The 1,141,614-nt window shown below is 34.6% G+C and overlaps 49 protein-coding genes, 8 long non-coding RNA genes and 3 other non-coding genes across 111 annotated transcripts; 31 read left to right on the top strand and 29 right to left on the bottom strand.

Moving 5' to 3' along the window:
• Positions 1-47,925: 47,925 nt before the first annotated feature.
• Positions 47,926-48,751, top strand: LOC132699823 (uncharacterized). The gene is made up of 2 exons (XM_060666741.1): positions 47,926-48,092; positions 48,170-48,751. Exons 1-2 carry the CDS (start codon positions 48,069-48,071, stop codon positions 48,632-48,634), a joined length of 489 nt encoding a protein of 162 aa, XP_060522724.1. The 5' UTR covers positions 47,926-48,068; the 3' UTR covers positions 48,635-48,751.
• A 120-nt stretch (positions 48,752-48,871) lies between these two features.
• LOC132699821 (ras-related protein Rab-28-like) lies at positions 48,872-54,361 on the top strand. Of its 2 annotated transcripts, none has more exons than XM_060666738.1 (7): positions 48,872-48,990; positions 49,845-49,981; positions 50,337-50,522; positions 51,220-51,349; positions 51,435-51,538; positions 51,594-51,853; positions 54,226-54,361. In XM_060666738.1, exons 2-6 carry the CDS (start codon positions 49,895-49,897, stop codon positions 51,780-51,782), a joined length of 696 nt encoding a protein of 231 aa, XP_060522721.1. In that variant the 5' UTR covers positions 48,872-48,990; positions 49,845-49,894; the 3' UTR covers positions 51,783-51,853; positions 54,226-54,361. The 2 variants fall into 2 exon arrangements, with proteins under 2 accessions (XP_060522721.1, XP_060522722.1); XM_060666739.1 differs by having other exon boundaries at positions 54,167-54,304.
• Positions 48,987-49,907, bottom strand: LOC132699822 (oxytocin-neurophysin 1-like). Its single transcript, XM_060666740.1, has 4 exons — positions 49,783-49,907; positions 49,496-49,729; positions 49,174-49,381; positions 48,987-49,121 (listed from the first exon to the last, which is right to left on the bottom strand). The coding sequence occupies exons 2-4, from the start codon at positions 49,709-49,711 to the stop codon at positions 49,012-49,014; spliced, it is 534 nt and encodes a 177-aa protein (XP_060522723.1). The 5' UTR covers positions 49,712-49,729; positions 49,783-49,907; the 3' UTR covers positions 48,987-49,011.
• LOC132699819 (carboxypeptidase M) lies at positions 51,864-64,956 on the bottom strand. Of its 14 annotated transcripts, none has more exons than XM_060666729.1 (12): positions 64,478-64,822; positions 60,230-60,654; positions 60,076-60,169; positions 59,708-59,891; positions 59,378-59,585; positions 59,181-59,314; positions 58,763-59,087; positions 56,378-56,407; positions 56,174-56,313; positions 55,790-56,122; positions 54,479-54,571; positions 51,864-52,239 (listed from the first exon to the last, which is right to left on the bottom strand). In XM_060666729.1, exons 4-12 carry the CDS (start codon positions 59,882-59,884, stop codon positions 52,093-52,095), a joined length of 1,587 nt encoding a protein of 528 aa, XP_060522712.1. In that variant the 5' UTR covers positions 59,885-59,891; positions 60,076-60,169; positions 60,230-60,654; positions 64,478-64,822; the 3' UTR covers positions 51,864-52,092. The 14 variants fall into 14 exon arrangements, with proteins under 14 accessions (XP_060522712.1, XP_060522711.1, XP_060522709.1 ...); XM_060666728.1 differs by having other exon boundaries at positions 59,708-60,054; positions 60,110-60,169; XM_060666726.1 differs by having other exon boundaries at positions 59,708-60,169; positions 60,230-60,311; positions 60,528-60,654.
• Positions 64,957-65,119: 163 nt separating this feature from the next.
• On the top strand, positions 65,120-70,953 carry LOC132699820 (septin-2). The gene is made up of 6 exons (XM_060666737.1): positions 65,120-65,282; positions 66,280-66,532; positions 69,153-69,658; positions 70,398-70,551; positions 70,608-70,686; positions 70,740-70,953. The coding sequence occupies exons 1-6, from the start codon at positions 65,273-65,275 to the stop codon at positions 70,830-70,832; spliced, it is 1,095 nt and encodes a 364-aa protein (XP_060522720.1). The 5' UTR covers positions 65,120-65,272; the 3' UTR covers positions 70,833-70,953.
• Positions 70,954-71,074: 121 nt separating this feature from the next.
• Positions 71,075-73,394, bottom strand: LOC132699824 (eukaryotic translation initiation factor 4E-binding protein). Its single transcript, XM_060666742.1, has 2 exons — positions 73,096-73,394; positions 71,075-71,549 (listed from the first exon to the last, which is right to left on the bottom strand). The coding sequence occupies exons 1-2, from the start codon at positions 73,235-73,237 to the stop codon at positions 71,311-71,313; spliced, it is 381 nt and encodes a 126-aa protein (XP_060522725.1). The 5' UTR covers positions 73,238-73,394; the 3' UTR covers positions 71,075-71,310.
• Positions 73,395-74,919: 1,525 nt separating this feature from the next.
• LOC132699393 (survival of motor neuron-related-splicing factor 30) lies at positions 74,920-76,329 on the top strand. Its single transcript, XM_060666066.1, has one exon. The coding sequence runs from the start codon at positions 75,480-75,482 to the stop codon at positions 76,215-76,217; it is 738 nt and encodes a 245-aa protein (XP_060522049.1). The 5' UTR covers positions 74,920-75,479; the 3' UTR covers positions 76,218-76,329.
• A 111-nt stretch (positions 76,330-76,440) lies between these two features.
• Positions 76,441-80,584, top strand: LOC132699392 (ankyrin repeat domain-containing protein 13D). 5 transcript variants are annotated; one of them, XM_060666061.1, is made up of 10 exons: positions 76,441-76,738; positions 76,792-76,927; positions 77,014-77,184; positions 77,245-77,388; positions 77,439-77,513; positions 77,773-78,179; positions 78,901-79,180; positions 79,463-79,624; positions 79,787-79,967; positions 80,128-80,584. In XM_060666061.1, exons 1-10 carry the CDS (start codon positions 76,640-76,642, stop codon positions 80,342-80,344), a joined length of 1,872 nt encoding a protein of 623 aa, XP_060522044.1. In that variant the 5' UTR covers positions 76,441-76,639; the 3' UTR covers positions 80,345-80,584. The 5 variants fall into 5 exon arrangements, with proteins under 5 accessions (XP_060522044.1, XP_060522043.1, XP_060522047.1 ...); XM_060666060.1 differs by having other exon boundaries at positions 79,463-79,630; XM_060666064.1 differs by having other exon boundaries at positions 79,463-79,630; positions 80,086-80,268.
• Positions 80,575-82,038, bottom strand: LOC132699394 (protein lin-37 homolog). The gene is made up of 5 exons (XM_060666067.1): positions 81,581-82,038; positions 81,351-81,524; positions 81,138-81,297; positions 80,711-80,859; positions 80,575-80,650 (listed from the first exon to the last, which is right to left on the bottom strand). Exons 1-5 carry the CDS (start codon positions 81,763-81,765, stop codon positions 80,629-80,631), a joined length of 690 nt encoding a protein of 229 aa, XP_060522050.1. The 5' UTR covers positions 81,766-82,038; the 3' UTR covers positions 80,575-80,628.
• A 321-nt stretch (positions 82,039-82,359) lies between these two features.
• LOC132698974 (tRNA (uracil-5-)-methyltransferase homolog A) lies at positions 82,360-87,796 on the top strand. The gene is made up of 9 exons (XM_060665326.1): positions 82,360-82,830; positions 82,888-83,058; positions 83,775-84,094; positions 84,263-84,419; positions 84,464-84,711; positions 84,767-84,998; positions 86,190-86,379; positions 86,439-86,867; positions 86,927-87,796. The coding sequence occupies exons 1-8, from the start codon at positions 82,699-82,701 to the stop codon at positions 86,696-86,698; spliced, it is 1,710 nt and encodes a 569-aa protein (XP_060521309.1). The 5' UTR covers positions 82,360-82,698; the 3' UTR covers positions 86,699-86,867; positions 86,927-87,796.
• A 102-nt stretch (positions 87,797-87,898) lies between these two features.
• Positions 87,899-91,861, bottom strand: LOC132698973 (protein HID1). The gene is made up of 12 exons (XM_060665324.1): positions 91,648-91,861; positions 91,354-91,567; positions 91,148-91,299; positions 90,454-90,507; positions 90,198-90,397; positions 89,937-90,150; positions 89,577-89,865; positions 89,296-89,526; positions 88,873-89,234; positions 88,624-88,821; positions 88,408-88,571; positions 87,899-88,358 (listed from the first exon to the last, which is right to left on the bottom strand). Exons 1-12 carry the CDS (start codon positions 91,711-91,713, stop codon positions 88,136-88,138), a joined length of 2,367 nt encoding a protein of 788 aa, XP_060521307.1. The 5' UTR covers positions 91,714-91,861; the 3' UTR covers positions 87,899-88,135.
• A 92-nt stretch (positions 91,862-91,953) lies between these two features.
• On the top strand, positions 91,954-93,441 carry LOC132698978 (uncharacterized). Of its 3 annotated transcripts, XM_060665335.1 has the most exons (4): positions 91,954-92,069; positions 92,124-92,528; positions 93,011-93,181; positions 93,235-93,441. In XM_060665335.1, exons 2-4 carry the CDS (start codon positions 92,226-92,228, stop codon positions 93,424-93,426), a joined length of 666 nt encoding a protein of 221 aa, XP_060521318.1. In that variant the 5' UTR covers positions 91,954-92,069; positions 92,124-92,225; the 3' UTR covers positions 93,427-93,441. The 3 variants fall into 3 exon arrangements, with proteins under 3 accessions (XP_060521318.1, XP_060521317.1, XP_060521316.1); XM_060665334.1 differs by lacking the exon at positions 91,954-92,069 and having other exon boundaries at positions 92,091-92,528; positions 93,244-93,441; XM_060665333.1 differs by lacking the exon at positions 91,954-92,069 and having other exon boundaries at positions 92,091-92,528.
• A 199-nt stretch (positions 93,442-93,640) lies between these two features.
• Positions 93,641-95,670, top strand: LOC132698977 (SPRY domain-containing SOCS box protein 3). 2 transcript variants are annotated; one of them, XM_060665331.1, is made up of 4 exons: positions 93,641-93,777; positions 94,326-94,572; positions 94,627-95,083; positions 95,135-95,670. In XM_060665331.1, exons 1-4 carry the CDS (start codon positions 93,668-93,670, stop codon positions 95,242-95,244), a joined length of 924 nt encoding a protein of 307 aa, XP_060521314.1. In that variant the 5' UTR covers positions 93,641-93,667; the 3' UTR covers positions 95,245-95,670. The 2 variants fall into 2 exon arrangements, with proteins under 2 accessions (XP_060521314.1, XP_060521315.1); XM_060665332.1 differs by lacking the exon at positions 93,641-93,777 and having other exon boundaries at positions 94,190-94,572; positions 95,135-95,659.
• Positions 95,671-96,379: 709 nt separating this feature from the next.
• On the top strand, positions 96,380-100,164 carry LOC132698975 (serine hydroxymethyltransferase). 4 transcript variants are annotated; one of them, XM_060665327.1, is made up of 10 exons: positions 96,380-96,519; positions 96,568-96,683; positions 96,784-96,898; positions 97,176-97,402; positions 97,580-97,725; positions 97,787-97,917; positions 97,967-98,162; positions 98,217-98,402; positions 98,474-98,779; positions 98,836-99,884. In XM_060665327.1, exons 3-10 carry the CDS (start codon positions 96,839-96,841, stop codon positions 99,069-99,071), a joined length of 1,488 nt encoding a protein of 495 aa, XP_060521310.1. In that variant the 5' UTR covers positions 96,380-96,519; positions 96,568-96,683; positions 96,784-96,838; the 3' UTR covers positions 99,072-99,884. The 4 variants fall into 4 exon arrangements, 3 of the variants coding, with proteins under 3 accessions (XP_060521310.1, XP_060521311.1, XP_060521312.1); XR_009618455.1 differs by adding an exon at positions 100,097-100,164 and having other exon boundaries at positions 96,397-96,683; positions 98,836-100,010; XM_060665328.1 differs by having other exon boundaries at positions 96,501-96,519; positions 96,574-96,683.
• Positions 100,165-100,539: 375 nt separating this feature from the next.
• Positions 100,540-139,251, bottom strand: LOC132698971 (myosin heavy chain, non-muscle). Of its 3 annotated transcripts, none has more exons than XM_060665322.1 (11): positions 138,668-139,251; positions 113,970-114,126; positions 113,684-113,808; positions 111,930-111,944; positions 108,566-108,658; positions 108,349-108,511; positions 104,759-107,551; positions 104,547-104,703; positions 102,837-104,424; positions 102,474-102,766; positions 100,540-101,519 (listed from the first exon to the last, which is right to left on the bottom strand). In XM_060665322.1, the coding sequence occupies exons 1-11, from the start codon at positions 139,019-139,021 to the stop codon at positions 101,378-101,380; spliced, it is 5,880 nt and encodes a 1,959-aa protein (XP_060521305.1). In that variant the 5' UTR covers positions 139,022-139,251; the 3' UTR covers positions 100,540-101,377. The 3 variants fall into 3 exon arrangements, with proteins under 3 accessions (XP_060521305.1, XP_060521304.1, XP_060521306.1); XM_060665321.1 differs by lacking the exon at positions 111,930-111,944 and adding an exon at positions 110,112-110,141; XM_060665323.1 differs by lacking the exon at positions 111,930-111,944.
• A 1,929-nt stretch (positions 139,252-141,180) lies between these two features.
• LOC132698962 (protein CLEC16A homolog) lies at positions 141,181-147,259 on the bottom strand. Of its 2 annotated transcripts, XM_060665309.1 has the most exons (16): positions 147,141-147,259; positions 146,716-147,094; positions 146,519-146,658; positions 146,318-146,466; positions 146,038-146,267; positions 145,755-145,981; positions 145,526-145,696; positions 145,167-145,466; positions 144,962-145,112; positions 144,725-144,907; positions 143,827-143,953; positions 143,617-143,767; positions 142,659-142,770; positions 142,407-142,608; positions 141,764-142,013; positions 141,181-141,706 (listed from the first exon to the last, which is right to left on the bottom strand). In XM_060665309.1, the coding sequence occupies exons 2-16, from the start codon at positions 146,925-146,927 to the stop codon at positions 141,297-141,299; spliced, it is 3,015 nt and encodes a 1,004-aa protein (XP_060521292.1). In that variant the 5' UTR covers positions 146,928-147,094; positions 147,141-147,259; the 3' UTR covers positions 141,181-141,296. The 2 variants fall into 2 exon arrangements, with proteins under 2 accessions (XP_060521292.1, XP_060521293.1); XM_060665310.1 differs by lacking the exon at positions 147,141-147,259 and having other exon boundaries at positions 143,629-143,767; positions 146,716-147,079.
• A 624-nt stretch (positions 147,260-147,883) lies between these two features.
• On the bottom strand, positions 147,884-149,491 carry LOC132698964 (tRNA (cytosine(38)-C(5))-methyltransferase). Its single transcript, XM_060665312.1, has 3 exons — positions 149,194-149,491; positions 148,672-149,144; positions 147,884-148,614 (listed from the first exon to the last, which is right to left on the bottom strand). The coding sequence occupies exons 1-3, from the start codon at positions 149,246-149,248 to the stop codon at positions 148,087-148,089; spliced, it is 1,056 nt and encodes a 351-aa protein (XP_060521295.1). The 5' UTR covers positions 149,249-149,491; the 3' UTR covers positions 147,884-148,086.
• A 558-nt stretch (positions 149,492-150,049) lies between these two features.
• On the bottom strand, positions 150,050-151,040 carry LOC132698965 (transcription factor MafK-like). Its single transcript, XM_060665314.1, has 2 exons — positions 150,760-151,040; positions 150,050-150,662 (listed from the first exon to the last, which is right to left on the bottom strand). The coding sequence occupies exons 1-2, from the start codon at positions 150,793-150,795 to the stop codon at positions 150,297-150,299; spliced, it is 402 nt and encodes a 133-aa protein (XP_060521297.1). The 5' UTR covers positions 150,796-151,040; the 3' UTR covers positions 150,050-150,296.
• A 511-nt stretch (positions 151,041-151,551) lies between these two features.
• Positions 151,552-152,137, top strand: LOC132698966 (transcription factor MafK-like). Its single transcript, XM_060665315.1, has 2 exons — positions 151,552-151,713; positions 151,766-152,137. Exons 1-2 carry the CDS (start codon positions 151,678-151,680, stop codon positions 152,129-152,131), a joined length of 402 nt encoding a protein of 133 aa, XP_060521298.1. The 5' UTR covers positions 151,552-151,677; the 3' UTR covers positions 152,132-152,137.
• Positions 152,138-152,491: 354 nt separating this feature from the next.
• On the bottom strand, positions 152,492-157,313 carry LOC132698963 (ATP-dependent DNA/RNA helicase DHX36-like). The gene is made up of 9 exons (XM_060665311.1): positions 156,896-157,313; positions 156,479-156,845; positions 156,237-156,426; positions 155,955-156,144; positions 155,650-155,903; positions 155,505-155,592; positions 155,209-155,383; positions 152,728-154,000; positions 152,492-152,622 (listed from the first exon to the last, which is right to left on the bottom strand). Exons 1-9 carry the CDS (start codon positions 157,121-157,123, stop codon positions 152,550-152,552), a joined length of 2,838 nt encoding a protein of 945 aa, XP_060521294.1. The 5' UTR covers positions 157,124-157,313; the 3' UTR covers positions 152,492-152,549.
• An 81-nt stretch (positions 157,314-157,394) lies between these two features.
• LOC132698976 (gustatory and odorant receptor 22-like) lies at positions 157,395-162,988 on the top strand. Its single transcript, XM_060665330.1, has 9 exons — positions 157,395-157,665; positions 157,791-158,603; positions 159,228-159,540; positions 160,924-161,162; positions 161,544-161,693; positions 161,743-161,952; positions 162,004-162,093; positions 162,290-162,424; positions 162,475-162,988. The coding sequence occupies exons 2-8, from the start codon at positions 158,388-158,390 to the stop codon at positions 162,362-162,364; spliced, it is 1,293 nt and encodes a 430-aa protein (XP_060521313.1). The 5' UTR covers positions 157,395-157,665; positions 157,791-158,387; the 3' UTR covers positions 162,365-162,424; positions 162,475-162,988.
• Positions 162,989-163,364: 376 nt separating this feature from the next.
• LOC132699026 (beta-1,4-galactosyltransferase galt-1) lies at positions 163,365-181,956 on the bottom strand. 5 transcript variants are annotated; one of them, XR_009618463.1, is made up of 10 exons: positions 181,816-181,956; positions 178,306-178,549; positions 174,834-174,965; positions 173,297-173,379; positions 173,065-173,239; positions 171,704-171,934; positions 168,676-168,983; positions 167,706-167,962; positions 164,598-164,907; positions 163,365-164,262 (listed from the first exon to the last, which is right to left on the bottom strand). XR_009618463.1 is itself a non-coding variant. In XM_060665471.1 (9 exons), the coding sequence occupies exons 2-9, from the start codon at positions 178,537-178,539 to the stop codon at positions 164,654-164,656; spliced, it is 1,674 nt and encodes a 557-aa protein (XP_060521454.1). In that variant the 5' UTR covers positions 178,540-178,549; positions 181,816-181,956; the 3' UTR covers positions 163,365-164,653. The 5 variants fall into 5 exon arrangements, 1 of the variants encoding a protein (XP_060521454.1); XR_009618465.1 differs by having other exon boundaries at positions 163,365-164,248; XR_009618464.1 differs by lacking the exon at positions 181,816-181,956 and adding an exon at positions 180,263-180,401.
• On the top strand, positions 180,337-190,507 carry LOC132699027 (uncharacterized). 3 transcript variants are annotated; one of them, XM_060665473.1, is made up of 10 exons: positions 180,337-180,466; positions 182,074-182,238; positions 183,758-183,811; positions 183,864-184,306; positions 185,289-185,485; positions 187,445-187,612; positions 187,670-187,867; positions 189,147-189,420; positions 189,471-189,734; positions 190,335-190,507. In XM_060665473.1, the coding sequence occupies exons 4-10, from the start codon at positions 184,075-184,077 to the stop codon at positions 190,427-190,429; spliced, it is 1,428 nt and encodes a 475-aa protein (XP_060521456.1). In that variant the 5' UTR covers positions 180,337-180,466; positions 182,074-182,238; positions 183,758-183,811; positions 183,864-184,074; the 3' UTR covers positions 190,430-190,507. The 3 variants fall into 3 exon arrangements, with proteins under 3 accessions (XP_060521456.1, XP_060521458.1, XP_060521457.1); XM_060665474.1 differs by lacking the exons at positions 180,337-180,466; positions 183,758-183,811 and having other exon boundaries at positions 182,227-182,238; positions 184,026-184,306; XM_060665475.1 differs by lacking the exons at positions 180,337-180,466; positions 183,758-183,811; positions 183,864-184,306 and having other exon boundaries at positions 182,126-182,238.
• A 1,279-nt stretch (positions 190,508-191,786) lies between these two features.
• Positions 191,787-196,344, top strand: LOC132699025 (neutral alpha-glucosidase C-like). Its single transcript, XM_060665470.1, has 15 exons — positions 191,787-191,864; positions 192,132-192,260; positions 192,316-192,540; positions 192,594-192,747; positions 192,804-193,021; positions 193,087-193,276; positions 193,454-193,643; positions 193,695-194,077; positions 194,691-194,948; positions 195,000-195,246; positions 195,305-195,465; positions 195,516-195,626; positions 195,712-195,827; positions 195,883-195,962; positions 196,016-196,344. Coding segments are annotated over exons 1-15 (2,580 nt in total). The 5' UTR covers positions 191,787-191,862; the 3' UTR covers positions 196,132-196,344.
• A 3,147-nt stretch (positions 196,345-199,491) lies between these two features.
• Positions 199,492-201,067, top strand: LOC132699399 (uncharacterized). The gene is made up of 6 exons (XR_009618505.1): positions 199,492-199,737; positions 199,795-200,031; positions 200,084-200,250; positions 200,305-200,415; positions 200,472-200,594; positions 200,976-201,067. It is a non-coding gene; the product is annotated as an uncharacterized LOC132699399 (long non-coding RNA).
• LOC132699398 (C-type lectin 37Da-like) lies at positions 201,017-202,502 on the bottom strand. The gene is made up of 4 exons (XM_060666070.1): positions 202,399-202,502; positions 202,252-202,319; positions 201,973-202,090; positions 201,017-201,441 (listed from the first exon to the last, which is right to left on the bottom strand). The coding sequence occupies exons 1-4, from the start codon at positions 202,430-202,432 to the stop codon at positions 201,167-201,169; spliced, it is 495 nt and encodes a 164-aa protein (XP_060522053.1). The 5' UTR covers positions 202,433-202,502; the 3' UTR covers positions 201,017-201,166.
• A 2,359-nt stretch (positions 202,503-204,861) lies between these two features.
• On the top strand, positions 204,862-206,514 carry LOC132699829 (UPF0193 protein EVG1 homolog). Its single transcript, XM_060666748.1, has 4 exons — positions 204,862-205,043; positions 205,873-206,081; positions 206,133-206,283; positions 206,341-206,514. Exons 1-4 carry the CDS (start codon positions 204,950-204,952, stop codon positions 206,475-206,477), a joined length of 591 nt encoding a protein of 196 aa, XP_060522731.1. The 5' UTR covers positions 204,862-204,949; the 3' UTR covers positions 206,478-206,514.
• A 2,541-nt stretch (positions 206,515-209,055) lies between these two features.
• Positions 209,056-215,016, top strand: LOC132699580 (protein toll-like). The gene is made up of 5 exons (XM_060666374.1): positions 209,056-209,393; positions 210,627-212,022; positions 212,088-212,621; positions 213,148-213,315; positions 214,047-215,016. Exons 2-5 carry the CDS (start codon positions 210,646-210,648, stop codon positions 214,854-214,856), a joined length of 2,889 nt encoding a protein of 962 aa, XP_060522357.1. The 5' UTR covers positions 209,056-209,393; positions 210,627-210,645; the 3' UTR covers positions 214,857-215,016.
• A 413-nt stretch (positions 215,017-215,429) lies between these two features.
• Positions 215,430-216,563, bottom strand: LOC132699553 (C-type lectin 37Db-like). Its single transcript, XM_060666342.1, has 4 exons — positions 216,386-216,563; positions 216,271-216,323; positions 216,102-216,219; positions 215,430-216,050 (listed from the first exon to the last, which is right to left on the bottom strand). Exons 1-4 carry the CDS (start codon positions 216,447-216,449, stop codon positions 215,791-215,793), a joined length of 495 nt encoding a protein of 164 aa, XP_060522325.1. The 5' UTR covers positions 216,450-216,563; the 3' UTR covers positions 215,430-215,790.
• Positions 216,564-219,356: 2,793 nt separating this feature from the next.
• LOC132699948 (uncharacterized) lies at positions 219,357-314,079 on the bottom strand. Its single transcript, XM_060666947.1, has 9 exons — positions 313,794-314,079; positions 279,029-279,201; positions 274,611-274,741; positions 255,528-255,728; positions 250,566-250,710; positions 227,247-227,439; positions 221,596-221,815; positions 220,067-221,541; positions 219,357-220,009 (listed from the first exon to the last, which is right to left on the bottom strand). Coding segments are annotated over exons 1-9 (2,823 nt in total). The 5' UTR covers positions 313,796-314,079; the 3' UTR covers positions 219,357-219,726.
• Positions 314,080-327,731: 13,652 nt separating this feature from the next.
• On the bottom strand, positions 327,732-337,044 carry LOC132699964 (glyoxylate reductase/hydroxypyruvate reductase-like). The gene is made up of 7 exons (XM_060666977.1): positions 336,894-337,044; positions 336,031-336,163; positions 334,840-334,961; positions 334,590-334,779; positions 334,363-334,535; positions 328,288-328,578; positions 327,732-328,230 (listed from the first exon to the last, which is right to left on the bottom strand). The coding sequence occupies exons 1-7, from the start codon at positions 336,898-336,900 to the stop codon at positions 328,109-328,111; spliced, it is 1,038 nt and encodes a 345-aa protein (XP_060522960.1). The 5' UTR covers positions 336,901-337,044; the 3' UTR covers positions 327,732-328,108.
• Positions 335,142-335,870, top strand: LOC132699965 (uncharacterized). Its single transcript, XR_009618583.1, has 2 exons — positions 335,142-335,304; positions 335,388-335,870. It is a non-coding gene; the product is annotated as an uncharacterized LOC132699965 (long non-coding RNA).
• A 735-nt stretch (positions 337,045-337,779) lies between the features above and the next one.
• LOC132699438 (glyoxylate reductase/hydroxypyruvate reductase-like) lies at positions 337,780-341,104 on the bottom strand. Its single transcript, XM_060666144.1, has 6 exons — positions 340,833-341,104; positions 340,651-340,772; positions 338,833-339,022; positions 338,591-338,763; positions 338,056-338,346; positions 337,780-337,945 (listed from the first exon to the last, which is right to left on the bottom strand). Exons 1-6 carry the CDS (start codon positions 340,901-340,903, stop codon positions 337,824-337,826), a joined length of 969 nt encoding a protein of 322 aa, XP_060522127.1. The 5' UTR covers positions 340,904-341,104; the 3' UTR covers positions 337,780-337,823.
• A 13,079-nt stretch (positions 341,105-354,183) lies between these two features.
• Positions 354,184-357,663, bottom strand: LOC132699388 (transcription factor atoh8). 2 transcript variants are annotated; one of them, XM_060666056.1, is made up of 2 exons: positions 357,342-357,663; positions 354,184-355,355 (listed from the first exon to the last, which is right to left on the bottom strand). In XM_060666056.1, exons 1-2 carry the CDS (start codon positions 357,373-357,375, stop codon positions 354,415-354,417), a joined length of 975 nt encoding a protein of 324 aa, XP_060522039.1. In that variant the 5' UTR covers positions 357,376-357,663; the 3' UTR covers positions 354,184-354,414. The 2 variants fall into 2 exon arrangements, with proteins under 2 accessions (XP_060522039.1, XP_060522040.1); XM_060666057.1 differs by lacking the exon at positions 357,342-357,663 and adding an exon at positions 355,840-355,975.
• Positions 357,664-408,619: 50,956 nt separating this feature from the next.
• On the top strand, positions 408,620-426,458 carry LOC132699377 (PAN2-PAN3 deadenylation complex catalytic subunit PAN2). Its single transcript, XM_060666041.1, has 20 exons — positions 408,620-408,838; positions 408,896-409,054; positions 409,166-409,335; positions 409,395-409,515; positions 409,568-409,764; positions 409,815-410,038; positions 410,182-410,455; positions 411,080-411,176; positions 411,601-411,834; positions 411,888-412,136; positions 417,240-417,405; positions 417,456-417,751; positions 419,572-419,681; positions 419,743-419,974; positions 421,064-421,248; positions 421,405-421,552; positions 421,607-421,830; positions 421,885-422,106; positions 424,338-424,447; positions 424,508-426,458. The coding sequence occupies exons 1-20, from the start codon at positions 408,818-408,820 to the stop codon at positions 424,672-424,674; spliced, it is 3,606 nt and encodes a 1,201-aa protein (XP_060522024.1). The 5' UTR covers positions 408,620-408,817; the 3' UTR covers positions 424,675-426,458.
• A 1,875-nt stretch (positions 426,459-428,333) lies between these two features.
• Positions 428,334-564,763, bottom strand: LOC132699381 (protein split ends). Of its 4 annotated transcripts, none has more exons than XM_060666046.1 (18): positions 564,364-564,763; positions 489,292-489,609; positions 459,607-459,975; positions 453,386-453,556; positions 452,038-452,395; positions 449,338-450,011; positions 444,143-444,434; positions 443,834-444,076; positions 443,370-443,736; positions 441,389-441,988; positions 431,531-439,974; positions 431,393-431,467; positions 431,150-431,283; positions 430,977-431,095; positions 430,443-430,921; positions 430,182-430,382; positions 429,887-430,048; positions 428,334-429,798 (listed from the first exon to the last, which is right to left on the bottom strand). In XM_060666046.1, exons 1-18 carry the CDS (start codon positions 564,444-564,446, stop codon positions 429,670-429,672), a joined length of 13,218 nt encoding a protein of 4,405 aa, XP_060522029.1. In that variant the 5' UTR covers positions 564,447-564,763; the 3' UTR covers positions 428,334-429,669. The 4 variants fall into 4 exon arrangements, with proteins under 4 accessions (XP_060522029.1, XP_060522030.1, XP_060522031.1 ...); XM_060666047.1 differs by having other exon boundaries at positions 443,840-444,076; XM_060666048.1 differs by having other exon boundaries at positions 443,834-444,055.
• On the top strand, positions 480,198-482,211 carry LOC132699384 (uncharacterized). The gene is made up of 3 exons (XR_009618503.1): positions 480,198-480,477; positions 480,883-481,015; positions 481,073-482,211. It is a non-coding gene; the product is annotated as an uncharacterized LOC132699384 (long non-coding RNA).
• On the bottom strand, positions 496,452-499,400 carry LOC132699382 (uncharacterized). Its single transcript, XR_009618501.1, has 3 exons — positions 499,352-499,400; positions 499,193-499,271; positions 496,452-497,184 (listed from the first exon to the last, which is right to left on the bottom strand). It is a non-coding gene; the product is annotated as an uncharacterized LOC132699382 (long non-coding RNA).
• On the top strand, positions 505,247-506,458 carry LOC132699383 (uncharacterized). Its single transcript, XR_009618502.1, has 3 exons — positions 505,247-505,519; positions 505,894-505,980; positions 506,038-506,458. It is a non-coding gene; the product is annotated as an uncharacterized LOC132699383 (long non-coding RNA).
• Positions 564,764-566,781: 2,018 nt separating the features above from the next.
• Positions 566,782-566,973, top strand: LOC132700224 (U2 spliceosomal RNA). The gene has a single exon (XR_009618611.1). It is a non-coding gene; the product is annotated as a U2 spliceosomal RNA (small nuclear RNA).
• Positions 566,974-567,679: 706 nt separating this feature from the next.
• Positions 567,680-941,305, bottom strand: LOC132699106 (rap1 GTPase-activating protein 1). 7 transcript variants are annotated; one of them, XM_060665596.1, is made up of 14 exons: positions 941,186-941,305; positions 940,475-940,721; positions 937,729-937,818; positions 937,579-937,668; positions 727,390-727,615; positions 589,500-589,886; positions 576,200-576,421; positions 575,255-575,512; positions 573,883-574,103; positions 571,444-571,657; positions 570,918-571,136; positions 570,074-570,305; positions 569,851-570,020; positions 567,680-569,622 (listed from the first exon to the last, which is right to left on the bottom strand). In XM_060665596.1, the coding sequence occupies exons 2-14, from the start codon at positions 940,705-940,707 to the stop codon at positions 569,512-569,514; spliced, it is 2,673 nt and encodes an 890-aa protein (XP_060521579.1). In that variant the 5' UTR covers positions 940,708-940,721; positions 941,186-941,305; the 3' UTR covers positions 567,680-569,511. The 7 variants fall into 7 exon arrangements, with proteins under 7 accessions (XP_060521579.1, XP_060521580.1, XP_060521582.1 ...); XM_060665597.1 differs by lacking the exons at positions 937,579-937,668; positions 937,729-937,818; positions 940,475-940,721; positions 941,186-941,305 and adding an exon at positions 912,575-912,729; XM_060665599.1 differs by lacking the exons at positions 937,579-937,668; positions 937,729-937,818; positions 940,475-940,721; positions 941,186-941,305 and adding an exon at positions 871,448-871,794.
• Positions 591,689-593,014, top strand: LOC132699454 (protein mono-ADP-ribosyltransferase PARP11-like). The gene is made up of 2 exons (XM_060666171.1): positions 591,689-591,785; positions 591,842-593,014. The coding sequence occupies exon 2, from the start codon at positions 591,857-591,859 to the stop codon at positions 592,565-592,567; it is 711 nt and encodes a 236-aa protein (XP_060522154.1). The 5' UTR covers positions 591,689-591,785; positions 591,842-591,856; the 3' UTR covers positions 592,568-593,014.
• On the bottom strand, positions 593,032-593,902 carry LOC132699453 (protein mono-ADP-ribosyltransferase PARP12-like). Its single transcript, XM_060666170.1, has one exon. It carries the CDS (start codon positions 593,876-593,878, stop codon positions 593,105-593,107), a length of 774 nt encoding a protein of 257 aa, XP_060522153.1. The 5' UTR covers positions 593,879-593,902; the 3' UTR covers positions 593,032-593,104.
• Positions 742,059-745,954, top strand: LOC132699607 (uncharacterized). Of its 2 annotated transcripts, XM_060666420.1 has the most exons (4): positions 742,059-742,302; positions 742,362-742,513; positions 744,722-744,969; positions 745,026-745,954. In XM_060666420.1, exons 1-4 carry the CDS (start codon positions 742,110-742,112, stop codon positions 745,228-745,230), a joined length of 798 nt encoding a protein of 265 aa, XP_060522403.1. In that variant the 5' UTR covers positions 742,059-742,109; the 3' UTR covers positions 745,231-745,954. The 2 variants fall into 2 exon arrangements, with proteins under 2 accessions (XP_060522403.1, XP_060522402.1); XM_060666419.1 differs by lacking the exons at positions 742,059-742,302; positions 742,362-742,513 and adding an exon at positions 743,395-743,847.
• On the top strand, positions 754,950-755,771 carry LOC132700054 (uncharacterized). The gene is made up of 3 exons (XR_009618594.1): positions 754,950-755,048; positions 755,112-755,538; positions 755,605-755,771. It is a non-coding gene; the product is annotated as an uncharacterized LOC132700054 (long non-coding RNA).
• On the top strand, positions 760,732-762,467 carry LOC132699571 (uncharacterized). The gene is made up of 3 exons (XR_009618520.1): positions 760,732-760,806; positions 761,550-761,619; positions 762,359-762,467. It is a non-coding gene; the product is annotated as an uncharacterized LOC132699571 (long non-coding RNA).
• LOC132700019 (uncharacterized) lies at positions 906,011-906,717 on the bottom strand. Its single transcript, XM_060667071.1, has 2 exons — positions 906,395-906,717; positions 906,011-906,346 (listed from the first exon to the last, which is right to left on the bottom strand). Exons 1-2 carry the CDS (start codon positions 906,556-906,558, stop codon positions 906,130-906,132), a joined length of 381 nt encoding a protein of 126 aa, XP_060523054.1. The 5' UTR covers positions 906,559-906,717; the 3' UTR covers positions 906,011-906,129.
• On the top strand, positions 917,053-937,316 carry LOC132699557 (uncharacterized). The gene is made up of 3 exons (XM_060666347.1): positions 917,053-917,118; positions 917,944-918,237; positions 935,809-937,316. Exons 1-3 carry the CDS (start codon positions 917,053-917,055, stop codon positions 936,004-936,006), a joined length of 558 nt encoding a protein of 185 aa, XP_060522330.1. The 3' UTR covers positions 936,007-937,316.
• An 828-nt stretch (positions 941,306-942,133) lies between the features above and the next one.
• Positions 942,134-942,240, bottom strand: LOC132700225 (U6 spliceosomal RNA). The gene has a single exon (XR_009618612.1). It is a non-coding gene; the product is annotated as a U6 spliceosomal RNA (small nuclear RNA).
• Positions 942,241-942,465: 225 nt separating this feature from the next.
• On the top strand, positions 942,466-944,398 carry LOC132700189 (cytochrome c). Its single transcript, XM_060667368.1, has 3 exons — positions 942,466-942,622; positions 943,166-943,366; positions 943,917-944,398. The coding sequence occupies exons 2-3, from the start codon at positions 943,186-943,188 to the stop codon at positions 944,060-944,062; spliced, it is 327 nt and encodes a 108-aa protein (XP_060523351.1). The 5' UTR covers positions 942,466-942,622; positions 943,166-943,185; the 3' UTR covers positions 944,063-944,398.
• A 124-nt stretch (positions 944,399-944,522) lies between these two features.
• Positions 944,523-953,066, bottom strand: LOC132700186 (DNA-directed RNA polymerase I subunit RPA2). 4 transcript variants are annotated; one of them, XM_060667362.1, is made up of 15 exons: positions 952,919-953,066; positions 952,529-952,858; positions 952,242-952,481; positions 952,014-952,186; positions 951,660-951,952; positions 951,315-951,606; positions 950,987-951,264; positions 950,661-950,927; positions 948,631-948,917; positions 948,212-948,565; positions 948,056-948,155; positions 945,964-946,146; positions 945,787-945,914; positions 945,567-945,731; positions 944,523-945,518 (listed from the first exon to the last, which is right to left on the bottom strand). In XM_060667362.1, exons 1-15 carry the CDS (start codon positions 953,006-953,008, stop codon positions 945,300-945,302), a joined length of 3,399 nt encoding a protein of 1,132 aa, XP_060523345.1. In that variant the 5' UTR covers positions 953,009-953,066; the 3' UTR covers positions 944,523-945,299. The 4 variants fall into 4 exon arrangements, with proteins under 4 accessions (XP_060523345.1, XP_060523346.1, XP_060523348.1 ...); XM_060667363.1 differs by having other exon boundaries at positions 952,529-952,869; positions 952,919-953,064; XM_060667365.1 differs by having other exon boundaries at positions 952,529-952,715; positions 952,906-953,056.
• LOC132700188 (UMP-CMP kinase) lies at positions 949,305-950,495 on the top strand. The gene has a single exon (XM_060667367.1). It carries the CDS (start codon positions 949,477-949,479, stop codon positions 950,104-950,106), a length of 630 nt encoding a protein of 209 aa, XP_060523350.1. The 5' UTR covers positions 949,305-949,476; the 3' UTR covers positions 950,107-950,495.
• Positions 953,067-953,617: 551 nt separating the features above from the next.
• LOC132700187 (death-associated protein kinase 1-like) lies at positions 953,618-965,084 on the top strand. Its single transcript, XM_060667366.1, has 15 exons — positions 953,618-953,768; positions 953,846-954,050; positions 954,218-954,350; positions 954,406-954,560; positions 955,777-956,075; positions 956,128-956,246; positions 956,739-956,949; positions 958,501-958,742; positions 958,791-958,982; positions 959,032-959,232; positions 960,887-961,069; positions 961,133-961,357; positions 961,411-961,615; positions 961,667-961,900; positions 963,286-965,084. The coding sequence occupies exons 2-15, from the start codon at positions 953,947-953,949 to the stop codon at positions 963,393-963,395; spliced, it is 2,613 nt and encodes an 870-aa protein (XP_060523349.1). The 5' UTR covers positions 953,618-953,768; positions 953,846-953,946; the 3' UTR covers positions 963,396-965,084.
• A 91,726-nt stretch (positions 965,085-1,056,810) lies between these two features.
• Positions 1,056,811-1,105,730, top strand: LOC132699188 (suppressor of cytokine signaling 2-like). Of its 2 annotated transcripts, XM_060665763.1 has the most exons (6): positions 1,056,811-1,057,028; positions 1,076,994-1,077,034; positions 1,100,883-1,101,095; positions 1,101,821-1,102,012; positions 1,102,604-1,102,817; positions 1,103,153-1,105,730. In XM_060665763.1, exons 3-6 carry the CDS (start codon positions 1,100,919-1,100,921, stop codon positions 1,103,389-1,103,391), a joined length of 822 nt encoding a protein of 273 aa, XP_060521746.1. In that variant the 5' UTR covers positions 1,056,811-1,057,028; positions 1,076,994-1,077,034; positions 1,100,883-1,100,918; the 3' UTR covers positions 1,103,392-1,105,730. The 2 variants fall into 2 exon arrangements, with proteins under 2 accessions (XP_060521746.1, XP_060521745.1); XM_060665762.1 differs by lacking the exons at positions 1,056,811-1,057,028; positions 1,076,994-1,077,034 and adding an exon at positions 1,097,092-1,097,377.
• On the bottom strand, positions 1,064,588-1,066,833 carry LOC132699701 (uncharacterized). Of its 2 annotated transcripts, XR_009618538.1 has the most exons (4): positions 1,066,309-1,066,833; positions 1,065,294-1,066,246; positions 1,065,059-1,065,234; positions 1,064,588-1,064,993 (listed from the first exon to the last, which is right to left on the bottom strand). It is a non-coding gene; the product is annotated as an uncharacterized LOC132699701 (long non-coding RNA). The 2 variants fall into 2 exon arrangements; XR_009618537.1 differs by having other exon boundaries at positions 1,065,059-1,066,246.
• A 260-nt stretch (positions 1,105,731-1,105,990) lies between the features above and the next one.
• Positions 1,105,991-1,108,801, bottom strand: LOC132699186 (intraflagellar transport protein 56). Of its 2 annotated transcripts, XM_060665760.1 has the most exons (10): positions 1,108,562-1,108,801; positions 1,108,358-1,108,501; positions 1,108,144-1,108,312; positions 1,107,858-1,108,089; positions 1,107,679-1,107,808; positions 1,107,479-1,107,625; positions 1,107,253-1,107,432; positions 1,107,030-1,107,198; positions 1,106,601-1,106,953; positions 1,105,991-1,106,191 (listed from the first exon to the last, which is right to left on the bottom strand). In XM_060665760.1, exons 1-10 carry the CDS (start codon positions 1,108,562-1,108,564, stop codon positions 1,106,051-1,106,053), a joined length of 1,668 nt encoding a protein of 555 aa, XP_060521743.1. In that variant the 5' UTR covers positions 1,108,565-1,108,801; the 3' UTR covers positions 1,105,991-1,106,050. The 2 variants fall into 2 exon arrangements, with proteins under 2 accessions (XP_060521743.1, XP_060521744.1); XM_060665761.1 differs by having other exon boundaries at positions 1,108,144-1,108,501; positions 1,108,593-1,108,800.
• A 2,213-nt stretch (positions 1,108,802-1,111,014) lies between these two features.
• LOC132699926 (cytosolic Fe-S cluster assembly factor Nubp2 homolog) lies at positions 1,111,015-1,112,176 on the top strand. Its single transcript, XM_060666918.1, has 4 exons — positions 1,111,015-1,111,297; positions 1,111,346-1,111,434; positions 1,111,483-1,111,836; positions 1,111,900-1,112,176. Exons 1-4 carry the CDS (start codon positions 1,111,190-1,111,192, stop codon positions 1,112,111-1,112,113), a joined length of 765 nt encoding a protein of 254 aa, XP_060522901.1. The 5' UTR covers positions 1,111,015-1,111,189; the 3' UTR covers positions 1,112,114-1,112,176.
• A 59-nt stretch (positions 1,112,177-1,112,235) lies between these two features.
• On the bottom strand, positions 1,112,236-1,115,030 carry LOC132699925 (actin-like). 2 transcript variants are annotated; one of them, XM_060666917.1, is made up of 4 exons: positions 1,114,769-1,115,030; positions 1,113,548-1,113,973; positions 1,112,680-1,112,943; positions 1,112,236-1,112,627 (listed from the first exon to the last, which is right to left on the bottom strand). In XM_060666917.1, the coding sequence occupies exons 2-4, from the start codon at positions 1,113,960-1,113,962 to the stop codon at positions 1,112,236-1,112,238; spliced, it is 1,071 nt and encodes a 356-aa protein (XP_060522900.1). In that variant the 5' UTR covers positions 1,113,963-1,113,973; positions 1,114,769-1,115,030. The 2 variants fall into 2 exon arrangements, with proteins under 2 accessions (XP_060522900.1, XP_060522899.1); XM_060666916.1 differs by lacking the exon at positions 1,114,769-1,115,030 and adding an exon at positions 1,114,657-1,114,762.
• A 1,601-nt stretch (positions 1,115,031-1,116,631) lies between these two features.
• Positions 1,116,632-1,116,823, bottom strand: LOC132700222 (U2 spliceosomal RNA). The gene has a single exon (XR_009618610.1). It is a non-coding gene; the product is annotated as a U2 spliceosomal RNA (small nuclear RNA).
• Positions 1,116,824-1,118,581: 1,758 nt separating this feature from the next.
• On the bottom strand, positions 1,118,582-1,120,696 carry LOC132699255 (actin-5C). The gene is made up of 2 exons (XM_060665883.1): positions 1,120,539-1,120,696; positions 1,118,582-1,120,054 (listed from the first exon to the last, which is right to left on the bottom strand). Exon 2 carries the CDS (start codon positions 1,120,036-1,120,038, stop codon positions 1,118,908-1,118,910), a length of 1,131 nt encoding a protein of 376 aa, XP_060521866.1. The 5' UTR covers positions 1,120,039-1,120,054; positions 1,120,539-1,120,696; the 3' UTR covers positions 1,118,582-1,118,907.
• Positions 1,120,697-1,141,614: the final 20,918 nt, after the last annotated feature.

Raw genomic sequence — 1,141,614 nt, 5'->3', positions numbered from 1 at the left:
CCGCGTATACCGTTAATTAAAGGGTAAGTCGTGGAAAAGCGGCCGGCATCGCGGGACGACGTCGTAAAACCGTCAAATTGGGATTTTTCCATTCGTTAAGGACGTAAACTTTCAGCGAAATTTAAAGGTTTCCTGGCAGGTACCCAAACGGAATCGACAAAATTGCGTTTCGCCAATCTTGTTAATGTTTCTCGACGGTCCTGTTACTCGGCTACTCCGAGCTCATCCAAATTAAGGACTCCGATGGCCGCTCGCATTTCCAGGACCCTCATCGTACTAAAAACTAACCAAAACTAACGTCATCTTCACTGTTTCTATAAACTTTTCCGGTTTTTAGTGAGCCAACTCAACCAGGCTTGGTTCCACCGCTTTCGAGTAAACTAAACATTGTTTCCGGTAATATATTAATTCTATGATCTGCTGGAAAAGGAAATTGAACTTACGTGACTCTTAACAAAACAGCTTTGCGCGTACGACTGTGTGCAATATAAATCTCGACGGAAAATATTGCGGACCTCCAGATAAAATCTGAGTTATATCCCGGGGTCTAACTATAACTAATACCTAATTAAGAGCGTTAGTATGGACGGTGGCGGGTAGAAGCCCGCGGGCCGCTTTTTGCCCCGCTCTCTGCCCCCGCCCCCCCGGCCCACGGGAATACTTGATTAATACCCTTCGGTAAGCTGTGTCTCGGGCTCGCCGGACCCCGAGACCACTTTTTGTTTAAGATAAACGAACCGGACGAATGTATTTTGGAGCGAATAATACGGTTTACGGCACGAGGATCGGGGGTGGGGGGGACTGCCCAGGCACGGCGAGGGGTCAATGTAAGGGGACTCGCCACTAATCGAACGAAGTGGGAAAGCCTCTGTCATTTTCGGTTTCAGTTTTTTTTTTCTATTCGTTTCTCTGGAAAATTTAAAGTTTTATTTCAGACCTCTAATCAGTACAATACATACTGACAACAAGACCTTAACATAAATTTATGTACACAGATAACGAAAATTATAATTTCCCCTCTGTTACTCAAGTGTCTTTAAACTAATACTTCCATTGTCTTTATTTGACTTAATTACACATTAATCAGTTGATTATGTCCGGTTCGGGTTCGGTTCGGAGAGATGGATCACTCTCATTATCAAATATAAACGGATTAATGGTCAGGTTGTCACCCACATTTAGAAAAACACGTAAGTACCTTTTGAAGTTAAGAGTCACAATCTCTTTTTCACCGGCAATTGTCTGCATATCAATTCTAAAGACGAACTTTAAAATTTATTGAAAACAGGTTCAAATTGGGTATAAAAAATGAGATAAACACCTAAAAAATGTCAATTTTAAAAAACTGGTAAATTATAAGTATAATTATAGTGTAAGGGACGGCCGACTCGTTTTTGCCCTGTCCGAACCAAAAGTTTTTACCGTTTGGATTTTTTTACCCTCCAGGGGCGGTGAGGGGCAGTGCCATGTTTCCCGCATACCAATCGCATCCCCATATTTGGCTTTTACCGTGTTAGGTGAATATATAGATACGAGCCGCTTAACATCTATCAAATAGGACGCCCCTACCAGTTTCCCCAGTCGAATACTAAGCATTCTCGGGTTTAGGGCAAATTTAGCTCAGACATTTACATTCTCGGTTAGGAGAAGGTTTGTTATATTTAGGTCTGGCCGTTAAAGTTTCGCCAATGCGTGGTCTTGTTTTTCATATCACCGAAAATTAAATTCGCTTTCGGTCGTTGAAACCGCTTAGACATACTACTTACGTGCAACTAATAACATTTCTATCGGCAAATTCAAAGCACATATTGAAAAAGTTTTTTTTCCACAAATAATGAAAATCTGTGTCATTGAAACTTGCGTGAAACTGATAAAATATTTTCACAAATATTTAGAGAATATTTGGGGTTCATCGAAGACAAATTACGCTTATCAGCAAGTTCATATTTTCTTGAAATGACAATACATAAAAAATTGATTGTGTTACGACGCTTATAAACGTTCTAATAAAGCTAACCAATAACTAATATTTTTTTTGCGGAATGAAAATCATGTTTTTAAATAAGCCTTATCCCAGACATTTGGCAACAGTAAACTGGGTCACCGCAGGCTATAAATAATGACTGATTTCATTCCTGCTGGTCATCATCTTGCCCTGTTTTCTTGTATATTTTAATTAATGGCCTGGTAGTTTAAAGTCAAAGGAGAAGGGCAAAAAATTTACGTACCAGGTTTGTATAGTCCATAACATATTCCCATTAGAGGGAACGGAATATTTTACTAGACAATTCATTTCATCGTTACATGCATTAAAACACTTTGCAGGTACGCATGTTAAAATAATTTGTTTTGCCCGCACCGCTGTCGAACAATATTGTTTACCGCTACGTTGTTAATAATTTTAGTTGCGAATTTGCGTTTAATAATTCACCTTTCACGTTGAATAATTTTTTCGCGGAACCCGCAAAATTCGTTGTGTGCTTTTCCGGTTTTAATCGATGCTCGAAAAAATGCGCTAGCAATTTGTAATGTTCCACTAAACTGTATATTCAAAAAACGTTTTTATTAACCTTCACAAAGCTTTACGTTGAAATATCCCCAGTCGCCTTCAGGTAAATACTTCTGCAAGATTTTGACACCAACAATCTACCACAATTTTGACTTCGGTATTCCGAAAACGCACACACGCCGGACAATACCTCAACTTATACAGTTGAAAAGGTAAAAAAGATAAATAAACTTTAATAACTTAAAAACCACCCCAAACTCCAAGAGAAGAACTTAACATTTGGATAAAATTCGTTTTCTGATGCAAGAAAACTTTTATAGTTTTCAGTTTTGGCGAAACTGCCTAAATTTTATGAACTGTTAAAATTCACAATTTTTTTTTATCAAAAACAGATTGAAACATACAAACGTAACATTAATTACCGCATCGTTATTAAATACATAGGTCTACAGTGATTTTGATGTTTAAAAGCTGTTTGCTTATTTGTATAATTTTTTTCCAAAAACGCCATATTTTAGCTCTATCATCACGTCATTTTTTTATAGCTATATCTCAAAAATGTTAGTTTATTAATATACATACCTATGATGTAAATATGTTTGTTTCATGTCAGGCATTATTTTTAAATTAATTGATGTTTATGAAATTAAATGTGATTTGGCAACACTGGATAATATTAAATTTTTCTGCAAAGCAGCAGAGTTGCGCAGAAGCGTCAATACATATGCATTTTGGTTGAATTGGTCATAGTGCTACTGTGTTCGCGGCTATTGTTTTCGTTGTTGCGTATTTCTAGTAATCTGGAACGTATAAATATAGGAAGAAAACATTGTGTGAACAATCCAAATAACTTTTGTGATAGTTATGTCGTAGTAAAGCAAAGAGAAACCTTAACTTCTTTAGTCGGACTCAAATAGAATGGTCCGCTAGAACAAGCTTTACACCTGATGGCAAAAATGTATTAAGAGATAGCTCAGTGAACCTAAAAAAAGTTTTACTGCCTCATCTTCATATCAAACTTGGATTGATGAAGCAGTTTGTTAAAGCCCTAGCCAAAAATGCAGTGTTTGAAATATTTGTGCCATATCCGAGGTCAAAGTAAAGGAAGGTATTTTTGTTCAGCCGCAAATAAAAACATTATGCAAAGATAAATAATTTCAAAACACAATGACCAATGTCGAGAAAAACGAGTGGGTTTCATTTAAAGAAGTAATTGGGAACTCGACGAAACCCACGAAAGTATTGTTCAAAATATGTTACAATATTTTCATCGTCTAGATTGTAATATGAGTTTGAATGTGCATTACCTGTTTTCACACTTGAACTATTTTCCTGAAAAGCTTAGATCAGTTAGCGCAGAACAGGTTTCAACAGGACATTAGGAAAATAGAACAACGAGGAAGCATAACGACGATTTCATTCAAAAAAAGGCTTTTTTTCACTTTTTTTTAAAACTAAAAATCAATTTTCAAAATAAAAATATCTGCCAAAAAGTTTAATTTTAATTTGTTTTAATGTGTTATTATATAAAAAAAATGGGATACGCACGAGGGAAATTTTCCGCCAGCAGTCAATTTATAAATCCAATCTCGTAAGCAAAACAAGCCTCAATCTGATTATCAAGCGGTGAGTGTCGTATTAGTGCAAATTATGGGAGAATGAAAATTTATATTGCGCTTTAACGGATGGATTCAAAATTCATCTTTCAGATGCAAGAGCATTGTGTTTGTGTTTGCGCAAAAGCAAATACAGCTGCCTATCAAAGGCGGAGATGTCCCCGCAAAGCAGCTTCTAATCCGGATTCCGATAAAAATGTAAAGTCACCTTAAATGGACAATATTCAGTCCGGGCACGACCGAGAAGCCACTTATAGTGCAGCACGCCGCCGCCTGAGGGTGGATATTGGAAAAATCGAGTGACTCGTGTCTGCCATAACCGAGTTTCCTCAACCTCGCAATCACTACCGGCAAGCGGATAAGTCTCCTAGCGGTGGTTTCGTTGTTACCACGCTTTCCACCGCCCTTGAAAGTTTTCAGCGCTCCATAAAATATGGAGTGGGGGAAAAGAGACACTCGAAATTGACTCGAGAAGCATAAGATCTTCATAAGATCTTCATCGCTTGAATTCGGTTATCAAGTGATGGGTTTCACAACCCTACGAATAATGAAGGAATGTTTTTTTTTTACTTTTTATAAAACTTCTGGATGCCTTCTGCGTCGGTTTTTGTTGAGTCGAACTAGCTAACATTTCGGTAATCATCCTGTTTTGCTTTTTCAGAGCTTGACTGAAACTAGCTCGCATTTTACTCTGTACCTTTTTCGTTGGTAGAAGAATTGGTTATATGCAAGAATTTTAGTTTTTTCGAATAAAATTTTACGTCCGGTAGTAGTCTTAAGGCTATTTCATGTTCCATGACCCTAGTTGATATTTTTCGTCCGATGTCTCCAATGTATTCTTTGCCGCATATGAATGGAATGCTGTAAATTTCTGGCATCTCAAATGGAATGTTATGTTGTATTTGACAGATCGAAGATGTTGAGAGATTTTTGGACAAATGGTAAATCTGGTTTTGACCGATATTTCTTTAAAACTTTTGATATGTGGTCAATGATGTTTTGAATATAAGAAAGGACAACATGTGTGGGATTGCTTTCGTTTTCATTGCTATTGGAAGCTGTGGTGAAGTGTATTTTGTGATGGAACGCTTAATATCTTTAATGTGGAAATTATTAGAGAGAAGAGCAGAGGTAAGGTGTTTTAATTCTGAGTTCAATGACTCGCGCTGAGATAGGTTTACGGCTCTGTAAACAAGAGAGTTGATAACCGATCATTTTTGGGTCGGATAGTGATGTGACAATGCATTAAGGTATCGGTCTGTGTGCGTAGGTTTTCTGTAAACACAATGGCCTAATGTTAGGTCTGATTTTCTATTGATAAGAATATCTAAGAATGAGAGGTTGTTATTAGTTTCTATTTCAACCATGACGTCAAATAACAAAAGTATCATCGACGTAGCGTTTCCATTATTTTGGTTTTAGATGGAGAGCTTTCTTCTCAAAGACTTCCTTCCATAAATATATTCGCGATGACTGGTGATAGTGGAGAACCCATAGCTGTTCCCGACGTTTGTTCAAAAATTTGACGGCTATAAGAAAAATATGTTGCAGACAAGCATTTTTCGATTAAGGTAAGAATATTTGGTTCCAGATTCTCAGAATTTAATATATCTGAAATGATGTTGAGAGTTTCAGAAATAATAACTGTGGTAAAGAGGGATTCTACGTCGAAACTAACCAGAATATCTTGTGTATCTAATATTGTTCAATGAATGTGAAAGGAATTAAGTACGAAACTGCCAGTTTTCCCTGTAAAGGGTTTTAATAACGAAGTTAGATATTTTGCTAAACAATATGCTGGAGAACCAATGGTGCTGACAATAGGTCGAAGGGGAAATCCTGGCTTGTGAATCTTTGAGAGTCCTTAGAGACGAGGAATTTAAGGGTCATGAGGGGTGACAGGTTTTTTTACAAAATCTGATAAAAAAAAAGCCTTAAAGATAGATTTAAGGTTGCATTCCATAGATGACGTAGGATCTTTTTTAAGTTGACGATATGATCTATCTGAAAAAATATCTTGAATCTTTTCCTTATCGGCTTTTATTATTACGATGTCGGAATTACATTTTAGAGATTTTGTTTTATAGTTTTATAAAAAGTATAAGAGTGTGGAAGTTCCTTTGAAAAATATGAAGGAAAATTGTTTTCTTAATCACTCACAGAAACTCTCTAACAGTTGGGGTATATATAGGGTGTTCCATCAACTATCTGGTATTGGACGACTGCAAATAGAGTGATACAAAAAAGTTAATTTTTATCTCGGAAACCGACCAGTTCTACATTTTTAGTCAATAACAGTGAACTGGATAAAAAAACTATAAATCGTGCTGCCAAAGTTTTTTAAAAAATCGGTCAAAAGCTGATATTAAAGTCTTTTTTAATTCTCCATGTAACTTGGAAAAAGCTCTTATCGAGGGGTACTCGCGCGCAAAAAGTGTTTTAAAATTTACCTCTGTAAAAGTTCGAAAGTTTAAAGCAATTCCGCGTTTCTAATCGCTAACGGACGAGATAAAAGGGCCGTTACGCCGATAATAAAAACCTTTTTTTAACGATTCCCCTAGAACTTTATTGTTTTTACTTCAGAATCAACCTCTAGTGAGGCAGAATCGGTTAATATGGCCAAACAATTATATAATTTTATCAATTTTATTTAACTAACCAGCTATAAAGCAATAATGGACAGAAGATTGAAAATAGTGGAATCTTATCATGATGTACTGTACTGTACGTCCTCGAGTACAAGACCTTTTAGGGTAGGGTGTGCTAGTATAGTGAACCCAAAGGTCAACAAAAGAGAGGGGCGCCCTGTAGTCTGGTCATCGGCGAGATTCAATTTTCCGCCACGACGACAATTTAATTATTAAAAAGAGGAGACCGAAGAGGGGCAGCGGGGGGCGGTCGATCGACAACACTGTGTACCTAATGGGCCAATTGAAAGTTTGCGAAATCGTAAAACTCAAACTCTGCGCGTCGCTTTTTGAGGGGCGTCTGTTTAATATTAATAGGGCCTAATTGTTGATAAATTATTCAGCCAGACTGTTAAGCACTTATCCTAAAGCACGGCGAGTTTTAAATCGAATTTATCTTTGAAGTGGCGTGTAGATTTTTATGCAAATTTTACGTCGACTTCACGGAGAACGACGTTGAAACAACTCAGTGCGGTTTTAGTCGATTAAAGTGGGGTAGCACCGAGGGAGCTATAGGACAATGCTAATAGAGTTGTGTCGACGGTTTTAGAAAACAAATTATGAGGCAAATATTTAATATTATAAGTTGAAAGAAGTAAGTGAATGTACCCAAAAAAAAACTTTTTTAAGCCACCCCTAATATAAATGAAATTTGTTTGCAAATAACGACGCGAGGTCGTACGTGACGTGGGGGTCGTCGATACGTGAGGGGATGGGGCCAGGGTCGCTCGCAACAAGAATTCGTTAGGAGCACCGCTTCAGAAAAAATAATTTATCAATAGAGGAAATCGTTTCCCGACTTCCAATACTTTACTGGATCCAATTAATACATTTGTCAAAAAGATTTGCTAAGATAAACTAATACGTTAGTTTATCTACAAAATAGTTTGCCAAATCAGAAATATGTTATGGTTTTGAAAATGATTTGGGCAACAAAACCATACTTTTAATATAATCAAATAGTTCGAACAAATCTATTATTTGTCCAAATAGATCGTACAGTTTAAATAAATAAGGATTTTCCCCGGATAACAATTGTATTAATGAACTCAAAGACGCATTCATTTAATTAAAATAATGCAATAAAATTGTCCGTCTTTCCTTTTCTTGAATGGACAAAAGACGTGTTTTGAAACAAATAATTTATTTCGATTAAATTAAATTTCTGCTCATTTTAACTGACCTGTTTATTTCAATGTTCTGTATATTTCCAGTTGTCTAGCTGTTGTGCGTTTCAGACTTCACCCTTCCTCTGCAATTTAGAAATGTCGAAAAGTTGTAAATGCACAATATAATTATCATTAACATTTCAATAATAATAGGATGATGGCTAATTATTACTTATATTCTATATAGAAAAACTTCTACACTATATAGCATTCGCAAAAAATACCCTTACAGATTCCCTGTTGTAGACTAAAAGTAAAGACGCTTATAGAGCTGCAGCTATTTGTTTCAGTTTCAGTTTCAGAAACTTTGTAAAAACTAACCAAAAATACACGACCATGAATAATATCATATAGAAAGGGATATTCGTGCATTATAAAAGTATATAATATGTATATAATAATTTATGGCATTATCTGTCAATTTATGGCATTATTTGTATAAAGGAAAGGAAACACATTCGACTGAATGACAAAGGAGGCGAACTGCTCAGGATTCAAGAGTAGCGTCTCTATTTAGCATTTTGAATTGTTGGTTTTATTTGTTGCCAAAGGAAAATGTTTATTAAATTTAACAATTTTTATGTCGTTACTTGTCTAGATTAAGACTGCTAGGTATATTAAACAACCCCTAGCAGACCGGGGTTGAACCAACCAACATATACAAAAAAAGGTTTATTTTAAACAAACTGTTTCTACTAAATTTATTTTACTCTATGAACAAATCTTTCGTTCCGTGTACAGGGGTGACAATTTTTTTTTATACGTCGCACAAATTCTAACCCAAATTATGTTTTATTCCGTCAAAAGTTTTACGCTAGGTCATTTTTATGTCCCTCCATTTTTATGACAGCCGGCGGCGCGGAGTGGGGGGTTGACGGAAAGTTTTAGCCGCGGCCGCAACTTCGAAACTTCCTACCGCGGCAATTTGGCAACTCTTTTAATATATAATTCTAATAGTTTCGGGAGAAATGGACCGGTTCTACCGAAGTTTTTATTGGACTATCGGATTGCGATTGTAAAACTCGACTTGCCCGGCCAAGTTTTAAATCATTTCGAAGACTCGGTGTCGTCACGAAATATTGCCGCGGATTTTTTAAAAATTGGTTCCCAAACATGCATGTCGAATATGAACGGAAAGTTTATTTAATTTATTATTGAATTTAAAATATAAAATTTAATTTTCCAGTACATTATATCCTGAAGATATTATACCCCAAACATCGAAAGTCCTAGTCGACATAAACAAACAAAACATGAATGAAAGCTGGTGTGACGTCACTGTAGGTGTAAGTTACTTACACAGAAAATCAACAATGAAAACACAAATCATTTACTTGTCCATATTTTTTTAAACTGAAGGAAGAGATTTTATTTCTCTTAATATAAATTTGTTTCATTGAAGGAATTAGTTGTTTGTATTCATTTATATTATCAGAATATTATGGTGTTAGATATATTTTATTTTTTCATAGACAAGCAACAACTTTGTGATTTTAAATAGAACCCCCGTACATTAAGGAATTTCTAACATTTCTGACATATTATGTAATATCCTATAACTAATTCTTACTGACACATTTTTTTAACTTTATGTCAAAAGTTTCGTTGGCAGCTATTTCTCTATATATTGGTTTTTTGATTTTCTTGTAGCAGGGATCGACTTTGGTAGTCTGTCTTGATAAGTTTAAATTAAATAAATAGAGGGTTCAAAAAGTAACTCAAACAAAACTTAACGGCTATTTCTATAACTTTGTAGTATTTTCATATAATGACCTTAAAAAAACTCCACCTCGTCCATATATATCAAAGATCGTAAACTTGAAAAATGTTTATCAGGAGCTAGGTAGCAACTAGATATCTAAAATTTGTTCGATGGTGTAATGCAAAAGTGAAGTTGGTCGAAATGCGTGACCCCATCGCGTGACTGCTAATCCAAACACGAGCAAACATCCCCAAGAATGGCGTGACCGTCCTGTCAGGAGGGGGCTGAGGCACTTAGCAATCGAATTTGCTTGCCGCTCATTCCTAAAAGTCCATTTCGAAGCAATAACGCCACGAGAGGCGGCGGGACAAATAAATAACTCCTTTCGAAACGAAAATACGGACTCACCTATGGTGCCGCCCTCGGGGCAATCAATTTCTCATTAGCCCAAGTGTCAGAGACGGTTTATTTTACCTCGGAGCGTGTATAACGGTATAGCGATGAAAAATTAAACGCCAATATTTACAACGCGGCCATGTTTGTTTCGTTGGCGGCCGGCAGTTCGGCAAATTGCCGAAGAACACCTACCGACGCACGCCATGTTACGTGTCTGATTATCGTGGGAGGGTGGTGGCGGTGGGGCTTTTTTCTTTGCAGACGCATCGACTGAAGCGGAACGGTCAGGAGCGCATTTTTTTCGTAAATTGATAAAAAATGGGAAACTGTGATGTCCGATAGACCCACCTCCATCACTGGATAGAAACGATAAATTCGATTTCCTAACCTCAAATAATCTATACGATTAGTGATCAACTCCATATTCTAACTCCAGGCAATTTCAATACCTCGAACGATGGAAACGATGCAATTTGGCTTTCCAATTAGTGGTCCAAACGAAAAAATGTCTTTAAAATATAACAATATTATTCGAAAAATTTGTGTTGGAGTTAAAATTGGGTATTTACCGTAGCATTGATGAAAAAACTTGCGACCATTTAAAAACTAACTTAAAAAACAAATCGCTCTTGAAGAACTATTAGTTTTTTTCTCTCCTCCCCCAATAAAAGACCACTCGAGTCGCGACCGCTCGCATTACGTATTCTACCCCCTTTTTTCATTCCACAACCCAAAGAGGAGAAGAATTTGTCGTCCCCCGCGATGGATGAAACACAAATCCCACACGCAACGCGCAGATATGCAAAACGATAAAAGCACTTGCCGGGCTTGTGCCCCTAAGCCGTGATTATACGACGTCCTATCTGAGAGGAAATCCTTGTAACGCATTGAAATCTGCGGCTAAAATGACAACCCGTGGGATTTCCACCATTACGGCAGTATTACCGTACGTTGTTTGCTACGTCAATACCGCGGGTGGGGGTGCTGCGGCGTTGCATTCGATTTTACTGGATCTGACCTGCTGCTACTTCACTCGCCGAGGCAAATCTGATTGTTGGACGTTAAGAAAAAGCCCGATATCGATGGCATACCTAATATCTAATTAAATATATATTAATTACTTATTGAAGAACAACAAATATAGTTTTCCATATTTTTTCCATAGCAAGTACATATGTTACAAGGGTTCTGAAACAATCGAAGTCTCAGCTATTACTAAACTGTTCGAGGTTATTCTCCGAGCAAAATTTGAACACTTTTACATGATCGCACGTCAATCGTCAAAGCAACTATCCATACCGTTTCTACCTCAAACGTATTTCAACTTAAATGAAATTTAACAAAAAACTGTCAGCCGTCCAATTAACCAAAAACCGCCCCACAGGATCGGTTAAATATTAATTTAAATAAACGCGGAAAAACGATTTTCGATAAAAACGGAATTAAAGCCTCAATTAGTTACAATACCGTTCGAATTTTAATCCTGTCGCCCCCACATCCGCGCGCTTGTGTGGATGGGCCGCTTTAATTCCCTCGAAAATCAAAGCACACTAGGCATTAACAATACGCGATTAACTAAGCAAAGTTTATAATTGACTATTGAGCGGACAATCCAAATAAATATTCATACGGACCCGGCACTGTTTTAAATGTCCATTTGCGAGGGACTTTTGGGAGGAGGGTCGAGTTGACGTATTAAAAATATCTGACCATTTGCAGATCGAAATTAATGGGAGACGACGCGACAAAACCCGTTGATGTTCGAAATTCTTTTGTTTAGTTTTTTGACTCGCCGAATCATTGTTCGATCTCTTATTTTCAAAGCCATCATCATCATCATTAATTAACCAACTTCCAACTAATTTTGGAACTAAGTTGGAAGTAGGAAAGACGGGACTATCAATTATTTAATTGATTAAAAATTAATTTATATAATCAATAGGTAAATTTCTATTCATTCTTCTGCCATACGATCGGTGTGTTCATTTCATTTTACCTTTCGATCCAACACCCAGCCATTGCACCTGCAGCAAAGATGTGAAGAAAAACAGACAATCATGTCTACGTGCTCTAGGAAGAAGAGTAAATTAATTATTTCAATTAAATTTCTGAATGATTTCAAACAACTCCATAAGAAAACAACAAATCTATCCATCAATTGGAATGTTTCGTCGAACGTCGAAACGGATGCATAATAAAAACGTATTCAGCGGGGAACAGCGCGTCATAACTCTCAGCGGGGGCGGTGGGCTTCGAGCACGCGAAAATTGAGTGCCGGCGAGCTTTTCGATTCCGCCGTCCGCGGGAGTTTTACAATTGTATATTAAGTCGTAAATATAAATGGCAATAAAGCAGGGTGCGCGAAAGGCAAATAAACGGTCGATCTGTATGCTGGGTCAGTTATTCGTTGTCATCTGGCGCGACTGAAATAAATGTCCGCTCTGTTATTGTTTCGCCGCCGACAGCGCCGAGCAAATATTTAATAAACACGGTCACAGTTTAATGCCGATTCAGATTCTGAACGCGCGGCACCATGCAAACTACGCGGAAACGATGACTTGTTAATCGAAAATCTCGCTGCGCAGCACTTTATTCACTGAACTCCATTTTCTGATCTACCTATACGATTCTCAGCCGACATTCTTCACACGACAGCCACCAATCATTAATGAAGAAGATAAGCAGAAGATTCTTTCGAGATCAGGATGAAATTATGTTTGACAGTTCCAATATCTTGTATGGATAGATATAAGAAAGTGACCAGTTGCTTTTGAATGGGATTATCCATTAACATACAATGTTACAAGATTATTACCTAAAGTTTCGGAATTTAAATTCAGGTAAAATTGTGGTCCGTAATAGAAAATAATTTTATACCTACCTCTGTTTAATATCCTTTGGTTTGGTATACTACTTAGTTTAAGTTTATTAGTAATCATCCTTATTTCGTGTGTATTTCTATGGCGTGTGTTGAATCGTGTGCGAATTATGCAAATATGTGCGAGTTTAGTGTATCTCAGGAGATGCTCCCTCCCAAATGTAGAAAACACTATTCTATTGAGACTAAGGAAGTTATAAACAATGATTATTTGACTCTCATTGAACGTGATGCCAGCAAGCAAGCATCTTTAGAAAAAACGGCCGCATTGACGAACATTATCAACTGTATGAAAAATTGCGAATAATCCCATTTCAGCGAGGAAAAAAAGAAGCGATACTGACATTTCCTCGAGTATAGATGAAAGTGATCAAGATATAATACGGCATAAAATTTACCAGTTATACGAGGAACAAAGCGTGCCTACATTAGATATCTTAATTGGGAGGCTTGAAAAAGATGAAACCGGTGTTAAATGTATGTTATGGAAGTCTATTCAACACATGGGTTTTAGATTTAAAAAAATTGACAAAAGGCAAATTTTGATGGAATCTTGTAGAATTCGTAAATTGCGACTGGAATATCTAGAAAAAATTAGGATTTACAGAGAACAACAAAGGCCAATTATTTACCTGCATGAAACATGGTTCGACACTTATGATATCCCGGAAAAGGGTTGACTCAACTGAAAAGTTGAGTCAAGGCGCCATCAAAAAGAGGTAAAAGAATAACTATTTTGCATACTGGCTCTAAAGATTGTTGAATTCCAAATGGACTTTCTCTGTCTGTGAAAAATATTAAAGATTCTTCTCTGGATTACCATGAAGACACCACCGTTCATTTATTTGAAAGTTGCTTTAAAAACAAACTAGTTCCAAAGATTCCTCCTAATAGCGTCATTGTAATAGACAATGCAAGTTATCACAGTAGACAGTTGACTAAAATCACTTCCTCATGTGACACAAAAGCAACAATCCAAAATATATATAATAACGACATTTATTTTCACGAAGATTATACCAAAAAGCAATTTTGTGATAATTATGCAAAAAATCGAGGGCATACAGTTTTAAGGCTTGCACCTTACCACTGTATATTTAATCCCATTGAACATGTTTGGCACCAACTGAAATCTTCCATTCGTCGTAACAATGTTTTTCCCCGTGTTAACTCCAATGTTCTCAAACTTATAGAAACCGAAGTTTTTAACATCCCTCCACAAAGTTGGGCAAATTCTGTTAAACATATAAAAAAGCAGAACAATCGATATACATATTGCAAATAATATAGAACAAATAATAATTAGAACAGGCGATGATACCGATAGTGATACTGATATATTATGTGAATAATTTTAAGTAATTTAAGTAGGTAATAAAAATAATTTGTAATTTTATTTTAGCTTTAAACATAAATACATGCATAAATAAATAAATATTGCTTAGTATCTTTCCTAACAAAACCCCAAATAATTAAATTCTAAGCAAAGTACGGACCTGTTCGGTCCTATTTTATTCTTACAGCTTGCCCGGGTCTTTTCTTAATTCGTATCAGTTAGTCACTTTCTTATATCTATGAACAGACTTTACATACGTACGACTGTATGAAAATGTATGTGTACTCAATCTATATATTTTTATTTCCTTACTTACGTTTACTTCCATTGTACTTTATAGATTGAGTTATGCCAGACACAACATGTAGAAAATGAGCAATTTTCTGCTTGAATAAGCTGATGACGACGTTCAGTAGTCTTGTTCGCGATCACTGTGTGTTTAGAACTGCCTTGAGAATTGAAATCATTATTGTGATATCCGATTTTTTTATTTTCATTTATACTTTGCTCTTCTTCCTAAATGAAGAATTTAGATGAGTCCCAATAACTGTTATCTATTTGTCAAAATCATGCCGATAAATTGAGAGAAGGGGGTTGAAATGCAAATCGACGTTGACATTTTCGAATATGAGGGTGCACCCGATGATCTGATATGAATCGATAGGGAACGAAATCTAAAATAGGACTAGTATTAAAGTCAATCAATTAGAAATTTTCACTATGTTACCATCTTCCATTATACAAAAGCCCTGGTTGTTTATATTTATTATTGTCTTAAACAGGTCAACTTCGGTTCAAACTGAAGAGGCTCACACTTCTGTATTTATTAAACGCACTCCTCCACAAAACTTCCCCCTCTCTTCGACAGATGCGGGTTAACCCGAACATAGCTGAATACGATTTATACTGCGCATGCGAACCCCGAAGATTTTCCGAGAGAAACCCGATTGGGAACGCATGCGCCGACCCGAACACAAACGAACATTAACTAAAATTCAAATTTTCCCGCCAAAAGTGGCTTATAACCTTCACTACTATACTACTCACGGGTCAGTAGTTGACACATGTTTTCTCGAATATCGGAATGAGCCTCTCTTTAACTATCTCTGCACGACTTTGTTGCTGCAGTAGATAATATTTCAACTCAACAGAGTGGTTTAAAGAAAGAGATAGATGAGACAATGTAGAGAGAGAAGAGGTTTAATAAGAGAGAGATTTAAAACAGAAATGTTTAAAAAGAGAATAATACTTATTTCGGAAGAAAACCGAGTCCACAAGTGATGCTGGTATGCGCTACGTCACTGAAGTTTATTTAGAGGAACTTACTTCCTATACAATGAATGTTGTCGACGTAGACGTTTAAATAAAGGAAACTCGCGCCATGCCTGGCATATTTTCGCAAATTGACAAAATAAATACATGTTTGCACAACACCATTTAGAAAGTTAAGAAGTTAAATCTCACCCAATACGTTTACGAGACAAAAGAAACCAATTCGCAAGAAAGGCAACTTTAAGTTAAACGTTTTTACGGCTTTTCCGGAACACAATGCAAAAACCGCGGAAACGTTTGCAAAAGTCTCAACGGATCCCTCATTCTTATCTCTCGTTCCTCCGCCCTGCCCCCTCAGCGGAATTTCGGAACCGATAAACGCTAGTGGTCCGTTTCTCTTTTTTTTTGCATTCTATACGAGTCGCGACGGCGACCGACGGCCCCCTTCCCACCCGAACCGGAATTTTCTACTCGCCGGCTTTAAATTCCCCATAAGAGGTTTAATTGAATAACCGCGGCAGCGGGGCTTTTGAAGTTTTGTATATTAAGTAGTTCTGCTCTTCGGGCCCCCGGAATAGTTTGAACCAAACAAACTTTTACTTAACTCGTGGGAGCGGCACACGGGAGTGGCGCTGACCTCTTCGGCAGCGCAAAAAACCTGTATATACAGTGTGTTAAACAAGTGCGCTGCCACACTTTATGCACACAGGTCCAAAAATGCATATTTTCAAAATACAGAGTGTTAAAATTGTCTAAAAAATTAGTTTTTCATTTTATAACTTTTTTATCACTTTCGATATTTTTATCAAATTTGGTGTACATCTTTTAATTATTGAGAGGCGGTTTTTGACACAAAAGCTTTATTTTTATTTTTACCAGTGGCGTCCGTACGGAGTTTGGATTGGATATTTTTAAACAAAAAATGACACGCCACTGGTTTCAATTTTTTTCAATTCTCCATTCAAATTTTCAATTCAAATTCAATTCAATTTGGAGCAAATTTAGTGCATGAACTTGCTTTCGTACGACGCAGGGGTTTCGCTTAAAAAATAATAAATACAAAAAATTAACTACTAACAGGAAGACGTCTAAATAATATTAAATAACTGTAAAGATTCCTCACTTTGGATTGGTGGTGTGTACACTAATGTTTTTAAGTGTCCCCAGAGAAAGAAATCTATTGGATTTAAATCAGGTGGCCAAAAATGTGGTTCAGCACGCCCAATGCAGCGATCAGTATAATTTTCATCTAAATACTAACGTGCTACTAAATTAAAGTGCGATGGAGCTCCGTCATGCAGAAACCACATACAACGTCTTTGCTCTAGCGGGAAATCCTCCAAAAGTTCAGGTAATACACGTACAATAAATTGTCTGTACTGCTCACCAGTAAGTCTGCCAGGCAGAAAGTGAGGCCCGCTAAGGAAATCCCCTATAACTCTAATCCAAACATTTACCGAAAATTGCTCTTGAAAATGGTTTTCAATTACGGCTTGAGGATTATTATCGGCCCACACATGATTGTTATGGAAAGTTATTATTGAGTACCGAGAAAAACATACCTCGTCTGTAAACAACAATTGGATTTTACACTAACTTATTTTGTGTAAATCTACACAAAGCCACTCTTAGTAGAAAATCCTTTTTCAAAAGGGCTTGGACTCGTTGATATGGGTGAAACTGCTGATCTTGCCATACTAATACTTGGGTAACGTTTAATTCGATTGCAATTTTTCTCATGCTTACCGTTCTTACTGTTCTTGGTCTCCCTATAAGAGCAGTAGACCTGTTGAAACTACCCGTTTCACCAAGTCTGGAGTGAATATTAACTAAAAGTTGTCTGTTAGCTAGCGGACAGTTAGGATATCTTTCTTGATACATCCGTCGTGCGGCTCGAGCATTATCATAAGCCATTCCATACACGAAGTGCATCTGCCATTTCACGGTTTGTGAATGGAACCATTTTCACCAAAACAAACAAATAATTTTTAAACAAACTTTCAAAAACCAGCAATAATTTGTTAAATAAACAACAGCAAGCAAACCAAGTGCAATTTTAGTTAGAAATGTGACAACTGTCATTTTACTGTTATAAACAAATGAATTACTGTCGCTTAGCAAAGCCCACTTTGCAACTTTAATTTAATTAAATTGCAGTTTGTTTCTTAAATTTTCCTATTAAATTGCTGGTTTAATTAAAAACAAATACATTTAAAAATGATGATGTAGTAGCAAGTTTTAATAAATAAAAAAAAAGCTAAAAAGGACCGCGTGAATGCTAATTGGAAATCATAAGTGTCGTCGCAAAACAAGTACGGGAAATAAAAAAGACATGACCGTGAAAAAAGAATCACTAGATTATTACAAATTATACTTATCTCTTTTTGTGGGCACTAGTTATAGCATTACACGTGCCAACTTTCAAATAGACTTTACATAAAAATTAACATTGCAAAATGGCATTTGGGTTATATTAGATGCATTTAAATGGTTCCTTATTTTTTTTAAGCGAAAACCGTGCGTCGTTTGAAAGCAAGTTTATGCACCAAATTTTCTCCAAATTGAATGGAAATTTTGAAAATAATTTTTGTTTTCAGAAAAAACAGTGACGTGCCATTTTTTTCTTTAAAAATATTCACTTCAAACCCCGTACGGACGCCACTGGTGCAAATAAAAATAAAGCTTTTTTTGTCAAAAACCGCCTCTCAATAATTAAAAGATGTTCATCAAATTTGATAAAAATATCGAAAGTGATATAAAAGTTATGAAAGGCAAAACATTTTTTTTAGAAAATTTTAACACCCTGTACCTTGAAAAATATGCATTTTTGGACCTATGTTTATATGAATTTGTCGTCTTAGAATCACGCAAGGAGTCGTTTCCTAAAGTTTGCCAGCGTACTTTTTGAACACCCAGTATATAAACCTGTCTACCCTAAGGTGTAAGCTTGGATAATATCTACAAGTCGTATACAAATTTCCTACATCTTCTCTTATCTAGTGCCATTTTAGCTGCTTCCATTATCCTCTTTCTCTTAGCATATTCGCTATGTTCTGATCGCATGTTAGTTGCAGTATTCGGCTGGATTTTCTCACTTCCCAGCTCAGTTTTGTTGGTCTCTTATTGTCCATTCTTTTTAGGTGTCCATACCAGCGTAGATGGCATTTCTCAATATGTTTCACAACTGGTTGTACTTCCAATCTCTCTTTAATCGCGTCATTTCGGATTCTGTCTCTCCTTGTGATACCTTGGACCTTTCGTAGGTACTTCATCCTCCATGCTTTGAATACTATTTTTTGCCTTTTGTATCAGTACCCAGCTTCACATCCCAATGTTAAAATCGGGAAGAATATTGTCTTGTATGGAGTTATTTTGGTTTTGGTTGATATGTCCCTCTTTCCTCGCATTTAGTACTGTTTGATGCTACCCACCCTTTGCCACTTATTTAGGTTCTTCTTAAGTTCATTTCTTGCAAATACAACCACATCATCTGCAAACGCACACTCTCGTACCCAAATGGTTGCAGATATTCGACTAAGAATCCGGATATACTGGTTCTTGTTTTTGTTTTTATTACATCGTCTTTAACTATGTTAAATAGTAGCGTACTCAAAACTCGTCCCTGCTCAACGCCCTCGTTTACTACGAAGTATGCTGATTACATGTTGTCGGTTCCGACGCAATTTTTGGTGTTCTTTTTATGACTGAAATTAGTCTTCCTTCAATCAAACTCCTTCCCGCATAATTTGGAATTTTATCCAGGTCTGGATAGATCTTGCTGTTTTGCAACTTTTTAATAATTTGCTTGATACTGAAGATGTAGTCGTGTATGCTTCTTCCTTTCCTGAATCCGTTTTGTGGTTTCAGGAATTTAGAAAGTTTTTCTTCTAAGACTTGCTCATAAACTTTTGATGGTATGTTCACATTTTTCTAATTATTGGCACAATGACCCCTATTTTCCAATCCTCGGGCACCCTTCCCCTTGCTACGCTAGGTCGCATATTTTTGTTAGGACTCGACATCCCACTTCAGAAATATTTTTCAGCATCTCCCCCGTGATTTCATCGTGTCCAGTAGCTTTCCCTTTTTTAGCTTACTTAGAGCGCCTTTTATATCTTCCACCCTTATGGAGTCATTCATGCTCGTATCGCAAGTGCCCAATTTCATCAACTTATTCATAGCCGTTATTCAATAAACTTTGGAAATATGATTTCCACCTGTCAATTATATAGTTGTCGTTATGTCTTTTATTTGTTTTATAGTTCCAGGCTTATCTTTCGTCCTCAAAAAAGACCCTTAAAATTCGCTTTTTTACTTATTTTACCTACTTAAAATCCTTATATTAATATAGGACAATTTTTTACGATTTGCTACTTTTTATACTTCTTAATAAGATTCTTCTTCATAATATTATGAAATAAGTATCCTTATTTAGAGTTAATGAACTCGAATAAGTATATACTTTGAAAGTATACTAAAGAAATAAAAATTTCTGTTAACTTAAGTCACTTATTTATAATTTCTAGGGAAATATTTTAAGTACAGATATATTTAAAAACAATAGCTTTATAATATACTTAACCAAAAAATAATTTTTAATTTAAAAAGTTCGTGTTATATTTTTTTAGTAGATTTTTAATTTAGAAAATAAAACCACAACAATAAACGTTAGTTGTAGAATGTCAGGTTATGTGTCGGTTACGGGCTGATTATCGAGAACTAGGTTAGGAAATCGGGAGACGTTAATGATGTTCGCGCGACTGTGTTTCGAGCGATATTTTGTCCCCCCCGTCCCACTCGAAACTTAATTAACAAATTCCCCAAGATGGAGCGGGAGGAGAAGACTAGTCTACGACGACGATATCCTTTGTATGAAAATTCGCAACGAGCTATGAAAAGGACCGGCAAACTTATAATTTAATTAGTTACGGGCTAATTAATTAGGTTGCCGAGATTTTGTCTTTGTGTGGCGAAACGGGACACGGCGACGATGCGGGAGGGGGGGCTATAAATTTCGAGTAGTGTTTAATTCCATCTCTGCCGGTACCCCACGACGCCGATCGTCCTAGACATGATAGTACAATAGTACAGTGTGTCTGGAGGTTGACACGCCCACCTCACAAGGAAGCCAGGTGTAAAGTTCGTTCCGAACCGCCAAGTTAAACAAACGAATAGCGGAATTTGCGAATTGAAAGATCAAATTTTTTCTATATAGAGCCATATACTAAAAAGTACGGAAAAAACTGGCGAAATTTGGAGGACGTGACCGGAGATACTTTAAAAGGGAACAACATTTTGGGACACACTTAGATAAAAATTCTTATTTACCTAGCTTGACTTTTTCCTTAATGTTCCGAACGAACAAAAATTTAGACATTGGAACCCAAAAAAAAATTCCTTCAAATCGATCGTGGAATTGGGCCGTTACGGCCTCGCCGCCGCCGCCGCCCCCGGGAATGACCTGCGATGGCTCGCCGCGGTATTCCCCGCACATAGTTGGGGAAATTGAAATTCTATACGTTCCAGTAATGGAAACTGCAGTTAACAAGTGCAGAGAACAAATATACAACAAATAACGGAGATGTCCGAGATATTTTTCTGACGGTTTTCTCCGATTATTCCTCGAAAATGTCCGTACAGTATTTTCGAGCTAAGTTTAGTCGCCGTGAAGACTGGAAATTTACGAAAAAATACGAAATTCAATTTCGTTTAAAGAAAAACTATATTTTTACACGTTGTTCAATAAATAGATTACAATAACAATAACTTCAGGGTGAAACAGATCAAGAAACTTCAAATTTTGTAAAAATTGTGTGAGCCTTTAGTAGTTGCAGCAAATCGGCGTGAGAAACCCCAAAACGCCTGCTGTATATTTTTTTCTAGGTTAAGGCAATGTGACAGAACCTCTCACACAATAAATAAACTTGGTTGGCTCTGGGTGAAAAACATATACAAATTTCAATTATCACCCACAAATTACTGTTTACCTCTTAGATTGCATTTTACGCAATTGCAATATTTTTTTTCACTCTACGTTATGGGTCAGTCTTAGTTTTGTTTTTACAATCCAAATAAAAATTATAATGATATCGAATATTAATCAATTAAAATTCTGCGTGCTCGTTTTTTTTCTTTTTCTCTTTTCTCTTTTTCCTTCTTGAATTGATTAATTGTATGTTTGATTTTTTTATCCCCGGGTTATATTTTATTATAATAATCTTTTGTGTACGTACTTGGTTAGGTGTAAGTAGTCGTAAGCGTAGTCTTCGCCATTTGCTATTTTGCAATAAAGGGGAGACTATTATTATTAATGTTTAAAAATACCTAAATTTATTTTAAATTCTACAGGTTTGTCTAAAAATCCATTACAGTAAGAAAATAAATATTGATAAAATAAATACATGAAGTAATTAGTAAGTTTATACTAAAAAAGGTTCAAAACAGTAAAAAAATGTTGTTTTAAAAATCAATAATATAAAATTAGATAAAAGAATTACAAGGTTCCTACAATACTTTTTACAAAACTTCTGGGTTCCGCTTGCTTCGGTTTTTGCTGAGTCGAACTTGCTGACGTTTCAACATAATCTCTAGCAAAATATCTAGCGAGATATTCAGCTAGTTTCGACGTAGAATCCCTCTTTACTAAAGTTCCTATTCCTGAAACTCTCAACATCATTTCAGATATATTAAAATCCGAGAATCTGGAACCAAACCTTCTCACCTTAATGGAAAAATGCTTGTCTGGAATATATTGTTCTTATAACGGTCGAATTTTGAAACAAACGTCGGGAACAGCTATAGATTCTCCATTATCATCAGTCATCGCGAATATATTTATAGAAGCATTTGAGAAGAAAGCTCTCGACACCTTTCATCTAAAACCAAAATTATGGAAGCCCTGCGTCGATGATACTTTTGTTATTTGGCCTCATGGTCAAGAAACCCTAGTATATTTTCTTAAACATTTAATCTTTATACACCCTAACATACGTTTTACCATTGAGTTCCATTCTTAGATATTCTTTTCAATAGAAAATCAGACCTAACATTGGGTCATTGTGATTACAGAAAACCTACGCGACCTATGCGGCCCAAAGATCATCGGTTATCAACTCTCTTGTTTACAGAGCCGTAAAGCCCCAGTCACAGAACCCAGAATTACCTCTGCTCTTGTCTCTAAATTTTCCACATTAAAGATATTAAGCATTCGATCAAAAAATACACTTCACCACAACCTTCCAATAGCAGTGAGGCCGAAAGTAATCCTACACATGCCACTGTGGTCCTGTATTACATTCTAAAGAAGTATAACTTCAAAACCAGATTTACCACTGGTCGAAAAAGAATACATTGGAGAAACCAGAAGCAAAATATCAACTAGGCTCAAAGAACACGAAAGAGCCTTACGACTAAGACAAAAAAAAGAATTCTTCTACCGAGGAACAATGCGAGAGCCTACAGAAATCTATAAACAACCTAACAATCTTAACCGGGTCTCTACCTGTCACCAATATGGGAATCAATCATCCGAGACGGTGTTTAGACCCCTCATTTAGCTCCGCCCCCCTCAAACAAAATATAAGCAGGTACAGAGTAAAATGCGAGTCAGTTTCACTCAAGCTCTAAGAAGCCAACAGGATGATTGTCGAAACGTCAGCAAGTTCCACTCAGCAAAATCCGAGGCAGGAGGAATCCAGAAGTTTTGTAAAAAGTATTACAGTAGCCTGTGGAAGTTTCTTTGAAAAATTAAGGTTCCTACAAAAAAAAGGTTGGAAAATTTCAACTAGAAAAACAATTAAATTAGCATATACTCATTGACAGTAAGAAATAATAGATAAAAGAATTTCCAAATTCACACTAAAAAATGGTAAAAAAATTAAGACAAATTTCGGTTAAGGAAGGCATTTAAAAACTAAGAAGATAAAAAATTACAAAGTTTAGAGTAAAAAGTGATATTTAGTCCATCAATAAAAAAATTACCATAATAAATAATAAAACAAATTCGTTTAAAAAGTGAGAATTAAATGATCACACTATACGATGTGTTGACACCAAATAATAGAAGTAAAAGGCATTAATAAAAAAGTTGTGAAAATATCAAATTCAAAAGTCATTCACACCAAGACTCAATAGATAAAAATTCCAAAATTAAAACGGTTTCGAAAATCGGTGACGTGAAAAAAAAGACACCAACTTTTTGCCGTATTCTCGGGGTCCGGCTTCCCCGGAAAACCGGAATATCCTGAACGGGACACAGGATCGAGGCAACGCGCTTCAAATCTCATACAACTCGCAAACCGCTTGCAAAGTAGAAATTTCGACGGCAAATATTTACCTGCACTTAGCCCCCTGTGCGCGATGTTTACCCGGGATTACGTCTGCGTCTGCCCTTATTCGCGTCTGTACATTCACGCAGGTGAATTTCTGATTAGCGTGCGACTTGAAATAGCGACACGCTGCGATTTGTTTGCTCGAATAACAACCGGAAGAAAATCGATCGGTTATTTTTCGTGGAAAACTCTCGCGCTCGAACCAGCTCTATCCGTGAACGCTTTGAACGTCGCTAAAATTAACTCGATACTAAAAATTTGAATTTGAGGAGCGTCAAAAAAAAGTCGATTTTGTTTTTATTTTTTCAATAATTTTTTTGAACGTGTACCTAGAACATTCGTTTGCATGGGGAAATTGGTTGCTAAAATATTATTACCCAGCTAATCAATTTATTTTTATTTTATTTATTAATTGCTGAAAGTAAAAAGTTAATATCAACACAAAGAATGACTGGAGATGATTAGGACAAAATTTCTATTTTGTCTATTCTCTGTCCCTGTCCTGACGACGAGAGCTCTGCATTCCGACCTTCTGATACATTATATTCGCGTGTGTTCGCTCCCTCCCCTAGGCACTGCACTCTTCAGGAAGTACAGTACAATATCTCTTTCATAGCGAGTTTGGATACTTCGTCGAGCTCCTAGTACTCAGTGATATGCGGCAGGTTAGAAGATAAATTGAAGTTTCCTCCTCTTATAAACACAACCTACATGTGGTGTCGTCACCCATCCCCATGACATGAAGGTGCGTTCTAGATGGCAGTGTCCTATTAGAATTGTTACCAGCGGTCGTAATCGCGCGCAACTGAGACTCGCACAGGTATACTGAGACCAGAAATGTAGTGCTTTTACAACCGACCCAATGATTAACTTTGCCTACTATTTATTACTCCAAAACCGCAGTCCCTTATAGAATACCCTACCGAGCAGACCCTTACCCGTAAAAAAATTAGCACAAAGTAACAATTTATTATATTCTATTTCATCACATTTCTGCATAGTATCATTATTAATATATAAAATATTAAATATAATAATAATAAAGTATCAGTCACAATGGCTACTGTCGTCACCTTGACGTTCATTAATTGTTCAACGACTCTTTGGCACTACTAATGTTTAAGTCTGTCAGTACTTTTTATGAAGTTCTTCTAGGGTTAAAATAACTTTATAAGCGTCATAGATTAATTAGAAATTAGAAGCGTGTTGCTCTTTAAACACTCGTGAAGTACCAGCAACTTCTCTCACTTTCCTCTTGACTATCCTAACAATTTTTCTTACGTAACTTTGGTGGTCACTTGTTTTTATTGCTGCTCCTACATCCCCTTCTGAATTTCATTAAAAAATTGTAAACATCCAAAGCAATGTGTTTAACATCCGAAGACAAATGAATCTGTTTTTTTTATTTGCTGAGGTAGTTCGTCTTCTAAATTGTCATTAAGTTCGGCTACCATTTCCACTTCATCTTCAAATTCTGCTTTGTTTTCCATGTCTTCTTCTAACAGTTCAACATCTGCTTCATCCCACATTTTAAAGTGTTGTAGAAGACACAAAAATACAAGAAGAAGAATGTTGTTAATCGACGGGCACACAAGACAAAAATGAGTATTTTCAAACTTACCTGTAAGATAGAGTACAGGTACTTACCCCCTACCCTTTGAACTATCCAGTAATAACAGCCTCAAAGCTCGAGAATCAGGTACATAAATGCGTACTTACTGGAAGGATCACCGTCAAATTCCTCCGCAATATATACGAACATATTGTAATTTAGAATAAACTCTTAAGAACGATATCAAGTGATGTTAAAATAAACTTTTCAACTTATTCAAAAATACCCCGCAGCATTTATGCTTATTCAAATTTAAAACGGTCCATTTATGTTTCAAATAAAAATTTCAAGATTCTACAAATATTCGTCACGGTCCATCTCAGGTAAGACTTACGGTCCTGGGAATGTCTGCGGCTAAGATACTGTAAAATACTTACTTGGGGCTGCTCGACTGTCCCTGCAAATATGTTTGCCGAAGTACCCTCTGTTGAGGTCTCGTCGCATAAATCTCTGCTTGACATACACTGGGGTAGATCCCTAGAAGCACAGATATGTGTAATGTGTATTTGATATCCAGAAGAAGTCTTAAGTTATTGTCCTTAACCCAATTGTCGAACACACTGCCAAAATCTACAACAAAATTTGTTTCAACAAAACTCGTGTTTCCAAAGTACGCTTTGAAAATTATTAAACATAAACAAAAATTAATTGGCAAAACAGTAGATTTTATTGTGGTAAAACAACAAGGTAAGTTTTAAACTTGTTTTAATAGTCTTTAATTCTATTTAAATTTTTGTACCTCGAATCGTTCATACATTAGGGAGTCGTGTTATACCAATTCTATGGAGTTTTAATTCACAGTGGAAGGCGAAGTATAATCGTTTTGAAGCAATTTCTTCGACAATTGTTATAAAGAAGTTTATTAAAATTTACTATCTCCAGTAGCTCCTATTTTAAAGTAAGCCAATGAATGATGTCATTTTTTCCAACAAATTCAGATATACCAACCATTTTCAAGAACGAATTTTGCGAACAACTGCCGGAAAGTAACTAATGCTTTTTGCTGGGGACCCTTGATAACGATCATAGATACTATGCCTATGGAGTGTTTCACTTCAATACTGATTTACAACCCCCTGGCATTAACAAACAGAGCATAACAAAAGTACCGGTTGCTCTATACAGTTTGGTCCGTTTAATACCTTATATCGAAATCTACGAGGGTTTCAAAAAAAAATACAAAAGTTGTTTCTATTAAAATAAGCTAAATAACATAAACATCGTCTCGGATGACTGATTCGCATATTAAAATAAATAAAAACTAAAAGTGTGTCACATTTGATAAAGACACGGTGTTGTCGAAACAATTGTCATGTCAAAATATATAATTTCGTGAAAATCTGAACTTTTAGTTCTTATTTATTTTGATAAATGGATTTTCATCAATTGGAAAAAAAATGAAGATTATTTTAATACAAATAACAACTGTAGGTTTGGAGATAAGGTATAGACCCGTCTTTTATTTTTCCCTCAGCTAAACTACTTAGCATAATTTTCGTAGGTCAGTCAACTCAAAACCATTATTAGTCATTTTGATTTAAAAATTGCACGTGGTTAACAATACAAATTTAAAAACAGTCTATCGGTGGGATGAGTGGGTTTATGGGGTTGGAGTATGATTCGACCCCTTTCGATGACGAATACGCGGTAGTCGGCGGTCATGTAAATGCCGTGCAGTTGAATGCGCGACATATTTTATGCGACAAGGATACGGTCGTTTGTCAGGTGGCCATGTTGAAACGACTGTATGTGACAGTTGTTTCGGCCCGTTTGAAATAACACGAGCAGCACGCAGAAAATATGTGGTGTCGATTTGGCAATGTGCGCGCGGCTGATAAAACCCGTTTCATACGTTCGAAAAACATGCGTAATAGATCCCAGGCGAAAAAACCTAGCGACTTTGGTTTGATTTTCGTCAAGATGGAGCCCTATCGTCAAGATTTTTCGACGCCACGTCGTCTTTTTCTACAGAACAACCAGCCTGCTATAACAACCGTTTGGAGCTGTTTTTCTCGAATACTGGACTTCGACTATCGTGACGAGAATTTTTGCAATTCGTCCCTTGACCCTAAGGTTCGCCTGTTTAATTATACGATGTCGTTTCGATAATGCCCTGTATATTCCGGTTCCTCACGGTTGACCGAACGTGGGATTTTTTTTACAAAAACTCAAAAGTTTTAGATACACGAAAAAAATAATTCGAACCTTTTGATGTCTCTCGTTTACCGTCCCTTATAGAGGGCTAATCCTTCTAGCATCGAAATGGAGGTATTGGAGATGACGAAGTACCTGGGGCGCCGCCATTTTTCACGGCCGACAAAGTGTCCGCCGCGTCGCCTTCATTAGTCCCTAATCAACAAAAACCGGATTGAATTTAATGGAGGCGAACAATTATAACAATAGTGGTAACGGGGACAGTCGTAATGGATGTTGTCGAGCCGGCGGGGGTGGCGAGGGGCGTCGGTGACGAACACGGTTTTGCTTTTCGGTCAGGCAGGAAACCGAAAGACGCGGGCGAAGCATTCGAAAAGAATTTATTTGTTTTGTCATCGCTAGGCAAGGACGTTTATGCGGGTTGCATATTTATCCGTGAAAAAAGAACGTATTATTTCGGAAGACAGAAAGAAGACGTTTGCTCATTACTACGAAGAAAAATTAAAATGTTTAATTTTAAAAATTCGTCATGTGGTACTAAATATGGACAATATTTTGATTTTGTATTCCAAATTTCTATTACACGCTTTGAATCTTGAATACAGACGTAGCTTTGTTGCGCATCTGTATTACAATATACGCCACTAAGCCCTGGATTCATCATTAGTCGTGTTCGCGAAAAAAATATTTTTTAACAGTAATCCTTACGTGCTTCGCAAGAGACAAACTTCCGCCATATCCAGATCCAGTATTTTTCTAATTCTCAAATTGTTAGATGTACCCGTACTTATGACAGTGTTGGAAACGAATTTCCTAATCTTAACATATTTGCTCTAAGCACTTAGGGCTTTAAACGACATTTAATATTGTATTCATCCTTATAATGTATACAAATCTGAGTTCTGTTTTTCCTTGCAACATATAACTTGAACAGGTCCACTTTTAACTTTTCAAAGAACATTCCACAGGTAATACTTTTTATAAAAACTTCTGGATTCGAACTAGCTAATCTTTCGCCAATCATCCTGTTGGTTTCTTCAGAGCTTGACTGAAACTGGCTCACATTTTACTCTGTATCTGCTTATACGAGGGCAGCGCCAAAATTTCCCGGCCTGAATATGAAACAAATAAAGTAGGGTAACATTTTTTTATTATTTTTCAATATAATCCCCCTTATCTTCAATACACTTATTACATCTCTTTATTAACAACTCAATCCCTTTAAAAAATATATTCTTTTGGTTTGTCTGCAAAATGAGCTAAAACAGCCTCTTTTAACTCAACTTCGTCGTTAAACCGCCGTCCACGTAAGTCGTTTTTCAAATATCCAAACAAATAATAGTCGCTGGGGGCCATATCTGGACTATAGGGAGGATGATCTATCTGTTGGAACCCACACTCTCAAATGGCAGCTTGTGCAACACCACCAGTATGGACAGGTGCATTATCGTGCAAAAGACGCACGCCTGTGGTCAGTTTTCCTCGACGTTTTACATGTGTGCAGCCTCGCAATTTATGTAATAATATTGTGTAATATTTACCATTGATAGTGGTATTAGTTTCTTTAAAATCTATCAAAAGAATTCCTTCACAATCCCAAAAGATCACGACCATCACCTTTTTTGTTGACTGGCAGACTCTGAATTTTCTTGGAGGTGCTTCACCCTTACGACGCCACTCCATTGATTCTTTTCTCGATTTGGGGTCATAATAGAGAATATAGTTTCATCTCCCGTCACAATAGTTTCTATCACAGGCTTCGGTTCCGACCCACAGAGTTCCAAAAAAGACCGCGCACACTCGACACGCCGTTGTTTTTGAATAGCTGAAAGGTTTTTAGGAACCCACCTTGCACTAATCTTATGCATACCTAATGTAATGTATCAGAAAGCTTAGTAATTTCTGAGATTTCCTTGACCTTTAAACGTCGATCACTCAATACCACCTCTTCCACAACCGCAACAATATCTTCCGTTATGACCTCCACTGGTCGACCAGTTCTTGAATCATCTTCAAGGGACTCCTGTTCCATTCAAAAACGTTTTGTCTATTCTTTCACTACAGAATACGAAGGAGAACTTTGACCGTACACACCATCCCGCCTTTCTTTAATAATTTTAGGTGCTAACCCTTGTTTTGTCAAAAACTTTATGACTGCTCTATACTCAATTTGCGTTATTTACGCCATTTTTTCCGACACGTCTTGTTTAAAATGCTGTCAATAAAAAACTATTTGACGCATGACTTCATTTTTTTTTTTCGCAGCCTACTAAGATATATATTTAAGAGAAGACAAAGTTTTATCGTGATACTAACGCTCCATCTATGTTGGCGTTGGGAGCTAAATAACATAAATATCGTCTCAGGTCTTTACCTGTCACCAATATGGGAATCCGAGAAGGTGTTTATGCATTTAACTCCGCCCCCCCCCCCCTCAAACAATGTAAAAGCAGGTACAGAGTAAAGTTCGATTCAACAAAAACCGACCCAGGCGGAATCCAGAGGGTTTATAAAAATTATAAAAAGGTCCACTTTTCTTTGAGATATTCCTTGTATTGCATAGCCGGGTATGTCTGTTGGTTAGACAACTTTCATTCGTCTTTGATTTTACTTAAAAACATGACCGTCTAAAATTAAATTTCACATTCTTGACACAAAATAACCATAAATTTTAGACACTTTGCATAAGATGCTAAAAATTTCAGAGGTGCGGCATTCATCAATTGCTAGGCTCTAACAATAATTTGAATGAAAAAAGAAAACACCCACTGAGAAGATAAGCAATACAACGTATGCTGGATTTTCGGAAAAGTTGAAGATTTTTAAAAAACCATAAGGTGTAAGGGTTTATTTTGATTCAACTCTTGAATTTAAACTTGATGATACAAAGCAAAAAAAAATATATATGGGATATTTCATTTAAAAAAAAACACCACGATATTACTTTTCATGTTTTTGCGACACCCTTCATAAGAAGAAAGTATTTGAAAATGTAGCTTTAATAAAAAATACTTTTTTAAAATCAAATACTTTAGAAATAATTTCATATAATATAAAAGGCACGCCGTTGCCATATCCTTATTTGGAGGGTAGAGGGACCAAAAAGGTCGAACACATTTCGTCTACCAAGAAAGCCTCCTCGCCTCTCCGCGACCAAAGCACCCGAAGTTTTTAATTTAACTTTTCGCCATTTACCCCCGGCTTCCCGGGAGCTGTGGGGACTGCCCTTAATTCCGAGAGAATTCTCATCAATCCGAAAGTCCTTTGTCCATTCGGTGTAGTGCCTTTGACGTCGGCGGTCGAACGCATAAGATCCAAACTTCGGGGTGGGCGCAGATAGAATAGACTCGCAAGTTCGGCAAGTATTCCCCATTGAAGTGCGATGAGCAACATGTTAATTAACCTGCAAAGCGGTCGCCAAACTTTCGCTGAACTTTGAGTCTTTGAGTCAATCGGAGAAATTGGAACCTTTTAAAATATACGATCGGGGTGAAATTCGGCCATAAATTCCACCGATCTTGTCGATATGTATTTGCAAGGGTTGGTTTTTCGTGAACTTTGAAGTAGGAAAGAAAGAACATTACTTAAAAGCAGGTCACTGTCTTGAGCAGTATGGCATTTTTATTAAAAAGTTAAATTTTTAAAATTTAGTCACCAATTCAAAGTTAGAGTGCTTAGTAAAAATTTGAAATGTATTTTTTTTAATTTTCTTTGTTCATAAAGAATTCGAAGCACTATTTTGAAATAAGTTTGTAAATCTTGACGTGAGAGTAAAAGAAGCTGTCAAAAATAAGCAACAATGGATCTCCTGAAATGCTGCCTGAATAACTCTTACTTCCGGGCAAATCAGTTGTATAGTCAAGACTTCAGCCACTAGTTGTCAGCATTTACAAGGAATCGTTCTATCGCCATTCTTAATATGGAATCCCTACAATGAAGAACTACAAAATTTACTCTGGATGTTCTAGTCTACAAAGGCGATAACCGCATATTGACTTCAGAATACCGGAAACTGACGCAGTGGACAATACCTCCTTTTTCGTATAGCTAGCTGAACATCAGAAAACATCGCATCGTTATAACCCTGATGGGCCGAGCTCTAATCTTATGTAGTTCAGAACAGTCGCAACAGCCTGTAGACAATGTTCTACAAAGATGCAGGAACCCGACAGGACGAGTGGAAACTGCAGAAAAAATGGGGATAGATTTTTAACAGATGAAATAGCAAAATAGAACAATATTTCAAATTGGATTTTTACTTTTTAATAAATAATGAAAGACTCTGACGGTGCCATCGGCTCAACCATTCGTCCCATCCCCCTCTCTGCAGCCAAAATAACAGATCTCAGGGGCGTAGCATTGTTTTCCTTGTGTTGTTTTCGTTGCGCGTTTTAATTCAGTATCTTGGAAGCGGCTTGAACCACCGCCCCCCCGGCTTGAGCGCCTGCCCGAGTCGATCTTTGAACTATGTACCCAACTAACCAGAATCAACAGAGGCGACTGCGAGTTTAAATATTTGCGTAGTATCGTAATAGAGACAGACGCCTTAATTAGCGTAGATATGATATCGTAGGAAAACTTGGGCAAACTCTGCTTAGAAATTACGACCGCCTCTTGCCCCCTACCTCGTCTTGCACACACACCGAATTGATTAATATTTACTAATTCACTTCCCGCAGTCGTCGCGGGTTAGGGAGTTCATCGGAGTTCGCCAGAAGTTACGCGGTAGTTGACGACCCATCGGGCGAACCGCCCAGATGGCCGTCAAAGATTTAAAACGCGCTGCGTCGGTCGTGACGTCAGAAAGTACGACTCGACGTTCAAGATGCGTCCGTCCAATTAATTAAATTCATTAACAGACTTATAATTAACAAAAACAAATAATTAAAACAAGTTTAAATTAAAAATTAAATTAAATCATAATTAAGGAAAAGCCTTTGGACGTCCATATGCCCCTTTGTTCGACTCAAGCAAAACCTAACCCCACCTTCGACGCGTCCCCTATGCGTCGCGGGGGTGATTTTAATTTTAGCGCCCCCTTTTCCTACTTCGCCTCGTATACCGTAGTCATCGCGAGAGACGACGACATAATCGACCCCCCCGCAGGGGGGATATCCACCAAGGCGACGGGAGGGGAACGAGTCGCCATTTTTCACCCGGCACGATTTTATCAACATCACGTCCGGGTTAAGCGCGTGTTTTTCGTTTATTAAAAGCGGCGTGGCCACGCTTGTAACCGCCATCCCGTCGTCATTTTTCACCCCGCCCCCGCCGCCCCCGGCGGGCGGCGGGATCGTGATTTGCGGCGCGGCCTCAGCGCGTAATTAAGCAATAAGTCAGAACCGCGTGACGGGCGGCACTGCTTAATTGAGGCTATCTAAGGAGGCCATTAATTAAAACCCGGGTTTGTTTGGTGCGTGGGGGTGGGATGATCTCTCTAACGTTTCATATCTCCGAAAGGAGTGCGCGCATTTCTCATTTTCGTGAGGTAAAAGTTTTGTGACTCGGAACCGTCGAATAGTCCTGAGAGTAATAAAGTAGTCAAATTAATGCTCAAAATGGAAAACCGAAATCATTTGCACTTTTACGTTTTTGTTGTGTATTCGCACTGGCTGCAAATCCTTCAGAAAAAAAGATCACGACGTAAGTGCACAAGATATCCGCAAAACTGTTTCCATAGAAACTTTCCGACGTAATACTTTTTGTACACCCTTTATTTGGATAATATAAACTATATAAAACATGGCACTCGAAGTAGACATAGCTATACAGTTGAGTTTTACTTTTTCTAACGGTTGGAAACAAAAACGAAATCTTACTTGCGTATAGTAACCAATTGACTGCGCCGTTTATCTCCGAGCGCACGTCACACGTGAACGCGAAGCGTCTGGAGTCGAATTGTCTTGCCTTCCACTCCTTCGCCGTACATTTTTAAAATATTGTTATCGGAGAGCTTCGAAAAAACGAGAGGCCCTTTTTTTAGTTCCATTAACCGAACTCGCGTTATTCCTCCGACTTAATCCAGTCCTCCATTACCAATTCAATTAGTGCCCCTCCCCGCGCGCCGGTAATCCTCCGGTCCGACGGGAAGTGGAATTAACAAGAAACTAATTCTCGAATCTTTAAAAGTATTACATTGTGCCGCCGTATATAAACGATCTTGTTACAAAGTTCGCCAAAGGCCCTTTAAAGATATTGATCCAGGGTTTGGCCGTTTTTTTAAGGCCTCAGGCGGCGTATGAACTGTGACAAGTTGCACATTCTTGAAAGTATGTTGTGTTATTATCCAAAACATTTTTTTCTGATTACTTATCCTGGTGGTGGATAAATCGGTACGGGTCCGGTGACTTGTAATAAATGTGTGCAATAGTACCTAGATATGTACCCCCAAGTACTTGACGCATCCGCTTTCAGAAAGAGGTACGCCATCAATCGAAATGTTAAGGTTACGCTCCACTTTTCTTTTCCTGATTAAAATGACCATATTCACCTTGCCAGGATTGACAGCTAACTTGCTGTCCCGGCTCCATTGTGAGAATCTTGCCAAGCCCCTGCATCCTTCCCACGTCCGTCCCCTGTGTCATTTTCACTAAGTCGTCTACATATGCCTCGTTCACCACTAGGCACCACAGGAAAGGGGACACGACCCCACCCTGTGGACAGCCCCGTGATGAGCCGATGGAGACCTGCTCCCCACCCAGTCTTACGTCAACCCTCCGGTCGGTTAGCATGGAGCGAATCAATTTTACAATGGCCGTCCCACTCCAGTACGCTCCACCGCCTGCAGATCGAATACAGGGCCGTATTATTGAAGGCCCCTTCAATATCAGCGAACACACACACCGACAGCCGTCCCGAGCCCATACCCTCCTCCAAACTGGAAATCAGATTGTGAAGAGCCGAGCCCACAGACCCGCCGCTTCGGTACGCGTGCTGAGCTGGCTCTAAAGGGGCTTCCAGCTCCACCCAGTCCTTCAGATACCGGTCCACAAGTTTCTCCAGGAACATATAAGATCAAGGACCAGGTCGGCCTTTGGAGCTCTGTGGGCATGCCATAGAGCGGTAAGGCGCACTTGGGGCCTGGGGCCAAAGATTATGCAGTGAATCTACGGTACCATGGTGGTGCCTATGCTCACGTATGGTTCAGTGGCATGGTGGCCGGAGACAAAAAGAGCAGGAGCAAGGCTAGTTCTTGACAAACTGCAGAGATTGGCTTGCCTTTGCATAACGGGCGCCATGAGGACGGCACTGGTGGGTTTGCCCTCTCTGGCGGATCGGGTGCGGATGGAGGCGGCCAAGACGGCTGTCAGGCTAGCGAGCTGCGGGCTCTGGAGAGAGGGAACCTTCAATCGGGGCCCGTACGACATTTTAGAGGGCTGGCCCGGAGATCGCGGTGTCATGGGCATGCTGAGTGACGTCATGATCCCCGAGATGACCTTCTTTGACAAATGGACCTTTCTCTTTCCATCAAGGGAAGAGTGGAGAGAGGGCAGAGTTGGCTCCTGGGATGGACTTGTCTGGTACACGGACGGGTCCAGAATGGGAGATTTGGTCTGAGCTGGAGAGTACTGCTAGACAACGGGATCGGGCTTTTCGGTCCCTCAGGGTCAGTACTGCTCTGTATTTCAGGAGGAAATTTGATATTGATGGCGGCCAGAGAGGTGCTTCGGCTCAACTACGGAAGCAGGAGAGTATTCTTCTGCTCCGATAGTAGGGCTGCACTTATGGCGCTGAAGTCAGTGCGCACGCGCTCCTTGTTGATAAAGGAGTGCAAATGGGTACTGAGGAAAGTGGCCGAGGAGAGGAATGTCATGTTGGTCTGGGTCCCGGGTCACACCGAGATCCGAGGCAATGAGGCAGCGGACGCCTTAACCAGGGCTCCTCGCATAGGCATATGGGACAAGAGCCCCGCTTGGGGATCGCCCCGTTTGCGAGGCGGGAGCTCTCGAAGCCTGGGTGAGAGAACGGGCCGCGGTGGGCTGGAGAGTTGCTCCAGGAATGAAGCAGGCGAGGCTTATGATGGATGGGTTCGCCCACCCTCGGACCAGAGAGCTGCTTAGACTGACCAGAAGGGAGTGTAGAGCACTAACAGGGGCCTACACAGGACATTGCAGGCTTAGTAGGCATCTTTGCTTGCTAGGCATTGCAGACAACGCGGAGTGCATGTGGTGCATGGAAGGGGAGGAGACCCCGTATCATCTGCTCACCGAGTGCCCTGCTTTGTCATGGGCAAGATTTGGAATCTTCGGAACGGCCCTGATCGATCCGGACTTAGTATTGGGCTAAAGCAGTTGCTGACCGTCTATAGGAGGAGCGGCACTCTGGACGCCTTCTAGAGCGATCTGGGGGCACAACGGGCCCGTCTGGTGGCCTAAGTGCTTGGACGCCCGCAATTATTCTATGCATGAGTTTTTTTTCTTTTATACTCAATATAAAACTTCTATTACACATATTCAATAAAAGTAGCTACAATTTAAAACGATATTTGTTTTAGTTGCCTATAATATAAGATTGTTTCTTAAACAATTGGATTAAAAATTCAAGAATGCGAATAATATCACGCATTTTCTTCTCTTGGTCGCTTTGGTCATAAGTTTTTTTAAGCAGTCGTTAAAACTAAGAACCAACCCTCCACATGACTTATTTATAGATTTTTTTGAAAGAAGTAGAAGAACGTTATACCGTTTCTGATATAAAAATAAACCACGGATTTAAACAGCATTATATTTAACCTCGCTTTTATTTTTTAGTTCAAAATTTTCACGGCTTCTGGTTCTGGTAAGTCCCCTGTAGGAACACTCTTACACTTGCAAAAATAGAACTCCTGGCAATATCCTTCACTCTTAAGGGCAAAATTACTTTATGTGAATTTAAACCAAAATAAAATCGTTCGGGTAAGTGAAAATTAATTGTATTAGTTAAACTTATTAAATTCAATCCGATTTATTCGTATTTCGCATTATAACTCGTAACTGTAACTTTTCTAATTATAATCATCACGATTTTGCTATTCGCTGTTATATTATTTAATTATACGCGATACGTTTTATTTTCTCTTACAATTGCGTCAAAGCTTTGTTTCGTGTATAAATTAATATTTTATCAAATTAACTTTTTTTAATTAAATTAAATTCGAATTACGAAACGGCGAAAAAAAAAGCTCGATTCGCATTCCAATAAATAACGCGCTCCATCCGCCCCCGCGCGGCCGTCCCCATCCGACCCTCCCGAATAAAGTTTGCTTTCGGTGACCGCGGGGTCGCAATGCCATCCGCCCCCTTTTCGTCAGTTTGCTGTTATTTATTCGGCGCTTTTCGATATACTACGAGTCCCGACTTAATGAATTATTTACGGCTCGGACGTGGTCCGGTCGTCTCACTAAAATAAATGGGGGACACGGAGAAAAAAATATCGTCGAATGCCAAAAAATAAATTTTTTTACTAACCGAATCGGAAACGCGCTTGCCTAAAAGTTCTGTATTACCATTCTTCAATTATTCTTCAGAATTAATTATCCAATTAATAAATTATTTTCAATTTTGAATAATTAATTGTTATTAATTGTCAATCAATAGTAATTAATTAATTAGTTAATTACAGGAATAGTTTACTACTCTAGCTGTTACGTTTTGTTTCCTAACCATTTCATTATTATTTACTTACTTTTCTCCACTTTCCTGTTATTAATTAAAATTAATAACAGTTACTCATAATTAATTATAATTCATCGTAATTATTAGTAATTAATCTCAATTCTTTGTAATTAGTACTAATTAATTACAATTATTTAATTACACATAATTGATTATTTCTAAATGATTAATTATTTATAATTATTTAGTTAGATATAAGTGAATAATCGGTTTTAATTAATTAATTGTAATTATTTCATGTAAATTATTTTTTACCAATAATAAATCAGTTAAAAACTTCAGTATTTAATTAAGTATAATTGTAATATTATTTTTGAAACTGCTTTCTCATTCGTTCGTTCGGCATCGCATTTCCAAACCGAGTCGAGACTAACGAACTTTTTTTTGCGCACAATTTGTTGTTTTTGTGAGCGACACAATCCGTACATTCAAAAAGCATCGTGGAAATGGAAAACAGTTTAAAACTTTGTCCGCGGCGTTAATTCATTCGGTACGTTCGCCCTGCTGTTTGAAACTAAACAGCTAAATTACGTCGTTTTTAACGCGAAGTTTTATTTAAAATGGACGCAGGGTCGACGTCGCGCGACGGTTGACGAATTATCGATTGTTTGTTTTCTTCGGGACAGCCGCGTACTGGTAGTATAAAGGAAACGCATACTTTAATATGCATTTTCCGATCAGTAGCCATTTTTTATCGTTTAAATTTTTTGCCCCTTAACTGCTGCGCCGCGTCACAACTTTCCGCCAAAATCGCGTGTCATTCGGTCGGTTAATGTACTTTAAAAACTACCCGTGCTAAAATTTGAATTGCAAAAGCGCGCTGGCCCACGACGCCCCGCCCCCGCCCCCGGCCAGGATTTCACTTCGAAACTTTTTAGTCCCGGCGAAAGCTGCGAGCGGATAAGTGTGATTAAAATGCGCCCCAGAGAATTAACCCCCACCCCCCTCCGGCGACCAGGTTTTACGAGTCCGATCCGGATTGTCTTTCGGCATCAACGTCCCTCTTCCTAAAACCTCGAAACATACCTGGAGTTGCTTTTACAGGGTGTAATACAAAAATTTTAATAATATATTTATCAGCCAATAATAAATCTGATTTTTCATACATCAAACTTAGACCACAAGCACCTTTGATTTGCTTAGTTTTGGTTAGTTTAGTTAGTTTAGTTATTTTAATTAATTTCGGTCTTTTTGTATCTTAGCTTCGTCTTGAAGAAAAAAATTACAAATTTGTTTTCATTTCTCAAAATTTTAAAAAATATTTTCATTAAACTTGCGGTCAAAGGAGACTTTATTTATTATAGCTAAAAGGTTTTTCAGTAATTAATTAAAAATATAAAAAAACAATATACCCACGATTTCCACTGCGCCTCGCTGTCACGGACCCGTCCGCCATCTTGATGACGCCTCCGCGTTTACCCATTCTCATGAACATTTCAGTCGGTAATCGAAGAAAGAAAAAAACGCAACTCGAGTGTTTTCGTTTATTCGCGTTCCCCCGTCCCCCGGGGCCCCCTTTCAATTACGGCGCCTACAAAAGTATTCGCAGTTTTCATTTCGCTGTCAATTGAACAAATGGAAAATCGCGAATTTTCTTTACGTCCGCGGGACGTCCCGGAATCCGGGCCGGTCGTCTTTCTTCTCCTGGAATTCTTTTTTTTTTCACGTCCTCCCCCGATCGAGCGCCGGCGGCGAAAGGAGGGAGTCGATATTATTGGTACTGTTTCCTTTTTCTATTAATTATAATCGCAATTAAAAGAAAAAACGTTTGGATGACTTTTTTTTTTCTATGTTGTTCAACCATCAACATATGCGATTTCTGCTTGACCGTTTTTTTTACTTTTCGTCTTTTTTACGCTAAGATTTGTTCGCCATAGGCCAAGTTTTAGTTTTTAATTCGGCAAGCGGTTTGCATTTATGTTTCAAGAGGCACCCTCGTTTAAAATATATTCGGGTCACAAGTACCCCCCCCCCCCAAACATCATCCTTTACCAAAAAATAACGACACGCCATTGAAAGATGGTTCTCGGGGCCTCGATCGGGATGTACAACCGCTCGTCGAAAATAATGATGTCTTCTTCCCTTTTAACTTCGTCGTTTCGCGGCTCTCTCGCTGCGGAGAACGTTCGTCTTTTCGAAATTGCGGTAACGAAATTGAAAGGACCCTTGTCTTCGGAGAGCAGAGCGCGCAGAGACGGCACTTGGTTGACTGAACCGCGGATACATATATCACAGATTATAGAATGACTGGACGCAATCATTGCGTTTAGGAATATTAAACTGGATCAACTCTCGTATCGAATAAAAATCGAAAATTTTTAGTTAACGGTGACTTTCGTTTGTCGAGAATGTTTTAACGAATGACGCTGACAAATCGTCAATAAGTGTGGATGCAACCTTTTTACGGCAATATTTTCTCGAAATATGCCTAGATCGCATTAAATGTTCTGAGAAAAGGACTTGAGTGTGTAAAAATATTTAGAAATAAAATGGCGCCTGCGTTAGTGTGTGAAATGTTGAGGCATGCGCGGAAATTCATTTTCTCCTCTACGGCCTGCGACGCATCAATTTTTACCCTAGTTGCCTCTATATACGTCACCAAAGAGGTCCTTTACAGTTCGGCTACTTAACGCACGCCTAACTAGATCCAGGCTCAAAATGTGTCACAAAATATGTTTTTCTACTCCCGTCTGTAAAATACCTAATTACACACCGATCTAGCGTGCGGGAAGCGTCACTTTACCACGCGAGTTTCGTTTCCCACGGATCCGAGCCACAATTTTGACGTTAATTCTCACAGTTAAGTCAGTGAATGTATATAGTATGTATTGTATGCAACACGTTCGGTAAACTTTTTAAGTTACTGGTTTATTAAACACTCGCTCCGCTAGTGTCAAATAAACTTGTGCGTTAAATGCAATTTTTCTACTCCCGTCTGTAAAATACCTAATTACACACCGATCTAGCGTGCGGGAAGCGTCACTTTACCACGCGAGTTTCGTTTCCCACGGATCCGAGCCACAATTTTGACGTTAATTCTCACAGTTAAGTCAGTGAATGTATATAGTATGTACAGTATGCAACACGTTCGGTAAACTTTTTAAGTTACTGGTTTATTAAACACTCGCTCCGCTAGTGTCAAATAAACTCGTGCGTTAAATGCAATTTTTCTACTCCCGTCTGTAAAATACCTAATTACACACCGATCTAGCGTGCGGGAAGCATCACTTTACCACGCCAGTTTCGTTTTCCCAAGAATCCGAGCCACTTCGGACATTTCCGGGATTTTACCGCACGGATTTGGAAGCAATCGGATGTTTTCGGAGATATTTCCCACGCTTTAAATTTTGACATTTGTCAATTCTGACCGTCATACCAGCGAATGTATTCCTGTTGTTTTGCTAAAATGCACCCAAAAACTAACGTAGAAAAATTATAGTATGCAACTCATTCGGTAAACTTTTTAAATCACTCGTTTATTAAACACTTGCTCCGCTCGTGCCAAAAAAACTGAGACAAATGCCGTTTACCGCACTTGTTGCATTATACACTATTCAAATTTTTTGGCTTAAATGAAATGAGGGAGGGTTGTCGGTCAGTGCCTGTATCTCTAATCCCTATGATTAGTTGTATCTTTCATTTCGTTGCATTTCTGGTTATATATCACACAAATAATTCTAACCCCGCACCTGACACCCAATGAACGATATTGTTTTCAGGTACACTGAACGTACCAGCAGACGCGGCTATACTGCACCATTATCGGATTTATCGGATTTACGAGTTTGGGGGCGACGACTGCGCTCCGCTCGTGTCAAATAAACTCGTGAGTCAAATGCCGTTTACCGCACTTGTTGCATCATATACTATTATAGAATGTGTTGCACACTATACATTTTCTACGACAGTTAATTTTTGGATCATTTTTGCAAAACAACACCAATACATTCACTAATATGACGGTCAGAATTGACAAACGTCAAAATTCAAGTCGTGTGGTAAAATCTCCGAAAACATCCGATTGCTCCCAAACTCGTGCGGTAATATCCCGGATATGTCCGAAAGGGCTCGAATCCGTGGGACAAGAAACTAACGTGGTAAAGTGACGCTTTTCACACGCTAGATTGATGTATAATTAGGCATTTTACAGAAGGGAGTAGAAAATATATCATGCAACAAGTGCAGTAAGCGGCACTTGATTCACGAGTTTATTTGGGACAAGCGGAGCGAGTGCTTAATAAACGATTGAGATAAAGAGTTTACCAAGCGCGTTGCATACTATACCTTTTCTACGGCCGTAACGAAAAAATCACAAGTTAACAAATTAAAAATAATACCAAATTACTATTGTTATCTCTTTTTACCTGTTTATATGTCATATAAACTACGGAATAAATACAATTTTAAAACATTATGTTGTGTATTTAACTTTTACAATTGATCATTAAGTTACAAAATTTAAATAAAAAGACTGTAATTAGAAGAAAAATCATCATTCATACGAAAGGTATGTAATATTTTTGTGGGGAAACTTAAATTATAAATGTCGCTTTACTTACCGACTAGTCCACTAGATTTTAATTTTAGCTTATAACAGGTAGTATTTAAATTGTGTGATATATTGCATTGCATTTTTCTATGTATTAATTTTTGGGTGCATTTTTGCAAAACAACACCAATACATTGACTGACATGACTGTCAGAACTAACAAACGTCAAAATTCAGGGCGCGGGAAATATCTCCGAATACTGACATAACCGTCAGGGTTTGGGGCCAATCGGCTTGAACTTTGACGTTTGTCACTTCTGACGGTTATGCCAGTGAATGTATTCGTATTGTTTTGTAAAATTGTACCCAAAAACTAATGGTCGTAGAAAAAGTATAGTATGCAACACGTTTGATAAACTTTCTAAGTCACTCGTGTATTAAACACTTGCTCCGCTCGTGCTAAATAAATCCAAATGCCAAATTGGGGAATAAATCAAGAGCGCGAGTTATTCTTCGAAATTAAATATGGCGAGTTCAGGTCAGGTAACCGAGCTGATTATTTTTTGAAAAAAGTAGCCCAAGCCGCGTTTTTAACTAAAAACCTACCCGAAGGCCGACTACTAGAATATCTCGTAAAACATTTTTCAGCCGATATACAAAGAGGGATATTTATTGCGGGTTTGAAAACAATAGATGAAGTCGAATGCTATTTTAGGAAATTAGATGATACGTTTGACGGAAAAAGGTCGCGTAGATCATGGGAAAATGTTAGAAATGTTAGTTTTAATAATTATCAAAGTCGAAATTCACCACCGAGTAGACAGGAAAATCAAAATACGAGTAATCCGCGAGATTCTAAAAATGATAATGCGAGAGGGGACGGTAGCGGAAACCGAAATGTTCGATTTTTAACTAGGTCCGAGGGGCTTTGAGTGACGGGGGTGAAAGTGACTCCCCAGAGGAACAAGAAATATTGTCTCCAATAATTGAAACTTTGATATTTGACCAGAAAATAGACGTATTAGTTGATTCAGGTAGTCAGTGTTGTGCCATATCTGAATCTTTCTTTAAAAAGTTACAGGGGGTAATAAAAATTTACCAGTATTACCAATCTCTAATATGAACATTTCTGCTGCTTTTGGAGGGAAAAGTATTAAGGTAAAAGTTCAGGTTTTACTTCCAGTTGAAATTGTAAAAGAAAAATTTGACATTTCTTGTATAGTAGTGCCTACGTTAAATCAGGATTTAATCTTAGGTACAGATTGGATGAGGGCGGAGAAGGTCAAAGTAGACTTTGACCGAATGCTGATTTGCATTGGTACTCGAACAATGCAAATACCAATTAAATTTGAAAAACAAAGTAAAAATCAGATTCATCTTGACTCATTGCAGGATAAGAAAAAGAAACGACATTGTTATACAGATTTGGAACTAAGAGACGTAGCAAACAAATCAGACGTATTTGATCAAGAACATAAAGATAAATTATATTTACTATTAAGCAAATTTAGTCAAATTTTCTCTGAAACGCCCGGACTAACAACGAAATGTGAACACGAAATAAAAATGCGCGACTCCACGTCATTTTTTAAAGCTTCTTACCCATTTCCATTGGCGCACCGCGCTGAGGCCAAACATCAAATTGATGAAATGGTAGAAATGGGTATTATAGAACAGGGACAAACAGAATATGTATCGCCTTTAACAGTTGTGATAAAAAAGGACAAATCTATTCGGATATGTTTAGACCCTCGATTTTTAAACAGTAAAATGGAAAAATTTCATATTCTCCCGCCGCGAATGGACGAATTGTTGTCACGTTTTCAAAGTGGGCTATTTTTGTCGACTTTGGATATGACGGCTTCTTATTGGCAAATACCAATTGGTAAGGAACCTCTGTGTTTTACCGGATTTTTATTTAATAATCAAACATACTATTTTAATATTTTGCCTTTTGGTCTATAGACTTCGGTGGCAAGTTTTTTACGGGGTTTGTCCAAATTACTCGGACCCGAAGTGTTATCTTTTACTCTTGTTTATGTTGATGACATGTTAATATTTTCACCAGATGCTGAAACTCATTTAAAACACTTATCTGTTATTTTTGAGAAATTTTACGACTCTAATTTGACAATTAAGTTGCGAAAATCCGCATTCGCTAAATCTAAAACTGAATTTGTCGGACATATAATTTCGCCTCATGGTATAGAAATAAATCCCAATCGAATAGAAGCTATTAAAAATTTTCCAAAGCCGCGAAATATTCGCGAACTTAGGGGTTTGCTCGGGTTAGTAAACTATGATCGTAGGTTTTGTGAAAATTTTGCCGATTTAACAGTTCCGCTTGTAAAATTGTTACGCAAAAACACTCAATGGGCTTGGAGTAATGAACAAGATGCCGTGTTTGAGTTAATCAAGGATAAATATTTAAACATTACTATGGCAAATCATCCCGATTTCAAAAAAGCATTTTATATACAAGCGGATAGTTCGGGGAAACCTATCGGAGCTTGCTTATATCAGATGTCGGATTCCAAGGAGCGTTTAGTTGTTGCGTATCATAGCAAAACTTTGAAGGGTCCGCAGTTAAATTATACGGTTACAGAAAAAGAAGCCTATGCGATTGTAGATGCTTTAAGAATGTGCCGCGTTTTTGAAGTAGGGCGGTCATTGTTTATAGTGACCGACCACAAAGCTTTATCTTATATTATGCATTGTTCACTAAAAACATCTCGTATTAGACGTTGGGCCATGTATATGCAAGAATTTGATTTTCAAATAGTTTATTGCAAGGGTTCTGAGAATGTGGGAGCGGATAGTTTGTCGCGAGTCCCAATTGCCAAAAAAAGAGGGCTCGTAAGGCAAGATTGTGCTCTATCAGTTAACATATTTATGTTAAATTTAACACGAGAATTTAAACTAATTAAGGACGATTTTAAAACTTTGCGATCAGATCAAATGAAGGATCCCGCCTTATTTAAGATTATAGAGGGTCTAAATGGTAATAATTCTGACAATGAGCGTTTTCATCAGCGGTATAAACTGCATCATAATTTACTTTTCAAGAAAGGTAATGAATTTAATCCTGGTTATAAATTATGCGTACCAAAGAGTCAAATCCTTAGTCTGATTAAGCAGCAGCATGCAGATATTGGACATTTTGGTTATAAAAAGACATTTGCGCACATGCAGTGCACCTTTTATTGGAAAAAAATGCTTAAACATATTCGGCAAGTGATAGCCTGTTGTGAACTCTGTCAGAAAGCTAAAGTTTCAAAAAAACTAGTAGGAGAATTTAACTCGATTAGTACTGAAAAGCCCGGGGATTTGGCCTCTTTAGATCTTATGGGACCGTTGCCGCCATCTCGTTTTCGTGCCACCCAGTTGTTGGTTATAGTTGATAATTTTTCACGCTATTCTAAGGCTTTAAGAAAAGCCTCTGCGCAGGCTATTGTGACTAAACTCGAGAACAAATATTTTACTGAAGTACAAAAGCCGAAAATGTTATTAAGTGATAACGGAACACAATTTCATTCACAAGTTTATAAATCTTGTCTTGGTCGGAATCAAGTGAAGCAAATATTTACCTCGGTATATTTTCCACAGGGAAACGCTACAGAGCGAGTCAATAAAGAAATTGGCGGTCTTCTTCGCACATTTTGTTTTGCTAAACATACTAAATGGGCTGCTGTATTGGGCAACGTAGAACATTGTATAAATAATGTGCTCCACGAAGCCACCGGTTTCACACCTAGTTTCCTCTTTAACGGTAGACACGAACCTAATAATATAATGAGTATTTTAGATTTCCCGTTTTCCAATGAAAACCCGTGCAATGATTTGACTCAGTTTTGGATATTAGCCAAGGAACGCTTACTTTCCAAAAGGAGACGCAAGGAATTAGCTTTCAATAAAAGAAAAAAATCTGTTGTGTTTAATCAAGGGGATTTAGTCTTAGTTCGAACCCACGCTCAGTCGTCAGCTGAGAATGCAGAAATTAAAAAGTTTTTCCTATTATACGAAGGTCCGTACAAGGCGTTTGAAAGGAAGGGGTCAAATTCTTATTTATTGATAGACGATGTCGGACAATATTTGGGTCCGCATAATATCATAAATTTAAAGAAATTTAAACCCATGCCTGAAGCAAATTTGCTTCATTAGCCACTTATAATTTAACGATAATAATAATCATAATTTATTTTCTTTGTTTGGACACTGTCATTTATTTTAATTGCTAGAACGGTATTAAAACTCTAGCATCTGTTAAACCATATGTATAGTTTTAATAGGGGGGAATGCGGTGCGCGATTAAGAGTGAAGTGCGGCAACAAGGCATATTTGCAATCCCCTATTAAAAAGTCGGTTCGTGTAGGGTGGGGAGACGGGCGGAAGACGGAGTTCCTGGGGATAAAGAAAGTCCCGTGGTTATTATTGTTTCTTTAGAAATTTGTAGTGTTACGTTCAGTAAAACTTTGGTAGTTTTCAAATTTGGCCCTTATTTACCGCCGTAGAACCCACGACACACTCTCGGAGCTCCGAGAGCATCTCAAGCTGCAAGCTTTATCGCATGCTTCTTGGAATGACGTCTTCATGGCAGCGTTTTCAAGAATTAAGTACCTTAGGTTCAAGCTGGTGGATATGACCGTCACCTGCACAAAGGCATACGAAGCACAATATCACATAATTCAATGTTTAAAAATAAAACCGCGAAATTTTAATATTTCAATAAAATGTCGAACCGGCAAAAGCCGTATTCTCGACGGTCACTCGCGAGTTCTACGTGCGTGCTTTCGTATTCGATAAATAAAACACGACATCGCGCAAAGCCGGGATAAAAGTTGCCGCTGCCCGCTGCATTTTTGAAGTTATTCCGCAATAAAACGAGAGCAAACTTCTATTTTCACTTTGCACACCACAGAGAGACGAAGTTTGGCGAGTTTTATGTACTTCATCGAGATTTTCTTCGCTCGCGTGTCGTTTCGCCGCACTGTAAACTCCGCCGCGGAATACAAATCGCCGCGTCGCCGATCGACTACCCCTCGATTGATGTGCAAAATAGAATTTTAGAATTTGATACAGTGAAAACGTCTTTCCAAAACGGGTAAGTTTAGTCTTCTTAATTGCTGTTAAGTCGTCGTAATTCGTTCATCCGTGCTTCGATTATGCAACCGCTGAAACATCAACGCGAGAACGAATGTTGTAATTAATTTAGTTAGGCGCGTGTCACGCAGGATGCCTCGCGATTTGCGTTTCGAGTAAAAGTAAACAGAGGCACGCAACCGGTTCGAGTCTCTATTTGACATTAAAAACGATCGAGTCGTCTGGCGAGTGATTGACTGAAACTGTTAGCATGCTATTATCCGATTAGCGTCAAAAATACACGCGGACCCCAACGTTTGTCGATATACCCATCGGATTGTGCCGTCGAAAAGGCGCATTGATTGTAATCCCTCTTGATTGGCTTTAATTGACTGCTTTATAACGAGGGATCGTACGTGTACACCGACGGCCGAGCATTCGGGTGACGTCATCGAAATTTCAAATTGCCGCTTGTAGAGCGGCTAATCCGTCGAAAAGTAATATATCCGAAATTTCCCTTCCGATATATAATCCTGGGTTAATGACCAAGCTTTAAAACAGTCGGGGTATTATTCGCTGGGGGATGGGTCTGTATTTGGTCATTTAACGCGGATTAAAATTTACGCAAAACCGCGGGCTAGCAGAATAAACTCGAACCGCATAACATTTACTTTATGGGAAGGATTATCGGTAGAGGCCGGGATATTGCGTACTATATCGCTGCCTCTCGTATTAGCAACCAAACGGTTGCTTATTTTATCCACACGATCAATAATGAATTCAACAATTATTACTAAGCTAGTCGATAAAACGGAAAGGTCTCTTTACCTTGTTTCGTCGTTAATTCAAATAAAATAGACTACCGAGACGCAGATGTCGCCCACACAACAATTCTAAGCTTAGAATAAAGTTTTGACTACGTCCTGGCAAATGGCCCGTTTTTATCGCCAAAGGAAGAAGAGTAGAAATACAATATTGATTATTTTTCTATGGAAATGAACTTCTCCCGTCCTCGTCTGCTTCGACATCTGGCCTATCGGGCGTCTTGTTTCAACAAGGCTCCGAATTAGGTTAGGCGTGTAACGTTGTGACAGTTAGGCGATAAAATTACGACTGTCGTTTGAGGCTGTGATGTGACTGTTGTGATAGCGCATGATATGATATAAACAAACAAACAGTTCCGAAAATGAGGTCGGATGAGTGCTTCGAGGTATTTGTATTTTTATTTTTGCTGCGGAGGTTAACCTCAGCTCATCCGTTTTGTGCTCAACAAATGATTTGTTTCAGGCGTCACCGCCGTGTCAAAGCCAGCTAGATTCGGCATTACACGAGCTTGGTATGTTGGCTTCGTCTACCAATTCTCGTCGCGAATACCTCAATGAAGTCAAGACCAGTAACTACCTAAATATGCTCACGATAAATACAAGATACGTCAGTAATGTATCGATTGGTTTTCGTGTCAGGCCGACGGTTCCGCACGCAAGATTTATACCCTACAAAGTACCTCATAGGGAACGGCACCGGACGAAGTCAGAGAATAACGATAGCGACGCGACGTCGACGCTGGCACAGGTTATAGTGGATGAGTGCATTAGTGAATCGTTTGCTGAGGTTACTCAGCTGAAGAAAGCGAAATCCTTAGAGAGTCTGGTCGCCGCCAATGAAACAGATGCGAATGGTGTCCGTTTCGGTAGTCACATTGAACTCGATAAAGTGTCGGACAGTATACAGAACCTCAAAGTGGCGGAGTGATTTTTTAAGAGTAGAAGTTAAGCGTGTCTGATTTCGTTCTAATTAAAGTAGTCTCGCTCTAATTTATTCCTAAAAATGTGTGAAAAACTATTTGGAAATATAAAGTTTCGAAGATTGTCCCCCTTCCTCCACTAGCGCTTCCTAGATTATTTTTTCATGTGAATTTTAAAAAGAAGAATTGGTTAAGGGCAAATCGACGAAGGCTTTGAAAATGACGATCGTCAGGGTCGCCAACAGCAAAATTAAAACACGAGGTTATGTTTGTATTCCAGAGTTTTATTGTCTTGGAGACATTTTTACGCTAATCGGGTAAAAATCCATAGTCTGGTGGTGGTGTCTGGGCGCGACGATGTCCGGTGAGTAAAAGCGCTGGCAGTCTAAACCACAGCTTCGTTCATGTAAAAACCGTATAAGTCCAATGCGTTGGCGTCCAAAAGAATGCGTTTATCCTCGACGAGCGAACACTGCTTGTCGATGTGGCACGATTCTGCGAAAGAAAAATTGTTACATGCGTCCCGCTGTTTAAAAGACCGCGTCACCTTGACTGCAGCATACACCGTCGGTGGCGCAACGCCCCGTGTTTTTCCTACAATTAGCAAAACCTGCGACGCACGGCTCTTTCTCATGAAACTGCCCCTCTCTTTGGCACTTCAGCGATTCCGGGGTGCCTATGAGGCAACCGAACGGGCCGCAACACACCATCGGACCGAAGCACTTGCCCGCGTTATTCGGTCCGCATGATACGCACTGTAATGACCAAAATCACACAACTGGGCACAGAACAGCAACACGTAAATTGAGCGGCCCGCCATCTGTCAGGTAACACCCGAGTTGGCGGCACGTTTTGAAGCGAGTACTTACCGACTTAAAGCCCTCCGCTAGGTCGAATTTCCCGCTGCGTTTGCCGCCCTTGTTGCAGTTGGTAATCAGGCAACCGTTCACTAAAACGTCGCTCAATACGAGCATAAAAATACAGGCCCGCGTTTTAGGGAAACTTTCACGATCGTTGCGAACCATCCTCGACGTTTCTCGGTGAAAACGAATCGCCGGAGTGTCGTATATGGCACCCGAGTGCATTCTATATATACGTGGAGCCTGCAAACATTTTGCATATGCATCATTGCATCCGCCATGAATTTTAAACGCACCGCGGCTTATTCTTCTAAAATCCCTTCGGGGCGGATCCGATTTAAAGCAGCACGCTTTTCAGATGGTAATTCGTCCGCGACTTACGGCTGGGATACACTCTAGAGAGTGGGAATGTCTGATTCAGACGACGAGGGCGTCTGCGAAAGGGCGGATAATCGGATTAAGATCGTCGTGCTTGGCGAACCGAACGTCGGCAAGGTAGGGAACTCGAAATATGGGCCAAAACGTTTCCCTATAATAGACTCTTTAACCACGAATACTGACCAAATTCAATTTTCTGCGACTGAGGCTACCCAACGTGCATCAATCGTTTATTAAGTAGTGCGCAGATATCACAACCATTTTTCTGAACACAATTGCTTTAAACTATTTTCTATAATTGCATAAAACTAAGTTTTACTGTACGAATAGCGTTGGCGATATTTTATAACGATCATTCAAAATTTTAATTAATTGCTCTGCTACCAAGCTCGGTTCTGTGGTCCGTGAGTACACTTAGGAAATGTTAACATTTCTAATCTTACGTGTTTGATTGATTTTTGTTCTGTTGCAGACGTGTATAATTCGCAAGTACTGCTACGACGAGTTCTCGCGGCACTACGCCCCGACAGCGGGTGCCGACTTTTACATAAAACGGGTCGAATTGCCCGGCAAAGGTGAGATCACCGTGCAAATTACGGACACCGGTGGGGCCGAGCAAAACACCAAGATGCTCGAGCATTACCTCTTCAAAGCGGACGTAAGTCCTACAGAGTTGCGCGCGCGAAATTTTTGGCGATTAAAAGTTTCTCGCTCGCCGTGTACGAACCACAGATAAAACTAATAAAAAGTAGAGTTGTAAATTTGTGAGATTCACAAGAAAACTGACTACGCTACTTCATAACCGATCTACAACGGGTGTTTCAGAATGCAAAGACCATAAAAAATATGGACACACTGTACATGTGCATATATAAATATGCAATTTACACGCATAATTGAGCAAAAAAGTGATTGGATTTAAATTATTTAAAAAGGAGATAATTAGAAGAAAAGAAATTTAAACAAATCAAATTATTGGAGTCCTGCAATATGACAAACTAAACGGTGCATATAGAAACCGCAGTATCAAACAAAACAATAATATTAAAATAGTTATTTTGCTTTAAACTTGCAAGTTTTTAGTTTTTGTGTCAATTGAGACACAGAATACTAGTAATCTGTGATTCGGATCAATAACTACCCGTTTCAATTATCTCAGTTGGTAGAGATAAAGACGGAAACGCAAACATAAGTCGAAACTCAATTTGTTCAAATTTGGGAAATTCCAAGTTGCGCTACAGGCACAGTATAATGGAACGCCGATTATTTAAATTTAATCTGACCCTCTCTTTTTATTAGTTTTCTCTATGGTGCAAACCTATGCCCGACAAGATTTCCGCGGGGTTTGTTTTCAGATCGTCTTATTTGTTTACGACATCACCATTTGCTCGAGCTTCGACTCGCTAGCGACCTGGCTGAAAACGAGTGTTGCAATTTTAAACGCCGGCGAAAGGCGGGTCGTCATGTCCGTTTTCGGAAACAAATGTAAGCGTCGCCATCTATCGTGGCCGCCGTGAACGATCGGTCTTGGTTTTGGTACCATCGCGTTAGATGGCAGTGTCTGTTTTAGGCGATTTGGAACACAAGCGAGGCGTGCGACTGGACAAGACGAATAGTTTCATGTACGAGAACCGACTGAGCAACTACTTCCTGTCTGCGAAAACGGGGGAAAATGTGAGCGACAATCTAGAAAAGCCCAGCAAGGTTGAATTTTCCCGTTGGTTTATAGGTAAACGCGTGCTTCGTCGAGCTGCTGTCGAAGTTTTTCGGCGTGCCGATGACGTCGCTCGAAATGGAGAAACAAATGTCAGTGGTCAAGGCTGAGCTGGTTTCGAATTCTGCTCCTCCAGCTTCGAAACATCGAAACAAACCGGCCGGAACTCGAATCGGTCAAGATTCGGCGTGTTTGATTCAATAAAAAACATATTCGCCTGTACTTAAATGTCGGAGTTGTCGGATCGCGCGACAGGCGACAATGAAATAAAAAACGTAAGCTTTCGATCACTTTTTATTGTGAAAACAAACAAATAAATAAAGTATTCTATGACTAAAAAATCGTATAAAAATAAAAGGGATATAAATAGTAAATTTGCTCGATTTCCTGAGAAAGGGAACTAAAACTCGAGGATTTTTTTTATTGCCGAGGGGGATTGTCGTCAATTTTTTTCCGAATTTGATCTACGTGGCAAGACTTGCGATTAAGTGTATTTCGGTTAGACATTCCGCCGTTAACCAAAATAGTTAAATACGTTAGATATTCCGCTACTGATTGACGAAAATATATTACTCTCTTGGGGGACGGGTCTAGTAGCGTGGTAGTGGGGTCGACTGAACGTCGATTGCTGCTGCGGTCGGTAGTAATTGCCATCTTTTCTCTAAGGAAAAAAAGCAGCGCTCTTACAACTTGACGATTTTTTCATAAGTTCGACAACGTGGCACGGTATCCTAGTCAACCATGGTCTGTGGTTTATGCAACATACCTTTAAGCGTCAGTTTGAATCAAATTGAAATAACACGTGAACGTCAAAAAAGCTTTTTTGTTGCATGAATCTAGACAGGGTCTAAAATCGGGGCAACGGAACAACTCGAAAATCTGGTACCACGTCAAATTCTCGTTCCTAACGATTAAATGACTCGATACTCCTCCTTCTTCGTTTACCAAACAATAACACTCAAAAACTACCCTAAAGTAATTAGATATCCTCCAAACTCTAACATTAAAAGTTTTAACTCAGCTCAAGATGGTTTAAATGATTTATATTCAAGCTGGGGCATTTAATACAGATAATAAATGTATTTAAATGAACCCCGCATGTTTAGTTGATATTAAAGGAATTTGTTCTATTCATAATCCCCATTCTTGAAATAGTTCCCCAGGTTAGCGTGTAGCGGCTCTGTTTTCATGTTTCCAAGTTTTTATATTTAGTTTACACTTAACTAGTGTTATGCCAATCGTTCATTTTACCGAGGACGGAATCAATCAGTGACTTATTTCGAAAAGGACCGAATCATTTCAATACTTTTTGTTGCCAACATAAGCGGCAACAGTCACCGAATTCGAATAGTACGAACGACCGATTCAGATTCATTTAAATTTTAATTATTGTTGTGTCTATATTTTCTGTTTGCTGTTTTAGTTAGTATAATATTTAGCTGTATTCTGCTTTTTATTGCATCATGATTTTATCAAAATAGGTGCTACTTATTGGGTTGTACCAGTAATACATTAATTTGTTTAAATTAAATGCCTGTGTGGAAATAGATATTTCATTCAATATTCAATTCAACACATAAGCAAATCTACTAATCGATGTCGCAACTCAATATTACAGAATAATTATAACAATACCCTCATTCCTTTTCCGTGGCCTGTCTCAGTGATGCATTTCAATCTTAAACCATTCAAATCAATCGTATTCCGCAAGGCGAATTCGATTTGTTTTGGTACGGTAGGGCGATCGTTCGTCTTGTATTTGGTGACTTCAGACCGGTCAGGGCGGCAGCGAGAGTGAACAATGTGATCGAATCGATACTAACATGCGGGATTCGGTCGTTCGATCCTATGAAGTGACCAATCAATCGCGTTTGACACAACTCTACACTTAACCTTAATAATGATTGGTCGACGAGGAACCACTGCACGTTTGTTTCAGCCCGGTTCCAAAAAAGTTAGAAATTGGTTGAAAAATTATGTCCTTTGGAAAAAATTTTGTTTGGTACACCTTTCAATTAAATTGTTAGAGGCGTAGTGTGTATAGTTTTGTGAATTGGTGCTTGTTTTGTGTGGATCTCTATGGATTTGTATAATGTATTGCTCGGCTTCCGGATATCTGATGGGATCGGATATCCCGCAGGAGCCTTTAGATGAATCGGTCGTCATTTTATGACAAATTATTTAGAAGTTTATTCTACTATATGAGTATGTTAACAAACCTGAAGGATGATGGAATAGTTCAGACCCTTCTATACGAGGGCATCCTTTAGGAATTTTGAAATATATTTACCAATATTTGAAGGCTTGCCAAATTGCCTGACTTGCAAGGCCAAACAAAATAGTAAGTAAAAAAAAACTTAGTATTCTTTTACCTATAATGTTCAATAGCTAGAGTCAGTGAGGGTAATGAACGACAGAAAGTTTTTTTTTTGGGGAATTTTCAAATTTTCTTTTCAACTTACGTACTCGTGGCGGACCAAGTGCTCACACAGACCATGGAAATTAGCAGCACACGCAAAACTATGGCGTGCGATCGAATCGCGGGCGCCACGTTGCCAAACGTATAGTATAGTGTATCTTGTTTTCAGTGTGTTGATTATGCGGGACAGTTTTCAAAGATGAGGGAAAAAGCGGTCGGTATTTACAGCTGTTGCGCGCGATGGCGGACGGCCCGACGGTGTACAACTACTCTTTGGGAAAATTAAGGGCGTCCTTGCTGGGCGGTAGTCCGTCCAAAGCCAGGACCGGCTTCGGCGGCGACGTTGCCAGAGGCTCGAAGTGCTGCCAGGACTGTAACGGGAATATTTACATACGGCGGAGGTCCATCACCGAAGAAATAGCGTTAAGTGTCGCCCCTTTATGTATTTACAACCCCCTCACCCCCTCACGTTTCGATTTACCTTGGCCGCGTGAAGAGTGACGTTGAGCAGGGTGGGGTGCTGCTCGACCACCATAAACTCCACCTCCCTTGGCACGTAACCGTCTGCATACACCTGAAACCAACATAAGCCCATTTTTGTTCTTGCAACAAATGTTTTTTGATGACTTTAAAAAAAAATCGTATCCCTAACAAAAAAAAATATCAAAAACAAATATTTCTAGCAATTTTTCTTCTAGAATACTTTAAGAAGCAACAATACAAATACATATTACAAAAACACCAAAAGAACAAACCTTTCTATACATACATATACATACTTTTTTACTATTTTTGCTAAAGAAAACTATAAAAAATACAGAAATGTTTAGATAAAAAGTTAGATATTTTTATTTATTTATTTATTTAAATTAAAAATACATATTAAATAACAAAATAAATAAGAACTAAAAGTTCAGATTTTCATGACAATTGTTTCGACAACACCCTGTGTTTATCAAATGTAATATTTACAAACTACCTGCTACTATATTTTCGGAAAAATGACCATAAAACCTTAATTAATGTTGTGAGAATTTAAGTTCAATAAAGGAGAGGTATTTAAATCTAATTGATCGTTAAGCAATACATTTGAATGTCTCATTTTGTTAATCTCCATGGCGTCCAATAAATTTAATTTTCTACTTTTTGTGGCTGTATGTAAAATATCAAAATTGTCGTCAAAAATGTGTTTTTCTGTGTTTAAGTGTGTAGCATAATTAGAATCTAGACTATTGTTTTTAAACGCTCTTTTATGTGCGTTTCTTGAAGAATCTACCTGTTTGTCCAATATAAATTTTAGGACAAGATCCGCATTTCAACCTGTAGACACCTGATTTTTGGGCTTTTGGACATTTCGTTTTATTTCTTTTTTAAATATTTTCCTATTGTCTTGTTAGTTCTGAAAGCTATTTTTAAACCACATTTTGACAGATGTTTTGAAACTTTCACTAGGTTCTCCTATGTATGTAATTGTTTTAAATTGTTCGTGTTCTGTATTAGGTTTCGGATAAATAGAGTTTACTGTTGTCTGTATTTCTTTTTATTTATAATTTTATCTATAATGGACGGATTGTAGCCGTTGTTCAGTGCAATTTATTTAATGATATTAAGTTCTTTATTGTAATTTTCTGTTGAGAGTGGTGTATTAAGAAGTCTGTGTATAAAAGAGTTAAATGCATAATAACAAGTTAATGAAAATACGTTGCATTTAAAAAGGTTGTTATTGTTATTTTTTGCTTAGTTATTGTTGCTTTTATAAAATTTTATTTTTTATTACTAAAAAAAAATTCACCTCGAGTCTATAGACGCCGGGCAGCAGGATGCGCCAAAACTCGCCGTACTTGGTTGTCTGGAAACCGACGTCTCGACCTTTTACTTTCAGCGACGCCTTCTCGACGGGATTGCCGCCCTCATCGGCTACAAATCCGTGCACGCCCCTGTGCGCCTCCGCCAGATACTTGATCAAGGCCGCCTTGTTGTCCTCCCAGTATTTGGGCAGCTCGTGCGCGGGCGGGAACTTACAACAGGACACTTCCAAGGTCACCTCCATGCACCCGTACCACACGTAGTTATAATCTTGCATGCCCCCCGTCAGGGGGTACCATTCGGCCCCGTTCGTTATGCCCTATAGATTTTTTTTTGAGTGGAGGAGACGGGCGGAAAAGCGTGATCTCACCCTCTTAAACGAAGTCTGCGATGATTTGCACGACACCCCGCGACTCATCTTGGCGTGGTTGGTCGAATACGTCAGAGCGAGATGTTTGAAGACGTCATCGTCCGGGGTCAGGGACGGACTCGACGCGTACGAAGTAAACACTGAAACAGACGAGCAACGCAACCACGTAAATTGACGATTTACAATCGCCGCTGCGCTACTCACGGGCGCAAAGGACCGACGACGCGCACACTCCTTGCGAGCCCGAAAAATCGGAAGACAAATAAGTCAAAGTGATGTTAAACCGGTCGTTAAAGCGAAGTACAGGGTTATTCACTGTGAGTGTCCTATTAAACGTTTATGAAGAATGACTTACGGTAAAAACCTGAAATGTTGGTTACTTATGTAAGTGAATATGAGCTAGGTATGTAAAATATTTTAAGCCATGCGGTGTTGCCAGATATACTCGTAACGTATATCAACATTATTTTTTTAAATTGAACACCCTGTATATAATGTTTGCATTCTGGTCCCATATTTTATATTGGTACGCTAATGAACAATTATTTTGCCATCTAAAAGTACCAAACTATCCAAACTATATCTATTTTCACCGGTTTTCGGGTTATAAGCAGCATTTCATCTGGGTAGTAGGCTCTAGCCGGCTATGGTGACGTTTCCAGTAAAAAAATATCTGACAAGTTTAGATGCATTCGGATTAGTGCATTTTCATAGTTAAAAGTTGCACTTATTTGAGAAAGGAAGAAATTTTGAATTAGTTTTACATTTATGGTGAGTGTCAAAGAATTGTTTCAAGAACGTGCAGAAGATTTAATGAACAATATCCGCATTTGCCACCGATGTATGAGAAAAAGTTTAAACGAATTGAAGAAAATTTTCGAAATCTACCAACCTATTGCTCAGGAGAAAATAAAACCAACGTTTTAGCATATTTTCACGCACTTCCAAATGCATCTATTTCCAGCGCTAAATATTATTTAGGCATATCTTATTCGTCCATTCAACGGATACTGACGAAACATAATATGCACAATTACAAAATAATTACATTACAATCTCTTCTCCCTCGTGATAGAATATCGAGATTTTTTGAAAAGAATTATTTGGACCGACGAGTCAAAATTTTCGCGGAAGGGTATTCTTAATAGAACGAATAATCATTTTTGGTCATCAGAAAATCCAAAATTTCTACGAGAAAATCGATTTCAACATACATTTAGTTTCAAAGTATTTTGTTTGATGATGGACGATAAAATAGATTTTTGTAGCAGTCACAGATTTTTTAGTTAATTTGCCATTAGCGTTACATCACCAACCAACCAACTTGATAGAGCTGCGGCTCATCGCACAAATAGAGTAAGTCAAGAACTTATAATCATATTTCAAAACCGATGGATAAGGCGTCTAGGTCCATGGAATTGGCCACCACGTTCGTCAGATATTACACAGGTTGAAAAAAAATTGTCTAAAACCCCAGTTGGAACAATAGAAGTTTCTCAACACGAAATCCAAACGAAATTCAAAGGGCAACAGTTTCCAATGTTATGAAGTTATGGATGTCTTAGAGCAAATATCTTGTTGTATGTAATTAAAACAATTCAAAACCGTTTATTAGTCTTTAACATTAGTCTGGTGTATAACAGTTTCTATGAATATTAAACTTTTGTTGTCATATGTCTTTCCTTCCAGTTTCACTGTTAGAATTACTCCTTTGAACACGCTAATATCGGAACATTAAGCTTATTTATGTAAAAGACAAACTTGTTTACGAAAAACCGCCGGCCAGAGCCTACTACCCAGATGAAATGTGGTTACTTTAATTCGCTTTAATTGCAATATTTTGGTTTTTTTGCTTATATGGAAACCCAGTGAAAATAGCTTTTAGACGGCAAATTATTTGCTCACGTAGCATGGATTTTTATATCTTGTGAATTGGGCCTTATGAACGCCCTGTACGCGATAAGTTAATTCTGATACTATATTATGATAAAGCAATTTAATAGGGAGCCGCAACCAAAAATTCAAGTGTTTAAACTGTACGGGTTGCGAAAATAAATATTATTTTATATCGAGTTGTTTGTTGCCAATTTGTTAGAAAGTATATTTTATCTCCGAAAATGTTTCAGATAGACATGTTACATAAAAAAGTTCCAGAATGTTTCGCAGAATACAAAAATGTAATAATATATAGGGTGGTCCATTTAAAAAACGAAAGTTGATATACGTTACGAGTATATCTGGCAACACCCCATGGCCAAAAATATTCTACATAAGTAGCTCATATTCGCAGCGAACATTTCAGGTTTTTACCGTAAGTTATTATCCATAAACGTCTAATAGGACACTCACCATGAATAACCCTGTATACCAAAATTTAGCACCGCCGCCAATAAAACTATTGGATTGTTGACATTTGACACCGATCGTTGACGTTAGGGGATTGGATAGTCACTAAGCATATTCTATCGACTGTGCTCCGTGCTAAGTAAGTACAGACTATAATGTGCTAGTGATCTATGCCCTGTCGGTAGTAAACACAGACTGTGTTATACTGCTTGTAGCGGTTTTAATAGTGGCGAGACGACTCACGCGAATTCGGAGTGTTGTCGAAAGGATAGCTGGCGACGAGGGCGCCGCCGTGCAAACTTCCCGATAACACGAACTGTATCTTGGACACCCACTCCTTAACGGCTTCCGTTTCCGGCTGGGTCCTCTTATTATTCTGCTTGAAGTAGTCCGGAAAGTTGCGGTTCAGGTCGAAACCGCGCGCGTTGTACCTTCCCTGGCCGCCGTCGCAAGCGCCCTCTTTCGACACTTCGTAACCATCCGGATTCATCGAAGGCATTATATGGATCCTAGTGTTGTCCAACAGCCACCGTATGTACGGATCAGTGCTGTAACTTGTCACCAGGTACTGGAAACGTGAATGTTAATAACGAGTCACCAATAAATTTCCTTATTTATTTATATATTATATATTTAAATATTTAAAATAAAGAGCCCTTACGTGAACGAGCTGGAGCAGCAGCTCGCGACTGACCGCCTCGTTGCCGTGGATATTGCCGATATACTTGACGTCCGGTTTTCCGATCATGTGCTCGTAAGGAGAGGCGGACACCACCATTACCCACAGGTCCCTACCTGAAAGCAACCCCCTCCACGTTACACATTACCTCTATAAGGGCTTTCCGGGAAGAAACGCACCCTGCACCGACTTTCCTATGGAGTAGAGCGCGGTCAACGACGGGAACCGCGCGGTCGTCTGCCTCAAGAACCTCGTCATACGGTCGAAATCGTGGTACCTATATTCTATGGTGTACGGTTCGGCGTATTGCTGATCCAGGTTCGGACTGGCGGCTAACCCAGGATAATGACGCTGCTCGGCGTCGAAAGTGCCGCCTTCCGGCGACACCTACAATAGGCGAATTACAATTTCTGCGAGTTGCGAAAACTGGATAGTGGAAAATATTGGCGGGCGGTGTTGCCGCTTCTCGAGAAAATTCCTCAAAAATAGTGAGCGGATCTAGTACCCACCTGAAATTGTTTGCCAACAACGTCGCCGTCGAGACTCTGGCCGGGGAACGCGACACTGTCGTCTCCAACGCTTATCTTGGACGAGATTTGCGCCTCCCGGTCTCTGCCGAGGAGGTCGTCGGCCAGTGCCGTCGCGAAGAACAACGGAAGAAGACATCGTATCACAGTGGTGTACATTTTATTGCTATGATGAATAAATTATGATAGGTCCAATTATACAGGATGTTGCGGACTTAATCAACAATACAGCATAGTCCTACAGTTTTTGAAAAAACACTATTTTCGAAAACTTCAGCTAAGTAGGGTCAACCGGGGTAATTGTAAACAGGGGCAACTGTAAACGCTACCTAAAACGGGTTTAAATTTACCGCCAAACTGCAACGCTGCTACTACTACTAGTACTTAAGGAATCACGTTGTTTTGACGAGTTTGTTTGGATCGATGCATGTACTTCTCAAACCACTGCAAAAATTTCGTTTTTTTGTTTAGCACAAGTGTTAAAAGTGTATGTAAATGAATTACCATCAAAGTAAGTGGAACTTTCAGGATTATTAAGGCTTTGTTTTCTCCTTATTTACTGGTTTCAAATATTCCATTTTTATTACTAAAACAATTGAAGAGTGTTTATATTTGCCCCAGATATTTTGCAATATGGGGCAAAAGTAAAACATCATTTTGGGGAAAATGTAAACACGCTTTTTATTTTTTTTAAATATTTCAATTGCTTCGAAAATATGTGCGCAAGATAAATGTGCCAGCATATACAAAAGAAGACCTCATTAATGCTGTGACAGATGTTCAGAACCACAACAAAACTTACCTATTGCAGTAATTTTCCAATTCCAGGCCGCAAATCAGCACTATCTGCCCAGAACGAAAAACCAAAAAACAAAAATCAATCACTGTACCATCAAAGACAGTGGAAAGGCCAAAGAGACTGAAGAAGCCTGGAAAAAATGAAGATATGAAAAAGAAGAGGCAGAGAGTTCCTCAAGTGACGATGATTCAATTGAATCCTTTAAACGTGGTTCAGTGAGCCCCTGGGAAGAAGATTTCAACAAAAACGAAGAAGTTATCACTCTGAAGAGCACTCTTGTTGTTCTTGTCAAATTCACAGATGGTAAAAGAAATACGACTATACATAGATACTTGCGTTCTGTAGAAGATAGTGACATTGAAGTAGTAGCTCTCAAATCTATTGACGGAACATACCAACATTTCGCCTTCAATCAAAGTTATGTTACTTTTGTTTCGCAAGAGCAAATATTGCGAGTTCTACCTGTTCTCATAATTAAAATTAAAGACGAGAGAATATTTTATCATTTTGAAAATAAAGTGCCTTGTTAGTGAAATACTCTGTTATTTGTTGTTCAACAATTTGTTTTCTTTAACTAATGTGTTGCTATAAATTATGTAATGAATTAGACCTGCGTTTTCAAAAGTAAACGTCAAATAAACTATTCGAAGTGGAGTTTTTGTACAGTAACTTTGGGGTAAATGAAAACACTCGCCAAAATTAACAAAAAATTATCTACTAGCTTATAAGGTTAATGTTTACATATACTCCTAAAGAAAATGCATTTTCTTGAACCTGTTTCGTGATATATTTTTACTTTTGCTGAGAGTGGCCGGTGTAAAGGTAAAAATTGACAGATAATTTTTGTAATTTTTTAAAAGTAGTCTTGTCTAACAAGTGATGAACTAGAAACCCGTTTTTTTTTCTCGGAAAAAATTTGTTAACAAAGAAGAATGTGGAAATAATTTCAAATTTCCAAGATGGTCGAGAAGAGAAATAAACGTCATCTTAAACTTTTAAGGTGATGTTTCTCTGAAATCCACTTAAAAATTACCAACAAAAAAATGGTCTTGAACACCTTAAAAAAAGCATTTGTCACTCCACGAAATACAACTTATCTGTGACACGCATAACGCTTAGTGATGCCGATGGAGCGCACCTTGTGATAACGGAAGAATTGCAAATTCTTAAAAAATTAAATGCTTTTTTTTTTAAATAAAAATTTTTCAAAAAATGGCTAGTGATAAACCGAATGCATAAATGTTATTCCCAGCCTAAAACATCGAACAAAAGACACGATTTCATCCGGCTTTTATTATACTTAATTTGTCTTTTTCCAAATTTCGTTCATTTATAATTTTCTAATTTTTAAATCGTAGAGGTATTCTTGGTTGTGAGCGCGAATATCTTGAAAATTTGGTAAAATGTGTTTTTTAAGGCGAGTCTCCGTAGCGAATAGTTTCCGATCTGACATGCATCACTTCGCATTCTTGTCGGGCCACCCTGTAGAGCGTATTGCTACTCATAACTACGAAAACTGGTTTATATATGACACTCGTTGAGACTCGCCCCGTATACGGTTTTCTAACGGTCAGTCTGGCCCGCGACGGCCGAACTGTGTCAACGCGGGCGACCGCAAGTTACCCCCACACGCAGAAGCGAAACTCGTTTGTTTTTAAAGGAAACTCAATAAATCTTACGGCAACGATCCCTAAATCACAAAAAAAATTACAATCTCCTCACCGAAATTGAATCAAACAATCCGGGAAAACCCACACGTCGACAACGGCCGACTACGTCGCTGCCTGAAACGCGTGCACATCCGTGAGTAAACGGCGACGAGAGAGACGCAGGGCGAAATAAATGCAGTTTTCACGTCGTCGTTCGCGCGCGAAAGTGTGAAACGCAAAGCGGAAACAGGGCCGTTCCGGTCGAAAAAGACCCGACCCCCACCCGCTTGGCGCGCGAAACAATGCGACGATCCGTTATCGACCGCGGTTTTACCGAATCAAAGTAGGCCGCGAAAAATGCGGCGACGACCGAAAACAAATCGGCACAATTTCAAGTTCGTCGCGCGCTGCGACAGACAACCTGCGATCTTGACAACACCGACTGCAACCGAGGAACGCGTCGGAATAAATTTTCGCACCTGCCCGCCGCTACGCTTCCTACTGTACCGTCCCGTACGTCAGACGAACCTGCGCGTCGGAGGACGGTCTTTTGAATCAAACTTGTGGCGACCATATATCAAAGAATATAATATGCAATAGAAAACAAAATGGTCCTACCGTGCTGCCAACGTGATTATGATATTTAAGAAAAAGGAATTTTGTTAATAAGTTTTACGTAATATACGTAATAAAATAACTAGAATTTTCAACAGTTATGGTCTGTTCATAGATATAAGAAAGTGACCAATTGCTTTTGAATGGGATTATCCAAGGGTGATCATTAACATAAAATGCAACAAGATTATTACCTAAAGTTTCGGAATTTAAATTCAGGTAAAATTGTGGTCCGTAATAGAAAATAATTTTATACCTACCTGTGTTTAATATTCTTTGGTTTGGTATACTACTTAGTTTACGTTTATTTGTAATCATTCTTATTTAGTGTGTAATACAGCGCGTGTTGAATGGTGTGCGAATTATGCAAAATATGTGCGAGTTTAGTGTATTTCAGGAGATAATCCCGCCCAAATGTAGAAAACTATTCTATTGAGACTAAGGAAGTTATAAGCAATGTTTATTTGACTCTCATGAGTGAATGATGAATAATCCCATTTCAGCGAGAAAAAAAAGAAGCGATGCTGACATTTTCTCGAGTGTAGATGAAAGTGATCAAGATATAATACGGCGTAAAATTTACTAGTTATACGAGGAACAAAGCGTGCCTACATTAGGAGTCTTGAAAAAGATGAAACCGGTGTTATATGTGGCAGAACTACCTTATGGAAGTGTATTCAACTCATGGGTTTTAGATTTAAAAGAATTGACAAAAGTTAAGTTTTAATAGAATCTTTTAGAATTCGGAAATTGTGACTGGAATATCTAGGAAAAATAGGATTTACAGAGAACAACAAAAGCCAATTATTTACTTGGATGAAACCTGGTTCGACACTTATAATACCTCGGAAAAGGGTTGGGTTGTCTGCGAAAAATATTAAAGATTCTTCTCTGGATTACCAAAAAGACACCAGCGCTGATTTATTTGAAAGTTGGTTTAAAACAAACGAGTTTCAAGCATTCCTCCTAATAGCGTCATTGTAATGGACAATGGAATATAAACTGTGACAGGGGACAAGGGCAGAATACGCTTAGGGTCATCCAAATAAAACAATCTATAGTATATTATGCAACAAGTGCGGTAAACGGCATTTGACTCACAAGTTTATTTGATACGAGCGGAGCGAGTGTTTAATAAACGAGTAAGTTAAAAAGTTTATCGAACGTGCATACTATACTTTTTCTACGACCGTTAGTATTTGGGTACATTGTCGCAAAACAACACGAATACATTCACTGTTAGAATTGACAAACGTCAAAATTCAAAGCGTGGGAAATATCTCCGAAAACATCCGATTGCTCCCAAATCCGTGCGGTAAAATCCGGAAATGTCCGAAGTAGCTCGGAATCATGGGAAACGAAAGTGACGTGGTAAAGTGACGCATCCCGCACACTAGATCGATGGGTAATTAGGTATTTTATAGACGGGAGTAGAAAAAATATTTTAACCAACTTATTGTCATTTAAACAATCCGCTATATATGGTTGCGATAACCGACTGTAGCGAAATCTAAAATAAATTGGCTCTTCTCCAATTTAACATAAACATCCACCAACCCACCAGACATTAATGCCACACGTCACTTGATTTCAAAAGTGAATATGTATTATATTAGTTATTCTAAACAAGTTCTGTTTTTTTTTTATTTACCTTCATAAAAAAAGAAAATCTGAAACCACAGTACTTACCTCTACTCGAAATTATAATGTTGACTTAGTTAAAAATGCAGTTATTTTAACGATTTTTTTTTAGTTTGCACACCTTGAAGTCACGTTTTCAACTAACAGTCTCACCTCCCGACACGGACATGATTCCCTCGTATTTTACCATCATTACGGCAAGTTATCCATGATTTCAATAAAAAAAAGAACCCACATTTTCTACCAGCCCTTTCGTCGCAACGCGCATGCGCGTTCCATGTTGTTTTGGTTGCCCACATTTGAAGTTGCGATATAGTTTTTCTGTGAAAATTTCTTTGACCATTCCAACGCAAATCTTTATTCAAAAACAAATAATCACACGGATCCTTGGAATGATTCTATGGGTCAAGGTTTCTTACATTATTTACCTTTGCAGATTAATTTTATAAATGGGTATTACATTCTCTCCAGTGTGCGATAAAACCACGAATATTTTACAATCGATTCGAAGTCCCGAAAAAATTCCATTTCCGATGACGACTAGAAAAACGGGAACCAACGTTGCAGTGCGGATCACGGACGTCGGCAACCAGCCGTACGCGCCGTATCAAAACAGTCGATACCGTATAACAACACCGCGCCCGCTGTAAATCCCGCTCATATTGATCGCGACGGTTCCATGTAACGCACTGCTGTTTGGTCGCGAATACGCGCAAGAGTGGGCAACGCGTGCGTTTAGAAGTAGCAGTTTGTTATGGTCTAGGTGGCCGTGATAGTGACGCGGGATGCAGCAGGATTAGAACGGAAGATTTGCTAGCTGTCTTGCGAATTCACAGGATTGCCATGACGTCAGGTAGGGGATTTGCCCTGTTATTGTTTGACGGTGATGTAAACGGAGGGCGCCATAGATGCTCGTTATAATTATACGGCACCGAACTCATCACGCGTGGAAAACTTATTAGATCAGTCAGGAAACGGGCAATTATTTAGGAAATTATCCGGAAACCGGTATAATTATATTCACCAGGATGAGTACACACGAGAGAGACGTGCCTGGTGACTTGTTAATATATTTTTCTGGCTCGCCTTGTACCGAAACATCAATTAGCGCGGTTTTAAAGTTTATATTAATTAGGCAGCGGTTTAATTAACGTGGCGTTTTTGGGAGCGGCTTATCCATATTTATATTCACGATCGAGAATTTAAAAAAAAAACGTGACGTTTACGCACACGCGTCGTTTCGACCGAGGCCTACTACCCCCGATTCTCGACCGATCGCGTAAACAAACCAAGCGTATTATCCGTGGCACTTAATCGTCGCATGTTTCGAAGAAGAATTGGCCGTCAACGTTACGTCACCCTCGACAGTTACGGCTAATTTTATTCTATTTGTATACGTTAACGTGCCTTATCTCAGTGAGTGCGAATCAAGGACGGCCTCGAGGAATGTTAATTGGCCCAAACGAGATGCGAACAAAACCAGGATACCGACGTTTAGTGCCCTGCGCGGTGCGCTACGAATTCCACCGTTCGACAATTAAGTTTACGTTAAAATTTTTGTATTCGCATCAGATTATGATTAAGCTGGATGTTTCCTTTCAAGCAAAACTATGCCAAAAATTTCAGCTCCAAACAGAACATTTTATTCAAGTTGTTTTAAACAAAAAATCACTACTCAGGCGACCACGACGCGTCGAGGTCATAAGCTTCGGGTAACTGGACCATTAAAAATCTAAAATGGCGTAGTCAATATCAGTTCCCCGTTTATATATATACGAGCACGTGCGCCGACTATATTTACGTACTATATAGGGTGTGCCAAACTTAACATTTTCAAAAATTCTGCGCAGACAGAGACAGGGACTATATCGGGTTTGCGACGTTGCCGGATCAGGTGCACCGCAAGTCCGTCAAGCGCGGTTTCGAGTTCACGCTGATGGTGGTCGGCGAGTCCGGCCTCGGTAAATCGACGATGATAAACAGCCTGTTCCTCGAAGACTTGTACAAGAACCGGAAATTGCCGGACGTCAGCGAGCGGCTACACAAAACCACGACGATCGAGAAAAAGACCATGGAAATCGAAGAGAGGGGAGTGAGAGTACGGTAAGGGTCCCGCCACGCCACTCATACAAAACAAGGACATCAAAAAAGTATCGAAAAAAATTGCACCCTTGTGATTTCGTATCTCAAAATACTTTAGCTATGTTTCTTTATCTTTGTTTATGGTTCTATTTTGCCCATGGGGAAAATCATAGCCAACTGAGACTAGTTAACAAAAGTAAGAAAAGGGAGAAGTACTATTAAGGATTAAAAAAGTAAATAAATTGGCAACGAATTCTTCTCTTCAGGAGTGCTTAGAACAAAACTATACCAATTTTTATAGTGTTTCAATGCAGGGTGTTTAAAACATCGTTTGCGCCGCGCTTATCGTTGTAAAATCCTTAATTACGGTTTGATTTTGATTTTTTTTTGTTAGATCTCTCAAAAACGCACTAAAAGCTTATGTTTCTTTCTATATCAACCTAAAGTCATGGCCCAACTGGGACTATTTTTGGATGTCAAATATCTAGAAATGCTATTTCTTTAAGAATAATGTGTAAACTAATTCTTATTCAGGACGACGTAAATCCTAACTATACTAATTTCTATGAAGTTCGAATAGAGGGTGCTCGGAATATAGCTGGCGCGTCACTTGAGTATTACTTCTGTAGAATGTTTGTTTATGGCTCAATTTGGATAGTTCTAACTAACAGTTTTTATAAAAATATATGATTAGAGAAGATTAGATATGAACTAAGCAAACTTTACAACGATGTCTTTTTTTAATTAAAAAGGATTTTTAATTCTCATCTAATAATGAAAATAACAGACATATCAAAATTGATTGACGTCGGCATACTGTTTGCTTTGTAAAACCAAGTGTGCCATAGAATGTCAAATTCACTCGCTAGTTTATATTTTATTTTTGTTTACTTTATACCTTTCGAATACTAAGACTTATTAATGCTGTTGTTTTAAGATGATACCAACAAATAAATGTAATTAAAATTTATAAGATCTTAAAATTACATACAAAATTATCTTTATTTACAAGGTTTACAATTTTTTTTTCAGCATTAAAAACTTTGGTCATTGGTCTAGTTACTTTTAGGTAGTCCTAAACAGAAATCTCCAAAAGTACTTATCGATTTTCCGAATTATTAAAATTGAGCCATAAACAAACATTCTACAGGAGTAATGCTTAAGCTAGGCGCCCGCTATAATTCGAGCACCCTGTATTCGAACATCATGGAAATTGTTTGTGGTTGTTAAGTTTTATGTAGTACTGAATAAGAATTCGTTGACAGTTTATTCTTAAAGAAATCCCTAACAACCCTTCTCGATATTTGACATCAAAAATTAGTCCCAGTTAGCCCTGACTTTAGGTTGATGTAATAATGCGTTTTTCAGGGATCTATCCAACAAAAAGAATGTTCAACGATGTACTTAAGCGGGTCGCCAATTTCAAACAGCCTGTATTGAAACATTATAGAAATAAGAATAAGAATTCGTTCCCAATTTACTTTTTAAAAAATCCCTAATAGTACTGCTCTTTTCTCTATCTTTTGTTACATAGTCTCAGTAGACCATGACTTTGAATTTAAGCAATAAGCAAAACAAGGTATTATTGCATTTTTGAAAGAGCTATCCAACAAAAAAAATCAAAATCCAACCATAAACAAAGATTTTACAAGGGTGTACCCAGAAAGATAATTGAACGCCAAATAATTATTTAACCTCAGTACTATATAACTCTCTCAGCATCTATGGATTAGTTAGCCTATGCAGGTATTTTATTACCTAAACTCTTTTTTGGCAATGCTCTGTAACACAGGTGACAATACTTGCAACTTTTTTCATTTCCTCTTGCTCATTGTCAATGAGTCTTGTCTTGTCATATCATAAACATGAAATATAATCCTTTATTGATAACTACTTTTTCTCTTCTTTCTTGCTTTAGATCGTCTACCCCAAACATCTGGGAGAAATAGTCAGCTTAATATCGTAAATTTAGGTGCCATTGTGAAATTTTTCATATGTTAACATAATTTCAAAAAACCGTATAACAATTTCAATTATAAACCTTATAAACCTTAAATATTTTGCAAGCCCTTGAAACTTAAATTTTAAAATGCTCGCGCTCTGAAAACATTTCGAACACTCGGAGCGCGGGCATTGAAAATGTCAAGTGAGATCTTGGCGAAACGTCTGCAGGATTCCAGTCGGATGATATCCCGGAATATATTGTCATCAAATTTTTCCATCCGTGAATCAATACGCGAATATATATATATATATATATATATATATATATATATATATATATATATATATATATATATATATATATATATATATATATATATATATATATATATATATATATATATATATATATATATAAAGCATAGTATGCAACACTGGCAAACTTTTTAAGTCACTCATTTATTAAACACTCGCTCCGCTTGTGGCAAATAAACTGGTGATTCAAATGCCGTTTACCACACTTATTGCATAATATACTATAATGTTACAATTTACTGAACTGTTGAAAAAATGAGCCGTTAATATTTGTTAGCACTCCATAATTTCCAAAACTAAATATTTTTACCTAAAATTCAACAGATAAATTTTTATGCAATTTTCTCTCCCACGTCGGCACAAATCCATCGGGATTTCGTAGATTGACGGTGATCGATACTCCGGGTTTCGGGGACGCCGTCAACTGCGAGGACAGCTGGAAGGTGTGCACAAACTACATCGACGAACAATTCCGGCAATACTTTACGGACGAAAGCGGCCTGAATCGGCGAAACATCCAAGACAACCGGGTGCACTGCTGCCTCTACTTCTTGCCACCGTGGGGCCATAGCTTACGCCAGACTGATCTCGAGCTGATGAAGCGACTTCACCGCAAGGTCAACATCGTGCTGGTGATAGCGAAGGCGGATTGTCTCACCTCGGCCGAAGTCGACAAGCTCAAACGGAACATACTGCGCGACATCAAAGAAAACGACATCCAGATGTACGAATTTCCCGAATGCGATAGCGACGAGGATGAAGACTTCAAGCAGCAGGACAGAGAACTGAAGGCGAGCGTGCCGTTCGCGGTAGTCGGCAGCAACACAATCCTCGAAGTCGCCGGCAGAAAGATACGCGGCAGGCAGTACCCTTGGGGGGTCGTCGATGGTAAATGTTTACTCTTATTTTCATTGCGACTGGACGCATAGAATTAATACTCCTAGAAGGCTGGTAGAGAGAAAAACCTTCCACGAAAAATGGGTTGGGATGATATTACTTTGTTGCCAGATAAAGGAAAAGTCCAATTTTATGTAAATTTTAAATACATAAGAACAATGTATAATAGCAACACACTTTTTTGAGTAACCGTCTACATCAGAAATATAATTTTTATATGTTTTTTAGAAAGCTAGACAGTTTTCAGTTAATTATTTTTTTTGGTTGACAGTTCTGACCTAGAACTTTTTATATTTATTACCTTCGCAACTATTGGCAGCATCGCTGTCAGCTGAAACTTAGGCGCCGTGGCCATTTTTGTTTTGTCTCCTATAGATTTCCGTCGGTGGGTTTCCTTTAGCGATTTGAAATTTGAGTGATACTTGTGAAGATGCCTTGCATTAGACGTTATGCCTTTTGTAACTATAAATTCGATCCAAAAATCCTCATATAACGATGCACAGGTAAGTTGGTTTGATAATGCACAAGCACATGCGCAATAATCTCGTAACCTCACAGTTTCTTTCTAAGATATGGATGCTCTGTCTCCCTTTCTTCATGTACTTATGTACTCTTTTAGACCAGCGTTCTAGGAGTATTAGTTCTTTTTCTAGTCGTATGCCTAACTGAAACTATATTATTTCTCTATTAATTTCGATCGACTGATAATTGGTTTGGCCCCTGTCCGTAGTCGAGAACCCGAAGCACAGCGACTTCATCAAGTTGAGGACGATGCTGATATCGACACACATGCAGGACCTAAAGGACGTAACAGAGGACGTCCATTACGAGAATTTTCGCGCGCAGTGCATCTCGCAGATATCGCAACACGCTAGGGAGAGGGGGTAAGTGCGATTTCCATGTTATTTATTGAATGTAATTTGTATGGGTGGACGTGCAGGAAGCTGAAGCGGGATTCGGCACCCTACGAGTCGGACATCTCCGAGACTGACAGGCTGCTACTGCAAAAGGACGAGGAGGTAAGTGGGTGGGCATGGAAGGTGTGCGTGGTTATTACACGTGCCAGTTTTAGATCCGTAGGATGCAGGAGATGCTAAATCAGATGCAGGAGAAACTCAAGGTGACCGCTCAAGACAAGAAACACGAAAGTATTATCGACGTTTAGGGCACGGTGGTGGGACGAATATCCGTATAAAACCAAAGATTTTTTGTATGACAAAGTTACATGTTTTTTTTATATAATTCTAGGTGATATTTGTAAGGTTTATTTATTACGTTATTAAAATATATATTAAGAACGCTTGCTTTTTTTATATCAATCGACGAGCGCTACCTAGTGCGAAACGTATTTGACCCAGTCAATTATGTGCGACTTACACCCCTTTCAATTGAATTTTGAAAAAAAACTCGATCGTTATAAAACGCATTTTTGTATTAAAAGTAAGTAATAACACAAAACTTAACAAAAGGCACAAGTTATTACCCGAAAAAATAGTCTGGGCCCTGCGCTGCAGTCCAATTTCATTAAAATTACGGGTAAAGGAATATGAACGCCGCGTCCCCCATCTATATGCGAAATGTCCGACTTCGCTTTCGAGCTTAAAAGCGAGCGCAACAGGTGGCGCCACAACTGGGGCGGTATACTAAAGGTCCATTTGGAACTGATGATCGTCGTCGTCTTTGCTGCCCTTCCTCGGATTGGTATTGGAGTTTCGCCTCCTCGACACGTATTTGTTTTTGTTATTCGATTGGTTTTGTTTTTTCGGAGGGCTGCCGGAATTCCTCAGTAGCGCTTCCGGAATGTCAAATTTTGGCGGCGTCTTGGAGATCGGCGAGTTGCGGAGGTTCATGAGGAAGTTCCTCTCGTACACTATCTTGGTACCTTTGAAATGGAAACGGTTTTTTTTTAATGGCAACAATGGAAACGTTCATCTTTAAAAGTATTGACCTACTTATCGCCTATTTACATCAGCCGTAAACACTATCACATAGCCGGGTGGATAAAAATAACCGCGTTATCGTTTGCGTCTTGTCCGTCGCCAAAACGCGGCATAGAGATTAACAAAACCGGCGTATATACTTTGTAACCGCACGTCGACAAGCCGTTGTATACACGATCCCTTACTTATTGTTCTTTTTTTATTTTTTTTCCAAACAAAACTCGATTTAATCTTACCACATCTGGTGAACGGTTTGGAATTAATTCTGATGTAAATGATACCACGCATGCTTTCCCATAAATCAAGCTGTCAAATTGGAGACCGCGTTTTAATGTAAATGCAATAACGTCGTTGACGCAGACAAAACACTAGATAAAAACCGCAATCGACGAAAACAACGCGGCGAGGTATCACCTTGGTACGTACTCATTATCGGCGCAAATTGCATAAACTTAAAACTTTTTTTCTCTTGCAACGAATTGCGCACAAAAATACAACCTGCTTTTTGCGAATGTTTAAGTATTTATTTATAAATAACGGAATGCCCTGTCAATTCAAACTACGTTACGCCCGGTCCAACGAATGCATAATTCAACAGTTGGCACGGTTATAAGGGAAGCGTCTATTGCTCCGAAACTTCCCGAGTTCTTTGGATTTTTTTTTTTGCTCAGGGACGTGCTTATGATTTTGCCACTCGTTTTCGATAGTTTACTTACCGTACCTACCTTCGATAGTTTACTTACGAAAATCGCGGTTAATCGCCGAAAAACAAGTGAATAAAAGTTTCGACTCGACGTCAACTGTTTATAAAATTAAAGGCCAACGATTATACAATACGTGTGCTATACATAAATCGAGCATGAATTTTTTCTCGATCATGTCTGCAATATGCGTAATTCTAGGCGGGTATTTTTCTGGCATATGTGCAACATGTAAATGCATAACATAAAATAAAAATACATAATATTTTTGATTTTACCACAGACCACCAACCAGCCCAGAAACCCAAAGGCGCCGTGATCCTTTTCCATAAACACGAATTTTGATTTTCTAGCCCTTTTTTCCATTGATGTGATTGACATTTTTATATATTTTTTTAACTAAAAGAGGTATTCGTTCGTCTTAGGTGCAACGTTATCGAACCTCTTAAAAATCTGGCGAAAATGACACATTTTACGACAAGGCATGTCTTATCGCGAAAAAAAAAAAATAAAAAAACGAGTCAAGGCCGCAAACCTGCGCGATAAGTAAACAAATCTAGCGTGCAAAGGATTTTTTTCCAGATAACTGTCTAATCGAAAACGTATCTAAATGTTTATTTTGTAGTCGTATGAATTAGAAAATATAAACAAAAACTGCTCAGTTTCTAGCTCGTTGGCATTTAACCAAAGAAACGGTGAAGAATTCAAGATTGGCTGGGAGCACAAATACCTCCTTATTTTTAAAAAATAAAGCGGCAAAGAGGGATCGGTATCGTTAAATATTTACCTCCTGGAGTTGTGGAGAAAAGTGTGCCCCCTGGGGTGGACGAATAATGATTCGGCATCTCAGAAGGGTCGTTCACTAGCACTCGTTTAATGGGGATGGCTTTCGTATCGGCCACCTGTCTGGCCATGGGAGATGCGGACATTACTTCTACCTGGCAAAATAGACCAATATTGATTTTGTAGCTCGAAAACGATTAGAGCAAGTAATGCCGGTTTTTTATTTGTTCGTCCGCTTTCCGCTTCTTCTCGCAGCTCTTGTCTCACTAAAGAGCAGACAACTGTTACTAAAGTTTATTTGTTTCCGTGTCTCATTTTTCAAGCAAACGACTGCGTAGATTCCAACTCGGCGACGTTGCCACGTTGTCCGATCTTAAACCCCTATCGCGCGAGCTTTTTGAAATGCACAGTTTTATTAAAATCACCTGGCATTCGTCGATTGCATATAGCCTTGTTTTTTCGTACTTAAAATTAAGATCGTAAGTGAACTTGGCCAGAAACTAAGACAAAAGTCTGGCAACGATAAAAAAAAAAACTTGAGAAGGTCCATTCAACATGCATATGCGCGAAATTTAATTGTCAGAACATCAATAAGTTTCGATGCGGCATTTTTACGGCAAGTGTGTGGACATCGCTGTTTAGAAATAAATGCACCAAGAACAGGTTATTGGCTGAAATCTAGAGACATGCGCGGAAAATCATTACCTTCTCTAAGAAAATATTAATGGCTGATAAAGAACCTTTCGTAAAAATTCAGTAGTCAAGTTCACCGGCGAGCCAAATGCTTCTGAAGGGAAAACCACAAAGGCACCGGCCACGAACACTCGAACGCGGTCGAAATATTTATCCGAATAAAGAGAGAGGTTAAAATACAAGTGTAAACAAGGCTCAGATAGCAAATTAACTTATAAAATGCGGTTAAATTATTTTACTTTGGTTAATTATCTATATGGGTTGATTCCACTATACAGTGTACTTACAAACAAAATAAAATTAACAGTTTACAAAATAAAGTAGAGGTTATTGGACATGATATAAAGAACAACAATTTACTCTATTATTTAAGGTAAAAAAGACTTACAATTTCTATTAAACATACTACAATGAGGGTGTAGGAGGGGGTAGGTGTGTGGCACCTAAGGGATTTTTATTTGACAATTCCGCCTTTTAAAATAAGTATTTTTAAGTAATGGCGCTGTTCTTTTCCAAAATTTTAATGCAATTTCAATTTTTGCATAATTTTTATACTGACAATTACTTAAATAACTTTTACTATTTGATTGTTGGGTATGCTGGGTATAGTTAATTTTTTTAAATCAATAATTTTAGCTGTGAGTACAATGCGGCACACATTCTTATTAACCTTTCATGATTCGTGATAATCGCCGTATGCAATTTTCTGAGTAAAACGTACCTATATACAATTTTACTATGACCGCAATGATTTATTTAAAATAATTGAGAACCTTTAAACAAACACATTTATGATAGGCTTTTTGATTAATTAAAATGCAACTGAATCTTTTATGCTGATTATTCTCTATTGATGAAAATTCTTTTTTAACGGAAACGCTTTGTCGGCCTCCCTCCCGCGCTGCCCCGAACGAGCACCGAACGCCCCGATACGATTTGGACAAATACGCCCTTCTCCTTCTGAACTCCTTTCGAAATGCGCGGCAACGTCGCGCTTGTAAAAATATTCGACCACGTTTCTTGCGTATATAAAGCTCCGATAAATTGTGCGAATTTAAAATTCAAATGGGCGTCGCTAACATGACATAATCGGCAAATTGCTTTCATTGAGACTGGACGGTACTCTCAAAGTTCAATCATTGGATCCTCGACAGTGACACCTTACAAAAGAAAAACTTGTGGTCCGTTATGAAGACATTGGCAACAGCGATTTGTAAAAACGATGAGAAAATGTATTTCAATAAATGTTGCTAATACTTGTGGATATACCCAGTTGGCCTTTTAAAGTTGAAAAAAAAAATGTAGTTGCAAGGATTAACAATGCGTATTTCTGTATGAGTTAGATGTGACAAGGCGAGCAAAAGGCCAAGTAATAATTTTAACCACGTCTTTGCCAACAGGTACACATGAGGTTTAACTACAAAAACATATAAAAAGAATAAAAAATTGATATCGGCCATCAAATATACATTATAAACTAAACACAGAATTCTCGTTCTATGCAACTAACCTAACCGTTGCTAATTGTTCAGTGGATAAAAATGTCATAGATTTCAATATACGTGAACGGGGAGAGGAAAACAAAGCAAGATTTCAGGGGAAAAATTGCACGCAAATCGAATCCCCGACCGTTTTGAGAATAAATAGTAAAACGGAAAACCGTTTTAAGGTAATCAATTTTTTTATATTATAAAAATGAGTGACGAATTACAAAACTATCAGCTCCAACTGCAGCAGGTAGAAGCAGCTTTGTTGACGGATCCGCATAACGAGGAGCTGAAAAAGTTAAAGGTCGATCTCGAGGAAGTTATAGAGCTCACGTTAGACCTAAAACACAAAGCCGAAGAGGCCGCAAACCTTCCTGAATATACGGACCCCGTTGGCGTGGTCGAAGATGACGAAATTACCAAGTCCTTACTCGCTGTTGAACAATTCGTCGCGAGAAACAAAACAAAACGAATGTGGCGGGTTGGCGATATATGCATGGCCAAATGGAGCGAGAATGGCCAATATTATGAGGCCAAAATTGACGTTATCAATCCAGATGGACAGGTGAACATTACTTTCGAGAACTACAAAAATCGAGGAGTCACGACGCTCGACGAGCTGAAAGAGTTTACCGGACAGAAGAGGACGCTTAGCGAGGCGGAGAAAATCAAAAAATCAAAAGTAAACAAGGAATATTTAAAGAAGAAGAAACTGAAAAAACAGCAAAGGTTTCAGGAGTTGGAGGAAGAGCGCGAGTGCGAGAAGAAAAAGTGGTTGGCATTTGCAAATAAGGCATCCAAGGCTAAAAAGAGCGGTCTCAACATGAAGAGCATATTCGCATCACCCGATTCGGTCAATGGTCGAGTCGGGATTGGTACTTGTGGAATCAGTGGAAAACCGATGACCGAGTTTACCACCGCAGAAAAGTGGAGGAAGGGGGTGTAAATATTTAGTTTAGAATTTATTAAACGAATTCTCATTTTTTTTGCATGGCATTTTTACAGAAAACGCTATGTAAGGGAAAAAGTCTGTAAACAATAAATTTATTTTTAACCTGCTTTAGAAATTCATTTGCCAACAACTACAAAATAATAAACAGTGAACTGCCTGGGGTGGAGCGGTGACGTCACAGTTACCATCTGTTATGTTCTGTGTTCGGAAAACGCCAATCCGCGAACATTGCCTGACGTGTGGAAGAGTGGGGATATCCGCGACGTCACTCGAAAGAAATATGGTGAGCGCGAGATAGCGAAGCTGTCAGTCGCGGTTGATTTTCGTCGATTTCGCCGTCACTATTTGCGATAAAAACGCGCGGCGCGATGATTTGATTCGCCGTAAGTTCGAGGCGACGGCCGGTACACGCGAAAATGGTCTCCGAGGAATTTATCAAATCCGAATACCCCTTACATTGGCTGGTGTGGCACAACGAATACAAACTGTTAGAAAAGGCTCTGGCCACGAAGGAGGTAACCCACGGGTACGGCATTAGGGTACGCGGCGCCACGTACTTTTGTTCCAGCACGACAAGGAGAAAAATGACAACCGGGGCAGGACACCACTTATGTTGGCGGTCACATTGGGCCACCTTGAATCCACACGCACCCTGTTAAATGCCGAAGCTAACGTCAATTGCGAAAATAACGACGGCTGGAACGGTAAGCGCATTACTTCAGGGCGTAACGCTATACTTTTAAGCCAATTAAAGACATTCTAAAGCAGCGGGTTGTTTTTCTGTGTTAAGTGGTTCAGGAGGCGGTTGCCACTGGTGATCCCGAATTGGTACACATCGTTTTGGAACGTAGAGACTTACAGCGGTACACGAACCGTATGGCCGGGATACCGGGTCTCCTGCAGAAGCTGAAGGAAGCGCCTGATTTTTATGTTGAAATGAAATGGGAGTTTACGAGTTGGGGCAAGTAATGCGCCCGTTTGCAATAAGGCGTATTTAGTAATGGCTGGTGTTATAAACTAGTGCCCCTCGTGCCTCGCATGTGCCCCAGCGACACCTACAAGGTTTACAAGCAAGGCTCCAATGTGCGGATTGACACCACCCTGCTTGGTTTTGATCACACAAGCTGGCAACGCGGCAACCGCAGCTACGTCTTCCAGGGGCAAAGTAAGGGACGGGCCACCCGTGGCGGGCGTTTTATTTAAATCGTATTTAAGGTTATTTGCAGTTTTGCCCGGCCTTAAGGGGGTACAAAAGCTATGTCTACCGACTGATATCCTCAGGCAATGGCGGTAACTCTCTCTTGTAGAGCCGCTAGAATTGCTTTTGGGGATTTTTTGTGCGTAAAAGTAAAGAGAATGGCCTCCCCGAATCTCAAAGTCAAGTTGTTTTTGAGGTTTTGCATTAAAAAAATAATGACCGCTTATGGTGTATGTTTCATAATCTTCAAATGAATGATCTGCGCTTTCTAACCTCAAAATCGAAATTGCTTTTGTGGTTTTTTGCGTTAAAAAAGAAACAAACTGACCGCATTTTTTTCAAACCTCAAAGATGATGGCGCGACAATGATGGAGATTGACCACGATCTACGTCAGGTGTACTGTGAGGAGATGCGGAGCAGCGACGAAACTTTAGGCGTGCTACTGCCAAACGAGGAGACAGTGTCGCAGCGCTTGACCACGCCCATCATTACGACGTACGTGGATACTGACAAAATCAGTTTCGAGCGGAACAAAGCCGGCATTTGGGGCTGGCGGTCAGACAAGAACGAGAATGTCAACGGGCACGACTGCAAAGTGTTCAGCGCGACCAATGTCGAACTGGTGACGAAAACTAGAACGGAACATTTGACAGAGACCGACAAGGCGCGAAGCAGACACAGCAAGACGCCCCTGCAGAATTTCCTCGGGATCGCGGAGGTGGGCGAGAGCGCTGGGAGCGCTGGCCTCGCGCAGAACGTAAGTGACGCTCACGTCAAGACGTTTCAACTACTTTATGGCTCTTAGGCAAGATTAAATCTTTATTTAATAAACTTTTTATGTGAAAGGGCTCGAAATGAAGTTGAGTCGTTTTAACTACTTTGACGTAAGGCTTATCCACCACTTTGAATCCATATTGGTGTGTACGTTTACACTACTATGCGGTTAGGAGGGTTGGGTTGTTTGGAGGAATAATTAGTGCAATTCGCAACTTGTTTTTCGTCTTCCTTTAAATAAATCAAACGACAACAGTCATCTGAACTACTGACGTAACCAGTCTATTCAATGGATTTGTATTAAAACAAAATAGATGGCTTATCTTTTAAAAATATAAGCAAAAATTAAATAAAAAATTTAGTTTGATCAATAGTCATTGAAGTGATTTTGAAGTTGCTAATTGTCTACAAAATAAATTCGGGATTTCAACTACTCGCGCGAGCGTCCTCCCTTCAAACCCATATTTAATTAATTAAACTTCCGTTATTGAAGCAGTTATAAATTATCAGTAAAGCGATATTTTCTTGATTAAATATTCAATGACAAAAACACCATTCAAATGTTAAAATTTGGTAAAGATTCGCGCCAGTCATTTGAAGTATTTTTAATTTATCAAGTTTGACGACGACCAGACGAAGTAGGAAGAAAAGAGCCCGCGAATAATTGTTTATTTAACGTCCCGCATATTCCTGTTGCGTCACAGGAGGAGTACACTAGCAGCACGAACCCGAGCAACATCACGCCCGAGGAGTACTTCGATGGCGACTTCGACCTCGGCAATCGAGACATTGGCCGGCCTAAGGAGACGAGCGTCAAAATACAGAAATTCAAAGCGAATCTGTGGCTCTGCGAAGACTACCCGCTGTCCCTGCCCGAGCAGATCCTCCCCATCGTCGATCTGATGGCCATATCCAGCTCCCACTTCGCCAAGTTGAAGGATTTTATCCAGATGCAGCTGCCGTCGGGCTTTCCCGTTAAAATCGGTGAGATGTTATTTGAACACGGGCCAGTTTCATATAAAATAATTCGTCAATTATTTTTATATGAGGCTATAAAGTCATACATGTACAATAATTAACATAAAAATTATTTGTCAAAGTCTTAGTTTTATATGAGTCCAAGTACAAAATTATGTTTATATGTGGTAGTTATTTCAATTATGGATAATACTACAGTTATGGTTGTACAAAAAAAATATAAAAAAGTAAAAGGACATATAGGAGACTTCGACTTTGAACTGCATCCTTATTATGACGTATTTGCAGAAATACCGCTCTTTCACGTGCTAAACGCGCGTATCACGTTCGGTAACATCTTCGCGACGGACGGCCCCGTACCGAAGGTGTCCACTGTACAGGAGGAGGACAGGCTTGCGTGCGTGCTCGACGACTCGCTGTTCCTTCGTCCCGCCCACTACACTCAGATTGGTAATGGTAATGTGCGCCATCATCTTTTTGTTTTTTCTCGCCAATCTCGCGGGTCATTTGAACTACGCGCCGTTCTGTTTCTTTTCCGTTTCCGCCCTCCATATTTCACTCACCCGACGATGGCGCGGCTTTTGTATAAAAAAAAAATTATTTCCCGCATAGGTGTCGACGCGCGCCGTCAGTTTAGCATGGAGGAGGAGGACGACTTACTGCAGTTCGCTATCCAGCAAAGTCTCGTCGACTCGGGCACTGAACGTGAGGAGGTAGACATCTGGGAGGCGCTCCGCGCTCAAAGACCATCGAGACCGGACACGCCCAATACAGAGGAGCGCGAACTGCAAAGGTCAGTTAAGGGGTGGCCCTAGCCGATTTTCATTTGTTTCGCGTGTCTCTCCGCAGGACCTAACCGTCCTACCCAGTAACGTAATTTCCCTTTACCTCGTGAAAGCTTTCGGTTTTAGTCGGTAGAGCGGTAGAATTAGCTTGTGTCCCACCGCTTGTAGAGCGATCCAGGCCAGTCTAGAGCAATACCAGGGCCCGCCTCCTGCGGCCACCAACGTCGACCCCGACATCGACTATGATCTTCAAATGGCGCTCGAAGTGTCTGAGCGCGAGCGGGAGCTGGAGGAGCGCCGGCGCAAGGAACGTGAAGAGGAAATGATGCGAGACGAGGAGAAGATGCTCGAACGCGCCCTCGAGCTCTCATTGACGGAAAAATAGGCGCAGAGAAAAGAGTGATAATTCGCATTTTAATTTTCTTCCGCCCTAGAAGCCTCTGCGTGCGGCTTTTGTCTCGCGGCTACGCCTACGCGCTCGGTCGTGGGCGCGAATACTTCGATATATTCATTCGATTCGTTTCCCCTTATTATATATTTTATTTACGAAAATTGTGATTAACCTTGTTTTTCTATATAAGGATTACATCGACTTAAAATGAAAAAAAATAAATATTTAAATGTGCCAGTTGTGGTTTTATTGAAAAAAATCATTGCGCTATACCACAATTAATCGAGATTTTCCTGGGCCCTGAAATATAATCAGAGAAACTTAAGAAGAAAAAAAAAGGATCGGAAAACCCGCCCTTACTTGTTGTAAATGGACTGCAACACAGAAAAACTATGTGCATAACGTTCGTCATTTTCCTGCGCGGCCTCGAACCATTTCCGTTTGACCTTGACCCAGCGCTGCAGGTGGCCCTTCATAAGAACGTCTTTGTCGATGGGCGGGCTCTCGTCCTACAACAAGGGTCTCTCTTTTATCTGGAAATATTTAAATTAAATACAAAACTCCTTTTAAACAACGCGCTTCCCGGACTATTTTGGGCCAATCTTTATACAATTACTGTAAAAGTACCTGTCCTGTATTTTCAAAACACCCTGTAGGTCGCGGTTAGATTATTAGTAAAATTTGCAAAACCAACCAACTGAGCAATCATATATAATTATTGAGTATTGTCCCTTAAAAGGAATGTCAGTCCATTTTCCTCAGATCAGGCGAGACATCCTGTACATACATAATTGAGATCGACACGTTCCTTGATCTGTTCTTGTTCAGGCAAGGGCGATGGGATTCGCGCCTGAAAAGGCCGAGATGGCGGGGGAAGACGTGACACGTCGACGGCGTCACCGTTCCACGTGGCGGCGCCGTCGGGTTCCGGTGACGACACGCGACGCCTTAAAATGAATCAAAAGTTGCAAGGGTTCGCCAACCTGTCGGCATCATTTACTTAATAATTGGTTGCGGGTTCTTGGGTTGGTTCTCCATCCACGCCCGGCACAATGGGTACAGCGGGGTATCCTCCTCGAACCTCGCCAAGTCGACGCTGCGGTCATATAACTTCATGACGTAGGTGTGGTGGTAAGGAACAGGAACTGGTTCCACTTTTTTCTTTTTGGTTTCGCTGCCGGCAGATAAAACATCAAAACTAATGACTAGGCTAACACTCACTTTACCTACGTCTTGGGTTTAGCCTTGGCATCTTCGGAGGAGTCGCTGTCGTCGGAAGATGTTTGATCGCGGAGCTGTTTCAGCACCCCTTGCAATCTGCCCTTGGCCATTAAGTAATCGTTGGCGCCAACGTTCTCCTCTTTTATTTCAATTTTTACAGGCGACGAGCTTGATAGCTTTCGTTTTTTCGTCATGGTTTAGAATGTTTTCCACATCAAAACAATAATCCGAACGACCTAACCTCCCCAGCGACCAAAAACCACGGTATATTCAATTCAATGATGCGTTTCACAGATAGCTGTTGAGCAAGACTACTATGATACCAAGGTTTTTTTTTTAATTATGCGCTTAATTGGGTTCATCACAAATTAGGATATTCACCCATTTTCCAGTATCCGCCAAGGAAAATTGATCGATAACAATTTTTTCACGCACACAACACCCAAGGTTCCCGCTGGGAAACGAACCAACAACCTCCGTTAAGTTCGAGTTGGCAGGTCAGCGCCATACCAACCGAGCCATCCTCGCTCCCTAACCACGGTATATTCAAATTCAATTCAATGATGCGTTTCACAAAAACTGTTGGGCAACCACGGTATATCTTCTTGTTCTTCTCTTTGCTTTCGATAAACAGTTGGGCAAGACTAATAGCCCTTCGCCCATTACCGACGTCCGTCAAGGATTTTTTTTTGGTCACAGACCAACGGTTAACAAAAAAGCTATATAATATAGAACTTTGATAACAAAAATCGGCATCCCCCGCTACCCCCGCGGACCAAACGGGTCCATCCGGCCGCCATACCGGCGTGAGCGGTCAAAACAGCGGGGCCGGCAGTACTTAAATACTTAAAACGATCACCAAACACTTTCGAAAAAGAAAAAAGGTAGATATCAAGGTTTTTGGGACGAATACAACGGATTCCGCTAGGAACGAGCGGAGGTTAAATCTAAAAATACTCCTAATAGAAGTAAAAAGAAGAACAGAATATGTTGTGAAAAGTAATTGGCGAGTGCCTGTATCCTTAGTTAAATTGGAAACTTGCTTAATGCAACAAAAATATGACTTAACCTCACTTTCTCCTGTGTGTTTGTAATTAATTTCGATTTAAATTCCGATTTATTTAACGATGGCCGAGACGGCGGCGAGCCAGGAACCCAAGAAAGAGGCCGACCCGTACGCATATTTGAGCAGGGGTGAATTTTCCTCTGAGAACTTCAAGATCGAGATTAAAAATTTACCGAAATTTTACGGGATGAGCGTAATACTGCGTGAATGTTTACGGCTGTGCCTATCGCTAACCGCTTTCCGCTTCCAGGAATTCCGAAAATTGCTTAATGAGAAACTGAAGTTAAACTCGAATAAAATCAAATTGCCAAGGCGAAACAGCCCCTACGCTTTCGTATGCTTCCGCAACGAGGAAGATAGAGACCGCGCCTTGAACGTGGTGTCCGAGCTCAAATGGAAAGGAAAACAGCTGCAAGCGACTGTAATTACGTACTTTCCATTTTTTTGCTTATTTTATTAGATAATCTAGTGGGTCTACTAGGGTAAAAAATGAGCTGCGGATGGCTATGATATTTCCAAAGAGATGGGAATGATCTTCCGTGCATGTCTTTACCCACCAATCTGCCCTTTACTTATTCCTTCTAAACAAAGGATATTCACACACTTAGCTCTTTTTTGCCTGAAGATCTAAGGGAATCTGGACATATTTTATGAAAATACTGCTGTGGAAAATGCCATCCAACTGATTGTCATTGACCATATTGGTTATTGAATGCCATGAGGTCATTGTTTAACGAGATTTTAAATCTCGTGTATGCCCATGCTGAATTGACCTTCTCAATTTTTTCTTAGTGGCATAATGCTGATCATACATTACCTTATACGCATGTGCAAGATTTAAAATCGACAGATCTTCAATATGTTTGGATGCGGCATAGGGTAGTATTTTCTCAAAATATGCCTAGATCTCTTAAAAATGTTCTAGGAAAATGAGTTAAGTGTATGACAATCGCTGTTTCAAAAGAAAATGACAAAGTGCGGGTTGGTGAGTGAAATATAGAGGCATTCGCGGAAAATTATTTACCTTCTCTATGAAAATAGGAATGTCTATATAGGTCCTCTATTATCAGCATAGACGGGGCCTCTATATCTCTAGTATTCTCTAGTATCTTTGCCTAACAGACTTATAAATTATAGAAAGCAAAACCAAGTGCAGATCCTCTAGTGAAAAAGCGCAATGAGGATTTTGACAATCGTGATGAGTCAAAACGTATAAAGTTGGACAATATAACAGTGGAGGAAAGGATCAAGCTATCCACTATCCCTCTGGCAGATACGACTTACAAAGAGCAGTTGGCGATCAAACAGGCTGAGATTAAGGACGTTTTGAGCAAACTCGGGAACAATCTAGCCCGTCAAAACCCCGAACTCAGGGAATGGATAGACAGTCAAAAGATTAAACATGAAGGTTTGCCGTGCGAATTATTAGACATCAAGTTTTCTGACGTCATCGACGGGTGAGTTTCGAGAGTTTTTTTTCGCTATTAGATTTTTTGAAGTTATATAAGCAAAATAGCGAAATGTATATGAAATGTAAATTTTTATTATTTCAAGATATTAAGAGTCGCTGAGTTTGTGAAATTTCTAAATTCAATTTTTAAAAAATTATTAAATGTCCTTTATAGTTACAGGAACAAGTGCGAGTTCACAGTAGGCGTGGACGAAGATACAAAACTCGCCACCGTCGGTTTTCGCGTCGGCGCCTATGTGAACGGCGTCACGGGTGTTGGTCCCGTGGCCCATCTGAGGCACATCCCGGACGCAATGAAAATCGCCGTCAAAGTGAGCTTGGGTTTCCATTCTTTACTTGTCAAATTCCCATTTAGGCGTTTCAAGATTTCGTGCGGGGCTCCGCCCTCGACGTGTTCAATCCCGAGTTTCAGACGGGACACTTTCGGCAATTATGCGCTCGGACCGCCCCCAATCAGCTGATGCTCGTAGTCGGCGTTCACCCCCAAGACTTACCATTAGCTCGCATCCAGGAATTTCAACGGGAATTGGTCGAGTATTTCCTGACGGGAGGAGGTAAGGAGGCCCGAGTCACGTCGCTCTACTACCAGGAGATTGTCAAAAAGTGAGAGGTTGCGGGAACTTTTTTTTTTCTCGTAAATACCAGATATTCATTCCAGGAACGCAGGAGAAACTCCCGCCCCCGCCACTCATCTGTGGGGTACCACCCACGTGACCGAGTCAGTGCTTGGGCTCAGGTTCAACATTTCGCCTGAGGCTTTTTTCCAGGTCAACACGGGGGCGGCGGAGGTACTGTACGGCGCCGCCCTCGACTTGGCATCCCCCACCAAAGACTCTACGGTCTTAGACGTGTGCTGCGGCACCGGGACTATAGGATTGTGTTTCTCCCAGGTAGGTATAACCTCACCCTGAATACAAGATAGACTCCGCTATTCATTCAAAAAACTCGTCAATATGTTGTTGCAACATGTCTAAATGTCTAAGCGGTGATAAACCAAAATTCAGAAAATTTGAAGTCGGTTTTTTACACACTTTACAGTTGCTTACAATATTTATGGCCTTACAAGTATTCCAGAATAAGATTAAAACACGCTAAAACCACTGCAAAACATAAAGTCAAACCAAATGCAAAATTTCGTTTTATTAAAACGCGGCGACAGCGTGTTCTATGATATGCCAAATGCCGTAAAAGCTTGTCGGATATACGGTATTAACTTCTTACTCAGAAGAGCTCTAAAAAGTAGGGAGCTCTCATTTTTAATCAACTGCACCTGTAATGGCAAATTGTTAGTGGGAGTTCTATACCTTTAAATCTTTGAAATTAACTTGTAAATAAGGCAACACTCGCACACTGCGTATTCATTTAATAACAATAATAATATTCAATAATAACAATCACCAATTACATTAATTCTACATACAAATTAACTGTATATATTAATTATTTCTGTTATTACATAAACGCTGATTTCGAAACTGACGAGTGGGAGATATTGATGTTCGGTACTCGCAATATACTAACTTAACGTTTACATTTGATTGGATTTTTAATTACATTACGTTATTATTTATATATTTATTATTATTTATATAATTATAACACACATTATCAAACGTTAACAATTATCAACAATATTTTTTTGGCGGAAATATGGTCTCTTAGGATACTGTATGTTTGCCCAGTAACTTTGTTTAAACAATTAAAGCTTGTTTTCTTAATTTGAAAGCTATGCCCTTTTTTTATTATTTGCTCGCTTATTCCAAATTACCGCACTTGTTGCATAATATACTATTCTTTCAGGAAAGTTGTTACATTTACAGTCTAGGTCTGAATATTGGTAGGTAGAGATTTTCTCGATAAAGCGAAGGTAACAAAATGTGTATTGTTTGTATTTAAGAACAATAAACTATGGTCCAGCCATTGCTTTAATCTTTTCAAGGCTAATTCCGCCAGTATTGATTGCAAACACAAGTTTTTAGTGGGTGGACATTTTTATCACAAAAACAGACAGACAGAGAGAATCAAGCGATTACGATAGCAATAACTTGGCTCGGCGTTGCCAATAATGTCGGTCGTTTCAGCGTTGCCAGCGCGTGCTCGGCATCGAGGTCGTTCCGGGGGCTGTCGCAGACGCGAACGAAAATGCTCGTCTCAACGGTATCGAAAACGCCGAGTTTTTCGCAGGCAAGGCCGAGGACTTGCTCGGTTCCGTGTGTTTCAAAGCAGAAGGGGACGTCACGGCGGTAGTCGACCCGCCCAGGGCCGGACTACGTGAGTTTCTCACCCGTCTCTAGTCGAATCCTGGTAAGTCAACGCGACGGTTTTTTCAGATCAGAAAGCGGTACTGCAAATCCGCAAAATTGGAAAGATCGACAAGCTGATTTATGTGTCGTGCAATCCACACCTGGCGATGAAGAATTTCACGGACTTGGGACGACCCGAATCCAAGTCGCTACACGGGGAACCGCTCGTTCCCGTCAGGGCCGTCGCCGTGGACCTTTTCCCCCACACGAAACACTGCGAGCTAGTTGTCCGCTTCGAGCGTTGGGATCGCGTCCGGGACGGCTTGAAGGGGCGGGAAAATCCGTAATCGCGTCACACCGTCCGAATAAATCAGGTTTTTAACGTGCTGCGTTTTTGTACGGTTTTATACTTCAGAGACCCTCAACTCTCCTATCGATTTCAGTTTATTGGGAAAATCGCAACTCGGACGGTAGCCGTTTCAACTACTGGCCAGCGCCATATCAATTCGTGCTTCAGTAAGTTCCGTATTTTATTTTGCTATATATTTCCAGTTTAGCGAAAAAATGCCTTGCAGATCCTGGGGTTGGAACTACTTACCCGCGCATTTCAAATGAATTCAATCGGTCCCAGTGTTTTAAACAAATAACCGCTGGTACATTAGAACTACCATGATCCGGGACCCTTTAAATATTTTCAATTTAACTAGGAAATGTTCCTCAAACCATGGACGTCTGAACTATTCGCCCGCGCAATATCGCTTCGTGCTTCAGTAAATTCCTCATTTTATCCTGTTTGCTAAGGTTCCCAATAGGGTCGAACGGTTCACGGTTGACTTAACCCTTTTGGGATGCGAAATGGTAAAAAAGCGAACACGAAAGGCAAACGACCCACTGTGAAGACTGACCGCAGGCTCTCCTGCCGTCGGTTCCGGACGGGGCCCCGTTTATTGCACTCGCGTGTGAAACTCGCGGATTTGCGGAATCGACTCTGTTTCTGGCGCCGGACCACGCGGAAGTGTCTTTTTGAATCTCAATGTCAAAAACGTCTTATTTTTCCTGTGCGGTTGCGCACAAGCCATCACATGGGTTACGCGGGATTGAAAGACTGGGTGAACGCGCAAATTTAAATTACCGATCCCAAAAGGGCTCTAACCCGACTTTGTGAGTTGAAAGGGTTATTGAAAATAGAAACAATGGATTCTGAACATTGTTATATATTTTTAATTTGGTGAGAAAATGCCCCGCCCGCGAATTTCAATTCAATTCAGTCAGCACCATTATCTTGAATAAACGCTGGTACATTTGAACTACCATGATTCGAGACGAATATCTTTTCATGCATCGGTAAATGTGTTATTTTTTCACTTTAAATATTTTTAATTTAACGAGAAAACGCCCCTCAAACCATGGGCTTTTGAACTATCCGCCCTCGCGCATTGCCGGATTTGTTTTAAGCGTCACCAATGCTGAAATTCGTGTTCCACTCTGGGACCGCTGGATTGTTCGCCGAGAAATAAAATTGTCAAGACTTAACGTTATTTATTTTGACGAGTCGACAATAAATATTATTCTTTTACAAATGCAAATTAAAATCGTTCGTTTGATTATGGTCTGTTATGGGAATGTTAAACGTAAAAACGTGATTGGTGGCGACTATTAGCCTAAGAATAAGTTAACGAAAACGACATTTAAAGCGACAAAATCGCACGCCCTTCCTTGAAGTCCGCCGAGCGGCACCCCGAGACTCCGCTGTTCAAAATTCAAAAGCGGCATGGCAACGGAAACTAGACCCGCTGTATTTCAAACAGCTTGACGTCTGTGTCATACCAAATCGGCGGTTCCATGTTGCGGAGGTAAATGACACCCCACATATACGTTCTGAACCAGGTGGTCGTGCCCGAGTTCGCCTGGTACTTCCTGATGAGGATGGGGTGCGGCACAGGCAGCAACCCTACCAGGGTGCCGTGCTGGAGAAACTTTAGGATCTCACTCTCGTCCGTCAGTCCCCTGCCACATAACATCCGTTCACTCCGTCAGAGAAAACAAATATACTCACTTGTCGATGCATATTTTCTCCACCTGAGGCACTAGGACCTGGAGCAGTCTCATGATCGTCTGCAGTGGCAGTTTGCTCTTCCACGAATGAACCCACTCGCCCGTCGGCACCCACTGCCCGTTGTGGCTCTCCCGGCTGTTGCCGCTGACCCTCAGGCTGTTCCTCTGCAAAAAACATCCGCGTAACAACACCGCTCCCTCGCGTCGACTTACCTACCGTCGCGACCGATCGCGTAAACGCCGAACCCTCCGGGCTCTGCTCCGGATCCGACGCAGACGCTTTGGGCTCCGTTGTTTTGGTTGGCGTGGTTGCCACGCCGTTGGTCAACGGCACCTGATCCAACTGCTGGTACGTCGGGTGCGCGGACTCGCGTTCCGTCATCTGTGCGATCTGCGGCGTATCCGGCAACGTGGCCTAAAACAGCAACGTCTTGTCTAAAGCTTTGACGCCCCGCCGACGTCAGACCTTTAACGTGCCGGGCTCGGCCGGCAGCGCCGGGTGTGACCCCTCCATCGCCGCTTCCGGCGCGTTAGTCTCGTCTTGCAGCTTCTTCGCTTTTTTGTTGATCGACTTTGCTATGGTGCCATAGTCGCTGGGCAGGTTCGCGAGGCCGTGAAAAACGTGCCGCTTCCTGATGATGGTGTACACAAGGTTCGAGTTGCCGTCGAACTGGTACTGGATGATGTTGTTGAAGATTTCGAGGAGAAAAAATACGAGGTGGTGGTTCTGGGGCGCGGAAAACAGAAACCAAGGTGTGCTGAACGCCTCGAGCAGGTGCAAAAGTTTGGTGCTCGCGACCATCGACAGCGTTTTCAGGTAAGGCGACACTGCAACGCGCGCGCGCGCAGAAAATAGTTCAAACATTAGGGCTTGAAAAATATGCTTTACCGTTGACGAGGATGGTGAGGAGGCAGTCGAACAACGGCTGTAGTCGTTGGTGACCTGTCGTGATAATCTTGTGAAACACTATGATCAAGAGATCGGCGTGGGTGCCCGTGAATACAGGTATGTCCATCGGGATGGTCGCGGTGTACGGCTTGTTGAGACGCACGCCGAAGTTGCGCTCGCCTGAGAGCAGCAGTAGTATGAAGACGCCGATGTGCATCAGACCTACGCGGGCTGAAACGGGACCGGTAGGTCGAACGTACCGCGGGTTCTCGTCGACTTACACTGATCCGCTCGCGAGTCGTTGAGGTGGTAAAGGATCGGCACGAGCACCTCAAGAACGTCGCTGCTCTTCAGCACAAAGTAAAGGAACTTTTTATTGTAGTCGCACATCTTCCAGAAAAAAAACAGCAATTCCTGGTGAAAGTGCACCTTCTTGGTCGAGTTGGGCAGGTATGTCTGAACGAGGGGATTGTTAAGCAGTCGCGTCACCCCATTCAGGATGAACTGGAAGTCTTCGTCGCGGTGAATCCGCGACAGGTAGTTGATGAACAGGTTGTCGGGTATCGAAGTCTAAAAGAGACAGGGTTTTTTCACGACGCCAGTGATGGTAATGTGACAGAGATGTAGAGAGATAGACTCACGTCATCGGTTTCCGCGGGGGTAGACGACCCAGTGTCGTGGTCAAGCGTGACAATTAAGATCTGGAGGGCGGCCTCGACGAGCGGCTCCAAGGAATCGTTGAACAACAAGTGGTTGTAGGGCACCCCAAGACCCACCGGGTCATACGCGCAGACTGTGTTTAGCAACGATGTAAACATGGGCAAAGCGTGCCTGTTCTCGGACGACGTAAGGTGCCTAGAAATCTCGGTAGAGGGCGCGCGTGAAGTGGATGTCATACTTACATGATCCACCGGTTGGGACTCTGCGATATGTCGGCGGGCGGTTGGTACATGGTCTCGCTGAAACACGTCAGCAGCAGCTTCAATAACTCGGTGCGGTTTGCGTCGAACGGTGGGCTCCGGGGCGGGGAGTGAGCGAACCCCACCCCTGCCTCCCATATGTACTCGCAACTGTCAATGACGGCCAAATCTTCCGCTTTGTCCTGTGGGATGGACGGGGTTTTAAGGCAGGCGTGACGACTGTTTGTCGCTTACTTACTGGTCCACTTTTTTTGCCCGCTATTACGGTGAAGTCGGGACAGAATAGGAGATCCTGCAACCCAATTTACCTTTAAGATAATTTGAACATTATGGATATCAAAGGCAAAATTACTCCGAAAAAGGAGCAAGTTTAAACATAAAAGGAAAATCAGATGCAAAAAGAAAAAAAATAAGAGCAAACAAAAATTCTAAAGAAAATGTTGCTATACAGTTAACAACAAATTATGTCTTCCGCTTAGTTCAGTTGATAAAATAAAATGTTATATTTTCTTTTTAGAATAAACCAATATCTATTTAGAAATAGCTCTTACTTAAGTAAAAGCAAGCTTTCAAATTAGGCCTGTAAAGTAATTTTTTTGAAAAAATGCATGCAAATGTTTTTGACCCTTAATTTTCTAAAATAATAAAACAACTTTATAGTAATAATGGACAAATAGAAAAAATATATACACTAAGTCTGTTCATGTCTCTCTCATTTTCAGACTTAAAATTTGTTTTCCACATTCAACATTCAACTTTATTTTCCAAAATTTTAATTCATTTTTGTAATACTACCATGTAATTTAACAATTATTTATTTTTTTGTATTTGCATTAAAGAATTATTTAACCAGGTCTGCTTTGAGTAAAAAAGTCCTGGTTGAGTTATTTTGTGGCTGTCTGAACAATCCTCTCTGAGGTTGTAATACATACACAAACGGCATTTAGTAAAGAATGGGCCAACGGCACAGATTGATCTTCGTCTTCATTTTGACTAGGCAGCGCGGACCAAAAGAATCCTTTCCACTCTGAATCTTCAAAAATATATGGCAATATTCGCGTCAAAAGCCTTGTGCAATTCAACACTAAAACATCAAATGAGTAATTCGCCTTGCAAACGAGAAAACCGTCCGAGGCACCTATTTGTTGTTCGCGATGTGTCCTACAGCTACTATCGACAGCTTGGACCAATTTCTCAACGCCCTTGTAGCACAGGGTGGCCAAGTTTGCGGGAGCATCTTCCCTTAACTGTCTAATTTCCTGCGCTGGTATTAGTGTAAATATATCCTGCACGTTCGACACGTTCTCGCTCCAAAACTGCTCCCAAAATGTGTCATCGCTTGCGTCTACGGGCTTGAAAAAAAAAAAGAGCCTTAATACATTGGCATACGTTTGTGCCGATATTTAAAAGGCAATGTTCGATAACGCCCCACCTCAGATTTTGATATCAATTGGACCACCGCTTTGCGGAAATTTAGCTTCGTGTCCACGTTTCCCATCTTTTTCCTGGGAAAATGTAAACGATTTGTTGATAAACTTCTAAACGTCACGCAACGTCAATGAGCTTAACGTCAGAGCGAAAGCTGACGCAAAGTAACCGACCATTCTTGTATTCTTCGCGTTAACTCTTCTTCTTCGTCGCGTGTGAATGGCCATCCGATCGATACGAAGAAGATTACTGATTACTATCTACGGCGTCGGTCAGTGGCACTAAAAATGTGGTTCATAATAAACGAATCAAAACATTGAACGGCAAAGTGCGCCCTTAACAAGTCGGAGAAAAGAATCGCGATGTCAGGTAGCATCTTAACGCACAACGGACCAACGGCGCCAATATAAACACCAGTGCGGAACGGTGTGTAACACGCCTTGCCTAATGCATTTTTGGATCAACAAAAGTAGTCAGCAGGGCTGGAGACAGGGCCACATTTGCGCCCTCCGACGTCCCATACCCCCCGCAGTGGTCGCGGCTTACTATAAAAGGCACCACCAGGGCACCAGGGGTCGCCCGATGGTAACCCCAGTCAGACGGTTCCAATCTCTCGATAGTGTCGTCAATAACGGTTTACGCCATGGCGGCAGGCCCCAACAATACCATCACCCGATTAGATCTTCCGGAAACCACGTGCAGCCGATGCACTATAATTTCAATGCAACGACGCCGGTGCAACACTCTGAGAGGTCTACTGAAGGGCAGGTTGATCCACTAGAGGACATTGGAGAGCTCCCGATGATATCCAAATGTAAATGTCTGGTGTATATGTTTTTCGTCTTGATAGTCATGGTAGCAGTAACCAATTATTTTGTTTATGGGGTGAGTAGTATGACCATATAGCTACTATAGATATAGAGGCCCTGACCGGATAAGTAGACCTCACTCTGGCTTTTCTAAGTAGAAACCAGCTTTAAATCTTATAAATTAACTTGTACATAAGGCAAAACTTACCCTTGTAAATGTACACATATTGTTTTCCTTACAATTCTGACAGGAAACGCAGCAACTTTTCCAGTGGGAGGGTATTTTTCTCTCAAAAACACAAAAAAGGTAAGAAGTAAATCACCAAACACCGAAAATGAAAACATAAAAATAAATCAATTTTCCAGAAAAATTACGACATTGTTTCAATTCAGTCAGTTGGGGAGTGATGCATGTGCGAAAGATCATTCCCAACTGTACAAAAATATCATAGCCACCTGTGGCGAGTCAATATTTACTATAGTAGGGCCACTATATTATCTAATAGCTATATGGGTATGGCCCACCAATTAGGAGTGGCTGACATTTTTTGGTTTCAGTACCCTTTTGTCATGGGGCAAATTACTTTCATGGTAGTGTCGTCTGTATCTGGCATATTGCTGTTAATTGCGGGCAGCTATTTCTTTGTATTTAAAGACTTGTGGGAAATAAGACGGGAGTCACGCCTTCGCAGGCAGCAACTGACCAATAACACGGAACAAAACCAGCAGGTACCTTGATTCTTCTTGACTCAAATGTCCTATTCACACGTTCGGTGTCATAGCTCTTTCAGCCCCAAGTAGTGGTAGAAGAGCCTCCGCCTCCGCCGCTGCAAGACTCTACAGAAGACCCGTCGGAAATACCCCCGCCTCCTTATCACATAGCTATACTTTTGTCTCCGCAGAGCGATCTAGACACGATCGATATTATCCAAGATCAGTCGCCTCCCCCGTCCTACGAGAAAGCCGTCACCTGAGTAAGGTAATAGATGGCGTTATTCCATTTCGGTTTCTTTAATGGCGAGGAGGTTTTCATTTGACCAATAAATTTTCTTCTTCTTTTGCCTTTCGGGAACCATCTCTCAGGATTTTTAGTTTAGGTTAAGTTACGCTCTCGCTGCGATCTGGGTGAGCGACCGTCGTTACTGTTTCGGTTATGTAAATAGGTTTAATGTACAGAGCTTTAGCGGACGACGACCTCGGAAGACTGTTTGATACATGCCAAAGATTATTTTTAATTGTTTCCTTCGGATATTTCTATATTTTTACAAGTTTTTTATCCATACTATTATAAACATATGCACAAATTGTGAATGCTTTAATACGACGTAAGTATTTGTTCGAAGTATTGTGTAACCTTTACAGAGTAAGATTTCTCTTATATTGTATTCTTATATATAAGACGAATATAAAGGAAAAGACCCAACAGCGGTTTTTCCAATCAATTCTTGATGTACCAAAAATAGCGTTGGCCAAATATCTCGTTTATATTTTAATAAAGCGAAGATTATAGCTTACTTAAGGCAGTTTGGACGTGAATTCTACCAAGATTACGTTTTTCTTGTGTTAGTCTCGACAATCAGCTTATTAAAAACACACTTTTTGAAAAATCTTATTATATTGTCTGTGTAACGTTTTAAATATACTCGAATGTAAACTTTACGGAGTTTTATTTTTAACGTGACTTTTGAACTATCGTCCCAATACTGTAATTACAAAGAAACTATCAGAGGTATTGACGCCAATTAACAAGCGCCAGAAACTAACCTCACTTTAATGAAAACCGGAGAAAACATTTCTTAAGTTTCGCAATGTCGGGCGAATTCGATAAACTGTATATAAACGACCGTGTCAATTGCGATGTAACGGATTCCAGTTCGTCACATAAGAAATTCAAGTCGAGAAGTAACCGTCGCGATCCAGAACCGATTTTCGACTGGCGCTGGTACTACCAGGAGGAGGATGCCTCAAACATTAGGCTTTCGCTAAATCGCAACGAAATTGTGTTTCATCCAATATATAGCTCGGGCACGGCTGCAATACGCGGGGATACCATCTTGAAGCAAAATATGCACCACTTTTGGGAAATTAAAATACTGACTCGTATGTACGGCACCGACGTGGTTAGCAACCTTGGGCCCTCTTTGAATTTCTTTATGTTTCCGGTCTGGTTTTAGATGTTGGGCGTGGGTACTGAACAAGCAAACTTAACCAATGGTAAGTTTAAGTTTTGCAGCTTGCTGGGTTTGGACAAGCACTCCTGGGGATATTCTTACCATGGATATATCCAGCACAACAAGCTTAAACGCCAATATAGCCGTAAATTCGATAAGGATAGGATAATAGGGATGCATCTCGATATGTGCAAAGGCACTTTAGAATACTACTTGGATAGGAGACCACTAGGCATTGCTTTCCGTGATCTTAAAGGTCTTGATTTGTATCCGATGGTAAGCTCCACGGCTGCCAAATCGGCGGTCCGTACCAACTGCTGCATTACGCAAAAGCTCACTCTACAATTGCTGTGTTTGCAAACTGTGATGCAACATGCCAACTTATATAAACAGTATCGCAAAACGCCAGGGCTCATGAATTTGTTCAGCAAGAGGTATTTCTGGTTGGCGCCGAAGCAAGGTGAATTCATTGAATTGGTGTACAGAGGAAAGTTACTGTTTGAATTTTCAGAAAAAAATGAACAAACTGAACTGGCCAGGCTAGAGGAAGAGGTTACTTTATCTTTGGTACACAGGGGACCATTGTTGATGGTGAAACGTCGTGGAAGGCATTGTTCCTAAAGTTCTATTGCCCGTGTTTTAGTACGGTTGTGTAATTTTTTATTTTTTGTGTTGTTATTTAAGAACTAAATTTTCATTTTCCCATCCTGGTATTTTATTGATGTTGTGATACTGGTTCATATATCGCCTCAGAATACAACCTTGGATATCGCGAATAATTAACGATGTTCACTGTATATTTTAAAGAAACAAATCTACAGGTGGGTCTAGAAAACATATATATGTGAGGTTGCCTATTGGGCGGGTACAAAAGTAGCATTGGGATTTAAGACTCGTCGTTTCGAAATGCTTCATTTAACCTTGACAGTAGAAAACTGAGCGTGTCATATCGCTCTATTAGTCACAATTACGTAAACAGCAGTTTTTGAATAAAACAAGAAAACAATAGTGATATAATAAATTAGAAAATGTTCACAAATTCTAAACAGCAGTCATCAGATAGGTCTAAAAACACTTTAATCCTTAAAATAAGCAAACTAAATTTCAAGCTTTCAATTGTATTAAGAAAATAGAAGTATTTTTTATTTTTTTTCTATACTTTCTATTTGGTCAGGCAAAACGGCCATCTTACAAACATATTGCAAAGTTTGTATTAATCAAAATCCTTAAGATACCTTCTTAATGGTAACGACATTTTTTTTTGAGGAAATCGAAGCAACCTCCGGCAATTCCACTTGGCAAACCTAATGTCTAGGACGTTGCCGAGCCATCCCTCGGTCCCAATAAGTCAGGTTCTTTTTTTTTATTCTTTTTTAAATTTAGGGCTAAAATTACCAGAATCATTCAGCCAAATAAGTTTGGAAGTGATATTGTTTTTTTTATACAATTTACAGAGCGTTGGGCACGTTTACCGGGATATTTTGCAAATTGCCGTTATCCATTGCGGTTTTTAGATTTTTCCTCATCAAATAATACTTTTATTATAAATTTTGACTTTTATTTTAAGTCTCCATCGGCAATGAAACGTTACATTCACCGTTGCACCAAGTTGATTTAAGAGTTACCAATAGTTACCAAACTTGGACGGAATACATCACATCACAAACCTTTAAGACCGTTTGTGGGAAGCATCCTCTCCGGTTTGCATTCTAGAAACAAATTCATAGAATTAATATTTTTTATCCATGATCATTGATCACTAGCTTTAAGGTCATGGTAATATGAGATAAATGTATTGTTTTGCGCACAAGTGTTGCACAATTCCCTTGTTAAAATTCATTTTCTCCAAAAAATATTCGATATTACAAAATGGAAGTGAATGGTTTTTCATGTCTGGTAATTAAAATTTCGCACATGAGGCACAATACTTTTCTAAATTTATAGGCCCAGTGCATATTGATGTTTGTGTCACACTGGGTCATACAAACCACTGCGTTAAGATTTTGATAAACGTCAGACCCCACCGGCGAATTTGAGATAAATTTGTTGTGGCCAAGAAGGTCAGTTTATTTTCGATAACATTAATTTTCGTATCTAAGTTTAAATAACTCTTATTTAGCAGATTACATATTTGAATTTCTTAAAAATCCATTTTATCAGTTTTAGGATCCAATGTTGGGCGAGAGCTGTGGTTACGAATGTTTTTTGAACCAAAATGGTTTCGCGCGTTCTCACCTTGCTGCCCGCATATAGTAGACACTTATTGCTGGAGGGGGTAGGTAAAACTTTGATACACCTACTGAGTACAAATTGAACTTGTTTGATTGGTTTCGAAAATTATCTACTTGAATGACTAGTTATTGCTTCATTTTATTTTAACATAGCTTGTGAAATCTGTTTTTGACCTGTTGTATGTATTTGTAAAGGGTTATCAACAATATTTTTGTTGTGTATAAATTTATTAAAACGTACCGCTATACGTTTATTTCGCGTCACTTAAGTTATTATCTCAAGTACCGTTCTTCTAAAATCTTGCTTTATTTTTTCTGCAGAAACAAAATTTAGTAATTGTGCACTCCTTAAGAATGAGTTCAAAGTTGCTCAGCGAAAATGTTTGGGATTCAGATCCAGAACTGTTTAAAATTATCGGGAAGGAAAAACAGAGACAATGTAGAGGTCTAGAAATGATTGCATCTGAGAATTTTACCTCTTTGGCAGTATTACAATGTCTAAGTTCCTGTTTGCACAATAAGTATGCCGAAGGCCTTCCTGGGGATAGGTATGATTTTATTTTATTTTTTTATAGAATTTATTTTCTAACAAACCCAAAAATCTACTAAAGCCTTCTTAAACAGCTTAACTGCAACTTAACCTGTTGCTTGGTGCATGCTTGTGTGAGGAACAAAAGCAACTAAATTTTGATATTTTGTTTTTAAACAAATATATTTTTAAAAAGGTATTATGGAGGAAATCAGTTTATAGATCAAATAGAACGTCTCGCTCAAAAGCGGACATTAGAAACTTACAGACTCGACCCCGAAGAATGGGGAGTTAATGTTCAACCATATTCGGGGTCTCCAGCCAATTTTGCAGTTTATACAGGTAAACGGGTTTGTTTTTGTATTATTAATTTCTAAGAATTTTGGTATACTGATGATTGTAGGTATTGTCGAACCTCATGGACGAATCATGGGTTTGGATTTACCTGACGGCGGTCACTTAACTCACGGGTTCTTTACACCGACTAAAAAAATTTCGGCAACTTCAATATTCTTTGAATCGATGCCTTATAAGGTATATATTTATTTGATTTAGTAACCTTTTCCCAATTACTATTCGTTAGGTTCATCCAGAGACAGGTCTTATTGACTATGACATGCTACTAAAAACCGCTCGTCTCTTCAAACCAAAAATTATTATCGCCGGAGTGAGCTGTTACTCTAGAGCCCTGGATTATAAAAAGTTCAAAGAAATCTGCAACGAGGTGGGCGCCTATTTAATGTCCGATATGGCACACATTTCTGGATTAGTTGCTGCGGGTATTCCGATTATCATCGAGACAATTTTTCGCAATTAACTATAAATAATCTCAGGCGTTACTGCGAATCCCTTCGAGTACAGTGACATAGTGACAACCACTACACATAAAAGCTTAAGAGGACCCAGGGCTGGAGTTATCTTCTTCAGAAAAGGTGTCAAATCCGTAAACGCCAAAGGCGAGAAAATCCTTTATGATTTCGAGAATAGAATAAATGAAGCAGTTTTCCCTGGTCTACAAGGTAATATTTTCTCGTGCTGTTGAAAAAAATACAAAATGTGTCATAACAATTCTTTGAATTTCATTTAACAGGTGGGCCTCACGAAAATACAATAGCAGCAATAGCTACCACAATGAAACAAGCCAATACCCCGGAATTCAAGCAATATGCGCAAAATATATTAAACAACGCTAAAAGATTGAGCGATGGTTTGCAGAAGAAGGGATATAAGGTGGTAACAGGCGGTACTGATTTGCATTTGCTTTTACTGGACGTGCGGTCAGCTGGTCTCACAGGGGCGAAGGCTGAATACATTCTAGAAGAGATTTCTATCGCTTGCAACAAAAATACAGTGCCCGGAGATAAAAGCGCAAAGAGTCCATCCGGTATCAGGTTAGGTATGCGGTTTTTTCCTTTTGTCCATCAGCTCTCAATATTGATGAAACATTTGTAGGTACACCGGCTTTAACCACTCGGGGCTTAGTAGAAAAAGATATAGATGTGGTGGTTGATTTTATCGATTCCGGTCTTAAATTGGGCAAGGAGATCGGCGAAAAATCCGGCCCAAAATTGGTTGATTTTAAGGCTGCAGTTCACAGTGAAGAGTTCAATGGAAGGGTTGCTTGCCTGCGGGAGGAAGTGGAAAATTTCAGCGCGAAGTTCCCCTTGCCCGGTTATGAAACTTACTAAACTCTAAGATAAAAGGATGTTTTGTCATGGTTTACATATAAAATAGCGTGGCTGTTGGCTATCTAAATGTTTTCGGTCGATTTTTTATACAAATAAATGTACACCATTTCAGGTACTTTTTAATTTTAATATACGCCGCCAGTGAGCTTTTATACTTTTAACGGGCCCTACCCTTCTACTCCGTGTAGGCGTATCTATCGCCGGTTATATGAGCAGAAATGTACAGGTAGCTAGTTAATAATAATAACAGGTCTTTATTTATATATCTATAATCAAAGAAGTAAGACAGTGTAAGATAGGAGGGAGGAGATCTAACAAAGTTAGTCACCACCCTGAGAGAAGAGATTTTATGAATTAATCTACATTAATCAGACTGTAACACTGTGAAAGAGAGGTTGTAAAAATACATTTATACACATTTTAATAAACAAAAAACTCGAACACTTTTTTTATAGTTAGTCACTTTAATGGATTGGAGGTGCTGCATGGAAATACAGAAATAAGCACAGTAAAAAGGAAAAAAAAGCATTAATTGGAGAGTAGAATAGTTTTAAGATGCTTTCTAAAATCGGAAGCGGTCGAGCAGCACTTGAGGTAATCTGGAATGAAGTTGAAATATTTAGTGACGTTATAACTGAAAGAACGCTGATAAAGGGCAGTACGGTACCGTGGGACAGTGTACAGAGAATTATGATAGTTTTCAGCGCTGATGAATATCGGATCCCTTGACACGTTTTTCAAAGATACTTTGGCTGTTCGCACTGCGCAATTTTAAAGACTAGTGTACATAAGTGGAGAAAGAATCTTTGATTTAATTTAAGCCATCCGGATTCGCGATAATACGGTGAAATGTGATGAAATTTCCTGGCAACTGTTTTGCAGCTTCTGTAGTCTTATCTGATTTTTGTTGAAGAGGGCAGGCCAGTATACCACATTACAGTAAGTTAAAAGGGAAAGAATAAGGGAGCCGCATAAACTTTGTTTGATTTCTGTATACAAAATATCATTCAATATATAGTTTTTAGTTTCCCATAACTTCTGAAGTAACCGAGGACACGTGCTATTCGAAACGAAGTTTGCTATTAAAAAACACACCCAAATTCTGGAAGGAATTGTTAATCCATCATTAATCCATGGAAGCAAATCGTTTTCGGAAGAACTACGTAATTTCCGGTTTACTTTCCATAATTGAAGAGCACAGCTACAAAGTACATTTTCTTTATATGATTAATATTAATATTAAGAGATTCGTCCTGGTCCCAATTTTAGATATTTTTTTTTGAACACTTAAATTTATCCTGCGTTTTTAGATTTAATATGGGCATCTTCGAAGCCATCATTCAGCAAAATTTTCTCAAAACTTGCTGATCTCATTAAATCTTTACGAAAATAACGAGTCAAGCGTTGAGATCGCTGCCATTCTATACAATATAGACAATATTAAATTCTAGCCTATGTGAAATGAAAAATCGCAATCGGCTTAAGTAGATTTATTAAACTCGTTAAATTATATAATTATGCCAGCCCTGACCCCAATACTCTAAGACAATATATAGTTTCTTGTTTAAATATATACAAAATGCAAAAATTTTATTCGTTTTATTGTACAAAAACATGCATCATATCAAAACCGGTGACAGCCTAAACTGTGTAGATGTCTTTACAAAAAATATATTCTACAAAATATGTATCAAAATGTTAATTTAAAACATTAAATTCTAATTATTATTATTGTTAGCAGCATTTGCTTATTTAGGTTTGGATCAAGATGGTCTAACGGTAATGAAAATGACTTTAAAATGCTTTTCAAAATTCTAGACCTAGTACTGGTAAAGTTAAGTTTTAAAAATACACCGAGCTAGGTAAATCAACATCATCTTGAGCAGATAGGCACATTCTTGTAAGCCAAACTCTCAGTGTATTTTTCCTTTAATGAGCTTTTATAAGGTTGACGATGTTCCGTTTTAATTGCATATATAGAGTTACCATATCATATACAAATCCAATGCAAGTTAAATACCAGCAATACAAAAAAAAAGCATTAGTTATTTCGAAATAATTGTCGTTTTTTAAAAAACCCAAATCAAGCTCAATCTGTGAAATAAATAACTTTTTTACAAGCAAATTCAGACTTAATAAATAACTGAATATTCCGTAAGACACTGGCTAAGTACTAGACAATCTAACATTATGTACAAAAGCGCATCTGTATCCTAATACGATTGTTAATTTGATAAAAAAAAAAACATGACTTTAATAGCTCAGTGAAAAACGACCCGATTGCGAATATTTTTTTCTGATAATTTCTAATTCGGAGCGTCGTCGCCATCCATTGCCTCGTCTTGAGTTGTGGAATCGTCTCCGGAACCGTTCCCGCTCGTTTGAATGGAACCTCTCTTCGCTGAACTCAAACGGGATGACGACAGACCCATAGAACCCGCACCTCGCCTATTAAAGTATCCGTAAAAGTGCTAAATTTAAAATCGAGTTTGCCACCTTCCAAAACGAAAATAGAATTAGCCAATCAAACTCACGGATAGTTGCAAACAACTCAAGCATTTGCACAGCATCAAATACTTTCGACGAAACTCATCAGCTCTGGTTATTATTGGTTAATGCATAACAATTGTTACGTATCTTGGTTAGCTTGAATATTGAACGCAACAAAACCATTTTAAAGAATAAAAGGAAGCACGGCTGCCCTACTGTTACAAAAAAAAATTGACAGAAGAGTTATGTGAGTCTTACTTAGAATGAATGTGCGCTTTACAAACTAAAAGGAAACCTAAAACGTGACTGAACCTCAAACTACACATGCACAAGTCGAGTCTTGGAGGAACTACCGGCATATATCTTTTGGACAAGAAAACTGAGGAACATGGGAATATAAACATCAATTTAAGGTTCTGAAAGAGTAGTTTCTGCTGCATGTAGAAGTGCTTCTCATCAATATAGAAAGTGAGTCTTTTTCCAGAATATTTTTAATTATGGCATAATTTAAATAAGGAGGGGCGATAGAAGAAAAACATTGAAAATTGCCGTCTTTGCGACTTTGTTGTTAGTAATTTAACTTCGTCATGGGGAAAAGTCACTTGATTGACGCTTTACCGTAAAAGTTAGATATGTTACAACAAAATATACAGATTTGGTAGTAGCGTCTCAAAGGCGACAGATCCATTTACATATTATTAAACAGCCGATAATTAGTAACGCAAGTGTATTTTTTTTTTTGAAAAATTGCAGCCAATTAAAACATTATTAAGCTTGATCACTCTTTAACATACCGAATTTTGATTTTATAATGACGGATTGATTTAATGAAATTCACTTTATCGAACTGTAAAATAAATATATTGAAGTTGCTAGGAAATTTTCTTGAATGTGATGGTGGCAGTCAGTTACCTCAATTTGCTCTTTAAATTATTGATTTCTCTCGTCATGCTCTCGTGGGATTCGAGCATGTCTTCGCACTCCCTCTGTGCTTTACGCTTTTGCGCTTTCTCCCTGGTCACTTCCTCTTCAGCTTCGTCTAACTGCCTCTTGAGCGCCTTCACCCTCGAATTACCCTTTTCTACCTGTTCTTTGTATTGATCGGCGTGGCGACGTTCGTCTTCCAATTGCATGACCAATTCTTTTATTTTTTTGTCCAGCTTGCGACCCATCTTCTGCTGCGCCAACCTTTCTTTGGCCTCAACCTGTAAATTTTATTAAGTATGGTTAATCTGATTAAAAGGAAGATTCCCGCAACACAATAAATTCATTTACCTCTAACTGCTCTTCGAGATTACTGATCTTGCTCTCCAAAGCAGCAATTGTAGCCTTTGTTTTGGTCCTTTGAGCTGTCTCCAGTTCCGTCAATTTCGCCTTCAGTTCTTTGTTTTGCCTCTCGAGCAATAGCCTGTTTGATTCAATCTTCTGATTAGCCGACCTCTCATTTGATAAATCTGTGGTGAGCTGCTCAATGCTCAACTGGGCTTTCCTGGCACGGTCTTGCAACATTTCGTTTGTACTCTGTTCCTCTTCAATTTCTTCCTCTAGGGTAGCTATTCTTGCTTCTAAGCGGCGTTTTTCATCAATAAGTAGAGAACCTTTATTGTTGCTAGAATTAATTTCTTCTAATAGTTCATCCCTTTCAGCTTCTGCCGCCCTTCTCGCCCGCTCTGAACTCGATAAATCTTCAGTTAGTTGTAGAACCTCTGCCTCCAAAGTCTTGACCTTTCTCTCGGCCTCTTTACTATTCGCAGCCAACTCATCTCTGGCAGCCCTAGCCTCTTCCGCGTCCCTAATCGCTTCTTTACATTGCTGCTGAGATTTCTTTAGTTGCTTCAACGCATCTTCCTTTACCTTATACTGTAACTCAATTTGACTTTCCAACTCCTTTATGTCCCCTTCAAGTTTCTTTTTTGAACTTACTGCTGCAGCTCTTTGCTTTCGCTCTTCATCTAGTTCTGCCTCCAAGTCCCTAAGTTGTTTAACAATGCCTCGGCGCTTCTCTTCAGCTTGTTCCTCTTTAGCTTGTATGTCTCTTTCAAATTGAGCCCTCAGGGCTTGCATGTTCACCTCCAACCTAAGTTTGGCATCTTCAGTAAGTTGCAATTCATCCTCTAGTTCCTCATTCTGAGTCTTAAGCTCTGCCAGTTGGGATTCAAGAGATCTTTTGGCTTTTTCAAGTTCGTGAACATTTTTGTCCGCCGTGCCTTGGTTATTGACTAATTCATCAAGTTCTCCCTGAAGTTGCCTTCTAACTCTTTCTAACTCATCAATTTTAACATTAGAATCATCCAGTTCACGTTTAAGAGAAAGCACCAATGTTTCCTTATCCCTGGCTTCCTTTTCCACGGCATCTTTTTCCAATGCTAGCTTTTCGCTAATGCTTTTTTCTTCGGCTAAGATTTTGTCAAAATTTTTCTGCTTCTTTTCTAATTCAGACACCTTTTGTCTCTGAGTCTCCAAATCAATATTGGCATCTTCAAGCTCTGCGGCAATCTTCTTTTTACTTCTTTCTAGTTTGTCGTTGGCAACTGTCAGTTCATCCACCTGCCTTTGTAGAGCTTCTAAATCTTTGGCCAATTTCTTTTTGCTTTCTTCCAATATGGCGGCCTGTTCTGCTTCATCTTCTGCTTTCTTTTTGGCTTCCGCCAATTGGGTAACCATAGTGGCCATTTGCTTTTCCAGATTTTTCTTTGCTTCTTCTTCTTCCTCAATTTGTTCATGCAGAGCTTCCTTATCCGACTCGAGCTGTCGGAGTTTTGAACTTAATGCCAATTTTTGTCTAGTCTCTTCCTCCAATGCTGCTTGGGTCTCTGAGAACTGAGACTCAATGGTGGCCTGACTCTTCTGAGCAGCTGATGCCCTAAAATTGAAAAAATGGAACTGCACAAGCGCATAGCGGTTATATTAACAAACTTCACAAAATTATATAAAATATATTTTCAAACAACAAACATTATACACTCACATATAGAAATTTCGTACCTTAATTCAGCTTCTTCAAGTTGTTGCATAACATTTTCAACTTCCTGTTGAAGTTTAATTGTTTTCTCTTGAAGCTCAACCCTTGATCGATCGACTTCAGCTAATTTGGACTGAACTTCAGCGAGTTGACTCTCAGCTTGTTTTCTCCTTCTTTCCCCTATAAAATTCAAGTGAAACCTAAGTCTGCCGCAATTTTCACCTTAATATGTTACCTTCCTGCCTACTGGCGCCCACACTCCTCAATTCCGTTGTCAAATCTGCATTTTCTGCCTCTAAAGTTTGTTTGGCTTTTTCAAAGGCAGCTTTCTGCTTCTTAATATTTTCCAACTGCTCGTTAAGACTGGCTAACTCTTGGGAATGCTTATGGCGCATATCGGCTTGTGAGGCTTCATGCAAAGCTGTCTCCTCTTCAAGACTTTTCTTAAGAGTGGCCAACTCCTGCTCTCTCTTGGATCTTAGCTCTTGTTGAGCCGCTGTTGTATCTAACGAGTCCAATAATTCATTTTTCAGAGCTTCTAGTTCTTCGTTCAAATCGCGTTTCATTTTCTCTGCTTTACTTCTTGCTACCTTTTCCGCTTCCAAATCTTCCTGTAGCTCGGTTAGTTGACTTTCTAGTTCTCTAAGCGCCTTCTGGGCTTGAGCTTTTTGGGCGCTCTCATCGTCCACTTTTACCATAGCTTGCGCAAGTTCTTCTTCCCTCTTGCCTAACTGTAACTGCAGCTCTTCAATTTGCGTGCGTTTCTCCTGAAGCTGTTCTTTTAGATCGTTGACTTCGGTTTCCACTTTACGCTTAGTTCGATCTGATTCCTGTCTCTGTTGGTGATCTTTCAAAAGACGTTCTTCTAATTCGGCAATGGTTGATTCGTGCTTTGTCTTTAATTTTGACAAGTGTTTGGCTTTTTCTTCTTCTTCGGCTAAAGCTTGACTTAAGTCATTACTTCTCTCTTCCAACAGTTTCTTTTCTTTGAGCAGTTTCTGATTCGTGTCGTCTGAAAGGGCCAGATCCTCTTCTAACTTTTTGATTTTCGCGTCGCATTGGACTTTTTCTAATTGGAGTTTCTGTCGGGCAGCCTCTTCCTCTTCCAATTGTTCCTCCAAATCCTGAATGGTAAGCTGTAGTTTTTTCTTATCGTTGGATAAAGTGGAAACTCGTTCTTCCTCTTCCTCAATCCTGGCTTCTAAATCGTGTAAAATTTCTTCCAATTCCAATTTTCTAGCAGTCAATCTGGCTCTCATTTCTTCCGCCTCAGCGCACAATTCAACTTCCGCCTGCAACTGTTCTTGAAGTACAGCCTTTTCGTCTTGAGCTTTCTGGTATTTGGACTCAAATTCTTGTACCGCCTTTATGTGTACTTCAAGCTTGTCTTTAACTTGCTTGAGTTCATCTTCCTTTTGCATCAATTTCTCTTCTTGTTTGGTCACCTCCAAAAGGGGTTTCACTTTCGTGTACAATCTCCACCACTGCCAATTGCGCAACTTGAGATACGCCGAACAATTTCTCTGGATAATGCGGATCGCGTTAAGCTGTTGCACTCGTTTTTGGTAGTTTCGTCTGGACAGGAATCCTCTGCAAAAGGCTTGGAAATTGACAATCAGGTCGGTAATTTTGTAATCCCTTTCTTCCTCTAGATGAGCCAAAACGCCGGCCCTAAAGAATATCTTAGATTGGCCTATGCGATACAAGTTTGAGTCTAGTTCCAAGCTCTTGATCATCGTTTCACAAGCTTTTTTACCATCCATGAACCCTTTGTTAATTACGTTGGGTGTGAGAAGTTCATACCGCTGCCTGAATTCTTGGAATGGAATTCGATTGGGAAACCCTTGTCTGCAAATACGGATCCCTTCAAGGACGCCATTGCACCTTAGCTGATCCAACACCAAAGGTGCGTCGATCTTTCCAGCGCGTTTTTCATGATTAGGGATAATACAACGAACGAAGTTGGGATTAGTGTTACGCAGTGTTACCATCAAGTTGGCCAACTGCTCTTTATACAAATAGGAAACCGTTCGGAACATTCCTTTCGCGCGGCCCAAGTTTTCCGCATCTTTCCAGATGTGGACGACGAACGGATCGGTGGAAGCTTGCAGAAGGGATACGACGTTTTCATTTTGGGGGTCCATGTTCTTCATGAGCCACTGGGTGGCGCAATAATCTACTTTTCCGGCGTAATGGATGATAGAGAAATCTGCGGCGCCTCTAAAATCGCTCTTTCTAAACTTTGCATGCATGGAATGTGCATTGATTAGTTTTTCGACAAAGGTCTTATCGGTGGCTTTGGGGAAGAGACATTCTTCGTCCAGAAGGGCCATAATACCCATGGGCTTATCGATTAAATCAATCGTGGGTTGTAAATCGAGACCGAAATCTATAAATTTCCACTCGATACCTTCCCTTTGATATTCTTCCTGCTCGAGAATGAACATGGTGTGATTGAACAGTTGTTGAAGTTTTTCGTTTGTGTAGTTGATGCAGAGCTGCTCAAACGAGTTCAAGTCAAAAATTTCGAAACCGGCAATATCGAGAATACCGATGAAGCTGGCGCCTTGGCGTTTCGTACGACCCAACGACCTGTTAATTCTGTTCACCAACCACTTGAACATGCGTTCGTAGCAAGCTTTGGACACCGCCTCCACCGCAAATTCGACCTGCTCTTTCGTCTGACTTTTCGTTACAAAATCGCGACCGACTTTGATCCTGGGCTTTAAGAAGGCGCGGGTCATGTCGGTAACGGACAAACCCAAGAGGTGGGCGATCTTCTGCGCGACCGTGTTCTCGGGCAACGTCGCCTGGTCGGAGTTGCGATCCTGCTTGAATTGCATCTTACCGAACAGCATTACCGCGGAAACTACCCTGAAAATGGCACTGAAATCTTCCTGAGTCATACCCATGATGTTCATGCTCTTGACTGTGGCTTGGAATTCGGCGGCGTCGTCAACGCCGGGTACCAAGTGATTGTCGTCGCGGTAAAAATTGTAGGAACCGGGCTCTTCGAGGATGAATTCCTCTGCGAGTTAAAAGAAAAGTATGAAATAGTACCAGTTCTCCAAATTTCGATTTACTTTATTGTTTTTAACGTGCGCTTTGTTATATTATTATGAAGGCGCTGAGAGGCCACCAAAAATTAAATACAGCTTTTAGTTTAATAAGGAATAAGTCAGAAACTGTTTCTGACTTGTTATCCAGAAATTCTGACTTATTCCTCAAAAATTTGTCCAGAAAAGGAACTCGAAAAACCGGACGTCAAAATTTACAATTATTTCCTTCCCATAACGTACGGCTATAACAATTATATGGAAGATACAAAGCTGCTATTTGGTATTACTGTTTTTTTTATACTTGAGAAATGGTGTAGTTTCTTAGCTAAGACGAAAAATTGGCGATTGTAAAAATTTGCCATATGTTTATTATTTACAAAACTTGCTAACGTTTCGCCAATCATCATGTTGACTTCTTCAGAGCTTGGCTGAAACTGGCTCGCATTTTACTCTGGGCCTGTTTATTTGAGGGGGGCGGAGCTAAATGAGGAGCATAAACATCGTCTCAGATAACTGATTCCCATATTGGTGAACGGTAAAGATCGCGGTTGAGATTGTATGGTTGCTTCTATTTCGTTGGCAGCAGAATTGATTCTATGCACGAATTTTAGTATTTATAGAATAAAATTTTATGTCCGCTTTCGTGATTGTATTCGGCAACTGCCGATAAGTTTATTTGTCTTAGTCTTTAGACAGGTACAGAGTACAATTCAGTTTCACTAGCTCAGGATGATTGCGAAACGTTACGGGAATGGAGGAAACCTACTTTTTTGTTCGGGAGATGCGCCGGCCAGGAGCTGATAAAAAATGTGGAAGGTCCTCTCGAACTTGGCTTGTCTTATGGCACGTGACTTTTCTAATAGGTAAGTTTCTATGTTGGCACCCGCTATGTAGCCGGAAGCGTCAAAGTTAATCCTAATGAACTTGCCCTAAAAAAAAACACCGTCGAGAGTGCGGGACAATGCGACGGGAGGGCGACTTACGAATCTCGACGAGTTGTCGTTTTTGATGGTTTTTGCGTTACCGAACGCCTCGAGAATCGGATTGGCTTGCAGGAGTTGCTGCTCGAGACCGCCCTGTACAAAATGCAGCCACATAAAAAAACCACACACATAAAAAAGATTATATTAAACACATGTGGTGTTGGCGATCTTGTATACGGAACGCGATTGCTTCGAATCGCGTCGGGTGGTTAAAACTCAAAGCAACAAAACACCATGGGGATTAAGGTGCCGGCGAATTTTCTGTCTCTGTCTCAAATCATCTGGTCACAAAATTTCACGATTTCACAAGCCGGCGTGAATTCAAATCACAAAACCATAAAGTTTTTTTGCATAATATGCGACCCACAATTTATTATTGTGTTGTTACTTTTTGCTACAGTGTTTAAAACATAAATTTCAAAATTTCATAGAACGTTTAAATTGTAACTTTTGATCAATTAAAAACATTTTCGTGGAAACTGGTATGTGTTGCATATTTTCCCGTTTCAACGAGTTGACAATTGTTTTTAAATATCTTAAATAATTCGGTTAAAAATTCTCTTATATTTTTTTGTATGTAAGTTTTGGTTTTCGGGGCAGTTAAAATAAAAAATAATCACCAATTTTTGTTTTTAAATTCCGAGTCCACATTTGCTGTTTCTGTTTGACCGGTATCTGGAAAATACTTTCAATATTCAGTGGTTTTTGTGGAGCCCGCTAAATATGGTTAATTATAAACCCCGTTTCACCATTGTAAAATGTATAGGAAGTAGGTAGAATAATCTTCTTTTTCCTAAAGGACAAAATATTTCATTGGTAACATAAAACATATTCACAAATAATTTTAAGATGGCCTCTAGACGGCGTTACTCCCAAGATAAAACTAACGCACTTTTGGGTAATATCAGTTACAAGTTAGAAGCATTTGCGGTATCTCTGTTAATAAGAGTGGGGGAAGCTAGTAACCCATTAAGAGTGCGGAATGTGTCATTTTAAGACGTCAGTTTCATTGGATATTTCTGGTACTTTAGTCACCGGTTTGGAAGCGATTTTGAGGGTCTCCTCATCGTCATGTATGTACCCACAGTGTCGTAGAAAATGTATAATGGGCAACACGTTAATAAACTTCTTCATTCACTCATTTATTAAGCACTCGCTTCGCTCGCACGAAATCAAACTCGTGACTAAAATGGCGTTTTAAAAACTTATTGTCAATACTATTCAAGTGACTGCTCCCACTTTTATTACTTAATCTCTTACCCTAATTAAATAAGTTTGGGACCGTTTTAAAAGTTTTTAAGTTACACACATAATTTCATACTTTTTTAATTAATTGGATATGTACTTTTTTATATCTTTACAGTTGTATCAAAATAAGCGTATTTTTTCACGAGTTCGTCTTATTTTGTTTTGGCAAATCTCGGACTACCAGTGCGCATTGAAATACCAAATATAGGCACAGAGGAAATGAGAACTGACAGAAAATTCAGACAATCTAGAACACAACGCTAGTAAAGACACTCGACAAACACGATTGATTACGTACCGAGAACTCTCTGGTAGGGCTCTGTATGGTCTAAGACCGCATGTAAAAACAAACAACGCTAGCATAAATGACTGAGCATCGAGCTTACAATACTAAAAAAAACGAAGTGCATAGGACGGAATAAATCGGAATCTTAACCAATAAAATTCACTAAAAAAAACGAAGTGCATAGGACGGAATAAATCGGAATCTTAACCAATAAAATTCATATTTTCTCCACACATGCACGATCGTTTGTCGTGAACACTATCCCTGGCGATCTGGCGACTTAATTTTTTATCCCAACAAGGTCTTCAATTTGAGGGCCGTCAATCACAATCACATCGAATTGAACGCCTGCGAAACCGAAGAGAAAGTTTCTAATGAAATTCGATTTATGGCCAAGTTCACGTGTAACAAATTATCTCGCCATGTGTGGATAAAAATACGCTCCAACATTTATATTCTTCTGAAATTAACGATTTGACACCGCACTATAAATTTAAAAACAAAATCTATTTACAACAAATGGGACAATCGAATGGCACAGATTCCAATAGAATTCGCACTGTGTACAGTCCGTTAAGGAAATATTCATTGAATTCGTGATTGTAATTAATCCTATATATTAGCTATACCTGTAGACAGGTCTGGATGTTGCAATTTCTGTATTATGTCAGCCTTAATAGTAGTGTTTGCCAAACTAGGCGAATAGTGTTTCCTATCTTTTGATCTAGTCGGGACATTTCATTTGATTTAGAATACTGTATTAGTATTTCCATACTTCCTTATTATAATTTAATTATTTACTTTTTTAAATTCATTTATTGCCAAATATGATATATGTATAGGTCACATTTAAATTTAAAAGCAAACAAGAAGAAGAAAGCATACATATTAACATGTTGGAACATGCACAGGCCGTATGTATATAATAATATAATTTATTAACTCTTAATAATTCATGTTTACACGCTATCAGCAGTAATACATGTCAAGTCGAATTTTTCAAAAAAAAAAAGAGCAAAAAAAATAAACGTACATTGAAGGTAATATGTAAACAAATCGACCAACGACTTAGCTTAGTGAATTTAAGATTTTATTATGATTTTTATGTTTTATATATACTTGATTAGCAAGCGTTTATGTAATAACAAATAGATACAGGTTGTGGTTCTAAGTATAAAAAAAAAAACAAAAATATTATTAAATAAATTGACAATTTTCACATTAGATCGTTCCAGTGTGCGGTGGGCCATACTTTATACACGCAATGTATGGTAGTTTTAATAAGGGACGAAACGTATAAAAAAAACGACCCGATTCAGAATTGCAAATGGGACAACAAAATAATTGAAAACCTTCGGCGCGGTGTTTTATGGTAATCGTCATTATTATAAATTATGTAGTTAATTTAATTCATAGACGCCCACACGTCCGGCAAATTGCCGCATGAAACCGGCGTATTGCTTTCCTATTTTACTCTAGTGCCCTTTAACGTACTCTGCCGACTTTAAATGGTCGTACCGCGCGAATTGCATGATATCATGTTTTTGTTTTATGTTGGCAGACATGCTTGCCGAATGCAAATCGAATGATCGCGAGGTGCAGCTCAGTGGCGTCGCTACTCCTTATCATTTTTTCACACGTTGCTAACCTTTTCTAGTATCTACGCCACTGGTGCAACACTCCCATAAAATACTAACTATGTACACAACATTGGTCAACCAGATACCGAAATTTCCTAAACTATTTATCCAACTTCTCGCCATACCACACCAAAACAAAGCACTAGAAAATAGTATAACTATAAAAAAAACAGTGTAAAAAGCTACTTACGATTAGATCTTTTTGCTGTGCACCACCCAAAATGAAACCATGCAAAGAAAAAAAATTGAAATAAATATTATTATACAAAACCCGCGTGCTTAAAAAAGCAAAAATAAAACAATGAACCATGTATTCTAAAATGGGTATTACAATATAGTTTCATTTATTGTTTTATTTTACGGGGACAGTGCTGACATTGTAGGTAATTAATTTAATCCAGATTTAACCACATGGGACCTTACACCTGCGTTCGTATTTAATCCCAAATCCAAAATATTTAAATAATCTTATCCTCAGCCTTGGTATATACCGCAACCCTTCCGCTTTTTGACGTTTAACAAGCTAATATTAATATTTACATAAGAAGAAAAAATAAACGGGGTATTTTTCAACAGTTTGTATATGGAACGATGGCCCGAATGAAAACTAAAGAAGGCTACGAAACAAACGTCAAGAAACATTAGAAATAATATACACCAGCTAAACATAGGCGATATGTATTGTACAATGTTATTCACACAAACTGGCCATTATTTTTGTTTATTAATTCGACTCTATCAGAGTTAACTCTGTGCTTTATTAAGATGTCGGCGGCAACATTTTAAATAGGATACCTTGCTTAGTTAATATGAGTGGCAAGTACGAAGTAACATTATCGTTGTTGAATAGAGCTCATGGTACCAATTACGTCTTGGTAGCAAATTTTTAATGAACGGTTTGCGTGAATAATCCACCGGAATGCTTCTCGAATAACATTTATAATTATTCGTTCCTTAGCAATTAGCGACTATTAAGATTTATTCCTAAAAATGAAAATAAACATCTGCATGCTCACCTTTGGTCAAATTATAGCAAAACGTAGATTCGAAAATTTGCAATGTGTTATATTGGTCTGATAAAATTCATTTGTATAAAAAAGAAATTGTGAAGAAAAGTTTTAGTGGTGTGCGCTCATATAACGCGATATATTTTTCAAAAATCGTTAATTTAATTTGAACAACAAGTGGGCATTTGGTTTGCAGCGAAATAGTGGAAAACTGGTAATAAAAATTGATGGTTTTATTTTCAATTTAGCAAACAATGGATCAATGGCTAATGGCGATTTCAATTAAAAAGGAAAACAAAAACCAATTAAGTAAACACTTGTCCCAGACAACGTATGTTTTCGTTCTTATCGTAGCGTTTCTAAGTTTATCGCTGATAAGGTCTCGGCGAATTGCTACGACATCGAATTTAATATCAAATACTAGCATGATGAATCATACAGGAAAACCGAGAAGTTTGGTTGGTAACAGTTGCTATTGACATAATTATGACCTGTTTATTGTGTTTAGTATTTTCCTTAATAGGAAGTTTTCATTGATAAAGTGCGACGGATACTGTCGGTCAGTACTATTTGACATTTTGACCCTATAGAAGTTATTGGACTATAACCGAACATGAAGTTTTGGTATTACAAATAACAGACGAACAGTATATGATTTACCAGTCAATTCATATGCAAACTTTTTAGCGAAATGTTTCATTTAATTTTATTTCTAGTTGAAGCCATTTACGAATTCGAGATTAAAATTAACAAAGTAATGCAATAATGTAATCATTTTTATTATTTTACGACAAAAGTAAAGAAAAATTTGATTTGCTGACGAGGAACAACAAACTTGTGCACACTACTTGAGCTTTAGCATAAAAAATGCTCTTATTTATGCTCGTTCGTGTGGTCTGCACGCGGCATAAGGTGAAAACGAAATTAAAGTACGTACCGCTCCTGATCCCTTAGGTGATTTAGAAGCGGCCACATAGGCTAAATACTGAATAACTTTTTTGGTGTTCTCGGTTTTTCCGGCACCAGATTCGCCGGTACAAAGTATGGACTGGTCTTCTCTCTCTGAAAAAGAAAAAGCAAAATAATCCACCACTTTTTCAAACCTACCAAGATCAAAATGTTTGCCAGAATAATTTTTTTGCATACACGTTTACGTAAAATTTCCTAGAAATTACGCTGCAGACAGACCGCGTCATTTTAAGGAAATAAATTATTTTATCTACCTTGTAACATAGACCGGTAGGCAGTATCGGTAATGGCGAACACGTGCGGCGGTACTTCGTGCCTCTTGATCCCTTTGTACCTTTCCATGATTTTTTCCGTGTAAATGGGCAGCTTTTTGTAGGGGTTAACGACCACGCAGAACAGTCCGGAATAAGTCTGCATGAAACATACACGTTAGTTATCATTTATATACGGTAATAAGAAGATCTGAGGAGACGAAGACGAAAAACTTACGCGCATTTTAGAGTATTCATATTCGGCATTTCTTGTTTAACTCAAATGAATGGAAATTTTCCACGTGGACCGATGGACTCTAACTGCTTTTGAGTAATGCCAAAGAAAACATTTTCGTACAATCTGTATAAATGAAACATAGACATTCGTTATTTCTGTAGCACAATAAAAAAGAAAACATTATACTATTTACAAAACTTCTGGATTCCTCCTGCGTCGAACTTGCTGACGTTTCGCCAATCATCCTGTTGGCTTCTTCAGAGCTTGACTGAAACTGAAAGTTTGGAAGGATGATTGGCGAAACGTTAGCAAGTTCGACTCAGCAAAAACCTACGCAAGAGGAATCCAGAAGTTTTGTAAAAAATATTACAGTAGTCTGTGGAAGTTTCTTTGAAAAATTAAAAAACATTATAGTATCAACGTACGGTTAAACGTTCAAGACAACCGTCTCCAAATTTTACCCTAGCGTTACTACTGGCCGACGGAGATATCTAACGAAATAAGCAAGTTGTACGCCCTAGGCCCTAAGCATTCACCTGATATTCATTAATGAAGAACTTTCTGTTAGATCCTCTCAATTACAAGATCACCTGAAAACTTTGATAAATCTGGACCTCGCTAACTCTCGTCTTTCAACTGCCTACGACTAGGATTGTCTAAGTGTACAAATTTGGACAAATTGGATTTAAACAGGTTGCTGTATATTCGACAATCTGTACGAACATCTGACAAACCAAACAACCGAGTCAAATCAAAAAATTTCGTTATGGCGATTTGGTTTGTTTAGTTAGATAGCCTATCTTCAAAATTTATGGTGTTTGACCTCATTATCTCAAAACTATTCAAATTTTGTATGACCCTAATCCATTTTTTTGCAAGAAAACCAAACACATTATAAAAACAAAAAGCCTGGTTAAGTTACCCAGGCAAAACGTTGACCAGCCCGTTAAAGGCTGTTAGTGATGGTTAAGTTCAGCTGATTTCAAGGTGAACCAAGCGTTAACCAACATTTTAACGCTACGGATTTTACTAGGTTAGGCGCTTTTGTTGTGTATGAATAGTTTGCAAGTATATTTTTATAGTTCACTATCGGTAAATGAGATTTCATCCGGAATATCTACCACTTTTTTTTGGTCAAATTTAATATTCGTTCGTTCAAATACGGTTCGCGCGGAATGTTTGTTTTAATTAAATGCGTTCCCATTACGGTTATGTTTACCATTTCAGCATAGTCTGGATTGCGTTTGTTTTATTAAAACCAGTACGGTCGAGCTTTTGCCATATTTAGAACCATCAACATTTACGGTATAACGTATCGCGAATACGCCGTCGAATCGTTTACGTAACTAACTCGCGTTACGTTTGCGAGGTTACGCAAAAAAAAAAGAAATCATTTTTCTTAAATCGAACAAAATCGACCGACGTTCAATCACAGCAACGCAGATGCGTAGGTATTATGAAAGCGAATTTTAACCGCAGCTCATTTTGCAGCGAGGCTGCGAATATTATTGACGCAGATTTGATGTGTTCATAATACCACAGATAAAGTAACGTATCAAAGTTGCGACAGCAATTGGCTAAATAAAATAATAAACGCCAGTAAAAATGTAATAACTATTGATTGGCTGATGACAATTTCTCTCACTATACACAACTATATTTGTAGATCCTCTCTTAAACTGTATTCAGCATGCCTTTGTCAAACATATCTATCTAATCATAGTATATTTACTTCCTTTCGTAATAATGCCTTTTTTATAAACTATCACTTAAATTAAATTAGATGAATTACCTGTTTTATGCAGCAAAAGAATATCATATGGAATTATAAAATCGTGATACGTGTTTTATTTTGTGGTCAATTGGTATAAAATATTGTTTACTAGATATGTGGGATATTGTCAACATGTCAAGAGAGCATTAAACTTTCAAAAATTGTGTTGCTGTGTAGATTCGTGTATACAATGTTTTATCCTAAACAAAAATCTCATAGCTGTGTGAGATGTGTAAATTTTATCGTCAAAAAATATCCGATAGCTATACCCATGAGGGAAAGGGAAAACGATTTTTAATTTTATATTTTTTAAGCACAGGCGGTTAAGAAGGTGGCAAAAATAATTGTTGTTGGGTTGGGTTGCCGTATAATATGTATAAAAAGACCCGTGTTATTTTTTTTCAACTCCCTACTCCGCAATACACAATTACGCACTGGTTAGGCTTGCGCAAAGTGTCAAATTAAGACTTCAGTTTCTTTAAACACTGTCGCAAGTCACTTGGGCATTTCCGGTATTTTAATTAGCGATCAAAAGTTTTGGGTAGATTTTAAGCACTTTTGCAAGTGCCCAAAACTAATGGTCGTAGAAAAAGTATGTAATACATTTATCAAATTTGATCATAATTTGTTAATATGCTATTAAATATATGTTCTGAAAGGTTTCGGGACACCATCATCAACCTAAAAGAGAGCATTACTATTATAGGACATTCCTATTTTTGATTTTCAAAAGATACAATATATCTAATAAACTGCAGAAAAATATCCATTTTCATGTTTTTAACATCTTCCTCCAATTTCCATTCCTTTATTCCAGGAGAGCCTTTCTCTTTTCTTCCTGCTGGACGCTTTTCAATGAGCCCAACGATTGTCCAGCATTCTGAGTAAATACATAATTGAACCATTTTTCCAAACCATCTGTTACATTCTGCATAAACTTCATCGCTAGAGATTTTTTGAATTCCAGAGGTTTTTGCCTATCTTTTCTCAATGAGTTAGTGTTTTAACCTCGCAGCATAGCACAGAACCGGTTCTACCAGTAGTTGTCCAAGTCTCTTTTCCACTATATCGTAATTGGACAATTTTTTTTTGCATTAGATATTCAAGAGGATATTCTTACTGCTTACCATTCATTATCAATATCTGATGCGTTAAATTTTTCCGCAATATATTTCATTATTTAAATCATATAAATAATTTATAAATATATAGAAATATAAATTAATACCAATATTTTTTAGTTCTTTATCAGTTAGACTTGAGAGATTTTAGTTTCTATGCATAATACGACACATGTCTTTACTATTCATTGAGTAGGAGAGGTCCTGCTTGCAATTGGATTTGTTTGCTAAAAGGGAGTATTATTTTGAACAATACAACGTCCTGAACATTTTGTTTGCTACATAATAATACGAACAAATGTTTAATCTCGTTCGTTAAGATGGTGCTGAGAACTAATTTCATGTTAAAGTTGTAGAAATTACATTCCAACTGATTAATTAATTTTCCGGATACTCGAAACGCGTTTGTCAACAAACCTCGTTACAAATAACTTAACCATGTTCATAGTGCTTTATTTATCGTAATTAAAGTAACCCAATTGATTATGAGTTAACAAGGCGGCGAGCCGTACAGTGATGGTAATAATCGGGGGCAGGGGTCAATTTTATTCATAACAGGCGAATTCTTTAACTTTTAAAATGTCGGACAATTCAAAGAGCACCGACTGCTTTGATATGGGAATGCCGCATGTAATCTTGTTTGCAAATTAACACCAAACGATTTTACAGAGCGTCGAATAAAACATTTTTTCGTAGTTCTGTTCTTTAGTCTAGGGTGTTTGATGTGTTTTCCCAAAATAAGTTGTTTCTGCTTTGTACAGAATGAAAACCAAATTTCGCAATCTACCGTGTGAATTTAGAAATTTTACTACAAATACTGGTAAAAACTAGGAAAAAAAGGTGAAACATGTCGAAATAATAACCCTTAAGGACCTCAAATTAGTCATTAATTCATGTTTGGAAGGATGGCCGTTTCCATAAATAAACTTTATTACTACTATAAAATTCGCCGTTTAACTGTAATGGTAATTTACGATTGCGTACTGATTAGATTTATTTATGTATTGTATAGCCTAAATTAGTTTAATTGGCAAATATCTCAATTTAAGTGTCCGCTCGTTTAAAACGGTACAAAACAGTACGACCGAAATGGCGGTGGATACTGCGTTTTTGCGGCCGTGATAGTGGCATTGACAAAAAGCAAAACATTGCCCGTATCTATTCTCAGAGCATAAAAGATTTAGCAATCCATCAATTACCTATTTATACAACACCCAGGAATAGAAACGTTGATTACCAATGATTCTGTTTAAATCGCGATGTAAATCAGGATGTACTGACGCCATTTTAGAGCGAATACTTCAGAAAAATATTTCAAAAAACAATAGAAGGTTTTAGTTTAATAGTTAATTTTTTTAAAATCAGCTCTTTAAAGTGAGTAAAGTGGTTTTGGTCAAAAATTCATTTAATTTTTATTAGTTTTAACAAATATGATTACAAAAATATTTTTGTATTGAACAAGGGCAGGTACGGACGAGAAAATAACACACCGTTTTTCATTGACAGGTAGTATTTTTTATGAAAAATGCAACCTAACTTCAAATGTGTGTGTGAATTTTAAATAAAATAACCTGTATTTTATTGAGATAATAAAAAACGAGTTGTTAGATACGTATCGATACGGGGCGTTGCATTTAAAATTCACGCATAACTTTTTTTTTTATATTTTGTCACAAGCGCATAATTTTGTAGGCACGCTTGTATGCAAAAACCGAAATCTCATGTCATGATATAATGGTTGAAAATTCATGACGGATGTTTTTTGCCAAATTTTATAAAAAGCAATGTTTCATGTATTTTTTTAATTAGTTTTTGTTTTCTGATGTTATCCTTAAAGGGATAGTATTTTGCATTTTTTTGTAATGGTTATTAAAAAAATATATTTAAAAAATAAATTGAACAGGGTTGTATATCAACGAAGACGTCAGCAGCTGCCACAGCTATCGTTATTATGTTACTTTTTATTTCTATTCTAATTTTATCTAGAGAAATATATTTTTTAAAATACGAACCTGATTTTTTTATATTCATTGCACAAAAATATCGTCTTTGAGATACCTAAAGGAAAAAATGGAGAAAAGTAACCGATTTCTAGATATTCTTGTATGTTCAAAACACATCAAGCTGTAAAAAGCTCTAAAATGGATAAGCCATTTTCGTAACTTTAACCATTGCCGAAACATTAATACTTCTAATAGGCTGTCGAGTTTGGGAACCCTATAGAATTTCACAAACATAACGTTCTTACATACCACAATTGTTAATATTTATGATATTTTTAGCAAACAGAAAAAAAGTTCAATGCAGGTATCCCGCTTCGGTATTCCGAGTCCCAATTTCTCATGAACGTGATATGTCAATCTCTACACGGGGGGGCCGACTAATGTGACATCGTGTTGCGCAATCGACACATATGGGGAATAAGACCCGGCGACAGACAAGGCATGAAGAAATCGTTAAATCCTTTACGTTAAATCTGAAAACAGCCGTCCGCCGCGTTTACCGAGTGACTCACCTTCAACGTTGGGTACGTGCTCGTTAATGTAATGTAAAAGATCTGTTGGCTCGCGGCATATTTTTAAACCTTATATGGAAAACGCTGGATTACCGGGCCAGGGACTTTTATTCTACTCTACCCACTTTTTTGTCGATGCCATCACATGCCGTTTATCGGATTTTATGGTCAAAAATGAGGACACGAGATGATCATCTGCCTTAGCCGGTTATAATGTGACAACACCCCATCCCTTATCATCACGAAACAGGAAAAAATGTGAAGTTTGTATATTTACAATATTACATACAAGATTTTTTTGATTCGACATGATCCTGTTGAGTGGTGCCACGTTTTCTACAGGGACCTAAACGTTTTCATTATGAATACAAAAAATCAAAACCAACATCAAAATCCGAAAAATATAAAATAAATTTAAAAAAATCTTACAATTTAAAAGCCAGTTTATTGATTCTCAATCGTTTTTAGATGGGGTTTTAAGTACGTGCTTATTTCCAAACCGGTAATTCAAACCAAAAATACCAAAACAGAGTGTCTTAATTGTTTCAGCCGGTCGTTGACCACCGTGAGTAATAAGGGAAAGCAACCCAACGGATGGCCGAGAATTAGTCATCTGCATAGTAGCATCTCGATGTGTTTGAATATTTTGTACGTTTCACAGTTTGTTGATCGACAAAATATTTATACATTTATAAAACATTTAAGAAAATTCACCATTACTGTTATGTTCGTTTTAATTACTAAGTAATGCTGTTTCTTCGATCTTTTCATCCTTTGATAACTACTTATAACTATAATCATCTTCATTCGTATGGTCCCAACCGCGATTCTTGAAGCTTAAGTCGAAATATAAAAGCAAACGATAAAATAGTTGGAAAATGATTCATTGACAATTCTGAATTGTATGTGAAACAAAGGAATTAACAGCGATTAGCAAAGACTATCGCAATATACTCGATAGCAGAAAAGTCAGCATTTAATCCGTTACGAAACCATTGTTTAAACATTGCCAAAAACGACATCCTAGTGAATCACGCGTTCGCATGCCGTGGCCTTGATAAAAGTTTTATACATGTTTAAAGCTTTGCGTTTTTTAATTTTGGAAAAATTGAAAAGTATGTTAGGCAGGTCAAAAGCAAGCAGTAGTTTACGCAAAAGTCAATACAGTTTTCAACTGCAATTGCTAAATGGACATTCTTCTTTCTGCATCGTCGCCGTAAGTTGAGTTCCCTAGCATTATTCTTGATTGAGAGTTATGGGACTCTCTACGTGGCAGCAGAGATTAAAGGTACCAAGACAAATGTTTGCATAAGTTCCAGAAACAGTTACAGCTTACTCGTCGACATCCCGATCAACAGACATTCTATTAGACATAATATTTGAATTATCAATATTACCTATAGGTTTCAGATTGATCAAAGAATCTTTGTTACTGGCATTTGACGTCACCATGTCGCGTTGACCAGGTGACGTCAGTGTAATTGCATACGCATTCGGTAAACTTGCAAAATCGCGAGAATAAAGCACGAAGTAACCATCTAATTTTTACTAGTTTAACCAGTGTCACTTGTTGCAAAATTGTATAAATGTTTATTTGTATAATTGATTAATTTTTAAGGAATAGGTTTCTATTAATTTTGGGCGGACAGCAACCTGTACACGAAAATTTCTGGGGTTAAAGGCAGATGGCGCTAGCGACGTCACCGTCGCACCGCCTCGTTCCGATAATTACGTCCGGCGCATCAGCTGTAGACATAAACAATTCAATTATTCACATAAACGAAAAAAAAAGCAATAAACGTTTTCAGCACGCGTCACGCACCGAGAAAGAAATTGAAAAGTGGCGTTCACACTGCAACTCGACCGCATCCGAATCGAATTAAATGAGAGGCAATCTTAATGGCGGACGTTGCCTCGCGTCGGTCCTTCACTGTAGCCTTTTCTTTGTCGCTCGTCAATTACCAATTTATAAATCGAAAATTCACACAAAAGTTTGTTAATAATGAGGGGTGGTTGTTGTTACCACTTTAAAAAAAGTTGCAACCTTGCCAACATGGAAATGCATTGCCACTAATAACTCACATCTTATCAAGCGTAAAGCGCAAAAATAAAACACTCTGTACATATGTAAAACGCATTTAATTAGTTCATTCGCAATACCAACATAATTGATAGTTTTGTAGAAGTACGCCACTGTACAATAATATTAATTGATATATGTTTTAGTTCGATACCCGGCATTTTTGTTTCTTGAACTTCTTAATTTTGGATTTTATCGAGATTAAAAATGAAAATGTCTGATGGCAAGTCACCGAGAATGAGAGACTAAAAATAATGGTAACCCCTAAATAAGATTTATTCGGAGAAGTCACTATAATTAAATATTTTCATGAAAGGAAATGTGTCAAATAATTAACTTCTTCAATATTGATGTTTAGGAAAAGCCGATAAAGAAAATTTTCGACTCCCTAGTCTAAAATACCCCATGCAAGGAACAACAGTGCGGTATCTTTTTTCGGAGCAATCGGATGTTTTTTAGATTTTAGCCATATTTTGACGTTTGTCAGTTCTGATAGTCACGTCACATATCACGAAGTAAATGGATTCGTGTTGTTTTGCAAAAATATAGCCAAAAACGAATGGTTGTAGAAGCAGTACAACATAAACTTCTTTAGTTACTCGTTTATTATAGCATCTAAAATAATTAAAAATAAAACACAAATTTTTATGGGATACGAATATATTGATCGGTGCATAATTGTTAAAAATGTCTTTTTTTCTTGTGTTTATGATCATTCAGCTAAAATTTTCATTATAAATAAAAACATTTTTTGTTTATTGGATTTTTTAGAAATTAGAACCAAAAATTGAAAAAAAACCTGCGCTTTGAAGAACTCATGCATTTTCAACTAATGTATATAGTAGTTGCAGAAAATCGTTTAGGGATCCGCCCGCTTTAAAAAATGACCACAAGGTGTGCGTGATTTTTTACATTTCGAAGCAGAACTTGCGTTATTCAAATTTTTTGAAGTGCAACTCGGCTTATCGCCATCGAATGGCAAGTGGTTCACCCAAGGGTTCACCATTTATAAAAGCGTCGAAAATGTGAAAATTTATAAACGACCGATGGTTTCAGATTCGCTCGCGTTATGACTGTCGGCATTTTACCGCCCGTGGCGTGTATACATAAACGCAATTACACAACAATTAAACGGGTGGCATTTTAACAAAAAAAAAAACTGGGACGCGCAACCACAATAAACAAAAATGCTTTGCGCGCGGCCATAAATTAACGTCATTTGTTGTGACAATTTCTCCAACGTTACGAACGGTTCGGACCCACATCGCCTTTATTTATCGTTAACGATATTTAAATGAGACCGTATGCGTCTCTTGGCGGTACCGTATTATATAGTACGTTCGGAGCTAGGGCGGGGCCTCGTTAATTACAGCGGATCGTGGGCGCAAGACAACATTGAAATGTTAAAACATTCAAAGATTCAGATCGCACTGTATTACATTTGATGTAATGCACATTTGATAAACGGCGACCGAGTGCTTAATAAACGAAAACCTTAAAGTGACGCGAACTTCAGAACTGGCAAACCTCAAAACATCGTGTTTAAAATCGGCCAAAAACATCCGATCGCTCCCAAACCCGTTGGTAAATAATAAAGTTGAGGTCTTAAACTGACACTTCCTTTACTATTTTTACTATTTTATTAATTATTTTTAATGTTATGTGTTTATTTAAAAAAAATCTATCTCTATTCGAATTCGAAAAAACGTTTCATATGCCATGCTAGTAAAACCTGATCAAAAAATTAAAACCATGACCGGTCTCATGGGTAAGTGATAATATGACGTCATCATGGATTTGTTGCATTGAACTTCATCGACAAAAGTTATGTAGAAAAATTTTATTCCTCGTACAATATTGTACTGGGATGAGCAAAAATACACACGACGTCCTTAAATAAATTAATTAAATTATTAAATTAAATTAAATTAAATAACAACTGTAGAGTGTTACCTGTCACTATTTAATAATAATAATATGTATTTTATAATAAATTATTACGCGTTTGTGATGTCCCACTTACCTATAATACCTATATACGTTACTTAACACTTCGGGGAATCCCAATAAAAATATCTACTCCGTTTAGTACTCTCGCACAAAATAAATAAATAAATATAAATTTCATTGTTTCATTCCACAACCCTACGCTTTTTAGAGATGTTGGCGATGTTAACAGTATCTGGGAATATCGCGTGTTTATTAACTGGGTGGTGATACTTAAGTTGTGAATCCTTAGAGGAATTTATAAAGAAAAGTCAATATCGACATACATTGTAAACCTTTTAATTTTTAAGCTACAGAGTGTCAAAATCTTAAGAAAAAAACTTACTTATCATAATTTTCTTATCACTATAGCCATTTTTATGGAATGTACGGCATTTAAACAGAATAATTTTGAAGACAAAAATGGTTGAAACCTCCAAAGCACATTGAAACTGCTAAAAACTTTAGCTTAAAAATTAGGAGGTTTGCGCCATATGTCGGCATTAACTTTTCTCCCTAAAATCGCCAAACAAACGCACGCATTGGTTGGATACATTTTTTTTTAATTGTGACTATTTGGACCGTTTATTTATTGTTGTCAAAATGGACTCGCCTTTATTGGTTTAACCCTAATTGTATTCGATTTGTAATCGAATATGCACGTTACGCAATAGACGTGAAACAGATGGCAGTTGTTATCCGCGCCATTTGCCGCTTTTCACGCGTCTTCTTCCGTCGTCTATGGTTTAACGCGAGGTGGCATTGTGACACCGCGAGTCGAAGGAAACGAAATAAGAAATAGTTTTTTTTTGCGATTGGTAATCAATTCAATCAAATGAATGAACACAGTAGTGAAGGTTTGTATCGGCTCACTGCGAACCCCGTTAAAATTTATTGTCTTTTTATATACCCCGCGACCTCTAGTAATGGTAGCCCATATGACGTTAAATTTCGATTTATGTCAATATGCCGGTTGTTGTTCAATCGATTTTTACGCAACGCGCTCGTTAACGGTAAAACTGACTCGACGCATGAAAGAGATCATCTACACGGTGGTACCGCAAGCACAAAATCTGTTAACAGAATTGGTTACCTTCCACTTAATCCCCGCAAGTACTAGTGGGTGACGTCACTCGGCTATGCCTCAGTTTCCAAAGCGCATATCAACGATATTTTTTCAATTTGTTTTAATGCGTATAGAGCTGTTTTTCATTTCTTGTTTACGTAGTAGCAATTTTAATAGATTTATAAAAGAAAACAAAATACAGGTTTTATTTTGTTGCCAGTTTTTATATACGAGCCCTAACAACTAATTGTTCGGACGTTATACAAAATACTAAGAAGACATATTTATACTTATTTTAAATTGATTTTTTTTGCCTTTTGGATTGAAAAATGAAATCACGCACTTATTTTTATACCAAACAGTGCTATCGTAATGAATTATTTTTTTATTTCACATAAATTACATAACAAAATATCAAAAACATACCGAATTTGCTGACAAATATTCGGACGCATTTAAATCTTTTACTTTAAATCGAACATTAATTAGAAGTAACATCACCTTTCGCGGCAATAACAGCTTTTATGCGTTTTGGCATGGAATCTACCAAAGTCTTGCAATATTCGGGGGTGAGTGTTCCAAATTTCGGTGGTTTTTGCCTTTAACGCTGGAATTGTACGCTGACGATTGTTACGAAAAGTCTTTTTCAATAATATTCCCACGATAAAATTTTCATATGGTCCCCAAACCACTTTTTAGTTGTTTTCGCAGTATATATATAAAATTTTCATTTCCAAAAGTTCGTTCTATTGATGGAATCAACCTTCTTGATAAAATTTGTTGGTATTTTTCTGCATTTACAGTACCATCAATGAACTCGTAGTTGCCAATCCCTTTACCACTCATACACCCCCCTATCATAACACCCTGGGGAAATCACCCTTTTTGGAAAATCGCCTACACACACATCAAATTTTGATTCGTCGCTGAAGATAACGTTACTCCACGTTTCCGTTGTCCAGGATATTTTAGATTTTGCCCAATTTTTTTTTCACACGCATTTGGAATATCGTCTGGACTACAAAAAACCATTTTTCTTATGTCAATAACAGTGTATTTTTTAGCATATGTTAAACTTTGTTTCAATAAAGTTTCTATTTTCAGATTTCAGATTTACCCCAAAACGGCTTTGGAAATTGTAAACATGACAAATAACAGCGACAATCCTATCAATCCAATGGCGACTAGGAACTTCCCGTACCTCTTATCCATTTCTTGGTGCTTGGGTGCTTTGTTTATGGATCTTGACAGACGTTGTTTTGATCGGCCGGAAAAATTAATTTTACCTCTCACAATTAAGCTTAAAGTTTAAAATCCTGCTTTTTCCAAATTGTTACCCTCCCGATACCCCCTTCCAAATATTCCGAATTAAATTAAAAAATTATCGGAAACTATTTAGATGGTTTTGAGTCCCTCGTAAAATTTTTAAATATTTTCTTTGACCAAGTTGTTACCATAACCGCTTTCGATGCGCCCTCTAATGAACAGTATAAAAATCGACTTAAAAAATAATAAAAAACGCACATTGTTAGCCCACGATTATTAGTCTTATAGATAAAGATGGATATATATATACATAGCGTGGTATTTGACACTCAAGCGATAAAAGTAGCAAAATAAAAATTAATTATTTGTTTTTAATTTAGCCTTCAATGATGACAAAAGTTTGATGTGTTTGTTGTTTGATGTTATTAATTAATCTTATCAAAAAGTTGACATTTCATAATCGGCCAAAAGTTGTTAGCGAATTACGAAATATTTTGTGATGAATACGTTCACGCAGGGTAAGGAAATATTACATATTGGGGCAAAGGTGTGGAACGAAATATAAATTTAATAGATAGATATTTTTTAATACCTAGTTTTTTTCCTTTGGTGCTTATACATTTTCAACGCGAATAACTTTTATTATCATTTAATTTATTTTTGATATTTTTGAAGGGGGAGATTTCTAATTGTGATTACTATCTGTACTTGTACATTTGCCAAAAACCAAATTGACAAAAAAGAAAACAAATATCGAAGAACCTGAGTTACACAAAAATGGAAAAAATAAAAGGCGCAAATTCCTTGAAGTCAAAGGAATTTTGAGAATGACACTCTGCTAAAGTCGTTTTAAGTTTAATAATTCTGTAACAGTTTCATAATAATGATTTTAGCAAAACATTTTTTTTTGTATTTTCTCAATAGAATCGAATTTTGTTTTGTATGTTGTTTTCATTTTTCATTTTTTATTCACATTGAATTCCTCAGATTTCTTTACTTTTATTTCATTCTTACAATATAGAACCCAGCACATTTTTCTACTTTTTAGGCCCTGTACATCTCTAACATTTCTCCGCTTCCATTAAATAAGAGTATTTTCTTAAACGTAATGCCACGTATCAAACTGGACCATCCTGTATGTCGGCGGCAATACAGACAAGGTCGTTGGAATTATTTATCGATGAACGTCGACCAGATTGGAATGCGTTGTTGGTGAATACGGGTACGGTTTTTACCGAGAAAAAGTGCCGTTTTCTCGATTAAATTCGTTTAATTGGTCAAGACATGTTTCGATGTAATTCGAGAAATCTCATAACACCACATTTTAGCATTCACATTTGTGAGCGAAGTACCATTATGTACTTGAGAAGTGCCTACGGATTTTAGTAAGTATTGGTTTGTTTTGTGTTCATCAATTTTTGTCCACTCTTCCACTATTATTTCCAAGAATGTTTTAATCGCCACGCAAGCAAAGATTTCTCATTGACAAAAAAGGGTTGGGAGTATTTTATACTGAAATGGTTCTATACTGCATACATTTATAATCCGGCGGCGATCTATAAATACAGCGTAACTAAAACAGATGAACGACACCTACGGATATTAAAAAATCGTTAAAAATAACACCGAAAACTTTTATTTTTACTGGTGACTTATAGTCCGGGAGCCCTGGACCTTTTTTCAAAGTGATAAGCAACAAGCTAATTCTTTGGAAATCGTTTCATTTCATCAAGACGCCCAACCTTTTCCTCTACGAAAATTGTTGTATCAAGTAGCTAACTATACACGCAGGTATAAAATTATGTCAATTTAGTTACCATACCAAAATGATGAGCAACGGTTTAGTTTTTTAGCTAAATCTATATATTGAAATATATAATTTGAAATTAAATTTGACCTACAAGCAAATAGGTTTGGTATAGGGTGCTACCCCCTCAAAATTGTATCTATTATTTATTTATAAAAAGTGATGGGCAATATGCTAATTTTTTTACTGTAGCTTGCTAATAATTTTTATAAACAAATGATCACATTGTCCTACAAATAAACTGGTAGGATTTTTCAGTTTTCACTTTAAAGTTGTTGACCCCACGATAATAAGTTATTCATCAGCAACTGTAGGACAACAAAATTAAATGAAACCTTATGACATTTTCTGTCTAAATCAATTAATGTCCTACATAAAAATAGGTAGATTTCGCTAGTCCGACAAAAAATAGGTTGCAAGTTCGACTCTTGAACATTATTCCTGTTTAACATCCAAATTACGGTCTAACCTATAAATTTAGTTGAGCGATTAACTTTCTTTTTGTTTTAAAATGTTCCTACAGCCATTATCTATGATGCTGTTTTACACAAATGAGTTTAATTAAGTTGTTTCATTATTATTTGTAATTTAAGAAATCAACTTTTTTTTCATTTTTTTTTCACGACAGTGGATCGATAAACTTTTGAAAAAATAAGTGGGTGACTATATGGGTGAAGTGAAAGAGGAGAGGGTAAATAAATCAATTTTTTTTTCTGTTGACTTTAATCGATAACAAATAATGCGGTACACCCATTCATTATAATATAAGTAATAAGTAAGTGGAAATGGTAAATAAAATTGGCTTAGATTAATTTTGTTGTTAACATGAAATATTTACAGAATTTTATCGTCTCTCTTTTTTCACGAAAATTAGGTTTATCACGGTGTATATTACAAAGAAAACACTCCAAGATCACTTTCACAATTAAATGTTATAAAATAAAATTAATTAACACGTGTTGACAAGCCAAGTAAACAAAACTTTTTAATGCACAATGTATGTTGTATGCGTGTGCTGGATACGACGTTGCTATGTTACGCGCATGCGCGTTGATGCGAATATATACCGCCCATTTGATATAAGTATGTGTATGTATACATATACACGTTATTCGAATATACACGTATGTACATGTAACCACGTTTAAGTTAGGGGCAATTTTCTAAATTTTCCAAGGAAGGACTGAAAAAACCATTTTAATTGTAGGACAAATGTTGGCTTAGATTATTTATCTGATTATCTCAAAACTTAGTTATAAACTAAGCTGTTGCTGATCACTTTTACATAATAATCAATTTGACATGATTTGATACCTGCTCATTCTTTCAGCTACCTGTTTTGCAACTTTTCGCAAAATAATAGCTGGGCGTCTTATTAAAACGAATCCACTCACAAAAATCTAGACGGTTGCGGATGGTTTTTAAAAATAGCTTTGTACAACAACTTTAAAGTGTGGAATGTGTAAAAAATCCTACCAGTTTATTTGTAGGACAATGTGATCATTTCTTTATAAAAATTATTAGCAAGCTACAGTAAAAAATTTAGCATGTTGCTCATCACTTTTTATAAATAAATAATAGATACAACTTTGAGGGGGTGGTCACCCTGTAAAAAACCTATTTGTTTGTGGGCCAAATTTAATTTCAAATTATATATTTCAATATCTATAGATTTAGCTAAAAACTAAACTGTTGCTGATCATTTTGGTATGACAACTAGATTGACATAATTTTATACCTGCGTGTATATTTAGCTACCTGATACAACAATTTTCGTAGAGGAAAAGGTTGGGCGTCTTGATGAAATGAAACGATTTCCAAAGAATTAGCTTGTTGCTTATCACTTGGAAAAAAGGTCCAGGGCTCCCGGACTATTAGCAATTTCGATAGTCAAATGCCGATAACAATCGCGCAGATCTGATCTGGATGTTCCGCAAGGCACTGTAACGGGTCCACTTTTTTTTATTACCTGATATGTTGAAGATATTTTTAAATAATTAAATAATTTATAACTAATCGATTAATAATTAATTGGGTCACAACCTAAACATATACAGATAGTTCATAACTATTTTTGAATAACCCTGGTGATAATAAAACAATAAAATTCTCACTGGAACCTAGAATTCAAGCACAATCATTTTTGATATTTTTGATTAAAAAACAATTACAATTAACGAATTCTTAATTGCACTCTTTCTTAGACCTCATTCGTTAGTCGACTAATCAAAACTATAACTAGCATTGATGCTCTAATTTCTCTCGAAACACCTCCGTCGGCTATATTAATTAATCAACAGACAAATGGTCATACCAAGAAATGATGAATAAGGCGACGTTTTTTCGAAACCCCGAGATTTTATTGGTTAATTAATCCAATCGTCGATAATTCCTCGACGACACGTTGGCTATACCTACCGTTTCCCCCAATGCCTGGAAGTCTAGACTCTAGACACTATTCATATTCCGGGAAACTGCCTGATAATGGCGGACGTTGTATTTAAAGCGGCCAATCGACATCCTTGAGTAAGAAGTCCGACGCGCTTCGCCATTTTGTCTACGTTTTTAAGCAAGAAAAATATTTGAAGAATATTTGCGCATGTTTTCTTACTTTATAACTATGCCTTCAACATTGCCCAGACAATACTGAACATATTATTCCATTATTATTACTTCTGCTATAATCCCGATAGATTAGGTCGACGACATAAAAAATGAATACGTCGCTTTCAGCCATGAGCAGTAAAATGACAACCAAACTGATCAACGCTCTTCTACTACTACTCTATCAGTGGGTTCGCATATTGAAGGTATCAAAAATTTTACTAACAAATTTTGATCTGTTGGAAGAAGATCTGTATGTTTTTAAATAAAGATTGATATTTAAGAAAATTCCAATGTTTTATTAAAGAATCTGATCAGGTGAATATTACTTATTGTATAATTAATTTGTTTTTCTGTAGAAAAAAATCTAAAAATGTTACAAACTTGACACCCCTATTTCGAGATATGTATATTTTGGTTCAATTAATTATTCAAACTTAGTTTTAAAAAATCAACTACCTTTTTGTGGAATCTTCTCTGATTATAACATCAGGGTATTATTTTCAACAATATTTTAATTAAAAAAATCTATTTTCCAATTTTTTATCTACATTTATTGTTAACATTATATTTGAACCGTCAAAGTAAGAAATAGTTACACTCACAATAATAATAAAAAGACTTTATTATAACACATCAGAACCACATATCACAAAAGGCTAGCAAAACAAAAGAAAAACATTTAGGATTAAGTAGTTTCTATAAGGAAAATGTCTAATGGATAAAATTTGCTTCACAAATGAGTATTGCAAAAATATTTTTGTTTTTTTTTTTAAAACGGTGGCGTAACTACCATTTTCTTTTCTCTGAACTGAATATTCAACAAGTAGGTTAATTTTTAATGAAAGAACCTCCTGAACATAATAACATTCCAATGAAATCGATGGAGTATAACCGAATGTGACGATAAAAAAAAAGCACTCACGGGCAAATTTCAAAATTCTATTCAACGAGTGAGTAAGAGCGGTTGTTAATAATAAGTATTCAATTTGTGACGCAGCGAACCGTACAAGAATGTTGTTAAAGTGATAACCAGGTGAGGGGGGGGGGGGCAATCGAATTAACACGAAATCGATTCCAGACGTGCGAAACTTCCACGACATGGCGATGACACACCACGACACAACGCACCGTCAGAAAAGTTGCTTGCGTTAAATATGACACAAGACTACATAGGTAACAAACGAAAGAGGTTCAAATTTCTTAAAAACAAGAAAGATTTAGGTTTACTCTAACGGGTCAATAAAAACACAGAAATCTTTTCACCCTATATGCCGACGTTTCAGCCCCTCCAAACCCATACTACCACACTACTCCAAAAATAGTAGATACACATATACGTTATACAAAATAAAAAATTACAGTCGTAATAAGGAAGAAAAATAATGATCTTCCGCGGATGTCCCAAAATTTCACATAAACATTTAAATGGTCCTGGGCAAATTCTGAGAAAAAAGACTGTTACAAAAATGTCACAAGTAAGATGAAAAAGATAGTGAACGGTTCTTCTTCTAATATTTTTTTTTCATACACACAAATAGTTTAAAATCACCTGCCCAAATATTAAATCAGCTTTTGCATTCGTTTGTCTGTCTGTAGGTTAACAACTATTTGTTGTTCTTATCTATGGTTTATGTAACTTTTATTTTTTATATAATTTGAGTTCTCAATTATTTTATTTTTCATTGTAATTTAATTTTATTAAGTCATTCGGGTCGTTCCGACTAATCAAATTACATACAGGCCAATAAGGATCCCAACAAATAATCGGTCAAACAAATATAAACAAAAATGGTTAATTTGTCAACTATTAAATGTTTACACTGGTGTATTAGGTACTTAGCTCACATCCCCAGTAATTAACAGCATTGTAACTCATGGGCGGAGATTTCTAAAGAAATCAGAACGGGGTTTTTGAACTTCCTCTCGAATCAGTACACGAAATGATCCTATTGGAATTTGAAAATTTAACGCATCGAGTCGGAAATTCCGAAAAACAAAATTGTGCTAAATATCCGAAATGACGAACACATTGTTCCAGAAACGTAAACACAGTACAGGATGTTATTGCTTAAAGCTTTATACGGTCGACATTTTAACGTGATTCTCGGAAAATTGGCGAAAGCCTTCGGGCTTTCAAACATACCAACGGCTTTAACATTCCTTTCGCAAATATTTGTATTGCAAACAAAGTACGATGACTCGTATCGATATGCTAAGCCAATATTCAATATTAAAAAAAAAAAAGATATCTGATACCCAATCTCAATAGAATCAACCTTTCAACATTGGGAAAACTGCACCAAAATCGAACGTGTATGGCGGATCTTCAGGTAGAAATAAAACAACAAGTTCAAGGCTGTGCAAATTAAGGTGTGGAACGCGACGGTTTCGGATATTTTTTTCTTCAGTGATGCTTTATAAAATTGTCATAACTTTTGGTGCCGTCCCATTGCCCATGAAGGCGTACTTATTTATACAATTTATAATTACGTGGCACTGAGTATCATGTTTACATTTCCTCCTTGAGAATGAGATCGAGCTTTAGGTTTGCTTTCAGGGGCCTTCCGTTTTATAGTCTCAAAGACAAGGTAGCTCAAAGCTCAAGTTCCGTTAATTATTCCTTGTGAAGCATCCCCTATTTGTTAATATACATTTTCCTTTCTTCTGCTGAAACTAAGAGCAGAATGCTCTATAAGCACCTTAAATGCCTTAAAAAGCAGGCTTAACCTTAGGTCATTCCGCCTAAAAACTAACCCGCAATTTCCGTAATTAATTCCTTAGTTTTCAGAGCAGTATCACAAGTATATGAAGCTGAACCTCTCAGCTAACAATTAACAACACCTTACCTCCCTTCTTCTTTGAAATAATTTCTACTACGAGGATTAATAATTATACTTCGTTACAACTGATCACACAAAATAACCTGGAAACTGACCCCCACTTTGCCACCGCAGTACGTACAAACTGCGACCGATCAAATATCAAAAATGCTCAAAGAGCTTCAGAACCAGATTCTCTACTTACAAATGTAGTAGTATATTGTAGAAGAAAGGCGTCGAAAAATATCAACCCAACTAATAGAACACCGCAGAGATGAGTCAGATTTCTGTATTTTTCTTTCTAAAGCATTTTTCTATAGTAAAATACGAGAATATTTATTAACTATATGTTTTACAAAAAAGTAATGCAATGTCTTGAATATAAAACAAACAGATGTTGGATTTGGCTTTGTCTTTAAATTCAACAATAGTGTAGAAACAGTGAACTTTAAATTTATCTTTAAAAGATGTCACCAAAGACTACTGTCGACAGACATTTTCAATTTAAGGCAAGGTTTTCATAAATTACTGCCAAATCTGATCTTATAATAATTAATTATCAGAATTTTTAGAAATATACGCACGATTTTTGTGAATATGGAGCAGCTGTTGATACAACCAAACGTAATCGGATAAACCATGGCTGACAGCAATAGTTCTTATTGCTTGATTGCTTAATCTGTGATCGCTGACCACACCAAGTGGTTTAGATGAACTTCCATTCGTAATAGCTTTATTACTCCAAATCGTCAAGTGCTGGATCTTATTAAGATTAAGTTTTGTTCAATATTCAAGTGTACACCAGCCGTATTCAAATTCAATTTGTTCAACACCCAAGCAATATAAAGTGCGACACATATTCTCACCAATTTGGGAAGCAGTCATCCATTAGGGTGTGTACAGAGCATTTGCAGATTGCGACAGCGCTATAAAGAAGCCAAAAAACAGTGTGGGGATTTTTTTTAAAGACCTACAATCAAATGAAGAGTGAGGTAGTAAGGTAGATATTTTACATTACAAAATATTCATTCAAATCTCCACAGAAGTCTGATACTAGTATCAGTCTGAATAGAGGGTTCCTTAAAGCTGTAATGAAAACAAATTGATGTGATAAGCAAAAAGGAAGATATGAAAACTTTTATTGAGATCAATACGTTTCAAGGGACTATTACAGGATATGCAGCACAAAAGAAACTCGAGTCAATATCCAAGGCAATGTCAGGCTAGAAAAACTGCACACCGTTCAGGTTGGAACAACCAAATGAAAAATCAAAAACGCAGCCCGGAAATGCGCTCTGCTAATAACCATGGAAAAACTGATACCCTGTACATACAGGAAACGATAGAACAAAGAAACGAAGCTAAAACGTCACCGTGACGAACAAAAACCATCGAATAAGACGCGTGTCCGACTCTTTGTTCTTGCATCTTGTGAATGACGACGATACCATGGAACGTATTCCCGAAGATCGGCAACAATGCGCCTGGACATCGGAAGGCTGAGGTCGCGGGGGCGCGAGGTCACCGACCCAAACCGACGGGTATCAAAAAAATCCGGTCCCCACAGGTCAAGATCTCGAAAAAAGAAACTCCAAGGCCTGACCCTGCTTTCAGATTGTTTACGCGCCGAATGTATTTTTACTTATTGCAATTGGTCGTATTCGTGCAGTTATAATACGACCAAATATATAGTGCATTTATTGCGTTGACGTTTTAAGAATTTTACAGTACCTTAACCGTAGACCTTCGCAGGACTGTGGTAAAATCAATCCCAACAGATGTTTTTATTCTGCATTAAGTAGGTCTGCGGGGTATTTTCGAATAAGTACAAGGTGATATGTATCGTTCTTAAGAGTTTAATCTAAACTGCAATATGTTCGTATATATTACCGAAGTTTTTGATTGTGATCCTTCCAGTAAGTACATATTTACGTACCTGATTCTCGAGCTTTGACCCTGGATAGTTCAAAGGGTAAGGTACCTGTACTCTATTTATCTCGCAGGTAAGTTTGAAAAAAATCATTTTTGCCTTGTGTGCCTGTCGATTAACAACATTCTTCTTCTTCTACTTTTGTGTCTTCTACATAGTTCTTCGATTTGTAAACAACACCAGTCTTTTTTAAGAATATAGACTATATTCGCAGGAGATAAAGATGCGTCATAAGAATACAGATAAATATTTATTAGGATCTTACAATAAAACATATTTTAAAGGTTCCTGTTTTTTAACACTTTAAAATGTGAAGACCGAAAATGGAAAACAAGGCAGAATTTGAAGACGAAATGGAGATGGTAGTCGAACTTAATAACAATTTAGAAGATGAACTACCTCAAATAAAAAAACGGATCCCTTTGTCTTCGGATGCTAAACAAATTGTTTTGAATGTTTACAATTTTATAAGAAATTCAGAAGGGGAAGTAGGAGTAGCAATAAGAACTATATAGAAATGTAATGAAATGAAACGTAATAAATTGTTACTTGTTTGGCGTAAAAGATTGAAAAGATACTTATATCCCGCGTGTTAGTGTAGGTAGATCATTTTCTAGGACGGTCCTGGAATGGTTACGGCATCGGTTGCAAAAGCACTATATTTCTGGTCGAAGTACAGCAGTCCAATATCGGCAGTTGCGATTTTTGGTTCTTAGTGCACAATTTTCTCGTTAAACTGAAATGCATGAAGTTTACATATTATGCAACTGCTTTATGCGGGATTTAATTGAACACGTCGATTATATCTTTGTAAAGAAAGAGCAATTGCACAGATATGATTATGTGAAATTTGGATATTTATTAATACAGATATAAAAAAATAATTAAATTTACGAAAACGCGGTCGTAATATGGCAAAAGAAAATTCAGAGAATTTTTTATAGGGGTACGTATTCCGGATACTTTTGGTTTTCGCAATTCACCTAAAAAGTCAAATAATACTGTTAGGGTTGTGGAATTGAGCGGTCAATTGACCGAAATAAGTTTAAAAAACAATAAAATTATATTTATTTATATTGTGAGTTATAGGTAAATTGAACATCACAAACGCATAATAATATATTATAACATACAAATTATTATTAATTGAATGATGATAGATAATACTCTACACTTGATGTTTAAAAATTTTGTTCGAATTTGACTAGTCAACTAAGAAGCGTACTTAACGCTGTACTTATAAGATAACTATACCATTTTTTTATGTTCCCAAAATTTATAGAAATGCTCCCGCATCACTGACCTAAATCTACTAATAGGTAAGATAAAAAGGCGTGAACGCTAGTACAGCGGAAAAGATACCTGAATCATTAAATACATAAACCCATAATATTAATAACTTATACCGCGATGGGTGCTCGTGTACTTATACTTTGCATATAAAGATGCTTCAAGTAGTACTTTCCGTTTCGAAGAACCTCGAGCCAAGACGTACTTTAATTTGCATTGAATGCGGAACCGTGTCCAAATTTGAACATTTGCATAGAGCTTTTTATATGGCAGGGTCTGTCAAAAACTAAAAGAAAGCAGTCTTAGTCGTTACGAAAAAACAATTTCATATTTTTGATTCACAAAATTGAGAATTTTGTAATACCAACCCATTCGAATGTTTAAAACGAGAAAAGATATCGTGTACGCTACTGAAAAATAAAACGCTTTGAGGGTTTTACCTGACGCCCAATGGAACCACGCATTCCTTACATTTTAACGCATGAAACGAAAACATTCATTTTGCTCGTTTACTAATAAAAAAAATCGCTTCAATAAATCACCAACGATAACCAATCGCGTCCGTTTCGACCACATATTCATAAAGAGGAAAAATTAATTACGTCAAAAACTAATTTTAACTAAAATTCTTATTGTCATGGAACACTTCCATTGGGTGTTTATACAGTACTCGTTTATATTCCACCGCGCTCCTGGTGTCGTCCGTAAAACGACTAGTACTGTACAAAGTGACAGACTGTAAAATTCTATTTTGGGATTTCAGAGATCTATATAGTTTTGTCTATGCGAAATACCGACGCGGTCATTTCAAAGCAACAGAACCAACGGAAATCGCACCAGGTGCTTGGGGCCATTTGTTATTCAAATTTCCAAAATAACATAGAGGTGCCGGCACGTCGACAAATTACGACATGATCCGAATTTGTTAAACCTAAAATTCTAAAAGAAATCATTTTTCGGCGACGGTTTTGGATAAACCCAAGTTAACTTAAATCTGTTTTGCAGCGCTTGTATACTTTAAAATAATAACTTCAAATATTCAACATGGCAAGAACGAAAGCGGTGACATTTCGCATTTCTTGCTTACTAATTATAATAACAGTCTGTTGTCATTGCAATGTTGTTTAATTATTAATTATAATTGCAAATTGTGCAGAGTACATTTATTGTTCATACTTCTCTTGAAAATAGTCTTAAAAAATTCCCGAATACTCTCTGGTACAAATATTATGTATTTTGTTGATGTACACCTAATAAGACCATCAAAATTTTTCTTGACAGTATAATAATGCCCAATCAGAAAATCAATACACTCTACCAACTATGACAGAATTCGACGTTTTTGTAAACAAACGAAATCGTTATTTGTGGAAATACGCGATTTTTATCTTATCAGCTAACAACATTTCCCGACATTAACCATTAATATCTATAAATAACTATGAACATTAATATAGTGGGAACGAGGTAGCAAGTGTTAAAACAAAATATGGCAACAGCTTCACGATATTGAAGACAGAACATCTAACCTCAATATTTTGTATTTTGGACACTGTTTTTCACATTTTTATTTTTTTCACCTATAACAATACCACTTTTGATAATTTATTTAAATTAAAAATATAAGCATTCACAAACGCAGCAGATGCTGAAATTTAATCCCTTTTGTTATCAGTTCAAACCATAATGCGAAGCCATTTACTACTTCCTAACATCTTAATTACCCGGTTTAGGAACATAATTATTACTAAGGTAATTACACTAAACGAGTTAAAATTTCATAACCGAAGTGAATTCTTTAGGAAAAATTAAAGTCAGTTTAAATTTCATGAAAATCATTGGTCCTGTTATTTCCTAGAATCGCTCATTCTGTTTTCTGTTCTTCATCTGTTCGGCAAAATATTTGCGCTAAGCTCAAGTTTTTTCGGTGTAAATATCGAGATTTCCAAATATTTTTTGTCTTTTGATACCTTAAAAACAGAAAAAATTGATTGATTGATGAATTGATTGGTTTTCTGAATTTTTACGCAAACGTGAAGCGTATATTTGGCATGACTCCTTCCGAGGAACAGGTTCCAAAACAAAAGGACTTAATAGTTGTTACACGCGTGCGGTGCCGGTCACCGATTATTTTCGTCTTCGTCTCCACTAACCATTTGAAAATGCAAACAAGAATTGATTCGAAGGTTATACTGTACTCACGTAAATCAGGCCTGAATAATATCTGTCCTTAAGGTTGTGCAGAACACATGCCTCATTGAGGCACGTCAGTTCTGCCATATCCTCCACCTTGTCGAACTTTGGCGGGTTCATTTTTTGGATGTCGTCTCGGACTACCGTTGCCCTTTTACCGGTTTCCTGAATTTCCACCTCGACCTCGTCGCCTTTTTCGCCTTTGATGCTCGCGGCGACAAAACCCTGAGTCTCGTGGGGTACCCACACGAGCCTCTTTTGAGTCCATTCTGCTTGGGTGGCAGGATCATTGTAATTATTCCTGTCCACACACAAATATTTCAGTTCAGGATCGTAACGATCCTTTGCATCCGCGTCGGCCATGGTTCAAGAGGAATGTAAAAACAAAAAAATCGCCACTCTCTCGCACTAGACGAAGTCGACTGTTCTGCAGACTGACGCGCCAAATGTCACCGTATTGGGTAAACGAGCATCGGAGAGCACTAGATCGGAAATAATTCTGAGAAATAACGCGATTTTTGTGTTGGGATTTTGTAGATTTGTCGCGAGACAATTGTAAGTAAACGCAACCGGTTTCCGTCGTGTGCTGTTGCGGTCTGTGAAATGTCAGTAGCGAAGTTGTTAACCGTCGCTCGGCCGCGCCCGATCATTACCGGCTGAGTCAATGTGCGAGGTTGTCACGTTCAATTTATGTTTTGAAATTTTGCAAACAATTAAAGGTTTTTTTGAGGGAGTTGTAATAGAACCATTTAAAACAAATTTACAATAATAGTTTAACCTATGTTCCAGTTTTTTTCAAATTCAGTTAGGAAGAACAACTATCCTTTGGAAGTATTTATATTGAGAATAAAATAGTAAAAACTGATCACCGCGGCAATGCCGCTTGTACATATTTTGCCCATAAAGATTGGTCCATGGACAATGGCGCCAATAATTCCTTAAATTAAAAAGGCCCATGATGTCTAAACAGCATTCTCCTTCTCCGAGTACAATATTATAAGTTTTAGTTTTCTATTAATAATTTTGTGAGAGGAGAGATTGAAATGAGTAAAACAAAACAATGTTAATTTTAATTTCCAAAATCAGTTAATTTAACGGTTTCCAATATCATGATAAATCCGTTAAGAGCTATGTATGTATATCATGCTGTGTCTATACCGATGTGGTGACGAATCGCAATGATGTCACTTTTGCACCTGTTTTTTTGATGTGGTAGGAGAGCATTATTGAAATTTAGTTGACTGTCGTTTTGATTAAATATTTTCTTGCTGTTTTGTTAATTTAATTCACATAAATTGCAATCTTTATATTTTCAAATATAGTTGAATGGGTTCTAGTTGGTCAGAGCTATTCGCAATTCGCGAAGAATTTCTGTCGCGATAAATTGCAATACACTTTTTACATCATGAAATTCTCTGGCGTACATTTTGTTAAGTCTGACAAATGCTTTTAAAAAGATGAATATATATTATATTGTTTTAATATCTTTACGAGAACAGCAGAATAACCGTTGCATATGAAATATACGAAAAAAGTTAAAACCGAAATTTACGGATATTACTCTGTACGTAAACTTACGTTATATCCGCTTTTGAAGATTGTTTCCCTTTAGACGCAAACGCATTTTTGTTTAAGGGTTTCCCTATTAGAGTAATTTTCTGATCATTTCCAAAGTTCTTTTCCAAACTCTTCAAGATTTTCGCGACACTTATTTTTGATTTGCTATCGGACATCATTCACTGTCATTTTGTTGCGTCTAAGATTACGATATAACAATGCACAAAAATCGTAATTTTTGAAATCCTGAAAATTGCGGGGTCGGTGAAATTTTTCACTGCTGCATTTTTTCCAATTTAAAAACCAGAAAACTAAAAAATGTTTGTGCGCTGTTTAAGAAAACAATGGCGAAAAGTACTTTGCGACATTTAACCTGACATTTTACTTGCCGCCTATATAGTCAAACTTAACCAGTACTTAGATCAAATTTTTTAAAATATGTTGCCCAAGTAACCCCTCTGTATCTTTACCATTTCGTTACTTACTGAAAAGCTAATATTTTTAAATACATACATATACGAGGCCAGGTCAAACACTTAATCACATTAAAAATATATATTTTGTTTTAATCACGGCCTTTTTCAAAAAGTGGTTAAAGAGCTATTTTAAAAAACAATCAAAAATTCTCATTTTTGTTCATTTACCTCATTTTTAATTAAGTAAAAAGGATATGAACAATCTGTTAACAGTAAATACCAAAAGCTTGGCAGGCTTGTCGATTTATGATTACTTGGAAAATTTCTGTGGGCCCGCAATCTTGCTATTTTGGATTTCTTGATAAAGTTTTATGCAAAATTAGGTACAAAAACACACAAAATGATTTGATGATGATTTCGGAAAGCAACAAAAAATAAAATGAAAAAGTGTGATAAAAAATAGAGGTTATCATTAAGTACAAAACTTCTCTCTAAATTAACGGATCCCGCGAAGTTTTTACACAATAATAACACAAATTAAAATCGTCAATTTATTTATAACTGAGTACGATTCTCCGGTTTACTTACAAAATTATTCAACAAAGTGCCAAAGCTGCTAGCTGAATAAAAAAAATAATTTTACTATAATTTGCAAAAAACAACAGTTACGCTGTCTCAATATTTGCTATCTTTTCGTCCCGCTTCACGGCTCCTATAAACGACGTCTCTTCGGATATCACAGAAGCATCAGAAGTTATCGATTCAGTTTTAGATACGATTTCATTACTTGAGCCCGCAACATTTGCATTCGATGAGGTTGAAGGTTCACTTTCGGACCTGTTCTGGGGCCGTGGCAGGATACTTACTTTCGGTGCCATATCTATAATCAACCCCCGCCCTTTCTTCATCAACTCCAAAGGTATTTCTTCGGATCTTGGTCTGGGCATACGAGGCGAACCCTCTCGAGATTTGACACGATTTGCTGAACTGTCGCGAGATTTGGTTTCTCTTTTTATGTTGCTTGTCGATTGCGCGTTTTGCTTTTTCAAAGCCGATAATCGATTGGGGCTTTCACCTACAATAATCGACAGATGTTTCTTTCAGTGTTTGAACCCATTTGAACCTATTTTACCTTCTCTGTGTCTTCTGGTCTCATCAGCTTTATGTATTACACCAGGTGAGTTTTCTCTTTTAGGTGCTGCGAAACCGGGTACTCTATTGACACCAAATAAAGGTCTATTCTCGCGGATACCCCTTCCCGTTATTCGGGAAGCATATAAACCTTGACCTGTATAAGCTGGACTGGGAGGGCCAGACTGACCCGGAATTTCCAACAAGCGGGCGATGTGCTGCATCTTCTTCTGCCTGGCTTTTATTCGACCCTGACCAAATAAATAAAGGCTTTTAATAAATAAATCCATTTTTAAAAAATAGAACATTCTATATATTTTCAACTATTCTCTCTTCTCATATTTGACTTCGGTAACCAAAAAATTTGCATACAATTTTAAAAAATATCTTCAATATTCAATTTGCCATGTTACAAAATTAATCTAAATGCAACGGTGAGTTGAAAAATACAATAATACAAACAGCATTTTATATGAAATATCAAAGGCTTTTTGAGGAAGCGGCAACCTCGCACTGCTGTACATGCGAGCGTCATTTCACATCAAAGTTGCGACATTGCCACTTGTTCGAGAATGAAGAGGGCCCTTCAATATTTTGCCACCACCTACTAATTAAAGAACCACTTATTTTTTAAGAGGATGTACCTTGGTTAATCTCTGTTTGGCGGCCATACACCTGATGTTATCGTCAAAAAGAAACTTTGCACTGAGCAACGGTATCCTATTAGTGGTCGCACCTGAGATTGGCCTATGAATGGTAATGTGTAAACATCGAGAATCGTCTTTGTCGCCGGTTACTTCAATGTCTTGAAGAAATCCAACCAATTTCGCCACACCCCAACCTAACCTATAATTTTCGCATTTTTAATTTTGGAGCTTTGATTTAATACAACAAACCTTTTGTTGTCGGGTTCTACCAAAATAAGCTGCATTACGTCAATAACTAAAAACCGCCTCAATTTTGTCCCATCTTTATACAGGACAGTGCACGCAATTAAATCTGAGTTGTCTGAAAAAAAGAGGTGGTTTCATGATCAGTTCTTTTCCGTCAAGTTGCCTGTGAATAAGACAATCGCCAGTCTAAATTTGCGCAAGCAACTACCTCTGCAAATTATAATTACTGTATACTACTTTAAAAGTTTCTGAAAATGGCCACAGACTTTTCAGTGACAATGGGCTTATTTCCTTTAAGAATTATTTGTAATTTAAAATTTTTAAAACTCACGCAACCTGCGACGTCATAATACACTAGAGATAAATATAAAATCGAAACACAGGCAAATGTTTCATAAATATTTAGATTTATTAAAGAGTAAATGAGATAAGTCATAAGTGATATGTAGTAGCGCAAGTATATATTCAAGTGAGAAAACACCGGGAATAAAAATGTAAGTCACATCTCATAGAGACTTGTTTGTAGAACTTCTATTAATATAACGAATTGGTGTCTTGTTCTTTGAGATTTATTTAAATTTAGAATTATTTATGAGCACAGATGTCCTGTATTTTACCTATATATAGAAATCTACTTATTCAAAGGGCTAAAGTTCATTTTGCCTTTAGTGACATGTGATGACAGATTTAGTAAATGAGTGGACTGACCAAGTTTCTTGCAAAACCCATCATCTAAAAGGATATTAATAAATACATTATTTTTCTCACTGCCGAATAGCCTAATGTTAGGAAACACAAAATCCAAAAAGCACTGCAGCTATCTCGAATCAGCTTTTGGACGTGGTGTTTGTCCTGCATTTACTCTTTTTAGGCACACAACACAATAACACACATACAAGACAGCGAGATGTGGTCATCAAAAGCATAGGAGATTGTGTTATTCACAAGGCTTGAGACACACAACGAGATATACTCAGGTCCAGGGCTTGATCGATCTGCACACAGCTTTGAGGATTCGTTAATGGCAGTTGTGTTTCTGGTTCGCTGTTTAGTACCAACACTGTACTGCGCATCAGAAAAAACAGGCGGATTGCTCTTCTAGCTTTCTCACTCTGAAACAAGAAACTATTTACTCAATCGCGATTTGCAAAAGTCAATATGCGTCAACTACCTCTCCACAGGGTAGCCTTTTGATAAAATCAATACCAGTCATTGGAGTTCCAGTAGGAGGTAAAAGAATGGCGCTGTCCATACATAACCATTCTACATTTAACAACCCGCGCGACATATCACAGTATCTGAAAAATCGTCATTGGGGGTAATGAACTGAGTACTACCCTAAAATTGATAACTAAAGCTACACTGAAGGAATCAGTTTTGAGCTAAATGATTTTCTTATAAAGAAAATTTGCAAAAATACTCCTGAAATAAGCCTAAAACTAACCTAAACTTCTGTATTTACCATTTTTACATATTGTACAGAGTGCGAGATGTATTTGAGAAAAAAAACAGAGACACGTTTTAATTGCAGAAGGAAAGTATTATACAGGGTGGTCCATAAGAACATTACGATATTTAAATAGTCAAGATAATAGTATTTTTATTTTTTCTCAAAAATCGCAATCGTAAATAACAAAAAGAAGAGGTTAAAAAAGCTATTATCAGAAAAAATTCAAACAATAGCCTGCCACTCGATTTAAAAACATTGAATTTCTGTAAAAACGCAACAATTTATTCACTTATTAGAGGTAGGACGTACCAAGGCAGTAGCGCAATGAAAAAACAACTCAATTTCTTGTTGGTAAATACTTGGTGCCTTCTTTACATATAAACTTTTATTCTTTTCTTGATACAAATAACCACATCCTCAAAATATTGATCTATTAAATAATTTATAATTTTATAGTATTTACATCGGTTTTCTAGACAATTGATTTTGTAAAATTCAAAATTGTGTTTATAAGTAAGGAAATGTTTATACCTAGTATATCTGCAACTTAAAGCATTTACAAATCTGCTTTGATCAATGGATTTAAAAATTATTTGAGTGGGTGACTGAATATACTCACTCATGTTCAAACATATCTAAAAATATTTCTTCACTTTTATAAAAATTTCTTAGCAGTGCCATACTTTGGGACTTAGCAGTCTCTATTGACAACTTGTGTTGGTCAATTAAAATATTTTTGCCATCATACAGCACAATTTGCATAAGCACCTTTAAAGCAAGTTCTAGGGTCACCAACCTTACCCTAAAATACAGATTTGAAAAATTGAAGAATATAAGCCTTGTTTAGGTTACTTACCTGCATGTCGGTTGACAAGATAAACTTATTATATACAGCAGTTTCTCAACAAGGAATGTATTGTAGCAATATCTTACTTCTTTAGATATAGATTTTGAAATAAATAACTTTTTTGGCCTCAAAATATATTCTATAATATCAGATGTTACTCCTATAAATGTTGTTTTTAACTTAAATTTAACTTTATATGAAATGAAAGACAAACCCTTATTGTTTGCCATAGCGTACAATAAACATAATGCAAATAATGCTGTATAATCGTTTTCCAAACAATCTAGTGAGTTATAAATTGTTTCCAAGAAAGGCTTTTCCATTACCCCAGTGTCGTTTAGCGAGGTACTTGCTAATCTTTGCTTTTCTTCATCTGTAATGTTCTTTTGATCTTCTATCAGATTTTCGCTAGAACTGGAGCTTTCTCTAGAACTTACAGCAATCACAGAATCATTTAAACTTTCGTCTAGAGCTTTCTTTTCATTTTCATAATGTTCCAGTAATTTGGCAACTCCTAAAAGGACAAATCAAATGAATTGTTCATAAACAATAAAAACATTTCCAAATTGAAACCTTTTTCAAATATATTTTTGTCCGTTTTTAAAATAATCCAGGCCAGTGTCTGCACCAAAGGTGCATGGGATATGATCAGAAAAACTTGAGACAGTAGAAACAATGATACCACACAAGACACTTTTCCATTAGCAGGATCATTCATTTTGGGTGAGTCATTTATTAATGATCCTAAAAAAATTTCAATTTAGTTGTATCAATTTTGCTATATAAATTATTTATAATGAACCTTTCTGTAAAATTTTTATTACACTTTGATCCCCGCTTTCTGAATATGTTGGCCTTCTATATGAGAGCAAGGAATAAATATACAGTGGCAATAGCAACTTGTGAAGCAAATGATCTGTTAAAACGTGATTTAAATCAGTTATGTTAAGACAAAGTATATCATTTAGATAATGTAGATGATCAAGGTGTTCTGCAACCAAATCAGCAAGCCGGTTTTGAGACTGGTGACTGAAAATCGCAAATACAGCATAACACGTAACAATATTATATGTTTCTAAATTTACTCAGCATCATTTCTCACACAAGTGTCTAGTTCCTGGATATGTTTCCCAATAAACCAAACTATATTAGAAAAATAAGGAGCAGCAGTTCGATCTCTTATAAAGGCTAACATGCTTGCATCATCTACTTTGTAGACATTCAGTGTTAAGGTTCTTACAGCTATTCTAACCATCGATTCTGGATGATTAAAGAATTTTATTGCTTCAGTATACAATGGAAAGTCATTTGTGTGCTAAAATAATTTGACATATAGATGCCATAACTAAGTAAAATAATACTTACTTCATTATAAAAAAAATGAATTGTATGGGCATTGAGTTTTAAACTAAGTGTTTTTAAAAATGAGATGTAATAGGCCATAACTTCTTCGTCAGAGAAGTCAAATTTGTGTACGATTATTGAATTCACATGATTGTTTGAGAGAAGGTAATCTAAAAAATGTCTAAATGTTAAACTAAATTAATATGCACTTATAACACTTACACAATGAAGTTTCATTACGTATATTTTCAAACAAAATATTTAAAGTCTGTAGCAACTGAACACATACATAGTTCGAGCCTCCGCTTCTTTGCCTCATAATTCGTAAGAAAAATGATAACATATTTTTTTCAAGGAAGAAACTATAATGAAAACGAAAAAAATTAATTTAAGACCAGTATAACTAATAACTTGCTTACTCAAATACAGAAGAATCATTTTGGTCACCCCAAATTAAAATCTCAGCAATAGATCGTAAAGTTTCCACTAACAATCCTCTGTTATGTTCAGATACAGTTTGATTTCTTGAAAGAACATTATATAAATATTTTAAATGCTCCAAGGAATGGGGGTTTTTCGGACGACCCCATCCACCACCAAACCAACTTCTGCTTCGAAACATTTCGTGCATTTAAACAAAAATTATATCACATAATATACACTAAATCCTTGAGTGGCTTAATAGCACTAACATCTCGCAATAGACAATATGTTAATTTGCTTCTCTTAGCGTTAAAAAAAAACACTCATTTATTTACTTTATAACAGCAATTATTAATATATCAAACGACCTAAAAACTGAAATTTTTATTTTCTAAGCAAGTACTTTTCTTCGTGTTATTACTCTTGGACATGAATTTGACGGCTTAACTTCCTCTTGCAGAATATGATAGAAGTAAAAAAGAAGAATCAAAGTTTTCTAAATTAGCCCAAGATTTGATTCTGTCGTGAGCATTGCACATGGCGGTTTAACCTCCCTTGTAATTGTCCCCAAAATTTTGAAATTGGTTTCCACTGAGCGGATTTAGTGTGTTTTCGTGCTTAGTGATGTTTTAAAGTTGTAATCGTTGTCGGTTCCGCTGTTTTTTCCTGTTCACGCCGGTATAGAGGCCAAATCGGCCCAGATGTTCCGCGGCGGAAGACGTTTTTTGTTATCGGTGAAAGAACCCCTTTTTTTGTTGAAATTCCATTTTGTGTATGTTAATCAACCTGGAGGATGATGTACTGGTCCAGACCCTTCTCGTAGAAAGGCATCCTTTAGGATTTTTGAATTATGTTCACAGTTGTCGTAAGCTGGCCGAATGACCTAACTCTTGGGACCGAGGATGCCTCGGTTGGTAAGGCGTTAGACATGCTAACTCGACTTGCCGGAGGATGTGGGTTGGATTTCTACCGGATGCCTTGGAAGTTGTAATCGTTAAAAATTTGTTTATAAGCTATAACTTGGTTCTAAGTTGGCCGAATTGGCTTATGAAGCAGTGGCCAAATAAAGTGTAATTAAAAAAAAATGCCAACTTGAACTGTAGGATGTTGGCTCAAAAGTTTAAAACCTGGTTGTAGGCTGGCTGAATCGCCATATAAAGCAGTGGCGTAATTAAAAAAACTGATTATTTTCCCTTTTTAAATATGGTCCTGCAACTCCAATTTGTCCACTTCCCAAAAAAACTTAGGATTCTATGGTCCAGATTTAGTCTGGCCCGGAAATATTTCCGACAAATACATTCCAATTGGTACTTAGGAACGAAATTCGTTTTTACCTACTATTCCAATTAATTATTTGTTAAAAGTACTTACGGACTATGGTTGGTTATTCTGTTATTGATTTTAATACAATGAAATGTTAAAAACAAAGTATATAAAACTTTTATTAACTTGGAAACAACTTTAATGTTTATACTATTTCCTAATACTTTATACTGTTGTCTGATATTAATGTCAGTGGGAAAATTAAATGTTTCTGGAAAACACATGAGCCTACAAATTTCTCTAGGGGTAAAAAATCTCAAGTTTAAGTTTTCAGAGAGGAGGAGAAACACGTCAGAATCTTGACTGCATTCCTGTAGGATTTCTAAACTTTTTTTTGCCTCACTCTCGTCACACTCAGAAAGAACACTACCACATCCTTTAATATATCGGCCATATGATTTGGTAAAACAACAAGTATGTCTTGAACTTCTATAGCAAACATCTAAAGTTTTTACATTTTTCTTTAAAAGAGTTAAAGGTACAGAAAATTCGTTAACATTGACAACTTCCTCTAGAATATTTGCTACCTCAAAACATTGGACTTCCTCGCAAGGTAATGGAAAATTGTGTAGCTAAAATATAATTTTAAAAGAATTAAATTTATATACCTATAGGTTGAATCAACATACCAAAAGGCCTGTTTCAAAATTAAATTTATCAGGCGTTTTTTTGGCTAAGCAATAATATCTCGGACGAGAATTTGGTACACCTATTTGGGTAGGGTTTATAAGAAACTCCTGGTAAATGAATTCACATTTGACCAAACTATTAATGAAATGTGTCCTCATTTTTGATTCTTCAAATCCTTTAACATTTTCCATGAGGATCATTTTAATATTTAGATCGGGTAATAAATCTAATATATGCTGAAAAGAATCTGTTCTTGGATCTTTGATGTCATTTTTTAAGCCATTTCTTGTAAATGGTTGACAAGGAGGCGACATCAATATTGTATCCACATCAAGTTTGTTGATTTTTTCTGCGGTTAAGCTTTCAATGTTAGAATTTATCACAAGAGTATCAGGAAAATTATGTTTGTAAACCGCATTTGCAATGTTATTTATTTCTACCGCGGCTTTTATTATCCCAGGTACTCCACTTTCTAAAAACCATGAGACAATTCAGAACATAAAATTATTAGAATTACTTACCATTCAAAGCAAAGTGCATGCCACCAATTCCGCTGTATAACTCTAAAACTTTCATTATTACAAAAATAGCAAGTAGCTTTTAGGATGATTATTATGTCATGAATCTGGCGATCTTGATTTCAAATAAAGATTTTAATTTTAAGTAGAAAAGTTTATATAAAAATGTTTACTAAAATCCTAAAGTTTCTTTTTTAATTCAGTTTCATTAATACTTCAACATTTTACCGATATTGCTAAAATTTGGCAGTAATGTATAGTAACAAGCTAATAGGTTCCCTTCATCACATGTAATGATTAAGTCGAGTGGCGTATGGGATGACTTTCAAGAACCACTGCCAGAGAACACAAGTGAAGTGTGACGTAATACGTCCCATCAATCCAAATAGTTGGTATTAGTTACAAGAAATATGCCTTTCGCGAGAAATGTATCGCATTAGCAGGCGGAACTGACCGAGAACCATAATTGCAGTTTGAACATTGATCAAAAGCTTCTTTAAAAATTCCCATAATCAAAACCACCTTTTTCTGCAGTATCAACTAATTTTTGTTGAACATGTGTTCACAAAATGTGTTACAAACTTTGTTAGCTTGTAATATATCTTTTTTTTTCTTATTTGAAATTGTGTCACATTGCATGATGTACTTTTTTAATAAGAAACCTATTTGCCTCAAGCCTAGTGGATTTTATGGGACTATTTTTTGCGCACTATAATTCCTCGATGTATTCTTTATGAATTTATGTTAAAGTTGGTACTTGGGGTCTTACAAGTTTACTAAACTTTATAATAAACGTTAAAGTTATTTCTGGACCAAAAATGGGCAAATCCAAATTTTTAATGAAATTTATTGTTTAGACGAAATTTAATATTATTTATTAAAAAAAAACATATTTAATTAATTTATTATACAGCAAACTTATATAATATAGACATCATTATAATAGATAGTTCCACAACTCCAGTTGGTTATAACCAAATTGCCAATTCTTTATCTACTCATATCAATGACACCAGTTATAACAGACTGGAGTTCAACAAGTGATAACTGTTATTTAAAATTATTACTAAGGTGAAAAAGAAAAAACAACAACTTCCTAACTAACATCACAAATGTTCCAATTCTGGAGGAATAGATATTTTATTCCTCAAAGCAAATTGCTTTAGAGCATCATATTGACTTCTGATGTTATTCATTTCTTCCCTCATTTGGGGAAGTTCATCTTGCATGACTTCTAAGTCCTTCCATTCCTGTGATTTTTCTACTTCCAACTCATCTTTTTGTTCTATTCGCTTTATCCTACATGATGCAGCATAACCTCTGTTCTTTAAAGTTCTTCGCCTTTGTTTCATGCGAACAATGTCATCTTTTGTAAGCCCCTTTAACTTTAAATGTCTGTTAAGGTCTCTAACGGAAATTGACACTAAATCGTCATCTGATATGTCTAATATTGGTGGAGGAGATAGAGGAGCCTGAAAATGAAAGTAGCATATCAGAGCACACTGATATCAAAAATACTCGAAAAAATTTTAATACAAAAAGATAAAATTTTATAATGTTAAAACTTACGAATCTCTTCTCTGATTTTTTTGGTTGTGATGTCATTCTAGTTTTCCAGATAAATTATTCTTTCTACTACGAACAGTGGTTCTTCAAATTGAAAATATGAAACTTTATTGTGAAAATCTCTTGCTAATAAATGTTCAATTATATGGGCAATAATTAAAAGTGAACGGAATGTTTTGACGTCTGTTTAATACAAAAATCTAGAAGTACAAATGTTACATACTACCCAAGTAACCCACAGACCTCACTAATAAAGTATTTTGTGTCTGTCACAGAATACTAATGTTGTTGCCTACGTAAATATTCTCGGTAAACATTACCAGCGCGTCGATACAAGTACGTTCTAGAGACACTTCTCTAAATAACAAATAGAAAATTCAACTTCACAAAGATGACAATGGAAATTATTTTGTTTGTAATTCAGTCAAAATGTTAAACCAATATAAAAATTAAATACTGAACTTTAATAATGGTAATGTTAAGTTTATGAAATGCCTTGAAAACAAGCAAAGCAAGCAGTTTCGATATTTACGCAAAAAAAATTATGATCTTATCATGTAAGACGCCGTTAAGACCGTCCTTAAAATTTTTGCTACATATACATATATCCAATAACAAATACAATATACCAGATATCTATTAACAGATCTTAAATCGGAAATACAAGCAAATCATATGAACTTTTTATCTGTTTTTGAGAACAAGTTACAAATCTATATCAGTATTCCGAGGTCCATGTCAACGATGGGCGAGTGTTTTTCATTTGTTTGTCTATCATTCGATGCATTTGTAGAAGAAAAATTTTCCATGGCATTGATTGGGACTGTATTTCTTAAATTTTTTAATTTACCTCAATGACTTGCAATACTTTGATAGGCTCGAAAAGTGCTTCGCATTTGAGGAAAAGGTACTGATTAAACGATGACACCTGAGCAAAGGAAAGCTGAAAGGAAGCCCGTGAGTGCTTCTTATTTATTATATTTAACTATGCTAGAATCATTTATTGTAGGCCCCACTGTCGCCTCCACCTATTATAGATATTTCTGATGATGAGTTGGTATCCATATCTGTCAGAGATTTAAATAGGCAGTTAAAATTGAGAGGCCTCACGCGGGAGGAAATTGTTCGCATGAAGCAGAGACGACGAACATTAAAAAACAGAGGTTATGCGGCATCCTGTAGGATAAAGCGTATAGAACAAAAGGACGAATTAGAAGTAGAAAAAACTCAAGAATGGCGTGACATGGAAATTATGCAGGAAGAGCTAGGCAAAATGAGAGAGGAAATGATCAATATTGGAAATCGATATGATGCATTAAAACAATTTGCCAAGAATAATAAGATCGCTATTCCTCCAGAATTAGAACACCTTTGATTTCAATCTTTAAATTAGCTTTGATAGGTTTCTTTTAAAGGTTGGTTATAGAACTCAAGGTCGTTATAAGTTTGCAAGTTTTCTAAAAGAATTTTCCAAACTATGAACACGAGAATGTGTGCACGGTGATCTTGGTTTCCTTGAAGTGGCAGTGAAAAGTCTATCTGCCATGAATTTCAGTTCATTTTCTTAGTGTAAGTAACAAGGTTGCCATTGAGATTAATGATAGTTTGGATTATTTTTGACCGTTTGCCAAATGTAGCTTTTTTAGAAAAGCTATAAAGTGAAATCAAGATCTCCAAGTTATTTTAAAGCAAATACCATATTTATTTATAAGTTTTTAAAAATAAAAACTGAACATACTAGATAAGTTTCATTGCCAATCTGGTTTACATCCGAAGAGAAAGCAAAGTGGTAATTAATTACTGTCATCAAAATCGCTGAGGTCCAAATGATCCATATCTTGACTAGTGATTAGTTCAATTATAGCACTGGAAATAAAAGAAATTAATTAAATAAAAAAAAAACTATTGCCTTAAGCTATCCTTCAGAGTAATTGATAATTGATAATTCCCCTACTATTCTATATAAAGTACCTTAAAATTTTATTATCTGAAGTGTTCTGATCCCAATTGATCGGTCCTGGATGTGTAACCATAAAGTTCAAAATTTCGTTCAGTCTTTCTCGCATTAGTTTTACGACGTTGGCAGTGCTTTTTGAACATTTAAATCGGATCTTTTTACTAATGACCACAAAATGATGATGATTGTCAATTCCTTCATGAAAATCATCTCCAAAAAATGCCAAAGGCCATGAATGAACTAATGTTGCGTCATGAACTTGTATTCCTTGTGTCATCAGTCTTGTATGGTAGACTCCTAGTTTGCTCTCAAAATGTGTTTCTTTACTGAGGATAGATTTCGGGTGAAACTTCATCGGTTCATGCATGACGCTGCGCAGTAAATAATGTTTTTTTATAATGAATATGTTTGGGTACAACCCCGCGCAAATTATGGCCTTTACAAGGCTCAAGTTTTGGCTATTACGATTGTGACTCGCAGCTCGTGGACTATGGTTCTCAATAAAGTTCATATCGCATAACATATCGGCAAACTGCTGCCTCATGCTTTTGATTAAACTTAGTGTGTTTTCGCTAAGATAATATTTCCGGCAAAATGCGTAGCCATTAGTTGACTCTTCGTATCCGCGAACGGCAAAGTGCATCAATAAGTGATCGCTTTTGCAACCATCTGCTAATTCTAGCTTAGCATGATCCGCCGAAGTGCTATCCATACTTAATTGGAATGCATCTTTGAATCCCAAAGAAGCGGCCACTGACAAAATTGGGTCGAGGCAGCTAAACAGAGATCCGAGAATCAGCATTTTCGCTGGCTGGGCTCCTACCGGTAATCTAGACATGTGGTAACCTAGCGGTGTCAGGTTTTCATTAGTATCTAAAGCGCCCAAACGATGTAGGAGTGTTACGGACATATGTACAGATTTTTTGTCGGGTGGGTCCATTAGATTTGCCAAAAACGACTCCGCTTCCCCGAGTTGAAGTAATTTGAGCTGCAAAACGACATCTTCAAGTCGTTCGCGTAAAACTTCCGGCTGCATAAACTTATCTAGAATCTCATACCGTGCTCGAATTAGCAAATGATAGCAAACGCCGGGTTTCACGCGACCCGCGCGACCCCTACGTTGATTGGCATTCGCCTGAGACACCAAATGAGGTTTTAGAGATTCGCAACCCATTTCCAAGTCTAATGTTTTATATTTGATAAAACCGCAGTTTATTACGGTAGTAACATCGTCGATGGTAATCGAAGTTTCCGCTATATTCGTGGAAATTATTATTTTGCGTTTTCCTAAAAGTAAAAGTTTCGCATTGGTTTGTTTATCTCTCTCTCAGTCGGGCAGTTAAGTAGCTGTAAAAATTGCTTATTTAAAGTTCATCTTAAAACATGCAATGATGACAATAACGAGGCTAGATTCTTGCTCTGGGGCAGCGAATGATGCCACAGGAGGTGGGCCGCAGCAGTTTTGGTACTTAGTGTCTGTCAGTAGTTGGTTTGTTTATTTTATTAAGAGATGCAGATGCAGCATACCTGCAAAGTATGTTTATTTTTTGAACGAAGCTCTCTGAATTAGTGAGTTAAAAATACTTTATGCCGCTTTGTGAAAATAAACTAAAGTTGCATAATTTGAAGACCAAATGTATGCTTATTAGTTCAGCATTATTTTTTTTTATGAACAAAAAACTTTTTCTGCATTGTTTTAAAAAATTGTCAAATAGCATTAAGAACGCACCCAATTTGGAACTTTTAAACTTACGCTTGTTATTATACTTAACCACAATAAAAAAAATTATATGGCAAACATTGTGCTCTTTTTTGATTTTTATCGTTTTCTTTTAAATTTTTACCTTTATAGTATTTGTTTCAATAGTTATATCTCTTAAAGTGTGTTTGTCTTGCCTGACTTCCCATGTGATTTTCAATTAGAGTACATTAACTTAAAAATATCTTACATTGGTCAAATAGATTTGCTTTTGAAGTTTACAATAATTAACCACAAGAAAAAATATTGCGTTACGAAGTTAAGGAAGGTGGAAAATGAATAATAATAAAAGAGTCAAATATAAAATCTAATGGTGTGAAGATATAAATAATGTATTTTACAAATCAAAGAGAAAATCAAATGCAAAATAAGACAGTATAAACATACTTTTGTTTGTTGTCATGTATATATGATCTCCATAGCAGTCGAAAAATATCATGATCTATTTTTGAATGCCTACATTTTTTGAAAAAAGAAGAAGAGCGTTACAAAAATGGAACAACTTGAGTAAATTCTTCCACATAGTCTAATATTTTGCTAGAGACAAAGCTCTTGTAACTTCATCACATATTTGAATGTTTATACCTTGCATGATCACAGAACACAAGGTTCAATCAATTTATTCTCATATTTTTTCACTAAAAATTTAATTTTATGAACACAAGAGAACATATCTGTGAGATCAACGTCAATGTTTAAAATAAGACAAAAATTGTTTTCACATTATTTGACAAACCTTTAGGAGCAGGATTGAAGATTTGCCTCTGATCAATACTTGACAGTTGTGAATGTATGGGAATTATAATGAATGAATGAGGCGGAAATTTGCCAGAGTTCCTGGCCATTTTGCATAAATCTTGGATGTCGCTAAAACCGGGGACAAATACCAGAATGGCCCCATCATCTTTGTCCTACGATATAAAAATAAATTATTCTGAAGAATCATGAATTACAAAAAATTGTACTCATTATTTTTATTAATTGAGTCTATATTATGTGCACTTTCTGCAAGGAAAATTTGCATTATCTTACCTTTAAGCAAATATGTTCAAGCAAACTGTATATTAAATGCATATTTAAACTTTCACTTTGCGGCTTCAATAGCTCATTTATAACAAACCTTAAAAATGGCTAAATAGTATATACTACATAGTGTAAGATTATGTCAAAAACTTACATTCCATATTTGTTTTCTGCCTTCAGTTGCCTAATGTATGGCTCAATGTACTCAGTCCTTGATTTTTCAAAATCCTGATCTTTACGAAATATTTTTTTTGCTGATTTTTGAAAGGAAAATTTGGTCATTTGTAATACATCTTCCAAAAAGTATTCTTTGACTGGGTAAGTGAATCCAGGGATATTGAGATGAGGGGCGTTGCCATAATATTTTGAAAATGCCTCTGAATTTATAGTAGCGCTCATTAAAATGACCTTAAAATTGGGTTCTTTCAAATTGCAAAAAAATTGTGAACAATTCTTTACCTTTAAATCTTTTCTATATTTGATAACATCCCTTAATACTGTAATTAAAAAGTCAGATATAACATCCCTTTCATGGATTTCATCAAGAACAAGATGTGAGACTTGTTGTAAAGTAGGATCACTCTCCATGTATTTCAAGAGGATACCCGTAGTACAGAATAGAATTGATGCTTTTTGTCTAGGAAGATGCCTAGAAGGTATCCATGAATTATATACTGAACTATGTATGCATGTTCCCATTCTGTGTAGGACATTATTAATTTATAACAGAACATTTCTTACTTTTCTAATCTAATTTGGTAACCCACAGACTGTCCAAGAGATTCTGCCCTTTCTGATGCCACTCTTTCAGCTACAGATATGGCACTAATCCTACGAGGTTGGGTACAGATTACTTTACATAATGAACCCCGTTTTTTTTCAACCCAATCATCTAATATGAATTGTGCTACCTGAGTGGTTTTTCCACAACCTTCAAGACAAAAATGACGTGCTGCTAAAAGAAAGTTAACTATAGTTGTTACCTGTCTCTCCACTTATAACGACAACTTGATTTTGATTAATTAAATCTACAATTTTAGTCTTCATTTTCATAGCTGGTAGATTATGCCTAAACTTTAACATTTCAGTATAATTTGGGTCATTTTTCTTTTTCACAAATTCATCATAGTATAACGTGTCTAGCTGTTCATCATTGTCTCGAAGTTCTTGAGTATACCTTTTTAGTTTATCATAGATGTTGCCATTTATATGATTCAAAAAATTGTGTTCAAACTCTAAACCTTTAAGATCATTATAGAAATTGTCAATTTCTGTAGAAGTTGAAGCTGTTTCATCTAAGTATTGCAAAATCTTCTGCTTTTTTGTTTCTGAAAGTTGGATTGTTCCCAGCTGCAAGTCCACAGAAGAAATTACAGTAAAAAGTATATTTAAACTATCACTATTTGTCTATCCAACGATGCTTGTCGCTTGGCCCGCATTTCTTTATCCCTCTCAGTTGAATTGCCGTATCGACGGGCTTTGTTTCTAGCTGCGTACCAAAGGCCAATTGCTTTTCCTCGTAACTCCGGCGGTGGACGTTCTTTAAAACGCTTGCGGAAACCCGTACTCTCTTGTTCTCTGTCGTACATACCCCATTTATTGCTGTTACCTGCTGTAGACCTTTTCATATTTATTACTAAGAAGTGAATATAATCTTTGAAAAAGAATTGTTTGTACACTTCCAGCAACGTTAGGTTAAATGCTTTATTATATTTAGGAACATAATCATAAAAATATTTTAAAAATAATTTCAACTAGTCAACAAATTTTGCAGAATATTAAGGTTAGCTAAAATTTCTGTACAATCACAGACGCCTAAATGACATCATGACTGACAATTGCCACAGTTGAGCCAAATATTTACATAAGAAGTAGAAATTGCTTACAGAATACCAAAATGGTAGCCTGTGGGTAGGTTAATTTTGTTGCAGGTTTACAGTGAATCGAAGAAATGATGAGGCTGGATTTTTTCTAGCTATTTAAGTCTAATATGAAGAGAACTTCGCTTCGGCATTGTAATAAAAATTTGCATTCTCATATTTTTTTTTTAGTTTTTATAAGTGGTAATGGGTCAAACCTCTCAAACTAATAATTATTAAATACATTTGTATTGTATTGCAATATTGTAGTTTATAGTTTGGGACATTAAATATTTGAGGACACTAAATCGGTAGGTTAACAAAATTTGAGTTTCGATAGGCTGTCTTCAAAGTTTGAGTCCTCTTTATAACTGCACTGAAGTACATTTTTAAATATTATTTTCTCATTTGATAATTTGCCTAATTTTTTCTTCAGTTTTTTCATTATTAGCGAGCTAAATGGCCCGTGTAAGTACCAAAAACTTGGAGGCACACAGGAATCGGAGTGAGATTACGGACGTCGCTTTTCAGGAAAACGGGTCAAATATTCGATATCTATCGCCAGCAGTCGAAAAGAGAAACCGTGCAGCACGGAAATATAGAGCCGTTATATAATTTTGTTGTAGTGTGTATAGTAAACAGTAGGGCGTAAGAAGTTAGCGACCTTGTTAGTTATATTGGTCAAAATAAATTTCCAGTTTCGTGGAATGATGATGAGTGATTAATTTCATTGTCGCCTTTGACGAACTAGAACCATTTTTGTCGATTTAAACACGCAACAATACTATAAAGTTTTTGAGCTAGGGTGAAAGCGGTGTAATTATTGCGACATTGGTAAATGGCTGCTGAAAATTGCATACATCTTTAAAAAATTGATATTTTTACACGAGTTCCCCAATGTTTGATCAGCTATTATCTTATAATTGATAAACTAAAGATCGATTCCTTTGGAAAGCAGTTACTGACATTGCTAACGTGCTCTTGACATAATTTGATATAGATCAAAGTCGGTCCCTCAACGGGCCGCAACAAAATGGCCTTTTATGGGAATAATCCCGTAAAAATGCATTTAAAGGATTTATCGGATTTATACGGAGAGAAACTCCATATTAGCAATGTAATCAGTTTAAGGAGTCCTAGATATCAAGATATTACGAAAAGAATGGCTTTAGATGAAAACGACGGGAGAATTATTGATAAACATGACCAGTTTTATAGGGATCACAAGTTGCTACTCACTTTGTTTAGAGTAAGTTGCTTATGTTTGACGGTGTAATGGAATAATGGTTTTATTTTACTTATAATTAGAAAATATTACTTACCAATATTCTTGAAACACTGCGATGCGCATTTCAACAAATAAGTTTTAATTTAATTTAGAGAAAGGTTCGCAGTGTACCTCCACTAAAATCCAGAGTGCGACAACAATGTCTACTGTTAAGGCATATTATAGTTATAAGACTATAATAGGTTCATTAATATTGTAAAAAAAATTGTACCGCTCTACAAGCTCTCTTGGCCGTGGGATTGGTTGGCGGATCCTATATTTATAAAAAAACTACCAAACCAAGTTAACGCTTTCACTGTGTTTTGGTTAAGTAGGCTAAGAGAGCAATGGTTGTTAAATGAAGTTTAGTAGCATACTTAACAGAGGGTTGGAAAGTTTATAATATAATACACACCTGGAAGAATAAAAAACTGACCCACAATTAATTAATATAACAATTAAAATTTAAAATGTATAATTCCTAATCTGCAGCATGGACATTTCTTTAAGTTTTTTGTTGATGGATTGCTGATGCTTCAGCAATAATTTGTATTGGTGAAGGAAAACTGTATCCGTGCTTTTTTACTTTCTTTCATTATGTTTTAGGTTTTAGGAGTCATGCCGGTGCAACGTGGGCAGATCGGTAAGATCACTTTCGGCTGGTTGAGCAGTCCAATGATATACGCATACATATTTTACGTAGCGACCACGGCTTTGGTACTTAATGTCGGCTACGAAAGATTGGATATTCTATTGAACAAAAGCAAAAAATTCGATGAGTACATTTATTCCATCATTTTCATAGTGTTTTTGATACCCCACTTTACGATACCGTACGTGGGCTGGAGCGTCGCGTACGAAGTGTGCGACTACAAGAATTTTTGGGGGAAATTCCAATTGGACTATTATAAAATCACTGGTAGGGACGCTATTGCATTGTCTCAATTTCAATGTTTTCAGTATGTTTGGACGGTGCGGGAACTTTTTGGTTAACATCCGTATATCGAATTTATTCTTTTAACTATCGATTAGCCAAATCCGGATTGGATTGGTAGTTATCCACCAATATGGGAAACTATTCGATAATAATTATATATTGCCGTTTCCAAACTTTGACAGCATATTCTACGTCCACAATAAGCCCTAATATTCTATGTAAACATAAATCCAGAAATGCTTCGTTTTCGAAACATAGAGATTTAAATTTTAAAGAATTTTTTTTTATCATAACTATCATCTCTATAGGATTGAATAAAGATGTCTCGAGCATAAAGAGAGCGTAAAGGTGATCCTAAAAATTGAATCATCTTTATTTATCGTTTTACAGGGTTTTTCACTGATAATAACATCATTGAAATTTTCGTGATTTGGACATGCAAGAAAATCGTTTTACTAGTAGTTGTACGAGGTGTGTTCAAAAAGTAAGGCGACTTTTAAATTTTATCAAAAAATATTTATTTATTCATCAAAATTAATGTTGTTCCCTTCAAAGTAATCCCGCTAGATATAACCGTTGTGCCAATCCTCGAAGCACTTCTGGTATACACTTTCTAGTACAGCCTTGAGTTCTTCTAGCGATTTTTTCTTTATCTCCTCAATGGTTCCAAACCTCCTTCCGTTCATGAGTTTCTTGAATTTTTGGGCACATCAGGATCATCTTGAGCGATGCTCGTTCCACGGTCCTTTTGTTCAAAATTAAGTAGTTTCGGAAGAAATTTTGCCCAAAAATTCTGAAAAAATTGCATCGCACTAGCCAATAGAGATGCCGACGTCTTCAGAAATTTTTCTAATATTGTGTGTGTAATAGTTATGGATGTGCTGGGGCGTCCAGAGCGCGATTCGTCATTGGCGTCTTCTCGGCCATTTTGGAACAGCTTGTACAGCTTATAAACATTTTTTTTTGCTCAAAGCAGATTCACCATATGTCGTTGTCAACATTTCAAGTTTTGAGCACAAAATTTTATGCAAATTTTTTGTTCCATTTTTTGTTTATAGCAGAAAATCGTCGAGCACGCAAAACACGTCTAACGCAAAAAAAGGTAAACGTGCAAACTGGCTGAAACTGTGAACTTATGTTAGGGGTATGTGTATCAACATAACAAAAAAAAAATCGAAGATCGAATGTACGTAGCAAAAGCGTAATTGTTTATCTAAATTTAAATACTTAGAAAGAAAAAAACGGACTCCACTGCTTAAATCAGCACAAAAACTTAATCACATTAAATAAGGTAAATTGTGTTTCCAGTTGAATTCTTTGGATGCCACTGGATGATGTTGTGTGTTGAGGGTGTTTCTTTTTCAGGTAAAGACATGGAATTTCCCTATTTGAGCACCCTTATAGGCGTCATTAGTTTGGGTTGTCTCTTTTTGGCATCAGGTTTTTTGTTAACACTAAGCGCATTGCTGGAAGGGTTTACCCTTTATCACACTACTGCTTATTTGCATGTGGTAACGACAATAAATATGAACTGTGCTTTGTGGTACATCAATTGCAGGGCGATAGGCAATGCCAGTACCGCAGTCGCTGAAAGCTTTAAAAAGGTAATTAAATTTCTTTAAAATTGAATCCCTCGCGAAACCAGTGAAAGTTTAAACCAATTTGAATATTTTTAAAATTTTCATTACTTTAACATGATTTCCAATATTTTAACAAAATTTTGAAAAAAATATTATCTTTTTTTTAAATTGACACAGTTTTAGCTTATTCTCCAAATTTGCTTATGCTCATTGAAATGGCAATCATTTTAAAGCTAATGCGTTTTCTGCAATAGAAAAATTGTTGGAAATCGAATTCAATTTTATTTATACCTTTGGTGAATAAAATCCTTGTATCATTATTATGCAAACTGGTGATATCATCTGCTCATGGTTAAGTTAATTAACCATACAATAGCAACTACGAAAAAAGATACTATTTTCTAGGACGTTGACCAATATTGTACGTCGTACATAATAAAATACTACAGATGTCTGTGGTTGGAGTTAAGCGATGTGCTTCAAAAGCTTGGGAATGCTTACGCAAGAACCTATTCTACTTACTGTTTACTTATGATGACTAATATTACGGTGTCGGTAAGTCTCTATTTGGCGATCGTCGAATGTTTTATTTGCCGTGCTGAAGGTTTACGGGTTTACGTCTGAAGTTGTCGACCATGGCTTGAAATTCACGTTCAAAGAAGTTGGGCTATTGGTTGACGCCGTTTACTGTTTTACGCTGTTGTATATATTTTGCGATTGTTCCCATTATGCGTCTTCTAACATATCGGACAGAGTTCAGTGGTGTTTGATGGACTTGAAATTGAATACCGTTGATCAGGCCACCGCAAAGGAAGTAAGTTTTGTTGCTATTTATTGCTGGTAGAATTTCAACGGATTCTTCCAGGTTCAACTCTTCTTGGCGGCAATCCACATGAACCCTCCAAAAGTGTCATTACGGGGGTATGCAGTGGTCAATAGACAACTTTTGTCATCGGTAAGTAGTGATCATTGGTGTGGTTTAGGTATAGGTATAGGAGAGTGCCTTTCTCTTTTTAAACTATTCTACGGTCAAGAACTGCCAATACTAAAAACTTCAGTTTCACCACGTAATAAGAGCGTCTATTCTGTATTATGATTACGATTTATAATATACAACTCAATCTATCTCTAATAAATTATGTATTTTTCAGGGCATAGCTACCATTGCAATTTATCTGATCGTACTGTTGCAGTTCAAAATAAGTCTTGTCAATCTTACGAGTTAATCAAAAACTGTTGGTATATACGTAATATTTATGTTATGAACCTGGCATTTTATTTAAAGAGTATTAAAAGGTAAGTAGTAAATACAAAGTTTATACTTCTGACGTTTTAGATACACAAAAGGCCACTTTAATCACGAGTTTGATTTGCTAAATCAGTGACAATGGATCAAAATATTATATGATTCATTTTATTGTTGCATATCCAGGCAGCCATATGGGCCACTACACCAAAGCAAAAAAATCAATTATGAAATTCTGAATAGCGATTTGCAAGTTACCTATATAAATAGTAAAAGTTATCTTCGACCAGTGTAAAGAAGCCCAATTTTCCTTTCTATTGTTGTTATATCCTCAATTTTTTATTGTTAGATTTCTCGAAGGAAAAACTTCTTTGGTGTTGCCATGTTCTTATTTAAGATTCAACGCTTTCTTGTAGATGTGACACCAATAGTTAGTTTTATGTTTATTTTATAATTATTTAAGAGTAGTTATTTGCAAGATGCATAAAGGTAATTTTACTTCCCTACGTAAGCGGTTGCAAAAAAGCGCGATTTTTTGTAAATGACTGCCAAAAAAAACGATCTTAAGAAGGCGTTTAAGAAAGGTTTAATGCATCTTGTTGAAGTGACGTCAAGTTCGCGTTTTCAATTCGAAGTGAATTATCAGGTCAAATCCATGTAATAATAATATGGGAATCACACCTGATGGTGATCAATTTTGAAGTGACTTCGACGTCACCCTTTTTTCCTAACCATTAGTTTTTTCTCTAACCATTAGTTTTTGGGTAAATTTGCGTGATTTTTTTGAATTATTTCTAAACCATCACATTTTATAGATGTCCCAGGTATAATTTGGTTCAGTGCAAAAGCCGCAAGTGTTAAATATTACTACAACTTCCAATTTATATATACTAAAGGGTCTTTTGATGACGTTATATTGAAGTTGACAAAAAAAAATGAAATTGGCAAATTCATCTTTGCTAATGGAGATAGTGTTCGTAAATAAAACCCAACATAATGCTTCATTTAAATTTATTGCAGTGTTCGTTCGGAGATTCCTTTGTCAAAATATTCTCTTAACATTTAGGGGCGACCTTTGTAGAAAATGTACTTATACAAGTTAAAAAATTATTTCTATAGATATTTGTGCTTACGCATTACAGAATCTATATACAGACAAAAAGCCTGAAAATCGCTATGCTTTGATCGAAATGTTCTCTAAACCTCGCCACTATTTGAATTGAGCAACTCAACCAATACAGACTTAAATGTCAAACGATTGTAGGAAAGCGCAACGTCCTTAACGTAAAAGCAATTATCTCATTAACTATTGAAAAGCTTTTAAATCAGATGATATGATCCACTCGATAATAATGGTTTCGCTAACGATTCACGAACTATTGTTATTGCTACTTATATATCTGGAGCACAAGTTCAGAAGTAACATTTTTTTTTCGAAATATCTTAAAAAAATATTTTTAAAAATAGATAAGAAGCTTTCTGAGATACTGTATAATCTCTATATTCTAATTTAAGATCAATTCTTTGAGTTTCTGTCTCATAAAAAACGACAAGATTTATTATTACTTATCAACTTTTTTGGAGTTAACAGTTTATGCAATATGCTGTTTAATATGTTAACGACGATTTGGCAATTCCTACTTGAACTCAATAGGACAACAAACCTGGTCTTACGTGACACAAGTTCAACTAATTTCCCCTCTGGTAAAAATATTCTTGAACTTACAGATCTATATGATGTTTACCACATATTTACAAAAATATACAATTCTTTTCTAATACTGTTGACATAACCACACTTCAATATTAGGGTTTCGTTAGCCAGCCAACCCACTTTGTTTCTGTTGATCACAGCCTCATGAGTCTTCATAAAATTTCCTAAAAATTAAGCATCAATGTCTTCTCAAAATAAAAAATTATGTGGTTTTAAATTTTTTAAGACCTGTGTCCATTTGTTTTTTCCAATCGAACACAAAACGCATGTTAAGCACAGAATTAGAAAAAATATATTCTTTAACTTTTAATTATTGACTATATCTTACACAAAGTAGATACCGAGCACGTTCAAAATTATGTACTAACATATTTTTTTGGAAATACGAAAAAACAATATAATAAACTGCACATTGAGCCTAATCCCTAAAACTAATCTTATGAGGTACTACTCTACCTAGTACAATTTGAAACATGGTAGTTTCATGGCAAAAACTTACAGTCACGTCATATCACGAAACCCTCTGTAATAACTCTCTTGTCAAATTCAAGCTTATTATCTCCTCTTTTGGCCTTTCAACATGTTTAGTATTTTGTGGAAGACCCTCGCTTGGGGTGCCTGGGGCTGCGGCAGAACGCATTTCGTTTTCAACGCATCGTAACGTTCTCTCACAGTACCGGTTAAACGTTCTCGATATCGATATGCAGTCTTATCTAATGTCGATTGAGTTTTGATGCAGTCGTCGCCACCAAACTCGCAAATCCGATAATGGTGCAGTATGGCCGCGTCTGCTGGTACGTTCAGTGTACCTGAAAACAATATCGTTCATTTGGTGTCAGGTGCGGGGTTAGAATTGAGAACTGAAAGGCCATAACAATTTTAAAATTGAAAGATGCAAGGAATCATAGGGATTAGAAATACAGGCACTGACCGACGACACCGAGAATAGATACTAACCCTCTATCATTTCATTTAAGCCAAAAAATTGCATTGCATATTATGCAACAAGTACGGTAAACGGCATTTGCCTCAGGAGTTTATTTGACACGAGCGGAATGCAGCGGAGCGAATGTTTAATAAACGAGTGACTTAAAAAGTTTACCGAACTTGTTGCATACTATACTTTTTCTACGACCGTTAGTTTTTGGGGTACATTTTCGCAAAACAACACGAATACATTCACTGACATGACCGTCAAAATTGATAAACGTTAAAATTCAAGGCGTGGGAAATATCTCCGAAAACATCCGATTGCTCCCAAACCCGTGCGGTAAAATCCCGGAAATGTCCGAAGTGGCTCGGATCTTTGGGAAACGAAACTGACGCACAGAGATCATTTTTATTTATTTAGGAATTAATAATTCGTAAAAAAAATATTACCGGAAACGTATGTTTTCGATTTTATCTGAAAGATACCATTCTATAGAGTGGAATGTCTTTGCTAAAAGTGGGATCAATTGTTTATTATGGCGTTTGTGGACCGAAGTGTAAAATTGCGATTTCACCCTGTGAAAGGCTTAGGTGAGTAAACTTTTCATATTTATTTTCATTAATTTCTCATATGTGTAAACGACTCAAAAAACTCTTAGTTACTCGTTTTATATAAAAAACAAATTGATATAGTGTTTTTATGAATAATAAATTTAGGTGCCAAGAAATGCCTAAATGTAAAGAAATTATTTTTTTCAGTAACCATGTCAATTCTGAAAAGAGATATGTTTGATGTTTGGTGCGGAGAAAACTCACTACAAGAATGCAATTTTGGCCTACGTTTTAAATAGGCTTCATTTAGAAGGCACGCTAGATCGGTGTGTAACCATGTATTTTACAGACGGGAGTAGAAAAAGATTATTCCATTACATACAAAAGGTAGTAAAACAAATATTAATAATTACAGACCAGTTACAGTCACCATGGTTTTCTCAAAGGCGTTTCGGTATGCATATTTGCAACAACTTTTATTGTATCTTAAATATTTTTCGATAACCAGTTCGGTTTTCGAAGTAGGAAATCCTCCATACAAGAAGTTACTTTATTCTTGGAGGGTATTGTTAATTCTATAGATTCCGGTGAGTATTCTGTGATCTCAGCAGGGCATTCGATGGTGTAGATCGCGACTTAATGTTATGGAAGGTGTCTTGCAAAGGTATAAGCGGTCCTTCATTGAAATTTGCGGAGTCCTTTTTATCTTATAGGTAACAATATATTAGCCTAATATATAAAACAGATGGTGTGTATGCGCTGATATAACAATGGGCGTCCCTCAAGGCTCTATATTAGGACTGATACTTTTCCTCTTGCACATTGACGGTTTAGAGAGCATTTAAAAAGTTTGCTGATAACCTTACAATATCTATGATGGATAGGTGTGAATCAGGGAGACAAATGTAACGTGGTTTTGAGTTAGGTGAACTCTTGGTTTGATGATATTAACTTATACCTTAATAAACTAAAAATATCTTTTAAAAGATTCCATCATAGTCAAAAGTTATGTAGAGACCTTTCGCTTCACATAAATACTGAAGGTTTGCGATCGGTAAAGATGTAAATTTCCTTGGAATATTCATAGATAAAAACATGAATTTCAAAATTAATTGCTCTTCTTTGGTATCGGGGTTGGGGGCCAACATCTATTTAATACATAACCTGAAGGATCTTTTAACAGAATCACAAATATTAAGTGTTTATTACGCTCATGTTGAGAGTAGGCTTAGGTATGGTATAATTTTGTGGGGATGGTCGACTGATTCGACAAATGTATTCGTGGTTCAAAAAAGGGCCATCAGATGTATGGTATTTCCAAATCTACTTCTTGAAAAAAAATATTTTAACATTGTATAGTATTTGAAATATGTGTTTATAAGTTTGAAAATATATCAGGTTTTGTGTTGAACAGTAATTTTCACTGTGATAATTTATGTGCATTTAAAAAAATGTTAAAGAAATATCTTGTGACTAAATGCCTGTAATCAGTAGGTAGAAATTAGGTACAATTAAATGAATAACTTTTTGATACATACATAACTTTTGAAGTTGAAACTTTCATGTATTCATTATGAGAGATCATAGTCAATATTTTGTCAAAAATGTCTAACATCAAAGCCGAAGGTCATTTTAAAGGTTTTTGGGAATTTTTTGAAACACGATGAGTAAAAAACTGCAATTAAAATTCTTGATGGTAACAAATAATTGACAACCGAAACGTAGTAATAGTGTTATGCACTTTCGTGTCTCCGAAAAAATCATGCCGTGTCTGGGGTTTCTATTTGAAAATGTGACTAAAGGCTTTTTTCATTTATGTTTTTAATTTTAGATTTTAAATAATATATAATAAATTCAACAAAGTCGGAAAAGTCGAATGTCACTTTTGACATAAGGTTCGAAGTATGTCAGAAACGGTAAGACTTAGGTATATGATATAGATAATTCATATGTTTAGAATTTTGAGAGCAATTCAAAAATGGTTTAATATACGTGTTCTTAAAAACAATAAAGTTGTTACTTGTCCACGAAAATACAAACATCCAATATACGTAATAACATAATATAATAAACGCACCATTCGTTATTTTTTTTAGGCCCCCCGATTCCCCTCCCCCGAACTTACCATGCCCCGGTATAAATTCCCAAATAAAATGATTGCCCGCTTCCACGGTCAGTTCCGGGCGGCATATATATTTGGAACGTTGCTTGTGTGGGTGAAGTTTCGTTTTCCTGCGGGTCTTCTTCAGTGTCACCAGATTGGGCGAAATGGGGTCGGTGAAATCGTACACGTCGTCGTCGTCGCTCCACTGCAGGTAGAAAAATGCGTTTTGGAATGAAAAAGAGCCGGTCGATGCGGTATTAAGTCGATGACCCAGGTAACTGCAAATAACGAATGAATCTTTCAACTTTGTTATGTTGAGGTATATGATATTCGCTTTTTTGTCAAAACAAGTTCTATACAAGTGCCTCCCGTTTACAGCATACATACTCCTGATTATGCTAATATTAAAGAAAGGCATTAATATATTATATAATAATATATATAAATATAGAAATATAATCTTAAAATTCTTTATTTCATACAAAGAGGTTTAGTAGAAGCAACGACGACATATTAATAATGGCAGATAAAGGGTAGGTTAGGTTCCAAAGACCTTGGTTGTTGATAGTTTTAACAGCACTATAGAACTATTTAGAAAATGAGTCAATATACATAATATAATACATTATTTTATTGGAGAAGCAGCTTTTAGTCATGGTCTTATTAATTTTGCGTATTTCATCCTGTCAGTTAAAAGGGAGTCTATTTTAACTTAAGATTCAGGTTTTATAGATGTTGCGGAGATTAATATGAACTTTTCGGAGAATTTTGGAAACATTTATGTACGAAATCTAAGTTTATTATCCGAGCTAATATTCAAGTTTTTATATTCTACAGTAGTACCAATTATAATATATTCACGTAAACTTTGTTCACTATTATTCCTAATGAGGGTAAAACAAATCAATGTTAAAATTAAAATTGTTCTGTCGGATTTTTTTTTCACTTCGTCTCTTTCGCTGTTACAGTTTTGTTTGTGGAAAAAACTTACTCGATTAGTTGCGGTAGGGTGTCGTTGTGTTTAGGAATGACATATTCGTCGAAATCTATCAAAAGCGCGTGCGTGAACTTGTACATCGTCCTATAAAGGCAGTCGTTAAGGGCTGCGAACAGGCCTTCCGTGCGTATTTCCTTCTGGGACTCGATCTTTAAATTCCACGGCAAAACTGTCACAACTCCACGCGCGATGTAATCCCTGAGTAGGCAATCTACTTGGGGACCAACGGTATGATTGTACAGTATGAAATGTTCTATTCCCATCAGTAGGTTCAGTTCTATAAACTCCAGCAGTTGAATGTCCTGCGAAACAGTGTGAACAAATATTTATACAAAAAAACGAACATACCACCTATTAATTAATTTGTAATCTACATCAAACCTCTAGCATATAACATTATTTATAGCAATGTTATATAATGTAAGTGAAATAAATTTGATGAGAAAGAGGAATTAAAATATGATCAACAAGAGACACAATCGACACAATTTTATTTGGTTAAACTATTCCAATAGTTGACTTTCAGTACAAAATGGTTCATAGTACCGTTGCTATTAACGAAGATTGAGATATGTGAAATGTCGGCATTAGCGTCCTTGCTAAGGTGAAAAGGACTGTTCAATGCTTGAGTGTCGGTCTGACTAATACGAGCGCATTTCTGGAAGGTCAAAACTGATCAATACATAACCCTAACACCTAATATTAACGAATTCGAGAATAGCTACTTTTACTACTACTACTAATTTAAAAAATTCCATGAAAATTATATTTATTTATTTATACTGGGCGTTACGTCGTCGCCACGTCGTTCTGGGAACTAAATTGTGTACATATTATTATTGCTATTCAACGAAACGCTAAGTATCGTATTCAGATATTCCTTGAAGAGGGTTATAGGTAAATTGGACATCACAGTGTTTTTCAGTGTTTTTTTTATAATATTAGGATATGCTCAACATTGATTAGCCGGCAGTTATCAAAAAAGTTCAATCTAATTGTGAAAATGTTATTTATTGAACTTCAGAAGCTTGTTTGTAGAATATCAGACACTAATATTATCTTATTTCGCAGTTTTGTGTTTTAAACAGTGAGCTAGATCTAAACTGAAATGGTCATCTATTTAATATTAGACGAGTATCTGCTTGAGAGTGTTTTGAGGGTAATTTGTGAAATCATTTCAATCTTTTCATGAAAATGATTTCATACTCTTTACAAAACTTTTGGATTCATCGTGCATCAGTAGTTGTTGAAATTGTTTGGATGCTTATCGATTCCTATAGATTCTCGTTGGTAGAAGAATTGATTACATGCAAGAATTTTAGTTGTGTCGAATAAAAGTCTTCGGTTTCGTGATTGTGTTCGGCAACAGCTGATGAGTTGATTTGTCTTAGTCTTGATTCTCTTTCATGTTCTTTGAGCCTAGTTGATATTTTTCGTCCGGTCTGTGCAATGTATTCTGTGCCGCGTATGTATGGAATGCTGTTAACTCCTGGCATCTCAAATGGAATTTTGTCTTTGACGGACCGAAGATGTTGAGAGATACATTTTTGGACAAGTGATCAATCTGGTCTTGACGTTATATTTCTTAAAAACTTTTAATATGTGGTCAGTGCTGCTTTCAATGTAAGGAAGGGCAACAGTGGCGAGTGTGGGATTTCTTTAGGACTCATTGCTATTGAAAGATTGTGGTGAAGTGTATTTTGTGATGGAACGCTTAATATCTTTCATGTGGAAATGATCAGAGAGAAAAGCAGAGGTGAGGTGTTTTAATTCTGGATTCAGTGACTCTGGCTGGTATTAGATGAAAGTTATAGAGAGCTTTCTTCTCGAAGGCTTCCATAAATATATTCGCGATGACTCATGATAATGGAGAACTCATAGTTGTTCCTGATTTATTTTTCGGCTTCTGCAATTTTGTTTTATATATAAATAATAACTCAAAGAGATTTTACATAAATAAAATATTTAGAATGTGATTATATAAATAAAATATTTCTCTGTAATAACAAAAGTTGATAATTTGATTTTATAATTTGTAGGACGTAATAATGTATATTTCCGCTTATTGTTTGGAAATAATTAAATAAATAAATAAATCGATATTTTTGAATTTACAATTTTTAAAATATTTAAAATTCAAAGGTTTTTTTTTCAAGGAATAAAAATTTTGGTTGAAAGTCCAGATTGGGCCAAAAAAGTTGGTTTCCTATGGGAACATATCTTATCTGAAGGTATAGAAAATTTTCGTTTCCGGAGCTCAACTTTTATGAAAAACTCACCGAAATGAAAATGGCCAATTATCATAACCATTAAGGCAAAATATAATGTGTTCATGGGAACATTTAAATTTTATAACAGCTCCATGTAAACGGAATATCCTGTATACGAACTTTTGACAAAAAGTTGCATTGGAAATCTCTATTCAGTGTAGCAAGTAAGTATTTAAATTTTCATTTCAGTGAATTTTTAGAAAATTCGAGCCACGATTTCATTGAGCGACCTTGTACATTATGTCCAGAAATATACATGTGTATTTTAACTTTACATATTGCAAAATACATATTGCTACGACCATTTTTCTAAATTTAATTTAGTTTATTTTAGATTATTATAATCTAAAACTTTTACAACTATTTAAAGAATATATTGTTTGATCAATAAATAATAATATCCAAGTGATTTCATTAAGGTTATATCAGTAAATAAAGGTGGAATATTCGATTCTTCCACTTATCTAAGTGACCAAGAGAAAGACAACAATCCCTAATACTAGGGGCCCCTTCTAATAGCACGATTTGCCTCGCTTTTCTACCGGGCTATTTGGTTCCAGTTTAGATCCAATTTATTGGTGTTTGAAATGTTTGAAACCAAACTAACCAAGTTTTAACTTTTATCAGCCGAGTGTATGCTTGTGTAGAATTGAAAAATTCCAACGAAACACAAATTTATACCACAGACAAAATGCATAGTCTGTTTTTACTTATTTAATTTGAGGAACAATAAATTCAGAAGTCTATAATACCTTGTTGTAATTAAAATGCAACGGCTTGACGCAAACCGCAAATTTCCAATTACGCTTGTCGAGGCCCACAGATTTCCACGTCTCGTTGTAATTGTTTATGACGGTAATCATGTTAGATGGGGGGTCCTTTAGTCTGGCAACGATGCTGACGCTTAACGGTACACTGAGGTTTTGCAGAGGACACATGATGAAACACGCACTGTACATAAGATTCCAGTTTTCTCTGATCACCTATTTTTGTGAAATAAAATAGAGATAATTATTGTTAAAAGTTAAGACATGGTCTAAATCGGTGCATATCGGTCCATAATGGATCTTATTCGTTGACATATAGAAACTATTATTTAGGAATACACAACTTTTGCACTCCTCCAAAGGATATTTTTGAACGACCTATTGACGAATTAGGAAGCGTTTCCTCTCCAAGTCTAACTGAGTGCTTCAGATAAACTGATCGGCCGATGAATACTTAAGAATTTGCTTAATTTTGAGTAGTATAATTTCGATATTTCTCGACATCAGTGTTGTCGTTTTTTTTTTTATTTATTTTAAGCCCTTCTAGTTATACAGGGTGTGAATATAAGGCAACGAGAAAAAATTAATTAAGATTAAGATGTAATTAAAGTTTGAATTTGATTTTGACATTCAAAGGTATTTAATAAAAAAGAAATGAATTTTACATTTTTGTTTAGTGTTTTCACCTAAAAGCATCAGTAATATTATTTTATTAGTAATTTTTTTCCGTACTCTAGTATCATAATCCACCTTCTGCATGCCGTTGGCATCTGTTCTTTTTTCAAAGAAACTTCCACAAGCTACTGTAACACTTTTTACAACACTTCTGGATTCGTCCTGCGTCTGTTTGTACTGAGTCGAACTTGCTGACGTTTCACCAATCATTCTGTTCTCCGCCCCCCTCAAACAATATATAAGCAGGTACAGAGTAAAATACGAGCCAGTTTCAGTCAAGCTCTGAAGAAGCCAACAGGATGATTGGCGAAACGTCAGCAAGTTCGACTCAGCAGAAACAGACGCAGGAGCAATACAGAAGTTTTGTAAAAAGTAAGTATCTGTTCTTGTTTAGTTCTCATTTTAAAATAAAAACGAAATTTCAGAAAATAACCTTATTTGATCAACGAAACCATATAAAAACTGGCAACTTCTCTGGTGTAGTACTTTCTGAGCTTTAGTAAGTTTGTGATTCCTGGATTTGTTTTTTTATCTGGAAGCCGTCAAATAAAATGTTAATATTGTGTTAAGAACATAGCCAATTGGAATCTGTTCAGTAGTAAATGTAATTTGGAAAATATCTTCTGGTTTTGTTAATGAGTCGACGGTAAACTTCTAGACCAAAGCCTTACTTTTATCTTAGCCGGTACGATCTTGGAGAAATTTGCTGTAGCATTTCCTTCGGCCTTGTACCTGTACCTACACCAGACGCCCTCAGGACCTCTTGTTTTTGTGGCTCCTATTACGCGGATGAACCTTTGCGTCCTCCTGGGGTCATAGTAGGCCGAAAACACGAAAAATTTGTAGCTACAACGAAAAAAAAACCCGATAACGATGATGAGGGCACCATTCAAGTAAACCAACCGGGTTCCGTTAACAGTTTGCCACGAACCTTCCGACATCGTGGAGTTGTCTGGGTACGACGGTAATTGCATGTCTGAAATCAGCTGCAATACAAAATATTGGAATTTACAACATCGCTGTTGCCAAAAATATACATTTAATAGCTAACAAATCGGCTTGACTACCTTTCTTATCGTAGGTTATAATGGCATTGAATTCAACTAAATAAAAACAACTAGCACTTCAGAAACTAAAAGGCAAGTCGCTGTAACGCTGAAAACGCAATTTTCGAAGTCATTTTTCCGAATATTGAATACACTTTTAGAAACCCAGTGCCAATTTTGTTGTTTATTTCCATATAACTATAAATAAATATAATATAGTAATAGTAATAATAATAATATATATATAATATAACTATAAAATTTAACAAAGTTAGTAGTTCAGGCAAAACAGTTCTGTATAAGCGCCTAGGTATAGCATTACTAGTATTGTTTGTTTCATAATAAGTATTTGGGTAGGTTCTTATGATTCAAGAAATCAACTATTTTTCTTATACAACATTATTTCTGATTTTAGATCATTTGACTTTCAAAAACGTTTACATTTTTGTTTATTAATTTGATACTTTCTAAAACTTACTTATCTCATCAGCCAGGCTGTTTTCAATCAGGGCGGCATGTTGATTCTAAATTTGATATACATTGTTTGTAAAATGTAGTTTGTAGTGGTGTGGTAAGTGATAATAATCACGATTTTACAAAATTTTCGCTCGATTTCGGAAGAACTCTCAATTATACACACAGGCTGTTTGTTTTCGTTTTGAAATATTTAATTTCTGAATTATTCGTTAATTTTAGTCAGCAAAATCAGATTGAAACCTGCTTTCTACAAATGATAACTAAATAATTGAAAACATTTCTTATCTTATAAGATATCAATTTATTCTTTTATTGTATGGAACTCAAGGGAGGTCAAAAACTAAAAACATTTTTTTTAAGTGTAAGGTCCTTAAATTAAAAAATGTTCTGTAACAATAAAGCGATAGTTGTTAGTTTTACATATATGGAAAATAGTTGAATTCTTGTTCACCTGAGTGACACTACATATAAAATACACACCATTTCTTCTTTAATCTTTAAAATTAGAGGCATATCTTTATTAAGTATAGGTACATGAAGTCTAGGAAATAAACACACTTTAGTTTTGAAAGCGCTCACGCATTCCATGCTTATACTTCAGTCTTGCTATAATAGTGTAAAATTGGATAAAATAGTACACGATCTTGGATTCTGGAAAATTAAACCATGATGCAAAAACTATACTTTGTGCCAATAGAAAACACCGGAAATCAGTGAGATTTAGCTTATGCTAAGCAGAACATGCCACAAACTGGAGCTAATGGGATAGTATTTGTACACGATCAATGACGCTGGTTTAGTATAATATACAACGATGGTCATGAATATAAAATTAAGTTCACTGTCAAGTCTGTTACAAGCAAACAGCAAGGGCAATGAAAAAAATCTTCTATAGCTGGCAGGCCCGGAAGCTTTACCTTGGAGAATGCCGGTTGGGCATTCTCGAGATTGGGAAAATGGCCGGAACGTCTTCCCCCGACGAGAAATGCACCGAACCCGCCATCGTTCATCATCGCCTGACCGGCGCGAACGGAAATGTAGTCATCGTTCTGCTCAAAATTTTAACGATTTTAATTGGATATTTTCTGGTTAAATCGGAAAGGAACAATCTCTAAATATCCTACATGAAGTCCGATTGAATAGTGCGAAAGTTTTTTACTTAACGTGGCGGCGTAGAATAGGATAGGATAGAGTAAACCTTGATTCACTATGCACAATAATATTTAGGCTGTGTCAAATAAAATGCAGTACAATAAACACTGCACACACACAATAGAAATAACAATAAAATATTGTAGAGGCATGTATAATAAACACACCCATCGATAAACATTATTGCAGTAACTGTAGAGATCAACTTCAGAAATGCAGATAGCAGCAAAAAAGATCTCAGAGCTTAGAATTAACGATTTTGCATTATGCTCGGCCTTTTAATACGAGGGAGTACTAAATTATAAATTTATATTGACAGGGATCATTAAACAGTGTGGATAACTTTAACGTTACATCGTAAAGTTCAGAAGAATTGCAATGATAGTAGTATTTCAGATTTTAAGATCTATACACCGGACTAGTTCATAAATTAGGGACACACTAATTTGTACGTAAGACGAGTATGCAGAATGAAAGTAATATTACGTTACATAATTATTATGCCTCATTATAATAGAGATTGACAGAAAATTGAGATAATAATTATTTTAATAATAGTAACTAAGTAACCATAATTCTAATTTGAAACAATAAACATAAACATTATAGTTCAGTAATGATTTCTAATTCCCTCGCATTAAGAAATAGAGCATAGAGAGCCAGAAAGTTGGAAATTTTCAATAAGTACAATACAAATCTATTAAAACAGACATGTTTACTGGTCTTACTAGTCTTCTGAGCATCAACCAGGTTGTGAAATTTATAAAATGCTAAATAAATGATATTTAAATAGAGTTATTAGTAGGTGAGTCAGAATAGCTCGTTTGTTAAAAGTTTTGAAATAGTATAACGATTTGCCTGACAATGTAAAATTTTCACCTAGTTTCAAGAAATCGTGTATAGAATATGTTAAACAAAGTATAGTTATTTAGATCTAAAAAAAAATTTGTAAAATGTAAAATTTTCACCTAGTTTCAAGAAATCGTGTATAGAATATGTTAAACAAAGTATGGTTATTTAGATCTAAAAAAAAATTCGGCTGTGTTTCTCATTTTGTATTTTTTGTATATTTCCTAGCCTTTAGGCTAATAATAAAGGATTTATTATTTAATGCAGTGTATCATGTTATAATAAAACCATCTTATATTCTTAAATTTTCAGTTTCTTTGTATGCCGAGGTAATTTACTGTAAAATATTGTTCCATATTACTTTTAGAAAACGTTGAGTGGCTGATGCGATTTAACTGGATTAAGCAGTGATATCGACAGTATGTTCCACTTAAGAACTGTACAAGCTTAGGTCTCCGAAAAATGCACTAAAACCTTGTTTTGCTTATCGCTTCAACATGAAGTCCTGGTCAACTGAGACTATTTAATTGGCAACGAATTCTTATTCGGGAGTACTTAGAACGCCACTATACCAATTATATTGTTGCAATAGTTGGTGTTTGAAATATCGTTTGCGTCCCGGTTAAGGATGTAAATCGTTGTAAAATCTTTGATTACGGTTTGATTTTGATATATTTTTTTGTTGGATAGATCTCTCAAAAACGCACGAAATATTTATGGGACTACATAAAACTACATTACTCCTGCAGAATGTTTGTTTATGGCTCAATTTTGAAAATACTTTTTTGTTGGATAGATTTCACTGAAAAATACTAACGATTTTTTTAAAATTTGATATGATAGGCATGGCCTAAACATACTTTACAACGCTGTATTTTTTTAATTAAAAAGAATTTTTAATTCTCATCAAATAATGAAAACAAAAATATCAAAACTGATCGACGTCGTCAAACTGAGAAGCCAATATTCGACAGTCAATTTCACTCGCTAATTTATATTTTAATGTTGTTTACATGTTTCGAATACTAAGATTTATTAATGCTGTTGTTTTAGCGTCTCTTAAAAATCTTTTTAATCGATATTTTTAAAATTTGTAAGATCTTAAAATCACACAAACTAATCGTTATTTTCAAGGTTTACAAAGTTTTTTTTAAAACATTGTTATCATTTTCAAGTTAGCTATGATTTTAGTCGATGCTATACGAAAAAACCGTTTCATTTCTCTTTAGTAAGATCTATCTAGCAAAAAAGAATTATCAAAATTAAGCCATAAACATTCTACAGGCGTAATGGTTCAGCGAGGCGAGATATTTTGGAAATGGAAATTAGTACAGTTAGGTTTTATGTAGTTCTGAATAAGAATTCTTACACTTTATTCTTAAAGTATTCCCTAATAGCACTTCTCGATATTCGACATCAACAATTTGTCCCAGTTAGTCACGATCTATAAAACAAAAAAAAATGATCACAACTAAACCGTAATAAAAAAATTTAAAACGATGGCTTAACCGGGGCACAAACGATATTTCAAACACTCTCTATTGAAACATTATACAAAATTGGTATAGTTGGGTTCTAAGTAAACCTGAATCCATTAAAAAAAAGTCCCTAATAGTAGATCTCTCTTCTCTCCCTTTTGTTAAACAGTCTCAGTTAGTCAACTAAGTTGAAGCAATAAGCAAAACAAGGTTTTAGTACATGTTTCAGAGACCGATACAACAAAAAAAAAATCAAAATCGAACCATAAACAAGGGTGTACGTACGTTTTTTAAGTGGGACACACCGTAGAAATAGAGTTTTTCAGCATTTACTATTATCCTGTTTACCTTTCATTCGATTTCAATTAGGCACCTTTTATTTCCTTTTCAGTCCCCCAAGTTTTGTTAAAATTTTTAAACGTTTTGCTCAAACTTTTAAAAGATCGCGCGAAATGAGAACTATATAATTATAATTCCCATTTTCAAATAAAAAAAAACGTGTTCGGTTCAATTGGTAATCAATTATTTACGGCGATTCGCAATTCGCAATTATTTTGGAAAATTCTCGAAGTACATCGTAAAGCAAGGCACACATATAAGAATAATGCAATATTCTCCCATAAAATAAAAATTACTTACTATTTAAATTTTAACAATGTCGACCTTGGCGGTTTCGTAGATTAGTAGATAGATACATATTTGTTTTCAAATTACTCCACTAGCTTTTTAAATATTTAAATCATTTATCATCAAAAACAACACCTTCATTAGTTGTGTGTCGTTAGACCGTCCCAATTAATTGAAAAAAAATGTGTTTCTTATTTCCGTTAGATACCTGCTATTAAGATGTGTACTGATGCAGGGAAAATTATGTAGCCTCATAGTTCGCGCTCTCTTAGAATATTCTTACCTGAAATCCCTCCTCGTAGTCGATTTTCTGTGGCGTTTTTCCGTGATAAGAAATGGCTCCGTGTCTGACTATAACGCCCGACGCCCTATCTCGTTCGTCAATGAAAAATATTTCCGTAAAGACGATAATTCCAAACACTCCGAAAAACATAACGACGATAAAAAAACTCAAATTCGCCCTCTGCCTGTTCCTAAAGTTAACGAACTTCTTTTTCCCACCGCTGCTTGAACCCATTTTTCGTTATCTGGAACGGGAAAATATTTTCAAGGATTTTTATTTCTATTGTTGTATTATTGCAGGGAACGGATCTTATGAACTTACAAATTGATTGTTTGGCACTTCTATAAATTTAAAATACCCAAATTATCAAACATAAGCCTACCAATTATTATTTAACCTTTTAAGAAAACTGTAAAAACGGCTCTGTTTATACGCCTAAAAAGAAAAAAATATGAACTAATGTAAGAACTAATAAGAGATGGACAAAGACTAATATCGGTTTCTGGAGCTCAATTTTCATAAGACACTTAACAGTAAAATAAGCACATCTGCATTTTAAAAAAGTCTGTAACTTTTTTGGAAAAATTTATGTTTCTATGAAAACTATTCCAAAGCAAGTTTTTATGCAAAATTGGAAAATGATTTCAGAATAATATTTTCATCAATCAAGAAATAGTGTTTTTTTATAAGGGCATCATGTACTTGATATATTGCTCTAGTTTTCTTGGAAAAAAAGAAGTTTTCAACTTTGAACAAGTAGGTTTTGGACAATGCCACCGTAACGCTAGGTTCTAGTTTAACCTGTGAAATAATTTGTACATTAGTGTTTCTTCTTTTAATTCAGTTGGAGAAACTATTTTTGTAAAGAAAACTTTTTCTTTGTCTTACCCGCTTTGGACAAAAATAGGATTTGCAAGGGAAGGAAAATAGGATATAGAAGGGCGAGTAAGACCCGAGGTAATATAACTGATCTCGACGTCCGACTCTTTGGACTTTTTGATGTTCGATTAATCACACTTTTTCTGATTATCGCTAAGTAACGCTTTTATATGGTCCTTGACCGAATTCATACCACTTGACGCGTCTAAAAATTTCTAGTTCCGGACTTTTTTTGTTGCCCATTTCAAATAATTGCCGCAAATAGTTAGAAATGTGATCCACCCTCTACAATCAAAATTTGTAATATGGATAAAATGATTTCTTCAATGGTGAAATTAAAGAACTCTAAAAGAACTTCAAACTGTTTTTATTTGGCGTGATTACTAAAAGGTTCCAGACGATAGATGGATCGCTGTCTTATCAAGTGTAAACTAAACTACTGCACTTATATACTAGTGTAAGCTGTTCATCTGATCTTTATTAGTGGTTCGTAAATTAGGAGTATTTGCCGGCTTAAGTTGTTAAATATGTTTTTAGTTTCAACATACATAACATTATCATTTAAATAAGGACAGTTTCATGAATACTATAAAGTAAAAACGAAAAATTCCTAAAACTGTAGCTCAATGAGTAATTTTTAAGTATTTCTTGTTGTATTCCCGTAAAAATGAAAATAAGAACATTCAACATTTTAAGAAACATTTACAAAATGCGGTAAAGATGCTGAACATGCTATTTACTGCTCTTTCCTGCAGTTGCATTACACTCGTGTTATATTATGTTTTATGTTCATGTAGGTTGAGACGAATGTTCATTATTACAGAGGAACCTTTATAAATTGTTAATATTGGTTTTTATAATTTCACCATTGAAGAAAAAAATCAAAACTAGTAAAATGTAAAGTAATTAGTGTTTTCGCATATATTTGCAAAGAATCGTTATAACACATAAAACATAATTTCTTTATCAATAAAACTAACCGAACTAACCAAACAGCACTAACATATAAATCCTAGAGATGGTTACGCTGACTACATGTGCATCTAAGTGTTTCCCTTTAAGATCATGATTGACATACCTTCGAAATTATATATGAAACGATTGACTCGCAAATTCATAATAAAATGGAGCTAGAATGCACCGAGCGAATATGGTTATGGTTGCGTTCGTAAAGCAGGCATCATTATTTCTGTTTGTTAATGTCGTCGTTGTCGACGACGACGACGACAGGCAAAGTTCATTAAATGCAGTTGCCACAATCGATAAATTTACAGAGTGCAATGTAAGTAATTTTGTTTTTCCAGACCATTAACTCAAAATATAACAAGGTTTTTTCATACGAGGGGAATCGCTCAATAATAAACAAATAACAAATAATTATTTCTACGGGTGCATAGAGAAAGTTGAATTTTAAAGAATTTGCAACTTGGAAACAATAATTTATACTTAGCGGTATCCTCAATAATCTAATTTTTATAATATATGCTAAATTTTTTACACGTTCTTGAGTTGTGCATTGTATAAGTTTCGGTGGGTTTGAAAGTTTTTCTCGGTTTTCTTTAAAAATCTGTGATAAGTTATAACTGTCCATCGCTAGTCTGAAAATGCAGCACACATACCGCAGTAACCATTTATAAACGTACATTTTCATTTCCGGAAATCTGTATCTGTTATGAAGTGCTTTTGATTGCTATTGGTTGTTAATGAATTAGTTCTTTGAACATGTTTAACATGGCCCTTAATTAAACCCTTCTTAGGAAGAAAATCTAAAGAAAATTGCGACACATTTGAAATTGAAAAACGTAAAAAATTGAAATAACTCATCACCCATCACTAATTAAATACCTAGAATAATTTACGTAGAAGAAATCCCTGTAGCTAGCAATATGTATTTTCCTGACTAAAAAAATATATTTTCACATAAGCATTTTCTGTAGGCTAACCTATACATTACATATTTAATTTTTTTGATTGTGAGCAGTCAATTGTTAAACTAGATGAGAATAACTAACCAAACATTGTGTATTCTCATGGGGATAATGAATTAAAAGTTTTCAAATACTAAAATAATAAAATTGGGGTAAAAAATTCGTCAATGGGACCTTCATTCTGATTTATATTGTGTGACATAAAAATCTCATTATATTTTTTCTTAATTTTTGGTTTTATTATTAGTTTATGATCGGCGGTCTTATCAATTGCAGCAAAAGGTTCAGCAATCATTTTTTCTCCGTCTTTGATCTTTTTAGGAGGAAACATGCTGCTTACTTTGTATTCCTTTTTCCACGACGTGCAGGGTCACTAACTGAGTGTGTGCGATTAACAAAGTTTACTTCACGATAGTGACAATACGTAGTAGTGATTTTACTCCGCCTCTCTTTATTTCTTGCATGAATTCACTGGTGTTATTTAAAGCTTTAATTGCGTTAGACCGCCAGCATGAACTTGTTGAAGAAATGTACGAAGGTATTTGTCGAGGGAAAAATTTTTTGATTTTTTTTTAATTTGTGAATTAAAATGAAATATAAGTAATAAAATTTTTCGGTGGCGCATATTATATATCTGTTCTTCTCAAGAACTAATTTAAATTATTTTTATAAAACTAAATAATTGGATACGACACCGACTTACCTCAAAGAGATCACTTTAAACGCCATTTAATAATCCCGACTTTAGATAGCGTTTTGCAAGTCGCCGGGGGCAATATTAAACACCCCCAAAACAGCTGATCGGCTTCCGTCAACATTTTTAAACGTTAAACAACGAGTGCACATTTACTGCCGTTCAGCACCAGGTCGATTTTCGTTGAAGAATCATTTGGATTTATATTAAACCCGGGATTAGTTTCAATGGCGAAACTATATTAATTATCGAAGGGGATATTTTCAGATGGATCTTCGCGAGAGACAATGAACAACACGCCATTGAATGGAGCACGCGCGGGAAACTAGGAGGGCAGACCGCTTTTGAAAATCGATGAAAGCGCACTGCTTCGAATCCATCGCCATTAGTTTAAGAAATTCTGTATGGACGGAGAGGCTACCGTATATGACGGTAATAAAGCCAAAGTTTGCGTTATTAATTGTTGCACATTGATAAGGTTGTTTATTTTGGCATTTATCCAATGCCTCATCCGAACTGTTTAAACATTTAATTACGTCCGTAAAAATAGACAATGTGTTTGCTCGTTTTATATGTATTTGCTAATTGGTATATACTATTTGATACCGTAAATGAAATTAAGGTGTTGTTAGGACTAATAAAGTCCTCCAAATATTTTATACAGGTTTACCGAAAATTACACCACGGGAATTTTATGGAGCGTGTTTTTTCCAAAGTTTTTTGTATCTAGGACACTTAAAAGATACATGGAGTCAATCTTCATACAACCGGACGAATTTTGATGGATTGTTCTTCGAAATAGAACCGCACGCTACTGCTTTATTCTAACATTCAGATCGTTTTTTAACTTGAAGAGTGAAGAACATTCAAAAGTAGCAATTAGATGAAAATTGAAAGACGAACCCAAAAATAATAAGCCAGTGGCGTAGGAATTTAATTAGAAAAATATACCACCATATCTTCCCACGGGAGCATCTAAATTTAACGTAAAGGTTCAGGTTTTGGACCTTTCGGTAAATTCATGTGCCCATATTTGTTTTCAAACAATATGGAACAGTAAAATATATTTTATCAAATAAAATTATTTTGTTTTCGCATATTTTAGGTCTTGATTATTTGCCATTTCGTTGTGGTTGTGGTTTTGCCTGCGTAATAACCCATTGTCATTCCGTATTGGTAACTAACCGCTATTACCATTCTAACTAACAATGCATTTCGTTCTGATAGTGACAATTATCTGGTATTGTTTAATTTTAAACATTTCTGGCGTGACTAGTGTGAAAAATGATAAAAAATCATGGTATTCTAACATACAAAGCATTTATTTCGTAAAATATGCACAAATTTGCATTTTCTCTCTCAAACTCTCAGGAGACTTAGGTTAATTTAAAAAACTGCCTATATATTTCTAGCTTATCATTTCTATGTTAATTAACTTATTTTACGTCGAAAGTTTTGCCAGCCAAACATCGAATCGGCAGATGTTTAGATATTTAATCTCGCCGCATTTCAATAGCTATAGTAATCAATAGCTCCGACCTTCTTCTAGTCTAAGGGCTGACTCTAGCTTAAGATGGATTAAATTAGAATGCAAAAATTATTAGCCAAAAGTTAACTAGAAGTAAAAGCGAATATCTCTTTTGTTAACATTTATAATTACAATATTATTTCCTTAATATTTATCAAAATGTATAAAACAAATTTAAACTGAAAAGCAAACCTACCAGCTAAGAAAGTCAAAAAGGAAAACAGCATATATCTTAAAACATTTTACCTACACAAAACTTCTATGTTCTTTAATGTTTTATATTGCCGTTTCTATGGAGGTACAAGCCTATAATTTGGACACTTTTAGTTCATATAATTTGGCTATTGATCCAAAAGTAGAAAGCCGTTTCGTTAATATTTTTTGGGAGAAATAACTATATTTATTTTTTTTATATCTGGTGAGAACGTCGAATACTAAAAATTTTCAGCAATTCGAGAGTTGAGATGTTGAACTAAGGTGAGGGCCGGTCATCTGGTACTTGAAGAAATTTTTTTTATTACCATTACAGAGTTTTAAAGTTGTTTTTTTCAACTGAAACAGCGGAAATTCATTTTGTGAAACTGAACAGCCAAACAATACAGCATTTGCAGTTAAAAATCTTAACACCAAACGGCTTTCCAATCACGAAAACGTCAAAATTGGCTGTCAAAATCTTTTTCAAAATTAAAAGGGCTTTGCTCCCGAGAAAACAAGTAACGCGCGTATTGAAAAAAAAAACAATGGAAGAATTAAACGAGAAAAGCGACTGCGAGGACGATGTTGCGCGTGGTTATTACACACGTTCCAAGAGGAGAAAGTTATCATCAGGAGAGTGTGTTGATCGGGAAAGACCATCAACATCGCACTATTGCTTCCACATTTCAGAGGCGCGAAAAAGAAAAAATCCGATAATGTTTGTTCCAACCGAAGTCCTTCAGAACATTTTTAAGCACATTTCATACAACGAATTGGGTAAGGACCTATAGTATAACTAACTCCTTTAATAGTGTTGGTTGTATGCTTTAACATGGAACGTCCTGTATATCACAATTTTTTTAAAATTCCAAAGCCTGTTCTAATTAGTTTATTAGGGTCAAACCTTAAATATTTTTTGAGTCTTATTCAATACCTATTTGATTAGACTATTTTTTTTTTAATTCTGTATAAGGATTGGGATATAAAATACGATGCTTAATTTATTTATATTGAAAGTCATTTTGACCGTATTATTCAATGATGTATAGCGCAACAAACTCTGTAATATATCTACAATGTTTCTTTTAAAATCGTTTCGTCATATCTATCCCTTCTAGAAATTATATAGAATTGTATTTTAATTTATCCCTTTTTTTATTTTATTGTTTTTTGAGTATAACAATATGTTCTTCAAAAAATCAATTTAATTTTTCTAATAAAAAACATTGCTTATTGTTAAATTATATTTTCATATATAAAAATTACGATTAAGATAAATGTCTCATTAAACCATAACTATTCAATAATGCATTATGTCAACAAATTTTTCAACAAGCATTTATGGATTATTGGTCCCATGTTAATTCCGTTAAAAAATTAGAACATCGTACGAAATATTACCTTCGTTTTGTTTATCATTGTTTTTCAGATCCAAATTAAAAAAAAATTTGTCTTTAATGAATTCGATGCTTACTGATGAGATCGTATCAACCTAGGTAGTTACGAATTATCTACTCACAACTTATCTCTATTGTTTTGTGACGTTAAAGCAGTTGATGTAATAAGTTCCGTTTATTTATACCGAGTGTCCCACAACTTATCCGCAATAGAGGACCAAGTGCGGGTACTCAATTTACCAGCGCTTATCAGTCAGTCAGTAGGTCGCTAAAAAATTTCAATAATTTTTAAACAAATAAACATAATTTATTGTCCGTGGGAATTACACCATCTATATCAACAATAATGACTATCGTTCCAGGTATGAGGGTAAGACAAGTCAACAGAAGATTCAAAGTTGTCGCCGAGGATAGATTAAACTTAGTTTTCAAGAAAATAGAAGCAACGCTAGACGCTCTAATAAACGCCGTGGAAATATCATTGGGTTATACGCGCGACAACATGGAGATCAGTTGCATCACAAAATTATTAAACATGCTCGAAATTTTAAAATTGCAGGTATCTGTGCTACATGTTTATAGCAATTTTCGCGCAGGCAATCCCTAACATATTCTTATCAACGGACACTTTAGTCGCGAATTTGTTTAGGCACGAGCGGAGTGAATGTTTAATAAACGAGTATTCACTTTTTTCACGACCACTAGTTGTTGAGTGACCATCAGAACCATCAATCGTCAAAGTATCATCAGTGTTTTAAGTCTACCGAAAACATCCGATCACTCCCAACCTGTGACTAAAGTATCAGAAAGTCTCGCGACAGTGTTTAACGAAGCTGATGACTTAAGGGGGCACTTTGCGCGCTCCTGATCATTGCACAATTGAGTATTTTAGAGGAGGGGACATAAAAACATAATTAATATAATCATATATCATATTCATGAATTATGGATTTATTAGCTTATATCGCTTTAGAATTATCTAATAAGAGAATGTAAGTTTTGCTTTTTGCGATTTTACCTTTTTAACAAATGCAGTTTTGTTGTTGACAGAAATAAAGTATCAATGTCTTCAACCCTCATATTCTTGGATTTATAGAAATTTACTTCTGAGCGTCAACGCCAATTTTGCAATTTCTATCATAAACAAAAAACGCAGCAAAAAACCTCATATCCCAATCAACCAAAATAATGACCAATAAATTGAGTTAAGTAACAATTTTTTCCGCCCTAAAAACCCTGCCCCATTCGAGTACCGAATGACTTCGTATAACTTTCTTTTCTAATTTAAAATATCCAAATATCCAACTTATGCGATGGATTTGGCAGCCATCGAATGTTTTCGGTAGTTTTTACTGATGATATTTCAAGTTTTGGTGGTTCTGATGGTAACGTCACATGTCGTGTTGTTATTCAAATAATGTATCAAAAGAAAAAGTATAGTGTGCAACAATAAAATGCATAATACTAGTTTGATTTTTGAACAGTCAATTTACTAATGTGCATGATCTTTGGATCCGTTGCGCGAAAATAGCTAATAGTTTTGTTCCAATATCATATTTTAGAATTTTGCACTGTTCCCAAACAATTCTATTCTCTGATTCTAGGGATTTATTTATTTGAAATTGTCTCTTTCTTCTTCTTATTAATAGGTCTAGAACCTGTTTTTTCCAAGGTAACGTTCTGAATTTTGCAGTTGTCTCTGATATCGTCATTCCTTATTCCCATCCTTGTCTTGTCCATGATTTTTATCAATATTTTCATTACGCAGACAACAGTCATATATGAGGTTGTTGTTCTGTCTCTTGTTTCGGAAGCAGTTGCCGCTCTTATAGTTGTTGTTGTTTGTGTTGTTTGTGTGATACTTGATCGACTACATTATATCGTTGAGGCTTTTAGATTTAACGGACAGTAGTTTGAAGTCTGAGTTCTTTACTGATGTTCTTGTTCTCGTTATTTGGACACCGAGGTAGATAGCTGAAGGATGGCACTTGTTCAACGATACTAATGTAAATTTGGCACTTACAACGTAACGTTTCTTTAGCTATCGTGAGATTTTTTGTCTTTTTCGAAAATATCCTGAACCCGTAGTTTGTCATAGGCCAGTCCAAATTTATGTAGAAGCCTGTCGAGTTCGTCTTCACTTTCCGCAACTAAACCTAAAAGAAGGAAAAGGGAGGCGAAATAGTTTAGCTAATTTAAGGTGTATGAGGATTTTCTTAGAAAGTTACTGCTTCCTTCGCCACTATTTATAATTATTAATAAATTTATAACCAAAACAAGAACCACGAAATCCAAGCAACCTGCACACTGAGGTCTCACTCAGGCCCTTCATTGCATATGTCAATCAAATAGTTCTCCCTGAATAGCAACGATCGAAATTACCCTTCTTAAAATCGTTTGGCAATGGTAACGATAGTGGTTGGAATGTTTTGATTTATTTGCCCATCACCAGCTATCGAATCCGTTGGAACAAAATTAGTATAACCAGGGAGTAAGTCATTGGGGGATCATATTGCAGTATACCATTATCATTGCCACCATTTGGCGGTACGTCTACAATGGCTATTACAAAACGTGCAAGTCTAGCATGTACGCAGGGTTAATCATCGATACTTTCGACGCGTTCATTTGGAAATTTAAAGTTTGTCCGAACCTGCTCTACGGCCCCGCCATACTCAATGCTTACGTGAGTAACTGCTCAATAAATGCCAGACGTTGTGCGTTGTACGAAACTGTTTTGCAGTCGCTGCCTCCGGAAGTGTCGGGAATAATTCTAATGACTAAACAGTTTTGCGTACATTTCGATAAAATCAATGAAGAACGCTTACCGGATTCGTTGGTACTCAGCGGTTGCAAAATTTTAGACATACTGAACTGCAGCCGGTTTGCCGACAAAAGGCTGCATTTCGAACGTCAACACGGCAGCACATATCAGGCTAAAGTATGGTTATTTCGATGGTTTATTTGTATAAAGCGACCTTATGGTAACAAACTGCTAAAATCATTTTTGTCTCTAGTACCATAAGTTAAAAATATTGTTATGTTGCACCAATAGCTAGCTGCTAAAAACTTTTTGATTCCTTGCTATGTCCATATCATCTACTACAGTTGACAAAAGAATGATATTTGTCCTGAAAAGAAGTACTTTAGTTTAGTTTTTACTTTCATTATTTTTTCAATATATAAATTTTCATTTTTGGTAAAAAAATTGTTCCCACTTTGAAAAATATAAGAACAGGTAATAGACGTATTTTATATAAATATTCAAAGTCTTACTTTAAATTATAAATCCAAGTCTATAATAGCATAACACTAGAAAAGTAAAACAACACGTGGCAACAAACATATGGAATTTAAGATTAAACTCCCTAAATTATAATTATTATAAAATTGTTTTTAACGTCTACTTATCTCATGCGGTTAGTAGATAGAATAGTTTAATATTTGCGTCAGTAAGAAACTTTTTTCCCTGAGTTACACAGTCTTCTAATGGGTATCTCTTTATTCCACCTTTAGTGTAGATAGTTTTCAGTTTTTCTGATATCTGAAAAAACTGAATGTGTGAGGTGCTATAATAGAATGAAATATCTCTAGCTGGTTCTGTTTTGTTAGTAGAAGTCCTTTTAAATATTAGAACAGCGATGTAGTTGAAGGCATGTTGACGATTACTTCGCAAATGTTGTCCAGAGTTTGCAATGGTTTCAAGAAAACAATATGCAAGTGTAATTTATTGTAAATACATGTTTTGCTCCATTAGTTAGTGTGGTAAATTTTTCAAAATTTTCAAATTTCGTAAAATTTTTAAAAATAGGATACATTATACCTACCTAGTGGCAGTCATCATCCAGTAAACACACTTCACAGAAAAACGACATCAAATTGGCTACCTTAACGAATTATGTGTCTTTTCCAAATACCATAGATAATTAGATAATCTCCCGAATTGTGCTAAAACGCGAGGAGTTAGCTATGGTATATATTGAAATCATTTTAGTTGTCATTAGATTAGAATTTTGGGCACCTTGTATAAGAATGGAGGGCGTTTATAATTGAGATATAACATATGTTTCTATGGTTACAGTTTACTTAACTTATTAAATTAATTAAATTGAATTATTAAAAAAACTTTAAGGTTTGCCTCAAGGTATTAAGAACTTTCTTGTAACATACTTTATTTTGAGGGGTTGCCTTAAAAAATAAAATTTGGATACTTTTTTCAGTATAGTTTCTTCTTTAAAAATTCTTGGTTCATGGCCGTGCCCATAATATCCGCCAAGAGAGTAGAATTGTCCCAGAAGCAAAGGCTGATGCACATGCGTCTCCGAAGAATTGTGCTCGCGCACAACGACATGAATCTGCAGCAGGAGCAATTCTGCCGTGAAAATTTAATTCGTCCCCGTTCCCCTACAACGATCAAAGCACCAGGAAGTAACGTATACACTGGCTTTGGCGATGTCGAAGATATCTTTTATTACTACGGTGTTATGAACGAAGGTGAAATTTAAATATGAGACCGTTTCTCATAAACGTTATCTTTTTCTCAGCCGCGTATGCGCAAAGATTCGGATCGGACGATGATATGGATGAAGATGGATTCGAAGATGCCGTCGATCTGGACCAGGACGAAAATCAACACATTGAACTGATCGCAGTAAATTCAAATGATGATGTGCTTTACAGTTTTTCCCATTTAGGGTTTAAAGTAGACGTTAATGTAGACTGTCCCCTGGCTTACGCCCCCTTAATATATTTAAAAAATCTGCCCCTAAGGGATACAAGAAAACTGATGAACCATACTGCCTACCACGGTTAGTTGAGAACAACAAATATATGGTTTTAAAATATATGGTTAAAAAATAGTGTTTCAAAAATGTCCGCAAAATGTTGAATCCTATAAACCAGTGAAATCCAAAAATACATTACCCACCTGGTTTCGAAGATAGTATTTTCATATGTGAAGTATTAATTCCAACAATGTTTTAATTGCATTATTTCTTAATCCAGTAAGATATTGGGGCTGGTTTCTGAATAACAATTGCTTTTTGTCACATTTTCTCCTTTTCAAATAAAATCCAAATCTTTTTACGTTTTTGTTACGTTCAAGGTATTTAACTTAACAGATTAATTTTTTTCTTAATTTTTTAATTTAATTTTTGCAGAATCGCAAGGTTTAGGAAAAATACTTCTTTTGGCTTAAACCATATCATAAGCTCAATAGTCTAATTATATAATCGTTTACGTTGCGTATTTTTGCTCACTTGCCAGGTAAAAGGCCACTTTGTTCACTATTTAGAGTGAAATAATAACTCCACTTTCTCGATCAGTGCGTATTTCATCTCAGATGGGTCACGCTGTATTACTATATGCATTGACATCGGAAACTGATTTGTTCTTCATTTTCGTTTCAGGAGATACTCGCATCGGACTGAATTTTGAGTGTTACGGCGCCAATTACCTACGTTTGCCAGTGAAATACAATTACAAATTTTGGGCGAGGAGATAGCGTCTTCGCTGTCTCTGCGACAGAAAGGCCGTTTTTTAATTGATTATTGCCGAATGTGTATTGTTTATACTACTTAAATAAAACTGTTTTAAATATTTGTTTACTAATTATCCAAATGCCTCCTTTGCGCCCTTTAATAAAGTTCTTATAATAGTATATTATGCAGCAAGTGCGGTAAACGGCATTTGACTCACGAGTTTATTTGACACGAGCAGAACGAGTGTTTAATAAACGAGTGACTTAAGAAGTTTATCAAACGCGTTGCATACTATACCTTTTCTACGAGCTCTAGTTTTTGGGAACATTTTCGCAAAACAACACGAATACATTCACTGACATGACCGTCAGAATTGACAAACGTTAACATTCAAGGCGTGGGAAATATCTCCGAAAACATCCAATTGCCCCCAAACCCGTGCCGTGCCGAAACTGTCATGGTAAAGTGATGCTTCCCGCACGCTAGATCGGTGTGTAATTAGGTATTTTACACACGGGAGTAAAAAAAACTATTTATTGCATCATTTCTTTACGATCATCATCGTGTCATTTAATTGACGCATGGCAAAATCGGTTAGGGCTTAGTTTTCAACTTAACTAAAGATTTACTACATAATGCTTATCGGGAAAAAAGTATAATGACAGCAATTATAAATTAATAGTACATTAAGTTTAATAAACGGTACTGTAATCACGAATTTGTTTTATCACCAGCGAAATGCAGCGGAGCGAGCGGTACACTTTTGCCAAACAGCACGAGCAAGAGCGAAAACACAGGAAGAAACGCAGCTACAGCTTTAAAGAATTTATCAGTGCATAAGTGGGTAGTTCCAAGAAAGGGGTAAAAAAATAGGTTTACAACCTTCTCCAGACACTCGTGACTAAAGTGCCTTTTATAAAAATAGTTAGATAATATCTCCGATCATTTAGCAACCTAACATATTGCAATTAATACAGTTTTACTAGTCCAAATAATACTATCATCAGGTTGAAAAGAATATTCTCTCTAAATTTGATCTCTGAATCTAATATTCCTAATAAAATCATTTAATAACTTTCACAGGAGTCTGCAATGATGTCGCCAGGGAGGTAATAAGTGTGGAGATGCGTTTGTCGTATATTCTTAATACAAGTTTTAACTGTAGGTTACGACTGAGCTGACCTCGAAGTCTTGAATACTGGAAAATCGACATTTTAATAAAGATTGGTCAAATATGCAGAACCGCTGAGGTTTCCTGAAGTGGTTCAAAACTGTTCTACTTTGCGATAAGACATAGTCAACAAACATTGTTTTTTTGATTACACTCCACTTTTTGATAAAATCTAATTAATCATTCTTCTGGTGATAGCATTTAATCGAAATATATTGTCGTGTACACAATTACACAATGAAGTGATCGCTTGGCTAATGGTGTTTCCATCAAAATTTAACGATAATGTAAGTTCTTATTGTAAAATATTAACACTGAGGTGCTGCTGGGAGCTAGTCAGTAACGAGTTTCATTAAATATGAAATTTTATATTTTGATGTTTGGGGTCGGCACTTTCAAAGCAATTATATAATCGGTCATAATGTTTTTAGAAGTGCCGACCCAACCACTTAACTATAATATTTTACATAAACATAAACCAGATTTATTGTAGAAAACGCTCTTATAATTTTTATGTTCTTTATTATTCATTCATATTCTGTCGTTGACAATAGGTTTGCCAAACTTTTCATATGGGGTTGCATGGTAACTCTAGTAATAGGTGCCGACGATGGTGGTTTAGTACCCAGCAATAACGAAGATATTCCTTTCCCATTCAACTGTTCCACCAGAGCGTTTTGCTCGTACGTAAGAATGTAATATTAGGTTTTGGGTATTCACGTTCTCTCGTTTTGTTAGTAACCTGAGGACAAGGATACCAACTCGCGACGAAGATTACTACGCATTATATCAAAATCTAGATGGAGACTCATTCGTCTACATTTTGGAAAACAACCAAGGAAACCAATTATTGTTCACTTTACAAGGACTCGCGGGCAGGAAATATAGAATTAATATAGAGGAAATTGATCGGCACAGATACAAATTGCCCTACGTTCTGGTAGAAGATCCTTTATCGGCAAGGTAATCACTTCAATGCTTGATTCTTAGTCCTAGTAAAATTTATGCGGTTTTAGCATCACAGACTTCCAAATTGATGACGCATGGGTTAGAGGATCGTATGGACAAGGTGACGAATTTATTATATACGCTTCGCCCTTCAAAATTGAGTTTTACTACGACGATGTATTGCAAAGTGTTTTTGAACCCAGCCGACTGATTATGGAAAACGTGAGAGCCTAATATGTGCTCAACAGCAACCAGTTTTCAACTTAATACAATTTCAGACGGGCCAAAGCCAAGCCTTTGCATTCGCGTTAAGATTTCCCGAAGCAGATCGTCTTTTAGGGCTCCACGAACATGCGGATGGTCTGACACTGCGCCACACTGCTGATCTCTCCATCGACCCCTACAGGCTGAGGAACACAGATTACGGTACCTACACGTACGATATTAACAGCACCAAATCTATGTATGGCGCTGTTCCTGTTCTATACGGTGTGGGGTGAGTTAGCTTAATCTTAATTGGTCTTCTCTTGCAGAATAATGGAGACGATTTTTTTTCTTCAGAACTAATTCAACTTCTGGCGTGTTTCTGCATAATGCTGCAGAAATGTTCGTTGATGTCAATAACGCAAACCAATCCGCATATTTTATGGTGGATGGCGGAACTTTGGATCTTTTCGTACTCTTAGGGCCGACACTGAAAGATACAGTCAGACAGTATTTAAATTTGACAGGAGTTGCCCATTTACCCCAGGTTAGTATATGTGATATAAGTGATACTTCTGGGAAATATTTCTTCGATGGACCAAATTTCTTGAACGTAGCAAAAATGAATTTTTATTTCGGCAACTGCATTAATGCATATCGGTGGAACATTTATGTTTGCATCAAATAAATTCTTTGGAATACTTTCAACTTTGTTTTTTCGCAGCTTTGGACCTTAGGTTACCATCAGTGCAGGGTTTCTTACGAATCTACAGATGATGTCAAAGATATAATCACCAAATTCGACCAATATGATTACCCGTTGGACGGAATGTGGTTAGTCAGGGCGGCAACCGATAACCAACGATGGTTTACATGGAACGCTTCCACATTTAGCGATATTATCTCGCTCTTAGGCAAGGCGATTGCTTAAAATCACTGTATAAATTTCTAACTTGAAGTTTCAGATTGGTCCGAGTCACAGGCACATAGGAAAATGACCTGCATGACAGAATGTAACATAAAGGTGGATCCTACTTATAAATTGTACAACGATGGCCTTAAAAATGACTACTTCGTAAAGAATCCAGACGGTACCAACTTTATCAATATTTGCTGGGCAGGGAACAGTACGTGGTTCGATTTCCTCAACCCAGAAGCTCTTGATTATTATGCCGGATTGTACTCTTACGACAACTTCCCATCTACTCCCACTCTAGCTGGTTTTTGGAATGATATGGACGAACCAGCTTTGTTCGATAATTTATATGAACGAACTTTACCGTTTTCGTCTCTTCACTACGGAAACGTTTTGCATCGCGATATCCACAACATGTATGGATTATTACAGGCAAGTGGTTAAGTTTGGTTTAGGATAATGGTAATGATGCTTAATGAAGTTGAGTATTAGGTCCTTCTTACCAGTGGTCAGCTATATCTCCAACCTCATGTCTAAATTTGGAATGGCCATCGTATATATTATGATCTGGTTCAGTTTTTCTAGATGTAGCATGCTTATCGTTAACAGCTCATCATTTCTTTCTCCTTCCTTGCAAGATCAGCACCTGCAATATAGCCTTCAAAACGATCTGAAAGGATTTTTGGAGTACTACATCCCAGCTGGCGTCTGTTGCTTGCACTGTGACAGAATTCTACCTGAATCGGGCTGAGGAGTACACCAATATTGATGGACTGTTCTGTTTTTAAGTGCTCTATCTAAACATCAGTTTTCGTATGTTCCTGTGAGATCAGTCACTCCTATCAAAAAGGATGTTGTCATTGGTTGCCTGGATCTGATATTCGAGGGCACCATGAGGACACTGTGGTCCATAATGGATAGCAGTATTTCAGTCTGCTTCATCTCGCGTTTGTGAAAAAAAAACACTTTGGAGATCTATTGGTTTTTATTATACTGTCAAGAAGCACACATTTGCGGTATTAGTTAACGGTAGGTTTCTATCTAGGTAAAAGCATCTCACAAAGGACTAGTGGCGCGAGACGAAGGAAGATTAAGGCCGTTTATATTAAGTCGTTCAACTTTTGCCGGTAGCCAGAGGTATGCCGCGAAATGGAGTGGTGACAACGAGGGATTATTTGAGGATATGCGTTTCACAGTTCCCATGACGATGGTAGCGAATCTAGTTGGTATCGTATTCTACGGAGCCGACATACCCGGATTTAGATATGGAGCAACAGATGAATTGACCGTCAGATGGTATCAGGTACTCATCTTAGTCACTAACTATTTAGTGTCTATTTTAGAAATTTCTCAGGTCGGAAGTTGGATTCCGTTCTTCCGCGCTCACGCTTGGTCTGGTCCTAGAAGGGAACCATACACTTTTAACGACGACATTCAAGTTCTTCTTAAAGAAGCTATGAGCTGGAGATATAAGCACTTGCCTTATTGGTACGCCACTTTTTACGAGCATACGCTTCAAGGAGATCCTATCGTGAGACCACTGCTCTACGAATATTCTGAAGATCGCGAAGTCTACGACCTCAATGACCAGTTCTTGATTGGTATTTCTTGTAGATGCCGTTTTTGAAATTAAAATCAGGCTCAATTATGAATTTTTAGGAAGGGATATATTGGTGGCTTCAGTTTTTGAATCGAATTTAACAGCAGTGGATGTATACTTCCCGGGAGGCAAGGAACAGGTTTGGTACCAAGTGCTCGGAAACAATACCCGCGCGTTTGAAGGTGGAAATTTGGTATCAATTCCTGTAGATATAACGTCCGTAAGTATCGGCGATTTGGTGAGATTAAATTTGAAGGAAATATTTTCCAGATTCCCATATTTTACAGAGGCGGTAGTATAATACCGAGGAAGGAAGTAGTTAAGAGGTCGTCAGCAGAAACGCGAGAGGATAGCATTACTCTGCATGTCATTCCTGATGGCGTAAGTGATTTAAACGTTATCGGAAAATGATAGCAACAGGTCGCAACTTATATTTACATTTTTCTTAACACGATTTTGCTTGCAGAACAATATTGCTTACGGACAAGTTTACGTTGACGATTACGAAAGTTTTGACTACATTATTGAGAATAAGTTCCTATATTTGAACGTTACTTTTAATGGAGAGATTGTTCAAGTCAGGTACATATTACGGATTTGCAAAGGATGTACTCTCCATGTTATTTTCTTATTTTAGAAAGTTTGACGACGCTGCCAATTCTGATGATTTCACGGTTTCCTTCGATAGGATTATTGTCTATCGCTTGGCAGATGACGGTAATAAAAATCTTGGCTATTGCATTGCATTACTTATTTTCAATTTTTCACAGGTACTTACTATATCGAAGATTTTACAACAACCTCCGAAGGAACTCCGATCGTGGAACTTGATTTTCGCGGAGTTTTGGCATCCAGTGAAGAAAGTTTATATATTAATTTGAAATAAATAACATTCCCTTCGCTTGCTTTCAATCAAAATTTCTGACGTACTGCTTTTTGTGAAAACAAAGATAACATACATAACATTTCCATAACTTCCTTGGTCTTTGAGATTCCGGGTGATTTTGAAAACTTTCAGTTTTGGGATAGCCACATATTTCAGTTTTTAATGTGTTGGCAGGGCAAAAAATATATAAATAAATATAATAATATAATATAATAAAAATAATATTACGTTCTTTTTTCCGGAAACACACTAATTAATTACATTTTTTTGAAATTAACAGTAAGGTTACACGGTATATTATAAACTGATAACCTATTAATTTAATAACTTAGCAAACAGTAAGGCATAATAATGTAGATTAGCAATTTTCTAAATAGAAAAAAAAACCATTACTTAAAATAAAATTAAGTAAGGAAAACGAAAATATAACATTAAAACTAGCAAAGGTGATGTTTAAACTGAAGACCACTTTCCCGAATGCCAATTTATAACGTTTTTATAACTCTTTGAAAATTATTCAGTGTTTATTGATTAGCGAAATTTGAAATGCTTAATAAATTATATCTGAAACAATTGCATGATTTGAGATAGTAATGCTTGAAAAAATATTTTGATTTATTTTAAAAGAGGTGTAGGTGTAGGTATTTTGAAATTAATTATTATTTTAAAAAAATCATCTTTAAAAAACAAATAACCGGATTGTGTTCAAAAGTTTCTGTCAAATAATTATCAATCGTGGCTATCTTTTAAAATTAGAAAATTGTCATTTTTTTCTATGTTTTTCTAGGAAAAGTGCATACTATTACATGTTTTTAAAAAAATTGAAAAGGGCAAAGTTAGTACCATTTCAAAAACACAGCTTTGATTTATAACTCAAAAAATTGTTATTTTGAGGAAAAAACTATATAGGGCTTTTTCAATTCTTTAAGAAATAACTGGAATAGCGAATTATTTAATATTATGATAAATTAATAATTTTCTGCGGGCGTTTATCAAATCGCTTTTTGTGAGTGAAACAGAGTAGTTATTAGAGAAATGCTGTTGGACTTTATAATGTCATCTTTTGATAATCGCGGCTTGTTGAAAAATCGATAGCTATTGGTTGTAGCTTAAATGTAAAAAAATGTAATCACATGCACCTTTAAGATAATAAGTGAATACTTAACAATCGGGTAATGTAATTGTACAATGTGTAAACATATTCAAGCAAACAATGTTGAGGTAAGCATAATCGTAAAGGGGCTCAAATAAAAAAAAATAAAAATTCAAGTTGATATTATTTTAATTAACTTGAATGTAATATATTTTGACCTAGTTTTCTTGGAAAATTAATAAGATACAGCCCATCTGTTTTTAAAATTCTCGGTTTTAGACGTCTCTCTCTCTCTCTCTCCCAAGCTCCTCAACTGAGGTAAGAGGTGGGGAGATTTGGAAAGAGCTAGAAGCAGCCAATTCGAATTAGTTCAGTATTTACCATACCCAGTCACCAATTAGTTCTGTAACAAGCACATAATATTTTAGAATTCCGTGTGTAATTATTCTGAGCTGGCTCGTCTTGGTCCCGATAATAGCAGATGATAACGGTGACGGACTGGTGCCCGGGAAAAATGAAGACGTACCATTTCCGTTTAATTGTTCCACAAGAGCGTTTTGCTCGTAAGTTAAAATTAAATCATATATAAATGCTCATTTCTTGAAACTTCAATTCAATTCAATAGTAATTTGAGAACTAGGCTACCAAACGAAGATCAAGACTACTATGGTGTGTACCAGGGGACAGATGGAGAATCTGTAGCGTACATGCTTACAAACAGAGAGGGTAGTCAGTTAAGTTTTATTTTGCAAGGTATCGTAGGTAGGCGATACAGAATTAGGATCGAAGAATTAGACGCGCATCGATACAAGTTACCTTACGTTTTGGCGCAAGATCCCACACTGGCAAAGTACGTGCCTAAATGGGTTTAAAGTTGAAGTTTGAGTTAAAATAATCTTCTCCCCAGAATTACGGACCTCAAGGTCGACACAGATTTAATTAGGGGTTCGTTCGGAGATGGAGAAGAATTTGTAATATATTCATCTCCCTTCCAGATTGAATTTTTTTGTGGGGATATTTTGCAGAGTGTTTTCGATTCAGGTCGACTTATTATGGAAAATGTAAGCAATATCTTTATCTTCTTCATATTCTTTTTTGACAATCGATCTCTCGTTACGTTCGAATGGTTTCAGACCGACGAAAGTCAAGCATTTGCAGTTTCTATCTCATTCCCCTAGGACTTCACGAACATGCGGATGGCCTTAATCTGCGTCACACGTCCGATCTCTCTGTAGATCCATACAGGCTGAGGAACACCGATTATGGTACTTATAGCTACGATCTTAACACAACAAAATCGATGTATGGTGCTGTTCCTTTAGTATACGGCTTCGGGTGAGCTATTGTGATATTGTTTTCGTTTTTCTGGAGTTTTAAAATTTAAGGAGTAATGCGGAATATTTCTTCATAACGCAGCTGAAATGTTTATTGACGTGAATTACGAAACAAATTTGACTTACTTTATGGTGGACGGGGGAGTGTTAGATCTTTTCGTGTTGATGGGACCTACGTTAAAAGAAACCGTTAGACAATATATGAATTTAACGGGAATCGCTCATTTGCCGCAGGTTCAAACTACAAAAAGTAAAAAAATATCACATTTTAATACATTTGTAGCTTTGGACACTAGGCTATCATCAGTGCAGAGTATCGTACGAATCTTCGGAAGACGTTAAGGACGTGATAATCAAATTTGACCTCTACGATTTTCCACTGGAATCGATGTGGTTGGTAAGAACTGCCACAGACGAGCTGCGGTGGTTTACTTGGAACCAAACGATGTTCTTTTTATAATATTAGAGCCGTAGATGAAGTTTTTCGGTTTTAGATTGGACCGAGTCGCACTCACGTAGAAAAGTGACCGCCATGACTGAATTTAACATAAAAGTTGATCCTACTTATAAAGTATATTCCGACGGATTGACAAACAATTACTTCGTCAAAAATCCAGATGGGAGTAATTTCGTTAATCTATGTTGGGTCGGAAATAGCTCCTGGTTGGACCTTCTGAATCCCGAAGTGATTGATTATTTTGCCACTCTCTATTCCTACGAAAATTTTCCATCCTCTCTGACTTTGGCGGGGTTCTGGAACGATATGGACGAACCAACGTTATTTGATAATTTATACGAACGAACTCTGCCATTTTCTTCGTTGTATTATAGAAATATTTTGCATAGGGATATACATAACCTGATTGATTTACTACAGGTACATTGTATCGAAATGATCGCTATTGCACTACACTACACTAGTTCTGTAGGTAATAGCGTCTCATAAAAGTATCATGGCACGGGACAATGGTAGGTACAGGCCGTTCATACTAACCAGATCGACGTTTGCCGAAAGTCAGAGGTACGCAGCAAAATGGAGTGGGGATAACGACGGGTTGTTTGAGGATATGCGTTTTACTGTGCCTATGACAATGGCAGCGAATTTAGCTGGAATTGTGTTTTACGGAGCCGACGTTCAGATATGGGGCTACAGAGGAACTGACCATCAGATGGTATCAGGTAAGAGACAGATGAGGGGAACCCGATACTTACAGGACACGTTGATGAGGATTTTAGCTCGGAAGTTGGATTCCGTTCTACAGAGCACACGCGTGGTCGGGCCCAAGACGAGAGCCTTACACCTTTAGTCCTGATGTTCAAGACCTCCTTCGGGAAGCTATAGGATATATAGGCCTTATTGGTACACTGTTTTCTACGAACACACCTTACGTGGTGACCCCCTCATCAGACCATTGCTCTACGATTATTCGCAAGACGATCAAACGTACGATATTAATGATCAATTTTTCCTTCGTAAGAGTGTTTCACACCAATAACGCACAGAAAAATTGTTATTCTTTTTTAGGCACTGATATTATGGTTGCGTCAGTTTATGAATCAAATCTAACATCAGTCCGAGTATACTTTCCTGGAGGCAAGCAGCAGAAATAGTATCAAGTACTTGATAGTCAAAATATCAGCAGGGTTTTTCAAGGCGCGGAATGGGGCGATATTCCAGTGGATATAAGTTTTGTACGTAATATTGGCGTTACATTTTTTTAAAAGTATTTTTTCAATGCCTTCCAGATTCCTATATTCTATAGAGGCGGTAGTATAATACCCAGAAAAGAGAGAGTTGGGAGATCCACAACGGATATGCGCAATGAAAGTATTACTCTGCATGTGATTCCAGACGAAGTATGCGAGAGAATCCAGAATATTTTTGTTGGAAGTTGGAACCAACTTATTTTTAGAACAATATTGCTGAAGGCAAGTACATAATGATTTTTTTTGTTCTAGTATAATAGATGACTCTGATTGGGACGATATTGAATTTTCGTTTGCCAAGATTATTGTGTATAATCCAAACGATAACGGTAAGTCCTATTTTAACAGATAATCCTCAATTTACTTAATTTGTTTTAATACAAAGAAAACTGTTTTTAAAATGTAGATCCAGAGAATACTGCGATTTATCTTACAAACCGACTAAATTTGTGTGTTGAACAGTTCGATTGAAAAAAATAATTGTATCTATATTAGTTTATTTTTGAATTATACTTTGGATTTTGAAAACAGCGCTAACTAACTAACTAACTAACTAACTAAAACTAACTAACCACTAACCAAGACTAAACAACGCGTTGAAATCTTTTAATAAAAAAACCAGTAATGTGGGGGATAAAAAACGCAGTAGTCTCCCGATATGTATTTTACAAGTCCTCATTATTATATGTTATACGTTATTATATTTTCAGGAACGTACAATATCCAAGAATTTTCCCTCGACCCAGAAAGAAATCCGTTTTCTATACAAGACATTGTTAAAACGTTGGCTTGGCAAAAAAGCGTACGCATATATTTATAAAAATATATTGATAAATATCAACAAATAATTTATCTATCACAATGCAAAGAGAATAAAAGTTTTCAAACAAATCTAATGTAGTCATTTAACAAAATTACTAGCCGGAGAACAATAGGAGTAGTCCTGGCAGATATATTTTAGCTGATACTTGCACATTAGGTCGTTCCAACCGATGGGATTGGGCGAAGACCTGTAGATTCCCCATTGGATGCAATTTTCCCCTTTGTAATCGTTTTCCGCGAGCTTGGCGTCGTCAGGTTGATTTTGTAGCCATTTTGCGTATACGACTTTTGTCCCTGTCGATGCCCAATAGAAATTCCCATCGCCTAGATTCGTTCCCGATAGCCAATATCCCTCTTAAAGAATAAATTAATTGCACATACATTTAATTGGTTCACAAAAATTAATTATTCTTTTTGCAAGCTGTACAGTGATTTTGTTCTCATATACGCAGTATGTTGCCTCTATCTAACCCTTACTATCTGTGCCAGTTTTATTATACCAGTAAATGAAACTGCACACTTTTTATTATTATCCGTTATCCTATAAAATAATATAGTGTACTGTAAATAGAAATAATATTGATTGACATGTTAATTTACTGTACAACTTGTTTAGAAGTAAAAATATAGCTAAAAAAATGTCAAAACATAATTATTTTAATAATTTTTATATTTTATTATTATTATTATGTTTTTTTTTTACAAAAAATGACCCAATTTGTGTACTGTTTATTTTCAAACACTTCTTAAGCTTTATGTAAAATCTTTTTTTTTTCGAAGAATCTAACTAATCAAGACGAAAAGTGAAATGATTAACGATGGCAACAAGCTAGTATTAACTAAGTAGGTGTTGCCAAGAGGCTTATATTACCTTATCTTACTTACCGTTGTAACCATGTTCTTTCATAAAGTGCTCCAAGTTGTGTTGTTCTTCCTGCGTGGTTATACTAGCCAATTCCATGCCTGCACTTTTGCAATTTATAAATGCTTGAAACCAGTTGGTCTTAAATATTAAACAAAAATTTATTATAATACAATAACGTTCGAAGCTAGTGGCACCAGTTTCAAAATAAACTAAAGTAATTGTCTTCTATGTTTAGTATCATGTAATGCTCATATATAATATTACATTTTTGAAAATGGAAATAAAATGTCGTTACTTACGGCATCAGTAGATACATGGTACTTGATGTTTAGCGATTTAAATGGAGTGGATGCGTAACTGGTTGCCCCTGAAACAGAATAGTTTGAGGAATGTGTTGAATTAATTTCTTCTAATGAACACGGTACGTTAAGCAGATTTGTTCTCACCGAAAGCCAATATTAAAGAAACTGTTAACAACATGACTGCGAATTTCGTACCATTTGATGACTGGAATGAAGTTTGCTTGTACGTCGGAAATATTGCGAGAGCGTATTTTCCCAACCTTACTGTTTATCGTAATAATAAACTATCGCTGATAGTCCGGTCGATTTGGCTCCTGGATTTCTTGGATTAATTACTGCAACAATAGGTAAAAAGTCTTAGCAACAGCGCCAGATTTTTTTATGAATTTAACAGAAGTTATTTCTTATAAAAAGTTTGTTCTGCATGGTCTAAAACTTTTAATAATCCTTATAAATCAAATATACAATATTTGTCTAAAAATATGAATTTTAAGCAAGAGCAAAATACATTAATTTTTGAAAATAATGACAATAAAAATTAATCATAATTGAAAATTTTTGGCGCGTATCTAATATTAGCCATCAAAAAAAAAATGCAAAGTAGTAATGTTATGGTGTGTACATATATATATATATATATATATATATATATATATATATATATATATATATATATATATATACACTTCGAACACTTTTCGGAGCGCGAGCATTGAAGATGCCAAGTGAGATTTTGGCGAAACGTCTGCAGGATTCCAGTCGGATTCAGGATTTGCAGGATTCCAGTCGGATGCAGGATTCCAGTCGGAGTTCAACGAGTGAACGGATGATTATATATATATATATATATATATATATATATATATATATATATATATATATATATATATATATATATATATATATATATATATATATATATATATATATATATATATATATATATACATATATATATATATATATATATATATATATATATATATATATATATATATATATATATATATATATATATATATATATATATATATATATATATATATATATATATATATATATATATATATATATATATATATATATATATATATATATATATATATATATATATATATATATATATATATATATATATATATATATATATATATATATATATATATATATATATATATATATATTATATATTATATATGTGTGCGCATATATTATAATGCATACTTTATTTTACAAATGAAGATAAATGAAAGAAGACAAATTAGTTAATTTACTAAATCTCAATATATCCCCCATGCCTTTCTAGACATTTAATTGCTTCTTTCATCAAATTTTATTCATACACTCTTGATCATATATATTATTTCCTGACATGCTTGTAATCGTTTCCAACTAATAAATATTTTGAAAAGGTAAACGCAATTAACAATTCAAAGAAGTTTATAAAATATTTTTAAAAATACAGGTACACTTGCATAAAGTTAATATTTCTGACAAACATTGTATATGGCTCCCTAGATTTTTCACCTAATGAAATGTATTTTAACTTTTAGCTCATGTAGAACTTTATACAAATAACTTATTTTATAATAAATGAAAGAACAAAGAAGAATAGAAAAAACGCATATGCCGTTGTACACAATTCATTTTTTTGTCAAATTTAACATTTTGTAGTCATTATTTTATAATTAAAAATATCTTTTTTAACTCTTAGCTTGAAATTTATCAAATATTTATGTTTCAATAACTTGAAAGGTACATAAGAAATACTAAGAATTTTTATTTTATTTTAAATTACACAATGTTGTATTACCACCCTTTATAAAGTGTAGGCAGACTACACTACTACGTCTAAATCATTGTCTACCACACTCAAGAAAAAAAGTTGTGCAAATGAAATTTACACTGAAGTGTGGCAACAACAAAAAGATTTAAAACTAATCAAATAAAACCTTTATAACCTGAAAAACGTAATAAACATTACATAATAATAGTAATAATAGATTTTCTTTGTTTTGTTTTAGACATGCCCAAAAACCAGGGTTGAAGAGTGAGTGATCAATACTTTTAAAGCAATTAATAAAAAGGATCGTTATTGTTAAAAACATATACGTATTAATTGATCTATTACCAATACCACAAGGAAATATGAGGAAACGTAGAGAAACGCAACGTGACAATTATCTAGTATTTTTATTTATTCACGGAATTCCGAAATGGTACAAATGGGACTACTATTTCCAAAGGGAATCACAAAAGCCGCACGATTTCTTGTTGGTTATTCTTTTCGCCCCGCATCCATGTATTTTTATTGTTAACGACTATTTGCGGTAGTTAAGAAACGACGCCGATTCAATTTCTCATGAAATGTCCCAATTAAAAGAATAAGAGTAATAAAATGAATAAAACTAAAAATTACCGTACAAGTAAAAATATCGAGAAACGCATTTTTTTGAAAATTAAATTTAAGGGTAATTAATAATAAATTAAAAACGGTGTTTGCCTTTGTGCAGGGAACCGTAATGGGATCTGATAAAATTAAATCCACTTTAACGTTTAATCGATTTCAGAAACGAAACCATGGAGACAGCGTTGCGGAGTGGTTTTATTTTATTATTGTTCTGCATTTTAGACGCAAGCACTGACAACGTCATTTATTGTATACCCAGGCTGTTATTTTTTAACGATTCATATAATGGATGATTGGTCCAGTAAAACCGTACCACGGGGTGGAATTTTGCACCCAGCGAAAGCAAATTATAGTGCTGAAACTGAGAAATTCTTGAAACGTGAGTTGTGAATGGAACAAATATTGTTTTTAAGCAAGGTTTATTTAGAATGTATAGAGTTTCTCAAAATCGTGCCCCCTATAGGCTACCTTAAAAACCATTAAAGTTATATTAAATCTAATTTTTTTCTTTTCAATGAAACTCATTTTTTAATATTTACCTTTGATATGGTTATCAAAAAACATTTATCAATGTAGTTTATTTTTTTAAATCACAAGAGATTATCAACGTTCAATTCTCTAAATCAGCCTGTGACTTCCAAACTAGTTCACAAATACCAAAGTAAGCAATTTGTATTTTAAGTGGTTTTCCAAGATTCATTACAAGCGACAGCTAATTTGGGTAATGGGATAAATTTGTCCATTATCCAGTTAAAATTGTAGGGTTGGTTTAGTTTCAGAATTGTTTATTTGTATGACACAGAGATGATGATGACTTCTTTGTTGTAAAGAACTTGTTAGTGTGTTTATTTGCTGCTAAAGTTTTGAAAATGTATAGATACAATCGAACAACCCAGACAAATTCAACATAAAAATATATAAAAAACGAAAAGAAATTTTTTATATAATATAATATATATATATAATTTAATATCCGATTTTGTCACACTTGCATATATCCGACATTTATAGATAAATTAATTATTAATTATTATTATTATCATTATTATTATATTATATTATTATTATATTATTAATAATGAATTATTATTATAAATTCAATATTAAGGAGCAATAAATTTTTCTTTGTCGTCTTGTCTATTGCCACAACAAAGTAAATAAAAAAAAAGAGTATATTTATAAAAAAATAAGATATAATTTTTTTTAAGTTTTAATGGAGGAGAGCAAAATGTCAATGATGCAAAGGAAAAGGTTAAATTACGCATTGAGAAACGGGGACCCTTTGCCTTCGTTGGCAAATATCACAAAGCGAAAAACCCCCAACCTTCCAGAAGTAACGATAAGGCCTGCATCTTCAAAACGTCGCTCCATGGAAACCATCATCAGGTCTGGAGCGTATGAAAGGGACGCTTATAAAGTAAGCTCTATTCGATTGGCTAAATACTTAATTACGTCGTTTAGCTTTTAGCCGAATCATCTGGTAGTGGACAGAGAAAGGGAAAAGGACAAACTGGCAAATAAAATGGCCTATAATAAGGATTTAGCGGTGTCGAAAGAAAAAGTTCTCGAAAAATATGTGGAAAAGGAGATGGAGAGCAAACCAAATCGGTTTGATGAGCGTAAGTTTTCATAGTTAATTAATCTGTAACGAGAAAGGAATTTGGTTAAATTTGCAGTCCTTAAAGAGATTAAAGAACGGCAGGATTGGTTAAGGGAGATGCAAGAGCTAGGGGAAGATAAAAAGTATCGGCCTATAATCGAACAGCAGATTCAAAACAAAGTCAGGGAACTGGAAAAATTGAAGATGGATTAGTGCGGGAAAATAAAAGTTGTTGAATTTTTGCTTCTAGTTATTAATATCTACTTTGGAATAAATTTGTTTGCGAAATTGACTAAGTACTGTCTAGTCAGGTGTTTGATAAGTATCATTAAATTAATATTGCAGACAAGTGGATGCCGCAGTGCGCTTTTTATTGATTGGATAACAAGTTACCAAAAATATTTAATTCTATTACTTCACATGTTCTCTATTTACTTTAAACTTCAACCACACATTAAATTAATAAAAGAGGTTTTTGTTTTAGTTTGAAAACATATAGGGTTTCCCATGGCGACTGTCCAATATGTTTTACCTTAAACGAAATAGATATTGTTGTGAAACTTGGTATATTTGCATAATGGGCCCTAACGTACAATTTAAAAATGTTTTTGCTTTTACAATGTTGCCGGTTCCACTCGAAATCAGTGGCAACATTGAAATTTCAAACTAACCAACCTCGTGTAATATTCATAAGCAAGTCTAACACGTAAATTGTTATAGGTGCCGTGTGACAATAGAGAATGTATTTCATTTCTTAAACAACGCTAGAAGTTATAGGAACATGTATAATCTTTTTTCAAATTGTTGGTCTAGTCAATGGAATTGTTGTCATATTTTTTGTAAAGTGCACTTTTCGGTGTCCTATGTATTAAACATTGTCGATGATATATGTCCTATATATTTTTTTTTTCACGTATTGATTCACGGATGGAAAAATGTGACGACACTATATTCCGGGATATCATCCGTTCGCTTGTTGAACTCCAGTGTTCGAAGTGTTTTCGGAGCGCGAGCATTGAAGATGCCAAGTGAGATTTTGGCGAAACGTCTGCAGGATTCCAGTCGGAGTTCAACGATCGAACGGATGATATCCCGGAATATAGTGTCATCACATTTTTCCATCCGTGAATCAATACGTGAGAATATATATATATATATATATATATATATATATATATATATATATATATATATATATATATATATATATATATATATATATATAATTTCTTTATGCCCCACTTCGATAAATTGTGATATTTTGGCGTAAAAGCCAATTATTCAATTAACACTTCCATATATATATATATATATATATATATATATATATATATATATTCTCACGTATTGATTCACGGATGGAAAAATGTGATGACACTATATTCCGGGATATCATCCGTTCGCTCGTTGAACTCCGACTGGAATCCTGCATCCGACTGGAATCCTGCAAATCTTGCATCCGACTGGAATCCTGCAGACGTTTCGCCAAAATCTCACTTGGCATCTTCAATGCTCGCGCTCCGAAAACACTTCGAACACTGGGCTCGGAGCGCGAGCATTGAAGATGCCAAGTGAGATTTTGGCGAAACGTCTGCAGGATTCCAGTCGGATGCAAGATTAGCAGGATTCCAGTCGGAGTTCAACGAGCGAACGGATGATATCCCGGAATATAGTGTCATCACATTTTTCCATCCGTGAATCAATACGTGAGAATATATATATATATATATATATATATATATATATATATATATATATATATATATATATATATATATATATATATATATATATATATATATATATATATATATATATATATATAAATATCACTTGGCATCTTCAGAGGTAATGGACGGTCACCGGGGAAAACCCTGTATATATATTTTTAAACTGGTTAGTCAAACTATCTGCAATCATTTTAAAATATTAGATCGATTGTTGTTTCCTACCTTTTAAAATAGTTTATATCAAGTCAAAGAAAATCATTTAATTGTGGTAATTTAACTTTTTTATATACATTGTGCACTGACTTTGGACTTTGTAAAATCTTCATTTATTCTAAGAAAAAAAATCAAAACCAAACTAAAAGTAAACATTTTACTAGAGTATACAATCTTCTATTGGAACAGAGATCAGATTTCGAACACCCTGCACTTAAACAGAATAAAGCGAAGTGTAGTTTTAGTGCGACAAAGATGTTGCAAGCTACTGCCGAAAAATGCTATATCCACTAAATTGACTCTTAGCGGTCATATTGATTGTTGAACTCCACAATTGGCTGAAAGCGAAATTCGAAATAACAACTTTTATTGGTTGAAAGGAAGACAAGCTCTCTATAGATCTAGTAGCTATTTGGTGTTATCAAATATTGGATCGGTCCTCTTATTTCGTACATATTTTTTTCTTCTCTCCCTCCATTTTCCCAATTTTTCTCTATTTTCTTGTCTTTCTTGGTTGAATCATTCGTTCCTATCATATATTTTGTTTCTTTTGTAATATTTTTTAAGCGCTTTAAAAATTGTAGTGTTGTTAAAGAGCGATCATTTTATAATTGCTTTTCAAGTTCAAATTCAATACAATTTTAAAAATCATATAGCTTATGAAAAAAAAATTGAACCATACATGGAATATACCGTACATCCCAATGAAAACAAAAGCAGTTTAAAAAACCAGTAGCTCGAGTAGAAAAGAAAGAATTTTGAAATGGCGGTGGTATCGGTAGTACCCAGATTCACCGTGAATCGGTTTCTACTGCGCTACGAATTTGCAATAAAATCCGACTTCTTAAAAAGCGGGAAAAGTCGTCTTGCGCTGAATTCCCCAGTCCAGTCACACACGACACAGCCTTGCGCCACAAGACAAACAACATGGTATCGGTATCAGTGTATAAATGCGTTTTACCAGATTGATTTATTGGAGAATTTCCCTTACGACCTTTTGGCGTCAAATTCGTGAGGAAAAAATCAAGGGTCGTGGCCCACAACAGTGGTTTCGCACACAAGTGATTATTTAAAGGGGCCGATAACGTTTGTTGTGTGAAACAAGTTGTAAACAAGGCAATTAAACACATTATAAATAAATATTATGGGCGCTTTGCAAGATGTACGTTCGATTTACTAATATGTGGTACGTATGTATGTTTAATTTAGCTTTGTACTCATATTTGGTTCGTTTTCAACGCCTACGCTTTTTTTTGAAAATTTATTCACTAGTGGTTAATGCTTTGGTCAACATATCAATTCCAAGACCAAATAAGTAATAAAACATCAAAAACTTTTTTCTAAAACTAATATTTACTCACACAGTGATTCATATATTTTTAAATAAAATAATTTTTGGAAAAATATTGGTTAAAATGTCATCGAGACGCCGCTGGAATTTGTATTTAATTTTAGCCCCTTACTATCGCAAATATCAATGCTAAATTTAAGTAAAATAGGTCGGAAGATTATACGTCCTGTATGTATATATGATTTTTTGTATTGGAATCCGTTAAAATTTAACTGATCTTTGAAACACCCCGTATGCAATAATTAAAAATTCTAAACAGCGGTTGTCTTTATTTTTTTATTTTAATTTTGATTTTATAACGTTTCTACAAATCTGGGACTATTTTGCCATTTTTCTAAATCGGTTTAGCAAAACTTTTACGCTTTAATTTGATATCTCTCATGAGTGTAATTTCCAAGATACCCGTTTTACCTTGGATTATAATTGAATTAATTAATAAATTTAAACAGTCCTGACCACAATGACATATTAGTTGTGGCGAGAAATGGTGTTTTATCTAATGTGAATCATTTTAACCTGTGTTTAACTTCAAAAAAATCTGATATATACCAGAAAATTTTTGAAATCTGTACAATATAGGAGAAAAGGGGTGCTGCGATGTAGTAGAAAAGATGCAATTTAATCTAATTTTTCTACTTCCAACTCTAAAATACCCAATTATGCACTGATGAGGGGTGCTCAAAGTGTCACTTTAAGATGTGAGCTTCATTAAAGCCTTTCTCGAGACTTTTCGAGAATTTTCGGTTCTTTAATCATGGGTTTGGGAGCGATCGGATCTTTTCGCTTGATTTTTAACATTTATGGTATTCTGATGGTCACGTCACACATGATTCGTTGATTGTATTCGTGCAAAAATTTTCGCCAACACTATGGGCATTAAAAAAAGTATACTATGCAATACGTTGATGAACTTCAGACACTCGTTTAATAAGCACTCGCACCGCCAAAGCACTCGTGTTTAAAGTGTGGGAAACTTGTTGCTTAGTATACTATTTTGACCCTCAACACATTTCAATTTATTATCAGCTTGTGATTCCTTGTATAAAAATATTTATTTATTTTCTTCAGATTTTGGAAGCTGGACAAAATGACAAAAGAAGAGATATGGTTTATTTTAATTTTCGTGGCAGCCCACTATATACAAGTAGAAAGCTCTCAATGCTATCGTCGTTCCAGCTGCGATAGATGTATTCAAGCAGTCGCGTGTCCACAAAACAAAACCCATGTGAATATAGTTTTTCAACAAAATTTCGTCAACATTATCTGCACGAAGTCAGCCCCAGGGACTCTCGATATGTATCCAACATTCGATGGTAGATACTTGAAGAGTTTTGATGATAGCAGCCCGCTTACCCTCGACACGATGATAACAAAGTGCTTCAAGACAAAACCAAAGCATATCAAATATGCGGTGGAACTCGACAAAGTAAGACATATCAATATTACGAAAAATTTGTTAAAAGATCAATCGGAGCTGGAATATTTATACATCGGTTGGATCAATAAGTTACAAAACGACTCCTTCATATCTCTGGAAGAGGAATTTTTGGAGCACACCCCAAAGTTGCAAACCCTAATCCTAAATCATAGTGACCTGAGAAATCTCAAGTCCTATTTAGCAAACCTGACTGGACTCATCAATTTGGATCTCTCTTCAAATTCTTTATTCGAAATTCCAAGTGGAATTTTTGAAAGTCTCGATCATTTGGAGGCTGTTTCTTTTAGGAGCAACAATTTAAGGAAGTTAAATAATGGATGTTTCTCAGGTGCCAAGGTGATAACAAAGTTAGACTTAAGTGAAAACAAGATCAATAACGTGGAAAATAAAGTTTTCAGTGGGCTATTGAACTTGACTTATTTAAACCTGAGCTATAACAGTTTGAAAGCGATAGCGGAAGATACTTTCTCGAGCAACGAGGAACTAAAAGTTTTGGATTTATCAGGAAACCAGGATTTTGTTGTGTCGAAACCCTTATTTAGCAAACTAAAGATGTTGGAAAAATTGTTTTTAATAAATTGTGGAATTGGAACTTTGGAGGGTCACGTTTTTGACCATCTCGCAAACTTAGACGAACTGACACTCAGTCAGAATGATTTGCAAAGTTTGCCGACAACTATATTCGCCGTTCTTGGCTCTTTAAGGACTCTAGATTTGAGCCAGAACAAGTTGGAGTCTTTACCAAGCAAAATATTCTCTACGTTAAAAAACCTTCAGGTTTTATCGCTCAGAGGGAATAGACTCACGAAGTTGGATGGCGATTATTTTCAAGAGCTGCGCTCGTTGAAGGTTCTGGATTTAGGTTCCAACCAAATATCAGATTTTTTGGTGCACAATTTTAATAACAATGTAGAAAAAGTGATTCTCAGCTATAACAAAATTAAATCAGTTCCTAATGTTTTCCTTGAGAGAAATTCGCTGCAGCATTTGGATGTGAGTCACAATGAAATTACGAGTGTGCATATGGTGAGTAGGAAAAATTTCGCTTAAAGAAAATTACTAAAAAATCATCAAACATTCCTCATTTTCAGAAATACCCCATTCCAATAAACCGAACGACAACTGTGGATGTTTCTCACAACAGAATTGACGACATCCAGCTTCCAGATCGATACGAATCTAACAACGAAGGCAGTATTATATTCAATTTAACAACAAATTTCGTAAGATGCTCTTGTAATAAGTACAAAGTAGAGAAGGCTGCAGAAATGAACGATTTGATGCAACTTACGGTATTGCGAAACAAGATAGAGTGTTCGGCAGTCGCTGGAGATTGTTTGCTGGTCAATGTGGATGAGTGCCCCCAGACATGCGACTGCTTCTACAGAAAGACTGACACTTCTCTAGTTATCGATTGTTCTTATGGAGACTTGACGAGTGCACCAACGCTCGAGGGTTTGAAATCTACCGGTACATACAAGCATAATCAAACTATTGTGATTCTAAAAGGAAACAACTTGAATTCCATGGGTCCGCAAAAGCTTGCTGGTTACAACAATGTTACTTACCTCGATTTGTCCGACAATGTTATTTCGGACTTTCGCTGGGTCCCCCCACATTTGCAAGTGAGTATGGTTTACTGCTAAGCGTATACTTTTATGTATTCAAAGTCAGATATGCCAAGAAAATACTGATTTTTTTGTAATGTTGGACAATCCGTACAAATACGTACAATAATGTTTAAGGACGATTGATAAATCTTATTGAATTGCGTAAAATTCAAATAATATTTTAAGTTTTAATTAGAATTAATGCCATTTGCTTGTGGTTTTAAGCGACATTCGGGAGACTGCGCATTTTCTGAGATTTATAATTTTTAAGAATTTTTTCTTATAAAGTTAGTAACACGTATAATTGGACTGAGATGGTTCTTACATTATTAAATTAGAACAAAAAATGTTCAGATTTTCAGTTTTATGATCGTGCCTTTATCAAATACATATTTTGTATTTTGGTAAAGGCACGGTGTTGGCGAAACAGCTGTCACAAATCATTAAAAATTTTTGTTCTGATTAAAATACGTATAAGTGTAGACTCTTGATTTTTTATAGTATGAAATCAATTTTGAAATAAATACTTGCTTTTTCTTAGTATCTGGATTTGGACAACAACCGACTTCAAAACATAAATCGGGAAACGATTCGTGTTCTGGAAAAAACCGAGAGCCTGGTGGAAATTACTTTGAAGAATAATCCATGGAAATGCGAATGCAACTCTGCAGATTTGCAAAGATATCTAATCAGTTTCAACAACATTAAGGTACAACGTCTTGCCTTTCTTAACAAAAAATAACAAACTGAGAAACCGAATCGTCCTTTTTTGATTTTCTTCTTCTTCTGAATATATGCACGATAGTTTGACGCGATTGTATTTTGGCGTGACTTTTTTGACAACTTTTTATTTGGTTAACTGCTTGGTTGAAAATAAGTTTAGTAAACATGCCCCAACTTTAATCGGTGTCAACTCTATTGCGTGTAATTCCCAAGATTCCCGGCTTTTGTACTGATATATACTGGTGTGCATATCTATGTTATCTATTTGTATTTGTTATGTTCTATGCCCGATTGATATTTTGTAATAGAAATGATTTTAAATACATTTTACACAAAAGCATTTTATCCTTAAAATAGCAGTTTGTCAGGTAAAACCATTCTCTCATTTAACGTGTCGGTTTCGATATCGTAGAAGTGAATATTTTGTTTTCAAGGCCACTCAGGTTTTAATTAAATAATAAGCACTGCGAAAAATAATCATTACAAAATTTATTTTGCGAAATTGCCGTTAATTGGAAATCCTTAGTTAACTTGGATAATGAATACTTGAATTTCATAATTATATATTATTAATGAGTCTCCTCATATGATCATATGACTGAAATTTAAGTCATAAACCAATGAAAGCAAACGAAAGCAATATTTTGAAATGAAAGCACTCGCATCTTTCGCAAGTATAAGTGTACCTACTCAAATGATATTTGTTTAAATTTTTAGGTCAATCAGACCGACGTCACTTGCCAATCAACCGGTGAATACTTGATCTACACGAAAATATGCGAACAATCTCTACAGAATTCCTTGACGGTCCCGATTTCTCTAACGTTACTCTTCGCCATGTTGGCCATAGCATTGACTTTGTATTATCGTTACAACACCAGCATAAAGATTTACTTGTACTCCAAAAACTGTTGTCTGTGGTGCGTGGCTGAAGAAGAACTCGATAAGGAAAAAACTTATGATATTTTCGTGAGCTACTCCTACAAAGACGAGGACTTCGTGCAAAAGCAGCTGCTGGCTCAGCTAGAGCATCCGCAGCGGCCTTTCAAAGTGTGCATCCATTACAGAGATTTCATCCCAGGCGAGTTTATTAGTAAACAGATAGTTGATTCGGTGTTAAACTCGCGTAGAACGTTGGTGGTACTTTCTAACAATTTTATGGAGAGCGTGTGGGGAAAAATGGAGTTCCGGACGGCCCATACGCAGGCCATTACAGAGGGCAGAGCTAGAGTTATAGTGGTTATCTATGGAGATTTGAACGAAGACTCGTTGGATGACGAAATGAAGGCCTATTTGAAGACTAATACGTATGTGAAATGGGGCGATCCCTGGTTTTGGAATAAGCTGATGTATGCGTTGCCTCATTCCAACAATAGATTTAAAAATGCTGAGGTTATTCACATAGAAGAGACCTGCGGCAAAGGGTTGCTCGGTTGCTTTAAGTGGTTAAACAAAACGAGGAACATCACGGTCGGGACCGGAAACAAGGGTAGCTTTGATTTGGAGAGTCATAGTCACAAGATGTGAGAGTGGCAGTTTTATTTATTAATTGGGTGATATATTATGTGTGACGTTATTGTTGCGTTTTTAATAAAAACGTTTCTATGAATTTGTTATCTTATGTTTGTGATAATTATTAGTATACATTTTAGATTCGTTGGTTTTGTAAATATAGCGAATTGATGAAGATTTTTTTGTTTTCTTGCCAAATATTTGGAAAATAAGAATTTGGAATATGGATTTGGGAACGATATTTTCAAAAGGTGTATAATCAAAATATAGGATATTCAATTAGGAATGTAGGAATAAATAACTAAATAAATTATTTATGTTTTCAACTATAACAAATAAAATAAAACAAAAGGGTATATGATGTGTATGACTAATGATTATAGTAAAAATAAAAAAAATCAAAAAATTGAAATTTAGTCACACAATGAAAGAGATCGTTTAGTTTTTAAAAAATCCTCTGCTAGTCCATCATTAGTTTTGCACACCACCGCCAGCATCTTAATTAGTGACTGGTTTTTGGTATATATTAATATGACAGCGTTTATCAATTAATTTTCCTTATGATTTGATTATAAATAATAGACATAATATATAATATAATATAATATAATATACATTCCATTAAAGTAACGATGACTATTAAGGATATATCAGTTTTTATGGAACTTTATCCCAGTAGGTCAGCAACATAATTTTTACCTATTTTATAAGATTAAACTCAAGTAAATCAATATCCAAGTAATTATATTATGTAAAAGTAATTTGTTGAATTTTTCTATTGATTTTCTTAGAAAAAATTAACTGTTCGAGACAACTCTTAGGACCTTTTCCTTCTACAAAATGTTGCCAGATTCTCTCCTCTCTGCCGTGACGCATATAGGAGAATAATTCAAAAGCTTTGGTAACCAAATAAAAATATATTATTTTACTGTTAGCTTTGGTATACGGCTTAAACAACGTTCGGTGCGTAACAATAATCAACAGTTTGACAAATGTACTGAATGCTTCGATTGCAGTTCAGGTCGTTCCAGCCAGTCGGTTTAGGACTGTACGAAGGCATCCCCCATTGAATACAGTCTTCGGGTGGCAGATCCAGCCCCCCGTTATCCGGCTGACCCACGAACCACTTGGTGAAAACGACTTTGGCGCCGGTCGGCGCCCAGTAATAGGTACCGTCGCCTAACTTGGTGCCGCCCAGCCAATAACCCACTGGAAACACGTTATTTTTTCTTCTGCCGACAGGCAACCTTGACAACTTACGGTCGTGTCCACTGTCCTTTAGAAACTTCTCCATAGCGAGATGTTCTTCTTCCGAGTTGACAGTGGCGAGTTCCATGCCGCTACTTTTGCAATTGATCAGAGCTTGAATCCAATTTTGCTGTAACGATAAAAATGTTAAAAATATCGTTGACTCTACAAAGTTACTTACTTTGTCCTGGGAGACGACATACTTAATATTTTCGGCGGTTAAACTTTGGCATTCTGAAACCAAACACGCCATTAACAACGTTTAGATGCGACGCATGTTCGTAAATTCCGATTACCCGTCGAGTCAAACACTAAAATTACAACTAGAAGCGAAAAGGCGCTAGCAAACGCTGTACACATTTTGTATCACAGACAGGGAGTTGATAGGATTAAATAAACCTCGCGGCTAAGGAGACTCGCAGCGATTTACAAACCTGTCGCAATTTTTCTGCCGCTTTATTTCTATATTCAGTGCAGCCCACGTTATTTATATAGCCTCGTCTTTGTTTATATCAAACACGGAGTCATAGTTTATCTCTTTTTCAGGTTTGAGTTCCCGTTAAGAATTTCGAATAGCGATAAAACGAATGAAACCACGACCAATGTGCGTTGTTTGGGTAATTCCATCAATTATTCTTTTAAATGTGATACTTCTTCGTCGAATATGGAGGTGCAGCAGTGGACGTTTTTGATATAAGGCTGTGATAATACAATCAATTTTTTCTTTTCTGCTCCCTACTGTAAAATACCCAACTATACACCAGTGTGGAGTTCGCAAAGTATCTCTTTAAGTCGCCAGCTTCATTAAATACTATCACTAGCCGTTTCCGGTACATTAGTCACGGATTTGAGAGCGATCGGGTGTTTTAGGTAGATTTTGAAGAATGATGGTGTTTTGAAGTTTGTCGGTTCTGATGGTCACGTCACATATCACTGCTGCGAGAAACTAATGGTCGAAGAAAAAGTATAGTATGCACCAAGTCTCTAGTTTATAAACCACTCGCCTCGCTTGTATCAAAATAAACTCCGTGACTTGAAGTGGCGCTTTTGCATAATATATTATAAAACGTTTACACAAAATTTGAAAACACTTCAAGAATTATTCTATATACTTTCAAATGAAATCTGAATTTTGTGAAGCATTATTACAGAAGAGACAAAAAGTAGGATCTCGTTCCTAATAAATAAATAAATATTATTTTTTAAGTATATGATGCGATTAATCAATTTTTGCGCGGCAGAAATAATATCTGATATTCTGAATCTCAATATTTGATATTTTTCAACTTCTTAGGTGTATATTATTATTATTGATACAATTTTAGGAATTTAGAATTAGAAATCTTTTATTTTAATTGAACTTCAGTTGCGTAAGTAGCTTTAGATATGTTAGTTTATTATTTTCAAGTTGTACTTCAAGTCTAATTTAAATATATATAAATATTTGGTACCTATTATTATAAAATATATTAAGCAAGTAAATAGCATAATAATAATGTTATCCATTAAAAAAGGCATATTTGATAAATGCTGTGTTTTATTTCCATTTAAATTAAAAATAAACTAATGTACGTATCTACAAAAAAGGCAAAATTTACTATATAAAAAACATATCGTTTTTAATTTGGTCGTTTGAAAATATTGTTTTACGACTTTTAGTACTTTTTGGCACCTCGTAATTAGCGAGAAGGTTATATATATTTAACAAGATGATATATTGAAAAATTAATTAATTTACTTTTAATTGCTTTTTATTCATGTGTCCAGTTTTGAGATAATCTTGTGGCAGTTAGTAATACATTTACCTTGCTCTCTTAAGTAAATAAGAAAAATAAAAAACCTGATTTGTCAATAATTGTGTACTAATGTTTTGGTGTTTTCATAACCACTTCGTCGGCAAAAAAAGCACATTGAAAAAAGGTGTTTTCAATATTTTCTTTAATATTACAGCAAAAAATAATTGATTTTAAAATATAGTTCTGGTTTGTTTTGATAGAATCACATCTTTTTGGGCGAGGCCTGTTAAAACTTTCGATGCTTTTATTATTATTAAAAATGATTTTTTTAAGCGCATTGGAGATGGCAGGGATGTCAATAATAATCATTTGGGAATACAAGAAACTATATTCGTCTGATACATGTTCGTATAAAAACGACAAAAACAAAAAAAAAGAAAATTTGATATTTTGTTACCACTTCCAAATTTAAGCTGTATCTTCATCGCAATGTTGATGTTCAAAAGCATAAATTATTTTAATTTCGATGAGAAATAAATATGAGCTTAGTTAGCCATGGCGATGCAGTAGGCCTATTTGTTTCCTATCAATGGGCATTTTAGAATTGACGTGAAATCGTGCTCGTGAAATTGTTGTGAATTGGTGGACTTTGTAATTAATTTGCTGCGAATTGTGTCCTACATTCCACTTCAGGTGAGTTTTTATGCAAATTACCATTAAAGTTTGCGCTTTTTATTTTGCTGTCTTAAAATAACATACGCGTGTTTACAAGCACAGTAAGTATATTATACATTGAAGAACAGTGAAATCGATCTAAATTGGAATGCTTCCAGTAATTTTTTTGAGTCAAATTTTATGAACCAGGTGACCAATTAAGGATGGCACTCGATCCTTTCTCCACAATCAATTGGCTTGAGGTAAAAAAAACTTACGAATAAAACGGAGAGGAGAAAATGCTGGAATTTATTTTTAAATTTCTATCTATCTTAATCGCATTCATTTTCGTAAAATAGTTTATGCCTTACCCTTTAAGAGAAAGTGTTGGGAGTGACCGAACAATTTCGGAAATAAATGGCTGAACGCATTTTGACAAACCTGGAGCCTTTGAAAAGAGTTCTTCTCTCTCTCTGTCTCTCTCCATCCAGCATATTTTGATTAACTTAGAACTAAGGCATGTTTTTATAGGTTTGTGCAACTTCAAAAGTATCTAATAATATTAAATAGTAATAGAATAATCAACTGTAAAATGGTGCTTACGAAGTACAGTCCCGTGATGAGATACGATACAGACAAAATATTCGAGATTTTGTTCTTAATGAAACTTTCAAGTGGATTTTCTATCGACGCACATTTTTCTCTAAAACCAATCAATATTTCTCCGAATTATTTGTATAGGAGAAACCATATTTCTATTTCTCTCAAAAATTCCCACGTAATTTATATACAATTTGGTTCAGCGCACATATAGTATGACGTTTTGTCTCAAACGGTTATTAATTAAACCAATACACGTTGTTTTAATTATCCATCTTTATTTGTTGCGTTGCCGATAAAAATTTTATACATTACATTTACAACAGATATTGTCAGTCATCAGTTTACAACACCTCCATTTTGCAGGCAGCTTATTCTAAAAGTGTCTCTACTAGTTATAAAAAATCATCAGGACCTTGTCAACGAATTCGAAAATTTTGTACACATCAGAATGTGAGCCAAATGAGTTAATCAAATTTACAGAGGAAATAAAGAATAAAAAACGGTAAAATGATATGATTACATGGTTCGCTTGATAGCACGCCCAGAGAAACAATCTCCATGGCTTAGCTAACGGCAAACCCAGCTACATTTTTTTACAACGTTTATTTAAAAACTACCTAAGATGTGATCATACATTACATCATTCAACACAATCCACTTTTGAACTCCAAAAACGTATGTTCCGTAACCGATACTATAACATTTTTCTGTTCCTGCCTCCAGTTTTTAAATATTATGAAAGACATGACGATCAGTGACGTAAGTATCACTAGGCCCACGGCGGACAGAGCTGCCGAGTTGAGATAATTGTAGGGGAACCCCGCGTGAACTGAACAATTCGATTCTTGCTCGTCATTTCCGGAAGGGCAGTGCCTCAGACCGTCGCACCACAGCTCCGAGCTTATGCAGGCACCCAATTCAGGACAGCTGAAAAAAATTTACTGAGCGTAATGAGAACTTATTTTCGTGACGCGTAAAGTTTACCTGTGCGGACATTCCGGTGGCCGAATCATCAACATCGAAGTGGGTAGGGCGAGGGCGGGGTTTTTTGACACTTCCATCCATGTGACGGCGAAGTTGCCGGTCTCCCTCTTCAAAAATTCGATTACGAAACTCCTCGAGTTCCGATTCTGCAGCTTTTTGTAGCTAAACCGACTCCAACCCTCTGAGAACATTTCTACGAGTTCGTTGTACTGGGGGCAGATTATACGTACGTCCTCGGTACGACCCGCGGGATAAACCAGTATCCTGTTTTTGTTTGGACATAGTCTCGAATCTCTGCGGTCGTTTCCTTTGATCTTCAAGTAAATAAAGTTGCAATCTTCTTCGGGCTCTATCAACCACGGCTGCTGCAGACAGTACCTAATGGTTTGGTTTTGACTCAATACTTCTTCGGTCTGTCGCATGGTTTGCTCGTTGTTTCTCACGGTGATTTCGCCACTCGAGCCCCTCAACCTGCGGTTTTTCCACGGGTTCAGACAGTTGAACTCTGACGGGATAAATTCGAAATTGGCGTCGAAGAAGTAGTCGTGGTAGTCTTCTGTAATTCTCATGCCTGTAACGGTAAATTTGACCACAATTTTGCTAGCGGTTTTGGTAGTAATAATGAAAGGTCGCTGCGTGACGTTGCTACACAGACAGTGTCTCTTGATTTCCACGTCTTTCCACGGATACTCGGATATCGTAATGCTGGCGGTGCCTTCCGATTCCGATTTCACGTTGCATTGCCACCTATTGATTTCCGGATTGAATTCCGAGAAGCACTGCTTGTTACCGAACTGGGCTTTGTTGAAAGTAAGCCTCAGCCTTTGCGATTCCGACGATTCGAATTGATACGTGCACGACAAATCTCTTTGTCCGCCTCTACCGAACAGGAAAGTTATCTTGGGCGAATAAAACCGTCCGTTTGCAGATTTGAAAAGCCTGTCGCAAGGGTTTCTGGTTATTTGGGTACCGTCTTGCGACAGGTCGACGAACTCGTACCTCAGGACGAAATTGACCGGATAGAGGACGCTTCCGTATTTGATGGAGTGCGAAATCGTCAGGTCAGAGTTGGTACTGACGTAGCTTTCCGATAAACGACAGGGTCTGGTCAAGCGAGATGAGTTGGTGAGTAACGTGTGAGCGCAAAGTTTCGGTTTATCGTCTTTGCAAAATTGCCCGATTAGCTGTACCGAGTTCGTGCTCTTTATATCGCCGTCCCAAATTTGAAGTTGGACGTCGCACTCTCCCGTGTTGAAGTCGGTCAATCTTTCGTTTGTCACGTGGTATTTGATAAATGATATCCAAATGATGTCTCTCGGTTGGCCTCGGAAGTGATAGTGACACGTGGTATTTGGTGGAAGGGAGTGTAGCGGGCTTTCTAGAAGGCCTGACGTATTGTCGAAGGTTGTCACTAGAAATTCACACTTCTTGCCGGGTTCGATATAAGTCGGCGACTCTTTGTTGACGAAAAAGACCTAGGAAAAAACCGGCTGCATAGTGGTGAATGTAAAGTTATTACTATGACTGACCTCTACTTCCAATTCAAACCCGGGCAGGTATGAGAGCGGCAGAGGATGGAAGGGGTTTCCGAAGGGCGACGTGTTGAATTTTAACAATAGTTCGGGTCCGCTGCTGATGATTTCCGGAATAGTTTCGCCACTGCATAGGTGCGCTAGTGTGGTGGCTTGGTTTCCCCATCCGTCAAAGATTTCGATGTAGTCTTGCATCATGTTGCATTGATCCCAGATTCTAGACATTGGAATTCGATGAAAATTATTTTGATAAAGCATGGTGTTATTTAAACCCAATTCCCTACCCCAAATAATCTCCGCTAGTTCTACCAAAGCGTCAGTAATATACAAATAGTATTTTGCATGTCGTGACTTCGAGAGGATCAATAAAATTACGACTGAATCCGAATCAAGCGTAAACCATTCAGTAAAAATACTACCAATGTCCTTCTCCAATAGACACTAAATTTGTATTAGTTTTAATGTTTTTGATGATACAATAAATGAAAAGGGGTGTACTTTACAACTATAAGCTAATGGCTCCTGTAGAATATTTGACTGCACTATTGAGTTTTACATATAGATACGTCTCATATGCCCACTTATTTTGTCAAATCTTGGTAATGTTCTTAAAATATTCTAGCTAGTAGTGTGCAAATCAAAGCCCGTTTATCTCTAGAAGGTTTGCAGGCAGTCCTGGGTTAAGTATATTTTTTCTATATTCTCTTGCAAGCGCGTATTTGCAAAGTTCAAAAAATGGTATAGGATTTAGACCAGGCAACTGAGTAATGCATTACTTAGTTTTGGTTTGTTTCTGTCTCCGAATATACCAATAACTGGTGAAGACCTTCCAGATAGGACCACATGAATTCTGTTGCTGGAATAATTTTTCGTAATGACTTTTTTTACTGCGAAGTTCAATAAAGGTACTTTTGTGCTCTGTTTGGGATACGCATATGTTGTCATATTAAAAATAATGATCATCACTGAAAGTCGTTTCCTAGCATCAAGTTGGGCCGCAACAACAATTGCCTTTCAGCGTAATTGTAAAGCCAATTGATGTTTTAGCGTTTCAATTCCGATTTCCGTTTCCGATAAGCCCGTCGTTTGGGAACTATTTTTGTTTCCGATGGCAAATAAAGCGGAACTTCTGTAATACGAAATTTCCGGCTTTAATAAGGCCTTTTAATCCCGGTACTGGTTAAGTCCGCCCCTCGTCTCAACCATTTCGTCCTTTCGTTCCAATCAAACAACATAAAATTTGCATAATCCCCCGACTAGGATGCACAACTTGGCTAAGTAAAGGTCGCAGGATATGGTAACCCATTGTTGTCGACTATACGTATTAAGGAGAACGTCTTTTCGGTTTGCGGGGTTGTTTGAATTCAATGTTTTCTTTACGTAACTTCGTTTTCCCATAGCAAATGTGTTATCAAATTTCGTGCAATAGTAGAAAGAAATGAAACTAATCTTGCCAAAATTTGCAACCCATAATGGCTATTTGTGGGTAAACTATGTTTACGAGAACATTTCGATACATTTAAAAGACATTTGTTCAATTCCACTTCTCTGTTTATTAATGTAATATATATGATATAAATAATATAAAGGCTGAACGTATTGCCCTAAAATGTCTAAAATCTAAATCCAGACATCGTAATCCTAAAAGCAGATAAAGGTGGCCATGGACACAAATGAATATGAGGAAAAGGTTCAAGATATTCTTACAGACAGATCATATCGTCAACTTTGAAAAGATCCTACGTCATCTATGGATCGCAATCTTAAATTTGTTATTAAGGCTTCTTCTCTATCAGACTCAATGAAAAAATCTATCACCTCCCATGACTCTAAAATTCCTCGTCTCTACGAACTCCCAAAGATCCACAAATCATTATTACCCCTTCGATCTATTGTCCGCACCATTGATTCTCTCTAGCAAAATATCTAGCTTGCTTATTAAAACCCCTTACAGGGAAAACTGATAGTTTTGTACTTAATTTCTTTCACTTCATTGAACAATTAAAAAGCATTACATTAGATACACAAGATATTCTAGTTAGTTTCAATGTAGAATCCCTCTTTACGAAAGTTCCTATTATTGAAACTTTCAATATCATTTCAGATATAGAGCATCTGGAATCAAACCTTCTCACCTTTATCGAAAAATGCTTGCCTGGAACATATTTTTCTCATAACGGTCAAATTTTTGAACAAGCGTCGGGAACAGCTATGGGTTCTCCACTATCACCAGTCATCGCGAATATATTTATGGAAGCCTTTGAGAAGAAAGTTCTCGACACCTTACATCTAAGCCAGAATTATGGAAAAGCTATGTCGATGATACTTTTATTATTTGGCCTCATGGTCAAGAAACCCTAGTAGATTTTCTTAGACATTTAAACTCTTTGCACCCTAACATACGTTTTACCATTGAGTTGGAAACTAATAATAACCTTCCATTCTTAGATATTCTTATCAATAGAAAATTAGATTGGGTCATTGTGTTTACATACTACGCACACAGACCGATATCTTAATGCATGGTCACATCACTATCCGGCCCAAAAATCATCGGTTATCAACTATCTTGTTTAGAGAGCCGTAAAACTATCTCCTGTAAAACTATCGGATGATTGAACCCAGAATTAAAACACTTTACCTTTGATCTTCTCTCTAATAATTTCCGCGTTAAAGATTAAACGTTCTATCACAAAATACACTTCACCACAACTTTCCAATAGCAATGAAACCTTACATCCAAAACATCACTAAACACATTTCAAAAGTTCTAAAGAAACAACGCCAAAACCAGATGTACCACTGGTCCAAAAATCTCCCAACATCTTCGATCCTTTAAAGACAAAATTCAATTTGAGATGCCAGTAGTTTACAGCAGGTACAGAGTAAAATGCGAGCCAGTTTCAATCAAGCTCTGAAAAAGCCACAGGATGATTGGCGAAAAGTCAGCAAGTTCCACCTAAGAAGAAGAAATCCAGAAGTTTTGTAAAAAGTATTATAATATAGTCAAACAAAAGAAGCTATAATAAATTGCTGCTAAATCCTCGTATTAAAGAAATAAAAAGAGCTGAATATTTTTATTTTTTATATATAAGAACACTTTTCAACACAAAACATAACTGAAGGCAATTTAAATCCTTTACAAATACTTAAAAAACGAAAACAAACAATGTAGTGTCTCCTGCTCTGCCACGATGCAGTAGTTTATAATAATGTCAGAAGTTTCGAATGTCGAATTTGGTATTAATTAAAATTAATTAAAATATCGGCTGGAAGGAGAAGATAAAACAATTCTTAAGATTCTGGTATGGTCATGTATGGCTATTTACATATATATAAATAAATTCGCTTCTACGGCATTGAATTTGTAATGTTTGTTTCAAAGTTCTATGAAAGCATCACGAAAACAAATTTATCTTCTAATAAATGAGCCTTTCATGGGAAAACTTACATATTTTTTCCACTATTTCTGTACTAATTGAATGCAGCTATTATTAATTCATCTTACTTATTTCTATGAACGACTCCAATCTCATGGCGAAAATTGAGTGTCAAGTGCCAAATTTTACAATTTCGCCGTTTTCTAGTTCCAAAGTTCATAAATTTGTAAATTTCATTTTTGATTGAATTTAATTGAGAACGATATTATTTTTGCGCGGACCCTGTATAAAGTGCTTTTTACGTAGTCAATCGCTCAATATTTTTTTTCGGTAATGCGTATTGTGCGCCATAGTTATTCACAGAAAACCGTAAATTGCCACTTTATCGGCGTATTAACGACCGTCAGTAAATAGTGTATTTACATTGACAATTTTTTTTAAGCAGGGGAATAGCAGGTTGCCACAGCTAAAAATTATATATATGCCATTTTCCAAGCGATAGTTGCACAAAAACTCATTCCATCACAAGATAAACATGTAACAAAATGGTTCTTTTGAGAAAAACGATTTATTTTCAAATGTGGAACGCATCTATTCGTTAGAAGAAATTTTAATTAACATTATAACACTAATTTGCGTAGAGTTTTTTCAATGAAAGAATATGTTCTTGTTTTGTGGTTGTTTATTTAAATTTGGAAAAGTTTTTTCATTAATATTAAAAGGTGTGCGGTAAGAAACATTATTTTATTGGACAGTAGTCAACCCGTAAAGAGGAAAATAATGATATTGTTTAGGATATTATTTATAGTCACTTGCAGTCGAATGTTTTCAGTTGATTTTGTTTGACATTTATTTTATAAAGGTTTTGAAATTGTTCTTTCTTTTATTGTAATACCCAATAACTTAGTTACTGTTTTGTTATTTTTGCCATGCCTTGGTGAAATATTAATTGTTGATCATTTTCGATATATTGAATAGGTATCTAGAATGACACTAAGAAAATACCTAGTAACTAATAAATATTTTTTGCGAATGGCATCTATCCTAGCGACTCTGTTTTACATGTTTGCGAGAATTAAGACAACGAAAGGTGCAAGAAACTGCCTTGGTGAAATGTTAATTTTATGATCATTTTTGATATATAGAATGAAACCAAGAACTTTCTTAGTTTCACTATATATTGCCATAGTTTTTTTTGAAAATTTAAATTAAAAAATTGGAATATTTAAAAAAAAAAGAAAAATGTATATAAGGAACACTCAAATTTATGCCCTAGCTCAACGACAACCAAAGTAAATTAAGTTAGCCGGAGAGTAGGGGTGGGTTATTGGGCGCCACTGGTCTGCGACGGAATGTACCAGAATTCCCCCTGTGTGGCATTGGGTTTCTGTTACACGCTTGGCAAAAAACAGTATCTGTAAGTAACGACTGATTTATCTTCCCGGATAGAAAGAAGAAAGCAATCAGAAACATAAAGTAAGATTAATTTGAAGAAAGGTACCAAACTCACTACAATGGAATTAGCACGAGAAGCGTGATTTAATTAATAAAACCCAAATACTTAGGTAATTCTTTACTTTAATGGAAATATGACCTAAGGTCGAAAATTGGAACGTAACAATATCAAAGATGATCAAAAATTAATATTTCATCAAGGCATGACCAAAATAACAAACCAGTGACTAAGTTACTGGTATTTCAATAAAAGAAAGAATAATTTAAAAATCTTTGTAAAATAACTGTCAAACAAAATCAACCGAAAATATTCGACTGCAAGAGACTGTAGAAAGTTTCCTGCACCTTCCGTTGGTTTAATTCTTGCGAACATGTAAAATAGATCTATAGAATTGATACCATTCGCAATCAGGTTTTATTAGTTATCAGATATTTCCTTAGTTTCATTCTATATATCAAATGTGATCAAAAATTAATATTATATAATAAATATTATAAAATAACAAAACAGTAACTAAGTTATGGGTATTACAATAAAAAAATTGAAGAATTTTAAAACTGCGAGAATATAGACTGTATTTTACACGTTCGCAAAAACTAAGACAACGGAAGGTGCAGGAACCTATCTACACTCTCTTGTAGTCGAATATTCTTTAAGTTGATTTTGTATGACATTTATTTTATAAAGATTTTAAAGTTCTTCTTTTTTTTATTGTAATACCAATAAGTTAGTTACTGTTTTGTTAATTTTGTCATGCCTTGGTGAAATATTAATTTTTGATCATTTTCAAGAAAACTTCGTTTCAAACTCACCTTAGTAATTTGTCGCTGTTGTCGAATTTGGGTACGTGTTCTTTGTAATGAAAATTCGCTTGCCGAACCGCAATCAGAGCGTGTTTTCCGACTGGCACGTTCCGTTCGCGGACCCTGTAGTGACACGAGACGTTCCTAGGGTAAATCCCCGGATAATTGGGCGACTGGATGCGACAAGACCGCCTGGAACATCCTACAATACATTGGAACCGTTTATTGTTATGTTAATTGTGACGTCTAAGCCGAAATCGGTTCGGAACTTTTATGTAGTACACTATCACACAAAACCCAAGCTATTTATACAATGAAAAATAGATATTCAGCTAATGACTGTGGAAATCAATAATCAGGTAGTTTAAAGAGTTTTAGTAGGCTGCTATTATAGGCGTAGTCTGTATCCAACTACATCGTGCCGACTTTTGCTAGCAATTATGGGAGTTACCTGCCAACGGCAATAAAACCCGGGTCCGGTAGGTATTAAAGGACAGAACGTTAGGGAAGAATTCTCAAAGATTTTGGTAATAACAATTTTTTTTGTTTATTTAGATGGGTATAATCTTATTAAATTACACTAAGAAAAAACAATGACTAAATATATACTATAGATTCATAGCTAGGAATATCTATACATATTTACATTTGTATTCTAAATGTCAGAGTTGTCATTGAGATTAATTATAATATGATTTATGTTGTTTTGTATAGGAATGTAAGAGTCCTCAATTTTTATAATGTGCTTTACTGATTTCTTCCAGTTCTCGATTGGTATGTTATTAATTACCTTTTTTTATCAAATTTATAACACTGGGGCTTAAAGTTCTTTTTTCTGATCTGACCTTTGATTTTACTTGATTAAACAAATGTTCTATGGGGTTAAAGATACAATGATATAGAGGAAGACGTAAAACAGTATGCCAAGCCTATTCAGCCCAATTATCGCATACTTACTGTTTTTTAATTGTATATGAATTTTGGATTTGCAAATGCTGCGTTTTTTTGTAACGGAATTCAAAATAAATATTTTTCTCTAACAAATATTCCTGGATTTTAGTTTTTGAACTTGATGACGGCTGTGGTAGCTACACTGTTATTGAGAACATTTTTTGAAAGTCCGGCAGTTGAGTACTCTTGATAGTCCAAGCTAGAATCTATAATATTCTTTGCAAACAACAGTAAGCAGTTTGAGGCAAATCCATCTTCTGATACAGCGTGTATTATATATATGGGTGATGCGTTTTCCTTTATTTGAAGGTGCTCTCCTCTGAGAGTTTTGAAAAAAGTATACCTGACCCACCCCTGCCTTGTCACTCAAGTAAGATTTTTTTTTGTTAATGGCTTTACCCAATAACAATAGGTAATAACATCGTTAAAGTTTTATTGGGAAAGCCAACACGATGAAGTTTGAGATTACTATATAATAAAAGTGGCTTCAAATGTAAAGTAACTTAATATTATGTAATAAATCATTTCAATATAATACTTTATTGGGGCGACAAAAATAAATCAACTATTGAAAGGACAATATTTCATTTCATTTAAATTCGCGAAGAACAAGAAATACAGTTGAGAGCTTGACACATTTTCTTAATAATTAATTGGATATCCATTGTGCCCTATCACTTTTTGGCAACGTCGCGACATTGATAAAATTAATAATTGCCATAATCGTCCCAACTTCGTTAATCTTATCAATTATAAACTGTTTATTTGAGAATTTTCTAACTAGAATTTGACGTTCTACCTCTTCTCATGACTGTGGTGGGCATTGAAGAGATAAATGTTACGCATCATAGTCTTGCTGAAATACAAATCGCAGTGGCATCTCCTACTCAGTATATGGCAACGTATATTTTGGACTATGATCCTGTATACCAGTATATCCATAGTCTCTTCTATAAAGTGTAATAGACCCGCTCCATTCTACTCTACGAAAAATAACCCCAAAACCCTTTTTCATACTTTATTTCTAGCGTAATATTCTTATATGTTTCTTTTTTTTATATCTATCTATATCTATAGACGATAGACGATTACTCTCAGAAATCAATGGTTTCCTTGCTTGGACGTCCACTATAAAGTTTCTTCTCAACTATTCGTTGCTAAACAGTCCTCGCATTAACTTGCAGAGCAGGAATTTCAGCATTTATCTATGGCCTTGGCAACAACCGATCTGTCTGAGAAATCCTTTTGATTCTTCTATCAATCTAAAATATTATCCCGGGCCTTCCTGATTTTGGTAATTTTCCTACATGCCGCCTTTCATTGTAACGTGGAATCATTCTTGAAACACTGTATTTTGTCAAGTTAAAATACTTGGAAATCGCAATCTTAACATTTCTTCTAATAAGGCGTTTAATACCATTTGCTGCATCTCCATGGAGATCGGGTTTTTATTAGGCATATTTATTTCTACAAAAATAGGAACTATAAAGCTTAATAAACCTGCAAAATTTAAATTAACATTTATAGTAAATTCCTTTTACTTGTTTCAATTGGTAGAGTTGTTCTACTTTTGTCGCACTTGTAAAATGAACCCTTACAATAAATAAACATATATACAGTTGATATTTCTAAACAATATCATTTCACCCATAACAGCAGCCTACCATAATCCTTTAATAATAATACAACTTTTGATTTCAGCGCTTGCTAGTTTAATTTCAAATGTATCAATTGAATTTCACATTTGATATTACGCAAAATTTCTTTACTTTTGCTTCATTATTGCGCACGTACATAGTCAATAGCGTAAATATCGGATTATGCGGTTGCTTAGTGAAGTGAAAGGATTAAATGAGAGGGCTGATAAAAACTCAGTTAAAAATACGGCAATATGATAATAAATGATATAGATTTATTTACACTATCGAACATACAAAATGTGTATATTGCTAATTGAAGTAATGTATAACATACAGATATAAATATATAAAGTAAAGTGTAACAAGACATATTACTAACAAAAACCCAAAAAACAATGGAGATAAACCAGAAGAAGCATATTATCTGTAGCAGTTATTTAAAAAAAATTCAGGCTGGTAAAATAACTTTTTTTTCCTTTTCTCTCTTTCATTTGAAACATATTAGGCTATCTTATCTATTGCTGTAAAAAGTATAGTATGAATACAAATTTGTATGTATTGGGGGTTTTGCTGCCAGGTTGTCAACCTGCCTAACAAGTTTCTTGTGAAAAGATGTAGAGCTGGTCATATATCTAATGGCTCTGTTTTGCAGTGTCAGTATTTGGTCTACAAGGAATGCATTTCCCTAGTGAATTATTCAGCATTCTATTGTAGATTAAGTCATCTGAAGAAATGGCGCGGGTCGCGAATTGGTAGCAGAAAAAAAAAATGAAATTGAACTTAGAATGTGATAGACATGCTGGGTTTTCGGCTTGAGATGGCAAAGCGTTTAAAAATTAAATGTTTTTCTCTACGTATTTTAATGAAATTTCACATAGCACTTTTGTTAATAAATTGCTAATGATTTGTATTTCAAAATATTTATGTTTTTTTTTATTTTAAAATTAATATTAATTTTCAAATCAAAATTTACGATTTACTGTTATATATGAAAATTTAGTTAAGCACTACCAAGCGATTAATTTACTTAAGCCGTTGTCCTGATGCACTGCATCAGTCATAATATTAAGGTGTCAAATTTCGGTAGGCATAATACTATAGCACCGATGTCCAACAGTTCCACGCTATCAAATTAGTTAATCCGAATGGTAACGTGAAATAATGATAACACATTACATTAGTTCAACAGGTATGCTTTAGGAAAACCTTGTTGGGAAATTCAGTTAAATGAAAAATATTTTCCCATCTTCCAACCAGACTTTCGGTTGCCTAGATTTAAATATTTTTTAGAGTAAGTATGCGGGATCGACTCAAATTAAAAAAAAAAATAAAGTAAGCATAAAAGGTAACAATACATAATAATTTTTTTTGGAAATTAAAGAGAAACTGGGAAACAAATCACAAACATTCTAATTCACAAACAGTCTAATTTTTTTAATTCTAACATATTGTGTGATTTGTAAGTAAACTCGATCTTTGTGGTTAGAGGTTAGAAAATAATTACGGGAATTTAATAAATATTTTTACAAAAATATAACAGCATATCATTATTGCACGCTTTGGATGTTTTTACTTTTTTTTTATTCTTATATCACCATTAAAACATACGTTGGTTTTTCCTATTCTATTTCACAAAGTAAAAGGGTTTACAAAATATTTATTGGTAAAATAAAATTGTATAAATATTTAAAAATCAGTTTTGGATGAAACATAGAAACTGTCTTGTATTCCGAGAGAGCGAAATAGTATATTATGCAACAAGTGCGGTAAACGGCATTTCACTCACGAGTTTGACACGAGCGGAGGGCAGCGAAGCGAGTGTTTAATAAACGAGTGGCTTAAAAAGTTTGCCGAACGTGTTGAATACAATAGTTTTTCTACGACCGTTAGTTTTTGGGTATATTTTCTCAAAACATTCACTGACATGACCGTCAGAATTGACAAACGTCAAAATTCAAAGCGTGGGAAATATCTCCGGAAACATTCGTGGGAAACGAAACTGACGTGGTAAAGTGACGCTTCCCGCACGCTAGATCGGTGTGTAATTAGGTATTTTACAGACGGGAGTAAAAAAATATATAATTTCCTCGCCAAACCGAAGAAGAAATCTATAATCATAAAAAGCAGCATAAACGCATAAAGCATAAATGCGACTGAACATTTCAGCCTGCTATTTGAATCTGTTAATATGTTAACCTCAGCCACTTGAAAAATGCACAACACAAAACACCACAGTTATTAAAATAAAAAAGACATTCATTCATATTGACTGAGATGGACTAGTTTAATATCAGAGTGATTTTAGTGGAAAAAATACAGGTCGTTTTTTGAAAGTAAAAAAAATATATGCCTTTAGTCAGTAGACTTAACATTAAACTTAATAACACTAAATTAAAATTTATACTTACAGCAAATAATTTGGGGGTTGTATTGAATATTCAGGCTCGCATTAAGGAACATTTAAAATCGATTTTTAAAAAAATGTACTGCTCACTAAATAACAGAAATGTACTAGGCAAACTTTTGAGAAAAAACTTATGTTGTCTAATTTTAATTATTGTGATTTTGTCTACGGTTTTTGCTTGGCCCATGAGAGTCGATCCCGCATACAAAAAGTTCAAAACTCATGTCTCCGTTTTGTCTATGGGGTACGAACATTTGCTCATACTTCTTATCTTTTTAGCGATATAAATGGGCTGAGAATGGATGCTCGTAGAGATCTACATTTTAGTTGTTTTTTAATTATAATTATTTAACTCTCGTCTGTAAAATGCCTGATTACACACCTATTTCACGTGCGGGAAGCGCCACTTTACCACTTCACTCTCGTTTTCCACGAATCTGAGCCACTTCGGACATTTCCGGGATTTTGCTGCACGGGTTTGGGACCATCGGACCGCCATGTCTCGTCGTTCTTTTTCGTATAACTCAGTGCGTTGTTACAATTCAATATCCAAACTCTGTTTAAGTCTCAATGTTAAAACTTTCAAATATACACATAAAAAAAAATTATTTTTATATTGTAAAGCTGTTTATGGTTTTTATAGGATTTTTTTTGTTTTTCTTTTGTTATACAGGTACGGACCCTAAAAAGCTTAAATTTTTATTGTTATGAATTGCTCGAATGCGTAATGTCTAAAGTTTTCGATAAACATGAGTTATCTCACTAGCGAAGATCCAAGAATGCTAACCCAGTAGAGTCCTATTTCTACATATAAAAACGTAGTTTAACGGTGTCGAAGGGAGTTCTGTCTAGATATGTTATTGTAACGGATCATTTTAAACGGTTATAAATTTAAATAAAGTTAAAAAAAAGGCACCGGTCGTCCCGAGTAGTTAATTGGCGCAATCGTAGTAGGATTTCCAGAAATTGACTAGCGCACCGCGTCGCGATGTCGATTTTTCGTATCACCGATTAATTAGAAATCGGACCTATTGGTGATTAGTATTTGACAAAGTGGATTTCTGAACATCGAAAACCCCAGTCTATCGAAGACCTGTACAGAACACGATCATCGGAAACTATAAACCATATCGTCTAGTTTCGCAAGGACAAGAATTTTTGTGAAGAGCAATGTCGCCGATCGAATTCTTGTAAGTTGCAATTATTTGTTAATGTCGAAACTTGACGAAATAATTGATAATACTGAAACGTTAGCTACCGATTTAAGTAATAATACACCTTCAACCAGCTCAGGTCAGAAAAATTATTTCGCAACAAATTTGGAAACTATTTTTGAAAAACATAATTTAGAATTAGGCAGTCAATTTAGTGAATCCCTTATAAGTATGGCTACTTTTAAATCTGAAGATCTCAACTGCGTCCCAGAATTCGATGGGAACCCAAACGATTTACCTAGATACCTAACTATTTGTCAAATTTTTATTGATAAATTTTATAATGTTAGAGATCCTAACTCTTTCGAAAATAATTACTTGTTGAATTGTCTAATTAGTAAATTGAAAGGAAATGCAAAAGTCGCGACCAATCTTCAAACATCCAGTACTTGGAATGATTTAAAAAATATTTTGTATAGAAATTTCGCGGACCAAAGAGACGAATCATGTCTTAACACAGATTTAGTGATGCTCCGCCAACAGCCAAATGAAAAACCGACTCAATTTTACGATCGAGTTTTGCATATCCTAAATTTGATGATTTGCTTTGAAAACATTTTTGTCCGGCTTAAAAGAACCTATTGGTACAACCATTAGATGTATGCTATCTGATAGCCCGTCGAAAGCCTTAACATTTGTAATGCAAGAAAGTAACACGCAATATTTTCAAAATATGACCAAAGTAGTTCAAAATCAGCCACCTCAAAATTTAAAACATAATAACCAGCATTTCCAAAATTTTCTTTCCAAAGAAAATATGCAATTTAATGGGTATAACCCATATCATTTTAGACATCAGCAACAAGCATTTCCCACCGATTCAATTGATATTAAGCCAATTTATAGATCCCCGCAAAAATACTATACAAATTCACAAGTTTTTGGCAGACCCCAGAATGTCTTTAGACCCAACCAAATTAAAAATCTACCTCCATCTACTCCTATGTTTGTGTCTACGCGCAACGATAACCAAAATAATTTTAAAAATAATTCCATTTCAAGCACATCTCAAAAACCGCAAAAAATGGAATTCGAGGAGATATACAACACGGAACTCGATCAATCTAATCAATTTGATCAATGTTATTATGACCCATATTACCCTGACTATTATTCATATTAGAACAGTCATTATCAGCAAAATAAACCAGAGTATTTTGTACCTTTGGAACAACCCACAATTCAGTCTGACAAGTTGCACACTGAATGTTTTCAGTCGTCGGTACCCACTACGTCATTATCTGAAAATGATAACGAGTTAAGTGGAAATGTAAATTTTACGGAAGCTCTGCAATTAGACAAGAAAACTTAAAACCCACGCATATTTCTCTAAATATGTCAAATTTAAGCGACTTCATTCTACTTTAGCCGAGCACATTCGATTATTAAATAGTCAAGGCTTTCAAAAATCTCCAATATATTGTAAAATGATATATGCTATATTGACATAATAAATGGTCATATAACTTCTGATGACCCCTTTGATCAAAAACTGGACCAGTTACTATTAAGTAATTACGTAAGTGAACATAAAGAAAAATCAAAATTGCTATATTCAAAAATCAATCAAGATCCAAAATGTGTTCAACTACTCCTCTTGACGGTATAGTTGAAGCTTACGGGGGAGGAGTTATCTCACTAGCAAAGATCCGAGAATGCTGACCCAGCAGAGTCGGTTTAGGCTAACAGGGCTAACAATTACATTTGTATATTGTAAAGCTGTTTATGGTTTTTACAGGATTTTTTTTTGTTTTTTTTTTGTTATACAGGTGCGGACCCTAAAAAGCCTAATTTTTTATTGTTATGAATTGCTCGAATGCGTAATGTCTAAAGTCTTCGATAAACATGAGTTATCTCACTAGCGAAGATCCAAGAATGCTAACCCAGTAGAGTCCTATTTCTACATATAAAAACGTAGTTTAACGGTGTCGAAGGGAGTTCTGTCTAGATATGTTATTGTAACGGACCATTTTAAACGGTTGTAAATTTAAATAAAGTTTTCAAAAAAGGCAACGGTCGTCCCGAGTAGTTAATTCAAGTCAATATGCGGTTCAGTAGAGTAGCTTTTACGCTATATAATATGTTGTAATATACGCTTGTCGATGATAAAATAAAAAAAGTATTTTTTATTATTATTATTATTATTACATATTAATTATTGGTATATTTTGTGGAGAAAGACTCCCTTGTTTTGGCTTATTGAATTCCCATTTCAGAAATTAATTAATCTATTCAAAAACCGCTAAATATATGTATATGATCGTATATATATATATATATATATATATATATATATATATATATATATATATATATATATATATATATATATATATATATATATATATATATATATATATATATATATATATATAATTTATATATATAATTTAAACTATTAGAGTAACTTACCATCCACCACAAATCACCACGTTAATTAATACTACTTAAATTTCGGTATAGACAATCGATTATTTGAAGGGGCCACTGCAAACGATGACTGATACCGTAATCGGATTATATACGATCCCCCCAATAAGGACAGACGTTCATTTGAATACGTTCAACGAATAATGCGATACGTTCGTCTCGAAACTGTTAATTGCCTAATTAGAGAATTTAATTCCTGAATAGTTCAATCCTTAATTTAGCCAACGAAAGGCGTCTTCCGTCAGACGCAAATTTATAGCAATTTTTTAATTTATGGAAACTAGCCAAGTAAGAAAGCAAGCGGTAAGATTTATTCAAAGCACATTTTAATATAGTAAAGTTTTGCGTCTCCAACTACATAAAGCCGCACCGAGCACGGCATGAAACTGATATAAAAGTTCATTTTTATTTACTCCCCGAAATGTGCAAGAAAGGTTTCACCGTCTTGCCGTCTCTTTGTTTTAATTCGTCCGACTTCGCTTACGTTTCCATTTTGTATGCAGGCGGCAGAAGAAAACTGTCAACTTGATGTGCTTCCTGGAATTTTCCGGGCCACCGTCTGAGACAAGCTACGAAATAATGAAATGGCATTACGCCGAGTTGGACTCGTGTTCTTTTTAATTCCAAAATATGTTTCTCGCAAGAAATAAACTTTAGTTTACAAGCTGGCTCCAAAATCTTCAATCAGTGTAGTGTACATTAGATTATTTATTAAGAGGAAAGCAATAGAAAATTGAGAAGAAGGATTCTCTCTCAATATCTACAAATTCCATAATGCAGCCGGGGAGTACCCTCTCTAACTAAGGAATTGCCTTTTTACATTTTAATACGTCTACGTATTTATTCCACGTGACTGTTGTGATTTATTTTTATTGGGCAGATAGGGAGAAACTTGTTGCATTGCATAAAAAAATCGAAAACTCAAGGAGCCAGAAAACAATACTAAAAAAAATAGTACAAAGTGATACTTGCATTGAAGTTTTGGTTAGTAGTCAGCAACGACACGAAATTGTTTTAAAAAAGCTGGCTACTCGCTGTGATGGATAAATTCAATGGGATCCAGAAGACCATCTTTCTTTATCTATGGTAGCTCAAATGGAAAGAAATGGACATAAAAAGACAATCTTGAAATTGACGATACTATGGCGACGGAACAGATTGCTTTAAACATTGACCATGAAATTAAAAATGTTATCGAACCCGATCCTGCGTGAGAAGGAGACAGCGATCACGAGGATGCCATTTTTGAAAGCGAAAACGATATTACTTCGTATAGTGAGTCTACAAATTTCTGAAATTACTACAAAACTACACCTCAAAAATTTAGATCATTATAAATCTACTGTTTTAAAGAAAAGAATGCAAAATATGCATGGACCGAGCATTTTTGAGTTTTGTAGTTTTGTTCTTATGTGTTAAGCTAAGAATTTTTGAACTTTACTGATTATTTTAATAGTTTTCTATTTTTGAATGTTATTTAGTTTTCATTTTGGGTTGTCCTGTTTAGTTATACGTTATACGTATCTATATGTACATTTATTATTAAATATGTCGACGGCACAGTAACTATAAGCGTTGTTTCAATACGCTACGAGAACCGATGTAAAACGGTAATTTTCAGTCGATTTCTCAATTTTTCTAGTATATAATGTGCCAAAAATATGTTTGAGTACCAGTGAACTCATCTAAACCGAATGACAGCTATTTAATATGAATTCACAGGAGAATGGAGTGTTCTGGTTGTTTATTTACGGATATAAATCTTACTAATGGTAAATTATGCAACAAGTGCGGTAAACGGCATTTGACAATCGAGTTTATTTGACATGAGTGGAGTGCAGTGAGATAAAGAGTTAACGTGTTGCACTTTTTCTACGACCGTTACGGAAAAATGACAATTTATCAAATTAAAAATAATAACAGATTATCGAAGTACTAAATTTCGTACCATTGAAACAAAATATTTACTAGTTGGTATTAAACCTATTCATTTATCGTTCCGATCGGTTCTGCTATTGTTGTCTCTTTTTAACTGCGTACGTTAGACAGAAAGATAAAATAAAATAAACACAATTTTAAAAGTTTATGTTGTTTATTTAACTTTTGCAGTTGATCATTTTCATCAAAATTCATCCAAGAATAGAGCTTTTAAGAGAATTTAAATTTTTAAGATCGTATCAGCTAGGTAAAGCAGGTTCTAAACTTCAATTTTATTTTGTTTGTACTGATGAGACATGGACATTTGAAAATGGTACAATTGCCCTTGGCCAGATATTAATATAAAAACTGTAAAAACCGGTAAAGTTCATGTGAACGATATATAAAATTTTTGTAAGCAACTTAAACTATAAATGTCATTTTACTTACCGAATAGTCCACTAGATTTCAATTGTAGCTTATAGCACGTAGAATTTAAATTGTCTGATATATTGCATAACATTTTTCTGTGTGTTAGTTTTTGGTTATATTTTTGCAAAGCAACACGAATGCATTGACTGTCATGACCGTCAGAATTGATAAACGTCAATATTCAAACCGTAAAATCTCCGACAATATCCAATTGCTCCCAAACCCGTACGGTAAAATCCGGAAATGTCCGAAGTGGCTCGGATCCGTCGGGAACGAAACTGACGTGGTAAAGTGACGCTTCCCGCACGCTGGACCGGTGTGTAATTAGGTTATTTACATATCACTAAATGACAATCAATAGTATATTATGCAACAAGTGCGGTAAACCGCATTTGAGTTATGAGTTTATTTGGTACGAGCGCTGCTCAGCGGAGCGAGTGTTTAATAAACGAGTTACAAAAAAATCTAAATGGACTTTTGTAGAAGATCAGCTGGAATATCTAGACGCGATAGAATCACCAACAAAAGAGTAAGAGAGATCATGAAAGTAGAGAGAACAATTGTAGAATATATCCAAGAGCGCCAATTAAGATGGTTTGGCCATGTCCAAAGGATGGATGGATGGAGAATACCTAAGAAAATGATGAGTTGGAGGCCTCGAAAAAATAGAAAACGAGGAAGACCTAAAATAACGTGGGAGAAAGGTATAGAACGAGCCATGTCAGAACGAAATTTGAGACCAGGTGACTGGGAACCGGAAGGCGCAGGACGCTATAACCCCGGATATATATATATATATATATATATATATATATATATATATATATATATATATATATATATATATATATATATATATATATATATATATATATATATATATATATATATATATATATATATATATATATATATATACAAAAAAATTACCAAACGTATTGCATATTATATTTCTTCAACGACCCTTAGTTTTTGGGTACATTTTTGCAAAACAACACGAATACATTCACTGACATGACCGTCAGAATTGACAAATGTCAAAATTCAAGGCGTGGGAAATATCTCCGAAAACATCCGATTGCTTCCGAACCCGTGCGGTTAAATCCCGGCAATGTTCGAAGTGACTCAGATCCTTGGGAGAAGAAACTCACGTGGTAAAGTGACGCTTCCCGCAGGGTAGAACGGTGTATAATTCCGTATTTTACAGAAGGGAGTAGAAAGACATTTTTTAAAAATACTTGATAAAAATAAAATTTATAATAAGTAATAAACTCACGTTTTTCAAAATTTATTGTTGTGTATTTTTGAACACATATTTACCTAAATATGTACATTTAACCGATATTATTGGCATTTCTCAATTATGCCTATGAATCTCAGACAACGATACGTAGAGAAAAGATAAGGATTTTATAAAAGAGTATCTACTATTATAAAAAAGACACTCAGTTCCTTTTGCCACCTAATTTTGTATTAATTGTTAATATTTTTTAAAATTATTAATAATTTAATTAGAGTTGGGGGTTGTTATTGGATTCTAGAAGACAAGGTATTGTCCTACAAGACGGTGTTTGTCTAAAATACGATCTTAATATTACTTTGAAGGACTTATATCTGAAAAGAAATTCATTTGACGTATTTATTTTCATTTTTGGTAAATAGCAAAAAACAAATCTTACAACAAGCACAGATACACTTTCAACAAAATTTCAAAATACGTCGTTTAATTTAAAAATATAATTTACTAAAGGAAAGTAAAACAAATCCAATAGAAATACAAAAACTTAGTCCAAGCATATCCTTTTCAATTTCGTTAGGTCCTTTTGTTTCAGCTTCAATTTATTTATCTAGCTGCATTTCGCACCACCAATACAATAAATCACGAAATAATAGAGATTAATATTGATAAAAATTTAATTAGCGTTCTACCTTTTGTTTACTACAACCTATTAAACCGCATCGTTGGTCTACGGAACAATGGCAGAGCCGAGGGTATTGTTATTGGAAATTTGATAACCCGACGATATAATTGAGGGCTTTGGTCAGACGAAAATGATACAAGATTTAGCTTTTGCCGGTTCTGTGCAGCTACGGATGAGAAATTTTTGGTTTTTATAAAGCCAACTAATTATCACTCATATTTTCGTTAATGAAATAAACCTAAAAACATAAACAAATTTAACGATTATGAATTGTTAACCGATTGTGTTTTCCATCTGGAGGCGATCAAATATCCGAACACAAATTACTTAATTCACAAAATCACCATCGCGTAAATCAGATGCGACTTAAAATGTCAACAATTCTAAAACTTAAATTTTTGTGCATAGCAAAATGAAAAATAACACTTTCAGTTTAATTCATCAATACAGGGCGACACAATAGAATAAAGTGAATTCACTTATTCACAGTCTCCCATGCAATGGATGTGTGTTATAATATAATTAGCGAGCAATGGTGTGGCAGCAAAGTGTATTTCCCTTTTATTAACAAATGACTGAAAAATTTTTTTTATAACTGCTGTGTAAGTTCAAAAAAAGCACAAGTTAAATATATTTTACCTTATGCACGGTGTTTAAATGGAACATTCTATACATTTTTACACTTGTGATGTCTTTAGCAATCAAATAACCAATCAGTGGAATTTTACTAAGACAGCAGGTTTCTCTTAATTAGTATAGTGTTACTAAAAACCTCAAAACTTTTTAGCAATAAAATAACCCACAAGTGCAATTTAATCACGAATTCAGGTTTCCGGATTGGTTTCAAATTCCTGATAAGCAGAGTTTACCGACTCTGCAGCAATTAGTAAAGATGTACATTAAGAAACATTCATTTTTTTCGCAACAATCTCTTCAACCGCAACCGTTCGCCTCAGGTGCTGATTTCCATCCTATTTATCGTTTGATTTGATTTATTCTCATGCCACTATTGCATGTCCAGTGTATTTCTCAAAATCGTCCAATTGATTGGTGTGTGTCCATTTATTGAACGATCAACGTTCTCGACAACAATAAATATTGATTCACAAATATGTTGCTAGCTGTCTATATGGTGGGGTGATATTAGTAGGCACTAAGATTTAAAAACAACATTTAGTACACCCTTTCACAAAAATGTGACAAATCAGGACTATTGCGCTGCCTTAAAGGTATCATAATTTTATCTTAATCTTAACCTTAATTCTTATTAAACAAATGAATATCTTCCTAAAGGTATATTTTCACGAGGATAAATAATAAATTCGAAATTTAGCATGGTATTTATTTATTCCTCAATGTTCAATTACTTTTGTAATTGTGAACTACTAGTAGACCTCGCACACATAAATTGTTGTTGGGATCTCCTTGGGATAAAATGCCATTATCTTTTAACGATTTCTGTCAGTCGGCGACGGAGAATGCAGCCGAATATTTCTTTATTTTATATCATCCGCTACGTAATTCAATTATATTCGCGAAGTGAGACTGACATTTTTATTCTCTTTAAATTCTTCCAGTGAAGTTTTCTAGACAAGTTCGCAAATAACAAAATTGAAAACTCGATTGCTTGCTGCCAAGGCAAGAGCTTTGAGGGCGAACATTTCATTTCTGAAATTATGGGTTACTCTATATAATTGACGGAAGCGTTTCCGTTGTAAACGACTAAAATTGAATCGTTTACCGCAGAGAGGAAGCATTGCATATGGATGCATACGCGATTCATAATGAAGGAGGCGGTTTTGATTTTTACGTTTTTTCGCCTGGAAGCCTATAAATATTGTTGTACCTGGTCAAAGAACACAGAAAACTACTAAAAATTGTTTTCATTGGATTTAATTTTAATTATTTTTATTTATTTATTCTTTAATTGACGACCACAAGACGGTTTTAATTATTGCTAAAAATTAGCTGCTTTGCCAAAGGTTTTCATAATTTTCAGCGAGACCTACATTAGAGCGGATAAGTCACTAATGATTTAATGCCAAAAATGCAATCTTTTCGCTAAAATCTACCGTATTTCTCTGCAGAAAGTTATAAGCGTACCTACGGAAGCAATTGCTTAATCCTAAACACTAAAAAGAACTTCTTCATTTCTTCATTTTTCTTCCAAATTTAAAAAATATTTATCAATTTTTTATCTTATTGCAACTTAGTGAAAATTACAATGGGTCTGTCTTAGTAGCCTATAAAATTATATTGAAGACATTTCCAAGAACCAAATCTTTGAAATATCATATTTAGTTTTTCGAATGTGTATTTTGAGAAACAGTGCGAAACTATTATTTATCAATTTCCAAATTTTTTATTTCCTCCCAAAAAAAAATTAACGATTGAAAATATGGTATTGTAATAAAATGCCATGAGCACGTTAACGCTCTCGAAATTTTATTATATTAGTTATTAGCTGTGTTATAATTAATCGATTAATTATAAATTAACATCGCCAATTGTAAACAACCCAATTTTGATAAATATAAATTTGGGTTTAATTAATTTTAGCTTTTTTATGTGTGTCGATCTTGGTGTCGAATGTTGGGGTCTTATATTTATACATGTCAACAATTTGCGGTATTAAAAAGTACTCATAATCTTAAATTGTTCTGCAATAAGTTTTTAGAGACAATCTATCTACCCTGGGAGTGTTTTACAGCTCCAGGTGTTTCTCGCTTCCTTTGCTTTTTAACATGTGTATCGATCTTGGTGGTGAATGTTGGGGTCTTATATTTATACATGTCAACAATTTGCGGTATTAAAAAGTACTCATAATCTTAAATTGTTCTGCAATAAGTTTTTAGAGACAATCTATCTACCCTGGGAGTGTTTTACAGCTCCAGGTGTTTCTCGCTTCCTTTGCTTTTTAACATGTGTGTCGATCTTGGTGTCGAATGTTGGGGTCTTATTTATATCAACAAACCTACCTATCTATTTTGTAAGTGGATTCAAGCTCCAGCCGTTTCTCGCTTCGTTGGCGTTAACTATTTCCATCATCCAAAAATGAACCTCTAGAAGCTGATGTTCATAGTCTCTCCATCCACATCGAAAATTTCGATAAAATGGTTTCATTTAGTTTAAAAAAATGTAAGGCTAAGACGATAATGACTCTATAATGTTGTACCACAAACACATTTGAAAAAAAAAAAGATTTCTCGTGCAGTTTGTTGCTTGTAGGTGCTATTTTTTATGGTCTTCAAAGTATGATAATTGTTTTTTTTAAGTATTGGTTGTTGCGATTTGAGCTCTCATATTTATTTTGCTTAAAGTCCAAAACAGGTTTGTTTTTTTTTTTGATAAATTGGACAGTGACTTTAATTGATAATTTTCGTCATGTTTGTGACATTGTTACTTTTTATGAATACTATTTGAGGAATCGATGGGAAATATGACGTATATGATAATACAAATTATAAGGAGAGCAGTTTTATGATACGATAGGAAGGATTGACATCTTTAATTATTTTCGCAGTTTTAAATGTGTTGACGTATTCACCTCTCGCATTCTCATTCTACATTTTGCAGCTTCATTGTATTTTTTATCGACTCCCATCATATACAATTAAAAATTAATTACTCGCCAACAGATTTAGTCTTAACAATACTAATACATATGATTTAAATTTACTCTTAGAACTTACAGGACAGACCAACCAACCATCTTACTGGGTAAAATCTGTTCATAGATATAAGAAAGTGACTAACTGATACGAATTAAGGAGAGACCCGGGCAAGCTGTAAGAATGAAATATAACCGAACAGGTCCGTACTTTGCTTAGAATTTAATTATTTGGGGTTTTGTTAGGAAAGATACTAAACAATATTTATTTATTTATGTATGTATTTATGTTTAAGTCTAAAATAAAATTACAAATTATTTTTATTACCTACTTAAATTACTTAAAATTGTTCACATAATATATCAGTATCGCTATCGTTATCATCGCCTGTTCTAATTATTATCTGTTCTATATTATTTGCGATACGATTGTTCTGCTTTTTCTATATGTTTAACAGAATTTGCCCAACTTTGTGGAGGGATGTTAAAAATTTCGGTTTCTATAAGATTGAGGACATTGGAGTTAACACGGGGAAAAATATTGTTACGACGAATGGCAGATTTCAGTTGGTGCCAAACATGTTCAATGGGATTAAACATACAGTGGTAAGGTGGAAGCCTTAAAACTGTATGTCCTAGATTTTTTGCATAATTATCACAGACGTATTCCTTTTGTAGGTTCAAACTTTGTAGAACCTCAATTATGTAGTTTTGGATTGTTTTCAGTCAACTGTCTACTGTGAGAACTTGCATTGTCCATTACAATTACGCTATTAGGAGGAGTGTTGGGAACTAGTTTGTTTTTAAACCAACTTTCAAATAAATTGGGGGTGGTGTCTTCATGATAATCCAGAGAAGAATTTTTAATATTTTTCGCAGACAGAGAAAGTTCATTTGGAATCCAACCATCTTTAGAACCAGCATACAAAATAGTTATTCTTTTATCTCTTTTTGATGACGCGTTTGTTTTACACTTATCAGTTGAGTCAACCCAACCCTTTTCCGGCGTATCATAAGTGTCGAACCAGGTTTCATCCAAGTAAATAATTGGCCTTTGTTGTTCTCTGTAAACCCTATTTTTTTCTAGATATTCCAGTTGCCATTTCTGAATTCTAAAAGATTCCTTTAAAACTTGCCTTTTGACAATTTTTTTAAATCTAAAATCCATATGTTGAATACACTCCCACATTTAACACCGGTTTCATCTTTTTCAAGCCTCCTAATTAAGATATCTAATGTAGGCACTCTTTGTTGCTTGTATAACTGGTAAATTTTACGTCGTATTATATCTTGATCATTTTCATCTACACTCGAGAAAATGTCAGCATCGCTTCTTTTTTTCCTCGCTGAAATGGGATTATTCACAATTTTCCATACAGTTGATGTTGGAATTTTCGTCAATGTATCCGTTTCTTCTAAAGATGCTTCCTTGCTGGCACCATGTTCAATGAGAGTCAAATAAACATTGTTTATAAATTCCTTAGTCTCAATAGAATAGTGTTTACTACATTTAGGCGGGAGCATCTCCTGAGATCACTACACTCGCACATATTTTGCATAATTCGCACACGATTCAACAAACGCTGTATTAGACATGAAATAAGTAAACTAAGTAGTATACCAAACCAAATAATATTAAACACAGGTAGGTATAAAATTATTTTTTATTACAGACCACAATTTTATCTGAATATAAATTCCGAAACTTTATGTAATAATCTTGTTGCATTGTTTGTTAATGACCACCCTTGGATAATCCCATTCAAAACTGATTGGTTACTTTCTTATATCTATGAACAGACCATACCTAAGTAAATCCCAGACAAAATCCTCATTACTAAATATCTTGGACTAGTTTATTTTAAATTGCCTCATCGACTTCAAACAACATCAATTCATATTGATTACACATGGTAACTTTTAATAGTGCCCGATTATTTATAAGGACGACATAATTTCCAGCTTCGACAGGTCGAAAAGGACAAAGAGAGGTTTAGCGGACGGAATTAAATAATGCGTGGGTAGAACAACAACGTGCATTGTAATAAAATAGGCTCAATCCCTTGATTTTCCGATTTACCGATTTCTTGTTAAAGTTTACTGCTTCACGTCGCCGCCACTTAGTGGGGCAACACCCTTATATCTCTAAGCGCGTCGCTGGAGACGGGACACCTTGTTAACCAAAACTCTTCTCTTACAAAAAGATTAAGTGCCCGAAGCTCCAATAAACGCTTCTCTACACAATGACAATGTATGCGTTGCTTAATAATTTATTTACCGTTCTAGCGAAAACTCTGTGTACCGGCCCATTAAGATTTTGATAGGAGTTATAAAAGTGTCGTGAATTTTTAAAGACGTTTTAACATTCATTATTTACAAACCGAGCGACTTAAACGTAACGGAATAACAATGGAATGCCGTTAAAATAATGCGAGAGCTTCCTTTTGTCTCGCGGAGTGGTTTTTTAAAATTAAGGAACGACGTGCGGCGGCTCGAGGTACGGCGGAATTTTAATTATTTTTTTTTTCTTGACGGACGCGGATGAGTTTTCGTTTCTTTCATTAACGAGGACGTATACAATGGAATAAACACGGAGACTTTAACCCTACGCCCGATTTTCTTGTAACGGGATCGTAATTTCTTCGGAGAGCTTTTCTTTTTTCAAACAATCAGAAATAGATTGTTGGTTCTCGAAAACGGCTGTCGCAAAGGGAAAGAAGATTCGAGGCTATGGGATGACGCGGCTTAATTTTCATTCATTATTCATCATTTGTTATAAGGAACTTTGTATCTAATTTGTCAAAATTATTTATTTGCTAAGTTAAAAATACATATTAATGGAAAAACACCAAAAAAATAAATTTTATTCAATACAGACGAAATTGACTGTAAAAAATTGAGAAAGCGTGAGCATCTTTTGTCACATGGTACGATTTTATGTGTTCATATTGTTACCGTTTAAGAAGTTAAGGTTTTAACAATATTGTTATTAAACCAAGATCCATACAATGTAGAGACAGACCTCACTCGACGAATAGGTTTGCACTTAATGGCGATGGCAAAAACCATTACGGAACTAAAAAGAATAATTTAAGGCCATAATTATGGGCGTGACTATAAAATCCCGGTAAATCACTTGGATAATTGACAACATCGAAGAAATATATGAGTGCAAACATATTGCGTGTTGCCTCGATGTGGAAAACAACGTTATCGATGATTTCTTTAGCTTCGTTATCTTTTTGATCATCGTTATGGCTTTGGGTTTCAGAGTCTCGAACATCTGGCGCTTTGGTTAATAAAAATATGGAATGATTTTGTTTTTTGGCAGCGTTGAGCTCTGTCAATTTATTAGTCCTTGATATGATATATCCTCGCTGTTGTTGGTTTTGTCAGAAATCAATTTTATAAAACAATGTATGGCTCCTTTCACATTATCGCCAGTTAAGGTTATTTACCAATACCAAACTTTGGAAACGGGATTCACTTCCGGTATCAATTTATTCAATAAAGATAAAGTTTGGGAGTTCTACCTAATTTGTTACTACAGAAAAAATCTCGTTTAAACATTGCCTTTTACTCAAGACAAAAATTTGTCTTCTTTTAAATATATATCTTAGTAGGATGCGAAAAAAAAATTGAACTCTTGCGTCAAATAGTTTTTTATTAACAGCACTTTAAACAAGACGTGTCCGAAGAAATGTCGCAAATTGAGTATAGAGCAGTCATAAAGTTTTTGACAAAAGAAGGGTTAGCACCTAAAAGTATTAAAGAATGGCAGGATGATGTGTACGGCCAAAGTTCTCCTTCGTATTCTGTAGTGAAAGAATGGGCAAAACGTTTTCGAATGGGGCAGGAGTATTTTGATGATGATTCAAGAACTAGTCGATCAGTGGAGGTCATAACGGAAGATATTGTTGCGATTGTGAAAGAGATGGTATTGAGTGATCGACGTTTAAGGGTCAAGGAAATCTCAGAAATTACTAAGCTTTTTGATACAAGTGTTCGTCGAATCCAGCATGATCATTTATGTATGCATAAGGTTAGTGCAAGATGGATTCCTAAAATCCTTTCGGCTATTCAAAAACAACGCCGTGTCGAGTGTGCGCGGTCTTATTTGAAACTCTGTGGGTCGCAACCGAAGCCTGTGATAGAAACGATTATGACGGAAGATGAAACTATGGTTTTCTATTATGACCCTCTATCCTCCAAGAAAATTCAGAGTCTGCCAGTCAACAAAAAAGGTTATTGTCAGTAATACCACTGTCAATGGTCAATATTACGCAATATAATTACATAAATTGCGACACTGCATACGTGTAAAATGTCGAGGAAAACTGACCAGACGCGTGCGTCTTTTGGACGATAATGCACCTGTCCATACTGCTGGTGTTCCACAAGCTGCCATTTTAGAGTGTGGATTCCAACAGATAGATCATCCTCCCTATAGTTCAGATATGGCCCCCAGCATTTGTTTGGATATTTGAGAAAGGACTTACGTGGATGGCGGTTTAACGACGAAGTTGAGTTAAAAGAGGCTGTCTTAACTCATTTTGCAGACAAAACAAAAGAATATTTTTTTAAAGAGATTTAGTTGTTAATAAAGATATGTAAGGGTTGATTATATTGAAAAATAATAAAAAATTGTTACTCTACTTTGTTTCTTTCATATTCAGGACGGGAAATTTTGGCGCTGCCCTCGTATTATCATTTTATTACGACATCAACTCAAGATTTTTTTTTTCAAAGAAACTTCTAAAGGGTACTGTATGTAATACTATTTACAAAACTTCTGGATTCCTCCTGAAGTTCTGTAAATAGTAATTCAAGCAATTTTTATATCACGGAGATATAATTGAAAATATTTTAAAAATCATAAAAACGTAATCCAAAAATTTTAAGTGTTATCAAGTACACTGTAAAACACTAGAGTGATGCTTAGAGTGTAAAATAAACAAACATAAATTGACTGGAATGACTCCTATCCTTTCCACGCAAATTGGATTATGCGATAAAAGAGTTGTATCGTAAGCCTTTACTTAGCTTGAATCTTGAATTTTAAAAAACTGAATGGTTTGTCTGGTCCTCTTGGGTTATAACATTGCTGATTTTAAATATATTTAGTCAAAATCCACATACAAATCTCACATTGAAGATATAGGAAAGGAGTTCTTATTCCTTTAAATGATCAAGCAAATAATAATTGTAAAATATGATAAATTGTTTTGAGAATTTATTATTTGTCGAAATATATTTTTGAAAAATTCTACTTAGCACATTAGAACTGTCATTAGCAGAGTCATTGTTAAAATTATTGGTTAGTGTGTAGTCGTTTAATAAAACAATTAATTAACCCAAACCTCTGAAACAATACAACGTAGAATGATTGTCAGTTTCATTTAGAGAAAATTCAGTTTGGTCGCTAAACGTTTTTACTTTGCCGAATCGCATTAATCAAGTTCAGCGGATAGTGTACAATTTCCAGTGGCCTAATTTTACATACGAATTCACAATCAACAACCACAATTTCCATTTGGGGCAAATTTGCATAAAAACAACAAACTAACCGTTCGTAAATTTTCCAGTTTAATTATGTAAATAAATTAAAATTGGGAAATTGGGAAAATTGTTTAATAGAAAACCGAGAAAAAATGGATGCGGTTACACTCCATTTAAACGTGGCCCCGTGCTTTTGGTGGATCAACAATTTGTCTGATTTTATTGCTAACCAGAGAAAAATTGATATTTGATAATAGGGTGACGATCAAATTGGAAAACACGGTTATACTTGAAAATGTTCTTTTAGGAAAAGGTTATGTTATATTATGATATGTTTAGTCTTAATCCCATCAACCTTCAATTTTTAGTCGGTAACCGGAAACATTCAGAAGCGTTTTTATTTATAAAAAAATGTCTCTTTGGGAGGCTTTGAAAGCAAAAATCAAACCTTGTAAAGATAGTAATATAACTATGACTATAGCAAAGAACTTTCCAAAACACTTTGATAATCTACTAAAACTGAATTAAGAAATTTAAATACTAATATGTTCTTATCATCTAGTGGAATTGGATTAGGTATTTTCAAAATTCATTGTTATATTAGGTATTCAATTTTTTATAATGAATTACAGACTTAATCCCTAATTAAATAAAATTATTACCAAAAAATGATTTAACTTTGTTCAATTAAAAAAAAAAATCTAAAAAGGAGGAATCTTTAATGTCGATTGTCAAAATGCCATATGTTTGTAATGATTTTCGAATTATAAATTAATTGATAAAATACCGTACACATTCGCATCGTATGTTCTACATCGTATTCTGGATAAAACCCCACAAAATGTATAACATCAAAATATGAAATATTTAACAAAAAATGTAAAACGCCACATTTTTGGCATTTACTTTACAGTTTTGGATATGGCATAGCATTTTTTAAATAATAGAGTTTCATTCGAATAACAATAGTCTCTAAATAATAAATATTGATAATATTAACAGATTCATTTCTGTTGTTTTACCGAAGAAAAGGAGTAAATGTTTAAAACGTGGTTATTGAAACTTATTCGAAAAACCCATGGAGAAGCGAAAAAAATAAAAAAAGCTATTCGTTAATTAGGAAGTTGTAGGGTGAACATCTTTAAAAATAACTACGTACACAGATAAAAGTAGGCGCTTCGTATACTTATAGTCCGTAGACACTTTTTTCTCAGGCTGTATGATGAGAAATAACCAAACCCAAACAATTTTGAAAAAATGTACGATGCAATAAATTAGATTCAAAATGACAAAAGAAAAATGGACTAACCTTCCAGAAGGCGATCGCAGTAACTTCCGACGCTAAGCTTCCCCCTGTAGGATCTCTGCGTCGCGTTCCCGTAGCGAATTTTCGCGTCGGAAAGTTTCAGGAACTTGTAGGAAAGTTTGAATTCGAAACTGTAGCCGGAACTTTGCTGCAAAGACATACATCAACGCTATCGATTTTGCTATTAGAATTTAACGCGAAAAGTCACACACGCGGGGCACTGTAAAATATTTGCGGTCAGACCCATGTAAAGCATATCACGATATGCTAGAAAATTACCGTCGACGGAAGCGTCAGATAGCGAAAACTATAATTAAATGGGAAGTTACCGTCCAAGATAAGGATGCGCCCAATTTAAATTAGAGAAACACATTATGGAAATTTAATATCTTTTTTATAAATAACGACTTATGTTTTTAAGGACATAGTAATAACAGCTCATTATTTATCCGAAAACCGTACTCTAATGTTTTGCATTACAAACTAATTAAAATAAAATGGTACTTGTTTCTGGCTACTTCGCATGTTTTATTCCCGGATTCTAAATATACCGGACGAGTATCATAGACGTGTGTGTTGGTAGCAAAGAAGGAGGTAGGTGTAATAAAATGATTATAATAAAGCTTGTTCTTGGCTTTTAACATTTTCATCTTCAAAAAACTGTATCATTTTCATTAACTTATATTATAAAATATGTGTCGTCTCTATGTTTTAAGAGAGATCTCTTTTTTTTTCATTCGTTTTAATAGTTTCCATAAAGTACTTCTCTTCAGGGATTGAAAATCACCGTCTTTTTGAATTAAAGTGAGAATTTTACTCAATGTATGTACTATACGTGGTAATCCTGTTTCCAAAGAACTGTTTAGCTCAAGTTTTGGTCGGCCTGGAAAGACTATCGACGGTTTGAGGATGCTATCATGGATCATGGATCATGGATCTTCATTTAGAAGTAGGCAAATTGTTTTTTTTTTAATACCAAGCATCTCTGTCACATTATAATCAACACTCCGATATGCGTTTTCACTTTTAACAGCGTCATAACAATAAAGAATCTATTTTTTTTGCATTCATTTTCATGTCATTTTATAGAGTTTATATGCAATGACAATTTGGAACCTGTACTATTATTATTAGGTCCTTATTACAGAAGGATGAAAACTAAGAATTTTGACATTTTTTGTTTACATTATAATACTTCGCCTTCGGTCATTTCGTTATTATTATCCCTCATAACAATCAATTTTTGATTATCGGCGGCAACCGTTTTCGATGATTTATTACTGTGTATTTTTAAGAGACAGACTATAATCAGATTGTTAATATGTTAATAAATATAGTTGTTCCCACAGTCAAATTTAGTTTTAATTTCCATTTCAAGATTTTCATTGATAATTCTTAAATAGTAATCTAAATGGAGAAGTCGGTTTTAAATTTATAATAAATATCATTCTTGGCGTTTGTATTTGAAATTCCTGCGTCAAGGATATTTAGCTGGTGAAGCGGTGGTAATTAATAATAAATACCCACCATCGTTAATAAATAAAATTCTCTCCTGTAATAGTGCCACTACAGACCTGCCTAATGCTTTACAACCACAGCTTAATGTTAATAATGAGTTGCCTAGTTTTGGCAAACTACAGTATATAGATAGATTGTCCCCGGCTCTGATTAGGATCTTTAAAGATACTAATATAAAAATTGCCATTTACAACTTAAGACCCCTCAAATCTTTCTATTCCAATCAGAAATCAGACGTTGTATATTGCATTAAATGCTCTTGCAATTTAATTTACATTGGTCATACTTTACAGAAGTTAAAAAAACGGCTAACACTTCATAAAAGTGATTGTAAGTTAAAACCAAATATTACTAGTTTAAGTGCTCATGTCAATGATACCGGATATAGTGTCATGTACGATGAAGCGGTAGTATTAAGGAGTGAAAAGAACCTCTTCAAACGTAAGTTTTTAGAGATGTGTTATATTAACTGTTGTAGTAATAGCCTCAACAGAAAGAAGGATGTTGAGGGTCTTAGTAGCATCTACACCTATCTTCTTAATCAGAGTCGTACTGCGAAGCATAAGCTACCAGAGTTTTTTGATACGGTCAGGTTGTAGTGGGTTGCTAAATTTGTTGCTATTAATGTCATAAAGGATTGTTTCTAATTACCCTTAACGTTAACTTCAATAATGTAAATATAGTTATATAAATAGTGTACAATGGGTGCATATTTGAAAGAATTCTGTTTAAAATTCCCTCCCTTGTTTGGTGTTTTACATATGTTATGGTTGGCTGTACAGTTGGTATCATTGACTGGTTTCTTGGTTGTGGCTTTTTTTTAGGTTATTGCGAATTGTTAATAAGTTCCCGCACATTTAGTTTTCCTTCTCGACAATACGGAGTGTCATTTGTAACAAATCGGCTGTTTTTTTCATCTTTTAATATTTTATCAATCCGGATATTTTATTTACCTTAACGTTTTATGTTAGTGGGATTGTTTTGTAACGTTGTGGTGGAGGTTAATATTTTTTTACAGTTGTAATTTTTTTCCATTAATTTCATCCATCGAGTGTTATGTTGATAGTTAGAACGGGCGAAACACTATTTTAACCTATGTCATCTCTCTCTCTCTCTCTATATATATATATATATATATATATATATATATATATATATATATATATATATATATATATATATATATATATATATATATATATATATTCGTTTAATATTTACTTAACGGTACTAGCAAGTTTACTTTAACAATACTTTTACTTACAGCGAAAAGTACAGTCTGATTTACATTTGATAATGGCGTACGATTGATATCAATAGAGGTAATTGTATCACAGCAATTTCAGTTCTAAAAATTTTTTGAATTAAATTTTTAATTAATTCTGTTAAAAAACAAAGAACTTGTTTCTATGGAAATTAGTAATTTTTTATTTTTGCAAAGCGACAAATCGTTAACAAGAAGTGGTACACAAATAACACTTTTTGGCAAAAAAAATTATTTAAAAAAATTGAAAAAATGCCAAAAGATAAAAATGCTGTGATAAAATTACATATTTTTTTACATTGCAATACTGCATTATGAGTTTATTTTATTCATAAAAAACCCTTAAAGGATTGCGGTGCTCTGTATATATAATAGAAATTATTTTTAGATGTTTAGTTTTAATAAACTGACCTGCCGATATATTGCCACGAACAAATTGCACAGTTGCATTTGTTTTTATAACACATGATGCAAATAAATTTACCACTTTTTGTAGTTTATCCCAACGTATACCAAAATTTTTAAAAAATTCAAATAAAACACGACTAGGCTACCTACGTTAATGGTGATGTTTTGTTAACCGGTAATTGAGTAATTTATGTTTCCAACTATGTTTTGTTTTAGTTCTCGTTAATTTGAATTGACTATAATTCGAAACACACATTTAAGCTTTTGCATTTATTCAATAATAAATATTGACATATTTAGTGGGCAAAAATAATAACAAAAATGACAATAACTAGAAATTTCTAATAATACGCAGTAATTTTGATTCGCATACTAGATTTTAATAACATGCCATCATAAAGTAATATCAAAAAGTCAAGCTAAACAAGAACTCAGGAGTTCGAATTGGGGAAAGTAAAAAAATAAACTAATTAAGATGTCCGTAGCATATAATCAAGATTTTTGTAATAAAAATAACTCGCGTGACGAAAGTCTATCAAGTTTTAATGTCAAAGTATACCACAGTGCAGACTTTAAGTTACAGTAACCAGCAATTTTTCTACTGATTTTACTAAAATATACTGCGTTTCTCTTCCGGTTGATTATTAATTCCTTTATTTTTTAATAACGTGGCGGCTCGAAATTGCAAGAGAGCATGACATAAAAATGAACTTACGAGTTAAGTGTATCCAAGTATGTGTCAAAGAAAATATTTTATATATCGTTAAAATAAACACTAACATATTTTTTATTTTACGTTTTCCAAGTCTGGAAATGAAATTGAATCATATTTTTTCCAGTAACATATATTCACATTTATTTATGCTTCTCCGAGATTTTCATTACGAATAAAGTTTATTTTGTTCCATTTTTCTGAGTACAAAAGCCTTTGATCCTTTGCAGTTGCCAATTTCCTTTGGTTTGGCGTTGTGCGCGCGCGAAAGAGTGAGTTTCCTGGGAAATTCCAATTGGAAAATCGATATCCTTTGATGTGCTTTTGGAACCAGGAATTTGGATTATAATATCAATATTTTTAATATTTAGAACGTCGCATTTTTTGTTATACTTTTCTATTATAAAGGGAAATGCATCAGTATGGCAAAAGTGTAAAGTTAAAAATTTCGAAATATAATGGCTATCCATTTTAGGTGGATGGGATATTAAAAATGATTAAACTGGAAGAACAGTCAATTTACTCTTTTGAAAAAGACGAAAATGATATGAATATATATTTTTTAATATATCAGAAAGTAACTTTGGATATGGCTAGGTTAGCTACTTTTGTTTTGAAATTTACAGGTAAAAATGATTAAGGGAAGATCTTCTATTTAAAAAAAAAGAAATTGAAAAGTATCAAATGGCCCTGTCTGAGTGTTATCTCCGGTGCAACTAATCTTGGAAAAGTATTGAGATTTTTTTGATTGTCAGCGGAAGAATAAGTTTTATATTGATTGTATTACTTGTATGGTTATTTTAAAAAAATAAGTAATGTAACTGGAAAAATCTGCGTAATTAAAACTAAAATAAATAACATTTTAATGAATAATTCAATACTTTTTCAATTATTTTTGAAATACGAAGTACAATTGGGTACCTACACAGTTTTTCCTAATATATTTTTCAGTCTTCTTTAGTCCGTAAATGATATAAAAACCAAGAAAAAAACGTTAGACTAGGTATAGAAACCGAGGCACAAACAAATGTTTGATAATAACGTAGCGTTATGAACTTCTTACCTGCTGGGGTAATTTATCCAGGGCTAAGGTAAGATTAACGCTGGAGGTTTCACTGTAATAAACAGTGTAACCCCAAGCGCTTCCGCACCATTTTCCCCCGGGAGACGGTCTGTTGGTCTCCTTAATGGATATGAACCCTTCTGGACAGCCGGAGTTCGTGAATGATTCGAATGTGCCTACGGCGAAGGCCTCGAAGCTTAGCTGCAAATGCGAAATTGTTAATTAGCTAGACAATGCGGCGACTTTGATTTATAATGCGGAGCAATGCGTTCAAATTTCTAAGTGTCCTTGAAATATAGTAATATGTAATCTACTGTAACCTCTGATGATTGGCACTTTGGTACAAATTTTTCTTAAACAAATGTTAGAATTTAAATTTTTTGCGGAATACATTAAATTTTAATACAAGCTCCAAGAGATCCACATCGGCGACAACAAATTTTTATTTTTTTCTAGTAATGCCAAAACTGGTATTTCAAAACAGTAGAAAATAACTTTTTTCTACTCCCGTCTGTAAAATACCTAATTACCCACCGATCTAACGTGCGGGAAGCGTAACTTTACCACGTCAGTTCCCCACGGATCCGAGCCACTTCGGACATTTCCGGGATTTTACCGCACGGGTTTGGGAACAATCGGATGTTTCCGGAGATTTTACCGCACGGTTTGAATTTTGATGTTGTCAATTCTGTTGTTTTTGCAAAAATGTACCCACAAACTAATACACATGTTATGCAATATATCAGATCATTTAAATACTACATGCTATAAGCTACAATTAAAATCTAGTGGCTTAGTCGGTAAGCAAAGTGACATTTAAAATTTAGTTTCCCACAGAAAATTTAGGTACCGTTCGCATGAAATTTAGTAGTTTTTACAGTTTTTATATTAACATCTTGCCAGGACCCATTGTACCATTTTCAAATATCCATGTCTCATCACTATAAACAGAACAAAATTGAAGGTTAGAACCTGCTTTACCTAGCTGATACGATCTTAAAAATTTAATCCTCTTAAAAGTTCTATCCTTGGATGATTTTTCTTTCAATTAAAGTTTTTTTCTTTAAAAAAACCACTTAATGATCAATTGTAAGAGTTTAATAAATAACATAACGTTTTCAAATTGTTTTTATGCTGTTCTTTATACGACATATCCAATAATACATCTCTCTCTCTATCTAATGTACACAGTTCAAAAGGTACAACAATAGCAAAACCGATCGGATATACTGATATATCTAAAATATAGATGATCAGCTATTGAAGCTCTATAGAAAATATGAAAAATAGAAAATGTCCTTTTTTTGTTCTCACTCAATGTATATTTGTGGTTATTTAGTCGAATATTTCTCACACACCGTGCGGAAATTATGATGGGGGGTCAGGGTAGCTGACAGGGCAAAATGAAACGCATTTTCGCATTAGCTGAGTAAATGAAGCTAATAGGGCGTACAAAATGTGTTTTCAGCTGTTTCAGCAGTTTCGGAATTATTATGGCCGACAAGCTGCCTGCCTACGCGGTTCGCAGTTTAGTTAATTGGTCTTTCAGGCAGTGCCGGCCGATCAGAATCTTGCCGGATTGTAAACCAGCTGTAAAATAAAGAAAAGTCACGGTTGTTCACATAGATAGTTAATAACAATTAAAATTAAATTGAAGTTTTTAATTTAAATTGAAAATCAATACAAATAAAGTATTTACGACGGCACGACAAAAATGATAAAACCAAACCAAACCAAATTTCAATTTTGAAGTCAAAGTTTTTCCTATAAAGACAATACCTATAGACATACTCTTAAAATCATATAAAAATTTTGACATTATTTTCTTTTATAAAAATGAACGAAAACTAATGATTTTCGGTGCTGTTATTTTTTAATAACAAATAATATATCAAAAAGCATATTAGAACTCATGATTTTTGGGAATTTAGTTCAGTTAAGAATAATTTTTATTGTAGCTTACTGCATTTTAAGAAATACTAAGTTTTCAAATGTACGGTCTTTATTTAATTCGACATAGATTTTAGGATTGAATTTTAGGACTTCAAAATTTTTGTTACTTTATCTGCATAATAACAATAATAATAATAATAACAATATTAATAATAATACTAATATTGATAATAATAATATTAATAATAATAAACATTTTTAATTCAGTAAAGCGAAGTTTAACCTAACTTGATGCAACCTTAAAAAAGGCAGTGTGATGTCTCATGTCACTAAACCCTATATAAAATTGTCTGTATGCAATTGCCTATAAGCAAATTTATATTTAACATATGGAGGAGCCGAAAAATTTCTAAAAAAATATGTTGATTTTTGTAGACGCTCCATACGCATTTTAGAAAATATTGTTATGAATATATATATATATATATATATATATATATATATATATATATATATATATATATATATATATATATATATATATATATATATATATATATATATATATATATATATAGTTTGTGAGTTCTTGGATCCTTTTGATTTTATATATTCTTAAGAAATGGTTCTTGGGTTTTTTTTGGTCCTTTTTTAGTGAAATTAAAATAAGTTTCCATTACTTGTGAAACATTTTATTTTTTGTGACGTTTCGGCCTTCAAGACCTTCTTCAGACATTTAATTTTAACCTACAAAAATGTATTTTTAAATAAAATTATTTATAAGCATTGTTTTCCTGGTCATAATTAAAACATAGATAAAAATTTGTATAGGAGTCAGCATTGAAATGATGAAAAATTACTAGTGCAAGTCAATAGAACAAACAAAGTGATTAAAAATTGAATAAAAATAGATGCACAACAATAAAACATACATAATTTTTTATATTACGATTACATACATACCTTAAGCCAAAAATCAACGGTTCACTATATATGTAAATTACCAAACAACTAAATGTCTGAAGAAGGTCTTGAAGGCCGAAACGTCACAAAAAATAAAATGTTTCACAGTAACGGAAACTTATTTTAATTTCACTAAAAAAGGACCAAAAAAACCCAAAAAACCATTTCTTAAGTATATATATATATATATATATATATATATATATATATATATATATATATATATATATATATATATATATATATATATATATATATATATATATATATATATATATATATATATATATATATATATATATATACATATTTATAATATGGTTGTCTGTATGCACCTTTATGTCCAAATAGCAACATCTGTGCCAAACTCTATTGTTCCAATGTACCGAACTGTTACTTACCTATTTATTTAATTGTTGTATGGTATTAGTTGGCGTTCAATTCTGTTCTTAAATTCCTGTAATTATTCGACAAGAAAACGAATTTAGTGAAGTTTGAATATCCATAACATTTGTAATGACCTTCTGTATCTACGACAAAGCCGGCAAAAAATACTCCACTGCAGGCAGATTAAAATTCGCCCTCTATTTAAAAAGCCAGAAGCCAACGTACACAAAAACGGAAAACCTAAAACTTAAAATTCGAAATTATATTAAAATTCAGCAATTTTGGGTTTACCTTTTTATAGAAATATTTAATATTGCTAACAGAGAACACGAGCCTATATCGCTCCGATATTTTCAATGGAATTTATGATAAATAAAGTTTAATTAAAATTTGATGACATTATACAGTTTTTTTTTACTTTGATAAAATTAATTACAGAGTTCGCTGTTAGCGATGCTTTAATTTCACTAAAAGTTTCGTCGACGGAGATAAAATTAAAACTTCGCAATGTGTAAGTGTAACGACGATGCTGACGTGAAATGTATACTGGGTGTTTTTATATTTTATTTTCATTAGGACCTCAGAAATGGTGAAAAATATCATTAACCAACTTTTAGAAATATTTGTGATTAGTTTTTGAGTGAATTAAATCTTTAACTTCGTTAATTTCTTAAAAATAATATAGTAGCTTTAATTAAATTGTGGACTAAATAAGCCGAAACACCAAAAATCTTTGTAGAGACGTTGGAAATAAGGCAACAAAATTTTGAAAAAAACTAGGAATCATAATATAGAAAAATTACAAGAATAATTGTAATTAAATGTATAGAGTGAGAGTGTAAATCCACTATATTCCACAGTGAGTTTAAATTTAACATGAAGACCTCTAGTAAACATTTACAGCGTTGCATGGGCAAAATATTATTTTCGTTCGCTTGTCCTTGATACAATTACACACTGTAGTATCCGTTAATCATGTTCTCGATCACGACGTTTAAAGCAAAAAACGAGTTTTTTTCGCTTTTCTTTTTTATCTCCGCCGAACGCCGGCCGGCCGGCCGGGCTTGTGAATCATTCCGTTTTGTCGTGTTCATGTAAATCAACGAAATAAATTTGCCTCCTTAAAAATGCCAAAACGCAAAATAACCAATAGTGAGAAAAAGTGGGAGTTGAAACGACTTCAGAGAATTCAGAGTAACCCGCAATGTTTGGAATCCAGCGATTCGAGAGTGTGCCCTCATCTAGTGAGACATCAGGTAACTTACCTAATACAGAGCAGCACTTACCTTTTAGGGATCGGCAAATTATTAGTTATTGCCAGCCATATGTTTATACAGAAGAGTGAAATCATTTTTTATATCGTTGATCATGCGATCCACGCCATACGGTAACACTCGTTACCTTTTTATATCGTTGTTAGCAACGAAGGAGAGTGAAATCACTAGATTTCAACAATGCTCTCCTGAATGACTAAACTGGAACACTAAACAGCTCCGTGGAAGGTCCCCGGACCCCGAGTAGAGAGAAGGGGGGCTATGGTATCGGGTAGGTTCGGTGTGTTCGTCATAGCAAAGTCATGTCACTGAGCCCCCGTGTCAAAAAAAAAGGGGGGGGGGGGTAACAAAACGGGGCCCACTCTGGGAGGATCACTTCAAAAAAATCGTGTACACCTAAGCAGTATCTGCTCTTCTTAGAAAATTAAGTACTCTCTTCGTTGCTTACCTAGGGATATTCTGATTATGGACTTAAACAAATTTCAATGACAAAAAAAAAGGTTCAAAGTTCACAGCGGATCCACAAAATATTACCATATCTACACACTGATTGCGCCAAATTAGCCAAGACAGTAAAAACGGACGAACAGTTGTTGGGAAAGACTTGCATAACTTTTTCAAAAACAACGAAGCACTAAAGAAGTCAAGCATAGACCGAAAAAAAAAAAAAACTTTCATCAAACCGGTGGTCGGGTAGGCAGCAAGTCTCTAATCTACAAGCGATTTCTTGTCAAACAAATAGTCCAACAAAATAAATTGTAGGATCGCCGAAAAAAACTGTGTAATTATGCAAGAGAGCAAATCGGGCGATTTCAATAGCACTTTCGGGGAACATTCGTACCCAACAGGTAGCACGCGTTACTGTTTGGACGTCTGCGCTAAAATTTTTTATTTTTTGAAATATTTTCATATCCATTCACTTATTTCAATATTATCTTACTATCAAATCCTTTTCTTCGGAAATGGAGGTACTCACAGCTAATGAGGACTATAGGCAACAAGCAGATTAGGCCGATAGTTTTGCGTTGAAATGCAATCTTTAAAAATGGCTTGACAAGTACCCAACAAAAAATGAAATAACAGGAAAATTTAAAATTCCCATTCATTCATCCAAAATCAAACAAACAAACATACATACAGTTAGTCCGTGGTCTATCGGGGCAGTATTTGGTAAAAAATTACAAGTGACAGAACAAGCAACTAATACCAACATATTGGGGACATTTACGAATATTTACAGTTCCTTCTCTCAACACAAAACCAAAGTGTTTCAGAGCAACAACAATGTATAACCTTCCTCAGCTTCTCACTAAACACCTCAAATATGAAAATCACAAATAATTTCAAAATTATAATCTCAGAATGAAGATCCCCAATAAACTAACGTCCTCTCTTGGTGGGAAAATAATATTTTGAAAGGGTCAGAACATAAAGCCGTAAAAATTCGTTATAGAAATTTTTTCAAACGCGTCTCCGTCTGGTGTTAGTGCCTATTGTGGTCGCCAACCTCTTCAATTTGTTGAGCTACTGTTGTGGAATTTTGAAGCTTCTCTGATTTTTGCAGTTTGTATTTTTAAAATTAAAATCGTTGTGAGAGCTACCGGAATTGCCTCCGCGAGATACCGGTAGGTAGACAGGTTGGCGACCGCTGGTCTAGATCATTATCACTCGATACCGAATACGAACCGAAATACCGAATACTAAAAAATTCGGGTTTCCTAAAGTAGATCTATTCGCTTCACGAATAAGCAATAAGTGCAAAAGGTATATTTCCTGCCTTCCTGGTCCAAATTTTTTGGCAGTAGACCCTGTCACTATTCAGTGGAACAAATATTACTTTTACGCCTTCCTACCTTTTTCCTTGCGCTACTCAAGGGTTTGATAAATCTATTCAAGATAAAACGCTTGGTATTGTAGTTGTACCGAATTGCCCCTCTCAACCGTGGTACCCTATTTTTAAAAGACTGTTGCCAGAAAATCTCATCTTTTTCGAGCCTAATTTCAATCTAATACTATCCCCCTTCGGAACCAGGCACCCACTAGCTAGGGAACTTTCCTTGGTGGCAGAGAAATTATTCGGCGCCCTCCAATGAAGAAACGGAGACGGCAATATCAACTATGGTCAAGTCCCTAGCAGAAGTCATTCTCAATCAGTACTCAAGTTGTTTCAAAAAATATGGGACTCCTGTCATCAAAAACACAACACAGACCCGCTCTCATATAACATAGGTAACTGTCTAGAGTTTTTGAAATGTGCATTGAATAGGGGGGCATCTTCTGTTATCAACTTCTACAGATCGGCTCTGGACTTAAACTTTTCCCCCAAAGAGGTTGATACAAAAATCATTAACAGATTTTTAAAAGACGTTGCTAACACAAGACCTCCAGAGCCTAACACCCTGTACATTTTCCACTTGTCCTTAAGTCAATTGAAATAAGAAAAAAAATAGTTTAATCCAAAAAATTTACATATTGATTATTTCTTATAGAAAACTATTTGATAATGTCGAAAAGTAACTATTAAAGATGTGTGCGCGTTCGTATCCATACTACGCACCAAAGAGGCAGAAATGAAAACTTCAAGGTAAGCAGTTAAAACTCTCCGATTAATCATATTTGATACAGTCCATTTTTCTCCTCAGAGAGCCATTTGTAAACCAACATTTTAAATCAAATAAATCGTTTTCACAAATATGTATTGTATTTTGAGGTAGTTTTTGTTCTCTAACTCTCACATTTTTAATTTTAAATTAATTACTTGAGTCAATAATTAAAATTTGAAGTTTATAGAAATTTTATCGAAAGAAATAAAATTTGAGATTTGGGGGTGGAAAAAAGTACGACGGTGTCAAATTCTAGAAAAAAAATCCCCAATAAAATCGTTTAATTTGTGAGAAGCGAAGAAAAAATATTATTTATCGTAAACGACTCATGCAGTAGACAAAATTCTTGAAAGAAACGCCGAAGATTTGGTTGCGCAGACTTTTATTCTTGGTGATTTTTTGAAAATGTACAGGGTACGTCGTTTATTTGCAAAAAAACTGAAAAATGGGATATTAATTATTTATTAATGAAAAGGTTATGTTACACTTGTCAATTTTGTAGACATGGCGATATGGTCCGTATGGAACACTTTTGCACGGGGTATTTGGGATATTCTGTGATATATATATTGTAACTTTTCTTTCAGACATTTTTTAGATCAAATCCAGGGTGTTTCAGTATGTAAAAAAATTTAAAAGACTCTTAAAATTCAGATCAAAATTCGTGAAAAATAGGCCGCATCGAGAGCTACAGTTTTTGTCTTAACGGCTTTTCATTATTGCACACGCGGAAAAAATCCATATGAAAATCGCAATTTCTCGCGCCCTGTCTAGAAACAATTACTTTATTTACTTCTACGATGCTGCATAGTTCTAAAAAAGTTCTAAAAAAAATCATGGACCAGAAAGTCTAGGAGATCCAGAACCATAAGATTTCCTTGGTCCTTGGTCATTTATTTTTTATTATATGCTAAAACCTACAAGACCCTGAAAATTATAAATTATATAAATGAAAAATTATATATGATGAGATAATTTGGTTTAAGTACTGTTGTTTAAACTGTGTCGAGGGTTTGTACCAAAGTTTGATACAATATTTTTAGTTCGGCGAGTGGTTATTTTAAAGACACTTTATGCAGGGTGCGTGCACAATACAATTCCACTAGTTTTGCAAAACTTTCGTAGTGGTCCGCAGGGTCACGATAGAAAAACAATTTCATATTCAACGACATAAATGCTTCTTTAAAATACAAAGCCGTGGAGTGCCAACCAACTTTGAGGATTGCTGTAAGGAAGCATAAGTATCTTTGGAAAAGTAATTTCAAGTAATTTTCAATTATTTAAAAATATTCAGGAGGTTCCACAGACAAAAATAAATCATTCTATTGTTAATTAATTAACTACTTGTTTTCAAAATATTAGATTGAAACCATTAAATTTTGCGTAAAAAGTTGCTTTGGAAATACTTTCATCGAAATACAAAATTTTCGCGATTTTTTAAAATGCACATTTTCTTTCAATAACAATGTGCGGTTTTTACAATTGGTTTTCCTATAGAAAGTAGACTATAGTGCGTGTCTCATTTGTACGGCGTATCATCTTTATTAATAATGCTAGTTGCTAGTATGTGTCACAAACGGAAGGATTTTTTGGAAATTTTGCGAAATCTATGATGATAAAAAGTAATATAATTGAGCTTTGTTTGGGTAGGTATGGCTTATGACGAAGTCGAATTCTAAATAGTCGCTAGTATATCATTTTGTTTTAATAAAAAGAAAAAAACAATGGTAAACGAGGCAAAAAAGAGATCGCCGGAAAATCATTTCCGTTTTTCATCCCTGAAATCGATCCTGCTGGAGAGTCCCTCGTCGTAAACTGGAAAAATCTGGTTTTGAAGCGCATTTGTTTTAATTAATTTTTTGTGCGCAACTATTTCGCGGAATTAAAATCGGTGTTTTCGGGCAGAAGGTAAAAGTTTAATAATGCATACCGACGATTTTGCGTAAACTTTCACAAACAAAAAATTCCCGTGTACATGGATGAGAGAAGAGTTTTACTCTCTTTTTGTGGTTGGATCGTATTTATATTTAACGAGACAGTGATGTGAGTGGTAGGCCAACCGATTTTTAGGTCTGAATAATATACAAAGTCTGGCTCCTGACTTTGTCTGTCAGTGTTACACGCACACAGAGCAAAGCGAAAACTTCTGTAATATAATAACAATCGTGTTGGCTTCAGAGCGCTCTGTCTGTCTGAAACAGCTGCTTTTGACTCTCGACTTGTTTTATATGATGAATTTCTTATCTCACCGAGAGCTGAAAAAAAGGGTTAGTTTTATTTGCAGCATAAGTTGAAGTGAAATATACGGGGAACGGTTAAAATATGGAACAAATTAATTCAAAAATCGGGTATTGCATTTCAAGAAAAATGCTCCATTTTTTTTTTAATGGAACACCATTTTTTAAAATCAATTTTTGAATACTGCATCACATTTCACTGTGAAGAATTAGTGAGCAACTTCCATAATTGATTCGGTCACGGACGAAAGACTGAAATTAGTATACAGGGTTCCCCAATCTCGATGCTCTATTAGAAGTATCATTATTTTAAAAATATTTGGGATTTCCGCGTTCAACATCTAACTCCAACCAAATATTATAAACTACAATTTTTATTACATTACATTACATTACACCTTTTTGGAGATAAACATTAAGTTTTGTTTACGACTTGTTATTAGGTTCCTATATCATACAGGGTATTTATTTGATACAGTCAATTTATCTCCTCAGAGAGCTATTTTTTAACTCACATTTTAAATAAAATAAATCGTATTAAGAGACCTGTGTTGAATTTTGAGCTAGCTTTGATTCTCTAATTCTCACCTGTTTAATTTTTAATTATTTATTTGAGTAAACAATTAAAATTTCAAGTTTCTAGAAATGTTATCGAAAAAAAAATCCCCCAAACTCATTCTTGATCTGAAAGCATATCTATTCTAAACTGTTTTGGAGTTAAAAGCACAAAAGTAGAAGTAATGCAATTTTTCCTATAAAGTCATGGCGAAATAATTTGTCCCTTTCATTACTTAGCATTTATGGAACAATTTATGTTACTTATGAATACATGTTATATCGCAAAAAATAAATTTATAAAATTTATGAAAAGAAGCACTTCAATAGAGCGAATTTTGAAGACAAATAAAATTCATAATTATTAGTTACTACAATTTCTTCAACTCAACGACTCCCTCTGATTTTGGTCAAGTATCAGGAAGATACAAACATTTTAAAAATAATTATTTGGATTAATGAGTGTAAATTAAAAAAAAAAGAAATGTTCAACAGAAAAAGCTCATAATTTTGGGTTGCAGAAATCCTTTTTTTTGCTATATTTAACAGTCATTTTTGCTTAAATTTATTTTTTATAAATTTAACTTTTAGTTTTTTGCTTTTAACTCCAAAACGGTTCAAAATAAATGTATGGTATGTCATGATATTTTCGGATCAAGAATGTTAAAATTGGTTAATAAATAAAACATATATAAAAATACCAGAAAGAAAACGACGTATTTATCAATTTATTATTAAAGCGATTGAAATCTTCAAAATCTCAAATTTAAAAATTGTTTGGTTCTTGGCCGTTACTTTTCATTTAACGGTTGACCAAAATCGGTACGTTTAAATAAATGACGAATTTGTCAACTCTTTTTTATCACGGCGATAGGGATTGGGATACACCTGCGGTTTTTTTCCCATTGCAAATTCAGAGATTAATCCCGCGTTTTTAATTAACGGTGTCATCCCGCTGAGTGGGTGGCAACATTAATTAAAAATCGCCTTTTATGTAGTAACTAAAGTTAAAAATGAAAAACCCAAGACCGCGTCAGAATTTCAGAAATTTTAATAACAAAATTACGTGTTTGTCCGTTAACTTATGGTCCCCATGCGCTAGGTTTTGCATATGCATTTGCCAGAATGTCGGATATAATGCATTTCATTCGCACAACTTTCGGACGTGCGGTTGACTGCGCCAAAATTTCTGGGTTAATTTGAAACGATTTATATCGCGGCGGCGGACAACTTCTGATAATTGTTTATAAGCGTATAAATGAAATAATTGAAGCGACAAATTTTGAAAGACGGCATAGAAAATTGACCGGAAATTCCGACCCATCTAGCTATTAGATAACATAGGGGCCGCTAGCTACTAACTTCTACTTTAGATGCCAATCTATTCGCTGGATGCTAGCGATCACATGTTGGAATCTGTCTGTGTCTCTTGTGGAGTTTATGAGCTCTCCTGTAGTCTTCAGTCTGATGTTTCTCGCCCATGACAGCTGCTTTCAACCCATTCCCCTCTTGCATTCCATCTTTCCTTCGAGTATGAGCTGTAGGATTTTATATTTTTTATTTAGAATGATGTGTCCCAAGTAGGAGATTTTCCTTTTTTTAATGGTAGCAAACGATTCTCTCTCCTTCTGCATCCTATTGAGTACTTCTTCATTTGTTACTCTATCTATTCTATTTATGATGCTGGTTTTCATGGTCCACCCTTCTACGCCACAGAGCAAGACAGCCCCCACATAGCATCTTGCGTAGCTCAAACGTAGTTGCAGTTGGACATCTCTGCAGCTCAGTACGATTCTAAATTTAATAAATGTTGTACATGCTTTTTCTATTCTTGTTCTAATTTCCCTTTCAGGTTTCCAGTCTGCATGTAGCCAACAGCCAAGATATTGATAGTTTTTGACCCGTTCCATGAGTTGGTTTTCTATGCTGAGTGTTGCGTTAGTATATATTTATTTGTCACGGCTAATGATCATAAATTTAGTTTTCTTGGAATTGATATTTAGACCATATCGCTTGCCGGTTTCTTTCAGTCCTGTAACGGATTCATGTTTGCAAATAGTACGGAATCATCCGCGTATCTCAACAGTTCTCAAACGTGTCAGTAAAACACTCTGCCGAGTACATATTGAATATTTGTAGTTAGAATATAGTTCCCTGTCTCACTCCTCTACGTATACGGATGTGTTCGGTTCTGATGTTTTGTGTTTTTATATGTGCTCTTTGATACCAGTATAAGTTTTCTATACATCTGAAACATCTTTTTCACCCAAGTCTGTTTTTCGTAATATATCAATTAGTTTTCTATGTTGTACTCGGTCAAAGGCCTTTTCGTAATCATTGAAGCACATGAACACATCTTTTTTAACATCTAGACAGTTCTGTGTTAGTACTAACCAAAACTAAACCACCATTTTGTGCAATTTTCTTTTTAAACGGCGTTCTCTACAAACATCTTTTCTATGAAGATTTAATGGGATCCGGGCAATATTTTGCGGAAATACTCCCGCAAAAGTGTGGAATGTCGAAAAGTGTTATTGTATACTCTTTAATGAAAGGCGTTGGTAACACCAACAAACTATTTCTTTGGACACCGTCACTTTTCGGCCGTGTCAAGGTTCCGATTGCCATGGATCTCAGACCGAAATAAAAGCGATGAAACTTTATAAAAGATTGAGTGAAACTGTAAAATCGTGAAACGAGAATATTCATTATATAATGGTAGTGGCTTAATAGCTATTGAAATTATAAAAGAAAATTTTTAGCTTGCTTGGACAGGTCTTTATACTATTAGGTGAAACGGCTGACGTTTGGACAAACCATAATGTTCCTTTTTACAAAAATGGAAATGTAAACAATGCTAACTAATACACAACTTCCACGGTGTCAAAAAGTTCAAGGAAAGAGTTACTTTGTTCGGTCATATGAAATTAACCATAGGTATTTCTTGTTTTACAAAACGTTTTTAGCAAGGAACGTTTTTCAAACTTTTTTGTAAAAACCTTTTTTTTTATGTTTTGTAGTTCTAATAAACATTCAAATTTGAGTGGAAACGGCGGCCATTTGACTTGTCTAAGTCAACAAGTTTTATAAATGACATTTTAGTCGCGACTTCGTTTCTGCATGAACCAGATAACATTACACATTATAACACAGAAGAAGAAGCATTTTCATTAATCAAATCAGGAGAATGAGGGTAAAGATTTAGAGAAACACAAATTGAGACAAACAATTTTTTATAAACACTATAAAGAATGTTAGTAATATAAATAAAGAATCTACGTGGGATGTTGCTCCAAAAATAGCTATGAAACGTGCAAAACCTTTCATTTATTTCATGTTCGAAAAGACTTTCAGACGTCATACGCCCACTCAGTGAATGAATTCTTGCTGTTTTGCAAAAATATCCTCAAAAATTAATAGTCGTAGAAAAAGTATAGCATGCGACATGTTCATAAACTTCTTCAGACACTCGTTAATTAAGCACTCGCTTCGCTCGTTTCAATCGAAGCTCGTTTATTAAACTTGTTGCATAATGGACTATTATGGGCATAGGAAGATGATTATTAATGTTGATATTGCGAGAGATCCTCTCAACAAATATCAACCTGTGTACGAAAGTTCTCATTTAGTTGGCAGACCGAGTTGAATAATTATGAACTTGACTCAACTCAGCGTAACATGGCGTACGTTCTCTAGTTCTGTGAATTTCATTTAGTGTATGTTGGATGTAAATGCATAGGTAGTACATAACTAGTATTAGCATTATTAGTTACGAGGTTAAAACCACCTCATCACCCCCGTTTCTCAAAAACGCAGTTCATTCAAAAAACGATCCTCTTTATACGGAAAATAATATTTTTAAAACCTAATATTAGTTTCTCACTTTTGTATTTGATTCTTATAATACGGTGTTCCTCATGCCTAGTTGCGTATTAGTTAAACATCGAGCTAATCAAGAGAGTTTTTTTATTTTTTATTGATTAAAAATTTATATTTGATTTTATCACGTTTACTGTTTTTAAAAAAATAGTTTATGGTAATAGCATTCCTCTTCTAAACTAAATGGTTACTACCATATAGATATTAGATAATATGGTAGCCTTAAAGTAAGGAAGGGAATGATTTACGAATGCTTCTAAACTTCATTAACCTACACTTTGGGAAGATATTCAAGGACTTATAAGATCAAAGATTAGAATAGCAAAAGACGAATGGCTTAAACACGAATGCTCGGTAATAGAACAACTGCAAAATCAACATAATGATTTTAATATGCACAAAAAGCTAAAGTGCCGGTACATATATAAAAATGAGACACAATAACAACCAGTTAGTCCTCGACAGCAAAGAGAAGATCAATGTTTGGGAAAAGTATATAGCACACCCTTTTGAAGACGACAGACCCCCAGTTCACACCATTAACTCTCTAATTGGTCCACGGATCACTAAAGAGGAGATTGAGAAAGTTATACGTAATTCAAAAAATAAGAAAGCAACTGGCCCGGATGAAATTCCTTCAGCAGTACTCAAACTCCTCGATGAAAGAGGTATCACCGCACTGCATAAGGTGTTTAACATCATATATGAGACAGGTCACTACCCTGGGCAATGGCTGATCGCAACTTTTATGCCCTTGCTTAAGAAGACAAATTCAAGAATACCACAGACTTATTAGCCTAATGAGGCATGCCCTAAAAATATTTTTTAAAATTATGCACCAAAGAATATTCTGACAGTGTGAAAGACACATAAGCGGCGATAGAGGCAATAGTTGCAACACAAGTGCTTGTTAGAACTGCTATGACCGGAGAAGGGATGTTTGCCTCTGTTTCATAGATTATTAAAAGGCATTCAATCGCCTACGGCACCACAAACTAATGCAGCAGTGTCCTTAAAAAGCTGGATATAGATCAGAAAGACATCCGATGCATTGAAAATCTATACTGGAACCAAACAGCGCAAATAAAACTAGACAACAATATGTCCGACAATATACAGATCAAAAGGGGGGTGCGCCAAGGATGCCTGCTGTCTCCACTTTTATTCAACTTATATTCCGAAGCAATTTTCCAAGAGGCCCTGGAGGACATGGAAATGAGAATCAAACTTAATGGGACGTGGATTAACAATATCCGTTATGCGGACGATACCATCTTAATCGCTGATAATAGCACGACCTACAACAACTGGTCGATAAGAGCAGAACAAATCAATGGGCCTAAACATCAATAACAAAAAAACAATTTTTGATAATTTCAAGAAACATAAATATGGTTGAAAACGTCGCCATAACATTTAATGCCCTTAGAGAGGGGTTTCTCTTTGAAGACTGGGCATCAGACAAAGAAAGAACATGTCGCATTCAACAAGCTCGATAGGTTTCGGAGAGTGCTTACCTGCCTCCATTTTGATCTTAATCTACGACTGAGATTCGTAAAGTGCTACGTTTGGTCGGTGTTTATTTACGGCATGGAAGACTGGACATTGAGGACGACTGCAATTAACAAGTTGGAGGCTTACAAATACCAGTTTTTGCACATACTGATCGAAGGTAAAATTGAAAGAAAGAGAGGAATCGGAAGGAAGAAATATCTTGGCTACGAAACATCAGGCACTGGACAGGACTACAAGATATAGAATCCTTAATACAGACCGCAATGTGCCATTTTTTTTAACAGCGATCTTCACACATTTAACTCAGGATCTAGCCATATTTTGAGAACTCTGCAAGGTCCTAATGGATAAAAATGAGATTTGAAATGGTTGCTTGTATTAAGAACACACTCATGGCCTCCATATATCTAATAGCTATATGGCAGCTACATTGGCTTGACGCCCTTACTGGCATTTTACGAGGTGTTTTCAAAAAGTAAGATGACTTTTAAACTTAATCAAAATTAAATGTTGTTCCCTTCAAAGCAACCCCCCAGATATAATACAATTGTGTCAACGTTTTTTGCAATCCTCGAAGCACTTCTGGTAAGCACTTTTTGATATTGCTTTGAGTTCTTCAAGCGATTTTTTCTTTATTCTCCTTTTTGTCATGGGTTTCTTGAGTTTTGGGAACAGGAAAAAGTCGCAGGGGGTCATGCCCAGTGAATATGTGAATATGTTGGCTGAGGCATGATTGTCGTTTTGTGTGATGTGTGTTGATGACGAGTGAGCAGATGTATTATCCCATTAATTGTGTTCCAACAATTCCGGACGTTTCCTTGGCATTGCTTCTCGCAAACGGCGCATAACTTCATAATACTTTTTATTGACCGTACGACCTTATTGTAAGAACAAGCAAAATCTTGACATTTTATCGAACTTGACGTGCTTTTTTCGGTCTTGGCTATTCTGGGTTCTTACGTTGGGGCGACTGGGATTTGATTTCGACGTCATAACCATATAGTCATGATTCGTTGCCAGTTTTTGAGCATATCAGGATCACCATTGACGTCCTTTAACAGTTCTTCAGCGATGCTCCTTCGAAAGTCCTTTTGTTCAAAATTAGGCAGTTTCGGAACATATTTTGCTGTTACACGTTCCATGCCCAAAACAGCGTTTTCAGCCACTTCTCTAATAGTGATTCGACGATTTTTCAACACAATTTGTTTCACTTTTTCAATGCTTTCAACGCGTCATCCGTGTCTTCTCGGCCATCTTGGAACAGCTTATACCACTTGTAAACATTTTTTTTTGCTCAATGTAGATTGACCATATGCCGTTGTCAAAATTTCCAGTGTTTTGCAGCACTGTACTTCATTTTTTTACCAAAATTTAGGGACATGTGTACCAACATAACAAAAAAAATATCTAAAATCGAATGCACGCAGCCGGACCATTTACAAAAGTCACCTTATTTTTTGAACACACCTCGTATATATTATAGTATTTTCATTTAACCCACGAAAGTTAAACTTATAGTGTTTTACTATAATTTTATTTTTTACATTGTTCATTTGCATTTGTTTTCTTCATTATATTTTTGGATTATGTACAAGGAAACCCATACCGCCGCCCCAAACTCTATTTAAACTACTTTTCAAAGCATTAAAAGCGCGTTTTTAATCAAAGGCGTGATTTTTGTTTGATCAGCGCGGCACGTGCGCCTTTGTTCCGAACATTTTTCAATAATCCATGGTCAAAAAAAAAAACGTCAAAGGCTGAAAAAAGTCGTCTGTCGCCACTGAAAACTGACATGCATTGTTTAATAACGTCGCTTAATTTGTCGCCCCGCCAGTGAACGGGGTCGTCGACAAAAAAAAAACAATGAAAATTTAACCCTTTGAAGATTTTTTTGCAGTCGATTTTTGCGGCGATTCGCCAATGCGATTGGTTTATTAAACAGCCGCTGAAGCGATGGCGCTTTTGTTATTTATAACATGGCGCGGAAAAAGTCAAGGTTTTTCCACCTCCCATTTTTAAGGCGGGAGAATTAACTGACCCTTTGGGTCCCCAGGGAAATAAACGAAACGTTGACTTTACAGGTATCAATGGAGAGAATCAATTTTTTCAGGTTTAAACAGACTCGCAAATGGCGTCGACGAGAGAGTGAGAAAAACTATGTGAAAGAGTAAGAGGGGGATCAGTGGTTTTCGTGTCTTATCTATCTTTGTCTCTGTCTTCATTGCAACTATATTCCTTCATAAATAGTATATTAAATATCATGAATGGTATATATATAATTATTCTCTCTTTTAAAAGAAATAAATATTAATTTAAAAAAATTAAAGGGAACAATCTGCTCAAACAAGACATCTATACTGGAGCTTTCATCGTCACCATCTTTCGCAAGTATAAGTATTGAATTAAAAAAAAAATCCGTGCCTGTATTCCATTCATATTAGACTACAACAATCTGGTGTCATTCAAATTTTATTGCAGATAAGAAACCGGTGAAAACAGAGAACATTTTTTAAATGGACTTTACTCAGTAACAGTTTTGAAGATACTGAGGCCGCTGCTGGTCAGAAAGGACTTATTTCAAACAACAGGTAAAATTTCAATTTAAAAAACGTAATTGAATGCGTGGGTTCATTGTGCAGTACTTTTATACTTTTATTTTGTTACAAATAATATCTAGTCGTTTAGGTACCTTTTGTGTCAAAAATGAATTCTATCTTAAAATCTTTACGCTGAAGAAAACGCACACACTGAGTTATAAATCACTCTGTAGAATTGTGTAGAAGTAGCTACGTTATATCCCAAATTCGTCGAAAGAAGAATAAAGAAAGTATTTAGCGCAGAGAGAAAACTCGCATTTACCGCGGGGATATGAATCTTTAAGAGACCCGGGGGTGTTATCATGACACCTTTAATAAAACGGAAGATATTGTTCAAAGTTTCACGAATTCTCATCTCCATATTCATCAACTTTGGACGTTAGGAGTTGGAATAGGCAAAATAGAATCGTAGCAAAAAAGCACTAAGCCACTTCCATTTTCTTGATGAATATGATTCGCTGATATTTTACTATGCTTGATATATTAATATTTGAGCGAACAGAGAAATATTTGAAGCGATTAAAAAAATCAGGGCTTGACTATTTTATATCGAATAAAATTAATAAAATATGTATAGTAACAATAAGAAATATTGCAAAATTGATGGCACATTATCGATTTACACATTCTTGAGGCACTTTTAAAAATCTTCTTTTATTGTTTCACCGTTGGCTATCAACGAATTAAATAGGGTGCTTTTTTTAATGATACGAATAGCTCCAAAAAAGGAACTAATTTCATTATAGTTGCCTGGGACCTTTCTTTATGGTTTTTGCCAGATATACAGAAACTCTGTTTATGCTAATACTCCTCTAACTTTTGAAGCCACCATGGAAAAAATGTTGAGACATACCATAACTAATAACCCGATCAAGTCAACTAGTAAGAATTAGTGGTAACCAACATGGCCGCTGACAGTTCGCTAATTCTACAATTGTTTGTCCCTTCTCTACGAACATATAATAGCCGCCCGAGCTGAATCAATTTGGTAAATGGTAAAAATGAATCTTATTATAGCCCGAAAACAAAATACGATAGTGAGTTCCTCTCAAAAATCGATCCACAATGCGCCATCCGTTTTTCTAGTTACTGCAAATTACTCGTGGAAACATATAAATTTGTCACTATACTCTTTCCTTAAAATCAAAAAGTAGGTGGATGAAAGCGAGAAATAAATTACCTGGACAAGCTCTCCATAAGCGCCGCCACCTGCTGTGAAGTTGAGGAAACAGAAAAACGGAATTTCCGTAGGTCTTTTAACTTCAAGCTCGTAGGTGCGCCCCACGATGCCATAATAAGATATATTACAAGCTAGAACAAAAAAAAAACTTTTATTACAATCAAAACAAAGAGATTTTTATAAAAGCATTATATGATTTCCGCGAGAAATGTATATAACACCGTAAACGTTTTCCAATTTGAATGGCTATCAAGTTATTTACTTAAAATAGACAAATTCATTAATAAAATATTATATTAAAGAGTAAAAGTCATTGTTTCACACAATTCCTTGCCAACTTGACGACCTCTAAATTATTTTTTCTTTGATTTCTTCAATCGAACTGAATTTAGAAATTTGGATATTGGAAAACTAATTAGTAGTAAATATTAGCCGCAATTTTTAAGTAATTCAAGAACTATGGCGTCATCCTGTGTTATATTCTGTTCAAAATTCTTATCCATAAGCACTGAACTAAAAATAATGAGACATATTTCACGGTTAAAGGATGGAGTGCGCAATATATCCTGAACTTCAATAGGATTTATTGAGACTAGGAAACTACTCAGCCCTGAATAAGCCCCCAGCCAGTTCGAGAGTTGATGTAAAATTCGAAATCGGTTATTTGTGTACGCGAATGTTAAACGGGAAAATAAATTTACCATGAGCCCGACTAGAACTTTTAACATTAGCCATGAACGCAGTCAGAATGTTTTCGGGACGTAACAAAAAATCTTACTTGAGCTGGCTTTTTAGGAAAATACAAACGAGCGGGATTAATTTGAGTAAAGCGCAGAATCTACGACATTCGAGAAAAATCGGCGCTTATCTGCACTTGTTACACGATATAGAAATCATTATCCAATTTGGATGCACGCCAACTACTTTTAACGAGGAGTTGGTAGAAGCGTTGCAATTTTCCAATATATCTTTAATTAAAATCCTCACATTTGGCAGAGGAACTTTGTCGGTTCGCATGCCAACTTAAATTTATACAAAGTATTTCAGTAAATAACGTTAATAATACAAAAACTTCTGGGTGTTAAATTTTCATTTTTTACAGTCACATTTTATATATTAGCGAAAACAGGATTCAACCTTTTCTCAGTTTAGGTGAACACCGGCCAAAAAAATAAGCGACTGTCGATAAAATGAAGGTTGCGTTGTTATAAATCAACATATTGTATACTAACTGGCAAATTTAATATCAACTACGCCACTGTCTGTAGCGTCGCCCATAAAACTCAAAGGAAAATACGTGATGTACTCCAACGCCTGAAAATAAATTTTTCTTGTTATTTCGGTTCGATAAATTCAAACCCTTTAAGTTTGAATGTGTGCGGTCCGGTGCAGTTTCTGCATAGCAAACAATCGGGGCAAATCTGATTTTCAAGGGGAAAATGAAGATGGCGCTGGATTTCGTTCTTCACTCTTAAATCACTCATAAACTAATAAAATAAAATTACGCATTTATTGTTAGTCCCGAGGCATCTCATCAATTTTTTTTCGAAACAACGATGGAAAATTTAACATCAGTACTGACAAATGTTAACGACATCTTAAAGATAATTATTGATAATTATAAATCTTTTTTTTAAGTGGTTTTCCATTCAAATACGTGAATAGTTAATAACAACTATTAATAAGTGATCTAGTGGGTGAATAAATGTTATTTTTAATGGAAAAATGACTGGTAATACTAAAAATTTGGAAAAAGCTAAGCATGTCAAATTGTAAACATGTCAGCTACCGGGTAATTTTGATGTTCTTAGAAGGTATTGCAAAAAAACTAATAAATAAAAATTATAACATTTCATTTATTCTTCAATTTTCCGGTATTGAAATTTTTCCCAAAATCTAACTTTTGTTAGCGTTAATTTCTTCATATTTTAGGTTAGACTAAAGATATCAAAATGCGATTTTGGCTGGGTTCGTTGTTTGACTATCTAATGACATAAATTCATATTATTATAAGCCCCGCCTGGTCTATCATAAGAAAATATTTCAAAACCTACCCCCCACCCCCCGCAACACTTGCAGAGATAGAGGAAACAAGCATTAAAAAAAAATTTGAACTTTAAAATTCTAGAAAATTAAAAATTAAGGGAAAAGGCAGCTAAAGCGCGAGAACGAAATCGACCATCATTTTCGCGGGGTTCAATAAATTTTGCCCATTTAAAATTCTTTCTGTCGCTCCCCATTTATATTTTGAATTATTCGGGATTTAAAATATAATCATTTTAGCCGTTATCTCCCGCCAGATATGGAAATGCATAGTGAAGAATTTTTCCTCTTTACGTTATTTCGTCGTTTAGGCACGTTTTCGGTTTTTCGTGGAGGATCTTCGCTATAATAAATACCCGACGGAAAACTCGCCCCTCTCATTCTTCCTTATGCAAATATGAAACACGGGAGAATTCCGTATTTTCTTTTGCACACTTTTGCAGTAAATAAATTAAGAATTAACTAAAAAAATTCATATGAAAATGATTCAACAGATTTTGTTCATCGAAAAGCTGATGATCGCGAATTATTAATAAAGTAAACAGGTTAAATGTCATCTTAATATTTGGGCATCATGCTAATTCGAATTGAAATATTTCAAAAATAAATCATAATAATTATTAGAATTTCGGTGGTATTGTTTAGTAAAGAAAAATCTTGTGTTCAGCCAGTTGGTGAACTTCTTATTGAAATTCTAAGAATTCTTTGGGATTTCTGGGTAGAAAGGTTTTAGACGAAATCGTGGTTGTTGTGTTTCCTTTTCTTTCAAATGATTTTGAAGCTAAACAGGGATGGTTTCTCAATTTCAGCCACAGACGTGCGGGAAAAGAAGCAGGTAGTCGTGCCTGAGGCCTCGAGTGAAAAAGTGAATATGATTTATTTTATTATTCTATTATTCTATACATAATAATAAGCGCTAACTCTTTACATATCTCGAAAAATAATGATTTATCGTTAAAAAAAAATTCTCTGATTTTTACATATTTGAAAATTGTACTGAAATGGTAATTCCTCCAGTGGGGAGGATCAACCAGCAACTTTGTTGTTTTGTTTGAAAAATTAAATAGAATGTACACCGTGTGCCAAATAAAACGACCTATACGTTCTGAAAACCTATAGGAGATACGAACCAAAGTTTCATACAAAAGTTTCTTGGACTCTCCTGATTATTTAAAATATTTTAATTTTGTTGACACAGGGTGTCCCAAGGTTTCTCCTCAGACATCAACTTGTTATTTTAAATGGAACACCCTGTATATGTCGACTTGTTTGGAATGCTTGGTTAAAATAAAGGTCACTTTCTTAAGAAATTCCTATTCGAATTTTACATAGTTTAGGCAGCAATTGAGGTTATGTACTTTTTTTCCATATTTTTGATTAGCGCGTAAAAAATTGTGTTACTTTTTACAAAACTTCTGGATTCCTCCTGCGTCCGTTTTTGGTGAGTCGAACTTGCTGACGTTTCTTGTTGGCTTCTTCAGAGCTTGACTGAAACAGTTTCAGTCAAGCTCTGAAGAAGCCAACAGGATGATTGGCGAAACGCCAACAAGTTCGACTCACCAAAAACCGACGCAGGAGGAATCAGGAAGTTTTGTAAAAAGTATTACAGTAGCCTGTGGAAGTTTCTTTGAAGTTTGACAGATGCGCCTCAGCTTATACAGTGTGTCCCAAATCGGCGGTGCCGTTTTGGCGAATTTAATTAACAAAATCTCAAGATTTTCAAGTGGAACACCATATATTTTTTATTCAGTTATCAATTCTAGGACAAAACACAAGTTAAATTAGTAATTTATTTTATATTTAAATTTTACTTACTTTATGAGATATTCGAGGTTTAAGATTACATCCCACTGCTCACATTAGGTCACTTGTCATTGTCATTAGGTATTTTTTAAATAGCAATGACACGATACTACTTCCACTTGTGTAAGAAACTTTTCTTCGTATCTGTTATGGGTTTCCAGATCGTATAGTGCGTCATTTTATTTGGCACACGGTATATAATAAGTACACTAACTATATTTCTCGCCAAGCATGACAAGTATACGTCAAATAGTTTTATTTTTATTATTGAGCAAAACATTTTTGATTTATTGAAATAAGGTATTCTATAGATCAGTAACATTAAAACAAAAATTAAAAATCAAGATTTTACCGATTTGTAGAGAGTAAATTTTCAAGATGTACCAACGATTTCATTATTTACGACTAAAATACTCAACTTCAAAATCAATAAGTCTAGAATTACAGTAGTTAAGTTAATTTAATGATTCAGAATTTTAGATCAATTTTGCAAGTTTAATATTCTTTGTCAGACACAAGGGTGTAAAATATGTACGGGACTATCCCCACATCTAAAAAAATTCCAGACTTACGTGTGCAATTCGGTATTTCGTCGCTGGCATCTGAACAATCTTGCACGCCGTTGCAATATTTCGACATTCCGACACATTTCCCATCGGAGCATTGGAATTCCGATTTTTTGCACGGCAGGATAATCGACCAGGTGGTTGCTAGGATTGTCGTCGCCGTAATTACCCTCAGCATCCTAAAAGGAATACGAGCCTCTTAGAAAGACGTTAAAACAAACAAACTAAGAATTTCGAAAATTTAATAAAAGTCACATGAGAAAACAATGGATGAAGACATACATTTTTTTTTTAGTTATTTGCTTTTTTCAATTTTATCATGCTGGTCCTTTTTTTTCTAAGGCCAAAGGAAATACATATAGATAAACCAATTGGAAATTTTCATAAAATAAAACAAAAATCGAAAATAAATAACCCCAAGAATTGAAATTTGTGCTTATGTGTCTCCATTTAGGGCGACTAGGGCGTGTTCTACTTAACCCATATTGTCCCAATGGTGCGTTAATGTACCATATATTTTATGATTTTTTTTGTCACATCCAGGAAATATTTTTGCACATCCATTTAGAAAATTTATTATTATCACTACTAAAGGACATAAAACCGTAGAAATCGCTAATTTATGTGTAAAGGAAAGATCTTATATATGACTTTAAAAATAAATTTGTATCACATTTTCAAGTAAATCCAAAATAGTAAAATAAGATATTTTGGATTTGTATTACCATTTTTGTTAAGTCTATCGCATGTAGATTACATCCCGGAAAACATACATTGGAAATACTATATTGATTATGCTTTATTTTTTGAAAATATTTACTGGTGAGGACAATAACAATGAAAGTCGTAAGTATTATTTGAATTTACCTATTCTTATGTATTGTAGCAATCCATTCCTTGTAAATTTATGCTAAAAATAACGTGAAAATATATTTACAGAATATACTGACGCGGTCTATATTCCACCCGACGTGAATACCTTGACTGACGAAGAAGATATGAACGATCACATAAATCTACAAGAGTTTGAAGAACCAACTGATATAGTTGGAACTTTCGAGTTACATACACCGAATGATACAGCTGTCCTTCAACAGTCCTGTAATTCATCAACTACTGAACCTAATGGTACTCATCAGATGATGAAACCCTGGAATTCAAAAGAAGGCGTATGCTTTCTGCAAACGACAGGCTTGCTTCTAATGTCAAATGGAAGAAAGGTCAGATTGAGTACACAAATATATATAATATATATATATATATATATATATATATATATATATATATATATATATATATATATATATATATATATATATATATATATATATATATATATATATATATATATATATATATATATATATATATATATATATATATATATATATATATATATATATATATATATATATATATATATATATATATATATATATATATATATATATATATATATATATATATATATATATATATATATATATATATATAGATCAAAAACCTCAGCTTGAAATATTTTTTATGCTTTTTGATGACGAAGTGATTGATTTGATTTTAAATCTTATTTTTCTTTACTTTTAAAAACTGATAAAACAATTACTCAAAGAAATCTTGCACTTGCCATAGATGAAGCGCGTTATGATAATCAAGGTCACCTCATGATTGTTCATGCTAATAAAGACCGAAGGAGATGTAGAAACTGCCACAGCCACGCAATTTACGTTTGTAATAAGTGTAATGGTGCGCTCACGCACCATAAAATATTATGCGTTTTTTTGTATCAAATCAGGTTCTATTTGGAAAACAATCTACTTTTAGTTGTTTTCTGTCGAATTTGAACTTTCTTTTGTATATTTATGAATAGATTATATATTAATCTTATGTGTCCCAAAACATTATTTAATGTTTTTTCCCAGTGGTTCGTTTACGCACCATTATTTTTTTGTATGTTTCGAGTTTTTTATATATATTTTTTAACCCATGTAATGTATTCTTAAGTGCAACAAAAAAATAGTTTCAGAGCAAAAAAGTATTTTTTTTATGCTTGGGATAATATGGCTTAAATATATTACGAAAGTGTGAACTTTTGAACGCGTTATTTCATTAAATAGAAACGTGATCCAATATATTAATACAACTTGTACGCTTTAAGCCTTAAGCCGTCGCAACATTCCGTCCACAAATATTCTAATCGCCAAAGTGTCCCATACAAAATTAAATTCAGAAAAATAAAACATCGATTTATTTAAAAAATATTCAGTTTCCTACAATAACTACGACACTAGTAATTTTTTCTATTTTATAAAATAATAATACTAAATGGGAGTGTTAAATCTGATGAAAATAGTTTTTTCTAACTTTGATTGCTTGTACTTGAAAACGCAGAAAATGTTTGTATAAGTACAAAATCGATTTTGCTATCTTAAGAAATTTGCACTTTTACTTACACGCATTTTATTTCGTTACAATCTTATATCGAAAAAGTGAGGCTTTCATCCTTCACTTCATCATATCTTAAAATATCCTGATTTTTCAGACAGATCGCAGCATTTTTCAGCCTTAGCAATTCTATTTTATTTAATTTAAATTGAAATTGACAAAGAAAGAAGTATCGAATTTCATCGTGACATTTTTGCACCTTTTATTTCTTCCTTTAAGTTTATTTGCGCAATGTTTTCGAGACAGCTGCACGAATAAAACAGCAAATATTCCAGTCAATTCGCCGCGGTGAACTTTATTGCTCGAGTTACTTACACACCTCAGTGGACTGGCAAAAATGCGCTAGATTGTTGAAACGGCCTTCAGCAAACCGGCGAATAAAATGAAATTGAAATATTGCCTGACGCGCGCACCACGAAAAATTACGGCGCAAATGAGAGAAAAGCTCTTTGCAATGTTAATCGTAAGAATTAAATTATCTGACCAGATGTTATAGACGTTACCCAATTTTACTGCAAATAGTTTATTTGTTACAATAAGTTTCAAAAACTCTTTGAAATTTTCATAGCTTAATGTTCAATTTAAACAAACTCTATGTTTTTGTTTATTCTTTGTCAAAAGCCGCAAAAATTTATAGAAAAATTTTTATAAACAAATTTTCTTAAAAGAAAAAGGTATGAGCCTTTAATCTACGACCAAGATTTTTAATTATTTTTATTAAAAGGCAACAAAAACCCAAAACAAAAATATAAATTGTTTAGAAATGTTTAAAATCCTTCAATTTATGTCATTGTTAAGAAAACGTTAGTGTATATTTCAGGAAACATATAAGATGTTCATACATTTATATTAATACGAAAATATCATAGCAAATTCTACATTTCACAAAAGAATGCAAATTATATATTTTTTAATTATTTTAATTTTAATTATTCTATTCAAGTTTTTGATTTTCGCATTTATGTGAGAGAATTAAAAATTAATAAAACCTTGTTTATTCCACTGGAGCAGTAAGCAGGCACTACACATTTTAATAAGCAAAAAATATTTTCTAAAAAACTTAGAGAAAATCTGATTGCGTTATTGACTTTGCATCAAAATGCCTGCCAATCATCACCACACCTTCACTTTTCCATCCTTTGTCCTGGTGTCTCCTTTATCATCCTAATAGAATTAATTACGATGCAAGCAATATTCATCTAGATTGTCCAAATTATGAAATAGCCCTCCATCCTTTTGATATATTAATATCCAATTTTTACATTATGTGCTACTCATAAATTATTAATAAATAAGTATACATAGTGTTAATAACATACGAATAATTTGTTATATATGATGTTCAATTATATCTTGTACAGATAAATAAATATCTTATGAAATTAAATTTACCGCTCAAGTTTGATTAGATATTGCCCAATGTTAATTATCAGATTATATTAATTGGTTAGGTCAAATTAACTATTATTAATTTATTAATATTATTGCACTTCACTAATTGTTTTTTAGAGGAATTAAATTAATTAAATTAAAATTAAATTCAGAGGGTTTTTTATTGAAGTGAAATTAAAAACCTAAACAAACGTTCATGAAGGCTAAGGAGTCTAGAGACAGATTCAAAATAAAACTAAAGACTTGTCCCACTGGGAAATGTTTCCATAACGTAGAAGACTTTTTTAATGTTGCCTCGTCTTCTATATTTAACTCTTTCATTTCTATTTTAATTTTAAGATCCATAAGATTTAATTTGGAGCAACGAATTCTGTCTCCTGCCCTACCCAACCCTCGATAATAAGGCTCACTATTTCATTAACGTTGCATTAATGTTGCTTTATTTTGTTTTGTGGATGCGTTTAATTATTTCGGTATAAGTTATTCTTACCACCCATGATTTGCACAACATTCTTCGATATAAATACGTTCAAAAGCGTTTTTGTTGTCCACGTGCCTAACTTCCACAACCATAACGTAAAATGGACAATTTATAATACCTTAGCATTCTCATATGAAGTTCCATGCTAGGATCCCACCTTATAAAGACTCGTTTCATATTTATTAATGTCCTCAATTCTTGCCCTAATTGAATTGACCTATTATATAAAATTGTCGAAAACTGAACATCCGGTACTGTACTTCAGGGCGATGCAAGCGTAGTCTGCAACCAATTGAAAAGTTTAAATTCATAGAGGGCTTTAGAAACGCTTCGACTTTGTTCGTAACCAGGACCAAACAAAAATGCTTCCTTGAACCGCCGCACACGGAATTACACCGAGTCTCGTCTATTCCCAGTTCGACACTGTTCCGCGTTCTGGCCCTATTCGTAGCGAAATTCTAATTAGAGAGAAAGCATTTGAAAACGGGAGATTGTGGAGTTACAAATTTCTCCATATCTCGCGATATTACGTTTTGGCTTAGGTAAAATTGCAACGCTTACAGTTTTGAAATAGTGGTTCCGTTTTGGGAGATGACAGATGCCCCGGGATGTTGCTATATCTGTTGCGCGGTACAGAATATTAAGGACCGCGAGGCGCAACGAGTTTTGGAGGAAGATGGCAAATGCAATAAAAGTTTTAAAACACTTGACGAGAAAATGGAAAAGTCATTTGGTAGGTCACATTTGCTTTCCGATTCTCTTGTACTACAGGATTTTGTCTGTCCGCGATGGAACATGATGTGGTTCCATGAGAGGTGTGAAACTTGAAGTATAAGCGTCATAATTTTCTTGAAAAAAAAATTATCAAAATCAACTGAGCTAGAAAGATGTAAAAATAAAGCGTATGACTTTGAAATTGGAGTTTTCAAATAAAGGTGGTGTGAAGTGGAGGTCTTCATCAAATAGCAGATGAGAAAGCACTTTCGATAGAGTTTCACAATGCCAAAACACTTATGTGGCTGTTTTCTCTTATTCTTGGCAGAATCAATGGACATACCATTATCCTTAATTTGTTATGAAATTGTTTGAAATTTGACATGGTTGATGCGATGAGCCTGAACTGCATATTTACCTTTTGCTCCAATTCGAATAGCGATATTTACAGAAACGAAAAATATGTGGGGTAAACGGCAATAGTATATTATGCAACAAGTGCGGTAAACGGTATTTAACTCACGAGTTTATTTGACACGAGCGGAGCGCAGCAGAGCGAGTGTTTAACAGTTTACCAAACGTGTTGCATACTTTTTCTACGACCGTTAGTTTTTGGGTACATTTTCGCAAAACAACACGAATACATTCACTGAAATGACTGTCAGAATTGACAAACGTCAAAATTCAAAGCGTGGAAAACGTCTCCAAAAACATCCGATTGCCCCCAAATCCGTGCGGTAAAATGCAGGAAATGTCCGAAGTGGCTCGCATTCATGGGATACGAAACTGACGTGGTAAAGTGACGCTTCCCGGACGCTAGATCGGTGGGTAATTAGATATTTTACAGACGGAAGTAGAAAAACGACATTTGAGTCACAAGTTTATTTGGCACGAGCGGAGCGCAGCAGAGCGAGTGTTTAACAGTTTACCAAACGTGTTGCATACTTTTTCTACGGCCGTTAGTTTTTGGGTACATGTTTGCAAAACAACATGGATACATTCACTGACACGATCATCAGAATTGACTAACGTCAAAATTCAAGCCGTTCGGTAAAATCTCCGAAAACGTCCGATGGCTACCATATGCGTGCGTAATATCCCGGAAATGTCCAAAGGGGATCGGATTCTCCGGAGTGACGCTTTCCGCATTCTAGATCGGTGTTTAATTAGGTATTTTGCAGAAGGGAGTAAAAAAACTCGTTTAATTCCATTTATGGTCCCTAGATCGGGGTATAATTGAGTATTTTAGAGAAGCTAGTTAAAAAAATACAAAAATCATCACGATATAAAAAAAATGGTTACAATAAGGAGTCACATCAAAATACTATGTGCTATTACTAATAATTTGGGTAGCTATCCAGTGACTGTCTAAACGACCCTACAGCATACACACTACACTTTTACGCTAATACCTTAAACGCTTAACCTGAAGCTCGATTATTAAGGCACAGTTCGCTAATGTATTAAGTTAATATACAATTTTTATCATTTTGTGGATGACAAAACGGTCTAAAATATTCTACTCAATTCCACGGCTTTTGCAGTATTGGTGCTTGGAAACCTTGTCAAAAAATGTCTATAGAATGAATAGTATTTTGAAAATCCGTTATCTAGTATGATGTATGTTGTTTGAATCGATTTCCTTTACATAATAGTTTTCAGAAAAATTTCACTGAAAGTTCAGTCTTAACTTAGATTAGATAGACAACTGCTTGAAAATCCTAAAATACTTAATATTCCTTTGTCTGAAGGAAACAGGAATGTTTTTTTACTATTCATGGAAAGGCATGCCTGATGATTTCCGTATTAAAGTTCTAGGCAATCGGCCTAATAGTTGTGGGGGCCGTTTCCATTTAAAGCGATTTGATAAAGAAATTCTGGGGAAGCATTCCTATCAGTAAGGGTCTAAATATTTTGGAGCGATTAATAAATATTTGCAGCAAACATTCTCTATGTTCAATGCGGTCTCCGCTCTGAAATCGGGTTACAATGAATGAAACATGTATATCGAATATTAATTATTCACTAGCGTTTCATTTTTGAAATTCCATCAATGCGTTTTTGATCTAGTGATTTTTTTAAAAATTCTACTTATTTACGCTAAAAGCAATTAACAACATGTGAGGCCAGTGTAATTTAGTAGTTATTATGAACGTTAAGTTAATTTTTCAATACTTTTGGAAAATTTTTATTAATTAGTAAACTCTTCGTAAAATTTCATACAGGCTTTATTGACATTTTCATGGTCTCTTTTGACGTAGAAGTTTTGGTGCTCTGTAATTCCTTATAGGTATTAGATAATTCGCAATTGCAATTCGCGCCATTTTCTTTCTAGGCAGCGATCTCCTCACTTAACTCACTAATGCCGAAAAAAATGCGACATCCAAACTGAAAGAGATCGAATTCATGAATTATCAGCGGTCATGTTGAATGTTGTACCCCGTAAGTCTTATTTGTTCAAAGCGAATATTGAATGTCTATTTTAAATCTTTTTTTATGTTAGCTTTAAAAGTGCTCGTATTATCAGTATATTGTCACGGCATTTATTTATCGAGTAGCTATATGTTTAAAATACAACGGGAAGGTTAGAATATCTCATTAGAGTAAGGAGGCGAGTGATTTTCCATTTCATTTGCAATTTCAGAGGGACCGAGTTAAGCGTTTGTTTATGTTGGCTGTAGGTTTGTAGACATTTTAGGAATTATTTCTCTGGTCTCCATTAACTTAAGCGAAAGAGCGTCTCCAACTGCTAAAAGGCGCTTACCGCACATACAGAAGGTCGTTCTTTTCGTCTAAATCTGAATGATTTGTTTTAAGTGATTTGCGTTTAGAGGTAATTAATTATCCTCTATTTAGGCAACGCCATTAATTCGCCGTGCTATGTAAGCCCCAGTGACTTTCCAGGAACGCTAGGTATACGTTAGCGGCGCACATAATTATAAACGGTCTGTTGTCATTTCCAACTAGAATTGAACAAACGCTCGGGCGTAATAAATTTCATACGCAAATAGCGGTTAGGGCACTAAATTATGGCCGCAAAACCGTTTAATCAGCGTTATACAATAATTGGTCTTATTTGGCACGGTTCCGGAAACAATGTCAAGAAGAATGCAGACCAATTCCGCTTCTCAATTTCCAGTTCGCGTTTATGGTTATTGCGGAGCGCATATAGGGAATATTTATGACAGCAGTTGGTTAAAAGATGCCAGAACGATACAATGTACGACGCCAAGAGATTACGCATGATTTATGGCTTTCATAATATCTAATTTTGGAGGGTGGATCTTTATCACTCGGTTTAGTGGGCCGAGTTATTTAATTCGTCAAAAAAGAGTACCGTAGCAGGTATCTTATTGGTAGCACATACCGGTCAATGTGATCACGCATTGTTTCAAACTGATACAATCCGGTATAATTTCATTGCCGCTGGCGAAGCGGTTAAAGTGCTGTTTCAATCTGGGTCCAATCCTGGACATCAAGAAGCGTCATGCGAAAATGAGAGTAAAGGAAATCCGTACGCGAAAGAATATTTTTTGGTACTTCAACCCATGATTTTTTTCACTCATCACAAAACAATACACTTAATTTTCTTCAAAAAGACAATCATCTTCGGAAATGGTGCAATCTATATGTTGGACTGCTAACAATCTCATTACGATAGAATAAATAGTAAGTAGAGGTCTTTCAATACTTAGCTGAAAAGATTGTATTTGGAGTAAGCAACCAATTATCCGCACGTGTGTTTTCCACATTTGTGAAGAAATGAATTTTCGTTAAAAATGTCTCTTATACTAAATATTTTTAAAGGTATCAAATTTAGGGAGTAGTATTTAATGGCATTTTTTAGTCAAAAGCCCTTGTTTTCCTGTTTCTTTTTTTTTTAAATCCTATCCTATAAATAGATCTTGAGGACTATACACACTAAGCTAACCTTAAACTGAGAAGTCAAAGCAACCACCTAATTTCCTCACTACAATTTACATTTATTAGATTGAAATTTTGGAATGCGTTTTCTATTAGAGTAGGGTTTAAAAGTAAGAATGGATTTTTCACTAATAATAATCGAGAAACCTCGCCTATGATACTCTACACAAATCCGTCAGCTTTCAGCATTTCTATACACGAAGTACCGAAGTACGGGCCTGGAACGACATTGTGGAATTGCGAATCTATTTATCGAGGGTTACAAGCGAGATAGGCCTGCGGTTAGACCTACATAAACATTTACAAATGTTAAATACCGGATAACGTCGTTGAAACGATATATAGTTTGGAGAACTCTACCTAAAATGATAACGTGCTTCACGACGAAGTTAGAGGTACACTGCAAATAAGTGATCGACGACCTACACACTCTTTCTCTACTCTCTAGTGTTACTAAAAATATATGCACTTTCCTTTCCCGTCGGTCATGGTATAATTTTCTACCCGCGATGTTACCTTAATCTTGGCTAAACTTAAATGACGAAACAACCACAACCCTAAACCAAAAGTTACTTTTCACGAAATCACTAAATATAATCTGAGGGATTTATATATTTGCACTATGCATGTCTACCATATTGATGCCTCAGTTTGCGAAACCGTAATATTACCCGCGTTCACCGATTTCCTGCCATCTGGAGTACAGAATATCCATTTCAATAATTGAATAAAAACTCAATTCAGAGCGCTTGTCCCTTCGTTGCCGCGTTACAATTTTTTATCGCCCCCAGCGTTGAAAAAATATCCGGTTTTCAGAAACGTGACAACGCGAATTGTTCGAAAAAAAAAGAGGGAATTTGTTTATCCGTCCGAATAGGCCTTTTGAGGCAAATGATTTTCGTTTGGAAAATGTATAAATAAAAATAGTATTGAAAGGAGGTATTATTGTCGTCGGCGGGATCGTTCAACGGTTCTTAATGCGAATTTAATGGTCCGCCGACTCGGGAGAGGAAATTGCGTTCGCCCGCGGCTCTAAAATGCATTTGACGTTTTTCTCGCTGAAGTCTCATTAATGGTTTTTTTAAAAGAATCGGCCAATCCTACGTATTAAAGAAGTTTAATGAAGACACAACAGCGTTGTTTCGTTTAAACTTTAAGTGGCATTCTCAAACGCGTAGCAGTAAATTTGGAGAAAGAAACTAAATAATTCAAAATTGCCTGCTCGGTAACTTAAAATGAAAAAGAGTTCGCCCAAACAATTAATTTGACTGCCATGTGCATCTCCAAGTATGCACAGTCACTTGTCTTAGGGTGCCTATGGGTTCAATTTTGTGATGTCGATCTCCAGGTTGATATAAATCATTATCGGCGAAGTGCCACATCCTTAGTAAAAGTTCAAATGTATTTCGCGATATATATCCAGCTGCTCTGGACCAATATAAATAGGAATTTCGCCAATAATCGGCCAGTTTAGGTTTTTGATCCAAACCCATCCATATCAAGATTCCCAAAAAACAGTACATTTCGTCCCTGTTAGTCTCCTTCCATTTGTTTAGACGCAAATATGGGCCAATTGTTTCTTCAGTAATACCTTGCATAATGATCTGATTGGTATGTTCGACAATAACGTTTACAACCTCGTCATACACAACGAAACAAACAACAAAAAGTCGAAAATAAGAGAATTCATTTTCACTTTTCAAATTTATTACTTCCTGTACCAGGCCTACATCTCCTTGAAAAGTCAAATATTGCCAACCACTATTCCCCAATCGTTAATCGTAAAATTATTGCTCTCGTCGCCCGACAAATTTTCATGTTCTATTTGAAACCGAGACTCTAATGGAATCGAATCATCTGAAAATTATTTACAAAAATGGGAACCTATATGTTGCCTTTATTTTTTCAAGTAAATACCTCTAATTGTTTTCCGAGCTCGTTTAGGCACAGCGTCGTTCTCGTGATCTGTTTCTACTTCATATCGAGACTCTAAATAAAGAAAATAGTATCAAATAACGGATAAATCGCGGGTTTTACAAGCACTTACTTTTCCTACCTGGGATTTCAGTACTGAAGCTTTCCAACTCATATTCAGGATCCCCATCAGACTCATTTGCAAATGGTTCATCTTCACTCATATCAGAAAGTTCCTCCCATAGTCTCTGCAATCTAGACTGTTTATTTTCCCTATTTTCTCATTTCTATGAACCACCCCAATTCACCATACATACAACACAAGACACTTATAAACTGCACTGCACCACATTCAGACTGAAAGTGATGATTATTTACAAGTTCACAATGCGTCCGATAGACAAGAATAAGCCTGCTTAACCGTATATATCACGATATACATATGGTGCAGAATATGTCTTTTTAATTCTACGCCACGTGTATATTTTTTATACACTAGCCTTAAGGTTTTAATAATAAAAAAACAAACATTTCGGTTATATTATATTGTGTTAGGAGGGTATTTTAAACACTTTCCTGTAAAAAAAACGGTGTGGCCCACGTGAACCCCTCAATGATTTTGGGGCGACACTGAAAGTGTTAAACATATGGTATGGTATATACTTGTATAGTATTTCTTGAAATTGTCATTTATTTAGTATTTCGCGCGACCTATTTTTGTAAGTGACTCCTTTGAGGCTCTGATGTTCTGCGAGTAATAGTTTATCGCCAGTAATTTTCAACTAGAAGAATTTTCCCTATATAATAATAATAATAACTGACTTTTATTACAAACATACAATACAATTAGTTGTACCGTCGACTGCCGCAGTCTAGCTTAGAATTAGCTACTCTACTGAACCAGTGCGTGGCACAATAGTATACAACAAACTTAAAAAAAGAAATTGATGATGATATCCTATTCCAGCTACGAAATTTTAAGGCATGGTTTTGGCAATTCTTTCTTATATTTAATTATAAACGTATCACAATTTAAATTTATCAGGTTATTAGGTAATGAATTATAATATTTTACGGCGTTATTCGAAAAACTTCTCCGAAACATGGCACTCCGATGATGAGGCATTGTTAAAAATTCCCTAGCCGTAACATTCCTGTTATGTTTTTCGCTCCTAAACGCTATTCGTTTTCGAATCGAGGACGGAGTATCGGTATCGTTTATAGTTTTTATTACAAAATGACAGAAATGTAGTCTTCTACGAGACTCTATCCTAAGCCACCCAATCTCACATCACATTTTCTTAAGCCATAGGCAAAGCGCACACATTGGCATCGATTTTTTTGAATTCTACACTCACTCGCAATAGCGAAAACGATGGAAGTCAATTTAAGAACTGTATATATAAAAAATATATAAAAAAAGTTTTATAGTGCTTAGAACACTAAAAAGTGTAAACGGAGAAAACCGTCTAATGACAACGTCATTCCGATTTCAGCATATTTGGTTTTGATCCTGTTTTGGAAGTCACTCATAAATATTACTTGTTTTCAAGACGAAAGTAGGTTGTTCATTTAAAATTCTTGAATAATACGCTGTTTTGTAACACAATTAATGCCGGAGCAGGCAAAGTTGGTATCAGTTTTTCAATTAAGCATTTTTCAAACATTTCACAGTTCATATTATTAAGATTAAGATTGATAATGACTCCTTTTACTCTTCCAATGCAAAATATCAGCGTTTAGGCAAACTACTTTCCTAAATTTTGATAAGCAATTTCCACTATATTTCTTTAAAAATTAAACGCGCTAAATGACTGTCTCTGACTGTTCACAATTTTATTAATTTTGATAAAACACTTTTATTTTAATTGTTCCCTTATAATTAAGGGTAATTATCCGTAGAACGCCTCGACGGGAATTTCCCTTTAACCAGTTTAGTTTGTTGAATTGCAATACGAATGAAAAACTTAAATTCTTAATAGCATGTTATGGAACAAGTTTGATAAACGCCATTTAAGTCACAAGTTGATTTCACACGAGCGGAACGAGCACTTAATAAATGAGTGACTGAAGAAGTTTATCAACCTATTGCATACTATGCAATTTCTTATAAATTTATGACTATGAGGATACGATTTTTCTTTTTTTTTTATTTCAGCCATTTTCTTGCTTATTTTTTTGCTAGCCTTTCCATTAAAGTTTAAACAAAACCTATATATTCGTATTGGAATTCATGATTATTATGTTTCGGGCAAATTGTTAAAATGGATCGTTCGAATGTAATAATAACACAGCTTAATGAGTATTAGAATTACGTATCATAAATCGTATTCCAAAATGCGGTATTTTGTATTGCCAATCTATAATTATAACTCTTCCAACCTTTGCGGAATTTGCAAATACATAAATCGAACTTTGGTGTAACACGGAATCGATTTAATTTGGCAAGTAAATAAAACGGCCCTTACGACGCAACTAATATACGAAAGCACAAAATACGAGCTAAATTTGCGAAATAATTTCATTTTGCCGAGAGGTATATTACAGTCTTATTTCTGTGTCAAGAATCAGGTTACCTCGACATTTTAATAATTTGGCTTAACAAACCTGAAACTTCTTTAAGTTACACGAAAATATGTCGTCACATCTCTTTCGAAGGAAAACAGGTAAACTTTTATTACCAAAGTTTTTCTTTATTAAGGTATCTTATCTTAATAATAATGAAACTTTCAAATTAATTTCGACTGCCTTTAGTGATATAAATATGCCCAAAGTAAATAATCCTCTTCTTCTTCTATTCAAATTAGATCGCAATTATTTAATTTTTTTTTTATTATATGGCCAGTCCTTTTGTAAATGCAAACCAATATATAATGGTGGTACAAGGAAAACAACATAAATATATAAAATAATAAGTTTAGTATAATAAGGGTAAGCCCTAAGAAACCATTACACTTAGGAACAAAAAATGTTCAGACTTTCACAGTTATTTAATTATTTATGACAGCTGGTTCGGGAACACCGTGCCTTTATCAAATACAAAATATGACAATATATATATATATATATATATATAGGCGATATTTTTTTTCTCTGTGCTACCTGAAAATCTGATACTTTATAGAAAATAAAAAATTATGCCGCCGGGTAAAAGGCTTTAAGTGCAATAGCGGATAAGCTCATTTAAAAATTCATTTTCCTTTTTAAATAACACAGAAAAAAAATTTTTGGTTTTCACTTGATTTTTCGACGGGAAGAAATTTTTTTTGGGAAAAACGCGTGTATAGCTTTTGTAGAGCATAAAATTTGCTACAAAAAGTTCCTATGCCTACATTCTCCCAGAAATTATAGAGCTGTGAAAATAAATGTTCATTATAATTGATATCAAACCATTTCTAAATTAGGATTTATTATTTTTACCTTAAATAGCAATTAATTATTTTATTTGAGTTGTTTGACTCAACAAAAATTCCAAAATAACATAAAAAATTACACTTCTACATATCATTATTTAAAAATTAAAATTTTAAATTTTAGAGTGCCTTTTAATTTTCTCTATTTGATTCCAAAATAATTTTGGAAATTAGAAACTGGAAACATATAATAATGGAAAAATGTTCCGGGATATCATCCGTTCGCTTGTTGAACTCCGACTGGAATCCTGCAGACGTTTCGCCAAAATCTCACTTGGCATCTTCAATGCTCGCGCTCCGAAAACACTTCGAACACTGGGAGGTTATCGGAGGTGCGTGCGGTATTTATACCCTGCGCCGGAGATGGTAACGGTGCCGCTTGTGCGGGAGGGGAGGTGACTCCGCCCCCCGAATTGTCGCGTTGTTAATTTCGCCCGATCGTAGTTGCGGTGTCCCCCTTAGCTGCTGCGTATCGCTCTGCTGTTTGATTATCGTTCTCCACGTATTAGATAAATGCAGGGCGTCGTCTCTCGTATTCAGGTATCCGGACTTTTCTATCTCGATGGCCTCTCGTATAATCCTAGTCTTAAAATCAGGAATATTAGCTATTTGTTTGCAAGTACCGAAATCAATTTTATGGCCTGTCTGATGTTGGTGCTGAAACAAAGCAGATGTTGTTTGTTTTTTTCTTATGGCTAAACGATGTTCCTCGAGCCTGACTGAAATCCTTCTGTTGGTCTGTCCCACATACATCAGGCTGCACGATCCGCATGCTACACTGTATACCCCTTGGTTTTCCAGGGATTTTTTTCTGTTTTGGGTTTCTTAGTATTGCTCCGATGGTATGATCAGGTTTGCATGCCGTTGATATGTCGTGTTTCCGTAATATTCGGCCGATTTTGTCAGTAACCCCTTTGATGTATGGCAGGACAGCGATCGATCTTCGTTGGGTCTCGTCCTGCACTCTCTGCTGCGGCTGTTGTTATTTACCGATTGCATTGCTGATGATGCGCCTTTGGTATCCGTTTTGTCGAAGACAGGTACTAATTTTTTTCAGTTCTTCATCTCCGTTCCTCTCGTTTGTGAGCCTGAAGGACCGAGCAATTAATGTATTTGCCACTGCCTGTATCTGTGATGGGTGGTGATGAGATTTAGCATTCAGATATCTATTAGTGTGTGTTGGTTTTCTATAGACAGTGTGTTCCAAATGTCCATCTTCTGTCCTTGTGATGTGCTCATCTAAAAAGGGCAGACTGTTATCCTCTTCAAGTTCTATTGTAAATTGAATCCTTGGGTGAATGGAATTCAGATGATCTAGGAATTTTAGAAGCTCCTCCTTGCCAAAAGGTCATACAACAAATACGTCATCAACGTATCTTGTCCATAGTTTTGGCTCCAGATTTGCCTTCTCTATTGCTTTCTTTTCGAAGTAAATCATGAAGAGGTTGGCAATCACAGGTGAGAGAGATGAACCCATTGCTGCTCCATCTATTTGTCGGTAAATTTTCCCGTTGTACATAAAGTAAGCGTTTTTCAGGCAATGTCTTGACAGATCTATTATGTACGGCGGAAGATCTTCGTTTTCTTTTATAAGCAAGAGTGCCTCTTCTACTGGAATGCTCGGAGGATATTTTGAACGACCCAATATACAAACTAGTCACCGGAGATCCTACGACATATTTGAAAAAACTAAGTCCAAAATTCTCGATTCATCATTAAACGAGGATACAAAGAAGAAACTTATTCCGAGGGAAAAATCGAGTCGTTGCCCAAAATTCTACGGGCTCCCAAAGATCCATAAGGACGGGGTTCCCCTGCGTCCAATCGTAAGCGCCTTTAACATCTGGCCAGTGCACTTCAGCCCATAGTGGAAAAGGCAGATTCCTATGTTAAAAACTCAGAACATTCCACTCAGAATTTAAGTTCTCTCAGGATGGACAAGGACGACATTATGGCAAGTTTCGATGTCAAAATACATATATTCCGATTCCGAACTTGTATTTTTATATGACATTCTATGTTCGTTAAAGCGTTTCTTAAAAGTCCCACCTATTTGTCCATTATAAATTTTGGGACATGATACACATTTCAACTTGTAGACTCCGGAATTTTTTGATTTTTTTAATTTAGCTTTATTGTTTTTTTTTAAATGTCCTATAGTTTTAAAAGCAATTTTAAGACCACATTTAGATAGATGTTTCGAAATTTGCTTGCTAAGTTCGGTGTTTTATATGGGATAGATAGAGTTCAGAGTGTTTTGAAACTGCTCTTTATAATCTTATCTCTAAAAGAAAGGTCGTAACCATTGTTTTATAATATTTAATTCTTTACAAATTAACTAAAGTTTTGTAGAATTTCTAAAATCATTCCAGTTGTAAAAAATTTTGGACCAGAGTTATATATCTGAAGTCAGAAAAATATCAATTAAAGAGTTCAATAATGTCTCATAATAAATTATTAAATTTTATAAAAAAAAACAGGAAGTAACTTTAGTATTTATGCTAACACTCATGAACGACTCTGTAAGTCGGGTCCAAAAATGTACGCAACCCGTAACCGGAATTCCGGATTGTAATTTCAAATATTCACCAGTATCGAAAATAAACTTCCACGGTTTAAAAGTTAACGCAAGTAAAATTAAATTCCTGCAATATTAAAACAACGCTTTTACTAAGGAAATTATTCCCCCGGTGTTCTTTTTTCCCAAGAAAATTTAGTCGAATCCGCGATCGGAATTCTCGTTAGCGCGGAATTCGTTTCCGAACATTTTCATTTCTATTCGTAGTTTCCAGAAACTAAATAGGCAAAGTTTCTCTTCGTCGTAAAACGGTAATTGCCGTCTTTTTGCGTTATTTATGAGCCGCCGGGCTATAAGTTACTATGTTAATAAGGGCCCAGCGATTACGAAATTTGCTCCCGGATTAGTTCCCGATGGTCACTATTTTATAGGTTTAATATTGAAATAGTCAAGGGTGATTCTCTTTGACGGTCCCTTTAGAAGCTCTGTAGAAATAAGCAGGTTATTTTTGCAAAATCGCAACGTTGCAGCGTTCAACGAACGGCAACATTGGAAATCCAAATGAAACACAATGTATGTTTTCAGGTATTGTGCAAAATTTTGAGTAACTTTGGTTAACATTTCCCTTCTTCTTCTTTAGATGCCAATCCATTCACTGGATGTTAGCTACCACATGTTGGAATCTGTCTTTATCTCTTGCGGAGTTTATGAGCTCTCCTATACTCTTCAGACTCGTCCATTGTCTGATATTTCTCGCTCATGACAGCTGCTACCTACCCATTCCATTATATATATATATATATATATATATATATATATATATATATATATATATATATATATATATATATATATATATATATATATATATATAAAATATATATATATATATATATATATATATATATATATATATATATATATATATATATATATATATATATATATATATATATATATATATATATATATATATATAATATATATATATATATATATATATATATATATATATATATATATATATATAGCTTTTGTAGAGCATACAATTTGCTACAAAAAGTTCCTAGGCCTACATTCCCCGAAATTATAGAGCTGTGAAAATAAATGTTCATTATAATTGATATCAAACCATTTCGATATTAAATACTTTTACTTAACTTTTTTAAGTGGAAAAACGCAATTTTGGTAAGAAATTTTTGGGACATACTGTATGTGACTTACCATCAAAGACATTCAGACAAGTGGATTAGCTAACCCCTGTAAAATTTTGAAATAACTAGCTCACTTACGCAAAAAGATATTAAGCTTTCCTGCAAAAAAATAAATTTATTTTTTTCCGAAGTAAGGGATAGGGAAATGTTAATCAAAGTTACACACAGTTTACAGAAAACACAAAACGTACTAATATAAATGGTGTCTATTGAATTTTCAATGTTGTCGTTCAGTTTCGAGTTGAACTGGCAACCCTGCAGGTGCGTCAGATTCAGATAGGTGGCCTATAGAAAATACCAAATTGTCTGTTCTATTTTTGACCAGTTGATATTGAAATTTAGAAAAAACAAATACACATTCATTTTAACATTTTGTTCCAAAAATCAGAAATATAAAAGAAAATTTTAATTGGTGTAAGTTTAAATAGATGTAGTTCAATCCCAATAAAATTTGACTATGGTGTATGATGGTGTTAAGTTGCCCAGACCAGTATTCGATGGTTTCAGAGAGTTTATTGCTCCATGTAATCTCTATTTCCGGAAACGGAGGAAAAGTTACTCCAACTATTAACTAGAAAAGTAGCAAAAACACAAATCTGGCACATGGAAACATGTAACGAGGTATATTACATTTACATTTCTATACGAAACAACAGAAATCTGATTGGAATTCATAGAAACAGAATTGATATAGATATATTTGCAATAACAATGTAATTATATATAGACGAAATAATCAAAATGTTGTTTGTATTTAATATCTTTTTTTTTAATGTTATTTTAAAATACTTACTTGGAAATGAGTCAATAACTTACCTACTCTATATATTATTAAAAACCCTAACCTATGTAACTCAATACCTGGGTCCGAAGTCATCACGATATACTGCGAGACAAACTATAGAAGAATGAATTCATGGCCATTAAATTTCTTAAACTCCAGCAGCTTTAATTTAATTTAATATATTTAATTTTAATTTTCACCTATTTTCTCCTATGAGGCATAAAGTATGTCCAAATATTTTTTAACAACTATCCGTATTCCTATGTGTAACTAAAATTGCATATAGTGTCTGAGTTCATATGTGGAATATCTTATGTTTAGTTAAAGTCCACCCTGTCCTCCTTAAGTATATGTCTCTTATTGTAACACGGGTTAGTTTTGTGTGATTGAAAATATCTTCTACCATTTTCCTTTTCTACTGCGTATAATACCCCGTGCCGTAGTTTATGGCGTCTTTTCTTTGTAGAACCGACCATTTATATTTAGGCTGCGCCTTTGGAATTGAAAACCCTCGAAAGGGAAACTCGTTATTCTTATTCAGACTATTTCGTTTTTGGCGCGGACGCGTTGAGCCGGAAAAAAAAGGGAATCTTTGATGATAAATCAAAGCGGAAAACCTCTAAAGAGGGGAGGAGTATTTTCGAAAAGGGAGATGAGATAATGTGTATGCAAACAGAAAATGGGCACATAATACACAAAAACCGATCGGCCGATGTGGCGTGAAAAGGGTACGAAAGATAATGTACTTGTTCAACTTCGCCATTGTTAAACATATTCCTTTGTCTGTTATGGTAATAGAGCTTTCTGTCAAAAAAAACCTATTACGATGACGGAAGTTAAAAGCGTTCCCGAATATTTGATAATTATGGTAACAATATAATGCATTATAAGTCATTACTGAATGGCTTAAAAAGGCGGAGTTAGCGTAGATGCCAAAACTTTTTACTTGAACAAAAAGAACATCACTTCATAGCACATTCTATGTGCCCTGAATTAGAAAAGTCACTATTAAGGCATTATTACTGGGTGACCTGTGACTTGCTATTTATTTGCCATTTGGGACGCAAACAGTATAAACCTTCAACAAGATCTTAAGAATAAACAGAATATTAAGTATTGTATTATAATAAAAATTAATGCAAAATTTTGCTATCAACAAAAGAAAGAAAAAATTTATGAATGCATACAAGAACATAAAAATTCTTTTTAAATCTAATCTTTTAAATAGAGAAGACGAACAAAAATGAAAATAGTATTAAACAAAGAAAAAGTAAATTGGAAACTAGAAAGATTAAAATAAGATGATGAGTGCCCAACCAAAATTCTAATGGTAAGTGCCTTCTTTAGCGGAATTAAGTGAGATAGTCACCTGTCAGATAGTAAGCTGTCAGCAATAACGCTTTGCAGCTCTCATCATTAGAAGCAGGAGAGGATTTTAAGCATTTTTGATGACGGGAATAGTGAACGTGTTTTTTTTTTGTAAACTCTCAATTATATTTTTGTAACCTAAGGCTCCAAATGACAGAAGCAACATTTACTCTACTGTGTTGAAAACCTTTACGTGTCTATTGGTAAAGCCTAGCATTTAAATACTTAAAGTAATGTTTCAGTAGGTTATGCCATAACCATGTTTTTACTGCTGCAGCTTTTAAAATTAATTTCTGAATAACCTGAACCATATTTTTGACTTTTGACTTCGCTAAGGATCAGATTCTAAAAGCTTGAAAGGTGTAACTATCTATAAAATCTACTAAGAGTCACTGAAGATGAGACTCCAACACCAGCTCGGTTGACAAACTATACAAAGAAAATCTGAAATTGAAAAGGTATCTACAGGGAGTGTATACGATCGGAATTAATGACATAAAGCCCTCAAAATAAGGTTATCGATCCCAGCCTTTTTTTATTATTTATGGTCGATTTGATTTATGAAGAATGATATAATGGAATAGAGGGAATAAAGGGGTTTCACGAATTACGTATTCCGCCCGGCGTTCCCATTCCATTTTTATTAAAAACGAAATCCGTTTATTTCCAAAAATTAAATATTATCAATACGAATAAAATATATGTAATGGGATCGTTATTTCGGCCGTCGAAAACAGCGTCGCAGGGTCAAAGCTCGAGAATCAGGTACATAAATACGTACTTATTGGAAACATCACAATCAAATACCTGCGTAATATATACGAACATATTGCAATTTAAACTCCTAAGAACCTGATGTTAAAATAAACACTTTTACTTATTCGAAAATAGCCCGCAGCAGCATCAATGCTTAATCAAATTTAAAATATTCGTTACGGTCCATCTCAAGGAAACACATCTGTTGGGATGGGTTTTACCATGTTCCTGCGAAGGTCTGCGGTTAAGGTACTGCAAAATACTTAAAACGTCCAAGCAATAAATGCACAAAATTTTTGGTTGTACAATACAAAGGGTAAAGTCTGTTCATAAATATAAGAAAGTGACTAACTGATACGAATTAAGGAAAGACCCGGGCAAACTATAAGAATGAAATATGGCCGAACAGGTCCGTACTTTGCTTAGAATTTAATTATTTGGCGTTTTGTTAGGAAAAATACTAAACAATATTTATATATTTATGTATGTATTTATGTTTAAATCTAAAATAAAATTACAAATTATTTTTTTTACCTACTTAAATTACTTAAAATTATTCATATAATATATCAGTATCACTATCGGTATCATCGCCTGTTCTAATTATTATTTGTTCTATATTATTTGCGTTATGGATATACGATTGTTCTGCTTTTTCTATATGTTTAACAGAATCGGCCCAACTTTGTGGAGGAATGTTAAAAACTGCGGTTTCTATAAGTTTGACAACATTAACACGGGGAAAAACATTAGTACGACGAATGGCAGATTTCAGTTGGTGCCAAACATATTGAATGGGATTAAATATACAGTGGTAAGGCGGAAGGAAGCCTTAAAACTGTATGCCCTAGATTTTTTGCATAATTATCACAGACGTATTCCTTTTGTAGGTTTAAGCATTGTAGAACCTCAATTAATTGCTTTTTGATATAATCTTCGTGAAAATAAATGTCTTTTGGATTGTTGCTTTTGTGTCACATGAGGAAGGGGTTTTAGTCAACTGTCTACTGTGATAATTTGCATTGTCTATTACGATTACGCTATTAGGATAAATGTTTGGAACTAGTTTGTTTTTAAACCAACTTTCAAATAAATCAGCGGTGGTGTCTTCATGGTAATCTAGAGAAGAATCTTTAATATTTTTCGCAGACAGAGAAAGTCCATTGGGAATCCAACCATCTTTAGAGCCAGCCTACAAAATAGTTATTCTTTTACCACTTTTTGTTTGTTTTACACTTATCAGTTGAGTCAACCCAACCCTTTTCCGGGATTATCATAAGTGTCGAACCAGGTTTCATCCAAGTAAATAATTGGCATTAGTTGTTCTCTGTAAATGCTAATTCGTATTATATCTTGATCACTTTCATGTACACTCGAGAAAATGTCAGCATCGCTTCTTTTTTTCCTCGCTGAAATGGCATTATTCACAATTTTCCATTCAGTTGATGTTGGAATTTTCGTCAATGTGGCCGTTTCTTCTAAAGATGCTTGCTTGCTGGCACCACCTCCAATGAGAGTCAAATAAACATTGTTTATAACTTCCTTAGTCTCAATAGAATAGTGTTTTCGACATTTGGGCGGGAACATCTCCTGAAATACACTAGACTCGCACATATTTTGCATAATTCGCACACGATTCGACACACGCTGTATTACACACGAAATAAGAATGATTACTAATAAACTTAAACTAAGTAGTATACCAAACCAAAGAATATTAAACACAGGTAGGTATAAAATTATTTTCCATTACGCACCATAATTTTACCTGAATTTAAATTCCGAAACTTTAGGTAATAATCTTGTTGCATTGTATGTCAATGACTACCCTTGGATAATCCCATTCAAAAGAAATTGGTCACTTTCTAATATCTATGAACAGACCATATATAAAAATGTAAAATTTCCAAAATTACCATGTGTCTAAAAATTCAAACTAGCTATGACATTTCTGTTTGTTTCATTTGATCAAAAAGTAGTCTTGCGTCACGAATGCCGCGTATTATAAATTTGTTAATAAGAGACATAAGCCGTAAAGCCATATAAAATTGGACACACTATATACACTACTAATTTATAAACTGACCAAAACTATTGGTGAGTTCGGGTTACACCGTTGTACTCCTTAGTGCCCCCTTCGAAGCTGTCTTTCACTTTAATAGGTCGCAGCGCCTTAATTTTAAAAGTATTTATTTCTATCTAACCAATAGCGAATTTATGCCTAACTGTGATTCAAAAGAAATTTTCTTTGAATGCTTAGGGTTTAATAATCTTCAGGTGTTCTAACTTTGATATACAAATCCAGTTTTAACGAACTATAAGAATTCATTATTTGCCAAGTCATTTGTGAATTTCCAAAGCCATAAAAAGGAATAAATATAAGTTCCCATCGAAAAGCGTGACGTTGACCCAGGCAAAACGGGACTTTTTCATCAATCAGTCCTTGGATGTGACAGACAATTTACTCTCCGAAAATTAGTCCGCGAAACGAAATAAGCGAATTTTATCGCACAATTTATCGAATATTTAGACAAAAACTTTATTATTGTTCGCTGCGCACGCAAAACTTGGTATACGGTGGATTTTCTATTGAAATAATGAATTGCAGAATCGTGTAGTTTTATTCGTCTTTCGGACAAAGCGAAATGAAACCTCTGCGACGTTGGCCTACTGGGAACTTCGTCGATTTATTGACTAGCAGGAGTTTGAAAATTTGGGAATTTGGATCGTTCAGCGGCTATTTTCTGTCAAAAATGGCGTTTGCAGACCAATTCAGACCAGAAAATGAACACTGCAAGTAGTCATCTAATACTACCAATGTCAAAAATAAGTATTTGCAAAAAATATAAGGATATTATTAAAACAAAAATAAATAAATAAATGGTTATTGCATATGCTTCAGAGTTGTAAATTCTTCCAGGTTTTACTCCGCGTCTGGTCTGGCTGGCTCCAAGTGGAGGTAGTCCTCTGCTGACAACGTTTCGGCAAGATCTCACTTGCCATTTTCAAGTCGGGTCGTTCTGCTTCTCGTCTGAACTCGGCTTGAACGAGAAGCAGAACGACCCGACTTGAAAATGGCAAGTGAGATCTTGCCGAAACGCCCTGATGCGCGGTTAAGATTGTTAGGTTGCTTATAGATTTCTATAGACCCTTGGATTTTTTATTGGTAGAACAATTGATTACATGCAAGAATTTTAGTTTTATTTGATTTCCGGTTTCGTGATTGTGATCGGCAACTGCTGGTGAGTTAATTTCTAATAGTCTTAAAACTCTTTCATGTTCTTTGAGTCCAGTTCGAAAATGTTGGAGAAATTTTTGAACAAGTGGTAAATCTGGTTTTGAAGTTATATTTCTTAAGAACTTTTGATATGTGGTAAGGAAGGATAACAGTTGCAAGTGTAGGGCTGCTTTGGGACATTGTCTTTGGAAAGTTGTGAAGTGTATTGTATGATGGAACGCTTAATATCTCTAATGTATAAGGATTGAGATAGTTTTACGGCTCTGTAAACAAGAGAGTTGATAATCAATGATTTTTTGGCCGGATGGTGATGTGACAATGCACCAATGTATCTGTGTGCGTAGGTTTTCTGTAAACAGAAAAGTCTGCCACCCCTCATAACTCTAAAAGTTCTCCTTTCTACGCATTCCCTAAAATCCGCAAACCAGGAATACCCCTTCAAGCTATTGTCAGGAACATATGTTTATGGTCCGACTTTAATAATTTATTTTTGGTAGGTTTCTGAAAAATGCACTAAAACCTTGTTTTGCTTGTTGCTTCAACTTAAAGTCATGGCCAACTCAGACTATTTAACAAAAGAGAGAGAAGAGAGAAGTACTATTAGGGATATTTTTAACTATACCAATTTTTATAATGTTTTAATAAAATGTTTTAATAAATAAATAAAAAAAAATAATATAATTTTAAGACTGTATATGTAAAATCTTTTATTACGGTTTGATTTTGATAATTTTGAAAACGCCATAAAACTTTATGTTTCCTATTACATCAACCTGAAGTCATAGCAAACTGGGACTAATTGTTGATTAGGGATTTCTTTAAGAATAAAGTGACAACGAATTCTTAAAGTACTCATAGGACATAGGATATAAAAAGGATTTTTAATTCTCATCTAATAATTCAAATAACGAATAAAACCAAGTTTGGCATGGAGAAGCGAATATTCGACAGTCAAATTCATTCGCTAATATATATTTTATTTTTTTTACATCTTTGGAATAATAAGATTTTAGTAACGCTGTTGTTTTAAGATGATACTAAAAAATAAATGCCCCCCAAAAGCCGTTGTTAACATTATTATTGAAATTTGCATAAAAAATTTATAAGATCTTAAAATCATATACAAAATAATCGTTATTTACAAGGTTCATAATATTTATTTTTTTAAAACATTAAAAACTTTGGTCAATGGTCTAGTTAATTTGAGGTAGTCCTGAATACGAATCTGTTGTCACTTTCAATTTGAAAAAATCTCCAAAAGAACTTCTCGATTTTCCGCTTCAAAAACTGTGTTAGTTAGCCATGACATTAGTCGATGACACGAAAAAACCATTACATTTATCTTAGTAATCTATCCAACCAAAAAGAATTATCAAAATTGAGCCATAAACAAACATTCTACAGGTAATGCTTAAGCGAGGCGCCCGCAATATTTCGAGCACCCTGTATTCGAAATTAGTATAGTTAGGTTTTATGTAGTCCGGAATAAGAATCTGTAGACACTTTATTTTATTAAAAATTTTATTAATTTTTTAAATTAATTAATTTATTTACTAAAAATTTATCAAAATCAAACCGTTATCAAAGATTTTACAACAATGTACACACTTAAGCGGGGCGCAAACGATATTTCAAACACCCTGTATTGAAACATTCTAAAAATTGGTGTAGTTGGGTTCTAAGTACTCCTGAATAGGAATTCGTTGCCAATTTATATTTTTTAAAATCGCTAATAGTACTTCTCTCTTCTCTCTCTTTTGTTAAATAACGTCATTTGACCATAACTTTAAGTTGAAGCAATATGCAAAACAAGGTTTCAGTGCATTTTTCAGAGACAACATAAAAAATTATCAGAATCCAACCATTAACAAAGATTTTACAAGGGTGAACAATTCTTAAGTGAGACACTCCATATATTAAGAAATCCCTTTACAGCATAGTTTCGTACTTAATTCATTTCATGTGATTGAACAAATAAAAACCATTACATTCTCTGACCAAACCAAACATTTTCATCTTTGAATTGAAAAATCCTTGTCTGGAATGTATTTTTTTTTTGTTCGATATTCGCAAATGAACACATTACATTTTATCTTAAGGATTTTAATAATTAGCTATTTTCGTTTCGATGAGTTTTTCATAAAAGTTGAGCTCCAGAAATGAAAATTTTCTATATCTTCAAATAAGATATGTTCCTATAATAAACCAACTTTTTTGGCCCAATCTAAACTTTTAACCAATATTTTTATTCTTAAAAAAAAAACCTTTAAATTTTAAATATTTTAAAGATTGTAAATTCAAAAATATTGATTTTTTTATTTATTTAATTATTTCTAAACAATACGCACAAATAGACATTATTATGTTCTATAAATTATAAAATCAAATTATCAGTTTTTGTTATTACAGAGAAATACTTTGTATAAACATATTCTGAATATTTTATTTATGTAAAAACTCTTCGACTTATTATTTATTTATAAAACAAAATTGCGAAAGCCAAAAAAATAATAACATTGCAACCATTTGCAACACAAAAATTAACACCGACATGAAATCATTCGTCGGGAAGAGCTATGGGTTCTCCATTACCACCAGTCATGGCGAATATATTTATGGAAGCCTTTGAGACACGTTCCATCTAAAACCGAAATTATGGAAACGCTACGTTAATAACACTTTTGTTGTTTGGCCCCATGGTCAAGAATACCTCCGAGATTTTCTAAGCCATTTAAACTCTATACGCCCTAACATAAGTTTTACAATTGAATTAGAAATCAATAGTGATCTCCCGTTCTTAGATATTCTTGTCAATAGAAAATTAGACCTAGCAATAGTTCCAATAGTTCCGGTCCAAAAATTATTGTTTATTAACTATATTTTTTACAGAGCTGTAAAAATATCTCAACCCCAGTCACTGAAAGTAGAATTGAAACACTTTTCATCTGCTCTCCCCTCTAATAATTTACACAAAATACTCTTCACCACAACCTTCCAAAGTCAACGATTCTGAAAGCAATCCGACACTTGCCACTGTTGTTCTTCCTTACATTGAAAACATCCAGGAGTTTACAGCATATACGGCACAGAATACATTTTAGACACCGGACGAAAAATATCAACTAAGCTCAAAGATTAAGATTAAGACCACGACAAATAAACTCATAAGCAGTTACCGGACACAATCATGAAAGCGGACATCAAATCTTAATCGATAAAACTAAAATTCTTGCATGTACGCAATTCTTCTAACATCGAAAAATCCGAGAATCTATAGAAATCTATAAACAACCAAACAATCTTATCCGCGGATCAGGGTTTTCACCTATCAGTCATCCAAGACAATGTTAATGCCCATCCTTTACCTCCGCGCTCATCAAACGATAAGCAGGTAAAGTCTGTTCATAGATATAAGAAAGTGACTAACTGATACGAATTAAGGAAAGACCCGGGCAAGCTGTAAGAATGAAATATGGCCGAACAGGTCCGTACTTTACTTAGAAATAAATTATTTAGGATTTTGTTAGGAAAGATACTAAACAATATTTATTTATTTATGTATTTATGTTCAAATCTAAAATAAAATTACAAATTATTTTTATTACCTACTTAAATTACTTAAAATTATTCCATAATATATCAGTATCACTATCGCTATCATCGCGTGTTCTAATTATTATTTGTTCTGTATTATTTGCAATATGGATGTTTTTTCTATATATTCAACATAATTTGTCCAACTTTGTGGAGGGATGTTAAAAACTTCGGTTTCTAAAAGTTTGAGGACATTGGAGTTAACACGGGGAAAAACATTGTTACGGCGAATGGCAGATTTCAGTTGGTGCCAAACATGTTCAATGGGATTATATATACAGTGGAAGCCTTAAAACTGTATGCCCTAGATTTTTTCCCATTCAAAAGCAATTGGTCACTTTCTTATATCTATGAACAGACCATACAGAGTAAAATGTGAGCTAGTGTCAGTCTGACGAAGCCAACAGAATGATTGGTGAAACGTCAGCCAGTAATAATAATTTAAATTGACTTTATAATCTCACATTTTAAAGTTTCTGCTAATTACAGTTTTTCCATAACAGCTCTTCAAAGTTCCCGGTGGGACACCCTGTATAAAATAACACAATAGAATTCGATGTTCGCAAATGTTCGTGCTGCAGCAATAAAAGATTGCGTATAATTGAAACCCGGATTACCGTTTGAGTGACACGGCAGTATAGAGTTCAGCGATTCAAAATTGTAGTATTAAAAATCGTAATGGCACTCATATGAGCGTTAAATCCGCCGCTGGCGATAATCCGGATTTAGTTGTAATCTCAATGCAGAGGGAGTTCTTTCTATTTTGTCTGGCGAGTATTTTTTGTGTTGGACATCTGGGGAAATTGCAAAAGGCGCGGCTCCTGAAAGAGACGTGAAAGTATATAATTGCTTATCTAGTAGCTGGATAAACCTCGTCACACTATGATGATGATAGCAAAATTTTACTTAAAAACTTTAAAGTTACCAAAAAAAGTGTCGTTTTTTTTGCCACCTTCCAATGTTTCAATAACTATCTCACTAATTTGGTTAGGTTAGGTTGATATTTTTATATTAAAGTAACATTCGTCGGACCATATGACAAGTCTCCAAAAAGAATCGCTGATTCGTATTTGTTGCAAATACGAGTGGCAAAACTGCATCCGACCGTCGTTACTGTCGGCATCACCAGGATGCAAATGTTGAACACTCTTAATGAATGCTACTGCTTGTTCTATGTGTTTTCAAGATAATGACGGCGTTGTTTCTATGTAACCTAAATACATTTGTTTCTCTTTGCTCCCTATTCTCGTTCAAATAATTTTTAGGACGTGGTTGAATAAAGGATCCGTGCCTAACTACATTTTTTTTCAAACGAGCAAACATATCTGAAAACGGTTGTCTCTCGGGATATCTAATATAAACAAAACACATTTCTATAATATAAAAATTATACGGACTATATCCCTCTAAAAACCTGCGGTAATATAATTCCGAAGCTACTATTTTTCAAAATTTTTATACCTCGCCATTATTATAGAAAATTAATTAAAATGAAATAAACGCAGAAAGAACAAATGGATAGGGAATAAAAATATAATTATAAACTGACAGTCTCGTAAATTTTTGACAGTCATAGCCAACTATCATATTTATCATATTAATAAGACATTATTATTTAAAAAAAATATATTTTCATCATTTTATCGAAATTAAATAAAAAGTCTCTTGTATAGTAATAATTGCTTAAATGTATCTTATTTTTAGTTGATTTAGTTGATTTACTATGGTCCACTGCTACAAATAAAGCAAACAATGAATCAAAATAACTTTATACTAATATATATTTTTGGAAAGCTTAAGTTATATTCAATTATTGTAAAGAATAATATACCGGGTGACACAACAAAGTAGGAACACTATAACTTTTAAACGGCTTGAGATAGCGATTTGAATTTTGGAAGGGTTAATATAGTCTGAATGTCCAATTTTTTGACAATATGTAGTCAATGGTTGTTGCACTTCCGGTTTAAGCGGAAAAGGCACAACCTATATTTTTTGCATTTTTAGATTCAAGAGATCATTCTACGTAGGATAGGATGGTTATTTTTTGTTTTGTTTTTTAGTTTTTATTTAATTTTTGAAAATTGTGTCTAGAACGCTGTGATTATCATAAATACTATTTACCGGGTCACCTGATTATGGGAAAAATTGTAAATGGAACTTTTCTTTACTTGTCGAATGATCTATTAATTTTTTAGGACAACCTAGTTTTTCAAATAGTACCCTGGTGGGAACAAAAAGCTCACAGGAAGGAAAAAAACAGATAAGTAAACACATTTTTATAAAAACAAAATATTATTGCTTCTATTCATCATCAACTCGGCATGATTGAAAATTCTGACAGTTTATACATTTTTATCTGATTATCCATTTTGTCGTGTTATCAATCATGGAAGGCAATAATCAATTTACAAATGGAGAAAAAGTTGATATACGGGGAATGCAGAAAAAACTCTCGACAGGCTATTTGCCATTAGACAAGTAAAGAAGAGTTTCATTTAAATTTTTCCCATGATCAGGTGACCCGATAAATAGTATTTATGATGGTCACAGCCTCCTAGACACAATTTTCAAAAATTTTCAAAAATTAAAAAAAAGAGAAAACCGTCCTATTCTGCGTAGAATAACCTCCTGAATCCAAAAATGCAAAAAAATATAGATTGTACCAATTAAAATTCGAAATTTACTGTCGTTTCGGCTCAACCCGAAACATAGATACATATTGTCAATAAATTGGACATTCGACCCATATTAATCCTACATTAAAACGGTTGCAGCAAGTAAAAAACTAACTACGGCAATGGATTTTAGGAACGTTTTTTAAACTCTTCAATAAATCAAAAGCGACGGAAATACGGGAGTGGTCCAAGAGAGCCATGATAGTTTCGTTGACAGCAACTTTAATTTCACAAAAAAATAGCCTACAGTGTCGCGTAAACCGCGACTGTCTATCTTTAAGAATAACTGAAATACACCTTCAAAGTGTCCAAAATGGGATACCCCCTTGAAATAAAGAGGAAAATGTTAAATTAGCAACGCTTTTTTACACAAATTAATTTTTATTAAATAATTTCATCGAATTTGTTTGCCATTGTTTGAATCTTTTCATTTACTTTGTAAAGTTATATAATGCTTTTATTTGCCACCCAATAATTAATTTTATTGTCTGTAGAGTGGTGCAAATGACACAATATAAAATAAAAGCATATCTCACAAGTAACTATTGAACACATATAATATATTAACAGTACTGTTGTACTACAATGTGTAGTAAAATGTACAAAAAGCCTTTAATAAAAAGTAAAGTGTCCCTAAATTATGAAAATTTTCAATACAATACAATTTGTAGAATTTAATACAATAAAGAAAAAATTTAAAAAAAACTACAGTACAGGTTTTGCGTGTTCATATTTGGATAACGGAATTAATTTACAAATGGAGAAAAAGTTGATATGCTTCTTATATACGAGAAATGCAAACAAAAACAAAAAATGCACGAACTCTCAAAATTTTTATTCATGGCTCCTAGGCAATATTATATTTTTATGAGAATGTATTTTATTGATCTAGTTTTTCAAAATTCTGGATTCAATATGTTATTAAATTCAAATTTTAATTGCAAAAATTTTCAAATCAATCAATCAATCAAATCAATAATTTAAACCAGAGAATAATCTAAAAATTTCCCTTTGATAATTTAACTCTCATAATTATTTAAGATGCATGTTCGCGCAGATGTTCCGCCGGAATCCATACGCGCATAAATTTGTATAACACAATTTCTAACCGGAAGCGTGTATGGTAGCTTCCACATTTGCATGACATAGACATACTTTGTACTTTACTGACTACTTTAAATGAATTAATTAATAAATTAATTACGATTTTGTGTATAGAGCAAGTCAATTTTAATGATTTAAGTCTAGCGCAGACCAGTTGTGTTGCCCAATTTTTTTATTATTACATTTAGTAAAGTAAATTATATTGAGAGGGCATGTGGGCAACTTCCTGACTACTAACATTTTGAAATTAATTTTTGTCACCTATGTTCAGTGTTAATAAGAGTTTAAAGGGTCCTGCCAAGTTTCTCCCCAGAAGAGTTTCTTTATGTTTGTGGTGGCATGGGCAACTTGAGAGAGTCATTTTAAAGGGAGCTCTAAAACGAAGTCCTGAAATTAATCAACTACCGATTGTGGCAAATTATTAATACTAAATTAAACAAATATCCAATATACCACGTATCCCACATTAATCCGTCTCGTATGGTGTAATCCTTACACAGTTAGGTTTGTCTACTGATTGTGATTTTGGAAAGGACCAGGCTCTATTCGCTGATCGCTTCATTTTATAGAAAAAAATTAGAGTCAATAATTAAGAAAAATGAAAATACGATAATTTATTTATGGCATTTTAATAACTATCTTCATATAATTTTATCTTTGATCCATATAACTCAACTTTTTTACTAACGGTTAGATAGGAACACACGTACATATAGAAAAATGTATACGCAATCACTCGTGTTACTTTCTTTCCAAATTTCCCCTTTTTTTAAATAATTGTTTTCGATGTTGTTTCGTCTAACACAAGACAGGAAAGATTACGAGAAAAAAAATCCCATCCTTACAAATGTAGCGCTGTGTTTCAATAAAAAAAAATGGGTGTGGAATGTTTAAATTTAAATAAACATTCCCTTAAATTGAATATGCAATGAGTCTCTAAAAAAATAAATTCAAAAAATAAAATAAGTTTTTTTTCTTATTAGTATTTTAAATTAATTGTAAAAAAATTGTTGGCAGCGTGTCCCAAATTGTTCCCAAAATTTTAATTCCTCGTTAACTGAATCAAATGTGAATTGAGTTGAGATTAGATTTTTTCATTCTTAGAATTGCTTCAGATTTTTAATGATAAAATGTGAGACAAGCTGTATACAAATACCAATTTCAAATATTGCTCGACATGGCCGAGCAAAAGAACTTTCTACGATTTTCTGAATTTATTGCAAGTTACAGATTCGCATTGTATAAGGAACTCAACAAAATTTCATATTAAAATTTAAAAATAAAACAATTGCGTTCATGTTAAATCGGCAATTTAAAATTTTTGAATTGTTGCCATTTGCCAACAACTCACAGTAAGACAGCAAATTAGTTCGGTTCGCTCTAGAGAGTATTAAAGTTTCAGTTCAATTTTTGAAACGTTCGTTGCATAGACACGTAAGCGGTTATTGAAAATTAACTTCGAAAAATCGAAATCGTTCTTTGCGCCGAGTAAATAGCCTGAATTTACTTCTACACTTTTTAATCAATCGTTACGTTGATAAATTAAAAAGATTTAAAAATATTCTCATGTTCCTTGTTAATTCGTACAATGGTATTCAAAATACAATGTGGGAAATTTTATTACGAACTGCACGAAAGAAATGTTTACAATTTCATTGTAAATATTCCGACATGGAGCCGGAGCCCACAGAAAATTGAAATTGTTCAAGTTTTGGACTGCAATAAAGTTTTATGGGAAAATGAGGAAAACAGTATTATTATTGGAGTAAAATAATTCACATTGTTGCACACGTAAAATGTATTCGTCGCTGAAAAACACTCAGACCAGTGCAAAATTGTAAGTACCGAAGAAATCCGGTTTGAAATTTTTTTTAATAATTCAGCTATTTATAAATTTTCATTAGGTTATTAATATTATATATTTTGGCCATTAATGTTATCTTTTACATATTTTTGTCATTGCAAATATATAAAGTTCATAATACAACATTTATTCCGGAAAAAATATATATCCAGTCTCACCGTCAAACATAAAATAGCCTATGCAATACAATACAATACAATACACACGTATCTTTCAACAATTAAATTTATACTTTTTTTTACAAATACAGTCATTTTAATTCTTTTTTTTTTTGAGGAAAAACATGTGACAACCAAAAGTTTTAATATATATCTAATAAAAAATTAATAAGTTTTAATTACGAAACCTTTATTCAGAATCTTCTGGGTTAGCTTTTACGAGAAATCCAGTTAAAGCCTTGATGGATTGATGATGCTTTTTTGGAAAATTAAGATCTTCTTTTTTATTATTTCGTATATTCTGTGATTTGTTATACATTTGTGTACATGTTGTACTATTGTGATTTTTTTCTGCAATATTTATAACTTTCTTGTGCAAAAGATATCTTAAATATTATACAATTAATTTCACATTTCCACAACACTCTGAGATACATACAATTACCGACATTTTAGTCATTAAAACACAGTTTATGTTAACAATTTGGAAAATTGAGATATTCCAAGATCTAACCAAAATTGTTTTAACTTATACTGTTGCCATAAAGGGACGTTTGATTTTGGGATGTTATTTTCTTTAAAAATTCAGTCAGTTATTCGTACCACACGAGAAACAGAAATATTTGGATAAACCTTACATAAGTGAAAAATATGAACTATCTAAGGATGTGATTTTCGATTTGGTCTCATTTATTATTGGGATTCATTACTCGAGATTTGATCAAATAAGAATTATCTTTATAGTAAACATGCGAATAAATTATAGGTATTCTTCCATAAAAAACACTAACGTTAAGTGGGATTTTTTACATTTCTGAATTCTTTCTACTTTAACCATAGAGACACTGCCTTCCCGTCAAATTCTTACGGTGCACATAACATCGAAACATCAAATAGACAATTTTATCTTATTTTGCATATATCGGAAGACAAAATGAAAATTCAAATCGTAAGAATAGAGCGCTTTTATACCTGAAAGCTTTCTGCGGTTCCCATGGGGGATTTTGTAGGAAATATAGTTTCAGATGTTGCCGAATTTTATTTAACTATATACGGTAACTATGAAAACAATGCTCCTATCAATTTGTAGAAATCAGAAAAAGTACATCTAAAACAGGTATTCTGCATAAAATTAAGACGAAAACTGTGATATCGCCATAGTAAAACATTCAAGACACGACTAAAACAAACAGTCCTAACCTGTACCACACTTACATATTGTCTCTCTACTTCTTCACGCTCTTCTTCAGTCGCAGTTTACTTGGGAGTGATTTCGTCCCTTGACACAAACTTGCTACCGTTTAGCAACGACGCAAATCTATTGTCTCGTATGATACACGGGTTCCCGCAGACGATTATGGTAAGTCTCGACCACCCGACACCGTCCAATCACATCGTATGGTTATTCGAATTGCGGATGGGCTTTCGATGATGTGCAAATCCGGCTTAGATGAGCTTTCGAATGAGTGTAAACATTCCGTGCGGTGCCCTGCCGAAAGCAGCCGCTCTTCGCAGGACGGCGTAAGCTCTGATTCGCCGACAGCGTTGCCGGATTGCGTCACGTCGTTCGCTTTGGACGCGAAAAGCTCTTTGTGTTTGTTTAAGGGAAAAGTTTCCTCGCACGTGATTAAAATGTGTCGGGGCAAATTGTTCGCCCGCGGAGAACTTTTCGTTTTTACGAATGCTATAACTTAATAACAACAATTATTTGAATATAGGATGGGTTGAAAGGACAAAAAGTATTTTTTGTTTTTTAATGTTTTAAAAAAAGTTTTTTCCAACCATCAACCATGTTTTGGTGCGTGCGATTTTTCAACTGTTGTAAAAAAAAACTCAGATTTTATCCACGGTATTTAGTTTTTGAGATAGGGTTTTTATAGTTTTAACTTGTTGTATATTTTACGATGTAACTAATAAATAAATTTAGATTACAACAAAATTTTGTTCTATACGACTTGAGTTGAAAATTGAGTTTACTAAAGCAGTCTTGCTGAAGGTCCTACTAATTCTATGTCAAAATCTTCTTCATGAAATTTTATTGCTTGAACAAATGAACTCCCAGAGTCAGATTTAGTTGCGTTTTTTGAGGACCAGCTTTTATTTTTTTCGTGCTAATCCTAGGAAATTTACTTGACAACTACTCAAAACAATTTCCATCTTGATCAAAAGCCCTCGCAAATTGCTTCATCAGCAAGGATGAAAGTAGAATTTTTTCTTGCGAAAGCAAGGTTTCGTTGAACACATTTTATTTTCCCTGCATTAGTCAGTGCTCATTTTTAGTTCGGCGCTCTGAAATGCAAATGCAAGAAAATTTTCCATTTTGAAATCACTGCTGCAAACCTGGTATAAGATGATTAGGTCAGGGACAATCCCGGATATATATTTGGCTATTTCTAATGTAATTTTGTGAAGGAAATTTCTATTTCGACCAATAAGTAATTGTTTATTTTTTTATATTAGTCCTATTTAGGAACTAATATCACTTAACCTGTACCTCGAAAAGTTGAGATGATAGAAAATCTAGTGGCAGTTGTTGGATTGGCAGCACCAATTTACTTTTTCATTTTGTTACCTTGTAAGATCAACCGAAACATAAACTGGACAGCTTGAGGTTTATCGCATATCGTGTACCTGTGTTTAGATATATCTACATTGGAACAACAAAACCCGAATTAAAAAAAACCTAAGGCCGACTGCCGAATGGGACAAACGAAAAAATCACCTGTGGTGAAACATATTTTAAGCATCAATGTTTGTATTTTTGGAGACGATAGCCGATACTAAAAGGTATAAATGCTCATTTTATCTCGCCATCCTATGGATATTGCAGAAGTTTTTAAATCGTATAATTTTTGACTTTTAATGTATTAGGTACAATCACAAGCTGCTGCTTAAACTTTTCATTTTTTGCCATCCCTACCCTTAAATACCTCATTACGCACTGACTAGGCGCACCCAAAGCGTCAGGTTAAAACGGCACTTTAGTTACGAGTTTGGATTTGAAACCCTGATTTTATTTTGACATTTGTCAGTTCCGACAGTCACTTCACATGTGACTGCAAAAAATAATATGTACCCAAACATTTTTTCTTACGAAAAGTATAGTATGAAAATCGTTTATAAACTTATCCACCAACACTCGTGCTTAAACAAACTCGTGAGTAAATGTCGTTTATAAATCTTATTGCATAAAACCATTTTCGCATACTTTGTTCATTTTACAAAGTAAAACCACGTCTGCCTTTGACAAATGAAAACTATTTTTTACGGACCCATGTGGATAACTAATGCAACATATTAATGGAAACCTAGGTTCAAAAATATTGAAAATTATTGAAACTTTAAAAACTCAACTTACAGTAAAGAAAATATTTATTTCTTTTAAATTATTTAATATTAACTGTAGCAAAGTAGATAAAAAAAGACATCTCCTTGAAATTTGCCAAAAAATTAGTCCCTCAGCAAAAACTAAGCGACGGTGGATAAAATGAAACTTCATATTACACCGAAATAAGTTTTTTTTTTGTTTGGGATATGTGCATTTTATTCACATCGAATTTCATTAATAAAATTTTGCAAACCTATTCTGCTTATAAAATTGCATTAAAACTGTATAGCTTTGTATTCTGTTAACTAAATACAAAAGAAAAACAAAATCTTGCACTAAAATGAAAAAATAATTATTAAATGCTGACATTTTTTTTTCACACTGAGGTAAGATTTTAAATGCAATGGACAATTGGTGGGAATAATCTTATTTCTATTGATAGCGAAATATAGCTGACTCCAATCACATCATTTGGAAAGAATATTGCGATATTTTTCTATTTTCCTCAAATGTCTCACAAGAGTAATATATGTACTTGAAATTAAAGTATAAGATTTTATTTCAAAAAGACATGGTACAACTTCTTGAAATATGCTTTATGCCTGTAAAATAAAGTAAAGATTCATAGATTCTAAATTAAAATACTGATAGGGACGCAAATCTTACGTATCTAATTTATTAATTAATGTAGTGTCATAAATGATTCAACATTTAAGTAAATTTCAAAATATTTTTAATATTTTAAAACTAACTAAATACATATATGTACTTTTTAGCCTTTGCTGAACTTGCATTTAATATATCCACCAACACATCCGCTACCTGGTGCACAAAATGAACAGCACTAGTTCCATGAATTCCTTAATTTTTTTTCTTTTTAAGCAAATACTAATTTTCCGACAAATGCTGAGATTTTTAATTATTCTCAACGATCCTAGGACTGCAAACTGAGGTGGCTTTTACTTGATGAAAATCTATTTAACAAAATAAATAAGAACTATAAGTTCAGATTTTCACGAACTTATATTTTTACATGACAATTGTTTGGACAACACCGTGTCTTTTTCACATTTGATATAGACACAATGGTCACGTGAAAATATATAATTTCTTGAAAATCTGAACTTTTAGTTCTTATTCATCTTTACAATTGTTGAAAATTTACGGGATTCAGGACTTTTAATTTTTTATAATAAATTAATTTCCGTTAAACAACAAAATGATCATCCAAAGGTTTTTACGACCAACGATCAACGATAGTTTAATTTTTATATGCAAAGATGTAACGACAAATTTTAAAAAAATATACTACTATTTTGAAATGCTAAATTGCTTTTTATTTTCTATAGTCATTTGCGTTAAAATGTAACTGTCAGTAGCAGTCTGCCGCGTCAGCGAAGCTATTTTTATGGCACGAATGCGCAACGTTGTATATCCGAACCATTAATTTTACAGGCTTGGACCGAAACGTCCATGACGTCAGGAAGAGCGGGAGGTGTATTAAATTTAGATTAGGGGTTCCGACGTTTTTACGCGTTTATAATGGAGATCTAAATTTCATCTAATTTTTCTTATTGGCTCAATTTGTTTTATGTGCCCCATACGTTTCACGCCGCCGAATTTATCACATTTTAATTGGTTTACCGTCGTTTCGATTAGTTTTCCCGATAATGGTAGCCATTGATATTCAACCGGCAACTATAAAAAACAAATTATTCGCATCTCTGGACATTATAAAAACTACCATAATGGAATCGCACAGTTAGATTTTTAAATACTGTTCCTAACACAAATTTAATTTCAAAAAAGGGCAGCGTAAATATAGATAGTGACCTGTTCAAATTGTACAAAAATTAATTAGGCCGATCTTTGACAATTAAGGTTCCAATTTAAAGGTGGTGCAAGCTATATAAAAGCGTTATTTAAATCCTTTTTTAGATAGACATACATTTCAAAACTGGTAACACAAAAATACGGAGCACTTACTGCATAAATAACTCATTTATTTTATTTATTTATTAACAAGTTTTGATAGCCTTTGATACTTGACAGTTTTCTTGATTTCTAATCATGTATCGATGTATTATCCAAAAGCAATGAAAATCAATGAATGGAAATACAAAAAACTCTTATTTCGTAGTCCAATCGAAAAGCACCTTATACTTTCCCAAAAATGCTAGCTTTGCCGATGAGGATAATATGCCTAATAACCTGCAAATCTTTCAGGTTCTATTTAAAAAGGGTATTTACTCCTTCCTAAGCAAAATAACTAAAATGTATAAATTAAGTGTAAATTAATGTTGTATTAAGGTGTGATAAGTAGTTTAAGGTATATATTTTTATTGTTATAACTTCGTGCTTACTTGAAGATGTGTGGATTGCATTTAGATATGGTTTAAGTGTGAGTGGCTTTAAAATCAGACCTCGCCCATATAGTCTTAATAACGTCCCACATTATTATTATTATCATTATTATTATTATTATCATTATTATTATTATTATTATTATTATTATTATTATTATTATTATTATTAAACCTCGTGATCACTGCCGCCCGCTCTTCTCAAAGCTTAATATTTTGACCTTACCATCACTATTTATTTACTATACAGTCACTCTCATACATGAGCTAAAGAACGATATGCCTAAGCACTGTGATCGCCACAATCACTACACCAGGGGATCTGAATTAATTGTCCAGGTCCATTCTAGGCTGCGCACATCCGAGTTAAATAAATTGCACATTAATTACCACAATGTTCTACCAACCGTTGTCAAGGATCTGCCATTCACTAAATTTTGTAATATAATAAAACAATTTCTATTGGAGAACGCATTCTATACCGCAGATGAGTACATCCGTGTTGCGTCACGAGTGTCTCCATAATACTAACTGGGAATTTATTTATTTATTTATTTACTTTTTTTTTACCTAATATTTGTTTCAATGTTTGGTGTTTGTCTATCTGATAATTATGTTGCTCTTTATTAATGTTATTAGAATATGTTTGATATTGTGACCTGCCATTTGTTGTTCTTATAATGTATTTAATGGCCAATAAAATCTAAAGTCTATTATTATTATTATTATTATTATTATTATTAATTATTATATTAATCTTAGCAATATTCGAAATTAGGGAGACACGACACAATTTAGGTAACTGCCAACTGTTTGACTTCTAAAATTAACGCAATTAGGATTAAGCTGTTGCTTCGTAGAACTCTGTTCTGGAATCGATATTACCGTAATTGAGATTTTCTGCGATATACAAGCAAAACATTGACACTGCAACGAGTAGTAATTACATACACTATCGCAAATTGCGCGCCCTCGAGCTGCTGCCAAATGGAACATGAGAAAACAAACATTTGTCAGCCGTAACTACTAACATGTAATATCTAAGCAGTGCGGAGCTCAGATTGAATAACTGAATCTGGATAGCACGCCGTATGTATAAACTTAGGTTACGTACGGTTCGCTTTGTCCACAGTAATTAATTTCGTGTTAACGCAGACATGATGATTTTGAGGTGTGACGTCAAATATATGAACATTTTGTATTATTATACACAATGACCTATTACGAATATGGCGGGAACTAATCAACGAATTTATTTCTACGCATTTTTGAAAAACAATTGTTTCAATGGAATAGCACAACTCTCCTATATTCTTTTAATTTCGAACTCCCTTATCTTTTTTGGGAATTACCATATTAGTATTAAATAGTGTCAATCTATACCAAAATTTGTCAAAGCTGAACTTATAGAATCTAGAAAAATGTTGCAAAACACATAGAGAAATTAAAATTAAAGCCTAGCGTCACAACTCAACTAAATTGAAAATTATTTCCACAGACAAGAATCTCCATTTATGAAGCCTTTCCCAACCCCTGTTGCTGGCGAATTCGCCACCAGACCTCTAAAATTCGAAATAACTTAGTCGCGCAAAAACAAGATTAATGTGATTTCACAACTGACCAAAGCAGAGACGCACTTGCACCAAAAAACGAGAGATATTCCGAACTGCTACTTACCTCTATTAACATACGTGCCATATTAGAAAAATGAGTTAATTTTAATGTTTTTTTTTAGTGTAAAACACTCGGCGGAAGGAAGGAAGTGACTATATTTCCGGACTCTATTGCCGACGAAACAATTGAAAATATTTATCTATTATGTTATTATTTGCTAATAAGCAATACAAAATGTCTATACATTCCTGGTTCATGTCTTTTAAAAACATACGGTCGCAGACCATAAACCAAAATATTGAGTAAATTAACTTTATGATACAATACTAATTCAAAATTGTTCACCAGTCCGCCTCTGCGGCATCAGAAAAGCGATTTGCCAACAAATTTCGTGGCGTCTTAATTTAAAGCTCCTTTTTAAGGTTTTTGCCGAAATTTTCCGAATGTCTGTAAAATAGCTTACGCAAAGGAATTTATAAGTGTTGACCCAGTTGGAATTTTTCCTATTTCCCGTTAAGGCGCACTATCGATAGGTTTTATTGCTCATCCGCAATATGAGAGCGCGGATAACTCCTACGAGGCGTTTTCCCAGGGCACGTGGCCAAAATATTTCGCCACGTGAGCTCAATTCATTCGTGTCGGTTAAATGCATGTAATTTAAAATTATTTTCACTATATTTATTGATATGGAACATTTTTTTTTAGAAAAATCTAAAACGAGTTTTGGTTAGTTTAAAGTTATACTCAAAAAAGCTACAAAGCTCGTCAAGCCGTGTGATTTACCATTCTAATACCATAAAAGCTATCAGCAAATATCATGAATATTGCTCATTGTTTTTGTTTTTCTAAGAAGAACAAGCTCACAAATGCCACTAAGTACTACTTGGTGCTACTTTACAAAAATGCGTTGGTAAAAGCGTCTAATCCAATTTTATTTGGTTGCCATCCGAGCTGTCAGTTCTATTATTTTTTAATTTAAGCCTTCTGTTCTAGAGGTAGTTTTTACTCTTGCTCAATGTAATTCGATGGAGTTTAGAAAAAACCGATATCTTATATTGTTAACGTTTGAATTGCTATTCCAGATTAAAACTTTTTCCTGCAATGCTTCTTATGATGTAGTTTCACATTAATCAAATGAATATATTATAATATGTTATTATAATATTGGGTTTGGTTTGCGTATAGATATAGCAACTTCCCAGACATGTTGTTAATAGACCTGTAGTCTAAACATTCCCGAATGTTTTACATCATCGCTTTTCTAAAATTTTAAACCCAATCATTGAAATGTGATCTGACATTTCCAATAATACAAAAACGTTTATATAAAAGAAATGGTGACGTACAGAACGCAAATTAGTTAAGAAAATATCTTCGAAATGGGTCTAACCATACGCACCGATCAAGCTGAATTAAGCCTCCGCCAAACCAACTTGAATTATATAATATTTACCAAATATTTAAGAAGAGATTGTTTTTGAAATATACAATTTCCAGAGAACACACTCAGTGTTAAAAAAATATATAAAATCTTATTCGTAAAAAGCGAAAATTTGAAAAATATTTTTTTCTACCTTTTTTCTGTTTCTAGTTCCTTGTTGGAGCTAAGCAAGCTTTCGTCTAAAAGGATTTTAATTATTTAAAAACCTGCACAGTACCAAAAAGAACAAAAAATACAAACAAATTTAAATTTAAAAAAGTGTGAAAAAAATATGTAGAGGGCCTTCGTACAAATTCGTAAATGATTTATTATTAAGGAAAACCTATAGATTTTTTCTGTCTTCATTGATCTCCTACTGCGAATGTTTGTATCTCCAACTTACATATTTTTATATTAGCGATATTTTTATTTAAAATCTGACAATGAAGTATTAATTGTGACCATTCGGTTACTCACCTACAAAATGTGATCAAAAACTATACAGCGTGTTCCGTTTTCTGTGTAATGGAAGAAGTCCAAAGTCAATTGAATAAGTTCGTAAAGAGAGTTACGGCCTTTAAACTTCTCCGACTCCGGCCCAGAGACGACATTAGGGCGCAGATCGTCGCGCGCAACTCTGAAAATTCGTACGGATCGAAGTTGGACCTTTTACCAAAGTTTCGATTCAATATATCCATTGGGAATCGTTAAGGGATACATTCATTACGTTCGAGAAGCCCTTTGTTAAGACTTTCAAATCCTTTGACACATTATTAAGGGTACGATAAAGGGAACTTTTATGGCAAACGACGAAATCTGGGGTTGCGATGAAGGATTGTGTTGCCATACAAATACGGGCAGATTAGCGGGATTTCAAATTTTACCGGGAAAGAGATTTATTTTCGTACAATTTAATTTTAGATGTTTTTGTTTATGCATGACAGAAGCACGAACCGTTCCGATGGTTTTGACTTTTTATGAAACAAATTACCAAAATAAGAAAAGCTGATGCAGCAACAAGCTGTAATGAGAACGACATAATGACCAATTATCGATCTAAAACACTTATTTTGAATAATTTACTCATGGTTAATTCAAATGCAGTTGCTGCTAAAAAAAACAATAACAATTTCATATCGTATACGAATTTTTCTTATTATACTTCTTTTTTTCTCTCGTTTTTTTCATTAAATGGGTGATTTCGTTTTAACTGTTACTTTTTTTAACAAAATTTCTAGGATTTTAAAACTAGACTTTTTAGTTTTTTTTATACATATTATTTTATATTATAAAATGTGTAATTTTTTTTTATTTTGATTATAGTAATAAGAAATTATGAAGTAATTAGTTTTAATCATTTATAGCAACAAAAAAAAAAGAATTTATAGATAAATTTTAGAAATTGACATGGCACTGTACTGAAATTTAGCTAGCATATTGTAGGTTCTCTCGATGAAATCGAAGACGAAGGGAATATATGTATTAATGGTAAATATTTTTCTATATCTATTTTTTTCTATATGTAGGTAATTTTCGCCTGTTTAGCGCACTGCTCCTTCCTCTTCGGACAGGTTTAAAAATAGAAACTCAACTCATTATATTGTTTATCTGAACTGTTTGTCTGCTTTAATAATAAAAAAAACATAAGATGCAGTTCCAACATCAAAAATCTTCCGAAATAACGCCGATTCTGTTTTATATTCTTATCATATTACTAAAGTTTTAAACAATAGCAATATGGATACACAAAATAATGGGTTACGATTCAAGTCTTTTAACTCTTTAACTCGAACGTATGGGAGTAGACGCCACAAATAATTGACATTCTCTGTATAATTTTTTTTCTACGTTATCCAATAGCTAATTAAAAATTCGACCAACTGCAAGTTATTATACCCATATATATTCTATGTCACCATGAACAATACCCAAAAAACGCCTACATTGCTGAGGAAAGTTATGACCAAATTTAAACTTTCTTCTTGTGCCATTAGAATCTCTGAATTTAGCGCAACCAACATTAAATTTTTTTCACTTTCCTGGAAAAAAATATAACATTCCAAAAATTTGAAATTTCCTCCAGTTCCCAACTAAATTCAAACGTATGTAAATCATAAGATTAAATTTTGCTCTATTTTGCGCAATCAATTTAACAAATATAATTATATACGTATATACATAATATATATACTTCCAGGTGACATATTTACTCGCATTTCCATACGATTTGGAGACAGTGTATTTTTTCACTTCATCATTAATTCCAAATTCAATCCAAATCCAATCGGTGTAATTTAATTTTTGTCTGATTAAGCACAGGACGAAACAATAATAATAAAATTGATGATTGATATGATATAATTTGAATTCGTTATTTTAACTAAAATTTTGAATTTAGATCATAACTTTCCCCAGGATAGTCCGGAAATTAAATTGGCAGAGCAAAATTGGACAAAATTCAAAAAATGTGGAAGAGCGGAAGACGCTCTTTTGCCGATAGGGGAGAGACAAGAACACCATGTTTATCCTCATTACAAAGATAACAGAGTAAAGGCTATGAAACATAATTAAAATAATTAATAAATTTTTAACTTTTTGCCAAACTTGCGTGTACGTTTATGTCGGTCTGCAAATACAGAATCCGCACAGTTTCTCTTCAAGAAGCAATTCGTATAAGAGCAAATAGAAATCTAATCGATATTAAATCCCGCGCGTATAGAATTACGAAGCACTAATTTCCGTGCAAATATTTACTCCCGTCGAAAAATAGCAAAAACATCCGCGATAACTCGTTATCCTTCCAAAGCAATAAAGTAAAAAGGTTTAAGTGGTATTACTCGTAAAAGATTTTACGAACCATCAACTTTTAGCGTAAATCTGATTATCTTTCCCCTTATTGCCATGGATAACACCTCGTCATCGTAGGATTGTTTGGTTTTGTTGTTTTATTAAGTGCCGAAAGTGTCACGGTTTATTCCAAAACTGGTAAGAGTTTAACTCTTAACTGCTGGCTCTGTCCATTAAAACCAACTAAAACAAGAAACCGGTTCGCGGTTTCTTATGCTGGAACTTCCGCAGAATCGATGCATTTTTTTGTGCATACACCCTGTATAAAGTGACTTTCATGCCTCGCCGAACTTCAGAGTCACCGCAAACTTTGATAAATGTAATAATTTGCACAAATAATAGCGATTGCAAATGATATTTTTTCAAATATCTCGCGCACCTCGTTTGATAGACGAAACCTGAAGCTCTCTCCCGATACAATTTTCGAGACTGTTTAAACTAGATTATTCTATGTTTCGTAGTATATCATTTACAATAATTCACCCACGAAAACGGCAAAGATCTTTTTGTTTTTTTTTTCCATAATCGACACACCCTGTACACAATAAAAAAATGTCCAAGAAACCAGGCAGTCCACCGTAATATTAAATGACGTCATCGTGTCTAGATTGAGTGCAGATATATCATTCTTTTTTCAAATATCACGAGCAGCGTATATGATAGACGAAAACTTCAAATACAAAAATTGTAGCTCTTGATGCGGCCTATGACACTGTCTGAACCGATTAACCATATTTTTTACGATTTTTGATTTGCTCTGGAAAAGAACTGGGTCTTTTAAATGTTTGTGTATATTTGAAAAACCCTGCATATAATCGAAAAAATGCCTGAAATAAATGTTATAGCCCTGGATCTTCCGCGACTGCTGGTTAAAGCATTTTGCCGTTCTTGTGAATAGTTATGGAGAAACGCATGTTTTTCCGGGAGCCAAAATAACAAAAAAAATCTTTTTTTTCAAATCCTTGGTGAAACTTGATTGCAACCAATTTCTATTGTTTACCTTGGACCTTTACTTTCCTGCTAAATTTGAAGCCAGTATCTGCAAATTTAGGACACCTAGCATATTTCTTATATAGCACGGAATATCTTCAACACCCTGTACAATAGGTGAAAACCTTAAATACAAAAGGTTTAGCGGTCTATACGGTATATATCGTCATGTAAAGGAAACTAACATCTGAATACAGTCTTTTAATAGCGAATTTAGGGGAAACGATTTTTCAGTTTTTTTTAATATGCTGTCTTTTCGTTGAAGAATTACGCTATTTGCCTGCCAAATTTGAAGTCGATAGTTTCATAAGAATGTCTAAAAAACAGCCGAAAATCGAAAAAAAAAATTATTGACTTATGTGTCTCATGGACTGCTTAAAATTAGCCAAATTGGAAGGCGGTCTGGCAAACTGTTCGAAAATTATAGCCAATTAATGCACTGTCTACGGAGGAGCGGAGAATAGAGAACAGAGAAACGGACAAACAAACAAAAAAATAAAAAAGTACGACGGTACGACGGTGAAATATAAGTTTCGTCGATTTTTTGAAAGTAACAAGAAAAAATTACACATTACCACTTGAAAATATCATTTTTAGTTTCGCAGGAGTTTTAAGGATCTCTGAAAACATCCCAAAATCTTTTGTTGCCCGTTTTAAGTGTAAAAAAATGCTAATTCTTGAGGTTCATTATCACCTTCGAATTAGATACTAGAAAACTACCGGCATGTAAACATAGCGAAGTTTAAGGGGATTTGGAGAAGTTTTAACTATTGCTTTACCGCCTAAACGAAAGACCAACTCGCACAATTATTTATTTGGAAAGTTTAAAACTGATTAAAGTCACGGCATTTGTCGCGCATGATAATTTCACCCGAGCTTTCGTCAAAGTCCGCTGTTTGCAATAAAAGTTTCTCGGAACGTGACTCGAACAATATGTCAAAGGATTTAGAAATTCGGACAAAGAGCTTTTCAAATGCGCACTCTAAATTAAAGTCGTTATAAGTTGATAACAGATACCGGTATCTTTATTAAATTGAAAACTAAATTTTATGGCAGATGTAACTAGTTGGTAATCATTTATCTGTATACAATATGTTAGCATAGCTTAAATTGTTCATTTTTGTGTTCACGAAATGTATTTTGATCATTAATTGGCAAATTTCAGACGGAAGATTTTATTTTTTATTTAATTAATAAGAATATTAAACCGTTATTTAATTTTTACTCAAATGCTTAACTATCAGTTTATTGATGTAAACACTTACTTTGCAAGTGTCACAATTAATTACTTCAAAGCAGTTTTTATTTTTTTTTCAAAAGAACCTAGCTGATTTCAACGAAAGAATATTTTGTCACTTACAGATAATTATTAACTACTTAATACTTATACTAGTCAGTACATTAATTAGAAAACCTAAATAATTGTTTCCTCCAGTTGAAGCCAAATATTGTTAACCCTATTCTACCAACGCAAAAGTTATTTGCACAATAAATACATAATAATTTGTTTATAGATTTTCTTCCAATAGAAAATATAAACGGACATTGAAGAAGAAATGGAAACACTGTACACAACACACTTCGTACACTGGGAGGTTATCAGCGATGCATGTGGTATTTATATCCTGCGCCGGAGGTGGTAACGGTGCTGCTTGTGTGGGAGGGGAGACGGCTCCGCCCCCCGAATTGTCGTGTCGTTCTGCAGTTTGATTATCCTTTTCCACATACTGGATAAATGCAGGCCGTCGTCGCTCGTATTTAGATGTCCGGACTTTTCTATCTCGATCGTATAATCCGGTCCTAAACTCAGAAAAGCTAGTTATTTGTTTGCAAGTACTGAAATCAATTTTAGGGCCTGTCTGGTGTTGGTGCTGAAATAAAGCCGATTTTGTTTGTTTATTTCTTATGACCAATCGATGATCCTCGAGCCTGGCTGAAATCCTCCTATTGGTCTGTCTCATTTACATCAAGCTGCACGATCCGCAAGCCACACTATATTCTCCTTGGTTTTCCAAAATATTTTTATTTTGTTTTGGGTTTCTTAATCTTGCTCCAATAGTATAATCAGGTTTGTATACCGTAGATATCTCTTGTTTCCGTAATATCCAGCCGATTCCGTCAGTAACCCCCTTGATGTATGGCAGGAAAGCGATCTCTTTTTTGCTGCTGCTGTTGTTGCTGATGGTGCGCCTTTGGTATCCGTTTTGCCGCAGACAGGTACTAATTTTCTTCCGTTCATCGCCTTTGTTCTTCTCGTTTGTAAGCCTGAAGGATCGAGCGAATAATGTATTTACCACTGCCTGTATCTGGGTTGACTGATAGTCAGACTCAGATATCTACTGGGGTGTGTTGGTTTTCTATAGACAGTGTGTTCCAAGTGTCCTTCTTTGGTCCTTATGATTTGTACATCTAGACAGGGCAAAACTCATAGTTGCAGTCGTTTTGTTGCCTCGTTTCTTATTTTTTCTTTATTTAAACTTTAAAATTTAAATATTATTTTGTTTTTTTTTTAATTTTGAGTAATTATATAAAACCAATATAATTCTTTAGTTTTATTTATTAACAAATGAGTAAACAAACGTTTTATTTTCCTGTATGTATTATACAATGGAATTTATTATTAATAATGAATAGAAAATATAAATTTAAATAAGTTTAATCTGAAGCATATATATTTCATGTAATATCTAAAGAAATAACATTTTCGCAAGATATTCTCAATAATTTATATTGTAATTAGTAATTCCATCTTACCTTACACAAAAAAATTAATGTACGAACAAATTACAAAAAATAAATACAAAAATCTACGTATTTATAACTCAAATTGAGAAAAGTCTAATCAAAGTCCCAGGCCATTTTGTTATAAAGGTGTCAATAAGATTTGTATTTAACTAGTATTTCGCAGTACAATGGGACGCAATTTACGCCTAGTAACTACAGACTGCACGCGTAAACGTCCATTGACCTAAAATTTCACTGGCGTTAACAATTCTTCCCCCTCCAAAGCAAGGAGAATGTTCTTTGCCGTCAATTGCGCCATCGCATTTCGCGTATTCACAGTAGCACTTCCAAGATGCGGAGTCAAGACTGAAAGCGTTTAATGACAAGTTGCATCTATTAATTTTTACGTTTCAACAAACGTACCAACATTAGGTAACTTGAGCAACTCGCTGTCGATAGGAAGAGGTTCCGGTACCATGACGTCCAACCCAACAGCAAAAATTTGACCCTCTTTTAGAGCACCGATCAGTGCTGCCTGATCGACCAGTTGACCGCGACTGACGTTAATCAAAATAGCAGTTCTTCTCATTTTTGAAAAGAATGTGCCGTTGCACATGTTCATAGTCTCATTGGTCAACGGCGCAGATAAGAAAATGAAGTCGCTTTCCTTTGTTAAAACGTCTAAGTCGACGAATTGAGCTCCCAAAGATGCTCCTATAAACAATAAAAGTAAATGTTATTATTTTGTTGTGTTTATTTTGTAGAAATATGAAAATTTTTGCTCCACGATCTCATCCAATATAAAAAATAACGTTTCATGATGCAGAATATTTTCAACACTTTTACAGCATATCTTTATACTTATCTTTAAAGGTGCCACTTTCGCAAAATGAATACTTTACAAACGAAGAAATTTACAGAGAGCTGATTGAGAACAATGAAGAATTTTCCTTTGGTTGTTTTCAAAATATATTTCTAGATAGATATTTTTGAAAACCTCGCATTATTTTCAATCAATCACAATTCTAATTCACTTTTGCTCCATCAGGGTCAATAAAGTTTTTATTATCAAACAGAAACATTTTCATCGATATTATACTTTTAAGGATTTTTTATTATTAACAATAACTACTTACACAGCGTCCAATAGCTTCCATTATCACAAATAGTTACTCTGAAAGCGACTCTGAATTCTACATAAAAACTTATACAAAGAACAGTGAGTAACTAGTCACTGTAGAAAAATCTATGAAATCGCTCCTCAATAAACTCGAGATCTTGGTAACGGTAGGTAGGTAGATGCAGAAGAATATGTGGAAAGAACTGGGGTTTAAACCCAAAAATGCCACTTTGGTTGTATCTAGCAGTAGTGAGACCAATGTTAGCGTATGGGGCGATTGTTTGGTGGACAAGAACCATGTAGGGGGAGGCGAAAAGGCTTCTGAGTAGCGTGCAAAACTAGCGACTCTGTGCGCTACGGGGGCCATGAGCACAACGCCCACTGCAGGAGGTTGGAGGTTCTACTGAACATCCCACCAATACAGATCTATATACAAGGGGAAGCAAGATCTGCAGTATATAGATTACTGCAAGGCCAGTCCCCAATAATTGGTGGACATACCACAAAACATAACAAGCTTTACTTGGAGGTAAGGGCGGACAATGTCCTAGGATTGCCTACGGACGGCACAACACCTAAGTATTGCTTCGTTAACCACTACAGGACTCAAATCCCTGCCAGAGAAGATTGGGAAAACGGGCCACCAATCAAGGCAGAAATAACCTGGTATGCTGTTGGCTTAAAAACTCAAGAAGGAGTAGGAGCCGGAATATATGAACCCAGGACGAAAAGGAAAATCTCTATTCCAATGGGTAAGCTAGCAACAGTGTTCCAAGCAGAGATCACTGCACTAGAATACTGTGCAAGAGAAATAAAGCGAGCGTAACAAATCAATTGCAATTTACACCGATAGTCAAGCGGCTATAAAGGCCCTGCAATCTAATAAAATAACATCCAAGTTAGTTCTGGACTGCCATAAGGCGTTAAACGAGATAGCAAGTCAGAACAAAGTTACTCTATCATGTGTACCGGGGCACGGGCTGCATAAAGGTAATGAAGGCGCAGACGACGCAGCCCGCGAAGGGTCGTCAATGCGCCTGATTGGACCAGAACCCTTTTGTGGGGTGGCCAAACCCGTTGCAAAAACAGCCATCAGGGTTGGATGGACCGAGAATCCCGACGATGGTGGAGGGACATGCCGGGGCAAAGACAGGCCAAGGAATTCCTAAGGGACCCATCGGCCAATTTTACAACGGACCTACTAAGCTACAATAGAAAAGCCGTAAGAATAATGTTAGGTCTGCTGACGGGCCACTGCAAGCTTAAGAGGCATCTAAGCGTGATGGAAGTGGAAGAAAACACAGAATGTAGATTCTGTCAAGAAGAGGAGGAAACAGCCGCACACGTACGGTGCCACTGCGAAGGCCTAGCGAGAGTGCGTTTCCATCTGCTGGGCGATACCAAACCAGAGGCAGAGAGCTATACGAGGGAGCCATTATCGAAGTTGTGGAGTCTGGTTAGAGAGACGAACCTGGATAAAGACCTATAGCTATGAAGAGAGTCACAATAGATCTTCTGGGTCGCAGTGACGGACAGGCTGACTGCTAGCTCTCCCAACTGTTAATCTAATCTAATCTAACGGTAGGTCCTATGGTCCGCAGTGTACTAGGAGCATAAGATCTTTGAAAATCGCGACGATCGGACATTTGGCAGCCACCTTTTTTTTCTATTTTTGACTGTTTTTTGGACATTGCTTTGAAACACGATAAGTATCCGAAATTTGAAGCTACCGACTTCAAATTTGGCCCACATGGACGGAACCAATTTAAAAAGGGAGGGGGGGGAGTATTTTAAAAAAATTAAAAGCAGCGTTTGCAAGGGTATAAGAAAAATAAAAAAAACGAAAAATTTTTTAAACGAAAAGACGCAGAAGATTCGGCTCCATAAACTTCTATTATATAACTTTAATGATAAATGTTAAATAACTTGTCATATAAATTGTTGTGCGTAACAGAACACTGGAAAACTCAGGAAGAATTTAAAACATTTGTGATAAAATACTTTCACCTAGTAAGTGCCTTTTGTCGAGAACATGGATAATATGGTGGAAGCGCTATTTATGTGCATAAATCTTTGAGGTGTAAACCGAGAAATAACCTAAAAAGTTTTTGAGTGAGCAACAGTAGAGTGCACATTTAAGAAAGATCGGTTAATTTACAATTTACAGACCTCATCAGGAACTATAGACGTCTTCCAATATTGCTTAGAAAAGGTATATTTTTAAAGAAACTAAAAACATTGTTGTAGCGGGGGATTTTAACATAGACAGGCTTAGAGAAAATGAACACAATTTCTTCATTTAACTTTTTGCCTACGGTTTTTGAAAACACAATGGTAACGTCACATACAGCAAACTGTATTGAATTGTGAATACGGAAACACTCTAGTATTTGACGCTTTCATTTCTGATCATACCGCTCAGAAAATTACATTACCTTTAGAGAATTTTAAACAACATACGGCTCATTTTAAAAGAATCTTTTCAGAAAAAATAAGCAAACCTTTATATACTGTCTACAAGAACAAAAGTGGGAGGATGTAATTATGACAGAAACGGATGATGTCAACCAAGTGGAACTCTTTTTCTCTACACTGTTTGATCAATGGTTTCCTAAAAAGACAATAAGAAACGCTAGTGGTGTAAAATCATATAAAGATAATGATGAGATTAGAGAATGTAAACGAAAACTAGATATCTTGTTCGTTTTTTCTAGACAAAGTGCTCGGTATAAACAGGAATACAGAGTTGTTAAGCGAAAATATGATGCATGTGGTCAATATACAATGAGATTTTGGGTAGAAACAGTTTAGGGGCTGACATTGGTATGAGTGGGGATTCTAATCAAGTTGCAAATGATTTTAATGAATATCTGTTGAACGTTGTACCTGAATTATTAGAAAACCTAGAAAAAAGGATTTTTCCCAATAAAATACCCCTAAATTCACAGTCCGTGTTTTTAACACCGGTAACACCAGATGAAATCTGTCATTTTGCTGGACAAATTAAAAAAAAACATAGTAGTGGAATAGACGAGATCCCAACCGGTATAATAAAAATTCCTGTCCCGTATGTTAGTAAAGTGTTCGCGTCTTTTGATAAATGAATCCTTTGAAAATGGCGTTTTCCCAGACCAACTTAAGACTGCTTTAATAAAAGCGCTCTATAAAAACGGAGATCCAGAAATTACAGACCAATCAGCCTTTTGCCCGGGTTTTATAAAATATTTGAGATGGCTGTTTGCAAAAGACTCTTAGAGTTTTTTAATAAATATAAAATGTTCAGCAATCATCAGCATGGTTATGTAGCTAACAAATCAACAGAAACCGCCATATTTCAATTTATAAAAATAATTTTGAAACACTTGGAGGGCGAAGGAATAGCTTTAGGTACGTGCTTAGATCTTTCTAGAGCTTTCTGTATAGACAGGAAGTTATTGCTCAAAAAATTGAATCTATACGGTGTAAGAGGTAATGTTCTAAAATTGTTTGAATTTTTCGGATATTAATGAAAATAGTCTGGGCATAGCACAAGGTAGTATTCTCGGTCCAATTTTATTTATCACTTTTGTGAATGACTTGTTAGTGATAAAGGCAACAATATTTTTACAAGAGCTTATGACTGGTTTCTAGGAAATAAATTGATATTAAAAAAAGAGAAAACGAATTCAATTATGTTTAGTTTTGGTTAGTTAGAAATGAATTATGTAGAGTTGAAATAACATTAGGAATAGAGATAGGTAAAGAAAATATTAGTATTGTAAATAGCACTAAATTCTTAGGTTTACAAATTGACGAATTGCTTGATTGGTCTGAACATATTGATTATCTGCTAAATAAATTAAATTCAATTTGTTAAGAGTAGTTGCGAATTATATGAATAAGGAAAGTTTGAAAATTAAGTACTTTGCAAACTTTCAATCGCGTATGAGGTATGGAATTATCTTTTGGGGAAGGGGGGGGGGGGGGGGGTAGTGGTCAATTACAGAAAATTTTCGCGGTTCAAAAGAGGACTCTTCGCACTGTCAAAAAAATGCAATTTAGAGAGAGCTGTAGAGGGGTGGTCAAGGCTGAAGGTATTTTTACTGTATATGCTTTATATATTTATAAAGCATTAATATGCTTTTTTAAAAATCGAAAGTACTTCGAACTACAGATATTTCATAGATATAATACCAGAACCCTAAATGTAAATTACCCTATGCACCGTTTGACCGTAACTGAAAGGAGTCCTTATTACATGCGCCTGAGATTGTATAATAAAATACCAAGTGAGGTAAAAACAATTGCAAATCTAAAAATCTTTAAATACACAGTAAAAAAGTTATTGATAGAGTTAGAACCTTACTCCATAGAATATTTTTTCTGCAATATTTAAATAATTGTTTAATTAATACGATGTAATTGAAATTTGTAAGAATATCTAGTGCCTTTTCATTTTTTGACGCCGAGTTCCTTTGTGTTTGGTATATTATTTTTAAGTAATGTATTTATGACACAATGTGGAATAAAGTTGATTAGTATTATTATTGTTATTAATTATTGAAGAATGTACAGGGTCGGCGGCGTATTAAAAAAAAAAGGAAATTGGGCCGCCCTATTATTGAATATTCTTTGTAACTGAAAGACTTGTTTCAGAAGTTCGTTTCTTTTAGATGACGATATAGCCTCTACAGACAGCTAAAACTTTTTTTAAGGTTTTCACCTATTGTGGGTATACCCAATATTCCGTGCAATATAAAAAATATATTAAGTGCCCTAAGTTTGCAAATATCGACGTCAAATTTAGTAAAAAAATAAAAGTCTTTTTTTGGTTATTTTGGCTTCCAGATAAAAATGGTTTTCTCCAAAACCATTAACCCGATGGGAAAAATTTTGGAACCGTGAAACGCAGAAGATCTGGGCCTATAACTTTTGTTTCATGCTTTTTTCGATTATATACAGAGTGTTTTAGTTATGGAAAAAAATCTATCAGTCCCTGAAAATTGTTCTTTTTGGGAATAAATTATTAACCGTAAATCAAAATTTGTAAAAAATATGGCTAATCGGTGTTATAGACGGCATCAAGGGCTACAATTTTTGTACTTACGGTTTTCACCTAAAGCACATGCTTCTCGAGATATTTGAAGAAATCCACGCGACAGTCGTTGTATCTCGCACTCAATCTAGACGCGATGACGTGATTTACTATGTTTTCTCGAAAACCATTATAGGCAAAAAATCAAAAAGACCCTGCAAATTGCCGTGTTAAAAATGAAAAAGTCTGGGAAAATTCCATGACGAACGATGTATTAAAAGAACTGCTGCACTACTAAGTGTTACTATCTTTAAAGATAAGTGAGGTACCCCAATAAAGTAACGAGTCTGTATAACCTGTATACCTTCGGATTTTTCCCTATGTCCCGTATACAAAATCCGAGCGACATCAAAACCCTTCAATCGTTTGGCGATAGCCTGGCCAATACCGCCAAGTCCCACAATACCAACCGTCGATCCTTCTAAATCAGTACCAAGCATCCATTGGGTATTATTGGTGTCGGCGCCCCAAGTCCCTCTAGTAATAGGCTTCAATCAGATCTACTATACTGCCATAAGTATCCCGTAATACCTTTCGATGTGAAACCGTCCTTCGGTTAACCTTCTGGAAGTCCCTAATGCCAACAGCATCGCGATATCTGCCACGGCATTACTTAAAACGCCGGGCGTGTTGGATAATTTTATTCCTCGTTTCTTCAGTTCTTTTAAATCTACGTGATTGTATCCGGCCGACATGGAAGCGATTAATTTCAGTTGAGCTCCTGGAACGGTATCCATTTAAACTTTTAAGTGTTTGTTTGGCAGCGGAATAATAAACCTACCCGCTTTTTCAATTATCTCGTTGTCCAATTTCACATGGGTCGCCCAAAATATAGCTTCGACGCCTTCAACCAAGTTTAGAATTGAATTTTTCTCGTCACTCGGCGAGACTATTAAATCGCATCTAAAATTGTTGAAATCAGGAATTAAAATAAATCTTTTTCGCAAACAAATGTGGTAATTTAGTGCGGACCGTCCTTTGTAATTAGTTAGGCCAAATGAGTTGTAATTAGAGGTTATTCGTGGAAGTACAGTGGTAATGATTAGTCATTACTGGAACTTTATTCGTAATTTAATAATTTTATAAGTCACAATAGCATAGGAGCTGTGTTCAAAAAGCAAGTTGAATTTTAAGTTTTATCAAAAAGTATTTAATTGTTTATCAAAATTAATGTTGCTTCCTTCAAAGTAATCCCCCCCCCCCCCTCTTGTGCCAACGTTTTTTTCCAATCCTCGAAGCACTTCTGGTAAGCACTTTCTTGTATAACCTTGAGTTCTTCCAGGGATTTTTTTTATCTCCTCAATCGTTCCAAATCTAATTTCTTTCAAGGGTTTCTGGAGTTTTGGGAACAGGAAAAAGTCCCAGAGGGCCACATTCGGTGAATATGGTTGCTGAGGCATAATTATGGTTCTGTTTTTGGACAAAAAGTTAGACACAAGCAACGATAATACTCTCTAATGACCGTAGGACTTGTAAATAGTCAGTAGAACCTTGACATATCTCCGAAAATATCCGATTGCTCACAAGCCCGTGCGGTAACATCCCGGAAACGTCCGAAGTGGCTTGGATCCGTGGGAAATGAAACTGATCTGGTAAAATGACACTTTCCGCACGTATAATTAAAATACGTGCCTATTCAAAGTACGTAGCAAACTTTTAGAATAGAAATAATTAGGTGAAAATTAGGTATGGTAAAGCTCAATAAAATTTATATTTTTTTCTGTAGTGTGTACGTTTGTGATATTTTGTTTTAAAGTTTACTGTAGCAGCTATCGAAACCTCACCAGTAGTTGTAATATAAAATTGACACCGTGTGAGTGTTTATTATCATTCCTAACTCATGGATTATCTTCAAGACATAAAATTACTTGAATATTGGTTTCAAATTCGCCTTTTTATATAATATAGAAAATAAATTAAGATACACTTGTATAGAAAAATAGAAAACCTAGAGTGCGACGCCTAGACTTACTTTTCCTTTAGCAATTCCAATGCAGCTGCTGGGACAGAAGGGTTTGATATTAAAACTTTGGGTCGCGTCATGTTGATAGGAGCTTCAGCTTGGGTTGCGCTCACGAATAAACTAAATAAAATTATCCCGCTGCCTGGAATATTAAAATGGGTAAACACTTCTTAATAAATCTTAACTAAATTGACGTTCTTCAGGTAATACGGTTATTTTAGATTAAAAATTAATTTTAAGCTTCCAGAACAAAACATTATCATGCTGTTTAGCTAGCAATAAAGTATCCACAGGAATATAATCTTAATTTCGAACTAACTCTAACTAACATTTTGATTATTTAAGTTTGATGCGGTTTGCAGTTTTTCTATAGATGAGTACAGCATTCAAAAATGACTCAATATTTAATTTGTATTTGTTATTAAACCCCGCCTCCCAACTTTGCAAGAGGGTAATTTAGAGAGAGTGCTTTCTGCACCACTTGCGATGCCGCATTATTAAGGAATTACAAAGACTTTCTTTGTAAATTAGGTACATTTTGCGAGAATACTTTTATTTATTTTTATATCTGGTTCTATAGGAATTCCTTTATTTTTATTTTATACGTTTAAGTAAAATTCAAAGAAATCAGAAGAAAATTTAATATACCAGTTTTATTAGGTATTGCGAATAAAATTTGGGAGACAGAAATTTGTCTGTAACCCAAAAAAAATTAAGTACCCTGAAAATGTTGACGTTTTATTGATCAATCAAATTTAATATTCTCTTCTGGCTTTGAGACCGCGCGTTCAAATTATTGTGAATTTCTTTAGTTGCCTGATGATCGTCTACTACCGTCTACGTTCATTAAATCATACTAAATGGTTACTTACGGATCATTGTTATGTTTATACCAATTAAAACAATCACCAAATTGGCTACATGAATTTGTTATAAACGATACAACTTTCAGCTTACGATTGCATTTCATAAATCTGATATTAACCGGCAACAGCTGAAGTCCAGTTACCGCTATCCCACCTCAAGAATCTGATTAACAGCGGTGGAGGTGAACAGATTTATACTTTTATAAACCGGTAAACGACCGCAATATTGCACGCATATAAAGAAATATTGAAGTTTCAGGAAGTTAGAGACCGCCAGGTATTGTTATTATCTCGTTTTTCGATTTTAATTTTTTTTTTGTAATTTAACTTCTTTATCATGATTTAACTTTTGTTTTAGAACTGAAAACAAATCTGTATTAGTTTTTAAGTTTGCCCTTGCCCTCATAATCTCTTTATTTTGTACGTTGTCTTTTATACGTTCACTAAGTCACGTGCGACCGTCAAAATAGACAAATGTCGAAATACAGAATTGGGTAGTATAGAGCAATGAGTAGAAAAATATAGTTTTCGAATTTTTCAGAGTAAACTAATACTAACATAATAGGCGGTTTATCAGAAACATAAGAATAAAATTTCTTAAAATTTCTAAGAAGATTTTACTTAAATTTGGGTGAGCCTTTTGCTATAATAATAATAATAATAACAATAAAATCTCATACTTTAATTGCAATTACTAGATCAATCATTAATCTATTTTGATAATTTTTATTCTCTCTCGTTTTTCATGTTTAACTTTTACGGGGCACGCCAATGATTAACCAAGGCAAGCATGGGCAAATATAGGCGATCGGGCATTTTAAGCTTGTGTTTCGAATTATTTCAGTTAACAGACAACAAAACAAGATATCCAATTTGATACAATAAACTTTTATTCAAGGTCAAATGTCTCAATTAAACAGTCCTAGCAAAACAAAATTACAACGGTACAGGTGTAAACATTTCTTCTCCACCAAGTACTCGGAGGATGTTCAACGCCGCCAGTTCGCTCATGGCGTTTCGAGTACTTACTGTAGCACTTCCAAGATGAGGCAGCAACACTGCAAATGTAGACACCAAGTTGTAACTATTAATCCAGTTTATTCCCAAAGTGACCAAATCGATCGTATTTGTTTGTATATTCGAAAAATGTTGTAGAATTTCGGCTTACCGACGTTAGGTAAACTTAGCAATTCGTTGTCGGGCGGAAGAGGTTCTGGAACCATAACATCCAAGCCCGCAGCAAATATTTGTCCCTCTTTCAGAGCGTTGATCAATGCCTCTTGGTCAACCAACTGACCGCGGCTGATATTGACTAAAATGCTAGTTCTCTTCATTTTGGAGAAGAAATCCGCGTTGCACATGTGCTCAGTTTCTTTCGTGAGCGGCGCCGCCACGATTACGAAATCACTTTCTTTGGCCAGGGTATCCAGATTAACAAACCGGGCGCCAAGTTCTTTACCTAACAACGTACAGATAATTCAGGGACCCCCAAAGGAACAAGAAAGCGAAATTGGCACAAAATTGTCAAAAGATGGTTTCCAATGATTAAACAAGTTCGGAAAAGACATCTTGGAAAATAACATTTGGAGGAATAGAGAGGAATGTTAATTAGAAACCGAAAGGAAATTTTGATGTTATGTTTGTTATGTTAAAAAGCATTGGGATCAACGCTAAGCTATAGATCTATCAGTAGCATATTATACCTTCAGGTTTTTCTCGATGCCCAGTGTACAAAATTCTAGCGATCCCAAAACCTAACAATCTCTTGGCAATTGCCTGACCGATTCCGCCAAACCCAATGATCCCGATGGTAGACCCAGCAATATCTTGTCCAAGCATCCATTGAAAGTTGTTCCCATTATTGGCCCAAGTTCCTCTACAATTACGGAAGAACTTAATAATCGAAATAGATAAAAATATGGAAAATTAAATGAATTCCACTCACTTTTCTATATGAAATCGTCCTTCGGTCAAACGTCTAGAGGCGGCCAGAGCCAGAAGTACGGCAATGTCTGCCACGGCATTGCTTAATACATCAGGTGTATTTCCGAATTTTATACCTCGCCTTTTTAGTTCGCCTGTGTCCACGTGGTTGTATCCTGACGAGGATGTCGCGACTACTTTCAGTTGCGGCCCTGTTCGACCACAACCAGATTGAATCCAAATAATTACTAACGCTGTGACAATTCAGTCTGCTCGCATTAATGCTAAAGCATTTAACTATCTGCTGCATTTAAATTAGGTGATAATAAAAAATAATGCAGTGGTGGGAGTTATCCCCGTACAATTGTCTATTAGGGAAGTTGAGAATAAGTATATTGATAAATATCACTTTAGTCAAAAGTTTGATCTGACAGGAGCGGACCAAGTATTTAATAAACGAGGGACTGAATAAGTTGATCAACTTGGTACATACTACAATTCTACGACCATTAGCTTTTGGGTACAGGGTGGCCCCTACAAGAGAGGCTATATCTTATCTCGAAACCTTCGAGGGTTACAAAAAATAAATAAATACAAAAATTGTTTCTATTAAAATGACTTTTATTTTTTTTATTTTCCTAATAGTCACTTTTTTATATACAGAACACCCTACATTTTATTGGATTTTTGAATAGTCCTTTCAAAGACAAATTCAACGATATATGTGAGTATGCGTCTGTGATGCACCGTTTCGAACTTATTACCGATCATCTTCCGAATTTGAGTTATGTTTAAACCATCGTTGTTGGGTTGATTATTAACTTTTTAAACTTTTCTTTTCTTTAGGTAATGATCAAATTTAAAATATTGTAACTTTGTTTTACCATCCTGTATATAAAAAAGTGACGATTAGAAAAAAAAAGAACAAGGTCATTTTAATAGAAACAACTTTTCTATTTCAATTTTTTCTGTAACCACCGTAGGTTCCAAGATAAGGTGTAGACCCCTTTTAAACGGGCCACCCGGTACATATTTTTGCAAAACAACCTTAATAAATTCAAGAAATGACGTGTAATGTAACCATCAAAACTGATATAAAACGTCAAAATACCATCAGTAGCTACTACCAAAAACATCCGCCCTTTGAAAACTTATGGACCAAGTACCAGAAATATCCAAAGTAGAATGGACACTTTGCGAACATTTGATCAGTGCATAATTCGGTAGTTTAGAGTAGGAAGAAGAAAAAACGACTAAGTTTTTTTACCTCTTTTTACTTTATCAAAAGAATAGCCTTAAAATAAATGGTGCACTTATCGCAAGGTAGGTCGTTAGCACTTTTCAGCTCTATATTTAATAATGTTTTCAAAATGCTTAAACATCACTCTTTTTAATGCAACGGCAAATGATTTCAAATTTGTTCTTTTATTTTGGAAAAATTAATGGCACATTTAATTATGTTTTTTTTTGTATAATAAAATATTACAAAAAGCACAAAAAGTAAGAAGGAAACTTATACCCAACTCCGTTGCTCTCGCCGTTCAATAAAATTATAGAAAAATCTGCAGTTGGCTGCAAAACTACGTGATTTGATTCCAATGAAATCTTTTATCCCGTATTGTTTTATTGGTTGCCTACCATATTGGGTACTACTGCCTCAACATAATTTTAATTTTAATACGTTAAAAATGTTTATAGAAAATATTAAATATAGAAAACATTTCTTATACCATAAAGAAAGCTACATAAGTTAAGACGCAATCGAATGAAAATGGTTCGTAAAGCCTATCCACCGATCATAATACCTATAGAAAGCTATTATCCCTGAAATCGGTATTACCTGCGGCATCCAATATATCCTGATCTAACCTCAGTGAGTTGCACCATAATATGGCGTCTACGCCTGGAACCGCTTCAAGGATAGAAGGTTTATCTCCAGACTTTGCAGTAACGACGTCACATCTTAATTAACGAAAACAATAATAACACATTGCCGGTTTGGTTGTACAATTCCCGACTTACGTGACTTTTAGCAAATCAAACGCCACTGATGGAATAGTAGGGTTTGAAAGCAGTACTTTTGGTCGGCTCATGTCGATGAGTTTTGTACTAGCTTTCAAAAATCTAAAAATTGACGGACCTATTTTACCAAAAGAAAACAAAACAAGCTCTTTATCTTGCCAACACTATAAATTTTTGTATTTCTGACCCGGTTGATAGAAACGTAAATGTTACCGTAGTACTGACAATTACAATGCAATTGGTAATCCGAAAATAATTGCGGTAAAGCTGTCGCTCTGTGTGATACCAGATCATACAGATAAAACGTTAAATGAAAGTATTCTTGCTTATCTTAAGAGCAATTTTACAGGTAACTATTGCAACAAAGCGAAAAAAACCGGCGCCATTTAGGTACATTACATAAATTCCAAGAGTTTTCAAAAAGAGGAGACAAAATATATTTGAAATTTCAGTAGATTTATGCTTTTAAGTTTTCAAGACCGCTGCATGTGATTTTTGATTACCTACTAAACATGATGAATTTCTTCTGCTTCTCCTAACTAACTAAGTTTCCTGTTAAATTGCTGGGGAATGTTACTACATTAATTCATAGATGGCGCCACAAGTGTAAGAAGCCCAATTTACAAATTCAATTTTAATTCTTGTTGTCCAATTGTTATATTAATGACATTATTATTACATAGGATAATTAAAGTATTGTACAAATATAGCAACAAAATTTATAAACAAAAACGAAATTATTAATTGCACTTTATACAAAGTAAGCACTACCAAAAAAGCAAAAACCTTTAATAAACAAAACATATCATGTTACACACATGAAAATTAAATAATTTGAATTGAATAGGAAACCTTATCAAACCTGTCCCACCAAAACGACTACAACTAGTAGTAACCTTTGCCCAAATTCAATTTTTGAATGGAATTTATTTCCATCCCCTTCAAAATTCCATACCACTAACATCTCATAAAGGTGCTCCAAACTTGCCCTGATATTTGGATTGGTCCATATTAGAATAACCAGCTAATCTGCCGAGCCAAACTTATTAGGTTTTTGAAAACTAACGGCTATAAGTGAACCTAATGCTTGTTCGTTAATTATCGTATGCAATAATTTGCTAGTGAATTTTTTCCAGTGCGGTGACAGCATTTGTCCGATGGAATCTTGTACCATATATTCAATAATATTATATTATATATGCCAAAGGTAACAACTGACCTGACCAATGGTTGATAAAAAATATTATGTCAGATTTTAAATTAGTTTAAATCCTTTTACCAACAAAGCCCGGTTCTCACCTGACCAATATGCGATACAGCGATATAAACTTTGAGCAATTAAGCTAGCTGTTACTTGTTTTTTCACGTTCGTGCAATAAAAACAAATTGCAGCTGCTTATCGAACTTGCAAAATAATCGCAAAAACAGAAAAATTCTAGAAGCAGCTCCATTATGCAAAGTAACAACATGTCTTTGTTCTGGTGACATTTCTGCAACGCAATAAAAATTCCATCAGCTGATTATCTATGCGCATGTCTGAAATAAAAATTACAGCAATTTTATGAAAAAGTTTCTTTGTATATTTAAAGAAACATTCTTTTTATATTTACTTTTAAAAACTAAAACACTGCGTAAAATTTTGAAGCAACAATTGAAGTAACAATGCTAAGTGATTTATATCAGTGAACTTCTTTAAATAAATTTTAAATATTAATGAAAATTAATACAGCGCTCCATTAAAAATAAGAAATTCAATCTTATAAGGGACGACAGAATGAAAACTCTGCATATGTTTTATTTAAACTTTATTTTTACATGATAGAACGATTTTATGTTCAGTGGCCAGGATTTTTTTTACCGGTTACCAGTAAGTAAATTTCTTATTGTTCCAGAACGCAAATTGTAAGTAGAAATTCAAAAATTTTATATCTTTTCTTGCACACACTCAGCGCTAGTAAACAAACCATGCACTATAGCTACACACCCGTCTCGCTTGAATAAAATCATTTTTGATATTTTTAAAGAAATATTTATTTCTAATAATGACGAGAATAATCACAAAACGTTATAACCAGCGCGCTCGTTAAGAGCTGCTGATCTCAGTATTCTCCCTCAACAATGGGAATCGTTGCTTCTCTCTTCAACCTTCGATCGGGGAAAGGTTCACAGGATGTTTTCTTCTAATTGAATGTCAATAAATAGTGGAGCGATTTTACCTCCCTGTATCTCAAAATTGTTTTGGACATACATTCATATGAAGTTTTCTTTTTAATATGGACCCAAAAATCGCCCCCTAAATTATTGACATTCCATTAGAAAACACCCTGTATATATACCGTTGAAGCGACATTTTTTTTCAAAGGACCTTACTGCGTTTTTGACACCTAGTATATTATTTTGAACTAAGAGATCGAATTAAACTTATTAACATATCTCTCTTTCTTAGCTTTAGGTTGGCGAACGAACTATATACTGAAAATCCGACAATTTTTCATAACAAAATAGTAACCCCGGGGAGTTTTCTGGCAAGATAGGTCAATATTATTGACATTTGAGAATTTTTAACTCAACAACATATATCTTGCACTGTAAAATTCTTCTTATTCGATGTTTTATCTTAAATGTCTTAAAAGTGGGACATTCAAATGAAAAACGGGAAAGACACTGTTTTTTTATAATATACGTAAAATTTGAATTTTTTCAAAACACAAATATTCTATTTTTGGTATAATTGTTTACAATAAATTTAAGGATTTTGTTTATTACATAATTTTAGTTTACCAGGTTAAATATACCGATAGACAAAATTAATATATTAAAGCATGGTGTAACTAAAATTATAATTGTTTCCAAAATTATAATTAGTAGAACATTAAAATTTAATTGAAAACAGTTCTCATAATATAAAAATTTAGAAATTGATTTTTGAAATTTCTTTTTTTTTTTCAAAAATCGAGGAAAAAACTTCAGTTCTCTTTTGGGCGCTATAACTGACACAAAAATGTCATTGTCCCTGTTTTTGTTTTTTCTAAGTACCGTCGCTTCGACAGTGTTAAAGGGAGGAACAAGTTACTAACTGAGAAACATTTCTTCAATTTTGCTGCTGCCCAACACCTCATATTACCCATGACGGGCGGTTTATAAGCTGTCCTCACACGTCCGGCACTTTCATACACCTTTTCTTAAATTTTGCAAATATTTAGCATCAGTCATACCCATCGTGTCAGCGAAATTGGAAGTCCTGGAATCTGAATTATGTTGTATCACGCCATTCTTTGAATCAATCGCGTGTGAAATATCAATATCATCTTTGTCTAAATGATTTTGGACAACGACCAACGCAACCAATATTTTCGGTAAACTTCAGGTGCACTTCTTTTGTCTCATTGAAACAACTGCCGGCGGACCCATGCACCTTCCCAATTTTCGGCCCGCCTGATGTTCCGCTTCCTTAAATTAACCCATCGTCAGACATCGTTTCGTGTTTGTTTCCACCTGTGCGGTGTCTTCGTTGCACATGGCTGCCGGGCCATATCTCGAAAATTCCCGGTTGCCGATAAAACGGAACGTAATAACGATCAAATCCAATGGGTAGTTTGGGGCAGGTTGCATTTGCGGCGTAGAAACTACCTTAACGGCGGCGCGGATGTTTTGGTGGTGGATCATCGCAGAGGGATTGATTGGAGAATGTCGCCGTTAGCATTATGTTCCAGTTTATTTCATTTTTTTTTTAGTTGTCGATCATACGTTTAGTTTATTAAGTTTGCAAGACTAGAAGATCCCTCCTATGAAATAATTTTTAAAATATTTTTGTATTGTCGCAATTTTATGAAACACTCTGTATAATTGCTTATTACTTTATGCAACATCCGATTAAAACATTTTTGCAAAATGGTGTTAAATAGGAGCGGCGTTAAGATGTCTTGCCCCAATTTAAAAAAAAAGTTGAATTGAATAATATAGTGTGTTAGAGAGAATACTTTGTCTGGGTTTTGCAGTATTTTGGATTCTTGATATTGTATTTATAATCGAATCGGCTTGCGTTTTAAAGAAAAAAAAACAAAATATTTGTCAACGTAGCCCCTGAGGTTATATTACTCTTGAAACTGAACATGTTTTAAACTATAAAAAAGCATATTTTTGAAAAATTCGGAATGATCAATATCAATTAAAATTCTAATCAATTTCAAAGTTAATTTTCGTGCGAACTACTGACTCGATTTGGATACATATATTTTTTTGAATTGTAATTTAAATCTTCACATTCATTTTTATTTAATTAATGTTTTAGGAATGCACAGAGTGTTTAAAGAAAAACCAGTTTCATACTCAAGATTTGTCACATTCTGTGGGAATTTCCGTCAACACTATTAGGTGTCTATCCAAGACACTACACAGAACCTTCTTTTCTCAACATTTTTTGATTTTACTGTCGCAAATCAACAACATTAAACAACTGAAAATTCAGTATCGGGTGTTTCCTGCCCCACTCCTTATAACCGATTGACATTGACATTGTCTTGATATCGATTACTGCATTTCTAAGGTTTTCTAAACTTTTTGTAAGGTATGGAATACGTGGAAGCCAGTCCAAACTCTGATTTAAATAATCAGCATTAACAAACTACTGAGAAACTTATTCGTTGGACATTAAATTCCGTCTTTCATATAACAACAGGAGATAAAGACGTAAAAAAAAAGAAACAAAAAACTTAGAAAAGGTGGGGGCGGGGGGCTATACATTGACTTAGAGAAAAACCTAATAGTTTGGTAAGGAATTCCCATTGAATATGACAAACATTGAGTGTTTTTATATTGCATTCGCATAGCTTAAATTGAACTAAAAATGTAAAAAAATAAATGAACAAAATATTTTCAACAAAATAAAAAATAATATTCATAATATCTGGCACCGTTGAACTAAGTTAAAATAAATGACACGAATATAAATAACCATATTCCCATTACTTACAAGGATAAAATTCGTTTTTCGATCCTAGCTTACAGAATCACAGATCCTTAATTAGTGTCTTTTCCTATTGGGTAAGCATGGCGGCATGACCCACACGACCTCCGTGCCTCTATTTTAAAGAGTTTTCCAAAGATATTTCCAGCGTTTGTACTTGTGTACTTTAACAGCTAGCACTGCATCAACTAAATCTTGTTTCTTATAGTTTTATAGGGCCTTGATCAAACCAGAGCGTGCTAAATTACATAGCGCCTTGTAGCTATAGGATTGTGCATGCATTGGATTTTTTTTGCGAAGAAAACAAAGTGTTTGAAGGAAAACGTTTATTCCAAAAACTCAAATACAATAAAAGATGGCGAAAATTTTAGACTTTTCTTACTTTATGCAATTCGGTATGGTTTCATTAGCGAATCTATCTGAAAAAGAAAACAAAGCTTTGAAGAAAATATGGTACAGACTCAGTTCCAGTGTAGAGTGTTGAAGAACTAATATTTGACAATTATTGATATTCATGGTGTGCATGTAGAACTTCAAAAAAGAAAATACTTTCATAATTGCCAGCAAACCTAGAATGTTTTTTTTACATTTTTAAATAAGTTGCTAAAACCATCTTTGCAGACTATTTCTACCCTAACCATGACTAATAGGTTAAATAGGTTTTACTCACTTACAAAATTTCAACTCAAAAATTGGAGAGAGTTATACATAGTTGTCACTTGTTATTTTTGCCCATGGGGTTGAAAAAACAACTGGTATATGATTTAAGGGCAGCAATTTATTTATTTTCACCGATACGTTTTTTTGTAAATTTTTCATCACATCCGTGTGAGCAAACACTTGCCTAACATATCATCCACATAATTATACGTAACTCGCGTATGCTTTAACATTAATCCCGCTTAAGCATCTTATCTAGAGATTTTTTCTTAAACACTGCACGAGATTTTCAACCAAACGTGTAATCCAAAAAACAGTGGTTAGATTTAATCGCTCCACGCGAAACTTTCTCGACGAAATTTTCGGCCTCTAAAACAGGTGTATCGAAACTCTTCTTCTTCTTCAAAGGGGGCAGGTGCGGGGCATCTGCCACCGCGGGGACAACCTGCACACCAAACCGCCAACTGTTTCCTTACAGTCACCTGGATTTCACCGCGAAAACGCGGCAGTCGGCGGGGACTGGCGGGTTGAAACCGACATCGCGGGGTTTGGGCGCGTTTTGGAGGACGCCGGGTGTCCGAAGCCATGCGCCGCCCCCAATTGGTCGCCGATCGGTGGCAATTAAAAGTTGATAACAACCATATGGTCTCGAGTGAAGGTTATTAAGAAATACCATATTTTTAGTACCGGTTAACGAAAACGGCATGTTGGGAGTTTTTTCTCTTTTCTCCACAAGATTAACGACATGTACAGCAATAGCAGACAATATCCCCAGTATATCCGGTCAATGTCCCATTTAAGTCGCATGTCCCGGACATGTGGACGATAGTTTTAGGATATACGTTAGAATATACACTAAGGATATAATGTAAAATACATCCCAGGGTTATCTTCTGAATCTTGCGGATTTACCGTACACGATATACCACAGAATCCCCTAAATAGATGACCTGAGGATATCCCCTTGCACTATAGTGGAAACATTAGAATAGAAACCTAAAAAGTTAAATTTTGAACAACTGAGAAGGAAAATACTTAGTTTTTTTAGATTTGTGGTGTTTTGGGAGACATTTTATTTGGGAACGTTTTTGTGCACATCTACGTCGACGTCAGTGTGGACAAGTCCTAAAAAAAAACGGGAATCAAACCGTTAAAATCAACTTGTTTTTATTATTTTTGGACTCGAACAAGACAAGAAACGTTATTTTAATAAAAATACCACAGAGAATATCTAAGACGTAAAAATATATAATATATTTATTTATAAGGTCCCATTTGACAACACTGTTCGGCTGCAAATAATGACGCAACTACTCGCGGTCGTGCCGTGCCGGACTCGCTCGAGTCTCGTCGGCTTCTCCCCCGTCTCATCGTCCGCCATTTTTTCGGCTTTGTTTTCGTTGGCGGTATAAGGTGTCCGGCGACTTGGCGTCCATTTTGAGTATTCTGTATGCTGTGCTTACTGCTTTCAGTGCTTTCATTTCAGTTACTTTTTGTGGTATTATTATTACTGGTATTTGTAAAACAAGCTCTGACCTCGCTGATTTCAAATGAATTTGCAATGAAATTTAATTGATTGGGCATGAAGAAAAAGGAGAGATTTTCAAAATTAAAATTGGTCAAATTAATACTTGGTAAGTAGGTATAATGTTTTTTAAAAATAAATAGGACGTAAATGTTTTATAAATAAAGTATAAGAAATATAATTTAATAAAATATACATTATGATGATTGCTTATTTGATACTTTTTAAGGAGTGATTGCTGGAACGAGTTAAGATAAAATTGACTTTTTTGTAACCTATATACGTTTTACATTATATATCTTTTTGCTTAGTTAGTGCTTATTGCTTAGTTTTTGAAAACAAAAATAAAATCCACTTTCTCTTCATTTTTTTTGAGCAGTTAAATTTAGGCCTACAAAACTAAAACAATTTTTTATTTAAGCAAGCAATGTTAGAGAAAATCCCCAGAACAAAATTATATTTTTAGTTATATAGTATAGTTAGTTTAAGTACTTTTTTTCTTAAAATGGATGCAAGAACTATCCCGCAAAGCATTAATTTTAGGAAACACCCTTCATAAAGTACAATTTTCACATTAAAATGGTTGTTCGGTTAATTCATGAAAACTTTTTTCCTATTTTTTGAAGGCTTGTTTTCGTGGTGATCGTAGTACCATCACGAGCAAAAAAAAACTAGGAAAATTTTTAGGTTGACAAAAAATGTTGCATGAAAATAGGCCTTTACTGTCAAACTGAAAAGTTCTGTTTTTTTTGCGCGCGAGAGTACCTACTCTCATGAAAGAGATCTTACCGATGCGAGTTTAATAAGGTTTGTATTTAATGAAATCAAATCCATCATCATCGTGGAGATTAGCATCTAAGATCACTTTCATGAGAGTACTATCAGCATCAAATCAAGCCTTTACTTTAAAGGCGGATGTAGGGATATTTTAAACATTTTGACGTTTTTTAAACATACAAGATACCAATCTATTTCATTTTTTTAGTAAAGTACAGATATACAAAACCTCTCTTTCTCAAAACTAAAATATTTTCAGATGCGGATAAGAAGGCATACACACCACAAACATCAAAAGAATGTGAAAATTCAATAGCTTCTTGGCTGATAGAAGCTACTTTCATCAAAGAATCACAGAAAACCTGTCAAATATTAGTTATTCTTTTACAGTTTCAAGATATAGTATCTTACTCTATTTTTAAGATACTTTAGGTTAGGTTGTTCTATATTTTTGCTATATTATATACCTACAATTTTCTCATATCTACAATATAAAAAAATCAGATGTATATAAAATGTGTATTATTAATGGTATCAATCGGCAGTCCTTCACTTTGACCATCAAAGCAAAATTAAAGATTAAATATTAATTGAAAAAAACTTGTGCATCTCAAATGTCGCCTGCTACTCCGGTGATGACTTCACCAACCATACCCAATAGGTTAGTTCCATCACACGAGAGTACCAAATACTGAGATAGAATTTTTGTAGTAGTACAACCAATTGGACTACAGGACATTACTTTTCCAGTATTTCTCATAGGCTGTTATAAATAACCTAATAATTAAGTAAGATCCACTAACTACTAACGACGTCTCAACTAGTATAATTGGATATCCTTAATATGTCCTAACAAACATCCTATGGACATACGGATCTGATATACTGTGGACGTTCCAATTAGTAACATCGTATATCCTTGAGACGTCTTAAGGATGTCCCTTAGCTGAAGCTGAAGCTGAAGAATCTTAACTACTAAAGGAAAAAAACAAGGAATATCTCTACGTCACATTGTGGAGCTCTGGTTGCACAAACTTCTAGCAAACCTAAACAGTTTTTTGTATTTTGCAGCAGAAATTGGTAATAGATGTGAAAATTTAAAATCAAAATGATAATATTTTTTGACAGACTAAGATTAAATAAACTTGTCAAAAATGTGTCCTATTTTGATGTGTTATAGGCTGTACTTGTTTTGCAGAGAAAAAGAATCAGATTGCCATTTCAGTTTCCAAGTGCAAACATTTTTAATATTCGGAAAATACTTTAATCTGAAATGTTGTAATTTACATTTATATGCGGGTGATGGAAGTTCAAACTGCCCTTCTGGTAATACATTTTTGACTTTTGAGGGTCTTTTGGATTTTACCGCAGTAATAGGATTTTGTGGAGAACTTTTGTTAGAAAACTAATTAGATTGGGATGCTCCCGGATGAATTCTATTTGTTTAATCTTCTGTATGGGAAGGGGCATTTTTTAACATATTTATCACTTAAAAATACATCCCATTTTTTAACCATTACTGGTTTCACTTCATCTACTTCGAAAGGCGATGGCCTTATCTTTGAGTTTCTCAAAAGTTCGAACCAGTCGTTCGGGATTTCCATGTGCGTTTTTAAATTTACCAGCCCCATATTTTTAACACATTCCATATAGGAATTTACTCTTTCAGGGAATGTTATTCTGACTGATTCCAAAAGCTTAGTTTTTTTTTTTTATGTACGACATAATGAATAAAGCGAAACATGGAATAGTTTTGGTTAGTTTGGTCCTGTCTTTGCAATTATTTGGGGATATGAGTAAAAAATGGATTCGCATGTAGATAACACATGAATATTGAAACCGTACATAGAGAACTGCCTCAGAGAGTACACGTCAATTGTTCCGGCGTTTGGCAATGAAATATTTTTTTGATAGTCCAGCGCAATTGCAACATAATCACTTGATGTTTTTGACTTTTTGCAAGAAGCCTTTTTAAAATCCCAGCATGACTACGCCTTACGCTTATGAAAATTATTTTGTATTGTTAATTTACCAATTTCTTCAGCATCTCTTTCAGAATTTTACCCTGAATTCGTCATATGAACTGTATCCGGTATTGGGTAACCAAAAGACAAATTAACCTTTGTGCTAAAAATGTGCCTATAGGTAACGTAAGAATTTCGGACAAAACTTTTTTTAAAACACATTTATTTCCTCTGCAACTACGCCACGTTTTACTCTTATTTTATAGGAAAATTATGCAATTTGAAATTTTGCGTTTTCTTCAGCTGGACGAGGTCGTCTTCTTTGAACTAGAGCACTAGAGACATCAATCCAGCCAAATATGCGTTTTGCTCATCATTTGACTTCAAACTATTAAAGTATGGTAAAACTTCTTTTCTTTCTACATTGGATAATTTTTCAAAGCACCTGAGTCTTTCTGCAATTGCATGTCGGCCGTCCTTCATGAAACTGTAGGCGCATTTTCTTAATAACGTCAACCACTCTTCCAATTTTCATCCACTTTCTCGTACTACCACCGTTATTTTTACATTCACTATTATCAGAAAACCTTTAAGTACCAATAAATACTTAAAAAAAAAAACAAGACTCTGCCTGCTCTGATACGCAAAATAAACGATTAATAACCGTTTCTTTTTTGTTATAGTTTGATTGATATTGCAGTGGACCCTCCTTATTCTCTCCTTTTAAATTTTGCACCGATATTTTAAATAAACATATTTATAAGACGGTGCTACTTCTTATATGCATTATACTTTTAGATGGCGTTATCATTTCCATTTCTTAAAAATTGTGACATTCCCTGTTTTTTCCCTTCACCCTTCACATAATAGGTAATACTAAAGGTATTTTCATTAAAAATAAAAACGGTGCAATAAGCTTTGCGGAAATTTTCGATGTTAAGATAAATAATGCAGTTGTAGAAACGGAAAAATAAATTCAATAACTCTGAGCCTCAACCAAGTTACTGTGATACTTATTTATAAAATGTTAGGAATATTGATGAACACAACAGCCGTTCAAGAAACAATTTTTACATAAAAAAAGTTTAGTCAATCCAGAATAGCTTGTTTTTTAAAGAACAATATTTTAAGGAGTCGTGTATATAATATATTAAAGAAAGTATTGTTACTTAGATGTAAAAAATAATTTTAGGCTATATTTCTCGTTTTGCACTTTATTTATTTATTATTTTCATTATTGAAGGCTATGTAATTATTATTATTTACCTAGTTTCGAAGCTTTGATTACAATTTTACAGCGTTTAGGTTTAATTTTTCCAAGAAACTTCCACAGGCTACTGCAATACAAAACATCTGGATTCCTCCTGCGTCTGTTGAGTTGAACTTGCTGACGCCAATCATTCTGTTAGTTTCTTCAGAGCTTACCTGAAACTCAGTTAAGCTCTGAAGAAACTAACGCCAGCAAGTTCGATTCAACAAAATTGGGGGCAGAAGGAATCCAGAAGTTTTGTAAATGGGTTTATGTTTCGCATTTTCATCATTATTTATTTCCCTTTTTTAGTATTATGTTGTGATGACGAAAATAGCAACGTTCTAGGTTGCTTTCATTAGTTGATTTTGTTGCTACAGATGAAAGTAACAAAAAGTACGGAACTTATCAAAAAATATTTGAAATTTCCTTTGAGATATAATTTCGTCATAAATTTTCCTATTCTGATGAAAAAAAAGCTGACGAAATTCATCTGAAATTAGCAATCAAGACCAGATCATCAGAATATTACAAATGTTTCACCACAAAGGGATTGTTTTTTTGGTTTTAAAAAAACTACGTAAGTAAAGTACGAGCTTTATATTTGCAGCGTCCATCCAAATTCATTTTGTATATGCTATATTGTAATTGTTCACCATAAAATACCAGATTTTCAATGATGCATATTTTTATATGATTCATCCCATTTTTATTTTGGTGATTGATGATTGAATGATTCAAGATTAAATAAAAAACAGGAGTTCTCAAATGTTAATTAAAAAACCCGTATAAATGAGGATAAAAAGTTAATCCGAACTTGCGGGATGAAATCTGTAAGCCGATGAAATTACATCAGCTTAACCAAACCGCAATTAAAGGGATGTTAAAGAAGGACCCTGGAAATTATGGAATAATAAATCTTTGCGACCTTTAAATTCCTATTTCAATATCATAAAAAAATTAACTGAACGTATGTTGTCATAAATGGTCAGGAAAAAATATATTTTATTTTTTGGATGCCGAAATTGTTTGCTTTAGGACGACTTAAAACCTTTCGTGGCATGCCTAGCTAATTTATTCGTTAAGCGAATACTTTTGTTGTGGTAGTCCTTGAAAGCAGAAAAATATTTATCATTCATTTTTTTTTAAACAACATTGGAGTACTCGTATTCATGGGTATATATGGCAACAATTTCATCTATTCAAGGGTGCAAAGGTAACAAAATACAGTGATGTCTTTAAAAGAGTGAGGTTTCACTAATTTTAAAATCTGTGAAAAAATGTTTATAACATTACCATTGACTGTACACCATTCAGTCCGTAAATTTCCCATTCCATAGAAGAATTAGTTTCGAACATGCTTATTGTAAGATTAAATTTCATGTACGTAGCAAATATGAGTAGTAGAAAATACTTGGACTGTTGTGCACGATCCTAATATACGGCTCATTTTGTTCAATTCGTTAAAAAAAATCCATTCAAGGAAAAAATATTTCTTTTAAAAATGATGTAATTATTAATACAGTCTAAGAAATGCAATGTTGACATTGCTGCACTGCAGGTGCTAAATAGATATTAATTTTATTTGAGAGCACTTAATTTTAAGATATGCAAAGAAAGTTCCCTCTTTCGAGGAAACTTTTTACGCCTTTATTTCCAATTTCATTCGAGTTCAATATTTTTACATATCGACACCGTTTTAACATCTTTTTTTTCTAATATAGCATCATTTAACCTAATATCCAATCCAATGGAATTTTATTTCTTGCAAAAATACTTAACATAAAACGTCATGGGTCAAGGCCCTTGTAGGTATTATTGGGTTGATATAAATTCAAAAAACTATAGTTACGCATTTTCATAAATTATGTATACAATCCACATAACTTAATAAAATTAAATACTGTATTTAAGAGCAATCAGATGTGTTATAACACAAGTCAATTTAAGTTTGCAGAACCCGGGATAGAATTTTACGATTCAACTGATATAAATGACACGTTTTCAATATTAATGTTATTATTTTATAATTAATTTAATTTTTTTTCTGACTTTTACAATTCGTAAAAAATATCGCTCTTTTAGGACTTTTTTTTATATATTTGGAAGTTATTTTGTATCGAGACAACTGGATAGGGTTTCTTGTAAGTGGTTTCTGGCTCAGCTAATATCAAAGAAAGTACTCTGGTAGAAGCATAATAAAACACAAATTCGGGAACACTTTTTCTTATTTATTAAATAACCAAATAAATAGTCTTTTCTGCAGTCTGGAACGAACAACTACATCTACAATATATACAATCTATAAACATGGCATCGAAAAATACAAACAAAAACAAATGAGCGTCGCCTTTTTTGGAAGAACTTCAACACTTGCAGTTTTGTTATAGGCAACTCGAGTGGTAGGAACATATTTTCAAAGGCAAACGCGTTTTTGGCACTTAATCGTTGTCGTCCTTTTTCTTTCTTAATTTCCCCTCCCTCTGAATCGTTCTGGACACCATGTCCACGCATTCCGAGGTAACGGGTTCCGAATTGTCGCTGGATACCAAGCTCGACAACGTCATGATGTAGGAGCAGGCTATGCGCAGAACCGACAGCTTCGACAGCTTTTGGTTATGCGAATACGCTGGTACGGCCCGTCTCAACGTATCAAAGGCTGCGGAAATCGTGTGAACTCGAGTCCTTTCGCGCGCGTTCGCCTCTATCCGTCTCTCTCGCGTCATGTTTTTGTAGTTCCTCTGCTCTCTTCTCTGCTCCGTCTTCTTGGACGTGGAAGATTGTAAAGTCGGCGCCGCGGCTTTGGCAATGGCTTCGACCTGGAGCGTGGGAAACTGTTCGTTGGTTTTTAGGATCATACGTTCCGTTTCTACTGCGGAAAGTTTCGCGATAGGCGGATGCATAGGCACTCTGACGTCATTGGAGTCGTCTTGTTCGCGTTTGATCACCAAGGAGACGGGTTCGGTCTGTGGAACCGGAGACGGCGGTCGAAAATAGGATAAATTCGACGCAGAAGTGAGGGTAATACTTTCGGATTTTAACGGAAACGGTACGGCAAAATTTTGTGTCGCCGTTGAAACGGCCGCCGAAGGGGTTTTACTTGTTGGCGGGCTCCACGGACGGAAAGGCGTCAACGTTTCGTTACTCTCGGCTTTTATCTTCAGGCACATGCGTTTTTTCAGCGGACCGGAGAAGACGTCTCGCTTTCTGGAAGGCTCCTGCAGCTTCCGCTTATTTTTGCAAAGGGAGGAGATCACCGACACTTTCACTTCCACGCTATCCTCGCTGTTATCGGTAGGCGAATGGATCTCGCTCTCCATGTACTCTTCGCCGGAACAAAAACCGGTGTCTTCAGTCACAGGAACGGACGACATCTTCGATTCTGTAATAAAAGATAACGATGTTGAAACGGGTCGTAGCAGCAAATCGTAATGATCTGATAAGATCGAAATAGTGCCGGTGCAAATCAGTGCACTCGGACCCACCGTAACAACATAAAAGGGTAACTTAATTTACAGAAATTGTTATTTCTGCCCATACTGTTGACAAACTATAAACGATATGCTGTAATTGTAACAGGATTTGGTTTTTTGTTAAAGTTGAGACATATAATGCCTTCTAGGAGTATCCCTCACCTCCTTTACGATCTCATCACGCAGGAATAGACAAAGTTTTACTAATTTTTTACAGCGTTGATTTATTTTTTTTTAGAACTCACAATTTCAATACAATACAATTAGATACCGGAGTATTTTAAGTTTCCGTTACCTATATATACAATATTTTCTATTATTTATTTGGCCACCAATCCGCCCCACTTGTATCTTTCAAGATCATTCGAGACTTTCTTAATAAAAGTAACTTACTTAGGGAGGAATTCGGTTATGCCAACCTAACAACCTATGCAAACTAACCAAAACTATCGTACTATTAACACGCACTTATTATCTCGAACGTTCTTATTCCCCTACTGATAACTACTACTTGGCAAAATGATTCCCTCGGCGGGCTACAGATGTATTTGTCAAATTAATATTAATGGTGATTGAGATAACTTAATAACTCACTCGTTGCACGATGACATCGTACCTTTGAATGAAAAACGACGTTGTCAGTTTTACAAAATTTCACCAGCCGTCTAGTTTAAACCTCATTGCGATGGGGAAAGCATTATCAAGCATTATCAAAAAAGCCCGCTTTGCGATAGTCTTTCGCAGCAGTTGATTTAAAACGATCGATGCGGTCGTTGCAATATGAAGTGAATTTGAAATTATGTGGGAAATTTTCTGTAGTCTTGATATTTGTAAATCACTCGAAAAGTTTCGCATTCAAACTTGAAAGTTAGACGTTAAGTAACGCATTATTGAATCCAACAACAGTGACAAAGCAGTTTATACAATTCTGCTGAAAATGTATATGAAATATCGATGTTGCAACACTGCACGATATTGCCATACTTAAATACCAAATAAATGACAAGCAGGTGTTTCGTGTACCTTATCTGCGCATTTGGTGTGATATTACCGGGTAACGCATTTTGTATAGTCGCCGAAATCTAAGGCAAACAATATTAGCATTTGATTAAAACCTACAGTCCGGATGACGACAGGTGCTGACACAATATTTGATATGTTGCTGATTTATGGTGTTATCATTATTAGATCAACGTGCAGGACGTCGGATGGCGAAACGTTTAAAATTAAATTATTTTATACATGAATGTCAAATTAGAAAAGTAAAATTGATGATGAAAAACGGCGACAATGATTAAACAATAGTAAATAATATAGCGTGCTGTCTAAAATCGAAAACTAATCTAAATGTATTATTTAATTACAATAACATGAGTTTGCATTTTTCCGGCAAAATCAGCAAGTATTAAATATGTATAGATATGTAAGTATAGCAATAATAGATCCTCTGGGTCGCAGTAACGGACAGGCTGACTGCTAGCTCTCCCAACTGTTAATCTAATCTAAGTATAGCAATATGTAACAGATGAAATTAACTTAACTTAATAATTAAAGCAGACACAAAATTAATTATTAAGTCAAATAGATTTTAAGTCCTGTCCTTTAAAAATATAGTTTGAAAAGTTCAGCAATCACATCGCATCACATAAAAATTGTAATTAAATAAAAATCGTAAATTAAAAATTAAGTACGGGCAAAAAACGAGAAGATTTTTTGGAAATTATTTTAAAAAACGAACTTTGACCGGCCGCGTTTTTGCAAGTAATTGTATTTTAAATTATTGTTGCATGTTTCTCCGGAAAATTCGTTTCCCATTCAGAGCACTACAAATACACTCGTAATTATTTATCACATCACGCACTTGATCTCCCTGGTACTGATAAAAGAATACAAACCTTTCAATGTAATTTTGGCATTCCCATTCGTCATAACTTCATTAATAGGGACGGTTCTCGGCAATTATTTTAATCACAGCACTGGTACCTATGCAGTACGTTCTAATGGCACTTAATTCTGTCACCCAATACCGTCGTCTAATGGGCGATGTTTAGTTCCAGTTTAAACATTCAAAAATTACCGCCAAACGCCTTAACTGTCAATTCGATTGTTTCAAAATACCGTCGACGGTCACTCGATCGTTCAAGACTGCGCCTCGGTGCAGCCAACCACTTCTGCGATGCACGGCTTACTAGATCCGACTAAAGTCCGGGTTTGACATGATTGTTTTTGTTGTAAAAGCATCTCGTCGCCAGGGGTATGGCCGGGGAAGGGGGTGTGGGCGCATTGGCGCCAGCTGTCTGGACAAGTGTGAGAGTTAACAGTCCTGCTGAGCGAAGGAATTTGTGTTTTGGATCGGTCGAGCAGGTGTACGTTTGTTGCCGTGTATATGAGAGACGCCGCGCGTTTTGGTCGACTGGACTTGACGGAGAGATGGGTATAGATGCCTAATCTTTTTAGCGTGCTCGCATGATCGGCCAGGGCACAGGTGGACAGATATTCGTTTTTTTATGAATGTCCTTTGAAAGATTTTAATCTCGAGCCGAGTTAATAATGACGCAATTTAATATGGCCGGCAGATATTGGGTTCTGATGCCCTTTGTGACGTCAAAAATACGCTTAAGTGAAACATTCACTTTATGAAAAACCCTAATGTTAATAATAAAGATGATTCGTTTTGGTTAAATTTATCATATTTAATTAATTTTAAAAAAGTCGCGCACCATTACTAGCAATTTTTCAAAGCGAAACAGCCGCTTTCTATCTTAAAAATGTTAGTAAACTAGTTTCAACAGCTCTTTTGCATATCTACTACGTGGATGGTCCAAAAACAATGAAAAGTTGCACCTACGATAAATTCGGTTTATTTTGAAAAATGGAACTTCCCACGAATCTTCAACGCCATGTTATTACATTTCTGAAAAGAAAAGAAACAGCAAATATGATTTATTAAATATTATATACGAAGGCCAAAATTCCAAATCTATTACATATCTTCTCTTTATTGATTGATATCGTAAAAAATCGTGCTTGTCGATATAGCTTGATAAATGACGATAGATCCATATCTCTTATATTCACTGATATCTATAAAAACATCCCAATTTGCTCATCTCGGTATGTGACTGGACGAATTTTAGTTTAATTTATCCAAAGACTAAAGTGATGCAAATCACTCACAATTTTGTTTCCGACATTTTAGAAAAATTAACACTAAAATATCAGAATATGTTTAAAAAGTGTACCACTTGTGCTGCATGGGGTATTAGTGCTCTTAAAATAATTTATTTAATTTCAAAAATATTATTTTCAAAAAATATTAAAATTGCATTTTTCTTACAGAAAAGGCGGACCATTTAGTTAAAAAAACATTATCACTTCTTCACCTCCACCGTGTTTATAGGTGAATTATGTGCTATTATTTAATTTTTATTAATTAATAAATTACGGTAAAAAAGTTCTAGACCATTTTAAGTCATATAAAATGCTGTCAAATATTTATTTAAGCTTAACGGTCGCTTATGGCATCAATAAAAGTAGTCCTGGAACTGAATCATGAACCTATTTAAGTAGAGAAATATGTCCAGTATAAGGTCAAATTGAACGATTGAAAATTGACATAGTTCAATATTATGAAACTTACTATTTAAATACAAAACATTTTCCTGCGTTTCTGAGTTCGAATTATGACAAAATCGTATATTTTTTACATTGTGGAAAGAGTGTTTGTTGTCTAATTTTAAATTCTCAATATAGGATATGATTTTAAAAATATGATTGATTGAAACATATAGTTGTTCATGTTGGAAGGTTTTCTTGCACTCTAACAAACAAAAAACAAAAAGTTTTGTGTCTCATAACTAATTAATCTAATAAACGGAACGCAGTTGTTTATCGTTTAGCGGAAACTGATAAAACGTGACCTCTATTAGATGTCGGTTATACTTTACCTGATAGAAATGATGAAATTTAAATCTAGAATCTGTTTGGTGGCTTAATACGGTGCGGCCAAACTGGGAAACATTAGTTGCCCCGGTAAAACAATTGAATTTAGGGACCATTCCTAACCGACTGGATCATGGTTTATGGCAGACTGATTTGACGTTTTATTTCACGGATCATTTGCCAGAACGGTTTAACTTTCACCTGTTTGAGTTAAATTAACGCCGGCTTTTTTAATCGCGGAGAAATCCAGGCAATCCGCGTAGTTCGGTTAGACGACTGAAATCGAATGACGTAACAGTTTTAAACGACAACAATCGAAAATTTGAAAATAATCGGTTGCTTTTCGCGTATCTATATTAAGATCCAAGATGGCATATGTAATAATGATTTGATTTATGGAACTAAACGCATTATACAGGTAGTTGAATAAAAAGTAGTATTTCTCGGAAAACAGTTTGCCAAACTTTAAAAATATACAAGTATAGTTTTTTCCTATATATATTAATAGTCGTCAACTTATTAGTGAACTATGTGCAACTTTGACAGTTTTAATCTTTTTGACAAAAAACGTGCGCCACTAATTATTTGTATTTTCATGTCATATGGTCGTGTTATTTAATGTAAAATATGTACATTTGTACATGTAATAATAATAATAATAATAATAATAATAAAATCCCTTTATTAAAAGCTACTCTACTGAACTGGACGTTGGATGTCTAGCCAATACATTTAACTTTAGACATTACGCATTCGATTAATTCATAGCAATAAAAACTTAAGCTTTTTAGTTAGGGTTAATACCTATATAAAAAAAAACTATAAAAACCATAAACAGATTTACAATATGAAAATGTTATTGTTTGCTTAAACCCAATTTAAGATAATTTTTTTACATGTGTATTGAAAAGTTTTAACATTCAGACTTATACAGTGCTTGGGTATTCAATTATAACAACGCATTGAGTTATACGAAAAAGAACGACGAAAGATAGCAACATAGATTTTAAATGTTCCTTAAACCGGAGCTGAGTATCCAATACAACACCGAGATTCGTTGCAGTAGTTACAAATTTTAATTTAGTGTCATAACGTTTAATATTAAGTCAACCGACTAAAGCCATAGTCTTCTTTTTATTTCCGAAAATCATGGCGCATGATTTCCTATGGTTTAATTTGAGGTTGTGCCCTCTAGAAGAGTCACTTACAATACGTAAATATTAGACATAGTCATCGGCATCAAAACAACAATAAAGCTGCGTGTCGTCGGCAAATGCCTGTTCCTACTGCAAAGAACGGAGTTAGAAATGTCAGCAATATAAAAATAAGAGCAATGGCCCTAAAATAGAGTCCTTTATTAGAGAATATTATTTGAAACTTGTTTGGTAGATATGACCTAATTAAACTGCACTGTGCTGATGAGAAATTATAGAACTTTAACTCACTTATTTTTGTCACATGCTCTGATTCTATCATCAACAACATTAGTTAATGCAACCGAAGTCCCAAAATGTTTCCTGAAGCCGCACTGCACAGCCGGAATGATATTATTGTTTATAAAATTTTCGCAAATATTTTTTTAATTGCTGGTATAATACTAATTATTCGTAGACCATCAAGACGGTTAGGATTACCTATTTTTTCCAAGCAGCAGTCTATGATATTTATATATAAAAGGACCACAATATTTTAGCATTAGTGGTGAAACTTAGTCGACCCCGGTTGCATTCGATTTGATTGAATTTAAAATTTATTAATATTATTTATTATTCAAAATAGTAGTTAACCTGTTGGTCACAGATTGAAATATTCTGAAATATGTAGCAAAGTACTTATTAATTAAATTGGAATTAGAGAATATTGCCGGTATTGTGATATTTCTTTGAGAACAGCTGACCATGGTTTGCAAGGATTATTTTCTGCACATAGAAAAAATCAATTTTTGCTATCCCGAAAACGAAACGAGACTCTAAATAAATGCGAAAAATCAAAAACTGTTTAGCAGCTTAATTCAAAAAAATGAAAAGCTCCTAATGTGATCAATTATTCTTTTCCACAACTTAAATTAAATTGCTAATTAATTTTTTGCTTTTTTTCTTAATATTTCATATTTAGAGTGGTACAAAAACTATGCTTTCATTAATTTAAAAATAATGTATACATTATTTAATACTTTAATAAATAAATAATAAATAGTAAGTGTTCTCCAAATCGTGTGAAATACATAAAACTTCGACACTCACTGTTATGACTAATCAAACAGAATTGCATCTTTAGAAGTATTTTTGCGCATTATAATGGTACATTATCTAAGCGATACTCATTAACAAGGCAGCATAATTAAAAGAAAACAATTATCGGATACGTTCAAGCAATACATCGTATCTTATAGAATTATCACCGGCAGCCCTATTTAAACCAATAATTCTTGGGTGCCAACAACGACACAATATTTATAGACACAAATTGATGACGTCGTGACGCCTGTGACTGCGAAGTTGTTACGGCAACGTCTCGGGTATAATTAGAGAACAATGCAGGACTTGTGAGCCGTTGTGAACGATATATCTAAATAATGAAAACTAGTCCAAGCGCACCGCGTTGATAGATACTCATTTCATTATAACGCCTGTATAATTTAATCCATCCAGGGATATTCTATATATATTAATTTTTATGGGCTTCTAATGTCATTCACAAAAAATTGAAAGTAACAGGCAATTAAGACATTAAAAGTCGCGTTGTTTAAAGACGGAAGACGGAAAGGAGTGTCCCAGTAAGGGCAACGAGGTACGGTATTAAGAAAACGGACGGCAATAAAAATTTTAAAAAAGAAGTAAATCGGCCAAGAGAAAATGCTGGAAATTATAGGGGCGTACTTCTAATTTTAAAGCTCTGTTGCTACAAAAATTTCTAATATTGTGGTTAATATAATAATATGGTTAAATTGAGAGTTATTTAAAGGCTGAGGCAAATTCAAATGATTTTTTTAAATACACTTTGCTCCTCTCTTGTATAGGTAATAGGAAAGTGGTGGTCGGTGTTCGGAAAAAAGACCCGGAGTCGTTAAAAAGGGCTTTTTCTAGGCTATCAATCCAGCTGTTGCGATTACTTAGCGTGCCACCCGCTGACGTTTCCTGGGATAATCGCAATAAAAAATAATTTTTCTGAAGTAGAATAAATTCAACGATATGATTTTCAATGTTATTTTTCTAAAAATATGATAAGAAAAAATTGGATTTTGGAAAAAAATTCCCATCTATTGCTTGTTATTAATGTTTAATTACCCTGAATTGATCAATTAAAACTCTAATTTATTATTTATAATGCCAAATGATATTTAAAATCAAAGTAAAATGTTATTATTTATCATTACTACTTTTATTACAACACTTTCCAAGGGCACCAAATTAGACGGTAACTGAAATTACTACGTTTTGACATGAAAAATGAATAAAACATCTCCTTCGACAGAAATAATTGTCTCAACAACTTCTTATTAAAGTGTCTTTGCTACTATTTTAATTACTTCAAGTTTGTTAAATGTTTAACTCATCGTAATCCAGTCAAAAGTGATAATAATAATTGGTGATAGATTAATAGAAAATGGGCAAGGATATCAAAACGGAGTAATGTCAGCTACCGGATAATTTTGTGCAAATCAAAGGTATTAAAAAAAGTAAAAGATAAAACAACATTTTATTTTGACTTTAAATATCTTTTGGCATCCTAAATAATAAATTAGCGTTAAGTTCTTTTAATTATTTTCAAGATTTTTTCACTGAGTTGTTGGGTACTTTTTTGGTCATGACGGAAAAGAAGTCTTATTATTCAGTTATTCTTTTTTCAGAAAATTTTGCGAATACGTAAGAAGACGTAAGAAGACGCCAGCTGAATGATTTGAATTTGTCTCAGCTTTAAAACAGTATTCACTTTAACTATATTATTGTTAAAAAATTTTGTCTAAACCAAGTTTTAAAATCCAAGCTAACGATTACGCTCGCTGGTGGCCATTTCAGAAACTCGATCATTTCCAGCATTTTCTTGTGTTCTTTTTACTTAATATATGTATATTTTTAATTTCTAAAACCGTCCATTTCCCTTATTGGGACACCCGGTATATTAATAGATATAAGCATCTTTTTGTTTTGTTTTGATTGTTATCGTATTGCGATTTTTTGATTATTGTTAGTTTACTTTTCTTCTGGTTTTCGAATTATTTGGCAAAAGAAGACATGAATACATCTATTGAAATATTAAATAATTTTAGCGCTCCCCGTAATAAAGTTGACACAAATGGATCAACAGTGGTAATTTTTTTCCATCCTAGCATAGTTTAATGAACGGTTTGCGTCAGTAACCCCGTATATTGATATTATTTGCTTCACCAAAAATCGTCATTGTCTTTCCCGAAAAACAGGTGCTTCTATTCTTATTTACCCAAGTCAAGCTGAACACAAGTATAGATAGGGTCGACCGGGACAGGTACCTATATCGTTTTTATAGGCACCCTTCATGCGGTGCACCTGAGTCACACACTTGATCCTTTACCGCCCTTATTCACCCTACGAAAACATTTTTGTCTTCACAGCGACACCTGCAGAGATTTAGAAGTTCCCTCTTGTGAAAACGAAGAAATCTCTTTGTGCGTCAGATTATTGATGAAGGAAAATTACTATAAAATATAGCGGAAGTTATATGAAATAAAATATACAAAAATTAAAGAGCCTTCAAAAGTTAAAATGCAAGTTAAAAACAATAGCTGCCGATTTAAAATTTTCATTAACCTTAAGATAACAAGAGTGAGTGAGTTATCTATCTATAATGGTGATTACAATCGACCTTTCTCTTAGAAAAATGCTTTTATTTTCGAGTTATTGCCAGCTACTCTTGAGTTTTATCTCTCTCCCGTTTTCCATTTAAAAATCGCTTAATCGTTAAACTTTTTGTGAATATAAAAAGCACAGATTGATTTTTCACCCGTTCTTTCGAACTTTAAGCTTAAGTTGATAATAACTGAGAAACAAGTGAAAAACAATTTTTGATTTTCTACTTAAATTCATTGCGAACCGATATTTTTTTTGTCAAGAAATGTGAATCAAGCAGGCGTTTGTCTACTTTTCTGTACATTTTTATCTAAAATATCACATTTTTCATCATTTTTGTGGGGGTAAGGTATGAAACTATTTGTTTTAGATTTCCATTGGCTTTTTATTTGAAACCAAACAAAGAATTCGAAATTTCCTAAGCCATTTTAGAACATTTTATTCGATATGGCTGGTTTATCACTAATAATTTATCTTGATTGCAAGTATCTACGCATATAATATTATTCAACATCTCTGCTCTCTTATTTATTATTGTTTATTTTGGATTATAATCCTTAAGAGGATCTTTAAATTTCTTGCATCCCTTTTCAATAAAACTACCTCCTACCTTCCACTCCCACATTCAATAGAAAAGTTTTTTTTTTCAAGGAAACTGCCACAGGCTACTGCAATACTTTTTACAAAACTTCTGGATTCTGGATTCCTGCAACTGGTTTCAGTCAAGCTCTGAAGAAGGCAACAGGATGATTGGCGAAACGTCAGCAATGTCGACTCAGCAAAAACCGACGCAGGAGGAATCCAAAAGTTTTGTAAAAAGTAATCCAAAAGTTTTCTACCGTTTGTTGAATTCAAATTTTAATGGTTTTCAGTCAAACATGATAAAATAATCTAACAGTACCACCGAACTTGTCTAATAATTCAGGTCTCAATCGGTTTTATAACATCGTTCTGGTTAATTGTATTTCTGTCACGTGTTATTTAAGCGTTCAAATGATGAAAACTATTAGCGGTGTCTGGTGTTTTGTATGCCAATGTCGTTCTTTGCCTTGCGAATTTGCAAAAATTTCCTGCCGCCAAGCATCCGCCTCGCTAAATAAACCCAACAAACAAGAATCGTGGTTATGCAAATCAGATAATCTTGATAAACATTCAGGAATCCATTAATGCCAAAAACATTTTGCATAGCACACGCGCCGAATTCTTTTGGTATTGCTGGCGGGATGACCTCGTTTTTATTATCACGCTGTTGGTATAAATGTGAACCACAACGAGAAATTCCTTCCTCGCATTTGCTTATTCATGAAGGCGGATGGAAGAGAGGCCGTTTGCGTTAAAACCCCCACTTCGAAACTAGCCTGAAGATAATAAGGGCTCCGCAAGTGAAACGAGTAGCACCTGCAACTTTCTTCTGCTGACATTTCCGATGACTCTTAAGGTGTACCAAGTAAATGAATTCACTCAAAATAAAATTGGTCCTTATTTGGTTAGTTCTTATTCAGCCAAATTATGATTAATTAAGACTAACACATATGAAAATTACAAAATGAATGCATAGAAGGAAAAACGAAAACAAATAAAAAACCTAAGAAAAGCATTGTGCTAATGTTTTTGATAATGAATTTTAGTCCAATACCCGAAATAATGTATGCAATGATTCACTTTTATCCATGTAATGTCCTGAATCGTATATTATATAAATGATACCAATCAATCACTGCCAGCCGTAATTGAATGATCCGATATATCAACTCTTATTAAAATATGAATGCCTGAAGACACACAAAATGAAATATATGTTTCTTAAATATGTGTTTTTTGCAGCTGCAACACCCATATGAATCTGTAACATATTAACTGATGTAAGCCGAATACTTTGCACATGAACATTTTTCCCAATCTAAACCCCATGTCTTACCAGTAAAAGTCATTTTTTTTAAATGGATCGTGATTCTAATGAGGAAATTTCTTGCAATCTGTGACTATTACTGAACAAAAACTAACAGTTATTAGTGCTCCAGATACACTTTACAAGGTAATTTATTTAATATATTTAGATTAGCAAGTGTAGTGATGGGCAGACGATTGGGTATTGAAACATTATTATATAGACAGATAGATATAGATATAGATCCATGATCGATTCAAAATTTTATATTAGGATGGTTGTATTTTATATGACTTAATTGGAACATTGCGACAATGTATAGCTATTTATAGTATTAAACAAAATATTAATCAGCCCAGTTAACCGTTGCGTAAAGCGATCTAGAGTCAAATGATAATTAGGATTTTTGAATTTTCGGCCTATTATGCGTGTCATAAATTCCGTCTTTCGTGCAAAGTTACTTCGTACTTGACCTATATCCTAAATTATTATGGGTCATAATTTTAGACTAGGTTTTGAGGTTAGCACACAAATCTAAATTTACACATTTTGTGGAACACGATGTTGTTGTTATTTATAAATCGCCAAGTTATCACCAACGCATCGTGTCGATCAATAAGGGACTCCAAACCTCAACGAGGATGCCTCCAAATGGCGAGTGACTTGTCTCCTCGTCCCAGAAACGTTTAAAATTAGATTAACGGCCTCGCATCTGTTACCGTCATTTAGAAAAACAATGGAGCAGCGGCGTAAAAATACCAACGAGGATGTTAGATTTGGTGCCAGCACATGCTCATCTATTCATCACCCAAAAATGTTGAGTGGGCACCTGATTAACGCTGTTTCTGTTTAGAATTCTCCAGGCCGTTTTCCGAAATGAAAATAGATTTGAAAAAAACATTAATTGGTTTAAAAACAAGGAAGAAGATTGCTAATGGAGGAGCGATTAAATGGAGTCAAATATTATTTTTATCTATAAAATAGACAAAATACTCCAAAAGTTAGGTTATGCAAAGGAGTTGAAGTGGTAATAGAAAATAATTCAAGATTTCATTTTCGAGGCGGCAATTTTTAATTTGATTGCAATTTATAAGCTCAAAGAGGTTCTGCTTGATTACAACTTTCGAACATAATGTTAGAACACTTATTTTCGAAAGGATATTTTTTCTGCCTTATATAAAAAAATAAGATACTGTATTTATGTATTTTGTTTTATCCACAATGTCAGTTTTTGAAAAATATAATCCAATATATGGTAGAACGGTTAAATACAAATATAAATTGATTTAATTAGACGGAAAAAAGATATAAATATTAAAAATGTTCTAGTCAAATGATCAACTGGGTCCCTGAACTTTCTTCTGAATTTTCAGGTATTTAAGTGGTAGCACAATTAAGCCCAAATACACCAATAATACAAATAAAATAATAAAAATTTCGACTGAATTTCTACCGTTATTAGAGTTTATGTTTATATAAACTTATAAACCCGTATTTGCCATTCTACCCAAGATACACACACATAATTGCATTTTTGCCTTTCCTTTTAGAAATTTTATAATTGCTAAAACTGGTTTTGCTGAAACTAAAGGAGTTTCGAACTTGGCAGATTATAAGGAACTGTGATATTATGAAGTGTAAGAAAAATGGTCAGAGGATCGTGTTGTTCCCAGGGAACCTCACTGGAAAAGGAACCAATTTTAAGAAACCGTTTTAATAAGCAAATGTCGACGTTTTCAGCAACATTAAAAGATGGGAGTACCCATGATTTGGCAACAACTAATACTGCGCACTATTGTTGGTTTTGACAGCACTCAACTCAAAGATATATAAGCTGAGTAGTCATCGAAATTAGTTTAGTTTACATGTGTTCGGACAGTGTCTGAAATGTTGTGTCGTCTATATCGTTAAATGAAGGCAACAGAAATTCGAAGTTACTTTCAGGAATTTAATATTCATGTTTTATACGATATATAGAGTCTCCAAAAAAATTAGCTGTCGATAGTGAAAAACAAGTGTCAATCTCATTATAGGAAAATTATCGGCGTTGGTAATTATGGCAAATGAAAATACTTCTGATTTTTCTCTTTCGTTTTCGCCACATTGAAACATGCTTAATTTTTTTTTATTGAACCTCGTACGTCAAAGAATAAATATGGTGGCATTGAGCTGTTCGTTCTTGTTATTTTCAGTTTTAAAAGTAATCTTAAGACCAAATTTAGATAGATGTTTCGGAATTTTCTTGCCAGGTTCTCCTATGTATTTTATTGTTTTATAAATTTTGGGTTCGGTATTTAATATGGGATAGATGGAGTGAAACTGTTTTTTAGTTATCATGTTATCTATCAAAAAGGATTCCTAAAGTTAAATGCTATTTGTTTTATAGTATCTATTTATTTTTCAAAATTTTCTGTGGAAAGTGGTATATTAAGTAATCTGTGGATCAAAGATTAAAAGGCGGTGATTTTGTAAGTATGGGTGATTTGAGTTATGAATTATGTGTCCGTGCGTGAGGATTTATGGTAAATGGAAAAATCTAATTTGTTCTGTAATTTAGTTAAAGTTAAGTGCAGAAAGTTTCTATGGTAAATTTTATACGCTTATGTATGGAGTTAATATGATTCAGGACTGCAGTTGTGTGTCGGTTATAGTGAAACAAGCAAAAACATCTTCTACATCTCTACACCACTAAAGAAATCTTTAACATTTCTGCAAGTAATGGACTAGAAGAAACTATTAATTTATCAAACAAGTCTTGTTTTATGGTAGGGTTGACTTATCTCTGAGTAAGATTATTGTCTATTATGTTTACTAGGTCAGTCAATGGAATGCTAGGAAATTGATTTTAGACGTCAAAGTAAATCAGAATTGCCTTAGGCGGAATTTTAATATCTTTAACCTTGTTGATTAGTTTGAATGTTTGATAACATCTCTAGGTTTAAAGGCAATTTGATATTCTAAAATTTTAATTAGTCTTATTGAAAGTTTAACTGATGGTAATGTTACAAAAGAAACTACAGGCCTAATTGGCATATCCTAATTTAAATAAAGAATATAATTTTGGAGGTTGTGGATTCATAATTATTATTGTTCCCTATCATTCAAAAGTGACTAATCTTAAATAGTAGAATTTGAACATATAGAGAATTTGGCAGTGCGCGTGAACACAAATATAAAATGGTCCAATGTTTCGCGAATATGCCAGCAGTTTAGATCACTTTTTTACTTCGAATCTGAGATTCTCAATTTTGTTTGGGTGGTCCGGTTAGAATGTCGTCGGGTCGCTAACTAACTGTCAAATTAAATAAAAAATACCCGAAGCTTTATGTTGGGAAAGTCGAGCGATAAATAAAGACGGATGGTGACATCTGGGCTTATCGTAGGAATTATGGTCGGAAAGTTATGGTATCGATGACTAACTCCCGAGAGCCGGTAGCATATGTTTAGTATTCGCCTTTAACAAATTCAAAACAAATCCGTAATATGTAGATATGATGGTATGCGGTGATGCAGGACAGACAGGGGGGAGCGGGAAGTTGTGGTACACAGATGTGATGTTGTAAATCAGCACTGTGGCACCAGATTGCGGAGTGGAGACGCGAAAGGGGAACTGAAACAGTGAGAAGTTTTTTCGCGGTAGTGGACCACTTTCGCCAACAGTCGCGACGATTTTTCCCGTTGTCGATTCAATAAAAAACTAGAAAAAGATATGAAGATTAATTAGCCAAAAATTCGTTTTTGTCTCCAAATTATTATTGAAAGTGGTCATACACAACTACTAGTCGACCTATCTACCAATGCAGCAAGAAAGTTTGGAACATTATTTTAATTTGATTTACCGTTTTCTGGTCGGTATTTCTCTTATTTTTACCCATCTTATGCACTATGTCTCTGTGGAGTTAACACAAAAAGGTAATACCCACTTGACATGAAAAAACACTAGCCTTTAAGAAAAACATCCGATTTGGCGAGCTTTGAAATTAAAAAAAGCGTCTATTGCTTTAATGAGGCTGTTCAAATGTATCATCATATTTAACAATTAAGTGCTATTATACGCCTATTAACGGCTCTAAACAATTTCATTGCAAATATAAGGTTTATGACAACATTAGAGAACGTTTTTGAAAAAATAAAAAACTTACCAAAACTGAATTAAAGATATAAATATTATACAGTTTTGTTTTTTTTTATATCTTTTATATCTTCACAAATATAAATGCGTATTTCACAATAAAATTTGCTGATTGTGACATCAAATCTAGTCTTTCATTTCGACGTAATCTACACAAAATAGATTGAAATACATTTAAAAAAAAAGTTATTAAATCTTTTCTCTTTAAATTTTCTCTCTTGTCGAACTAAGTCTGAGAACTGATGAGCTGACGAGACTAATCAGACAAGACGGAGCGTGTAAGCACTTGATACGTGTAGGCAGAAACTTAACCCCCGTTAAAATACATTATTTGTTTTGATCTTCTCATGTCTTGTATTAATTTCCACAATTTTCATTGAACTATACAAGAGTTTTCTCTGCTTATGGCATATAAAAAGCAAGGAGTAGAGTTATGGAAATCCAAACAATTTTGCTTATGATGACTTACAAAGAAATATAAGTAAGCAATGTTGAAGTTCACAGAGACACAATTTGTAAAAGAGTTTGTTAAGGTCAAATGGACTGCCTCATGCCGGGGTCCCGTTCTTTTGTGGTGTAACCAAATCCAGCACTTCATAATAAGATGTACTGAAGTTTTCTCCTCACAAGGGACACTAGTATAAAAACTAACACTACAAACACTACAAATGAAGAACAAACTGGTTCAAAAACATAGGAAACTGACGTTTTCAAATCTGTTTTACAGTCGCGGTATATAAATTGCCTTTAAGATTGAATTTATAGTCTTGATTTTATTGGGCGTTTTTGTAGTCAGTCAATGAAACAAATTGAAGAGTCATAACGTTGTAAGCAATATTGCCAAGCCGTATCAAAATTAGGTCTAGTCCATTAGTTGCGAATATGTCTAGTAAAAAATATTGTCCGTTCAGAACAAAGAGTATAAGATAGAGGGAAAGGTCACGCCATCTATTATTTGTGTCCAAGTACTGCCATGGCTTAAAGTAATGAGTCACATTGAAAATGCTACAGTAGCTTGTAACGGATAACAGCACTTTATTTATATTTTAATAAAAAAAAAAAATTAAAACTATTTCGACTTTAATTTTTTTTTCACATTTTACCTTTCAAACTTTAAATTGGATTGTACCGTACGTACCGCGCGTTTTCCGCTTTCATGACTGGACACAATCACTAGAGGCGTTGAAACTACTGTACGCTTTTTAACATTGCTACTAATGGGAGCCTTCCCCTCTAACTTATCCTCTTTAGTTCAGAAGACACAGAAGAAGCCTGACCCAAAACGCCTCGATGATCATCGGTGGAACGCACCTACAGCTCGATTATCCGCCAGGCGACCATCTGGCCGGTGGCATTCTTGTGGTAGCGTCGCGGCGGGGCGAGGGGATGCGTGGCGGCGGCGGCGGCACTACTTGTGCGGCGGTCGGCATTATTTATGGCAAGTCCGTGGCGCCAGCTGGCCACGGTCACTGATCCGGTCGCCAGAGAGGAGGAGGGACACAGCAACCGAGAACGGTCCACCCAGCATCGCGTGCGCGACGTTGCCGTCGCATCTTCGCTTTGAAATAATTCGGGGATATCATCCCAACACTGTTTTGGTGTGCTTCGGAAAGTAAAGCATCGTACGGGTAAAACTTTTTTCAAATTTAAACGCTCATTTTTGCTTTGAAAGAAGATACGGCTCGCTCTGCTAAGGTCACGTGACTCGTTACCCGTTACCCAAAGAAACTTATCTAAAATAATAGTATATTATGCAACAAGTGCTCGTTTATTAGAACTCGCTTCGCTGCGCTCCGCTCGTGTCAAATAAACTCCTGAGTCAAATGCCGTTTATCGAACGTGTTGCATACTATACTTTTTCTACGACCGTTACTTTTTGGGTACATTTTAGCAAAACAACACGAATACAGTTACTGACATGATCGTCAGAATTGACAAACGTCAAAATTCAAAGCGTGGGAAATATCTCCGAAAACATCCGATTGCTCCCAAATCCGTGCGGTAAAATCCCGAAAATGTCCGAAGTGGCTCGGATTCATGGGAAACGAAACTGACGTGGTAAAGTGACGCTTCCCGCACGCTAGTTCGGTGGCTAATTATGTATTTTACAGAACGGGAGTAGAAAAACTTATTTGTTTGAATATTAAGTTTTTGCACCAAGGAAAGTTGACAAGTTTTATGACCACTTATAGTTTTGGGCTTTTTAATTATTATTGTTTAATTTTTTTTTTATTTATCCACAACAAAAAATTTAACAAAACTTCTCTAAATACCAGAAAGAACAGAATATGTTCCATTTAAATTATTAGTTGTTTAGACGGGAGTAGAAAAATATTTTTAAGTTGTAGTTCTTATGTTAATTATCAGACAATTGTAGAGCTACGGACCCAAGCTTGTAGCAAATCTATAGATACCGTTCTTGCAATAGAAGGAAACAAACCAGGTGATTTGTGATTTGCCTAATTTGATATGTGTGCTCCTCTCTGTTTATCTTTGAGTGCAAATTTGTGCTTTTGTGTAAAAAGCGACAGGTGTTAACAAATCTGCAAATTGGAACAACTTAAATATAAAATTGTGTTCTCCATTTTTTTCAAAGTAGAATAATTTCTAAAAAGTGACTTGTAGAAATCGCATTCATTTCCGTGGAACCAACCCACTTTAATTGCCAGTATGAAATATCTAAAATTAAGAAGTCCATGACTAAAAGCTGCTTCTCGTATACATCTGTTTGACTACTTAAAAATATCCTCAGATTATCGAATCACAGAATGTCTCTCATTGCACTTTTAAATTTCATTTAAAAAAAATATCTCTTAGGGGAACTACCTAGATTATTAGTCAGTTCTCTTTATTTAATATTGGTTTTTATCCTTTTTTGTGCTTTATGCTTGATTCTTATCTTCGCCGAGCTTAAAATAAAATCAAATTAAAATTAACGTTTTTGAAAAAGCTACTGTAAGTATAACGTTTTCTATATAATACGACCAAATATATTGCTTTGGCGTTTTTTAAGTATTTTACAGTACCTTAACCGCAGAAATTCGCAGGACCGTGGTAAAACACATTCCAACCGATGGGAAGATGGTAGTCGAACCTAATAGCAACTTAGAAAACGAAATACCTCAGGAAATAAAATACAGATCCATTCGTCTTCGAATGCTAAACATATTGTTTTGAATGTTAACACTTACAGCAATAAAAACAAGTTCCGAAGTTAACTGTAAGAAAAATTGTTACAAATGATATAGTCAAGAGCAAAGTGATGGTGCTGGTACTTCGCGAGTTTTTAAAGAGCAACACACAACTAATTAGGTAAATAACCTACGACGCTTATAAAATGAATAGTGTTTTAATCCTAGAAGAAGTGCTAATGGAATCTCAAAGAATTGCGCAATGGAGGGTGGATTACTTAAATACAGTAGAAAAATTTTGAGTGCAAAATAGGCCAGTGGTGTATCTAGACGAAAGACGGTTCGACCCTCACGACACAGTAAAAAAATAATGGTGTGATAACAGTAACAAATGTGTACTTGATGTGCCGCCTTCACATGGAAAACGCATAATAATTCTTCGTGCTGGCTCCAAAAATGGTTGGGTGGAAGATGCCTTCTTCTTGTCTGACAAAAACGTCAAAGATCCAAGTGTGGATTACTATGCAAACATGACCGCGGAAATATTTGAGTACTGATTTGAAAATAAACTCTTGCCAAAACTATCCCCAAATACTGTGAAAAATTTCAAATAGTTCTTCAAATAAAGAAGAAATTAAAGAATTTCTCTACGAAAATGATTTATATTTTGAAGAAAGCTACAAGGAAAAACAACTTCCCGAATTATTACAAAATCGATTCGATAGCACAACAAAACGGCCATGAAATCTTGAGATTACTCTCGTATCATTGTATATTTAACCAGATTGAGATGATATGACCTGAGTTAAAAGCCCATAAAAACCCATATAAGAAGAAATACATTGCACGAAAATTTAGTGATAGTACCATAAACGGAATTCGGCGAGAGATAGCTAAAATTTCAGCTGGTGTAACTGTGAAAAACGAGTAACGAATAAGTGGCAGAATTGATCATTAAACTAGGTGACGACAGCAGCGATAGTGACGATTTTTTAAGTGACTGATACTTTATTAATATTATATTTAGTATTTTGTATATTAACTGATCATACTATGTAGAAATATAATGAAATAGAACGTAATAAATTGTTACTTTGTACTATTTTTTTATGTACATGTTTCAAGAACTGAAAAAGATTGAAATAGTAGGCAAAGTTGTAAAAGCACTATATTTACACACAATATGTTTGTTTGTTTAAAGTTTACTACTATACTATAATATAATACTGGTATATGGCGAATTGTATGTTCTATCTATGTCAGTTACTTGGAAAATATGCAACATATTTATAAACTTCTTCAGATTCGATCTGGTAATTTCTAAAGAAACTCGTAACTAAAGCGACGTTTATAAAACTTTTTGCTTAGTGTACTATTAACCCAGAAGAAAAATAGTCTTTTGCATATAAAACACTAGTATTTAATTCGTCTCTGTCAGTTTGCTATATCTGGTATAACTCTATTGAAAACCGCAATATCATATCGTGATAGATATCTCAAAAGAGATACGTTATTTTACTCAGACTAAATAATTCGAGTTTTGTTTGCAGGTGCAATTGACGCAACGCTTTCATATCGACGACCAGACTCATTAATATGCAAGCTTGATCAAAACCGTTATCTCGATGACGGTTGTTTTGATAACGAAAAAGAACGAACAAATTAATAAATTTAGATAAAATCCTGAAAACACATAATTATTGCGTCCATTAGTATGTAAAAACGCCTTCACGTAGAGTGTTGTGCCAATGATTTCTTGTCTAGGTTACGCCTAAGAAATCGTGTATGACGCTGCAATCGCATGTACATATATGAAACGCACTTGCCTCTGAAATTTCATTAATTAAGTAATAATATTTAAATGTAACCAAATAGCTGCTGGTTTTTGCAAGAACTAGTTGTTAATGACTCGAAAAACTGCATATCATTCAGATTACACTTCCTTGTTTGCAAATTGCAATCAGTTATTATGCCTACGTGACCAATACAGGGAGTCAATTAAAACATGAAACTTGCGCAGGCGCATTAAATACAGGTCCACATCCACACAAACGATTTTGTTATGGTCAGACCTATAAATGAAGGTTACAAAACATTATTGAATAGGGTTTGAAAATAAGTTAATGAATATCAGGCTAACCAGAATACAGAGTTTGGAAACAAGTTTAATACATTTAACCGACCTTGTATTTATAACGAAGTGCTAATTTTGTGATAATTGTGTTGTGTATGTAACAACAGCGCAGACCACTACAGCGACTTCCAAAAATTTCTAATAAAACTCTGAAAAAAATTATTTCTGACCTATAGTCGAAAATCAATTTTATTTTTTGCATAACCTATCACTAGTATAATTATCTCAAATGTATTATTTTTATTACAATATGACCAAAGACCTGCACACCCTGGGAGTAGAGAATTGGAGAGAGGAGGTCACGGACAGAGACAAATGGAGGCAGGCAGTACTTGCAGCAAAAACCCACAAAGGGTTGTGAGCTACAGAAGAAGAAGATATTATTTTTATTAATATACATTTAAAAATTCTTTTTTGAAAATTTTAGTTAACATTTTTTCAAAATTTTGAAGAAGGCAATTTTGAAATCAGTGCTGCTGAGCATATATGACTGGACTGCTTGTTGTCCTTTGTTGCTTTATATTTGTAGTCGCTGGGACTCCATTCTCCTTCTGTTGGTGATTATCCTTTTTTTATGTTAACGGTCGAGGCAAATAGTGTTTATTTATTTTTTTAAGTGTAATAATTTTTTTGTTAGTAGTCAATATGACGGCATTTACACTTGTTATATTATTAGTGCACTAGTACATATGTTTTTTCTTTCGTTATATAACTATTAAAAAACAAATAAGTTTTGAATTCTTCATGGTTATCTTTTTGAACCTTCAGAAACGTTGTATGCCCATAGCACCACTTTTTTATCTGTAGCCACAATCATCTCGGTCGCCCAGTAATATTAACCTTCTCGGAGAATGTTAATGTAAAAATATCTTATTTTTAATTTTTCAAGTCAAATTTGAATCAACTTCAAAACTACAATGAACAAAGGGAGTGTGACTTGGAGAATTAAAAATTGTCCTGTAAGCTATGAGTTTTCTTTCCTATATAATAAATAAAACTAGGTGCACCAGGGTTCTGTTCTGCAACTCTACACAAATGATATAAATACTCTTATCAGTGCCAGAAATGAGTATTATTTAAATTTCCTCATCCTTGATACTAATAGTTGATTCTACAGGCCCATTCTGGTTTCAAACAAAGTCGTTTCTTCATAAATCTACCAAAAAAAACTTTCATGGACTTTTAATAAACTTCTGGCATGGCATCTTATTTTGTTTAACGCAGGGAAATTAAATTCCTCGTTTTATAAAACTCTGGAGACCAATTTTTTTTTTCTTCAAAAAAATTTTTTGGTGTCTCCTCAATCCACGTATCTATGGCATGTTCTACGTAATTTGAACTTTCCAAACGAACACCCCGTAAGGGTTCTTGAAAATTTGGGAACCGATGATAATCACTGGGTGGAAGATACGGGGAATAAGGTTGTGTGTCGAAGCAATTCCAACCGTAATTCGTTCAAAACATCCTTCGTTTTTCTTGCGATATCTGGTCTTCCATTGTCTTGTTGCCATAACTTATGCAACTTTCCAGGCACGTAGCAGTGGTCCGGATAGAAGATGCTAATAAAATTCTACTCGAATTTTTAGTTAACTTTTAGTCCCAGGATTGAAAGAACGAAGAATAAGGAATTGCTAAAATTCATCACGATAACGGGTGAACGACTTTAGAGGTTGGCAAGTTTTTATAGCCTTAGCCCTAACACCTAGGGTGCCGATATCCAATCATGCAAGGTGCCACAACCATGTCCTATGCTAGGCGCATACTAATTTGAAAAATAGTTTTGGTTGGCCTGCACTTTTCCTCGCTCTCTTCGATGGCGCTAATCTTTCTTTCATTTACAGAGGTGCTTCGGTTCCCAATGCGTGATCGATAGATCGATTCAACGATAAACAATACTTTTTTTCACGCCAAAATGAGATTTTGCTGCTTGTCCCATGGTTACAAAGAGAGTGCTATCAGGCTATTCCAGCCCAACTCCTAATTCAGACTGTACCATATTGTACTGGATAGTTGCATAAACATGTCAAGACTAATTTTCTGCGTAATTTAATTATAGCACAATTACCAAAACTTTGTAAACATCGTTGGTAGTTTAATCATTAGTTGAAAATGCAAGTCCGCAGGCTAATTATTGATTAGTAATATGAATTGTATTGGTCAACAGACGATATTTGTGTAATATTTCTGCTCAAAAATCGTAACTTACCAACAAATTTGTCAGCGTTTACGTTTTTACGCATTTCTGGGGCTTTATGTATCTTCTTCTTCTGATGGTGCCTGTCCGCTACGAACATTGGCGATCATTCTGATTATGATAATTTTGCTGGTTGCAATCCTGAACAGTTGTGTGGAAACAAACCATGCTCAAAGATTGGCCAGCTAAGAGAGTCTCCTGCGTCCTGGCGCTCTTCTTCCTGGAATTTTACCCTGAGGAATACACTGGAGTAATTCATATCGAACCCAGGTAATTCATGATATGACCCAGGTTTGCGGCATTTGCCGATGTTGACTATTTGACGATATTGGACCTTTTGAGTCCATGGTATCTTCAAGATTCTTCTATACAGCCAGCATTAAAAGGCTTGGAGTTTAGACATGCTTTCCCGTTTTAAAGTTCATGTCTCCACACCGTACAGAAGAACATTTAGTTGTTATTTCCAGTGAGAGGCTGTGGCTTTTGAATACCTGACCATAGCTAAGAAAGTACTTTTAGCCTTTCCAATTCTGCGCTGAGAGAGAGAATTGTCCCGCGATTCATTAATTATAGTAAGGAATCTTGTTTGCTTTATGTATAGAATTGCTCCATTGATGTCTTTCTTACTTATTATCGTAAGTTTGGTTTTACCAGTGTCTATACCAAGTCCATATTGTTTACTTGTCCATTAGCTTGCAAGCCTTCTATTGTATCAGCGAATACTATCTACTTATCGCAGGTTGTTAAGTTTGCACCTCGCACCTGGTTAGTATGCTCACCATCTACCCCGAGGACTGCTGCCTGGGTCCAATACAGATTAGCTATGATCTTCAGATATTTTCCGTCCATACTGGTTTCACACCTTGTTATAGTCTATTAGACAGGCAAAATTTTGGAAATTTAATTTGCACACTGAATAAGGCCTTTCTTGTGCCTATGGCGTTCACAAATCCAAACTGATTTGGCGCGTATTCCATAGATCCTATTATGAATCCTTTATGTATACACGAAAAAAAATTTAGATTTCTATTTTATTTTTCATATCACCAGCCTTTTCTAAGATATGAAAATATAGAGACATAAGTTAAAATTTTAAAGTTTCGAGATAAAATACAACTTTGTATTTAAAACGCATATTGCGAATTTATTTTTGGGGTGTATCCCTTCTACGCGTTTGTAGTCTATTATAACTCGGCCGTGAGTTCTTTATCAAGTGGAAAATTTGATTTTTTTCGTGCAATTCCCGCAAGTTAGTTCGACATTGTACACGGAAATTACTGTTTACGAATGGGCGTCTCGGCCGATAAGGTGTAATAAAATCTATGTCTACAAAATCTGCATGAACGCGCAATCGTTAAAAGCAGAAAATTGTAGCGTTCACAAGGCGAGGCCAAACGCCAATACGTGCGAATTGTCGGTAATTTGCGTTTCGTGAAAACGATCGTTTAGCTCGGTCGTTCAGATGTAGCCGTATTTAGTTAAACGGACGGTCGGTTTTCGCTGCCGCGCTTAGCCGCTTCGCCGTCGATCGCGAAAACCGAGCCGAGGTGCGAATTGGCGCCAGAGAGATGCCGGGATCATTTGGCGTTTCGCCTGAACTCAATGCCACGTTGCCGCTTCTACCACGGTCCTTTGCTTATTTCGTCTGCTTCGCATTTACATACCTTCGCTACACGCAATCGCTCATTATTCTTGAATTTTAGAGAAAAGAAATGTTGTGGGCAATCAGCGAAAAGTGGTTGTATTTCCCTGATTTTTTTTATTATTTTTTTTAATTTTATCACCAATTAAATCAGGTGAACTGGGTCGAATTAACGACACATACTGACTTTAATTTATCTAAGAAATTTATAGATTCCTAACCAAAATTGCGCAGGTGATCTATAGATGGCAACACATGTGAAAGAATACATTCTTTTCTCATTAACCAAAGACTTCAAAGATCAAATAAATAAAGTAAACTGTTATACTAGTTACAAAACTTCTGGATTCTTCCTGCGTCGGTTGTAGTTGAAGTTGTGTTTTGGATTCTTCAGAGCTTGACTGAAACTGGCTAATATCTTACTTTGTACCTGCTTATATATTGTTTGTTCCTTGGTAGAAGAATTGATTACGTGCAAGAATTTTACTTTTATCGAATAAAATTTTATGTCCAGTTTGGTGATTGTGTTCGGCAACTGCTGATGACTTTATTTGTCTTAGTCTTAAGGCTCTTTCATGTTCTTTGAGCCTAGTTGATATTTTTCGTCCGGTCTCTTCAATGTATTCTTTGGCGCATATGCATGGAATGCTGTAAACTCCTGGCATCTCAAATGGAATTTTGTCTTTGACGGATCGAAGATGATTTGGCGTTATATTTCTTTAGAACTTTTGATATGTGGACAATAGCGGCAAGTGTGGGATTGCTTTCGGACTCATTGCTATTGAAAGCGTGTGGTGAAGTGTATTTTGTGATAGAAGATATATCTCTAATGTGGAAATTATTAGAGAGAACAGCAGAGGCAAGGTGTTTTAATTCTGGACTCAGTGACTCACGCTGAGATAGTTTATCGACTCTGTAAATAAGAAAGTTGATAACCGATGATTTTTGAGCTGGATGGTGATGTGACCATGCATTAAGGTCTGTGTGCGTAGGTTTTCTGTAAACACAATGACCCAATGTTAGGTCTGATTTTCTATTGATAAGAATATCTAAGAATGAGAAGTTATTATTACTTTCCAACTCAATGGTATTGGCGGGCGTCCAAGCACTCAGGCCATCAGATGGGCCCGTTGTACTCTCAGACCGCGTTAAAGGGAGTCCAGAATGCCGCCCCTCCTATAGAAGGGTAGCAACTCCTTTAGCCCAATACCGTGCACTGAGTCCGGATCGATCAGGGCCGTTCCGAAGACTCCAAATCTTACCCATGTCAAAGCAGGGCACTCGGTGAGCAGATGATACGGGGTCTCCTCCCCTTCCCTGCACTCCGGGTCGTCTCCAATGCATAGCAAGCAAAGATGCCTTCTAAGCCTGCAATGTCCTGTTTAAGCCCCTGTTAGTGCTCTACACTCCTTGCTGGGCAGTCCAAGCAGCTCCCTGGTCCGAGGGAGGGCGGGCTCATCCATCATAAGCCTCGCCTGCCTCATTCCCGGAGCAACCCTCCGTCCCACCACGGCCCGTTCTCTCACCCAGGCTTCGAGAGTTCCCGCCGCACGCACGGGGCGATCCGTGCGTGCCTCTGGTCCCATATGCCTATGCGAAGAGCCCTGGCTAAGGCGTCCGCTGCCTCATTGCGCCGGTGTGACCACACCACGACCACTTTCCTCAGTACCCCTTTGCACTCTTTTATCAACAAGGAGCGCGTGGGCACTGACTTTAGCGCCATAAGTGCAGCCCTACTATCAGAGCAGAAGAATACTCTCCTGCTACCGTGGTTGGGCCGAAGCACCTCTCTGGCCGCCATCAATATAGCGAAAATTTCAGCCTGAAACACGAGGAATAATAATTATATTTCTCTCAGAAATTGTAGTTCAACTACCCGTTTTTAAAAAAAAATCCTTTTACTGAACGAAAACGTATTTTAAAATGTCAAACTAAACAAAAAACAATTGCAGTAATAAATTGGTAACAAGTTTTGACTCGGTTATTATTTTTGCATCATTTGAGCTGTGACATTCTTAACTAAGTAAGGCATATTTAAGATAAAAAGTAATTCACACTTTTTAGAAGGCTCTTTACTAACTTTATTTCAATAAGTTTTTTTTGTTTTTGTTATAGCGACCGCATCATTTGAGCTGTGAGTGATTGTATAAGTAAAAGTTTCGGGGGCATTACAAAAATGTCTCAATAATATATACAGATTATATGTATGAAAGTATATTTTATATTCTCTTGGTGAAGTTTGTACACGTAATTGTCATAAAAGAAAAGTAACCTAAAATACACGCGGAAAAAACCAAATATATAACTACTAGACAACTCTAGAGAAAGTTGTTTTTCTTTTTCTAAAAATTCCTCTCCTATGATTAAGCACCTGCGCTATTAAACCGTTTTACGCGAATGAGATTTTCCGAAACACATCTGGAACGGCTCACGCCATATATTATCGTGCCAAATATTTGCCGGCATTAATTATTTTGATAAGTTTGTATTTTAGAGGGTTTCAATTTTAGAACGGCGTTCTAAATAAAGCTTCCAGCCCGATTAAAATATCCTATCGCGGCTTCGATCAAGTTTTATTAAAAACCTTCATTTTAATTATCATGTTTTACGAAAGTCAGTGGCGAAACATTTGATATTGAAAATTCCAATTTTTATTATGTCTGTCTGTAGAGCATTATATTAAACACATTAAAAAGCGTACACGGAAAAAAAAACAAATATTATCCTAATTTTGCACCGATGCCCGAAATGTTTAATGTAATGTTTCTCTGTTGTCAGCTAATGTTCCAGGACCTAATTTTAATGTTCGGAATGTATTGAATTTACGCACGAGTATTTAAAATCAAAAATCATAATAATAACCTGTTAAACATTAATTAATTAAATAAAGACATAGTAATTATGAGAAATATCTTTAAATATGTGTTTGTTCTGTGCTGAAAGTTGAAATAAATCTATATATTCCTGAAAGGATCCTCAGATTGAAAGTTTAGACATAGTTTTCTCGGTAGCTACCAACTCCCTATCGATCTGTTGCATATTAAGGTACAACTTAAGGACTTAAGCCAAAGTCCAATCTCAACTCTGTAGGTTGCTACAAAAAAAACATATTTTTCTTTTGCAACCTATTCTTGCTGAACTTCTGAACACGTACCTAGGTCAGAGACTCCATATACCAGTGAATTGCTCTATTCAGATTTGAGACTCTAGAGGGGGGACATGATCAATTAGACAATTAGACAATTCTACAAATTTATATTTCCATTGATTTTTAACACAATTTCATGTATTTTTGAACCGCAGTGGCAAGTTTAACTGGTAGAACTAACGGGCTATTTGCTATCTTAGCTAGTCTGTGCCTAGGCAACATCAAATTTAAATTGACCTTAAAAGCATGTCGAGTAGTGAAGCATATTATTTATCACTCGATTGGCGTCCTATTTTGTTGGATGATCCAATATCCATGCGCGAATACAAAGCTTTTGTTTTAATCTAACACCTTTAACGTAGTATTAAGGTTCCACATTAACAATTAGTTCTAATGATCTGGTAGTATAAGAGTTAATATTTATGAATTTCATCATAAAATTATGTATATCATATAATAATTTTGTGACATTAAGGACTAAGGGCTGTAGACTATTGTACCGATCATTTTTAGATACTTCATTCATAAAAAAAACATTACAATATTGTACTTATTAATATCAGGTCAGGTATATTTTTCTGTGTATGGTCAGATGAATGTGCTTTGTAATAAATCACCGCGTGGATGAGCCATTGTCTGTAATATCTTTTTGTTAATTTTTCTTTTTTTGATTTTGTTGTTTTCAAACCAATTTGTGGCGGTAATTTTTTTTCAATATTTCTTTTACGTTCCTTCGCTAAATATTCCTAATACACGTATCATTTATGAATTGCATATTAATATTTACAAAAGCACTGCAGGTATATTTAATATTTCGTTAGTTTATTCCTATCAAGACAAAAAATAACAAATTTATCTTCAAAAAAAAGCTACCGTCGGCTATAGGCACGAAAAAGTGGATTATAAAAATTTAATTAAGCAATAATTTCAAAATTTCATATACTTAGTACCCTAATTAAGCAGTTGACTTTTATGAAGACTAAACTTAAGAGGAAGCGTTGCATAACCGTGTCCAATGTTCTGGAGATAGAATGTTGTTATAACATGACAATTGCAAGCTTTTTAAATTGCGACCCAATGTAAATCACATAGACACAACTTTGGTTGATTCATTTCCGCGAAAATGCGTATCCCCAGCACTCGAAAATATTTCCCACTAAAATAAACCCGATCGCTCAGCACCTTTCTCCAAAATCTTGGTTTGTTTTTCTTCCTTGGAATCTGTGCCAAACAAATGTTAAGCGCAAAAAAAATCCCCAAAAATTACCGACGATATCTAATTTTAGCGTCCAACATCCGAGTCAATATTTTCGAATTCCAGAGGTCCAGCCCGCGCACGTGATTCGACGTTTATTTTTTTAGCCAGAAGGCTTCGCGAATTGAATGGACGCCGATGAGTACACCCACAGACGGAATAGTTTCAGGACTTTTAGCCGGTCATGTGTTTCGATTGGAACGTTACTCTGAAGTTGATTCGATCTATTTCTGAACGTTACTGTACCGGATGTCCCATAAAAAATACATCTACCCTCCTCTTATCTCGAATGACAGTCGACTTTTAGATTATATAGGGTAATTCCTGGTGTAACATTCTTAAAACATGAATTTTACTCCCCAGGGAGATTTTAAGAGGGAAAACAGTAGTTCTATTACATTTCATTAAAGTTACCGGCGAACAAAGCGATTTTATGATCTTCTATTTAAACGAGTAGTCTCAAATATTAGTTAATGGCTACATTCATAATAAATTTCCTCTTAGACAGACCACGAAGAGGTCCGTCAATAAGCACATCGCTTCTAATTTCAATCTCCTCCAGAGCCCCTCAATATTGGTATAGATAATCTCATGCCACTACGGAAGCACGGAAGAACGTCCTCCATTATTATTGCGATTTTTGGCTTGAAATTAATTTACAATCTTGCCTTTTTTCCGTATTTCAATCATATTTAATAGAATAAATTTCTGCCTGGGGAGTAAAAATTTCACTATATTTCTTCAAAAATTGAACACGCTGACTGACTATCTGTGGCTGTTCATATAAAAATCTTTGGTTCCAGTCCTTTTTTTGCGAAAATCTAACATTTTTATTAATGTTGACTATTCAACTGCAATATCCAAAACACTATGTTTTTTAGTTTCTTTCAAAACGATAAGAGTTATCACATTTCGTACTTTCATTTTCACATCTTCCATTAAATATTCAGTCCTTGGCTTTTCTCGTTTACACCTTTTAGTCTCCTGTATTTTTTTTTTCTGTCACAATTTTCTGCACAGTCCTGCAACCGATTCTCAGTGCTGTGGCCAACATTTCCTGGACATTCGTTGGGAATTTTGCACTTTCTCTTTCATTTTCAAAACAGTTTATTCAAATTCAAAACCATTGCTTTTGTTGGGGGTAGGGGCAAATTTTTTTTTTAGTATTCAGATTGTTAATTGCCAATGCCGCGAAACTGATAGTTATAATCAAAACTTTTCATAACCGCTTGTAATAATTTTATTTCAAATTCAAACTATCAAAACAACTGACATAAAAACAAACCTGAAAGTTTGTTTTGATAAATGGTAAGGCCCGCACGATTTGACTATATCAAACATTTTTCTATTAAACTTGATATTGCAATTGCGCCATTGCGTAAAATTTAATTTGGCGACGATTTACATGGATGGATGGATGGAGCCAATTTCATAACAATAAAAGCATTTTTATCCCTTTCTGCCTGGACTATCAGCCTATTATATCGCGGTTAACGCTGAGCGCCAGCATTTAGAGATTCGTGAATAAATTATAGATTGAGTTATGATTCGGATTGCTAAAACGCATAACATCAGTTGACAGTATTGTACTTTTCAATAATAATAATAATTGAACAAACAATTTAATTCTCAAAGAAACTCAAGTGGAGAAATCTAGTTCCACAATCAGTAACTGAAGCCAGTCTTTTAAAAACGATGACCGTCTTATCAAAGGTGTTTTTGATTAAGATATAGATCATTCTAATCAAATGTATTGAATATTTTAGCCAGAGGAGAATTACGAAAAACAAAAATTAGAAACGCTGAACGTATCTTAAAACGACCGATCTAGATTTTCAGTGTTTACAGGACACTTCATTCATGCATTACCTAAGCGCTATTTTAGCATATGGAATTTTGTTATAACTAAAACGTTTCTATTTTTAACCGTTGTTAACATAACATTAGGAAGTTTACGTCGAACTTGTGAACGTTGACGTCAATACAAATCATTCATGGAGAAAAAAAAACGAAATTTAATTGACGTCATTCGGAAGCATTAGCTGCCCATGGGATTGTGGTTTTTTCAAAACATATATACCGAGATCTCTGTCGTCTCTCTCCAACTATGCACTTTTTTTTCAAATTTTCACCCTGTTTTGATATAGTCTTTAAGATGTCTATGTCTGTTTCGTAGATGACTGTTGATGTTTGACATATTGTCCACATCTGGGAATGATGGATTAGTCGATACCCTGACTTGTAGTTGATATCAAGCACTAAGTGAGAAACTTTTTTGGTACATATGTTACTGGTTGAGCTAGATTAACGGTTGAATCCTAGGTTATACCCAAAAGAGTTGGGTGTATCAAAAATGGCGAAATCATTGATTGATTTAATTTAGAAACACATTCTACAAATAGAAGTACGAACCCTATAAATTATTCTGCCAAAGTAAAGGATACTATAATCTATTTGTTTAAATAACGCCGACTGCTGTGAAACTTGAATTACAAAGATTTCCAGTAGATTTACATTTCCAATAATTTATCCATGCATTTAGTATTTCAGTTCCATCGTTTATAACATTGACCTCCTTAAAGAGATGTTTACACTTTCATTAGATGGTACACTTTCCAGATCTACGAGTTTCTCACTACACATAGCAAATTGATTCCTGAAAAACATCTCCTCAACAGTTGCTCTCTCGTTTGCTAGCTGCTAAAAATCAATATCTTCAATTTTGACTCTCACTGTATCTTTAACAGAATATTGGGACTTTGTAATATCTTCTTACTTACTACTTTTTGTAAAAGTGCAACAATAAATTACGTAATTTTTTAGTAATGAAAAAATACTAGAGTTATTAAAGTTATTAAAGTTTAAGCATTAAATTTGAGTAGAAGGATGTTCTGCAACAATCTATTTCAATCGAACCAATATGAATATTGTTCTGGGTTGTGCTAAATTTCAAACTGAATTAAATAAAACAACTTACTCGAAAAGACCTGATTTCACAAAAGTAAGGAATCAAACACATCCTCAAGTCAAGGACTCAAAATTATTTTTATTAAAACGGTTCACATGTTTCCTTCATAAGAATATCATTGCAATAGAATTAGGTTCTACGTGTTATGTGTCTTTTTATAATCCATATTATACGCTCGTGTCACTTGAGATTCAGCAAGTCACTTTGATGGGTTGAATTTTAATCATTTTTGCTATCTATCAAAAGCCCGATAGTCATCTAAAAGCTTTTTTGTTAAAATATCGACAAAATCAGGAAACCGAAGTTCATCGTATATCCACATTAAAATAATCTCGATTGTTATCGAGCTAAACAAATTGGAATGTGAACGGTCTACAAATAAGTTCAACTTATCTATTCTTTTCAAGTGAACCAGTTTAACACAGTCACAAAATACTTGTACGCCTTACGGAGCCATAATTCGATATTATCATAAAATCCACCTAACTCATCCATCATCGGACTCTTTCATAACTTATTGCCGAAATCAAATAGGTGTGGAGAAGCAAGAACTGCAAACTCATCTGAACCGTGAAGACGGCAATAATGCTGACACAATAAGCATCAAAGTACCTGTCGGGATGGTACCGTACCTGTCTGCCGGTACCACGCAGGGCGGACAAATTCGAGTGGTGCCAGGCTGGCGCCGGCCATATAATGGAGTGCCTTTTTGTGAGACTTATCTTTATTGGTTCGTGTAAAACGGAGGACCCGCCGTTGATCGGTTTGACTTTGTGAAGACAGAAAAATGGGTCGGCAACGTTGATTTGCATATTTGCTTTCAAAGCACAGCGCGACGTGATGCGGTTCGTCTTCCTTTTGTTTCCTTTGTATATATTAGACACCGGGTTTTTATTTTAAAATTTATAACAATCTACAAATAACTTCAATTTTTCTTATGGATATATTGAATTCCTGCATTTTTGAATAGCCTCTTTTATTGCACCTCTAATGAAGTACTCTTGTAGTTCCAAAAATTCTTTAGCTCTACTTCTGAAGTCTTCTTCAATACTGATTTTATTTGTAGCTGCTCGAAGCAGCTGAATGGAGTTTATCCCAAACCTGTCTCCTAAATTTTTCAGTCACTAGGTTTTCTATCTTTATACCGTTATTCTTCTATTCATCTTTTCGACCATCATGTTTGTCGTAATAGATACTTGGAATATCTTATAACATTACCAAGATATTCAAGTCTCTTTCAATTCAATGTAAATTTCTTCCCTTTTCCATATTCCGTTTATCCATTAAGTTGCCCGTTCGATGCTCTATCCATCCATGATGTCAATGTCCAAGATATTAAGGTGTTAATAATATGTGCAATAAAATCTTTGATCTATAGTTTCTTTTATATTTCTAAACTCTTTCTAAGACGTACATTCAATTATTCAATTATATTACCATTTGTATTATTGTTTTTTTTTGAAAGCTTAGTTGTCTTCAAGTTCCTTTTGAGTTCGTATTACATATGGCGTTTATTTTTTGAAGTTGACTTTGGAGTTCCCTCGATGCCTTCTGTTGTTTTGATTGTTTTTTGCTACCTGCGTTCACTTAAGATCTTCTAGGAAAATGGATTCACTACAAAGATTAAATAGTAGGGAGAAGGGCCAAATCGGAAATTTTCGGTAGATATTAACAATGGTTCGGATGCCACGTCACACGTCACTCAGCTAATGCATTCATGGCGTTTTACATCAATGTACTCAAAAGTTAATGACCGAAGGAAAAGTATAGTATTATACACTAAAACTAAAAATATAGTAATATTCCATTAAAAAAAATGTTGCTATCTGTGTCGACATGTTACCAATGATTTTAAAATGGAGATCTTATCGGTAGAATTATTTTTTTTTAATTTTCATTATCTGGTTAGATCATCGAATTTATGAAACCATGTATAAGATTATATCAGAAAACATTTTTATTGTGCAATTTGCGTCTAATTTCTAATAGGATGACTTTATTATTAAACTGTTTGTCAAAAGACCCCTCACTTTTGTTATGCAAAATGGCTTTCTGGCAATTAAAAAAAAAATAGTATGTTTATCACGATGGTTACTAATAACTCTTCCATTTAACTTAGATAATAATATTGCAAAACTACTATAGAAAAAAATTGCTTATTTTTCAGAGACAGAATGTCTGTCCAAAATGAGGTGTGACAAAGTTACATCCTTTAAAATTGTAAAAAAACCTCTACGTAAATGCATTGGTTTACCCTTTATGAAAAATGAATTTCAAATTTACGCAAAATTCTTCCATTACGATTTTAGTTTGAAATTTCCCTTTGAGCAATTGAAGAATTTTGTCAAAACGTCAAGAAATACAACACACTTTTTTGTTAAATTGGGAAAGTCTAACTAACCAAAACTAACCAACCACACGTTTACCACATAAAAAATCTGTAACCACCTAGATATATATATCTAATTTTGGGTAATCTGGTTAAAGCACGAGCCAACAATTAAGTAATTATTAGTAATTAGTGATTTGAAATTAATAAATAGTGTTGGTGTTAGGACCAATTTGAGTTCCGTTTTGTATAAGTAGGAATTAACGTAGTTTTTCATCGTTATAATTCAAATTTTATCCAGCCTGACTTGCAAAATAATTCATTGCCATAGTGCGAGAGAACAGGTGTTTAGGCAAGGATCGCGATATACAATAATTTGCATAGTAATGGTTAAATCGCATGAAATGCCCCTGAATAAGACCTGTTAAATGCAACCGAAGAAAAACTCATTATGATGTTTTTTTTTTTCAATATTTAATAGAGCGGGTAAATTATTAATCCGTCTGCTATACCAGGTGTTTCAACAGAATCTAGAAATATATATTCTTATTTCAATTTTATTTTAATCACGTAATTTTAGAACACGCTTTTCCTCACATCATTAAAAATCTCGATGCACGAAAACCCTACATCATATATTGTTTATATGTTCTCTTTATTAGATTATAATTGTTGAGTGTTTGATGAAGCAATTGGACAAACTTACACCTAACAGCCATTATTAGATCGTTCTTCTCAATAAATAATGCCTTTCTATAGCTAAGGTAAGATATATTCGTTACATAGTATTTCAAAAATTTTTCACCAACTTAGCCACTGCTTTTGCTGAAAGAAATCTGAAATGGTATTTAATGTAATTATACCGAACGACACAAACAAGCGCTAGACAACATTTTTTGTTTGTTTTCAATGATATATTAAAAGTTATTCTTCCTCGAAAATTACCAGCTACTAGAAAAACTGTTTATAAATTTCCCTATTAACCTTAAACCTTTGTTTCAAAATCGCTGAAGGAATTAGAAGGATAAGGGTAATACAAATTTTTAGTATATTAATAATTATTAACATGTTAGTAATGTTATTAATATATCTGTCAAATAATTGTTCAGATTTATTAAATTTTTGAGTCTGCAAGTAATTCCAAATACGGAAAAATATAATATCTAAACCACCACATATTTCTCAAGGCTACTCGTAATTCATATTTAAATATATCTCAGGGTACCTTGAATCTCATTGTTGGTCGTTACGCCTAAAGATATCCTTTATTAATTACACAGGAGGCCTTAACGCGTTATTTATTTCGATGAAGTAGCTCGATGACAAGAAAGTGTGAAATGTGAACATTTTATCGAGAAACGGGCGACTTGTTATTGGCCATTAAACCAAATATTTAAATTTATGTGTTAAGAGGACGATAAATTTGTTTTAAAGTAGTTGTAAGCGATTTAGATTTTTTTTTTTAAATAATCGTTGCCCAAACGAAGTTACTGTTATACTTTTTATAAAACTTCTGTTGTTTTTGTTGACTCGGACTTGCTAACGTTTCGTCAATCATCCTGTTGGCTTCTTCAGAGCTTGACTGCAACTGGCTTGCATAACTCTGATAACTGATTCCCAGATTGGTGACAGGTAAAGACATTGAAGAATTTTAGTTTTATAGAATAAAATTTTATGTCCAGTTTATTAGAGTTTATTTGTCTTAGTCTTAAGGCTCTTTCATGTTCTTTGAGCCTAATTGATATTTTACGTCCGATCTTTCCAATGTATTTTTTGCCGCATATGTATTGTTTCAAATGGAATTTTATCTTTGACGGATCAAAGATGTTGAGAGAAGGCAGGACAACAGTGGCAAGTGTGGAATTGCTTTCGGCTTCGTCGCTATTGAAAGGTTGTAGTGGAACGCTTAATATCTTGAAGGTGGAAATTCTTAGAGGGAAGAGCAGTGGTGTCTAATTCTGGGTTCAGTGACTGAAGCTGAGATAGTTTTCCGGCTCTGTAAAGAAGAGAGTTGATAACTGATGATTTTTGCTCCGGATGGTGATGTGACCATGCATTAAAGTATCGGTCTATGTGCGTAGGTTTTCTGTAAACGCAATCACCCAATGTTAGGTCTGATTTTCTACTCATAAGAATATCAAAGAATGGGAGGTTATTATTAGTTTCTAATTCAATGGTAAAACGTATGTTAGGGTGTATAGAGTTTAAATATATAAGAAAATCTACTAGGAATTCTTGTCCATGAGGTTAAATAACAAAAGTATCATCGACATAGCGTTTCCATAATTTTCGTTTTAGTGTGTTCAAAAATTTGACTATTATAAGAAAAATATTTTGCAGACAAGCATTTTTCAATTAAGGTGAGAAGGTTTGGTTCCAGATTCTCGAATTTTAATATGTCGGAAATGATGGTGAGAGTTTCAGGAATAGGAACTTTAGTGAAGAGGGGTTCTACGTCGAAACTAACCAGAATATCTTAAGGACGAAACTATCAGCTTTCCCTGTAAAGTGTTTTAATAAGAAAGCTAGATATTTTGCTAGAGACAATGTGGAAGAATCAATGGTGCTGACAATAGGTCGAAAATTACTGTTGCAAATCGACCATTTTTGGGGTAAAATTACACCTACCGACTTTCAGCATATTTAATTATACTTTAATATTCATTTTTCAAGAATTGGAATTGATTAACAAATATAAATGGGGCGTCGCCAGTAGAGCCGATCTGCTTGCTGCTTAATAAGGTCTCCCCTGTAATTAAATATCTTTGCAGACACCGAGACTCTCTAAAAATTTGGGTGATGAGAAGACAGTTGACATTTTCCTACATCCCACGTGTAAAGCCTTATCATAAACCATCTTGGAACTAGGGCAGCTAAATAATAAATCAAATAAATTAAAAGGATAGGTATCGGATGGCGAAGACAACAACGTAAATCTAAATTTAATTGATCGAAGATTTGATATTTTGTATTCACATCGGTCAATAGTTATAAACAATATTTGTGTCTGCAAGGAAATGCATCAAAAAGTAAAATTTTTCTTCAAAATTTGTATTCGGAAATCAGGTATGCCAAAAGAAAATCTCCGATTGATTACAAATCAAAGACACGCAATGGAGGTACTTTAAAAACTGATAACGAGATACTTGAAATGAAGATGGTGAAGGAAATTTACTTGCAAATAATTTGATATGTTTTGAAGGCTAATGAATACCAGATTTAATGAAGAATGCCTTCCACTTCTTTTGGAAACCTACTTCACTGAATTCTCTTGCAATTCCAATGGCGTGATGGAACTAGTCTAACAAATGCAACCCAATTTAACAGACTCCGAGAAGCATTCGTTAATGTCGGATAAAATTCAGCTGTTACCGAAAAAACCATGAATTAAAATTACGTTCGCACAGTGACGTAAGCTTGTTATTCGAGAGAATTCCTGGGTTCCGAGAACCTCATTAAAAGAAACGCTTCAGAGGACTTCGGACTCTTTGAAATCGGCATTTTAATTGCCTGCGCAGCCAAAAAAATATTTTAAATATTTTAAAAGGTATCAGAGTGGTGGTCAAACCGAGACAATCATGAGCTTTTTCAGTATGCTCTTATCTCAAAATGGGTGGAAGGCAATAATTATGCTCCCGGCAACGTAGCAACCCCTAACTTAGGTCCATTGTTTCTCAAATGAATTTAGATAGAGAGCAATGTTAATTATTTGGCGACCAATCATGGTTTGTATTGCCACCAATTGTAGACTAAATAGTTTTATCGGTAATCCACCAGGTCTGCGGATTTGGTTCATTTTTTCAATTTACAATAACAATTTTATTACGGGGTTATTATTTTTATATTTTTTTAATCTGTTAAGACATGTTTTCCTTGGTTTATGGCGAACGCAAAGAGTTAAATGTAAAAAGAGTATTTATCATTTAAAAAAAGGTTGCATATATATATATATATATATATATATATATATATATATATATATATATATATATATATATATATATATATATATATATATATATATATAGTATTTTAAACTGTTATATAAGTTGCCATAAGAAGTACTGAAGCACTGAGAAAAAAAGTCAATGGACAGAATTCTATAAAAAAAGATATTCGTTTTAAAAAATTGTTGTAATTTTCATTAAAACACCGTATTATTGAAATATAAGATAAAAAAAATGTAAGAATTCGTTTTCTTGTAGATTTCTATCAGATCTCGGCAAAATCCTTTTCTAGTTCAAACAGGAGCTTTTTCTTGTTAATTTCATTGAAATTCTATGCAAGTCTTCTTTTCCGCCACATATTGCACCGAAAAGTGCTTAGACCAAATCTGCTAGATGTCGTTTTGAAACCTCACTTTCTGGATCGAACGGCAACTTTATTATAACAAAAACATCACAAAACTAGCAGATATTACATTAATAGTATATTACGCAACAAGTGCGGTAAACGGCATTTGACTCAGGAGTTTATTTGACACGAGCGGAGCGAGTGTTTAATAAACGAGTGAGTTAAAAAGTTTACGGAACGTGTTGCATACTATACTTTTTCAATGACATATATACATACATGGGTACATTTTCGTAAAACAACACGAATACATTCATTGACATGACCGTCAGAATTGGCAAACGTCAAAATTCAAGACGTGGAAAATATCCCCGAAAACATCCGATTGCTCCCAAATCCGTGCGGTAAAATCCCGAAAATGTCCGAAGTGGCTCGGATTCGTGGCAAGGGAAACTGACGTGGTAAAGCGACGCTTCCCGCACGCTAGATCGGTGGGAATTAGGTATTTTAGCGACGGGAGTAGAAAAAACATTTTGTGATTCGAACATGAGCTTGTTCTACTCGATTTCGGTGAAATTCCAGTCGAAATCGGCTTTTCCGACTGATATCTGAAGGTTTGGTGTAGTTTTCGGTACAAAAAATAGCGATTTTAACTTTAATCTTGTCGAAATTAGTCAAATCAGTTTAGGCCATCAGTCCATGGCACAATATTTTAAATTTGTTACTACTCAATTTCAGACGGATATGCAATAATCAGCAAAAACAAAAACTTTGTCATCGATGGTACAATTATCTCAAATAACGTGTCGTTTCCTGTTACATTGTACGTCGTTTACAATCACATAAATAACTCGGAAGCGTCAGGAAGGAACAAACTCCAACCGAAAATCTGGTATATTGTTTACAAGTTAGTGAATTAGCCTGCCACCAACAACTTACGCCATGTGTTTCTCAAACGAAAAGTTGAAAAGAAAAACGAAAGCGACGAGAATAGATCCGATAAAGGGAACAGATGTTTTTCAAAGTCGTTAAAGACACATTTGCCGCCATTAACGCGGGCTTTTAGTCCAATTGTATATCATTAGGGCGCCTGCACCCTTCTTTAAATTGACATTTTCCAGTTTAGCCGTGATTGAATTTGATAAAATAACAAATTTTGTGGTACATTTCGAGTTTATTATTCCGCTAGTGCTACAAGAAAACCTGGCTTACATGAAATACAATATTGACCTAAAATTAAAAATAACCCAATTATTGACATATTTGTCTTTTTAACTAGTTGGCGGTGTGCGTTCAAAATGAAAATCACATTCGATGCGTCCAAAAATTACTTTTTCTAAAAAAAAATAATTATCAAATGGCCGTCACGCATTTAGAGAAATGCGACATGTTTTAAGGGCTAATGCGTATTAAAAAAGAAATCAAAGAAAATTCAACAGTCTGCGTCGGCGTTTGCGTAAGTGAAACGGTTTGGTTAAGCAAGCAAGTTGAATTCATCAAAAACTGATGGAGGAGGAACATTTACTCTACATTAATCTACATTATTTATTTATATTTTTAATTTATTTATTTTATATATTATTTATTTTTAGCTTTAGGTTAATATTATACAGGAACTTTTATAATTTATGGAATATTTGCGAATATTACGGTTAAAAAATGTCAATAAAAAACATTTTAAAAAGTTCTTTTTTATAATTTATTTATTCAATTTATTTAATTTCTCCATTTAACCAACTTCGTATTCGTATTTAATTTGGTACAGCCGATATATATCCCGTATGTCCATTTTTTGAAGTTATTGCGGGTTATCTCAGCTATTATTAGTTATAGGGCAGTGTTTCACTTTATTCCGGATACAAGGAAACCGGAAATTTGGCCATTTCTGTAACCCTTTGAATTTTCAACACTTTGTATAACAAGATGATAAAACCGAATCTTATAGATATTTTTACGTAGAATCCAGTTTCGACTCCGATTTTTTGTAACAGATATAAGTTTTGAAATACTATGTTAAAATCTGTATTTTTATAATTGTCTGAACATATTATTAATAATAAAAATATATTTTCACATTTTTGAAAATATGCTTCTTTTGTACCTTAATTTTATTACACTTAATATTTTCCATTTCAAGCAAAGCTTCATCCTCCTTTGACATTCGTCTCATTCGTCGTCATTGAAAACACCTTTCGCGTCGCTTTGGATAAAGTCAAACATTGGATAAAGTCTAATTTATTGGCTACGCGACGCATAACAGGTACACTTTTATTATTTCGATAATATACTTGAAGAATATGACTTCTTTCGCGGATGCTAAATTGGCGAAACACCATTTCAATAATAAAAATAACAGCATCGATAACTTATCAGTATTAATCAATATCGCTTAGCAATTTGTCAAAAATGAGGATGACTTTGATTTGTCAGTCACAACACCACGAAATTATATTAAAAATTTCTTATTTTCGCCAATATCTTGTATACAAGTGGAATATAATATATAGTGCTTTATAGAATTGTAATCGGAATAACGTGTCCTATTGATAAAATGTACAGGGTATTCCATTTAAAAATATATCAAATAGGGTCCTTTAAATGTTATTTAGAAAAAACTTGGCTCCTAACTCTGCATTTTGATTTTTTATTTACTTTGATATCTTTAAAAACAAAAAAGTTACAGCCAATCAAAATGATATGGTAAACGCACACTTCCTACTAGTAAGGTGAATGCCACATTTGAAGTTCAATATGTATTATATTCATATATATATTTTAAACAATCAAATTTAGTATTTTGAAAAATTCTTAGGACATTATAAAAAGTATAGAATTTTGGTTAGTTTAAAACCAATTGAAAAGAGAGCGTTGATTGGAAACTGAGTGGCCGAGTGACGTCACCCCGTATTGGGGGGACTGATGAGAGAGAATTATGTACTTATAGATCTTGGATTACTAAAATCTTGCTTTTATTTGTGGAGAATGTCAGCAACAAATTACTGCAATTAGAACAGGTAGCAAGTGGCACGTCAAATTACAGCAACTGGATGTAACGTGAACATTGGCTATGGGGACAACATCGATATTTTATATGGAAGCGAATGTTGCTTGCTTGCATTAGAACAGAATAGAACAGAATTGAACTTAATTAACTATTCAGTTAAGTTATACAACAACAAATGGTACGTCCAAAATAACAAAACATTGATACAATAATATAGAGAAGTAACTAATAGCTATTATATTACAAACAAATCTAATGAGAATACACAAAATACGAAAGTTAATTATAGCGTGTTATGACTAAGTAGCTCCATGTATTCATTAGTGTTATAAAAGACATTCTGAGTAAAAAAGTATTTCATTTTTATTTTAAATTGCTTAAAAGGTAGGTTTTTAAGATTTGTACATAAAACACATAGGTGCAACGCGAAAATCTTCAATTTCAACAGTCTAGGCATATTTTTGTTACACCGTATGTTTGACCTATGCAACGTTAAATATATATAGGGAAATATTTCAATCTAGATAAGGCCGTGAGCATAACTGCAGACGTTACAAATTATTGTCGATAAGGCAAGTGAAAGTTGGTACTCCTAAGTACGTTTTATTGTTTTCTGTATAAAATTTTATGGCACATTTTGCGCACGCACACCTCGCGCTCATATTTTACGTCCCATTAAATTTATGGCTAAACTCTATACATATATATGAATATAAAAATGTGCAATTTTATACAACTTTACAATCTGAAATAGAAATACCCAATTTCCTTTCGATATTCGAAATCTACGTGCTATTCTGGATGAAATGATATGTTGCAGGTTAACTTTTCTAGCCAATATGGTCCCTAAATAACCGTCCTTTACAAACATTTTTTTATTGGATAGTGTAAGCTGCGGAAACAGTAAAACTATAAATTGTCGCTTACATCCCCACTAAATCCAGTCTTTTTTGTTATTCGCTTCATTTCCAAAGGTTTTTTTTTCAATTTTTCTCAGTGTTATATAAATGGGACTTATACAATGTGTCCTAGATTTGCTTCTCTATACAGGGATCTCCGGTCCTGTTATACAGCAACTATTAACTGGCTTCAGATTTATTATCGCTGAAATTTCGTTTTTCGTCAGTAACTCCAAAGCGGTTAAATTGTCAGCTGTCAAAATGTGACATGGTTTAGACACCTTTTTAAGACGAATAAAATAGAGTGTATGAATCACCATCGTCTTTTGTTATCCGGCAACTCGCCTTAACTTTCATTTTTCTTTTGGTCGCCATTTTGGATTTTTCGATTAATTGGAAAGAGCGTAAAATCTCCAGGTAATTTCCTCGTAAAGTTAGATCTTAATCATTTTATAAATATGCCACGATTTATTTAACATTATAATTATTAAGTAATGCATAATCGTATTGAATTTTCAATACAACATGAACGTGAATCAAAGATACGTCATACGTTTTGTGCAAATTACCGACTGTCTTTTTTTTAACAAAAAGTCAAAATACTCTTCGTTAATTGAATCAACACTTGAACAACGCAAGTTCGATAAAAATTGTAAAAGAAAATCGCGACAGAAATAATTTAAGTAATGTGATGTAAAATCTTATTACACAATTACGCAAGATTTGCAACATTTTTGGCCGTTGGTGACCCTGAAGGTTTCTATAATCTCCGGAGGATCAAAACCTTCATAGACCTACTTTTTTGTGTAACCTCAGAGGAAGAAATTCCAGGATGTCAAGATATTGAACCAGAAGGGGTTGACTTGAAAAGTGTTACATTTACGATTTTAATAAGAGGATAATAAGAGATTATTCAAATACAACATTGATACTTTTAATTATTTAACGTCAAAGTCAGAGCTCTTCTTATTTGAAAAAAAAAGTGACACATAAATCATGCCTCACTTATAAAATAATTAAGACCCTACTTTTCGAAGTATGATAAAAAAATTTGTGCACTTGGGATATCACTGAACTGGAATTTTCAAAAATCGAAAAATTCAATATGGCGACTATAAAAAAGACAGTTAATGCAGGTTGCGAGATAACAAAGGACACTTGAGGCATGTCATATACGCTATCTTATTTAACCGCTTTGGATTTACTAGTCATGATCGGTTTTTCGCCGATATTTGCACTAAATTTTCTTTAAAACTTTGCTCTAGGATAATAGGATCGGAGATCCCTATATACAGAAGCGAATCTGGGACACATTGTATATATGATATAAAACATATTTATTTCTATCTGTCAGGTGGCAGATTTATCGTCTCAGCATTGGCGGCCATATTGTTTTTTTTATATAAAATTATGCGTTTGACATCATTTTCGTGTCAAACCTGAACTTGTTTCGACAAAAAAGGGGGTTTTATTCATGCTTTGGCGTATCAAATTATCATATTTAAATCAGTAGAAAATAATTTTGTGTCACTCAGTACATACATACAGTAATTTTTCGATATAAACGTCCCTATCTTTAAATGTCTTAAAAATAGGACATAGGTAATAAAAAAAGTAGGAAATATACCTAGGTTGAATTAATTAATTAAGTGATTACAGAACGATTTTTAATTTGATTTTTGTTTCGATTATAGCCGGCCGTGTGACAATTTCCACGTCGACAGAAAATTATGATGACTAGTCTGTTTTAACCAACTCGGCTGATCCAATATACGTTCCCGCGGTGCCACCACGTGGCAAGAGAATGGCGACCAACGGAGTTTCAGTTTCTAATTTTAAGCCACGCGAAGCAAACGGAAATAAGGTCTCCGCGTGTTTATTCGTATAAAACGTAGTTTGGACGACGGCGAGACAACATTCTGTCACAGGAAGTTCCTTGTGGGTGATCTCATTTGCATTTTCCAACCATCCTGGATGCAAAGACGTCTACACTATTATTATTAAAAAAAATATTTAAAAAAAACTTGTGAAGATATTTAAAAAATAAACTGCAAAATTTTCATTAAAGCTATCGGTGGCATAAAGATGAGTAAATGAATTAGAAAATCGGATACTAATAAATTTGTTTTGTTGACATTTTTAACCACTTATCATCTTACCGGACATATTGTCCCTCATTATTACTTTAAGGCGAAGTAAAGGAAAATGAATAACACTTTAATGACAGTAAAATTAAAAATATTTGAGAAGCAAAGTGTGTTTTAAAGTATATCGTCTGGGTTTTGACGGAACCAAAACAAATTGTGAAAAAACTGTTAAAGACTCTAGCTTGGACTATTATGACGATACAAGTGCAATTACTTTTTGAAAACTGTGTCATAGCATTGGATAAAGCAAGTTATCACGGTCGCCTGCTACAAAAAATACCAAATTCACCAAGTACAAAAACTGAAATTGAAGAATATTTGTTACAAAATGATATGTAGTTGAAGAAGAAGCGTATAAAATAACGTAGAGCCCATTGTAATTAATCTTAATATTCACTTGAATAAAAACGGACCTACTTAGGTAATTATTGATAGTTTGTATATATCCAGTGTCATCATGTTCTCTATTTGTACCATTGTGATTTTATTATATCTAAATAATACATGAGAAATTATTAAATCTTTTTGTAAAACACGTTAAAAGTCCGTCCCTGATGTTCTGTCTTACAAATTCGACTGGTCAGGTGGACAAGTTATTTTGATAATGGACGTCAAAACGCCATGACGGTATACTTAGGGACAAACTATACATATGTACCGACCGATGAGACGTGAATTAATGAGAGTAATATAGTGTCAAAAATGAATCCAGACAAATATATAACCGGATAGCAATAAATTCAAATTATTTAGTTAAGTTCTAGGAAAAACCCGTATAAAACCCATGTTCTAAATTCGAATAGCTAAAATGGACGGACGACGTTTTTGTAAACAAAAATTGCAGCTCTTGCATCGTGGCGATTCCGGCTTTGTCGATGTCGTATACCGGAAGTAGTACTTTGCCGTAACTCCGGATCCCACCTGTACGTTTTATATTTGTTTAAATTTGCCAGTGAAAATAAACTGGTAAAACGAACGGCACCCACCCATGTGCGGCATGAAACGGTCCGTACTTCCCAGAATTCCCATAATACTTTTCTTGACGCCATATGTCGAAACAAAACAAACCAAAAACGAAGCGAAAAACCAAAGCGGAAACGAGATATACACTGCAAGACGAAAGTAAACCAGAATAATTGTTGCCTGGGTTGATATCTGGCCAGATGTGCCTGTCGACTACTCTTTACAGTTAAAAAGAATTCCAGATGTGCACTTGACTTTCTGTTTAGGTTAAGAGATTACAGCGCAACATCTGCTGCCGCTGTTGCTGCATCGAATGTGTCGCTGTTATTGACGACTGTAAAACGTGAACGTTGCAATCGGCGACAGGAATTACAACTAAAAAAATTGCCAGGAATTCTTGTTTTAGAGCTATAATAACAGGCTCGTTTTCATAGTTTAATGATAAACAAAAAACTCACTGGTATCCGTTAGAATTTTATAATAGAGGAAACTATTTGTGATGACTTTATAATAATAAACACCGGCAAATATGTGATGAAGAAGTTAAAGTTCCACCTCTGCAATTTCCAACTTAGCTGCGAGAACGTTCGTCGTTAAACTTAATTATAATTCTTAGAACGTTTATGCAACTGAAATGATAATTGGTTTATCAGTTAAACTATTGAAATAATTGTTTACCAGGTTGGCATGTAACTAGAAAATATTTCCGACTATTTTGAGGAAATTACATTATCAAAATAAATAAGAATTAAAAGTTCAAATTTTTACGAAATTATATATATTCGCATGACAATTGTTTCGACAACACCGTGCATTTATCAAATGTAATATTTACAAATTACCTGCTACTATATATACCGAAAAATGCCAATAAAACCTTAATTATTGTTGTGAGAATTTAAGAATGATGATGGAGAGGTATTTAAATCTAATCGATCGTTATGCAATTCATTTGAATGTCTCATTTTGTTAATCTTCATGGCTCCCAATAAATTTAATTTTCTACTTTTTGTTGCTGTGTGTAAAATATCAAAATTGTCGTCAGAAATGTGTTTTTCTGTGTTTAAGTGTGTAGCATAATTAGAATCTAAACTATTGTTTTTTAACGTTCTTTTATATTCGTTAAGGATCTACTTGTTTGTCCAATATAAATTTTAGGACAAGATCCGCATTTCCGCATAAAGTATCAGATTTTCACGTAGCACAGAGAGAAAAAATATATATCCTAAAAATGAAGCACGATATAGCAAGGTATAGTATGTTGTAGATCCCAAATGTGACTTTTCCCTATCGCTAGCCTCAATTTAAATTATTATTGCCTGGTTGAATATTTAGAAAGCTTCAACTACATTTTGGAAGTATCCTGGATACTAGTTCTCTTTAAAGTAATAACATATGCCGTGTACAGGGCGTTTACAAAATCCAGATTTTACTGTCTTTCACAAAATTGGCAAAAAGTTTTTTTTTATTGAAATAGGTACCCTGTTAATTATGAAATATTCTGATAACAAAATCCGCGTTCAATTGAAATAAATGATAAGTTTATCTAAATAAAAGCAATTTTCCAACAAAATCTAATTACTTTGACAAATTTGGAAGAACCTACGTACATCCATGAAAAATTGAAAGTATAGTCATCGTATTGATAAATGTTGAATGTGGATGAAGATTATCCATATGAATTTTTAAAAAACTTGATTATCTATGAAGAATGTGGATGTTTTAAAATTCGAACAAGTAAAATTTTTAATCAGACGTATGCTGACTTACTGACGAAGGTAAACTTTGTTTTGTAGAAAAGTTTCTTTTTCTGTGAAATGTTCATTTTTTAAATCTCGTTAATAAACATTTGTCGTTTTTTAAGTAAATGTTGTATTGGATTAGTTGCCTGCGATATGCATATAGCCGCATCCAAATTTTTAATCCATTTTCCATAAGAATGAGATTTTCTTTCCATTTCCAAAACCTAATTTGATTATTAGTCTTAATAATTGTCTAGAATTAAGAATCCAAAAAAACTGCATTGCGTATAAAAGACCAGTTTCGACTGCAGCAGATATAATCTAATAGATCGAAGTTACGATTTTATTTTCCATTCCGTTTGCTTAACGACGATAAAGTACCATCTGACAACGCTGTGACTACTTGTAATGGGTTATGCGACATCCACGCCCCTGTGGCCACGGGCTCTTTAGGTCCAAGTATAAAAACACCATTACGACATCTCCAATGGTAGATACATAGGAATTTCGAAAATATCAGCTTCCATAAGCAGTTATCAATAAACTGACACAGCGTGCGAAGAGTGTTTGACGTCGAGTTGTGCATTTTGAAGTCGTAAATTCCGTATACATCGATGACCGTTGCAGAAATGCCATCTGGCGCCATACTTCGAATATGGTAAGACAGCTTAACTTCGAGCAGCCGCTTTTTGCCTAGTCGTCGCGGACTAGCCAAAGAAGGCGGCTCGGAGCTACGATAATTTTACGTTTTTAAAAATGTTTTGGCATTATGTTGGCATTCCACCGACCATAATATTATACGTTGCAGGAACCGGAATTCTATAATGATTGTTTGCAGTTAATCAATAGCGCTTTTTGATTTCAGAATGATTGATGGTCACTGACAGACCAACCATTTTTTTGCCATTTTTTAAGAGAATATTTGAACTGAACACAGATTCAAAAAGATAGAGAGACCGCGCCAGAGAAACAGAGATCACTTCGCCATATCCAAGAACGACCACTTCAAAAATACAAATTACTTTTTCTACTCCGTCTGTAAAATACCTAATCACACACCGATCTAGCGTGCGGGAAGCGTCACTTTATCCCATCTGTCAGTTTCGTTTCCCATGGATCCGGCCCACTTCGAACATTTCCGGGATTTTACCGCACGGGTTTGGGAGCAATCGGATGTTTTCGGAGATGTTTCCCACGCCTTGAATTTTGATATCATTTCAGTGAATGTATATTCGTGTTGTTTTTCGAAAATGTACCCAAAAACTAACGGTGGTGTCAAATAAACTCGTGATTCAAATGCCGCTTACCGCACTTGTTGCGTAATATACTATTAATCGTTGTTTTTTTTCTCTCGAGAGATATCTGGTACCATTTAAATAGCTGACCTCAATAATTGTAACCAATATCACAAAATAGCGATGTAACAAAAAGAATCGATGGCGCTTCTAATGAAATGAATTTCTCATTATTGTTTTTTTTAACAATGAAATTCATGCTTAAAAATATAGATCTTCTGGTGTCATGTGTGACTTCTCGTTTGAAGATTTCATTTATTGCTTCAAATGAGTCTTTTAAATAATTTTTTTGCCTCCTCAATTGTCAAGTCAAAATATATAATTTCGTGAAAATATGAACTTTTAGTTCTTATTTATTTTGATAACTTTTACAAAACTAAAATTGTAACAGAGCCCAACGATTTTCGAGAATTTCGACCGCCAACGTGTTCCGACCACTACAAAAAACTCGGGAACGTTAATGTCTGGAATGCTTTTCTCAATGGTCCTTTGTGTTCGTGTAGACTTCAGTCGCCTCGCAGGGGCACGTTTTCCCATTTTCTTATCTTACGTAATCTCAAAATGCGTCACCGGTGTTCAGCAGTTCCGAGAAACGAACACAAATCGCAAAAACAAAAGAATGAAAAAAGCACGTGGGAGCGTGGTGCTCCACGGAGCTCGTGCATTTCATTTAGCTTTAGAATTGTTTTCAAGACGTGCGTAGATGTCGTACCGGGTCTATTTTCGTCAACGCTCAGCGTTTCTTCGTCCTTCCATCTGTTACAGGCTGCCGAATCGGTCAAGCAGTGTTAAATACTGATTGTTAACGATATTGATATACCTAGCTGATAATATAGGCAACTTTGAAACGAACTTTATAAATATTGAGGAGACACGCTCAATGTGCGCATACGCGAGCCATTTCAAAACTAGCTTTCGACCAATAAGAGCAGTTCGTCACTTGCAGTTTTTAGGCACCTTTTGAAACACTCTGCGTATGGGATACAAATAGCGATTGTTGCGTCTTGTCGCAGTTGAAATGAATAAATAATTCAAAATTTCATTTCGAAACCTTGCTTGTTAGCCCATTTTATATTTTAGTTGCGTACAACTAAGAACTAAAATAAAGAGTCACTAAAAGTTTTGGTTGAATTACTCCAGATTTAAGCAATAAATGCAAATAAAAATTTTTGAGTTCTCAAAGCAATCTTAACCTAATTTGACAGTCATTCGATATGAATTCTGAACATCTGGCTATTGGCTAAAATGATGTGGTGGGGGATGATTGGATTGAGTTCGTCGGAATTTAACGAGCTGATGACATTTTCAGAGCAAAGATTAACCACGAAGAAAAAATAAATTTTGTTAATAATTGCAAAAAAACAGATAGCTCATTTGAAAAATCAATAACAAGAGGTTTGTTTCATTTCCAAAATAAGCAAGTTGACGCCCACTTTTGGTGAAGTCAGCGGTCAGCTCAGCGATTTAAATGTATTTCAACATTTTCAAATTCTTTTTAGTGCCACTTTCCTGCAGCAAGTTCCGGTGATTGCGTGATTCTCATCAACATTAATAATGGAAGAGTATATAAGCATTATGGCTTTTGTAGTTTATTAGGAATGTAGGTAATTTATGCACTTGAAGTCGCGATGGCTCCACTGTGCATTCCATTATTAATTTCTGCTAAACCTAAATAACTTAAAATAACGAAACAATTATCACTGCTGAACTTGTTGCCACTCAATTTTTAGAAATAGAATGTATCTTTGCGTCAAATTCTGTTACTGTGATTAAAGATAATGCCATATATTAGCTCCATTCTTGTTGTTTTACCGATTTGTTGTTTTGTTCAAGATCATCAAAATCGCACGAAAACTTCCAAATGAGTCAAGGCGCATGCTAACCAACTAAAATCTAATAAGTGGAAATATTTGAATATTAAGCAGTAAAATAAAAGAGAACTGTGGTCAGTTTCCTATTGTATCGCGTAATAAAAATTATATTTTCTCATTGAATAAATTAATATCCGATATAACCTTCAAGAACAAGCCACAAGCAAATTTGAAATTTGGCAATGATGTTGGTGCAGTTTTAGATTGTGATCTATAAAATCTATTTGCTAACCAAAATTGTCGGGATTACTTTGTGTCATTGCTTGAACCTATAAGGAGTTTTTTATTAATGGGTTACTTAGAGGCATAAATTAAACCAAAATTCCAGCATCGCTTTCTTCGTCGCATCCAGCTAGTTTCGAAGACGCGGCATCACTTGGCAACGTTGTGGAATGAACAAGGTCCGTCGTTGGCGCCGCCAACCGGTCGCCATCTTAGCGATAACCTGGTGACTTGATAAAGGCTAAGCGGCGCCTTACCGGGTGTGAGCGGAGATTATAGGAGGCCGCGGCAGTGTTTCGCAATCTTTTGTTTTGTTATGGTCACTTGGTAATCGTTTTACATTGTTTGTTTTGATTTTTTTTCTCCGCCGGACCGCCGCGCCGTCGTGATTAATAGTCCCGCGCCCGATCATACGGGAACTGCATTTTGTGAGTCCTTGGTCAAAGTTTCTTTTAGTTTTTCGTATTGTATTTTCTTGTAAAGGTAAAATAGCTGATCAAAAATTTAATTGAGGAACCTATGTTTTTTTATGATAATTTTAGCTTTTAGTTTTTGTAATATAATAAAATGTAATATTATCGTTAATTAATTAATATTATTATTATAATTTAATATTAAAGACGTCTGGCTAGAGGATAGAGATTATATGTTAAGGAAAATACAAGATGAATGAATGAAAATGAACATGGCCAAAACAAAATACTTGAGTATAGGTAAAGAAGACAAAGGTCCCGCCTTGTGGTTAAGACAGGTTAATCAATGCGAAGAGTATAAATACCTTGCTAGGCTCATCTGTACAAGACACAACGCAGAATACAATAGGGGCAGAGGAGTCTACGAGTTTTGAAACCTTTACTTTGGTCTAATCAAATATCTATAAAAAAAAAGCGCAATATACAGAGCCAATCATAGAAACAATAATGACATACGGATCAGAATGTTGGCAGCTAAAGGAATCAACGAGGAGGTAAATAGATGCTGTAGAAATCGATTTTCTCAGAAGATCATGTCGCATATCTAGGTTAGAACACATACCAAATGACGAGATTAGACGCCGCACAAATCGAATACACAGAACAACTAAACGAATTGAAACAAGACAACTGGTACGGTATGGGCATGTTCGACGAACGGAGGAAAATAGATGGACAAGAAAAGTTTTTGAATATGCTCCACTAAATAAAGAAAACGAGGGAGACCAGGTACCACATGTCTGGATGGAGTTATGATAACTCTAACGTTTCGGGAAATAAATGAAGAGGCTTGGAGAGAGAGAAACATGTGGCGATCGAAATGCGGCATGCGGCAGAAGCTGTAGGACCCTCGCCTTTGTTATTATTATTAATAGACGACTAGCAATGGGGGTTCATATTTTTCTATTACTCATTTATATGAGTGGTTAAACGTTTAATTTATTCACCGATATAATTCTTACTAAAATCATTTATTTACATGTTATTATTGGATGATCAAGCAAAATTTTCTTGAATTATTTTGTAAAAAATAAAATTTATTGTAATAAACGTTGATATATTCCGAAATGTTATTATTGCTTAAGAAAACTTAAACCACACACATTCAACTAAATATGTACGTTGAATTAATTTTTTTTTCAAAAAGAAAAAAATCTTTAACTCTTTGTGAGAACTAAATTCTTAGATAAAGAATAACAAAATAACAATTAATTTGAAACATTATTTTTTATTAATATCTAAACGACGCACTTTAGCGAATATTATTGGCAAAAAATGTACGCCACTGCCGTTTCTTGTACATTAATATTTTTTGTTTCGTTAAGCATCCAAAAATACAACTTCTTTGACCCTTCTATGCTTTTTCGTATATTTCACTTCATTTTTAGAGAAAAACTATAAAAACAACAATTTATTATTATCTATTATTACACTTATCTGCCATTAGTATTAACTTGAATGATAAAGAAAGAATCCACATTACTGCCGGTCTCTCGTCTCCTAAATAAAATTTGCCACACCAAATAGATATTGGCTGCTTTGTGGACCCCATTTCAGTTTAGATCGACTTCGCTGCCGTATCAATCACGAATTGTTTGCTTCAGTTATGATCGCACACTCTGATATTTGAAGGTTGACATTATAACGTAAAACCTATATCAAACATAATATCCTAAATATTACATTCTGTGTTGTTAAGTATACACAGTGATCCTTGCGGGAATTTTGGGGGAGGTCTTACATATATATACGGAGCTGTCATAAAGGCCTGGATGTAATATCCAGGAGAAATCGACTCGACTTACCTCTCTCTCCCGCCCTCCCCATCCCTCACTCTCTCTTTCCCTCAACCTTCCTCCCTCTCCCCCCTCTCACCCTTCCGACCACTCCAAGCATTCTTTTCGGCATGAAGAGTGGGAAATTGAAGCGGCTAATAATCCCTAACGCCTCACGATCGATGGTAATAGTGCCGATGGTAGCGTTATGTAAGATGAATTTTAAAAGGAGAGTCCAACCTACTCGATGTAAGTATCCGTACCGCAGCAATACTGCCTCATATTAAAATAGATGAGGGCACCTGTATAATTCTTTCAAATGGCCCTGTGACCGACATAGCATTTTTAATTTTCTTAGAACGACTGCTAGACAAACACCTGTTTCCTTAACGCCTTGGCCCAGTCACCTGGATTGCCACAATTCAGTCCACCTGAAATAAAAGTACTCTAACATCTGCGGTCTATGACAATAATCCGCTCATCGTGTGTGATGAAAAATGTAACGAAAACGCACGCAATGTGGGACCGCATATTTAATTGCACACGGGCATCATTATGTATATGCGGGTATCCGTTTAGTAAGCAACTTGTGTTTTAGGCGGATTTGGAAGATTAAAAATACTTTAGTGCAATCAACATAAAAAAGTTTCTTCTATGCCTCTGTTGAAAGTCCTGCGTATTTGGTTAATTTTTAATATTATAATAAATAATAATAAATTATTTGACGGGTGTTGCATATTTACTTAGTGACCTCTCTTGTCACAGTGTCCAAGAAATATATTCTAAACGGAAGTTGTAATTAAGCCGACAGATAACAGTACATCCTTTAAATGACGACAACGTCCAAAGTTCACACACCGTCCTGTAGGTGGCGCTCGACTTCTGAAAAGGAAAATAAGTTGGCCGGCTTAAAAAATGACAACTTGTCAAACAAATTGCAAAAACGAAATCCATTTTTTTGCCATTAAAAAAGCTACTAACAGTAATATGAGTTCTATGTGATGCATCCTTGATAATTTCATTCGCATCTGCACAAAGAAAAATGTTCAAAATATTGTAAAATACTTTAGGAAGACATCAGGGTTTCGAAACAATAAGATGTTTTTTGATAACACTGGGGTTCGTATTTTATAATTTAAATCTTTCTCCCTTACTGAATGCGTTTTAACGTTGTAGCTGGCGGTTGTGGGTCCATCAGATCCAGCAAAGTTAATTGATTTGGGATCTGAGTATGTACAAACTCATTGTGTAATAGCTGATGGTGGCGACCGATTTGGGGTTTCTTCTGTAGCATTTGATAAACAGGAAGAGCTTCTGTGGATGGGCAATCAGGGGGTATAACAAATTTTGTTATCCATTTGCTTTATGAGAGTGATTTGTTCAATGGAACAAGTCATAAAAAATTGCTGCTATTGCAAAAATGTAAGTCCTGAATTAAATTTTCAGGGGCATGTGACGTCATATTATACAGGAGTAATGTCTAAATACACCTCATTTCAAGTCCATGCACATGAAGAAGTAAGGCAGGTTTTAACTTTTGATGAGGGAATTGTGGCACTAACAGCGAGCACTTTAAGATATCAAATTAGAAGGGGATTGCCAGTATTTACTCACAAGTGTGTAAAATGGCTAAGATCCTAACTAAGGTTATAATTAATTTAGTAAATTTTTTCAGTTCTAGCAATATGAATGAAATGCAGTGTATATTGCCCATGTCACCATCTCGGTTACTTATAGGTGGTCACAGGGACAAACTAATAGATTTTAACTTGCAAGTTTGCAAGGAGACACAAATTGTAACTCCTTTAATATACTGTGTTGCATATATACTTTATATGTATATTTTAGATAAATGTCGCAGAAAGGGCTACTGTACTTTTACGACCTCACAATAGGTTTGTCTGCGCTGGGAGCCCAACTGGCAAAATCGAGTTAAGAGATCCCAACAACCTGAAACTTGAACATACATTAGATACGCACACTGGTAGTTTAAGCGATTTTGATGTCCAGGGTAACTTGTTAGTAACTTGTGGTTTTAGCAAAAGGTGGGTAATTTGCAATCAACTCTTGCCAATCTTAATAAACTACATTTTAGTCGACTGGGTAACATGGCGGTCGACAGGTTTTTGATGGTTTATGATTTAAGAATGTTGAGAGCTGTATCACCAATGCAAACTGTGATAGATCCATTATACTTGAGATTTTTGCCATCAATGACTTCCCGCCTGGCTGTTGTATCTGCTGCAGGGCAGGTGCAATTATTGGATACTATAGCTTTGGCAGAACCTAAAATATGTTTGTTACAAGTTGAAAGTCCAGGTACAGTTTCTTACACTTGTATGAATTTTTATTTTACTTTAAATACAATAATCTAAGAACCAACCAACCAAATATTCAAAAAGTATAGACCTCTTTGATGATGAAACCATCATGTGTTCTATTAAAGTGTACACCTTCCAAAGGTACAATGATAATGACATTTGACATCAGTTCAACATCCCAAGCAATGGCATTTGGTGATAGTGGAGGACAAATCCATTTGTTTTCAAGTACAGAGGAACCATTATTCAACAACTATTCTAGGCCAACTGAGTTTCCAGATCCAGTGGTTCAATATGATAGTTTTAACATAGACGATTACAACACATCCCTGGGTAGTGTTCCAATGCCTTACCAACCTCCAGATGTGTTACTGTTGTCAGATTGGCCAGCACATCTAATTCAATATTCTTACAGGTAAGTGGTGTGGTTAGTTGGTTATTGGTTTTTTAGAATGTTTGTAACAATTTTGTTTTCTTGAGCTGAAACCAATTATAGCACTAATTAAAATTAATTTTATGCCCACTTACATACCTATATTGTCAAAAAAAAAAATAAAAATAAAACAAAACAGTCTATCTAGTCATATATTCTGAATCCTCAAAAATTAGTGTTTCCAGTTCAATATATTCATTTTAAAAAATTTCATTAAAAAAAAAAAATCAGAAATGAAGACTTTAGCCACAAAATGCGTTTTGGAAATAGGGGAACGCAGCAGCTGCATCTTGTAATCAATTTATTTATTTGCACGCTGTATTAATCAAGGATTAAATAAAAGATTTATTTATCTCTGGGTTAATTCATCAGTTATAAACAAAAATACTTAAAAATTATTTTTAATGCGCAGATAATTTTGATTAGAAAAATGTTTTGAAAATTTCTTCATATTATTATTATGAATTATAATGTTGTTAACATTCGAAATTTGAGAACGCCTTAGAATTCAAGTGAAAATTCAATAATTGTGAATGTAAATAAAAGCTTAAATTGAATGTAACTTTCTGCATTGTGATGTTTTGCGTACCTTTTTTTTTAAACTAGAAAACCCCCAAGCATAGATCCCGAGGTACTTCGTACAATGAAGGTTCAGGGACCTATAGGGTACGCTCCGAATCCGCGACTGACCCACCGAAATCAAGTGAGAGTAGAAAAATTAAAGCCGGTATATTTTTGCTAATATTAACAGGTTATTTTTTATGTTGTTAATATTAACAGAATTACTAGAAGTTTCTTATTTAGATTTCCCTTGGAATGTCTCTAATTTTTTGAATAATTTTACATTTTTTGCATTGACTACATGATTTTTAAGGTTGTTATTAAAGTTATTTATTATTTTGGACTGTTCATAAAGGCTGTAATTAATTAAAACATAGAATAAAAGTGTTTTCGTTGGTTTATATATCTTTTATTTTTTACATGCAACCTTATATAATCGATATGAATTTCGATTTCCAGTCAAAAAAGTTAAAAATTTTTGACATAATTTAATGTAATACATCACACCTGGAAAATGCTTGTTAATTTTTTTTTATATATTGAGATATAAGAGCTGCTTATTATAGGTTATGTATGATTTGGGCCAAAATGGCTACCACAGCTTCAATTCCCATTCCAACAGGAGCCCTCAGCATCAAGATGGCGAAAACTTTATCGCTATTCCGAAAAGGTACCGAAAAATTGACGTTAAATACAACAAGATGGGTTCTGAAGATTTTCAGTTTGATAGTTACAATAAGACTGGATTGGCCGGCTTAGAAGCAACGTTGCCAAATTCCTATTGCAACGCTGTCATTCAGGTGCTCGTCGGCTGCGGTGACTATCTGCTTAGCTTAATTAAGTGTTCTTTTAGGTTTTATATTACATAGAACCCCTACGTGCGGCGCTGCTGTCTCACTTGTGCGAAAAAGAATTTTGCTTGTCGTGCGAGCTCGGTTTTCTATTTCATATGCTGTCTCATAGCCCTCAGAATCAACCCTGTCAACCCGGGAACTTTTTGCGGGCGTTTAGGACAGTTCCCGAGGCTTCCGCTCTGGGTCTTATCCTAAGCGATCTGCATCCTGAGGCGAAGCAGAAGATTGATCTGGGGGCGTTAGTTCAGGTGAGTTATTTACTGTGATCTGAAAATTTTGCTTAATAAAAGAGGCTCCATGGTCTTTATTATTTACTTTCACGAAGTCTTCACTAGTTAAGTATTTCCAGTGGTTTTCAGGTGAATAATGAATAAACATACAAGTTCATTTATACTATAGATTTGTTGAAAACTTATAGCTCTCCAAACCATAAACCGGTATTTAATTTGGTAATTTTTTTTGAATGTCTAACCGCTTGGGTTTCTTTTTGTAATATTCAATAAATAGATTCGCAATTCCACATTGACGTTCCAGAACCGTACTTTGGTACTTCGTGCATACAAATGCTGAAAGCGGACGGATTTGTCTAGAGTTTCATCATTGAAATTTCTCGATTATTTTTAGTCCATGCAGTGAAAAATCCATTCTTACTTTTTAAAAATAAATATAACTGAAGGAGTAAATTTAGCTATAAAACAATGTTCGATTATTTATAAAAAAAAGTTATTCTACGTCAAAATAATAACTATTTTCACTTGACTCTTCCCCCACATTAATAATTAAGCGGTTGACGGGATGAGGCTGATGAATAAAATTTAAAAGTCTAATGTACTGTGTATACAAATTATATAAAAATAATAATCCTTGTTAAAAAAACATATAATATATGTATGTATATAGTGTATCTTCAATGATATCACAAAAAAAGATTTTTACAAAAGAGAAAAAGAAAAAAAAAGAGTTATTGATTGTAATGAATATCTACTCTCATTATATGGTGCACTTCTTTATTCAGTTTGTTTTTGAAAGAATTAGTACTTGTTGCGGACACTGCGTCTTCCAACAAAAGTTTTTTCTCTGTAGTTTGGCAGTCTTTTCTTTGGTTAATTTTTTGGAGTGACCTCGTAGATGGGTCATTTTGAAAGATGTTCAGTTGACATGAGTATTAGTTTTGTATCATCTTGCTTTTTACAGCTTGTGGAAGTTTCTTTGAAAAATTTGTATCATCTTGTAAGTCTCAATTAGATCGCCATGTAATCTTCTTTCTTTCAACGTTGTTAAATTCAGCTTTACTTATAGGAATCATTAGATAAATGGATTGGAAGTTTTGTTATTCTTCTTTGCATGCTCTCAAGCATTTCATGTCTTTAATAAAGTGGGGATCCCATATTGTCTGTCCATATTCTAATTCTGGACAAATGAAAGACTTATAAAGTTTTACTATGGCCTGAGATGATCTGTTAAGAAAGGTCTTCTTCATAAAAAACACCAAAGAATTAACCTGTTTAACTACTTTTGAAATATGTGTGTCTCCCATTTCAATTTGGAAGTTATCCTAATTCCAAGGTCTTTCTGCTTTTCTACATGTTCTAAGCCCTTTTTATTGAGGGTAGCGATAGTCAGTTCTGATTGTTGATACTCAAACCATTGCATTGCAATTCGTTTAGTTTCATTTTTAATTTTAACGGCCCAATAACTGATTCCCGCGGAACACCACTAAGCACCTTGTGCCAATTTCACAAACTGCCATTTACTCATACTTGATAGTAACGATCTTTCAGAAATGAAGCAGTAAGACATAGTAGATTTCCTCTAATCCCATAGTGTTCGATCTTAAGCAAAAGGAGATTTTGCAGAACTTTGTGAAAAGCCTTTTCAAAATCTAAATCAATTACATCAACTTGTTGATATTTGTCGTAGCCTTTCGTCCAGTCATCTAAGCATTTTATTAAGTTCGTGATGTTGATCTCCGAGATAAGAAGTAAGAGGTAAGTTGATACCCTGATATAGTATTATTATTTAAAAAGAAAGGCGTTAATTCAGCTGCCATAATTTTCTCCGTACATTTACATGAATGACATGTTAAGGTAATTGGCTTATAATTGCTTTCTATGTGCTTATCGCCCTTCTTGTATAATGGTGTTACAATAAAGGATTTCCACTGTTCAGGTAATTTACCATTTTCTAGTGCTTCATTCATTATATTCGACAAAATAGTGCTTACACTACTGGAACGTCTCTGACGAAATACAACCAACTATTATATTATCAGGAACTGGACTGACATCAGTTTTTAAATTTTTCAGAGCCTCTTTCACTTTTTCAGGTGTGAAATCAGTGGACGTCATCTCTGAAATATAACGGGATGTTGCTGGATGTGATGGCAATGGGTCTCCATCATTCTCCTTTGTTAACACTGTGTCAAATTGTTTGGCAAATTTTTGACACATTAGATAATCACTCGACAGCGCTTCCCCATTTTCATCAATTAAAGTAATAGTTGATACTTTTGAGTTTAATCTTTGGTTTATATATTTATAAAAATGTTTAGTAGACTTCAACGAGGCAATTTCTTGTTCGTATTTGATTCTGGCATTTGTTATCATTTTCTTCAGCCCATTATTATGCACACGATGTTATAATCTTGATTTCAAGTCCTCACGTATTTCTCCCATAGCTTTCGCTTTTTATGAGTATCCTTAAAAATGATCGATGTAGTTTAACCTTGGCTTATTTGGATTTACTTTGATAGGTCTAATTGGAATGTGTTTATTGATGACTTCAGTAATTATTTCCATGTAATGATTAAATATATTCTGATTTTCTCTTAGGTGGTACAGTACAGCACAGTCATTATAGTTGACCTTCCAGTAGTTTCTTTTTAGGACTTTGTGAGTGGATCCATTTGTGAAGGTAGCAGGTGAGTTTTAGCAGTTATTATAATATGATCACTTTCGCCCAAAGATGGATGACTGCATACATCATAAAGGAGTTTCTTGTCGTTAACCGGAATTAAATCCAACATGAGGCTTGAGCATTTCTAAAACGAGTTGGGAAGGATACCATCTGAAATTTATTTATATCTAAATAACTATGTAAAAGTATTTCATTTGACTTATTGAAACACTGTAGGTTAAGATTCTCCCAATCTATAAATCTGTAGTTGATGAGTAGTCCGGTCGATATATGCAACATACTTTAAGAGTTGTAGAATGATATAAAATTTTAAATAAACTTTACATTTTAAACCAGTTGATGACATGTTCTACACATTTTTTCCATCTAGAAGCAGACATTCTTTCTACTTCACTTCTAATTAATTCTATTCCCCCGGAACTAAATTTCGGCGAAGTGTTGTTTAATTTTAAACTGGGTTTTAGCTGTCCCTATGTCAGCTCTACCGGATTAAAATTGCAGTGATGTGGTGGAACATTGAAACACCGTCTCTCCAAGGCCAACTTGGGCATATTATACTTCTTATCAAACGTTTCCGTTTTAAGAACTTCCTTTCTTGAAGGTATCGTGGCTATCAAACCAATTGTTCGTACGAACGCACTCAAAGCCTCTTAGAAACAGGCAATGTTCAAAACACTACGCAATTCTTCATGTAAAATTTTAATTGTTAATACAATATTCCTCTGATACGCATGATATATTAACCGTCTCACTATTGCGGCATGGTGCATGTCAAGTAGACTTTTTGGAATCCCACGATCTTTTTGCGTTTTTCTTTCTTAGATGCCATTCACAACTATGTCACGTACTGTTGCATACGGTGTTTTAGTCAACTAGGACGTTAATTTTCGCGATTTCACCAACCCCCACAAATCAAGCAATAGCAAACAAGGAAATGGACAAATTCGACTTGTATTAATATAACAGTTTAATCGGCTAATATTTTAAATAAGGCCCTGGCCTGTACACTTGCTGAAAAGAATGGTCCCTTCCGCTTTACGGAAACCATAAAGGTTTGCAAAACGGTATATCTTTTGGTTAACTTTAATGAGTCAGAACCGTTCATGTATAGTTTTTAAATCGGGAGAACTATATGTTGCTGCTTTAATATTAAGCGTTGCTAGCCCCAATACTTTAACAAAAAAAGAATTTATTGCACGATGGAGGCTCTGTTGACAGTAAACAAACATGACGGTTAGGAAGTAGTTCATAATGTTTAGTTGTTACCTTTGCACCTTGGAATTTTGAAAACCTAAAATTTTAATTGAATCCAAGAACATTTTTGCATTGTGCCTTTATATTGGGAAAATTTAAAGCACTCCTAATGCAATTCAGGCCAAAATGTCTATTGTAGAAATAAATCGCGTTGTAAAGCTGATTTGCCGGAAGTGGCAATTTATTGTTGCCGTTCTCCTAAAGAGTCAAGTAAGTAAAGAACAAAACTTTTACTTCAATAATTGAATTTAATGTTTCGTAGGTGGCAAATTAACAGAGCAATTTGGATTGTGTTTTTTTTTTTGGAACGGGTAAGCAACAAAAACCATACAACGCGAACACATAGCTCTTATGAAAAGAACGCAACCATTTCAAATTTTACTGCTAAAGCAGATTATCATTTTTACGAAGAGGTCTTATGGAGTTGTAAACGCGGAACCGCTCTCCTAACCGCAGTTCAATTGTCATTGGCTGAGATGTTGAACTGAAGTAAAATGTCATGTCATAATTTTAACCTTGCATAAAGGTTTATGATAAATAAATGCAAATGATATTCAGTTCATTTAATACTGTGAAATTGATGTGCTTTTGTGGGCTATGACATTTTTATAAATAAGTAAATCATCGGCATACCCATAAATTTCACACACTTGTGCGCTTCTTTCTAGACAATTCTAGACTTTTTTTATTCGTGAACATTTAATATGATATGGGCATTATTTTGACAAAATACTGCCGAAAAATGCCACATCTAAACTGAATACTGTAGAATTGACGAACTTTTGGTGGAAATTTGACTCGTGCATGCGTATATTGATTGTTCTTTTCTCATCATGGCTATATTCATAGCTATGTCATACACTTTAGAATATTCAGCTTCCCTTCATATGAGTTGGACAGGGATCAGAATCATTCACACAGAGCAACTGGCAAAGAAGCAAATTCAAGAGAAATATACAATCATAAGGAAAATGACCGTAGAGACCATAAAAAAACACCCATGACGGCACCTATCACAGTCTTAGTTGTTTAGGCATGTTATTCACATGAAAAGGACTAGAGATACTTAACTAGTTGAAACGTAGTGAATAAATATAATCTAAGTCGAACAAATATCTTTTATTGAATGCTTGCCACCATGTATAATGAGTTTCTAGCAAAAACATTAACATTTCCGGTAGAGCTGGAGTAGATTCATGTTGCATCAAATGCACGTTGAATTGAACGAGACCAGAAAACATAAGGAAGAAGCCAAAGCAAAACTTTCCAAACCGTTTATCTATAAGGAGATCGACTTTCCTTTAATATCGAAAGAAAAAGTGAATCGGCAAGATAAAAAGCACACCGGTAAGGCAGTAAATTTCACCCAAAACCGTTGTATGCTGTTGGCCTTTCAGCAACGGAAATCAACAACGAGATGGAGGAAGAGAAGCGGGAAGAGGTTTCCGACATTAGTGTGATTTTCGGCGCGAAACAGACGAATTCCAATTGTTGCTTGAAATGCACTAACGAAATTCAGAAAGAATCGGTGCTGCTCTCGTGCAATTTGGTTTATCCTACCAACGAACCGGAACGGGACGAATGGAGTTTTTGCGACATCTTGAAGAGGTCGCTTTGTCCTCAGCAAACGACCCCCGCATGGTGCGATAAGTGCTCCAGATTTACACCCACTTCCCATTCGAAAATTATACAGGTTAGAAAAGTTTGTGATCATTTATAATAATTATTTCAATTTGTGTGTCCCTTTTTTGTTTGCATTATAGTGTAGCTCTTGCCTACTATAGCCCGGTGTACTCTTGATATGCGATTCTGACGATTTATCAAAGACAAGTTGCCAAGTTTAGGATACGGCTTTCATAAAAAAGTGTGAGAGATCTGAAATGACAAGAATTAGATATCACATTTTAAGAAGAAGTGTTTTTCTTAGACAATGTTATTGAAGTGGTTCGAAATAATTTGGGCTGGTATTTGCACTTTTTTTTTATTTAGTAGCCTGTAAATTTTTTGATTTGATTGTCGGTAAATTCTATGAATTTTGAATCTCCACAGCGTTTTTGCGCTAGTAAATAATAAAGGTCTAAACTTACCAGAACAAAGTGCGATTTGCTCTTTAAAATATTACGTCTCGCTGCTACCAGCTACCAGTGAGCAAATCGATACGGAGGCACGCTTACCTATCAAGCAGAGCCGTATTTGGATTCAAAACTATTCTTAAGGAATATTTTCAATAATTTTAAAAGGAAATAAGTACGTTACAACGCTTTCGTTACCTTGGGTGCCAAGCTAGGAAATTAAACATTCAAAAGTCAGAAAATTTAATTAAGCAACCTACAATTTTTCGACTATTCGGTTATTTTTATTATTTTAATATTATTTGTGGAAAATATCGTACATAAACATCTTCTGAGTAAAAGATTTGTTTGGTGGTGTAGATACGTAGATAGATGATGTGTTTGCTTGCTTCACTGGAACGGAAAGACAACTGGAGTCGTTTTTGCCATAAACCCTTACACACGATGGCCGCCTTTTATTCTCTGATCCACAGAGTACTATATATACCAATTTCCACAGAAAAATTTTAAAAATAATTTAATATTATAAAACAAATACCTTTTAACAATAGTTACGAATGATCTTTGATAAGTAAGATTATAACTAAAAAACAGTTTCAAATAATAAAATAAATAACTGCTAGCCCTATCTATACCATATGAAACACCGAATCCAAAATGTATAAAACAATAAAATACATGGGAGAACTTAGCAAGAAAATTTCGAAACATCTATCTAAATTTGGTGTTAATATTGCTTTTAAAACTCAAAACACTATTGAAAATTAGAAAAAAACAATAAAACTAAATCACGAAAAACTCCAGAGTCCCGGAGTCTACAAGTTGAAATGTGGATCATGTCCGAAAATTTATATCTCACAAACAGGTAGAACATTTAAGAAACGCATTAACGAACATAAAGAAGCGTATAAAAATAAAAGTTCGGATTCTAAATATGCCATTCTTTTAAACACAGAAACACACAAGTTTGACGATGATTTTGATATTTTACATAATTAAAAAAAAAGCAAAAAATTAAATTTGTTAGAAGCTATGGAGATTAATATAATTCGATCGAATTTATTACTTATTGAATTGTATTGAAATGCGTCTCCCTTGTTAAATTTAAATTTTAACCCATTAAGCAATTAAGATTCTATTACTACCTGATTATATGCATAGATGGCGGAATATTGTCATATTTTGTATTTGATAAAGGCACGGTTTTGTCGAAACAGCTGTCATAAAGTAATAAATAACTATGAAAATCGGAAAATGTTTTGTTCTAATTTAATTGTATTTTTATTCCTTATACTTTTTATCTTTTAAAATGTTAGCTTGCCGCTGAATATTGTATTTATTTTTCTGCGTATTTATTATTTAATAGATGCAACTTGTAATTGTAATTTTTTAAGAAGTATTAAATTTCATAAAAATCCGATCATATATTTATCACTTTCAGTCATTGCCGAAAGTGTTATGTCTCAACACTGGGCTGCATAGTCAACAGCACAAGCAGTTTTGGCAAACCCAAATGGACAAGGTCGTGGCGAAACTATCCGATATCGGAAAGTAAGCGACACAAATATCTGCTTACTTTCAAATGATTTATTTCCAAGTTGAATTTTATTAGAAACACAACTCCGTCGACGACTCCAACGAATACCCCGTCGTCGAAACCATGCCGTTACGGTGACCACTGTTCGAGACCTGGTTGTCGATTCCGACATAGTTTTGATAATACGCCCCCACTCGTGCCGTCGAACAATCCTTATTGTAGCAACAACTGGCTGCCCCATAAGATCAAAATGAGTCTGAAAGCCGCTGAATTAAATATTGCGAAAGTGCCGGCACCAACTGAAGGGGTAAGAGGTTAAACGCATTTGGCATTAATAAACCATTAAGACTATGACAGTGCAAATAAGTGCACGGAATACAGAATCATAACAAATATAACACCAGGGGACAAAACGACATACATATAAGAGTTAATAGAACAAACAAATTCTTGCACCATCCACTAATTCAAGCAATTCTAATTTTTAATTCAATACGAACAGCATATCCGCTCAAATCTTAACTTATTCTTTTTTGCCAAAAATATAAAAACAATACCTACAGTTGAAACAATAATTAGAAATAAGAAAAAAATATATTTTTTATTGATTTATTTTACAAATATATAAAACCTGATTAGTATTACAAACAACAAAATGGAATAAATATACTTATTTCAATAGATTTGAGAATTGTTGCACTAAATGACTAGTCCTAATAACTACGTTTACTTCCAGCATTAAAATGCAATTTTTCTTGCTTTTATTGACATAAATTCCCGGATGCGACGCATCCTTTGCTTACACATAGAGTCGGCACCGAAGATATAATAATAATAATTATTATTGTCTAACATATTAACATCCATTTAGAAGACAATTTCATCTTGAGAACTATAACTGTAATAAGTATTTAACTATATTCATTCCAGCAAAGTAATAGTGAAACCTACAATCCATTATAATATTTCAAATTTAAGTGGTAAACTGTGAGCGACTAAGACAAAAAACGTCAATACCATTACAGAAGTTATTAAATAGTTTCATCAAATAATTTCATCAACTGATAGAGAACACATTTAATCAACAAATTGGTTGATGGAAATACAGGTGATGCCCTTATACTCCTTGAAGCAACATGAAAGTTGAGCTGGCTCAACAACTCAGGGCAGTCCACTAATGAATTGCAAAGTTTATATAAATACTGAAATGAAAGGTACCTCCTACGATTCAACAGTGACGGAACCTTAAACATTAGTGATAAGTCACTCTGTGGCAGTCCCCTAGCCGATTTTTACAAAACCAAACACTATTTTTTATTATATTGTGAATTTTTGTTTGGCAATAAGGAACTGTATATATAGTAGTACAGAATGGTCTATAATTTAATCCTTTCAGGCCACGGAAGATGCCCCAGGAAAAAGAAACAGCAATTCCTTTGCAGGGGATTCTAAGACATATGAACTGACTGCAGTCGTTTGTCACATTGATGACCAGTCATCACCTGATAAACGTAACCTGGTCGCGTTGATAAAGGTTCCTGACAGTTATCTACGAAATAAAGAGCATAACGACAATAAATGGTAATAAGCGTTATCTATATCTGTATTTATAGAGGTGCCTAGTTCCATCTAGCCCCAACAAAGTGTAGTACTGAGTTAAACTGTTTTAACGCTGTAACCAAAGAAATTTTTTTTGGGTAATTTTTATGTCTTAGTTATGAGTTTGGTAAATTTCAGGTATTTATTCAATGACTTTAATATAAGCCCTGTACCCGCTCAAGAAGCAGTATGGTTCAGTCTCGATTGGAAAACACCCTGTGTGTTGTATTATTCGTGTACAGATCTCGCCGACTATAAAAGCGAGATCACTCATCCGCTGTCGAGAGTAACATAATATGTTCATTTGTCACACCCCGTTTATTGATCTCATAATTTTTAGGAAGTGTTCACCGAAGATAATTGCATAGCCAGGTCGGGTGGTACCAGGGGTATCACGTTTACTCCTCTACACGACAACGAGGTCCTTAAATCTGGTGATTTAGTGGCTATGGACGCCGAATTCGTAACGTTGAACCAAGAGGAGGCGGAATTGCGGAGCGACGGCAAGATGTCTACTGTCAAACCGTCGCAGATGTCTGTCGCGCGGATAACCTGTATTAGGGGGTAATAATGTCGATTTGAAGGTTCCTATAACTTGCAACCACATTCTATGGACAGGCATGGGACCTTTGAGGGTACTCCGTTCATCGACGATTACATATCCACCCAAGAACAGGTGGTGGATTACTTGACCAAATTTTCGGGCATTAAACCTGGAGATCTGGACGCCAATTTTAGTTCAAAACATTTAACCACTTTGAAGTCCACTTACGTCAAGTTGAGGTTTCTCCAAGACAGCGGTGTGGTCTTTGTCGGACACGGTTTGAAGAACGACTTTCGGTGAGGATAGGGTATATTTGCGTGACGTAGAACTATCAACATTTGAGATCCAAGGAAACCAATATGCCATTCGATTCACTTCAATTCACTTTTTGTTGATTATTGGGAACTGTTTAACAGACTTCAATCTTTCAGTAGTGTAGTTGGAGTTAGAGTATTTTATTGAAAATCACAAAGTAACCAACAAATATTAATAGTCCGAATACATTTTTGGCAGATTATCTTACTTTTCAAGGTTGGTTTTAACCCTACAATCAGAGAAAAAATGCAATTTTTTAGGAGGTGTCAACCGATAACACACATTAATACGTTTAAATAATATTCTTAACATTGTGTTTCATTTTTAAGTCTAATACTTAAAAATTAGTAGTTGAATAATTCTACTCTAATTAAGACCAACCTTCCTAAATGGTCATTGCCGGGTCATGTCAGTGACTCCTTGACCAGGACCAGAACCAAATGTTAAACAAAAAAGTCTGAAAGCTCATATAGGAAATCTAGTTGTTTGGATCCCAAACGATGCCAATTGCTAACCAAAATGAATCAATACTAGAAAAACAATATCTTAAGATAAGTAAGATAATATTAGAAATAATACTTTTATGTATTTGCTACATATAAAGCTAGACTTTCAGTTAGTTTGTATTTTTGGTTGGCCGTTCTAAGGTAGTACTTTTTATATTTATTCCGTCGCAACTATTGGGAATACCATTATCATTAATCACAGTTCCTTGTGTAATTATAAGTTCGATCTAAAAATTATCACATTATAAGTAAGTTTGTTGATAGTACACATGCACATGCGTAATTATCCCCAAAGTTTCTTTTTAACACATGGATGTTTTATCTCTTTTCGTGAGTAAATCGGCTCATGTAGAGTTCCCCAAACGATATGTCATAATCCGGTATTTAACTTTGGTAAATTTTTATGAAGATCTAATCGCCTTCCTCGCATGGGTTTCTCTTTTTAACCCTCAATAGATTCGCATTTCCACAATGACTTTCCAGAACCGTACTTCGATACTTCGTGCATACAAAGACTTGTCTCTTATTAATGTTTTTGTAATAAAAACCAATTCTGCATGCGAACTCACGCAAAGTCTCTTTCCAATAGTCAATGTTCAAAACACTACGAAACTGCTCATGTAAAGTTTAAATTGATACCCTGATACGCATAAACCGTCTCACTATTCCGGCGTGGTGCACGTCCAATAGACTTTTTGGAAACAAACGATCTTTCCACGTTTTTTTTTTCTTGGACACCCTTCACAATTATGTCACATACTGTGGCATATGGTGTTTAAATCATCTCGGCAGTTAATTTTATGGTTCAACTTTCCCAGATGTCGATTTCAGAAAGACAAATACATTTAAAATTATAATTTTGGCAGCAACCCGCAAATATCTCCGAATCTTTGATCTATTTGAATTTGACGGATGTTCATCATCAACGATTATCACGTCATCGACCACAATCGCTGAACATCTCAAGTGACTAAGAAAATTAAGTAATGTTTTCTGATAAGAAATAAGTTATAATAAAATGTATATGTACATTAATAAAAATGGCACACTGAGTCTTGAATAACAGTAAGTTAAGGTAATTACTAATTATAAACACAAGATGGAATAGAAATAACTCCGAAGCTTCGACGGCTGAGGAAATATCGTTTCATAAAACTGGGTATACGCCGGTTTCACCAACCCTCAGAAATCAACCAATAGCAATCTGGGAAAACATCCATTATAAATCAATTATCTACATAAGATTTTGTATTGCTTTCATGGAAAAATATCTTAGAGTCATTATGTTAAACCCTTAAATTGGAAATCAATATAACCTTTCCAATGTGTTTCGATCATCAGATTTAGATCAACCCACGTAATGGGCAAATTCAACTTAAAATCGAGTGACGCTAAGTAGGGACTGTTTTAGGACGATTTATAAAAATCACACTAATTTTAATATAACAGTTTAATCAAAGACAATTTCCCTAATCTTAAAATACAACAGTCCGCACTGCACAGTTCTTGTCGGCTAACATTTTAAATTTCTTCCACGCGGGTCTTAAACTCATTCAAAAATCAAAATCATAAAAGGCTGAAAAAACGGTATATCGTTCGGAGAACTCTACCATCCGATAATCGGCCTTCTAGGAGTATTAATTCTATGAATATAGTGTGTCGGCCCAGGGCGAATGTGTAAGTGTTTTTTTTTTTTTTCACGATAGGGTAATAAATTTGGTGGTGCCACCCGAACAAGTTGTGGACACGGTGCAGCTGTTCCATTTGCGTCACCACAGGATGGTGTCTCTTCGGTTCCTGGCGTGGCACTTTCTAGGTGAACTGCGTCCTTTTTATTTGCCTTTCTCGGGCTAACGTGCTCGCCCTTAATATGTAGGTATAAAAATACAGGCAGAGACGCACGACTCTATCGAGGACGCCCGAACGGCGTTGCATTTATACAAAAAATATAAACAATTAGAACAGGATAATAAGGTAGGTGAAGCGTTAGCAGAGTTGTACGACGTCGGTGAGCAGTTGAAGTGGAAAGTTCCCGACGAATAAAACCAATAGAAATTAAAACAAAAAACAAATAAAGAAGAAAACAATTTTGGTCTTTGGGGGATTTTGGTTTAAATTTACGTAAACTGCGCAAAAGACAACTTAAACTTTGTTTGGGGTTAATAACGTGGCAGTACATTTCGATAAAGAGTAAGCACGAACCGGTGTTTTGTAGCTCTTCGTTTTTAAACTTTTTTTTTCATATTTTTAAGTGTTTTGTCCCGGATCACGATCGTAGCATCTAGTTATAATTTAATGCTTGTTTTTCATCCTCCCTTTAGATTTCCCATCCCAAAAGCAAATGGTTCTAACTTTCTGCCCAGCTTATATTTGAAATTACTTTTTAATAGGTGGGACAACCTATTTAAATATAATAATACTGCAATAACCAAAACAGGATTACAATTTTAAATAACCAATCAATGCATTTATTTTAACTAATTTCTTTATTAATGCAATAACAAATGGAAACTATGAATCTTAAGTTCCCTGCCACAGCAAATAGAAAATATATTATTAAACATATTTTAAGTTTTTTTATCCATATCAATTATTGCGAATCAAAAATGAAAAAAAAAAATAACCAGCGTTTAGAAAATTAAAACTATGAAGATGTTCAAAGGATCTCAGGCCTCAATAATAATAAAGTCATTTAGGCCAGTTTAACATTAAAGAAATGTCGGTAGATTTTCGACATTTGTGGAAAATGTAGTGGTCATATGTGGAGCAACTCTTTAAGCGTTGAGTCAATTACTTTATTATGTTACTTGTAAATATTATATATAATGTCATTTGTCTATGTGGTTACTAATCTAATCGCGTTCCAATATGTGGCTACCGGGCAGTACTGAGCTTACAGTTCGTACACTATTTAGTGGCGTCGTTAGTGATCTGGTACGTTCAATTTTTCTTGTCCATTCTTAAATTAGCATAGCACAAATTTACATTTAGATTGAATTTGGTCTTTCATATTTTTTAATCTCACATTTGGCCCATCTTTGTGATACTTTGCATCTCCTTAATTTGTTCATTTATGCATTGAAAATGCAATGCTTATCTCACCTAATTCTCAAACACCGCCTCTTATGAAGGTATGCATTTTTCAGAATGTTGTTAGCATATGACATTGCCTTAAATTATTGTAAACAAAGATCTTTTGACTATAAATCTAAACTGCTCATATAGATACATGCTCACAAAATGCAGGAATCTGCAAACAAACATACTCAAATACTCATTCCCAGAACAAATCAATAGGTATATAGTATCAGTGAAAATCAGTACAGGGAAGCCAAATTAAAAAAAAAACCTAAATATCATTTTAAAGGTGTCTATTTGGCAAGGTCAGTTTAAATAACTGTTTTTAATTTGATTAAAAAATATTTGATCTGTATATTTAGTGTTTATTTTTACTCAATTTGATCTCTAGGAATAGTAACTGTTAATAATGTTAAGGGTAATAATGTTATATTATTTCATTTATCAACTCCTTGTATCGCCCTTTTTCTTCCGATTCAATTGACATAAGTTAGTACAAAAGCTCCAGCGCAATTTATGCGAAAGTATTTCACTCAGTGTAAAATATTTGTTTTATTTTCGTCCTACTCATATATATCGTACAAGAAAGAATTGCTTATAGATAAATTATGTCATGTATTTTTTTATCAGCGTAGTTTTTTGTAACGTGGTCTTTTTATTGAAATGTATAGCACTATTTTAAAACAATTATTCTTTTAATATACATTTTTTTACTTATATTTTTACAAAATAAAATATTTATCATCTGGGCCTACTTTCTTAATTCCTATTACCGAAGACATCGGCAATTATTCCAATGTTCGATGCAACCGAAAAAAAAGGAGGCCATGGATAGTTTACTACTCGTGTTTTTATTTGTCAGTTGTCAGTCAGTGATTGTTTTGAAAGGTGGAGTGGTGTGTTTCGTTCTCAAAATGGAGGTAGGAAAATCATATTAATTTACTTATTTAAAGTTGCACTATGAAGGATCTATTAGAACGAGTGAGTAATAGTATATTATGCAACAAGTTTAGGGTTGGGGTTTTGGTTTTTGGGGACATTTTTGCAACAGAGCACAAATACATTCACTGAGTGGCGTGAGATATCACCGTTAGAATTGACAAACGTCAAAATGCAAGAAAACATCCGATTGATCCGAAACTTTGGTTTGTGCAGCAAACTGCTAGGAGATATGTTAGCCCATGATGGCTAATGTTATTTGTTGCATTGGTATAGCATAAGATATTGATATTGATTGATCATTATTCCTGATGTAAAACTGTACAAATTATTCCTAACACGTAGTATTTCCGCAATAATTTTCGTCCACATTTTCTTGTACTTGACGTACAATCCCCACTGCCTTAGCTTGTCGAAGTAAAGCCCGTCTTATAAGAGTTTATACTAATCATTTTTTTTGTAAACTTCAGTTGTGTATTTCTTGATTTACAATATCAAAAAATGTCAAATACCTACTGGTATTTTGACATATATATTACTTTCTTGTAAGTTAAAATACTTGATATTCCCGGAAAAAATCAAAATTTGATACTCTTTCCTTATGAATTGTAGGCTTGAGAATTTGGCTAATACCTATCTAATCTATCCAGCTAATGTATATAATTGTATAATTCTTGACCTTGTCGAAAGTCTATGATATATATTCTTTAGATCTCATTTCCTATATATGGTTCTCCAATTATATGTCATTGTGTTGACCCTGCACATCTTGTTTCTGTAAATCTGATATTCTTTTTCCCAATTCCTTGAATATAATATATTAAACTATTTTTTTTTTTTATCAAAAACACAAAATACCACTACAGGGCCAAATGCTAGAGAATGCAACATTTTTGCCCTAAACATTCAAAATGCCTTTTTTGAGGTACTATAAAATGCTTATAATTACGAACAGTGAAAAAGGGTTCTTTCTCTAATTCTCTAAACGAATTTGAAAGATTTTCCCCAACTTGGCTAAGTATGAGTTTTGAGCAGGCTACGTTTTTATGTACCCACAGGGCAGCAATTTGAGTATTACCATAACGTGAGTAGCCCATTAGTATATCTGATGGTTTTTTTATTCCTTATAACAGTTGATTTTCAACAAATATGCACATACGGATTTATCATAAAATTAGAATTATACAAAAAAATTTTTATTTTAAAATTCCAACCTGTAAGGAGGATCAAATTTCCGACCTCATAAAATGCAAAAAATTCGCGTATTCACCGTTTTCTCTAAATGGATTTGGTTTAACTACCTAAAAAAAAATTATGGTTTAAAGCTTATAGTCACACATTGGTTCAAACCAGACACCAAATTTTTTTACTGGAACTCCCTATATATTATCACATTTTTGGATTCTATGAAAAATTCTTCTGTTTCTATGTAACACATGTCGTAGATTTCTTAAGCTGTTTTAGATCTTTCAGATAATGATTGATGTCAAAATAGATGTCTTTCTAGTGAAATAATCATTTTTGCATAATCTACAAGCCAAAACAACGCACAATAGGCATGGTTGCCTGACATTTCCCCAAAATTTCATTTATCACTTAAGTGCAGACATGCATAAGTGACATGATCGCGTATGGCGTATTAACGGGCCTATGTTTGGTTGGAACATTGGTTTTTGAAATAAAAAATTCTTTATCGTAATAGTTATAATAATGTATACTCACAATACACAGTATTTTTTGCAATATGTACAAAATTTACACAATATATAGACATCACAATGTTCCCTAGATTATCATTTTGTAACGCTGGCTAAATTGTACTTACAGCTAAATACACTGTACAGAACATCTTAAACTGAACTTAAAAAAGCTTAAATTATTGAAATAAAACTATATATTCACATATATTTTACAGTGTAATAAAAAAAGAACTTTTTATAATCATAATATATGCTACATATTTATATTTATGTCTATCTGCTTTTTTTGTATTTATAAATAGCCATAATTTCAAACTACAAGTTGGGTAACGTTTAAATTTAAATATTTTACAGCCCAGAAAAGGCTTCGAGGTTAAGTTGCTTTAAATATTGTGTGAAGTTCAAACCTTTCGTACAAAATAAACTAAAAAAATATACATACATATAGCATATATATATATATATATATATATATATATATATATATATATATATATATATATATATATATATATATATATATATATATATATATATATATATATATATATATCCAACAAAAAAAAAAACTCGAAACTATGACTTTGGTGTACGAACGGTAAGAACGTGAAACAAATAATTCGAACAAGTTCATCTGATGGACGTAAATGTTCGACATATTTATCTCTTATTAGTAATAAATAAATAATCAACAAGTATCAATGTATAAAAATAAATCTCTGTGCAACCAAACCTCAAAGTTTTTAAACGAAAACGGTACGAAACTTACTAAACCGAGAAAGGAAACTCATACAACATCTTTACAAATATTGCAAGGATATTGTATTCATTTTTAACATGGTCCCACCAAAAATTGAGTGTGGCAAATTTGTCGGCATTTTTTCTCAAACTCTTTAATATTTCTAACAAAATTGACACGCTGAACCTTTAGTGGATACTCACGTTATTAAGTAATTTACAAGATATTTATGAAAAATAAAGATCTTCTAAACAAGAAAAACACGTTATATATGTATAACTAAATTCAAATATGAGATCTCTTAATTAGGTAAGTTATTTTTTAAAACTTTTTAAAATTTATTTTTAATAATAGTAATAACGTTTTGTCAAGAAATCACAGTGAAACTTTTTTTAATAGTTAAGTAATGTGTACAAATCGTCTAGTCGTGATTTAATAGATCTGAGATAAACGACAAAAGTTGGTTTGGCTTAGGCATGGTGACAAAATTTGATGCTGGAGACCAAACTAGGTGTCTGTTTTACAGAAAAGATGAAAAATTTAGAGTCCAACAAAAAAAAAACGGGAAGCTAGGTGTCCTGATCACACAGTTGTAATTACAATTAGTAAGTGGGCAATGTCTGCTACTCTTTCAAGGAGACTTGGAGCTATCCTTCTTAAGTTCTCATTAACAAAATCACATGAAGGAAAGATGTGTATAACATAAGCAGGCTGAAATATAAAAGAAATTAGTGTTATTATTGGCTTTCATAAAATGGGATAAAGTTATGATAATTTTATTGTCATATATATTACTTACAGGTTGTGTAGTTCCAGGTGCAGCAACATTTACAATACCAGCTGCCTGTTTCTGTTGCAAATAAGTGATAAATCCGTTAGTCAAGTTTGTAGATTGTTTAAGTACATCCATGTGGTCGTGACCGCAGGGTAGAGCGAGGAGCATGCAGTGCTCATTTTCCATCTGAAAAATAAAAATTTACTAATATTTGAGATGTTAATAATTCAATACTAGGAGAGAACATCAACAAGTTCGATTCATCGACAACCGTCGCTCCCGCACAATCCAGAAGTAACCAAAACTGTCTATACCTTACCTGCATCTTTCTAGCTACACCCTCAACCTGTGGAGGTTCCAACCTCATCCTCTGAAATATTCTTAATGGTGGAGTAGATTCATCTGGATTTTTAGGCAAACTGCATTTTGCCACATCATCGTTACCCGATACAGAATACATTTGCACAGCCGCCTGATCATTTTTCAGCGCCAGCAGCCCTTGCCACATCAGTGGATAATGCTAAACAGAAAAATAAAATATGAAACAAAGATTTTCTACCTGTGAAATACCTAAATGTACCTTTAACAACATAAACAAGCTTTCAGCCTGTGGTGGAACTTGACTAGCATGAGGTGGAGTCGCAGCCTGAAGGCCTCTTTGACTAGTCGGCGCATCTGCGCCTATGTGCTTCGCTACAGCTCCCATCAAATTACCAGCAGCGCCCAATCCTGCTCCCATTACACCATGGGGGCGTTCGATATACGCTGCCATACGCTCCGTCGCACTCATATTTCCCATATGGGTGGAAGATATAGAGTGGGCACTTAGGGGTCGATCCTCTTGTAAATGGCTACTCAAAGATCTATCAGGTGTTCCTAGTGGAGCCATGTGGGCAATTCCTCTGTCGCCAGGAAGAGCAGCCAGAGAACTGTGGCTAGTAAGAGGTCGGTGTGCTGGAGGTGGTTCCGCTTGATCAAAGTAGCGATTATTCGGATGGTATGGCGTTAAGCGTGCAGTATGTGATAATGTATTGTAAACTTGTCCCATTTGGGGAGACTCTGCAAATAAACAACATTTCACCTCTGGATTTACCTAAGAAAATGTGGCTCTCACCTGTGGCACGGTCATGAGGTGAATGTAAACTATGAGGCACAGCTGCTCCCCTAACACCGAGAGTCAATCCAACAGGGGCTTCTTCGCCTTCTTCCCCTGTTTTTTCAAGAACAGCAGACCTGGAACAAAACGGTATTAGATGGAAGACAAAATTTACTGCAAAACAACATTACCTCTGCAAATGTTGTTGTTGTAGCTGCTGCTGCCGCAAAAATTGATGGTACTGTACGACATGAGTCGGATGCATATAGTGAGCCGGGTTGAGATCTGGAGGTCGCAACGGTCCCGGTGGAAAAATCGGCTCACCCTAAAACCAAAGGAAAACGTGACAATTATTCCAAAAAAAGTAGAAGAAAGGGCCACTAGATTTCACGAAAGTTAATACGAATTAAGTAGAACATTGAACATGTAATCACCTTGGGAGAAGGGGAATTTTGATGAGCCGGCGGAGGGCTCCGACTTCTATTCAAAAATGTTCGAGCATCTCCATGCTGCATGTTAGTAAAAATTTTAAATTAGTAAGTGATTTCTTGACTTAAAAGAATTTAACTTACCAAACTGGCTTCATAACCAGGAACAGGCAGTCCCGGTAGTCGAGCTTGAGACCCTTGTGGGCTAAGGTTAGGTCGTCCTAATATCACATTGGGTAAATTCACATCAATTTTTGGTGGCTCCATAACGCCCTTATTTGCAGCACTCGATGGCCCTTGTATAATTCTTGCTGCGGTTCCAACAGGTGCCTGTGATTTGCTCAATGGTGGACTGGCAACTTGACCAGTTAGAATTTGCTGCTGGTGCATTGGATGTGGAGCCTTTGTGATAGATCCTTTTCCAATTATAACTTGGGGCTGCTTCAACGGTTGCTTCATATGAGCGATTTGTGCGTTTACAATTTGCGCTTGTTGTGACAGAGCAGCACTAATGTGAGCTTTTGGAACTTGCAAAGATGGTGGTTGTTTATTGATTTGGATAAACTGCTTCTGACTAGTCAATAGAATTTGTTGACTGGGCGAAAGTATAGGAGGTTTCACTTGTAATTTTGTAGCGACAACTGGCATGGCGGGCCTTGGTGAGATAGGGCTTGATGATGAAGCAATTGATGCGGCAACAATGTGAACATTTTGACTTACGGGGATAGATTTATTTTGTACTATGGGAGTAATTGGTTTTGATATAACATGTTGCTGCTGTTGCGATTGTGACAACACTGTGGTTGTTATGGGTTTGCTTTGTATTGGCTGATGCGATATAACAGCCTTTGCTACTTGAGATGACAGCACACGGGCCTTGAACGGATGAATCTTAGGCATCTGCTGCTGAACAACAGTTACTGACTGAGGCTCAGTGATCACACTTTGTTGACTTTTAACAGGCTCGCTCATTTTAACCTCTTCTTTAACAGGTTCCGGTTGATTTGGAGGTGTAGAGGGTTTCATAAGCACAACCTTTTGTTCATTACCAGAGCTACTACCAGGAAGCGGAATATACTTTCCTTCCTCGCTTTCTCTCATTGGTATTAAAAGGCCGGTAACAGGATCTATAAGATTAGTGGGTTCACTTTTAGCAGAGTTTGACAATTCACCTTTAATGCGCCTTAACATAGCAGCTTTTAGTCCCTCAAATGGTTTTTCCTTAACTTGCTCAACTTGCTGGGAGATAGCAACATTGGGTTCTTTTAGTTTTTCTGCAGCTGATGCACTTATTGGGGATAATTCTACAGACTTCGGACGTTCATCTTTTACAGTTTCTTCAGATGATGAATTTTCTGTCGCTTCAGAAGCCCGACGCGGCTTTCTACCCCTCGGAGATTTTCTGGGAGTTTCCGCTTGGGGGAGCGTTAGTGTTTGAGTTTTATTAACAACTTGCCGACCGGATCTTCTCTGGTTTGATGCTCGGGTTTGCGGAGCATTCTTAACAACATCTTCAATAATGTCGTCAACAGAATTCTTAGAAATATCTTTTTCTGCAAGTCTTCTTGATTTTCTCGTATTTGATTGCGGAGATGTAAATTCTTCCTTGTGTTCCAAAGGTTGCTTGGTGGACAAGGTTTCTTTTGGATTTTCTTTAACTTCTTTTCCAATTTCTTTTGTTCCATCTTTGGTTATTTCTTTAACTATAGCTGTTGGTTGGGAGTTATTAGTACTGGAGGCAGTGGATTTAATTGTCAAAACCAATCTGGGCCTCTGTTCCTTGTTGCTTTCTTCAGACTCTTCTTTAAATTCATATACGTCTGTTGAATCAGATTCTGATTTAAGAGCCGTTCTGTCACTTCTTGTGCGACCACCGCGACCACGTTTTGTTGGTGTTGTCGACACGTTCGACATCTCTTTCAGTTTGCCTTGTCGAGTTTGAATCCCACCTCTTTCCACGACAGTTTTGCCTTTGCCCCTTCGTCCGCCGCGACCCCTTCCTCGGGTAGTGCTCCGGGTAGAAGGTGTCCTTGGTTCATCGTCGTGTTCTGTAGTAACTGATTTTCCCTCCCCCGGCTTTGTTTCAGTTGAACTCTCGTTTGCACTGTTGGCAGTTGTTTCGATTGACTCGTCACGTTTATCCTCGGCATGTTTTGAGTCGAGTTCTTTGTATTTACCACTTTCGCTGCCGTGATCGGACATTTCGTCCGCTGAACATAAAGTTTTGATGACTGAATCAATGTTCACTTCCTTTGCAGACCAATAATCATTATCCTCTTTAATATCCAAAGAATCTTCTTTGGAAATATCTTTTTCTACGTAAGAAGCAGTTTCTTTGAACAGGTTAGTATTTGTAGCTTCGGTTACTTTATTATCTTTAGAGTCGATGAGAGCTTCCAGCTTATCTTGTGGATTTGGATGTTTATCTGTAGTTTTCAGTTCTTTGACGGGTAGCCCTGCTGACGATTGAGTGGACGATTCTTCTTTTTTAATAAGATGCTCTGATTTTTCTGTGGTACTATCTGAATTGTCTTCTGGTTTGCTTGCTTCAGTAACTTCCTCCTTTTCTTCTACTATCTCTTTGGTAAGAGAGTTGTTTAACTCCTCTGTCACTTTTTCAATTGCCAATTTAACAGGCGAAGCAGGTTTATATTCGGAATTATTTTCTGACGATAATGGATTTGACACAATAACTGGACTTGCATTAGAAGTTTTTGGAGTCTCTACTGTTGGTATTGACAGCTGATCTAATTCTTGAAGTGGTTTAACACCGGACAATTCCGACACTGCTGTTTTACACGCACCTTGCAACATTACGGAGGAGTTTGGCCTTTCTATTTCTGTAGCTGGCGCACCAATGGAAACTTGCGGTTCATTAATAACTGATACAGACTTTGGACTTTGACGAGGAGCAGAAGTTAAATAATTGTTAGTCGAACTTGGTGCGCCCACTGATTGACTCATTGTAAGTAAAGGTCTAGAGCTGACAGGTACCGGAGAAAGATTTGGCTTGGAGCACGTCAAGATTATTTGATGTGAAATTGTTCCAGAGGTGACTGGAGGTTTAGTAGTGCTAATGGTAGGAAGCGAACTGGTATTACCCGACATAATTATGGTGGGTTTAATGGGGCTATTAGTCAAGCACGTTGGAACAGGCTGTGATATTTTTATATCCTCTTGTTGCTTTTTATCCAAACAGTGAGGGTGGAGTTCTTTAGATACTGGCACATTGTTGTAAGTGCCATGCGGAACATTCCCCATATACGCATATCCGGGCGCCAAATGCCTGGTAGGAACAAGCAGCCCTGTTGGTGGTAAATGTCTAATATTTCCTTGAAGAATCATATGTCCCGGCTGCCTGGGTGGAAAAGTGCTAAAAGGCACTGAAGAGGTTTGAAATACCATTCGCGGCTGAGTTCTCATTTCTGAGGAAACTGAAACTAATTTCGGTGGTTCCATTGAGTGTGCCACCTTAGGCTGTGGCAATAGTACAGTCGTTGTTTGCAAAGGCTTGGATACCATCACCGATGTTATTGGCAGCCTACTCAAGTTGATATTGCTTGATGCTTTAGGTGATAGCATATTGTCCTGTCCAACTGGTTTGCAAATTTGGACAGGGGAGCGAGCAGGTAAATTATGAAGCTGGGATACAGAGGTAGATTTTGCATTAGTGGTTTGCACAGGCTGTGCTTGAATTTTTTGTTCTAATGAAGGAGATAATTTCGTTATCGCAGCAAGAGGTGGATAATTTGCTTCACTGATTTTTATCGTAGGAGGTGTAGCAAATGACTTTAATACAGGAGGGTTAGTCGATATTTGACTAATAACAGGTGGAACAGATAGTTTGGTTTCAGTCAGTGGCAATACATCTTGCTTTGGAATAATATTTTCTGACTTTCTTTCTACCCATGACTGAGACTGAGAAATAACTGATCTCTGCTGTTGGTCTGGGACAATCGATATAGTTTTATTCGGTTCTTCCAAATTCTTCTTAGTTTCAATTACTGTCAATGGTTGCGTTTTAATAGGTGTCAGAGATGGTGGGCTACTAATATTCGGCGTTGTCCTGAAGTGAGAAGTTTTACTAGTCTCCAATAATTGAATGCTTTCTTGAGCTTTTTGTTGCTGAGTTGTATTCGCGCTCTCTGGACTTTTGGCGACTGACTCTACAATTGATGGTTCATCTTGTTCCTCGGTATCTGTATCAATTTGAAGCTCATGTTCACTCTGGGGAGTATCTGGTTTAACATCTAAATCTGAAACGCTTAGGCTTTGCACAGCTTGCCTCATTTCTTCGTCATCTTGTACATTATTTTCCTCTGAAAGTGTTGGTCCGACATCGGCAGGGTTACTTATTTCGTCAGAGTATCGTTCATTAAATTGGCCATTACCAAAACTCTCACCTAATAAAGCAGCCACAGCATCTTCAGTTTCTTCTTGCGAAATCACAACCCTAGGTTTGTCTTCAATTTGCTCTTCCAACTTTTCTTCTTTTATTTCTTCCTTAATTACAGGTTCTTCTTTTTTAATAATAGGTTCAAAATCCGTTGAAATAGATTTAACTGCGTTTTCATGAATGGTTTCGTCAATTTCTGTACCAAATCCTGGTAACAATTTTTCAGGTTTCTTCTCCTTTGATGTAGTCGGCGTCTTTGGTAGAGGGCTTACCATCTGTATACTCTCTTTAGTCGAGGGCGAAATTGTAAATTCAGGTGCTAGTTTTTCCATAATAGGACTAGTTGCGTCGAGTATTGTTGGCATACTTTGACTCTGACATTTCATTTCAGTTAATTCTTTGATTTCTTCCACAACTGGTTCTTTCTTAATTTCAGGGGATTTTATCTTATTTTTATCATGATGATGGTGGTGGTGATGTTTACTCCTTTCTTCTTTACTTCTCTTCCGCTTCTTTTTCTTTTCGCGGCTTTCTTTGCGCTCGTCTTTCTTAGTTTCATTAGTTTGGTTATTAAAACAAAACATATTTGTTTCAATATTCAGATTGTCCAGTTCTGATTTGATTTCTATTTCAGATGTGTCGTCCTTTATGTTAGCCTCTAACTGCTTACCCATATCTATAAAGTCCATGCTGTTATCGTTGCTATGGGGTGGTTCCTCCGCAGCAGCAGCTGCAGCCTCAGCAGCCGCTTCCTGCAAGCGTCTCTCCTTTTCTCGTCGCTTTTTCTCTTTTCTTTTCTTATGCTCCTCACGTTCATTTTCTCGATCTCTATCCTCCTTAATTTTGCTATCATGTTCCTTTTCAGAGTCTGTATTAAATGAATGAGGCTGCTGAGCATTTTCATCTATCAAATAAGAAAGTTTATTTATCATTTGGCAAGTAAGTTCTTTAAGGCCATTTTCGGAATCTTCCGAGAGTGGACCGAATATGTTCTCCATTTTGCCGTCGCTTTTAATTTCGTTTTTTCCCTCAGACTTATTTTTCTTCGATTTCTTAGATTTTTCACGACCTTCTCTAGTTTTATCCCGTTTCTTATCCTTTCTGGAATGATCTTTTTTCTTATCGTGATGTTTGGTACGATCTTGATTTTCACCTTGAGCTGAGTCCATCTCAGTTTTGTTGGGCGCTTCATCATTAAGGTAATGTTTTTGTTTCTTTTGTTTCTTTTTATGTTTCTTTTCTCTTCTCTCGGATTTTTCCTTTCTCGTTTCAGGAGTTGTTTCGTCATCGGAGGTTTCAAATATTGGTTTGTTATATTTTTCCACTTTAACTTCCCTCTCAGGAGAATGAGATTCCCTGAAAATTTGATTTTCAGTAGAATGAAATTCCTGAAATTTGCTACTGCGTCTTTCCTTTTTAATTAACCTTTCTAGCTCGGTTTTAACAGATGTAATTTTTTCAGGTTTTTCGTCAGTATCAGCGAAGCCTTGGTCATTTTCGTTTTCGGAAAACATCTTGGACATATCGGAATTAACCTTTTTCTCGTGAAAATCTTCAGATATTATTTGGCTGCACAGTTTGGGCTTCTGGTATTCGTCATCTGAGGTATCACTAGTTATTCGAGATTTGCAGACTTTATAGGCTACTTTATTTTTTATTTCATCGTCGGTAGTTTCGACTGGTTCAGACTTAATTTGTCTAAGCATGGAAGAATCTGAATCTGAGTAAATTTCTCGGCGTTTGCTAGATTTTCTATCCTCACTTTCATCGGAGCTGTCCAAAACTTTTCTGCTTCTCCTAGGCTTCACCTCAGAGGATTCTTTACCAGATTCAGAATCTTCATCCCAAGATGTTGATCGCTTTTTCTCTTCTCTGCGAGCTCGACTCAATTTTAGTTGACTGAATTTTGCTTTTATCTTCTCTTGTCTCTTCTCTTCTTCTTGTTTTTGCATATTTTTGCAACTTCTTGCTTTAACTTTGTCATACATTGAAATATAAGCTGGCTCGTCATCAACAATATCAAAAATTGAGTGTTGTTTCTTTGGTTCATCAGAATCACTGTCAGATGTGGTAATTTTGCGACTTTTTTCCCTCTTAAGGTGTTTTTTGTCTTCACTGGGTTTTAATTTAGCATCTTCGTGTGATTTATTAGTTTCTTTGGAATCTGTGCTGATCCGGTCCTTCTTTTTACTTTCCTCATTATTACGTTTTTCGTTATCCAGTGCTGCCTCTTTACGTTTTTCTCTATGCTCCTTTCTTTGCTTTTCTCGTTCTACTTCTTCCGTTGATCGCAAGTTTAATTTCGCTAAAAAATCTTTATCAGTAAGTGTAGTAGTCGTCTGTAAAATTGGTGACTCCCTGGAATCTTTTTCTCGACTTTTCGTTTTCGATTTTTGCTTTTCCAGCTTGTGTCTTTTGTGTTTCTCCTCGCGCTCCCTTTCTTTTTCTTTACGTTTCTCATCGCTCTCTTTTGTACTGTTGCTGTGTTTCTCGTGGGTGGTATTTATGGAATTGTTTTTATGTTTACTTTTCCTTTGTTTATCTTCCGACTTGCAGCTGTCTTTTGAATCTCGCCTCTCCGACATTTTCTTATGTTCGTGACTTAGTTTAACACGCTTTTCTTCTGGAACATCGACGCTGTCATGTGAACTCATCCTCCTTTTGACTCCCAAATTAGCGGGTAGGCTGTTATTTCTTTCTTTTCGTTTGTTGGGATCTTTATCGCATGTTCGATTTTTGTCAGAATCGATCGATGTGTGCCTAGTTTCAACTATCGCTCGATCTCTGTGTTCTTTGGTTTCTGTCAAGTTTTTATGTCTGTCGTGAACATTATTATCTCTATTCTCCTTTATGCTTTCCTTTCGTCGTTCAGTTTCTCTATCCAAATGGTACCTAACTTTATCGTGGCGAGAATTTTCGTGATGAGAATCTCGCCGGTGCAATTCGTGACTCGATTTGTCATCCTTACCGGATTCTTTGGTAGTTTTGTCGTGGGCGTGTTTATCAATATTGTTCTCCCTGTGTTTATTTTCACTGTGACTTTCTCGATGTTTGGAATCGTCTTTTCTCCTGTCGTGATGATTGTCCTCTTTATGACGGCTCTTCTCCTCGTCCTTTTTCCTCTCCTTTTCCTTCTCCAATTTCTCGGTTTGTTCCTTAACTTGTACCTCTCGCTCTTCCGTCTCTCTTCGTTCCGCTTCCTCTTTCTCTTTCTTCAACTTTTCTTGTTTCTCTTTCTCCTCAGCTTCTCGTCTCTCTTTTTCTATCCTTTCAATGCGCTCCCTTTCCTCCCTATCTTTTCTTTCCTGTTCTTTTTGGCGCTCCCTTTCAAGCTTCTCTTGTTCCTGTTTTTCTTTTTCATGTCGTTCTTTTTCCACTTTTTCGCGTTCTTGCCTTTCCTTTTCCAACCTCGACTTTTCCAAGCGATTTTTTTCCAGCCTGTTTCTCTCTTTCTCTTTTTCTAGCTTTTCTTTGTGAAATCTTTCTTTTTCCAATCTCTGTTTTTCTAATTCACTTTCCCGTTCCTGTCGTTCTCTCCGTTCTTGATGTTCACGTTCCAAACGGTCAGCTTCTTGCGCGTCTTTTTCCACTTTTTCGCGCTCGACTCTCTCTTTTTCTTGACTTTCCCTTTCAAGTTTCTCCTGCGCTTCTCTGGCCTTTTCCGCTAGACGATGTTCTCTTTTCTGTTCTTCACTTTTTCCACGTTCTTGAACATCAAGTTTCTCATCCTCTATTCGTCGGGCACTAGTATCACTATTCCTACGTGTTTTAACGTCAGCGCGGGGCGAACTACTGTTAGAGTCCCTACGACACATAATTTTATCAGTTTTGTCTGACGGTTTCACTTTCAGCACACCCGACGTCGCGCTACCGTCGCTAGCGTTTGGAATGTTGTTCTTTTCACTTAATTTCGAAAGCGTCGGCAAAACTACAGTATTCCTAACTACATTCACTTTAGTGCTACTAGTTCGTACGTCACCGGGAACGCTAGCGCACGGCTTCAGTCTATTTTCGCCGAGGGTCGCGGTCCGCACGGTGACCGTACTAGTCGATGACGTAGGCGTGACGGATGTTGCAGTTGTCACAATTCCGGACGCTGCTACTTGCAAGGCTGGTACCGGGGACATCTGTATCGGAGGGTGGCTGGGAAAAGGGTACTGGAGACCTTTCGCTGCCGGAATAGTCGTGGCTCCTGAAACAAATTAGAATCATTTGGTATGACATTTAAGCTGACTTTACATGGACTAAAATTTCTTAAATGCTCATCGCACATAGTGCAACTGTTGGTCTGTGTTATTGTTGTTGCGAGACAAATATTGTAAACCGAATTAATTGCGATTCGCTGGCTACTAGGACGGTAAGGTTTTGATCACATTCTGAATATTCAGTCTCTAAGGGCTAAATCATGATAGGCAAAATAACAACCATCCAAATATAACTGGGATCACAAACACAGGCATATCGGAAGAAGAAGTGAAACATAGGTGCAACATGGCAAACGTAGCTGTGTGGAGTGACCAACATCTGGAAAGACTGCCAAATTTCAAGAGCCATCAAAAATCGGCTAGTCGACTGTCTTGTACTCCCAATATTGACGTATGGCTGCGAATCGTGGACTCTCGGATAGACGGAATGTAATATGTGTTGTACATACATTCCATATCCCATGGACTGAACGCCGTAAAAACATCTCCATTATAAATGAACTTAATATTACCAACAGGCTTTCCACTAAAATCAGACTAAAACAACTAAAATATAAAACTCATAATTCAAGGCTAGATACAGGGACGTAGACCACGTTGCCGCTCTCTGACGAGATGACAAAAGACAGAAGCATATTGAAAAAAATCATCTATGCTGTTACGCTGACGACCACACTCCCTAATGGCGGTCAGGACTGAAGAGAGAGAGAAGAGCTACGCAAGGTAGCTTGCGTCGCTATATAATAGGAAATGTGCCTTTCTAGGTTGTTTGCTTCCGCCCCTTGTTGCACTGCTTTTTCTACCATGTCTCTCTTTGATTATTCAGGCATTTTATAGTTACAGATTTCTTCTTCTTCGTATTTGCCCACATATTTTACGTTGGTTTGCGGATCCACAATATTATACTGTATACTGTTGGAGAACAATTGCAAGCTTAACAGATTTCCAACTTTTTTTTGAAAACGGTCATAGCGTGGGCAGTGAGCAGCTTTGCATCACTGTACGTTTGTGTTTGATTACAATGCAGACAAGTTTTACACTGTAGAATTCGTTATAAAAATTCTAAAGGATCATTAAATAAAAATCGTAAAAAGACGATACGACAGGAACAACTTAAGTATATATACCGATGGGATGGTTTCTTTTATTTTTTTCATTTGAAAGCAGTCATCGGGTTCAATAGATAAAGTAAATCGTACATGGCTTTTGTTGTATACCAGTTTGTGAAGTTCATGTAGGACCAAAAAAAACAGCGCTGTGGTTCTTATTTCGGATTATCTAGTTAAGCTCTTACTCTTGTTCTATCAATAGTACGTAATGTTATAGATTTGATCACAAGACATTCACCAACGAAAACTTACAACACGTTTATCGTTTATTGTCCAACGGGCAAATGCTTACCTGAAGATCTGGGTGATAACAAGGTGGGAGTTTTGGGCAACTGCGTCAGAGGCGCCAACTTCAGCGGCGTCGACAGTGGGCTAGTTGTAGTTACGGCCGTGGCCAAAGACGCGACCCTGTTGTTGAACAAAGTGAATTCCTTTGGTTCGTATTTCTCGCCCACGTTTTCCAACCGTTTCAGGTCTTCGTCGAACACCGAACGCTTGGCCATCACAGATTTGACTATTTCCGACGGCTGAACTTCGTTCAGGTCGAGATCCAACAGTTTGTGCCTCTGCCTGAACTTCTCCAAATTCGCGTCCAATAGGGCTAAAGCCTCGCCGCCGGCGGCGCTTATCGCTCGCGAACCCGACCACTTCTCGTATTTTTCATCCAAAGATCTTATTCTTTCTTCTAATGACGCGCTAGGCGACGTGATATCGCTATCGCTCGAATTGGAACTCAGACTCGGCGGTCGAGGCGGCGGCGAAGCTGGTGGAGGAACGTGTACGGGACTAGGCGGACGGTTAGATACCCGGGGACTGGTCGATGTGGCGGGTGGACTAGATAAAATGCTCGCCGTATCTTTTTGACCTTTGATGCCTGCTACCGAAACGCTTCCTGCAAAGAAAATGACGACTTATTAAATTATCATTTATTAATTTATTATTAAAAAAAACTAAAATTGATAGACAAAATTCACTTTGAGACAACAATATTAACCCCTTCATAGAATCTGCTACAACATGAAAATGTTAAGCATTAAGCATAGTGACGTTCGCTAGTCATTATGGGAATGTTCTCTATATATAAAAATGGAAACAAGAAGAATAGGAACAAGAATTAACCAATAATTATAGAGTATTAGTGCCATCCTCCCAATCGCAACCACAATAATAAAAGATAAAATAGAACAACATTTGGTCGACTTGAATAAAGAACAGTGAGGCTTCCGAAAAAGCAGGTCATGCCTGGACAATATATTTACCATGAAAAGAACCAAGCCATTGAAATATATATGACATTTATAGACTTAGAAAAAGGATGACACTGTCTCCAAGAAGCAACTATGGAAAATTATGGAAAGAGTGAACATTTTAGACCACAGATAAAAATAGTCAATGAATTAACGGGCAACAGTAGACACAACAAGAGGACTAAAACGAGAATACCTATCACAAACACTTTTAAATATATGTAACGCGTATATCCAGGTTTTACAGGAAGGATAGGTATACCAGCACAGGGAAATCGTGGATGATCAAGATATTTCTGCAGAAGAAAGCTGAAAGTAGAATAGGAATATGGGTAAAACTGAATAATGTACTAGACTCTAGCTGCCAAAATTTTAAGTATTTAGGATCGATAATACACCGAGATGACGGTTTAAGAGATATAAAGACAAAAGGATGAGAGAAACAAGCCACATGGATTGCTATGGAACAATGTCCTGACAAATGAAAACAAGAAATAATCTTTCAAAGCATTGTATAGCATAGTATATGGAGCAGAAGGGTGGCCACTGACAATAACAAGAAACAAAATGAGAAGGTAGAATTGTATTATATGAGAAGATGCCTATAAGTCAGAATCGACAAAACAAGAACTGTAAAATGCTCAATAACAAAGAAACTAGAAAACGACCAGAACTAAGATGTATGTTTCCCACATTAGACATGAGACTAGGGGACTGAAATCCAAGAGATCAGTGGAGGACTAGAACGACGAACTCGTAATATATAAATCTGTACTTGTCGTAAACTTTAGTGTTTGTGATCCAGACCCAATTTAAAGTGCGAGGTTTTGTATAATAGATGGAGCTTAAATGTATACACCTATTCTATGCCTAAACTTAAAATATACCAAATTACAATGGTATTTTTTGATAGCGATTAAGCTTAAAGTGAAAAATTTGTGACAGCAGTCAGAAGAATTTGTCAAAAGTGCAGTTAAACGTAGTTAATTAGTAATTAGCGTTAACCCTTCGGTTGAACCCAATTACCTCGATTCATAATTTGGGCTGCGAACTTCGGTAGGGGCAGCGTGAGTGGTCCTTCTCTATCCCTCGGCGTCCTTCGAGGTTCCGCTTGAGGGAATTCCGGTTTTTCGTCGCACAATGGAGTACCCGGTCTCGAACCACCGTTTTCCGATCCGTCCGATGGTTCGGCGAGCGTCATAACGTAATGGGAGTGAGATATCGCGGTCCTGGAGCTGCCTCCGTCGCTGGCCGTCTTGCGCCTCTTGCAGCCTACCGCGTGGGGGACGTAGTGGCCGGACGAGGACACGTGATCTTTGTACTTCGAATCGACCGACGGACGTCGCGAGTGGTGCCTCAAAGTTGTTTCGGAAAGGCGCCTTACTTCCATTACCTACGATTTCAAACGTTCACGTTTAACCAAATCGCGATCACTATCATCAAGCTACTTAAATCAATATTAATTATGCTTCTCCTCTCTGAATATGTACCTTTACCTTTCTGTGATCCCTGTTCGCTTCGATGATAACGTCGCTCGTTAAGACGGGATCCAGCAAATCTAATTTCAACCGTTTCTTTGGACTGATCAGCTCGTCGCCGGAACTCGGACATTCCTCCAGCTGTTCGAGGAGGTGGACGCGTTCCTTTTGCAAGTTTCGGATGTCGTGGGGCGCGAAAGGTACGGGGTCCACCAGGGTCTGCACGACCCGTACCTGGTGATGTAACAATTCGTACTTATTAAATGGAACAGAAATAAAAGTTAAAATTCGGCGGGCAATCGTCGCGGGTGAATCGCTCACCTCCAGTGGATCTAAATGTCCGGGACTATCGTGAAGATACGCCCCGTGTGGATCGTACGGATCGTATGGGTCTTCGTGCGACGCGGCCGAACCCTGACTGTACTCATCGTAGCTCCTGTGCGAGATATGCCTGTCTCCGGGTATGTACTCCATATCGTAGTAGTCGTACCGGGACAGTCGGGACCGACCACCACGCGGTGTCATGTTACCGGGCGTTCCCGGCGACTGTATGGCGGCAACGCTTGATCTGCTACTGTACGACGACGTTCGCGGTCTTGTGGGCGTATCGTATCTGTTAGGAAAATACCTACAGCGTCCGCTAATCGCTTGGGTTCGTATGGGATTTTTTATTCTTTGCCACGCGGTTTAGAAAAGTTTGCGAAACAGAGTTGCGCTGAACACAATTACAACACTTCAAATGATTCCTGCCAATGTTCTCACTGATTCATATAATAGCATAAGACTTGTAGAAAATAATTAACCTCTAAAGTGGTTCATTCCGTCATATATATACATACGTCTTGGACATAGTGAAGATACTATGTTAACAAAAGTAATATTGATGATATGTTTAACATATTTAGTCAATTTAGGTCAATTTCTTTCGTCTGTCGTACGTCTGTGTCAAGCATGCTGCCGGACAAAGTCCAGTATGACAGTCAGCACTCCAATACCTGTTCTCTTTCCTTTTCCTATTTTCGGAACATACTGCACGACGTTTTGTGGGCTTTTTTTTTCGTAGTATATCTGGGAAATGTTGTGGGGAAATGCGTTGGTCTCGGTATTTTCGGTTTCCTTCTCTTTCTGTGGAATATTGTTCTACCATTTGTTCTCCCAAATCTAAGAGAATGTTAAGACGTTTTTTTCGTCCTCTTAGCTTTTTGTATAAAGTAAATTAATTAAAAAAAACCACATCCAAAAAATGTTTAAATGTTTTCATATAATACATTTTTAAGCGACATCTTGTCGATGCGATGCATTTCTTTATCATTTGTTTTCTTCCTGTATATTGCAATATGATTTCCTTTTTGCAATTTTTTAGATTTTATTTCAGTTGGAATTCCATTTCTATTTACTCTCGTCGTTCCAAATCAATCTCTTCGTCTTTTTATTACTTTATCAGTAAGATCGAGACTGGTATAATAATTATCAAGGTATAAACAACAACCCTACTAGATACAGGTTTATCAGGGTAAATGGAATTCCCATACTGGGTACTGGGAATCCATGAACAACATTCTCTAGCTAGCCTTTCCACCCAATCATTGATTCGTCAATGGAAATTTTTTTGATTACGAACATAAATACTCATAAACTTTAAGTGATCCAAAATCGGCTTAATTTTGAATAATCTTCGGTTTGGTGAATTAGCATTGAACTCCTTGTTTATAAAATGCAAAAATTTGAGCAGCAGTTGAGAGCGTTTTTCACAAAAAATTTCAAGAAAAAAATGGTGTTTTGATGGTCTCTCGTTTGGTAAAATATAATTTATACTCTGGCTTATGCAGATTCCCTGAAAAATAAGAAGAGCCAACAAAGTTCTTATTTTTTTATATTTTCTTTATTATGGTTCAGATACCGCTCCGCATAACGATTTGTTTCAACAACGATTTTATTTATAAGTTCGTCGGTAAAAAAGCATTCAAACAGTTGGATAGGGTTATCTTTGTTCAAATTGTCAAGCTTTATACTAAAATGGCCTTGAAAAAGAAACGCTGGACGAGGGATCTAGAAAAAGTCCATGTCGGTTGGGTCTGGTATTTGGAAAGGTCGAATTTCGTCTTCATCACTGAAACTACTTATGTCACTAAAGTTATCTTTTTCCTCTGTACTCTTCTAAATACTTTCTTCTGAACTCCAGAATCCTTCATAATCACTTTTGTCGATTATATTACTGTTTGTCAAGTTTGGAAACAAAGCATCATTTTTTACCGGCGTTTTGAGACTAACAGTAGGTATATCAACATAAAGTTATAAAACAGGTCCAAACACGGATGCACAAGCAATGATCCGATAAATGGCTCCATGCCACCACTCTTCCCATTCACACGCAACGAATGATGCACAGACTTCTAAAAACATATATTACACGCAAGCGAACATATTCGTTTTATCCATAGTAGTATGTATAGACAATTTAATTTTATGCGAATATATTCGTCTTGGGCGTTTTGTAATGCATATGTTGATGACATATTTATCCGTCATATCCACTTAAGAGGTTAAGTCAATCAAGGGTAGATTTGTGCGAACCGCAAAAGATAGTAACTAAAAAATTAAACACAACGTCAAAGAAATGAACACATAGAGGTATAGGTATGTTGGAGAAAATCTAGGGGCATAGACGAATCCACTGTTTTTTTTTAATGCTGAAGTTACCCTCAAAGAAGATTTTGTAATGTTTCAATTTTGGTTTTGTTGTTTCATCGATTGAAATTGATGATCAGTTACGTTTAGATTAACATTATAGACTGCAATTTTCCTTGATCAAAGTACTTGTAGTTGTAGAGCAAATAGTCCTAGTACAAATTATTTATCCGATCTCAGTTACTGTTAAAAAAAGTTCGCTGTTTTGTGATTGCTTGTTTTTGGGCGATAGCTGATGTAAAAACTAACAAGTAAACAGTTAAGTTGAAGAATGCAGAATCTGATATGTAACGTCGTTAAAATCAAATCATTTGGGACGTGACCAAGATTTCGAAACAGGATTTGTGAATCCGGTTGGAAAAATCGGGTAATTGATAAATCCCTAAGTGGATTCAACTTAGTGAGATGAGAGTAGGAACAGCAGAAAGGACTGCTCACCATTTGTTTGCATGCTTGATAAGTCTTCAAGAATAATTTTTGAAAGGGATGCATCAGGGAAAAAATGTATCTAAGAGAATGATTTTTTTAATGACTGTAACTTTTAAACTTTTTCGCTACTTTTTAACATTCTACGAGACACAAGAAAATATAGCAAGGCAAGCTATCGACTTGAAATTTGACACGTTTGTAGAACTTGATTTCCTGATGAACCTATTCAAATTGAGGCTGTAGGGTACAGAAGTATTTTTAAAAACTCAAAAACCACATTTGTAGTGGTGCAAGGTAAACACTCTATTCCGAAAACCGTTTGCGCGAACTAAATTCTTGAACTAGTAAAACTTAAAAATTGAACAAATATTTCAGATTATTTTTGGATCCATTTTCTCGCAAACCATTTACAGGGCCTAAAACATTCTTCAACTAGACAACGCAGGAGATCAAGGCTCGAACTTTTTCTTCAAACATTATTTCGATTATGCACAAAGTGTGCCGGTCATGCACCACAATCTAAGTCTTTTGTCTTTGTCTTTTTTGGAAGTGCCGAAGGGTGCTATTTTGGTATTTACGCCTTTCGTCTATTACACCATATATTGGAAAAAAGATCCATTATTTTCAAAAGTTTAATATGATTTTGAGGTTAGACAAAACTTAGACAAAGTTAGGCAAGGTTATTTAAAACGAACGTTATACAGGTTGTATTTGCAATAGTATTCCAATCATTCTGCGAAAGTGACATGGTGGTCTGCATGAGCACAATACAAAAAAAAAATTGCTCTCTAAAGATAAGAAGCGGCGAATATTAAGGACTGCGTTTCGCGTAGTAATTTTGCCATAACTTTTTTTTGTTTATTAATCGATTATTTTGTAAGAAACGTTTTTGCGACAAAAATATAATTACAGCTACAAGTAAAAAAAACTGTTTTTACACCTTCATTGTTAAAACAAAAAATTGACAACTTTAATTCATTCTTAACATTGTCTTCATGTCGAGTCTGATAGAGTTCTCCAAAAGATATACCCTTTTTACAAGCTTTTATGGTTTTGATTTCGGACTGAGTTTAGACCGGCCTGTTGCAAAGCGGAAGAAACCGTTATTTTCAGCACGTCTACCACAATCCTGGGCCGTATTAAAGATGTTAGCCGACAAGAACTGTGGCATGTGAACTGTTTTATTTTAAGAGTAGGGAAATTTTCTTTGATTAAACTGTTCTATTAATTCATATTAGGGTGTTTTTATAAATAGTCCCTACTTGAGGTAGCTCGATTTTAAGTTGAATTTGCCAATTAGATAGGTTGATCACCAATATTAGAAATACATTGACACATGACTCTAGGAAAGCAATACAAAATCTTACGTAGAAATTGATTTATAATGGATGTTTTCCCAGTTTGCTATTATGAAACAGTATTTCCTTAGCTGTCATGTGACATTGACATTGACAAGAAAGAAAAACTCGGAAAGATCGCAGCGTCCCAAAAAGTCTAGTTGAGATATGCTGGAATCGAGAGACGGTTGATATATGATGCGTATCAGAAGAATATTGTTTTAACAATTAAAACTGTATATGAAGAGTTGTAGTGTTTTGAACATTGACTGTTGCCAAGAGACTTTGCGTGCGTTCGTATGAAAAATTGGTTTTTATTACAAAACCATCAATAATGATGATGGACTCAAGAAGATTTTCGGAGGACCAGACCATATATTTAGATGAGACCGACCTGGTTTGATAGACACGATACCGTCAAAAAAGATTGGATTAATGGTAACAGTAGGAAAAGTTCGCTGGGTGTACCAATTTCGCGGGGCAAACGAATTATCATACTTTGTTGCTTTCTGCAAAAGATGTCAAAGAAGTAAAGGTTTGACTATCACGAAAACATGACGTCAGACATTTTTGAAAAATAGTGTTCTGAAAATTTGCTTCCCAACATTCCACCAGTGATGTGGGTGAACAACGCCAGCTACCATTCTGCAGAAGCGGAAAGAGAAGTTATTCAAAATTTTTTGCTTGAAAATGATATATATTTTGAAAATTCCTACGCAAAGAAGCAGTTATAGGAGGTTCTTAAAACGGAAAGAATGTGTCAAATATGACATCGAAGAAGAAAATATTCTAACAATGTCTTATGGCTAAATTCATTCCCTCATCTATATTTAAAATAAGCATCTTAAAGTATGAAACTCTACACAAATTCGTCAGCTTTCAGCATTTGTATGCACGAAGTACCGAATTACAGTTCTGGAACGCCAGCGGTGTAGGCCTGCGATTAGACCTTCATAAAAATTTACCAAAGTTAAATGCCGGATTAGGTCGTAAAAACGGTCTATTGTTTGGAGAAACTCTACCAGGGGCCCAAATACTAATTCGTTTGGATTAAAATCTTACCTCGAAATCCTCGAAACGGCCGACGATTCGAAACTCCTCGACGACGAGTCGCGCCTGTCTTCGAACACCGTCGTCCGGTCGAGTATCAATCCCTGCTTCTCCAGGCGTTCGAAAAAACACTCCTGGCACTCGCGACTCGCGAAATCCACTTGCAACTTGGAATTTTTCAACACGAAACCGCGCATTTTGCTCACCGCGAGTTGCGCGTGCGACACGTGCTCATAAAATATGAGCGCTTGCCCGCGTTCCCGATCCAACACGCAACGATTTATCACACCGAACGGCTCGAACTGCATCCTCAGGTACTTTTCGTTAACGCTCTCGTTAATGCCATCGATCCACACGCAATTGTATGCCATCGATTTGCCGAAACCTAACTTAATTCGATTATTACCTAAATGTTCACCGTCCATTTTCCGAATGGCCTTCACCACACTCACTATGTCCGAGTATTGACAAAACGCATAAGAACTCACAGCCCCTTGTTTTTTTATATCGATTTCAATTATCTCCCCGAATTGATCGAAGTGTTTCCTGAGATCAGATGCTGTCACGTCCTTCTCCAGGTTGCCGATGAAGAGCGTCCGTGTGGCTTTTGGATGGTACTCGTCGATTTCCGCCTCGTACGGTCGCAGGTCGCCCTCTTCCACATCGCAGATGGTGTATGGTGCCACCTGAAAAATCACGTGAAAAACCAACTAACAACTCTGTGGTAACGCACCGTACCACGAAAAACTCAAAAACGCGACGAGAATATTTCATATCTCAGTGAAACCGAATGCAACCAACCAGAAAAATAACCGTCTTATGCGACAGGTAGACGTAAATTATAATAGAAACTGCGTTAAGTCGTCGCCAGGTAAAGTGTAAAGTCAAAGGGAACAAAACAGGTCGTTTTAATGCGATAGCGGGATGGGGAGTCAGTAGAGGATAATTTACATAAATATAATATAGAAATCACATCTCAAGCCATTTTCCAATTCAACATTTGGGAACGAAAGTATTACATAGAGTGTTTCGAAATTAATGTGCCAAATTTTATGGCGCGTTCCACAAATGGTCGTTTGTAATAGCAATATCCGAAACCGAGTTTTTACTCTCAAAAGGTCATTTTTCTCACAAAGAATAAGTAAAATCAGACGTAGTACAAGACGTGAAATCGAGGTTAAAAACAATTAAAAAAGACACACCATATCGCTTGTTAAAAAAAAACCTACTTGATATTTTATGGGGAATGTTTGACGAAATATTATTAACAAGACATTTTGTTAATGTATATTGAGTTAGGTTTCTAATTTACCTAAGCTTTTGAATACATAAAAACAACGACAATAAACAAATCCTAAGAAAAAAATAATTTTCAAACGGCGGGATATTTCATTTGACATTTTGCACAAGTAGCAAAATTCGTTTTTTGATGCAAAATATTTATTTAAAATATTACCAAATTTGTATGGAATATTTTTTAAGGAAAACATTTCGAAGAAATATTCTGGACCTTTTTCCGAACGGTTTTCGAGTAAAAAAAAGTGAGTCGTCGTTTTCTAAAACAAAGGAGAATCTTGTTTTCAAGAGTATTATGAAGTATTAATTTTACGGTTCAGTATCATTAAGGGACATTCTGAGCCGTTTTAGGAGATGTCTCATATTGTTTTCAAGTCCGTCACCTGTTTCTGGCGTAGTGGTTTGATTTAAAAAATCCAGTCAAGTCCCCAAGCCTACAGAACTTTCTTTGAATTACATATATTTTTTTCAGTAACACACTCATGAACGTTAAAACAAAGAAAAGGAAGTTTTAGTGAGAGGAAAAAATATGTTGGTACTTAGGAGCACAAAACTTCTTTTTCAGGCAGAGTCGAAACGCGTAAATTGTAGTTTTTAGGTTACGTTAAATCTTAACTGTTAACGTGGTGTAAAAGCTAGGCATTAAGAGAATACGAGAACACAAACTTAAGTAGAAGGCTACAAGTTGTTAATTTGCGAGAAGTTTTTTTTTTATCACAAAAGACACTCCAGTTCACAAATAATTTTTAAATGATTAATTATTAAAAGAGAAAGAAAGAAAGGTTATTCTTTTCGTAAAAAATAAGCCACACGCCCAATAATGATTTGGCATCTAACAATGTTGGTTAAGTGTTAACTTAACCAATACTGTCAACATGACGAACACTGGAAGCATGAATCTTGGTTTTGGTTAGTTTACTTCTTTAAATATTTATTCAGGTAGAGATAAAAGAATTAAGGATTTTTTAATATTTTCATAGGATATTTGAACAAACATTTCAAAAAACCAATCAAAAATTAAAGTCAAATTACACCAAGGCAAAACGAACTTGTGTATGTACTACCGATTACAGTTTTAGCAAACTGGTATTCCTTGCAACATTTCAACATGACGAAAACTGGAAGCGTAAATCTTGGTTTTGGGAAGTTTATTTCTTTAAATATTGATTTAGTTAAAGATAAAGAATTAAAGATTTTTTTTTTATTTCCATTAGATATGTGAAATATTAAAGTCAAATTACGCCGGGGCAAAACGAATTTGTGTATCTACTACAGATCGAATTTGTGTATCTACTACAGATTAAAGTTTTAGCAAATTGATATTCTTTGGAACATGTGAACATGACGAAAACTGGAAGCATGAATTATTCTTTGCAAATAGCTTTAAAATGCAAACCTTCCATATATGGCCCTTACCTCGATCTTACACCCAAAAAACAGTTTGTCGTAACTAACTTCCAGCGCCTTATCCGCGTCTTCGGGTTTTTTGAAGCAGACGATGGCGTAGCGGTCGGCCGCCTGACCGACCACCTTGACCCACGTCACCTTGCCGTGCTTTTTGTACTCGTGAAACAGTCCATCTTTCAATGACGTATCGCTGGAACGCAATGGCAAGTTCTTGACGCAGATCGCCACCGGTCTACGGTCATCTTGGCCGCTCTGGTTGGTCGAGGAACCGTGCTGGTGATGTCGTCGCGAGCGCGGCGACGACGTGGTGCTGGTGTCGCGAGACGTCGAAGACGTCGACGAACTACTGCTACTCCGCGAACGTGACCTGGTGAAGAAATACCACATAGAAGAACGATACGTTGCGCTTGTCAACTCAGTAGTGTATGAATATTCCACCACAGGTTTCAGTTTTTGACTACAACGGGTGCTTTTAATATGTTAATATATTTTAATTATTAAGAGGCGAGAGGAGCAACTAAAACATAAAAGAAAAGAAAAATAAAATAATTTTTGGCTAAAGAGGAGAAAAGGCGAAACAGAAGTGTGTCGCCCACGAAGGCATCATCAGACAGACATTCATCAAAACACACAAAAATCCAACGTGTTATTAATAATATTTGAGACCTCGACCTTGGATTTATGTTATCTTATTTCCAGGTGTAGATTTGAAAGAATAACAAGGGGATATCCTGTATAGTCAGCCATTGTCAATGGTCTATCATACCGCTATCAAATCAATAGAAATTTGAATTAGTTGTTTGATTTTAATGCAGAATTGTTGTTATAATTTTAGAACGCAACACATTTTTAATTTTGTTAGGTTTAGTTTCTTCACCACCTAGCTTTGCCTAACCATATACCGTTTTTACAACCTTTTATGGTTTTGACTTCGGAATGAGTTTAAGACCCGCCTGTTGTAAAGCGGAAGGGACCATTCTTTTATATTTTTATATTTATATTTATAATAAACATTTGAAATCCTTCAGGTTGAAGTACGGTTCTTGAACGTCATTGCGGAATTGCGAATCTATTTATTAATAGTAACAAAACATAAAAATTTACCAAAGTTAAATACCGAATTGTGCCGTAAAAACGGTATGTCGTTTGGCAAACTATACAGTACACAGTGTTCAATAACGTAATCGGATAAGAAGAGTTGCACAATAAATGTGGTTGCAAGTCAAAACAGGCTAAATTTTTAATGGACAAAAAGTGTAAACTGTTGAACGAATTCTCGTATATACCCTTCGAAAACTGACTAAGTTTTAAAATGTAGAAACGACGTAAAATTGCAATGTTCTGGTAGAAAACTTACCTCGACGGAGATCTACTGCTGGTGCTTCCGGAGGGTGATGGCGACCGAGTACCCGACCTGGATTTGGCCTTCTTCCTGACATTTTGATCCGAGTTTCGCCTTTCATTCGTCTCAGACGCTGTCGAATTGTACCCTGTTTCCGACTGATTTCCCGCATTACTGTTGTTAAACCTGTAAACAAAAGATGCAACGTTATTTGAGGAGTCAAATTAACATCAGAAACAAGCATTGGCGCAACAACATTCACCAAGTCACAGTGTCAAGGTCATATTTTGAGAAATTATAAATATATTTACGAATTATGGAACTGCGTAATCCGTATCGTTTGTAAACAATGGCCCAACTTAGCGCTAAAATTTTGAATAACAATGCTGGATAATCGCGGCCTAATATGTTCATTCAACATGTACGCCTATCTATTTTCTATTTTTAAATTTCAACAGACGTTTCCAAAAGAATAATACCTGTAAAACCTCAAAGTTTTAACACAGTTTTTATTCGTTTCTTTTAAACAGAAAAGCGTTATTTCGAACATAAAAATACCCAATACAGAATATCATCTCTATTGAACAACTAAACTAAACTAGTTAGAAATGCCGAAAGTTTTTCAATTCGGACATATCTTCCCAGAGAGACAAAATTATACAGTAATTTACTTTTTACAGAACTTCTTAAATCCTCCTGCGTGGGGTTTAGTCAAGCTCTGAAGAAGCCAACAGGATAACTGGCGAAACGTCAGCAAGTTCGACCCAGCAAAAACCGACACAGGAGGAATCCAGAAATTTTGTAAAAAGTATTACAGTAGGCTGTGGGAGTTATGGCCGAACTTCGAATACCAATAACCTAATATTCAAGGTGTTCCGTAACTGGTAATAGTTATTCACACTCTACACTCATGACTACAGTTTTTACAATTTTAATTAATTAAGTTTTAATTATTATTGGTACTAAAATTTACAATTTTAATACCAATAATACAGTCGTTGATGAGGGTTTTAGTTAATTTTTTAACTAATGTACTCTGAACTAAATCACTCGATACTTATACAAAACACAATAACTGTACGCTGCTGGAATAAACCATTAAGCATTTCTCATTAAAATTCATTATTTCAACAATTAATTGAATAATATAATAAACACAATTCTGCTTTAGATATAGTTTCATTGACTTACTCCATTATGTTCACATTTACTATAATTTTAGAAAATGTTTGCCTACAAAAGAAATAGTTAAATCGTTGATTGTAGAAACGTAGCGAATAATATGTCTGTATTTGGAATACTTAAAATCGCGGTAATGATTATTATCGAACTCCGTAATATGCGCAATCTATGATAACTATCCATATTTTTACCTCATTAATTACTATTAAACCAAAAAATCATAACCATGAACCAGATAGACAGATTAGCCAGGTTTTGCAATTCAGCAAAATTAAAATATATTACGATAATTTAATAACATTTATAATAACGCAGACTAAAGGACAGATTTTATTCAACTATACGGCAAAGATTTTAATATTTAATTCATTATTTATTTAACTATTAATCTAAATCAGAAACCCCGCATATTTTGGCTCTAAGAAAACTGCTAAAAATTAAGGTGAATGGTTGAAGTAGACCGGTGGGAAAATTAAATAATTTTCAAATTAAATAATAGGCACATTAAATTATAGACAGTGTTCGTAGAGACAATCTTCAGAGTGAAGTAAGTAATCAAGAACAATCGACTATTTGGAAACCAGAATGAACGAAATTCTACAAGAGAGTACATCGTGGTCATACACTAGGGCTTTAAGAAGAACCAGTGAACCGCAATTTAAATTTAATATCTTTAGAAACCAGTTCAGCACCGCAACCAAACATGAGCTCGTTAATCTGCTTGTCGAAGAATTATAGCTTATGAGCTATAGCCATACTCCTACTTGGTTCGTATTGAAGAAAAATTAACCAGGACCAACCTACTGATATTCTCCCAGACACATAGACACCCTAAAAGTTCCTGGAGATATTATTGAACAATTCGACCCAAAGCCTGGACACCACGAGAGAACGTCGGGCAAACCGAAACTTAAACCTTGAGCTCCGGACCAAAATACTTCGCTGCTACATGTGCTCAGTTCTATTGTACAGATGTAGCCACAGAAAAGATAATGGACGCGTCTGAAATATAAATGCGTAAACATAAAGAAGTCCTCATGACAAAGAGAGAAAACTCCGATACCAGGACATATGATGAGAGGTAAATGATATGAGATAATGAGAGCTCGGAGATAAACAGTGACTCGGATATTTTAATGTTGGAGTATTGACAGGCTCAAATGATCTATTTTGCTTCAGTTTTAGTTAATTTTAGATGATTTTTTACATAGTGTGGCCTGGTTTTATAGTCCGAATAGTATGACTACGGACTTATTGGCATTAAGTTTTAAGTAATAAACTGAAGATAATCAAATATGGAGTTTAGGTACTCGTTAATCTAGCATCGAATACTTCATTTGTCTGAAAAGTTCGAGCCCTGGCATACGTCTTGTCTCACAGAAAGATTGCCGCAATTATTATTTATCCCAACTAACTTGAAAACGCTTATAGGATCAAAAATGAGGAGTCCATTTTAGAACCAAAACAAATTGCTCACAGAATATCGTAGGTGAACGAACCCCGAGATTCAACTTAACAACCTTTCCGGGCGACGAAAACAAAAACAGGTCCGCCAAGGAAGGCGGGGTTTATTTGTCGTACCACGAAACTGTTTGCTTTAGTCAACAAGGAATTTTATTGCAAAAGTTATTGCCAGGCAAAATAAAAGGAACGACGCAAAGAGAATTAAATTGTTTGCGAAACGCGGGGGGATATTGCAGTTTAAGCGTCGTAATAGAATCGTGGTCGACGGTAATTTTATGGAAAACACGCCGCCGTATAAATAACAGTAAAGTTTGATGGGCGTACGCCGCGATGCATTTGGCTTAACGTCAAACGCAAAGTTCAGGTATTGACATTTCGCTATCGAAATGTCGGACCATTGACTTTATTCCTCTCGCGAGGTTGCACGGAATAAAAAATCCGATTGTTTTGAACGTTTAAATCGCTTTGTTGTTCCTCGTTTGGAACTGTTGTTATGCTGATTACGGAAATGACGCGCCTAGCCCACCCAATTAAACTTGTAGATGGAAATTACTTAGCAGAAAAACATCTAATTTGTGGATGGTGTCTCACTCGAAATATAAGTTTTATAACTATTTTTAAATACTGTCGAAAAAATTCCTATCGAACTGACGAACTGTCAGCGGCCATGTTATTCGTTAAACGCCGCAAGGTCTTATTGTTTTGAAGCGGGATTTGAAATTACAGGTTTTTTTATGTTCAATTCAAAAGGCCCTCATTCAGAAAGGATTAAAAAAAATCTAATATATCTAAAGAAGTAAATATAACAGCAGTTTTATTTTTGAGATCCGATTAATGCGAAAAATTATTTTCTGAAAATGCTACTTATTAATTTAATAAATTCTGGGAAAAAAATATCTAAAATTTTCACATATTGATGAAAACAAGTTTTCATTTCGTACTTAAATAAAAAAACGTTATTTGTCTTGTCATCAAAACAACCGTGTCATTCTGGTTATGAGTTTACATGAAAACAGTCTTTTGAAACTTAAAATATTGCAAATAAGGAAATTTCGCATTTCGAGTGATATTTTTTAAAAAATCACTTAACTCGTTAAATGGAGTACAACGCACTATTAAATCTCTTTCTAAAGTCTAGGAATGCAGTATCAATGCAACGCGGATATAGTTTAATATGCAAAGCAAATGTAGGAAAATTTTTAGAATATTCTATTTCTCTGCCTGTGAGAGAATAAATGAGTTACATAGCCTCATTAACAACATAACAAATAAATTAAGTGAAATTCTTATTTTTTCTCAAAAAAATCAGAATGCACCCTAATGGAATAATTAATGTTTCATATCGTTCATTGCTTGTTCAGAATATCTCGAATCTCGTTATGTAGAAATATGAAACCCAAAAACTGGTTCGCAGCGCGTCACATGTACGGTGATTGCAATCAAGCACCATCTTGCGTGTCTTTCTCGAACGTGATTGAATCGCCCAAAATTATTATATACAGAAATCACAAAAATGTATTTATAAAAATAACATCCAACTGGCAAAATAATTGATTTTTATTGCAAGGATATTAAATCAGGAAATGTCAGAGAAACTGATGCTGAGCAGAGAGATAACGAAATTTTTATTATAAGTGGTTTGGTCCGTTAGTCTTGCGATGTTGACCAAAAATGCGAGGAAATAAAGTTCGCCCAATGATATACTTTTACAACCTTTTATGGTTTTGACTTCGGAATGAGTTTAAGACCCGCCTGTTGTAAAGCGGAAGGGACTATTCCTTTCGGCACGTGCAGCACAAGAGAGGGCCGTATTTAAGATGTTAGCCGACGTGCGGACTGTTGTATTTTAAGAGAAGGGAAATTTTCTTTGATTAAACTGTTACATTAATTCATATTAGTGTGCTTTTTATAACAGTCCCTAATTGAAGCAACTCGATTTCAAGTTGAATTTGCCCATTAGATAGGTTGACCTCCTATAATAAAAAGACATTAGGAAGCTTAGACTGATTTCCAATTTAAGGGTTTAACATAATGACTCTAAAATATTTTCCTAGAAAAGCATTACAAAATCTTATGTACTGATTTATAATGGATGTTTTGGTTAGTTTGCTATTGGTTGATTACTGGGATTTGGTGAAATCGGAGTATGGTGTCAGTTTTAGAAAAAGTATTTGGTAAACAAGCCGTCGAAGCTTTGGAATTATTTATATTCCGTCTTGTGTTAACTTGTTAGTAATTACCAACTCACATGTAACATTATTCAATTTTGTTAGTCACTTGGGATGTTCCGCGGCGAAGAAGTTGAGATTGCGGTCGATGACGTAATAATCGTTGATGATGAACATCCGTGAAATTCAAATGGATCAAATACTCGGACTCACTTGCCGGTTATTGCCAAAATTATAATTTGAAATGGGTTTCTGTTTCACAAATCGACATATGGGGGTATGCTACAGTACGTGACATAGTTGCAAATGGTGTCCAAGAAAGAAAAGCTCGGAAAGATAGCGGGGTCCCAAAAAGTCTACTTGAGATATGCCGGAATACTGAGACGGAAGATGAATATTGTTTTAACAATTAAAACTTTATATGAAGAGTTGCATAGTGTTTTGAACATTGACTGTTACCAAGAGACTTTGCGTGTGTTCGTACGAAGAATTGGTTTTTATTACAAAACCATCAAATAAGAGACAAATTTTCATGGAGTCAAGAATTTCGGAATGGAGGACAAGACATTTGGAAGGAATCGAAGAAATTCGTGTTAAAAACGTCCCCACCATATATTTAGATAGGACCGACCTGCTTTGATAGACACGATACCGTCAAAAAAGGATGGACTGATGGTAACAGTGGGAAATGTTCGTTGGATGTGCCAGTTTCGCGGGGAAACGAATTAGCATACTACATGCGGGCTCTGAAGCTGGTTGGGTAGATAACGCTTTGTTGCTTTCTGCGAAAGATGTCAAAGGAGAAAAGGTTGACCAGGAAAACATGACAGCAGACATCTTTGAAAAATGGTTTCCTGAAAAATTGCTTCCCAATATTCCACCGAACAGTGTTGTAATGGACAACGCCAACTACCATTCTGCACAAGCGAAAAAAATACCGAATTCATCATCGACTAAAAAAGTCATTCAAAAATTTTTGCTTGAAAATGATATGTATTTTGAAAATTCCTACGCAAAGAAGCAGTTATTGGAAGTCCTTAAGACGGGAACGTTTGATAAGGAGCATAATATGGACAAGTTGTCCAAAGTTGTCCGTCTTCCACCATATCACTGCAATTTTAATCCGATAGAACTGAGATGGGGACAGCTGAAACCCAGTTTAAGAAGAAACAACACCTCGCAGAAACTTAGTTCTGGGGCAATACAATTAATGGGAAGTGAAGTAGAAAAAACATCTGCTTCTAGTTGGAAAAATTGTATGCGCGAAGTACCGAAGCACGGTTCTGGAACGTCGTTGTGGAATTGCGAGGATTACAAAGAGAGGCCCAAAGTGGTTAGACCTTCATAAAAATTTTCAGGATAATGTCGTAAAAATGGTATGTTGTTCGGCGAACTTTACAAGAATGATTTTTTTAATATTACCTAGACGACTCGTACCCCGACCATCCGACGCCGGTAGAGGGCGTCCTGTGACCTTGGGCGCTGAAAGGGCCGTTCGTACTTCGGTAAGAGCGGTCCCTTGTTCGTCCGCGACAAGAACCGCCCACCGTAGTCGTTCCACCACCCGTATCTTGGTACGACGTGGACGTCGTCGTCGTCGTCGCGGTACGACGGTTCGCGGTTTCCGGCGCGCCCCCTTCGGGTGGGGGCGGCGGGCGGACGTTCGACGTGGTGGTGTTGCCGCCGCCGCCGCCTCCGCTTTGCGATGCGGTAGACGACGACCGCTCGTAAAAACGGGACGATGTCGTACCGGATCCGGCATCCGGGAATGGAACGTGTTCGTCGGAGGACCTGCGGGCAAAAAATGGGGTTTTACGTTTACACATTACTTATAACTTGTAAGGTTATGTAATCATAATAATAAAATAAACTTTACATTAGATTACATTTTCTTGATGCATCTAAAACCCTTGCAAAAGTCATTGCTAGCACCCAGTAATTATCAATATATGGACAATATTGTAACTCCACTGGCTTGAAATAAACATCATCAACAACATCAGCAGAATCACCACGTGCCTTGTATCGTTTGGACTCGTCTAGTTCATTTCCCAGGCGTTAACACAGAGTAATTATCAATATATAAACTCCACTGGGTTAAAATAAACATCAAGCCCAAGTAGTGGCTTCAGATAAATAACTTCAACAGAGTCACCACGTGCCTTAAGCCGTATGGACTCATTTAGGTTTATTTTCCAAGTATTAGCACCGAGTAATTATCAATTTATGAACAATATCGTAACGCCACTATGTTAAAATAAACTTAAAATTAGCATCAGGTCCAAGTGGTGGTCCATTGCGTAAGCCTTAGGGCTACAGAACAGTTTCGTTCGTTTCCCAAAACCTGATTGAACTAATTTATTAATAGAAACCGTTTAGCAAATTTAAAAATAACTTGTTTCCCTAGTTGTGTTTCTCTTGTAAATTACATCTCATGCTGTAGCCTTTGGTCTTCATCTCTTGTTTAAATGTGAGTTAAAAAATGAGTTCCAAATATTTTTGTGGTCCTGTCTAAATATATCGATAACGCAGCGCTTTATATTCACATGGTATATATTATAATTTTGCTTTTTATAGAAAGCTTACAACGTAAATGAAAATACAATAATAATCAACAGCTCCGGTGAGTATCGGGTAAAGTTCACGACCCTCGGAATTTCACAAACATATAACTTATGGAAATAAACACCTTCCTAATAGCAAATAGCAAAAACTTCAGAATATTCAAAAGTTTTGTCCAAATTCGCGAAATTTTAGGTAAACCTAAAAAGCATGGCACAGGGCAGCTACGTAAACTGGTAAGAAAACAAATATGTACAGCCATTTCATTTTACAATTATCCAAACGGTAATAACTTTTGAAATTAGTCACTAACAAAAGTCAAACACCTGGCGTGGATACCGCAATTCAAGAGGAAATCGTAGATCGTAGAGTACACCTTAGAGCACAATAGAGCAGTACGCATGTTTTTTTTACTGAAGTGAATCAATAATAATGCTGCGAATTGTAGAGAATCCAAAAATACTAAATAGACGAAAAATGCAACCTAAGTATTCCCACAAATCATGTTATTCTTAGTCTGGTCAACATAAAAATTCAGAGATGGAAATCTATTATCTTGTCAAAAAATGCAAGTTATCTTCTATGATTATGCAAGATAATTGCATCATTCTTAAAACCATTTGTTCTGATACTCTTGCGATTTTTTGACGAATAACATCTTTCAGTTGCGTAATGGCGGGGCGTTTAATAGCGTACACTTTACACTTAAGGGCCCCACTAAAAAGTCGCATGCAGATAAGTCTGGAGACAGCGGTGTCCAAAAAATATCACCCGAACGAGAAATCGTATGTTCAGAAACACATTCCATTCATGCTCTCGCTACGACAGCTACGTTAAGGATTTCTGTGTAATGAAGCATGGAGAAACTGAAAGTTATGAATGATGCACACAGATGTAATTAAAACAAAATTTCCTTGAAAATAAATCTTATGGTTATTTGAAACACGCGCGTTTCTTCCGCGCGATCTTGTATAAATATTGCAACTGGCTGAATTATACGTCATATTTGGGATTGTAATATAAGTATAAGATTCAAACATTTTCATAGCAGAGATTAAAGCAGTTTCCGTTGTATTATATATACATAATGATTAAGTCAACGACTTGTTTTTATCTCATCTCTTGCGTGTCTCGCTTGGGCTGGTTCTCCTCCTTCTCGGGGTATATTATTATTAACTAATTTATTTTTGCGAGTGGGACAGAACGCATTTATCATTACCCGTAGCGTATGTTTTAACCTATACATAATATACGAGTCGTTAAGAGAAGCCATGCAACCGAGTTGTTAAATATTACTTAAACATAATTACCGGTACTTCAATTAGAGCGAACGATTCATTCGACAAAGTAAAGCTGAGCGTTAAAATCAAGAGAAAATCAGAAATTAAGTAAATCTACAAAGGACTTATTAAACAATTGATTGTTTATGGGTCTACTTTATTATGTAGGACTCTAATGAGAATATTGGACATGCATTAAAACTCATTGAAACGACATCCATAACTTTTAATCATTTCTTAAAGGATGTGTTCAAAAAAATGTAATTATTGGGAGGGGAAACATATTCAGCTATAATCATTTAGAAACTACGAGCCCTAACAACTAATTGTACGGACGATGTACGAAATAATAAGAAAACATATGTATATTTATTTTAAATTGATTTTTTTTGCCTTTTCGATTGAAAAATTAAATCACGCACTTATTTTTATACCAAAAAGTGCTATCGTAATGAATTATTTTTTTATTTCACATAAATTACACAACAAAATGTCAAAAACATACCGAATTTGCTGACAAATAAATATTCGGACGCATTTAAATCTTTTACTTCAAATCGAACATTGATAAGAAGTAACATCACCTTTCGCGGCAATAACAGCTTTTATGGCATGGAATCTACCAAAGTCCTGCAATATTCGGGGGTGAAAGTGTTCCAAATTTCGGTGATTTTTGCCTTTAATGCTGGAACTGTAAGATGAGGATTGTTACGATGCCATAAAGTTTCAATAATATTCAAGTCAGGGCTACTTGATGGCAACGATAAAACTTTCATATTATGGCCCCCAAACCACTTTTTTGTTGTTTTCGCAGTATGGCAGTATGGCAGTATAGTATGTCTTGTTGAAATATAAAATTTTCATTTCCAAACGTTCGTTCTATTGATGGAATCAAACTTCTTGATAAAATTTGTTGGTATTTTTCTGCATTTACAGTACCATCAATGAACTCATAGTTGCCAACCCCTTCACCGAGTGGTAAATGAATTAATATACACCCCCATATCATAACACCCTGGGGAAATTTTAGTGTGCGCTTTAGACAATCTTTGTGAAAGGCTTCTGATTTTGTACGAATCACCCTTTTTCGAAAATCGCCTACACACACGTCAAATTTTGATTCGTCGCTGAAGATAACGTTATTCCACGTTTCCGTTGTCCAGGATATTTTAGATTTTGCCCAATCCAAACGTTTTTTCTTCTGGATAGACGTTAATAATGGTTTTTCCTTTGCCTTTAACCAAAATATTGAATCAGGAAAAATTGTAAACTTACATTATAAAAACTCAAACCAGACATATGCTTCCATTGTCTACAACATTCCCTGGAGACATTTAAGTTTGCCTCGTGATTCCATTCGGCTTGAATTTGTCGATTTGTCTTCTGCTAGCTTTACAAATCTTGACCAGAATACGACGATCTCTTTCAGTGATTTTACGGGGTCGGTCTGAACTTTTACCACGAACGCTAACACTAGTTGTCTCTCTATACTTTTTTATAATATCCCCAACTGTTGATTTTGCAATCTCAAGTCATTTGAAATTTTTTGCATTGATTTATCTCGGCAGTACTGAGCTTTGATAATTTCTCGCACTTTCTTGTTTGTTGACAATAAACATTCGCGTCCGAATATTTATTTGTCAGCAAATTTGGTATGTTTCCGTTATTTTGCTATGTAATTCATGCGAAATACAAAATAATTCATTACGATATTTAAAAAAAAATTAAATAGATATAAAAATGACTTTGTTATCATTTTTTACATCGTCCGAACATTTAGTTGTTAAGGCTCGTATCTGCCATAAGGAAGCATAAGTAGTTTGACAATTGACAATTGAATTAGGTCGATTACTGAATACAAGGCAAGTCCTACAAAAGCAGAAACACTCTTCAACGTTGGCACCTCGCTTGGCACAATGTAAAATTTAAATAGAAGGCGTGGACCTAATGCCGATCAATAATCGGTATTGAAACGAAAGCTCCCAATACGAGGTGCTGTTTAAAAGGCGACAGAAAATATTTATAACAAAGCAATTTGACCTACTTAGGCTCGTGCGTTCAATCGGTTCAAGGTGCAATACCACCTTTGCCGTTACCAATGATAAATAATTATAGTCGATATGTTAGGATTGGTTATGAAACTCGCTATTGGCGAATGACCCGTCTTCGAGTTTCCTTTATTTTTCCGTTTATGAGAAACAAGAGCTAAATTAAAAAAGCAACTTCTTATTTGACTACAGCAATAAACAACTTAAAACATCAAAGAAACCCAACAGATGTGTTTGATGTTGGCATCGTTGTCATCTAACCTGAATGGCATCCAAATTCAAGAGAGAGTGGCATAAATAAGGTCCGAGAATAATATTAAAATAGTCTTTTGATTAATAAATAAATTATAACCGAATACAAAATAATTTGAAACTTGCTTTGCTAAAATATATTTTTTAAACTCACTAACCGAATATTAATAAGCTACTAGATCTTTTTTATCAAACAGTTGATATATCATATGAGTAGATGAAATCGTACGAACTTTGCTACTGCTCAGATTGGGATTTTAACATTGTGCAAAGAATCCGGTTTCTGTAGACAAGTGAAATTCTGATTGTTACTTTCATAAGAGCGTTTTGAGAAATTTAGTTTTGAACAAAGTTAAAAATATTTTTCTTAGAAAAAAATAGCAAACTGTTCAGAAACTGGAAAATCGTAATCATTTATTGTTATCTAAATGATAATTTCTTCTTGAAAGGACGTTATGCGGAGGCTTCAAGAGAAGTGTCTGTTCTGTCGATGAACGTGGCTCCCGAATCATTTGCATGTAAATGCAAATGATTTTAATGGTACATATTACGCAACAAGGGTGATAAACGTATTTAAAACGTAAAAACTTTATCAAATGTGTTGCATACTATACTTTTGCAAGAATTGCAGAATTGACAAACGTCAAAATTCAAATCGTGTGGTAATAATACCGATTTTTCCCAAACCCGTGCGGTAATATCCCGCAAATGTCCGAAGTGGTTCGAAAGGCAGTAATAGTATATTATGCAACAAGTGCGGTAAACGGCATTTGACCCACGAGTTTATTTGACACGAGCGAATCGCAGCGGAGCGAGTTTTTAATAAACGAGTGAGTTAAAAAGTTTACCGAATGTGTTGCATACTATACTTTTTCTATGACCGTTAGTTTTTGGGTACAATTTCGCAAAACAACACGAATACATTCACTGATATAACCGTCAGAATTAACAAAGGTCAAAATTCAAAGCGTGGGAAATATCTCCGAAAACATCCGATTGCTCCCAAATCCGTGGGGTAAAATTCCGGAAATGCCCGAAGTGGCTCGGAATCATGGGAAACGAAACTGGCGCGGTAAAGTGACGCTTCCCGCACGCTAGATCGATGGGCAATTAGGTATTTTACAGACGGGAGTAGAAAAAAAAATATGTTCCAAATTTTTTTTGGTTGGTGTTGGTTAGTTTTGGTTATTTTTGGTTTTGATATGCTCGCCTGTATCCAAATTTTATTTATCTAAGACCAATTTTAGCAACTATAATGGAATTCACGGAAAATTTCATTTTTGAATTTCGAGTATAATTCAATATCGATGATGCTTTAACAATGAATGAGAGCGCCGTGAAAAATATCCTGAATCTTATTTTAGCTTTGACAAAACGAACGACACTGAATGAATAATACTACCGTTTCTGCACAGATCGAGTTTTAAAGAAATCCTCATTAGTGCGGCGTTTAGTAAAAAAATTTAATTTAACTAAAGTAAAATTGCATCCAAATTCATCCAAATGATTTAATGCAACATAAACCGTATTACCACTAGACAATTATGTACAATGTGAAATGTATTTGTTAATAAAATCAATGTTGCCAAACTAAATTGTCACGCTATTGCGGACCCAAGTAACATTCCGTTTTATAGGTTACAATTCCGTGAAAAAAATTGTAATAAACCGTATCATATTATATTGTCACTGTGTAATCCATTAATGGAGCATAACGCGACACACCAGTCGTACCAACCGCATAAATAATTATCGCGGAAGCGACAGCAGAAATAATGTCCGCGCGCACCGTGTCCAACTCTGTTTTGTCCATTCCGTTGGGTTTTTGTTGTCGAGCGTTCATGCAGATTTTTCCATTTCACATCCGCGTAGAAACTATACTACTTCCTACGTGTTTTATGTGCTGTGTTGTATCTCTGAACGTTAATGATTCGCTCTGCTCCAAATGCACAACGGGATCGCAATTTTCGTTTATAGTTTGGCTGGTTGCGTTTTTGTTTTTCTATAGGAGGAAACAAGTACGGGAATAAGACACCAACTGTTTCTCAGATTACGCATGGATCTACATTTCACGTTGCAAGAGCAATATGTACATTTTGGCTCAATTACAATGCAGATTAATAAAAAGCACATCAAAACACATTTAAGGTAAAGCAAATCTGCATAATTGCCTTAATAATGCCGATATCTGAATGGTATGGTCTGTTCATGGATATAAGAAAGTGACCAATTGCTTTTGAACGGATTATCCAAGGGTGGTCATTAACATACAATGCAACAAGATTATTATTATTAATTAATAATTAATTAATTAATTAATAATAATAATAATCTTGTTGCATTGTATATTAATGACCACCATTGGATAATCCGTTGAAAAGCAATTGGTCACTTTCTTATATCTATGAACAGTCCATACCTGGAATTTTTTTGACAAGAGAAATTTGGATTTGTTCTTACTACTTGACCATCGAGTCTCATCCCTTTTCGTACGACTCTGTATTATATTTTTGCTAAAAAATTAATTTGAATTGAAATGAAACATTTTTATGTGAATAAGTCGCTAGGAATGAAGATTTTCGAAATATTTTGGTTTGAAGTAATCGCGTTTTTAAAGAAGTGACACGATTCTTATAAACAAAAATTAAATATTACATGTACGTCAAAATTGTACTAGCAGACTGGATCTTCTTTTTTTCCTTATTATAATTGTTTTAATATTTTTTTTTAGACCAGATGGTTGTTCCTAGCGACTTTTCATAAGGAAACCTTTTTAAGTAAAAATAATTAGTATTTTTGTTACCAAAAATATAATACAAGATAGGACAAAATGTCGTGAGCCTACGAAATTGAAAAAAATCGCGTAGGTAACGCACCCTACAAATAAGAGATAAATTAATAATAAAATTTCTCAGGTCCCAAAACTCGTAGGTACCAGTTTCGTTCGAAGTCGGCATTATTCAAAAAATTCTGCAAAAAATAAGAAGCGAATAAATATAATAAAGAAACAGAAGAAAGGAATCTAAAAAAGGACAAACTCAACAGATATGATATAATCCTAGACGGACTAAAAGAAAACCTACATTCAATCAACTTATTAATACACAGATTCACAGCTAGCAAAGTTCCAATTGTTTAAAATATGTAAACAGTACAACCTGAGGACACAAGAAGACAGCGAAGACACCAAAATCAACATATATAAATAAGTATCACAAGTTGTATCTCATGGAACTGAAACATTGGCAATGACGACGGCAAACAGACAAAGTATATTTTTTAATAATAATAAGAGGAAGAAAGGTTTAAACATTTTAAGAAAAGAGGATGTATGACCGAAATGAACGCACAATATCAATTATGATGAAAAACCAAATAAAAGGCAAATAAAATATCGACCTACATAAAGTGAAGGCGACGAAGAAAAAAGCTGCATCATCTTCTCATATATCACGGTTTTTGTTGTGGAGTCCGATTTGTCTTTTCTATTGCAAATAACCCCTTTAAAACAGTTAACGATCACATTAGTCTATTTCACTTTCTTTACTGTTTTATATTTTTTCAACCGCATTGTACGATGAGAACATACTGTTGCTTTTCGATGTGGTTCGACTAAAATTTTCAAAAAACGGCAATATTGGCAAAATTGCTATATTTCAAAGGATTGGTTGAATTATCTATCTGTGAATATTATCTAATTTCGATTTTTAGTTAGTTCCAGTTATTCGCGCATTAATCGATCAAACGCCTTACCGAATTCTGTGAAGATGCATATTTCTAGGATTACTTGTATGGAAAAGAGTTTTTTTTTTCTGTAGCCAATCTCTTTCTAAATTATGTTTCGTAAGTTCATTCAATTGTCCTACTCATTACTCGTAAGGCTTAGTTACAATATGGACGTCAGTCAATCCGCAGGTCCAGTACTGTACTTACATACAGCTGAACAAGTTCCAAATTAAAATGTTCCCGGAAAGTAAGAAATAACATGGTACCGAAGGATTGAAAAAATAAAAAATTCCAGAATGTCAGCTCAAAAGCATACCAATAGTAATCGTTCTTATTATGAAACTGTACGAACTTTGGTGCAGCCTATTAACCCACGCAAATTGCGGCACATCCTGCTATAATTTGTTCGGTAGCCTATATTAAAAATAAATTATTAGCAATTTAATGAACTGGAGGTTGCGTAAAGAACCTAACCGGGTTTAAATACGCGGTTCTATTCAACAAACGTTTCACTATTTCATCTTTATTATCTCATAAACGCTAGTATTTACTAAGCAATAAAAAGCCTGTATGTGTGGCCTATATTAACGACCACTTAATTACAGACACTTATTTTCTCGCGGACCGATTAATAAGACGTAAGTTGAAAACTGTCAGTTTTCACAACTTCTGCGGTAGGTGTTTGTGAGACCTTTATTATTATTGATGCAAGAAAAAATCTACGCGGAGGACAGGATAGGCAATCATTGCGCAACGAAATAACCATCAGCCGTACGTACATCATTAAAACGCGAAATAATTGTATAAAATACCGATCAAGACTAACTAGATAAATAATTTATGTATACATAAAGTTGACACTAATTGCACTTCAACGTGGAATTACATTAAGTAAGCTGGGTTTCTTTTTTGTTAGCAATAGGAAGTCCTTTCTTGAGGAGAATAACGAACAGATTGACCACACTGAAGCCGGATAAAAAAATGCTACCAGATATTTACCGATCGCAATGAATATGAATTTCATTTGAGAAAAAGCAGGGAAACAGCAAAACCAGCTACTTGTACGCTCAGTAGATCCATATGCACACTTTGTATGAACTTCCCATTTCCGGAGATGGCATTGCGACTGCTGTCGAGTTATTCACGCTGTACGTCCGTTCTAAGGTTAATAAGAGATACTGACGGACTATCAGTCCTTTGTAAGTGTCCGATTCCGCAGAGCTTGAAGCTCTTGAGGCGACGTCAAAATACTAACAGTGCATAGTGGTGTTGTTCTTCTTGTTTAAGACGATTTTTTATTATGCTATATATATGTCGTCTCCTCTTAGAAGGTTGGTTATAATCATGACGATTCTTGCTTTTGATTCGGCGGCTCGAAATAATTCTATTGATGTACGCAGTGATACCACTCTCTTAATTTTTTTTCCATGAAGTTCATATTTCTAAGAGTACTTGTAATTATGTTTTGTAAGTTCATTCAATATTGCTACTCATTACTCGCTCAGCTTCTGTACTTACATGGAATTGAACAACAATTGAACACACGGGTAAGCAAGCTTCCTTGTTTTTACAAAGTCCACGGTCTCTATATACCCACATTTCAAAAGTCATTTTTCGTCGTTGTCCATGACACCATTTGGTAGAGATGGATTGAGAAAACATAACATTTGGTCAAACTGATCTCAAGTCTGATGTTTATATCTCTAGAGTGGAATACTTGCAGCATATTTGTAAATGCACCTGTAGCTTGACTTATTCTGGATTTTATTTCGCTCTGAACTCCTTATTGCCAACATGCAGCCTTCCCTGGACATTTCCTTTGCAAATAATCATTAAATTTTTCTTCTTCATATTAAGTGTTCATCTCTGGGCTATTAGTGGTGTATCGCCGGCAAAACGGACATTATTAAGGAATTCATCGCTTACCCCTCTTCCTTTTGTTACAAATTAAGTAGTTCATGTTTTAAATTTTATGGCCAGGTTCGACATCTCTACGAAACCGATGAAATGAGCTTCATTGAAAAATATAGTCATCTTCGTGCTTCTGCTGAATGTTGTAAATATGAAGAATTCACTATGATGATCTCCAATTGTTGCGACCGTCATTTTACTGAATAAGAGGACTAACTGAACCGTGGGCACCATGCCTTTTTGTGTAACGCTCTATTGATAAAATTGTAAGAAATTGGATAATCTAAAAGGCTCGAGATAAGCAAAATAGTAACTAGGCTCAATTTTGTCCCTGCAACAAAATTATTGCCCATTGACAGCACTGTACGAAGCATTTCTAATGCAATACTAGGAAAATCTATGCACAAAAAATGCTTTCTCATAGATTTGGTTGGTTGCCAAAAAAGTTATTTTATTGTTGCGAATAAGTTTAATTTTTCAATGAATAAAAAATCCAGTGGCGCCCTTTAGCCCGGCATCATAGAAACTTCGGATTTGTCGACCGTTGAACCACGTGACAGATCAATTCGACTCCCATATTTATCTACGTGCCACAACATACCCGACATCCTTAATTACGAATCAAATAAATAATGGTAGGATCCCGTCTCGCACATTTCGACATCGAAACAAGTACATGTATACTACGCCCATAAATTATGGAAAAACTAAGTGAGAGAGCTGAATCGGCTTCGCCTTATTTGCATCGACCAACGTTACGCAAAATCACGTTTCAATACCGGCTCGCACCTGCTTCAAGAAAATTTAATTATTTCTCAATAACGTCCCAACAGTTCACGTAACTGCGAAACGGCCTTAAGTGTTCCTCGCGGAGTTGTACGGTTTGCTTATTGAGAAACAGTTACGTCACTTGTTTATTTGGAATAAAATATCCCGCCGGTAGATAACCTACACCGTGTTTAGTTTATACGAGCGATCGTTCTCATATTAATTATTGATACACGCACTCTTATTCCGTACCTACACTGTTATTAAAATTATGTAAATTCGTTCTTCGGACATTTATTATATCCAAGCGTAGAACCGTCCGCTTTATATTAGGTTTGTTCTGGCAGCTGTTTCTGATGAATAATGCGTAATAGGATAAATAGGGTTCGTACAGAGACTTCTGATCGGATTTAAACACTCTGCACTGAATACAGAAAAGGTGTTAAGTATCCAGAGCCCGCGCATACGCCTAGAATCTGAAATATTGGAATTTTCCGACTCTAGTATACCGATACTACGCTCCAGTTTAGTACACTAGATATGTAGTAGTGGTAGACACACTCAATATGTAGTAGTGGCAGACAATGCCTATTTCCGAGCGGTTTTAACTTAGTACCGATTATAAACAAGGGCGTTCTAGAAAATTGACATCGACAACCACTAATTTGAAAACAGACATACAGTAAACTCCGTTTATAACATACATAGGATATAAAGTACTACTCTTGATTTACTCGGATATTACGTACTATATATAACTTCTACTACGATTATAAAATACAATGTTTTCACTATTGTTTTGGTTATAAAGTACGAGTGTACGTTAAAACCGGATTATTGAAAGGTGGTTCCCCGAAAAAAAAAGGTTAAAATGGCGGATCGGCGCAAGTCTTTAACTGTAAAAGAAAAGATAGAGATTAAGTACTGAGGGTGGCATCGGTAAGGCGAAAATTGCTAGACAAAATAAATTGGCAAAAACAACAATATCTTCAACTTGGAGTAATCGCGAAAAAGAAAGCAACTGTAGCAGATGTAGACAAAGCTCTTTTACGATGGTTTCAAGTTCGAAGTTCCGGAAATATTGCAATAAGTGGTCCAGTTCTGAAATCGAAAGCCGAAGAATTAGCCAGGGGATTACAGGGTGAGGATTTTAGTTGTTCTACAGGTTGGCTCGAAAAATTTCTGGTAAAGCAGATGTTAACAAACAAGCTGTGCTGAACTGGTTAGAGAATAAGTGGCCCAGTATTGCACAAAATTGGAGGATATTTTCAATGGCGACGAGACTGGGCTAATTTACAAGATGACTGTAGATCGTATCCTTAAATTTAGAGGAGAAAAGTATTTGGGTGGGAAGCTGTGGAAGATGAGATACACCGTTTGGGTTTGTGCAAATATGACAGGAAGCGAAAAATGCAAACCTCTTGTTATTGGTAAATATCGACCACCGAGATGCATGAAAAATGTGAAACATCTACCTGTCTACCTTATTATTTGGGATGAAAAACTAAAACGCCAGAATAGAAAAATATTGCTTCTGGTTGACAATTGTGCAACTCATCTAAAAAATCTAATCCTTTCAAATATCAGGTTAGAGTTTTTGACTCCAAATAGCACATCAGTCGTCCAATCAATGGATCAGGGCATAATAAAATGCCTTAAGACATATTACCGCAGATATTTTTTGTATCGTTTGATCCAGTCCTTTGAAAATAAGGAACTTCTCAACATCACTATCCTAGACTCGATTAACTTGTTGGAATGTTGTTACTTCAACCATTATTTCAATCTGCTTTCGACATGCAGGTCTGATAAAATCGGAAGATGAGTTTGATTCAGACGATGACTTACCTCTGGTTCAGTGGTTCGAGAAGTATAAAAATAATGACGACGATGACTGGGAGGTTACCCTAAGTAATTGGTTGCGCAATAATGGCCAAGATCTAACCAACATCGAAATGTATCTTCCTGAGCTGGATAGCTTTCCCCAACTCTTGACGATAATTTAATAACAACGGAGTTATTAACGGATAACGATTTTATTACTGCAGTTTTACAGCCAAATAATCCTCAAAGCTCTGGTAACGAAAGAGACGATGATGTTCAACAGGTCGAAGTACCAATTTAGAATGCAGCGCTTTGCCCCGCTAAAATTGTTACAAATTTTTTACAATCTACTGATAATGTAACGCACGATATTATGCAAGAGTCCTGGAAGGTTGAGAAGCATATCGAGAATATGAAAAATAACGACTTTTTTTACTCTAAAAAAATAAAGTATGTATTTTTACTTGTATATTGTAAAGTTTATATAGATAGATAAGTTTTTAGTTTAGGTAGTTTAGTTTTTTAGTACCCTTATTAATGTTTCTTAGTTTTTTTATTTTTATATAAAATAAATATATGTACGTACCTACATATTTTTTGTGTGTTTTTTTATAGCGTACTTCCGCTTATAGAGTACTCATTTTCTGTTAACTAGAGGATACTTTATAACCGGAGTTCACTCTATATCTATTTGAGATTGGCAATGAGAACAAACTTACTACTACTGAGTTTTCCCGTATTTCTTCACAACCAACTTACCCTAATTTAATTTATATGCTTTTTTTTTAGTACTCTATTCGAAATATTCTTCTTAGAATACAACAAAAATTCTCGTGTATTTTTCATATACAAAAACTTTGATACATTACCTTATGTTCGTCAAATTTTGTTTTGTAACTTATGAATGTTTGGTTAAGCAAACAGCTATGCTGACCTTCGCCAAAATTCTGTACCACACAGCTACATAAAAAATATAATAAACAGAAAGAAGTACATAAGAGAGCTCCTAAATAAGTTACAATCATCTGAAATATTCATCCACGAAAGTTATCTGACTTCATAATTCTAACCTGGGCATGTAATGGGAATTTGGAAATGAAAATCGAGGCAATATCATAATTTTTGACGTTGTTTATTCCCTAATCCTGCAGCCTTCTAAGGAAAGACTTCACAACCTGCCGGCATCAGTGATACAACTAAGCACCAATAATCATGAGAGTACAGTACAAACATTTTTTTAAATTGTAGGATAAACAGTTAGTGTGCAAAATTGAAGCACTACTCTATACACTAAAACCATGATTATAATTGAAATATGAAATTTAGACAGGTCGATGTATTGTTTTTAATGGGTAAGTTCAAAATGTCTTCATACAAGCATACAAAAAAGGAAGATTTATAAAAAAAATTGACTTCATGACTAGCAATTATCGTTCCTTAATTTGCAAACCGCGTCGAATGCAACATTACGAACGCTACCTGAAATTCCGCTACCTACCAACTTTTACTTCCTTGCTTAATCGTATAACGTTCTTTGTTGCTTGCGAACGCTTTCTCCGTATTAACCTATTAGTCCTACGATTACCTACGCGCAAATTAACGCCAAATGAATTCTCGCTTAAGGTGTCATTGAAACTTCCACAGATTGTGTTTTAATGCTAAACGTTAACAGTCATCTAATTGTCACGTCAGTCACATAAACAATGAAAACAGTCCGGGTGAATTTCCATCTTAGGTTAAGTCCGCGGGAATTTTAAATAATTCAACTTCGCGGCAGTTATTTATTCAAATCGGACAGTTTAACCTACATCGCTATCGGTTTAACGAAAACGGCAATTAAATGCTTAAACCGGTCGAGCAGCAATGACAGCGCTAATGCACATTTTTCGCACATAATCGACGAAAACCGCAAGACCTCGCGGAATTTCTCACTAAGTATTGGAACGACAAAGAAAAAAACTGGTCGTACGTACTATGTAACGGTGAAAAACGCGCTATCTGATTGTGGAATAATACTCAAAGTTGTTGCCATTTGTAGTAATATGGTCACAGCCACGCTTATTACTACAATATAAAATACAACCGCTGTTATAAAGCAAATATCTTCACGAAACAACCATTACAATTACATAAGTAATTAATTGAAAAATGGTCAATAATAGGCCTTGGATGCACAGCTATGCAGAAGGTCAAGATAGAGTTTAGTCTCAATTTTTAAAATGAATTAATATATATTAAAAATTGTAACTTAATTTTCAAACGGCAAAAGTAGATAATCACAATCATTAATTACTTAATTATTTTTATCTTTTAAAGGAAATAAAAAGGGGGAAGCGTAAGGAAAGGAGCACGTATCCTATCATTTAATAATATTGGGCTGCAACAACTGTTTGTTGATATTATGTACACGTTGTTAGACTCCATGTAGATTCAAATAGCGCTTTTATGTTTTAAAATTAATTTTGCTATAAAGATTATATCATTTTAGTTTTAATGATTGTAAGGAATCGTAATTGTAATTTATAATTTGCGTCGAAGGTACATATGCTTTTATTTTCTTTTCTTAACGAATTAGCTGTTAGGAGAGCAACTTTTGACACAAAAAGTATAGCAACACCTTCAACATCTTAAATGAGGATATATCTAGCGTAATTTGGGGAAAGGGTGGCCGCACCTCATTAGAAAGGGCTTGTAATACCCTATTCAATTCTGCTTAGTTTTTAAAATTCGATCTATTCGTTTGGAACATTATGATTAACTAAAATATCAACAATAGGTTTGACGAAAAAATCAAAAATCGACCGTACTATTGAAAAAAATTGTTTTTTTCGACTGAACAATTATTTGGTTCTGGCTTCACTTTTCAATATGCTACGTAGTTACTAGATGTAATGTGGTCGAGGTATCGCAAAAAGGTATAACCAATTATTGAGTATTTTTTTCGATATGAAAACCGGTTCGGGAAGCTGTTTAACCAACGACACCTTGACAACCATGCTTCTTCTGCATACACTGATCATTTTCATGTTTTCATAGGTTTTAAGAATGTTCTAAAAAAGTGTGTTCAATTCAAATACCAAATTTCAACAGGTTGGCGATTATTTAATATTGCTACCTATATTTCTTTCAGTTCAAAATTTGTTCTCATTAAACCTTTTAAACATGCAAAAAAAGTTAAAGTGTTAAGTATCTTTATACGTCAAATCGATACATTACTTATCACGAAGTAAAATTAAAGGTCTTTAATGCAAATTTTAATCCAAAAATTTTAAAATTCCATAATGAAAACATCTATCTAATCTATTGTTTTATGGGTAACTCTGTAGGATTTTAGCAAAGCGATATGCAGTACATATATGGCGGTATACTAGGCCCTCTGCTACAAAGCAACGGATCATTGAAGAGTACGAATCGAATTATGCAGTTTTACGGGGAAGATTTGATATTTTGAGTGGACACCTCTTAAAATCCAATACTGGCAAACCGAAAGTTTTATGCTTGGAACTAATACCCAAATAGTACATGCTAAAGCCTCTTTTCCAATTATTATTATCTAATAACTTGGTTGTTCCAATAATCGATAAGTGCAAGAGTCTTGGTTCCAATTTAGACTCCATACTGCGTTTTAAAGACCATATTACCAATAAAATCGTGATAGAGTACTCATTTTTATCACAGTCACTGCTGTTCGTCCTAAAACTATGCTCTGTGGCTCTTAAATCCTCTCGCAGTGCACCCCCACTGGGATACGATCGATGTTTGGACGCAACTGAGAAAAAAATGATACAAAATTGATACTTGAGATTGACATATTATGGGATTCGAAGTTTTTTTTACAAGATTGCAAAATTTAGGATTTCGTTATAGCTCTTCTGAAGGATATCCTCTAGCCGTCACCTTCAAAGCAAAATTTAGGATCGCATTGCAACGTCTTCGGGTAAGCACGGTCCTCGTCATATGTTTGTTATCACGATTTTTCTAAAATAGCTTAATATACAGGGTGTTTTCTAATTGAACATCAATAAATAAGGCGGCGATTTTTGGGTCCATTTCAAAAAGAAAACTTCATATGAATATATGTCGTAAACGTCTTTTCAAAAATATTTTTTTTAATATCTGTAATACCACTTTAGATATTTTAATGAAATTTGGCACACGTGTACTGCGTATCAAGAGGCATTATTTAGTGTACCAAAAGTTTTTTAAAATGGCGAGCGTATGGAATTTCACGTCTATTTTGGCAGACATTTAATTTCTGGATTTTTTTCAATCCGATGTATGGTTTTCGTTTAAAAAAATAAAAACCTCTTTTCTGGATGATTAAAACAATATTGTTGGTGTGACAGCAACTAACCAAAATAATATTTCCTTTAAAAAAATAATGACATTTGCATTCATTTATTAGCAGATTTATTTCCTTGAATTCTGTTTAGTCCGTAGCACGGTTTTCACTTAAAAATAAAAACTAAGAGGAGGTTTTTATTTAATTTTTTGAAGGAAAAACCGTATAGTGGTGTATTTTAAAAAAATTATGTGTATGTGTGTATGCCAAGGTTCATTTCCTTAAAATATCTAAAGCGGTATTAGAAATATTAAAAAATATATATATTTTTGAAAAGTTTAGGATATATGTTCATATGAAGTTTTCTTTTTAAATATGGCCCCAAAAATTGCCCTCTTAATTTATGACATTCGATTAGAAAACACCCTGTATAATTATATATAGTTTGCTTTCTTGTCCTGTTATATTCTAGGTCTAGGCTTCAACCACTTTTAACTTCTTTAACTTCAAGCAAAATTACCCGGGAAGCTGAACTTCGCATTGCCGTGCAGATAATTTTTATTATGCCTTTTGTAATGTTTCTTCTGCTCAGGTAATAACTGTATAATTCTTATTATTATAAGGCTCCCTATACTTGCTGCAGCACCAATACGTCAAAAACGAGCATTCTCGCGTAAAATGCGGATCCAAACGATTTAACAGTTTTTACTCGAAAACGTCGCCACGGCGGGACCACGAGCATCAAATTTCGGTTCCACGGTCACCTTCTGTCACGCGGCCGCATCCATAACTCTCGCGATTTTTGCAAGAGCGCGTGACGCACGGAGAGGGGGGCGGCGGGGTGGAGGTGGGGAAATCGACATTTCGAAACGCTTTCACGTCCATAGTCGCATCTCGGACGTGCACTGCAGACATGATTTTCACATTTGCGAGAGGCGAGAACGAAAGAGAGAGATAAAAAAAAAACGAAAATAAGCAACGCGCGGGAGAAAAACGCAGAGCGCCGCGTTTCCGAAGTTCTCGGCACGTCTCTGGCACACCTGCGGTGGTATTTATCATTCCGCGGCCTTTGGGTATGGCGTGTTGCTCAAACACGCCCTCGGGGAACAAGTTTTTCGTTGTTTTGGTGCTGATGCATTAATCGAACGCTGCTGCTGCCGTAAAGGACGACTCCTAAACTGATATGGACCTCAACAACATTTTAAAACATCACGTTTTCCGTATGTTAAAAATAACATAGTTAAATACACAATTCCAGTTGCTATGTAAAACAAAAAGGCACTCTCATACATCATGCAGAGCGAGCATTCCTACAAAACACGCCTGACGCTATTCGGGAAAAAAATATTCTTGTGCCTCAAGGGCTAGTTTGGAAAACAGACGGGTCCAAAACACATCTAGGAACAGAAGCTGGAATATATAAATGCAGATATCTCGCCTCTACTCTTGGGCACATTGAAAAAGACTGAGGAATATAATTCTGTCAAGGTAACTAAATTTTAACTTTTTGTGAAGTAAGTTTGAAGGTTATACAAGATTTTGTATCAATATGTAGATTAAGCTCTTCCGTTTCTAATCTGCAATATTATTTTAAAACAGCGCAGATAAAGTTACCAATCAGTTCCATTTTCTCTTCACTACTTAATAACACTACCACATTTATGGATAAAAGGAGATTGTAAATCTCGCGCATGCGCATATTGAATGTTCTTTCTCAAAATTTCATTCATAGTTACTTGATAAGACCCTTTAATATCAGCATGAGGCAAAGCCTCTATATCTCTAGTAACTATATGGGTAAAATGCGAGATTAATTACTTTTCAGTGCATCCTAGATTGCAAATAACTACGGTCGAATTTACATTTTTATTGTACTTTGAAATACATTTCAGAAATTAATAATTTTCGCATATTCGAATGTAGATTACAGTTTTGGTTAACTTTTAACATTTTTCAATATTGTCAAATCTTAAGGTACTTTACTTTTAGGTAAAGCTTTACATTTTTTGACAAACCTCGTATACTACTGGAAAACATATATATATATATATATATATATATATATATATATATATATATATATATATATATATATATATATATATATATATATATATATATATATATATATATATATATATATATATATATATATATATATATATATAACACTTCGAAGTGTTTTCGGAGCGCGAGCATTGAAGATGCCAAGTGAGATTTTGGCGAAACGTCTGCAGGATTCCAGTCGGATGCAAGATTTGCAGGATTCCAGTCGGATGCAGGATTCCAGTCGGAGTTCAACGAGCGAACGGATGATATCCCGGAATATAGTGTCATCACATTTTTCCATCCGTGAATCAATACGTGAGAATATATATATATATATATATATATATATATATATATATATATATATATATATATATATATATATATATATATATATATATATATATATATATATATATATATATATATATATATATATATATATATATATATATATATATATATATATATATATATATATATATATATATATATATATATATATATGATGACTGCATTCTAAATTTACGAACATGCAGAACTTTTTATGAAGAATAATTTTTTTCTAAAAATTAATAATAAAAAAGTTTCCCTTATTGTTCCAGCTTAATGTATGATGATTGAAACATCGCCTGTAGGAATTGCAACAATATATGATGATATGCGTGTGTCAGCTAATGAAAAAACGAATACCGATCGATTATTAATAATAAAATTAGTTATGAAAAATGAATTGAAAGTCACTTACATGCTGATAAAACGGTAAGTTTTTGGAGAGAAGCGGCATGGCTTAGAACTTTTCATGCAGATATGAAAAATAAAATGGTAAAAATAAAAAAAAGCAAATTAAACAGTCAATACAAAATATTTTAGCGAAATTGCACTACAATCGACGGGATTTTTGACAATAGTAAAACAGCTACTGTGACTACTAATCACAACCAATTTTTATTTATACAAATATTTGTTTTTTCCTTTTATTCGTCAAGGTTGAAATGTATATAAAACGCTTAAGTAGTTCTTCGGATTAGGTTATTAAATGGTAGAAATCGATGTCAGAAAAGTGCCTCTACAAATTCAAATTTGGAAATCCGAAACTTTTAAAAATAAAAATAAAAATGTTCAAGAATGTCAAGAGAATTATAATATCGTTTATGTATTAAAATATCACAGCATTTATTTTACTTAATCTGTTGATTTCGCAATTCTTGTATAATTAATTTTTTTTCACTAGTTTCAGGCAGTTAATATTAAAACGATTTAACTAGATTTCCTGATTTAAACCATAATTAGATGTTAGTTTAATGTTGTTAGTTGTTAGTGTTAGTGTTAGTTGTTAGTTTAATGACAAGGAAAGTAAATTATTTTCCATTTTGGGCAATTTGTGGAGTTTCTCCTTTTTTTTTTTTTTTTTAGATAGAAAATTGCGCGACACTGTGCTACTACTATGTGAAATTAAAGATGCCGCCAACAAAATTCAATTTATCCAAAAAATCCAAAATTATCGATTTTGGAACCACCCTCGTATCTCCGTTGTCTTTTAAGAGTTTAAAACCGCTGTTATAGGAATTTTTCTGTAGACTCCAGTGGCGTAGGTTGTTTTTTATTTGCTCTAACCATATATTAGTTATAAAGCAAACATATATTTTTTTAAACGTATAGTATTTTTTCCATCAATTGGAAATCATTTAAGCTTTTCAGAAATATATATTAGTATAAAGTTGTTTGAAAATTAAGCTCAAATTTTAATTAAACAGTAGGCTCTGATTAATCTATTAAAAACAATATCCAAGTAAACAATTATTACCATACAAGAAACTCAATATTTTTTATTTTATTTAAATGTGTTTTATACCTTATCAACTACTATTTATAATAATTTTCTCCTTAATATAGTTCATTATTACTCGTTCTCCTCGTGCCAAATAAACTGGTGGCTTAAAAAGATTACCAAACATGTTGCAGACTATCCTTTTTCTATGACCGTTAGTTTTAGGGTATATTTTTGCAAAACAACACAAATGATGAGCGTCAGAATTGACAAACGTCAAAACATCCCATGATGATTTAGAAAATGCCTTGGCGACGTATAGGAGCGGTAACAGCAAATGGCATAATTAAAAAAATGGGTAAATGCATCATTTTGGGTGAAAATGTGGAGCAAGAGCTAGTAGATTATATTTTAGCTATGGAAGAATGCCTGTTTGCTTTAACAGTAACAGACGTTCGAAAACTAGCGTTTGAAATAGCGTCTAGACATAGCATCCTTAATAATTTTAATCAAGAAAAAAGGACGGCTGGAAAGAAATGATATTATTCCCTCATGGCGACGCATGAAGATATTCAATGTTGATGAAACTGGGTGCTCGACGGTACAAAGGAAATGTCAGAGAGTGTCTGCCCTCAACAGACGGTATGATAAGGTGCTTGCAACTGGCGCTCCTCCAGGCAGCTTTATCACTTAAGGGACACTGGGTACATTACTTCAGATTTGTTTGTTTCTTGGCTTCACCATTTTATACGCTGTGTCAAACCTAGTCGCGAGCATCCAGTTTTATTGCTTCTTGCTGGACACAGCACCCACAGCAAAAACCTCGAGGCACTAAAAATTGCACGTGCTAATGGAATAAAACAACTCCAACTACCTAGCCACACAACTCATCGTTTACAACCTCTCGGTGTGGGATTTTTCAGATCTTTTCCGAAGAACTACAGTCAGTGTATCGAACAGTGGCTTAGAAGTAACGTGAGCTGCACTGTAAGCATGTTTCAGGTGAGCGCCTTAATAGGAGAAGCCTATGGATTAGCAGCAACTGTAAGAAAGTCTGTTGACGCTTTTCGGGGGCAAACGTTTAACGTTAACTCATCGGTTAAAGCTGATTCATCTAGTGAAAACGATAATCCACTCGCTCTTCTGAAGAAACGGACAAGAACAACGGAAGTCTCTAATTCTTCTTTAGATGTTTCCAACTTGGAAATTTTTCCTTTGCCACTAAGCAAAGAAATAATTTCTAAAAGAGTGGCAAGAAAGCAAGTAGCATTAACCAGTTCTCCCTACAAAAACGATTTAGAAGAATAAAGAGCGGGCCTATCAAAAACCAAAACGACATTCAAGCGAAACTTAGGATTGACAGGACAAAGAGACATGATTCGCTTTCTAAAATGTAAAGTGTGGCATCATGCCAAATGTGCAAAACGTCTCTCAGAAAGTGAAAAAACATGTTTGTACTAACTGCGTTTAAAGTTAAAAGTGTTTTTAAATAACGTTAAAAATATTTAATGTGATTATATTCCATATCTCTTGTATTTTTTTAAGTTTTTTATATTCAGTCCAATTTAGGACACACCCGGTTCAATATACGAAACCGGTTTCTTAAAGTGAACTTTTAAACAAATTTTATTTTTGCAGAAAATATATGATTTATAATTTATTTTTTATTTAATATTGCGTTTTCTTTTTGGTAATACATATAATTGGTATAATATTCTGGTATATTTACATTTGCTTAAAATTGTGCTGATTAAAAAGAAAAAAGAAAAATTGAGAGCTGGTCGAAATTAGGCTCCATTACCCTAATATAAACAAAACATTTCCATAATATAGAAATTATACTAAATATATCCATTAAAAACCTTACCTGTGGTAATAAAATTATGTAGCTTCTTGGGTATTTTCAATGCATTGTATAAGATATACCAGCATTATATTTTCAGAATTTTTATACAATGCTATTATTATAGAAAATTAATTCAAATGAAATAAACACAGAAAGAACAAATGGAGAGTTAATAAAAATATAATTAAAAACAAAGTGTCGTAAGTTTTTCATACATTGGCTCCTTTGTTTTTAATATATGATATATAACATAATATTTATCATATTAATAAGACATTATCGTTTTTAAAATAGTATGTTATGCAACAAGTGCGGTAAACGGCATTTGACTCACGCGTTTTTAATAAACGAGTGAGTTAGAAAGTTTACCGAACGTGTTGCATACTATACTTTTTCAACGACCGTTAGTTTTGGGTCGATTTTCGCACAACACGAATACATTCACTGACATGACCGTCAGAATTGACAAACGTCAAAATTCAAAGTGTGGGAAATATCTCCGAAAACATCCTATTGCTCCCAAATCCGTGCGGTAAAATCCCGGAAATGTCCGAAGTGGCTCGGATTCATGGGAAACGAAACTGACGTGGTAAAGTGACGCTTCCCGCACGCTAGATCGGTGGGTAATTGGGTATTTTACAGATGGGAGTAGAAAAAAATATATTTTCATCCTGTTTTTTCGAAAATAAGTAAGATTTTTGTATAGTAAAAACTGCGTAACGGCTTAAATGCATTTTATTTTAATTTATTTAGTTGATTTAATATGGCCTAATGCTACAAATAAAGTAAAAATTAAAAAAAAAAGAATTTTGAGCTTAAATTTCAAAACAACTTTATACTAATATATATTTTAGAAAAGAAAAAATAATATACAGGGTGTTCCATTTCCAAAAATATATGTTTGCTTCATAACTAAAGAATGGTTAGAGGCCACTGGATTCTACAGAAAAAAAACCTATATAAAACGTTTTTTTTAGCCCTGCAATAACTCATAAGACAACAGAGATGTGGGGGTGGTTCCAAAATCGATAGTTTTGGACTTCACCCTGTATCTCAAAAACCAAAAGGGCCATGATAATTTTGTTGACGGCATCTTTAAATTCACCAAAAAGTAACATAGTGTCGCGTAGAGGGAGAGATACCCCGTAAAGGTGTCCAAATGTAGATGAAAAGGCTTACAGATTTCACTAAATGCACTACGAACTTTAAAATCTAACCCAGAACACCTCCTGGACCTGTAAAGTTTTGGGCTTGTTCTACTATTAAGGAGTGACCAAGGTTATTATATAAGGTTGTTCGGAAAGTCATTTCGTTTTTTCCCGTCAGAAGACTTAATTACGTTTTTTCGAAACCAACTTCACACTTAAGCCGCATAACCATTATATGTCTTGAGAGCTGATATTGCAAGGCTTGTGTGTGAAAAAGTTCTATTAATTCTACGCAGTAGTTTTTGGTTGGTGCCCTTTTAAATATGGAGAGCAATAAGCAGCATTTTCGTCATATTTTACTTTTTTACTTCAGAAAAGGTAAAAATGCTGTCCAAGCGAGAAAAAAATTGACGGATGTGTATGGAGAAGGCGTGTTAACAGTACGCCAGTGCCAGAACTGGTTTGCAAATTTTCGATCCGGCAATTTTGATGTCGAAGATGCACCACGGTCTGGAAGGCCGGTCGAAGCTGACAAAGATGCGATAAAGGCATTAGTTGATGCAAATCGGCGAATAACCACACGAGAGATCGGTGAGAGATTAAATTTGTCGAATTCGACTGTTTATGGTCATTTGAAAGGCATGGGCTTAACCTCGAAGCTCGATGTGTGGGTGCCCCATGTCCTTACGGAACGAAATTTGTGTCGTCGCGTTGACGTGTGTGATTCGCTCCTCAAACGTCAAGAAAATGTTCCATTTTTGAAGCGGATTATTACTGGGGACGAAAAATGGGTTGTATACAACAATGTTAAACGCAAGAGGTCATGGAGCGGAAAAGATGAACCGGCTCAAAGCGTGTCAAAAGCCAACATTCACCAAAAAAAGGTGATGCTCTCCGTTTGGTGGGATGTCAAAGGAATCGTTTTTTTTTTGAGCTTTTGCCGGACAATACAACGATTAATTCAGAAGTCTATTGTCATCAACTGGACAAATTGAATGATTCACTTAAAGAGAAGAGGCCCGAATTAATCAACAGGAAGGGTGTAGTGTTCCACCAGGATAATGCGAGACCTCACACAAGTTTGGTCACTCGCCAAAAACTTTTACAGCTTGAATGGGACGTACTGCAACATCCACCATATTCTCCAGATCTGGCGCCTTCCGACTACTATTTGTTGAACCAGTTTTTTGCCAGCAAGGACTAAAACTTTTACGAGAGGGGAATTATGTTACTACCAGAAAGATGGCAAAAGGTGTTGGACCAGAATTGCCAATATATAATTTAATAAAATATTTATTCATTATACGAAAACTGTCTTTCATGTTCCCCAAAAAAAACGAAATGACTTTCCGAACAACTCAATACAAAATATAAAACGAACAGGTCAATTTTTGACAGCATTGCGAGTATTCCAAAATGTCTATATACGTAAAAGCCAAATAAGAAGTAAAAGAATTTAAAGATAAAATAAAGTTGAGGCGATAGCTTAAAAATAATTCCGTTATTCGACTACGACAACGTAGAATGTGGCACGTAAAAAGCGTTAATTGGAATTACCGCTGCAACGAACTAACCGAACTGTACAGTTATCTAATTTATCAGATTGTGTTTGCTATTTATCTTCGTTTTATCTCGGCTGCGATTTTGAGTTCGAATTTAACGCCTCGTTATTGCGAGTAGTTGCTTGATTCTCTTCATGCTAAACCAAATGCAAAAAATAACATTTTCTTTTAGAAAACGCCACGTTTACAAGCAAAAATGTTAATTAAATTATAACATTGCGTAAACCGAGAAATAGTCAAATTAAAGAGTGGGACGTATTTTTTGAAAACAGAACAAAATAACATTCTTAACATCACAATTTCGATTGTCAATTTGCGTAGTTATGGCACAAATGAACATTTGTTATCTAAGGATTGTTTAGGTTGTAGAAATTCAAATTCCAAATGTTAACAACGTTGATAATAAAAATAATTTATCGCAATAATACCATATAAAAGGATCTTCGAATGAACATTTTCCGCAGACCATGTAACAAAGTGGTACTTCTACCCGATAAACCGACTTCTTTTGCAGGGCCGCAGATAAAAGCCGAAAATTTTAATAATACGATCTACAAGTGATAGTTTGACACATGAAGGACACTTTTATCTAAAATCTGTTCAGTTGTTTTCATAGATTCGAGTGATACAATGGCAATAAGAACGTTGTGAAAAACAATGAATATACATCGTAGGCACTTTAATCATAGCCTCCACTGTTATCTGAAATAAATAAGAATCGAAAAACAAGACAAACGAAAATCGCCATCTATGGAGAACTTCCCAGCTTATTCTAAGCGGACGTACATGAAATCATGTTCTGTTTAAGAATGCACGTAGGAAGGCGACTCACACGGATAAATATTAAACTTACAGATAGATAACCCGCCATAGATTGAAGGCGTTCAAATCGTGTCAATGCTCCTCCAAACCGTAGCCAATATTGGCTATTCCCGCCAATCGGCAACAATTTGTCACATTTCCAAATTTACGACGAAATGGATGAAACTCATTGTACTTTCGCTGCAGGGCTGCGGGGTCCGATTTAAAAGGGGCGTTGTGAATCAAATTAAGAATTCTTGCGATAATCGAAACGCTACTTTTCACGAAAAACTGATAATTGTCGGGAATCTACCAAATGAAAGGGTCTGGTGAAACAGTACGCAATTTTCCTCGTGCCCGTCCGCGTCGGATCAATTACTCGAAATTAGGTAAATTGCAAGAAATGCTAATTTAATATTGTTGCATCACGAACCCAACCGCTGTTATACATAAAATTTGCATACATATGTGCTATGTAATTGATCGATGAGAGCGCGTAAACAAATCACTACTTGACAGTGACGACGAGAAAAAAAAACACGGATCGATTAGATTGCCACGGGCATTTTTTCAATTTACAACTCAATAATAGCTATAACAAAACAATTAATATCAATCATAAATAACCGTTTTTAAATTAAAAATGTCAAGGAACCAAAAACAAGAAAAACTGCCTTTTACTTTTTACAAAACTTCTGGATTCCTCCTGCGTCGGTTCTTGCTGAGTCGAACTTGCAAAAGTTTCGCCAATCATCCCGTTGACTTCTTCAGAGCTTCACTGAAACTGGCTCGCATTTTACTCTGTACCTGTTATATATTGTTTAAGGGGGGCGGAGCAAAATGAGGGGCACAAACGCCGTCCCGGATGACAGGTGAAGGCCCGAGTCGCAGTTAAGATGGTTAGGTTGTTTATAGATTTCTATAGACTCTTGGTTTTTTCGTTGGTATAAGAATTGATTACATGCAAGAATTTTCGTTTTATCGAATAAAATTTTATGTCCGGATTATGTTCGGCAACTGCTGATTCGTTTATTTGTCTTAGTTTTAAGGCTTTTTGATGTTCTTTGAGCCTAGTTCATATTTTTCATTCGGTCTCTCCAATGTAATCTTTGCCGCATATGCATTGAATGGTGTAAACTCCTGGCATCTCAAATGGAATTTTGTCTTTGACGGATCAAAGATGTTGAGAGATTTTTGGACAAGTGGTGAATCTGGTTTTAACGTAATATTTCTTTAGAACTTTTGGTATGTGGTCAGTGATGTTTTGAATGTAAGAGAGGAGCACAGTGGCAAATGTAGGATTGCTTTCGGCCTCATTGCTATTGGAAGATTGTGGTGAAGTATATTTTGTGAGCAATATATAAGCAGGTACAGAGTAAAATGCGAGCTGGTTTCAGTCAAGCTCTGAAGAAGCCAACAGGATGATTGGCGAAATGTTAGCAAGTTCCACTCAGCAAAAACCGACGCAGGAGGAATCCAGAAGTTTTGTAAAAAGTATTACAGTAGCCTGCGGAAGTTTCTTTAAAAAATTAACTTCCTTTCAGTTTTATTTAATATCATTTGATACATGGATTAAGACTGTTACAGCCAATAAAATCGCCATGTACATACAACGAAGTGAAGTAAACTAGACGCGTTAAAAAAGGCGACGCGAAATATAGGAGAGTGAAATAGAACACAAGAAAGCATCGTCGGATATTTTATAAAAAGTGATATTGGCAAAAAGTCTTCGTACATTCAAAGATCCAGGTTTCAATTAGAACTAGCATTTCAGTTAATGTTATAGCAGCTCTAAAGCCAAGATCGAAGAAAAGACTTTGTACATACGGTCCAAGTTATAGTTATAAGACTTATCAATCAGAATATTCTAGAAAACAGCTAACTAACGAGCAACACAAAACATTAAAACAATGAAGTGATAGTTCGGAACTATTCGGAGCGATAACCCTATTACCGCGTCAAAATATTGATGCTACACCGTCCATCTACTATCGAATAGTGCACAAAAGTCCTTGACTGATTCTATCGATTTAAGAGCCTTTTAAGAGACTTTGAATTTTGTTAGGTGAACTACTCAAAGTGCTGTGTACACATTACCTAACATTTACTACCACACACCACTTAGTTATGTTGAACTAACCCACAGTCCAGACATCGTGCGTTCACTTTGTAATATCGGCAAGATCTCGAATAAAAATTAATTGAAGCAAACACGGCAAACGTGTGGGATATCAAATCATCCCACAAAATAGTTACATCCCAAACTTACTTTTCAAAGGTTTATTTTTCAACTACTCAAATTCTATCGATCACTTGTTTGACTGTTCCTAGCTACTCAAAAGGTTATGCTGATAATTGAATAGGTTGGTTCACCAATTCACCAATTTAGGGTGGTGCCTTCAACCAATTAAAAGATTCCCAAAACCCGGGAAAATATATTGCAAACTATAAACATAAATGAAAAGGATTTTCATTTATGTTTATAGAACCTCATAGAAATGAGTATACATTAAATGGGATATTTAAAAGAAGTCCCGTGAATAATTCTAATTATTTCTGGCAAAAGTTTACTTATACAGTGTACATTCTACAAATGTACAAAATAACAATAGAAGACGTTCCAATTTATTTATATAATGACCAATTGTTAAATTTAAATATTTACCGCAGTTACTATCATTTGCTTGAAGATGATAGACAATGATTCAGTACAAGGTTTTGGGCAGTTGTATAATTACGCGTTACCAAATGTAGATTTTTGTGGTGGAATGCAGTCTACATAAGATTTTAAATAAAATAAAAACAATGGAAATTCGACGATCTCAGTAATTCTAGTTACTACCATCGTCAATTTTAGTATTTATCAGTTTAGTATAATTATTTATATTTCACACACACACAAGGATCATACGATGACAATTTTATCTTTTTCGATTTCTTCTTTAGTTTAGTTAAGTTAATAATATTACATCATGAAAACAAATATAGTCACACCACAATTATGACTTTTTAAAATGCGATAGGCTGAGTCGCACCAGTACCAGGTCCAATGTAGACGGGAAGAAAACGAAATAAATTGTTAAAATTTGCTTCCATATACATACAAATTTTTTTTACTGAATCTTCACGCGTCTGACACGATTGTGAACTGGTTCATTTCGGACCAAGCCAGTCCGATCTAAGCGTATCCAATCAAGTCACCAAAATCGACAGTTTTCAAATAATGGTGTTGGTGCGAAACGTGCCATTATCATACGTCAATGCAGCGAACACTTACCCATGGCCGTTGGGAAACCTGGTGGTGCCAGGCGAAGAGGTAGAGTACGGGGAGGGCGTGTTGTTCTGCGGCGACGACGATATAGAGACGCCGGAGGCGGTGGCGGCGGCAGCGGCGACGCTGGCGGCGGTGGACGGAATGGCAGCAGGTTCGTAATACTCCGTATTTAACGTACGGTCGTCGATTTTCAGTTCGGCATTATGAGCCTTGGACGCACTTTTGATGTCCATGAACGCCACCGTGCACGCCATCGTGACCTCACCCGTCTTCTCCTCGGTGACCCTTGGCAATAACTTAACACTCTGCACTCGGCCATATCTGCAAATGAAACACTGAAATAAACGGTATGAAATTTGGAACAACTCACATGGTCGTTGTGTAAATATTAGGTATTGAAAAAAAAAGTAATTCCTCCATCTCTAAGTACGTAATCTTTATCGTTTCAAATGTGCTTTTGAGAATAGCTGTCTTAAACCAAAATTAGTATCATTAATGTTCCAATTGTAATCCCTAAATTCGTTGCCAAAAATTGAGGCACCTCTTTCAATAGAAATAGTGGTTCACCGCACTGCATTTTATTTGATTCCTGTAATTCATCTTTAACTAATCAATTGACTTGATTTGTTACGTAAGTTTCGTTCCATCTTTGGTTCTGGTTTTGGTTAGGATATTCAATACCAAAGACGGTCGTTTAAAATCCATTATGTAAACGACGTAAGCTGGTCGGTCTATAAAACTAATTTCTAGGGCCGGTTTTCATTTTGGTTCCGATTTTAAGTTGACATTTTTGGCAACTGACTGTTGTTATTTTATTGATTATTTCAAAAATATGCGTATTATATTATTACTAACACGATATTCATTTTTACAATTTCGTTTTGGCACATATAAAATATAACACTTGATAATACCGATTAAATGCAAGCAAGTGAGCAAAAGTTTGGTCAGTCAATTACAGGAAAAATGCATTGGTTGAGTTATAAATCCGTCAAAAATTTTGTCGAATATTTATCCAAGACCAGGGACCAAACGTGAAAGCAAAAAGCGTGTCCAAAAAATGTTTCCTATTTATTAATGATCAATACTAAAAAATAGCCAACCTCCATTAACTAGTAGGACTTCGGTGAACATTTTCCCGAAAATCATTCCCTACATTTACTCTCTCGTTAGTAAATGTCCTACATGTGGTAACTAGTAGGAATAGGTCATTATAAGGGGTGTTTTTTTTCGATGTATAGAACTCTAAGTTTGCAATAAAACAACGATGGATGGATTCGATTGACATGAATTTTATTTATCCGAAAGATAATCTTGTGGCATTACATTTTAAATATCATTTCTGGCATATGACCGCCACGATTGGCGCGGATGTAGTCCAATCTGGACGTCCAATTTTTGATGACTTTTTCCAACATTTGTGGCCGTATATCGGCAATAACACGGCGAATGTTATCTTCCAAATGGTCAAGCGTTTGTGGCTTATCCACATAGACCAATGACTTTACATAGCCCCACAGAAAGTAGTCTAACGGTGTTAAATCACAAGATCTTCGAGGTCAATTCACAGATCCAAAACGTGAAATTACGCGGTCACCAAACGTGTCTTTCAATAAATCGATTGTGGCACGAGCTGTGTGACATGTTGCGCCGTCTTGTTGAAACCACATCTCCTGGACATCATGGTTATTCAATTAAGGAATGAAAGAGTTAGTAATCATAGCTCTATACCGATCACCATTGACTGTAAAGTACGGACCAATGATTCCACCAGCCTTTAAAGCGCATCAAACAGTCAGTTTTTCTGGATGTAAAGGTGTTTCGACATACACTTGAGGATTAGCTTCGCTCCAAATGCGGCAGTTTTGTTTGTTGACGTAGCCATTCAACCAGAAGTGCGCTTCATCGCTAAACAAAATTCGCTTATGAAAATCGGGAACAACGGCAATCTCGTTTTGGGCCCATTCGACGAATCCACGACTTACTTGTTGATCGTAAACCAAGATTCTTCCGCAAAATCTTCCATAAAGTGGATGGACACAGATCCAATTCCTGTGCTCGATGGCGAATGGACTCATTCGTGTCTTCCTCAATGCTACGAAGCAATAGCTTCTTCTGGACGCACCGTACGGCGTCTCTGGGGATGCGAGTTATCAATAAGAGTAAACGTGGTGCGGAAACGTTCCATGGTTAATCGAATTAACTGCTCTGATGGACGATTTTGTCGACGATAAAATGGACGTAGTGCGCGATACGTATTCCGCACAGAACCATTATTTTCGAAATAAAATTACATTATTTGCAAGCGTTGTTCAGGCGTGAGTCTATTCATGATGAATTGCCAAACCCAACTGAGAATAAATCACTTGACAGCTGTTAAATCGGTCGCCATCTTGAACAGTAATGCCAACTTAAAGCTCTATACATCGAAAAAAAAACACCCATCATTACCTCAGGTTTGTTGCTTAAGCTTTCTAATTCCTATTGCTTCAGGCTTTTTATACTCAACTATCATACGAGTGAAAAGTGTTCTAATGAATGGGTATAAAAATTAAAAGTTCATTAACACACATATTTTCATAAACTGCCAGAAGCCCACGGATTGCGTTCACAAAACTCGTTTCAAAAAAATTAAATACTCGATATATTTGTAGGTAGCAATTTACGATGCAGTTTTCATTACACAGACAACGAATGTAAAAACACTGACGCGCCAAGATCGATCCGCATTACATTTTCAATAAAAACAACAATTTATTGTCTTTAAATGAAGAAGACTTGTAACCAATAACAACGGCGACCTCGAACCACGTTGTACCACAACGTTTTTTTTTTCTAGCGAGTACACCTCAATTTTATATCAAGACAATTTTCGCCGCTGTTTTTAAGTTCCCTGCGTTAAATTCGAATTAAATTACCATTAACGTTTAGATGAGACGAGTCCAAAGTACCTGCTGGTTCATGATAGAATTCGTCGGTAAGTTTAAGGGTATTTTCCAGACGCATCGCCACCGCATGGTATTAACTGGCGTGCTGATGATATTAAATCAAAACCAATTTTTCTATATAAATATCGCCTTTGTTCTCGCAGCGTATTCTCGAAACTGCGATAAGCAGTATCGTACCGTTGACCGTCGCGCGTATAGATAACGGACCAATACGAGAGCTGTGTCCCAATTAAAAATTGTTTTTTACGCAGACCATTGTTTCGCGCTTGATGCAAAAACAACTTATCGTTAAAAGACAAATTAGTATTAGTCACCGGCCACCGGCTGTATACGTGAAGAACCAGTTTTGGCGAATTACAACCACGCGGCTCAAACCTTGCGACTATTATTTAAAAAGTTTGGAATTTATATCCGCAAAGTGTGATGTAACACACTACCATGAATCGTCTTTTTTTCATGGTGGGCAGTTTGAAATTGCAGAAGACCTTCCGAATATGCCGATGATTTAACACAGAGGTAATTTAAAACAGGATTTAGTACGGCTGCTTCAAAAGAATAATAAAATAAATTCAGTTATTAGAATGAATAGAATATTTCACGAAGCTGTCGCAAGAGGAAGATTGCATTTGAAAGGTTTATTCACCCACAACCAACTCCCAGAATCGTAATTTCCTTCACGGCATATATATATATATATATATATATATATATATATATATATATATATATATATATATATATATATATATATATACTCAGTTGCTTGTTACTTGAAACAATTAGACAATTTACTTTTTACAAAACTTCTGAATTCCTCCTGCGTCGGTTTTTACTGAGTCGAACTTGCTGAATTAAAACATCTTACCTCTGCTCTTCTCTCTAATAATTTCCACATTAATGATATTAAGCGTTCCATCAAAAAATACCCTTCACCACAACCTTTCAATAGCAATGAGGCCGAAAGCAATCAAACATCAAAACATCACTGACCACAAACCAAAAGAAGTATACCTTCAAAACCAGTTTTACCACTTGTCCAAAAATCTCTCAACATCTTCGGTCCCTCAAAGACAAAATTCCATTTGTAATGCCAGGAGTTTACAGCATTCCATGCATATGCGGCAAAAAATACATTGGAGAGACCGGACGAAAAATATCAACTAGGCTCAAAGAACACGAAAGAGCCTGACGACTAAGACAAATAAACTCATCAGCTGTTGCCGAACACGCTCATGAAACCGGACATAAAATGTATTCGATAAAACTAAAATTCTTAAATGTCACCAATATGGGAATCAGTCATCTGAGACGGTGTTTATGCCCCTCATTTAGCTCCGCCCCCCTCAAACATTAGATAAGCAGGTACAGAGTAAAATACGAGCCAGTTTCAGTCAAGCTCTGAAGAAGCCAACAGGATGATTGGCGAAACGTCAGCAAGTTCTACTCAGCAAAAACCGACGCAGGAGGAATCGAGTAGTTTTGTAAAAAGTATTACAGTAGCCTGTGGACGTTTCTTTGAAAAATCATTAGACCATTTGTTTTTGCTTTAGGTTTACATTGTGTATTGGAAAGTGGTATGGAAATGACAATTCTTGTAATGTTCAAACTTCAGTTATCAGTAGCATAATCATACTGATTGACGACTACAAAATAAAGTAAATAAAAAAGAAACGATATGTTATATCGCCTAACCACACAAGATCAATTAAAACGTTGTGTGTCGATAAGCAAGAACTTATTTGGGCACTAACATTGTCTAGGATTGAATTTCGGGAAAATATTTCACCCATTCATTCATTTTGATAACAAGAACCCAAGACTGAGAGTTAATTTGTGTTACACCAAAATGTTTCATTTCTAAGTAGACATTGTTTTAATCTAAAACATAACGGTGTTAGTTTTAATGTGTGGAATAAACCATTTTCGTCCCTTTCACATTATAGAACATATTCGTTAGTAACGAGATGAAAACTTTTCTTGCTTGCCTACTTGTAGCTTGTTTTCTTTGCACAAATTTGTTTTAATTTAGCATATATAATTTGTCTCCTGAAAATTAAAATAAATTATTGACCAGTTTTACTGGTTATAGCAATTTACATCGTTTAACAGAACAAATTAATACATTTTCGGCCGGCTCTGAGGCAGTTGAGCTAATAGTTGTGAAACGTCTTAAGGTCCAAAAGTTGGCTTTCAGCCTCACCATGAACCCTGATACAAATCTTGACAACATACGGGTACCTGGAAACCATAAGAATTGTCGACGGTATCGCATGTGGGCTGTGAAGAGTATAGGAATCTCACGTCCATCAATAGGGGGCAGCCGATTTAGAATACTTACTACGAACCCAATTCATAGAGTCCGAAGATATATCCAAACTCGCTAGGGAAGAGTAGTGTACAATCGGTTTAACTAGAAGTAACCAACGCTATAATTTCTATTAATAAAAGCAACAAAACAACTCAAACTAAAACTAACGGAGCAATGAAAATCTTGGAGGAGTCAGATTTATTTGTTTTTCGTACTGATTTCTTACGATAACGAGTACATTCTTAGGTAATTCTAAGGAACCAATGTTGATTTTCTTATAATGTGGTAAATTTTTAGATTATTTTGAAGACAATTTCCATTGGGAACTACCCTCCAAGCTTTATTGGGCTAAAAGGATCATTACTCATTGATAAAATGCTTAGAAACCTGCGGCTAACATAGAAAAATAAAAATGTATAGCAGATCGGGACAAAAAAACCTTAAATTCTCAAATCCAGCATCGTGTGTTCGTGGACCTTATAGTTCCACCCCCGCCAACAACCTTCTCTTTTATACCGAAAAAAGAAGACCAGAGAATTTTTCCCTATAATAAAGGCGACCAGGTCATTCCAGCTGGGCAATCGATATTCCTATTTTCACTGCGCGGAAAGAAAACGGCAACGGTGGCCGAAGCGAGACAGAAAATAATGACGTGGGTCCCCATTATTTTCGAAATAACTCAGGTCTGCACGCGTCCCCACCCGTCGTGGCCCGTTCGGAATGCTAAAGTTGGCCGTGGCGACGACTGCGCAGAAGACGTTATATAAAAGCCTCGTCGAATCGAGCAGTTGAATCCATTATACATCGAGGTGTCTAGCTAGTAGGAGGCGAGCTCTCTGAGCATGTACGCACAATTTTCTTTGGAGTGAAGTGCTGTAGTGTTCAGAACATGTTATAATGCCGATAATTATGTCTTGTAAAACGTAAAAAACAATTGCTTTTTTGACTAATTATTCACGACGCATTAATTTGAAGTTGGGGCGTTGGCCGCACGTACGTTCAAACGCGCACACTTCAAGATGCGTAGTATGTCGTATTATTATTAGTGAATGTCGTTTTGCAAGTGCCGTGGTGCATCACAAAAAGGATAAATTTGATTCTATTAAATAATGATGGATTAACTTGACTATCCCGTAAGTTCGCAAACGCTCCCGGTTAGCCTGGAAACGGTTGCAAAAAAAAAACGATTTCAGTTCGAAGCTGAATTGATTTTCCCAAAGCGTTCCTCCGCGTCCCAGCTGCGTTCTGGGCTGGATCGGGCCAGGGTCTCTTCCGCGCCATTTAGCCTTCCCCCTCCCCCTCCCACGAGAATTTTGTCTGGCGACGTTGCCGTCTGCTCGGCGTGTATCAAGCACAGATAAGGAATAATTATTGCGACTGGGTGTAGCAGGTTAAACGTCGAGCAAAAGCTTTTAAAAACAATATCGAACTTTCTCGTCGTAAGAACTTTGGTTACAGTCCTTGGAATGCACCTGTTTTAATGGAAATGTTAGGGCTCTCATAGACTAAAACAGTATTTTCATCGTAAAAACCACTTTTTTCAGAAATTTATATTTTAAATAAATAAATTATTACTTTGAATTTTAATTTTGAACCTCTTTAATAAAATATTGTTACGTTTTTCGCTAATCTAAAGAAATTTAAACGAACATGATTTTGAATGAAAATAATCTAAAAAATAGGTTGAATTGAAAAATTCATTCATTCCTTTAGATACCGACGTTAAATGTACGTAAAACAAGGCACTCATGAAATCTACAAAACCAGTTTCAACATTAATTTAATTATAAAACAAGATGACATGTCTCGCTTAAAATGGCGTCATCACATATACAATAATCGTATGGATTAAATTTTTATTTGTATTGGTCTGATGATGCCATTTTAGACGAATAAAATGGGTGTAAAAAAAAATAATAAGTACATGCGTTAAGATTTATATTTGAAAAGTGCTTGTTAAGATTTGTCGCAAAAATTGACACCATCAAAAAATACGGCAATCCAAAAAAGGAAATGTGCAGTTTGTTAAACTTCGTAATAAAATCAGACAAAAAAAATATTATGCAACAAGTACGCGACGTAGTCAGCGGAGTGACTGAAGAAGTTTATTAATATACATAATTAGGCATATTTGGGTAGGGGGGAGAAAAACATTTTTCGCAATACAAATGCATAGTATCCATTTGAAACCAGTCAGGCAACGGTATAACGTGTATAATATTTGCAGACAAGCGCAGTCTATATGCAAAACGCGAAATCTACTTTTCTTGGGAGATTTCAGTTGCGTTCTTTTCTATTTTTGAAAAAGCACGTAGACATTTCAACCTACCACGTAAATTGTTCCATTTTTCGTCGAGTAGCTGTCGACGTAAAAGCGCTTGTGAATAGGGACGACGTCTCTACTCCGCACTGCAAAATCCAAATCGGTCCCGCCTAACCGAGACAGAGTTTCGATTGAGAAGTCGTTATTGACTTCGCCGTTTTTTTTTTTCTCACAACGAACGGAAGACTGCTTTTATTCGTTCTTCTCTCTCTCGATGGAGGAAGAAAATATGATGCCGGCTCCGTCGTCGCCGCGGAAAGCATGGTGGAACTTCGGATGGGTTGAAAGCGGGGTAATTTAGCTTAATGACGCAGCTTCTGGGGGAGAAGAAAGGGGAGATAATTGCGGGAGACTCTGCTTTATTATACGGTCGCCCGGTTTTTGATGTGAATCGAATTCCAAATTGCGAGTCGGGTTTTTGCGCAACGGAGATTTCGGATAGATTGTTTCGGATCTCTGTCGACGTACAATGGCGTTTTGGTTTTTATACACGAATGGAAACGACGTTCCCGGGGTGGATTTATTGGTCGTTAAAACGGATCAAGACGAACGGATGCAACTATAGAGAATCGCTCATGTTTTTTGAAAGTGTAATATAAACATCTTAAAGGGGTCGAAATTATAAAAGTCACTTTCCTATGTAACGTGTCTAAGCAGAAATGCTTTATTACGGAGGGACAGGGTGTCCCAAAATTCCAAGAAAAAAAACATATTTTAATGAAAATTTCAATGTTTTGTATACTTAACGCATTCTAATGGCGACATTGCTGTAAGTCCACCAAAAAAATTACAGTTTGTTACGAACTGGTACCTATAACCTAGGTAGTACGTCTTTTTCGCAATGAAAAACAACAGTCATGAAAATAACGTTAACCATCTTTTTGGTAATCACTTAGCACTAATTGAGTAACAATTTTCATCATAAGCGAAAAGGTGCTTATCGGTTTTTGTTTTAAAATTATCGTCGACTTGTATTTTTCTGTCACTTCTTTGTTATTCTGCGCGTTTTCTGAATTTCTGAAAAAACCACACGCGCTGTAGAAGGTGTAGAGCTGGTTGGTTCGAAAGTTTTAAAGTTCGTCACAACATAAACGTGGAAAAGATGCTGTGCTGAACTTGTTAGAGGATAAGTGGCCCAGTATTGCATAAAATTACAGCTCTAAGGATATTTTCAATGATGACGAGACTGGGCAATTTTACAAGATGACTCCAGATCGTACCCCTAAATTTAGAGAAAAAAAGGGTTTGAGTGGGAAGCAGTCGAAGTTGAGGCACACCGTTTGGTTTTGTGCAAATATGACAGGAAGCGAAAAATGCAAACTTCTTGTTGTTAGTAAATATGAACGACCGGGATGCATGAAAAATGTGTAAAATGTACCTGTCATTTATAAGTCATACCAGCGAGCGTGGATGATTTCAGAAATTTTTTATAATTATTCAAAGGATTGGGATGAAAAACTAAAACGTCAGAATAGAAAATTATTGCTTCTAGTTGACAATTTTGTACCTCATCCAAAATATGTAATATTAGATTAGAGTTTTTGCCTCCAAATAGCACCTCAGTCGTCCGACCGATGGATCAGGGCATCATAAAATGCATTAAGACATATTTGTATAGTTTAATCCAGTCATTTGAAAATAAGGAACCTTTTAACATCACTATCCTAGACTCCATAAAATTACTTGCACAATGTTGGAATGTTGTTAATTCAACCACTATTTCAAAATGCTTTCGACATGCGGGTCTGATAAAATCGGAAGATGAGTTTGATTCAGACGGCGACTTACCTCTGGTTCAGTGATTCGAGAAGTAAAAATATAATGACGACGATGACTAGGAGGTGCCCCAAAGTAATTGGCTGCTCAATAGCGGCCAACATCTAACCAACAATGAAAAGTATCTTCTTGAGCTGCATAGCTTCCCAACTGTTGATGATAATTTAATAACAACAGAGTTATTAACGGATAATGATATTATTACTGAAGTGTTACAGCCAAAAGATTCTCAAAGCTCTGGTAACGAAAGCGACGATGATGTTCAACAGGACGAAGTAACAAGTTATTCTGATATATGATATACTGATAATGTAACTGATGATATTATGGAAGCGTCGAGGAAGATTGAGAGCATATCGAGAATATGACATTTGTATTGAGAAAAAATAAACAAAAATAACGAATTTTTTAGTCAAAAGGAATAAAGTATGTATTTTTAGTTGTATGGTGTACATTTTTTATAGATAATTTTTTAGTTTAGACAGTTTTTTAGTACCTTTAGTGTTCATTAGTTTTCTAGTTTTATATAAAATAAAAATATGTACGTACCTACATTTTGGTGTTTTTTTATAGCTTATAGAGTACTCATTTTCTGGACCCTAGAGGGGTACTTTATAACCGAGGTTCACTGCAATTAAATTCTGAGGATAGTTATAAATATTTTGTTTTACCAAAATTATGTTATGATTTTTCAAAATTTTGACATACCGAACTGAAAAGGTTCGCCAACACTGACGTAGAGAGCCTAGTCAACGAAATGACCACGAATATAAAATATGATGTTACGTTCTATATATAATCAATCTTGAACGGTAATTCCATATAATATTCTCCCATTTATCCGATCAACATTTGTTTACAGACGGTATTCGCGGAAAATAATACGTTTCATGTGAATTACGCGTATAGTGCCGGGCTTCGATAACAATATTGCGACACAAAGATAAGATATATTGTGCCGAAAAAAAAACCACAACGAATCGCAACGAACAAAGTTCGAATTAAAGGAGGCACCGAAAACGACACCGAGCAGTGATTTTAAAAACTTCTCGCCCCATACGTACGTTCCGGTTGGAGCTTCTTTTGTTCTTTCTATTGTCGGATCAGACAAGCAAAAGACAATGTCGAAAGTTATTTTATTTCGTCAGGCTTCACGGTTTACGTGTTTTTCGTTGTTCTATATCTGTATCGTCCTTTCAGAAAACATTGGTCGTAATCACTGAGAAAAGTATATTCGTAAATAGGCATACATAAATCAGGGTACAATTGGTGCGTTGCAACTTGTTTGTTTACTGGTTTATTTGTCTCGTCTTTGGCGATTAAATCGGTATAAGTATGAAATCACACTTGCGTGTTTTGACTTAAAGCTATTTTTGTATCCTTCCAGAGCAAAATCTACCACGTGCACTGCTCCATAAACAAAATACAACCCATATTAGTCTAATTCAACACAAAATTTATAGTCATCCAGATTTCCGTATCGGTCTCTATAACTCCTCTGTCACGTTTTGACAATAATAATTTTATAACAGCACGTAGCAGGGCCATAAATCTTTGGAGACCATGTAGTTCGGCATACATGTTTTTTTATAGCTCCATTACATTCCCATATTTTATACCGCTAGATAAAACTTTACAAAACGCTTGACCATGATGTGCTTACGTCGACATTCAATAATAAGTTATTTTAGGCTCATATTTATTTTGATAATGTTACACTACCACGGAATTCGCATTACCGTTTACGCATTTGAAAATAAAAATTACCACGTAAGTAAAAGCTCATCAGCTTACAAGCAAGTACTGAAATGTGGGTAATTTTTATTCTAAACGTTTAATGAGGTACGAATATAAATTAAATGTCAACTCATAGTACAAGGTCGGAATTATATTCTAAATAGTGATGCAAGTGCTTTTAACAACAAAAAAATAATTATGATTATACCCCTAGTACCGAGGAGCATAATAAAATGACAAGCCTTATTATTATAAATAATTTTGTCAAACGACTTCCCTTCATTATATAGGCATAGGTAGCTAATCGATGTTGACTTCGAGAGATTGCATTTCGTGAACAATATTTACGCAATTATTTCTAGTTTTATCGAATTTGAAAACGCAATATCTGAAGTTTTCGATATAGGTGTTTGTTTAGAATGACTTTTCAATGGGCGCTATATCCAAGTATAAAACGAAAACAAGACGTACATATCAGTTTTTAAAACTGTTTGAAATTTGCTATTTTAAGATACATTTTTTACTCACTGACGTAATTAAAATTTAAAAAGTCACCGCATGACTATTTGAGACGTTGAGTTTAATGAGTCTTAACTTTTTGGAAATTATGGTTTGCTGGCAAGTTTTTCCTTTCAGCAGTGGCTATACATTATCCTTCATTAGGAATTCATTCGTTTCTACTGCATCACTAGCCGAAGGTAAAATTGTTCTTGAAAGTCCGCATGTCAACAAATGAACAGGAGATTTATCAGACACTGTTAAGTATCCGACGCTCGAGCAGGGCTAGTTGCAAATCAAGCAGTAGATTCTTAGCTATGTCGACAGTTGCTTCAACTAATCTGTTTATTTTTGGGTAATGAGAAGTCGACGTTTTGTACAAAATCCTCACATTCTTCGCACCATACTTCGAAAAATGTAGGGTTCGACTTATTACTTCATAGCTTTATTAATAATACGAATACGTTTACAACGCATGCACGTTTTCCATCAACATGGGCCATGATCAGCGCTCTTTTTCTAAGTTACTCATATTACACTTTGTTATAGTAACGTTTTGTTCTTTAGAAGATGCTGTTTTCAAAACTCCGACGTTTGATCCTCGTACCATTTATACCACCTTCCTTTATTTAAATATGGAAGTGGTATTCCATGCTATTTTTGTGTGGAATCAACTCAAAATAAATTGAAAATATAAATAAGTAACCGAGACAACAGTCCCGTTCCCGACAGACCCGTAAATAAAACGACTTTTAAAAATTCCACCCATTAACCAAACCGGCAATCTGGTTATCGAAAAACAAAAACAACTTTATCGGTTCGTAAATCTAAAGCGGTGGGTTCCTGCTATTTTGCCTCACAGCGAGCTCGTTCTCTCTACGGGTCGCATAAATTTGCAATTTATTTTTCTGTGCCCGTTTCCTCAGTTTGTTTTTTTCATCCTCTCGACGTGTCCGTATATCGTCGATTCGCCGGCTAGATATACCGGTCTTCGATGTGTTTTGTAGACCGGTTCGTGTTTTTACCGGAATAAATCAAAATCCCGACCGTGAAAACTGTTGGGTTTATTTTGGCTCGGAATCGGATGTACGTAGTTTGGCCCCAGTTCAAACCTTTTTATAACGAAATAGGTCAAAATCGTATTAAAAAGTGTACACTTTAAATTGCGCCTCCAATTTCGAAGGATACGAATTATATAAAACGTTTACGTCGGTGGGTTTTCGAATCACAAAATCTATAAACCCAAAAAAGTAGCGTTGCATAATACTCTCTTTTTATCGATTATAAACTAGTCTGTACTTGAAATTACTTTGAACGTTCCAACCAAACCATGCGAAATAAATGATTTGCGTTTAAAATCTAAAAACGAGACACTTTATTTACAATTTGTTAAATGAATGTGGTCTCTGTTTATCTGCTGTCACATATGTAATTTAAAAAAAAAACAGCTATTTCGCAGTATCCCTGGGCAATTTATTATTAGAAATATATCAAATAACAGAAAAACAGACCCCTCTACTAAATAACAATAGTAGGCATTACCATAAATGATAATAAAACTTCTATCAAAAATTTACATAATTTAATACATTCAAAATTATTAACCAAAACGATATAGTTCTGGCCAATGATAGATCAACACCTCAACACCTTACAAACCCGAAAGTCACTAGGCTATCTGAAAGATTTAATGCAGATAGTAATTCATATGAAATTCTAACGAAAACTAAACAAAAGCGTAATTCGTCATAAGAAATCTAATAACACATGCCGTACTAACAGCAAAATTGTTTTTCTTCAAATTCTAAATAAGCACACTCACTCTCATTATCTCACAGTTCCGAAAGACAGTTGAAACACGTACGTATACAGATTGAAAAAACTCTTTCCAACATCCACAAAGATGTTACTAGCAGCATTTTTGCTATAGACTTTATACTGAATATTATAACAGGCAAAGTCGCTCTTAAAAACAGGATCGCTCATTGTGAGAATTCCTTATTCGTCCAGCGTAACACCTACTGGAAAGAAAAAGGCTAATAAACCCATATGAATAATATTATTACGCACGAACTCGCTTAAGTAACAAACAATGGTTTTCCCGCCATTATAAATTATCGCTGGGAACTCCCTCCCACGGAATAAAAAAGAAATCTTAAACACAATCATTACGAAGGTACCACCCAGTTCTTGCACGCATTAACGAGTAGTCAAACGTCCAGTCACATGAAAACTTTACCAAAAGGTTATTTGGATAAAACTTTCCTACCGAATGGTTAGATAAACAGCGTATGTTGCGCGAGTAAGCAAACAAAAGAAAATCATTATTTTTCCAAGCTTCCTTACGTAACAATCGCATGTAACACAGAACCGTTACTAAAACAAACAAAAATAGTTTTCAAGAAGTATAATCCAAACGCCGCGCCCATAATTTACGACAGGTTCGACCGTTTCTCCATACATTTATTGTGAGCGGTGACGTCATTTGGGCGTGTGGCAACGCCGCGCGGTTGACCAAGTGTGCGGTGCCGAGGCCCCGCAGTTTCCGCGTTCGAGAATCGATCACTGCTTCACGAGAACCAATTGAAACAGGTCGTGTTTTGTTTTTTTGGGCCGCGTCTTCATTTCATAAATAGTTCCTGAGAATTCGTATAACAGACACCTATTTTATTTACTGCGTTTGTAAACAATAAAAAAAGTTGACACAGTAATACTTCTGACAAATACACTGCAAAGGTCTAAGTCCCGACAACCGACAAACTAAACCTACAGATTGACAAGCGCTCACAGAATATGTCTATTTTCTAGATGTAACGTAGAAGTGACGAATCCAATCGTAAACATAATGAAGGTCTTCATAGATATAAAAGTTCGCACACCTATACCGTATTTGTCAAATATGTGACAATATACTCCCCACTCACTCTGATTAACTATAAAAATTAAAAATAGTTGTTGATATATTGATGTTGACTAGTATATTATTATGGTTACCCTCATAGCCAGAGCTACTAAGCACTGATCTGAGGGTTTTATTAGATAAAAACCCCAAAAGAATTTTCCCTTGAACCAGCAATATCGTTCAATATCACTAAGTAATAAATTGGAGGAATTCACTCTTAAAACACACACTTCTCCGATCCATCACTACCTTTTCTGAGATAAGATAATAAAAAAACAAACACGGACTTTGGACTTTATGTGGCCTCCTTTTAATTATAATATAGTCTGCAAAGTTGGAAGGCGCGCATTGAAATTTTCGTCTTTTTCTCCCGCTTCGTTGCACCGGAATACCAACATTACATAAGAAAAGTGGGTACGTACATAAGAACTTAATGATTTGCATTACAAATCACACGCGCACTGCCCAACAAAGAGAAAAAAAAATGACGAAATCCGTTGAACCGTTTTCCATTTAGCCGCATGCCCACGCTTACGAAATCGAAAAAGCCGCTGGTCTTCCAAACACATTTACATAACACGTATTTTTACCTAATTATAATTAGAAGCCTATCGCGAAAATAAACGACGTTGCCCGCGCTCGGTGGGTATTCGATCGAAAAATCCATAACCGTTGAGTCAACAATCACCGAACCGAATCGAGGAAGTTAAAAAAAAGCACCGAGAGGACAAAAATATTGAATTAACAATTGAAACCCTAATACAGAAAGAAAACAACTTGGATAGACTCAGCCTACGTGACTTAGGTGAATGTTCGTTCGTCGAAGGAGAACACACGTAGGCTATGCCGCGGCGATGCCAAGTCGAGAGCGACATTGCCGGCTCGCCGACGACGTAGACGTTGCCGAGCCAGGTCAACCGGAAAGGTGTTTCGACATAACAACGAGGAGAAATTCGATTTGAAAAAACGTTGCGTGCCTTGCCTCCTGTGGATATAGGCGATTTTAAATTGATTACCCGCTAGTACTTAATGATCGATGTTTATGGCGGTGCGCAATAACTATTATGACTACTTAAACTTAAAACTTAAAAATTTATTTTCTTGGCTACATAATACGGGCAGCAATTTTCCGTACCTGGATTGTTAAAAGAATGGAAAGCGACTTGCTTGGTTAGATTACAAATAATGTGGATAATCTTCTGATATAGGAAAAATCCCACCGTGGTAAAATAAAGAGACATTCATCCATTTTTTTTTCCAAATTTATGTTCAACGTGCTTCATACGTCTTTCCGAACTTAATAAAGGCGAATAACGGCGGCAACATCGCAAAACACTTGCTCGGCGGACACGACGCGGCACTAATAATGGCCGCCGAGCTGACTCATCTATATCGACGGTACTGAAAACGTTCGGCCAGTGTTATTTTTGCTTCGAACTACGAATATCAAACCGAGTGGTGACGCTTACTCCGTTTCTCTCCAGTCGTCGAGAAGGATCGACGCTGGTCGGCTACAATAATAAGATTTGTATTTGTTTTGCGCTTTGCAATATCGCAGCAACTGTTTATTTTAGGTTGGTCGCATTGTGCGCAGTTGCGTAGTATAGTCTATTACGCGGTCAAAAAAATATCTACATTTACGCTCAGGCTCCTTGCGGGCCGTTCACGATTATTGAGAACTTGACTGACGTGGGCGAGTAGGAAAACCTGGTACATAAAACGTCGGGAAGTGTGATCTGGTTAGTTAGTCCCTTAGTAGTGTACAAGAAGCAAAGTGCAGACGTACTGGATTAAAATGTGTATAGGGCGAAGAGAGGACGCAATAAGTTTTAATTAGCGTCAGGCATTGGCGAGCCAATTTTTTAGATTTTTAAGTACAGTTTTACAACTGAAATGATTGAAACAACCTAATTTATTATTAGTGAAGTTTTAGGGTCAATTTGAAAGTGACTAATAGAGAAAAGTTGCATTGTTAAGAAATTAGGTACATATATGTATTTAAAAAATACGTTTTTGAAATCATATTTTTGTGTTTACTTGGGTGTGAAAATCTAATTGACTTTTGAGTTGACCTGCACGCTTGCAGTAAAAAATTGAAATAGTTTCATTATAGATGATTGGAAAATGAGGAACTGGTATATCACCCATTGATTAGTATCTAAATTCAAAATTTCCTGAGAATGGACTTCGAGGAAAGGAAGTAAGTGGAAATATTCAATTCTATGTTTCATCTATTAAGTTTTCCTCCCAATTTAAGAGTCAACGGGACGTTTTAACTATAGATATAGCAGAATTTGATTAATAGAATGCTGCATTACACGCGATCCCACAGCTACTTTTTCACCTGGCACTGACGTTTTTGTAGAGTAATTTAAAAACCATAATTTTCAACCCACGAGAAAACGAAATTTTGTCATATTTCTAGTCGTCGCGCACCGATACGGAAATTATTTTTGTTGCTACTACCGAACAAGTTGACAATAATAAATCGATAAAATAATTTTACACAGACATCCGCTGGTTGAATAATTTATGGTTTTAATAATAATCGTTGCCTGTAATCGATTAAAATGAAGGACGATGAGACTGGTACAACAACATACACCGTCTAAATGCACAATGGGAGGAAATTTTGTTAAAAATTATGTAAAACGTGGACATATATATTCAATAAGGTAGTATCATTAGTTTCTAGCTTAGTAGTAGCAGTAAAAATGGTTAAAGAGACGGTAATCAGACATATATATATATATATATATATATATATATATATATATATATATATATATATATATATATATATATATATATATATATATATATCAATATTTAATGAATAGCTGCTATATGAAAACACATTCTTGCGACTTAAGTCAGTCGAGGGGAAATATATTGTAGAAGATTTCCGCGTTGCGAAGTATTAATTCAAAAATATTTAGTCGGATGCCGCTGGAACAAATGAAAAAAAAACTATAATAACAAAAATGACCGACGTACAGACTTTTGTGATTTTTTTACGACATAACCCGGTATTTAACTTTTGAAAATTTTTACGATGATATAACCGCAGGTCTACCTAGCATGGGTTTCTCTTTGTAACACTCAATAAATAGATTCGCAATTCCACAAAGATGTTCCAGAACCCTACTTCGATACTTCGTGCATACAAATGCTGAAAGCTGACGGATTTGTGTAGAATTTCATCGGTGAGATTTCCCGATTATTACTACTCCATGCAGTGAAAAATCCATTCTTACTTTAAAATGTTTATTGTAAATATAAATGAATGAATATTTATTTAAAAAAAAAGTCCTTCTAAATAATCACTATCGTCATTGGACCCACATTAATAATTAACTGTGGCACTAGTCGACCTCTGTAAACATTTTCTTCGTCGATCACATGTTCTACACTTTTTTTCTAACTAGAAGCAAATATTTTTTCTTCAGTTCTAATTAATTCTATTGCCCCAGACCTAAATTTCTGCAAGGTGTTGTTTCTTCTTAAATCGGGTTTCACCTGCCTCCATATCAGTTCTATAGGATTAAAATTGCAGTGATATGGTGGAAGACTTTGACCGAATTGTCCATATCATACTTCTTATCAAACGTTTCCGTCTTAAGAACTTCCAATAACTACTTCTTTGAGTAGGAATTTTCAAGATACATATCATTTTCAAGCAAAAAATAGAAATAACTCCAAAGCTTCGGCGGCTAAGAAACTACTGGTTCATAAAACTGACAGCATGCTCCGATTTCACCAACCCCCACAAATCAACCAATAGCAAACTACGAAAAGATCCATTATAAGTTAATATGTCATTATATTAAACCCTTAAATTAGAAATCAGTTTAAGCTTTCTGATGTGTTTTTAATACAGGAGATCAACCTATCTATATCTAGCTACCTCAAGCAGGGACTATATATAAAGCACATATATATAAAGCACACTAATATGAATTCATACAACAGTTTAATTAAAGAAAATTTCCCTATTCTTAAAATACAACAGGCCGCACGGCACAGCTCTTGTCGGCTGACATCTTATATACCCTGGCTTGTGGTACACGTGCTGAAAAGAATGGTCCCTTCCGCTTTACAACAGGGAGACCTTAAACTCATTCCGAAGCCAAAACCATAAAAGTTTGTGAAAACGGTATATCTTTGGGCGAACTTTACTGGCGAATACCTAAAAAATTGCATTACCGCTCATCTGCGAAACCTACCGCCTGTAAATATCCAAAAACTTGATCCTACGTGCTCCGTTTTTTCCTCGCCGGATTTTTTTTATGCGGTTTCGTATAAATTACACCCAAGGCGGCGCATTGCATCATTTAGACGCCACCGCTCCCGCTAAAAACGTCGCGGCGCGCCCGCCATCTTGGTGATAAACGATGCGGGCCGGCGGAATTATATCCTCCCTCATCCCCCAGCAGCCCGTTTACGGGGCGCGCGAACGATAAATGGCTTTGCCGGGATATGGAGATATTGGCCTCGCTTCGCTGCCTAGGTGGGTAAGGTATGTCCCCGTTTCTCACACAGGGCGATTTATAAGTTTGGACAACTATTTTTAAATCACTTTTATCAAAAATATGAAACAACATAAATATGAAATAACAAAATCATACAAACGTAGGCCCGCAAATGCTTAATTTTCAAAATACGGGGTTGTTGAATTAAAAAAAACACGTTTTTTACAATATTTGTAAAATATGATATGTCGTTTATAATAATAAAGGGCTAATTGGGCTTTAGGCAGATTAAAATTGTGGTATCTTAAAGAATAATATTGTCAAACAGATTTGTTATTCTTGTCTTTCAATAAGCCCCTAAAAAGACGACTTTAGTTATTCTTGAGTATCTTGTCTCCCGTTTATATGAACGTTTTTTTTGTTGGTCCCTTTGATATACCATAAACTTAGTTCTAAAAAATTAACTCTAAAGAAAATGATGACAATGACTATCGGGTTTATTGCACACGTGAGTTTATTTACTGCTATCAGTAAATAAATCAGAAATTCTTTTTACAGAACTTCTGGATTCCTCCTGCGTCGGTTTTTGCTGAGTCGAAATTGCTGAAGTTTCGCCAATCATCCTGTTGGCTTCTTCTGGATTGGCGAAACGTCAGCAATTTCGACTCAGCAAAAACCGACGCAGGAGGAATGCAGAAGTTTTGTAAAAAGTATTACAGTAGCCTGTGGAGGTTTCTTTGAAAAAAAAAAGAGAAATTATTATTAAATGTCTATGAAAAGCTTTCAAGTGATCACAGAGGAGAAAAAATTAGAAGTTCACAAAATGGTTGATCGAACGACAGACCCTTTGATTGTATCTATTACATCTAGAGAAGGCAGTTCCTCAATTCAGAAAGAAATAGTATTTTAACAACATATATTAACATAATTGCATCGTCATCCGGGGGATATATGTTATGGGATATATAAAAAAAAAACCAATGCAACAAAAATTGTAGGTTTTATTCTGATTTTTTTTCATTTAACTCAAAACTGACATGAATTTTATAAAACTGAAATTCCAATGCCAAAATGTTATATTCTCATAGATTATTGATTGTTGTCTATTATGAAGAGATTTTATTACTCCGCACACATTGCAAATGGAATATATCGCCAAAGTGCTGCACCAATTTCCTATTTATACACAGAACATAAAGTTTAAGTTTTTTTCAAAATATAGGCAGTCAATCTAAAAGAACTTCACGTCACCTACTCTTTTGGCAACACAAGAGTCACACCGGGTCATTTTTTTCAATATTCCACTGGTAAAAATTAAAATGAAATGTTTTTCAATCATAGCGGCAAAAAACTTAAATTAAAACTTAAGTTTCATCCACCCCAACCACAACAATTAACAGTTTCACTCTAATTAACACTAAGAGAAAAAAGTGTGACCAGACTTTACCATCGCGGGAAGAAAAAGGTTTAAAGGTGCATACAAATCAAATAGCAGTAAATAGAGATAAAGAGACACAGGCGGTGAGGCAGGCAGATAGGTATTACATATAGGTATTAAACGTTGGTTTACGGATATATTTATAGAGCGCAAAAAGTGGAAAAGAAAATGGACAACTTAACGATCAACAAAAACAATCTCCACGATGCGTCCGTCTGTGGATAACGAAAGGACTAAAGTCTAGGGTCACGAATTCAAGCTTCAGCAAAATAAGTTCGTTGAACCTGATGACTTCATTACTTAATTGTCGCTTATAATACTCATTGCTTGAAACATAAATTCACGTATCTTGTAACATTGACTCGAACGTATGACTAAAACGCTCGCAGCGACAATAAAAAGAAAAATTCTCGATTCCCACCAGCACCGCTATCCGCCACCGACCGCCGCGTACCGCACCGTTGGTTATCATCGACTTTCCAAAACTCAAAACCTACATTCGCCGCGTCGCATTCAGAAATGTGCATACGTAATGGTGTCGTTGCATTGTGCTGCATGTAGTAACCGGCACCATATTGTATGCATCTGTCCTCCTGCAGTATGCATGATGCAGGTGAACTGAATTTTTAACAAGCTCGTTTTTTCGCTGTCGACAACACATGCGATAGCCCGCAGTTCTGCGAATAGAGTTCCGACGTACGCGACGCATAACCAATAACGACGAGGCAAAAATAAAAAACCGTTCGTTGTTTAGCTCATTGAGACGTCTGCACAAACAATTCCGCCCTCTTCTTCGATTTCAATGAATTCTTTGGCGGTTTATCTAAATTCAAACACATTGAAAGTCAGAAAAAAGCTAAGTTCGTGTTTATTTTATTAATATTTTCATTAATACAAAAATGAAACCGACGACGATCATGTATCTCACTGATTATTCATTTTTGCATGGACTCTTACTAAGCATTCTAAAAAATACGGTAAGGTAATCACACCACTCTATAAAAAAACGATGAAACGATTATTTCAAATTACAGAGCTATAGCACTTCTATCTGTTTTTTCAAAAATCTTCGAAGGAGCACTGCATTCAAGATATTCAAATTTTTTTAAAAGTCGAGAACTTTTTCCAGCAAGCAAAATCGGTTTTCGAAAAAAAGCGACCAACACAGGATGCCATCCTCTCTTTATATAAGCATATTCTTGGCAAATTAGAGGAAAGGCAGCAAACAGCATGCGTTTTGTTCGATCTACAAAGACCATTTGACTTGGTGGATGTTGATATTTTAGTGGTCAAGCTTTGTTCACATGGTATTAGAGGCAACGCCTTAAATTGGTTATATGGTTGGTTTATAAATGATGCGTTTTCTTTTTTCTCCCATACAACTAAGATCGCCTTTTCAACACGGGATTTAAATAAGAGTTTAAGCGTACTAACTTCAATGAAAGCACAATCCAACAAAAAAGTGCTGTAAATTTCGTCGGACTTTATGTAGACTCGAGACTCTTCTGATTCCAACAGGTGGATCACATTCTCAAAAAACCTTGTTTATTGCTTGGTCATATGGAGGCCCCGCCAACAGATTTCTTTTCTCTTGTTAAGAATGTACTATTTCTCCTATATTTATTCCTATCTTAACTACGCCTTGATTTGTTGGGGATGTTCCCCAGGTGCGGAGCAAATCTTTAGGATGCAGAAACGCATTTTACGGACTATGCTGTTTAAGCCGTGGAATTTTTCATGTCGAAACTCCAATCTTTATATACGGAATCTTAACATACAAATAAATACCTAAGCACCGATTGTCTCTTACATCAAATAATGCCTTTGTTTTGACCGTAAAAATTTATAACAAATTGCCTATAGAACTGAAGGATATAGCTAGTTGAACAAAATTCAAATTTACTCTTAAAAACAAATTGCTACGCCTCGCCTATTACAATATTAAGGATTTTCTTTCGTTATTATGAATTAATTAATTATACTAAGATAATTTTATATCATATTTGTATTATACTAACAATATTCAACACTTGCGACCCAAGTCTTATATAAATAAAGCTAACTTATCTTTATCTTTAAACCAATTTGACTTTCATTCCAGTTTTATGACTACACGATAGAATATAGGAAACTGGCGATGTACACGCACATACAATCCCCGAAATTTCCGAAGAGGCTCGAATCTGACGTGGAAAATCACACTTTTCGCACGCTAGATCGGTGTATAATTCGGTATTTTAGAGAAGGGAGTTGAATAAAAAAATTTACATTTGGCGTGCGACTGAACTATTTTTGTTATTACGTAGGTAATTAATAATGGAAATAAGAAAATCACAAGTGTTCAGCAACAACTGAGTACTTACCAAAAATGTGTTTTCAAGACATTTCTATTTTAAAATTGATTTAATTGCCCCCGTCTCGATTCGGAAGAAGTATGTTGGGCATATTTAAATTTCCTTAGTAACCATATCGTTTTTGAGAATAGCGTTGGTTATACTGCGAATCTCCTTATCTCTAATGTCAAGATCGGCTGTTAAAATCGCCACCAGCGGATCCAATATTCGAATTATTCTTATTTTCAGATTTCAGATACTGAAAATGATTATTTCGTGAACTGTCATTTATTGGATACTGCTTATAATAATATTGGAGATATCTAAGGGGTGGTGAACTAAGATTTGAACAAAAAAAGCTGCGTGAGCTCTTCCGAGAAAATTTCAGTTCTAAAAGGAAAATATCTGACATTGTATCCCCCATTTTAAGGGCTTCGCAAACCAAGAACAAATTCTATCTCAAAATATTTGCTCTCTTAGTTGTTTTACATTTAGTAATCCTTAAGTCGTTTTTACAATTTTGCAAATTGACTATAGAGACTTCGTCAAAACGATTCGAAAAACTATACCAATGTACTACCTAGTACACTTAAAACGCCAAGTCATTTTGGTCAAAATTGAAACGTTTCTCAAACTAAACTTGTATATCGGCATGCGGGTACCAAAACTCAAGGCACCTCTGATTTAGAAACCAGTCAGGCTCTTCAGACAAACAGGTATATTTGTGTACGTTATACCTAAAAGGAACAAGTGAAAGTTGGACATGCCTTTGAGGCCGACGAGAAGGGAACAAAAAAGAATAACAGACTCGGTCCAGTTTATAAATAGCGTTTTAAAATAAATCGGCGCTGAGACTGTGCGCGCGGTCGCTTTTCAGGATTTTACGAAAATAAACTGAAAAATTCACTACAGGCCTTCGAATGATTAATTTTTCGAATGCCAATAGGCCTCGGCTTCCTCCTATCGGCCTTCGATATTCCGAATATTTTAGCAACGTTAATTAATCGAAGCAGCAACGAAATTTTTGTGACTATTATACGATTCGAAATTGCGCCAAACAATTTGCGATGGATATATTCACCACATACGAGTACATCAATATGGGGCAAGGTTTCGAAATAAACGAAGGCCAGACTTAAACATCCTTGAACGGCGATTGTGTATTGATTTTACTCATAGAAATGGTGGTCACATTTAAGCCCTAACAACTAAATTGTTCGGACGATGTAAAAAATGATAAAAAAGACATTTTTATATCTATTTAAAAATGTTTTTTGCTTTGTCAATTGAATAATCAATTTACGCACATTACGATAGCATACAAAGTGCTATCGTAATAAATTATTCTTTATTTCGCATGAGTTACATAGCAAAATAACGGAAACATACCAAATTTGCTGACAAATAAATATTCGAACGCGAATGTTTATTGACCAAGAAATCAATGCTACCCATGCATTGAGGGTAAAATGTAGTGTCAGTTCGTTTTGTTTCTTTGAAGTTTGTATAACAGTTGATAAGAAAATAACGCGTGGTGTTGCAACAAACAAAAAAGTGCGAGAAATTATCGGTACTGCAGAGGCAAACTTAAATGTCTCCAGAAAATGTTGTAGACAATGGACGTCTAAGTCTGGTTTAAGTTATTACGAGGCAAGTTTACAATTTTTTCTGTTTCAATATAAAAATTATTAATATTCTATGATCTACTTTTGTTAAAGGCAAATGACAAACCATTATTAACGTCTATTCAGAAGAAAAAACGTTTGGATTGGGCAAAATCTAAAATATCCTGGACAACGGAAACGTGGAGTAACGTTATCTTCAGCGACGAATCAAAATTTGATGTGTGTGTAGGCGATGGTTTCTTGATAGTGTGTGTTATTTAATCAAGAATTTTGAAATTAGAATAAGATATAAAACAACTATAGTTATCCATATATTTTGAATTAAATAAGTTCGTATAATGTATATAAATTATGAATAGATCTAGATTTGTCAAAAGAAAATGTCAATTTAAGTGTATTAAATAGAGGAAAATTTGTCATCCAAGCCAACAGAAACAAAGTTCTCGTAAATGCAGAATCAGTTGAGGCTTACACAGCTTGTCGACTCTCCTGCGTATATATGCCATTGATTTCAACCAACATTTTATGCTTGAGCGTGACTATCTGATGTTTAAAACCATATTTTCCTATAAGTTTTATTTTAAAACAATAACCAGCTGGGAAGGTCACCTTTGCGCTACATATGCGCGTGACCAGCTATTATTTTCCTACTTTAAGGAAACCTTTATTAAGAATATACAACGATAATTTAGTTCCCATATTGTATAATGTCATCCATCTCTTAATTATTATATATTACACTCCTCCGAAACAAGCACATATTTTCAAGGATTCCTTTCCTTAACAAGCACAGTTTTTAAATGTTTCTAGGAGATTTAGACGGCAAAATAATCCTGAAAATAGCAACAATACATAAACACTCATCGAAACTGTTAATTGTCAATTATAAATTTTGAGGGAAATGTCAAACAAATTTTTCTATTGGTTGCTATTATTTGATAACTCTGCCGTCGCTAGTGCTGGAAAAATTTGACAGGTCCACTTCATAACCTTAGCCGTCACACTTAGAAAAAAATATCTGTTTTCCGGATCCATAAATATGCCACCGGAAATGGAAAATATCCGAATATCATCGCAATACCGGCCAAATTTAATAACGCCGAGCGGTTTGACTATTTTATGGGATAAATATAATCAAATGGGTCTCGAAAATTAATAGCAAGCGCCATTAGCGTTTTATCTGTAATTTATGCAGTTAAATCATCGCAATATAACCGGGGCTATCTTATCGACGCGTCTCGTATAAATGTGACAGATGCTCTAATTAAAGATTATAGATTATACGACAGATAGAACGTATTGATCGCGATTTCGTGGGTATTCGCCATCGATGCCGAAACCGTTTATTATTAATTTTTTTCAGGCCTAATACGCTGATGAATGGAGTTTTCGAAAAGTCGCAACACACGCACTTCTTAAGTGAAATAACTAATATTATTTAAATATTACAAAACTAATTTAATCAAATTCGAACAACGTTAACAAACCCAAAATATTAGCAAATCAAAGGTTGCTTGCGTTGCAGCTTGGAGTTAGTTACAATCTGCTCTGTTTCAGAAGAAGCACTAAAAGGGGTAAAAAATTATTGGCAGAACATAAATAGGAAGCGCCACACCGGGAACTTTTCAGTGTTGAACTATAATTAGAACTGCTAGAATTCAAAAAAGTGGCGAAACATCTACGAAATTCCAAGCAGAATTTTAAAAAAATACACTTACAAATCGTTGAGAGTTCCTACACCCAAGAGTATGTGTGGTGCGTTTTATGATACAATTTACATTCAACTAAGAAATTAATTACTGAAAATTAAAATATTCTCATGATACACAGATGCTTTCAGCGCGCAAGTATAGAATGAATGTAAAAGTTTGCACAAATGTAACCCATTATGTAATAAACTATCTAGTTTTGTAATAAGTCCGTGAAATTATTTTTGCTTCAAATAATCTGTGCTCAACTCATGCCACCATACTTGGATGTGTAGCGTTTCAATCTCCAGATTCGTTCTCTACTTTTCTTGGCAACCGGGGCAAATGGCATCGGTCTGATTTTAACAAATTAATAAATTTCTTCTTACTTCTTTCTACTCTTATCCTCTGTGTTATTCGTCATATATTCCGTGACCTTGGCAAAAATAATATACGGATTCATAGTTTAATTAATAGGGCCGATAACTGAAGCCAATAGAGCTTGTTAGAAACAAACAAAATTATAATAATGAGATTTGTATTTTTTTAAAAATATTTTTACTCCTGCAACTGGGATTATTCCAAAGTTTTAGTGGTGTTGATTATATTATCGAAACGTAGTTAGTTTAGAGATGTCTTTCGAATACATTATAACCAATAATTGTTGGGAAGACACCTGTTTCCCTTTCTAATGCCACATTCGGTTAAGGTTCGGAAATTGACCATTTTTTGACGTTACAACAATTTGTTAATTTTTAAGGGAGCTTTTTAGTTTTCAATCAATTGCAACAAAAACATATGCACAACAGTGATTGAGCTTTTGTGTTGAGTACCGATTAAATGAGGCAGGCATCATCAAAAGACCGTATTATTAAACCCACCGTATTATTAAACATTCTAATGACTTTTTAAGACAATCGTTTAAAAATGCAATAAAAATTGCGTTTCATTACTTTTAACACTTGGAAGCATCCTTGAAATACTTTAGCTGGATAATAGTTACGTTTTAAGTTTTCATTTAATTGTATTAAAATAGAGCGCCTCAAGGCCGTTCGCATTATAGAAATGAAAAACGCGCATACGAACAATTTTACGGCCGGTGCGTACTTTTCTAATTTGGTATCTATCCTTTGCGTATTTTGAAATAGCTCCTATCTATAACGAGACGCGCTTGTTTGTCGAATGCAACGAATCAAAAGCGGAAAAAGTTATTTTGCGAAACAAAAATGTCTTTAATTTGCCGCAGGCAACGCTCGTTATGCTGCAGAATAACGAATGAATATTTTTTTTTATTAAAGGAAAACAATGCCCGGGAGATGTTTCCCTATTTTCGTGTTTTTGAGTTTAATTAAAACGAAACTGAATTAAATTCGTCCGCGGTAATCGAAAAACAAACGGACGAAAATGGGACTCATATTTTTCCTCCTTTTTTCCCTCTCTTCATTTTTGTGATTACTTAAGCACTTAGCATAACATAGTTTTTTATAGTTAATTGTAAGTAGTATTACTACTCCTACTAGTTACGTAAAAGGTTCACTATATTTTTTAATTTGCACCAGTACCATCCGTAAGGGGAGGGGGTAAACCAGATTTGATTGTTTTGGTGTGATCTTTCTATGTTTCCAAAAATTAGAGATTTACGAGCAAGTTCGAGCCTTGAATTATGTTAAAAATTCAATATTATAAAACTGAACTGAGGTGGCTTTTACTTGATGAAAATCCATTTATCAAAATAAATAAGAACTAAAAGTTCAGATTTTCAAGATATTATATATTTTTACATGACAATTGTTTCGACAACACCGTGTCTTTATCAAATGTGACATTTGATAAAGATACGGTGTTGTCGAAACACGTCTGTAAAGGCAACAATTTAATAAAACAATATTAAATGATATGTTATGTTCCTACTTATATCTAAATTTTTAGGATTACCAACAGTTTAATGTTTGACATAAATTTAATTAGTCAACATGTCTCACAAATCCTTGCAAGTTTCTAGATATTACATTAATTATTTGGTTTGCCTTCTAGTCCTCATCGATCTGATATGCAATAAAAAACATATTTAATATCACACCAGTGAAAAAATAATCACGGGACACGTTCCCTTGCTGGTAGTTATTAATGGGATTTTAACGTGAAAAGTCATTTGTCCAGTTCTAAATATATGTATACATACGAAAGACATGAATTTCACATTCGTCGCATTAAATATTAAAGTTCTAAGTGCTCAGTCGTAGTTTGCCTCAAAGCTTCCCTCCAAGTGGTTTGAAACGTGCATTCTAAGTATGCGGGACTGGCAGTCCCGTGGTGTTCTTTTCAGGTAAAAAAAGGTTAAATAAAAAAAACGAAAAAGGGGTCCAATTGGTCAGAATTTTAACTAGCATGTTTCTAGAAGTATTTCTTATGAGTGTAAATCTTTTAAAGAACTAATAATTGTAGGTTTTGTATAGATACATATATTTTTTAAATGAATGGGTGTGGGCCATTATTGTAATGTTATTTATTAAAATCCTCCAAAATTACATACATTCCGATTTAATGTTCCTGCAAATTCACACACAAGCAACCAGTGCGGTAAACGGAATTTGACTCACGAGTTTATTTGACATGAGCGGAGCGAGTGCTTAATAAACGCGTAAGATAAACAGTTTACCGTACTATACTTTTTCTACGACCGTCACGAAAAAATCACAATTCAACAAATTAAAAATAATAACACATTATCAGATTACTAAATTATGTAACTACTGGTACTTTGAACACTGATGGTAGTGCAGTGCGTTTTGGCAGTGCGTAAACTTCTAAAGTCATCCGTCCATTGGGCACTTGCGTGACCAAAGTGTCTTTTATTAAATTTGTAGCCATACTATAACATAATAGTATATTATGCAACAAGTGCGGTAAACGGCATTTGACTCACGAGTTTATTTTACACGAGCGGAGCGAAACGAGTGACTTAAAAAGTTTGGCGCACGCATAGCATACTACACTTTTTCTACGACCGTTAGTTTTTGGGTACATTTTCGCAAAACAACACGAATACATGACCGTTAGAATTAACAAACGTCAAAATTCATGGCGTGGGAAATATCTCCGAAAACATCCGATTGCTCCAAAACCCGTGCGGTAAAATATCGGAAATGTCCGAAGTGGCTCGGATCAGTGGGAAACGAAACGAACGTGGTAAAGTGACGCTTCCCGCACGCTAGATCGGTGTATAATTTTATAGACGGGAAAAGAAAAAAAATGTTATACGATAAAACCTTATTTGAAAGTGAAATATGTACTCACTGATCTTGCTATTATTTTTTATTAAATTATTGTAAGAATATCATAGAATTAACAGCGTGAGTGCGGACAATATTTTCGCTCGGTCTTCATTAACCTCAAGTAGCCGGTTGAGGGTAAAACATAAAATAGAATATAATATAGACGCATGGTATAGGTCGTGGGATAATATTAGCTTAAAATATAGGTCACATCGATTCCAGCTCGTTCGTTATACACTCAGGTCCGGCTCGAGTAAACCAGAAAACGTAAACATTTTACGAAATAAATTGTGTAATAGGCACGTAATGTCGAATAGTTGATGAAGGAGTTCGCTTGAGATTCAGTTCGCGTTCGGTTATCGAAAGTTGCGAATGGAAAGGGAGAAAAAAAAAACGCTAATCGAACCGACGACATAAATTTTGCAAATGGCGGTTCGCTATTTTCAGGAGTCGAGACTAATATATAGAACATCATAAACGGCGACCCACAGGCAGGCAGAACGAACAAAGGCGAGCACTTTCATAAAACATAAATCCTCCGGCTCCCGTTTCCAAAAGGACGGGAGATGGAAAACAGAAAGAACGCCTATAAATGGAGAAGAAGGAATTTATATGAATTCCCGAAGCTTCCCAATTGTCTTTTGCATTTAACCCGGACGGGAGCATGTATAAAAACGTAATAAAATTCCTAGAAGTCGCTTTTATGGGCCTATTTTTGGGTCATATGTTGTTTTGTTTGTTCGGTCTTTTTGTTAAGGGCGTGGCCATTCTATTTGACCGGATTCTCTTTATTCAAATTAAAGTCGAAAATCTAAAAAAACATGATAATAATAGTAGTTATATGTAATTTGGGAAAAATTTTGGAGAACATTTCTTGTTTTGAAGCTTATTGGAAAAAGAAAAACGAGAAAAAATTCAACGTTAACAAAATTGGTTCAATAGCTTTTTAAAATTACCACTAGAGCGCAAATCTTTTAATGAACCATGAACTAATAATTAATTGGTGGTTTTATATATATTAAAGAAAGCTGAAACTACAATAATAGTAGGCACAGAGAAATTATCTCCATAGAGTATCTCTAAATACTACATCATTCAAAATTTGAATGCAATACGCTAACCAATAAACTAATGTTGTTAAAGAGTAAATATTAAATGAAAGATACCACAGGCGCTCATCGCCAAGACTGACTTACCTTAAATTCTATGCCATTACGGTATGCCATATTTAACAATGAACTATACCACTTAATAGCACACTTCAGTACGTAATTTTTTTTTATTGAATTGTTAACAACCAATTTTGCAAAAGCTCTATTCAACTATTTAATTTTTAAATTATGTATTAGAAAGCATTTGTAAAAGAAATATTTTTAATTATTGTATAGTCGTTATTTCGATTTCTTGTAATGTATCAATACCAATGAGTATTTTAAGTAAGTTTCTGAGGTCTTTCAACATTTCAGTTCGACTTATGTTGTCTTCGAAGTTCAATATCAGCAGCATTTAGTGATTTTTTTTTTGAAAATTTGTTTCGATTTTGTACTTTTAATTCAATAACATTTTTTTCTTCCTACTCCTACTTTGCGCAGCAAGCATTCACCTCTGTTATACAAATAAAAGCTGTGAAAAAAATGCAGAGAAAATTAAATTTCGAAATAATAAAAATATATGTTTACAATAGGTATCTACTTTAACACCAACTTTCGTCCTCACTTCAAGTGTTTACAATCGTTTACGAGCAACATGTGCGTAATAAATTATTATTATTTTAAATATGACGACTCAATGAGCAACTTATGAACATTCATCTCTAGCATTGATATACGGTGACATCGAAACTATTTTCAACGGTTCAAAAATTCAACTCCAGAAAATGTTTAATACAAAGCAAATTGTATTAATTAATACAGAATTTTAAATAATATTCAAATCAGTTAAAAAAACGCACGAAGTTTTATTGTTTACAATATAAACATCTTTATTTTTCGTTATTTTGTGATTCGTGCTTTTGTTTGATTTGTGATATTTTTAGATTCCCCAGATTATGTCTATTTCAGTAATTCAAATAAATTAATTCAAATAAAATAAATAAATAAATTCAATACACTTTATTTCATAATGAATTATGCGATATATGGAAGAAGTGAATTTCTTGCGCTTTAATAGACAGTTTTTAAAACACGTATTTAGTTATGAAGTTCAAGTCGCTATAGTTAGGTGGCACGGGTGACGGGTGAGTGGTGAACCCAACGGTTAAATTGTAGATATGTGGATGAAAAATCATGCAAAATCACGCATAAAATACAAGCCACTTGTTTATCCACTTTTATACCTGTGCCTTGTGGTGGCTAGTAGCAATTATAATGTTTTAACTCGCTAGCTTCCTAAATTGATTTATTAAAACGCGGACTTTTCTACCACCTACCTACCGTGAAACAGTTTTTGGAATAACATTTTTTACTTTAAATTTCTATGTTAATTTATTTATTTGTTGTTAGTTGTGAAAAAAGATTAAAAAAATTGATTGTTTTTTTTTTAATTTACTGCAACGCTACTTAATTATTTCATTTCAAATTTCAAAAAAAGTTTGGCCTCTAACTACCACTTATTTATTTTTAATTACTTTATTATTAATTTAAGTTTCGTTTACAATATAATTAAAAACAAAACATTAAAAAAAAATAAACAAATTAAAACTTATACAAAGACAACCAGAGATAAAATATTTAAAACTTAAACGGAAAACCTATCGCTGTTTTTCAATTTTTTATTTGTTTCTATTTTTCTTCTTTGAAATTTTTATTGACGTCCTGATCACTGTTTAATAGAGACTGTTTTGTTTTTTGTAGTATACAGTGTGTCTCTAAATAAATCACCACGATATCTAAAAACCTTTTTATCTACGATTTTATAAAAAAATATATATTTTTACTTCTTCTGCAGAGTCTAAAACTCGAAATACAACTTCATACACATACATGTAAAACTTGTATGTGTATGAGGTTTGTCGGAAAGTACCAAGTATAAGCAAGAATACCTTTATTTATGTTAAAAATATGGTAGTTTATAAAATCTAACTAGCGATTTGACATTTGCCGCCAATGAACTTTAGATTAAGTGTCGATCTATTCACAAAATTACTATTATACGGTATTTGTCGGGACATTCTTGATTAAACTTTTAGGATCAGGCAGAAAATACACAGGTCTATAGTGATTATGATGTTTGCTGTTTGCTTATTTGTATATTTTTGGGGGTCCTTGTTCCTAAAAGCGCCATATTTTTGCTCTATCACGTTTTTTATGGCGCTCAATATCTTAAAAATATTATTTTATTAATATACATACCTGTGACGTGAATGTTTGTTCCAGGTTAGGCATTGTTTTTAAATGAATTGATTTTTTACGAAATTAAATGTGATTTGGCAACACTGGATCATATTAGATTTCTGTACAAAGCAATAGAGTTGGCGCAGAAGCGTCAATACGTAACCTGCGTATGCGCAGTTTGGTTGTATTGGGTGTTCTAGAACATATACATATGGAAAGAAGACATTATGAGAACAATCCAAATAAATTTTGTTATGTCTGTGGTAGTTATGTCGTATTAAAACAAAGGCAAAGACGAGTTCTGGGCTCCTCATACTGTTTGTTCCGTTTGCGCTGAAGCATTAAGAAACTGGCAAAAAGTTTAGGGTTTGGTGTTCTGATGGTATGGCGAGAGCCTAGGATGCACAGCGATGATTGTTATGTAATGTTCAAGGATTCAACAGGAAAAATAAGAAACAAATTGTGTATCCCAATTTTGACTCTGCTATTCGCGGATGGATGTACCGTGGATTCAAACAGAATGGCGCTCTAGAACAAGCCTTACACTCGGTAGCAAAAATGTATTAAAAGATAGCTTAGTTGACCCGAAAAGTTTTACCGCCCCCTTTTCGTATTAAATTTGGCTTGACGAAGCTGTTAGTTGTAGCCCTAGACAAAAATCTACAGTGTTTTAAATATTTGTGCGAGAAATGGTATTTTTGTTGGGTCGCAGATAAGAACATTTATTATACAAATGTTTATTTTTGGAAACTTTAAGGACGAAAACTACGAAAATATTGTTCAAAATATGTTACATTTTCATCGTCTAGGTTGTAATGTGAATTCGAAAGTGCATTTTCTGTTTTCACACTTGAAATATAATATAATCTTGGAGCAGCGGCGATACCAAGGCAAATGGAGCATAACGATGATGTCGGACTACTGCTGGATGTTAAAACGCGATATGCACTTAAAAACACAAAGCCGAATGTCTGGACAAAGCAGCTTTCTGGCAAAAACACGAAGATTTCAATAAAAAATGTCCAAGTGAAGTTATTTTTTCACCTTTTTTTACTGGGATTCCACTTTTTTACTGAGTAAAAACCTTGTATGATACAACATAGAATTTTTGAAATCAGCGTAACAAAATCATATAAAATCAGTTTAAAAAAAAAAAACCATCTGTCAAAAAGTTTAACTTTGTAGACCTGTGTTGCCAATGCTAACAAAGAAGTTTACAAATACGTCAGATATTGGATATCTGAAGTTTATAAAATCCCACATATTGGATATTTGACAACCATTTTTTCTTAATAACAATTGGCGATATTTTAAAAACGAGTGTACCTTCCTTTTGCATAAAATTATAATTTTTTTGTCAAACTTTGCATACGGCTAGACAAATTTTATATTTGACTTAGCAAAATAATTCATAAAGAATTTTGTTCTCATGTAACTAAGAATAAAGATGTTTCCCGCACTGTTTTAAGTTGTACGTATAGAGGGCCCCCATTTTTTTATGCACAGGTAGCAAATTTTAAACATTAGATGGAACACCTAGTATTTTATTTTAAATACCATAAACAAGCAAAGAATATCGCATACCACATAAAACATAAATTTTAATGAAAGGATAGATAAGAATTTGAAAAAACAAACACCGATAAAAACATGTAAATCCAGAAACATCGAGTTTAACATCGCTTACGTCCAAGCGGCGATGGAGTTCTCGGCGAAAAAAACCTCAACTGCCATACCGCACCCGAACCCCGTTGGTTTTAGTGAAAATCTTGGGACCGTGGCCCGATAATGTTCCAGAACTTCATGGTCGCAATAGGCGGAACGTGGTTGCAAAACCCAACATATCCCGGTCGGAAGCTCTTTTGCACTCGCGGACGGCTAGGAGTGCCCTTTCGCGGCGATGCCGTGTCCCGCGATTGCGCCGCCGCCGCCGCGCCGCTCCCAGAAGAAGGCTCGTGTTTTTTTTTTTTTTTTGGGAACGCCGGCTCACCCCCGCGGGACCGGGTGGTGTCATTTAACGAAGGGGCGAAGGGACCAGGCCCCTCGACACTGTTTGTTTTTGCCAATCCGGTTGAGATGTTTTTTTTTCGTTTGGCAGGGGGGCCCGGGTTTTACTTTGAGATATCGATACGGACGCCACAAACCGACGGTAACGTTTTAAACTTTTGTTAATAAAAACCGGGGCAGCGGTTCAAGAATGCAATTTCAAGAACATATCTATATGATCATCTTAGGGTGGAGCAGGTTGTTCAGATGAAACTCGGGCGAGAATTCAGAAATTGGAATGGGAGCCAAGTTTTATGGTTTAACAGGCAAAAACATTAAACGTATGGCATTTACCTCGGCCGAAAGAAACGGCATAAAGCATCCATTTGGAAACATAAAAGCAGCAAGTAGGGGCTGGCTAGATCTATTTTTACTAAGGCATAAATATACCTTGTCAATTAGAAAACCACATAACCTTCTGGGACATCTTTCGCTCGCGCCAAAGGGTTTAACAAAGAGAGTGTTTTTCACACTTTTGGAAGCAGAATACGAAAAACACAACTTTCCAGCTAACCGCGCGTTTAATGTGAATGAGACTGACCTTGTGGTTCAAAATAAAGGTCGCTGATGTAGTCGGTCGTAAGGGTAAAAGATAAATTGCCCCTTAACCTCCATGGAGAGAGACAGGGGAAGACTTCGTACCACCGATGCTCATTTTTCCTAAGAAAAATATGAATATTCAACTAATGAAAGGCACCCCTTCAGGATCTATATCAGTAGTTCCCCCTAGTGGGTGGGTTCAAGCCACATCATTCGCCCAATGGATGAGACATTTTCTTGACACGGTAAAATCGTCTGCATCTTCGTCTGTTCTTCGAGTTTTAGATGGACATAACAGTCATGCGCGTAATTTAGATGTGGTTAATATGGCGAGAAAATCATGTTGTAATAATCTCATTACCACCTCATTCAACCCACAAAATACAACCCCTTAAAAAAATTTTCATGGGTGCGTTAAAGGTTTGCGACAGTGAGGAAATTAGACAATGGATTCGTCACAATCATCGTCCTTTATTGCAATATGATATTGGCGAACTTCTTGGAAAGGCCTATCTCAAAACTCAAACAGGCGAAGTTGCAGTAAATGGATTCCGGGCTACTGGAATTTACGCGCTTAATAAAAATATATTTTCAGTTGCGGACTTTCTTGCTGCTGAAATTGAAGCAGAATAAGAACACTGCACCGCTGAAAGTGACATTACTGACTCCACGAATGATATTTCCGGTTTGGTTTCACATCTCAATCAGCTATAGAGGCACCCAGTCAAGACCACATTCAACCTGGACCATCTGGAATGCAAAGAAAAATATTCTCATCCACACAACAAATAGGAGTAGGAAAGCATCACAAGCAGCAGTAATTACTTCGTCCCCTTACAAAAACGAATTATTGTTGAGCACTGACAATAAAACCACACAAAATATTAAACCAGTTAAAAGAAAGGTTTTTTCTCAATCAACAGAAAAGATCTCGTACAAAACATCGAAGAACAATACAAAGCGGCAATCAAAGGAAGATTGTGAAAGCGAAGATGACGACACGCAGTTTATGCCAGCCGATGAAGACTTCGAAATTGATGATATGCCTGGACAAAAGAAGCCAGATGATTTAGATGCAGAATGCATATTTTGTGAAGGCAGATTTTCTGAAGACCGCAAAGGTGAAGTCTGGATTCAATGTTTAATGTGTAATTTGTGGTCTTATGTCGACTGCGCAGGCGCTGATGGAAACGACTATGTTTGTGACTTTTGTCTCACTGAATAATATTGTGTTATTTTGGCAAAAAAAAAATAAAAAACGTGACATACAGCAAAAATATGTCAGATATGTCAAATAAACCAAATGGTAGCCCAAATTTGTACAACCTCTTCTACCTTTTATGGAGGATGAGACCTTGCATATTTTAAAAAATAAATTAAAAGACAAAAACTCTTTTGGATCCGATGGCATACCAACGTTTTTATTCAAAAGAAAATTGCGTTTAATAATGGTTCCGCTAACAAAAAGAAATAGAGTTGTGCCAGTTTTTAAGAAGGGCAGTCGCCAGTTACGGGAGACCTATCGTCCGAAAAGAATTTGAAAAAGTTTTTCTAAAGTGTTGTTTCTAAAGTTTTTTAGTATTTTCTAGATAAATATCATATTATTATAGATAACCAACATGGCGTCAGAAAAGATTGAAGCACTTCAACTGCTGCTTGTTCGTATTTCCGTAGGACAATTTTTTTTATCGAGGACGGTGAGTGCCCGGTTGGAATCTTTTGCGACCTAAGTCGGGCGTTTGATTGTGTTGATTTTAAGGAACTTGCGGAAGCTTCGGGAATAAGGGGAAAGCCTCTAGACCGGATCAGTAGTTTTTTGGAAGATCGGTCTCAATTCGTATCCCTTAAGTTTTATAACGGTAAGAGAATGGAAAGTGTAAATTCAGCTAGTCAACGCACAGATATGGGCGTCCCTCAAAGTTCAGTTTTAAGCCCTGTACTCCTAATATTATATGCAAATTGTATTTTGAAAATTTAACCTGATACATTTTTTGTCATGTATGCGGATGATCTTTCCTTGGTGCTGTCGCGTGGAAATGACAATGACCTCTCGGAGAAGTGCTGAGGGGTACTCGATAGATTGATGGTTTGGAAAAATTAATCTATATTTCAATGCAAGTAAAACCCAAACTATAAGGTTTCATTTCATAATTATCAGAAACAATTTTAATATCTGGTTAGGCAATGACACCATTGCAAGTAGGGATACTGTAAGGTTTCTAACATTGAGTTTGGATGAATATTTAAACTGGAAGTCTCATGGTGATACTCTTATTTCAACTGTAAATAGTGTAAATTTTGTGTAAAATTGCTTAATTTATACTGTGCGAAGGTGGGGAGCATCTGTAAATGCCGATAAAGAATTATTGGCTCAAGAACGTATATTGAGGAGTATTGCGCATATTTCTAAGTTTACATTTTGTAGGGGTTTATGTGCCCAGTACAAAATTCTCACACTGGCGAGTCTATTGATTTTTGCAATGTCATTGCATGTCTTTAACAATTTATCGGATTTTAAGTTGGTGACGTACATTCTAAGCATACAAGACAGAGCGGTAAGCTGCATGTTCCCTGGAGTTAAGAGACAAAAGTTTAATATCTTGTCTATTTAAAAAACAATTAAAAATATTTTTGTTATCCAAAACATTTTATAGTCTAGACGAATATTTTTGTTTGTTTATACGTATTGTACCTATTTTATTTATTACATTTTGACTATTCCTCTACAATTTTGTAGTTATCTTCGGGAAAATAAATATTATTATTATTATTATTATTGTTATTATTAAATTTCTGTTACTAGTTGTTTCACATTCGTGCAATAAAAACGAATTGCGGCCCAGGTTATAAAACTTTAATAAAGCAAATAAGGTGTCGAAAAAATTCAAGTCAAGCTGATAATAGTAGGCGGCATTTAATTTTCGTAGGTTATGACTTTTTACGACCACTAACCTGTACTTTGCGCCATTTCTACAAGCATGACTCGTTTTCCCAGAACATTTAACGAAATCTGAGCATATTTTGGGAAAATACTACCGTGAAAATGCCGCATCCGAACTTACTCACGGTCTGTCAGCGGCCATATTGGAGATTTCAAATCTCGCGCATGAATGGACCTTCCAAAAAAATTTTTCATAATTGCTTCATAAGTTCTTATATTATCGGCATAGATAGGCCCTTCATATCTTTAGTAGGTAACTTTTAGTAGGTGACTACAGTCAGTACAAAGTCAATCGAAACAAAGTCGTTAATCCTCTACTATATTCCTATTGGTTTTGCCTGAAAATTAATCCTTTCTCAAAATTGGTCGTCCCCACCAATTTGTATCTGGTTATATTAAATTATTATTAATTATATTATTTTTAGTGTCGAAAATACGCATTCAGGTGCATCATATATTCTTTAACCATATTTGTGTAGATTATGTATTAAATACAATTTTTTTTTAAAGAAAATTGTGCACAATTATGAAAGCCCCAAGCATGAAAGCAACATAAGAAAATTTTTCCTATATTTTGAAGTGGTCACAACTACTTGATCTCGAGGATTTTTATCACTGGCGAATCAAAACCGCAAATTTCGCGTTAAGCAAAACTACTTATCTGGGTCACTCGGTACACGGGAAACAAATTATCGGGCAACCCCGCGGTCTACCGTACTAGACCGAATCTATCAAGACAACGCCGCGTCCGCAGCGACGCGGCAACAACGCAATTATCGACCTGGACGCCCGTATAACCAGCGGGGGGCGAATTCATCATTCTCGTCTGAGGGAAATCGGGGTTGCCACATTGTCAATGTGACGACGTGATCGTAAAAAAGGTCGAACGAAGGGATCGTAGGTCTGGAAGATAGGCAGGCGGTGTTATGCTCTGCAAAACTTAGTGGTCTTAGCCGTCTTAGGCGTAGTATTGCACGTATGATAACAAGTAGTTGACCTAAGTATCCCTTAGTGTTTAAAATTAGAATTATAGTAACTTTTCGGCAGTTCGTTCTTAAAAATGTCTACTGTCTATCGACTCGTTGCTGAAAAATGGATAAATAAACCTAAAAATTGGAAAATTGTTATTCTCAATGCGTTCAAACTTCTTCGCCTCCAAAACTCAACATTCGGAGTCGCAATGAAATGTGTTCCAATCTTACTAAAGTTGAACAGTCAACAATTTATGTACTTATAATTTGTGCGCGAGAATATTCTCGGTCACATAAAGTCACCAAAGAGAAGTGAAGAACAGCAATAAATGAAGAAGAAAAGACATAAGCCATAAGAAGCCACATTAAAAAAAAAACAAATACCTACCTTTGATAAAGTGACGTCTGAAATGAAATGGGACGATTCCATTCCACCCACAGATAAAAAGAAATAGTGGAAAACGTTAAAGACAGTTTCGAAAGAAAAGCAGAAATATTTATTATCTGGACGAATCTGAAGGATATACAGTTGGAAAAACATGGCGGGATAAAAAATTAAAAAGCGCGAGGTAAGCCTTCATGGAAGAATGGGCCACTAGAATTAAAGCACAAGCGAGAAAAGATAAGAGATTAATAATGGCGGCTTACTAGCATTTCAATCAAAAAGGACTGGACTTTCTATCTTATGTATGAAGGTGTATAGGCATTTAAACCTGAAATACTATTATTGCAATTAATTTTAACTTTGTGATATAATCTTCTTGTTATCCACCCTGATTTAATGATCCCTGCCATTGCAAAATTACATTTTATTGCACTAAGAAACGAAATATAGTAGTAGTAATATGTGTCACTAAATTGCAGTACTAGTCAAACCTCACGGTTTCGCATATTTCATTCGTTCACTGGAAACGTCGGCCTAATTGGTCTCCAAAAAACTAAGAAATTTGAAGACAGTAGCTAGTTGGATTGTTGTATTATCTAAAATAAAACTTCAAAATATACATTGAAATAACTATTACAAAAAAAAGCTTCAGGATAACTGAATATCCGAGCAATTGCTATTAATAATAATAATAATGACTTTGTTGCAATACTAATCTAACCTAACCTAACTTTGTGGCAACTCTATCAGGTAGATAAGATAAATATAAAAAACCAGTAATTTAAAAAAAAAGACAAAAATATAGTCTAGAATAGGGATGAGATGATCCTACACTCTCCTTGTTAAATTTAAAGAACCTTTTAAATTACTTTGTACTTTTTTATAACCATTGTTAACTATTCCTATCGTCACATTGATATCGCAAATAAAAGTACTTTGATTTTTTTTGAATTTTCAATTGACAAAAAAGAATATTTTTAAGGTTTCTTTCAACTTTGCGCGTTGATCCCACATTGAAAGATTTGCTGGAAGTTTGAAACACAACCACTAAGACGTGAAAGCGCAATTTTTGAGGAATTATAATTTCATCGCAGTCGCCAGGGCGCAATCGACGTTCAGAAGAACCAAACAAAAACAACGGCCACACGGCAACAGCGCGCGGGGTAGGAAAACGTGAACGAGCCCGTATTTCTATCTCCCCCCACTCTCTCGGCACGCAGACGAATGGCCCGAACTCGACCGACTCTTTTGCACACCCCCGCTTGACGACAAGTGGTGGGGATAATGACGGAACACGAACGGCTGGAGGGGGGAGGAGGGCCGAGGCGAGCGGGCGACGATCAAATCTTGTATGGAAAACAACTTTGGGCGACCCGGTTCTCCGGGTTATAAAGTTTCGTGGTCGCGTTGCCGTTCTCAAGGAATTCTCCCTAGATCTAACGATTTTTTTTTAACACCGCTTTCCTCGTTTACGATTCGCCGCCGGGGCGTGGTACATTTTCCAGCGACTTCGGTTCACGTTCGCGTGTTTTTTCTTTCTTCGCCGTATACTTAAAACGCACGAAAGTAATACGAGAATTCGGCAACGCCGCCGCGTTCTGGAGTTTTCGAGTTTGGAACACTTGCGGAGTTTCGTGGTTATTAAAATATTCCTTTGAATTATTGTTAGGCCGCGGTGGTGCACACGAATTAATTTCGCGGAATACTTGTTGATTTGTCTAAATTTAAATACCGACCGATGTCTGTCTCGACTAGGAATTACGTCACGCCGTTCGTATTCGATTTGCAAAAGTTCAAGCGATAATAAACGTGTTTGAAACCTTGGCGATAGGGAAACAAGGAAACGATTTCTGGCCGGCTGTTTGACAATTAAACGACGGGTGTTCCCGAGTCTGATCGATCGATGCTGCAAACATAAGCATGTAGATGGAGAAGAGCAACCAACTCGCAGCGGGATACAGTAGTTGCGTGGCTCGTTATATCCTGTACCAGTACCTTTAAGGTCGATTTTTTTTTGACTTTATAGACTATTTCACAACAATCTAGAGTAAATAATATAGGAGGTTAAGTACGGTCGAGCTCAATTATGTACAAGAAGTAAAAAGCATTGCAGTCCTAAAAAAGAAACACCAAGACGCCCAATGGCATTGGATAAACTACATAATCCAGTCATGAAAACCAAATTAACTAACCAGTTAAATTCGCAAATTCAGAAATTATATCCCAAAATCGGAGAAGACGACGTGATGGGATGGGATGCAGATCTGGAAATAAAACGCAGAAAATTCAAAAATGATAAAAAACAGTTAAAAAAAAATCAGGACTAAAAAAAGGAATGGCTTATAAGAGAGGGCAACGAAATAAAACAACTGCAACACAGACACGATGATTACAAACTTCATAAAAGGCTCAAAGAAACTGCGGGAATATTTAAAAAGCGAATACGATACCGAAAAGTGCAAAATATCGGAGGACCATGCAGAAAATCTCTTTCTCTAACAATAGACCGACTGAAGAACTGATAACCAGAAATAATTTAAGTGGACCATCGATTATTAAAGAAGAGATAAAATATGCTATACAACTCTCTAAAACTAATAAGGCAGCTGGGACTGATTAGATACCACGAGAAATACTCAATATATGACACCGGGCAATACCTGTAAGAGTGGCTACCTTCAAATTTCATTCATCATAGACTCATTAACCTCGTGAGTTATTCCCTAAAATTATTCCTGAGGATAAGACGTTGAAGATTGTATAAAGAATGCAATAACGTCATAAGCGACATGGCACAAGAGGGGCGTTAGTTACAACAAAAGTATTAGTACAGAATTGCTATGATCGGCGGGAAAAACGTGTGTTTATGTTTTGTAGAGTGCGAAAAGGCTTTTGACAAAGTAAAACATCATAAACTTATACAGAGACCTGATTTGGAACAAAAAGGCATTCGTTGCATTGAAAACTGATACTGGCACTAATCAGCACAGGTCAGAGTGGCTAACGGTCTGACCAACCAAATCCAAATTCGTCGAGGAGTGCGGTAAGGGTGTCCCGCTCTTATTTGACCCATATTCGGAAGCCATTTTTCAGGAGTCGGACAAAGAAATTGGGATCCAAGTTAATGGACTTGAAATAACATACGCTATGCTGACGACACTGTTCTGATTGCTGACAACATGGATGATCTGCAACAGATTTTTAACATCGTGGGAAACTGTAGCCAGGAAACTAAACTCATGGTTATCACGAGAGAGATAGATACATTCAGACAAGGAAATTGAGAGCAGAATTGAACAAGCTCGCCTCGCTTCGCTAAAAATCAAAAAAGTGTTCACTTGTAGCTACTTTGACCTTGGTCTTCTGATGAGATTTTTGGGCTGCTAGGTTTGGTCAGTGCTTCTTTACGGTGTTGGAGGCTGGACACTAAGAGTAAACGCCGCAAATAAATTGGAAGCATTTGAGCTGTGGACATACTGCAGCAAATCGCAGCTGTGGCAGCCAGAACGAGAAACGAAGATGTTTTCAGACGTATTAACAACGATCGCAAACTCTTTATCTTTAACATTGTAAAAAAAAGAACGACTGTATTCCTGAGTCACATAATGCGCGATCATAAATATAAATTTCTGCAACTGATTATTGAGTGCAAGAACAAGAATAGAAGAGGACTAGGACGAATGAGAATGTCATGGCTGAGGAACGTGAGACAGTGGACTGGCATGCGTGACATTCAGACATTGATCCACACGGCCAGAGATAGACAAGCTATGGAAAATGAAGATCGATGATATTGCCTTTTGCGAGGGCTTTTGAGAGGTCACTGCATGACAGTATTTTCAGCCAAATGAAACACTCGCTAACCCATAAACAACATGGTTTCTTTAAAGGTCAAGGCACCATCAGTAATTTGGCTTGCAGAGTTTACTGCTAATGCTTTGGACGACGGGAGGCTTGCTATACACGGACTTTTCAGAAGCCTTTGATCGGGTACTGGTCCCTAAACTGAGGATGCTTTGATTTTCTGATGATCTTGTCATATCCTGTATAACAGAATACAGGATGTGGAGTGTAGCTCCGCTGTCACTCATCGCGTGATTTATGGCTAGTAGCGGCATTCCCCTGGGTAGCAATCTAACGCCATTCATATTCTTGCTTTAATGATCTAGTAGCTAACACTGATAGTCAAATTTTGCTCTTTGCTGATGATGTGAAATTGTTTAGAATAAATAATTTGGAGATTATTGTTTTTTGGTGTGCTTCTAATAACCTACCTTAAATACAGATAAATGTTTCGCAATGACATTTTCATACAAAATTGACACTATAACTTTTAGTTACCATCTGAAAAACATACTAGTAAGAAAATGTGACAATTTTGAAGACCTGAGTGAGATGGTGCAAGTTATGCTTTGTGCGCTCGAAACTAGACTATGGTTTAACGATGTGGCAACCAATACTTGGCAAGTACATCACTCAAATTGAAAACGAGGAAATTTCTGAAATTTCTTCACTTTTATGTAAATGGTTTCTTCCCGGCTAGGGGACTGCCACAATGTTTAAGGTTTCCTCACTGTTGAATCGTAGGAGGTACCTTTCATTTCAGTTTTTATATAAAATTCGCAATTATTAGTCAATTGCCCTGAGTTGAACTGAATTAATCTTTTATGTTCCTTCAAGGACTTCACTTCGTAACTCCAAGAACCAAATTTTTGATCAAAGGTCCTCTCTATCAATTTATGAAATTACTAAATCACTTCGATAATAATATTGACGTTTTTTGTCTTAGTCGCTCACAGTTTACCACACTAATTAAACACAAATTTGCAACACTGTTATGGATTGTATGTTTCACTACTACCTTGCTGGAGTGAATATAGTTGAATACTTATAGTTAGAGTTTATAGTTCTTAACATGAAATTGTCTTCTAAATAGATGTTAGTCTGTTAGATAATAAACATTATTATTATAAACTTATTTGCTAGCAAACATAATACTTGATAGTACCGAAGAGCTTTCTTGAAAGGTTCCTAACGGAATTAGTGCCTTCAGGAAAGGGGAAATGACTAATAATAGTCTATATTAGAAACGAAAAGATATCTTTAAAAGATTTGATAGCCTTTCACGCCTATCTCACGGGAGATTACCAAAATGACTTGAATTCGGAGGATTTTGAACTCTTTTAGTGAAATGATTCAGGTACCGCAAGCTGACGATGCATAGAAAAGACTCCAACTGCATCTTGGAGAAAAGAAACTATCGACTTAAAATCCAATAGTATTGAAGTGGAAGATAATTTTCTAAAGCAGGAACATACAGCAAATTTACACAAACATAGGTTTATGCAATAGGCCGCGAAAAAAATACCAGACAAACCAGATGCAACTATGCTGCTCACACGGCAATATCTTATAGAACTGGTAAAACTAACGAGAAGCAGTCAACATGTCATTAAAGAAGGGGCAAAATTGGGCTCGTCTTTCAAGAAGAGATAACAGTATCCTACCGAGACGACTTGGGCTTACCATTTTAGATGTTGGTGATCCATTACCGGCGTAATTATTGAATTTTATAGAATTAAAAAACCTGAAAATTTGGCAATCGAAAAATCCAGAAAAAGGTTAATATATTTTTTCAAAACTGTATATGACTTTTCCAATCACACCGTAAAAATTAAGCCACGCACATTTTTAACACCCGGGAACGCTTGAAAGCGAACGCCCATGGTTTCGATTCCCATTTAAAATTTTTAATTCGTTTTGCGGTTATTTTTAACGAAGGAAGCGCCAAAGCGAAAAATAACGTTAGCGGATAGCGAAAAAGTCGGGCGCGGGGGCTAAAAGGGGGAAAAAAGCACAAAACTGAGTGGGGGGGGGGAATGACGATCGACGAACGAATTGCGCCGTTTCGGCGACCTATGCCGAAAATAATTCCATGCCAATCGATACGAAACCGAAAATAATAAAACACGGGGCTCGGCGAAACGGAAATAGTGCTGTTTCGGTCGTTAAAATTTTACAACTATCATAAATTTTACATACGGCGGAATCGAACGGGGCACGACGACGGCGACGTAGAGAAAATCGGTTTATTGCGCCCGAACGCCTTTCGGACACCCAGCTAAATTTTAGATACGATCGGCGAAATCTGGATTCGCAAAATGTCGCCGACGACCCCGATCAAAGTTTAAAATAAATCGACATTCTTTAAATTCCGATTTTATTGCCGCTACATTTAGATTTTTTGTTTTTCAAGCAGGTGCCAATTTTAGAGTCTGAGCTGATGCAACGAATTTATCAAATTTGGTTTTTCACTAGTATTCTCTGTGATCATTAGGATTCCGCACAGTAAGCTTAAATATGACAATTATCCCAACAAACTTCTCGGACAGTTCAGACAATTACTGGAATATGATTCCTTACCACTTTCCCCGGAACCATTAAATGTAAATTGCTTCGAAAACCAACCTAAACTAACCAAACCAAAACTAATTAAACTTCTTCTTAAATACCTATCTCTTTTTCCTTCATGTCTACCTAAAGCGGTTTCAAGTCGTGTTGGTTGCTTTTATGTTTAATTTTGACCAGTAAAAGTTTCTAATACCTTTTATTTTGTAAATTATAAGATAGAGTCTACTTGTCTTCATTGCTGAAAGTCAAGCTTCTGAAAATTCAAAATTAACCAGAAATTTTTGTTGAGGTTTTTAAAATATGCTCGTGAATATTGGACAAAAAATTTTAACAGTTGCGGCAAACAACACTAACACAGAAAGAGTGGACTCGTATAAGTACTTGGGAAAGTGGAAAACTTCAAACATGGATCAGAAAAAGTTCTTTACTCACATGGACGCTAAAGCGGATGCGAATCTATAAAATGGTCGCGTTTGAGATCTGGTGTTACAGATGGATTTTGAAGATATCGTAGACACAAAGGATATGAAAGGTTGAGGTTTACAAAAGATGGGATGCGAGCCGAAAATTCTTGTAACAATCAAAAACACGAAACTTGAATATCTAGGACATCTAATGAGGGGACCAAGACATAGCTGGTACCTTTCGAAGTAACGAACTGGATGATACAATAACAGTCCTGATTAGGTTAAAATTGCAAATAAATAGGTTAGTGGCGAGAGAACTATTCCCGTACAATATTAACAAAGTTTTGAGATTATTATAGGTATGCGAGAATTTATATGAAGGTAATGATCACAGTTGACAATGCAATCGATCCAAGAACTTTCCATGTCCATACCACTGCCTCAAATTTTTTAGGCACCATGTTCTCCTTGGCCCTGGACCTGGTCTGCCCTGGTAGTCTTCCCTCTACAATATGGTGTAACATTTCATATTTTTGCGGCTGCATTTTAAATAATATAAAAATATTCTTTTCTAAACTTTAGAGTTTTGACTATTTCCAGATATCGTTCTATATTATTGCTGTTGCTGTTGTTGCTGCTGACTTTGTTCACCCAACTAATTTTTAGTAATCGCTGCTATATTTCGAATGATTCGAGGTGTTTAAGCATTACTTCCGTAAGTGTTTACGTCGCGATGCCCATACAAGAAAACTCGGAACATATAGCGGTGTACTATTTTCATTCTTAGTTTTAAAGGTAGATTGTGACTGTTTATCACTTTTCTCTATTCTGGTTTTGATCTCGATGCTCGGGTTCATTGATGTTGCTACCCAGATACCAATTTTTGCACCCTTTCCAGATGTGCGTCCATCGATCACGATACCGTTATCTGTAATTTCGCTTTCTAACATTCTGTTTTCTGTTGTTTGATGTCGATCCAAGGTTTTCGGATCATGTCAACAACAGCGCGGATATCCGTCAAAAAAATCTTAATCTAAAAAAATCATTATGCGAGTGTTTATTCTGGGAGCAGTTTAATTTTTGTGACACTGTGTACTGTTCACAAAACGTCATTCATCACAAAATCCTTTTGGTTCCAGGTTTATTTAAGTTATAACAGGATTCCTCTAGTCTCCTACAAGAATCAAAAAGGCTCTTCCGAAATAGCGGATACCGTTAGGTACAACTTAGTAGTAAATTAGAGTAAATTATTATTTATTAGATACTTATTATTATACGAACAATTAATATAGAACAATTGTAGGTTCGGTGAAGAAGTATAAATACAACTACGCTCACAGTCACGTACCAACCGATATGGGAACCGATATGGGATCAGTAACGAATACGGTATTTTCCATTTTCCCATTTTGTCCTCATCCCTCGTCGCACGAAATCGATAAAACCCGCAACAAAGATCGAAAAGTGAATAATTTTCACTTGCAACAAAGAGTGTTGTGCGTGCCTTTCGGGATTTGGAAGGGGATAGTGCCCTTTTGCATAAAGGACGTGGGGTCAAATGATGATATATGACCCGGAATATAATACCTATACGACGAAACTCTTTGGAGGGGGAGCCGTAGGGTCCGGTACGGTGGTGGTGGTGGGGTGATTCATAAGAATAAAAGTGGACGCGGGGTCAGATCGTCACAAATACCAGACTCACATAGGAGCAACTGTGATTCACGACGTTTAAAAGGGATTATTTATAGGCGGCATTAAAGATGACGTTGGCACATACGAAGCGGCGTCCAAAAGCCAACGGATAAAAATTATATTTTATATTTTTAGTTTGAGCGACGTTTTCTAAAACTGTATTACCTACGCAACACGCACGAAACGTTTTTGGAGCCCTCCAGGCCTAAAAACATAAACTGCACGGTTTTATCGGTCCCCGTTCCGAGAAATACAAGAAAGCACCGATACACTCGTTAAGTATATACGTATACGGTTTTTTTTTCGTTCTTATGACTTTAGGTCTGTGACCTCGATAAAATGTGAAAGTCGCGCGCGGTTTTTAATCCGCTTTCGAAAGAAAAAACCATACCGGGACAAACGTAAAACCCTGCGACGCACAAATGAATTATTTATCCCGGTGATGAGATAATGCAATCGGTGATCGTTAAATAAAACGTTAACTTTTTATTTACGGATACCCTAACGAAGTCGCCGTCGGGGACGAATTTCACCTGCTAACGGACGTAACCGGCGGCGGACGGTCGAATGCAAACAAAACGGCACGAATAGACACTTGACAGGAAATTTAAATAAGAAAATGTTAGTGCAGATCGACTGACTGTGCTGGCTGACACGACTAGCCCGAAGTTTTTCGGTTTTTCGCTATCCCTCTGACTAGTGCTCTTTGTCTAAGGAGTACATGTTAATTCCACTTTCCTACACCATATAGAGCAAGAATCTCGAGGGCCACGGGCTGGTCTAGTACACGGACGGGTCCAAAACAGAGACAGAAACAGCAAATGGAATATATGAACACAGATATCGGTGCCTCGGGGGATCTATCCCGATGTATTTATGTGTGCTCATAGCTCAACATAGCTCTGGCCTACGTGAAAGCGATATGAAACGAATGAAATTCTGGCAATCTCATCTGGGTAACCTCTCATATAGTTATTGAAAGCATTACAGATTGGCATGGGTTGCCACTGTAATACCGGAGCCTTCCATTGGAATAGTAGACAGTATCCTGGGAAGACTAACGTCTTGTCCGCAAGTGCACTTGGCTCCCGAACTGAAATCAGTAATCAGTCATCTTTTGTCGTCTTTAGTAGGGCTGCCAAAACGAAATCTAATCAACACTATCCAAAAAAAATTGAGAATATAACTTCAATCATTTACATTTACATGCCTACGAAAAGACCTGAAGAGCGAGGCAGTTCTCTCTCCATTGGGAGACTTTATCCGGGAGTGAGGCTTAACTGCGAAGATCTTTACGTCTCACGATCAAGAATGACAAAGCAGAATCATCTAAGAAGACGCTTTCATGACATAGAGTTTGGCGACGTGAGTACATGTAGTGTGCGTTTAGAAGATGAAACTCCAATAAAAATAAACCCCATGTAAAGTACTTTTTATCAACAATGTTTTTATATCGGAGGTATTTTACGTGGTAGTAAACAAATCGAAATCCGCATTTGAAAAAGATAACGGTCTTCACAAGGTCGAATAATTACGTTTTTAATTCTGAAAAACTTGCTCTCATCTACTCACTCGCTCCAGAACTTCATCTTTTATAATTACGAATTCAATAATAATGGCGAACGTTTTTCTCTTTAGGAAGTTCGAAGTTCAAATGCTTTTATCAAACATATATGTATGTTTCTACAGATCTCGCAAATTATAAGAGAGTTTTTTTGAGAATTCTACATTCTTTTACTTTTTACTTTTGTTGTATGAACAGTTAATCAAAAATGTGCAGGGGACGGGGTTGAAGAGGGAATAAATATTATATCTCATTTTTCCATTTTACCGAGATTACCACAGAAATGTCTGTAATAGATGTGTCCACCCTATACACCTTTGTACAGGTTTATTCGTCAGCTACGCTTAGTAAGACATAGCCATATTCAGATCTTTAAGAAATATTAAGCTGTGGTTTGGGTATATGAGTGTCACTAAATTACTGTTGTGACGGACTATTCAAAAACTGCAACTGATTGACCGGCTCGCGGTTTGACCGTTTATGTTGACTTCAAGTCACAGATGCAAATCAAATGTAGTTAACCGGTTTGGACTTGAAGAATTTACCGCTCCAATCAAACAATTTACCAACGTTCCCTAACAAAACGGGTGCCTATAAATAGAGCGAAGAAGGCCTTTCGTCAATTTTTCAATAGAGCGAATCAAAGTATAGTAACATCGGATTAAATTCAAAAATTTGCAACCGAACTGTTTGTAAGACACGTAAAAAAATATCTTTATATACTGACCTGACAGCAAATAAACAATCCTCTTACCATCGCGACGCACCCGGCAAGAAATATTATTCAACAAATGGACGCTTACCTGTAACAAAAATTTGAATATTAAAAGAAATAGTTAATTAACCGACTATCACAAACCACGCAAAAAACATACTTGTCAATTTTCTTGTATTTTTTAAAAGTAGAAGAAAATATTAATGTATCAATCGCACAATATAAGAATATGAGGAAAACCTTTAACGATCTGGAAGAAAGAGATCGAACAAATCATGAAAGACGAAACTGTCCAGGAGAGAAAGCTGTTTGAGGGCTTACAAGTGCTTCTTTTTTCAACTATCGGCGTCATATGTGAGAAAGTTAACTGCTGTTTGCATCTATACTACAACCCATTGTTCCCCCATGTTCTCACCATCGCGTTTGAGTTGAGAGCAGTTTATTTTATGGAAACATTGCAAATCGAAATTTTGGATGTATGATAGTATTATGTATTGGTATATATAACGTAAATGTAACTATCATATTATATAATATTATTACGAAATTTCCTCAGAAATCCAAAATGAAATAATATACCGGAAATTTAGGTGCTATGAACTTTTTATGGGATACCCGGTATAATGGTCACTATTTTATCTTCTGCGATAAGGGATAATCCGTTTACTGCATATTTCTGTACAACCTGTTGATGAGGAATAAAACGAAAAATTAGAAAAAATGGTTATAAAATTTAACTTTACTGTCATCTAAATTAAAAAATCTTTTTAGAGGAAACGTAGTGCAATAATTTTAATGCAAATTTAAAGAATTGCCGTTAGTCGCTAATAACGATTAAATAAGAAAATTGACATCGATAAACAATTTTTTTCAGACTACGAAATTAAAATAACATTGACTTATTTCGTTAAAAATGGAAGTTTCTTTTAAAAAATTCGCTTTTACTTTATTATCAAAATGTGAATTTTGGTTTCTGCGCCATTTTTTCGTATGCAACAAAAATAATGATTTTCAACCGAATCAAACTGTGAGTACCACTTGATACACCCGGTATTTATCTCTTCGATACCGTAACCGCCACCACGGACGCCGAAAGCGAACAATTCCAGTTCCCGACAATTCTAGATCCGAATTTCCCGTCCAGTGTCCGGGACAGCCCGGCATCCGGCCTGGTCCTCCCCCGTTGCCCGGACCCAATCGATATAGAATGGGATTAATAAAAACACCCTGCGTCGGACGGGCGATATTTTCGTCGCCAAACGCAAAATCGAATCAAAGGTGGCGGTAAGGTCAGAACTGTATCGGCAACTACACCCCTATAGACACTTCATGAATTGAAGTTGGTAAATAAAAACTGTTCACCTCTGGAGACTATGAGATTTTTGTCAAAGGCGGAATGATGTACCGCGCGTGTACATAAATTTCACACATTACACAAGATGAGTCAAAGTGGAAGGGGGGAAAAAATTGGAAATATTTTTAATATCATGTCATATTCGTTTCTGCAAATTATAGCACCGTTTTACTTAATTATAATGTTTTCTAAAATGGTATTCATAGATTCATGTAACGAAGTTTCAAATAAGAGCTGGTAATAAGTATGAAAACCTTAATTATTCTACTAAAAAATATTTTATAAAAATATGATTGATCATTTTTATTATTTTGGGGCATCTTCAATAATACTAAACAGTTCCTGTTGATTATTAACATTGGAATTCATTAGAATACGCTGATCGAAGATATCCTCAAGATATTCAATGGGGTTCAGATCTGACGATTGGCCGTTCAATCATAATTACGTTTTTTTCTGTAAACTAGTAATTTGGGTGCGTATTTCGAATCACTGTCCTGTTGAAACCTCCATCGCAACGGCACCGATTTTTCTGCAAACGGATTGTATTTTCAGATATTTCTTCGTGTTGAAATCGGTCTATTTTACCTAGTGCTAGAATAAATGGCCTTGTTCCAGATTGATAAAAACATCCCCAGATTGTTATGTTCTCTCCTTAACGTTTCACAGTAAGAATTTGGTAGATCCAAATAGGAAAAAATTGTTTTCATCACTCCGAAAAACTGAATTTCATTTTTCTCTTGACCAAAACAAATGAGTTCTGGCAAACTCGGACATTCGGACCTTTCTATGCTTTGCTATGCTTATATGAAGACCTCCGTTGATTAAACGGGTATTTACAGTTCTACAGTTTCGTTTTTAATTTGTCTGGCTGATTTTCGGGGGTCACGTTTCGATATTCTTAAAATGGTTTTATGAATTCTGGAAATAGTTTTGGTTATTTTGTAATATTTTCGTTACAGCATCTTTAAATAGATTTGAAACCATTTTTCCACCACTGTGGACGGTGGACGAGATGTATGACCGTTCGTCATAAACAGAAACCGTGTATACCATTGGATTTATTTTTGTATAATACCTCCCTATCTTTTGCAGTTTCCGAGAAATTATTTAATTTTTCCCTTTTTTTATGAACGCTTAGATCCTACATAAAAAAATTCCATTTTCTACCTATTCAAATTTATAACATAGGTTTACTTTTTTAACAATTATTTTTAGCACGGAACGAAAGCGAATACCACCTGAAACCCTCCAATCGCACACCATTATCGCATGCTTAACGTGTAATTTTCTCCAGACAATGTAGAGCAGACCGAAGAAAATTGGTCTGGGCAGTAAACACGGTCGAGAAAAATTTACCTAATACAGGTAATTTTACAGTCTATGGCACCGAGAACATTATTGTTAATGTCGGGTGGTTTATGATTTCAAATCGTTGCGGCTTTCTTCGCTAGTAGGTACTTTCGTAGATAAAATTCTTAACTTCGTGTGATTTCAGTATCAAAGAAAATGTCGAAAAATGTAATAAAACGGAAAATACGACATTAAGTTTGACCACGATATTACATGTGTACTAATTTAAATTTTAAGGAAAAGTTGGATCCATCTTTAGATACGCTATACAATATTTTTAATTAGTATAAAAAATAGCTTAAAGGTTAAAAATGTATACAGGGTAAATAACCCTGTATTTCAAAACGTCCACGAACCTGCTAATACTATGAACAATAGTAACAAATGCATATTTAAATGTTTTTTTAACAATTTTTATGTCAGCGGGTAAGAAGGTTTTGCCTATGCTTCAAGATTCAGATTGGGAGAGTTATCATTTACCCAATCCGTCAATGCGACCTAAAGATTGTATTGTGACTCCCTCCATGGCTATAAAGCTTCTTAGTGTAGATCATTGCCTTTGTTTTTTGCTCTGCATTCGATGTTTTCTTCTACTCACATTAGTGGCAGTGGAGCGTCAGTAGAGCTAGAATTATTTTTATGGTCGATTGGCTTGTAAAGAATTCCTTCGCCTGTCTACAGTGTCTCCAGCATTGCGCCAAAAAGGCTATTCTTATGCTTCAGCAAGATATGGTCAACTTTATCCAAAAAGGCACATTTCTTAAGAATGGTTTGTGAAAACATCTTATACCGTCTCTATTGTAAATATTACATCTCCTGCTGTTAAATTTTTCGATGTTTTCAAATGTGTAAGTTGACTGTAACTGGAGAACTAGAATGTCAAACGTCGGCAGTTATAAACTCCACAAAAAGAAAATCACTTAGCACTTCGTTAGAAGATATTAAGTACGTGATACATATTAATTATATTCGATCACATGCCTCCCTGTACCGTGACTTGACACACTAATGATATGTCGTTCGAAAAATAAATAATGGTTTTACGGACCGAATAAAATAAACCATAGGTACTACGCAATAGCCGTTTCGTGTCTGCCGTAAAGTTCTTGCGTTGCAGAAACTTTATTGACCACCGAAGGTCGTAAAGTAACAAAGTAAAAGGTAGAATATATGCGCCAATTTCCTTGAAACGAAACGCCGAAGAACCGTTAGGTCTGTTGGGTCGCTTTTGTCTTTTGTTTCAATGAATTATGATCGGCATTTCGCGTATACTTTTTTTTTCCAGACATATAGAAAATCGATCTATGGGTATGTGTATAGGTTGTAGGCGGTTGCATTACATTTGCAACAAGTTGCTGAAATTTGACGATCTGAGATTTGAGATTGAGTCTGTGGTAGGTCGTAGGCTATAGAATTCACTTACAGGAAGCGAGATAAACCATATTTTAAAAACACCACAATTGAATATTTTCCAAATTTTAGTACAACTTTCGGTATCCAACACCTTCTTTCGAAGTTTCCAATGATGCGACTCGAACATGATACACTCTATACGTTTATTTTTATGTTTATGTACTGAATATAACTGCCATCCCAAGTTCAAGTAATCAGAAGTAATTCCTCCATATGAAAGTACGCATCTTTCGCAGCGTAATCTGCATTCCGCCACATGCAATACGCGCAAAACTGATAAAATGAAAAAAAAAATGGCGAATACTTTATAGCAATCTCGTCAAGCCAACCGTAAGCACATTTGCGGTCTGAAAAAACCAACCCCGCATCCGCCATTCGTGCAGGAACGAGATGGCATTGTAAGGCATCGCGTTTTCTTTTATTTCTTCATTGTTATTTCGCCCAGACAACCGACGACCGCAAAACCCAACGGTCCAATGCAGCAATCGAGCAGCGGCCAACTTGGCAACGCCGGTTTTTTAAAACAAGATAACCTTAATCCAGTTTTATCTCTATTCACTCGGTCTTCGTATTCCAATAATTCAAAAATCTTCAATAATTAACTTAAATTGTTAATAATATTAATATGAAGAACACCGATGCAGAATCGATATTCTGTTGGGATAAAAAGGATATTGTTTAATTTTTTTAACCCGGAATCTATTTTGTACTAGTTTAAAACTACGATATTTTTAGGTTGGTGAATTTTGCCCCATTGTGGCAAAAAAAATCATTTAAAAATTTTCCCGTATTTTTTTCTAGCCCATTGCCTATAAACACCCTAAAACTTAAAATACTTACCCATACGATACCATGATTTACCTCTCAATTAAAGTAAATGACGTCAGTGCAATAACAAATATTAAAATATGGCTAACGATAGAAAAAGGTATTTAATTTTCCATGGTTTTACTGATCAAATGAAACATACCTAATTTTTGGTATATTTTTTGAATATTGACAGAAAAAACAGAATACTTACATAATAAACATATAACACGTTTACAATTTAAGGAACAAATACATACATCGGGACGCTTAAACAATATAAAACTTGTATGATAGGGTTAAATTAATATTTTAAGCCATATGGTGGTTTTGAATCATATAAAATCGTTAGTAGCCATTACGGTTATTAAGTTTATGTAAATATATATTGTTTTTTCTGTAACTATACAAAAAAAAAACAAAATTATTATAGAACCTGAAGATGGTACTTCTACCGAAATGTACGTCGTTTTAAATTAAAAAAATTGCTATAAAAATAAACAATAAAGTCATACTAACCGTGGGGTTTAAGAAAAGACCTACTAACTAAAACCTCTTTAAAAAAAATTTTTTTTTGTTTGGTATTGTCTCTCTCACCTATTAAATCCTAAGACAAGCCTGGGCTGACAGAAAGTGAAGAATTTACAACAAACTTTATGAATCAAAAGTTCAAGTAGCATTATCGTTGATATGTGCAGAGACTGCAGAGGAGCAAAGGGTGACAAAAGTGTTTCAAGTCAGCAGATTTACGAAAAAAAAAAGATTTCAGAACCACACAGTTTAAATTATTATTAAGTAAAAGCTCTCTATTTGATTATTGTTAAACGAATGCAGAGGAAGAGGAGGAACCAAGCCCAAATCGATATAATTACTTAGTAAATTTATCAAACAATTAATTCAGCGGGACTGTACACCTAAATTAATTGAAACAAAAAAAAAAACATGCACAGAACAAAGTTGGCGAAACCCGAAAATAACTCGGAAGACAGCAACAACCCGAATAACATTCAAATCCTGGCAAAGGTCAAATATATCCAGCGTCTCAATCGTCAAATTGGCCAATCAAAATCGCAAAACAAAATTTATTTAAGCTCGTCGGTATGCCAAACCGAGCTGGCAATATATTTTATGCCACAGAGGTGCCGTGCCGTCGTCATACGACCTGAACACAGCTGCTTATGTAACTTGGCGACGTTGCCGGCTCCTTCGAGTTATTCCACTCGATAATACCGCGAACAAGCTGACGAGTTTTAGCTCAACCATCGGTTAAGAAATTTCTCAACGGATTATAGTGCGTGTTCGTTCGGAATGAAGTATGCTTTTTTTTTTCTTCGAACTTATCTACAAAAATATCACCATGTTTTGGTGGAAATCGAGGTCGCAATAAACCAGATAATAGTTTAGATAACGTCTAATCTGACTTTCGTACGTGAGTAATATTAAAGAAATAGTTAAATACAGGGTGACCATGTTTCAATGTTTTGGCGGGTACAGACAAAACAGGCATTAGTTTTATAAAAACAGCGTAAACAACGATATATTTTTTTTTATTTACTGTTTTCGCTGGTTTAGTCACTTTCTCCTGAATATGTATCAACTGAAAAAATATGTTCGGTGCTATTGGTTTCGTCCTATATAGAAATATTATCAGTCAGCGACAAGTACCATGGCGATTTCATTTCCCTCAATACATATTTCAAATGTAAATATTTCCAATTAAAGCGCTACGTCGATATCAGTGTCAAATAAATATATCAAGGTCTAATATTGCGCCAAGATTTCGAATATCTTATTCTTGCCAATTATTTGCCGTAGCAATGAACCAACTGACTTAAAATTTTGCATAATTCAAATTGCGTTACTGTTTACCAAAAACAAACTTGCCTAGCCGAATTTCAAAAATTCGAACATAAATTACTTTTTGTTTATACTATTAGCAAACATTTAGTTATTGTTTATTAATACATTTCTGTGTAAATTAGTACTTTCAGGAATTTTTGGGATTGTGGTCAGAATAAAACTCAATCTTACGAAACTAAGTATTTCAAAAATTCAAAACTAACGTAGCATCATAAATGATTTTTCCAAATTTTTGTCCTAAAAACTTTTGTAAGCAAACTTATGGAGTAGAGTTCATGCTACACAGATACTATAGCGCATAAAAATAAGAAGAGTATTCTTACCCAATTTTTAAAGAATATATAGTATAATAGTATAATTTTGCCCCATTTTTCATATGTTTGTTCATTGCTTATATCTTGTACAAAAGAAGATTTAAATAAGTTACAGTTACAACAAAATAGGGTTATGAGAATCATCCTGAACTGTGATAGATATACTCCTATAAAGAGTATGTTAGACCAGCTAAATTGACTAAATGTCGGGCAGTTCATTAGAACAGCAAATTTAATGTTGGTTTATGGAATCGCGCACGATCACCAACCAGACTATCTTAAATTATGGTTGGAAAAACGGTCAAACTTTTATCAATATAATATACGTTCCAGTCAGCACTTCAATGTTTCTATGGTAAAAACAACAAATTTACAGAAAACTCTATTCTACGATGGTGTTTGTAATTTTAATGAACTGCCGGATAATATTAAGGGCGCGCCTTGCCCAAGAGTGTTCAAGAGGAGACTTACGGGGTATTTGCGAAGTTTATAGTTTTGTTTTATGCAAAATAAATGAAAGAATAATTCGATGTAAATTCTTTTTATTATTAATTAGTAGCAGACGACATTTCTATGATATCGCAGTCCACGTAATAAGGGGCTTTAGCATCTACTTCACTTTGTATCCGCTGTAAACAATTAGTTCAAGGGAGAAGATCGGGGTAACGAATATAATTTCGCAAAAATAAATAATAGGCAGCGTTGAATCTTTGTTCTCATCTAACTAATTGCAAGGTTGAAAATAAACGCACAATTAATACTAAAATCCCATATTAGGTATACCAAATATCACTGGAATATCGCATAAAATTTTATTTTCAAAACATGCTGTATTTCGAAAATAAAGGAAGCAACTTTCCAAGAAAGATTGTATCCCAATTTCTTCTCAAAATTAGGCGAGAAACTTTTGTTAGACAGGTTAGGAAGCACCCGGTATACACAAAATTAAAATAAATAATGAGATATCCCCAAATTATGTGTAATATTGTATGGCTTAAAATAATTGCAAAGGTTTTTTAAACTAGGGACCTGATTACGATTTTCGTTTGTAAATTTTTTCGAAAAGTCAGTAAACTTTTAATATTCTTTCGAATGGGCGAGAGTCTGATTATCTTGATGAAATCCCGGGCTAGGGAAAAACATTTCTCAATTTATTAGTTGCTGATGTTTAGTCATTTCTGACTACTAGATAAAATAAAGAAACTAAGACACTGAAAAATGAGGACAATTTTTATTCCACGTGTCCCCCCACTCTTGTGGATGATTCCAGATTAAGTATGAGTTCGTTCAATAGAGCCTAGATAGGTTTGCCTGTAGTTTAAATATTTACGTGTAATTTCTGGACACCCTGTATTGGCTACGATCTTGTACTACTGCATGGCTTGTACTATTCTGAAAATTCTCAGCTATAAAAACACACAAAAAACCTTTGCGCGTCACATTTTGAAATGAGAAACGGCCAGCAAACAGATCCGCATGAATATTCAATGGATCTCTTCAGGTATTCCTTGTCGGTACGTTCTTTTTATAGGGGTAGTGTAATAAAATCGTTTATGCTCTACGGCTTAAGGTACTCGTCGACAATAACAGAGCAGAATAAACTCTAGGTCCCTAATATAAAAAAGGGATATCGCGGCAGGTAAAATTCGGGCACTGTCAAGCGTATCCAGATCGGATTTCGTTACCTAAGCGAAATGAAATTTTTTGCATTCCTCAGCGTCCCGAGGACCGATGACGACGCAGATCAAACGAAACGGCTGAGGATATACGATACAAATCCTTCGACACATGGTGTTTACTAGCTCAGGGAGAGAACCCTCTATTTCTTTTTGAAAAAGGAGGTAATATTACTTATTCTCAGGGGGTGGTTTTCTTACAATTTAACTTTTGACTTTTAGTTGGATGACATAATTCTCTAATCGGGAAATGGAAGTTGTTACTATTATCAAGTCATTTCTAAGTATATCTGTATATATGCGCTTTTTGTTACATTATTATATTTTATCTTTTACAGATACTTAAAGGAAACATTTGATTAATTATCAAATAATAATGTAAATTATTTCAGTAAGAATGATATCGGTAAATAAAGTAAATAAACAAGAACACCCTATTCTACCATCTATATAAATAAACAAAAGAAAGACAAGAACAAGACGTTTTTTTCTATTGTAAAACTTGTCTTACTTTTGTGTATAACTAAAAAAAATTAAAAAATAAAATTTTTATTGACGCATTGAGCATTTACAACATAGTTTAACCTAAGAAAAATAGCACCTACACATGTCAATCGAGTAATAATACTTAATCCAAACAACACTTACTGCTTTTTACACAACTTCTGGAACTGTTTCAGTCAAGCTCTGAAGAAGCCAACAGGTTGATTGGCGAAACGTCAGCAATTTCGACTAAACAAAAACCGACGCAGGCGGAATCCAGAAGTTTTGTAAAAAGCATTACAGTAGTCTGTGGAAGTTTCTTTGACAAATTAACACTTACAATTGCTAAACTACCAAGTTTACAAGTTGATTAAAAACAGTCTTCTTTAGCTTACAATTAAAACTACTGAGAGAGTCAGAAAATAAATCAATACGCTCGTTATTTGAGAGTAAAATATTTGTCAACTTGCACATTCGATTCAAAGGCAAGTTAACGCCATATCAATGCCGATATCCACGAAACTATATTGCGGAGTTAGCCTGGGCAGGATAAACTGTCTTCCCATGGTAATAGTTGTTGGTATTGTTAAAAGATAAGGATGCTGTAGGCCGGAGTGACGAAGAAAAAAACAATTATTTCAACACAACTTAATTATAGCCGGTTTTATAGGAAACCCGGTCCCGTCCATCTAGTTTCGAACTGGGCGCGCAGGCGACGTTCTTTCGAGCTGCTCACTGCTAACCGAACTAGAACCTCCTGCGGCTTGTAAAGTCGTGGCGTTTTATCTATCTCGTTCTCTCAGGTGAAACGATCAAAGTAACGTTATGTAGACCGCGCGTTCAGGACCGGAGCGCTTTTTTTTCCTATTCGAAAAACCTAATCGAGCAAAATAGCTGTTTTCATTTTCATTCTGGAAAAATTGGTGAAACTATTTTTAGTTGGTAATTATATAAAAAAAAATTGCCAGTATATTAAAGCCGTCCCAAATGCAAAACTACAAGAATTTTGGTAGAGAAAACGGAGGATTTGGGAATGAGGGATTCGCCTTTGTCGGTGAATTCAGTTTGTCGTTATATTATACTAGAGAAAATTTATGGAAATTGAAAATTACAGTATCAGAACACGCCGGCATTTTGATACAAAATGTTCGGTAACGACGTGTTATTTTGATAACATGAGAGTTTTAAATCAAGGAAACACGTTACTCAACCTTTAAATAGCTCAAAAAACTAACCAAAACAGCATTTAGTGGTTATTTGGAGCTATTCAAATAGTTCATACTTCATCAGTCACACATCCTCAAAACTTGCTCCGCCCAATAGCAATGAATAAACTCCGCATGATGTTCCGTAAAAAAACCACAACGAAATCCGGTCCTGTATGTATTCCTCTTGCGTTTCACGAGTTCCTGCGAGATAAGTTTTATACGGCCGAGGCCTTTTTCTCATCTGATGTATTTTTCAAGTTTGAAATATTGAGCGGGAAACTTTTTGGAAAAAGACACCAAACGAATCTGACAGAGACTATTGGACGAAATTTCGACACTATAAATATCGTAAACAGTCAACCGATTCGAATGAGTGAATAATTTTTAAAACTTAACGCCCAAGAGACACTTCGAAAGTCAAAATGTGAAAACGTGGTCCTGAAAACTTAAAACGTACAAAACAAGAAGCAAAAGTATTTTAAAGCATTATCAAATTTACTGGAATAGGGAACTTTTTCATTTGAAAAATATTGATTATAAAAATTTATACTATTAAAAGAACAATTCATAAAAAAATAATTTTGTGGTTCTATGTAGCAAATATAAGCAACTAAAATTTGTAAAATTTAAATCCTCTTTGAAACGCGCTGTCATTGGTTGTGACCGGTTGTGACGTCAATTCGCTCGTAACATTACCCGCCAGCTAGACTGTAGCATAGAGAAAGCATTAGAGAACTACAACGCGTTCGTCTTGGTGGTTTTAATTTTAATTCTAATCTTGATCCTGTCGTTCGCTTTTGTTATCTTGTGATTAATGTCAAAAAGAAAGTTTTGAAAATGCCGGAAGCCGATTTTCTAAAAGGTCGATCTGATAATTTACCTTTGGTGGATATGTTTATAGTGACCAATATAATATTGTAATCAGCTTATAGTTTTCTAGCTTTTAAAATTCAAATGGTATATCAAAAATCAAATGTAAATTATTCAACAAAAGGGGTGGGTGCAAGTTGTTTGAAAAGCTAAAAATGTTTGCATGGTTAAAGGTAAAATGGTACCTGAACATGATGTTAACAAAAAACGACGGCTCTTATTTTCTGGTAGACGAATAAAAATTTTATCTGGAGTTTTACGGGTTGTACTCAAATGCGATGGCGCGATTTATAATATTGTTTTTGTGTTACTCCCATTATTATCCTGTAAAGCACACTAAGCACAAATACAAACTGGGATAGATTAAATACAAATACACCTTTACACGATCCAAAAATAAACGTAAGTAATATCACACTATAACACATCGCCGCATCGATCGAAAAGCAGCGGTATGACGTCAGGATCATTCCCGCGCGTTTAATGTCGTCTAAAAGGAATAGCCGGATGTCACAACTGGAATTATTTATGGCAACTTAAATATTGGTTTTTGAGTTTTAATATTTGATATGCATTATTTCTAAACATAAAGAAATTTAAAAAATGTTCAAGTTCCCTATTCCTTGATTATTATCATAAAACGCTTTATCGAAAATAATCTTTTCTAATGGATAATATAACCAGGTTTAAGATTATGAAAAATTGGTTTGAAATGTATTAGAAAAAATCGGAAAATTAAATGTATAAATATTTTCAAAGTGTTTTATAAAACCGTTGCACAAAAAAAGATAGATTTTTAAATGGAACGGCTCTATTATATTTTTTGTATGACAACACAAAGTACTTTTTATTGAATTTCAATACGACGTTGTAATCGTATCGGGAAAAATAGATTTTTTATTAAAAACGTTCTTTCATATCCTATATCTTCCAATCTGCAGCTCGTATGCTATCAAAAATAGATTTTAGACTTTAGTAAAGCGCCTAAGTCAACCAGGAGTCATGAGAGCTTGACGAAGTTTAAACTAATTTTCCTCTGATTTTCGGCTATTGCTCCGCTATCACATTCGCTATTTCATTATATCTCTTGATGGAAATTGTTTCCATAATATACAAAATTATGGGAACTTCGCCACCTGGTGAGCTGTAAATATAAAATGATGTATATTTAAAATTAAATAATCGAATTAATGGGTAGATCTTGATTTTATGCAACATTTTATTTAAAAATCAAAATTGGGAAAAATAAGGGAAATATAGTACTGCCTATTGCGCCACGCTAAAAAGTTTAATTAGAATAAATGTTTTTTCAGAGATTTTTTTTTTATTAACTTAGTTTAAAATTAAATGTGCTTAGACAAAAATAATAATAAAATTCTAGTTTTCATGGATCTATCGGACTGTAACGCATATTAAAAAAATGACTAATACCACAATTTCCGTGTTCTGTATGACACAGACCAACAAACACGACCGCACCCCCTATATTAAACTGTCGACTAATCGGTCGCGTATGTTTCACCCTCACTCTAGGGGTGGATAATTACTTTTTTTACCATTTCACCTACCTCGCAAAAATGATTCATATATAGCTATGAAAAAATAATATGGCAAGTTAAGGGGACATTCAGAGACGACAAATACAAACAATATGGTGTGTCCTTCAATTTTTACCTCATTTCCGTTCAAATTTTGTATATTATACATTTTTTCGCCTAATTCAAATTACTCGCGCATCCTGTTTGTTATCGATTTCGGAATCGCAAAATGTAGTTTGGGAGTGAATTATTTCTATTGTCCACGCCAAAAGCTGGAATTATTTGTGACGTTCATATATTTATTTATACCCAAATTATTAATGCCAAACAATATAAGAGTCGCTTAATTGCAAAAGCATAGTTTCATCGACATAACCCTTAATATAAAACTTGAAAAATGCTCATTTTTTAAAACTGCGGAAAAGAAACCACCCAAATAATGTTAAATTTGACTTTTATAACCACCTGATCTGACTTTATTATTTTTTGGTGTGAAAAGCCTTGAATCAAAATCATGTATGTTTCATGAGACAGGTTATTTACTTTCTTAGTAAAAATATACATTCAAGGTTTCCGGTTAATTATGTAGTCTAGTACGTGCAAAAATCCGAATCCGTACGAAAAACCACGGCAGTGAGCATACTAAAAAAATTTCATACCTAGGATCGGGCAAAAATTTAATAATTTTTACATTGTTTACCGTTCATTTTTTAAAAAGACGCTTTAACATTTGCGCTAGTGCAGAAAATACTAAACTTTTTGCACTAGTGAAATTTTTGACTTTGCATATAATTATATGGATTGTCAGACATTTTGTTTACACAGCTTTTAAATTTAATTGGATAGTATAAAAAATATTTTGTGCAACACATGCGAAAAGTTTATTTATACACACTTTTACTAGTTACACAAATAATGATTTAGTTTCGTTTTGATCGCCTTCACTTGTATCGGTACTGAAATATCCATCAACCAAACACTTTGCGAGAAATTCTACTCGGAAAGAGAAACTGGATACCGTTTCGTAAAAAATACAGAATTTCCTTTACTCAATGCATTTGTTCCACTAAAACCATCGCCTTCACCTACATTAAGCAAATTAAACAAACCTTCAAATGATTTTCATTTAAACACTGTTGGATATTTGTTTAGGAAACCCAAACATGTTGTAAATGTTATGTTCCACTCTACAAAAATTTAGCTCATACCAGGTGCTTGTTTAAAAACGTCTCATCTCAAATATGTCTGTGATAGCTTCGTGCATAGCCTCTTTGATGTCTAACAGAAAATTACAGTTCGGATAGTTCACTCAGCCTGATAAATATGTCAATATTTATAGAATTTAATCTAGGCTTGTCTTTCAGTTTAGGGTCAGGTTTAAGTTAGGGCTGCCACTACCAACCACACCACAACCCTAACATGAAATCCGTTAGGCAGTATGTTCCAAGATGTCAGCTCCTAGTTTGACCGCCGGGCATAGACAAAATGTTGTTTCCTCATCCTCCATGCACGGCCTGCACCCATTTATATTGTTATCAGAGCTTTTAGAAATTCTATTAATGTCATCGAATGGACTAGTCCATGCCACTGTGTCCAGGTATCCATATTAGGGTTTCTTTATTTCGTCAAATTAACACAGATAGAAAATTTGGGAGCTTCTTACAGTCGTTTGTTTCTTACACTCATCTTGGAAGAATCTGCATTCAGATTTTTCTTCCTCTCCTATTATACCAGGGGGCCGTCACTAGACATATTGACTGTTGTAATTTTGGACCATTTTCAGGATGTGTCTGTCTCTTTCCTTGATGCCTAGACATTAGTGCAGTGTTAGACTTTTTTATATTATGCTATTTTATACTATGCTATGTAGGTAAGCAGTTATATTATATTAAATTATTTGATATCTACATTTTCAACATCTTTTTTGCAATACAAATTTGTATATATGTATGTATGTATGCATTTATATATTAAACTTTCTCCTTCGAAGGAATGACATTGCTAAAAAGCAACTAAACTGGCCAAACTGAATCGACAACATTCGTAGCGATCCAACTAACACGAACACTGTTTGTAAACGAACAATTTATTTTTAAAACAAGCGCGGGCGTAGCGCGTCAATGGGCACACAAAAAGTCAAGTCGACCACATGCCGAGGAATTTCCAAATATTTTTTTAAAATTAAGCGTATCCACAGTTTCATATACAACGCGCCCACTTAAGCGGAAACAAACTGAGGGAAATCTTTTTTACACACACCAAAAAAGAGAAAAAAGTGGAATGCTTTATCCCATTTTCTATTTTTTAAAATCACATAACACACTATTAAGTGTATGTAATTAAATTAACTCACAAATTATATTTAAGGATTATATCTCCATAGTAATTTTGATTAAAAAAGTTCGCTTGTTGAAAAAACATAAAGCGAAATTTTATGTACCTACCTATGTTTTGTTAATAAAATTTCATGTCCCACCTCATTACAACATCTGTGTAATGTGTGCCGTCCAATCCAACTTTGCACTTTCGTTCACTTTGCTTCTTGCATTTTATTATTTAATTACCAGTGTAAATATTTAAAATATAAACGTCCGAGTTAGAGTTAGAATATGCATTTACCTTATTGTAAACGGTATTCCCGACTGTATTCATCCATTTGTTAGTTTTTATGTAACGGCCGAAACGACTGTTAACATTTTCTTACCTTTGGATATTAGTAACAGTTATTAACAATCACTAAATTATTGAAAAATTGAATAATTTTATCAAAGTATATAGCGACGGAATTTTGTTTAAGCCGGGGAGGTTATGTTGTTGTCTTCCTCTATCAGCCTGTGGCCAACAATATACCACAGACCGCTAAACCTTCTTCTTCAGCTTTCTCACCGGGTCATAGTGTTTCTCGACAAACCAACCTTACGTTATCAGTTCTAAAAGTGAGAACAAAACTATCTAAAACTCACTGCTATGCTATGGGTGCGGCTTCTAAATTATGTAATTCGTTATTCTTTCCGTTGCATTGTGGGTGTTGTCCGCGTAAAAGCGTTTTCAGTGTATGTAGGTTCATTACATCATCCTTCCTTCGGGATTCGTTTGTGGTGTATGTTTGCTCCGTGTCGCTTTCGGGGGATTTTGAAACTTCGGTAATCACATCACAGAGTTACCATATTTTCTCTATATTATTTTTTGCGTAAATTTTCCATGGCAGAAAACAAATGTTCGTGATAATGCCGTCCAGTCAGTTCGTCGTCACCACCCGACTGAGGTAAATTGCGTAACCTGTTATTCTAATTAGCGGCTGTTTCAATGGAATTCGTTTGAAGTTAATAATATGACAATAATTTGATATTTTTTCTAATCTTTTCTAATGAACTTTGCTCTGGCTATTATATGTTCCGCAGTTTTTGGGTCTACAATTAACCTAAACTAAACTTTTATGTTATTATATTTATTTTATTAATAAGCATAATAATTAATAATCGGCGTTAAGTGTAGTGTACTTATTTATATAGGACATTTGTTTCATGCCTTTTTGTTGATGACTTTGCACATTCTCTTACCAATGCTCATTTAAGATAGGGCCATTGATTTAATTAGAATTATTAGCAATTCTTTGAATAAACTGCTTAGCTACGTTTTTGTTACGTTTTATTTGGAATTACAAGCGAAATTAAAAAATATATATACCAACAAGTTACACAAGTAAAATTATCTATCAAAAAACATCCGGTGGTCTACGTAAATTGAGTTAATAAATTTCAATTAGTAAAAGTTAATATTTATATCTAGCAGATGCGGGCTCTCAAGCTCCGGGTTCTAGTCTAAAGCCTCTGTTACTTTAATTTCGCCGCTTATTGTTTTAAGTAACTGTCTTCAAGGTCGAAAAAGGAAACACCAAATTTGCCGCTTCTGTTAAGTAACTAAATAATGCTTTCAAAGCTATTTTTTATTGGTATCAAGCAACAAGAAGTGGAATTTTTTCTGGCATTTTTTCTTTTAATTTTTTAATTTTCCGTTTGGTTTAGAAAAACGTAGTGTAATAATGAAAACATGAAAAAAATAAAATAAAAAAATCATTATTTACTAAGAAGCACCACCACCACTTAAAAATTACAATTTTTTTTTACTCGCTACTCTAAAATACCAACTTTACGTCTGCGTTTCCTCTACTTTAGTCAAGGTTTGGCAACGATGGGATATTTTGATCAGTTAGTTTTGGATGGATTTTAGTCATGGTATTTTGACCTTTGTTAATTCTAAAAGATCTCTCAGTAAACGTACTCACGTTGTTTTGCAAAAATGCACCTAGCACAAATGTTCGTTAATTAACTTCTTCGGTCACTCGTATATTAAGCGCTCTCTCCTCTCGCACCAAATGAAATTGTTGAGTAAAATGTAGTTTATCAAACTTGTATAACATATTAATTAATATTTAAGTAAATGAAATTGCCGGAGATCCAGGGGTGCACATAGGATTGGATAGTTCGGGAAAAGTGGAATTGTTAACATCATTTCCAAATTTGTTGGGTTGTGGAAGGGTGTATTACATCAACTAATTTGGCTTTAATGGCATTAAATTTGTTTGAATGTCATTCTCGACATAATATATTCCCATTTTTTGAAAATGACTCTAATTAAAAACGTTTTTAGAGTGGTATTTAATGAACCACTTATATATTCCAACTAACATATTCTTGAATCATCACATGGTAATTTTCGGTCAGCTTTTTTTCCAGGCGCCGTTATGTTCAAGGCAAACGCGTAAAAGCAATAACTTAAAGCCTACGTATTTGGCGTTTTTTTTTCAGGTAGGCATATAAAACGCACGTTACGAGGGCTACCGACCTACCTACTTGGATTCGTGCCTCCCACAAGATACAATTAAAAATAATTTGTTATTCAAACGCCATTTGTCATACACGTCCAACTTTAACCTACTTTATCGCTAATGAATTGTCATTGTTCTTTACCATATTTTAATATTCAACAGTCGCGGAAAAAATGGCTTCTTTGTTGGGTAGGTTGGTTTATGGTGAAACGGTTTCTCGGTTCGATTCCGGGAAAAAAATAACGCAACCCGACTGAAAATATGTCGCCGATGTGACACTGTTCAGGGTGGACTAGTAGTTAAGTTAACGCGACCCTTAACATTTGTTATATACATGTTTTATTGTCGTTTTTATCCAAAATATCAAAGGAAAATTTTTACTAGAGGAACTTAAGTCATTTAAAATTATTCTTCGGTCGCCTTTAGAGGCCAAAAATATTTAACCACAGTAGACAGCTGTCTTGTTTGCAGAATAAAAGTCGAGAATTTTCGTTATTTTCTAATTATAGAGGGCCATGGTCGAAATGCTTTTAAAATTTGTAATCAAGCAAACGGCGCATGGCTTCAGAAGAAAAAAAGCATCACTTAAGGATTTATTTCTAAACTGAAGGTTTCTTTTTTTTTTTTGAGATAGATGTCCAACACTAACAATTTTTCAAAGCCCGATTTATGGTTGTTTCATTAAAACATGGCTATTAAAACCCTTGGTACTTGTAATTAAAGTTTAAACTTAAAGTAACGCGGTGTCCCGACTTTTAATGATTAACGTTTTAGGTAATTATAATCCACCAAAAAAGGCATTACAAAACTTATGAATCAAAGCAGTCTACCTAGAATTGGTCAGATCAACGTCAATTACTTATGTAAATCGGCGACAGTAAGGAAAAATCTCTAGGACAGTACCCAAAGAAGCTTCGCTAATCGTGAGTAAGTAATGCAATATATTCTTGTGGTATTCAAAATATAAAAATTGCGGTCGTTCAAAAGCAGTTTTTAGAGCAAAATCATTATTAAATTTGTGAAAACAAAAACAAATGACCAAGGTACTTGTAAGTAGAAGGCACTGAATATTTTTAAACTAAGCGGCTTTAAATCCAATAAAGAAAATATATTACTAATAGAATGAAAAAAAAAAACATAATACATAAGACGGCAATGTACAATACTGTACAACTTAAATAATTGTTTTGAATGCGATTTATTATTTTTATTCTAAGATAGTGGTAACTTTCAAACCAATAAATGGGATCACCGTTATGTATCTATATGCATAAATGTTAAAAAAATATATTTCTAATTTTATAAACAAAAGCGTTATATAAAAGATGTAGAGTTTAAATTGAGTTTCTTTAGAATTCAGTTGTTTTATTTGCAGGCTGTCTCAGTAACAAATAGAACACCCGGTGCAGTTTTAGATGTTTTATAAAAAAAAGCAAGATCATCTTGTAATTAGTACTTTATGTTTTGTGGATCTAATAAGCAAACGGCTTGAAATGACTCTGCAACACAAACTCTCGATTAAATATATCTACAAAATGATATACCGTTGATTTGACTAGAATAGAAATAGAAATGGATAGAAAAGTGAGTTTTTCTTCGTTCTGAAACTGTATCAAGGGATTTTAACTCCTAATTAAGAAAATTTCGATTTTCATTTTTTTTTCGGACACGCGTAAGAGTTTTGAACTGTGCAACTTTTATGCAGCTTTTTGGTTTGTAACATGGAAATAAATGTGCCAGGAAGAAAATACAAAAATCAAAGGATCTTGTTTTTCTAACTTTTAGTCCACCTTTTTTTCATAGCTTCAGGGCTTTTATTATTAATTGAGGCTGTATGGTCTGTTCATAGATATAAGAAAGTGACCAATTGCTTTTGAATGGGATTATCCAAGGGTGGTCATTAACATACAGTGCAACAAGATTATTACCTAAAGTTTCGGAATTTAAATTCAGAAAAAATTGTGGCCCCTAATAGAAAATAATTGTATACCTACCTGTGTTTAATATTCTTTGGTTTGGTATACTACTTAGTTTAAGTTTTCGTGTGTAATACAGCGTGTGTTGAATCGTGTGCGAATGATGCAAAATATGTGCGAGTCTAGTGATCTCAGGAGATGCTCCCGCCCAAATGTAGAAAATACTATTCTATTGAGACTAAGGAAGTTATAAACAATGTTTATTTGACTCTCATTGAACGTGGTGCCAGCAAGCAAGCATTTTTAGAAGAAACGGCCACATTGACGAAAATTCCAACATCAACTGTATGGAAAATTGTGAATAATCCCATTTCAGTAAGGAAAAAAAGAAGCGATGCTGACATTTTCTCTGGCAGTTATACGACGAACAAAGCTTGCCTTGATATCTTAATTAGGAGGCTTGAAAAAGATGAAACCGGTGTTAAATGTGGCAGATCTACCTTATGGAAAGTGTATTCAACACATGGATTTTAGATTTAAAAAAATTGACAAAAGGCAAGTTTTAATGGAATCTTAGAATTCGGAAATGGCGACTGGAATATCTAGAAAAAATCAGAATTTACAGAGAACAACAAAGGCCAATTATTTACTTGGATGAAACCTTGTTCGAGACTTATGATACCCCGGAAAAGGGTTGGGTTGACTCAACTGATAAGTGTAAAACAAACGCGCCATCAAAAAGAGGTAAAAGAGTAACTATTTTGCATGCTGGCTCTAAAGATGGATGGAATCCAAATGGATTTTCTCTGTCTGCGAAAAATATTAAAGATACTTCTCTGGATTACCATGAAGACACCACCACTGATTTATTTGAAAGTTGGTTTAAAAATAAAGTAGTTCCAAACATTCCTCCTAATAGCGTCATTGTAATGGACAATGCAAGTTATCACAGTAGACAGTTGACTAAAACCCCTTCCTCATGTGACACAAAAGCAACAATCCAAAACCACATGTATACATGTATAATAACGATATTTATTTTCACGAAAATTAAATCAATTAATTGAGGTTCTAGAAAGCTTGAACCTACAAAAGGAATACGTCTGTGATAATTATGCAAAAAATCTAGAGCATACAGTTTTAAGGCTTCCACCTTACCAATGTAGATTTAATCCCATTGAACATGTTTGGCACCAACTGAAATCTGCCATTCGTCGTAACAATGTTTTTCCCCGTGTTAACTCCAATGTCCACAAACTTATAAAAACCCAAGTTTTTAACATCCCTCCACAAAGTTGGGCAAATTCTGTTAAACATATAGAAAAAGCAGAACAACAGGCGGTGATAGCGTTAGTGATACTGATATATTATGTGAATAATTTTAAGTAATTTAAGTAATGAAAATAATTTGTAATTTTATTTTAGATTTAAACCTAAATACATACATAAATAAATAAATATTGTTTAGTATCTATCTTTCCTAACACAACCCCAAATAATTAAATTCTAAGCAAAGTACGGACCTGTTCGGCCATATTTCATTCTTACAGCTTGCCCGGGTCTTTCCTTAATTCGTATCAGTTAGTCACTTTCTTATATCTATGAACAGACTTTACATGTACATTGAATTGTTTGAAAATGTTTTGTAAAAAAAATATGCTTAAATAACTGATCAATAATAAAGGACGTGTATAGTTAATTCAATACTTTCTACTAATCCGTAAGTTGCAGTTTAGGCGCAAATCGCAGTTTCGATCCAGGCCAGCGCCGTAATCACATCCACGCGATCAGTTAACGCCCTAAACGTTAACATTTGCCGGGACGCGTTCGCCAGACTCATTCCAAGTGTTATTCGGTTTAGGAAAAAAGCACATTAAACGAATATATTGCGAATTTCTCGGGTAAATGGAATAATGGCGAACGAGATTAACGTGATAGAGCACGGCAGCAAAGCACCACGATTTTCACAATAATGGCCGTTATTAAATTACCTTTTAACATGCACACACATATACGGGAGATCCCGATTTTGCATTTCGGACTTGTCGGCTCTCTCTCACGTGTTCTTCGCTTCACACACGGCGCTGCCTGCATATTTTAGTTATTAAGTTTGTTTTTTTTTAAACTTCCACAGGCTAGTGTAATAGTATTTACAAAACTTTTGGATTCCTCCTAAAGCGGTTGTTGTTGAGTCGAACACACTAACGTTTCGTTAAACACCCTGTTGGCTTCTTCAGACGTTAACTTAAACGTTAGCAAGGTCGACTCAACAACAACCGAACCAGAAGTTTCGTAAATGGTAAGTTTGTACTCTTACAAATTAAAATTGGCCCTTGATAGATGGACGAGTTACCTCGTAAATCCAATAAAACACAAATATACACGCATACACAAAAATTAGGACTTTAAATGCTGCTATATGGAATCCTAAAAAAAGGAAATGGGTTAACATAAAGATAAGTCCGGGCATGCTTAGTTTCCAAAATACAAAATGTGGCGTTGGGTCATATGTTGAAAGAGAATAAATGTATATTGTTGCAAGACCAATAACTAACTTATTCTTCACTAAGGTAGTTCTTTTGATAATATACTTAAAAAGACTATTAAGGGAATTGACCTGATGACCTGTGAATTAGTAATTAAATATATTCACTTACAGAAATGAAAATAAATGTTTCATATATTTTTTCTACTTATTTATGTATCTACAGTAGTATGGCAATGTTCTACTAAATTTTACATTAACGATTCCTGTTTCATTTTTTTTCTAATTGTCTAATTGACATTTTGTATTCTCATACCATCTATGTTATTTTGCAATAAAAAAATTAATAAAAATGGCACATTGTACATGAGCAAATTAACAAACATGAAATAGAAATGACGTTTTAGAATTGTTATATTGATTAAATGTTATAATAAATAATAATAATAATAAATAATAATAAAAATATTTTGTTTTAAAACCCGTTTTTACGTAATCAGCTAGCAATAGAACAAAAAAAAAAGAGTAATTACTTTAATAAAACTACGAAAAAGTATTGTAGAATACTATAAGTTTTATCTCCGCATTATTTAATAGTCTTATAGAAAGCCCTTGCAACTCACAGAGGGAAAACCTCGGAAAAACTGCTCACTCAAAATTTTTAAGAATGTTTCGCCTATAAGTGACCTCAGCGTTCAGGAGGTCAATCTGGTCGCCTTTCTTAAACTTGGAATAATATTATATAGAGTGGCACTTTTCTATAAACGTAAAAAGTTTTAAGGTTTTGATATATTTTATTATACGAACGAGTCCGTTAAAAAAAGTACCTGCTTAAAATACTCAACGTGTAATTTTTTGAAAGCAAAGATGTGAAAGCTGTTTTTTTTTATATAGCGATACATTAAATTTATGCAGCAGAAAAGATAAGAATATCAATTTAGATACAAAAGTGGCCGGAACAGTCAGCAGTCAGCAGTCAGTGCACCAGTGTGGTAAAAAATACGGGTTACTGCGAGGTTAAATCCTATCTAGCGACGACAAAGCAGCTTATCTCGATGCCTGTATGAATGTATATCTCCATCGACGACCTCTGAATAAACAACTGTTGAACGGTATTTCATCGTCTTATTTTAAATTTAATATGAATATTTTTGCCATTATTATTCATTGTCTCGCTCAGAGAACTTGTTTGTGGACCGTTAGACTGTCAAAAAAATGCGAACTCCGAATTGAATTATTGCAAAGTTAAGCGTCGCCCAGCAAAGCAAAGCTCTATGAACATGAAAACAAGACTGGCACCTGCCTTACTTCATATAAAATAGGCTGGCATAATTATCATTAAAACAATCAACTTGATATGATATATGCAACGTACCATAAGAAAATGGCGAAACCGGCACACCACAGCTGAGTTTTATTTTTAAATAATAGAAAAGGCGATTGCAAAATTTACATCGAGTTGAATAACCTTTGTTGGGTAACAACTTTTAGGCAAGTAGTTTGTTACTGGCTTGTCTATTGTTAAGACTTTGAGATGCCGATGAGTGATTTGTTTTTTTTTTTGTTAAAGCAGCAATAAGGAAGATCGGCAAAAGATAAAAATTACAAAGGCTTTTCATTCGTTGCAATTAGGTTTGGTAAACCACAGCGTGGCACTCACAACTAGCAATTTGGTTTAAAAGACCAAGAAAATAAAAACTATGCGTTGAAAACATACAATTTGGACGGTTGTTATACCTAACACTATTTCTGGTAAAAATGATTTTCACCTCCATAGTGTGTGAGAAGTATAAATAAGATATTATACAATTTAAAGTTGTTTTAATATATTTCAATTCTTGGTGCAACGCAGCAGCAAAAACAATCCAGTGAGAAAACCTAAAAAAAGTGTTATGTCCAAAATTCTTTTAATGCAGGAAATAAGCGAATAAAACATCAGTTGGGTCACCTAATGCAATTTAAAATAATTCCGAATCGAAATCAAGTTTTGAAGCAATTTTTAAAATTTTATAAATAATCAATTAACAACTCTAGGTACCTAAATCCTTTTAATACGTGGTCTATAGCTAGATATACTTACTCCTTCAGATATTTCCAGCCCATGTGTTTTAAAGCTGACGAGTCAAATATCGACAATCCATTAATTTTATAAGCTTTTTATTTTATGTTTTTTGTTTATTATGTGTACGCTTCTCTTGATTTTTTTTTAGTTCGCAACAAATTTAATAATATACAAAGTAGCAACAAATTGGACATATTTTTTAACCCAAAATAAATACATTAGCAGGGAGCAGTTTTAAACCCTCGTATTTTAGGGGATGAACAGTCTGATATATCGGCGACGAATTACTAACGCAGTCAAAAACATTAGTCTACGAAAAGTTCCACGTCTCATACCGCCGTGTGCGGGCTTTAGTATTTACGGTGTAGTTTTGCAATTATTATTTTTTCTAAATCATATACATACTCGCGTCTTTTCAAAATTATTTTTTGAAAATTCCAACGTTATATTACAAGTAATATCCCGAAAGTTCACGCAAACTGCGTTCCAATGAAACTTTCAACATGTACACAACGTCAAAAGTTCAATAAAGGAAAAAAAAATCCACAAGATAGTATAGATGAAAAATGGATAATTACCGTTTGAAATGCTCTCGTATTCGATCTTCTCTAATATTATCGGGTAAATTTCCTACCCACAAATGTCTAGTCTCTCTGACCATTGTGCCCTAAACACCACATTGAGGAATTTTTGGTTTTGGGCGCACAAACACTATTTCACAAAAAAACACAGCCGTTTCAACTTCATTTTGGCGCACTCCGGGGTTACTCCGTTTTCGCCACCACTCGTTTTACCACATCACATCATAGCGACACCCACCAGATTTTAACACCAATTTTTTTGTTGCACTACCCCTCAATTTTTAACACTTTTAAAAAACCCGGTTGCGGGGCTTTTTCACTTCTTTTTCGCTCTATCTACACACAACATACTGCTAACGCGACTTCGAAATGCTTATGGTGTTCTGCGCTACGCCTTGTGTCAGCCCGCCGGCCCTATCCACGAGTTACGTTGCGCGATAACTGTTTACGCCGCGCGGCAGACGAAGAAAACTCACGAAACACGTCGATGAATCCTTCGGACGGTTTCGTGTACCGCGATATACCTGTCCTTTATATTTTGTCTCCCTCTGCTGGACCTTTCGGTCGCTTGCAACACTCTATTAACTTACCTGAAAACATCCACTGATATTTTCTATTTTTGTTTAAGTAGCAGCATAATATTTGTCTGTCGAGTTAAATACAAAAAAAATGACCATTCTTTTATTTTGCACGTGGTATATTACTTCTTTGTGATGTAAATTTTCAAGTTATTTGGAATACCTAATTAGAAAACAGTTAGTGAAACAGTATGCATCCATAAATCTTACATATTATGTATCCGGTTATTTTTACTAAAATGCTGAGATTCCAGATTGAGATTTCTTAAGGCAATTGACTGTTAAGTAAATAGTTATTATTATAATAATGGATAATGGCATACGTCAGTGGTCAAATCTGGCTACCTACGTTTAAATTGCTTTAAGGACTAAGACCCCGTTTGCTTTACATAGTTCTTAAAAAATCTGGCGAGTTTAGAATTTCGTACGTATGAATTTTATAAAATAAACGTAAAGGCCTAAAATAAAACGGCTGGCAGCGTGCTCCTAACTTTTTCAGCATGAGTAATAGTCCGTTTTAATTGAAGCTCCGACCGGTTCTACTACCCGTTCGGTGTGAAATAAGCTTAATCGACGTTGCCGTCATTTAAAGTTTATCCCGAATTGGTGCGTTTTTTTCCTCGTTTGGGTAATGAAAGTGCGACAAGATATCAAAGGAATAAACGATAAACTACGATTTTACAAAGATAAGCCTTTAAATACTTATTTTTAGACAATAAGATCAATTTATTAAAGAACTACTAAAACAACTGGGGTCCTGACAGGCAGTACCTAGGTGATTTATTTGTACGTATACCATTGGTTTTCGCTGGCTCTGGGATTAGTATTAAAGTAGATTTAAATGGTACGTTTTGCTATAGGCATGTAGCAGGTAATACCTAATACTTATATTAAATGTGTTTCAGCATTGGCCGTCTACCTTAATTTTCTTTTATCCCTCGAATGTAGTTCATGTGGCAACGCTGCGACGACCGTATTATTCCACAACGCTATTATACAAAATTCAATGGATTCTAGCACAATGGTTATTCTTTATAAATGTATCCTTACTAATCTTTTGTGGAAATTGTTCTGATGGAAACAAGTGCATTCCAACTTATTATGGTTTAAGTAATCATGGTAAACTACATAGGTAGATATAACCACCACAGGAAAAACCCAATTGGTATGGGAATACCTACATTTATACATACTAACACAGGTAGGTCCAAATATTTCACATTTTGGTATGGTTTTCCATATTCAAATAATTCGCTTTGATAATAGGTATGTATTAACTCCATATCCACGTACAAATACATACTACATATTTTTCTGTTAGCGGACACATTCTAAGATAACTATTTCAGCAATTCAAACTACATTTGTTGCAACTGTAGTTATTTATATCGGTACAAAAATGATTTGGAAAAGTATTTGCCCACTTTTGATAAAAACCGTGCAAGTTAATTATCGAGCTTCTGCGGGTGCCATCTCTCAGGACAAAATTTAAAGGAGCTCGTACTTATTTGAAGAAAAGAAAGATCCAATTTTAAATGTTTCTATTTTCCGTTAGATGGCGCACGGTTTTGTGTGGAAGAGTCATTACTTGAAATTATCAAGTAAAAAAATCATTAAAACAAATTTCATACGGAAAATCAAACTAGACAAAAATTAACTACAATAATATTAGTAGGCTCTTACATTTTATAATGTTCAATTTTATTTATTTAATTCATGTTTGCCAGGGTGGCGTGTAAGTTTCTCGAACTACATTATAGATGGCTCTGAAGTCGTTTTCTTTACCGCCCAAGAACGCGTTTCTTTGTATAAATGGTCAAACATTTTTCATATCGGCATCGCTTCTCGGCCTTTTGGCTAAGATCAAAGTGTAGTATCTGTTCTTATCAGCTTAATATCTGATACGCCCCGCATGCGGGGCCAGTATATTAAACTGATTTTTGGAAATTGATGGAGAATTAGGGGCTTGCTCCGCCTCCATCGCGGGTTGGCTCGGTATTGCAGTACCGCCGGGATCGGCCCATTTTAGGAAATTTAAAATTAAGTACTTAGGAAAATTACAAGAGAACTGTGTGGAAGATGCAAGGTTTTTAGCGATGTGAATCAATTAAATGCGTCCTCTGGTCAAAACGATGGTAGCCGAGCACTTAAAAGGCTCGTCAGCATACAACTGTTCCCCAACAAAGGTGCGATACTTGTTAATCTTGTCGGTTCTTTTTTTAGCGTCTTCTAAGTCTACATACACCACTTGTTCCTTGTTTTACTTTCTTCTGCTCTGGACTGTTTGTATTCAATTTTGGCTGGCATGTTTTAATCCGTCCATGTCATTGGTGGTCTTCCCGTGGGCCTTCGAAATTCGTATGGTGTCCAAAGTAGGACTGATTTTTGGCATTTGTAAGTTTCTTCCCTGGCAACATGTTCTGTGTATTCCCCATTTCAGTCTTAGGGCTATGTACACTACATCCGTTACCCTTGTTCTCTGTGTTATCTATGTATTTGTCTTCTTATCTTTAAAAGATATTGGCAAGATGAATGCGTCAAAAACTTTAGTTCTTAGATGTTCCCACAAATGGTTTATTTTCAATAAAAAATCTAGTTTTAATTTTTATTAAAATTTTTACATTTATCTTTTTTATTATTTATACACTTTAATTAGTTGTTTGGTATTTCAACCCTTTACATTCCTGGATGGGATTATGTTGATCAGATTGGATTAGTTTTATATTGCAAATAAAACGTCACTATCAATTACTTTGCAAGTAATTTATTAGGATTTAAGCACAAAAAGAACAAAATAAAAAAGGAAAATGTATCAAAAAAAATTTACTCATACAAAGAAATTCAGATATTACACAAAAGTTATTTTCAACGTATAACGTAAAAGCGTTTTACATCGAAGGGGTACATAGGTTACAGAAACGTTCTCTAAACTATAGGTACACCTATAATTCTAAAGATTTTCAAGATGTCAACGAAGCATAATAGTGTAATTCTACCATATAACGTAGAGAAGGCCATATTTTGTTTAGAGAGTAAAGACGTTTTTCTGAACAGAACGGAACTTAATTAAATTATTTACAAGTGCAAAAAACTTAACCTAAACGAAACATAAATCTTTAATACTAAAACTTTAGTAATACATATTGCAGTTGTACAAAAAAAACTTATAATATATTATAAACAAAGTATAAATGATAATAATCTGCTCAAATGGCTATTCTCTTTATTTTTTTCCACTTAAAATGCAAAAGGACTTACATTTTTAATAAATACTTTGTTATATACACTTAGTAAATAGACTTTCTGAAACAGAATTTTTGGGGAATGTTAACTTTGGTATAATTAGGTTGGTAAAGTGGTAAATTTAAATAATATACAGGATATATTAATAAATATCTAAATCTAAACAGTAGCGAAAATTAACTGAAAGGACCTTTCGAAAGTTGCTTAATTTCCGTATTTGTACCGGCATTCCCTTTTTGAAGTATTAAATTAAGCCACCTTCATAACCCTTTTCGAATGTACAAAAAAAAGAGAAAATATCACAAACACACAACAGGTTGTATTCAGAAAAACGTGATGCATAATAACTGACGTGCGACACTTATTCCACAAATGTGTTATTTTAATCTACATCTCGTATTATACACATCAATTTTTCTTTGCTAAAGACGTGGATAAAACCATTAACTACATCTAATTTGATTGTATTTGTGCTAAAGTGGAAGAAGTATCCCGTGCTGATTATAAATACTGAAATCTCGATCTTTATCGATCCTTCGAAACGAATCACTTGCCCTAATTGAAAAAAAAAAGATTTACAAGACTTTGGAACAATGCGATAGATGTCTTGCATATCGTAGCTGAACCCTTGAAAATAAAAACTGTATTTACTTCAGTGGTATCGTCGCATTGTATGCGTTATAACTCGAAACGTTTTCTTGAATTGAATACGGGATTTTTTATTCTGAAATTTTTAAAACACCGAATTTAAAGAGCACAAAAAAAATATCGAAATTATGCTGAAGGTTTGACTACCACTGGGCAACGTTGAAGGAGACCATGTGCGGTTTAGAAATTTCCATTAAAGATTTCAGGCCCTTTTTTGTATATGCCTAACTCGAAATTAACTGTCAATTAGAATTCAACGTAAACACAGGATTAAATAGTGAACTAACTAGGTTCGCCAAATCTTTAACATAACCACTGCATTGATAATGACCCAATCTGAAAATCGACGAAAGTTTTAAATTTCTTATTTTCAGAAGTGTGCAACCTGTCAAGAAACCTCATTGGGCGATTATTTTGGAGCACTTAAGGCGGTGCCCAAATTTTTAACGTTTGGACATATACCTAGACATTGCAGGACCGTTTGAAATGAAATTTAAATACCAATGGCTAGACAGTACCTGAAAAATAATTCTTTCAAACGTAGAAATAATACGAATCATCCGATGCAGATACTTTTTCCTTAGGTCGAGAAAACGCCCAAATCTCTTTAATCCATCGCGTCTTAATGCTGATACAAAATCCGAGATCTAATTACGTTTCCTACAGCGCTTCCGTGTTAATCTTTGAGAAGCTCCCTCAATCTCATGATCTCTTTGTGTGCCTGGGCCAGCTCACCCTGTAGAATCAGCTCCTTCTCCCGCAGCCTCTTAATATCCCTCTGGCAACTCTGAAAGAAAGTTTATTTAGCACATAATTAGATTCTTGTAATCATCTTCCTGTTCAATCTTGGGAGACGTTTTGGTGTTACATTAATACCAAACAGTTCTGTAATTTTTAATTTCATGATAATAGTTCTTAACATTTATTTATTTATGTCACTTATAATAAGCGTTCTATTAGTTGTAAGAAATTTCTGCATATTCTTATTTTTACACAATGTATTTTTTTTACATACCACATTCTGCCTGAGCAAATCTAATTTGTCGCACTTTAACCTGGTTACTTCTTGAACCAAAGCGTCTTGTCCAGTTTCTGCCCGTCCTCCGGGTGTTTCGCTACCGGGCCTGTCTTGGCAGACGCTGCAAGCCTTGGCGGCTGTTTCAGCTGAAGACATCGATTCGAGACCTAAAAGAATAATTTGAAGTCACTCCTTTACATATGTTTTTCAAGAAACTTACCAGTGTCGCTGTCGACATAACCTCCTGCGAGATGCTCCAAATCCTCCGAAGTAAGAGACGAGTCGTCGCTGGCTTCGCTAAGTGCTGGCTGATGGGAACCTGAAGGAGGTGCGTGGGCCGTGAGATCTGGCGACGAAGCCGTCGACGACCTACCGCTACCTGTACCAGATCCCACACTACTGGTTTTCTTGCCATTGGACACAATCGATGATTTAGAAATAGATCGTCCACTCTGCAACCAATTAAAATTTGAGAAATTCACTTTTTTTTGTTTGGGTTAGAGCTCTCGGAAACAAGAGGAAACATCTGGAGTACTAGAAATCCATTAGCACTTCGAATAATATTGTTGATTCTAATTTCCCTTCTCGTCAAGCTCTCTAGAATTATAGTGGGAATAGAACACCAAGTTGACAACCACAACTAATAAAATGTTTTGGACGTGCCTATCAGCAGCTTCCAGCACATTTTTCAGTTTTTTCATGTAATGTGAGGTTTAACAGTGTGGACTTTGAAACTCAATGCAGTGAATATATAATGAGAATAATAACCTACAACATACATGAAATCACATAAAACTGACAAGGCTTGGCTAGAAATTCACCCAATAGAGGTTAGACGACTGATGCGCTACTTGGTACTTGGCAATTTTAACAGACGTCTGAGAATCAGAGATCATAAGACCCTTGATGAGGAAGCAAATAGACGCCACAGAAATGTTGGCTCAGCATGCTGAGAATTTTCTGGTACAGTCAATATTTTGGGAGATGAAGGCGAAAAAAGGCACAAACTCAGAACTGACCACTACAGTCCCAATAAGGAATCAGGTTTAAAGATTAAAACTAACCGATGGCGTTGACTCGGATATGGTCGGTTGACTGGCCTTTTTCGATAATTTGTCGTGATTGTTTGGTGCAAGATTGTTGTCGCTCTGACTTGATTTAACTTTGGCTGCGCTCCATGCTTTCTTCACCGTGTCGATGAAGCGGGAGCCGGGGCCGGAGTCACCTTTGGGCGTTCCAGGAATTATTGTAGCGCTGCTTCCAAGAAACTCTGCAGTTTTTTCCTGAAAAGAAAGATTGCCTATGTGGGTTACTCCAACGCAGTTGAACTATCCAATTTAGCATAAGCTAAATCAAGTTAGGAGGATATATTGAAACGAAGAATGACAAAAATCAAATACCAATGAAGAATAATAATACAAAATGTATTACAAACTTAAAATTGCATAATCTCATAACAACCAAAATCATTTAAAAATATAGCTTATTTGATTTCCTTTACAATAGTGTTTAATATCAATCCCTTCAAGATACCAGGGAATATTTGCTTTTCTAAGATGTTATGAATAAGTGTGTAAAAATGTTAAGTACCTTGAGCTCATCTGTGAGTGTCTGCAAAAGGGACGTCCTGGTTCTCAGCTCCAGTTTAGCGAACTTTTCTGCTTTGTAACAGGCGTTTTCTGCGTTCACCAACTTTGTCAACAAAAACTCCTTAAATTCGACACCGTGATGAAATATAGCAGGAGTGGGAAGAGTCGGTCCAAAGAAGGGCACATCGTCACGCGCTGTCACACTTACTTTGTACCTGAAAAACGTTATTTTAAAAAGTGGAAGTCTCATCGAACGTCAATTTAGTGTTTACCTAACACTACCACAATTTTAATATAAATATATATAACATTTTTAAGTATTTATAGCAGTTAATAAATTAATGGGTCAGTGGGTGGTTCCTATTATTAATTTCACAGTAATTGGTGTTTACTTGTGAAGTTTTATAGTTTTTCGTAAACCTTAACCACACATCAATTTTCCTTCTACCTTCTGAATGGTGACAAGAGAGAGGAAACATTACACAAGTTTGCATTTATTAATGCAAGTATTCAACATTTCAGGTAGTATAAATGTAAAAGTTTAAGGAAAATTATAAACGCAGTTTTCCCCGAATACCTATTCGCTTATTATGTACAAGCATAAAAATGATAAAATAGATAAAGGTATTTGTTATCACTCCGTTGATTGGATTAATAATTATTAGAAATTTGTATCATCAAACTTAAATTGTTCATCGAATCGTAGAGAATGAAAACGATTTGACTTGACGTTAGATGATTTGACTTTTAACTATGGCTCATTATTTTTAAGTTCATTAAACGTATCTTACAAAATACCTACCACAACAAATCTTCCTTCGTGAAACATCATTCTGAATAAAATTGGTTTTAAAAATAATATATACAACTAACCATATTAAGGAAAATAATAGTTTCAGATGTAATTTAAAAGTAAGTTTGCGAAGCACTTTCGTTTTGTCTCGTTGCAATAATTATTGCGTCTTTCTTTTCTTCTTTCGAGGCCCAGTCCAGTACCAAAATGACACTTTTTTCGAAATACACAAGATTTTTTTCTACAAATAAAAATTACACGAACCGAAAATGCAAAAATGTCAACAGCACTGATGCTAGAAAAATCCATTTTGTTTAAGGTATTAGGAACAATTGCATTAAAAAGACAGTGCAAAATCAATAAGTACGTATGAACAAACATTATACGTCGCGCAGATTATAGACACCATGCAGACTTTTTTAGTCTGTGAGAAAATAGAATCGCTTCTCGCAGAAGAAGGGTTTTTTGAAAAGCTCTTACCATTTATTCGATAAATCTCAAAACAAACTCAAACTCGATTAATTCTGTACAGTTGAAGAGTAAAACTGGCCAGATTGGGATTACTTCAAATAAACATAAGCGTCGTGAAAAATGAAATAAATTTCAGAGCAGCAAATATCTGGACCTTGGCCGGGATTTTAATTTTACATTTTTTTGAAGTCGGCTTCTAAACGAACATTTTTTTACAAACACTTTAACGCCATTTTTTTTACCATAAGCGGGAATTTTGAAAATGGTTTAATGTTAAGAATGAAACGAACCAAAAATAATACCTCAGAATATGGCAACAATTTAGCAAAATAGCAAAACTGCAAAAAAAAATTAGCCCTCAACAATTAGGTACCCCTATAGGTTGCTTTATTTAGAAATGATGACCTCCTCCTTCTCCCCTTTAAACTTAATCGCCACCTTCTAAGACAATTTTATAAGCGTCTTCTATTCTTAAATCGGAGAGCTTCCTGCTTTTTCTGCTAGATCACCCTTTCTCTCGTTTTCAAAAATTCTTATTCTTATTATTGACGCATGGGAGCAGGTAGCAGTGTTGATAATTTCAGTACAGAAAATTAACCAATTAAAATTAAAGGATATTAAAAAAATAGATGGCCCATCGCTATTGCCCATCTCAATGGCACCAAACAAGAAAAAAATTGTTTTTATTACTCCAAGCAGAACTCAACATTTTTTCCATCAAGACTTGAATCGAACTTTTTTTGAGAATACCAATGAAGAAAGCTGAGAAACATCGAATATATAAAGCAGGCATAGTTTCACGTGTTTGGTTTGTCATCTTCTACTATTACGACACAATTTTTAAATTTTCTTCCGGTGCACGTTTTTAACAAACATGTCGACCTGATTTTTCTTTTGTCCCTTAGAAACCGATTTTCCCGATCAGCCACACCAAAACTTTTAACCTCTACGCCCGTTGAACTTTGCCGGTATTTTACAAACATGCACATCGTCCCGCTTTTCATGAGTTACCGTCCCCAATAAAATTTTATTGTCGGTTCTCATTCATTCGGAAAACTTGGCACTATCTTCGTCGTGCGACGCGCACGTTCCCTATTTGCGTTTCACTCACCTTCCCCGATAAAACGGAACTTTGCCGCTTAACGTCGAAACTATTTTGTCCATGGTTTCACTTACCTAGTGTTCGAAGTATTCGGATCTATGACTTGGACAACAATGAAGGCGTGGAGAAAATGAGACGCGATCATGTCGGGCGAGAACGGGGTATTTTCCTCTTGAAAAATTATCGCCACTATGTCGTTGCCTATGTGCCGCTTTCTCTGAAGCTGTTGGGGATCGTTGTCTCTGTACGGCAGCAGTGTCGATACGTGAAACATGATTTCTCGTTCTTTAAACACCTGTAGTAGTAAATATAATGCGATAAGAAAACTGATTGGGGACCAAACGGTCTAACATACACAACAGAATTATTTAAAATACAAAGGAATATAAATATTTATCGAAAAAAGGAACTAGCCTACGAGAAATAAATAAAAGCAGTAGTAATCTGGGAATGATTAAATTAAAATTTTGTCCATATAATGCGATCCAATAATAGCCTATTATGCAGTAAGTTTGATAAACTCGATTTTAGTCATGAGGGTGCTTAATAAATTAATAATAAACGGTCCCTGCATAATTTGGTATTTTAGCGTATAGAGTAGAAAAAAGGGATTTTGGATTAAATTTTAAAATTTCTCTGGTTAACTTTAACACATCTCAATTAATTAAATTCCTTAATTATCCATTTCTCATGTTTTTTTATTGCTGTATTGAAAAATTATAACCATGTGACATATTATTTTTCTACTCAGATCTGATCAGAGAATCAGAAATAGGACAGGCTGACGAGCGAAAATATATCTTCAAATCGTTGGATCAAAAAGAAAGATAATTGAGCCAAAAGATGTAAGAAGCTATAACTTTAACTCCGTGGTTCAGTTATTTGAAAAAACTGAAAAATGACATGGTATTTTCCATTTATTTTCATTTGGAAATAAATGGAATTTTAAGTTTCTTCACATGACGATATAGCCCGTATCGAGAGCTAGAACTTGTGCTTTTAAGATTTTAAACATATTATACGGGGGTGGTTGATTAACCGTAAATGAAAATGGGTGAAAAATACGCTTGTTCGATATAAACAGTATTGTAGACCTGGTCGAGAGCTATGACTTCTATGTTTTGAAAAAAAGTATAGTAAAAACTTAATTTCGGGTTATTAATATGACATTTTAATTAACTTTTTAGGAGAAAACCAAAACAACAGGAGTTTAATTTAACATTCTATTGCAGCTTTTAGTTTTCCTAAGTTAAAAAACTTGAAATAAAATATTTAACATTTTTTTAACCAATGCAATTTTAATTTAGTTTGTGTTAAATAACGTGCAACAAACAACGTGTCAATTCATTTCCCCAAGTAGGTTATTTTAGAAGCGCACTGTATAAGTTCACTTATAAAATGCAAGAAGAAAATAATCGTTATTAAAAATAAATATTGCGTCCCTACCTCGTAGACGGCAGTATCTCCCGTGTGTCCGTTTTGAATGTCCAACCCGCCCCTGTAACCTTTGTGGTCCTTGAGCTGTATCCTCTGACCCAATAGGCTCAAAAAATCATCAAATGCCGGACTCGTGACCCTGTTGCAAAACAATTCCTCCTCCGTTGTCTGGCCGAATTGTTGATACAGCACGCCGAACTTGAAATTGGTTACTAGAACATGTTCGTCGTATTGTGCTATCAGTTGGGACGACCTGGGATGCAGCACCTGCAAATTAAACCACAAATTATGGTTTTTATTACAAAATCATCCATAAGAGGCAAGTTTTGCGGCATGCAAGAAGAATTTCGGAGTGAAGGACAAGATATATGAGAGAAATCGAAGAAATACGTGCTAAAAACGTCCCCATCATATATTTAAATGAGACCTAGTTTGATAGCCACGATACCGTCCAGAAAGGATGGACTGATGGTGACAACAGGAAATGTTTGTTGAATGTGCCAGTTTCGCGGGGATACTACATGCGGGCTCTGAAACTGGTTGGGTAGATAACGCGTTTTTGCTTGACTACCACGAAAACATGACAGCAGACATCTTTAAAAATTGATTTTCTGAAAAATTGCTTAACAATATTTCAACAATAGTGTTGTCGTGATGGACAACGCCGGCTACCATTTTGCACAAGCCCATATCATTGCAATTTTAATCCAACCGAACTGATATGGAGACAGCTGAAACCCAAATAAGAAGAAACAACACCACGCTTCTGATGTAGAGAAACCCAAGCGATGTAGATGTGCGATTAGACCTTCATAAAATTTTAGCAAACATAAATACCTGATTATGTCGTAAAAACGGTATATCATTACGAACTAAAGCAGTGTTACTATTCAAAGGTCGAAAACAAGATCCAAGAAATAATAATTAAAAAAAAATGAGACTTCTCCAACTTACGGGTATGAAATTTTCAACGTTTAGTTCGTCGTTGAGTAGCTTGGCCATCCTTGCTGGTCCTGGATTTGGGCCAAGGTACGCCGATGGTACGATTTCGTGCTTGGTACCGGGCCTCAATCTGAGCAGGATCCTCGTGTGTTCCTGTTGAGCCACGTTTTCAGTTTTGAAAGATAGCAATACTGGGCCTAGGTTTTCGTCGGTGCCGATCAGGTTAGAATGTTCCTGGAAAAAATATATATAAAACAGAAATAAAAGTTGAACTGAGGTGGCTTTTACTTGATAAAAATCCATTTATCAAAATAAATAAGAACTAAAAGTTCAGATTTTCACGAAATTATATATTATGACATGACAATTGTTTCGACAACACCGTGTCTTTATCAAATGTAATATTTACAAACTACCTGCTACTATATATACCGAAAAATGACCATAAAACCTTAATTAATATTTTAAAGTTTGTAACATTTGTCAAAATGTGGTTTAAAAATAGCTTTCAGAACTAATAACACAATAGAAAAATATTTAAAAAACAATAAATCGAAATGTCCAAAATCCCAAAAATCAGGGGTCTACAGGTTGAAATGTGGATCTTGTCCTAAAATTTATATTGGACAAACAGGTAGATAGTTCAAGAAACGCATTAACGAATATATAAGAACGTTTAAAAACAATAGTCTAGATTCTAATTATGCTACACACTTAAACACAGAAAAACACATTTTTAACGACAATATGGATATTTTACATACAGCCACAAAAAGTAGAAAATTAAATTTATTGGAAGCCATGGAGATTAACAAAATGAGACATTCAAATGTATTGCTTAATGATGAATTAGATTTATTTTAATTTCCTTTATTGAACTTAAATTCTCGCAACAACATTAATTAAGGTTTTATGGTCATTTTTCGGTATATATAGCAGGTAGCAGGCAGTTTGTAAATATTACATTTCATAAACACACGGTGTTGTCGAAACAATTGTCATGTCATAATATATAATTTTGTGAAAATCTGAACTTTTAGTTCTTATTTATTTTAATTTTCAGAAATAAAAGAGTGTAGCGGAAACTTGGGATTTACAATTCAATCTGAAAATCTAGAAATGTTAAATCATCCAAAGGTCGCAAAATTTTTTTATTAAACAGTCATATCGATTAATGGTGTGCAAGTTTGATTTTCTATTTAACACTGTCAGAAAATCGATTTGGTCGCTTGACTTTTTTAACCTTTTTTCCACACATCAAAACTGTCACTTATACACACCAAAACTGGAGCAAAACCAGAAAGTGAAGGAATTTGTAAATGGAGATTTGGTAAGAACACAGTGTAAATTATTTTTTGTTTGCTAAAATCTAGGACATTTTCATGTTAAATCATGAAAAAATATATATTTTTTTTGTCGCGAAATACAGATAGGCAGATAATGTAACTACATCAAAAGCACTATAAAATTTTTAATTTGAAAATTCGGTGTCCGTACAGACAGTGTGAACAAATTTTTATCAATTAAAAATGTACACCGAAACAAAATATTACGCGGCCATTTTTGGAAATCGGTGAATCTTTTAACAGTATGCAGTGCTTTTATAGAATTATTTATGCGTTAAATGCTCATTAATTGCAAACTTAAAGGAGTGAAATACATGTAACTGAAAATCTAGTACAAGTAAAAGAATTCCTTAAATGCTAAGTGGCAGTAAGTATTTGCACTTATTCCTCACAGTGTTCGTTTAACACAAAAAGAAGAAGATGTTGTCAAATACATTTTACTTAATTTAGATCAGCTCGGTACTATAACTTTTCGCATAACAGCATTTAAAATAAATAATGACATGAAGAAATAAGATATTTAAATTTTATGCTGCGCCAAAACAGTGTGGGATCGATTGGACTCGCAATTGCATATTGTTGAATGTTCACGAATGCTGTACGTTGTGTGTGAAATTAACGCATTTGACGAAATACTACAACTGGTTTCAAAATGAATCGATAAACACAAAATACATTATAAGCGAAAATTCGAATATATAGAATATAATCGTTAAGCTTTAGCCAAAGACCCTTTTCTGTATGTGCGCCACATTCTCGAATACATAACGAAACTAATAAAACATGCTCGCAAATTGCAAACGGTTCAATGGGTAAAGGAGCCCGGAAAGAAAAATAACGCTGAAAAGTTTCCTTTTCCATATATCAGCGGCAACTTTGTAACTCCGAATAGATATTAATCTCGAATGTATATGGTATGGGCTACTATAATGCAACAGTAAATACATTAGAATGAAAAACAATAGTGCATGATAGTAAATGTATTTACAATAAGGTATGTGTATTTACCCATTTTCTGTATACGGTATAAGACATCTGAAGAACATTAGTTATATACTAATTATTTATTAAGTACGATCATCGTGTTATATTTCGGTTGTCATATTTTAAAACAAACAACAATCGGAGATACTCGGAGCAAGATGGATAGAAAATTTAAATAAACTCATATACCATTCAAATAAAACGTCTCTAGACTCTAGATCGAATTTTATGTTAGCTCTATAAAAACACAGTACGTTTTTTTAGGGAAGTTTTAGACCCAAAAACACTTATCTATAAGGGAGACACTACCAGAAGAACGCAAGGCTGAATACTTAACAAAATAGAAAAAAATTCATTGCCTTATTCCATCTTCGCGATATCATCGCGGTTACGGTTAATTTTCCAGTTATGTGGGAAGATGATAGATATTATTTTATTATTAGCGACATGAGCATAAAGACCTATCTGAATAGCCTCCGGCAGCCTATACGCTAACATGCCGTAGATAATGATAATGGTTCTTGTAATCTTCTGCCGTATAGCTTATTCTAACGAAATCGTAAAAATTTTAAGATTCTTAACTCTTTGGTGTTTTGCCTTTATTTTAGATATGATGATTTAGAGATGATAGAACAAATTAAAAACGAGCTAATTTTGAAAACCTCGCGAAAAAGCGTTGAGACCATCTACCCGATAACCATTTGTGAAAAAGTCTGAACGGAAAAATTATTCAATTCTTATCGAAAAGTAGCGACAACTACGATGTTTTAAATGGAAGAATCTGTGTATTGTTTGATTTTGTTCTCCACCGCCTCCTGGATATACGCTGGAAATTTATAATTTTATACAAGGTGTTTAAAAAAATCATTATTTCATCGTCCTACACAAAATGGGCGAAAAGCGTTTTTTTCAAATGGACCAACCTTGTTGCGCTGGTTCCTGTACTTATACAGTAAGTTTTCTGAAATAAAAAAAAATGAAGTACTACTAGGAACACAATAAAACCAGATCCGATTTTGTTTCAGTTAATTGGCCGATTGATGTAATTAACGCTTTAGCGTTGGAGATTAACCGGATATTTAGTATCCTTCCAAATCGCAACATGTCTCTAATTTGTTAAAACGCAAAAAAAATCATTTTCCAGAGATCCGGCTACTGTCTGGAAACCGAAGCAAAGAATGCACGTCCGACAATAAAGCTTTTGTGAGAAATCGCACCTTAAATCCATCTTTTGTGGACTCGTCGAAGTTTTTCTCCGTCCACGTGAAGTGTTTGCCAGCACAACGTCTCTCGACGCCATCTAAATTAATAATATCTTTTGTTTCCTGGGATAAACATTCAGATTCGGAGTAGGGTAGACCGAAACCCGAACTATAAAGAACCTCGAGATTAAAACTTAAGACGTTTTAATGGAAACTTGAGATCTTTGTTGCCCGAGGATTTCATTTTCGCGCACTGCAAAAGAAGAATGAAGAGTGTCCGCGACATTTTACTTAATCACGTAAAATCGTAAAAGTAAATGCGACAAAACGAATATTAGAAAAGCAAATAGTGTTATTCGATATTACTTCGTATACCTTAAATAATATTTTAAGTAGGCATAATTAATAACTAAATCGAAGTCTTCAAGTGCACGATAAACATATAATTCTTTAAAATTATATGTTTATAATTATATTTAAAATTACATATTATATTTAAGTACACATACTGACATCAAATGGTATTACATCAATATTTTCAATTTTCTTCCATAGAATCGTGAGAATATGTCTGTGTTTAAAATTTAAAAAGCGCATCTTTTCAGTCGCGTGTCGCACAAATAGTTTGTGATTCACTAGAATTAAAAATGATTTATTTTTTCTGACACACGTAAAACTGCCGTTACTGTTGCCGTTCTAGGTCTAAAAGTGTTCTTTCCGATTGTACGCTTTGGAACCAAAATACCTCTTCAATGTCTGTGTAATTTCAATTTTGTTTTTAATATTATATATCCCAGAAAAAAATTGTTTGTGAATTGGGCATATTTTTATATGGAAATACCAATTTGCAAAGTTGAGGAAACTGCAAATGGAGCCTGAATTAGTTTCTAGTATTCGATGGTCGTTATTTACTTTTGATTTTATTTGATTTACTTATCGATTTGATTACCTACTAGGAAAGAGTCACCAATAAACTAGGAATGAATAAGATTCAACAAATAATTAAAAACTACAAATATAGTATGTATACAGCCGGTCGGAATGATGAGAACATGCGTGTTTGGCCACTAAAGACCCATCTTACCATCTTAAGTCCTAGGTACAAAATGTTTTTAAAAAATTGTTATGAGTTGCATCCTCAAGGAATTTCGGTTTAACAATTGCAAAAAATAAAAGATGAAAGATGATGAAATGAAAAATATTTCCCAAATTGTTTTTGTGTACATATCATTGGAAGGTATGCGGATAGCCAATATTAATGTTTTTTTTATAAACCTTTCTTAATGAAATGTAGGTGGCTCTATTACCGTTTATCCGAGAACATATAAGAATGCATTTTAAAAATAAATGACGTTCGATTCGACGGCGTCACTGAAACTTCAGGAATGCGGTTTATATCTGTTACTTCATAACAAATCTATAACAATAGTTATCCCTGAACATCGAACAAAAGAATGCAAAATTCTTACATGCACTTGTAGACCGCGCATGACTGAATGTGGCGATATCTACACGCGAGAAAATCTGGAATGATTTTAAAAAATAATACCGGGAATCATAAATTTGTCGTCGCTCGACAATACTCAGTAGTGATGGGTATAATCGGATGATATCATTCGATTGATACTTTGGTCTGCAGACGTTGCCAAAAGATCTTGAGGAAATGGTCCGACTTATTTTTGCACTAGGTTATGATACGGATTTAATGGCACTTTCGAAAATTATAACACAGCATCGTACAATTACATATTACAATTTTGAACAAATAAACCTATTTTGGAAAATTTAAAAAATATGGGTAGCAACATTCCTTTCAGATAGGCATTTATTTTTATATCTTCTAAAGCAGAAGTTTACACCAAAGATAAATAAGAATTTGGAGTAGCCGTGTATATTTATTCAAACAACGCTGATTGATGCCAAACTGATCATTAGATGCCGAGACCAGTAACGAATTATCGATTATTTTTCATTCGAATGTTCCCAAGATTATAATATTCGGTAAGTCTCAATCGAAGTGGGCCTAAAATAAATCTGCTTTTTCATTCGACGCTATAAAATGAATATTAAAATCTTGCTCAATTCGAGTGTCTTCGCAAACCCTATTAAACTTTCCAAAGCAGTATTAAAAGTCCGGAAAAGTGCCGCAGCCGTGCAACTGTCAAAGGATAAAAGGATTTTTGAAGAAATCCTAAAGTTTATGTCGTTTGCTTCTTGCGATAAGACCCCGCCTAACAGAGGTTATGTATGCATCTAGAGATTCTGAGTTATGCTTATCTTTGGCGACAACATAAGGACTTAAAAGAAATGAGCAAGTAATCTATAATCTAATATTAATGTGTTTATCATCCAGTTTGTTAGTCGAATTTTTTAACTAAATAATTTAGTTTGCCTGGTTTTTATTTTCACAAAACTTTTTTTAGTTTAATGAATTTCATCCTACCCCTTTATTACAAACTTGTTCCGCTGAAAAATACACCACATTTTATTTCGATTTTTTGTGATAGAAATTACTTAACAGTTACGAGGAATTTTCTTGAATTTCAACATTCGGAACAAGAAAATAGACAGCCCGTTCGATGTCATACATGTAACGAATATATTTTGAAAAAGGTTTTGAAAATGTGGCATTAAAAAAATACAAACTCAATTTTTTACTTTCCAGTTGCTGGAATTACATTAAAAAATGAAATTGACTAATTGAAGGGAATTTGTTTCATTTTTTCTTTTTGTTTTAAGATACAAAAGTAAACAAATATTCTTCAACTTTATTTATTATTTTGTACGGGACTCCGATTTTTGTATTTTTCATTTTTAGTTAATTTTAAATTTAATTTAATTTTTTACCCTCTCTCTATTGCAAGTGACTTTCGAACTTCAACAAATATAATAAATAATCTTAAAGAAAAGCTTTTATATCAAGGCAGGATTTTATATTTTCTGAGATCGTATTGGTAATAGTCGAGTTCGAGACACTCTCCATGAAACTGGTAAGATTGCACTGTACTGAACATCATATTACAGCAGTCAAAATAAAAAAAATCGACCGTAAGTATCGAGTTGAAGTTTAAATAGTCAACGAGCGGCGATTTACTACTCGAATCACAACATGGAGGACATCTGTTAAGATTTACCATCGTAGATTTATTACTCATTGGACAATAAACGTATCACCAGACTCAATTGCTCCGCATCTCTTCCTGGTTAGTGAAATGGCAATCGCGGTTAGATGCGAATCTTGTCTGACAGCAACAGATGGATGATTGTGGCGCCACATGCCGACAAAATTATCATTTACGTTACGATACGGTATAACGTTAACCAAGTAGATCATTTGATGAGGCATAGGTGTCCGTAAGTTAGCAATTTAGTCGTAGTTGTTAGGTGTAGAGAAGTACTAGGCTTGAAAACGTATATATTCCTTTGGGTTGCGTTTTTGTAATATTGGTTTAAAAATATTCGATAAGATTCATATACTGAATAACAAAATTTATATATCTCATATGCTTGAATAAATAATGTTGGTCTTCCACAAAATTATTGCACCAAAACTCGATAAGTGAATAACAAAATAAGAAAAGAACAGATACATACAGACAGAAAATAGACATAAGATACCAGAATAGGACAGCGGTTTTTTTCGTATCTTTTTTTAAAGAAACTTGACTTTCAGACACCGAAAAGGGAATTTCGTATCCAATTTGATCTGTCCTCTATGTAAACTGTAAGATGGATATAATCATTTAAAATTGAAGATAAAAGAAATCAGCAATTCACGTAGAAAACAAAAATATCAGTCAAACTCGTCGAGATTTGTAAATGCTGATGCGTACGGCACTGGAAATGCCTTATTACCTTACAATAGTCACTTCTCTGCTATTTGGGTACGTATTATAGCGTGCATAAATGACAGCATTGTACTATTGGCGCCAGATTATACGTCTATTGCAAATTGCGCTCCATCACTGATGATTTCGATTGCCTTAAAAGGTAGTATCTATTTGGGTGGATCAAAGCTATTTATTCCAAATCTTGGGGAAGTAAAAGTATACATATAATAAACGGGACACTCGCTGCTTTCGAAGTGGCAAAAAAAAAACTTTCAAGTTTCTTTTCTGGTAAGTAAAACACGCAAAGCTTATTCTTTATTCTGCATTATTCAACTGCGGCTTTTAATGGTCACGTGCCGCTTGCGAAACGTATAATGGCTTTAAAGTAATAAAAGTTCGGATTAAGTTTCGTTTTTAGTCGACTTTTAGACCGTTCCACCTATTTGCGCTGCTTTATAGCCGACATTGACTAATAGCTGTACTGTGATTAGATTAGAGTTCAAGTTGTTGCGTTTTTTCTATTTTAATACCGATATATATTAGAATCATTTCGTGAACGGGATTCGAGGACAAGCGAGGGCAAATGCAAATGAACAGGCAGCAGAGAGATAAGCGCACACAACCGTTGCATCCGAATACCTTTGTAAACTCGAGAGAACTTTCTGAAACAGACTACGTTTTGACCTAAATATTTAATCAGATTTGAAACCGTAGTCTGAATTATTAGGTACATTCATGATGGTAAGCTATGCTGATATAACTTAATAAAACGTAGTAATATTTCCATTCAGAAAAACTGGACTTTTCATGTTTTGGGATATAAAATATAAGGGCCGAAAATGTCACAATACAAGAAAATGTAACTGCATCGATACCAATACTAATACTCTAAGCAAAATTTCTGTAAATCCAGGTAAAGGAAACCCAACCGATGGATAAGTCGCTGAAAAAACCTGTACACTTCTCGAAATATCCCCATTTTACAAAGATCCACATTGATTTACCCTATCCAACAGTACCATGTAGTTTAAACAATGCTTTATTACATAAAAAGTAATTTCTTTAATAATTCACGTTTCAAACAGTAAATTTGTACACACCCTGTAGAAGGTTGGCAAATTTTTATAATTCAATTGTCACAGGGTATTCCTGCTGTAATTCTCACAATAACTAAGAGGAATTTTGTTAAAAACGAAAAACTAAACATACCGAGGCATTACATTCGAAATATCCCTTCAAAAATATTCTCATCCTTAGTCAACGACCATAAATATGCAGCATTTCCGGTATCATCTGTATCGGTAACAAAACACCGAAACGACTTTGTTCTCGTCCATCCGAGCCCATGAGAATGGGAATCTTCTCACCAATCCCTCTGTCTCGCTCTTTCTGGCCCATTTGCTTACAATGTTAATTGCTAGGTGCAGAATAATTAAGCGTTAAGCATTTTTTAATCACATCCTGACAGATATAATTAATATTGAGTTTGCATATTTAATCGAATTTGTATTTGTACAGCGCGTGCTCATATTTGATCTGATTTCTTGAATAGACTATATTATTTAAATAATAGAAAAAATTAATCGCTATCTTAGGGTCCGCAAAAGTAATATTTAAATATATTTTTTTTAAATATAAATTTTGCCAATATTTAAATACCAACCAAACTAAAACTAACTCCTTGCTAATTTCTATTTTTATTTATATCACCTCATTATGAATGAATGCGTAATGAAAACTCGCATTTCTTTACGACAAACATCGAAAGTAAAGATTAGCTATTTCGAAACAAGGTCTCAAGAAAATTAGACAGGATGAAAATCTCAATTTCTTATATAAACAACGCGAAATTCGCTAAACTGCTATAAAATAATTCCGAATGGAGACCAGGGAGTCAATTCAAACGTTCCTGTTCCGAAATGAACATCTTTATTTACTTAGTTCTTTCTCGAGAAGAATAATATAAAGTTTTAATGGTCGCCTGCGGGAACGATCCGGAAGAAAGAGCGCTCTCCCGAAAGTAATCGTTAAACCGGAAAAAAGTCCGAGTTAATTTAAATTTGGAATCGCCGTCGTTCTCGGGAAGCCCCAAAAATATTTTACACAAATATGTGTTCCGTAATATCTATAGCGTGAGCTATATATTTAAAATTCCTTCGTCTGAACGATTATAATACCGAGCAGGCACGACGGGAACCTTTTTGGTAAAATAATCTCCAAAACAAATGACTTTAACGCGTACGAGGTGGAGCTGACCTCAGATAAACCGATCATTAAGGTGGGGCAACGGTTTTAAGTTAATTTGGTGCTTAGACGGTGGGAGTGTAATTTAAATCCATTAGCATTTTTAAAATTTCGAAGACTATGAAGAATGACGTCAGACTAGTTCAGACAGACCAGTCGTCTGTTTCGTCTGTATTTTATTTTTCTACATTTTTCGTTCGTATTTTTAAGTTTACAGAAACAATTCAAAAACTTAGATAGTTATTTTCTCTCAAAAAATAAAGGGAGTATTTTTACTTTTCTAAACTGTTTCCCCTAAAAAAACTTATTCTTGTTTAAAGCAAAAAAAAAAAAAACTTGTTTTGGAGTTATTGAGGTTGTAGCAATCTCATAATAACGATGGTTTCAGAAACAACTGTTAAACAAAATTAATAATTTTTAACTCAAATTTTAAAAAACGATTTTTCAGATTTTCTTATAAAGGAGGCGTTTTTCGGACACACGTTTATTAACCATAATAATGTTCTTTTTTAATATTCTCTTTATTACAGAAATTACCAAAGTATTTTCGAAGCACACGGTGATAAATGATGCTAACAACTACAGGCCGATTTCAATCGTGCCTTTGTTCGGAAAAATTTTTGAGATCTTCCTAAAAGATCAGCTAACTTCTTATATTAATAAGATCGAATGTCTTTGTGCTGGTCAGTTTGGATTTAGGGGAGGGTGTTCGACGATCCAGCAGTGTCTAAAGTTGTGAATGGGATAGTTGAGGGCCCCGAGGGGGGTGAATTCGTTGGTTTGACCTTGAGTGATCTCTCCAGGGCCTTCGACTGTGTTTCTCACCAGCTTCTTATTAAAAAGCTATACAGATATGGTATACGAGGTCTGCCCTTAGATCTTATAGCGTCCTACTTGCAGGGCCGACAGCAGTTTGTAGAATACCAGGATGACCGTTCATCACTTGAATCAGTAGTAAGCGGGGTGCCCCAGGGTTCCGTCCTGGGCCCGCTACTATTTACAATCTACATAAATGACCTTTATCATTTCTTGGCCCCCAATCACTGCGTGATGTTTGCCGACGATACATCCTTCACTACATCTGCTAACAGTGTCGAGGAGTTGTCCGTTAGGGACAGGGCTAATGTCTGGTTCGAAAATAATTATCTTAAATTAAATTTAGACAAGACCCAGAGTATTGTGTTTTCCTCCAATTGCTTGGTAAATAGTGGACAGTCCGTCAAGTTGCTTGGCATTAGGATCGATGATAGTCTAAATTGGAAATGACATATCTCAGACCTGAAAAATAGATTGTCCAGCAACATATTCGTTCTTCGACGACTGAGAGGCCTGATAGGAACAAGGACTCTGCTTATGGTCTATTTTTGTTTGTTGCATTCGCACTTATGCTATGGCACGGTGCTGTGGGGTGATTCCTCAGCTGCTGTGGAGATTTTTAGAATGCAGAAAAGGGCCATTCGAGTCGTTGCTAATATAGGATATAGGGACCATTGTCAACCTTATTTTAAAAAATTTAAAGTGATGCCCCTTCCTTGCATCTATATCTACTACCAGTTATTAGAGATGCTGATACTAATCCTGATTGCCATGCCTATCCAACTCGTTCGGGGGATCTCCTAAGACGGCCTAGGTTTAGACTGAGGAAGTCTGAGAGCAACTCGTTGAACCTAAAATTGTATAATGTTTTGCCAGGTACCACGAAAAAGATGAGCAATAGAAAATTTAAACATACTATTAAAGAATTCCTACAACGGCATTGTTTTTACTCCCTGCGAGCATACATTGACACTGTCACTGGTATCGATGCGCAATAAAACTGTATAGTACTATATAATTTTGTTTGTATTAGATGTGTGTTTTTATGTTATTTTTTAATGTGATTTTATTACACTTGAATATAACTTCTGACTTGCTACAATTGTACGTTCCTTTTGTACGAAACGTAGTCAACAAATATATCTATCTATCTATCTATCTATCTATAAACCCGTAATAAAATTCAAATTCTCAAGTTTACACCGGCTTCGAGAACGTCTGCTGCATTTGCGAACTCATATCATTGGAGAATTTTCCGGTTCTCCAGATGATAGTATATGCGTCGAGTAGGTAAAAAAGAGTAGTGTTCGAACCAAACCAACATTAGGAGTGGAATTTAGGGTGATCCTATACATAAAATACTGACTCAATTTTTTTTAATAGTATATTTCAATATCAATACGTTTACTAAAAGGCCACGCTTGTCACAAGTGACTCCTTCGGACAACGATGTGATACACAGGTTAGAATAGTTATAGTTTTAACACATGAATAGCGTTGAATTTTTCTATCATAAATCAGTCATAAAATTTATGACGTATTAATGAGTTGCTTTACAAAATAAATAAGAACTAAAATTTCAGCAATTGACTTTCAAATCTGAACTTTTAGTTCTTATTTATTTTGTTAAATGGATTTTCATCAAGTAAAAGCCACCTCGGTTCAATGTGTTGCTTTATCTTAAATGATTGACTATTATCCTTTACAAGCGAATACAGAGTGTAATAAACAAAATATGTACATCTAAATGTCTACGTCTCAATTTAACCAAAACCGCATTTGTTGGCAGTCTAATGGGAACCAAGACGCAGGTGGGAAGTCACTAAAATGTTCTCGAAGATTTTTTTTCGGTTTGTATCAAGTCCGCACCTTTCCACCGCCCTCGTTGAATTCAATGGTGTCATTAATATTCCGCCTATTGTTATTTAGATAAACCACAGGCGCCAATGTACAGGGCGCGTACGGTATTTGAGGGCATCCCGTAATTTATGGAGAACAATTTTTGTGTGTGTTTTTTTTTTGTCAGATAATCGATGAAGGGCTATAAAGTAACACAAGAAATGAAGAGACATGCAGTTATCATCGCTACATGCGCGAAACACATCGATTTAGCAATCTCCAATTTTCTCAACTGCGCCCGATCGTTCGTACATAAGGTTCGTAGTGGATTGCAAGCATCATCTGGCAAATGCAAAACGCAAAAGACATAAGGAACGTTCAGACACTACTAGAAATACACAATTTGTCCAACAAGTGCAAGAGATCATTCACGATGAGGGCTATTGCGAGGAACCTTAATGTCTCTGAGGGTCTAATCCATCATAAGTCCTACGTTATGCGCAGACGACAGTTTATGTCGGCACAAATTAGGAATCAAAGACAAGATACAAAATTGACAAAATTGATGCTCTTGACTATTACGTATGGGGCGCAGTTGAACGAGAGACCAATAAACATCCCCATAACACTAGTTCATCGCTGAAGGATGCTATAATAACCACAATGATCAACATGAAGAAAGAACATTTGATTCGTTATGTAAAAATTTCGTAATAAATTTTGCAATAAATATGAATAAATAAATATTAATATCAATTTTTCCTCAAATATCGTACACACCCTGTATACTGGCTAGTTAGTCGCAGAGACTTAACTCTAATAGCGTAAAGATTTTCAATTTAGTATCACCAGAATATTTGCAATATTTACATATTAACATATTTTACAATTTAGAGGTCATAAAATTAGTCTCTGCTAATCAATTTCGCTGGTCTATTCAGCAATCCGACATCCATTATTATTGTAACTATGTGGTCATCGCCAACATAACTGAGTGAACTTTTCAACAAAGTCACCGACACAAGTCATAAATAAAGCCCTAGGAACTTACCCTTCCAACAAAAAATCGCCTGTAACACTTCCCGGTATCGTCAGTCTCAATCTTCGCTCTCCAACTCTGGTGCGGAACTACCGGCACCCCTCTGTGATCAAATTGCTCATCGTGATCCGTTCCGTCCACCCAGTAACCCTTGGGAGGTCCAGCTATCATGGGATAGGGACTTCCCCGTCCAAGAGTCTCTTGAAGCAAGCGTCTCGATTGGGCCGGCTGCTGTGGTGACGACGGTGGTGTCGCGCCACCTGGCGGCTGAGTATTTATCGTTGGGGATATTTTAATGTTGTTGTTGTAGGACAATCGAAGGTCATCTTTCGGTTCTTGCTGGTGCTGGTTTTTGTCGAGAAGAGCGCTTGAACTAAACTGGCGTTGCGTTGGCGGCGGCTGAAACAATAATTCGGATTTGTTAAAATTTTTTATAAATTTTCCTGATTTTTGTTTATTTTTTGGAAATTGGAAAACTTATTTGTAAAATTACAGTAAATAATGAATATTTAACCAATATGGTTGCACTTGGAACACTATGTACTTTTTTACGCCAAAATGAAATTTAGATAATTATTTTTAAAATTCTTTCGATACATATGACCGTCCCGAGGATCGCACGGCTACTAAACTCCTCACAATTGCACCCCGAATATCAACGTTTTCCACCTACTCGGCTATTAGCGGCGAAATACATCCCGGGATAGGGGGTCGAAAATTCGAGTTTTTGCATACGCCAAAACTAAAGACTAATGTGACAAAAGCAGAGAACGCGAATAGATATTTTTATTAATTATCGAAATGCAACTACTGCCCTTATGAAATTGTATTATCTTTTTATTATATTATTTTTCTATGATACTATATTTGTAACATAAAACGGGTAATCCACCAAAGCGAAATAACAAAGAACAGTTGTTGCAATCAGTGTAACTATGTTTAAATAATCATTGTAACATTGTTTTATATTTCGATTCGAGACCTACAACCTAACCATTGGAATGACAGAAATAGATGGCGCAAAGGAAGCTACAAATGGCTGGGTCTATAAAAGTCTCGCAAGATAGATCCATACTTTTTCATATCCTGATATTTTTGGTACCATTTATAATGATTCTCATAAAAATTCTAATCATTACCTGACTTGGTATCGGTTGTAGCAGAAAGCGTTGGCACGCGACAGTTTGAAGATCAAAAAACTTTCACGAGAAGAATGTGCGAATTATGAAAATGTTAGGTTGCAAAAACAAGTGTTTTCATAAGAACACGTAAATGTATGAATAAAATTATTATTATATCTTTAAACAGTTGTGTATAACGGTAGTTCTTTAAAAAAAATAGCGTTTTGATGTTATATTTCATGCAAACTTTTAAATCTTCTACATAGTGATTAAATAATAGAAAAATTTCCACAAGGACGAGAAAAAAATGCTCACACGCAGACATATTCTGTTATTTTTTTAAATGTAACAATTTTCAATCATTCCCTATGCATTAGAGTCACTAAAGAGAATGCAATTTTCACAAGTAAGCTTTTTTCTACTTCATTCTGTATAATTGCCATTTTACGACGTCAGTTTCATTTGACACAGATCCGAGACATTTCGGACATTCTCGGCTTTAATTTTGACGTTTGTCAATTCTGACGTCATGTATAATGTGCAATACGTTTGGTAAACTTTTAAGTCACTTTATTATAATTATAAATAAAAGCTACCCTGTACGAATTACGCTTCTCAACTGGAGCAACAAAGGTGCGGGGAGGGAGGTAATTTGGTAAATACCCTGCGAAAGGTGTCACAATTTGAAGCAATAAAGTTTTGGCCACTCTAAATTGTTATTAGATTTATAATAATTTTTTCGCCACCCTGTATACGATGGAAAACTTATTTAAAAAACTAAGATTTAGGCATGATAAAACCTAAATTGCGCGGTTATTTCAAATCGTCAACTCAGCACCCAGTCAGTAACACCGCGCAGCCGATCAGAAATAAAATAGATAGCGGAATTAAAATATGAAACTGCAAATGTCCAAACACTGCGTTACTTAAAAAATGAGGCGGTGTATAAGTAGGTATATAAGTTTCGAAAAATTCCAACATATTTTTTTCCCTCTCTATATGCGGAACAGACACCGACCGATATGGATAAGCGACAAAAACCTGCGTTGTATTCGATGTTATTTTTCATATCGGTGCGGGCATCAGTCTAACCATATTGACGAGCCTTAATACGGGAAACCCAGAAAATACATGTTAATATATATCGCTATTTCAAAGTTGTGACAATTAAAATAGGGTAAATTTGGTTATGGTTTGGTATAACAAGATAGCGCATTTTGTTTTTACTTTTAGAGGCTAATCGAAAATATGAGTCGACAAGATCACTTTTCCTTAGTAAACAATCTCGGAAAACTTTCCTTGAACCACAACAGGAAACCACCAAAACCGGTCGAGGTTTCAATAAACACAGAAATGTTGCTCGACATTTTGAAAGCCCTGGAAATACCGTCCCAATTTTTCAAGCCCATCGAAGGGGACAAGATTTACGAGCTGGTCGCTTTGGATAAAAAATCAACACAATTCAAAAAAGTGAAGGTGAAATTCACGTCCGGTTTAATGAACCGTACGACCAAGTCATCGGTTAGAATGATTCAGATGGTTCTAAATCCTTACATCGCAGCCCAGTACAAATTGAAGCAGTATAAGAAAGCAGATACTTTTAATTTGTGTCAGGAAATGCTTTTATATCATGGAACGTGGCATCACAATCTGGACTCCATTTGCGAAGAGAATTACAATTGGAGATGTACCAATGCGCACATGTACGGCCAGAGAGTATCATTTGCTAAATATCCTACGTACGCCAGTTATTATCCCAGGGAATTAGTGGGGAAATCACGAGTTATGATCTTGTCTAAGGTCTTATATACTTGGATTTGTAATGGCGACCCTTCGATGCAAATTCCCAAGGGAAGTAGTGACACCTCCGGAAAACCAAATAGAGACGTCATTGTGAAATACGAAGATGCGGATTATTATCCGCTGTATATAATTCATTATCATTTGTTAGGAATATAGAAATAGACTTGTTAAACTAAACCAAACTACTTGTTCTAGATGAAGGTTGGTTTTTTATTTACCCAAATGTTTGTTATTTTGCGAAAAGATAATATTAATCATATATGAAATTTATTATTGTTAATAACTATATCAAAATAAAGGGTGAGCTTGGTTCGTCATAATTATTTGCAGTTTGCTACAATTATAGTGAAACCAAATAAAGTTTTGTTGAGAACGTGGAAGGTGGATTGTTTCAGCAAAACTTTAAGTTGTTTTAAGTTCGAACTGATGGCTGTGATCTTTAACTAGTCCGTGATGTTTACTATTACGAGTCAATTTCATTCTATATTTTAACATGCAGCTACGCAAGCAGCCTTATACAATGTTTTATATTTATATAATAGTTTTTAAACGTAATTATTTTAGTTCTATTAGTCTTTCTGAATAAAACTTTTTTGTACAATGTACAAAATTAATATAAAAACAAATAATCTTTTTATTTACTTAGATAATCACACAGAAAAAATAATTGGACGTAAATAAAGAACAAATTGCTTAAGGATTTATGACTACAATGTTGGGATCGTCATCTTCGACCAAGGGAATGGGCTCGAACGGGTAAAGAGGTACAGGTCCTCTGGATGGTCCTGGCTCCTGGTCGTCATTTAGAGGCTCGTCAGTCTTTTTATAGTAGACGACGTACGCTGGATAAACGTCGGCATCCTCGTACTTCACCAAAACAACTTGCTTTTCATTGACCGATGTGTCGCTTTCCTCATCAGAGGGCAACGTGATACCCCTCTCACCTATGCTTTTACCGGTAATGATGATGTTGGTTACAATCATTATCCGCACGTCGCTATCTTCATCGATACCGTAATGGCTGGCATAAGTCACATGCTTTGCAAAGTATACTCCTTTGCCGAAATGTTGTGACCGCACTTTTCTCCAATCGAAGTTATACTGGCAAATGGGAATTACGGCGGACGAATTCGTACCGTGGAATACGGTCGATTGCGTGCATTTGCTAAACTGTTCTTTCTTTTTTCTCAGTTTTAGCGAATACTGAGCGAACAGGAACGGGTTTAACACTTTGTTGACACTTTCCACGGAGAAATAAATTTTTTGGTCGTTTTTGAGGTGCGCGATGAACATACTTCTGACACTTTTGAATTCTGATGATTTCTTTTCCAAGTGCCGTAACGAGAATATCTCACCGTTTTGTGAAACTTCTAACATTTCCTCTGGTACGTTTAGGGCGTGGAACAGTTCCGTAAGCATTTTCGAATCTTTTTCGATTTTCGTTGACTCCAACCGCGCGGTTGCCATTGTACTGACTGGCAAATACCACAAGTTGTGTGTTTTATCGCGTCTCTCCGCGACTATCTACAAACACTCGCAAACGTATCGAATAAGAACGCTGCAATTTGTTGCGATACGTTGTTTTTGTCCAATAAGCTTTAAAAACTGCCGATCACCAAGAAGTGTGAAATCCTTGAAATAAAAAAAAAACTGAAACAAAGAAGAAGCAAGCCTAATTTTCGAGAAACGTTTTTAACTTTTTTAAAAACGGATTTTTGTATTTTTTGTTAGGTTAAGATATGTAGTCGAAAGGCGCTGGTTTGTTGTCTATACATGCAATAACTAACAATTAAACTTTTTGACAGATATATTAATTTTGAAAACTGATTTTATATAGTTATATGCATTAATGTGTATCACGTAATCTTTTTTTGCAAATATTAAAGAAAAAAAAACGATATTTCTAAAATAATCTTTTTATTCAGAAAAAAGTTTAATCTTAGTTAAAAAAACTTTACTCAGACTTTTTTGAGTGAAATCTTCGTATTTTTGCCAGACAGCTGCGTTTTCCGGACATACGGCAATGTGTTTTTGAGGGCATATACTTTCCTAGTTTGTGTCCTTAGAGTTGACGAGAAACTTATCAATTACTTCGATAACTGAAACCCAGGCGTTATTCTAGAAATTGTTTTGAAAATCCTTGTGTTTGCATGATGTTCTTATTTGCGGCCAAACAAAAATAACTTCTTTTATCATGGCGTCAGATATAGTTGCAAATTTCTCGTACAAATACAGCATGGAAATTTTGTATAAATAGTGGTGGTGGTCTTGGTCACAAAGATAAAAAATCAGTTGGAATGAAATAACAATGTAACCTATTTACAAAAGTTCTGGATTCCTCCTTCGTTGGTTGTTGTTAATAGAGCAAAAATAAGGAGTTTTTTGGAAAAACGGCCTTCAAAAATATACAAATAAGCAAACAGCTTTCAAATTTTTGGGAAATTGGAAATATTTTAAGTCTAGAATTCTAAGCTCACAAAATATGAAGTCACTTACACAACAGTATTTAATGAATCAAGTTTGATAAATGCCATTTTAGTCATGAGTTGATTTGGTACCAGCAGAGCAAGTGCTTTATAAACAATTCTCTGAAAATTGACCAAAAATTCCTTTAAGTATAGCTGAGCCCTTAAAGTACTATCTAATGGGGAGTTTTTATTACCAGTCTTGCAACAACTGGCCCCCTAAATAACTAATAACACCCCTAAATAAAATGCAACCGCTTCTATCGTAAGCAAGCTTGAAGATACTGCGCCTGGCGACCGATAACGCTCTATAATTTTGTTTGCAGGTAATGCTATTTATCAACAACACACAGTTGGTATCTAAAGTGCCGTTAATTTGAAAAACACAAAAAATACCTCAGCAACAACCACATTTTTTTTAAATAAATGGCTTCCGAAACAAATTTGGAAATTCCATTAGTCGACAATTCGTTATTTTTTCATACTGTGTGACAAAACCTTAATTTTGAAATAAGAGCAATATTGAACAGCTTAGTAAAGAATAATCTTCTGAAAATTGTCTATCCGCCCTGACGCTGTCATTTTTAATAGTGATGAAACAGGGTGAAATGATAAAACGTTGTTTACTCGTTCGTTCGTTTATTAAACACTCGCTCCGCTCGTGCCAAATAAGCTTGTGACTTAGATGCCGTTTACGCATGTGTTATCTATTTTTTGTATATTTTAGTCCATTCTTAAAATTCCACATTGTAGATTAAGGACACCAGGAAATCTGAGCGACACAAGTTCAATGCAAAGGTCGATGCTAACCCTCAGAGATAATATTACAAACATTGAAGTTCGTAGAACTGGACTAATTGACGAAGTGAAGAAAATAACAATCCTGAAATGGAATTGGACAGAGCATATTGCAAAATGGACCAAATCTATAGTATAGAAGAGTGGCGGCCTAGGCAAAGAGTATGGGGCGACCACTAATTCGATGATCAGATGATATTAAAAGCATTCACACAAATTGGATACAGGTGGCACAAAATAGAAGACCGTGGAAGCAATCAAGAGAAGTCCGGCAGGGGATCGGTATCCAAATTGAAAACTAAAAATATATTATTTTATTTGAATTAAAAACGACTTAAAATTTAAATATCTACACTATCGTGTTTTAGTAAGTAAAGTTTGGCAAAGTTAGCTTAAGTCTTTTAAATTAAATTAATTAGACTTTTACGTGATACCTGGTGATATAATTAATATATTACGGGATACTATTTTTGGAATTCAATTTTGTTTAATCCTAACGAAGCAATAAATAAATAAAAAACTGAAGGATCACAATTGGCAAACCATTAAAAATAAACACAAGGAATATTAACAGTGCCCTTCGTAACCAAAAAATATGTTGCAACGCAGCTTTATCACGCGACTTCTGTAAATACGTAAAATTTATTAGCCTCAACGCAAGAAATATGGAACAGTGTATGAGCGGATTCACACCTATCTGATTATCTTAAAAGGATGGCTGGATTCTTATAAAATTATTATCAATAAAAACTGATGTCAGTCCCTAGAACTAATTAAGTAAAAAGTGTTTTGTCCATGGAAATCGAAAAAATATAAATCCGACGAACCAGAGACTACCTCTACTATTTCTTGAATAACTAAAAGTCATATTTTTTACTATATTTCAAATTTCTTCGTACTTCGTTTTATGGTATAAATACATGGAAAAAATGCTTTTGTGATATAACACGTCAAAAATATAATCTCCAAATAACAAGAGTAAAGTTAAAAATACATAATTATTACTTGCACGGAGGTAGCCTCTTTTTTTCTACAAATTAATTAGATTAAAATCATTGTTATTTACAAATTTAATTTTTAAATTATGCAATACAAATTTCAAACCGCTTGCTCGAGAAAGTCCTCTCATCATATTCCATCGCGACGATGGGCCTAAATGGAATCATGCCAAATTCCCCAACACATATTGGAAAGTGGAAGCCGGAGCAGATCGATTTTTATTATCAAGGCTACGGCACTAAGTACAGCGAAACATGCAACTACCGACGCCCCCAAGTCTGCAGATTTTGTTAGATAATTCGCGTTTAAATCCTCCGATCAATTAAAAACGTTCGAAGTCAAAAATATTCCGACAACTAAGGCAACTAAATTTGCCCCAATGCACTCCTATTACACGCGGTGGTTCCTTTTTATTTATTTATGCAAATAATTTAACGCTAGACAGGAAGATAAGCAGACAGAGTTACCCACACAAAACAACAATCGCGCTTGCGGAAATAAATATGTAAATGGTTTTTCAGTCATTTTTTTGGTTTAGTCTTTAAAATTCCCTGTCAATTTTAAGTTTTTTATCTCAACACAACAACAACTCAAATGCGTGAGTTTAAACACAACAAACGCAACAGCGACGCTTCAAACGATGTCGTTTTGCAAACGAAGGTATAATCAAAACCGTTAACAGTTAACGATATATAAATTGTTATCGTCGCGAACGTCCTTGGAAACGACCGTCGATATTTAATTTCTTTGTTTTTGTCATTATAGTAGAACTACAAATCTCTATACACCTGGGCACTAATATTCTCTAAATTTCATTCAAAACTTTATTCTCCACTCATCTATATCTCTGAAAAATTCTTGAAAATAACCGTTGAAACTTAAGTATCAGAAAGTTTATTATTTAATGCCCAAGATACTTTAAATTAATTATAATTACACAATAAATGAATTTTAACATAAATAATCCCTAGATCATCCATCAGTAGGCTAGCTAGCTTTCTCATAGGTTTTCTTTTTAAAATTTCACTGTTAATGCCGTCAATAAGGATCGGAGTGAGTGCAGCATGTGCAAAACTACTCGGTAAGTTAACTTAAGAACATAAAAGCATTAAAACACTAATAATAATAATAATAATACATAAGAACAAAAACTGACAAGTCGGTTCTCCTTTTTTTTTCCTTCCTTTATTTTTCCTCTCGTTCCCCCTTCCTCTTCGTTCATGAGACCTATGTATTTTTTTCTTTCAGTTCATCATACTCTCCACACTCTACGCTACTTTTGCTTTCTTCATCTTTCTATCTTCACAATTATATATCCAATTGTTTTCTCTGATCAGATATAATTTTCGTCCCATTCTTGAGCGCCATAGGGTCGAACATCATAATTTTTTTTTACCATACGAATTCAAGGAATCGCCGTTTTGCTAAATAGAGTTCCAGTTTGAAAAAAGGCCGCCACGCGTTTCCATCTTACTTTAAATAAAACCCTCGTAGGTTGATACGTACAGTACAATTTTATAGGGCACATTTTCCCATAAATCAAAGCACATTTACTTTGGGTAATAATAAAGATGAAGGATCGGTATGTGTGGATTAAACTGGGCTTAGGTCCAATCAATGTTAACGTTCAATCTTTGTCACTCGTCGTTCCCTACATAAACAACATTATTTCTCTAAGATTGGGTTTGTATAGTGCTCAGAGTTTGAGTAACATTTCATGTAAGGCTTTTCTTCTAAGACACTTTGCACCAATCTTAGTAATGTTCGTCTATGTCTATGCAGAATTGAAGGATGACTTGACAACAATATTAAAAAAACAAGAAGAGTTGTTTTGAATTGAAAACTCTTTATCAACTAACTCACTGTTAACGGTTAACACTGGTGAGAAGTAAACCTGAAGATTTGAAACCATTGAGGAATATTAGACTAGTTGCGACGTTTTAAATTAACATTTCAAATCTCCAGGCACCTCCCATTGGAATTTGCAAGGTCATAAATATAATCAGCTCCTTGAAAGCGTTACGACAATATCTATATATCATGAGACGCAGCTGAGGCTTATTGATAATTAATGTTCTATCCATCTAATAGATCAAGTCATAATTTATGGCACTGCAGTCGGTAATTATTTATCAACAAAAAATCCTCACCCTTCTACGTATAGACTTCAGTCCGTAAAGGTCCAACGCATCCAACGCCTTCCACTTCACATTGTTCATGCCTTTTAGTTTATATTCCACGTTGTATACGCCCGGAAAGGTATGTAATTCTTGTTTGCGTCGTTTAAAAAACTAGTTTTTTCACACGGACCGGCTAGGTATTTATGTCCTAACACCTTTATTAATTTCAACAGCGTCAATTTGATGGCTGGTTAGACTGTTCACGTTAATTGGACACCAAGGGTAATACAGGCAGGTGCGGAGTAAGGGCACAAAGCAAATATGGAATAAAAACAGAACGTTTCGTGAGAGGAGATAATTTTTTCCGCCACGATCATTAGGAAGGCGATTGTTTAGCTACGTAAAAGTGGCCTTCCACCACCTTTCAAAAAGTCAATTGGTTGTTGAATTATTTGCTTTATCGAGTGAAAAGCGATGTTGCAGTCGGTTGAAGTAATATAGAGGCATTTATCTCTTGAAAGGCGTGAGTTTTTGAATTTATGAATACTTAAAATACGAGGATGATTCTCCTTTTAAAGCTTCAAGAGCGAACGAATAACCAAATTTAATTGCATTGAACTAAATGTGGTCAACATTTTTGTTAAAACTGTCTACTTACTTAATGTTCCCTAACTAGTGCAATTCAAAAGGAATTAAAATCCGGTGTAAAGGTGGATTTTTTCGAAGTAGACAAAAAACTGGTATAATTGTTTTTAATATAGCCTCTTTGTTATATGGCGTGGAAAATTTAAACCGAATAAAATTTGCGACTCATACTGACAATTGGTGTATTTTTTATCCTTCTTTAAGTCTAGAGTAATTATGGGAACCGCGTTTTATGTAACTCGTATGTACAGTTCTTAATTTCAAAGAAGTTGCGTTAAAATATTATTTTTCCGGACATCAAAAATGTTTACGGATCCCAACTTTTCGTCCTAATTCTTGTTTATTTTTAACGTGCAGCAAGTTTCATAATTGCACTCAAGTTGTGAGATATTAGGCCAACTTTCCCACATTTTTGGGATAGACGATAAAAGCCTAAATATTGTCAAAAAATAACACATAGAATGAAAAAAAGTTGCTCCACATGGTAATTTCATAAAAAATATATTTTTCAAGTCTCAAGTTTGTTGTTATCCTATTTATTTCCATGACTTCTGATTTCACATAAATATTTTGCGTTAGACTTTTAATTTTATGCTATTTTTTGCCGGACTTACCCTAGGTCCAATCGAAATAAAAAAAAAGTTACCAAAGCTTGGTAAAGCTATTCAGTTTAATGCGATTATTGTTTAAATTAAAATCAATAGTAGTAGGATATAGACTTGCCCTTGCCCCCTTAAATGTGATTGATAAGAAATAAGTTCTAACCGTTACGATTTAATTGTTAATGTTAAAAATTTGTTGCGATTTTTTTTGGTTATTACAGAGATACATGGAATTAAACATCGCGTCTAATATGACAACTAACATTTAAATTTGCATAAATCGACTCAGATTATCACTAATTTATTTATCACCCGCGGATAACGCCGAGGCGAGGTTTTAACACGTGACCTAAAGTGAGGTCCAAGTGCCTCAACTCATTCCGGAACAACACTGAACATAATGACCGTGGTGGCAGGATGACTGACCGTCTATTATTGATCACCTGAATGTTTATTTCCCTGTCCTCTTATTGGTCGTCTCTCACTCGATATCATAAACTGTGTCAATAAAGAACAACGGAAACTAATTTTAGTAATTGTCATGTGGTTTTTCTAATCAAATAAAAACGGAAAGTGATGTGGATAACGAATTCCCAATCCGATTCTGTACATGTTATGCGCAGATTAGTTAGCGAAATTAAAATGTTGGTAGATGTATTTAGTGTAATTGTATAAAGGTGTTCTACCCGCCTATAATGTTACAATTTGTTTATTATTAATACATAGCCAATAAGCACATTCCACCATAATATTTTCTTAGTAATCGGGTTTATAATTTGTATAAACAAATAACTACTGAATAAGATAAGCAGACCAAATTATATTGCGTTTTTAACTCGCCCTTGTAATGCCAAGAATAGGGAGCAACGAGAAATCTTTTTTTATCAGTATTGACCTATTATTTAACACTATTAGAATATCGAATTAAACGATAATGTTCAAATGATTTAGTAATAATACTTTCTGTCGATAATGAAAGTTTTGTCTATGGCTATGGTTATTTTGCACTGGTACACTATGTAGCTTCAAAAATTGATGGTTTCCATTGCAATCGTCAACTGTTACATTTCAATTAGAAGTAGTAAATACAAAAAATGAATAAAGTTTTAATTTTCAACCATTGTGTTATTGCATTGCAAACTGTTTGTCGATAATGCAGCTATCAATAAATTCTCATTTAAGCTCGAATACGAAAAACGATAATATACATAATTACGTATAATGCGCGTGAAACTCGCAAATATATAGACACATATTCGGAGCACTAATTTCATTAGGGATACTAAAAATAAATACACCAGTTTTTAGTAACAAAATATCTGGATTTTTGATTGCGTAATAGATTCTAAAGTGTAAAATGTAAAGTGTATAAACGAAATTATCAACAAGATGATATTTTATTAATTATATTCTGATAAGTAAAACAGTACTTCTATATATATATATATATATATATATATATATATATATATATATATATATATATATATATATATATATATATATATATATATATATATGATGACACTATATTCCGGGATATCATCCGTTCGCTCGTTGAACTCCGACTGGAATCCTGCATCCGACTGGAATCCTGCAAATCTTGCATCCGACTGGAATCCTGCAGACGTTTCGCCAAAATCTCACTTGGCATCTTCAATGCTCGCGCTCCGAAAACACTTCGAACACTGGGAGGTTATCGGCGGTGCGTGCGGTATTTATACTCTGCGCCGGAGATGGTAACGGTGCTGCTTGTGCGTGGGGGGAGGTGGCTCCGCCCCCTGAATTGTCGCGCTGTTAATTTCGCCCGATCGTAGTTGCGATGTCCCCGTTGGCTGCCGCGCATCGCTCTGCTGTCTGATTATCGTTCTCCACGTGTTGGATAAATGCAGAGCGTCGTCTCTCGTATTGAGGTGTCCGGACTTTTCTATTTCGATGGCCTCTCGTATAATCCTAGTCCTAAAATCAGGAATATTAGCTATTTGTTTGCAAGTGCCGAAATCAATTTTATGGCCTGTCTGATGTTGGTGCTGAAACAAAGCAGATGTTGTTTGTTTGTTTCTTATGGCTAAACGATGTTCCTCGAGCCTGGCTGAAATCCTTCTGTTGGTCTGTCCCACATACGTCAGGCTGCACGATCCGCATGCTACACTGTATACTCCTTGGTTTTCCAGAGTAATTTTTTGTTTTGGGTTTCTTAGTATTGCTCCGATGGTATGGTCAGGTTTGTATGCCGTTGATATGTCGTGTTTCCGTAATATTCGGCCGATTTTGTCAGTAACCCCCTTGATGTATGGCAGGACAGCGATCGATCTTCGTTGGGTCTCGTCCTGCACTCTCTGCTGCGGCTGTTGTTGTTTACTGATTGCCTTGCTGATGGTGCGCCTTTGGTATCCGTTTTGTTGAAGACAGGTACTAATTTTCTTCAGTTCTTTATCTCTGTTCCTCTCGTTTGTGAGCCTGAAGGACCGAGCAATTAATGTATTTGCCACTGCCTGTATCTGTGATGGGTGGTGATGAGATTTAGCGTTCAGATATCTATTAGTGTGTGTTGGTTTTCTATAGACAGTGTGTTCCAAGTGTCCATCTTCGGTCCTTGTGATGTGCACATCTAAAAAGGGCAGACTGTTATCCTCTTCAAGTTCTATTGTAAATTGAATCCTTGGGTGAATGGAATTCAGATGATCTAGGAATTTCAAAAGCTCCTCCTTGCCAAAAGGCCATACAACAAATACGTCATCAACGTATCTTGTCCATAGTTTTGGCTTCAGATTTGCCTTCTCTATTGCTTTCTTTTCGAAGTAAATCATGAAGAGGTTGGCAATCACAGGTGAGAGAGATGATCCCATTGCTGCTCCATCTATTTGTCGGTAAATTTTCCCGTTGTGCATAAAGTAAGCGTTTTTCAGGCAATGTCTTGACAGATCCATTATGTATGGCGGAAGATCTTCGTTTTCTTCTATAAGCAAGAGTGCCTCTTCTACTGGAATACTCGGGTAGAGGGATTTGACATCGAAACTTGCCATAATGTCGTCCTTGTCCATCCTGAGAGAACCTAAAATCTGAGTGAAATGTTCTGAGTTTTTAACATAGGAATCTGCCTTTTCCACTATAGGCTGAAGTGCACTGGCCAGATGTTTTTCCAGCTTGCATAATGGTGAGTTAAAGGCGCTTACGATTGGACGCAGGGGAACCCCGTCCTTATGGATCTTTGGGAGCCCGTAGAATTTTGGGCAACGACTCGATTTTTCCCTCGGAATAAGTTTCTTCTTTGTATCCTCGTTTATTGATGAATCGAGAATTTTGGACTTAGTTGTTTTTTCCAAATATGTCGTGGGATCTCTGGTGACTAGTTTGTATATTGGGTCGTTCAAAATATCCTCCAATTTTGCATTATAATCCGACGTATTCATGACGACAGTGGCATTTCCTTTGTCTGCTGGCATTATTAGAATGTTTTCGTTTTTGTTTAGATTCCTTAAGGCTTGCATTTCTTCTCTGCTTAAGTTTGGTTGCGGTGGTTTTGACTGTCTTAAGACTCTGGCGACATCTTGCCTAATTAACTCCGCATCTTGTTCGTCTATGGTGGAAAGACTTGCTTCGACGTTGGAAACGATCTCTTCGACGGGTACTCTTTTTGGAGCTATTGCGTAGTTAAATCCTTTATTCAGTACGCTGACTTCTGTATCGGAAAGATGGTATGCTGAAATATTATGAACTGTACTGCTTCGGTTTGTATTTGGCACTTGTCCTGATTTTTTGGAATTTGACTGAAGGATTTCTAATTTCTTCCACAGTTTTTTTGACGTGATGTCCTTGTCTTTCTCAGTGCGCCATGATGTTAATAATTCTATGCGGTCCCACAGCAACTGATGGATCTTGTTGCTCAGTTTCAGGTGGAGTCTGAAAAGTTGTAGCTCAGTCTCACTAATTTCGTACCGGGTCCGCCTGATCTGGTCTTGGAGTAGGGCCTTGCTAGCTTTGTCCAGGATAGCTTGTGTCTTTCTGGTGCGTGTGTGATAAGACAACCTTGTAAATGTTGGCAGCAAGTTCTGGTTGCGGCAGCTTTTAAGAAAATTCAAGTTGCACAGCGAAATAACCCTCCTTTGTCTTAGTTTTTCATAACACTTGGTGGCTGTAAAGATCTCCTTCCCGTAAAGGTGTATGATATTCTCACGTATTGATTCACGGATGGAAAAATGTGATGACACTATATTCCGGGATATCATCCGTTCGCTCGTTGAACTCCGACTGGAATCCTGCATCCGACTGGAATCCTGCAAATCTTGCATCCGACTGGATTCCAGTCATCATGGTTTTTCTCTTCCTGATTTATATCTGGTAGTCGAGTTGATATCGTTAGAAATTATTCCAGTCGGATGCAAGATTTGCAGGATTCCAGTCGGATGCAGGATTCCAGTCGGAGTTCAACGAGCGAACGGATGATATCCCGGAATATAGTGTCATCACATTTTTCCATCCGTGAATCAATACGTGAGAATATATATATATATATATATATATATATATATATATATATATATATATATATATATATATATATATATATATATATATATATATATATATATATATATATATATATATATATATATATATATATATATATATAATTTCTAACGATATCAACTCGACTACCAGATATAAATCAGGAAGAGAAAAACCATGATGCACTGCACTATTGTCAAATTTGCCTAACTTTAATATCACTCCGCGTTTATTCCAGATTAGATAGACAGAGACATACAGACAGACAGACAGAGACAGGCACAGAAACGGAGACAAACAGACAAAGACACAGAGACAGACAGACAGAGATATACAGACAGACAGAGACAGACAGACAGACGGAGACAGATAGAGAAATACAGACAAAAACAGACAGACAGTCAGGGCTACTCGAAAAAATTCCGACATCTGAATATACGTGAATATACTTATTTTCGCACGTTCCGCAAGAGTTACTTCATCCATTACGATCGCAACGCAACCAGGGAAACTCGTTAAGCGAAGTAAACCGAAAATTTGAATCTTCAGATTCCCAACTTGGTAAAACGTAACGAGAGACCGGGCTGCATCTGGCTCTCGGAATTGAACTGCTTAAATTCGCGGAAAATTGTTTCCTTCGATCGGGTTTAATCCCAAGCTCGCTTTGTTTCCTATACATGAATCCGCAATTATTCCATCGCGACGAAGACGAAAATTGCATGACAAAAGAGGGCTCGTAAATTTGCGGTTTCCCGATTCTGCATAAACGGCAGTCGGCTGATGTCAATAAAAAACATCCGGTCCGCGAGTAAAAAAATTAATTGGTTGAAAAATTTATAAAATAAAATACAAATATTCGATTAAAACATGAATATTTTTGTGCCACTTTTATGAAAAGGCATGGATTAGATAGCTTTTTCAGTCGACCAAAAATCTGTACAAAAACTGATTCAACAAAGGGTGTCAAAAAGTAACCAACATTGAGAACTATTTGTTAGCAAAACCTTATCTAACGGAAGAAACAAAGTAAAAAATCGGTGATGAAACTTATGGGAGGGAATTGGCAAGGTCATTTAAAAAAAATGAACCTTTTCAGCGTTTTGCACTAAAATCGAATGTGAGCTTCATTAAAAAAGTTAAGAAAAATAAATGTGATATTTGATGTTTTTCTTTTTGGTAACATTTTAATCTTAAGGGTGCATTTTGAAAAACCTCGTTCCCTTATTGCAATAAATTTGTCCAAAAACGGTTTTTTTTTTCAAAATCTCTATAACCGATGCTGATACAATTAAAAAATTAAGGAATTAATATTTAAACATTAAATTCGTTTTGCGAAACGGATTATTGCTTTTTACATTTACAGGAATATTCAAAAATGCAAAAATTTTTAATTTTTTTTTTATATATCGTTATTATGAAGTTGTCTCACCTACACTAAACTTCTAAAATGAATATATCTTTAGAAGATTTGAATATTTTCGATCTGTACTTTCATTTTTAATGTTTAATGTGCAATACACATACAGGACAATATCGCATTAGTTTGTATAACTTTATTCAACGTATCCATTTTCCTCCTATAAGTTCGATCCTGGTCCTCTGGGACACCATGAATAAATATACTTTTAATGAATAATTAAAACCATCATTCATATTCGTATATAATTTAGAAAGGAACGGCGTCCATGGAACCCTACGGTAGTTCTTCGGGGCTGCACGTACTATCGTGCTGTTATCGCAATTCATAATTCCAGCGTCTTACATAACATTATTGTCCACAGTAAACATTACGTAAAGACTTCACTCATAACATAAGAACATAATAAAAAAGGAGATAAAATAGGTCAAAAACTGGAAAAAACAGGAAGAAAGAAAATTAATTCACAGTGGTAGAAAAGTAAATGACCAAAGGAAATCCGAGAAAACAGTAACATGCATCACATTTCAAACGCACATTAATTCCTATCATCGTGACATTTCAATGTTCTTTAATAAAATTATTACTCTCTAAAAATTTGCCGCAAAGGAGCAGAAAATCAATTTCAATGACGGCGTTTTTCTCTTGACATATTTTAACGATATTTATAGTCCTAAGAAAAAAAATTACGAAACGAACACATTTTCTCAGCCTCTCCATTGTTAGGCCGAACAAAAGATTTTCCACACCTATTAAAATTAATACAGTTCGAGAAACAAGACGAAGCATATAACTCAGCGAGAACGAACCACCTCCCGCCCCCCGCGCAAGTCCATTAAATTCGTCGGTAAATATACGAGAATAATCCATGCGAGTTTCGAAATATTTTCATTGTTAACCCTAAATAATAATCGCGCGGTTTCAAAACTCGAATTTTCCTCATTTGTATCGTGAAAAGCCTCGGGGGGCCGTTGCATAAAAACGTTCCGATCGTTTTCGCTCTACGGTTTTGAATAATTCGTTTTTGAATTGTAGATTTATATTTTTCTATCCGACACGTTTTTATCTGTTGCGAATATTCAGATTCATTAATCTAAACCAGGGGTCTCCAAACTTTTCAGCCTTAGGGCCATATTGATCACGCCAAGAAATTCTAAGGGCCAAAACAATATTATCATTAATTGTCGCCGGTGATAAAAAGTTGAATCAGTCCGCTGATGATGTAAAAGGAAGTTAATTTTTTCAAGACCAATCATCTTACATTGTATAATTCATCAGCAGTCTTTGTGCGGAAAATGTTTGGATATGTCAGAAGTTTTGAAACCAGACATATCAACTGTAAATTTCATCAGATCTTTTGGGCTGAATCATCGGCAATTTGTACAATTAATTGAAGAGATTCGAGAAAATGACTTACCTTATCATACTGCCGTACGTTGGCTTAGTTGTGGGAAAGTCCTTCAGCGCTTTTTTGAACTCCGAGAAGTGATCGAAATTTTTTTGAATGAAAAGCATCGCCCTCTTACTGAATTGCAAAACAACGCATGGCTGTGGAAGTTAGCATTCTATGTTGATTTAACAAAACATGTGAACGAACTGAATTTGAGATTGCAAGGAGAAAACCAGCTTCTTCCTGATATCTACACTAACATCAAATCATTTCGAAAGAAGGTATTACTGTTTCAGTCACAACTAGAGAGTAAATGTTTTTCACATTTTAAGACATGTGAAATATTTAGCCAAAGCAGTGAGACCGAGTTTCCTATCAATTTTGCAATCGAAACTTTGACTGCTTTAAAAATAAATTTTGATACTCGTTTCTCGGACTTTGATGCCATTGCGAATCAAATTAAGATTTTTCAGAATCCTTTCGAAACTGACATTGAAACCCTAGCCCCGGAACTTCAAATGGAAATGATTGACTTACAGTGCAGTGATATCATTAAGAACAAATATCAAAACTTATCCTTGTTGGAATTTTATAAGTGTCTTCCACTGACACAATTTGATAATTTGCATAAATTTGCTCGTGGAATGTTTTCTGTTTTTGGTACTACTTATCTGTGTGAGAAGACCTTTTCCAAAATGAAGTACACAAAAAATGTCTACAGATCTAAATTGACTGATGGGCATCTTAAATCTCTTTTAATAATTGGTACAAGTAAAATTAGCCCACAACTACAAACTATTGTCAGTGGAAAATCACAATTACATAAATCTCATTAGAATTTCATATGTCATTATGCTTGTTATAAGTTATTTTTTTATTTAAAATGTATAAAATGTTGGTTGAATTCATTTCAATAATTTGTTGGTTAGTATATAATAACCTACAACAATGTTATGAGTAGTTAGCCCATGACCATATCAATGTAGATGTCATATTAATTAATATTCAACGTAAAAATAGATTACTTCAGTAAACTAAATTTATTTGCTATAAACAACATCTAATCTCTAGTAGATTTTTTTTTCAAGTATACAAGCTCTCCGCGGGCCGGACAAAATCTGTTCGCGGGCCGGATGTGGCCCGCGGGCCGTAGTTTGGAGACCCCTGATCTAAACCAATGTCATCATCCTTTTTTATGTTTCATAAATAGGATTATATTAGATGCCTAAATATACATAGAAATTCGAAATAACTCTTAGGTATAGTACAAAAGCACCCGGAAATACTATACAGGGGGTTACTTAAAAGTGTGGATCGCATAAACGGACAGGGTGAATCTACCAAGGCGGGACTGCTCATTAGAAGGATTGTATTTCGAAAAATTTTGTTTCCACGCCCTCTCCTCACGAAAGTTGGCGATCCAAATGGAAGTTCTAGCATCTTAAGCCTTTTAGTCGAGAATTTTGACGTATTATGATCTAAATATTGAATTTTTCTTTCCTTGATGGTGTTAAATACCTCTTTTTGAGGTATCTCGTTATCGGTTACTCATTGCACCAATGAAATTCGAAGTGTTCGTATGTAAAGGTGCAATTCGAAACCTTTTATTTTTTTCTCTGTCTGGGGGTCTAGGTCTAGGTCTATCATAGGAATTGTTGCTTGTTCAAGTCTCTAGACGCACAAACAATTGATGTACCCTTCTAGATATTCCATGAATTTCACTTGTTGTATTGTCTATCCTTTGCAATGGAACTGTACTAATGTTTTCGAAAAGATCATTACTTTCGTTTTCAAAACATTAAGATACGAACCAAAATTTCGTTAAGATGAACTACAAAATCTAAATAGATTTTGTAGGTGTTAAAAATTGTATTATAAAGGTATAATCAGCGTATCCAATGTTGTTTATTGTGGTTCCATCTTAATTCGGCCCTGATCTGCATTTAAGGAATCTCTAAAAAAACCTTTGAAATGTATGTTTAAAACGGCGGAGATAAGACACAACCTGTGGTCGCACTCCTATTTGATTGGATTGTTTGTTCTATACTGAGCAGGCTACGATTTTAAAATACTTTCTTTATACACAGCGATCTCAAAAATTGGTTTAAATGAAACACTCGGTATTGGAGCAATTTAGTCGATGCTCCTTATCACCACAATTACTCTGGCATAAGATTTGTATTACAATCTTAAACTGGCAGACAGCCAGCGAAGTAGGCAGGTGTGTCGGCATTATATATCCTAAAAATGACTGATTTTCAAGGATACAACAATTTCTTCTTTAAAATGGGTTGTTATTAATATCTTTGTATTTATCAATTTTCTGATATCGTACTTCTCAGTTAATTTTTAATGTTGTTTTGTCTTAAAATTACATGGTAAGCTGAGATACAATATGATCAATAATATTCCAAATGTGTTTTTTAAGCGGACAGTACATCTAATTATTTCGTAGTCACAAGATTATTAATTTAATTTTTTACAATCAATATCTTGTGGTGCAATATCATAAATTCTCACAGGATTAAACAGTACAATTGAATTATTATTATTGAATTACGATGACATTTTTTAGACGGTATGTCCTCACTAATTCCACCATGATACTATATCCACTCGATCCACCCCTTTTACTAACAATCATGGCCACTGCTAGAGGCGAATCCTAAATAATCCAAATCAGAAGCAAATGTGCTAAATCTTAATCACTGAAATAACCAACCTTGACGTAGTCAACAATTTCAACTATTATGCTGGTGTATTTTCATCATAAGCAGTTTCTTTATAAGTTGTCAATGTTTAATACCGTTAGATACTAGACTCATTGTATGTACAACTGCCTAATTGTGGGTAGAAAAACTTGACCATATTATTTACTGCACCACAAGCGTATTAGACAATGCTGACAGTTACGCGGGAAAGTCGAGTAAAAAAATTATTTCAACACGGAAAAATTACAAAACCGTTAAATAATTACAATATATTTATAATTACACCGGAGTCCTACCGGTAGCCGTGGTTAATAGTTAAAAATTCTATTATCTTACACCATTACGAGATGCCGCACACCACACTCCAAAGAATTTTCAATTTACTTTTACGGCCAGGGGAAAAATTAAAGAGAACGTTAGGTTCTATTTAAAGTAATGAGCCGCACGTGATAAAACATCCCGATAAGTAGTAAAAGTCGATACCAGGAAGGAGAAGAAATATAAAACTCGAATTACTAAAATTAGGTGCGACGGAAATATCAGTGTTCTTTCGAGAGCCACTTTAACAGATAAGATGTTCTTGAAATAGGAACGGAAGCGAACGCTGCATTGGTTTTTAGAACGATTTCGAGGAGCTAATTCTTAATACTGAAGAACTACGTTATCGCGTAACACCATATTAATTATATTTCCAGGGAGTCTGCTCGGGAAAAGACAATACATTATCAATAAACTTAAAAATATTGTTCATTGCACTGTATGTTCATTGTATCTGAAGCACAATCCGTGAGGATTAACTCTGCAACAATTATAAGAACCTAGACTTGAAGTAACAGAATAGTATATTATCCAACAAATGCGGTAAAAAGAGAGAGAGAGAGTACAATTGATTTGGGAAAGATATTAATATAAAAAGTGTGAAAACCACTAAAGTTCATGCAAACGGTATTTAAAACTTCTGTGGGAAACTTAAATTATAAATGTCACTTTACTTACTTAAAATCTCCGAAAACATCCGATTGCTCCCAAACCCGTGCGGTAAAATCCCGGAAATGTCCGAACTGGTTCGGATCCATGGGAAACGAAAATTACGTGGTACAGTGAAGCTTCCCGCATGCCAGATCGGTGTATAATTAGGCATTTTACTAACAATAACAAAGCCATTATCGATGGCATCAAATGACGAATTTGGCAAACGCTGTATAAAAGCCCTTTTACATCGAAATAAAGTACAATTTCAAATACTAATGACCTATCCGAGCATATTTCCGAAACAAAAACTTTAATGAATTTATTCCAAGTTAAGAAATTGCTAAACAAAATCTGATTTTCGTATTCCGTTTGAGCAATTTCCACCTCCATTACAAATCAATGACTTTCGATGATATATGTATATGTTATTTTCCCTGAACTGTTGTTATTTTGCCAATTATGCGAATCCAAAACAAATGACCCAGGCACGTCGTTCAATCACTAAACTTTTATTACTTTTAACGTCCAATAATAGCAATCTTTTCGGTCCATTTGACTCTTTAGCGTCGTTTTTATTGTCGGAATTCAAACAGTAAGCAACTTTCAGAAGCCTGCCGAATAAAACCTATAATAGACTGAAGTTTTGATCGAGACAATCAACATTTGGAGACAAACAACAACGCCATTTCTATAACGTGTATTGATGGCTCCACCAAGGCACCGCAATGACGATGCTTTTCGAAAAATATACACACGATATTCCGGTATACAGCAGAAACTAAAAAAACAAAATCCAAAAGAAGAAATTAGTTATTATGCAAAAAGTTCGATAAACGACACTTTAGTCACGTTAGCAAGGAGAGTCTGACACATATTTTTCTTTCTTGAGAACATTATTTTTAAACATCTTCAGAAATAAGTTCGTCTAGTTTAAGTTGTATAAACTGATTCAGGAATAATCGAGTTTCAAGATAAAATTTTTGTTAGGTACTGGATTATTTTGATGATGGACACTAAGTTGCGCGTGGGATTTCTGATGCTTTTTCTAGCAAAGTAAATCTTTAAAAACGACCAATCGCGTTAAGAAAAGTTTTAGAAATTGCCTGAAAAATGTCGGTGGTATCTCCCGAAATGGAATGTTCATATTTGACTGCACGCAGGAATATTCGCTCATATCAAATATTAAAAAAAAAACGATGATTTTCAAGTTCTCGTGAATGGCGTCAAAAAACATGTCAAATTCGTTTATCATTACCATTTTCCGCTTGTTTATGTTTCCCAGTAGTCCAAATAAATGCAATCACCCTGCCTTTTAATCAATATATAAATATTTATATAAATAGGCACTGCTTCCGCATTCTGCATTTATAACCGTTCAAACCAATTTCTGACAAACCATGCTGGTGATAGCGGCAACATGGCAATCGGGTAGGTAAAACCACAGACCAGCGAATCGAAAGGAGCGACGAAATCTGCAGTTGTTATTATTTATGGTTTATTATGGGTTTGTTGTTCGCGTGGGCTGTTTGTATTCGTTACCGGAGACATACCTGAACTAAGAGATAAAACGTGGGTCGTTCCGCATACTAAACTTTTTAACGACGCGACAGTTCGTTGTGAAGATCGTACTAACCGGAATATGAAAGCGTTTTTTTTTTCGACCCTCGTCGCTTCCTGTCTCCAAAAATAGCACCGTCAACCCTCAACATTAAATCTCTCCGTTGCAGACCGAATAACCTGCCAAATCAGAGAATCGTCTAACTTAATTACCTAACCCGAAATTTTATATGTTTTCCTTAGATGAAATATCAACTTAGAGGATCATCGTTCCCTAAAAATTTTCATAAACGACATGAGGACGGCATTGTTTCATGTTTTATCAGTCGAACTTAAAGAACTACAGGAAATAATGGATAACGGATTGACTTATTTATTTGCAACACCCTATATAGTTGTAATGATAACAAAACTAAAATAATTTAAAATAATGTTCATGAAAATAAGATTGTTGGAAATCTGTGACTTTTAATGTGAAAACAAAGCGATTCATTCATTTATTTAGTGGTGAAAACGAAAATACCCAAACTTTTCCAGATTTTCCAAGTGCTAAAGAGAAGGAAAAATAATTCGACGTAAATAAGCGTATATGTTCAAACTGCACGTCACCGATGATGACTACTGAGGAATATATTTTTCGAGATGGTTGTTGAAAGATCTGAAAACTATTTGAGGATGCTACCGTTCAAAGTAAAACAAAGTATTTGGAGCGAGCATCCTCTTCAAAATTGATCCGTGACCGTTCATGAGGAGCGCCGATGTTGCGAAACAAGTAACTTCTCTTTGATTTCGTGCCAACTGTCGGGCGTATTTATCATTCGAAAAATTTACAAGCTTGGATTTTTCAGATTCTGATGGTCGAAAATGAGGATCAACGACTTCGTTAACCTAATATTATTCCACGACGTTTGGCCGCTAGAAGGGATCCACTTGTTTTTAAATCGATCGAATTTACGATTTCGATAAAAATCAAAATAAATTCCATAAAACACTGCGATTGATAAATAGGTCCGTTACGGGATATTTCCCATTGTTTGGGACATGAATAATTCAAAATAATATTAGAGCTAGGGGGTTTTGTAAGAGGCGTTTTCCTCTTCCACAACAATAACGGAGTATTCAAAATGGAAATAAATTAATGATAACGACTGCAATGATTTGTTTTTTTTTTCTTAAAGCCGAACAGTTAGAACAGTTAAGACATTTAACAATAGAACAATAACAATAGACCGTAATGATTACCAAAAGCCTGTGGGAGAGTATATAAATAATGACATTGTTCTGGGCAAAAGCTATTCCCAACAACATCGAATTAATCTCATTTATCCAAATTTGTGTCAAATACGCGATTGTGTCGTATTTCATTTTTAATTGACGTTTTGGTTAATAAGCGGACATTTCTGGCGGCTATGGGATCTTTCTAGAACTTCCTTCATAACCTCTGCATCAAAGATGCTTTATTTGCAGTTTCTCATTCTCTAAGTCCAGCAATATAACCTTAATTAATTAAAATCATAACCTTTCAAGAATTTTTATTCTTTTTTAATCTTTTCATGTACAAACACTCTTTTTTTACTTTATAATACTATTCTATTTTATAATACTGTTTAATGTTAGAGCCACTTAAAGACACAGTGGTGTCGTTGGAAATGGAAAATGGAAAATCAAAATTCTTCAATCATAAAAAATACTAAAATAAAAATGTAATAACAACCGGTATGACGCTTGCCTTTCGAATAATATGGAAATAATTTTAATAGTATATTACGTGCAGTAAACGGCACTTGAATTATGAGTATATTTGGCACGAGCGGAGCGATTGTTTAATAAACGAATGATTTAAAAAATTTACCAAACGCATTGCATACTATACTTTTTCTACGACCGTTGGTTTTTAGCTACTGATATGATCGTCAGAATTGACAAACGTCCGAATTCAAGTCGCGCGGTTAAATCTCCGAAAACATCCGATTGCTCCCAAACCCGTACGGTAAAATCTCGGAAATGTCCGAAGTGGCTCGGATCAGTGGGATAAGAAACTCACGTGGTAAAGTGATGCTTTGACGCTTTCCGCAAGCGAAATCGGTGTATAATTAATTAGGTATTTAATAAGAAGGAAATATTTACTATATTCTGTTCAGTTGACTAGACTAGGTAAGTTCAAATAAATAATTTACTGTATATATTGTCAGCAAAGAGGCACCGGATCTCAAACCAGACCTTCAAGTCTTTCTAGCTCCAACTTAGTTCTGTATGCTTAGAACCAATCGAATTATGTTGGCATACACTTTTCAGGAAGTTTAGGTGAAAACGAGATAAACAATTTTAGTAGCCGATCTTTTTTTCCACGTGTGGTTTTTTGAGGCACAGACGCGATTGTCGAGAGATCCAATCGGCCATGAAGGAACAAAACGACACCAGAAAACGCAATTTTATTTTGAAGCTATGATTTATTTGGGCGCCAACGCAAAGGATCTATGATATGCATAAATCAGCGATAGCGTATGGAACAACACTTTCACAAACGGGACTTTATATGACATGCAAATGTGGAGATATTGCGGACATTCGTTAGCATTTTGCAATGTCGGACGTTTCGCACATTTTTCGGCCTAGATAGGCGGATAAAATGTGTGTACAGGTGAAGTTAATTTTCTATTTCTATGAAAATTATTGACTTTCGTTCATAAATGAGCAAGTCCACGTTTCTACGCCATAGATAACACTGCCGAAAAGGTCACGTGGCTAACTAATACATAAATTGAATATAGAGGTAGATAGAGGCCTTATCTATGCTCATAACTTTATTAATCACCATCAGAAAAATTCCCAACCGTAGTTAACGCGACAAGGTTACCATATTGGGAGATTTATCGCAAACAAAAAACGAGTTGCGGCTACAAAACATGCAAATATCGCAAGTAGTAATTACGACGATTTATTATGTTGCAAAATTTGGTCTGAATTCCCTCTAATTTTTAGTTCGAGCGGATGAAAATAATGTTGCCAAAAATTACATTTATTACAATCGTGTAAATTGTAATAAATGTGGATTTGATAGATATATCTTATTTTGTAGGTATTAACTAGATCTACTGCTAGTATTAAATAAAAACTAATAATAACAATAAAAATTGTTTATAGACATTATTTAGTAGTAACAAATTACATTCAAGAAACTGAATCTACTCGTTTAAAATCAGATATATTTTCTTACTTAGGGGGAACAAATCGATGTGTTTATCATTGGCAGTTTAAAATCATAAAATCTTACAATATTCACTAACAATAACAAAAAATTATAGTAAATTTCAAAAAAAGGCTAACTTAAATAACATTTACGAGCCACTGGTTTAAAAGGATAAAAAGATAAAATGCCTTAAAATGTGGTAGGCAAGGTATTTAAATCCGTCTGGTGACTTCTGTTCTGGAGCATATATTATGTTCAATGTTTCTCAACAGACGTTTAAGAAAATGTGCTTTTAGTGGCTGGGTGATTATCGACCTCGTTAGTACTTAAGAGTTTATTGGCGATTTTACGTGTTAGCAACAAATGAAATAATGTTGGAACCATAAATTTCATTATTACGCACCTTTGATGATTGCTAAAATGAACTTTTAAGTACAGGATTATATAATCACATTCAATTGGCTTAAGGGCAGCAAAAGCTTTTTTCATAGTTCAGTTTGTTTGCTTTGACGTATTAACTTAGCGGACATATTAACACAGAATGTATTACATATATTTTAGAAGAAAAAACAAAGTTGGCGAATCACTAAGCAACTAAATCCCGGTTTTAACACTAGCAAACACTTCTTGCAGGATATATACATTAAGTTATCTCAAAATACCCTCTCCTTAACTGGTGATGAAAGTTTCTTGATGCATATGCCAATATAAATTGATCTTACTATAATCTACATGTGCTATAAGAGCGACGAGAACCCATCGAACATTAAGTAAGATAACTTTGCCACCGGTATCAGTTTCTCGATAAATATTTGCTGAAACCTCTAATCTGGATCTTAAATCTAATTTTCTTCTTCGAGAGTCACAGACAACAAATGTCAAAAAAGGTTTAGCTGAGAAAATGCTAAGGTCGTCGTATCTGATGAAGTCCGCAATAATATCCTTTTCTTATAGCAACCGGGTTTGGCCGTCAGTGCAACGAGAAAGGGTATATTTTAAAGTGAGACAGATGACAGTTTATGACGGCTGTGGCATCTTTTTGGCGGGTTTGTAGCCTAACAACGAGTTCGTTCAAGAAAAACCAATGAGACAATTTTAAAAGATGTTTCTAGCCCTAAATACTTTTTGCCATATGATAGCTTTCCTTGTTTCCTCTCCATCTATTTTCCGAATCAAAGATTCGAGAAACTAAATACTATAAATTAGAAATAATCAGAACAAACAAGATTTTTTGAACATAATTTTATTTGTTTGGTTGTTCTGGCATCTAGTTTTACAATCTAATACAAAATAATAATATGCAGATAAATGATTTTTACCCAGCAGCTTTTTTCGTGTACCGACAGTTCTTTCCATCAGTGTCAGTGACCTTACAGATATAGTTGATAGTTTATTAGAAGGCGCTGTTAAGAAATGGTTGGCCTAAAATCATATATAGGTAACAAACTATTAGAGTGACTGTAGTTTCAGACATCCAATTAGCAAGCCTTACCAAACAATACCAATCATAGTTTAAGCCGCAGAAATCTTATGTTTAAACATGATGGAAAAAATACGTAAAATAAAAATAAAAAGTTTTATTTCAAATAATCGATTCCTACTTTATAATAACAGAGAATAGGGGTTGTTATTAATAAATTTTGTTTTGATTTTTGTCTTAATAAACGTGTGGCAATAATCGGGTACTTAAGAGGGTCGGATTCAGCCTGTACAAAATAGCTCCACTTTATTGGATCCGCTATCATTCACACGCAAATAACCAAAGGGCTGACATTTACTGACATGGCTACAGTATTGGGGAAAAAATGAGGGGTTGTAAGCCCTATAGGCTCGGTTCACGCTTTAAACAGAGACCGATTCTGTGACAGATCGGACGCGGTCATTATTTAATGAAGAATATTCGCGACTTCCTTGTTGACCTAGTTAAATCCGTATCCGATGTTTGAAATCTATTACCCAGCCCAAAATTTAATCTATGCCAAGTTTGGGATATTCGGCACTTGGAATAATTAATCTAGTCAGTTACGCAATTGGTAACATTTTCAAACTTTTTGAAAATCTACTTTCTTTTGATTATAGTGGAACTACTCCCCTACCACGACAATTAATGGCAACATGTCTATGCAATCAAACCGCACGCAACATAATATTCACGTTCGGCAACAAGAAATTATCTTACTAGTAAAACTATATCGCACCGTATAGTCAGGGAGCTGGTGACATTTCATGCCGTCAATTGGCCACCAGTTTAAGGGGTCATACACAGGTAGTACCATCCAGTCCCAAAAATATACAGGGCTTAATGTAAAATAAAGTTGCTATTCAATCACTTAATCGGCGTTAAAGGTTGGTTTATGCTACAAGCAATCATAGTGCTTTGAAATTTGTGACATTTAAATGTATAGTTTGTAGCTTTGGGTAAATCGTGCTGAAATTTCTGTCGCCGGCCACCGGACTAGTATTCATTTGTTAAGGTTTTCGCAACCTTGATACAAAAAAATTATTTACCGTAATTGTGGGTGGGCCGACATTGTTATACCGATAAACAGTACTTTGTATTTATAAGCGCGACGTAGCCGATTTCTTAATCTACGATATACTGTTCACGCAGCGAATGTCTATTTTATCGCAAGCCTTTTATCAGTTTCTTTTTGTAATTTGCATTTAACCATATAAGAAGTACGCAATTATAGAACAATATTAAGGATGCTTCACTATAATGAGCAAAGATTCCTTTGTGTGGGGAATCAGTGATGTCGAGGAAAAGGAATTTTGAATATACGACTACCCACAACTTCCATCAGACATGAACACAAGCATGCCCTCAAATCCAGTTGGATCTCCTGGCGCACAACAAACTTATACAAGAGGCTCATTTGTATTCGCCCATAATAAATAACAGATATATTTTATATTTCTGCAAATGCAAACTATTTTTTATTGCCGATTGAAATCTTCCATAAAATTATGGGTGAATTCTTTCCTTACTTTACCCTTTTTAGAAAAGAAAAAACATTAATAAATTTTAGTATTCACCTAAATATTTATGTACCCAATTTGTTTTTTAAAAGATTTATTAGGCATACAAGGTAAAAAGATTTCATTATTTTATAGGCAACAACAATCCTAAGCCTTTTAAAATTTATGTCCCTATGCAAAACAAAACCTAATTACCATTTTCGAATAATAACGATTTATTAGCCTGACTCCAAAGTATTTATTTTTTTCGAAATTTTATGCAAAAGAAAAAAAATTAATTAAAAGTTATCTCTTCAATATTTCAGCCTAGCACCTAAGTAGGTTAAAACTAACAGATAACGAAATTCGAAGCAAAACTCATACATTACCGATCGATAACGATCTATTAGTCATTTCTCTTTCGCATACGTTATTATAGTCATTTTACCGTAATAACCGCGTATAATCGAAGACGTTCGACTTGATCTCGAGTTTACTGGGTCACGAGGCAAGATTTCTTCTTCTTCCAGCTATTGCATAAAGAGTACGCCGTGCCAACTAAACCGGCCGTCATTTTTTATTCACCTAACTGTACCGACGAACTTGACATCATCGCTTACACGCAGGTGCCTCCTGCGATTGTCAAGTACATGTACCAGATCCGTACGAATTTAGATTAAATATTGCGCTGACCGTTTTAATTTCCGCACTTTCATTACGGGCAATGAATAAATGAGTATAATAAATTGTTAATCACACTATATGTGATTTCAAACAATTTTGACTTTTTAAATGCAACCTCTGGTATGTTAGTTAGACCATTTTTAGATTCAACTTTTTTTTTGCATTACATAGTTGCCCATGATACCAGGACTGAGACTCTGTAACTTGTATCATATTCCTAAGCCAAAGAGATGAGGATGCGAAGGGAAACCGTCCTTACATACCAAGGTTAACCTAAGCATTTCTCTATTTCTCTAGACTTCTTGGATATCATTCGCCAAGATTCGTTTCGTCGGTCGGGCACGGATAATTATACTCCACGTGTTAAAAACATAGAAAAAATTATTACGAAAATCCCAACCTAACCAAAAATCGTTTTTTATTTTGTTTGACTAATGTTTGTTAGTTCGTTTTTGCACAATTAATTCAATTAAATTAAAATTAGCATAAAATATAGAACAGAATATTGTTATTTGTTATGTTCGTATTCTATCCTGAAACCTCTTTGGAAAAATTTTAAAAATTTGTGAACTGATTCCGCAACAATTGTCTAATCATTGGATCTGTTTTCTCCAAACTGAACAACGAAATGCTCAATATAAAAGAGCTTTTATAGAGAAAGGTGGGTTCACAGGAATTATTGGATGTATAGGTAGGATTCATATGGCACACTATGTCAGCAGAAAATGATTTCATTTCAGTGGACGTGACGGATTAATAACTGGCGCATTTATATGCCGTTCTTTGGTGATTGGAAACTCAATATGCTGCAGGTAAGCTCTACATATTTCTGTTTTCTGCTCTTAACTATGCATAGTATATGATATATCAAACATTATTTTTGAATGAAAATGATAAAAAAGTTGCACTATTCAGCACTTTATATTTATGCCAATGTATTTCGAGGTATATTTTAATTATATTTGTTTCCTTGGTTCGAGGTCAAAGGAATATATTGGTTGTTAGGGGATTCAGGATATGCATTACAACCCTGGGTCATCACTTGTGACAAACTTGAAGTACTCTGGAAAGATGCATTGGTGTTTCAAAACTAGATTTAAATGCATAATGAGGAGCGCAAACTATGTTATAACCCCGAAAAAGTTGGTAGAAATATTTTACACAATAAAATGATCTGTACTCATAGTACGTTGTAGCATTTTTATAATTATTTTTTAATTTCCCACAAAAAAAACATTCACAACTATTTATAAAAAACAAATATTAACACAGAAAATAAAAAAAATATATTGCAGGGACAGGAACCAATTTAACGTTTTACATAACACAAAACCATTACATAATAGTATATGCAGACACCTTTAAATTTAAAAAGTTATTATGACTCCAACCTTTTCAATAATTGTGAAAACAAATTATTGTGTCTTTCTTAATTTTGACATATTCGAATAAACTAGTAAAATAATCGAAATAAATAGAACTAAAAGTTCAGATTTTCACGAAATTATATATTTTGACATGACAATTGTTTTGAAAACACCGTGTCTTTATGAAATTTGATAAGGACACGGTGTTGTCGAAACAATTGTCATGTCAAAATATATAATTTCGTGGAAATCTGAACTTTTAGTTCTTATTTATTTTGATAAATGGATTTTCATCAAGTAAAAGCCACCTCAGTTCAATTTTTAAAATAATCGACGCTCAAAACAAACCAAATGTATAAATACGTCCAACGAATGCGATTTTTAGAGAGAACCTCTTAGTGATCTTTTGCCCTAAAGTTCGGAAATACGTTCGGCTCCACCGTACATGGCCGAAAGCGTTGATAGAGTTTAATGGAGCATTACTGAAATAATCTCTCCTTCTTCACATAAAACGAATTACAGAGTCTCACCCCAGACGACTTATTCTGGCTGTCAGTTTGGTCTAGTTTTGCTGGAAAGTTTATTTGATGTTTTAGACATTTCGCAGCTACTTATCACTTTCTTTTATACCAACATTGTCAGTAATATAAATCTTTTTAAACATCAAATCAGCCATGTGCCGTCAGATAGTCTCGTTGCAAAAACTGCAATGTTTAAATACAAATAAAGCAGAACAAAACTTCTATTTAAATTTAAAAAGATTTAGCGCAGAATAATAAACAATCAGAAAAGTAGACTTATATATTTATACATTATACACTACATTTTCCATTTAGGTAGCTAGCACATATTGAATATTTTCAAATCAAATAGTCCCTACACATCTTTCTATTTTTTTTTAAAATATCGCCACAGTCTTTACCAAACTTCCATTATAAAATAAAAATAGAAACAAAAGCTTTTTGAAAGCTTTTGGAAACGTATTAAGCACACAGATACTTTATCATTTGACCAAAACAGTTTTCAAAAACATCCCAATTCACGTCCAGATAACAACGAACCTTCCATACGACAAGAATGAACGGTCAGCAAACCTTGTTATAGAAATCCCTCTTCTTCCCTTCCGATATGGACGATTCTTAGTCTCTTTGGATCACATTTCAACAAAATGTAAATTATTTAAAAAAACTTCGAGACACATTTATTTTACCAGATTTCGCTTAAAAAAATATATTTTTGCTTACTGCTTACTTGTAGCACTTTTGGGCCAACTTTTATATTATGAAAATAATAATAAAATAATAAAAAAGCGCGAGTAACCCTGTATATTACGTCGTCGGGCCACACCGAATGCGAGAAAAATATTTGACTGTAACTCTTCGTAATCTGCTTTGGAGTCAGCCAACCTGTTAGTACCGTTTTTTAAAAGGCTTTACGTACTTTATCTAAACATTCCCACTTTAGGTAAGTAGCTTACGAATATTTTACAAAGTACAGTTTTGCCTTAATGGTCGGGTTGGAATTTATGTTTTTATACCAACGAACGGCGGCCATAAAAAATGTAGTCAGCGAGTATGGACGAAACACAATAATCAGTTACCTTTTTACGAAGTATACGTGACTGTGTTTGGGAATTATTATTTTAACCTTACACAACTTGTTAGGGATTTGGTTCACCTTCGGGCGTCAAATCTCGAACTTTCATTCCGAAATCCAGCTGCACGAACATTCGCAGACCGTCTCACAAAAGCGACCCACTATACTAATTAAATCCATAGTATCAACACTTTATCTGTTTTTATTCAAATGGTGTTTTCGCTTGAGAGATTCTTTTGTTTTAGGATCTTTGTTTGCGGATCAAAGCACAGGAAAAGGAAGTCACTTTAAACTAGAAATGACACACACACATCAGGCGTTCGGTCGAAACGTTAATTAGAATAATCGCTAGCCGTTTTCTTTTGTCGGGACCGCTGATTAACTTCTGGTTGGATGTGACGGTGTTTACGCTTTTCGGATTAGAATCGTCACCGCTGGCGCGCCGCTAGATATAAATGTAAATACATAATTAATATATAGGAATGTAAGCAGTTATAAACTCCAAAAACCTCAGCACCGGTTTTTAGCACTTTAGTCACGGGTTTGGGAACGATTTGACTTTTGTCAGTTATGGTGGTCACGTTACATGTCACTATACTCAGAAGCTAATGGTTGGAGAAAAATTATAATACGCAATACGTTGATACACTTTTTCAGTCACTCGTTTAATAACTAACCAAATCAAACTCGTCACCAATATCACCAATATCAAATTTGTTGAGTAATATATATGATTATGACCAGGTTAGCTTTTATTATATTTGTGCGAGGTTTTTAAGTAATCAATAATAAATAGAAATGCGTATGTAACATATACAGGAGTATCAGACCGGGAACATCGGCAATCGGTCATGCCAGAACCATAACTAGCAAAAACCTAAAGACATGCGGCTAAAGTATTTTCAAGATGATAACGCTTCTGGTTCCACAGAAGGTGGGTGTCAACTTGCTTATTTTTAATAAAACCCCTATATATTATTGCATTTTTCAATTCCTATTAAATTTTTGGAGATATTTTATGTACTTGTGTTTTGTGTTTGCATTAAGTCGAATGTTTATAGTTCTCCAAATATTGCCGTTTAAACATTTTCTCTTATTGAAAATAATTTTCTGACTATTTTATTATTATTCTTAAGTAAGCAACGCAAGATTATTTTTTAGTAAAATTGTTCTGATCAACTGTATGCTAAAATTGTATTATATCCTTATTAGAATTATTTCACTTTATTCAAAACTAAAATATTTCGAAAACGATTAATAGTAACTCCTTCTAATAATATTTTACTACTCCATTCTGCAAAATACCTAATTATACACCGATCTAGCGTGCGGGAGGTGTCATTTTACGTCTCCCACGGACCCGAGTCACTTCGGACATTTCCGGGATATTACCGCACGGGTTTGGGAGCAATCGGATGTTTTCGGAGATATTACCGCACGGCTAGAATTTTGACGTTTGTCAATTTTGACGTGAGGTGCGGGTAGAGAACAAGAACAAATTCCAAAACAAAAATAGAAAAAAATGACACCCTCCATCTCGCACTTTAGACCACACGTTTATAGTCACTTAAGTAACACCCTGTAGATATCCTGACAACATTTAAATCTAAATATACAAAAAATTGCTGGTTACCGTTAGAAAATTTTTATTTTTGAAGTTTTTTTTCAATTTTTTCTAATTTTAATTTGCCACCGGGACACCCGATATTTCCATATAGCCCCACGAATTCGCGTATCTTTCATAAGCGTCAAACGTTGCGTTGCGGTAATTAAGAGGAAAACCATAAATTAAATGAATCATCCATCAACTTGACGTGTGTTTACATCAATTTTTTAATCAGTTTCTCCGAGTTGCCGAGAAATATTCGGTGATTCGCATACGTTTCCCTTGCTTTCAAATATGATTCAAACTGTTACCAAAACAATATGGCAGGATGCCTGTAGGAAGTAAACGCTATTACCGCGTCATTATGATTAATTCGTAGTTTTTATTACATCTCAATTTTTCAATTGGCTTCTGTCAAATAATAGCGCGGATATCAAATAAAACGTTGTTTGACAGGGATTATTTTTATGAGATGCATCTTAATGTAAATTGAAGTAATAACAAATGAACAAACCAGCAAAACATACACTTAAATAGAAAATGTATGAAGTTAACTTCAATATTCTAATATGTGTTAAATTTGCAACATGAAAACAACAAACATTGTTAATAAATCTCGTTAATAGTACCCCGAAAATTATATTGCTTTTTCTCATTTTCGCTGTATAAAAGCGAAATGCATCTATTTTACCATTTTCACCAATATTTATCATTCTGAACGAGAACTACATTTTAGCATTGCTCTTAAAATCGAAAAATTATCTTTTCCCTCTAACTAAAACTCGTCTTTGATAAAGTTTGGATTGAGTTTCAAGATTATCCGCATGTTTTCGGACGCTGCGGGGCAACAAAGTTGGGCAACACTTTAATGGAGCCGTGCAGTAGAAAATGACAGTTTTATATAAAACCCTAAAATTAAAATAATGTTACGTAATTTGGGAACTCTTAAAGAATACCCTTGAAATTTTTAATAAATATCACAGATACTTTTTAAGATAAAGGATTGAAACTTTGTACATCTACTAAAGTTTTGCTTTATGGCAAGTCACATATTAAATTTCAAAACAATTACTTAACAACCTACCGTTTTTGTATATACACAGAACCATTCGTCTAATAATATGAGCGTCATAAAATGTTTTTGCTCTTTGTTCTTAAAGATGACAACTTTATTAAATGCTCGATTATTGCAAACTGGCTCCAAATGTTACTAACTCTATTCGGGTTAGTAACAGGATTATTCCAGAACTCTCTCCATAGTTGAAAGTAGCTTGCTCGGATTTTGAGAGGACTGGAATATTTTCTTCAGATTTTAGACCATCCTCAAATCATTTCTTAAATGGAAGTGCGACTATTACTTCGTGTGCTTTGTGTTGTTTGGCTTTAGTTTTTTTAAGTTGTATTAAATTTCACTTTTTAGTTTTCCATTACGTTAGATTTTTTAGATTTAGATTTTTAGATTATACGGAAATATCGGATTCTTTTATTTAAAACAAGTAATATTTTGCGAAAAATAGAAACTTGGCGTGAAATAAAAAATAAACTATTTTTTGGAAGTTGAAGCTCTGACATTTTGAGAAGCACGGACATGTTCCATTTTGGATTTTTAACAAGTCAACGTCTAAGCGGCCGAGCATGACTTTAGATGAATAAAGGGACTCCACGACAGAAACCTATAAAACAACCTGAACGTCGAAGTCAACAAATTCGCAATTAAACGGAAATATGGCCCGAAGGCCAGGTCTTGCCATCACTTTGTGTCGTTATACAACCGAACATCAATCGGAAAGACACAGACGGACTGCAAACAGTGACCAAGTTAAACTTACGAGACTTTAAGGTCATCGATTACGATATCCACGTACCGACTAAGGCAGTAAATATCTTCCGTTGGGTTTGTCGTAGTTGTTCGGTTTGCAGAGGCAGGACAAGATGATCCAAGATTTATTAACACGGTATAGATTTCGTGACGCAGGCAAGAAACAATAATAAAAACAACTGGATTCAGTTCAAAACAGCGGCGAGTTTTTGCGAATTTTTGATTATTTTCGCTACCAGTTAATTGATGAACTAAGACTTCTCTCATAGACCTGAAGAAAAAAATTGGTTTTTATTAAATATCCTCCCCCCCCCCCCCCCCTAACATATATACAGAGTGAGAGGGCAACTGGTTTACATTCGTAACCTTTTTTTAGCTTGGTCAACTTTATTTATTTATGAGAAACCAAATGCCTATATTTGGACAGTACATAAAACTACAGTACGCATTTTACTTTTTGGGATTTTCGTATCTATTAAATTAATTAAAATTAAATTAAATTAAATCTATTAATTGTGTTAAGATATCTACCAAAGTTGAACATTTGTTTTTATTTGCTAAAATGCGTTTTGTGGCATTTGTTCAAACTTTCAAGTTCTAAAATTGCAAATTAAAATATTTTCCTAATTTTAAATTTCAAAAACTACTATAAAAAATTATTTTAAATATTTAAATCCTGTTTTTCCTTAAACAACCTTAACAAAATGAATTTAATTTTATGGTGGTAAAAGTTGCTTGCTTAATTACTTAGAAACTTCATACAAATTTCCTTTTATTAATGTTAAAGAAATCCTAGTGGTTATTTTCAATGCATTTTTAAACAAAACGATTGCTCTTTCTCTATTTTTCATTAATCCGGTTAATGAAACCAAAATAGGTTTTGATTTACAGAGTCAAAAAGCCAATAATAGATAAAACCATAAAGCTTAATAACAATTTAATCGAAGGTAAAAAGTTTTCAAAATTTATCAAGACGGACGTTCCGAACCGTAATCGTTAATCAAGCATTCTCCCCGCGAACGCTATATTTTTTAAAAAGACCTGAAGGGACTCGAAAGCTAAAAATATTCCTCTGGAGATAGATATTCTCTAAATGTGTTTGTATAGACGCTAGACACCGACAATTCCACGTGCCATCTTGTCTGGACGTTTCTTGTTTCTCGTTAATGCTTCGCGTTCTTTTTGTAAGCACTCTCGAGATGAAACAAATATAGAGTGAGACGAAAACCGAAGACTATTTTTTTTTTTTTGAACGAAAATACCAAAGCATCGTTTAAAGATCGAACGACTATCCGCAATTTGGTCATTATTAAGGCGTGTGTCCGTAAGTTTACATAGGCAGGTACAAGATGTTATTTGCAAATTGTAGCGTGTGTATACATTCGTACGTTTCCCAGTGGCATTGCAGAATGACGAACACGAACTTGGCATGCAGTTTAGTTCGAACGAAATTTATTTTTATTTGAAAATTCTCTTTTAGTATTGAATTGAAGCGGATTTGATTTGCCCTTGTTTTTTAATAACGTCTGGGTCGCGTGTGAAATATTTAGGTGTCAACTAAAGTCAATTAATGAGTCAATTAATTATAATATTGTAGTTTATCTAGAAAGAATCTTTCTCCTAGTATTAATGTTTCTTCGCTTGTATAGAAAGCCGTCCAAGTGAAAATGTTACAAATTCGTCTTAACTCCCCTGTAGGATAAATGGGAGATTCGGACTGAACCAATCCTCAAATATGAATCAGAATAGAAACTAGAGCTTCGTTTGTTCGTTTTAGTACCGTCCATATTTATTTCGAAGATCCTTCTGGAAATAATGGCTACCATATTATTATCGGTTGATTTTGTTTACCTGTATTTTATGGTTTTTATCGGTACCAAAGAATATTTCTATTTTAAATAGCTCCAAGATGTTAGCCTGCAAAATGCAGTAAGTAAAAAATCCGTATCCTGTTGTTTTCTACAACAAATAACAGACTCGAAAAAATTGCTTTCATTTATTAGATATAAATCTGTCTGTACCTGTAAGTGACCCATTGTGCTTCCTCCTGGATAGAACATTCTTAGGCTTAGGCCTCCCCCTGGGCAATGACAACTCCAAGAACCGTCTCTCTGATTTCCGTAGGGGATGGATATGAGATTCACCAAGCACAGAAAGTGTCGTGCTGCCTAGTAAGAATACCTGTGACCATGCGTAGCTTTTCCATGGATATAGTCTTTAGCCGCTGTTTCGTTTGGATATCTCAATACTTTCCTAGCTAGCCAACCGTTTTCTCTTGCATTTCATTGTTTTAGAAATTGTTTCCAGGAGTTTTCCTTTATCAGCTCTTTAATGGCTGACGTTACTAGGACGCGCAGAAGGAAGTTAAGTCCAAGCTTAAGCCAGCATAATTTCCTTTAGAATGCACATGCCCACATTGCTGATTGACGCCTCAACGAGGGCACGGTGACATTACAGTGCTAGTCCTGATGTAAGACGTGGTCTATAAAACGCCAGAACCAGAAAATGATTTGATAACGTTTACTTTTTCCTTATCTGTTTCCCATGCGTTTTTACATCTGTTAAAACAATCTTTATACATTTTTTACTGTGACAAGAATTTCAATATAAGATAATAATTAAAATCAACGTTGCGCAAGGGTTAGGTGGTTCAGAAAGAAGTTAGGCGGGTGTTCCTAAACGACGACTTAAACTATACTACAGCTCAGCCAGAGGCAGGGCCCCATACTGTCCGTTTCTTAGATTTGTCTGGAGCCGATCAGCCTATGTATATATTCACTAACACTAAATAACAAAAATGTTCTGAAGTTCTTTGCAATATTAATATTAATGATGGCTATCAACGAAATACTACAATTAAGAACGCTACACCAGTGTAAAATCTTTGCTTATGGTTCGATTTTGATAAAAAAAAATTGTTGGATAGATCTCTAAAAAATGCACTAAAATCTTGTTTTGCTTATTGTCAACTGGGACTACTTAAAAAAAAAAACAGATAAGAGAGAAGTACTATTAGGTATTTAAAAAAAATTGCCTACGAATTCTTATTCAGGAGTACTTAGGACCCAATTATACCAATTGCCATAATGTTTCAATACAGGATATTTAAAATATCGTTTACTCCCAGCTTAAGGCTGTAAAATCTTTGATTACGGTTTGATTTCGATTTTTTTTTGTCGGATAGAACTCTGAAACTGAACTGAAATCTATCCCATAGCGAAATTAGCATAGTTAGGTTTTCTGTAGTCCTGAATAAGAATTCGTTGAGACTTTATTTTTAAAGAAATTTCTAATAGTCCGTCTGGATATTTGATATCAAAAATTAGTCCCAGTTGCCCAGGTTTTAGTGCGTTTTTGAGAGATTTATCCAACAAAGAAATTTATGAAAATCAAACCGCAATCAACGATTTTAAAAAGATGTGCAGCCTTACTTAAGCGGGATTCAAACGATATTCCAAATACCCTTTATTGAAACATTATAAAACAAGATATTAATGCATTTTTTAGAGATCTATGCAACATTTTTTTTAGCAAAATCGAACAATAAAGAAAGATTTTACAAGGGTGTACATTTTTAAGTGAGACACACTGTATATATTGCTAGACACGTGTTCAACATTAAGTTATATAAGATTTGTCATTTTAACGATTTAAATTTGTTTTCTAATAATACCAAATTTATATTACGCCGGTAGGGTTTATTTTATCGTTCGAGCTGTCTGCGGTCTCATGAATCATGAAACACCCCCTGTAGAACAGATAACAATGGCGCGGCAACACTCAAATGCAAATGCGGACCGGTGTTACAACAAACTGACGGCGTAATGAAACATCACATCGTCGATTTTTTCCGGGGCTTAAAGAGTTTAATTATCGATACAAGATGGCCGCCGCCAATGCGATCCGTTAAACACTTTAATGAGATACGTTGCGCGCATAAGTAGGGAACATTGTGTGTTTTAATTGCCGTTTCTTAAAAAAAAAGAACTCGGCGAACAATCGTAACTGAAAGTCAGCGGGACTCGTTAAGTGAATTTTTATTTGGCTCGCGATTCCCTTTGTAAGTCTGTATAAAGGACGCGAGATCGATATACATAGAATGATGTGGTGGTCTTTACGACGCGAGCTGCGTATATTTCAATTGAGGGACGCGGAATACTATTCCCCAGCGATTTTATGAAGAATTTGATGTCCATTTGTGCGGAGCATTCGCTTGGTACGTTCACGAGCCGCCATCGGTGACCAACTAAACGGAGCAGAATTTGGACAAAGAGTTACAGACAGATAACATTTTGGAGTATCGTATTTAAAAATAAAACATAAGCAATAATTCCGTTAATTCGCTACACGTATTTCTTCAATTCATATAAGGGTGGTAGATATGGTTCTATAAGTTTTCTTTGTGTTTTTAACTAAGTTTCAATGGAAAACATATTTCCAACTACCACCAAACAATCGGACTAGCTTATTTCTTTCATTTTCAACCTTTTTTTTTTCATGACTTACAGGGACCTATTTCCTCAGTCTTGAATATTGAAGTTTAATCTACAACTCTATTAGGGAATCTTCTCCGCATCTTACATCCACGTCAACTTATTTAGGCTTTATACTGTGTTACAAAAAAACATCCCTTGAATACGTAAAAAACCATAATAAATTAAGATTTGGTAAGTACACATTAAAGTTTTAATTCATAAAGATATATTTTACCTGATGTTAATATCAGTATCTAGGAAATCACTTTGTAGTCTAGTAAATAGAAAGTTCTGCTCCAGGTTAGTTCGGCGATAGTCAAGAGTAAAAAGGTCTCTAACTCAGAGCGTTTATCCGTCAATTTTTTTTAAAGATAAGAGGACCCGAGAGTCTAAAATCTTGTACAGTATTAAGAAATCTGCCAGTAACCTCTTGTTCAAGAGAGTTAAAATTTCCAATTTTGATCGAGCAGGAGTATAACTATGATTCTCAATGTTCTCAATGTTATAACTTGGGTTTCAGATAGTCGAAATCATAACCCATTAAGTATTTCGTACACCAACAAGGGTATAGCATTCGAATCTATTATGTCGTAACTCCTTCGATTTCCAGAAAGTTGCCAACGAGTTAAAATTACGCCCTCACCTTACTAACCGGGCTGACAAGATGTAATTTTTTGAGCAACGCAACTAGTATCAGGCATAGAAATGGTTAATTTGGTAGTTAGACACCTCCATATCATGGGAGTTCAAGTCCAATTCATCTCCTACTCATCTGCGACCAGTAAGGGGTAGCCGATTAAGGGTACTAGGAGCTCAATTCATTGAGCCCGAGGAACTATCCACACTCTCCATGAAAGAGGTACTGTACTTTCTGGAGAGTATAGGGCTTTTCTAGGGGAGGGAGTTCAAACGTGCGTGTATGTATAATGGATCGAAAAAACTGAATGCAGAGCCCTGGCTATAAAGGGCAGGGCCGTACCGCAGATCGAATAGGATTAGTGCTGGATAGTGAAAAAGTAATCGTTGTCAGTTAACGTAACTTTATAGGATCAGAAAAAAGTTCTTTCATGGAGACAACTCGTGTGAAACGGTTAAAACTACTCCCTTTCTCGCCCTCTGGAGCTATGCAGCCCAGGATGGGTTTGGTTGACTTCATAATCTACCTCCATCTGTAGCGATTCATCACAATGTCGTCTGAGATATCACTAAGTCCTATGGTTAATAAAATATTTTGTAGAATTACTTATGTTCGCGCGTTAGTAAATCCCATATCAAATTTAATTGCACACGTATTAGGTAAACTGGGAAGTTGTAAACGATTTTATTGACTCCCAAGTAGACACAAATTGACTCAAATAGGCTACTTAGAATCCGATTTCAATTAATATTAATCACTTAGTTTTCGGTATACGCGCGAAATGCTTCGCAACAAACTAGAGAACGAACTATATAATAATAATTATAGATTTCAACACCTTCGATGCTTCACTACACATCTGGCAAAATCAACGTAAATCTCGTGCAAATTTCGCTAATTAACGATTTAATTAAGTTCCAATGTAAAATGGCTTCAAGTGATAAAATTCAATTTAATAATCCATCCGATAAACTCAACGCCCGATATTTCTGATAAATTGGCCTACAACACACCTGTTAGGATTTAATTGGCGTTCTAAAACCATCTTGAAATGCAGTGGCGTAACACCGAAAACACACCGTTGCTATTTTCCCCCTATAAACGATTCTTTTACACGGCTTCACCGAAGTTCTCTTCAGCTGAAATTGACTGACGATGGGAGTTTCCAGTGACAACTCTATTCTAGCACCCGTTCCTTTAAACGGACATTGCAAATGTGACGTCTCGCGTCTTCAAAAAAGTAGCATAGTCTGGGATATTTTAAATGCGTCGTTACATATTCCGTTCCTTTATCAATTTCTGATTATTTCTGTCTTATAATGACATGTCATTAGCAGTTCTAGATTTTTTGTTCTTGTAAACACGCTCCAATAAAATAAAATTTACCAAAGCCACATTTGCTAGTTCTATTTGGAAAATCTTATAGAAACATCTAAGTGAGCCACTGCATTTCACTCCTTGGACGATTTTATGAAAAAAGTTTACATCAATGTAGATCTACAATTTACTTTTGATATACAGGGTGATGAAATTAAACAAAAAAAACGGTTGTTCCTTATTTTTTTGAAACTGCTTTAGATATTTTTCTGAAATTTAGTAGTATCCCACAAGACATACAAACGCTTTTTCCAGATGAAAATTATTTTACTACTTCACTATTTTTGTAGAAAAAAATTGCAGACCACTGATTTTTTTAAAACGATTTATTTTTTTAAATCGCGTACCGGGATATTAGAGGTGGCAAAGATTAAAAATTTTATTTAATCATTAGGGCTAAACTCAAACATCCCAATTTACTATTGAATATGAAAAACCAGCATTAAACAACGTAAATAAACGCTATCAAAAAATCGACATAATGTCTAAAGAAGTTTCAATAATAACGAGGAAAACCCGTTTTTTATAATTCATCACCCTGTATATAAAAAATAAAGCGATTACGGCCTATATTGCGGCAAACATTTATTCTTAAAATAATCCAAGTGAACACACCTGTAGGAATCATCTGATTACGAAACACCCTGTATATATGAAAATATCGAAAATTGGTTGCTTGGTAGTGAAGCATTCCATGTGGTTTCTAGCATTAAATTTTTGTCAAAAGTCTAGCCGAGCGGGATTTTATTGCGGTAATGTTTTGTGGTAATTTAAGTGGTAACTTAGTATATAAGATTTATTACTATTGAAATGCCTCTCGAATCGCTTGCTATATTTTACACCTTTTTTTACTATATCAAGTTTAAAGACGGGAGTTCTATATGTTTTAAAGCAACTACACTGCGAACGCGGCAAAATATTCCCCAGCGAAATATCTACAGCACGTCGATAGGCAAATCGTAGACTGAAAAGCTTCGAATACGCATTAACGATGCAATTAAAACCCCGAACATGATTACACATTGTGCGAGGGCGTCATCGGATTCGCTTCCAATTGTCGACGCAAAAATTAAATAAAAGCGCCGAATCATTACGGAATCCTGCACAACGGCCACGCGGGCTCGGGTTTAATTATAAAAATTGCATTTAACTCATTGTTGGAAAAAAAGAAAATGCCGAATACGCAGATTAATTTATGCATGGGTTTTTGTTGCCACGCTAATAGCGGAGTTATAGAAACATTAATTTGTTTATATTTCCGTATATAAGAAACGTTTAACGATTCAGCGAACCGGCCGTATTCGGTTAAAAATGGCATTGTTTTCCGTGTTTACATCCATGCTTACATACTTGGAATAATATCTAGCAACGTCGTTTTACCGATTTTGTTGAATGGTCATTTGTTTTTGCAATAACCCCTTCATTGCGCGTTAAACTCTCCAATTTCGAATCGGAAAAATAGAATTGATAAAAGCAATGAGATGGTAAAAGTAACAACGTTTGGTCGATCATCAACGTAATACTAATAAACCGCCGCTTTCTACAAAACTACTTTCATATTCCGATCCTTATTTGAACATTCCTGGCATTTGTGCTTTTTTGTGGAGTAAATGAAAACAGGCAAAATATTGAATACAGAACTACAGCATTTTAAAAAATATTGAAATTGGCGCTAATAAATACAAGGTGTATCGACATTAGACCTTATTTTAAGCAGTATATCCTATACAAGTTCCTATAAACTCGGCTTCAGAAATTTTTCGTTTTTAATGTTAAAGGTGAAGGATCTGATGAGGATTTCTTTCTAAATATTTTAGCAAACTTTTTTTGTAGGGCATCCTATTACTTTTTGTAAATACTAGTTTGTTATTGGGAAAGGAAACTGACGTCGTAAAGGTACGCTTCCCGCACGCTAGATCGGTGGGTAATTAGGTATTTTACAGACGGGAGTGGAAAAAAATATGTTTGTATGAACGTCGTATTTTCATTTATTTGACAACATTTCTTAAGTAGATTTTAGGAGTTTTCCAAACTTCCTAAATAATTTGTAATTTCTAAATTTTATTTTTTTCTTCTATCTTGAGAAATGAAAAAATCAATTTCTTTTCTAAATTATATAAACCTTGTGACAAGCGCTAGTCACGGAAAACTGAAAAAATTATGTAGCTCAATATATAATACTCTTTGTCCATTATTTCTTTTATGAATAGAGGTTCAAATATTTTAAGAAAAGTCCCTATATTTAGTTCTTTTAAGACGTCACATTTAAAATTTATGATGGCAATAAAGAACAACAACTTGAACTGATAAACTAACTCATGACAAACTCAGCTGCTAAAAATATGAAATTGCGAAAAAGGGAACGGCGGCTAAGCGCGTGTCATGTCAATTATTTTGTTTAAATATTTTATTAACAAATAACTGTGCAGCCGATGTCCATACACACAAACATAAATATGTTTGCATTTGCGATACCGCACGACAAACAATAATTGTTGCTGAATATGGAAGTTATATTTAATTTGTCAGCGTCAAACGCGGCATAAATAAAACATCAGCAAATTATACGGTAGGAATAAGAAAACCTAAAATATTGTGAAAGTTTTTTTAAATACTGCCCAACTAGAGACTACTGCTATTATTTAATAATTCTATCTTAAGTTTTATTTTTAGGATTTTGTCGTAAATTTAAATATAAGAAAATTTTATAGAAAAAAAAAGATTTTCAGTGGGAGACAATAACCAAGAAATAAAATAAAAGCACTAGTATTTAACCTAACAAAGGTTTTTATTTTATTTTATTATGATCTTGCACTCCATAGGCATTGACAGTAGCTGAAACTTATACAAACTTATACAAATAATCTCTGCATCTAGTGTTTAAAAGGTTTTTTGACGTTCCCGATTGACCTTTGAGGAAATTTTACTTAAAAAATATTCGATTTTTTTCCAGAGAAACTTATCCACATATAAATAAATAAATGCAACAAATAATAAATATGAGGAATAGTACTACAATAAATATTAGTTATTTGGGGATGATCAAATGGTTCAAATAAATTTATAACTTTTATTAAAACCCGAACCAAACTTAACAACTATCCCCCAAGGTCACCTTAAGGATTCAACGTGAATACTGCCCTGAAATTACTGGTGCCATATTTTTTTTAATACCTCTTTAAAATTTATTTTTTATAAGTTAAATATTGTCCACTTATTCTCTTATCATCAGCAGCAGACGATAACGTCAACGATCCAAATCGGTCGAGATTGTTGTACCGACTTTATAAATTATGCCGCCCCCAAGTCGATAGACGGGGGGATAAAACAAGTCCATAAATTCATTATCTGATAAACAGTTTCTTACTAATGGCCCCAATTTGTCAGAGAAGAGATAAAAGGAAACGGGAAGTTCTTTATATAAAAGAATACAACAAAAGTAAATTTATAGGGGGGCAATTTGATGATAGCTTTGGTCTTTCGCGACTGGAGTGCCACATAATAAATTTATCGTTTGCTGTGGCCGGTTTTCTTACCATTTATCATCGCCTTTTGCAACGCGGCTATCAACATTGCGAAATATGCGTCAGAGCTGGAACGCTAAAGTGAGCCACATCAAATCAGACAAAAGACCAGCCGTCGCGTAGTTTAATCCTTAGATAATTTAATTAAATCCAAATTGTGTTACTTCGATTCCAGGCTAATCGATTTGTTGCTGGTGATTTCGCAGTTTATAACTTCCGGAACGAACTAGCTAACGCAATCGAACTGTGTTCCTTATATCATGTTTTCTCAACATGTACTTGTGAGTTTTTTCTTCCAATTTTATTTAGTTACCTATGTTAAACTGCAGATTTTTTTTTATTGTTCTTTTGATCATTAAAACATTCATAGCGATGAAGTACCGATCTAGTAATATCTGATTGTTAAAAATAGAGACAAAATATTTTTGATCTACTGAGCGACTTAAATTGTAAGCAAGTACACTTCTTCTTTTTCTTCTTATTCCTACGTTAAGTCCAATGACTTGTGTTTACTGGGTAATATTTAATCTTATTTGTGATTCTGATGACCAGCTATCTTGCCGTCTTTTTTGTGGTCTTCCTCTTGATCTTTTCCGACGGGTTTTCCATCGATTGTGATCCTTGCTAATCTGTGCTCTTCCATTCTCGTTACGTGTTGATTCCAATTTCTTCTTCTCTCTCGACCCCATCTTATTATATATTGAATATTACGTTGTTGCCGAATATCTTCGTTTCTTACATGGTCTCGTCTAGTTGTTCTTAGCGCTTGTTTTGTTTTCTTTGTATCAGCTCTGGTTTCCATGGCATATTGGTATTGGTCTTATAGATTCTTGTTTTCGTTTCTATTTCTAGACGTTTATTTCTCCACACTATATCCCTTAATGCACCTGCTGTGGCTGCTACTTTCCTTACTGGGTATATCGTCTCTTGGTAAATATCTCGGTGGCTTGTTACATCTACTCCTAAGTATCTTGATGACATTACTTGCTTTATGATTGTCTCTTCTATCTCCAGCTTACATCTTATTGGTTCCTTAGACACTGTTAGTCATTCAGTTTTCTCTGTTGATATTTTGCGGTTTTATTAAATATGTGTAAAATTCTTTGTAGGTTGACTTCGAAATCGTGACATTTGTGTTTCCTATTTTGTATCTTGTTAGTCTTTTTACTCTTTCTATCATTTTATCCATAATCAGGTTAAATAAAAGCGGACTTAAGATGTCTCCTTGTCTTATTCCTGAGTTATTTCTTCACATACCTTTCCCTCAGCTTTTAATTTAGTGGAGCAGTTGTAATTGAGTTCTTCAATGATTCTTATTATTTTGGGAGACAAATTTTTTTTCTTTAAGCAAGTATACTATGTCATTAAGTCGTATTTCATCAAACGCTTTTGTTAGGTCCACGAAACACATTTTAAGCAATTTTATTAATTTAGACGTAATTAATTAAAAGTCACTTCTTTCAAGAAGTGTAAAATTTAAGCTAAAACTACGACAACAATAATGAAATTCTTTTGATTTTTTCGATTAATTCGAGAAAAAACTGAAAGACTCTACTAAATCTACCATCGATCTATAAAAAAAAATTAAGCTATAAGCGGTTGAAAAAGCAAAAGGGAGAGCGAAGTAGTCAGGACTGACTCTTAGTATGTAAACCGACACCAACCGTAATGACTACTAAAATAATTAAAAAAAAAAGATTGAACATGGACTCTTAAACAACATAGCAATCGTGAATATCTCTTGAATATAGTTCCAACTCATACAATTTTAAATTATTAGGTTAGGTTAATAACCTGCCATTTTCTGGAGAGATTGACAATTTTGAAAGTTCCTCAAAACCGGTTGAAAATATTATAAAACTTAATAACCCCAAATCGATATAATAAATTGATGTACAATGTAAAACAAAATATTGAGGGTTAATTATTTTTCAAGTGAATTTATAAAATTTGAAATTAAAAAAAATTATGTTGGTAAAGAAATACCGCCAATACGTAACTGATACATGACTATCTGACATTACCGCTTGACTTCAGCATCTTTAATTTTTGGAATAAGAGGTTAATAGACAACAATTTCATTGCTTTTATTAAATACGAATTTTGCTGTTGTTTTTTCTAAACTACCATCATTTACTTGCATAACTATTATTTCACCAAAGAAAAGATTTTGCGATATATTAGGTATGTTAATGTACAGGGAGATTCATTAATACAGCTCAAAATAGGAAAGTGTCAAGTTTTTCGTGTTTTTTTAAATTCCTCTTGCAATTTTGAACTTAATTAATTGAAGTTCGGTACACCTAGGCCACTTTCGATCAATAATGAGGTGGTAATTTAACTTCTCGATCTTTTTTGGCTCGCACTGCATAACTAGATTATTTAGATTCCCCGTTTTATTCGAGATCTCTCTGATCTTCCGAATATTTTTCATAAACTGCGCCGATTTCGAGATAAATACTACAAACCTATATTTGCAACGAAAGAAGTTAAATTGAGTGTTAACCCGAAAAGGTATTGATGGGTATTAAAAAACGTTTGACAGCCTAAGATATTGAGTTTTTGCATTACAGCTAGTCCACCAAGCCAAATTTCTATTCAGATTATAGCAGGAAACTTAGAAAAACATAAAATTCTTTGAAACACTTTTGAAACAACGTATAGAACGTTTTAGAGATCACTTTCCGTTACAATTAATTACGAGACCATGAACTTGTTCGCTAAAGCAGTCAGTACTAGTGCGCTTTATCAGTGGTGGTCAAGTCATCGGCATTTCCACCCCTGTAAAAACGTTGATAGGTATGGTCTGTTCATAGATATAAGAAAGTGAAAAAATTGCTTTTGAATGGGATTATCCAAGGGTGGTCATTAACAAACAATGCAACAAGATTATTACCTAAAGTTTCGGAATTTAAATTCAGGTAAAATTGTGGTCCGTAATAGAAAATAATTTTATGCCTACCTGTGTGTAATATTCTTTGGTTTCGTACACTATTTAGTTTAAGTTTATTAGTAATCATTTTTATTTCGTGTGTAATATAGCGTGTGTTGAATCGTGTGCGAATTATGCAAAATATGTGCGAGTCTAGTGTATCTCAGGAGATGCTCCCGCCCAAATGTAGAAAATCCTATTCTATTGAGACTAAGGAAGTTATAAACAATGTTTATTTGACTCTCATTGAACGTGGTGCCAGCAAGCAAGCATCTTCAGAAGAAACGGCTACATTGACGAAATTCCAACATCAACTGTATGGAAAATTGTGAATAATCCCATTTCAGCGAGGAAAAAAAGAAGCGATTGTAGATGAAAGTGATCAAGATATAATACGGCGTAAAATTTACCAGTTATACGAGGAACAAAACGTGCCTACATTAGATATCTTAATTAGGAGGCTTGAAAAAGATGAAACCGGTGTTAAATGTGGCAGAACTACCTTATGGAAGTGTATTCAAGACATGGGTTTTAGATTTAAAAAAAATGACAAAAGGCAAGGTCTAATGGAATCTTTTAGAATTCAGAAATGGCGACTGGAATATCTAGAAAAAAATAGGATTTACAGAGAACAACAAACGCAAATTATTTACTTGGATGAAACCTGGTTCGACACTTATGATACCCCGGAAAAGGGTTGGGTTGACTCATCAAAAAGAGGCAAAAGAACTATTTTGCATCCTGGCTCTAAAGATGGTTGGATTCCAAATGGACTTTCTCTGTCTGTGAAAAATATTAAAGATTCTTCTCTGGATTACCATGAAGACACCACCGCTGATTGATTTGAAAGTTGTTTTAAAAACAAACTAGTTCCAAACATTCCTTCTAATAGCGTAATTGTAATGGACAATGCAAATTATCACAGTAGACAGCTGACTAAAACCCCTTCCTTCCTCATGTAACACAAAAGCAACAATCCAAAACTACATGTATAATAACTTATTTTCACGAAGATTATACCAAAAAGTAATTAATTGAGGTTCTACAAAGCTTGGACCTACAAAAGGAATACGTCTGTGATAATTATGCAAAAAATGTCGGGCATACAGTTTTAACGAAACACTGAATATTTAATCCTATTGAACATGTTTGGCACCAACTGAAATCTGCCATTCGTCGTAGCAATGTTTTTCCCCGTGTTAACTCCAATGTCCTCAAACTTATAGAAACCGAGGTTTTTAACATCCCCTACAAAGTTGGGCAAATTTTGTTAAACATATAGAAAAAGCAGAACAATCGTATATCCATATTGCAAATAATATAGAGCAAATAATAATTAGAACAGGCGATGATAGCGATAATGATACTGATATATCATGTGAATAATTTTAAGTAATTTAAGTAGGTAATAAAAATAATTTGTAATTTTATTTTAGATTTAAACATAAATATATACATAAATAAATAAATATTGTTTAGTATCTTTCCTAACAAAACTCAAAATAACTAAATTCTAAGCAAACTACGGACCTGTGCGGCCATATTTTATTCTTACAGCTTGCCCGGGTCTTTCCTTAATTCTTATCAGTTAGTCACTTTCTTATATCTATGAACAGACTTTACTATATTTGTTATGAAGGCGGCTTTTTCCAGTGATGCTCCTTCTGGACAACACGGGCATCTGATCATTTAATGCGTGTAGCTGTGAGGGAGGAAACATTTTCAGAAAAGACTGGGTTGCATTTGAGGGAGTAATAGAGCTCCTGAGGTCCTAAAGATACATTTTATGCCCGGAATGATGGTTTGCTGAACTTAAAATCTGGCTTCGATATATTGACCATTTGGATTGGAACCCATAGACTCCTTTGTCAAACTCTTCAATTCACTTAATGTTCGTATCAAATAACCTCCCCCTGAGAAAGTGTTTGCCGTTGTCTTTATGGCCGAAATTTGGAATTTTATTTTAAAGAAAATACAAACGATGGAAAAAGACAGTGAATTTAAAAATGCAATCGGAGCGTGATCGCAGCGTGACTTGACCCATCGTACGAATCGACCTTTAGTTTTATGTGCAATTTCATCGACTAGAAACTATCGACCCCCATTATACGCGTTATAAAATTATTTGATTTGTGTTCTAGTTTGACCGTGGCCGTAAAATCTGCAATAAAGGTACATTGAAAAAGTATGGAAGGTAAGACGTTTTAATTTACGATGCGGTCGCTTTAAACGGCCGCGACCGGCGCGATCGAAGAAAAAATCGAAACAAGTCTCGCGGCCGTTGCGACGATAAGTATTTTTCATCGTTCCACTTTTGGAGGAGGCTTGCGCGTATTGCGTCAACGGCGTAACTAATTTCGACCGGCGGCGATGTTTAAACATCTGGAAATTCGCTTTTGGTTTATTTGTATGGAATCTATTTGCGTCGTCTGGACGCGACGCTGGAAGTGCGCGAGAAAGTATTTCGTCTGCAAAATTTCGCCGTAGTTCCACACGAGACGTCAACATCTACAGGGTGACGGACGATTCACGTCGAGTGCCCCATTAAACGTGGTACGGCGTTGCCAGATCTACACGAAAAGATTGTAAACAACGGTAATTTCAAGCTCGAGAAAAAAAACGGAAAAAAGAATTAAATAATATTATCATTGGATGTTTTTTTTAATCAAAATTTAATAATCACGAAAACTTCTTATTTCCGTATTTAATTAAAATATAGAAATAGTTGACCCACAACAGTTCCATACATAATTTCAAACACAGACAAAAAACGGAAAAAAGAATTAAATAATATTATTATTTTTAGAAAATTGCTGTATAATTACTATGCATGAATGTTTTTTTTTTATCAAAATGTAATAATCACAACAACTTATTTCCGTATTTAATTAAAACATAGTAATAGCTGACCCACAACAGTTCGATATAGAATCCATCTGAGCAATTGTTTATAAAGGTCAACAAGACCACACATAATAAAACCACCTGTATTTGGTTAATATCAAATAAATACCTGGATAAACTAAAAAAAAATGCTCCACGGCCAGTCTAGGCAAGTAGTTCTTTTGAAAACAGGGAACTGTTTTTTTTGTGGTAATTTAGACGAATTTCTTTAAAAATTATTATTTCAACCTGAACAGTAAGATTTCTGGTTAATAATTACAAGTTTGAGATGCGTTTAATCGAAATCAACTTTAAAAAGTTGGGTTGAACTGACTTTTGCCAATTCATATAGATTTCATCAAAAGTTCTTATTTAAAGCTAGTTTTAAACACGGAAATTAGGATTTGCGCGTCCTAATTGCGAATTTGAAATACGTATAGCAGAACCCGCGATCTATTCACTGCTAATCCACCTAACCACCGATACAATGTAGTAGAATATTCAGAATTTAACAAGAAAAAAAAAGTCCCTTAAATCCAGCTAAATTCACAATTTGACAAGTTTAAACAAATCAAAGGGGGATAAATGTAAAAAAAAATTAGACGCTGGAAAAAAGCAAGGGCAATATTTTTCAAAAAAAACTTCCACAGGCTACTGTACTGTACTGTACTGTAAGGCTTTTTACAAAACTTCTGGATTCCTCCTGCGTCGGTTTTTGCTTAGTCGAATTTGCCGACGTTTCGCCAATCATCCTGTTGGCTTCTTCAGAGCTTGACTGAAACTGTTTTAGTTACAGTCTGTTACAGTTTTAGTCAAGCCAACAGGATGATTGGCGATACGTCAGCAATTTCGACTAAGCAAAAACCGACGCAGGAGGAATCCAGAAGTTTTGTAAAAAGCAAGGTAAAATTTTCTCAAACAACTAAAAAAACAATAAGCAAAAAAAAAACGGTTCAGCCTCTCCTAAATCTCGACGGCTTTTTAATTCCTTTTTAAATGTAGAAGTAGAAGTAAATTGTAAGTTTGTGTTGTGAAAGACCTCTGAAATGTACCCGTACTCTGCTTGACAACATAGAGATACCCAGAGCTTTTCGTACATAGTAATTTTAGACACTAACGTAGACAGAAGCACAAAATACCGTCGTGCCGTCGTTATATGATCAAATTTACGCAAACCATAGCCGAATCTCAGCCAGGCATTTTGCAATTTTTGTACTTTTAGTTTCCCGTAGGACTTCTGCAGTAAATACGACAAGTGAGAATCAAAAAGCAGCTTACTATCAACGAAGACTCCTAGGTTTTTTTACCTAGACCTTGGAATGGTCTTTGGGGATTCTAGAAATCACTTCAAGATCCTCATCTATGCCATTGAAAGACAAAGTCACATCTTTGACCGAGAATGATACGTATATTTGCATATCATAAGCATGCTGATGAGAATAACATTTATTTAGGTGCCTAGAGAAGTCATAGGTGTAAATAGGCAACAATAAAGGCCTCAAAATGCTGCCATGCAGAACTCCCCTTAAAATTTGTGGAAAGTCAGACACCGCTAATCACAACGTAACCCTCTGCCGGCAACAACCTTGATGTTAGTTTACCTAAAATAAGTGACCTATAATACAAAACAGAAATATGCAAAATCGGATTTATTTTTATTTTGTTTTACCTACGCGAAAACGACATCAGTCCTTCGGAACTTTTAAACTCGATGCAAGCCGTAAACTTTACCGAATATTCCGGTTTTCGCGAAGTTAAAACGGTTTTGAGAAAAGTTTTTATTGGCTTACAATGATTTTTGCAGCTAAAATAAATACATATGGGGCTCGAGAACTTCCGAGAAAATATGATTTGCGATCGCGCTACCCATCGGACAAAAAAGTCGGTTTGCCCTTAATAAATCGACATCTTGCAAGTACATTTTATATCTCCTAGCGAGGTATGGCCGCTTTTATAGAAAATTACCTTTGAAATATTACCGAGATTTTTCATTTTCCGGACTTATGCCGAGAACGAAACGAAAATCTGATGGGATTTTTATTAAATTTTCTTTCAAGAGTCCCGCGGTAATACAAATAGAGGACAAGAGAGATCATAAAAAGCGCCGTATTCAGTGCGGTCCACTTTTGTTTCTTCGCGTACGATAAAGTACCGAATAGAACATAAATGCACAGGTCGACACCTCGTAAAAGGCTACATTATTAGGCTGAAAACCAGTAATCCGTGTTTTATATACTTACAAAAAACGCTAGAAATGATTATTTTGTATATTGCGTTAAATGACTTAATATTTTACTGAATGTTTACCGCTAACCTTTTGTCTCTTATAATAGACAATTTCAAAAAATCCCGTTTATTTTTTAACAGTCACCATTCACATTCGTTTTAGTTATTTTTGAGAGAACGTATTACGTTGTTCATAGTATATTATGCAACAAGTTCGGTCAACGGTATTTGACTCACGAGTTTATTTGACACGAGCGGAGCGACTGTTTGATAAACGAGTGACTTAAAAAGTTTACGGAACGTGTGGCATACTATACTTTTTCTACGACAGTTAGTTTTCGGGTACATTTTCGCAAACCAACACGAATACATTCACTGACATGACAGTCAGAATTGACAAACGTCAAAATTGAAAGTGTGGTAATTAGGTATTTTACAGACGGGAGTAGAAAAAATATTTTCTACTCCCATCTCTAAAATACCTAATTACCCACCAATCTCGAGTACGGGAAGTGCCACTCTACCACGTCAGTTTCGTTTCCCACGGATCCGAGCCATTTCGGACATTTTCTGGATTTTACCGCACGAATTTGGGAGCAATCGGATGTTTTCGGAGATATTTCCCACGTTTATTAAACACTCGCTCCGCTCTTGTCAAATAAACTCGTGAGTCAAATGCTGTTTACCGCACTTGTTGCATAATATACTATTAGAAAATTATCCCGAGTCAAAGACGATATTCCAAAATTCGAAAAATTGACGGAAATAATTTAACTATGTTGAATTAAAAAGATCTTCAAGAAGCACGATTCGTAACTTTCAACTTTCAAATTACCTGAGTATCAATAAATTTGATGTTAAGTGATCGAAAGATTTTTTTAAAAATTTAAGTAATGCTTGCTTTTTCTTTCTTCAATACTCTAAAAAAGCTATTAACTGAAAAATTGCCATCATAAATATTGCTACTCGCAAATTTGTTACCCCGAATTCTAAAATAAATGAAATTATGGTCGGTGACGTAACGATTACCACGCAATGGGAAAGAAATTACCTAAAAAGACAATTAACAATAAGCGAAACACATACACCGTTAAACTACACATTTCCTTGGGCAAAGCGTTTTAACAAAATTCGACGTGAAAGGTACAACAACTACAGCAACAATCACTATTACGCAATTTTGCATATTTTCTTCAACGGGCTGCGTAACATTTAGATCTTAAATTTGTAAACTACACCACATGCCACAAAAGTACCGTTTGATATATAACATACTTCCTGCGAAATTTATCGAACGCTAAGATTATTTAGGCATATTTTGTAAACTTATCATAGTTATAAAGGTCTACACGATAATTCAAACCGACGTTAATGAATCAATACCATTGAATATTGACTCGTTAAGTGTTAAAACATTCCAATTAACGCGAAATTGGAGAAACTGCGCGCACTTTCGTCCGCGGTAGCATTTCACTTTCTTATAATGGTTGAAGCAAAAACAAATTGTCACTGCATAAATCAATTACATAATTACTCAGACAACAGGTGGACAATTCCGAAGAATGGTTGAGTTTTGGATAACCGAAGTCCAACTCTCGCGCGTAACAAAGTTTCGTTTTTTTTTTATTAACTTCAATAAGCATTCCTTTCCATTTTGGCGCTTGCGATCCGAGTACTACTTGAAGTATAACAACAAATTTGAGATTCGCGGTGTTAAAGCTAAAAGGTATGTTCGTAGAAAATTTAGCCCCTAGTTTTAAACCAATATAATATTGTAATCAGCTTAAAGTTATCTAGTTTTAATATTTCAAATGGTATATCAAATAAAATGTAAATTATTCAACAAAAAGATTTTTTTTATACTAGTGGAAACCTAAATATTGAGAGTGTTCTTTATTTTATATACATTAAGAAGTAATTCCTATGGAGATTGCAATAGTTGCAATGTTAAAAATGTTTGCACGGTTAAGTGACACCCGACAAAGACACAAAAAAACGACAGCTTTTATTTTATGGTAGCCGAATAAAAAGTTTATCTGACGTTTTACGGGTTGTACTCAAACACGATGGCACGATTTATAATTTTATTTTTGTGTTGCTTCCATTATCATATCATGTAAAGCACACTAAGCACAAATACAAACTGGCGTAGATTAAATACAAAGATACCTTTCCACGAGCCATAAATAAACGTTAAATAATATAATTCTCGCCCTATAACCTGAGGATAACACTATAACATATCACCATATCGATCGAAAAGCAGCGGTATGACGTCACGATCATTCCCGCGCGTTTAGTGTCGTTGAAAAGGAATAGCCGGGTGTCACAACTTGAATTATTATTGCATCTTAAATATTGGGCTTCTATGCATAAACAAATGTATTAAAGAAATTAACAAAAATGTTCAAGTTTCCTTTTGAGGATACAGTGTAATATTGGCAAAATATAACGACTTTAGTCATTGACAAACTATACTCGGTTAATTAGTATGTAATTATGGATAGACTAATCTGGGATTAGAGACATGATTTCATTCTAGTTGACGCAGGCAAAAAGATGTGATAGATATTGGTGTGGTAAACGCTAACCACCTAAAAATTACGAAGTATCTCCCACAGAAGACACAATACCTGTTGTGGATTTAGTTGTTGTTCAATATGTTATTAACCAGTAATTATTCAACGGTAAATTTCTTGCTTGCTAAGTGGATGATGATATATTTTAAACCCACATCACATCAACGACGGTATCATCAAGTGCTGGTCTTCAATACACCATTAATCAGATAGCTATGTGCCTCTACATATGACAGTATCCATATCGGCATAAAAGCAAGATCTTTAAAAATTGAGATGTCAAAATAATTCCCTTATATCACCGAGAAAAATCGCAGTCAGTGTCGAAAAGTAGACAACACAAGGTACTAATGTATAATTAAAAAAAACTATACCGAATAAAAAGAAAACTGGAAAAATTTACAATATCATGTAATTTAGTAATTACAAGAAAAACAAGATTTAAAAACTAGTTGGACACATCGATGTTTGCGCTGTATTTTCAAAATTATTACTGCCATTGCTATGCAAAGAGTTAACGAATAAAACAATGTATTAAATCTGTGTGTCATAAAAATGTAAAATTAGACTTAATAGACGTTAATTAAGGAGTGCTTTTCTTCTTCTTCCGTTTCGATGCAGCTATGGCATATCCGGGCCTTTCGAAATTCCAGAAAAAAAAATCGGCCTCTTTGAAACGCCGACCCGTCAAAGGCCTTTGAACGAATGTCGGCGAATTCTTTTTTGAATTAAAACGCTTTTTGATATGCTCGCGTACTCGTGCTCTTTGTTGCATTGTGCAATAATAATTTGTGCCGATTTGAGCGATTTCAAGTGTAGCTTTTAACAGTTAACCGAAAGCAGGTTGAGACTGCAAACGCGTCTCTGCCAAAAAACCGACAGCCAAACCGCAAATAAATAACAAAATGATTCTTTTCTCCGCCATTTTGGTGAGACTGGAGTAAGGGGAAAAAGTGGTCCCGGTTAATTTCTTTCCGCAAAATATTATTAATTGAAATTCAAGGAAATATTAATAATATAAAAGCATTACTGACTACGTCTCGATATATCGAGATGCGACCTTCAAATTTCAAATTATTCAGTTTTCTCATGTTTGCTGAAAGTTCCTTTACTTTGCCCAGAAGTGTCGAATTTCAATGAGTGCAAATTATTATTACTAATACTTATCAAATAAAATAACCCTTTTGCTGCTGATTTTTACATCCTGGGATAACGTACCAGCAGTAGGTGGAACTTACGCATACAGGGCAGCTATTAAGACGAAGTTACCTGAAAAAACAAAAAAAAAACAATAAGAAAAGATTGAAACATAAATAAAAACATATTTAAAATATAAAAAATTAGCAACAAGAAAAGTAAAAATATATTAGTGTATTTGGTACTTTTGACACTTTGCAAGGTTGGTGCTTAATCCTAGGTTTTGAAAATTTAGCTTTTATACCATTCAAAGATATTAGACCTTTAATAGCCTTTAGCGAGAACATTGAGTGAGTGACTTGTGACGTGACCATCAGAACTAACAAATGTCAAAATACCACCTGTGACTAAAATCAGTGACTCATGTACCTGAAATGTAAGAAGAGGCTTGCAACTATGGCTAATGAAGCTGACGTTTTAAAGTGTACTTTAGAGTTAAGGAGTAGAAAATATATTTATTAAATATTTTGTGATCTGAAATGCGAAGTTCCATGATATATAGTGTGTTCGAAAAGGTTGATACAAAACTGGGTTAATGGTGTGAAATTTTTGCCAGTGTATGCCATATGTATTAAAACGCAATATTTACTCTTAGCGGAGGTCGACAAACGTTCAGATTTAAGGTCAGTCGTCTTATCGCGCCATGCTAAGAAAGTAACTTTAAGGGTTTTGTTTTTGTTCAATAATTTTTGCGACTTTGTTTAAAATATGCACGTAAAAAGTGTATATATAGATCTATAGATTTAGATTTTTGACAGAGTACACATTTCATTAATTTTTATCTGATATTATATTTTTCTGTTATCAAAAAATTAATGGCAATTGAAGCCATTCAAAATTCAAAATTAAATTAGCAGAATTGTTTTTAGAAGTTACATATGCAATGTAAAATCAATGTTGAATGTTGTTCCTTCGTCTTCAAAATAAATTTTAGTCACGGTCGGAAATAAATTTTGGATTTTTGAAATATAAAGGGTTTTAATGCAATCTGATACTCTATTCGAATCTTAAATACAAGTGGATACTATGCCTCACAACTCCCACGAATGTTTCTCCAAGTCTACTTATTATAAATTTATTGCTTTTCCAAATCTTCCATCCCAACCTTCATGATAGCATCGACTATTCCTTGGAACCTTTCGTTTTTGTTGGTGTCCTAAGTGCTCATCCTTCGAGTTTGGAGCATTAACAAATAAATGGCGACCTTAAGACTAAAGTTAAACGAGAGCAATTATTTACAACTAGGAACGTGCACGATATTCTTAATAATGGAATTCTTCCGTGACTTGCCTCGGATCCCCCGCCCTCCCGCTTCCTCCGCGGATACGTTCGTCAGAGAACAAAACCATTTTGAATTTTTATATCGAAATGCGTGAGTCATACCCGGGTCCGTCATGCGAGTTTCAAACAGCGAAAGCGACAAAATGGCGAAGTGCAAGTATCGCGACTAAAACATTACTTCGAAACCGTCAACCGTGCGATTCATCGCACTCAGTTTCCCCTTCATCTCTTATACGGTTTTACTCTTTTGTATTTCGTTACTTCGCGGTGCCACACTTTCTTGTTCCCATTCGGTATAAGGCTGAATGGTGATTGTCTTAGATAGAAATCGAGGTTAAATTAAAAGGCGTCATGGCGGAGGAGTTGGTGCCGAGAGTTAAATTTAATAACGTAAAATTATGGTGCACGGAACAAAGAAACGACACGAAGTAGTTGTAAATAATGTGAAACATGCAGTTTCATATCTCCCGTCACTAAAAAGTCGATTAAGTACCCTTTTCTATATATGTTTAAATCAATATCATATGTTATATGATTTTTGCTTCTTCAGATTTAACGGCGGCAATCTGATTGCTAACTAACAAACTACATACTCGCGAATAATTGGAGCTTTGAAGCCACGAAAGGGTATTTGTATATCATTGGGCATTTGTAGTAGTTAGATGCGAATATATAAAGTACCCGGTGCTTAACTTAATAACCCTGGCAATGAGTGAGATACGTGCACTCCTCTCTGTGAAAACGTGAAACCAGCAGAAACTTATCCTAGTTCGGAGAAGCTACCAAGGAATTCAACTAACGCCGTGAACGTTTTGTGAATCAAGCGCATTCACTAATGTGTGACTGATGAAAACATTGCACTTATTCGTGATCTTATCGAACGGCATCGACACTTTCAGTGTTTCAAATTTCGGAGGAACTTGGTGTCAGCGATGGAACTGTCCAATCAATCATCAGGAAGCACTTGGGTTTCAGAAAAGTCACAGCACGTAGGTTGCTGAATGATGATTAAAAAGCTCGCATTTCTCAATTGCTTCGATGTCCCCCCAAGAACGGGAAGCGAGACATGGAGTGCGTTCTCTTGGATCCAGCAGCGATGCAGCCGCCGCAACGCAGGAGAAGCCAGAAACACATGAACATTTGCCTTACAGTTCAAACTCATTATCGTGTGATTTTCGCATGTTTGAACCTTTCAAAGAAGTACTTAGGAGCAAACGTTTTGAGACCAACCATCAAGTGGAAAGTTTCGTTCGCAACTGGATAAATATTCGATCAGCTTCATTCTGCGAGAACGCAATGAAGATATTACCACAACGTTGGAATAAATGTATAATTAAAAACGGGGAATAGAAAAATAATTGCTGTATAACAAATTTTATTTATACAAAAGACTATATTTGATTAAGATAACTAGATTTTCATTAATGTTGTGCTCATAGACGAGTAAACATAATAACCATAAAAAACAAATAAACATGAAGACAACTATTTTTATATTAAGATCACTGTTTCGTCTCTAGATATTTCAGTTGAATATTTAAATCTAACACTAAGTCCGCATAAAGCTAAGTGTGTAGAGTAAGTGGGTAGACAGTAGTGTACAAACAATCTTCCTACTTACGGTAAGTTGACCACCATGTCTATAAATTTTGCGGCACACATAGATTTAGATACATTTTGTCTTTGTTGTGCTTGAGCTTGCATAAAAAACTCTACTTCAGGAATCAAATATCTGTTGGCCTCTTTGTTAAGTAGAAATATGTTCTGTAAAGGTTGCTTACATGATCGAATTAAAATAAAAAACATAAAAATTTGCATCAAAGGGACCCATTATTTTATTATTTTTATCATTATTGTTAACTTGAAACAGGATCGCAATGATAATAAATTGTCCAAAAGATCCAGGTATTATTTATTTATTTATTAGTATTATTTATTCAGCTTAGAGCCGGACCATAAGAAATTCAAAATTTCCACCAAGATTATTTTGTACCACAAGGTAGATGTTTAACATCACCACTCCCCCCCACAAATAATAACAATAAGCGCATTAACATCGTGTGCTAGGAAGTAAAAAAGTGTTATCCTGAAACTTCAACAAAGTACTAACATCTGAATCAAGGTTTCAAATTCTAGGATGATCTCAATTTAATCATTCTTCACTAAGTTCTCTGAACTCATATCTGTATTCGACACCAACACTCATTTTGTTCCAATTCCTTTATTAATTTATGCGTTTAAGTTCAACTACCAATACCCAATCTAGCTTCTACGATATCGACAACGTGAATTTCAAAATAACAGGGAGTTATGCAACCCAATAGAACTTGGCAACGCCGCGGCGCCCTTGCGTTTTCCAGGAAACGTCCTCAATTTTCCTTTATTAAAAAATATTTTTCACTTATATAGGTTGTTCTTGGCAGATTCATAAATTAACTTCTCTTAGAAACCCTGCCAAATGACTACGAGTCGAGTAGGTCTGGGAACGGCGTTAAATTATGTTTACACAAAAACGTTGGAACTCTATTATGACACGCGGAGAATATGAATAGGCCGCCATTTTCCGTTAGGTGCACATCCCGCCAGAAAGTGTTCTCGCAAATTGAATTTTTTCCATATTACATTATCACGTCCGACGATAGATCCGCACGTAATCACAGGTCCGTGCGGTGATTGTTGTTATCGCATATAAAGCCTCTTATCGGACGCATTTTCGATGGCGTTCCAACCTATTAAACCAAACAATACTCCATTTACGACGTCGAAACGGTACCGTTTAAAAGTTGTCCCGCCACGGGTATTAATGGGAAATTTTGCGGCAAACGGAAGTTCGATAGATATTAAAATTCATTTCTGGGGAAGAATTGTGAAATCGGGAATTTCAAAAAAGATTGCCAGATAGGAAATTTTTCTTACATCACAATCGAATTCGAATTTCAAGTAAGAAATTTGATTTCTCGTAGATACATGTTTATATGTTGTTGTATGTATGTTTGTTTCATGTTAGGCATGATTTTTAACCTGTAACCTGCTTATGCGCAGTTTGGTTATATTTATAGTCCTGCTACTATGTTCGCGGCCCAAAAGAACTAGAACTATATCAATATTTTACTCAGTAATTGAGTCAAGTTTAAAAGGTGTTTTATTGCTCCAACCGGCTTCGGTTCCCGTTGTTCATTCGGCACATTTAAAAAAATTTAAGGCGTCGTTTGAAAAAAATAACATACCAAGAACATCAGTGGATGCTTTGTGGTGACCTTAAAGTGCTGTGCATGCTCCTAGGTCAACAGGGGGCTTATACAAAATGTCCTTGCTTGACTTGTGGGGGGGATAGTCGGACAAGATATAGACATTGGACTCAAAAAGAACTAGCTTTACACCTGCAAAAACGTATTAAGATATAGCTTAGTTGACCCCAAAAAAGTTTTACTGCCTCCTCTTTATATCAAACTTGGCTTGATGAAGCAGTTTGTTAAAGCCCTAGACAAAAATGGACAGTGTTTCAAATATTTGTGCGAGAAATTTCCAGTCATATCTGATGAAAAGATAAAATAAGGTATTTTTGTTAGGCCGCAGATATGAACATTATGTAAAGACAATAATTTTTAAAACACAATGACCAATATCGAGAAAAACCTCTGGGTTTCATTTAAAGAAGTAATTTATTAACTCTAAGGACGAAAATTACGTAAATATTTTTCAAAAGATGTTACACCTCTTTCACCAACTAGGTTGTAATATGAGCCTGAAAATGTATTTCTTGATTTGATTGAAATTATTTTAGGAATATCGTTTCTGCCATTAATATTTACAAAAAAAAACCTTACGCGATACAAATAAATGCATAGAATTTTTGGACTCCACTTCAAGCCTACCGCAATTATATGAAATCAGTTTTTAGAATAAAAACATCTGTCACAAAAATTTAATTTTGTAGACCTGTGTTATCGACATATCTGGAACAGAATTTTGCAGTGAAGGTTAGAAAAGTAAGGTCAAACGGATTTACACGACGTATATGAACAATTTAAACATTTTATTTATTGAACCAGAGCATAACCAAAAACGAGGCAAATATAGAAATAGATTCCAGGGCAATCAAAATGTTAATGCTATTTAAAGATTTGATTAAAACGAGTTTACACGTGCATGCATAAATATCTTGCTTCTGATGGTCATAAGAATTCCGCTTTGAATTCGAACTTAAAATGGTTAGAACGAGTTTTTAAATACACGAGTTATATGGGCCCAATTTGGCAAAAATAACCAAGAAACAAGCCAATTTATTTGTGCGGGGGGCAATTTGACGAAAATATCACAACACGCTTGAATGTTGGGTCGAACGTACATTACTATTTGCAAGATAACGGCAACTCCGCGTAGAAGTTGATTGATGGCATCCCGGTAAGTTTTCAATAGGCCACCATGTAGATTATGAAATTAGGTTTTTTTCGTGAAATTTCAACATGTTGTACATCATCGAAACTTCTCTTATTATACAAAGTTGAACGGTAAACACGTTGTCCGTTGTTTGTTTATTAATGCAACAATATCGACGAGGTTTCGGAATCTTTGAAAAGGTCAGCTGTTTTATTACATAACAAAAAATATCTACAAATGTAAATAATAAATAGGAGCCTTTAAACAATACATAAGAAGGTATAACGATTAATGTATTGCAATAAAAAACTGTAATTTCTTAATTTGGTTTTGCACCCATTTACCTGCCAGTGTTCTACCTTTGTCTATCATGCCCCGGTGTCGTACACTCGACAGAGATCCACTACAAAACAGGGTCGCCTTTTGAAAAACTAGTGCCAAAACTCAAAAGGCCGTGGTTAATTATTATGGATAATGCACGACTTAGTGAAAGTGTACCAAATGCATCGTCAAGAAAAGAGGAAGTTCTGAATTGACCGCGCAGTAAGCGGATAAAAGGGAACACCACAAATGGTCGAATATTCAAATGATCGAAAATCCCGAACGGCGTTCGTTCCCGTTTTGGAAAGTCGCGGTGAGTCTCGTCTCGCGAGGGATCTCGATATATGACAGTCGATACTAGATAGGTATAATCCGAATACGATTTAGGAAAACGGTGCACAGGACACATGAATCAAGGTAAAAGTTGACGTCTTTTAAATCAAATTTAAAAATGACAACGTCCAAAACAAAATTCATTTTTTAGCAAAATAGGTAGGGTTTACACCTGATGATGGGAATAAAACTGATTATAAGCTGACTGAATCCCCGGTGCAATTTGTCCTAGCCAGTTGATAGTGAGCCTGGGGATAACACACATTTATGGGCCCCTACCCCTAGCCTACTTTACAAATAAGATGGGCACTTCCCATAGCCACGTGAGAATCATATAAAAATGTACTTATGGTGGTACAAAAATACTTTAAATCTACAGTATTGTAGACCTGACTTCTGGACTTACGGCCCCAGAGCGGCCCAGAAATGTCCCTAATGGCACAACCAAATCTTTCGTTGTTGCATTGGTGTAGCAGAAAAAAAAAATATATATATATATATATATATATATATATATATATATATATATATATATATATATATATATATATATATATATATATATGTATATATATATATGTATATATATATATATATATATATATATATATATATATATATATATATATATATATATATATATATATATATATATATATATATATATATATATATATATATATATATATATATATATATATATATATATATATATATATATATATATATATATATATATATATATATATATATATATATATATATATATATATATATATATATATATATATATATATATATATATATATATATATATATATATATATATATATATATATATATATATATATATATATATATATATATATATATATATATATATATATATATATATATATATATATATATATATATATATATATATATATATATATATATATATATATATATATATATGTATATGTATATGTATATGTATTTTGCGTTTTTAATAATTTCCTCTGTCTTTTGCGTTTTTAGTAATTTCCTCTGTCTTTTGCGTTTTTAATAACTTCTCTGTCTTTTGCGTTATTAATAATTTCCTCTGTCTTTTGCGTTGTTAATAATTTCCTTTGTCTTTTGCGTTTTTAATAATTTCTTCTGCCTTTTGCGTTTTTAATAACTTCCTCTGTCTTTTATGTTGTTAATCATTTCCTCTGTCATTTGCGTTTTTAATAATTTTCTCTGTCTTTTGCGTTTTTAATAATTTCCTCTGTCTTTTGCGTTTTTAATAATTTCCTCTGTATTTTGCGTTTTTAATACTTTGCTCCTTATTTTGCGTTTTTAATAACTTCCTCTGTCTTTTGCGTTTTCAATAACCTCCTCTGTCTTTTGCGTTGTTAATAATTTCCTCTGTCTGTTGCGTTTTTAATAATTTCCTCTGTCTGTTGCGTTTTTAATAATTTCCTCCGTCTTTTGCGTTTTTAATAATTTCCTCTGTCTTTTGCGTTTTTAATAACTTCCTCTGTCTTTTATGTTGTTAATCATTTCCTCTGTCATTTGCGTTTTTAATAATTTTCTCTGTCTTTTGCGTTTTTAATAATTTCCTCTGTCTTTTGCGTTTTTAATAATTTCCTCTGTATTTTGCGTTTTTAATACTTTGCTCCTTATTTTGCGTTTTTAATAACTTCCTCTGTCTTTTGCGTTATTAATCATTTCCTCTGTCTTTTGCGTTTTCAATAACCTCCTCTGTCTTTTGCGTTGTTAATAATTTCCTCTGTCTGTTGCGTTTTTAATAACTTCCTCTGCCTTTTGCGTTTTTAATAATTTCCTCCGTCTTTTGCGTTTTTAATAATTTCCTCTGTCTTTTGCGATTTTAATAATTTTCTCTGTCTTTTACGTTTTTAACAATTTCCTCTGTCTTTCGCGTTTTTAATAATTTCCTTTTTTTTTGTTTTTAATAACTTCCTCTCTCTTTTGCGTTATTAATCATTTCCTCTGTCTTTTGCGTTTTTAATAATTTCCTTTGTCTTTTGCGTTTTTAATAATTTCCTCTGTCTTTTGCGTTTTCAATAACCTCCTCTGTCTTTTGCGTTGTTAATAATTTCCTCTGTCTTTTGCGTTTTTAATAACTTCCTCTGCCTTTTGCGTTTTTAATAATTTCCTCTATATTTTGCGTTTTGAATAATTTCCTTTGTCTTTTGCGTTTTTAATAACTTCCTCTGTCTTTTGCGTTTTTAATAATTTCCTCTGCCTTTTGCGTTTTTAATAATTTCCTTTGTCTTTTGCGTTTTTAATAATTTCTTCTGCCTTTTGCGTTTTTAATAACTTCCTCTGTCTTTTGCGTTGTTAATCATTTCCTCTGTCATTTGCGTTTTTAATAATTTTCTCTGTCTTTTGCGTTTTTAATAATTTCCTCTGTCTGTGACATATATAACAATTAATGACATTTGACGTGTTAATATATTAAAAATAAAAATAATTTGTCAGCGAATATTTTATACGGATTGGAATGGCATGCAAAACAGGTACGGATGTTTTTTATTATATTGGATATTTTAATTTTGTTAGTTTAAAATTGAATGATATATTTTGTTAAGGTTTTTAGAATCGGCTTTGTAATTAATTTTATTTTTGTTTTTTTGGATTTCTATACTTTCACAAAGTTCTCTTTTTTTGGTGTTAGGTTCTGTTAGTAGAACTTTAACTTTTTGAAAATTAAATGTGTGTTTGGTGTTTTCGCAATGGGTATGAAGACCTGTTTTGTTTTTTTTGTCATACTTATGTCCGTTGATTCTATTTTTTAAATATTGGCTTGTTTGTCGCAATTGGAGCATGGAATTTCATATACTATATTGCTTCTTTTTTCAACTGGAATTTTTGCTTTGAGTTTAGTGAAGAGACATGTTTCTTGTAAATTATAACTTTTGTGTTCCTTGAAAATGGTTTGTTGTTTTTCTGATAATCCAGATATATATGGTAGCGATATATATTTCTTTGAGGATTTTGATGTTGATTTTTGTTTACGTTATTATAAAATTTGTTGGTACGTTTATTAAACATATTATTAATTAAGTTTATGGGATAATTATTTTCTACAAGTGTGTGTTTTGCTTTTTCAATTGCGTCTGGTCTATATTCTGGATCGGATAACATTATTGCTCTGTCTGCGAGACCTATTATGACGGATTTTTTTTTGGGCTAGGGAATGATTACATTTAAAATTTAGATAACGTGATGATTTTGTTTTCTTAGTATACCAACTTGTTCTTATTTCATTTTGTATGTGGTGTATGCAACTCCTCTCTTGTATATGGTCCTTCAAGTGTTCATGACTATGTTGTCCCTTCCTTAAGATGAATACACATTCTCTTCAACTTTTCCTGATGCTTGATATTTTGTTTCTGTGCTTCTGAGACATCTATAGACTACATATATTTATTAACTTTTAATCCTATAAATTGAATAATGTTATAAAATACGACGTTTTTGCACTAAACCAAAATGCCTTTTTTGTGAGCTACTATAAAATATTAAATCAATTTTACCTACTATAAAATATTAAATCAATTTTACAACGTACGGTTACATGTGCGTGAATAATAGATAAAGTCTTTGTGAAAAACTATTTGTTAAGGGATTATGTTCCTGTTCTGTATTACCCTATGAATTTACTATCCACAATTAACTGAATTACTGTTAAAAAAAAGAAATAAAATGTTAACTTAGTAAGACAAATATCATTTTAAATAAGCTTCAAACTTGATATCCTAATAAAAATCGCTCGTTCTAACTTAAACATTCTGTCAATCGATGACGTATACGGCACGTCTCAGCTGTTGGCGGATCGGCTGTTACAAACCACCCCCCGCCCGAACCCGAACGCCGTTCGGGATTTTCGGCCATTTGAACATTCGTTCATTTGCTACCATCTCGGATAAAATATCCAGATTTAAAATATGTGTGCGCAGAAACGACGATGCTCAGTACTGTTGAAAGTAAAGTACTGCCCGATGTTGCTTTTTGTTTGCATTTTTAAAAATGCTCCAGGTCGGCTGCCAAGGCCTCCTCTGTTTACTCAAACCATCTTTCCCTTGTTGCTGGTACCCAGTCATAAGCTCAGCCACTCATGGTCTTTGGCATATCTGCATTGAAGAGGCTAAAAAGCACCGATCCTTGTACTCCGTGGTCCAAATAATATAAAACATACGTGAACTCTGGACTTTACACTTATTATTATGAGTTTTTCGGAGAGGGTGATAAATAATAAAATTAAGAGACGTTAAAAGTATCTGTCGATCAAACGAAATTACTCTTTGGAACGGTCAGGGTTTAAAAATAAAAGAATAATTTGAATGATATAAAAGAATAGATCATTTGTAATAAGGGCATTTTGAAAGCTAAAGTCGGTATTATCTTCAGTTTTTTTGCTATGAAATAGTAGTAAAACACATCATTCCCTTTTCATAAGCAACAGATCTTCTCTGAATTTATTATTGGTAAGTCTTGATCTTTATTAAAAATTAACACCCACATTTTGATGGTCGGTATTTATAAAAAAAATTAAAAATATAAAGTAACGCATAATGAGAACTACTGAAAAACTAATTCACTTATGTTTTAACGGGCTAGTTGTGGAAAAAAGTTATATTTGTAGCAATAAATTTGGAGTGTGTTTACGAAGAGTCGACCAAAATAGCGACGACTATTATTTACAAAAATAAATTTTTTACACTACACGGATGTCATCGTATATCAGAACCATTAAACATAACGAACGCGCTATCCTATTGAAATAAACATTACAACGACTTGTGAGTCTTTAATAATTGCCCGAGCGGGCAATTAAAAAATACATCGGTTTTATAATTTGAGGCGCTTTTTTTTCCAAAAAATAATGTCTCACGTATACGTTATGGGTTGACGAGAAGGAGAGACTTTCGAGAGGCGTGAAACCAGATTCTGATGCGGCCTAATTTGGTGCGACAAAAACAGGTGCGGGTCAATAACACTTGTTCGCTAATTAATTTATTTTTTGCGACATTATAATTCAAAGATCCTCTCTTATAGGTGCAGTCTCTCAATTACCTTGGAGCATTATTTTCGATGACGGAAGACGCGAGTTTCATTTACCACAAGCGGAGCAGCCTTTTCATTGCCCGACTCCCAAAGCGTCCGAACAGTACGGGACAACACATTGCATTCTCACCAACATGACCTTAGGATCTAAGCTAAGATTGCTGTTATAAACATAAATGTGGTTCTCGCCTGTCCTATTCTGGTCTTAATTTTGTTCAGAACGTTATTTGTAATTGCAACTTCCAACTTTTTCTATAGCCTGCTTATTTACAAATATTTGGGTGTTATTTTGTCTAGTCTCCGATAATATCATAAAGTTGGTCATTTTTACATTTGGATAGTCCGTATTCCTCGCTATTTACTTTATCTAGCAGTATCTGTAATTGCTAGTAACTATCAGAACCGTATCATCCGCACATCTTATGTTGTTAATATGCAGTCCCTTAATTGTGACACCCTTCGTATCGGATCCTAGTGCTCGTTTCATTATTTCCTCTAAGTAAAGGTTAAATGACATTGGCGTTAACAAGCTCCCTAATGTAACTCCCCATTTTCTAGTCGATATTTGATATTACGGTTTCCAAAATTTCTTCTCCTAAGAAGCTGGATAAGAAGTCGACAGAATGTTCATAGCGAAGAGTGAGTGAGTTTCGCTGATATCTTGATCTAAGATTTTATACATTCTGTTATATATCATCTATCAGTAATATCTTCAACGTACGGCAAAGAGTGGCACCAGCCAGTCCTTGGATAATATTCTGTATATAGTGTTATAAAGATTTATATTGTGAATAGTGGATGCTCCCTTCTTCCATCAACTTTAGCATCTCAGATGGTAGTTCATCCGGACTCGAAGCATTTGTAACGGGTTCAATTTGTCATTGGCTACTTCGACTTATGTTTCTCACATGTAGGTTAATAATGCTCGGAGACTACCTATTAAATATTTTATTCTCACAATTACACACTGTCTTAATCCTTAAAACTACTGGTATTGCTAATTATTCTTCACTACTTCATTCTGTTCGAACACACTGTAACTGTTTAATTGCTTGGTGTGGTTTGCCTGTCCTAAAATAAATGTAAATAAGTGTAAGTCCTTGCATTTTTGCTGCAATTTAGGATGTTACTGCGGAATACGGTTGGATTGCACGAGACGATCGTCCTGTATTGCTTCTTATTTCCGAACTAATCGGGCATTTCTGTGTTTCCAATTTAGTTAGAGGACGTAAGCTAGAACGCATCACTTCTACAGACATACCATCAACATTAATTCCACGGTAAACTAATTCAAAAGTCAGTTCGTCATTCTTCAGATGACCAATCTCCATCTTATGAACCATTTTGTACAAGAGAATTTTTTTTTAGGTATAGAAAAAAAAAATGAAAATACCAAATTTAAGCAGAGCAAATACAAATTCAATATGTTCTAAGACAAATTCGAACCCGAACTAACGGCAATTTCTATTCTTGTCCCTTGCTTTCATTTATTTACAGTTGTTGCTTTTTGGAGAGGTTATATTTCAATCCTCTGTCAACGCGAATGCACCCGGCCATTAGTACAGTTAAGCACTCGACCTTTGGCCCACGTTCGTCTTCGATTTCCTAAGACGTTACTGTGTAATCTCATTCATGTGTGTGTAATAATTGATTATTATTGGTAATAGCGGTAGTAGTTAGGTATTATTTGGTCTCCTTGCGTCGATTAACTCCTGTCATGATTGGCCCATTGACCCTAGTGGTGGCGGAACCGAACATCGTATTGCCAGCACCATCGGTCTTTTTTTTTTGGAACTTTGTGAAACTTCATCGGTCTTTCTTTGGCTTTACGATTTCCGCCGGTGGAAGTGGTTGCAAGATTTCAATCAGAATAAGTTTGTGGCATCTCGTAGTTTTCGAGGATTAAACCGGATTGAAATCGTATAGAAGTTGCGGATCGTCGTCTTGTTGGTAGTATTTTGCTTGGACGTCTCCAACATTAAAGCTTAGGCTCGGTTAAAGCTAACCAACCTAGCACCTGTCACTCTTCACCGCCACCCACGATCATCAGGCGTAAGTTTCACAATTTATTTCACGCTTTGCAAGTAATTATGGACACCGCAACTCATTATTTTGTTTTGTAGGGTTTTGGTTCTTCTTTTGGAACCAGTTTTTGACTGTTGGTATGGTTTTGGCTTCCCATTTGGTACTGGCTTCCCTAGTTCCGGTTCAATTGGATTTGGTGCCTCTTTACTTCGTGGACGGCACGTGTTATGAATTCTGAAACCCAAGAATTCGTCAAGTCTTCAAGTTAGCTCGGTTCAGGACGTTGCAGTGCATATCTCCTCGTCCAAGAGTGATAAGCATTCATGCCTATCCCACTGACTGGTGAACCCGTAGGCAGTATACAGAACAGCCATCTTAGAGCTTGCCCGACTCGTTCGTTGCTGGTAACTGGAGGATCACAGATTTACAATCCGGTTAATTTTATGCCTACTAAATACAAATTTCAATTTTTAAATATCAATATAAATTAAAGAGCTCAGTTAGGGTAAAGATAAAGTACACAATTATAGAAACATTTTTTTGTAAGAATTATTTGTAAACGATCGATCGTAACCAAGCTTCCTGTGCTTAGTGTGTACTTGAGCCAATATATGGAGATTTAAACTAACGTGCCGGTCTTATTTATTAATTATTTATTTGGTTTTTGGTTATTTGGGTTCGAACTTTGTTAACTTTGTGAGTTTGTTTGGTGGGTAGTGAGCAAGGACACTAGTCACTACCACTAACTTATAGTTTAGGTTGGGGTTTTGTCCTAACTGGCGCCCTGGTTTCCAACCATTGAATTATTTACTTTCTTCTTTTTATACCCCGCCCATATTTTGAGAAACTGAGCTGCTTGGGCCCTATACTTACTGCTTCCAATCGGTAGCAAAGTGAGCAAAGTATAGTAGGATTGCTTCGGTCTCCCCTCCACCTTCAGTGGAAAAGAGACGCGGCAATTTTTCTGGCGCCCAAGGTGTAATTTTTTTTTAACGTCCAACGTGTAATCTTTTTTTTAACACCCAACGTGTAAATTTTCTGCGAATTTTCTGGCACCCAACGTGTAAAATTTATTATTTTTTAGGTTCGTTGTTTTTATAGCTTTTCAAATATTTCTGTCAATTTTTAATAGTTTATTGAGTTTTAATTTAATAGACCGTCAGTTTGGATTTGTATATTGGTTCGAACTGCAAAAAAAAATACTTGGCTATATTTTTGAATTTGAATTTTGAATCAATGCGGGGTCACTCACATATTTTTGCCAGCGAGTAACTTTGAATATTAGTTATTGAAGATTTTGGGTACTTAGCACTAATTATTTAATTTGTTTTTTTTCTTCATTGCTCCGTATTGGTGTATTGCCACTTTTTGTCTTTTTTTTTTTGAAGGGGGATGGGTTCGAATTTGTCTTAGAACTTATTGAGTTTGCATTTGCTCTACTTAAATTTGGTATTTTCATTTTTTTTCTATACCTAAAAAAAAAATTCTCTTGTACAAAATGATTCATAAGATGGAGATTGGTCATCTGAAGAAGGACCAACTGACTTTTGAATTAGTTTACCGTGGAATTAATGTTGATTGTATGTCTGTAGAAGTGATGCGTTCTAGCTTACGTCCTCTAATTAAATTGGAAACACAGAAACGCCCGATTAGTTCAGAAATAAGAAGGAATACAGGACGATCGTCTCGTGCAATCCAACCGTATTCCGCAGTAACATCCTAAATTGCAGCAAAAATGCAAGGACCTACACTTATTTACATTTATTTTAGGACAGGCAAACCACACCAAGCAATTAAACAGTTACAGTGTGTTCGAACAGAATGAAGTAGTGAAGAATAACTAGCAATACCAGTAGTTTTGAGGATTAAGACAGTGTGTAATTGTGAGAATAAAACATTTAATAGGTAGTCTCCGAGCATTATTAACCTACATGTGAGAAACATAAGTCGAAGTAGCCAATGACAAATTGAACCCGTTACACATTTCATATTTTATCCCCTTTACATAATTACCCCTTGCCTAGTAATTTTCGGCCAACTATCTTGCATAAGGAGGCTAAAAAAAATTAAATCCTCTCGACTTTGAGATAACCCTTTCTAAACAAGGTTTGGACAACAGCAGAATAAGGAACCAAAAGAACAAACGAACAGGATGAATAATAGAAACATCCCAAGTTGGGCATTTAAATTACCTGAGACTTTTGGATAATTTATGACCCTTGCCCCACTTTTCCAGCTCGAACTTCAAGTTTTCCGTGTCCGTTCTCTTTTTTTTTTTCGTTTTTGTTAAATTTTACGTGAACAAAATGAACCCATGTTAGCGTTCAAACCCGTTCAAGCTAAACTTTAATTTTGCAGACAAACGGGGTGTTTTCCAGCCCGACCCTTTCCAGCATTGATACAAACGGCTAATTAAACTAAACCGCAAACCCGACGCACGTACTTTTATCGTAATTTTTATCACGTGTGGTAGACTGGCGTGTACGCGATCCATTTCCAGCTTTCACGTATCCACCAACTGAATTTCAAATCAAATTTCGGCTCGGACGCGATCACGCTTTGTGTGTATCGTCACGGTTCAGTTAAAGCAACTTATTTGTAACAATGGGACGCCGTGTTTTTAAACGCAATAGTAAAAACAGCAAAAACAACTACTCACACGAACCTTGGCGATTTATGCGTCACGCGTTATATCACAAATTACCGGTTCAAGGCAGGAAAAGGTGAATTGTTTAACGAACAAGTTTCGAATTTGTTTATTGATGTTGTCTGACTCTTTATGTTGATTTTTGGCGCGCTCGTCACATACACACTCACGGCAACGGGCGGGCGAAACAAGGCGTTTTTTATGCAAGCGCATTTTATCTGAAAGGATAATTTTCCACCCCGTTTCTCGGACCTCAATATAATGAAAAACTCGGCTACTTAAACGATGCAATTTAAGCAATGAAATGTAATTTGAATACCATCTTGACATTGTTGTAATGTTCAAAGAATTTTTAAATGTATTATTAGAGCAAATCCAATGTGTTGGGTGAAATCTCCAAAATTCTATGTCTGTCACAAAAAAATCTGACTACTTCTTAATTGACTGGTTAAATTCGATCAAAATGTCATAACATATTGCAATTGTAGCATTTAATAATATGTATTTTATAATAAATTATTGTGCGTTTGTGATGTCCAATTTACCTCTTCAAGGAATACCAGAATACGTTAATTAGCGATTTGGGAATCAAAATAAAAAATCAATTTTACGGTAAATCCAAGTATATATCGAAACGTTAAGTCCAGGAAGAAAAGAAGAGAATACAAGAAAATATTTCCAAAAATACCTGCTCAGGGATGTGTAGGTGTCTGTTGAAAAATTCTTGCATTAGTATTAACAAATCTTGGAAGGCATTAATATATCTACTGCGTAGGGCGTAGGAATGACCTAAATGAAGGCAAAAGTACGCATCCTGCATATTCTACCTGTTGCTTATGTACTTAATAATGGAAAAGGCATTTTACAAAAAACTTTCTCAAACACTTCCTCAAATTATTTCATTGATAATTTTCTTATTCATTTTTGGAAAAAAAATAACCCTCCACTCGTCTGGGATTTTAAGACTGTGAAATTAGTATACCAAAGTTGTGTCCAAAAAAAGGGGATTTTAAGACTGTGAAATTAGTATACCACAGTTGTGTCCAAGAAAGAAAAATGTGGAAAGATCGTGGAGCCTCAAAAAACTTTACATGAAGAGTTGTGTAGTATTTTGAACATTGACTGTTGCCAAGAGACTGCATGCGTTCGTACGAAGAAGTGGTTGTTATTACAAAACCATCAATAATCAATCAAGACGAATTTCGGAGTGGAGGACAAGATATTGGAGAGAAATCCAAGAAATTCGTGCGAAAGACGTGCTCCTCATATATTTAAATGAGAGCTGGTTTGATAGCCATGATACCCAAGCCAAGAAAGGATGGACTGATGATAACCGCAGAAAATGTACGTTGGATGTGCCAGTGCGGACTTTGAAGCTGGCTGAGTAGATAACGTTTTGTTGCTGTCTGCAAAAGATGTCAAAGAAGCAAAGGTTAAAGATCACGAAAACATGACAGCAGACATCTTTGATTTTTTTTTTTTGAAAAATTGCTTTCCAATATTCAACTGAATAGTGTTGCCGTGATAGACAACGCCAACTATCATTCTGCACAAGCGGAAAAAATACCGAATTCAACATCGACTAAAAAAGTAATTCAAAATGTTTTGCTCGACAATGACACATATTTTGAATATTCCTACACAAAAAAGCCATTATCGGAAGTTCTTAAGACGGGAAAGCTTGATGAGAAGTATAATGTGGACAACTTGGCCATGGAGCGGGGTTTCAAAGTTGTCCGTCTTCCACCATACCACCATATCACTGCAATTTTAATACGATGGAACTGATATAAGGACAGCTGAAACCCAGTTTAAGAAGAAACAACATCTCGCCGAAATTTAGTTCTGGGAGAATAGAATTAACTAGAAGCGAAGTAGAAAAAATATCTGCTTCTAGTTGAAAAAAATATGTAGAACATGTTATTGAAGAAGAAAATGTGGCAGACGAGAACATTGATTAATAGCTAAATTTACTCCTTCATTTATATTTATAATAAACATTTAAAAGTAAGAATCGATTTTTTACTGCATGAACTAGTAGTAATAGAGCGATCTCACCGATGAAACTCTACACAAATCCGTCAGTCAGTACGGTTCTGGAACATCATTGTGGAATTGCGAATCTATTTATTGAGGCTTACAAAGAGAAACCTAAGCGAGGTAGGCCTGGGGTTAGACCTTCATAAAAATTTACCAAAGTGAAATATGCACCTGTTTAAATAACAACACTAAAATAATGATCTTTTTATTCCTCGACGAACTTTACTTTATATTAATTGGCAGGTTATTATTAGTACTGATATCTGGTACAACATAAAAATTACGAAAATTGTGTTAAAAGGTTAGTAAAAATGCTCTCTAAAGATCCGATTAAAAAAAGTAAAAAATGTTTAAAAAACAGAATGAAAATTTCGATCGGGAATCAGTGTCGTCGTGAAAGTGCTGCTGGGGCAATAAAGAATCAATTTCCGACAAAGATCGGTCGAAATTAGATATAAAAACAAGGTCCTCCCTTACACGAACGAAAATTTACAGTTTCCTCGGAAAATGAGTCATCGCTCTGTTTACTTTCCCGGAACGCGTTCGAAGCGTACAGTAAAAGTTCAGTGATTTATACCTTGACATTTGCCGTGCTTAACGGTTCGCAACTACAAACTACTTTGTGCTCTGATATAAACGTTGCCGATTTTGTATTATGTCACGCTTTACACCGCTTGTCTGTAACGTAAAAAGTGTGTAATGAACTCATGGGAATGTGGGAAAACGGGCAATCAATAATGTCAAAAACTGAAGTTGCTTTATGAACCCGATATTCTACCGAATCCCAGGTCAAGGTTTGCAACAGTTCTAGGTTTTTCCCGACTTGCAGGTGGCATTTTCCAGAGATGCTAGTAGAATACAAAGTAATAGCAAAAACACTGCGCGCAGAATTATATCAAAATATTTTTTTTTGAGCTCCAATTTCGGCAGCTATAGATAATTATTTTTACATAAAGGCAAAAACGATTTTCCGGCAGAACGATTACGGTTTACCGAAAAAAATTATGTTCAGTTTTTATCGCTTCCTGATGATCTCGAAACTTAACGATGCGCCTAATTAAGAGGAAGAGAGGCACCACAAATAGAACAAAGAAGGCAAAAAAAAAGAATAATGCACAAAAGTAAAGCATGATAACGACGAGAACAGCGAATTTATTGTTCATTTGTCACAGTGATGTTTTCTTTTGAAAACCTCGAGCAGCATTTCTTTTCGCGCTAAAGAGGTTTGGGGATATTTTTTTGTTTTTTTTGCTTAACTTTGAGGCGTACGAAACACGTCGGTGATTGAAAGAAATTTGACAAAGTTTTTTTGAATGTCTGCAAAAATTCAAACATTGCAAGAGTGGCAACATATCAGCACACAGTAATTTAGGTGCCAGCTTCCTTCACCGAGGCGGAAATAATGACTAAAATCATACAATTTTTCCATTGATTGCCCACCGCCTAAATAATAGTAAAAAGAGGAAGATCATTTTGCATTTTTAATCGGAAAGAAACACTTAATAAACTGTTGTGTGGATACTGTAATTTCCTGTCGCCCTCATGGGAAGCAATAAAAATTGCTATGGGGTCGTCATACTACCTGGGCATCGCATCCGTATCCGGTAGGAATGGAGTTTGCGTATGCCGGGATGTAAAACCCAAAAGAAACGAGAAGAAAAGGTTTTCCCGTAACTGAAGATTGTTTTTTCTTAATGAATTATTGTGACCTTATTTGAATGACTTTTTTTTGTTTTGCAAGGATATCCCAAAAAGCAAACACAAATCATCATGGACATTTTCTTATGATCTATACGACGACACTTTTGTCCTACGGCATTATATCTTTTTTCTAGCATCATCAAGTTTATTCTTTCTGTATGCTTATTTGGTTAGTTTGTTATTGTTTGTTGTTGGTTTGTTATTGTAGCGTTCGCTAATCAAATCAACTAAGAATTCGTTACACTAAATTATGATAGTGCATTACTAAACCTGGAGATAATTCCTTTTGTTTTAATTTCATTGAATAGGTGATTTATATCTTGCCGATTGACTTACTTTTTTGAGACTTGAGAAATTGTATAATCAAAATCTAAAAAGCACCTGTACTTTCTTTTAGAGCTGCAAGGAATGGAAAAATTAGTTATTTCGCATTGCAACCCTTTGATGGTACATTGAAAATTTGAATAATTCAAAGCTTCGTATTTCAGGGTCGGAATCTTGAATTTACTTGAATTGAATCATTTTGGCATAATTTATATACTGTGGGATATTTTAACTAACAAACATATTTTTTGGTAATTTTGTGTGTTTCTTATTTTATGTTTTGTTGTTTGAATATTTTAAACCTGCGGCCATTGTATAGTTAGTTATAGTTATAAACAAACAAAACTAATTAAATTAAGACAAGACAGGACAAATTATTTTATTAAAATATATAATAAATAAGTAGGTAATGTGCAAACGGCATCGTTGTATCTCCAATAATACGGAGTTTTCCATAACAATTTGAAAAACAATTGCATTCAAAGTAGCTAACAGACAGCACTAGACAATTGTACATATTAGCTTAAAGCTAGGTAATGGATAATGTTTTTTTTTTGGTAAAAAAATTGTTCCAAAAATTTAAAACTAAATTTAATTAGATATAGATTATGGTCTAATTCTATATGCATTACGCCAGTTTTTAATTAAAGTCTTATTCGTAAACTCCACTTTTAAGTTTTGCAACGTTAAAAAGTCATATTTTAAAATGTAAATGTCATTTAAAAAAATCAAGTTTGACAAAACTACATTTTTAGAAAAACGTTCTTCTTGGATTAATAATGAAATATCAGAATTACATGTTCCCGTCATGACGTCACATTTTGTGTACCTATACGATGACTTATCTGTTAAATTGTTGTACCACGGCTAATTCGATAACACATTACATGTATGAAAACCGGTAAATTGCCCGCTAATATCCGACTAATAACTTATTAATAGTATCTACGTGAGTTTTTTTTATTTAACGGACTTTGGATCCACAATAACCTCAAATGCAAAAATATTTCATGGTTAAATAATTTAGTGTGAGTTTATAAGCTTATAGCAGTTGACTATTATAAATGTAAAAATTGCATTTTCGATTTTTTCTAATTTAGATATCGACGCTCTCAAATATTGTTAATGACGCCAGAAAACTGTTATTTTTCAACGGCGAACGGTTTTGTTTAAAAAATACTGCGATGGAAATAAATCACGTTAATTGATTTTACCGCCGTTTGTTACAATTTAAAGCAACATACCCGGGCAAGTTTCAATAAACAATTCCAACAGATTGAAGGCTGATCTCATTTAAAATATACTCAAGGTTTCTTCTGGGAAAAACCACTTAAACTTCGAATATAATCTGTACTACTTTTTTACGCGTTTTAGGAATAATTTAATACTCAAACCTCATTTTTCCCCTAATTATAACCCTTTAAAAAACACTTTTGTGAGAAGTTCTTTTAAAAGTCTAGAATTAATGGAAAACCAAGACACCAATATAGAAATTATTTTAAAAAATATTTATAGAAGAGTTAGATTAATCTTAAAACAATAGTTAAGTAATTATGGGATGAATTTAATTTTTTTATTTTCTATGATCATCATTGAATCAGTGGACCAATATATATATATATATATATATATATATATATATATATATATATATATATATATATATATATATATATATGTCTGCACTCATATTGCGTATTGGGTACACTCATGATATGAAGGGCAGTTCATTTTTGACACGCAAAATCCATCAATTCATCCATCATTTCCCCTAAAGCCCATCCAAAAACGGACGGGCAACAAAAACATCAGACATTCGTTTGAAAAATATTCACGAGTTATATACCGACTCGAGATTTCAATAATTTGGTCTAATAAGAACCGGCAGACTCACTAGGCTAAAACAACTGCAAATTACTAGCTTTATTAACTCGATATTGAACATGTACAATCAAAATCGTACGTGGCAACCAATCCATTTAATCAACGAGACACGAGGGCAATTAAAACAATATTATTTCTGGTATTAATTAGGCTTTGATACGTGTACACGAATGGCGAATATATACCGAACACACAATAATTGGCGCATTTCATTTTACTGAAACACACGCATTCTCACGTATACGCACGGGGTTGTTATTAAAAAATAATATTGAACGCCTTTAATTCACACCTATTTACGACCTGATTGGTTTATTTATGATTCACATTAGATACACTCTGATGAGTGGCTCGCAGGGAGGGTGCTTCTCTCCTTTCCGTAGTTCTACAATCCAGGGGAACTGACTTCATTATGTGTCTAAATTAGTCCCATATTCTTCGTGAGTTTCAATTTTGAAATTCGTTGGTATTTTACATAACTGAACCATTTGAAGATTTCTGATTTTATTAATTGCTTTCCGATATATACTTTGTTCTGAATCGGAATTCTTCTGTGTTTTGAATTCTTTTTACTTTTTAAATTTTTCTTTCTGTTACTCTCAATCTATTTAACTTAAGTTAGCAACGAATTCCTACTCCTTATTCGATTCTTTTTAAATATTCGAATTCCTCTATATAATTTATCCCACTAGTATCCATTATTACGTTATCACTTTCGGTGAAATAAATTGATTACCAACCAATAGGGCATCGCCTCCATTTCTTTTCACTATTCAACATTTTAAAAGTCGACAGTCCGTATTTCAGAATCGAATCTTTTATATTAACGTCAATATAAATTTTTATTTTAATCCAAAAAATCTTTTTGAAGCTATTAAAATCCGGCTACAAAAACCGGCTTAATTTATATAGGTCGTTTGCAAGCAAACGCTTTAGAAGTATAACTGTTTTCTCATTTCAGTGTAACAATTTCGTTTTATAAATGGGTATTGTACGACCAAAAATATAGTGCATTAATTGCTTTGACGTTTTAAGTACTTTACAGTACCTTAACAGATGTTTATTCTGCATTAAGTAGATCTTGGCTGAGATTGACCGTAACGAATATTTGTAGAAATTTAAATAAGCATTGATGCTGCGGAGTATTTTCGAAAAAGTCAAACCGTTTATTTTAACATCGGATGATATTTATTGTTCTTAAGAGTTTAATCTAAATTGCAATATGTTCATATATACTACGAAGGTATTTGAGTGTGATCCTTCCAATAAGTACGTATTTATGTACCTAATTTTCCAGCTTTGATACTGGTTAACTTACAGGTAAGTTTGAAAATATTTTTTTTTCTCTTGTGTCGATTAACTACATTCTTCTTCTTGAATTCCTGTGTCTTCTACATAGTTCTTCAATTTGTAAACAACAACAGACAACAAGACCATATATTATATTCGCGGAAGGTAAAGGTACATCATAGAATCTTAAAATTAAACATTTTTGAACTTTCCTATTTTTTTAACCCTTTAAAATGTGGAGACCGTGGAATTAAGTAGATATTCCCTGTTAGAAAAAGACATGAAAAACAACGCAGAATTTAAAAATGAAGTGGAGATGGTAGTCGAACCTAAGGAAAATATTTGTTTTCGGATGCTAACAAAAATTGTTTTGAATGTTTACAATTTTATAAGAAATTCAGAAGGGGAGGTAGAGCAGCAATACAAACAAGTGACATAGAACATAGGCGAAAAAGAAGACCTACTTATATCCTGCATGGTAGTGTAGGTAGATAAATTCCTAGGGGTTGCGGTTTTGGAGTAATAACCAGTAGGCAAAGTTAATGACGGGGTCGGTTGTAAAAGCACTAGAATTCTGGTCGAAGTATACCCCGATGAAAAGGGTTTTGAAGTCTGATCAATTTTAATTGATTCAAAAAACTTTTTAAATCACGAAACATATTTTCATATGAAATTGGAAAAGGATACTTGAACATAATTGCATTAAATAAATATAGATATTAAAAATACACAGATAAAAACGGGAAACACAAAAAAATGTTTCTAGAAATGCTTCATCCAAGGCGACTACTAATAAATGTCCGAAATCCTTCAAAGATTTTAGACACACAGAGCATCTCAGCACTCAGTTGCTAGATATTGTACTAACCATAGGATCCTGTGGCTGCAACTACGTCGAACCAGTCCTAAGAAGTAAACCTGCCAACTAGAGAAGAGTAGGTACAGATTAACACTGTGCCAGAATCATTGTGGAAACGCAACTCTCATAGATAAACTTGAATATAAGGAGTGTTTTTTTTTTCGACGTATAAAACTTAAGTTGCAATAAAACAACGATGGATTATTCGATTGACATGAATTTTATTTATCCGAAAGATAATCTTGTGGCATTACATTTTAAATATGATTTCTGGCATATGACCGCCACGGCTGGCGCGGATGTAGTCCAATCTGGACGCCGAATTTTCGATAACTTTTTCCAACATTTGTGGCCGTAGATCGGCAATAACACGGCGAATGTTGTCTTCCAAATGGTCAAGCGTTTGTGGCTTATCCGCATAGACCAATGACTTTACATAGCTCCACAGAAAGTAGTCTAGCGGTGTTAAATCACGTGTCTTTCAATAAATCGATTGTGGCACGAGCTGTGTGACACCTTGCGCCGTCTTGTTGAAGCCACATCTCCTGGACATCATGGTTATTCAATTCAGGAATGAAAGAGTTAGTAATCATAGCTCTATACCGATCATCATTGACTGTAACGTTCTGGCCATCATCGTTTTTGAAGAAGTACGGACCAATGATTCCACCAGCCCATAAAGCGCACCAAACAGTCAGTTTTTCTAGATGTAACGGTGTTTCGACATACACTTGAGGATTAGCTTCGCTCCAAATGCGGCAGTTTTGTTTGTTGACGTTGCCATTCGCTTATGAAAATCGGGAACAACGGCAATCTCGTTTTGGGCCCATTCGACGAATCTACGCATTACTTGATAATCGTTTGGCTTCAATTCTTGCACGAGTTGGATTTTGTAAACACATAAACAAAGATCCTTCCGCAAAATCTTCCATAAAGTGGATGGACACAGATCCAATTCCTGTGCTCGATGGCGGATGGACTCGGGTCTTCCTCAATGCTACGCTCTACAGCAGCAATAGCTTCTTCTGTACGCACCGTACGGCGTCTCTGGGGATACGAGTTATCAATAAGGGTAAATGTGGTGCGAAAACGTTCCATGGTTAATAGAATTAACTGCTCTGATGTACGATTTTGTCGACGATAAAATGGACGTAGTGCGCGATACGTATTCCGCACAGAACCACTATCTTCGAAATAAAATTGCACTATTTGCAAGCGTTGTTCAGGCGTGAGTCTATTCATGATGAATTGCCAAACCAAACTGAGAATAAATCACTTGACAGCTGTTAAATCGGTCGCCATCTTGAACAGTAATGCCAACTTAAAGTTCTATACATCGAAAAAAAACACCCATTACTTAGGGGTTGCCAAGCAGCATTGAATGCGTTAAGATTCGATGGACCTCCAAAACCGTAACGAATTCTGAAGAGGATCTATCTATATTAGGGAGCCGGAGGGAAACGAAAAGGCAAACCTTCTGACAAGGAAGGGGGCACTCGGACCAAGGTTGTTCGGTCAATCGGCAAGAATAGACGCCTGGAGAGCAGATGAAGCGGGCCTATACTGGTTACAATTACCTGGGCTAGCTCATTCGAAGACATTAATAAAAGGTTCGACAAAGAAACGTACAACTTACACCCTGTTAGGCATGAGTCCAGCATGTGTATGGAGGATGCGGAAACGATAGATATATTGTGATATAGGATACCCAATGGTGGGAAGCATTAGATACTCAAAACTAGGGCTCACATCCTAAAATTTGAGAATCTGAAAGACAAAATAAAGGACTTCATACGAGAACTGGACTGTGCCGCAATAGATCCATTGGTCGCAACGGTATGGCGGCATGCGATAATCTAAACCTGACTATTGATCCGTTCTGCGGATACTTCTAGTAGGCGATCGATTGTAATGTAATCAAATTGGATAGAACGAAAAATAGCCTACACGAACCCGTTACCTAAAAGTGTTTTCTCGTAATTTTCTTAAGCCTTATTTAAATTCCACAGAATTTGTGGTGACGGAATCGAGTCGCACTTTTAAATACCAACCACGAAGAAAGAAAATCACATCGTCAATGTGATGCGGAATTTTATTACCCGATCGAGGATTAGCAGAGAATTACCGAGATAAAGGCGTCTGCAAAGGAAATCAAAGCGTGGAATGGATTCCTAGCGTTAAAAGTAATAACTCTGATTATTTTTATCTCTTTTCCGATATCTATACGCGGTCCCTAGACAAGTTGATAGACGTGTGCATTCAGTCCGAGAAGCACTCAGTATCTCGTGAAATTAATTGTTGTTTAATCGAAGACGGCCAATTCTTCCTCCTTGATGACTTTCTGAAATGACGATCGCGGTATGAATACGCGCTCACCACATCGACTTTCACTTCCTTAATAAATTTTGTTTTATAGATCACTGACACAAATTGTTGTTACAAAATTAACACAGGCACATCAACAAAGTTTAATTATTCCCTTACGCTACATTTTTCATACTATTCGATATTCCGTGATACTTCAATCCTAATCACATCCAAAAAATACGTCTCCGATTCCACTTGATGGTTACACAGCAAAAAATGTATTCCACTTTTAAATAGTATTTCGAAAATAAAAAACAATGAAGAAAGTTGCTCGAAATTTTTTATTCATCGTATATTTAATTTGCGCAACATTTTGGTATTTCATTTTCGTTACTAAATACAAACATCCATTACGACCGAGAAAAATGAAATTACTTTTACCAAAAAATATTATCGGCAATAACAGAATTTAATATATATTTTTCAAAGCGGTCCTTGATCATACGTCTCAAGGCTTTCGGTAAAAATACCTCAAATGTTTGCAATTAAATTTGCCCCATATTTTTTCTAAGCTCGGTTTTAATAACTCGGTTAATAATTGATAGAAAAACTTTGGTCCGGTAAATTTATGATCCCGGGTAAAAAAGTGTAAAAAATTTTAGTTTCATCTGCAGATAAGAGGCAATCTGTCGACCTGGCTGAAACCCACAAACATTTTTACCTGAACGTTTTCGAGAATCTCACTTACATCGACGCACACTTAAATGAATATGCCTCGGAATATGCTGGACATAGTGCTTTAAAGCCAACCCATAGGGGTTTGGAAAGGTCGGAAGAGATCCAGTAATGTTCCAGGGTGCTTGGTAATATATTCAGACAAAGAAAAGGATGAAAAGTCTTTCTTAACAATAGGGCTTGTTTCTACAGCTTGCAGGTGTTTTTGGGCTGTGATGGATTGTGCTGATATACCTGTCAGTAAGTTAATTGTGTACGTATCTTTATTTGCACTTTTATTTCATTAATTTGATCATTTGCGCTTGTATATATTTTAATTCTAAAATAGTGTGGTTAAGGATAAGTTCTTTTACAGAATACTTGTATATTTACTGGCGCGCTGCCGTATGTAAGTTGACAGATTTTGAATTTGAATTTAGGTGTGAAAATTCTAAAAATACGGAAAAAAAAGAACGTATATTCGTGAAACCCGAACGCCCAGTACATTTTAATGTTTGTTTTTGCGTAAACAACGAGGAAGTTTTGAAAATAGAAAAAATAAATAAAAATCACCTTGAAACGGCCAGTTCTAGTCGAAATATTTGCGAATCACACCGTCGATAATGTGGGTGGCTAGTTATTTATTCAAAAAGTTCCGCGTTAAGTACCAGTTAACGAGACGGCTTGGAAAATATCGTTACCTGCATAGTTGCCCCTTTCTGCAATGTATCGGTTCTGGCGGAAGGAACATCCTTCCAACGCAATACCCCCATTACAGCCTGCCTCACCCAGCCCCTAGGAATGGTATTCCTCTCGCTGTCGGTGAATGTCCTCATCGGTGCTTATTTTTGTTTAAAAATTATTCGATGCCCGATCGTCCCGGACTACATAGTGAATGTTTTTAGACTTTTAAAACGCTCGAACGCGCTCATTCTTGCTCCTTTCGACCTATGAAACAGGTTCCAAGGTAAAACGCTGGTCATAAGTTGACGTTAATATCACACCTTAAAATAAATAAAGTGTGTCAAACGATCACCGTCGATATAAAAGAACGAAAAGTCTGGTCGTCCACACACTATACCCCGCACTACAATTTTTATTCTTAAATTAAATACAGTCACATATTTTTTTCGGTTAGCGTCGAAAAAATAATAAATAGTCAATTAGCGATCGAATTGGGTGTTTAATTTTCCCTTGCGGTATACCGCGAGGTCAAACCCGTACTCGACTAAGGCGCGAAAATTCCTCATCGAGCATCGAAACCAAACTGAACAGTCGAAGACCGAGAACACGTTGTTTCACCTAACCGACAGACGAACGGACCAATGTCTGTCACGGAAGGACCGTCGATCGGATGCAGTCGGCGACGCTCGGGATTTTAAATTTCGTGTTTGTTTTTTTTTTATTTGGCGCTCGGGGAAGTGTGGGTGGGAAATTACTGGTTTAAAGGGGGTAATGTTTCAATTTTTAACGCGACTCGCTCTATATTGATATTCAGTTAAGTCCGATTCAAAAATAAAATTTTGTTCGGAATGGAAATATTAATGGATGCGAAAAGTGAAAAGGGTTTAAAATGTGTGTACGTCGAAGTTACATATCAACCAGTTATATCTTTTAGGGTAAAATAATTCCATTGTCACATTTAATGCGAAAATTTTGTTTTGAATATACAGAGTGTTTTAGTGAAGTTAAGGTTTTAAAAACCAAATTATCCTGGCAGGTGCACTTTTAGACAATAAAATTAATAAAATGGATGTACAAACAGAAAGTCAACATAAATATTCATGAATGCTGCAATGCAATGCTGAATAGTTAGACTCCAGTTTGTTATTCGTGACAACAGTGATAAATATGTTTATAACAATTTCGCAAATTATTTAGATAATTTCATTATTGGATAACTTAAAATCAATTTAAGTAAAGCAACGCTGCTTCGAAATATCAAAAATTGGAACGGGGCTACAGAACAAGCGGAAAAACTCTCACATCTGTTTGGTAATAATGTATATTTAAGAATAAATTGTCCATGAGATGTCACTTAAATATTACGTCTTTCACATAAAATATTTTTATTTATTTATTTATTGTGTTACGATTAGTAGTGGGACTGATCAAATGGTCACTTCATAATTGCCTATTCCAATTCGATCAAAATGTTTTCAATTGTAGAGCGTTATCTGCCTTTAATTAAAAATAATATGTATTTCATAATAAATTATTATGCGTTTGTGATGTCCAATTTACCAATAACCAATCCTCTTCACGGAATATCCGAATACGATACTTGGCGACTCCGTTTAGTTCTCAAACGACGCGACGGCGATGTAACGCACAATATTAATATATAAATATAAAGTTCATTGTGTTTTTCAAATTATTTCGGTCAACTGAACGGTCAATTTCGCAACGCTACTTATAATCATTTAACTATTTATTTTATTTTTAGTAATCTATGGTCTAATAAAGTTATTAAAATTTCAATTTGGTGGAAAAAATCTCGCGTCAAATAAAAAAATTCTTTTCCTTCAATTCTAAAATTTCTCTTTTCTAGTTTTCGTAATATTGCACAACCGAAACATAAATAGTAAAAATATCTTGTAATAGAAGTTGGAGACAAATATGAAACCTCCAATTTAAAAATGGCTTAAGAAAAGTCCCATTAAATTTATTTTTTATTATATACTTTCAATTATTAATTTTATTTTGCAGGCGAGTTACCGAATAAACTGCGATTAGAACCGCTACCGCATATTAAAATATTTAAAACTTAGACAAAATAATGCTCCCTTAGTCTTAATAAAATGGATTTCCAAAAGAAATTAATTGCAAGATGGCAAAACAACAATAATTACACAAAGTCAAAGAAATTCTGAAGTCAATAGAGAGGACGGCGCCTAAAAATATCCAAATTAGCCCCAATCAGACATAATTGAACCATAAAACCTTGTTTGCAAGGAAACCTAATGTAAACATAGAACGAAACGAAGACCAAGACAAAACAAATTTTATTATATACCCAAAAACCGGGTGGCAACTCGATGACAACAAAACGCTTCCAAGGAACAAGCAGTTTTGTTATAAATATAGCATCGGCGGGGTTGTGTCAATCTAATTGCTACAAATACGTATTGTACCAAGTTGAACAAAAGCCTGAATCCATTACCATTTTCTTTGTTCTGTTAGATTTTTGGATTTTTTTTTTCAAATTTGTACTTACTTTTTTTTAGCGTGATGGATTTCAACCCAATTTGTTTTTTAAAACGATCCTGGTTTGTTGGAAGAGATCTATATAGACGTTTCGGACCTTTGTTGAACCATCTTCCAGATAAAAAAACGTTACATTTCCTTAGAAAAAAAAATCATAAGCGAAGCTAATTTTTACATTTTTTTAGATTTCTTAATTACCCGCTACCATATGGTCCTTTCGAATACAACGTTGTACCAGATAATAAAAAAACCTAAAACAATGTGTTCCTTTAGGTTTTTTTTGTATAGATTTAGTTTTGGTGTAAATATTTAATTTATTAAGGTAATCATTTTCATTTTTTTATAATTTATATTTTGGGTTGTTTGGTCAAATATCTCAATAGAAATTCCAACTCTCCAATCTTCCACTGCATCCCCAAGAAATATTCCACCGAAACCCGTAAAAATAATATAGAGGATTCCACTGCAAAAAAAAAGTTAGGATTTGCAGCCTTTGGCATAACAACCTACTCCAAAATCTAAGGTTGTGCACTGATCAGACGTGCACAAAGTGTCACCTTAAGATGTCAGCTTGGTTAACTATTGTGATGAGCCATTTCGGACTTTCCGATTTTGATTATGGCTTTACGTAAAGTTTAAAACACGTTGTTAAACTTCTTCAGTCACTCGTTTATTAAACACACTCCGCCCGTGCTAAATCGAACTCCTGACTAAGGTGGCGTTTATGGAACTCGCATAACAGAAGTATTAGTACTTTAAACGAAATTCCATATAAAGATGCGTTTGTGATTAAAATAGGTGACAACATTGCGTGTAATTATCCTGTCAATATATGGAGGACATCTGGTTCGCTATGAAACGGACTTTTTTTTCGGATCGCTTGGCACATGCCGTTTTCTACCTACGACGAAACCACCTGCCGTCCCAGGATATAAGGATGCAGCCGGTGTAAAAAGAGAACGAGAAAAAGGCACGAATCAAAATGTGTATGGCTGCATGGTGAACCTAAAAGTAATTCTTACCAAATTTCGATTAATGATGAACTGAAACTCGTTTCGTAGGACCGATGGAAATATACGCCAACAAAACGGTCTACGTTTGTAATTAGGTTACTCCCTTAACGGCTAATTAGTTTTCATATTGATCGCCCTAATATGCCAAGATAAGGTTAGCGTTTATCAGGACACGCATATGGGCGGATATTTTTCTAGTCCCGGAGTATGCTGTTTTTTAAGAAAATATTGTGCCAACATTAAACCGTTAATAAATGAGTATAACAAAGATGTGCGGAGATAATATGAATCAAAGATGGCAAATGTCAACATACGCATATTTGTGCAAGATTTTCACGTTGCGATGTACTAATGCAAGCAGCAAATCCCTACATCTCGCTTTTTTCCTTACTACTCCTACTTTAAAGCGTCGGAGCAACATTGTTGAGGTTGAGGTTTTGCCTAGGACGCGATGAAGTTATTCGTTTGCTCCACAAATTATTTATTACTTCATAGTGTTAGGTGTTATATAACTTTTATAAATGAATTGCTATTTATAAGTGGATTGTTCAAATAGTTTCCGACTAATAAATAACTAAATGAACGTAGGTCTTAACTATAATCATTCATTTGATATTCATAAATAATTGCTTCAATATAATCAAAGCCAAATTAAAACAATTTTTTTCTTAGATTCTCTCTTTTGACTGTCCTTTTTACCATATAGAACTTAAAGAAAATCAGCAAGATTGCAGCAATGTGTTTCCTGTCTTTCAAGGCGTCAGACAGACATATCTCACTTAGTGCAAAATACAATATAATTTTGTCTCGTTGAATGTTTTGGTTTTTATTAAAACAAAATCGAAAACTGATAGTGAGGACGAATAAAATGTATTTTGTAACCAAGCACCTACAACATTTAAAGTAAAATTGCAAGATTTTTTCCAAACCGTGCGTCCCAACGAAAATGAAACAAAACAAAGTTGTTTCGTGTTTTAACCGCTCTACCCCTAGTGTTGAAAGTGAGCGCCACTTAAAGTTTTTAAAAATTCAAAAATACGAAATGCTGTATTCTACAACATACTACGTCCGAGGGGTTTTAACTTTGGGTATGGAAAATATTTGCAATTTTCTCCTCGAAAACAAACCTTATTTCGTTTTTAGCTTTAAAAACAAAAAAATACTTGCGATCGCATTTTTCCGTTCTTAACTGAACAGACGGGAGTAGAAAATAGTATATTATGCAACAAGTGTGGTAAACGCCATTTGACTCACGTGTTTATTTGACACGAGCGGAGCGCAGCGGTGCGAGTTTTTAATAAACTAGTGAGTTAAAAAGTTTACCGAACGTGTTGCATACTATACTTTTTCTACGACGATCTAGCGTGCGGGAAACGTCACTTTACCACGTCAGTTTTATTTCCGAAGGATTAGGGCCACTTTCGGGATTTTACCATATGGGTTTGGGAGCAATCGAATGATTTCGGAGATATTTCCCTCGCATGGAATTTGACGTTTGTCAATTCTGACGGCCATGTCAGTGTTTGGCGAAAATGTACCCAAAAACTAACGGTCGTAGAAAAAGTATAGCATGCAACACGTTAGGTAAACTTTTTAAGTCACTCGTTTATTAAACACTCGCTCCGCTGCGCTCCGCTCGTGTCAAATCAACTCGTGCGTCAAATGGCGTTTGCCACACTTGTTGCATAATGTACTATTTTCTACTCCCGTCTGTTCAGTTAAGAACGAAAAAATGCGATCGCAAGTATTTTTTTGTTTTTAAAGCTAAAAACGAAGTAAGGTTTGTTTTCGAGGAGAAAATTGCAAATATTTTCCATACCCAAAGTTAAAACCCCTCGGACGTAGTATGTTGTAGAATACTATATAATACTACTTGTTGCATAATATACTATTTCTGGTGTTTGGCGGTATTTTTGAAAGCTTGTCTTGAGTAATTTCTAAAATATTTATTCGGAAATGCGTTAGTGTTGACAGGACACTGGCATCTAAAAAGCCGTATTCATACAAATCCAGATGAGAAAGAAATTCTTACTTATCTCCAAAAAAGCTGTACAGAAGCGAGCCTTTTAATATCCCCCTGAAGCTGTGATCTCGATTTACCTGTTTCGAGTAAATAAAAATTGTGTTTTGGAGTCTGTCAAAACGCGGTTTTATGTGTTCCTCAAAAAATTACACCTATACGGCGAAACTCAAGTATTTAAGTAAGTCATTGTGTATTTAAATTTTCTAAAGACAAGCATCATATTCAACAACGTATTCGCATCTACTTTCTCCGTTAAACATCCCATTTTTTAGCGGAACGTCCTTTTACGTCAAATACAGTCAGCGGATGAGCAGACAAACAATCTCATTATGAGCTTATTATTTTCCCGTTATTTATCATCAATTCTTTCGAAACGAGCGCGCCATCTTGCCGGAGAAACTTCGCCTAAGTATAGTAACTGTTTCAGATACGCGTACGTGTAAAAGATATTTTAGATTTTAGATCGGCAAATAATCTGACCTAGATTATTCACTGCGTAAGTGCAAGTGAACGGAATACGTGTTTTGTTTAGCTAAGACTACCGGCTGTGTTTCCTTTCGAATTTTAAGAAATGTAATTGTCTAGCGAGCCCGCGTGGGATTTTATACATTTTTTTTTACAACGCTTGAACTAAAATTATTGTTCTCATTCTCTGATGAATTTAAATTTCACCGAAACATTTATCGAAGCAAGGAAACAAAATAGAAAATCTAGAATGACGGGAACAAAATCCGGAATAAAACCCAAAAAGTACTGAATGAAATCCAAATCCCTCTTAGATTATGGTCACACTACACCCGGAGGATACGGTCTTTGCGGTCTGTCAAATATGGTTTCCTATGTGCCCGGGGGGAATTATTTTTAAACCCCAATGCGATGTTGCCAGTAGGAGGAAATAGTCTAGTCAGAGAAGATATCAAAAATTTTGGAGTTTATTTCAGATATAGCGCTTCTTGCAATACAATTTTATATTTTGCTTGAAAAGCGCAGTTAACGTTATGTTTAAAGTCCAAGCTTTTCTTTGCTTTGTCCCAGCGACTTTGAATCGGCGTAGGTAAGTGGTAAAAATAGCGAATTCTATTGAATAACACAAATGCAAATGCACCGCGCGGTTTGTCACTCGGAATAATTGAAATAAACTTTTGAATCTTTGCATGGTTAGTAAACACCTGGAGTAACGAGAAGTCCCGTGCATGTACAAAATAGCAAATGCGGCGACAGCATCGCAACGGCCTGCTGCGTCTACTGAGTCACATCCAAGTCTAATAATATCAGTGTCGGTCGGAATTTCTGGATATCTTGGAAGAAAACGGGACGCAGCCGAAATTGGGAGTATTAATAATACTTTCTTTTTGGTAAAATATTAAATTTACCGAGTTCCCGGACAAGTGTACCTGGAGAGGCTGTTTCTTAACGACGGTCAAGCCTAGAAATTTCCAAAAAAAATGCTGTCTGGAAATTGGGACCATATATTTTATGGTGACAAACATTTGTCCCGGAATGAATTTTTGCCGAGATGTTAAATTTAAAAAAATGTTATCATTTTTATATGAAACATCTTTTAAACTTGTTTAGGTGTTTTTTGACATTAAGTATTTTTCGGAAGTTGATTACATTTTTTACAACTTTCAATAATTTTAACTTTTGACGTAGCTAAACCTCATCTTGCAGACTGCTTTCAATTAATCCAACGTAATCATTCCAAGAATGATATACGGAGTCGATCAAAATTTGTTTTTATTCTCAAAAACAGCTTTTAGTGTGCTTTCAAAACCAACTAGAACAATAGAAAAATGAAAGATACATACGGTCACAAGTGTTTTAAAATTGTAAAATTTCATTTATTTCCGTTTGCCACCCTATTTTACTATTGATGCAGAATTTTGCTTTCCACATAAAAGAGGTGACCCTGTAACCTTATTTATATATTATAGAAAAATTAAAAACTCCCAAAATATAAAAAAAAACATATATCCATTTTAGTTCAAAAAAGTAATGTAAAATGAATCGAAAGTTTTGGGAAATATTACAGCATGGCTTGAATTTTGACGTTTGTCAATTCTGACAGTCATGTTAGTGAATGTATTCGTGTTGTTTTGCAAAAACATACCCAAAAACTAACGGACGTAGAAAAAGTATTGTATGCAACACGTTTGTTAAAATTTTTAAGTCCCTCATTAATTAAACACTCGCTCAGCTGCGCTCAGCTCGTGCCAATTAAACTCGTGACACAAATGCCGTTTACCATACTTGTTGCATAATATATTATTAAGTGAGATATTTTTACTTCACCTTGTCCTTCTCCTTCTTCTCACGCTTTATCTGAATATCTGAATTATCTGAATAGCTCGGTGGAGGTAGCACCATACCATTTGCAAAGGTTTGCCAACCAGGAGATTCTCCTACCGGGGCACCCTTTTCCTTCTACTTTGCCCTGCATAATGTTTTGTAATACGCGATATTTATTTTCATTTCTCATGATGTGCCCAAAGTATTTAAGTCCAAGGTATCTTCAGGATTCTACTGCAAATCGACATCTCAAAGGCATTAATTCGTTTCCCCATAGCCTCCGATATTGTCCAACTCTCCACTCCATATAGAAGCACCAGCTCCAAACTGAGGTCTCTATTGGTGAGTACGTTTTTCATTGCAGGAAAGTGATTCGAGCTTTTTCTATGCGACATTTGATATCCACAGAACGATTTCATGCTTCAGACAGAGTGCTTCCTAAATAACTGAATTTTTTAACCCTTTCGACGACTTCGTTATTGATGGGCAGTTCTGTATATGGTGGAGTTTTGCTGATTGCCGTGTGCTTTGTCTGTCTGGCATTAAATTGTAGACCATACTCGTTGCTGGTAATATTAAGAGACCTAACTAGTTCTTGTAGGTTCTCCAAACTGTCAAAACAGCGTCGTCGGCGTAACGGATTTTGCTTAAATTTTCTCCATTTTCCACTCCGAATTCCATCCAACGCTCTCCTAAAGATGTCCTCAGAGTAGAGGTTGAATAGCTGTACACATCCCTGTCTTACTACCCGACGAATTTTAACTATTGTAAATTTTAATCAAGAATTGTGTGTGTTCTGAGACAATCTTCTTCCATGTCTTTTCGTAATTTCCCTGGTATGTCGTCTGAGCCCAGTGCTTTTCAACTTTTTGCGGTCTTGAAAGCGTATTGTACCTCTGGAATGGTTGTAGCTGGACCTTCTGCATTTATGGATACTGTTTTTTAGGGTCGTGTGTCATCACTAAATGGATTCATAATATATTTCTACCACACTCTTAATTTTTCTCCCACTTCATAAACTAGGTTGCCACTTCGATCTTGTATGTTTCCAGGCGTTCTTTTCCTATATCTACCAGGCGCTTCTTTTATCTTTTTGTGTAAATTAAAGGTGTTACGTCGTTTACTCAGGTCTTCTATTTTTTGAAATCTATCGCTCATCCATTCCTCTTCAGCAGGTCTAATTTATGTTCTGATGTTTCTGTGAAGTCTCTTGTATAACACATAGTTTTGTGTTTTAGCCAATCTCCAGTGCTCCATTAAGTTTAGCATATGTTGTGTCATGCAAGGGTTTTTGGTTAATGTTTAGTGTTCATTAGGGGATCTTTGGTCTTAAGCAGTGTATTCTTTAGAACACACCAAACATCTTCCACTTCCGCTTCCTCTGTAATCTCGATGTTATTTATTTCTGCGCTGTGATCTTACCGATGTCCAATTATAATAAAATAATCAAAATTCAAGCGGTGTAGTAATATTTCCAAAAACTTCCGATTGCTCCCAAACCGAAAATGTCCGAAGTGGCTCGGATCCATTGGAAAGGGAACTCACGCGGTAAAGGGGAACTTTCCGCACGCTAGATTGGTGAGAGTAGAGTGAGAGTAGAAAAATAAAATTAAAAAATTACAACCAAAGTGGTTCAAAATTTTTACTTTTATTCAATTTTCCTTCTTCAGTAGGCCCGTGTTTTGATCCGGACCCTCCAAGATTGCTAATGCCATCATTGATTCTTGCTTTTAAGATGTTAATTAAACGAAGCGTCTATTCATGGACCACGTTTATCATCGGCCGTTCGGAAGCGAGTAAGTAGTACGCTTCCATATTCGGTTTTGCGTTGTTACGCAAACAAGAAATCGATAAATCATATGAAATGAAAACCAAAAGCGGTTTTATATCTCGCCAGAGTGCAGGCCGCTCGAAAGATTTTCATTTCAGACAAAAGGCAAATGAGATGCACGTTTTGTTTCAGGCAACGGAATTGCCGTTTCAAAATTGCTTTTGAAATGATGAAACCACGCCGAACGCGAACTTATATTATGTTCCACGCTGTCCTACCAAAAACTATCGAGACAAGAAATGTATCGAAACCATCCATAATCGCCTAAATTACGATGGAACTAAAGGAGTCTTTCTCCACCAAATTTGAAAAATAGAAAACTTCTAAACCGACATGTTTCGACAAAATGGTGATCATGGGGGTTTTATTAAAACTAAAAAGGAGAACAATAATTAATTCAAGGAAAAGCTGCTGTTCGAACGGTAGACCTCCATGAAATTAAAAAAAAAATCACCAGAATGTTTGCTAGATACCCAGGTTATTAATGTAGATACCGATACTAGATTCCTACACATTTCAAGCTAAGTTTAAAAGACTAGAATATCTTTTGGAAATTTTTGAGATTAACAAGGCCATTAATATTAAATTAAATTAAATTAAATTAAATTAAAAAGATTATCCTTGTCAACATTTTTTAAATTCTTTAAAATGCAAATACTGACTAGTATTCTTACTGATAACTATTACAAATTTCCTTACGGAAAGTAGAGTGATGATGTTTCTTAAGCATTTAAGTGTTACTGTTATTGGGACTAAACTGCACCAACGGTAAATGAAGGGGATGCCTAATTTTGAATAACAATTACTTCAACATGCGGATGTTGAATTTTCAGCTAATGGTGCAAAGCAAATGCGTCAATCGTATGGGATTTTTAAAAGATGCGTTATGCGGAGTGTAACGGTAAGGCATCCAAACAATTCAAGAGTCTCTTCCCCGAAACCTTTTTCAAATTTTTTCCTAAAAAATGGACATTTTTTGCTGTCTTGTATTAACATGCATAAGGGGGTTTAAAAAAGGATCCAGCATCACCGACCCTTAGACCAATATAGCTGGCCAAAATTAGGCAACCTGGGTGTCACTTCATTTGAAGTTCAGTTTATTTGAAGCGAAGCGTGCTCAAAAGATCGTCTCTTTAATTGATGTAGATTAAGTCGTATCGGAAAGCGCTGTTAATAAAAAATTAACGGAGCTCAACACACGCCAAAACTTTCGAAGGCGCCGATCACGATCCGACCCAGTTTATTCCAAACTGCACAGTCGATCTTTCCGCAACTCTACATCGGCAACGGGTGCAACGATTCTTGTGAAACTTTCATGTATCTGTTACGTTTCGAGACATATTTATGGGCGAAGTCGTCTGCCCGCTTCCTTTTTTTCAACGTTCCGGGTGAAATAAAACCCCAAGCTTCCCGGGGTGCAAAAGTGAGATATCGGACGTGAGCTACTTGCGCGGAGAGCTTTTAAATAAATGCTAAAACCCCAAACGGAATAAAATGTTTGCCTCCCTCGTATGGAGTAAATATTTTCTGGCATTACTACTAGCCGTCTTTTGCTATTGTAAAACTTGCCTCGCTTTCCTATCACGCCATTGCCATTCCAGATCACTGATTGATTATGTAGGTACATGCAAAGTGCAATTTCTTCATTTTTACTTGAATAATAATTAATGTGAGTTAGGTTTGTAACTAGAACCCCCAACCATCAAACTTTATAATTTTGTTTCCTAAAACCGAATTGTTTAGGAGTAATGGTACATTTAAAAAAGCCCCTTTAAGGTTAGGGTTAGAGTTCGGATAAACGCCCATGTTAAATAATAAATAATTCACGGACTATTGAACTTCTTTGTCTAAAAAAAAAACGAGGAACTTCACCTCTGTCACGTGATAGTTATAGACCCCTCCCGGATGATAAATTAGTGCAAACTCCTGTTCGCTTTAAACACAATTACCTGTACGTCCGCGCCGTTACTTATTTAGTATTCCAAGCGAACCTTACAGAACTTCATAAGGTAATTACAGCTGAGTGCGTTTCGAGATATATTGCCGAAGTTTGAGTTCCGAGTGTTAGGCAAACAAGCTCAAAAGCTTTTCCCGTTAATGGCACCTGTTCAGCATTTTTACCGCTTTTCAAAAACTACATATTTGCCTGCATCTCACTTCAATATACTTCTGACAAGAAAATGGATGGAGTTAATAGGAGTTAATATTTCCTAATTCTAATGACGGGTCTAGATTAAAAAAACATCACTTCAGAGGAAAATTAACAACTTTTCGATAAGTTAATAATTTAAAATTAAAATTTTCGAAATCTTCCATGGAAAACAATTTCCTATTTCCTATTTTAATTTTTAATCTTACATTTTAACAGCGAGTTTTTTTTTGCCTATTAGACATCTTGTAATATAAACTGTATGCAACAAAAAACTACATTTTAAAAAGTCCAGCCAGTCGTGAAGATATTTCAAATAGGGTCACCATCTTTGCGTTTCGTTCATTGATGATGATGTTGATTTCTTCGAAAACAGACCTTTTTCCGAAAGTTGTATAGAGTGGGCCGTTTATCTTGGGACGCCACCTTATCTCAGAAACTATAGGGGATGGAGCTAAAAGTTAAATACAAAACTTAATTGAGGAATTACAAACCTTTAATTTATTTTAATTTTGTATATACAGAGTGTATAGTAAGACTATGGTAAACTATGAACTGGTAAATCATAGTGGTAGGCCGCACTTTAGCACTTGTTCTGTTCAAACACCGTCATAGCCACCTGACTTACACTAACTGAACTTATTTTTTTTTAATTCTATACAAAATTCTAGACATATAATGTTCTATACTTAATTCTAACCGTTTTTGACATTTTTTATTTTTTATGCGAAAACTGACGTTTGCAAGACGCAAAATATATGCCAAATGCTTCATTCGGAAACTTTTGTTTCACTTGTGTAAGTTTGGTTGTAGACAAAGGACTCGAATAAAGGATTTCATAAGAAATTTCGATAAATATTAATACAGGCTACGTCAAAAATAAGATTAAGAATGAAATTTAAAAAGCTGCCAAACTACCTATTTTTTATAATCTTGTGATATTTAGCATTACAAATTAAGGCAATTTACGCGTATATGCTTAAATTTTTTACTTTTTGAAATATTTACATTTAAACATTTGTCTATCACAAATAATATACTGTTGCCATATAAGTTTAGTTAGCGTAAAGTGGCTATAACCTCGTTTGAACAAAACAAGTGCTAGAACGCTGCCTCCTTGGACGCGTGTTTTGTTGTTGATTACTGTCATAAGTCAAATATTTTTTGACAAATTATTTGTTTATTTATTTATCGTTTATAAATTTAATTTATTCGCTTGCTTGTGTATCATGTTTACCACAGAGGAAAAGATTGATATGTCAGAAAGTTATATCATTAGATTACATAACAAAATTTCGACTAAAGAGGCGCCTAGAAAAAAGATCTTCGACAGGATTAGCAAACACTTTAGAACATATGGAAGAAAGAAAAAAACAGACGACGTCATATTTTGAATGATGAAGACCAACTTAATATGTCGTTGCATGTTACAGATACCCCTGAAGATTCAACCCTAAATGCGTCTTTAGATCTAGATGTCAAAAGAACAACGCTTCGAACGTGCCTTCACATAAACAACTGAAACTCCTATAAATTCCATACAGTGCAGAAATTAGGACAACGGGATTACAGCATCAGGTTAGATTTTTGCAACATTCTTTTCAGAAAATATATTTACTAATACTATTTACAACCTCGCCTAAAATTTTTAATCGAAGAAATATCCATTACCGGAGCAACAGAAATAATAAAAAACATATGGAAGTTACAAGATCAAAGCATGGAGGTCCGGAATAATAGGTCGTATTTTTGAACAGCCTACAGCTTTTAAATAGTATTCATCCCATTGTTGAAAATGATGCGCTTTAAAGAGAACGAAGAAATTTAATTTGGAGGTAGGATGGCGCTCCTTATCACAGAAGACAAGAAATTAGCACCTATTTGCGCACTGCACACTACAGAGAACACTTAAAAATAAAGTTTACAAACACAAACCGTAAGCTGCCGAGGAACTCAAACGTCGGATAAGAGAGAATGTTTCAATGGGTTAGAAATGGTATTCTGTATTTAGAAACGCTTTATACTACTTATATTACTCAAAGTGTTACAATAATTATTATCCTTTGTAAGATATTAATTTTTTATTGATCGTTCGTTTATAAAATATTCACCAACCCTATCTCGTATCTTTTGATGTTGATAAGGGCATCGGCAAGATTATGGTCGACTATGAACTGGTAAATCATAGTGGCAGGCAGCACTTTAGCACTTGTTTTGTTCAAACGCCGTTATAGCCACCTGACTTACACTAACTGAACTTATATAAAAGTCCATAGACCAATGTTTAAAAGAAAATATTTCAAAAAGTAAAAATATTAGGCACATACAACCTTATATAAAATTGTCTTGATTTTTAATGCTAAATATGACAATATTGTAAATATAGATAGTTTAGCCTTTTTAATTTCATTTTTAATCCTATATTTCGTCTACCCTGTATTAATATGTATCGAAATTTCTTACCAACCAAACTTACTTAAATGAAACAATAAATGCTTCAGAATGACTAAATTGGCAGATATTTTATGTCTTGCAAACGTATATTTTTAGGTATATAGAATTAGGTATAGGACATTATACACAAAATATGTCTAGAATTTTGAAAAAGGAAGTAATGTACGTCCACGAAAAAGCACCCTGTGTCGGCAAAATGCAAATATATTAAAAGTTACTAATACCTCAATTAACTTTTGTATTTAACTTTTGGCTCCATCTGCTATAGTTTCTGAGATAAGGTAGCGTCCCAAGATAAACCTCACCGCTCACCCTATACAGCATATCTTGTAGTGTTATGTTTTGTTTTCCAATATTTCCTCGAATAAATAAATAGGACACTCGCAAGAGTGTTATTTCCGAATATCTTCGGAAGTTTTCTAGTTTCCCACATTATTGGCCCGTAAATCCATAAACTTTTCTTCTTAAGCAGCGCATCCTTATCATGGGCATACTGCATAAGTATGCCTTTAAACTACTTCATAAAACAAAGTGCAGCCATTCCTGGATTGCACATCGGTGCACGCAATTCGGTTTCGAATGATATTGCCTTATAAAGAAAACTATATGGCTGCCATTTGTTTCGTTTGACATCGGTTGCGGCGAAGGAGCGAGCGGCGCCTCCATTTAAATTTATTCCCTAAATCTTCATTTATATTCATTTCATTTGTTTCCGTGAGTTTTTCGCTGTCACGCTTCATTTGTTTTGTTCGGCTTCCGTAGAATCTCTTCTAAAATATCGACTAATACATTTCAATTTGATCAACTTACACTGACTTGCAACACACGTGTTTGTCAACTCAAACCACAACTCATAATGCCAATCGAAAGATGCTAAGTGTTTTTATTGGCTAACACTTTGATAAATTACAGTAAATGGCCAAGAGGAAGCTTGTATCCCATTAATAGTATAACATTGTTTTATACCTAAATATTTAATATAGACCTGGACAGTGAGATACTCTGGAATGGAATTATAGGTCTTTTTATTTATTTTTTTTTAATACTTGGAATCTGGAAGCAAACCAAACATTGTACTCAAAGCTAAGGATACAACACCACCAATTATTCAATTATTTAATATTCTAACGTTTTCTGTAATTTTACTTTTCACAGAAAGTTAGGTACTAATCTAATAAAATAATATTTATATTCAAATAAAAAAAGTTGTTTATCCATTTTTGTTCATTAAAAATATTATTCAAAAGAACAAGTAATTCTAAGGACCTTTATATGTCAGAAAATAATGGACAATCGATATATTTTCAATTATATCTGCAGGATGGCAAGTTCAAAACGCCATAATTCACTTATAAAGTAAAACGGCGGTGCCAAATAATTAAATTCGATTCGCCGCTACTGTTTTTAATTGCACACAAATAAACGGTATTATTTGTTTAACTAAAACGGTTAATTTGATTGAAACGTTTATTTTACTTCGATTGCGACAGATTTCAATATTCGGTAGTTCAGGAATAAAACAGTCGATTGTCATTTAATAGGATCGTGTTCGGGATTCGAACCATATGAGGTATTTCCCATTTTATCGTTTTGATAAAATAAACGTGAAAATATCGGATTTTAGGACATTGTTTCCCATCTGACATCATTTGTTCAAGTCTATAAATAAAATAATTTTCAAGCGAAACGTGTAATATTCCACCATTAAGGCGATGTTACTTACAAAGCGGTAAATTTTGCTTGTTCAACGCCTTAAATGACGCTCAATTATAAACATTAGGTTACGCAAGTCCAGATTTAACGTTCTAATCATACTTCTTCGAAATATTACAAGATCTAGTCTAATTGTTTTGTAGATTTACAGAACATGTGGCATGAAGTCATTATAATTACAAACAATTACGGAAAACTATAATATATAATATAATATAATATAATAAGTCGCCTACTTGTAAAATGCATCTAATTTTAATAAGTATTTCCTCTGGTGCTTCATAGGGTTGTTTTGTTGTAGTATTATAAGTATGTAATTCGTACACAGTCTCAATCCTCTTTTCTTCTTCCTATATCTTGACTACTTTTGCGTCATCTATTTATTTATTGTTATCGATTTTCTACAGTTTTAAGTTAGATTTATTATAACATTGTTTAGAAATTTTCATATCAAAAGCTCTTCACCTATGTTATACTGATTTCGTATTGAAATTACATTACATTTCAAATATGCATGCCAATAGTAAGCAATATTTATATAGAACAAGAACTGTCCCAAATTAATATAACTTAGTATATATTGGTTGCTATGAACTCGTTTGATTTGTTACAGCTGAATGCGTGATCTGATCAATACAAGCGCCCATGTCTCGGATACAAGTATACCTATAAGGCGATAATCTTTCCGTGATGATAATACAAATGAATGCTACGGCCTAACATATACTGTCTAAATCTGCCCTAATTTTAGGCCACCTATGAATCATTCGGAAAAAATAAAAAACATCTGCTTTAAACCTGAGGCCAGCGACTATATACATAGATTTTTACTATTTCACTACTAAACATAAAATGTTAATTGTATGAGAAAACATAAAATGATTACCATTTCTATCCAGGAAAATTTTCTAAAAGTCGCACCTTGACAAAATTTTAGACAATAATTCGAGATCAAAAAGTATTTCAAAAATAAAATACAAATTTTGATGATTTCAGTAGGCGTTGATTTTGGTCTGATGTTTGTACACTTATCAAAAACAATTTATACCTCTGCCTTTTTGACATCTGCACGTGACAACTGTCAAGCCCGAGAAATCACTTATTAATTTTACAGCTACGTCAAGCGATTTTTTAAAAATCCAAGTTCTTGTTATTACAACCTGTCAAAATCAAGAGATAAAATTTTCGACGATACATTTTTATCTGGAAGTTAATTTTAAATAACCGCACTTTTTGTTTTCCCAATTACTTCGTTTCGAAAAGGGCGTGACTTTGTCTGTGTCCTTACCTCCTTCTTAGTTATTATTCAAAATAGCCTTTGTAAATTTCTAGGTGATATTCAAAATCTCACAAAAAAATTAGGGCAGTAAAATGTGCAAACGGCATCTTTGTATCTTCAATAAGGATACGGGACACTGGGACACTCAGTACTAGTTCGGATTTTTGTACCTGGCGTCATTGAAAAATAGTCCAATAAGCTTTTTTTTAAAACTTTTGCTTTTTTGGTAAGGAAGAAAAACAACAGAGTGTACCTCCAAACATGAAATTTAAGCATGCATATTTGTGCCAGAATCATTCGATTAAAAGCACAAATTTCAAAACCAACCAAGATTCCACAAAGATTTTCAACGAAACGATTCCGTTTAATTTGCAAAAAAAAATAAATTTAGTCTCTCAACCCCTGCTGAATTTCTAATTGCGGCGCTGCCTTTTTCCGCCTCGCATTTAAATTGCGCAAAAATTTTGGTCCCGGATATACATAATATCAATAAAGATAAGGGGTGTATTAAATTCCGCTTAAATAGAGGGCGAAACGGCCTCGTTTCTGGAAAATTGCTTCCATTTTTTTTTGCGATCCCGAACAAAATTAGATTAGCATTTCGTGCATATCTACCGCGCAAAACCGATTCGAACTTTGCGAAACTAATCAATTTCGATAAAGAAAAATGTGCGTGCACCGTTTCACGTACAAACGGGCGTGAAAGACGTGGCCGAAATACTTCCTGAAATCACTGGCAACGAAATAGCTGTCTTGCAGTTTGAAAGTCTGGAGTCGGAACGACACTTTATCATTCCGAACCGAAATATAGTTTTCTTGAAAAGTCGAGGCCCGAGCGGAGACGGGTCTTTGAGACGGGATCAGATTGAGCAGTTGATAGCGTGTCACGCTTTTCGGCTTCCGGACCAGCTTATCTCTTTATTCGTTGGAAAGTTCCGGAAAGAACGAATGTTGCCATTCAAATAGTAATTCGATGTTGTCCATAGACAATTTGAAAACTATAGATTGACGGAAGAAAAAATAATTATATAATTATTGATATTATTACAATAGAAAACGCGTAGATAAAGAACTCAAGACCTAGTATTGCTTACATTTTGAAGTGTACTTATACTGTATAGAGATGGAAACATTTACGTACTTGGCTGCACAATTTCTTCTTCTTCTTCTTCTTCCTACTGCATATAAGCATGATTGCCTGTTTTGTTTCACATATTTGCATCATTCAGTCGCTTCACCTTTTCCTAGGTCTTCCAAGGCTCCTTTGTCCTGCTGGTGATTTGTCCCTCGATATTTTCACTATTCGTTCCTCTGCCATACGATGGATATGTTCATTCCATTTTATCTTTCGATCCATCTACCCTGCACACTCGCCAAATTCCTCCATTTCTTTCCGTATCTATAAGTGTTTTTGCCGCCATTCTTCGGATTATTTTCATTTTCGTGGTCTCCAATATTCTTTTTGTTTTCGAGGTCTCAGGTCGTGTTTCTGCTGCATAAGTGAGTATAGGTCTAATAGCAGTTTTACATGCCCGGGCTTTTGCTTCACTTCGGATGTGTTTATTTCGGCAGATGGTATCCTTCAGGCATGCTGCTGCCCTAGACGCCCTTGGAGCTTGGTTCCTTACTTCTGTCCCAACGTTTCCGTATCCAGATATTTTAATTCCTAAATATTTAAATTCTAATTTCCTGTAGTATTATTTTGTCCTCAACCACAAGTTGGCATCTGATCGGTGACTTGAAAGTGACCATCGATTTTGCTTTTGTCGCTGATATTAAGTTGTTTGGCTCTTTTATTGAACTGAAGATTGAAAATCATCTTCGTTATCCGCCACAAGAACCACGTCATCTGCATTTCTGTTTAATATTACTACAAAACACCGTGGTTCTGTAGCAATATTAAACAGCAATGCAGAAAGAACAAAAAAGTCTACTTCTAGTGTATGTCATCAAAAACGGCAGAAGCATAAGAAGAATATAAGAGAATCCGCAACGATACTAAAACTCTAGTTACACAAACCAAAGACCAACATTGGGAAATCTTCTCTAAAATGATGGAAAGTGAATGATGATGGATTGCACAAACAAACAAATCTGGAAACTAATAAGAAACCAGAGAATAGAAACAAATGAATTCATAAATACAATACACCAATGAACATCGAGCTACTTAAGTAAGAAGGTGAAAAGCTTAACAGCTTTAATCAAGAAGATTTTCTGCCAACATAAAATACCAGATGAATGGCGAACTAATGATTCTTTATTCAAAAAGGGATAACTACAGGGGCATAAATTTATGTACGACCCTGAAGATAACTACAAAGATAATAACGAACAGAATTTCTTAGCAACCTAAAATCAAAAAAGTAATCCAGTAAAGGAAAAAAAGATATAGAGCAACTTGGCTTACAATCAAGGGCAGAATTGAGATTATACAAAGGCAAAGAAGCTGTGTTTTAACATGGTTACTGAAAAGAAACAGTGATTTAGAGAAGGCGAAAAAAAAACAATCGAAGTTGGTACACCAAAGACGCGATCCGATGAAGTATGGAATACAAAATCATTCCACAATTCCAAGAAGGAGGGAATTGCGAATAATAACTCTTCTGGCCATGGACGTTGTAGCCCCGGTGAGCTGATAGTAACCTCAAAGATTGTGGTTTTTCCAATAAGGAATTAAATAATTGCAAGAAAAAATTAATTTCTCATACATTTAATATATCACATAATTATTTCTCTTTTGTCAAATTTAGAGCAGTCCTCTGCCTATTCAAATATTGAAACTAGTACCCACTAGTAGTATTGACGTCAAGCAATCCTGTTAATCCCAGTATATTATTTATTAATAATCAACCTAATTTTACTCTTTTTAAAAAACTTCTGGATTCCTCCTGCGTCGGTTTTTGCTCACCAAAAACCGACGCAAGAGAATCAGGAAGTTTTGTAAAAAGTATTACAGCCTGTGGAAGTTTCTTTGAAAAACTAATTTTACCCTGTACTCTGTATCAATTTGCCCTAATTTGCCACTCAATGATATCTATACACCAATCATGTCAAATGACAGAATTATATATAAAAAACTTAAATACGAAAAATAATATTCTCAACAGGGCGGTGAATCATTTCCTCGGATGAATATCAAGTGGGTAGAGATAATATTTAGTATTCCGGATGTAAGGTAAAACGCAATCTTTTTCGTACCTGGTTGCACACAAAGTTCGGTAAATACTACGGTCCTATCCGCATCTGTTTTATATCTTTCCATAAAATCGCAGAACGCAGGTGGACCCCGTGAACTGAAAACAGGCGCGTTTCGACCGAATACCCAAAAATACGTGAGCCTGAATTATTATTATGTTGAGCAGGTGTTGGTTTCGTGGTACTGCAGGCGAAAGGATCAGGAATTATAGACGCTCAGTATACCGAGAATACTGAATATTTCCACTATAACGGTACGAAAGCAATGAGATTTATTTCGTCAACAACAACATATCTCTGAAATTGTTGGGTATTTTTTCAATGCAATGTTTTTCTTGCTTTTGGCTATTGGCATAATCCTTAGTGGCGCCAAAGGCGGTTACCGAGAAATTGTCTGCGATTTTACAGAATACGAAGATGGTATGTGATCAATGGAGTTGCTTTATTGTAGTACTGAATTGCACTGCAAATGCAGGGGAAATTTCCGGGAACGATATGATAATTAACTTTTCCTCAGTTGTGTGGAAAAAAGCCACTCCTTTGAGTTGAATTTTAATCAATTTTGTTTGGACCTCAACCTTCTCACAAAGTTTCGACTAGTTAAGTAACACCAGTGAAATATTAGAGACACTGGACCTTCTCTCTACCTCTTAATTGAACACTCATTATTGTTTATTCACCTTTATACAATTGGTTAGAATGAGATAATGTCTACTATTGATGAATTTGAAGATGAATTTTAAAACTACAATTTTGATCCTGATTTTTTTACTCGATGAAATCGAAATTTTCGAAAATATAAGCGATAGTAAATTTTTCCAGATCTCGGTAATGGTAGATCCTACAGGAACGCCGTTGGTACCAATGGAATCAGCGTCGAAAAAAATATATACTCAATTTTTTTGTTTCTTCGTTTCACCATTCTCTATGTCACGGTTTTCATTCAATAACTCTCGAGCGGCTCAACTTTTTCGTTTTTGACAGTCCACTAGGTGCACAAGATATTTGAAAATGGCGGCGATCGGAGATGGAAGCTATCGACTTCATTTTTGGCACATAAAGCTTGGCCTGACGGAACCTATTGAAATTGGGGGTGCTCGAAGGTCGGGAAGTATTTAAAAAAAATAAAAACCGCGTTTGCAAGGGTTTAAGAAAAAAAATCATTTCTCGAAAACGGTTCACGCGATCGAAATAATTCTTGAATGCGAAGATTAAATTTTGTTCTTGAAAATTTTTGAAAAATGTAACGGGTGCGCCGCAAATTAAAATAAATTAAAATGGGTAAAATGATATTATTGAGAATTGGCTATACCTGAAAGACTATACTTCAGATGACAGTTTCTTTTGCATGCCGATATAGCCCGGATAAGGGTTTTTTAGATATTGTGCTATTTACTTGGCAGAAGGGTAGAAGTCCACACCCGCATTTCATCTGTTAAAAAAGGACTTACTCAAATCTCTTTTTTTTGTATATTTTGATTTCCAGAAAAAAAATAATTTCTCGAAAATTATTAACCCCATCGGCAAAATTTGTGAACCGGGAAATGAGGGGGATCAGGGACCATAACGTTTATTTTAGGCATTTTTTCCATTATATACAGGGTTTTTCAATTATAGACAAAAATCTAAAAGACCCTGAAACTCATTCTTTTAGCTATTAAGTTATTAGCCGTAATCAAAACAATGTAATAAGCTACATCTAGAGCTGCAATTTTTGTATTTACAGATTTCGTCTATCACATACGCTGTTCGAGATATTGGAAAAAATCCAAGTGAAAATCACCATTTCTCCCTCTAGGACAAGAAACTGCGAAGCGGTTTCATTGCAAAATACAAAGTTGCTTCGCGCTACGCGCTACGACCTTGCCCCGCCCAGCGACGATTTTTCAAAATCAGTCTTGGTCATAATCGACCTTATTTTATATTCTATTTAATATTTATGGTTTTTTTTTACTATGCATTCTGCATTTTTATTGTTATATATTATTATTTAGCCAAAATTTGAAATTGTGTTTTATTACTGTAGAATATTTATTACAGTACGTTTATCCATTTTGGGACTTGAATGTTTTATAGCCGGAACCACATAAAAATCATTTGATAAACTGTCCGTGTTCGTTCAAGCCGTAACATACAAATTCGAATGAATAAATATTGAAGACCGGTTCTAGGAGATATAAATTTTACTTTCAACTATAAAACTTTTTATTTCTTGGGCTAGGCACGAGTTACAATCATTAAATTTTTATTTTAACTTGCTTACGTTAACTCGAACGGGCTACCGCCACGGAACCAACAAATATATTTTCCTGACCGAATAGGATGGCAAATTTCCGGTTCCGCTGAGTTGTTTTCGCTATTCTGCGCAGAAACGAACTACGTCATTTTACTTATACACATATATTTTTTGCATGCAACCGAAGAACGCACTAAAATAATCCTTTCCGCTTCAGAAGGTTTCAATTTTATCTCCATTAGCGGGAAGCATCTTATAGACAATGGAAGAAATGATTTACAAAAATTAAAATAGTCAGTGTAGGAATTGACCATGACCCCATGTACAGTTTAAATAATGTATTTCTCCTTAGTTAAAACGCCATTTGCTTCTATTTTCTTTTTCTTTTTGCCTTAAACTTAATTTGTAAACTTCTACGGAATAAAATCCATTATTTATCCAAATGGTAGTAATTTCCCTGCTTTCAAAATTCAAATACAAGAACTCGTGTGACATTCGCAGAGTGGGATCTTCTATTTATCTGCAATGACACTTAAAATGAAAAAGTCATTAATTCCCTCAGATGCTGAGCTTAAATATAGGTAAAAACCAAGAATCACAAAAAATCCGCAGTATCAATTATCACAATATAAATTAAACAAATAAAACAACAGGTTTCGCCAAAATTGATATCATCAGACCAATACATTGAATTGCATAGTTGTTCAAGTTCAATTATGCGTTTCACAAAAAAATGTTGGGCTCGACTGCTAGGATCATTCGCCCATTGCCGACTTCCGTCGAGGATCTTCGCTTTTGGTCATGGACCAACACGTACAAAGAAGACATATAACCAATATTTGCTCAACTAGCAAAAAACAATTTTGACCGATACCAAAAAAACCGACACCCCCCCCCGCTTCCACCACGGACCATCCGGGCCCATCCGGCCTCCATACCGGCGTGAACGGTTAAAACAACGGGGCCGGCGGAACTTTTACACTTAAAACAAACACCAAACACTGCCGAAACAGAGTCACACAAATTGAAGACCGATACCAAAGGTTTTTCGAACGAATTCAGCGGATTCTGCTAGGAGCGGACGGAGGTTAGACCGCCGCGTGCAATGCTCCACCACAGAATCTGCATAGTTGTTGTTTACTTGTGTGCTTTTTTAAAATTTATATTAGTCTGATGATGTGACATATATCATCTGTCGTCACAAATAAAATTTATCTTTTTACAAATGGTACCGTAGATTTTGTGTTCTACCTATGTACAAAATTAATTTTAAAAAAGTGATTGTAAATAAGATTCAATCCAAATAATTTGAAAAGCAACACTGTTGCTACTAATCGTTCTTGCAGGACCTATGATTGTAGCCTTTTTTTATACTAATTTCGAATCGATTTTAACCTGCTTGTGTTTTGTACGAAGTCAAATTAAATAGTTGATTGATCATATCACACTTATAGCATTTTAATGAAATAGAGTTAACATAAACATTATATGAATAAACAAAGTTTAAAAAAGGCAGATCAACCTGTTTCACATAATCCAAGTGATTACATATTTAAATCGCCTTTTGGTAGGGAGTATAGTAGTGGCTGGTAGTGTTTATAATATCTCAAATGGAACTTTCTTACCACATTCCGAAAAAAAAAAGGTTTTTGACGGTCAAAGGTCAAATGTTTGGTCAAAACTGGTAATAAAAGTCTTCATTATCGAATTTGGAAAATTTTTTTGACGATATGATCCAATAATCTTCTCAATTGCTAACTAATATCGTCTTTTTCTAAATATGTGTTTGCTTATTTGTATATTTTTGAGTGCCCTTTTTCCAAAAAACGTGTTAAAAATGTTATTTGCCTATGACGCGGCTTTTGTCTTCGTTGTTGCGTATTTCTAGTGTTTTAGAACGTCTAAATATGGAAACAAGAACAATCCAATTAACCTTTGCGATATCCGTGGTATGTCGTAGTAAAGCCAAAGGCAAACTATAACTTCTTTTGTGAAAGATGTATTCCACGCTTATTTTAGTGTAAAAATTGGCGACTAAGACAAGAGCTGGACTCCTCCTTCCGTTTGCGTTGAAACATTGAGAAACTCGCAAAAAGGTAGGAAGAAGTGTTTAAGCTTTTGTATTAAATGGAAACAAATCGTGTATGCCAATATCGACTCTGCTATTCGACCAGTTCCTCATGGACCAGATGTACTGATACCTACCGCCCCAAAGAAACTAGAAAACGTCAAGATATCAGTGGATGCTTTGTGGTGACCTGTGTCCTGTACATGCTCCTAGAACAACAACAAAATAGAATGGCCCTCTAGAACAAGCCTTACACCTGGTAGCAAAAATGTATTAAGAGATAACTTAGTTGATATCAAAAAAGTTTTACTGCCTCCTCTTTACATCAAGCTTGGCTTGATGAAGCAGTTTGGTAAAGCTCTAGACAAAAATGGACAGTATTTCAAATATAAAAAGATAAAACAAGGTACTTTTGTTATGCCGTAGATAAGGGCATTATGTAAAGACAATAATTGTTAAAACATAATGACCAATATCGAGAAAAACCTCTGAGACCAAAACTACGAAAATATTTTTCATAAGATGTTACACCACTTACATCGTCTAGGTTGTAACATGAGCTTGAAAATGTATTTCTTGCTTTCGCACTTGAACTATTTTCCTGAAAATCTTGCAGCAGTTAGAGAAGAACAGGGAGAGAGGTTTCATCAGGACATTAAGAAAGTGGAACGGCGATACCAAGGCAGATGAAGTACAACGATGATGGCGGACTACTTGTGGTTATTAAAACGGGATGTACCTTTAAAAACACACAGCCAAAAGTCCGGACAACGCAGATTTCACCCAAAAAGTTTTGTTTTCACTTTTTTTTAACTAGGATTCCACTTTGTTTACTGAATAAAAAAATGAATTATTTTAGAAGTATCGTTTTTTCTTCTATTAATATTTGTAAAAAGCCTTAGGTAACCAAACAAATAGAGTTTTTGATTTTTGTAGACCTGTGTAATTGGTCTTTAGTTGGCAGGGCATTTAGGCGCTTCCCATGAAAATCTTCGCGCCAAAACACGAGCAAAGCGAAGTCTCGAGCGACCACAAACCCGAAATCATTTTCCAAGATATAAAGCTACTCATGGGAATTGGTTTAAAAGGTCGCTCGTACGTGACTACCTTTACCAAATTCCCTTCCTTAATATCACCTTACGACGGTCGTCGGTCCCAGTAATATTACCATTATCGTGTCGGTACCTGGTGGCATGGGTGCTGGTCGTGGGCATTGTCTGCAACGTAGCGCGACGGCTACATCCGTTGCGAGGTTTCCGGTACGATCGTCGCGGTGTTGCGAAGAACGTCGACGCGCCGGATCGTGCCTCGATGGCGAAGACAAATTGCACGATGACAAACGCAAATCAGAGATAATAAAATTAAGACGGCTAGGCTCGTTTCTAGGATGCAGTCAAAGTAGTTTTTTTATATACGCTTAATTGGGCTAATCAACTAATTAGGTTATTCACCCATTTTCCGGCATTCACCGAGGAAAATTTGACCGATAACAATTTTTCACGCACACAACACCCAAGGCCCGGCGGGAATCGAACTTACAACCTCCTGCAAATCGAATTGGCAGGTCTGACGCCTAGCCAATCGAGCCATCCTCGGTCCCTAGTCAAAGTAGTTATCATTCTGTTGATAATGGTTAGAGTCACAAGCCAACCGAAACGTTGAGGTATAACTTAAAATAATGGCAATGGAAGTCTAAGCAAATAGTTTTATATCTTATAAAACAGGAAACAACCTATTTAGTAACCATACAAACTATAGCCAATTATAAACAAGTACAACAGCTTGAAAACTCTTCTGATTTAAATATATATAATAATATAATAATATATAATAATTAATAATATATAATAATACTGATAACTTAAACTTGGCATCTACCGGGGATTGTGCAGCAAAATACCCAACTTTTATCATATTTGTTAGACCTCATTAATGGTTTAAAAGTTATCCCATCAAAAGAGCAGCGAGAAAATAGAATATTTTTCAAATATAAGCAAAACAGAATAATTTAATTCCTAGGAACATAGCCGCCTTACCCAAAGTACTTACTTTTCCCACGATCAGACAATTATCCATTTGATCCAGCTTTTCCAAGCTCGAAAATTGGGCCATCAATCAAAGAAAATATCGGTTTAAATAAAATTAACTTAATAATCACCAATTTATTGACCTTAAGCCTTTTAAGTCTGTAGCTTTGGCTGTTCATTTAAAAGTGACGAAAATTAACAATTTCTTGTTGATCAAAAAATGCCGTCTATCAAAAGTTGCAAGTGACAAAAGCGTTTAATTTTTTATCCGTTCGGTTTGTCTAACGCCGGACTGTCGCTCGAGAACGCATGAGAAACGTACAACTTGACTATCACACAACACCTACTTTGCAGTATAATCGAACTTTTTTGTGCGTCCGTCCCATAGTTTGTACACAGGAAATATTGAACAAATTTACAAGATAACGGTAAAATATTGCACGCCCAGAACGAGACGAGAAATAAAAAAAAAAAATTATGCATATGTATTGACACTGACAGACATTTGTAATGGTACCGAAACATGACTGGCATTTTATCAATTATTTAAAAAATCTGCGTTGAAACACAGTTTAATTGGTTTAGCTAGTGACGTATTCAAATATTTTCCAAAATTTATTTGAATTTTCGAAAAATAAATTATCGAAAATGTCTATGTGATAAAAATTAAAAATAGAGATATGGCTATTAAAGTCATCACTCTAAAATAAACTCGGTAAATTGAAAATAAATTAATTCACTATTGTAACTAAGTGACCCAATAACGAATGTAATGTTAATTCTATAGTGAAAGATTCATTAAAAATTTGAACATAAAAATCTTAATGATAATTATTAATGTAAGAAAGTGTTGAGTCAACAAATTGTATTAAAAAAAGAGACAAGTATTCATCGAACCATGACCCCCCTTTTACTTTATTTCCTGCTATTCAAACCACGCGGTTACAACGGCAAGGCATCTTTATTCCTCAACACGGTATAAAGAATCTACAAGCACTACAATGAACGTGAATAAAAATATACAAATAGTAGAACGATGGCTGGATAAAATAAATTACATACATATATACATAGTTAAAAATATCTATTATCAACAAAAGAAAAGGAGATAAAATATCGTTTATAAGAAATAACCGGTGTGTTGAGGCCCCCAAAACAACACCGACGCCACAAAAATGATTACAAACTTTACTCTGTTAGCTTTCACAAATAAAAAACAGTAAATTAAAAATCACATTCGCTAATATGGCTTAAATGCACTTCACATACTCATACCTCGTTAACTGAGAGATTAGAAATAGTATATTATGCAATAAGTGCGGTAAACGGCATTTGACTCACGAGCTTTTAATAAACGAGTGAGTTAAAACGTTTACCGAACGTGTTGCATACTATACTTTTTTTACGACCGTTAGTTTTTGGGTACATTTTCGCAAAACAACACGAATACATTCACTGACAGGACCGTCAGAATTGACAAACGTCAAAATTCAAAACGTGGGAAATATCTCCGAAAACATCCGATTGCTCCCAAATCCGCGCGGTAAAATACCGGAAATATCCGAAGTGGCTCGGATTCATAGGAACGAAAGTGACGTGGTAAAGTGACGCTTCCCGGACGCTAGATCGGTGAGTAATTAGGTATTTTATAGACGGGAGTAGAAAAATATTTTTAAGAACATAATGCACTGCGTAAAGTTAGTGCAATTTCAAGTTAGTATTAAGGAAGTTTTTCAATGAAAATTATTAATAATATACAAAATAAGAGTTCACAATTCATGTTTATGAGGGATACTAGAGGTTAAGAATTGGATCAATACCAGCTTGATGATTATATTTTAACGGAAATCCACAACAAACTAAACCAAGGTAAAGGCCGATTAATAAAACCTTTTGAAATAAACGGGAAGCAAACTTAAGGTTGCAGGTAAACTTAAATTTATCAGATACTGTTTAATGTGTATGAACTTAAACAAATTTGATATTTTTTTTCGGAAATATGAGTAACATTTTTCTTTGAAAGAAAAGTCACCGCAGTAATATCATCCGAAAGTAAATGCGCGTAATCTACTCAATAAATGGTAAAAACACAAATATATATTCAAATTTTCATGTTTCCGGTCTCCCCTTTTCGGGATGAAGCGTGGGCGAATAAAACCAACCGATATGCCGTTTTCAAAAGACGTATGCTAAACGACTCTTTCCGCAAACTTTCACCCGCTAATGGCGCATATTCTATGGAGCGCCGCGAACCCGAGACATTTGAAAAGAGAATCGAAAACGGCATTTTCCGGATGCAGTCGACTTTTGTTGCGTCCTCGGGCCATTCGCGAAAATCCCATCTTCGGCGGGTAAATTGAGAATTTTCGGGCAATCGGGAATATTCATATCTTATGGGGGTTAACGGACATCCTTGTTAGGAACTAGAGGAGAAACGCCGAACAAATCAAGTTTGTTTTGGAGGGTAAAATAATCTGAGAATATTCGTCACACCCCCTCAAATACCAAACTCCCAAGGGGGTGAATAGGATCTTAAATTGATGAAAGGTCGAGTCATGCACAAAAGCACGTACAAAAATGTTAAGAGAACCAGAATAAACGTACTTAATGTGCGGTATGTAGGTAGAGTTCTCCAAACCATGCACCGTTTTTACGACATAATTCGGACTTTACTTTGGTATATTTTTATGAAGGTCTAACTGCTAACTTGTGTAGGAATTTTCAAAATATAAATCAGCTTAAGCTTTCTAATCTGATTTTAATATAGGAGATCAACCTATCTAATGGGCAAATTCAACTTGAAATCGAGCTACGTCAATTAGAGACTGTTTTAGGAAGATTTATAAAAAGCACACTAATGTGAAACAATATAACAGTTTAATCAAAGGAAATTTCCTTACTCTTCCTTACAGTCCGGACAGCATAGTTCTTGTCGGGTAACATCTTAAATACGGCCCGACTTGTGGTACATGTGCTGAAAAGAATGGTCCCTTTCGCTATACAACAGGCGGGTCAGTCCGAAATCAAAACCACAAAAGGTTGTGAAAACGGTATATTGTTTGGAGAACTCTACCAAGATTCTACGAGTTGAACCTATGATAAACAGGGTCATGACTTGAAGCTTAAAAATGGTAGGAAAGGCACGAGGTATTCAAACTCTTTGATTTAATGCTTTTTCGGGGCAATATTGGACGGTGCCAATTATTTTTCGGCAATGTGGATTACTTTAACCCATCTCGGAAGTTCTGAACAAATTACAACTCATTATACTTTGAGCTTAAAAGTAACAAGAGAGTGGCGAGGATAAAGAGCCGGTGCGAATCTTTATGGCTCTTTTAGAGGTTAGGTATAATATATAAGGTATTAAGACCGTAATAAAGTACCTGCGCGCTCGTATTTTAATTGGGTTTTAACATTACGGATACTTAAAATTTAAATTTAACGATCCAGCGACGCGATACATTAATTTCAACGTTTAAGGGTCGTGTAAAATAATAATTGGAAAATTCCTTGGATGCAAAAATACCATAACCAGAACCATCCTAGAGTTGAGCATTCCGCACCTCATTGGTATAAAAGAAAATGCGCATATTCGAGAAGTGACAGGACTGCATGAATGAAGAATGAATTTATTGAGAAAGGAGCATTATATTTATTTCACTGAACTTCAATTGAATGCGCTTAATCTGAACCAATATGGAGATCTATCAGATTTTTCAAAAAAGGTTTAGAAAAACTATCATCCTAATGTAAAAGAAATATACAATTTCAATTTGAATTGTGTGTCAATCAAGAAGGGAATAATGTTTAATAATTAAACAGGTCTACAAAATTAGACAGATTTTTTTTGTTTTAAAAAGTGATTTTATATAATTCTGGTAGCCTTATTTCAAAAATTCATAACGTAAAGTTCTTTTGCAAATAATAAAGGAAAAAAAACGGTATTTTTGAAATAATTTATATTTTTATTCAGTAAAAAAGTGGAATCCCAGTTAGGATCCTAGTCAGGAATATTGTTGCAATACACTAGCGGTCCTTCCAGAGTAAAATATTGACATGCCTGTAAATGCTTGCCATGAAGTCTGGACGCCTAACAATTCGGATGCTTCCTTTGGAAGTTGCAAATCTCTAATTAAATCATTTAATTCGCCCTGGTTAAACACTTCGGGCTCTCTAAAATCTGGTGTGAAATCTGAGTCATCTGGGTCGGAATTAGATTATTATGATTCTGACGATTTGACGTTTTCTAGTTCTTTTGAGCGGTAGGTATCGGTACATCTGGTCCATGAGAAACTGGTCGAAGTTAGGCATATGCAATTTGTTTCTTTCTTTTTTTTGTTGAATCCATGAACATTACACCACCAAAAATAACAATCATCACTGTAATTCCTAGGCTCTCGCAATACTATAGGAACACCAAAGCTTAAACATTTCTTCCTACCTTTTTGGCAGTTTCTTAATGCTTCAAAGAAAATAGAACAAACGGTATGACGAGCCCAGCACTTGTCTTGGTCGCCAGTTTTTACACCAAAATAAGCGTGGTATACGTTTTTCACAAAAGAAGGTATAGTTTGCCTTTGTTTTACTATGACATAACTAGCACAGATATAACAAAAGTTATTTGGATTGTTAACACCATGTCTTGTTTCCATATTTATACGTTCTAAAACACTATAAATACGCAACAACGAAGACAACAGTCGCGAACAATACGACCAAGACAACCAAACTGCGCATAAGCAGGTTATAACGCTGTATTGACGCTTGTGCGCCAACTCTGTTGCTTTTCAGAGAAATATATTAGCAAGTGTTGCCAAAGCACATTTAATTTCATAAAAATCAATTCATTTCAAAATCATGCCTCACATGGAACAAACATATTCATGTCACAGGTAAATAAAATTTTTAAGATATACAGCGTTATATGGCGTTTTTTGGAAACAGGGCCCTCAAAAATATACAAATAAACAAACAGCTTTCAAACATCAAAATTACTGTAGACTACCGTATTGTTCAGTAAATGTTTGCAATGTTGCTTTTTTTGAAAAAAAAAACTTTCGCAGATCGTGGAACTGTAGGACTTCTCTATTACTACCGCGTCCTCTGTCTGTCTGTCAGTTTCAAATAGATTTTGAAGAAGCCACTAGCATGCTTGACGAAATGCCAGCAAGGCAGAGTCATTAATAATAATATTGGCACAATTAAAAAAAAATGCAAGAAATTAACTTTTTCTACTCCCTTCTGTAAAATAGCTAATTATACACCGATCTAACGTGAACGTGCGGGAAGCGTCACTTCACCACGTGAGTTTCTTGTCCCATAGATCCGCGCCACTTCGGACATTTCCGGGATATTACCGCACGGGTTTGGGAGCAACTGGATGTTTTCGGAGATTTTATCGCACGGCTTGAAACTTGTGAATTGTGAAGGTCATATTAGTGAATATATTCGCGTTGTTTTACAAAAATGTACAAAAAACTAACGGTCCCAAAAAAATATAATATTCAACACGTTTGGTACACTTTTTATGTCACTCGTTGCATAATATACTATAACTCAATGGAAAATCATTGAAAAATAATTTGATTATTAATTAATTAAACTGTATGGTAGCGAAATGTAATACTTAATTTAATTATTTTAATCAAGAACGGTGTATCAGATAAGAAAAATGCAAGCGGTGACAGTTATGCAGACTATGAAAACGAAATATTTAAATATAAAAAAATACACTTACAGACGTCACTGGTAGAAATAATTAAAAGTGTTGTGCACCTAAAATACACACAACAGAATTTTCAGATTCGTTTTAATAATTTTCAAAAAACTAACCAAAAGATAACATTTAGGACGTCAATTGATATAAGCAACATTTTGTATACCGTAACCTCTTTTCAAACATATTTTCTAATTTTACAGATATGAGCCTCTAAAAACTTAGTTGAAATGGGGTTTCCAATTTTTTCTTTCATTCTTTTTTCACTGGAATGTCCAGCAGCTTGTTTAAAACGGAATCGAAATCAGAATTACAAATATTTCTCAAACTCCCCCCACCCCCCCGCCCATTGACCAATTCCAATAACAAATTGAAACGTTGAAGTCGTAGTGACGGCATTCATACAAGTTCGTTTGCTTTGAACTTTTGAAAAATGACACGCGAAACAGATGTTCGACGATATTTTATCCGATCTGTCGTGCGCTATTTTAGCTAATAGATATCCGTCACAAGAATTTCAGGTCGCGGACGAAAATTCCTTCAAAGATTTTCGATTAATTTACTTTATATAGAAGACGAGGCGATGAAATATCGACGTAGCGGCGTAACGAATTCTTTTTGAAAACTTTTTTTCGCTACGCTATTTTTCACGAGACGTGTTTAGATCCCGAGTTCAATGGAAGATCAGAATAACACGCTCAGGCGCAAATTAATTAATATGTAAATAACACGTTTTTATAAAGTAAGTATAATTATTGCTGATTTATTGGGTTAATCGATAAATTTTTCGTCATTTTGTGTAAAAGGTTTTTCGATTGCAATAAGCTGCAAGATGTGTCGAGGAAGTTATAAATTTAAATAATATTAAATTAGTAATTACCTCATTCAGTCTACTACAGAGACTGAATGAGGTTTTTTACAACACCCAATAGTCTTGCCATTAATCTTATTCAATATTTATATTATATTTATTTTTTTATATATTGAAATGCCATGAGAAATTGCAAATGCAATAAATACAATTTTCAATCTGAAAAACGTAGTGAAGAATGCAGTAACCAACGCATCGATTCTAAACGAGGTGAGGCTCAAAGAAAAATATACAATTTGTGGCCGGTTGTGAAGAAAAAAACCGGGAAAAAGTTATTAACGCCCAATCTTACTAGTTTGCAGAGGCAAGACCAATGACCAGGTAAATGACAAACTGATTAAAGCGAACACCAAGGTAAACCTGATTCTGAACTAAACTAAAAATAGTCTAAGGATTTAGGAAGCATTTTGAGTGAAGTAACTGAACAATGGGTAAAAATGAAGGTAATCGTTTAAAGCTTTGACTAATACCAACAGAACTCTATAAGTATCAGAGAAATCAACGACCATTAAACGTTGAAGCATTTAGGTGATCATAATACATCAACAGAATTCTTTGCAGCTGTATCAGCAATCAATTCAGATTAATTGAGAGCTTTTTAGTGCTGAACATTCAAAATTACTTAAGTTTACTTTACTCAGCCACATTTTGGCGGCAACGTGATGGTATTCTGCCCTATTACAATATTGCGATTAGAACTAATTAATAATGTGAAGCACCACCACCAATGCAATTTATTTTCTTAGGAGATTAATAGATATAAACAGCTATTAGATGTTATCAAGACACCCGGTAACTATATTGAAATTTTGGGAATTCAATTAAACAATGATAAAGGAAGATTATTTACGACGGTTGCATATAACTCTACGCATTAAGGAACGAGGACGGGTCGGTTGGTAAGCCGTTAGACCTGTCAACTTGACTTGCCGGAGGTTATGGGTTTGATTCCCACCGGGCGCCTTGATTGTTGTAATCGTTAAAAAATGTGTTTATAAGTTATAACTGGTTGTAACCTGGCCGAATTGCCTTATGAAGCAGTGGCCAAATAAAGCGTAATTTTTAAAAAAATCCTACGCAAGTATTATCAAAATTTGAAATTCAAAAAGAGTATAGTGTACGGTCGTAGATCCAGCAGCACAAATTACGGGACAATGTTATCTGCTTTGCGATAACAAGAAGTCTGTTTTTATTTCAGATAATGAGGAGTCCACGCTGGAGCATTTCTATTAAACAATTTGTTGAAAAGGCAAGAAACTGCAACCAGGAAATAAATACAACGATTGCAGCACTTATTAAATTAATCGCCGGGATTGAAACAATGTATTATTATTTTCACTTAATCCGACAGAATTATGCATATGGTATGGGTCAGAATATTGATTCAATAAATTCATAAACATCTGCCTTAATGAGGTTATTATCTATAATAGAAATATGACGATAATTAGAAAATTAAACTCCTCTCCCGGGCAGCATTTTACAGAGTTTAGAATAGATGATTTGATTAATTACTCAGTTTTCAGTCTGAAACAGAAAATATTAAAATTTTGAGGACATAACTAGGAACTTTTTAAGAGAAAATCTATCGGAGAGTCCACACTAACTTGTCTTCTGTAAATAATTGGCTCTAACTGGTTAAATTGTATAATATAAGTTGAATAATCGGGGTATTAAAAACGTAATGTATTAAAAATCTTCAATTTAATCAAATTCCATCATACCGAGAAAACCGAAAAATTGTTAACTGAAATTTTTGGTTATTACACATGCAACAAATGTTTAGTCTTGAAATAATTGCTGCAAAATCGTGACAAAGAAACAGTCGATCCAGTGCACATGATAACAATAGACGCTCATTACGCCCCAAAGTCCAAATCTCTTTAGGTAAAATTTAGTTCTTGGAAACTTTAAATTCAGAAATATGCGCCAAAGAAGCTCCCAACAGCGTAACCTCATTAAGTTTAGCGAGCTACAAATGAATTAAATAGACCGGGAAAAGAGCTCAAAGCACCCTTTAAAGATTCACGTTCTTTTTACAAATTACGGCTTATTAGATCAGGCCGGTGCCCCCTTCCTTTCGCGAGCTCGCTGATAACTAATTCAACGAAATTTTAAAACAACAAAAAAACACTGATAAATTTCGTTAATCTGTAGAAAGCATCGTTACATTACAAATCAAATATATATCTAGTAAAAAAGGAGAGAAAAAAATCATGATTTTCTTGCCGTAGCAATTTCATTTGCCAGGCAGCTGCGCCACCTTGGGAGTAATAGCCAAACTACATAATGGCGTCCGGCAAAATCGATAAGGTAAATTTCTCGACTTCACAGTTTTCAATACATTGCGCCTCCACCTATTCATCGTCAATTCTAATACTCTGGTTTCGGTGACTAACCGCATCAAGAATATTTATACAAATTGCAACGCTCTTTGACATGATTTTAGTCTCCGAGCCATTCTCTGAATAGAAAAGTATTTAAAAGAAAAGTTAAAATTTTTGTAAAATTAAGAAAGTAGAATTAAATTATACATTAGTAGATTACACAATGATATACAGGTTGCCGTATTTGAGAAAACGAAGTCTTGCTGCTTAAACGATGATGTAATTGGATGGTAAATAATTTTTTAATTTGAAAAGAATTTAATATTTTTCAAACTATAAAAGGCAATTTAAACACTTTTATAATGATTTAGGTGAAACATTTTGCAAAGAAATTCAAACAAATTCCTAAATATAAGAATAACATAGCTCAATGTTTTTAAGTAACGTGTCTTCTTGTGAGTTTGAAAAAACAATAAAAAACTTAAAACGAAAAAAATCACTTGAACTAACCAAAACTTAAAAGCGATTTCTATAGAAATTTCGTCCATCTTAGCCATATCAATTAACAGAATATTTTCGATTCAGAATGATTTCCAGAGTAAAAGTTGGTGTTATTAAAGCCTTATTTAAAAAATGAAACAAACTGGAAATAGTCAACTACATCTACCTACCATCTCGTTGTTTTCAGTTTTTCTAAAATCGTAGAACAAATAATGAAAAAAGAATAGTTTGTTTTTTGACAAAATACAACATTCTATCGAAATATCAGTTCGGCTTAAAAAACTTAAATGTTATGGGCTAAGTTTACAGTCTTTCAAAAAACTACTTATGTAAAAGAAAACAAAGGGTCTGTATTGGTGGCACTTTAAGTGACGAAAGATCAGTAGAGTTTGGTGTATCCCAAGGCACTGTCCTAGGACTCCTCCTTTTTACTATTTATATAAATGATATGTTAAATCTCCAGCTTACAGGCACAATAATAAGTTTTGCAGATGACACAGGTTTATTTTGTAAAGCAAAATTGTGGGACTTGAGATACAAATAAAGCTAAAAAACTGCTACCAACATAACAAACCGACTTTAAACATAGAAAAAACAAAGCACGTGCCTTTCTCAAGTTACAAAAATATCCTTCCAAAAATAGGAAGCTTAAAATTTGATAATTATGAAATACTTATCGCGGTATAAAAATTGACAATTTACTTGGCTGGCATGTGCATATAAATTATTTAGTAAACAAATTAAGGGCGCTTTTGATAAACTTTACGTATTTAAAAGATTTCCTTGATTTCAAGCAATTAAAAATACTTTATTTGCCTTTGGTTTAAAGTCATATGACCTACGCCATCTCGGATGGGGTGGAGCTTCTGAAAAACACCTATGCAAAATAAACCTAATACAAAAATGGTTTATCAAAATTATTTATAGCAAACTTTGAGATATGAGTCTATTGTACTGTCACGAAATTTTAAAAAATATAAAAAAGCAATTCATTAGCATATCCAAGAGTTACTAATAAAACAGATGGTCAAAGAATTCAGTTCCATTCGCTAAGGTTGTATAACACGCTGCCGAGAGGTATACAGGTAACAAAATCTTTTCAAAGGTTTAAAACTAAAACTAAAGATTGGATCTTATTAAGAGGTTTTTAGTGCTTTAGTTGACCCTAAATACAAAAAATAACATTATAGGACTTTTATAATTGTCTATCTCGTCCTGAATATGACGCAAACTCAGCTACGACTTAACTTCTGCTATAACTAACTAATCCAACTCTGACAATATATCCCATTTTACACTTTATGATGACTAAAACTCAAATATTTTCACTTTTATCACGCACAAGCGCTTCAGTGATTTCCTTAAAAGATTTACATTACTTATACTTTGTATTTTTTATGTATTCGATAAAATCAACGTTTTTATTATTATTACTATTATTTAATATAATTATAATAATTGTATAATGGTATATTTTGCTGAACGCATCATCATAAACACAATTTTTGTGTTGCAATTTTTAGATAAAACAAATTAAAAAAACTAATGAATCGATTCTGTGACAGAGTATCTAGCTTTTGTTAAATAGCCGCAACAAAACTAAATAAAAAACAATTTGTATCGAAAAGAACACCGAATACAAACGATTATTTGAGCAAAGCAATTTTTGTTCGACCGTTTCAATTAATTGTGAATTTTTTTCCCTTTCTTTTTAACGACTTGTTTGCTCTCTGCCTTCTTGAAGTGCGAGGAATAAAACAAATATCTAGCTACCATCGAAGCTTTAAGAATTGAAGGCAATTTCAATTGGCACCACGTATCTAAAGCCACTTGCGATTTCCCACAGCTAATTTCAGATTCTGTAGGAGCGACAAAGCAATTCCATTCCCATAATACAATAATAAGCCGCACGGTTTGTGGATTGAAGGTTTTCTAGTCGTTCGCGGCATATAGAGTTGGTCGATCCTCGCGGGTATCAAAAGACGCGATAGGCGCCGAAGCCGAAATTAAAGTTTTATGTGCACAATATGCAACTATCGCAGATTTTCAAATTCGTGGTTAGCGCTACGTTAGATGATTGAAACCAATAATCTCGGAATATTAAAAAAAAATCAATTCGAATGCAATTGGAAATGAAAAACAACTTAATAATCAATAACGGGCAAAACATTTTATTGCTTTTCGTCAATAAGTCGTAAGAATGTTAATACTAATTCAATTTGTACGTATTGGCATTTAAAAAAATAAAATTAGGCACCCGGATTGCTCGCTTCATTAACATGAACTTTCAACAAGTCCTGATCAAAGGGTAGGATAAGCAACAATAGGCAACGATATATGTGCTTTTTGGCAACTAACATTTATTCTTCCCCAGAATAATGAATATCTGAAAATCATTTTTTGAAAAATTAGAGAATAATTAAGTTGGAATGCGCGATTTTTTAAATCTTAAACTAGAATGAGAAGACAGGAAAAACATGATGAGAATTTACCCTAACTAAGCATAAGTCATAAGCGACTCACAAATTGGATTTAGACAGGAGCTGCGCACAAGAGAGGCGTTAGTTACAACGCAATTATTAGTACAGAATTGCTATGACCAGCGGAAAAACGTGTGTTTATGTTTTATAAACTACGAATCGGCTTTTGACAAAATACAACATCATAAACTTACGCAGCTTCTAGAAAGACTTTATTTGGATCAAAAAGATATTCGTTGCATTAAAAACTTGAAAACAATCAGCACAGGTCCGAGTGGCTAACGGCCTGACCAACCAAATCCGAATTTATTTGATCCTAGCTTAACATATAATGCCAAAGTTATAGAACGCGTGGAAAAATTTAGATACCTAGGAAGTTGGCGTAATGAAGAATGGTCTTCAAACAAGAAAATTAAAAGCCAGAGGCGCATTCCTAAAATTCAAAAAAGCGTTCACTTGTAGAGACTTTGACCTTGGTCTTCGGTTGAAAGTTGTGGGCTGCTATGTTTAGTGCTTCTGTACGGTGTTGAAGGCTGGACACTAAGAGTAAAAGCCATAAACCAATTGAAAGTAATTGAGATGGGTAATACCATAGAATTATTGTAATACCATGTAAAAAAAAGAAAGACTGCATACCCGGGACACATAATGCGCAATCATAAATATCAATTTCTGCAACTGCTAATTGAGGGCAGGATCAAGGGTAGAAGAAGACTAGGGCGAAAGAGAATGCCTGAGTAACGTGAGACAGTGGACTGGCATACGTGACATTCATTGATCCACACGGCCAGAGAAAGACAAGTTATGGAAAATGTGGTCGAATTAATGGATAAGCAGAGAAAGAAGAATAAGCAACATGATGGAATGTATTTATGTATGTATGTATTTTAGGTATTATAAACTAAAAATGTGTACCTTACTTACGTTAAGTGCTTTGAATAGACAAACTGACTTTCCATGGCAGTTTCTTTGGTCTGCTATCGGTGGGATAAGGTTTTGCAACCAAAACAAAACAAAATCCATCTAAATACACTGTTTTGGCGGTTACTAATGAGTTTGAGACCGATTGTCGCTTGATTAATATCAAAAATTGAACCACTTAAGTAAGAACAGAAATTTTGTAAGTTGCCTTACCAATCTATTGAGATAGAATAAGTTTTGTTTACGGGGGGTTGACACTTCACTTTTGGAATAAGCACGACTTCCCGCTTATCTGACAACGAATTTATTGCTTGCGAAAACCGAGATTAGAAGTAACAGCGTAAAACCAGTGCTGAGTTTTAGACAACTATCTAAAGCCGCCAGTGTAATATACGGATCAATTTATTAGAAACAAACAATTATTATTATTACTGTTATTTTCGTGCGGCCAACATAAAATTAGTTATATATTTAATAGCTCGCACGAAAACCTACAGACTAGAAACACTGCTTTATTACACTTTACACCAAATTTGTAGCTATATATGGTAATTTAATATTTCTATCAACAAGCGTTCACAAAACGTGCGAATGAATTGGAATTATCCAGAACATACCTTAAAGTTTAGGTTTATGACCAATTGGTGGATGCACCGATATTTTTAAAAAATATCTAAAAATGTACTCGTCTATTCGCCAGTCTATTTAGCAAAGTACAATTAACATTAAATTAATTCGCTCAACTGTTACCTTATACGAGTCCCGTTCTAGCCCCCCCCCCCCCCCCCCCGATTTTGCTCAATTTCAAACGATTAAAATGTCTCCCCAAAGACTAATTTCTTCAATTAACTTAAGTCTGTCTGCGATCCCGAGAATTAATTTATTCTCGCATTGGAATAAGTAAGTAAGCTGGGGAGACGGTATTGCTCAGTAAGCCCGAGTTAATTTCAAATGTTCAATTTAAACCATTTACAGTGGCGTTTCTACGGCATTAAATATCTAAGAGACTTGTAGATTGAGTATAAGAAAACGCAAAACGCAAATCATCAATTGCAAGTACGGGTATAAGAGGCTAGGAAGGAGACAATTCGTAATTTTGTCAAAATGAGTAAGAAATTCTTTTCATTATTGCGAGAATTCTTGTGTGCTAATGTCTTCAATAGGTTTATATTAATGTAATATATGCAAAAAGAACATTGCATCAGTTAATTATTGAGGGATATTAATGAGCTCGAGAAAATGCAACTCAGTCCTGCACTGGAGTCGCAAAAACCCATTAATCTAGCATCAAACAGCCGCTTTCTAATTGTTGACAAAGGGACTGCGAACTTCTGGTTTTTCTCATGGCAACATTTAGTAAATCATCTTCATAATTCGCATCCAATAAAGCCAATAAAATTAAATAAACTACTCCGCTAAAAAAGATTATTAAAACCTATTTAGCAACAATAATACAAAACATCATAATGAGAGCAAAGATGAGGGGCAATTTCACACATAATTAAAAAAAGATTATGTTTGGGTTTCTGATGCATTATTAATCTGCGAACATGAAACGAGATGACAGGGCGTTCGCTCCGCCTATGATCATCCAAATCGTCTAACACAGTCATCGACAAATGGCTCTTTAGGTGGCCTTATTTCGATGCAAATTGCCGTGTGCGACTGGAGTTCCTGATTATTCATTCACGTCTTTATTGTAAACATCAATTAACATTAATTATCGTTAGGCATGCGACTGCGATATTCCAACGTATTACGGAAAGGGGAATCTGTGATAGTAAACGATCCAATTCATTTTAATAACTTCCAGATAATATACTCATCGATCAAAGAGAAATTGGAATATTTTGGCACCGGTTGATTGACGTCTTGACATTGACTGTAATAAAGATTGCTAATGCTAATAGTTAAATATAAATATTTCAATTGAATTAAAATCGTTAAGACTAAACCAAATACAGCGCATTAGGCTTCGCGCTAAATGAACCAATATTCAAAATTACGGCGGATGCGCGAGGACTAACACTTTAATATTTCTTCCCTATTTATTGGCTTTTTGGTATTTTAAAGACGATAGTAAAATTTAACAATTGTTATTCCTAAGTACTATACCATTTTACCCAAGGATATTTTGTAATAACATAGAAGAGTATATAATGTGGCAATAATTTTCAACATCTCAAATAGAAATAAGTACATACATTACACATCCATACAGACGAATTTTCTTGTAAATGTAAAAGTAATAACATTCAAACATTATTCGTGTGATCAAAACTGAGAAAATGATTAATTAAAAAAGAGAATGAAGCATAAATCATGATATTTGTAGGCGTGCCAGTATAACGTTTTTATTCATTCGTCAAATTGATATATCACTTACCAAAGCATTTGCTATTTAAGGTACCGTCAAAGTAAACACGTCGTCTGACATGTGCGCAAAATATCGCTTATAAAGTTGTTATATGTTAGCTATTGGCCGATTTCCTGCACAGCATGTTTAGTTATAAAAAACCGCAGAACACTCGAAACTGTTAAGGAAAAATTGTGAAATGTTTTAAGAGATAAAACTAAAACGGATATTTGGAACATAGCTTTCCTGATTTGCGGTTTTTGGAGAGTGGTTTACAGATTTGCAAAAAAAAACAAATTTTGCTATTTCACTTACATTTTTGAAAAACGGGTTTGCTCGAATTTTGATATTTTTTCAAAAACTGTGTCACATGTGCCACTATCTATACTGTCTATAATTTAATACTTTTTGCACGTGATCAGGATTTCAGTTCCTGATAATATATTCTGTAAAATCTAGCTGATGTGAAAAATAGGCATCCATTTGAATAAAAAAAATTGAATTTTTAAAGTAAATGGAAACAAATAAATATATTTCAGTAACTTAGTAAAACCAGATTCAAACCTGTTTTTTACAAGTGGCAACTTTTGATCATTTTTGGAATGAATATATCAAATTGAAAACGAAAGTAGTTGGCCGGAAAAGGTTTAGCCTCCAAAAGGGCTTAAAATTGAAAATAAAAACCTCAAATATTAATATCTCAAAAAAATAAAACTACAGATTCAGTATTTATATTTATAAATGAGCAACATAAATTACTATTCATAATTTGTTTCTATAACCCCAAATCGGCGCACTTTATTTAACGCGTCCACCACATTCCGAAGTCGAATAACAAAAAGTTTTCGGTACAAAACAAGAAAAAGTTAATGGAAATTTTTTCGAGAGAAGTAACAGCGGGAAAACGCAGTCGGCTCGAGAAAAATTAGCGCTCTTAGGACGATATAAATAGCGTGTAATTTTTCTCGCGTCTGTACCATATCTGAACGAATTAATCAAGGAAATAAGATTGGACGCATTTTTCATCGTAAATTGACTTTGTACAGTTTCGTTTTTATTATAATGCCGCGCGATTTGTTATAAATTGCAATGGTTTTTTAATCCCGGTTTTACACGACGATTTGTTACATACGGTCCGTACCAAATGAAAATGAAACTTTATTTCTTTTATCCAACTGAGGCAGTTAAAAAATATAAATATGTCTAAATATGATCATTTTAGAACCACTAAAGTGGTTGTGGTATATTTAGGGCTGTGGATTTCTTTTTGTATCAGTTGACCAAAATAAATTTCAAAATACATTGAAATATATATTTTTTATTTACATTTCCCAAATCGCCAAGTATCGTATTCGGGTATTCCTTGAAGAGGGTTATAGGCAAATTGGACATCAGAAATGCACAATAATTTATTATAAAATATTATTATTATTAAATGCTACAATTGCAAGTGTTGTTCAAAACATTTTGATCGAATTTGACCAGTCATTTAATCTGCCTGAACACTAGGTATATTTGACTATTTGGATATTTTTGCATAATGCACCTGCTGCATAAATAATAACTTAGAGGGTTAGCATAAATATAGGGTGATATGAATAAAGAATTGAATTAATTTTATTTATTTTATTTATATATATTGTTTAGATCTACAAATTTAGGTAAACAAGTTGTTTTTAAGTTTTTTTTTAAATGACACTTCTGAAAAATACACACTGCTCTACATTCTTATTTAAAACGTTAAGAAGCACTAAATATTTAAAAATTCTAAGCATATTAGTTTGCATGCGATTGTTTCCGAAAGAAGTAATACTATGAATTTTATTTTTTTAAAATCTTTGGTAGAATGGAATTTATTGTGCCTTCTCCTATTTAAACAAATGAGAAAGATATAGATAAGGATTGCCACTACCAATCGTCTTTTTCTATTGCATAATTTACTTCACTTTTCTATAATTCTAGTCCAATTTTTCAATGTAGGGTTGAAAATTTTACGCCATTAGTATTTTTCGTCACAAAGCTAATTAAACCAGACGGAATCCTATGGCTCATGAGCGGAGCGTGAGGGCCCCGTTTGTTCTGATAGAATCAGAAAGTTTGTTCCTAATGAATGAATATCGAAATCTGCTTTCGTATGAGAACTATTGCTCTATTCCTGTTACCTTGAGTGACAAAAACTAAACATCCTGGCCCCTGGAGGATCATGGACTGTTGAATAAACTATACGAGGTGTATTAAAAAAGGTGAATTTTAAATTTTATTAAAAAGTATTTACTTATTCATCAAAATTAATGTGGTACCCCTTATATAATATACTTGTGAAAACGTTTTTTGCAATCCTCGAAGCACTTCTGGTAAGCACTTTCTGGAATGAGTTCTTCCAGCGATCTTTTCTTTACTTCCTCAATCGTTCCCAACCTCCCTCTTTTCATTGGTTTTTTGAATTTTGGGAAAAGGAAAAAAGAACGAAAAAGAAAAGAAATATGGTGGCTGAGGCATGATTGTGGTTTTGTTTTTGGCCAAAAAGTTAGACAGACAAGCAACGACGAATGAGCAGGTGCATTATCATGATGCAAAATGGGCTGGGCTTTGGTTTCGACGTCATCACCATACACTTCGTCACCACTTACGACCTTTTTGAGGATATCAGGATCATCATTGACGTCATTTAACATCTCTTGAGCGATGCTCCTTCGACAATCTTTTTGTTCAAAATTAAACAATTTCGGAACATATTTTGCTGCTACACGTTTAATGCTCAAAACTTCGGAAAAAATTGCATGGCACGAGCGAATAAGGATGCTGACGTCTTCAGTTATTTCTCTAATAGCGATTCGACGATTTTTCAACACCATTTGTTTCACTTTTTCAACGCTTTTACCAGTTATTGACATACATCTGGGAACAGCTTGTAACACTTATAAACATTTTTTTTTTGCCAAAGTAGATTCACCGTATGCCGTTGTCAACAATTTCATTTTTTACACAAAATTTTATTTTTTTTTAGCAGAAAATCGCAGAGTACACAAAACATGATTCTGTCTCACAAAAAAAGTAAACGTGCAAACTGGCTGAACTTGGGAACATAACAAAAAATATGGAAGATCAAATGTACGTAGCCAATCCAATTACAAAAGTCGCCTTACTTTTTGAACACACCACGTATTAAGATAACATAACAATTTTTGTCGAATGGAATGCATTTGATTCAGTTCTACGTTGTTCAAATGGGTAACTAATTTTCCCACGAAATTTACGTCATAAACAGCCTGAAATTTCGGGAACTTGTAACGGGAAAATTAATTAATTCGTATTCGGCAATGCCAAGCCGGAACGTCGTCGGAGATTTTCTTATATCTCACCCGAAATGACGGATTCATCCCTCAACGAAAAGGAAATGATAATCAACCCAATTAATCATGCTTAATTATTAAACATTAATTATTGCTCCCGACTGGTACTGGAGTAGCATAGAGAATTTCAATTAGGGATTCACTATTGTAATATTGTTTATGAGTTCTCCGAGTAGAGATTAAAAAGTACAGGAGAGAGCACGCATCCTTGTCTTACTCCTCTTTCCACTATTACCTCGTTTGACATTTCTTTGCTCTCTCTAGAAATATTTTTTTGATTATAATATAGATTGGTAATTTTTCTCATGTCGTTAGGATTTCCATAAGTCCATAACTCTGTCGTGTCTCACACGATCGAAAGCTTTGTTGCAATCCACAAAACAGACGAAAAGATCCTGGTTTACATCCAAACACCTTTGCATTAAAACCTTCAGGCCGAATAATGCTTCCCTTATTCATGTTGCATTCCTGAACCCAAACTATCTTTCGCTAATGTCCTCTTCAAGCTTGTTATATCCACGCTTGTGGATTATTATTAAAAATATCTCGCTGCATTCCCTTGCATTCGGGTTTTTCGGAATAGCTACAAATGTTGATAAAAGCCATTCTTTTGGGATTATGCCCGTTTAAGCTCAAATATTTCTAAAGACGAATTTTATGATTATTATTATTATTATTATTATTATTTTACTATGATTGTGAATACTTTCGATAGTAAACCTAAAAACCTAATGAGAAATCAACGTTGATTTCGAATTATAAATTTTAAATGCAATTGCACATTTCTGTGGGTGTGGGATTTTAAAATTATTTTTTGGATTGACTTTTTCTTAGCATGGAGGAACGTTTTTATGTATTCCTTTCAATCATTCTGTATTACAAAAAACAAAACACCATGTTTGGTCCCGTGCAGTCGCGGATGATGGCAATTATTCTTTCATGCAAACAAAAATGTCTATACGACTATAACTGTTTACAGAGAAAGGCAGCAAAAATGTGATATATTATGAAATAAATTACCCATATGGGAGATTAAATAATTCGTGGCCTCGTCTGAAATAATGGACCCAAAAGAGAGCATTTAGGTTAGAGACAAAGATCTTGAACCACCTTAACAATGAAGGGACAATTTCATTGGCTTCAAAAGATAGATGTTTCCTGCTGGATGTAAAGAATAATAAACGCAATTGTTGTGACGTGGCTGTTTCAAATTAAGAAAATGGGATATTCAAAACTACGTATCTAGTAGCTAGACAAACATCAATCGAACGTTTCACTAACTTCCTGACGCATATTTTGCCGAGGGTTCGACCGTTCAGGTCGAAGTTGTCGATTTAAAACGCATAAATGGGACCCGCCTCTAGGCCGAAATTCTCGTAAACAGTTGCGCATAATTTACGGTCTCACCGCTGTACAGTTCGAATAACTCAAATATCGCAAACTGGTTTTGAAAACATCACGGTATCCATGTACTCGAAACATATTTTTTTTGTTTATAGCTGAGACGCATTGAGAAATGAATCGACAAAAGTTGTTGCTTTCAAATAAACTTTTTCTCTTGCTCCATAGTGACACAATAAGTTTCAACGTAACTCGGAGAAATCGAAGGGGGAGTGAGTTTCAAGAGCTACAAAACAAAATTTAAGAAATCCCCGAAAATAGTGTTTTCTCTACTTAACTTAATGGGTAAAGCTGGAGTTTTCGTTGAAAAACTAACCAATGAATGCTTAACAACAATTTGGAAACTAATTTTGTGAAAATCATAACGTTTTTCTTTGGTATTTATGAGAAGTTTAAAGCGAAATAACAAAATGTTCAAAATTTGGTAAACTGTAACTAAAATCATTTAAACAAACAACTAATTGAAATTCCCGAATTTTAGACTACTCCAGAATGTCTATATACTCAATCAGCAGCGGGGGATTTATGATATACAATTAACAAATTACTCGACAACAACAGCCGAGTATATAATGAAACCGCAATCACTTCGTGGAATATTCGCCGAAGAGTCACTTGGCCAGACGACGCTATTGTGGCTTCTTTGTGTCCAAATAATGAAGATATCAAAAAATCCAATCGTCATTGCCAGTACACTTCAAAAGAATTAATTACACTCGGAACATTTTTTTTTCACAATCGACAACCAATAGCGTTCGCCCAGCAAAAACGTACTGTAATTACGCTAACAACAACACCTCCGATCAGGACCGTACTAAATAAATAAAATATTTAAGACATTTCGTTTGTTGGAGCGAAGAAGAGCGGTAGTGTAGTTAACCTTAATTTTTTAGTTTTCTTGTTAAAAAGGGACCAAATGCCTATTTTTGAAATGCATAATTTTATTTACATGTAAAACAACAGAAGTTTTCGCTGCGATAAACATCATATATAGACTATTTAATTAAATATTGTGACATGAATTATTAAATGTTTAAATTTACCGAAATGGCATACTTAAATAACATATTTTTTATCAATCAAAATTTAAAGATATCATTATTTATATAATGTGTATAAATATATATAATAATTATAATGAACTCATTTCATATTTCATTTTGGTGTTAACTTTTGTGTAGAAGGTGGAATTCAGTAAATTCCGATACCAGTCAATTTTCAAAAAATGTCAAATTATAAAAAAACAGTCGCTAAAATAATACCCATATTTATTTAAATTCAAAAAGTTGGGTAAAAATTCCAATGATTTTAGACTCAAGAAGATATGTGAACAACTTTTTGGATATTTGGAGAATTCTTTGACGATTTTGAATTATTATCGAGATTATTATATTGTTACACACGAGCAATCGTAAATCTCACATTACATCTCTACAACCTTCGATCGAAAAACGCATTACTATTTCCGCTCATTTATCAAAGCTATCGCACGAATCGTAGGTGGTTCGCAACCGCAATAACTGCTTGCGAGATTTAGCAAGTCATACTACGCCTTTTGTGTATTTTAATAAGAATACACAAAAGTAGGTTGAAATTGAGAAGATAATTAGGACGGTTTTAGTTCCAATTCATTGTTGACTGTCGTTTTTAATTATTGCAATTTCCATCTTAATTTTCCAAACAATTTAATTAAGAAACCTTCATCGACCACTGATTGTTTTTCATGTTTCGTACGTACATACTACAGCCCTACTACGAATACCAATCATTATTTTCTGACTGGATCAGAATTATTTTTATTATTGTGGTCTAAATTATATATAAGCAATATCAGCAAACCTTTACGAACGACAAACAGTTAGTAGTGGCGATAGAATGGGTATAAAGTAATTTAGTTCCAGCCAATCGAATCGTACAAACAAAAATATTTAATTTTGAAAAAAGATGGTAAGGCAAATAAATGTTTCTTTAATAATCATGTTTTTTTTTTTTTTGAAAACATATATAGAAATTTTATAAAACTCAATTTTAGGACGGACTATTTTTTATCTTCTGTTTAGCTCACCGTACTCATGGGAGCTGACATTTAACAGTTATTTAACAGTTTATTTAACACGCTGTCCAGCAAAATCACCTCGCAAATCGCAAAAGTACCAACACATATTTGAGTGACTTATCAAGCTAAAGCAGTAAATGAGTTTGGATATTAAACCGCATAATTATAATTACTTTTATCGAAATACTTAAAAACCCGCAAATGGAAGCCGAATATTTTACGATAAAAAAAAACAAGAAATCCAAAATCCATTACCTGTACTTTTACGAAGAGCATTTGAACATGTGAACGTAAATTTCTATTCGGATTCCCAACAGCATCGATATATAACCCTCGAAGAGTATACAAAAGTATACGAAGCAATAATTCCAGAAAACGTATTATGGAGCGACGCGATGTCGACGCGCCCGACGCCGGGAAAGTTTTCCACGTTTCCGAAAACTCTTACGGGTTAAAGTGTATATAAAATTCCAGAAATTTTCGTTCCTGACTGGACCGAATATATACGAATGCATTTTGAAATATACAAACTGCAGAGCAATTCGTTATCAACAACTAGATAACGAATCCCATTAGAACTTTCCCGGTTTGACATTAGTTGAACTATACCAACTGGGATAAAGTTGTTAACTAAATTTTATTCCTGTAAAAATGTGAATAATAACCTCCCCGAATTAATGAAAACTAAAAACTCCCAAGATTAGCAAACAAGAACAGCATGTATCTATAAAGTTGGTCTTTTTGCCCTCTAAACGCGTTGAAAGCCGAAGATAATTTTCCTATCGGGCGGCAGATGGGGCTAAACCCCAGACGAAATAAGCACGAAATGCAGTAAAACTAGTAAACGGTTTATACGTAAACAATTATTCAGTAAGCAATAGCAAATATTCAATGATGGGAAAAAATCTATCAAAATACTATCTGCGCCTTCAGTTTAAGACTGTAAGTCTTGATAAGAACATACTGACAACTCTATTTTATAAGTCGACTCTTGAATAATCTCTACCTGAATATGTTAAACGCATACAAAGAAAAAATTGTATATTTGTATGACTCATTTTTGACTTCACCTTGAGGCAGATTTAAACTGAAGCTAAAACGAGGCTTATTTCAATGCTTTGAAAATTGGGTCAAATACAATTTTGGCAACAACAGCGAGCATAAAATTAAACGACAGCATCATACAGATTTGTAACCAAAAAAATATAGTGTTTCTCACGAGATGGGCACACTCAAAGTCGATTGCTACAAATGGAAAACGTTTTTTCAGAATAACAATGCCATATTGAATTTGGCTAGTTAGTGCTTAAAGTACTATACAGACACGAAGCGTATGTTTTACAGAATGTCCACTTTAAAATTGATTAATTTTGATAAATTTTAGTCAATTAGGTATTCCAATTGCTCATTCAGAGAGCTGGAAATATTTCTTTTTGACCGTGATCTCGCCCAACTGCAACCGCATTTATTAGTCAAAATTTGAAAAAACACTATTCAATTTTTTTTTATAAAAAAGTTGTTAATGGATTCTTCTCAGGGATCACTTCAAAATATATATACCGATTTTCAATATTGTAAAGTATAGGGAGTTCGAGACAACATTTTTTAGTCATAATGGATTAAAAAACTTTTTTAACACTTAGCCTGACTTTTTTTAATATTAAGTGGAAACTTAGAGCAACTTCCAATAGGTATTAAATTCCTGACACGCCGCTTTTTGGAACTTGGAAATTACCTACTAAATTTTACTTACTTATAATTTTACAGTGTATAATAAAGACCAACTGAAGTAATAAAATTTTCAACGAACCTGGTGAGCACCTTCCATTCAAACAATAGTTGCGGCGTGGGTAATTGGAATCCACAAAAAACACTAAAGCAATAGCAAATAGGCGACTGTTCGGCAAAAAAAGAATAGTCCAATATCGCAAGCCCTCGGGGCGCCGAAAAGTCACCACAAACGCAGGACCGATGTAAATAAATAATTGAAAATCTTCCCGGACCGGCGTCGCAAAAATTACGAGACGACGAACAATGCGTCCCTTGGAGCACACGCACTTCGCAGTTATTTACGTTTCTATTCATTTTTTTGATGAAATGAAAGAGCACAAGAGCCCTTAAAGGCTCAGTCACACAGACAAGATCTGACGAGCAGTGTGTGTGTGTGGCTGGACTGATCACGGATGATGATAATTTGTTTCCATAGATTTTTATATTAAAAATTTTAGGGACACGTAAAGCTATATAGCTAGTAGATATGTATTTACAGGCCGTGATGCCTATGCTGATCACACAATATTGATTCATTATGCGCAGGCGCGGTCACTTGAAATCTAGCTTTCAAGCAATACGGACTGTCATTTAAAACGGACAAATAAGACCTAGCGGCGTTCAGCAACCAATATGGCTGCCGACAGTTCGTCAGTTCGACAGGTTTCAGTTTAGGTGTATTTTTACGGCAGTTTTTCTCAAAATATGCTCAGATCTGCTTAGGTGTTCTGAAAAAACGCGTTAAGAGTTCTGTTCAGAAAGAAAATGGAGCAAAGTGCTGCTTAGTGTGTGCAGGTATGTCCGCAAAATCAATCCTTTTTTTAGAAACATCATTTATATAGCCAGGATGTGTTTGAACACCAACAGAGAAGTAGTTTGAAAAGTGTCATGTTCAATGATCATTTAACTGGACTCTTAGAAAATGTTATCATATTATTGTCTAAAAAAAATGACGATTTTGATTTAGAAAATATGGTGTAAATGGTCGGAATAACAACTTTAAAAGTTGATAAGTCAATATTAAAACAATGTTTACATACAGTGAAGTGAACTTCACGTAAGAAAGTACATAAATTATCTATTTATTTTATCAAGATTATTGCGAGTAAATTGCAACCATTTCCTGAACATCTCGGTCCTTCCTTTTTGGCGTGGGGCAAAATCACAATAAATATTGCTGCGGCTGATTAAAAAGTGTATTTTTTTTGCTATTTGCCAAAAACAACTGGTCACTGTAGGCACTTGCACCATGGTTTAAAACTAATTTCTTAGCCTATATTTTTTGCAATATATTTCGGAAACAGGCTGAACGAGGGAACATTTTTATAAAATTCACTTGCCTGGTTAAATGTCGAAGGCATGACGCATCTCTGGTCATCTAACCTGGATCGCTGGGCCTTCTCCAGCAACTCAAACAGATCGCACGTGGTGCCTTTGAGTCGATCCGGTGTTGGTTTGAGGACATGCTGATCATCTTGCGACTCTACGGTCGTGCCACCACCGCCTAAGGGACTCCCGTGCCAAGTGGTGTTGCCCGAGTTGGTGGCTGTGCTTTGATGTTGCCTCCTGAAACAATAAATAGGTCATCACTTTCCCATAAAAGACGCTCTGACGTTTAAAAAAGAAAAAAAACCATGCTATCGACTGTTCTAGTTACCGCCAAAAAGGAAGCTATTCATATTATAATTTGGGTCACCTCAGTCTCTGCCCCAAAACCCACAATCTGTATTATTAAAGGCTTTGCGTCTACAAATCGGGATAGGATCGTTTCTCAAACATCTGCTTCGACATGAAAAATACAGCTATCAAAGTTAATGACCGCTTTTCAAATCAAAAAACTTTTGATTAATGCTACGCTTTGTTGGGCACTGCATAAGGACTTTATACAAACAGAATTAGAAACGATACCGACATATTAGGTAACGAAGGGTAAGAAGTACTGTGGGTATCACTTGTATTTTTTATGTATCTCTTGTGAGCGATAATTAATACTTTGTTTACACTTGCCATAAGAAACTCGAATAAAAAAACAACAATTTAATTATACCGTTAAAGAAAGTTAAATGGTAGTGATTCGTGTATATTTAATATTTGTTATTTTATTTTCGAGTTTTAAATTTATAGAATACAGTTGTGGAATACAGTGGCAGTTGTTTTTTCTATCGAAGCCGTTGCTTTTTTCGAAAACTTTGTTAATTAAAGAAATATCATACCGCAGATATAGACAAAAATATATTTTATGTAGATAAAATATATCGTTTAGTTTAGTTTTCGCCAACGCGGTATTTGTTTATTTATTATTTCTGCATTCAATTATAAAGGGTTATGTTTACATTACTTCTTTTAACGGACGTGAGCCGATCACAAGAGCAAGCCGCTTTGCGGTGTTTCCTGAAAGTTCGGGTCTATTTTTGATGCGTACCGACGAAGGGTTTAAAAGCAGGTCACGACACTTGACCAGGGACATTATGTATTAGTCGATTAAACTAAAAAGACGCAAAAGACGTGGGTAACGCGGAAAGCCGTGCCGCTTACTCTTTTTCTTTAATAAGACGAATGACGAGTACACGAATTGTTAGACGAAAGACGGGTGGACGAATTGTTGTCCATGCCAAGTGTAAAAGAAGTTCTTTTGCGCTGCGTAGATAAGTGAAAATATAGTCTTACTTAATTTGCCAGAACGTCGGACTGTGTTTATTTCCTCAGAACCATAAACTAACGATAAACAATCCTACATGTGTAGTATAAATCGGATTGAATTAAATGTTTGCCAGAATCACACAAGCCTTCTGAAGTGAAACTCTTAAACATTCACATCAGTTCCAAAATATTTTTGTAATACTAGATTTGGTTTAGGCGCCACCCAAAACGACTTGATCATAGGGGAGATAATAATGGAAGTTTCCGTATAATCCGATTACTGTCTGATTTGTAAAATATATGTCAGCACATCAAATATTTATTTGACTCTTATTTTACCGGTCTAGTGAATTGATTCCACAAACTTATTTTAACTAGCAACAATAGGCATCCAATGACACAACGCAAAGTATCGTTTCCTGAACTAATTACTCTCAGTATATGCCAGAAATATTTCAATAAATTTAATTGATTGCAAGTGGGACTCCAATCGGGTCGAGCTTCATTATTTTTTATTGTCAATTACTTCTCAGCCGTGCAAATTCATTGTTGTTCAGGCAAGCCTTTCACGCCCATATTTTTCTATTTTAAACCATAGTTTGTTGATTAAATGGGTTTAAAATGAACAGGGAAAGGTAAATAGAATTCAGTTTTGAATAACGATAATGAATGATATTTTAAAAGAAATAAAACAACTTAAAATGTTCTTTTTAATAATGAAATCCTCTAATTTGTTGGCCTCTGAACATGTAATAATATCTCCCAAATCCCACAAATCACAAAACTTCAAAACATAAGAAATTAAATATATTTTAAGTAGTGAAAAATAGTGCCTCCTAGATATCAGAAATCCACTAATAATTAAAATATTTCTGCTAATAAGCTTATAAAATGTAGTATTGTTCATTGATGGGATTAATTTGGAGTAGTGTTCAGCATCTTAACCACTCTAAGGAAAAAAGATTTGAATGTAACTTAATTTTTTGATACAAATTGATTAATGACCACATCGAACGTCCGGATCTGATATCATTCGTTGAGTCTCCATCTTCCTGTCTAAACTAATTATGGTTGTAATGAACCAATTGCAAGATTGCTTGCGGAAATCAATTCAATACGGGCTCTGTTAACTTTTTTTGATTACAATTAATTGAATTCAAATCTCAATTGAAGCGAGTTGAGTACATTTTGATAACGGTTTATTTTCTTACTGCAGAACCTCTTATGAGTTTGCTTATTTTGGTATTTTGTGTGGCAAAATTGGTTTTCTAGAAATGTTTTTTTTTTAACAAAGGTGTATGTAAATGGTGTATAACAAGAAGATATTTCAGAAAGCTTCCAACCACTTACAGTGGAATTCCGAACAATTCCAGGAATATTTTAAGGAAATAAGCGGACTTTCATTGCTATATGGGGAAATTAGTGCTTATTCTTGCTAATAAAAAGCAATTTATAATAAATATAAGTTTTATAATAATAAAATTAGGCTAGGCTCTCAAATATGCACTATTTTAGAAGAAGCTTGAAGGAAATTATGTTTTCACTAAGGTCTATAATTTTTCTTCTTGTTTTTTTCTTTTTGTTATGTCTTTAATATTAAATTTTTTTAATTTAAAATTAGTAATAATTTTAAGTGGGAATTTGTGATCATTTCTCTCACACGTGGCAATTTAATGAAGTACATTTTGCGGTTTAGCGTCGGGGTTTTTGACAGTTTTATTATTACATCCAAGAAGTAGTTGTTATAGGATCTTTTGCCAACAAGTGTGAAAATGATGTATAGGTAAGTTTATTATAACAAAATCACAGTGTATCTTAAAAAGATATGCAGGATATATTGATAGAAAAAAGAAAATATGACAACCAAGTTCATTAATAACAATATCGTGTTTAAAAAATATATATATTACAAATTACACCCATTAGTTATAATACGCATGCGACTTTTCCACTCTACGATATCGCATTGTAAAATGTAAATAGAATAGCGTTGTTACTATAAATAATTGCAATATGCATGTCTCGGAAAGCCTTGGAAAAGAAAATTGTAGGTTTCGAAGTATAGCAGACGCTTAAAATTAGTTTTAGCGTTTCGGTGGCGGTGTCTGATACACGCACAATAATTATAATTGCCGTAGGTACACACGGGCCGAACCAAACAGGTTTTCCCAAAGAAAAAGGCAAAGTGGAACAAATCGTATCATCTGGTGTTAATAGAAAAACGCCAGTCAAAACAGCCGCGAAAGATCAAGGTTATGGTTGCGTTCGAACACAGAGTCGACTGCTCAAAAAGGAAACTAGTATAATTAATATTCAATGATTTAAGAATTATTTACACTGTACGGTTATGCGAATGCACAATTTTGAAATTTTTATCACCACCATTATGGGTACGCAATTCATAAAATTAAATATATTTGCAGATGAATAAAGTTATTTGTTGCGCAAACCCTGTATATTCCGCGTAGTAAAGATAGGTATGATACCTCAACCAAAATAATAATAATAAATAATTACTTTTAAACGACTTGCGATAGCGATTTGAACTTTGGAAGCGTTAATATAGGCCGAATGTCCAATTTTTTGACAATATGTAGTCAGTCCGGTTTGAACAGAAACGACGGTAACTTTCGAATATTAAATGGCACAACTTTTTTTTGCAATTTTGGATTCAGGAGATCATTCTACATAGGATAGGACGGCTTTTCTCTTTTTTTTTTATTTAATTTTTGAAATTTATGTCTAGGAGGCTGTGACCATCATAAATACTATTTATCGGGTCACCTGATTGTGGAAAAAATTGTAAATGAAATTTTTCTTCACTTGTCTAATGACAAATAGCATTTAACTTAATGAACTATTAATTTTTCAGGATAACCTAGTTTTTTCAAATAGCACCCTAATGTGAACAAAAACTTTTTAAAATCAGTACTTTTATTGCAACAATTTAGCAAAAAAAATCAAAATCCGTTAAAAAAAAGCTCACAGAAAAGAAAAAACCAGATAAGTAAATATATTTTGATAAAAACAAAATATTACTTAGGTGGCTTTGCTTCTATTCATCAAGTCGACATCATTGAAAATTCTGACAGTTTGTACATTTTTATCTGATTGTCGATGGAGAAAAAGTCGATTTATTTCTGATATACGAGAAATGCAGAAAAAACTCTCGACAGATCCGTGCATTGTATGCAGGTCGCTATCCGGGACGTCGCTTTCCTGCACATTCTTTCTAGAGAAAACTGGAAATGAAAATGAGAAATTCACGAAATAATCGACATGATAACTTTATTATAAGTGGCTGTTAGATAAACATGACGGGAATAATAATTTAGTTAACTTAATTTTGTTCACTGACGCGTGACGATTCTCAAATAATGCTATGTTTAACCGACAGAACAACAGATACAGGTCTGTGTCTGTCAAGTGATAGGAAGGCGAATTATTGGACCTGTTTTTTTTTTCATGGTGCCTGAACTGTTGAACAATATTTACAATTCCTAAGAAATGAAATTGAAGACTCGTTAGATGATTTACCCCTTGCGGTGACATTAAATATTTATTTTCAGCAAGATGGCGCACCTCCCCATAATTTTAGAGATGTCACTGAACACGTACGTGATGTTTATGGGGATAGACTAATCTCAGCACACGGTCCAGTCAACTGACCCCCACGATCACCAGACTTGACACCGTTAAATTTTTTTGTTTGGGCGTACGTGAAAGACCGTATTTATGTAACTCCAATGTTCGATGTACAAGAGCTACAGCGGAGAATATCGGTCGCATTTGATAGCATAACATAACTCCAGAAATGTTAGGAAGGGTTACAGTGAATGTAATTTCTTGAGCCAGGGAGTGTCGTAAACAAGAAGGAGGACATTTTGAAAACATTCTTTGAACGTTTCATCTTAAAACAAATTCGTTATTAAGTAAGTATCTATCGCACTTATCTAATTCAAATAAATACAAAACTCCAGTTCCAAAATAAATGAGTGTGATGTTTTGTGTCAATGTAAAACTTAGGTTACAGTAACACAAGTTGATATACCACTTTCAAATCGATTCTACCGATATTGTTGAGGTTTCAAAATATTGTGTTGAATTATCCCAAAAAAGTGACAGATTTTGAAAAGAAAAAAAAAATTTTTAAGTGCTTGTAACTCATGAAGTACGTATACATACAATACTTACGTTAGCTTTTGACTGTATCTCCGTATTCCAAAAGCATATCAACTTTTTACCATAATAAAACACTTCAACAAAACATTATAATCGTTGAACCTCAGAAGAGACTCTCCCTTGAATTTTATTAAAAAAAAAATACTAATCTGTTTTTTTCTTTCCACTGTATGAGCTTATCGAGAGTTTCTTATGCATTTTTAGTCTTACCGACTTGACAATAAATAAAGAATGGAACCAAAGCCACCTAAGTAATATTTTGTTTTTATAAAAATGTATTTACTTATCTGGTGTTTTCCTTCCTGTGAGTTTATTTTTTAACGGATTTTGAAAATTTTGGAGTCAGCATATTGCAAAAAAGTACCGGTTTTAAAAAGTTTTTGTTCCCACTAGGGTGCTATTTCAAAAAACTAGGTTATCCTAAAAAATTAATAGTTCATTACATTAAATGCTATTTGCCATTAGACTAGTAAAGTTTCATTTACAATTTTTCCTATGATTAAGTGACCCGGTAAATAGTTAAAAATTAAAAAAGAAAAACAAAAAAATTAGAAAAACCTATCTTGAATTAATCCTAAAAATATTTTTATTTAAGGACCAAAGTTGACATTACGTTATAATATTTTTGTATGAAGTGAAAAGTAAATTTTACTTATGTAACAAAATAAATTCATTGAAGGAATAAAATAACCAAATTAAAAGAACAATGTTTGAAACTTATTACGCCAAATATAATTTATTATTATCAGATATTCTTTTTAATAATTAAACAAAGGGACAAAATAAATTATGTCAGGCTGTTGGTTTACTACTTCCCGCACCCAATCTATATGGGCATTCCAATTGGCCAATGATTTAAGATGGTTTTAAGATTGGTTGTTTAAACGTTGTATGCTGGAAAGCGTGTCGATTAGTAAAATTCAGGTCTATACAAGTCGGTAAGTAGGAATATTGTATTAAGATTTAGCAGCGGTACAACACTATGCCATTTCAGATGTCCTCAATTAAAATGGATGTTCTTATTGAGTGGGATGATAAAACAATTAATGCTAGATGCAGGCAGCCTCTAGCCGATAACATTGTTGGTCAAAAGTGTTTTCGTGACAACTATGTTCCTGATAGATAAACCTAACAGTAACACTCACTTAGCTGAGTTGACTAACATATTAGCAGGTGACAAAGTGTCAGTTCAAGCAAGTTTAGGAATAAGCGAATTAGACGAACCTCATGATGATGTAAATGACCACTATGATTTAACATACAGGCAAACTTGTAAAGGTACCGCACTGCAAAGCAGTTTTTAGCTCATGCTTTCAATGTCCCATACTTCTTTGTTTTAAGCACTTTCATGAGAACGATCCGAATTGACAATGACAATATTGTTAGTGACATAAATAGATTCCTCCGTGTGGAATCCCATTATTGTTCCCAGAGAGTACCATAACGCACACTTGTTAATAAGTAAAATCTATCAAATTAAAACCAAATCAATGTATCAACATGAACTTATCGTTAAACAGACCATATTTTAGAGCAGTAGGCAGAACAAATCAAAGAAAAGATTAAAACTGATGCCCAGATTGATTTTACAATTTTTACTGACTGTTTTGTTCTCCAGCAGATAATAAATTTACCTATTTCAAGGGATTGGGTGATGTATTAGAAAAAAAGTACGATCGTGTTTAATAAAAATAAATAAAATATAAATAAAAATTCTATCATAGCTTCTGCTCTTTTTTAAACTTTGCAAAACTACGAGAATTTAAAGGTAATAGCTCTACATTTTTTTCTCCCTATCACGGTCAATATGAAGGGGACTGCACACATATTTTTCAAAACCAGTCATTTGGAAACTCAATACCGCCATAAAACGAAAATCTGGAAGTCCCACAACTCTAACAAAGTTAAACAAGAATCCCAGGCCAATATCGTTACAAAAATACAATGATTTAATGACACTATGTACTGGTAACAAGTCTCCTGAGGATGTTTTGTTCTACAGTTCGTTGCCACACACAGAAACATGTAGGAATAGATGTCAGATTTAAGTAAGACTTTCATATATATTTATTACATATTCAGCATATTCTTTTAAAATAAACAATACCGATACAAACAATGCCTGGTTGGATGTACAAACTAGAACTCCTATGGTTCTTACGAAAGGGCCTGCCCATCTTATAAAATATGATTTTTAATGAAATCGGCATAATTAAAAAAATAGTGTCCCATTATTCTACATTGACTTATCCACACCTTACCTTGAAAAAATAGATTAAATTAAGCCACTAGTATCTGTGGTAAAATTATATTCAACAAACGTGCAATACAAATATTAGATTGATTCATTCATATAAAATAAAAATCCAAAACTATAACAGATTCTTAAATTATATTATATCATTTGTATACTTTACTTAAGTTACTAATTTATTTTGGAATCGATTTTTTTTGCTCAATACCAGTAAGAAAATGCAGTGTAATCTTTTTAAAAAATGTAATTAATATCTAAATAAAGAAATTTTCGAAAGGACAAACAAAAATTATCGATATGCTTTGGTAGTCGCCTTAACAATTTCATCCGGTTGACTTTCATTTTTCACTTATTCGTATACACTTGATTCTAGCACACACCAATTATTGCGTTCACGTGCAGACCATACAAAAATCTGTTTAGTAATTTTGTTACTAAAGAAATCACATCGCTAAAATATATTAGGAACTAATTTTTAAAAAACGACAAAACCGTTTTACCGGATTACCGCTTACCACTTTCTGGTTCTAAAATACAAAAAAAAAAACAATGAAACCCCTTTGCGAAAACCGAAATTTGGATGCTAAGGGTAGTGAAACTATTGCGAACCAGTTTGATTTAAACTTAATCATTATTTTCCATATGAAAAAAAATCATTTATGAGAACTGCGATAATAATGACAGTGTCGTCTGAAACTAAGGAAAGCCGGCTACATTAATAACTTAGCCAATTCTTACTCGTTTTCCATTTGGACGAAATGAGGGTATCCATCAATCACTAACAATACCTCCGATGATGCCCACACCCAAAAAATGCGATATATTCTTTCTTAAAGTATTTCTTCAACGCAATTATTTCGTAAGTTCCTGGAATCGAAAATGGTCTAGCTGCGGCATATTCCCGGGAAGGCCTGTGGGCGAAACTTGATCATTGAAGCGCATCTGCAACGCTTACATAACCGCGCACGCTTATGTTAAAATCGCTTAATAACTACAATTAAGTGGCCAGCCGTTCGGCTCGCTGACGATCATACGATAAGGGCTTATTGTAAAAATTACATAGCGCTACACTAAAGCAGGTAAACCTAACCGCGTATATTGTGCAACGCGTGTTTGAAATGTAAATTTGTTTTATTAGGGACGAACATATTCGCCTATCACAGCTTAAATCGACTATAAAAATAATTAAAAGTAAAGATGGGTCCGCAAAATGTTACAATATTTCACACACACAAACATAGAAAAACAAACACAACACAAAGTATAGAAATCGCACTTGCTGCTAGGTTCGTCATAGATAGCGCGATAGTTTCTATAATCACAAAAAGGTTTTTATTTCTTTATATGCCCTCTTATTCTTACTTCTATACTTTAAGTTACCTTTGTTCATTGTTCATAACTCCACTCCACAGAGAACAATTGTTAATTGATTTTTAGTTTAGTCTCGTTCAACATGGTACAAAAATGTTTTGGTTGTGTTTTTTCTAGTTTTCAAGACTTGAAATCTGTGGGAACAGCTTTAGATGAACGATTTTATTGGGAAAAAAGAACCAATATAGTCAGATAACCGGAGGAACCTTCAAGCTGATTGATAAAATATAGTTTTCAAAAAATTGTTAAAAATATTACAAAAATTAATATTCTTTGCAGTGCAATTATTAATTAAGTTCAGATCGTTTCCCGTGTGTTTTCATACAAATTATAAATTAAAGTGTCCAAAAATTGAACCAATAAATTCACATTAAAAGACGCATAATTTATTGAAAACAAAAATTACCGGCTCTAGAGAAATTATTCTAAAGAGCTGATAAAAAATACTACATATCAAATTAAAAAAGTTTAGCAGTTTTTTTTAGCAATATTTGCTTCATTTTTATATTACCTGTAGTTGACAGAAATTAGTTTGAAGCCATCAGCTTAAGATAGCTCAAAAAAATTCAAGGTATCCTGCTTCCGACTTCTAAACAAAATTCAAAGATTTGACAACACAAATTCAATCATATAGGCGTTGTAGAAACGGACGTCTCATAAACATATGATGGAATTTATGGATTATGAATACTGTAAAAAAAATCCAGTGAAATTTTTCCTAGGGTAGCTGGTAGAAGCTAAATTCTTTAAATTACATTTCGTATTAAAATATAATCGCGGAAATTTCACGCGAATCATATTGGAAATAATGAGAAGTTATTTGGAGCGCCCTCCATAAAGGCGCTTCTCGTGCAGATTTGGATTTCTAATCTATACGATAAAACATACTTATCAGTATTCGAATCTCAAATGTTTTTGGTGACACTAGGTTGGCAGAGGTCAACCAAGCGAGGCGGTTGATATACAAGCTGACATTTCGAAGGAGATGCTACAAAATACCGCAACGACACTTCCGAAAGACTCGAAAGGTTAGCCGTACGTGCGCGTCATTGGCGTACTTTAGAGCATCGATAAGCAATTGTAAAGAAGTCTTGTCAGAAAATGAAGGAAATGCAAAAATAGTGGCTTGGTTGGTTACCTAACAAAATTAAATTATGTATATTTTTGGAACAAGACCTCGGTTAAGATTTCAAAAAAGCGGCGTACCACCTATTTTGTCAAATTGAATTTAAGCACAATATATTACTTAAATAAGAATGATTTGATTACAAATGTCGTTATGTTTGGAACTTTATTGCAATTTGCGTTATATAATTTAATGTTTATATTTTTAATTCGAAATTCCTCATATTTTTCTAACAGCTACATACACATTTTTCTTTATTTCCGCGCTGTATGTTAGTTATGTATAACAATTGAGATCCTAATTGTTACAATGGAAAAATAACTTTAAGTAATTTAATAATTAAATTTAATTAAAGAATTAAAAAGTTGCTAAAACGTCCAATTAAAACAGAGGTGAAAGGCAACAATGTTGCCGTCCAAGTATAGGATACGGCAGCATAATAATAGTTCATCAGTATATCGTCAGACAGATCATCCCGAAGCGACAAGATAGAAAAATACGCTCTACTAATTATTTTTACAGACTCCATCAACATTTTTAAAAACGTTCAAGGGCTTATCAAACACGCATCATTATTACAGTTCGACCAGGAGTAGATCAATTGTACCCAATTAATTAAAACATTATTTTTGTCGCAAAAACTTAGAGGTCAGGGTGGGTACCCAACCAGAAATTTTAGTGTCGTTCCATGACCAATAGAGAACCCAGAACGCTAGATCAAGTAAAGTATCGATCGATACACTGCTACGAAAACAGCTGATCACAATGGACACAAGAGGACCAAACGCGAGATGTTTTTTGGAAACCTGTAATGTTGTAATGTTTAAACGCGTTTCAAAAATCTTAAGACAGGGTTGGCTGATGCCGTGGCGCTCTTAAAATGTATATGAAACCACTATAATGTTAAGCGATCGTCTCAAAATCAACCCTACCCAAACTGTGAGAATGGTGTTTAGTGGTGGTAACGTGATAAAAAGTGATCGCGCCGAAGATCAGAAAATAACTCTGCAAAAATTCCTTTCCTCCTAAACAAATTCATAATCGGAATTCTTCCTACGAATAATGTTGGAAATATAAAAATACTAGCTAGACTTCGATAAATAAAAGGTCTAAACTTTTGTATAAAATAATTTTAAAACGAACAAAAAATGAAAAAATGAAGCATGAAGTTTTATTATTATAAAACAGAGCTTTCCTGGTATAAGGTATAAATTTACACACACGTGTTATAATACAGCCTGTTAATGTAAAATGTAAATTTTTTTTTGTTCTGTGCTGCGTATATAAACACAGAACAACTTTGCGACGAGCGAACACGTGACGTATAGCCATGCGCGAGACAGGGAAACTCCAAGTTGATTCCGCAAACTTCTAACGACTGTCCTTAAGATTTATTTATGGTTATCGCAAAGGCCAAACGTACTGGAAATTGTAAGCGTTTAAAATCGAATCGCAAATCAGTCGGAATCATCCTACCTTTAACTGCAAATTGTGTTTTGGTAATTCAGACAATTCCATTGAATTTAAAAACTCCGTGGGATAGTTGACTAGGTCATCCTGGTTTATAACGGTGTCGACTGATTTGAAAGAAACCAACTGTCCTCGACGAAAATTCTGAATGGTCGCATTGAGACCCTCGACATCTTTATTTTTCGCCGCCAATATTGCTCGTTCACCCAGCCAATGGTTGTTGTACTTTTGCGCTATACTCGTAGATGGGAAAACACGCTGAATAAGCTCCTTCGGTCGAGGTGTCCACTGCAACTTCATTATTTCCAATGTCTAACAACTGCTTCGCAAACACATTTGCAGTTTCATCTTGTTGCAAAAATACTGGATTGGAGTGTCTTTACATACTGCACAAATTCGCAACAGCAACAGTTTATCGGGGAATAACTGGAAGAGTCTGACGAAAATCACCTGACTCCAGAATCATGGCCCCACCAAAAATATTTTGGCTGTCACGAAGATCTTTCAACGTTCTGTCCAGTGCCTCCAGTGACGTCTTATCCCAACAATCCCAAACATTCAATTTGCATACCTGTAGGATCTTAGCCATTGTGCTATTTTTTGCGATTTTGAAAATTGGTGTTTCGGTGACTTGCATGTTTAATGGTAATTTCGAGGCAGAATGTGCAATTCGCCAGCGTTCTAGCAGTGTCGCAGCTATTCCAGAGGAAGCCAACGCCAAAACAATGACATTAATAACGTTTTTCCGGTTTCTCCGAGAGCATCAAGGACATAAATTCCACCAGATCCACTGTTCACAACTTCCATCAAAATGTTGTACACAATTCTTTGTTATTGATTTAATTGTGGAACATTTGTACGAACTGTTTCGGCCAATGCTTCGATGTAGCACTGTTGTTCTCTTTGCAACTCGTGGTTTAATGCATCGTTTATATGGGAAAAAGAAAAGGGCTGTTTTTAGGGTTTTCCTGGCAATTATTATGATTTTTTTTCACATTTAAACCTTCCCTAGACCTCCACGAACATTTCAAAACCAAGATAAGATAAATAAATAAAAATAAATTCATAAAACTTAATAGCATCACAAAAATTAAGTATTTTAAGTATCATAAAAGTCGATCTAACGGTGAAATCCGCTCCGCTTATTCATTGGGCGCCATTTTAAGAGTGTGTAGTACCGATAAATGTGTAACCGCCCTTTACAGCCAAGCATTTATGACTCATACTGCGTTGCCGCTTTTTATGTATTCAGATTATCTTTCATCTGCCCGCGCATCAGTTTTAAAAGTGGTCCTACTAAACGCGCGTTTTAGTCAAAATTTAAATTTTACGACCGTCGGTGGCCAACAGCCGTATAAAAAGCGTGCCATATGGGGGTGGGGAATACACACAACCTGATTAAGATACACGCCATTTTAGCGTGTAATAGTTCCCATAAAGTAACCGCCTAAATTGGGCCGAACGGTTTTCTCCTCTCGCGTGCGATTAAATCGGATACACGCGAAGGGAAAAAGCAAAAAAGAAACCGAGGAGCTTTTTTTACGAACGAATACATCCAATAATCGTTCGCATAAACTCCAAAGTGCGATGTAAAATTTAATCAGAGATCTCGTAAACGTGTCCCGACAACGACGGCCGTATATACGTAATTCGATAACGAGATCAAAGTTATATTTGAAATTACTGGGGACTCGCTCGGAGTTAGTTCTGGCAAGCCTGGCAATAACGTAAAGTCGCACCTATGGTGTCGAGCGCGGAACAAACAATTTCAATTGCAGATTTAACTTATGGATACGCGAACAGGGGCGTAGAACGTGAAACGCTTCGGGAGGCGCGTAACAAAGGAAACCCCGACCATAGGTAATATTGATCTCTGATAAACTTTAGTTAGACCTCTAAGTTCAAATACAAGTTTATAATAAAAAAAAGTCTTTTCACCCCAAGGCATCGATAGTGGCTAATTGGTGTAGCTCGTTAGTGTTTTTTTCCATTGCCATTAGACTTAGATGGTTTTTACGCTGCCGGTGAGTCAATAAATCTACCATTATACGGCCTTCCATTCATGGCTAGGCAGATCTACTGTAAATTAGGCCGACGGCCTGTCTTTGTAATGGCCGAAATTCGTATTCCATACATTTTTAATGGTTGATTTCGCCATGGATTTAGCGACCCCACAAAAGGGTTCTGATCCAATCATTCACCTGCGCCTGACGCCTCATCGCGGGTTGTTGTTTCAAAACCCGCTTCAAAATTTTACTAGCACTTTACTAGCATAGTAAAAATGATTTTTGAACTCATCGATTTGTATATTATCAACAACTCAAATCTAATGTACAATGCCGCTAAACCTTTTCCGAAGAATAGGAAATGCTGTGGCACAGATATCACCGACATCATCGGTAGCTACATATGATTAGTTCGCTTATTTAGTTACACAATTTTTGCATAAACGCCTGTCTCAGATCGACTTAACAAAATATCAAAGTTTAGTTTTAGTTAGTTGGACGCATAATATTTTCTGCATCTTTATATATGATGAAATGAAACTCTTATGTCCGTATTTTTATATTTTTAAACTAGCTTTTTAGAATATTTTTCTTCAATTCAATTCAATTAAAAGAACTAAACGTATGATATATATTTAATTCTTAAAGCTTCAATTTATTTTATTTAATCATGATTTTTATGACTGTTGGATTTTTCGCAAATAGTCTTTTAATCTGAAAAAAGTAGATCTATTGACGAAGGGGTGACTATACCAAATATACCTTATTTGGAATACGGTAAGCACTTCTCACCACTCTGTACGTGAAGCAAACCTGTATGGTATTTTTGTAAAAATTCTCAAATATTTAGTCTAGACTAGCATTAAAGCAAAAAACTAAAAATAATACTTGAATCCTAAATCTATCTGTTTCTATAGCGCATCAAATAAACAATTTTGACGTTCGCCTGAATACGTCTATTTGTAATTATTCCTTATTGAAATACGTTGGCAGCTCACATGCATTGATAATATGGAGGAAAAAACAGAAAAACCTGAAATCGGGAAACGATATCATTGCTGGGACGATGTTTGCTTCATTGTAAGAATCCCAAAAGTGATTGCGACGGAAACGTCGGAAATTGACTCGGATACGAGCATACACGAGTATATAAAGAAACGCGAACTTGAAAGCAGGGAAGAAGCCGCGACAACACGCGACAAAGGTACACTTCAAATCCAAAATTTCCAAGCACGTGGTTAGATAATATTTAAACTCGTTCAGAAACAAAGATCGAAGTAAAGCCACGAGCGACACTGCGACGTTTTAAAGATGGAAAATGTTTAGAGTTTTCGGATCGCGTTACCTTTGCTAAGAACTTCGTCAGGGACATCATTTTTAAAGCGCGAGCAGCGACCAAGAACATTTTGTATGAGGCAAGTTGGGCAATGACTAATTTTTTAAATATAATTCGTAGTAATAACAGCCCATATAAAAAGAACGCTTAACTCATTGTTAATAAAAAACTGTCGATTGGACAGGTTTAAACTCAAACCGCATCTCGAGATGTCAAAATGTCATTACCAATTTGCACATCGAGTAAAATATAAGACAATTTTACGTTTTGCTGATTAATATGTCAATCACATTCTTCTTGTGGCTTGTCAGGTCCTTTTGACGTTGGCACTTGCAGGGGCAAGTTGGTCTCTCACTTCAGTCGTTCTGGACTGCGCATTCCGGTATATGTAGTCCTCATCCAAGAGATTTATTTCGTTGCTACTCCTCCACGTCTCTCTAACTTGCCCTTCATAATAAGTTGAAGCTCTGACGACATGTGTCCGATATGACAGTTTATGACACTTAACAGTTGCCCAGAGTTCGCGAACCGATCCTGATCGCCATTAAATCAAATTAATGTTGTGGTTTTTCGGTCATGAAAAGCTTATCAAGGAATAGTTGGAATTGAAGAAGCAGGCATACATTCTTTATGGATGTTCTAATCTTTTCTTTCATCTGATTCAGAATTGAAAGTTTTGAAATAAGAATATTCTATTTTTTTATCAACGCTTGAGGCGGGTCTGCTTTGGATATAAGGTTATTTGCATTGCGATCTTGGGAACGATCTAAATTTTTCAAATTTTGGGTACGTGCGCTCATGAATGTAATCGTGCTGTTTTGCAAAGTGGTCGTAGAAAATGTATAGTATGCCAGCACGTTGATAATCTTCTTTAGTCATTCTCCTTTATTGCATAATATACTCTTCTCGGAGTCTAATGTTGACACAACGTTAGTTTTGACATTTATGTTTTGACAACAATATTTTTGGCATTCATGGTGAAAAAATAATTCTCCAAACTGAGGAGTTTTTTGCAAGAGTTTGGGTTGGGGATGTGCTTCGATAAATTTTATCATTATTGATGCGACAATGGAAAATTCACTTGGATCGTCACTATCTAAGACCACTTTCGACGAACATCATGTGGACACAACGGAAAAAGCAGATGTTTCTGTTCCCCTAAGCCAATTTCACAGTAGAAATATTGCGGAACTATTCCTCAAGAACCCAATTGACGAATCATCGATGGTTACTCTGGAAAAGCTACATAATGGGGAATTCACCAAGCCGGGCAATGGAACAGAATTAAGTTTCGCGTCTAGCGAAGTCCTAATAATCGACCACGTAGCAACGTGCCGCGATTTCTTAGATATCGTGACTTTCGCAAAAAAATTGCTGAGGGAGGTTTTCAAAGATTCGCAAAAATTGTCCAAGGTATACAACAGGCGTTTTCACAAAATCAAATAATTTTGTCTGTTCTGAATATGTTCTGAATAATAACACACTTTTAATGCATCAGTTTTTGAAAAACAAAGGAAAGAAATTTCCTTATCATTGTTGTGTTCTATGTATATCGATCTCTAGGTTATAAACAAGCAATAAAATAAGATTAGTACCAGTTATTTTCAGATATTCTGAAAAATTCATGTGGTTGCATAACTTTTAGACAATTTAAATTCCAAAAGATACAAAACTAAGATTTTTTTCTACATCATGTTCTAAAAATTTGAAATACATGGTGCTATACTTAATTTGGAGAGGACTGCTATTGTTAAAGATTATCATTTTGCCCTCTTTCCTCGTTCCTGAATACTTTTTTTTAATGGGCCTTGTAAAATTGATACCGACACACTTTCAATTTCCTTTTTGATTCAGTCTCGAGTGTTGCCTTATTGCTGAGGATTTTTTCATGTTCGGTAGGACTTCTGCAGGTTCAGGATTGGATAGTAATGTTTCTTATTGCACAGAGAAAATTTCTGAAATTCATCATTTGTCCGCATCTTACTGAACTACATCGGGTTTCATTCGAATTGCAACTTGCTCAGTTTGTATTTGTAAACTTCACAAAACACAAAATATCACGGTAAACTAACAAAATATTTGTTTGGATTATTTTTAAAAGGATTTACAAATTCCATCCTAAAATATAATTTTTTTTAACTGAGTTTTAGGCGAAATTGGGCTTTAATTTTTAAACTCGATGAGATGTCTATACGCAGAAACTGCAGCCGAAAATTAATACGAACAGTGACTTTTATATTATATTATTTTAATTTCCCAAACATCCGATTAAGCGTTTTTCGTTTAGCCGGAAAATGATGAAGCGGATAGTTCAGCCGACTCTGCGGATTTTTCCGTCGCAGACATTTACTTCAGTGGTTGGCCTACCGTCGGGACATTTTCCGCCGAAATAGGATGCGATAAGATCGAGGAATACTTAGCATCATTCTTTACCGACGAAGACTGGACATTCGCTGTCCATTACAACGGCTCCCAAGATAAACCGACTTCTTGTTTACATAACTACGAGGCCATTTTCGGCTTACCAACCGCCAGGTAAACGACGCGCGAAGATTCTAGCAAATACGCTACGCTGCTGTTCTTGTTTTTAGCTACCCCATTCCGCAGGCAACGGCCAGCGTCTATTTCACTATCGAGGTTTCTAGGATTCAACCGCCTCAGTGTTTGGTCGATGTTACCTTTACGTATGAAACGTCACGGCGCATCAATAGACCCGGCGTACACGATTTCCACGAAAAATGGCTACTCGACATTTTGGAAGCCAAAATCAAATTCTTCCAAACGATTACGTATTAAGCACAATAAGTCAATTTGGTATCTACCGATCCAATCGTTGCCATGGGCTGCTGATTTAGAAATAAACTTGCCTTTGCAATCATAAACTACCTTTCCGAAATATATACGGGGTGTCCGGATTTCGGGTGTTGTCTATGTACTATCTAGCTTATTTGAAAAGATGGATGGAGTCGGTTATCATATTATGTTTAGTCCCAAGTCAAAATCTGTCGCACTTCATCAAAACGTCAAGTTACTAACTATCGTCCACTCGAACTGAAATTTATATTAATACTTAATTAATTTCCAAATTGATATGAATCAATATTAAACCGAATAGTCTAGAGAAGTTTTGAAACTTTTCGACCTTCATTGTTTTCATCTCTCCAGTCATCTTCTGTTATCGCATTGTCTATCACGGCTTCTCTAATCCCTTTTACCAATTTTCGGACGGGTCTTTTTCTTCTTCTGTTTATTAACTAAACTAACTTTGGGCATCTTTCACAACAGGTTTGTTTCCACTGTATATATTAGTGCTCGTGATTACTCTTCCTGTTCGTCATCTTATTTGGTAATTATATTCAACCTGCTCTAGATAAACAAATTCATTTCTATTTTTTTTTTGTCTTCTTTCCGAGATTGCGAATACGTACTTCTATATCGTCACAACGTATCGCCTTTTTCCCTTGCTGAACTCTGTTACAGACTTTTTGCTGTTCTTTTAGTTCTTTGTCTTTTTTCCTACTTCTAATCTGTTTTCCTGACGTTTATATTTAAGCGTCATTACTGGTACTTTTATATTTTGTTCATTTTTTTCGTAATACAGAAAAGGGAATTTAAGTTAACATAAAACACGTTGTCACTTAAATATGAATCTCATACAAGCTTGTTGGCCAAATTCAATGAAGTGGGTCAGTTTATATACAGGTGGCGCACTTAAGAACTTTACACCCTTGTAAAATCTTTAATTATAGATCGATTTTGATAACTTTTTTATTGGATAGATCTCTGAAAAGTGCACTAAATTCTTGTTTTGCTTATTGCTACAACTTAAAGTCATGGGCAACTGAGACTATTTAATAAAAGAGAAAAATACTATTAGGGATTTAATATATATATATATATATATATATATATATATATATATATATATATATATATATATATATATATATATATATATATATATATATATATATATATATATATGGCAACTAATTCTTATTAAGCAGTATTTAGAACACAACCTTACCAATTTTTATAGTGTTTCAATACCGGGTGTTTGAAATATCGTTAAGGCTGTACATCGTTGTAAAATCTTTGGTTAGGGTAAATTTTGATTTTTGTTTTGTTGCATAGATCTCTCAAAAACGCACTAAAACCATATGTTTCTAATTATATCAACCTGAAGTCATGGCCAACTGGAACTAATTTTTAATGTCAAACATTTTAAGGGCTATTAGGGATTTCTTTAAAAATAACATGTTAACGAATTCTAATTTAGGACTACATAAAACCTAACTATACTAATTTCCATTAAGTTCAAATACAGAGCGCTCAAAATATCGCGGGCGCTTCGCTTAAGCATTACTCCTGTAGAGTGTTTGTTTATGGCTCAATTTTAATAATTCTTTCTTTTTTTTTTTTTGATAAATTTCACGGACCCTAACAATTTTCTTTAAATTAAATATCATTTGAAAGGATTAGATAAGAATATGAATGCTGTATTTTTTGAAATATATATTTGACATCAACAATTATTCCCAGTTGGCCATGATGAATTGATTGATGTAAAAAGAAGCGTCTTTGAGAGATCTATTCAACAACAAAAATTCTCAAAATAAAACCGTAACCAAAGATACAACGATGGAGCTGAGCGGAGCGCAAATGATATTTCAAAAACCCTGTATTGAAAATAAGGTATGATATGTTTAAAAAATCGCTAATAGTACTTCTCCCTTCTCCCTCATTCGTTAAATAGTATTAGTTGGCCATGACTTTAACTTGAAGCAATAAGCAAAACAAAGTTTTAGTACATTTTTCAGAAATCGATCCAACAAATTTTTTTTATCAAAATCGATTCAAGAACAAAGATTTCGCAAGGGTGTACAATTCTTAAGTGAGACACACTGTAGAACACAGAGTTCAATATTTATATTGGATCTAATAATCAGTATTACTAATTGCATTTTGAATTTAAGTTTCTCAAAATTTTCAAAAATAAATAAATAAATAAATAACTAAAACCGGAGACCCTGTAGTTGCCCTATATGCCCGCTTGCACACATTCTGCAAAACTGTTATATTGCGCACGTAGTAGCACGTCTCTGCGAAACTGTTATATTGCGCACGTAGTAGCACGTCTCTGCGCATTATTAACGCAAACGCATTAAATCGTCGATTATCTTTTTCCATAAGCATGCCATTATTATCATTCGATCGGACATCAGAAAAACCGACAAACTTTTATCTTACTCAGCATCTCGCAGTGTCAATTGACATTCTCTCTCCGCACCGACAGGTATAGGAATCTGATTAGGATTCCTCTTTGTTTGATTTAAAAGTCGGAACGGATATTTCTATCCTTTTTTTTAAGGTGGCCAAGCATTCCGCAGATACGACCCGATACTATACGGCGCGCCAATCGGCGAATCTCGCACAAACCCAATTAGAGATTTTTAAAAGTTACATCGGTCTGTAACGGTCTAGAAAAAGTTCTGCTGAGTGATTACTTAAATTTGAAATGAATATCGGCGTGGTTTTGGCTATCTCCGGATGACCGCTCCCCTAGAAATTGTCGCAGGAAAATAAAGAGCAACGTGAATGTCTTAGAGGCCACCTGCACACAAGCACGACTAGAAGGAACTGATGAAGGAAGTACTACTGTTGAATTCAAGTCTGGAGTGCGAGGTGACCACTCCAAGATCTGGATGTTGAATTTGGATAAGTAATTCCAAACATCTTGCGTAAATCTGCTATAAATGGTGCGAACAGCATTATGCGTTTTTGAATAATATTTTCGGGAAAGAATTCTGCATTCATAGACATCGGGCAAATAGGAAGCAGCTCTGTGTGTGCCTCATTCCCCAGAACATTATTGAACATCGTGCCTTTATCAAATACAAAGTATTTTGACACCTATATGTACAATGAGGTAGATTCTTAATTACAGTTGCAGGGTTATAAATTTAAATTTAACGCATTTTGTTAATCTCCATGGCTCACAACAAATTTAGCTTTTTGCTTTTTGATTGATTATGTATATATATATATATATATATATATATATATATATATATATATATATATATATATATATATATATATATATATATATATATATATATATGTCGGTCTAGAACGTTCTACGCCGTTTTCCGACACCTAACCTCCACTCATTATTTAACCATAGCTGGTCTGGTAATTCTCTTTCTATTAGTTCCTTTTCTGTTCCCTCCTTCCAACTTTTTCTAGGCCTTCCCCTTTTATTTTTCCCTTGCGGTGTCCACAATAGTATTTGTTTCGGGATTCGGTTTTCGGGCATGCGCTGTACGTGTCCAAACCATATAAGTTGTTTTGTTTTTATGTCGTCTACTATTGTATGTTTTATTCCCATGATCTCTCTTATCTTTTTATTTGTTAATTTTTCTTTTTTTGATCTTCCAGCCGATCTCCTCCAGAAGTCCATTTCGGTTGCTAGTAACATATTTTCTGTTTTGTTCTTTAGCTGCCATACCTCACTTCCGTATATGATGATACTTTTTATTATTGTATTATATATGGTTTTTTTATTAGTTTTGGATATACTTTGGTCCCACAAGATCCCATTCAGCATGGCTATTGCTTTTCTTCCTTGTATTATTCTTTCTTTTATTCCCTCATCTAGTCTTCCGTCCTGCGTTATTTTTAGTCCTAGATATTTATACTCCTGGCAGTCTTTTATTAGGCTTCCGTCTTCCAATGTTATATTTCCAGATGTTCCTCCTACAGTCATACTTTCAGTTTTTGTGATGTTAACTTCTAATCCCCATTTTCCATACTCTTCTACTAACTTTCGTGCCATATATTCTAGATCATCATGATCTTGTGCTAAGAGTATTTGATCATCCGCAAAGAAAAGGGTATATAATGTTGTTTCATTTAATAGTGGGATTCCCATTCCTCTGCATTTGTTCATCCATTTTTGTAAGGCTTGTTGTAGGTATATTTTGAATAATACAGGAGACAGGCAGCATCCTTGTTTGAGGCCCTTTGTAATTGGTATGGGCTCGGAAAAAGTGTCCTGTATTTTGACTTTAGCTGTTATATCTTTATATAGATTTTTGACCGCTTTTATCGCATTTGAATTAATGTTCGTTTTTTCTAAAGCCTCCCATAGTTTCTCTAGAGGTATGCTGTCATAAGCCTTTTGAAGGTCTATGTAGAGGAGATGTACCTCCTGATCTTTGGCTGTTTTTTTCTCTAAAACCTGTGTTACTGTATACAAATGGTCTACTGTTGATCTCCCAGCTCTAAATCCCGCTTGTTCCTCTATTTCTATCTCCTTATATTCAGCTTCAATTTTCTTTTTCAATATTTTACCATATACTCTACTTAGTGTGCTCGTTACTGCTAGTCCTCTATAGTTTGAGCAACTGTCCCTACTTCCTTTCTTAAAAATAGTTGTGATATATATGCCTTTCCAGTCACTTGGTATATCAGCCCCGTCTATGCACATCTGAAACAATTTTGTTAGATGGCGATATAAATTCTCCGTCCCGTATTTTATTAGTTCTCCTGGTATTTCTCCTGGACCAGCGGACTTTCGGTTTTTTAGGTTTTTACATATTTCTTTAACTTCTTTCGTCGTTATTCTTAACGGAGATGCTATTATTGTTACTTGTGATATTTCATTATTTGTTTGTTATTGTTATTGTTGATATTATGTCCTTCTTTTGGTTTTGCCTTAATTGATTTATTAATCGCCAGCTCTCCGTACTTTTTGTGCCACCTAGATATGTATTTATTTTGGAGCAGTTTCTTTCCCAGGATTTATTTTTCTTCTCAGTTATCTTTCTTCGAACGCGAGCTTGAGCTTTCTTATATTCCGTTTTGTCGCCGTCAGTTTTTTTGTTTAGGTATTTCTAATATTTCTCTCTTTTCTCTTTTATGTCGTTTTCTATATCTGGGTCCCACCAATACGGTTTTTTAGTTTTTGTAGTCTCATATGTTCCTAATGCTTCAAATGCAGCCGAGTGGATGCACGTTTTGATATATTCATGATATTCTTCAGGAATTTGGAATCTCGTTTCTGTTAACTTCTGATCTAGACGTTTCCTATATAGTTCCCTTGTACCTTCATGGTCGAGCCCATCTAAATTATATCTTTTTGTAGTTGTTTGTATTTTCGGCTTTTCTACTTCGTGTTTGTCTCTTTTTGTGTTATGTACAATTGTGCTTCTGAGTAAGTGATGGTCGCTACCACATGTGACTCCCCTAAGGATCCTGACATCTTGTACGGTCAATTTCGTTTCTTGTCTCATAATTGTGTGATCAATAATTGATTTTAGGTTTCTTGTAGATTGTGTCCACGTGTATTTATGAATGTCCCGATGTTGGTAGAATCCATTCATTATTTTAAGATCATTTTGTTCACATAAAGTTATCAATCGATTTCCGTTATCATTTTTTGTCTCTTCTCCATATGGTCCTACTACTTGGCTGTCTCTATTTTTGCCCACTCTGCAGTTCAAGTCTCCAAGTATAATAATTTCTCTCGTTTTCCCTACTTTTGTTATTTCCTGGTTTAGGTCCTCGAAGAATTGGTCTTTTGTATTCACTAGAGAGTCGTCATTTACTCCATACACACCAAAAATAGTTACTCTGTACACATATATAGTTAAATTCATCTTAATCATTCGTTCACTGATAGCTTCCCAAGAGTGTATGTGCCTCCTCAGCTTTCTTTTTATCAGTATGGATATTCCTTGTTGTGCTCTCCGGTCTTTCGTAACTCCACTATAGAAGTGATCGTAATATCCCATGCTTTCCGATCCTTGTCCCTTTCTCTTCGTCTCTGCAATTACCGCAATATCTAATTTAAGAGTTTTTATTTCTGAGATTACTTCATTCATTTTCCAGGTTAGTCCTTGAACATTCCATGTCCCATAGTTCATTGTCCTTTTTCGTTGCTTAAGTCTTTTTTGGTTTTTCCGTCCGATTCCGAGGCTTTGGTTAGGTTTTTTAGCATTTTACAGGTTTTTTAAGGGTGATAGGGAGCTGGCCTATCGCCCCAACCCTCCTCCTTTATCCGGGCTTGGGACCGGCAGTGGTCTCTTTAGAGTTACTCAATCCACCCCTTAGAGACCCCAGGCGGAGTTTTTGATTATGTAAAATATCAAAATTATCGTCAAACTGAATTTAAATGAGTGGCATAGTTAAAACAACACTTCAACTTGTAGACTCCGGATTTTTGAGTTTTTCATAATTCAGTTTTATTGTTTCTTAATCGATTCTCTAGAATATATTACAAAAACCAAACAGTATCTTAAACCAGATAATACCAAGGTATATAACATGATCCCACCGAGTTCTATCAAAAACAAATGAAAACTGTAATTACAGATTCATCACTTTTTAATGAAAGGGTAAAATACCAACTGATAATCCTCAACCTCCAAAGTTATATTCTTTAATTAAATTACGCAAGGTCAGTAGTTTCTTTTCTAACAGTACCATCAATTAAATTCTTTAAAAAAATAATAAAAATTTTAGAATATCATATTGCTTTTAAACCTAGATATGTTATCAAAAATTCATTAGAACTAATTGACAAGTTTAATAATATCAAAATTACTTCTAAGGCAATTCTAGTTTCATTTGACGTCCAAAATCTAATAGACAATATTCTCACTCAAACACAAACCAACCCTATCATAACAGGACTGTTGAATTAATAGTTTGTTTGGAACAAAATTACTTTGAATTTAATGGTCAATTTTATGCCAGAGAAGGATTAATTATGGGACATCCACTTGGTCCACTAGTTGCAGAAATTTTTATGGACAATGTGGAAAATATCAAACATAAACACTTCTTAGTAAAAGATTTCTTTGATCGTATAGATGCGTAGATGATGTTTTTGCCTGTTTCACTGGAACGGAAAGACAACTGCAGTCCTTTTTGAATCATATTAACTGCATCCATAACAGTATAAAATTTACCATAGAGACGGAACTAGATAACTTTTTAAACTTTCTGGACTTATAACTAAACTGCAGAACAAATGAGATTTTTACATAGGAGAACCTAGCAGGAAAATTTAGAAACATCTATCTAAATCTAGTCTTAAGATTGCTTTTAAAATTGAAAACAACCTAGGACATTTTTTAAAAAACAATAAAACTAAATTACGAACTGAAAAATCCGGAGTCTACAAGTTGTAATGCGGATCACGTCCTAAAATTTATATCGGATAAACAGGGAGACACGCATTAATGAACATAAAAGGGTGCATAAAAATAAAAGTTCGGCTTCTAACTATGCCATTCATTTAATTCAGAAATGCACAAGTTTGTCGATAATTTTGATATTTTACATAATCAAAAAGCAAGAAAGTAAAAAATTTGGCTCACGAGTTTATTTGACACGAGCGGAGCGAGTATTTAATAAACGAGTGAGTTAAAAAATTTACCGAACGTGTTGCATACTATACTTTTTCTACGACCGTTAGTTTTTGGGTACATTTTCGCAAAACAACACGAATGTATTCACTGACATGACCGTCAGAATTGAAAATCGTCAAAATTCAAAGCGTGGGAAATATACCCGAAAACATCCGATTGCTCCCAAATCCGTGCGGTAAAATCCCGGAAATATCCGAAGTGGCTCGGATTAGTGGGAAAGGAACCTGACGTGGTAAAGCGACGCTTCCCGCACGCTAGATCGGTGGGTAATTAGGTATTTTACAGACGGGAGTAGAAAAAAGCCTATTATTATGGCTTCTTCAACTGAACATTTTCGGTCAAGCTGTAAAAAAGCCAACGGGATGATTGGCGAAACGTTAGCAAGTTCGGCTCAACAAAAACCGACGTAGAAGGAATCCGAAAGTTTTGTAAAAAGTGGAAGTTTCTTTGAAAAATTAAAAAAATGAACCACCTCAGTCCAATAAAATCTGTGTGTTTCGAAAACACTTGAAACGGCGATGATCTGTGAGATTATATTTTAATAAAATCTGAATCATAAATTTATCGGGGAGTAATTTTATTTTGTTCTATGCCACACACCCCTGTTATTTTAGAAATGTTTTTTTTTTTAACAAGCAGTATTGTATTTTCGCAAAACGAGCGCTTATAAATAGAAATTCAATTAAAATTCATTCACTATCGCCTTAATTAATCAGAGAGTATCATTTACTGAACGCACCGCACCAGCCGAAGACGCAGTGGCGTAGAAAGTGATTTATGCGTTTATTGTTCGTTCTCATCGGTTTGTGAATTATTGTTACATTTCAGCAAAAGACTGACCTTGTTGATATTTTTTATTACGAGATAAATCAAACAAAGACGAGCTTTATTGAGCAAAATTTTAAATATAAAATTGGCGAGGGCATACGTCTTCGTCACACAGACCAATCATTATTATATCGTTTTTTCTAGGTTTTTCCTACCAATTTCACAAAAGAAACATAAAGGTATACATATTTACTGCGCTTCTGAATTCTCGAAAATACAGCAAAATATTCTAACACAAACGAAAAACTTTTTCAAAAATTCTTTTTAGCAGTTGAAAATATGTTCAAAAATAATTTCTTTTTGTGGCGATTTCTGTGTTGCTATGGAATGGAACGAAAGTTCAAACATTGGACCAAAATCCATGAATTTATGAGCGAGTTTGAACTATCTATTCCTATCCCATTTTCGTCGAGATTATATTTAGCAGTTTGCAGTATTGAATAAAATTTGGTTGAGAGGTATTTTGCGTACTTTGAAAGAGGGAGTAGATGTGTTTTAGTTGGTAAAATTGTAGTCACTAGTTCTCAAAGCCAATAAGTGAAAGCTGGAAGAGTGCGTTATGCTTAGGTGAAGGCAGACAGTGGTCGTTGATCACATTTTCAACAACAATAAACTTCATTATAGTTCGAATTATTAGCTTCCTGGACAAAAACATTGTATACCCCCGTTAAACCCCATTAATACGTTATGTTCTAGCTTCTGCCTTCACATAAATAAACTATCTTTATATTCCTGTTGAAGTTTTTATTGTTTAGAATAAAAGGATTCAACACAGTTAAAAAATCTTAGTGCAGTTTATTAAAATCAAATTAGTGAAAAAATTAAATAAAATATAAGACGGTGAAATAAATGCAGATCAAAATAACAACGCAGGAGAGTTCTTAACGCTCCTAAAAAGTGGAAATAAGAAGTACCAATAAATCCAAAATGGCATGAAAATAACAGCAACACTTAAATAGCAAAATATCTAAAAGATACATATGTTAAACAATTTTACTCAAATAATACAATTTTTGAGTCTTCATAAATTTCAATTCCTTACGAACTTTATAAAATAATATAGCTTCAGAGAAAGGAGGCGATGACGTCATTGTTCTCTTTTCTATTAAATCCTATCATGATTTCCTCAAAATCGTACAGTAATGGGCCATTTTACAGTAAAGTAATTACTGCCGAGAAATTACTTCTTATAAAAGTATGCTTTGGAGCCGCATTCAAAAACTTTATGACATTTCCATTGTCAAAAACTTTTGTTTTTTAGGGCAAAATAAGTAATTATGTAGAAAATGTGGAAAAATACGAGCGAAGCCAAAATCGATAAGTAAAATTTCATTTTTGCTGAATTTAGTACGTAATATACTATATAAAAAGAAAATAGTAACTATACAATAAAGCAAAATAAAATTTCAGAGCCAGACAACCAAACGAAGCAGGATACAAAACGTAAAGCGCTTATATCACCGCTCAATACCACAAGTGAAACTGGCTTGAGTCATTTTGCCGCCTAGGCAAAGAAGCGATAAATTTTACTGTAAAATGTTTTATTAATATCGCCCGCTATCGACCGTCTGAATTACATAAAACCCACTGATCTGTTGCACTATCTAATATTGAAACAACTAGGTAAATATGCTAATTGGTAGATATTTCCTAGTTATTGTTATCGCTTTCGTTCATACGCCGATAAATGTGGAAAAAAAATTGAGAAAAATTACGGACAGCTTTGCTTTTGGATTTTACGAGGCACGCAGGAGAAATCGCGTAGTTATTCCGGCCGATAGCACTGGCCAGATCACTATCGTTGCGGTGGATTATCTATGAACCGACAGTGGCGCAGGTATTACAATTTATTACTATGCGATAAATTCCTTATTGATTTGTTGGGATTTTTTTCTCGGATAAGCCGATCTGCATCGCTTTGCTGGGTCAAAAGTCTAACCGTTTTCGTGGCAGGCGCTGAACTTGTTCGACTTGGCAGTAGTTTTCCATAACTGGCTTTTATAGAGGACACCGATTTCGAGGAAGTATATAATTATATAAGTAGGGAGCTTGAGCTTTTAGAACGCTTAACGCCCAATTTCGTTTGTGATAAACGAAAACAGCAACGTAATTATTATTATTATTTTAAAAAGTTATTACGAAAAGAGAGGGTGAGAATGTTTGCTTTGTCTTGGCATAAAAAGCAACGCCGCATATATTTTATAACAGAGTACGAGTGGTTAATAAAGCAGGTCGTTGAAATCCACGAAACTATAGCTTACTTGGATCGTCGACCGGCCCGTGGAAGAATTCATTTTCTATTAACCGACCTGTTGGAGAGTGTATTATTTGCCACCTATTTATTGCTGATCGTTATCGGCCGTAAATATTCTCCACAGTAAATTTCGAAACTTAAACCAAACACGCACGCATAATGCTCGATTAGAAATGTGTTTTCGGTCTAGATCTATTGCGCCATTATTGCGGACGTTTTGTAAAATTTACGCTTGTCGAATCGGTTTTGGTTAAGTTCATTTGACATCGTTACGGTAATCGGCATGGCGCTTTTACCGGCAGGGCGCATTTTTGCAAATAATGTACCTTACGTGCGGTGGTAAAAACACCAAATGACCAAAAAATGTATATATTCTGAACGGTTAAATCGATAGAAACCGGATGAAACTTATTTAATAAATTCGAAAGTGGATTTTGGAACGCTTATTTTAGATTTTTTTAATGTTTTATAATGCGTCTCAAAAAAAGAAAAAAATCAGAACTGCGGCAGTAGTCCGCCATCATCGTTATGCTCCATCTGCCTTGGCATCGCCGTTCCATTAATGTCCTGGTGAAACCTCTTTCCATGTTCATCGTTCCAAGATTTTCAGGAAAATAGTGTGAAAAAAGGAAATGCAACTTTCAACCTAATATTACAGCCCAGAAGATGAAAGTGTTGTAACATAGAGTTCCCAATAAACTTATCAATTACTTCTTTAAATGAAACTCAGGAGTTTTTCTCGACATTGTTCATTGCGTTTTGCATAATGTGTTTATCTGCGGTCCAACAAAAATACCTTCTTTTATATTGACATCAGATATGTCTGAAAATTTCTAGCACAAACATTTAAAACACAGTCCATTTTTATCTAGGGCTTTAACAACAAACTACTTTATCAAGCCAAGTTTAATTTAAACTTTTTCTGGACCAACTAATACATTACATACACAAATAAAGTATGGAAATTTTGTATAACACCCCTGGTGTCCTAGGAGCATGCGCAGCACTTTAAGGTCACTACAAAGCATCTACTGATATTATTAGTAGTTTATTTTCTTCAAAAGAACTCCTAAATTTTCATACGTGCAATAAAGCGACTTTTAAACTACGCTTACTTGAATCAATAAACAGGCGCCATTCTTCTTTTATATACTGCACATTTCCTAATTTTGAAACTAGCGGTCCTTCCTGAGTAAAATATTGACATAACTACGTTTCGCGATCCCAGTGAAGGCTTGATGTGACGCCAGGTACCAGTAAATGCTTGTCACAAAGTCTGGACGCTAACAATTCGGATGCATCCTTTGGAAGGTGCACATCTCTAATTAAATCATTTAATTTTCTCTGGATAAACACTTCGGATTCTCTGAAATCTGGCGTGAAATCTGAATCATCTGGGTCGGAATTAGATTCCTCTGATTCTGACAAGATGACGTTTTCTAGTTTTTTTGGGGGCGGTAGGTTACAGTACATTTGGTCCATGAGGACTGGTCGAATAGCAGAGTCAAGATTGGGATATAAAATTTGTTTCTTATTTTTTCTGTTGAATTCTTGATCATTACACGCACAAAAATAACAATCATCACTGTGATTGTTACGCAGTCGTTATAGCATACGAACACCAAAGCTTAAACCTTTCTTCCTACCTTTTTGCTAGTTTTTTAACAAACAGTATGAGGCGTCCAGGGAATTGTCTTGGTCGTCAATTTTTACACTAAAATAAGCGTGGTATACATTTTTCACAAAAGAAGTTAAAGTTTGATTTTGCTTTATCATGACATATATGTCCCAGAAAAGTTATTTGGATTGTTTAGACAATGTGTTCTTTCCATTATTATACTTTCTAGAACATTAGAAATACGCAACATCGCAGACAACTCTCGCGAACACACTAGCACGATAACCAATACAACTAAACACGCATAAGCAGGTCACAACGCTGTATTGACGCTTCTGAGCCAATTCTGTTCATTTAAAATGCATTTAAAAATCATGCCTAACATGGAACAAACATATTCATGTCATAGGTATGTATAAAATAACATTTTTAGAATATAGAGCGCTATAAACAAATGGCGTCTTTTGGAAAAAGGGCACCTAAAAATATACAAATAAGCAAAGAACTTTTAAACATCAAAATTGTAATTTGCAATTGCAATACTGTTTTTTGATTGGATTTTAGTTAGTTTACGTAATGGCTGAATCTGCACCTGAACGAGCTAAAGAATTTGGAAAAAAGACCTGTGAACCAGCTACTGCTATTGAGCGACCGAAAACTGTTTTTTGTAAAGAAACATTGATCTGCTCGTGATATTTGGTCTGCTGCGTCAGATTCACTACTGTCGATAAAACTAGGTCCACCGCCCTTCATGTAACAGCACCTGCGGCTTGATCGAGCTTGACCGAGGAATCAAAGCTTACAAAAGAAAATAAGCTAAATATCAGTGTTCTTTCCTTCGCCTTATTCCATAAACTGAAAGAATTCATTCAAAGCATTCATTTTTGTAACGATAGGATGCTGATAATTGAGGTGAACTAGTGGTTACACAACTTCAAGAATTCAAAAACTTCCCTCAGATTTCAGAGAAGATGGCATAATTGGTTCATCTGATATATGCCCACTATATTTGACCAAACGAACAAGGCGAAGAGATGTGAGGTATCATGTTGAAAGACAAAAACAAAACAATGGTAGCAGATGGCGGCAGAAAAAAAAATGGTGCTGGTAGGTACGCATCAGCGAAGCAAAGCAACAACGGAAATAAAAATAGACGACGGACGGCGATACAAAGCGAAGAAGCAACACTCCGCAAGTGTTGCGGGCACGCCTAATCCGTAATTCACCTTCAACGCGATTTTAACCGTGGAATGTACCGAAATGAGCTAGATTAAAGTCGGCGAGTAGTCTCAACACAATAACACAAATTAAACCGGGTTCCTTACATTATAAATTGAATAACTCGAGAACAACTAATTATGGATCACGATCTTCGATCGTGACTGTACGGTACGCGATATTAAAAGGCTGTTCCTCCGTTGTTAATTTATGCTGGGCACTGTAAATTTAGGGATTTGTTTATTGTTGCGGTGTTCGTGGCCGAACGTTTCACAATTGTTATTACCTTTTTCAACTTCGGGATCCCGCCGATATCATTGCAAAATGACTCTCTGTTAAATGCTACGTCTTCTGGAATCATAGATCTGTGGGTTCGAGTAGCATTTGCCGAAAATTTACTTGGCTCGGAATGATTTTTTATCTCATCCCTTATGTGTAAACGGATGTTTTGTCTTTTTCACTCTTGAATGACAAACCCGTTCCAAGGAGAACGTTGTAAAGTCTGTTCATAGATATAAGAAAGTGATACGAATTAAGGAAAGACCTGGGCAAGCTGTAAGGCCGAACAGGTCTGTACTTTGCTTAGAATTTAATTATTTGGGATTTTGTTAGGAAAGATACTAAGCAATATTTTTTTATTTATGTATGTATTTATGTTTAAATTTTTGGTATAATCTTCGTGAAAATAAATGTCTTTATTATACATATTATATATATAATGGATTGTTGCTTTTATGTCACATGAGGAAAGGGTCATAGTCAACTTGCATTGTCCATTACAATGACGCTATTAGGAGGAATGTTTGGAACTAGTTTGTTTTCAAACCAATTTCATAAAAATCAGCGGTGGTGTCTTCATGGTAATCCAGAGAAGAATCTTTAATATTTTTCGCAGACAGAGAAAGTCCATTTGGAATCCAACCATCTTTAGAGCCAGCATGCAAAATAGTTATTCTTTTATCTCTTTTTGGTGGCGCGTTTGTTTTACACTTATCAGTTGAGTCAATCCATCTCTTTTCCGGGGTATCATAAGTGTCGAACTAATAAACGAAGTAAATAATTGGCCTTTGTTGTTCTCTGTAAATCCTAATTTTTTCTAGATATTCCAGTCGCCATTTCCGAATTCTAAAAGATTCCATTAAAACTGGCCTTTTGTCAATTTTTTTAAATCTAAAACCCATAATACACTTCCATAAGGTAGTTCTGCCACATTTAACACCGGTTTCACGATTTTCCATACAGTTGATGTTGGAATTTTCATCAATGGGGCCGTTTCTTCTAAAGATGCTTGCTTGCTGGCCCCACATTCAATGAGAGTCAAGTAAACATTGTTTATAACTTTTCAAGTTTCAATAGAATAATGTTTTTTACATTTGGGTGGGAGCATCTCCTGAGATACACTAGACTCGCACAAAGACGGCAGTCAACACAGGCAGGCAGGAATCGAATGCTTTCAGATTAATTGATAATTTTAGAAGCCCAATATAAAGGGAACACAAATTTTCTAAAACATCTAAAAAATATGTAAAAATTCGTGGTTTACTTTTAAAACAATGGAAGAAATTGCAAAGATCATTGCTTGTGCCGAAGAATGGAATGTGATTTATACACTACTTTAACATCGAGTAGAATCTTTACATCGAGATTTCTTTTGAGTCAACTAATTGTTGGCGCACTTTAATTTGCCGTTTACATTGTATTGCACGTACTGAAAAGAAATATCGCAAGGAGTTAATGATAACAAAGTGCATGTTACGGCAGAGCACTAAACCATTCTAAACTATTTAAATATACTTACTCACCTAAAACCCAATTTCTATCAACACTTTATCGCTGAGTGCTGGATTACTGCCTTAAATTGCTTTATTGTTAAAACGTATTATTACCTTATTTAACACAAACAAAAACTAATTGCATTGGAGTATATAAAAAATGGCTAAGCCCACGGTAGTTCCATTGAACACGTTACCCCACCAGTGCGCGTACATTTGAAACCAAGTGCGTTAAGTATGAAGGTAAGTGTGAAGTGAAAATGACATTTTATAGTTTTGGTTAGTTGCAAAATTTGACCAAAGTTGTTTTTAACCGGTTACGTGATTCTGAGCAACGAAAACGGGGTCCGCATGTTTTAAAATGGGTATCATATTCCAAATTTATTTAAGAAACGAGTCATGTGACATCGTTTGACCTTTTCGTCATTCCATATGTCAACTTTATTTTAATTTATTATTATTGTGCCATGTAATAACTTCAAGGGCATTCGAGGTTCGAAGAAATGTACTTTTTAGACCAACAATATTTGATAAGATATTACCAATAAAATACATTTTTCATAAATGCTTGATATTAAATCGGCTTATTAAAATTCCAATTATTTGAAAGATAAAATTAATTAAATGCTGTCAAAAACTACATATTTTAATACCCAAAAAATTTAATTTAATCTTAATTTGCGGCAGAAATAACGCGTTTTTTTACGAAGATCTTAGTGATTTCCTGGAAATTAAATTAAATAAGTTAAAAACAAACCATTCAATTAATTTAAACTAACCAAAATTAATTTTTTGTACCTGAGGAGCAATTTTGGTTAGTGTTTATTATTCTCTTTGTGGCCCATAGGAAAGAAAAAATTTGACAACGAAAACAGGAGAATAATTCTCTACATTAATATCACAAAAATCAAAATAGCGTTCATGGATATAGTTAATCAAATATAAGTTAAGCTAATGTTACTATTTTAAATGCTATTTTGTTTTAGGTGTTGAAGCAAGTACTGGCATTTGCCGCATTTGTTCTAGTAACATTGTTAGTTGTCCAAGGTGCTTACGGTGAGTTGCTGAAAAAAGTATGCCGTTAATGATTTTTCCTGATACATTATACATATATACATTATTTATGTATTATTATTTATAATTAAAAAGTGGACTAATGAGAAAATGAAAGATTTCACTTACGGTCAAAAGAGAAGGTGGGTGGTTGTGATTTTGGCATAAAATATTGCTATTACTCAGCTCTGCAGCTATTTATCTTTTAAGCTTTAGAGATAATCTTATTGAATTGTTACCGTATAAGAAAAATATTTTATAGAGAATCTTTCTTGGAAATATTTTACATTGTGTATTTATCTTGCATCAAAATATACAATTATTCATTCATTAAATAAATATCCCATTGTTCACCTATGAAAGGCAGTTTGCAGCTGCTGTCAGCAGAGTTTGTGTTTGTGTTTGGGAGATACTTCTTTCTGACCTATAACTAATAGCAGATTATTTTAAATTAAAGTTTATTTATTATTGTAAAAGAATTCATTTATAAGGTATTTTCATGGACTTTCCATCCATAAATATACATACGATTTCCTTTAAAAAGATGTAACATTGATTTACCACAATTTTCTCCATGTGCAGTATTTGTATTTTGTATTCTGTCCAATTCAGCAAAAAATAAACCCTGTAGCGTAAAAATTAAAAAGACTGTTGTCAACAGCAAACCTAGATTATTATTTTAATAGAAAATTAAAGTGCGCCATAAACCAGTAACGTTACAAAGCAATCGATCATATTTCAGGGCAAACAACAACTGAAGAACCATCCACCAGCACAAATGCCGACGATTGAGTTCGCCAGCTGAAATTTCCAGTTTTAATTTCCAAAATGCAATAAACGCTAACATCCAACGAGGGGACTTTTTGATTTCGAAACCGCTTTTACCTTAGTTATTAGGAAGGAAAAATACAAATTCCGAGCGTGCCGTTCAATTAATTTGAAGTTATGGCGCGCTCTTTTTGTTCGTCAAAGGGCCTGGAAGATGTTTTATTCATATTTAGCAATGCGCCATATTCGGCAAAAATATAAATATTTACAACGGAACGTCTCGTCCGTTTTAAAAGCGAAGTGTCGGGTCCGTTTTCAATTTAAATTCGCCGTCGCGGGTCGAAAAGGCGGATCGAGCGGTCGTTTTGCAAATTTCATCTTCGGACCTTGACGATGATAAAACATAAATAGGAAATGGACAGCGGAAGGCGAAATGCACGCGGAAAACCAATAAGAAGTGCGTGGGATTTTCAAGTAAACCCATTCCGAAGGTTAGTACTGTAATTACAGAAGCGGTATTAAATAACGCAACATCTGTGTTATGGTTTTAACAACAATAACTATGTTATATAAAAAGGTGACGTAGGTGTAGGAATTATTGTAACCCGATATTCGTTCGAGAACCTGCTAAGGCCTCCGATAATGAGAAATCAACTGTTATTACGACAACGAGGTTGGAAAATGTGCTGGGCATATGCCATTGCGAGTGCGGCTATTTTTTAATTAAATTATATTTATTTCTGATTCAAAAGGAAATGTTTAGGATTAACTATATACAGTCGGACAAAAAAGACTCCGTACACATAGTATTTTTTTCAGTTTTCTTTTAGTTTCTTCTTTCACTTATATTTAATGAGAAATATATTTCAAGTACATATCGGCAATCTCATTAAGAGTAATAATAAATAAAATAAAAATCATTTGAGACACTTTATTTGAATAATTGAAAATAAGGCAGTTTTAGAAGCAAGAAACTATGTCAAATAAATCTCCATACACATTAATAAATCACTATTCAGAACTGCAGATAGAACCGTTAATTATCAATATTATATCAAGTCAGCTTGTATCAAATTTCGCTTAAACAAATGAGTTATACTTGTTTATTTTTGACGCCAGTTTTAAGTCAGTGGCTTTGAAGTAAAACCAAAATGAGCGCTAAAAATTGCGAAATTCCAATTGCGCTTCGAAAAACTCATAGTAGATTTATGGAAAGAGAAAAAATCCTTTAGAGATATTGGTAAAATAATTAAAAAATCACATTCAATTCTACAGTATGTAATAAATCAATACAAATCCACCGGATCTTATAAAGCGCTCTGGTAGTCCCAGGAAGTTAACTGCACGAGAAGAGACTTCTGTTGTGAAAAAAATTATAATTAGTTATGAAACAAGCGCTCCAAAATCTGCAGAGGAAATCAGGGAAGAGTTCTCAAAAAATGTTAGCCCTCAGATGATTAGAAACTGCTTCTTGCATCGAGCAGGTTATAACGTCAGCATTGCCAGAAGGAAACCATTAATTTCGAAAAAAAATCGAAAAAAACCTTTGGAATTTGCCGAAGAACACATTAACAAAACCGAAAAACGTTATCTTTAGTAACGAAACAAAAATTAATCTTTTTGGGTCAAATGGTGGGGATGAAGTTTGGAGGAAAAAAATACATCTCTGAAAGTCGAAAATGTCTGTCCTAGGGTGCAGGTCCGCTAATGGGGCAGGCAATTTAGCTTTTATTAACAGAATCATGGACCAACGCTATTTGAACATCCTGAAGAATAATTTAAACCAAAAAGACTTAATGCCATTATTAAAGCAAATGGCAATTGTACGAAAAATATTAGACTTTCAGACGCTTTTCAATTTATTATAAGAAATAAAAGTGTACGGAGACTTATTTGACATACTTTCTTGCTTCTAAAACTGCCTTATTTTTATCGTTTAAATAAAATGTTTCAAATGATTTTTATTACTCTTAATGAGATTGCCGATATTTACTTGAAATATATTTCTCATTAAATGTAAGTGAAAGAAGAAACTAATAGAAAAATGAAAAAATACTATGTGTACGAACACTATTTTGATCGACTGTAGCTAATAATAATAACTATGAACATTTTGAGAAAGTCCATTCAACGTTCGCATGCACGAGATTTAAAATTTTGTTTTTAACCAATAACCTTGCGATATTTAACATGGCCGCTTGTTGACAAAGAAAGGTACTGAACTACCATAGGAAGGGCGGGTTGGATGAAGTAAGTGTGCAAGACAAAGACCAAGGGATCTCAAATGAAAGCAAAAGGGAAATGGACCAACCACAACTACCAACTTTTTACCGAATATAAATAATTATTAATACCCTAATGTGAGGAGAGTGTTCTAGGTTATTCGCGAATTTAACCGACTTAATAAAAGCGCAGAACACGGTAATTGAGCGCAGCGATGCATTAAGAACAATAATCGACGATTTTCGTTATGTCTTTACGTTGTATTAAATACAACGGAATATTTCACGACAACAAATCGTTTGCGGCTTACGAAAAACGTAAAAAATAAGATTAATAACAATGCCGAGTTACTAATAAATCTGACGTACAAATAAACATTGCCACACGGAGAAAAAGAAAGTGACCGGCGAGATATTGTTCGGTTTTGGTTCCTATTAAGGAAAACGGCTTTTAGTGCGATATCGCGTTACAAAGCCGCCATTGTTTAAATAAAGAAATGCCAACGTCTACACGAAACTTCTGCAAGTTATATAAGAGATTAACGACTGTACGATGGTAGACGGGCAAAATTTATACAACGAACCCAGTCCAACAATGGAGAATTGCCACCGATGGGGTATTAAAAAAATAGTATTCAAGTTTCCTTTCACAAAGATATTACCAGCCAAAATAGAAAAATAATTAGACAGCCCAATACCCAAGAAAGTAGTGAATTTAGTGATTCTTGTCCCGGTTGCACTTCAAGTATATTTAGCACAGCAACATTTAATCCGTGTGTTCGAATTTCGACGGGTATCAAAACTCTTTTTTCCGAAACTTCCAGATTCATGCAACCCTTGATGAAGCCTAATAAACAGCTATGATGAGAGGGTCTACGATTAGGATACGCTTGTGTATAAAGACCACAAGCTTCCAACGAATTTCCGTTTGCACACCCATACATAAAACTCGTATCTGTCATTTCTGCATTAATGTAATGTAATTCACTATTATTGAATTAAAACTCTTATAATTAAACAATTAAATGACTAGATAATAAATTTTTCATTGAATTCGTAGGATTTTAAATCCAAACTAACTAACCGATGCCCGATAAAACAATAATAGATTTTTTTTAGGAGACAAAGGGCGCCAAATAAAACATTTTTTATAATAATAATCTGGCGTAACATTTTATTGATCTATTTTCGTTTTTAAGATAAAAACTGAAAATATTACATTTCCACCATATTTGGTTCGACATCTCCCTTTTAAGTTAAAAACCACCTTTTATTTTAAACAATTGACTTTTTTGCATTTATTTTGAAATGGTTCAAATTAAAAGGACTTCTATATCTGAATTCTGAATACTCAAAGCCTATATCTGCATTTGAAGACTCTCTTTATAGTGCTTACGTTTCAATAAAACAACTACTACAAATTGGTACATTTAAATGCATTAGAAAAAGCAAATGGCATGAGCGAATGATACTGACTACATGTAAAAAAGACCAAGTTTATAATATCAGCCAAGACTACTCAAGACAACACCCAAATGTTTATAAATAATCAGGCTACAGAAAAGATGTATGATAAACAAGAATAAAAATTGTTCCGTAAAAATTAAAACCAAAATAGGACTGGCGAGGAACATTTATAGAAATGAGAAGGGTGTTTAGATCTTAAGATCTGAAGATCTTATGGCGTAGAAGCATGGACTCTTAGGAGTCTGGAAGTGAAAAGACTTATTTCAAAAAAGAAACAGAAGCTTCAATACTTGGAATATGTAATGATGGAGATAAGTACCACTTATTGCGAGCGTGGGAAGAAGGCGCTACTTCTAGTTGAGAAACATACGGTACGGGTTCAGTTATTCCACAAATCAGCTATTTCAAGAGGTAACCCTCGGAACTTAAAGAAGAAAAAATTATATAGATTCTGGGTTCCGGCGTACCGGTCAACACCAGCTGCGGAAAGCATTTTCCCGCACCAATGCTCGCACACCATTTTCATGTGCCGGTTGGTGCACTCCGGTAAATTTCGCGTGCCAAAGGATGTGGTGTCATGGTGGTGTATGGTGTCATGTTGCGAAGATGGGATCATCTGGTGTGTGGAAAAAGAATTGTCGCGTGGATCTGCATATCTGACCGCACGTTACGCGGTACAAAATTTCGCTGAAACTTGCAGACCAGATGCCGGTTGTACAAAATAGTTAACTGTCCTTCTATGGCGTCGAATTTTATAGTATGGAACGACGACGCAAAAGAAATAAAAGGCAACGCTGGAATGCGGATAGCGTTGAAATAGTAACGAATGCGTTTTATAGTTAATTAAAAATGAATCGTTAAGCGGCGTTGACGCTTTAAAAGTAGCGCACGAAACAGAATCACGATCACGTATATATGACGATTTTGTTTTTATTAAATTCTTATCAACAGCGACAACTTTATACAAAACAGATAAAATCGTAATCTATGGGTCGGGTAAAATGAATACATTAGAGAAAGTAGTTAGGTAATAATGAATTCTTTTACGGATTATGTTTGCTTTGGCTTGACCCGTTACCGGTAACCGCGATACGAGACAAAATGTGGACCAGTTTGAGATTGATGATAGTAACGGCGAAACCAGTTTGCTAGATACTAATGCGTACAAAATGGCCAAGTACTTAGCTTATCTCGGTACCCCATTTAGATACGATAAAAATTATGGATAAATTTGAACGCGCCATTCGTATGCGATTTTTTAACGTAATCATTTTTAGATATATACAAGGTGATGCGTTAATAGACGGCTCCAACTTAGGGGCAGATTCTTCTTCACATTGAAAACGCGTCATTTCCTAACTCCAAATTTCAAATATTTATTTTTTTGTTGTTTTTTTAAATTTATCTCCAATCATTTTAAAATTAATAAGCTGAAATTTAGTATACCAGCATATACCAAAAACATATATTTGGAGTAGTATAACTTTAATTTTTCAAAAAAAAAAAACTTCCACAGGCAACTGTGCACTGTGGTACACTTTTAAAGACCTTAACACTTTTTCATGAAACGTCCCTGACTTTTAATTGTCGCAGCATAAGGTCCACCCTTCAATTTCATTGTCCTCGCATTTTTTTTCTCTCAAATTAAGTTAAAATATGAAGAAAGTCCATGTTAGGAATCTGTTCATTTTACTTGTCAATTAAAAATCACGTTTAAGAGTTTTCTGTATCAACATTATTATCAACTTATTTTAAAAATTGCGAGTGGTTAATGAAAAAAATATATATTTTACATCCTAAGTAAGAAAGCATTTTCGGGCTCATTTTCATATCAACTTTTCTTCTAATTTCAAGCTGATTTGGAGCCGTGTAGTAATGAATTACCCTGTATACTGTTATTCATGGAAATTATTGAAGCCTCTATTTGGACCTTATCTTTGGACTATACATTCAGTTATCTTCATGCTTTCAATCAAACTGGGGATCAAACTGTCAGTTTCTAAATTTTAAATACCCCGACTTTGACTATCACTATAAATTTCACAGCAAAAATGATTCAATGTTTTTGGTTCATTTTGTTTGAAAGCCTGAAATATAAAAGCTAGGCTTAGGCGGAGTGACTTAAAGAATAGTGTAATATTCGTAACTTTGATATCTATAAAGTCCGGGTATTTTTTAAAAGGGGCCTCCTGTAACTATGTTTAGTATGTAGTATCAAATAAATCATCATTCATCTATTTGATCCTAAGAACATGGGTTTACTTAGCTTACATTACGTATGCAATTAAAGCAAAAAGCAAATCCACATAATTTTAGTATTAATTGAACTGAGGTGGCTTTTACTTGATGAAAATCCATTTATCGAAATAAATAAGAACTAAAAGTTCAGATTTTCACGAAATTATATATTATGACATGACAATTGTTTGGACAACACCGTGTCTTTATCAAATGTGATTTGATAAAGACACGTCATAATATATAATTTCGTGAAAATCTTAACTTTGAGTTCTTATTTATTTTGATTTTAGTATTATTTTTATTTTTTCAAGATGAATTTAAAATTTTAAAGGAAATATGAACAGTAAAGCAAAGACCTCCCGCGTAGTCAGTATCCAGCCATTACTTACCTATACAACTTCTTAGATATCTTAACAACCAATTATATAATATTAAAACAACAACAAATATACTTTTTTCTACAATCGAATTAACTTCAACAGTTTTACAACAAACTGACGAGTCTACCACTGCCAGAACAAATTAATCAAAGCCAAAGTATTTTTTTCAGCTAGTGCAAAAATTACCTTTTGCACTAGTGCACAAATAATAACTAAAATAAAAGCGATGTATACCTACAGGGCGAATAAAGTAAACTTTAATTCTATTTAAGGCGAAAAAGTAGTATTATTTTTATGTTTTTATCACTATTTTACATACTCTTGCATCGATTGGTAGCACTCAATTAAGCATAAAATAAATTATCACCAAGACCAGTGCGGTCCCTATAGAAATGCAATTGATAAGCATAAGCCAGGGACTTTTTTTAGTATTCTGTTTTGTATTCAAGATAAAAAAAGAATGATATATAAGAACAAATCTAATTAAACAGTAAAAAAATTGCATATTCGTTAAAATTTATTTACTTGTGGACCCTTTCATTGAAAGTATATAACATATAATTTAGAAAGGCCTTTTAATTTTTGGTTACTTTATTTAAAATGGAACATTCCATATATTATTACATTTTCAAATTCTGTGTGGAATTCTAAACCTATTTTATGTATTTATTTATGTCTTATACGTAAGTCTAACCGATTTTGAAATGTTTGATCTTGAAACAAAAGGGCCTCCAGCTTAACCAACTTTGAAAACACATATTGTATAATATACGATGTCTAAAATTAGGCCGCAAACATTCACATTTTCAAAGTCGCTAAACTCGTTTTTTTCAAATGGGACAACTTTAAGTGTTATCAAATCCGCGACCTATTTCTGCACAAACTATATTAGGGTTACCTCTACCTATTCAAAATAATTAGATTTTTTGATAATATTGCATTTGTTCGGCTGATTATTTTCCCTATACGTACTTCCCTATAGAAAAAACAAGTATTGTATTCTGTTGTCAAATATGACAACTAACAATTAGTATAGTAATAATAATAATAATAATAATAATAATAATAATAAAATTAATAATAATAATAATAATAATAATAATAATAATTGTTTTTCCATAGCCGTGTGTACGTGAACGAAAAATGTTCAGCCGAGCAAATACCATGCCATCAAAAAATCTAATTATTTCGAATGTGGTTCAGAATCTGAAAATTTAATAATGTACTGAGTGATCGATTTGAAATAAACAAGTTACCAGCAACTTCCGGTGGAACTTATCTTAATCTCAAAAATTTACAGGCGTTTTTATATTACATCTCAATAAACTTTTGATGAAAGGGATTGGTGAAAAACCCCGTATGGTCAAATTGCACAAAATTACAAAATTAGAACATTGTAAACATGGGACACGTGCGTGTCGAATACCGAAATTGTCAGAACCGATTGCGTCGGAGACAGATACAAATAAATTACTCTTTTATTGTTGATGTTAATAGGGGCCATCATCCGCAACACGATTATTTATGCAGCTGTTACGAGAATATGTATACGAATATGCAATTCTAAATATAAGTTTCCATTGTGTTCGTTAATGATTCTGAAATGATTTAATGTGGTCGATTGAACTTTAATGGAGAAATGGAGGAACGAAACGCTCTGTTCCCATTAAGAGATTGGAATCAACCGTCCTAATGGTATATACGTTTCTGCGGTTTCCGATACTAATCAATTGATGAACTTCACTTGTGCCGCGGAATCCATCCGACCTTCCAGTAAACCACTTGCGCGTGGCATTTTTCACGCTTTCGTCGTATTTTAAGCTTCATCCACAAAATAAGTTAATTATTGCATGCGGAATCAAAAAATTAAACGATATACTGATATAAAACGTAGATAACAACACACGAAGAGTGGTGCGGTACGTTTTCTCTTCCTGTTGCTTTTTATGTGCTTAACTTAGCAAGCTTTCGTTGAGAAACTGCGCCCTTTCCAAACGGTATATTATGACTCACAAATTATTAAAACTAGACTGTAGTAATCTTAAAGGGACACCAAACCAGTAAAGAAATAGTATTATAGTATAGTAATAATATAGTAATAGTAATAGTATAGTAAACAATATACATACGGAAATGAAAAATAAATTTGAGTGCGTAACGAAATTCCTAACTTTTTAGAAACCTACAATTTAATTAGAAAATAATTGAGGTATAATTAGTATAATCAGTCCAAAAGTCGATTTGGAAAAGGGGTTTTCAGCAGTATAAAAGTCATACAGTTTCAGCGCTCATGAATGCGAAATCAGAGTAGGCCGTTTCTAGTCATTTTAAAAGCGCCTCGAAGAAAATGTTTCAAGCATTTTATTTCATTTTTATTTTAAACTTTAGTCACTTTAAAATCCAAAAATAAAAATGCAAGATTTTTTAGAGAGCTTTAAAGTGTAACCCGTCTATTCTTCAAAATTCAAGCAGAAATAATTCGGTCGCTCCCAAGACCGTGGGTACTTCCCCGGAAATATCAGAAGTAGGTAACGAAATTGGGGTTTAATTCATTAATTAATATCTACGTAGAAATCTGCAATGTTTATCTGGATTTTACGGAGATTTCGACATTACATTAAAAAACAACAGCGATGAAAAATATTCCAGAAAAGCCTTGCCGCCCTTGCATTCATCAAAGGCAAAACAGCAAAGCATTGAAATTTTTTGGACAATTTTTCATCACTAAAAGACTAGGGAAGAAATAATTATTTAATAAACGAAATACAGTGCACATAAATGTCTAAAACTATATTTAACAACCTAAGATAATTATCCACCACAAAATGGAGCTATCAAGCGAAAAGTCCTTAATGCAGTTCCGTTTTTGGAACGACCCTCCGAAATTTATATGCAAGCAAGCGAGGGTATAAGATTGAGCGATTAGCTTACGTCGAAGCGTGTGTCATTTGAATACAAATAAATCCGAATCTTGTGGGTTCGGAACAATATACATATCGGACGCGCCCTTACCGACCCGGTCCGCAAATATCTTTTGTTGTAATTAAACGATCGTCGTGGTAATTTGGTAGCGCGTTATCGTGCCGTTACAATCCGCATTTCGCAAATACAAAAATTACAATGATCCATCTGAACGAGAGTATCTCCGATCGATCTTGGAACGCGCGTAGATTCTCGGAATTTTTAAAAACCGTAATTATGTGCGTTTCTAATAAGCCAGTTTGCTCGAGTTTTGCGCTCCAATTATTTACGATTCGGATTTTTTCGCGTAATTTTTAATGCCACCGAAGTAACAACTATTCAGATCCGTTATATACTTTGCAGTAGGAATGACATATAACTTGGGAGTTATAGCATAGTAGCAGTACAAAGTCCGTCAGTTGATTCCGCAAGTATGTCTCTGCAGTGTAAAAGTAAGTATATTATTGTCTAATTAAATGGAGTTGCTTCTACATTCAGACATTATGATTCTGTTTATAATTTGTAATTCGAATGAAAGTCTTCGTTTGCTATTATTTCCTAAATCCCACTTAAGCATCAGAAAAGGTACTTTTCACTCAAATATAAGATATAATTAACACCTTACTTCATTGCGAAATTTATTACTTTTTTAATGCGTTATGAAGTTACGCAAGGTGGCAAAATGAAAAATTATACAAAAAGAGTGAGGGGTAAACCGCGAATTTCCTTTATTAATGCCACTAATCTCCACTAATTCCGCTAATAACAGAGGTTTTAGAGGTTACAATTTAAATCCCTAACTAATACTTATTATATCTACTAATTCCCTTAATAATTCCACTAATGCCAACTAATTGCGATGCTAAGTATTTGTTGCTTTCGTTTTTAGATACTAAAAATTCGTAGTTGTCGGATTTCTATAACAGTTAGCGAAATGTACCAGGTTTAAAATTTATGACATTACGCGAGGATATAAATAGAACGTGTATCCCAGATACGTATATGGATGGAGGTACCCAATTAAAATTATTTGCCACTAATCTTTACTTTCAATAACTTATTTTTTACACAAACAAAAACAAATCTTCGGTTACTATTTTGTATTAAAACCATAAAACATTGAAATTATAACATTTATATATAAAGTCAGTTTATAAAAATAAGAAACAACACTTCAAAGAAAAAAATTAGAATTAGGAAAAAGAATAAACAAATATTAAACCATGGAAACAATTTAATCAAATTACTTACTACTTACTAAATTACAAAATACAAATAATTTTTTAGATTACTTTATTATTTTGAATTGGATTTTAGCACCTGACAATTCTTTCAACAGAAAACTAAACACAAAATACAATAAAATCAAGTTGTTTCGAATGTGCTTCGCAAAAACTCATAGTCATAGCTGCTATTCTAGTCGGCAGCATTGCAAAAATAAACAATAGAAATAAATTTAATATCAAATAGAAAATAAAAATCGGTAAAATCTCACAAATACATACATTTCATTAACAGAATAGAAAGAAAATAAGATAGTTTGAACCGCTTGGAAGCAACTCGGGACACACAAATATTTCTTTTTTGATTTATTTTGGATTTTTTATTATGTCACGTGGGTATTCAAAATGCCTATTCGACTTTCCAATTACTTTTTTCGTTTGCTGCAAATAGGAATTTTTAAGGAGCGTTAACGAAGTTGCTATTAAGGGGTATATAAAGTTACTGATTGTATTATTTACTATCAGTACATTTCTTTTGGCGTTCGACAGATATTTAGATTTAGTATCTCATAGATCAATGAATGGGTTTGATTGATTCGACAATCTGTGCGGTAATATCTATGAAATGTCCGAAGTGAATCGGATCCGTGGGAAACGAAATTTAATTCGGAAAATGACAGTTTGCGCACGCTAGATCTGTGTGTAATTAGGTACTTTACAGGCGGGAGTAGAAACAAAAATTGCATAAACACTTTAGAAGTGTCGCCTAATAAATATTTTTTCAAAAAGAAGTGACACCTTGCCCACGCCTGATCAGTGCATAATTGGGTATTGTAGACTAGGGAACTGATAAAGGCTATTGAATATTACCAATCGTTAAAAAATTGAAATACGATAAACTCATTCGGCAAAATGTTGCCATATTGTTAACAATCAGACGATATCCTGTTTGACGGACACGGCGTTTATTTTTCTTATCTCGTCCGTTTAATTCGGCCGATAGTTTGCCGTTAAGTGTGGGGAATACGGTCGTAAAAACCGGGCAATTTGGCATTTGCCGTATTTATTTAGGACCGAGCAATACTCATAAGTTTGCCGTGAATCATTATTGTTTATCCAAACTGTTTGTTTTCTTCGTATCTCGGCGAATTCAATTCCCGGACATTTACAATCTTATTCAAATATTACAACCTCTATTAGGATCGTACTACTGACTTCAAATGCCCGAACGGATTTGATATGCGTCTAGCATTTATTCGATTTTCGACTCAATAAAACTAGGCAAAAATAATTTCAAATCAATTATAGGCGCGTTTATCCCTATTGAATTGAAAATTGAAAACGAATTGCCCAATCCGTGTACCGTTTGAAACTTCGGCAATTTAAAGTGTATTTTTATGTCTCTGATTGTTTCAAAGAGATTCCATCGGGTCAATTTTCGGTACAATAAAACCATTTTATCGGAGAAATCGTTTTTCGTTACTTACGCGATCCGATCGAATTTTTCCTAAATAAAACTAATTAAAAGCTAATGTCGGACTAAATTCCCTTGTTAAACCGATAAAATTCTTTGAAATCCCTACGAAATCATTTCGAAATGGAATTGGTGGTATCGCCTTGATGAAACAATTATTCATTAAAATTGTGTCACATTAAACTTGTGAAAATAATAACTGTTTGCGAAGAGTTACATTTTTTCGACGGGATAATCACTATGGAAATCTTTCGTCCTATGCTAATATTCTATGGAAATTTATCAATAACCCTTAAGATACAAATATATCCGATAGAGATAAGTGTTGATACGATATAGATACATGGAGATTCGGTAGAAATACGAAATAATAACCGTTGGTTTTTAATTTTTAATTTTAATTCCGATTCACCTTCTCACTATCCAAGATTTTTTTAATAAATCGATTGCACAAATAGACAATTATTAATAAAATTGGAAATTACATTGAAATGTATACGATGAAAAGGAAAATATTAAGGCACACGCCTTCTATTAATACAAAATTTCGAATATATATAACAAAACTAACCAAAACAGCCTCAAAAAGAAATCTTCACTACTTACGCAAATAACATATTTGAAATAATCATTGGTGGCAACGGCACTTCTTATGTTAACACCTCGGTTGACGCTATGACCCCCTTATGGCTATATCGAGTGCTATATATAAGTACAAATTGCAGTTTATAGAAAATATCATTTTAGATGAAAAAATTAGAAAAAATCACTTTGTTCAGAATTTTATTTATTTTTTAAAGAATTTTTGAAAAAATATAAATAATCGTTTAGTGGTGATAATCATGTTATATCCATTTTAAGGGCAATTATTTTATTTCTTTTGCGCTAGAAATGCTTTTAGATATTTTAATTCACAAATATACGGAGTAAAAAAGTATTGTATTAACAAAATATGTTTTGTATTGGTAACTAAATTAAGTAACGTTTTGACCAAGTAAGGACGATGCGGTTTTGTATTAGAAAAGAGGATGGTCCTAAAAATTTAAAAAAAATAAATAAATAGGACAAACGAAAATGCTGGAAATTATATTCGAGCATCTGAAAAGCTTAAGAGGGACGCAACTGTTATCTTAAATTTTAAAACTCGGTTGTGTGCTGCGTGCTCTATCTCCGCAAGAAAAGTGGTAAATGGTGTTCGAATATTTTCTAAAATAAATATACATACCTCCAAGAACTTAGAATCCTTAAGAAGGGCTTTTCCTAGGCTATAAATATTGATAAAAGTGAAGCGATTGTGGTTGGCATCTTTTTTTATAGAAATAATTCATTTCTAATTATCAAGATTGCTATGAAAACAGAGTTTGTTTTTTACCTGGCCAAACGCTACCCATCTTTCATGCCGTTATCTAATGCTTGTCAAAGTCTCTTCATTGCCTACCGTTTTAATTAGTTAAAATATTTATTGCATTAAAGTTGTCCTTTTTAAAACCATCGTAATCCAGAGCCTAAAATATATCGACGGGTCAGTAAAATAGTTCAGTAGTAATTTAACCATTGATTCGGTTTGGTTAGTTAATTAAACGTAATTATTAATGGAAGAATATTTGAAAGCGGCAAAACGTAGAATGTTAGCTACAGAGTAATTTGGTTATGTGTGTACTGTAAAAAAGTAATGAAGATAAACAATAACCTTTTATTTTGATTTTAAATATTTATTATTTACTACATTCAAAATAATTGGATATCAATAGCAACCCCTAAAATTGAAAATTTTCCCAAAATCCATCAATTTCTTTTATTTATATTTTAAGATGCGTTAAACAATCAGCTAAATATATTGATGCTGTTTTCACTAGGTTGTTGGGTACTTATTTGACTATCACTTTTGTTCAAATTTCTAGAACCCTCCATTCTACTAACACCGTACCTCGTTGTGGTTAGTGAGACTAGTATTCGGACTGCGACTTCTTAATTGACTGGCCAAATTCGATTAAAATATTTTAAAAAACATGTTGCAATCGTAGAGTGTTGTCTATCATTATTCAATAATAATATATATTTATAGTAAATTATTATGCGATTGTGATGTCTAATTTACCTATAACCCTCTTCAAGACATACCCGAATACGATACTTGGCGAATCGGGAGAACTCAATAAAAATATCGATGCACAATGTAAATAAATATAAATGAATAAATATAAATTTAATTGTATGTTTAGAACTATTTCGGTCAATTGACCGGTTCGGTCTTTTGACTGGTCAATTGACACAAAAAACTTTGACCGGCCTATTCCATACCGCTCTCTGAGGCACCCTATATGTACACCATGTGTTAAATAAAACGACACAGTATACGATCTGGAAACCCATGAGAAATACGAAAAAAAGTTTCGTACTAAAGTTTCTTGGACTCTTCTGAAGATTTAAAATATTATAATTTTGTTGATACAGGGTGTCCCAAAAGTGTCCTCTCCGACATCAACTTTGTTATTTTGTATATATATATCGACATTTTTGGAATCCTTGGTTAAAATAAAGGTCCCTTTCTAAGGAAATTCCTATTCGAATTTTGCATAGTTTAGGTAGAAATTGGGGTTACGTGTTTTTTTTTTCATATTTAGATTACCCATATAAAATTGTGTTGTGACGCTACTGATCCAGGTATTCCAAGGAAAATTTTACCACAGACTAAGGCGCTGATGCTCTACTCAATCAGTTTGACAGATGCGCCTCAGCTTATACAGGATATCCTAAATAGGTGGTGCCGTTTTGGCGAATTTAATTAACAAAATCTCAAGATTTTCAAATGGAACATCCTATATTTTTATTCAGATATCAATTCTAGAGTAAAAAACAAGGAAAGTTTGTAATTTATCTTTTATTTAAATTTTAATTACTTTTTGACATATTCGAGGTTTAAAACACCACCGTATAAATTCTTGTTGAATTTAAAGCTGTCCACATTAGGTCACTTCATAGGTTAACCAAAAAAATTATAACTTATATAAACTACAAATAAAATATATACTATCAAAAAACTTGACAACTATGAACTTTTTATTAAATAGAAACATGAAAAATAACAAAAACAAACAGAAATGTCAAAGTTTGTTTATACCTTGATGCGTAAAAAAAAAGATTGTGATGCCTTACCCAACTACATTTATAAATATTTTGATATTTTTTTATTGTGCTGATGCCGGATAAAACGAGAATTTTAAGAGGAACATTTTTAACTTAACTTTATGAACCGAATTAAAAAAACTTTTTAGTTAACTTTTTTTAAGATATATTAATTCAAATTTGTTGCCTTGGTTAGTTAGCCTATAAACTTTAATGACTTATTTTTGTTATTTGGTATTTTCAATCAAGATAGATAGTTAACCATCAAATGCTTTATTAAATCTGTATTGTTGTTGTCTTGGCTATTTAAAAAATACCTATTGCTGCCAACAATGTGGGCAGCTTTAAATTCAACAAGAATTTATACGGCTGTTATCTTAAACTTCGAATATCTCAAAAAGTAAGAAAAATTTAAATATAAGATAAATTGCAAGCCTACCTTTTTTTGTCCTAGAATTGATACCTGAATGAAAATATAAGGTGTTCCATTTGAAAATCTCGAGATTTTATTAATAGAATTCGCCAAAACGTCACCACCTATTTGGGACACCTTGTATAAGCTGAGGCGCATCTGTCAAACTGATTGAGTAGTGCATCATTTAACAACACAATTTTATATGGGACAATCAAAATATGAAAAAAAAAAACCAATTTCAGCCTAAATTCTGCAAAATTTCTTAAGATAGTGACCTTTATTTTAACCAAGGATTCCAAAAATGACGATATATATACAGGGTGTTCCATTTAAAATAACAAATATGTCTGTCGGGGGAACACTTTTGGGACGCCACATTATAATATTTTCAATCTTTACAATCAATCCAAGAAACTTTTGTACGAAACTTTTTTTTCGTATCTCCTATGGGTTTCCAGATCGTATAGTGGGTCGTTTTATTTGGCATACTGTGTACATGTGTATTGCAACAGTAATATAAGTTGCCTGATTCATACCGAACGGAATTGGACTAAAACCAAAGGATATTGCAAAGAGCCGCAACAACAAAGAAAACTATTTTAATGCGTATTCATCAACGAAGCAACAATATGGAATTCCAATTTAATATGTGCAGTAAAATTACTTATGCAACGCGGTGTGACAAATCGCAGATGCCAGGCAAACACTTATCGAAGAAAAAAATGGAACATATTCACAGAAAATGTGGTGTAATTTTCATACAGATTAGGATCTATAAAGCTGCGGTTTTACTTGTTAGTTGCGTGTACGCTTGTGTGTTTTAAAACCCGACCATGTGTTTGATCATTTAAAGCTTCATGTTAATGACCCGTCTTCATGGAACTAAATTAGTGTCTCGTCACTTAGCTCATAATAAGTACCATGTTAAAGCGCTTAAAATTCAAATTTAAAATTTAATGAAACAAATGTTTCAATCGGGGTTTCAATTAATTATTTTTTATGCTCAAAGATAGATGGTTAATACATTGTAGATAAAACCAAATTTGTTATAGAGGTATTTTGTAGCGTACCAAAGTAAGAAACAAATTTACATTGTCCTTTGGCGTGGCGGTAACACTAGCGGCAACATCACGGTTGATGGAGCTTTTACGTAAGCAAGTGAAGAAATCGTTCGATCACTTCATTATTTTTAAAACCGACAGACCAAATCGACAAATTCATATAGGTAACACTCGACCAAACATATACGTTGCGTTGTAAAATATTTACAGCTATACTTTCTGTCGGGCACCTAACTATAGTTTCAGAACACAGCAAGGAAAAAAAATCTTAACCTTGAATTTTGAATATTTTGTAAAAAATTTGCGGTAAGAAGTTTCGCGAGGCTTCTTACAAGTACAACATGCACAGAGTTTGGTTAGGGTTAGTGTTGCGGCTGGTCAATTGACAACTTCTTAATTGACCGGTCAATTGACTAGTTAAAAAAATGTTTTAAATAACATCTTGCAATTGTAGAGCGTTATCTATCATTATTGAATAATATGTATTTTATAATAAATTAATATGCGTTTTTGACGTCCAATTTACCTATAACCAATCCTCTTCAAGGAATATCCGAATACGATATTTAGCGATTCGAGGAAACCCAATAATAATATCGACTATATAAATATAAATAAATAAATATAAATTTTATGGTATGTTTAAAATTATTTCGGTCAATTGACACACAAAAAAATTTGACCAATTCCACAAACTTAGTTAGAGTTGTTTGTCTTTAGATTGTGATTTTTTCAAAATGTACAGTAATTTTAAGATTCCAAATATCTCAGGATATCCGAAGCTAAAGTCTGTTCATAGATATAAAAAAGTAACTAACTGACCCGGGCCAGCTGTAAGAATGAAATATGGCCGATATAAAAAAGTAACTAACTGACCCGGGCCAGCTGTAAGAATGAAATATGGCCGAACAGGTTCGTACTTTGCTTAGAATTTAATTATTTGGGGTTTTGTTAGGAAAGATACTAAACAATATTTATTTATTTATTTATTTATGTATTTAAAATAAAATTACAAATTATTTTTATTACCTACTTAAATCACTTAAAATTATTAGTATTAGTATTAGTATTAGTATCACTATCGCTATCATCACCTGTTCTAATTATTATTTGTTCTATATTATTTGAAATATGGATATACGGTTGTTCTGCTTTTTCTATCTGTTTAACAGAATTTGCCTAACTTTGTGGAGGGATGTTACAAACTTCGGTTTCTATAAGTTTGAGGACATTGGAGTCAACACGGAGAAAATCATTCTTACGACGAATGGCAGATTTCAGTTGGTGCCAAACATGTTCAATAGGATTAAAAATACAGTGGTAAGGTGGAAGCCTTAAAATGTATGCTCTACATTTTTTGCATACTTATCACAGACGTATTCCTCATGTAGGTTCAAGCGTTGTAGAACCTCATTTAATTGCTTTTTGATTTAATCTTCGTGAAAATAAATGTCGTTATTATACATGTAGTTCTGGATTGTTGCTTTTGTGTCACATGAGGAAGGGGTTTTAGTCAATTGTCTACTGTGATAACTTGCATTGTCCATTACAAAGACGCTATTAGGAGGAATGTTTGGAACTAGTTTGTTTTTAAACCAACTTTCAAATAAATCAGCGGTGGTGTCTTCATGGTAATCCAGAGAAGAATCTTTAATATTTTTCGGAGACAGAAAAAGTCCATTTGAAATCCAACTATCTTTAGAGCCAGCATGCAAAATAGTTATTCTTTTACCTCTTTTTGATGGCGTGTTTGTTTTACACTTATCAGTTGAGTCAACCCAACCCTTGTCCGGGGTATCATAAGTGTCGAACCAGGTTTTATCCAAGTAAATAATTGGCCTTTGTTGTTCTCTGTAAATCCTAATTTTTTCTAGATATGCCAGTCGCCATTTCCGAATTCTAAATGATTCTATTAAAACTTGCTTTTTGTCAATTTTTAAAAATCTAAAACCCATGTGTTAAATACACTTCCATATGGTAGTTCTGCCACATATAACACTGGTTTCATCCTTTTCAAGCCTCCTAATTAAGAAATCTAATGTAGGCACGCTTTGTTCCTCGTATAACTGGTAAATTTTACGCCGTATTATATCTTGATCACTTTCATCTACACTCGAGAAAATGTCAGCATCGCTTCCTTTTTTCCTCGCTGAAATGGGATTATTCACAATTTTCCATACAGTTGATGTTGGAATTTTCGTCAATGTGTCCGTTTCTTCTAAAGATGCTTGCTTGCTTGCTGACACCACGTTGAATGAGAGTCAAATAAACATTGTTTATAACTTCCTTAGTCTCAATAGAATAGTGTTTTCTACATATGGGCGAGAGCATCTCCTGAGATACACTAGACTAGCACATATTTTGCATAATTCGCACATGATTCAACACACGCGGTAGTACACACGAAATAAGAATGATTACTAATAAACTTAAACTAAGTAGTAGATCAAACCAAAGAATATTAGACACAGGTAGGTATAAAAATATTTTCTATTACGGAACCACAATTATACCGGAATTTAAATTCCGAAACTTTAAGTAATAATCTTGTTGCATTATATGTTAATGACCACCCTTGGATAATCCCATTCGAAAGCAATTGGTCATTTTCTTATATCTATGAACAGACCATACCCATGCAGGTCTATATGGATTTGCAAAAAATGTCCACAAATGAAAAATAAAAAAAACAAAACGCTGTCGTCATTATGAATGAACATTATTTTTCGTGCAGTCTTAAAATTTCTTGTTAAAATTTAGTGTTTTTTGTATTCACAATTTTAGGGTAAACTTTCGATTTAGAATTCGGCGAAAGCTTAGAATAAGGTGTCTCAATAGTGTGTGAGCGGTTGATTTTTTGCAAATACCTGACGATATAAGATAGGGTGTTTTAAATTTTGTTAATTTCTGTCATCTTTTTGGGACACTCTGTGTAAATCTCACACATTGCATTAACGTCAAAGGTTATGTAGTAGTTTTAATAATTTTTTTAATAATATTTCTAAACCTTTGCAAAATGACTACAAAGCTATTAGGTTTAGCGTCGAGTTTAGCTATAACACATTCCATATAAAATATGTTTAAAATTAATAGCAACAAGCATGAAAAAATGTACCTTACTTAGGCATTTGTGAGACATCCTAGCACAAACAAAAATAATTTTAAGTTATTTTTGATTAGCTTTAAGTTAAAATTTGAAGATTGGGTATGTATGTTTGTGCTGCATCCCCTCTATGCCTACGTGCTCTTAATAAACGAAAATAAATATGTTCGTGTTAAGATTTGAGGGGCTGTTGAGTCCGCGTGGGAAGCCGTTTTTTTTGTTATCGGTCAAAGTAATATATTGGAAGCTGAGAATAAATGTTGGAAGTAGCCTTTTGTTAACTGTTGGTCTGTGACCAAAAGAAGAAATTCCTCGACGGATGTCGGTAATGGGCGAATGGCCATAGTAGTCTTGCCCAACTGTTTGTAAAGAGCAAAGAAGAAGAAGAAGAGAAGAAGAATATAAGGTTTAAATCAAATTATTATTATTTTTTTAGGGGTTGATTTTCCAAATTCCACGTCTACTGAAATATCTTAACCTCTATTTTAACTAACTTTTCACACTTTTTCGTTCTTCCTTTTGCTTATTTTTTGCTTTTTGTAGTTTACTTACTTAATCAATCCAAATTTATTTTTTTGACGGCTTGCCACGACGAAGCTTGTATTTTCCGTACCCATACCTACCTGCAAGATTTAAAAGTGGAAATTTCTCTGGTCTGATGGTTATAATCAAAGTAGGTGTAGTGACGTTTTATTTTCAAACGGTTTGGAAGTGAAATTTTCGTACCGAACCTCCTTCCAGAATAAAATAATCATCAAACATCTTAATAACTGATGCACTAGCGATATTCTAAGTGAAAGTACATGCTTTAACAGAAATTATATAGAGTTCGTTAAAAAAAGTACCTCTGAGGTTGGGTGCTGAGTTTTTCATCGCTTTTGTTTTTCAAATTGTGAATAACCCGTATTTTTATCCCTTATTCCGCACAGTTCGTATAAGACGTGGTAAGGACTCAGAAACCTAAGTTTAGAAAATTTAAAAGAATAAGTCGAACCGGTTATTAGACCGATGACGCATCGGCATCGAACTTACAACTTTCTCATGTATCGCTTCCGCGCTATCAGGGTGTACGATTCTCTGTGTCCGCCGCTGAAATACTTCATCTTCAAACCCATCGAAATAAAATACTATTCCTATACCACTAACGATTATCACAAGTATTGCACGCCAGTAACTCGTAATATATTGCTCCAAAAACTGTCGTTCTAGTTGATCGATTTGTCAACCGGGTAGGTAGACCGCGATTAGATTCTTAGGGGTCGAAACGCGCACCGAAAAATCCATCCTCTCGCCCCCGGCGATAAAAAAACCGGTCCGGTAGCGAAATTTTCACACGTAAGGTAGAGGCTGTTAGGCTTTTCGCCCGCAAGAAACCACCTGACTTTCGCACACGTGTGACATCGTTAACGCGTAAAAACCCACGTGCGTTTTCCGAACGAGCTTTCGTCGTTACGTAACCGCTCTCCGGAGCGGCCGAGTCATTACTGAAAAGCGCGTTTAGAGAGAGAAAAGAAGCGTGGAGAACACCAGCAGGGGACTCCGTTTTACAAGATTCCCCCCACTATTTAGACCGTGTGCGTGTGTGTGTGCGAAACAGTTTCGTTTTCGTTTAACTTTTGGGCCCCGTATTTTCGACCGACAAACGGGCGCCGGCGGTGCGCTTTTTTGCGCCCACCATTTTTGCAAAAATTTGCCCAAAAAAATTGCAATATACCGCAAAATATTGTTGCCTTGCTGACTGTATTTGGTATTTGAACTCGTCGGATAAATTTCAATCTGAACTACTTAATTAAGGCAGAAAGGTGTGAATAGAACACAAAAGTTGATAGAAATACAATAACACTATAATACACGTTTAAATATACCGGGTGACCCAGTAAAAGCGTGTTTCTGAAATGATGTAATTGTTATCTTAAATTTTAAAACTGGGTTTCCACGAAAATTTCTAATGTTAACCATCTCTGCACGGATGTTCAAATATTTTCCTAACTAAATGTTCATATCTCCAAAAACTCGGAAGGGTATCAATACTGCTTTTGAAATTGAAAAAAGAATAAATCCAACCTAGTTGAAACCGCATCTCAATATCTTTATCCTAACCTAAAATATGAATAAAAGAATTTAACGCTCAAAAAAAGTCAGATTTTGAACGGAATTTGAATCTACTAAATTAAACGCTAATTTATTATTCAGAATGCCGAATGATAATTGAAATAAACAAATAATAAATATTAATAAATACAACAAAATGTTATAATTTATTTTTAATACTTTTTTCGCAATTCCTTAGAACGGCACCCCCTTGCTGACATAGGATCACTAATCAAATGACTAAATAACTGATTTTATTATTTTTTATTTAAATAGCAAAATGTGGACTGCAAGGGTATCCATTATCTGCGTTTCACCTAGTAACTCCAAAAGACAATTATTCCTTGATCAATTGGTTAAGGCTTTCGCGGCCCGTTGATAAGCTATTATCTACGTATCTACGTAGACTCTACGTCCAACATCGGAGATGGAAAGACCTCTGAAGAAGCTCGCCACTCGTGCTAGCGAAACGTTAGGAAGTAATTCCAATCGACGACGGCCTTTAAACCCGAACCAAGATAATAGCTTATTCCTTGATCAAATGACTTCCGTAAGGATATTGATAGTTTCTGTTTTAACATTAATTAAACATAAATTTTTGTTACAGGAAAATATTGTATCATGTGCTTTTACTATTATTTTAATGACAAGAATAAAATTTTATAGTCATAGTTTATAGATCTTAGGATGAAATTGTCTTCTAAGAATAAACCAGCTAGCTGGAATCAGTTTATGTCAGTGAACTATACCGATATGAAATGGTTTTTTGATGGGCAAATTTTATTTAGAATACAGGTTAATAATATAATGGCAGATAATTACAATAAAAAATTGTTTGCAATTGTTTCTAGAATTCTCTACTTGTTTGTGTTTTTTGGAAAATGGCCACAGGGTAATTTTTTCTTTGAACCAAGTGGTTGTCACATATTTTGACAATTTTTATAATTTCATTCCAGTGTTAATAAACATGGTTGCATTACGTTTTATCTATAAAGTTTAATGTTCTGTGCATAATGTTTACAAATAAAAAATAAATCAGAATTTTGGTACTCTGTACCTATTGACTCAGTTGTCATTAAAATATAAAAATTAAATTTAAGATTGTTTCCATTTCTAACTAACCAAATTTAGGGAAAAAATATGATATTAATTTTTATACGCTTTTTCGGAGGATTTTTAAGAAATTTGAGATTACTTAAATTTTATTTTACACATATATTTAAAAAAAAACATCAAATTGTAATTTGTCAATTATTTCGATATAATATACCAGCAAATGAGGTAATATCCCATCACTAACTACATTCATTATTGAAAAATTTTCCTCACATTTCAATCGCGCCGCACCTTTGCCATTCCAGTTTAGATGGAGTTCGCTGATTTATATTGAGCATAAAACGTTTTGGGCAGGCTATAACGTGCTGTCAAGTAGTGTTTGTTGTAACGATCAACCCATGCGATTGACGCTCGCTGCTATAAAATTTCTCGTTTTTCTTTAAAACAAATTATGTGCTAATAATACTTTATGCGAGTGTACTGTCCAGAGATAAATGTTTTATGTTAATGTAAAGGGCAATAGTTCACTGCTAGTAAGCTAATAAAATTATTGACAAAAATATCAAACCAAGTGAATACTTCTTTCAATGACTTATTTAAATGGGAGAGTCAATTTGCGCACTCTGCTCTCACGATGGTATTTGTTAGTCGTACTGATGAGTTATAGCCGGATCTATTTTCATAATTCATCATGATTATCAGAGAGAATTATAATTTTATATGACAGGACTAATCTTGAGCAAAATTGTGCCTTCTGCATTTAGGAAGCTCATCAGTGAGTCTGAGACTAACTGTTTTGTTCAATATGGGCAGTGCCTTTTGTAGTGATGAAGTAGCTCTAATATAGCTTAGATTATCGAGTCCAGTGACAACGCAAACTTAGCCTTTTTAATAAACATTATTGCCAAAAACAATTTTAATGTTTTTTTTCATAGGACAACCTAAAATAACTTTTTTACAAAGCTTTTTCACCAACGTTTTATTAATTTCGATTTTTATTTAATTAAAAATAAAACATGAAATTCTAAAGAAAGTTACTAGGGAGCGAAAAAACAATTTTTTCAAGTTGTACTTACATTGAATGAATTTCAGAGGTAAATAAATTTCTGTAATTGCTTAAATGATGAAAGTAATTGTTCCAGTTTTAAAGCATTCATAATGAAACATATTTTGCAGCGAGCGCATATATACGGAATATTCAAAACGTTCTGCCAGGTATACCTAAGAAACGACTACAAAAAATAACTAAATAAGCATCGTTCTGTAAGTGAAATACGAATGTTCTAGGCTGTCAGAGGATAATTGGAAAAAATTCTAGTCTTAACAGGATAATCAAGTGATAAAACTTTTTTTATACACATGGGACAGGGAACCGCTAACACGGCTAGTACACCGAGATTAGTCCTATCTGAGGCATCCACAATATTCTCTCAAAAGCTAGATCTTAATTAAATCATATCACTGACTCGCCTACTATTAGTTTAGATTTGAGAGCCTTGTGCGTTAAGAAAATATAAATAAATTCCTCCCTAACGAAAAGTAAACATTCGTTACACTCATATCCTTTAGTTCATGTCCACAACTGCTTTAAAATCTTTTAAAATGTATATGTTATCGACATATACTATAATTTATTATTTAAATTTAATAATTATTAAAACGGATATGTATATTCGGATTAAGTAATAAAATTTTTATTTTTTCCTAGTTTCTCAAGTCGTGTAAATTTGCACCAGCAGCCGCTTCAAATGCCTAACCATAAGCTAATTCATCCTGACGGTAATAGTGATGGCATTAAGTTTTTATAATAATGATAGATACAGTAACATACCCAATCCAATTTTCCACTCACTGACTATAGAAATATTGTAGAAACCGGAATGACGCTCACCTGAAAAAGAAATATGTTGCATAAAACCAACTGAAAGATAAACAAAAAGGACGTACTACTCGTAAGAGCTTAAAAATGATAAGCGACGGCTTATAGAGTAAAAACGCATTAGGCAACTTATCGTAAACGTCTATATCATCGGCAATCATTTGTAGAACGGGCAAAAAGGGTATCTATATCTCTTTCGCTAAGCATTATGAGATAAAAATCCTGGACCAGATGGTTAATTGATTCTACGGTTTGCCGAGCGGCATGTGCTGTCGCCGTTATTGCAAAAATAAATTATTTTCTCAGAGGGTTTCGGTATACCACAAAGTGATGCCTTAATTTACAACATTTCTTTAGGCAGAATGTGAACTTAACAGATGCGATGCATCCATTTTACATCCATGTGAGTAAAGTATTTCTTCTAATTGACACGTTCACAATAAAATAAACAATAAACAATAAAATAAAACATATTTACGTAAATATTACCAAAGTATTCGAAAATCACCGAACGATCACTCTCATGCGCAGTGATTAAAAACTGTTACAACGGTAAAAATTGATGCATCGCAGACGGCATTGACATTTTCGAAAAGCATTTTCGCGCATGCTCCTACATTTCCCCCTCTAATCTGCACTTTTGCACCATTTTCTTTCTAAACAGCGATTTCCACACACTTGATTCGCTCTTCCAGAACAATTAACGAGATCTAGGCATATTTTGAGAAAATGCCGCGGACTATCTGTCAGCGGCCATGTTGGTTGCAATTCCTGTATTATCTCTGGTGGCTGTACTGCTTGCTGAATTCAAAACTTTTATTCGTTAATGTTTACGTCGTTCAAAATTAGGTTTTAATTTGTATGCTTGTTAAACCCATTATTGGATTGAATTATCTTCAAAAATTGAGCGACGATTATGTGAGAGAGGGTTCGAATTTATTATTTTAATTTTGTTATGGCTATAATGCATAGGTTGTTGCAAGTTGCAAAAAGGCTAACCGACCGGTTTGACCGAATATTAAGAGTTTATTGGAGCCGTTCAATTAGCGAAAGTTATATGGCCCTAGATATTTAGACTACAACTGACAGAAATGTCATACACGACTTGTAAACTCGAGTATATTATTTATATTATATTAAATATATTATAAATTTGAACGAAGCACGTACTGTGTTCACATCCTTGGCTTGGAAAATTGTGCACTTCAGTAAATCAAGAACCAAGTTTCGACAAATCATGTGTGTAACTCGCCACTTTGTGCGTAGCACTAACATGTGCCGTAGTCCGGACCAAATGAACTTTTAATCATAGCCGGCGAAACTTTCATTTTCTAGTGTTCATTGTTGGAATAAACCTACTAGCGATACGTGATCCAGGATTAGGTTTTCCGAAAGAAGTTGTTATTACTATCATATTTGTGACGACATACACTTGGTTTTAAAATTGCATAAGGTAAGATGTACGTTACCAGAACTTTATAAGCGTATTTTCGACACATACACAAATGATAAAAATCCTTTTAAAATTTTTACGTCGCGAGACAATATCAACAAAAAAAAAATAGTGCAACCTTATAATCACGTTGTATGTAGATATATCCGTGTCAATTGTTTAAGCAACTAGAAATATTTCCAAACCATATTTAAGTTGTGAACCGTTTAGACGAATATATTTAGAAACGTAATCTAGATATATTAAATAAGTTTAGCTGGGAATTAAGATTATACTGCATTTTCTGGACTAATTTATTTTGTACTAGTACTAGTACTGTAGAAATTATTAGACAACTGTACGGTGGGTGAAACAATTTTAATAGTTATTGGTTTCTCCACTGCTATGAGGACGAAAAAAATGGATAGAGAGGATGCAAGTGTTTAGCGAGTATGCCAACAACAGATATTATGGTGGGATACATAATCAGTTGAAATAAAAATTACTTTGAATTAAAAACAATTTCGTCAAATTAGCTCAAACTCTCAATGGCATGTTTTAAAAATATACTAATTCTACCTTGATTTTCAAGTTTTCAATTTGTTCACAGTTTTTTTTTTTCAAAGAACATTCACAGGCTACTGTAATACCATTTACTAAATTTCTGAATTCCTCCTGCGTCGGTTGCTGTTGAATTGAACTTGCTAACAATCACAAAATACGCTTCACTACAGCCATCTAAAGGCAGTGCGAAAGCAACTCCACACTTGCCACTGTTGTCCTTCCATGCATTCAACACATTACTGACCACACATCAAAAGTTCTTAAGAAATATCCGAAAAATCCGAGAATTTATAGAAATCTATAAGCAACCAAATAATCTTAACTGCGACTCGAATATGGGAATTAGTCCTCCGAGACAATGTTTACAGCTCTGAAGAAGCCAACGTCAGCAAGTTCAATTCAACAACAACCGAAGTTTTGTAAATAGTTGATCGAGACTATTAATAAAGTCAATGAGATAAAAATGCATTTCGATGGTGATGTTAGCAGTATAGTCATTAATATTACCCAGTTTCCATTGAAATATAACTGCATTGATTGAAATTGATTCAACACTTTACATAAATATAAATTTTATTAGATTAATATTGCACCAACAATAACTTGCTAGTTATTATGGATTTTATCAAACCGATTCCTAACCCTCCCCCCAAAATGCGAAAATCAATTCATGTTGTTTTAGAGAATACGTTATCGTAGAAAATTATCGATAATTTTGATGCACTTTGATAACCCCCTCGAAGTGACTGGCTGCGGTAACCCTTTTACCAAATCACGTGCTAAATCAAATACGCGGAATGAGAATTTTTTATTTATCGAACAAGAGTTTGGATTAAAGCTTAGTCGAGCGACAGGGAGCTGTAGATTGCTGTTTTATCTCGACGTTGGGTCATTCTATCGGTTGTAACAAGATGTGATGATTCAGAAGAATGCTTTTAATGGTCGTACGATAGAAAATTAACTGCAGATTCACGGCACATAATAAGATTTGCATAATGAGCTCCGATAAAACGTCGTGTCACTTGCCGACGGCGTCTAAACTTATAATATTATACACGTACTGTTGACTGGAACGTTTGACCGACATTTTAAGGAATTTGATAAGTAAAACGATTTTATTAATACAAAATACTCCGCGCTACCGCGTCGTGAGAATTTCCGCTATGGCAAATGTCCAAAAGTGTCTAAAACGTGATTCGAAAACGTTCGAGAGTAGAAACGTTCCGGTAAGTATGTATGTAACTAATATGAATTTTGTGCAGCAAATTTTATTTAGAGGGGCACTGACAATTGTTTTTATCATTAATGAAAATTAAAAATAAATCAGAATTTTGGTATTATTTACCGATTGATATAGTTGTCACAACAAATTATGAAGAGATTTTAATTTTTTCAAGAAACAAAAATGATTGGTCAAAGAAACAAATTTAAGTAAATACGTGTGCAATCTAAGTTTTTTGAAATAATGCTGTTGAAAAAATACACATGTATTAATAATTTTTGTAAGAATATGTCGACAAAAAAATAAACAAACAACAAGAAGATCGCATATTGTCATTTACAAAGGGTGATTCAATAAGGGTTTCCACATTAAAATAATAAAAAAAGAATATAAAAATATACAAACATTTTTATTTGCCATTTTAGATTAGTCTATTACAATTAGGTATGAAAGATGATGTCATTGAAATTACCCCCGCGACTCATGTGGCATTACGTAACTCGTTTATTGAAATTTCTTATCACTTTTTGACACAATTCAGGTTCTATGCAGGCTATTTCGCGTCTAATCTCCTGTTTCAGCTCTGGAATAGTGTTTGGTTTATTTCTATACACTCTGCTTTTTAGGTACCCAAAAAAAAAATCTAGGGGAGTAGGATCACATGATCGCGGCGGCCAATTGATATCCCCGTTACGTGAGATAATCCGACCAGGAAAGTTGCCCCGCAGCAATTGCATCGTTTCTTTGGATGTGTGACAAGTGGCTCCATTATGTTGGAACCACAAATCTTCAATGTCCATATCTTCCAACTGCTCCCAGAAAAATAACAGCGTTCTCCGCATTAAAGGGCCAAATATTCCTCCGCACCAAAATGCGCACCAGTCACTTTTTGAGGATGCATTGCTTTTTGAACAATCTCTTTTGGATTATCTAATCCCCAAATACGAGCATTGTGTTTGTTTACAAAGCCGCCAACGTGAAAATGTGCCTCATCGCTAAAGATGATTATCGTTGAAAAATGAACCCCTTGTCCTCGTATCCATTCTGCAAACAGGCGGCGCTGTTGATGATTGGGACTTTATATGGGTGTAGATGCAAGTCTTTTGTTAAAATTCGCTCTGTGGTTGAATATGTAAGGCCCACTTGCTGCGATCGATGACGAATCGATGTGTTTGGATCTTCGGCTACACTTTCGCGAACAATGGCAATATTTTGATCTGACCGACCTGCACGAGCACGTTGAGGGACTTTGAGGTTAGTTACAGATCCAGTTTGCTCAAATTGTCGTCTCAGAAGGTCGATTTTGCGCGCCGAAAAATTCACGTAGAGCCCGAAATGCATTTTTTCTTGATCGACCATTTTCATAATAGGCTTGCACAATTTTTACACGTTGTTCAGTCGTATATTGCTCCATGACTAATTTTGTTTATGTTTTGAGGTTAGAAATCTGATATGATAATAAACAAATACAGTGGCGTTTCAAAAATATTTCAGATTGTAATGTGGAAACTCTTATTGAATCACCCGTTATATCATCGTAAATTTTCAGAAAATTTCCAATTTTTCTTGAATTTCAATTCAATTTCATTGAATTCAAGAGGCGATAATGAAAGCCTCCAGCAAAAATCACTCCGTCGAAGCGCTAGTGGTTAAATATGTCATTCAACTTTCGCCATTCAGAGAGTTGACTGAAGCAACTTGTTGCTTGATTTATTTTATACATGAGTTTGGTTTCGAATTTTCTTAAATTTAACAGATTATTGTGGAATTAAAGTGACTATCATTGATTCCAGTGACAGAATTCAGATCTTATCTTATCCATGACCATCCTAACCATCTCGCTCCAATTTCGAAAAACAATTTTACTTATAATAAGAATAATAAATTAGTCGTTAAATTTTAAAGGGTCCATAAAAGTGCATTTAACAGGTCGTTTCTTAATACTATGAACAGAATAAAGGGCGTGACTAATAAATTAATATTCTCGAAATCGCCTGGGAAATTTCGTTGACATTTAAAACATAGTGAAAGTTTATACACAAACGCGTATAATTCGAATCTGCGCTCTGACTTGATGTTTTTAAAGAAAAAAATGCCACACCAACGAATTTTCGCGAACAAATTATTTTAAAATACGGAAGCTCTCTCCAGTTATTTTCTTGTATGCATTAAAACATAAAAACCGTATACAACATATTTTTCAAGTAAAAAAATAGAAAGTCTAAGTGACCTTTCAATGGATATATTTTATGACCGTTTTTCTTTTAACTTACATTAAAAACTTAAACACAAAATAATAATTAATGTATTTATACGGTAACTAATAAACTTACAACAAACTGAAAAAGAACATAAGAAATCGAATGAGAAAAGTTTTAGCGAAATTGCCAGTGCTATTCTTCAATAATTCAGTAACTTTGAAACAGAGGCTACTCTGAATTTTCCTGAGCGAAATTGCGCTATGTCCTCCCAATTTACGCCACCATAACCCTTCAAAAATAAGCAAGCTAGGATGTTCTTGGTACACCCTGTCCACAGTTGTCGAGGTGTATTACGTGAAACAACTACATTGTCTACCAGTTGCCTTCGAGGTGGTTCGGAATTTCGAACTGCAGATTTTGAGTTTTTTTCGGTGGTTTTGTGATTTTTGTCATCAAGTGCTTTTTGGTTTAAAATTATTAAACACCGGACGCGTGGTGACTAGGAGTTTTGATGGTGCATTTTGGCGTTAGAGCGTGGATGGTAGTGAAGTGATTGTTTCGATCTCTGATAAATAATTTGAGTTTTATTAACCCGCAATGCATATAGTCCGAAATATTCTCATTTGTAATGATGTAATTTTTGTTTATCTTTGTTTAATATATTCCAAACTGGCAGTGACAACAAAGTTTTGAAAAAAAAATTGTCGAAAGTTATTTTGAAAAATTTTAAATAATGCCGACAAAAAGCTGCTACAAGTATAATTAACAATGGCATACATTAACTTTTTTCAACTAAAATATGATACAACGGAGCTGACATTTTTGTCTAACACCGTGTATTGAAAATGTCACTGACAGTTAGCTACCTGTAAATTTTTAATAACTAGCCCAAATGCGTTTTTGGCAACCAGTATGACGTCATTACAAATGGGTATAACTCCCACAATATATTATTTTATAAAAAGCCACAAAGTAAAAAGACCAATTATCAAAGTTGCTCTTCATTTTATTCTAGACTGCTACTAATCAGATTTAAACCCAAAGACTTCTCTAAAAGACTACAAGCGTTTAATAACAAATGCAAGTGGTTTCTCATTGATAATTTTTCCCAAGAAGGAATGAAGCCCAAAGTTTGACGTATTTTACTGCCTTTCTTGCCTGTTCACATGGCACCGAACAGTTCCGACTTCGAGGATCGGACCGTATAGATTAACTTTCAGATTTATTAGCGACCAAAGCAACATTTAATCCGTAGTGGTGTAGCCAATTCCATTTCACTTCAACTTTAACGCTTTGTGCCGAGCATATACATCCACAAACTATTAAACTTATTAAACTATCGCATAGGTTAGTTTAGGTGTGTGCCCGAATAAAACACCGAGCCCGTACCACCCGTGAGCCGCAATAAATCACGATCTTAAGGGTTTTGCGCCGCTTCCGCGGTAGGAGATAATGCGCTTGTAATAACAAAAGCAGGCGGCTGCGCCACGATAACGAAACAAAAGGTGATCGGGCCCCCTTTGATGTCAACTTTTGGAAACCGGGTTTGTTCTTTGATAATTTATACGAGGAGGTTTATATGTGCTGTATAAACACTGACACTTTTTTTTGTTGTAAAACTTCATAAACTATTAAAAGATATACAAAAAAAAAGATGCTAGAATTGTCTGCCAAAAAATGCGATTACGAATTTAAAACTGGTTAAATGATGATGATGATGATTATTTATCAGAATGTAAAACGATTTCCATTGGGATAGTCAGGCCATTTTGGGTGTATTACGTTGTATTAGCTAACATCCGAAAACAGAGATAGAAATACATTCACTGATCCAATCCCAATGAAAATAGCGCATACATTTATTTATGTAAAAATATAAAGGTGAAGTGGAAGTGCATTTCCGTAAACTACAACCTAAAATATAAAGTAGGATGTGGCGATTGTACCTTTTCAAAATAACATCTCAATAATTCTTTAAAAAATCCCAATAAATAAGAATAAATGGCAATTACGTAGATCACGTAAATAACAAATAAAAAAATCTATACATTAAAAAAAAATCACAATCGGTTGACATCAATCTTTGGTAAAAGGCAGTGAAGCTAAGTAAGTAGTGAAGCGTAGCATTTTATTTTTTTACGATTTCGCAAATGAATTATAATTTATGTTTCAAGTTTTGGTTAGTTTAGTTTAATATCACAAAACCAATTTCAACCGGTAGTCAACAAAATAAAATCGAATAAACAAAGGCATGAGGTTATAATTATAAAATTAGGAAAGTTTTTTTTTTAATGAAGAATAGAAAGATGCATAAAAACACAGGATGTTTAATATTCATGGACTTTAAAATTGATACACCCTATAGACCAAAGAATTGAATACCGAAGAATATCATTTTGAACCCTACAACTTTTGTATATTTTTTTGTGAAATTTGAAATTAATGAAAAAAATTGTTTTTTTTTAAATATTTGTTAGTCCACGTCTGATAACTTAATTTTAGTAGTTTCAGGCAAGATCAGTCATCCAAACGCACAACTTATCTTTAATGGGTTAAAAGTTATCACCCTGTGGCCACAGACTGTATAAATGTATATTTCGAAAATTCTTTTATTCTTCTGGTTGCTTGCAGGTTATAGAAAACAAATTTTACGTGCTCTACGTGCCTAATAAGGTGTCGCGTGACTTTTCACGAGCGGTCTGCGCGGTTTTTGGACCCTCCAAAAAATAAATATCTACCATTGTACGCAGATTACGGAAACTAGATCGAACAGTTTGGGACTTAACTAGACCTAAATAATAGACATCTGGCGCGCGACATAGAAAGTACGAGGCTTTATGAATAGGGAATAATGCCGAATGTCGCGACATATTTTCGAGGGATTTCGCTGAATCACATAGGAAGTATGATGCATTTCTTTTCCGATTAGGAGGAATTAAACGCGGCTTTGCTTTTCGGCAGCGTCATTGTACACAAATTCATTTTCCTGTTGGAGCTGTCAACTGGTCGGAAATAAACCACAATTATGAGGATGCAAGCGATTTATGACAATGGCTTTCATCGTTGTCGGTCGTGTGCTGCGTTTTCGAACGCTGTCAAGTAAAAGTGGAATGGAGTTATTTTTCATGTTTTACGTTGTTTTACATTTTTGTTTATATTGTTGTGGTAGCATGTTATAGTTGAATACCTGGTTAAATATTACATAGCAATTCGACTATCCTTAATAAAAGCTGAATGTCAAAACAGTAGAATATTAGAAAAGAAAATGAAGAAAAGTATTGTTAATTTTGGAGCTCGAAGAAACGAACCAAACGAGGTAAATTTAAATACAAAAAATGCTACGGCAAATGTGATATAATTTTATGGAAAAGTAATCGAATTCTTTTACCTACTATGCGCAGACAATTGTCTTAGTTAAACCTACCAACTTGCAATTCTAAAACCTTCTCTTTGAAGAAATATATGATCAATTCGGAAATGTTTTTAGTAGATTTATTCCATTTGGATTTTAATAATTTCTATTATGATTAATGTGAATGATTTGTTTTACTAGTTGGCGCTGTGTGATTTAAATAGCATTGATACACTCAGGAAACCCGGAGCAACTGTATATTATAATTTTTATATTATTTTTTGTTTAAAAACTGTTTTACTAACCGACATCTAACAATGACTAAAAGACAGCTTGAGGTAGAAATAGAAAAACTGTTGATTGATTAAAAAAACAAAAACGGTATGCTTATAATTTATAATGTTGCATGTTTCTAGAAAACATCTGAAAATCTAATTTCCGGAAAGTATTTCGCATCTGAAAAATTAATTTCTCAGCTCAGGTTTTATGCTCTGGTAAATCGAAGACCGGTAATAGTCTCTTTGGTGCCGGAAATTACAAAAATTATTTCAAAAATACGTCTATAAATGTTCTATAAACACTTTCAGACGAAATATGAAAGTTTTGGTTTAAAAAAAAAACAGTGTTTTATACGAATTATATCCAGTAACTTCTATTCCCACCGATCGGATATGTCGCAGCGTTTCCGTGTGGATACATTAAATTCGATCCAACGCAACGCGGCGTTATAAAAACAATATTAGTTTAGACACTACGTGACAGAATGTAAATATACATAATTTGTCAATGTACGTTCTTAATTGAATAACATACATACGATCATCAATCTTTGTTCGTGAAAACAATCACGTTGATCGAACTCCCGCGAGTATTATTTTCTAACAGATATCGAATAGGTGAATATACAGGATGTTTCAAAATTCAATACTGCATTCGATTTGTAGAGTGTTAAAATTTACAAAATAATACAAAATGTTACTAATGACAATTTGCAATGAAATCAAAAACTCTCTGAATATTCTAAAATCTCTTTCCAGGGCAGAATGCAAGAAATTGTTGAGACGTTTGATTAATTAACCAAAATGATCAACTTTCAAACAAAGAGGACATAAACTAAAAAATTGTATTCTTTGAATAATAATTCATCGTCGTAGAAAAAATACGAAAAGACTAAGTCAAAACCGTCTACGTCACTGTTGGGCAACAGCAGTGTGTTCAGACACTGACTACTTAGTGCAGTATATTGTGACATATTAGTATTATTTATTACAAAAATGGTACTTGATCTATGATTTTTCAGATAAAATTAATTTGTTTCATTGATTGTTTATCTCGCATTATATCGAAATAGATATTCAAAAAGACGTAAGGTGGTACCTATTTTTTTTTATTCATATTTTCTAATCGATTTTAAAAGCAATACAATAGGTTTGTTATTACATTGTTTTTATTCGGAAATGGAACAAATTGGAGCAATAAATTTTCAAAAAATTATTATCAAGAAAACGAGACATAATCCGAAGTCATGGACAGAAGAGTTTTCATCCTCAGCAGGCAGATAATGACACTTTGCATACAATAGCGGAAAGAAAGAAGTTCTCAACTATCGATGTTTAGTTTCAAGTTCAGTTACGGCTAAACATGACTATTACTATCTGTTAAATCTGATGTTCTCGCTTGTATTTTAAGCATAACCAAATCACATTATTTTTAAATGGTAGGTTGGCACACGTTTGCCTTCGGAAAAAAGAAAATTTATTTGATAAAAATATAAAGATGTTAGGTTGGAAAATACCACCCAATTCCGCCCACAATACCTGGTAGATGCGCCTTTCTACCGGTGTAATCAGCTGATTCTACCCATTAATAAAGAAACATGAAATTCGAAATGATTGTTAAATAGTTAAGAGATGAAAAGCAACGTCGGCAATTTGACGTTATACTGGGTAGTAATGAACTTCCAAATCGTGAAAAAATACCCCTGGGTAGCTTTTTCTTCGACGTAGTCCGGTATTGTTTGGTTGTTGTTTCGTTTGGATAGCCCAATAGCTTCCTAGCTAAATGTCTAGGAACAATTTATACTATTTTTTTGCTTTATTAACAAAAAATATAATAGCGTATAGCTAGAGACGAAACTTTTCAACGACATAATAGGAAAACTCATATCATTCTTCAACAAAAAAGAAAACGTTGTGATTAACCATTTCACCTGAAGTTGCGGAGGGTTTTCGTTAAAGTCTATACATTATATTGGGAAGGGTGGCACATTCCCTTACGTATGAGGGTACCGTTTCGGGCGTCGCATCGCGTCTTTTTCCTACTACCCCTGTTCAGCCCCGTTCGCCTCTACAACTTTGATTTATATCAAGCTCGAAGGTATAAAGGGCGACCCCTTTGTCCCTCTCGAGTGGCTCGGATGGTTTAATGGTTTTGTCCCGTGATTGTTCGACACTTTTCCAAAGATTGACTGGTTCAATGGCCCGTGGAACTAGCTAACTGGAAGTAAAGGTGTTTCGCAAAATTGATTTCCGGTTTTTTTTTTGGCCTTTTGGGCGTATAATTTACCTTTATTTTCGATTTTTTTATGTAGTTTCAGTGTTTTTTGTTTTAAATGAGGAATGAAAGCTTGGCACATTCTGCCCCCTAGCCGATTATCTGATACCCGCTGATAAAAATGATCAAATTTTGACGATAAAAAGCTAATACAAATCTTAAATGCTTCCGACCTATGAATTAAAAGGGGCTGAATTCTTTAACTAAAACAATAATTTTGGTCTGCGTTTTTCTCCACGATCTACCACTGAATACAAACATGATAGAACAGCTGACAGAAATCTCTCATCTTTTATTTAACAGACTTTGGTGAGTACATCCTGACTCATCTAATTGTATATAAGAAGAAAATACTGCTAAAGTTTTGCGATGTTATGACAACTTTTTTTTTCACTTTAGTATTGTATGTTAGGTAACCCTACCTTATATACTATATACAACATAAAATCATATCTTATCAAGTCTTAACTAATCTATTGACGTCGCATCTTTCTTATCTTTCGATGTTGAGTTGAGTATATGAAAGTTCTTAAAAAACTAACCAAAACTACACTTACACAAAAGCTTCTTCTCTAAAATATGTTTGCGTAATATGTCGACTTGCGTAGACGCCCTGATACCATAAAGTATTCCTTTGTATAATCTTTTGAACTTTAAAAGGAACTGTTCTATTAAATATTTACAATAAATTTGGAATTTAAATTTTGTACTAGATAATTCATGAATAATAAAAGGTAAAGTATGAGCAGCACATATCCGCAACGACAGAAACAAATGTTATTTCGTGGAAGCGCTAAATTTATATGGAAATCTTCTTGAGAACTGGATTTAAGTAGACATATGATTCATATATGGTTGGAGCAGAGCTGGATAAAAATCCTGTTCGGATTAAAACACACGTGTTTACTTATTTTGCATAATGTACTTCGTATAAAGTATATTTTACTTGGTATAATTATATTTGGTAAATAATTGGAATATTTCAACATTGGTTTCTGTTTACGAATTTAAAATCTGAGAAAATTGCAATAATAAACATTTAAAAAATTAAGCAAGTTGATTATGATTTATATACTTATTACTACTACTTACTACTTACATTGTTTTTACAGTCAAACGAAACCCCACTGGAACAATACTTTTAATTTCAGAGCGATTATAATAGGCGAACCAATTACGCATATTCTTTGTTTGTATCTAGATGGACGGCTTAACACCTGTCGAAGTAGTTGCGACACAACCGACGAAGAAACTGTGTCTGGCAATTTGAGTGTCATAATTAACGCAGTAATTAATGGGCCCAAACGGAGAATCGATCAAACTCGCGTTACATTATGTCCAAAGATTAACATCGTCTATTAAGTGAGACAATGTTGGTGGTGCAAGCTGACCCAAAATTCAGTAATTAAACAGTTATTATAAAATTAATTCAGAAAGCGGAATTTCATTGCAACGGTGTACGAAACGGAAGCTGCCGAAAAATATTAATTAAGAAATGAATTGCAAAGCACAATTTCATAAACTGCCATGACAGCAGTAAAAAATATGAACAAAAAATATTTTGCAGAAGTCCGGTCAAAACAAAGGGGAAAAATATAGTTAAGCATGGTTATGTGCAGGTTGGCCAAGCTACTTTTGGTGAATTTAAGAACATTAAAATATGAATTTATTTAAAAAATCTGAGTACTTTCAGAGACTCTGGATTTTCGTACAAAACAATTTTTTTGGCGAATAACTGATTTATTGAAACATTAAGAACAAAACGGCCCCAGACGGTAATTTCAAACGATATCAGACAAATCCTTGGCTCTCAAAATAAAGAAACTTTTCCCCGCAGAAATTATCAATGAATATCCACTTGTCTCGCCACTTTCTTGGCAATGTACAAGGAACCATTGTTAGGTTTTAAAAAACAAATTTCTCTGAGATCGTAGAGACAATGAAAGCTGCGAAAATATGTTAATGTAATAATAATAATAATAATAACATATGCTCAAAATTTCAATTAACTAATTCTTATTAAACAATTTAATAATAATAATTTATATTTTACGTGGTTTAAGGATAAATCTTACATTGTAAATATAAATATTTATAAGCCTATATCTACAGTTTTATAAAAAGCAAATAATATATAACTGTTTTTATAAAGTAAATAATTGTTCCACACAAAGGGATATAAAAAAGAAAACAAAAAGATGACTGGAGTAGCAGAAAGCGAATTAATTCATTCATTCTAACGATTTTACTTTTGTATTTTTATGTATTGATAAATTTTAAAATTTAAACTTAGACGCTGAAACTATCGCTATACAGTACACAAATAAATAGTGAATTTGTCCCTGTGTGTAAGACTTATATCTATGATAACGACCATAATTATATAAATAAAAGTAGGAAAAAATCCACTTAAATTGAACATAAAAATCGGCAATTGTGAGGAAAAACTGCGGGATTCTTCATATAAATTCACGATCTACTTCAGGCACACGCATCATCTCATAGATTTGATGAATACGTATCAGCCTCGATGTTAACATCTGCGACGCATAACGAAACAATAGCAAAAGGTGTTCGGGATCGCCGCACCAACTAGACGAATTTGTCAAATCAACCCTCTTACAAATTGCCCTCGTCGCATTTGTAAATCAACTAAGTCCCGACAATAAAAAAAAACCCTTGGCTTAACAATGACGCAGCAAATTATCGGCAAACACGGAGACGATTGTAAGGCAAGAACGGGTTAACACTTATTAATTTCGCATTAATATTGTTTTTGGGACAGAGAAAAACAAAGGGTTTCCACTTGGAGGGCTTTCAATAAGTCTAACTTATGCAAACGTCGCGGGACCCTCCCGTTGTTGAATTATGGATGAGTGCTATAGGTAAATGGGTCGAAACGTATAGAACGGAACTTTGCTGAGCCCGAAGGATACATGAACGTGGCTTTGTTAGGTGACAATTAATACGGGTATATAAAAATATCGCGCATGCCTAGTTAGTGCTTAGCGAAATGCACTGATGATTGATAATAGACTTGTTCATATATTTTGGGTTATTTTTTGAGACACCAAAGATAACTTAAAAACTTACTTTCTAGTTTAATACCAAAGTTTACAGAATAATATTTACGATATTTAAGTGTTGACAGGACTATTTGATTAAATTTTTGCTTAAAAAAAATAAATATTAAAAAACCATTTTTATTTAAGTCTCGACTCTACAATATGAGAATTTTTAGATGGAGGCACCATTTTTACACACAGGTTAGAATAAGTTAGTTGAATAAAGCAATTATGCGGAAAATAAATCAGAACTTTTGGAAAACAAGTCAGAATTTCAGAAATAAGCTTCTCGTAAGAGACAGTCCGAATCGAAACCTCAGATCAGGTGATTCATAAAGAAAAGGATCATAAATTTCACAAGCAAACTAGAGACTGGAGATATTAGACACGAAAGTTTTATAAAATTCCAACATTTTATTTGAAGTTTTTCATTACTATTGCAAAAGTTGTTTTTGTTAAATATCGATTTCTTATTACTCCTTATACCTTTTCATTTCTTAAATCTTTATAAAAAAAACAGAAAAATACCTTGAATCTGAAAATCTTTATAAAAAAACAGAAAAATACCTTGAATTATTTAAATAAATAAATATTTAACAGAAATAACTCATATAGTTAGACTATTTCATCCTGTTTCATTCATAACTCGAAAAAAAAAATGATAAGCTTAATCTACAATCTAAATAATATGGTGCAACTAGCGACCTCTAAGAGTAAATAGGATTAAAATTCGCAATTGTCATGTCAAAAAACCAGAACAACAGAACATTTGTATGAGGCATGTTGAGGTCAATCATAATATTTTGGTCTACTATATATATTATTCCGTAAACTTGGTTAGCACCAACTACTGTGATATGAATTCTTAATATTAGCATTTAAGTTAGTTGATTATTAATAAAGGTTTCAAACGGTGCACGGAAAGCGAAGGTCAGCTACCTTACAGGTACACCAGCAGCAACCTTGCCTTCCTTTTTTAAGAAAATAAGATATAAATTTATCTTATTAAGTATTGTCAACTTATGATACCAAAAGCGGGTCTGAATAAGTAAACGGAAACAAACGAAATGGATCGTGTTGGAATTAGCGGAAGCAGTAATAATGGAGTAGAAAAATACGTAAAAAAATCTTAATATCAGTGTTCACATAGCTACGAGACATGTAGAGGCCCTGCTCTGCTGATAATATGAGCATGAGTGAGCTTTAAAATCTCATTTTTAACAATTTCGGGGCATTCATCTCGTTAAATGTTCTGGGAAAACGAGTTTAGTGTTTTTAGATCATTGTTTAGAAAGAAAAGTGTAGGTTCCTGTGGGAAACTTAGAGGCAAGGGCGGACAATCATTACTGTCTTTATGAAAATATCAATACCATCTGCGGCGCATCAAATTTTACCTTTGGTAAGGCACTCTATAATCTAATCGCTATATGCGTCTGGCGATTTAATTTTTTTGTATGAACAATGCGATTTTACAACTATTTCTGCTGAATGACAGTTCGTACAGGCAAACGGAAAAGACACACACACAACAAATATAAATTCTTTTGACAATATGTTTAACTAGAAAAATACTATTCACCTTGATAATTAATATAATAATAATAATATAATAATATTTAAAACGGGATAGATACTTTTTGAAATTATCTATTTATCGTATTTATCGTCATCGTCATTTTGTAGAATTCAATTTGCCAATGGATACGGAAATGTCTGAACAAACATGCTATATTTATAACATCACATTATTTACCGTCTGGTAGTTTTTTCCTTTACGCTTGGAAGGCCTTCACTATCAATCTCCTCTAAAATATTCCATTAAAGGGAAAGGTCAAAGGTGGCCGCGCGCGGTTGCGGATGGTCCGAAATTTATGGTGTTTACGGGAACCCGGGAAATGAAATCGCATATAAATTAAAATTTTCGCCCACAAACGGTGCGGCCGTTCATCAAGGAGCCGTTTGTTATTTTTTTAATTTCGTCGTTCGATAAAATTGCAGTGCTGACATCAATTGAAATTTTTCAACGATTAATGGAAAATATCGGAAACAGTACTATCAAATTCGTTACCGAACTTTGTAAGGTGAGAAAACATGTATGGTAACGAGTAAGGGGTACGGGAAGTGCGGACCGATTACCTCTACTTCGTTTAACGAATTATTAGTCGAATAGTGGAACGGTATGTAGAAATACTTGACGATTTTTAACTTTTAGGTATGCTTGGAATACCTACGATGTACAGTCGCTGTTTGCAGTAATAGCAGAATAAAAGCATTAAAATTTGGCGAAAAATATCATTATAAGATAAAAAAAAGAACTTAAACAAAATTATTCCTCCTGCCTGTCGGTTGTTGTTGAGCTGAACTTGCTAACGTTTCGCCAATCATAAATAAAATAAATAAATAAACAAAAGCGCCTTTATTTTAAGCAATGCAAACTTAATTTAGTATACCAATTTTACATACAAAGATATAAATCAAAAAAGGAAAACAATAAAAAAACAATATAAAATAAAGAGAATTCCTGTAAGAGATATTTTTTTAAATAAAATTTAGAAGCGCAATGAGAGGCATTCTGAGATTGGCTAATCAAAGTAGTCTAAGAGATGTATACGAGAAGCAACGTTTAGTCGTGGACTTCTTAATTTTAGGTATTCCATACTGACAATTGATGCGGCATCCAAGGAAATTGATGCGATTTCAAGAAGTCAGTTTTTCCAGCAAATATGAGAGGGCACGCAGTTTTGAGGAATTTGTGAAGAAAACAAGCAAAATGTAATTCTTCTCGGCTCGATATATTTAACCATTTTAAACGTGAAGTTTATGACATACGTGATCTCTTCGTTCAAGGTTAGAAATAAATTGAATACAGGAATTATGTACTGTTTGTAATTTATATTTTGTCGAAACATCCAAGCAGGGTCCATAGACAAAATTACAGTAATTGAGATGATTCAAAACCAGTGCTTCACAGAGAATTTTTTTTAATCTAAAGTTTGGAATATCTGCGGAGATTAATGTAAGCGTTTTGGAGAATATTGGAAACCTGTGTACGAAATCTGAGTTTATTATCAAAGATGATACCCTAGTTTTTACATTCGTTAAGAGTTGTAATTTTAACCCCATTTATAAATATATCCAGTACTTAGCGAGCCCAAAATATATTAATGCCGACTTATTCGGATTTAATTTTAAGCCATTCCAAGCATTTATTTAGTCTCCTTGCCTTTTCCACTGCATCAGCCCGGGAAAAATAAATATGTATTTGCGTGTCATCAGCATACCTGTGACTATTGACTCACCCAAGCAACCCGACATATCTGCAGTCTAAATAATGAAAAAAAGGGGTCCTAATAATGAGCCTTGAGGGGCCCCCTGTCAACTTCTATGTCGTTCGATCTAATTGTTGTCAATCAAAACTAACTGATATCTGTGATCCAGATAATTACGAATCAATTGAATCGTCTTAAATTTAAACCCAAGTATTTTAACTTGGCACAGGTTGAGGGTATCGAAAGCTTTACTAAAATCTAATAAGACCAAAGCCGATGTTTTCCTGTTAACTGCTGCTCAGAGAGTATCATCCAAAACTTTGACCAAAGCCGTAGCCGTACTGCAACCCGTTGTGAAATCGTGACTGCAATTTAGGTAAAAAGTGAAATAAACACAGATCTGCGTATAAATCAGTTTTTATGTGCTTTAGAAAGCACTGGCGAGAGACCAATAGAACGAAGATATGCGACGGTGTTAAGCCTGCTCACTTTAGGTAACGGTATAACCTCTGCTATGTTCCACTGCGTGGGAAATATACAGCTTTCAATACAAACACTTAAAAGTTGAGAAGTATAGTTGGACAGCAAAGTTTTAAGCATTTCTAGTGTAATTCCATCTGTTCCGTGTGCATTGCTCAATCCTATCATCCCGTCCTGTTGGTTTCTACAGACCTTAACTGAAACTGGCTCGCATTTTACTCGGTACGTGCTTATATATTGTTTGAGGGGGGTGGAGTTAAATGAGCTTCATAAGCATCGCCTCGAATGGCTCATTCCCATATTGGTGACAGGTAAAGACCTGAGTCGCGATTAAGATTGTAATGTTGCTTACAGATTTCTATAGATTCTCGGATTTTTCGTTGGTAGAATAATTGATTACATGCACGAATTTGTCCAGTTTCGTGATTGTGTTCGGCAACTGCTGATAAGTTTATTTGGCTCTTTCCTGTTCTTTGAGTCTAGTTGATATTTTTCGCCCAATCTCTCCAATGTATTCTTTGCCGCATATGCATGGAATGCTCTAAACTCCTGGCATCTCAAATGGAATGTTGTCTTTGACGGATCGAAGATGTTGAGAGATTTTTGGACACGTGGTTAATCTGGTTTTGACGTTATATTTATTAACAACTTTTGATATGTGGTCAGTATATAAATGGCAAGTGTGGGATTCCTTTCGGACTCAATGCTATTGGATAGTTATGGTAAAGTGTATTTTGTGATGGAAGGCTTAATATCTTTAATGTGGAAATTATTAGAGAGAATAGCGAAGGTAATTTGTTTTAATTCTGGGTTCAATGACTCGGGCTGAGATAGTTTTATAGCTCTGTAAAAAAAGTCGATAACCGATGATTTTTGGGCCGGACGTGTGAGCCAACGTTAAGTCTGATTTTCTATTGATAAGATTATCCAATATCGTATATATTAGAGTTTAAATATCTAAGAAAATCTAGTAGGGATTCTTGACCATGAGGCCAAATAACAAAAGTGTCATCGATGTAGCCTTTCCATAATTTTGGTTTAAGTTGGAAGTTGTTGATAGCTTTCCCCTCGAAGGCTTCCATAAATATATTCGCGATGACTCTAGAGCCCTTTGAATTATTTTACATGAAATAATTTATGCAATAAAATAATATTTATATTTATGTTAAACATATTATTAATAGATATTGTAACAATTAGCGACAAAATTAAGTCTGTATAAATATATTTTTTTTAAAGCCCATCTATTTAATAAAATTTCTATTCAATGTACTATTACGAGAACAAGAAAAGAACTGCGCTGTACGTATAAAAGGAGTTGAAAAGAGGGCGTTTGATCCGCGCTTTGGAAACGGTCGTCGAGTGATATCACCCCCCAGTAGGGGGACTGAGGTAGCGTATTGTGTTTACGGATTTTCGCGCCCTCTTACAAGTAAAAGCTAAATTAAGAAAAAAATCAAACTTCTGTAAAAAAAAAACCAGGTACTAATGTTTGGTCAGAAATCGTAATTAATATAGGGAATTAGACAGAAAAAAACAAAAATAAAAATCAAATTTGGGCACCATGTATCTTGAAGGCCTAACTTTTGCCTTAAAAGTACTTGAGATATTTCCGTGTGAAATAATGGACACTTAATGACATCCTGTGTATGAAAGAGCAAAAAAAAAAGATTAAAAAAAGGTAAAAAAGAATTTAATTTTATTTATTTTCCCAAATATAACACAAATGGAAGTGAATTCAGAGTAAGTTGTATCCTATTATCATCATCATCAACAGCTAGAAAGCTTGGTTACCGAAGGACCATGGTTAAAATTTCTCAGCGAAACTAATACGCAGAATCACAATTCATTTGTTGTCCAATAACTTGGAGGTCGATGCTCGTCAAATTTTGATTCGCCGTATCCGGAAATAAAATATTATACGAACAGCTGACATCGACATATCAGCAACGGTAACGATTTTCAGCGGAAATATAAATAGTAGTTACAATACAATGCACAGAAATACCGCACGAATTAATAAAAAAAAAGATGTAAAGGTCCAATCAATCTTCATAACCTATCATCGAAGAATGCCGGGTTAATTTGCAAATGAAATCCAACAGGCCGAGATAGAATTGCCCGAAAAAAATCCAGATCATTCCATCACTGCCAGATTTTTTTCACAGTCTGATGTAGCGGACCTACATTAATAAAACCTTCAATGATCAGAGGGTATAAAGGTGTGTAATCCGGATTGGAAAAAGGGGCTTACAAGAATTTGAATACGCGAAGAGGGTTGATAAGCTCCGGGGTGACAGTGACGAATTGGATGACACTTATATGACCGGTGTCCGGAAATTTGATATGTTCCGTCGGTTGACGTTTGCTTTTGTCTTTTTTTCGCTTATATTAAACTTCATTCACCTATCGACTGGCCTTTATTATACACATTTTTGAAGTTGATGTCCTTATAGGGAAGAGAATGTACTTTAGTGGTAATAATTACTAATTAATTAATTAAATAGCTAATTTAAAATCGAAATATTTCGTTACATTTCTAATGTTTTTTGCAGTACCGTGGAGGTGCAAAAATTACCCAGTAGGTGACATTATCGTTACTACCTTTAGATATCCATATCCATTTTCAATTATATATTGTTATGGTCATGTCACCATGATTAAGTTGACCTAGTAATTGGTCAAGCGAAAAGTATCATCGTCGTGAATTCTATCAGTAATATTATAACTCCTTTTACCCATTGCAGCTATTAAGTATAAGTGATAATTAAAACAATTTTATTTTATGAAAGTTATGAATATGCATAATGCCGGATTAAATCCTTCACTGACTATGATATTTTTACAAGGAACAAAGTCGATAATATCAAGGATGTGTTTATTCCACTAATATATACATTATATTTGTCCGAAACGACTACGGTGTACGGATATTCAAGAAAAATATTAGGAAAAACATATGATGCGTGTAATGTAAGTAATTACAAAATAAAAAAAATTCTGATACAATTAACACTTAGCTGGCTTCGTTCGCTGGTATAGTTTGCGGACATCCTGTATAGATCTTGTATAACGCAACAACCATACACTTTTTATAACTTAAACAAAACGGAAATGTTCTCACAAATGCGACTTGCTATAAGCAACTTCAAACTTTTTGCTGAAAGCCTACCCCTTTACGCCGGAAATCAACTTACTAATAATTGATGGCTTATGTAACGGGCGAGAAACAACTTCCCACACTCGTCATGCAGTCGGAGAACGCGGGAAAATTCATTGGAATCATTTTAAAGAACTGTAATATTATTTTCAGTTGTCTACTTATTAAAATAACTTCGAAACCAACCAATGAAAGATTTGCGACTAGTTGCTGGTCAAAATTGGCAACCGCTGCTATTTATAATTTCATGCTAGAGCCTGGTGGATCTGATAATGTAGCTTCCACATTTTTTTAGCAAAATCTATTGATCTAGTAATAATTAAATCAAAATTTTGAATAGAAGACATTAATGTATAAACACCTGACTGATGATGGATTATTCCAGACTCCTTAATTTTATTTTATTTTATGTTATAAACTGGTATTTAGAAAATATTGACCAAGCAATTTTTTAAATGTATTTTCTGGATACTGTGTATCTGAGCCTATATATTCGAACGTCAGCAATATGGAGCAATCTTTTACGATTATGAAAGAAAAAACACACGTTCTCTCTTCCTGTGGAATTAAGTCAATAAAGAGATAATTACGCGCCGGCATGAATAATGTTGTTCTTTATATAAGGAAAGAAGAAAAAGGGCTCCAACAGACCATAAGAGACACAAGCACAACCGTAATAAAAACTACCTATTGATATTTGAAACGATGTAATATATTACTGACTATATCAAACGTCTTGTTTTATTTCTTAACAATGCAATTCCTGGTAACCCACTGATCTGTGGGCGCATGGAAATAAGGAAGTGCGGCGCAGTTATCAGAGGCGGGGTCCCGGTTTTAACTACATCTTTGTACCAATATTCTTTATACTCTCCAACATAAGATACATAAACATACACGGTAAATTCCATTTTATAAAGACCAATGCGAAATAAAACGTGATAAGTCAAACGACACAAAAAATATTTTTAAAACATTTTTATAAATGCGTGAAAATGATATAGAACTATATTTCATTTCTAATTTGTGGAAAATAATAGTAATTGAAAAACATGTTTTAATTATAAGGAAAAGTCATAATCTAAAAAAGTTATATGGCAACATTTTTTTCTCGATCGAATTTTTGACAAATCGAAATCAAACCCTAAGCCACACCGCCACTGACCAACACTACACAATCAGAGTACAGGCTCTAAATCAATGTTACTTCTTTCTAGAAACTGGTTCGATTATCTTGTTAACTGTTTAAGGCGTAGGTACATAACTAATGCTCTTTCCTCTATTATTTGCACATTAGATTATTAAGTGGTAAGTGTGAAAGTGATTGACGCTTGAAAAACGGTTCTTTGTGACGATACCTACTTCCGCACCCTTGATCATTGATTAGATAAAAGCGGGCTGTGTGTACCATCTGCCAAAGTGTGTCTACAAAAAAATACGAGGCGGTAATTTAAATGAACTTAACAAAAGAATTTGACATCGAGAACTTGTTCTATATAATGTTAGTCTTTCACATAGTCGAACTTGGTGAATCTCTCAGCGGAGTCACTCAAAAAGAAACCTATCTCTATATACACCAGCGATCGTACAATCTCGTTCATACCAAATTCTTCACGAACACGGGAAGCATAAATTGAAAGATTAAAACCAATGAGTTTCCTTTAAGTTTATAGTTTAAAAATCTCATTTTCTCAATTCGAATCTAAACAGAAAACCCAGAAATGGGGCGGTCTACGATTTATCAAAAAGTTCGCGTCGGAAACTCGTAAAGTAATTTGTAAGATTGTTCTTCTCCGGACTCGATTTATAAAACATCTCCCGGCTTTATTTTTGCGACGGCAAGGCGAATAAAACTAGCTGTCCTAAGACAAGCGAAACTAGTAGCTTGCGTTTGGTTGAAACTTCGTGTTGATTTTGTTTAAGTTTGTTTCCGTCTCTTTTCTTTTCGATAAAAAGGGAACTATTTTTATTACGGAATCTTACAGTAACCAGGTTTACTGAAAAAATTACTAACAAACGTGGCAAGATGCGGCAATTACAATAATCTGCACTATGATAAAAGCAGTTCAATCAACCATATTTATTTATTTTATTTATTTATTATAACAAGGTAGACTAACATGACGAACTAAAGTCACAATTTACAACGGTACACTAAAATTGAGTGCATTTATCTTAATTCAAAAGAGTAAGAAAAACTATTTATAAACCCAAAAAGAAATACAAGAAAGAATGTAGAAATAAATTTAATTTATTGCTTGATTCCTAAATGAATTGTGTGACAAAGCAAAAATATGTATGTGCAAAAGGTAACTGTTATAATGTGATATTAGTAAGTTCCTTCATAAATAAAATAAAATAATTTCACAATATGATAGAAGTCAAGGCTGATTCGACTGTTTTTGAATGTTTTCAATTCTGTTTACATTCATATGATATTGAGGCAAACTGGCAAACTCAAGATGGGACCGTACATAGGCGTTATAGAGTACGACGAGCGATAGGAATCTTTAAATTCTTTGCTAACCCTTGTAATAAAATGAATTTCAAAACTCAGTTGTGTGTCTATAGTTACTCAAAGATCACTGATATGCTTCACATCTTTAATACTTACTCCATTGAATTTATTATCGAATGCTATATAATTTTTTAATTTACTGAACTTGAGATTTGTCAATATTTAAAAACGGTCGATTTCCTAAGCAGTAGTCATAGTCAGTCACTGTCCTCTTGAAACTTGCGAGAGTAATCGATACTCCCGACAGGCGCATACACCTTTTGGTCATCAGTATATGAAATGAATGTTGCAAACGAAAACATTTACCAGCGTCCGCTATGAACAAAGAAAACAGAATAGGTCCCAAGTGCCAAGTGAGCTATACTAGACGTGATATTAACAAACTGAGTCCTCGAACTGATGTATGATTGACGAGTTTTGTAAAGAGAACCGTGCTCACCGAAGTTTCTTAATTTTACTAACATTGTAACATTGGCCTTGGAGGAATCGGTATACACAGCAATCATTTGCACTCTATTATTAAAAAAGTCATGTGGCATTTCACCAAGAACGTACCTAAGTTTAAAAAATAACTCCTGTGTTATAATTGCCTCAATCATTTTGCTTATTATTATTATTATTCAAGAAGTAGAAGTAGTTTGTTGACAAACATTACCTTAGGATGAAAGTACCAAAAAGTGTTGCTTTTAAAAATCAACTTATATGTCAAATATCTACGAAAAATAAACTGTTAATAGTTGGCAATTTATTTTTGCACTGTTTAAAAAAAAGCATTTTTAATCAATAAATTGATTTTGGTTACTTTATATATAGTGTTTCGCACTTAATAACTGTACAACCTTGTAAAATCTTTGTTTATGGTTCGATTTTAATAATTTTTTTTGTTGGATAGCTCTTTGAAAAATGCATTAAAACCTTGTTTTGCTTAATGCTCAACTTAAAGTTGTGGCCAATTGAGACTATTTACCAAAAGAGAGAGGAGAAGTACTGTTAGACATTTAAAAGAAAATTGGCAATGAATTCTTATTCAGGAGTACTTAGAATTCCACTATACCAATTTGTGTAATGTTTCAATACAGGGTGTTTGAAATATCGTTTTTGCTCCTTTCAGGCTGTACATTGTTGTAAAATCTTTGATTACGGCTTGATTTTCATATATTTTTTTTTTTTTGGATAGATCTCTCAAAAACGCACTACAACCTTATGTTTCTTATTATATCAACCGAAACTCATGGCAAACTGGGACCAAATATCGAGAAAGGCTATTAAGGATTTATTTAAGAATAAAAGGTCAACGAATTCTTATTCAAGACTACATAACCGTAATCAAAGATTTTGAATCGACCTACAGCTTTAAGCGGGGCGAAAATGATATTTCAAACACCCTGTACGGAAACATTATAAAAATTGGTATATTTGGATTCTAAGTACTCTTGAATAAGAATTCGTTGCCAATTTATTTTTTTTAAATCCCTAATAGTATTTCTCTTTTTTCTCTCTTTTGATAAATAATCTCAGTTGGCCATGTTGTTGTTGTTGTAGCAAAACAAGGTTTTAGTGCATTTTCCGGAGACCCATCCAACAAAAAAATATAAATAGATTTTGACCAACAACATTTTAATAAGGCTCAGTGTACGTTGTAGCATCTAAACACATTTTCAATCTCGCTTCCTTCAGATATTATATCTATATGTTGATTCCATTCTTGCTTCCTATTTCTTGTCCAAGTGTTAATGTTTTCAATTCCACATATGGGTCTTATGTTTTCATTTGTTTCTCTATCCGAGAGTGTTTTCCCTGCTATTTTCCTTAATGTTTTGATTTCATTTCTTTCCAGGCATTTCTGAGTCTAAGATGTTTCCGGTTTTGTTTCAGGGGTCGAACTATAGATTTATATATGCGGGATTTTGTTTCGGTTCTTAAGTATTCGTGTCGTTTAACCATCCTATTCTATTGGTTTTTGCAGTTTGTTCTCTTATTTCATCCTCTATGTTATTACCATAAGATAATCTAATTCCTAGGTATTTGATGTTCATTACCTGCTAATTTGGTTATCAAGTCCCAGCTTACACTAATTGGTGCTTTAGAGATTACTAGTGATTTAGTTTTTTTGGCAGATATTTTCATGTTAAATTTCTTTGCATTTATATTAAACTGATGTACTAATCTCTGCAAATCATCTTCATTCTTAGCTAACAATACAGTATCGTCGGCGTAACACGAGACTTGCTTTTCTTTATTACCCATTTTATAGCCTTTTTTTGTTTTTACTTCTCTAATTATTTCGTCTAATATAATGTTAAATAATAAGGGTCTTAGTGAGTCTCCTTGCCTAATACCTGTAGTTACATCTATGGGCTGAGTTAGCTCAGCATTTACTCTTGCTTCTATTTAATTTCAGGTATATATATATATATATATATATATATATATATATATATATATATATATATATATATATATATATATATATATATATATATATATATATATATATATATATATATATATATATATATATATATATATATAATGTATTTAATGCCCTACGCCAAAAGCATGAATGATTTTGCGTCCAAGTAGCTGACATTAAATTGAGATGCGAAACATCCAAACCATAACAAACCTCGTTGAGTCCTTTCGGAAACATTATGCTAGTGCTATTGTTCTATCGTAAAAATATTCCTGATTGGGTTTCTACAAAAACCGTCAACAATTTAAAAGAGCGAGACAATGTTGATGTTCGTGTCCACGCCCTAAGAGCCCTTTACGTTCAAGTACGTGTTCAAATGTACCCTAAATAAATACTAGGCACAATATCAAATAACCGAAAATGATTTGCATACGCATCTGTCATTAGGCGTTGCCTTTCAAAAGGTGTGTATAGTGCGGATCGCTACGCTTTTTCCTCCGTCGGCGTCGAGTCGCGTCGGTCACCGAGGAGGGGTCGCTTCTGTGCATCGAAATGTGATTGTTTTCCTGTAGGACATTGCGGCGGGTGACAATATGGTCCCGTTGTTCGGCGGGCCGTGAAAACGCGCGTCTAGGGGACCGATACGCCCCGTCAATTTTGATGGAAAGCAGCCCCGGAGGGAGACCGGTCGCGTGACGACGCTCACGGCCCGCTCAATTTGGTTTTGCTCGAGATTTTTTGATGGGTTAGGTTGGTTTTTAAGAGTCGAATTCGAAAAAAAATAAAGTCACTACTTTGTGCCGCTTAAGAAGAAACCATTGCTGTTCGCCTGCCCATCTAGGTCGCATAGGTGCGTCTACCCAGAATTGTGACTGTGGTGAATTTGGTGACCTAACTCGTGTATTGTTTGATTGTCCTATCCACTGGGGTAATTAGCAAGTTGTATTGGTCTATTTAGTAACGCTTACTTTGCTTCTCTCCTTCATATTAACAATATCCTGCTATCCAACCCGCTTGATTTTGTAGCTAGAAATATCCGCTTCTTGGTTGGCTTCCCCTTCATTTGCTTTTGATTTTTATCTCTATAGAGATCCGTGACGAATGATAAGATGTCTCAGGCCTCCTCAAGGAGGCTTCCTTTGAGGGTCCAATAAGTTAGTCACCACACATCCTAAAGCTGGGAAAATGGCGTGTGTTGTAGGGTTATAAATATTTAAAAAATAACGGAATTGGAAGAGTAAATTATTTAATGCAGTTACGGTCTAGAAGACATAAGGAATTTTTTTTCGTTTATCTTTCAATATAAACATTCAAAGAACTAACGCTGATTACGGTAATGCTTAAAACAGTTTTTATTTATTGACACGCAATGCTATTCCGTACTTTTGGCACGTTGTATTTGTGCAACAAATTCTTCTCTATTCAGTGACAGACCAATGGATTATTTCATCCCTCCTAACCTACTTGGGTGGTATATATGAGGTCGATCATTTTCTTCTTTTTTCTGCAATTTTTGGTTAGTTTGGTTATCTCGCTGACTTGTAGAATATCCAATTTGTCATAAATTTTATACTAATTCGGTACGAAACTATGCTTACAAATTTTGTATATCTTTTTCTTGTTGCACTTTTTGATATAAAAACGACTAATAAGGAAGTTTTAAGTTCTAAAATCCTAGCAGGTAAATTAAAATTGGTATGAAAATGAAGTTGGTTTTCATTTATAACCAAAGGTTTTTATAGGTTCTTCTACTGATAACAGATTTGTTTCTTTCTGGTCCTCTCTTTGTTTACTAACGGGATATCTGCAATCTCATTGGGATTTTCTAATTCAACGTTTTCTCCTTTCCTTTGTCGCTGCTTCATTTTTTTTATAGTTATTTTTCCCTTTCTTAAGATAAATCTGCTTTTTGGAAGGGAAAACGATTTATTTTTGGAACCTAAATAGATTTACGCTCATAAGAAAGCGTAGTAAAGTTTAACTCTCAATTACTTTAGCAATTTTACAAAGCTCAATTACAAGACGAACTTCTGAATCGTTTTGTTAACATGTTTGCCCTCCCTAGCCCCCTTTTTACATACCCATTTGACAATGAATTATGAATAAACCTTTATAGCCAAGAGGGTTAGGAAAAATATTCTTATTGAATTTTGTTTATAAGTTTGAGATAACTAACTAAATGTATTTTTTAATTGATTAAAAAAGTGAGAGTTCAGGCGAGAGTTTGCAACTACAAATGCAAGAATGCCCATATACATTTTCCTTCTATTATCACAAAAATAACTACGAGGTAAAAATGAGCAATTTGGAGACTGCTTGTTTACTGTTAAACGGTTAAGGATAATTAACAATGTAATTTTGCACAGCTTGTTGGGTAAAATATATAAAATTTTTAGCTGCAGAATATAGTAGGAAGTGATTATTTTTTTGCATTTTAAAGACACTTGTATGCTTTTAGTAATATCTGAAATTCCTCGTTTGTCTTGCTTTACACCTAACCCTTGACCTGAGTATTCAGAATTTTTTATTTTTCCTGCAAAAATGCCCTTTTTTCTATAAGATGAGCTAAAATTGAAATTTTTTTACCGTCCAGTTTCTGGCGATAGCCGTAAACCAACAAAAGCACGCGTTGTATAAATCATCTCAGTCTGGGACTAGTTAAACAAATTCAGCGCATTGCCGGAAAAGCAGACATGCAGTTATACACGAGGGACCACCAATTTACTCCGTTACACGTTGTTAATTAAGATTTCCTTTTGTCTCTGCGAAATGGGACTACCTGTGCGTTTAACTGGTTTTTGCTACTACACCGCGACTAGACTACTGAATATCAAGTTTTATTGCGTTAACCTCTTAGATGGGACCTTTGACGTCGGTATTCGATGAAGCGGAAATTATACAGGGTGTTTCATCTACAACTGATCGCGTATTTATCCGCAGATTAAATATAGTTAGAATTATATATATATTTTTGAGTATAATATGACTTAAGTTATCAACTTGAAAACTAGCAGATTTGAAATTCGGTTTCGTCCCTTCCTAAATATTTTTGTGCACCGATACATCGTGGACCTGCCATAGATAATACGGGCATATTTAGAAATGAAGATTTCAATCTATCAAAGTTCGCTAGTTTTGACAGTGACTGCAGAATAAATGGACTGCCTATAACCTAAATTTGATTTTTCGTTCAGTATAAAATTATTCTCTAGTTTCAGCATTCTAGAGAATTAAAATTGATTTTGGTATTATTAAATGGGTATTATTGAAAACAGATCGGAATTATTGCCGTTATGAGAAATCGCAGACAAAAGTGTGACATTAAACAATGTTAAAAATATAAAAACCTCTGTAAATTGACCATTTTTTTCTGTAAAAATATTTTTTTGTCACTTTTATTGCAATGTTTTTAAATGTAAGCAACACGAGTAAATTCATGACCTGACAGAATTGACAAACGTCAAAATTCAAGCCATGGGAAATATTTCCGACAACCGTGTGGTAATATCCCGGAAATGTCCGAAGTCGCTCGCAGCCATATTAAACGAAACTGACGTGGTAATTGGATATTTTAGAGAAGAGAGTAGAAAAAAATTATTATCATATTAATCCACCTTCGTGGGATTTATGGAGTTGAGGAACCTGAAAATTTGTTTGTGATAATCCTATGACCACTATAAATATATAATCAGTAACATTTAGTAGTATTTTTAGCAATTTATAAATATGAAGGAGAATTATTCGTAATTCTATTTTTAATAAAGTCAAATAATCGCTGCTTTTTTTAATATACCTAAATATAAGCTGTAACTCAACAACTGAACAAATTTTAATAAACTTAATCTCCCGAAATATATAAAAAAAAGAAAGGCAATCATTTCATTTTGTTAAAAATGTAGTGAAATAAAAACTGGACTACTGGACAACATGTTACATTGTTCCCATATCAAAATTGTTCGAAAACTTAATAACACAATTTGTAATTCCCTTTTTCAAAATTACAATTATAGATCATCAATATGCAACTCAATCCCTGGTGCGTTGGAAGCGCATGATACGATGAATCATGCAACGCTGCTTGGTGGCATAACAGATAGACTTCTGAACTCGTGAAGATGAGGTTCGTTTACAGGAGGATTTAGAACGATTGGTCCGATAGTGTCACTTGAATGTTATGGATCCCAATCTCTCAAAATGCTTAAATACCTCGTTTGAAAACCTAAAAGCGGTATCAAATGGTAAAGACCTTGACGTGCTCTTCGAAAGCGACTTTACTTTTAACAATCATATGTCCAACATAATTTGAAAGGCTTATAAAATGTTGGGCTTCATTAGATTTTCGAACGGGAATTCCATAAAATTCCCATATTCTGGATTGGTTCGACCTCACTTGGAATATACTTCATCTCTACGGAATCCTGATTATCAATGTCAAAATTCGTCGAATCGGCCAACTTCAGCACCGTTTCCTTCTCTATATTGCTTGGCTAATATCGATTATGTGGCTCTAAAAAACTCATTATGTTTGAATACTCTTAAAATTCCAGTTATTTTTTTCCCTCCATTCAGTTAAAGATTGGGTTTTTGCACCAATACAAATAACTCGCTCAAATAGTACATTTTTTGTACCGTACCACAGGACCAACTATGGACGTAGATATTCATCACAAGGGCGGCTCGGCTGACCAATGAGAACGAACATTTGGACTTTTTCACTACTGAGGGTAGACTTAGGAATCAGATTCAAGCAAGCATAACATAACATAGCTCACATTTTTATTTTTCCCTTTTTCTCGGTCCGTAAAATTAATAACAAATAAGTAAATATGTTTCTGAATATTCCTAAAATAAAATATCCAAGAAATAAAATTTAGTTGCAATAACACTGTAAAAAAACGTTAATGTAAGTGTTTGTTCTTATTCATCTTCTCTGATAATTTTCCTATAATTATAACTGAAAAGTTATGATAAGGCATATTGGACTCATTGATGATTATTTGATTGAATCTTTTTTTCTGTCGGGGAAACCACCTAGGAAAAATTTTACTTGTAGAAAATACGGAGGGGATATTGGGAAATAGGAAATGCATGAAAAAAATTGGGAGGTGGTTTACCCCCGTTAGTGTTTTTATTTACTGCTGGAAGAATAAAAATTTTTCGTTTTATATCTCCAATAAAACCCTTTTGTATTCCTACGGTCTGCGGTCGGCTTGAAACGGCGAACGAGACCAACGCATGGCGCAATTAAAAAGTTCCTTTTTCTCTCTCCGTCTGGGTGTCGAACGTGCCACGGCGACGGACACGCTCATCTGTCACGTTCCCGGTGATAAAAACAAGCCTTTTAATTGTTTCCCGAAAGCACGAAAGAAAAGAGGACCCAGATGGTAGACTTTTTACCCCTCCTTCTTCGTCTCAACGCGTATATGGGACGAATTCGTTCTAATCCTGGAAGCATTTAGGAGTCTTACGAACCGTGCGAGATCGGCAAAGATAACGGGCCCGGCGAAAATTGGGCTTAAGCTTGGTTGCTTTTGTTGATCAGCAAGAAAAGAGGTAATTAGGAAACGCTGTGATAGATAGAAATGGCGAGGATATGCTGACAGCAAGCTTACCGTTTCCAACTAAATCGTTTTTAGTATACCTTCCACAGAGAATGCAATGGATTTTAATGCGTGCGTTGGTTTTTGATAGTACGAGCTTTAGAAACCCATACGCTGGTCAGAATAATTATATTTTTCAATATACTGGATGTCTGCTTTAGAAACTGCAAAATTCAGTATATCAGTATTTATAATTATACTATATTATGTTCGTTCGGAAAATTAGTAACACGAGATACGTCGGAGTGGCGCAGGGGCTTTAAAAATAACCAGTTATCAGCGGTTGCTTTTAGTTTTAGTGCTCTTAGAGGCCGTTCAGCACAAGCAGCGCAATCGGACATTAGTGGAGAGTAACTTCGTGTCGACAGATATCCACGATCGATTTATCGAAGAATTTGGCAATGCCAGACCACCTATTGCTGTAATTTCTAGACACCTGCTCTAACAAGCCAATGTAACCTACCGTCTGTGGCCCTCAACGTCACCATGTTTATCACCTATCGAACGTGTATTAAATATGATAGCTAGCACACTTACACTGGGTGTACAATATTTATGGTGTCAAGGATTTGAGATTATCCTACCACGCTCGTATATCGAGCACTTGAAGTGCAGCATAACCCCAAGGGTTACAGGATGTCAATTCTAACGAGACGCAACTCACTATTGAACTTTTCAAAAATTTTTTAAGTATCTGTCGCCGACAAACGCAGCCTGAATTCTTGCAGCAGGAAACTCTGCCTACATTGTGTCACAAATCAGTCAACTGAGCCTAGAAGGTGCTGTGCTGTTCCATCCAAGTCTGAGCAGCATACAGAAGCGGCTATTACAATAGTTAATCGGAAAATTTAATATACTATATATTATAAATCACTTAATGAATTTTTGTGTACACTGACTTATGAAGTCCTCCGCCCCTCTGCATTTAACCACTGCCAATATTATCGATAATCACAGATCATGATTTCTCTCGGCTTCATCGCCTTGTTATAACAAAATAGGAAGCGACTCTCGCTTATTTCTGGGAAACGCCGTATTATATCCTCTTAAGATAGCACGCAATATTCTTCTTCTTTTTCGCATCCACGATCAAAGCAACAAAACCCCCAATAATGATAAATAAGTTTCAATTTACGTCGGTTTTTGCACTTGCCCTCATGCACTAATCTCGTTTAAAACCCTAATTTATAGTTTCTATAGTGTACCGCATACAGAGACTAATATGGACGTATTATGGAAGTTCTGAGAGCACGTAACGACAGCTTACAAATTGGATCTCGTGTGGGATGAAATGGCGTGCCTGATCGTTTCGAGGTGAGCTATGCGATCGTAATGTGAAACGTCGACAGTGGCGTGGTGTGCATTTTTGGAAAAAGATCCCGAAATAAGTCCAATTGGATTACATAAAAAGAGACGACAAAGACCACGGATGTTGACGAAAAATATTTTTTACGAGATTGGCCTTGACGTGATTTCAAGGCGATTTCGTGGACGCGAATCGGACAGATACAATTTTTGGCTTTAAATAAATGGGAGCAATTAATTTAAAAACTAATTAGAATAATTAAACCATCGATTCAACTTATGTAAATATCCGGATCACAATCAAGCAAAGAAACCGGAATAATACCTATTGCTAAGTGGGATTAAATAATATCTGTACATCTGACACGACGATAAAGGACAACAGAGCATGAAAAGTGATTTTATTTTTCTCCGTACTCTATTTTTTTTGGAACGAGTGTTTTTTAAACCTTATACACATCGTGAGTAATTTCTGAGAAATAAAAATCAGCATGCATCAACATGTATCAAAACTGGACCTTTTCTGAAATCATCCTTATCCAGGACAAGAAGATCATAACTGTATGGAAAAATATTTGTATGATATATGTGAAAACAGGGTTTATGGTAATCTTCTGCACTAATAGGCTTCTGTAATTATGGTTCTCCATTCAGCATAGTTGATGAAGTTATCTAAACTTTCATGTTTTCGTTTAAATTCGTCCATGCTCTTCGATAGTATAGCTTCTTCAAAACTTCACTTTACAGAATGCTGTTTTGATATTTAACTGCTTAATCGCGGTTACCAGCGTTACCTCAAATAAATGAATATTCGGATTATATTTCGAAAACCCTAAATTAGGTAGTACACGGTTTTCGGCAACAATGCCTTTTTTGCCAAGATTTTTTGACAAATCGTTTTGAAGCCTTAGGCAAAATGATTTGTAGGAAAAATCGCAGAAGACATTATAGTTTATTGTGCAACAAGTTTGATAAACGTGACTTTAGCGAGGAGTTTTTAATAAAGACGGTCACATCGCACGTCAGTCAAAACTGACAAGCGTCAAAATATCATCTGTATTTAAAATGAATCGAAAATATCCGATCGCTCCCAAACCTGTGACTAAAGTACCGAAAAGTGACACATAGCTAAGTATTTCAGGAGTAGAGAGTAGAAAAAAGTACTTTAAGTCATGAACCTGTGTTACCAAATTAATTTTTATTCATTCCGTATTCAAAAAGAAGACAACGGAAGATTCCGTTCAGTACGACCCAGGCTTAGGAGGCATCTTTGCTTGCTAGGCATTGGAAACGACCCGGAGTGCAAGTGTGAATGGAAGGGGAGGAGACCCCGTATCATCTGCTCACCGAGTGCCCTGCTTTGACATGGGCAAGATTTGGAGTCTTCGGAACGGCCCTGATCGATCCGGACTCCACGGTGCACGGTATTGGGCAAAAGGAGTTGCTGATCTTCCATAGGAGGGGCGGCATTCTGGACGCCCTCTAGAGCGGTCTGGGGGCACAACGGGCCCATCTGGTGGTCCAAGTGCTTGGACGCCGGCGGGGGCGCCCCCTTTAATACCAATACCAATACCAATACGACTCAATTTATAGACATAAGTAGAAAATTAAAATAAAAAATTATTAATTAATCAGAATTAAATTAAAAATTTTAGTATGTGCTGTAAATTTTAACAGTAATAACAATACTAGTTAAATGTTTTAAGCGTATGATCACCATGAAAATAAAGTTTATTAAAGTTATGCTGCCGCTAAATAGCTGAGGCACGAAATTTGGGTTTCGTATAAATAACATTAGCTTTTCGAACGGACGGCAAACGTAATTAAGACCCGCACGGGTTGAGTGCGATTATTCAAATTCGGACTTGAATCAACGAGCAACCAGGGACGTATTATAATTTCCGGTTATTCCAGAGACGCGGTGTACCATTGCCGCAACATATATTCTCGATTGTCTATCCCCCACTTTTCGGTAATGCCCCTTTGAAAATTTATGTTGCGGGGGCGCAATAATATGCTGCCACAAGGGTGGTGTTTACACAGTACGTTCGTAAGAGCTACAATCTACGCATAGGGATCAATTTTGCAATAGCTATTTATTTCATATGGTGCTTGCCTAGCAAAATTTCGGTCGAAATAAATATGTAAGATGGAAAGCGCTACTGCCCAGGACGTAGGAATAACGTAATTACTCAAATTTGTATCCATAAGCTTATTAAGCCAGCATGGCCGTCTAGAAAAAACGATCGTGTATCGCAAATTTGGAATGCCTATTGCAATTTACTTGTTCTGCCTTAGATAATCAACCCTATATTATATATAACTCAAATTGTGGAAATTAGTTATTGTTTTTGTATTTTCTGTATATGGGTAATCGTTGGAAATAAAGAGCTATTTATTTTGTTATTTATTTATAGTTATTTCAACAGAAAACCTCGTGCTAAATTTGCGGATTTAATTTCCCCGAATGTCGAATAATGTTTTCGATTCGGAATATTTTCATTACGGTTGCAGTTACCCGTTGAACCCGAATTTACGATTTAAATATTTAATAACGTGTCCTGTACACGCATGCAAAATTGAAATGACATTTCCTATAATTGCCGCTGCGCGTTATTAGCGAAATTAAGTATTATTTGGTTGTTTATTTTCCGACTAATTTTTGTTTATTCGTTTTACGACAATATCCCGCTAAAATGTACATAGTAATGCATTAGTCCAATTCAAAACTAGGGATTCAAATTTAAACCTTGCTTTTTACGCCAGTGTGGACAGTGGAAAGTCAAAGTTTTTTTTGTTAAAAAATATCAGTTATAAAAAAATCAGAATTTGTTTTACGCAGATCAATACCTCATATTAAGAAATTCACACTTCTGTACTTGTAATACAGGGTGCGGCAGCATAACTTCCTTTTTTTAAATGCGCGCCATTCAGTTAGTTGATGTCATAGTGGGGCGCTAGTGGTCTCGTTCAAGAGGGGGTACTGTAAAGTTTTGTCCCGACACGGTTCAGTCGCCATCATGCGTTGGAATAGTGAGGAGCGTGCCTTTGCCGCTGAGGCCTACTTTTCAAGCGGTTGTTCGGTTGTTGCAACACAGCGTGCATTTCGGAATCGCTTTAATTTAGCCCCGTTGGCTCCCGTCCCAGACCGCAAATCAATTGTTACATGGGTCACTACATTCAGACAAACTGCAAGTGCGACAAAACGAAGAACTGGAGTCCCTCGGCCCGTTAGATCACCTGAGAACATCGAAGCAGTGAGAGCTTCAATGTTGCGATCACTACGGCGTTCTGCGCGCAAATACGCATCTGCCCTTAGACTATCCGATCGTTCTGTGAGAAGAATTCTTCGTGATGATCTTCATTTTCATCCCTATAAGATGGCGATAGTGCAGGAACTTACAGAACGTGACTTCAATTCTCGGATGAACGCGTGTGAGCTTCTTCTTGATGTCGTTCCCGAGGGTGCTATTGTTTTTTTTAGCGATGAAGCCCATTTTCATTTATGTGGGTCGGTTAACAAACAAAACATGCGCTACTGGGCTGACACCAACCCTCGACAATTGCATCAAAGGCCTTTGCATTCACCCAAAGTCACAGTGTGGTGTGCAATTTCCTCAGCTGGAATTATTCGTCCCTGGTTTTTTGAGGAAAATGAGGTTACAGTGACAGTGAATTCGGACCGGTATGTAAACATGCTACAGAATTTTTTTTCCCATGGCTAGAAGAGTTGGATTTGGGGGACACTTGGTTCCAACAAGACGGTGCAACAGCACACACTTCAAGAGCATCGATGGCTGTTTTGAGGGAACACTTTCCAGAGCGCCTTATCTCAATTAGAGGCGATTTGGAATGGCCGGCACGCTCTCCCGATCTGTCCCCTTGTGATTTTTTCTATGGGGTTTTTTGAAATCCCTGGTTTATGTGAACCGTCCAAGAACCCTACAAGATTTGAAGACCAACATCGAAGAAGAAATTGCCAACATAACACCAGCTATGCTAACAAGAGTCATGACAAACGCCAGATATCGGTTTACGCAATGTATGGAGAATGAGGGACGTCACCTAACAGATTTGATCTTCAAAACAATGTAAATAAAAACTTTAGACATGTACCTACATTATAAAAAATAAATAAAGATTTTCCGATGCACACAATAGTTTTTATTGAGTTTTGAAAAAAGGAAGTTATGCTGCCGCACCCTGTATATCTGGTTGTTGTGAAATTAGAGTGGTCGGCACACAAATACTATTTTACGATAACAATACATTCTGAGATATCATCCCTTAGTTTGTTGAACTCCGACTGGAATCCTACAGACGTTTCGCCAAAATCTCACTGGGTATTTTCCAAGCTCATACACTGAAATTACTTCGAACAGTCGGAGGTTATCGGCGATGCGTGTGGTATTTATACCTTGCGCCGGAGATGGTAACGATGCTGCTTGTGCGGGAGGGGAGACGGCTCCGCCCCCCGAGTTGTCGCTTTGTTTATTTCGCCCGATCGTACTGGCGATGTTCCCGTGGGCTGCTGCGTGTCGTTCTGCTGTTTGATTATCGCTTTCCATGTATTGGATAAATGCAGAGGTGTCCGGACTTTTCTATCTCGATGCCATCTTGTATAATCCTGGTCCAAAAATCAGAAATATTAGCTATTTGCTCGAAAGTACCGAAATTATTTTAATAGCCTGTCTGGTGTTGGTGCTGAAATAAAACAGATGTTTTTCATTTACTTCTTATAGCTAATCGATGTTCCTCCTCTTTCTATTGGTCTGTCCCACGTATCTCAAGCTGTTTGTTTTGGGTTTTTTAATATTGCTCCAACACGTAGATATCTCGTGTTTTCATAATATTCGGCAGATCTTTTCAGGAACCCCCTTGACGTTTGGCAGGACAGTGATCGATTTTCGTTGGGTCTCGTCTTTTAGTTTCTGTTGTGGTTATTGTTGCTTGTTGATTACCTTGCTGATGGTGCGCTTTTGGTATCGATTTTGACGAAGACAGATACTTATTTTCTTCAGTTCATCATCTCTGTTCTTCTCGTTGGTGAACCTGAAGGACCGAGCAATTAATGTATTTGCTTGTATCTGTGATTGGTAGTGGTGAGACTTAGCGTTCAGATATCTAATGGTGTGTGTGGGTTTTCTGTATACAGTGTGTCTTCGTTCCTTGTGATATACACATCTACGAGTAGAAAGAGCAGACTCTTATCCTCCTCAAGTTCTATTGTGAATTGAATCCTTGGATGAATTTCAGAAGCTCCTCCTTGCCAAAACACCATACAACAAATACGTCATCAACGTATCTTGTCCTTTGGCTTCAGATTTCCCGTCTCTATTGTTTTCTATTCGAAGTAAATCATGAAGATGAGATGATCCCATTGCTGCTCCATCCATGTGTCCGTTATTTTCTTGTTATACATAAAGTAAGGATTTTACAGGCAGTATCTTGCAGATCCATTATATACGGTGGAAGATCGTCGTTTTCGTCTAAGAGCAGGAGTGAAGCACTCGATTATTTCACAGAACAAGAAAAGTTAATGCATCGAACGGATCGAATGATCAAGAGAGTTAAACCTAAAATGAAACTAAAACGCGAAACTAGGCAAAAAGAAAAATAACTGGAAGCAGACTAACAAACTAACCAAAAGAGTTTCGTGTTTCCCAGTATTCACTGTAGCGGTTAATATTTAAATTATTGGATGGCTATAAGAAGATATAGAGCCGAGTTGAGCATTTCTTTAAGCTTTCCTTTGCGAGGACAAGTTGGACGCCAACCCCAAAATCATACGCTATGGTTTGAGAACGAACGGAAGATGAAAGATTTTTCACAAATTCCTTTTTTATACCTTTTATACATAACTAAATAACGACTAAATGATGATGCTGATGTAAAAAATAAAATTGAAAACTTGCTATAGTCTAAACGCGAGCCTCAACCATAATGTGGTATAGTGAATAACGATAAGGGTTGCGCAAACAAAAAACGAAATCGGATAGACTCGAAGCGTATCGTATTTTTGAGTGACACATATGTTAATTTAAACGACTAACAATTGAAGTTATTGATGCCACCAAAATTAATTCGTTCCGCAGTTGCGAGTTGTAAAGCGGGTTTGTGCGCTTGTACATCTTGTGATAGTAAATTTTTCTATTTTTCTGTTTGGACATTTAGTGGCAACAGAATGATCGAATACCGGTTTGGGATACCACGTGGTGAAAAAAAAAACGCTGTTAAATAACACAGGTCTTCGGTGATTTTGATGTTTGAAAGCTGTTTGCTTATTTGAATATTTTGGGGGCCCTTTTTCCAAAAAACGCAATATTTTTGCTCTATCACGTTATTTTTTTATATCTTAAAAATTTAATTTTGTTAATATACATACCTATGACATGAATATGTTTTTTCCATTTTAGGCATGATTTTTAAATGAAATCATTTTTATGAAATTAAATATGATATGGCAACAATGGATAATATTAGATATCTCGTCAAAGCAACAGAGCTGGCACAGAAGCATCGATACAGCGTTGTAACCTGCTTATCTGCAGTTTGGTTTTATTGGTCGTCGTGCTACTGTGTTCGCGGTTGTTGTTTTCGTTGTTGCGTGTTTCTAAACTTTGGTGTTCCTATGGAATAGCGAGAGTTAGGGAATCACAGTGATGATTACTATTTTTGTTCGTGTAATGTTCAAGGATTCAACAGGAAAAATAAGAAACAAATCCTAATCTTGACTCTGCTATTCGACCAGTTCCTCATGAAAGAGATGTACCGATACCTACTGCCCCAAAAGAAATAAAAAACGTCAAATCGTCAGAATCAGAAGAATCTGATTCCGACCAAGATGACTCAGATTTCACTCAGTGAATTAAATGATTTAATTACAGATTTGCACCTTCCAAAGCACATCCGAATTGTTAGCGTTCAGAGTTCGTGACAAGCATTTACTGGCAGCTGGCGTCACATCAAGCTTTTACCAGGATTGCGAAAAAGCGTTATGTCAATATTTTACTCAGGAAGGACTGCTACTGTATTAAAATTAGGAAATGTGCCGTATACAAAAAAAGAATGACGCCTGTTTATTGACTCAAATAAGAGTAGTTTAAATGGGGTTTTATTGCACAATGGTAACGAACTGGTCTCAGTTAATTTGCACATTCTGTGTATTTCAAATTTAGGACGTCTTTTGAAGAAATTAAACTACTAAGAACATCAGTGGTTGCTTTGTGGTGACCGTAAAGTGCTGTGCATGCTCCTAGGACAAAATTTCCATGCATTATTTGTGAGTGGGATAGTCGGAATTCAAATAGAAAGCCCCTCTAGAACAAGCCTTACACCTGGTAGCAAAAATGTATTAAGAGATAGCTTAGTTCATCCCAAAAAAGTTTTACTGCCTCCTATTGATATCAATCTTGGCTTAATGAAGCAGTTTGTTAAAGCCCTTGACAGTGACTTAAATATTTGTGCGAGAAATTTCTTGAAAAACCTTGGAGCAGTTAGCAAAGAACAGAATTCTGAATAAAGTTTTTTTTTCACTTTTTCTTTTACTAGGATTCCACTCTGAATAAAAAAATAAATTAGTATAGAAATATCTTTTTTCTTTAATATTGGCAAAAAAACCTTACGGCATACAAATAAATGCATAGAATTTTTGAAATCAAATCAAGAAGTTTAATTTTGTAGACCTGTGTAATCAATGCGACTGAACGATAGAAACTGGAAAGAAAAATAAAAATGATGACGCATTCTAACAAAACATTTGCAAGCCAGGCATATTTAACTTTCGTCCAGTTTGGAGTCGTTCTTACATCCTACGATTTTCAGATTCTATAGATTAACTTCAAATAGAGAAAAAGCCCAAATTTTAATGCCTATGCTTATATAATTTTCAAACCATTCTGAAAACAATTGACAAAGGTAATAACTAAAGTACACTATAATTAAATGACATGTTTTATCTTCCTTGATAATTGTTCGTCCAACATGTTCAAAAACTACTTACCTCCCCCCAAATGCTGTTCAAACGTTTTCGTAAACCTTTTAATATAATAATAGCCAATATTTTTCGACTAATCGATGATGAGTAGCATTTGGCGGATTATTTTCTTTTAATTTACAGAATGTTTAGCAAAGATATGTCAATCTTTAAGAGCACAAAATATCTTATAGATTGTACAGGAATTTCTACATAGCTATGAAGCTACCTTTAGAAAAATTGTGTGATGTTTTCACTAAACTCTATATACTAATATTTTCTTATTGCATGCAACTCACTTTATTGGCTGCCGACTTTGAGAAGATGCATAAGCATTCTCGGATACTCCTTATCAAAATATATTGATTTATAATGAAATAACAACAATTTGTAATTCACTGCAAACATGTTTTCTGTAAGAAATTAAGCGTTAAACACTGGACGTAGAACTACGTAACACCAATTTTTCAGGTCTCTATTTTAATTTCGACGAATAAAAGTCATTAATCCACTCTTCTTTTACATTCCCCTCGAAAGTTCTTTAATCTCGCACCGTTGCGAGCACTTCGGCAAAGTAAAAATTCCAAACGTTATTATTAGTTAAATATTCATAACCCCAAAAATTACCCGTTATTCTCGAAAGGGATTTTAAAGTCGAGCTTTTAGGAAAAATTAATTCTCCTTAATTAAAATGCTCCGGAAGTCGAAATTAATTCTCAGATTAAACTTTCGGGCCATCTCTTGTTTCGGAAAATACACGGTTCTTTTTAATTAAGTTGATAACATGGCAACAGAGTTTTGTTTTGTTTAGATTTGGAAAAATTACAAGTAAAGTTTTTAAAAATAATATTAATAATTAAAAATTTTTGACAACGCACCAAACATTAGGAAAAAGCAATGAACAAGGGAAATATCTTTCTGTAATGTCTAATCATAAATAAAATAAATTCTTCAAGTTTATTACCATGGAACCAAGAAGAATTGCGCATTTAGCTTATAATTTGACATTGCAGCAAAGCAGCAATTAATTTGATTGTAGCAACAAAACGACTGGAACTAGAGCTTCACGAAAAACTAACTTTAAATTGCTTTTAAACTCCACTGTAACGGTGTGACTATGCGATTAAGTTACAACTTTAACGATTTTTTCGGTACCGGAAACGAAAAGAGAATTAAATTAGTTTATTTATTTATTTATTATAACGAGATACTCTAACATGACGAACTAATGTCACAATTTACAAGGGTACACTAAAACTAAGTATATTTATCTTAATTCCAAATTTTGCAATCCAAAACGTTTACCCGCGTCCGCTATGAACAAAGAAAACAGAATACGTCTCTAATGCCAGAAGTGATATCAATAGACTTAGATTTAGTTGCGTTTAACTCAACAAACTGAATCCTAGAACTAATGTATGATTGAGAATTTTGTAAAGAAAACCGAAGTTTTTAAGTTTTATTGACATTGTAGGATAATGTACTATTTGAGAAATCAGTGTACACAGCATCCATTTGCATTCTATTACCCAACGCCTCAGACACATCCTGAATATGCAGTGAGAGATTTGTAGCGACGGACCTACCCCTAAAAAAGCCCTGTTGCGTTTCACCAAGAATGTACCTCTCCTCTGTTATAATTGCCTCAAACATTTTGCCTGGAATAGAAAGAATTGATATGGGTCGGTACTTTGTGATATCAATTTTACTGCCACTGGTACTACTTTGGCACATTTCCAAATAGTCGGGAAGTGCCTTTTTGATAAACATTTATTAAAGATTAAAAATAGCGGTAGCAGCAGAGATTCCGTATAAGATTTAAAAAAGATCTAAGAGCTAAAATTTGCAAGCAAAACCGTCAAAACCGCAATTCAATATCTTCATCCTCTTCAGAGCTATGGCCAAAAGAGTAGTTATTAAATTTGAGAGTATGTGCATAGATTTAATAGCGTATCATCTTGTACATAAATTTAGCAGTACCGAATCTTAATATACGTATAAATAATATCCGCCCCGTGTCACTCGTTTGAAAACCAACTGCTTAAGTCAATAATTCCAACGTCGCTTAAGTCACATCTGTCACCTAATTGGTTACTCATCCTTTATCATTAATAACGACCATAATAATCGGCTTGAGACGTTGATCGGGAACATGTCATTACGTCAAGACACGGTGCTTAAGTTTGCATAAAAACCACCCAATTTCCTTACTTCGTTCCATTAATTTTTTGGGCAGTTGGACCTCGTTAAGGAAAATTGTCCCGGTGTGAAAGTCTTGAAAAATATGCTTTCATTAATTTTACGGTTTGTCAATTTTATTGATATTTTTGAAAATTTGCCCACTAAAGCGTTTAATTCAAATAAGTGGGAAATGGCCGCCAACTTGAAGAAATATTTGCTACTTTAGTTTGATACTTATGTGAAACAGTACTTCATATTCATGTATTAAATACAAAATATGAGAGTATTTTTTTGCGGTAGGCACAGCGTAGTACAAAAATTATTTGTAATAGAAAACAGACTAAGCTTATTTAAGAATATTTTAGAACGAAATTTTAAAGACGGTATATACAGGTCGCGAAACATATTCTTCGGTTATCGCGTCATCGCAAGTGTCGCAGAGTTGTTGCGAAATTAAATAAAAACTTGTTTGGATCCCCCTTCCACCTCCGTGTGGCAGTGAAAGGACAAAAAGAAGGTGTCGTAGCGTTTGATTGAAGTAAAATTTGCCAAAAATTACTCGTATTTTTTTAAAAATGGTAGTATTTTCGACCGAAGAAAAGGTTCAAATTATTAAATGGTATGTCTCGGGTAGTTCGGCCCGAGAAATTATTGACAGATTTCCAATTTTGTATGCAAATAGGCCAATTTTAAGTCCCTTAAATGAGCAAAGAGAACATCGAGAGTTGGAAGTTAGTGCTTTAACGAATTCAAATTTCCAGGGAACTTGAGATAGAATGAAGAGCATGGCAGAATATTTTGAAGAGAAATGAGAATCTTCATTTTAGTTACTTACAGGAACAATCAAATGGCGACCTAGATCCTCAGATCTAGTTGTTTTCTTTGCGGTTATTAGCACTATTGACAGAAACACACACGATCGTGCAAATTATTTAGAGGAACCGCGTAATAAAATTAAAATGCTATTAGCAATATTACTGCTGTTACTGACCAAAGCTAGAGAAGAATTTTATGATTGAATAATATTTTTTTTAGTTTTAGTTTTATTTTTAGAACGTCTTTTTTATTTTTCATGTCGCTATGATTTTATCAAACACATTGTGTGTGTTTTTTTTAGTTAAAATCAAAGTTTATATTTTAATTCAAACGAAAACTGATACGAAAACAAAGCATTGTAAAATTTAAAAATGTAATTGCAAATACAACATTGCGCGAAAAAAATATGTACCAAGAAGGACGCAAGGTTTCGTAAAAATTAAATTATACTAAAAACTACTCCTTAACTAAAACAGAATCGAAGAACTGGCTACAGTAGGAGGAGCCTTATTTAAACTGAGGAGACCTTTGGCAATATAGCAAAATATTTGCATGTCACTTCCATGCTTTTAAAATCTCTGTTTAACCGTGTCACACTAACGATAACCCTATAACCGAATAATATCTTTTGTGACCTGTATATTGTGAATCATTTTATAACAAATTTCGGCGGATACACGTGATCTGAAAAGATTTAAAAGAACGGTCTGCGTTGAATTATTATATGTTACTATATTATTTATTATATATTATTATATTTATAATAATACTATAGTTGTGTTTGCGTTGTAAAAGGGACTAATTCGAATAAAAGTCTCTTTAAATGAATGCATTGTAGTTGGGGAAACTGCCACCAACTTGATGAAATATTTAGTTCTGTTAGATGCGGGAGACTTGCCGCAATTCTGAACACGCCAGCTTCTGTGGGGAATTTCGGTTGCAGAATGTGCTACAGTTGGAGAATATATCATACCCCGTGTCAAACCGCGCCATAACAAAGATGTGAAAAGCTGGAATAGGTTTGTCCCGAATGATATACCGGTCTAGTTCCCATTAAATTTAATATGAACGTCAAAGGGGAATAGGATTGCGTTCTATCCGAATGTGTTGAGGTTTTCGGCTTGTAGAGTAAAAGGAAATATGGAGCATACGGCTTTTTTTAATTGACAGGTCTGAATAACTCCTTCTCCAGTTTTAAAATATCTAGGTTCGACGGAGCAGGGTCTATAATACGAATAACTCGTCAATAAACTAAAAAACTTTTTAAGCACCAAAAAATTGGATAAGTTTAGGGTTCTCGAAAGGTTATTGACGGGGATCGAAAAGTTATACCGAGCTACTTAAAAGTTTTTAGCTCTAAACAGAGCAGAAGCTTTTGTGGCAACATTTTTTGAGCTCTTTGACTCCCACTTTGCAAGGTATCTGTCTATATAACCATAACTAAAATGGATAATCGTACAAATTTGAAAAAATTATTATTAAATAAAAATAAAATGCTAAAGATTATCTTCGAGTTTTTGAAACGACCACCAAAAGGCATTGATTTATGAAACCGGTTTCTTAACATATTAGATGTTTTAAAGCTGTAACTCTTGTTTGTCCAATGCTTTGTGTTCTGTCTGCGGAAAAAAAAGGCTCAACGCCTTTTAATGAACTTAAAGGCTTTTGAAATTGCTTACCGTGCTACCAGATGGCGTGGCATAAACGCAAAAAAAATATTTGCTGGAAAACAAAATAAATGAAATGGTATGTTTTTGTTTGCCTGATCTTCTTTTTGAAATTTGTGTGTTCCACTATAGCACTATTAAAGCTCACATTTATTTCTAGTATTTGTAGAGGAGCTTTCTTCGAAAGTTTGAACCTTACCAAAAAATTCGTTCCTACGCAAAATGGCTTGGGTGGGGCACAGCGAAAGCAAACATTAATGTCCTATCTATTGTGCCGGTTCATAAAATATTTATTTTATACTGCGTTTGGCAGTAACTTACAGATATTCTCGGAGTTGGTATATTTAATAGGCACTCAACCTAAAGTACGCAGAGTAACGATAATATTATTTTAGCACCGGAATCAAACAAAACAAGTCGGGCTTTAAAACAAACTACCCAGCGTCTCAGTCGTTTTGTCTAATAAATTGTATCGTAGTTAGCAAATATGGATATCGATTCAGTACCTAATTATCTGCAATCCAACTGCTACCGTTCGTGGAAAATAAAAAATAGACAACGAACAATTCTTCAGTATAGCATGCCCTAGTGAGAGATTTTTTGTTCCCATGCATTTTTTCGTTTCTCCTTAATTCTGATAAAGCGTATTCTTTCAAAAATTAAGAAATTAAGAAAATTTCGAACTTCAAAAGGTCCAGATTCTACTTTTTTCGATCAAAGACAACAACAAAGGCGTGTGCGACAAAAGTGGGTTTTATCATGTTAAACACCTGGAATTCTTATTGGGGAGATGCAATAGGCAATGTGCTCTACTAACGACACCACCATTTTTCTTTTAAACAGTAAACAGGAATCATGTGCTTGAGGACACCCATAAGGGTGTGGATTAATATCACACATAGATATGTAGATTCCGTGCGAGTGAGGCAAGTACGAGTGATGTGTTCAATAGTGAGACTTTTGAACATAGTTTACATTTGTTTAGCAATTTCCACTCCCTTATATCATATCACTGCTATCACGATACTCTCAGCCTTCTTTTCTTCGCCATGATATTAAGAACAAGAAGTTTCTTGGGAGGTTTAATCTTTCAAAGAGTGAATTGGGATGAAAGCATGTAAACATCCTCAATATTTTACAGGAAAGGCAATCCAGCTCCTCTAAGTCAATGTAACACCTTTTTTTTGTTCATAACTTATTAACTTCAGATGGACATAACTACCTTGGTCCTGCTGAATAGACTATTCTCGAGCATACTCCGAACTGTTCTATAGGTGACGGTTCGTGGTTTGATGACGATGTCGCCAAATAACAATTGGATGGATAGTGTTGCTCTTTAACGCTGTGACAGTTATCAGTGTTTTATTTTAAGATTATTTTTACTATTATTAAACCCTAAAGTTTTGGACACGGCGTATAAAATATTAATATGATTCATAGAAAAGCCGTCAATGAACGCAGAATAAAACATATAGACCAAATTCTAGGCGCCACCAGAATCAACAACACTTTAAAATCGATACAATCCATTATGCAAAGGAAATATTTGAATATAACTGTGGGATGTAATGCATAAACTTGGTATGTTTACATTATCGTGCATGGGCGGTTAATAAGGAAGCAAAACAAAAATCTCGCACGATTACGGTAGTGCTATCGATATCCATAACACGATTATAATTTATTTATCGATAAATAAATTACTATGTTGGTTTGCCTTAAAAGAAGGAAACCATGTTCGTTATACCACAATCGTCACTTATTATCTGGGGCCCATATTAGTGATCTGCCTTTACTGTTGGTTTAATGACCTTCGGTAAATAACGGTTTCGATCTTTTAATTACAATATTCTTTTTCCAGTGCTTATGGATGTTTGCGATAACATTTTCCATTGCTTCTCTGTACATCGTGTAGCCTTGTCCACTGTCTGATATTTCTTAGCCAAGACATTTTTTTCTTGCCTTCGATGCAAGAATTGGTATTTCGTGTTTCGCATTATATGTCCAAGATATGCCGTTTTCCTTTTCTAAATCAATTCAAACAGTTCAAGTTGTGTGTCGAATTTATCGATCATATTCATTTTTAGTGTCCAACCTTCTGAATCTGACTCTTAGGTTAATGTCAAAATCGCAAAATTCGCAACCTCCTTTCGAGCATGTTCATGCGACCTTTTATTTTCTTGACTGATGTCCATTCTTCTCAAAGCCAGATGCCCAGGTAAACTTATCTACTCTTTCTGTGGGCTTTTGCGTTAAATGTTATGGTGGAGTTTTTAAACATATTTAGGTTTCTAGAAATAAACTTTGTTTTTTCGGTGTTGATATTCAGGTCCATTGATTTGCTTTGTTATTCGCCTCCGAATATAAGTTGAACAGGAGCGGAGACAGGACACATCCCGGCCGCACTCCCTTTCTAATCTGTATGGTTTTGGACATATTGTTGTCTAGGATCTTAAAACTTTGGTACGACTCTATATACCATTCAGACAAGTTACAAAACGAGCCAAAACTATAAATCTTGGGCCTATAAATTACTTAAAGATGAGTAAAGAAAATAAATAATTTAAGTAGATTTTAGAATTCAATAATGTTTTTCTGGATAAAAATTTCAATGTTGATAAAACGCCTGACTGTTATTTGTTTGGTATGTCATATTATTATAGTGTTTTTGCATGATATGTTGTTATCTAGTTAAACTCCATTGGTTTCGTGATAGAATTTGAATAAGTAGATCATTTTTGCAGGAGTCTTGATGTATTCAACATTTGATTAAAAGCGTATTATGTAAATACACCAGCAAAATAGCAATCATAATAAAATACAACATTTCCAGATTTGTGTTTTTTTAATTTCCAATAAATAATTAAACTCCAAATAAACACTAATCCGTACACATTTTACATGTGGAACTAATGATGAATAGACCCACATTAAACACGTTCCCTGGAAAGGACGAAAACAGGCCGCAAATAAAACCAGAAACATGCAAATGCCGTTAGAGCTCGATCTCAAAACATGTCAAACGTTAACAACAGGAGAGGTCGTAAAATGTTACCATAATGAGAAGTAATTAAGTTTAATGTAATGAAAGTCGCCTTGCATCACACCCACGACTCCTTTGAAATGGTAACGCACTGTTTCACAGCGTTGACGTTAATGCGTTGATATAATTATTCGTTTTGGACGAATAATGCGAAATAAAATGATAGACATGGTCGACGAGAATTAAAATCCTCTTAATTATAAATAAAATAGATGTTCGACACTACTTTTAGAAATCTATATTTCCAAACCAAAATTTTGCGACCCGACAATTAAAAAGAAACGGGCAGCAAAATAGAAATAATTTTTCGGTAATTTCTCATGTATAATTTTGTAGTTAACCGCATTTTTGAATATAGGTGCGGTAATAATTTTACTTCTCTCATTATGTCATTAACTTTAGTTCCTCGTTAATAAACTTTTAACAAAGATAAAACCCAGTTGTTTGTAAAATGGGTTTTAAATTCCCAGAGATAGACAAGAAAGAAGTAGTGCAGATTTAATAACTTTCAAGAGAGATATTACAAAATATAGATAAGAAAACAGATTTTATTTTGATGAAGCATGGGTTGATTCGCGTATGAAGGCACCTCCAATTAAAAGACAACCCATAATGCATCCATGTTTATATTTAAAGTCATCGCTTCTACTTAATCTAATTTTAATATTATACGCGTCTAATTAAACAACAAATTACCTATCTTTCATATTACTAAAAGATCTTTAAGAGTTCATTTTTAATGGTCGGTCCTTTATTACCTTCCAGAGTTTTCTAGAGTTGGCAGTTAATTTCGATAAGAAAGTTAACATGGCATACTTTGAGATAAACCTTACCTACCTAATTCTTATAAAAATTTCAAAGCGATATTGTAATATATTGTAATGCCAAATACACAACCATGATGAAATATAAGAACCCATTGTACACATACAAATTCCTAATTAAATTAATTTAGATTTATGCTCATAACAAATCGTACATTACTTTCACTCAGTCACACATCGCCTCTGCCCGAGTTTAAACGGTTCAATCACAAAGCATCCTTTTTAAATTGCAATAGACCAATCTTGCTCCCAGTTATAAGCATAAGCATCTTCTAAAATTCGCTAAAAGATGAAATAACATCTATTATAGCCCAAAGCCAATCATAAAATCAGCATTCCTATCGAACTGGAATCGCATAAACCCCATGGCGTCGTGATTTAATCGAAGGGTCAGCGAAGTTGACACCGTCAATGTACCGTGCGATGTACAAAAGTAAAGTGTAATGTTTGAAAACAAATATACAAAGGCACATGGAGGAAAGTTACCGGCGCTGTATCATGTACGACATAATTTAAAGTCATGGAAGATAGTGTCTCTTTAAAACAATTGCTTGTAAGTAGGAGTGGTTTATTGCACGGCTCGGAAGATAGCAACGATTTCTCTTTGCATCCGCACTTACGGCTTCAAGTACCGACTTTATTTCATTGTTGTCGGTTTTATTACACAATAATATAAATTCTAAACTTTGTTCCTTTGTTTTTTCTTTGCTCGCACCAATAAAAATAAACGGCAATTTGGTGATAGATAGATAAATTTTCTGTAGTAAAAAAAATTGGCATTTTTTCACACAAAACAGATTTTTGTACAGAAACATCAACACTTGAATTATGAATGTTAAGTTTTGTTGGGCGAAATAAAGGCGGTGTAATTGAACGCGAAGATTTTTTGATTGAAACGTCGGCAATTTACATAAAAGGAAATTTAACAAACCTTTGATTAACAAATGATGGTGAAAATCAGACCCTGTTAAATGCTAAGCAAGCAAGTACATAATACAAAGTAGCTAATTGCCATTTTGCCGCTGTTAAAATAAAAAAAACATAGTATAAATTAAATCGTCATTAAAATATCATATTTGAAATCTATTAATTATTAAATATTAACTAAATACAGTAAAGTCTTTGTTCGTGACCAAAAGGATCAGCCATATGCAAGGCGTCCAGTATAAGATGATGTACATGGGGATATGTAACTGTAAGATATACAGCTACACGGTAAAAAACAACAATATTTTCCTTATTATAGGAGTTGAAATGTTCAATAGGATACGGTGAAGCTTAAAATGGCATCCAAAAGAGTTAGGGACACGTGTACGGCCGTGGTCAATTTTTGTTTTTCTAATGGGCACCATATTGAATTTCCATATTTTCAAAATCCATTTGAAAAATATTTTTCAACATGTCTAACTCATTTATGTTTGTTCAAGAAAAGTCAGAAATAAATAAGATTTAAGAATAGTAGGCTTTGATATCGTTGCGTTTATTTTCCATGAAGTTGGACATGCCAGCGTATTCCAGATGATTCGTAGGAGAAAGGGGGCATAAAGGACCCTGCAGTTAAAACGGTGGGTTAAAATTCTTTAATGGCCATTTGCACCATCTCTACAAATTTGTTAACATCAAATTTTGCTGCATGGAACAAGTTTCGGACTAGCCATAAACAGGCAAGAGTAACCTACGAAATTTTAACAATCTAAGCTATATTTGGTAGAATTTAATATAAAAATAAAACAATATTTGATTGCCTGTACTTTTTACCTCTATAGTAAAGTGCGTAGAAACTATTATAGTTTTTAAGGGCAAAATATTAGGTTCAAACTATATCATATTTCTTTGATATTCTATATTGGCATAATCTCCAGATCGTCACGTTTTCTAGAATATAGCAAAAAGGCAAAACGGCCCGGGCTAAAGGGAACACTTGGACCATTTTGCGTTCCCGTCCGTTGTGCCTAAACAACTTCTTTTAAACAAACCTCTTCATATTTTTAGATGGTTACTAACTATGAAAGAAAAACCGAGAGTCGAAAATGGTCCGAATAATCAATGAAACAAGTAATAATTAATTTTGCAACAAAGGGTATGGAGCTTAGAAACGCTTATGACAATTATAACCTCAGCTGCAAGAGCTGCAGGGTTTAATCGGGTTTCATTTAGCAGTTTCTTTTCACTTTTCATAAGTACAAACTAACACCAGATAGAATATATAACGTAAAAGAGACGGGCATGGCTACGGTACCGAAGAAGAAAATAATCAGCACAAAAGGTAAAAAGCAAGTTGGTGAATTAACATCAGCAAATGGCTCATAAGTGCCACCCTTATTTGTATTGTATTGTATTATTTGGCGTGGTGCCATGAAAAAGAAGGCTAAGAGGTTCTCCGACAAAAAAAAGTCCTCTTCTAGTGAAGAAGAAGACGCAGAGTGTCTGTACTGCCATTATTTGAATTCAACGTTAAGGGAAGGCTGGATGCAGTGCCATGAAAAAGAAGGCTAAGAGGTTTTCCGTCAAAAAAGAGTCCTCTTCTAGTGAAGAAGACGCCGAGTGTCTGTATTGTCATTATCCGAATTCAACGTTAAGGGAAGGCTGGATCCAGTGTCTCGCATGTAAACACTGTTCCTGCGCTGGCGCTGGAGATGAAGACTAAGAAGCGGTTTATACTTGCAAAACATTTCTGGATTAAATGTTTTGCATAGAGGTCCATCATGCCTTCATGCGGGTGCCGTTGTACCTTCCTACGAAGGCAAAATTGACCAAATGTACTTGTTTATTTTCATTTATTTTTAATACGATACTGAAAGAAAACTTATTATGTTACCCAAATATAAGTTTAGTTTGTCAAAAGTATTGTTCATCTTTTTTTATCTAGACCATAACTTTAAGGGCCTCCTGTTCCGCTAATTATTGTCAACAGTCAGTGTCAGTTGTGTCAAGTTAATAAATTGTGAGTTTTAAAATGAACTGCTTTCCAAATAGTGATAAGTATGATATGTTGGAGTGTTCAATTCTCTGCGGTAGAAAGGAAACAAAAACCGAATAAATGTATTTAAATTAATATCCGGAAAGACGCCAACCGGGTACAGCTATGTTTAGCCGTCTGAAAGACAACCTCGTCATCTACGGGAGTTTTGCTAAGGTAAAAAGGAACAAACCTCCACATGAAACTAAAAAAAATTTGGACTTGAAAAACGTGGTTGGGACACCTCGTACGTCAGATTGAGGAGACAATAGGCGTTGGTCGGTCAACAGTGTTTTATCATGACAGGGACTTCAGGATGGCGATACTGTTGCATTGTGCCAGGAGTTTAATCAGAAAAATAACGCGATACCAAATTTTTTTAAGAGTCCTTTGGTAGGATGAGTACCGATTTACTAATTGTGGACTCTTTAATGGTAAGGACACTGTATGTCGGTCAGATGTAAATCCACGACTAGCTCATGAAGGTAGGCATCAAGTCAGATGGGGATTTAGTGTTTGGTTTGCTATTTTGGGTACCCAAAAAATTGGACCCTATTTTTTCGATGATAACTATAATTCTGAGAGATATTTAAACCTTGTACAAACAAACTAACAGAATCTTATAAATCTTGCACTAGCGGCTCTGTAACAAATAATTTTCCAACAAGACAAGATTATTACGAACTTTTTAAATGCAGAATTCCCCAACAGGTGGATAAACAACCTGAGGCCAGTCAGATGACATGCGAGATCCCCAGATTTGTTTCTATGGGGTCACCTAAGAAAAAAAGTAAACAGTAGGTCCTATGGAAGCATTGGAGAATTGAGAGAAACGCTTACAGAAGCTATTAACACTTAGTCATCCTCCCTCTTCAGTTGCCTTTCTTGTTCTCTCATTATTTAAATCTTAAAATAGAACAGCAACACCAAAGCCTGAAATATTATTTTTTGGTTATTTTTGGGGATTTATCTCGATGAAACATAAATGTGTTAAAAATAAAACATGTTGACATATTAGTTAAGGTTTTCTAACGAAGGATCTCGTTTTTAAAAAACACTTTTTTATTTTGCAAACAGAACTACGAGGTTTTCTTTAACCCGCTACAAGGAGAACTGGACGCAAAGCACAGAGTTGTTATATATATAAAGTTTTTATGCAAGCGTCGCGTCGCAGATACCGGATATACTGAAGCTAGCATTTCATCAGCATTTTCTATCACATAATTCCTCCCTCCGAAGTGGAAAACAACAGGGACGAAGGGTTGTTTTCGGAAGACTGGTCGTTCTTGGTTTTCTTGGAATCTTGCAGCAAATGGCTCTTGTAGATTTTCCATGCTATAACTATTAACAAGATTAAAATAAACATCATTCCTGTTGAAGTGGCGAGACTCCAAGTGACTGGATGAATTTCATAACCAATGTCGGGGATCGATGATTTCGCAGCTTCTCGTAGTTTTTTGATCGTATTGAGATCAATCGATTGTAGTTGGAGTGGCTGGTACTTCACATCGTGATGTTCCATATTTTCAATTTTAATGGGTGGCAGTGAGAATGGGTTTGCTTTAAAAATTTCTTCTTTATTCCAAAGCTCGGTATTTTGGGTACTTATACCACAATTATATGGAACATTGATTAGGCAGGCTTCTTCAATAAAAGCTATTTCTTTGTTTTGACAATTCATTTGTAATTTAAGTTTCTGTTCCGATGGTATTATCAAAACAAATCTACTAGTGATTGGTCGTATTATATGCGTTGAAACATTTACATTGACTACGTGGCAATTTTTGTTTTCGGCATATTTAATGAGGGTTGTCACACAATCACCGATGGGCTGGGTAAGTTGATTTTCGCAAACGTAGGTGTCTTCAATGATTGGGCAGATTGATTCTTGATATTGTTGCATGTCAGTGCCCAATATTAGGTAGGGTGAATTAGGTATAATTAAGGAGTGATTCACAGGTACTGGGAACAGGTGGAATATTTCAAAAATATCTTTAAGAAAAATCGGAATATGGACGGCAAAAATTATTTTATCTTTTGTAAATTTAACTTGTAAGTTTGCTAACTGATAATAATTATTTTGATTTTCAAAAATTAGAATTTGATTATCACCATAGAGAACAGTCAATTTAAAAATTATTTGTTCTAATTCGGCCGCCGATATTACTACAGGATGTAATGTATTTAATTTCGCAAATGTAATGGCATTTTCTAAATTATCCAAAAAAGTTATAAAACTTTGGCAATTTAGAATTATTTGCATTAGTGTATTTTGAGCTTTAATGAAAGTAGTTATGTCAGTAATAGTTTTATTTGAATTATATTCAAAAATGTCTATATGTTTTTTAATAGCTTCTTGATTTTTCTGTAGAAGTGTTATAGTATCATTATAGTTGTCAATCAGCTGTTGAATCAACGAGGTTTGCTTTTTTAGTTGGATGTCAGAGATGATATTAATTTTTGGAGTGTTTACATTTTCTAGAGGGTTAAACACGTCTTCAATTTGTTCCAATTGTTCAAGGCTTATATTTTGATCTTCTTCATGTATGTATTTATCGATATCTTCATTAATATCTCCAGGATTTCCGAAAAGTGACTCTTTATCTATCATATTTAGTTCGATGCGTGATAGGGCATCAGCGTTAGTGTTCAGTTTGCCCTTCTTATAATGAACTGTGTAATCAAACTCTTCCAGTTTTAGTCGCCATCTTAGCAATCTGGAATTTGGTTCTTTCATATTAAACAGGTATTGTAGAGGTTTGTGATCGGTAACTATCACAAATTTTCGGCCAAATAAATATGGTCGGAAATATTTTGTTGACCACACGATTGCTAATAATTCTTTCTCTATGGTTGAGTAATTGCTTTCAGCCGGGTTCAATGTCCTAGAGGCAAAGGCTATGGGAAGATCACTACCAATTTTTCCTTGGCTGAGAACCGCTCCTATAGAAACATTAGAGGCGTCCGTTGTCAATATAAAAGGTTTTTCGAAATCTGGATATTGTAGTATTGGATCATTGCACAAGATATTTTTACAAAGATCGAATGCTTCTAGAAATTCTGGCGTGTGTTTGATGGTCGCTCCTTTCTTTAGGCAATTTGTGAATGGCTTGGTGAGTTTTGCAAATCCGTTAATAAATCTTCTATAGTATCCTAGAAGGCCTAGAAAAGATTTTATGTCTTTTGCTGTTTTCGGTACAGGAAATTTCTGGATTGCAATAATTTTCTTGGGATTCGGTTTAATTCCGTTTTTTGTTATTATGTGACCCAAAAATTCTACTTCGGTTCGTAGGAATTCCGTTTTATCTAGTTGAATTTTTAGTCTAGCTTGTCGCAGTTTTTGGAAAACAAGTTTAAGATGTTTGATGTGTTCTTCTAGGGATGACGAAAATACTATGATATCGTCCATGTATACTAGACAAACCTTTCCCTGTACGTCACGCAAAACATTATCCATGACGCGCTGAAATGTCGCGGGGGCATTTTTCAATCCGAAAGGCATTCTAACAAACTCAAAATGACCATTCTCGACACTAAAAGCTGTTTTTTCAATTGATTCCGGATCCATTTCGATCTGATGAAAACCAGATGAAAGATCGATAGTTGAAAAATAATTACACCGTCCCAATTTATCGAGTATATCATTTATATTAGGCAATGGATAGCGGTCGTCTATCGTTTTCTCATTTACCTTACGAAAGTCACAGACAATCCTCCATTTCTGCTTGCCGCTGGCGTCAGGTTTCTTCGAGACTACCCAAATGGGGCTGCTCCAAGGGCTTTGGCTGTGTCTAATGATTCCGTCGTCTAACATTTTGTTAATTTGCCGTTGAACTTCCTCTTTATGGATAAAGGGGTATCTATATGATTTAGTGTATACAGGCAATTCATCCGTTGTTCTTATACAATGTTTGATTTTATTGGTGAACGTTAACTTTTTGTTTTCATGATGGAAAATATCGTTATATTCTTTACAAAGCCTTATTATAGCAGATTTTTCTTCTAAATTTAAATGTTCGCAACGAATTATTTTGGAAATGTCGCATTTACTAAATTGTTCTTTATGTTTTGGTAAGATGTGTTCTAAATTAAAAAGTTCAAAATTTTCTTTATGAAAGTCCGGAAAAGATAAAACTTTTAGAGGTTGTGGGAAATTTAACGTTATATTTTTCTCAGTGTAATTAAAAACTTCTGTTTGCGCAAAACCGTTTTTTGCAGTAGTAAGTGTTTCTGGAAAATAGAGACCTTCAATGACTTGCTCGGGAATAATAACATCATTGTTTTGTGTTACTGGAATTCTTACGTTAACAATTTCGTGTGCATTCACAGTAATACAATATATTTCGTTTTGTGGTTGTCTAAATAAAATTGGTATATTAGTTGTATTATTCCTTAATTGTTTATTAACAAGATCGATAGAAAAATTAAAACGTTTTAGGTCGTTTAATCCTATTATACCGTCAAAGAATTTATGAAAGTCAAAAAGGATAAAAGATAGGTTGGTATTAGCCTTTAATTCTGGGAAAGCCGGAATATCTGCTTTAAATAGAGTTTCCTTTTCACCAGTTCCTGTTTTAATAATAGTTGGGGAATGATATATTTTTTCATAATAAAATTTTTCTGCAATGGAAGGTCGAAGAATCGAGTGAAAACAACCAGTATCAATTAAAAGTTTAATTGCGGGTTCTTTAATCTGGATGTACGGTAAACTATTATTAATTTCGGTATACATTTCTAATGTCATTTCGTTGAGTCGCATTGGCTCGTTATTGTAAAATTTTGAGAGATTTGATTTTCAATTTCAGGGTGTTCGTCAAAATTTTGAGTGTCATTAAAGTATTCAATTTGATTTGAAAATTCAATTTCAGAGTATTCGTCTTGGTGAATATTTTCATTTTGAAATACCGCAGATGTTTCATCTGTTTGTACCGCGTTACTTTCGTCGATTTGGTATAATTCTTGCGAAATAAAATTTCTAGGGCCAGTAGGTTTGAAATGGTTAATTTGATTATTTTGACGTGGTATAGTATAGTTTGTTCTTGTTGACATAGGTTCGGGTTTATTGTTAGGTATCTGACCTGTCGGTTTAAATACGTTTTTAGGTGGGCCAAAAACTTGCCTATTTGTAGGAAAATTTCTTGGAACTTCGCGTGGTTGAGGCATATTAATTGGACCTCTGGGAAAACTATTAGTCTGGGGAGTAAACTGATTTTGATCATGCCTAATTCTAAAATTTTGATTATGGTGATTGTTGTTTTGAAAATAATTTGTAGGGCGAATCGGTTGTACATAATTAAAATTTTGGTTACTAAAATAATTTGGATTTTGTGAAAATTGTTTAACGGGTTCGATAGAAGTATTAGGCAAAACTTTCGATTGAATTGGAGTTCTGAAGATATTTTGTGTATATTGAAAATTTTCCTCTTCAATAATTTGGGTCATAGCTAATTCTATACAGCTCGGATTTTTAAGTCTTATAATACTTTGTAATTGTCCTGGTAATCCTCTAATAAACGTCCTTAAACAAATTTGATCGTATTGACGTAAATGAATTACTTTGCTTGCATTATCCATAGTATCGGCAGGAAATGCATTAATTTTTTGAGCAAGGATACTTCTTAAAACTTGTAATCTTTTCCCAAAATCTAAAGGATGTTCATTTTTAAAGGGGGTGGCCATAAACAAATCCTGTTCTAAACATTCTAAATTTCGTCTATCGCCAAAACAATTTAACAAAGCTACTTTAATATTGTCCCACGTTACTAACTCCATTCTACAGCCTACTAGAATTTGTGCGCGATCAACAAGTTTCATTCTTATAGTTCTTAACAAATATTGTTTTAAAATTTCGTCGTTTCCTTGACCATATGTATCAAAAAGGAAATCTCCAGCTGATAGAAAACTATTTAAAGTGTTGGAATCACCATTATATGGCAGAATACTATCTATAAACATTTTTAACAAAGTGTAATTTACACCTGAATTCGACGATTGATTAGAATTCATTTTCAAATTGATTTGACTGTTCTCTACTTTCTGTTCCACTAAATTTAACGAAGTAAAAAACGCACTTAAATTGTCGACGTCTTGATCTTCGTTCATAAATTTAATTGATTTTGAAATTTCTTAAAATTGAACTTAAAACTAAGAATCCTTAAAATTATTTCCACCGTCCTAACCAGGGAAGATGAAAGGAGAACAATAGGAATTTTGGGCACTAACCTTGATTTCTCTTAGTCGTCAGCCTATTCTTCCTATTGGAATTTTCCTTGCGTAGCACTGCTTGCGGGGGTGATTTCTTGCCTTCCTTGCCCTCAGTCGAACTCAATCACGTTGGGTTTGTCAAACAGTCTATCACTGGTTCGTTTTGGAGTCTAAGGGTTGAAACCCACGTTTCGCGATCAAATCGTCCCGATGACGTGGCTTTGACCGAAAACTACCCCAAATCCTACCGACTGCGCCAGTTAAGGTTTTCTAACGAAGGATCTCGTTTTTAAAAAACACTTTTTTATTTTGCAAACAGAACTACGAGGTTTTCTTTAACCCGCTACAAGGAGAACTGGACGCAAAGCACAGAGTTGTTATATATATAAAGTTTTTATGCAAGCGTCGCGTCGCAGATACCGGATATACTGAAGCTAGCATTTCATCAGCATTTTCTATCACATAATTTATTACATGTATCATTTTTTATTATATACCACTTTGGAGACTTTAAAGGGTTATATCAGTAATTTTTAAAGATAAAGAGTCGCGGTTTACGCGACATTATGCTACTTTTTTTGTGAAATCCGATACTATCGATTTTGGGACCACCCCCGTATCACCGTTGTCTTATATGTTATTGAAGAGTTGAAAAAAGGATCATATAGGATTTTTTCCGTAAAAGCCAGTGGCGTAGTTTGTTTTCTACTTGCTTTAATCGTTTTTTTGTTATGAAGCAAACATATATTCTTTTTAATGAATTATTTTTTACATTAACTTAGGCTTTTTTTTTTCATGTTTTACTTTATTTGTAGCAGTTGTATGTTTGCTTCATAAACGGTTAGAGCAAGAAAAAATACAAACTACGCCACTGGATTCGAAGGAAAAATCCTATATGAATATTTTTTAAATTCTTCAATAACTTTAAAGAAAAGCTGCATCTTAAAAACCAATAGGGCCATGATAATTTTGTCGACGGCATCGTTAATTTACCCCATAAAAGTGTATACATGTACATAATACATGTATATATATATATATATATATATATATATATATATATATATATATATATATATATATATATATATATATATATATATATATATATATATATATATATATATATATATATATATATATATATATATGTAATATTGTGCATTTAGAGGGAGCATTTAAACTTATTTTTAGTAAGTTTTAAATAAAAATATCAATGAATAAATAATGTAAAATGATAATTGAAGTTAGGAATGGAAATTACCTAGAGCTAAAAGTATTTATTCACTTATGTTTCAACAAAAAATGTAATTATTTTGGTTGAAACGAAGAAAGAAATAATGGCAACGATTGAACAATACGTTGTTAAGAATATATATATTTTTTCAGTTTCCAATACATTTGCGACCTTATAAAGATAAAGCAAAACTATATAACAATGTGGTGATCTAGAATCGCAATGGTCGGTAAATTTATCTTCAAGAATGAAAAGGACGTGTTAGAAATAAATTGACCGGGTTTGCAACAAAGTTCCTCCGAAGCAAACTGCATAAATTACATAGAGCGTTACGGGGCAGTTATTCACTAGCAACCACGCACTTTTCAAAACAAACTTCGTTAATCCTGACATTAGTCTTACGTCTTAAATCCTGATAATTCCTTGATTTAGTGTCAGACTGTTACAAATCGTCGACGTAACAAGGCGTATCTATTTATACATTACCGAGAGCCAAATGGGTCCCTAATGATTGGAAAATATTCTACCAATAGTGAAGGAGAACAAAATTTAGTGTTCATAATAGTATAAAACACTAGACGAATAATTCCCTCCGTTTTTTATTTTGAAGCGCATATTTATTACTCATTCAACACAGAATGTAAGAATTCAACAAAATGAAGGATTTCTTGACATATTGGTGAATGCACTTTAACATTAAATTAGCCTAAAATCTTAACTAACCCAACACTTAGGTTTAATTGAACATTCTTAATCTTAATAGTATCTAAAGATTCACGCCCAGAAATACTGGAAATATTTTAGGATATTATACCAATCTCTTTATAGGTATTTATATTCTTTGTATTTACACATTATTATAGTCATTCAATTATTTTAAAAATAGTTAAACAAATTTGACTCCAAATAGGAAAAACTAAAAAAAAACTCGGATTAACTAGAGGAATGAGAGAACAAAATTAATAAAGCTGTTAGGATATAAATTAGTTAACTACTGACTAACTAACTAACTAATAAACTACAAGGAGAATAGTATATTATGCAACAAGCACGAGCGGGACGCAGCGGAGCGAGTTTTTAATAAACGAGTGACTTAAAGTGTTTACCCAACGTGTTGCATACTATACTTTTTCTACGACCGCTAGTTTTTGAGTACATTTTCGCAAAATAACACGAAGTGGTAAAGTGACGCTTCCCGCAAGGTCGGTGTGTAACTATGCATTTTACAGGGTGGAGTAGAAAAACATATTTTTATACTTTCCTTAAAATATCCTAAAGGTGTTATCAAAATTTTTACTTTAGATCTTGTCTTCATAGACCTTTACTGTTGTAAACAGTTCTGGAAAGTGTCTTTGAAAATAAAATAATTGCAGCACAACTTGCAACTTCGTAGTAAAGTTATTTCTAAATCTGAAAAACAATGTAACATTTTTCCCATGGTGCAGCGAGAGGGTTAAGCGGATGGTAAAAGGAAGCAGCAGATTTTACAAATAAATATGAAATAAATGGCGGTTTTATCCAAATTAATCTTAATTGAATAATTTTACCAGAGCGTGAAAGACAGTTAAATTAACGCGAAACTAAATATGTGAACACCAAGTGCTAACGATCACGCCAAAATAATTAAAAAGGCGTTCAAGAAATTTATATTTGAAATAAAATGGAAACGTTTGCTGGGCGACACTTGTCGAATGTAACCGTATTTCACTAAGCCTGATCTTATTTTACGGACGGGAAACACATGTTCCATATTACATTTTCGGAGCGAACAAGCCGATGCTCAATGTGCATGCATGTCCATGTGATGCACGTATACACATCCTGTTGGAATTCGATATCGATCTCGCAATTTTTTTTTTGGTGGCTTATAGGATCAAATGTCTTTTGTCTATAACAATCTATTTGGGCCAGCTTAAAAATCACAACTATACATACAGGATAGTTTAAAAAATTTTGGCTGTTAAATATTTTTCTTTAAAACGGCTTTTACAATTTGTAAAATATTTTTTGTCCGTTTTTTGTTGAAATTTGACGTCATTTACAATGATAAAGAGCCAATTTAGCTTTAACTAGTCTGTCGCGGGACTAACAGTATACCATTTTTAACTCTTGGAATTCTTTTATATATTGCCTCGTTTTCAAGCGAAAAAATAAAATTTCTTGAAATTGACAAAACGTCTATTATAAACATTTATTTTTTGTACTCTGGACTAGAAAAGCCTTGTTTCTTAAACGAGATTTTTGTAATTTCTAATTCGGTCAGAGCCACTTCTCGAAAATTTATATTTTTTAACCAATCTCGAAATGATTAAACTTCAAAAGTTTGGAACAAATTTTTACAGAGTGAGACGAAATCGATTTTAAAATCGCCCACTGTTCTGTTATGTGAGTCACTTGTCTTGAGGAGCATTTAAAATATATTTTCAAAAAAAACTACTGCTCACTAAAGATGCTTTATAATAACAGCCATACACTCGACAAAAGATTGATGAGAAACTTATGTGAGTCCCTTTTCTTGTCTAACTTCAAAATTTGATCATACTTCTCATTTTTACAGCGATATAAATACTTATAAATAATAGCTTAAATTTTTATTGTTATGAATTGCTCGAATGCGTAATAACATGCGAACGTCCTGTTTAGTAGAGTAGCTTTTAAGTTAGACTGCGCCGAAGTTGTGATAAATTTATTGTAATAAATTATTATTATTATTATTATTATTATTATTATTATTATTATTATTATTATTATTATTATTGTTGTTGTTGTTGTTATTATTATTATTATTATTTTCCGGTTAAGGTACTTGGAGTCTGGATCGATCGTACTCTTTCTTGGAAAGATCACGTTGAACACCTTTGCCACAAACTGTCAAGTCAATTGTTTCTAATTAGATACTTAAACAAGTCACTCATTCCTATAATGTCAAGACTTGCTTATTTCGGATTGTTCCATTCTCACTTAGCGTACGCTATTGTTTTGTGGGGTGGTTCCGTGCATGCCCGCAAGGCTTTCCTTATGCAAAAAAGAGCGATACGTGTGATTGCGAATGCAAAACCCCGTGATCACTGCCGCCCGCTCTTCTCAAAGCTTAATATTTTCACCTTACCATCATATTTATTTATTTATTTACTATACAGTCACTCGCATACATGAGCTAAAAAACTATATGCCTAAGCACTGTGATCGCCATAATCACTACACCGGGGGATCTGAATTAATTGTCCAGGGCCATTCTAGACTGCGCACATCCGAGTTAAATAAATTGCACATTAATTACTACAATGTTCTACCAACCGTTGTCAAGGATCTGCCATTCACTAAATTTTGTAAGGTAATAAAACAATTTCTGTTGGAGAATGCATTCTATACTGCAGATGAGTACATCCGTGTTGCTTCACGAGTGTCTCCATAATACTAACTGGGAATTTATTTACTTTTTTTTTACCTAATTTTTGTTTCAATGTTTGGTGTTTGTGTATCTGATAATTATGTTGCTCTCTATGAATGTTATTAGAATGTGTTTGGTATTGTGTTAATTCATTTTCATTCACAGAAGTGACTTGCCATTTGTTGTTCTTGTAATGTATTTAATGGCCAATAAAGTCTAAAGTCTATAATAATAATAATTATTATTATTATTATTTGTTCAACGGCAGTCCTATATTTTGGCCATCGTTCTTCGATATCACCAACTTTTTTGTTTTGTTGTGTTTCTTTTTATTCTTTGTTGACAGCTACTACATTATCTACTAAGATCTTCCAACATTATTATTAGATCGTCCATTAATTATTATACCGGTCGGCTTCTTCTCCTAAGCATCCAGAAAAACATTCTATGAGTATAAATAAAACGCCCCAACTATGATTTTAGTTAATGAAAAAGTTATCGATAATTTCCAAAATAATTGAAAACTTATCTCGGTCGGTTGTGAAGACAGTAAAAATCGAGCTACCGACATGTAAGTTGACCCGGTTATATCTAGTTAGGAAGTAGTTTTTTCCTGTTAAAACACTCTAGTTAAGACTACCCTGCATAGGAAAAATTCCTTTATCAAATTCGATATAGATCATTTTATGAGTTTAATGCGAAGAGTGCAAATTACATGCAGCGCTTGTCACCCAATATACGCAACCGAAAACCAATTCGGTTACGGGTGTTTACTTCGCATACCTGAAAATCTTAGTATTCCAATCGCAACTGGCAGCGCACAAGCTGAATGTTGCAACCACTATTTAATTGAACGTTTTATATACCCAAAGCGCTATACAATCCGACACGGGTACTGATTTCGCGCCCAACTTTCGTACGATAAAATTTGCAATTTGCTCGACCGTTTGCCGAATACAATTGGGAACAATTATAAATTTAATTTCGTGTTTAAGCAACGAGACACTAACTTTATTTAATGAACGTTCCAGACCACCGCGATGCTCGGCGGAATTGTTCAAAACGAGGCATAAAAACATCGAAGTTAGGCATTAATTATTCTCTGCTTTAATTGCGATACAACTTTTGGAGAGTGGAGGCGCTTACGAGCCTCTCACTCAAATCGAGACGCCTTCCAACCAAATTAAAGACAAACGAAAAGCGCTAAAGCAAGAAGACTGTTTATGTTGTCCAAATCCAGATGTTATAGAAGGTTAAGTGTCGTTTATTCCTTAATCGAGTAGAAATATCTCACAGTGCTTATTAATAAATGGAGGTCTGAAGAAATTTATCAAAGTGTCATTTTTGCAAAACAGTACGAAAGTATTTAATGAGTGATTTGTGGCACCATCAGAACTGACAAACATCTGATAGCTCCCAAAGCTGTGACTAAAATATATTGACATTTCGCCCACGCTTGGGTATTTTAAAATAGTGAGTAAAAAAAAAGGTTGTTTTGTTCTTAAAAAATATTTTAGAACAACCAAATTATTTAATTTCAGTGTTTCCTTCCTAGCACATTCAATTCCAATTTTCCAAACAAAAAAGTAATTCAAAAGTTGTAGGGTTCAAAATGAAATTGTGCCCCATTTAAAAATACCACTGTTAACATTGAAATTTTAAATAGAACATGTATTTTTGTACAAAGCAAATTTTTTAAATAGCTCTTTCTGTCCATCCACGTTCATTAAATATAAAAATCTGAATTTTCTCAATTTCTTATGAACTATTTATGAACTAGTAACATGTATAAAACACTACTTACAATTTTTGGTCTAAAACGGAGATGTTATCACTTTATACTTAATTATGTATTTTATAGTAAAATTTAATTCAATGATTGCATCAATGCACATGAAGTACTAATTATGGTATTATTACAAATTTCAATATTGCTTGTAATAGTTTCAAATAGTTCAAACCCTGCAGGAAAGATAAATGAATGTGATAAAAAAGAAATACTAAAATCAAAGAATTTGGTTCTTGATCAAATATTTCTTATTCCACCGGTGATGATTTAATTTTGATAGCTTCAGTGCCGTGTGGATAGCTTTCATACGCCGTATTCCATTCAACAGATTTAAGCTGATGTACAACGTTTTCTTGTTTTACAGAATTTCCGAAGATCTTTTTATTTCTTGACGTCGTTCTTTTTGTTGAGGTTGTTTCAAGGTACCAGGTAACAAAGGTACTTTTAATGGACAGTTTTTTTATATGTTCATATTCTTTTAAGGATTATTACTTCTTAATATTCAAAAACTCATACGGGATCGTCTTTTCCGTCTTATTCTACAAAAACTCGAACAAAAACAAATAGAATCAAATCAAAATCAATGTTGGCCGGTCCAAAATGACCGTCGATGACCACTCTTGCCCGTTTTGTTGCAACTCGATCCATCGTTGATAGTGCAAAGTGAACGGGTAAGAAAATTGCAAAAAAGTCCAATACTGAAGCTCATAAATCACTCGAAATTGCAGTCAATTAAGGCTGTCAATTTTCCCGTAATGGTGATCCTAAAGCGGCTGCCAATCTTGCCGCGGACCCTTGTTAGAATTTGATTTAGACGGGACGAAGTAATTGATATAATTAGCACAGTTTGCTATTGTTTAACGATAATGCGTTGCGCAATTTTGCCACAACAAAAACTAAACCAATGTGAACGGCGGTTACAACATTTACAACTAATTTCCGTTTCGTAATGATTTAGTTTTTCGTTAAAATTTCAACGAGTGGGAAAACTAAGTCAATATCAGAGACAAATCAATAAAATACCAATATACCAATATAAATAATATAGCAATAAACTACCAATATTTTAAAAATCACACTTAAATTTTATAAAAGTTGAATAAAATTTTACAAAATTATAATATAAAATTAACATCATTAGAGTTTCCACTAAAAGTTAAGTTTTTAAGTAACGCGAATTGAATCACTAGTAGAGTAAAACGTTTTTTTTTAATGAAATCATGATTCCGCCACGATGGTGGAGAAACTTGACACAATAAAAGCATGTTTTTTTTAGCATAATTTTAAGACTCTTTAAAATAGTTTGGTGGAACATGATGCAAAAAGCTTTTGACTAAGATTTAACAAAAAAATAAAAGAAATGCATAGTACGGTCACTGCCTTGCTAAAGGTAAGCGATGATGTTTTTAAGAGTAGCGACGAAGGAAATGATACCTGCCTTATAATTCTAGACTACAGCAAGGCCTGAGACCTTGAATCGCGAGCTTCTTTGCGCTAAACTTTGGTCTCAGCAAGTTGGCCATTTCTCTCATTCAAAGCTATTTAAGTCAACGCGGATCTTGCTAATCATCTAAAATACCTGAAATCGCATCAGTATGCTGATGATATGCAGTTATATTCATCGTTTAAGTTTCAAAACTACAACCAAATTAATTCTGATTTGCGAATTGTATCAAAAATTTCTTGTTCCCATGCTGCCCATAAATGAAACGAAAACTAAGGTATTATTTTTTGAACAAAATGCTAGCCCGTTAAAGAATATTAGATTTAAGGTTGTCGTAAATGATGAGAACATTAATATTACCGATTCTTGCAAGAATTTGGGTGTGTTTTTTAATAGCAATCTTCGTTTCGAATAGCACGTGTCTTACTTCTGAGAAGTTATGATAAACTAAGAACTCTCTATATATTCAAAGATATTTTAAATACAGACATCAAACTCTCATGTTCTTTCCCTTTTATCTTACTGTAATGTAATATACTGGCTTGCCCTCTTCAACAAAGATCAGATAAGATTTCAGAGGCTGAAAAACAGTTGTCTAAGGTTCTGTTATAATATTAGGAAATTTGATCAAATTTCACCGCATTATCGCGAAACCGGATGGCTTAAATTAGACCAAAGATTCTTTCTCCACCTATAGACATTAATCTTTAAAATTGAGCAGTCCGAACAGCCAAAGCAACTTTTTGAAAAACTTGTCAAGGGATCTGATATTCATGAGCACTCCACTAATAATGTACACTGTTCCGCGGTACCGCCCTGCTCTCTATCAGTGTTTTTTCAGCAATAACGTCGGTAAATGTTTCAATTCCATTCCAGACTTTAGAATGCGTCTTAAAACTAATCTACTGTCCAATTAATACTTTTTTTCCCTTTTGCTTACTTCTGTAGTTCCTTGCAGCATCTCCGTTCCACTGAGGTGACTGACTATAAAAATTATATAACATCTCTTTCACAGTGATACAATCAAGAAAATGTAGATTAATTCATAAAATTTTTCATTTACGGTGGTTAGGTGAGTAGCTTTGCTAGATCTCGCCACCCTCCTCTCTTACACGGTTTTATTTCTTTTGTTTATTGATATATAAATAAAGCTGATATTATTACTATTATTAAATCGCAGGATTACATAAAAAGGGACAATACTAACTGACCAGAATGGTAGAATTATAATGGAAGTGGAAGAAAAGTTAAGAACATGGAACCTATACATAACAGAACTTTTCAATGATGAGTGGATATATTAACAGAATAGACTAGGAATGGACTATAAATAACTAAAGAAGAGGTCATCCATGCTATAAAGATCATAAAAAATGGAAAAGCTCCAGGACCGGATGAGTTGCCGACTGAAATTATTAAGTTGACAAGAGAGGAGGACATACATAATCTAACAGACATTATACAAAGAGAATGGCTGATATCAATGTTCATCCCTATTCCAAAAAAAAAAAATAATGCAAGATAATGTAATGACTTCCAAACAATCAGCCCCATATGTTACGCATTAAAAATATTCCTGAAGCTGATGCATAACATGATGTACAAAAAATTAGAACAAGACATCAGTCAGACTCAATTCGGCTTTCGCGATGGCTTAGGAACAAGATAAGTGCTCTGCCCTGAACTCTATGTCTGCTTCATTGATTTCAACAAAGCTTTCGACAAGGTCCGATACGAACAACTAATAAATATTCTTAAATAAAAGAATTTAGATAGAGAGATAAAAAAAGAGATAGAGATATAAAAATCATCACATACCTTTATTTCAATCAGACAGCGATGGTGAAAGTGGAAGAAAGTAGGACAGGACGAACAAATCCGCAGATGTGTGAGACAATGGTGCTTGCTCTCTCCGATGGTGTTTAACCTTTACTCAGAGGAAATATTGAAATGAGCATTAGAAGACAAGATGAAGGGTTCTGTAATTAACGGAGTCCCCATCCAGAACACAGATACGCAGATTATATTGTCCTGTTGGCTAACAATTCAAACGATTTGCTGCTAAATAAAATGAATATATGGAGTGAGTAGTTTGGATTGTCCTTAAATGTAAAGAAGACAAAATTCATGACAATATCCAAAACAGCACCAAATTCTTATAAACAAAGTTATCAGTTATAAATACTCAGGCATAAATAGCAATAATGGACGTTCTGTAGAAATCAAAACCAGAATAGGACTGGCGCGAAAAACGTTAAAATGGAACCACTGTTTTGATGTAGCGGCCTCAGCTTGGATTTAAAAATGAGAATGGTGAGATGCTATGGTGCGGAGGCATGGACTCTGAAGAAATTGGACAAGAGAACACCAGATATGGATATGCAGCAGATTTCTAAGGTTAAAATGGACCGCTAAAGTGACGAACCCAGGATATGTCATGAGCGGAGAGAAATACCAAGTATTACAATTGATACTGCAAGGGAAACTTTATGGAGAAAGGAGTGTAGGAAGAAGACGTCACTCATGGATGAGAAATATACATGACTGGTTAGGATGCAATATAGATTGCCAACGAAGAAGAATATAAGAATAGAATAAATTATCCTTTAACGGAAAATTAAAAAAAAAATTTTTTAATAATCTGCATTTTGACTTACCACGTAACCTCAAGTTTATCAAAGATTGAAGAACCTACCTTAATTAATTAGTAAGAAGGTCGAATTTAATTAGTCATTTACTTTCTTTTTCATCCAGTGCTAGATGTATATAATATCAACCCGAAATAGCGTGGAAATTAAGCTAATATTGGCCCTTCTATCTCCCACGCTGTTCACTTAAAACTCTTAATTAGAACAATTAATATTCACGCGTCGTCTCGACGGCGCAATATTCGCGTTGAAATTTGGCGGATATGGCATATCGGGTTATCACGCTGACATTGTTCGCTATATTTGTCGGAAAAAGGATGAGTTTCTCTTTCGCACGTAATACAAGTCCCATACCGCGACTCTTGCCCTTACTCGAGTTGATGTTAGGATAACCTTTTATGTTGGCAATGCGAAACAAACGAAAGTAATACGAGTATGAAGAAAATTAATTTTTTTTCCTACGGATAGATGATGACTAATCAGAAATTAAATCACCATAAAAATACTCTAGTTTCGTCGGAACAGTGACAAAAGCCACATGTGTCTGCAAAATCAATTTCGACAATTAGTTCCGAAGCAGCCGCTTCCACGAAGGGTCATTTCTGGGAAAATGGTAACACATTCGAACCCCAAACGATATTGCTGCAGGGATTATCGCACAACGCGATCGATCCTCCCTATTCAACTGAATACATTAAACTATTCCCCAGGAGTTGAACACGGACTTGAGTTACAAACAGTACAGTTATATTAGTATAATTAATTAATAACTATAATAATTAACAATGTTATATAGACAATAACAAACACCAAATACGTATAAAAAGGTATCAAAAGAAAGAAAATCCTTAATATTGTAATAAACGCGGCGTAGCAATTTGTTTTTGAGTGAGTGTGTATTTGAATTTTATTTCACTAGCTATCTCCTTCAGTTCGATAGGCAATTTATTATAATTTTTTACGGTGAAAACAAAAGGACTATTTGATGTAAGAGACAGTCGGTGTTCAGGTATTTGTATGTTAAGATTCGGTCTTAAATTGTACTGAATACCTGAGTTTCTTGAGAGCATATAAAGATTAGAGTTGCATTTTACATAAGTGGCACAATTTAGTATGTACATACTAAGAAGTGATAAGCAAGAGTGTTGCGAAAATAGGTCTCGACATAAAAAATTCCACGGCTTAAAAAGTATAGTCCGTAAAGGACGTTTCTGCATCCTAAAGACTTGCTCCACACGTGGGGAACTTCCCCAACAATTCATGGGAAGAGAAACCTGATGGTCGAGCCTCCATATGACAAAGCAATAGACAGCAAGTTTTTTGAGAATGCGATCCACTAGTAGAGTATCGAGTCTACATAAACTGGGAGGAATTTTACAACACTTTCCTGTTAGATTTTGCTTTCACTGAAGCGTATTAATAAAATCTTATTTAAAAATGCTAAATTGCTCAGACGAGGCTGCATGTAGGGTAGAAACTGCATGATCCGCAAAAAGGGAAAAGTAAGTATGTATCATTTATAAGCACTGATGTACACCGCAATTCACTGACCTAGAGCCAGAAACGTATTCAAATCCTAAGGTATCTCGCAATTTGACCAATTGCGCACGACCCCCAAGAAAAGACCTTAACCAATTTAAGGCGTGAAGGCGAAAAAGTACAGGGTACTCATTTAAAGTAAAGGGTAAAATTATCAGTACGTCATTTATTTTTTCCTGAATGAGAGGATATCCCAAGCTCAAGTAATGCGAAAGTGTAGGAAATATTAATAACGAACTATATATGGCAGACGAAGTTAATGCTTCGAAGAAATATGACGTAGTATATGGGATCAGATGCAGAAGGTTTATTAAAGCATAAGTCATCAAGATAAGTTAAAAAAAAAAACAGATTTGAAAAAAAAAAACTTCAAATACAAGGAATTGTCATCGGACATTGACGGACATTATGGTTTTTGGCCTTCATAACTTCAATGTGGAGGTTCAAGTTTGAAACTTTAATTGTTCATATTTGTAGAAGAAATAAAATTATTTCGTAGTTCTACGTAAAAAATATATGGCATTAAAAATTGCAAAATTTAAATCTTCTTTGAAACGTGCTGTCATCGGGGGTGACCGGTTGTGACGTCCCTAATAAGACTACGCGACAGCCTAGAGAAACCATTAGAGAACGAGAAAGCGTTCGTCGTGGTAGTTTTAATTTTAATTTTAGTTTTAATCCTGTGTTAGTTTTTTATCTTGTGTTTAGGATAAAGAAGAAAGTTTTGAAAATGACCGAAGCCGATTTTTTAAAATGTCAATCTGATAATTTACCTTTACTGGATATATTTATGGTGACACCTTACATACACAACACCGAAAGTTTTTCTTTTGCAGAGGTTCGCGGTTTTAAAGCTAAAAGCTATGTTCATAGAAAACTTAGCCACTAATTTTAAACCAACATAATATTGTAATCAGCTTAAAGTTTTCTAGTTTTGAAAATTCAAATGGTATGCCAAATAAAATGCAAATTATTCAACAAAAAAAAATAAAAAGGATTTTTTTTTATACAACTGGAAACTTAAATACTGATTTTAAAGCATATTGGCATTGATATGATATAGTGTTCATTATTTTATATAGATCGGGCAGCGATTCCTACGCAATAGGATGCGTGCAAGTTCGAAGAGTTAAAAATGTTTGCACGGTTAAGGCTAAAGTGACACCAACATTATATTAAAAAAAAAAGAAGGCTTTTATTTTCTGCTAGACGAATAAAAAGTGTATCTGGCGCTTTACTTTTTTTAATATTATTTTTGTGTTGATTCCATTATCATACAAAAGCACACTAAGCATAAATACAAACTGTCGTAGATTAAATACAGACACACGAGCCAAAAATAAACTTAAATAATATAATTCTCGGCTTATAACCTGAGAATAACACTGTAACATGTCGCGGTATCGATCGAAAAGCAGCGGTATGACGTCACGATCATTCCCGCGCGTTTAGTGCCGTTTAAAATGACTAGCCGCGTGTCACAACTTCAATTATTTATCGGAACTTAAATATTGAGTTTTGAGTTTTGATATTTGGTATGCGTTATTACTATACATAACCAAAGGTATTAAAAGAATATAAAAAAATGTTCATTTCTCATAGCACTAAATAGTGTAACCACTATGAAGTGGAATCTGCCATCGACGGTACTCGGTTATGTTCGATGATATTCTGCTTATTTCAAGCAAAATCCGCTTATCCTTATATTCTACAAGGATAAAATACCTATCCATGAATTTTCTCACAGAGTAACCACTATGAAGTGAAGTCCGGTCATGGTTTAACTGGATGATAATTTTTGTTATTTAGAGGAAATGTTGAATATGCTCATAATTCGACACGTATAAAATTTTGCCCGACTAATTTATTTTAAATGCGGCAAGTATATATATTCTTTTTATAAATACTGTTCAATAATTAAAAACATTGATTTAGACAAAGATGACAACCGGCATTTCAAAAACAAGGCAGCGAGGTCATTAACATCGTATTCCTATTTCCGACTGGAGGCTTTAAAATACCTCGTGCGCCAATTAAACGACTTTTAATTACGGAGATTCAGGTCTGGAGTGTTTGGGGCCGTTCCCCGCGGTCGCTGTTTAAATATTAGGTATACCGCGACCGGTTGAATGAGCCCAGGGCTGAAGAATTAATGATACGTTGGATTGGAACGAGGTCTGCTTAACTTTCTGCAGTACGTCTTTTAAGTGACACACGATGCGACGTATCCTGAGGGAAAGCAAAAATCGAGAGTTTTACGAAAATCTGATAACTGTTTTCATAGAAGAACGGCATATCTTCTTCCTCCTGCAAACGGCTTTGGTCTTTGAGCCACAAATACAGTTTTCGCCATGCTTAATGTTATGTTGATCATAGTTAAATGCATGGCATATTTCCGCAAAAATTAGTGTTATGAAAACGACCAGATAGAGTTGAAATTTTTAAGCATTAAAACATTCTCAACATTTTAACGCTAATCAATAAGAATTTTAACGAATAACAAATAAAAGTGGTATTAAAAAGTTTTCTCTCGCAAAAATCACGCACGTTGTATATAAAAAGAACAATTTATTTCACTTTAAAACCTAGTAGTCAAAATATCATATTAAATTGGAGACGCCAATCGAAACTGTTGTTTCTAGTCTTACATCCTTACATTCATTGAAACTTAAAGTATAAGTTTAATAATTTTTTTAGTGAAAGAAAAATTTATAGTACTCCACTGCCAATTATTAAGACATTAAAATGAGCGTTTATGCTGTGGTTATATTAATGTTCAACAACGAGCGAAAATCGCATACGCCAACGACGCTTCGAATGATGTCAATCTGTGCTATGAAATTGAGCAAAAAGCTGTCCTTCACTACGGCACTCAGAAATAAGCCGGACGACCTACATTTTTAGCATTTCTCTTCCGTTGATGTCTAAGCCGTTTTCAATATTCCTTACTTACAGTTACCATCACATAAAACTCTGAATACTGTTGCGCATATAGTTTGATTATTATAACAGTTCGTACGAGTTTTTTATGACAGCTCGATCCATGAAAACTGTTTCAACGTCATAAAATAATAAAATATATCATACTTATAATTATAACCATAACATTGTTACCCACTCCTTTTAATGGAAAAATTTAATATAAGAATGTGATAATGGCATGATTAATGACCAAAAATACTTTACAAACAGGTAAATCGATAAAAAAATGGTTGTAATCACTATTAAATATTTTTTTAAACTCATTTTTTTTATTTGTTTTGTGTCTGGTATTATATTAAGTTATAAATATCGTCCCAAATCAAACCTAAACCCTTTCTATCGAATTTTTGTAAAGGAAAAACTAACCATTTAAAACCCTTTTCTTAGCTTATCTACTACAAAATTAATACAAAGTTTCTAATGTAAGTTTTAATTTAAAAGTTTATAATTTGATGTCATTATATTTAGCCAATCAACTCAATCCCTTTCATCTCAACATAAATAATAAAGTTGATCGCTCTATAAGGAGATTTTTTAATAAATCTTTAGAATCACAAAAAAAAACAGTCCATACTGATTTGCAAGATATTTGTTTGAAAACTGAGAAGACAAAATATAGAAACATATTTTTAATTCTTTTAAAAGCAATATACTTAAGCCGACTGGAGACGGATTACCAAAAACTAACCACAGTATAAAACAAAATCGATCGATACAATCTCACATCAAAACAGAATAAAATAATTGACGGGGTAGTCACAACTCTCGATTTCCGGAAAATTCAATTCCGGATTAGGCAATAAAATTGCACAGACGCGACGGCACGTGGCGCCACGTGTTTTGCTACGAAATTTCGATCCTCTAAAATGGCTGCCGAAAATAACACTTTAGTGTGGCGACATGATGAATCAATAACGACGGAGAGATCGCAGAATTTTGTTCGGGATTTCCAGAAAACCACAGTTGCGATTTTAACTGCTCGGTTTCAAAAATTTTAGATGAAAACTTTTAGCAGAAATTCTGGCCGCATGTTGGCAATACTCGTTTATAAGAAATTGTAGTTTAGATTATTTAGATTATCCCAATCTACTATCAAAAACATTTTTCTGAAAAAAAAGAATGGATGGAATGATGATGTAGTACCAGGACGTGGAATGTTGTTGCCTGCGATTAACATATGGTTGAGTATCTGGGCATTAGTAGTAGGTGTATATTAAAATTTCATATTTGTGTGTTTATTTGATTCATATTTTTAATGAATTTCATATTTTATTAACCAATACAGAGAAATGTTTCTCACATATTTTGTTTCTTTGGAGACTTCGTTTATAAAAAATTATTTTAAACAACCTGTTTATAATTTAATAAAATGTGTACCTAATGTTAAGCTCATTATCAAAAATTCCAGTATTCTATTATTTTTACCTTTTTAGGATTCTTCGGCTCAGTATTTAGTTTAGAAAAGTTCAAATATCCCTCGTTGGAAAATATATGGAGAAGTGCCATATAAATGTACAGCGCACATGTAAATTAGAAGAGGGAAATAACTTTAAAACATTAAAATGTCTTTATTTTGCACATTCCTTTAAACTTTCACCATATTTAAAGCGATTTGTATCACGTATTTTTGAACAAAAAAACAAGATGTCGCTCATTTCTGTATAACAGTCACTTCTTGTGTTTTTCTTCTCGGATACACAGTTCTTGATTTAATCAATTAAATAAAGTGTTACTTTTCGAAACACTGACATAATTTACAGTTTATAAACTTCATTGTCAAAGCACTCCCCGTCGTGTTTCGTTTTAATAATATTAATTTAATTTACGAGGTTAGCGCCAAAATTTCTCGGCCTGACATAGATGCAGCTCCAGTATCACGATAATACTTTGTCTTCTTTTAAATATGTATCTTAGTAGGCTGCGAAAAAAAAAAAATTGAAGTCTTGCGTTAAATAGTTCTTTATTGGCAGCATTTTAAACAAGACGTGTAGGAAAAAATGTCGCAGACAACGCAAATTGAGTATAGAGCAGTCATAAAGCTTTGACAAAAGAAGGGTTAGCACCTAAAATTATTAAAGAAAGGGCTGTATGGTGTGTACGGCCAAAGTTCTCCTTCGTATTCTGTAGTGAAAGAATGGGCAAAACGTTTTAGATTGTGGAAGGGGTGGTATTGAGTGATCAACGTTTAAAGGTCACGGAAATCTCAGGAATTACTAAGCTTTCTGATACAAGATACAAGATACTGATTGCCGTGTGGAGTGTGCGCGGTCTTTATGGGAACTCTGTGGGTCAGAACCGAAGCCTGTGATAGAAACTATTGTGACGGGAGATGAAACTATGGTTCTCTATGACCCTCTATGACCCTCTATGGAGTGGTATCGAAGGGTGAAGCACCTCCAAGAAAATTCAACAAAAAAGGTGATGGCCACGATCTTTTGGGATTGTGAAGGAAATCTTTTGATAGATTTTAAAGAAACTAATACTACTGTCAATGGTAAATGTTACAACACAACAAAAACTGACCAGAGGCGTGCGTCTTTTGCACGATAATGCACCTGTCCATACTGCTGGTGTTGCATAAGCTGCCACTTTAGAGTTTGGGTTCCAACAGATAGATCATCCTCCCTACAGTCCAGATATTGCCCCCAGCGACTATTATTTGGTTGAATATTTGAAAAAGGGTTTACGTGGACGGCGGTTTAACGACGAGTTAAAAGAGGCTGTTTTAGCTCATTTTGCAGACAAATCAAAAGAATATTTTTTTGAAGGGATTAGGAAAAATAATAAAAAATTGTTACTTTACTTTGTTTCTTTGATATTTAGGCCGGGAAATTTTGGCTCTGCCCTCGTAATAACGGTGAATTATCCCAATGCGGAAATGATACACGATTATCTCAAAAGTTAAGATGTCGGTTAAGACGCTTAGGACATACATTGAGTTTTCTTCTTCAATATTGACGCTGTATAACGCAGATTTAGTACACCTAAATTTACTATTGAAACTAAACTAATACCACGCTGTAATGGCATGTCCGTATAGGAAAGAGAAAGACTTGATCAAATATGCCATAATCTTGTTTATTATTTTTGACATTTCACCGTTTTGGAGTATCACATTGAAAAATATTTGGTTCATTTGTTCGGTTTTTGTTCATGGTATGAATAGCTAGCGAATATATAAACGACCTTGACAATGGAAATTCGGTCACGAAGTTTATCCGGCTAAACGGATCGTTATCATGTGGGGGGAAACTTAATAATTCATGATCTTTCGTCGGAAGTCTAGGCATTTGGAATGACCTTTAAAACTTCTATTAATATTCAAGTGTAATTCGAAGCGAAAATCGGGCGGAATTTGAAGTAATCCCGGAGAGATTTAAGTATTCAATAATATAACTGCCGGACCCTACATTTTTCATAAATAAAGAAATAAAACTATTTTCCATTGTCGCAAACACAACGTGTTTCCCGTTAAAAATTATTCGCTCTGTGATTTCACGACGACTGTTATTTTAAGGCACGTCTGTCGAACACGGCATGCATAACGTATAAGTTGTACCCATCAGACCAATTAACTCAGTGAACTAGAATTGCGGCCCGAGGGAAACTAGGTTCGAAAAATCGGTAGATCATGATCGGTTATGGTCAATGACACGACAGTTTTCTCTAGGACGTTTCCTAAAATAATAAAACACACACTGAAAAGCATTGAAAGCGCGCCTCTCGATTGATTTCGATGTTTGTTCAACTTATCTTGCGATTCGAAATTTATACACAAATGGAAGCAATTTCCTCGACGAGATGGGTTATTCACTCAGCGTCGGGTATTTTATTGACATCTTTATGACTGAAAGCTTATAAAAGTGGCATAAAATGTGGCGCCCTCAAGTAATACATTGTACGTCATAAAACCATGGAGGAACAGTCAAGTTTGTCGTTCACGCCTTAGTATAAGTTAATTCCATCGTTGAATGGCGAGCAGATTCCTTTCTCAACACGCATAGCTACAGTATAATTTACTGACAGTCAGAAATTATTCGAGCACGACAAAAAAGGTATTTTAAACTTAATTTTTGCATCACGAAAAATCTAAAATACTATTAACGGGTCATATTTTGCTTTATCAGAATTTCGACCACCTCGCTTGAACAGTTTTTTTACTGGCTACCAAGAAATAAAAAACGAGAAATCATTTACTCAAGCCAGTATGGTCTTCGATCGGTAAAAGATCCCTATAGATTCTCAAAGTAAAGTTAAAGTGTTTGTCGGACACTTTTCTCAAAATGGAATTAATGGAACTCATTCCATCTGACACTTTTGAAGCTAATTAAAAAATGAAAAAATTTATACAGATTCTCTTAAAACATCGTGCAAAAATGTCAAGTAAACGTGAGGCCATTTTATTTTAAAAGTTTATCGACGTATAGCATATTATACTATACTATTATTCTACAACATTTAGTTTTTCAGAAGAAAACATCCGATCTTTCCCAAACCTGTGACTAAAGTGACTTAAAGTGACACTTTCCATACGTGTTATGTGTGCACAACTGGGTATTTGAGTAAGGAGTAGAAAAATTAAGATAATATCTCAATTGCAATAGAGATTTTTTAAAAATTTTGCATCAAAAGTTTAGTGTTTGGACTGGGACCACTTTTGAATTGACTAGTCAAAACATGTTTTCAATAACATCTTGCAAATGTTATCTATTATTATTTAATAATAATGCGTATTTTATAATAAATTCGTGATGTCCAATTTCCGTATAACCCTCTTCAAGGAATATCCGAATACACTTGGCGATTCGGGGAATCTCAATATTAATAAATAAATACAAATTTCATGGTTAGTCAATTGACACAAAAAATTTGATCGGTCAATTCCACAACCCTACAATAGTTACATTCTAATTTAGCAAAGTATTGCGATCGTTTTATTTCCCTAAACAAACATCTTCAAAAATTAATTATTTTAATCTTAGACAGAATTAAAAAAAAATAAGCCGTCCTTAACAACCGAAGTCCTATCCTGTTCCAAGATGCAAACATCTATGGACGTAGAGTCACACAGCAATTTCTTTTAATCTGACATCTAACACGGGAAGGTGTGGCGTTCGGCGCGGAGACGAGACCTCTGACACATACATAGGACATAGGACACATGTCGTATTAAATTTTGTGTTTCACTCTGAAATGTCGAGAGCCAGTAAACTCGTACAGGTAAATACATGTATTCGATGCAAGTCCGCTCACCGAAATAATGCGTATAGAAATTGATAGACTAATCAAAAATACGTTACAGCAACAGGCGTCCCTTATCATCACAATTTAAAATTCAGATAAAACGGGAGCAGAAGCGGTTAATTAACTTTGGCTAAATTAAATTTATACCAATTAAATTATGATAATATTATAATAAGACTGGATATAATCGTATCCAATAATCCAATTATTCACGAGTATTTTATCTTTGCTAATGAGACGTCGAATTCATGTTCTTTTGCCAGTGAAAAACGTGAGTTAAAATTAAAGTTTTATGATTCAATTAATAATCTATATTTTGGAAATAATTGAAACTTTAATTGAATTAAAACTTTTAATGTAATAATCTACCTTGAATTACTTACTTACTTCATTAATTTAGTTTTCACCAATACACTATGGGATGAAATTAGAATATTGTTAACACACAGAATAGATAGATAGATATTTTATTAACTACATACTACAGGTCAAATATAAAAGATAAACAAAATTGTGTCAATAATATTAAATGTAAGACAGACATTAATAATATATATATAACATATAATATTTGTACATTTTAATTAAGGAACATCATATCATTTTGGGAAAGGGGACAATTTAATTAAAGGTAAAAAAATAAAATTAGTGGCAATAATATTATATTATATAGTTTTATATTATCGAACTACAAATCATAATGAAAATGATCTAGATTAACTTCACCACTACCAACATTGTCTGCATAATATAAATGATTAAAGAACTCTAGAAAATATTTGCCTTCTGTTGGTAACATCTTTAGTTTTAACTTGGGCTAGTAGTCCTATCGACAAACTTAAAATTAGTGGATCAAATGTATAATCATAAATATGATGTAAATATTAATATATTGAATACATTTAATGCTGATCATGTCACCTTAGTCATACTTAAACTGTAACATGACTATTTTTAGAGACACCACTGGGGATCAGACACAAACGTCACAAGAGATTATACTCGGAATTAGATTTGAATTAAAATATTAGATTCATGATGGCGTAAGGAACACGTAAAAGTTATATAAATTTAGGCAAAACAAACAATCTGAAAATTATTTTAATTTTAATTTATTTAACTTTTACGTGTTCTTTAGGCCACTATGAATCTAACATTTTAATTCATAAATTATTGTTGTCACGTTTGTGTCTTATCCAAAGTGGTGTCTCTAAAAATAGTCATGTTATAGTTTAAGTATGACCGAGATCACACGATCAGCGCTGATGTTTGTGGTTCGATAATATAAAACTATATTATATAATATTATTGCCAGTAATTTTCTTTTTTTTAACTTTTAATTACTATCTCCGTTTTAGTTTATCTCTATCTCTATATTTGAAAATAGGTTTGCCCAAAGGGCAAAACTAAACTTTTTGTTTTCAATGATACTTGTGTTCTAATGCTGCATGAAATGCTGTTGCTAACCTATCCGTTGGAGTCAAAATATTTATTTTCTGAGTAGTAAGTGATCGGCCAGATTACTTATAGCCTTATCGTTCTTTCAAAGCTGAGGAGTCTGATGAGAGAAACAAACCTAAATAGAGCTCGGTAATCATTGAGGAGAACAGAATAGAACTTCTAGATCCAAGCGAGGCACATGGCAAGGGTTAGTTAGTACTCCTAAAATTTTAATCTTCAACCGTCTCCCTTTGGGTTGTATCAAAGACTTCATCAATAAAATCTTAAGAACTTTCTTTGTCTCTAAAATGTTTTCTTTCTCTTCTACTCCCACTCCCACCATTTCTTTAAAACGGAGAAGTTTTGATTGCGAAAACGAGTGATCTTGCCACAAGCCCGGGTCCGCTCGTTAATTTTTCAAATTGCACATTGCGAAAAGAAAATTGGCTAAATCCGGCTCTGAGAGCAGCGTTAATTAGAAAAAGTCCCGGTTAGTCTCCCTCGTATGTGTGTGCGCTATGTTAAACATGCGGAACGCAGTAGTTTAAGCCAAGCGCAATAGAAAGTGTCAAGTGGAAGTGCAAAAATGCGGACCTCGATCGCATTATGAGCGTTTGCGTCACATCCCGGCGGCTGCGTGACGCTTTGGGCAACAATAGGCTTTTCTAGGTGATTAATTGTTTTCGACGGGACTCATTTAAATGCTTCTCGCGCCTACCGGCGAACGAAGACGACCGAATGCAATTTATTTTTCATTTCTGTGTAAGTTAAGGAATTAATTTAACTAAGTCTTCGAAATGTTATTTCCCGGTCACTAAATGTCCAGAAAAATAATACGACAATTTTAAATACGTGGGGGTAAAATGGTGTCCAGAGATTTTTCTGTAACAGATGGGAATAAAGATTGAATTGGCTTTAAAATATTATCTATTAATTTCCAACAATTTCGACACCTCAACCGAATAGTATCCTCGAGGCAAGTTTTGATAAGTAGAAGCGCGGTAGTAGAAAAGAAAAATTTTGACATTCATCGGATATAAAATTGTTTTAATAATCGCTATTTTAATTACATAAATATTAATATTATTTAGCAATGATTGAAGAAATTAGTTAGTAGTAACATATAACAATAAAAAGAAATCGCTAGGGAAATTAGAAATGGACAATTTTATCCGTTCAGCGGCTGTATTTTCGACCTCCATTATAGCATTTTTTAAAGGAAACTTCTCTAGTACCGTCCTGGACCGCAGAACCTCAACTTGTTCTCTAATTAATGAAACAACGAAACCCTTTCATCTTTCTCACTTTACAAACATATGCTTAAAACAACAAGAAAGTCGTGAAAAGCAAGTAAAGTTGCTGTCTAAATGGACTTCCCACATGTGAGCCCTTATACGACCATATACGCGACAATTTGCTTCGTCATCAGGACGATACCCGAGAAAATACTCCTCCATTAACAAAAATTATGTGCGGATTGGATAACTCCATATTCTGTATGTCTTTAGTTAATTGTTAATTAGACTTTGGCGAATTGTTGTATTGAGGATCCATTACTGGAGTAACTGCCAAACATTTACTAAAAACGATTACTATCCAACCAAAACTATACTTTCATTCAATAATCGTGCATTTATGTCAGACTAGATCTTAGAGAGGACGCTAATAAAGTATGGATAATATTTTAATTTTTGCAGAATTTCTTTTGTAGAACCAAAAAAAGGAATATGCAATTTTACCAGAGCTAAACACACGTATGCAACAGACGTTTTAAATCAACATTAATTTCGTTTTTATTTGTTAGTACCCCGCCAATACGACAAAAGTAATAAATCAGGACAACATGGGCGAGTTCTTAAACAATTCGCATTGTTATTCGCGTTTAATATTCCGAGCACGTTTCCTTTTTTTTCGAACCTTAAAGAGGTTATGCATAGTTTTTAACCTAAATTACGGGCGAACATACGTTGCAGCGTACAAAACAAACAATACAAAACTATAACTCCAAAATTTGATTTTATAATACTAAATCGATGGAGATTTTAGCACGCCCTATACTCGCCAACGCTAATTAACTACATGGAAATTTTCACAATGAGAAAGAAGACATAAAAACGGTGGTAGTAAAACATGAAAAAACAATTAATTACACATCCTGCGTTCGCTTCAATCGAAAACAAACACAATAGCAAAACCTAAGCCAACAATTAGCTGGCTGCCTGACGATCTCATGGATAAACGGAAATGGGCAACCTTACTGCCGACGAATTAAAACAAAGGGTTCCTTTCAATAATAGTTGACTGACGATAAACGATAAATTATTTTAAACACCGTATCGACATAAGCTGCTAGTTTAAACAACAATATTAGTTTAATCGTGATCGCACAATTAGGAATGCAGCTAATTACAAAAAAGAACGAGTAATATTTATTTAGAAACATGAATTTATACGTACGGATTCAACTGAAGTTAGAGGCGCGTCTGAAACACACCTTATTAATTGATCTCGCCTTTCGTGAGTAAACATTCAGACCAGCTAATAATTAATTAGGGATTCGAGTTTATCTTATTTTGAAAAACTTTACGGATAATAATAATTTGTTCATTACTTGCATAGGTCTGCCTACAAGAAGTAGAGATTTTCTTCAGTTTCAGTTAAGGTTATGTTTCTCGCACAGTTGCTACATAAGAACTGTGTTCATTCCTTAATGTATACTTAGTGGTATTTTTAGTGCTTTTAGTGCTTTAAGTATAACGTTCAGTAGGCTATAAGTATACTTTGCAGTGCCATTAACCAACTCACCTCAAGGCAATACTGAAAAGAAATTTGTCAGCCTTCGCTTGTATCACCACTCATATTTACAAAAACATCATTAATATCAAGCAATATTGTGGTACAGCAATTTACACCGAAAGAAGGAAAAATGGTTCTTACATGCCAAAGGCGAACATGGTATAATTTTCAATAAATTAATTGCCAGTCCCTAAGTACTATCGTAGATCATGACGTGTTTACATTCTTGTCAGACTTCAGGACCTTTTTTAAATTTGGCAAGTGAAGTTATTTAGGAGCATCTTTAATTTAAATCTAAATTTAATATCTAAATTTATCAGAAATTAAAAATATATTTAGGTTGTATATATACTACATTAGATGAGGTTCGAAGTGATTTCCAGTTTATCTAACAAAGAGTTGCATCCAAAAATCAGTCGCCTTATATATATTTAAGAATTTACAAAATAGCGATACATGCAAAACATACGACCATTTGCAAACCCTAACCGTTAACAATATGTCGTTTTAAAAGTTATAAAAAATCCGGGAGCCTGTTTTTGCAGACACCCGGGAAAAAGAAATTTTATAAAATTCCTATTCTTTTCACGGTCTTGCCAGAAACCATCGAATTACAAAAGTTCATTGGATAGGCCGGAAAAAGTCTCAATAAAATGTGCATGTAATACAAATTTTTCATTTTTTTTTTATTTCTAAGTTCTTATTTTGAAGTCTACACCTTGGTATGTACAGTATGACTGAATAATGGAACTGAAACTTTCAAACGACTTGCGGTACTACTGGTAAATTACGCCCCATTTTGTATTCCTGACTCAATTCCCAATGTAATATAACGTCAAAACAATTAAAACATATCTATTTTGCCCAAATTTTGCTGCGTTTTATGTTTATTTGGCTATTAAATTTATTTAAAAGGATATAATTAATATGGTGGCTTATATTTAGTATATAGAATAAACATACATCTATCTCGAATATAAAGAAAAATATATCAGCCACTTTCTGACGTCCACAATCATATATACGAGGAAAGAAATATTTACAAACTTACCCTGTATTTTCGTTCGTGACGAGCTGTTCCAGCATCTGAATCTTTAACATGACGATCCGCTACTGATAGATAATCCAAAACAAAACAAAATCGAAATAATCACATCCTACCAGCGACCTATTAGGCGGCAACAGTCAAAAGTCAAAATTCTCCAGACGTTAGAATAATAATTGATCCCGAAACAAGCATAACAAATAATTAACCTGCGAGGTGTTTTAAACTGCGATTTGTATGAATAATATAATAACTCATAAAGCGTAAATTACGAAAAAAAAAAACGTTTAGCGGCATCAAACGAAACAAAACAATTGATGCGAGTGTATCTGTCAAATCGTTCGAGAGCCGGCGAACGCGTTTTCCTCTACGCCCACGACACCCAACGAGCGCTGCGAACAAACTGTGCCGCGGCCTGCTGCGACGATGGAGCTACAAGTCGCGTGATAAAACAGTCCTTTTGAGCGATTCCGTGATCTTTGTCGCACAGACACGGTTAGGGGCGCGAAGGAAAAGGATCAAAACAAGTTCGTAGGTTCGTAAATGCAAAAATATTATTATTTATTGTAAGAAAATATAATTATTTCTATAAGAGAGATCTCTAAAGATTAAGATGTACAAAAAGGTACAGTTAATTCTAACAGAAACACTGATTTGTGAAACGGGAACCGACGAAAGACAAACAAAATATTCATTAATGAAAAGGGCTCTAATTTTTGGAGTGCTTGAAATACTGCACAGGTTTCCACCTCGCTATAAAGAGGAGATATAAACAGTACGAAAAATAAAGTTTCTTGGAGATTACATACAGTGGATAAACTTTATCGGTAACTTTTGCGAAATAATTATTCGTTAGGCTAAGAGCCTGAAAGCAAATTAATTTATTCATAGTGCTTAGATTAGTAATTTCTCATCCCGAACAACTCAATTATATTTTATGTTTTAGTGTTCCCCAAATCGAATTACTGTCTTGCAAGTCTATCGGTGCCCATCCTAAGAAATTTTATCAGAAAATTTAAACACAGTTTAAGTCATATCGCACTCAAGTCTCAGTGCAACAGAAGAAGCAATGTTACCAGAAAAAACAACTGACAATGGCACTATTGAAAACTCGTATTAATGCACTTCATAACGAATGTCAAAGATTACCAAAGATTCTGGCATTTATCTAAAAAACGGGGATGAAGAGAAAATAACAATTATGTTTGATAATTAACTACTTCAACAGGATTGTCCATTGATTTTGGTTTTGGGGGTTTTGGCTATTAACTATTAATTTGTTCAAGTCAATGTATTTTTCAGAAATTTTTTCTTGCATCAGTCTCGGAGTCACCGAGTACAGCGAGATGATTAACACAGAGCAGAATAAAAATTTGGTTGGTGGCGATACAAAGGTAGACGCACAATTTATTATTTTTGAAACTAAATAATTGTACTTAATTTGAAAATAAAAAGAAAATGAACGAAAATGCGGATTAACAATGAAGGAAGAATATTTGAAAAGCATTTAATCATCCCAAAGAAAGGTGGAAAATTCTGGGTGTGTTACTATAGAATATGCACCCAATTGAAATTAAACATTTTTAATCCACCTAGATTCTTTTCAGTCTTGCTCGTAAGTTTATTTGTTTTTAATTATATTTTTCCAAAATGGATTCGCTTCAGGCCCTAGCCTTTCTAAGTGCGCATGAAACTGTGCACAAATGGAAATAGAAAAGTGCTGGGTAAGGAAATGGGTAGAACTATTAAATGAATTGGGAGCTTGTTCGACACTCGTAAGTGAGTTGCGCCTGGAGGATGCACGAGAGTTTAAAAATTTTATTCGGATATTTGTAGTGTAATTTGAACTTGGTTTATATTTAGTCAAACACCAGGTCAGCAAGCAAGATACAAAATTATGTGATGCAATCACGTTATCAAATAAACTTAGTTGTCTTTGTAGCTGCTATAATTTATTATATATATTTGACATTCCATAAAAACTCCTGTTACTCATAAAGATGTATTAGCTGAAAAGTTCCTTCAACGCCTATTTTATCAAATATGAAAAATGAATACCTATAAATACTGGAAATTAGTCACACATTCACTCTCTGATACCGGCCCAGGCTTGTCTCCGAGGGTGTTCTCGGGTTTTTTCATTTGTGAGTCTAATTCCGACATTCCCTGGGGGTTATTTTGTCTCAAATTTGTCTTTAAATCCCTTTTTGCTGAATTCTCATTATCTATCGATTAATATTTGTACGATTAGACCTGAAAAAGGTGAGCCAAGATAATTTTTTTGGGCTAGGTAAATACCCATCTTTTTTTGTTCTAATGAATGTCACCTCTTCACCCCGCACTAAGAAGAAAATTAGTATTCAATTAAAACAGAATATTAAACAGTATTTGGTTCCATAAGTGCACATACAAAATGCATTGGGACGTAAGAATTACTTTTGTTTTGAATAAAATGAAGCTTTTAAAAGGATATTTCAAATGAGATACAGCTTTCAGTGAGGGAATGTATAAGGACGATTTTCGTTAATATTTTTACGTATTTCAGTTAGTTTCATTTTCGATTTCGAGACATTCAGGGTGGGACATTTTAAAATGGACACCCTGTAAGTATAATACCTTAATTAGCCGACACAGCCAAACTAACCACATATCTATTAACCCACAAATTTCATTCTCTATGATTTATAATTCCAATCTCCAAACTAAAATGGTAATAGTAAAGTTATTCATTCCTATTTTACATCAGAATCTCCTTTAAGGTACAACTTTTTGAGTAAGGCGTACGTACCGCCATTCGTTTCTGGGGTCACTTATTCCGGTCAATTATCCTAGAATGATGAAAATTCAGTTGAAAGTGGCGCGATGTCTCAATAAAACGCCGATCGTAGGCAATCGAGAACATAATCCGAGTGTCGGCTGCATGTCTGCGGGCAATTCGGATCTGCTGATGTATTGATATAGCGTGTCTCAAGTGGAAGCGCTGTTCGTTGGAATCGATGAGATCTCGAATTGCACGATGCGATGCGGTGACCAATAAAATTTCCCCGATGAATTATTTTCCGTTCCGATGAAAGTTGATAAACGGTAATACGAAACTGGATCAATTTGTGTACGGAGATAAATTCTGTATGTCTGATTCGAGGTCTCTATGAACGATACTTGGTCATCAATCGATGAAGAAGAATGTCCGAAACGCACAGCATGAATTTTTTTTTTGAGCTCGTAGCCGGGGCTTAAGTAGAAAATGTTGCAAAAATACAACAAATCTCTAGAATACAGCGCTTAGGAAACCTTAATTCTATCAAACGTATGATAAGACCTTTTTACCTTTGCTTTTGAAGTCAACATAAACAAATGTTCACAGGGGACACAATAAAAGGAAAGGAAAAGGAAATAAGGTTGCATCAATTTTATCATACTAGCTGCCACAATATTATTATTAATGTTTGCTTGAAGGTGGTAGACAGTAGAAAGACTAAAAGGATGTCGAACTTCCATTGTCTTATTTTTAACTTACACAACTTTTCGGACTGGTCCAGTTAACACTTGATAACGGAGTGATACAACTGTCCGAAACGTTGCGTAAGTTAAAAATAAAGACAATGGAAGTTCGACATCCTTTTAGTATTATTATTAATATTAATAGTTCAAACTACTGGAATCAAAAGGGAAATTGCTCAAAAAATAAAATCATTGAAAAACAATTAAAATCGTAAGTTATTATCAGAAAGAAGTTCAACTGGTCCAGTTTACACTTGATAACGGGTAGTGATACAACTGTCCGAAACGTTGTGTAAGTTAAAAATAAAGACAATGGAATCAAATTTCTGCATAAAAGCAAGTGATATATTCCAGGCTTTACTGTTAGAGTAACAAGTTTACCTAACCGTAATTATTTATATTTAGATATTTATAACTTCATTGAAACGATCCTCACAAACGTGAATGTTTGTGATTTTCGTAGAATAATCCCCTATACATCTTGTGCATGCTTTTAATCATTTTATTCGTCAGCTTTTATCATCCGGACTCGAATGAAAATTTTATCTGGGACACTTGAACTCGTAAAATTTCTCTCTTCTTCTTTTTCTTCTTCTTATTTTAAGACTATGTCTTGTGTTTTCAAGGAAGCAGCCTAAGTTGTCATCCCGAGGTCCCGCTCTCATACCAGCGCTTTGGTGGTCTTCCGGGAGGTCTGCTTGTATTGGGTCTCTCTCCCTTTGCGATTTTCGCCAGTGGATTGTCTTCCATTCTATTGACATGATCTCTCCATGCCCTTCTTCTAGTTCTGTCCCATCTCACTATATCCGGAACGTCACACATTCTTCTAATTTCATTGCTCCTTATTCTGCCTCTTAGCGTAGCCTGTGATTGAGCGTAATGTCTTCATGTCGGTCGTTCTAAGAATCTGTTTAGTAGCTGCAATCTCCGCCCTCGTTTCTATGGCGTATGTCGTAACTGGTCTAGCACAAGTTTTATATATCCGTGTTTTGCTTTCGATACTTAAGTATTTATTCCTCCATATCACGGTTCGAAGGAATCCCGATATAACCCCTAGATACTTAAAAGACACACTTTTATTATAAATTGTCTGTTTGCATCTTCTGTGTTCTCTCGCTATTGTCAAGGATTGTGTCTTCTGTGTCGATATGATCATATTGAATTTTCCTGCAGCTGTTTCGAATCTGTGTAGTTTTTGCAGATTATCCTGATCATCCGATATCACAACCGCATCATCAGCGTAGCAAATTATCTTAAACTCATGTTTTCCCATTCTGTATCCTCTGCCTGCAGTTTTGACTTCTTTTATTATTTCGTCCATTATAATGTTGAAGAGTATTGGACTGCAGCTATCTCCTTGAGTGATCCCTGTTGATACTGGTATTTTAGTGGAAAGTTCGTTGTTAACCCTTACATACGTGCTATTTCCGCTGTTCATGTCCCGAATGATGTCTATGGTCCTTTGGTTTACGTCTCGTTCTTTTAGCAGCTCAATGACGTCATGTAATCTCACTCTATCAAATGCTTTTGTTAAATCTATGAAGCACATATACGCGGTTTTATTGTACTTTGTTTATTGCCTTTTCAGCAATCTGTCTTAAAATAAATATAGCGTCTATGCTCGATCTATTTTGTCTGAATCCCTGCTGTTTTTCGGTTATACCACTACTTGAGACTTCTTGTGTAATAATTTTTGTTAATAATTTTGAAGTCGTGTTTAGGCGTAAATTTTTTTAACATTAAACACTTAAAAAACGATGCAAATTTGGTAAGAAATTATTAAAAAATGTTTGAAACGGCTGTTATATTAGTGTACATTCCCGCGGTATTGCCATAAGTATTACGATTTAAATATATATATATATATATATATATATATATATATATATATATATATATATATATATATATATATATATATATATATATATATATATATATATATATATATATATATATATATATATATATATATATGTATATATATGTTATAATGTGTTTTCATATATTAACACTCATTTTAGTTTTGGTTGGTTGATTTAAAACCACGGAATAACTTTGTACCACTCCAAATATCCCGCCGGAGACGCTGTGTAGTGACAATAACAGAGTTAAAAATATATTTATAAATCCAGTAGAAATTCGTCCTAGGAACGGCGCTGCGGTCTTGGTAGAAAATATTCTCAAAATTTAAAAAGAATACCAAAAATCTGTTTTAGCGGGGCGGACATTTCTTAGAACTTGCAAAAATCAATTTAAAGATTTCGTATCTCTAAAAAAAAATCAAAATAATTTTAGTCACATGTTAGTATAAGATACTTTTTCTTAAGACCATTATTTTTGGGGTACATCTTTGTTGAGTGACGTGTGACGGGACGTTCACTAATGTTCAAATATCATGCCAAAAGTCTACTGAAATCATTCGAGAAGCAACTTAACAAGTAACAAGTAACACATATTCACATTCAATTAGAAGTTTCTCACATACTCGCACATATTATATCGCATAGGTGTGGAAGACTTGTACATTGGTCACAGTAGTCGGTACCGTACATACCCTATACACGCATATGTATGGAATACGTTCCGGAAGATTGATTGAAAAGAACGACAATTGTCGAAGTAATCATAAAATGTTTTGCAAGTCGCAACGGAAAAAGGACATGCAATATTAATGTTACATTGAATAAATGCCACTGTCAAACACACTTGCTGCAGTTCGTGTAGTTACAAGGCCATATCGCTCGTGTGTTTGTAAAAGAAACGCTATAAATATGCTCTTAATTTTAATTATAATAATTTAATCAAGCTATTCCAAAAAAGGCGTGAATAATCATGCGCACTAGCTAAAACTGTCAACGCAAATGAATACAAAAAAATCATTGGACTTGACTCCCTTCAAAATAAATATTCGAGAAAATTTTAAATATGCACATAAGAGAATTTAAAAATCAGTACGTATACTATTTTTGGATTAGTTTCACTTTAAATAAGTGGAGGTAACAACGGAAAAAATATAGCTTTCAATAATACCATAAGTAAGCAAACAAATTTTTTATAAAACTTCTGGATTCCTCCTGCGTCGGTTTTTGTCGAGTCGAAGCTGCTAACGTTTCGCCAATCATCCTGTTGGCTAGTTTTGGTTAAAACCGACGCAGGAGGAATGCAGAAGTTTTATAAAAAGTACTCCTGTAATAATGTGGAAGTTTCTTTGAAAAAATAAAGAAACAAATTCCCACTCTTTTTCCAAATTATGTTCTCAAAGTTTCTCTTGGATCTTCGTTAAAATTTTACTCTTTGGTTTGACGTTTGATACGAAACATAAACAACTATAGTTTTTCTTATCTTCAACTATTCTCAAAAATGTTTTTTTTAGATATTTAAAGTATCGAACTTTTGCATTCGAATAATTATAGTTAATTATTGTGAATGCTGCTTTCCATTAGTTTAACTTTTAATCTTTATAAAGCGATTGTGATATCGAGAACCTTCCGGAAGTCGTTAGAGGTCGGGTAAACAAATACAAATTTTCTATTTTTGTGAAAATCGATAAACAATTTGCCACCAACTTGCCAATCTGACACCGCACAAGCACACCGGTTATTAAAATGTAAAATGCAATTTAGCACGGTTACTGAACGTGAATACAAATTAACTCAGAATTTTAATGCTCAACAGCAATAACTTTTCTCATTTTCTGCCGAATTGAGTCCGCCGAGATTAATTCATCCGCAGCCACATTGCGAGAGACGTTTGCCTAATTTGCCGAATTTTTAGCGTATAGAGCTTTTTAGCAAAGTTTCGTTTTCAAAGTATATCGAAATTGGAAAAGAGAATCTAAACCGTATTACGAAATTCACATTTTTGAATCAGACTTTTTTTGTTGAATTTGGTTGAGAATATGAAATAAAAGACAAGCACTAAACATTCACACTGTAGCATTAGATATAGAATTTAAGCTTACTGTATTCATGGTATACCGATATGATGTTTTGCCACACTCAGTGGAATTAGGATATCTTAGAGCAGATGGTAGTACGAAACTAATTCTAATGAACCAATTGAGAATTTCAGATATAGTTTTAATTTTCAGGAAAAGCAGGATCATTTCTTTCTTTAAAAGTAACCAATTCAAATCTTGTACGGACTTCACTAGCAATTAGTCAAAATATGCCCCTTAAAGACGTTCCAACAAAAACTATAATGTGTACAAAATTCCATAAAAGTATCTAGTCTGACAAAAAAATTATATTAAAGATGAAGAAGAAGAAGTATGCAAAATTATGGTGACATTTTTTTTTCTTAAAATAATCCAAGGATTCATACCTTTAATCATCGGCACTCTGTATAGATTTTCAATAAACTTCCTTCCTACCTTCTTCAGACACCAGTAAGTCAGTATTTGAAAAAATGAAGATGCAAATGACCTTACAAGCAAATAAAAAAAATCAAGATAAACAAAAATTACCCTGTTTGAAATGTTCTTAAAAACCGCTCTTAAAAGAAAAACTGTCTGCCCGAATCTTGGAAGCAATGTATTTTTGGAACTAAAATAGTTTATGCGTCAGAAGCATTCTTGCTCCTAAACACGAAAATAATTTTAACTAAATTCCTGGCAAAAGAAACACAATTTATAAAAAGATGAGTAGCGTTATAATGTTAGGATGGGGTGTGAAGACTCTGATATTGATTGATAAACTCGACGGACAGAAATATCGCTCAGTGCTTTTAGGTGTCATTTATCTTGACGTCTTTATCGGGGACCTTTTTGATTTTGTTTGTTTTCACTTGCGTACCTAAACACGCGGTTATGTATAGTCAATATTGATCAAAGTGTATAGTTACGGAAGAGGGGTCGATGCGGTTCAGGAATTTCTAGAAGAAAACGTTTAACGTTGAATGCGGAACGAAAAATTGTATGACAGATTTTTAATTTAGAACTCTTTGGTTACAATCGGTTAGTACGAATTTACCGGAGACGAGCTGTTTTTAAGGGTCACAACATATATAACAGTAACTGAACTTTATGTTCAAAAAATTTCAAATTATTATAATTTTGTCTATGGGCTCTGCTTGGTTGTTTTGACTAAATATTAATTACAAAAAGTACAGAATCTGTATTCCCTTTACTTACCATCTCCAATCAAGTTTGTCGAAATTTGCAAAATAAAAAGAATAAGTAACGTTCCCTAGAAGCTAAAACAAATTCAACAAATCTAAATCTTGATATTGATTGCAAGAAGGATCAAATTTTAAAAAATTGAATTTTTGATTAGATAAAACATGTTCCTTGGTTAACGAATGAGAACCGCAAACTGCAATAAGAATTTCCAAAAAAAAAAGAGAGATAGAATACATTTTTCAACCTCCTCAGCTTATCATGATCTAGGCAAAGCTAAAACACATTGCAGATGAATACCATCGCAGACCGCACGCTGGGCACTGAAAAAGGATTCCAGATTGCCCTGTCAAACAGAGTAATAATTATTCGAACGAAACCCGTCTTAAAAGGAAAGCCACTGGATCAAAAGCGTTTGAGGAAATCCGCCACAAGGAACAGGGTGTGTTCCGGAATGGAAGTCGACTGAACCGAGAAGCAATCTAGCCCTAAATTGCGTCGATGGAATTCAAAATCAGTGAGATTAATAAGTAAATAATCAATAATAGTTGGTTCAGACGATGTAAAATTAATAAAGGACAACAATAAGAATAATGCGACTCAATTTCCAGGCTCGTGCTTGTGTTTCGATGGTCACTTAAAAAAGAGAGAACTTTATTAACCAACTTTTACAAAATATCAAATGAATAGTCTGCAGAATAAGTTATGTTTGGTTAATAGGGCATAAAAAATACTCTGGAAAAGAGGGGAGCGATAGGTCCTGCATGTCTGGTATTATAGTCAGCGTTTTTAGTGGCTATGTGTAAAAGAGTTTGAAAACTGTACCCTAAGTGGAGGGGATCATCATTATGTCTATCGATCGGCAATGGGAAAAACTCTCGATTTATTCAGCACAGAAATCGCCTACTTTTTAATTCGAAAAGCTTTCTCTGAATACACCACACCACTCCAAAGCACAATTCACAACACACTATGGATAGACCTACACTGAATTAATTTATTTTAATAACAATTGTTACTGAAAAATTAATTACAAGAACAAAATTATTATATTTTTACTTTAATTGTATTAATTAAAATATTTAATTTAATAATCCACTATGTTGTAAATCATATTCTTATTGCGCCAATGAAGTTTTATTGAAATTTTCTACAAACCTATATTAACAAAATATTTATTATATAATTTATTCGCAGAATTAAACAATTCTTAACATCACATATTTTTAGGATGAACTGGAATACAAAAATTATTGCTTGGAATAAAGCGAATGTTAAATTAATATGTTACTATGTTTCTTCAAATTAAAATTTATTTCCTGCAAGTAAATCTTTAATCCCCGGAAGCATAATCTTTTTGACGAAAGTAGCCGGATTTATTTATTTATTAATATTAATATTAAAGTCGACACGACAGTAAGAACACATCTAACAGTAGCGAGGCATTGGCACTTTGTTATAAAATACTTTTCAGAAGTCAGACCACGGAACAGTTTCAATGACTTTTAGCTCTTTCTTAAATATTTTCGCACTCTGGAAGCAGTCAAGTTGGTCCGAAAAGCCATTTGCTACCCTGCTGATCTTGTAAGAAAAGAACTCTGCCCATAGTTAGTACGATGGAACTCCAACTGAAAGGAGTGGTTTATTCTGGCGAGAATTTGAGTGCAGTAGATTATAAAAAAATGTGAGACCCTTATGCAAGTTGGAGAGAGATTTCCAATTCTATGGTCTATATGTGGACGTTATACGAAGGTGAGCACACACAAGAACAATAATCCAGGTGTGTACGCACGAGGGAGCACAACATTAGAGAGAGACGGAAGTCCACTGTACAACGCTTAATAAAGTGCAAAATCTGAAGTGATTTAGACACAATAGATGAAACATGGTGTGTGTAAGTCAATTATTTAATGTGTAATATTTCTCTCAAACTTAAAAAGTGGAAACCTAATATTGCTGAGTCTAGGGAACCTATTCTTCTTCAATTATTTCTACTGAAGAAAATAAATGTAAAGTATAGGTTATTTTAGACATCTGCTCAAATAGAAGAAGCGATAAGTTCAAACACCTACATTCCTTTTTGCTCTTGCAAATTGATATCTCTGGATATTGTAGGTTTTAGACCATCATGAACCACAACTTTTTTATAAAGAATATATTTTTTTAAGTAATACAATAGTTGTTCATATTTTCCAGAAATTGTAAAATTGCTGTCTCGCAATTACTGGTGTCCGATCCAAATGAGTCGAGTACCGACAAGTAGCTACGCGAAGAAACCGACCTGAAGATAGCAAATTTGATTTTACCAAAACGTCGACTTTCACTAAATTTCGTTCAATTAAATATTATTGTTCGCAAGTTGCTCCGTTTTTATAATGCAAATTAATTTTTGCATTGCTTGAAATAAGTATTTCACATTTTTTACGTCAAGGAAAAGGTCTCAAAAATAGTTAATAATTGTACTTCTTATAATTATAGTTATAATAATAGAAACATATTTCTTGTAATAGTGTAAGACTTATCCTGGAAAATACAATTTACTTGCAACAAATTTAGTTGAGATACGAATTAAAAATAATAATTCCCGAATTCAATATTTAATTGCTCGATACGAATGAAATCAGTTAGTGCTTTATTTTCAGGAACTAATTCTTTTTCTCAGTATAAGTATTCCGTTCTCAGTACTGAATAAGTGGATATTTTGTGTTGTGTGTCCAGGATAGGAAAAGATCAATAACAATATAGGATTTTTTTTTATTAATTGCCCAACCATGTCCGGAAACCATCAAAGGAATTACAGGCTAAATATAAAAATTGCACAAGAGATAATTATCTGAATATCAATATCAAGGGTTGTTTAGAATTAAAATTAAGTTCAAATCCAAAACCCTGGTGTGCTACTAAGCAAATTAGCACAATTTTCTTTAAGTAACAACGATCGCAAATTTAAAATTTCGAAAAAAAAAAAAACATCAGTAATAATAAAAGGCATACTAAAAAATTATAACTCAATTAGAAAATGTTCACCCAGATGTTCACCAAAACATATACTCTAAAAATTTTGACACACGGTCCCAGTTGAAGTAATAACCTGTGCACAAATTTCAGAAACGTCAGTTTGAAAAAATTAATGAGAAATGGTTATTGGACGTACTTGTTTGCCGAAGATAATTGGATTTTTTTTGAATTTTCCCCCGGAAATAAATCGTTAAGTTTCTTTTTCGATCAAAGCGGATTTTTACCACGCTTCCGGAAAATAAGATTAGCGAAACCTCGAACGGACGTTAAAAATAGATTTATAGAGCCGAAAAAAGAGACAGGCTCAGGGTCTGTAGAGAAATGTCGGTTGGGTTATCAAATATCCATTAGCTTAAAATACAGTGTTTCATTTACGAAAATAGTGAGTAAATATATGTACATAAAGAATGGAGGACAATTTAGTGAGTCTATGTATTACTATTAAGAACAGTTTACTGTTTCTGTTTCTGCATATAAGCTTTGGGTAACCAAACAATTTTGTTATACTCCCTACTCTAAAATTCTTTATTATACATTGATCGAGCGTCCAGAAAGAGTCATTCCAGAACGTCAACTTCATTTATCACAGTCGCTAGAATTTCAGGTAATTTAGTCACGGTTCTGATGATCACAACAACGACTGGTAGTAGTATGCAACACGTTTAGCTGCACTTGTCCTCTTCAAAGTTTCTTTTCAGAAAAGCGATTTTTCGAATCACAGCCTTATAGAAAGATATCAGAAGGCATATTTATTTGTCATAATCTTCCTTATTCGAAACCCAAATGAGATAAACTATATGGTCGCCTGATTTACAACGAGTTCAAAAGTTTTTGATATGTAAACGAAACGACAATGGATGGATGGGTGATTTGGAAAAATCAAAATTCAAGCTTTCCAATGTTGTCTTGTGTTTTGAATTGAACTGGCAACACTGCCGTAAGTACTTAAAAAGATGGTCATACATTAAATTTGAAAAAAAAAACTATTTAGTTCTCCAGGATATTTAATAGAATACTCGTTATAATCATTTTAATTAGCGATTTTGTTTTTAGCCACGAAAACAAAATTCACTAAATTACCAAAACTATTGCCCCGAGAAAATTCCAACGTAGATTTTGACGAATAAATAATCAAGTCTCGAGAAAAACTCGCATCTCCTTATGTTAACGCGGGTTAAAAAGCCGAGCCGACATCGCAAAGCAAATACGGATCGCCTTAAGAAGTAATATATCGGCGTGGCACGAGCAACTCTAAATGCAATATAAATTCCGATAAGTTCCAATGTTACAATAACTCTTTTAAATCGTGCCCATGCGGCGTTACAAACTGCTACACGCCGCTCACAAAAAATCCCCCGTCTGTGATAAACGTTCTAGCGGTCTGTTAAAGCGACTCTCAACAGTATGATTGGCATGTTATTGACAATAACAATTTGTTTGAGTCAATCAGGAATACGTTGAGCGTGTAGCGTGTGATTTTCAGGATCTCGCAAAGAAATACGATTGAGAACGATATCAAAGCAAAGCAAGAATTGCAAGAAAGAAACGGAAAGAATGGAAGTTGATAGAAGACAGCGGTAAAACTTGCTTCTAGCTCGTATTCTTACTACTCCACTATGGGAGTTTTTTGGAAGTTATTCTACGGGGCGACCGAAAATGATTAGCAAAAAATTTAAGGACTCTTTAAGTAGTTTTGGAAATACTCAGGAATAACATATTCGTAATGAATTTTGCTTAATAACATTTAACCATGTTCTTTTGTCAAAGAGCTCTAGCTTAGTATTTAATTGTGATTAAGATTAAGATTCGTAAGTCCTAGGATATTTGGCATCCAAGATTTTCCGTTAAATTTGGTCTAAGAACGCGATAGTTAATTCGCACACTAGAAAAAGACAAAAGACAATTATATTATTTGTAAGTTTTTTAAAAAATAGTACATCAACTTTAGTTGGAGTAGAATCAGCCCTTATATATTTTGCCGATAATTTCTGGCCACTGCTGTTGTCCCTCGACATAATCTCAAGGATGTACCTGCTTAATCATTCTCATAACTTCAGTTTTATAGTTGACTTCATTCCTCCTTTCTGGAATCTGGAATCTGGATGTGTAAGAAAAAGTGGATTATAGTTGGATATATAGTAGCCGATTTAAATATAGACAAAAGAAAAAAATATTTGAAAGAAAGTTACGGTGTATATAGATTAAAAATTGTTATTAGTTTTCATTTATTTTATTTGAAATTTTATTAGACAGTTTTTACGATTTTAAAAAAATATTTTATACTAACGTCTATTATTTAAAAAATTGTGTTGTTAATTCTGGTTGTGGCATTTGTATCAAGTATTTCTACGCACTTTTCAGAAGTTGATAATTTGATATTTTAAAAGGGCAAATGGCAACATTATATTGACTTTTTTAAAAATATCATAACATTGCATGCGACAACGCTCTATTCTTGTCAATAAAATTTGGCGCAGTGCGGTATTTGCGAAACAAATTTGTATTTTCTCTCATGTTTGCTTAACAATTTCTCTATGTGGGAGCTTGTTCGTCAGATAGTGGTGGAGCTAGAGACAAAAATTTTTACACGAAGTCATTTTACGAATGGATTGGATAGGTATATCGTTTTACGAAACTTGAATCTTGGTCTGTCGCTTTTGACTTCTCATGCATGGTCCTCCTAATTGGGGTATTTTAACATTTCTAAAAGCGACATGTCAACGGCTTGATTTAAAAGCAAAACTGCAACTGCTGACAACATTTTATTTATGAAAACTATTTAATAGAGTAGTTCTATAATTTTCTGACGGCCCCACATTTAAAAATAACCATTGTTAATTTATATTTAAAGAGGCCAATTCATTGTTTAGTTTAAATTGAATCATTTTTTATTCTAACAATCATGGTGTATTGTTTATTACGCTAAGATAACTGTAATTGTGTCAATACTTCTTAAAATACATACAGAGTGTTTCTTTAATTACCTGGAATATATTAAATAGAAATAAAATTAAATAATGTTTTTATCTCATACAGAATAATCGAAAATTGAAAAAAACTGCTTCACCCAAATCTTTCAATTTTGGGTAACCAACTTACCCGCGAAAGGTTGAAAAAGTTCGTGTTAATTTTGGCCAAAAACAATTAATTAATCCAACATCCAACATGTTTTATTGAACACCGGAAAAGTTGTCCATGGCAGCAACTTTATTGACGCATGGTGGATTCTCGCTTTGAATTTGATGTATTTAATAAATATTTATGTACATACATAATTAAATGTCAATAATTAAGGGAGCGATTTTTAGGTCCTTTTAAAAAAAACACTCATATGAAGATATGCCCTAAACGTCTTCATTTTTAAGATACAGCGTAGTAAAGTTTTCAAAAATATTTTTTTTTTAATATCTGTAATACCACTTGACGTATTTTAATGAAATTTGGCACACAGGTATCAAGAGGCATTATTTAGTATTCCACTTTTTTTTTAATACACTAGTAGAGGGCGTACGGAATTTCACATGTATATTTTGGCACACATTGATGGTACGCCACTCATTTCGCTTAAAATAAAAATGATTCTTACAATTTCCAATCATGTCTAAAGAAATTTAATTCATTGATTTTTTTAATCCGATTTACGGTTTCCGCTTAAAAAATTAAAAATCTCTACTCTGCACGGTCATAACAATATCGTTAATATAACATTATTTTCAATTGAAAACCGTTCAAAGGAACTAAAAAAAAATGAACAGATGAAATCTGCTCATAACTAAATGCAAATGTCCTTATTCTATTTAAGGAAATCGGTGGCGTGCCACTGACTATCTATGAACAAATAATATTTTGGTAAATTAGGTCGCCACTGCAGTGGTTAAATCGAAAAGAAAATATCTACCCGAAACAAAATATCTAGTTTTTAGTTGCCAACTAGTGCCTTTCCGAAAAAAAATTACAGTTTTAATGGAATAATATAACACCCTAACAAAAAGATAAATAATAAACTATTCTTATTAAAAAAAAACATTACCTACTATTAATAATATTTAACAAAATTGTCAGTTAATAAATTAACCTTTTTGGAAAAAAGTAGAACATAGATAAGTGATTGTCCTCCGCCTTGAAGGATACAGGCTTCAGCTCCTTTCCTCAGATTGCCGCACACTCTTTGAAGTATACCTCCAGTGTTTCTTATTAAATCGCAGGAAGCTCTTCTACCATCATTCAACTGGGGTGCGATAAACCAGACTTTTAAGACGCCCCCATAAGAAAAAGTCGAAACTATTTAAATCTGGGGACCTAGGGGGCCAAGGTTGTGATCCGCCGCGTTCTATCCATCGGTGTGATTTAAATATTCTCTTACTACAACACTAAAGTGAAAGAATGAACCAAATTCTGTAACTAATTAAAAATGGTACTTTTTCTAATAATATTGACAAATTGGCGTTTCTGGCTTAAAAAAAGGTCTACTTAAGTAATTTGCAATAATTCCAGCCCAAAATTAAATTCTTAAATTAATTTCTCAGAATTAAATTTCTTTAGAAATGATTGAAGATTGTAAGAATAATGTTTATTTTAAGAGAAATGAGTAATGTACCATCAATGTCTGCCAAAATAGACATGTGAAATTCCCTACGCCCTCCACCAGTGTATTTTTAAAAAATATGGTACACTAAATAATGTCTCTTGATATATAGTACACATCCGCCAAATTTAATTAAAATATCTAAATATATCCTTTCAAAAACTTTTCCCCCTTAGTTATTGACGTTCAATTAGAAAACACCCTGTACATATAATTGTTACTAATTTCTCATTTGACCTATTAAAAACCCCACTTTAGTGACGAAGTGACTGAGTAACTGAAGAAGTTTACGGATGGCGAATATACTTTTTCTACGACCATTAGTTTTTGAGTACATTCATCGTGGTTCGTTTTCCATTTATTCACTGAGTAACATGTGACACGACCGTCAAAACGTCAAATTGCTTCCAAACCCGTGGCCCATCCGGAAACTCTCGAACTGGCTCGTGACAATGAACAATCAAGCTGACGTCTGAAAAGGACGCTGTCCGCGTGACGCTATTGTGACGAGACCCTAAGGATGCTTTCAAAAGCAAGTTTGAATCTCAAACTGTAAACATTGACTTATATTGTCTAAAAACTTCCCATGGAAAATCACTTTCAGAGTTCTCCAAACGATATACCGCTTTTACGACATAATCCGGTATTTAACTTTGGCAATTTTTTATGAAGATCTAACCACAGGCCTACCTCGCTTGTGTTTCTCTTTGTAACCCTCAGTAAATATATTCGTAATTCCACAATGATTTTCCAGAACCGTGCTTCGAAAGCTAAAAAAATATTGTTTTATAAAACTGACAGTGCAAACCAACCAATAGCAAACTGAGAAAACATCCATTATAAATCAATCATCTACAAAAGATTTGGTATTGCTTTCTTAGGAAAATATTTTAGATTCATTATGTTAAACCCTTAAACTGGAAATCAGTTTAAGCTTTCCGTTTTTAATATAGAAGATCAACCTATCTAATGTGCAAATTCAACTTGAAATCGAGCTACCTCAAGTAGGGACTGATTTAGGAAGATTAATAAAAAACACACCAATATGAATTAATATAACAGTTTAAGGAAAGAAAATTTTCATACTCTTAAAATACAGCCCTGCCTTGACAACAGGCGAGTCTTAAACTCATTCCGAAGTCAAACCATAAAAGATTGTAAAAGCGGTATAGCGTTCGGAGAACTCTACCTCCATTGCGATCTAATGGTAATGTCGGTATCAATCATTAGACACCTCGGTCAAACAAAATGCAATTTACTTTTTTGTTTACACTCGGCACTGATGAACGGCTTTCGGACAATTACCAATTGTTATAAACGTTGAAAATCTGGCCGTGGGGGGAGGGGATTTCAAGGTTTTGATTATATACACACCCCGATAATTTAAAATCTGTACAATAAACAAACGCCGAAATTAAATTATAGGCGACCCACCTTTTTTGTTCGGCAGTTATTTATGGTCCAGTAATAATGGTTCATCGGGGCACGAGCTGACCACTGTGAAACGGTTGCCCGATGAGAGGGGTGTGTGTGGGGCGACAGGGGTTGAAATCAAGACCGTATTTATTTTTCTTCAGGAGCGTAGTTAAATTGAGTGGGTGATTTGATAGGGTTACACAGAGAAAAAGAATTAGTTCCTTAAACTAAAGCACATTTGTTCTAATTAAATAATTTAATCCGTATCGAGCAGAAGTATTTTATTGAATCCGTATCTCAACTGAAATATGTTTGTTGCAAGAAAATTGTATTTGCCAGGATAATTTATTTATACTTTACTTTATTTACTACAAGAAAAGACAAACTAGGTACAATTATTAATTATTTACGGGAACTTTTGGTTAAAGTAACAAATGTGAGATGTTTATTTCAAGCAATGTAAAATTAATTTGCATTATAAGGAAGGAGCAACTTGCGACCAATAATATTTAATTGAACGAAATTTAGCGAAAGTCGACGTTTTGATAAAATCAAATTTGCTATTTTAAGGTCGGACTCTTCGCGTAGCTTCTTGTCTGTACTCGACTCATTTGGATTAATCACCAGTGAATTGTGAGGCCGTAATTTTAAAAATTCTGCAAAATATGGTCAATTTTTTTATATAACTTAAAAAAATTCTTTATAAAAAGTTGTATTGCATGAAGAGCAAGAACAATGTAGGCTCAACCTTAGTGACTGTGGGAGCTTCTGCATTGGAAAGGGTTGTAATGTTATGCCATATTTTCTTACTTCCTATCTTTTTGCAATTATAGCTTATTCTATCTGAGCAGATGTCTAAAATAATAATAATAATACTTTAAATTTATTTTGTTCAACAGAAACAATGTACCTACATTTAGTTGAAGAACAATAGATTCCCTAGACCAGCAAAGGTAGGTTTCCATTTTTTAAATTTGGGGGATCCATTGCATATTAAATAATTTAATTCTTCCTAAATTGAAACACCTGAACAAGATGTTCCCCTCACCATTCAGATAATAATTTATCTATTACCCACATTAACAATCAGCCTATAACATGGCGGCAATACAAATGGCGATGTGCGCCCTGCAGCGTATAAGCTCCTGTTCCCGTCGAATGTCCAAAAAAACAGGCTACTGGCGTAAAGATTATGCTTCCGGGAATTAAAGATTTACTTGCAGCAAATAAATTTTAATTTGAAGAAATATGGTAACAATTTTACATTCGCTTTATTCCACGCAAAAAAAAAAATTGTATTCCAGTTAATAATGAACTTATGTGATGTTAAGAATTGTTTAATTCAGGGAATCAATTATATAATATACATTTTGTTAATATCGGTTTGTAGAAAATTTCAGCAAGTCTTAATTGGCGCTATAAGAATATAATATACAGAATTATGGATTATTGAATTAAATATATTAGTTAACAATATAATCAATTTTGTCTCAACAAAAGCTTATTTACTGTGAACGTAATTTTATTCTTGTAATAAAATTTTTCGTTACGTTTGTTATTAAAATGATTTAATTCGGCTCAGGGAAAAATTTCACTCTGTGTAGAAGCTTTAAACGGAAAATATTGTTATGGCTAAAGTGACATTTTAGTTAATAGCAATCGTATTTTTTTCAATTTATTTTTTTTTTCTATAAAATCCCAAAATTTTGTTTTTGATAATTTAAATTTGGTAGCTTCATAGAATTATGCAACTAAATACACAACTTTTTTCCCCTTTACCAGACACTGCATTTTTAATGGTTTAAAAGTTGCAATCCCAGTGATCACTAATAAGTGATACCTCTACCAGCAGTTTCCGTATAACATTTCTGTTTAGTACAGTACTGTTGACCCTTTACATTTGTAGAAGAAATGAAGTTCTTAATATTATTTGTTGCCATTAAAATACTTTCTTTCCGCTTTGGGTGAACGTTATTAATTGTTACGCCACTGTCCTGCAATATCACCCTTCGTTCATTTAAACGCGCTTGTCCTCACAAGTACGACCGGTATCAATGGCTGAGGTGTTGATTCGGTCAGCGGCAGATGTGGATGGCAAAATGCTTACGGAAAGAAAACTGCTGGATCGGAGGTTTAACTCAATTAGAACTATTGTTCGAAATTAATTATCCGCTTTGTTTGGTCAGGGACAAAAGTTTTTCGCCATAGCTTAGAGGGTGACCGTCGATGGTTCAAGTTTTATTTACGGCCATAGTCACGGAAGTCATATTGCAACAAATTTATAAACAGTTCTAATATGCGTTCCTGTTTTTTGATTAGCAATTGCTAAAACACGATGCAAATATCAACAACGACGAATCGAAAAAACAAAACAAAATGTCGGACGTAGGAGTAATGGTCGTGAAGTTTCAGTGAATCTATTTATCAGGCGGGGGGTCTCAAGGTATCTCATAACCTTGACTCGTGATATGAACACTACATTTCCGCCATTGTAAATGTTTTCTCTTCTTGTAACCAGTCATCTGTATCAATTGCATTCGTGTTGTAATTGAAGCAGCAGAACTTAAACAATGCTTATTTAGACGGGTGGAAACGCATAGCAACAAGATAAACTAGAAGGCTTATTACTTGCTACTCTTATAGAAAAAATGCAAAGTCATTACTATCCAATTGATTTTTGATAGTGTAAATTTTTTCTCTGCTTCTTAATTAAGAGAAAACGCATTTTGAGGATTTCGATGGATTTTATGATCCTGATGCGGAGGAAGCTTTCCAAATTGTGTTTTTTGTTTTTTTATATAAATGTCGATGAAAACGGTAATGTCCTTAATTCGTAGCTCATTTCTTGACTTAATAAAGTTTATAACAATTTTAATAAATTTAATAATATTTCCAACTATAACAATTAATCCTTGTATGAAAAAATATTTAAAGGTTGTAAATTCATCTGCCAATGGAACGATTTTCATTTTTTTAACTAAATTTTTAAAAAAGATAAATGGACGAAAAATAGAAAAATGTTTAAAACCTTGTTAAAACAATCCAGAAAATTCCTCAAGAATCGCGGGAAATAAAAATTTAAGCATTTGGAAAATAAGTTTCTCCTCAACAAATCAATTTAAAAATTAGTAGGTATTTAATTAAACTTCTGCATTGATTTCCTATCATTTTAATAACTACTTTTTTGGCGCCTGTCCGTTCTGGTTCAAATTTTGGATATCGAATTTTGTTACTGCCTTGAAATCGTGTAAGCGTATCTGTTTATCTATCTAGTAACTAACTAACGTTCTAAGCTCAACCTTCAAATGCAATTAATTAGCAAGAACACCTTGTCGACTTTGAAGATAAATCGGTTCTCATAATTTCGTGCAAATTATTTCCTAAAACTTTTCATCGGGCTCGAGTTAGCGACAGCCGCAATTTATCACCTTAAATAGAGCTATATTAGGACCACCCCCCTCACGCTGTATGGATGATATATTTCTCTTCGTTTCGGCAGCAGTATTTAATATGTGAAATGATCCTTGACTCCCCAAGGAGAGGCAGGTTTAATAATCCCTCTGTTCCCCGAATCGCAAACTGGTAACGACATTTTCGAATCGCACGGTACACGTACAAAACAGCAAAATTTTGTATAATAATCGGCAGAGTTGTTTATTATACTATTGTATATAGTACCCTAATACCTTAAAGCAGCGGTATTTAATTAGCAGTTAGAACATTAATTTTCAGTTAATTTTAAACCCTATTTTTGTAAGTTCTGATTTTGAAAGAAGCATGATTGGATAAGAACAATTTTGTAGGGTGAACTAATCCATCGACCAAATTTACAGTAGACTTGCTAATCAACAAAATGAAGGCCAAATGGTTAACAACCCTTAATAAATGTAATAAAAAAGCACAATAGAAAATGGATCATAAGTTCGGTTAATATATTAATTGAAAGACATTGTTAAGAACATACCCGTGTGCGATATCGCCAAGAATAAATACTTGTTTTAAGTTAAGTTAAAGTTGAGGAAAGTACATATAATCAGACGATGCCCATGTGGTCTGGAGGTAAACCTCCAGTACGAACCTGCTGGGTTAAATAATATAATAAAATAAGTTATTATCGGTCCCACCTTATACTCATCATGGGTTTCAATATTTGTTGATCGGTCCCCGTAGAGTAAACTATATTCGTGTTCAGAAAAATCCGATTTCGATTTCAGTTCATTAAATCAGTTAGTTTTATATTAATATAGCGAAAACCATATGAAATTCAAACCAAAGAGAAACGTAATTAAAATGTAATATTCCAATATTAACTCCTTTTTAATTTAACTATTACCAAAACTATAGTAGTTTACTGCTTTTATCCAAATTTTGCATTTAATTAACTTTTGATGATTAGCTTTTTGCAGCTCCATAACTTGTATTTATTTATATGAACCATTTTTGTTCATTTTAACGAAAGTACCTGCAGCGATAGCGCTAAATTTCGAAATACTCCGAGACAGGAAGGTAAACTTCTTTCTAAAATTTATGTTTTATATAATTTTCATCTAATCTCTTTTCATCTAAGTTTGGGGCTTGAAATGCCACAATTGGACATATCAATAGCAAAATATCTTCAAATTTGAGCATTTCAAAAAACCTACCACCAGAATTAATTCCTGCGCGAGCCCAAGTCGCTTATTTAGACATTAAACGTCCATAAACTATGTACGCAAACGTTCATGTCTCACATGCGAAAATAGTTCGGTATTTATTGCTCCCCACAGTCTCCGGTATAAATCAACGACTGGAATTTCTTCGATTGTAGACCCAGCAATAAAATCTTTTGCATTATGTCTGAACGCATTAAAACCAATGCGGTTTCCATGATATATTGCCAAAACAATGCCGTCGCATATGGGCATGTACGGGTTGCGGTTTGCAACGGCGGTTCACTCAAGATGAAGTTACCCTCCGCCATAAAGTTTGCCGGAACTATAACTTAACATTTTAGGTGTGCTGTATTATTAGCAACGGACCCTGTCAAAAATTTTTTTTACTGAAAAAAAACTATTAGAGGCAGGCATAGTTTGTAAACATACATTTAATAGCCATATCCGTAACCACCTATATTAAAGCTCGCAATATGCGATGCTAAGTGCAGCTATTATGGCGATTTTAAATTATTTATTATTATTTTTATTTAAATTATGTACTGCTATTTTAAGCCTTGGGTGTTAATAGACAAATAAATCAAAGAGGAATCGAAAAAACAAGTTTATCAAAAAAGAAAATATATAAATTAACGTCCTTCGCTCTTTGCAGTGAAAGCCAAAACTATAGGGCCTGCTTTCTAGCATCAAGAGGAATATCTGCAAAATTATATATTATATTTGTATTATTGTTTGTAAATTTTTCTTCAGTTTTCTGGCTATTCTGATTTAATTATCGTCAATATGATTTTTATTAAAAATATATTAATATTATATTAAGCTAAGCTAGGTACCTGCTTCGTTGACTGTCATATTATCAGTTACTACATTTTTGATCTACTGATTGCGTCATAAGATTTGTGGCTATAGGCACCAAAGAATATGTGAAGCTCAGGCAGTTACTGCCAGTGGAGTTTGCCAGTGTATTTAAAAACTTTTATTGTGAGTACAATAAGGAAACAATATCTCAAAACCTTTGTACCTTAATATTCTTTGCTACTATAACTACTTCGTCAAATTCGTGAGAATTTTAGAGTACAAAAATGGTGTCAACTTACTTAAACTAAATTAAATTAAGAAATAAATAAAATAATAGAATAACTTTTTCAATTTTTAAAAATATTTTGTAAACAAATTTAATTATATTTAATTATATTGATAAGAACGCCGTAAAACAATGCTGTTGGGGAGTGTTAAGTAAGTGTGTAAGCATATTCTAGCGCCAGCAAATTGTTCCACTGTGATACTTTTTAACAACAATTTTATATACACTCAAAATTGTACTATAAGTATTTAAATTGAATTTAGATAAGCTTCGAACCATGTTTCCAATTTCAGTACCTATCCTGCCTCATAAGTTAAAATTATAGACTCAATTTTTTTAAAGTATTTTAAATTATTTGTAAATAAAACCAAATCATAGAGAAATCTAAATTTTCTACACACCTACCCCGATCCGTTATGTTTGAAATATTAAATAACGTAATTCAACGGACAGATGCACATATAGTTCAAACTCGTTCAGCAATAAACCGTTTTACCCCAAAGGGATCTGTCGTAACACCCACCACTGAACTTAAAAATGGGAAGTTCTGAGCTGGATTTTCATAGGGCAATTTTTGTTTCGTCACGCTGTGGTTTCCCTCCTAATGGAAGCGTCGAAGAACAATGTTTTGAGAAACAAAGTAGACACAGCAAATTATCAATTACAATATCGAAAATATCGTTGACCAAATAGAAAAAAATTGAAAAAAAAAGAAACATTTTGAGTTTATTAAAGTTAAATAAATAATAATTCCCGAAAATGTTTTTTAATATTGTTAAAATTGCTATTTCGTTAAAGTGTAAGAATTTGGTTCTTTTGGAAGAACTGCTATAGGTAACATTAGGCCTGGTTGTTAACAATATTTTTTAGTTAATAAATTAATTTCTTATTAAAGTGAAGCTTAACGTTTAACTTTAAATATCTTACAATTTCCGCAGCGTAGCAGAATTTGGAAATTATCTAGCAGAGCCCATAGTACCAATACTTCCCGCGAAGTGATTTAGGTTAGATCCTAATATTTTCAGCTCAGACACCCAATAAATTACGCTGGATACAAAATTAAATGTTAGGTACGTGAAATATTTCAAATTAAATTTGAAGTAAAATGTAAGCTCCCTTCAGCTTTTGGCATCAACTTTGTGAAAGCAATTTCCCGATCCCCCGGTGACGGTGGTGATAATCGTTTGGCAGAGTGCCGTCGTGACGCGTTCTAGCGACACGGAAGTGACGCGCTACACTTGTTACGGTAATTGCACGTTCTGGCCCGAACCAAAGTACCATCCACGGTAATGAATGGATACGCTGCAATGCACGTACCTACTACAAACCCAATGGAAGATAGTTTGTAGATTGATTGCCCGCAAAAATCCGGCTTCTTCGCGAATTAACTGCGCTGCTCCAAGACCAGGAAGCCGCCTCGTGTAACGGGCATGGGATTCGTGAAACATACAGGGTGCGACACAAAAAACAATAAATGCAGCAAATATTTTACCAACTAACTACCTCACCGGAACCCGTTGGGATATTGGGATCAGTTTCATAATTCAGCGAAAACAATTAAACCTCCCTAGTTTTGGCACAAATTTGTGTCACTGGCCGACCGTTTTCGATATAAAAAGCTTTTAAATTTCCTGGAGTATGTGACAAAAAATATGCGATACCGATAGAGACCTGAAAGTAGGGGAAACTCTTAGGGCAAAATGTCAAAGAAGAAAAAGAAGCCTGAAAAAGAGTGCAAATAAATAAATCAAATCAATAGATAAGTTATAATATATAAGTTAAATAATGTAATACAAATGAAAATCAGGAAGGCTTTATGGTGCTGATTAATAATATAATTTATTATTTTTAAAATGGCGCATGACAGCAAAAATGTCCAAAGGACACTTTTTAATCACAGGCTGGCAGAAGGTTACACTAGTTTTCGCCAAAACCAGTGGCATACAATTTTTTTCTAAAAACATACAGACTTGTCGTCACGAAAGCCACAGGTGTAAGTGTCTTAAGCAACAATTTTCTATATCTATGTATAACTTTAGTAAATCTTTGGGTTGTACCAAAATTCTCAATATCTTAACGAGTTTTCGTTTATAATAAGATGGAAAAAACAAAAAAAAAACCTATTCATCAACACCAAGCATCTGCGGACTTATATTCATATGATATTTCTCATATTTTTTAATGTTGAATCTGCCCTTAAATTTTCTGTATACAGATTAGTAGGAAGAAACATTCAATATGCGCATGCGTGAATATCTACATCTTACTTTCCTTCTACTGTTTGGATGTAGATTTTTTTCGGCAGCATTTTTCAAAATATGTGTGAAATTTGGAGACGTCCGGAAAAGCATTATTCCCTTCTATACATAAATCTCAGAAACCACCTAAGACGCATGCATGTTATATAAAGTATTCATCTAATATCTATCTAATATTTATATGGTACGTAGAATGAAAACTTTTTGAAAAACTAGGTGGGTTCTTTTTTAAGTTGAAAGAATATTTTTACTAGTAAATTTCCATTACTGTTATTCTAAATAGCATTGAAATTGATCACATACATAAAATTAAGTTTTTCTTTTCTTAAAAAGCGCTTGTAATGTATACCAAATATCGTTTACTATTAATTAATAGTAAAAACACGACCTATCAAATTTTAATTTTCATCCCACTGAATTTCGAAAACGAAATACAGTCCATACGCTACACTCCGTTTATCAATTAATTATAAAATAAAAGAAAATATTTGCATTGAATTAATTAGTTTCAAATGTTCCACAAAACGTTCTGAATTCTAATCGAATTGCTCCAAGCCCCAAAAATGTTTTCCGAAATAACACTCGAACAAAGGGATTTGGTTAGTTAGGGATCAGCATCCTATATGAGCCAAAAAATTATTTCCAAATCACTAGTAATATTTCTACCACTTTACTAATTTGCCTATTTTTTGCAAGTCAAATTAGCCAGTATTTATACCCACTTTTATTGACCTGAAATCAGGTGTTACGAACGTAACCGTGAAGGCGAAGCGATTTAAATATGCAAGTGTAAATAGGTACATAAAATAAAAGTCACGTTTATCGAAACTTGATTTAAAAATTTCGAACGTTTCTTATTTGATTTGAAATACGTTTACCCGTTTCGTTAATGTTGCTGTAAACGTTTAATTTTCTTGTATAGCGAGCTGTCATTATTTTGCAACACGCTTGGTTTACACCCTATCACAAGTGGTTTTATAATTTGCATTGAATGCGCAACAAAATCAATTTCCATAAAGTCCGAATGTTATCGTCGATTTCCCAAAAAAAGTTACAACTTTGCAGAGTAGATACTGAGTACTGTAGTAATGACAATAGAAAGGATCTCATGTTCAAATTGGTTGCCATTATTTCATTCGAATGAAAACTCTTCCCCATCGAGAATTATCATTTACTTATTGTTGGCTCTTATCTTCGATAGAGCCCTCATCTCCGAGTAAATTTTTAGAAAATTAGAAAAGTAGAAAATCCCAATGTCGTGTACCGTTTTTAATATTTTATATCATTCAGTCTAAAACAAATTTTAAATACTAGCCTGGACCACAAATTGGGAGTATCAAATAAAAATGTTAATTTTCAAAAAATGAAGGAAGGAAAAACATCAGAAAAGTTCCGGATAATGACTGGATTTAGACAAGGCGATCATCAACAGTGGTTTGGAATAGTACAGGTACCTTAATTATCCAAAGAACAAGGGAGAATCTGGTTGATGCGATAAAGCGGATAAAAAAGTCAGCTAAAGAAACGGGTTTGAAAATTAATGAACTAAAACGAAAATATATGACACTAAGAGAAAAAGAGTTTAGTGAGCAGAATAGACACCCAACGGTTATAAATGGTTATAAACTAAAAAGTGTTCGTTCCATAAAAAGTTTAGTATTAAAAATATTCCTCTTAAAATGCTTGTTTCATCTCCCATCAAAACAATAAAGAAATATCAAAATATTTAAAAATGTAGTTGAGTATGACATCGCAATCTTTTTTTTTTGACGCATTAAGATATAAACAAACTTTGACATTTCTGTTTGTTTTTATTGTTTTCCACCACATTTCTAGTTAAAAAGTTCATAGTTGTCAAGTTTTTTGTTAGTATATATTTTATTTGTATTTTAAATAAGTTATAATTTTTTGGTTAACCTATAAACTTTAATTATTTATTTTTGTTATTGGGTATTTTAAATCAAGCTAGATAATGAAATATTAAATGTTTCTTTAAATATGAATTCTGAAATTTTATTAAATCTGTTAAAGTATGTAGTATAGATTCGATTTTTCACAAAATCTCCACGTATTAATGTATTGTTAGCAATAGGTTTTTTTTCGTCTGGAGTATTATATCTTTAAAAGAAGTAGTATAGTGTCTTTGCTATTTAAAAAATACCTATATACCTATACCTATAGCCAACAATTTATACGGGTGTTACCTTAAACCTCGAATATCTCAAAAAGTAACTAAAATTTAAATATAAGATAAATTACAAACTTACCTTGTTTTTTGTCCTAGAATTAATATCTGAATAAAAATATAGTGCGCTCTAAACTAACCAAAACGGCTTATTAGGACAACCTGCATAGGGTGAGGAGCATCTCAACTGATTGAGTAGTGCATCATATCTTTAGTCTGTGGTTAAATTTTAGTTGCCATACCTGGATCAGTAGCCTCACAACACAATTTTATATGGAGCAATCAAAATATGAAAAAAAAAACACATAACCTCAACTTCTGCCTAAACTATGCAAAATTCGAATGGGAATTTCTTTGGAAAGTGACCCTTATTTTAACCAAAGATTCCAAAAATGTTGATGTATATATAGGGTGTTGATTTAAAATAACAAATTTGATGTCGGAAAGGACAATTTCGTAACAAAATTATTCTACAATGGGTCAGTAAAATTTCGGCTAGTTTCAATTTTAGAAAAATCTAAAATTGCCTCCGCATTACTCCTCCAAGACCCATTATTACCCACTATTATCCAATACCCGTGCAGACACCGTAGGTACGATAAAGTATTGCCCACATTTACACAATAAAAATCATTCCTAACTATAAGTCTACAAATCCACGCTGTATAGATATTGTTTTTTTTTTTCGCAACAATCGGTTATGAAACTACATTTTAATTTGTTCAAATGATCTTGATTGCAGTGTATGCAACGTTTAATAGTAATTAATAGACCGACAGACAGAGTGACTACTTTTACTTCGACGAAAAAAAAAATAGTACGCTGTATAGTTTGCATATAAGTTTATGAAGGTGAATAGCTGGATAGTATTGCATTTGAAAGTAATGATTTATCTCGTTTCAATGCGGTTGTGCGCGGTGATTGTATACAGAAGAGTTTTTATTCGTTTTATTAAAGAAGACATTAGATACTGATACTTTCAGATTGATAATTATGCCCCTACATGTTCTTTTTTGATTTCTGTGTCGAATGGTTTCTTCATAGGTCTATTTTGGTGCGTGGTTTATAGATTTAGTTGATGGTTCCATAATTTATTCATGTTATTTTCTTATAGGTTCTTGAACTATATAGTTTTTAATTGTTATCTTTCATTGTTTGATGTATGTTCATTATGAAGCAATTATTAGTATCACTTGTTATCTCCGATTATCTCTCATAGCTTAACCTAACAGTAATTACATTCTCAGGTGAACTTATCAAAGTTTATCACTATAAACTTTATAAATTTAATATAGTAGCAGGGATCGAGAACGGAGTAATATGTTACGCTCGTACCTCCGACCTACGATTTGGTAATGATTTATGGTAATCTACAGAAACGCGCAAGCAGCGTAATATGTAATTAATGCCTTAGCGTATATTGGCAATAATTTTGCGCACACAACTTATTGTTTATGATAATGCGGTAGGACAATTTAATCCAATTTCACATACAATAAAACCAAACGTGATATTATACATCGCCGTTAATTTCACCGGGCAAATTTTAAATGAAAACTAAAGTGTTCCAGTTTCCTGATACGCTATATATTCACCGTTGCGGCGAGAACAAAATCTCAACATTTCAGTGGCGAATCCGCGACAGTACGTAATAAAATGTAATATGTAGACATTGGTTGCACAACAGTATACTTTTGCGTTGGCGCCAAATTTTACTATTAATTACCCTGTCAAAAATAATTATTATAATAACCGATGCAGTGTTAGTTTTGGTTAGTTTTGGTTAGTTTTTGTGAAACTGGCCCTTTTGAAAATTGCCCATAGCTTTTTTATTTATAAAAATTTTGGAAGACTTGCAATTAATTCTTGGAAAGAGTATTTATTATCAGCAAGAGGGTTACCCACGGATTGTCAGTGAACTTTTAAATGAAGAGTTTGGACAACGTTGGATTTTAGATTCCTTTTTATGGGGTTGGATTAAAAGGTCTTATATTAAAAGACAGAATTTTCCAAACCAAAGCACAGTTAGACGAAGCCAGTCGAGAAGCGTTTGGTTCATAAATCCTATACAGTTGACAAAGGTGCGTTTAGTGTATTGAAGAGGGCGGCGCCCAATTTAAACATTTACGTTAAAATATTTCAATATAATTAATTTAAAAGGTTAATTTTAAATAATATTTAATATTTATTGTGTTTTGCTTATTAGGTTAAAATAATTATAATTTTTCTTGTAAATAATCAAAAATATTGAAATTAAATATTCAAATAATATCTAAAATGAAAATTAAAATATTAAATGTTTCTTAGGTTTCCTGTTTTTCACTTGAGTTAGTGTTTATTAAATTAGTTTATTTTTTATTATTTATTATTTTTGAAAATATTATGCACGGCATATTAATATATAAACAAAAAACGCCCCATATTTGTGCCTTTTTACATCACAGATAGCAAAAAATCTATATGGCTGAAAAGGGCTCGACACGCCTATTTTTTTAAGATCGTAGCCAACTATGACTACCATATAAAGTAGTATAAAGTAATATAAAGTAAGAGTATTCATTTATGAGAAAATAGAGAACTGTAAAATAACTAAGTATGCGCACCCAACTTATTGTTTATTATAATGCGGTAGGACTATTTAATCCAATTTCCATTTTCCATTTGCCTTTAAAAAATGCCCTAATAATGTTTTTATTCTAATCGAAAATTTTCGTAAATAAAAAAATTGTTGGCAATTTTCAAAATGTACGAAAATTCAAAAACGGCTTATATCTCGATTGGTAGTGAAGATATCACCATGCGGTTTTAACCGTTAAATGTTTCTCAAAAATCGAGACCTTGACATATATCTAGTTCAAAAATAGGTTTTTCCTGTTAAAATTACCAGTACACTAAATTTAATGCAATTTAATACAATAGTATAAGAATAGATGAAATAGTACCAGAATATTCTTAAAACTCAAACCCATAATTAAGGTCAGAGTTATAACCATTTCTAATGACCTTTGTTTGTCTATGTTTAATAATCTACTCCAAACAAAGTTTAAAAAAATAGATGTCGGATGGTTATATTTAAGGTTATGCTATGTCAAAAATATTGGTTTGTCAACAACAATGTTATAAATAATACCAAGAAAAAGATACAATCGATATAATGAACAATCAAAGCTGATAATTTCAAATATACCCATAAAAATGAAATTAAAACTCTACGCACTGAATGTTGCTATCATATTATCAAGGTAATACCGTATAAATAAAATGTCACTGTCAATTAGCAACCTGGAAATCGTTTTTGGCAACCAGCATGACATCATTACAAATAGGTATAATTCCGACTATATGTAATTAAACCAAGTTTTATTTATTCAATCAACAACTCTATTATTAATTAACCTATTATGTTTCAAACTTATAATGAATTAAGGTTTTAAACATTAAAAGGGGGTTTTTAACTAGAGATGTACTGAACTGAAGAAGAATCAGTCATATTAAATTTTATTATATTAAAAAACCTCTATTGAATTAGGAACAAATTAATCTGAAACATTTCCGGCAGTTTAGTCACGGGATTTTGGCTATTGTATTTTGACGTTTGTCCGTTCTGACGGTCACATCCAACGTCACTCACAGTATCACCAATTCATAAATTTAAAGGCTTAGCTTTATTTTAGATTATTCACCTGTTCATAATAATTAACTTGTAATTAGATGTCTAATTAAATATGGAAGATATTCGCGAGAAAGAAAGAAAGGCGGGAAACCCATGTGACTCAGAGGCAAAAATGACACAACAGCTTCTTCATGTCCAAAATGTAAATACTTGTCACAATTACACGATTTAAGTCTAAGCTTAAACTAAAGCGCTTTTGATGCGAAGTAATTGTAAAAAAGAATAGGATAACGCTTGAATTGATAATTATTTGTAATAAATTAAAAATACCAAGCATATTAAAACCAAGCTAATATTAAATAAAAAAGACTTCTATCCTGAAAAAAATCAAAACTTTATTTTGATACGCTGTCTGCCAATGGATATTATATTTCATTGTTTATGTAATAATAAATTCTCAGAGTAAATCAAATTCTGCCTTGCAACGATATTAAGTCATTAAATAGAATTCGGCGCTTCAAACATTTGTCGTCGGAGAGATAATCTGTGGGCACACGAGGTCGACACTCAGCATGGAAATGAGCTAATAAGTATTGTCAATGAGCCTAACCGACTATTATTTGAGACTCGAAGAACTTGTTAATTAGTTTTATGGCGTGACAAAAGTGCCTAATAAGCGAGTATGTTTACGAGATTATAACTTAAAAGCGCCAGAGAACCCAATTATTATGAAGCCGTTAACTTTAACAGGTTTTCTGCAGTCATTGAAGAAAACTGGTGTTTTTCATCCGTATATCTGAGAAATTGAAATTAATGAGGTAATAAGTCAATAAAAAAAAAAATAGATATTGTCACCAAGCAAACCATTCTCATATTTCAATTTCAGGAATGGTTCCAAACGCTTGAAAATTTTAATTTTTGTACCAGGTGCAAAAAATACTTGGACACATTTAATTATTTAATTATTAGTCAATGTAAAATTTATATTGTTGAATTATTATTTTTAAATTTATTTCTATCGAATTGTTGTGTAGGTATTACCCATATATAATAACCATTATAACATTTGAATTTGTTCCTGTTTTTGATATAAATTAAATGTTTATTATAGTTTAAACAGTGTCATAGTATTCTTGATTTCGCAGATCCCTTTGCGGAATAGCTTTACTCTGTACACTGTCAATCCTATGTAGAAATAATGATAATGATAGTCAAATTGATATAAGAGTATTTAATTATCTGTTATCTACCTCCTCTATCAGGAGAGTTTTTAAATCATTCATAATGCCGAAAAAAGTATTTATTAATTTCCTTTTCCATGGGCCAATCATCACACTGACTTAAAAAGCTATACCGATGCTTACGCAAAAATTTCTGGAAGGAAAATTTATTATTTTAACTTTTTAGTAATGAAAACTTTTATAATTTCTAACTATTAATGAAAAAACTACTGCTTATTAAGCAGTTTACATTGTTTTAATATGCAAGTAATTTGCTGTTAAGTGAATTTTTCATGTTCTTAGCTAGTTCCCTCAACTATTCTTCGATTGCTTTGGTAAATACGAGGTTAGCGCCAAAATTTCCCGGCCTAACATAGATGCAGCTCTAGTATTACGATAAAACTTTGTCTTCTTTTAAATATACATCTTAGTAGGCTGCGAAAAAAAATTGAAGTCTTGCGTCAAATAGTTTTTTATTGACAGCATTTTAAACAAGACGTGTTCGAAAAAATGTCGCAAATAACGCAAATTGAGTATAGAGCAATCATAAAGTTTTTGACAAAAGAAGGGTTTGCACCTAAAATTATTAAAGAAAGGTGGTGTGTACGGCCAAAGTTCTCCTTCGTATTCTGTAGTGAAAGAATGGGCAAAACGTTTTCGAATGGGGCAGGAGTTCCTTGAAGATGATTCAAGAACTGGTCCATCAGTGGAGGTCATAACGGAAGATATTGTTGCAATTGTTGAAGAGGTGAGTGAAGAAGAAGAGGCTGAATGATCGACGCTTAAAGGTCAAAAGGAAATCTCAGAAATTACTAAGCTTTTTGATACAAGTGTTCGTCGAATAATGCATGATTATTTAGGTATGCATAAGGTTAATGCAAGATGAGTTCTTTTTTGGAATTCTGTGAGTCGGAACCGAAGCCTGTGAGAGAAACTATTGTGACGGGAGATGAAACTGTGGTTCTCTATTATGACCTTCTATCGAAAAAAGAATCAATGGAGTGGCGTCGTAAGGGTGAAGTACCTCCAAGAAAATTCAGACTCTGCCAGTCAACAAAAAAGGTGATGGCCACGACCTTTTCGGATTATGAAGGCATTCTTTTGACAGATTTTAAAGAAACTAATACCACTGTCAATGGTAAATATTACGCAACATTATTACAAAAATTGGGAGACTGCATACGTGTAAAACGTCGACGAAAACTGACCAGAGGCGTTCGTCTTTTGCACGATAATGCACCTGTCCATACTGCTGGTGTTCCACAAGCTGCCGTTTTAGAGTGTGGGTTCCAACAGATAGATCATCCTCCCTATAGTCCAGATATGGCCCCCAGCGAATATTATTTGTTTGGATATTTGAAAGAGGACTTACGTGGACGTCGGTTTAAGGACGAAGTTGAGTTAAAAGCGGCTGTTTTAGTTCATTTTGCAGACAAACCAAAAGAATATTTTTTTAAAGGGATTGAGTTGTTAGTAAAAAAGTGTATTGAAGTTAATTGTAACCCTACTTTGTTTCTTTCGTATTCAGGCAGGCAAATTTTGGCGCTGCCCACGTATTTTACATAAATATTGAGTTTACCTTATTTAAAATAATGTTAACCAAAAAAATATTTAAATCTCCCTACAGTTTTGGTTGCGTTCAAAATTTGCAACAATAATCGGCTATTGCTTATGCACCCTTTCCAACGTATCGCAGACAATATTGCCCCATAATTCCCCCAAGAAACAATTTACGATGCACTTATGTAGGATTCAAAATGCACTCCTCATTTGATCGGAATTTGCGCGAAAACATTCAAGTGTATTCTAGGACGTGCTGCGCGAGGAGCGTTTTTAAAACGTTTGTCAAGAGTTCGAAAATTATTACACTTATTGTTGTTGCTTTACGCTTCGCGGGTTATATTGGGTTATTATTTATTGAAGCTCGTAATGGGTTGCAGTTATACTGTTACTGGTATGGGAAAATCTTCTCAAAAAATATATTTTACCTGCCGCTGCTTAGAATAACTGAAAATATATTGCTGTATATATGTAAAACTAATAAATATACGAATGTCTGCTAGCAATTTGAAACCCCGGCAGAAAGGACAATGTCTTCGCGCAGGGCAAGTTATGGCGGGCTACGCTGCAAGCACAAAGACCAGCGCCAATCAGCGCTCCGTATACGAAAAGACTAACCATCATCAGCAGCACCATAATCCACTTAAGCAATGACCATCTATTTTCCCATAATCGGTACCTTAAACTCTTTTTCCTAAAAATTCGATAGCGTATATCGTTTTTTCAAAACACTTTACTTTACTTTTGGCATCTACTGTACGCTTCGCAAAATTGTCTTTCGGCTAATTCCATCTGGTTTCTAATCAGCTTGATGATAGGGCATTTTAGATGCTTGATTTGGGCAATATCTTGTTGCTTCGTTTGAGGGTTGTGCAGTCTGAATGCGCTCGTCTCTGTCGGGATCATCAAATGGTATGCTCTTAAATTTGGTCACATCCGATTGACTGACGTATACGTTGACTAAATGTGTCATGCCACAATGATAATCACCATGAGATAGGTAACCAATTTTAATTCACATTATTCATTACTTCTTCAAATAATGTAAATTTGATAGTACGAATCTTTTACTCCTCCCTAGATAGCTGTGACAATGAACTGAACTGCAAAATAGGGATATACTTAATTAAAAATAAAATTTTCACCTATTAATATGCTTATGACACGAGCGCTTTTTTCGTAAAAAACTTGACACATTTCAAAGACAACTAAGATGCCTAGTCATTTAGCTAAAGGAAATGGTATTTGCTGGCAGCTTTTACTACAAAATTTCAATTTTGAAAATGTCAAAATATCTACTCGCTCTCCAACCTCACTGACAAAAATCTATGCGTGTTTTATTTTATGTTCATCAACCGTTAGTTCTTAAAAGTCGTGCTACTATATTTAACATGGGGGTTGACATTGAAGTATTACTTGAGGGACTTCTAAAACAAATATTTCTTGTAATTTCTTGAGGTCTACGGGCCTAAACGAGCGGCTAAACATCTTAAAAGTTTTTCTCTCCGGATGTTGGTTCAAATTGTTCTAACAGATTTTTTTTTGGTGAAGTGTGAAGTGTATTTTATCTTTAATGTGGAAATTATTAAAGGGAAGAGCAGACGTAAAGTGTTTTAATTCTGATTTTCTATTGATAAGAATATCTAAAAATGGAAGGTTATCATTAGTTTCCAATTCAATGGTAAAACGTATATTAAGGTGTATAGAGTTTAAACGTCTAAGAAAATCTACTAGGGTTTCTTGACCATGAGGCCAAATAAAAGTATTATCGACGTAGCGTTTCCATAATTTTGGTGTTAGATGAAAGGTGCCGAGAGCTTCCTTCTCAAAGGCTTCCATAAATATATTCGCGATGACTGGTGATAGTGGAGAACACATAGCTGTTCCCGACGTTGGTTCAAAAATTTCACCGTTATAAGTACAATATGTTCCAAATAAGCATTTTTCGATTAAGGTGAGAAGGTTTGGTTCCAGATTCTCGGATTTTAATACATCTAAAATGATGTTGCGAGTTTCAGGAATAGGAACTTCAATGATGAAATGAAATTTTACGTCGAAACTAACTAGAATATCTTATGTATCTAATGTAATGCTTTTTAATTGTTCAATGAAGTGAAAGGAATTAAGTACGAAACTATCAGTTTTCCCTGTAAGGCGTTTTAATAAGGAAGCTAGATATTTTGCTAGAGAATATGTTGGAGAATGTTGCTGCTGACAATCCTGGTTTGTGGATCCTTGGGAGTCCGTAGAAACGAGGAATTTTAGAGTCATGGCGGGTCACAGATTTTTTCACGGAGTCTGATAGAGCCTGAATAACAGATTGAAGGTTGCGATCCGTAGATGACGTACGATCTTGACGATAAGATCCGTCAGTAGCCATGAGGCCGAAAGCAACCCTACACTTGCCACAGTAGTCCTTCCTTACATTCAGAACATCACTGACCACATATCAAAAGTTCTAAAGAAGTACAACGTCAAAACCCAATTTACCACTTGTCCAAAAATTTCTCAACATCTCCGATCCGACAAAGACAAAATTCCATTTGAGATGCCAGGAGTTTACAGCTTTCCAGGAATATGCGGCAAAGAATACATTGGGGAGACCGGACGAAAAATATCAACTAGGCTCAAAGAACACGAAAGAGCCTTACGACTAAGACAAATAAACTCATCAGCAGGTGCCGAACACAATCACGAAACCGGTCATAAAATTTTATTCGATAAAACTAAAATTCTTGAATGTAATCAAATCTTCTACCAACGAAACATCCGAGAGTCTATAGAAATCAAACAATCCTAACCGCGACTCCAGGTCTTTACCTGTCACCAATATGGGAATCAGTCATCTGAGACGGTATTTATGCCCCTCTCAAAGCTGTGAAGAAGCGAACAGGATGAATGGCGAAACGTCAGCAAGTTCGACTCAGCAAAAACCAATGCAGGAGGAATCCAGAAGTTTTGCATAAAATTATTACAGTAGCCTGTGGAAGTTTCTTTGAAAAAACTAACGGAATGCATTATTTTCTAGGTTACGGCCGCATGTACATGTTGGTCAAAATTTTTTCCATACCACAAAAATTATATAACTGTATCGGTAACAAATGTCCACCCAAATATTGTTCATGAAAATTGAGCTCCAGGCACTGACATCTATTTTCGTCTATATATTTTAGTGAGGAAAATTTCCCTTTAAAAGTGTCTAATTTGATCTACAACTTATATAGATTCCACACTTAATATGTTGTTTGGATTTACGCTCATGATCGCACTTTCTTAAACCTAATGTATACAAAAATTTTGGAGTCTTTGTATTCTAATTTTGCTGTCCACATAGAGACAGAACCCGTAAACATGTAATTAAAATGTGACAATACTAAAGTTTCACGCAAAGTTCTCCTTAGTTTGAAATTTAAAATATGTCGGTTGCTGTAAAGCATTTTTGCTTAAACCTGAAATTCTGATCGATTACTATTCCCAAGTTTTCTGTCTCATTGCCTACAGATATTTCAACATTGCTTTTAATAAAATTCACTTTATTCTTGCTTCCAAAAAGTTTCAAATTGTGTTTTTTACAAAAATCACTTAGTATTTGTCCTCATTAATAATTAAAAGTTAATAATCGCATCAAAAGAAAAATAAATTTGAGCATCATCACCGAATGCGTGTATGTTACAGTATCGCAGTGTCTTGAGAATATCCGACGTATAAACGAGAAGGGTCCTAAGATAGAACCTTGTGGAATCCAAGAAACCTATTGTCTAAATAGTAACTTTTAAAAAGGAAAGCTGCATTTTCCAAACCATAATTTTTAATTTATATTTTCATATAAAATGCCTTTGAATAATCTAACAGAATAACGATTTATTTAATAAAAAATCATTATTCTGTTAGATTATTCAAAGGAACTTGATATGAAAATCTAAATTAAAAATTATGGTTTTGAAAATGCAGTACGACGCAGGAGAAATCTAGATTTCTAAATTATAGAATAAGGATAGTGTTCATCTTCTTATCAAAAGCATGCAGAATGTCGTCAGTGACATTCCTAAGGGCAATAGATATCCCAAAATTCTTTCGAAAACCGTATTAAGTTTTTGGTATAATTAAGTTATCAATGAAATATACATTTGGTTATATAAAAATCTTCAAAATATTTTAGGTAAAGCTCGTAATATACTCATAACGTAAAGATATTTAAAAGATGCCGTGCTTCAATTTTTCGGAAGTGATTCCCCAATTGAAATTTTCCATTGATCTTTAAAATCTTCTAAATCTTTAAAAGATCGTTAGTGTATAAAACAAATAAACGTGACCCAAGAATACTGCCCTAGGGTACACCTAGGCCTCTACCACAAATTCTCATTTTCTGAAATCCATCACACTGATAGTCCAGCCTGGTGCATCACCTTGTACACCATGATTGGTCAATTTTTTGAAGAGAATACCCCTCTCTATTTAAGTTCCACAGTGGTGGCACTATTTCACTCCTCTTCATGTTCTCCCTCCAATTCGTACAATCATACTGCAACGCCGACTCACAAGAATGTGGACTTCTAAATCCAGATTGGGCAATGAATATCAATTGATTTGTTTCAAAGTAATTTTTCATATGGTCTCAAACCAATCCGATGGAGCTTTTGGTGTATTTACTTTGGCTATAGGTAATATAGACTTCGTTAAGTCTTTGCGTTAACTGCCTGCTTTTTGGGCATAACTTTTTCTATAGAAAGAATCAGATCTATTTCTTAAACTCTCTGCTTACTAGATGTACTCGTATATCTAATAATTGTGTTTTTATGAACAAGGAAGTTACGGACTTATTCAAAATAAGCCAAAATTTGTTTAAAAGACACGTATACAAAAATTTTTAACATTTCTTTAATTATTGTCTATTACCTTAGGAAGGATCTACTTAAGTTTCTTAACTTAATTTTGCGCTATCCTGTAATTGAACAGTCTGTTGTTTGGCCTTTGGGCTTATAAAACAAAATAAAGTATCCACCTTTAAATATAATGTCATAGTTTCGGCTAATAAAAACTAAGCAAGAGTAGGGAAGGCGTTCCAAGTTACATTCGATTAAACAAAGTTATCGTTGATAGAATACGATGTATTCAGTAGACGCTCGATATGATATGGTAATTCGTCCCGTATTATGATCGCGTTAATTGATATGTCCGAGCTGTCAAAATGTTACGGAACCATCCTTATTTACGCGTCCGTTTGACATGCTAACAACATCTTCGCAAAAAACGACATAATTAACTCTCGCAAAATACTAAATACGACACTGAAAACATCAAGCGCAAATAGGCCATGCGTTGGAATGATTACGATTTTTTTATTTGTCTCTTCGGCTGTAATTTCCCGGGGCTAAGTCATTCATTACACGTTTTGTGGCTCGTGTACCAGTTCGAGCAAGTGACTTGATTTTACGGTTAAAACAAGAAGTGGACGAGGAAAAAGCAGAGTTGCGGGCATTATAGGGTCGAGACCAACAACGTGACATTCAAAAGAAACGCTACAAGTCATTGATAAGATGCCTACCAACATGTAATCAACATAAAAAATTATAGCGGGTGCAATGGTGCGAAAAAATGACTACCAAAACCAAAAATGTGGGTGTCCCAGGGATTTCTGTTTAAAGAACAATCTAATTTGTACAGTTTATTAGCAACGGACTCATGTGAACACCATCTGCTAATGATACCGTCGTATTAGTGCCAATGCAATACGCTGAAATTTAGAATAGATAGAATATTCTTGAATGTGGAAAAGGGCTCTACTAAACTGACCAACATATATTAAGAAACGTTTCGCAGATGAAATCGAATGCTTTCCGCAGATTTTAACCACGGATGGTATTTTGATATATGTGAATGTATTCACTCTGTTTCGCAAAAATGTACCTAAAAACTAATAGTCGTAGTATGTAACACTTTGCAGTCAATCGTTTATTAAACACTTGTTCCGCTCATGCCAAATCAAACTCCCGGTTAAAATGGCGATTAACAAACTTTCTTCATAATATACTATTACATAATATTTCACTATAAAAAAGAACATTACGCGTAAGTATAACTACCACCTATTAATAACGACCCGAACAGTTCCAAATATGCATTCAAAATTGCTTCACTTAAAGAAACAATGTGATGTTTATTTTGGCATAGATTAAGTTAATTTTCGGGGCGGAGATGTTAGTAGGTAGGTAGCTCGTATATGCCATGCGAAAAGACTCCCACATGTCTAGGACAAGTTTGCAAGCAATTCCAATTACAAACAGTGAGCATATAATTAGAAAAAAAAAGTAGGTTTCGCATCACTGAATTTGTCAACATCGCACACATTAGCGATGACTGTTCGTTCCGTCTACCACATCAGATTCGTGTCACCATGTCGTTATTATATAACATAAAAATAGGAATACTTTTTAATTATCATTTTTACGATTCTGCAAATCTGAGTATTATAGGAACTATACAGTTTCTAAAACAATGTTCAAAAAATTTGTTTTAAACGTAAGGTGAATGAGATATATTTCGTTTTAAATTTATAAAGTATCTACAAATATAAATATACTATATCAATTCAATCAGACCAATTAATCCGCATAAGAACATTTCATATTTAATTTTCACTATATTCACCAATAGAATTGAACCATTTTAGTTTTGGTACAATATCTATTACTATACATATTCGTAAACAATTTAGAATAGATACAGTTGTCGTGCTGATCAAATTAACTTAACTAACCTAACATAAAATTGTAATGATTTAAAATGAGTTTCAGAAACAAAAATCTAATAATACGTGACAATTCTGTTTATATGTCGTATTTTGTAGAATGGAGTGCCCAAGAGGTTTCTCATTAGAAATTACACAATATTTCAATTACTTTTGGTGTCTGCCACTACGTACCTTAACGCAGCTTTGGCAGTCAAAAACTTCCCTCTTGCTGGAACTTGGGGCGGTTCTGAACCATCCAAAGATAGATGTCGGATCGGCCGACGGCTTGCTACCGTTATGGAACCACTTTGAAGCACCATTTCAACATTTTTACCCCGACACTATTTCACAGAAACTTAATCCCGTATGGAGAGCTTTAATCGTCAATACAATTAATTAAGGATTTCTTAGTTCTGAAATATAGGAAACCTACGATTTGTGGGACGATCGAGAGTGTGAAAAGCACGACGTGCCTCTTAAGCATTATTGGCACATCACGTGATTCTATGCGCTAGCACTATCAGGGTCACCTAGAGTTTTTGCCGCCTTAGGCAAACTTCAAAAGTCCCGAAGCTTCAAAATTTAGGTTGGTTTACACTTTTGCATTAAGAGCAGAGCAGAGCGGTTATAAAGTTTTTGTCAATATGATGTAGTTATGAAGTGATTCACAAAATAAAATAGTTAGTAGTAAAAATGCAATGGACTATCCCATTAGTACAGACATTAAAAGTACACGTGGTAGAAAAAACTTCTGACACCTCTCCTTCTTTTGAAATTCATTGATAATTAAGATGGAAACTCCACTCTCTCCCTCTTTAATAGCAACCCTTCATCTCACCTCATCTCAAAAGTTCCATAAAAGCCTCTCTCATGAAAACAAAATTTTCGTAAGTAATAGCAAACTTCTCTAATATCTTGCTTGCGTTTTTTAAATTTTGGCTTGTTGTTGGCAGTATTCTGTGGCCCCTGGAAAACTGCCTAGGGCAGCATCTATATAGAGTCACATGAGATCATATGATGTGGCAATAATGCAAGCTGAACTGCTTTGTAACTCGTCCATGAAAACTTTTCAATATTATCTATACGTAATTACTGCCGCCGAAGTCTTCGGAATTGATGAACGAGAGAAATTGTTTGTTGAAATTTTTTCTCAAGTAAAGATTGAAATATTTTCCGCAGAATTAAATAAAAAAATTGCTATAACTCATCGACACTCGTTCTCAAATAGTGATCTGCATTTTTCTCTGTCTCACAAATTCACCCGAACCTACCCCCAACCAAAAATGAATTCTCCCAGTAAATTTTTAAAAACGTCAGAACATCACTTCGTTATCACATATTATCACGTAACGTGAAAAGCAAATAATATTTTTTAATTAAAGATCGACAACACACTACTCTCACTTTCGCGAAAAGTGATCGCGGTATTACCCACGCGGTACTACCACATCGATGCGGTCAATAAAGTCAACCTACAGCAACGGGTAATCGTCCGAGACTGAAAAGCGAGTACCGTAGATACAGATCTGCAGATACCGGGGTCCAGACCAAACGGGCTGCTGCATAATTTTGCCGGAGTCGTTGCACCGGGCAGTAGTACCCGGATATTTCATATTCGAGCAATTTTCGGTTGCTGTTTGTTCGTGCGTATGCTCGATTCCAATTATTGGTCTAATTTTTTTAAAAATATTATGTATCCAATCTTGGAAATGTATCAGTTGAATGTCCTTCAAACTTACTCTTTAAGAATTGAGAAAAAAATAAGAAAACTGCGAAAAACAATAACGGCTTCAAAAACTACCCGACAAACATTTAGTTTCGTTTAGTTTTGGTTAGTTTGTGCTTAAATAGTTGGTATGTATTTGCTAATTGCACGGCGGAATTTAATTTAATAATTTAAATACAGAATAACCAAGTAAGCAAAATCAGGGATTGTATTGTTTATAGGTAAAATTTCTATGACCATGTCAAGGTACAGCCGTCCAAATAAGTCCTGTTAATTGGATCCATCAAAGTTTTACCAAAATTTGTATTAAATAAGGACAGTTTTTTGCCTACCCTAATATTATTTCCTTACAATTGAAAATTAATTTTTTGAAAAAAAATAAACACCGTGCATTATTTTAAATATTGAAGCGCTAATTATTTCAAAATAAATAATTAATTCAAAAAATTTGGTCTATAAATGACAACAATACTGACAACAATTATAGCAGATTCATAAAAACAAATGAACCAAATCAAAATCTTTAGCGCTATCAACTAACTCAAGCAGTTGCTTTAGATTTTCTGAAATTTACTTTGTTAACATGTCCAAACAAACAACAACACACAACAACTTTCAATTGCAAATGCGATTTCAACATTTTATCATGCAGCAGAGTTTAATTTTTTGTTCTTTAGTTTAGATTAATTGACATTAAAACAACTCAAATGTCGGGTTGGTTGAAAAAGTGGTGAGAGTAGTGACGCCGCGCCATCTAGGAGGTAGTAGTTCACTTGCACTGTTGACTTGGATACACCGACCGAGAATCCTACATCGGTCGGCTAATTGGTTTATTAAGTTGCCTATTTTCTAATTTCAAATTTAATTGGAAATGAAGAGATGAACACTTTAACATAATATGTTGCTTTTCGTCTGATTAATTTTTGCTTCACTTCACAAAACATTCAATATTAATGAATAATATTTTAAAAATCATGTTTTAAGGTCATGTCTATGATAGTTTATCAATCAGATAGCCAAAATTTATTTGTTTCAACTGACAAACCACATTATACGTTAACACAATATTTTAGAATAAAATATACAAGGTGGTTGACGTTCACTAAAATTTCTGGAATGGAACTTTTTCTGTTGTCGAGTCTGTCCGAAACTTTGGAATGCATTTAGAAAAGTGCATTTTTTCTGAAATATAATAACTTAACAATGTTAAAATGTGTTTTCTTCAACGAGCAAAGCACTTTTTGTTTAGAAGATTTGATAAATAAAATAAAAAATTATTAATGTATGTACTTTATTAACATTTAAAATTGATAGCTTCCGAAAAAAAAATGTACCTACTTATCTGGCAAACCAATTTGCAACCTATACTCAGTAACGTGCACGGATATTACAGATTTTATTGTCGCTGTTGAAGGAATAATTTTGTCCTCTATAAAAATAATTGTATACCACACCTTGAGTATTGTCAGAAAATAGTAAGAAATATTTGTTTTGTTTTATCTTGAAAACCTTTAAAAATATGCATTTCTGATATTTGTCTTATTCGACTACGTTTAAAAACTTAAAAACGGCTTCTTTATTTAGATTTCTTATGTTTTTACCGTTTTCGAGCTGTAACTTTAACATACCTTCAGACCTGTTAACAACAACAGCGCAACAGCTTTTGGCTTTCATAACAGAAATTAAATTAAAAAATCTTTTCTCAATTGTAGAAAAATACGTCATATATAAGGTTCACACCCGGTAGCCTGTCGAGACACAGTCCACCCTCAAAAATCTATTGATCTTGAAATCACAATATAACTTCCAAAGTCGTGAAAATATCTAATTATGAAATGCACCATTAAATTTCTCAAAAAATTTAGTCAAATAACCCCAATCTTATGCTATTTTCAAATGTTTGAAGTAATCGATGTGGGAATGGCTGACACTTTTGAAAATTTTTGGTATGAACGCCGATTTTTAAATAACGATTGTCCTTATCGAGGAAAAATATAGAAACAATACCAAGCACAGACCTTGATATGCAATTTACGATGGTGATTATTAACTATAAAGTATCGACCTTGTTGACAAATTACGATTAAAGTAAAATACATGTTACCAAATATTTTCAACAAACAACAAACTCGGTTTTTCTCCAGCAATCTCTAATTTTCAAACTTTGTAAGTCACCAAAACTATTGCGAGCTATTAAATTAAATAAAATTTAATAAAGTAAGTTTAGCTTGCAATTTCGGCACCGCTTGAAACTTGGTCATCTCTCATTTAACCAGATGCGGCCAGATGTACTAACCACTGACAGGAAGTGACGCCAAAAGTAGGTCATATTGTTGGGAAATTGATATAAATGGAATGATACAAAAGCAGGTCATTCCCGATGCTAAGGCACTAAAAAAAATGCTTCAACGTTGTATACTTGTATACAGATATATTTTTTTATTTCTATAGGATAAATCATTAACAATATTATATTTTTATAATTTTTGTTTTATTTAATAAAGGGAGATCAAGGTATAAAAGAACCACTGCACGAGAACAGAGAACACTTCAAAATGTGCTTGCACTTGCTGCTCAGGAAAGAACTGCTTGCTCTACAGTTTGGGAAGTTTTGTATGTAAACGATCTTCGGCCCTTTCATGTTCAAAAGGTTCAAGTACTGTATGAGGGTGATGAGCGATTGAGAGTAATTTTATGCTATCAAATTTTAGGAAAAATTCAAAATTATCCGCAATTCTTAAATGTAATTTTGTTCACTGAAGAGGCTGCCTTCAGTCATGATGGCATTGTAAATTTTCGAAATATGCATCAGTGGAACATTGAAAACCCGCATGCAAAATTTTAAGGAAAACATGAGCGCCGGTTTTCTTTAAATATATGGACAGGGATTATAGGAGATAATCTTATAGGACCTCATTCCTTTAACGGATCGCTTAATGGGGAAATGTATTTGCAATTTCTCCAAGAGGAGAAAAGAGGAGAAGAGGAACTACCACCTTTTCTGGAAGAGGTACCCTTGCAGTGGAGACAAAACATGTGGTTAACTCAAGATGGCGCTCCACCCCATTTTACATTGGCTATACGAAGGTATCAGGCCACCTCGCCCACCAGACCTTAATCCGATGGACTTTTTTTCGTGGCACTTAGAGTTTTTAGTGTATGAAACACCTATAACAGATACCAGTGATCTACGACAAAAAATAATAAATGGTTGGGAAATCATTAGAAGTAGGCTAGGTGTGTTCGACAGCATTTTTTAAAGAAAATGTTTAGAAATGAACGGTGGCATTTTGAAAATGAATTGTAATTAGCGTTGTATGTTGTTATATTCCCAATTATTATAAATAATTTTTTATTTTCGAAAATGTAAAAACATTTTACTGCACTTTTTTAATTTGTATTATACTGTTTTCAAAAATTTAGTGCACTTCGCCCGCAGATTGATAATACTGGCCTGCATTTTCACTTGCACAATTTTTGAGCATTTGTGATTCTGCTTAACTCAATCTGTTCTATTTTGCACTATCAATATAAATAAATAAAATACAGGGAAAATAAAAAAAATGTTATAGGTAAACTGCTCTCTGATGACAGATTTCTGAAACACTGAAAAATAAAATTTAAAAAACTGAATTTTGACAAGCTATAACTCGGAAAATATTACGTTTTCTAATTTTTGTTACACGACTTACTACCGTTCTTTTACCACATTGAATCTTTCCTCCCAGTTTCCGAACTCAATTTCCGAACACCCTGTATAGTAATAAGCTAATTAATCAACAACTAAACCCCAGGACTATCAATAGGAGTGCAGTGTCAAAACTGAAATCGAAAGAAGTTGTCCGGCGACCCTGACACGGTGCCCCACGTGCCCTTTCCGAAAATCTGCCTCCTTTGGTCGGGGGCCGCGGGTGCGACACGCGCGATACCGCGCGCTCCTTCCGCATTCGGATATCGAGCGAACGAGGCTTTGTGCGATTCTCGCGCTGTTCCGTGCCGATCGTGCCTTCATTTCCACCGTGTCTATCGTCACGACGGTGTTGACACTCCAGAGTGTGGGTCACCAGGTGATCAGGTTACGAAAAAAATTCGGCAACGGAGAATCGTTACTAGATTCGCTCAAATCAAGGTAAGATCGCGTTTATTAATAATTTTCAACGACATTTCAATCTAAAGTGTCACGTGCCCATTTTATTGCCATTAATAATTTTTGAAAAAGCTAAAAGGCATTCAAAGTAGTTTATAGAAACTCGATTTAATTTTGGTATTGGGGCTAAGAATAAGAATAGATTTGGGAATAAATATTGGGTGTTGATGCAAGTGACATTTAAAAAGATTTTTTTTTATTTTTGAAAAAACGGACCGTTTGTTTTATGCTATGAATTTCCTTAATTCTATGTATTATGTATATCTTTGAATTCTTGTACTTTAAAATGTGTGTCGAGAAATGAATTTTTCAAAATAAACGTTCTACTAATTTTTGTAGAGTAAAAAGAATATTTAAAGGTAATGTAATAAAATCTTAGTATTTCAAATTGTCAAAGAAACTTCCACGGGCTACTGCAATACTATTTACAAATCTTTGCAATTTTTGTAAACAGTCTAATTATTCTGTTAAGCATATTTTTAATTTTTGCCCAACAATTATATTTTTTCAGGCAATTTGTAGGTATATATATATATATATATATATATATATATATATATATATATATATATATATATATATATATATATATATATATATATATATATATATATATATATATATATATATATATATATATATATATAGCAAAACCTAGGTATATGACCTCAAAAAAACAGGGTTTTTGAAGTTATTTGAGGTTTTACGGAATTAATAAATTATTCAATAAATTACGCGAGAACAAACTTTCGGGGAACAACGTTTGTTTGTTAGAAAAACAACTATTTAAATTTAATTTAGGTAACTTAAGCCGTATCTTGGTAAGCATTCACTTTAAGACTGGTGTTTATTAACCAAACTTACCCTATTTTTTAATATTCTATTATGTTGCTTCTTCATAGTGGATGAAAAAATAGGACCTTACTGCGTTGTGTACAAATAAAAATTATAGTTCATTTTAAACAAATTTAAACAGTTTCTGGATAACAATATGTCATTAGTTCTTGAAAACTGCAATGTGTGAAATTAAAATGATTATTTTGATTGATTTGATTTCAAGTTAAATCTGGACGTCGGAGGTGCAAATTAAAAAATCCGTTTAATGCATGATACTAGAAAGATATGTATACATTTTTATAAAAATATCACAAATAATGTAAAAAATGTAATTACAAACAGTTTGTTTTAAACCAGAGTGAATTTTAGACGCACAATTTGCCCTTAAAAACATGTTCATACCCTGTAAACTAGTCCACAATTCTAAGTCTTTTCTTAAACTTATACCTGGCGCATTTAAAATACTAAAAGATTATTTGATTTGTAGTATTGTCCACTTTCAGTTTTAAAAACAAATTGAAATATGTTAAAAAGGAGACGACTAACAATTCTTTTTATGATTAATTAATTAAATTTTAACCGAGATCTTAGGTTCATATTTATTGACACCACGTTACTTCGAGTTACATAAACTGTGCTATTCAAGCTGGCTTATATTAACATCTTTTTATTTTTTGTTTTTGTTTGGCCTTCACTTTCTGTTCTCAATTTTCGTCAACTCTTTGCTAAGTCGCTTTGTTTTCAACTATTATTCTTTTCTAGGTTTTGGTTAACGAACGGTTATTGCAAATGATTGCAAATAAACATACGTGTTCCCAAATTTTTGCTTATGTTTTTTTTGTAAATATTTAATTTAATAGTAATAGTAATCGTAATAATTAAAAAAAATAAAAAATTAAAATTTTGATTGCATTTACAATATAGTTTAACCTAAGAAAAATAAGTAAAATAGTACCCACACATGTCAATCGAGTAATAATTCTTAATCCAAACAACACTTACAATTGCTAAACTACCGAGTTTATGTGATTTAAAGTGTGAGTTCCCATCTATCGTTTCTGATTCCGATCAATTGATGCACTCCTTTTCACAGAAACTTAAAATATTCTGTAAGTTAATATATTATCAGTGCGAAAATGCAAATAGAATTTTACTTTGTGTGTAGTTAACTCTAACCCCAACAAACATCGTCTGACAGTAAATATCCTATTTGCATTTATTGGCTTAAATAAACCCTGACCATTCAGAAGATTTCATATAAATTTGACTTTAGAATACTTGCTAACAGGGGATAAATCCTCTTATTGGGTAGAGATGATACTGATATATTGTTTTTTTTTTCAATTTTTTATTAATCGATTCCAATTCTTGTATACATTTTATTTTGTTTTGTTTTGAAAACTAGTTACTTACTCTATTTTTTCAATTTTTTAATTATTGTTTTCTTCGTCTACAGTAATAAATATCGTGGAATAGATAAACGATAAAAATTTGTTAAACCCACAGATATAGAAAAAAATGTATTCTCGAAGTAATATTTATCTTTTTTAATTCCATTGTTTAGTCCCAATAAAAACACGAATTTATGAGAAAATATTGAGGGTATTTCGTTTGATATTTCCGTTATAACTCCGCGCGACGAAGTTTCTACATACATCTGACATTTTTAGTACTAATTGGACATTGTATAATATTTACGCAATCTCTTAAAATAGCGAAGGCCATTAAATATTCTTTAAAAGGAACGACACACTGCGGATCTACTTACAGAAGATGTTTTGTTTTGGCATGGACAACTCTCCAGCAATACGTTGCGAATTGGGGAGATAATTACAGGGCGCGTTTAATTTTAACCATTTTCTATTCGTTAAAGGCAGCGTAATGTGCATGAAGTTAATTGCCGCCAATCGTTAACATCGAAGCAGTCGCCTGCAACCAATTTTGCAAAGTTTGTATTTAAATTAGTAGTTTATTGCGTAATTGCTATCGGAAGTGGTTATTGCCATCATGACCTAATTAAGCTGATGGCTAATCGAATTTTTTTAATGAAATTACCAAAATTAATACGCATATCCGTAGTAGTCTTCAAATTAAATTACTCAAAATTATTGTCTCGAAGTTAAGGTACCATCGTTTAAAAAACAAAAACTGATTTGAAAAGCATACGTAAAAATTGTTGACTTAAGCAGGCACGTGCGAGCTTTGATGATGGTGGCCCAGTTTCAAGTCAAATAATCTGAATAAAAAAGGGATTGTACATATCTACTTACTTTGTGTGCTACACTTTATCGGTTAATCACTGGGTCATGTGCAGCTTTACTTGAGGCAGTAAAACGATAAAAATGCGCAACAGGGCTTTTGTTTCGGGCCGCTAAACAAGCTCCCTTATCAAGTAAGTTCATTTACATATCTAAAGTCGACTTTGTTTTTTATTATTTATACGTTTGGGAGAATATTTTGTGGTACCGGATAAAGCAAAGTGTGTTGCTCTGCCCTGGGTGTTGTCGCACTCTTTGGAGTCTGTGGCTACATTTTAATAAGTTAATATTACTGGCCTCTAAGCTTTGGTTTTTCAATATCAGGCGGCTGCCCAAATAATGGACGTTTGAAGATATTAACAATTTCTTATATGTTTTATTTGTAGAAATTGAATTGAATAGAAATAGAATAGAAATTCCTAATATTTTTGAAATCGCAATTCCACTAACGAAAAAGAAACCTATTTGTTACAAATGACAGTTAATTTTCCAAAAAAAAAAATGAAAGTTAAAAAAGCGACAAACTAATACCCATTAAATGTTAAATTAAAAACTGGGTAATAAAAATTGCTTTTTATACAAAGACTTTGCAAAAAATCCAGTATCTGAATTAGTATGTATTAGCCATTCAGGTGAAAGTAATATAATTCCGCAAAATCTCCGTTAGTAATTAGAAACCTAAATAAACGATTCTATTAAAAATGATAATTTCAACACCGAGTCTGCTATAAAAAACATAAATTTAATCTGTTAGCAATTTTAACATAACGGTAGGAACTCAAGAAAAATATTCTAGTTTTACTTTGATCCGGAATTTCCACCATATACATACAGGCTGAGACTACTGATTTTGGAAAAAAAAATATATATATATATATATATATATATATATATATATATATATATATATATATATATATATATATATATATATATATATATATATATATATATATATATATATATATATATATATATATATATATATATATATATATATATATATATATATATATATATATATATATATATATATATATATATATATATATATATATATATATATATATATATATATATATATATATATATATATATATATAAGTGCTGGACCGAAATTAATTTTAAAAATTTACATAGAACACCCTATATACTTTGTTATTTTTAGAATCCTCGCCAAAAACAAAGGTACCTTTTATAGAAACTACTTATTCGAATTTTGTGTACTTTAGACTATATATTTAGACTTTAGATTATATATTTTATTATATTTATTATATTATTATTATAAATTTTTTTATGCAACAAATATGGTCTTCCACGGCTGGCAGTAATGGTTACTTGATCAAATTTTAAACACATTTTTAGAAGACTTCCTTCTAACCATCTGCGATAACTAGGTAAATTTAAAATTATACACGGTGTCTTAAATTAAAGGACAATTTTTTAAAATTTCAACATGTTTTTGATATTTTCTATAATTTGATATCCTATACCTAAATCTAATGGTTTTCGAAATACTGACGTCTAATTATTTTAAAGAATTAAAAAAAAAGCATATCATTCTTATTTTTTCAATTAATTTTAGGTATTTTTTGGCAATGGGTCTTTTAAAACGCCATCAATTTTTATATGGTTAATGATGTAAAATAATATGTATAATTATGATAGTTTAAAAATTTGCAAGTAACAGTAACAAGTAAAAGCAAAAATAACTGTAACAATTAAAGCAAAAACTAAGGTGAAATAAAATAGTAGTAGGTTTTCAATATGTCCACCATTTTGAATAATGCACGTTGTATAAACAACCTGTACGTGGTTTATAGCATTAGAAACACAATCGGTGTTATTTAGTTGAACTATAGCGTCTCTAATACAACTTTGTAGTTCATTTAGCGGAGTGTATCTTTCTTTATATACCATATATTTAATTGTCCACCATAAAAAAAAGTCCAGTGAAGTAAGATCTGGACTTCGAGGTGGCCACCAGATGTTTCTATTTTGTTCTATCTAAAGATTGTAATTTTGATTTAGAAATTGAGTGATATCGTTTCCCGGTGGTACGGAGCGCCATCTTGCTGCCATATTAAGTGAGCACCTTCACAAGCCGGTATTTCATTAGTGTCTAGAGTTTAAGTTTTCATTAAGGAAAATTGGGCCTTTAACCGGTATATTCCACACAACACTTTACTAAGAATATAATTTTGCATAAAAAGATATATAATCTAAATTTTTGTCTAAACCACACAAAATTCGAATAAGAAGATTCCTTAAAAATTACGTTTATTTTTGGCAAGGATTCTCAAAATATCAAAATATATTTAAAATTTTAGAACAAATATATAAAATGTCTAAAAAATAATCAATTTTAAAATTTAATTTAAACCATAACACGTTTGTATAATTTTTTTTCTAAAATCAGTAGTTCATGAGAAAAAGTACAGGCCCCTAATAACGGACCCACCCTATACAATCATACCAAAATCCATAACTATGCTAACTATATTAAGCAGTTCTGACATGTAGTACGAGCTGACTAGTTGTAGGCAAAACTTGCAACTAGAAAATACAAAACAAAAATTAGAATAGGATCAAGATTAGATCCTGTTATTCTAGCTTAACTTTTTGCTGATTTTAACTTGCCAGTTCAACCATTAAATGATTTACGTTAACTGAAATCATGTATACTATGCTACTATGTTTCTTGATCCATTACATGCCATAAGCAATCAAATGAATAGAAATATTAAAAGAATTACAAACAAAATATTGTAGTAAGAAAATAAATCAATCTTGTGATCCTAGAGTTTTTAATGTCATTCAAATTCTAGATTCCTAGATCATGATGTCCAAGTAATTTTATTCGTAATGTGTAGTAAGTATAGAAAAGTCATGCTCGTATGTGGCCGTAACTATCTACAGTAAAGCATGCAGCGCGCGTCAAACGACTCTAGGTCGATAATACAGAGCACTGCAGCTCTCTGGCAGATTAAACCATTTTCAAGCGCAATTCCAGGCTATTACGTGTCGCGGCATTCACCGGCGCGTAATTTAATGTGATCAATAGAGGATTGATTAAAATTTTAAACTTCACTATACCCGTTAATTGTTTATCCTAGAAATTTATTCGAAATTGTAAATAAATGTGTGCGGCAGTTGCTTTCCGTTTTTATCTACCGCAGTCCACATCAAAGTACGCAATTTCAAACTTCGGAATAGAAGTTTAATCCATTTTAAAAACCGGAATTTTCAGAAAAATGCTGGCATTTGTTCTTGTTTATTCATAGAAGTTTATTAGTAAAATTCGTCTGGGGTATTAACAGTAATTAACAAAATTCAATTGTAGGTTACAATGAAAAGTGATCGACAGATATGTATATAGGACGTTTCATTATTATTTATCACGTGGATTTTGATTAATTTCACTTGCAAAATTTCATCTCAAATTTTCAGGTAGTTCAGGGTGGGAAACTGTAACACTTAACGAGATCTAAAAATAAACTACGTGTCTGGATCTAAGTTTGCGTGTATCTCCAAAACTTAGTTCTTCTTTGCAATTACTGTAAAGGTCACCAAAAAAACGCCACAACGAAATAGCATCAATGCCTATAGCAATCTACGATATCGACAAAAACTTAGGGAAGATTAATTAATGACGCAATCGTCAGCGATTCAATTAGAAGATGGTTTCTATTTTCTAAACAAGGATGAGTCGCACGCGGCAATCTTTCTCGCCAGCATAAGAAAAACGAGGCAGCATTTGTAACTTCGCTTAGTAAAGAAAAAGACGTCTCCCGAGAGCTGGATTGGGCGTGTAATATTTCATTCCCTACAAAGGCATCGGTATATTAACTTCTCAATGTCATTAATTTCGATACAGTGCTTTTTTGCTTCGTTATAATATTAAAGTTTTATGCTATAAATGGCAACTAAATATTCCCATCATTAACCCGTTTTGCTCCAGTCGTGGGCAAATGCACCATACATTCTCGGGTTTATTTCTGCTAAACATAAATATTTTTGCAAATTTATCGTATTTCTATCAGGATCAGAGGTTTTGATTTTTATTCTTTTCTTTTTATTAAATTCTAATGACACCTCAAAAGTTCACTTTGCTATTTAAAACGAATATTAATAAACAACTAAACTTTTACAAAAACGAAAATCATTATTCACTTGTCTCCTCCAGCTTACGATGTAAAACACTCTTAAAGTAAACTGCTTCAAATCAACCATCAACATCTTAACGTTAAAATATCAAACCATGTGTTCAAAATGTCAACCATTCTGATTTGACCAATCACCCAATATCAGCCATCCTCATCCTGAAACCCCGAATCTTATTAAATAAATTATTGACAATAAAAACGCTTGGATGTCTTTGTAATGGCATTAGTAAGGAATATTCATTTAGAATGTGATTTTGATGTTGAATATATAACTCTTACAGTTTTTCGGGTCTCCTTCGGAAATAGGGTCATTGATAAGGCTGCTTAAGAATATAAGCCGTTTGCATTACAACGAATTTCAGATTCCCAATAAAAATGGTAAAAAGCGTAATCTGGAGCAGTCGCTCCCTTTTCTCACGCGGGATTTGCTTTTACGTATATAAAGAAGTTCCAGATTTTATTGCGTGCGTTGACCCCATTAAAAGGACTTTTCTTGCTTCTTCAATATTTGGATAAGGGGGATCCGCATTTAGACCACTGTTTGAAGATGTTGATAGCATCAACTTAAGAACTTTCAAGGTTGTTCTAAAGCACCAAATATTATATAGGGTGAGCGCACTATGTTTATGACAAACTCCAAAGACTTGTACATTATTTGGGTGTATGAAGGCTCTCATTTAGTTGTGAGTGTCATTAGCGTTTTTGGTTTCTTGAACTTTTATATGGCAGACACGTTTCTAGTTCCTGTTCCTTCATCAGTGACACGTAACTAAACAAATGATTTAAAGCTCGGACTGATGGAATGGACACGAAAACAGATCTACGTATTTGAAGACCCAATGGGATTCCCGACAATAACTCAGAGCTAGACACCACCAACCACAAATTGTTCTGCTTTCGTCTGTCAAGCTCTCTATGCATTACTTGGTTATGTTCCACTGATGCAGGTTTTTGATGGAAAAGGAAGCACAACGTTCTTTCCCAGTCCTAATTATCCTTGAATTTGAAATTTTATTTGAAATTTGTTACTATAAACTGATCTAAAATCATCATTTAAAAGATATAAAGCGCAACCCATGTAGGAGAAATGTAAATAGATAGATAAATACATAGACTGACAAAATAGACAATAAAATTATGAAGTAGCTATATTCAGCATAGCTGCTTTTCCACATAAGCACTTTACGTAAGATATAATTTTAATTTGTGTCATAGTTATATATAATTAAGTAACAAAAGAATGGTTTAATGCGGAGCTTAATAGGTCCCTTAGATACGGATATAAACTTAAACAGTTTTGCACCTTCATAAGCCAAAGATACTTGGTACTGGGTGGTCTTTCCGTGCTTTGCTATGAAATAGTTCGACCTAGTACTAGTCGGTTATTTTTTAAAATTTAAATTAATGTAAGAAACTGAAGCTGACATCTAGATTAAATCAATTACTGGGACTGCGAGCGAAGCTATCAGAGATATCGGAAAAAAGTTGAAAACCGAATGCAGGATTTCTGGATCATCTGCCTCTCCTATCTCGCTGCAAGAGTGCAGGAGTTCAACGGATTTAGGATCATCACGCCACAAAGACTCAACCTTATGTCATTAGAGAGAAATTATTTGTTTTAAAGCAAGTGTCTGAATTTGAATTGAACCGCTTTCACGTGCACATATCACATTATCACATCACTGTCCATGGGAAGTCTTAAATTATCTGCTCTGTAGGTTAATGAGAGATTGGTTGTTCAGTTGAAAGAGTATGCGGCCGTACGGTTTTTGAGAAAAATCAGTTTTTAAAAATATAAGAATATTTTTTATTACAACGGCATTTGTGGACCTTCATCGGTGGAACATAACCAAGTAAAAAATAATGCTTTCCCTATCGAAGTAAGAAGTTTATGCACAACCAAACTTAATTGGAAATTGTAATAACCGAATAGTTATTAGCGTGGCAACGACGCCGATGCAAATCTGATAAATCTAGAGATCGTCATGATCGGAATTACATTTCTGTCGGGCGTATAATTCCTACGGAATGACGGCGAATTCCATTTTGTCCCATATCTCGCATATTCCGGTTATTTGTTTTCCAGTCTTGTGCGTATTTCGACACCATGCGGCTTCATATTTTACTTGTAAAACTTGATACTTTATCTGTAATACTGGTAATTTGTAATGTAGGAAGAGTATTTAAGATTTTATTTTACTGGATTGAGAGGAACAACACGGAAGAACTATGTTAAATTCGCTTAAAATGCAGTTGTAATAAAGATTATTATATTTTTCAAAACTAATTTTTCTCAAAAACCGTACTTCCATGTTCCATGTTTCAAATAAATAATTTTTCTTTATTAACATAAGGTTGGGTCTTTGTAACGTGATGATACTTAATTCGTTGAACAACTGCACACTTTCTGCGACATAGGAGAGGCAGATGATCCAGAATTCCTGCATTCGATTTGGAAAAGCAACTATGCTGAATATAGCTACTTCATAATATGTAGCCATAACGCATTGTGTCAGTCTGTTTATTTATTTATCTATTTACATTTCTCCTAAATCCGATCAGATTAGTTATAGCAGTTTATAGCAACAAATTTCAAGCACGATTAGAATTAGGAAAGAAAGTTCTGTTTCACTTTGCATCAAAAACTTAGGAAAATTGTAATATATTTGCAATTTTGCAATAAAGTTTTTAAATCGTTTTAGCATTTTTTAGTGACTAAAGAACAGTAACATATACCTGATTGCATCAAACTTAATATAAAACTAATATTTTCCACATGGAGAAATTTATATTAAACATAACATTAAACAAACAAAGCAATTGTTGTTTCACAGTACCATTATTTAAATGGTAGATTCGAGTATTTTATTGAATTACGTTATATTTACCATTATCACACAGGTCTGAAATTGCATTAAAATATGCAATGAGGTATTGTAATGAAACTCGAAAGCCGGCTTAATAGTAGAGTCGATTCGAATTACCTACGCAATTCAGTGTTTGCCACTGGAAAATTCTATGAGAAACGAATACGAAGAAAAAGTTTAAAAATTTCGCATGACACTAAGGTACATGGAGGTTAGAATGAAAAAAAGACGTTCATAGTATACGTCCTAGATGCATGTTATACGTGTTATAAAAAACCTTTTATTATATTTCTTTTTACAGTACAAAGAGTGCTGAACTAAACTGAATGACAGATTAAATGTGACACCGAAGAAGTTACTCAATTTTTACTAGCTTTAACTTTAACATTTCTTTACCAAAGTTGAATTTTCAGCCAGCCAGTCTATCCTTGGTCTATTTATCGGATTTTTAAAAAAATTCTGGTTACACAGGGTATAAGATTTCAAGCCGCTGGTTTTAACAACTTTAGACGGTATTTGTTATTTTTTAGTTCCCATTCCAAGATGTCTAGAGGTGTATAACGAGAATGGATTTTTAATAAATCCGACACCATAGGCGCACACAAACTAAACGCTTTGCACTGCCACTGGCAGAAAGTCCAATCTCGGAAAAGAAACATTGAAGTTATAGCTAGTTAAAATTAAAAAAATAAATTTCTTGAGGTTTCACATCGTCTACTGTTCAGTTTATTTAACTTGAAAAATTACAAAATATTTCTCTCAACTCGAAAATAAAGTGCAGCTACAAAAAAATATTTTTCTGGCGTTTCCTTCTTCAAATATTTACTAAAATTTGAAACTGAAAATTGTTTTCTCCACACCAATTCAACTTGATCAACAGTTGGTATCACAAATCAGATATCCATCTAGATTTAAACCGAACTTCTTTCATTAAATTGTTTATATCATTTATATTCATAAATCTCTTGTGCAATGAGTAAAGGCGGATAAAAATCCGCCCAGCATATAATATACGCCCAGTCGTTGAAATTTTATACATCTGCAGCCCAGTTCCGGTCGGGTCCAGCTTCAATTTCATTATTTGCCGCCTTCTATGGCTGACTGAAATTTCTGAATGAAGTGAAACTGAATGTAATCTAGGTTAGGTAAAGTGAACACGTATGGCGCTTTTATCTAGTTACAACGGTGACGTATAAATGTGAATGTTGTACATATCATGCGTGGGTTAATTTTACAGGTAGGTGTCCGGTGTACGGTATTTTTTCGGTTGACTTGTCACATCAAGTACGTTGTTTACTTTTACATCTGTATAATATGTATCTTCATAAAATTTACGTTGGCGTTTTTATTTTTTTAAAAGCCCACCATTTTTCTTGTTTCTATTTTCAAAATCGTCATCGCAGTGTTGTCATGATGACCGACCACCCCACGATTACGATTTTCGTTCCTGATTTTCCTCCTCTAAAATACCCAATTATTCACTGATCAAACCTACGGAAAGTGTCATGTTAACCACGGTCGCGAGTCACTTCGGACATTTGCCACTAGTTTCGATAGATTTAAGCCTCTATCGTATTTTGAGGTTTGTCACTTTTGGTGGTCACGTCTCACCTCACTCAGTGAATGCATTTGCAAGGTTTTCAAAAAATGCACCGAAAAAACAATAATCGTTGGTAAAGTACAGTATGCAATACGTTATGTTGATAAACTTCTTCGCTCATTTATTAAAACTCCTCCCGCTCGTGCCAAATCAAACTCGCGACTAAAGTCGCATTTATCAAACTTGTTGCATAATATACTCTACACATAAGCTGTATTTGGTGAAACCAAAAATTATAATAGAATAATTATTTTTCGATAGCTTAGGTTAGTTAAGATTTATTAACAAATTTTTTTACAGCGATACCATTAAAATTATTATTATTGTATTGGTATTAGTATTGGTATTAAAGGGGGGCGCCCTCGCGGGCGTCCAAGCACTTAGGCCACCAGATGGGCCCGTTGTGCCCCCAGGCCGCTCTAGAGGGCGTCCAGAATGCCTCCTCTCCTATTATTGTTGTATTCACTCCCAATCTTGCTCATCAATACAATAGATCTGACACCCGCTTTGTTACTTGAGCTTTTTAATTAATATTAACACTGATCATGAAATGCAGGTTGTTCGAATTTAACCTTTTGCACTCGTATGTCGCGTAGGAGCGGCCGTAGTTGGCCGGTCTGTCATCCCCTAATTATTTCTAATATTTCTAAATTGCTTTCTTGAACCTTCATTGAGGATATGTTTACGTAAAAATAAAAGATAACATGATATTTATGCCATCGTAAGCTGTTTATTTTATATCTGTTGATGTATATATTTCAACCATTTCAGTTCACATGTGCACCATTTTGGTATTTTTCAATATTACTCAGTTTTATAACTAACAAAATTGGGTAAAGTTCGGTGTATTTTTTCGGTGTATATTTCGAAAAAAAAATCAAATGCCCGAGAAATTTTTACAAGATGAAATTGAAAATGAATTGCAAAGTAGTGACGATGAATTTTATATTGACGCGCCTGAAAATGATAGATTGAATAGTGATAATATTAGTGACGAAAGTGACTCTAGTAATGGTAGTCATATTACAGTTACTAAAAGACAGAGAACCAAACCTTTACCGTCAAGTTCAATCAGCAGTGAAGAAAACGAGAATATAACACAACCTGGTAAATTTGGTCCATGGCAGGAAGTCACATGCCACGATCAGGTACCAAACAGGATTCTATTCACGTCTGGAGATAAAATGGTAGGACCACAAATTCCAGATACTAGTACAAAACCCATAGATTTTTTCAAGCTCTTTATCAACGATGAGCTAATAATAAAAATAGTGGAGCAAACAAATAACCACGGTAGACATAAATTAGCACAGAAGAGATTGTCAAAACGTTCTATATGGCACACATTGGTAGATACTAGCGTAGAAGAATTTACCGCATTTATTGGGGTTGTCCGAGCGATTTTTACAAATTTTTTGGATGCTCCACTTGCATGAAAACGATCCAACTGACCAAACTCTTAGGCCTCGAACTCAGAAAGTTAGTCACTACTTAGATTATTTGGACAAGCAATTAATAGAACATTTTGTTCCATCAAGAGAGATATCGGTTGATGAATCTGTTGTTGGATTTAAGGGTAAAATTAGTTTTTTAACTTACAATCCTAACAAGCCTACGAAATGGGAGATAAGAATTTATGTAATAGCAGATGCTAGCATTGGATATGTTTATTCAATTTTGCCGTACCTACTAGAGAAGCTTGACATCGGAATATTTAGTGAGATCTGATTTACCTGTAAGTACAAGGATAGTGTTACATCTGTGTCAAAAATTATTAGACACCAATCCAGGATGTAGAGGATATCATTTTTACACCGATAGATATTATACGAGCATGCCACTTGCAGAAAAATTGTTAAAACTAAATGTTCATTTGACAGGCCACTATTCAAATCAACCGCAAACTTATACCTGATTCTATCAAAAAATCAACGTTTGCGGAAGATAACACATTTGCATGCAGGCAATTCGATGTTATTGGCGTAAAAGGGTCGTGGGCTATTTCACGAACACTATCAACTATTTAAGACTATCAACGTGGAGGTAACCGCGCAGACTCTTATTCAGCGTCATATTGTTTCCTGAGGAAGTCTTTGAAATGGTGGCGAAAGTTATTTTTCTGGCACTCGAAATGTCTAGTGTGCATCTTTATTATATAAAATTTCACAGCGGGAAAAAACAAAAAAAACAATGACACATCTAAAGTTTGTTCAGGAATTAGTTGACGAGCTGACAAAAAACTTTCGGCAGGGGTCCAAAATTTTTGGTAGGCCATCATCTGTAGATACAGAAGAGCGGCTAAGTGGTAAATTACATATTTTACTCCAAAATGATGGAAAGAAAAAAGACTGTGCGGTATGTTCTAACCTTAAAGGCGGCAGGCGGGAAACTAGGTATATTTGTGACACTTGCACCCGTAAGCCTGGACTACACATGGGTACCATACACTACAACTTTATAGGATGTATTGTTTATATATTGTGTAGGACATATATTACTAGCGCAAAGGGTTCAATTTCTATCTATAATGCAAAATTAGCGAAATTGAAGCTAACTTTTATACGTTATAGGTGGTTGAGGTAATTTCTCATTATATTAATACATCCCGATTTTTAGGGACGTACCTGCCAAAATATGGATTGAAAATTGCTTTTTTTTGTTAATTCAGAACTTATTTATAGGCAAATAGGCTTATTTTATTTATTACCCCAAACATGCAACCGCTTCACAAAAAAATTCATGGGAAAATGTTTCAACAGTCCTCCAACAGGAAAAAAAAATTCAATTCAATTTTAACCTGGACATGACAATATTTTCATTTCAATTTAAATGTATATGTATGGAGGATGCATCGCATCGCCTCTGAAACAAACGTACATGTGGTTCTGTCTATACGAATAGATTCTGTGTTTATCTCGTACCGTAATAATCAGCAATTGCACAATTCTAATTCTATACGTAGGTGTAAGCTTATATTACGTTATCGATCGCTAATGGTATTAACCTGAAGGTCTGCCGCATTTAAAAATAAATATGCACGCATGGGAGCACGTAAGCAAATATAAATATTTTGATTGGCCCTCGGTAGTAATAGAAATGTATTTTAATAATGTGAGATCGCGAAACACATTTCAAAAGTCTCAAAAATATTGGCTAATACAATACACAAAAGCAAGATCACAGCGGACCTACTTTATGCGTAGATTCCAGATTTTCTCCACTAGATCGTTTAAGAGGATGCGAAGGAATTCCAATTATTCTTGGTCTTGGAATCCGTTGGCCGAATTATTACTCGTCCGCAATAATAAAGACATAACCATCGCATAAGTATTAAAAATTATAATTAACTCGAGTTTATGCGGCATTGAAAAGAGAAATTCAGTTTTTCAATCGTCTCTTTGCCAGCTCTCAGAATTGGTAGTATTTTTTTGATTTGAAATTTGTCGTTTCCGCATTCATTTTTCTCAAGATCCTTTTTGTATTCTGCCATTTCTTCCTTTTGCTGTATTGCAAACGAATGTTTGTCAAGTAGACATAAAAACAATTACGAAGTACTCAAAATTATCAAACATTTTGACGCCCGTTTCTAAACATATAATCAAATTAACACATGCCAGTTATTTATAGCGTATAAAGTTAAATATCCATAGTGCCTACATTATTACATAAATGGAATTTAATAATATCCGCATATTTTATTGATTACACCGAAAAAATTTGTAAACAAATTCACTAAAAAAAGGATAATAAATTGTCTACCTCCACAAACGTAAATATAATCAATTATTGTTATTTAACTTTATTTCTTATTTAATTATTTTATTATGATTATGCATTATTTCCAAACAAATGCGAAAAACTTAAGGGGATTAATTTCTTGTTTAAAATAACCAATAAAATATTGCAAAGGTATTATAAAAACACACTTGTATCATTCTTTCTAACTAAATTTAAGGGAAAACCGATGCAATGAGCTTTTTGGAAACTAAAACTAAAAATAAGCGTCGTTGTGCTTCTGATATTATATAAACGCGTTAAATATGACAGTCTACCCATACTTTCGAATCATCGATTCGTATGAGTCTATCCACGCGCTGAAACACTTGGAACGATGCCAGTATTCCAAACGATAACGATCCATATGGTTGGAAAATATTGCCCTTTTCCGTAACTTTTATTTGGTGGTATTTTCTTTTGAAATTAATACACAAAATATTTCTATCATGTATGCTTCTATGAAGAAATAATTTATCACATTAAACGTTTAAGTAGAAGTTCAAATTTTCTTTATATAGTTTCAAACCCAACTACATTATTCAATCATTTTCGCTATGGCACAATAGTAGTTTAGACGTTACTATCTATATAGGGCACATTACGCATCACTTTAAAAGCTATAAATCTATTGTTATTAAACAATACCGTACAAAAATATAACATATTTGATTACACTTAAATCTTGGGACGTAACAATTTATGTGCATAATGCTAATGTGCAATGTAAGACCAAGACGGATATATTCTGTAATTAACGGAACATATGTTGTTTCTAATGTTATAAATAACAAAATAAATACAAGAGCGTTTAAAGAGTCGTAAAAGCTCCCAACGAAAAATCAACGTCCAGTGTGCTTGTAAATGACATCATTTAGCAACGCTTACGTCACACATAGCCGTAACGAAATTTCTATTTGTGCTAATTGAAACTGGCGACATCAGTAATATTTAACTATGTTTCATAATGCGTTATTTTCACCGAATTTTTAAAGAATCTAGAAAATTATGCAAAAAATAACCGTTGTGAAGGATGTTCCACGCCTAGCTTAATTGATCTGTTATGCGATTTAATTACACGAACAAAACATATTTCTTTTAGAGCAAAATAAAAAGAAAGGGCAATCCAGAATACTACAACTAAGCATATGATGATAAAGCCAAACTTGCTTAATACAAATGTACATTTTAATTTTAAATACACAGATAATTTTGGCATAATTGACATCCGGGAATTAGTTATGGCGGGAAATCGGAATATGTAACTTAAATCCATGTAGCTCCTAGAGTGCGCTAGGTGTATCCAATAATAGAAGAAATTTAAGGAAAATTTAAATGACAGATATTTTTGTTAGTAAATGTATTCTTGCTCGATATCATCATAGTTAATCATTTTGAAGATATTTGCCGATCAAAGTTTTACCCCTGTTATTAGAATAAAAATGGCTTTGGTTTTTTTTTCACAGGCGAAGACAGTATCGTTTCACTCTAAAAGTTATATCGGCTAACTTAGTATTTCAAGTAAGGTCTGTTCTTTAAGTTTTTCTATTTGTTTTTATTTTCATTTGAAAAGATAAAAAAATAAATATTTTATTCATGCAATTGAGTGTAACTGCCCTCTAGCTGCATTTACACCATTTGATCCAAAACAATTCATTCTCTTGCGTTTTCGCATCCATCCTTTTCGTTCCCAAGCTTAATTATTGTGTAAAGAAAAGCAAATTTTGTTACATCAGCATCAAGTCAAGTTTATACTCATTATAGTAAATCAGAAACAATATCGGACCTATCACAGAACCTTGTGGATGGTAATTTTGCATTTCCTTAATTTGGATGATTTGTTAAGATAAGGTATTGTTTTCTATTAATAGGCTTTATGAGACAAACAATCAAAAGCATAATTTATTTTCAGAGTTCCAGTGTTAGGATACAAAGACTATTTATTATGCATCCATCACTTTGCCCACCAAATGTATTACCAATGTGCAGTTGTTATTTTTCATTCCATCAGTATTGGAATCAATTATTACCGCCATTTTATTTCACAGATATTGAAAATGACTTCGCCGGCGATCAACAACGGAAACGGCCAAAAAGATTCGTCGAAATCGACTTCGAGTGCAACTCTTAATCAGCCGGCATCGTCAAACGGCACTCCACAAACGTCATCTACGTCCACTCCACCGCTGACCGCTTGGTGGCGAGTTTTCAAAATGGTCAACGTGTTAACGCATCAGAATTGTTAAATAGTCATAGAAAACATGTCAAATTCGATATATCTTGTTTAAGTTCTTATTCTACTGTTCAGTAAGCGTTATGGGAACCGTTTGGTCCATCACACAGGGCGATCCATTTGAATTCAAAACACCTCTGTGAATTGCTAAAAAATAATAATTTGGCGCTATTTCATTTGATTTGCTGACGAAAATCTACAAAAATTCTTTTTTTTTCTTAATAAGCAGTTAAGAACAAATTGCTTGTTAAATAAAAGAAGGTGGGCACTTCCACAAAAACCACAGACACCATTAGCCATTAATTTTGATATATTAATAAGTACTGAAGTAACTTTTCTCACGTCCTTCGTATTTGCCGTGTTGTCAGGTTTATAATTTTTCTTCTGCCTACGTAATTTAAATTATTTTAAATTATTGTTTCCAAAGTTGATGTTCGGGAATAACTTTTCTATATACCACAATTGTGAATCAGGGGGTACTTTCAATTCGAATAGGTCAGTGTGTATGTACAAATCAAGTTAAAAAATATAATATATCAACAATAACATTATTGCTACGTTGTTGCATATTTTAATTTGGTTTAAAGTACAATATTTGGTTAGGTATTTCGTTTTAGGCAGAGCAATTATGTAATAGATTTTATTTATAATAATTAAATTTTTTTTATGGTAGAACTGCAGAAATTTGAGCAAAGATAGTCCTGATTAGCTATAGGGTAAAGTAGTATAAGCATGAAGATGATATAATTTTGTTAGCATATTTTAATGTTGTAGAATTTGTTGTGGACGTTATTATTAAATAATTGTAGTTTACATTCTATATAATCTACGCCGGACTACGACCGTATCCGATATGAGATGTTGTGTGGATCTAGTCTAAAACAAAATGAACTAAAAGGTGTGTGGTTATTTGAATAAAAAAAAATTTGAATCCACCCTCTATGAAATTAATTTTTCCTCTCCAAGCTTTTTACGGATTGCTACAGCTTTCTGTTTTTATTTTTTCTAAAAGATAATATAAAGAAAACGCACTTTATGACATGGCCAAAGTTGCCCTATTGACTCTTGGAAAGTAAATTGAATATTGAAATAAAAAAATGCGTTTTGCAAGATATAGAATATATATTTTTAGTTTTAATTTCGCCTCTAGTTCATATAACTTAAAATAATTTCCAAGAATAAAAGCGTCTAACAACCACACTTGGAATTGTTAATTATTTAGATATTGTTGGTAATGTTCACCATCTGTTTATGGAAACCTGGTGGAGAAATGTTTGCAATGCATTTTTAGCGATATTATTGGGCTATTACATAAAATTGTTAATTCCAAACGTCTTTTATTTATTTTAAAATCATGAAAGCGTTTTAGGCTATTTGATTAGAATTGAGTCGGTCGGAAAACGCCAATTACTGGACAGGACGCTCCCAGTATTATTAGACAAACAAGGAAAATGGTATGAAATTCGATAAAATATTACTTGGATGACCGCAAAGTATTGAAAATTGTTCAATTTTCTTTAGAAGATGTAAAAATTTTCAGCAAGAACAAAGATGCAAAATGAATGGGACCGAGGAAAAAACTCACCTGGTATTTAATTTGTCCTCATTTGCTTGTTTCTCTGTAGAGGACAAGGGACTCTTGGGAGATTGAGGACTTGAACTACGACCAAAAAATCTACACAGATAGATTGGGAAGAAAAAATAAAATGTCAAAGCGCGTAAAGATTGTACTTACCTTAGTTCAGATTTAGTTTTTTTCCGTTTCTTTTCCGTAATACACAGGGGACTATCAAGCGAACATGGACTTAAGCTGTCTGATAGAGATCTAAAAAACAAAAAAGTATATTAATATTTAAATCAGTTGAAGTAAAGCGAAACTCTTGAGCCACTTTATTATTCATTATTATTATTATTATTTAACATTTTATTACATGGACATCTATTTAATTCGCTTAATTTTGAGCACTTATCATTTGCAAGCTGTTTCAAATCAAAATTAATCTACTAACAAGTGAACAAGTTATATTCATAATTATAAACACAATATTTCATTTTTTACTAAATGCTCTTAACTACTGACAAAGTCTTCCGAAACTTCGTATTGTCGATTAATAAAATCTGTCGTAATAAAAATTGTCTGATGTTACTATTAGAAATGGAGAAAAGATTTTTCCGACTCTCTCGTCGCGTCGGCGAGGCAATGTGGCCGCATTTCGCACAAATATGGCAAAAAAGACTTTTATAATACAATAATATGAAAATTTTCTTATTTTTCATTTCATTTTATTTTCAAATTATTTTGATTTTACATATTACATATTACATACACATTTTGCAAGTTTATATATGTATATTTGTTGGTAGATAGGTATCATTCGGAAAATTAAAATTCATAATCATTACCAGGGAACTATTATACCACAATATTCTTAAATGTGCCGTAAAACAACGTACCTCCATCGGGTTCATCTATATTAAAAAGAAAGCACTTTAATAATCACCCTTGTTATATTTTAATCTAAAGATAATGCCAAAACAAAAATTATTGTCACAATAATATGCTCTTCACTTTGACGTATGTTTGTCAAAACAAGAGTTACTTGATTATTATTCGCAGGCAACGCCTGCTAGATATATGGAGTCTTACATCAATATGTAATTGCGCTTTTCTTCAAGTGGAAAAATCAATTCAACACATTCAATAATATTTCATTGTTATGATTAATTTTTTCCTGGAATTTTGATGATACGGATGGAGTCATAAGTCGGGTCGGAATTCATTTCCTGAACATTATTACTTTCGAAATGAAATAGAATTTTTCGAAAGTATCTCCGCTCGTATAAAAATCTTATATCTCGGTGACGGTAGGTCCTAGGGGACCGTCGTTGGTACAGAAATGATCAGCGTCGAAAATATTTTTTTTGTCTGTACGTTCTCCGTTCTCGTTTTTTGGTTTGTTCGGAATAACTTTGCAATCGTTTGGGCTACGAAATTGAGATTTACCTCCTTTTTAACCCTCCACGAGATACATAAGCCTATAAGAAATGGCCACGATCTGATGGCATCCATCTTTTTTTCGCGATTTTCGACTGTTTTTTGCATATTGCTATGAAACACGATAAGTGTCCAAAATTTGCAACTTCATAGAGGTTCAAGAGCTTTGCCCAGAAACGGAACCTATTGAAAATAAGGGGGCTGGGGTGTCGGGAACTGTTAAAAAAAAAAAAAAATTGCGTGTGCAAGGGTCAACGAAAAAAATCATTTGTCAAAAACCGTTCACAAAACCAAAAAAATTCATGGACAAAAAGACGCAGAAGATTCGGCTCCGCTCCATAACTTTTATTCTTGACAATTTTTCAAAAATGTACAGGGTGAGCCTCATATTCAATAAAACTGAAAATTAGCTATAACTTAATTTTTTTTAATTTTACCTATTGTACAGGGTGTTCGCGATATTCCGTGCAATATTAAAGAATGTTATAAGTACCCCAAATTTGCAGCTACCGACTTCAGATTTGGTAGAGAGGTCCACACCATTTAAACTAATGGAACATTCACATTCAGTATCGCGAAGTATTTTTTTTATTTGTTTTTTTGTCATTTTGGTTTAGAGAAAAAAATATTTTCTAGAAAACTATTAACTCGATCGGCAAAATTCTTTTACCAGGAGATGCAAAAGATACGGTAGCATAAGTTTCATTTTAATCGTTTCATTATAGACAAAAACCTAAAAGACCCTGAAAATTGTTTTTTTCCAGAATAAATTATTTGCCGAAAATCACAATTTATAGAAAATCTAGCTAATGGATTCAAACCAAGGCCACACCAAGAGCTGCAGTTTTTGTATTTATGGGTTTTGACTATCACGTATGCTGCTCGAGATATTTCAAAAAATCGATACGAAAATGCTATTCCTCGTGCTCAGACCAGTCGCGATGACGTCATTGACTATTACGGCGCCCTACATAGTTATAGAAAAAAAAATCTCGAAAACCATATACTCTGTTGAAAAAAATTATGGACTAAGAAACGTGAGAGATCCAGGGCTATAACCTCAGCGTGTGTTGGTGTTAGGCAAAAATTCTAACAAATCCTAAAAATTTCCGTTTTTGTGGGTAAATCCTTGGACGTAAACGTAAACTGGATCGAGAGCTACAATTTTCTGATTATGTGTGGCTGTGTATTATACATAGTGGGCGAGATAATTGAATAAAAATATGATTGTAAATCGCTATTGGTTGTAGAAATTTTTATATTTACTAAAGTTTACCATAATTTTATACAATTTATGCAAGGTTTATACACAATACAATTACATCGATTTTGCGAAAGTTCCATAGTGGTCCGCAGGAGCACGGTAAAAAAACAATGAGTTAGTTTATTTTATTTTTAAAATTTAGTCAACTTGGTAGTTGCAAGTTAGTCATAAACTTTAGCGGTTAGGTTATGTATTATGCTATTTCCGACGAAAAAATCTTACCCAAATCTCTTCACTTTGTTGATAGCTTCTTCGTCAAATAAATAACTACTGAACCCGCTCGATGTTGACGAAGAACTTTTTGGGGGCGTTAAAGGACTAGGAGAATTCGGACACGAACTGTACCTGGAACTTCCGGAACTCCACATCCTTCGAAGTCTCAAATGGAAAGGACGTGTCTGCCTTTTCGATTCGTCTAGAAGTTCTTGAGTTTCTAGACTTCGTGGCTCGTCCATAGAGTCTTGATTTTCTACGAATTGAAAATATCTATCTTGAATATTAAGCATTATAACGTTGTTTGTACCTATCTCATTTTTTATGAAAATGGCAGGTCCATCAATTGGCAAGCGTTGTCAATAATTATAGTAATTTTTTACCTTAAAAATTTATCCCATAAAAATAAAACATAATTTATACAATAATGATAACCATCTTCTCCTCTTCGTAAAATATTAGTATAAATTATATTTCATTCCAAACATAAGAGCGTTTATTTCAAGAATTCTGAACAATCCAATTAATTACAATTAATATACAATTAAAACAAATACTCGAATTTCAATTTGTTTTACTACCAAGCAAGATTTTAAAAAGACAAATTTTACATAATGTGCAAAAACTGAATTTTTGTAATATTTATGTTATTATTTTGAAACTGACTCGTATGCCGAGATTCTTTTTCAAAAATGGTTCCACAATACATATACAATATACCTTATCTGTTACGTTCCTTTACTGCCTTTGATACCGGAATATTAAGCGGGATCAAATTGGGGGTTTATTATGAAATTTCGCACGGAAAACTGTTTTGAAGTTGTCGGTTGAATCAATTAACACGCAATGAACTTGAAATTATTAGATCTCGCATTCATTAACAATTCGCGGCAAAAATACGGTATTTCCGGGCAAATGGTCTACCACTTCCTGGATCTAAAAGTCGAATTCCATGGAAGGGGCGTCGATACTTATTCGAAAATTCCGTGGCAGACTAAACTGATAAGGTTGAAAGCCAATTATATTCTTGTTATGTAATTCATGTCTGGATTTTTCGCTACCAGTTACCAGCCAGATAAACAACGATTATAAAACAGTACAAATGCTCCGAATAAACGCTTCCAATCACTCTAAACATCTAATTTTCAAAAATGTTGCTGCATAAATTTTTCAATATCACGAGTATTCTAAAAAAAAATATGCGTTGTGCAAAAAATAAATTAAATAACAAAAATTGTTCAGCATTTACTATTTTATAGTAATTCCAAATCTCGCTAAACCTAAAACTTTTCAAAATAATTTACATTTAGTGTTAAAGGTTTCCTTTTAGTTAGTGAAAAAACAGGGGTTAAAATTTGTTGATTGAAAGAATTTAAATTACGCAACTACACCCTTTTTACGTTCTAAAAACGCCCATAACCACCCTAATAAGTAAATTGCTTTAATGAAAGTAGATATTTAATGAAAGTGCAAACAAGATTAGAATATTAGGTTAATTACTACTATAAAAATTAGTTCTTCATTCATTTACTTCAATTAAATAAGTTCTATGATTAAATTAATTCGAGTATAAAAAAATTTCAAAATAGATTTAAAAGTGGAATTAATAAATAAACCAACTAAATAACTAAATAGCAGCTGATTCAAAAAATATCATGACTATTTTCAAAAAATGTGGAACGCTTCACGATTTTGCGTGTCATCCTTGCGCAGGGGCCATGCTAATCTTCTCTGTATCGTTCCAATTTTAGTATATGTACCGCCGAAGCGAGTACAATTACATGTCGGAATATATGGTATTTCTATCTAAATTTTATCGGAACGCGGCGGTGACATGTGCGAATACCTCGGAAATTTGGAATTCATTAATTTATATTAATTTGAAAAAGTATTCGAGACTGTCCTATATAGTTATACTAAACATTGTTTTTTTCATATCCCTTTTTACCTTTTTTTCAAGAAAAAGAATTTTATTTTTCGAAAAGCCTATTACCGCCATCTGGCGCCAAAAGCTACACCTACCAGGTCACCTTGCTCACCGGAGGAGGGGATCCAGACACACGAAAATAATCGAAGAATTCGCGAGTAGTTTGAATTTATTGTTGCGTGAAAATTGGTGTGGTCCCGAGAGGTGCAGATTTTTTAACTGTGATATAGGTAAGTGGAGTTAAAAAAATCTCTTATGTGTGCTTGTAATTACGATTGTACTTGTAAACCATAGTTTACATTTTCCTAAATTTTCGACAAATCGATCACCAAGGCTATTCATCGAATCGCCAAGTTACATAACTTTTGGGAGTTACTAAGTTTAGTAGGTATATTCTTTTACTCTTATATACGGAGCAATTTGATTGAAATCTTGCATTTTATTTTTTTAGTCTGATTATTTAAATAGAAATATTTCTGGAAAAACCGATTTGAGGTTACCTTGTCTAATTCAAATAGATCTGCAAACTACTCCACAATGATTTAGTTATCTGCTATTATATCACAAATTAATGAAGCATTGCAATCTCAACGCCTCTTTAAGCTTGTAACGTTCCAAGCGAGAGCGTGTCACAAGAGTGGATTTTGTCCCTTACACAATGAGATGACGTCATGTTGGGAATGTAGTACACGTGGTCTTATCTCAACACGTGCTTTTATAAAAATCGAGACGTTTCATTTTCAATCAATTAACTAAAATGTACTGTTTTGTAGTTTAATTTTATACCAAAACCATGAGTGTACCAGCTGGTGATGTTGAAAAGGGAAAGAAAGTTTTCATCCAGAGGTGCGCTCAGTGTCATACAGTGGAAGCAGGCGGGAAACATAAAACGGGGCCTAACCTTCACGGCTTGTTCGGGCGGAAAACTGGTCAAGCGGCCGGATTTGTTTACACAGATGCTAACAAGAAAAAAGGTTTGTGGTTTTAAAATATTTCTGACAAACATGAAATCTTAAAATATCGATTAATCTAAAGCTTCGCAAAGTCGTAATATGTCATACTTAACTACGTCAAATTCAAGGTTAATTTGAAAATTATCCATATTTAATGACGTCATTCTTATCTTTATTGCGGTCTTCAATAGTGCTAATTATTATCTTTAATACTTAAAATACTACGGTCCACTTTTTCCTGGCATTTTCTTTTGAATAGTTTTTTTTTGCTAAATTTTATCTTAAACTTACCTTAAAAAAAATAACCATTAATTAAACTTGTGTTGTGAGGTGCATGTTCTTTGCATTACTAACAAAAAAGAAGTCTGATGCGAGATGAGAGCTCTTTGTTGTTGAGTAACTAGAACATCAAATCGCCAAACACAATTATTAAAATTCTTGGGGGAGTTATGCAAGGCCTATAATTTTGGAATATAATTTCTAGATTACTGTAATAAGATTGTGAAATTTATTTAACTGTGGTTTTATGGGCTTTAAATTTTATTTGCTTCTATGCTTTTATTTTTTTTAGGCATTACTTGGGGTAAGGACACCCTATTTGAATACCTCGAGAACCCTAAGAAATATATACCGGGAACGAAAATGGTGTTCGCGGGGTTGAAAAAGCCCCAAGAAAGGGCTGATCTCATCGCCTATCTAGAGTCGGCCACAAAGTAAACTAAACGAATCAAATTAGTAGAAAGTTCGGAAATTACGATACCAACTACACGGCGAAAGTGATGATATAGCTTTATTATGTCGCATTTGATGTATCGTAATTTTCCATGTTCTGTATGACAATTACATTTGTATTAGTAGTATTGTTTGGGAGATTGAGGCAAGTTATTCATGTCTAATGAGTATATATGTGTACGTACAAAATAGCCCATTTTATTTTTGATTGAATGTAACTAAGTTATTAAAAAACTAAATTATTTCCCTTGTTATAAGATATCTGTACAATATGCGTTGCTTGTGTTTTGTCTTATAGAGATCAAATACATGTTAAATATGTTTATTGGTTTTATTTTTTCATTTAAATAAATAAATTCCTAAGTTCGGAGTCGCAGTTTCTGGTGATCACAAAATGATAATTACTTATATAGCTGTTTATATTTTAAAACTTTTGAATGATTTTTACCACAGGATAGCTAGATTAAATGATTTATAAATTTGCAATATAAACTGTGTGAAAGTGCAATCAGTTGTACAACAATCAATTTAAATGCTACTTGCAGTATTTGCAAATTTGTAGTTACTCCATTAGCAATAAATCAGTAAACCTGGCGACCCTGTCGCAAACATATAAGAATTATTTTGAATTGCAATTCCTACCTTCTAAAACTGAGAGGTTGACAACTACGTCAGTGATTGGAAGTAAAATCAAATACTGGTGGTATGTTTATTAGTGTTTCATGACAATGTCAACTGTGTAAATGGTCGATGCGCCATAAATAATAGATAACATTCCTGTTAAACCTTAATTGTTGGTTAGTTATACCTACTATACATTTTCAAATTTTCCTCTTTTTGAATGTTCCCAATATATAAAATTTCAGCAACCTAACAATTGACCATAGAAAACAACATATTGGTAAGTTTTGGTTATTGAGAGCAACAGTTTTGAGGAATTTCTGCGCCTGTCCCGTTCAAAGCGGGTTTCATTCGACATATGCATACGATGATATATCGCACAATACAAAAAAAATGGCTGCCAAAATGTAGTGGATTACTGTGATTCGAAATCCATGTTACTACCATAAGTAGTTGTATGCGGGGCAATAGTAAAAAACACAAATTAAAATTACGAAAATTAAAGAAATAAAAAGTACAAGCGCTATGAACCTATTTATACAATATAATTACTGAAAAAAAAATCTTTCGCCTTTCTTCTAGGCACTTTGTTCCTTAGACATCATACATCTTTGCATTCAATCTTGACATTAATATTGCAGCTCGCCAATTGAGTAACAAAATATTTAAATATATAGGGAATCTGAATTGACGAAACATTTCTACCGTGACCGCAAAACTGACACGTATCCTTTTTCTCTGACATTTGTGGCCTGTCCGCTCTCCTGGATATAATTTTGATGGGTCCTAATATGGTACCGCAAGACGTGCAAATCGAAGCCTGGAATACGACAATGTAAAAATTTGAAGCTATGAAAATAAGTCCTACCGTCGTCTTATCGGAACAATTTAAAAGCCGATCCTGCAAAAGAAATGGCGAACCATGACTGATCAATGCGTCTCGTTCCATTTCACCAAAGCGGACACCCCCGCCTCGTTTTCGACCTTTTATTGGCTGCCTCGTTGTAATATCGGTGGGACCGGTCGATCTAACCTAAAATAAATTACCACAATTAACATAGGAATATATACACAGACACTAAGTGTACCTGCCACTTGTCCGAAACCATGTGTCTGAGTCTTTGATAATGAACGATCCCAAAGAATATCTGTGCGGAAAACTCCCTCCCGTCAATACCCGAATACAACGTTTCGGTTCCGTAATAATTATAACCACCTGTAATGAAAATAACAAATTTTCGAATCCTAATGTAATACCACTGTACCAGCTTCTAATAGTTTCCCAAAATAGTCAATTGCTGTTGAAGTTTCGTTAAACTTGAATGGTGTCGCATCGTGTACCAATCCGTGCAATGCCGCCGATTTCCCTGCCATGAGTTCTATCATCATGGCGATCGTCATTCGCGACGGGAAACCATGGGGATTGAATAAAATATCTGGGATTAAACCTATAAAATGGCATTACGTTCATATTCTTAATACATACATATACATACATACATATACACATATATATATAATACACTTTCGAAACCACCATCAAATAATGTTAAGGTGTGAGCCATTCCAAACCTCGTTTTCAACTAATACGACCATTAAAATATCCGCTGGTAGTTTGATAAAATTATTTCCAAACTTTTAAAATTGCTATAATGTTAAAAATACTAATAAAAAATATAACAATTTAATATGATAAAAATAAAAGTTTGTACATTTTGAATTTTTTTTTTTTAAATACTAATCTGTTTTTTTCTTTCGACTGCATGAGCTTGTCGAGAGTGTCTTCTGCATTCTGAATCTTACCAATTTGACAATTTATAATGAATAGAAGCAAAGCCACCTAAATAATATTTTTTTTTATAAAAATGTATTTACTTATCTGGTTTTTTTCCTTCATGTGAACTTATTTTTTAAAGGATTTCAATTTTTTTTGTCAAAATGTTGCAAAAAAAGTGCCGGTTTTAAAAAGTTTTTGTCCCCACTAGGGTGATATTTGAAAAAACTAGATTATCCTAAAAAATTAATAGTTCGTTACATTAAATGCCATTTGCCAGACAAGTAAAAAAGTTTCATTTACAATTTTTCCCATAATCAGGTGACCCGGTACATAGTATTTATGATGGCCACAGGCTCCTAAACACAATAATTTTCAAAAATTAAATAAAAATTAAAAAAACAAAAAAAAAAGATAAAAACCGTCAGATCCTATGTAGAATGATCTATCTCCTGAATTCAAAAATGCAAAAAAATATAGGTTGCGCAATTTAAAATTCGAAAGTTACCATTTACTACATTTACAACCATTTACTATATATTTTCAAAAAATTGGATTTTCAGCCTATATTAACTCTAGAAAATTTAAAATCACTATTTCAGGCCATTTAAAAGTTTTAGTGTTCCCACTTTCTTGTGCCGGTATATTCCATAAATGTTATTAAAAAAGTGCATCTCCTTTTTTGTCATTGAAGAAAACAAAATTCGTTGCATTTAGGCAATTAAACTCAACAAACTGCCAGAAAAATTAATAACTAATTAATTAATAAAATAATTATTATTTTTTCAGTGCCAGTTCATAAAACCAATAAAATTATTCCTAAACTTTTAAAATTAGCATAATATTAAAAATGCTAATATAAAATATAACAATTTAATGTGATGAAAATGTTAAAAGACACTACTATTATTTTTGAATGTTTCATTTCTTTTCACTCTAGAGTTTAGTACCTTTTTTGAATAAACATTATTTTTTCATATCTGAGAATTAAATAACTGATAGTGTAAAACTGTAATTTTTTTTATTATTGTATATTAGAAATTGCTTCATTTTATCAATGAATTAATTCATACATTAAAAAACTCTTAAGCCACCATATTTTTGTCACTGTAAAGATGGTAACCTTCAAACAGTCTAATTTCTGCTTGGTTCATTAATCTATGGTTCCTTAAATCAGCTAATATATAGTCCATAAATTTTGTTACCAAAGTGCATCCTTTTGTGCCGTTGAAGAAAACAAAATTCAATTAAACTCAAAAAACTGCCAAAAAAAGTACTCATCTTTGCAACTTCTATTTTTTCAGTGGCAGTTTTTTCCTCAAACTGCTCGAAAAAAATAAGCTCTTGTGTATTCTTGAAGTTATAATAAATAAGAAATATTCTTAAGTCAATTAAATTAAAAAAGCAAAATATTCAATGGCAACTCAGATCCTATCATGTTAAATGTTCCCAGCGAGCCTCTTTTTAAACCCTACAAAAATTTTTGTTATCTAAATCGGTATTCATAGCGAGTTATCTTGAAGTATCCCCTATCCCCTTGCCCTGTTATTGTTCAGGCATCTTTGAATTAAGTTATTAATTACCTGTTTCTGTAAATGGCAAATCCTCGGACGGATATCTTAGCGAACAAATCCCTTTTTGGCCTGCTCTGCTAGCGAATTTGTCTCCAACTGATGGATTTCGCTAAAAAAAAATTACAACATAAATTTAAAAAAATCTTGAAAATATATTGTACATACTGGAACTCTGTAAGTAAAACACACCGTCTTCCTAACATTGGCTTTAAACTCTCCACAGAGCTTAACTGAGTGCAAATAACATTCTTCTTTACCTTTAAAGTACACTTTCTTGTAAATCATCCTATCAGCATCATAGTAGCAATAAAAAGGTTGACCCTCCATCATTCTCCTCCCTACAAATGGAAGACCGTCCTCGTCCATAAGCTCTGCTAATGTTGGTGCTGTAGGATCTCTAGCAAAATATGATGACTCATGGTCTAGTTCAACAAATTCTGATTTATAGATAGAGCCATGAGCAAAACCTCGCTCCTCTGAGGCTTTGTTTATAATCATTGCGTCTTCCATATCATACCCCTATAATTTACAAAATGTTTTATGAGGGTAATGAGAAAACAAAAAAACAACTAATCAAAACTTACACTATAACTGATAACAGCAACGATAGCGTTTGTACCCATTGCAAAGTCATCCAGTTTCATCAGGTCATAATGCACAGGTCTAAATAAGGGAGTTCCTGGAGTTTGTAATCTGTACAGTTTGGTTTCCGACTGGAAGTCCCAGTTGTGACAAGGACTACCCATTGTCTGCTTACCCATCTGACACTGGTACATATTACGGGGTGATTGGTTACAATCTGGCATTGGAATTAGTTGAGCCAAATTTGACAGGAATGCAGTTTTTGAAATTTCCATATGAGTTGTGATGCCTAAAATTGCAAGCCACCTGTAAGTGTTAGCAAACTTAATTGGTACTTAAATTTAAAAAAATATATATACAAATGTCGAGAAATTGAGGAATGTGATGAAGTCCGACTCTGCCCACTGCGTAAATGAATCCATCTGTTTCAAAATGTTAACAGGCAAACGGCCACGTTGCCGCATTCACATAAAAATCAATATGCCTATTTATAATGTTCAATAGCAACGGCAACAACTTAAATTGTTATTGATTTTGCTATTAGCCGTTTTGCGTAAAATCGATACACTTCAATGAACTATTCGCATTCATTTAAAACCTTATTATTACAACTGGCAACACGGCAACTGCAAATTTAGAAGGCAATTAACAAAAATAAATAATCCAAGTCTGTTCAGAATACTGGGGATGATGTACGACGTCTGGTTTCGACGTAAAAGATGCGCCAAACGCTTGATAAATAACAGGATTACACTTATTTTACAATTCCAAGAAAATTGAAGTTAATCAAAACAAGGTTATGTCGCTACCGTATTATTGAACGTGTACGGCGTGTTCGCGTCGATTCAATGATAACCAGTGCTTTCAGATCCGCCGTCAAGAACGTTTTGAAAATGACTCCAAATGTCGTTTTTGTTTTGGGAGGTCCGGGAGCTGGCAAGGGCACGATATGTCAGAAAATCTTCGAAAATTTCGGTTATGTCCACCTTTCTGCGGGCGATTTGTTGCGCGAAGAACGTAACAATCCGGGATCCCAATTCGGGGAACTTATAGAAAATTACATTAAAGAAGGAAAAATAGTACCCGTCGAGATTACATGCGGACTGCTTGAAAGGGCGATGGAGACTTCGGGAAAGGACAATTTTTTAATCGACGGCTTTCCAAGAAATAAAGACAACTTGGACGGGTGGAACAGAACCATGGCTAATAAAGTGAACTTAAAATTTGTGTTATTTTTTGAATGCCCGGAAGAAGTATGCCTGCAACGTTGCTTGAAGAGAGGCGCTACAAGCGGGCGCGTTGATGATAATGTGGAGAGTTTAAAAAAGAGGTTCAATACTTATATATCCGAGACTAAACCTATAATTGAACACTACGCGAATCTTAATCTAGTAAAAACAGTAGATGGATCTAAATCCAAAGATGAAGTATTCAATGAAGTAAAGTCTCTTTTTCAAACTGAAGGCGGTGATCACTAAACAGGTAGCTCCATTCCTAATTGAAGCAGTATGTACTTCAAGTTCAATGAAATAGGATTATATGGTGCCCCACATACTTAAATATGTTCCCTAATATAAAATTTTGTGTTCCTTTTATGATGTAAAAAATGTGATTTCTAAAATAGTTGGCAATTAAGGATAAATATTGTTTAGAAAATAAAATAATTTTTCTTTTTTCATTTAATGGTTTTAAATAGAGCTTTACAATTAAACTATCATTTCTGACAATGCATGTAAGGTGCAGTGACTTTCACGTTTGAATCAGGTTCAGGCAATAATTGACCTTTACATTTGTTATTTGAAAGCATTAATGAAGTGAAAGGAAAGTCAATATATTTGTTGTAATACTTTATAAAAATGCAATATTTTGGAAAAAAAGCATTAAAAAGTTAATAAAAGCTGAGTTTTATTCTCTTATTTTTTAATTACTCTATTGACTTGAGTACTTCCTTTTTAGAAGTTTATGACAGAATTTTTAATTGTTATATATTTTTGCATATTTCACAGTGAATTAATGACCTTTACAAACTTACCTTTATAAGCTTCTTCAAGGGTAATACAGATATTCAAATAGACCTGCTCAAAGGTCCCAATCAATTCAACCTCGTTCACTTTTAAATTTAACACTGGCCTCATCATTCGAGCAGGTCCTGTAAACAAGAATATCCCTGGATACTGGGCCTTGGTGTCTTTCATTGGAATCAAGACAATCTCCAAGCTATCAGGTACCTGTTCACCTTTGATCTTAATCAATCTTAATTGATTGACAATGACTTGTGCTCTATTCTTTTGGACATAGCCTAAAAATAAGCTATTTTAGTATTATTTTTCTTTAAATCGAGCAATTAATGGGTTATACCTATAACCTTGCCATCTAATTGTACTATGTAGGTATCCTTCAAGTTTGTGTTTTTGTTAATGTTTCTCGCTGGCAACATGCCCATTTCAGTCAATATCAATGGTATTTTATTAACCTTTACTTGGTCAGCAACATCCGTTATTATACAGTTCATTGCCAAATGATTAAGCAACCCACAAGGAGCTCCATCTGGGGTATGAACAGGGCAAATAAATCCCCAGGCATCTGGCAAAAGCTGTCTCGCCTCAGTTGTTCTCATTTCTTGAAAAAATGACCCTCTAAAATTATTCTTTAAAGCAAAATGGTCAAATTTTCACTAGTACCCTACCTGTGAACTGCTCGAAAATGTGACATATACCTCATTCTATTAATATTTTCAGCAATTACAGCTAAGCCCTTGTCTTGCATTAAACCTAAACCTGAAGGACTCTGTAAGTTCCCAGTGGCCAAAAATAATTTTAAAGCATGTTCAAATGAGCCAGTTACTTTTGCTGCCCTCAAAATGTCAGACTGAGAATAGCTAAATTTGTTGCTCTTATTGAGGCCTAGAATATTAATTCTCAATGAATTTAGCCACATTTGCATTTTTTCCTTTAAAATTTGAAGATACAAATGGCCCCCTGAAATTACTTAATACATTTTTTTTTGTTGTTTTGTTGTTTTCTAATCTTACCTTGCAGTACCTCTTGCATCATAACTGCATCAGCTCCTTCGACTTTACACTTATCCCTGGCGAAAACAAATAATTTCTGGGTCATGAAGACTAATAGGTTCCACTTATCTTCAGTATTCTCTAAATGTATAAGAACACACTTTTTCAGGACAAATTCGGCAACTTCTTCATCTGTAAACCATTCTGGACATTCATAAAATCTTACTCTGAACATTTTTCCTAAATATGATTTACAGTCCTTATGAGTATGGAGGTTTTCCATGTGAAGTTGCTTTAGCATCTCTTGAATACAACTAAAATTTATATTTATTCATTTAGTAAACTATTTTATTATTTATTATTAATTTTACTAACTCTACATAGTAAACATCATCTTCAAAACCTTGGACAAGCCTCTGGTAAGTGTAATAGTCAGTATAATCACTTAAACATTTTAGAATCAGGCACAATGGAACATAATACAACATTTTTTGGTAGCTAAACATGAGCTTGGCAGTGCCGTCAGTTACAAAATGCAAAACATTGTTCTAAAATGAAAAATCAATAGCAAATTTTTTATAATGCTACAAGCAATAAACCTACAGTTGATGTTTGATCTTCTGTAACGGATCTGATTGATATACCAAGATCAGAGAATAAAGTACCTCTCCCTTTCCATCCCGATCTTCTAATAGCTATAGGATAATTCCTTCTAGTTAACAGTAACATCCTTATTATCTTTTCAAGGCCTGAAACAACAAAATATCCACCCCATTCTTGCTCATGTTCACCATGTTCAACTAATTTTTGTGGCTTCAGCTTCTCTAAATTGCAACGATTTGACTGTAACAATTGAAAATAAGATTGGCAACGACATCACTACGAATTACCTTTAACATTATAGGAATATTTCCTAACTCCTTCTGAAAAGGTTGCTGTGGTCGATCATCTAGATACCATTCCACATCTATTATAAATTTTCCTGCATAAGTTGAGTTGCGCTGCCTGCACTCTGTCGGGTAGATAAGACCATTTTTCACACCAATAGTACCAAATGGTACTTGTGGATTGCTCAGGCTACAACCAGTGATAATTAGCTTAATTTTTTTATCGTCTACCATAAATTCGACTGGAACTAGGTTTTTTATAGCTTGATCTAAACCTTGGTTAACCATGTAATTAAAGCTAGCTACATGGGGCTGTCCCAATTTGGTAAGCATCTAAACATAACCTAGGATTAGCACATGTATAAATAAACCACAATTACCGAGTTTGCTTACTTCATCTTGAATTTTCGGAGGTCTTCCAAAGTAGGGATTTGTAATATAATTTAATGAAGGATGATCCATAATAATACAGAAGTATACCATCAAATTAACTAGGTTAATGTCTTCCAATCCCTCTTTTTATCCATGCCCCTCTTACAAATTCTAAACGAAGTTTCTCCTCTTTTCAATTTTGGGGCTCAATAACAAACGTCGCTTGAGTAAGAAATGATGTTTTTATATTTATCAAATAAATTCTATATGGTAGATAATTTTTGAATTATTGCGGAACACCCTAATCCTGTAAAACAATTTGTAAATCACATTTAAATTAAGGTTGCCAATATAAAAATCTTTACACGTTCTTTACAAACACCCCCGACAATAGGTAAATAGGCAAATAAATCATGAACGTCCGTAAGTTCCCAAGAATGCTCCACGAAAAGGTTATTATTGACTTCCTGATATGTGGGTATAGAAATGCTCCCAATTTAACTATTTATGTTATTTTAAGAAGTCATTTTTTCAATTTCAAATCTCATTCAAAAATCATTGCATGAAATTAAATTATTTTAATCTACATTTATTTACATTAATCCGCTCATCTATCTGGGAAACCATTAAATATACATAATGTTTATTAGGCCTTTTCCAAAGAAATGAGCAAAGAGAGAGCAAAAAATCAATACCTGCAAAACATCAGCTGATAAATATGTAGGTACCTTATTTGGGAAAAGTGCGTAGGATTCGTTTTTATTGCGATAACGTAGTTCAATTTGAATTATCTAATAATATTTGACAGTGTCCACTCAATTTCAATTTCCCCTTGATAGAAGGGCAATATCTAATTAAAAGCTACATTCGCGTAAGTATGTTCAACTATCTCGTGTTAAATAAATTTCAAGTAATGTTATTGAACGTTAAGGCTGAAATATTTTGTAGGTAATATAAGTATGAAAAATCCGAGCGAAAACAATTTTTTTTAAGTATGTATAAGGTCGCCAAAAATTTATACTTTTTTTAGTTTGCACGTAGAAAATAATATGTCCCAATTGAGTAGAGGATATTCGTGCAGCTCAAATAACGATTCTTTCGATTTTACTGCATTACAATTTGCTGCACGCAGGGGATCAATCGAACAAGTAAGGTAAATTAATATTGACTAATTTATTATATACCTATACATTATATTGACTAACAAAATAATTTTTTTTCTCGCCGAATAAATAATAAAGCATGGTTCTTATATTCGCACCAGAGAAACTGAGCTCATTTTATACCCTATGAAAACGTAAATACCTAATTAATTTCTAGATATTTAGTGGAATGCGGCACTGAACTGGACACAGGACCGGATCCAGCATTGCACCTGGCCCTGAGGCAATCTCACACCGAAATCGCAAAAGTTTTGCTGCTAGCTGGGGCCAATTTCGAGATCGCAGATTCTGTAAGCAACATATTCCTATGATATTGTCTATAGTTGGTTAGCAAAAATCTTCCAGCGCGGGGAATACCCCATTCACATAGCTTGCGCCCTAGGTTTATTGGACGTCGTGCAACTACTATGCCTTCTAGGCTGTAGCGTCGAATTGCCGACAACTAAAGGACTTTATCCGCTTCATTTGGCTGCCAAAAACGGGCATATTTCAGTTGTTAGGTAAGCAAATAACATGAATTGAATATTGAACATTTTGGCAGTTCAATTGTTTCGTTTACCTATTAAAAATGCCGCCAATCAATATTATTTGTTTCTTTCTAAAACTAGTGTTACAAGTTTTCACTTATCAATCCGCTTTTTACCGTGAAGTATAATAAATGTAAACTTTGTTTTGTTTACCTATCATTCCAAAAATTACCATTCTCAAATTTCAAATTTTAAATTAAGAATTTAAACACAAATCGGTGTCAGAAATAACCTTAGTCGCATGTTAAAGCAAACTAATGAAAGTAGAATTAGATATACTCACCCATTATTGTTGAATTATGAGCACGCACTGGACAAATTGGCGAAAGCAAGACAAAGTTTTTCGAATAGAATTTGGAATGTTATGTATTGAATTTTGCCAAATTGGTGGAAGCTCAGATCGCTGATAAAGTCGTCTATCGGGAATCATTATTGGGAGTTCGAAAATGCGTTAACATGGGTGGTAAACAAGTTCTCCAGTTTACTACCGTGGGAAAAAGCTGCTAAAAATGTCCGCGGACTTGTCCGGGGCTTGTACAGTTCAAGAAAAAGGGTTCAGTGTTTAACTTCATATACAGGGTTTTTATAAATTACATTAAAAACTTATAAACAGGTGTTCTATTCTATCCTGATTTTTCTAAAAAAAAAAACTTTTGCTTGCTTGCTTGTTTCCTCGAATAAAAGTAACAAAACTGTCCCCAGTCCATTTATCACCAATTTCAACACCATATGTGACTTTTTCAAGTTCTTCATAGAAAACTGTAAAATCTCCATTATCCAAATCAAAGGTCTGCGCTCCATTGTCGAAGTAAAATTTCTTCATTTTAATTCCACAATAATCTGTTAAATTTAAGAAAATTCGAAACCAAACTCATGTATAAAATAAATCAAGCAACAACTTGCTTCAGGCAGTTCTCTGAATGGCGAAAGTTGGATGACATATTTAACCACTAGCGCTTCGACGGAATGATTTTTGTTGGAGGCTTTCATTATCACCTCTTGAATTCAATGATTCGTCCTCTAAATCTAGTCAACCATTGCCACTGTGTGATAAAATAAGGCGTATTGGCAATATTCGTAAATTGAAATTTTCTGAAAATGTACGGGGATATACCTAGAGATGCAGAAAATACTGCTGTTCACTTTCTCGGGTAAATACATATTGAATTAGGCAGTCGCCTCGTTTTAGATGCCTTTGCGCAGCTGGCTGCAATATCGACGTGCGAAACGCCGACAATATTCGAGCCGACATAACTGCTGTAAAGTACGGTCACAACGATATCGCGGAACTTTTAGATCGTCTGAGAAATTCTGGCCAACGAGATGCCTTTACTAGGCAATTGGTGCCAACCTCCAGACCCGCATTGAGGATATCGCTGAGATTGCTAGGACATTGCGGCGTCGGAAAAACCGCAATGGCTAAATCGTTGGGGGCAGGGCTATTTAGCTCGCTCTTTCGAAGGTCCAGCTCGCTGCAAAGTAGTAAATGTAGGTAAAATATTGCAATCTTCGATCTAGCGGCAACCTTCAGCATTTTCAGCAAGACCTTCTTCCCCAATCAACACCCAAATAGAAATGGATGTCACCTCTAGGCAGAATTCGATCACGTTTGAAACTCCACCAAATTATCATTCGACGAGTGGCATTCATGTACAAACTGTGAGTTAAGGGATAGAGGGGGCGAGGTTAAAATGATTCTAAGAGGGAAATGATCTCTGCTTGAATAATACTATACCGCAATTTGTTAAATAAACGATCAAATATGCCCTAGCCCTAGAGTAGTATCAAACCTCAGCTTATAAGCAAATCGGCTGATGTTCTTGACTAATAAATTGTGTTTTGTGTCCAATCTGGTATGTTTTATCGAACTATCATGTAGTATTAAATATTTAGGAGGCAAAGCAACAAGTAAATAGGTAAAAGTGAACTGGTAGTAGCATTAGAAGTCGCGAAGCAGACGTATAAAGCAGACCATAGACGTTGGATATATCCTTCTGCAGGTATCAACAATCTTACGTTTGAAGAACAATTTTGTTTGATAGTATATCGCTGAAAAAATGCTAATTTATACCTTCGTGGAATCATTGTACCCCAATATCTCCTAGCAATCTACTGGGAGTGTGTCATAATAGGGGTAATCGATTTTTATAGTTGGACGTATCCAGTGTGGGAGACGTTATAGTCTGGGATTTCTCAGGTCAGGAATGTTATTTTCCGGTTTATCATCATTTTCTGTGGCCTTCCCCGTACGCAATCACGGCGATTTTGTTCAGTTTGGACGAGCCGTCGTCTGTGCAAGTCCAGCAAGTCAGTTTCTGGTTAAATTTCGTCCTAGCGAGGCAACCGGCCGAGCTGCCAACTTGTAAGTTGCGGATTCCATATTTTGTTTTCAATCATTAACTTGTGGAAATGGGTTTTTACCAATTAGAAAAGATATTTTGATTTAGTTGGGACGCATAGAGAAGGCTTAAATTTCATGTCGGAGAAAACCAAGAAATTATAGACTGGTTAACCATAAAAAATATTCATTTTGAAGATAATTTGATAAAGAATTAACTAGTATATACCGGGTGATACAAGAAAGTAGGAAACGGCTTGAGATAGCGATTTGAAATTTGGAAGGCATAATATAGGTTGAATGTCCAATTTTTTGATAATATGTAGTCAATGGTTACACTTTCAGTTTGAGCGGAAAGGACAGTAACTTTCGAATTTTAAATGGCACAACCCATATTTTTTGCATTTTTGGATAGGATAGGATAGTTTTTCTCTTTTTTTTTTAAATCTTTATTTAAATGAAACTTTTCTTTACTAGTCTAATGGCAACTAGCATTTAAGGTAATGAACTATTAATTTTTTAGAATAGCTTAGTTTTTTCAAATAGCACCCTAGCGGGAACAAACCTGTACATTTTTTGCAACATTGCGCAAATTTTCTAAATCCGTTAAAAATGAGCTCACAGGAAGGAAACAACCAGATAAGTAAATACATTTTTATAAAAATAAAATATTACTTAGGTGGCTTTGCTTGTATTCATCATTAAGTCGGCATGATTGAAAATTCTGACTGATTGTACATTTTTATCTGATTATCGATTTTGTCGTGTTATCGATTTGGATTATCATGGTAAATATTGTTTATGATGGTCACAGCCTACTAGACACAATTTTCAAAAATTAAATACAATTTTAAAAAACAAAAAAAAGAGAGAAAAACCATCCTATCCTACGTAGAATGATCTGCTGAATCCAAAATTGCAAAAAATATAGGTTGTGCCATTTAAAATTCGAAAGTCAAAAAATTGGACGTTCAGCCTATATTAACCCCAATTTCAAATCGCTCTCTCAAGTCGTTTAAAAGTTATAGAGTGATCCCACTTTTTTGTGTCATCCGGTATAGTCAATTCACAAACGCACAGATAACGAGACATATGTTTTTTATAATATAATTTCTGCAGTTCCAGAATTAAATCAGAGAAAAATTAGATTTTTTGGAAGGGTTTAGACACCCTTTTTATAAAATAATTACGTGCCATTTTTGAACATCTTCGTAATACAGGCAGCGGATTGAAAAAGCAAAAATAAATATTTAGAAATATCTGTATTTCTATTGCTACATTTTTAAAAAAGACCCTGCACAAATGTTTATCTTTTGATATTATGAAATATCTATTAAATGATTTTTTCAAAACAGACACCCTATATGTGGATAGCTAAAAAAGATATAAGAATGCGAACTGGGTACAGTAGATATAATTCACATTTTAATTGGTATAAAATCATATAGATATAACGAATCATGACAAACCACCTCAAGCTTTCATGGTCCATCTTTAGAGAATTATTGTTTCCAAATCCCACACGCATATTTAAGAAGGGCTCTAGTTACTAGACATTCGTACTTCCTACTAAAGGTGAATTCGGCCAAATAGTGTTAGTTGCCACTCACGTGGATCTCACGAGAGCCGTGAAAGCTCCAAACGGAGACTGGATCTCACCGGATGCTCAAAATACATTAGAAACCGTTAAGAAGCTACTACCTCATATACCTAATTTAATGGACGTCGTTGTTGTCATGGATGCGAACGTACCCGCCTCTCATGCATTTAAGCACTTTAAAACCATCTTGGCTAACGTGAAACAGGAATGTATTCAGGTACTTTTTGCGATTGCATTCGAAGCAAAAATTATGCCAAAATTTTAGCAAACAATTGGGACGTGGACCGGATTACTCGAACATAGCTTGACCTGGTTGGCCACGTTAAGGCACGATTACCAACAATTCCCTGTAGTTACTAAACGGGATTTTTCGGATTTACTATGGAACCAAATCAATTTACTCGCATCGGAGGATCATATTGAGGAACTTCTACGCCAGCTTCATATTATGGGAGAGGTGGCCTCCATGATATGACATTCCGGCTTATGATATAATATCTCTTTAGGTCTACTGTATAGAACATCTCGTCGTGCTCGCGGTTCCTTGGCTGGGATGTCACTTGCTGGGTGAATTGTTGTCGAACCAATTCATTTCGCACGCAAGAGTAACAGGGGTTTATACTGCTGAAGACTTCCAGGCTACTTTTAACGAATGCGATTCATCTGAAGTGCTTGAACTACTCGAAGCATTGCATTTATGTATACACGTAAGTTGGTATATTCTAGACCAATAGTTAATAACTGGCTGTGGTCATAGTTGTAATCCGCTTTTCACTAAATTTTATTATGTATACTTCTGCATTTTAAATTTAAATTTAAATGCAGTTTTCATAAAGTTCCTTAAAAAAACTTAATTCTCTTTTAATCTCGGTCGGGCACTTGTGTTATAGTTTTGAATCCACCAATCTAAACATTTACCAAACCTATTTTGGAGGCAATTAGCCAGTAATTTGTACGTAAACAGAGAGATGTAGGGTCTTAATCTATCAATATTTGAATGGTTGAGAAATTAACTTTAGAGTAATGGGTTTTAAAGAAAGTTTGTTATAGTCAAAATATGTAAGCGGTGTGTTCAAAAAGTAAGGTGACTTTTGTAATTGATACACATCCCCCTAACATATGTTCACAGTTTCAACTAAATTTGCACGTTTACTTTTTTGGGTGAGACAGAAGGATAAGACGTGTTTTCCGTACTTGGCGATTTTCTGCTGAAAAATAAATGGAACAAAGAATTTGCATAAATTTTTGTGTAAAAAATAGAATACAGTGCTGCAAAGACCCTTGAAATGTTTACAACGGCATATGGTGACTCTTTTTTGAGCAAAAAAATGTTTATAAGTGGTACAAACTGTTCCAATATAGCTGATACGAAGATAATATCCGGAAACGTGGGAAAACAATTAATGAATTGCATTACGATAATCCATCTCGTTACCAGTGTCTAACTTTTTGGCCAAAATCAAAACCATAGTCATGTCTCAGCCGCCATATTTACCGGATATGGCCCCCTGCGACTTTTTCCTGTTCCCGAAAATCAATAAAACCATGAAGGGAAGGAGGTTTGGAATGATTGAGGAGATAAAAACAATCGCTGGAAGAACTCAAGGCTTTACCACAAAGTGCTTCCAGGATTGGAAAAAACGTGGGCGCAAGTGTATTATATCTGTCTTACTTTGAAAGGGACAGGATAAATATATACTAACCAAAACTTAAACATCATCTTACCTTTTAAACACACCTCGTATGTAAACAGTGTCTCCAAGTAAGAAGTCGAAATCTTACCTATGTAATTAAACAGAAAAAGAATTTGAATGTATAGTCGAATATTCGGTGTGCTCAGTGAAGTAAGTGTAGAAAACTACCTGTCCGATTTTCGAATCTTCGCTTATCGATTAGTAGATGGCGCAGCGCTTAGGTTTTTTGTATACCGTGGTCTATTTGCCGTATGGTATATTTTAACATTGATAAATTTTGGCATTTGTTATAATTAGTTTCGGTTAATTTTAGGATTATCTTCGTGTTCCCATATTAACGAATAAAATGTGTGCAATAATGTTTAAATATTAAATAAAAATTAAAATGATTAATTTATCTCTAAAACTGGAATATTTTATCGAAATTGAGTAAAAAATATACGATTCTACTCTATTTCTGCCTCCTTGGCAATATATAATAGAAATAATTATAAAAGGTTTAAAATTTAAATTTTGAAAAAAAAAGAACACCATAGAGAGATTTATAGATATTTGCCAAACGCATTGTATTTGAGGGCTCTCCAATTGCCGGCTCTAGGTCTCGGTTACCCTTGGTTTGGACCCAAAATTGTTTTTAAAAACAGAGACAATAGGATTTTAATCGTAGTGTGATATCGAAGACGAGGTCGAATACGAGTTTCCAATATACAATCAAACCGAAACCATAAGCGGTTTATGGGACCCAAAGGATCCGAGATACTCATCCAGGCATTCCGTATATGGAGGTATCAGACTTTATACATCGGCAGGGATTTTGCACCCGTTCAAGTCAATTTTCACGCACATACAGGTAGCATAATTCTCTATAATCTCCATAATCATATTTGTATAACTAACCCGACCGTTGCAAAAGATCGAATTGAGGAAAACCCAACTCACTTCACCGACGTACAGCGATTGCGATCTCTACCAGTGGAACTCGGGTTCGAAAATGTGCAAGTTAGATTTGGAAAGTTTAATTACCTTACAAGAAGGCAACGACGGTATTCATTTCATAGAAATTAAGATCCGAGGACCAAGCCGGTCGTCTCGATCTTGTTTCTACTTCTTGCGGTTAATTTTACAAGATATCGAGAGGGTGAGTTGTAATGGACGACTAACCAATACCAAGTGAGATCAATTGTGGTATAGGTTACATCCAAAGTGTGTCCCGGTTTGCTGACGGAACTCCACCTCCTAAGTCCGGAGGAATTGAAAATCCATTCGGACGACCCTTATTGTTACCCGCCTCAAGTCTTTGCGTCTGCCATGTTGGAGGCCGAGTCCACCCTGGATGTGGTGCTGTATAACGAAAATTTGGATAGTTACGAGTCTGTAGTTGAAATAGTTATGTTTGGTAATAAAGTTGAATTTAAATGGAAGGCACCTCCAGTGTAAACTATTTCAGGCGATATGGATTTGGCTAAGCATATTCAATGGGGTTGCGTTCTAAGCATAAGCGCGCTACCAGGTCCCGTTAAGTTAAGATTATGCGGGTTGTTGGACCCTCCGGAACCTCACGGACGAGACTGGTGTTTGCTCGCACTCCGCTTGGGATTGTGCGAGAAGAAATTGGCTGCATTAGACTCGTTACATTCCAGTCACACCATGAGACTGTTGACCACTGCTAAGTGCACTATAGGTTTGTCTCTGAGAAACTAGTACCATTTTTGTTCTATTTCCTTGTTTATTTCATTGTAAAATTCAGTGAATATCTGTTTGAATAATGCGTAAAAAAGGCTATTATTTAGTAACTTAATTTAATTTAAGGAAAAATCTTATTAGAGTATAAATAATAATAATAAATGATTTTTTCAGAAGTACCCCTACTACACATTGGTGCAGTTTTTTTACTTTTTATTATTCATAAATTAATGGTTTAACACTCTGGATTGCTGTTTTTGTTGAAGTTTGGTACCTCGGTATCGGTATAAGTATATTGTTTTAGTAATACTAAGATACTTTCACTCTACCTAGAATAATATTATTAAGTGCAGTGGCGTCTAGGAAGGGATGTTAATTAAAATTTTGGGTTGAAAAAATAAGCGTTATCAATTTTATTTCAAGTTTACAAATCTAACAAGCAAATATATTTATGGAGCTTTTATGTAGGCATCTTTTTTTAGGAAAACCATTGATTTAATGATAAATAATACATTAATTTTTATAGTAATTTCTAAGAGTAGGATAGAATAGAGTGAATTTAATTTATTATTGTTTTCCTATAAGAACACCCCACAAAAAATATTTTTACTTTTGAAAAATGACTTTTTCAAAACTTTGCAGTATTTTGCAAACGAAGCATATTACTACTGCTTATTATGTCTCCACGGCTTTTTATATTGTGAAATTTAGTAGTGCGCATCTGCAGCAAGCGGCACTTCTTTTTCATTTCTACATTAACTCAATGAAACACAAAAAAATGGGATAAACATTTAGTTAAGCTGGTTTTGAAGACCAATAACTTATTTTAAGTCAACAAACATTGATTTATTTGCCAGTGTAGCGAAATATAGCAGTTTTTATTTAATTATTTTAATGTATAACGACTGGACTATCCAGCCAAAATATTGAGCTGCAAAAATTTCAATTTTCTTTATGGGATATAATTAGCTGACGGACGCCATTGGTTAAAATTAAGAAAAGTGTTCTCTACCTTAAAATGTATTTTGACGTAAGAAATGCATCTACCAAATTTCGCAAAACCTACAATCGTTATCTAATATATAAAAAAGATTTCAGCAATTGTCATATGAATAAATAAAATTTCGTGAAAATCTTTTAGTTCTTATTTATTTATTTTCCGAGAATTGTCGCCCCTTTCAGTATTGACGCATAAAAACACTTTGTATATACATGTTTCGTCTTAGAATTACTTAAACGATCACCCGTTCAAATAGGTACTTAAATATCAATAATGTGCCTCTCTATGATAGTGCCTAATTTAAAAGTTTTCACCGCTTAAGAATTTAGTGCGTACATACGTGTGAACTGCGAGCCTAAATTAAAATACTCTATTCTGTGTAGGATGCCTAATTTCGAGTTTGCATGAGTTAGATCGTCAGGATGCCGCCGATTTTCTTCTACGCTCCGCCCCTATTTATAAGATAATCGTAGAGCATGCCGATGAAATTTAGTCGTAGATTTTCGCGCACATAGCCTGTTATTTATTTCCAATTTTGAAGTGTTGTATCAATTCTTAATACTCGACCAGTTTTAGCCATTATTACGTGAGGTTCATATTTGGTTTATTTTTTTTTAAATAACAAACCAAAAAGTTCTTCCAAGTGTGACCGAAAAGTAGATATATAATACATTTTAAAGGAGCTGTAGTGTTAGTTGACCTAAAGTGCATCAAATTTTAGAGATTCGTACTCTCCAGATTCGTTCTAGTGTTGTTAGCGTACTTAGTCAAATATTTACCGAATAAAGATCAAAGTTATCAAAACTTTTTTAAATACAGATTGCATAACATCAAAACATTTTAAAAATGGTTTTAATTATACAGATAGTTTTATAAAAACGTATGCAAAAATATTATGCATGATGTTGAATTTATCTTTTTTGCTATGATTTTATATTGTGTCATTGAATATATTTTTTATGTACCTTTCGAATTTCTTTTCTTGGCGAAACCTGCTAAGGAAATAATTTTTCATCCAGTCTCGTTATCATAAAAAAAATTCCAACTTGGTTTTATTTGTCCTACACTTCAGAAGAATGATTGTAACAAGCATCCAGAATATTTAGGTTTTTAAGGTTATATTTGACTAAATCTTAATTCTCAAAACTATGCCTTATCATCAAATACAATTTTATTTATTATTTCCCCCTAATAAGAGAGTTAAAAAATTATTAAGTGGTTACATCGCCAATTTTAAAAGGCCAAATAGTTTTGAGAACGCTGCTTAACACTTGGGCTGTGGACACAATAGTATTTCTAGTTTAGTTGAATATAGATCTAGAATAACTAAATATGTAGCTATACATTATTATTTATAAAAATTCAATATAATGCTTCTGACTCCGAATAACATTCAAGATTTAAACTTTTTTCCATTGCTTAATCGCCATTTACAATTAGAATATCTTCCTCACTACTCAAGTTATATCTGTAATATAGAAAAAATATTAATGTGATCAAGTTTTTCAAGCTACAGTGCCAACATTCGATTCGTACTGTAGGTGAGTAAATTATCTCGTAGAACGGCCACATCCTGGTTTTTTGTCAGACATTCTTTTACAAAATTTCGTAAAAAGTTTGAAAATTTTTACACATTGTCAAAAATCGTTTCGGAATTCACACGTTTTTAGTTAATTTCTTTAAAAAAAAAGTGGTTAGCTGTATTGTAAATTCAAAAAAAGTATGAATTTCATATCCAGCATTTTTTTTACAATAAAACTGAGAATTACCTTTTTTAAAATCGAATTAAAAAAATAAAGGATAGCCTTTCTACGCTTACAAACTAACCAAATTGCTCAAAAATACCTCAATTTTCGAATATCAAAACTGAATTACACCGATTAATTCGATTGTTTAATAATAAGACACATCGAAAAATTTAACCTTGACTGATTTTTCTTCCACTATTTAAAAAACAATTGTTGTACGCGCTTATTCAATTCTTTGTGCGAATCAACCAAATTAAGATTGCTCATCGCACAACGAAATATTTTGTGATTATTGTATACTTTAATATTATGTATTTCCCTATATTTACACTAATAAATACAGTTCGCAGGTGCAGTTGAATGTATTAAATATGTTTTAAGTCGTATTTTACAAATGTTTATTAGCGTCTGTTGGGACCCAATTTTATTACGGAAATAAAGCAAATGCATAAAGTTGGAATGCGTTTTCTTGGAAACGAGCGACTATAATATATTAAGCTAGGAACAATATGGCGATTTTATTAGCTGCAGTCGAAACGACCAACATGAAATTGTTATTGCTTTTTGTTTTGTGGTGGTGCCTCTCTGTGTTCTCAAATATCTGACTGACTGATTTAATTTTTATATTTAATGCGGGCGATGGAAATTTGGTGAACTTGAGAAAACCTGTGATTCACAACCCAAAACTGCATTTAATATTTTACACTTTACACTTTTTTTGGCATGCGATTTTACAATTTTGGGTACTCAAAAGAATGATCAATTAAATTGGTTTATGAGACTAAAAAAAGTTAATTTTTCTTTAACATACATCAAGAAAAATTAACACCTCCCAGGCTATTCTGAAAGTCTGGGAAATATCTTTCCGACGGCGTATTTCTTTTATTTAAAAAAGTATGAAATGTTTGAAACAAAACAAATTAAAAACGTCAGAGGAAATTGTTATTAAGTCAGAAGTGAAATTAGTTTTTGTTTTCATATCACAGTTAATGTTGTTTGCTACATTTATCGTAAATAGAGTTCTTTGTTTGTGTTTTATTGAAGTTGTAAAACCTTGTATACAACGTAAACGTCTCATAGAACAAATGAAAAAAAAATTGTATGTAAGGACGACTCTTTATGTTATAGCAACCTAAGTAACTTTTGTCCGAACGAAGTCTCTTTAAACTTGTGAACATAATATGCCCACGCCACTGACGGAAATATCCGACCAAAAATTAAAGGAACTATTAAACTGCCATTCATTATTTTAAGGAAAATATTGTTCATATAAAAATCCGTTAGCTCAAGGTGAGTAACTTCTTGTTAAATGCCTACCTCAATTATAGTTACGTGGTTGTGTACGCGTATCCTTGACCAGAGATAATCTCTTTCAAAAACAACAGGACGCAGTGGGTTTACCAGCCTTGCCAAATTTAATTATTTATTTAATGGAAGTTGATAATTTTACACATTTTGAAAGTAGATATATCGCGTTCGTACTTCTATTAATTCGTATTTTAATAAAATTGTGCACCTGTGTAGACTGGTGTATTGAAACTAGTTAAAATATTTTCCGCCAGAGAGATGTCATTCTGCATAACCTGAACATTGTGATTACTAATGCTAAATTTTTAATATTCCATTTTGATTTTTGTCACTCGTCTCTTATATCAGTAGAATTTAATCTTATTCGATAAAAATGACAAATCTTCTACTGCCTTGAACGAGCCCGATCTACTTAGGGCCAAACTGATATACTTGATATACTGATAACTTCCTTGTTTTAAAAATTATTTGTTAAACCAATGACAAATTTTGAATAATTTAACGTTTCATTGCACCTTTATAACAATTTATTACCGCATTACTGCCATAAATAAAACATTCATTAGGTTGTTAACATATTTACAGCTTTAATTGACGCGTACTTCATAAAAAGACTAATTTTTCACAGTGTACTCAAAAAAAGCTACAGTTGCATTTCATTTTCTAAAATGTTAAAATTGTAATTAGACGGCAATAATTCAAAAGTACTTTCCCTAAAAAAATAAGTTTTATTCCACAACATTACCATTTCCCCGAACTTGAACACTGACGAAATAATCGCGTTTTTAGTAACACGTGTCACAGATAAGGACTCATACATGTAGGAGTGACTAGAACGTTTTCACGAACCCGGGGGTTCTTCATTTCTGAGTAAAACAAGTCGTAACCGCATCAACCGCATGGATTTTTGTTTTTACCACTCTCTTTTACGCAGAACTCGGTTGTCGCCCACTCAATTATATGTATGTTTTCGATTACATTTTAAAATCCCTAAACAGAAAACTCCGAATGGGGTTTCTTTTGTGTTCGTTCGTGTTGTATTGTTTAGAAATAAATCACTATGCAGTAGATTCGCCAATTTTAAATGAAAAAAGTTTAATTTAAACCATTCAGTTAAAATAATAATATTAAAAAATTAATAAAACAGTTTTATGATGTCCGTAAGCATTTTGCAATAAACATATTATATTTTTAATGTTCACTTAAGATGCACTAATATCCACAATCAACTTTTTTCTACTTCCTACTCTAAAATAGCCAATATAGAGTGCGAAAAGTGTCACTTTAACACGTTTGCTCCGTTACCTACGGTCGCGAGCCACTTCGGACATTTCCGCTGTTTTAGTCACTGCTTTGGGAGCGATCGGATGTTTTCGGTATATTTTATCCATGATATTTTGACGTTTGTTAATTCTGATAGTCACGTAACACCTCATTTCATGTTTTGCAGAAATGTACCCCAAAACTAATGGTCGTAGAGACAGTATAGCAGCAGTATATGCAACACGCTGACCAACTTCTTCAGTCACTCGTTTATTTCGCTCTGCTGCGCCATTACTGGAGCATTTAATCGCAAATAATAAGAAAACCAAGTCCAATCAAGTTGAATTAGATTCCGAGTATCTTCACCCAACATAAGCATAAAGTTAGACGTTATTTATACAAAAAATCAGTTATCAATATAAAATCACAAGAGTAACATCCTAAATGGTTATGTTGTAAGCAATCGTTTTAACTGGCCTCAGGAATGTAAATGGTTTTGGTTAGTTTATTTTACATTTTATAGCATTTTGATATTTTCTCTTCGGTTTCTTTTTTTAATAATATTCTGTCCCGCAAAACCTTATGAGAATTTTTTTTGGAGTTTATACTTTCATTATGGTTTGCTGTACTTAATAACTGTTTTATTTTAAGTAAATTAAAACATAGTTTCTGAAATAAATGCCGAGATCTTATCAGAAGCAATATCTTTGGGAATACCATAAGAAAAAGTTGTCCACTAAAGATCTCGCTACTAAAATCGCATCCTTAAACAAATTTGGTAAGTTCAAGCTGTAGTTAGAATATAGCTAATGAATGTAGTTTGGAATAGGACCTACGATATCTAAAAATATTTTTATTTGTATGTCTTTGTATTAGTCATTCTATTATGGTCTCAAAAGATTACAGTCAAATATCACTTTTATAGCAATCCGGCCAATTCTGTATCCAATTTTGCGAAAAGTCATCCCAGCCTTTCAGTTGTCTATTTTCCCACCTTGTTCAAATTTACTGAATTTACTGAACAAAGTCAATAAAATTATACCTCACCAGTATAGTAATCACCCAGTGTTAAATAGGAACGATTGTCACTCTGCATAGAACAATGGATCGCGTACACCTGCACGTTATTTGAGGTGAATATTTAAACAACCAGGGAACAAATATTTAACCAAATTGTTATTGGGAGTTGGCTTTGCTTTGTTTCTTTTAGAGTTCCCAATCAAAAGATAACAATGCACGAAATCCAAATTTGTATTGTCAACACAAACACGTACCGAGTATTACCTATATTTGAAAAGACTTTATGGGAAAGGCAAACTAAACTTCGAGTGGATGGGATTATATCGCCGCCCGCTTTTGTTCCAGGAAAGCAAGCTTATTCAACGAAATTGTGAAAGAAAACAAAAAACGAAAAAACAAAATTAAATCTTTATTCTTCAGAAGGCCCAATAAAATGGGTTTGGTTCTATCGGTGTGCAGGGACACCACTTTAAATGACACTCGAAATAAAAACTTCCCTATCTGCTATTTTTAAATTTTAAAAGACGATTAATTTATAAGTCACTTGTCAAATGTCCAAAAATATTAAACCAACTTTCTCTTTTCGTCTCTTTAACAAAGTGAGCAAGATATATGTATCACTTAATCACAAGCACTATAGCACTCTCAGTATATCAAAATCGGTGAGTTCTCATGTGCCTAAAATTTTATATTTATGAATTCATTATGAAAAGATCGGTGCAGAGAGATAAAAACAGCCAAAAAGCAAAAGTTACAAAAGGTATTTTCAAGTCTGAAAATGGTAAATATGGAATACTTTTATGTGACTGATTTTCAGAAATCATGATTTAAATTGTAATTCTTGCCGAAAGTAATTAGTAGGAAACTGTGTCTCATCACAAAAAATACCCTATTTTATGTGTTTCATCTCCAAGTTTGAGGATTGGATATTTATTTTTGTGGAGTTCTTCTACTGCTTCGCGAAATAGTTCATTTGGGGTATTAATTCTTAGCGGCGCACCACTGACCCATGTTGCTGAATTCTTCGAAAAGTCATAGCCGGGGGCCTTCAAAAAAATAAAACGATACAAATGGGTGCGAGATTCTAATTACTGTTTGATTCCCAGAAACATACTTTATAAATATTTATGGATACAGCGTATACCGTATAACGCCATTTACCAATTAGAAATAAACTCCATATTAACAATTAACGATGCATATCATTTCTACGGTCGATATACGCAGTAATGTTAACAATTTTTTTTCGTTTTTTTTTATTTTATTGTTTAAAATTTTCATTAATTTCAATTCATTTATATGAGCTTTTTTTGCAGTGAATATTATTCCTTAATTTAAATTATTTATTGTTAATAAAATTTGAAGGTTGTGAAAACAGAAACTGAGTTATATCAAACTCTCTGTACAATCAATGGGATCAGACATTTGTTGGCAGCCATCTGATTGGATTCAGAAACGCTGGGGACTAAAATGAAAAATGTTTCAAGCATTAAAATACATAATTGCTTCTATTGTCTGGTGTCATTCTTCACATAAATAATTTGTACCATGCAAACAGGTCAGAGACCATTCTCGGTTTTGCGGACCACGAAGTTTTCCTATACGAATATGATTCTTGGGATGATCTTAAAATGAAAGTGGGAAATGACTTCAGTAAACACTTGAACAAATCAGTTTTCGTGCAATAAATGGGGTTTGCCGCATTTTAACATGTTAGATATACAAACAATACTATTCCATAAAATCGACATTCGACTTAGTAATAACAATTTATACAAAATTAATGGTATACAACATCTAAGGGGTGTTTTTTTTTCGATGTATAGAACTTTAAGTTGCAATAAAACCACGACGGATTATTCGATTGACATGAATTTTATTTATCCGAAAGATAATCTTGTGGCATTACATTTTAAATATGATTTCTGGCAAATGACCGTCACGGCTGGTGCAGATGTAGTCCAATCTGGACGTCTAATTTTCGATGACTTTTTCCAACATTTGTGGCTGTATATCGGCAATAACACGGCGAATGTTGTCTTCCAAATGATCAAGCGTTTGTGTCTTATCCGCATAGACCAATGACTTTACATAGCCCCACAGAAAGTAGTCTAGCGGTGTTAAATCACAAGATCTTGGAGGCCAATTCTCAGGTCCAAAACGTGAAATTAGGCGGTCGCCAAACGTGTCTTTCAATAAATCGATTGTGGCACGAGCTGTGTGACATGTTGCGCCGTCTTGTGGAAACCACATCTCCTGGACATCATGGTTATTCAATTCAGGAATGAAAGAGTTAGTAATCATAGCTCTATACCGATCACCATCGACTGTAACGTTCTGGCCATCATCGTTTTTGAAGAAGTACGGATCAATGATAACACCAGCCCATAAAGCGCAACAAACAGTCAGTTTTTCTGGTGTTTCGACATACACTTGAGGATTAGCTTCGCTCCAAATGCGGCAGTTTTGTTTGTTGACGTAGCCATTCAACCAGAAGTGCGCTTCATCGCTATGAAAATCGGGAACAACGGCAATCTCGTTTTGGGCCCATTTGCAAGCGTTGTTCAGGCGTGAGTCTATTCACGATGAATTGCCAAACCAAATTGAGAATAAATCACTTGACAGCTGTTAAATCGGTCGCCATCTTGAACAGCAATGCCAACTTAAAGTTCTATACATCGAAAAAAAAACACCCATTATAAACAGTAGTAAATAACCTAAGGCCACTGATCTACAAATTACAAATATTTTAATGTTAAATAAACGCCAAAGATCTTACACATTTGTGCAGGCCCATTTTTATAATTTAATAGGTGAGGATTAATTTTAACATCTTTAAGTGCTCAAATAATTTATTCAATCTGTAAGCCTCGAAGCAATAAACAACTTCATAAATATAACTGCATAAATAACAAAAAAGGGGAAAATGTCTAAAATAAAAAGGCTGAAAATTACATATAAGATTTGCTTGTTTTCAATATCAAATTTAAAGTCACTTTGCATTTTATATAAATTATGTCATTACTCCTTTAAACATGTGTTACGTCACTTTCTGCAATATGTGGCAAGGTTAATTTATGTGATCCCGAACAACTTGAGGGTTTTAGGGAGAATTTATACAAAATTATTGTGAAATTAAATTTGTCGTGTTCTACAGAGTAAACATATTATATTATATCGTCTATCATTCCCGCACAGCCACACTAATTTTGATAAAGAATGTACGGATTATACCCTTAAACACACGCTCATGGTATTTACATTAAAGGCTAACATCAAGGTCCTGCAATTTAAAATTTTTGTTAATAGGTAACAGCGTTCTTGGGTCACCGCAGATGCGTTGCATGAGCTCAAACCTTACCCAGGACGTCAAGTGTGTCCCAGTGTTAACAGTAACACCAAGATATTTAAAGTTGCTGCAATTTTTGATGGTTTGCTTCTTCAGGTCAAGATATCGTTTTTTATCTATAACTATGTATTCACTTTTCCCTATGATTGTTTCTAGTCCACTTTATAAACAGGTGATTATATCACTGGATACAACCACCTGGTTCTCCGAAAAAAGTGCAGAGCGTTTGGTCCTTCCATACAGTTACATTTTTTGTTCTACACCGGTGATGCTTGGTTTAGGTACACATATATTTAAAAAGTGTGGGGTTATACAACATGCTTGTCTCAGCCTTTTGAACTCTCCAAATTTTGCAGAAGGTCTTTTTCTCATCCTTGCGTTACTCAAATTTTTGCGCTCACGTGTAGATGTCGTGATTCTGCAGTATTAGTTTGATTCACACTTTGATTGCCACATTTATACGCCTCTTTTAAGTCTACAAACGTTAGATCTTGCTGGAGTATATGACAACACTGTAGAATTTGCGAATTATGCGAGTACATTCATGTTTTTGGTAATTCCTACAGTTATTTCACTTGATTTTCGTAAAGATGGATGGAATAAAGGTTTTTTCCAATTAACGAGTATCTGGTGTAGAAGGAATATTGTATAGATAAACTGGTACAAGTCTTATTAGTTTTTTTGGTGAAGAACAGGAGTTCACCAATTACGTATACCAAGTAAAGCATAAAAGTGAAACCAATAATCACAGAGAGATTAAAAAAAAAAAGTGACATGGACGTATCCAGAGAAGTAAAATGTTTGAAACCAATCTGGCATTGGACTGCAGATGGCAAAAGAAAGCGAACAATAGAGAGCAGTGCCTGGAACATCATTCTCAGATAACGTCATAAAGTCATAAAGTCAGTAAGATAGCGGACAATGAAATTAGCTGGAAAATGATTATTTGTTTCAGCTGTTTGTTATTTTATAGTCCCTATTCTAATTGTGACGTTAAATACACGCCCCTGGTTTGGGTTAAGCTGTCACACACGCATGCATGCATACACACACACACACACACGGTCTGCACGCCGTCAAACCGCAGTCGACGACTTTTTTTCCGATCCGACATATGGTTCATCGAAAAGCGTTAAAATCGTTCTGTCATATTTCTGAAAAGTGCAGCTGCGTGCACCACGCTGTGGAACGACGTTTCGGAGAAATCTGTCCGATGGGGCAATCTCGGGGCTGCCTGGTGGCCGATTATTCTTGTCGCAGTGGAGGGAGATTATTTAGAAACGGCCACGGTGTGTGCGAAGAAACGGGGATCGAAAATTGTTAATCCTCAGAAACGAGGGCCTTTTTTCTTCGGAGAATCAATTATCGGGAACGGCTGGTTATTATTGTTTGGGTTTAGTTTTTTTCTGGGAACGTGTTACGTTTCCCGAAATACCCGCCACATTGTATGTCAAATTGATCCATTTCTGACACCCAACTAATGGCTCACCCGAAATAAATGGAAAAAAATGATACAATTTAAATGCGCAATGTGCGGTGTTGCTTATTGCTTATTAAAAAAAAGTAAATATTTTTCTTATCCATATTCTCGTTGTAATGCTCTTGATAATGCCGTTTAAAGTCCATCACATATTGGCGAAAACGTTCTTCTTGTTCTTCGGAGAAGGCAACATGGCTGCCTAAATAAGAATGAGGTTTATTAGACATTCTGAAGTCTCTGGTTTTAAAGCTTCGAAGCATGTTTTCGATCAATTATTTATAATTGTTAGCTCTATGATTTACTTTAAAATTCTTCCAGATTCGTTTTTCACAAGCATTAAGAAGCTTGATGAAGTCATCATTTGTCATTATTTGTGGTCCACCGAAAATAGGGGGTATTTTCGGAAATTTAGCTTCAGATAACTAGTGAAAAAATTCTTTCAAATATTAGAAAGCTTCGGAATTCGGATTCAGCATCAGTACATTTTGGAGCTGTACGATTGGTTCCGATCTTACGTTATGTTTTCCAATGTGAAATACGACTCAATCAGGTCATATATGCTGTTGATAATGCACTGCATCTGCTCTGCTATGCCATAAGCAAAGATGACACAGGTATTTAGTATATCCACCTTGCATTTCCCATCAGAAAACCCACCATTCTGAAATCACCGACTACTGGCCACTTGTATTCTCTTTATTTCAGTTTTCCTAGTATTATTTTCACGCTTCATAGCTTTTTTTCAACAATATAGAATGTGCTAGAGGAAGACTAGGCAAGGAAACTTTTTGAAGAGCTATCGAGAATAAGCCGCCAGTCAGATGCTACGAAGGGTATTCCAATTGTCTCAAGCCATTCAATCACCTTGTTGCAGTAATAAATACCGACTTCTTTTGTGAAAAAACATGAAAAAGTTTGATAGCGGTCTCTCTGATGAGTTATTTTTACGTCATCTTCTAGCAAGTTTCATTGCTTTATTGGCGAACCTAGAATTTCCGCTCGGATAGGTTCAAGTCTCGGACTAAATCGTTAAATTCATTTTTTTTATGAGTTCACTACAATCAGTGCTGGTTACTGGTGTGCCGTATTGAACTTTGTGACCCTTAAAATTCAGAGCTATCAGAAGCTCATGCCACAGGAAATTTTTCATCATGTAGTATCGGAGCTGAGGTTGGAGGAAAATCAGGATAAAAGAAATTTTCAGCATTTTCACCAGATAAACGCTTAGTTGGATTAACCATACAAAAATAACAGTCATAGACGTGATCACTAGGTTCTCTCTAAAGCTCTTTACTTCTAACCTAAATGAATGTACTACAAATAAAAAAAAAGAATCGACATCACATTTACACTGTCTTGATGCCATGTTCTAACTGAGCAATACACAAATACAGTTGTTACAGCTGAGGTCACTCACTACTAACTTGGTTATACTTAAAAATAGTAACACAGCTTATTTTCATTTCAACAAATGTGCTGCCATCTTTGCCTTATAAAACGAATTCAAGTATACTTATCGATGTAAATTAGACAAAAACAAACTTTATGAACTAAAAATGGAAATTTGAATGCTTTTCAATGTCTGAAATCAGAATTTACGAATGAAAACAATTTGCAGATTATATAATTACTAAATAATATGGCGGCTATGACATCTTCGTAACCACTAACATTGATACAGATAGAAATAGAGAATGCAAATATATATATATATATATATATATATATATATATATATATATATATATATATATATATATATATATATATATATATATATATATATATATATATATATATATATATATAACCGATGACATGACCAGAGAATAACGGAAAATACAGAAGAGAATATGAATTAAAGCAAAGGAAGAAGAAATGACCGGAAAAACGGTTAAAACTGGATTCCAAAGGCTATATATATTACTGAAGGTAAATGGAAATTGAACGAGAAAAAAGTTATATATATATATATATATATATATATATATATATATATATATATATATATATATATATACAGTGTGTCCAAGATAAGGATGCACAGCATGGGGATCTCGGAAACTATAAGAGATACAGTGTCGGTTAAATTAGACAAAAGTTGCGCATTTTGATACCGAACAAGATCCCGTTTTACAAATTTGAAAATTCCAAGCCGTTCCGGAAATATCCGAGAAAAACCGAAATATTGCGATTTCGTTTTTATTATTTTTTAAAGCTATTTGAAAAGATATGAAAAAACGGAAAACACTTTTCCATTGGCACTTTTTAATCTCTCCAAATTGACGTTAACAAATTTTCATTACAGCGTTTCGATTCCATGGAACCACCATCAACTTTGATTTTTCTTATGGGACGGAAAAAAAGTACACACAGTATTAGGTTGTGCTTTTCATTGCGAATTCAACGATGTACGATACAATACGGTTACTTATGTTTTTATCCAGAAAAATGGCTTTTTAATACATTTCTAGTATTTTATTGTAGTAGGCCATGAGATCCGAACGATGAAAGGCAAAAGAAAATGGTTGACAAGTTCGAGTTAATGTGTTTATTTATTTACTAACTCTAACTGTTCATTTAACATAACAACTAAATCCAACAAGTTAATGAAAAACAAATTCTATAACAAATGTTCGAATAAATGACCTCCATTTTCTAGGCATAAGTACGCCCGTCTCACGGTAGACTCCAAAACACGACTTAACATTTCAGGAGTAATTTTATTAAACGCTGCTCGTACTGATTGACGTAATTGTTCCTCGTTGTCAAAACATTCTTTGAATACTTCATTTTTTATGTAGCCCCATAAGAAAAAGTCCAAGGGAGTTAAGTCCGGCGACCTTGGAGGCCAAGGTGTTTCACTGTAAGTCCCAATGTATTTTCCATCAAACCGTTCAGTTAAATATTGGCGAACTTCTCTGGAGTTATGGGCTGGGGCACCATCTTGTTGGAACCAGCAGCCTTGCACAGCGCCTAGCGGTAAATCATCTAAGGCATCTTCTAAATCGTGCCTCAAGATGTCAAGGTACCGCTCGGAAGTTAAGGAATTATTATAGAAAATAGGGCCTATAATCTTGCTACCAAAAATCCCACACCAAATATAAAACCCAAAGCGAACTTGATGTCTGGATAGTCTATTAACACGTGGATTTTGTTGCGACCAATAGTGTGTATTGCGCCTGTTATAAATACCGTTATTGGTCACCATACTTTCATCAGACCAAATCACTTTATATGGAAAATTAAAACTCACATCACACATCCTGGTATACCACTCACAAAAATGTCTACGTCGTTCGTCGTCACCCGGTCTTAATCCTTGACATATTCTGAATTTGTAAGGCTTAAATTCATTTTTCCTTAAAATAAACTGAGCTGTAGATTTAGCTACCCCATTCTGGTCTTCAATTTCTCTGGTAGAAGTTTGTGGATTTTCGATAACAGATTGTAGAACAATGTATTGGTTTTCTTCATTGGAAGGTTTTTGTCGGGATAATGCAGGCTTCTTAAATGATCCATATTCTTTCAGATTAAATAACAAACGCCGAAAAATATCTTGTCAGGTTGTCTCCGCTCTGGGTATTTGTTAGAATACATACGCTCGGCTTCCACACAATTTCTTTGGCATCAGATGTAGCAAGACAGCATATCACATTTTTCTTCGTTTGTAAAATTACCTCCCTCCATTGTAGAACAAAATAAATTAGAAAAAGACAACAACAATAAAAATACAAAAACTATAACTAAAGGAATAAACTTATGATCGACTGATAACAAAGACAAATAACATTAATGTGTCATTGAAATTGACTGGATGTCATTTTGTCATGGCCTACTCCATTTAAATGCTGAAATGTATTAAAAAGCCATTTTTCTGGATAAAAACATAAGTAACCGTATTGTATCGTACATCGTTGAATTCGCAATGAAAAGCACAACCTAATACTGTGTGTACTTTTTTTCCGTCCCATAAGAAAAATCAAAGTTGATGGTGGTTCCATGGAATCGAAACGCTGTAATGAAAATTTGTTAACGTCAATTTGGAGAGATTAAAAAGTGCCAATGGAAAAGTGTTTTCCGTTTTTTCATATCTTTTCAAATAGCTTTGAAAAATAATAAAAACGAAATCGCAATATTTCGGTTTTTCTCGGATATTTCCGGAACGGCTTGGAATTTTCAAATTTGTAAAACGGGATCTTGTTCGGTATCAAAATGCGCAACTTTTGTCTAATTTAACCGACACTGTATCTCTTATAGTTTCCGAGATCCCCATGCTGTGCATCCTTATCTTGGACACACTGTATATATATATATATATATATATATATATATAACGGATGACATGACCAGAGAATAACGGAAAATACAGAAGAGAATATGAATAAAAGTAAAGGAAGAAGAAATGACCGGAAAAACGGTTAAAATTGGATTCCAAAGGCTATATATATTACTGAAGATAAATGGATATTGAATGAGGTAATATTCCAAGAAAGAAAAGCAATGAATAAAACAAAAAACTAGTAAATGACGTACCTGCCATTGCAAAAAAGGAATACGCCTGCGAAAAAGAGAATGAAAGAACAAAGTCAGCAAGTAAACAGTACAAGGACAGCAGAAAAATAAATAATGAAATAATTAAAGGAGTATAATATTGATATAATAGAAGTACAAGAAACTCACCTTAAAGAAACAGGAATACACGAAGCAGAGAACTACATATTCTTTATAAGTGGTAGTAATAAAGCAATCTGGGAGTGGGGTTTTTAATAAGTAAAAAGTTAAAACACGATATAATTAGTTTTGAAGCAACATCAGACGGAATGTGCTAAAAAGTAAATAAGATGGATAACAGGACGAAATAGCAAACACCAGGAAATTAACAATAACGGGGTAAGGCTAAGCACACTGGCCATAGAAAAAGATCTAAAAATAATGAGTGCATACTTTGCAAGAAAAGAACTATACAAAGACACGTGGATAATACCGGGTACCAAATAGAGAATAAGGATATTTCCAAAAATAACGGTAACAAAAACACAGAGCGAAAGTATAACGTAAAATATAATATCGACGAATTGCAAAATCCAATTACTTAAAAAATATATAGGACCCACGTAGAACAAATTTTTAAAAAGGGGGATAAAATGCTTTGCAAAAATTGTAGGGCTGTAGCGCTTCTATACGACACATATACAGGCAACACTGTTAAAGAACAGAATGGAAGAATACTCGGAAATGTTATTAGGAGACTACCAAAGAGAATTCAGAAAAAATAGATCAACAACAGATCAGGTCTTCATGTTAATGCAAGAAGAACAATCTTGTTTAATTTGATGCAGGAGGAAATAATAAGAAAAAGTAGGACCAACAGACAAGGCACATTGTTCCATAAAAGCCATCAATGCCTAACATGCGGACGATGTGGTACTGTAGATAGAACCAAATTTATGGAGCTCAAGAATGGTACAGGGAGCAAAAGCAAACGAAACTTACAAGTACAAGTGGGGACTAACAAGATATATGAATTTAAAAAGGTAAATGACTATATTTGGGAGTACTAATAATCAACAAATATGAAGGGGACAAGGGAGTGGATCTGCGAATAGCAAAACGTAACAATTTCTAATGTCTAATTTCTAATGTCAAAGGAGTGGTCCTACCACCTTTAACTTACTGTCGTGAAACATGGAACCTCAACAAAAAAACAACAGAAAGTAGGTATACAATAAAGAAAAGCATGGAGCATGGCTGGGACAGAAGGATGAATAAGAAGGATGAAGATGGAGAGAAGCCACGGAGGAAGATTTAAGAGACAGAAGGATTATTAATTGCAGAAATATAGCAAAAGATAGAATCGAATGGAGGAAGATTACACACCTCTAGGCCTAAATGGCCGGTCCGGTCAAAAAGTTGATATATATAATGATATATTTGTACGCTTGCCCGCAAATTTCACGCACGGCGTGGTACAGGTTACTTTGCACTTACATTTTCTTTCTGAACAGCGATTTTCACATATTTAAATCGTTTTTTCATTGCCATAATGGAAAGCGGGATTTGAAATAACAGCACATACGCATATATTGAATAGCTGTTTTGAGGTAAGTCAGAATAGACCTTAATATTTTGCGCTTAGAAATTTGTTGTAACATATCCTCATCTTTATTCGTACACTTCGTACACCTAATAAAACTCAGCTAAGGAAAGCGTACACGCTCTTTCAGCAGCCAATTAAGACCGACGACGTAAAAAATTACAACCTTTTGATTTCCGAACCCTTATTAAATACGCGGTCGACAAATAAATAATCTACCACCACGTATCGCAACAAGATAAAAAAATGTAATACACGACGTAACAATGCCGCCAGTCCCGGCCTAAAATTGGGTACAAGCCACATATCAAATTCTTTCATCGGATAATTTCGTAGCATCATCCCGCGGCAATTTAGGAGGTCTGATCCTCGTCGAATAGGAAATTCCGGTAATTTATATACGGGTTATCGAAATAGCATTGGCGTACATATATGACAATTCATTGGTTAGTTTTAGCAATGCAGACTACTCAAACGGCTCGACCCAAGTTTTTTTTTCGCCATTAAAGCTGTTGAGTATTTAAGTATTTAAACTTGACTGGGACTAACCAAAAGTACGAAAATTTAAATTTATTTCTTTTTCGATCCTTCTGGCGATTCTCGTGTAATGTAGCGCTAAAATATTTTTTGCGTACCAGATGTATTCATATAGCCTGATTGATAAATTAAACGGACAACACTCCCATTTATATTTTGTTTGGCACGCCGCTGGTCATTCGGTTATAAACCGATAACTGTAGAAAAACATAGACAATCTTTGAGATGAGGTTTGACCAGGTAGGTATGTTTTGATGAGTCACACAATTATTTATAAGCGATGAAACAATACCCCCGCAGGTTAAAATTGTAAATTTCTTCGCATAGAAATAATAAACTAAACTGGTGCCAAGCTCCTATCTCGGAAGCATTATTGTACGACCAAAAATATAGTACATTTATTGCTCTGAAGTTTTAAGCATTTTACAGTACCTTCCGTTGCAACAGTTGTTTGCATATATTGTATATGTATACATTATTCTTATATTTGTAGAAACTTGAAATTTTTATTTGGAACGTAAATGTACCGTTTTAAATTTGATTAAGCATTGATGCTGCGGGGTATTTTCGAATAAGTAGAAGCGTTTCTATTAACATAAGGTAATATATTTCGTTCTTGAGAGTTTAAACTAAATTTGAATATGTTCGTATATTTGACTATGATCCTTTCAGTCAGTATGTATTTATGTACCTAATTCTCGAGCTTTGACCCTGCGAGGCTGTTTTCACTGGATACTTCAAAAGGTAAGGGTAAGTACCTGTGCTCTATTTATCTTACAGGTAAGTTTGAAAATAATCTTTTTTGTCTTGTCTGCCTGTCGATTAACAACAATCTTCTTCTTATATTTTTGTGTCTTCTACATAGTTCTTCGATTTGTAACACAACAGCAGTCTTTTTAAAATTACAGATTATATTCGCGGTAGATAAGATATAAGAATACAGATAAATATTTATTAGAACCTTACAATTAAACTTTTTTTTTTCTGTTCTTAACACTTTAAAATGTGGAGGCCGTGGAATGAAGCAGATGTTCCCCTGTTAAAAGAAGACTTGGAAAACAACGCAGAATTTGAAGACGAAGTGGAGATGGCAGTCGAACCTAATGACAATTTATAAGGCGAACTAACTCAGAAAATAAAAAAACAAATTGTTTTGAATTTTATAAAAAAATCGGAAGAGGAAGTAGGAGCAGCAATAAAAACAAGAACGTAATAAATTATTACTTTGTACTAATTTTCTTATGTACATGTTTCAAGAATTGCTCGGCGAAAAAGATTGAAAACGCTTGTTAGTTCCTAGAACCGTCTTCGAATGGTTACGGGTAAAGATCTGTTCGGGGCTGCGGTTTGGAATAATAAACAATTGGCAAATTAATGACGGGGTCGGTTGTAAAAGCACTATAATTCTGGTGCAAGTATACTTGATGCGATTTTCTTCAGACGATAAAACTGCAAATTTAAAATTTACAACCTCAAAACATTTTCCCGCTTTTCGATGGACATATTCTACAACTACAAATACGAGTATTGGAATCTGTCGATTTCGAAAAGCATCTGCTATACGCATCCCTAGGGATGATTTATCTGAAATTGATTTTGCACTGGGGAAGTGGGGCTTCGCGCCTGACGAGAGAGTCGCGTCGTTGCCTATTTGCTTTTGTCGACATTCGTTTTGTACAAATTTGAAACATTTGCAGTTTCGAATTTAATACTGAATACCAGTTAGTAAATAAGCTGGATGTAATCCTGATCTATTTATTGACGGACGAAAGTGTCCATCATTATAACTAAAATAAATATAAATAGGTAAAAATACAAGATACTTATGCCAAACTACATAATTTACCAGGAAAGGTTAGACTAATACTAATACGAGGGCATAATCGAAACAGATTAAATGACCTGAAAGGAAATGAAATGAAAGCGGATGAATCAGGCGTGGGCTACTATATATATAATATAAGAGTACTAGTCACTTTCTACGGTCACAAACAACATGAAATGTTGTCAGGGTGCTGCGTGTGGATCGAACACGAATATGTAAACCAGTGTCTAAGGTTAAAATCGAACAATCTGCCAATGGACTAGTTAGACGGAAGAGCAGAAAATTTTCCTGGTCGCAAGAGGCCACATACCGAGTTCAGGATCAGAAAAACGATTTAAAAAAAACTTAAAGTTAATAAAGTGTAACGCAGGCGCTAAACAGAAGAGGCATATTCGAGGTGAACAATGGTTTTTCTTAAAAAGAACCTGGCTTCATAGGAACTTGTTTATTATATTGCTGATGTGGTCAACGATCAAGCTATTAGCAAATAAATTAATGAGACAAAAAGTTCAATCAGTATCTATCTATCTAATCTTAATAGAGTCTTTTGCTCTTACTTTTTTCCAGTTCTGCTCTATGGCGCAGAAGCTAGTGTGCATACTATGAGTAATAGGGACAGTAAGATCAGAACTCCTAAAAACAATACAAATTAGAACAAAAATATCACCTCTTTCAACCAATAACAGAAAGACGGATTATTAAATATTAATTATTGTCCATGACCACGGGGATGACTATTGCCACACAGTTCAGATCAGCAACTAAAAAAGTAATTTGGACAAATAGGAGAAGAGAACAAAAATAAACATTTAATGACTACTTGGACAGACATAATAGAATAGTATTTAGTCGCAGAAAAGGTCAGCTATAAGTTCCTAGAAACAGCAATCATGAAAAACACAGGCTGCTGCTGGGCGACAAAATAAAAACTGAAAGACCATGTACGACAGATTCGATAAAAAGAAAGATAGATAAAACGCTTAATAAAACGTCAATTTGCGGAGAATGTACAACTACAAATGTCTTCCTTCTGAAATGTAAATAATCCAATACGAATACATTAAATGAACTGATATGTCAAAATACCATCCACCGCCAACCACTGAAAACATTCGATAGATCCTAAACCCGTAACTTAAGTACCGGAAACAAAGCTGTAAAGCTAACATTCTAAAGTGAACACTTTTTCCACATAGAACTAAGATATCAAAATTAAACATTTATGTTTAGGTTATGGGAAGCATATGCAATTTGCAAAACACAAGTGATGAATAACAGCTTATACCAACAAAATTTTTTTGAAAGAGATATAATTCCTTTTATTGTCTGGAATGCACGTATGCATGACCGGTCGCAAACTTTTGCATCTCTGAGAGAACTTTTCCAATTAATTTTGCATTAAACGCAATCAACCTAGGGGCCCTTTGAAAATGTTGTTGATGGATGATTTCGCAGAACTATATGCAAAATTTCCGGGAAGTCTGCGTATCTGTATGTTCACGGATTGTTGAAATATTAGATTAACTTTGATAAACCAGTATGCCAGATAACAAAGCGAATATTTGGCAAACTCAATTTCCAAATTCACTGTAAACCACACGTAACGTATATCGAGTATATATATATATATATATATATATATATATATATATATATATATATATATATATATATATATATATATATATATATATATATATATATATATATATATATATATATATATATATATATATATATATATATATATATATATATATAATAAGAATGCTATGACATTTTGGATTAAATGCTTTAAATATGCACACCGTTTCCGCGTATTTCCTCGATGCTGTACGTTGTATACATGTTCTCAGAGTGATGTTTTATATTCTTTATCGGTATGCATCTTTGGTTCGCATAGGTGAATTTACGTTTCGAAAGATTTAAATCTAAAACACTCGCTTCACAGCTTTCATGATACCGTTATAGAGTGTCCGAAGAAACCGACAAACGAAGATAGCAGGAATGATTTTAACATTATCTTTTTTTTATTGTTGAGCACACAAGGACCGTCTAAAACGATAAAATATGGTTTCTGTTTTAACGCTTTTGGAAATAATTTTTGAATTCCTGGACGGAAGGTCAAACCATAGTTCAAATTATCTTTGAGTTTTTGCTTCTTTCTTCTTCTTTTATTTTGGAAATTAATTTTTTAGAAAATTAGTATTATTTCTATAATATTTGTACTTAAAATTCCAAAAACGAGATTTAAGCTTAAAAGAAGTTCTATGAGAATAATGTTCTGTAATATATGACTGTATTGTTTCTGAATATCCTGTAACGTTTCCTATCTATTTGACACGTTATTCTCGACTTTTCAATTGGCCGCTAAAGCGAAAACTCCTCGGTTCTTTGAAATCGTCGAGGAACAAACCCTTTAAAGTTAAATGCGATAAAGGGTTCGAAGTTCGCAGGAAGTTCGTAAATCACGTTGGCTTACCTCTTCACGGAATCCGGCGGAAACAAATATCTTCGAATTGACCTCAAACCCATTATACACGATACGTAACCCCTGATAATTCACTCGAACAGACGGGCGAAGTTTAGGAACTTTACCTAACAGGTGAGAGCCAGAAATTTAGACGCTACGCTGTTGCATACGAACACATTCATGGTATGTAAGAGCCAAACGCATTACTGCGTTATATCCAATCCCGAGAAGCCCTTAGTTTGTACGAGCCGATAAATCCACACATCACATTAGCATACCAGTTTCGCCAACTAAATCAGCCTTTGTAATTTAACTTTGAAGACTATTTTATCCTCTCTCTCTCTCTTTCGTTTTATGATCTGACAAGATCACGTCGTATAGTCGTCTATAATTGGTAATTATTCGTCATCGATGTCGAAGACCTATTATCGACGTAGCCAAGACGTGGAATATTATACGGTCCGTCGGCGTCATTAGTAGGACGTATATGTAACGTACCACTATCAACCTAAATGTATAATATTATATTTAATGGTATATTTATTTTTCGAGTGAATCAGATCTCTCTGATATGTAATACTGATTGAGATATATAAGATAACAGGTCGAATATTTATTAATATTTTTTTATTTTATTTATAATTGTTATTCATCGAGTTTGAAATTAACGATGAATATCCGGTAATATTTTGTATTTATGTGACGAGTGATTTATTTCTTTTTTATTTTGGGTTTTAAATCTTTAAAAATGTACTGGAAACTAGAAAATTAATAAATTATCTGCCCCGTTCCTTCAAATAAAATTTAACCGCCATGTGCCGCGCTTGCGCAATGCGTCGACCAATACGGACTAACCAACTGTTGAACGGAAACAGCAAACGAGGGCACGCTGTGGTCGCTATATTACTGGTACTTACATTGTCGAAGTGTGGGTTCCGTATAAATGTGAGTATTTTGGAGTCTCCATATTTGTTCGTTGTAACAAAAACAGTAAGGCATGATTAATTTTGTAAGCACATTCTTTATTAATTATGCAGAAATGGCTATCATGTGAGAGGAGTTTGAAAAAGACGCCGGCGGTGGCGGCTCATCTAAAGTCCATTACAGTTGGTTAACTCTTAGAAAATCTAAATGTTTTTGGCCACCCACCAAAACACAAAGCAAGTTTGAAAAACTGTTAAAACAGGGAGTATCTCCAAAGGAAGGTTAATGACCCTTATGTAATGTGCATAGACTTTTTTTTTAATCGAATTATCTGTAGCTGGAAATATAAAACATTTCTTAAGATTGAAGTAAACTATTTTTTTATATTTTAGATCGGAATATAGAACAGGATTCGCCATGCCATATAGTGCAGCAAGGTTAACTCCATCTGTTCAGTCCATTACCAATCATGTATCATCTTTTATGCAAGCAGCAGTAACCGAGGAAATAAAACCTTCAGCTGATAATAGCTACTGAATTATTCAGTCTTCTAAGATCACTCAATTTCATGAAAGAGCAAAATAAGGAAATATTAGGAATTTTCTAGTTCTGAATTGTGATGTTATAATATTTATATCTTCTATTCATATAGCCAAATTTGGTACAGAATTGGCTCATAATTTATTAAAGAATTTTGTAAATCATTTTCATCCAGTGTGGGCCCAGAGTTTCTAATATACAACATTCATCTTGTGATTCACCTTAAAGAAGATGTTGATAAATATAGTCCCTTGGACAATTTTTCAGCTTTTCCATTTGAGAATTTTTTAGACCAATTAAAGTCACTGGATAAATCTCATTTGCAACAAATAACTAGACCATTATTAGAACATGGTAACAGATTTACTAGTACACCTTACCTTAATTTGAAAACCTTAAATTGCGATTTTGAACATAATTGTGGGCCTCTAAACGTCAATGATTATCATAACATCAAAAAGTAAACAAAAAACTGTTTTTTCAAAATTTCACTGTAACGACAATTAACTTTTTTCAAGCAGATTGTTATGGAATGATTGACAATAAAATTATTGACATTCATAATATCTTTTCTCTCTATTTTTAATGTGGGGTAGTTGATTTGTATATAGGTATATTTATATAAAAATTTATATATTCAATAAATTTTTCATTATATATTCGCCTTTTTTGGATTCCATACTACATTAATTAGGGACATGTAAAGTACGTCATACAACAACAAAAAATGACTTAAAATTTACGTTTAAATATGACGTTATTTTACGTAAATGGGCTGTGACATTTTCACGTCATTTTTTCTTCATATACACGTCATCGGTAAGGCCGAATCAACGTAGTTGGTTATCAATAATCGACGTCTTATTAACGTCATGTTGTCAGCTGGGATGTGATCATCATAAAAAAAGTATATGGACTTTTTTTTTTATGACAATATTTTTTTACTTACTTTGGGCACAAGCATTAACTTACTGAGTGACGTAAGTGACTATCAAAACTGGAAAACGTCAAAATACCATCAGTGACTAAAATGTACAGAAAACATCCGATCATTCCCAAACTCGTGACTAAAATACCAACAGTGACCATGTCCGAAGTGGTTTACGCTCGTGGTTGAACCAACTGAAGTCTTAAAGTTGTATTTTATGCACGCGTTATCAGCGCGTAATTGGGTATTTTAGAGTACACAGTAGAAAATAGTATATGTATTATGCTACTTTTATAAAGCACACTTTATTCATTTTTTATAAACGTGTCAGAAGTGAATAAATATTTTACATTGAACTGATGTGGATGATTAGTAAATAAGAACATGTTAACTGAAGCACTTAAAAAGCGCACTCTAAAATAGATCGCCAAACGCATTTTAGTATTAAAATATGTTCGCACACAAAAAGTTAAATGCTAATTTTATTGAAGACAATTCAATTTTCGATATATGATTATAGCAAGATTTAATTTATACCTTAAACATTAATAATAGGGGTTTACAAATTGGATATACTTAAATTTATTATAATCAACCCATATTATTAACGATGTTTTTTATTTGAAAAAAAAATCTGCTGAAATTTAGATAATTTTGATGGGGCTAACGGTTGACGGGTTCTTAATACCAATTTTGCATTTATTGCATTAACTACGGAAATCCAGTTACGGCGAAAATACCACTGGGTCAATTTACTGGTTTATTAATGAATGCTGATGTGATATCCAGCTAAATTGTAATCTTTAAATTGAATAGCGTATCATATGCGGCGCAATAAACTTTTCCTATGAAACGATTACCGGCTGTATCGTAAAATATATAAATAGCAAGTAACAAAATAACGTTGGGTAGCGTGGTTCGTGAAAAGAGAACACGCTTGCTTCCATAGGGGAGATTGATACTGATTGTGTGGTAGCCAACGGTAGGGAAATAGGCTGACGCTATAATGGCACACACTGCGTGAACTAGTGGCGCTAATGCTCTTGTGAACAGATACATATATGAGACCTTGGAAAATGCATACCCGGAAGTGTAGTACTAGTGGTTTAATTATTTCTGTTTATAACAAATCTACATTTATGCCAATATACATCAATATGTTTTGGTTAGTTTTGATATTGGGCTAAAAGTGACATTTGCTAGGGATAAATTGTGACCTTGTGAATTGTAACCATATACATCATCCCCTTGTGCCTCTTGCTGATTTGCTATAAATTTCTACTGTTTTTTTTTAGGATGAAAAAAAAAGATAAAAAACAAAAAAAATAAAAGCATGCCTTACTAAAGATTTTGAATTATGTCGTGTTATGTGAACTAACAAGATAGGCATTTGATCAAACGTTCAAAATTTGTTAGAACTAACTGTTTTGTTTAGCTTAATAAAAGTCTAAATAATACTTTAGGACTTAGTCATTTGTGCTCAAATTTTGGTTAGTTTCAAAAATTATATATCTTTCGTTTATTTTTAAAAAGTTTTGCGAGATGAAAAAGATATGAATATGAAAGATTGTGGGTCTTATTCGAAGGTATTTCAAAATACAGGCTAATGAAATATAGAATGTTCAATTTGAAATTCAGTTCATTCATTTTTATTTCAGTTTGCTGCGCGAACTTAAGGGATTACAAGAGATCTAAATAGTTTATCGCCATGCGGACTGCGTAAGTGAATTGTTTTGTCTCTCTAATAAGTGCACTCGAAAATGTTTTAGACCGTTAACAAGGATGTGGCGAAATCCGCCGGTAATTCCTAGGAAGCGGAATTCTCATTAACATTAGTTAGCTACATTTCAATGATCATGACGAAATTCAGAGAACCGGTTAATGTAGTCACGTACCATTCAAAATTTTAATGAATTTTCGCAGAATTTTTCGCGTCTCTTTTTATAAATGAAATGTGTAACATTAAGTGGAGGTTATAAAATTTCTTAGCGGCATGAAAAACTAAGCAAAACTAACCGAAAATTCAAAAGTATTTTAGAAAGAAATATTTTACGAAACAGTTTCAGTCAAGCTCTGAAGAAGCCAACAGGATGGTTGGCGAAACGTCAGCAATTTCGACTAAGCAAAAACCGATGCAGGAGGAATCCAGAAGTTTTGTAAAAAGCATTACAGCCTGTGGAAGTTTCTTTGAAAAAAAAAAACGAAAAAAAAACACGATCATTGGAAATGATTGAGCTGCATCTGATGATGTATCACAAATTACTATTTTTCAAATATTTTAATATTCTTCTGTAGCTAAAAACTAATGAATAACAAACTAGATTAAGGATCTGCTTGCATTCCGCGATACTATAAGACATTGTTCAAAACTATCTGTCATAAATGACAACGATATTTTAAATGGTCCCTACTATGAAATTACCTATTGCTCTTGTCTCTGGGATCAAGATTAAAGACAAATGTCCCTACCAAACTAAAACGAAGGAAACATTTAATTATTTTGAGGAATGGAAATAAAAAATTAAAAATTTTGATGACGTATTATATTAGATAGCGTGATGCGTCTTAATTAGCTGTGGTAAAATGAATGGAAATTTTAAGTAAAACGTAAAAATATTTTTCCAATTTTTTGTGGCTAAGAGCCAAGGGAAATAACAATTTAACCAGGAGTGAAAAAAAGGTTCTGGGCACCTGAGCATTATCAAATATCTGTTATATAGATGGACTGAGGAATATTAATTAAGCATACATTGTTGCCTTCTGGCGAGGGAAGTGAGACAATAGGAAGCGTGGTCAGCGATCATGTTAAATGTTTCTGTAAAGCAATCACAAACGATATATAAAATTATGGAATTACTTTTCACCTGTAAAAAAATTGAAAAAAACTTAAATTTATTTGGATTCACTTGGAGATTTGACGGTTCGGAAAAAAAACCGGAAAATTTGGAAAAAAAACGGGTTTTTTTCCGTTTTTTCCTAAACCTCGGAAAAATTTGAAAAAAACGGAAAATTTTATTTTTTTAAATTACATGCCAGACAGCTAAACGAGTTAATATATTATGATATAAATGTATATTGGTTAGGATAAGTTGCTTCAATAAAAAAAAACAAAAATTAAGATGCCTACTTTATTTCAAAATAATTAAAAAAATAAAATAAGAACTCTTTAGTTAACAAAACATAAACTCTAGAATACATAATAAACAAAAAAAGAAGAACTGACAACGCAAGCAAAATGCAAGTAAAAAAAGTTTATTTCTGCAAAGCCAGTACACTTAAAGGGGTTTCATCGTCAAGGTCCGAGTCTTCGGAGAAAGAATCTGGTTCTTATTCTGCAGCATCGCCGTCCTGGATATTCCCAATTAATTCGATATCCGTTTCAGCCCGCTGCAAAAGCAGAAATGGCCAAGAATCGTAGGCAGATTTGTCATTTGCTTCTAAATTTAAGGTAGACTGAATTTGCAGCAAGTTTTTGTACCTTATCTTGTGTCAGTCTATTTCTTTTTTTAGTATGAATAACACCATGCAAAGACCAGTTTCTTTCTGACGAAGCGATATCCATTTAAAATTCTTTAAGCATAAGTGGCTGCGAGGTACACAACCCCTGCCACCATATAACTGGATAGGTACTACTCGCAGATTCCCATAGAGAATTCCTACTAAAAAATCCCGTTTCAGTTCTGAAGTGGGCTAAATTTGCCATTACTTCTCCTGTATTTAAACGTAATAATTGATATATTTGCGACATAAATTCAATTGCCAATATAACTTCGTCTTCATTTATTTGCTTCCCTTTAAAACGGGAATCAAGAAGATAAAAGTTTTAAAAAAGTATTCGTTAAAATACTTTTTTTCAACATTTTTATAAATTTATCGATTAAGCGGGACTTTGGATAAGGTTGCCTATTTCAAAAAGTTGTGGATTTATAAATACACATACTATTTAATGCCGTTTGACATTTTTTTTTACAAATCAGCATCGGTAATAAAATTATTAACACAAAAGTTAATTTACATAAATATATAGACAAAAGAATAGAATAACTTGAACATCTTAGGATCGTTTAATTTGATTTATATTCCATTACTATTGTTTGCAATATTTATTTTTCATTTGGAAAAACATTTTCTTAATTAAATTAGGAATTGCAATAAAAAAACTCTCATTTCGAATAAAACATGTCCACCAAATTTTAGATTTTTATTTAATGTAAACTTAACCCTTTCGCACAAACTATTAAGTCATCATTTCTTTGCAAAATTTCAATCCGGTTTGCTTATCTTCGCTGAGTGCTCCAGGAACTCACCATTGCCAATTTTGATTGTGAGATTTTTGTGCTCTTAGAATTCTTGAGCGTGTTCTGACAATGATTCTGTTGAAAGTGTCTTCCAATCTTGCTTACGGTATTTATGGTGAATGTATTCGAGGTGTTTTTGCAAAAATGTACCCAAAAACTATAAACTCGCTCCGCTCGAGCTTAAACAACTTGTGACTAAAGTATCGTCGTTGCATAATAATTAAATGACAAGGAATAAATATTGTAAACCAAAACTAACTTGAGTAATTATAAATTATGTTGCCATATCAACAAATTGTCGATGATGTCATATTTCAAATTCAGTACTGCATGTTCTGCTGAATTTATTCTAGGTTAAAGATTGACACGTATAGTTCATATTTTTTGGAACAATTAGTTGGCGATTGATGCCCACGTTTCGACTTTACTAAACATAAAAACTATTTCTGGACAGTTTCATTCATAAAATTTTAACGCAATGTTCGTTCGGTGTCTATAACACAAATAAGTTACAAATCATCGTTTCTGCGCGTTTCAGCTAAATTTATCGTTTGCTAATTTTTCGTGGACGTGACTAGAATAAAAATTCTAAGAAGCAATATGCGTGTCTGTGATAAGAGTCTAGCCATCGATTCTACCTGTTCTCCAAAAAGTAGTTGGAAAATTTTTGACAAGGAAACTAGTAGATACTTTTGAAAGGGGAAAAAATTAACAACAATTAACAGTACTGGCGGTACTGCCTCGAGTGATTTAAGTGTATATTTGGCGACCTAAAATATACTTTTATAGAAGCATTATAATTTTAGTAAAGGGACTTTCAGATTTATTCGCATTTTTGAAAAAAAAACAGACATTTCAAATATTTCAGACTTCAAAGGAGGCATAAAATATTGGAATTAAAAACAAAAGACTTACTGCAAAATATTTAATATTGCGAAATACACGCGTTTGATTAACTTTTATTTTAATAATGTTTTTTGAATATTAATTATTAAACTTCTTGCATTTTTGGAATCGATTTGCAGACTCTCTTTAACTATTTTTATTAACTACAAACGAACATAAAGGAAAGCTGTGCTATAGAAAACAATACGTTGTTCTTTCTACCAATACATCTGAAACTAAGGAAATGTGTGCCACAAGGAAACTTGGATCTGGGATAACAAAATTTGTTAGTGAAATGGGCGCAGAAGTGAGAGTTGCTGCTAATAATATTGGCCTTTTCTAGTAATATATGCTGATTCGATTGGTAAAATTAATTTGGGCGTCAATTCTATATAATGATTTGGTTGCAGTTATCAGAATTTATGACTAAATCATTTTAAATGCATCAATTTAAAAATAGGTTTAGATCATTTTGAACGATATATCAATTATCATCTTGTCACGAATGAGTTAGTCCACCTAAAGTAAAACGATTTTCATCATAAATAAAAATGTCTTTGGACATGGCCAAATCAATGTTACATAATAAAAAATCTGTAGGAAATGCTTAGTTTTAGTCTATTAACATTCAAGGATATATGTTTAAATTTATGTCCTAGTTCTAAGAGTAACGCAAAAATTAATTAGTTGATCTGGAGGTACTCATTAATTTAATTAATATATAATTAATTAATTACTAATTAACTTTTAGTTATTAAATTGACTGAGAGGGGCATGATCTATTTAATTGTATATGAAATTGTTTACCGCAAAGAATGTCGTTGATAGAAATAAATATAAACAAAAATAGTGACTTTACATACCTTTGTGTTTTTTTTCAGCTCTTGGCAAAATCCCATTAATGAATAGTTCTTGTTCAATCAGCAATAACGAAGATAATGTTTTTAAAAAAGAAAAGAAGATACCGGAGGATACAAAAATTATTTATTCAACGCAATAAAAAAATTGATCCAATTCTTCCCCATACTGAAAAAATTTTTTAGGCCAATGAAGTCAAAACAGATTCTCTTTGGGCTAGAATTTACTATTACTACCGCCACCATCTGATCCTTAACTGCCTCAGTTTCTTTGGATTACAGCGGTAGGCCGGCTCCCTGCCATGTGAAAAAAAAACATTGCTAAATATCCCCCAAGGCAGCCTCGGGACTCGCACGGATTACTCAGAAAACGACAAAAGCAAAGAAAACAGAAAATGAATATTGGATGCTGGAACATACGAGTACAAGAACTAAATACAAAGGAAGACCAAGTATTTAGAGAACTCCACACATACGATGTCGATATAAAGCGTCGTATATATAAAGGAAATAGCCACAAAGAGGAGTAGATTTACTTTTTGAGTGGAATGGAAAACCCAAAATGGGCCAAAGCTGGTGTGGCTATTACAGTAGAGAAAAAGATGGAAAAATATATAACAGACTGGAACGCAATAGATGAAAGGATCATAACTGTAACAAAATAACAAAACAATACAACATAGACAGTTTGAGAGATGAATCCACTAGTTTCCAGTTCAAACTACAGCTAGCACAACAATTAGACGAAAAAATCAACGTCACAGCAGAAGAAATATATGAAACAGCAGCAAAAAGCATTTGAAGCACTTGGAGCTAAAGACAAAACGAAACACAAAACTTTTTGGTGGACAAACGATTTAATCCAACTAGTATAACGAAAGAAAAACCTATAAATACAAAAGACATCGAAAACTGAAAAAACTACAGCAGATTCAAATATATTTGTAAGAAAAAACAAAAAAAAACAAATCGTGGGAAAATAAATGTGCTGAAATTGGTTCAATGGTAGGAGGATCTAGGTCTAGAGCAGTACAGCAGCTATAAAAAACCTCAAAAATAACATAAACGGAAGAACAAAAAAAACCAATCAAAATAGAACAGTGGAAAGAATACTACAACTTAGTGTTTTAGTGTTTAGACACTCAACTGAACATAAACGAAGCAGTAGCTAAGGGAAGTAGATGACATCAGATTAGAAGAGATACAAGCAGCATTACGAAAAATGAAGAATAATAAAGCTCCAGAACCAAGGATTTGCCTATCGAACTAATTAAACACGCTACAAGAACGTACGAACTGCGCAACATCTTAAACAAATGCCTAAAAGGAGAGCTGGTTCCAAGAGATTGGAGGAACTCTGACATAAACTCCATTTATAGAAAAGGAAACAGAAGCGACTGTAATAACTACCGAGGTATTAGCATTACATCATCCATTAGAAAGCTATATGAAAGAGGAATGGCCCTTCACGCTGCCTTTATAGACCTTCACAAAGCGTTACAGAAATTGTTGATAGCAATGAAAGAAGCCAACATAAATAGTGTATAATATAAACACCGTAAAAGCACTGTATAGAGAAAACCAAGCGATTCTAAAGGCCGGAAACGAAACTTCGCTCCGTTTCACACAAACAAAAGGGCTTCTGCATTTCTCCAATACTGTTTAAATTTTATCTTAGCAGCGCTCTAGGGTAGTGGATAAGAAAATTCAGTCCCATGGGGATAAATATAGAGGACATCCATCTATATACTCTCTTCGCTCAGGACGATCAGGATATACTATATAGACCAACAGGACATAACCTACATGATAAATAAACTCATTGAAGAATTCAGAAAATGGGGTCTAGAGATGAACATTGAGAAGACAAAAGAGGCACAAGACAAAAAAAATGTTGGAAAATACGAATACCTGGGAGTTGCAATAAATGAAAAAGGAAGGGACAATAAGGATATACTAAAGAAAATAGAAAAATGAAAGAACGTGATTAAAGCGCTACATCCAAAATATATATACCAAGCTATGATTCAGCCTGCATTGACGTATGGGTCAGAAGTGTGGGTTCCATAGAAAAACATTACTCAGGAACTTGTTTCAAACGAAAAGATGTACTGGAGAACATGTTCCGATTTAACTTTACTTGACCATGTAAGAAATGAGACCATCAGAGAAAGAATGCAAAGCGAAAATACTATAACGAACGACATAAATGCCAAACAATTCAAATGGTATGGACACCTGCATCGAATGTGAGAAGAAAGGCTACCATTAAGGGTTTGGAACTCGACAGCAGCAAAGAAATAAACGCGGAAGGCCACAGAAAAAATGGACAACAAACATTCGAACCGAAATGGAAGAGGTCTCAACAAAGAAGACTGGAATTACAGGACAAGAGGAGTAAGGGATGCGAGAAGCCACACGATGTTATAAACATCTCGCCATGATGATGATGCTTAATTAGTTACTTAGTTAGTTTATAAGTTAACAGAAGAATAGATAAGTTCAAACTAAAAAATGTCAACAATCTTTTACTAAGCAGACATTTTTATCGCGAAAGTTTGTTTACGTCTACCATTCATTGACTTTTACCTGATTATTTAGTATTTTTAGGCTATAGTTTAGTACAATCGTTGTAATTTTATTTTTTCTCTCCTACTATCGTCATTATCGATTTTTAGCTGATCTTTATGTTATTTTATGGAATTTCTGTAAAGTATTGTCGATGCGGTCCGCGATGTTTGGAATAGTAATACCAAACAGTAGCCCAACAACAGTAGGAACACGGTCGCCGTGATTTATTGCGTGGAAACATTTTGCATGTCGCATTTTCGGATTGTGGTATCTCCTATTTGGTATGCAAATTAAGTGTCGGCGTAACAAGGAAGCCAATTGTTCTCCGTTTCGCGGTGGGTCGTGGCAGCATTTCATAAGAATCATAAACTTAACAGATCCTGGAAACGAGTTACGACGGAAAATCATGTGTAGATATCAATTTTCGCGATAAACAAGAAATTATTCGAATGATTTTAATTTTATACTTATTCGCAAATAGTTAAAGGAATGGTGATGAAAGGTCGCCCCAAATTCGAAACTAACTTTACCCATAAAATTTGCATCTCAAATTAAAAAAGTTTAAAGCAAATTTTCTAGCACTAGCATGTACGATTTTGTTTTTAAAAGCTCAATTAAACTTTTTAATTGTAGACAAAGAGCTTGTCCGAATATGAATTGGGATTTCGGTGAGCGTTGATAATGTTCCACTTTTTTTCAGCCCAATAATGAAATTATTGAACGTTAAAATAAAAAGAAATCTTGGACAGCTTACAAATATTTAGTAAAGGTAATCCAAATGAGGAAAATAATAATTCCATTTTTAAAACTTTATCGCAGTCGATATTGTCAAATTACTTTCAAAAATATTGAATATTTATTGAACTTTAAAGCTTTTCCACACATCCAATGGCATCTCGCAGAAAAAAACTTGAAGACTTCTTTTGAATCCATAATTGTTTAACTTGATGAATTGTCTTTAAAAGATTTTAAATTTACTGGTGCTAAATGATGCAAATACTGGCTCTATTGATTTTTTTTTGAGTTTTCGGATATTATGTTTAAATCAAAATAAGTTGCGACAAATATCAAATCTTCCGATAAAAAATTAATAACATCACTTCCAATAAAGCAAAAACGATTTTCCATTGCCCGTATCCATTACCACATTCCTCGTAAATCCTGGTTATTTACAGTTCTCCGTAATACAATTTTTCTTGATTCTGATTCGATTTCTGTTTATGGCTGCGCAGTTATTATTAGGAATTTTAATAACGATTCGCATTTATTCATATCCATTTGCCTTTTTATCATCTACGTTTAAGATTTCAAAATTGACTTCGAAGATTGTTGCCTTAATTAACCGGCGTTTCTTTGTAACAATGCTGTGATAACAAAACATGGCCAAAAAAATTGAACACTACGCAAACGTCACTATTTTGGTTTGCTGTGAGTTCAGAAATCATTTTCATCATTATTTACGTATTTTAATTACAAAAATGATCTCAAGCCTATAACACGTTTCTTGAAACAAAAACAAAATAAAACCAATTAAAAAGATAGTTTATTATTTTACAGATTCTAAGATTAAGTATTATTATATTATACTAAACGGGAAAGTTTTCAATTTTTAATATTATTTTAAAATACATTAGAAGCAGGCACTACGCGTCATTAAGAAAACTTATGTTCTAGGAATGTGGATGTTTTCGAGAACCGCAACTTTTAATAATTCATAAGTACCAGGTGGGTTCCATTAAAAACGCTATTGTTTAGGATTTAAACGGTAGCGTTAACCGCAAAGCGGAACTTCCTACCGAGTTCCAAGTAACACGATTGCGTAGGCGCAATGTTGTGGGACATTATTTTTTATTTTGAAGACTTTAACATGTATCCACAACAGTTAGGCAGAGTTTTTGTTGCGTTGCTGTTTTTTTTCGAGAGGAATATGAAAACAAATCCCAATAGAATGTTTTTAAATGTGTGAAACATTTGCACTGCTGAAAAATTCACATCGAAAACTGCATATAATTACAAATCTGAAGAGCATAAAATTGAAAACCGTCCTTGACTTTTTACCATCAAAGATCATAAAAAATAAACTCACACAGCTCAATTAAATCATTTTAATAACAAATGTTACGAAAAAATTAATTACAAGCATAAAATTACGTTCACAGTAAATAAGCTTTTAATGAGGCAAAATTGATTATATTTTTACTTGAATTGTCTTAACGAAAATATTTAATTCAATAATCCCCAATTTTGTAAATTATATTCTTGTTGCGCCAATAAAGTTTTGCTGAAATTTTCTACAAACCGACATTAACAAAATGTATGTTATATAATTTATTACCAGAATTAAACAATTCTTAACATCACATATTAACTGGAATACAAAAATCATTGCTTGGAATATAGTGAATGTTAAATTAATGGTATGATAGTATATTAAAATTTATTTGCTGCAAGTAAATTTTAATTTGCGGAGGCATAATCTTTTTTTAGCCTCATTGTGAATGTGGATAAAGATAAATTATTATCTGAATCGAGAAGGGAACATCTTTTTCTGGCGTTTCAAAGTATATGGAAATTTAATTATTGAATATGTAATACTTCCCTCAAACTTAAGAAGTGAAAACCTAATATTGCTGAGTCTAGGAAACCTATTGCTCTTCAAGTAATGGTACCTTGTTTCTATTGAAAAAAATAATTTTAAAACAGAAGAAGCTATAAGTGCAAAAGCAGAGAAAATAACATTACAACCCTTTACCATTGTAGAAGCTCCCACGGTTACTAAGGTTACACCTACATTAGGCTTGCAAATTAATGTCCTTGGATATTGTAGATTTTGGAGCATCATGCACCACAACTTTTTAAAAGAATATTTGTTTTAATAAGCCATACCAAAGGTGCCTATATTTTTCCGAAATTGTAAAATTACTGGCAGGCGATTCACTGGTGATGGATCCAAATAAGTCGACTATATTTCGTTCAATTAAATATTATTATTCGCATGATGCTCCTTACTTAGAATGTAAATTAATTTTACCTAGTATACCCCTTTTCTTGCACTAAATAAAATAAAATTGTAATAATACGTAATAACTGTAATAATACATCCTGGCTAATAGAATTTTCCTGCAACAAATATATTTTAGTTGAGAAACGAATTAAAAAAAAATGATTCCTCGAATTCGATATTTAATTGCTCGATACGAATTAAATTATGTAATTAGAACATATGTGCTTTATTTTCAGGAACTAATTCTTTTTCTCTGTGCAGATGATAGCGGTAACTATCTAAGTTCGGTTTTTAGACAACTTTTTGATAGATTGAAGTATAGACTTTTCCAACTTATGCGTGAAAATGAGACAAGAGTCGAATTTGATACTTTAATCAATACATTTCATAATACTAAAATAAGTCGATCACAACAAAAATCAAGAAAAGTTCGGGATTTCTATATGCAATATCTTGCATTAAAGTCATAAAATACCGCAGTACCAACAATAAAAAATAAAAAATTCGCAGAATTAGTCGGCTCTTGGAGACCGCGGCAAACTGCGAATAACTGGAAGTAATATGCGAAGCATTTTCTAGTCATCGAAAATCCAGGAAATTATTTATATTTTATCGGTGCAGCAGATGCTTTATAGGCCCATTAGTGATAAGTACAAAGATTAATAGAAAACCCGTAAAGTGAAATAGTTTCCGCAGATAGTTTTGTTTTGGCACAAGCGGAGCAAGTGTTTTAATAAACGAGTGGCTGAAGAAGTTTATCAACCTGTTGCATTTAATATACTTCTTCTGCAAACATTAACTAACCAAAACTAACCTACAATTTTTGGCTCCATTTTTGCTAAACAGCATTCATTGAGTGACTTGTGACGTGACTATGGGAAGCGAACATAAAATATAAAATCTCTCCCCACCCGTGACTAAAGTTGACATTTTAGGGATATGATAAACATGTTTAATTCTTTAACTCAACCACTGATGCCAATCCTGTACCGTCTGGATACTATTTTAATTTGTGGTAAGAGTACTGAATCACATTAGCAAAGCAAAGCAAAATGGCAAGAATATTTTAGGAGAATATATAGATTTAATACTTTTTATAATTCTAGGATGAGCCTGATTCAGATCTCTATTTTATTTTTAAAAATAGCAAATTACAGGAACATTTAAGTAGATGTTGCATTATAATGGTTTTTTTTTTCGATGTTTAGAACTTTAAGTTGGCATTACTGTTCAAGATGGCGACCGATTTAACAGCTGTCAAGTGATTTATTCTCAGTTTGGTTTGGCAATTTCTCATGAATAGACTCACGCCTGAACAACGCTTGCAAATGGGCCCAAAACGAGATTTCCGTTGTTCCCGATTTTCATAGCGATGAAGCACACTTCTAGTTGAATGGCTACGTCGACAAACAAAACTGCCGCATTTGGAGCGAAGCTAATCCTCAACTATATATCGAAACACCGTTACATCCAGAAAAACTGACTGTTTGATGCGCTTTATGGGCTGGTGGAATCATTGGTCCGTACTTCTTCAAAAACGATGATGGCCAGAACATTACAGTCCATGGTGATCGGTATAGAGCTATGATTACTAACTCTTTCATTCCTGAATTGAATAACCATGATGTCCAGGAGATGTGGTTTCCACAAGACGGCGCAACATGTCACACAGCTCGTGCCACAATCGATTTATTGAAATACCGCCTAATTTCACGTTTTGGACCTGTGAATTGGCCTCCAAGATCTTGTGACTATGTAAAGTCTATGCGGATAAGCCAAAAACGCTTGACCATTTGGAAGACAACATTCGCCGTGTTATTGCCGATATACGGTCACAAATGTTGGAAGAAGTTATCGAAAATTGGACGTCCAGATTGGACTATATCCGCGCCAGCCGTGGCGGTCATATGCCAGAAATCATATTTAACATGTAATGCCACAACATTATCTTTCGGATAAATAAAGTTCATGTCAATCGAATAATCCATCGTTGTTTTATTACACCTTAAAGTTCTATACATCGAAAAAAAACACCCCTTATATCATATATTTGCAATTTTGCTGCAGCTCAGTTGAATATTTATTAACATATTTAAATTTATGCTATGTGCTATGGTTTATTGTGGCTGTCGATTCTCATGGTAAAATCACGATTTTTGAACGAAGCAACCCATCTTTTAGATGAATTTGAAACAAAGTAAAATACGTAATAACACGGGGCAGATATATTGCGTCTCACCAAAACTAAACAACGATAATGACCTACAAAAACTCTTCTCGAAAGTTTGAAGAAAAGAAAAGTTGATGTTCTGTGAGAACATTGTATATTATTATAAATTATTATAAAGCCGCCCTCGTGTACACGGCAAATGTGAAATGTACCAGCCGCACTCAATAAAAATCAAATTACGTCGCCTATAGGATCGCGTTCCTCATCCCAGGATTTCCAGGAATTGTCTTTTTTTACCTGCCCCTTCGGGGCAGTTACCAGGTGCACAGTCTACTCTACACGAATCCCAATAAGAAAACTGGAGAGACTCGGTTTAGATTATTCAAAGGCGCAATTATATACCGGTCTCGTTCCGAGAAACGTGAAAATATATGAGAAAATTATAGAGCCGCAAAATGTTTGCATTTTATAGTTTGTATCGGTTCCAATTACTTATTGATTGAACAAGCATTTCCTTTTAAATTAAATGTTTGGTGTTTGATTCAATACAATTAGTTGAGCAATAAATTTAAAAAATATCAATGATGTTCTTTAATGAGATTCCGGTATATCACAGGGTTATTTCTCAAGTACTTTTAAGGCGAAAGTTACTATAAACTATATCTCTCTTTAGTCCATTTCCCTAAGAAGGGATTAGTGACTATGATGCTCTTGAAGCAGTGCTTATGGTATTGTGCCATTCCGTTCTATTCTGAGCCATGATTACCATGGCCGATAAGATCCTTGGTTTGGTCTATCCATCTTTTGGGCGATCTTCTGCGCGGGCGTCTTCCTTCTACCTTTTCCTCGATTTAGTTGAGTATTTAGTTCTTGAAGAACGGACTCATTCGTACGGTGGGCCGTCCAGGATATCCGTAATAGCCGTCTGTACACCCACATTTCAAAGGCATCTATCCGCCTTGCATCGCTCTTCTTGATCTTCCAAGTTTCAGCTCCATAAGTGGCAATCGGGAACACAAGTGAATTCAACAACTTTAGTTTGGTGTTTTTAGTGATGGCTGTTTCTCTCCAGATCTTACTTAACTTAATTCGAGCTAGTGCAATTCTTCGCTTTATTTCACCTTCACATGCCAATTAAAGATCCCAAGTACAGGTACTCACCACATTGAACCCAGCAATGTGAGGTTGGTTGTGGTTTTGCCGGTCTACAATCATGACAATAGTTTTGTTGGGATTTAATTTCAATCCAAATTCTGCACTAGTTTCCTGGAGACGGTGCATAATGAATTCCATTTCTTCTACATTAGATGTTATAATTAGTGTGTCGTCGGCATATCTCAGATTGTTGACTTTCCTTTCCCCTACAAATATTCCACCCTGCCAGTTATCCAGAATATCCCGCATTATATATTCGTACAGTCCTGTCTGACACCCTTCATCGCTTGAAACCTGATGTGACATCGTTGATACTTATCAGACCGTAATTGACCGTGTCAGGGACCCCCATTTCTTTGAGTATTTGCCAAAATTTTGGCCATTTTACCAAGTCGCAGGCCTTGGAGTAGTCGACAAAACAGAGGTACGTTGTTATGCTAAATTCTCTGACTTTCTCAATTGGTTGTCGTACGTTTCCTATTTCTTCTCTCGTACCCTTACCGTTTTGTTCTTCTGCAATCTGGGGTAGTAGATATGGTCTAAGTCTATTATTAATGATCTGTAGGACAATTTTACATGCATGGGGTATTAATGCAATCATGCGGTAGTTATTAGAGTCTGCTTTTATACAGTGGCACATAAAGTGAGCCGCACCATTCGTCTGGCCAAGCTCCTGTCTTCCAAACTCGATTACATATAAAATGTAAAAAATCAACTGCTGGCTGTCCTATTGACTTTAGTATCTCTGCAGCTATGCCATCTACGCCTGGAGCTTTATTGTTTTTGAGGCTCTTTAAGGTGTGTTCAACCTCCGATTTAAGAATCCCGGGTTCGTGTTCAGTAAGTGTATAATGGTTTACGGTGTAAAAGGTTTCATCATCGTTTTAAAGTTTACTGCAGTATTTCCGCCAGACCTCAGCAATGCCATCCGGATCGGTAATCGTTCTACCATTTTCATCCTGTATTATTTGTGGGCCTATTGCCCATTTGTGAAAGAAAATTTGGTATTTGGTAAACTAAGGATTTTAGATGTTTCCAATAGAAATATTCCGAACTATTAAGGTCTGGTCGAGGCCCTTCCCTACCTATCCAACGACAACCGAAATACTATCAAACATAAATCACATTTCATTCGGTAGGAGCAGATTTTCCAGTAAAATTGGTAAATCCTATAGGTTAACAGAAAACTGTTCTTGAAAATACGACTCTTGTAGTGTCACATACACTTCATTTGACTACGTGCAAAACCGTATAATATTAAAATACTAAATACAAGCACAATAGAAGAGCCAAAACTAACAACAGGTATGCGATTTATAAAATTCGTTTCAATTATTTCTTTTATAATCGAAAACAAAATTACTCTCAAGGTATTCCTGAACTGAATGGAAACAATGAGCAAGCGGAGTATTCTTTAATTGCTTTTGTAAATTTTTGCAGATGTGCAGTCTATTATACAGAATGTCATTCAAAGAATTAGAAACAGACGTCGATGTCTGAGTTAGTGATTAAAATCATTCCTAACATTGGAGTGACTTTTGCTTGTAAGATACACAAAGCTGCACACGGAATTTTTTCGCTTTTTGTTCCCTTTTGTACTTTAAAAATGGTATGGAACCACATAAAAAATTTTTGTGTAATTTATCGCTATGCTGTGATCACGAAACTTTGCCCCCTATAATCACATTGTTTCCTACCTCTTTTACTTCTAGTTATTTTGAAAGTATCGGTTTTGTCTTTGTTTTAAACCATCTTTCAGCCAGATTTAAACCAGCATTGGAAGTATCAATGTTTCAATGGTAGTAACAAATTTCGTGCCAACAGCAAAGCCGGAACATTTGGCAAAAATCATAATGACTTGAGTCATACCGATATTTCATGCTTTAGTTCTCCAGCGTTAGAAAGTTTATTATTAAAAAAAAACGGTTTAGACCTCAGAAGGAGGAAGGACTCTTTGAATGTGGTGAGGATATTACAAATTCTCAGTTAAGATTTTCCATACCAAAAAATTCGAAATATTTAAAGTCAAGGTTACTTTTCTGGTGCTTCGCTCGCGCCAAGTCAAATTCGTGTCTAAAGAACCGTTAATCAACTTGTTGCATAATATTAATATGTGTGCGAGAAGGGCTAACAATCGCTGGGATGCTTTTATTCGCACAGCAATCTTCGACGGTGCGCCACTGTCCGTAACACCTGTTGCGGTCTTTAAATTGATTCTGCAATTTAAGTGCGAAAAGGAGTATTACCGACTGTTAATATACATAGTTCTACTTTACCAGGAATGGTACAATTGAAAAGCGGTGGCAAAAAAAAAAAGATTTACTGCCTATTGCGGCATTGAATCTATACCTTTGTGTAAATTAAATTTATTTATGTAAATTTAGTTTTTATAACGGCTTTGACTGTTATTATCCACCGGGGGCTTGGTACGACGCGACTGTTTGCGAACGATAACGTGAAATTATCAATAGGCAGAAATGACAACAAAGGTTTACGTCCTAGATATCATAATTTTTTGCTTCTTTATAATTTGCTAGGGAAAAGTTAGTATCACGATATTTGATGCCAGCCGAAATAAGTACGATCGATTTAACCTCAAATCAGAGAGGATAGACTACAGCGTTGCTGCAACTCGTTCATTGCTGATTTGCCCTGTTACACCAAGTTAAAAATTAAATGACAGAAATTTGGGTTATTGGGTTATAGTTTTAAAGCTTGGTTTCTGGTTTTCACCGTAGGTAGAAAACGTTAGTTAGTAATAACTCATCTATAACACAGATCTTGCGTTGAAGCATTAAGAAAATGGCAAAAAGGTAGGAAGAAATGTATAAGCTTTGGTGTTCCTATGGTATGGCGAGAGTCTAGGAATCACAGTCATGATTGTTATTTTTGTTTGTTTAATGTTCAAGGATTCCACAGAAAAAATAAGAATCAAATTGTGTATCCCAATCTTGACTCTGCTATTCGACCAGTTCCTCGTGGACCACATGTACCGATACCTACCGCCCTAAAAGAACTAAAAGAAAAATGGCGGCTGTTTATTGACTCAAGTAAGCGTAGTTTAAAAATCGTTTTATTGCAAAATGGTAACGAACTGGCCTCGGTTCCCATTGCCCGTTCGGTACATTTAAATGAAACGTATGAAAATTCATGATTTCTTTTGAAGAATATAAACTACCAAGCACATCAGTGGATACTTTGTGGTGACCTTAAAGTGCTGTGCATGCTGCTAGGACAACAGGGGGTTATATAGTAGGACTCAAATAGAGTCGTCCTCTAGAACAACACCTGGTAGCAAAAATGTATTAAGATATAGCTTGGTTGAACCCAAAAAAGATTTACTGCCCCGTCTTTATATCACACTCGTCTAGATGAAGCAAGTTCTTAAAGATCTAGACAAGAATTGACAGTGTTTCAAATATTTGTGCGAGAAATTTCCAGCCATATCTGATGCCGAGATAAAATAAAGTATTTTTGCTGAGCTGCAGATAAGAACATTATGCAAAGACAAGGATTTTCAAAACATTTCCTGTTTCCACACTTGAACTATTTTCCTCTCCAGGGAGAGGGGTTTTAACAGTTATGTCCTTAAAAGCACAACCGAATGTCCGGACAAACCACCTTTCTGGCAAAAAGACGAAGATTTCACTCAAAAAAGTCTGAATAAAGTTTTTTTCACTTATTTTTTTAACTAGGATTCCACCTTTTTACTGAATAAAAAAAAATATTTTTTAGAAACATCCTTTGTTTTCCCTTTTTATATTTAGGTGAAACAAATAAATGTATAGAATTTTTGAAATCAGCCTATCAAAATTATGTAAAATTAGTTTTCCAAATAAAAATATCTGTCAAAAAGTTTAATTTTGTAGACCTGCGTAATCTTTATTAAATTTGAAATTTCCATAGTTCTAAATGTATTGACATCGAAGTGCTTAAGATGGATGTGCTTATATTGTTCAACATAGTGAAGAAATCATTTATCAATCAAGTTAATGTCCGAAAAAATTTGAATACTGAGGTCCGGAATGGGAAAAGATTTTGGATATGTACGTCACTGTCTCCCAGATTCTAGACCTATATGATTTTTAACGTTTCGGCTCTACAAATTTCAATATAATTTAACGAAATATATACTGCGATTTTCTGACAAATAATTTTTCCAATATATTTTTTGTAAAACATTAGAAATACTAAGAAGTTACATTTTTAAAATTTTATATTATACAAATAATGTGTAGGTAATTTCAATAAAACGAGAACATTCAATTTTCCCATTTATATAAACAAGCGACAGAAAGACAACAATCCCCATTAGTAGTTTTTTTCTACTGTGAAATATGTCTCACTTTTCTACCAGTTTAGATTTTAATTCTTTTAGGTCATTCGATCCCGATTTATCGCTTCCTTATTATATGTTAGTAAAAATGAATACTTATCACGATATTCGATGTCCGGCCGATTCTATATTTAGCAGTATAGGAAACGCGTATATTATTAACTGGTCTCTTAATTGTATTATAGCGTTCTTAGAATTCATCGATTAGCAAAGCCAAATATCGCGCCGGATAAATTGTTTGTCAATAATTAATGGTCCGACCGATTCCTAAGAAAAATACTAAAGTTTTGCTGTAGGAATAGAAATACGTGGAATAATTTTAAAAATAAAACAAACGATCGATGCAGATACGGTGAGTGAGGGTTTTGGTCTTCGACTTTCTTTGAATCAAGGTCGTTAGGCCATTCAGAAATTAAACCAAGCGATACAGGCATTTTTTTATGTTTAAAACCCTGCAAAAACGCAAAAGCTCTATTGATGCTTCTGTTTGAATATTTATTTAAACCAAAACCATCGAAGCCTGACTTCGTTCAAGTATTGTGGGTTTAGCAGTAGTTTTGGGTAGTTTTTTATGGGCCAAGATAAACGCGGCATTTACTATAACTGCAGTAAGAACAGTAATAAGAATAAATTGTATGGAAATTATAAACAAAGTAACAGATGAAAGATGAATTTTTCATTGAAAATTTAATGGGATTTGAGTATATTTCGACAAAATCTCGCCGAAAAAATACTACATCCCAACTGAAAATTGCCGAAAAACTCCAGACGGATAATTGTAAATTAAAAAACGCATATTTACAAAAAAAAAGCAACGGAAAAGATGATTTTATTTATTAGTTTCATTATGAGGTTTTTCCTATATGTTTCTCAAACAGTATACAAATTTTGATAAGTTCCTAGTTCAAATTTAATCCCCAAAAACCCCAAAAAAAATGAACATGAAAGTTATTATATTCCGGGTTATTCTATATTGAACTTAATTTTGATTTGATACGCCTTTATAACCGAAGCTATATATTTGAATTTTTCAGGTGCTAAGTACGGAAATAAATAGATCAGGTTTTTAAATATAAATAAAGACATCGAGATACGGTATTAGGAAAATAGATGGTCCTAGTTGAATTTTTGCTCATAAAATAATATATTATTTATTCAAATGCCTTAAGATTTGGACATCCAGTACAAAAAAATACAGCACAAATAGTACGATGCTCACGTGTATAAGTGCATCGATTCAATGCGGCCTTCCAAAAAGCATTTCGAAGTTCATGCCTTTCATTTCCATGAATTCGTTGGAAATGACACGGTTATGTCGAGGTTAATTACCAATTGAAGTTGGGGCCGAGTAGTTGTGAAATAAATACAAAAATAGCAGTGTAAAAAATATGCTATCTATGCATGGAGGTTGTACTGGTTAAGCATTATGCGGATACTGACACTACATATAAATTTAGATATAAGCTGTAACAAATAACATTGAAATTTTAACATTTCTAATACAACATCAGTGACAATATGTCTATTTTAATATTAAAGAAAATTAACAAAAATAACAGAAACTTTTAATGCCACGACAAAATTAAAAACATATTTTATCCCTTTACTACCTTTTTTGCTATACCGTTTTAAAATGTCGTCATTGAAGAGGAATTTCACTTATCCAGCGATTCCGGAGTGATTTTAATTCGAATTTTATTGGACCTGTGGCGCTCATACAGTCGACGACTCGTCAAGGCAATGCTAATCGATTAATAAAATCGGGAACAGCCATACGTAGTAGCCGTGATTTAATTATTCGTTTATGCATCAAAAATATGCTGTTTTGAAAACAGAAACTTAGTTTTGATTGGGTCTAACTATTCTATTTACTTTTTCTTTATTATTAAAAATACTCTGTATACAACCGAGCATTGGGGGAAATCTGTCGCTTGTGCAAATTGTCTCCTTCTGTAAGACCTGACGTTGCTTCCGTTTCGTATTGTATTTTCATACTCGGGATAGATTTTTTGAGTACTCTTGCTTAATATTTGTATGATTGATTGATTGATTGGTACTACGACCAATCGAAGTGGAAAAGTAATCCTATAGCAATAGAAAGCAGATTTAGCAAACACCTTCGTTTTACATTAAAATACAAATACGAAGCAAACGAGATTTCTATCCAATAATATCGTTCTTATAATAAAGTCTGGCTTTTCTTCATTGGTAAAGTCGATTAACGTAACAATAATGCACTACATAAAATGTCATCGACAGATTTGAAAATTCGCAGGTTAATATGGTATAAAACGTTCTGTTCAATATTTCGAATTTAAGGGAACACAAATACAACTTGCGATACATCAATAAACAATGGAAAAAAAGGTCTCAGAAAAGAGAAACGTCGTAAGAGATTTTTGGCCTGACCATAAGATGAAGCCTAAAAAGTTAAAAAAATGAAAATTAAAACTGGAAGTTTTTTCCGCAAGTAACATAGATAACTTCAATTTCAAAACGGAATATTATAGAACTCACCGATGCGCAACTTTGCTCTAGTTGAAGGATCTCTTATTATAATAATTATAATAAAATAACATAAATAATAATAAAATTTGTTTTATAATAGTATTTTGCAATATTATTATTTTAAATTATCACTGATAAAACCTTCAATGCAGTTCGAGACTCTCGGCAGCGCGGCGCTTCCACAGCGCTCGGCGCCCGGCGCGCTGTCATAAATACATTCATTTTGTTTAAACTAAAGACGAGGAATGAATTTTCTTCCGGAGTCTTAAACTTAAATGAATGAAGCATGTGACCCGTAAAAAAAACATATATTTTTGTAAAAAGAAATCAATCAAAATTTTCATTCGTTAACTTAAAAGTTAGTTAATACGAAAATAAAAAAATAATTTTAAGTAGTTAATATATTCTTAAAGTATTGACCATGGAATTTATCTCTTACGGTTGATTTTTAATCCACTTTTTAATTAATAAAAGTGCTTAAAATTTTCATTATAAAAAAAATGTTGTTAAAATCGTTTGGGGGATCGATTTTACATATAAGTACTTATAAAAAATATATATAAATTAATTTTTTATGATCAAGTGGTAAATGGGGGGTCCAGTTGACGTGATATCACTCATATATAACAGAACAAAATCAAAGCTAACCAAAACTATTCAAAATTTTCCTTAAATAGAACTGCACTCGTCAATGCTATAAAAATTTGTAGTTGTTTCTTGACAGTACGTTTTCATTGACTGCAAAAGTCTTAAAGTATATTAAAAAGTGTCTAAATACTTACATCATCCCGATACAAATATTGTCTGTTTCCTGAAATCTGAATTTTGTATTGCAATTGCTAAATTCTGAAAATCAACTTATTGTTTTCTTAATGTTTTCTCCCCCCTACTTTGTTTTAGTATATATTTTTTCCTCAATGGGCTATGTATATTGGGAAATGTTCTAGAACATTGTATTTTTCTCTTGGACACAATGTTTTTCGTAATTTCACATTCTCGTTGAGTGTGCATTAAAAGATCTAAAGAACTAGTAAAGATAATCCTAATTAACTTTTGTTAACATCACATATTATTTTTCTAGAAAATAGTTACCTGTTGGTATATTATGCAACAGTTTATAAAAGGGGCTTATACTATACTTTTCTAACTATAAAGCCAATTACAATGCACAGCACATTCAGAACTGATGAAGATGAAAATGCCATCAGTGTTTTTAATATTTACAGAAAACATCCGATGGCCCAAAGCAACTCGTGACTAAAGTACCAGAAGCACTCACATTTTTTATAATAACAATATAAATACAATGGGGTCGGAAACTTTTATTTTAATTTAACAAATTTTTATAGCACATGCAATCACTATTAAATTTAGGCAAATCGGTTGGATCTGGCAACGCTGGAATATAAAAAAATAAATTAATCCATAAGGTGGCAGGTAACATAGGTAATTGTTACGTACTAAAATTGGAAAAGTTCTGTCGGAACTTTCTTCCCAGGATCTCACGCTATATATGACGTGCGCTCGGTTATAAATTACTTTCACAATTTTCAAGAAGTCAAATCGATAAATCCGTTCCCGATATGTTTTTCGTAGAAAACTAAACTAAAACCGGAGCTAAAACGTTTCGCCAAAACCTACTAATAGATTGCGTGTTTGTTTACTGCCGTAACCTCGGGCTTGATGATAATCCGATATTCGTGAACACCGATTATATTCTAATTTGACCAGAACGAAACCTTTCTGTTGAAAATAATACACCCGTCGCCACACCAACAACTTCCGAATTCGGGGAAACCATTCGCTGTCTACTGTGTACGACGGAACGCTTTGTTTATAAAATTTAATGAAACCGCTCGACGAATGGGATTCACTTTAATCCAAAGGGACTCCGTATCCACATTTCTGTGATGGTCAATCTCCGGAAAAAAAAATGGCGTTTCATTTATAACGTTTGATAAACGGCGAGGCTAGGGGGATTTCTTTAATCAAAAGAAACCCAAAAATAAGTGGTTTGCATGTAGTCATATTATAGTAACGTATCATAGGTTTAGGTTAATTTATGATACACCTAACATTGCAATAATATATTTTAATTTCTAAAATTTCTAATTATTTTTTTATATTTACCTGAAAATACAAAATAAAATAAAAAAAATACTTTGTCGGCTTGAATTTAAGTTGACTTAATTTGCTTACTAATGATTATTAGGAATTTTTGAATATAAAATACATTATGGCATTATTAGGTATAGCTAAAAGTATTCTTTAAAAACACTAACCTGAAGTAACCTAAATTTATAATACATTATTATAATCTCTATTATAATATGATATTACCATAGGGCTATAGACAACGACATGAGAGGGTAATGACGATAAATGAATGGAAGTATATTATCCACAGAAAAAACTTCGGCGGAATACGCGGTTCCTAAACGTCTTAACTTTTGAGATACAGGTAGTACAGTTTTCAGAAAAAAATATTGTGAATTTGTACTATCTAATAAACTTTTCTAGATTTCTTCCTGAGATATCGTAAACCCATTCCACGCAACAGGTGGTATTTTCAAGTGCACATCACTTTTTTTAACAGTCCTTCGGCGATTTGTATCATATATTTTTGAAGAAAAAATGGTACGCCACATATTTTAAATGAACATTTTCTTTGAATAGTCTAGCCATTTGTGCATAAAAGTCACACTTTGGTAACTTAAAACAATTTGTTGGTCTTCAAAAGCATATTCAATAAATGTTTATTTCATTTTTAGTGTTTCGTTGAGTTAATTTAATAATATAATAATAATAGTTAAAGGATGAAATCTGGTACATGCACGAAAGAGGTTGTGTTCGTTTTACTGAATTTGCAAGGCTGGATCCTCAGAGCTCCTGCTCATTTTATTACATTTAGACTTGAGGAAGCGAATGCGGACGTAAAAAGCAGGTGAAAGAGCCCAATTCCCACAAGAAAATGATGTTTTCCTGAAAATGCCTCTTGATGTGCAGAATGCATTTACCAAACTTGACAAAGATATCTAGACTTTTAAATAATAAATTTTTTTTCCTGAAAAATTTACCGCCTTGTAAAACGTTTAAGGCATACATTCATATGAAGTTTTTTATTAATAAGAGTTCACAAATTATCTTCTTCGATATTAAGGAACACCCTTTATAGACCCTTCCAATATTGCTCCCCAAGAGTCCGTCGAAAATTAAATACGTGCTTATATTAGATTACAAGTTTGAATTTCTTGTAAAATATGTAATCTACTTTACCTCAAAGGTGGGATAAATTATAAACCTATAAACTAAGGTATTTCTTTCAAAATCTCAGCTTCATTATTCAGATTTAAGATGACGTTTTCTGTGTAACGTTTGAACGGCACTTTATATTCTGAATCCCAAGATATTTCTATTATTTTGGGAACTTTGAATTTAAAAATGGGAAGTTTTCTGTTTTTGTTTAATCTTTTAAAACATGAGAAAAATTCATAATGGTAAAATTAACATTATATTAACAAATTTTGCTTCTAGCAAGATTTTAAATTTAAATATAATAACGGCAAAGTTGAATAACGATAATATCAATTAATGTACTCAATATGCTAAAAAATTTCACGCAAAAATAGTTCCACCTCTTTGGATTTGTTTTCAGAACATTCGAGTACGTATATCCAGTTAACCGAACAATGGATGACGTTATTTTTCAATTAACGCGCAAGGCCCTTTTCGTGTTAGTTTGAAATCAAGTTCAACACTGAAAACACATTTCACAACGCGACTCTCTTTACTGAACATAAACAGAGCGCTGGTATATTGTCGTAAATTCTCAGAAATTTTTATTTCAGCATCGCGGAACACACATATTTTCCGGGGTAATAGGTATTCCACGAAAATATTAGTTACTATATTCACTGGTTATTATACATACATTAGAATCGCAGCAATTCTAAATGGAAACGGTTTCAGTGCTGAAAACATACACGTGTATGCGGGTCCGGTTGTAAGAAAACAATGAATTACTCAAACTAACTTTCTTTAAACAAACTTTGATGCATACAACGCTATCTATCTACCTGTTCTAAATATAAAATTAGAAAAACAAATATTTTATTTGATTCGTTATAGATATAAGAAAGTGACCAATGTTTTTGAGAGGATTATCCAAGGGTTGTCATTAACATACAATGCAACAAGATTATTACCTTAATTAATAATTAATTAATAATTACCTTCATTAATAATAATAATCTTGTTGCATTGTATGGTAATGGCCACCCTTGCATAATCCGTTCAAAAGCAATTGGTCCCTTTCTTATATCTATGAACAGACCATACCTCCTTATGCTTATTAACCAAAGAAAAACTACCCCATGATCTAAAGACGATATATCAAATTTACATATCCTAAAAGTCTCATCGGAGTTAAGACCTATCAATCTGCTACAAGTGACAGATAAAATTTTTGAGACTGTGGTCTGTGATCAACAGAAAGATTACTTTGAAACAAATCACTTGATATTCACTGCCCAATTTGGATTTAGAAGCCAACATTCTTCTGAGTAGGCGTTTGTACGAATTAAAAGGGACACTCTTCTCAAAAAAATTATAGTGTACAAGTTTGAATTTCTTGAAAAATATGTAATCTACTTTACCTCAAAGGTGGGATAAACTATAAACCTATAAACTAAGGTATTTCTTTCAAAATCTCAGCTTCATTATTCAGATTTAAGATGACGTTTTCTGTGTAACGTTTGAACGGCACTTTATATTCTGAATCCCAAGATATTTCTATTATTTTGGGAACTTTGAATTTAAAAATGGGAAGTTTTCTGTTTTTGTTTAATCTTTTAAAACATGAGAAAAATTCATAATGGTAAAATTAACATTATATTAACAAATTTTGCTTCTAGCAAGATTTTAAATTTAAATATAATAACGGCAAAGTTGAATAACGATAATATCAATTAATGTACTCAATATGCTAAAAAATTTCACGCAAAAATAGTTCCACCTCTTTGGATTTGTTTTCAGAACGTTCGAGTACGTATATCCAGTTAACCGAACAATGGATGACGTTATTTTTCAATTAACGCGCAAGGCCCTTTTCGTGTTAGTTTGAAATCAAGTTCAACACTGAAAACACATTTCACAACGCGACTCTCTTTACTGAACATAAACAGAGCGCTGGTATATTGTCGTAAATTCTCAGAAATTTTTATTTCAGCATCGCGGAACACACATATTTTCCGGGGTAATAGGTATTCCACGAAAATATTAGTTACTATATTCACTGGTTATTATACATACATTAGAATCGCAGCAATTCTAAATGGAAACGGTTTCAGTGCTGAAAACATACACGTGTATGCGGGTCCGGTTGTAAGAAAACAATGAATTACTCAAACTAACTTTCTTTAAACAAACTTTGATGCATACAACGCTATCTATCTACCTGTTCTAAATATAAAATTAGAAAAACAAATATTTTATTTGATTCGTTATAGATATAAGAAAGTGACCAATGTTTTTGAGAGGATTATCCAAGGGTTGTCATTAACATACAATGCAACAAGATTATTACCTTAATTAATAATTAATTAATAATTACCTTCATTAATAATAATAATCTTGTTGCATTGTATGGTAATGGCCACCCTTGCATAATCCGTTCAAAAGCAATTGGTCCCTTTCTTATATCTATGAACAGACCATACCTCCTTATGCTTATTAACCAAAGAAAAACTACCCCATGATCTAAAGACGATATATCAAATTTACATATCCTAAAAGTCTCATCGGAGTTAAGACCTATCAATCTGCTACAAGTGACAGATAAAATTTTTGAGACTGTGGTCTGTGATCAACAGAAAGATTACTTTGAAACAAATCACTTGATATTCACTGCCCAATTTGGATTTAGAAGCCAACATTCTTCTGAGTAGGCGTTTGTACGAATTAAAAGGGACACTCTTCTCAAAAAAATTATAGTGTACAAGTTTGAATTTCTTGAAAAATATGTAATCTACTTTACCTCAAAGGTGGGATAAACTATAAACCTATAAACTAAGGTATTTCTTTCAAAATCTCAGCTTCATTATTCAGATTTAAGATGACGTTTTCTGTGTAACGTTTGAACGGCACTTTATATTCTGAATCCCAAGATATTTCTATTATTTTGGGAACTTTGAATTTAAAAATGGGAAGTTTTCTGTTTTTGTTTAATCTTTTAAAACATGAGAAAAATTCATAATGGTAAAATTAACATTATATTAACAAATTTTGCTTCTAGCAAGATTTTAAATTTAAATATAATAACGGCAAAGTTGAATAACGATAATATCAATTAATGTACTCAATATGCTAAAAAATTTCACGCAAAAATAGTTCCACCTCTTTGGATTTGTTTTCAGAACATTCGAGTACGTATATCCAGTTAACCGAACAATGGATGACGTTATTTTTCAATTAACGCGCAAGGCCCTTTTCGTGTTAGTTTGAAATCAAGTTCAACACTGAAAACACATTTCACAACGCGACTCTCTTTACTGAACATAAACAGAGCGCTGGTATATTGTCGTAAATTCTCAGAAATTTTTATTTCAGCATCGCGGAACACACATATTTTCCGGGGTAATAGGTATTCCACGAAAATATTAGTTACTATATTCACTGGTTATTATACATACATTAGAATCGCAGCAATTCTAAATGGAAACGGTTTCAGTGCTGAAAACATACACGTGTATGCGGGTCCGGTTGTAAGAAAACAATGAATTACTCAAACTAACTTTCTTTAAACAAACTTTGATGCATACAACGCTATCTATCTACCTGTTCTAAATATAAAATTAGAAAAACAAATATTTTATGTGATTCGTTATAGATATAAGAAAGTGACCAATGTTTTTGAGAGGATTATCCAAGGGTTGTCATTAACATACAATGCAACAAGATTATTACCTTAATTAATAATTAATTAATAATTACCTTCATTAATAATAATAATCTTGTTGCATTGTATGGTAATGGCCACCCTTGCATAATCCGTTCAAAAGCAATTGGTCCCTTTCTTATATCTATGAACAGACCATACCTCCTTATGCTTATTAACCAAAGAAAAACTACCCCATGATCTAAAGACGATATATCAAATTTACATATCCTAAAAGTCTCATCGGAGTTAAGACCTATCAATCTGCTACAAGTGACAGATAAAATTTTTGAGACTGTGGTCTGTGATCAACAGAAAGATTACTTTGAAACAAATCACTTGATATTCACTGCCCAATTTGGATTTAGAAGCCAATATTCTTCTGAGTAGGCGTTTGTACGAATTAAAAGGGACACTCTTCTCAAAAAAATTATAGTGTACAAGGTGGTGCACTAACCTAAATTAGTCCATTAAAATTCTTTGTGTGAAAGATTTTAGAAAGTTTGTGGTAGTACCCAAAGGAAGAATAGTATATAATATATGGACTTGTTTTGTATGTTTTATATAAAAACAACCTCAACAGAGTTTTCAAAAAATTGTTTCGTTCATTTATTTGAATGATTGATTTGTAATAGGATCAGCAGCAAACTGCAAATCACCAATAGTTCTAAATTATTCACCTATGGAATATGTGTCTGCAATGAAATATCTGGGAGTTGTTCTAGGCTCATAATTAAATCTTTTTGGTCATGTCTTTGTAGAAAGTTAGGCAAAAAGATTATCTTTTTATTCTGGAGCAAATTTCTTGGAAATGGGATTTCCGATTAAAGCCCGGGGGAGTAAAACTTGCCGAAAAGTTTTCCAAACTTGGGTGCAGACGAAACCGAAAATAAATTGCGATTATTGCCTTCGCAGAATTCCAGTTAACTCATTGACGGGAATCAAGCGATATGAATGGTTCATTCAAAGGGGAGAATTTTCATTCAATGCAGTGATCTAGCGCTGGAGCAATTATTTCAAACAAATTTGTTACAAAAATATTGGTTCAATCAATTATGGAACAGACAACATTTATTTTGTTAAATAGTAAATTCAGTATTTGCGATTTTTCTATTATATTATTATGTAATTTAAAGTGGACTTTTTTAATATATAAATATGGTCATATATATTATAATGTATAAAATATGGTCAGTAAAGAAAAAAATGTTGGGATTAATGAAATAGATTGTATTCTGAATGAAGCTCAACTAAAACTATAAATCTCGTTTGTTGCACTTGTAAAAATTTATGTTGTCTCGAAAAGAGTATCATAGTAAAAAAGCTTCCGAACTTTTCATTGGCTAGTTAGTTTTATCCATAAGCGTCTTTCTTTATATATCTATACGTGTTATATTAATATTTATAACAATATTGTCGAAGATTCTGATGGAAATTTATTTTGAATTTAGCATTTAGAAAACCAGCTAAAAACTCTTGAGACGCAAAAATAAAAAAGAACAAAAGGGAGGCATAACGAACCCTGCAGGTAAAACGGTCCATTAAAATTCTTTAAATACTATTTGCGCCATCTCTACAAGGTTGTTAAAATCAAATTTTACAGCACGGAACAAGCTTCCAATAGTCTAGCTATATTGGTAGAATTTAATATAAAAATGAAACAATAGTTGAATGCCTTTTTTCTTTACTTTTCCTTTTTACATAAGGTGCGTAGATACTATTATAGTCTTTAAGGGCAAGATATTAGCTTCAAACTTATCGTACTTCTTTGATGTTCTATGTTGACACAATCTCCAGATCGGCACGTTTTCTAGAATATAGCAAAAAGACAAAACAGACCAGGCAAAATGGACCATTTACTCCAATTCGCCTTCCGGATCCATTTTGCCTAAACACTTCTTTTAAATAAATCCTTTCATATTTTCAGATGGTTAGTAACTATGAAGGCAAAAATGGTCGGAAGAATCAATGAAATAAGCAATAATTAAAGTTGCAACTAAGGCTATGGGGTTTAAAAAGGCTTCTGAAAATTATAACGTACCTAAATCAACATTAAAACGTTGCCTGCAGTCATACAACGAAAACAATCGGGATTGATACAGTAACAGCGGCCTTTCAACAAAAGATTTGAGATCTTTGGCATACGACTTGATAGAAAAAAATAACATTCAGCATAACTTTGACCCAAGTACAAGGATGGCCGGTAGATATTGTTTGAAAATTAGTTGAAACGAAATCCCGAGCTTGGTCTTCGCAAAAAGGCCACCTCAGCTACAAGAGCTGCAGGGTTTAATCGGGTTTTTGTAAGCAGTTTGTTTTCACTTTTAGTTGATTGATATATAACGAAAACATTGCCGAAAATAATTAGCACAAAAGGTAAAGAGCAAGTTGCTGAATTAACATCTGGAGACAAGGGTCAATTAGTAACTATTGCATTTTGCTTTAATGCAAAGGGCTCATACATGCCACCCTTATTTGTATTGTATCGTATTGTTTGGCGGAGTGCCATGAAAAAGAAGGCTAACAAGTTTTCCGAGAAAAAAATCCTCTTCTAGTGAAGAAGAAGAAGCAGAGTGTCTGTATTGTTACTATTTGTATTCAAAGTCAACGGAAGGCTGGAACCGGTATCTCACATGAAAATGTTGAATGAGAAACGGTTTTATTTGAAGGTAAAACGGACCAAATGTAGTTTTATGATTTATCGATTTGAATAAATAGTACTTGTTTATTTTCATTTATGTTCAATATGATTACTGAAAAGAAACATACTATGTCACACAAATATAAGTCCAGTTTGTCAAAAGTGTTGTTCATCTTTCTTTAGGCTGGCCCTAACTTTAACGGTCCAATTTGTCTTCTGTTCCCCTACTCTGCTCTGCTTTTAATTTACATTGAACTTTCCGTACTCAATCCACCTATATGTACAAAATATTTCCCGTGGTGTGCAAGATAATAATGTAGGTTTTTAAACTGACCTTTTTTTGTGTACCACATTGTATTTTGTAAAGCTATATATATGTGGCAAAATAAGCCTATACCGAATCCAATACCATCCAAAAATGAAGAGTGTATGGAAGGATATTAAAGAATATTTTGTTAATGACGTTATTACGTCTACAGGTGTCATTTAAATTCTATTGCACCTGGAAAAATCAAAGAAAATTTACAAAACTCACTTGCGTAACCTTCGCATGCTTGTTGTTCAATCGTCTGAAGAACCGGCCATATTTTCCGAGGCGTTTCACTTCTGACGTCGAAAAAACAAACAAATAATCAATGTTGCAGTTGAAGCGTTACGTTTTTAATTAGCATAAGATAAGACGAACGACGGAAGGCGGATTAACCGTCCTTCTCGTTCGACACGCCATGTTGCCGGAACAAATATCCAGCTATTTAGTTTACTAGGTTAGTTCGAAGGAATATAAGAGGGACAATTTTCTTGGAACCAATTTGCCGCGCTGCCAGTCTAATAATAGGTATGGACGTTAAATTTTCAACGAAAATATCTGGTTGCGATGACGTCCTTTCGATTGGATTGGTTGCTTTACGCCTGCCTGAATTCTATATCTTTGAAAAACTATTTATGTAAAATATCAAAATTAATATAAGAATAAAAAAAATATTTCTTTCGAATCACTATGCTCTGCTACAGTGAAATCAATCTAAACCGGAATGGACCCTGTAATACAGCCAATATCTAGGGTCTGTCCCAAGAGAGAAGAGCCCAGTGACGTAATTGTTGCGCGAAATAAGCGTTATTGCGTTCATTATCGTGTAGGTGGAACAGTGGCGGTACTTATTTTAATTACGTGTATTTTATTGTTCAATGCCTGCCGCTTTCACCAGATTTTTAATGCCCATAATATGTATTATATTATTCTAGTACACTGTGGTAGGTTTTAGTTTGTTATAACTGAAAATTTTGGGTAAACGTGTATAGCTAATAATTTACATTTAAAGAAATAATCTAAAAAAAAAACATATGTTTACTCGCTTCATATACAAAACACACTATTTTTGGACGTAAGTAACTAGAACAGGTACTTAACAAAAAAAACTGTGGCTTATGTTCTAAATTGATTTATGAGGAAAAACATATTATATTTACTTAATAATTTTAAGTTTATTATATTCAAGATGTACCGGTTTGGCACAAATAATATTATTTGCCGCATTTTCGAACGACAGCTGATTCAAATTCGTCGTCTGCGCATCTGACGTCACTGGGCTCTTCTCTATTGAGACGGACTCTATCTACCTATTTAAAAACATTTGAAAATATTTTTAAGAAATTAGAAAATATCACATTATCACATATACCCATTTGCCTCCATTTTCTAGAAATTTCACCGGAGGGGTATAATCTAAAATTATTTTCATGTATACAGGATGCCCCATAAATGTGTAAAAAATAAGGTTACGTTTTTTCTTATAAATTCTGTCATTAGTTTAACTTTTAAATTTTGCATAGGATTATGCTATAGTTTAACTCAATAGTTTTTTGATCATTGTCATAGCAGAAAAATTTGAGAAAAATTAAGAAAATTAATTTAACACGTTCGCTGCATATGAAGCATATGTTGCGTCATGACCTTCCACCACCACCAACATTTGCGTGAGTTTTGGGTAGTCAGTATTTTGCCGGCTTATGAGAGGGGATGTTGCTTTTTTTTTGGCAGTTTTGGAGCGTTTGAGCACGTTTTTTTGCATTTTCGGTTTTGGGTATTTCTTCAAAGAAGTAGTGTCAGGGATAGTGAGATCCCTGTCCCTTCGGGACTGGAATAGAAAGAGACCTTTAACGGATGATGAATTGCTGAAATTGGCTAACGCTTCAGAAAGTGATGAGGAATCGTTTATGAATAGTGGAAGTGAGTATGAGCCTTCCTCAAGTGACGAATCTGCAGAGGAGGACCAGGAAATTCCTCAACAGCCGCCTGCTCCTCGTCTATTGCGAAATACTAATAACTTGTCGAATATTGGACTGACGGGATAAAATTCAAACAAATTCCTTTCTCAGGTAGTCCTGAATTACGAGTAGATGTATCAGATCACTCACCTTATGGATTTTTTAAATTATTAATCACAGATGATTTGTTAATACATATTGTTGAATAGACGAATTGACATGCAGAGGAAGTTTTTCTTAGCAAGAAAACAAACTGCAATTTCTACAATAGTTTTTCCATTGCCAAAGAGCTTCTCCTAAGAAACAGCTTTGTCACTGGTGGAAGAAAAGAAAATTCATAAGAAGTTGTAGAGGCAAAGCTCAAGAGGGCGGAAGTGCAAAATGCTCAAAAATCATACTGATTGGAAAGTGGAAAGATAAGAGAGAAGTTTTATTTATTTCTACTGAGTTTGACGGTACTTTGGCACAACAAGAGAATCGAAGAGTCGAAAGAAAAAACAAGCCTAAGGCGATAGCCGAATATAATAAGAATATGTCAGGAATAGATTGTCAAGACCAAATACTTTCTTATTATTGCTCTGAAAAAAAAAACTCTAAGATGGTACATGAAGCTGTTTGTGCACTTTTTGTCCATTGCAACATTAAATAGTTTTCTATTATTTAATAAATATTCATCCAAGGAAAAACTCGATTACTATAGTTTTCTGCATATTCTTATAAAAGAACTGCTTTCTGAAGCAAACAAAACAAATAAACAAACAAGCCGAGCTACATCAAATATAAGCACTGAAATCTTTCATTGAAGTTCAATAAAGATGATAAAGGAAAGCAAATAAGAAAAAGGTGTGGTACAGCCAGAAACTGCTGAAAGACACCGTGTTTTTCTGTTTCTCCTCTCCAAAAAAACCGAGACTTTGCCTAGGAGAGTGCTTCAAAAAATTTCACTCAAGCAAATAATCTTCGGAAACATTTAACTTTTAAATTTTGACATTTTTTTGTATTAGTTTTTAGGCCAGATTTTTTGTTATTCTACCACTTTTTAAAATTAAAAATAAATAATAAAAAGTTATCACAGAAGTTTATAAAAGAAATAGTTTCTGTGTGATTGGCACTGAGACGGCTTTTCAAGGGCAAAACTTTTGCGCCAGGCTGATGACGCAACCCCTGTGTCATGTCAAAATGTCATTGAAATCTATCAAGCTAACATCTAAAAATATAAATAAATATTTTTAAAGAGTCTTTCTGAATCTTTTATCACAAAAAACCTTTTCGTTTTTAGGGGGGAGAGGGGGGGCAGCGAACGTGTTAAAAGCCACAATACGAAATTGTAATGTATGGTTAAGGTAGTGCAATAGATGATAAAAAAGAATGCATGCTTGACTCTGCTTTATTAGAAAAGAGTACAGTGATGTCAACGGTTTCCGATCGACAAACGAGCAACGACGTGTGTATATCAATTCAATTAATGGTATTTGCCTATCTACAAACTGTTGTTATCCAATTTAAGAAATTTGAAGAACCAAAAAATTAGCGGGAGAACATTTATGGTAGAGAAATCTCTAACGTTGCAAAAATGTCGCTGCTGAGAGCAATGAAGATGGGAATTGTGAGATACTTTTCTATAGCGATTTTTAGTACAAGTACAAAAAATTAAAAACAAATCATTTTCTTGTTAAATGCTATATAAAGAAACAGTTTTGAGAATTTCGATTGTGTGATTTTTAGGTTTTTTGTGAACTCCTATAGGGAATCTTTTTTATATTACTTTCTAATTACGCCATGAACGTATTTTTTTCTTTTCCCAAATCACGCATCGCTTCACTCGGCCAATGGCTAATACACTCCCAACATTGTAACCAAAGTTAATTTTAATTGAAAGCATCGGGTGTCAGGGTATTCGAACGTACCGTGCGTTGACCATCTGCCTCACCACAAAATTACCATATTCACGTCGATCTTCTTGTCCCTAGAAACGCACATGGCATCGTTTAGAAATTCTAGCAAATCATACAACAATGACGACGGAAACGGAAAATTATTCTCTCAGTTTATATCGGGAACAAAGTGGTCTAAAATCGTAAAGGTTTCCGCTAATACATATGTGTGACATAAAAATTACAACACCCGGTAAATGTATCTTATTAATATTTTGGATAACAATCAATGACATTTTCAAACAAATGTATTGCAAGTAATTCTTAAAAATGGTGAATTCAGCCTCCAAGTAAGTTTTGACATTCAGTAACTCTTCGTGGAACTCGTTTGGAAACCGACTCATTACTGTACGCGGTCTGGCATTCTCTTATTGAAAAAATGTTGTAGGCGCTGAATCTATGTAAGTTGCAGCACGTTATTAATGTAGCATTGAGTGTTTCTGTTTGTGTCCCAAAAAAGTGGTCTAAGTCTTAGTACCCTTAGTACCTCAACTTCATTGGTGTGATACAATGATTCATTAAAAATTAGGTGTCATTTGTGAAAAACTAGCTTCAATCTGGTTTTTCTGTTTAAGAAGGTATAAATTCAAGAATAATGCACAATTGAAGCGTCTCCCCCTGATAGTGTTTACGTTAACGACTTTCAGACCTTTTCGGAAGACTAATTTATTATAAATACATTTTTTCTCAATTATCGAGATATAAAGTTTATTTGGTTCACTAGTAACGGTTATTACATATATTGTTTCTGTTTTTGTTTGTATACGCGAACTGTTTTGAATCACTCTCAATATTTTTTGAGATTTCAATGTATTTCTTTTAAATAGCAAAGTTCCGCTCACTGTTTTTGGTTCCGATCTTTTAACCAACGCAACAAATATTCCCGTGACTGCGAATAGAGTGATAGATCTATAGATAAAATAAGCATTCCTTCGTTCAGGTTTTAGGCAATAGAGTCACCACTGTCATGCAGACTCCGCATACGTAGAAGATTACGTAGCCAAACTGTTTCGTCATAATCTGGGACGGATCAATAGACGGATTGTTTGTAACGCTTCGGAGATTTCCCGCCTAAGTTTCCGAGGTTATCGATTCGTTGAAACGATGGGGGTGTGGCGACTCGGTGATCGCATAGGTTGCCCCTTTCACTAAAATCATTTCGGGCCATGCAACTGCGAGGTTCCGAGAAGAGATTTATTTTTAGACCGGCGGCGATTTTGCGAAACGATCAATTTGGAATTCATTGTTTGAACACCCGCCCCGGGGGAATAAAACACAACCCGTGTTTTATTTATCGACCCTCTCCGATTTCTTTTATTAAAGGGTCGGGCACGTTTTTAAGTGCTTTATGTAGGATGTTCATTGATGGCGTCTCAATACTGAAGCAATTTTAAGAAAAAAGCTACATAGTCGAACTGTTCAAAGAAACTTTCGCAGGCTGTTGGAATGTGTAGGTACACGTATTCTGGATTTCTTCTGGAATTGGATTGGCTTAGGATGTCTGAGATGATCCACAATTTTTAAATTTAATCAAAAAATGTCAATCTGAAGAAACTGCACATGTAAGGCTTCTCCAATTTCCCCTGACATCGCGAATAGTTTTATGAAACATATTGAAAAAAAGGGAACTGTGAAAAGATATGTAGATGATATTTGCATTTACTGATCACACGGCCAGGACTATCTACGACTACTTCCATCCTTTCTCTAAACTAAACTCCATACACCCATCATCAATTTCACTATTCAATTAGGAAGTAACAACACTCTTCGTCTCCTAAACACTTTAATGAATTGAAAACCAACTTAACTTTAGACCTATGGGGCCAAAAATGTTCGGTGATTAATTTTCCAGTTTTCAGAGCACTATCACTGTCTCAATCCGAATCTTTTCACCTACATTCCAATTTCCATCGCCAAGATAAACGTTCGATTAAAAAATACATTTTACCAGAACCACTTAGATAATGCAACTCCGTAATTGACCCCCCCGTTTGCCACTTCCGTAAGTTCAAAATATCACCTATGCAATATCACAAAATTCTGAAAAAAACAAAAAATCTCCCAACTTCTACGATCGGCTAACAGGCCGGGACAACAGGACCAGGTGTTTGCGGTATATCGTCCAGCTATATCAAATAGATTAAGATAACACCAACCATCAGTCAGTATCCCACAGATGACGAGATCAGCAGTATCTGGATATCATCACAAAATTAGAACATCAGATTTTCTTCGGTAAGAGCAGTTTCTTCAAATGATGAAAAATTCGAGATTCTATGGTAATCATCAAACAAGCTAATAATATAAACTGTTTGTTTACATCTTACATCTTACAGTTAAAATCAAGCCAGGCGATAGAAATCTTTTCTTAGGAATAGCAATTACGCACGTTCAAGCAAATCGCAAAGCTCGAAGGTATTTACTGCAAAAGCACCTGCAAATTAAATTTCCACGAACAGAGAGTTGTTGCGCGAGGGCGGATTCCTTTTTCCTCCCTTTTCGCCAGGCCAATATGGTTAAGAGAAAATTGTTTAACGGGGAATTAAAGACCGGAAAAATATCTGACTATTTGGCACCCACTTTCGGGTGCCACAACGTTTAGCCATGAAAATTTCAAAATCAGTATCCCCTCCTTCTGTAACGAATAATGACAGATTTTTTCCTGGGAGCCATATTACTCATTTATATCGCCTCAGGGGTTCACCCGCTTTAACGCTAGGAGGTGCACCGCAAAAAGTTTGTATCTAAAGTAGATAAAATTTATTGTGTGGCAAATAGATAATATTTTGACGTTTAGACACCCAAAATTTGGCAACGTCGATTTGAATGTTCCATTATATTTTTGTGCGATATTTTGCGCGGGTGTGTTAGGTGATGAATTGTGTAGGTATAACTGTCAAAATGAGTCAATGGCTAAGAAAAATTTAGTGTTGGTTGCAAGTTAATAAATTTTTTGATTATTTAGTTGCAACTTAAAAAAAAATTATTCGAGCATTTCTATAGCAATTGCATTTTGGAAAAACTGTGAAGTTTGTATAAGTTTTTGTTTTTTTTTACTTTATCTAACATCAATCGATCAGTAAACCCGTATGATTGGATTTCGCTATATATTTTCTCATTTCTAAATTATTGAAACCAATTTCAATAAATATAGAAAAATTATTCAAATACTATTCAAAACTGACAATAGCAATTTATGATCATGAATAGTTTTTCAAACTAACTTCTTTTAAGTTTTAAGATCATAAAAACGAAAACGCAGCGAGCGAAGTAACAGATTTAGACGACGCTGCATCATGTTCTGATAACGATGTACCACATTTAAACGACGACATTTTAAATTTAGATAACGGCTCCTCAAATTCGGATAATATGACAAATTTAAATGCCTACGCACCTCATCTAACAAACGATCCACCATATGCGAATATATCAAATTGGCATATCCTGCTGATTGGAAATGGATATTCCAAATAAACATGTAACAGAGTTGAATGAAGGTGCTTCAAATTTAAATTACATATCCAATTTAAATTGCTATACACCTCATTTTCAACGTGACGCACAAAACCACTAATCAAATTGGCGTAATGTTGCATAAAACCCAAATTTGGATTTGGGTAGCGAAACACCTCATTTGAAAGGCGATGCATCAAACATATATGACCATGCGAGAAATTATCAAAATCTGTATACATTGAGTGAACCACCATTAAAGGAGCAAGAAGATTTTTAACATTATAGAAAAAATTTACTCGACATTTCAGTGAATCAAGTGCTAATGCTGTTTCCAAAAAAAAACATATGGCAAACATTTAAACAAGATGTTAGCAAGGCACAAAATATTTAGCAAAATACAGTCATTAATGACATTCTGATAGCCCGCCATGGGGAAGAAAAAAATGCTGCGCTCCGTCTGTATCACATCTCTAGTAAATTGCGAGAATGTGCTAGATTTTTGTTAGAAATTAGAAAGCTCGGTAATTATACCGATTTGCTTTCAGCATTAAAACCAGAAAGCTCCGATGATGTAGTTGAAGCAGTAAAAGTCATATCTTGGTACGACGCAGATACTAAACTGTTTGGCGCTGACCCCTCGGCGTTTCATTTTGGAACAACTATAATTATAATCCCAACAAAAAGCAATATTAAAGAAGTTCTGAAGAATTTAGAACGTTTTAAAGCTTTGGTTGAGCGCAATAGACCATCGAATTCGGAAGTCTGGCAACCAAAAATTTAAAATCATCCACGGCGTTAAAACCCAAACTATTGCCAGCCAGTATTTGATTTTGCGTAAGTTTGTAGAGGAAAAAGATCGTGAAGCAGTTGCAAAACTAGAGGTAATAAAAAATCAGGCCGACTGCAAAATATTACCTGAAACGGTACTAATAGAGACAATTCTCCATAATAGGAAAAGGTGATATGAATTGTTGTAGAGAACAAATAAAAAACGAAGTCGATGTGACAACTCAAAGCGAAATGACAATGGCTCTGTCTGAAAATGAAAAATTGCTGATTAGACATTATAAACGCATGACTGCTATACGAAAGGGAAGTAGGCTTGTAAGTATTATGTTACCGAAAACATTGCAACAGTTTTATCAAACTATTTACAAGATCAAAACAAATACTCCTTAATGAAAATGCATATTTTGTTACATCCCCAAATTCATTAAGATAGATGGGTGTACTGCTATATGAAAGTACGCAGAACTGAGCGGGGTACAAAAGCCCCATTATTAACGTCTTCCAGACTCAGAAAACAAATAGCACCTGTTACACAGGTCCTTAATAATAATGTTATTCCACAAGACGATTACCCAATTGCTAAAGTAACGAAAATTCTTCAACTGGTGGAGCAAGGAAACATGGATAAGTTTAAGAATTACAACTTAGATAAAATTGACAGAAATTTGTCCCAGACCACAATTTAGACGCGGACAATGAGAATGTATCTTCAACATCGGGCACACAAAGTTGCTTTAGTAGTTTATGTATTTTGAATACCCAAAGTTTAAAGCCATATTATGTACCTTTCCTCGATAATAAAGGACATTGAGCACGAAAAAATTATCCTTGAAGTTATCAACTTTCGAGTTCATCTCAAATCACTTATTTCTTCATTCCTGTCGGATATAGAAATCGACTCAGAAGAGGAAGTAGCTACAGCAAGAATTATTTCTAGGCGAAGAAAGTTTAAGAAGAATTCTGGTTCATCAAAAACAATTTGTTAGATCATATGATTTCAGCCTTAAAATATATTTTAGGAGATATATTTTAAGGATGCTATTGACAACAAAAAAGCTCTGAGCAAGCAGGAATGCGTGGTTTCGTGTTAAAACATTCCTATTTAATACTTACCGCTCTTAACAAATAGTGTGAGGTAAAAGTAATTTTATTTTCTTACTTGTATCTTGTTATAATTAAATGCCCGGATTTAAGGGGATTAAATGCCCGGATTTACACTATTTGTACAAGTGTCAGGCAATATATATATATATATATATATATATATATATATATATATATATATATATATATATATATATATATATATATATATATATATATATATATATATATATATATATATATGTATTGGTGGTAATCCGGGTGTTCATCCGTTCATTGTTTGACCCTGGAGTAGGATCATTCGCCTGACGTTTCGCCAAAATATCACTTGGCATCTTCAGAGGCCGCGCGTCCATGTCACTTGTACGTGTCCGCACTTAAACTGTTTAAGTGCGGACACGTTCTTTAACTTTTTCAAAATTAAATGTGTGTTTGGTGTTGTCACAATGCGTATGAAGAACTGTTTTATTTTCTTTTCTCATACTTTTGACTCTATTTTTTAAATATTGACTTGTTTGTCCTATAAATACACTATCGCAATGAAAGCATGGAATTTCATATACTATTTTTTTTAAACTGGAATTTTTGCTTTGAGTTTAGTGAAGCGATATGTTTTTTGTAAAGTAGAACTTTTGTGTCTTATTTGAATTTCGTTTTCCTTGAAAATGGTTTGGTGTTTTTCTGATAACCCAGGTTTTGCTTTTTCAATTGCGTCTGGTTTATATTCCAGATCGGATAACATTATTGATCTGTCTGCGAGATTAGATTTAAAATTTAGATAACGTGATAATTTTGTTTTCTTAGTATGCCAACTTGTTCTTATTTCATCTTGTCTAAGTCTAAAAAATTAATAGTATCTTGATTCTCAATTTCAAGAGTGAATTGCAATTTTTTGTGGAAATTACTAAAGTAATAAGTCCGTTTTTCTTTTTGGAATTTCAATTATGATGTCGTCGACATATAGATAAAAAAATGGTAAATTGAATTGAATCTTTTTAATAACATTTTCTTCTGGATACTCCATAACAAGCTGAACAAACTGAACGGAATATATTGCTTAGTTCTTAAATCAGCCAAAATCGAAGAAAATGAAGAAGTCGCTAACTAAACTTCGCATCAAAATTAATTTTTTGGTCAACTTCAAAGAAAATTTTCTCGCGAACTGATGACTCGATTGGGATACACATTTTTTTAGTTGTAGCTTACTTAGATGTGCATGAAATGTTATGAAAACAATTTTATTTAAATTTCAGAAGTAGAAGAACTTGTATGAATTATGGACTAATTATTGAATTGTTTCAACAAATTTTGTCATTTTTGGAACACCTACAAATATTTTTTCCGCTATCTTCATTATCATATCGGTGCTAGTTGTGTATACTGGCACGACTAACTTATTTTCTCGGTCAAATCACGACAAAGAATAGTGCAAAATCGTATATTTAATTACAGTTTTATGAAGTCATTTAAAACAGATATCGTTCCTCGTCGCTGTCCTTTTGAAGAAAGCCATTCGTTATCAAAAATATCTACATAATAGTAATTAAAAATATTCCTTTTCCCACAAACATCATTAAATAATATCCGAGATAATTTCCGGAATCTTGTCAAATCGCCACTTTCCCATCGATAATTTTCATCAGATCACCTCGATATGGAGCCTCACGCACACTCGGCCATGCAAAAAACCTTGAATATGTGGTTAAGAAAATGATCCGGACAGGGACGAGCCGTTCTCGGAATAAGCACGAGCACATTTTTTCACAATTATCGTTAATTATCTAAAAGAATTGAAATCATGAACAAAATAAAAACCGTTTCGTGGAAATTCTCCGAGGCAATTATTATGATTTGCGTAGTTACCAGCTTCATTTTTTCGCAATTCTTTACCCCATCATAAAATAAGGTTAATTGCTTCCGACATCAAATGCAGGTGCAGAAGCACCAATAATGATCATTCACCAAAACACGTTCTAATTGATGATGGTTAGTGATGATGTTGAAAGTGAAAATTCTTCTTCTTCTTCTGTCATTATTATTTAAAATAATACTAGTTAACGGCTAAAGAAGGTTATCAGTTTAGGTATATTTTAAGCGTTGCTCATTAGCACGAGCAATTCTATCATACCATTTAAATTTCAAAATTTACAACAAAAATGCAACCTGCAACTTTTTGGTATCTCATTCTGCTATTAATTTTAATTTTCTAATCTTTAAAACTTTTTAAAGTAATGAGCAACGTTTCCTAGGTTAAAAGTAGAATGGAGGAATAATAAATGACAAACAACTAGATTCATAATGATCAATCAATAGCGATTAGGTACCTCTCAAATTCAAAGAAAAATTTAGATTTCCAAATAAGGACCTGTAGAAATAAGATTTCTACTTATTTCCTGACGAAAATAAAAACTTTCTACTCCCGTCTGTAAAATACCCAATTACGCACAGATCTAGCGTGCGAGAAGCGTCACTTTCGCGTCAGTTTCGTTTCCCAAGGGTCCGAACGGACATCTCCGGAATTTTACTGCTCGGGTTTGGGAGCAATCGGATGTTTTCAGAGATATTTCCTAAGCCTTGAATTTTGACGTTTGTAAGTTCTGAAGGTGTTGTTTTGCGAAAATGTACCTAGAAACTAACAGTCGTAGAAAAGGTATAGTATGCAACACGTTCAGTAAACTTTCTAAGTCGCTCGTTTATTGAACACTCGTGTCAAATAAACTCGTGAGTCAAATGCCGTTTACCGCACATGTTGCATAATAAGGAAAATCATATCTGAGAAAGACCTGTTGCTCTATTTGTTATAATAAAAAATATTGAATAGGTTTTCCATCAGATTTTTAAACAATGTTGGTTGATTGCTTCGAATTGCTCATGTATTTTTCACCACAAGATGAGGAAATCACACTGTAGAAGTAACGTTATCGATCCAAGCCAGGAATTGAGAGAAAAAAAAAGTTGCAGAAAGCTTGGAGTTTCCTGGAACGTCTCTCGTCAATTTAGAATTAATTGAACAGGGCGCTCATCTCAGGTAATTAGCCGAGATTGAAAGAATTGGAATTGGATTTATATAACGCCCTCAAAGCGAAACTATTAATAATAACAGCGAAATCTTTTATAATTTATTATAGGTTAGATACTTTTATGTTAACTAATTGAGGCACCGGCCTAGTAAACGTTTGCTGTACATTTCTTTAGTTTTTGATGGAATGATCCGAATAGATTTGAATTTCCAGTTTTGCAATGGTGGGGTATTGCAGACATATATTTCTATTCTCCCACTAAGGGAAACTATATTAAGGAAACAGTAGAAATTTGAGAAAAAAAAAACATTAAAATTGAATTGCAAAATGAATACCAGATGGCCTATCTTAATTTTTTAAATCTGTTTTCTTCAAACTTCTAGTCTGAGTAAAGGAAAGTGAAACCACTTTTTTTTCAAATAGAACTTACTAGAACTCTAATTTTGCAGAAAACGTGTTTCAAAAATCATATGCATATCGGGTCTGCGTGTAACGCCAAATTTATGAAAACCCAAAAGTTAGCACAGAGAGTGGTTTTAAGGGAACAACAATTGTAAATTGTAAAACAGTCAACTTTTAATGGTTTAAGTTAATAATCCTGTATAGTGCCAACCATATCGTAATAGCAGGTGATAAATAAATATCAAATGCAATATTCTTTGTATCGTGTTTGCATAACACGACTGAAATATATTTCAACATTAATTAGTTGAATTAAATTAAAATATTTTCACTCTATCATGATATTTAATTATCGCTGCAATTAATTAAGAACCGGCGACATCTATTTTGTAATTAATTTAATTTAGGTATCGCCGTGCTCTCCATCTTCGTGTTTCCGAGAAGCAGACCGATAGTGGAAAGTAATTCTTTCGTACAATCTAAAAAATCGAGTAACGTGAACAACTCGATTTTCAGAATTCTGTCTAATCAAGGTATTATTGGTTTTGTAAAAAAAAAGAATTGAGATAATTTTGTACATAATTTTTGGTAATGGACCAGTAATATCATATTTCGATTAATTTAAACGTATTCCACAAACCAGTTTAACGTCACATTGATATACTGTGTGACCCATTCGAATTTTCTCCTAATACTATACTTCCATTTTCATAGAATCCAAGGGCTATGGAAGATATCCCAGTATGGTAATTAAGGTACAACACTTTATGGCACGGACAAACCCAACATACATTCTGCACTTTCTGAATACAATTGGTAATAACGTTATGTACGTATCACCCGCAAAGGCTGGAATTTTATATTATAAAGAAATATAAAAAAGAAAGAGTACTTTAAAAGACACTGAGTGAACTTCTGCTTTATCCGAGTATTTATCACTTGAAGAAGTGGATTAAAATCTGAATTATAAGTATGATTTAAACTCACATGTAATTGTATATTTCTCAACCTATTTTCACGTATACAGAATGTCCCATAATTTATCGTTCGTGGAGAAACAAATTATTTTTTTCTTTATAATTTTATATCTAGTGAAACTGAGAGTATGTGAGTAATTGCTTCTACGCAATAAAGAATGAAAAAAAGGCCCTATTCAAGTAAAGCATATTTTATTGCCTCATACAAAAAAGAGCTACTCCCTTTTTGAAATATTCATTTGGCTACACCATTGAAATATTTTATCAAAACCATAGATAGTGCTTACAAAATATCATCAACAATTGCAGAATTTTCTACGAACGGGACGAAGCTACCAAGTATTACAATTTTTATTAACATTTAACGGATAATATTTACCATGGTCATAAATATATGTCTTCTTCAAACTTAACATATATATGTCATTTGTAAAAGTGGATTACTAAACTTCTCTTTGGCAAGAATAACTTTGCAACGGTTTGTAATATAAAAAAGTTAAAAATGGAAAAAGAGATAAATCTATTCTTCCGAATAAGCTTCAAGTCTACTCTAGTCTTCGTTAGTTATAGGCCAATAGTTATTTTAGCGACTGTTGAGCAACTTATTTGCTAAGCAAAATGTAAACTGCGTGCCAAATAAAATGCCGTTTACCACACTTGTTGCATAAAATACTATTAATCTCAAATAGTTATTGTTTTGTTCACATCAAAGAGATCTTGTATTCTTGGTATCGCCTAGCATTTTGTATACAATTTACCATTTTTTGCCCATCCCGTACACCTGTATACGAACGAAATGAGGCCTATTCCGCTTAAAACGCGAGGTTAAGGACCCGTTCCGCCTAGAATATGATTCCAAGTATTCGTTCTAATCTGCCGTTCAAATTAAAGTGCCGGATTTACACACAGTCACGACATATATTACGATATTTAACTACGGCTTTGGGCGAATTAGTTTGCACGATTTAGTAATAGTAAAGAAGAAAGTACTTACACGTGTTACCTTACAAAATATTCTTTTTCTAATACCTACCTAGATAGCAAATAAAAATAGAACAAAGAACGAAATAAAACAGGGGATGAGAGGTTAATTCTGAAAAAATGTTCAACTTAAAATATAAAGTAAAGTCAACCTCTTTCAGCGGAGAGTAACTTCTTGTAAGTACTTCAATTCGAAGATTATTCTCTCATGACTGCTGCTTTCTCTTTCTTTCTCTGTTTTTTTATTAGAATATTAGATAATTTCCTGATAAAAATGCAAACCAAAATAAAATAGCTATCTAAAAAAATGTCCAGTTACCAATTTACTGTAAAAAAATGAAACAAACCAAAAAATATCTGTAAAATACAGAATTTAGCATTATATTAGAAGTTATTCTACATTTCCTGATGGTATGGCGATGGAAGATTTTGGATTTCTCCCGAGTTAATTGATGCTGATGTCTAGTCAATCAACCTGTTGGCTTTCTGAGTGTACCCCCCATTTAGAACGTCACCATAAAAAATTAATCTATATATATTTTTTATAAGTACTTATGATGTAAAATTGATCCCCGCGCTCCGAAAGCACTTCGAACATGAGCGCGGACCATTGAAGATGCCAAGTGAGATCTTGGCGAAACGTCTGCAGACGTTTCGCCAAAATCTCACTTGGCATCTTCAATGCTCGCACTCCGAAAACACTTCGAACACTGGGAGGTTATCGGCGGTGCGTGCGGTATTTATACTCTGCGCCAGAGATGGTAACGGTGCTGCTTGTGCGTGGGGGGAGGTAGCTCCGCCCCCCGAATTGTCGAGTTGTTAATTTCGCCCGATCGTATTTGCGATGTCCCCGTTGGCTGCTGCGCATCGCTCTGCTGTTTGATTATCGTTCTCCACGTGTTGGATAAATGCAGAGCGGCGTCTCTCGTATTGAGGTGTCCGGACTTTTCTATTTCGATGGCGTCTCGTATAATCCTAGTCCTAAAATCAGCAATTTTAGCTATTTGTTTGCAAGTGCCGAAATCAATTTTATGGCCTGTCTGATGTTGGTGCTGAAACAAAGCAGATGTTGTTTGTTTGTTTCTTATGGCTAAACGATGTTCCTCGAGCCTGGCTGAAATCCTTCTGTTGGTCTGTCCCACATACGTCAGGCTGCACGATCCGCATGCTACACTGTAGACTCCTTGGTTTTCCAGAGTAATTTTTTGTTTTGGGTTTCTTAGGATTGCTCCGATGGTATGATCAGGTTTGTATGCCGTTGAAATGTCGTATCTCCGTAATATTCGGCCGATTTTGTCAGTAACCCTCTTGATGTATGGCAGGACAGCGATCGATCTTTGTTGGGTCTCGTCCTGCACTCTCTGCTGCGGCTGTTGTTGTTTACTGATTGCCTTACTGATGGTGCGCCTTTGGTATCCGTTTTGTCGAAGACAGGTACTATTTTTTTTCAGTTCTTCATCTCTGTTCCTCTCGTTTGTGAGCCTGAAGGGCCGAGCAATTAATGTATTTGCCACTGCCTGTATCTGTGATGGGTGGTGGTGAGATTTAGCGTTTAGATATCTATTAGTGTGTGTTGGTTTTCTATAGACAGTGTGTTCCAAATGTCCATCTTCGGCCCTTGTGATGTGCACATCTAAAACGGGCAGACTGTTATCCTCTTCAAGTTCTATTGTAAATTGAATCCTTGGGTGAATGGAATTCAGATGATCTAGGAATTTCAAAAGCTCCTCCTTGCCAAAAGGCTTACAACAAATACGTCATCAACGTATCTTGTCCATAGTTTTGGCTTCAGATTTGCCTTCTCTATTGCTTTCTTTTCGAAGTAAATCATGAAGAGGTTGGCAATCACAGGTGAGAGAGATGATCCCATTGCTGCTCCATCTATTTGTCGGTAAATTTTCCCATTGTACATAAAGTAAGCGTTTTTCAGGCAATGTCTTGACAGATCTATTATGTACGGCGGAAGATCTTCGTTTTCTTCTATAAGCAAGAGTGCCTCTTCTACTGGAATGCTCGGGTAGAGGGATTTGACATCGAAACTTGCCATAATGTCGTCCTTGTCCATCCTGAGAGAACCTAAAATCTGAGTGAAATGTTCTGAGTTTTTAACATAGGAATCTGCCTTTTCCACTATGGGCTGAAGTGCACTGGCCAGATGTTTTTCCAGCTTGCATAATGGTGAGTTAAAGGCGCTTACGATTGGACGCAGGGGAACCCCGTCCTTATGGATCTTTGGGAGCCCGTAGAATTTTGGGCAACGACTCGATTTTTCCCTCGGAATAAGTTTCTTCTTTGTATCCTCGTTTATTGATGAATCGAGAATTTTGGACTTAGTTGTTTTTTCCAAATATGTCGTAGGATCTCTGGTGACTAGTTTGTATATTGGGTCGTTCAAAATATCCTCCAATTTTGCATTATAGTCCGACGTATTCATGACGACAGTGGCATTTCCTTTGTCTGCTGGCATTATTAGAATATCTTCGTTTTTGTTTAGATTCCTTAAGGCTTGCATTTCTTCTCTGCTTAAGTTTAGTTGCGGTGGTTTTGACTGTCTTAAAACTCTGGCGACATCTTGCCTAATTAACTCCGCATCTTGTTCGTCTATGGTGGAAAGACTTGCTCCGACGTTGGAAACGATCTCTTCGACGGATACTCTTTTTGGAGCTATTGCATAGTAAAATCCTTTATTCAGTACGCTGACCTCTGTATCGGAAAGATCGTATGCTGAAATATTATGAACTGTACTGCTTCGGTTTGTATTTGGCACTTGTCCTGATTTCTTGGAATTTGACTGAAGGATTTCTAATTTCTTCCACAGTTTTTTTGACGTGATGTCCTTGTCTTTCTCAGTGCGCCATGATGTTAATAATAATTCTATGCGGTCCCACAGCAACTGATGGATCTTGTTGCTCAGTTTCAGATATTCTAATAATGCCAGCAGACAAAGGAAATGCCACTGTCGTCATGAATACGTCGGACTATAATGCAAAATTGGAGGATATTTTGAACGACCCAATATACAAACTAGTCACCAGAGATCTTACGACATATTTGGTATATTTGATATATATATATATGATATATATGGCATATTTGATATATATATATATATATATATATATATATATATATATATATATATATATATATATATATATATATATATATATATATATATATATATATATATATATATATAATAAAAACAAAAGTTAATGGATTATTTTAGTCATCATTAAATAGTTCGAATATCATTTCCATACCCGATTCATAATTGAAGACTAAAAAAACCGCACACAATAAGTCGGAAAACAAATGCAAATGGATGATGATGGATCGTGAAAAATATATTTCCTTCAGCTAATAATTTTAACCAACGTTAATATAAAATGGAAAAAAATGATTCGCATTATCAATGTCGATTAGCAGTTAAACGGATTACTTATAATGGCCCGATAAAGTGCAGATTTCTCGGCAATGAACCAACCAGTCTTCCAGCCTTCTAATCTAGTCCTAGAATAAAACGGATCTTAAACTGCTGATTTCCGTGAACTGTATTGTATTTTGATTACCTATTTTCTCAGATTTACAACTCAATAAAGCCGCTGTTTAAAGTCATTAAACGTAACAAGCGTGCATACAAATTTACCAGATATCTATTCTCCGAATCGCTTGAGGTCTTTCGTGTCTTCCCGGTATAAAAACGATAAAAATGTCGTCAACGGTGGCGAGCAGAAAAAGTCACGCTTCACGTATTGACTAAAATATTTCAGAGGAGACTCTTATACTCAACCGAAAATTACTATATTTTACTAAAAAAGAAAAAAACACACGCATAAAATAACAACCGTCAAATCAGAAGACATTGTGATGCTACAATTGATAGCACGTAACTTGAATTTTGTAAATAAGTATTTTTTGCAATAGTTTAAAAAATAAAATTAATTCATATTTCATATTTTTATAGCTTAATTTTCTACTTTGGACGAATAAAAATATTCAAACTATTGATTTTGCATACAAATTTTTTAAATCGCTGTTGGATGTGGATTATAGGGCAATTATAAAACTGTCAACGCTGCAAATAAAATGAAATAAAAAGTACGGTAAGAACAAGTTTTAAGTTCATGACTTCCGCAAATATAGACAAATGGCGCCATGCATCTTGTATAATTTATTATTTGTTATCATTATTTTACAATCACTAAGTTTTCAATATAATTATTATCGTTTTTCACAAGTTAAATTGAATTTAAAAAAACTCATTAAATCGAAGTAGAAATATATCCTCGCAAATTCACATATAAAACTAAATCATAAATCATAGCAAGCATTTATTGGATATTTGAATTATTTATGTAAATACATTTTTTTTAGCTTCTGCCCCCATATTTGCCATGTTAAATTACTTCCAACAAAAAAAAATATATTTATTATGTACTGAGCGTTCCGCATCAACAATGAAAGAAATGTTCTGTTAATGGTATACTTCAATTTTCATACACCAAGCGCTATAGACGGTCTCCCAAAAAGTGCATGGGCGCTATAACTTAATAAAATTGAGATATGATGTTTTAAATTCTTTATTTTCCCCACATATGACAGACGATTTAACCGTTGTCTTCAACATAAACCTCAACAGTTAAGTTGTAACAAATATTCTTTCAAAATATAACCTCACATTTATAGAAGATCCCGAATATATAAAAATAATTTTATAATTTGTACCTCATGCGCAGTACAACATGCATTTTTTTTTCTATCGCGAGCACAAAATTTCATTTGGATGAGGCTAAACAGCGACGCCAATTTTTACAATTTTAACGCTGAATTAATGATCTTGACTTAGCCGTTGCAGTTCGCGTGGCAGCTCCATTACTGTTGATAGTTTAGAGAAGAACGCGTTCCTTTGTTTGTAAAGGTTAGATTATGTTTCTATATAAAGTCAAACAATTCCCTAGGAAAAGGAGGAAATATGTCCAATACAACTATCAAAAAAGATCATTCTTCAAACCCGAGAATTTCGTCAGGTTAAACTTGTCATCATCCATCATATTTAATGGTGCAGCGTCACATATAAGACTTTTAAATCTATTTTATATTCTAGTCCCTTGCTAATAATAATAATTTAACAACTATTGTTTAAATACTCGCCCATCTTTGGCGCAAATCTCCCATTGGGTTGCGCTACTGAACCAAGCACAAACCATATATATTACGTTAATCCCTTTAAACTTACGTTACAGAACTTTGCTATTATACTTATAGTTATCTTTAAAAAAAATTAGATAAAGATTAAAATATCAATATCAAGGAGCTGGTTCGTAATTACTTATGATTCGTTATAACTGGCAATAATAAAAGAAGTATAACCTTACGCATAATCCGCAAAGGCTCTAACTTCAACTGCAATCAGAATATTAGAAGTATAAATAAGAAAGACACTGCGTGAACTTCTACTTTATATGAAAATTTATCATTTGAAGAAATGAAATAAAATCTAAATAATAAGATAGAGATGACAGAGAAAGAAAGTATTAACAATTTAACATTCCCTTGCCTCTCAGCAACAAAAATACATATATTTAAATTTTTTCAGTCACAACAATCAACCATAATAACGGCAACGTCAACAACAACATTAGCAACATCAAGTTCATAAATCGGGCTTAACCCTAGAGAAAATAATTCACTGAAATGGCACATAATTTGCAATGTAAATGCCTAAACTCCGCAGAACTTCAGCAATTTAAGTTCGACAGCATTTCCATGTTCTGCAACGGGTATTTAAATAATAACGGCATATTTCGCTAATTCGTCATGAAGCACGTTCTCAAATTCTCAACCGTGATCAAAGTTCAATTCTCGATGCTCTGCCACAAAACGGACGAGCTAACTCTAGATCGAAGACCCCGGACTTTATTGGGACCGTGAAAATTGCCTTAATTTAATCTCGGATGATCTCGTGATTCAATTTCGTGTACACCTTAAGGTGCGGGACTGTGAAATTAAAGGAGATTTCATTAGTGCCGAAATTGATACCGAGAATTTTAGATCGTACGCTGATTGGTATACAGCTAAATTGGAAAACCGAAAACCGTACGAAGGCACCGTTTTATAGCAAAAAACTGATTTGACTGCCCGTAAGATACATGAGAAGAATAATGTGAAACGATTTAAATACAAAAATACAATAAATTGGTTCTGCTTCGCAATTGTTGTAAAGGGATTGGATTTGACAAATTCCCTAACCTGCAATTTCTTCTAATATTCCAGATATGTTCTCTATATTGTGTCTTAATAAAAATGATAATATTTAGTTACTGTCGGCATTATTCAGCAGTTCGATATTGTGCTTTGGGTCAAGAGTATCGTAAAGCCACGCCGTCTGTAATACGTTCCGTGCAGGTCACGAAGTGTTTCATACGGTATGAGTTATTACGGCATATAAAACAACGCAAGTAGGTCGTCAATGTCCCTTCACACATTCCAATTTAGCTTACAATACGGCGGAAATTGACAAATGCTGTAGGAGGTTTGGCAAAAATGAGTAGTTGTGATAAACTGAACTTTAGATTAACCAAACGTTGATACTTTTTTAAGAACTAAAAACCCAATATTGGAATCATACGAGATCGTGTGATTACACCAGCTGTTACACATATTACTTATATATTATTATTATTAGTTTATTATTTCAATTTAAATTCAAACAATAATTACTACACATCAAATCTTAACTAATTCACTTACACTATTATATATGCCTCACATTGTTATGGCTAATCTGGCACCTAGGTAAAGTAATATCTGTATGTGCCTAATTGTGCAGACTTCTTTTGTCGCATAAGATTAGATATTAGTAATAAAGAATAATAAATAAAAAAATGTTTGGAAACATTGAAGCCCTATCCGAAAAAAAAAGAAAAAAAAAACATACCAACAGCATAACAAAACAAAAGAAAGGTAAGGCACCCCAATTACTAATATCGAGGACTTTAAGATAACTAGAAATGTGTTATTAGTTCACTGCTAAAAGTTTAACTTGGCCGTAGTTCCGAAGTAAAAACAAACACACAAACGCTTATTTATTTAATCCCAAATAACTTTTAAACAATTTTTTGAATCGTTGTTTTTCTTTAATGTTACGTAAATAAAATTGTAATTTTTTTGTTTGTATGAACAAAACTACATGCAGCCATTGTATACACATTCCTAATTTCAAGCATATCCCCACAATACAAGAGATTCGTTGGATATAGTCTTGGGTTTCTCAGTAGAATGCGCAATATGTATGTAGTTCTGTGTTATTTTTAGATTGTTTAGATGGCAGTTCTGTGCTTCAATAGAGTTTTATATATTATAACAAGATTTTTCCTTAACATAATATTTCGCAATAGACGAAATTTGTGTGATGCATCGCAGTTTCTTGCACAGGTAAAGAATATGTTGATAACATTTAAAATGGTTATCTATCACTATAAGTATTTGCTACCAGCGCACTCTTTCAGGGGTTCCGTTGTATTGTTCACAAGAATTTCATTATAATAAGGTCGATTTGCTTCTGTGAGGGAATAGGCAATATATTGTGTTTCTGCAATATTTAAACTTAGCTTTAGCGAATCGAGCATATCCCTCTGTCTGACTTCTGACCAAGTTTCTGCAGAGAAAAATATGACGGTAACATAGGCACATGCAATAAGTTTGCCATCTAGGACAGAACTGCATAGACTGTTCAAGTAAATATTAAAAAGTATCGGTCTTGATACCGTACCCTGTAGTATGCCATGCCCGTCTATATAGGGGTAAAAATAGAAGTTTTAAAATGCCACACATACACTGCCTAGTGCACTTTTCAGCTTATATGCAATTATTTAGAAATTTTTATTTAAAATATTGCGTAGATCTGACCCCATTGGTCACGTTCATTGTCCTGACTAATAACAAATAATTTCTTTTAAAAATCAATAGTTTTCTACTCCCTCTGCTCAATGTTTTACGTTGCGTTGTCACTGAAGTGAGAACTGATTTTTGAAACAGTATTGTACATATATTCAAAATATATAATGCGGGCATATATTAGCTAATTTTAGCAAAAATGTCTGTTGTTTGTTATCTATTCCCGTATTATATTCTTAATAGGCAATATAGTAAAATGTAAAAATTATAAACATATATAAACAGATATAACAATAATTATTGATTAGAATATGCGATTTTATTTGTATTAATAATGCTAACTGGTTAAACTTCTTGTTTCAGCAGCTACACATGAATAGTTAACAGTATATACAAACAGCTTGTGACAATACTTTTTTTCCAATTTTTTATTTAAATTTTAAATTTAAATTGAATTTTGTCCCTGGCAGACAGTGCGCTGCATTAAGGCCTGAATCCCATTCCATCTATTAAGACTGTAAATCTCTGTATTCTGGACGAGTTACAGTAACTCTTTCAGGGACCGATTGGAAGGTTCTTCGGGTTCAGTCACTTTTCCATCTAGTTCTCTTCAATGACGCGCTGATTAAATGAACACTATTTCCCCCTTCTCCAAACTGAGCATAGAACTTTACATACATAAAAAAAAATGTTTAAAGCAAGACACGCAGTCCTTCTATACATGCACTTAAAATAATTAAAAATCATAAAATTTCGAAAAACACTATCAAGCGAACTCCAGTAAAATACGAAATCCCCTCTACTGAGCATTGCATTGGCCAAATCTGATGTGAACAAGGAATAGACGAATTCCCTTATTTTCATGTGTATGAGTTAACTAACCCTAAATTCTAATATAATTTTCTAGGAAAGCATCTTATTCGCTACCAGACTACGTTTTGATGTCTCCAAGAAGGTAATGCACAATATAAAATAAAACTAGATGGACGTGGACGAAATTATATTGAGTTTCATTTTGGCATGCTCCAGGCATGCGACAACGACAAGTTTACAACTATCTAATTAACTGGGACATCATTTGCGTCGCGTCTCCTAGGATTCCTTTCCAAATATGAAGGTATGTCATCGCTGCAACTAAACAGGGTCTGTCACGATTGGTGTAAAATACATTGAACAGCATCAACGCCATAACACTTTGTGTACGGATTCAATGGCGTAGAAAGTTTTTTTCTAGTAATAACCGCTGCGTTTCAATGTGTAAAATTCAAATGAAGCAAAATGGCATAAAATAATTGCATGTATATAGGAAGTTTCAAAAACGCGTTGACAAACCAAAAGACGATTGATACATTAATAACCACTTTACAATACAACAGTGCAATAGTTCATAATAGTACCAACCTGTGAATTCTAAATGTTTTAAAGCCTCTACCCCTACAAGTGCAACTCCCTTGAAATAGGAACTTTCCCTTCAAAAATAAAATACTAGCTTTTGATTGTCTATAACGAAAGTATAATTTGTTTCGGTATGAATTTAAAAACGATCTAAGTACTGTAAACTAACCAACCAAGACGCTGATTAGGTTTCCTCGATAAAATTAAATCAAATTTAAAATTAGTAAATACGAAAGAATGCTTACGCTTCGAGTGAGATAAATAAAAAATAAAAAAAACATTATTTGTATCAAACCTGATCTATACTTCATTTTTATAACATAAACTAAACAAAATGTAATGTAGTAGTGTGTGTAATGTAGTAGACTAGTTATTAATTCGATAATAATTGAAGTCTGGTTGTTACAAATGCGAAAAAATCCAAACACTTAGTAGAAGTATTGACAATATTGCATTTTATACTAAAGTCATTTTTATAATACCATATTATGCAGCAAGGTTTATAAAGGACGCTTTGGTCATGAGAGGAGCGCAGGGGAGCCAGGACAAGCGTCTGAAAAGTTTAGCATAGTGTTACATACTATACTTGTTCTACAATCATTAGTTTTTTAGTACATTAACGTGTCTGATGTCTTAAAGTGATACTTTGCCCATAGCTGAGTGTTTATCGATAAAACAGAATTTTTTACCGGATCGGAAACTTCAAATCGCATTTAAAGTATCAAATTGAGATTTACGCATCCGACCGAAATATCAGTATTGTGTGCAACATCGGGTTCAAGTGGATCGTGGAATTTACGCGTGTTATTTAGATAAGGATCAACAGACTGCGCCACTGCTCGGAATTTGCGAAAATAGTACAAAATGCCCATCATTTTTTTTTGGCAAAAATTCGCTTGGCGCAGATGTCGTGTTGGCAAAGGAACTGACATTGCAGTGATGCGTACCACGAAATTTCAAATGAATTTTTTGTCATTAGATTGCGAACTGATTTTTCAATGCACTAGTAAATGATTTAAATGTTTCGCAAGGTGTTGATTTAGTTAAATAAAATATATGAAAAACATCCTGTATATTTATAAAATGATTAGTAATGTATTAGTATGACAGTGTGCGACGGCAAGTTATCTTTTAAAAAGTGCGAATTTGCTCAAATGTTGCTTTCCAACACTGCTATCTATGGATAACCTGATGCGTCTTAAAAATATGTAATAATTTAGGAATAAAATCCTATACAAAAATGGCTGAGTCCAACACACAAGTGCTCAAGTCTATTTTGTATGTATATCAGCGAAGGCAATCATGTCAAAAAGAAAAGACCAACCTCGAAAGCGGTTTTCTCCAAAACGGACACTTTTTGCATCGGCGCCTTCAATTGTTTTCTTATGTATCTCTACTCTGTTGATTCGAGCTTGATTAACCGTTCAGTGTCGCATATCATTAAAAGTGGTAAAGTCGTTTCGACGAACGGTTAATAAGGTAAGACTAATTTTTGAAACAATAACGTTTTAAGGTGCAAATATACATTTCTGTTGCGTCACTAAAAACTCGTTAACGTTTTTTTTAACAAAACCTTATTTCTCCGAACAACGCTTAATCGGTAAAAATCCGTTACGGAATACAATAACGTTGATAAGGTTGAATACTCGTACTTGGTTGTTCCGAGAACTTCAAAACCTATAATTACAGGTAATCGGTAAAAACCTATCAAAAAGCCACTGTATAATTACTACCCGCTTCACCGATCTTTCGATTTTTGTCCTTCAATCACTCGCTGGAAAATGTGAAACCCACACCTGCATTTATTGTGCCTTTATAGCACCTAGGGAAATATAAGCTCAAAAAGGCTTGCTGCTAAAACTATATAATGCATTTTTTATTAAAATAATAGAAATTAATGTAAGAACTTAAGGATTGTTGTTACGTTTTCAGTGTGGCATTTTTCAAAGATATTATACATAGGTAAACTCGCAAAGACTTATCATCTATACAGGGTCTCTAACAAAGTGTCACAGGGAGATTCGTTACATCTTACTATCAAGTCCTTTAGGGAAAATATTTTTTTTCACAATTTCAATATTAATTTAGATACTAGTTATGTTACCAGCGCCATCCACGAGAAGTTTCGACCGAAATAAATAAATTCCTTTGTTGTCATTCAATTCAGGATATTTCTTTACTATTTTTACATTTTTAGAACAAAAAAAAATATTTCCGTTTCCGTTTTCACCGCCATCACCAAACTCGAATTTAGATATACGATATATGTAGTGAAAAACGAAGTTCTTTGATATTCAAATTGTACGAATTAAGAAAATACAACATTATTAAATTAATTAATAAAAAATCGTATGTAGTGGAACATGTTCGTCATTTGAATTTGGGACAGTTTTTTTATGTTCCTCGAAATGAACTTTGCTCGTGAACGGATAACATTTTTTCGTTTGCGAGACGGGATTCTGGGAATCGCTATTTGCCAGAGTCGCGACGAGTTTGCCGGAAGCATTACGGATTTAAATGCTCGGAAATATCCGCATATCCAGACGAAACTCCTGCTGTACGAGAAATCAAATAATAGAGAGCGAACGTTTAACGATTTTTGTTGGAACGAACTAAAGGGGAAAAGAAGAAATTTAAATTCAATAAATACTACATTCAGTACCAATATTACTCTGATATTCTTTTGTGTATTTTACGTCTAAATAAATTTTATTAATGTAGTTTGTAATACTATATTACCTTTAACTACTTACTATATATTTACAGACGATCTCATATATTTGATCATCTGCGATAAGTTTGCCGATACGGATGACTTAAAACTGTATTAATGCATTAAAAATCCGTGGTGTACTAAAAATAAATTGCATCTTAACATCAGCAAGTGCAATGTGGTTTCATACCAACGCACAAAAACTACTAAGTTTTTAATTACAATATGGGTGGTACTACCCTGACTAGACTTGCCACTGTAAAGGATCTGGGAATTTTATTTGACTAGACGTTCTCTCTTGTACCTTTCACTACTAAAATGGTGTCCAGTGCAGTGCAAATTTTAGGATTCCTAATAAGAAACTGCAGGCATTTTTGTAGCTCAGCTACTGTTAAAATTATTATTTAACTGTTACGTTAGGTTCGAGCTTGAGTTTGGCTCGCTGGTGTGGTCACCAATATAACTGCCCCGATCAGTCTATTGAGAGTGTGCAGAGAAGGTTCCTGAAGTATCTAATGTTCAGGGAGGACGGTTCCTATACTGAGAGGGGAGTTGTACTGCCTCTGAGCTTGCGCAACGACTTGCAATCTGTTTCATTTTTCTACAAGTTAGTTAATTCGGAGTCGATTGTCCGTTTCTTCTGTAACAATTACGTTTTTATGTACCGCGGCTGGAAGGGGCACATCAATCAACTTTCTTACCGCAGTTCTCAGGTCCAATATCCATTTTCAAAACTATATTTACAATATGTGTGTTACCTTCAACAAGCTATCTATCATCGCATCGATTTATATTATGATGGTCCACAGGCAATACTTCGGCAATTTCATCATTGTTATCCGTACTGGCAAGTCTTATCCTTTTCTTTCCCCTTCTTTACATATATATATATATATATATATATATATATATATATATATATATATATATATATATATATATATATATATATATATATATATATATATATATATATATATATATATATATATATATATATATATATATATATATATATATGATGACACTATATTCCGGGATATCATCCGTTCGCTCGTTGAACTCCGACTGGAATCCTGCATCCGACTGGAATCCTGCAAATCTTGCATCCGACTGGAATCCTGCAGACGTTTCGCCAAAATCTCACTTGGCATCTTCAATGCTCGCGTTCCGAAAACACTTCGAACACGAGCATTGAAGATGCCAAGTGAGATTTTGGCGAAACGTCTGCAGGATTCCAGTCGGATGCAAGATTTGCAGGATTCCAGTCGGATGCAGGATTCCAGTCGGAGTTCAACGAGCGAACGGATGATATCCCGGAATATAGTGTCATCACATTTTTCCATCCGTGAATCAATACGTGAGAATATATATATATATATATATATATATATATATATATATATATATATATATATATATATATATATATATATATATATATATATATATATATATATATATATATATATATATACATATATATATATATATATATATATATATATATATATATATATATATATATATATATATATATATATATATATATATATATATATATATATATATTTATATATATTCACGTATTGATTCACGGATGGCAAAATGTGATGACAATATATTCCGGGATATCATCCGTTCGTTTGTTGAACTCCGACTGGAACTGGAACGTTTCGCCAAAATGTCACTCGGCATCTTCAATGCTCGCGCTCCGAAAACACTTCGAACACTCGTGTTTGCAGGACCAGAAGGGGACTTCGTCTCAGTCGAACCGGACTACGAACACGGGTAAGACATTACACTGACATCTAACAAGGCAGCCCAACATCATGGGATGAAACCCCTATTCATCTCCACCGCTAGGGCAGCAACTGATTAAGACTGACTCCTCATGAAAAATGTATTATACTACCATTATACCGACCATCAAGAACAGAGACGCACCACAGATATAATAGGAATAAAAATCTAGTAATTTGCACAGTTTAACATTTTCAAATATTTATATTTATAATGTTGAAAGAAAGCAGCAGCTTCACGAACATTAAACAAATTAAATATTCATTACACTAACAACTAATTGATAATAAACATTAATGCATCGTGACTTTGGACAGTTTAGTTTCCGAATATACCAACACCTCAGTATAATTTCTCTTCGAATCCCTCGAGATTGTCCGACATTTTAAAATTCAGCGTCTGGGGTTATCCCATAAATGTTGAATTCCCAAAACCGGTCCGCAAAAAAAATGCAAATAATGGTTGGATGAAAAAAAAAGTTATTAAATATTTAGTACTCGTTGTAATTAACCAAAATTGATGGTTCCTTTTGATTTATGATTTTTGAATATACTATAATAAAAAGATTTTCATTGGATTACAAATATAAAACAAATTCTTAAAATCAAGCTCTATTTTTTAATGCGTCAATTGGGTCAAAAGTTTATTTATAGTCGTATGTACTTAGATCATTTAATTAAGTAACTATTAAAACGTTTTTAAATAAGTACCATGTAGAACCATTATTTGATAGTACTACGAACAAACTACAATTAAAATATTTTTATACTGATGCGACGCGACGTCGTTAAACGCTGTGTCGCTAGCGATTATCGATTTAATTGCAAATTTGTTAGAACGCGCATAAAATAAGCTTATAATAAGCGTAATTTTTCAGAAAAGGAGTGACGGTAGAAGCAAAAATCAACTAGAATTTATTTAAAAACTGCATACATACACGAGGACACACTACAAATTTAGTTGGCAAAATAAAGTGTATGCCATATCAGTATTTTATGGAAAAAGCTTGATAAACGCCGCTTTAGTCACGAATCTGATTTGGCAAGAGAAGAGCGAGTGTTTAAAAAGGAGTGAAGTTTATCAACGTGTTACGATCATTAGTTTTTGGGAGTTAACTGAATGATGTGACTTACCATTAGTACTGACTATCAGTTTCTAAATTCTACCAGAATTATTCGGTTGCTCAAAATCCGTATAATGAATGTGACGTATAAATATTTTAAAGTAGGGGATAGAAAAAAATTAAACTATTGGTAAACGGTTTGAATCTTGCTTCAAAATATTTTGTGTCACTTCGGAAAAATTGTAGGTACGTCTTCAGCATAAAACTCCGAGTGGTTTGCTAAACAAATTACTCCATTTTGACGTGAAACAATAACACAGTATTCCGAGAAGAATGTTTTCAATTTAGTGCAAAACTATGAATTATTTACAAAATAATACGTGCGGCAGGCGACGTTATTTATATCGAAAGAGCTTTTATAATTTGAGCCGAAATTCTCGGAAACCCATTTTGGTTTGGAGGTTAAATTATTGTGATATATCTTTGGACCGTTCGATCGGAATGCTTTTCCACGATGAGTATCGTTATTCTTGGTACTCTTTGTCGAACGCTTCGTGAAAATATGCGATATCGCATTGTACACCAGTTTATTAAGAACAATTTAATGTTAATGGTTAGTTGCTCTTTGGTATATGACATAATTTGTAAACGTTGGTAACACTGAGTCACGAATTATAAGGCGGGTTTATAAAAAAAAAATTAACAACTAATAACGGTTTCCTATAACATTGGCATTTTCTCCAATCCTGCGATATTAGAAACTTAATAACAGGACCCAACAACTCCTTGGGTCATCTAACGGGTTTGTGAATTTTCCATGGTTTGTTATATTTACACCAAAAATCTTATTTTTACCGATTTTGAAAATAATATGTTGCTATAAATAATTATATTTATGTAGTAGTGGAAATTTTCAACTTTATATGATATATACGGTGATCACATTTTCAATGGAATTGTATGGATAACTTTTAAATCATTAATTATACAGGGTCAAATTTGTATAACATTTTCCTGTAAAATCTGAAATAAACGGATTAGTAAGGAAATGCTATACTCTATGTTGTAATGCCTGAGAATTATACACAATTATTGAACTATAAAATTTAGTCTCCTAAACCGTATTCCATAGGCGTAGTATTGTGTACCTATATTGATTGTCAAGGGTCACGAGAGTGGCAGGTAGATGGACAGGTAGTTGAGCTATATATGCATTAGTGTCTAAAATTTGGATTATAGTTATACTTTTTATAAAACTTATGGATTCCTCCTGCGTCGGTTTTTGTTGACTCGAACTTGCTAACGTTTCGCCAATCATCCTGTTGTTCCTCAGAGCTTGACTGAAACTGGCTCGTGTTTTAGTCTGTACCTGCTTTTATTGTTTGAGGGGGGCGGAGCTAAATGAGGGGCATCTCGGATGACTAATTCCCATATTGGTGACTTAATCGCAGTTAAGGTTGCGTATAGATTTCTATAGACACTCGGATTCTTCGTTGGTAGAAGAATTGATTACATGAAAGAATTTTAGTTTTATCGAATAAAATTTTATGCCCGGTTTCGTGATTGTGTTCGGCAACTCCTGATATGTTTATTTGTCTTAGTCTTAAGGCTCTTTCATGTTCTTCGAGCCTAGTTTTTCGTCCTGTCTCTCCAATGTATTCTTTGCTGCATATGCATGGAATGCTGAAAACTCCTGGCATCTCAAATGGAATGTTGTCTTTGACGGATCGAAGATGTTGCGAGATTTTTGGACAAGTGGTAAATCTGGTTTTGACGTTATATTTCTTTAGAACCATCAGGTTACCAAAAAGAAGTACAGGAAAAGTACAGGAAAAAAAGACACTGTAATAAATGATGATAAAAAGAGCGACTGAAAAGGTGGTGTTTAAGCATGAAGTGGTGTCCTAACCTGAAACAACCTCTGGAAATTGGCGTTTTATTCCTTTTACTTGGTTTAGTTTGTTTAGACATGACACCCGATCAGAAATCAAGGCACACTATGTCAAAACATGTAATTGCGTACTGTGCCTGATTTTGGATAAAATCCCAAAACTGGATTCGAATATATTCGCATTCACGACACCGAGAAATTTGAAGTCGTCAAAGTCGCAACAAATGGAGCCAAACTTAATGTTACAAAGTTATTATGTGTGTATTTATTTATGTTTTCTTGCATTTCTGTTAAGTTGTTTTTATCAAATATTTTAGTTTTATTACATATTTATTTTTCTATGTCCGATTGGTTTTGTATTTCAAAGTAGGGAGTAGAAAAACACATATTAAACTTGAATACTTTTTTAATACATGGAACTGTGAAGGCATAACAAAATACAATATGCCCTCATATGAATGGGGCCATTCAAGAGAAATTAGAACCAGTAGAGAAAAAGCAAGAGGAGCATTTAACAGTCTAAGAAATATACTATGCAACCTTACCCTAGCTAATAACACTAGAAACGCGTCCTCCGCTGTTAAGCTTTCTCAGTCTTGTTACTTTCGAAAATCGATGAAATCGAATTTTTCGAAAGTATCTGCGCTCGTATAAAAATTTTATATCTCGGTAACGGTAGGTCCTATGGGATCGCCGTTGGTACAGAAATGATGCTCGTCGAAAAAACATTTTTTTTGTCTGTTTGTCTGTTCTCCGTTCTCCGTTCTCCGTTCTCGTCCTTTGGTTTTTCCTGAATAACTTTCGAACCGTTGGAGCTACAAAATTAAATTCTGCCTCCTTTTTAACCTTTCCATGAGACACATAAGTTTTTTTTTCGCGATTTTCGACTGTTTTTTGGACGTTGCTATGAAACACGATAAGTGTCCAAAATTTGAAGCAATCGACTTCATATTTGGCACATATATGCAGCTTTACCCCGTGATGTAACCCATTCAAATGGGGGGGGGGGGGGGGGCTGGGAGGTCGGGAAGTATTCTAAAAAAATCAAAAATCGCTTGTGCAAGGGTCTACAAAAAACATCATTTTTCAAAAACTGTTTCCGAGACCAACAAAATTCTTGAATTAAAATAAGCAGAAGATACGGCTCTATAAATTTTCATTCGTGACAATTTTTCAAAAATGTACAGGTTGCGCCGGAAATTCAAAAAAACTAAAAAATGGGTCCCCCTATTATTGAAAATTGTTTATAACTGAAAGATTATGCTTCAGATCTCACTTTCTTTCATATTGCGATATAGCCCGCATAGATAGCAAAAACTTTTGTATTTAAGGTTTTCACCTATTGTACAGGGTGTTCCCGATATTCCGTGCTATATGAGAAATGTGTTAAGTGTCCTAAATTTGCAGATATCAACTTCAAATTTAGCAGAGAAGTAAAAGTCTGTGTCTACATTTAAACTTCAGAAATTGGGGGCAATCAAATATTACCAAGTATTTTTTAAATATATATATATATTTTTTTTGGTCATTTTAGCTTCCAAAAAAATATGTTTTCCTCCATAATCGTTCATCCAATTGGCAAAATTCTTTAACCGACAGACGCAGAAGATCCAGTGCAATAACATTAATTTCAGGCATTTTTTCGATTATATACAGGGTTTTCAAATTATAGGCACAAATCTAAAAGACCTAGAAAATTGTTTTTTTTTACAGAGTGAATTATTAGCCGCAAATCAAAAATCGTAAAAAATATGGCTAATTGGTTCAAACGGTGTCATAGGCCGCATCAAGAGCTACAATTTTTGTATTTGCGGTATTCGTCTATCACACGCTGCTCGGGATATTTGAAAAAATCCATATTGAAATCGCTGTTTCAGGGGCTGTCAAAACGCCTTGACGTCTGATTATTACGGCGCACTGCATGGTTTCAGAAAAAACTTATTTTCTCGAAAACCATTTACTATTTTCAAAAAATTCTTGAACCAGGACCCGTCAAAAATCCAGGGCTATAACCTCTACTTCGAACAATGATTGTATCATATACAGGGTGTGTCGTTTATGGGCAAAAAATCTAAAATATCCTAAAAAATTCCGTTTTTGGGGTTACTTTGATATTTACCGATGTTTGCTGTGACTTTGAAGTTCGACGAGATGTGAAGGACATTTTATATAGGGTGCATGCACATTTAAATTACATCGATAGAAAAACAATGCGTCCCTTTACCACACGAAATTGCGCAGTTCTTCCCTTTTATAATAAAAAGCTGCTTCTGCTTCTGCTACGAACTTGCCCCGCCCACTGACGATTTTTCGAAAGCAATAACTATGGATTAGAGGCATGGAAATGGAAAAACCGACTAACCAAACCTAACCAAAACTAGACATCATTAATTGGACTGCAAATAAAATCTATAACTTAATTCAATTATTATAATTTATTTGTTTTTTAAAAAAATGTATGGCATCGCAGCAGAATCTGTATTATCCACAAGATACGTTTTTTTTGCCTTTTTAATTTGAAAGTCGTTTTCTGTCTGTTCTATTGATGATATTTGAGATTTTCATATTCAAACCAGATAAAACTAACCAAACGCAAAATATGGATATATAGGTAAAAAGGGTCAACCTTCATTGGATATGAGTTTTTACATATTTAATGACTTCTCCAACATGCTCTGGATATAACGTAAGTGGCGAGACTAAAGCAGTATGAGTGAAAAGCTATACAGAATAGTGGAAGACGAACGCGCCACTGCTTCACCGGAATCATCCGACGAACTAGTTTCGCATAAAAACAAATTAAGTGGCTTAATAGCATATTTTAGTTTTAACGATCGTCTTTAGTTTAAAGTCAACACACGACAATTTTCGAGAATAATTTGCCCATAATTAAACGTCATTTTTTTCGCTAATTAATATTTTCGGAGAACAAGCGACGAACGTTCGGAATTCTCCAACATGTAATCACGTAATGATTTTTGACTGCACGGTAGTTACCTTTAATTAAACTTTTGAAAACTTAATTTGAACGACAGTTAAACGCTCAGAAAAAATGCGCCGATAATTTGAGGGCAGGGAATTATTTAATGGTAGATTAATTAGTACGATACCGTTCGCGCTAGGTTTGTTTTTCTGCAAAAACTGTCTACCCGCGGCTTGTCACAAGTGTAGCAACTGATGAAAAAGTCTTCTACGATGCGGCAAACCATAAGCAGGACGGACACACAACATAAGTAGGACAATCGTTTAAATAGGAATTCAGATAGTACTTAATTATTTATGAAATTGAAACAAACTTCTTGAGTATCAAAAAATAAGGCCATATATACCAGAACACTTATTGGCCGCATTTTTATGCCGTAGCCCCAAATCGGCGTTTCGTCGTAAGATCTGGAATATACACACTTATCGGCATTGTTCTAAATGTTACTTTGGGGTGGGTAGGATTAGGTTTGGATAGGGTATCGGCTTTCTCTTTTACTTCCTCCATTAGGTTCAGCACCCGTAAAAAGTCTATTAGTTTGTAGGTGAAATATGTCAAGATAATAAAATTTTGAAGCTACAGCACCTGAGTAGCTGACTTTCTAGCGTCCGTGCACATACCGGCTGGCTTATTATTGTTGTCATCCGCAAGGCAGATTTTGTTTATGTGGTGTTTGAGGTTCCAGTGTCCGCTATACACCCCAATCAAGTTTGCCCTGCTCAAGTCTAACAAATTGTCGCTTGTGCGTTTCTTCGATGTCTTCGAAACGGCTAGACCCGGTAGTTGTTTAAGCGAACTTCCTCTACTCTGCAGGAGTCGATACCCAACATCTCCTGTGGCTCCATGGGTGACGTTTCTGTCCCCATCCTTGCCAGGCTAATCTCTTCATGTCCGTAACGTTGATGAAGCTTCTTGGCACCTTCAAACGGGTTTGAACGCCTGTCGAATCAATTTCTATGCCTTCAATGCTAACTAGCTCTGTGCACATCCCCTTTCTACGAGCTTTTATTGGTTTTAAGACTGTCAATAACCAAATCCCGTCTTTGCTCCAATAGATCAGTCTTGTTCTGATCCCACTCATCCCGGCTTAGCACTTGTAGAAGGGCAGATTGACGTAGTTGCACTAGGCGTTATAGATGGCAGGATTTAATGGTTCAATTGCGTTTCTGATAGCTGAGTGCGGCTGGCAGCCCATCTAGGCCTATATGTAAGTGAGGGCAACCCTACGAGAGCCTCCATGACCGGTGTATACTAGACTATAGATCCATAAACGATCATAGACGTCATAACCATTCTATAGACGCAATACTCATCTCTTTTGGATCCAAGCTCCACGACTTTCCTCATACTCTACCATATGTTCACAAACTAATTTTTAAACATTAGTACTCGTAGCCGTTTTGATTAATATCTAAAGGAAGTGTCCTTTAATTACAACCACACGTATTAATTTATAATTACTAATATATATTATAAATAACACATAAATTAAATTGTGCGTGTAGTTTACGTAGTTTGGTTGCAAGATTGCAGAAGAAAACTAATATCAAATAATTATTCCTTTGTTCTACTATTGTTCAGAGATTTTCCCACCATATTTTTGCGCGGCCCAAGTTCGAGACTGTTATTAACTAAATTAACAATGTAGTACTTTCATCGCCAATTTATGGATTTCCATTGGCTAAAATAAAATATTAGAATGGAAATGCAATTACCTTGTCATTGGCATGTACCATTTGCGGCTCTACAAATGTAACTGATAGTAACATTAATATATCGTTTGTTATGTTCATTGAAGAGCCGCCTGACGCACGTACATTACTTGTCAAATGACGCTTTAGCAATATATGCAAAGATTTCGATTTCTCAATCAGTCAACGATGATTTTAATCGTGAAACATGCTCGATTTATCGTTCAAACCGACTTTATCAATTATAATTTTCCAAAACCATTGGCGCATTGTAGTACAAAAAGCAGAGGTCAATGATATGCAACGTAACAATTATTCGTTATCGTTTTTCGCGGAACCATGTCATTGTTTTTAATTCAGTTTAATTTAAGGTTCGAACGTCACAATGCGCACAAATGCGACCAGATTAGATACAGTAAGCTATCAAACGTCACGATGCCATATTAAATAAGCGAATATGATTACAATAACTCATCGAAATTTTTTAATTAATAAGATGTTCTCGAAGCACGATCAAATGTAATCGGAAATGATGCCAATGTTTAATTACGAGTGTGATTTCTATTTTTTAAAAATAAATGATGGAAACCATGGAACGTTTCTCGAGCCACCGACAAGTATTTGCAAAAAAAAAACAATAATGAGCTTCCAATGGCCATGTTTCTCATCCGCTCATCACAACTTTACATGTGAACATAAACAAAAATACCTGGAGAAAGCGTCATGATTAAAATTCTTGCCTTATAATTCATTGCTCAGAAGCTCACTCCAGACATTCTTGAATCAAACCCTAACATGGATATGTGTCATGACGCGTTTAAAACTTCACTGAGGTCTTCTGGTTGCTATGTTCTTTAAGTATTCTTTAAGTCGATAAAGAGCTGGACAGAGCTGCAAGATCCATTTGTGGAACGTCTTTCCAGACATTCCCCATGCTGATTCAGAAATAAGCAGCTTATAAGCTATTTAATATATCGATGATTTCAACTATTTAAACATTAATTACATTTACTGGATAATTAAAATGAATAACTCTTACTTTATGGCCTAAAGAATTCGATGAATTCAAGAGGAATTTTAAGGAAGTACTAGTATCAAAGTAATTAGGGTGCACCCTTCTCTTTCTCTCTCCTCCTCCCTTATTGTTTAGTAGATACAATACAGAATATCAAACTGTCAGTTATGCTTTTGAAGTGTTAAAATTTCAACTAATAAAGATTTATGTTTGAACTTTAATTTCTATGGGCAATTATTATAACTCAATAACTACTAAATAAAATACGATAACTACAACCAGACTTATCCGCGCCACTCTAATACACAACATCATTTTATCGATGATGTAGTATTTTTCCAATTTTCAAATGGTAAAAGATAAAGCTTTATTGGGGTGATCAAATAAGACATTGATTCGCTCCGATGCAAAATACTTGGATTGAAACTCAATTGAATTGAAATATTTTTAACAGTGGTCCACGAGACTCGTTACAAATATTAAGGTAATCAAAATTTCCTCCTCTAAGAGACAGAAAGAAAAACGACGTGAAACAGCGAATGAAAGGAATCAGGAAAAAAAGCAAATTATAATTCCCCTCGTAGTACGTAATAAATGTTAGTGTTTCTATTTAGTAACTTTTGGTTTGCATATTTGCTGCAAACTTTAACACAAGGAACGTCAATGCATTAAAAGTTTAGTACGACGTACTCAGTGACTGAATTAACAATTAACGCTTCAGGTCTGTACACATAGCGCAGAGAAGATCAACGCCCTCCGCTTCCCGGCAACGCTTGCTCTAATTCCACGCATATCTGGCTATAATTAACTATTTCGTGCGATCGCGTCGACCTCTGACCCCAACACTGTCGGCATCCATTCACTTTTCGATACACCGCGTATATATATGGTGAACCCGAAACCCACGATCATATTATATACATACCTTCCGAGAACCAGGCGTTCTCGGTACTACTCAACTTAAAACATGGGTCCCCACCAATACGATACTTCTTAGCTAGAAGAGAAACGCGTTTTCTCATTCTAAGAACAACGCACGCTGCATCTTTTTTTAGCGCGTTGATCCTTCAACCGTTGTCTCTGTCTAGACGGTCGGAAGACAAACGTTCCCAACCGCGCGACGTTGTCACATCGGTATAGTTTCCCTGATTTTGTTCGTCTTGGTACTACCGTGTTATTATGCTTTATATTTGTTTATATTTTCTAGTAGTATTTTACTTATTTTTTTCCATTTTTCTGTACACATTTGTGTACGTATTAGCGTAAATATTAGTCTAACTCCGGTCATCCAAGCATCAATTTCAATTTTTTTATCATTGAATTTGCAGATTTTTATAACATAGGCATTGAACTGACAAATCAAATCATAGCTCTGTTATTGAATATATAGTAGCGAAATCAAGTGTATTCATCAACATTTAAATAAATATGCTTAAAAAAGATCATGCTTTTGAGCTTTGTTAAGATGGCCCACAACACCGTGCTGTGTGTGTAATGTGTATAACCTACTGTGGTAGACACTTGCTCCGAATGCAAAAATGAAGATCCCATGTTCCAACAAATAAAAAAGGCATTTTATTTATATCGTTTTCGGAACACACAATCGGCAACGTTGCGGTTGTGCGAGCTTACTGGAACACGGCGACGAATCTCTCATTCCGTATGTAAGCGTATGTTTGGTTGCTTGTCGTTGTTTGGGATCGATTTTTTATATACTACGAGAATATAACCTCAAAAAATAAATGTCGAACACACCTATAGAAGAGACTGAACTAAATTATGTGTTTTAGTGGCAGGACTAGTGTACAGTTTGATGATTGGTGTCCATTCCATGGAATGTCAAGTGTCCTTAAGATGAATTAACCACTCCAAACAAAAAGAACTAAATGTAAGTGATCGTTTTGTTAAGTTATAGATTAAACCGTCGATTTCAATTGAGAGACATTCGTTTCTCGTTATTAAAAAGAAAATTTGGATTCAGAACAGACGGATTAAGCCATGACCTCGTTTTTAAAGGAAAGGATGTGATATGCGTCCTACATTAAATATTAAAAGTACCCATTCCATTCATCTGATCCGGTTAATTGATGTTATTTAATATTTGCGAAATGCTGCTGCGTTATTAGCGTAAACGCGCCTACGTATTTACCCGGTGGCACAAAATTGTGCTTTGGCACGGTGTAAAGTCATTTATCGGAAGATTAAGTAAAATCATTTCGAATTTAAACAGACGATTTTAAATTGGACAAATAGGATACCCATACTTACACTATAGTACGATAATTTGATAATGGTTTAATTCGCACCTATATGTTTGTGGTTTATGGTACTATTGCTTACGGCTTATTATACACGACATACAGTAGTCATAAGAAGGTACTAATAATTATTTATATATTAATTATAGCTACTTATTTATTATATTTTTCTGTTTTTTGTTGCACTAAAATATCTTTTTTCTGTAAATATAAAAGAATAAAAAGTTATTGCAGGTGACAATTAAGTCTTATTGTCAAGGAAAACTGTAAAAACACACTGTGGGAGGTACTGTTCCAATAAATTTTTGTTAACATGTCGCTGATATTTACATTAAAATTATATTTATTTGTTAATATCATACTGATAAGAATTTGGTTCATTAACACAATAAACAAACGTGGTTAAAAATGTTTCGTCGGTACTAGTATATTATGGAACAAGTTTGGGAAACGCCAATTTAGTCACGAGTTTAATTGGGCACATGCAGCGAGTGAAAAGTTTATCAAAGTATTGTATACTAAGCTTTTCTACGCTGTAGACTACCGTCACTGAGTGAAGTGTGACGTTACTATCAGAATCGGCACATGCCTAAATACAGTGGATAAAACCTACAGAGAATATCCGATCGCTCCCAAACCGGTGACTAAAGTGCTGAAAAGTGTCTCGCAACTGCGGGTATCGAAACTGACATCTTAGCGCATAATTGGGTATTTTAGAGAAGAGAGTAGAGCAAAATAATTTAATATTATAATAATATAATATATAATAATTTAGAATAATAATATTGATTTCCCATAATATAATTTGGTACCTGAATCTTATATTTTGTTATATCAGCTAGTTCAATTTAAATTTGACCGTCCATGAACAATTTTCCATTGTAAATTAAATTGTCAGTCCAAGATGTAAAGTAATCGGGTGAAAATCCTCAAAATATTTTTTTAATGGCTTTATAAATGGCGTAAATTCCAGAATTAACCTAAATGAATTGCATGTCCTGTTTCGATGTATTGAATGAGTTTCGATTTTTTCTGTAATGTGGGTTAACAAAAAATTTGTTCACTGCTTAAGTGTAGTACCGAGTTTGCAAGTGCTGCGTGTTCTCGTTTATTATGTCTTATCTCAAAACCTGTAAAAAAATATAAAAGGAACTTGAAGATAACAGTTGTTTGAATTCACTTATAAAACTTAAAAAAAAATGAATTATTGTGCATACAGCATGTTTGTATTTTTGTGGACATGTATTAACTTTCTTATTTCTTCTTCTTAAGTCAAAGACCCTGTTTATTATTAAGGCATTTTTGAATTCATCGAACATGTTTCATATATGCAATATTCGTTTCTCACATATTTTCAATTTTATGTCAAATTTGGCGAGTCCGATTCTTACTTTAGACATTTACATTAGTTGTAAATAAATGAACACAGGGTGCCCAAAACTAACATTTAAAATTTAACTGACAAACTCGTTAAAAACCATTTTTTGAAATAGAACCACCCTATTTCTATAATATTATTTTATTTAGAATTTATAAATTCTTATAAGGTTGTCCGTTGCAATCAATCCAAATCTTTTGAAATTTGCTGACAAATTTTCACATAGCCACAACATAGTGTTAAACGGGAAATAAAAAGAATGTTAGTTTCCATTAATCCATTATTTATAAAATAATTTTAAAAAAAAAGATTGATTTATAAACATTCAGGAAACGAAATTAGTGACGTTTTGGTGATGCTCGATTGTTTTTTTCACAGTCATATTATCTTTCCAATAAAAAGGCGTTTTATTGGAAATACAATATATTTATTTCAAAATGGGGTGTCCGTTTGAAAAAAAATCTTAATTTTTTCATTACATATTTAATGTTAGTTTCTGATCACCATTTATTTTTAAAACGCTAAAACTAAATAAATGCCCACAATTTTCAGAGAAATACAATTCTATTTAAAATAAAAATACGAAGATATACGTTTAATGATAAGTATAATATTTTAAACGCATGAGTGTAAACAAATGTATTTTATTTATTTTTTTATATTTTTTACAGATTCTGAGATAAGGGGCCATTCCATAATAAACAGACCAACCGGTGTATACTTTTTTAATGACGGCACGTGTACCAAACAAAAACTAATCGCTCAAGTCGAAAATACTGTCAGGCAGTAGTAATTTATGAGGGAGAAATGTAAATTTAATACTTTTTTCTTTTCGTCACAAGCAATTCTACTTTTTAATAATTTTAGTCACAATTTTGAGTATTAATTTGAAATTTGTAAAAACAATATAGAAGTTTATCTATATGAAAAACAGTAACAGATCGACGAATTACAATAAAAACATTATTTTCCCAGAATTTCGCATCGTTCAATTTTCAACGCGATGCTCTTGCGTAGCGCGCCGTGTTTATTTTGGAATATATTTTCATTTTGGTTTTCTCCGAATACCCGCGAAACGCATGGAAATGAGCATTCGTGCTACGTGTACGCAAGCAATTTACGAAAACGACCACGATGTCATCTTTTCTCCTGCTTGCTTCTGATTTACAAAGTGTTAAAAACATCGTTGGCGCCCCGCTTAAGGCTGTACATCGTTGTAAAATCTTGCGGTTTGATTTTGTTTTTTTTTTGCGGATAAATCTCTGAAAAACGCAATAAACCCTTTTGTTTCTTATTATTATAAACCTAAAGTCATGGCTAACTGGGACTAATTCTTGATGTCAAATATCGAGTCCTTATAGTTCTTATTAGGGATTTTTTTATAAATAAATTGGCAACGAATTCTTATTCTTATTAGAACCCAACTATTCTAATTTCTATGTTTCAATAAAGGGCGTTTGAAATATCCTTGGCGCTCCGCTTGAGGCTGTACATCGTAAAATTTTTGATTATGATTGATTTTGATAATTTTTTTTGTTGGATAGATCTCTCAAAAACTCACTAAAACCTTATGTTTCTAATTTTATCAACCTGAAGTCATGACTGATTGGGAGTAATTTTTGATATCAAGTATCGAGAAGGGCTATTAGGGATTTCTTTAAAAATAAAGTGTTAACGCATTTCCATTAAGTTCGAATACAGGGTGCTCGAAATATCCCCTAAAAAATCTTTTATCATTCTCATATACAAAATAATCGTTTTTTACAAGGTTTACAATATTTATTTTTTTAAAACCTTAAAAACTTTGGTCACTGGTCTAGTTACTTTTAGGTAGTCCTGAATATGAATCTGTCATTTTCAATTTGAAAATCTTTAAAAATACTTCTCGATTTTCTGCTTCAACAAGCTGTGTCAGTTAGCCATGACTTTAGTCGATGCTATACGAAAAAACCGTTACATTTCTCTTTAGTAAGATCTATCCAGCAAAAAAGAATTAACAAAACATTCTACAGGAGTAATGCTTAAGCAAGGCGTTAGGTTTTATTTTTATTTTTAAAGAAATCCCTAATAGTCCTTCTCGATATTTGATATCAAAAATTAGTCCCAGCTAGCCATGACTTTAGGTTTATAATAATAAGAAACATACAGTTTTAGTGCATTTTTCAGAGATTTATCTACCAAAAAAAAATCAAAATCAAACCGTATTTCAAGATTATACAACGATGTACAGCCTTAAGCGGGCCACGAACGATATTTCAATCACCCTGAATTGAAACATTTTAGAAATTGGGTTGGGTTTTAAGTACTCCTGAATAAGAATTCGTTGCCAATTTACTTTTTAAAAAATCTCTAATAATACTTCTCTCTTTTCTCTCTTTTGTTAAATAGTCTCAGTGGGCCGTGACTTTAAGTTGAAGCAGTAAGCAAAACAAAGTATTAGTGCATTTTTGAGAGAGCTATCCAACAAAAAAAATTATCAAAATCGAATCATAAATAAAGATTTTACAAAGGTGTTTTTTACAGTCCGCCAAATAACTATTTAACCTATTTTATTGCCTTTTTTTTGTCGATGCTTTGCAACTTTTTTCACTTCCCCTTGCTCATTGGCAATGCTAATGCAATAATATATATATATATATATATATATATATATATATATATATATATATATATATATATATATATATATATATATATATATATATATATATATATATATATATATGATGACACTATACTCCGGGATATCATCCGTTCGCTCGTTGAACTCCGACTGGAATCCTGCAGACGTTTCGCCAAAATCTCACTTGGCATCTTCAATGCTCGAAGTGTTTTCGGAGCGCGAGCATTGAAGATGCCAAGTGAGATTTTGGCGAAACGTCTGCAGGATTCCAGTCGGATGCAGGATTTGCAGGATTCCAGTCGGATGCAGGATTCCAGTCGGAGTTCAACGAGCGAACGGATGATACCCGGAGTATAGTGTCATCACATTTTTCCATCCGTGAATCAATACGTGAGAATATATATATATATATATATATATATATATATATATATATATATATATATATATATATATATATATATATATATATATATATATATATATATATATATATATATATATATATATATATATATAAATTGTGCACAAAATAAGAGTATAAAACGTTGATCCATCCAAAACATATTTCTGTAAATCTTTTAATTAAAAACAAATTAATCAAAAAGACAGCACCTTATCTACCAATATTAACAGTTCTGAGTAAGATGTCTGGAGGTGTGTGTTCCTCGAATATACATACATTGGATGGATGGATACACGTGTCCATCAAGTGAGGGCCTTTGCCTATTATTCCCTAGGCGAAGAAATTCCATTAACATTAATTAATTTTACAATTACTTCGGAGTCTACCTTATATTTTTAACGTACTCGCGTTTTTAAATGCTTACGTAAAAAGTGTTTTCAAACGTGATGCGTTTCTTTGAAATCCATTAACTATTAAACTATAATTTTTTCCCATGGGAGATCATTTCTCCATAGACCGAGGCAGTTTGTTTGCGTCACGAACGACTCAGATTAGCGATATACCATTGAACGGATAAGCATTGAAGTTTAACATTAACTGCCTTTTAGTTTTTTTATCTTAAATATATCAATAAAATATAATAATGATTTTTACCTAATAGGCACATAATGTTAAACTCGAGGTTAAACTTGTTTGCTAAACATGTCTCTTATCTTAAATATAAACTGAATCACTGTATAGATGGCAATTTATATTTCGGAATGCCTGAATATACCTAATTCCACCAAAACATTTTTTATAGGGCAGTTTTCGCTAGTTAGTTGATTAACTCTACCGTGTGTTTCAGACATTTTATAGGTAGACTAAGATTGCACTGGTCTTAAGTTAACATAATAGCTGGAAAAGTTTGTTTTTATTCTTCTCCTTTTTCTTATATTAGGCCTTCGGCCTGTACTTTACAACCTTTAGTTCTGCAGCGGCATTTGTGATGTACGACTTCTAGTTGTCTAGCCATCCCTGGAAGTGACGTCCTGGTGGTTTGACCCGACCGCTATCGTCAGTGTCAATACTCAAAATATATCATATTTTTTATCTATCTTGTTTACTTAAAAAAACTAAAAAGGGAGTGATGTCCCGTCAGTTCGTAGTGGGTCGATATATTGTCGTCTAGAACGCCATATTGTCCGCTTATGCGTAATTTTTCTTCCCACGTGAAATTTGGAATATTTAATAATACCAGCTAGTCTGCTAAACGATTTCGCAACAATTTCGCCATGACGCAGTTGCCGGGTGTCAACCATTCGTTAGCGCGGAAAAGCTACGTCTTCAGAGGAGGAACGTTGAGCAACGTTTTATTTCAATTTTATTCATGTTTAAGTACACACTAAACTTTGCCGAAAAACTACTATTTTCAATGAAACGCTCTGTATATTTGATTTTCTGTTCGGTTATCGTTTTGAGATTATCGCAATGTTTAGAAGAGAAATTTGTTCTGCGTAATACAGAGACGTTAAGAACTTCAATATTCCGCCAGATACAAAAAAATTCTAAACAATAATGATTCTGAAATAAAAGCAAATTTGGGTAAAAAACAGCGAAAATTGAATTATTTTGATATAGTAACCTGTAAAAAAATTTAATAAATAAAAAGCTGCATTGGTTTATTGCTTCAACTATAAGATTCTGTTGATATGTGAGTAGAAAAATATCAAAATTGCTAATCAGTAAGAATAGATGGAAAGGTAGAGTTAAAATTTTGTCTATCGGTTAAAGCATTGCATGAATGATCGCATTTTGTCGTAAAAACGATGACCTCTATTTAGCTCGACAAAATCTATCGATATTCCAGAAAATTATACACCATTTAAAAAGTAACCTCTTACTTATTTAAATAAAATTAATTTTTATCTTTATCAAGTTATTTTTGTGTCATCTTTGTATGATTCAAAGCTCTTATGCCTGTCCGACATATTATAATTACCATATTAATATAGGTACGCACAAATCTTAAAATATTCATTTATTTTTTGATTTTTTCCGTTTCTCGGGGATTCTTCATTATTCATTCTTCCAGAGATTATTAAATTCCCAGAAAGATGCCCAACACATAACGAGAAATAATAAAATAACGACCTTAATGAAAGTCAAAACACTAGTTAACCGGTACCCTTAAATGTGAATTAAATTTTCGTTTGAATTTAGGCAGCCTCACTGACTATTAAGCCCGGCCTATTATCGTCAATTGCCGGACCAGTTAGATCAAAGGGCTCAATTTCATCAAAATGAACAACGTGATATATATAATACAGGAGCTTTTAGCGGAATTTATAAATATTTATGCGGTCAATAGAAACGTGTGACCCGCGTGCAGCATGTCCTTTAGCATAAATGTGGATATTTGCGCTATATTTCATTCGGTATCGGTGGAAATCCCGTTTTACCGATCGCTTTTCGACTAAATGACGGTTAATATCGAAAGGAATCGGACAGTTTTGTATATTTTGGATGTAGTCTTAATATTCACTTTAGGAAGATTTGGATTGGAATTGCCGTTTTAAAATGCGAATTTTTCGATCGTTTTAAATTATATTTGAGTTATATACTAACCATCAAAAATTTTATTACAAGATAAAGTTCATTTTCAATGATATCCATCTCAAACATAAACTAAAACAACCGAATTTGCAATAAGAAAAAATGTTAACAATTTTGGCAACGAGTTTCGACCTTTTTTTTTTCATATCAGTCTGAAGACAAATGTAAAAACCGGAAACATCAAGTTGCATACTCAAAACACCAAAAGCATTAGCACGTATATATCCATAAAAGAACAAGAATATAATTATAGAGTAAATCGAGGAGAGATGGCCCACCTTTTGAAAAACTTTCAAAAAGTTTTTTATTTATTCCAAGCTTTGGTTATTTATTTAGCGCATTTTAAAGGCTAATCTAACACAATGAATAATTATAAAAAATAAAATAATAAAAATGTAAAAATCTTTCCTAGAACGTGAAAGAGAGATGAACCACCGACTATAGGAGAGATGGACCGTAAACTAATTTAATTCCTTTTTCCCTTTTTCATATTTGAGGAGGCACCACATAGTTGGCATGTGCTGGTGTAGGATGTGCAGAATTCATATAACCATCTAGTACACAGAACGCATTACAACCAGTCCTCCTTTTCTCTGTAAAGCGATAATTTTCGAAATACCCAACGAATTGGTTTTCGAAATCATCAAATGTTTCTCACCCACTAGACGAATCATCCACGCTTACATCTTCATCAGATTCAGATGGCTGAGGTGTTTGTTTTTGTCTTTGTTTCTTCTGGCGAATACGAGTCATCTGAGTTGGTGAAGTTAAGTTCCCCATTAGGCTAGTTCGAGCCTTCTTCATAGTTGATGTTATATTAGGAACAGGAGAGACCTGCTGAAGTAGTTTTCCAGGTGTTAGTTTTCCTTTAGGAGGTTATTTGAAAACCTCACGTTCTAACTGCATTTTGGAAGGGCCTGGTTGAGGGGAATCACGTCCCCGAGGAAGGGTTTGGGTATACATTTCTTGCGAAGAAGTTTCAGGGGATAGTTCTGCGATGCCAGCTTGTTGCTCAAATTCGTTTGTTGGATTTAGCGTAGCCTCGTCTGGTGTCTGCGTGAAAAAAGCATGATCAGGTGTTTCATCCAGAGTGTAAGGCCAAATTCCTGTTGCCCGAAAGGCCTATACAGCATTAGTTACTGTAGCCGATTTGCCCCAGGCCTCCCTTAAAAGTTTGCCGAACTGCAACCGATTTAGCCTCCTATACATTTGATCATTCTCCTGCATGAACCGTAATAATGCCCTTTAAGGCCCTCGAAGAAGGCCCGATGGACCGCAAAATAAAATAATGTCATTGCCCTCTGCGAATTGTAATGTCTTGGGGTTAGGCGTGGGAGAAGTGTGTCCGTCTACAATGAGTGAAACCTTTCCGGATGCTTTTCTTGGGTAGACGTGATTTTGTAGCCAATCCAAGAAAATGTCTGACGTCACATGTGCTGACTTTTCTGACATACGTACACGTGAGCCGGGTTGCATTCCATCAGACCATTCCGCTTTAGAACTTTTTCCCTTAAACACGCAGTAAGGAGATAAATAAACCCCTTCTGCGTTACAGAAAGCAACTATAGTAATCGTTTCCTCTTATTCACTAGGGCTAATTGAAGGTACACTTTTAGATCCTCTTTCAGTCAGCACCAGCCCAGCTCGGGTGTTTAACTGTAGACCTGTCTCTATATTTTAAACATACAAACCATTCTCAGTGTCTCAGAGAGTACATTCTCAAGCACACTGAAATATTTGCCTAGAATATCTTTACACATACCCGGCGCTCAACCTTCAGCTTTGCGAACTCCAATGTCTGAATTCCGCCTTAAAAAAGAATTCAGTCATACGTAACCAGCTTTACCTAAAAATTCCAACAATAATTTCCTACAACATTTTTAACAACCAAGAGTTTATTTATCTCACCATCTTCGCCATCAAATTTATGTTGAATTCCGAGACGTTCAACTAAATTGTAGGCCGTTATGCGTACTTCCTGTCTAGTCGGTGCGAAGCCTCTTTTTTGTAATTTTTTTATATGGGCAGCGAGTTTCGCCTCTACTTCTCTACCAAGCACGCTCCCAGGCCCAAACAGTCGGTTTTATTTAGGTTACTACTTGCAAGTCTGCGTTTAAAAATTGTTTTTGGAATACCAAATGAGTTTGCTTCTTAATGGCAGAAGATAAATCGTCTGCAGACCCTCTTCTCAACCTTGCGCTTGCGGGTGTATCGATTAGACATTATTCTGAAACAAGAAAAATAGGTCCATCTCTCCTATACCCCGCTGGCCCGTCTCTCCTAAAAGCGGAGGATAGATGGACCAGTAGGTGCCCTTATACCATGCCTAAACTTATACACCCAAAATTTACCTCAAGTGGATTAATTGTTTAACGAGAAACACTATACAAAATTTCTGTAATTATTCAATACGAAATTTTCCGATAACTTTGAAAAAACTGCACAGACTCTTAAACACTTGTACTACCAATCATCAACTAACCCTTTTTCATGATTCCACGCTGTCGAAGCAAGCATAATTGGTATGCAAAAAATCGCGGGTGGTCTGTCTCTCCTCGATTTACCCTATATGTCCAAAAAGTAAGGTTGTAGGTTGTAGTACTAGTAACTAAATACTACAGACTATGCAACCGTTCCAAGTTCAAAGTCCAAAGCAAAGTTTATATATAATACGTAAATATTACTTCCACCTGTTTCTCCCTTTATATTATTAACTGTGGTGAGAACACAAATCCATTTAAGGAAACATGAAACCCGGCTGTAATGGGTGATAATTGGTTCGAATTAACTATCGGCACATACAGCACGAAACGTTGAAAGGTATTTTAAAAGCAAAAAAGCAGCGACAACCGCTTATAAAATAATTCCGATCGCCACACATTGTAAATTTCAATTGCGTGGAGACTGAAATTCTTTATGGAAGCTATACGAAACCTAGAAATTAATGCAAAGCCATCGGCACACGAGAGATGTATTGCTATAATTGTTTTAGTTAATTAATTATAACCATAATCGTCTAATAATGGGATTTATTATCTCACACGTTAGCATTTTAATGGATACGGATTCAGCACGATTCTACGAATTTCCAAATAGCATCAAAAACTTGAACAATGTTTTTTAATTTTGTTACCGATAGTACCATATGTTCATACGAAAAATATATTAGTTTTGATGACTCTGATATGGTACTTACTATGTCAGCATTTTATGTATTTATTTTCGCAAGTAGGCTTATCCTCGAACTCTATATTCGTACTGTTAGCAGTAGAGGAACCAGAAATTGACTTTGTCATAAAAAAAAGAAAACAGTACTAAGCAATTTACAGGACTACAACAGCATATCAAAAAGAATTTTTACATTACTGATAGAAATTATTCTTCGTTGTGTTGAAAATAGTCCTGTATAATGTTGGATGATCTGTAGTAATATATTATGATTAAATAAATAAAATTCGATTATCTACCCACAAGAATCGAAAAGAAAAAGAAATGACTTTATTGTCAGACAATTGCAATATCGGGAGTATATTTTCGAAATGGATTTTAATTGAGCTTTTTAATGGACTCGCACAAAAACAATAAAAACTATAATTGTTAATGTTTGCGATAAATTAAATTGTCAACGACAACGCGAGCATAAATCAATCCAACTATCTGTACATTAAAATTAATTTAAATTTTCAAAATCCGCAAACGCTGCGGAGGAATCCCGAAAATAAATGCGATGCTACGCGGTGTCCATACAAGAGGCAAACACTGGGAGTTTGTATGAGAATTAGTAACAACCAACAGATCATTATTAAGCTCCCGTTTATATGTAACACATCTACCAGTATTACATCTCTTTCTTTCTTTTAAACACTAGTTAACTACAAGGATAAATTTATAAATAAGGACATTTAATAGTCTGATACAATAATTTTATTGTACGAGTAATAACCCTAACAACAAATAACAAAATTAAAATTAATAACAACAATTTATAGGACCGATTGACCTGAGAGGTTTCATTCAGCTCACAAAACTCTCTGACCGTGTTTGATTTTTTTGGTTGTTGTTATTAACTTTGTAGAACTTTTTAAGATGTGAAATATTTCTACGATATTCTGTGTGTACGTGGAACAGTATTGAACTCTGGTGTAATTTTCTTAGCCTTTATAAGATTTTTCTAATAAACCTTGTCACCCTACACTAATATTAATATCGTCGTTTGCTCTCGTTCCCTTGTTTCTTGGCCCATCTCTTTTGATTCAATAAGCACACTATTCTGCAGTTACAAGGCCTGCTGCTACGCGCGGCTCACTATATTTCGGTCGGCGTAGCGCATCACCAGTTGCTTAACTTCATTTTTTCTACTCCCGTCTGTAAAATCTACCTTGCGGATCCGAGCCACTTCAGACATTTCCGGGATTTTACCGCACAGGTTTGGGAACAATCGGATGTTTTCGGACCCACGCCTTGAATTTTGACGTTTGCCAATTCTGACGGTCATGTCGGTGAATGTATTCGTGTTGTTTTTAGAAAATGTGCCCAAAAACTAAAGGTCGTAGAAAAAGTATAGCATGCAACACGATCGGTAAAATTTTTAAGTCACTCGTTTATTAAACACCCGCTCCGCTCGTGTCAAATGCCGTTTACCACACTTGTTGCATAATATACTATTTTCCACTCCATTCTCTAAAATACCCAATTATACACCGATCTAGCATGCGCAAAGTGTCATTTTACCATGTCAGTTTTGTTTCCTACGCCTACGAGCCGCTTCGGACATTTCCGGGATATTACCGCATGGGTTTGCGATCAATCGGTTGTTTTCGGAGATACTTCCTTCGGCTTGAATTTTAACGGTCATATTAGTGAATGTAGTATTGTTTTGCAAATGAGCCCAAAAAACTAATGGTCGTGGAAAAAGTATATAACGATATCAGCTTGAATGATAAGTAAATAACTCTACAATAAATTTATAGTTCTTATCTATGCTTTAGTTAGTTCGTGTGGTTGATTATTTTTCGTTGGTAATTAGAAGTATAAAACAGCAGTTTTATACTGGTGGGTTGGAGGGAATGTAAGCGTAGAACCACATTTAATTTAAAATAAACTTTGCTTGAATCTAGTAATTTAAAAGGTCAAATAGCCCTACTTAAATCCAATATTTGAGCAATTCATTTGTTTTGATACGAGATTTGTGTCGAAATCTTCATTAAATAGGGCTATTTATAGTATATGAAAAGAAATTCAAATCGATAGAAAGTAATAAAAATTGAAGCTTTCGTTCTGCCACGCTCCGCTCGTCCAAATAAACTATTGATTCAAATGCCGTTCACTTGTTGCGTAATATACTATTACATATTATAAATACATTGCATACATATTACACACATATACATATTACATGATAAACGACAATCTAAGAAAACCATTAAATTAACCAGTTGTTGCAGATTTTATTAAACCAATTCCATTCCAGTAGGAGCTTTTACCATTTTATTAAATGTCGTTTCATAAAATAAAAATAGAGGAAATGACATTTCTTCTTTAAATAAATAAATGATTAGAAATAAAATAAACTCGGGTCCTCTTTTTAAGTTGACGACAATTTGTTGTTATTTATTACACTGTCGAAACAACTATTGAACATAGCCCATTTAGTGCGCAGCTCGTGTACCTAAATTGTTTTGACTTCGTAAATTGTAATTATTTTTATTGCAATGGTGATTTGGAAAAATTTAAAAAGTAAATTATATTTTGGTTGTCCTGACAAGTGATGTGATTTCAAAATTTTATGACTCGTCAGTGCTTTCTCAGATCAACTATGGCGATGTAGTTTACACACGTTCCATACCACAGACTTCATAAATTTTTTATACAGATTTGAAGATAATGACGTTCCCCGTGAATCTGACTTTAATACTTAACGGTTGCTTAAATGCACACAACAGATAATTTCACATTCTAAATTTTTCATTTCATTTCACATAATGTTTCTAGGTCTATCGTAGTACAACTGAGCCATCTTAAGTGGCTGAAAAATTATTTTCGAAAATTAGGTAGATAAAACACAGTGATCCCAGGAAAGAACGTAGTGGCCGGCGCATTTACATTCTACATTAGGAACGGTTTTGATTTGAGTATGCGAATTCATGGAACTATTTTTGATAATTGTAGAGTAATTATCTAGCTTTACATTTGCTTATCCGGTTTTACGTGAAACATTTTCCGAATGTAATTTACCATTCCTAGAAATTTGCTGTTAAAAGGGCAACGAGTCTACCGGTACCGACTGTTATACGTAACTGTAACCTGTGAAGACATTAACATAATACTGTTTCCGGAATATTTTGGATTTGTGCGGACCGGAAGGAACGTGGACGTGCCGTTGACCTGAGAATTTCCTCGTAAAAATTACAGTCAGTATACCGGGAAATTGGGTGCTTACATTTAAACGAGATGCTCAATTGGAGAAATATTTGGCTAGTAAGTTTTTACCGTTGCCTATTATCAATATTTTACTTATCAAATATTTTTATATTTCGATTAACAAGTGCTTCTCGGAAAAAAAGTCGCCTGCCCGCTTCTCGTTTAAACAGAAACAATGTGCATTGTTCACATAGAACGTTTACGACAAGTACATATTTGTTTTGCTTTTGGTTCTATTGTTCGCCAAAGAATACGCAGAAGTAGTAATTCGACAGCGGATACGTACTTCTCAGTATTTGAGAAAGTACCTCGCTACGTTTCTCGCTAGACGACAATGTAACTAAAATAATTTTAAAACTTTCACCTTTGGTCGCAAGTTATTTCATTTTCCGATATGTCTTCTCAATTCCTATTGTTGGTTTGTGCACCTTGTGATTTTTCAGTTATTGCAGTGAATAAAAAAGTTTAAATTTAGTGCGAGACCAAAGCTTTTATCGGAACTTGCAAACTAACCAAAACTGAACAACGAATTTCTTTTTTTTTTTTTGTTCAATTACATTAGAAAAAATTGATATTGTTTTTCGGGTTTGATTCTTTCTAATTAAAGTGAAAGAGACTTTTAAAGAAGAAATATTTAGCCTTGCCACGCACCTCCTGGTCTTAACTATATATCGCGAAATGCCTTTTAGAAAAGGAAAAAAAGTAATTATGATCAGAAAGAGGAAAAAAATAAAAAAAAAGAATAATAATAAATAAATAGATAAAAAAAACTTAAAAGATTGAATTTCTTGCACAACTGGGTGCTTGCAAACCTCTATTGCTCAGTTGTTTTACGATAAAAAATCTACTATTAAATTTAAATTGGCACAATGAATAATATTATTAATGTGCGGCAAAAATTAGAAATTACAAAAAAATCAGCAAAATTGAATCGCCTTCCTCACAACAAGTTGAACGCCAATTTAATACGAAATTTCCAAAATAATAGAAATACACCAAAAAAAATCGAATTTCCTTAGGTGACACAGACTAACAAGGGCAATATAAATAACTATTGATAATTCGACAATGATCCTACTCAGTATTACAGGTACGTCAATTTCCTGCAAATTCCCCAAATATTCGTACACAAATTTTCCACACAACTACATGATTATTGAATCTCCGTTTCGGTATAGCAAAAACTATCGATTAAATGACCGAGCGTAACAGAACGGAAAAGGAGAAAAGAAAAAAAATATGCGTAATATCTCGCGAAGCACTAACATCAAGTTGGACGTCATCTCGTTTATTCCGGAGCAGCCCAGCCTACCAGGGGTTTGGCTTCGTGCTGATTTATTAAGTGAGCCGGTGTTGAGGCAATGGTTCAAATGTGATCCAATATCCCGATAACACAGGAACTTCGAAGTTTGAAACCTCCCAGAATACACTGATACCGGTGCTTCCAAAACACGGTCCTCTTAAAGGGGATACGGATGCTCCAAGGACAGTATGGGTTCTCCAAGAAGAGTAACCGGTGCTCCAAAGAGGGTACGGGTGCTCCAAGGAGAGTTCGGATGCTTCAAGGAGAGTAGGGAGGCTCCAAGGACCCTATAAAGTTTCCGCGTATTAGCCGAATACGTGCCCAGAAATTTATTGACAATTTAAAGAATGGTAAAGGTGACAAAAGCTAAATAATTAAGGACTTTACCTCGCTGGATGTTCTTCAGGATGAAAGCTTGGTGGGCAGCAGGTAGCCGTGAAATCCTCTGACAGAGTAAGTGTGGGTAGAACCAAAAGAACCAAAAATACGAACAACGGAATCACCAGACCGCTGACCCCACATCTAATTATATTTAACCGTATATCCGCAAAGCGATGACTGAAGAAAAAGCCAGTAGGTTAATTTTTGGCTTTTGGCTTGATACAACACTGCTCTTGTACCAAGTAACAGGAAAAACGATATATCACGCATGTCGCTCAAAACCAGCCCAATGACACTAACGGCAGGAATTTATTTTGCGAACGAATTATTTATTTAACGAAAATATGTACATATTTATTCCGCTCTCGGATTTAATTAATTCTATATCAATAAAAAGGTATATTTTTAAGGACTATTTGAAACATTAGTAATAACATTTAAATAAAGCGAATTAAATTACGACTTTTCTTAGCCTGGCAGCACTGCCGTAGACGTCAAGCAAATCAGGTGTTTGCCGGTGAGGCAGGAAAAAAAGAAATCGCTTAGAATTTAAAATGCAAACACGGAAGTACCGCATCGTATTTCACCATAAAATTCTGGTCAAGCGGACATGAAGAATTAAAATATAAGCATAATACTACTACCAGGATAACTGTCCCAAGGGAACAAAATGAGTCGGTTTATCCACTGAAATGGAAGCAATAAAGTATTTCCCTATATATACATATGAAAGTGCACCAATAGGCACGAGCAACGTTCATATTCGAGAAATATACTGCCCATTTTGTAATACAGATAGGCGATTAGACGAGAACATCGACAAGAGAACTATACAAACCCTGGAAAACAAATGATGCTGAAGGAAATGCAATGAACCTAAGATGTATTCCCCATGATTGATCGAGTAACTATTGTCCACATATGTTGCAATCTAGCAACAAACGCTTAATAATTTTACTACTTCTAGGTAGATCACAATGGCAATAAAGAAGTCACTATCGAAGATCAAACATGTAACCAAAGGAAACCGTGTAAACAATATATGTGTAAAGTACATATGGATTATGCCTAAATTTCCTGAAGAACATAGATTTTCCATAATATATATTTCTAGAATCAGTGAATAATCAATAATTAACAATCCTTTATAGTTTTACCACAGTATAACGATTCTAAAGTGCAACCTAATACAATAACATGAATTTGAAAACAATCTTAAAACTGGCGTATAAGATCAAAACTACTCAATATTTTGATTAAATCTCTCAAATGGCGGTTTTGAAAAGACGGATTAATCTTGAGTTGTTAAATTTTACATAGAAAAATAAGTAATTGATCTTCCAACACAGTGTTTTAAATAAACTAGTCACAGCCTATAAACAGAATATAAATATTTTGATCTTATACAGTCACTATCCCTTAGAGTTTTTTGGAATCTCAAGAGATTCTGGAGAAATATTTATTTTACAAAAAAAAGCCATCAGATCAATATCGGCATAGGCAGCACGGACAGAGAATATTTTAAAAAATTCAATATATTGACTTTTTCCTGTATCTATATCCATTTTTTGATAATAAAAATAATTGAAAATATTATATTGTGAGGGAAGCCTGAAATTAAGGTGACTAATGAATACACATGACAAATTTTAATGTATTTTTAGATTCGATTTCGTTAGTCTACATTACAGATTACGGCTTTGAAGCATTGGCCAGTTCGCCTCTGTGCCGCAAAGGATTTAGTCATACTCCCGCCATATGTAAGTGGTGAAATAAGTTTTCTATCCTTTTATGAAGTTCTGGTTCTACATGGTGGATCTGGAGTTTGCGTTTCTAGTTGAACCTAGTTTTTGTTTTTTTTCTAAAAAATTAGTTTCATATTGCATTAACTTTTCTAATAACTTATTTAGAACGAATTTCACGGCACTACGGCGGTAAAAAACGTCGAAGCATTTATAAGATTCGAAACCAGTACCAAAAGTTTTTTTCTTTTCGGGGAACCAACCGACTTTAAACGCGCTGAATGTGGATGGCTTTCATTTTTCGGTTTCCGAGAAAACGACCGCAGTCGCTCTGCCTGTCATAAGACCGTAGACCGTAGTAGGCCGAGCCTAAATGGAAAACAATAATTAAGTATAATTTATTTCTTTTCACTTTCTAAGAAGTCCACGCCAAATATGCGGGCCCAAATTATACCGGGAGATGATATAGTACACGTACAGGGTGATACAGGAAAAAAATCAGTTGTGGAGAACGTTTGCCTTTTGTGTAATTATAAAAAAAAATGACATGACATGGATAGTAACAGAAGATGCATGTTCTATATTTCTCCTTTTTTTTTTTCTTTCATTACATAGTTCCCAAGTTCTCATATTATATTGTTGGAAAGGTGGAACAAAAGATTGTCGAATCTTTAAATAATTTCGTATTTGGCTTGATTGCTAATCGAAATATGACTTTCAAGATAGTTATGGAAAGATATAATTGGACGCTGACCTAAACTGCTCGATTATACATATAATATATTTAAATTGTTTAAGCTATTCTCCAAAGAACTGTGCTACTTGCAAAGATACGATAAGAGTCGAACTTGCTGACGTTTCGCCAATCATCCTGTTGGATTTTTCAGAGCTTGACTGAAACTTTGATGTATTGTAATTATCTTTTCTAGTAATCATTTATTTATTATATACCTTATAAATGTTTCTTCAAGCTAGCACTTCATCAGCTTCTTCTATACTTCTAAACTTGCAAAAAGAGATAATAAATAAATTCACACTGACTAGACCTATGGGGTCTGATGTGCTAATATCTTCTAATGAAATCAGTTATCAAATTGTATAGCAATCAAGAGGCCAGTGAATGTTTCGAAAACGGACCATGGAGATTCTGCGTAACTACTTAAACAATTGTTAATAATTCTCAGTTGCAGTTAACACCTTATCATGGAATGATTTAATAAAATTTGGTTAAACAAAGACCCGGTATACAAAACAAAAATCTCTAGTTAATATGTTATCACTTCATAGTATCACAACCGCTAGTTGGGGTTTTTACTTCATCGATGCGCTCCACGGCAATTACCTATGTCACATTATTACATATCATTAGCCAATTACCCACGCAACTCACTGGCGGTAGCTGATTATAAATCTTGTTAGTTTTAATTACCGTTTACAACTGAATAAAATAATTTGAGTTGTTCCTATCCGACCCTAACCAGTTCAGCAATTAAGTTTCTCCTACGAAATCTTCCTTTCGTCATTCTTAGAAGTTTGTATACAGGCTTGATGGTTGATGATAAGTTAGACGAAGAGCCCAAAATAGTTTTTTTTTTTAATTCGGATAATATTTTCTCTCCATGGGGGATTAAAATTTCACGGGATCCGCAAAAAGTTTTCAAAACTTTATTTTCTCAAATAAAGCGCCATATATATTTAAAATCTTGAGCAGCAAAATTTTTAAAATAATTTAAATAATTAAAATGTAATTCGTCGATTAAAAAAAAAAGTACACATTTCGTGTACCATACATAACATATGCAAATTTTGTAATTTTTTGAGTGTGTCTAAATAATTTCAAAACATATAAAAGTACATAAAAAGATGATCGTTGTGTGAAAATCATTGATCTTTTGATATACATATATTAATGCAGAAATTTCGTATAACGTTCACAGTTTTGTTTTCCCATCGTATAAGTAAATTAAGGACACGAAAGGAAAAATAATAGGGGACTGGAATAACATAATGATGATACAAATTATCAAGGCCGTATTACTATGACTGGCAATTTTCAGCGGAAAACATGTTTTTTTTCTATATACACGGTGTTACAAAAAAGTAGATCAATCTGCCCTATAAATTATATCATTCATTTCTACGGTGTTTTAATACACAGGGTTTAAAAACTATTATAGTTTTTAAATTGCATATTTATGTCCATTAAGTAGATTAACTGTAACTACTCTTTTACTAAAGGTAAGAGTTTCCAAGCATTATTTGTATGTAATTTGGATTTGTATTGAATCAAAACAACTTTCGTAACTCAGGGCCATAAATAAAAATGTCTTGTAAAGGAAGAAACTACCAATTTAATTACAAACTTTAACTTTAAGTCCATAGAGATTCGTCAGAAAAAATAAAGGGGTAGCCTCCAAAGCTAACACGCAATCAATTTTTTTTCTTTGCTTCATTAAGTTTGTTTGCTAAAAATAACACAGAAACTGTATTTAGGTAAGATTGTAATATACAAACGCCAAAAAGATTTCTTTAAATGTGCGAAATAATAAGAATATGCGTTTTAAAAAGTAAATTTAGACACCCTGTATATTGAAAGTGACATAACGAAAGTCATATTATTATAGCCAAAAGAATACTAAGGGATTAACATATTGAAATTCAAATTTTGATGAAATTTCATTAAAAACTTACTTTTGAGCTGAAAGTCTCCTTTTTCATATAGATTATTAACTTTGGTTTTTTTTCAGACGAACAATGGAGCAGTTCTACAAAAAATGGCATTTTTAAGGTAAGTCGATAATTATTAATTTTTCAATTTTTGATTTAATGTGTCGCTAGCCTTTGTCGTTCGAAACAATCACGTCGGTACGGAAAATTAATTTTCTAACAAGTTTTCCGCTCGATAACCGGGCTGACTTGTTTTGTGTTTCAATGTTTAACTAAAAAGGTTTCGTGTATAAAGGTCTGACGTCAACAGTTTGTTTTGCTTGGCACGAGATCAACTATTAAACGGGATTGATCATCTACATTTATTTCTTATTAATGCTTAGACTATTAATTAAAATAATTCGACTACAGGATTGTCGAAAATTCTTGGCAACATCTTAGACGTCAATAAATATAATAAATTTAAATAAAGCCGAGTTTGAGTGACAAAATGCGACAAAGCAAGTGATTTATTTAATTAAGTCGCACTATGCCTATTCCGAATCAAGTTTAGTAGTTAAATTTAATTAATCCCAAACTGAATACCCAAGAGGTCAACAAATTATATACACACACATCTTATATCTTATCATATCCTGGAGAAGTTGGAGAAGTTAACTTGGAGTTAAAATAAAAACAAAACTGAAGATTGAACTTATCAAAAGTAAATATCACATTGGTTATCGTTGCATGGTCCTCACAAGCGTGCGTGATTTGAAAATGTTTTATAACTGGAACAGTCAATTAACACTAACTTTAACAAACTTCAACCTAAATCTTCACAACTCCCAAAACTAAGTTCTAAATTGCGTAGAAAAAAAATTAAGACAAATTACACTATTATAGAATAAGTTAATTAATACTAACAATTTCCGATGATAACATAAAATGGTTTGTTTAATTTGACACAAAATATTTGAAGATACAAAAAGAGAGTATTAAAAATAAACAAAGACATTATATTGGTGTATACAGTAAGGTTTTGTTCATTGCAGAGATACATTTGCCCCTTTGTTGAGATTCTTAATTGGGAATTTCAATTTAGAATGGTATATATGTTGCAGTCAAAGCATTCATTAAGTAAATGTATACATTTACTAGCCAATGCATACATTTGCTAAACTCGGTAGTTAAAGTATTCATTTTAAAAGAAATGAACACATTTGCCAGTAGATGTAGGCATTCACGGACTGCTTCTAGTCAAAGTGGGAAGTGGGTTAAATTTACCGGGAAACCTAAAACCTAACCTCTTTATTCGTGCTGCACCGTTTGCTGTTTGTTGTTTTTCCGTTTGAGATTCTTGGTAAGTGAATTGCTTAAATTGTATGTGTCCAGAGTAATTAATAATTATTAATTATTTTTTAGTAATAAATATAAAATGGATAAAGAAGCGATAAAAGTTAAATTCTACGAATATATTAACAATACTCCACAAAAAGCTAACGGCTTTCGTATGACTGCGGAAAGATATACAAAACTAATAAATGATGTTAAATCCGCTAAACCTGCTCAGAAAAAATAAAATCGTCACTTCTGGTTACTAAAACATTATGATATAATGCATGTTTGTAACGTGGATAAACTAATTGCACCAGTAACAAATGAAAAAGTGCTGTATTATGTTACTCTTGAAGAATTGTTTGAAGTTTTATATGAAACTCATTTATCAATTGGATATGGTTGACGAGACAGAATGAAAAAGGAACTTAACCTTCGCTTTAAAAATATAACAGCACAAGATATTCAAACATTTTTAAAGAATTGTGAAGTGTGCCTTAAAAAAAGGGCGAATGAAAAGAAAGACTTGGTGGTTAAGCCAATGGTGTTTTCTCATTTTAATTCAAGATGTCAAGTAGATTTAATTGACTTACAATCACAGCCAGATGATAAATTTAAATTTATATTGGTATACCTGGACCACTTAACAAAGTTTCTCAAATATCTCAGTTTAGCGTGTGCCCCGAAAATATATTAACGCCAAATGATATTCAAGACAATGCCACCGAATTACCATTACGAACTATTGCAACCAAACAGTCGATAGGTACCGGACAGGGATTTTCTAAATGCCAATGTAAAACAAAATGCACAACAAATAGATGTGCATGCCTTAAAGCAAAAAAATTGTGCAATCCCAAATGCCATGGAAGTTTGAATTGTTCAAACAAATAAAGTGTTTTTCTTATTTATAAATGTGTTTGTGTTTCAAATTATTTTCTTTCTATCTTAGGTGCTTTTGTATTTTTATGTTATAACTAGCTCTAGTGCAATAATCATCGAGTCAGTAATTAATTTAATTATTCGCTAAACTAAATTTTATTTTGAAATTCATCAATTAACGCTTTAACTGCAGTTGGTTATTAACTGCCTGCATTACCTAGTTAATGCATGCAGTTACTAGTTAAAGTGTTCATTTCAATAAAATGGTAAGTGAATATATGCATTGGCTAGTAAATGTATACATTGACTGGAATGTACACTTTGACTGCAACATATATAAGATTGAACGCCAAATAAGCTTTCGAAGGAAGCACCTAAAGAAAATTCTTTAATTAAGGAGAAGCTTAGTTGATAACAACTAGTTTGAGAAGTAAAAAAGATTTATTTTCTGGCATTAACAAATGTTTCTTATACTTATTTTAAAATAGGTTAACTCAGTTTTAAATTAATAACCAAAAAAATGTTTTAACTTAATAGGAATTACCGAACGAGAGTCTAAATTTTTTGTTTCGCTTAAGACAACAGCGCCAGATTCTGAGATTCCCGCGAAAACTGCTTGCCACTTAAACAAATATTTTTTCGCGTTCGCATATAAGTGGCTCCCAAAAATGACATCATTTTCGATTATTAATATCGATTATTTAAAATGTTTCGCCACGCGCTTCACATACTAATATAAAACGAGGCTTCTTCACTTGAGGAATAAAATATAAAACGTATATTCGTACTAGATAAATGTCTGCTTAAAAAAATATCCAAAAATTTTCTAACTTCTAAATTTGGATACAGAGTATTTAATTTTTAAATTACTATTTTACTTGAAAAAAACTACCTGAATAAGCAGCTGAATTGAAATGTCTTAGCAAAGGCTTTTGTAAAAATTTGCTGATATGTGTGTCGCGAAAAATAATTTTGACATTTTCCCTATCATTAATATGATTAATCGATAAATATTGATTGTAAGTTCACTAGATATATCCACTTTGGTTGTCGTAGTATCCTCGCGTAACAGTTTGGATAATTTGTCAAGGAAATTCCTTTCTATTGCGGTTTATTGAAAACGGTTACGCCTTTTTCGGATATTTTTACCATACGTCACATAAGAGGCGGGTCAATGAAATTGACCATATACGAGTAAATCAAGGACACCCGAGCCCTCGTCATTGCTGTTTTGCATCTGCTGTCGCAATTAACATAAGTAAGGTCAGTTTTCCGATGACAAATTTTAGGAATTATCGCTATTTATAGCCGTTGCTTAGAATAATTTGCGTAGGCATGTTGCTACCTATAATGAACAAATGTTGGTTCTGGAAAAGTAAATAGGTTATTTGACAGTTTCCTGGAAAGGACCACGGATTGTGGGTTTTTTAATGTTTTATTTTAATTTTCGAAAAAAAAAACAAATCAAAATCGAAATTTTACAAAAGTTGCGAATATTCTACCCTTGGGACAGATAATTATGGGTTGACGACACAACCGGAAAAAATAAAGAAGAATGTAAATTAGAGAATGGAAGTTTCTTGTTTAATTAATTTATTTACCGATATAATTCTTATTGAAATCATCTACAAACTATTAGCCTTTTCTAACTTTTCTATTCTATTTCTAAAAATATTGGTGGGCGTATTTACTCAAATATGTAGATTTAACAATTTTTTTTATTTCTTGAAAAAGGGTAATTCAAATTTTCGCTTTTCTGACCAATAAATTAATAAGTAACGAATACGAAATTACTATTATTGTGTTATTTATTTATTTCTAAATAAATAACACGGACAAAAAAAAATTAAAGAAAAAAATTCTCATACACTACCCAACTCTCTCAAAATAAAATTTGACTCACAAAATCGATATATATATATATATATATATATATATATATATATATATATATATATATATATATATATATATATATATATATATATATATATATATATATATATATATATATATATATATATATATATTCTCACGTATTGATTCACGGATGGAAAAATGTGATGACACTATATTCCGGGATATCATCTGTTCGCTCGTTGAACTCCGACTGGAATCCTGCATCCGACTGGAATCCTGCAACACTCGAAGTGTTTTCGGAGCGCGAGCATTGAAGATGCCAAGTGAGATTTTGGCGAAACGTCTGCAGGATTCCAGTCGGAGTTCAACGAGCGAACGGATGATATCCCGGAATATAGTGTCATCATATATATATATATATATATATATATATATATATATATATATATATATATATATATATATATATATATATATATATATATATATATATATATATATATATATATATATATATATATATATATATATATATGATGACACTATATTCCGGGATATCATCCGTTCGCTCGTTGAACTCCGACTGGAATCCTGCAAATCTTGCATCGAAAACACTTCGAACACGAGTGTTCGAAGTGTTTTCGGAGCGCGAACATTGAAGATGCCAAGTGAGATTTTGGCGAAACGTCTGCAGGATTCCAGTCGGATGCAAGATTTGCAGGATTCCAGTCGGAGTTCAACGAGCGAACGGATGATATCCCGGAATATAGTGTCATCACATTTTTCCATCCGTGAATCAATACGTGAGAATATATATATATATATATATATATATATATATATATATATATATATATATATATATATATATATGATGACACTATATTCCGGGATATCATCCGTTCGCTCGTTGAACTCCGACTGGAATCCTGCATCCGACTGGAATCCTGCATCCGACTGGAATCCTGCAAATCTTGCATCCGACTGGAATCCTGCAGACGTTTCGCCAAAATCTCACTTGGCATCTTCAATGCTCGCGCTCCGAAAACACTTCGAACACTCAGTGTTCGAAGTGTTTTCGGAGCGCGAGCATTGAAGATGCCAAGTGAGATGTTGGCGAAACGTCTGCAGGATTCCAGTCGGATGCAAGATTTGCAGGATTCCAGTCGGATGCAGGATTCCAGTCGGAGTTCAACGAGCGAACGGATGATATCCCGGAATATAGTGTCATCACATTTTTCCATCCGTGAATCAATACGTGAGAATATATATATATATATATATATATATATATATATATATATATATATATATATATATATATATATATATATATATATATATATATATATATATATATATATATATATATATATATATATATATATATATATATATATATATATATATATATATATATATATATATATATATATATATATATATATATATATATATATATATATATATATATATATATATATATATATATATATACATATATATATAGATGCGGGGGGTCCACCTATTGTGAAACAGATCTATGAGAAAAAAGTCTGGGAACCTCTGATTTAAAGTGCGCGCCTACTAATTACAGATGAAAGTTCGACCTTTCAATAATATAATTATAAAAGTGTCAATTTAATATAATTAGTGTATATTGGATTTTATTCAGTTCTTCAAACATTCTCTCGTTTCCAATGTTGGGATTATGGATTTTCCTTATACACCCACAAGTTATTATATGCGTCGTAAAAACATTTTTGCATTTGACACTAACGAAGGCTAAAAAGTATCATTTATTGTTTCAAATTTTAAAAAAACAACCATTAAAGAAAACACCAACCTAATCATGCCCATCTTGCTCGAAAAAATTGCATCGTGTCTACAATTAAAAAATTGCGACTTATAAATACATGCAGTTTTAACAGCAATTTTGATCTGCTAAAAATACATGCAGAAATACATTTAGAAATGGTATCTTGTCTACCGGCGTTAAGAATCACATAGAGATGGCTGAGAGCAGGATTTATCGAAAAATATTACTGAACACGTGTGAAACGTACGATAATAATTACTGATAACACCGGTTCTAGCGAAACGAAAATTTGCATTTTACAAATGAGGCGATCGCTCCTCCGTTCTCGGAAACATCGACGTTTTTTTCTCAAAATGAAACGCACTGCAAACATACAAAGCAACTAAATTGTACATTGTTTGGGTCTCGATAATAAAGCAGTACAGAAAGGGCGTTTCGAGGTTAACTGTAGAACTGCCGCGTCATTGTTAAAGCTTCGGAGCCGGCCCGTCTACCAGGGATGCTGTGAGTGTTGGAAAAACTCTCAAACCTGTCTTAACATGATGACTAACGTCGCTTTCTCAATGCTTGCACCCGCGCTGTGAAGGCGCACAGTGTGTTTTAAACGTTCCTTTTTTTTTAATCGGAAAATTGTATTTAAATTTCTGTTCGTTGAAATTGACCATATATATTTTATACCAAAAGAATAAAAGACTATTTTGTGACAATAAAAAAATAAACCGTTAAAAAAGTAAACATATTTCTACTCCCTACTCTAAAGTACTCAATTGTGCGTCAGTTTAGTTATCCACAGTACTTTAGTCACGGGCTTGTGAATGATCGGATTTTTAAATTTCGCACTGTTTTGCAATCATTTACCCAAAAATTAGAACTCATCACACGAGATAGACGTACTTATTAAATTTAGCAATAGTTTCGTTGTTAAGTGGAATCAACTAATAATTATTTTTAATTAAGTTTTTCTTGTGGTCCCTAGTTTATTTATCTTAGAAAATATTCTCTGTGATGGCACTTCGTACCGTGCTAACACAATAAAAGTTCCTACTAATAATTTTAACTTTTGATATTCACTATCTTCCTTTTTCTTCAAAAAAAGTAAGCTTAACTTGTTAAAATGTCACTTTTATCACTTTAAATCAGAGGTTCCCAGACTTTTTTCTCATAGACCTGTTTCACAATAGGTGGACCCCCCGCAACTACATTTCTACCATATTTCCAAAACTCGAGAAAAACTAAGACTGTCTGGAGATCGGACGGCTAGAAGATTTAAACTTTCAACATTTCATCACAGGTTCATATGAAATTCTAAGGTAACTCTGGCATTTTTCAAGGTTTGTTCTTTGTATGATAAATATATCTCCCAGATTAATAGTCGGCTTCCGTTTACGATTATCAATGATTATATAATAATAATAATAATAATAATAATAATAATAATAATAATAATAATAATTATATATATATATATATATATATATATATATATATATATATATATATATATATATATATATATATATATATATATATATATATATATATATATATATATATATATATATATATATATATATATATATATATATATATATGATGACACTATATTCCGGGATATCATCCGTTCGCTTGTTGAACTGCGACTGGAATCCTGCAGACGTTTCCCCAAAATCTCACTTGGCATCTTCAATGCTCGCGCTCCGAAGCGCCAAGTGAGATTTTGGTAAATTAATTCGTTCTTGGACGTGAGATACATTTCTGTTTTCAACCGATTGTTTTAATTGCGTCCAAAGATATAAATTAAATATCCGTAGCAGGATTATTGCTTTGATATTTACCACTTAAAACGAAAACATGATTTTCGACATTTGTTTTTAACGAACACTTAAAGCAGTTGCAAAATATTACCAACGCGTGACAACCAACACGAAAGTTGGCATTTTTTGAAATAAAATTATCCATGATGTCTCAAAAAACGCCAACACTCGGTCTGATTTTCAATAAAAATAAATATATATTGTTTTAAATAAACAATATTTTGTAAAATTTCCAATTTATTTATTATTATTATATTTAGTATTATTATTAATAGCGTGAATTAAGTTCCAAAAAAGGGTTAACAAGCAATCCATTTTTTTAACACTCGGTAAGTGTACTTAGTAAGCAAAGTTATGATACTCTTTATAGTGGTGGAATAAATGATAAAAACTAGTAAAACCCATCACGGGGATAATGATAATGGTTTGTGTCTATAAAATTGTTATTTTGGAAAGTCATAAATATAATAGTGACAAAAAAAAGAAAAAACAATAAACACTTATGCAAACCAAATTAAAAAGCACTTTTTTATTTTTCCTTATTTATTAATATATTTATCTTCATTATTTTAATATTTACAAGAAACCAGCTGGCGCTTGAAATATATATATATGTATATAGCACATACAGGCTGTAGTGCGTATGCGTAATGATTCAAAAAAAACTAGCATTTGGATTTACGACCCGTCTTCCCGAAACGTTTATCTAATAATGATAAAACCGAGAGTGTCCCTTCTTGCCTTTGGTATTGAATGCTCGGTGGTTTAAAATCAATATTCTATTTCGAAAAATGAAATACTTAACTGCGTCGAATATTATATCTATTGTACACCGATGTTTCCAGGAAACGAAAATCAATGTTTAAGACACAATTCCATTTTTAACCATTTGCCGAAATAATCAATATCTTCACTAAATAATATATATAGTTTCGGAAAACTTTTTATCCCAGAGTAACCACACAATTTTTATCACGGTTTCACTCTCCAAACAAATTATTATCTATTTGTTTAACCCAATGCTGGCGCGTGTGGATTCGGATGACTTTTATCTATTATACGAAACCACATGTTTTGATGAAACCTGATGTACGGCATTGGCCTAGAACAATGAAAAGTTTTCCTATATAAGTAAATGACAAATATTTAAACGTACGTAGACATCATTTCCCTGGGTCTAGGGTCATCGTCGAGAAATACATCTGTCTTGAGGGACGAAGATTGGTTTTGTGAAGAGGACTCGCCTATCTACCTGCTTTCATCCCATTTTTCGTAATTCTTAGTATGCTCTTCGCCTGTCGTACTAGCGCAGGTGTGTTCCTGTATGTTGTTTAGACGGTTTGCGGTGTTGCCCATTTGACGAAAGTTTCGAATGACCAGTAACGTAATTCTAAGGTTCTTGGACTAATGCGACAATTCCTAGAGATTTTGGGTTATTGGTGTCACAAATAGTTAACATTCAAAAGCACTCAAACTGTCAACTTTGTTGTTTTGACAGTTATCTAAGACACAACAATTGTCTAAAGTGTGTAGAATAAGCTTCTACGGATCATCATCATCTTGAGTTATCAAAATATCCAGAGTATCTAGTAAACACTGACACAAATTTTGTAGAATTATGGAGAACTAATATTATATATCAGGGAAGGAGTGAGCTGCGTAACACATCAACAACTATACAAGTAATTTATTGTATTTGCACATTTAAATGTTTTAATTCTAATATTCACGAATTTTGCGCGATTTCAGCTATCCACAATAATTGTAGACGTTTGTATCACTAGTAGTTTTGTTTCAGACCCACATTTTGCCTTTTCCTGTTGAGACATTTTTATTATGGAACCACATCCTTTTAGTTTAACATAAGACAGTTGGCGAATATTTTTCTACCAAGAAAAAAAAAGTCGAAGCAATAGATTCAATGGGCCAAACAATCTGTCAACGCTGTAAGAGGCGAACCCACGGATGCATAAAATGTCACACATAGCAGCCCCCCTTGGGTTCTTCTTGGCGTACATTTTCGCTTCTCAGAAGTCTGACTGCCGCCATATTCGCGGAAAACAAAATTCTACCTACGTCGACTCGTTTTTCATTCTTCCTTTTCTTATCCGTGGCGACGTTGCCAGTTGGCCTACGTTTCGGCACAAAATCGCGTTCGAAACGAATTGCGTTTTGTTGAAAATAAACTAACAGTGACAACGTCCGACGTATTTTCAACGCAATGTGCCAGCTGCAACCTGTTGATAAGAATTTCTTTCGCGGAAAGCGTAGGAAGTCAGATATAAATTTGAAACGGAATCTATTAAAGAAAAATTAACATTTTTATTTTAAATTTCAAATGAGGAAATGCTTGCTCGGTTCTATTTTATTTATCCCGCCTTGGAGTGGTGGTAAAATATCGCATATTTTTTTAAAAAAGAGCTAAGCCAATTTTTTTTTATGAACCATACCGATTATTTTCCAATGGGTTGCTCATGGAACTTCGATTTATTACAAAAAAGCACCTTGCTTTTTTTGTACAGTCTTATGTTTGGTTCCATGTTTATTCAACAACAACCAAGTAAATACAGCTGTTCGAAGTAAATTTGATTACAAGGCGTTGATAAATGGTTGATTCCGTTCCGAAATTTTTAAGATTTTAAAAACTAGATTTTAATTTTTTTTATGCATATTATTCATCCATTTTATTGTAAAAATAAAAGCCTAAAATGATTTTACTACAACTTCAAAGCATGAAGGACGAGAAACAAATTTCAAATTTTCCGTTATACAGTACTGACAAAATAAATTTGAGTTTTAAAATCATATAAACTCTTTGCCCTATTTCATCAATTCCATGTTTGTAAACAGCACTCAGATAACGTACTTTCAACATGATTCACTAGCCGTTTCATAAATTTCAAGGTAGATGGCACTCGAGTCATATAAATCAAAATTCAAAAATTCATTAAATTTTAAAGACAAAAGTTACTGAACTGGAATTCAATGTTAACTTAAAACATTAACCAAAAAAGAGAACTCTCACTCGAGTCATATAAATCAAAATTCAAAAATTCATTAAATTTTAAAGACAAAAGTTACTGAACTGGAATTCAATGTTAACTTAAAACATTAACCAAAAAAGAGAACATTTTTTTTAGTTGAATCATAGAAATAAGAATGAGAATAAGAAAAAAGAATGGACGTGGACACGGTACTGATATTTAGCTAATATATTGTAGATTTTCTATGAATAAAAAAAGTTAATTATTAGACTATTAATTAACCACCAGTGAGAACAAACAATACAAGACGTAAAAATCGCAGTTTAAATAGAATCACCCAAATATTTATGTAATATTAAAGTATCTATTAAAGGACCTTTCAAGAGGTTGTCATGAAAACAACTATAAACAAGAAACAATGGCAAAAACTTAAACCAGAAATGTCCCCAATCTGGTTTCTCATAAGGTTTACATCACATACTCGTTTTTCTCAAACGCCTTAATTGTTTTGTAATATGTATGTAATAAATAATGTAAATGCCGAGAAGTTTGTTAGAACCATAGCCTTAAGAGACTCGGATATGCCGGACACCTTACGTTTTTTTTTTTGTTCAAACATTTACTTTTTATCACGTTTAAGTATTATTATACAAAAAAAATTAACATATTATTATTTATTATTATTATTATTATTATTAACATTTGAACAATTGAAGAAGCGTTTCACAAATTTGGATCATTATTAAACAATTATTTTCGAATTATATTTAAAAAATGACCATGTCTTTTGAAAATAAAATGTAAGTAAAGTCTATAGAAAAAGTAAAAAAAAACAATTTGGAGGATTGCGATAGAAAAAAGCATATTCAAAATTGCGTCTAGCTGGATTAGCGAAATACCATATATGTATCATAATTCTATTATCTATAGAGGCAATTTGAATTAAGTGATACACGTAAAAAATGTTGGTTTATTGAGGTTTTCCGCTAGGTCGGTAAAATTATTGTGACTAAGAATGGAATCAGTAGGTGTAACGTCGTAAAATCCAAAGTTTCCGGGTATTAAACGTATTATTTATGCTGTCCTGTTTCGGAAAGTTGGCTTATTCAGTTTCTGGATACTTAAAATAGTTGCCTCTACTCCTGTTCTTTTTTTTTTAATACGATTTCCGAGATGTTAGAACGACACAATATGAAACATTATTTAATTAGCTGTTAGAATAAAGTACTAAATAGTTAAGTGTCAGTTAACGGTCTCATTGCCTTGTAAAATATATTTCTAAGCATTAAACAATTACTTATTAATTTGCTTATCTACCTTATAAGGTTGCCGCCACAAGGTTAGGTTAAATCAGATTAGGATAAAATAGGTTATGATAGCAACTATGGTTGAAGTTCATCTGTTGTAATTATATATTACAATAAAGTAATTTTTATTTTCAGCATCTGGACGCAAACAACGATCTTACTTTTTTTTTCAAAAAATTGACATTTAATCTTTGAAATACATATCTTTCTTCGAGGCAATGCTGTTTAAAACGCGGTGCTGACACTTTATGTACATACATGTTTTTAGTGAAAAGTTTTAAATTTCCAATTACCATAAAAAAAAATTACAATTTATTTACGAAACAACAACGAAAATGTTATAAAAGGTGAGCTAAGTAGAATTGATAAAGAAAATCTATTCCTGTAAACCATACTATTGGAATTTGTGGACTAGAACGGACTAAGAATAGGTAGATCTAATTAAAAGTTAATTACGAGTACTATTGAATTTTGTTGTAATTGATGAAAAGACAGCTCCGCGCTACGTGCTACACTGCTACTGCTTCGAAAAAGCCGCTTCGTGTTTTAGAGGAACGCATTGTTTTTCTATCGTACTCCTACCGACCACTATGGAACATTCGCAAAATGAATGTAAATGCAAATAAGCGCCGTCCGAACTTCCAAGCCACGTTAAAATTTGGTAAATACGAAAATTTGTAGCGGTAATTGCAATTCCCAACTACATTTTTCAAATATCTCGCGCACCCTTTGTGAAAGACGAATTCCATAAGTTCAAAAATTGTAGCTTTCGGTCCAGTTTATGACACCGTTTAAACCAAATTATCCCATCTTTTTACGTTTTTCATTTACGACCAATAATTTACCCATAAAAACGGAAATTCTCAGGATTTTTTAAAATTTTTGCCGAAAAACAACACACCATCCATCCATCAGTAGCACTACAACTCTGGGTGGGTCTTGGCTGCATTTACAATTCGCCTCCATTCCTGACGGTCTTCTGTCATTTGAGGTTGGTACGTGTATCCCATTGTCCTGAGATCTGATATTATATTATCTTGCCATCTCAAACGAGGTCTGCCTAGAGGTCTTCTCCCAGCTGTATTGTCGCTCCAGACTAGCTTTGTAATTCTATTTTCTGGACTACGTTCTATGAGTCCAAGCCATCTTAGTCGTCTGAATTTAGTCTCCAGGACAATGTCCACTTCCTGATATATGTCTCTCAGTTCATTGTTGTTTCTTTGTCTGTAGTTTCCCATTTCAGTATATTTTACAGTGCCAAAGATTATTCTGAGGATTTTTCTTTCAAAACACCTCAGTTTTCTCTCGTTTTGCTTCGTCATTGTCCAGCTTTCGCACCCATACATTAGTATCGGTCTTAGTATGGTGTTATAGATTTTAATTTTGGTCTTTCGCAATACCACTTTAGATTTAAGGACTCCAGAAAGAGCAAACAGACATCGGTGTACGCTCTGGATTCGGCTTTCTAGTTCTTCTGTTATGCTGTTGTCCTCTGTTTTCGTCACTCCTAAATACTCTTTCGAAATACACGCTGTATGTAATCCGAATTAGGTTAGGGTCAATGACGTCATCGCGACTGGACGCGGAAGGATTATTCATTATTATATTTTTATATATTATAATCATATTGATTTTTCCAAATATTTCGAGCAGCGTATGTGAGAGACGATGATGCAGCCTATAATATCGTTTGAACCAATTAGCTATATTTTTTAAATATTTTGATTTGTGGCAAATAATTTTCTCTGTAAAAGAACAACAGGGTCTTTTAGATTTTTGAAATAAAAGTTATAATACCAGATCATCTGTGCCTGCTGATTAAAGAATTTTTCCGATCGGGCTAATGGTTTTTGAGATTTTTTTTCTGAGAGACAAAAAAACCCAACAAAAATTTTCAAAAAAAATAAATATGTAAAATTTGTTACATTTCTTAATATAGCACAGAATATCTTGAACACCCTGTACAATAGGTGAAAACCTTAAATACAGCTTTAGATGTCCCTACGGGCTATATAACCATGTAAACGGATCTGACAATTGAAAAACAGTCTTTTAATTTTGCTCAATTACCATTATAAGGGGACCCCAACATTCAGTTTTTTGCAAATACCAGGCAGGTTTATAGCACTTGATCTGGTGGTTCTTTCGTACAATATTTTTTTCGATTACATAAACATTTTTGGCGAACTAATTTTTTTCTTGAACCCTAGCAAACGCAATTTTCAATTTTTTTAAAATAATTCCCGACCCCCCAGCGCCCCATTTTCAATAGGTTCAATATGAAGCCGATGCTTTAAATTTCGTACACGTGGTTTCATAGCAATGTCCAAAAAACCAGTCGAACATCGAAAAAAAATGGCCACCGTAGTACGAACGCGACTATTTTTACATATATTGTGCATTCCGTAGACTGTTAAAAAGGAGCAAAATTTGAATCATCTAACTCAAACTGTTCGGAGGTTATCGTCGATAAAGTTCGGTAAGAGAGAAAAGGATTTTTTTCCGACGCTGATCATTTCTGTACAAATGGCGGCACCGTAGGATCTTCCGTTAACGAGATCTCGAGTTTAGTGAGGAGCGAGAATGCTTTAGAAAAGAATCAATTTTACGAAAGTAACAAAAAACTAAAAGTCGTGAGCCCTATACAAATATGATTCCAGATGTAAATGCCATTCTTCGTTCCTTATTCCAAACTAAGCTTAGCCACTCGGAGGATGCTCTTGCAGTGCGGATATTATTTCGAAGTCCCTCTGTAATAAGTTAAAACTCCTTCATGCTATAAGTGTAATATATTGATTTGTGGACTCGAGCGGACTAGGGAGGGAAGTTAATTGCGATTGTTGTAATAGAGGGACGAACTAAAATTTCACGATGGCAATAAGGCCAGATTTAGATATCTGCCAGAACAGCTAAACTTTACACAACCCAACTACAGCAAAGCTGTTTTCCGGGGCTTATGGCGGCAAGCGTTTATCCCCTGCAAAAAGCGTCATGCATTAACCAGAAAACTAAGCCACTCGGTGGATGGTTCTGCAGTGCAGACACTACTCATATCAGTGACTTATCGAGTATTCGGGTGTGATAAAGCGCAGCGGAAAGAGTTTACACTGTAACTTCTGCAATAAATTAGAACTCCGTCAGACTGTACACTATAATTTCTTTGCGGTTAACTTTTTGATGTGATTATGGAGTTTTTGGTCGCCAACAGGACTGTTTTCGACGTAATCAATCGAAAACGTCATTACTGACTAGGACGAGTCGTTTAGTCGATTTACACGCGGAAATTAGGAGCACGCAGAACTATCGTAAACATATCAGTATTTATAGCGCGTTTCCGCTATTTTTAAAAATACTTGTTTTCGTCGACATTATACGAAGAATGAATTAAAACGTATATTTACCGTGCCGTTTCTGGCATCGTGCCAGCCGTCTACGAATCGGAACATTTTTAGAGCTTTCGGCGCATAGCAATGGAACCTGATGTCACCGAAATCGATTGTTTTGTTGTCACGAAACTGGGAAAGACGCGAGATCGGTGGCGTCATTGGTCATAGCCTACCGCCTCTCGAATTCCAGACGCCACTGCGTCGGTTTTGTGTAAATCACGACAGATGTCGCTATGGAGCGCGCACATTACGTAGAAACGAATTCCTGGTGACGTCCTTTGCAATATCATTACTGGGAATCGTAAATAAGTTTTCAAACAGATAAATGAAATTTTGAAAAACGAGTTAACTAAGGAAATAAAAATGTTTTAAGTATATTCACGTTAATTATTAAAAAATGTCTTAATTTTGTTCTCTCGAGGCCCAAATTTAATCATTTGATTTTGACAGTTTTTGTTAATTTGAGGTTAAACATTGAATATCCAAAACATATCAAATTAAATAAAAGGCACCCCGAATTTCCAAATACGGTTTTGTATTTAGTTAATTGCAGTCTATAATTATTAGTTTTCTTTAAAAAATCTAAAAATAACTGGAAACGAATTAAGCAAACTATGTTTGCTATCGTGTTTTATACTGTTAAATTCTGTCTTACAAGAAATTCATTTAATACCGACAGAGATTAAAGCAATATACTATAATATTATATATATATGTATATATATACATATATATATATATATATATATATATATATATATATATATATATATATATATATATATATATATATATATATATATATATATATATATATATATATATATATATATGTATATATATACATATATATATAATATTATAGTATATTGCTTTAATCTCTGTCGGTATTAAATGAATTTCTTGTAAGACAGAATTTAACAGTATAAAACACGATAGCAAACATAGTTTGCTTAATTCGTTTCCAGTTATTTTTAGATTTTTTAAAGAAAACTAATAATTATAGACTGCAATTAACTAAATACAAAACCGTATTTGGAAATTCGGGGTGCCTTTTATTTAATTTGATATGTTTTGGATATTCAATGTTTAACCTCAAATTAACAAAAACTGTCAAAATCAAATGATTAAATTTGGGCCTCGAGAGAACAAAATTAAGACATTTTTTAATAATTAACGTGAATATACTTAAAACATTTTTATTTCCTTAGTTAACTCGTTTTTCAAAATTTCATTTATCTGTTTGAAAACTTATTTACGATTCCCAGTAATGATATTGCAAAGGACGTCACCAGGAATTCGTTTCTACGTAATGTGCGCGCTCCATAGCGACATCTGTCGTGATTTACACAAAACCGACGCAGTGGCGTCTGGAATTCGAGAGGCGGTAGGCTATGACCAATGACGCCACCGATCTCGCGTCTTTCCCAGTTTCGTGACAACAAAACAATCGATTTCGGTGACATCAGGTTCCATTGCTATGCGCCGAAAGCTCTAAAAATGTTCCGATTCGTAGACGGCTGGCACGATGCCAGAAACGGCACGGTAAATATACGTTTTAATTCATTCTTCGTATAATGTCGACGAAAACAAGTATTTTTAAAAATAGCGGAAACGCGCTATAAATACTGATATGTTTACGATAGTTCTGCGTGCTCCTAATTTCCGCGTGTAAATCGACTAAACGACTCGTCCTAGTCAGTAATGACGTTTTCGATTGATTACGTCGAAAACAGTCCTGTTGGCGACCAAAAACTCCATAATCACATCAAAAAGTTAACCGCAAAGAAATTATAGTGTACAGTCTGACGGAGTTCTAATTTATTGCAGAAGTTACAGTGTAAACTCTTTCCGCTGCGCTTTATCACACCCGAATACTCGATAAGTCACTGATATGAGTAGTGTCTGCACTGCAGAACCATCCACCGAGTGGCTTAGTTTTCTGGTTAATGCATGACGCTTTTTGCAGGGGATAAACGCTTGCCGCCATAAGCCCCGGAAAACAGCTTTGCTGTAGTTGGGTTGTGTAAAGTTTAGCTGTTCTGGCAGATATCTAAATCTGGCCTTATTGCCATCGTGAAATTTTAGTTCGTCCCTCTATTACAACAATCGCAATTAACTTCCCTCCCTAGTCCGCTCGAGTCCACAAATCAATATATTACACTTATAGCATGAAGGAGTTTTAACTTATTACAGAGGGACTTCGAAATAATATCCGCACTGCAAGAGCATCCTCCGAGTGGCTAAGCTTAGTTTGGAATAAGGAACGAAGAATGGCATTTACATCTGGAATCATATTTGTATAGGGCTCACGACTTTTAGTTTTTTGTTACTTTCGTAAAATTGATTCTTTTCTAAAGCATTCTCGCTCCTCACTAAACTCGAGATCTCGTTAACGGAAGATCCTACGGTGCCGCCATTTGTACAGAAATGATCAGCGTCGGAAAAAAATCCTTTTCTCTCTTACCGAACTTTATCGACGATAACCTCCGAACAGTTTGAGTTAGATGATTCAAATTTTGCTCCTTTTTAACAGTCTACGGAATGCACAATATATGTAAAAATAGTCGCGTTCGTACTACGGTGGCCATTTTTTTTCGATGTTCGACTGGTTTTTTGGACATTGCTATGAAACCACGTGTACGAAATTTAAAGCATCGGCTTCATATTGAACCTATTGAAAATGGGGCGCTGGGGGGTCGGGAATTATTTTAAAAAAATTGAAAATTGCGTTTGCTAGGGTTCAAGAAAAAAATTAGTTCGCCAAAAATGTTTATGTAATCGAAAAAAATATTGTACGAAAGAACCACCAGATCAAGTGCTATAAACCTGCCTGGTATTTGCAAAAAACTGAATGTTGGGGTCCCCTTATAATGGTAATTGAGCAAAATTAAAAGACTGTTTTTCAATTGTCAGATCCGTTTACATGGTTATATAGCCCGTAGGGACATCTAAAGCTGTATTTAAGGTTTTCACCTATTGTACAGGGTGTTCAAGATATTCTGTGCTATATTAAGAAATGTAACAAATTTTACATATATATATATATATATATATATATATATATATATATATATATATATATATATATATATATATATATATATATATATATATATATATATATATATGTCAACACTGCAAAATTTATCTTATCGTTTTACTGAATAAATTGATGATAATCACGAAAAATAATTAATTCTCCAGAAACATGCCGGTTAATGAAGCGGCGCATCGAAATTTTGCTTCCAGAAACGAACCGCGTGCGTATTCACATCTATTTCGGCTTAATCGGTGTAATGGCTTCTTCGAAAAATTTCCCAATGCTGCGTTGCCGCATATTTAGATTTTTTTAAGTCATTCGATCCGCAAAAATCGCTAGACAATGCCACACAAGAATCCAGAAAAATATTTTTTTTTTGTTAACAAATAAGCGAAATTTAAGGACAAAGGTTTTTCCTTTAATTTAATTAATACAAAATCCAATAACCTAATCAACGGTAATACGATCAAATATGAACAGATTAAAAAAGACCATTTTGTAAATAATTCATCGCGGCACAAGAGTGCCATGAAGCGCCACGAAGTACTTAGGAAAAGTAAGGAAAGAGGAAGGTAACGCGATGACTCGGAGCTTAGAGTGTCCCTTGTGCTCTTCCTTCGGACATGCAAAGGAAGGCAACAACAATACTTAGTAGAATGACACAAAATACTGGAGACATCAATTATTAATTTAGATTATGATGATTAATAATTTTATTCAAGATTTTGAAAAAGCTCTATGACTTCCCTATCTAATGGCATTTAGATGTCCGAGACCAGTCGGTATATCAGGGAACAATAGACCCGTTAAACTTTTTCAAATGATTTATTAACTGCATGGGTAGATAGTTATTGAATCTTAATACTCATTATCATCATCAATAAAGCAGCCATAGCGTCCACCGCTGGACCTTCGTTAATATTTTTCAGTTTTAGCGTTAAATAACAAAAATTCAGCATCGCACCGATGAAAATGCAAACGTTTAAGCTGGATAGAGTTGTTCATTGAAGGATTTGAGGATCTGTTGTGACTCCTTCCAAAATTATAGTTCCTTATTTGTGGTCTTCTCTCGGATCAGATTCTATAGTTTAACACCGGCATCATTCGAACGTATCCGTTTACCCTCACTAGGCTTTAGAAGCCTTTTTAGTCTGCAATGACCAGTCAATAGAATCATCCTCACAGCGTCCCTTTCGTGACATAAATTTTTTGGCTTGTCTTTGTCTCGACATGTCTGTTTTGTTCTGGCTGCAACTTTTGATGGCTGTTTTGGCAATAGGCTATGGCGTCAGCGTTTTCATTCGTACATCCTGACTAACCAAAACTAACTTGCATGTCATTGAATAGCACTGCACTATATTTGTAATATTTTTCGAAAACTAACGAAAAAAACGTCCATGGATCTCGGAAAAATCCAATGTACTCACGAGTACTAATACGAAAATGTTTAAATTAAAGCTAAAAGTTTGCGTGCCGCTGATATTTCCGCCTGTAATAGATTGCGTTCGCGAAGGTGCACACACGAATCAAAAGGTGAAAGAACGTCCGTAACGTATACTTCCGACCCGAAAGAGACCCAGACTCACCGACTACCTCGGTCATAAATTACGCCACGTGAGAAAGCTTCGAGAACAGCGGCAACGCCGAACATCTCCGAAGTGAGTCGGGACCGAAGGACCAGTCGTTTACCTAAACCGAAATACCGAGAAATTCTTATTATAAACTGGCTTTTAAGTATCGGGGAACGTTTCACGACTTTCTCATTTCAAAGTTGCGTTCCGTGGCGTTCGGAAAAGATCGTCGAGAGTCGAAAGCAAAATCAGCATGGTGCTGGTGACGACGCCAGTCAGTCAGTCACTCGGTGCTCGGCGACGGTAGAGTTGATTTGTACGCGCGTTGGCTGGTGATGCGATCGGCTACCGACGCGTTATTCGTTTCATGGAGCGACAATTCGCTGGACTTTTGTTTTTAGTGTTCCTGTTTTTAAAAGTGATCTGTTTTCTGTGATATTAGTTTTATTGTTTTTGGTTGTCCGTTATGTCATTGATTCAGGTGAGTTCTAGGTGTCTTTGGTATCCAATACTGATCAAAACTCATCGGATATAGGTGCTGGGGTTTTAATACGTACTTCATTATTCTTCCCAGCCAGCTGGCACAGTGATAGCATTCCCCAAGTCTGTAAAAGTCAGAGTTTTTCATTTTTGCACTAAAAGTCAGCATTTTTTTATTATTTTATGAGTAGACATGCTTTTCATTTGAATATACAATCTTTGCAAAATTGCTAACTTTTTTAGAACTTTCGCCACTGTAATGGAAAAGCGTTACAAATTCTATGCAGTTTCCCATCATTTTAGACATTATTTCAGACCTGACGAATTTACAACTATTTAGGGACACTCTTTACTGTTATTTCATATTTTAGTGTCCAAAGTTTGCCTCGAAATGCAAGAGAGTTCATTTTTCAAATTGTTGAAAACCCTGTAATAAAATCTACATTAAACTGCGCAGTGTTGTGTCCTCTGAGAGCAATTCAGTCTTGGGTCTCAAGAAATTCCAATTCTAATCTAACGCAGAAGTGCTTTTACGTACGTTCCTTTGATCGCGTTTGACATGTTCGCCGATGAATGATTAAAATATTTCAGGGAAGGATTTTAAATCGTCGATTTCGGGAACACAATTTGACGACCGGTTGTGCTTTTTCTCGAAATCTAGAGATTTCTTGTTTGCAATCAAGGCCAACTATAGTGACGTGTTTCTTATTACCCCGAATTGGACGTGTGCGCGCGGATAACGTTGCGAATTTCTCGGCAATCGTCGACGCCGGTTCCCAGATCGCAAAAATTAAAATTAGGGTGTGCATGTTTTAAATGCTATCGAGACAAATTAATATAATGCTTCGAGAGTAACACAGGGCTCTGTCCTCGGACCCATTCCATTTCAAAGCCACAAACTTTTTCCTTCTGTATGTGACACCAAATAGACTGTTATATTTAATTCCTCTAAATACTAGGCCCATCACTATAATATTTACCCCGCACCTCTTGCTTGCTCGAGGCGTGATAGTTTTGCTTAGTTTTGGTCGTTTGCCCTCACGGGATGATTGGTTTTAAACTCATCCAGAACTTTTGTTTTCATTGTTCGATGAAGGGAATTTTGCATTTGATGAGTAGATAAAAGTGGTTATGTTTTGCGAGGTATAACGGTCAGTTACACTCACTACCGACTAGCTACCAATGTCCTAGGACTCTCATCTTGATATAATATGCCCAATCGTAATGGCGAGCGATTAATTTTTCATTACTCATTGAGGAGGGTCATTTTTTACAACTTCTTCCTTAAAATAGTATGGTTTCCTATATAGTAGGCTATCTTATATGTTTAGCGTAGTAAAGTCTCTCCTGATGAGGGTGTCCAGCAATCCACCTCCTGAACGCGTTTCCGCTGGATCTTTTTGTGACTGGTATAATTTTCTTTTTCATTTTTGGAAATCTGTCATCGTTCATTCTATTTAAGTGTTTATTCCAGAATTTTCTTTTTATTGGCTATTTATTTGGTATTCCATCTTACTGTTTTCATTTCCCTTATGCGCACCATTTGCATGGTCTTTGTGGTACTTTGTCGCTGCTGCATCGGTTAATCTAGGTCTAACTACGCTAAAAATTATATTTATTTGCCTTATCCACACACCCATATGCCAGCCCTTGATAACTAATTTGGCATTGCAAATCCCGAATATGTTAGTAACAAATTATAAAGTCGAATATCGTTTACAATCAATTATCATACTGTCACCGTCCTAAATAGATCGATGAGGACGTACAGCGAAAGTAATACCCGGAAACGGTGATAATTTACGAGTTTTGATTTCACCATTGTGCAGTTGTTTTTGGGTATTAAATAAATTCGTCTGATAAGGGTGACATCGATAATACTTCGGCGTCCTTTATTTGTTAAACAGTTACCGGTAACGTTTTCGAAAAATTCCCGGAACGTTTAGGGAATTTTCGAACGTTTATATTAAATTTCCCCAGAGTTAATTGAATTCCGTATTATATTTTTAATAACCGCCGAATCCTAGAAACGTTTCTGCAAGGTATAAATTGCACGCGCTTATTTGCAACTTTCGAGGTGAAAATTGTATAAATAACGCTAATAACGTTCCCAGTAAATGTGATCGTTATTCTTAAATGGATTTTATATCGGCTTCCGAGGAACGTGACTTAGTAATGTGTAACGTATCAAAATGTGCAAAACGTATCGTCGATTGAAAAAGGAATCGTACACACTTCGAGAAAATAAAAGTTATGTAGTATCTATTTACAAAACCGATGTTAAAAATTACCCCCCCTTTTCTCATCGGAAATTACTGTCAAACAATTTAAATTTAATTCTAATAAGAACGCTGAGCTGAACTTACTATCTCACACAATAAGCTTGCAATTCTGTGCTTATATGTACCTTATTAACTGCGTAAGAGTCCAAGGAACCGTCTACCTTCTTTTTGCAAAGTTCTTCTGTTTACTTACTTATTTATATTGGCTTTACACTGCAACAGCAATGGCGGACTTATAAATAAGTAAATGTCGATGCCACTGGCTACAGAAAATCAAATAAATACCCAACAAATTAAAAACGTGTTGCAATAACGAAATAAATTCTCCATCTTGCAACAGCCAATACCTCATCCTGCGTGCTTTAAATTATATAGGGACGATAAAATTTTTATGCAAGTCATCCTTCCAGTCCTTTGTTTTTTCTGCCGTAGCAATTACGTCTGATGGTATGAACCAGAGGCCGCGAGAATTTCTATAGAGAATTTTCTCGTTACTTCGCGTCAATTTCAGAGAACCAGCGCTATAATCCAATCTGCGATCGGATGCTTCGTGAAGCATCAAAATGGCGTACGTAGGCGTTATTACAGACGCTGTCTATCGAGTGGCGTCCATAATTCTTATGGAAGTGACGATCTACAACAGTCTGCTCACAGCTTCGACAAATAAAATTCGCGTCAATTCCAAAACAAAAGGAAATGGGAGTTTGTAGTTCCCGTGGACAATTTGGGGTAGCAAAATAGACTTCTTGGTTTCGTAAAACCCGGTCTGGAAATTTTAAGTCGCTTTTTTTTTATTTCTCATGTGACTGATCAAATTGCTTGTTCATTTTTCTTACTATGAATATGTAACTGTGGACGTTTTGGGGCTTCTATCTATTTATGATAATGGATGTTTTCTATTAGTCTGGTGACCGGCTAGAAACTAGTTTTAATTTTTGTAGCATTCATTTCTTTAAGATATTCCATTCAAGCTGACACTCACTCGTTTATATTTACAGCACATTTAAAAACGCAAGACCGATTCTAGCTATTTTATTTAGTACTTACGTTGCACTAATTCGTACTACTTTAGTATTGATTTTAATGAATTTTGTTCGATAATTAATTCAACACAAGTCCTTTTGCCCCAGCGAGGCGTCACTGGGCTATAACTGCACGAGAATATTTTTAAATATTAGGACCGCATATCCATTGTACTATAACGTTGTTACCTTTTTGTTTCAGACTGAGCTTCCAAATTGGGCATGGCATTCGCCTGCAATGTTAGGCTGTAGCACAGTATGCCCGAAATGCAAGCACGAATTCGCGTGCTGTCCGGCGTCCACAGGCGGCGCGCAACAATGCTCCGGGGGTTCCCGACGCTCGCTCCACGTGTTGAGCGGAGGCGGGCTCGTCGCCGCCCTCGCTCCTCCTACAAGCCCTGGCCCATCGCCCCAGGTAAGCGTGACGCCGATGCATTCTCACAACACTGTAATTCGGCAAACATGGTTTTTTCTAGTTTCAAACGCACGCCAAAATTGTAAAATCAAGTTGAAGGAAAAAACCAAACCATCTACGAACACAAGTCATTGACAAAAAGACTAAACCACAACGTAAACAAACTATCTCCTGGTTGAAGAATTGTAGCAAAATAAAAAATAACGTTGCCAGTTTTTTGAACTAACAAGAATTTTTAAATTGTATTTTAGTGATTTAACTAAACCCCCAATCCGTTTTTGTTAATTCCCTTATGTGTCTCCTCCCTGTTTAATTTTTCTTAGTATAAAGGGACCTAATGTCACCAATATATTATTACAATACAAAAACAGAAAAATCTTACTAAATATTTAAAAGAATTAACTGAAATTACTTATATACCTTAAATGTTATTAAATGTGACACTGCATTTGAATTTTCCTCCGCCAACAAACTCAAATGTCAAAAATCCCAGCGCATGATCACAGAATCACATAGTAGCCTGTGACAGAAGCATTCTTCTTCTTTCTTGGTTTTTTCTACGTTGGGCATTTATCCACTTATTGTAAATATATGACAAAACTACATTTGGCGAATGGAAAATGCGTACTTTTCAATTTTTTACTTAAAAAGTGCATTTTGATTCAAATAGCCTGATTGTTCAATAACTAATATCGAAACTCCGATTGATACCGGAACGTTTTCAGGTGTCTCCAAGCACCCCGTTGAGTTTCGTGTTGCCTCCATTAGCACCGTTACAGCCTCTGCCGGTCCTAGAAGCCAAGCCCGAAACAGAACTGCAGCACCTTGCCGATACCGTTCGGGCTCTTCGCCAGTCCGGCTGGTATTACGAAGGCATCACTTTTCAGGAGTCGCATGAATTTCTAAAATACACCCAGGTTCGAATGAAGTTCATATATATGTGTATATATGTGTGTAGGTAGATTAGTACCATCTTTTACACATTATAACTCAAAGCTAGTACCGAAACGACAGCATCGTATTAAATTGTTGGAAATAACACTTAGGGTTGTGGAATTGTGTGAATCTTTGTGTATTGACCCGTCCATTGACTGGTCAATTGACCGAAATAATTTTTAAAATACCAGGAAATTTATATTTATTTATTTATATTGTGCGTTACATCACCATCGCGTCGTTCTGGGACCCAAATGGAGTCGATATTGTTATTGAAATTCCCTGAATCGCGAAGTGTCGTATTCGGATATTTCGTAAATTGGACATCACAAATGCATAATAATTTATTATAAAATACATATTATTAAATAATAATAGATAACTATTTACGATTGCAAGCTGTTATTTAAAATATTTTTTGATTAGTCAATTCAAAAGTAGTCAGTTGACCGGTCAATTAAGAACGGGACAATTGAGCAGTCCCAACACAATAACACTTGAGATACCAGCGTCCATTTTTCTGTTATATTCAAAACGTGGGAGTTGATGGCGGTTGTTTTTCCATCGTTTAGGTCGGTACATTCTTAATAAGGAACTCCTCGGATCCCAGATTCTTGTTTTCGTTGAGCGTGCAGACAGAACGCGGGCCGACTTCAGTGAGACTGCACTACATCAACGGTTACTTCCGGCTCGACGCGCAAACTCATCTCCAAGCTGTCATGCCGGTCTTTCCGAGCGTTATAGATTTAATACAGCATTACGTCCGACAAGTTCGGGTCGTTAAAGGTATGCAGTTTTTTTTCTCATTTCTTAAAACCCGAGGAACCAATAAAAACAGAGATCCTTTTCAGTTGCATTAATTTAACTGAGTCCTTAGTAGCTCTTACAACTTCTGACATGCTAATGCTTCTATATCCCTAGCTTGGACACAGGCAGGAGAATTCCGATATATCCTGGCATGGTACCACTACCAACATGAAAATAACATTTTGGTTTTGGCGCATTTTGAGAATATGGTTTCTAGGGGGAGAAGTTAATCTATCGAATGTTTGTTTAGATTTATCTCCTCTGTTGATTTGAATGCAAGACTCAGACTGTATGAGTACATTCCATTGTTCCAGATAACATGCAGGTGTGGGTAGACGCTCATGGTAAATGGTACTCATCAATCCACCTGGACAGGCCTCTAAGGAAACGGGACGAACCCTCTAGTTTAAAACACCTGGCCAGGTTATCCATACACAAAACAATCCAATCGACGGGCAGACCTAGGATACCCAAGTTACCCGCGCCCCACACTCAACTAGAGCTGCCCACTTCGTTAATAACATATTTGTCAGAGTATCCACACTCCATCTAATGTAGGGGCATGAAGAGACTGGGTAGTCGGTACCTTTACATACCGGCGAATCAGGGAACACCATTAAAGTATTCTAGTTCGAATCGGATGTGCGGATAAAAGGACACAAACGATTAGGTTTTTTAGGTAGGATAACAAATTATCAGTGTGTTTATGTATATCGATTAAAGTTAGTGTGCGAACAATTATTTGTGAATCAAATGGATGGCAGCCCCAACCGGGAAATGTAGGTAATTATTTATGTTAATATTTATTTATTTTTCTTTTGTTGATATTTATTCGATTATATAGATTTTTATCGGCAATGTTGACGTCGAGATGGGTCAAAAACTAAAGCTGTTAAAAAAACAATCGTCAAATAAATCAGGTAACATCCAGAACCGAAAATTTTGACATTATTTTGAGACTAGGCGAAACTTGAATTACTTTGGAAATTAAAACCCATTTGCAATAACATTTTGAAGTATTTTCTTAAGTGAATTCGAGCGAGATCTATTTATTTTAGACATAATAACAAACGGACCTTAAAGTTATCATTTCCCCTCAGACACATTGTTTTTTGCTCCCACACTTTCCTAAAGAAGGGAATACTTTTCCGCGCATTGCCTAAATTTTACACACTAACCTGCGCTTTCAGCCGCATACTTTCTAAGCAGCGATCTTTACACATTTCACTCGTTTTTTTACTGAAATTTTAATGGGGCAAAATGTGGCCGCATCCGAGAGGTAAACTGTCGAAGTGATTAACCATCAGCTGCCAAGTTGATTGTAAAGCGTAGCAAGATCTTATTGGTTCGTTTAAAAACTCGGTTCTTATTGGTTGAAAACGAAATTGGAAATGACCTGTGCATATTGAATGACCCAATTTGCTGACTTTAAAAGTCCTGTATTATTAGCATAGGCAACACTCCATCTAGAGTTATATGTATTTCCTTATAAAGTTTCGTTTTATAGAAAATAATACAAAATTTTGTTGGACAGTGCCTTAACTTTTGTTTCATAAATTTCTCCCGTACCGTCAGAAAATTGGCGTTATAAGTTAAATAAATAAATTAAAAAAAAATGGACCGTTCTGGAAAACGTTTGATTCACACATAATTTATTTCCAACCTAAGCGAACGCAGTGTAAGCCATATTGGCTGGAAAACTATTTCCTTTAAAGTGCGTATTTTTGTAACTTAATTTAAGAACGCAAATTGCTGACGAGAAATAGTTATTGCTACCTTTAAGTCACTACGTCCTCGGATCAACCAAATCTAAACGCAACTAAATGATATGGCGGCCTGCGATGCACCGTCCAATCAAAATCATCTACCACATCCATCTTTAGATGCCAGAACACAGATTGTTCGGTTGATGTGGGGCCACCTACCATCTATTGTAATCATAATACACCAATCTGTCTATTGTTTAGAGTGGATGTATTTTATTTCGGACAGCTAGATCAAACGCCCTAATTATAACAAACTTAAGTAGGATTTTGATGTGATAAAGACAAATTTTAAAATTAAGAAATCGCTTGTATTATCTGCTCTTTCGCCATTGATAAACAATCATCTCTTATAAACAAGCTATTAATATATGTATCTTTTCAGAAAGCATAACATGTCTAGCGCCCTATTTCATAAGCGATTCTTTTAATAAATGTTAAATGGATAATGAACCACCCATCATTTCTTTCAAATAAGAAACAATTCATTTCAGTTTTTTTTTCTGCTGATCCCACGGTTTAATATTAATGCAACTCAGTTAAAATTTGCATTTGTTTTCACTTTTTTGAATTTTGTTTTTTAAAAAAATTGTTTTCAACAAAATATTCTAAAACTGTGACAAAATTGTAGTCATGGGTTGTGGAGGTTTGCTAACAGTAAAATATCAATTGACTTTACCTTCCTGAAATAAAGTCCCTGTTGGGTGGGTGATCCAGTATTCCAGGTAGGGTCCTACCATATGACAATTTGCCTTTCTGAATAAATGTGTGGAATTGAACTGTGTGAACCAAATTCAATATAGAGAAATTGTCAGCAATAAAATTGTTTCACTAAATGTTTTAAATATTTTCTATTATAAAATGAAAATGACACTCTAGTCTGATTTTTTTTTTATAAAGGTACCGATCCTGTGTATGTATAAGATTCTTATTTATTTTTTACGTATACGATGATGTTGACGAACGGAATTACATCAATATTTAAACAATTGTAATCTTGAATGTCTATTTATATTTAGTTAAGTGTACCCAACATGCGAGGGCAAAAAAAAGTGAGCATCCCAAATGCCTGTTTAGATAATGTATTTATTTCTTTTAGCAAATATTAAATTATTTATTATTTTGAGAACTTTTCGTTTTATTTTTCCTCCTCTGTAAAGCCGTGTTGTTTCCATATGAACAAATAAAAATGCATATGACGCGCAAAATCAGCTTCGAAGGTGTGCAAACACACGCTCTAATCTAAGTAACGCTCGTTATCAATGGATTCCGAGTATCGAATGACAATTCAATTACTAATAAAGGTGTTTGTGATAACGAAATTTTGGGAAACATTTAACGCACTCACATATCTAATCTGGTTTTTGAGAATAGGAACAAAGAAATTAATTCTTTGAAGAAAAAACATTAATTGTATTTTATAACCATACTACACAAAAAACAATTTGCTTAACTGATAGTAAGTTTTTGATCTTTCGCCCATTTCCTAACAATTTTCGCGATCTGATCAGCCTGACTTGACGTGGTACTTCTTAGGAGTTGCAAAATGTCGCTCAACATATCAACAGGAAGCTTTTTTGCTACCACACCCTAAAAGCGCAATTTATTGTACTGAATTATATTCACGGAAGAAACATATTAAAATATAATGTAAATTATTGCTTTTAATTTAAAAAGCATTTATTTCTAATGTATATTACCCTAATTTCAAAAATATGAGACTGATCCTCCATTTTACAAAATTAAAGCAAAATGCGATTTTTATTTAATCTGAAGCACCGCAATAATTATTTTATTGCTCTTATCATTGCTTAACAAAATAATTTTGACCTATAGCGCTACCAAAATGCAGTTCAATATAGATATAGATATACAGATAGATATAGATACAGAATCTGCCTCTAAATGTTCTGTAAAACCTGCATATGTATAGTTCCAAAGATTGACTTAAATAAACCTATCTTTGGAAAACCAAATAGACAAATACAACAAAATGTACCTGAAAAACACCAACAATGGCACCCCTTTTTCCTTCCCAAAACTCTGGATTTGGATCCAACCTGTCTAGCATATCAAAAGCCTTGGCTGCATACCAAAATTCACCCATTTTATAGCAATCATTTGCTACCTGCAGCAATAGGTTAAAGCTCTCGGGACTAGTGTCCATCTTCAAGTAAAGCTCCCACGCGTCCTGAGGCTTTTTATTTGCCACATAACATCGTGCCAAATTAGAAATGTAAATATAATCACTCTTGATTTTAGGATCCTGAATTAATAGAAAACATTCTTCAGCCTCTCTATATTGGTTGCATGCCGTTTTGGCCTGACCAAAGTTGAAATTAAATGTATCATCTACAAAAACATCAAATAAATAAGCCGCACATATGTGAGGAGTAATTTCAATGAATAGATTTAGTCTAGAGCTTACCTGAATGTAAGTAACTCTTTATAGACGTCAAGTATACTAAAACTTCCTCAAACTGTCCAGACAAAAAATAAGCAGCTGCCATACATTGCCTGCCATGTATAGTGTCACACTCGCTTGTGGAACTTCCTACCAACTGAAAACATTCTTCTGCAGCTTTAATATGCTCAGTCTAAAATGGAATTGTCACATTTCAAAATGAAATTTAATTAAACAAAACTCCTACAGAATTAATTTCTTGGCCCAGTGCAGCATTAACGACACCTTTGAGGATATATTCCTGTGGTACAGCTGGCTGCAAATCCTTCAACAACTTATAAGCCTCTTTAATATCATCATTTCTTAAGTACTGGATTACTAAATTTAGACGTGCTTCTGGTACCACATCAACAAGTGCAGGGAAAACCTAAAAGTTAAATACAACCCAACCCAATTAAATAACTTTAGACTACCTGCATAGCATCTTCTCCATCTCGAAATACCACCAAATTGTGTTTTACTAAATCATATCCAAACCCCACATTTGCAGTTTGATCAAAGATGGTTCTTAACTCATTCTCTGCAGCAGTTCCATTATATAAGCGGAAGGTGTTACATGCCTAATACATTTCTTTAATTAATTCCAAATATCAAAACTAAGCAAAGCAATTACTTTTAAGTTAGTAGCAATCACCGAATCTGGATATTTGGTCAAGTACAAACCCAAGACCTCCTGGGACACATCATAATAATCCAATTTATAATAGCACAGGGCCACATAAACATTTAAAGCAATATAATCCCTTAAACACCATTTAAAGACACATACAAATTAAAATTAAGTATAAATACCTGTTCTGAAGCAACAATCTCTTATAAATATCAATTGCTTCCTGATAATGTGACCTTAGGTAATGTATTGCAGCCAGACTTAACTGGTCCTCCAAAATATCTTGTAATTGTTGGTGATACTCCATTAATGTGGCTTCATCCTTTAGTTTGTGAGATATATGAAAATTTAACCTAACTTTCAAATCAGAAGAAGGTGCTTTTTGCAGTATGTCCTGAGCTTCTTGATACATTCCTAAACCAGATAAATGTATTGTAGCAATTTAAAATGTTCCAAAAAATAACCTACCCAGATAAAAGTAACAGCAACCAATATTGACAAACAAACTTTTTGTTTTTGACTCCTTTTTGGACAATCTTTCATATGTTTGCAATGCATTCTTATAATCTCCACAATGAAAATAACAATACGCAATCCAAAGATGAGCATTATCATCTTGTTCCAACAATTTATTAAACTGCAAAAACATCTGTATAACTCTTTTCTAAAAATATTAACTTACTTCAAGCAATGTAATAGCGCCAGTATAATCTCTTCTCTTCAGAAAGTCTTCAAATTTTGCCACATCATTCTTTGTTCCTGGACTTTTAACATGTTTCAATACATCACTCCCTGATGGTATAGCTGGTTTGGTTCTGCTTAAAATCTAAAACAAACAAAACTTTAACTTATTGAATACAAAAACTTATTCCGATAAAACGCATACCATTTTTAACTCAGGTTCTGTAAGTACTTACTTTGCTTCTGTTTGTATTCTTTCCCCATGACAACACATCAGTCTGGATCAATGGTTTAGAGTTTAGAGTTTATACATTTTAACCATACGTTATTTGTTTGCCTTTGCATTTCTCTTAACTTTAGATTTACAACTGTACATTGCATAGGGAGCTCACAAATTCTTGTTTTATCGTTATGGCATTATGGCTATAGCAAAAAGAGGTTAAGATCATAGATGATAAATTATTTTCACAATAACTGTTAGGCTATACCGCCAGGATCATTTGCCCATTGCCGACTTTCGTAGAGGATTTTCGCTTTTGGTCAGTAACCAACACGTACAAAGAAGAAATATTACCAATGTTTGCTCAGCTCCCAAAAAACGATTTTGGCCGATACCAAAAAATCGGCTTCCCCCCGCTTCCACCTAGGACTATCCGGGCCCATCCGACCTCCATACCGGCGTGAACAGGGAAAAACGACGGGACCGACGACGATTGTAACTTTAAAACATACACTGAACACGCCGGTTGGTGGCCGGATAGGCTCAGATGGTCCACGGGGGAAATGTGGGAGGAAGTTTTTTGCTATCCGTCAAAGATTTTTGAATAATGTTCTTAATTGTTGTTTCCGTTCCCCACGGAGGGTGATGGATCCGTCCAGTCCCTTTTAATTAAGGCACCTCCCATGTGTATAAAGAAAGTCATGAACTATTGTAAGTGGACGAGTGATCTTAGCAGTCTTGGCCAATAGAAGTAAAGGAGAGAAAGAGAGAGAGAGAGAGAGTCAGCGTTAAAAGAATAGGAGGTTGATTTTGATTAGAGCCATTCTAGATTTGCATTCGCTGCAGACTTAAATGTAAAGCGACTAGTTTCGTGACTTAATTGCTTGGGGATGGTTGAAGGATGGTTTCCATAAATATGAACCTCTAGAAATCTTGCTGTCGGTACCAGATATGGTGGTGTTAGATGCTAGTTTTAGATAGTCGCTGTCCAGACTTTCCACAACGCAAGAGAAATAACTGAAGTAATTTTAACTTTTTAAAAAGAGTTTGGCGAACTTAGATTATTCTTGCAAATTTACAGTGTGTTTTAATAAATGTTTTTCTCTGATCACTTCAGAAGGGACATACAGATCATTGTTCTCCCAAAGATATCTGTTTTCATTCTGGTCTATGTAAATTGAGAGTGGGTGCGTTTCCCATTCATATCAACAAACTGACACTGAAATAGTAATTCTGTCATTGTCCAAATATTCATACCCCAAATTTTTTGATAGATGAAGTAAATTGTAATTTTCTTGAGAAAATTAATTATATTGATAATTGTCCCAGTGTCACTTAAGCACAGAAACTGAAGAAATAATATATGACGTTCAAGGAAATGTTTCCAGTTTTCTAAATTAAAATCTTTTGTTTTAAATCATGTAAGCCATTATTATTATTTTTTTATATACTTTAGAATTTGTTACCATTTTACTCTAAGTTTTTTTTTTGCTTATTTAGTTTGTATAAAATTCATATTTTCTTTTCTTAGTATTCGAAGTTGGTTATATATTTTTGTCGCTATAACTATTGTAACATATTTTTTCTACTCCCGTCTGTAAAATGCCTAATTACACACCGATCTAGTGTGCGGGAAGAGTCACTTCCACGTCAGTTTCGTTTCTCACGGATCTGAGTCACTTCGGACATTTCCAGAATTTTACCGCACGGGTTTGCGAGCAATCTAATGTTTTCGGAGATATTTCCAACGATTTGAATTGTGACGTTTTTAATTCTGACGGTCATGTCAGCGAATGTATTCGTATTGTTTTGCGAACATGTACCCAAAAACTATCGGTCGCAGAAAAAATATAGTATGCAACACGTTCGGTAAACTTTTTCAATCACTCGTTTATTAAACACTCGCTCCGCCCGTGTCAAATAAACTCGTAAGTAAAATGCTGTTTACCGCACTTGTTGCATAATTTACTAATTACAATACAAAAGTTAACTATCATAAAATACTATTATTACCATTATTTATTACTACGATGCGTGTTTTGCACTTTTTTATTTTGCATCTTCCCATTTGTAATCATTATAATATATTTGGCTAATAAACTCTAAAGTTTTATTATCTTATGTGAATCATTATTTTCATGTTATTAGATCGCTTAAAAATGTTTCTAAATTTATTTATCTTATTTAGCAACGTGTAATAAAACATAATTTACTAATTTTTAACACTTCCAAATATAAATTGTTTAAATAGAATATAATTAAAGTTTTAAATCTAATTGGTAAATTTTAAATTTTCATTTCAATTCAATTTAGACTGAATCTATAATAATAACAATATATAACTATGTTTTCAAATTGATCCGCGCTTCTTTAACCGGTATTACAGGAATTCCTTTTATCGACGGGGTATTTCTATCTGAAAATTGTTTTCCAAGCCTCGGTACGGTAGCATTGTTTTTGTCGTTCTATTTTTTATACCTAGCTTGCAGTTCATAAAGAATTCGGGACATGTTACACTGGCGGAACGAAGAAGAGCTTGGAGGTTACCTTAGCGCTTAAATATTTATTTTTGTACTTTCTTTTACATAAAAGTCAATAATATAGATTTTAATAATGTCTTCAAATATAAAACATATAATCCTGGTCCTTTCGGGGAAAGGGGGTGTAGGAAAATCGACAGTTAGCACACAACTTGCATTAACTTTGTCTGAAAAATTTAAGGTAGATCTAGTCATTTTAATTTCGTTTTGAAGTCGAGGTTATTTACAGGTTGGCCTTTTAGATATCGACTTGTGCGGTCCTAGCATTCCTTATTTATTGCAACTGGAAGGAAAAGATGTTCACCAATCTGATGGAGGGTAATATTTTTTTGCTTGCTTTAAACAGCTGCTTACTCTGATTTTTAGCTGGATTCCAGTTTATATAGATGACAGACAGCAGTTAGCTGTTATGTCAATAGGATTTTTGTTAAATAATAGAAATAGTGCTGTTGTGTGGCGTGGCCCAAAAAAGACTGCCATGGTTAAGCAGTTTTTAGAAGATGTATGCTGGGGTGATTTGGATTATTTAATAATTGACACTCCCCCAGGAACGTCAGATGAACATATTGCCGTTATGGAGAATTTAAAGTCTCTTAAATGTGATGGTGCTGTGATTGTGACAACTCCTCAGCAAATGTCTATAGAAGATGTTCGAAAAGAAATCACTTTCTGTAGAAAAACTGGCATTCCAATTTTGGGATTGATTGAAAATATGAGTGGGTGGGTGTTGCCTCATTTATTTGTTAGTTTTCCAAATTCTTTGCTTGTAAATTCCTTTTTAAGGTTTGTTTGCCCCAATTGTACAGAATGTACCAATATATTCAGTAAAGGAGGTGGTGAAGCCCTAGCTGAGATGGTTAAAATTCCCTTACTGGGTTCATTACCAATAGACCCAAGGATTGGACAGCTTCTAGGTAAAGCTTGCATTAATGAATTTTCAGATTCTCCAACTGCAAAGGCTTTAAATCAGATTATTGATAAACTAACCAATGAATAGAGCTAATTTCTGCCAAGGTTTTGTTTTTAATTATTTGGATATAAAAAATAATAAAAATAGACAATAATATATCCTTCTTTTATTGTTTTATAGTAATACATATCCATTTTGTCCAATTTAAGTTATGATAACCCATTCATAAATTTCTTTGCCACAGTGCTTATTCCATACTCATCATACTCTTTTTTTGAAACACACACATTTCTAAATGTTGACAATGATCCTAATATCGAACCCCCCCTCCACACATAATATTTCCTATCTTTATCTGCCATTATAGATATTCTCATACTGAGTGATACTCTAGTGTCCAATTCAGTCTTAAGTCGATGTTCAAAATCTTTCAAAAGAGTTGTTCCTCCAGAGAGGACAATATTGTTGGCAAAATCTCGGCGTAAATCAATATCACAATTCATTATGGACCTGTATACCATTTCATGAATGCCTTGACTCTCATATTGTTCAACTAATGTTGGATCAAAAAGTGCTTGCGGACATTGAGTTCTTTCTTGACCTGAAATTTTTAATGATAATTTATATAATCCATTACCTTTGCGATGTTATACCTAAATGAATAACTTGCCCGTCAGGTAACTTGTAACTCTCAGTATCTGGATAAGACGTACCCTCATCGGAATAACAACATTTTTCCTTAATATCTCTAGCTACTTCCAGGGGCACATTATACCCTCGATTGTTTAATAGTTGCACTAAGTATTTGTCTAATTCTCCTCCTCCAATGTCCAACCTTAAAATTGCTTTGGAAATCGCATAACCACTTAGAATTGGTACAACGCTTGTAACACCGTGCCCACTCTCAACTATCAAACCTGGAATTTTATGAAATTGCTGGATAACTGCTGGCGAAAAAAATATAGTACTAGTTGTGATGACTGTAAGGAATATTTTAAAGGTAAAACTTAGAAATGTTTAACCCAAAGCAATTAGCATACTACCACTATCAATCCTATTTTGTAATTGTTGTTTTGTTTGCGAAGACTAAATTTCATACTGCAAGTCATCATTAACATTTGTTTGTTTGTGATTATCAGAAAATAAATTTAATAAAACGCTCTGAAAAACGCTTAATCTACAAAATATATTTTAATTAATGTATTAATATTTTAATAAATATTAAAAAGTTCATTTAAAAATACAGGGTGTTAAAATTTTGTCATAAACACTATTGCATTCTTGATAAAATTTTATTATATTAGTTTATTGTAGTAACAGGCTAATTGAGACATCGTTATATTGAAATTATTAATTCCATTGGGGCTCCCAGAGGCCGCCATTTATATATACCATACACATAAGTGTTTAATGGTTCTTAAACCAGGTTTATTCGGAGACACCAGTGATATTAATAAGAAAAAGACTATTTATGATATTATTGTTAGTACAGATGTTTATATAAATTTGTATAGTGATTACCTGCATGTCTTCCAGAAGAATATAACGACAGCACGGCTTGCATTTCCTCGTAGAGGGCCGATACGTCGAAAACTTCAAACAAAATTTCCGCGAGTTTTTCCTTATCTCTTTTAGGGTTGTTTGCAGGTTGCGTTAAAAGTAGAGGATGGTCTTGACAGACCACGTCGAGTCCGCGGAATACATCTCCGAAAATTTGTTCTATTGCTTCCCAATCCTTGACTTGCCCATGTTCGATGGGATAGGTAATATTTGTTTGACCCAAAGCGTTACTTCCCAGTAAAGTCACTTTATTTTCTTTATCTTGACTTACCACTGATGGCAGGGTGTATGTTGGCAATTCCTCTTCGGCAAAGCCTGCTTTAGTTTCTGCTGAACCTAAATCTATGACTATCGTAGGCTTTGAATCGCCACTCATTCTAAACGAGTCTGCGAAAAAAAGCACAATAAGATCTAGAGCGGATTTCATACTTAAAAAGAATGCAAATAGTATATCTTTATTTTATGAGGAGCTGTAATGTTGCTTGAGATTTTATTGAATTAATTTTCTATTTCGAGAAAATGTTAAAGAAAATATGGCGAATGTCATCGCAATTTTCAAAAAAGAAAAAATGAAAACTGAGGAAATGCATCCTTTTAAATCTTAGGTGTTCAACCACCTACTCACATATTCTTGTTGGAAAATTGCATAAACTGTTCCCAGGTCACCCCATTGGGTGTTGCCTAGTAGGCATATATATGCATGACTGATTTATGGAATATATTACAACGTAACAAATTTATCCTTGTTAATTTTTCTCACACATTTTTATTAAAAAGACTTTTATTGTTATTACATTTACTACCAATTCTCATCCTTAAGTTGTAAGTTGAGAATCATTATATATATATTATATATTTATAATATTCACTACAACTGAAGCTATTTTATATTTAAAGTGTAGTGACGGTTTTTACCGTAACAAAAAAGTTTTCATCCTATTTTTTCTTTCCACATTTGCAAAAATGAATGCATATTATCTACTATCTATCTATCCAAGTTTTCTGCTACGTACAATTGAACTTAATTAAAGAAATCTAATAGGTGGGACACATTTTTCTAATTTACTTACACGTTTTCTAACGCAAATATTATACCTATACGATGAACGATGATTAAGTGCGTATTTTTAATGGAATTTACACTAAATGAATACGTCAGGTCAACATTCAAAGTATACTCACTTAAACAACAATTTCGCGCGTAAATGGGTGTAACAGTCGTCGTCCACAGTCGGGCGTCCGGTGTAACAATAATTCGTTTTTTATTACAATAGAAAACACTTGATGTTAGTTGCGTCTTCTAAGACATCCCGTCAACGTTTTCAGTTATCATCCAAAAGGTATCAAAACAAATTTTATCAACGTAGAACCACATATTAGCGGCACACTGCGAGATAAAATCGTGCTACCTTTATTGACAAACGGTATATTTGTCGTTTTATTATGGCATATATACCTACACGCGTTAAAACGTAGCTATTTTATTGCTCAATTTCATTCCGAACCAGTAGGTAACGGGAGAGTTTTGCATAAGAATTTCTCTTTAATTATTTTGCGCCAAGGTAGCGATTTTCAACGTTAGTTCTAACGTAATTTGTTGCCGTTTAAAAAATTCGTTTTCGGTATTTCCGCTGTATTTGTTCGTTGAATTTTTCGAGCTTATTGAAGCGTTGAAAATTTTGTATTGTACATTAACGCTAAAATAAGTGTTAATTAGATGGAAGGGGTTGCTGAAAACAGCAATTTGAGTTTTGTGCATGTTGACTCATTATTAGTGCATTACTCATTATCGCAACCATTATATAGTTCTTTTTCCCACCACGCGAGCGCTTTTTGTGAAATTAGTGACGTCGCCCCAGATTAGGAAGAGACATTCTTAGATAAGTGAATCACATGTAAATAAATTGTTGGAGAGACCGAGGAAACACTATTAATTAGCATAATCGGGTCTTTGATTTTGAACTGGCTTTTATGAAAGTCGTGTCGCCATCTATATGTTACGCCATTAAATATTACGCGCTGTTTTAAGGTAGAAATTTGTTTAGTAACTTGTCGTCAACATAATCTAGGTTTAACCACAAGGATAAAGAATTCTTATTCAATTGAATAACTTCTAGTTTATAGGAGTGGGGATTGAGAAGTAAGCAGCGCTGGGAAACATTACTTTGTTTTGTAATTTTGCTTTTAAATGCAACTCAATCTGCAATTTTGTTTCGGTTCTGAAGTGCTGCCTCACTTGCCCCAGGAAAAAAGTAACCAAAACGCCCTCGGTTTCGTTAATTAAAAAATGTGGAATATTAGTATTTATTTTTCTGAAATGGCCCGATTCAGGAGGTATTGCCAATATGCGATAGAGACGGAGCAACTCTCCAAATCTCCATCAATTTTAAAAAATCAGTTGCAATATATTGTCTCCGCATGCAAGGCGTGTCAGGGTAATTGGTTGCCAGTTCTCTGGGTCATCGCAAGGCCCCTCTATGGAGCAACAGGGCATCGGCACGCTCCTCAGTCGAAGATTATGCCAAAGACGGCCGCAGAGGTGGCGCAACCCATATCGAGTCTAGGTTGGAAGTACTTTCAGTCCGTCCTTTCTCGGCGCTGTGTTTGATGTTCTGGTCAATTTATACTTTGGACCTCGGACCTCAATAGGCTCTTGACTTGCTTGCTTGTACAACTTCTTCGGGGTTTACCCAGTGTGACAGGCCAGGACGGCTTTCCACCAGCTTTTTATAAGCCTCCATATCTTTATTGTTGACGCCTAAATTGCTAATAGCACTATCGTTTACTGCTTTGAGAACGATCGCAAAATATTACGTTTAAATTTCCTAAAATGGGCCGATCCCGGCGGTACTGCAATACCGGGCCAACCCGCGATGGAGGCGGAGCTTGTACAACTTCTTCGGGGTTTACCCAGTGTGACAGGCCAGGACGGCTTTCCACCAGCTTTTTATAAGCCTCCATATCTTTATTGTTGACGCCTAAATTGCTAATAGCACTATCGTTTACTGCTTTGAGAACGATCGCAAAATATTACGTTTAAATTTCCTAAAATGGGCCGATCCCGGCGGTACTGCAATACCGGGCCAACCCGCGATGGAGGCGGAGCAAGCCCCTAATTCTCCATCAATTTCCAAAAATCAGTTTAATATACTGGCCCCGCATGCGGGGCGTATCAGATATTAAGCTGATAAGAACAGATACTACACTTTGATCTTAGCCAAAAGGCCGAGAAGCGATAAAGATTCTGTTAAGTTTCGAACATTTAAACCAAAGAACACGTTCTTTGGCGGTGGAAACAACGGATTCAGTGCCATCTACTAATTCGTCCTCCAACTACATGTTCGGGAAGCTACTTGCCACTCCAGAAAAAATCAATACTCTAGTTTTGATTTGTCATTTAAGTTTATTATTTGCGAATCGCAGCAATTTTCTTATAAATTAACACGGAACAAGATAATTTAAATATACTCCAACTAGTGGTTGGTTTGATCACACGAATGTGTTTGCAATGGCAAGCGGCCCGATACAGTTTGGAAATTCAGCGTTTTTTTCACACCGTGGCGTCTCTCCTTCCATTTTTTACAGGCTAGCGAGGCATAAGTTCTTGTTTTAGTACTTTCCATATATCACATACCTACTTGATCAACAATTTTGAAATAGTTGATGCAATGCCCATCAAATAGCAAATCTGTGAATGTCTTGCCACCTGCAAACAGACCGTCGATAGACGTTTTTTTTAGAGATAAAAACAATGGAAGACAGTGCGCGATACAAATGGAAGAGATTTAGTTGAAAATGAATATTCGATTAGTGAAGATCAAAATTTCAAGAGATCTGACAAAAAATTATTTTGAAAACTCATTAGTTGTTTTTGCCCCTCCATTCTGTCAAAAGTTGGGTTTTTGGCACTAATACGAATACCTCATCTAAATAGTACATTCATTTTTTTACAAAACTTCTGAATTCCTCCTGCGTCAGTTTTTGCTGATTGCTTCAGTCAAGCTCTGAAGAAGCCAACAGGATGATTGGCGAAACATCAGCAATTTCGACTGAGAACGAGCATTCGGACCTTTTCACTACTAAGGGTAGGTTTAGGACCGAGCATAACAAAACATAATATAACTTACATTAGTTATTTATTTTTCTCTCCTTTGGCCGTGAGATTGTAGCCTGGGCTTTTACTTTCGTATCAACCTGTAATTTAACTGTGCATTTCTAAGGTTTATGTAGAAATGAACTCTGTCCGTAAAATTAATAGTAAATAAATAAATTTTCAATTTAACAACCAAAAACTTTAACAGTCAAGCTCTGAAGAAGCCAACAGGATGATTGGCGAAACGTCACCAAGTTCGACTCAGCAAAAACCGACGCAGGAGGAATCCAGAAGTTTTGTGAAAAGAAAAACTTTGACCTCTATTTTTATGTATCTGTATTTTGTTTGTTGTGTATTCTACGCAAATCTTCCTTTCATTTTTCCAAGTTTGTTTATATTCACGACAGACTCAAAAAGCTTTACTGCATCCATCGCTTATTTCAAAAAGATGATAAGTAGTAAATGAAACTATTTAACATAAAATTAAAAAGTACGTGGAGGGATGTATTTTTCAAATAGGTTCTTTATTACCTAAAGTTATTCCTTTACTTCAATTTTGTTTTACTTGGTATGTGGATCTTAAACACATCTCTATGTAGACACACAATTTTTGAGTTAAGAGGTATAAAAGATGTAAAAGAAACAAAACGACGCCCTGTTAAAAAATAGAAATTCGTTTTATAATGGGTTATTACAAACTAATAGGTAGCCTCTTCGTTACTGCTCATTCCTAGTTTCATGTTCCAATGAATAACGGCTAGATATTGGGGTGTCATTTTTGAGCCATAATTGTAATTTAACTGCGTATTTTACAACCAGTTGCAAAAAGCTTTACTGTATCTGTATCTATCGCTTATTTGATAAAGGTGCTTAGTAAATGAAATTCTTAAAACTCAAAAGTATAAACTTCATATAACGTTTTTATTACAAAAAGGTGGAAATAAATTAAAGTACAAATAAAAGTTTTACAATTTTTTTTTATTTTACCTCATATTATTAGCCTAAAAGTAATAATAAAAAGTCTTATTCTGCACATGTAGTAACTTAGAAAAAAAAATTACGATAGTAATACTTTGGCCTATAGTGCATGTACGGTGTCACACTCGATCCCATTTAAAACATGGCAGTTCTGGCCGCACGGCGGCCCCAATATCGCAAATATAATACAAAAAAAAAACTTGAACGCATGGAATAATGGAATGCAGGCGATAAAAAGAATGGGAATAATTTAGAAGCATTTCCTGTGTACAATGGAAGGTCCAGATTCGTCGTATTCTTGTTTCGAGATCCACATCTGTTGGAATGTGGACAGGGAAGCGAGGATGGAACCGCCAATCCATACTGAGTATTTCCTTTCCGGAGGAGCGATAATCTTGATCTTCATTGTCGAAGGGGCCAGTGCGGTGATTTCCTTCTGCATGCGATCGGCAATACCAGGGTACATGGTGGTACCTCCAGAAAGGACAGTGTTGGCATACAAGTCCTTACGGATGTCGACGTCACACTTCATGATGGAGTTGTAGGTAGTTTCGTGGATGCCACACGCTTCCATACCCAAGAAGCTTGGCTGGAAAAGAGCTTCAGGGCAACGGAATCTCTCGTTACCGATGGTGATGACTTGACCGTCGGGAAGTTCGTAGCTCTTTTCCAAGGAGCTGGAGCTAGCGGCGGTTGCCATTTCTTGTTCAAAGTCCAAAGCTACATAGCAAAGCTTCTCCTTGATGTCACGAACGATTTCCCTTTCAGCCGTTGTGGTGAAAGAGTAGCCGCGTTCGGTCAAGATTTTCATCAAATAGTCGGTCAAGTCACGACCAGCCAAGTCCAATCGCAGAATGGCGTGAGGAAGAGCGTAACCTTCATAGATTGGGACAGTGTGAGAAACACCATCTCCAGAATCCAGAACAATACCAGTGGTACGACCGGAAGCGTAGAGTGACAGTACAGCTTGGATGGCTACATACATGGCGGGCGTGTTGAAGGTTTCAAACATGATCTGAGTCATTTTTTCCCTATTTGCTTTAGGATTTAAGGGAGCTTCGGTCAAAAGAACGGGGTGCTCTTCGGGGGCTACACGAAGTTCATTGTAGAAGGTGTGGTGCCAGATCTTTTCCATGTCATCCCAGTTTGTGACGATACCATGCTCAATTGGATATTTCAATGTCAGGATACCTCTTTTGCTTTGAGCTTCGTCGCCTACGTACGAGTCTTTTTGACCCATACCGACCATAACGCCTTGATGTCTTGGACGTCCAACAATCGATGGAAATACCGCGCGAGGGGCGTCGTCCCCAGCGAAACCCGCTTTGCACATACCGGATCCATTGTCTACGACCAATGCGGCAACTTCTTCGTCACACATGATGATTTGTTAATTACTGTAAAAAGAAAAAACGCTTTGTAAGTGCAAATGGTTTTTGCAATAACCGCGATTTAACAATGATGGGGTTAAACATTTTCTAAGGAAAAAACAAAAAGCCAAACGCTTTCGACCTTACGAAGGTAAAACAAAAAATACAATTCGCGAAATCAGCGATCGATTTACTGAATGAACGAAAACGAGGAGAAAAAGCCGGTTGAAATTCCGGTTGCTCAAAACCGGTATTCACACAATTCGAATCTTCTGTTACATATTTAAGGGCGTTGCGGTACCTGCTCCGGTCAATAAATTATTTTAAAAATAGCAACACCGTTAAAAAACTTCACAAAAACAGTATAATCCTCGGGCACTGTTGAAATCCCCATTTGAAGGCACATCCGATCAATTTAATCGCACACGTTACGGTAACGGCCACGCCCGCTTTCAGAATTTAAAAAACTTCGCCGAAATCGCGATTCAAATAAAAAGAAAATGGGACTTACGTTTTGTTTCGAGTAAAAAATATAAAAATTTGTTGTATTAGCACAGCGCAACTTTTGCTGCACTTTGCCTGGTATATCACAAGACTGGAATGTCGAAAATTCAAAGCTCCCAACCATATATATCTTTGGTCGCCCCCCCTTCCGGATTGTGCCGAGAGCGCAGTATCAACGTTTCGCCGAGCCAATAGCGAGAAACATTACCATATATGGCATTACACTGCATCGATTTTTCCCCGCTCCCCCCAAAAATCTCATCTGGTTGACACACTTTTTCCTTAAAATTTTTAACGAGAAATGGATTTTTTCAGAAATTGATGATAAAACAACGAAGTGATCATTAGCGGGCATTTTAAACAAAACAGTCAATTAAACGCAGCGAGATCAACTGCTCCGATAAAAACGTTATTTTTTGGCACCGAATCAAAAAAGTTGGTGTACCATTTCGAATCAACTAAAGCGTGGCCGCGTATATTTTTAAATCAACCACTTGTTCCTAAACAAACCAAAATAGCCCATTTATTTACGTTGATCAACGTTTAAGGCAAAGCCGGCATCACGCCCCAAGCAAGTAATGGTTTCTAGCATGTTTTATACAAAAAATAAATCATGAGTTAAAACATAATTAGGTACGATAATTTCGCTTGTTATTAGGTACACCAGTATCAAAAAATCAAAAATAGTTTTCTTACCGTTTGAACGAGACACGTCACAAGCAACGAACAACTAATGAGTGGAAAGATGCCGGTTGCGAGGAAGTGGAACGGGAACCCGACAGACGGTTAGGTGCGAAAATCGGAGAAAAAATTGTATGCCCAAATCGGGAAGTTTTCCTATCTTTTCAAGAAAAAGCGTTTCGTTTGACCTTTGACAACTAACTATTACGCAATTGCCCAATTGTCAAAGATAACAGGTCGTTTAGCAATAAAATAATCAAATTATCGCGCTAAAGATTTGATAGTCGTGGAAGTTCGGGCGTGTTCGCTGATCCCCTCTTCTGGGTTCATTCACAAACGTTACCATATTTGGGCATAAAGCAAACCGCGCGTTTCCATTGGCTGATTCGATACCGGCTTTCGGTCCTAACCTAACTGGAAGGCTTGCGGGAAAGACGCCGGACATGAGCGAAGAAAAGGCGGTTGCGTTGCCTTGTCGTGCCGGCCGGCGGCAATCAACGTTGCCAAGTTGATTATCTTAACCGTTTCAGCAAACTAATTAACATAAAATTAAAATGTTGAGATGTATTTTTCAAATAGGTTGTTTATTACCTAAAGCTATTCCTCTACCTTATTTATGTTTGTGTGACTTATATCAATTTTTGTTTTACTTGGTATGTGGATTTTAAACACATCAACATGGAGACACAAAATTCTTGAGTTAAGAGGTTAAAAAGATGTAAAAGAAACAAAACGACGTCCCATAATTTAAGTAATTCAATTAATTGGAATAAAAAATATAAATGCATTTTATAACAATAGGTTATTATGAACTCTGATAGGTAGCCTGCACTTTAGTGCTTATTTCTCGTTTCATGTTCCAATGAATAATGGGTAAGTATTATGGGGGTGTCTTTTTTCGTGCTGCGTTGCCAAATTGTGCCCCCTTTACTTATTGATAGGTAAACCACTTAGGACAAGGAGGAAAAGAAGGACTGAAAGTAAATAGTTGCTTGGTATACCTCTTTTGCTATCCGTTGCCGTTAACTAATTAACTTCGAAACAACTGGCAACGGTGTCAGCCATGTTTCCGATTCATCTCTCGGGGTCCTGTCCTCGTTCCTCGACCTTGAAAACTTATGTCACAGCCTTCTATGATGCATTCTTGAAATGTCGGCGCGACTTGTCCGCGAAATAATACAAATCAACCTCGCCGTGCACTGATTCATCAATGCATCAAAGTTTTTGTCACCAATCGTTTTGGCTGACAGAGTTTTTCTGTATTCTACCTTTAAGTCGTAGGTCAATACAGAAAACAAAATGGTTGTACCTTAAGCAGGTAACCAGATAAAACAGCTAGGCAGTAGCTGCTTATTATGTATCTAAAAGCTATGTTAGATTAAAAAATTAGATATGAGCGACAGTACATAATGCCCATTAAGAAAAATGGAATTACACTGACTAACGATTACTCATGTTTTTGTGCCATCCAGCAATGCAATTCCTGTTTCGGTGGTTTTCTATTACAATTTTTCCCAGAGAGAGAGCGCATCTATATTGAGTCTAGGATCGATAACTTTGTCTGGCGAGTTTTCTCCTTTCGCACAATACGTCCGGACGCGAACAAAAGTAATTTCGCTGCTTTCATTTGTTTATTTCCCTAGTTTGGCACCCCAAGCGTATATCAGTAGCGTATGGTACATAAAAATTATTACAATTAATGAAACCATCATTTAAATTTTTTTGCTAACTCCACTGAGGATTCTGTTATGTTTGTATTGAAACGTTTGATCATTCATTTGCATAATAATTGTAAATAGACATCTCCAAAGTTTCGAGATTCTTTGGGTTTCATTTTTCAATTCAGCAATTCGGAAACAATTCGAGATGATACAGGTCGAACCAGACTGTACTTCTATGCCTCTCTTATAAGACGGTATTCAATATTTAAGTACCAATAAGCGATTTTGGTTTTATTTACATATGCAAATTTACAAGTTTTTCAAAATTTTAGGTCAGAAAATGTTTTTCAGATAGTTTATTGTTCTGAAATTTTCCTTTTTACTTTTTTTTATTTTTCATTGCATCATCGAAGACACATATTTGGTGAAATCTAGTGTATCTTTATCTTTAAAGATAGCAAGATGCAGTTGCGTGCTATTTTTCCTCAAGCACAAGTTAACCAAGTTGTGCTAGCTATTTTATTTTTTGTATCCGATCTATTTAACAACTTATCAAACAAATAATAACTGTGTCTTCAATAATTTTTCTCTTAAAAATTAGAGCCACTCTAAGAATAAGTATACGAGGTCAAGTCAAAAACTTATGTACCCTGTGTATTTTTATTTTGATAGACATTCAAGTGAACCTGCGATTGTAATATTGGCACATTCCCGTAATTTTTTGACATTTTGAAGAGTTTGGAAGGTTAAGCTGAACGCTTTTCGACGTTCTGATCGAGATTCGAGTCGTGTTTTTAAGTCTACAAATCTTTGGTATTTCCTTATTTATTTAAAAATATTAATTATTGAAAATAATAAATTTGAAATAATATTCAGAGTTCAATAACTTTTTGCCGTGACCTTGTATATTTATTCGGACATAAATGGATACCTTCCTAAAATCGGACACCACAAGGCTATAAGACTTAAAAGTACAAATAAGCGTAAGACTCACTAAAATTTCTTGGTGATAAATATTTTAATACTTTTTTAAATCTGGAAAAAGTTGCTGTTTCTTGAAGCTTCCACGGACGTCTCGCATTTAATATATAATATTGAAAATCGAATATCGAATGTTCGAGTACCGTAGGATGAACATCTGATCTGTTTTTTTTTTAATTTAAAGCATTTTTTCTAAAATATAAAGGAAGCGACTAAACATATATTGATGTTAAGTCATGATTTGAAGTGATTCAAAGTACGTTGTCCTCATCGACAATATCATAAGAGATAAAACAAACAAAATAAAACATCTTTAAGGTGTCTAAAGTGACACTGTCTATTATACTTCAAAGTAGAAAGGCGCAAGATCTAATCTACGGTCCAAATATAGTACCAGAAACTGATTCTGTACTCTAGGAAGATACATAAAACATATTTTCTCCTAACTTTATGGAGCTGTAATTTGAAGAAAACACCCCCTGATCTATTAGGTGCCCTTAAAAAAATATAAATCCTTTTTTGTTATAAGGTTAACCGACCATTTACCGAAGACTTTTCTGAACACGCCGGTGACTTTATCATGTAGCTTCAGTCAATATCAGGGAGTTCATGCATCAGACGTTGACTCACTCCCTTTTCCACTTTCAGATCAGTGACGTGGCCAGGGACTTTGTCGGGCCCCTCTGCCTCTGTTCGAATTTTCGTTGTATGATAATTACTTGGCCATTTAACTTATCTGCTGACTCATTACGTACACAAAACGCATATGTAGTAGGTATTAAATTGTCGCGTTTTATTTGGATTCACGTGATTCATAGTTTCTTTTACATAATAATTTATTTAAATAAATATAGAGAGCAATTTTGTTGCATATTTGGGCATGGTTGATGGGACTAAAACTCTAATTGTTCCTCCTAACTGTTTTTATTATTTCTTCATCGGTTTTTGGGGCAAATATTTCAAGTTATACTTTTTTTTTTAATTATTGGTATTCAGTTCAGCAGAGTAACTGAATGAAAGCTGGACCGTGCGAGACGATGGCACGCTTAATATTATGTTTTGTAAAATTTATTATTGAAAATAAAATTCATTTATTATTTTTAATATATATATATATATATATATATATATATATATATATATATATATATATATATATATATATATATATATATATATATATATATATATATATATATATATATGATGTATTTGATATATAAAATTGACGACATCAGTTTAAAGTATTTATCTTTTTGAAAGACTGTTGGTATAGAAATTAAATTGTAGTATCTTGCATAGAGTAAAGCATCATAGTAGTAGCACAGTATTAGTTAAAGGTTAGAATAAATTAATGACTACAAAATATTAATTTAATTTATCTTCAATATACGATTTAATTTGTATGGAACACTGTGTTATAGGGTTGCGTAGCTATGTGACAATAAACTTTAATTACATGAACTACATGTCTCACACTTTGATACTTCCAGTTGTCTATTTAGCAAGGGACTCGAGAGTGTGTGTTTCTAGAATTACTAAAAATGTATTTGGTAACAGATGATGTCACGTGGATAACTCTTTGCTGCCTGTTCAGCTATAAAAAATATGTCTATTACGAATATTGTTAGTTTTTTAGAATGTTTTAATTTTCCTTAATTTTTACACGCGAAAATTACAGTTCTCTATGTTTTATACATAGTTGCATGATTTTATACAGCGATTTAAATTGAATTTTTTTAATTTTCTATTGTTTGCTTAATTAGTTTTATAAAAAATATAATTAATTTATTTTAATGTCAATTTTTTATATGTAGTTAGAATTAATTTGCAATAAATTTGGTAATTTGCTGCCTTTTAGAGTTATCTATTTGTTGATGCAAAACAATGATAGGTATAACCATTAAGAAAATAAAATTAAAATTTACTAAAAACGAACAATTTGCACTTCTTGTATAGTATAGCAACGCTATTGAATTTTCGGAGTCGCGTAAAAATAAAGCGATTGGTAAACCGATTTGAACACAATTTGAGGCGGAGAATTAAAGAAAAAATAACGTCCGATAATTAAAAAATTCGCAAGGAAATATCATGCCAATAACAATTGAGGTTTCTCCGAAAAATCATATTCAAACAATTTTTTATCAGTTGTGTCGACTACGTGTTGGGAATTTTGCTGATAATATTAAAATACCAATTGCAAAGACGTTTCGTACGACAATTTGCAATCCACATCTTCCTACAAGTCACACATTTAATAATGTTATCGCCGTATCTTATCTTAGAGCCTGCGTCATCCCGAAGCAATCGGAGCTCGAATACAACATCGAACTCGAATGACATCACACACCAATAATGTTTAACTGTCAGCATTAATAATTTATAATTAATATAACGTTCGTTGATTTTGAGAAGTTTAAGTTTTCCTTCAGATTGCCAATGAGACGCGTCCTAATTGCGAACTATGACGTCATCCGAAAATTTGAATATTTTTTCTACAATCCTCGAGTACGGAGGGCCACAACTTCACCTTTGCATTCGAGCAAAAGTAATGAATAATTACATGTTAGTTATTTTCTCTTAGAATATTGAAAAATACGACTCCTATTTTGGCGAGCCAGCATCGTTGATTTTCAATCCGTTTTGGAGAGCCGTATGATATTTAACCACAGTAAATATTTGACCGAATATGGTAAAACTGCAGCTAGTTTCGCCAAACGGCAGCATCTGAGTACGCAGGTCCGGGCTCACTTAGAAACGAAGTTATGGTAAGACGCGATGTTTTCTTAGAATTCCATCAGTCACAATAATGTTCGGAAATTAATTTTGTTCGGAAAGGGCCACAAAGTATTTAGATGTAATATATTATGTCACAAGTGTAGCACGAGTGACTTAAAAAGTTTACCAAACGTTGCATTTTATACTTTTTCTACTCCATTCTATAAAATGATCAATTATACATCGATATACCCACGAAACCGAGTCACTTCGGACATTTCCGGGACATTACTGCACGGCTTTGGCAGCAATCGGATATCTCCGTAGATAATGTATTCGTGTTATTTTGCAAAAATGTACCCAAAAACTGACGGTGACAGAAAAAGTCTATAAATGTGTCAGCTTAAGTCACGAGTAAATAACTCTAAAATCAATTTATATGGTGTGGTTGATTATTTTCCGTTAGTAATTAGGAGTATAAAACAACAGTTTTATACTTTATAAACTTTGCTTGAATCTAATAATTAAAAAGGTCAAGTAGCTCTACTAAAGCCTAACATTTGCCCAGTTGACTGATAGTGATGTTTGATACCTGTGATATTGATACCGTGTCAAAATTTTCCTTAATGCTTAGGAAAAGAAATTCAAATAGATAGAACGAAATAAAGGTTTATTTCGCCACCATGACAATTTTTTTTCTGATATAAAACTTAATAAAGAATTAGAACTTTCAAAAATTGTAAACTTTTTGAAGCTTTTAGATGACATTAAACTTACAGAGTGAGTCAGCCGTGTCAGTCGGAAACTCCTGTTCCTTTAAAATTTAGCATTCGTGTTCGTTCTCAGTATTTCGTTACAGTATCGTTTCATTAGAATCAATCAACACATACTTGAATCAGTTTCTTTCACCATAAAATATCATTATCAATTTCCAAAAACACTTGAAAATGCTCAAGTTTTTTTATATCTTTTAGTTATTTGTATTATTATTCCTTTCCCTTATTTACTGTTTAGGTATCAACTTTCGCCGTTTATTTATTTATTTATTTAATTATTAGATATACCATAAAAGATGCACACTTCGTACATTTTATATTGCACAATAATTTTTGAGATCCGAGTTTTGACTTAATTTTTTGAAAAATATTGGTGTAACGATGTTACCTATTTTTGTTGGAAATGATTTTACTGTTTTAATAAGTTTACATATAGTCGGCAGTCCGGTCCTGTGTTCTTAGCCTATACACAATTAACGATCTCGGTGAATAACAACCGAATCCATATGGGCGCGCTATAATGCCTCCATAGAATGACATGTCCTTTAAATGGTTTAAGTTTAAAAATTGGGCCCTTTTATGGGCATCGTTTCGGTTTTGGCCATGCTCGACAACGCCGGTAAAGGCAGGCCACATATGGGAACTTCCCCAGTGCTTCGACGCGATAAACAGAAATTTTATATGTATTTCACAGTGGATTTGCTACCTGTTTTTGCGTACGTACTAGAGAGACAGGTGTGACTATGTGTTCGTCGGTTGACGACCTCATAGTACTAGTTATGCAACCAACATCATAATTAAATAATAATGCTAAACGCCATTGCCACATTTAAAATTTATTAGCATACCCTTACAGAAGCATTTAATTCCATTATTAATTTGTTTAATTTTTTAAATTCTTATTAATTGGGTGACCTTGAAAATGTTAACGATCAGTTAATATTTGGTTGGTTCGTTCTATATACAGGATGGTTCGTAGGTGCTAGAAAGTTTCAATATATTCTTTATTAATATTTAAAGATACAAAAGAAAACTAATGCAAAAGTTAAAGTGAGTATTTCGAAAATGTTTTTTGACACGTATGGTGTAGGTACATATATTTTTTGATATTGACTTACCAACATTCCAGATTTTTTGAAATTCGAAAGTTTTCTTCGGAAACCATCACAAATAAATCATTACAAAATAAAAGTATTGTTAACTAAAAAGAGAACGTGTCGGTTTTACAAACTTTCAAGATATCCGATTAATTGAATACAGTACTTACTTCATACTTTATACCATGTATATGCAGAATACTTTATTTTTGAAAATTATAACAGAATTTTACATACAATTTTCATTTTGAGTAAAAATCGCCACTAGTAAATTAACAAACTAGATAGTTTGTTCACAGGTTTAAAATTCAAAATCATGGCAGTCAAAAATAAAGGGGGTGTTTTTAATCCCAACTCAATTTTTCTACTAATTGATATGGTTTTTCTTAACTGTTTTAAAAGAAGTTCTAGACGATTGTATTTTTAACAGAACCTGTATTTGTGGATACGACGATGATTTATTTTCAACGGCAGTTTCACCTTTCGAATATTTAACATGGCCATATTTACCATATGACGAAATATTCCGTCCGATATTCTCATGGTCCATTCTTCGCGCATACAGGCAATAATAGCAAAAGCGAGGCTTATTAGCTTACAATCTAGAGATATCCTCTTAAATCATAGAACGGAGGAAGTGGGTCGAACGTTTCATTTATTTTAACTATGCGAAACGGAGTGAAATGAAATAATTTCACTGCGCGATTAGGACTTAATTTCTGCTGCAAGGAGTGGTGTAAAATAGACATAACATTGAGGTGAAAACATGCTAATGAGACATATAGTACACTGCTAGTGTTCTAATATTTTTTTGCTGACCTGTCGACTATTGAGGATGCAAATGGCCTTATAGTTTGAATGCGCTTAGGTGTTTTCAGTTATTATAATTCAAATGGTCTTTCTCAAGATGTCGTCTGACCGCATGAAGTTGTTAAGTTTGCATTTGGATTCACAACTATCAGAGAATTAAATATCTTCTTAAGAGAATCTCTCTTAATTTTGCATATCCCATCCAATTCTGAGCTACGGCACTGCAACTCCTGGTACGGAAATTTTTTAGGGATCTAAGTATTTAGCGGGTTATTTTTATTTAGTCAAAATTTGGGTTTTTGTAAAAAAAAATATCCCAATACTTGCCATTGTTATAGATCACGATTATTTCTAAACAACGCGTGTACTGTCTAATCACCTAATGCCTTTGCGTGTGCCGTGCTGATTTCCTCCGCTGCAGCAATAAATTTAATAGGGTTGGCTTCGTTATTCCAGTTTTTCACATCTAAGCTACTTAATTAAAGACTTGAAGCGTTCTCAGTTTTCTGAATGGTTAATTGGCAAGAACCACTCGAAAACCAAATTTGGTAGCATATGTTTGAAGTATATCCAGAAGTATTTTTAAAAATATTGATACTCTTATCCAAAATTTCGAGGGAATCTCTATCAATATTCCTGAAGTGGGTACATTAGCAATTGGGATCAAGAACTGATGTAGTGGTATTTTTTCTTTACTAAAATGTAATGTATAGGGAGGAGTGCTTGCCTCTATAGAACACTGACAATTCGTTGAAAGTTATAAGAGACAAATTTGTTAAACCCCAGCGTGAGCAGAGCGCAGAATCTTTTCTTTTAAACACTAAGTTAATGTATATGTGACGTAGCGCTACAGCGGCACAATCTACCATTCGTTATAGCGGACCAATCTACGTTGAGGCTAAGTCTTCGAAACCATAAAAAAGACAACGATCGTCATCTCTTGTTCGTCTAACTAAATTTAGAATGATTTTTATGTGTTAAAATTTCCAGAACACGAGTATTAGTCAACGAGATGACTAAGAATACTCAATATATCGAGCCAATACCATTCCATTGAATTTTAATGAGATTTCGAGAAACCGTACCGACAATATTCCGCTTTCTTCATCTTCATACATACTTATAAGCAACTGTTTGCCCAAAATAGTCCTTGACACCGGCCAAACTACTTTTGATGCATGCTTCTGAAACAGCTGACTGTGTGCTTCGTCCGGCGTTGCTAAAATCAATGACTATCTCCGTCTTCCTCTGGTTAACGTTTTTGTTCATGGCCAAGGCTTGCTTCGCAACGCAGACGACGCGATATTCGGTTTGTTCAATAGTCAATTGTTCTCGGTTTATTTTTGGACTCCCAAGACGTTTTGCTGGCGAAGAAAAGATAACATGAATGGAAGCAGCGTCGTTTAGGACGCATTCTATTCATTATTCCGTGGGCGAGTGGGCGATGTTTGAGAACATATAACACATTTTTTATGGAGTTATTTATAGAATATTATAATACGTTGTGATTGTTTCGAAGTTATAGGGATTATGTTTATTACTTGTTCGTACACATTCACGCTTAACAACCCTACCATTTCCGATATCAATAAAATCATTAAGGCGAAGGAATAGTATATTCTACTAGCATTGAATTACAGTAACTGAAAAAAAAAGTGCACAAAGTCACGAAGGAAAAAACTAAAAAACATTGAGCTTTGTGTTCAGAAATTTTAATCCGTTAATTTATAATAATAGTGATAATAGGTCAGTTAGTTTAAGTTTTACATCATTGAAAGTTATACAAAAAAAAATACATAGGCTAAAATAATATTTTTACTATACCAAAGAATAGCCCATTTCCTGTCTCCATCCCTAAATTTTCTTGATTCATAATAATCACTAAAGTTAGCTTTTATAAATAAAACCAAGACTGAAAGTAGAGAGATAAAGCAGCAAGAAACCCCAGCGTCGGAAAATGTGGTCTATAGAATATCGTGATGTACAAAATGTGCCAAATTAGCCGAACAAAGAAAAAAAAGCAATGGAATTACCACAAACTTTTCTATGGTTTAAAATTTCTTAATGTTATGCCTTCTTATTATTAACAGATTTTACATAGTTGCATATTTTAATGATGATAAGGGACTATAGACGTTTTTCGTCATTACTTTGGCAAGTAATTGTGAACAGATTCGAGTAAAGGCTAATAAAACACTACTCATATGAATATAAAATATATTAAAATATTAAAAACAATGAGAAATAAATGTTTTTGATGTCAATTTATCGAAAAACTCGAATTATATATTTTTCTTTATTTACTATTATTATTACTTAGAATGTTATAAGACGTAATTTCTTCAGTCTTTCGGTGTGGAAAACGTATCCACATGCAAATCTCGAAAATAACTTTTGTTCCACGCTTTTAGTTCCACAAACAAGTCAATAAATAACTAAACTACAAACTAAATGTTCCGCTTCTTGCGATAACCGTCGGCAAGTCAAAAATATGTCTTTGTCCGACATTCTTGTTGTAATTACTGTCTCTTAAAGTTCGTTTACCGGCCGATGCGAGACAGATAAAAGTGCGGGGACGTTGGTCAATTGCACTAATCGTTTCAGGAAAATTAATAAATTTCAGTGTATTATTCGAAACGCGTATTGGCGCTTTTTTAGAAGTTTTCGAGAACGGGCAGTAGGAATGTGTTGAGAATTTGATCACTATCGAAGTTTATCAAAAATGAATTTTACTTTTTTCAATGGATGCTGAATTGTATAATTTATAAAGCTACTAGATATGATTACTTAAAGATTGAAGAAAATTTCATAAAATAGAGGAGTTTGTAACAACGCTACCATGCAAAGTTAAAAAAAATCGTACTTATACTACGTAATGCAATGACGATCTAGTGAAAAATCTGGTAAATATCCTGGACACGTCACTGAACGTAATAAACCACAATTTTTCCCAGAGAAATGGAAAACGATTTCCAAAAAAGCAAACAAAAAAAGGATCCGATTTCCTAACTTAACCTAAATCGTTTAATATGTGAAACTTACACAAATATCGTTGATCGTTAATTAATTGATTACACAGGTCCACAAAATTAAACTTTTTGACGGATGTTTTTATTTTCAAAACTGATTTTATATAATTTTGATGGGTGATTTCAAAAATTCTATGCATTTATTTGTATCACTTAAGGTTTTTTAGCAAATGTTTAAAAAAAAAACGATGTTTCTAAAATAATTTATTTTTTTATCCAGTAAAACAGTATAATCCTAATTAAAAAAAGTGTGAAAAAAAACTTTACTGAGACTTTTTTGAGGGAAATGTTCCTCTTCAAGAGCATATCCCGTTGTAACATCCAACAGTAGCCACGCCTTTGTATCGCCGTTCCATTTCCTTAATGTCTTGGTGAAACCCTTCTCCCTGGAGAAGAAAATAGTTTCAAGTGTGAAAACAGGAAATGCGCTTTTAAACTCATATTACAATCTGGACGATGAAATTGTTGTAACATATTTTGAACAATACTTTCGTATTAGAATTCGCAAGAAACTTATCAATTACTTCTTTAAATGAAACCCAGGCGTTTTTCTCGACATTGGTAACTGTGTTCTGAAAATTCTTGTCTTTGTATAATGCTTTTATCTGTGGAACAACAAAGATACCATGTGATTGAAGTAAACTAGGCATTGAATGTCTAAATTTATTTCGGTAGAGTGCAGTGTGCGTTTCATTAATTAAAAATAACAAATTTGAAAAAAATTAACGGTAATTAATTCTTGCAAAATCGTTCCTTTCGTGTTTCCCAAATTATAGTTTCAGTCAAGCTCTGAAAAAGCCAACAGGATGATTGGCGAAACGTCAGCAAGTTCGACTCAGCAAAAACCGACGCAGGAGGAATCCAGAAGTTTTGTTAAAAGTAAAGATACCCTCTTTTATCCAGTTCGTTACCTTTGTGCCATAAAACGTCTTTAAACTCTTTTATATACGGCACATTTCCGAATTTTGAAACTAAGTCAGGAATATTGTCGCTTTTTCGCGATCCCGGCAAAAGCTTGATGTGACGCAGGGTGCCAGTAAATGCTTATGACCAAGCCTGGATGCTAACAATTATGCATCCTTTGCATTTAATTCGCTCTGGTTAAACACTTCGCTCTCTGAAATATGTTGTGAAATCTGAATCATCTGGGTTGAAATTAGATTCCTCTGATTCTGACGATATGACGTTTTCTAGTTCTTTTGAGGCGGTAGGTTTCGGTACATCTGGTCCATCAGGAATAGCAGAATCAAGATTGGGATACACAAGTTGTTTCTTGTTTTTTGTGTTGAATCCTTGAAGCTTAAACATTTCTTCCTACCTTTTTGCTTTGCTTTTCTTAATGCTTCAACGCAACCGGAACAAACAGTATGGGTAACCCTTAGTCGCCAATTTCTACACCAAAACAAGCGTGGTATACATTTTTCACAAAAGAAGTTATAGTTTGTCTTTGCTTTACTACGACCTAACTATCCCAGATATAACAAAAGTTATTTGGATTGCTCACACAATGTGTTCTTTCCATATTTATACGTTCCAGAACACTAGAAATACGCAACTACGAAGACAACTGGCGCGAACACAGTAGCACGACGACCAATGCAACCAAACTGTGCATAAGCAGCTTACAACGCTGCATCGACGCTTTGGCACCAACTCTGCTGCTTTGCAGAGAAATGTAATAATATCCAGTGTTGCTAAATCACATTTAATTTCATAAAAATCAATTCATCTAGAAATCATGCCTAACATGGAACAAAAAAGGTATGTATATTAATAAAATAACATTTTCAAAATATAGAGTGCTATAAAAAAAATAACTCGATAAAGCAATAATATGGCGTTTCTTTGGAAAAAGGGCCCCAAAAATATATAAATAAGCAAACAGCTTTGAAACATCAAAATCACTGTAGACCCGTTTATTTAGTATTAAAGAAAGCAAACAGATATCCTCCTTTAAAGGTATGATTTGAGAATGCCTTAAAAATAATCAAAAAGGAGTCTCCCGCTCAGGATTGAGAAATGACTGGGACAGTTGTTGGATACATCTTGACGTTTAAACCCCAAAAAGTGACTTTTGATTATCGAAAATTCGAACAGTTCTAAACCAATTTTGATTACAAGACGAGAAATTGAGTTTATATATTCAAAAGAGCATTCGCGGATGGAAATTGCTAAAAGCTTTCCAGAATTTTTATCAGCTCACTTAGATTAAAAATCGTCCACCGTTGTGGAGAACATTATTTTATGATTCACCGTATGATTTAAGTAAACTAGGCAATGAATTTCTAAATTTATTTCGGTAGAGTGCAGTGTGCGTTTCAATAATTAAAAATAACAAGTTTGAAAAAAATTAACGGTAATTAATTCTTGCAAAATCGTTCATTTCGTGTTCCCCAAGTACACATTTACAATATTTCTTCACTATTAACTATGTATGAGATACAACTCGTTCTACATCGAATTTGGTTGAAAGATTTTAGTGACTGTTAATAATTAACACTAATTTAATACAATTAACTAGTAAAAAGCTACTTACGTTTTGGGATGGTAGTCTTAACTACCTCCATACGTAAATAGTTTTTAGCAGAATGTCCATCTTCTTAATTAGATGTATAAAAAAGTAAATAACGAAACTATGAAACCAATTTTTGTTTTTAAATTGAAGTGTTAAAAATTGTTTTGGTAATAACATGCTTCAGAGACGTTTTTTTTGTTAATTTAATTCACTTTCCTATTACGACTTTAAAATTGTAACGTATCAAAATCAAAAAAATTGAAACTATCTAGCAAAATAATTAGATATTCAGAGGCTTTCCCACTTATACTAAGAAAATTTTTCAAACTTTCTAATAATGTGTACTATGAAATTTAATGATTTACCCTATCAATTGCAGTAAAATAATGAGCTTAAAACTAATTTATAGAATTTTCTTATTCATTTTTTTTGTGAAGCACTTTCGGTATCTTTAAATCATCATCTCGAAAACTAAAATCTTTTTTTTTTGTATAATTTCACAATCAATGTCTCAATATTTTTTGAATTTGAATTTTGAATTTTGCAGTAATTATCCAAGCTCTAGCGAAAATAGAGATATATGGAAATATTGTTTAAATAACTCCTGGTGCAATAGTGCAATATCAGGCGAATAGAAAGTTTTGAAAGCTCTATTTTCTTCTGCATCATCTTCCTGTTTTCTGCTCGTGAGAAATTTCGATGCGATACGACGGCAGCTCTTGCGACAAAAAATGATGCTGCCACAAAGCAACATATAAATCCGTCGTGTGTAAAGGAAAAAAATGAAAAGGAATGTTTCCTGCGACACACAATTGCATTGAAAGAAACACATTGCCTGTTTATAAAGACGTTTTGGCTTATCGCACTTTTGGTTTCGTCATTCGCTTGTGTATGTTTAAAGACATCGTTAGCCCCATATAAGGAATTGTTTTTGTTCCAACGGTTTTTTTACCGATCTGGGGAATTTGCTGCGGTTCCCGACGTGTATCGGAAACGGATTCATTTTCGATGGTTTCATTGAGATTTTTGTTCAATGTTGTTGCGTTTATAATAGTCTTTTTCATCCTATACTAAGTTATAAGTTTTTTTTCACTAGCCTGTTTAAGTACCATTTCGCTATAGCGGTATCATTAAGCGTTACACACATTACAGGTAAAGATGGTGGTGAAAGTTTCTTAAAAATCCGTTAGGAGATGGAGCTGTTTGTATTTTGGATTCAAAAATCACTTTAAAAGTTTAAAATGACGATTAAGCCTCCCGATGTACATCTTGGACGTCTGAAAATGGTTTCCGCGGTTTTTTCATTTTTGCATTCTTATCTGGCGATCCTGCATAATTAAAACATTTTGTCTCAGGTAATTCAAGGTAGAGAGTGATGACGTTTCATATGAAATAACGCAAAATGGATGACGTTCCCAAATAAATTTAATCGGTATCATTCCATTTTTAGGCTCACCGAGTAGACATCTACGAGACGTAGTAGGAAGGTTAACGTGCTTTATTTGGTCCACCCACGCAAAACGTAATCCCAAAACTCGTTTGCATTTTTAAGAAGTATTTTGGAGTATCTTTAACGTCTGAAATATTTGGGGACTGACGTAATTTTAACGATACCGGCAGTTAATTTTATGATACGAAAATAAAGTAATCTGACGTATGTTTTTAAATAGGTACTTATGTAATACGAGTTGGTAACTTTATCTACGCGTCGTATCTTCAAAAAATTTTTACTAAAATTTTATTCCAACGTCATTCGAAGGTTACCTGATAAGTTCATAGTAAAAGGCATTAAATTTGAAACATGGAATTATTTCAAAACAGGTAAGAGTAACAGACACTTGAATACACTTGGTTTAATATATCTAGGATTCCCCTTCAAAGCCTTATTTTTGAAACACGTTTATTTAACTGTGCTGTTATAGAGTAAACCAGTACATACTTTTAATAGATTTTGAGCTACCCGGTATTTTGTGTATATTATTATAAATTAATTTAGAATAGAATTTTCGAATATTTTTAACAATCGGTTTTTAACAATGGAATAAAAAATATAGGCAGTACAACGATACCATTATTTTAAAATTTAGATAAACCGTCATTAATAATAAATAAATAAATAATAATAAATAAACTCTTGCAAAAGTAAACACAATATTACGCTCTTGGGTTGTTCATGAATCAATTTAATCTGTACTCGACAAAGTAGAGATTTATGTAAATAAGTTTCCAATTTGGAAAGTCCATATCCTACATATGAGTTTTTTCCTTACATAAATTTTCATCATATAGCGCCGTAAATATGGATACAAAATTCTGAGAATTTAGTAAAGTTATCGACTAACTCTACTTACTAGTTTGTTTTCTCAAAAAATGAAAATGATGGAAATTAAGTTAGACGATTTGTGACAGTGTGATGATGCTGGCATTTTTAGATGCGAGCACTTTTGCGATAAGAAGTATGACATTATCATCACGGGATATGAAAGTGTACAGTAAGAAACAGCGCGCTAACAGAAAAATTTCAAATCGAATTGCTTCTTGACGTCATAGACTCTTAGAAGTGGACGCATTATCTTGTTTAAAGAAGATTTTTTTTACCAATAAAGTTTATGGTGCAGTTGCGCCTTAAAATACACGCATATGACAAAAATACGAACAATAGCACTGTTTCTTCACCTGTAGGTGTATTGATATGATGGGTATTAGATTACAGACAAGCCTAGGGGACACTGAAAATTCGAATGTATGGGCTAAAGTGAGAATATCGAGCGTCCTCTCGTAATCATCAGGGAGTTTGGACGTTCAATTTTTTCAAAAAACTGAAACTAAGAATTCGGGATTATTATTTGATGATAGTTCAATTTTAATTCACATGTAAATGCCATTGCAATAAACATTGCTTTCATTAGTCGAGCGATCGCAAATTTGAGGTTCATAATAAGAATTTCATGTAACTTAAAAAAAGGCACGCGCTGCAATGTTGCAGAGCTCCAAAAAAATTAAGAACTTACGGAAAAAACATAATTAAATACTTTTTCTACAAGCGGTAGTTTTTGGGTACATTTTTGCCAAACAACACGAATACGTTCACTGATATGGCCGTCAGAATTGACAAATATCAAATTCAAGGCGTTGGAAATATCTCCGAAATAATCCGTTTGCTCCCAAACCCGTGCGGTAAAATCCTGGAAATGTCCGAAGTGGCTCGGATCCGTGGGAAACGAAACTGACCTAGTAAAGTGACACTTCCCGCACGCTATCGGTGTGTAATTATCTATTTTACAGAAGGGAGTAGAAAAATAATTTTAATAGAGTGCGTGTGTTTTTGTGTATTTTTGTACTATGGAGGTCGGCTTTAATTTAGTTATTTTAAAAAGATTTTTTAAATATTCATTTCAAGAAAAGTTAAAATTAAAAGTAAAAGGTTGGCTATTATCAGATCTTCTCATTGAAAAAGCTAGTGTAAGTAGAAGAAAAAAATATACACAAAAATTTAGTATACATTTACCCACATGATCGTCAAAAAGGACAGTTATTAATTTTTTCAAGTATTTGTTCATGAAAAAATTCAATCACGCACTGTAACAGAATATTCTGAATTTCTTTGGATATGCTGTTAACCAAGGTAGTCACTTATCGCTCGCAAATCTTCATCATCCGAAAAATTAATAAGTCCACGAAATATCACGCGATTCTTGAAAGTTTTGCTCTAATCAAATTCCCGGAGAGCCAATTCAAAAGCTCCACAAAATTTAATACAATCTAATTGAGCCCCACTATTGTATGAAGGTAACTCTTTATGTGTATCTACTTCTACTTACATTAGCTTTTTCAATGAGAAGATCTGATAATAGCCAACCTTTGCTTTTAATGTTAACTTTTCTTGGTATGAATATTTAAAAAATGTTTTCAAAATAATTAAATTAAAGATGACCTCCATATAACAAAAATCCACAAAAACACACGCACTCTATTAAAATTATTTTTCTACTCCCGTCTGTAAAATACCTAATTACGCACCGATCTAGCGTGAGGAAAGCGTCACTTTACCACGTCAGTTTCGTTTCCCACGGATCCGAACCATTTCGGACATTTCCGGGATTTTAACGCACGGGTTTGGGAGCAAATAGGTTTCAAGTTGGGCATTTTAAAATTTTTAAAACTTTAGAGTGACAGCTTTTTGAATGAATATATTTTCCTTGGACACTACAAACAAACTCAAAAATCGAAAAGTAATTTCAGTAAAAATTTTAACTGTTTGTTGGTTTCAGCGCCTTTAATATGTTAATGGTTTTCGGCAACTAAATATTTCCATCAGTTAAATACGTAACTCGCTAGCTACTACTATTTCTACCGGTATTGACATTTTATGACATACTTGGAGCGGGTGGATATGGGTGTCTCATCAGATAATTAGTACCCATTTGCATGTGGGCAACTGAAATAATTTAAAGTAAATAAAAGTGATAAATAAACAAAATGTTCCTACGAGCTCGTCAAGGCTTCGCTTCTATGTTGAGCGAAACCGTGTCGTTCTCCTTTTTTAGTCGTCATCGGTAAGTTCGCGCGGATTTCTTTTCGCGCGACCACCAAATGGCCAAGCGAAAACGTTGTTTTATGCGACTCTAATCTTCTAACGTTATTGACCACGTTATAGGACACGCATTGTATTTGCAAGCGTTGCGTAACTATTGTTGTTGACTTTGTGTGACGGTTTCACAAGTGAGCCAATTTCTACGACCTTCTGCTGCGAATATTCCCAAAATCGGCAACTTTTAGTAAAAGCAGCGACAACACTAATGTTTAAATCTAAAGTCTCTTCTGTCCATGAGAAATTCATGTGTTTTGTGACTTGCGAAACTCTTATTATCTCATAACATTAAAGGATCCGCATCAAGTAGTAAAATTAGTGTTGTCTATGAGAAACTTATATGACATTGCGATTTTCACCCATATTTGAACCTATGCTCAGGTATCGAATGCTGGATATAAAGCTGTTATGAGCAAAGCAAGTTATGAAAATTTATAGTCCGTCGGTCAGTTTCTCTCACACGATCAGAATTTTCATCAATCTTTTGGTACCGTTTTAAGACTTCGATGACGATCAGTATTACCAATAGTATTCCTAAATTATGCCTTAAAAATAAAAAAAAATGACACAGCATACACATAGGGTGTAAGGAAACTAGCGTGGAAACTTTGCTCCCTTACTGCTCAACAGCACAATTTTTCTGCGTAATAACATGAATATTTTCAAGTAATGTTAACAAAATGATGTCCACAATTCTAAAATAGCAGTAATTTCCAGCAAAGAAGATATTACAAATTTTGTGAAAATAACACTGAATCAGGTATTTCTAATTATTCAGATATATTCTTCCTAATCGAACACAAATGTTCGAACTATAACTGCTATCGTGCTATCGTGCAAATTTTGCTTTCGCAATGCCTTAAGGGACTGTTAAAGAAGAGTAGTACTGCATTTCGTTGTATTTATATAGTGGAATGTGACGTCGAGACCGGTTTATATTTAACGGTGGCTTTTCGATCACTCTCGATTTGTCGATAAAGCGTTGGGAAAACTGTTTTGGCGAGTTGGTGAACTCACCAGACTTTCCTCTTAGTAGCATTTAGTAGTAAAGGTAACGCTGACATGGATCCCGGGCATGGAGGACGTGAGGGTAACGAAACAGTCGGCCTCCTGACCAGAAACGCATCAGAAACATTTCGCATAGATTCAAAACCGATGTTTTCTATATCCTGTCAACCGGCAACGAATGTCTCGCTTAAGATAACTTGCTGTTACCACCATTTACCTATTCGAAGATATAGTTATATACATAAAAATCGAAAGTCTCACGAAGGAATGCACGACTAGCACCCTATTAGCGATGAATCAAACAAATCTGAAAAATCTGATACGGATGTAGGTACGCCGGACACATCAACCTCAATATATTATATGACGGATATCTGAATATAATATGGAAGGGAATGTTTAGAAGTGTAACACAATAGCGCGGAAAGCCAATACATCAGTCACACACAATAAATCCTAAATCCTAATCCTAGCGTCTCGACCTGCTTCTAACATGATTACTCCTAGTTGTTCGCCTCTATCTTATAAACTGCTATAGTTTATTGCGGAAATGGAGGAATCAATCGATTTCATCCAGTTGAAGAGATTTCTAACCTTGATAGCTTTGAAAGAATTTTTGTTGTTGTAGTGTTGTATGCACTCAAGAGTGCATATAAGTATTAATCGACAAAAGATATGTGCTATAACAATTGCTTTAATGCGTTTTTTATTTTTTCAAATGTATTTAAATAGATACCGATAATTACAGCAGCAACAACACGGTAACTTATATTGAGTACACCACACATTAAACTAAGAATTTCAGACAGCGTTACCAATCGGAAGTAACCATAATAAAATGTAGTCATTGAATATTCTTAAGCATCGTTACCAATTACGGATGTGTGCCAAGGAAATGTTTCATATTTTGTTGTCGGTGATACGTCGCTACTTGAGAACTTATTTAATTTTTTTACCTTTATCCGACCTTATTTTATTAATCGTAGCATCGAGTATAAGGTTACGAAGTGCGAGTTTGTCGAATTATTCAGCTTGGACTTATTTGGGAAGGGTTATTCACTTGGAAAGTATCAACGTTGTTATGAGAATTGTTTAACTCAAACCTCGGACAAACAATCCGCACCCAAATAGGTGCAAATTTAGACTTTTTCGAAAATAACAACAATTACTTTTAAAAATTTGCCTTTTATACTACTGCGCATGCTTACAAGAGACA

This window comes from Cylas formicarius, unplaced genomic scaffold (genome assembly GCF_029955315.1).
Source record: "Cylas formicarius isolate icCylForm1 unplaced genomic scaffold, icCylForm1.1 PGA_scaffold_3__17_contigs__length_32017465, whole genome shotgun sequence".
NCBI classification, from domain to species: Eukaryota; Metazoa; Arthropoda; class Insecta; order Coleoptera; family Brentidae; genus Cylas; species Cylas formicarius.
The sequence above is the reverse complement of the archived record's forward strand: the minus strand, read 5'-3'. Positions and strand labels throughout refer to the sequence as shown.

Bases quoted from the DNA above. Each gene is read 5' to 3' on its own strand.
- LOC132699823 (XM_060666741.1), top strand. From the start codon at position 48,069: ATGAGGTCGGATGAGTGCTTCGAG. The intron at 48,093-48,169 runs GTATTTGTATTT...GATTTGTTTCAG, and splicing joins GGTCGGATGAGTGCTTCGAG to GCGTCACCGCCGTGTCAAAG.
- LOC132699822 (XM_060666740.1), bottom strand. From the start codon at position 49,711: ATGCACTCGGGTGCCATATACGACACTCCGGCGATTCGTTTTCACCGA. The intron at 49,382-49,495 runs GTAAGTACTCGC...TGGTCATTACAG, and splicing joins TAGCGGAGGGCTTTAAGTCG to TGCGTATCATGCGGACCGAA. The intron at 49,122-49,173 runs GTGACGCGGTCT...TTTCTTTCGCAG, and splicing joins CGGTGTATGCTGCAGTCAAG to AATCGTGCCACATCGACAAG.
- LOC132699821 (XM_060666738.1), top strand. From the start codon at position 49,895: ATGTCTGATTCAGACGACGAGGGCGTCTGCGAAAGGGCGGATAATCGG. The intron at 50,523-51,219 runs GTAAGTCCTACA...GTTTGTTTTCAG, and splicing joins ATTACCTCTTCAAAGCGGAC to ATCGTCTTATTTGTTTACGA. The intron at 51,539-51,593 runs GTGAGCGACAAT...GTTGGTTTATAG, and splicing joins CTGCGAAAACGGGGGAAAAT to GTAAACGCGTGCTTCGTCGA.
- LOC132699819 (XM_060666732.1), bottom strand. From the start codon at position 59,884: ATGTACACCACTGTGATACGATGTCTTCTTCCGTTGTTCTTCGCGACG. The intron at 59,586-59,707 runs GTGGGTACTAGA...CGCCTATTGTAG, and splicing joins TTGTTGGCAAACAATTTCAG to GTGTCGCCGGAAGGCGGCAC. The intron at 52,240-54,478 runs GTAAATCGAAAC...TTTTTTCCTTAG, and splicing joins TCACTCTTCACGCGGCCAAG to AGAAAAGATGGCAATTACTA.
- LOC132699820 (XM_060666737.1), top strand. The intron at 69,659-70,397 runs GTAAATGTTTAC...CCCTGTCCGTAG, and splicing joins CCCTTGGGGGGTCGTCGATG to TCGAGAACCCGAAGCACAGC. The intron at 70,687-70,739 runs GTAAGTGGGTGG...TGCCAGTTTTAG, and splicing joins TACTGCAAAAGGACGAGGAG to ATCCGTAGGATGCAGGAGAT.
- LOC132699824 (XM_060666742.1), bottom strand. From the start codon at position 73,237: ATGTCCGCATCTCCCATGGCCAGACAGGTGGCCGATACGAAAGCCATC. The intron at 71,550-73,095 runs GTAAATATTTAA...TCCATTTCAAAG, and splicing joins TTTCTCCACAACTCCAGGAG to GTACCAAGATAGTGTACGAG.
- LOC132699393 (XM_060666066.1), top strand. From the start codon at position 75,480: ATGAGTGACGAATTACAAAACTATCAGCTCCAACTGCAGCAGGTAGAA.
- LOC132699392 (XM_060666060.1), top strand. From the start codon at position 76,640: ATGGTCTCCGAGGAATTTATCAAATCCGAATACCCCTTACATTGGCTG. The intron at 76,739-76,791 runs GTAACCCACGGG...CTTTTGTTCCAG, and splicing joins AGGCTCTGGCCACGAAGGAG to CACGACAAGGAGAAAAATGA. The intron at 76,928-77,013 runs GTAAGCGCATTA...TTCTGTGTTAAG, and splicing joins AAATAACGACGGCTGGAACG to TGGTTCAGGAGGCGGTTGCC.
- LOC132699394 (XM_060666067.1), bottom strand. From the start codon at position 81,765: ATGACGAAAAAACGAAAGCTATCAAGCTCGTCGCCTGTAAAAATTGAA. The intron at 81,298-81,350 runs GTAAATGATGCC...ATTCATTTTAAG, and splicing joins AACCCGCAACCAATTATTAA to GCGTCGCGTGTCGTCACCGG. The intron at 80,651-80,710 runs GTAAGGGCGGGT...ATTATATTTCAG, and splicing joins TTGCAGTCCATTTACAACAA to GGCCCAGGAAAATCTCGATT.
- LOC132698974 (XM_060665326.1), top strand. From the start codon at position 82,699: ATGGCCGAGACGGCGGCGAGCCAGGAACCCAAGAAAGAGGCCGACCCG. The intron at 83,059-83,774 runs GTAATTACGTAC...TATAAATTATAG, and splicing joins GAAAACAGCTGCAAGCGACT to AAAGCAAAACCAAGTGCAGA. The intron at 84,095-84,262 runs GTGAGTTTCGAG...TGTCCTTTATAG, and splicing joins TTTTCTGACGTCATCGACGG to TTACAGGAACAAGTGCGAGT.
- LOC132698973 (XM_060665324.1), bottom strand. From the start codon at position 91,713: ATGGGAAACGTGGACACGAAGCTAAATTTCCGCAAAGCGGTGGTCCAA. The intron at 90,151-90,197 runs GTAAGTATGACA...CGAGATTTCTAG, and splicing joins AGTCCCAACCGGTGGATCAT to GCACCTTACGTCGTCCGAGA. The intron at 89,527-89,576 runs GTAAGTCGACGA...GTCCCGTTTCAG, and splicing joins CGACTCGCGAGCGGATCAGT to CCCGCGTAGGTCTGATGCAC.
- LOC132698978 (XM_060665333.1), top strand. From the start codon at position 92,091: ATGCATTTTTGGATCAACAAAAGTAGTCAGCAGGGCTGGAGACAGGGC. The intron at 92,529-93,010 runs GTGAGTAGTATG...TTTTGGTTTCAG, and splicing joins CCAATTATTTTGTTTATGGG to TACCCTTTTGTCATGGGGCA. The intron at 93,182-93,234 runs GTACCTTGATTC...TCGGTGTCATAG, and splicing joins ACACGGAACAAAACCAGCAG to CTCTTTCAGCCCCAAGTAGT.
- LOC132698977 (XM_060665331.1), top strand. From the start codon at position 93,668: ATGCCAAAGATTATTTTTAATTGTTTCCTTCGGATATTTCTATATTTT. The intron at 94,573-94,626 runs GTTAGCAACCTT...GTCTGGTTTTAG, and splicing joins GTATGTACGGCACCGACGTG to ATGTTGGGCGTGGGTACTGA. The intron at 95,084-95,134 runs GTGAATTCATTG...TTGAATTTTCAG, and splicing joins CTGGTTGGCGCCGAAGCAAG to AAAAAAATGAACAAACTGAA.
- LOC132698975 (XM_060665327.1), top strand. From the start codon at position 96,839: ATGGTTTCGCGCGTTCTCACCTTGCTGCCCGCATATAGTAGACACTTA. The intron at 96,899-97,175 runs GTAGGTAAAACT...TTTTTTCTGCAG, and splicing joins GACACTTATTGCTGGAGGGG to AAACAAAATTTAGTAATTGT. The intron at 98,163-98,216 runs GTATTCCGATTA...AAATAATCTCAG, and splicing joins TTCTGGATTAGTTGCTGCGG to GCGTTACTGCGAATCCCTTC.
- LOC132698971 (XM_060665321.1), bottom strand. From the start codon at position 139,021: ATGGCCGACGCGGATGCAAAGGATCGTTACGATCCTGAACTGAAATAT. The intron at 114,127-138,667 runs GTGAGTACAGTA...TGTTTCATGCAG, and splicing joins ATTATTCAGGCCTGATTTAC to ACTTATTCCGGACTGTTCTG. The intron at 107,552-108,348 runs GTAGGTTTCCTC...TTTAACTCGCAG, and splicing joins CGCATCTCCCGAACAAAAAA to AGGAATTCATCCTCGAAGAG.
- LOC132698962 (XM_060665309.1), bottom strand. From the start codon at position 146,927: ATGCACGAAATGTTTCGAAGCAGAAGTTGGTTTGGTGGTGGATGGGGT. The intron at 146,467-146,518 runs GTAAGTGTTATA...GACATTTTTTAG, and splicing joins ACGTAATGAAACTTCATTGT to ATTACCTTCTCTCAAACAAT. The intron at 143,768-143,826 runs GTAGTTGACGCA...TTCTTGTTTCAG, and splicing joins AAAGGCTACCCTGTGGAGAG to AGTGAGAAAGCTAGAAGAGC.
- LOC132698964 (XM_060665312.1), bottom strand. From the start codon at position 149,248: ATGAAAGTTTTAGAGTTATACAGCGGAATTGGTGGCATGCACTTTGCT. The intron at 149,145-149,193 runs GTAAGTAATTCT...CATGGTTTTTAG, and splicing joins CATGCACTTTGCTTTGAATG to AAAGTGGAGTACCTGGGATA. The intron at 148,615-148,671 runs GTATGTTGATTC...ATTATATTTTAG, and splicing joins ATTTTGAAACAGGCCTTTTG to CTACACAATTTTCCATTACC.
- LOC132698965 (XM_060665314.1), bottom strand. From the start codon at position 150,795: ATGACATCACAACCAAAAAAATCAGAGAAGAGATTC. The intron at 150,663-150,759 runs GTAAGTTTTAAC...TTTCATTTTCAG, and splicing joins AAAAATCAGAGAAGAGATTC to GCTCCTCTATCTCCTCCACC.
- LOC132698966 (XM_060665315.1), top strand. From the start codon at position 151,678: ATGACACCTGAGCAAAGGAAAGCTGAAAGGAAGCCC. The intron at 151,714-151,765 runs GTGAGTGCTTCT...CATTTATTGTAG, and splicing joins GGAAAGCTGAAAGGAAGCCC to GCCCCACTGTCGCCTCCACC.
- LOC132698963 (XM_060665311.1), bottom strand. From the start codon at position 157,123: ATGAAAAGGTCTACAGCAGGTAACAGCAATAAATGGGGTATGTACGAC. The intron at 156,846-156,895 runs GTGATAGTTTAA...GTGGACTTGCAG, and splicing joins CATCGTTGGATAGACAAATA to CTGGGAACAATCCAACTTTC. The intron at 155,384-155,504 runs GTAAGATAATGC...TTTATATCGTAG, and splicing joins TTGAACATATTTGCTTAAAG to GACAAAGATGATGGGGCCAT.
- LOC132698976 (XM_060665330.1), top strand. From the start codon at position 158,388: ATGGCCTTTTATGGGAATAATCCCGTAAAAATGCATTTAAAGGATTTA. The intron at 159,541-160,923 runs GTAGGGACGCTA...TTTCTTTTTCAG, and splicing joins GGACTATTATAAAATCACTG to GTAAAGACATGGAATTTCCC. The intron at 161,163-161,543 runs GTAATTAAATTT...ACTATTTTCTAG, and splicing joins TCGCTGAAAGCTTTAAAAAG to GACGTTGACCAATATTGTAC.
- LOC132699026 (XM_060665471.1), bottom strand. From the start codon at position 178,539: ATGGGTTCAAGCAGCGGTGGGAAAAAGAAGTTCGTTAACTTTAGGAAC. The intron at 173,240-173,296 runs GTTGGTTTACTT...TTTTCGTTGTAG, and splicing joins CAAACTGTTAACGGAACCCG to CTACAAATTTTTCGTGTTTT. The intron at 168,984-171,703 runs GTATTATAGACT...ACTGTTTCGCAG, and splicing joins TGCATTTTAATTACAACAAG to GACATTCAACTGCTGGAGTT.
- LOC132699027 (XM_060665473.1), top strand. From the start codon at position 184,075: ATGGAAGAATTAAACGAGAAAAGCGACTGCGAGGACGATGTTGCGCGT. The intron at 187,613-187,669 runs GTGAGTAACTGC...ACTGTTTTGCAG, and splicing joins CCGCCATACTCAATGCTTAC to TCGCTGCCTCCGGAAGTGTC. The intron at 189,421-189,470 runs GTGAAATTTAAA...TCTTTTTCTCAG, and splicing joins CTACGGTGTTATGAACGAAG to CCGCGTATGCGCAAAGATTC.
- LOC132699025 (XM_060665470.1), top strand. The intron at 194,078-194,690 runs GCAAGTGGTTAA...GTTTCTATCTAG, and splicing joins ACATGTATGGATTATTACAG to GTAAAAGCATCTCACAAAGG. The intron at 195,627-195,711 runs GTAAGTGATTTA...TTTTGCTTGCAG, and splicing joins TGCATGTCATTCCTGATGGC to AACAATATTGCTTACGGACA.
- LOC132699398 (XM_060666070.1), bottom strand. From the start codon at position 202,432: ATGTTGTTAACAGTTTCTTTAATATTGGCTTTCG. The intron at 202,091-202,251 runs GTAAGTAACGAC...TTAATATTTAAG, and splicing joins ACCATGTATCTACTGATGCC to ACCAACTGGTTTCAAGCATT. The intron at 201,442-201,972 runs GTAAGTAAGATA...TTATTCTTTAAG, and splicing joins GAAAGAACATGGTTACAACG to AGGGATATTGGCTATCGGGA.
- LOC132699829 (XM_060666748.1), top strand. From the start codon at position 204,950: ATGGATGATTGGTCCAGTAAAACCGTACCACGGGGTGGAATTTTGCAC. The intron at 205,044-205,872 runs GTGAGTTGTGAA...ATTTTTTTTAAG, and splicing joins AACTGAGAAATTCTTGAAAC to TTTTAATGGAGGAGAGCAAA. The intron at 206,284-206,340 runs GTAAGTTTTCAT...TTAAATTTGCAG, and splicing joins ACCAAATCGGTTTGATGAGC to TCCTTAAAGAGATTAAAGAA.
- LOC132699580 (XM_060666374.1), top strand. From the start codon at position 210,646: ATGACAAAAGAAGAGATATGGTTTATTTTAATTTTCGTGGCAGCCCAC. The intron at 212,622-213,147 runs GTGAGTATGGTT...GCTTTTTCTTAG, and splicing joins GGGTCCCCCCACATTTGCAA to TATCTGGATTTGGACAACAA. The intron at 213,316-214,046 runs GTACAACGTCTT...TTAAATTTTTAG, and splicing joins TCAGTTTCAACAACATTAAG to GTCAATCAGACCGACGTCAC.
- LOC132699553 (XM_060666342.1), bottom strand. From the start codon at position 216,449: ATGTGTACAGCGTTTGCTAGCGCCTTTTCGCTTCTAGTTGTAATTTTA. The intron at 216,324-216,385 runs GTAATCGGAATT...GTTTGGTTTCAG, and splicing joins TTTAGTGTTTGACTCGACGG to AATGCCAAAGTTTAACCGCC. The intron at 216,051-216,101 runs GTAAGTTGTCAA...ACGTGTTTCCAG, and splicing joins AAAGGACAGTGGACACGACC to TGGGTTATTGGCTGGGCGGC.
- LOC132699948 (XM_060666947.1), bottom strand. The intron at 255,729-274,610 runs GTAATTTATTTC...TCGCATTTGCAG, and splicing joins CTTATGGAGAGCTTGTCCAG to CTAAGCTTCGAGGCCTTCGC. The intron at 221,816-227,246 runs GTGAGTTTGAAA...TCCAATGTCTAG, and splicing joins AACAGCGACAAATTACTAAG to AATCTGGGATCAATGCAACA.
- LOC132699964 (XM_060666977.1), bottom strand. The intron at 334,962-336,030 runs GTAAGTCTAGGC...CAACAATTTTAG, and splicing joins TTGGAATTGCTAAAGGAAAA to ATGCGATTTAATAGTCTCGC. The intron at 328,231-328,287 runs GTACGTTTGTTG...AAACGCTTTCAG, and splicing joins GCTCAAGTTACCTAATGTTG to TCTTGACTCCGCATCTTGGA.
- LOC132699438 (XM_060666144.1), bottom strand. From the start codon at position 340,903: ATGAGCCGACCAAAAGTACTGCTTTCAAACCCTACTATTCCATCAGTG. The intron at 339,023-340,650 runs GTAATACCGATT...GTGGTCGAACAG, and splicing joins GGATATATTGGATGCCGCAG to GGCCGCAACTGAAAGTAGTC. The intron at 337,946-338,055 runs GTAAGCCGAAAT...CTACATTTGCAG, and splicing joins GCTAAGTTTACCTAACGTCG to TGTTGCTGCCTCATCTTGGA.
- LOC132699388 (XM_060666056.1), bottom strand. From the start codon at position 357,375: ATGACGAATGGGAATGCCAAAATTACATTGAAAG. The intron at 355,356-357,341 runs GTTTGTATTCTT...CTTTTATTACAG, and splicing joins TGCCAAAATTACATTGAAAG to AATCGAAGATGTCGTCCGTT.
- LOC132699377 (XM_060666041.1), top strand. From the start codon at position 408,818: ATGTTTTTTGATAACACTGGG. The intron at 412,137-417,239 runs GTGAGTTATTTA...CATTTCCGGTAG, and splicing joins ATCTGGGGGCGTTAGTTCAG to AGCTGGAGTAGATTCATGTT. The intron at 417,752-419,571 runs GTTAGAAAAGTT...TATCACTTTCAG, and splicing joins CCCATTCGAAAATTATACAG to TCATTGCCGAAAGTGTTATG.
- LOC132699381 (XM_060666046.1), bottom strand. From the start codon at position 564,446: ATGGTCAGAGAGACTAGACATTTGTGGGTAGGAAATTTACCCGATAAT. The intron at 450,012-452,037 runs GTAAGGGCCATA...GTGATTTTTCAG, and splicing joins TTTTTGGGTGTAAGATCGAG to GTGGCACCATACACCATCTG. The intron at 444,077-444,142 runs GTGAGCGATTCA...CCATTTAATAAG, and splicing joins GACATTTAGATCCACTGGAG to TACGAATTGTTACATCACCA.
- LOC132699454 (XM_060666171.1), top strand. From the start codon at position 591,857: ATGAGTCGACAAGATCACTTTTCCTTAGTAAACAATCTCGGAAAACTT.
- LOC132699453 (XM_060666170.1), bottom strand. From the start codon at position 593,878: ATGGCAACCGCGCGGTTGGAGTCAACGAAAATCGAAAAAGATTCGAAA.
- LOC132699607 (XM_060666420.1), top strand. From the start codon at position 742,110: ATGGAGGAAAAAACAGAAAAACCTGAAATCGGGAAACGATATCATTGC. The intron at 742,303-742,361 runs GTACACTTCAAA...AAACTCGTTCAG, and splicing joins CGCGACAACACGCGACAAAG to AAACAAAGATCGAAGTAAAG. The intron at 744,970-745,025 runs GTAAACGACGCG...TCTTGTTTTTAG, and splicing joins TTCGGCTTACCAACCGCCAG to CTACCCCATTCCGCAGGCAA.
- LOC132700019 (XM_060667071.1), bottom strand. From the start codon at position 906,558: ATGATCCCGACAGAGACGAGCGCATTCAGACTGCACAACCCTCAAACG. The intron at 906,347-906,394 runs GTAAAGTAAAGT...TCGAATTTTTAG, and splicing joins GCGTACAGTAGATGCCAAAA to GAAAAAGAGTTTAAGGTACC.
- LOC132699557 (XM_060666347.1), top strand. From the start codon at position 917,053: ATGTATTTGCAATTTCTCCAAGAGGAGAAAAGAGGAGAAGAGGAACTA. The intron at 917,119-917,943 runs GTACCCTTGCAG...TGAAATCGAAAG, and splicing joins TACCACCTTTTCTGGAAGAG to AAGTTGTCCGGCGACCCTGA. The intron at 918,238-935,808 runs GTAAGATCGCGT...TTTATTTCACAG, and splicing joins CTAGATTCGCTCAAATCAAG to ATATTGAAAATGACTTCGCC.
- LOC132699106 (XM_060665596.1), bottom strand. From the start codon at position 940,707: ATGGACGAGCCACGAAGTCTAGAAACTCAAGAACTTCTAGACGAATCG. The intron at 574,104-575,254 runs GTAGGGACGCAA...TTACTACTACAG, and splicing joins GAGATACTGCCGTCTACGAG to GTGTTTAAAGAACGAGAAAT. The intron at 569,623-569,850 runs GTATGTAAAAAA...ACTTTCTTTCAG, and splicing joins ATTTGCTCAGGCAGAATGTG to AGTTGCCAGAGGGATATTAA.
- LOC132700189 (XM_060667368.1), top strand. From the start codon at position 943,186: ATGAGTGTACCAGCTGGTGATGTTGAAAAGGGAAAGAAAGTTTTCATC. The intron at 943,367-943,916 runs GTTTGTGGTTTT...TATTTTTTTTAG, and splicing joins AGATGCTAACAAGAAAAAAG to GCATTACTTGGGGTAAGGAC.
- LOC132700188 (XM_060667367.1), top strand. From the start codon at position 949,477: ATGATAACCAGTGCTTTCAGATCCGCCGTCAAGAACGTTTTGAAAATG.
- LOC132700186 (XM_060667362.1), bottom strand. From the start codon at position 953,008: ATGGTATACTTCTGTATTATTATGGATCATCCTTCATTAAATTATATT. The intron at 951,607-951,659 runs GTAAGATTAGAA...AAGTAATTTCAG, and splicing joins GATGCAAGAGGTACTGCAAG to GGGGCCATTTGTATCTTCAA. The intron at 948,918-950,660 runs GTAAGTTTGTAA...TTGCAATTTTAG, and splicing joins CCTTGAAGAAGCTTATAAAG to GCATCACAACTCATATGGAA.
- LOC132700187 (XM_060667366.1), top strand. From the start codon at position 953,947: ATGTCCCAATTGAGTAGAGGATATTCGTGCAGCTCAAATAACGATTCT. The intron at 956,076-956,127 runs GTAGGTAAAATA...CAGCATTTTCAG, and splicing joins CTCGCTGCAAAGTAGTAAAT to CAAGACCTTCTTCCCCAATC. The intron at 958,983-959,031 runs GTGGCCTCCATG...ATATCTCTTTAG, and splicing joins AGCTTCATATTATGGGAGAG to GTCTACTGTATAGAACATCT.
- LOC132699188 (XM_060665762.1), top strand. The intron at 1,102,013-1,102,603 runs GTTCGAATGAAG...TCCATCGTTTAG, and splicing joins AATTTCTAAAATACACCCAG to GTCGGTACATTCTTAATAAG. The intron at 1,102,818-1,103,152 runs GTATGCAGTTTT...CCATTGTTCCAG, and splicing joins ACAAGTTCGGGTCGTTAAAG to ATAACATGCAGGTGTGGGTA.
- LOC132699186 (XM_060665760.1), bottom strand. The intron at 1,108,313-1,108,357 runs GTAAGTTAATAT...ATGTTTTTGCAG, and splicing joins GCGCTATTACATTGCTTGAA to TTTAATAAATTGTTGGAACA. The intron at 1,107,626-1,107,678 runs GTAATTGCTTTG...GAAATGTATTAG, and splicing joins TGATTGCTACTAACTTAAAA to GCATGTAACACCTTCCGCTT.
- LOC132699926 (XM_060666918.1), top strand. From the start codon at position 1,111,190: ATGTCTTCAAATATAAAACATATAATCCTGGTCCTTTCGGGGAAAGGG. The intron at 1,111,298-1,111,345 runs GTAGATCTAGTC...GGTTATTTACAG, and splicing joins CTTTGTCTGAAAAATTTAAG to GTTGGCCTTTTAGATATCGA. The intron at 1,111,435-1,111,482 runs GTAATATTTTTT...TCTGATTTTTAG, and splicing joins GTTCACCAATCTGATGGAGG to CTGGATTCCAGTTTATATAG.
- LOC132699925 (XM_060666917.1), bottom strand. From the start codon at position 1,113,962: ATGAGTGGCGATTCAAAGCCTACGATAGTCATAGATTTAGGTTCAGCA. The intron at 1,112,944-1,113,547 runs GTAATCACTATA...ATAAAATTCCAG, and splicing joins TTCTTCTGGAAGACATGCAG to GTTTGATAGTTGAGAGTGGG. The intron at 1,112,628-1,112,679 runs GTATAACATCGC...TAAAAATTTCAG, and splicing joins CGGGCAAGTTATTCATTTAG to GTCAAGAAAGAACTCAATGT.
- LOC132699255 (XM_060665883.1), bottom strand. From the start codon at position 1,120,038: ATGTGTGACGAAGAAGTTGCCGCATTGGTCGTAGACAATGGATCCGGT.